Source organism: Macaca thibetana, chromosome 13 (assembly GCF_024542745.1).
Source record: "Macaca thibetana thibetana isolate TM-01 chromosome 13, ASM2454274v1, whole genome shotgun sequence".
NCBI classification, from domain to species: Eukaryota; Metazoa; Chordata; class Mammalia; order Primates; family Cercopithecidae; genus Macaca; species Macaca thibetana.
In genome coordinates, this window is record NC_065590.1 from 33,180,931 (window position 1) to 34,070,581 (window position 889,651).

General features: G+C 44.7%; 17 protein-coding genes, 3 long non-coding RNA genes and 2 pseudogenes across 45 annotated transcripts; 10 read left to right on the forward strand and 12 right to left on the reverse strand.

Moving 5' to 3' along the window:
- Positions 1-17,066: 17,066 nt before the first annotated feature.
- Positions 17,067-54,383, reverse strand: STAMBP (STAM binding protein). 4 transcript variants are annotated; one of them, XM_050754462.1, is made up of 11 exons: positions 54,276-54,371; positions 53,836-53,941; positions 52,288-52,502; positions 36,419-36,494; positions 36,045-36,140; positions 33,269-33,635; positions 31,540-31,664; positions 30,513-30,650; positions 20,809-20,921; positions 19,750-19,849; positions 17,067-17,715 (listed from the first exon to the last, which is right to left on the reverse strand). In XM_050754462.1, the coding sequence occupies exons 3-11, from the start codon at positions 52,488-52,490 to the stop codon at positions 17,659-17,661; spliced, it is 1,275 nt and encodes a 424-aa protein (XP_050610419.1). In that variant the 5' UTR covers positions 52,491-52,502; positions 53,836-53,941; positions 54,276-54,371; the 3' UTR covers positions 17,067-17,658. The 4 variants fall into 4 exon arrangements, with proteins under 4 accessions (XP_050610419.1, XP_050610423.1, XP_050610421.1 ...); XM_050754466.1 differs by lacking the exon at positions 54,276-54,371 and adding an exon at positions 54,215-54,232; XM_050754464.1 differs by lacking the exon at positions 53,836-53,941 and having other exon boundaries at positions 54,276-54,383.
- A 124-nt stretch (positions 54,384-54,507) lies between these two features.
- Positions 54,508-54,896, forward strand: LOC126934107 (uncharacterized). Its single transcript, XR_007718826.1, has 2 exons — positions 54,508-54,545; positions 54,818-54,896. It is a non-coding gene; the product is annotated as an uncharacterized LOC126934107 (long non-coding RNA).
- Positions 54,897-65,599: 10,703 nt separating this feature from the next.
- On the reverse strand, positions 65,600-87,871 carry C13H2orf78 (chromosome 13 C2orf78 homolog). 5 transcript variants are annotated; one of them, XM_050754399.1, is made up of 4 exons: positions 83,484-83,539; positions 79,397-79,757; positions 68,829-69,599; positions 65,639-67,680 (listed from the first exon to the last, which is right to left on the reverse strand). In XM_050754399.1, exons 2-4 carry the CDS (start codon positions 79,491-79,493, stop codon positions 65,756-65,758), a joined length of 2,793 nt encoding a protein of 930 aa, XP_050610356.1. In that variant the 5' UTR covers positions 79,494-79,757; positions 83,484-83,539; the 3' UTR covers positions 65,639-65,755. The 5 variants fall into 5 exon arrangements, with proteins under 5 accessions (XP_050610355.1, XP_050610356.1, XP_050610357.1 ...); XM_050754398.1 differs by lacking the exons at positions 79,397-79,757; positions 83,484-83,539 and adding an exon at positions 74,675-74,771 and having other exon boundaries at positions 65,600-67,680; XM_050754400.1 differs by lacking the exons at positions 79,397-79,757; positions 83,484-83,539 and adding an exon at positions 87,565-87,871.
- On the forward strand, positions 74,795-78,881 carry LOC126934112 (uncharacterized). The gene is made up of 4 exons (XR_007718833.1): positions 74,795-74,879; positions 76,072-76,176; positions 77,120-77,225; positions 78,526-78,881. It is a non-coding gene; the product is annotated as an uncharacterized LOC126934112 (long non-coding RNA).
- Positions 87,872-91,612: 3,741 nt separating the features above from the next.
- Positions 91,613-111,566, forward strand: DUSP11 (dual specificity phosphatase 11). Its single transcript, XM_050754488.1, has 9 exons — positions 91,613-91,891; positions 93,750-93,825; positions 97,312-97,443; positions 99,866-99,989; positions 104,119-104,179; positions 105,914-105,960; positions 106,219-106,294; positions 106,526-106,705; positions 110,902-111,566. Exons 1-9 carry the CDS (start codon positions 91,650-91,652, stop codon positions 111,098-111,100), a joined length of 1,137 nt encoding a protein of 378 aa, XP_050610445.1. The 5' UTR covers positions 91,613-91,649; the 3' UTR covers positions 111,101-111,566.
- Positions 111,567-136,310: 24,744 nt separating this feature from the next.
- On the forward strand, positions 136,311-144,385 carry TPRKB (TP53RK binding protein). 4 transcript variants are annotated; one of them, XM_050754544.1, is made up of 5 exons: positions 136,311-136,470; positions 139,324-139,387; positions 141,638-141,760; positions 143,518-143,694; positions 144,250-144,385. In XM_050754544.1, exons 2-5 carry the CDS (start codon positions 139,346-139,348, stop codon positions 144,334-144,336), a joined length of 429 nt encoding a protein of 142 aa, XP_050610501.1. In that variant the 5' UTR covers positions 136,311-136,470; positions 139,324-139,345; the 3' UTR covers positions 144,337-144,385. The 4 variants fall into 4 exon arrangements, with proteins under 4 accessions (XP_050610501.1, XP_050610502.1, XP_050610500.1 ...); XM_050754545.1 differs by having other exon boundaries at positions 136,312-136,470; positions 139,327-139,387; XM_050754543.1 differs by having other exon boundaries at positions 136,343-136,470; positions 139,327-139,486.
- A 24,650-nt stretch (positions 144,386-169,035) lies between these two features.
- NAT8 (N-acetyltransferase 8 (putative)) lies at positions 169,036-170,952 on the forward strand. Its single transcript, XM_050754526.1, has 2 exons — positions 169,036-169,164; positions 170,086-170,952. The coding sequence occupies exon 2, from the start codon at positions 170,161-170,163 to the stop codon at positions 170,842-170,844; it is 684 nt and encodes a 227-aa protein (XP_050610483.1). The 5' UTR covers positions 169,036-169,164; positions 170,086-170,160; the 3' UTR covers positions 170,845-170,952.
- A 21,489-nt stretch (positions 170,953-192,441) lies between these two features.
- Positions 192,442-413,211, reverse strand: ALMS1 (ALMS1 centrosome and basal body associated protein). Of its 7 annotated transcripts, none has more exons than XM_050754352.1 (24): positions 412,831-413,211; positions 384,646-384,771; positions 372,935-373,130; positions 369,240-369,357; positions 367,341-367,813; positions 365,685-365,785; positions 359,909-360,002; positions 337,442-343,831; positions 335,921-336,054; positions 309,587-311,451; positions 277,081-277,322; positions 265,182-265,307; positions 255,452-255,622; positions 250,444-250,542; positions 245,863-245,997; positions 244,072-244,242; positions 229,593-230,755; positions 203,136-203,256; positions 201,784-201,975; positions 201,229-201,470; positions 200,289-200,472; positions 199,378-199,441; positions 193,785-193,884; positions 192,442-192,789 (listed from the first exon to the last, which is right to left on the reverse strand). In XM_050754352.1, the coding sequence occupies exons 1-24, from the start codon at positions 413,170-413,172 to the stop codon at positions 192,745-192,747; spliced, it is 12,894 nt and encodes a 4,297-aa protein (XP_050610309.1). In that variant the 5' UTR covers positions 413,173-413,211; the 3' UTR covers positions 192,442-192,744. The 7 variants fall into 7 exon arrangements, with proteins under 7 accessions (XP_050610309.1, XP_050610308.1, XP_050610311.1 ...); XM_050754351.1 differs by having other exon boundaries at positions 359,909-360,071; XM_050754354.1 differs by lacking the exon at positions 384,646-384,771 and having other exon boundaries at positions 359,909-360,071.
- Positions 248,333-864,633, forward strand: SFXN5 (sideroflexin 5). Of its 2 annotated transcripts, XM_050754501.1 has the most exons (15): positions 248,333-248,336; positions 734,447-734,571; positions 749,149-749,217; positions 766,280-766,357; positions 783,973-783,999; positions 784,613-784,667; positions 786,929-786,954; positions 805,660-805,713; positions 806,747-806,803; positions 808,215-808,280; positions 819,134-819,224; positions 835,467-835,582; positions 838,524-838,609; positions 845,616-845,733; positions 861,596-864,633. In XM_050754501.1, exons 2-15 carry the CDS (start codon positions 734,470-734,472, stop codon positions 861,671-861,673), a joined length of 1,023 nt encoding a protein of 340 aa, XP_050610458.1. In that variant the 5' UTR covers positions 248,333-248,336; positions 734,447-734,469; the 3' UTR covers positions 861,674-864,633. The 2 variants fall into 2 exon arrangements, with proteins under 2 accessions (XP_050610458.1, XP_050610459.1); XM_050754502.1 differs by lacking the exons at positions 248,333-248,336; positions 734,447-734,571; positions 749,149-749,217; positions 766,280-766,357; positions 783,973-783,999 and having other exon boundaries at positions 784,649-784,667; positions 819,134-819,201.
- LOC126934038 (60S ribosomal protein L3-like) lies at positions 319,410-335,913 on the reverse strand (annotated as a pseudogene). Its single transcript, XR_007718802.1, has one exon. The product of XR_007718802.1 is annotated as a 60S ribosomal protein L3-like (transcript).
- Positions 373,142-376,919, reverse strand: LOC126934095 (guanine nucleotide-binding protein G(I)/G(S)/G(O) subunit gamma-5-like). The gene has a single exon (XM_050754571.1). The coding sequence runs from the start codon at positions 373,905-373,907 to the stop codon at positions 373,593-373,595; it is 315 nt and encodes a 104-aa protein (XP_050610528.1). The 5' UTR covers positions 373,908-376,919; the 3' UTR covers positions 373,142-373,592.
- On the forward strand, positions 397,362-571,787 carry PRADC1 (protease associated domain containing 1). 2 transcript variants are annotated; one of them, XM_050754537.1, is made up of 6 exons: positions 397,362-397,365; positions 566,894-567,031; positions 569,596-569,696; positions 570,229-570,338; positions 570,830-570,997; positions 571,223-571,787. In XM_050754537.1, the coding sequence occupies exons 2-6, from the start codon at positions 566,965-566,967 to the stop codon at positions 571,341-571,343; spliced, it is 567 nt and encodes a 188-aa protein (XP_050610494.1). In that variant the 5' UTR covers positions 397,362-397,365; positions 566,894-566,964; the 3' UTR covers positions 571,344-571,787. The 2 variants fall into 2 exon arrangements, with proteins under 2 accessions (XP_050610494.1, XP_050610495.1); XM_050754538.1 differs by lacking the exon at positions 397,362-397,365 and having other exon boundaries at positions 566,891-567,031.
- LOC126934060 (40S ribosomal protein SA-like) lies at positions 428,873-429,954 on the reverse strand (annotated as a pseudogene).
- Positions 487,619-490,852, reverse strand: LOC126934113 (uncharacterized). Its single transcript, XR_007718834.1, has 2 exons — positions 490,627-490,852; positions 487,619-487,913 (listed from the first exon to the last, which is right to left on the reverse strand). It is a non-coding gene; the product is annotated as an uncharacterized LOC126934113 (long non-coding RNA).
- EGR4 (early growth response 4) lies at positions 506,185-508,970 on the forward strand. 2 transcript variants are annotated; one of them, XM_050754429.1, is made up of 2 exons: positions 506,185-506,728; positions 507,129-508,970. In XM_050754429.1, exons 1-2 carry the CDS (start codon positions 506,284-506,286, stop codon positions 508,451-508,453), a joined length of 1,770 nt encoding a protein of 589 aa, XP_050610386.1. In that variant the 5' UTR covers positions 506,185-506,283; the 3' UTR covers positions 508,454-508,970. The 2 variants fall into 2 exon arrangements, with proteins under 2 accessions (XP_050610386.1, XP_050610387.1); XM_050754430.1 differs by having other exon boundaries at positions 506,380-506,728; positions 507,132-508,970.
- Positions 527,947-545,886, forward strand: FBXO41 (F-box protein 41). The gene is made up of 13 exons (XM_050754405.1): positions 527,947-531,642; positions 534,034-534,259; positions 534,748-534,821; positions 535,073-535,431; positions 536,194-536,435; positions 536,659-536,774; positions 536,890-537,042; positions 537,382-537,477; positions 539,836-539,954; positions 540,147-540,305; positions 541,299-541,414; positions 541,528-541,595; positions 541,787-545,886. The coding sequence occupies exons 1-12, from the start codon at positions 530,738-530,740 to the stop codon at positions 541,588-541,590; spliced, it is 2,628 nt and encodes an 875-aa protein (XP_050610362.1). The 5' UTR covers positions 527,947-530,737; the 3' UTR covers positions 541,591-541,595; positions 541,787-545,886.
- Positions 547,548-667,771, reverse strand: CCT7 (chaperonin containing TCP1 subunit 7). 3 transcript variants are annotated; one of them, XM_050754445.1, is made up of 13 exons: positions 667,768-667,771; positions 565,750-565,813; positions 560,025-560,178; positions 559,284-559,390; positions 557,250-557,375; positions 556,356-556,408; positions 555,690-555,861; positions 552,539-552,703; positions 551,290-551,478; positions 550,562-550,659; positions 550,083-550,215; positions 549,102-549,308; positions 547,548-547,912 (listed from the first exon to the last, which is right to left on the reverse strand). In XM_050754445.1, exons 2-13 carry the CDS (start codon positions 565,753-565,755, stop codon positions 547,691-547,693), a joined length of 1,632 nt encoding a protein of 543 aa, XP_050610402.1. In that variant the 5' UTR covers positions 565,756-565,813; positions 667,768-667,771; the 3' UTR covers positions 547,548-547,690. The 3 variants fall into 3 exon arrangements, with proteins under 3 accessions (XP_050610402.1, XP_050610403.1, XP_050610404.1); XM_050754446.1 differs by lacking the exon at positions 667,768-667,771 and adding an exon at positions 560,421-560,707; XM_050754447.1 differs by lacking the exons at positions 556,356-556,408; positions 559,284-559,390; positions 560,025-560,178; positions 565,750-565,813; positions 667,768-667,771 and having other exon boundaries at positions 557,250-557,311.
- SMYD5 (SMYD family member 5) lies at positions 572,891-585,896 on the reverse strand. Its single transcript, XM_050754468.1, has 13 exons — positions 585,763-585,896; positions 581,139-581,247; positions 579,921-580,060; positions 579,352-579,473; positions 578,895-578,964; positions 578,199-578,303; positions 577,298-577,360; positions 577,000-577,070; positions 576,572-576,678; positions 576,101-576,157; positions 575,155-575,249; positions 574,414-574,484; positions 572,891-574,318 (listed from the first exon to the last, which is right to left on the reverse strand). The coding sequence occupies exons 1-13, from the start codon at positions 585,856-585,858 to the stop codon at positions 574,168-574,170; spliced, it is 1,257 nt and encodes a 418-aa protein (XP_050610425.1). The 5' UTR covers positions 585,859-585,896; the 3' UTR covers positions 572,891-574,167.
- NOTO (notochord homeobox) lies at positions 587,621-598,867 on the reverse strand. The gene is made up of 3 exons (XM_050754521.1): positions 598,083-598,867; positions 591,537-591,751; positions 587,621-589,368 (listed from the first exon to the last, which is right to left on the reverse strand). Exons 1-3 carry the CDS (start codon positions 598,462-598,464, stop codon positions 589,210-589,212), a joined length of 756 nt encoding a protein of 251 aa, XP_050610478.1. The 5' UTR covers positions 598,465-598,867; the 3' UTR covers positions 587,621-589,209.
- LOC126934100 (translation initiation factor IF-2-like) lies at positions 693,293-725,948 on the reverse strand. Of its 2 annotated transcripts, none has more exons than XM_050754578.1 (3): positions 725,945-725,948; positions 693,717-693,911; positions 693,293-693,523 (listed from the first exon to the last, which is right to left on the reverse strand). In XM_050754578.1, exons 2-3 carry the CDS (start codon positions 693,885-693,887, stop codon positions 693,431-693,433), a joined length of 264 nt encoding a protein of 87 aa, XP_050610535.1. In that variant the 5' UTR covers positions 693,888-693,911; positions 725,945-725,948; the 3' UTR covers positions 693,293-693,430. The 2 variants fall into 2 exon arrangements, with proteins under 2 accessions (XP_050610535.1, XP_050610534.1); XM_050754577.1 differs by lacking the exon at positions 725,945-725,948 and adding an exon at positions 695,146-695,149 and having other exon boundaries at positions 693,717-693,910.
- RAB11FIP5 (RAB11 family interacting protein 5) lies at positions 693,911-732,867 on the forward strand. Of its 3 annotated transcripts, none has more exons than XM_050754369.1 (6): positions 693,937-694,576; positions 716,951-717,387; positions 717,518-718,217; positions 724,524-726,521; positions 730,014-730,203; positions 730,516-732,867. In XM_050754369.1, the coding sequence occupies exons 1-6, from the start codon at positions 694,146-694,148 to the stop codon at positions 730,717-730,719; spliced, it is 3,960 nt and encodes a 1,319-aa protein (XP_050610326.1). In that variant the 5' UTR covers positions 693,937-694,145; the 3' UTR covers positions 730,720-732,867. The 3 variants fall into 3 exon arrangements, with proteins under 3 accessions (XP_050610328.1, XP_050610326.1, XP_050610327.1); XM_050754370.1 differs by having other exon boundaries at positions 724,848-726,521; XM_050754371.1 differs by lacking the exon at positions 724,524-726,521 and having other exon boundaries at positions 693,911-694,576.
- A 5,591-nt stretch (positions 864,634-870,224) lies between the features above and the next one.
- EMX1 (empty spiracles homeobox 1) lies at positions 870,225-889,251 on the reverse strand. Its single transcript, XM_050754510.1, has 3 exons — positions 888,359-889,251; positions 882,214-882,398; positions 870,225-872,894 (listed from the first exon to the last, which is right to left on the reverse strand). Exons 1-3 carry the CDS (start codon positions 888,876-888,878, stop codon positions 872,727-872,729), a joined length of 873 nt encoding a protein of 290 aa, XP_050610467.1. The 5' UTR covers positions 888,879-889,251; the 3' UTR covers positions 870,225-872,726.
- Between the last annotated feature and the right edge of the window lie 400 nt (positions 889,252-889,651).

The window sequence follows — 889,651 nt, forward strand, 5'->3', positions numbered from 1 at the left end:
TGTCTGAACACCGCTCTCCACTTTCCAAATGTTCTGAGCCTTGGGTGGCTTTGGAGGTGCCCCAAGATCCGGGATCCAGTAACCCCACTTCTCTTATTATCAGGCAGTCTCTCACTCCCACTCCCATACTTCCTGGCAAGCACTTGGGCATGTGTTTCCCACCCTCCCTATCTTGGGAGATGGGAGAAGCTGGAGATGGTGGTGATGGGGAAAAGTGGGGCTGGAAGCCTCCCCACGGGATGGTTCTTTTAAAAGTCAAGCTCTACGGAACACTCAGGCCTGCCTACCCAGAAGGGTAGCTTTTATTTTTTTATTTTGGAGACGGAGTCTTTCTCTGTCACCCAGGTTGCAGGACAGTGGCCCAATCACGGCTCACTGCAGCCTTGACCTCCTTGGCTCAAGCGATCCTCCCACCTCAGCCTCCCGAGTAGTTGGGACTATAGGTGCAAACCACCATGCCTGGCTACTTTCCGTATTTTTTGTAGAGACTGGGTCTCACCATGCTGCCCAGGCAGGTCTCAAACTCCTGGGCTCAAGTGATCCTCCTGCTACAACCTCCTAAAGTGCTAAGATTACAGGTGTGAGCCACCATGCCTGGCCAAGGGTGTCTTTTAAATGAAAGTAGGGACTGGGCACAGGGGCAACTACTGGACTTAGGCCTTATTTCTATTATTGTTATTATATTATCCATAGTTATCATGTATTGAGTCGTGTCTGCATCTGCAAATTGTACTGAGCTTAGCCATGTGTATGCATTCTTATTTAATCCTGTTTTCGTTTTTGTTTTTTTTTTTTTTTGAGACAGTCTCACTCTGTCGCCCGGGATGGAGTGTAGTGGTGCAATCTCGACTCACTGCAATCTCTGCCTCCCAGGCTCAAGCGATTCTCCTGTCTCATCCTCCGGGGTAGCTGGGATTACAGGTGCCAGCCGCCATGCCCAGCTAATTTATGTATGTTTTCAGTAGAGACAGAGTTTCACCATATTGGCCAGGCTGGGCTGGAACTCCTGACCTCAAGTGATCTGCCCACCTCGACCTCCCAAAGTGCTGGGATTACAGGCGTGAGCCACCGTGCCTGGCCTAATGCTGGTATTATTTACATTTTAAAACGTTGAAGACTGTGAGACCAGGGAGGTCAATTTACTTTTTGAAGTCACACAACCAGTAAGTGAGGAAGCCAGAAATCTCCCCAGTCAGTCTCACCCCTGCACCTGCCCTCATAAGCTTGGCATTATGCCTCCCCTAGCACTGAGGGAGAAAGCTCTACTTGCAACCCAGTGTTAGCTGAGAACTATTAAAATCATCACTTGCAGTATTCTGAAGGCGAAGTTCTCACGTAACGTCACGCAAATAACTAAGAATCAGTTTTAGTTTCAAAATGTTACTGCAAATGTGGGTCCTCCTTTCCATACATTTGGTTTAAGAAGGATTTTTGGGTAACCAAAAATAACCTTTAACAAGTCCAATGAAGAAGCTGTGAAAAACCAAGATAGGAAGAGGCCACTCAGGACTTCATCAAAGTTACAGTTTATCCTACATTTTTCATCGTATTTATTTATTTAGTTTTTTTGAGACGGAGTCTCCCTCTGTCGCCAGACTGGAGTGCAGTGGTGCGATCTTGGCTCACCGCAACCTCTGCCTCCTGAGTTCAAGCAATTCTCCCCCCTCAGCCTCCTGAGCAGCTGGGATTACAGGCACGTGCCACCACGCCAGGCTAATTTTTGTATTTTTAGTAGAGATGGGGTTTCACCATGTTGGCCAGGCTGGTCTCGATCTCCTGACCTCGTGATCAGCCCGCCTCAGCCTCCCAAAGTGTTGGGATAACAGGCATGAGCCACTGGGCCCAGCCTTTCACTGTCTTAAAAATACTTTACTTCAATACATTGTGGTAAGAATTGAATCTGGCTGATAGATCTCTGGCAACAAAGGCGGACTCTGGAAGCTTTCTGAGTTATTCTGGAAAGTGGGTTTGTGTGTGGCCCAATGCTGAGTAACACCTAGGAAGTTCACTTCCTCCAGCTCTTACAAAACGGGGTCAACTGCCCCAAGTTTTATAAATATGAGGCGAGTCTCTGACTAGAACCTAGTTATGGTCCTTCGCCGCCCAGGCAATTTTAAAACTTGACCCTAATCTAAAGCACCCACATAGAACTTTCTGCCTCTAGAGTTGTCAATGCTTCTGAATCATGAGCTCCAATCCTCAGGTGTATTGATTGCTTTATTTATTTATTGTGTTCATTTTTATTTTATCACTCTATGGACTTGGCTTTGGCTAGACACAGAGTCCAGTTTATCTTTCCTTCAATAAGGACATCCTGTATCTCCTCTAACTCAAATGAAAAGTCTATTTGTTTATTGGCCATTCTACCCAAATTCCATGCCAGCTTTTTAACAAATGGTATAAATTGGGATTCTCAGATCAGCATTTGACATAAGGAACAGATGAGCTTTAAATAATAATTCCACAATAGGCTGCTACTGCCATAATTTTTGCCTTATGGTAGTAAGAATAATATCAAATCATTTGCAACTTTTATTGACCTATCCTCAGCTATGGGCCATGGACGAATTGACTGGGCACTGCCCTTCTGCTTCATGGGTCAGAGCTGTGGAACAACTTTCCTGAGGGCTGATCCAGGCTGAGCTCTGACACCATGTACTTTTCCACTCATAAAAACAAAAACAAAACAAAACAAAAAAAACCCGATGCCATCTTTGGATAAGCTGGTTGCATAGCCTCCCTTGCTATTAAGGAAAAAAAAAAAAAAAAAAGAGGCTGGGCATAATGGTTCATGCCTATAATACCAGCACTTTGGGGAGGCCAAGGCGGGAGGATTGCTTGAGGCCAGGAGTTTGAGACCAGCTTGGGTAACATAGCAAGACTCTGTTTCTACAAAAAACTTAAAAGATTAGCCAGGCGTGGTGGTGTGCATCTCTAGACCCAGCTACTCGGGAGGCTGAGGCTGGAGGATCACTTAAGCCCAGGAGGTCAAGGCTACAGTGAGCTATAATAGGGCTACTGCACTCCAGCCTGGGTGACAGAGCAAGTCCTTCCTCAAAAACAAACAATTCTTCCCCCCAAAAAACACCAGAAAAACAAAAACCGCACTCACACAAAAGAAAAATAAATATTCTTTCTTACTCTGATGATATAGTTTAATTTTCTCGGACAGGGAATGGTTTGTATATACAGCAGAAGCTACTAGCCAATTATGGACAGAAAGAAAGGCTACAGATCAAAAACGTTTGATGCTAGTTGTTACCTAGGTAGGTATTCCAAGTTCGTAAGTAAGGAGACAACCACACTGTCTGAAATTCAATTCCCTAAATTTGCTTATACAGAAACTTTTGTGGTTACTGCAAGCTCCTTCTTCACTGTAAAGTGGGAATCCATTTAGTAAGTGGACCTATGGGCTCTGTTCTTCCATCTTGGTGAGCCGTGTTAAAACAAAACAAAAATGTGTTAAAAGTTGAGAGCCTCATATCTTACTCAGCCACCAATAAAGAATGGCAGCTGCACCCCAGGCACTTGCCAAAGATTACAATTCTGAGCTCACTGCCACTAAATATTTATTAAAATGTTAGTGCAGAGAACAACCCAGAGTTGTTTAAAATGCATGCAGTGCACCTGAGCTCCCAGATATGACGAAATCCATCCGTAGGCTAGGTCCAGTTAGCAGACAACCCAGTGTCTCAGCTGGACTATGTTGCCTTCCCCACACCCACCACAGTTTCAGTAGAATTACATTCACCATATCTTGTGCCTTAGTGAGACTCCATCATTTCTATGGGAAAACAGAACCCCTCTACCGGATGTTGGGTTTGTTATGCAAATTTTTTATTATGTCATACATCCTACGGCGCATCCATGGTGGAAATGTAAGTAATCATGGTTTACGTGTTTTGCTTTATTGCTGAATTCACTTTGTTGCATACTTGATTTCTAGATTCCTTTTCCCCACTTTCAATTTATTTTCTCTTTCTAGTATTTTACACATCCTGGGAATCTGTCTGAAATCCTTTCTACAAAGTTTCTAGAGTCCTGTGGGACTTGGCATTTAGTAGGCGTATAGTAAATATTTGTTGAATAAAAGTGGAAGATACAGAAATTAAAATGAAAACATTCATTTCTCCCTCACTTGGGTTCTCTCAACACTTCAGGATAAAGTTGGTGCTCATGATTCTGCGTACACTCATTGATCATGAATTGCTCGTGTGCTGCGAGAGTAGGGCTCCTTTATCTTACTTCGTTATCTGCTCCTTGAGGACAGAGAGCATAACATCTACTTTTGTGTACTTTGAACCGTGCTCTGCACACAGCAGGTACTCTATACGCAAATTAAATGAATGACCCACAGCCTGGATGTGCGACCCACCTTTTTGGGAGAAGGTCACTACCCCATTGTCCAGCTGCTATTATCTAAAGCTAACAGCACTTGGTGTTCCCATTTATATTAGCTCATTCACTTTGGGTCATACTGCCCACAGTAGAGATGGTAGGTTCTAGTTTTTTTCTTCTAGGCACACATGGTGGACATCTGTTACCTCTGCCTCCCCAGCATCTACTTCCCCTTCTGCTATTAATGCCACCACCATTCTTCTTTGGAAATGAATGCTGCCCCACTCTCAGTGCATGTGGCTTAGATGGGTTATGGGTGCATGATCCAGGCCTGGCCAATTACAGCATTCCATCCTCCAGGCCAGAGTGATTGGTTCAAGGATGAAGTCATGACCAAAGCCATGACCCAATAACTCAATTCCAAATATTGTGTTGAAACTGTTGAACTAAGAAGTTCTTTTTCTTGGCCAGATGTGGTGGCTCATGCCTGTAATCCCAGCACTTTGGAGGGTTAGGCGGGTGGATCACTTCAGGTCAGGAGTTCAAGACCAGCTTGGCCAACATCGTGAAACCCCATCTATACTAAAAAAAAAAATACAAAAATTAGCCAGTCATGGTGGTGTGCGCCTGTAATCCCAGCTGCCCAGCTGAGGCAGAAGAATCACTTGAACCCAGGAGGCAGAGGTTGTGGTGAGCTGAGATCTCGCCACTGCACTCCAGCCTGGGTGACACAGTGAGACTGTTTCAAAAAAAAAAAAGGTTTTTTCTGTTGAGCTTACCAAGGCAATAGGCTATATAACCCTCTAGCTGTCAAAGCTACCTCACTGAAAAAGCCAATTAAATGAACAAACATTAAGCATAGAAGAGCCTAGAGATGAATAAAAAATTAGCCTTGATGACAATGGACACTGGATCCAACTGTATCTGAACATCAGTTTTAATTGAGTTTTCTGTCAGTGCAATTAAAATAATTTTTGTTTTTTTTTTAAGATGGAGTCTCACTCTGTTGTCCAGGCTGGAGTGTAGTGATGCAATCTCGGCTCACTGCAACCTCCGCCTCTGGGGTTCAAGTGATTCTCCTGCCTCAGCCTCCTGAGTAGCTGGAATTACAGGCACCCACCACCATGCCCGGCTAATTTTTTTGGTATTTTTAGTAGAGACAGGGTTTCACTATGTTAGACAGGCTGGTCTTGAACTCCTGATCTCTGGCGATCCACCCACCTCAGCCTCCCAAAGTGCTGGGATTACAAGCATGAGCCACTGCGCCTGGCTGCAATTAAAAGAATTTTAACTAACAGGGTTCTATTTTCATTATGTGGTTTCCTCATAGGCCAGCTGAAGTCTCAAAGGCCATAATCATAGGCCCTGTGCTTATAGAACACCACTGTGGCTGAGAACCAAAATATTTGTGTAAACTTATCCTGCATTTACCATGGTTCAATTAAAAATAATTTTAAATTCTTGGCCAGGCACAGTGGCTCACGCCTGTAATCCCAGCATTTTGGAAGGCTGGGGTGGGAGAATTGCTTCAGGCCAGGAGCTTAAGACCAGCCTGCACAACAAAGTGAGACCCCGTCTCTACTAAAAATAAATAAATAAAAAATTTAAACCCTCCTACAACATGGGAAAGGTGAATACTAGGCTGCGTGAGAAAAGTTCTAGACACAGGTGTCTAAGTGTGGTGAGCAGGGTGTTAAGAGCTGTTCAATGTGGCACAGGGGCTTGTGCTGTAGGTGATATGGAAATATTTTGATGGAATTCTGCTTTGATATGATGCCATTCACTTTTTTGAAGGCAAAATAGGGTGAGGAGAGGAGGCTGCTGGGGATAGGGAAGCTAACCATAGGGAATTATGGAGGGGTATCTAAGAATAGTGTTACTTCCTTTAGTCTAGGTAATGTTTTCACTTCTGTCACCCACCAATAACCCATTATGATTTGTCCAACACAAGGAACATCCTACATTCTAACGCAAGCCCAGAAAAAAAGACAGAAATAACCCTGGGTCATTGTGGGAGTTCTTTTTTGAAGGAGGCTGAGGTTGGGAAAAGTAATCCTTCCCTAGGAATAGATCATAAAGGAGACCTGCTAAGTCCAGATGGGTACCCAGGACTTCTTCAGGCTGTCTAAGGCCAGCGCTTCTCTCTTCTTTAGGTCAGTTCTTTCTCAGCTCTCCACTCACCACGTTTTGTCCAAAGAGCTCTGCTAGTTCTTGCGACAAGGTTTATGTTGAATGGGTTCCAGTGGTGAGGTCACCCTCATGGAAGGTTTCCATATATGACATGCCTCTGCTGCTACGCCCAAGAGCTTTCCCAAGCCCTTTTCACTGATGCTGTCCAAGAATAAGGTCTGGCTGGATTCCCATATTGAAGGGGCAATGAAGTTTTAGTTTCTGAAAATAGAAGGTATTGTCCTTTTTGTCTAATTATTAAAGCAATACATGTTCTTTGTAGTACATTTGAAAAAATTCAAAAAAGGGTATGGGGAAAAATGAAGAGTCATCCCATAATTCTGTCACCTATGATAACTAATATTAATATTTTAATGTACTTCTTATTCATAGTTTTTCTGAATACATGTATTTATGTATATTTTAGGAAGGTAGCATTGCAGTGTGGTTGAGTGTGGGTTTGGAAGTTTGACATTATTCATTTGGAGTTCTGTGACCTTGGGCGCCTTAAAGTCTTTTTTTTTTTTTTTGAGACGGAGTCTCGCTCTGTCGCCCAGGCTGGAGTGTAGTGGCGCGATCTTGGCTCACTGCAAGCTCCACCTCCTGGGTTCACGCCATTCTCCTGACTCAGCCTCCTGAGTAGCTGGAACTACAGGCGCCCGCCACCGCACCCGGCTAGTTTTTTTGTATTTTTTAGTAGAGAGAGAGTTTCACCGTGTTAGCCAGGATGGTCTCGATCTCCTGACCTCGTGATCCACCCGCCTTGGCCTCCCAAAGTGCTGGGATTACAGGCGTGAGCCACCACGCCCGGCCTAACTTAAACTCTTTAAGTCTTACTTCCTTCAACAATAAAGTTAGCTGATTCTTAATTTAGTCCTCGGTCAGTATCAAATTATTTTAACTTATAGGTTTATAATAAGCATTATCTGGTAATAAAATTTCCCCCAACATTCTTTCTTCCAATTTTTAAATGGTTATTTCACATATCCTAGATTAATTTTAGAATAATCTTTCAAGTTAAAAAATGATATTTTTTGGTAGACTTGCATTTAAATTTTTGGATTAGGCCGGGCGCGGTGGCTCAAGCCTGTAATCCCAGCACTTTGGGAGGCCGAGACGGGCGGATCACGAGGTCAGGAGATCGAGACCATCCTGGCTAATATGGTGAAACCCCGTCTCTACTAAAAATACAAAAAACTAGCCGGGCGAGGTGGTGGGCGCCTGTAGTCCCAGCTACTCGGGAGGCTGAGGCAGGAGAATGGCGTAAACCCGGGAGGCGGAGCTTGCAGTGAGCTGAGATCCGGCCACTGCACTCCAGCCTGGGCGACAAAGCGAGACTCCGTCTCAAAAAAAAAAAAAATAAAAAAAAATAAATAAATAAATAAATAAATAAATAAATAAATTTTTGGATTAAAGAAGAAGTAGCATCTTTAAAACATTAAGTCTTCCTCTCATAGAATACTGATAGTGTTTCTGTCTTTCCATTTATTTTCTGCATGTTCCTCTGAAAAGCTTAGTGGTTTTCTTCATACAAGGCTTGCACATTTCCTGTTAACTTTGTTCCAAAGTATTTTATATTTTTAGTTGCTAGGTGCTGAATTAGATTTTTTTTCCGCCAATCACAAGTGGCTATTACCTGTACTGGAAAGCTATTTTCAAAGTTTTAAAATGCATCTTTTAGTGAACAACCTTGTGCCTTTCTCTTATTAGGTCTGATTGTTTTTTCAGAGTTTATTATCTTCAGATTTCTAGGTAGATACTTAGTTTGTCGCCCAAACCTGTCTGCTTTCCAGTAGTATACTCTTTATCCTGCTTCATTGCATGGGTTAGATTATCCTTTCAGGACACTGTTCAATAATAGTAGTTAGAATGGATCTATCTTGTCCCTGACATCAGTGTTTGCTTATTAAGTATGATGCTGCATGTTATATCAGAAGATTTATCATGTTAACAAGCTTCTTTCTTTCCTCTTTCTTTTTCTTTCTCCTTCCTCCCTCTCCTTCCTTCCTTCCTTCCTTCCTTCCTCCCTCCCTCCCTCCCTCCCTTTCTCTCTCTCTCTTTCTTGTCAGGGCCTCTCTCACCCTCGTCCAGGCTGGAGTGCTGGAGTGCAGTGGCGCGATCACAGCTCACTATAGCCTTGACCTCCCTGGGCTCAGGTGATCCTCCCACCTCAGCTTCCTGGGTAGTTAGGACCACAGGCATGCACCAATGCCTGGCTAATTTTTTGTAGAGACAGGGTTCCACCATGTTGCCCAGACTGGTCTTGAATCCCTGGGCCTAAGTGATCCGCCCACCTCAGCCTCCCAAAGTGCTGGGATCACAAGTGTATGCTACCGCGTCTGGCCTTTTCTTTCCTTATTAGGGGAGTTAAAAGAAAAAAAAAAAAGTTGATTTTCATCTTAATTTTTTTTAATGAGAGACTCTTGTTTCTATTTGTTTCCTTTGACCTACTCCTGTGATATATCAGTGGATTTCTTTTCTTTCTTTTTTTTTTTTGAGATGGAGTCTCGCTCTGTCACCCAGGCTGGAGTGCGGTGGCCGGATCTCAGCTCACTGCAAGCTCCGCCTCCCGGGTTCACGCCATTCTCCTGCCTCAGCCTCCCGAGTAGCTGGGACTACAGGCGCCCGCCACCTCGCCCGGCTAGTTTTTTGTATTTTTTAGTAGAGACGGGGTTTCACCGTGTTAGCCAGGATGGTCTCGATCTCCTGACCTCGTGATCCGCCCGTCTCGGCCTCCCAAAGTGCTGGGATTACAGGCGTGAGCCACCGCGCCCGGCCAGTGGATTTCTTTTAATGAGGCCACCATTACATTCTAGGGACACAAAAATCACCAGACACCTCAGGGCTCTCCGAGTCAGGTAGACCTGGGCTGCCATCCAACTCATCACTTTCTAGCGGGGGAACCATGGGCAAGTTCTACATGAGAATGCATAATACATGCTGGCAGTTAGGATACTTTATTCCTTTACTAGATTGATGATTTTTTTAGAGCTCTATTTAGAATGTTTGCATCTATATTATTGAGATTGGTGTGAAGTGTGTGTACACAATTAATGAGATTGTGCTCACAAAAATGAATTATGTTCGTTTTCTTATTTTCCTATGCTCTACAACAGTTAAAACAGCAATGAGGCATTGCACACTCATGTTCATAGCAGCACTGCACAACAGCCAACAGGTGAAAGCAACCCGTGTCCACTGACAGATGAATTAATAAACAAAATGTGGTATCCACGTAAAATAGAACATCACTCAGCCCTAAAAAGGAAGAAAATCCTGTCACATTACAATACAGATGAACTGGGAAGACATTACACTAAGTGAAGTAAGCCAGTCAGAAAAAGACAAATACTGTATGATTCCACTTATACAAGGTATCTAAAGAGCTCAAATTCATATAGACAGAAAGTAGAATGGTGGTTGCCAGGAGCTGGGGGAGGGGGAAAGGGGAGCTGCTATTCAATGGGGATAGAGTTTCAGTTTTGCAAGGTGAAAAAGTTCGAGACCTGTTTCATAATGATAGGAATATACTTGACATTACTGAACTATACACTTAAAACTGCTTACATTGGTAAATTTTGTTATGTATTTTTTATTACAATTAAAAAATGGCATGAGAATTATATCTGTTCCTTGAAAATTTGAAAGAGCTCATAAAAGCATATGAAGATAATACTTGCACACTTTTCCCCATTTCTCTATTGATTATTGTCTTTGAAGTCTTCCATTTAAGATAATTTTGGTTTCATTCACGTGTATTAACATAATTTTTTTAAACCAGAAAATCATCTATTTCATTGAGTAGCAAATTCAATAACTTAGTTATACATAGGACTTTCTTACATCATGCATTTGTCATATCCCCTTGCTAATTTCTAATTTTATATACATTTTCCTTTTTCCCCTTTGACTACTTTATTGCTTTTTCAAAGAAAGACATTATGAGGTCAGGCACAGTGGCTCATGCCTGTAATCCCAGCACTTTGGGAGGCCAAGGCAGGCGGATCACAAGGTCAAGAGAGCGAGACCATCCTGGCCAATACGGTGAAACCCTGTTCGAGACCAGCCTGACAAACACGGAGAAACCCCGTCTCTACTAAAAATACAAAATTACCTGGGCACGGTGGCGCGTGCTTGTAGCCCCAGCTACTCAGGAGGCTTAGGTAGAAGAATCAGTTGAACCCAGGAGGCGGAGTTTGCAGGGAGCTGAGATTGCGCCACTGCACTCCAGCCTGGTGGCAGAGCGAGACGCCATCTCATAAAAAAAAAAAAAAAAAAAAAAAAAAAAAAAGACATTATTATCTACCTATTCTCCTATTTTTAAATTACTTAATTTCTGCTTTTTTTTTTTTTTTTTTTTGATATGGAGTTTTGCTCTTGTTGCCCAGGCTGGAGTGCAATGGTGCAATCTCGGCTCACTGCAACCTCTGCCTCCTGGGCTCAAATGATTCTCCTGCCTCAGCCTCCTGAGTAGCTGAGATTACAGGCATGCGCCACCACGGCCGGCTAATTTTGTATTTTTAGTAGAGACGGGGTTTCTCCATGTTTGTGAGGCTGGTCTCGAACTCCTCACCTCAGGTGATCCACCTGCCTTGGCCTCCCAAAGTGCTGGGATTACAGGTGTGAGCCACCACACCCAGCCAATTTCTGCTTTAATATTTCTTTCTTTCCTCCTGGTTTCCTGGTATATTTTATTATCCTTTTTCTAATTTGAGTCCAATGCTTAATTCATATCTTTTGATTCTTTCTTCTTAAATAATGAAAGCATTTAGAGTTCTAAATTTCCTTCTCTGTATAATTTGTAGAAATTACAGAAATTTTAATTTGTGATATTGTATTATCATTCATCTTTAAATAAAAGATGAATGATTATATATGTAGTTTTTCTCATTTGCCTTCCTTCTAGAGGTAACCTTCTATGATTGTTATTTATTTTTTTAGACGGAGTTTCGCTCTTGTTGCCCAGGCTGGAGTGCAATGGCGCGATCTCGGCTCACCACAACCTCTGCTTCCCAGGTTCAAGCAATTCTCATGCCTTAGTCTCCCAAGTAGCTGGGATTACAGAAATGCGCCACCACGTCCAGCTAATTTTGTATTTTTAGTAGAGACAGGGTTTCTCCATGTTGATCAGGTTGGTCTCAAACTCCCTACCTCAGGTGATCCGCCCGCCTCGGCCTCCCAAAGTGCTGGGATTACAGGCATGAGCCACTGCACCTGGCTGATTGTTAACTTTTAATTTGCACAATCTTTAAACATCAGTATTTAAAATGTGTTCACATTTGTTGCACTTCTCCCAAAAAAGCAAAGCCTTACCGTTTATTAATTGGATGATTTTGGACAAGTCTGTGCATTTATTCATATCTTATTCCATGTCAGGGGACTGAGAGTACAAAGGTGAAAAAGACAAAGTTGCTGTTCTCAAGGAGTATACTTTAGATACATAAGCTAGTAATGAACAAACAGGATGATTTTAGCTCATGACAGGGCTACACAGACAGTAACAGTGACGTGATAGAGTGATGGGGACGAGGTGCTTAAAATGGGGTTGTCAGGAAAGGCCTCCGCTAACCACCAGATCTCATGCGCTCATCTTGAGATTTAACCCAGCAAACCTCTTCTGAGCCAGCTGGCACCACTTCCCTCTCCTCCTTCAAACTGTTGCCTTCCTTAATTTCTGTGACAAGATACTGGTGTCGCTATCTCCTTGTCTCCTTCTACTTCCCAGCTCCCTTTTTCAGCCTTCTATGCAGGCACATCTTCTTTTGACCACCCATTAAATTAGCTGTTGGCCTGCTGGCAGCTGGAAAGAAAGTTCAAGTGCAGCATAGGCCCAGCATATGATGCTGAGTCAAGTCCAGACAGCTTCCTACAAGGTGACATAAGAGTTTCTCCAGGCTAGGACACAGGTCCACCTGGCTTCCTAACACATTATTCAACACCAAGGAACAGCTAAGCAATAAGGTTAAGTGCCTATACTGACTGCAAGGCATGTTACACAGTGCATAAAGCAAATATGATTCTTATCGTAATGAAATTTACACGATAGTTCAGAAACATGACTTACATAAAAGACAATATGAAAACACTGCAAAACAACAAAAAATACATACAAGTTGTGGGAAACAGACTATAGTTGCCACTGGAGTTCAAGGAAGGAAGCCCTCAGACTGAACCTACCAGTGAGGGAAGGCACTAAAGGAACTGGAAGGACACAGAGCCCATGGTTATGTAGTGTCATAGTGCTGGATTCTGGATCTAACAGGCTGATTGAGTGATGCTGGACACACCCTGTAAGTTAAGGCCCAGCTTCTAACCTCAAACAGGCTAAGGTGAACTAAAAATTGAACCCTGGATTAACGAGTGAAGACTTCAGTGAAGAGGGCCAATGTTCTGCCCTTCCTTCATCTCAAGAAGTAGTTGGAACAACAAAAGTGGGAGGTTCAAACAAGAGGGGGCTGGAGCCAAGGGAAAATAGAGATGATATAATTTCTTTAGGTTCTGGGTCTGCTCTGGGTCTTAGGGAGAATGACAGAAATTTGGAATGGTTTTTTTTTTTTTGAGACAGAGTCTTGCTCTGTCGCCCAGGCTGGAGTGCAGTGGCCGGATCCCAGCTCACTGCAAGCTCCGCCTCCCGGGTTCACGCCATTCTCCTGCCTCAGCCTCCCGAGTAGCTGGGACTACAGGCGCCCGCCACCTCGCCCGGCTAGTTTTTTGTATTTTTTAGTAGAGACGGGGTTTCACCAGGTTAGCTAGGATGGTCTCGATCTCCTGACCTTGTGATCCGCCCGTCTCGGCCTCCCAAAGTGCTGGGATTACAGGCTTGAGCCACCGCGCCCGGCTGGAATGGTTCTTGAGGTCCTCTGTTTTCCTGCTTAGAACATCAGGGTAGACCAGATAGCTTTGGAGCCAAAGCCCAGCTAGTGCTAAAAAATGTGGATCTGCCCAAAGATTCCTCTAGCTGTACGCTGAATGGGGCAGAGGTCTAGAAGATAGAAGATAGAAGCAACCGCATCCCAACTGTAACACCTCAAGAAAGACAAGTAACAAATCCCTTACATCTTTATAGCATATTTCAACTAACATAGGCCTTATATGCATATAGATGTCATTCTGTCATCACTTGAGGTAGGCATATTAGACTGATCCCATTTTACAGATTTTAAAGAAATTTGAGAAGTGATTTGCTGGTGAATGTATAGCTGGGCCTAGAAGCAAAGTCTTAAATGTTCAACCTGGCACTTCCTCTGGAGAGGAAAATATTCCAATAGTCCCGATCTAAACAGGACTTCCAGTGCCCCAAGCAAAGCTCCTCAGAAAAAGACATGATCCTTGACTCAGAAGGTCTACTCTGGGCTCATGCTTGAAAGATCCTTGGAAAACTGGTCTCCAAACTCAGGTGGGGTTAAAACACTGAGATATGAGGGGTGGGAGGCACAATACCAATAGCTGACTGTATTTTCTAGGGAAGAACATCTACTCTGTGCCTAAAACTGTGTTCTCGAAATCCACTGGAAACATATCAAAATTGCAGGATTCACCAGACTTTCACTCATTAAAGCTTTGCTCCTAATAGCCTCCATTCTTCTCAACCCCAATATGAATAATTTCTCTTTCAACTGGGGTAACTAAAACCCCAAAGAAGCCATCAACAGTCAAAGGGGATAGGCACTTACAATTTCAAATTCTGTGGCACCAAAATGAAAGCTGAAATCCTTGCCTCTCAAGCAAGAAAATCTACCATGACACTGGCCCAAAGGAATCTTTCTCTCATGCTGCCTTTTACAGTATCTGGTACCTAAGACAATATTACAAAAGCTTAAGGGTTTCTTCTTCTTCCCCTTTGGTCCCATTTAACAAGGAGTATGTGAAAGTGATGATCTGAAAAAACCCAGCTCTGCTCTGATCCCCAGCAAAGCAGCTCCTCTGATTCTCTCTGCACCTGGCCTATGGCACTTCGGTGGGTTTGTGCCTCTCAGGGCAACTGGGACATTGTTTGGCAACCTGACATTGCTTTTGTCTCCCCTCTCAGTCCAGAACACTAGGTATGGTACTTGTGCAGCTTGCAAGAGTGGGAAAGTCTCCTGGTCTTTGAGCCTCAGGAACCCAGGAGTCAGTCCCTTTAGCCAAATAGTCATTACCCTTTCAATGTAATATCTTTCCTCAGGTTTCATGGTCTTAGTCCCTTTTATCCACAGTATTCCTTCCCTCTTTTCCTGACTGCTCTGGCTCCTCCTCTTTCCCTCTGGCCTACCCAGTCTCAGGGCTTCCTTGTGGGCTGCCTTGACTCCACATCTCCTCCACAGAGGTAGGATGAAGGCAGAGACACTTAGACCGTCCTATGCAGAGTGCCTCTGCAGTGGCTAGGCTGCAGCAGATATGAAGAGGGATCTACAGACTGATCTCCTGCACCCATCTAGTCACTAAGATATCTTGTGCATAGAGGAAGAGAAAAGAAAAGATAGCAGTTTGGTGATCAGTCTGTGATTAATGTGGTTGCAATCAATATGTTGTTCACCTGGCTGAATGTCTTTGGTGGGCAGAGACTGATAAGAGAGCTCACAATTCTTAGGTATCAAGGACCAATGCAGTGGTTTTCAACCCTGGTTGTACTTCAGAATTCTAGCAGCTTGAACAACAAATGCAGAAACAACATCTGGGGCTCCACCCCAGAGATTCAGCTATAATTGGTGGGGGTAGAACACAGGCATCAGTATTTTTTAAATTGCTTTCTAGGTATTTGAATGTATAGCCAGGGGAAAGAACTTTTTTCTTTTGAGATGGAGTCTCGCTCTGTTGCCAGGCTGGAGTGCAGTGGTGTGATCTCAGCTCACTGCAAGCTCTGTCTCCTGGGTTCACGCCATTCTCCTGCCTCGGCCTCCTGAGTAGCTGGGACTACAGGCATGTACGACCACACCCAGCTAATTTTTTGTATTTTTTAATAGAGATGGGGTTTCACCGTGTTAGCCAGGATGGTCTCGATCTCCTGACCTTGTGATCCACCCGCCTCAGCCTCCCAAATGTTGGGATTACAACCGTGAGCCACTAGCCAGGGGTAAGAACTTTAAATGGGAAGTTCTGACTAAAAGCTAAATTTAGGCCGGGCGCGGTGGCTCAAGCCTGTAATCCCAGCACTTTGGGAGGCCGAGATGGGCGGATCACGAGGTCAGGAGATCAAGAGACGATCCCGGCTAACACGGTGAAACCCCGTCTCTACTAAAAAATACAAAAAAAAAAAAAATAGCCGGGCGAGGTGGCGGGCGCCTGTAGTCCCAGCTACTCGGGAGGCTGAGGCAGGAGAATGGCGTAAACCCGGGAGGCGGAGCTTGCAGTGAGCTGAGATCCGGCCACTGCACTCCAGCCTGGGTGACAGAGCAAGACTCCATCTCAAAAAAAAAAATAAATAAATAAATAAAATAATAATAAAATAAAAGCTAAATTTAGACTTTCGGCAATGGGAAGCTATTGCAGGTTTCTGAGCAAGAGAGAAAACATGAACATGGCTGTAGTGTGAGAAGCTTCTCCTGATCAAAGTGTGCAGAACAGACTGGAATGAAGAAATGCTAAAAACAAAGAGACTTGGTAAAAGCCAATGGCTACAGTCGAAATAAAAGGTAAGAAAGCCCTAAGCTAAGTGGTAGACAAAGAATGAGAAGAAGGGGATGGATTTCCCAAAAGCACAGGACTGGGCGATTTCAGGACTGTTTAGAGCAAGGTGGAATAGCCAGGCTGCTCTGGGCTGTAAGAGGAAATGGCTTTCCCAAGTCCAACTGGCCTCCAGACTCACCCATACCAAAACAGCAGAGAAAGAATTTCCACTATATGGGGAGTTAAGAACCCAAGAGAAGAAAAATAATATAGAGAACTGGGCTCTTTCAGGGGACAAGTTCAAGGACCTCCAACCTAAGCAATCAAGACTGAGACAAAATTTAAAAATGAAGCAAGATTTTGCGTTCAGATTCTCCCTCCCCTCACCTAGAATTATGCGTTCAGATTCTCCCTCCCCTCACCTAGAATTCTGATATAGAAGAAATCACTCTTCTCCTGGCCAAAGTATTTACTCTCCTGCCCTCATTCGAGGTGTCACAAATGATACCATTAATTCTAGGCCACCTAGAACACCAGGCTCAGCTCACAGAAAAAGGCAGTATCAACTGCCGCTTCAAGTGTCTTCCTAGGTATTGCCTTAGTCAGAAAAGAACAGCCAACACAGTGAAATTGGTAGGGTGGGGTGGCTGGGAAATGTAATCATTTACTGGAGTGTAACCTGGTACTCCAAACAAAGGCTTTATTATCCTCAGCCAAAAGCATGGAGGGCATAAGGAGGAAGTGAATGGTTGACCCATTTAAGACAGCACCAAAAGAACAGTGATGACTTCACACCTCTGGAAGACGGCAACAGGCAGATAAAAAACATGGAATAATTAAAAGTGAACTGGGACACACCTTCAGTGTCAGTATATCTCAAATTCCATTTTCCCCTCACCTTTCCAAAACAACCACACCTTTTAACCTGTTTATACAATGCTTGATCAAATGGATCACTCTGGAGCACAAAAACATAAGTTAATTGTTACTTTATTGTAGAGGAAAAATATCCTGAAAACACTTGTTAAATAACAATAATTCCTGACAAAATCACTCTTCAGGATGTGTTAGCCTCACCATCTGGTGAAATGGAGTGAGCTGTCCCTCACCCCAGTAATAAGCTCCATTAATATTGCCATAAACCACAGGAAAATCCAAAAGATTTTCTAAATGGCTTCCAAATTTCTGCATAGATGCCCTTATTGAGCCCAGAGGTAAATATAAACAAATTGACAGATAAATTAGAAGGACAGCTGAGAGGAAAAAAATGTTAACAATTGGTGAATCCAGAAGGAAGGGGATATGGGGGTTCATTATACCATTCTTTCCACTTAATTTCTGAGTTACAGTTGCTTTTGGGTGATCATGTTCTCTTTCTGACTTGTCTAAAAAATATGTTAAGTTATTTCTTTTCAAACCTGAAACAAAATCAACTCTTTCTCAGGTGATGCCCCACTTTCTATTCTGTCTACAAAAACTTCCAAAGCTTTCTAGAAACCTTAAATTAAGGGGCTACAGTACACTGATATGGTTTTGTTGTTCTTGGAAAGTGTTGGACTCAAACGCTCATCGAAGGTCTGTGATGGTCACTGCTCTGTCCACAACAGTCACGTGGCTGCAGCTCTGCAACAGGAAAAAAGAAAGAAAGGTGGAGTCCTAGAAAATTCTGAAAAGTCTTTTTTTTCCCTTCATACAGGGTCTTGCTCTGTTACCCAGGCTGGAGTGCAGTGGCACGATCTCAGCTCACTGCAACCTCCGCCTCCCGAGTTCAAGCGATTCTCCTGCCTTAGTTTTCCCAGTAGCTGGGATTACAGGCACAGTCACCATGCCCAGCTAATTTTGTGTTTTTAGTAGAGGTGGGGTTTCGCCATATTGGTCAGGTTGGACTTGAACTCCTGACCTCAAGTAATCTGCCTGCCTCAGCCTCCCAAAGTATCGGGATTATAGGCATGAGCCACTGCGCTCGGCCTGAAGAGTCATTTAAAAAAAACCCTTTTTGGCTGGGCGCAGTGGCTCATGCTTGTAATCCCAGCACTTTGGGAGGTCAAGGTGGGCAGATCACGAGGTTAGGAGATCAAGACCATCCTGGCCAACATGGTGAAACCCTGTCTCTACTAGTAAAGAAAAAAAAAAAAAAAAATTAGCCCGGCGTGGTGGTGAACACCTGTAGTCCCAGCTACTCGGGAGGCTGAGGCGGGAGAATTGTTTGAACCTGGGGGGTGGAGGCTGCAGTGAGCCAAGATCGCACCACTGCACTCCAGTCTGGCAACAGAGCGAGACTGTCTCAAAAAAAAAAAAAAAAAAACCTTATTTAAAATGTTCATTCTAGGCTAGTGGTTCTCAGTCTGGAAGCCAGACTGCTATTTAAGTGGTAGTTATGGTAAGAGTCTGGGACTCATTACTATCACCAGTTCCACCTGTACATGGAATCAGTGTTTGCCTATATACCTTTGTTTATTTTTAAAATGTATGTACATTCTAGACTCATTCTTTTTGATGCCTAAGCTTGGGAACAAATAGTGTCATCCCTAAAATATACATTACTTTAAAAGAATTACTGAATTCATCACACTTTTTTGGGCTATGATGTCGCCCAAATAATAAAGTATACCTACTGTCACATGGTGAGAGGAGAATGCTCCCTTTTGGCAACAGGGGTCTTTATAACCGAAAACGTGGGCACTGGTGCCCCAAACCTTTTTTTCTGATTGTGTAGTCTTTGTTTCAACATCCTGGTACTTAGACATTCCAAGGCAGACTGATCTATTTTTGAACAGATTTGTCAGAAAGTTTTTCCTCACGCTCAGCAGAAAACCATCATTCCATGAAGTCTTAGTTGTAGTGCTAGGAGTGACATGAAACATACCCAATCCCTTTTTTCATACATCAACTCTTCTAACACTTGAAGTCAGCTCTCAGATCCTTCCTAGGATTTCTCTTCTAAACATCTCCAGTTCCTTTTAAGTGTCAAGGTTCTTAGTCCCTTTTTCATATTGCTGACTTTTCTCTGAACCCAAAAGAAATAATACTCCATGGCCAGCATGGAGTAATGCAACACCATCAAATCAGATTGGAGGGGCAAATGGAAACATACTGATCTTATCATCAACTAAACTTTTTACTCACAGACCACAGCATAGGGAAAAAAAAACTTTGTAGGAAGGTCGTAAAGCCCCTATGATTTAAGCAAAATTCTACAAATATACTTAATTTACCTATCTTAAGTGGCTTCTCTTTTCCTTTGTATTCAAATCTCTTATTGAAGTACAGGCTTAGAAACTGACATTGACGAAAGGAAAAAGTAACATTTAATAAGCCAGGGACTGCATTAGGTACTTCCTGCACATTACTTCAGTTAATCATCTCAAGAACCCTATAAAGTAGGTGTTGTTATTATTATGCCTATTTTATAGATGGGAAAACTGAGGCCCCGGAAGGGTAAGTAGCCTAATCAAAGGCACACAGTGGCGGAGCTAAGATTCAAATCTATTCCTATCCCACACTGCTTCTCATGTACGTCCTTACTATTGAGATCTGGAAAGGTAAGTGACAAGGCTGGTCTTCTGTGTGGATCAGGAAGGATGATGCATTTCATCAGCTCTGACTGTCCTCCCTGCCTGAAGCACAGCCCCAGTTTCTTCTACATAGATAACGTACACAGAACAGCGGTGGATCCTTGCTGTGTGGGTGAAATCCTTTCTGGCGGCAGGAAGAAATCTCCTCTAGTCCATGGTCAGTTAGTTTAAAGAATCCAGTTCTGAAATTTAAAAAAGGCAGGCTAAGAGTCAAGCAAAGGTGTCCCTCCATCCCAAACACATGCACACTCACACAGCAGCATGCACACTCACACACAGCAGCATGCACACACACACACACCAGCATGCACACACACACCAGCATGCACACTCACACACAGCAGCATGCACACTCACACACACACCAGCATGCACACTCACACACACCAGCATGCACACACACACACACCAGCATGCGCACTCACACACACCAGCATGCGCACTCACACACACCAGCATGCGCACTCACACATACCAGCATGCGCACTCACACACACCAGCATGCGCACACACACACACACCAGCATGCACACACACACACCAGCATGCGCACTCACACACACCAGCATGTGCACACACACACACCAGCATGCGCACACACACACACCAGCATGCGCACACACACACACACACAGCAGGGCAGAGGTCGTTGTGAGACAGCTTCTGTAGGATGCTGCCTCATAGGTCTCTTCTCTGGTGAATGAATCACAGTTAGAGAATGATTCATTACTGTCATCACACTAGTTTTGCTGGAGAATTCATAGTAAATAATCAAAGTGGGAGTAAAGACAGGATTTGGAATTGAAAAGAAGTGCATTCTGAGATAATGTGTTTGATTTTGAAACTTGCTAATCCAACATAAAACTCTTGACATTCCTATCGCTTCAAGACAAACACTTCAAATTTCTTGTGGACTTTTCTTAGAATAGCAACTAAGTTGTTACTTGGATATCTTTTTGAACAAGCATGATAGATTAATCATGATATGGTGCTTAAAAGGAAGCCCTTTAGAATAACCAATTTATACTACAATCTATGTGTTTTACAAAGAACAAGGCCGCAAGAATAGAGACCTTTTCCCCTGAGGCTTTCTTCCCTACTACCCCCTTGAAACACCCAGAACCATGCCCTTTATACTCACTCCTGGAACTTTGGGGAGCAAACAATGGCTATCGACTCTGGCAACATCATCTGGTAAGAGCAGTGAGTGTGTAGGTCGACACTGGAGAGAAATGCGGTCTGTGTGGGGTGAGTCTGAGGAGAGAAAAAAAGTCAGAGGACTCTTAGCGAGGATATATGGTAGTCCTTCCTTATTTGCGATTCCCTTTCTGAGGTTTCAAGCTACCCATATCAACTGCAATCTGAAAATATTACATGTGATAAGATATTCTGAGAGAGACCATATTCACATAACTTTTATTACACTGTATTTTTGTAACTATTCTATTATAGTTGTTGTTAATCTCTTCCTGTGCCTAATTTATAAATTAAACTTTATTGCCGGGTGCAGTGGCTCACGCCTGTAATCCCAGCACTTTGGGAGGCCGAGGCGGGTGGATCACGAGGTCAGGAGATCGAGACCATCCTGGCTAACACGGTGAAACCCGTCTCTACTAAAAATACAAAAAAATTAGCCGGGCGAGGTGGCGGGCGCCTGTAGTCCCAGCTACTCGGGAGGCTGAGGCAGGAGAATGGCATGAACCCAGGAGGCGGAGCTTGCAGTGAGCCGAGATTGTGCCATTGCACTCTAGCCTGGGTGACAGAGCGAGACTTCGTCTCAAAAAAAAAAATTAAACTTTATCGCAGGTATGCATGTATAGGAAAAAAACATAGTATATATAGGGTTTGGTACTATCTGTGATTTCAGGCATCCATTGGGGGTCTGGGCTCATATCCCCTGAGGATAAGGGAGGACTACTGTGCCGTACAACCAAGCCTGGTCTCTGAAGGAAGTAAAGCCAAACAGTTCTCGACAGCTGGGCACAATCTCCTTTGTAAGAAGCCACTTGCAACCATGAGAGGTCCACCTGAAGTTCCTAATAAGTAAGGAAGCTCCTTTCCAGCACTGTAAACAAATATAGTTTAATACCAGTATGTGAAGAGACTCATAATTTCTTTCTTAAGTTCAACAGACTTACTATACAATGTGGTGACTACTGTTCATCACAATGTATTATACACTTGAAAACTGCTTAAGAGAGTAGATTTTGGCCGGGCGCGGTGGCTCAAGCCTGTAATCCCAGCACTTTGGGAGGCCGAGACGGGTGGATCACGAGGTCAGGAGATCGAGACCATCCTGGCTAACACGGTGAAACCCCATCTCTACTAAAAAATACAAAAAACTAGCCGGGCGAGGTGGCGGGCGCCTGTAGTCCCAGCTACTCGGGAGGCTGAGGCAGGAGAATGGCGTAAACCCGGGAGGCGGAGCTTGCAGTGAGCTGAGATCCGGCCACTGCACCCCAGCCTGGGCGACAGAGCAAGACTCCGTCTCAAAAAAAAAAAAAAAGAGAGTAGATTTTAAGTGTTCTCATCACAAAAAAGTGATGTAATGCATATGCTAATTAGCTTGATTTTCCCGTTCCACAATATGTGTATACATATTTCAAAACATATAGACTATTGTTATTTGTCAATTAAAAAAAAAAAAAAAAAAAAAACAGGCTGGGCACAGAGGCTCATGTCCGTAATCCCAGCACTTTGGGAGGCTGAGGGGGGTAGATCATTTGAGGTCAGGAGATTCAGACCAGCCTGGCCAACATGGTGAAACCACATCTCTCTTAAAAATACAAAAGTTGGCCAGGTATGGTGGCAGGCACCTGTAATCCCAGCTATCTGGGAGGCTGAGGCAGGAGAATCGCTTGAAGCTGGGAGATGGAACTTGTAGTGAGCTGAGATCGCGCCACTGCACTCCAGCCTGGGTGACAGAGCAAGACTGTTTGTAAAAAAAAGAAAACAAGAAAAAGAAAATGAAAAATATATATGTGCCCATTATACAGTCCTAGGTAACAAGGAATAAAATGAATAAAAGAGCTCGTAGAAATAAGGAGCATAGGCCAAGTGCGGTGGCTCACGCCTGTAATCCCAGCACTTTGGGAGGCTGAGGCAGGCGGATCACAAGGTCAGGAGATCGAGACCATCCTGGCTAACACGGTTAAACCGCGTCTCTAGTAAAAAAAAAAAAAAAAAAAAAAAAAAAAAAAATTAGCCAGGCATGGTGGTGGGCACCTGTAGTCCCAGCTACTTGGGAGGCTGAGGCAGGAGAATGGCATTAACCCGAGAGGCAGAGCTTGCAGTGAGCCGAGATCATGCCACTGCACTCCAGCCTGGGTGACAGAGCAAGACTCCATCTCAAAAAAAAAAAAAAAAAAAAAAGAAAAGAAAAGAAATAAGGAGTATAAACAATTATTGGAAACTGCAAGAGCTGTCCGTGGTGAAGGATACAATGAGAGAGGGGAAGGAGATGAAAATAACTAAGGAAATGAAATAACTTAGATTGCATTGGCCCCAGCAGAATGACAACTAAACAGATGGGGATTTGTCTGAAGAGCAAACATAGGGAGATGCTACAAATGGGGTGGGGGAGATCCCACTTCAATTCCTGGGTAGGTGGATATATGCTCTCACTTACATTGTGTGGAACCATAATTCTGAGATTCTGTAGAGTGTCTGATGAATGATAAGGTGATCTTTTTTTCTAATGGAAAGCAACACCATTAAGCCCAGGCAAGTGCATGCTGTCCTAGCTCATGGTTATAGATGACATATCAAATAACCCACCCACCACATTTCATCTAATTCACTCAGACAACCTTCTCAGGGAGAGAGCTCCCAGAGGTCACTGAGGCTGTACTGGACAAAAGTAAACTGAGGACGAAGAGGCTTGGAACTTTCTGGCTTCCCTTGTTTGAAGACAGTGGAAGATGTTAGGCAGCTTGAGCACTCAAGAAAGGGGGAACTGGAGTAGGCAGACAAAAAAGGGAGGTAAACACAAGGGGGAACTTTCCTCTCTGTACTACTCAAAACGGGGACTCTGATCCCACCGGTTTAGAAGATCTAGGGTGCCTGATGGGTTCTGGAATTCCTGGTTGGATGAAAGACTGTAGGCTGCAGAGCTGTGATGTGAGAAGGCATCAAGACATTGGGCCATTAAACTAGGGGGGTATGGAGAGGACCCAGGGACAGAGCTCAAACCTTCCATCTGGGGCATCATTGGGGAAAGATACTCTTCCTCAGTGTTAAAACTCAAAGACCACTGCAAAGTGGGAGAAAAACAGAATTCTGAAGCTGAAATAGACAAGGCAGAAGAATTCAATGCTGTGACACATTCCAGTTAAACAAATTCTGACCTTTCAAAAGGAAATCAAGATCTGGGTTCCAAGTGTGAAGAAAAGGCCTCCCTGAGGTTGGTGTGTGCTAGCCAGGAGATCAGTGTGGTGGGTCTTGTGGGGTATGAGAACCGGCAAGGGGAACCCCATCTCAGATGACAGCACACAGAAACTGGCTTGGAGGCCTCCTTCAGAAGCATACCTGCTGCACAAAGATCACCAGACAGTAGGAGGGGAGACAGGCAAAGACATTTGTGTCTCAGGGTTGGAGACAGACGAGGAGGTTGTTTGCTGATATTTCCTGCTCTGGTTCTCCTGTTCTTGAACCAAACTGGAAGAACTCAAGGACTATGATGTTGGATTCACCCAGGGATCCATGGAATCAAAGGTGTTACTGGGGTTGTCATGATGGGCATCCATGGACAAGGTAGATGAGTGTCCTCAACAACTGTGAACGGCATGCAGTGGCCCTTGGAACTTTTCCTAGGGAATTTCTTCTATCTCCTCTAAGAAGTGTTTCTCTCTGGATGATTCAGGTTTTTGTTTTTCAAGAGACTCATAATTTCTAATTGACCATCAAGACTTATTTGGTTCCTTACAAGGTCTCTCCATACCATCGAGTCACCCATTCTGGAACAGAAGGTACATACCCAATATTTCAACATAGTAGAAGTCAAGGACTTAGTAAACCACAATTAGATGAATGATTCTTCTTTCCCACAGAGGTGTTAAAAGGTCAAGCATGAATCAGGTTCTATAGGCAAAGGCTGTCCTGTAGCTAAAGCATCATCCAAGGAAGATATGGGAGGTAGGGGACTACTTGAATTTCAGTGGATAGTTAAACCATACAAAGGAGACCATTCTGTTTGGAAGGAGAACACGATTCTAAAATTTGAGGTTAATCAGTTAAAGCATCACCTAAATGTGCATCCTGATTAATTTGTTTCCATTGTTTGTTTTATTAAGCACATATTTTATATGCAAAACAGACAACCATATAATGACCTATGTTCATCTTAGAGGAGGTGTGATCTTAGGTAACAAAAATGGAAAAAGATCTAGCATGATTCAAAAAGACAACCAACGTTCACTGACAGAAAAGCACAGACAATAAAAACATGCAATTGACTAGCGTTTTCAAACCTGCTGTCCAAAAAAACAAATCTCCTGCGGAGCTTCACAAAAGCCCAGACTCCTGCACCCCATCCCTGGAAAGAACCATCATGAGGGAACACTTTTCTTGAAAGCTCACTAAGTGATTCTTATGTGCAGCCTCATCTGAGAAGCACCATTCCACGGGGTGCTGTGATGAGCTCACTGTGAAAGAAGCCTTCAGGACGGGAACGTGTTAGCTGAGTGCAGGCAGCAAATCCACACACAAGTCTTCACGGGACATGTAAGGACTTCAGTGACCACAAAGTTTCTACCTGATGAGAATATAATCCTTTAGGCTGCTAAGGAGCAGTGGCCTGTGCCAACACCACCTTCCATCCCATGGTTAGAGCCCAGGATTCTAACTGGGAGTAAATGTGGGTAGCCAGAAAGATAATAAAGAGACATAAGCACGGACTCAGTAAACAACTATTAAACGGAATCAAAAAACTTTGCCGTGATCCCCTGCTCCTCTCTAACTATTGTACCTTCTCTCCCTCCTTCCTTTCACAGTCAAGTTTCTTGAATGAAAGTTCACTATGTTCACTGTGCCCATGCTGCTGGGGATAGAGGAAGGCACTTTCACAAAGAGAAAACAATATGCCGAAGGAGCAGAAATGAGCAAGGAGGGTGAATGCTGAAGGCAGCCTGGGTGCCTGGATGGGAAATTTTCCCTAGAGGGAAATGGCTCAGATGGGGCTGAGACATGATGAGGAGTGCCTTGAGTTCTGGGCTGGAGGTCTGACAACAGTTGGTGATCAATCCATGACCATACAAAGTTTTTGACCTGGGAAGCTGATTTATAGTTGACAAGGTTAAGAAGGAAGAACTGATCTTTTGCATTTTCCTCTGGCCAATTTCAAGATCTGAATAAATCTTACGGTCTGCTTTTCGTTTGTTTTTGAGACAGGGTTTTCACTCTGTTGCCCAGGCTGGAGTGCAGTGGCGTGATCATGGCTCTCACTGCAGCCTTGACCTCCAGTCTCAAGCAATCTTCCTGCCTCAGCCTCCCAAGTAGCTGGGACCACAGGCGTGTGCCACCACAAATGCATAATTTTTTTAAATTTATAGAGATGATGTCTTGCTATGTTGCCCAGGCTGGTCTTGAACTCCTGGGCTCAAGAGATCCTCCCACCTTGGCCTCCCAAAGTGCTGTGATTACAGGTGTGAGCCACCACCTCAGCCTGTTTGTTTTTAATCCCGAATTAGGAAGGAATGGTGCAGAAATGTTATGGAGGAAAAAAAGCTGAACTAGCTGGGCATGGTGGTGTTTGCTTGCAGTCCTAGCTACTCAGGAGGCTGAGGCAGGAGGATCACTTGGGCCCAGGAGTTCAAGGCTGTAGTGCAGTATGATTGTGCCTGTGAATAGCCACTGTACTCCAACATAAACAACACAGTGAGACCTCATCTCAAAATAAATAAATAAATAAATAAGCTGAACTACTATCAATTTAGGCTCTAAATCTGTTCCCAGCTGGGCCCTCACTGATACTTAAAACGCTTTTATTCATTTGTAGCTAAGTTCTACCTGAAGTCTGTACAGAATGATTCTAACCTTTCCCCCATCTCCTCCAGTTTCTAAATCCTCCTTGGTCTCCCTCTTGCTCAACAGCAGACCTAGACTCCAACTTTATTGAGGTCAAGATTGTCTAAAACGTGTTTCCTCAACTCCTCCAGATATCATTTCAAAAATCTCTCTGTATCTTCATTTCTGTTCATTCAATCCTGTCTTGGAGGAATGGATGTTTTTCCCCCTGTGAGATGAATCCCTCTTTGTGCTTCTGATTCGGTCCTTCCTTATCATCACATTACCTTGATTCTCCTGCCCTTTTCCATCTCTATTGTTGGCTCTTTGGGCATAAGAACATGTTCAGAAAACTACACACTAGAATGTGGATAAACCGTCAAAATGTTGAGCAAAAGCAGCAAGACACAAATATACATATGGTATAATTCCATTTACAAAAAGGTAAAAGCCAGGCAAAAGTAAACTATAGTGTTTAGAGATACACACTGAAGTGGTGAAATTATAAACGAAGCAAGGGAGAGAGGACTTCCCTCCCTTAGGGCATGCATGCTCCTGACAGCGTTCTGTTTCCTGACCTAGGTAGTGTATGTACATAGATATTTGCTTAATGATTTGTTAAAGTGTACATTTAGTTTCTTTCTTTCCCAAGACCAAGTCTCGCTCTGTTGCCCAGGCTGGAGTGCAGTGGCGTGATCTTGGCTCACCATAACCTCCGCCTCCGGGGTTCAAGCGATTCTCCTGCCACAGCCTCTTGAGTAGCTGGGACTACAGGCATGTGCCACCATGCCCGGCTAATTTTGTGTTCTTAGTAGAGACAGGGTTTCACTATGTTGGCCAGGCTGGTTTCGAACTCCTGACCTCGTGATCCGCCTGCCTTGGCCTCCCAAAGTGCTGGGATTACAGGCGTGAGCCACTGCGCCCGGCCTAAAGTATATAATTAGTTTCTGTGTGCTTTCTTATATATATGTGTTATATTTCAAAATACAAAGCTTTTGAAAAACAAAATCAAAACAAAACACGTTCAAGCCTTTCACTCTGAACAATCAACCAAACATTCTCTCAACCCAGCTTCTCCTTAAACCACCATCCCATCTTTCTCCTTTCCTCTAGAGCTATGTTGCTCAAAATGGTAGTGTACACTTCATTATCTCCACAACTTTAATCCCTATGACTTATTAAACTCTTACAGACTACTCCCATTAATGCCTAAAACACACTAAATCGAGGTCCTCAATAATTTGATCAAATCCAGGCCGATCCAAGTCTTCACCATTCTGGAGCTCTCCGCAGCATGTGACATGGTTAACATCCGGAAATTCTTTCTTAAAGCCTTTCTCGGCTGGGCGTGGTGGCTCATGCCTATAATCCCAGCACTTTGGGAGGCCGAGGTGGGTGGATCCCAAGGTCAGGATTTTGAGACCAGCCTGGCCAACATAGTGAAATCCAGTCTCCACTAAAAATACAAAAAAAAAAAAAAAAATTAGCCAGGCATGGTGGCGGCTGCCCGTAATCACAGCTTCTCAAAAGGCTGAGGCAGGAGAATCACTTGAACCTGGGAGGCGGAGGTTGCAGTGAGCCAAGATCTCGCCATTGCACCCCAACCTAGGCGACAGTGTGAGACTCTGTCTCAAAAAAAAAAAAAAAACAAAAAACAAACACCTTCCTCCTGCTATGGCTTCTGTCCCTTAACACTACCCTCACCTTTTTCATACATCTCTTTGCTTCATTGCTAACTACATTCTATGTTCCCTTAGGTGGCCTGTCCCCCAAGTTGCCAGTGAACCTTTTCTTGCTCTAGACTCTTCTCCCCCTTCCAGGGCTTCCAAGATCAGCACTACATAGTGGATTCCCAGAGCCCTCTCTCCTGCTTTGACTTTGCTCCCAAGTTCTAGCCCTACATTGCCAACTGGCTGATAACTACCTCCAATGATTTGATATCTCACCAGTACCTGAAATTCAACTTGCTCAGAACTGAACCCCACTTTCAAATCAAATCCTTCTCCTGGATCCCCTACTTTTGCTTATGAGATGTTCACTGCAAGGCCCCAAACCTCTAAGTCACCATTGACTCTGAGTCATCATTCTCTATTACTCATTTCTCAAATCCTCTGAAATCCTACACTCATCTCCTCCTTCTCAAACACAATGGCATCACCCTAGATCTCATCATTATTAGATTTTTATCAGCACACTAACCTCTTAAATCATCTCCTTGCCACAACCTACCTTAAAACTGTACTTACATTAAATTTTCTAAAGTATGGCTTTAATCATATCATTGTTCTGCTCAAAAACCTTTAAGAATTCTCCACTTACTAAAAAGTGGAACAATTCTGCCTGTCCACCCCAGACCCTCCAGAACACGGCTCCAATGTACTGCATTAAAACATATCTAGCCGGGCGCGGTGGCTCATGCCTGTAATCCCAGAACTTTGGGAAGCGAGGCGGGTGGATCACCTGAGATCAGGAGTTCAAGACCAGTCTGGCCAACATGGTGAAACCCCATCTCCACCAAAAATACAAAAATTAGCTGGGCATGGCGGCGGGCGCTTGTAGTCCCAGCTACTTGGGAGGCTGAGGTAGGAGAATTGCTTGAATCTGGGAGGCGGAGGTTGCAGTGAGCCAAGATCTTGCCATTGCACTCCAGCCTGGGTGACAAGAGTGAAACTCTGTCTCAAAAAAAACAAAAAACAAAAAACAAAAATACATGTCTACCATTGTTTCCTGATATGAATCACAAATCTCAGCGAACTGGTCCCCACAATGCTCCAGGAACAGAGTCTGCCTCTTCTCTACTTGTCTGCTCCATAAGGAACTTGACCTAGGTCCAGCTTGCCAACATTCTACTAAACCCTATCAGGCATGGTCCCTCCTTCCTCTGAATTCCACAGTGCCTTCCTGGCACCTCTTGGAACCCTTAGCACATTCTGCCCCAGGTGAAGTTATTAATTGTCTATTTATTTAATCTCCTTCATGAGGCTAAAATCATACCTTACTCAAATTTGTATCCCCTGGCAGATAAGGAACAAGTTTTCTCTCCCCCATCTACTACAATGGGGGTGTGGTGGGGATACACAATAACAGGCAAATCACCAACATGAATGTAATAGAACAGAAGAAAGGACGGACGACACACGGGACTGCCTCACACGTCAGTCTTTCCCAAATTCTGGCATACAAGTATGTGTAATCCAAGAATAAGCCAATTTATTTGCAACTCTGTCATACAACATAAAATGCAGCTTGGGTTATGAGAGTGAGGGCTTAAAAAGGAATAGAAAGAAAAATTTAAAAATAATCTTTAGGGAAGGCATCATATTTTACCTGAACATTACCAGAAGGCTGCACAAGATATGCAGACACTTGAAAATCATGTGTATTTATAGCCCTTCTTGTTTATATAAAGATGCTTTAAGAAAGACCAAATGACCAAATGCAAGCACCTGAATTAACCTCCTTGGCTCATTTAAAATATTTTGAGTTATATACTTTTAAGGAACATCATCTGTATATAGTAGGCATAGTCTCTATGGTCAATGTCCACATGTATTCTAGGCCAGCATCCCATCACCAGTCATACTCAGAGGGTAACTAGAACTTTAGGGAAAACAGTTTATTTTTACTAAAAAATAAATAAAAAGTTAAAAAAATTAAAAGCCCTAAGTGGGAAGAAAACAATATTGAAGTACAATAGTCAAGTATGCTAAGGACCGCATCCAAAAGAGAGAAAAACAATAAATAATCTGGATATAATTGACTTTGTTCAAAGAAACACGCAGTGTGTTTATACCACCACGGGAGAGGCGGAGACTAACTCTCAGAGAGCTCAGAATTGCTTACATGAATCCAGCCCAGTGTGATGAGGCCCTGCTGATCCTGTATGAGGAAAAGTTCTTCTTCGTTCTCTGTGTTGCAGTAATCAGACCCAGCACTTTGCTTGGGGATGAGAACATGAGTAATGGTAAATTCATTTCTCATCTGCCAAAGGAGAAAACAGCTGGTCACAATTCTCTGGCGCTCATGTAACTCTGCTCCACTCCATCCCGAAAGTGGAAACGTAAGCATCTATACGAGTGAAAGCCCCTCCCACACAGCAGAAGTCCTGCCACTCAGTGGTTCACAACCTTGGCTGCTCATGCACATTGCCTGGGGTGCTCTGTACAGCAACCGATGCAGAGACCAACCCTAGAACTCTGCAGTCTGGGCAAACATCACAGCCCTGAGGGAATTTCTTGCTGTGCCAAACTGGTCTGCTCAGAAGCTCTGAGTAGAGTACCATTTATCTTCCCTTGCTCAGGTCTAAAATCGTTTTCCTGTCACTGTTTCCTTAAGTCCACCTCATCCCATAAGCCTCAGCTTACATTTACTCCACTTCATTTATTTATTCATTCAGCAGTAATGGGTTAAGTGCCTCCATTCAGTGACCTTTCCTTCCTCAAAATTCTCAATACTTACACTGTACATACTTTTTAGCATGATGGTTAGACTTTAGTGCATGTCTGCCTTCTCCCCAAAGTGACTGGGCACTTTTTGTGGACACATACTATGTGCTTTACATATTTCATATTCCCAGGTCCTACCATAAAGTAGGTACTAAAAAAACTGATATGTAGATGATGACTGGATCTTCCTACCAAGTTTAAAATTAGGTATTTCTTACTAATAGCATTAAAATAATCACTTCAATTCAATCAATCAATACAGGGTCACCAAATTCAATGTGACATGAAATTATGCAATCCACGGTTCCTTCAGTGGAGGGATTGGTACAAAGAGTAACTGGCCCTGGATATTTTCTCTGGGAGTCACAGGATGCCAAGAGGGGAAGAAACAGTTTCGGTTCAGAGAAGAGTTTGGTTTTTTTTACCAGTTTTCCACAGAGAATTCCACATGTCTCCACTCCCCGGGCAGTATTGGCACTGGCTAACTGGAGAAACTGTGGGCACAGTCGCCCGGGCACCACGACATGGCGCAATCCATCGATTGTAGGAACTGTAATGGAGAAAGGAGAAAAGTCTGAGATCACTGAGCCCCACCTCCTCAAGTAGTCCTCACAGCTGGCAGCCCTGGGAGAGCAACATTAAGCCACTGGGATCCCCCCAGCTTCAGGCAGTGAGTGGGGATCTCATTCTAACCGCACCAAAACAAGGGTTGTAAAGTCTCTTCTCCAATCTTGGGCCACAGCTTTAAGGAGCACATTACTTCAAGAAGAGAAAATAGTAGGCTTTAATTATTCAAGTTAAGAAAAGGGCAAACTACTAACTTAAGAAAAGTTTTCTTAAAAAATAACCTTAAGAATGTAATTGGATTGTTTGTAACTCAAAGGATAAATGCTTGAGGGGATGGATACCCCATTCTCCATGATGTGCTTATTTCATATTGCATGCCTGTACCAAAACATCTCATGTACCCTATAAATATACCCACCTACTATGTACCCACAAAAACTTAAAAAATATAAGTAAAAAATAAAATTTAGTAGGGAAAAAAGAGACAAGTTCTTTAAACATTCAGGAATTTTCTGTCAGAATCTAATACAAAGAATTAAAAAAATAACCTCCTTGCTGTGGTTTGACTGTGTCTCCCAAAGTTCATGTCATGGAAACTTAATTCCTAATGCAAAATTATTGAGAGGTGGGATCTTTAAGAGGCGATGAGGCTATGAGGGATCTTTGTCTGCCCTTCCACCTTTCTGTCGTGGGATGACGCAGCAAGAAGGCCCCTGCCAGGCCCCTGGATCTTGGACTTCCTACTCTCCAGAACTATGAACCAAATAAATTTGTGTTCATTATAAATTACCCAGCCTCAAGTATTCTGTTATAGCAGCACAAAATGGACTAAGACACTGCCCATTCGTCTGAACTTTTAATTTTAAATCTTTATCTCAGATAATATCAGAGTATGACTTTAAAAGAAATACACTAGTGTAAATTCTTGAGAATGGAAAACAATCTGGGCAGTTATTTACTTCTGAACTTAGTCTTTTGGAAGAAGTTAAAATGCCAAACCACAACAAAATAAAAAATACAGTGTAGTCCCCCAAAAAAGGCATGAACAAAGCAGATCATAAAAAATGCCAAGAATGGACCCAGTTTCCGAACACCATGGAGAAACTCCGTGAGACAGCCAGCAAGCTAAAGTTAGGAAGTGTCTCTCACAGCTGTATTTTCATATTTAAAAAAAAAGGTGGGGGGGCAAAAGATGTTCTGCTTTTGCGTATTCAACAGCAAGATCTGAATTGCTAGAGAGGTAACAAAGTCAGAGCAGGAGACAGTCACACAGCAGTCTGATGATGTTATCTGAGGATTATGAATTAGGTTTGGCAAATTCCTTTCCTTTCAACTAAAAAGTTGATAGTCTGACTTTCAAGAATACTATTAAGCTCTTCAGAAAATCGACCAGACTAGGTTTCAGCAAAGGCCACTTTTATAATAGAGCCAGTGTATTAGGACACAGTACAGCAATACTTATCAGATGGGTTTCTGTGACCGAAGCTTAATGAGTGGGATCAGGAAGGTAATCTTAGGTTGACCCCATCAGAATGATACTGTTTGGCTGCAACTGAGAAAGAAAAGGACATCAGCAAATGCACTTACTACTTTCTGAGTTGCTTAGTGCTCCAGGTTTCAAGGACCTGTCCACCACAGGTGGCTTAGCTGGCCTTACAGTTGTGTGACAGTCTGAAGGCTGTGTGGATGAGACAGGTGAGGTGGGGAACACATCTAAGGAGGGCTTCTCCAAGTCAGGCACTAGCGGGCCACCTAGGCCAGGGTCCACCTTCCCAAACTCCTGTACAATTTTCAGTCGCTCTTTTTCTAGCTCCTGGTTCCGGATCATCTCCTCGAAGGCATGGAACTGTTCCTGTTCCAATTGCTGCTGCTTCTGTTGTGCTACCCTCTGTTTTTCCTTTTCCAGCTCTTGCTGGATGGCCATGTTTCGGGCCAATTCCTCTGCTTCCTTCTTCTACAAAGAGAGAAAATTTAGGCTAACACTTCACACCTCAGTGACTTCACACTTCAGGAGAACAAGGCTTTTTAGCACAGAGATTTCCAAAATGTACTTCTGCTCTGGCCTGATTACCTAACACAGGCTTCTTGCTTTCCTCAGTATCTTTATACTTATGGAGTTAGTCACCACCCCTTTCTATCCGGCCACTGTACCTATCTCCAGGGACAATTAAAATCCCAATCCTCTCAATATCCTCCTGGCAATGATTCTACCTAATGCACTTTCCTCTTCACTGAAATCTTTTTCTTTTTTTTTTTGAGACAGGGTCTCACTCTGTTTCCCAGGCTGAAGTGCAATGGCATGATCACAGCTCACTGCAGCCTCGACCTCCCAGACTCAAGCGATCCTCCCACTTCAGCCTCCTGAGCAGGTGGGACCACAGGTGTGCACCATCACACCTGGCTAATTTTTGTATTTTTGGTAGAGACAGGGTTTCGCCATGTTGCCCAGGCTAGTCTTGAACTAATGGGCTCAAATAATCTGCCCACCTTGGCCTCCTGAAGTGCTGGGATTCCAGGCATGAGCCACAATGTCTGGCCTGAAATCTTGATGCAACTTATTGTCTGTGTTCTCCTAACCTGTATCACAGTTTCATTCTCTCTGTGTCATGTATATATTCTATATTTCAAGCAAGGCTATAAAATAGAACCAGAACTAAACTTATACCTGCTATTTTGGGGATCTCTACTGAATTTTTTTTTTTTTTTTTTTTTTTTTTAGAGAGAGAGTCTCACTCTGTCACCCAGACTGGACTGTAGTAGCTAATCATGGCTCACTGCAGCCTCAATCTCCCTGGGCTCAGGTGATCCTCCCATCTCAGTCTCCCCAAAAGCTGAAACCAGAGGTGCGTGCCACCACACTAATTTTTGTATTTTTTGTAGAGAGGGGGTTTCACCATGTTGCCCAGGCTGGTCTCGAACTCCTGCACTCAAGCAATCACCCACCTCAGCTTCCCAAAGTGCTAGGATTACAGACATGAGCGACCACACCTGGCCTTCTACTGAATTTTAACCCAAAATGAAGCCTCTGAAATTTTTATGGTTTTTATGTATTTGTTCAACACAGAGTGACATTTTAAGCTAATAAGAAATACTTGAGTGGCACTTTGATTAAAAAAAAAAAAAAAAAGAAATGCTAAGTAATAACCTCCTCCTTAAAGCTTACACTCATTTGGTGCTTTAGAAATATATACCTCAGGCCGGGCTTGGTGGCTCACGCCTGTAATCCCAGCACTTTGGGAGGCCGAGACAGGCGGATCACGAGGTCAGGAGATCGAGACCATCCTGGCGAACACGGTGAAACCCCGTCTCTACTAAAAATACAAAAAAAATTAGTCGGGCATGGTGGCGGGCGCTTGTAGTCCCAGCTACTCAGGAGGCTGAGGCAGGAGAATGGCGTGAACCTGGGAGGCGGCAGAGCTTGCAGTGAGCGGAGATCGCGCCACTGCACTCCAGCCTGGGCGACAGAGCGACTCCGTCTCAAAAAAAGAGAAATATATACCTCATAGCTGTTCATCCCTCTGCTGATTTTCAACATCAGAGTCCAGAATAGAGACCAGCAGACAGCTACACAACAGCCTGTGAGTGGCTGCAGTATGTATTCACAGCTGGCCACTGACAGCACCCTAGGAGTTTCTCCACATGTTTTAACTGACTCTTCCCAAAAAGGTCATTTGAAAATAGCTTGAAATGGCTGGGTACAGCGGTTCATGCCTGTAATCCCAGCACTTTGGAAGGCCGAGGCAGGCAGATCACTTGAGGTCAGAAGTTTGAGACCAGCCTGGCCAATATGGTGAAACCTCATCTCTACTAAAAATACAAAAATCAGCTGGGTGTGGTGGCAGATGCCTGCAGTCCCAGTCACTTGGGAGGCTGAGGTAGGAGAATTACTTAAACTGGGGAGGCAGAGTTTGCAGTGAGCTGAGATCGTGCCACTGCACTCCAGCCTAGGTGACAGAGTGAGATTGTCTCAAAAAAAAAAAAAAAAAAAAAAGCTTGAAAAGTCAATTCTTATAAATAGCTTCAGGTATAACCAAATGTTAATCAAACCCTCAAACTGTCTGATCTAAAAACCTATGTTATGGAGAGAATGTTCATTGTTCTTAAGATTCTCACTCTAGATACAGCAGGTAGGCAACAGATTTTCGGTCCCTCAAGTCACTCTCTTCAACAAATAGGCTATATCTGTGTTACAATCCTGAGCCTAACCACTGGTGGTGGTCTACTTTTTTGAGTTTCTGGTCTTTGCCCAAAAAAGGTGAAACAGCACATTAAAAGCACGGGATATACTGAAATGTCATATTACAATCCCAGGGCACAGCCTAAAAAAGCAAAATAATTTTCTTCTTGGCTGTTATATACTGACCTTTTCTTCATTATATTCTGTATATTCTTTGGTATATCGTTTTAACAGTTCTGCCTTCAGCTCTTCTGCTTTGGGAAATGCAATCTCCTTTAATTTCTGAGACACCAAACAGAAAACAGAATTAGAACAATACCAGAAAATTAGAGAATCCAAAAGAAGACTTAAGTCAAGTTGGTGATTGCAACATTTCCCAAAATGATTTAAAATACCCCCTACTGTACCATACCTGCTACTTCAGAACTGTTCTGGTGAAATGGCCTTATTTCCTATTGTAGGATCTGATACTCAGATGCAGAGACTACTACTTTTATCTTGAAGTCAGTCTGTAGTGCTCTGAAGCTTTTAGATGGGCAACAATGATAGTCAAGACCCACCTTTACTGTGTCTTTCTTTTCAGGAATGACAGCAGATTTGTAATCTCGATGCTTTGGTAGTTTCTCAATAAAAAGCCTAAGGAAACAGTTAAAAATGATTATGAAACAAATGGTCCAAATGTCCGTAAGACCCCAAAGCTATGCAACCCCCTTACCTGAAGCCCTTACATGAAATGAAAGGTTCCAGAAGTGCAGCTAGCACACCCAGCTGGGCCATGCTCCCTTCCCATCTCTATCCCCCCTAAAAAGCCAGAGTCTTTTCCTCTACTCTCAAACTAGGCAGCAAGCACCAGATTCCCACAATGAAAAGGATGGCCAAAAAAATTTGTAAAAGCCTTTCATGTGCCCACAAATGTACCTCCAAAGAAAGAGATCTTTTTCTTGTGAGGTGACAGGCTTTCAAAGGAAAGGGCTTCTGTCACAAAGCAGTCTTCAGAGAACAGTTTGGCAGCCATGGGCAGGAAGAGAAAACCATGTTTCCTTACTACTTCTAGTTCTTACATAACCTTTAACTTTGGCTTTTTTCCTTTGGGATTCATGTTCCTTCAAAGAAGAATATTACTTTGCATCATATAAAATGCATGGAAATACTTAGTGCATGTGTTCTATGCACATAGTATGTGCATATTACATGTTAGTATGTATTGTCTTTGATGAAAAGTGCTTAGATAAATATAAAGATGCTAGATTTCATCTTTTGGTTCTTGTCCTTGGCTCTAAAGCTCAGTGGGGGGAATAAACTGAATCAATTCACAAATCTCTAACATTTAAGACATCTACTTAGGGGCAGTGAAAATAAATAAAAGTCCAGTAACTTGTCACAGAAAGAAAGTAGCAGATTCAGAATTTCAACATGAGCAGGCTTGCTCCAAAGTCTATTCTTTAACTACTACACCATACTTCTTCCATATGGTTTCTGGAATGTCTAGAAATACTGGAGGGGTTCTGAACAAAGATGTCTTTTAACAGAATTAAGTTGTAATACACAGAAACTGAGATTTAAAAAAAAATAAATTGAAGGTAGCTTGTCGATAGCTCTAAAATATTATATTGTAGTTGGGATAAACTCTTTTCTACTTACTGCCCATGGGGCAGGAGTAATTGGAAGAGGAAGCCTCAATAAGGAAAAAAGATGACCCCCACCAAAACAAACTATAAGTCCTCATCCTTTAGTTCTTTTTTTTTTTTTTTTTTTTTTTTTGAGACGGAGTCTCGCTCTGTCGCCCAGGCTGGAGTGCAGTGGCTGGATCTCAGCTCACTGCAAGCTCCGCCTCCCGGGTTCACGCCATTCTCCTGCCTCAGTCTCCCAAGTAGCTGGGACTACAGGCGCCCACCACCACACCTGACTGATTTTTTGTATTTTTAGTAGAGATGGGGTTTCACCATGTTAGCCAAGATGGTCTTAATCTCCTGACCTCATGATCCGCCCACCTTGGCCTCCCAGAGTGCTGGGATTACAGGTGTGAAGTTTCATTTTGATCCAACTTGATAAGGCTCTTCAAGGCAGGGATGGACTCTAAAATAAAAATAGTTCTTTAAAAAGCTTCCTTTTGGATTCATGAAGAAGATATAAAACAGGCTGGGTGTGGTGGCTCATGCCTGTAATCCCAGCACTTTGGGAGACTGAGGCAGGAAGACTGCTTGAGCCCAGGAGTTCAAGACCAGCCTGGGTAACAGAGTGAGACCTTGTCTCTATCTATATTTTTAAATATATATATATATAAACAAAACAAAACATAAAAAAACCCCACAAAAATTAGCTGGGTGTGATGGTATGCACCTGTAGTCCCAGCTGCTTGGGAGGCTGAGGCAGGAGGATCTCTCGATCCCAGAAGCCTGAGCTTACAGTGAGCTTTGATCACACCACTGCACTCCAGCCTGAGTGACAGAGGGAAATCCTGTCTCTATATAAAAAAAAAAAAAAAAGAAAGAAAGATATAAAACCGTTTCCTTGAAGTCTATATTTAAAAGAAACACAGATTCATTTGTTCAAACCATAAAGTCCTGAAGAATCTATTACAATAAATAAGATTAATTTCTTATATTTTAGAGACTGATAGATAATTCAGTAGAACTCTCACCTTAGCCCCAAAAGCCAAGATACATATTAATATTTACTACCTTTAGCAGGCTGAATGTGCTTTGTATTGAGGCCTGAATCAGCTAAGAAAGTACTATGTCATACAAACACCATGTTTTATGTTCACTTATACTCTCATTACAGAACTAGACTGTGAGCTTCCTGAAGCCAGAGATTTCTATGTTTCCTGCTTCTTTGTATACTCCTTGGAAGTCAGCACAGTGCCTTGTATAAAGAGGCGCTCAATAAATATTTGATGAATAAACATTACATATATGTACATGTATGCATGTATACACAGTAAGTCCTTAATGTTGCTAGATTCTTGGAAACTGTGACTTTAAGCACAATGACATATAACAAAACCAACTTTACCATGCACTAATTGACATAAACAAGAGTTAAGCTCCTTTGACCTATCCTCGTCACAAAAACACCAGACTTCTAAATACAGACCAAAACACTTCTAATATTAGACACTGAAATAAATGTTAGCTATACATACATTTAAGAAAGACTTATATAAACAAGTACGTAAAGGATTTATCTGCTTATCTAGTCCCAGGTGGCCAGAGTCCATCCCAGCAGCTCAAGGCCAAGGTGGGAACCAACCCTGGAGATGATGCCATCCCATCGCAGGGCACACTCACACATACACTTGCACTCATTCAGACTGGGGACAATTCAGACATGCCAGTTCACCTAATGTGCAGACCTTTGGGATATGGGAAAGAGCTTGAATACCCAGAGAAAATCCACACAGACATGGGGAGAATGTGCAGACTCCACACAGACAGTGGCCCCAGGCAGGAATGGATTTTTCTTTTCTCATCAACATTAAAACGAAACGACATTGGACAAAACGACATTATTTGACAACCTGCCATATTTATTTACTTTGCTTTGTAAGTAAATAAACAGGAAGTATATACAGAAATGAGGGCAGGGGAAATAGAACAGATAAGAGTAGGCGTGAAACTTTTCACCAAATACCTTTCTATATGACTTTGACTTGGAACCATGTAATGGAATCTAGTTTATAAGTAAAACAAAAAACAAACAAACAAAAAAACCCCTCCCAGACCTGTACATGAATAGCTTTCCCTTGCTTCAACAACTGTAGCCAGTTGTTTTCTGAATGGAGACAGATAGGCAAAAAGGTCTCCTGAAACAGACAATGGGCAACATAATCCATTACTCATACTGGAGGTAAAAGAACTTAGTGGTTAGGAGGGCTGGCTCTGGAGCCACTATGCCTGGGCTCAAATCCTAGTTTTGCCACTTACTAACTGTATGACGCTGGGCAAGTCACTTAATCTCACCATTACTCAGTTATTTGCAGGGGTGTCCAAACTTTTGGCTTCCCTGGGCCACACTGGAAGAACTGTCTTGGCCCATACATAAAATACACTAACACTAACTAGCTAATGAGCTTCAAAAAAGGTGATATTGGCCGGGCAAGGTGGCTCAAGCCTGTAATCCCAGCACTTTGGGAGGCCGAGACGGGCGGATCACGAGGTCAGGAGATCGAGACCATCCTGGCTAACACAGTGAAACCCCGTCTCTACTAAAAAATACAAAAAAATAGCCGGGCGAGGTGGCGGGCGCCTGTAGTCCCAGCTGCTCGGGAGGCTGAGGCAGGAGAATGGCATAAACCCGGGAGGCGGAGCTTGCAGTGAGCTGAGATCCGGCCACTGCACTCCAGCCTGGGCGACAGAGCGAGACTCCATCTCAAAAAAAAAAAAAAAAAGGTGATATCTGCCACCATAGGTAAGCAAAAAAGTCCTCGAATTCAAAGGGTTGGACATGGCCTGTCTATAAAATTGTATAGACGGAGACAAACTAGTACTCCCTGACAGGCTTGCTGTAACACTTAAAGAGATAATAAAATGCTAAACACAGTATCTAGTACACAGTCAATATTTGCTATGGGTTTGATTTTTTTTAACAAATAAACAAAAAATGTGAGCAAGAATAAGAGATGAAGATGCTAACACTAGCATCATGTACAGGTCTGGGAGTTTTTTCTTTACTTATAAACTAGATTCCATGACATGGTTCAAAGTTCTATCCCTAGAGACTTTCTAGGGATAGAAAGCGGTGGCCCAGATGTATACTGTTCTCTGGGGTTATATCTGGTTGCAGCCTAGAGAGAGGAAATGTACCAAAGTAAACAAAGATATGATGGCAAAAACACAAGCAAAATGACGTAATAAACAATGAAAAAAGAAGACATAAGCAGAAAAGTAAATACAAAAGGTGAATATATGAAATAATGCTGAATCTACTCATAATTAAAGAAATTCAAATTAGGATGAGATACTATTTTCCTCCATCAGATTGGCAAAGGCGTAAAGGTTGATTATACCTGGTATAGAGAAATGGGGCTTAAAGGTTGATTATACCTGGAATAGAGAAATGGGATCCCCACACAGTGTTAGCAAGATTGTAAATTAATATAACCTTTTATCTTAAGAGAGGGAAAATGGAAGCTAATTATTCAAAATTTAAAATGTGTATATCCTTTATTTTTAATTTGTATTATTTAATTAATTAATTAATTAATTTTTGGGGGGACAGTGTCTTGCTCTGTCGCCCAGGTTGGAGTGCAGTGGGGCAATCTCGGCTCACTGCAACCTCTACCTCCCAGGTTCAAGTGATTCTCCTGCCTCAGCCTCCTGAGTAGCTGGGATTAGAGGCACCTGCTATCCTGCCCAGCTAATTTTTGTAGGTTTAGTAGAGGTGGGGTTTCACGCCATGTTGACCAGGCTGGTCTCCAACTCCTGACCTCAGGTGATCTGCCTGCGTCAGCCTCCCAAAATGCTGGGATTACAGGCGTAAGCCACTGCATCCAACTTAAAATGTGTATATCCTTTAAACTCACAATTCTATCTCTAGGAATTTATCCTAGAGATCATTATAAAATAGTACAAAGATATATGTATAAAAATATTCAATACAGCATTGTTCAAAAAGGTAGAAAAAACTGAAAAAAAAAAAAAAAAGAAAAGAAACCCAGAAACCTAAATGTCCATCAATAGGGTATTGTTTAAAAAATAACGTACATTCAGGCCGGGCGCGGTGGCTCACGCCTGTAAACCCAGCACTTTGGGAGGCCGAGACGGGTGGATCACGAGGTCAGGAGAATGAGACCATCCTGGCTAACACGGTGAAACCCCGTTTCTACTAAAAAAATACAAAATACTAGCCGGGAGAGGTGGCGGGCGCCTGTAGTCCCAGCTACTCGGGAGGCTGAGGCAGGAGAATGGCGTAAACCAGGAGGCGGAGCTTGCAGTGAGCTGAGATCGAGCCACTGCACTCCAGCCTGGGCGACAGAGTGAGACTCCGTCTCAAAAAAAAAAAAAAAAAAATTATGCGCATTCAAATGTGAAGACAATGTAATCATTCACCCGTTCATTCAGTGAATATTTACCGAGCATCTACTACGGGGTCCAGATTATTCTAAACGTTGGGGATATGGCAGTGAACAACACAGTCAAAAATTCCTCCCCACCATAGAGTGTACATTACAGCGGGGGAACAGACAATAAACAGAAGTATGCTAGGAAAGTCATTAATAGGGAAGGGGGATAGAAAGTGATAGGGGAATGGTTGAAATTTTAGATAGAGCAGCTAAGGAAGTCATCAGCAAGAAGGAGGCAACTGAGTAAGGACTAGACAAGAGTGAGCCATGAATCTGGGACTGTTCCGGAATCATGTTCCAGGCAGATGGAATAGCCCTGAGGCAGAATGAGATGGCTCAGTATGTCCTGATATGGAAGACACTACTGTGAAGAAAGCAAGTCGCAGAACAGAATACGTGGTATGAACCCATTGATGCTTTAAGGAAAAGGACATATGGGGGCCCCAAGAGCTTAATCACATCTCATCCATGCCAGAAATACAATACTGGCCACCTCTGATAGATGAAACTTCTCTTTTCACTTTAATGTCTCCCTTGTAGTGTTTGAAAAAAATTTTAAATCATGAATAAGTGTTCATTTTGTATAAAAACAACTAATTCAAAAAGTCAAGCAAAAGTTCTTTAACATGGATGCATTAAGGATCCTCATCTTGATTCCTCCAGTCTTAAAAGTTACTCAGCACAGTAAGCATGATCATACATGAAACCTTCTTCAGTCTATAAACCCCATACCCAGCAAACATCTTCAACACAGGTGACAGTTCATTTTCAGCAAGAGGTTTGATGTTCCAAGAGGCTCACATAGCAGACAGGAATTGCCTGAATACTCTCACTCCCTTCTGGGCAGCCTAGATGATGACCATAAAAAGCTGTGAAAGAATCCACTGCCTGGTTTATTGTCTGTGCTCATCATGAAAATATGTACTGATTTAATATGCTGAACTCTTTCTTCTATACCGGGGTCTGCAAAAGGCAAAGCATTCCTACATTAGGGAAGCTACTGAGGGGGGAAATATGCTTGAGATCATTAAGATGCCTGAACTGCTCCAGGAAAAGGAACAAACATGCCTTTTAAAATCCTGAAGTAAAGAAAGTATCCACAAAAGGTCTAGAACAATGATTCTCTGTAGTAGGGGAGGCAGAGGAGTGGTGAGGTAGATGTATACTCCCCTCTCTTTTCTCCTTGGTTGTAGTAACTGCCAAAGTTGAGCCACTGTTATTGATAGGAAAATACTAAGTAAAATACAATAGAAAACAGACTGAGAATCACGGAGCTAGAATTTCTTTGCAATTGCTGTGATTTTCTGTTCACAGAATCAGAACCAGGATTTTAAAGGTATCTCCAAGAAAAGTGAAGGTAGCTACATTAATTACTTCAGTAAAGCCAATACAACAAAATTCCAAATTAAACCCTAAATCCCACAAACCAAGTAAATGAGCTGCAAAATCTCATTCCCACCAAAATCTCCTAGCAGTTCATCATTTTAAATGGTCCTATAAGTGACAGGGACAAATTCCCCATATCAGTCTTGCTGTTAACACTAACATGTCACTCAAAATAACACTAAGTGACATAAAAAACAATTCCTTAGGCATCCATGTACTCTTAATCCTATCCCCTCTTGCCTTCTGAGGAGTTTATTACTACAACTAAGCTCTCTTCTGGACCGTCAGCCTCTGCTCCTCCATAGGCTCCTTTTCCATCAGCAAAAACATGCTCTAAAATCTCGCAACTTAAAATATATACACACGTTCACACGCTCCTTGTCCCGCTTCAACTAGTTCCCCATTTTTCTACTTCGCTTCCCATCCAAACTTCTCCAAAGAGTTGTCTACACCAGGGGTTGGCAAACTACAGCTGGTGTGCCAAATCCAGCTAACCATCTGTTCTTGTAAATAAAGTGTCATTGGAACCAGTCACATCCATTCATTTGCGTTGTCTATGGCTACTTTCTTTTTTTTTTTTTTTTTTTTTTTTTTGAGACGGAGTCTCGCTCTGCCGCCCAGGTTGGAGTACAGTGGCCGGATCTCAGCTCACTGCAAGCTCCGCCTCCCAGGTTTACGCCATTCTCCTGCCTCAGTCTCCCGAGTAGCTGGGACTACAGGCGCCCGCCACCTCGCCCGGCTAGTTTTTTGTATTTTTAGTAGAGACGAGGTTTCACCGTGTTAGCCAGGATGGTCTCGATCTCCTGACCTCGTGATTCGCCCGTCTCGGCCTCCCAAAGTGCTGGGATTACAGGCTTGAGCCACCGCGCCCGGCCGTCTATGGCTACTTTCATGCTATAAAGCAGAGGTAGTGAGAGAGAGAGCAAGTAGCCTACAAAACCAAAAATTTTTACTCTCTGGTCCCTTATAGAAAAAAAAAATTGCCACCTTCAGCTCTATACCCTTTGCCTCCACTTTCTTACTGTCCATTCACCTTTCTACCCATTCTAATTAGGGTCTCTCTAATCCATTCAGCGAAACTGCTTACCAACATCACCCATGACATTATCTTACCAAACCCAAAGGCCAATCTTCTGTCTTCACCCATCTGACATAGATGGCTACTCTCCTTTTTCAACACTAACCTCTTTTGGCTCCCATGACACCACACCATTCTCTCTTGGATTTCCTCCTGCCTCTTGAACCTTCCTTCAAAGAAAGTCTCCTAGGCCGGGCGCGGTGGCTCAAGCCTGTAATCCCAGCACTTTGGGAGGCCGAGACGGGCGGATCACGAGGTCAGGAGATCGAGAGACGATCCCGGCTAACACGGTGAAACCCCGTCTCTACTAAAAAATACAAAAAAATAGCCGGGCGAGGTGGCGGGCGCCTGTAGTCCCAGCTACTCGGGAGGCTGAGGCAGGAGAATGGCGTGAACCTGGTAGGCGGAGCTTGCAGTGAGCTGAGATCCGGCCACTGCACTCCAGCCTGGGTGACAGAGCAAGACTCCGTCTCAAAAAAAAAAAAAAAAAAAAAAAAGAAAGTCTCCCCTGTTGACTCTCCCTCCATTAACTAACCTCAGGGCTCAGTCTTAGGCTCCTTCTCTTCTCATTCCATAGTCTTATTAAGAAAGATTCTTGGCCGGGCGCGGTGGCTCAAGCCTGTAATCCCAGCACTTTGGGAGGCCGAGACAGGCGGATCACGAGGTCAGGAGATCGAGACCATCCTGGCTAACACGGTGAAACCCCGTCTCTACTAAAAATACAAAAAAAAAACTAGCCGGGCGAGGTGGCGGGCGCCTGTAGTCCCAGCTACTCGGGAGACTGAGGCAGGAGAATGGCGTAAACCTGGGAGGCGGAGCTTGCAGTGAGCTGAGATCCGGCCACTGTACTCCAACCTGGGCGGCAGAGCGAGACTCCGTCTCAAAAAAAAAAAAAAAAAAAAAAAAAGATTCTTGATGTTTTATGTTCCACGGACCCTCTCAGGAATTTTTTAAGGTATAACTTAAAGTACAAAGGATTACCAGAAATACCCCAATTTTATTGAAAAACAGTTTTCAAAAATTTTAAAAATTGTGATATATTCTTTGTATTGTGTTTTTTTTTTTTTTTTTTTTTTTTTTTTCAGACATTCTCGCTCTGTTGCCGAGGCTGGAGTGCAGTGGCGCGAACTCAGCTCACTGCAAGCTCCACCTCCCGGGTTCACACTATTCTCCTGCCTCAGCCTCCCAAGTAGCTGGGACTAGAAACATCCGGCACCATGCCCGGCTAATTTTTTGTATTTTTAAAATACAAAAATATAATATAACATAAAAAAAGTAGAGACGGGCTTTCACCATGTTAGCCAGGATGGTCTCGATCTCCTGACCTCGTGATTCGCCTGCCTTGGTCTCCCAAAGTGCTGGGATTACAAGCGTGAGACACTGCACCCGGCCTAATGTGTTCTTTATCAATGCATTTGATAATGGGATCTAGCTGTAGGTCTAATAATTCTGTACTGTAATTCTGAAGTAGTGATGTTTAGATGCTATTTTGAGATGTCAGCAACAACTGTAATGTAATATGAAAGTATCTTGATTTCTACTGGTGACAAAATTACAAATATTATTACTAGTACAGTACTTTGAGGCCTACATTCAAAATGGAAGGAAATGCTAAATTTCAGTCAGTGGTTAGAAAAAATAAGAAAAGTTTTTCCCATTCAGGTTCACAGATCCCCTGAATTCTATCAGTGAATCTCTGTGAGGTTCCTGGACCCCAGATTAAGAGCCCCTTCACTAGAAAATCTCAGCTATTCTCAGGCCCTTCTCTGCATGCCTCAGGAGTCCTGAGCCCTGAGGACCTAATCCTACAGGGCAGCTGGCCAGGCCTAAGCCTCCATTTCTTCCCCAGCCCCTGGCCCAAAGGTCAAAGGGGAGATGGCAGCCCCTCCGCCATGTGCATGCACCTCTGCTGGCAGGAGGCCAAGCCTCTGGCCGCAGGGCCTAAGAGCCGGGGCTTACTCAAGCTCAGCTGAGGCCATCCTCTGAGCCCCAGGGAGGAAGAAGGCCCTGTCCCCCAGTGGGTGGCCACTGCTCTCCCTCCCCACCTCCAGTCCCTGCCCCTTAGCAGGGCCAGGCCAAGCGGAGTGTTCTCACCAGTCATCTGCAGGCTTTAGCCATCCAGTCCCTTCCCCTGCTCAGGGCTGGGGCTGGACGGGGTCTCCTCCTCTTCCCACAGCTCCCTACTCCACCCCTCACGTACACAACTTCTTGGCCCAGCCAAGCAAGTCCAGGCCACAGAATGGCACCAGAGGGGTCTGTGGTCAGCCACCCCACCTTTAGGGCAGCACAGGCACCACGGGGTGGAGGGGAGGGGGAGGCTGCTGGGAGCCTCCAGATGCTGCCTGCTGGCCTGCAGGAGAGCCCTGCAACAGCTGCTGCTCCTGCCTTGGCAGTTACCTCACCTCCTCCACCCAAGCCTCCATTCGGTGACTCCGTGGACAGGCCAGCCCTCAGCTGCTCACAACTGATTCAGTCTTCCTCCTTCACACAGGCAAAGCACAGTAGGGATGCGTGGAAAGAATGTACCTATAGATGTGTACATACCACAGTGCTGTAATTTTGTAGGTAGCAATCATATAAATACATGTATGGATTTTATAATATATATATATAAATTTATAAAGGCATATTTTTAGAAAAACAGGCCGGGCGCGGTGGCTCAAGCCTATAATCCCAGCACCTTGGGAGGCCGAGACGGGCGGATCACGAGGTCAGGAGATCGAGACCATCCTGGCTAACACGGTGAAACCCCGTCTCTACTAAAAAATACAAAAAAAAAAACTAGCCGGGCAAGGTGGCGGGCGCCTGTGTCCCAGCTACTCAGGAGGCTGAGGCAGGAGAATGGCGTGAACCCGGAAGGCGGAGCTTGCAGTGAGCTGAGATCGCGCCACTGCACTCCAGCCTGGGCGACAGAGCGAGACTCCGTCTCAAAAAAAAAAAAAAAAAAAAAAGAAAAAAAAAGAAAAACAGCGCACCACTGCTTCTTTTGAAAATAGTCTGAATAAGAATAAAATGAATTTCTACAGAGGAAAAAAAAAAAAAGAAAAAGAAAATCTCAGCCATTCTCATGACTTCGGAACCATCTGTATGCTGAGGACTCCCTTGTCTGTATTTCCAGCCCAGACCTCAGTCTTCTGAGTTCAGACTGGTACATTCGACCTTGACATCTCTACTTGGATATCTCACAGGCATCTCAAATTTTAACAGGTCAAAAAAAACCCAAACGTGAACGGTTAAATCCCCCCGCTACCCAGCCCTCTTTAGATCCCACTTTTCCCATCTCAATACATGGACTACCCCATCGTTTAAGTCGTTCAAGGCAGAAACATGACATCAACCTCCACAGTATCTTTTTCCCTAAGCGATCAGTAAGTCCTATGGACTTGACCTCCAAAATACCAAATCCATCTGTCTCTTTCCATGTTGCCACACTACTTCAAGCCACCAGCCTGCAAGAATTTCCTAACTAGTCTCCCTGCCTTCTCTTAACACTTGCTCCACCATTTACCATACAACAGCGAAAATTTATACTTTAAAAAAATTGGTTGGGCATGGAGGCTCACACCTGTCATCCCAGCACTTTGGGAGGCTGAGAAGGGAGGATCGCTTGCATTCAGGAGTTTGAGACCAGCATGGGCAACATTAGTGACATCTTTTTTTTTTTTTTGAGACCGAGTCTTGCTCTATCACCTACGCTGGAGTGCAGTGTTGCGATCTCGACTCACTGAAACCTCTGCCTCCCAGGTTCATGCAAGTCTCCTGCCTCAGCCTCCCGGGCAGCTGGGATTATAGACGTGGGCCACCACGCCCAGCTAAATTTTGTACTTTTAGCAGAGATGGGGTTTCACCATGTTGGCCAGGCTCGTCTCGAACTCCTGGGTGGCCTCCCAAAGTGCTGAGATCACAGGCGTGAGCCACCGTGCCTGGCTGAGACCTCATCTCTTTAAAAAAACAATAAGTAAATTTAGGTCTGAATCCCACTTAAAACTTTTCAGTGGTTTGCTGTTACTCTTAAGATAAAAAACAGACTCCTTACCATGGCACATAAAGTCCTGCATGATCCAGCCCTACTTGCCTCTCCAGGATTACCTGGAGTCATCCTCCCTCTTCTCTGGCTATACTCCTAACACAATGATCTTTCAATCCCCAGAACATGCTAAGGTCTTTCCCACTTAAGCACTTCTAAACATATAGTTACCTGTGTTTTAATACTCTGCCCTACGCTCTTGGAATGATCAACTTTATTGCATCCCTCAAATCTCAGCTTAAATCTTGTCTTCTCAGACAGACCTTATCCTGACTATTCTAGTCATAAACCCCTGCTTATTCTCTATCACAGTAGTCTTTTCATTGCCTTCATAGCGTTTTCCTTATTTCTTGACTACAGCTGACTTTTGGACAACATGGGTTTCAACGGTGTGGGTCCATTTATACATGGATTTCCTTCTGCCTCTGCCACCCCTGAGACAGCAAGACTAACCCCTCCTCTTCCTCAGCCTTCTCAACATGAAGATGATGAGGATGAAGACCTTCATAATGATCCACTTCCTCTTAACAAATAGTATCTATATTTTCTATTCTTTATGATTTTCTTAACATTTTCTTTTCTCAAGCTTACTTTTCTTTAAGAATATAGTACATAATACAATATACAAAGTATGTGATAATTGACTATGTTATCAATAGGCTTCCAGTCAACAGTAGGCTATTAGTAAAGTTTCTGGGGAGTCAAAAATTATACATATATATATATTTTTTTCTTTTTTTTAGACACCATCTCGCTCTGTCCCCAGGCTGGAGTGCAGGGGCGTGATCTCGGCTCACTGCAACCTCCACTTCCTGAGCTCAAGCAATTCTCCTGCCTCAGACTCCCAAGTAGCTGGGGTTATAGGCACCCACCACCACACCAGGCTAATTTTTGTATTTTTAGTGGAGATGGGGTTTCACCATGTTGACAAGGTTGATCTTGAACTCCTGACCTCAAGTGATCCATCCACTTCAGTCTCCCAAAGTGCTGGGATTACAGGCATGAGCCACTGTGCCCAGCACTATGTATATTTTTGATTGCATGGGGGATTGGTGCTAACCTCTGTGTTGTTCAAGGGTCAACAGTATTTATTTGCTGTTTATTGTCTTCTCCCATACCTATAAAGGAACACCAATAAGGACAGGGGCCATTTTACTCACTGCTGTCCAGGACCTATTGCAGTGCCATGCAGATAGCAGGTATATTCAATACATATGTACTGAATGAATATGGTCTTTGCCCTGAAAGCCCTTTCTATTGTGGGGCAAAAGGATTCTGAAGGCACTTCAGAAAATACCTGGTAGAGTGATTCCACGATCCTACTGAACTTTCTGAATTAGTGTTTCTCCAAAGGAATTGTGCCCCTGGGTTTCATTCTGAGAGAACAATCTACAAGCTTATAGGAAATACATAAGAATATTCTTTCTACCAGTAGTAGAGTATATAAAGAGGACAGAGTAAAAAAAACTGCTGAGGAAAATAAATCGTGTGCCTAGGAGTGAAAAACTCCTAATAGCAAAGAGAAGCAGAAATATAATTATAATTCTGTGAAACCTTAACAACACTGAGGCCACATGACATGGCATAATGGCATTAAAGAACTACAGATCTTTAAGGAAACAGGTGTTAAATTAAAGCTGCCTCCAAAGATAGTGAACTGTAACCTAACTTAATGTATAAACAAACTGTAACTTAATGTAAGAGTTAGGTTACAAGTATAACAAATAGCTGAGTCTCAGCCAATCATAGCAGCTGAAACCTCCAGCCAATCGGAGGCTAAAGGCTGCCAAAACATGACCAAATAAGGCAAACAAAGAACTGTAGCCAATCAGGCTATTTCTGTATCTCATTTCCTTTTCTCTGACTATAAATATAACCTGCACAACCTCCACTATGGGGTGGAACATTCTGCACCACTTTTGGTCCTGAGTGTTCCCTGAACCTTTTTCTACTGGATTAAACTCTGTTAAATTTAACTTGTCTAAGGTTTTCTCCTCCTAACACAGGCAACAATTCTAAATAAAAAAGACAATAGCAGTCCCATTTCTCCACTCTACAATTACAATATGAATCCTACACAGTCCACTCTTCCACATACTTTTGTTTGGAGCACTGGTTCTCAAACAGAGGTGATCCTGCCCCTCGGAGAACATCAGATAATGTCTGGTGACATTTTTGGCTGTCACACTGTGGGGAGGGGGCATACTGGCATCTAGTGAGCAGAAACCAGGGATGCTGCTAAACATTCTGTAACACACAGAACAGCTCCCACCACAAAGAATTATTTAGTCCAAAAGGCCAACAGGGCCAAAATTGAAAAGCCCTGCTTTAGAGGAGTATGTGATCAAAAACTTAATGTGATAAAACTGGTATGTGTGTATCATCTCTTGGAAGATATCTAAGAAACTACTAAGAGTGATTGTCTCTAGGGAGGAGAACCGAGGGTTTGGGGGGAAAGAGGAGTGTGTGGGGACACTTTTTTTTTTTCTTTTTTTTGGAAACAGAGTCTTGCTTTGCAGTCTAGTCTGGAGTCCTGGAGTGCAGTGACACAATCTCGGCTCACTACAACCTCTGCCTCTTGGTTTCAAGCGATTCTCCTGCCTTAGCCTCCCAAGTAGCTGGGATTACAGACACATTCCACCATGCCCGACTAATTTTTGTATTTTTAGTAGAGATGGGGTTTTGCCATGTTGGCCAAGCTGGTCTTGAAATCCTGACCTCAGATGATCTGCCCGCCTCGGCCTCCCAAAGTGCTGGGATTACAGGCGAAAGCCACTGCACCTGGCCGAGACTTACTTTTTAACTATAATTATTCTTTTGTGCCTCTGAATTCTGTACTATATATATGTTACCTACTCAAAAATCAGTAGTAAAATAAAAAACCAAAAAACAGCCAGTATGACTCATGACTATGATCTCAAAAGACTACCTCTGACTCTAGAACATTACTAAATGGAAAACAAGAACAGGACCTATGTTGTAGAACAAATCCTGAATTAGGAGTCAGAAAACCAAGGTTTTATCACTTCAAACATGAGCATATCACCAAACACTGAGTTTGTTTCCTCATATGTAGAATGTAGGGTAGTGTGCCCTATTCCATGCATACAGAACTGTGAAGATCCAATGAAATTATGCAGGTGAAATACACTGTGAGCTACTAAGAACCAAATACATTGTAATTATTTTTTTTAAAGTTCTGGTATTGTGAAAGACCAAGATTAGAAATGATAAAAAGACCTTTAACATTATTCCCTTTCTAAATTACGTATCATTTCATTGTCAATGGAGTTTTAGAAGTTGTTTGCTGTTAATAGTACTGAAATCTTCTACTTATGCTGCCTACCCTAAGATGATAAACAACTCAAGGGAAAGGTCTTATTATGATGAGTCACACGAACTGTAGGCAGTTACTAATTATTTGATGATTTGCATGATTATGATAAAGGTTAAGAGGAAAAAATTTTTTCCTGTATCACTAAATTTGCTACAAAATAAGTACAAGTGAGGAATGTCGGCTTTGCTAGACCCCAACAATAATCCTATGATTGGCTGCTTTAGTAGAAAGAGAACAGTAAAAGCATTCATCAGTACATAACATGTCTAGTTTAACCACCAACTCTTTTGTCTAACAGCTGGGCTATGTGGGCATAGGCCAAAGAACTAAGTCTCTTACTCATAAATTACTGAGTCATGAAAATAACACCTTCAGCACTCATGTCTTTGAATGGCAAGGACAGCCAATATGTAGGAGTTGCCAGCAAAAATGATTAATGTTGATGATATTGTGAAGTTCTGTGGTTTTAGCAATTCTGAGCCAAATAGGCAAGGCACCAGTCACCAGAAAGGAAAAAGGAAACTGTAGGTGTCTTACGTGATATACTTGTTATAGAGGATGAAGGCATGTTCAATGTTGCCTTCCTCAGAGTAAATGGATGCCATTCGGATAATCTCAACTCCAGAGCGGAAGTACCGACGGGGTGGAATGTCTTCATTCACCTCTACCGCACTACCCAGCTGGGAGAGAGCCCTCACCCGGTCTTCGGGCGGGAGGCTCACATCTCCATGGTCAGACATCAGGACCAAGTTCTGAGACAGAAAAAACAGATGGCATCAATACCATTGCCCCCATCATCCCAGCACAGTCTTACAGTTTATCTCACAGACCTCTATCTTAAGAAGAAAGTATAAGAGAAACATACCAAATGCTGTGGTGCCTATTAAATAAGGACTTTCCTACAAGAAGGCTGAGACCCTCAAGGAAGTCCAAATCATAACAATGAGAGGACTGGCAGACTTGAAAACGTACAACCCCTGTGCCATAATTAGGTGTTATAAGGAGTAGAACCACAGTGGGCCAACCAAAAGCTCAGTTCAAGTTAATCAAATTCTTGCCATTAAGTGACTCTACCCACAGCACTGTAAGAGTGGGAACAGCATCTTTTATTTTCTATTATTTCTCCTTCCAGATACCCACATACCTCCACCCCAGTACCTGGCACAGTGCACTCAGTGAACTTTCGTGAGGATTGTTCACTGACTTCAAGGTTGACCATTTTTATCTAATCTGAGAGTAACTGACATCTTCTGTGGTGTCCTTTTTCATATTTGAGCGCAAGGTGAGTTAGGGGAACTGGTCTGGGAATTAATGCTCATAATTGTAACTCTGCTCACTAAACTACTATAGTCAATCTATAAAATCATTCATTTATCATTATCATGGCAAGAGATTTGAATCTTGAAAACATTTACTCATCTTCATAGACTAAACACTCTGAATAACAAAAAGGCACGATGGTAACTTGCATTGCAAAAACCCCTGGGGTCCCAAAACTCCAGTAATTCTAGTCTTTCTAGATATAGTTGCTGTTAGAATCAGACTCCAAATTCCAACCAGATATCGCCACTGTCATCTCCAAAATAAATCTGGGCATTTGACACACATTGCATTACAGCAGACCCTAATCAGTATGCTCTAGAATATACAAACTACAGTAGAATAAATCTTGGAATTCAAGGCCCTGTGGCAACTGGCCCTCCCCAACAGAGATCTTTTGCTTCAGTCAGGATTCCAATCTGCCCAGGCATCCTCACATTTCAGTTTCATTTGTCTATCCAGTTTTTCTTTTCTACTACAACTCTTCCCTCAGGGGTAGTCTTCTCTCAGTCAATTCCCTCTTTAGGTCTCTTCAATATTCGGATCACAATTCTTTCACAAAGCTTCCCCTCTAAAACACCCTCACTAAGAGCACAAAAGCCGTGAGGACTACTAAGGAGGCAGAGATAGTCCATCTCTCACGAGGCCTCTTTAGGGACTAGGAAAGCCGCAAGCATATCTAAAACCTCCCCAAGTAATTAGTAAACCTAGTCCACAGTCCATGAAAGTTAACTGAAACAGAGGATGCTCGTTGCATCTCAGTACCTCTTGGGAGAGGTTCTTGTGGGTTAAGAAAGGAACCACCTCCCGAGGCCAGGAAGCGGCGCCGGTTACCACCCGGTTGAGCAATTCCAAAAAGGGGAAGCAGCATCTGCAAGTGAGAGGGGAAAGGCGGCGTGAAGGACCGAGGGGGAAAAACGAGGAGGAGAAAGGAAGTAGCAGGAATGAGCGGAGGGGGCATATACAGTGGGGAGGGCTCTATCGACAACTGTTTGAGGAACCCTCTTGAAGGCACTCAAGACCAACTTGCCAACCCCAGGCACAATCATCCAGGGTTTTCGGGATCTTTCAAACGCAGGAGGCAGGGAAGCGCTGGGCCTGGATGGTCAGGCGCCAGCCCGCGGAGACCGAAGCCTTCGGGTACCTCGAGCGAGGCAAGCCGGGCAGGGGACTCGGGGAGAGAAGGCTGCAGGCCCCACACTCACGGCAGCCGCTCCCCTTCAGAGTCCGACCACGCTTGGAGGCCCTGAACCACCACGTTCCCGGGACCCTTCCCCACCTTTCCCAGCGGTGACACTCGGAGGTTCCGGAAACGTCACATCCGGCGCCCGCTCCGCCCACTCCCGCTCGTCTGTCTATTACATTCCCAATGATTTAGGACTTGGAATGGAGAGCTAGTAGGTGGGGCTAGAATCGGCACCTGCGGAAAATCCGACCAATGAGGAGCGAACGGTGGAACTAATGACCAAGCTAAGGTTTGCTTTTAAAATTATTTTGATTTGGGGTAGCCCCTCATGACACTCACAATACTGCTGCATTTAAGGAGGGATTGCTGATCCCAGTACAACTGCAGACTTAGCTAAACTAACCAGGATTTATAAATTGGGGACAGAAAGTCTTTCGAATGTATTTTTTAGTTTGTATTATACTCTACACAAAATTGGTAGTCTTAGTTATTAGGCAATATCTAACACTAATATTATTCCTTAGGAAAGAACATAAGTCTAACTTTTTGTTTTTTTTAAAGACAGGGTCTTTCAGTGCCACCCAGGCTGGCACAGGAGTGCAGTGGCGTGATCATAGCCCACTGTGGTCTCCAACTTATGGACTCAAGCGATCTTCCTGCCTCCGCCTCCCAAAGTACTGGGATTACTGGCGTGTGCCACCGCACCCAGATGAGACTAACGTTTTAATGTCAAAAAACCTATAAAATATTCAGAAAAAAAGTTTAATCTCTAAGAGCCATTGTGCAAAAGCAGTGAAGACCCAAAGATCTGTATGACACTGTTCCTGCCCTGAGACCGGGACAAGGTGGTTTTATGCATCAAATACAGAATGGCACGTTCTGCACGTAGATGTGTGTCTGTGTGAATCCATATACATCCTTTTTCCGGAAAGGTCCTACAAGCTTGCTAGTGATTCTGTCTCAGGAGACTTTGTGAAACATTAGGCTTTGGTTTAAAAGTCTAAGTCTCTGGGGGCCACTTTCCCAAAATTTGGGAGCCTTGCTGTGAGTTTGTTAGTGTGATGGCATGACGTATTATTCAAGGTCTAGCTTAAAGCCCTAATTCAGGTGTTGCCTCCTCCACCTAGCCAGCCTCCAGATCTCTCATTTCTCCCAAACTCTGTTGTGTATATATCTGTTGGAGTTAGGTGAAGTGATTCTGTGTAGTCATCAACTTTTCAGACTTAGGGTTGAAGTACTTACTTGCATCATCACCTCTCCTTCTGCCCCCAGCAAGCACTAATATGCATGGGTCTACTGTCAACTCTCATGGATCTACTACAGATAGATCTGGGAAGATAACTGTACAGGGCACGCTATTGTGTCTTCAAAACTCTCTCTACTGACTCTCTTCAGAACGTAAACATGATGGGTTGGGCCTAAAGAAATGGATGCACTGGAGATGCTGGTCATTGGGTGGGCATATAGTGCAGATGGGGTCCTGGCAGGAGGCAAAACAGGTCAAAATCGGATCCATTCAACCTCTCAATAAATGTTTACTGAGTGTCTACTATGTGCCAGTTTCTGTTCTAGGTGTTAGGGATACATCAGCAAACAAATCCAGCAGGTGGATACTCTAGTGATGGAAGTATAGGTAGAAGTACAGCTGGTGGGAGGCCGGGCGCGGTGGCACAAGCCTGTAATCCCAGCACTTTGGGAGGCCGAGACGGGCGGATCATGAGGTCAGGAGATCGAGACCATCCTGGCTAACACGGTGAAACCCCGTCTCTACTAAAAAATACAAAAAAACTAGCTGGGCGAGGTGGCGGGCGCCTGTAGTCCCAGCTACTCGGGAGGCTGAGGCAGGAGAATGGCGTGAACCCGGGAGGCGGAGCTTGCAGTGAGCTGAGATCCGGCCACTGCACTCCAGCCTGGGAGACAGAGCTAGACTCTGTCTCAAAAAAAAAAAAAAAAAAAAAAAAAAAAGAAGTACAGCTGGTGGGGTAGGGAACAGGGGCATCTGCTCCCATTCAGCACAATCTCTAAAGTAGTTCTTTTTTTTTGTAATGTTTAGCTTTACAAGTAAAGAGAATTCGCAAACATCCTAGATTTTAAAGTTATGATGAGAAGACTTTAAGAAGCTATAACTGAGACACACATATAAGGGGTGTGCATAGTCATAAGCATAGCCAGTGCCACATAGAGGCTGTTCCTGATATTAGAAAGTTAACATGCCCAGTTTCTAGCAGTTCTTAAGGTAATAGCTAAGTGAATATAGGAAGCAGGATCTAGTCTTTTTAGGGAGAGAATTTGTAAATGTTTGAGTTTTTGACATGTGGGGCAAAGTTCAATACTCAGCTTTCTAGGGACCTGAAATAACAAGAAAATCTTGGCCAAGGTGAAAATTTTACATTCTTAATTTCTTATTTAACTGGAAAAGTTTAAAAACTAAACAATTTTGTACACACAATCAGGAAATCAAAGCTATACAAGATTCTTGGCATAACTGATGAGAATATCCTACCTACCCCTGCACTAAAGATTGGAGGCTAAGCATGGAAGGTATTCCTTCAGCAAATAGGCTTCAGCAGCTCACCTAGTAGACTAAGACCAGGTTAGGAATTGAGATGCTGTTTCCTTCCAGTGCTCACTCCCAGCCATGAACACTTTTCCTGAATATAGCAGCCTCCATCTGGCCTCTTGCATATGCCAACGTCAGGTCTCTTGCACTCCCTCATGCTCATTCCTACCTGTTCATTTTTGGGCAGCAGCAAAAGATGCCTAGAAGGTGAAGTTCTTAATTTGAAATGTAACATCGGGGTTTAGAAAACACAGGTCTGGGCCGGGCGCGGTGGCTCAAGCCTGTAATCCCAGCACTTTGGGAGGCCGAGATGGGCGGATCACGAGGTCAGGAGATCGAGACCATCCTGGCTAACCCGGTGAAACCCCGTCTCTACTAAAAAATACAAAAAACTAGCCGGGCGAGGTGGCGGGTGCCTGTAGTCCCAGCTACTCGGGAGGCTGAGGCCGGAGAATGGCGTAAACCCGGGAGGCGGAGCTTGCAGTGAGCTGAGATCCGGCCACTGCACTCCAGCCTGGGCGACAGAGCGAGACTCCGTCTCAAAAAAAAAAAAAAAAAAAAGAAAACACAGGCCTGGACTAGATGTGCTGGCTCACGCCTGTAATCCCAGCACTTTGGGAGGCTGAGACAGGAGGATCGCTTGAGCTGAGGAGTTCAAAGATATAGTGATTGCACCACTGCTCTCCAGCCTGGGCAACAGAGTGAGACCTTGTCTCTAAAAAAAAAAAAACAAACCAAACCAAACAAAAAACCCAGGAGGATCACTTGAGCCCAGAAGTTTAAGGTTGTGGTGTGCTATGATCTCATCTGTGAATAGCCACTGCAACATAGTGAGACTGATCTTCACTTGGCTGGCTCTGCCTCATCATTCATTTCTCAGTTTACATGTTACTTCGTCAAGGATAACTTCTCTGACCACCCATTCTAAGGAGCCACCCAGTCATCCTTCATTAGTTGGTCCTATTTTAATTTTTTAATTGTCTTGATAATGCTTACCACTGTCTGATACGATTTGGGTTGCTTATTGTCTTTCATTCCCCACTAGAATATAATTTCCAGAAAGTTAAGATCTTTTTCTGCCTTGGTCACAGCTGTATCCCCACTGCCTAGAATGGCTTGTGAACCCAGATGTGACGCTCAATGAACATTGTTGAATGTTCAAATATTGTTGGGATAAATATTGTCTCACTGACCCCAAAATGATTTACAGGAAAATAATTTATTTTCCAATGATGATGAACAATGAAAAACAATGACCATTATGATTTGGGACCCACTCTTCTCTGCAAGGCACTTAGAGATAGAAGCAGCCTGGGCGACAGAGCGAGACTCCGTCTCAAAAAAAAAAAAAAAAAAGAAAAGAAAAACTGAGTTCCAGTTGTTTTAAGACTTCGTGGATGAAGGTTTACAGCCATCAGAAGGAAAAAATTCTTTAAAAGATGAGCAATATTCTCGAAGGGAGGCTAGGTGAGCTCCATGCATTGAGACACTAAAACAGCCTGTCTTGAACATTGCTTGGGAATGGAGGGGCTATGAAAGCAGAAATGGAATGTGTACTAAAGACAAATTGTTCACATTGTTAAAATTTTTGCTATGAGTCCATTGGGAATATAAAATGACAGATTTAAAAAGTAAATACTTGGGAAGAAAAAGATATAGAATGAGCTGATTCAAATAAAGGGAAATGTAGCAAATGCCCTGGGATCTTTTAAGTTTGTGCATTATGAATGCATGCATATATGTTCCTTTTCAGCTGCAGTTGGAATTACCCAAAGAAGTTGTTCCTTGAGAAGGCTACTGTAAAACCAGTAACATGAAGGTGAATCTGTGGTTTGGAGCTCCCCCTACAGTTTGTTTGAAAACTGGTCTCTCTCATCGCCAAGAAAAATGACCACTTTGGAAAATGAGTTCTTAGGCATGCTTGGAAGTATTTTCAATGTGTATATATTGTTTAATTTTATGTTTAAATGTGTACATGAGGAATCCATTTTATGTTAGACATATTTTTTTCTTTTGTTACCTGTTTCCTAGCTGTAGACTACATTAATTTGTTTTCCAGTGAGTCAAAGTCTTTGTTTTAGGTCAGAGTGCCATTTTCAAGGTTGCGAATTTCAACACGAGTTAAATGACACGCAAAACTTTACAGCTATTTGAGAATTGGACATTCTGAGTGAGGGATTTTATCATTTTATATTTGGTTTGTATATTTCTTTTCAAATATAGGGCCTGAATTATGACCAAGCACTATAACTTTTAATGAGGGATAAAGAATTGCATGCCACTATGTGTGTACTCTGAAAAATACTCATTTAGTCAGTCATTTGACAAATACTGATTATCATCTATGTGCCAGACACTGTTTAAGGCATTAGGCATATATCAATGAACAAAGCAGACAAAAATTTCCCTGCCCTCGGGGATCTTATAGTTTAGTGATGGATGAAGGAGTGATGGATTATAAAAATTATTATGATAAAGAAGTCAATTACATAGTGTATTAGAAGGTTCAAAGTACTGTGAAAGCAATGGGCCCTGGCATAGGAAATTAGATTGAAGGAAGGGAGAAGCAGTGAGGCAACTGCAATTCCAAATAGTGTGGCCAAGGAAACTCCCATTGAAAAGATTTAAGACTTGGAGGTAAGAAGACCTTTCCAGGCAGGGAATAGCAAGTGCAGAGGCCTTGAATCAGGAGCTTGCTGGTGCATTCAAGGCACAATAAGGGGGCTCAGCATGCCTGGAGTGGAGTGAAGGGGAGTGTAGCAGTAAATCATGTAGGGCAAGAGTCAGCAAGCCAGTGCAGCCTGTTTTTGTAAATAAAGTTTTATTGGAACATGGCCATGCTCATTTGTTTATGTATTTTCTGTGGCTGCTTTCATGCTACAACCACAGAGTGGAGTTGTTGAGACAGAGACGATCTATCCTACAAAGACTAACATATTTAACTGTCTGGATCTTTATAGAAAATATTTGCTGACCCCTGCTGTAGGTAAGATTTCACAGGCCACTGTAAGAATGTTGACTTTGACTCTGAGAGAAATGAGAAGCTATGGGAAGGATTGAGCAAAAGAGTAATGGGATCTGATTTGTGTTTTGAAAGGATCATTATGGCTGCCATGTTGCCAAATTTTAGGGAAAAGGCTGGGAACAGGAAAACCAATTAGGACTGTGGTTCAAAAGGTGTACCAACCAGGCACATTGGCTCATGCCTATAATCCCAGTGCTTTGGGAGGCTGAGGGCGAAGGATCTCTTGAGGCCAGAGTTTGAGATTGCAGCAGTGAGCTATGATCACACCACTACACTCTAGCCTGGGCGACAGAGTGAGACCCTCTCTTAAAAAAAAAAAAAAAAAAAAAAAAAGATGCACCAATGTGCTCCCAAGACACTACAGCAGATTCATCTGGGTGCAGCTGGGTATTTTAAATTAGTGAAGGATTCATACCAATACCTAACATCTGTTAGATATTGTATAAGCTTCTGGCTAGTAGGTATAGTTCACAGTTTCAACATCAGGTCATGCCACATTCCTTTCAATGATACTGTATCTTTGTGAAGCTGGGTTTTTGGCAAGTGACCTGTGCAAATCAGTGTGGAACAGGAAGTGATGCTGGTAGTGTCCAACTTGATTCTAAGGTTTGAGATGTGCGGTACCCAACTGGCATACATATCCCATTAGCAAGTGATTGTGGCTAAGAGTAAGGTTTTCTTTTAACTTAATTATATTATTTTTCAGATGGCACCTTACTTGTTAGACCATTGTATTAGTTTCTAGTCGCTGCTCTAACAAATCACTACAAATGACTTCAAAGTTTCCTGCCCCAAGCAACTGGAAAAATGGCATTACCATGAACTGAGATAAAGAAAATTGTGTATGAACCAGGTTTTTTTTGTGGGGGGAGGAAGGCAGATGGGAGATTCAATTTTATACATGTTTAGGAAAGAAGATACAAAGAGAAGGAAATGATATACATTCTGACCAGGGCCTTTCTCCAGATTGTCCACCCATGAGCCCTTTAGGCTGTTGTGTTTTGACTTCTTACTCAAAATATGAACTGAGCAAGTACAGAGGTGCCATGTTAGAGAGAGGAGACTCAGCAAGCCTTGTCTGACTCAGAGTCTTAACTAGTTTGGGGCAAATGGAGCTCTACTTAAGGGAACAGAGAACTACAGGGTTCCCATGTTTAAAATAATTATGTCAAAAGATTGAGCAGGATTTTAGAAAGATGGAGGCAGCAGTGTTGTTTTGAATCTCCTCAAATCCTCTCATGGAAATAGATCAAACCAAACAAAAAACCCATGAGTAGCCTTTACCACAAAACTAGATGACAGTTTTCCCTATGAACCCCAAAACAAGAGGGTGGGGCAAACCATCACCAATGGTCACCAGACTTGCCTGGTATGGCATCCACACGGGAGGGAGTGGCAGACAGGATGCCTTCAAACTGCCAGCAGAAGTTCACTGGAAAGTACCATGGGCCAATGTGAGAACAGCAGCTGAAACTCTGAGGGGTTTTTTTTTGCCCAGTCACAAAGTGAGTAAGTACAAGGGACCTGTGATAGACTCTGAAGCAGTGAAGCAGTCTAATCCCTTCCCACTCTTGAGCCCGAGCAGCCAGAGCTCCTTTCCAGGATGCGGCCCCACACAGAGGACAAACTACTGGGAGGAACAACAGATACAAAGGATAAAAATCAAGGAGGGAAACAGAGCTGGGAAATCTCAAAAAGCAAACCATCATGTCATTTGATACTACATTTTTAAAAAAGAGAAGTTTGGGGAAGTTTTAGAAAAGTTATCCTTAACACCTCCTTTTCAAAGTGCAGAAAAATCAATTTCATCTAAAAATGAATAACAGAAAAGGATCGTAGTCAAATCCTATACAAAGGTATTATAAGAAAAAAGAGAATAAGCAGCAGAACAGCATCCTCTCAGACAATAAAAGCAAGTCAGAAAAGACAGGCCCAGAAGCTGATCCAAAGAGTAACCTGCTATTTGAAAACTAGCTAAAAGACATTAGGAAAAAACAATGCAAAAGATGAAAGGACCATAGGGGGCAGGAAGGGAAGTTACTGAATGAGTACTGTACAGAGTTTGTGTTTGGGATGATGAAAAAGTTCTAGAGATGGGTAGAGGTAATGGTGGAACAACAGTGTGAATCTACTTAATGCCACTGAATTGTACACTTAAAATGGTTAAAATGGTAAATTTTACATTATGTGTATTTTACTGCAATAAAAAGGGTGAGAGAACATATAAATCAAAATTAGGTGAGATGGTAGAACTCAGAACAGAATTAAAAACAAAAGAAAAACTTCAGAAAAGAAGACTAAACTAAAAAGAACACAAGAATGAACAGGCTGGGCATGGTGGCTACATTTTAAAAAACACCTGTAATCCCAGCACTTTGGGAGGCTGAGGCGGGCGGATCAGTTGAGGTCAGGAGTTGAAGACCAGCTTGGCCAACGTGGCAAAACCCTGTCTCTACTAAAAATACAAAAATTAGGCCGGGTGCGGTGGCTCACACCTGTAATCCCAGCACTTTGGGAAGCCGAGGCGGGTGGATCACCTGAGATCAGGAGATTGAGACCAGCCTGACCAACATGGCAAAACCCCATCTCTACTAAAAATACAAAATTAGCCAGGCATGGTGGCACATGCCTGCAATCCCAGCTACTCGGGAGACTGAGGCAGGAGGATCGCTTGAACCCAGGAGGCAGAGGTTGTGGTGAGCCGAGATCGCACCATTGCTCTCCAGCCTGGGCAACAAGATCGAAACTCTGTCTCAGGGAAAAAAAAAAAAAAAAAGAAAAAAAATTAGACAGGCGTGGTGATGTGCGCTTGTAATCTCAGCTACTCAGGAGGCTGAGGCATGAGAATTGCTTGAACCCAGGAGGTGAAATTTGCTGTGAACCGAGGTGGCACCAGTGCTCTCTAGCCTAGTGACAGAGTGAGAGTCTGCCTCAAAAAAAAAAAGAAAACAAAAAAAGAATTAACATAATGGATAATGCCTTTAAAAAAGAAGAAATTTTTAAAAATCAAAAAGAAGATAATAAAAAGGATTCTAGAGAAATAGCAAATATAAAAGATAGGCAAAAAAGTCAGGACAGTTCTGAAAAGACTAATGCAAACACATAGAAACATAGTATACCATAAAAGTGACATTTCACATCAATGGGACAGATTATTCAGTAAATCGTAATACGTACATGTTGGGGTAAAAATAATTTATCTGGAAGAATCCTTAAAGTGGCAAAAGTAGATGCCTCTAAGGGAGGGGTAGGTGGTGGCTGGGAAACTTGGGGAAAGGGTGAATTTCCATTGTCACCATTTTGTGTCTTTTCAATGTTCTATCATGTGAATCTACTACCTTTGAAGTTTAAAATGCCTGTGTTCAAATCCGAACTATTGCTAGCAGTTGCTAGCTAGCTCTTAATCTTGGGCAAAAATTCTTCAGATTCTCTACCTCCTTATCTGTGAAATGGGGTGAATAACTTAGCCAGGTGCTGCCAGGCACAGAATAAACTCTCAATAAATATAAAGTGCTGGTGGAAACAACCCAAATGTCTAGTAACGGATGAATGGATAAGCCAATGTGGTGTTGTCATACAATAAGAATAGTATGCAGTATGAAAAGGAATAAAGTTCAGATACACACTACAGCTTATAGATAAACCTTTAAAACATAGTACTAAATGAAGCCAGATACCAAAGGTCACATGTTGTATGATTCCATTTGTATGAAATGTCCAGAAAAGGTAAATCCAGAGATTGGTGGTTGCCTGGTGCCAGAGGGAGGACGGAATGAGGAGTGACTGCTAATGAGTAGAGGGTTTTCTTGCAGGGGATGATGAAAAGTTAATGCAGATAGTTGTAATGATTGTACAACCTTGTGAACATACTAAATGCCACTGAATTGTACGATTTTTGTTTTGAGACTGAGTCTTGCTCTGTTACCCAGGCTGGAGTGCAGTGGCACGATCTCGGCTCACTGCCAGCTCCCCCTCCCAGGTTCAAGCGATTCTTGTGCCTCAGCCTCCTGAGTAGCTGGGATTACAGGTACACACCACCACGCCAGGCTAATTTTTGTATTTTTATTAGAGACGGGGTTTCACCATGTTGGCCAGGCTGGTCTCGAACTCCTGACCTCAAGTGATCTGCCTGCCTCAGCCTCCCAAAGTGCTGGGAACACAGCCGCTCCCGGCCGCATCGTACGGATTTTGAACGGTGAATTTTTGTTAGGTGAATTATGTATCAGAAACTAATTTTTTAAAAAGTGAATTACTGATTTTCCCATGGTGACCATCCACTGCCCCCATCTTCCCTTCCCCCACCCATTCCTCTCCTGCCCTCCCCCCAGCGCCCCCAACCCTTTCTACCTCCCCCTGTGCCTCGCAAGGGGGGCCCCCCTCCCGCTAAGGAGCGTCTCTGGACAGCTGGGCGCCTGCGTCTTGCGGTTTTCGGAGGGGGACCCAGGGCGCATGCGCGCCCACCACTCATCCTGTGAAAATGGACGCTCCAAGCCGTTTATTTCTCGTGTACTTCAGTTAATGGTGATGGCCGAGAAGGTTGCACGTACTGGAATGGGTGGAGGAGGATCTGGCAGGCCTCTTAATATTTAAGTCCCTCCAGAAGCTTGATTTCCTCTGCCTGTAACCTCTGGATGCCGTGTTCTGAAAGCCAGGCTGGCTGCCTGCAGGCGCTTGCAAACGCTGAGGACTTCGGAGACCCACAGGCCTTCCCCCTTTGCATGCAGAGTGACCCAAGCCCATTGCTGAACCTCACTAGTAAAGTGGCACAGTGTTACTGGTGTTGCGTGTTGTTGTGAAGGTGAACTGAAGTAGTGCGTCTCACTGCCCCGTGCATAGGTGTTGGTTGAATAAATGGAGATCCATACTCTGGGGTCTGTCCTGGGCCAGCTTCATGCTGCTGCAGTTCACTTGGCTGGGCCCCCGGTTATCAGCTGCACCTTGGAGAGCTGTGAGCCCTTGCCATTCCCCTGGTAGATTTCCCCTATGTTTTGTGCTCACTTTCCCAACTGTGATCATGTATGTATAAGGTAACCCAAACCTGTTGATGAGTCCTGAATCTTATTTTCTGAAATACCTATCTGCTAGGCTATGAGACATAAGGCCATCATCCATGGGAGATTTTGTACATTCATTTTGGTCCACCCAGCCTCATCTTCTGCCATCTTCAACTTATTTTCAAATTTTATTCTTTTAGTCCTATCCTCAGATTCTGCATCTTACTTCTACCATTTTCCCCATTTCTGATTCCTTGTATAAGCCCATAAAATCTCTCCCCATTTGACCTTCTCAGTCCTGGACTATGTTCCTTCCTGTTTCCTCAATTCTTATCCCTTTCTGTCTATTCTCCCATCCAACTTTTAGTTCCTTCCTTTTTTTTTTTTTTTTTGAGATAGAATCTTGCTCTGTTGTCCAGGCTGGAGTGTAGTGGCATGATCTCGGCTTGCTTCAACCTCCACCACCCGGGTTCAAGTGATTCTCCTGCCTCAGCCTCCTGAGAAGCTGGGATTATAGGCACCCGCCACCACACCCAGCTAAATTTTTGTATTTTTAGTTTTTAGTTTGTATTTTTGTATTTGTAGTTTCACCATGTTGGCCAGGCTGGTTTCGAACTCCTGAACTCAGGTGATCCACCCACCTCGGCCTCCCAAAGTGCTGGGATTATAGGAATGAGCCACTGCACCTGGCCATAGTTCCTTCTTTCTAATGCAATCTTTGATCCCCACCCCCACACCAAAGAAAACTCACAGTCAACAGCATCTCAAAACTGAAAAGGCCTCTTTATTACTTATCTATTAATCAATTCTATTACATTTCTTTATTATGTTTTAAAAATATATCAGAATAAATAAATTAGTATCTATCTATATATGTGGAAAACCAGCGGTATCCAAAGTAAAACCAACAATCTCAGCTCTTAGATTGTGTAGCCATAGTATTCAGCAATTTCCATCTCTCTTTCCCTTTCAATGAAAAACTGCACCTTCCCCAGAGAGGTGTATTTGGCCGCATTCTCACGCTCTTGTTGAGCCTTTCTCTTCATGGCCTCACGCTCTGGCCTCTGCTCTTCTGTGATAGGCGTTGACATTACTGGCTCAGGAACAGTGGGTTTCCTCCATGGACGGGGTTGGAAGCTGAAGTCTTGGATTAGAAATTGATTTTGAGGCTTGGGCAGTGACTGGAGATTGGTCACAGCAGTGGAAACAGGCTCCCGATGCAGAGGAGTACAAGATGATGTTTTGTAGAGTGATGGCCTAGAAACTGCAGATTGAGGGACAGTAGGCTGGGTAGGGTTGGCTGAACCAGGTTGGGTTGCTTTGGTCGAAATTGGCTGAGCTGGTGTGGCAGGACCTGGCAAAGATGTGTTGCTAGGAGCTGGTCGGGATGGATTGACTGCAGTCGATTGAGCTGAGTTAGTAGAATCAAGTTGAGCAGGGTAAGCCACAGCAGGCTTACGTGAGGCCGGAGGGTTTGGCCGCCGAGAAACAGGTCGAGCTTGAGGTTTGTCCAGGGCCAGAAAGGGCAAAGGTATCAACTTGACCTTCCCAGGTGGTGGCAACTCAGAGTGGGATGGAGATGGACACTCTTTTTCAGCACTACCATCTAGTTTCTGGGCCTTGACTTGAATTTTCTCCGGGCCTTTACCCTCACGTTGGGTATCCAGCCATGGTTTGAGAGCTGGGAATGGCTGGTGGTTTTGGGTGTTGCTTGAGCTTCCCAGGGTCCTGGAGGAAGAGAATCCAGTTTTCTTATCGATCTTTTTCCCGAGTGCATGGAAAACTTGCACGGACTCTAGCATGTGCATGCCCAGGGAGCTTCGGGGCTTTTTAAAGATCTCTTGGCTAAGCTCAGGTTGATTTTTCTTCCGCTTCATATTGGGAATGGTTTGCTTCTCTTCTACCTTGATGTTGTTCCCTGACTGCTTACTCTCTTCAGATTTCTTGGAGCTGTTTTTTCTGTTCCCTTTGGTCTTTTCCTGCCCATGGCTCTTCGCTTTGCTGATCCTGCTGGATGCAGCTTTGTGAGGTTTGTTGCTAGAATGCTTGGCCTTGTTCACAGAAGCACTGTCACTGACTGTAGCACTGCAAACAACCACTTCTCCCTCTAATAGGCACTCTGGGTTCTTTGGCTGGATTTTGGCCTTCGGAGCACCCTGGATAGGCTCGGAAGCTTTATGCTTGTTCTTCCTGTCTTGATCAGAGTGACCCTTTATGACACATGACTTTTCCTGCACCTGATTTACCTTGATGGCACTGGTATCTTTGGCTGTCTTTGCTGAGGGACTTTTGGGTAGGTCAAGATCCTGTAAGGAACTGAAGATTGGGGGGAGGTGAGTATCCTCCACCAATGTAGTGATGTCTGCCAAATCACTGCTAGACTCAATCTCATTTTCAAATATCCCTTGGTCTTCAAGACTCAGGCTGTTATTTCTTAGATCGGCATTTTCAGAACCAGGCTGCTCCTCTTGGCCAAGAGGATCAATGCAGGCCAGAAGTGGGTGAATATCAGGGATTTCTAAAGGAAGTAGTGGAGGATCTTGATTTCCTATTAGGATCTGGTAGACATCTAGAGGCTTTGAAAGGTTGGTTTTAATCTCATCCAAATTCTCATTCTCATTTTTTTCCTGGCTTGGAACTGGAGACAGTGTCAAGAGATTAGTAGGACTCTGGACTGGAGTTATCATTGAAATGTCCCCAAGCTCAGGTGATGGGTTACTCTCAAGTATCTGGGTATTTCTGCTACTGAAGGGCTTGGAGAATTCTTGAGTTTGTGGCAGACAAAATGTCTGGCTTGGAGATTGCAATCCCAGGGAAGTATCCATCCCCAGGGAAGTTTCCATCACTACAAAGGAATCAAGGAAGAAGTCAGTCTCTGGTAAGTGAGATGCTCCCCCTACACACCAATGCGGCAATTGGATACCTTTCCAACATGGGCAAGGCATTTCTACTAGCTCTTCTTAAGGACCATGGACAAGACCTGTATTAGGAGATTGGCAGTGACTGTTCTCTTACTGGTTATCATTTGATGTGATTGTTTCTTGGTTTTCTTTGCATTTCATAGGGTTGTTGTAAGTCAAAAAGTGAAAGTGATTTTTAAAATAGGAGATGTTTTATAAAGCCTCACATTCTTATAGGGTCCTTTCAATTCTCTCCACTCTCCTGAGAGAATAAGAACACTTTACACCATGGACTAGGGGAAAGAGTGGAGCCCTTCCTCATGAAATATATAAGCAAGCACAGATTCTGAGCCTGTTTGTTTTGGAGAGGATCTCTCAACACAAGGTCTTTTTTTTTTTTTTTGAGACGGAGTCTCGCTCTGCCGCCCAGGCTGGAGTGCAGTGGCTGGATCTCAGCTCACTGCAAGCTTCCGCCTCCCGGGTTCACGCCATTCTCCTGCCTCAGCCTCCCGAGTAGTTGGGACTACAGGCGCCCGCCACCGCGCCCGGCTAGTTTTTTGTATTTTTTAGTAGAGACGGGGTTTCACCGGGTTAGCCAGGATGGTCTCGATCTCCTGACCTCGTGATCCGCCCGTCTCGGCCTCCCAAAGTGCTGGGATTACAGGCTTGAGCCACCGCGCCCGGCCAACACAAGGTCTTAAATCCTATTGTAAGTTAAGGAAAATCAAAATGTCACTGCCAAAATAAGAGTTCTGAAGTGTCTTCCAAAGAGACTAAAGTAATAGATTAAGGAAGGATATTACAGCGTGGTAGTGCAGAGGAAGTGATCGGTCAGGGCACTAAACAATGTATCCCTGAGTATGCTCTTGGGACTCTCTTACATGTAGCATAGGTGGCCATTATAGTGTTCCACTTTCCCACCTATAAGGTGTTCTCACATAGAGTCTGCAAATGGAGAGCACTGCCCAAGAATAGTGGTTGAAGTCTCAGGATTTAAATTCTACCTATCCGTGGACTCATCACACAGCTACAGATTTGACCCTCTTTTTCAATGCTGACATTATTTCTCTCCTTTCTTGCTGTTTGTACTCACCTTGAACACTGGTTTCTGTGATGGGTTGAGTAGACACAGAGTAATACATCCCAGAAGTAGAGACTGGTGGTAGGACATTTGTGGGCTGAACCTCCTTTAGCACCATCACCATTTCTGGTTGATGGGCAGAAGCCCTATATCCTGTGTATGACACAGAGCCATAGGATTGCAGGCAGGATAGTTGAGGTCCCAGTGTGCCTTGATTATAGTAATAGACCTGACTTCCTATCTGGTAGGGAAGTGACAGGCTATGGCCCTGCTGATTTGGAATTTGAGTTAGTGTGCCCTGAACAAGGCTGGCAGATAGTGATGGATACAGAGGGACCACAGTATTGGTATCTGAAGTTTTATCATACTGGGCTGTCATAGACATGGAAGAGACAGCTGTATTCTGGTCAATGACAGTCACAGTGAAGTCCCTGAGTGAGGATGACTTCTTTGCTGTGCTTGCTGTACTATCCCACTCAAAAATGCCTGGATAAGAGGCAGCTGAAGTAGAGATATGGCTCTGGCCAGTAACCCCAGACAACATGCCAGTAACCCCAGACAACATAGTTGTGCTAGAATGTTGATAAAGGTAGGCACTGCCCATGATTGGCTGGAAGGAGGTGCCAGAGGCTGATGGCTGTAGCCATGCTGAGCTGATGGCTGGAGCAGAGGCTCTGGAGAAGTTGGAGATGCTTCCTGTTAAGGAAGCCACATTGCTCACCACAGGAAGAGAGAGCTGCAGAGAGTTTGCAGTTCCAGGTAAAGACGTATTTTGGAAATCTTCTGTAGGAAACAAGAGAGAGATGAAAAAAACCGATGAGACTGAAAAATTCTCACTTATTTGAAGAACAGCATTATCTTAAGGTTGTTGCAATCAGGAAGCCTGTAATACCAATACTCACTGAGATACCAAAAGCCAAACAGTTTATGATGGCCATGAGTGCTGAGGCAGTTTGGTCCTCTTCTGACTTGGACACAGATGTGAAGACCCAAGTGGTCTGGGTTCGTACATTATTTCCTAGGCTAGAAGCAACCTTCTCCCTTCCCTATCTTTCCCTTGAATCTGGGTTAGTATAGACTCATAACTATTTCCTAGAATTGGAGCATTTTAGAACTAGGAGGTCCTTAGAGATGTTCTAACATTTCATTTTATGAGTCTGAGAGAGGTCAGATTGACCTGTTTAAGTTTTACCATTATGTTAATATCATTACCAGTTTACAGAACCTGACTTCCTTGCCAGGAGTCTTTTCTCTTAGCATCGACCAGAAACTAGGAAATCAGAACTTTTAATATGGCATTTTTTTTTTGATCTACTAGAATACAGTACAGCTATTACCTTTATAATCCTTAGTGTCACATTTTGCTTCTGCAGGTCATGTGACATGTCCCAGACTTTATACTTAACCCAGGCCATTGGTAAATCTAAAAGGTCATTCTTTGCCCTCTTCAAGCCTGGCTTTTTATCATAAGTCAAAATAACTACCTGATAGAAATGCTTTTTTTTTCTTTAATTGAGACAGTCTTACTCTGTCACCCAGGCTGCAGTGCAGTGGCTTGATCTCAGCTCACTGCAACCTCCGCCTCCTGGGCTCAAGCAATTCTCATGCCTCAGTCTCCTGAGTAGCTGGGATTATAGGTGCATGCCACTGTGCCTGGCTAACTTTTTGCATTTTTAATAGAGACGAGGTTTTGCCATGTTTCCCAGGCTGGTCTGGAACCACTGGCATCAGATTATCTGCCTGCCTTGGTCTTCCAAAGTGCTAGGATTACAGGCGTGAGCCACAACGCCCAGCCAAGAAATGCTTTCTGAAAGAAAAAAGCTAGTTAAACTCTGAGCTTCAGGCTGCTTGTCTATAAAGTAGTTATATCCGGGCGCGGTGGCTCAAGCCTGTAATCCCAGCACTTTGGGAGGCCGAGACGGGTGGATCACGAGGTCAGGAGATCGAGACCATCCTGGCTAACACGGTGAAACCCCGTCTCTACTAAAAATACAAAAAACTAGCCGGGCGAGGTGGCGGGCGCCTGTAGTCCCAGCTATTCCGGAGGCTGAGGCAGGAGAATGGCGTGAACCCGGGAGGCGGAGCTTGCAGTGAGCTGAGATCCGGCCACTGTACTCCAGCCTGGGCGACAGAGCGAGACTCCGTCTCAAAAAAATAAAAATAAAAATAAAAATAAAGTAGTTATAAAATAATAACAGTGATAATTCATACATGAATAAAAGTGATAGATTACATATGACTTATAATGAAGATATAGTAAGTTCTGAAAAAACAGACAAAATAATTAAAAACATAAAATCATGGAATTAGGCCGGGCGCGGTGGCTCACGCCTGTAATCCCAGCACTTTGGGAGGCCGAGATGGGTGGATCACGAGGTCAGGAGATCGAGACCATCCTGGTTAACACGGTGAAACCCCGTCTCTACTAAAAAAAATACAAAAAACTAGCCGGCCGAGGTGGCGGACGCCTGTAGTCCCAGCTACTCGGGAGGCGGAGACAGGAGAATGGCGTGAACCCAGGAGGCGGAGCTTGCAGTGAGCTGAGATCCGGCCACTGCACTCCAGCCTGGGTGACAGCGTGAGACTCCGTCTCAAAAAAAAAAAAAAAAAAAAAAAAAAAAAAAAAAAAAAAAAAAATCATGGAATTAAAACAATATATAGATATTAATGAAAACTGGGGTATGTAGCTAGCATCAGAATGTAGTAAATTACTAACTAAAGCTACTACCATACATGCAACATTAGGAAACTGAATAATATCTACTTTTTCTTTTTCTAAGTGAATACTATTAACCAAGAAACAGCCCATAATAGAACGAATGAATTTCTAACCAGCATATATAGATAGAGAGACTGTATCAGCAAAAAGTGCGTAACAAGCAGAAAAACTTAGTAAATGTGAATGTAAAATAGCCATAATATATGTGGATATTTCAATAAAAACTGGTACAAAATAGAATGCAAAAAATAAGTAAAGGAATTCCATTTTTATGCTCATTCATATTTCTATGAATATTACCCAGCAAATGACAGGTATTAATCTTAGTAGAATACTTAAATTGTTGTAGCCACATAACAAGCAGAAAAAAATCCTTAAAAAGTATCATGAGAGCTGTAATATTTATCCTCAAAACCTAGATTATGATCATCTCCAACATCCAGGAAAATGACATCCCCATAGCTTAAAAATACAATTGCTAGAATCCAATTAAAAAATGTTTTGAATGTAGGAAAGTTCAAAGGACTCCAGAAAATTTGATTTAGATAGATATGGAATTAGAGATATGTGGCTGATATATGGCTTGACTTTTTATTCTTAGGTCTAAAAGCAGTTCATTGCAAATCAGTATGTACTCTGTTTTTGGAAAAAAGTATTAAGATTAAAAAAAGCAGCTTTTACTAGAAATCTACTTTTCACACAAAGGTATTGTTTTTCTGATGCAAGTAATGATACATTCTTTTTTCAGAAACTTAATATTATTATTAATAGGAGAAACATCCATATAATTTTTTTTTTTTTTTTTTGAGACAGAGTCTGGCTCTGTCGCCCAGGCTGGAGTGCAGTGTCCGGATCTCAGCTCACTGCAAGCTCCGCCTCCCGAGTTTACACCATTCTCCTACCTCAGCCTCCGGAGTAGCTAGGACTACAGGCGCCCGCCACCTCGGCCGGCTGGTTTTTTTTGTATTTGTTTTTAGTAGAGACGGGGTTTCAACGTGTTAGCCAGGATGGTCTCGATCTCCTGACCTCGTGATCCACCCATCTCGGCCTCCCAAAGTGCTGGGATTACAGGCTTGAGCCACCGCACCCGGCCTATAATTTAAAAATTAGAAACAGCACACTGCAAATTACATGTCCTCCAGCTCTCTAGGTAACCACTTATTAGTTTCTTGTTTATAGGAAGCATCATATCTTTTCTTCTGTGATGGAGTCTTGCTCTGTCATATGGACTAGAGTGCAGTGGCAAGATCTCAGCTCACTGCAACCTCTGCCTCCTGGGTTCCAGAGATTCTCCTTCCTAAGACTCCCGAGTAGCTGGGATTACAGGCACCTGTCACCACACCTAGTTAATTTTTCTATTTTTAGTAGAGATGGGGTTTCACCATTTTAGCCAGGCTGATCTCGAACTCCCAACCTCAGGTGATCCACCTGCCTCAGCCTCCCAAAGTGCTGGGATTACAGGTGTGAGCCACCGAGCCTGGCCTGGAGGCATCATTTCTAAAACATATATATATGTTTTTTGAGAGAGTTTCGCTCTTGTTGCCCATGCTGGAGTGCAATGACATGATTTCAGCTCACTGCAACCCCCGCCTCCCAGGTTCAATTGATTGTCCTGCCTCAGCCTCCCAAGTAGCTGGGATTACATGCAGCACCACCATGCCTGGCTAATTTTGTATTTTTAGTAGAGACAGGATTTCTCCATGTTGGTCAGGCTTGTCTCACACTCCTGACCTCAGGTGATCAGCCAACCTCGGCCTCCCAAAGTGCTGGGGTTACAGGTGTGAGCCATCCTGCCCGGCCTCTAAAACATATTTCTAAAATGTTTATATTAAAAACTGTCAAGTGTCATCTATGTTCAAGAAGGCAACAGAAAAAAAAACTGAATGTGACTTCTGATAAGTTGCTTTTCCTAGGGAAACTCTATTCTAGCCTGTTTCCTTCCTAGGTCATTGATAAAAGCATTTACTAAAACTAACTTCATTTTGCCCTATCTTGAATAGATTTCACTCTGTTGTCCTTCTGCTTCTTTTTTTTTTCTTCCAAATTTAAAATATATTTTTTTCCTTTAAATCATTTTGTCATTCTCCAGGGTATATCCCAAGGGGAAAGAGTAGGGGACCCTTTCTGCTTTAATTAAAATCCCAAATTCCGTACCCTAGAATACCTGCCTCCTTATAACCCAGTACTCTCCATTTTGTCTTTCCACCTAGTTTAGATAGGAATCTCCAAAACGTGGATATTACTTTTGTTTGTTTGTTTGCTTGTGATAGGGTTTCACTTTGTCGCCCAGACTGAAGTCCAGTGGTGTGAACATGGCTCACTGCAGCCTCAACCTCCTGGGCTCAGCAGTCCTCTGATCCTCCCACCTCAGCCTCGTGAGTAGCTGGCATGCCCCCAACCCTGGCTGATTTTTTAAAAGTTTTTGTGGATATGGGGGTCTTGCCAGTTGCCCAGACTGGTTGTGAACTCCCAGGCCCAAGCGATCCACCCACCTCAGCCTCCCAAAGCATTGAGATTGCAGGCATGAGCTACCACGCCCAACTGAATATTAAAAGCATCACTACACATCAGTAAACATCACTAAAATTAAAAGAGTAAAGTTGAAATATTAGTGAGGGAGATGGGCTCCCAAAGTGCTGAGATTACTGGTGTGAGCCACCGTGCCTGGCTGAATATTATTTAAAACATCACTAACGTCACTAAATTTAAAATAGGAAAGTAGAAATATTAGTGGAGGGAGACTATTACAAATGAAACATCTCAGAACATATTGCTACTTTTCTATGCCACTTTGGGTTTTTCTCTGTTTCTGTTGAAATGAACACTCTCAGAAAGTCTCTGATTTCATTTTGTATATGTATACCCTTTAAGACTCAGTATTAGAAAAGAAAAGGACCAGAAGGAATAACCAATTTATTATCCTAATGTAACAGATGAGGAAACAGACTCCATGAGAATAAGCTATCTAAAGTCACACAGCTAGTAAATATCAAAGGCAAAACTGAAATGAAGTCTCTAGATTTCTACTTCAAGAGTTTCCCTGTTATTCCAAGCTGTTTGGAACTATAGGGGGAAAGGAATCTAAATTTAGGGGGAAAGAAATCTCATGAAAACCTTTTTAAAAAGTTTCTTTCTTTACCTGACATGGTCAGAGAAGAAGAAACATCAACTGCAGATACAAAGGATGAAGAGACGATACTAGCGGATGTCTGGGTGGCTCCAGCCAACGAGTGCATGTGTCCAGTATGAAGGCCACTGGTCACCGGTCACTGGTCACTGGCCACTTGCGATGATACAAATGTACAGGCCACTCCCAGCAAACCCCAAGATTCTACCAGGTGGTGGTAGGTTTGGTGGCAGAATGATGTCACAAAGCAGGCAGTTTAAAGGTCTGCCATAGCCAATAGGGAGGTCAGATTCCCAACCAGACAGGATTGGCTGGCAGAGGTGGTAGGAAAACTGCAACAGCACTAAGTGGCTGAGCTCTGGGGAGGTGAAACCTCCAAGACAGACGTGATAGTCCCACTTTCCTCCAGGCTCTCATGTTAGGGAGATCATCTGAAAGTTTCTCATAAATGTTCACTCACATAATTAACTAACATTTATATTTTATATGTTTTATTTCATATTATATAATACTATGCATTTATAATTATATAGTACATACACAATATCCTTGGGGAGAAAGGAAAGGGACGTCTAAGTTGAGCAATTACAGTTGTTCTAAAACCATTTCAGTGAATCTGATTAATGAATTTACTGCCGCTTTTTTGTTTGTTTGTTTGTTTTTTGTGAGGGAGTCTCGCTCTATTGCCCAGGCTGGAGTGCAGTGGCATGATCTCAGTTCACTGCAAGCTCCACCTCCTGGCTTCACGCCATTCTCCTGCCTCAGCCTCCTGAGTAGCTAGGACTACAGGCGCCCGCCATCATGCCTGGCTAATTTTTGTAGTTGGAGTAAGGACAGGGTTTCACCATGTTGGCCAGGCTGGTCTCAAACTCCTGACCTCAGGTGATCTTCCCACCTCAGCCTTGCAAAGTGCTGGGATTACAGGCGTGAGCCACTGTGCCCAGCCTGTACATTGCTTTGAAATGCTCTGGTTATTCTACATATTTTTAAGGAATTTAAATTGTAAGACATACTGCATGTTTTTCTCATGATGGTTGTTTATTTTGAAACATCATGCACTATGGTGACCTGATGGGTTTTGTGGAGGAAATTAAAGGTGGGTCTGTGAAGAAAGCACTTTTGTGAGTTGTGCTGTGTGTCCAGTCTTAAGGAACTGATGTCTGCAGTCAGCCCAAGTTGACCTGACTTGCGTTGGTTTTTGTTTTCCTAGTTCGTGCTTTTCTCACTAACTTCTCTTGTAACTGTGATAAAATGAGTTAGGGCCGAGTTGCTAATGATTTACGTGTGGACTAAGCTGGTTTGGGGGAGGAAATCTATGGATATAATCATTTTCCTTGGTGGTAAGCTTTTAGAGATACTTGAATTGATACTTAGATTGTTTATTTGTTTGTTTGTTTGTTTGTTTTTAGATGGAGACTCCCTCTGTCGCCTAGGCTGGAGGGCAGTGGCACGATCTCAGCTCACTGCATCTTCTGCCTCCGTGGTCAAGCCATTCTCATGCCTCAGCGTCCCAGGTAGGTAGGATTACAGGTGCACACCACCACACCCAGATGATTTTTATAGTTTTAGTAGAAATAGGCTTTCAGAATGTTGGCCAGGCTGGTGTCAAACTCCTGACCTCAAGTGATCTTCCCTCCTCAGCCTCTCAAAGTGCTGGGATTACAGGTGTGAGCCACTGTGCCCGGCCTGTAGATTACTTTTAAAGGCGTTGGTTTTTCTACATGTTTTTTTCTTGTCATTTTTTTTTTTTTTTTTTTTTTTGAGACGGAGTCTCGCTCTGTCGCCCAGGCTGGAGTGCAGTGGCCGGATCTCAGCTCACTGCAAGCTCCGCCTCCCGGGTTTACGCCATTCTCCTGCCTCAGCCTCCCGAGTAGCTGGGACTACAGGCGCCCGCCACCTCACCCGGCTAGTTTTTTGTATTTTTAGTAGAGACGGGGTTTCACCATGTTAGCCAGGATGGTCTCGATCTCCTGACCTTGTGATCCGCCCGTCTCGGCCTCCCAAAGTGCTGGGATTACAGTCTTGTCATATTTTTAAGGAATACAACATTGTAAGACATACTGCATGGTTTTCTCCTAGTGGTTGTTTATTTTGAAACATCATGCACTATGGTGACCTGATGGGTTTTGTGGAGGAAATTAAAGAGGAGATCTGTGAAAAAGACACTTTGTGAGTTGTGCTGTGTGTCCAGGCATAAGGAGCTGATGTCTGCAGTCAGCCCAAGCTGACCTGGATTGCCTTGGGTTTTGTTTTCCTAGTTCGTGCTTTTCTCACCAACTTCTCTTGTAACTGTGATAAAATGAGTTAGGGCCGAGTTGCTAATGATTTACGTGTGGACTAAGATGGTTTAGGGGAGGAAATCTATGGATATAATCATTTTCCTTGGTGGTAAGCTTTTAGAGATACTTGAATTGATCATTAGTTTGTTTATTTGTTTGTTTGTTTGTTTGTTTTTAGATGGAGTCTCCCTCTGTCGCCTAGGCTGGAGGGCAGTGGCACGATCTCAGCTCACTGCATCTTCTGCCTCCATGGTTCAAGCCATTCTCATGCCTCAGCCTCCCAGGTAGGTAGGATTACAGGTGCACACCACCACACCCAGCCGATTTTTATATTTTTAGTAGAGACAGGCTTTCACCATGTTGGCTCTGCTGGTCTCCAACTCCCGACCTCAGGCGATCCGCCTGCCTAGCCTCCCAAAGTGCTGCAATTACAGGTGTAAGCCACCGCGCCCGCCTGGAAGCATCATTTCTAAAGCATATGTCTTTCATTCTTTTTTTTTTTTTTGAAGCTGAGTTTCCCTCTTATTTCCCAGGCTTGAGTGCGATGGCCTGATCTTGGCTCACCCCAACCTTCACCTCTCAGGTTCAAGCGATTCTCCTGCCTCAGCCACTCAAGTAGCCGCGATTTCAGGCATGTGACGCTACGCCCAGCTAATTTTGTGTTTTTAGTAGAGACGGGATTTCTCCATGTTGGTCAGGCTTGTCTCACGCTCCTGACCTCAGGTGATCAGCCTACCTCGGCCTCCCAGAGTGCTGGGATTATAGGTGTAAGCCACCGTTCCCGGCCTCTAAAACATATTTCTAAAATGTTTATATTAAAAACTGTCAGCCGGGCGCAGTGGCTCAAGCCTGTAATCCCAGCACTTTGGGAGGCCAAGACGGGCGGATCACGAGGTCAGGAGATCGAGACCATCCTGTCTAACACGGTGAAACCCCGTCTCTCCTAAAAAAATGCAAAAAACTAGCCGGGCGAGGTGGCGGGTGCCTGTAGTCCCAGCTACTTGGGAGGCTGAGGCAGGAGAATGGCGTGAACCCGGGAAGCGGAGCTTGCAGTGAGCTGAGATCCGGCCACCGCACTCCACCCTGGGTGACAGAGCAACACTCCGTGTCAAAAAAAACAAAAACCAAAAACCAAAAACAAAAACAAAAACAAAAAACTGTCAACTATGCTCAAAAAGTCAAAACTCAACAGAAAAAAGTGACCGAATATGACTTCTGATAAGCGGCCTTTCCTAGGGACACTGTATTCTAGCGCGTTTCCTTCCTACTCCATTGATCTAAGCATTTGCTCAATCCAACTTCATTTTGCCCTACTCTGAATAGATTTCACTCTTTTGTCCCTCTACATTTTTTCAAATTTAAAATATATTTTTTTCTTTTAAAATCATTTTGTCATTTTCCAGGGTGTATCCCAAGGGGAAAGAGTAGGGGACACTGGCTTTCTGCTTTAATTAAAATCCCAAATTCCTTACCCTAGAATACCTGCCTCCTTATAACCCAGTACTCTCCATTTTGTCTTTCCACCTAGTTTAGATAGGAATCTCCAAAACGTGGATATTACTTTTGTTTGTTTGCTTGTGATAGGGTTTCACTTTGTCGCCCAGACTGAAGTCCAGTGGTGTGAACATGGCTCACTGCAGCCTCAACCTCCTGGGCTCAAGCAGTCCTCTGATCCTCCTAACTCAGCCTCGTGAGTAGCTGGCATGCCCCCAACCCTGGCTGATTTTTTAAAAGTTTTTGTGGATATGGGGGTCTTGCCAGTTGCCCAGACTGGTTGTGAACTCCCAGGCCCAAGCGATCCACCCACCTCAGCCTCCCAAAGCATTGAGATTGCAGGCATGAGCTACCACGCCCAACTGAATATTAAAAGCATCACTACACATCAGTAAACATCACTAAAATTAAAAGAGTAAAGTTGAAATATTAGTGAGGGAGATGGGCTCCCAAAGTGCTGAGATTACAGGTGTGAGCCACCATGCCTGGCTGAATATTATTTAAAACATCACTAAACGTCACTAAATTTAAAATAGGAAAGTAGAAATATTAGTGGAGGGAGACTATTACAAATGAAACATCTCAGAACATATTGCTACTTTTCTATGCCACTTCGAGTGTTTCTCTGTTTCTGTTGAAATGAACACTCTCAGAAAGTCTCTGATTTCGTTTTGTATATGTATACCCTTTAAGACTCAGTATTAGAAAAGAAAAGGACCAGAAGGAATAACCAATTTATTATCCTAATGTAACAGATGAGGAAACAGACTCCATGAGAATAAGCTATCTAAAGTCACACAGCTGGTAAATATCAAAGGCAAAACTGAAATGAAGTCTCTAGATTTCTACTTCAAGAGTTTCCCTGTTATTCCAAGCTGTTTGGAACTATAGGGGGAAAGGAATCTAAATTTAGGGGGAAAGAAATCTCATGAAAACCTTTTTAAAAAGTTTCTTTCTTTACCTGACATGGTCAGAGAAGAAGAAACATCAACTGCAGATACAAAGGATGAAGAGACGATACTAGCGGATGTCTGGGTGGCTCCAGCCAACGAGTGCATGTGTCCAGTATGAAGGCCACTGGTCACCGGTCACTGGTCACTGGCCACTTGCGATGATACAAATGTACAGGCCACTCCCAGCAAACCCCAAGATTCTACCAGGTGGTGGTAGGTTTGGTGGCAGAATGATGTCACAAAGCAGGCAGTTTAAAGGTCTGCCATAGCCAATAGGGAGGTCAGATTCCCAACCAGACAGGATTGGCTGGCAGAGGTGGTAGGAAAACTGCAACAGCACTAAGTGGCTGAGCTCTGGGGAGGTGAAACCTCCAAGACAGACGTGATAGTCCCACTTTCCTCCAGGCTCTCATGTTAGGGAGATCATCTGAATGTTTCTCATAAATGTTCACTCACATAATTAACTAACATTTATATTTTATATGTTATATTTCATATTATATAATACTATGCATTTATAATTATATAGTACATACACAATGTCCTTGGGGAGAAAGGAGAGGGACGTCTAAGTTGAGCAATTACAGTTGTTCTAAAACCATTTCAGTGAATCTGATTAATGAATTTACTGCCGCTTTTTTGTTTGTTTGTTTGTTTTTTGAGAGGGAGTCTCGCTCTGTTGCCCAGGCTGGAGTGCAGTGGCATGATCTCAGTTCACTGCAAGCTCCACCTCCTGGCTTCACGCCATTCTCCTGCCTCAGCCTCCTGAGTAGCTAGGACTACAGGCGCCCGCCATCATGCCTGGCTAATTTTTGTAGTTGGAGTAAGGACAGGGTTTCACCATGTTGGCCAGGCTGGTCTCAAACTCCTGACCTCAGGTGATCTTCCCACCTCAGCCTTGCAAAGTGCTGGGATTACAGGCGTGAGCCACTGTGCCCAGCCTGTACATTGCTTTGAAATGCTCTGGTTTTTCTACATATTTTTAAGGAATACAACATTGTAAGACATACTGCATGTTTTTCTCATGATGGTTGTTTATTTTGAAACATCATGCACTATGGTGACCTGATGGGTTTTGTGGAGGAAATTAAAGAGTGGGATCTGTGAAAAAGGCACTTTTGTGAGTTGTGCTGTGTGTCCAGTCTTAAGGAACTGATGTCTGCAGTCAGCCCAAGTTGACCTGGCTTGCGTTGGTTTTTGTTTTCCTAGTTCGTGCTTTTCTCACTAACTTCTCTTGTAACTGTGATAAAATGAGTTAGGGCCGAGTTGCTAATGATTTACGTGTGGACTAAGCTGGTTTGGGGGAGGAAATCTATGGATATAATCATTTTCCTTGGTGGTAAGCTTTTAGAGATACCTGAATTGATCGTTTGTTTGTTTGTTTGTTTGTTTTTAGATGGAGTCTCCCTCTGTCGCCTAGGCTGGAGGGCAGTGGCACGATCTCAGCTCACTGCATCTTCTGCCTCCGTGGTCAAGCCATTCTCATGCCTCAGCCTCCTAGGTAGGTAGGATTACAGGTGCACACCACCACCCCCAGCTGATTTTTATATTTTTAGTAGAGATAGGCTTTCAGCATGTTGGCCAGGCTGGTGTCAAACTCCTGACCTCAAGTGATCTTCCCTCCTCAGCCTCTCAAAGTGCTGGGATTACAGGTGTGAGCCACTGTGCCCGGCCTGTAGATTACTTTTAAAGGCGTTGGTTTTTCTACATGTTTTTTTCTTGTCATATTTTTAAGGAATACAACATTGTAAGACATACTGCATGGTTTTCTCCTAGTGGTTGTTTATTTTGAAACATCATGCACTATGGTGACCTGATGGGTTTTGTGGAGGAAATTAAAGAGGAGATCTGTGAAAAAGACACTGTTGTGAGTTGTGCTGTGTGTCCAGGCATAAGGAACTGATGTCTGCAGTCAGCCCAAGTTGACCTGGATTGCCTTAGTTTTTGTTTTCCTAGTTCGTGCTTTTCCCACTAACTTCTCTTGTAACTGTGATAAAATGAGTTAGGGCCGAGTTGCTAATGATTTACGTGTGGACTAAGCTGGTTTGGGAAGGAAATCTATGGATATAATCATTTTCCTTGGTGGTAAGCTTTTAGAGATACTTGAATTGTTCGTTAGTTTGTTTATTTGTTTGTTTTTAGATGGAGTCTCCCTCTGTCGCCTAGGCTGGAGGGCAGTGGCACAATCTCAGCTCACTGCATCTTCGGCCTCCATGGTTCAAGCCATTCTCATGCGTCAGCCTCCCAGGTAGGTAGGATTACAGGTGCACACCACCACCCCCAGCTGATTTTTATATATTTAGCAGAGATAGGCTTTCACCATGTTGGCTAGGCTGGTCTCCAACTCCCGACCTCAGGCGATCCACCTGCCTAGCCTCCCAAAGTGCAGCAATTATAGGTGTGAGCCACCGCGCCCCGCCTGGAAGCATCATTTCTAAAGCATATGTCTTTCATTCTTTTTTTTTTTTTTTTTTTGAAGCTGAGTTTCGCTCTTATTGCTCAGGCTGGAGTCCAATGGCGTGATCTTGGCTCACCACAACCTTCACCTCTCAGGTTCAAGCGATTGTCCTGCCTCAGCCACTCAAGTAGCTGGGATTTCAGGCATGTGACACCACGCCCAGCTAATTTTGTGTTTTTAGTAGAGATGGGATTTCTCCATGTTTGTCAGGCTTGTCTCACGCTCCTGACCTCAGGTGATCAGCCTACCTCGGCCTCCCAGAGTGCTGGGATTATAGGTGTAAGCCACCGTTCCCAGCCTCTAAAACATATTTCTAAAATGTTTATATTAAAAACTGTCAAGTGTCAACTATGCTCAAAAAGTCAACAGAAAAAAGTGAGTGAATGTGACTTCTGATAAGCGGCCTTTCCTAGGGACACTGTATTCTAGTGCATTTCCTTCCTACTCCATTGATCTAAGCATTTGCTGAACCCAGCTTCATTTTGCCCTACTCTGAATAGATTTCACTCTTTTGTCCCTCTACATTTTTTCAAATTTAAAATACATATTTTTTTCTTTTAAAATCATTTTGTCATTTTCCAGGGCGTATCCCAAGGGGAAGGAGTAGAGGACACTGACTTTCTGCTTTAATTAAAATCCCAAATTCCTTACCCTAGAATACCTGCCTCCTTATAACCCAGTACTCTCCATTTTGTCTTTCCACCTAGTTTAGATAGGAATCTCCAAAACGTGGATATTACTTTTGTTTGTTTGTTTGCTTGTGATAGGGTTTCACTTTGTCGCCCAGACTGAAGTCCAGTGGTGTGAACATGGCTCACTGCAGCCTCAACCTCCTGGGCTCAAGCAGTCCTCTGATCCTCCCACCTCAGCCTCGTGAGTAGCTGGCATACCCCCAACCCTGGCTGATTTTTTAAAAGTTTTTGTGGATATGGGGGTCTTGCCAGTTGCCCAGACTGGTTGTGAACTCCCAGGCCCAAGCGATCCACCCACCTCAGCCTCCCAAAGCATTGAGATTGCAGGCATGAGCTACCGCGCCCAACTGAATATTTAAAGCATCACTACACATCAGTAAACATCACTAAAATTAAAAGAGTAAAGTTGAAATATTAGTGAGGGAGATGGGCTCCCAAAGTGCTGAGATTACTGGTGTGAGCCACCGTGCCTGGCTGAATATTATTTAAAACATCACTAAACGTCACTAAATTTAAAATAGGAAAGAAGAAATATTAGTGGAGGGAGACTATTACAAATGAAACATCTCAGAACATATTGCTACTTTTCTATGCCACTTCGAGTGTTTCTCTGTTTCTGTTGAAATGAACACTCTCAGAAAGTCTCTGATTTCATTTTGTATATGTATACCCTTTAAGACTCAGTATTAGAAAGAAAAGGACCAGAAGGAATAACCAATTTATTATCCTAATGTAACAGATGAGGAAACAGACTCCATGAGAATAAGTTATCTAAAGTCACACAGCTAGTAAATATCAAAGGCAAAACTGAAATGAAGTCTCTAGATTTCTACTTCAAGAGTTTCCCTGTTATTCCAAGCTGTTTGGAACTATAGGGGGAAAGGAATCTAAATTTAGGGGGAAAGAAATCTCATGAAAACCTTTTTAAAAAGTTTCTTTCTTTACCTGACATGGTCAGAGAAGAAGAAACATCAACTGCAGATACAAAGGATGAAGAGACGATACTAGCGGATGTCTGGGTGGCTCCAGCCAACGAGTGCATGTGTCCAGTATGAAGGCCACTGGTCACCGGTCACTGGTCACTGGCCACTTGCGATGATACAAATGTACAGGCCACTCCCAGCAAACCCCAAGATTCTACCAGGTGGTGGTAGGTTTGGTGGCAGAATGATGTCACAAAGCAGGCAGTTTAAAGGTCTGCCATAGCCAATAGGGAGGTCAGATTCCCAACCAGACAGGATTGGCTGGCAGAGGTGGTAGGAAAACTGCAACAGCACTAAGTGGCTGAGCTCTGGGGAGGTGAAATCTGCAAGACAGACGTGATAGTCCCACTTTCCTCCAGGCTCTCATGTTAGGGAGATCATCTGAATGTTTCTCATAAATGTTCACTCACATAATTAACTAACATTTATATTTTAAATGTTATATTTCATATTATATAATACTATGCATTTATAATTATATAGTACATACACAATATCCTTGGGGAGAAAGGAAAGGGACGTCTAAGTTGAGCAATTACAGTTGTTCTAAAACCATTTCAGTGAATCTGATTAATGAATTTACTGCTGCTTTTTTGTTTGTTTGTTTTTTGAGAGGGAGTCTCGCTCTGTTGCCCAGGCTGGAGTGCAGTGGCATGATCTCAGTTCACTGCAAGCTCCACCTCCTGGCTTCACGCCATTCTCCTGCCTCAGCCTCCTGAGTAGCTAAGACTACAGGCGCCCGCCATCATGCCTGGCTAATTTTTGTAGTTGGAGTAAGGACAGGGTTTCACCATGTTGGCCAGGCTGGTCTCAAACTCCTGACCTCAGGTGATCTTCCCACCTCAGCCTTGCAAAGTGCTGCGATTACAGGCGTGAGCCACTGTGCCCAGCCTGTACATTGCTTTGAAATGCTCTGGTTTTTCTACATATTTTTAAGGAATACAACATTGTAAGACATACTGCATGTTTTTCTCATGATGGTTGTTTATTTTGAAACATCATGCACTATGGTGACCTGATGGGTTTTGTGGAGGAAATTAAAGAGTGGGATCTGTGAAAAAGGCACTTTTGTGAGTTGTGCTGTGTGTCCAGTCTTAAGGAACTGATGTCTGCAGTCAGCCCAAGTTGACCTGGCTTGCGTTGGTTTTTGTTTTCCTAGTTCGTGCTTTTCTCACTAATTTCTCTTGTAACTGTGATAAAATGAGTTAGGGCTGAGTTGCTAATGATTTACGTGTGGACTAAGTTAGTTTGGGGGAGGAAATCTATGGATATAATCATTTTCCTTGGTGGTAAGCTTTTAGAGATACCTGAATTGATCGTTTGTTTGTTTGTTTGTTTGTTTTTAGATGGAGACTCCCTCTGTCGCCTAGGCTGGAGGGCAGTGGCACGATCTCAGCTCACTGCATCTTCTGCCTCCGTGGTCAAGCCATTCTCATGCCTCAGCCTCCCAGGTAGGTAGGATTACAGGTGAACACCACCACACCCAGATGATTTTTATATTTTTAGTAGAGATAGGCTTTCAGCATGTTGGCCAGGCTGGTGTCAAACTCCTGACCTCAAGTGATCTTCCCTCCTCAGCCTCCCAAAGTGCAGCAATTATAGGTGTGAGCCACTGTGCCCGGCCTGTAGATTACTTTTAAAGGCGTTGGTTTTTCTACATGTTTTTTTCTTGTCATATTTTTAAGGAATACAACATTGTAAGACATACTGCATGGTTTTCTCCTAGTGGTTGTTTATTTTGAAACATCATGCACTATGGTGACCTGATGGGTTTTGTGGAGGAAATTAAAGAGGAGATCTGTGAAAAAGACACTGTTGTGAGTTGTGCTGTGTGTCCAGGCATAAGGAACTGATGTCTGCAGTCAGCCCAAGCTGACCTGGATTGCCTTGGGTTTTGTTTTCCTAGTTCGTGCTTTTCCCACCAACTTTTCTAGTAACTGTGATAAAATGAGTTAGGGCCGAGTTGCTAATGATTTACGTGTGGACTAAACTGGTTTGGGAAGGAAATCTATGGATATAATCATTTTCCTTGGTGGTAAGCTTTTAGAGATACTTGAATTGATCGTTAGTTTGTTTGTTTGTTTGTTTTTAGATGGAGTCTCCCTCTGTCGCCTAGGCTGGAGGGCAGTGGCACGGTCTCAGCTCACTGCATCTTCTGCCTCCATGGTTCAAGCCATTCTCATGCCTCAGCCTCCTAGGTAGGTAGGATTACAGGTGCACACCACCACCCCCAGCTGATTTTTATATTTTTAGCAGAGAGAGGCTTTCACCATATTGGCTAGGCTGGTCTCCAACTCCCGACCTCAGGCGATCCGCCTGCCTAGCCTTCCAAAGTGCAGCAATTATAGGTGTGAGCCACCGCGCCCCGCCTGGAAGCATCATTTCTAAAGCATATGTCTTTCATTCTTTTTTTTTTTTTTTTTTGAAGCTGAGTTTCGCTCTTATTGCTCAGGCTGAAGTGCAATGGTGTGATATTGGCTCACCACAACCTTCACCTCTCAGGTTCAAGCGATTGTCCTGCCTCAGCCACTCAAGTAGCTGAGATTTCAGGCATGTGACACCACGCTCAGCTAATTTTGTGTTTTTAGTAGAGACGGGATTTCTCCATGTTGGTCAGGCTTGTCTCACGCTCCTGACCTCAGGTGATCAGCCTACCTTGGCCTCCCAGAGTGCCGGGATTATAGGTGTAAGCCACCGTTCCCAGCCTCTAAAACATATTTCTAAAATGTTTATATTAAAAACTGTCAAGTGTCAACTATGCTCAAAAAATCAACAGAAAAAAGTGAGTGAATGTGACTTCTGATAAGCGGCCTTTCCTAGGGACACTGTATTCTAGCGCCTTTCCTTCCTACTCCATTGATCTAAGCATTTGCTGAATCCAGTTTCATTTTGCCCTACTCTGAATAGAGTTTACTCTTTTGTCTTTCTACTTTTTTTTCAAATTTAAAATATATTTTTTTCTTTAAAATCATTTTGTCATTTTCCAGGGCATATCCCAAGGGGAAGGAGTAGGGGACACTGACTTTCTGCTTTAATTAAAATCCCAAATTCCTTACCCTAGAATACCTGCCTCCTTATAACCCAGTACTCTCCATTTTGTCTTTCCACCTAGTTTAGATAGGAATCTCCAAAACGTGGATATTACTTTTGTTTGTTTGTTTGCTTGTGATAGGGTTTCACTTTGTCGCCCAGACTGAAGTCCAGTGGTGTGAACATGGCTCACTGCAGCCTCAACCTCCTGGGCTCAAGCAGTCCTCTGATCCTCCTACCTCAGCCTCGTGAGTAGCTGGCATACCCCCAACCCTGGCTGATTTTTTAAAAGTTTTTGTAGACATGGGGGTGTTGCCATGTTGCCCAGACTGGTTGTGAACTCCCAGGCCCAAGCGATCCACCCACCTCAGCCTCCCAAAGCATTGAGATTGCAGGCATGAGCTACCACACCCAACTGAATATTTAAAGCATCACTACACATCAGTAAACATCACTAAAATTAAAAGAGTAAAGTTGAAATATTAGTGAGGGAGATGGCCTCCCAAAGTGCTGAGATTACTGGTGTGAGCCACCGTGCCTGGCTGAATATTATTTAAAACATCACTAAACGTCACTAAATTTAAAATAGGAAAGTAGAAATATTAGTGGAGGGAGACTATTACAAATGAAACATCTCAGAACATATTGCTACTTTTCTATGCCCCTTCAGGTTTTTCTCTGTTTCTGTTGTAATGAACACTCTCAGAAAGGCTCTGATTTCATTTTGTATATGTATACCCTTTAAGACTCAGTATTAGAAAAGAAAAGGACCAGAAGGAATAACCAATTTATTATCCTAATGTAACAGATGAGGAAACAGACTCCATGAGAATAAGTTATCTAAAGTCACACAGCTAGTAAATATGAAAGGCAAAACTGAAATGAAGTCTCTAGATTTCTACTTCAAGAGTTTCCCTGTTATTCCAAGCTGTTTGGGACTATGGGGGAAAGGAATCTAAATTTAGGGGGAAAGAAATCTCATGAAAACCTTTTTAAAAAGTTTCTTTCTTTACCTGACATGGTCAGAGAAGAAGAAACATCAACTGCAGATACAAAGGATGAAGAGATGATACTAGCGGATGTCTGGGTGGCTCAAGCCAACGAGTGCATGTGTCCAGTATGAAGGCCACTGGTCACCGGTCACTGGTCACTGGCCACTTGCGATGATACAAATGTACAGGCCACTCCCAGCAAACCCCAAGAGTCTACCAGGTGGTGGTAGGTTTGGTGGCAGAATGATGTCACAAAGCAGGCAGTTTAAAGGTCTGCCATAGCCAATAGGGAGGTCAGATTCCCAACCAGACAGGATTGGCTGGCAGAGGTGGTAGGAAAACTGCAACAGCACTAAGTGGCTGAGCTCTGGGGAGGTGAAATCTGCAAGACATACGTGATAGTCCCACTTTCCTCCAGGCTCTCATGTTAGGGAGATCATCTGAATGTTTCTCATAAATGTTCACTCATATAATTAACATTTAGATTTTATATGTTATATTTCATATCATATAATGCTATGCATTTATAATTATGTAGTACACACACAATATCCTTGGGGAGAAAGGAAAGGGACGTCTAAGTTGAGCAATTACAGTTGTTCTAAAACCATTTCAGTGAATCTGATTAATGAATTTACTGCCACTTTTTTTTGTTTGTTTGTTTGTTTTTTGTGAGGGAGTCTCGCTCTGTTGCCCAGGCTGGAGTGCAGTGGCATGATCTCAGTTCACTGCAAGCTCCACCTCCTGGCTTTACGCCCTTCTCCTGCCTCAGCCTCCTGAGTAGCTGGGAGTACAGGCGCCCGCCACTTCGCCCGGCTATTCTTTTGTAATTTTAGTAGAGACGGGGTTTCACCGTGTTAGCCGGGATGGTCTCGATCTCCTGACCTCGTGATCCGCCCGCCTTGCCCTCCCAAAGTGCTGGGATTACAGGCGTGAGCCACTGCGCCCAGTCGTACTGACACTTTTAAGGGCCAAAGGAAGGGATTAAAGAACCCTCTTTTGTAATTTGGTTGAGGAGCAAAGTTCATTGACTACTCGTTGTAGGAAATGATGTGGTCCAGGATTCTTCTCCTTTAGTTTCTTCTCCTTGAATCCTACCTTATTTGGGCTGGGCCAGGTTGAACCAGGATCTCTCTTCTGCTCTCATTTTTTAACCCCTTGATTTTAGGCATTGTTTCTGGGCCAAGTCTTGATCTTGCATTTTTACATTCGTGGATATTACTTCTTGTCAACTTCCAGAGCAGGAGTCTTCTTTTCAGTGTCCTGATGTTTGGAAAACAGACTCTGCTCATGAGAAGCAAACACCAGAGAGGTAGAAGACAAGGCTGACTGCAGACCTTCCCTCTTCTAGCCTGTGGTCACAATTCTTTTGCCCATAGTTTGCTACCTCTGGCTCCTTGGGCCACACAGACGCCCTGCCTTCCCGCTGTTTTATATGCAAGAAGCATTCAGGATACTTTCTTTCTTGTCACATAAGAGGATCCAGTGTGGCAGTTACTTATAGCCTCCTCTCCCTTGCAAACAGCCACTATAGAATCTCGGGCCTTTAGGATTTCCTGTCAGTCATGCTTGGGTGCAAAGGCCAGGCCAAATGAAGAGTTAAAGCATTTAGTGGAGAATAGGAAACAGGCAAAGTGAGGGTGTAGGAAAAAAGAGATTTGTGTGAATTTTTTGGTTTCTGTGACAAACAATTCGACACACCTATTTTGTATTAACAGAACTGACAATTTAATATTTTTTATGTAGCTAGATAGTCCGGAACTTCCATGACTTCTGTACACTGAAGGAAATAATCATAATATATTTTTTCCATTTTGTTTTATGTCATATTACTTCATTTATGTTATTCATTATTATGTCTCATTACTTTCTAGAAATCCTATTCTCCCTTGGTCTGGATTTTCTTGTGGCAACTATAACTGAGTTTGTTCTCACCCCAATATTGTGTCTTTTAGCAAATTGAAAGGTAAGCCCAATACAGCTTTTCTAGCTTCTGAAAGATTTATGTTACATTTTTTGTCTTGTCATGTCCATAGACATTTGTATCATTTGTAGTTTTGGGCTACTATACACCTATTGGATTTTTTAATAATTTCCAAAATAATGTTGTATTAATTTATTTATTTTTTGATATGGAGTGTTGCTCTGTTGCCCAGGCTGGAGTGCAATGGCACAATCTTGGCTCACTGCAACCTCTGCCTCCTGTGTTCAAGCCATTCTCTTGCCTCAGCCTACCAAGTACCCCGGACTACAGGTATGAGCCAGTATGCCCAGATAATTTTTGTATTTTTGGTGAGACAGGGTTTTACCATGTTGGCCAGGTTGGTCTCAAACTCCTGACCTCAAGTGATCTGCCTGCCTCGGCCTCCCAAAGTGCTGAAATTACAGGCATGAGCCACCGTGCCCGGCCACAATATTTTATAATTTAATGTCAAATTTGAATGTGGGCTGGGTGCGGGGGCTCACACCTGTAATCCCAGCTCTTTGGAAGGCCGAGGTGGGCGGATGACTTGAGGTCAGGAGTTCAAGACCGGCTGGCCCACTTGTTGAAACCCTGTCTCTACTAAAAATACAAAAATTAGCCAGGTGTGGTGGCATATGCCTGTAGTCCCAGCTACTCGAGAGGCTGAGGCAGAATTCCTTGAATCCAAGAGGCAGAGGTTTCAGTGAGCCGAGATGGCACCACTGCACTCAAGCCTGGGTGACAGAGAGAGACTCCATCTCAACAACAACAACAGCAACAACAACAACAACAAATAATTAAATGTTCCTAATTGTAAGTTTGTTATGTTCTGTTAACCTTTTTCTTTTTCCAATGAACAATTTATGAATATTGATATATTTTTCATGATGTGAAAATTTTCAGAATTGTAAATGTTTATGGATTTAAAACTGGTTGGAAAATCACTGTCTCAAAAATGTTAATAAAGCTAACAGTCTAGCTTTATTAAAATCAATTTGACCTTTTTCATCCTCAGTTTACCCAGCTTTCAAATGGTTGCAAAGATTACTAAAAATATATGTAAGGTACTTTCATAAATTAGAAACTAAAAAGTAAAAATTGCTTTCAAAAATCTGCAATCAGCCGGGCGTGGTGGCTCAAGCCTGTAATCCCAGCACTTTTGGAGGCGGAGGAGTGCGGATCATGAGGTCAAGAGATCAAGACCATCCTGGCCAACATGGAGAAACCCTGTCTCTACTAAAATAGAAAAAATTGGCTGGGCATGGTGGCATGCACCTGTAGTCCCAGCTACTCAGGAGGCTGAGGCAGGAGAATTGCTTGAACCTGGGAGGCGGAGGTTGCAATGAGCCCAGATGGCGCCACTGCACACCAGCCTGGTGGCAGAACGAGACTGGGTCTCAAGAAAAAAAAAAAAAGAAATCTGCAATCATAATTACTTACAGTTTAATCTGGAATTTAGTACTCTATTCTATTTTCAGAGCTACTATAGAGTATGATGTCCTTTGTAGCTCCACTTTTAGCAGAATTCAACGTGTTTCTTTTTTTTTTTCTTTTCTTTTTTTTTTTTCATTCTACTTCTAGGAATTTAGATATAGCTGTATATATGTATAAGGATATTCATATTGCAGCATTGTCTGTAATAAGATTTGAAAGGAACCTGAAAACAATTGAAGGTCCATTAATACTGAACTGGCTAACTACATTATGGTATTTTTAATTATGTTACTCATAAGCAATGAAATTCCCTATAGCCATTACAAAATAGAATCTATGTATGCATAAATTGACTGGGAAAATCAGTGTTCAAGGTAGATTGTAGAATATGTACAGTTACTTCTTTTGTATAAAAATAGAGGATATACATGTATGTGAAGGTAAATATTTACACACAATATGCAAAATGTGAATGTAAGCACTGGTAGCTATCTAGAAGAACACCCAAGGAACCGGGGCGGGGGACGGATCTGGCAGAGGCACTTCCCCGTGCCTCACTGTTTGAATTCTGAAGGGTGCAAACACGCCCTTATTGACCAGTGCTACCGGCCTCTGGTTAAAGAGGGCGCTGTAGTCACCAAAGTCTTGTTTACAAATCAGGAGTCTCAGTAAGCCAGCGTGGTTACGCCATAACGACCGGCGGTGGCACATGCGCAATAGCGAGACGCTGGAGCGCTGCGTGGGTGGCTGCCGAGTCTCTTCCGGTCTAGGGTCTTATCCTGGCACTGAGGGCGCCGGACTGGCGCTTTTGGCCGGCTTGGCATTGGGTGGGCGGCTTCTTGGGACCCACATGAGCCAGTGGCATCATCCCCGCAGTGGCTGGGGTCGGGGACGCGACTTTTCAGGACGCTCCTCAGCCAAGAAGAAGGGCGGAAACCACATCCCGGAAAGGTAAATATGTCTTGGTCCCTTGGCGTGGCCTTTCCAGCGCGTGGTTTCTGGGTCTGGGCTTCATCTTTTGTGGTCTCTGCCTGTCACTCTTGCCGTCGCAAGCTTGACTTGTCCGCCCCTTGCTTTGAGGCTTTGACCCTCTGCGCCACCCGCTGTAGCTGAAAGGGGCGATGTCTGTAAGGTCCTGTGATTTCTCCATATTCTTTTTTTTTTTTTTTTTTTTTTTTTTTTTTTTTTTGAGACGGAGTCTTGCTCTGTCGCCCAGGCTGGAGTGCAGTGGCTGGATCTCGGCTCACTGCAAGCTCCGCCTCCCGGGTTCACGCCATTCTCCTGCCTCAGCCTCCCGAGTAGCTGGGACTACAGGCGCCCGCCACCTCGCCCGGCTAGTTTTTTGTACTTTTTAGTAGAGACGGGGTTTCACCGTGTTAGCCAGGATGGTCTCGATTTCCTGACCTCGTGATCCGCCCGTCTCGGCCTCCCAAAGTGCTGGGATTACAGGCTTGAGCCACCGCGCCCGGCCGATTTCTCCATATTCTTGTAAAAGGGAGGTTCTGGCCATTGTTCTTAGGTAAAATACGGAAGGATTGCTTTAAGGTGGGACTGTTAGTGTTGGGGACACTCCTTAATTCCCAAGATGGAATCTCCTCAGTTCCTTGTTAACGTTGGCACGGAAAGGGTAATGGTTTGAGTTAGGAACCCAGCAGTAGTAGTGCCCTGAGATCTCACATGGAAAGTTGGTTTGTATTGTTTCCAGAAATCACAACGAACATACTTTACTTCCTAACAGGCCTCGTTTGAAATATACTCCTTTATACGTACAAATGATTAATTTTGAGACTTTGCAGTTAGGTGCAGTGAACAGTTTTTACTCCTTGCGACCATCCTCCACCATCTCATACCTCAATAAATTCTCTTCATTTTATCTCCTATCTTTTGACTGTCACTTTCTGTCAGTACCCTAATACAGGTCTTGCCTGATCTATTGCAGTTGGGTTCTAATTGCAATGAATCTTCTGTTTGTTTTCTTCCAATCTGTTTTGTTTTTTTTGTTTTGTTTTGTTTTGATTTTGTTTTTGAGAGGGATTTTCGCTCTTTGAGTAGGATGTCTGCCAGGCTGGAGTGCAGTGGTCCAATCTCGGCTCACTGCAACCTCCGCCTCCCGGTTTCAAGCGATTCTCCTGCCTCAGCCTCCCAAGTTGCTGGGATTACAGGCGCCCGCTACCACACCTGGCTAATTTTTTTGTATTTTTAGTAGAGACGAAGTTTCACCATGTGGGTCAGGCTGGTCTCAACTCCTGACCTCAGGTGGTCCACCTGCCTCAGCCTCCCGAAGTGCTGGGATTACAGACTTGAGCCACCGCGCCTGGCCGGTTCCTAGCATTATTAAGTGAAGTTCACAGCCCCTCTTCTAGCAGGTTTTCTCTTAAAATATGGACTTGAAGTTTCCTACTAATTGAACTTGATGTCATCAGTCGTATGAAAACTAAAACCGTGAAATGAAATAATTGAATTTGAACTATTTCAGTGAGTATGTTTGTATTAATGGCACTTTAGTATCTGGTACTGGGCCAAGTTTAACAGAGATACAGGAGTTCTGGGTATCTCTGGTTTTATATAGGCCTTATTTGAGTTGTACTGTTTTGTTGGCTTGTGTTCGTTTTCATGATGGGGAAACAGGAGAGGAGGGCAGTATAGGTTGTTACTTGGTGGAGTTTAATAAGTGGAGTGGCGAAATGCAAAGCGGAGAGAAGAGAGGACCTGTTGTGTGGGCTGTGATTCCCATTTTCAGGAAGTCTTATTCTATGCAAGGAAACAAGGCTGGCATACAATTTGCCTAACAAAAAAATGTATCTAATAGGTGGAAAGACTATCTCCCAGTTGGACAGCGGATGCCTGGGACTCGTTTCATTGCTTTCAAAGTTCCTTTGCAAAAGGTAAGCAAAAGTTAATTCAGTATTCTTTCAGGTATCTGAGTTCACCATGCAGAACACTGTTCTCCGCTCTATCACATTCCATTTTCTCTTTTTATAGCAAATACTTTGTAATGACCCCTTTACTATCCTGAAATGAAGTTCATAGGTACATACAATCTACTTCATATTTTAAACAAAAATACCAATTAACACCCTAACTATAATATAAAAAATAAAAGTAATTTATAATACAATAATATTTATTTTAATATATAAATGTTTGGACATGACTGCATTAAAAGACATAGTTGCCTGTGCAATGAATTCAAGAACTACAAATGTAGACTGATCTAGGTGGCTTATATTGCTTTAGTGGTAGGAGTTTCTGTAATAGATTTCCAAACAAAACAAAGTATAATCTTCATTTGGTTAATAAGGTGATTATTATCCTGGAAAATTCAATATATATTAATATTTTACAAAAAATACTTTGTGTTTATTTGTGAAATGGAGTTAGGTTCTAAGGCCACGCTAAATATGAACAGCTTTTTATCTATATTAATGTTGAATAGGACATCCAAAAGCAATTCAGGATGTGGGACACATTTGTAGGACTGTCCTGAATTTGGCAAGTTGTTTAGAATTTGTAACCCTTACCCACTGAATGCCATTGGGACTCCTTTCCTCCCATGGTCACAATCAGAAATATCCCCCAGATCATCAAGGTCAGGATCTCAGTGGGGAAAATCTGAAGATTGTGTTTTTGTTTAGGAAAGGAATAGGAGGGATAGGAGGGGAAAGCTTTTGACAGCCATAAAAAAGATGAGAAGGTGAAGACAAATAATTGTTTTTTTTTTTTTTTTTTTTTTTTTTTTTTTTGAGACGGAGTCTCGCTCTGTCGCCCAGGCTGGAGTGCAGTGGTGCGATCTCGGCTCACTGCAAGCTCCGCCTCCCGGGTTCACGCCATTCTCCTGCCTCAGCCTCCCGAGTAGCTGGGACTACAGGCGCCCACAACCGCGCCCGGCTAATTTTTTGTATTTTTAGTAGAGACGGGGTTTCACCGTGGTCTTGATCTCCTGACCTTGTGATCCGCCCGCCTCGGCCTCCCAAAGCGCTGGGATTACAGGCGTGAGCCACCGCGGCCGGCCCCAAATAATTGTTTTCTAGATTCCATGTCTTATTAGACTTCCCCAGCATAGCTCAGATTAGTATTAGGAGAAGCCCACTTGAAACGTTTTGGGAATTTACTTAATTTGTGACTCATAGATCAGATTTCCTTTTTCAGCTGCTGTGTCAGCTTCTCTGCGTGTCTGGGCTTAAAAATGAGTCGTTTCAGGCCAGGCCTGTTGGATCATGTTTGTAATCCCAGTAGCTTGGGAGGCAAAGTGGGTGTATCGCTTGAGGCCAGGAGTTTTAGACCATCCTGGGCAACATTGCAAAACCCTGTCTCTACAAAAAGTACAAAAATTAACCAGGTGTGGTAGTGTGTGCTTGTAGTATCAGCTGCTCAGGAGGCTGAGGTGGGAGAATCAATTGAGCCCAGGAGGTCAAGGCTGCAGTGAGCCGTCATCATGCCACTGTACTCCAGCCTGGGCAACAGAGCAAGACCTTGTCTCCAAAAAGAAGGTGGTGTTGGAGACAGGGAATTTTTAGGGAAGTGAAACTATTCTGTGTGATACTGTAAGAGTGGATACATAAAAGGGGTTTACATATATTAATGTATTTCACAATCCTATGCTGATGAAGTAACGGTAGTACTAATATCTCTTACTGAGTGCTTATTCTGCACTAAGCTCAGAAGATAGATGGTTACAACTAATAAATTATTTTGTAGATAATGAAACAGGCTCAGAGAAGGAAGAATCAAAACTTGAACTTAGTTCTTTCTCTCTTTTTTTTTGGTGTGGCAAAATATACATAACATAATATGTACATACAATGCATAACATAGAATGAGTCATGCATACCTAACCTCTAAACTTAGGTGATAACAATGTGTCAAAGTTGGTTCTTCATTTGTAACAAATGGACCACACTGGTATGGAATGTGGATAGTGGGGGAGTCTGGGTGGGGTGGGGAAGGCAAAGTACACGTGGGAACTGCCTGTCCTTTTGGCTCAGTTTTGCTGTGAACCTAAAACTGCTCTGAAAACTAGGCCTTTTTTTTTTTTTTTTTTTTTTTTGAGATGGCATCTCGCTCTGTCGCCCAGGCTGGAGTGCAGTGGCGCGATCTTGGCTCACTGCAAGCTCTGCCTCCTGGGTTAACGCCATTCTCCTGCCTCAGCCTCCTGAGTAGCTGGAACTACAGGTGCCTGCCACCACACCTGGCTGATTTTTTTGTGTTTTTAGTAGAGATGGGGTTTCACCGTATTAACCAGGATGGTCTGGATCTCCTGACCTCGTGATCTGCCCGCCTTGGCCTCCCAAAGTGCTGGGATTGCAGGTGTGCACCACTGCGCCCAGCCAAACTAGTCTATTTTTTAAAAAGTACATTGCTGGTCCCTGAGTAGCCAGACAGATTGAGGGAACAGAGCACAAAGTTCAAAAATAAGCCACATACATAAAAGAATATTTAATGAAAGCCATCGTATATGTAGACATGTAACAAATATTTTTTTGTGAGGCTGAGACAGGAGGATTGCTTGAGCTCAGGAGTTTGAGATCAGCCTGGGCTACATGGCAAGATGGCAAGACCCTATCTCTTTTTTTTTTGAGACGAAGTCTTGCTCTGTCACCCAGGCTGGAGTGCAGTGGCGCGATCTCGGCTCACTGCAAGCTCCGCCTCCCGGGTTCATGCCATTCTCCTGCTTCAGCCTCCGGGTAGCTGGGACTACAGGCGCCCACCACCACGCCCGGCTAATTTTTTGTATTTTTAGTAGAGACGGGGTTTCACTGTGTTAGCCAGGATGGTCTCAATCTCCTGACCTTGTGATCCTCCCACCTCCTAAAGTGCTGGGATTACAGGCATAAGCCACTGCGCCCGGCCAACCCTATCTCTTTAAAAAAAAAAAAAAAAAAAAAAAAAAGGCCAGGTGTGGTGGTTCATGCTTGTAGTCCCAGCTACTTGGGAGGCTGATGTGGGAGGATTGCTTGAGCCCGGGAGGTGGAGGCTGCAATAAGCCATGTTTGTGTCACTGTAATCCAGCCTGGATGACAGAGCAACACCCTGTTTCAAAAAGAAAGAAAGATATATTTATAAGCACTAAATATGATAGGCACTCCACTTGGAGCTGGAGATACAGTGGTGAATAAAATCTGGGTGTTTGCAGTCTGATTAGGAGACCAACATGAAACAAATACAGAAATACACATATAGAAGTGGGCTTATTTTTTTCTTTCTGACCACTCAGGAAGAAAGGATTGTTATAACATACCTTCTGTGTTCCAGGAGAATGGAAACTTTCCTTTGAATCTCGTTATATGTTAGCATCACAGGACTTGAATAAATGCCTAATGCAGTGCAGGACTTTAAGCACATGTTTGCTCTTGTTTCATTCTCTCTGACAGAGTTTTGAAAAGAAACTTGCTCCGGAAGAATGCTTTTCCCCTTTGGATCTTTTTAACAAAATCCGAGAACAAAATGAAGAACTTGGACTGATTATTGATTTAACATATACTCAACGCTATTATAAACCGGAGGTAAGTGGAACCCTTCATTGAAAAGAACGTTCTTCATTCTGATCCTGAAATAATTTATAGTAATTCAGTAATAATTCAGTAATCATCTTGTGCTAATGTGAAGCCTGGCCTTCTTTGATGGGTAGTAAGTTTAAAAGAGAGCCAAGTGATTTCTTTAATTACATGTTTTTAATTGCTGTCTCAAATGAAATTGAAGACATGAATTGAACTAAAATATTTGGCAGTAGGCTCTGTGTGTGCCTAAGAAATTCTATAAGCTTCCATATTCTATATTTTGAAAATGAAGTAAACTTATTAATACTAGCAGTGGCCTGGAGGAAAGAAAGGAATATCCAATATTTCTTAGCACTTATTTTAAGCCATTGCTTGAGCATGTGTAAGCATCATGTAAAAGAAAGTTTTCTGAGTGTATGATTTCTTTTCCCAGTATCTGTTGATACAATACAGAGATTCATATGTTCTGTTGGCCCCGTTTAGCATCTTGGTGTGAAAGAATGATCCTTCTTCTGACCAGTTCCATGGCTTTTGGAAACAGTAACATCTAATATTTGTTCATATTTGTACAGCAGTTTGCCATTTAAAAAGTACTTTCAGCCGGATGCGGTGACTCATATCTGTAATCCCAGCACTTTGGGAGGCTGAGGCGGGTGGATCACCTGAGGTCAGGAGTTCGAGACCAGCCTGGCCAACATGGTGAAACCCTGTCTCCATTAAAAATTCAAAAAAATTAGCCAGGTGTGGGTGGCACATGCCTGTAATCTCAGCTACTGAGGAGGCTGAGGCAGGAGAATCTCTTGAACCTGGGAAGCAGAGGTTGCAGTGAGCCAAGATCATGCCACTGCATGACAGCCTGGGTGTCAGAGCAAGACTCCGTCTCAAAAAAAAAAAGTGCTTTCACATGTATTAACTTAGTTAATCCTCTCAACAATCCTGTGCTGATAAAGTAGCAGTTGTACTAATATCTCCTGTTGAGTGCTTTTTCTTTGCTAAGCTCAGAGGATAAAATGGTTACAATTAATACATAATTTTACAGAAGATAAAACAGGCTTGAAAAAGGATGACTTAAAACTTGAATGTAGTTATTTCTCTCTTTTTTTAATTGAAGCACAAATTGAGGCCCTATCTTTGGAGAGTTGGAGCTTGTTAGATTGTCTCCTGAGTCCTTTTGACACAACCCTAGTAACCTTTAATCACTCTTTCTTTGCTATTTATATGAAAAAAATTCCAGGCTTATCTTGTACATTTCCTGTTCTACCCTGAACTCAGCCATTTTCCCAAGGAGCTTTGATTCCTGTTTGGTGGGAATGCTATTTAAAGATTAGAGTCTGAGTGCTAGAGGTGCTCAGTGCTCCTAGGCTCATTGTTACTAGTCTTTTTCTGTGGATGGTGCTAAGAAATATGTTTGTTTTAAAAGTACATCATGAGTTCATGCTGATACTTTCCATTTGAACTCAGAGCTTCAGTTCTAAAAGAACTGAAAGCAAGGATTTAAACAAATACTTGTACACCAGTGTTCACAGCAGCATTTTTCACAATGGCCAAAAGGTGGAAACAACCCAAGTGTCCATCAGTAGGTGAATGGATACACAAAACAGTATCTGCACACAATGGATTATCATTCAGCCATAAAAAAGAATAAATTTAATACACGCTACAATATGGGTGAACCCTAAAAACATGCTTAGTGAAATAAACCAGACACAGAGGGACAAATATATGATTCCACTTTTACGAAGTACCTAGAATAGACTAATTCACAGAGACAGAAAACAGACTAAAGGATCTACGAGGTGGGGAGAAAAGGGAATTATGGTTTAATGGTCAAAGTCTTTTTGTCGGGGATGATGAAGAAGTTTTGGGTATAGACAGTGGTGATGGTTACACAATACTGTGAATGTAATGCCGCTGAACTATACCACACTTATGGGTGGTTAAAATGATTTTCACTTAGCCTCTTCTGTCTTTATCTGTATCTACTTTTCTCCCACCCCAAGAATATCAGTTCTTAATAGTGCCTGGAATTCCCTCTGTCTCACAATTCAAATCCAAGTTCTTCTGACTCTGTTCTCTACTCTTCTACTTAAATCATAGCTGCTTTATGAAGGCACGGGCCCTTGAATTGTAAAATATTAAATGGAACTGTTTATATAATTTATAGTTAAATTTGCATTCATTCACATGGAATTTGCTTTCAATTTTGTATGCCTATTGACTATTATGTAGTTTTATTGAAAATCAAGTGATACTTTCTGGTTGAAGTAAGTGTTGGAAAAAATAGCTCTTTTATCAGAATTGCATGTTCTGATACTGGCGTATTAAGTTTGTTATAATCTCTTGGCTTATATTCTGGGTCCCCTAATTACTCTTTAATTATTTCTCTACAAATGAAATAATGCACATCTTTTATGGTTTTGCTTTATAGGATTTGCCAGAATCTGTTCCTTACTTAAAAATATTTACAGTTGGACATCAAGTGCCTGATGACGAGACTATTTTTAAATTCAAACACGCTGTTAATGAGTTTTTGAAAGAAAATAAAGATAATGGTGAGTTTTTGTTCTTATCTGAACTGTGGTGTGCATTATGAATGAGGTTGGGGATTTTTGGTATTTTTTATAGTTCTAACGTTTGACCCATTATATATGATGCTAAGATGATGAAAATGTGAGGTGGTGCTAATAGGGTAAGATGTTTTTCCTTTTGTTGATCACAAATAATTTAACTTGCTTTGGAAAGTTAAATTAGTTTTAGTGCAAAATATGAACTGAAGAACTGAACTAGCTCATCTTTCTCTCTTTTTTAATTTGAATGGGAAATATACAATAAAATTAAAATGTTATTTTTGTCTTGTATGTTTGTTAAGAAGTGAGAGGTAGAAGAAAAGATTTAAAAACTCTGAGTCTTAGAGTTATGTGAAAGAGACAAGAAAGGGCAAAGATTAGGAATGGGACAGACGCAAAACAAGAAAGAGTGCACCAGTGAAATTGCCCCTTTGTCATATGTATTTAAGCTATTTCTGCTGTTTTTCTGCTTTGAGTACAGCTGGGGAAGGATACCACCACCTCTCATTCTTCACACGGGAGAACTTAAGCCAAAGGCTGGTGCTTTCTTGTTCCTGCTTTAAGATTTACCTTACGCTTTTAAAAATATAACTTAATAGGTTCTTTATCTTAAGGATCCAGTTGCCTTTTTCTGGTATCTACCTGTTAGAAAGAACATGATATTTGCCATATTTTAAGACTGAAGAAGCTTTTATCTTTGAAAAGCCACTGGCACCCACAGGACAAAGGCTGCATTTGTCTTCTTTCCAAATTTAGCTTGAGGAGTGTACACTTTATTACATAAATCTGACAGTGAATACTCCTTTTTAAAAAATGTGATGGAGTAGTGGAGAAAGAATAGAGACAGAGGTGGGAAGATAGGGAATGGAAGGTGAGAGATAGAGACTGGATCAGTGGGTTTGAAGATCAAATTTCAAATTGTAACCCAGTCACTCACTTAATGTAGACACTAGCTTTTAATTATGTTAAACCTTGTTCACAGATCTTCCCCTGTACTTTAACTTTAAAACTTGAGAGGTTTGGCTTTCTCATTTGTATAAGCTGTCGTCACAGAAATACTACCTTTTAAGATATGAGGGTACAGCTGATGGCCTATTCACTGCTTCCAGGCTCTTGTGTGTGAAATTTTTATATAGCACTTCATTTGTTCTGTGAGGCTAGGAGGTCCTTATGAATACATGAGAACACATTTTTAAATCTTAGTTGTTCACATTTACACTGATTGTAGTCAGTTGGATAGACTGAACTCCATGTTGGTCTTCCGCTGAATTGTGCTGATTGTCTAAGTCTTGCAGTACCCACTACCATAGCAGGTTTGGGACCTTGTTTGTAATCAGTTTTAGCTACCTCTGCTATAATCCCTTCCCACAGATACCAGGCTTACTGATAAAAAGAGGACACTACACTCTCCACTCTCTTCTAGAACTAGTAGGGACTGAGAAAATAAGTTGATTCAGTAAACACTGAGATCCTTTTAGATTTGTTGTTAGAGCATGAAGACACATAAGTGATAGCAGTCTTTGTTTTTTATTATAGCAGTTCACAGTTATCTAGGAAAATAAACATGTAGTGCATGTGGCTTAAGATGTGGGTTAATTATAGAACAAAAAAGCTGGGCGCGGTGGCTCATGCCTGTAATCCCCACACTTTGGGAGGCAGAGGCGGGTGGGGCGGATCATAAGGTCGGGAGATCAAGACCATCCTGGCTAACACGGTGAAACTCCATCACTACTAAAAATACAAAAAAAAAAAAAAAATTAGCTGGACATGGTGGTGGGCGCCTGTAGTCCTAGCTACTCGGGAGGCTGAGGCAGGAGAATGGCGTGAACCCGGGAGGCGGTGCTTGCAGTAAGCCGAGATTGCACCACTGCACTCCAGCCTGGGCGACAGAGCAAGACTCCGTCTTGGGAAAAAAAAAAAAAAAAAGGACAAAAAAGACAGTTCATCATAATAAAAGAATAAATTAAGTGCAGTGAGAATATAGAGGAGAGATTGAGGAAGGCCTGACAGGATACAACATTCAAGCTGCAGGGACAAGAATTTTGCCAGGATGAGAAAAGGACAGCCTAGTTTTGGGGATTAGGCACAAAAGGCACAGGGCTTAAAGCCATGGAGACGCAGTCTCTTGTGTGACTAGAAGATAATGTGAAAAGGCATGGAATTCATATGTACATTTTCAACAAATAATTGTATAACCTATGTTGAAGTCACTTTTCTAAAAAGTGGAAATAGAACAAAGTCCTTGCCCTTATATACTTTACATTCTAGTAGGGGAGAGAAATAACCTAATAAATATATGGAATATATGGTGATAAGTGCTTTGGAGAATAACAAAACATGATAAAGGGGTGAGGGAAGAGGTGAGTGATTAGGAAGGCCTCTTTATGAAGATGTCATTTGGGCAGAACCTTAAAGGAAGTAATGAACCAAGCCATTGAGTGTCTGGGGAGGAGTGTTCTAAGGCAGAGGGAACAGCAGGTGCAAAGTCCCTGAGGCATGACTATGCTAGGCATGTTTGAGGAATGTTAAAGAGCCCAGTGTGGCTGGAGTGGAGTGAGTGAGGGTAAGAGCAGGAGAAACAGGATCAGAGAGGTTGGGGGTGGGCAGAAGAGAGGTGGATCATATAGACCCTTGTAAATCATAGTTAGGATCATTGTGAACTTAGATCAGTTGGAAAGACAGATTGATATCAGTTTATGAAGGATTCTAAATGCCATGCTAAATTTGGGCTTCATGTTATGCTAAATTGAGATTTTTAAGCAAAAACAACCCAGCCAGGCTTATGTTTTAGAAAGATAACATCTGCCATATGGAGGATCAGTTGAGATGGAAGTAGGGAGATTAGTTTGTTGTAGTAATCCAGGCAGGCAATGATGAGTGCCTTCTTTTTTCTTTTCTTTTTTTGAGACGGAGTCTCACTGTGTCACCGAGGCTGGAGTGCAGTAGCACCATGTTAGCTCACTGCAACCTCCATTTCCTGGGTTCAAGCAATTTTCCTGCCTCAGCCTCCCGAGTAGCTGGGATTACAGGCGCCCACCACCACACACACGGCTAGTTTTTATATTTTTAGTAGAGATGGGGTTTCGCCATATTGGCCAGGCTGGTCTCGAACTCCTGACCTCAAGTGATCCACCCATTTCGGCCTCCCAAAGTGCCGGGATTACAGGCGTGAGCCACCGCCCCCAGCCAAGTGCCTTATTTTTTATTTTATTTTATTTATTTTTTGAGTATCTGGGATTACAGGCATCTGCCACAAAACCAGGCTAATTTTTTGTACTTTAGTAGAGATGTGGTTTCGCCATGTTGGCCAGGCTGGAAAGTGCTGGGATTACAGGCATGAGTCACCACACCTGGCTGATGAGTGCCTTCTTTACCAGACGCTACCTAGTCACGGACACAGTTTTGCAAAGATAAACTACATGTTTTTTATTTAATTCCTCATATAATTTTTTAAATTATATGAAGACTTAAATTCTTCATATAAGCTTTTAAAAGGATGGACTAAGAAATACTGCGGTATAATGTAATCTTAGACTTGATTCTAGTCTTGTACTGTTTGCCTGCTTTGATTTACATCTCCAAGCCTTGCCTTTTCATTGTAAAATGTGAATAGTGCTATTTACCTGAGTGCTTCACAGAGCAAGTAGACCTGTGGCGTGTGTGGAGCACTGAACAAGAGAAGGAATAGAAGTTCTTTGGGAACTCAAGAGTACTATGGAAACTGTCCTTAATATTCAATATCAAGAGTGAAGGCATTTCATTTGTTTCATTCAGAAATTTCATTCTTCTCTTAGCCTGTTGTTGCTTTCACTCCCTTTTTGTGTAATTAAATCAGTTGCTGATGGGCATTCTGTTTGAAGATAGATGGGTTTGTCTCATTGCAGTTTTAGCTGTTAGTGTCTGACCAGGCCTGCAGTTTACATCACTGAGTCTAATTGGGACTATGCAAAGTTTCCCAGAAGCAGTGCGTTTTGGCTTTCTGTTAGATGATTCTTTATAGTATGTTCCTAGAAAAAACAATTCCTCTTGAGAGTTATTCATTTTCAGGGCAGTGATAATGTTATACACTTGTGTATCTACTTCAGTTACTTAAACCTGTATTTTCTTTTTATAGACAAACTTATTGGTGTCCACTGTACTCATGGTTTAAACAGGACCGGCTACCTTATTTGCAGGTAAGTTGCCAACCCCAGAGACAGACCATTTTAAAGTTGTTTTTGTCTGTTTACAATGGTAATGTAAGCTTGTTGTAAAAAATGCAACCGGTATTAGAAATACATGGAGTAGAAGGCAGTCTTGCTCCCCACCCAGAGATTACCACCATTAATAATTTAGTACACATCTTTTCAGACTCTAAAAATGCAGATACAAGTGTACATGTTATTGAATGGTATAATAGTTATTGTTTTTTAATTTAATACGTGATAGACATCTTTCTATGAAAATACTTGGACTCATTCTTTTTAAGGGCTGTGTTGTTCTTTGCATACCGATGAACACAAAAGTCAGAAGTTTTTGATATTATAAAACATTGAAGTAGTAAACATTTATATGTAAATATTTTTGAATACATATGCCGTAGCCCCGGAGGTAATTTCACTCAAAATAGAATTTCTGAATCAAATAGTATGTGTCCTTAACGCTTTTTATGGATGTTGCCACACTGCACTGAGTTATGTTTGTTCATTCAGAAAATATCTCCTGAGCATCTATTATGTGTAGGCACTGTGCTGGGTGCTAGCAAAGAGACTCTAGCTGCTCTTTGTGCATCCTAACAGTCTAGGGAGGGAGTAGATATTAAAGAATCACACACATGCCTATAGCATTACAACTCCAACAAGTGCTGAGAAGGAGAGTGATGTGGTACAATGAGAGCGTAGAATATGGAGGATTTGACTTCAACAAGAGGGCTAGAGGTTTCTGTGGGAAGGTCTGAGCAAATATCTGAAGTATGAGTAGGTGTTGACCAGGTAGGGATGTCGTGGAGAGAATTCTGAACCTAAGGATCAGCAGAGACCATGTAACAGGAAAACATACTGTGTTGGAGGAGCTGGCCAGGGAGACTGGGCCATGGGAGTAGCATGGCATTAAAATGGAGCTGGAAATATGGGTAGGAGCTAAAACCATGCAGAGCTATGTTTAGGGTTTTTGTCACTACCTTAAGAGCAAGAGAAAACCATTGAATTTTTTTTGTTAGGGATGAGTGTGGGGAATATATACAAATTTGTATTTTCAACCTATCATTTTGCTGTTGAGTGGAGAATACACTGCAGAGGGAAAGAGGTAGAAGCAAGGAGACAAGTTGGGAGGTGTTTGTAGGAATTGAGGCATAATGATGGATTGGACCAGGGCATGGTGGTCATTTTGGTGGAAAGATACAGATATATTCTATAGAGATATTTAGGTAATATTGTTGTCAGGAGTTGGTGGTGAATTGAAGATAAGAGTATGGAAGAAGTGGCTGACAGTGATGGTGACTTCCAAGTTTCTGGCCCTTCTGTTGGTTATACAGTATTTTTTAGATATAATGTTAATATTTTTCCCAATTTGTCTTTTGTTTGTTGTTGGTTTCTGATACTCTGTCATATTATGGAAGTCTCTATTTTTAGGGTATAAAGTGTTTTGATAAAAAATGATTCTGCATTTTCTTTCCTTTTGTTTATTAAATTACATTAATGTAAATAAAAATATAAATAGATTTTCTGGAGTTGGGTCATCCTTGCAGTCTTGAAAAACGTCTTTTTGTGGTCATAGTATGTCATTCTTTAATAACTGCTGGATTTGATATGCTGATATTTTCTTAGGATTTTTATATCTATGTCTGTAAGTTGAAATTGGACCTTTTTTGAAAAAACTTCATTTTTTTCTTTTCGTATATATAAATGACCCAAATTATGTTGTTTTGTTAGATATTTGATTGATGTAGAAGGCATGAGGCCAGATGATGCAATTGAATGTAAGTATGAGGGTTGTCACTATTTTTCCCTTTTTATTAAAGTTAAAGGTGGAAATGTAGAAGAATTTCTCAAATTTTGGAAAAAAAGAAGTTTGTAATTCGTTTGTTCCAGTATAAGATAGTCTTGCCAAAAGTCTATAGATGTATGTGGAAGTAGTGAGATATAACAGCTTGAATAGTGAATTTCAGCTTAATTTGCTTTTTCTGGAAAGATTTGCTTTTTGTACAGTTATTTCTAACAGTTTATCCTCTCCTCAGTATTCAATAGGTGCCGGGGACATTGCTTAGAAAGACAAAACTACATTGAAGACCTTCAGAATGGTCCTATCAGAAAGTAAGTCTTATGTTACATATGTGAGATTTGTGTTCAGGGAGATCTCTTTTTATATAATTTAAGTTGCATATATCCATTCTTCTGGTAGCTGGTTTATTTGGCGGGGGGAGACATAAACAAACAGGAATGGGAGAAGGAAGAAATTGTTACTTTCATATGCCAAAGTATAGTCACTAAATTGACTACTAAATTTGGAAACCAGTAATATTGTGTGGAAATATTCTCTTTAAGGAATTGGAATTCCAGTGTACCCAGGTCAAGTTTTGAAGACTCAGCACATCTCATGCAACCAGTCCACACCATGAATAAGCCTGTTAAACGAGGACCTAGGTATAATCTACATCAGATCCAGGGTCACTCAACTCCTCGACATTTCCACACCCAGACCCAAAATTTGCAACAATCAGTCAGGTACCTCTCTCTGCTGTCCCTTTTCTAGAATTGAGATAGAAATTAATACTATAATTAATGAAAACATGTTATGATACTGATGAGGAATTCTTTTTTTCTTTTTTTTTGGAGACAGAGTCTTGCTCTGTCGTCCAGGCTGGAGTATGGTGGCACAGTCTCGGCTCACTGCAACCTCCACTTCCTGGGTTCAAGCAATTCTCCTGCCTCAGCCCCCTGAGTAGCTGGGACTACAGGCCCCCGCCACCACACTCGGCTAATTTTTTGTATTTTTAGTAGAGATGGGGTTTCACCATGTTAGCCAGGATGGTCTTGATCTCCTGACCCTGTGATCCACCCGCCTCAGCCTTCCAAAGTGCTGGGATTCTAGGCGTGAGCCACCGCACCCGGCCGATAAGGAATTCTTGCTGATCAGTTTGAACCAGGAGATATTATTCTGCTCTGTATTTTGCATTTAGCACTGGAAAATCAGTTACAGGACAGGGAATATGTGACTTTTCAGAGGCAATTCGGAAAGGGACTTAGAAATTTTCATTGATTTTAAACTTAAGCCAAGAGTTTGATGTGGCTATCAAAAAGGATCTTACATTCTTAGGCTACATTCATGTAGTATAGTTTTTAGAATAAGGAAGATTGTTATTTAAGGAGTTGATATGAATTATAAGAAAAATAATAAAATCCTAATAGAGAAATTGCAAAAGGATCTGAACAGATATACAGCAAAAGTATTTTCACTTGGAAAATAGGGAAAGCCTTTAGCCTATGGTTAAAGCGGTACATTAGTATGAGTTCTCCAGAATGATAGAACCAGTAGGAGGGATGGATGGATGGATGGATGATGGACGGATGGATGGATAGATGGATGGATAGATGGATGGATAGATGGATGGATGGATGGATGGGTGGGTGGGTGGATGGGAGGAGGGGCTTTTTTATTTGGGGTATCAGCTTATGCACTTATGAAAGCTGAGAAGTTTCATAGTAGGCTGTCTGCAAACTGGAGAACCAGGGAAGCTCGTAGCATTCTGTCCAACTCAGAAGGCCTCAGAACCAGGGAAGCCAGTGGAGTTACTCTCAATGCAAGGCTGAAGGCCTGGGAATCTGGTAAAGGTTAGAGGACACTGGTGTGAGTCCTCAAGTCCAAAGGCCATGAAGCCTGGAGTTCTGATGTCCAAGAGTAGGAGAAGGTAAGGTATTCCACCTCCAGGAGAGAGCACAATTTGCCTTTCCTCTGCCTTTTTGTTCTATCCAGGCCCCCAGCCTGTTGGGTGGTACCTACCCATACTAAGGGTGGATCCTCCCACCTACTCACACACCGGTATCCTCTGGGCACACCCTCACAGACACTCCCAGAAATAATACTTTACCAGCCGTCTAGGTATCTCTTAACCCAGTCAAGTTGGCACCTAAAATTAACCATCACAAATAGCAAGGTATTATTCTTTGCCTATTAATTTAGCAACAGTTTTGTTTGTTTTTTTTGGAGACAGTCTCACTCTGTCACCCAGACTGGAGTGCAGTGGTGCAATCTTGGCTCACTGCAACCTCCACCTCCCAGGTTCAAGCAGTTCTGCTTCAGCCTCCCGAGTAGCTGGGATTACAGGCACCACCACCACGCCCAGCTAATTTTTGTATTTTCTTTTTTTTTTTTTTTTGAGACGGAGTCTCGCTCTGTAGCCCAGGCTGGAGTGCAGTGGCCGGATCTCAGCTCACTGCAAGCTCTGCCTCCCGGGTTCACGCCATTCTCCGGCCTCAGCCTCCCGAGTAGCTGGGACTACAGGCGCTGCCACCTCGCCCGGCTATTTTTTGTATTTCTTAATAGAGACGGGGTTTCACCGTGTTAGCCAGGATGGTCTCGATCTCCTGACCTCGTGATCCGCCCGTCTCGGCCTCCCAAAGTGCTGGGATTACAGGCTTGAGCCACCGCGCCTGGCCAATTTTTGTATTTTCATAGAGATGAGGGTTTCACCATGTTGGCCAGGCTGGTCTTGAACTCCTGACCTCAGGTGATCCGCCTGCCTCAGCCTCCCAAAGTGCTGGGATTAAACAGGCATGAGCCGCCTCGCCCAGCCAGTTTCGCAACAGTTTTTGATAAGCACTCCATTGTGGTTGTCAGGCTGGACCTGGATTTGCATCTTGGCTCTGTTACTTGCCTGCTTTGTGATCTTGGATAAGATACTTAGCCTATCTACATTTACATTTTTCCATCAGTCAGATAGATATTTTAATAATACATACCCCATAGTGGTTGTTACTGACAGTTAACATGAATTTAAACAGTTTGGCACATTGTAAACACTTCCAAAAATACATTGCCATTTTTAGGCCAGGCGCATTGGCTCACACCTGTAATCCCAGCACTTAGGGAGGCCAAAGTGGGAGGACTGCTTGAGCCCAGGAGTTTCAGACCACCCTGGGCAACATGCTGGAATCCTGTTTTTGTTAAAAAAAGAAAAAAAAAAAAAACCTTAAAAAAAACTGACATTTTAAAAAGATGAAAACACATTTCAAAAACATGTTGCTTACAGCATTGAAAATTGGCATAAGCCTTTTGAAGCACAATTTCAAGAACCATAAAAATACTTTACCTAGTGATTTCATTCTGAGACTAAGGAAATACTTCAAAATACAGAAAAAACTATATTAATCATTCAGTACATTTCTCAAACTCCCTACCGTGTGTCAGATGCTGGGCTAGCTCAGGATACAGTAGTATATGTTTTTCACTGTTAATCCCAGCATTATTTGTGGTTGTGGAAAAACTTGTAACTGCTGTATTTCTAACAGTGGAGAATGTAGCTAAATAATCATATCCATACTGTAACATTTTATAAAGCCACTGAAAGTGTTAGCTCATTTATGATAAGTGAAAATAATAGGCTGTGATTCAACAGTCAGAAAAATATGCTAGGGAAAAGAACAAAAGGAAATACTAACTAATTGAATTATAGTAAGTGGGATTGAGGGCTCTGCAGTGGGGGGTTAGTTTTTCTTTTCTCAGATTTCCAAATTTTCTTTTTTGAGAAGGAGTTTTGCTCTTGTTGCCCAGGCTGGAGTGTAATGGTGTGATCTCAGCTCACCGCAACCTCCACCTCCCAGGTTCAAATGATTCTCCTGCCTCAGCCTCCCAAGTAGCTGGGATTACAGGCGCCTACCACCACACCCAGCTAACTTTATAATTTTAGTAGAGACGGGGTTTCTCCATGTTGATCAGGCTGGTCTTGAACTCCCAACCTCAGGTGATTTGCCTGCCTTGGCCTCCCAAAGTGCTGGGATTACAGGTGTGAGCCACCACACCCAGCCCCAGATTTTCTTTTGTACAATTATATGAGATTTTTTGATCTTGCTTTTCAAACAAGTAAATTTAAATCCTAATTTTTCAAATTTGTTGCATGTAGCATGCTTAAAGTTTTTCACACTTTATAATTAATTTATGTATGTTTATAAAGTGGAAGCAGCTGTTTTCAGTACTAAATAGCTTATTCTATCTTATGTCAACCCTGCCAGACTTTGGGAGAGAAAGTATTTGATTAGAATAGTATGGGCGTGCATTTATCTCTGTAGGGAAAGGTGGAAAGGCTTCTGGGAATCCACGGTGTGCCAGAGCATTGTAGGAAATTGAAATGTATTTCCTTTTTTTTTTTTTTTTTTTTTTTTTGAGGCGGAGTCTTCACTCTGTCGCCCAGGCTGGAGTGCAGTGGCACCATCTCGGCTCACTGCAAGCTCCGCCTCCCGGGTTCGCGCCATTCTCCTGCCTCAGCCTCCGGAGTAGCTGGGACTACAGGCGCCCGCCACCGCGCCCGGCTAATTTTTTGTATTTTTTAGTAGAGACGGGGTTTCACCGTGTTAGCCAGGATGGTCTCGATCTCCTGACCTCGTGATCCGCCCGCCTCGGCCTCCCAAAGTGCAGGGATTACAGGCGTGAGCCACCGCGCCCGGCCTGAAATGTATTTTCTTAATTTAGCTTCAAAAAAGCTCGTGAAGGTGATAAGTATTATTAGCCCCATTTTATAAAGAAGTTAGGGAAATAAAAATTAAGTGTTTTATCTGCTAAGGTCACACAGGTAGAAAACAGTAGAATATATATTATTTTGTATATTTATAAATTTAAAGTATTTTATGAAAATATAAATTTAAAATAAATAAAAATTATGGTACTAATCCTAGTAATGGCTTATTACTTTTTGTTTTGCTTTAAGAAAATTTTCACAGAATCCACATGTTTACCAGAGAGGCCATCTCCCTCCTCCTGGTCCTCCTGGAGAGGACTGTTCACGCAGGAGGTACTCTTGGAATGTGAAGCCCAATGCCAGTCTGGCAGCCCAGGATAGAAGAAGGTGGTATCCTGACAATTACTCTGGACTCTCCTATCCAGCCTATTGGGAATGGACCCAGTGATACAAACCTGTCCTGGAATTCTACCTAGATACCAGAGCTGGCCTGAATATTACTGGTGTGACTTTAATTAGTTCAGGTCTAATCAGGTTTCTTTAGTGTTCCCTTATGTGTTCAAGCTTAAGGAAAACTTGCATTGCTGTTTACCTCTTTGCTGATAAATTTGCAGTAATTACAGCATTGCAGGAAAAAAAAAATCTGTTATTCCAGTCTTAAATTTTTCTAAAGGAAGACAATATTTTAGAACTAAAGCGTTAAGAACTTCCCTTGCAAATTATTTTTTAAAATTCTATCTTGTTTTTCTGTGTATTTCTTTCTGACTAGACTTGTGACATGCGTGTGTTTTATGTACAGAAATTTTTAGTGTTTTTGGTATGTTCTGTTATTGACCCAAAGGCCATCTTTATTTTCTATAACTGTTCAAAATTTATATTAAAATGTACTTAGGAGATAATTTATTTAGAACCTAGTTACTACCTGTAATTAGTTGTAGTATTTTTGTGTTTAGATATTTCTGTCTTTGGTAGTCAGTTGTGGGATTTGACCAAATTCCTTTGACTGAATTGTCAGATATACCGTCTCACACAGGAATGGATGAACTTTTAGGGATTGTCAATTGAGCAAGAGAGACTGACTGATAAACCAGATTGCTGGTTTATTCAATTATAGTGAGTGATTTACTTGGCAGGGTAATTGTTATCAACTGGGTAGAACTGTCCAGAAAACTTGAAAACTTTTATAGATTATAAAGGTGATGAACCAAGTAGAATATGTCCATTTAAAGGCTGTGGATATCTGGCAAGACTACTGTATTGTTGCTCCGTTGTTGAATATAACCTCCTGGGATCTTTCTCCAGTTGCCTCTCCTCTTACAGTGGAGTTGTGGTTTTGTGGTTTACCCTTTTTTTTTTTTTTTTTTTTTTGGAGAAAGGGTCTTGCTCTGTCACCCAGGCTAGAGTGCAGTGGTGCCATCTAGGCTCACTGCAACCTCCGCCTCCTGGGCTCAAGTGATCCTCCCACCTCAGCCTCCCTAGTAGCTGGGACTACAAGTGTGGACTACAATGCCTGGCTAATTTTTTTTTTTTTTTTGAGACAGAGTTTCGCTCTTTTTGCCCAGGCTGGAGTGCAATGGCGCGATCTCGGCTCACCGCAACCTGTGCCTCCCGGGTTCAAGCGATTCTCCTGCCTCAGCCTCCCAAGTAGCTGGGATTACAGGCATGTGCCACCACCCCGGCTAATTTTGTATTTTTAGTAGAGACGGGGTTTCTCCATGTTGGTCAGGCTGGTCTTGAACTCCCGACCTCAGGTGATCCACCTGCCTTGGCCTCCCAAAGTGCTGGGATTACAAGCGTGAGCCACCGCGCCTGGCCTGTGTTTTTTTTTTATAGAGACCAGGTTTTGCCGTGTTGCCCAGGCTGGTCTCAAACTCCTTAGTTCAAGCGAATCCACTCACATCAGGCTCCCAAAGTGTTGGGATTACAGCCATGAGCCACTATGCCTGGCCTACCTTCACTTTTTCCTAGTTGTCTCTTCTGCTTCTATACCTGTGGAACACACAGACCGATCGTTGGGGAGGGTAATTGTTTTTAGTTGCAGAGGAAGCCAGAAACTTTTCTTTGATGGCTCAAAGAAGTGTCTCATCATCATAACACATAGTAAGCCTCAGTAAATACTTGATGAATACTTGAGCAACCTGGCTTCATTTTTTAATTATTTTTATTTGTTTGTTTATTTATTTTTAAATTTTTGGTAGAGATAAGGTCTCACTTTGTTGCCCAGGCTGGTCTTGAACTCCTGAGCTCAAGCGATCCTCCTGCCTTGGCCTCCCAAAGTGCTGGGATTACAGGCATGAGCCACCATGCCCAGCCATTGGCTTCATATTTTAAAGCATTTGATGTTGAGGATTTGTGTTACTGGTTGTCTGATGTTGCACATGACAGTTATTTTCTCTTCTCTTATCTATTAACAACATCTGGACCCTGATCTTAAGGAGATACTGTAGCTCAGCTGTTCTTGGCTGTACCTGATTAGCTCAGGTTGCTGTTGTAGAACACTAAAAGTTAGGTTCGTGTACCCGACGCACAGTAAGCCAAACACTGACATATTAATGCTTAGAAAGGTTTATTCAATTTGGCCAAAGTATGAGGGCGGGAGAAGCAGATTCTCAAATATGACCTTCCTTTGCACGTAATTGGGGGCTTTCCTTGATGATCAAAGCTGCTCGTGTCCCTCGGCCAGTCAGACTTCTGGATGCCATCAAGAAGGTCAGTGTGACCTAAGGATCATTGTTCTTTAAAAGAAAAACAAGTATATTAATTGTGCAAGCAGCACCTGGGGGTTAGGATTCGGAGTTAATCACTTGTTAGTGACTACTCTCTACCAAAATGACTACGTGCAAGCAATCCTGCCTGCAGGAAGTTAAGGACAGAGAAAGAAAAATAAGTAAAATAAACATCTGATGATTTTTATAGTATAGACTGGGTTACAGTATCCCCACTGACAGTGTTCCATTCCTCAATCTTGAGTTGGGGTGTTGACTCAGTCTAATTACTTCCTGCTGACAAGGGGCATTCCTAGGGGGCTGAGGAATGGAACTTATTTACCTGCAGTTGAAAAATATTCACATGTCCTGGGACTTAGGCAAGTTTGTTGTAACATTGTTGAACAGAGTGTCAGGAGCTTCAGAAGGGGAATCCTGCAATCCCACATACATAGTGCAGCAGCAATATAATCCACAACCAAGGAGTGTTCCTGTTCCTATAGTCATAGCCAGAATTACCAGTAATTTTTTCCACCAAGAGGGTACTGACCGGAAGTATGAAGATAATCATTGGCTTAGTGACATCATGAGGTTGGACATAGCATCAGTTTGTACATATCTTGAAGGGCCATGGTGATGTTTCCTGAATTGTCTGGAATGTACGCATAGCATTCAGTTTTCATTATGGCACAAGTTCTCCTTGTGCAGCCGTGAAGACATTGAGGGCCATGTGGTTCTACAAAACTGCTTTTCTCATCATAGTCATCTGAGAGGTGACTAAAGAGATGCCTTTGAATGTATCCTTCAGCACATGCTGGGTATAATTTGTTAGGATCTCAACATGTCAGATAACATTTTCTAAACTAACTTGGGGAACAGAAATGGAGAGGAGATGGTCATACGAGTGGAAAACCGACTTGGTCCATTGGTGCAACACATTTGGGAAATTTCCAGGTTGTCCATTGGTTTTTGCCAAATGACCCTGGACCTGTGGGAATCCCAGAGCGTATTGTCCTATCCAGCCAATGGGTAATCAGGGCCAAAGGTTAGTCCCACATAGCCATTGCATTCCATATGAAGCTAGCCATTTGAATTCCTGGTCTGTGTCCAGTTGGTAGCAAACCAGTCAGTTTGTTGCAGCCCTGAGGCATGTTCACATTGGTGGGGGGAGCATCCAACCCATATTCTTAGTGATATTTGGCCAGTTATCATAAGAATGCTGGGGTTTTTTTTGTTCCCAATGTAAAGGGGCAATTTGATTTATGTGGCCGGTGGCAGGGTAAGGGTAAGGGAGCACAATCATTCAAAGATAATCATCCCAAGCTTGATAAAAACCTTCCTCAGTACAGCGGCTGTTAATAGCCAAAATTTGGGGGGCTACCAAGGGAAATTCCTTCAGGAGAGGAGGAGTGTATTCAAAAGTTTGTTGAACAGTCTGACTTATAGTAAAAGATTTTCTGTGACCTGGGTTGTGAAGGGTTATATTAATGCCAGGCCATAGCCTTACATTTCTCCTGTTAGCACACCAGAGACCTGATTTTCTTTGGAATAGTTTTTCATAAAAGTTTGTTACTGTACCCAGTTGTTTCCTTGTAAGAGCAAGACCCACCAAGGTAATACCAAAGTGCTAGAGATAGGTAACAGCCCTCCAACCCTACGAGCTTCTGTAGGCTATCTGCATCATGTGCCCATTGTAAGAAAAGATTGGTTTCAGCGGACACCGTTAAGCCATAAAGTACTGTGGTGCTTAGCAAGAAGGCTTTACTTCTCTGTGGATGTTTTGTTGAAAAGCAGCTTCAGGTTTTTAGTTGGTTCACATGTCCATTCAGGTCTATTAACCTGGTAGGTCGTGCTGGCGGGGGAGGCAATTTTTATCCAGGTATAATGTACCCACGGTTTAACTCCTGCCCAGTTGATGAATGTGTGGTCAGAAGGACCTCACAGGGTCTTACCCTTTGAGGGGCTAGTTGGTGATCCAGTCCATTCTCCCTCCAGGTTTTAAGTAGGACTTGGTCTGTAGCCTAGAAGGGGTGAAGTAGCATGTCCGTGGGGAAGAAGCAAACTCATGAAGAGAAGTCGATATTTCATTTAGTAATTTTAAATAATATCTAATAGCTCCTTCCCTTTCTAAGAATTTATAGCCTGATCTTAGCCCCAAGGTGGCTAGGAAAGGTCTCTCATACATAATTTCTAAAGGGCTCAACTAGAGCCTGTTTCAGGGAATGACCCAAATCCTCAGCAGGAGATAAGGTAGTACTTTGTCCCAAGTTAGATTAGTTTCCTGGCACACTTGAGCAGCAGTTGTTCCTTTTTGTTTTTTGAGACAGAGTCTCACTGTGTTACCCAGGCTGGAGTGGAGTGGCACGATAGCAGCTCACTGCAACCTCTACCTCCCGGGTTCAAGCAATTCATGTGCCTCAGCCTCCCAAGCAGCTGGGACTAGGGCATGTGCCTCCAAGTCCGGCTAATTTTTTGTATTTTTAGTAGAGATGGGGTTTGCCATGTTGGCCAGGCTGGTCTCGAACTCCTGGGCTCAAATAATCCGCCTGCCTCGGCCTCCCAAAGTGCTGGGATTATAGGCATAAGCCACCACACCTGGCCTAGTTGTTCTTTAAATAGTTTGAATCCGTTTTTTCAGTCTTTCCGGTGGGCTGTGGCTGTGCTGCATGAAGTTTTCATTCCGTGTCTAGGACTTGAGACACTTCCTGTACTACCTGAGAGATGAACACCACACCACTGTCACTCTGAATCGTCAAAGGGAGTTCATACTGGGGAGTTATCCCTTTAGTATAGTGTGGGCCACTTCAGCTCCCTTTCTGTTCAGATAGGGTATGCCTCTACCCATCCTGTAAATGTGTCTACAAAAAACAAAACGATGTTTTTTGTACAAAAAGATGTCCTGTAGCATCCAGGCACCCGTGACATTGTGATGAAATTAACTTGCCAGTCCTTGCATGGAGAGTTTCCTCGATATTGTACCCCCAAACAGGGGTGGGGTCCAGTTTTAGGGCAGTTTGGGCACAAAGCATGCATTGATGGATCACATTTTGAATGATTCGTTGCATGTCAGGGCCAGTCAAGAACTCACATGCCATTGAAGGGTTGCATCTCTTCTGTAATGGGTGCTTTGATGAAACGGGCTCACTGTGTCTTTAAGGAGGGCACTGGGAACCAATATGATACCTTCCGGATTACATTTCCAGCCTGGATGGGCCAGGGCTGGGATGTGAATCCCCATTCCTTGGCTCACTTTAAATCTCCTTTGGTATAGCAAGGTTGGAACTTGGTCAGATCCATGTGAGGTATTAATGGGACTAAGAAAGCCTCAAAGTCCAATGTTTTTGTGGCTTGCTTGGCTGCCAGGTCGGCAAGTTGATTTCCTTTGGCTATTCGGGAGTCTCCTTTTTGCTGGCTGGGACTGTGGATGATAGCCACTATTAGAGGGGGCAATTACAGATTTTTTTTTTTTTTTTTGAGATGGAGTCTCGCTCTGTTGCTCAGGCTAGAGTGCAGTGGCACAATCTCGGCTCACTGAAACCTCTGCCTCCTGGGTTCAAGTGATTCTCCTGCCTCAGCCTCCTGAGTAGTTGGGACTATAGGCACGTGCCACCATGCCTGGCTAATTTTTGTATTTTTTGGTAGAGACGAGGTTTCACCATGTTGGCCAGGCTGGTCTCGAACTCCTGACCTCAGGTGATTCACCCGCCTCAGCCTCCCAAAGTGCTGGGATTATAGGCGTGAGCCACCATGTCCGGCCTTTTACAGATTCTAATAAGGCCAAAATATCAGAAGAATGTTTGATTTCTTTATTTTTGCTAGTCAAAAGACCTCTACATAGCTCCGTGGGCATGTGCCACCAAGAAAACATATTGGGAGTCTATATAAATATTCATAATTTTTTTCTTACCCCATTGGAGGGCATGCATAAGGGCACCTTGGCCCACTGAGCTGAGGTGCCTAGCAATAAGGCTTTGGCTTCCTTAATTCCTTTTAAGGTAATGACCTCAAATTCAACATGATGATGTCCATGGTCTATGAAGCTGTTTGCGTCTGTGAACAGTCCTAGTTTGGAGGGCAGCAGGGGCTGATCTGCCAGGTCTGGTTGCCTTGGAAAGACCTGTTCATTAATTGGAAGACAATTATGTATGGGCCCTGGCTCCTTCTCTGGAGGTATTAAGGTAGCAAGGTTAAGAACTGAGAACACCTTTAACTTCACCTCTGGATTGTCAAGGAGGATGGATGGCTTGGTATTTTCGCAACCTCTCAGAGGTCAGCCAATACCCACCTTTTTGCTGTAAGAGAGGGGAAATGTGATGCAGTGTGTGGACAGTGATGAGCTGAGCTAGAGTTAGCTTTTCAGCCTCCTAGAAGAGGTTGCAAGTTGCAGCCACTGCTCGGAGGCAGGGGGACCAACCCTCGCCACCAGGTCAAACTGTTTAGAGAAATAGGCAGTCAGTCTTCAATCAGTTCCCAAGCTTTGAGTTAGGACTCCCGAGCCCATGGCTTGTTTTTTGTGCACAAATAAATTAAAGGGCTTTCTTAAATCTGGAAGGCCCAGCACAGAGGCAGTCTTTAACTTTTCTTTGACTTTATTTATTTTGACATGGAGTTTCATTTTTATCACTCAGGCTGGAGTGCAGTGGCGCGATCTCAGCTCACTGCAACCTCCGCCTCCTGGATTCTCTAGCCTTAACCTCCTGAGTAGCTGGGATTACAGGCACCCACCACCAGGCCTGGATACTTTTTGTATTTTTTAGTAGAGACGGGGTTTAGCCATGTAGGCCAGACTGGTCTCGAACTCCTGACCTCAAGTGATCTGACTGCCTCAGCCTCCCAAAGTGCTGGGATTACAGGCATGAGCCACTGTGCTCAACCTCTTTGACTTTTAATTTTGGCATTCTGAAGCCCAGATCAGGGGCTCAGATTTTTTTCCTTTTTGGGCCTCATAAAGGGGTTTTACCATAAGTCCAAAATTCAGAATCCAAATTCAACAGAATCCCATCATTCCTAGAAACAGTTGCAGTTGTTTACAGGAGATGGGGACAGTTACCAAGGCGATGGCCTCTAGGTGGCCTGGGGGAAGGTTTCGGTGCCCCTTATTCAGTTCAGACCCTAAGTATTTTACTATCTTTTGGCAGATCTGGGCTTTCTTTTTGGAAACCCAATAGCCTGTTTCCACTAGGAAATTCAGTATTTGAATGGTATTTTCAAGGAAAGCTCTGAAGGTCTTGCAACAAAGACTTCATCCACATATTGTAAAAGCATTCCTTCTGTCAGCCAGAGGTCTCTTAAGTTCCATGCCAAAAGTTTCCCAAAGATTGTGGGGGAATTTTTAAATCCTTGAAATAACACTAACAGTACTGCTGATTGACCTGTGTCCCAGCCTCAGCGATTCAAATGCAAAGATCTCTTGTGACTCCTTGTCTAAGGCAAAAGAAGGCATCTTTACAATCCAAATCTGTAAACCAACCTAGTTCTCCTGATAAAGTGATCAGCAAGCTATAGGGGTTAGGTACCATAGGGTATATGTCCTAGACTTTCATTACTGGCCCTAAGTCTTGTACAAACCGTAGCTGTCTTAATGGGACTTGTATGATGGTAAAACAGGAATGTTAAAAGGAGAATTACAGGACCAAATCAGTCCTTGTGCCAAAAAAGGCTTCCAAGAGTGGTTGAATACCCTTTCATGCCACTTCCTTTAATGGATATTCTCTCTCTCTTTTAATTTTTATGGATTTGGCTGTGATCACTCTCCCTGGCTTCCCTTGGGCCCAAACATCTCTCCTTACCTGCATGAGAATTTCTTCGGGAATGTCCTGAACCTCTTCATTTTCTGGTTGGAGCAGGAGTGTTTGAAACCTGCAAACTTGTTGAGAAGGAATCATTGTATCTAGGCATCTAGGGGGAAAGACAAGTTGAGCATACAATTTGGCAAGCAAATCCTAGCCCAGGAGGGGCACTGGGTATTAAGCATGTGCAAGAAACTGTGCCCTACGCTGGTCTCTCCTAAATGGTAACCTAAGGATTGTAGAAAGGGGTAATGGTGTCTCCCAATATCCCTGTAACAGTAATGGTTTTTCCCAAAGTCGGAGAGAGACAATTGTTAATTACTTAATACGTGGCACTCTGTCAACTAAAAAGTCAATCATTCTGTTCCCCACTGTCAGTTGTGTCTAGGAATCCTGTGGGGATATTGCTCCAAGTCTGAGGGAGTCCCTGGGACACATCAGTCTTCATCTAAATACTATTCTGTCTCCTCATCTGATTTTGAGGGAGACTGCACTTGCTAGCTGCTGTGGTCAATTTGGGACAGCCCTTTTTCCAGTGTCCCTCCTTCTTACAGTAGGCACATTGTTTTTTTCTGAAGGGGGCGTGAACCCCTCTTTGATTTCTTCCTTTTCCCCTAGGTTGATAGTCAAGCACAGCTGCCAGTGAGTTACTTGTTGCTTCAGTTTGCACTTTTCCTGAGCCTCATCCTAAGCATAGTATACTTTAAAAGCTAACTCCACTAAATGTGAGATTGGCAACCTAAAGATCCCATTTACCTTTTGCAGTTTTCTTTGAATATCAGGGCACTGTGGCTGATAAAGGTCACATTGGCCATTCTCTGTCCAGTGCCTCAGGGTTAGTTAGCGTCAACCTACTTTCCACATGTCTGATGGAGTCTTTCTAGGAATTACAAAGGGTCCTCATATGCTTGCCGCTATACTTCCTGTACCTTGTTGAGGCTCTTAAACTGAGTAACCCCTTTCTTCAAACCTTCAAGGATGCAATTCTCATAGTGCCCTAAGTGGGAAAGGCCCCATCATTTACATCCCAACTAGTCTGTGTTAGGGACTGAGTCTGTCGGCCAGGGGTGATTGTTGGGCCGGTTTACCTCTTCCCTAGCCTTTTCTGTGACCACACGCCTTTCTTCTGCTGTGGGCAGCACTTTTAACAAAGTGAATATCTGCCCGTGTGGGGTGATAGGTCAGAAATACAGACAAGAATAGCCCAGCCATTTGCTTGGATTGGGATAGGGGGGATTATTGTTTTTCCACCTGAACAGCTCCAAAGTGGGAAAAGGAAATGTACCCACATCACGCCAACCTGTTGTCCATTCAAGTCCTGCAGTGGGGAATTGACGCAGAGGAAACGGCCGTACTAAGGGACCAGTGGGTCCGAGGCCAAATTGGGTTTCCTGTCAGTTGCAGGAAGGGGATGCCACAACCTTTCCTAAATTCATGGGGAGGACAGGTTTGGGGGTGTTCCCCTCCTGCTCCAGACAATCCCATAAGGAGGCGGAGGTGCTGGAGCCATAGCTGACTGGCGGGCAGAGGATCAGGATGATTATTCAGGGGATTCAAAGCATCAGGCAGTGCCCTGTCTTCCCCATCTAATGGTGGGGAGTCCAAAACCTTAGGTTTGGGCTGTTTTTCCTTTTGCAGCATCAAATTATACCTCTTTTGAAAGTAGGTTCATTCTGATACAAGAGTATAAAAGCCTGAACATACAGGCTTGCATCCTATTTTCTCTGCTCTTACAGAATAGTTCCAGTTGCATTATAGTAGCATAACTTAAAGAACCGTTTGTCAGCCATTTTTTCCCAAATTCTAAGGCATATTGAGGCCAAGCAGCATTACAATAAAAAAAAAATTTTATTTTTCTTCATGGGCTCATAGCTGAAAGTGGCCCAATTCTGGAGAATGCAGCCAATGATGCTACCCTCTGGGATCAATTCCGAATTTGCCATGTTCAGTCTTTTCACATAACACACCACACACGTGCGCACACACACACACACACACACAGACAACCAAATGAAACCAAACAACAACAATAAAAACAAAACCAAAAAAATCACAAACAGAAAACCAAACTCTACAGGAAAGCAAACAAGCAAATGGGCATAGTCCACCATTCTGTTACTCCCCCAAAAGGGCCCTCTTCACAATACAAGCAGAGAGAGTGAGATATGGCTGTGTGCACTGCAGTGACTTACCCTTCGTTCCAAAACCGGAAGTCCAGATAGCAGTCTGAGATGTTGTTCTGCTCTAAGCTTCTAGAGCACCAACAGCAGCCCACACTGACCTAGAAGAGTGACTTTAGGGCCCCCTGACCAACACACCTGGGCAGCTGCTGGGGCACTCGTTCGCCTAACCTGGCCGGGGCCTACTGCCATGCTAGCCCTGGCATGGTTGCCAAAATCTGTTGCAGAACCCCAAAAGTTAGGTTCAAGTACCTGATGCGCAGTAAGCCAAACACTGACACATTGGTGCTTCAGAGCAGAGAGAGGTTTATTCAGTTTGACCAAAGCATGAGGGTGGGAGAGGCAAATTCTCAAATTCAGTCTCCCTTTGCACGTAACCGGTGGCTTTTATGAGTAAGGTAGGTATATGGGAAGTGAGAGCCTCTGATTATCAAAGCTCCTTGCATCCCTTGGCCAGTCAAACTTCTGGATGCCATCAAAGAGGTCAGCATGACCCAAGGATCATTGTTCTTTACAAGAAAAACAAGTTCATTAATCTTGTAAGCAGCCCCTGGGGATTAGAATATGAAGTTAATCACTTATTAGTGACTACCCTCTACCAAAATACGTGCAAACAGTCCTGCCTGGAGGAAGTTAAGGACAGAGAGAAAGGAAAATAAGTAAAACAAACATGATTTTTATAACATAGGCTTGGTCACATTGCTGTATTTCATCTAAGTGACGGCTATACAGTTTTTTCTCTACTTGCCACATTTAACAGAGATATAAAAGTGCTTACTAAAAGGCTAGTCTTGTAGAGTACATCATGAAGGTTCATCATCAAGACATCATGAAAGCCCACTTGGGAAGAAGTCAGAGCAAGACTACTGGCGAGGCAAAGAGAACACGCAGGGGCAGGCATGGAAATCCAGCTATTTTGTTTTAAAGAGCCCCTGGACAGCAACTTCTGAGGAGGACACTGTCAGCCCAAGTGCCATCATATTAACACTACACCTTCAAAAAATTTCCTGACCCTGTTGTCCCCTCTGTGTCCTCCTCATTTCAGTTAACATGGCCTGTTAAAAAATCTTGTCACCATTAGATGTCTCATGTCTCATTTATTTAACACACTTGTTCTGTGTCTGGCTAAGAGGATGAGCAACTCTTTGTTTAAAAAGGTCTTTAGGCCGGATGCAGTGGCTCATGCTTGTAATCCCAGCACTTTGGGAGGCCAAGATCACCTGAGCTCAGGAGTTCAAGACCAGCCTGCCCAACGTGGCAAAACCCCATCTCTACTAAAAATACAAAAATTAGCTGGGCATGGTGGCGTTCACCTATAATCCCAGCTACTCAGGAGGCTGACGCAGGAGAGTCGCTTGAACCTGGGAGGTGGAGGTTGCAGTGAGCTGAGATCACCCCACCGCACTCCAGTCTGGGCCACGGAGTGAGACTCTGTCTCAAAAATATCTACATATATATATATTAAAAAACAATTTAAAAATAATAAAAAGGTCTTTAGTGGTCTGTTTAGGTTTTAAAATTCTTACATTATTCACGAACGCCTATGGGTTGTTTACAATTCAAATAGCTCCATTAAGATTACATGAAAAGGGGCGGTCCTCCACCTTACTCCTGATTATCACTTCCAAAGGCAGCCACTTTAAGTATTTTTGCATTATTTATTGGCATTTGCCTCCATATTTAAATAATGTGCTTATATCGCCACTTCTTTATTTTTCCATTTGTGTTATTACCTGTTGATTTCCTCATGGTAGATAAGAATTTAACTCTTTCATAATATCCACCCACACCACACCACAGTTGTTTCTCAACTTTTGGTTAAGTCAGCATTCTAAGTTCATGTTATTTACTAGCTAAATATTCATCATGAGCCATAGTGTACCATGATTGTGTTTCTCAGACCACTTTTCCCCCCTCACTTTTACCTCATTTGTTTGCCTCTTTTCCTGTGGATTGATGACGAATTCATCCCCCAAATCTCTGAAAGCATTATGTAATCTCGTATATACATCAAATTCTTGTTTTTTCTTAATCTTTCCTGGTTCCCCTGTGCTAGGTTGGGTGCTGTATTCATTTACTAGGGTTGCCATAGCAAAGTACCACAGACTGGGTGGCTTAAGTAAGAGAAATTAATTTTCTCACAATTCTGGAGATGGAAAGAGCAAGGTGTTGGCAGGATTGGTTTCTTCAGAGGCCTCCTTGTAAATGGCCATCTTCCTGTGTCTTCACATGGTCTTCCCTTTGTGTCTCTCTGTGTCTAAATTTCCTTACCTTAAAAAGATGCTAGTTGGAATGGGACATCAATTTACAAGAAAAGAAAAAGGACGCTGGTCATACTGGATGGGGGCCCACCCTAGTGACTTCATTTTCACTCACTTACCTCTTTAAAGGCCCTATTTCCAGATACAGTCACATACTGAGATACTGTGGTTAGAACTTTAACATGACTTTTGGAGTGACAAAACTCAGCCCAGAACAGGCCTCTTGGTTATTCTTGTTTTTTTTGAAGACAAGGTCTCACTCTGTTGCCCAGGCTTGAGTGCAGTGGTGTGATCTTGGCTCACTGCAGCCTCCGCCTCCTGGGTTCAAGTGATCCTCCCACCTCAGCCTCCTGGGTAGCTTGGATTACAGGCATGCACCACCACACCCAGCTAATTTTTTTATTTTTAGTAGAGAGTGGGTTTCACCATGTTGGCCAGGCTGATCTTGAACTCCTGACCTCAAGTGATCCACCCGCCTTGGCCTCCCAAAGTGCTGGGATTATAGGTGTGAACCACTGTGCCTTGGCTATTCTCTAGACCTCTGGCATAGCTCCTGCCCTGGGATTTCTCTTTACCTTCACCCTGGTCATTTCTTACGTTCCTCTCCTGTCTCCTGGATCCCATAGCTGCTGCTTTTTGGTTTACTTTCCTGTTTGGTGGAGTAGATCCTTCAGCTTCTCAGGGAAGGTAATTGGGATATATAATCTTTTCAAGGCCTTTGCCTGAGTGAAATGGGTTTATTTTACTCTTTCACTCCTTTGATAGTTTGATCATGGAATTGTAGGTAAGCAGTTTTAAATGCATTTATTCATTGTTGTTCTAGATTTCATTCCTGCTGTTGAAATCCTGTGCTATCCTGACTGCAGAGCTTTTATTTGTGACCTGTAATTTTCCCCTCTGGCAGCTTTAGGATCTTTATCTCAGGTGTTCTGAAATTTCATATTATGCCTTAGTGGGTGCTTTTTTTCTTTTTTTTTTTTTTTTGAGACAGTCTCACTCTGTCGCCCAGGCTGGAGTGTAGTAGCGCAGTCTTGGCTCACTGCAACCTCCGTCTCCCAGGTTCAAGCGATTCTCTTGCCTCAACCTCCCAAGTAGCTGGGACTACAGGCATATGTGACCATGCCTGACTAATTTTTGTATTTTGGTAGAGACGGAGTTTCACCACATTGGCCAGGCTGGTCTCAAACTCCTGACCTCAAGTGATCCGTCTGCCTCGGCCTCCTAAAGTGCTGAGATCACAGGTGTGAGCCACCGAGCCCAGCCAGTGTGGGTGCTTTTTAATTCATAATGCTAAATACTTAGTGAGCTTTTTCAATCTGGCAAGTTATGTGCTTCAGTTCTGGGATATTTCGATTTTATCACTTTTTTGTGTGTGTGTGGGAGAGGGGGAGTTTTATTAGTTGAATGTGGGATTTTCTGAAATGTACCTCTAAGTTTTCTTTTTCTCTTGTTTTCCATTTTTAACCTTTTGCCTTTTTAAAAAAATTTAGGATGATTTTCTCAGCTTTATATTCTACCTTTCTGTTGGCTATCTAAATTTTCTGCTATATATATTTTTCTGCTCTATGGTTTTAATTTCCAAGAGCTAGCTCATTTTTTTTTTTCTGGAAAAAATGCTATTAGAAAAATGAATTCATTATCTCTCTAATGTCAATTATTTTTAAATTTCTTCTGTTCCCTGAATCAACTGTTTTTTTTTTTTCTTTCTTCCCCTTCCCCTGTTTGTTTATACCTCTGTCTCTGCTCTTAGAAGTGTTCTTGAAATATCTGATGACCATTTTACTGCTCATTTGTCCATACTTAACATTGAGGCACTAAAAGTTGATGATGGACGCTCTAGTCTTGTCATGGTGGACTTGTAATAAGGTGGTTAGCTTTTTTGTTTACTTTCCTCCTGCTGCACACATTTAAGTTTTATTTTTCTCTATTCTGACAGTTACCATCTTTGAAATTTTAGTTTTTGTTCACTACAAACACTTCTACTATGGAAGGGAGGCCCCTTCTAGTCTCCTATCTGAACCTCCTTTCTGATGTAATTCTAGCAACTGCTACAGAATTATGTCCTGGAAACAAGCTGATTTGTGGTTTTCCCTTTGGGAATCTTGAATGGCTTCTGGCCTTCAGAACCCATTTTCAGTTCCTTGTCAAGGCTTTCTGTGATCTGACTCCAAGCTGACTTTACAAAGCCCTGTACTGTATTCCACCCCATATCTCAGGATGCCAGCCATTTCCTGAGTACAGTGTGTTACCTGCTTTTATGCTGCCATGTCCTTCCTTTGTCTTTCAGGTTGTTCTGGCTATAATTTCTCTCCTGTGGCCTCTGTGAGCACATCATTCACATTCTTTAAGTCCGTCTCCTCAGTAAAGCCTTCTCTCCCACCCTGCATTATTCACAAACACCCTACCCTTCCAGGTGGATGATTCCTCTCTCGGCAAGGTACCTTGTGTCATTATTTAGCATTTATTTCATTTATATCTCATCCTGTATGAAACACAGATTCTAGAGCACTGTCTCAGATTCCATCAACCCCATCAATCCCTTGAGCTTCTGCTGACGGGTAAGGCAATGATCCAGAATTATGGAGGAGTCAACTCCCTCTGGAGGGCCTTGATTAATGAAATGCCGACAGGAGGGAGCCTGGCAGGCAAACGCCCCCTCCTGTCTCCCTCCTGTGAACTCCTCTCAGCCACGGTCTTGCCTTGCATGCCTTCCAGAGAAGACATACAAGTTGTCTGGCAAATGTGTTTGGCTAAGTAAATGCACTTGGCAAACACCCTGTGTATCTTCCTGGCTCACTGTGAAGCCTGCAGCGAGGTAACGCATTACGTCACATTGCCATGCATCGTTCCTTGCTTCACTTACCTTTTTTCTGGCCCTCACCTCTCTGTTCTTACATATCCCAAATAAAATACCAGTGCTTACATGTGCTGTGTTGGTTTGCTGCACCCATTAACTCGTCATTTACATTAGGTATTTCTCTTAATGCTATCCCTCCTCTTTCCCCCCACCCCATGACAGGCCCTGGTATGTGATGTTCCCCACCCTGTGTCCAAGTGTTCTCATTGTTCAATTACCACCTATAAGTGAGAACATGCAGTGTTTGGTTTTCTGTCCTTGTGATAGTTTGCTCAGAATGATGGTTTCCAGCTTCATCCATGTCCCTACAAAGGACATGAACTCATTCTTTTTTATGGCTGCATAGTATTCCATGGTGTATATGTGCCACATTTTCTTAATCCAGTCTATGATTGATGGACATTTGGGTTGTTACATATGTAACAAACCTGCATGTTGTGTACATGTACCCTAGAACTTAAAGCATAAAAATAAATAATAAATAAAATACCAGTGCTTTAATCCTTGCCTTGGGCTCTGATTTCTAAAGGACCTAGGCTAAGACACCCAGATATTTGTTTAAAAATCTGGTAGTCATAAGTGTTTAATTGTTCAGCCATGTATATGACAGCTGGAAGTACCAGATCTCCCACTGATTTGACATTGAAGTCCTACAAATATTTATACCTTTTAAGAATATAGAAATGTCAGTTACATCCAACATAACAATTGATCAAGAATTATAAGTTTCATTTTCGAAGTTATTTTCACAAGACATGGGGATGGTGTTTGGAGTCCGGGTATCTTACCTGACCCGTTGGTTCAGATAACACTTCCAAGGTTAGATTCATTTTAACACATGGTAACAGTTATGCATATTTATGCAAGTCTATATATTGCAGAGAAGAATAAAGTTAATATTGTTTTGAAAGCTCTCATCTAATACCTTAGATAAGTTCAAATTAGATCTTTTGAACTAATTTTATGATACATAACCCTTGCAAGCCATAAGGGATCATTTTTACCTCTGAGATGACCTAAAAAATAGTCAGATAGTAAAATTCACCTCTTTTAGTGTCAGTTCTATGAATTTTGACAAACGCATAGTTGTATAACCATCACCACCACCACCACAATCAAAATATATAACCATTCCGTCATCCCTTAAAATTCCTTCATGGCATTTTGTAGCAATCCATTTCCACCAACCCCAGACTTTGGCATATGCTGACCTATTTTCTGTCCCTATAGTTTTGCCTTTTCTAGAATGTCGTATAAATGGAATAACAGAGTATGTAGCCTTTCGAATGTGGCTTCTTTAATTTAGCATAATGCTTTTGACATTCATCCATGTTGCTGAGTAGATCAACAGTTCATTCCCGTTTGTTGCTGAGTATGCTGTGGATATACCACAATTTGTTTTCCATCTACTAGTTGAAGGATATTTGGGTTATTTACCAATATTTGAATTTTGAACAAAGCTGCCATAAACATTTGCATAGAGTTTTTTTGTGTAAATTGTTTTTATTTCTCTTGTACTGGGATTGCTGTTGTGGGGTAAGCGTATATTTAATTTTGTAAGGAACTCCCAAACTTTTGCAAAATGTCTGTATTACATGGCATCCCCATGAATAAGGTATGAGAGCTTCAGTTGCTCACATCCTCTCCAGTACTTAGTGTTGTCAGTTTTTCTAAATTTTAGCTGTTCCAATAAAAAGATGTAGTGTCTCGTGTTTCTTAAACAGCCTTAGAAAGATAATTGACGTGCAATATGCTGTATATTTTTATAAGCATACAATTAGATTCACTTGACATATACACATCCATGAAGCCATTACCATAATCAAGGTAGAACACATCTATTACCCCACAGTTCCCCCTGCTCCTTTGTAATCCTCTCTTTCCATCCCAGAACCCTTACTCAAGCAACCACTGGTCTGCTGTCACCGTAGTCATTTTACATAACAGAATCATACAGTATGCACTCTTTTTATGTCTAGCTTCTTTTATTTGGCATAATTATTTTGAGATTCATCCGTGTTGCTGTATATAGCAATAGCTGAGTTCTTTTTATGGCTGAGTTGCAGTCATTGTATGGATTGTGACAGTTTGTTTATCCATTCACTTGAATGTTTGGGTTGTTTCCAGCTTTTAATAGTTAGAAACAAGCTGCTATGAACTGAGACAATTTTTTTTTTTTTTTTTTTTTTGGAGACGGAGTCTCACTCTGTCACCCACACTGGGGTGCAGTGGTACAATTCTGGCTCACTGCAACCTCCGCCTCCTGGTTTCGAGCGATTCTCCTGCCTCAGCCTCCTGAGTAACTGGGATTACAGGCATGCGCCACCATGTGCAGCTAATTTTGTATTTTTAGTAGAGGCAGGGTTTCACCATGTTTGCCAAGCTGATCTCGAATTCCTGACCTCAGGTGATCCACCTGCCTCGGCCCCCCAAAGTGCTGGGATTACAGGCATGAGCCACCGCGCCTGGCCAAGACAACTATTTTCTTTTTATTCCATGGGACTTTGCTTGATATGAGACGACGATTTTTATGTCTGCTTTTAAATCAACTTTATTGAGGCATAATTTGTAGTTTATAAAATATACTCTTCTAGGCCGGGCACAGTGGCTCGTGCCTGTAATCTCAGCACTTTGGGAGGCCAAGACGAGCGGATCATCTCAGGTCAGGAGTTCGAGACCAGCCTGGCCAACATGGTGAAACCCTGTCTCTACTAAAAATACAAAAATTAGCCAGGCGTGGTGGCACACCTGTAATCCCAACTACTCAGGAGGGTGAGGCAGGAAAATCGCTTGAACCTGGGAGGAAGAGGTTGCAGTGAGCCAAGACCATGCCACTGCACTCCAGCCTGGGTGATAAAGCAAGACTCTGTTTCAGAAAAAATAAAATAAAAAATATATATATATATTTAAAAATACATTAAAATATATTATATATATAATATACTGTTCTAAAGTGCATCTAATTTGATGAATTGTAACAAATTCATACTTCCTTGTAACTGACACCACATCAAGATATGGAACATTGGCTTCACCCTAAAGGTTCCCTTTGGATCCTTTCCAGTCACTGTCTCCCACTTCCCCATCCCAAGCAACCACTTATTTGCTTTCAGTCACTCCATAATAAATCTGTAATCCCTAGCATTTTGTAGAAATGGCATCATCTAGTAATTTATTTTATTTCATTTCATTTATTTTGAGACAGAGTCTCGCTCTGTGGCCCACGCTGGAGTGCAGTGGCATGATCTCGGCTCACTGCAACCTCTGCCTCCCGGGTTGAAGCAGTTCTCCTGCCTCGGCCTCCTGAGTAGCTGGGATTACAGTGCCCACCACCACACCGGGCTAATTTTTGTATTTTTTGGTAGAAATGGGGCTTCACCCTGTTGGCCAGGCTGGTCTCGAACTCCTGACCTCAGGTGATCTTCCCGCCTGGGCCTCCCAAGGTGCTGGGATTACAGGCTTGAGCCACCGCGCCTGGCCTAGTAATTAATTTTAGATTGTCATTTTGCTGAGCACATTTTAAAGACTCATCTATGTTGCAAGTATTGTTGGAAGTATCTGCAGTTCATTCCTGTTCAGTACTGAGTGGTATCTCGCTGTATGAATTTACCACAATGTGTTTATCAGTGTATTGTTGGGCATTGGTTATTTCCAGTTTTTGGCTATTATGGGTAAAGTTGATCTGAACATTCAAGAACAAGCTGCAGGACAGTTCTCCGGGTGACCTTGGACTCGCCCAGTTCTTCCCTCTTTCTCACTTGTGTTCTCAAAAATGACTGTAGAATGTGCTGGGAATGCAACATCCTGCGATAAAGAGGAACTGACAAGAACAGCTCAGGCTCTCTCTGTTCCAGTCTGCCTCTGAGAAACAAGACGTCCGCCAACACTTTTGCCTAGCGTGTCACGTGGTCCCCCAGGGTATTAAATCCAGTGCCGGCTGCTTTCTGGTGTCCTTCGGCTGCAGTGCAAGTGGAACACATGCCCCACTTGTGAGAATCCATCCACCCTCAGTAGCTTTCTTGAGCCTTGGGAGATCGGCTCACAATGAACTCCAGGCTTCTGTTGTGCCTCAGGGCCAATCTGTAAGTAATAAACCCACTTCATGTAACTTGTGTGTGGGCGTTCCATCTCACCATCTCATTGGACTCAGGCAAGTTGATAACCAGTGTACAATGAGCCTGCTTCACAAAATTAGCACAGTGAACCGGGTTCAGTCTGACAGAACCATGTTTTCCTGGTGAAAGGAGGTAGTGATGTCAACCTGTGGGTGCAGAGGCTGGACTTGGAGCGGCACGTTTTATGGGAAAGGAGGGGTGATACGTGGGACCGTAGGTCACATGCAAACACACCCTGTGGATGTGACTGAGCTGGCTGAATGGGTGGAAGCAGAGAGAGAGTAAGGTGGAACTGAAATACCACACAGGATCCCTTGGTTGTTAGCCATTTATGTGATTGCTCATTTCCAGGGCTGGCGATTGGGGACTCAAACATACCCTAAGGCACTTAAAGAAGAGGGATGAGGTACTCACACGGTCCCTGAAGCATCTGAGAGGAACTCACATGCACAGTGTGGCCCATCACAGAAAGGGAGACTCAAGTCTAAAGGACCACAGTCTCAGACATGGAGAAAGGCCAAGGAAGTCACGTGCATCCTGGTTGATGAATATATTTGATAAAGGGACATTGCAAACCCAAATGTCTTGGGCTGAATGGCACAGGTAGGAATGGGGCCATGGTCTCTGGATCCCCACCAGAGGCCAATGGCTCTATACTCCTATCAAGATAAAATGGGGCCAGGTGCAGTGGCTCATACCTAATTCCAGTACTTTGTGGGGCCAAGGCAGGAGGATCCCTTGAGCCCAAGAGTTAGAGACCAGCCAAAGCAACAGTGTGAGACCTTGTCTCTACAAAAAACTTAAAAATTACCCACGCGTGGTGGTGTGCTTCCCATAGTCCCAGCTATGTGGGAGGCTGAGGCTGGAGGATTGTCTGAACCTGGGAGGTTGAGGCTGCCTTCCAACCTGGGCAACAGTGAGAAACCCTGTCTCAAGAAAAAAAAAAGATAAAATGGGGAAAGATGGAAATTCCGACTTCTTTGAAGTTCTTGGATACTGAAGGCCGCATGACAGTATTTCCAGGTTCCTTTAGGGGAAAAATTAAGCAGGAAGTTTGGGGATGGACTCAGTGACACATAGTGTTTATCTGCTTGTGGTGCTTCTCTGCTTGTAGGTGGAGCCCTCTGGGCCATTTCAAGTGTCAGTGACCATGGTTCCCACCACTGAGTGCTTTATAGGCATTGACATTTTGGTTGCTTGTGGCACAGAACATCACTGCCACCAGGGGGCTATGACCCCTAACAGCTAAGGATTTCAGCCATAACAGTGGGGCACATCCCCTCTCACCTACCACCATATCTTGCCACATTTTTACTGACTCATGGGCCATTGTCAACAGCCTAGCCATCTGGTCAGGGGAATGGCAGCAGTGATTGGACTATTAAAAGATTCCATGTGTGGGGACAAGGGCTATGGCAACAGCTTGCTGTTGGAAGGCACTCTATATGCGACTCATGTGGATGCTCTGACTACCATAGCTGCTCTTGAGAGGACTTATGTTTTTGGATACCCCATGGGACTTCACTCTGACCAAGGAAAATCCTCACTGCCCAAGTAACATGACAGTGGGCATACTCTCATGCAATACAATGGGTTTTCCATGCACTCTGTCATCCACAGGCCGATGGAGCCATTGAATGATGGACCAGCCAACTCACAAAGCAACTGAATAAAGGACATCAGGACAGCCTGCTATTGGGGTGACACCTCGATTTGACTAGGGCAGCATGGACACTAAGCACTGTACTCCAATACAAGGGAAACACAGCACTGCACACATCTTGAGAAACACTGAGCTTGGTGTGGATAGAGGTGGACCAGGTGACTGCCTGATGAGGCTGCACCTGTGAAATTCCAATCTCAGTGTTCCCAACCATTCTTTTTTCTTTCTCCATTTAGAGTGCACATCCTGTAGGTGGTCGGTGGTTCAAGCTGCCAGAGCACCTCAGACAGGGCCCCCTGACTCTAATCTAGAGGTGATACTTCCCCCAGGTGCCTCTCTTCTATGAAATCCACAGGGATACAGGACAGGACCAAGGAGTACCAGAGTGCTAGGGTTAATGGCACCAGGAACACCTGATCCTTCCATACAGGTGGGTAAACTTATCAGACATGTCAAGTTTGTACAGGACAAACCTCCCTTCCCGGACTGGACAACTGAAGCCAAAAGGCCTGGGTCATGCAACAAGGGGAATGGGTAGTCTTCGGGACTGCAGCAGTCAGACTGGGACGCTACACTCAGCCCAACCTCTATCACATAGGTAGGGAATACCCGAGGATGCAGGAAGTGTAAGGGGCGGGGCACTAACCTGTCAGTCTGCTTTTTCCACAAGGACGTGACAGCAGAGGCCTAGAAGCATGATGCCTTCGTTAGGCTCTCCCAAGCTGTGGCCACCAAAGGGAAGTGCTGGATCTGTCATCCCAGACCCCATCATGTCACAGGCTACAGCAACCTTCTCGTCCTGCCAGTAGTAAACTCTACCAGTGTTATAGTGGCACAGTGAATATCAACAGAACCTGAGCCCTGGCTTACTGAGTGAGGATCTGGCACCTGCCACATGAGAGGGAGACTTAATTGGCCTAAGGTTAGACTTAATTGGCCTAAGGTGGCAAAACATCATGACAAGTAATAAAAGCTTGGTGGGCTAGTACTTTTGACCCATTATATTCCTTTACTTGGATGAGAAGCATCCCAGTGTTGACAGTGGAAACAATAATTGGACTACTGTTAGCTTTCTGTGTAGGGGCTTCATGAACAATATTGAATGGGGGAAACCAAGTTCATATAACTAATTTGAGACCTGGCTGGCAAATGCCAATGTCTTCATACCTATGAATGGGCTACTGAACAATAAAATGGGAGAAGGGATGCTATGTGCACCTGAGGGCTACATTTTTCTCTGTGGGCAGTCCAGGGTGGCCCAAATACGGTACGGGCAATGTTATGCTTGAAAAGCTGATGAACGGCGGGGTACTGCACACTGGGCATTCTGGGGTGTCCCTAGATATTACTCCTTGAAATAAGTCATACAAGTGGGCCAGCAGCCTGAAGTCATGCACCAGGCTTACTAGACTCCTGCTAGGAGGTGTAAGCAGCTCTGGGTTTGTGTTCTTTTTGAGATTTTTGGTAGCACACATAGGAGTCGGTGCTCAGGAAAAATTGGTAAGAAATCTGTCCCTGAGCATGGCAGATATTGCTTCCTCTATTGCCACTTCCTTGGCAGCCCAGCAGACATCCCTCAACACCCTTGAGAATTTTTTTTTTTTTTTTGAGATGGGGTTTTATGCTGTTGCCCAGACTGGAGTGCAGTGGCATGATCATAGTTCGCTGTAACCTCAAACTCCTAGGCTCAAGTGATCCTCCCACCTGAGCCTCCTAAGTAGATCTGACTGCAGGTGCACACCACCACACTTGGCTATTTTTCTTAATATTTTGGAGAGATGGGGGCCTCACTATTTTGCCCAGGCTGGTCTTGAACTCTTGGCCTCAAGCAAACCCCCTATTTCAGCTTCCCAAAGCACTGGGATTACAAGCATGAGCCAGCACACCTGGCCAAGAGGATTGTATTAAACAAAGGAATTACTTTAGATTTCCATTTACCAAACTTGGAGAAGTGTGTTCGATTGCCAGTAGCTGCTACAGTACCTAGCGAACACCTAATGTACTGCAGAAAAGTAGGGGAGATCTGGGAGGAAGCCCACTTGCTGCAGATATTGGGGCTCCCTTAAGGACCCTTTTTTGACCTCTTTAGCAACTTCTTACCTGGATCGCTGGATCCTGGACTAGGTTGCTGCTCCAGGCAGACCCAATCAGCCTGTTTGTGGAGTAGTCCTCCTGGGCCTAGTAAAATGTATTCTGGCTCAACAATGTTGAGCTCAACAATGTTGCACTGACATTGTGTCTGTCAAGGTGTTAAGTCAATCTGAGAAGACAAACCTCCGCCTCCAGGTACTAGGAGGTTGGTGGGCATATGGAATGGACTAGCTGTGCTAAGGGGGATAATCTGGGTTAAGGGCATAGACTGCAGGATAGTTCTCCAGGTGGCCTTGGACAAACTTAGTTCTTTCTCCTTTCTCACTTGTGGTTCTCTAGGATAACTGTAGAATGTGCTGGGAATGTAGCATCCTGTGATAAAGAGAGACTAACCAGAACAGCCAGGGCCCTGTTCCAGTCTGTCCTAGAAATAGAATGTCCTTCATATATATACATACATACACACACACACACACTATATATATATATATTTTAGAGGGAGTTTCACTCTTGTTGTCCAGGCTGGAGTGCAATGGCACAATCTTGGCTCACGGCAACCTCTACCTCAAAGGTTCAAGCGATTCTCCTGCCTCAGTCTCTCGAGTTGCTGGCATTACAGGTACGCACCACCATGCCTGGCTAATTTTTTTATTTTTTTAGTAGAGATGGGGGTTTCTCCATGTTAGTCAAGCTGGTCTCGAACTCCCAACCTGAGGTGATCCGCCCACCTCGGCCTCCCAAAGTATTGAGATTACAGGCGTGAGCCACCACGTCCGGCCGAATGTCCTTCATGTTTTAGCCCAGTGTGTCATGCCTCCCCATCTTTTTCCCCCGCCCCGCCCCCCACAATTAGGCTGTTCTTGCATTGCTACAAAGAAATATCTGAGATCGAGTAATTTATATAGAAACCAGGTTAAATTGGCTCATGGTTCTGCAGGCTGTACAGGAAGCATAGTACCAGTATCTGTTTGGCTTCTAAGGAGGCCCCAGGGAGCTTTTACTTTTGGCAGAAGGAGAAGGGCGAGCAGGCACATCACAGGGTGAGAACTGGAGCAAGAGACAGTGTGTGTTTGGGGGTGCCACACACTTCTAAAGAACCAGATCTCCCTAGAACTCACTCACTATTGCAAAGACACCAAGCCATAAGAGATCCACCTACATGACCCAAACACCTCCCATCAGGTCCCACCTCCAACACTGTGGATCACAATTCAACATGAGATTTGGCAGGGACATACATTCAAACTGTATCAATCCATCCCTGGACCCCCAAATCTCATGTCCTTCTCACATTGCAAAACATAATCATGACTTCCCAATCATCCCCCAAAGTTTTAACTTGTTCCAGCATTAAACTCAAAAGTCCAAAGTCCAAAGTCCAAAGTGTCACAGGAGACAAGGCCCAGAAAAAGAACGAAGAAATCTCAGCAGGGCGTGGGGGTTCACGCCTGTAATCCCAGAACTTTGGGAGGCCAACGCGGGCTGATCACGAGATCAGGTGATCGAGACCATCCTGGCTAACACGGTGAAACCCCGTCTCTACTAAAAATACAAAAAATTAGCCGGGTGTGGTGGTACGTGCCTGTAGTCCCAGCTGCTTGGGAGGCTGAGGCAGGAGAATGACTTGAACCCGGAGGCGGAGGTAGCAGTGAGCCGAGATTGCGCCACTGCACTCTAGCCTGAGTAACAAAGCGAGACTCTGTCTCAAAAAACAAACAAACAACAACAACAAAAAAGAAATCTCGAGCAGCGGAAATGTATGTAGAACTCATTTTGGTCAGTACTTTTCCTTGTACAGGAAGAAACTGAGGAAGCCCGGTGCAACGCCCAACACTGATTAACACAAAGCCGAGACTCAAAACCGGACCTCAACTTCCGGTGCCAGCCCATATATGCTTCCATTGCCTTCGCCGGAAGTGATATACAGCCCCTATTCTCCTTCGCGTCCGTTGACGGGACCCAGGCTGGGAGGGCGGAAGAATGGGCGGCACGATGGGCGGAAGCACTCCTCCTACGGGGACCCGGAAAAACATGGCCACCTCGAGCCGGCCTATCCGGAAACTGTCTCGAAGAAGACGGGGATTGGCCATCGCTTCCGGAAGTTGTGAGCTTTGTTTCCGAGCGGGAGATCGTCCGAGACGCGCTGGGGGCTGAATGGTGAGTTTTCTTTGCCCACTTACGGGGCGGCTCGGGAGGGGAGGGTTCGGGCAGATTTAGTAATGTCCTTGGGACTATGGCTGCGGGTTCTTAAACTGGTATTTATCAAGCGCCAACGAGGCCAGCCCCTGGGAATGCAGCACGAGAATGATAGTCAGTCTGTCCCCTCAAGAAATATAGTTTAGTGAGGAGACATGCAACGGATAGGCGCACGATTCTTTAAAGTTGTGATTGGGCCCAAAAAGGAGCTAGTCCTCAAGACTAAAAAGAGCCGAAGTCCCGGAGTTGTGGGCGCTGAAGTAAATGATTCCAAATGGAGTTGAAAGGAGGGAGGAGTGCGTCAGGCGGAGATGAAAGGAGAGAGGGAACTACCTGTCCGATAGGGCAGAATCGGGGAGAAAGCTTGGTGACTTGAACTTAGAGAAGGCCATTGCGGCGGTAGCAGAAGAGGGAGGCAGGGACCAGATCGTAGAGTATGGAACACCGTGACGCAAAGTTGGGGGTTTATCATAAGAGCAGCAGAATGGCAACATCTGATGGTCATTTTGAAAGGATCACTAGAACTGCGGGTGAAGACTGGATTATAGGAGGGCAGGAATTGTGAGAAACCACTCAGGAGGCTACTGCTGTAGATGAGCGGTGTGACCTAGCTTATGCGAGAGAAGTGGACGAATCAAAAGTATATTTAGCAGGTGAAAATTCAGGACTTTACGGATTAGATATAGGATTTGAGTGACAGGTTGGGTACTCAACGATGATTCCAAGTTTCTGGACTGAGTGAATTATGCTAAACAAGAAGAAACTATTTTGAGATTTTTCTAAGGATTCTTTCCCCCACCCCCAGTGTTAAAAACCACATTTTTTTCCCCTTTCTTATTATGTCTACTCATGTGTTGTATGCTCACTGTAAAATTCAGAACATACATAACAAAATACTTACTTTTGTATAAAGGACAATAAAAATCACCTCATAACCTCACTACCCAAGATGGTCATATTTTAGTGTTTCCTTCATGTGTTTTAAAAAAATATGTGTATCTTTTTATATATTGGTATCCTACTGATTATATCTTTGTGTATCCATTTTTTTCCTCTTAGCATGAGTAATGATTGAACTGTGGCCAGGATATTGTTCACAAATATTTTTTTTCCTGTTTGTAGCAGAAAAAGTCAAGTTGATTCTAAGTAAGAGATAACGTTAGCTTTCTGGTGTGTTTTCTTTTTAATATTTGTTTAAAAGCTTTTTAAAAAACTCACATGTTGGCCAGTTTGTGTTTTGTTTTCCATTCAGACGTTTTTACTTAATGTTATTTATTGCCATTTTTACACAACGTCAAGACCACGTTTTAATGGTTGTTAAATCACAACCAATCCCATCATTAGCTAGATAGGTTATTTTCAACTTTTTACTGTTAAAATAATGAGAGGAACATCTTATATAATTCTTGGATTCCTAATGACTTCCATCAGTAAGAGTTCTAGAAATATAATCTGCCAGGTAAAAGGATAAAATGAGTCTCAAATTGCCCCACCAAAATATCTTATTAAGAATTTGATAGAACTTGTTTTAAAGAAATTTTTGCAATACATAGTTTTTCCATTAAAAGATATGGTCATGTCTTTCTAGTTAATTCAAATTGTCTTTTATGTCTTTATATATAATAACCTATCCTTTTCTTGTTAAGCTTATGTCCAAGAAAGGAGCAATATTGATTATTTAATACCCTCTCTGCTTAATTTCCATGTGTGGAATTAATATCTTTGGGTCAAGTGTGATACTTTATTCTTTTTTTTTTTTTTTTGAGACTGAGTTTCACTCTTGTTGCCCAGGCTGGAGTGCAATGGTGCAATCTTGGCTCACTGCAACCTCCGCCTCCCAGGTTCAAGTGATTCTCCTGCCTCAGCCTCCTGAGTAGCTGTGATTACAGGCATGTGCCACCATGCCTGGCTAATTTTTTTGGTATTTTTAGTAGAGATGGGGTTTCTCCATGTTGGTCAGACTGGTCTCAAATTCCCGACCTCAGGTGATCTGCTCTTCTTGGCCTCCCAGAGTGCTGGGATTACAGGCGTGAGCCACCATGCCCGGCCTACTTTATTCTTTAAAATTATTTTCTTCCTTAACATTTAGTCTAGGCCTTCCTAAAATATAAATAAAATGATGAGATCAGGAATTTAAAAAGACTAAGATAGAGTAAGACTTCATTAATACCATAAATAACCTCTGGTTTAAAAAATTCCTGACATTCTGCTCCTGCTTGTCTGCTGGGGAAGCAGCCCTTCAACCATGCATCTGAGCCTGCCTTATCTGAACAAACAGCAACCAGCTGGGCCCTTTGGCGTTTCCCTGGGAATGGCAATGGAACTAGAAACAGCTCAAAAGGGTTAGGAAGACAACATCTCATGAGGATGCCAAATGGGCTTTGGCGATGGATTTTTCTAGTTTAAAACTTTTTATCATGTTGTTATCAAAGTTATTGAATATTTGTTAAGAAATGAGTTATAGCCGGGCGCGGTGGCTCACGCCTGTAATCCCAGCACTTTGGGAGGCCGAGGCGGGCGGATCACAAGGTCAGGAGATCGAGACCACGGTGAAACCCCGTCTCTACTAAAAATACAAAAAATTAGCCGGGCGCGGTTGTGGGCGCCTGTAGTCCCAGCTACTCGGGAGGCTGAGGCAGGAGAATGGCGTGAACCCGGGAGGCGGAGCTTGCAGTGAGCCGAGATCGCGCCACTGCACTCCAGCCTGGGCGACAGAGCGAGACTCCATCTCAAAAAAAAAAAAAAAAAAAAAAAAAGTTACAATGTTAACTTTTAAAAAAACGAAATCTTTTGGTCTTTTCATTTTGTGTGCAGTAGAATCCTGCTTATCTGTGAAATGCAGTTAACACATCAGCTGGACCTATTTCCTGAATGCAGGGTAACCCTTCTGTTATTTAAAGATGTAAAAAATGCGGGAGACTTGAGAAGAAAGGCCATGGAAGGCACCATCGATGGATCACTGATAAATCCTACAGTGGTAAATATAAATTGTAAGAATGAATGAGCTGGCTGGGTGCGGTGGCTCATGCCCATAATCCCAGCACTTTAGGAGGCCGAGGTGGGTGGATCACCTGAGGTCAGGAGTTGAAGACAAGCCTGGCCAACATAGTGAAACCCTGTCTCAACTAAAAATACAAAAATTAGCTGGACGTGGTGGCGGGTGCCTATAATCCCAGCTACTCGGGAGGCTGAGGCGGGAGAATCATTTGAACCCGGGCGGCGGAGGTTACGGTGAGTCAAGATTGCGCCATTGCACTCCAGCCTGGGCGACAAGAGTGAAACTGTCTCAGAAAAAAAAAAAAAAAAAAAAAAAAGCCAGGCGTGGTGGCTCACGCCTGTAATCCCAGCACTTTGGGAGGCCGAGGTGGGCAGATCACGAGGTCAGGAGTTTGAGACCAGTCTGGCCAATATGGTGAAACGCTGTCTCTACTAAAAATACAAAAATTAGCTGAACGTGGTGGTGGGCACCTGTACTCGGGAGGCTGAGGCAGGATAATCGCTTGAGCCTGGGAGGCAGAGGTTGCAGTGAGCCGAGATCACGCCACTGCACTCCAGCCTGGGCAACAGAGCAAGACTGTGTCTCAAAACAAAACAAAACAAACAAACAAAAAAACAATGAATGAACCATACAGGCCATTTAAGTATACGTTAATATTTGTGATGTTATAGGGTAGCCTAAAATTCTGTCACTGTTAGGGAAAAAATTCTTGTCCAAGTCAGATGCAGCCAACCTGGACTATAACAGTGAATAGAGGCAGAAGTGCCAGGTCCTGCCCTAGGAAGGAGGAAAGGTTGTGGTCTGGGTCTAACATGGGAAATGCCTGGATCTCCAGCTTCTTATCTTTAAAATGGGGGTTCTTAACAAGACAGTCTGTAGAGGAGGCATAGCGTAGTGGTTAAGAGCACACACAGAGGCCAAGGGGTGTGGATTGCTTGAGGCCAGGAGTTTGAGACCAGTGTGGCCTACATAGTGAAACCCTGTCTCTACTAAAAATACAAAAAGTAGCTGGGCATGGTGGTGTGTGCTGGTAGTCCCAGCTACTCGGGAGGCTGAGGCACAAGAATCACTTGAACCTGGGAGGCGGAGGTTGCAGTGAGCTGAGATTGAGCCACTGCATTCCAGCCTGGGCGATGGAGCGAGACTCTGTCTCAAAAAAAAAAAAAAAAAAAAAAGCACAGGCAGTGGGATCATGTTACTGGGAATTAATCCCAGACCTACTACTTAGGACTTTGAACAAGACATAGCCAACCTTTATATAGTGCTTACTGTATTCCTAGTATTGTTCCAAGTGCTTTACGTATACTAACTCGCTTAATCTTCACAACAGCCTATGTAGTAAATACTGTTTCATGTGTCTCTAACAAATAAAATGCTAAGGAACTTGCCTAAGTTCCCTAGGTGATAGGTGGCAGAAATGGGATTCAAACTCAGACATTCTTTGCCTCAATTTCCTCATCAATTACATACTACTACTACTATTAATAGTATTAGTTTCATAGGGTAGTTTTGAGGATTAAAGAAAATAACACAAGTAAAATGTTTGGAATATGATCATGCCCATAATATTAGCCCTCAATTAATGTTATTTTAAAAAATTTTACTATTTGCATAAGTCCTTGCAGCTTTAAAATTCTATGATTTTCTGACTACCCAGGCCCTTGGGATAATAGTTTTTGTTTTTGTTTTTGTTTTTGTTTTTGTTTTGAGACAGAGTTTCACTCTTGTTGCCCAGGCTGGAGTGCAATGGTGCAATCTCGGCTCACTGCAGCCTCCACCTCCTGGGTTCAAGCAATTCTCCTGCCTCAGCCTCCCGAGTAGCTGGGATTACAGGTGCGTGATACCACACCTAATTTTTGTATTTTTAGTAGAGAGACAGTTTCGCCGTGTTGGCCAGGTTGGTTTTGAACTCCTGACCTCAGGTGACCCGCCCGCCTTGGCCTCCCAAAGTGCTGGGATTACAGGCATGAGCCACCACGCCTAGCTGGGATAATAGTTTTGAAAATACAGACCATAAGAATTGTGATGAAGTAAACCAGCTTGACAGTGGAGTTAACCATGAGTTACCATGTGTTTTCAAGCACTGCAGATTCTCTATGTGTAATTAATTCTTTCTGCTCTCTTTGGTAGATTGTCGATCCATTTCAGATACTTGTGGCAGCAAACAAAGCAGTTCACCTCTACAAACTGGGAAAAATGAAGACAAGAACTCTATCTACTGAAATTATTTTCAACCTTTCCCCAAATAACAATGTAATGTAGACTTTCCTATTTCTGTTGACCTTGTCATAATAACATATGTGTTCCTCAGGGTTGGAGGCTAAATTCCTGCAAGCCAGTGGTTAGTAATAAACCAAAATAGTAGTGAAGAGAGCTCTGGACAGAGAGTTGAGGTTTACCCTGCCTCTTACTAAGACAGTTTACATATGAGTAAACACAAATTTAGCTAAATTAAGTGAGGTTAATCTTATCTGTTCTTACCATATAGGATCAGGAAGACCTCTCAAGTATTTTTGCTTAAGAAACTGACAGAAATCTAAATGATAAAACATTAGGCATGGATATTTTGTGTGCTAGCGTGCATATCTTTCCCTCTTCCCGTAAACTCCTTGAGGGTGGGATCCATGTCTTTTTCATATACCAGGAACTTGCTGGTACCTATAACAGTCCTTAACACATCCTCACTCACACACCCAGTATGTAGGAAGAGTCTGTGGTTTGAAATACTTATAGTAACGCTTTTTCCTTTTTTTTTTGAGACGGAGTCTTGCTCTGTCACCCAGGCTGGAGTACAGTGGCGCAACCTCGGCTCACTGCAAGCTCCGCTTTCCAGGTTCATGCCATTCTCCCACCTCAGCCTCCGGAGTAGCTGGAACTACAGGCGCCTGCCACCACGCCCGGCTAATTTCTTTTTTTTGTATTTTTAGTAGAGACGGGGTTTCACCGTGTTAGCCAGGATGGTCTCAATCTCCTGACATCGTGATCCGCCCGTCTCGGCCTCCCAAAGTGCTGGGATTACAGGCTTGAGCCACCGCGCCCGGCCAGTAATGCTTTTTCAATGAAAGTTATCAAGCCAAAGACATCACACATGTAGCACATGAAAAAAATGACTGCAATTTTGCTGATGAATTTTTAGTATTACTGCTGCTATTAATAACAACCAGGTACTAATTTCATCTAGAGAAAAGTTATGAAACGTATGGCATAGGTTAAAATACAGATGATTGTAAAGTTTATAAAATGCAGTTATCTCAGCATGGTAATAGAGTTTCCCAGTACTTGGAATAAAATTTACTAATTATTGTTTCCTTGAGATCATTAGACATAATTCAGAAAACTCTTGAATTCAGTAAACGTCTGTTGAAATTTTCCCTGTTCCATTTGCAGTTCTAGGGGCAGAAGAGGCAAATATGTTCCCGAGGAGAGGCAGATAAACAAGTTAAAATGCCCTGAGATAAATGATATAATGGAAAAATGAATTCAAATCTAGGGGTACAGCAATGAAGCCATTCATTTTGGAGGGAGGAGGGTGTGGTGGGGAGTGGCATCAGAAATGTGGACCTTGAAGCATGTGTTCAGCAGCCAAGCCATGGGGAGAAGGGACATGAGAGCAGAGGACAAAGCTTGAGCACAGGCAGAAGGGCATGAAATGTGACTGGACCCCCAGGCAGGCCAGACTGGCCAGGTGGCAGAAGCGCCTGGCTGGAGAGCCACTTGGCACCAGAGGGAGGAGGTGTTTTTTTGTGCAGCACCAAGAGGCTGGGCTTGATTCCATAGGAACAAGGCATAACTTGAAGCAGGGAGTACTTTCGAGGAAGTGCCAATGGATGTTGGAAAGGAATCATCAAAGTGAAAAACTAAGCAGTGAGAACTTTTAGGACATGAAAAATAAGAGCCTGACCAAGGAAGAAGGCAGATCAGGAAATGTTTCAGACATAGGAAACAATGGTTAATTATCTTGTTTTGTTTATGTTTTTGTTTTTATTTTTTTTTCATTTTTTTTCTCTTAGATTTCAGAGGCTTTGAAAAAATTTGGTATCTCAGCAAATGACACTTCAATTCTAATTGTTTACATTGAAGAGGGAGAAAAACAAATAAATCAAGAATACCTAATATCTCAAGTGGAAGGTCATCAGGTTTCTCTGAAAAGTCTTCCTGAGATAACAAATATTACGGAAGTCCAAAAGGTTTGTTTGCCAGTCCATATTTTTAGAAAGAGTGTGACAGATGAGCAATAATGCTGATACTGTTTGCTTATTGATCACCAGGGCTCCTTGTTTTTTGAACTTTTGAGAAAGTTAATCTAATTTTTTAAATTACTAAAAAATAATTTTAGATACAAAGAACTGGGAGGTGTGGGTTTATGTAAAATATAATTACAAACTCAGCTGATACAACCATTCTCCACATTAAGAAAGAGAATACCTTTCAATATCAAACTTACATAGTATATTTAAAATGTAAAATAAATTTAGTATGAAGTTAATATCTAGATATGTGCTTTTAAATGGATAGAAATTTGGTTTTTATGTTCTTGAGAGTTACCCCCATAGCAGCAATTTAAAGGGAATACAAGTAATGAATTGCCATCTACTTGGAATATTTTAATCACATTTGTTGTTTGTTATACTATGAACCCAATAATTGAATGAGGAATAATTTCACTTACACATGTTTGTATAATGACAATTAGTAGTGAATGATGATATCAGCAAGTCATAATTTGTCTTTCATTTTTACAGATATATAAACTCTCTTCACAAGAAGAAAGTATTGGGACATTATTGGATGGTATCATTTGTAGAATGTCAACAAAAGATGTTTTGTGAAATATCAGAAATATTAACAAAACTCAGCATTAAAGAAAACATTGATTTTTCTTCCCTGATTATAAAACTAATATATGTGCATTATCGAAAAGTTTAAATCACAGAATGGTATAAAAAAGAAAAAAAAAAAGGCCAGGCACGGTGGCTCATGCCTGAAATCCTAGCAATTTGGGAGGTTGAGGCAGGCGGATCCCCTGAGGTCAGGAGTTCAAGACCAGCCTGGCCAACTTGGTGAAAACCCATCTGTACTAAAATTTAAAAATTAGCCAGGCATGGTGGCAGGTGCCTGTAATCCCAGCTATTCGGGAGGCTGAGAGAGGAGAATCACTTGAACCCGGGAGGCAGAGGTTGCAGTGAGCTGAGATTGCTCCATTGCACTCCAGCCTGGGCAGCTGAGCGAGACTCTGTCTCAAAAAAAAAAAAAAAAGGAAACCAGTTGTAGTCCTACCTTATAGTATTTTAAAAGATAATCAGTTACTATTTCTTGTTATTGCTTTTTAGAGTTCTGTTTCTATTCAAATATATTTTATTTTTATATAATTGGAATAAAAATTGTAAACACTTAGGGAATGCCTACAGTGTACTAGGTTCTTGCCTTAGTGATTATTATTATTTTTTTTTAGAGATGTGGTCTCACAGTGTTGCCCAGATTGATCTCCAACTCCTGGACTCAAGTGATGCTTCTGCTGTGCCTCCCAAAGTGCTGGAATTACAGGCATGAGCCACCGAGCCCAGCTGGTTATTGTTTTTGTTTTTAAATTTTTTGCCTTGGCGATTTTATATCCATCAGTTCACCTCCCTCTCCATACTTACCATGGCTACTCCAGCTCACCCCTTGCAAGCCTCTGGATCCTGGTTCTAAGTGCCTTTCACTTGTATGAACTCATTTAATTCTTGCAGCAACCTTATGAGGCAGATACTGTTATTACCCCCATTTTACACACAAGGCCCAGGGGCAGCTCCTGTGCAGAGGCCTGGCTGGTGGCTCCAGCTGAGGGTGGTCACTCAGAGGGACACCTTGGCAGAGCTCCCACCCTTCCTGGCGGAGGCCCAAGTGGAAGTGGGGGTGTTCCTCGTGGGAAGAAGAAAGGTTGTGCCAGGGGGACTCTGAGGGTGCACATGGAGCCTGGGCAAGGTGGGGGAAGCCAGGGCCACAGCAGGACTGGTGCCCCTGCTCCCTAAGAACCCCCAACAACCCTAACCTTGCATGGCCACTGTGAACCTGCCATTGCCCCTTGGCCTCTAGAGGGCAAAGAGCCGTGTGTGGGAGGGGGAGGCAGAACGCAACCCCAAGAAGTCAGCCCCAAGCTGGTGAGGCCGGTCCGTGGCCCCAGCCTGGAGCCTGCCCCAGCACTTTTCTGAGCACCCTCACCTCATCCCCGACCCCATCAGGTTCTTGGGAGGCCTCTGTCTTTCTCCTCCACATTCACATTCACCTTGTCCAACACCTGGCCCCCTGGCAGGATCCTCATCTCCCAGTCTCCCTTCTTCGGAGGTGCACTGGGCAAGCGGAGCCAGGCCTCTTGGGGTCCCCGGAGTGGAAGGAGGTACAGAATGGGATGGGGAAAGTATAACTGCCACACACACACACCCAGGAATGTCAGCAATGAAAAGAATGAATTCCTCTTTCCAGGAAGTATGGAGTCCCAGGAAGACTCTTAAGTTCTGCTACTGATGGATGTAGAGTGTGAAAGGCCTAGGCATGGGTTCCTTCCCAGCTGCCTGACCCCCAAAGCTCATCCTGTGGTGGTAGGGAAATAGAATTACAAACAATCTATCCCAGCAAGCCTATCTCTGCAGAGATAGAAGAGGAAGAAAACACTTTCATCATTGAAGAGGCGTGAACTCAGAGTGAGATGCGCATCACAGGCAATGACCCGCTAAGATGCTGCAAAGACAGAAAGAAATCTCATTGCCAGTCTAGCCAGCGGGTCCAACCCATTGCTCACTGCACACCTTCTCAAGAAGAGTAATGCCTAGTCCTCAGATCAGTGGACTGCACAGCACCTTTGGCCACACCCGTTTCATCGGAGATTCAACCTCAATTTACCTGACCACCTGCGTTTGCTAATTACCTTGTTACAAAGGAAAATAAACTCTTGCCTTCATGACAGGAGGTAGATTTACCACTCACAGCAGATGTTAGGCCCCCACCGTCCCACAGAGACTGGCCGATAGGGCCCTGGCTGCTCTGATGATGATGTTTCAAAGACGGACTCTCAGGTCCTTCAGGAACACAGTCCTGGGTTGCAAAGCTGGCAAGAGGCTTATTTAGCTGTCAGAAAGCTTTGCATGCCCCTCAAAGGGGCAGAGGAAGATTTACAGTAAGTTTTCCAAAGAAAATGCTCTAAGGGAGAGTGGACACTGCTTCCCCTTTTTTTTTTTTTTTTTTTGAGATGGAGTCTCGCTCTGTCCCCCAGGCTGGAGTGCAGTGGCCGGATCTCAGCTCACTGCAAGCTCCGCCTCCCGGGTTTACGCCATTCTCCCGCCTCAGCCTCCCGAGTAGCTGGGACTACAAGCGCCCGCCACCTCGCCCGGCTAGTTTTTTGTATTTTTTAGTAGAGACGGGGTTTCACCGTGTTAGCCAGGGTGGTCTCGATCTCCTGACCCCATGATCCGCCCGTCTCGGCCTCCCAAAGTGCTGGGATTACAGGCTTGAGCCACCGCGCCCGGCTGCTTCCCTTTTTTTTTAACAGGGAGAATTAAGCCTCTTCATTGTCTTTACTCTTTTTTTTTTTTTTTTTTTTTTTTTTTTTCAGTTGCCCTAACAGTTTCCGAGAGCGGTGTTCCGTGATTCCTCAGTCTCGACACCAGTTCCTCTGAGACTAGCACAGGGTCTTTGGTGTGAAAATTTCTGTTTTTCCTTACTGCTTAAAATAAAATAAAACAGCCACTCAGCCTGCTTAGTATTTTGCATAAATCTGCAGTTCCCTTCAAGAAAAATTTAGCTCTGAGGAAGTAAGGTGAGATGTGGTTAAGGCAGCTCCCCAGGCTGGGCTGCTGGTTGGCCCCCGCCCCTCATATAGGCTTCCCTGGTCACCTCTCACTGTCACAAAGTAAGACCTGAATATGAAGCTTTCACCTGCAGCCCAAATCTACGCGGGTTTGCGCTTCGGGCATTGTCTGCAGCAAGTGCTCAGCTCCAGGCCAGCTTCCAGAAGCTCCAGGACTCATCCCTTTATTCAGGAATTGAAAATGAACTGGAACTGAGGACTTTTAAACTGGAGGACATTTCAGAAATGATCAAATTTAACAGTTCCCAAGCTTTTGGAATCACAGAGACCTTTGAAGATCTGATGTAGAAAGTGAGCCCACAGATTTGCACACCATTGTGAGTTTAAGGAGCCTCTGAGTTGCCCAGGAAGTAGCCCTTCACACTTAGTTGAGGAGGCTGCAGCTGCGCCCTGTCTCCTGAGGCAGAGGTTTGGGCTTTTAGTGGGAGAAATAGCACCCACGTCACAGGAGGCAACAGAAGCTCACTGGCTACACTAAGTCTGATTAAGAAAACTCTGGTGAGCGTTTTTGAGAGGCTGCACTTTAGAGGCTTTGTTTCAGGTTTTCTGTGTGGCTGATCAGTTCTGTGTTCAAGGCTGGCTGCCAGGAGTGGACTTGAATTGCTGGGCCTACACATCAGTGCTGCAGAGAGGCAGACGAACTGCAACAATAGTCTCTTCCCTCTGTCCCGCTGAGGACAGTCTCAGTGACAGAAGCCTCTGTCCCTGACCCCAAACCGTCCTGTCCTCCACTGTGTGGGCTTCTGAAAAGAACAGAAAGGGCCAAGGCCGAACCTGCACGTGCACCTAGGGAAAGGAATCTCAGCAGAAGCCGGGTGGCCCACAGCTCCCTTATCCCATGAGCCATGGGGTTTAGGGTTCAGGAAAATCCAGCCAACTCCCCTGCACTGTGCTGTGAGGCTGCCCTAAGGCCTGCAATCCTGAGACCCCAACCAATGGAACAGGCTCCCTCTTAGTCAAGGGGACCCCAGGGAAAACTGAAAAAATGAATTCCTGGCCATGATGGAAGGGGAGGTGAGAGAAGCCTCATGAGAGCCCTGCACCTTTGGAGTATAAAATAGGCATCGTGAGATTATTCAGAATGGATTCTGACAATCAGGTACAGATTATGAACAAGACCTGAGGCCATGCAAAGCAAGAATTAATACACACCCTAGAAACCACAGAGTCTCCTTCAATGGGTTTTAAATTGACCCAGGATGCTGTGGTTGACTTTCCTTCCTGGCTCTGGGACAGCATCACATGGCAGAGGCAGACGCTCTCTCTGAACTGAAGCATTCCTTTGTACCAACTTCATGTCTTTAGACAAAGCTGAACTCTCAACCAAATGCCAATCGGAAAATCTTTGAATCCACCTATGACCTATAATGCCCTGACTTCAAGATATCCCATCTTGTTAGGCCGAGTCAATGTATACCTTCCATGGATGGATTTATGATGTTACTCCAATTCCTGTCCCCTCAAATGTAGAAAACGACTGCCCCGGCACACGTTTTCAGGACCTCTTGAGATTCCCCAGACTGTGGTCACTCATTGGCTCAGAAGATACCTCTTACAGATCATTTTTTAAGAGTTTGGTGTTTTTGTTAACAAGCCCAACCACAGGCCTTGGCAAACCCTTTGCTCAGCTTGGGAATTCCCAGACCAGCTACAGGCCACCGTCTTCCCCTCCCAACCAGCACACTCTTCGTCTCCATCCACCATCAGCTCCACCTGTGCTCACCTGGATGGGCCTCTGCCGGCTGCCGATCCGCACCCGTTTCCCACCCCCTCCTGACTGCAGGGCGCCTCTCTGTGGGCAGTGCTCATTGTTACTCAGCCCCTTAGTCCTTGAGCTCCCTGGGGTTCACCATCTCTATGGGGTGCTGGTATCCTTGAGCCAGGACTCCTTTAGTATAACCTGGCTCCTTCTGTGAAATGTACAGTCCCCAGAAAGTGTGACTGAGTCCCCATGTAAACCTCCTCTGTCACCTGGAATGCGGGGCATAGCCCTCACCTTTCTGCTGGTGGTGAGCAAGGAAGCAGACAGCTTCAACTGGGCTGGCAAACACCCGATGTCCTATGCGGTGCCAGTCTTGGGAGGAAGCTGATGCCGTGCACAGAATGGCAGAAAAACACCAGGTCAAACCCACTTTCAGGTTATCCTGTCTTCGTAGAGTTGGTGGTTTCCTGAGCCATTAGATCACCTCCATTAAGGCAATTTTAGGTGGCTTTTTGATACCTGCAATGTAAAACTCCTGTCAAGTTCAGTCTCCTAACAAAGTTATTCTGGATGTGACGTCTCCACCATCGTCCTGTTCCCAGAGCCCCATCAGGTGTGTCCTCCTGGGTGGCAGCCACACCTCCGACATCTGGTGCCTTCGTGCCAAGCCCAGGCCCAGCACACTGCAGATCCTCAGCCTGCTGGGCTCCTCTGCTCCAGGCTCATTCCCTGTGACCACATAGGGGAATGCACTCGGGAACGCACTCCCTACTGTATTACAACCTAGCTCTTTGACCCTAGGGTTTATGATTATCAAAAATTCAGGAGCCAACCAATGAGGGGGCAGCAAGCCTGCTTTCCAGAGGTGGGCGGGCCCTGGACACTATCTCCTGGATGCTAGTGAGCAGCTGAAAGCTGAAGCTGCCTGGACACTCAAGGCTCTTGTGGCAGGTGAGAGGACTGGGTGGAAGGACAGTGCTCTGAGCATGCACCTTCCTTGGGATCTGGAGGCTGGGCTGTTTTTTTTGTGCTTGGCTCTTATGCCCCCTCAGCAACTGAAACATTTGTTGTCAAGGGGGAAGGAGTCTTTGCTGAAACGTGTGCTTGGACACAGGACTACATAAACCTGTATTTAACACAGAAAGATGTCTATTATGATATATTAAATGAACAGTTTCAAAACAAAAGTTGGAAATAAGAGTTTCAAATCACTTGGTATAATTCCATTTTTTTAAATAAAGGTATGTGAATCATAAAATATAAAACTGGAAGATTATATATAAAAAAGTTAATCAGGACTGCTTCAGGATGGGGAGAATTGTGGATGAACTTCAAGGCCTGTTTACTTTCTATGTTGTCTGAATTCTTTATATTTAACTATCCTTTTACCTTTATACTTAATAAAAGATTAAATATTTGGCAATAGAAAGATGTAAGGCGGCAGAAACATCAACAGAAGCCATCCTGTCACACTTGTCCTCCCCAGTCCATGTGAGGAACAACTAAAGCATGGTTCCAGTGAAGAGGAAGCAGCCATTAGAAACAGAGAAGCTGAGTAAATAGGAGAGAGAGAAACACTGAGAAAACAGATGATGGATTTTAGGAAATAGGCATAGTGAATCTCCTCTTCCGTAACTGAAATATACAAACAAACAAAACATGAAAAGAATCTTCAGAATCCAGAGAAGGGGCTCAATTCATATCACAAATTTAGAGCTAATACACAGCTCTTTCTCCACAAAGGATCATACCTACAGGGGGTGAAAGGTAAGTCATTACATTCAAAATACCCTACTGATAGCCCACTTTTGACAGAAAAGGTGACTGAGGTAATATGTGGCCCAGGAGAAAGAGATAAGCTTCTCAACTAGAGACATGCAACCCTGTTTAAAAAAGAAAAAAGCATTTCTGCCCTAGCTTCAATGAAGATTAATCATATATCCCTTCTAGCCAGAAAGAAATCAGAAAAATGTCTGAAAAATTATCTCTTAGATGTAAACATCTTAGCTACATTATAAAGATTTGCTAGAAAAAAAAAATCAGGCCCAGCAATATTACTGTACACAAGGCAAGTCACCAAAGCAGCCAACAGCCACCTTAAAGTACAAAAGCAAAACCTCAAGGGCACGTCCCATAGAACTAGATATTTCCCTTACCCTGCAAGTGGTAAAGCAGCATCAATTTGTGAGTTTTAAAACAATCGCAGAGAAGAATGTCACTTCAGGAGGTTGTACAGAGTCCTAGAATCACCTACTCCCTCTCTGGCCTCCCCAAGCTCCAAGGAACAAAATTAATACAAACCACACACAATTACCAGTCATGTCCTGGGAACGGGATTCAAACAGCAACTTATAAACATGTATAAGGCAGTTACAGATAATTCAACCACATTACTATGGGCAACTAAATGGTTTCCACAGTGAGTGAGAGCCCCTGGGGGATTTACACTTCCTGCGGGACCTGTGTAATCCTGGGATGGGAGATTCCTCCTGAACCCCAGGCATATAGACTGACACAGAGAGCTGTCCAGAGTATTTACGGAGGCAACACTCAAGTCCACAAGGGACCTCCATAGGTGTTGGACCCCAGAGCACCCTGGTGACATCTGCCATACCCCTAATACAGGCTGCAGTTGTGGTGCCTGGGGGTGATAAGATTGCTCAATTCCCCCTCACGAGACAATGCTTGATGCCAGCTTCTAGCACAGTGACCCCACTTCTGTCTAAACTCTGCGGATGGGTGCAGCCCCATGTTCTCCTAGGAAGCATCCAAGTGGTGGAATGAGTGGCTCCAGCTACTCCTGTTGCTCATAGCTGGGAAGTGCATACTTGGTGGGGCTTCCTACATAGCAGACCCATTTTTGCCTCAACTCTTTAGGTGGGCAGAGCCCTGTCTTCCCCTGGGAAGCACTCAGATGGTAAAGCAGGTCACTCCACCCACTCCTGCTCCTCTAGCTGTGTGGGACACACCATCTGGAGCTCCAAGCATAGTGGACCCACCTCTGTCTGAATTCTGTTAGTGGCACAGCTCTGTGTTTCCCTAGGAGGCACCCACATGGTGGAAAACTAACAGTGAAATTCTGGCCTTAAACTGGACACTTAACCAATTGGAGCTAGTAAATATCTACAGAATACTCCACCCAACAACCACAGAATATATAATCTTCTCATCCACACGCAGAATATATTATAAGATGCACCACATGCTTGCCCATAAAGCTCTCAATAAATTTTAAAAAAAGAACCATATCAAGTATACTGTTGGACCACAGTGCAATAAAAACAGAATTCAATACCAAGGTGATCTCTCAAAATAACACAAAAACATGGAAATTAAAGCAGTTGCTTCTGAATCACTCTTGGGTGAGCAATGAAATTAAGGCAGAAATTTAAAATTATTTGAAATTAATGAAAATAGAGACACAAATTACCAAAACTCTTGGGCTACAGCTAAAGTGGTGTTAAGAGGAAAGTTTATAGTGCTAACTGCCTTCATCAAGAGGTTAGAAAGATCTCAAATTAACCATCTAACACTGCACCTTAGAGGAACTAGATTAAAGAAAAAAACAGCAATTCAACTTCAAAGCTAGTAGAAGAAAAGAAATAGCAAAAATCAGAGACAAGCTCAATGAAATTGAGACCCAAAAGTCCATATCAAAAGATCAATGAAATGAAGAGTTGCTTTTTTGAAAGAATAAGCAAGACTGATAGATCACTAGCTAGATTAACAAAGAAAAAAAGTAGAAAATACAAATAAGCCCACTCAGAAATGACAAAGATGACATTACAACAGGTCCCACAAAAATACAAAAGATCCTCAAAGACTATTATGAACACCTCTATGCACACATATAAGAACATTCAGAGAAAATGGTTAAATTTCTGGAAACACACAACCTACCAAGATTGAACCAGGAAGAAAGTGAAAACTTGAACAGACCAATAACAATAACAGACCAAGGAATTGAATCAGTAATTTAAAAAAAAAAAAAAAAACAAAAAAACAAAAAAAAACTGCCAACTAAAAAAAGCCCTGAATGAGTTAGAGTCACAGCTGAATTCTACCAGACATACAAAGAACTTATATAAATCCTACTGAAACTATCCTAAAAAAACAAGGAGAAGGGGCTTCTCCCTAACTCCTTATACAAGGCTAGCATCATCTTGATATCAAAATTTGGCAGAGACACGATGAAAAAAGAAAACTTCAGGCCAATATCACTGAAGAACATAGATACAAAAATTCTCAACAAAATACTAGCAAACTGAATCCTGAAGCACATCAAAAAAGTTCATTCACCACCATCAAGTATAGTTTATTCCTGGGATGAAAGGTTGATCCCACATATGCAAATGCATAAATGTGATTCACCGCATAAACAGAATTTAAAAACCATATGATCATCTCAGTAGACGCGCAAAACATTTTCCATGAAATCCAACACCCCTTCATGATAAAAACCCTTAACAGACAATGCATTGAAGGAACACACCTCAAAATAATAAGAGCTATCTATGACTAACATAGAGCCAATATCATACTGAATAGGCAAAAGTTGGAAGTACTCCCCTTGAGAACTGGAATAAGACAAGGATGCCCATTCTCACCACTTCTAGTACTGAAAGTCTGAGCCAGAGCAATTATGGAAGAGAAAGAAGTGAAAGGCATCCAAATAGGAGAACAAGATGTTAAACTATCTCTCTTTGCTGATGATATGAGTTATATAGAATACCTTAAAGACTACACCAAAAACCTCCAGGAACTGATGAACAAATTCAGTAAAGTTTCAGGATACAAAATCAGTAGCATTTCTCTACATCAATAACGTTCTAGCTGAGAACCAAATGAAGAACACAATCCCATTTACAATAACCGCAAAAAATGAAATACCTAATCAAGGAGGTGAAAGATCTCTATAAGGAGAACTATAAAACATTGCTGAATGAAATCAGAGATGACAAATAAATGGAAAAAATTCCATGCTTATGGATGAGAAGAATCAATATTATTGTTAAAATGGCCATACTTCCCAAAGCAATTTACAGATTCAGTGCTATCCCTATCAAAATAGCAATAGCATTTTTCACAGAATTGGAAACATGTATTCTAAAATTCATTTGGAACCAAACAAGAACTGAAATAGTCAAAGCAATCCTAAGCAAAAAGAACAAAGCCAAAGGCATCACATTACCCAGCTTCAAACTATACTATAAGGCTACAGAAACCAAAACAGCACGGTACTGGTACAAAAACAGACCAATAGACCAATGGAACAGAATAGAGAACTCAGAAATAAACCTGCACACCTACAACCATCTGACCTTCAAAAAATTGGCAAGAATAAGCAATGAGGAAACAACTCTGTATTCAATAAATGGTGCTGGGATAACTGGCTAGCCATATATAGAAGAAACTGGACCCTTACCTCTCACTATATTTTTTAAAATCAAGATACATTAGAGATTTAAATGGAGGACCTCAAACTATAAAAATCCTAGAAGAAAACCTAGGAATTACCCTTCTCAATATTGCCTTTGGAAAATAATTTATGGCTAAGTCCTGAACAGCAATTATAATAAAATAAAAAAATTGATGATTTGTACCTAATTAAACTAAAGAGCTTCTGTACAGTAAAATAAATTATCAATGAAGAGACAACTCACAGAATGAGAGAAAATATTAGGAAATTATGCATCCAACAAAGATCTAATGTTCAGAATCTGTAAGGAAATGTAAAAATTAAAAAAGCAAAAATCAAATAATTCCATTTGTAAAAATGGGCAAAGGGGCTGGGCACGGTGGCTCACACCTGTAATTTCAGCACTTCCAAAAAAAAAAAAAAAAAAGAAGAAGAAGAAGAAGCAAAAAAGATTGGAAATGGCAAGAAATCAGTAAAAATCATAAGATATCCTGAACACCCAAAACAATTTTGAAAGAGAACAACAATGCTGGAGGACTCACACTTCCTGATTTTAAAACATATTACTGGCTGGGCACAGCATCTCAGATCTGTAATCTCAGGACTTCTGGAGACCAAGACTGGAGGATCACTTGAGCCCAGAAGTTCGATATCAGCCAGGGAAACATAGTGAGACCCCATCTCTACAAAAAACAAACAAACCAAAATAACCAACAACAACCAAAAACCCAAACATATTACCAAAGGTGCAATAATCAAGACAGTGTGATAGTAGCATAAAGACAGATGAACAGACCAATGAAATATGCTAAAGTGCCCAGAAATAAACTCTCATATATATGGTCATTTTCATTTTTTGAGACAGTCTTGCTGTGTTGTCCAGGCTGGAGTGCAGTGGCATGATCTTGGCTCACTGCAACCTCTGCCTCCTGGGTTCAAGTGATTCTCCTGTAACAGCCTCCTGAGTGGCTAGGACTACAGACTATAAAAAGTCTTGGAAGAAAACATAGAGGAAGGGCTTTGTGACATTGAATGTGGCAATGCTTTCTTGGATATGACACCAAAAGCACAGGCAACAAAGGCAAAAATAGACAAATAGGACCACACCAGACTTAACTTGTGCATCAGGGGACACAATCAACAGAGTAAAAGATAACCTATAGGATGGCAGAAAATATTTGCAGATCATGATTTGATATACACAATACACAAATAACTCTCAGAATTCTACAAGGACAACAAAATCAATAAGCTGACCAAAAATGGGCAAAGAAATTGAATAGACATTTCTCCAGAGTTGATATACAAATGCAACAAGCATGTGAAAAGATACTCTGTATCACTAATCATCAGAGCAATGCAAATCAGAACAACAATTAAATATCACCTCACACCCACTAGGACGGCTATTACAAAAAAAAAAAAAAAAAGAAAATAACAGGTGTTGGTGAGGATGTGGAGAAAATGAGTCACATGTGCACTGTTGGTGTCATTGTAAAATGGCACAATTGCTCTGGAAATCAGTATTGAGGTTCCTCCAAAAGTGAAAATTAGAACCACCATTTGATTCAGCAATCCCTCTTCTGAGTATGTCTTCAAAAGCACAGTAAGCAGGGACTCAGAAAGCTATTAGCATACCCATGTTCACAGCAGCACAACTCACAATAGGCAAAAGGTGGAAGCAACACAGATGCCCATCCACTGAGGAATGGATAAATAAATGTGGCACACACAACCCATGGAAAATTATCCTGACTTAAAAGGGGAGGAAATTCTGTCACATGCTGCAACATGGATGAATCTTAAGGATCTTATGCTAAGTGAAATAAGTCAGTCACTAAAGGGTAGATATTTTATTTCACTAATAACACCAAATCAGGAATTAAAAGATATTTCTTATCTTCCAGACTTGGTATCGACAAATTCACAGAGACAGAAAGTAGAATGGTGGTTACCAGAAGCTGGGGGAGGAGGACGAGGGAATGAAATGGAATTTAGTTAAACAAACATTAACTTAATACGTTTACCAGAGGAGGACAAAAAAAAAAAAAAAAAAAAGGAAAATGAAAAAAATTTAAACCAAACATACTTGTTACAACAATGAACTTAAGTAGAACTCACTTCAAAAAAAGACCTTCAAATTGGGTGAGGGAAAAAAAGTTAAATTCAAGTAGCTGCTTCTTACACTTGAGCAAAGTTACTGAGAAAAGCCAAAAGTAAAAGGATGGACAAAGAGCAATGGTGCAAATCCACATTTAAAAAACTGTATTGGATGAAGTAGAAACAAAGGCAAAACATATTCAAAATGTAAAACAAAAGTTCCTTTATATGATTTATGGTACGATTCGCAGTGAAAAAAGTGTCATTAATATTCATGCCATTAATATTTATGTGCCAGACATAAAATAAAAATCTATATAACCAGGCTGGGTGCGGTGGCTTGTGCTTGTAATCCCAGCACTTTGGGAAGCCAAGGCGGGTGGACCGCTTGAGGGCAGGAGTTTGAGACCATCCTGGCCAACGTGGTGAAACCCCATCTCTACTAAAAGTACAAAAATTAGCCGGGTGTGGTGGTGCACACCTGTGGTCCGAGATACTTGGGAGGCTGAGGCAGGAGAATCGTTTGAACCCAGGAGGCAGAGGTTGCAGTAAGCCAAGATCGTGCTACTGCCTCCAACCTGGGTGACAGAGTCAGATTCCTTCTCAAAAAAAAAAAAAAAAATATATATATATATATATGTGTGTGTGTGTGTGTGTGTGTGTATACACACGCATATAACCATTCAATTAACAAAAGATACATTCAATTAACTTAAAATATACTCTTTGAAGTTCTCAACAGATTAAGAAAATCAATATTCAGGAAGAATATAATTAATGTAATTAATAAAATGATTTAATAGATGTATATTAAGAAATGCATCATTAGGTGATTTCATTTTGTGTGAACTTCATAGCGTATGCTTACTCAAACCTAGATGGCGCAGCCGACTACACGTCTAGGCTATCAGGTACAGGTTGCTCCTAGGCTACAAACCTGTACAGCATGGTGTTCTACTGAATACTGTAGGTAATTTTAACACAGTGGTATTTGTGTATCTAAAATATCTACATAAAGAAAAGGTGTAGGAAAAATATACTATTATAATCTCATGGGACTGCTGTCATTTATATGTTCTGTGGCTGACTGAAATGTTGTGTGGAATCTGACAGTGACTGCAATGTCATAGTCTATTGGAAACTCTACCTTCTTTAAAACACCCATGGATTACTTATATTTAGCCACAAAGAAAACCTGTATGTATCCTTAAAACACAAATAGAACACAGTACAGTCTCTATCTAATCACAATACATTAAAATTATAACTTAATAAATAATGACAATAAATCCAACATGGAATTATGAAAAAGTTATCTCTTACATGTCTTTTGAATCAAATAGAAAATGCAAAGCTACAGTTAGATAACATCTAGAAAGCATTACCAATAAGAATACTAATAGGTGCAAATATACTGGCTATATACACCTGATTTCCACTTCGATAACTAGAAAGTTGGATACAATATTGCTCCCCACCTTATAACATGACAACAATGGCAAAAGGATAGAAACGGCAAGTTTTTAACTTTTCTGAAAGCCAGCAGCAAGTTGAGGAGTGGAGGGAAGAGAGCATGAGGCAGGCTTGGTATTGATTGTGCCTTGGCCCTAGGCCAGCTCTCAGGACAGCCTGCTCTGCCCAGGTCCTTTCAGGTTCCAATGACTCTCCCTCCTCCTCAGACTATGGGTTCCTGTGCCATCCTTGTTGCTCCCCTCTACCCATCTACACCTTCATAATTAGTCCTTCGATTACCTATGTCTATAAAGCTACTTGAAGTGTTGGGACCTGGTATCTTCTCCTGTAGAGAACTTGTTAAAAGGTTAGGTTAAAGAATGTGTCCTCTCTGAAGAGCTAGGACCATCGCCCTCAGATTTCGGGACATCTAACCAAGGAAGACCTATCTGTCTACTTTCATTCCCCTTCAAACGATAAGTCCAGGGCACTGATCTGATGTTGGGTTATTGATGAGAGATCGGGGGAGATGATGTCCTTTCCAGGAACCTACGTTAAATGTAGGTTTAACGTAGTTAAATCGATTTTTCTCTTCCCCCTGAGACTTCCAGAATGTACTGCCGCTGGATTGTCCATCTTCCGTCTCACTGGCCACTTTCCAGCTGGGCTGATCCAGTGGAGGAGAGATCTTCCTGGATGCAGCATGGGGTGGCACTGACACGCTGCTCTCAAACCCCACAGCTCTGGGAATAACAGCGACTCCAACAATGCAATGAGCTATTATAATCAGGTTCCTGCGAGCAATAGAAAGACACATAAAATAGTTTATCAGAGTAGTTAAACTGTTAATGTCTAGTCTAACTAACTATGGCAAGTTAATTATTAAGTAAGCAAGAAACAGCAGCAATACAAGTGCTTAATGAGAAATGCAAAGGCTTTAAAGGAGAGAGGGACTGGGACCCGATTCATCTGGTTGGGTGGTCAGAAGTGGACGGGGCAGGTAGCACTAAACTGGATCTTGAAGAAGAAATAGAGCCTTAGTCACATATGGGAATTTGGCCAAGTATGTCCTGACCACTGGCAACAGGATGGGGGTGATGGGGCCTTACTGGTGAATCTTACGCACCTCCAGACAGAGCTGCTTCTCTGGGCTTGTGAGGCTTTATGCGAATTCCAGACTCACTAAACACTTGTCAAACCCCTGCCTGCAGGGTCAGCACACTGTACTGAAAAAGTAAAACCGTGCAGGCTTTGGGGCCAGAGCTACCTTAGGTTTGAGCTTTCACTTCCCATGTGGGGCCGTGGAGAGGAAATCTCAGGTTTCTGGGCCTCAGTTTCCCATTTGCCAAATGGGGATGTTAATAATACCAACCTTAGCTCCAAGGCTGTTGTGAACATGAAATTGCACGACGTGGGAAACCGTCTTTCTCACAGTGCCAGGCATCTAATAACTTCTTGGTGAAAAACAGCTATTGCTTCTTCCCTTTATGTTCTAGGCAGTAGGCTGAGGCAGGCAGTGGAGTAAAATTAGACTGACTGCTGGTGGGAAAGTAAACTACGGCTGACAGTTTGGAAAACAGTTTGTCATTTCCTCAAAATGTTACACAGGATTAAAATATGAACCAGCAATTTTGCTCTCAGGTATACATCGAAAGAATTGATCATAGGTATTCAAACAACTGCTCGTACGTGAATGTTCACAGCAGCACCATTCACAATAACCAAAAAGTAGAAACAACCCTAATGTCCATCAACGAATGAATGGATAAAGAAAGTGCAGTATAAACATACACGGAATATTATTGAGCCCTAAAGAGGAATGAAGTACTGATGCATGATGCAACATGAATGAATTTTGAAAACATTAACTGAAAGAAGCCACACATAAAAGGTCAGATATTGGAGGTGAGAGAGCTGCACCGGCCACCTTTGGAGTGGAGCCCAGGGACAGAGTGAGTGAGTCTTCCCTCCAATTAGCAAGTGCCTTCCTGTGCGTGTCTGAGTGTAAGGGGTGCTTTGTACCGGGCATAGAAGAAGGCTAGGTTATAGATAAGGATGGAGTTCAGATGCTGCATGGTGATACTGAGCCTGGGAAGCCTAAGTTTCATCACAGAACTGGCTCCTCATTGGCTCTCTTCTTCTCCTCCAGCTCCACCCTGTCAGATTCTGTCCTTACTGAACAGAAGAGGCAACTGCTGGACAACTGCTTATCCTTTCTCTCCCCCTCGAAGATATAACGCCTGTTTCCTGACCCTCACTCTTAGTTGATAATATGCCTTCCAAGTTCATTGTTAAAAACCAAAACACAACAGAAGAGGCAATGGCAGCACATAACACATTGTCAGTCCCTGTTCACATTCCTGCCTGCCCCTTTTGCATGACTGTCTCTTATAGGCCAGCCCCTCCCAACCAATCAAGAGCACTGTCCCAAATGTACCCCCACCCCTATACCATCACTGTTTGGCTTGCCTCTGGATCTCTTCAGCAAACAATTATTTCACCTACATACCAGAAAGCAAAACCTTTTTTTAACTCTTATTTTAGGTTCAGGGGTACAGGTGCAGGTTTGTTATATAGGTAAATTCATGTCATGGGAGTTTATGGTACAGATTATTTCATCACCCATTTCCTAAACCTAGTACCCAATAATTATTTTTTCTGCTCCTCTCCTTCCTACCACTCTCCACCCTGAAGAAGGCTGTTGTTTCCAAGTGTCTGTTGTTTCCTTCTTTGTATTCATAAGTTCTCATCATTTAGCTCCCACTTATGAGTGAGAACATGTGGTGTTTGATTTTTTTTTTTTTTTCCTTTTTGAGACAGAGTCTCACTTTTGTTGCCCAGGCTGGAGTGCAATGGCATGATCTCAGCTCACCACAACTTCCGCCTCCTGGGTTCAAGTGATTCTCCTGCCTCAGCTTCATAAGTAGCTAGGATTACAGGCATGCGCCACCAAGTCTGGCTAATTTTTTTTGTATTTTTAGTAGAGTCGGGGTTTCTCCATGTTGGTCAGGCTGGTCGCGAACTCCCGACCTCAGGTGATCCGCCCGCTTCGGCCTCCCAAAGTGCTGGGATTACAGGCGTGAGCCACCGCGCCCAGTCTTGTTTCTGTTCCTGTGTTAGTTTGGTAAAGATACGGGCCTCCAGCTCCATCTATGTTCCTGCAAACACATGATCTTGTTCTTTTTAATGGCTGCATAGTATTCCATGGTGTATATGTACCACATTTTCTTTATCCACTCTGTCATTAATGGGCCTCTAGGTTGATTGCACATCTTTGCTATTGTGAATACTACTGCAGTGAACATTCACATGCATCTCTATGGTAGGATGATTTATATTTCTCTGGATGTATACTAGTAATGGGATTGCTGAGTCAGACAGTAGTTCTGTAACAAACCTTTTTGACTGCACCTTCCTCCGCAGCTGCCAGGCATCTCCCTGTTTCACTCTGTGGAAAACTGCTCCACAGTGTCCTCTGCACTCAGCTCCAGTTCCTCTCCTGTGAAACCTTCCCCTGTCAGGAGGTCTTTGGGGACCACTGAACCAATGCTGCTCCTGTCAAGGTCATCAGTCATCCCCATATTGCTGCATCCTGTGGTCAATATCAGTCACTTCCCAGGCCCCATCTCACTTGACCCATCACAGAAGCCTTCGACTCTGTCGATATTTGTACCATGAACTTTATTCCACAAAGAATAAAGAAAGGTTTTGAAAACCAGATCTTGTCATCAGTTTTTAAAATTATGTTATAATGGATACATACAAAAGAAACTGTGGAATGCATATATGAATATTCAGGTTAGATACAATCAGTCATTACTGCAAACGTGCCCTTCCCACCCTGTTGAGTCTTACACATGTGGGGATATTACTCCCCTTGTACAAATTAGGAGAGGGGGGTTCAGAGAGGTTAAGACACCTGCAGGAGGCAGAGCTAGGATTTGAACGCAGCTCTGTTTGACCTTAAAATCTATATTTCACCCAGTAGGCAGCACGACCCTCAAGGAAGATCCAGGTTTTCTGGAGCCTGAGGCAAATATGTTTTGGAGCCTGTTTTCAAAATATAAAATTATAAAACCACAGAAGGTTTTTTCGTTTTTTGTAAGGGGCTGGTGCAGGGGAAAGAGGAACTTTGGAGCCTAAGCTTTGTTAGCTTCCCAATAAAATGTTTCTCTTCCCTGTTCCTGCCTTACTGGGAATACACAAACTGCTTGTCTATTGTTCACTCACTCAACATGCACTTACTGAGCACCTACTACCTGCCAGGCTTGTTCTGGGCACTTAACATACATGAGTGAACCGAAGAGCCAAAGATCCCTGCTTGCAGAGCCTATTAAATAGAAATCAACAACAGATGCATATCCTTAGCATTTAGAGCAGGTTAGAAGGTAACAAGAAAACTCAGAGCCAGTTATGGGGATAGGGCATGGCCAGGTGGGCTAGCGGTGAAGTACATTGTGAAATAGGGTATTCTGGGTAGAACTGGCTGAGAGGAAGACCTGGCATTAGGGTGTGGTAGAAACCCAGTCACCCTTGAGGCTGCCGGGAGGGTACCCTGCTGATTGGTTATCAGGCACTTATGGCCTTATCAGCAGATTGGCCTAAAGTACCTGGGGCTGGGTGGTCCAGGGCTAAAGATCAGCCCAAGGCCAAACAGCCTTGTCTGGTGTTCCCCTGACAACAGGAACACACCTGTGTGTGCCACCAGCCTTGGCCCGACTTCCAGCGGCAGCAAGAGCCGTGGAGCCCCAGGTCGGCTGCCTGGGACCAGTTATGCACAAGCGGGGTCCTCCGCCCCTGCTCTCCTGGTGGACAGTGACAGGATATGAGAAGTTGGTGATGATACTGTTCCCTAGGGAGAAGAGCTGAGGGGTGGCGAGAAGGGCCTAACCGAGCAATGGGGTCTGGCCGGGGGACATGTATCTGGAGCCCAGGTGCAGCCAGCCAGGGGTGGGGGAGCACAGGCCCAGGGGCAGCTCCCTTGCAGGGACCTGACTGATGGCTCAGGTGTGGGTGGTCACTCAGAGGGACGCCTCGGCAGAACTCGGGCCCTTCTCCCTGGTGGAGGCCCAGTTAAGGGGAGGGGTGCACCAGTGGGACAGAGAAGGGTCTTTCCAGGGGGAGCAGGGGGCACATGTGGAGCCTGGGCAGATGGGGTGGCCAGGGTGGGACCCATACCACTGCTCCACAGGAACCCCCAGCTCCCCAGGGCACCCCATGCCCCCAACCCTGCCCACAGTGAACCTGCCATTGCCTCTAGGCCTCAGTGGGCCAAGAGCCTGCATGTGGGAGGGGGAGTCAGAAATGCAACTTCAAGGAGTCAGCCCCAGCTGCCTGGGCAGGTTGGCGGCCCCAGTCCAGAGCCATGGCTTCTTGGGCACCCCCACCCCATCCCTGTCCCTGTCCGGTTCCCAGGAGAGGGCTCCATCTCCTTCCTTCTAGTTCACATTCACTTTGACCAACACGTGGCACCCTGGTGGGACCCCCAACCCCCAGTCTCCCTTGGGGGTGCCCTGGTCTAGGAGGGCCAGGCCTCCTGGGGCCCCCTGAGGTGGAGGAGGGGCACAGGGTGGGACTAGGGTATGGGTAACCACCACACACACTCACCCAGGAGTGTCAGCAATGAAAGAAAATGAATTCCTCTTTCCAGACAGTATGGGGTCTTCCAGGTAGTGTTTCTGATACTGCTGAACTGAGTGCATGAGCCTTGGGGAAGGCCTAGGCGTGGGTTCTAAACTTCTTCCCAGCTGCCTGACCCCCAGAGCCCATCCTCTGGTCATGGAGAAATGGAATTACAAATAAAATCTTCTCCCATCCCAGCAAGCCTCTCTGCAGAGGAAGAAGAGAAAGAACAACGCTTTTATCCTTGAAAAAGCATTAACCCGGCCGGGCGCGGTGGCTCAAGCCTGTAATCCCAGCACTTTGGGAGGTCGAGACGGGCGGATCACAAGGTCAGGAGATCGAGACCATCCTGGCTAACACGGTGAAACCCCGTCTCTACTAAAAACACAAAAAATTAGCCGGGCGAGGTGGCGGCGCCTGTGGTCCCAGCTACTCGGGAGGCTGAGGCAGGAGAATGGCGGGAACCCGGGAGGCGGAGCTTGCAGTGAGCTGAGATCTGGCCACTGCACTCCAGCCTGGGCGACAGAGCGAGACTCCGTCTCAAAAAAAAAAAGAAAAAGCATTAACCCAGAGCGAGATGCGCAACACAGGCAATGATCCGCTAAGACGCTGCAAAGACAGAAAAAAATCTCACCGCTAATCTAGCCAGGGGGTCCAAACCATTGCACACGTTCTCAAGAGAAGCCATGCCTAGTCCTCAGGTCAGGGGACTGCACAGCACTTTTGGTCACACCAGGTTCATCAGAGATTCAACCTCAATTCACTCAACAACCTGCATCTGCTATTTTACTTCATATAAAGGAAAAACAACCCTTATCTTTATGATAGAAGTTGATTTATCACATAGGGCAAAAGTTAGGTTCCCGCCCTCCCATGGAGACTGGGAGACAGGGCCCTGGCTGCTCTGATGATAACGTTTCAAAGACTGGACTCCCAGGTCCTTCAGGGACATAGACCTTGCAAAACTGGCAAAAGGCTTATTTAGCTGTCAAAAAGCTTTGCATGTCCCTCAAAGGGGCAGAGGAAGGATTTAAAATGACAAGTTTTCCAAAGAAAATGCTCTAAGAAAAGTGACAGAGGACACCTCTTCCCTTAACAAGAAGAATTAAGCCTCTTCACTGTCTTTTTTTTTTTTTTTTTTTTGCTTTTGCTTTTTGCCCTAACACTGTTTCTGAGAGCGTTGCCCCATGACTCCTGAGATGTGCCACCAGTTCGGCCGAGCTTAACATGGGGTGCTTGGAGTGAAAATTTCTATTTTTCCTTATTGCTCAAAAAATTAAAATCTCAGCTTGTTGGTATTTTGTACAAATCTGCATGTTCCCTTCAAGAAAACCTGAACCCTGAGGAAGTGAGGTGAGATGCGGTTAAGGCAGTTCCCCAGGCTGGGCTGCTGGTCGGCCCCCACCCCTCATGTAGGCTTCCCCGGTCACCCCTCACTGTCGCAAAGTAAGACCTGAACATGAAAGCTTTCACATGCAGCCCAGATCCACGCGCCTTTGGGTTTGCACTTTGGGCATTGTCTGCGGCAAGTGCTCAGCTCCAGGCCAGCTTCCAGAAGCTCCAGGACTCATCCCTTTATTTAGGAATTGAAAATGACGACTTAAGGCCTTGCAAGGCAAGAATTAACACACACCCTAGAAACCATAGTCTCCTTCAATGGGTTTTAAATTGACCCAGGATGCTGTGGTTGACTTTCCCACCTGACTCTGGGACAGCATCACATGGCAGAGGCAGACCCTCTCTCTGAACTGAAGCATTCCTTTGTACCAACTTCACGTCTTTAGACAAAGCTGAACTCTCAACCAATTGCCAACTGGAAAATCTTTGAATCCACCTGTGACCTATAATGTCCCCCGCCGTTTCATGATATCCCACCGTGTTAGACAGAGTCAATGTATACCTTCCATGGATGGATTTAGGATGTTACTCCAATTCCTGTCCCCTCAAATGTAGAAAATGACTGCCCCAGCACACGTTTTCAGGATCTCTTGAGATCCCCAGGCCATGGTCACGCATATTGGCTCAGAAAATACCTCTTTCAGATCATTTAACAGTTTGATGTTTTTGTTAACAGGCCCCACTGCAGGCCTTGGCACACCCTTTGCCCAGCTTTGGTTTCCCAAACCGGCTACTGGTCCCCAGCCCTCCCCTCCCGACCAGCACACTCTTCACCTCACCAGCAACTCCACCTGTGCTCACCTGGGTGGGCCTCTGTTGGCTGCTGATCTGCACCCGTTTCCTACCCTTCCTGATTGCAGGATGCCCCCTCTGTGGGCAGTGCTCCCTGTCACTCAGCCCCTCAGCCCCTGTGCTCCCTGGGGTTCTCCATCTCTATGGGGTGCGGGTATCCTTGGGCCAGGACTCCTTTCATATAACCTGGATTCTGCTATGAAATGTACAGTCTCCGGAAAGTGTGACTGAGTCCCCACATAAACCTTTGCTGTCACCTGGAATGCGGGGCATAGACCCCACCTTTCTGCTGGTGGTGAGCAAGGAAGCAGACAGCTTCAACTGGGCTGGCAAACACCTAATGTCCTATGTAGTGTCAGTCTTAGGAGGAAGCTGACGCCACGCACAGAATGGCAGAAAAACCAACATGTCAAACCTACTTTCAGGTCACCCTGTCTGTCTTCCTGGAGTTGGCAGTTTCATGGGCCATTAGATCACCTCTCTTACTTATGGCAATTTTAGGTGGCTTTTCAACAAGTGCAACATAAAAGTCCTAACTGTCAAGTTCACCATCCTAACAAAGTTATTCTGGACGTGATGTCTCCACCATCATCCTGTTCCCAGAGCCCCATCAGGTGTGTCCTCCTGGGCAGCAGCCTGGCTTCTGACATCTAGTGCCTTCATGCCAATTCCAGGTCTGGCACACCATACACCCTCGGCCACTGTTTGTTGAATGAATAAATAACTCTTTCAGGTCTGACAAGGAAAGTCCAGGCTTCTATCAGGAAAGCTACACAAATGCAGAAGTTACTCTCCTAAATCCTGGGAGCAAGAGATGACTGAATGTCAACTGAGGTGGTTGTGTTTTGAGGAAGCCACAGGCACCAGCAAGCATGGAGGGAGAGATAGCACACAGGGACAGAGCACAAACCTCTCCCCCTCCATGTGACTGGCAGGTTTCAGACTCTGAATATTGGTCAGACTCACACTAGCAGTACTCAGTGGTGCTTTGGAGCAGCTGCTCACCTCTTATGATTCCTAGGCCAACTCTTGCTTGACACTGAAATGTTCTGAGAATACTCTAAAGATGAGCCATGGACTTACTGCCCAGACTTGATGCTCCTTAGACTTTTCCTTGGAAGTGGTGTTGGGTGCCAAAGACCTGGAATCTCAGCAGCCTCCACCCACTAGCCCCGAGTCCCTGCTGCTGGCTCCCAGCTTCTAGTTTCTGCTGAAGAAGGCTGCAGGGCAGCAGCTTTAGGGGAAGCCTTGACTTTTCCAAGTCTGGGCTCTCTCCAGTGTTTTCCTGAATGCCCCAACCAGAAACCTGGCTGTTGTCTCTGAGCCCTTCCTCATCCTGATCCCTGTGTGAATAATTCCAACTCCTGCCATTTCTGTCCCCAAATGCACCTCCCTGTGGCTCATGTCTCACATTCTTGACTTCCTCCTTCTGGTGAAGCCACTGCTGTCACATGGGCATCTGCTGCCCAGGTGGCTTCTTTATGAATCCAGAGCTACCCACAGCCTCAAGCCATGCAGCCCACTGGATGCAGAGTTTAGCAGGCAAGCAATGCCTTTGAGCAAATAAGAAAAGTTTGCCTTTTCCTTTGGCCAGTCTGAGCTTCGTGCCATGGCTCATGGCTTGGCAATCAGAGGGAGGCCCGATTTTAGCTCCCACCAGCCCCTCTGGGCCAGCTGCTCTTGTACAGTGAGCACCCACATCCCTGTACTGGGGGACCTGCTCCTGCCTGGATGCTGAACGAGCCATAAGGGGTAGCTGCTTCCATTCCTACCTCTTTAGATCCGTTGTCCACCTGCAGCCAGAATGATGTGCATGCACACACACACACACACACACACACACACACACACACACACACACACACACCCCTCCTCCCCTCCGTGCATATCAATGTCCTCCCATTGCTCTTGGAATAGAGTCCAAACTACCTAACCTAGATGACGGGCCCAGCGTGGTTGATCATCAATAGGTTAGCTAATCTTTGGAAGGGAGCTTTCCCTTCAATAGCATGTAATTTGGTGTGGAAACAGGCTTTTACTGTTAGGTTTTGCTTTTGCCTATCTCGTGTACATTTCATCCTTGTAATCGGGCCCCTTGAGATTTCAGCACCCCAGCATGTTTTAGGGCCTTCTGATCAGGCCCTTGCTGGCTTGCATATGTTAACCACTTGCTTTTGGTCCAATATTCCTTGTTCCCACAATATAATGATAAACTGCTTATGTACTGTTTCTTTGCCCAGCAGGAAGACATACCTTCAGGGTCAGGAAAAGTTTGCAGAAGGAATGAATGCCTTGAAGGACACTGTGACCAGCTGCTGACATCCAGAAGCCTGGTTGCTCAAGGTGTTATCTGAGATTGAGGAAACACAGACTTTTCCTCTCAATCCACCTGAACTCCCCCTTCCTCACTCTCTAGCTGCATAAAAACGTTCTGCTGCTGCTTCTTTGTTGAAGTGAATTTGAGAGATCTTGCTCTCCTGCCTTCTTGCTTTGGCCAAATCGAATAAAACTTTCTCTGTCTCCAAGCCCCAACGTGTGTGTTTGGCATCAGCTCTACGTCGGGTACAAGAGCATGAATTTGGGCCTCCCCAACATCTGCAGTGCAAAATATTTAACAATGGGTATGGCACAGCCTCTGACCAACAGCCAGAACACACACCAGCCACACACAGCCATGTCTGTCATCCGAATGTCAACCTTGCTCATGGCTGAAATGACCCCCAGACACAGGAAGTGCATCGCACACAACTGTTGACTGAATCAATGAATGGGTGGAGGCAGGAGTTGGTGAGGTGAGTGCAAGGAACTGCCAACTATCAATGCTTCGTGGACCAGGGAAACCTCAGTGGGGAGAAGCCTAGCTGGGAAGGGCCTTCTTGCCAAGCCTGGGGACTCGGCTTCTGCTCAGTGGTGACTGAGTACAGGGTGAATGGCACAGTTCTCAGGCTCGCGGTATATGTGTACAGGGACCAGGGTGTATCTCAGAGAGTACCAAGTGTGCCAGGTGGCAGAGAGATGCTCGGGGCCTGAACAGCCAAGAGAGGTGGCAGGCCTTCCAGAAGGGCAAGGACCCCAGGTGATCCCAGACCTTGAGTCTCCCCTTCCAGGTCATTCCCTTTGACCACAAAGGAGAATGCACACTGGGCTCCCTGCTGTGTTACGGTCCAGCTCTTTGACCCTAGGGTTTATGATTACCAAACATTCAGGAGCCAACCAATGAGGCAGGCAGCCTGCTGTGCAGAGGTAGGCAAGCCCCGGACAGTATCTCCTGGATGCCAGTGAGCGGCTGAGAGCTGAAGCTTGGACACTCAAGGCTCTTGTGGTGACAGGTGAGAGGACTGGGTGGAAGGACAGTGCTCTGAGCATGCACCTTCCTTGGGATCTGGAGGCTGGGCTATTTTTTGTGCTTGACTCTTATGCCACCTCAGCAACTTAAGAACTTACAGTAGGCCGGGCGCGGTGGCTCAAGCCTGTAATCCCAGCACTTTGGGAGGCCGAGATGGGTGGATCATGAGGTCAGGAGATCGAGACCATCCTGGCTAACACAGTGAAACCCCGTCTCTACTAAAAACACAAAAAAAACTAGCCGGGTGAGGTGGCGGGCGCCTGTAGTCCCAGCTACTCGGGAGGCTGAGCCAGGAGAATGGCGTGGACCCGGGAGGCGGAGCTTGCAGTGAGCTGAGATCCGGCCACTGCACTCCAGCCTGGGAGACAGAGCGAGACTCCGTCTCAAAAAAAAAAAAAAAGGAACTTACAGTAATGCTGGAGGGAGCCTTTCCTGAAACTTGTGTTGGACACAGGATTTCTGTGATGTATGGTCCCTGGAGAAGGACCAAAGCTTTGGACGTGTGGCCTGCCTGAGGTAGGTGCCCTCTCAATGCACCAAGAAGCTGAGAGAGCCAGAAAAAGGAAACAGATGGAAGAGCGGTGGGTAGTTCATCTATTAGGGCTTTATAGAATGTATTTTATTCAATCTTCAAAACAACTCTAGAAGGCAGGTTTTCTTCTTCCCTGTTCTATAGATGAAGAAATGGAGGCTCAGAGAGGTTAAGTGACATGCCCAAGGTCACACAGTTAGAAAGGGATGGAACCAGATTCCAGTGTAGGTCTTTCTGACCCTACGTTCTCTCAGTGGCAGAGGCCTGCTTCCTCATGGGCAAAAGTGGAAAAACACACCCTTGAGCAGGTCTCCTTGTTCCTGCAGGGCTGGGAGACATGCAGGCACTCACATGATTTTCTCTCTTCCCCAGGCCTGGCACAAAGGCGTGCAGGGAGGCCTCGCTCTGTCTCCTGGACTTAGAGATTTCAGACACAGAAGTCTGTCCATGGCTCCTTATCACATCCGCAAATACCAGGAGAGCGACCGCAAGTGGGTCGTGCGCTTGCTCTCCCAGGGGATGGCTGAGCACATCCCAGCCACCTTCTGGCAATTGCTGAAGCTGCCTCGAACCCTCATACTCTTACTTGGGGGACCCCTCGCCCTACTCCTGGTCTCTGGCTCCTGGCTTCTGGCCCTCATGTTCAGCCTCAGCCTCCTCCCTGCCCTGTGGTTCCTTGCCAAAAAACCCTGGATGGACTATGTAGACACAGTATTGCGCACAGACATGTCTGACATCACCAAATCCTACCTGAGTGAGCCTGACTCCTGCTTCTGGGTGGCTGAGTCTGAAGAGAAGGTGGTGGGCATGGTAGGAGCTCTGCCCGTTGATGATCCCACCTTGAAGGAGAAGCGGTTGCAGCTGTTTCATCTCTCTGTGGACAGTGAGCACCGTTGTCAGGGGATAGCAAAAGCCCTGATCAGGACTGTCCTCCAGTTTGCCCGGGACCAGGACTGCAGTGCAGTTGTCCTGGACACCAGCAACATCCAACTCACTGCCTTGTCCCTCTACCAGAGCATGGGCTTCCAGAAGACGGGCCAGTCCTTCTCCTGCATGTGGGCCAGGCTAGTGGCTCATATTACAATTCATTTCATCTACCGCCTCCCTTCTTCTCAGGCAGGGGGTTTGTGATCTCTTTCCTTGTGTATTGGTCAGAATAGAATCCATTCAGCTGTAACAGCAAGCAATCCCCAACCTTTCACTGCAATGACCTTTCAATGCAAAAAAGCTTATTGTCCAGCCCCATCTGAGTCCCAGGTGATTGCTTGTGGGGTAGCTTCTGGGTTTCTGCTTCATTCAGTCTTTTTGAGTCCCATCTGTTTCGTTTTTCTAGTGCCAGGATAATGCTGCTAAGAACAACCATAAAATGAAATAAATATTTAGCTCATGAGTCAGCAATTTTGGCTGAGCTTGGCTGGGCATTTCCTCTGGTCTCAGATTGCACTGTACAAATGCAGTGGGATTGGCTGAAAGACTAGGTCAATGATGCTTTTTCGTTTTCCCACAGGCTAGCTCAGGCATGGTTTCAAGGAAATTGCAGAGAAGCAAAAACAAAAGCAGAAACAAACAAATGTGTTTTCAAATCCCTGCATGTGTTGCATCTTCGCCAAACTTGGCGAGAGAGGAACCTGCCTCAGTAGTGAGAAGGGCTGCAAAGTCACATAGCAAAAAAGTGGAATGCAGCCTCAGGAGAAGAATTGGGGCCAGAGACACAATCAATCCACTCTAACCCCAGGGTCTCTGCAGAGGGAAGAAGGTGGCCTCCGAGGGGAGTGTGGGATTTACCATGGGCTAGACCTGGAAATAGTATAACTCTTCCAGGGGATCATAACAGAATCCCTGAGACTGGGTAACTTACAAGGAAAACAGGTTTATTTGGTTCATGGTTTTGCAGGCTGTACAAAAAGCATAGTGCAGGCATCTGCTTCTGGTGAGGGCCTCAGGAATCTTATACTCATGGTGGAAGCTGAAGGGGGAGCAGGTGTGTCACACGGCGAGAAAGCAAGCAAGAGAGATGCCAGGTGCTTTCAAGCAGCCAGCTTACATGTGAACTAATAGAGCCAGAACTCATTCATTACCATGGACAGAGCACCAAGCCATTCATGAGGAATCCACCCCTATGACCAAAACACCTCCCACTAGGCCCCACCTCTAACTTTGGGGGTCATATTTCAACATATGATTTGGAGAGAACAAACATCTGAACTATATCAGTGCGCCCCTTACCCCCAAATCTCATGTCATCTCACATTGCAGAATGCAACCATCCCTTCCTAATAGTTCTCCAAAGTCTCACCTTGTTCCAGCATCATCTTAAAAGTCCAGAATCCACAATTTCATCTAAGCCTCAAGGCAAATTCCTTCCACCTATGAGGTTGTTATATCAAAAACAAGTTACGTACTTCCAAGATACAATTGTGTTACAGGTATTGGGTAGACATGCTCATTCCAAAAGGGAAAAATTGGCCAAAAGTAAAAGGCAACAGGCCCCACACAAGTCTGAAATCCAGCAGGGCAAACATTAAATCCGAAAGTTCCAAAATAATCTTCCTTAACTCCATACTGGTGAGAGGAGTGGGCTTTGAGGGCCTTGAGCAGCCCTGTGTCTATGGCTTTGCTGGGTGCAGCCAACATCGCTGCTCTCACAGGTTGGGATTGAATGCCTGTGGGTCTTCCATGCTGAGGTTGCAAGATGATGGTGACTCTACCTTTCTGGTGTCTGGAGGGCATTGGCCCCATTCCCACAGCTCCACTAGGCAATATCCCCATGGGGACCTTGTATGGGGGTTCCAACCCTATATTTTCCCATGGCTCTGCCCTAGTAGAGGCTCTCTGTGGGATCTCTGCCCTGTGGCAGGCTTCTGCCTGGACACCTAGGCTTTTCGATACGTCCTCAGAAATCTAGGTGGAAGTTCCCAAGCCTCCTTCACTCTTGCATTCTGCAAGCCTGCAGACCTAAAACCATATGGAAGGCTGGGCATGGTGGCTCACATCTGTAATTCTAGTACTTTGGGAGGCTGGGGCAGGTAGATCACCTGAGGTCAGGAGTTTGAGACCAGCCTGACCAACACTGTGAAACCCCATCTCTACTAAAAATACAAAATTAGCTGGGCATGGTGGCACATGCCTGCAATCCCACCTACTTGGGATACTGAGGCAGGAGAATCACTTGAACCCTGGAGGCAGAGGTTGCAGTGAGCCGAGATCGTACCATTGCATTCCAGTCTGGGTGACAGGGCAAGACTCTGTCTCAAAAAAAGAAAAAAGAAAACCATATGGAAGCTGCCAAGGCTTAGGTCTTGTACCCTCCAAAGCAGTGGTCTGAGCTGTACCTAGTGCCCTTTGAGCCAGGGGTGGAACTGGAGAAGCTGGGATGTGGGCAGTAGCATCCTGAGATGACGTAGGGCAATGGTGCCCTGGGCTTGGTCTTTGAAACTATTCAGTCCTCTTAGGTGGGCCTGTGATAGAAGGGGCCTTCTGAAATGCCTCTGAGGCCTTTTCCCACTGTCTTGAATATTAGCACCTGGCTCCCTTTCAGACATGTAATGTCTCTAGCAAGTAGTTGCTCAGCAGGCTGCTTGGATTCCTACTTGTCTACCACATGGCCAGGCTGAAAGTTTTCTAAATATTTACACCCTCTTCCCATTTTAATTATAAGTTCTGTTAAAAGAAATGCACTGACAAATTAAATTTAACAGAGTTTAACTGAGCAAGAAAAATAAATGATTTGCAAATCGGGCAGTCCTCAGAATCACAGCAGATACAGACAGACACCAGGGATGCTGTGTTATCAAAGCAAATTTGTGGACAGTAAAAGGAAAGTGACATACAGAAAATGGAAGTGAGGTACAGAAACGGTAAGATTGGTTACAGCTTTGCCGGGACCAGCTCGGTCAGGGAGACTCTAACCCAGTGGCGCTAGAAGAATTAAGGGCACACACACACAAATACAGAAATATAGAGGTGTGAAGTGGGAAATCAGGGGTCTCACAGCCTTCAGAGCTGAGAGCCCCAAAGAGAGATTTACCCACATATTTATTAACAACAAGCCAGTCATTAGCATTGTTTCTATAGATATTAAATTAACTGAAAGTATCCCTTATGGGAAACGAAGGGATGGGTCAAATTAAAGGAATAGGTTGGGCTAGTTAACTGCAGCAGGAGCATGTCCTGAAAGCACAGATCGCTCATGCTATTGTTTGTGGCTTAAGAATGCCTTTAAGCAGTTTTCCCCCCTGGGCGGGCCAGGTGTTCCTTGCCTTCATTCCCATAAACCCACAACCTTCCAGCATGGGCGTTAGGGCCATTATGAACATGTTACAGTGCTGCAGAGATTTTGTTTATGGCCAGTTTTGGGGCCAGTTTATGGCCAGATTTTGGGGGGCTTGCTCCAAACACAGCTTGGTGTTTGCCTTATCTGAGCATGATTCGAGCAGTCGGTTGCCTGTGAGTGGCTGAAGTGTGGCCAGTGGGATTGGCTGAGGCTCAGCTATTGCTAAAGAAGCATCCTCGTAAGTTAGGTTTTCAGTCTTCCCACTTACTAGTTATGTTACGGTTCACCCTGAAGAACTCAAGTATGGGAACATGAAGGCTTCCTCAGGCCAGATTTGAGTTCCATTTATCAATTCCCCTCTTTTTGTCAGACTCTCAATTTAAAGAGATTGACCAAAACTTTAGGCATTGATGCCACTCTCTCACTATTGTAAATGGTCTCAGTATGGCATTCACAAGTCGTTTTAGTCTCAGTATGGAGTTCACAAGTCTTTATTGATGTCACTTATGAAGTTCACAAGTCACAGCTTCACACTAGGTGAATGATTTTTTGTTCTTACTGACCCAGTCAAAGTAAGACCATTCAATTCTCAATGTATGGCTGTATACAAAACATTTAAGACTTGAGAGGATGCAGCACACTAGGGAACTGTTATTATGACTATCAAGAGAATAATACCAAAATACCAAGGTGCACTCCTTAACAAGAGTTCTTATGAAATAAATGAAACCAACTTAAGTCAAAGTTCAGGCAACATAGGGAGTTCAACAATATTAAAGTTTAATTGGTCATAGTTCTTGTTTGAAATGTGATAGCAATTAAGGACCATAGTTCACTGTAAAGTGGCCTGATTTAAAGACGCAGCCATTTCATTGTTGCTCTGGTAACACAAGCCATACGAACCTGGTCACCTACTAGGAGACATATAAAGACTAGAAACCTTTGGGAAACCCAAGCTTGTCATCCACCACTTGGGATGTCTACAAACCGGCTGTTAGTTGCTCCTGTAAACATACCATGTTTTCCGCTGGAGAGACTTCTTCATTGTATTTGGTGTCAGAGTCTAAGGAGACAGCAGTGTCAGCCACCTTTACATTAAGCTTTCTGTAGTAGCAAAATCAGGAGAGAGGTTAAGTGCAGCATTCCATTTTGTTCAACACCAAACACAGGCTCCAGCTTGAGTAAAAAGGAGATATGAAGCTGCATGATGCTCCGTTAACTGTAACATCTACCTCTTGTTTTTGTTTTTTTTTTTTCCTTGAGACAGGGTCTCGCTCAGTCACCCAGGCTGGAGTGCAGTGGGGTGATCTCAGCTCACTGCAACCTCTAACTCCCGGTTTCAAGCGATTCCCCTGCCTCAGCCTCCCAAGTAGCTGGGACTACAGGCATGTGCCACCATGCCTGGTTAATTTTTGAGACTTCATCAGCCTGGCCTTTACTGTACATGTTTCTGTCCACATTTTGGCTACAACCACTTAACACATCTCTAAGAAGGTCCAAATCTTTTCTCATCTTTCTGTCTTCTGGGCCCTCCAGTCTCTTCTAACCGCTGCCTGATACCCAGTTCCAAAGCCACTTCCACATTCTCAGGTATCTTTAGAGCAACACCCTACTCCTCAGTACTAACTTTCTGTGATAGTCTGTTTTGCATTGCTATAAAGAAATACCTGAGACTGGGTAATTTATAATGAAAAGAGGTTTATTTGAGTCACAGTTTTTCAGGCTGTACAAGAATCACACTGCTGGCATCTGCCTCTGGTGAGGGCCTCAGGAAGCTTTCACTCATAGGGAAGGGTGAAGGGGAAGCAGGTGTGCCACATGGCAAGAGAGGGAACCAGAGAGATGCCAGGCATTTTTAAACAACCAGCTCTCACATGAACTAATAAGAGCAACAACTCAGTCATTAGGAGGGATCCACTTCTCACGACCTAAACACCTCCTACTAGGTCCAACCTCCAACATTGGGGGTCACATTTCAACACGAGATTTGATGAAGACAAATATCCAAACTATATCCACCTTCTAGAGGGGACAGGGCTTCTGCTCCTGGAAATTCAGACCCAGGAATAGGACTTGGCATTCTTCTGCTCCATCTTCTGACTACTCCTCAGCCACACAGAGCTACTTCTACTTCTTCAAGACCTGAAGCTCCCTTCTGCTTGAGGCCTTTGGGCATGCTGTTCCTTTTGCCTGGAACATCCTTATCCCCACCCCATCCCCTTGTTAGTTCAGTGACTCCCTAGCTTCTGAGTCAGGAGGAAGCAGTTCATCCTGGTTTTTTCCCCTCTGGCAGCTATTGTAATTTAGTCCTTTGCTGCTGAAAGTGTGATCCCCAGACCAGTGCAGCAGCCTTGCCTAGAAGTGTGTTAAAAATAAGTGTGGGGTCTACGGCCATACCACCCTGAACGCACCCAATCTTGTCTGATCTCAAAAAATATGTGTGGGTACGACGTTTATTATGCCCACAAGATTAACATTAGCAACACAGTATGAATCCTGCACAGCTTCTTCTTAAATGCAACACAGCGGCCGCCCTCCCATGAGGCAGAGCAATTCAGGTGTGTCCTATTCTGGTTGATGCTCCCACTGCCTGAGCATCGATGGGCAGTGCTGATTTGCTGATGGCCAGGGAGACAGGAGGGACCAGCTGCCCTGACTGGTGCTCATCTTCCTTGGACCAAGTCCACACTCACTGCCAAGGGACTTACAAGCTCTTCTTTCCTGAAGGACTCAGATAGGAGGCCCAAAGGTGTAGAAGGGAATGCATCTATGTTTGTGAATTGGGGGAGGGTATTACTGGGGCAAGACACTGGGCTCGGGGTAACAGGAAGTTAAACTGGAACTTCACACTGATGCACTGGATATAATAGGTAAGAAATTCCGCTGTGAGATCTGACAACAAAATGAGGAAATGCCAAAGGAGGCTGTCAAGAACAGTTTGGGGTTGCCAGGGTTTGAGGGGAAGGAGATGTGAGAAGTGATGGCTCCATGACGACAGCTTTCCTTCCTGGGTAATGAAAATGTTTTGGGGCTTGATATGGGTATTGCTTGAAAAACACTGTGAATGTACCAAATGGCAGGGAACTGTACACTTGAAAATGGCTAACTGTATCTCATATAAATTTTGTCTCCAAGTATTGGGAAAAAAGAAGAGTTTAGGTGGCTCTAAAACTCAAAAGGAGTATAAAAAGAGTTAGAGAACTCTTTTCTCTAACTCTTTGCCTGAACTGATCGCTTTGCCTGAACTGGGGCTGTCGGCGCTGGCAGTGGATGAGCCCAGCCCTTAGAGATGCAGGGGCTTCCAGGGAATGGCAAATGCATATTTGTGATTTGTACAGGGAACTCTTTGGGCAAGCATGGGGTAGGAGACTGATAGTTTTCCAGAAAGTAGGAAGGAGGGAGGGCATGATCTAAGATAATTTTACAGGTCAGTGACTTGTACCCATCAGTGAGAAAATCTAGACTGTTAATTCCAAACTTCCTTTCACCTATCTTCAGCTAATAAGTAATTTGTTCAATTTGAAGGATGGTATTTTATTCGGAGCCTGGTAAAATTGTAATGACATTAAGATTTCCTTTTACATATTGTTTACTGGTTAAATTATAATTTCTTTTATTGCTTCATTTGTTTCACACATGTGCACATGTGAAGACGTGCGTACATGCAGGGAAAGTTGGCCAGCCTGAGACAATCTCCCTTTCCTTTTTTCCTTTTTATTATGGTAGAATATATATAACATCACAACCATTTTAACGTGTACGGTTCGGTGGTAATAATTATATTCACAATGTTGTGTAGCTGTCGCCACAATCTATTTCCAGAAGGTTTTCATCATCTCAAACAGAAACTCTGTACCCACTAGGCAAGAACTCCTTGTCTTCTCCTCCAGTCCCTGGTAATTCCTGTTCTACTTTCTGTCTCTACGAACTTGCCTATTCTATTTCATGTAAGTGGAACTATACAATATTTGTCCTACTGTGTCTGGTTTTCCTTTCCCAGGAAATCTCTGCACCTGACCCAAGACACAGATTAGAAAACCTTCCCAGGCCTTGAGTCTCCCCCTGCAGGCGGCGTCCTTACATGGTCTGGATGCTGCTTCTGGATGTCACCGGGATCCCTGGGTGTTTCTCTCATTTCCCTGGCAGCCTTTCTTTCACACACAAGGCACCGGGAAGCCTTTGTGCTACTGTTCCTCCTGCATGTGTCCTTGATAAAGTACAGAATGCCCCAATAAATGTAAATTTATCATAAACAGTGGGCAATTTTCAGCATGGGACAGAATCAAACATTAAAAATCATTTATCTGAAATTCAAATTTAATTGGGCATCCTGTATTTTTATTTGCCTCATCTGGCAACCCTACTATGGACACTTCCCTAAATTCCAAACTCAAGTCCAGTCCACAGGTTGTCCACCCTTCTCAGAAGTCCAGGGATAAGGGATATGGACCAATCTCTAAAGAAAAACCTCCATTTCAGGAGGAGTTATGCTACAGGTGCCTGTGACTCCAGGTCTAGATGCCGGCTTTCACCACTTGACAGGGATTCCTGGAATGGGAGAGGTTTAGTGGCCTGGGGCTGAGTCACGTCTGAGAAACCCAGAGTGTGGGTTTCAGGGCCTAGCTAGGCTGTGGTCCTGGGGTGATCCTGCACTCCTAGAGTTCACACCAGCATAGGATGCCTAAGTGTTTCCTGAGGACAAGATTCAGGACATGCAAGAGGCTGGCACTGGGCCAAGAAGACTCTTTGAGTCTCAGTGGAGTGACTGCTAGAAACCAGGCGTTGGGAGGAGGAGGAGGAGGAGGACCAGAAGACAGAAGAAAACCTATTGGCTGCATTGCTAGAGTTATGATCCAATATTCCAGAGGGAGGCCTCAGAAGAAGCTGTGAAAACACCCAAAAGAGTCAGCTTGAGACAATGAACTGCCAGGGTGAGAGGGCAGGACGCCAAGCTGTGGTCCCCATCCCTACCACATAGACACACACACACAGATGGGTCAGACACCTCCCTGCGCTGCTGAGGAGGAGAGCCCTGTCAGGCAGTGGCAGATGCTCCCCTAGATGGTGCAGAGAGGACTGGCAGGGGAAGAGAGAAGATTTTAACTCGAACTCAAGTTGGCAGTTTTGATTATTACACTTTTACTTGTTGAGTGGAGACTGGGCTTTCAGTGAAAACTCAGCACGGTAGAACGTGTAATCCCCTGACAGTGATCAGAACAGTCGAGGCGTTCCCTGAGTTCTCATCTCCAGAATAAGGGAAGGAACTCCCCAATTGAGCAGGCTTACAAAAGGCAGTGACAGACAAGTGCAGCTGGGTCCTGATATTCACAGCAGCATTGTTCACAAGACCTACACATTATATGTAGTTATAAATTTGTTTACTAAACTGCTTACTGTATGATTAAAACATATGATATAATAAAACGTCTCACATAAATTATGGTGCATAATAGAATACCCCTGAACCCAGCACCCAAATGAACTAGAAAGATCACTATATTTGACAATACTTTCAAAGTTAAGTGTCTCTTCTCCAATCCTAGCTCCCTTAAGATGTAACCACTATTTTCAGTTAAGAAAAAAATCCATCTGTCTGCCTATTATCTATCCATCTATCTGTTTGATCCTAAAACGACATGGGTCCCTAGGTGTCCCTGCACATGATTACCTTGGCTTGCTTTTGAACCTTATGATGAAAGTATCATACAATATATTCTTCTGTAGTTTTTTTTCCTACTCAACATCATCTTGAAGATTCACTAAGTTTGATGTTCCTTAATTTTCTCTTCTGTCTAGAATTCTTTTGCATGACACACCACTTGTCATTTACCCATTCTCTTGTCAAAGGACACGAGTTGTTTCTAGTTCTTTGCTAGGGTGAAAGGACGTCTTTGCTGAAGATGTTTTTGTGAACCTTCCTGGGCTGATGATTGGTATGCACTTTTCAGAAGTGCTGAATTACAGAGTGAATGCAAGCTTCCTCAAGCAGTGTATGAATTCCAGTTGATCAACATCCCTGTCAACATCTAGAGTGTCAGACAAAACTTTGTGTCAATCCAGCGAGTGTAAAAAGGTATTTTATTCTATCCATAAAATGCATTTCCCTAATTAATAATGAACTCAAACTACATTTTATGTTTATGGACTATTCGTGTTTTTCTACAAAGTTGCCTGCTCACGAGTTTATTTAGCCCATGTGTAGTCCATTTTCATACCGCTAGGAAGAAATACCCAAGACTGGGTAATTTATAAAGAAAAAGGCATATCTTATTACATCGTGGTAGGCAAGAAAGCTTGTGCAAAGGAGCTGCCTTTTATAAAACCCTCAGATCTCATGAGACTTATTCACTATCATGAGAACAATATGGGAAAAACCTGCCCCCATGGTTCAATTACCTCCCACCAAGTCCCTCCCACAACACAAGGGGATTATGGGAGCTGTAATTCAAGATGAGATTTGGGTGCAGACCAATCATAGCAGAACGTGGAGGAGCAAAGGCACATCTTACGTGGTAGTAGGCAAGAGAGGGTGTACAGGGGAACTGCCCTTTATAAAACCATCAGATCTCATGAGACTTATTTACTACCACGAGAATAGCATGGGGAAAACCCGCCCCACGATTCAATTACCTCCCACTGGTTCCCTCCCATGACATGTGGAAATTATGGGAGTTACAATTTGAGATTTGGGTGGGGACAGAGCCAAACCATATCACCATATTTCTATGAATTGTCTACTTGTTTTAAAGATACTTAAATATAAATTGTGTTTTTAAAAAACCAACTCATAGAAGTTCTTTATATATTCTCGATACAATTCTTTGTTGGTCACATGTGCTGCAATTGTCTTCTCCCATTTTGTGCCTTGTCTTTTCACTGTCTTTATGGTGCCTTTTGATAAACAAAAAATTTATAAAGATGAATTTATCAATCTTTTTCTTTATAGTTAGCACTTTGTCCCTTAAGACATTTTTCCATTCTTACTCTCTTATATTTTCCTCTAAAAATTGTAATGTTTTTTCCTTTCACACTTAAGTCTTTTTTCTTTTTGGTTTTTATTTCTATTAAAATTATGTATGTATCTATTTTAAACAGCCAGGGTTTGATGGCTCTGTCATGTGAAACGCAGCCCCTACCATTCCCCGGCACCTCTTTCACAGGCTGTGTGGCTCCTGCTCCATTGTCCAGGTCTAGCCTATCTGCTGTCAGCTGCTGAGGAGGGTGAAGACTAGCCTCCTCCATGCATATACGCATTCCTCCTCCTGCTCAGCTTCCCAGTGTGGTTAGATGGCCCTTTGGGCTACTTCACTATTCTGTGTTATTTTAAGCTAAGCTATACAGTTAGCCATGATGACTTATCCTTTCCTGAAGGCTTTTGATTTGTGTCTTTTCCCTTAGAATTGATACTTTTCTTTTTGCTGTTGTTCAGTTTTCTGTGTATTTATAACTTATTCTATGCCAAACTCTGTCAGATGTCCAAATGTCTCCTCTTAACATTTAGATGACCTGATTTAATGATTAGATCTCCCTGGTCTTTTCCAGTACCTCTGATCTCTCATTTGGATTGTTTATTTTCTGTGTGCCATTCAAGAAACTCCACTTTTTTTTTTTCTTAAAGATAGGGGTCTCACTATGTTGGACAGGTTAATCTTGAACTCCAGGCCTCAAATGATCCTCCCACCTCAGCCTCCCAAAGTCCTGCGATGACAGGCACGAACCACCACATCTGGCCTCCATTCAACAAATTCTTACCGAGCCAATCACATGCCACATGTTGTGTTAGGCTCCGGGGAAACCAGGAGAACAAGATGGTTGTTATTCTTGCCTTTGTTGCGCTTACTACCAAATTCAGGGGAAAAAAAACTCAACAAATTCTGCAGCAATGTTTCTTATTCCTAATTGTTTGATTGGCTCTGGAGCTGATGCCTGCCTGTCATAAGATGGCACCAGTGTGGGGGACTCCTGAGTATGAGAGGGGTCTTCCCCAGTTTCCTGTGTGGCCAAGGCTGTCTGCCTAAGTTAAGGATGAATACGGAGAAGTCTCTGAAGCACTTTCCACCTTTTCTCAGTTCACCTCTGTCTCATGAAATGAAGACCGTGATACCCATTTTTTTTAGTCTAGCCCTACCTGGCTCGTAGTTCGTTGAGGTTCCTGGACTTAGTGGAGCAACGGTGAGGCCAGACGAACACTGTGATGAGACAGCATCAGGGACTAAAGGAATGTGTGAATTTGGCCGTGACTTTTTGGAGACAGCCTGGAACGCTGAAACCCAAACCCCATGCAGAAATCTAGCAAGTTGGGCTGACCTCTCGAGAGGGCTCTATTTTCTCCAGAGTGGAGCCTTTGGTCTCATCTCTGCAACAATCAGAGTATCCAAAGTAAAGCCACCAGCATTGGAGGAAATGAGTCCAGGACAGAGTCAGACACACACACACATAGGCAGAGATTTTACTCCAGTGTCTACAGAGGAGATCGCTTCGGCTACTGAGCATTTTTTTGGCCCACCATAGCTCTCTGAAAGGCTGGAGAGGAGCACATAGGGCTACGTCTGCTCAGGCCAAGAAAATTAGTAGTCCACATCTATGTTTCTTGTGACTATGATCCACTTAAAACGTGGCCTAGTCAGGTTTGGAAAATAAGGCCCCCATCGCCACCACCCCACCCTTGGTGGTGGTGGAGTTTCCTTAGATCCGGACTCTCATCTTGGGCAGCTGCAAGAGCCAAGGGCTATGGAAATGTGCCAGGAGTGCCCCTGGAGGGCAATGATGTTAGCTTTAATTTTAATACCATTCCCTTTTTCCCATGCCCACTCCCCACCATCCCCTTTCATGAGTATTTCAGGAGAAACTGGGAAAGGGCTGTAAGCAAGGCTTCAGAACCAGTAAAAGTAAGTCTAGCATCAGAGATAAAACCACCCAGCTCCCGGACTCGTAAAGACATAGACTGTGTCAACAGTTCAGCTTGGCCTCACTTCCTAAGGACTGACTATAGCCTTGCAGCCGGTTTTCTCTTAAACCCTGGGTGAAATGTGGTCACCTAGTCAGTTGGAACCAGCTCCTGACAGACCCCAGCAACTTACAGATGAACTCACTTAGAGTGAACTTTCCTCATTCCAATGCTAAATCCTGCACCCTGGGAGAGCTAGGTTTCATTACCATATCATGCGTCCTATGTGCTGGCATGACGACTCCCTCCATCTGTGTCACTGGGACCCCTCCTCTACGTGTGATGATGCACCCTCTCCCCTCTCTATCACCCATAAAGCCCTCCTGTCATTTTCTCTTAGGAGACACTGCTTTGGTGAATATTCCCAGTGCCCTTCCTACTTGTGACAAGTAATAAAACTCCTATTGATTAAAACCTGTGTTCTCAGCGTCTTTTGTTACTCACCAGACAAACCCTGCTTTTTTTTTGGAGGCAGTGGGGCGGGGGGGCCTGGGAAACAAATCCGGCTGATCCAGATTTGACTATGGACTGAGCCCTGACTCAACCTCCTTTATAGGCTGCTTACAGGCAACGCAGCAGTCTGAGGAAGCATGAGTGGGTTAAGTTGTCTAGGTTGCTGAGGGAGAGACTGGTGAAGGGCCTCAGGGCCCCCCACCAGGAGAGCAGAAGTGGCTGCTTGGGCCTTTCATTTGGTGCAACTTTGAGGCAGTAAGCGGTGGTGGTTCTGTGAACTGACTCAAAGAGTGGTTTTGGTTTTGATTATTAGGACTCTGGGTTGTCAGGTTTAGGACCCAGCTCAAGGGATCCAGGATTGTTGGGAACAGGCAGGACTCCCCTTCAAGTCTAGGGGTTGAGAGACATCTTCATCCATTTTAACAAGGGGAAGCCCTAATATAAAGACGAGGAGTCTCATCTTCAAGACTCTGTCCCTGTCTGGTATATCTGTAGGCTGAATGCTTGTCATTTTTGCCAATACTTATGCATCTTTGTGGCCTGAATGAATGTGAAGTCTGGATTCCCTTCCCCTTAGTCTGTGGTAATCCCTCAAATATTGGGCTTCCATTTTCCAGCAGTCACAGAAGAACTATTATTGATTTGAAGAGGCCTAATTTAGAATGGGGCAATTTGGGTGGGATTATAATTCCTGGAACCAAAATACAGTGATGTAGAGTTTACATGAGCAGAGTGTGCACCCTCTCCAGAAAGAACACCTTGCTTACTTGATTGATTTACATACCTCCCACCACTCAAGCTGGATCCAGAACTATTCTGGAACATCCATGAGACCTCCAGGGAAGTTACCCAGATGGAACATGATCCAGGGAGAAGCAACCCCAATTATCCTCTCCTAGCTCCCCAGCACCTCAACTCCATCGTGGCCTGGGAGTAGTGGCAAGCTGAAAGGACCAGAAATATCCTACAGGCTAACCGTTACAGGATTTGTGTCATTACTAATCCCCAGTGGAAGCTCCTTGGAGGGTGGAATCAGACTTCTGGGCAAAGACCCTAGAACATGGGGAACCAGGTCTTAATACTGGAGGAGAGCCCGCTAGAGTGCCTTCTCCGGCATTGAAAACTATTTGGATACCCATATCCATGACCAATAAGCAAATGATATACCACTGTAATACCATGTGGCCCCAGTGTTCCCTAGGGAATCAGGAGAGATGGTCTGAACATGAGTTACTTACATACATTAATAATACAATTCTCCAACTGGGACTTATTTTGTAAGAAATAAGGTAAATGGGATAAAATACCCTATGTATAATGTCTTATGGCCCTCTATCAACACCCAGCCCTACAGAAGAAATGCAGGATATGTAATTGGCCAAAGGACCAAAGGGAACAATGTTGCTAATTCTAGAAGCCCCTGGAGAGAAAGAACCAGTCATGTGGGAACTTGTAGGGAAAGGAATGAGGAGGAGCCTCTCTACTTCTCCTTCAAGAGAAGTGAGGTCCTCTAGTCTTACTCAAAACCAGAACCTTTGCCAAACAGGAAAATAATCCCCCTACTTCCTCGGGAATTAAACTCTCGGCACCTCTAGGGGAAAGCAAGGGTCTTCCTCCATACTTGCCAGGCCCTCCCAATTCTGTGGAGCTGGCTGTGGCTCCTGCTGTGGCAACAGCAGGCCCCAAAATAAACAACAACAAAAAATCAATATAAGACGAATATATGATAGAGAAAAATCAATAAAACCCAAAGTGGGTTATTTGACAATACTAGTGAAATTTATACACCCCTTGGAAAGAGTGATCAGGTAAAAACGACAGGAGGCAAAAATAATATCAGGAATCAAAATGGAACATCACTATAGATCCTAGAATCTCCAGACATTAACAAAAGGATATTATAACATAGGATCAACGAATCTGTAAATTTCTATGAAATGGATAAATTACTTGAAACACAATTTAGCAAACCTTGGCATAAAAGGAAACTGAAATCTGAATAGTTATTCAAAAAAATGATTTCCACAAAAGAAAATCCAGGCCCAGATGGGTTTTACTGGTGAATTCTCCTAAGCATTTAAGCAATAAATTACATTACATTCCTCTAGAGAATAAAAAAGAAAAACCTCATCCCAACTCATTTTATGAGGCTTGCAGATGTATCTGCCAGGCAGCACCACTCACCACTCCCCTTCTGACTGGCAGCTGATTTACTTCCCTTATGCCTCTGAGCAGCATATTCCTACAATGATCTGGCCGTTGTTGATCCCCGTTATCACTGGGGACCCAGTTTGGGTTGTGTTGAGACTGACACCTCAGTAGTCAAGTAGATTTGGTAGCTCAAGTTACCAGCATACCAAGTTCCCTGAGAGGGAACCCCAGAGTGGGATGGTTCCCACCAGGCAGGTGTCTAATGGAGAGGGAAGTTTTGCTTGGGTCTATGTACCTCTTACAACTGCTGATTTGTATAATGAGAAATCCAATATTGAAGGCTTACCGGTGAGCCCATGAGAGTTCAGAACTCTCATAAGGGGAATATTCTTCACACATAACCTCACCTGGCCAGGCATGCAGACCTTAATGGCAACTCTGCTCATGGTGGAAAAGAAATCTATCATCATGGCCAAAGCTAAGGAAGAGGCAGACAAAATGTAGGCTGATAACATGGGCTACCAAATCTACTTGGCTGCTGAAGTGTCAGTCCCGACAGCCAACCCAAACTGGGACTCCAGTGATAATAGGGATCATTATAGCAATATGCTACTCAAAGGCATGAGGGAAGTAAGCCAATCAATTGGGGAAAACTCCAGGAAACAGAACAAGACCCTAATGAAAATCCTTCCCCATTCCTAGAGAGATGACAAGTAAGCCTCTGGGATTCTCTCCCTTGGGACCCTGACTGTGGACAATAAGGAGATAAGGCTGCATAAGAAATATTACAGCTCTTACAGGCAGTACAGTGACCTAAAAGGTTAGTGGTGGTCCACTGCTGGGAACACCAGAGGGGAATTCTGAGGTTATAAAAGGAAATAACCTAGCAGACACAGCTGCTAAGAAGGCAGCATGAACAGTTGAACGTTTGCAAATGACCCTGATCCCCAGATTTGTCACTCCACAAGTTTCGGCCTTATTACTCAGAAATTAGAAAAATCCAAATGGGAAGGGTATCTCCCACATTTGGATTTGGAAGGATGAGGTATTAATGATAAAGGAAGACTCTAGATTCCAGAAAACATAGGCTGGGCAATAATTAAATATGTCCACGAATCATCACATTTTGGTATGTTATTAGTCCGTTCTCACACTGCTCTAAAGAAATATTTGAGACTGGGTAATTTGTAAAGGAAAGAGGTTTAATGGACTCACAGTTCTGCATGGCTGGGGAGGCCTCAGGAAACTTATAATCATGGCAGAAGGCAAAGGGGAAGCAAGCTTAGGCTTTCTTACATGGCGGCAAGAGAGAGAAGAGTGAGGAGCAAAGGGGAAATAGACCCTTAAAAAACCATCAGATCTTGTGAGAATTCACTATCACAAGAACAGCATGGGAGAAACCTCCCCCATGATTCAATCATCTATCCAGGTCTCTCCCTAGGCATGTGGAGATTACAGGGATTACAATTCAAGATGAGATTTGGGTGGGGAGGCAAAGCCTAACCATATCAAAACTTTAAGGAATTGGTTGATGAGGGTAATAAAGGTACCCGATCCAAGTGGTAAAACAGACTAAATCTCCAACAGATGCCACAAATGTGTACAAAATAATGCTCAGACCAGGCTGGCTGTGCCTCAACTAAGGGGCGGGGGCGGGCATACCAGGAGAAGAATGGCAAATAGACTTTACAGTGATGCTCCAGGCACCTGGAAACTTCACGTACCAGCTGGTTTGTGTGGACACCTTTACTGGCTGGATAGAAGCCTTACCTTGTCACACAGAAAAGGCAAATGATGCCAGAGCTTTACTCAAAGACATCCTCTGGAAGTGTGGCTTGCCTTGATTGATCCAGAGTAACAATGGAGCTGCCTTCATTTCCGAAGTTAGCCAGGGGGTATTCTCTGCTTTGGAAATCAAATGGAGGTTACATGCAGACTGGAGGCCCCACTCATCTGAAAAGGACAAAGATACTAATAGAACCGTAAAGGTCACTTTAGCTAAACCATGCCAGGAAACTCATGAAAGCTGGCTAAAGTGCCTCTCCATCACACTAACATGACTTCAGCTGGCACCAAAAGGGAAAGTGAAACTTAGCCTTTTTGAATTACTATATGCAAGAGTTTACCCTGGCAAAATGGAACCTTTGACATGCCCTGATGGTGAGACTGAGAGGGATGTAAAACATATTGTATATTTAGGAAAATTAATACAAACTCTCAAGCAATATGCGAACCTGTCTTCCAGTTCCCACTGAGGTTAAGCTTCACCCATATCAACCTTGAGACTGAGCTCACCTTAAGACTTGGACATCTAAATCACCTCAAGACCAGCCAAATCCTGTCTGGATGGGGCCCTACCCTGTGCTGATAACCACTCACTCTTCTCTTAAATTGCAGGGGCTCAGACCCTGGATCTGTCATTCCAGAATGAAGCCTGCACCAGCACCCTCAGACCAGGCTTCATTAGATCCAACTTATTCCTATGAACTGGCCTCTGATCGTAAGCTCCTTTTCCACAGAAGGGGCATAGATAAGTAAAATGTGCCCTTGCAATGCTCTTGATGTATCAGGAATTTCTTCATTTTTAGAGGAATCTCTATGCTCTTTTACATTCTGTAAAAACTCTTAACTGCTGCTAAATCATCATATAGTATATACAATGAACTTGGTCCCTCTCTACTGGTTAGTTCCTTTTATTACCATGGCCAGTGGTCTCTGGGAAGACAATACAACAGTTTTCCCCACATCGCAGTGAAGGGAAATAGCCGGTTCCAATGCTGGATATGCTATAGACACTCACGAGCTTGGTCTGCCCAAGTGACAGGACTTGTGGCAATCCTCACATTTCACTCTCACCCACAGAACTGGAGCAAGCTCCCCTTTCCTGGGGTTACCCTCTTCCCAGAAAGTGAGGAAATCCCTTGCATCATGTTGACTAGCACTTCTATAGCAAATGTCACCTAGGTGTCAACCTTGCTAAATGGCTCAGCCTTACAGCAAGTAGGCAGAAGTTGTGAAATTCCTCCAGGGCAGACTTACTACACTGAGACAGGACCAGACACAAAACAGAGGTAACTGGTCTCCTTGAACACTACCACCTGCCACCCCAATATGAATTATTGGTGTCCTGACATGAACATCACTAAAAAATATTGGAGACAGAGCAGTAAATGCAGTTCATGCTGAGGAATACCAAGCCCCAGTTTCTGGTACACCCACGTAAACAGGCCAACAGCTTAGAAGAATATCTCAGCTGACTGCAGGGATAGGGACCACCTGCGGGGTGGGACTGTCTCCCTTTATGCAAGAATAATGGCACCTGGAACCAAATAGCACAACTGTTAAATGTCTTTTTTCTTGAGACAGAGTCTTGCTCTGATACCCAGGCTGGAGTACAGAGACACGATCTCAGCTCACTGCAACCTCCGCCTTCTGGGTTCAAGCGATTCTCCTGTCTCAGCCTCCTGAGTAGCTGGGATTACAGGCACACACCATCACACTCAGCTAATTTTTGTATTTTTAGTGGAGATGGGGTTTCACCATGTTGCTCAGGTTGGTCTCGAACTGACCTCAAGTGATCTGCCTGCCTCGGCCTCCCCAAGTGCTGGGATTACAGGTGTGAGCCACTGCGCCCACCTAAATATCTTTATCCCCAAATGAGTATGTGCCCCTCAGGGGGCACGTGTTGGTCTGTGGGTCCCCCACAAACATCTACCCCAAGCCTCTTTGCCCCCAGGTTCCTTCCCTTTACCCCACTTGGCATCGCTCATTCCTGCATGGAGAACGTTTGGATGGAAGGACAATGTACAATTGGCCTGCGGGCCCCTCTGATATTGAGGCTGCTGAGGTGGGTCTACTACAAGTCAGGTCAAAAGAGCAATGAGATTAATTTTGGGGGGGATGGGAGCAGCATCCAGGATGGCTGCTCTTTGGGGATACGCTTATCATGAAACCACTGTAAAAAACTGGACTAGAAAACTTGAGTCTTTAGCATCCTCAGTTGACTCCTTGGTTACTCTGGTGCTAGGTAACGGTATAGTATTAGACAATCTTTTAGTGGAACAGGGAGGAGCGTGTGCAGTTACTAATTCCTCTTGCTGCCCCTGAGTAAACACCTCAGGGGTAAAAGAAGTTGACATTAAGGTCTATGCCCAAGCCTCTTGGTTACACACTTTTAATCCACAGGGCCATAGTTCTGACTCTTTTTGGGAAGCTACCAAATGGGCAATACTAATTACTTGGTAATACTCTGCCCCTGGTAGAACCACTAACTTTATTGTTTATACTACTGTTGTTTGGTCCCTGGATCTTAAATCTCTTGGTAAAATTTGCATTTTCCAGATTAGAAAAATTTCAACTGCAGCTTCCAACAACACCAGCCTTTGCAGCCTATCCTGGGAGACCTCAAAACACATTTAGATTTAGTGTCCAGAGATTTTCACTCCCCTAATATCTCTGGACACGGTATCCCTGATCAGCATGAAGTTACAGAAGAATGACCTCTCCAGAATGAGGAGTGACATATCTCTAGGGGAGGAAATTTGTAGGCCAACAGGGAGGGAACCAGGGAGTACAGGAATTTTGTTAATTCAAGCAATCAGCCTGTTTTAGAGCCTCTTGTCTTGAAGCCAGTTTTATCCCAAACCCTGTGTGAAATGTGGTCACCTAGTTGGTTGGAACCAGCTCCCGAGAGACCCCGACAACTTACACATGAACCCCAGTGAACTTTCCCCATGACCATGCTAAAGCCTGCACCCCAGGAGACCTGTAGCTTCATTACCATAACATGCGACCTGTGTGCTGGCACCTGACTCACTGCATCTGTGCCACTGGGAACCCTCCTCTACATGCGATGATGCACCCTCTCCCGTCTTCAACACCACATAAAGCCCTCCTGTCATTTTCTCTTGGGAGACAATGCTTTGGAGAACACTCCCAGTGCTCTCCTTACTTGTGACAGGTAATAAAACTCCTTTGTTCAAAACCTGCGCTCTCATGGAAAGTCATCTGTTACTTGCCAGGGGAATAAATCCCGGTTTCTTTTTGTTTTGATAACATCAAGACAATGTTCCAAACAATCATTCATTTGATTATTCCAAACAGTCATTGGGAACATACAAAACGCATTGTGATTTACAGTTAAAAGACTGCTTTCTTCATAGATCCTCTCCCCCAAAAATACCTGCATGGTGGTCTTTGCTGGCAAGAGGCTGAATCAGAAGCTGCCCTCAGGGAAGGGGACTGACTGAGGAGGCTGGAGTCTCACCTCCAGGAGGGAAGAAGGTGGTGCCTCCCAGGTTAGGTGTGATCTAGGCCTAGGATGAAGCAATTCAAAAGTGAATCTCACCACAGTTCAGAACCAGGGGCAATGATGCAGCCTCCGCTTGGGCTTCCTGCACCTGTGCAAGAACAAAAACCAAACCAAAACAAAACAAGAGGCTCAAGGTCCTGCCACGCATGGGGAAAGTCTGACGGCTGCAGGAGTGGCTGCACGAGGTGGTGACTCTGTGGTTTGTAGCAGGTGCTCTCAGCCCACACAGAACTGTGTAGTGTGGGAAGCCATCCTGAGCGCCGGGGCAGAACGGACACTGAGGGAGTCCCTGGGATTGTGAGGCTGATACCTGGATTCTTCAGCCTGCACTCAGCCAACGGTCTCCTGACACAGGACAGGCAGGAAGACTGCAGTTGTGAGACTCTCCACAACACATCCCCTTCCTGCCACCTGCATGGTTGGTGGCCTGGGGGAATACTGCTATAATGTGAAAGCAAGTCCATAGATTTCTGGTTTAAAGGAACCCAGTGGAGATGCTAATGAGTTCTCCTGACGAGCTGGCTGGCAACTGCCACCTGGGCCTCCCAGGACCAAATCTAACTGTCCTGGGAAGGTGTCTGGATGCCACAGCCTTGGGCCTAGAGAGAATCATGCTCATCATTCCTCATCAGACTCCATCTTGCCCCTGTGTTCTTTGCAGACCCAGATTTGAGACAACAATTTGTTTCTACTCTGAATAATAATGTCTCACAGGACGTGGAAATAGTCACATTGTTTTAGAGATTATGTAAAGAGGGGCTTAGCGGTATTAACCCTCTCATTTTACAGGTAAATTGGCCAAAAGTGCTTAATTACCTTGCCTAGCAAGAAAGGGAAGAACTAGCAGTTGACCTCATGCACCATGGGTTCTTTTCCCAGTGTCCTCTTCCTGGCAGGGAACCCAGGGGGCAGGATCTGAAAGCTCTGAACCGTGCTTCAGGGCAGGGCCTGCTTGGATCCAGCCTCCCAGGAAGCCTTCTTAGTGGACGACTGGCCCTTGCCAACCTTAGTACTGGGATTTGCTGAACTTAGAGTGAGGCTGTTGAAAACCTTCCTCCATCACTTTGGGCCTCAGCTGTAATTTCAGGCCACGTGAAAAAAAAAAATCCTGTTACATTCTGATGCAGTTACTGGGTTAAGTGCTTTATCTCAGTCATTGACTCATCTTTTTCAGAAGTTGTCCTTCTTTATGTTGTAAGTGTTGGGTTCACGTGTAATGATAAATGGCCTGAGGCTTTAATCCCAAAACCGAGAGTGTGGGTGGAGGAAGATCCGTCAGCCAAGGCTGGTGGCCTTTCTCCCCAGCCTACACAGAGTCCCTGTGGGAGCTGGACTGGGGCTGAGAGGAGGCTCTGGATCCAAGATGCCTCTCCCGCAGCAGTCTCTGGGTGCGCCCGGTGGGCATCTAACCAGACACCCTCTCCTCAAAGCCCACAACAGTGCTCCCACTACAGCACATTGTGTTTCTAAAGAGACAGACTACACTTCATTCTGAAAGCCCATTTTCCTCAACTGATGCATTTAAACACCTCGGTGGAGACAATGCATAGCTCCTTGCACCTCTTCAGATGGGAAAGAATTGTTTACTATGAGTTAATCTCAAGTTTTTATTTTCTAAAAGTATAAAAACACATACAAAAAGGGACTCACTCTTGAGAACTGATCATATCATTGTAACACAGAGCCCAATGGACAGGCCACTATGAAGAAAGTATTGCTCCCAAACCATTAGGAATTTTAATCACCACTCTGCTCCAGACTCTTTAGAAGGTACTATTTCTGAAGTACACATGGACAAAGAATAAGCTTTATTCAATCAGACTCACAAAAGTAAGGATTGTGCTTCTCTAGATTCATAAAATAGAATTCCAAGGCTCTGAGGAAAATAAACTTGTGTCAGTCCCAGGGAACTTTTCTCCCCAGAAGTTGATTGGTCACTCTCTGTAGAAGAAAGAAAAGGCAGGAAAGAAGTTAGATATTATTGTCACCAGAGGCAGATGCCACTCCTCCCCGCAGCCATGTCACCAAGGAGAATCAGTGTGGTCCTACTCAAGTCTTATTCATTTTACTCTGCTTCAGAAACTATGGTCATCATATAAAAAATGCTTCCTGAAAGATTCAGGAAAGAGGATCTGTAATCAATATCTATTACTTCTATACAGACACAGATAATCCATCAGTTCCCACATACAGCAGCATAAGGAGAGGCCTGGCCCTGCGATGCTGACGCAGCAGACAGGCGGTGTGGTGCCTGGGGCCTCCCACCTGAGGCACCCGCCTGGGTTCTGGGGCCTGCTCCAGAAGCAGCTCCCATCCCACATCAGTCCGGTGTCTGAGGGGGTGAGAAGGAAACAAGTACAGTGAAGGATATGGCCCTTCAGGCACAGGAACCGGTCTGGGTTCTCAGAGAATTAACTGGTAGCACCAATGCTGTCCCATGAGGTTCTTGGACTTAACAGCACCGCTGACTCCACTGGGACTATGGGCAGGGAATGGTGACAAGTTGGAGGCCTCGGGCCATCCAAGTGGACAACTCTTATGCCTCAGTCAAACGTTTTCCAGTTTAACAGTTCTGGAGGTATCTGACTCACCAGTGAGGGGCATGAAGTCACCACCTGGGACTCTGGAATGGAAACCTGATAATTCTGATATTTCCACCATGATATGTTAATGAACTCCTGTGTGCGAAATTTGGTTTCACTCCAAATTAACGCATGGAAAGGGCCTTACACAATTATGGATGGGGAGCTAAACCTGATTTGAAGTCTAATTACAGATGCCTTCTTCCAAATTTCAATACTGGTCCAGTGCATTCTAAGTTCATTCCTCAAATGTGGTTCATTCTGACTGTATACTCAAGAGGCAACATGTTTTCTCCATTTCTCTTTCCCCCAATAAACCTGATCCATCCCACTATAGACAGAGGACCCACTGACCTTTTTATATAGCTGGGCTCGCAGTCGGTATGACTTATATTCTGATTTTCTCTTCTCTTCTTCTCTCTTTTTCTGTACTTCTGGAAGCTGCTCATAAATCCTTAGAAATGGCACCAGCGAAAGGACAGAAAGTGGGGAGGTTACCAGGGTGCAGAGGCACAAGATCTCCTGTCACCATCCCTCCCTATGCCTCCCACTCTCCAGGAGCTCATCCCTCCCAGAAAGGCCGTGGGCCTCGTTAGAAACTCCAGCACAGAGAACTCTGGCCGGGGGGCTCACAATCTGGAAAGGGAGGGAGAGAAATACAAACACAATAAAATCCTAATAGTGCTTATGTCTGGGAAAGGAGTGGGATAAAGTGGGGAAAGGAGTGAGATAAATCAGGGAAAGGTGAACTTCTGCTTTCTACTCTACATGCAAAAATGGATGGTTTCAATATAAGATTATGAACAGTGTTACTATTGTATTTGTAAACACTAGCAAAATTATGGGAAAGTACTAAAATGGTCACATCTATAAAACGTTCTAGAGAAGAAACATAGTCTTATAGAAGGAGGCTGGGAAAGGCTCCAGAGACGAAATTAGAGGTAAGTTGGGTCTTAAGAATAGATAGGAGTGCCAGGTGTGGTAGCTCAAGGCTGTAAACCCAGCACTTTGGGAGGCAGAGGCGGGTGGATCATGAGGTCAGGAGATCAAGACCAGCCTGGCCAAGATGGTGAAACCCCGTCTCTACTAAAACTACAAAAAAAAAAAAAAAAAAAAAAAAAAAAAAAAATTAGGTGGGAGCGTTGGCAGGTGCCTGTAACCCCAGCTACTCAGGAGGCTGAGGCAAGAGAATTGCTTGAATCTGGGTGGCACAGGTTGCAGTGAGCCAAGATTGACCCACTGCTGCACTCCAGTGGGGCGATAAAGTGAGACTCCATCTCAAAAAGCAAAACAAACAAACAAAAAAAGGTAAGAGCAGAAAGCGAATGGGGAGAAAGGCAGAAGACACTCAAGGCAGGGAAAATGGGTATTGGTAAAAATGGAGTCGAGGCTTCCTGAAAAGGAGTGTAAAGGAATAGGTGGGAAACAGGCAGGGTGAGGGTGAGGCGGGTTGCAGAGCATCTTGTGGCCACGTGAAAAACATGGGATCTGTTCTAGCAGGGGTTGGGTGGCAATGATTTTAAGTTGGGAGAAACACAAATGTGCATTTGATAAATGCACTCTCATTGTAAATACGTTTCCAACAAAACAACAGTTAAATAGATTATGAAATATAATGGAATGTATATGTTACAAGTATGTTTCATGTACATGAAACAAAAGTTTCAGAATTTTGAATGTCACAGGAAAGGTTCACAACATAATGTTGAGTAAAATAAAGCAAGATACAAACCTGTATATGCAGTATGATCTACAATTTGAGGGAAGAAAGTGTGTGTTATGCAGGTCTCTGCAAAATTCCCACACCTCCCACCAAAAATAGGACTAGTATTATGTTTAGATGGAAGGATGATAAGTGATATTCATTTTCTTTTTTCTACTTTTCTCTATATTTCCCAGAGTTTTCTATAATCTGGAAAAAACAAATCACTAGATTGATGCAGGGCTCCGCAGGAAACATATTAGAGAAGGTGAAGGTGTCTCCTGAAGGCCACTCTGGAACAAGTACTTCCAAATAAAAGAGCTATGTTCTTTCCTCTTGAAATCTTTCCTTCTCACAGGAACCTTTAAATATCTTTCGTAGAGACAGATGATGACAAAAGATGAGTAACACAGGCTCCAGAGATACAAATCCTCAATAGGACACAATTGAAGGCCAAACACCGGGCTCTAACCCCAGCTGTGACCCTAACTTGCTGGGTCTGGGTTGTACTTTCCTAAATATTAAGAGTTACTAGAAGATAGTTAAGATTCTCAGATGGAAACAGATCACTTCCTTGAAAAGAGGCCACATAAGAAATAAACATGAATAGAAGCAACCTAATGATAATGTGCCAGTTTAAAAACTCAAGTCTCTCCAGAAGATGGGCACTAAATCCCCCCATATAAGTATATTTCTGGTTGAAAGCATTGATATGTTATAGGAGACGTCCTGCCTGTCTTCCTGTAGGCAAGCTTCCTAGGCCCTTACAGCAGGGACTGCTCTTGCTGAGGTGAGAGTATAAGTAGCGGCCCCACAACAAACCCTGTATAATTTCCCTAATTTCATTTTGTGACTGAGTTAGAATGAAGCAGTGGTTCTCAAATATTTTAGACTTAGGACTCCCTTCACACTCCTAAACGATGAAGATCCCAATGTAGGTTTTATCTACTGATACTGTATTAAAAATTAAAATTAAAAATTAAGAAAAACTTTATTTTTTAATTCACTTGAAATAAAAATAAGCCTGTGACACAATAACATAAGAAACCTGTATTTTTAATGAGAAATAAAGATGTTTTGCAAACCAAAAAATTTTAGTGAGTGGCACTGTTTACATTTTTTTGAAAACTCTTTAATGTCTGGTTTAATGGAAGACAGCTGGACTCATATCTGCTTCTGTATTAAGTATGCTGTCCCTTCTTGCTCTGGTTAAAGTATGCATTAAAAAAATCCAGCTTACATATAGATTGTTCACGTACTTGGAAACGAGAGAAGTTATTGCACTATTCTTTTCGGGTAACTCTTGATTCTCTTTGATACTACACCCAAACTTGATAAGTGAGAGTTTCTGTTCTTTTCTTTTTTTTTTTTTGAGACAGAGTTTCGCACTTGTTGCCCAGGCTGGAGTGTAGTGGCGCGATCTTGGCTCACTGCAACCTCTGCCTCCCAGGTTCAGGCAATTGTCCTGCCTCAGCCTCCAGAGTAGCTGGGATTACAGGTACCCGCCACCACATCCAGCTAATTTTTGTAGTTTTAGTAGAGAAGAGTTTCACCATGTTGGCCAGGCGTGAACTCCTGACCTCAAGAGATCTGCCCACCTTGGCCTCCCAAAGTGCTGGGATTACAGGCGTGAGCTACTGTGCCTGGCTGACAAGTGGTAGTTTATTAAAAATTAGTTGCAAGGCAGAATCTGGAAACATGTCAGTAAACTTTTCCTATTCTGTTACATAAATATCCATCAGTCTACCTTGTACTATTTCAATGAATCTTCTATTCCTTGATTTTGTAGCAAAAAGCAACAATCATTTGGAAAATCCTGGTCCAGGGAGTTATGCAGCTCTTCCAAATGTTGACAAATTTATTTATGTAACATGAAAAACATCACATTTGTTAACGTCACTGCTTATCTCATCAGAAAGGTCTAAGTACTAAGAAGTCGTCAAGCCCATGGTGGTCAACACAAGTTTTCTAGAATTCTGTTGTTGGCGTGAAAACTCACATTTTCTTTGGCAACAGATACCGTTGGACATTTTCCTGAAGTCACAGACTCACTTTTTCATTTTCAAGAAAATGTCTGTTACAAACACAAGTCAGAATAATTGGTTTTCTGTCAGTTACTCTTTCAAGTAAAAGTCACGTTCTATGAAAAAGGCAGCTGGTTCAGCTCACGACACAAACCATGGCATAAGTGCTTTTCCTTGAAACAGTCATCATCTTTCACTGTGCAAAGGAAGTGCTTCCTGTGTACCTCCATTTACACTGTTTCCTTGTTCTTCCATCACACTCCTGGCGGGAGGCTGTGCAGGACACAATGCCTACTAGACTAGTATCGTTTGGTGCCACTGTCTTGAATAGTGATAAGACACCCATGGTTTTACTCCTCTCGCATTACTATTGTATCATTGGTGCAAATAGCCAACACAGCAAAAAAGGCACAGAACATCCTGGTGTCATTCTGAAATTAATTTTGACCTTGCAAATCGCCTGAAAGGGTCTCAGCAACTTCGAGGACCCCATAGACCACTCTCTGAGAACCACTGGACTAAAGCATCTAAAGCATTCCTTTGGATTGCCTATAAGGGCTGACTAGATAGAGAGTAAAAACAAGATTTCAAGAGGAATGCTTCAAGTCCATGAGATAAATGGTTTTAAAGCACCGTTACTTCAGAAGCATTATGCCAACTAAGAAACTATTCTTATTAAAGCAAGTCTCCAATGAATGCCTAAAAAAGTCAACCTTAACTTACTCTCTGGCATTCTCATGATCAATATATGAATATCTGAAATGAATTAATTTTTTTTTTTTTTTTTTTTTTTTTTTTGAGACGGAGTCTTGCTCTGTTGCCCAGGCTGGACTGCAGTGGCCGGATCTCAGCTCACTGCAAGCTCCGCCTCCCGGGTTTACGCCATTCTCCTGCCTCAGCCTCCCGAGCAGCTGGGACTACAGGCGCCCGCCACCTCGCCCGGCTAGATTTTTGTATTTTTAGTAGAGACGGGGTTTCACTGTGTTAGCCAGGATGGTCTCGATCTCCTGACCTCGTGATCCGCCCGTCTCGGCCTCCCAAAGTGCTGGGATTACAGGCTTGAGCCACCGCGCCCGGCCGAAATGAATTAATTTTTTAAAAATGTATTTATTATTTTTTAGATACAGAGTCTCAGTTCGTTACCCAGGTCGGAGCATAATGGTGTGATCATAGCTCACTGCAGTCTCAAATTCCTGGGCTTAAGAGATTCTCTCACCTAAGACTCCTGAGTAGGCAGAATTACAGAAATGTACCACCACACCCAACACTCAAATCAATTAATTAATGAGTAGCTAATGTTCGTTCATCACGGCACAAAATTCGAAAATTATAAAAAGTCAAAAAATCTACTATATCAGTTCTCCTTTCCAAAGGCAATCAGTATTATCAGTTTTTTCTGTCTTCCAGAAACATTCTATGCATCTAAAAGTATACACATCTACATAGGCACAAATACTTATTTTTAAAGACCACAAGTGGTAACAGTGTTCACATGCTTCAAAATTTAATTTTTTAAAAAAGTTTAACTTAATGTATTCTGGAGAACACTGTTATTTCTCACCCTATTGGATCAATTCCTAGAAATGGGATTGCTAAAATAAAAGGTGAGGCCCAAAAACTTATTTAATTTTACTTCAAAATAATCTTTTTTTTTTTTTTTTTTTGAGATGGAGTCTCACTCTAAGACTACCAGACTGAAGTACAGTGGCGCTATCTAAGCTCACTGCAACCTCTGCCTTCCAGGTTCAAGGGATCCTCCCTGCTCAGCCTTCCGAGTCGCTGGGATTACAGGAGTGCACCACCACGACCGGCTAATTTTTGTATTTGGAGTAGAGACAGGGTTTCACCATGTTGGTCAGGCTGGTCTCGAGCTCCTGACCTCAAGTGATGCGCCTGCCTCGGCCTCCCAAAGTGCTGGGATTACAGGCGTGAGCCACCGCACCTGGCCTAAAATATTCTTTATTTAAATTTAGGTTTCTAATAAAGAGGATCCTAAGCATGCAAATCAGTGAGGAGTTTTTCATCTTTTGCATATGAGTCATTCATACCATGATGTGCTATTTTTTTTTTTCAGTGCCATAAGTGAGAAATGACTCTCACAACGTTCTCATAATGTTTAAACTTGAGCATAATGCCTTTATTCTGGGTGCAAGCCAGAGCTCCTGACCACTTGTTGGCCTGCTTTACACTTGTATACGTACTCTTGTTTTCTTGGTCTTACCGTTTGGACCTCTGAATCATTTCCTTCTTGCTGATAGGCTTGCTCTTCTGGACAGCCAGGAAGACTAAGCAAGAGAAGAAAGGGTTTTCAGTGGACTGTGACTTAACCCAGAGGGTATGGTGCAAGAGCTGGGAGAGGGAGCTGCTAGGATTTCGTGCCCCTACTCTGAGCTGGCAAGACTGGCTGGGGAGCAATGACCAAGGCAAGCCAGGGTTAGACTAGGGTAACAGGGACAGCAGCCTAAGGCCCTAAGGACCTAACACTCTGTAGCAAAGACTAGGCTTTGAATTAAAAAACTGGCCAGTTTCCAGGTAAGGTTGGATGAAAGAATTAGATAGTGCTTTGTAGTCTTCACAGCTTTCATTATTTTATCAAGGTCTGATTATCATAATTGTTAAGAATGCAGATCCACAGCAGCACACCTGGGTATGTCATCTTGGGAGAGGTACTTAATCTCCCTTTGATTCAGTTTTCTTACTATAAAGTAAATATATTAATAGTATCTACTGAGAATGTTGTAAGCACTAATGTGAACAGTGCCTGGGCAAGATGTAAGGACTAGGTGTTTATTATTAGTAGTATTCTAATTATTACCATCCTAAGAGGTAAGAAAGCCTGGAATCAGCCCCATCTTTTCAGGAAAAATCAATATACTTTTGGAACTAACTTGCTCACAGACACAAAGCTGGTTTAAGACGCAGGGACAGGGCCAGAGTAACTGGGCTTAGTTGGATCATGAATGTGCCGAAGCGGGGGAGGTTCTGATAGCTAAGGTTTGAGTCTTGGCAAGCAAAAGGTCGCTGTCTGCCCATGTAACTGGCCTGGCCTGGCCTTTAGCAGGGCTCTGAAGCACAGCAGCAGACCTTGCCTTCTCTATTCCACTCATAGGAAAGTGAACGCGCAGGGCGTACCTCTCTTGGGCAGTGGGCGCATGCGATTCTGGTGGCCCTGCCGTTCCCTGTCAATATTGAATAGCACATCCCGCTCGCTCTGTAACATGCTCTGCAGCTTCCTCTCCTGGACTATTAACTTCAGGCGCTTTATCCGCTCCCCAGAGCTGGAGATGAAGTCAGGTCTGTGAAACTGAAGCGATTCCTTAAAAAAAAAAAAAAAAAAAAATAGAGAAAATGCTCAGCCTCACATTAATGATGCAATCTACTCTCCAAATGCCTGGAAAAACACCACCTGCCCAAGAGGTATGGGGAAGCCTGATTCAAATGCCGAGAAAATATCTAGAGTTGAAAAATCTCCCGACACCTCTCTGTGGGGGAGAGCTCCAGCTTGGAACCCGCAGTGAACAAAGACGTGCCTTCAGCATAGGCCAGGAACTAAGACTATGGCAATTACAACTCTCCAAAACATCAATGCAATACAGCTCTGCCTACAGTGCTATTTTAAAGATCTGTTCAAACAAATACATCATTAATAACATTTCCTTTATCCCCCAAGGGACATATCAGAAGAGACTTGGTTTCCTTTAAATCTGACATGGAGCAGAAACAGCAGTTGAGGACATGAAGGAACACACATGAGGCCATACAAGCGTCAGGCCTCTGGGCCCTCCACACACAAGGACCCACAAGGCCGATAAGCAGAACTGCAAATCCTCCCTCCTGTGGCCTTGTCCCCAGATCCTGAGGGTGATGCACCATCTATGGTTAAGAGTAAGGCAGCCTTTGACGGACGATGAGAAACCCAGCCCTCATGCGTGAAAACAGGTGAACTGCAGAGTGCTAGAAAAGAGGGTCTCGGGCCTACACCTCAGCTCACCAAGTGACACAGCCAGCTTCTCTGTGCCTTGCCCTTCTTCTCCCTACACGTAGGGCTAAAGTTAAGTCAACGTCACTACACCTGCAGGGTTGCTCTCACAAACGGCTTCAGTGGGTCTCTGCCATCCTCTCTGCCTGGGCCTGCCAGGGAGCCCCGACCGTCCAGGTGCTGCCCCTGCCAGTTCTGCTCCCGCAGTGGCTCCCTCCACGGCTTGGTCTTGGTTATTGGTTCAAACCAGGAGACGCCAGGGCCCCAAGTCTTGGGCACATTTTCCTTCTTTGATCCAGACTCCACATTTTCCACAGGAACAAACCAGGAAACTCCTACAGGAAATAGTTTTTAGAAGGAAAACAGATTTTTCGCTTTTTTACAGCACCACCCAGCTCTCATCAAGGACATGCATATAATAGAGTCCCTCAAGGGTCTCAGTTGTCAGCAGCCACAGGGTGCCCTTGAGTCTGGTTTCACTGCAGGGATGACTGTGTAACTGCAGTGCTGGACTTTGAAAACCTGACAAGGTGGTGGCTGGGGGTAGGTGGGGACCACATAGAGTCACTTGGAAACACACAGTCAGCATCGCAGGAGACTTGAAATTCACTAGTTTCTTTACTACAAGATCTGGAATGAGAAACTGACCTTCATGGGAATTCTTCTTGTTCTTTTTTAACTTTCTGTCTCCAGGATAACTGGTAAAGAGCAGTTTTTCTTCTGACCAAGAAGTCACATCACTGTCCTCTTCCAATTTAGCCTCGCTGGAACTTGGAGTTGGGAAAGTTATCCCAACATCTCGAGTGTGTTTTTTGGCACCGTTCACAATCTCCAAGTTACCTGAGGGGAAGGATCATAGGTGTCTCTGGGAGTAACCTTGAGGCTGAGTTGACAGGTTTATTCAAGTGAGTACGTGAACCCTTTTTAATGTTTCAAAAATACAATCCCTTTGTGTGGGATGGAGGGATGGGAAGACAGAGAGAGGAAGAGAAGGAAGGACAGGAGAGAGTAGGAGGGAAAAAGAGGGAGAAGAAAAAAGAAAGGGTTTTATTTGTAAGTCATTTTAGGTATTAGAGGGAAAGAAGAACAAATATGGGTTCAAAGGGTAAAGGATTTCAACTCTGATCCCAAGTCAGAAAGACAATAAATACTTAGATTCCTTTTGGTAGTCACCCAGGTAAGGGAGAGGTTGACAGAAGTAAAGACAGGATTTGAGGGGAAGAAACAAATCAAGATGAAAGTTTATTTATTTTTATTTTATGAAACCAAAAGGAACAGAAAGGCAATAGCTAAAAATCCTCCTTCCTACTTCTGGTCTTCATATATTCTGTTCACAACCCCATATGGTTCCAGAGAATTCATTTGGCACATTTAAGCAATTCTCTTCCCTCCTTTATTTCTTTCATTAAAAAAAAAAAATTCATATTGTAGTATGCTATACACTGTTCTGTACCTTTTCTTAAAATCAATTATATGCCTTGGAGATCTTTCCATGTTAGTACAGAGCTTCCTCATTCTATGCAGAATTTCATTCATTATCTAGATATACAATAATTTATGTAATCATTCAGTTATTGAGGAACACCTAAATTCATTTTAATCTCCTGCTATAAATGATGTTTTAGTGGTTAATTTTGTACACTATTTTGCACATATGCAAGTATATCTTTAGGTTAAATTCCACATATTCATAGTATATAGCAGACATTTCAAAAGTAAAAATGCTGAGTGAAAGTAATTTTGATAGGAACTTTCAAATTGTCTTTCATAGTGAACCAACTTCTACTCTCACTGGAATACACAAGGGAACCCACTTCCCTACACTCTTGCCCACAAACTTGCCATCAAACTTGAATTTTTGCCAATCTGATAAGATGAAAACTGGCACTTGGATATAATTTTATCTTCATGTCCTTTATTATGATTGAGGTTGAATATCTTATATGTTTAAGAGCCATTTCAATGTATTTCAATGAAAAAGTTTAGATTCAAGTAATTACCTGCTTGTATGCCCTTGTTTAACATGTGTGCATTTTGCTTGTTGCAAAAAGTAGAGTTCGAGTTCAGGAAACTACTGGCAGAAGAGGAAATAGAGTCAGAAGAAATCACATGGTTTGCTACCTAGAAAAATAAAATAGATCTTGTTATTATTACCTGCAGTCAATGTCACAGTTACCCACAGGATAAGCAAGCCAACAAGTCCTCTTTCTAATCCAATTCAAACTGTTGAGATGCATTTAGAAGAAGCTTGAGATACTGTGAACATGCTGCCTTGTATCTGTGATAGGGAGAATGTTGTAGTTGGATAGGACTGAAGCTGTTGTAAGGTGGTAAGACAAAAAAAGCCTGGCTATTTTCACTGGGCTTGGAAAAACTCTGAAGAGAATGCTAGCCAAACATTAGTCTGATGGATCTTCAGAATGAAACTCTGAAGTGACACCTGCATATAATTTTCATGTGAGATAAAGAGGGCTGGAGATAGGTAAAAAAAAGTGATGAACTGAAGACAGTGCTCTCCAATTAAGAGCCGACTCAGACACGTATATTAAGACAAACACCAAAGACCTGCAAGGCTCGTGAGACGTCCTGATGAGTAGAGTATTGCAAAAAGTATTAGAGAGTCCCAAAGCCCTTTTAATTATGTTCAGAGCAAGTAGAGCAATGAAGGCAATTTCTGAGATTGCAGCTGATGGTGGAATGTCAGTAGATGACAAAAAGATTAACAAGATACAGCTGAACACAATATTATAGTGTAAAATAGTACTTCTTAAACTTGTTCATTGTTAATATCTCCATCGTTAATAAGGACAGAGGGAGGCTAACCCAGAATAATGAATTGGAATCTCTAGGGGAAGGGTCTGGGCATCTATATTTTGAATAAATGCCAGGGAATTTTCTACTTAGGCAGGTCTGGTGGAGGTAAATTAAAGCCTGGGTGAGGATGGGAAACTGAGGATATCTGATCCCTTGAGCTAGATAAACCATATTCCAGAGTCACAAAGAAACTTGTAACAGAATTTTGGTGAGGAAGATCTATATTAGACAGTTGAAGAAAGGAAATACTTTGTCAGAAAGGTAGGCATTGCAAACTAGTGGGATGAACACTGATGACATGTAAAACTTAGGATGCATTACGAATCAGATAATTTGCTAGGAACTGTTCAAAAAAAAGATGAGCAGATTCAAGCCAGGCTCAGTCAGGCAGGCAGAGCATGCCCTGCCAGGTTAGCCTTGTTTTCTCTAGTAGATAAGGTCATTTTACTGGCTAACCAAAAGAATACGTAGCATACTGTACCTAGATTTGAACAAAATGCCAAAACATTTCATAGCATCTTTGAGGGCAAGATGGAGTTATATGGGTTGGATGATAATACAAGTTGATAGAATCATAACGGATTGAACCAACCTTATCCAAACATAATTTCAAAACAGAGAGATGTCTTTACTGAGTGGTGCATCTTGCTTTTGACAACAAATATTTACTAAGCAATTACTGTGTGCAATCACTGGGTTTGGTGCTGGCTATTCCTTCTTAAGATTTTACACATAAATGTCTTAGAGATAGGGAAAACAGGAGAATTTACATACAATACTCATCAGAGAGAGAGCCTCTGTCAGGATCCCAAGTAATAACAGGAATGATGGGCTAAATCAGAGCATGTTTAGTAGGGGCAATTGTAAAGGTCTGCTCATTAGGCAGGAGGAATGGCAGCAACTTTGATGCAGGAAAAAAAAAAAAAGCTCTGTGTCAGGATTCCAAACAGCTAGGCCAGTTTCAGGTCTTCCCTTTATTAGCAGTCTCTACTTAGGCAAGACACAACCTCTTTGTGTCAGTTTCCCCATCCAGAAATGGAAACAAAATCTGCATTTTAGAAAGAACAGATGACTTAGATGGTAAAATATAAAACACTAATATAAAACTAGAGACTACCATGATGTTAAAAAAAATCTTTTTATTTTCTCCTTAAAAAAAGGAACATAAAAAAGAAGTGACTGACATGAAATACATTATACCTTCTCTGCAGCTATAAAAGAAGGGAAGAAAGCATGTTAGGTACTAAAAAAGTATATGTAGGTGTTTGCTTTTTTATTTATAAAATGTCTCTGAAAGAGAAGAATCCAGATTGAAAGGAAGAAGTAAAACTGGTTTTATTTACAAATGACATGATCTTCTCTGTAGAAAATACTAAGGAATCCACAAAGAACTAGAACTAATAACCAAGGTTACCCAGGTTGCAGAATATAAGATTAATAAGATAAAAAATCAATTGTATTTCTATGTTCTAGCAAGTGACAACCTGAAAATAAAATTAAGAAAACTATCTCACTCACAATAGCATCAAAAAGAATAAAATATTTAGGAATAAAGTTAACAAAAGAAGTGCAAGGTTTGCACATTAAAAACTAGAAAACATTGCTGGGAGAGATCAGAGGTCAATATAAATGGTGAGACATTCACCATACATGGATTGGAAGTCTCAAACTTGTTAGGATGGCAATTATCCCCAAATTAATCTGCAGATTCTACACAATCTCTATCAAAATTCTAGCAAGCATTTTTCAAGAAATCTACAAAATGATCTCAACTTTATATGGAAATGGCAAGGACCACAAGAGCCAAAAGTTACTGAAAAAAAAAAGATAGGTAGAGGACTTACATTTCGTGATTTCAAATCTTAAAAAGTTACAGCAATCAAGGCATTGTGGTATTGATATAAGGATAGATACAGATTGGCCGGGCACAGTGGCTCATGCCTGTAATCCCAGCACTTCGGGAGGCTGAGGCAGGTGGATGAGGAAGTCAGGAGTTCGAGACCAGCCTGGCCAATGTGGTGAAACCCGGTCTGTACTAAAAATACAAAAATTAGCTGGGCGTGGTGGTGTGCACCTGTAGTCCCAGCTACTCGGGAGGCTGAAGCAGAAGAATCGCTTGAACCTGGGAGGCAAAGGCTGCAGTAAGCTGAGATTGCACCACTGCACTCCAGCCTGGACAACAGAGTGAGACTCTGTCTTAAGGAAAAAAAAAAAAAAAAAAAAAAAAAAAAAAAAAAAAAAATATATATATATATATATATATATATATATATATATATATAGACATATCAATGGAACAGAATGAAAATTCCAAATGAAGTCTTACATATGTGATCAATTAGTTTTCAACAAAGGGGCCAAAGCAACTAATTGGAGAAAATAATATTCTTTTGAACAAATAATGCTGGGACAATTAAATATCCCTATGCAAAGAGATGAAGTTAGACAACACACCACACACAAAAAGTCTACTAAAAATGGATTGTAGACCTAAACATAATAATTAAAACAATAAACTTTTGATGAAAAACATAGGAGAACATCTCTGTGACTTTCGTTAGGCAAACAGTTCTTGAATATAACACCCCAAGTACAATCCACAATCCATAAAAGAAACAGTTTAAACTGGACTTCGTCATTACTGTATTAAAACCATTTGCACTTCAAAAGCCACAACCTGGGAGAAATTATTTACAAAAAATACATCTGATAAAGGACTTGTAACCAGAGTATATAGAGAGCTCTTTCAACTCAGTAGGAAGATAACCTAATTTTAAAATGGGTGAAAAAATTTAAAAAGACACTTCATCAAAGAAGATGTAAGAGTGGCCAATAAGCACACAAAATGTTCAATATCATCAGTCATTAGGGAAATTCAAATTAAACTCATAAGATACCAGTTCACACCCAGTAGAATGGCTATAAATAAAAAGGTGGACAACTGCAAGTGTTGACAAGGAAGTGGAGAAACCGAAACCCTCACATGTTGCAGGAAAGAATGTAAAATGATACAGCCACTTTGGAAAAACACTTTGGCAATTTCTGATAAAGTTAAACATAAACCTATTGTATGACTGACCAATTTCACTCCTGAGTAAAAACCCAGAAGAAATGAAAATGTATGCCCACACAAAACTTTTACACAAGTATTAATAGCAGCATTCACATTATTCAAAAAAATCAAACAATCCAAATGTCCATCAACTGAAAGATAAGCAAAATGTGGTATATCCATAAAATGGAATACTATTCAGCAACAAAAAGGAACCACTGATGCATACTACAGCACAGATGAACCTTGAAATCATTATGTTAACAAAAAAAGGCAGATGCAAAAGACCACATCGGATGCTATATACATTAAATCTCCAGAAGAGGCAGAAGGCAGATGAGAGGTTGCCTGGGGCTGGGAATGAGGATTGACTGCAAAGGGGTACAAGGGACCTTTTGGTAATGACAGAAATGTTCTAAAACTGGATTGTGGTGATGATTGCGAAACTCTGTAAATTTACTAAAAGTTAACTGTATACTTAAAATGGATGAAATTTTATTGTATACCTCTGGGAAGGAGTGTTGGGTGCTGGGGAACAGGAGTAGGAAGGACACTCCTGATCAAATATTTTGTACATGTGGTTGTACTGTATTACCAGTTCAAGAAATGAGAATAAACAAAACAAAAACTTGTGGGGAAGGGTGTGGCAGTAAAGATTTAAGGAGTTCAACAGGAATAACATACGTTAGGCCACAGACATGGTCCAGCCACTGAATGAAGGTGATAAGTTGTGTTGGTCAACACGTTCTCACTACCTGAAGCACAACAAGCTTAGCTGAGAGGGACATATTTAAAAACAAGACACCAACAAACTTATACCCAGGAAAGCTGCCAAACTCAGAAAGGAGAGCAGAAACCACAGCCCATGTGGAATGGTTCATGGAGTGAAGACCTGAGAGAAAACACATCAGGAAAGGAGGCCCGAGAGGCAGAGGGCTAGGTTTGTTTCCTGTGCCTTCGGAGAGCAGCTCTGAGAGCAGAGCCAGATACTCCAATGCAAGGAGATATTGGATCTAAGTTAAAGCCTTTGATAACTGCAGCCTTAGGCAAATGGAACTGCTGCCCCATAAGCAGCACGTGAGAGGTGGAGCTACTAGAGGGTGGCCTGTCATTTGGTGCAGCACGTGAGAGGTGAAGCTACTAGAAGGTGGCCTGTCATTTCGTGCAGCACGTGAGAAGTGGAGCTACTAGAGGGTGGCCTGTCGTTTGGTGCAGCACGTGAGAGGTGAAGCTACTAGAAGGTGGCCTGTCATTTGGTGCAGCACGTGAGAGGTGGAGCTACTAGAGGGTGGCCTGTCATTTGGTGCAGATGCAGCAGAAGTGTTGATGGCAGTGGGTAGGATCACAGGACTCCAAGAGTCCCTTCCAAGTCTGAGTTTCTGTGAACATCCTGCACTTCCAAAGGACACAAGCAGTCATGGTGTGCACCACAGGGTGTGAAAAAACACACAATTACACTGGGTTATATGAGAAGCCTTGGAATGTTTCCGTTTTCATTGAAATTTTCATTTAGTAATGCTTGCCTATAAAAAGGTAAACATTTAAAAATAGAAAACAGTCTAAGAATAAATTCTCTCTCAACCCAATATAATTATCCAGCCCAGTAGGAAGATGACAATCAAAGAGAGAGGCAAAAACAATTGTTTACTAGGATGTGGAAAAATTGAAACCCTCACATACTGCTGGTGGGAATGTAAAATGGTACAATCATTTTGGAAAAGTCTGGCAGTTCCTCAAATGGTTAAACATAGAGTTGCCGAATGATTAATTCCACTCCTAGGTATATACCCAAGAGATGAAAACATATGCCCTCAAAAAAGCTTTCATATGAATGTTCATAGCAGTTTTGTTCATAATAGACAAAAAAATAGAAACAACACAAATGTCCATGAACTTATGAATAGATACAATGTGGTATATTCATAGAATGGAATGTCCTTTGGCCGTTAAAAGGAATGAGCACCTGCTATGATGTGGATGAACCTTGAAAATACTATGTTAAGTGAATGAAGTCAGTCACAAAAGACTGTGTGATTCCATTTATATGAAAGGGCCAGAATAGGCAAATCCATAGAAACAGAAAGTAATTAGTGGTTGCCTGCAGGCTGTGGCAGAGGTGGGAGGTTGGGGAAATGAAGATTGATGGTTAATGGTTACAGGATTTTTCTGGAGGGTGTTTAAAATGTTCTAAAATCAGATTATGGTGATGGTTGCACAATTCTGTGACCATAACAAGACCCAATAAACTGTATACTTTAAACAGGTGAAGTTTACGGCATGGGAAATAAGTCAAGAAAGGCATAAAATGCACTTTATTGTATGCAAACTGAAAAAATGTGGACTATGAAGTCTTGTTTGGAGAACAAAAGCTTATACTCTGTAGTTCCGCATCTCCTATGTTACCGAAATCAGAAAAAGACCAACTTTGGAAGGTGATAAACAGTGTTGTTTTCATGTAATAAACAACAAACAATCCTAACAAAAAGGTGGGCACTAAACGCTGCAGGTGTGATGGAGCACTACTCTAAAGCTGGGCAAAGCACAAACTATCAGAACCATGCCATGTGATTTTTGAATCCATCCACAGATTCGCAATAATCACAATGCACACACCTGCACTCGTGTCCCACAATTTGTGCTGAGGACCCATCATGGGATAGAACTTTTTTTTTTTCCTTCTGAATCCATTTATACATGCGGTCGGTAAACCACAATGGTCCACTTTCCTTAGTCCGTGGGAGAGTCCCACGCTTCTCCTCTAATAATCTCCTCATCCCTCAGGCTTGGGTGTGGAGTAGCCCACTGCAATGGAGCTGACACATAAAGATTTAGGTGACTATATATTAAATGACACTGTCAGCCACCATGGGTTAGGCTTTCTGTTGCACACAATCTTGGAAGGAAATATATGCTGGCTGGCTGCTTCTGTCTTAATTTCCATTATGAGAGCAAACTCACCTGTTGCTGTCTTACACGAGACTAAGAATAGAAAGTAACCACACCATCTCAGAGATGTTTCGGGATTTTTGTAGTACTCTTTAGCTTATTTAAGAACTAAATGAGACTCATTCCCATATTTATTGATTAAAGACATGAGACAGACCTAGAAATAAAAGCTTTTCATTAAAAAATTACTTGTTAGGTGGAAACTGAGCTTAGAAAAACATATCCAGCATAGGAAAAGGGCCATGTTTTCTGATGTGACCATACACTGCTATTCTTCAGGTAGGATTGGTACTGCTGGCCTTCAGCTAGCCAGGTGCCTGCTGGGAATGCTTTTCCTTTAGAGGCATGGGTTTATGCTAATTCATTTATAATCACTCAGGTTTAGGACCAGAGACACACATTGATAAAACGGTCAGAGTCAAAATGAGAAATATAGTCTATGGCACCAAAAGACTGTCTTTTCTTGTGAAAAGTTTCTAGAACTGTGTCAACCAGCAAGTATATTTTCAATAAAATTTACTCAACAACAAGGGGTGACATAATTACCAAGTGTCTGTCCAAAAAATAATGCTTTGACATACATTTAATTCCTAGTGAAAAAAGGTTGCAGAAGCAGGAACTCAGGTGGTAACTATTACTTACCTTTTGTAAATTAGAACTAGTTATCTATTTCTGCCAGTGTGGTTGATCAGAAAACTATGGAAAATCTTCCTCAGAAAATTAACAATGTGCTGTGCCTGCATAACAGGTTCTTGAAAAATTTGTTTTGGTATGTGAAGAAGTAAAGATTGCAGAGAACAAACAATTTTGAGTGAATCCAAAATTCAAACAATAGTTAAGAGAATGTATGGCTAAAATGCAGTGGAAATTATTACGGTCAATGATCATTACAACTGAGGTCAAAAAACTCTAATGGGACAACAAAGTTTCCCAGATAACGGTAGGGCTTTGGGTTGGACAGAAAGAAAATGAACCAAGAGCTAAAACCCTCAATTAACTCATAGGAAAACCAGAAGGTTGACAAATGATCATACAATTTTGTAGAGTGTGACAGAGCTAGACAGCATGTTTCCCAAAGGTTTTTCTATCAGCTTTGAAAAATGATGACCTGGAAGTAGCCCTATACATTTGTTTATTCTTTGCATTCTCCCAAATATGTTTCCTCTTGGCTTTCATAACTATGAGAATTACCACCACCTTTACACGGATGACTCTAAAATCTTCATCTCACTCATGATATCCTCATGGGGTCAGATCCATCTAGCTTGTTAGATATTTTCACTTAGATGATCTGATCCAACTTCAAGTTTAATAAATAAAACTCCTTCATATTTCAGTCAGAATTAATTTCCTCTTCAGGTCTGTCCATTTTTATAAGGTGTCCATATGTTATTTCAGTTGTTTTGAATGGAAATTTCAAAAGAACCATGCCAATTATTTACCAATTCTAACTGATTGGAGTCTAGCTTAACAAAAGAACATTAGATTTTTCTAATAAATTCATTTATTGACATTACTTTATTTAAAAATCTTTATTGGCAACTAGCTACCATTTGCAAATAAATTTATACCTGTACACACAAAAATAAATTCCATGTAGATTAAAAGCTTAAGCTTAAATTAAAGCTTAAAGCTTTCATATCCCTCAAAAAGTATCAAAAGTAAAGCAGGATAATTTTTTAAAAACAAATCTTGAGGCTGGAAGATCTTTCTTAGCATGAACACAGAAATAAAGAAGTATATAACAATACTATTCCAGTATTAACACAATGTAATTAATGCTTAAAAATCAATAGGAAGCCAGGCACAGTGGCACATGCCTGTAGTCCCAGATACTCAGGAGGCTTAGGTGGGAAGACTGGTTGAGGCCAGGAGTTTGCAATCAGCCTGGGCAACACAGCAAGACCACATATCTAAAAAAGAAAAAAAAAGTGGCCAGGTGCGGTGGGTCATGCCTGTAATCCCAGCACTTTGGGAGGCCGTGGGTGGTCAGGAGTTTCAGACCAGCCTGACCAACATGGTGAAATCCCGTCTCTACTAAAAATACAAAAAAATTAGTCGGGCGTGGTGGCGCGCGCCTGTAATCCCAACTACTCAGGAGGCTGGGCAGGAGAATCGCTTGAACCTGGGATGCGCAGGTTGCAGTGAGCCAAGATCGTGCCACTGCACTCCAGCCTGGGTGACAGAGCGAGACATCTCAAAAAAAAAAAAAAGTAACAAAATATAATTTAAAAAACAGTAACTACAGTGGTCTCCAAATACGTTTACAAAAATGAACAGGAAAAAAGCCTTCAGAGAAAAACAGGCAAAGGATACATAAAGGTAATTCTCAAAGTAAGAAATGTAAATGGCAAATTGGAAACCTAATAGAAATGCAATTTAAAGCACTGGCGAAATTAAAAATTATAGTCGTTAAGTTCAATTTTACTGTATTACAGTTACAGAATATGGGCTTACTTATAAAATTTCTGCTTTGAGAATGCATCAATATTTTGTCTAATGTACAATTAATTTTGTAAATATTCCATGGGTATTTGGAACAACTGTGGATACTGTATTTTGACAATGAAGTTTTACCAGATACTTAAATCAAGTTTTAAAATATCGTTATAAAAATTTTCCATATATTTTCTTACTCATATGTACCCATCTGAAAAAACCTCATTAAAGTATGTCACTCTGTGCTTTTGTCAATTCTATAATTATATTTGGATGAATGAACAAATGAATGTATTCTGGTTGAAAGCATTGTAAAGTATATAAAAAACTCTCTTCCCATGGAAATTAAAGAGATACTCTAGATGTTCAAGACAAGTATTATCTCATTAAAAAGAAAAAGAAAAAAAAAAACCCTATCTTCCCATGGTAGAGAAACTTGTTTTACTAGTGTTCTGATAAAAATTAGAAATAACTAGCAGAGAAGTAGAAATGGAAATTTTCATGCACTGTAGGTAGGAATATGAACTGGAAAGCAATTCGGTACTAATATAGGAAATTAAGTATACAAGTTTGTAAGCCAAGAATTCCACTTCTGGGTATATATGCTAAAGATAGTTGCAGACAGATGCATAAGAGGACATGGAAAAAGACAAGCACTGCCATGTTCTGTGGTTGCTGGGGAGCTGACAGCAATGTGGGTGCCCTTCATAGAGAAGTTCATGGGTAAATGGGTAGCTGCACTCCATGGAGCATTTTGCAATTAGAAACTTGGATTAGATATACTTACAGCAATGTAGGCAGACTTTGAAAATACAAAACTTAGTGAACACAACAAAAATAATAGTATACCTTTTATATATGAAAGTTCATGCATACTTACAAAAGAAGTATTTTGTAAGAACTCGTGTAACCTGAAACATATTTATTTACATAAGACTGGTTTCCTATGGGGAGACAGAAATGAGTATGGGATATGGTGATAAAATTTTAAAAGAGGGGTTATGAACTGAGGAGTACATTTAACTCAACCCTTGGCACCGGAAGTTAAAAGAAAACTGTACTTTATGGCACAGAAACCATGTATACTAGTTCTCTAATCCTATTATTTCACTATACTTCTAGAAGAGTTCATTATGACTAGTTTGGGAGGCTCAAAATGGTCTCTTACACCCAAAATAGAAGTCAATGAGAAATTTGAGAATTCATCTTCTAAGCTTATAACTAACATTTTCTGTTTATCAGTCTGGCTTACCTTTTTTTATTATTGTTAAACAAAAACAACTTTTATGGTTTCTTATTAGAACATACTTCTTGTAAAAAATAGATAAAAATATAAAATAAAAAATCATAATTCATATTTTTATAATAATTTCAGTTTTTTGTTCTATGTATGACATATATTTTGCTCCAGTGATATTGATATGTATACATATATACACATATATGTATGTATATTTGGATTATACTATGTATACATAGTTTTATATCTTAACTCTTTCTCTGTAACATATAAAAAAATTTACTCTTTGGATTTCAGGATGCTGCTTTTGAGTGTAATTTCTCTTCATATATAGGCATGTAAAGTCTGATATGAACTCCATTTTATAAAAATATATGAAACATTGATAAACATTTAGTTGGACGTAAAGCTCTCATTTTCTTTTCTCATGGAGGTCTCTGTTTGGTAGTTTGCTTGTGTTGTTTATTTCCCCACCTGCTGGAAACATGAGCTAATATAATTAAGGAGAGATCTAAAATACAGAGAAATTATTCACCATTTTCAGCTTTTTCTTCATAAAGAAAAACTGCTGAATGACCTTTTTTCTTCACTTTTTATACTGACAATAGTAAACTATCCTTTCTCCCCCACCAGAAGACAACTAGACACCAAGAAACAGAACTGCAGAAGAGAGACAGGAAAGAAAAAGAGTGAAAACACACAGAGAAAGCACAGAGACAAACATAGCAATACCATAAGAGATAAGGGTGGGGGAGGAAAGAGTAATCAGAAGAAGAATAGAGACACACAACAGACACAGTGGGAAACAGAGAGAATGAGGGTGGGGCATGTGGGGCATGAGTGCAGGTGTGGGTGAGCAGAGGCAGACAGAACAGAGAAGCAGACAGAGTGCAAAGAGATCACAGAGAGAGAAGAGGGCCTGGACTGCAGAGATTGCAAGGGAGACAGCACAGGGCAGAAAGAAACACAGAAAGAGCAAGTCAATAGTTTTCTTTATATCCTTTCCTGGTTTTGGTATTAGGGTGATACTGGTTTCATAGAATCATTTAGGGAGGATTCCCTCTTTATCTTTTGGAATTGTTTCAGTAGGATTTGCACCAATTCTTCTTTGAATATCTGATAGAATTCAGCTGTGAATCCATCTGGTCCTGGACTTTTTTTTTTTGTTAGCAGTTTTTTAAATTACTGTTTCAGTCTCGCTACTTGTTATTCGTCTGTTCAGAGTTTCTATTTCTTCCTGATTTAATATAGGAGGGTTGTATATTTCCAGGAATTTATCCATCTCCTCTAGATTTTCTAGTTTGCATGTGTAAAGGTTTTCATAATAGCCTTGATGATCTTTTGTATTTCTGTGGTATTGGTTGTAATATCTCCCATTTTGTTTCTAATTGAGCTTACTTGGATCTTCTCTATTCTTTTCTTGGTTAATCTCACTAATGGTCTATCAATTTTATTTATCTTTTCAAAGACCAACAGACCAATATCCCTGATGAACATAGATGCAAAAGTCCTCAACAAAATACTAGCTAACCGAGTCCAACAGCATATCGAAAAGATAATCCACCATGGTCAAGTGGGTTTCATCCAGGGATGCAGGGATGGCTTAACATGCACAAGCCAATAAATGTGATACACCACACAAACAGAATTTAAAACAAAAATCACATGATCATCTCAAAAGACGCAGAAAAAGCATCTGACAAAATTCAGCATCCCTTTATAATTAAAACCCTCAGCAAAATCGGCATAGAAGGGACATACCTTCAGGTAATAAAAGCCATCTATGGCAAACCCACAGCCAAAATTACACTGAATGGTGAAAAGGTTAAAAGGATTTCCCCTGATAACTGGAACAAGACAAGAATGCCCACTTTCACCACTGCTATTCAACATTGTACTCAAAGTCCTAGCTAGAACAATCAGACGAGAAAAAAATAAAGAGCACCCAAGCAGGAAAATAGGAAGTCAAACTGTCACTGTTTGCCGATGATATCACTGTATGCCCAGAAAATCTTAAAGACTCATACAAAAAGCTCCTAGATCTGATAAATGAATTCAGTAAAATTACAGGATACAAAATCAATGTACACAAATCAGTAGCACTGCTATGCACCAACGAAGACCAAGCTGAGAAACAAATCAGGAACTCAATCCCTTTTACAACAACTGCAAAAAAAACAAAAAACAAAACAAAACAAAACTTAGGAATATACCTAACCAAGGAGGTGAAAGATCTCTACAAGGAAAATGAAAAAACACTGCTGAAAGAAATCACTGATGACACAAACAAATGGAAACCTATCCCATGCTCATGGATGGCAAAATTGATATTGTGAAAATGACCATATTGCCAAAAGCAATCTATATATTCAATGCAATTCCCATCAAAATACCATCATCATTCTTCACAGAACTAGAAAAACAATCCTAAAATTCATATGGAACCAAAAAACAGTGTAGAAAGCTGAAGTATGACTAAGCAAAAAGAACAAATCTGGGGGCCTCATTATTACCTGACTTCAAACTATACTATAAGGGTATAGTTAACAAAACAGCAAGGTACTGGTATAAAAATAGGCATGAAGACCAATGGAACAGAATAGAGAACCTAGAAATAAAGCCAAATACTTACAGCCAGCTGATCTTTGACAAAGCAAACAAAAATATAAAGTGAGGAAAGGACACCCTATTCAACAAATGGTGCTGGGATAATTAGCAAGCCATATACAGAAGAATGAAACTGGATCCTCATCTCTCACCTTACAAAAAAATTAACTCAAGATGGATTAAAGACTTAAATCTAAGACCTGAAACCATAACAATTCTGTAAGATAACACTGGAAAAACTCTTGTAGACATTGGCTTAGGAAAAGAGTTCATGACAAGAATCCAAAAGCAAATGCAACAAAAAACAAAGATAAATAGATGGGACCTGCACATCAAAAGAAATAATCAGCAAACAACTCACAAAATGGGAGAAAATGCTTGCAAACTGCGCATCCGACAACAGACTAATACGCAGAATCTACAAGGAACTCAAACAAATCAGCAAGAGAAGAACAAACAATCCCATCAAAAAGTGGGCAAAGGACAACAGACAATTCTCAAAAGAAGGTATACAAATGGGCTAGGTTCAATGACTCATGTCTGTAATCCCAGCACTTTGGGAGGCTGAGGCGGGTGGATCACCTGAGGTCAGGAGTTCGAGATCAGCCTGGTCAATGTTGTGAAACCACTACTAAAATACAAAATACAAAATACAAAAACAAAAAGTTAAATACTGAAAATACAAACAATTTGCTGGGCTGGTGGTAGGCACCTGTTATCCCAGCTACTCTAGAGGACTGAGGCAGGAGAATTGCTTGAACCCGGGATGCAGAAGTTGCAGTGAGCAGAGATTGTGCCACTGTACTCCAGCTAGGGCGACAAGAGCGAGACTCCGTTGGGGGGAAGGCAACAAGTATGTGAATAAATGATCATCATTGGCCAGGTGTGGTGGCTTACGCCTGTAATCCCAGCACTTTGGGAGGCTGAGGCAGGCAGATCATGAGGTCAGGAGATCAAGACCATCCTGGCTAAGACAGTGAAACCCCATCTTTACTAAAAATACAAAAAAATTAGCTGGACATGGTGGCACATGCCTGTAATCCCAGCTACTTGGGAGGCTGAGGCAGGAGAATCGCTTGAACCTGGGAAGCAGAGGTTGTGGTGAGCCAAGACTGCACCACTGCACTCTAGCCTGGGTGACAGAGTGAGACTCCATCTCAAAAAAAAAAAAAAAAAAAAAAAAAAGCAAGCTCATCATCATTAATTATAAGGGAAATGCAAGTTAAAACCACAATGAGATACCACATTACTCCTACAAGAACATAATTTGTAGGAGTAATTAAAAAAATAAAAAAATAAAAAAAAAATAAAAAAAATAAAAAATAAATAAATAATTAAAAAAATAAAAAAAAATAGATGTTGGCGTAGACATGGTGAAAAGGGAATATTGGTGAGGATGTAAACTAGTATAACCATTATGGAAAACAGTATGGAGATCCCTTAAAGAACTAAAAGTAGAACTACCATTTGATCCAGCAGTCCCACTACTGGGTATCTACTCAGAGGACAATATGTTATTATATGAAAAAGATACTTGCACATGCATGTTTATAGTAGCATGATTCACAATTGCAAAAACACGGAAGCAGCCTAAATGCCTATCAACCAATGCAAAAAGAAAATGCGGCACATATACACCATGGAATACTACCCATCCATAAAAAGGAATAAAATAATGGCATTTGCAGCAACCTGGAGTTGGAGACCATTATTCTAAGTGAAGTAACTCAGGAATGGAAAACCAAATATCGTATGTTCTCATTTATAAGGGGGAGCTAAGTTATGAGGACACGAAGGAATAAGGATGATATAATGGATTTTGGGACTTGGGGGGGGAAGGGTGGAAGGCGGATGAGGAATAAAAGACTATACATTGGGTACAGTGTACACTGCTCAGGTGATGGGTGCACCAAAATCTCAGAAATCACCACTAAAGAACTTATCTATGTAATGAAAAACCACCTGTTTCCCCCAAACAATGGAAATAAAGAAACAAGCAAGCTTTGTGTGTGTGTGTGTGTATATATGTATATATATGTGTTTGTGTATATATGTGTATATATATATAATGTATATATATACACGTGTGTGTGTGTGTGTGTGTGTGTATATATATACACACACATACACATATAAAACTAGGACCCCTATTAGGGAGAAAAAAAATCAGGGTTGCCTCTGCTAACACAAACATTAAATACTGGCACCCAGAAAAGAGGAGCAAAATTAACAGAGTTTTGAATTAAGAACTGTTAATCAAAACTTTTATATCCAACCCAGTTGTTCTGGTACATAAAGGTAACAGTCTCAAATTTGCAAGAACATAAAAGACGATCACTCCTGAACATGTAACATTATAGTCAAGCAACAGATTGAAATTAACAAACTCATAAATAGGTATGTGAAAAGATTCCTGGTTAAATACTGACCCTATATTTAAATACAACTAATATAAAATAACTCATGATCTTATAAAATGGAAGTAAAATATTCTAATTCTTGAAAGAGAAGCTAGTCAATGTAGTAATACTACTACTATAAATGAGCTGATACAAAATTCACAAAATATAACCACTATCGGTTAGTTGGGGAAAATTATGTGGGGGATAGATGGGAAGAAGTAAAATCAGTTTCTTAATGTTTCATATGATAGAGCCAATAGATAGTTTCATATCTGATAGTGATAGATTGAGAAAGTGGTTAAAGCATATTAGTTAATTAGATTACATAGTTGCTAAGTTAACAAAAAACCGACTTGAAGAAACATGTATTACATAGCAATCAACAAAAAAGATTGGAAATAGCAAGAAATCATTAAAAATGATAAGAAATCCTGAATAGCCAAAACAATTTTGAAAGACAAGAACAATGTTGGGGGATTCACACTTCCTGATTTGAAAACATATCACCAGAGGAACAGAAATCAAAATAGTGTGATATTATCATAAAGACAAACAAGTAGACCAATGAAATAAGAAAACATGCCCAGAAATAAACTCTCACGTATATGTTCAAATGATTTTTGACGAGGGTGCCAAGACCACTCAGTGGGAAAAGGGTAGTTTTTCAACAAACAATGCTTGGATAACTGGATATCCACATGCAAAAGAATGAAACTGGACCCTTATCTTATACCATGTACAAAAATTAACTCAAAATGGGTTAAAGACCTAAATGGAAGACCTAAACCTATATAACTCTTAGAGAAAAAGCTTTATGACATTCAATGTGGCAATAATTTTTTGAATATTACACCAAAATCACAGGTAACAAAAGCAAAAATAGACAAATGGGATCACGCTAAACTTAAAAACTTGTACGTCAGGGGACACAATCAACAGAGTGAAAGACAACCTATTGAATGGGAGAAAATATTTGCAAATCATGTATCTGGGAAGGGGTTAACATACAGAAAATATAAAGCAGTCGTAACAACAACAAAAATCAAATAACCTAACTACAAAATGGGCAGGCCAGGTGTGGTGATTCATGCTTATAATCCCAGCACTTTGGGAGGCCAATGGGGAAAGACTGCTTGAGCCCTGGAGTTCGAGACCAGCCTGGACAAAACAGTGAGACTCCGCCTTTAAAATAATAATAATAATAAATAAATAAAAAAGAAAGAAAAAATGGACTTGAATAGACATTTCTCTAAAGATGACATACAAATGACCAAAAAGCATATAAAAAAATGCTCAGTATCACTAAGCATAAGAGCAATGCAAATCAAAACAATATCACCTCACACCCATGAGGATGGCTACTATAAAAAAAAAACAAGTGTTGGTAAGGATGTCAAGAAATTAGAACCCTTGTACACTGTTCATGGCATTGCAAAATGGCACAACACCTATGGAAAACAGTGTTGAGGCTCCACAAAAAGCTAAAAATAGAACTACTGTATGATCTGGCAATCCTTCTTCTGGGTATATATCCAGAGGAAATGAAAGCAAGGTCTTAAAAAGACATTTATGTACCCATGTTCACAGCAACACTATTTACCATAGCTAAAAGGTGGAAATAACGCAAACGTCCATCAACGAATAATGGATAAACAAAATGCGGTATATGTAAACAGTAGAATATTATACAGACTTAAAAGGGAAGGAAATCCTGTAACATGCTACAACATGGATGAATCTTTAAGCTCTTATGCTAAGTGAAATAAGTCAGTCACAAAAAGACAACTCTATGTTTACACTCCTATGAGGTGTCTAAGGTAGTCAAATTCATAGAGAGGAAGCAGAATAGTGATTACCAGGAGCTGGGGGAGGGGGACAAAGGCAGTTGTTGTTCAATGGGTATAGAGTTTCAAGTTTGCAATATGAAAAAGTTCTGGAGATCGGTTTCAACACTGTGTGAATACATTTAACATTACTGACTTGTACACTTAAGAATAGTTAAGAAGGGAATTTTTTGGTATGTGTTTCTTACCACACACAAGAAATTCACCCATCTCCTTGCTTTGAAATGAAATTTAGTTGAACAAACCTTTATTTAATAAACATATCAGAATGAAAAACAAAAGCCAAAATAATAAAATTTAAACCAAACATATTTACAACAATAAACTTAAATGGAATAAATTTGTTTCAAAAGAAAGACCTTCAGATTGGGTGGGAAAAAAGTTAAATTCAGATGTTACTAACACTTGAGTAAAGTGACTCAAAAAGTCTAAAAGGATGGGCAAAGAGCAATAGTGCAAATGCAAATTTAAAAATAAAACTGTACCGGATGAAGTAAAATCAAAGGCAAAGATATTAAAAACAGAACACAGGCCAGGCACAGTGGCTTATGCCTGTAATCCCAGCATTTGGGGAAGTCGAGGCAGACAGATCACGAGGTCAGGAGATCAAGACCATCCTGACAAACATGGTGAAACCCTATCTCTACTACAATACAAAAAATTAGCCAAGCGTGGTGGTGCACGCCTGTAGTCCCAGCTACTCAGGAGGCGGAGGCAGAAGAATCGCTTGAAGAATTGCTTGAACCCAGGAGGCAGAGGTTGCAGTGAGCTGAGATTGTGCCACTGCACTCCAGCCTGGGCAATAGAGACTATGTCTCAAAAAAAAAAAAAAAAAAAAAAAAGAAAAAAAAAGAAAGAACGCCTATCACATATCCTTATATTGATGTCACTCTAGTTATTCTGATGGTCAGAGGGACACGCAACTCTACTTGGGAACGACAACCAAAAATGGTGGAGTAGAGACCTCCAAGGGAGCCAGTGCCTTCTCTAGAAACACCAGAAAATAGGGAAAACTGTCAAAACCAACCTCATCTGAACTTTGGAAGATAGTCAAAGGTTTATAGTAACCAAGTATTTGCTAAACCAGGAGAAAGGCCATCAGCACAAGGTAGAAGAACTTTGTAGCATTTTCACTTAGCCTTCTGCTATCGCCTTACCCAGCATGGTGGTCTTAAAGATGGCAGCCCTTGGTCCTGCTCTAGGTACCTTCTCCCAAAGAGAGCGCGGAGTAGTACCTTGTTCCCAAAGAATTGTGTTTGTTTTGACATGTCTGAGTATTCACTGTGGACTGACAGAAGGGACCTGCCTTAGTTTCACCTAACATAACTCTCTTAGAGTGAAAAAGTAGTTTTATAGAGAAAGAATCTTCCTTGAAAATATTGAAAACCAAATGAACAAGGCACTACTGCCTGGAGCAAAAATTAACAGTTTGAGGGAAACAACAGACACACTAAAAGCAGGGAAGAAACACTGGGAATCTTTGGGGCATAAGGGCTTGGAAAATTTCCCATGTACACTAGGGAAACTAGAAAGTGCATGCACAGAGCAAGATGCATGTTCAGAAAAGACCTGAGAAGATCAGACGCTTCCACCACTAGTTGACCTTTAGGCTCAGTACAAGTAGGAAGCAAGGCTAAGGCAGAGGTGTGAATGGCCTGGCTAAGCACTGAAGGAGTGTAAGAATGCAGAAAATCTGCAAAGACTTGGGGAATTTTCTTTTTTCTTTGGCTTTTTTTGGCCCCAGAAATTTAAGAAAATCTCTATCAAACAAGTAGCTAGCTACTGAGCTAAAGGAACAGAAATATCACACACCAATAAAGAGTATAGTCGTTACAAACATAATTTAGAAAAGTCACTAAATAAACCAACAACTTTAACTTACAACAAGCAGTAACTACAAACCCTAGAGAAGGGGAGGAAAATCTGATGTCCAGAGTTATCACATCATATTCAAAATGTCAAAATTTTAACAAAACATTATGAAGCATGAAAAGAAACAAGAAAGTATGGCCCATTCATGGGTTAGAGGAGACAAATAAATAGAAATTGTCCCTTAGGAAGAACACACAGTAGACTTACTAGGCAAAAGCTTTAAATCAACTGTTTTAAATATGCTCAAAGAGCTAAAGGAAACCATGGATAAAGAACTAAAGGAAATGAAGAGAACAATGTCTCAACAAAGAGAATATCAATGAAGACAAAGAGGAATCGAATAGAAAATATGAAGCTGAAAAGTACAAGAGCTAAAATGAAAAATTCACTAGAGCAGTTCAATACCAGATTTGATCACACAGATGAAAGATCAGTGAACTTGAAGATAGGTGAAATGAAATTACATACTCTGAGGGACAAGAGAAAACAGAATGAGATAAGTGTGGTGGTGCATGCCTTGTAGTCCCAGCCACTCAGGAAGCTGAGGCAGAAAGATTTCTTGAGCCCACAGTTCAAGGCTGCAGTGAGCTATGATTACATCACTGTACTCTAGTCTGGGAGATAGGCGAAACCCTACTCTAAAAAAATAGAAAGAAAACAGAATGAAGAAAAATGAACAGAGCTTAAAAGACTTGCAGAACACCATCAAACTTAGCAACATATGCACATTAGGAATCCCAAAAGAGGAGAGAAAGAAAGGGGCAGAAGGAATATTTGGAGAAATAATGGTTGGAAACTCCTCCAACTTGATAAGGGGAAAACACGAATCTAAAGTCTAAGTAGCTCAATGAACTCTTAGTAGGATAAACTGAAAGACAGCCACACTGAGCCATGTTATAATCAAAATGTCAAAGCCAAAGACAGAGAATCGTGAAAGCAGTAAGGGTAAGGGCGAGCACAGAAGGGATCCTTGGTAAGATTAATTGCTAATTTCTCACCAGAAACCATGGAGGCCAATAGGCAGTGAAACGACATATTTGAAATGATGAAAGACAAAAAGTGTAAGACAAGAAATCTATCTCCAGCAAAACTTTAAGAATAAAGGAGACTTTGGGAGGCTGAGGTGGGTGGATCACCTGAGGTCAGGAGTTCAAGACCAGCCTGGCCAACATGGTGAAACCACATCTCTACTAAAATACAAAAATTAGCTGGGTGTGGTGGTGGGCGCCTGTAATCCCAGCTACTCAGGAGGCTGAGGCAGAATAATCACTCGAACCCGGGAGGTGGAGGTTGCAGTGAGCCAAGACTGCGCCACTGTACTCCAGCTTCGGTGACAGAGTGAGACTCTATCTTAAAAAGATTTAAAAAAAAAAAAAAAAAAAAAAAAAAAAAGGCCCGGCACAGTGGCTCATACCTGTAATCCCAGCACTTTGGGAAGTCAAGGCAGGTGGGTCACCTGAGGTCAGGAGTTCAAGAAGCCTGGCCAACATGGTGAAACCCTGTCTCTACTAAAAATATAAAAATTACCCAGGCATGGTGGTGGGCGCCTGTAATCTCAGCTACTTGGGAGGTTGAGGCAGGAGAACTGTTGGAACCCGGGAGGTGGAGGATGCAGTGAGCTGAGATCGTACCATTAAAGACATTCCCAGATAAACAAAAGTAAATTTGTTACCAGTAGACCTTCCCTATAAGGAATGATAGAGTCCACTCTAAGGTGAAATGAAAGGACACTTAACAATACCTTGAAGTTATACATAGAAATAAGGCTTAAGGCATATACATGGAAATAAGGCATAAGAAATAAGGGTAAGGCAATTACACAGGTAAAAATAAAGTCCTTATTATACTTCTGGTTTGTAACTCTTCCCTTTTTCCTTATCTGATTTAAAAAAACGAATGCATAAAATAATTATAAATCTATTTTTGTGGGGACAAAATGAAGATGTAATCTGTGACTATAACAATTAAAGAGGAAGGGATGGAGATGTCTACCCACAGTTTTTGTATATTATTAAAGTTAAGGGGAAGAATAGAGATGTATTAACAACAGTGTTTGTATATTATTGAAGCTAAGTTGGTTTTATTTCATATTAGGTTGTTATATGTTTAAGGTATTACTTGTAATTAAATGTAACCAGTAAGAAAATAACTATGAATTGTTAAAAAAAAAAAAAAAAATGAAAAGGGACTAAAACTGGTACACTACAAAAAATCAGTTAGATACAAAGAATGCAGCAGAAATGAAAAACAAAAAAGATATGACATAAAGAAAACAAACAACAACATAGGAAAAGTAAGTCCTTTCTTATGAAATTAAATGTAAATGGATTATACTCACCAATTAAAAGGCAGAGAGGGCAGAATAGATTATAAAAAATGATGATCTATGTTATGTCTAAGAGACTTGCTTTACATCCAAAGACACAAAAAGTTAGAAATTAAAAGGATAAAAATGGTATTCTACGCAAATAATTACCCAAAAGAGAGCTGGGGGGTAGTTACCCTAATATCAGACAAAACAGACTTTACATTAAAAATTGTTACAAGACACAAAAATAGGATTTTGTACTGATAAAACGATTAATCCATGAAGAGGATATAACAATTATGAACATATACACATCTGACAACAGAGCCCTAAAACACATGAAGCAAAAAAATGACAGATTTCAATGGAGAAATAGATAGTTCCACAGTAACAGCTGGAGACTTCAATACTCCACTTCTGATAGCCATAGAAAAACTGGACAAAAGACTGATATGGAAATGGAGGACTTGAACAACAAAACCAGCTAGACCTAACACAATAGAGAACACTCCAAACAGCAACAGAATACACATTCTTCTTAAATGCACATAAAATTCTCAAGGACAGATCATATGCAAGGTCATAAATGAAGGATTGAAATAATATTCTCTGGTCACAATGGAGTAAAACCAGAAATCAATAACAAGGAAAGGTGGGGAATTCACAGGTAGAAATTAAACAACACTGTCCTAAACACCCAATGGTCAAAAAAGAAACCAGCAAACACTTTGAATGAAAAAGAAGACAAAACATGCCAAAACTTAACGGCATGCAATGAAGGCAGAGCTTATCTACAAAAGCAAGGCTCAAAGAGACATTTATAGCTACAAATGCCTACATTAAAGAATAATCCCAAATGAATAACCTAACTTTGAATCATAAGAAATGAGAAAAAAAAAAAAAAACAAAACTCCAAAGCAAGCAGAAGTAATAATGTAGATTCAATGGAGATAACATGAACTACAGAAACCGACTCAAGAGGAAACAAAATCTAGACTTATAAGAAGACACTGAATCAGTAATGAAAAAAAAAATTTCCCCAAATAAAAACACACGATCAGATGGCTTTACTGGTGAATTCTACCAAACATTTAAAGAATTAACATCAATCATTAACGTTAATCCTTCTCAAACTCATTATCCAAAAACAAGGGGTGGGAAAACTTCCTTGTTCTATAAGGCCAGTAGTACCCTGATACTAAAGGCAGTAAAGACATCACAAAAAAACTGTAGACCAATATTCCCTGTGAATACAGACGTAAAAAGTCCTCTTCAAATTCTAATAAACAATCCTGCAGCATATGAACAGAATTTTATGATCAAGTGGTATTTATCTCAGGAATGTAAAGTTGGTTCAAAATATGATTATCAATAAATATATACCATATTAACAGATTAAAAGAAAAAAACAGGCCAGGCATGATGGATCACTCCTGTAATCCCAGCACTTTGGGAGACCGAGAGGGGTGGATCACCTGAGGTCAGGGGTTCGAGACCAGCCTGGCCAACATGGTAAAACCCTGTCTCTACTAAAAATCCAAAAAATAGCTGGGTGTGGTGGCAGGCACCTGTAATCCCAGCTACTTGGGAGGCTGAAGCAGGAGAATCAGTTGAATCCAGAAGGCAGAGGTTGCAGTGAGCTGAGATCACGCCATTGCACTCCAGCCTGGGCAACAAGAGCCAAACTCTGTCTCAAAAAAAAAAAAAAAAAAAGGAAAGAAAAAAGAAAAAAAATAGTAATCTCAATAGATGTTGAAGAATTTGGCAAATACCAAAATGCTTTCATGACAAAAATACTCATCAAAATAGAAAAAGAAGGGAATTTCCTCAACATGAAATCCTCAGATCCTTAAAAATCCAAAAGAAAATAGTTAATAAATTCAGCAAAGCTGCAAGATACAAGTATGTAAAAATTATTTATGTACCTATACATTAGCAATGAATAATCCAAACATGAAATTAAGAAAGAGGACTGCACATATGATAGTATTAAAAACAATAAAATATTTACTAAAAATTCATGAAATCTCAAGGGACACCGAAGAGCCAAAATGATTTTGAAAAAAGAACTAAGTTACAGGTTTCACACTACCTGCTTTCAAAACTCATAAAGATACAGTAAATCAAAACAGTGCAGTATTGGCATAAAGAGAGACATATAGACTAACATAATAGAGAGCACAGATAAAAACCCTCACATATATGGCTAAACGATTTTTGGCAAGAGTGCCAAGAACATTCACTGGGGAAAAAACAAAGTCTTTTCAACAAATGGTGTTGAGAAAATGGGATAGTCACATGCAAAAGAATGAAGGTGAACCCTTATCTTACACCATACACAAAAATTAACTCAAAATGGATCAAAGATCTAAAAGTAAAAGTTAAAATTATTAAACTCTTAAGAAGAAAACTTTCATGACACTGGATTTGGCAAATATTTCTAAGATATGACATCGAAAGCACAAGAAACAAACAAACAAACAAAAAAATAGCTACATTGGACTACAACAAAATTTAAAACTTCTGTATGTCAGAAGACACAGTCAGCAGAATGACTGTTGTAAAAGAGGCAACCTACAAAATGGGAGAAAATATTTGCAGATCATGTATCTAATAAGAGATCAATATCCAGAATATATAGAAAATCCCTACAACTCAAAAACTAAAAAATCAAACAGCCAGATTTAAAATGGCCAAATGACTTGAAAACACATTTTTCAAAAGAAGATATACAAATGGTTAAATAAGCACATAAAAAGATGTGCAACATGAATAACCACTAGGGAAATGCAAATCAAAACCACAATGATACTAACTCACACCCAATAGGATGGCTAGCTTATATATTAAAAAATAGAAAATAAGTGTTGGCAACGATGCAATAAAATTGAAACCCTTGTGAACTGCTGGTGCAAATATAAACTAAAGCAGTAACTGTGGAAAAAAGTAGGAAGGTTGGAGGAACCCTTATACACTGCTGACGGGAATGCAAAATGGTGCAGGTACTATGAAATAGTCTGGCAGTTCCTCAATAAGCTAATCACAGAATTACCATACGGCCCAGCATTTCCATTCCTAGATATATACCCAAAAGAACTGCAGACAGGTGTACACAAATGTTCTATATCAGTTCTATTCACAATAACCAAAAAGTGGAAACAACCCAAATCAATGAATGAATGGATAAACAAAATGTGGTATATACATGCAATGGAGTAATACTCAGCTATAAAAAGCAACAAAGTATTGATACATGTTATGCCATGGATGAATATTCAAAACATTAAGTCTAAGAGAGAGAAACCTGATACCAAGGTCATATATTAAATGATTCCATTTATATGAAACAACCAGAATAGGAAAATCCTCAGAGACAGAAAATAGATTACTGGTTGCCAGGGGCTGGTGAGAAGAGGGAACAGAGAGTCACTGCTTAATGGGTACAGGGTTTCCAATGGGTTAATAAAAAATTTCTGGAAACAGATAGTGGTGATGGTTGTAAAACACTGTGAATATACTCAATGCCACAGAATCGTATACTTGAAAATGATCAAAACTGTAAACTTTATGTCATGTGTATTTTACTACACACACACAAACCCTCTCCTGGATCCATTTCTCTGTCTCCCCTATGGAACAAAAGCCTTACTCTGTGTCATTCCCAATTCCTCACTTACTTTTAAAAAAGCATATTCTACTGTTTATATACGTAAACACTACCTTTTCTCAATGATGAGAAATAATATTTATAATAAATTGTCTGAACATCTCATGCCTCCCTTCCTCTAGACCAGTGGTCTCCAATTTCTTTTGATCATGTAATCCTACTGACAAAATGTTTTCTTAGCACAAATTGCCAAAATAGGTATTTATTTATATGTTATGTCACTACTGTGCTTATAAAATATACACAAAAATATAAAGTTTAAAAAGTTGAGAAAGATGAATATAAATTCAAATATTTTTCATTCCATACTCCACTGAACTGTTTTGCAAGCATCCTTCTTTGGAGAGCACATCTATCGATACTTGAAATTTTCCTCTTGGGTTAAAGCAATGGCCTACATTTATTTACCCCTTGAGATCTCCCTTATTAACACCCTAAACTAAGGAATGCGATAATGGCCTTACAGGAGGATACTCTTTGTTGCACTGTGGTGCCTTCTTTAAGAAGACAGATGAGATAAATTTATCTAAGGCCTCTGTATCAGAAATATCTGTAATGTTTCTAAAATTTTTGTTCTCTTTTTATATTAAAAAATGAATGTAACCGATCACAAAATTCTAGCAACACTAAGTGCTAGAAAACATAAAGCCAAATTTGTAGCTCTTTTCTAGCGACCACATCCACAAGGCTTATTTATCTTCCTTCTGGCTTTGATTTGTCTTTCCATTATTCACATTTCCTTATTTACTCATTTTTTAAAAATCATATTGTAGCTCAACCCAGCTTCAATTTTTTAAATCAACTCAATTCTTCGATTACCAAAAAAAAAAAAAAAAAAACCAACCTGTATTATTTATGTGTTTGTCTGTGTGTGTTTAAAAGAACCTCAAATATATTTCTTGAAAGACAGAGAGGAATGAATTAAAAAAAAAAAAACCCAAATAAACATAAACCCAGCAATATTGTTCAGGATAGAGATCATTCTAACCTCAAAGCTCCCCCATTTCAGGGGTAAAGTTTACAGATTCTGAAGGATCTAGCAGCAAAGCCCTTCATTCAAAAGGTAATTCGTAAATGAATGTTGATGAAAATAATGACAACTCACAATAGCACTGTACTACACTTTCTCACTCTTTTCCAGTTGGTAAGAAATGGTATAGAGAGGAAAGGGCAAATGGCTTGTTTTTTTCACCTGTGTGCAAAGCTTAACTAGAAAGTCCATGAAGAGGGCAGTCACATTGCCAGATGGAATTTGTAGCCATGTACCTGGATGCGTCTCCTTCTGGTGTGCTCAGAAGTCACTAGGGGATGACCTGTATTCAATACTTTCTTGCTGTGTTTGCTCCGCTTCTCAAGGTATCTCCTCTGTTGGTTGGTGATGCTGCTATATAATTTAATTCGTCTGGGTGACAAGCATACTCTTTCATGGCCAAAAGCTTGAATCAACCGGGCAGTGTCAATAGTGGAAACAGAGCTACTCCTTTCGTGCAGAGCCACTTCTCTATCTGTTTGGGTCAATATATCTGATTCGACAGTAGAAGTGGTGCTGGAAAGGATGTTGGTGGCAGTATCTGTGAGCAGCTCACTCTCCTCTGAGGGCCGACAATCCGAAGAAGTGTTGCTTATATAATTAAAACCTGGCTGTTTACTCAGAATATATTTATCAAATTTAATCTGTTCAATTTTAATTTGATTAGACCTCCCAGCTCCATGATGAGAAAGCACCTTGGTTTTTTTAAGCTCGCCTGTGTTTTTATGGCTTTTCTCTAGGCTTTTAAACCGCTTCTTTTTCTGCAGCTTGTTTCTCTGCTGTTGTCTACCACTCCATTCCTTCACATCTCGTTCCCCTCTGCTATCATCATGTGTACTTTCTGAGACCTGGAGGGAATGCGTGATTGGATTCTGAAGAATTTTAGCCAAACGATCAAGTCGGTCCACCAAGGATAGTTCTTTCCTGTCACCCAACTCGGGCTGTCTCTGTTGCCTCTGTCGCTCCCGATACTTGTTCCACAGTTCATTCAAACTCACAGTGTGTTGAGTTGTTTGCTCTGGGGTGACCTTCTGATCCCTTTTTGGATCATTAATTTGTCCACTATATTCTGGATAATCTCTAGCTTGACTTTTAGTAGTATCTGTCACCTCTTTGTTTCCCAAATTCACATTGATGCTGAGGCTCTTTATTCTGGTATAATCTGTCTTAGTCTTGTCCATGTTTTGATAAGGAAGAGGAAGACAAATGTGTTCTCTCTGTTTGTCTGGATGATGCTGAAAGAAATCTTTCCAAGAATGTCTCATGAAAACACTCCTTCCCAAAGATTCATGGCAAATATCTTGATCACTTGGTAGGTGTACGGGATGATGAATGTAAAACTTCGCCGACCTGAAGACAGAATGGGTAGTATTTTCAAATTCTGAATGACATTCAGACTCTGAAAAAGAGAAAAAAAAAAAGATTTTGAAAGAACTTAAAAATATTAGCATTCTGTTTAGAAATACTATTCACAATTCTTTAGATATATAACAAAGACTAAAGGGAAGAATAGTTTATATAAGGTATCAGAAAATTCAATGCCTGCACAAAAGACTCATGCCTTGTTCTTAGCAGCCTCGCTGGTACAGTAAAAGTTTAAGAGACATGAATTTTGGCCTGGGCTCTGCCACTGACCGGCTATGTGACCTTGAGGAAGGCACCTCAGTTCTCCAGATCATAAAAGCAACTGCTATATGTATTTACCACCTGTTCTGTGTAGGGTGTTATGATATATGCTCTGTATCTGTTTTTTTAATTAATCCTGCCATTAAACCTGAGAGATAGATACTGGTAATCCCATATTCAACTAAGAAACCTGACACTTCATTTTCATAATCAGTAATTAAATGGATAATTTTTTTAAAAAACCCTTTTTACATGTTTTACAGCCTTTTGAAATTCCTTTTCTGTGGACCATCTTGACTTTTTTCCAAATTTTTTTTATTGTGGTAAAAAACACATAAAATTTACCACTCTCCATCTTCACTTTTTGACAACCACCACTTTATACAAAAAAAGGGCATTTTTAGATGTAGTATCTTACAATTATCTATGGTTTGAATGTTTGTGTCCCTCTAAAATTCATGTTGAAACATAATCCCCAATACAATAGTATTAGGCAGGAGGTGTTTAGGTCATGAAGGCTCCACCTTCATGAATGGGATTAGTGCCCTTATAAAAGGGCCTGAAGGATCCTGTTTGGCCTTTCCCTGCCTTCCACCACGTGAGGACAAAGCAACAAGACACCATTTTGGGCTCTCACCAGACACCCAATCTGCTGGTGCCTTGATCTTAGATCTGTAGAATTTTGTTACAGTGGCAGGAAAGAGCTAAGACACAATCATAAGCCCTAATTCTAATCTCCACTATGACATCAAAACACTGTTTTAGAGTTCTACATCATGGGCAGAAACAAAGATACACACATGCAATGATGGGATCCTTTTCACCCACACTATAGATTACTGGCAAGCAGAGTTTTCATGAAATACTCTAGGAATCCCTACGGATTTCCCCTGAGTAGAGTGGGATACACAGGGCCTGCATTTATACCTAAAGTAAGTAGACTATACAATTGTAGAATTTTCTAGCAACATTTAAAAATTGGGAGATTTCATTTAGATACTACAGGTTCTTGAGATTGCAGTTTCTGCACTGAACAAATACAAACAAATATATAATTCTAAATTAGTGGCTACAAAGAACAAAAACAAGGTAATGTAAGAGAAATTTAACTGGGAAATGGTAGCTAGAGAAGATTTCTCTGAGGAGCATGAGATGTGAAGTAAAAATGAGAGCTAAACAAACAAACAGGCAGAAGAACATTCTGGGCTGAGGGATCACTTTCTGTGGATGTCCTGAGTCAGCTGCCACCTATGCCAATCCACCTGTTCCCACAACCCTTCTGGATACAGAGACAGCACCACCTCTCCCATTCTTTTAAAGGCAAGTTCCTCCACTGCTGCTCTGGAGCCCAACTCATCTTCCCTTCCAGACCTTGCTTCCTTTCCCTATCATATCTCTCTTCTATCTTTCAGGTTCTCCCTCTCTACTGGATCATTTCCAATGGCTTGAAAAAATCGTTTAGTATGTACGTTTAGAAAATCCTCACATCTTCCTACAGGTACTGGCCCATTTCTCTGCTCCTCCTCATAGCCAAGCTTCTAAAGAGGAACCTATTTTCCTCTCTTTTACCTCTCTCCCTACCCCAATTCACTCTTCAAATTACTGCAGAGTACAGCCATACTCCTGGACTAAAACTGCTCTTGCTAATATGATCAATGACCTCAATGTATGGCCAATTCCAGGAAATGTTCTCATTTTATATTCTCTTTCTAGGTAATCTCATCTCTCCCTCTGGCTTTTAGTACCATTTTCATGCTGTTACCTGTTTTCAACTTTACATTTCAAGCTATGATTTCTCTTGAGTTCCAACTAATATACATGATATATCCACTTGGATGTCACAGCCATCTAACTGAGCTCTATTCTAGCCTCCTTGACAATTGTACCTCCCCTGGTCTTCCACATCTCTGTAACTGGCACATCATCCTACTGCCCAAGCCAAAATCTGGGAGTTATTCTTGATAGTTCCAACTCCCTTCTCTTCCTGCTCCTGTCATTAATCCTTCACCAAACAATCACACATCTATTTCTATTTCCTGTCACAATACTGCAAGTCTCTAATAGGTCTCCTGTCCCTTCTTGTACTTTTCCAATCTATTCTTCAAATAGTGGTCAAAGTAATCTTTTAAAAATGTAAACTGGACTTGTCACTTTCTATTTAGCAACTTTCAAAGACCTTCTCTTACACTGAGAACAAAGCCCAAACTCCTTAACAAGAAGTACAAGTATACATAACTTTTCTTCCCCATTTTGTACCACTCTTCCTGGTAACTATACTTCAGCCATGCTGGCCTTTCCCCTGTTTCATCAAATAGCATGAGCAAAAGCATAAAAGTAGGAAAGCACTGAGGCAATAAGGGAGAGTATAAATATTCAGTATGTATGGCTTATTTCATTTATAAAGCAGAGGAAAGTAAGGTACCAAAGGTTATTTGGGGCCAAATTCTACAAGGTCTGGAACATTAGGCCAAGGACTTTAAATTTTATTCTTAAAAGAAATGAAGAGCCACTATACCATTTTGAACAGGGGAGTAACATAATTATGGCTGTATTTCAGGAAGGATACCTTGGCAACAGGATAAATAAAGCAAAAATTTGAAGGGCTATCTAGAATTCATTAAAGCAGTAAGTAAAACAATAAGGAAATAGGTAACATTGCTCTAAAATGTTTATTTCCTAATATCAGTATTTTCAATGAACATAGTCCTCCCAGTCTGGGACTGAAGTAAAATATAGCGAGAATAGTAGAAAATAAGCAAGCTGAAGCCTGGGCACGGTGGCTCACACCTGTAATCCCAGCACTTTGGAAGGCCAATGGGGGTGGTTTACTTGAGGTCAGGAGTTCAAGACCAGCTTGGCCAACATGTTGAAATCCCATCTCTACTAAAAATACAAAAATTAGCCAGGTGTGGTGGTGCACACCTGCAATCCCAGCTACTGGGGTGGCTGAGGCAGGAGAATTGCTTGAACTCAGCAGGTGGAGGGTGCAGTGAGTCAAGATTGTGCCACTGCACTCCAGCCTGGGCGACACAGTGAGACTTCATCTCAAAAAAAAAGAAAAAAAAAGAAAAAAAAAAAGAAAAAGAAGCAGCAGCAAGCTGAATTCCTTAAGCATAAAGGGCTTTATGGAACAACAGGATTAGATAATCACCATCATCTCATGGCACTTTGTTAAGAGTAAAGGTCAAATAAGTTGAAGTAGTTATTTACTTCTGATAATTGAATTAATTTTATAGATAATATTTGCAAAATTCTCCCCGAATATATAAAAGTACACTGAAAATATGATTTACTGCTTTTCATTTATTTTTAAATATTTCTTTCATACTAGAACTGTAGACTTTTAAAAATTAAACATGCAAAATATTCAAATAATGCAGACAAATTTAATATGAAAAGTAAAGGTCTCCCTGTTATCTCTGAACCTCCTAGTTCCACTTTCTGGTGATAACCAATATTAAACAAGTTTTCTTACAGAAAAATTCCTGCCAAGTAGAGTAAAACTACTTGTTCAAAGCAAGATTTTGTGCATCTGCAAACATTTTATATTAAACTGATTTACTTTACCAAAATTTAACTAAATATTTGGTTGTTTCCAGTAGTTTATTCTTCCAAAGCATGCTGCAGTGAACATTTGTCTGTGTGTTTATGTGTAACTTTATTTTATTTTTCTGGGTACAACTTTATCTGTGTATCTGTAATTCCCTTAAATGGAAGTCTGGGTGAAAAGGGAATATTTATTTCAACGTTAGTTAGATATCATCCAATTGCTCCACACTTTCAAAAATGTTGCAACAAATTTGCACTTCTAATAATAGTCTTATAAGAGTACATTAATGTTTCCCCACGTACTCAACAATACTAGGGATAATCAAATCTTTTCATCTGTGCTATTGTGACAGGTAAAACAAAATCTGTGGTTTAGTACATTCTTTATTGAGATAGTTAAGTATTTCTTCATATCTTTAATGGCCATTTACATTTCTTTTACTATAAACTTTTTGTTCAGGTCCTTTGTTTTCCTTTTAGGCTGTCATTGATTTGTAAAAAGCTCTTTGCATAGCAAGAAAAGTAGATCCTTTTCTCAGTTTCTCAATTTTTAAAAATTGTTTTCTCATTTTTCATTTATAAATTGATTTTGCATCATATTTTCTAACATGAAGACACTTTTAATTTTAATATATACATTTATCAAATCTTTGGCTTTATGACTCCAAGATTTTGTCAGACCTTGACAGTCTTCTGCTCAAATTTATTAGAAAAGTCAGATAACCAGAACTTTTATGATCTCTCTTTTTTATACTTGGATCTTTTATACTTGGATTTTGGTGACGGGAGTAAAGTAGGGCTACAACTAAAAATTCTCACCATACTCCAAATAGCTAGCAAAGTGTCTTGGCATTATTTGTTGAATAATCCATCTTTTTCCAAATGGAGCTGAAATGGTACCTTTATCATAGAGTAAGTGCCCACTGTATTTAAGTATTTTCACTGATATATCAGTCTCTTGTCCCAGTAGCATTCTTTTACTACTGTCATTTTAATACCCTGTAAAGTGTAATACTGTGATATAATAAATACATATTTTTGCCTTATCCCTAGCTCCTGGCCAGAACTACTAAAACTCTTGTAATTTCCATTTAGGAAAACGTGATAACAGCAATAGGGGCATCTTTTATTATAATATTTGGTTTTCGTACCTGGCTGTTGAAACAGTTCAGGAGTGTGTGATAAAGGTTCAAGGAGGGTCTGTTATTCAAAACAAGTTACTTTTGATCGCACTTGAGTTTATGTTAATGAGGTGAATTTTGGAACGCCCCTAAGGATGGGAGGCCTGTTTACCAAGGGAACAACCATATGTTTAGAGGGCTGGCAACCCCCCATCTCTGGGGAGGGGACAGGGACTGCAGGTTGAGCCAATCACCAATGGCCAAGGATTTAATCTATATTGCCTATGTAATGGCACCTCCATAAAAACCCTAACAGAGTTTGAAGAGCTTCACATTTGGTGAACACAGGAGAAGCTGGGAGGGTGGCAGGCCCAGAGAGGACATGGAAGCTCTGTGCACCTTCCCTATACCTTGCCCATGTATCTCTTCATTTGGTTGTTCATGCATATCCTTTGAAATAAATTTATAAAATATCAGGAAATGTAAGAAAATGTTCCCTACATTTTCTGAGCCATTTGAGCAAATTACCAAACCTGAGGAGGGGGTCATGGGATTCCCCCCACCAATTTGGAGCTAGTTGGTCAGAAGTATAGGAGGCCAAGCCATGCAAAACCATTCCTAAGTTTTAAATTGCACAGCGTTGTGAGTAGTATGTTGAAACCTCTTGTCATCCTGCTCCATCCCACCCTAGGATGTGAATCCTCCCTCTGTCCAGCATGTCCATACGTTTACACTACCTGCCCCTTAGGCACTTTATAGCTGTCTGGGTTATCAGAGTGACTGTCATGATACTGCAGTACCTGTGTTCAAGTAACCCTAACTGTAGTTAGTAATAGCCCCAAAGCGCAAAAGCAGCAATGCCAGCAAATTGGTTCTGCCAAAGAGAAGCAGTAAAGTGTTTCCTTTAAAAAGATGGAATTTCTTATTTATCATCTATCTATCCACCTGTTTTAATGTCAGAATGCATTAATTTTTTAAAATAAATTTTTAATTTTGGAATAATTTGGATTACAGAAAAACTGTGACAACAGTACAGATGATTCCCTATACTCCATACCCAGTTTCCCCTATTAATGCCTTACATTAATACAATATATTATAATGAATCAATCAGTAAAGTTACATCATTATTAACCAAAGTCCATACTTTATTTGTGTTGCCTTGTTTTGTACATACTGTTCTTTTTCTGTTCCAAGATCCCATCCAAGATACCACATTACATTTAATTATCATGTCTCCTTAGGCTTCTCTTAGGTCTGTGAGAATTTCTTAGGCATTCCTTGTTTTTCATGACTCTGACAGTTTTGAGAAGTACTGGTCAAGTATAAATGTCCTTCATTTGAGTTTGTCTCATGTTTTTCTCATTAGACTAGGGTTATGGGTTTTTGGGAAGAAGATTTCAAAGTTAAAATGTATTTCTCATTACATATTAAGGGTACATACTATCAACATGACTTACCACTGTTGATGATGATCTTGATGACCTGGCTGAGTCAATGTTTGCCAGAATTCTTCACTATACAGTTATTCTTTTTCCCCCTTCCCATAAAAATACCCTCTGGAAGGAAGTTACTATGTGCAACCCATTCTGTAAGAGTGGGGAGTTATGTTCCACCTCCTTGAGGGTGGAATGTCTACATATATTATTTAGAATTCTCCACAGGAGACTTGTCATTTTTCCCCATTTATTTATTAAATCATTTACTTATATCAATATGGACTCATAGGTATTTATTTTATACTTTGGTTATGATCCAATACTATTGCTATACTGCAGAAATTGCCCCAGCTTTGACCACTGGGAAGTTTTTTACTCCTGTGTTCCATTGACATATTCCCCATCTCTGTACATTTTTTTTTTTTTCTTTACTTTCTGACACCACAAAAGGGTTCAGGCTCATCTAATATATTTCCTGTCCCAGTCTGAGAAACAGGCATTTTGCCAAGGAATCCTGGAAATTTGTCATTATGGGTCTCATTTCTGTTTCTTGTTGTTGATACTGTTTCTACTAATAGTGCCTTGACTATGAGCTTGGTATTTTAGGGAATATTTTGAGGTCTGGGTTGAAGTTTCTTCAGAGAGATGTGCATTTGCATCCAACAGGCATGTGAGTTTGTAATACCAACCTACTGCCATTTTTAATTAAATTCTGGGCTTGAGATTTTTCAGAACACACATAAGTAGTTTACTGCACTAATAAATTATACCAGTACAAAATTACTGACTGTAAACCTGTGTGAATACTAGTTTGTGGTTATAAATTCTTAGGATAAATTTTGTCTTCTCTCCCCAAACTCATTATCAAGGTTAAAACAGGCAAAGTTTTCTTACTGTCCCCTTCTACATGGACGTGTTTATCTTTCATTCTTATAGTAAGAGTGTAGCCCACTGAAGGCCTACTTTACATGGGAATTTCCTTTAACATTTTTCACTATGGCCGGGCCCTAAGTTTCATGTTATATCCCCAACTTAATGGTCCCATTTGTATGAAAGTCCAGAATAGGGAAATCTACTGAGACAAAAAGTGGATCAGTATTTGCTTAAGTCTCAGGGTTTCTTTTTTGAAGTGAAGAAAATAGTCTAAAATTGATTATGATGATAGTTGATTGCACTTATCTGTGAATACAGTAAAAATAATTGAATTACATATTTGATTTTTATTTTTTTGCCACAGAGTCTTGCTCTGTTGCCCAGGCTGAAGTGCAGTGGCGTGATCTCGGCTCACTGCCACCTCTGCCTCCCAAGTTCAACTGATCCTCCTGCCTCAGCCTCCTGAATAGCTGGGATTACGGGCATGTACCATGCCCAGCTATATTTTATATTTTTAGTAGAGACAGGGTTTCGCCATGTTGACCATGCTGGTCTTGAACTCCTGATCTCAAGTGATCCACCCACTCCAGCCTCCCAAAGTGCTAGGATTATAATCACGAGCCACTGTGCCCAGCCTGAATTACATATTTTAAATCGGTAAATTATATCTGAATAAAGCTGTATGAAAAAATGTTCTATGGTCATTTGGAAAGGGTTTTTTAAAAGTTTAAACCATATAGGCTTATGCACGCATGCACACACACACACACACACACACACACACACACACACACACCCCCCAGATGAACTTCATTACTTGTATTATTCCCAGGCGTTTTTTTTTTTTTTTTTTTTGAGATGGAGTCTCGCTCTGCCGCCTAGGCTGGAGTGCAGTGGCCCAATCTCAGCTCACTGCAAGCTCCGCCTCCTGGGTTTACGCCATTCTCCTGCCTCAGGCATTTTTAAACTTCACTTACAAAAAAAAATTTTCATCTCCCCAATGTGTCATAAGCTAATTACGTGTGTTCAAGCTCCCCAAAATTATTTTGTATTTGTCCATTTCTCTTTGAAGGTTTCCTAGGGCTGTCTGTTTTATATTTTTCTCCCTACAAGCAAATTCCACCTTCCAATCGCCCTGGCCTTAAGCACCTTTTGCCTCACAATCTATCCTAAGAGTTGTTTTCATATAATTCCATACCTTCATTCTTTTTCTTTTTTTTTTTTTGAGATGGAGTATTGCTCTGTCGCCCAGGCTGGAGTACAGTGGTGCGATCTCGGCTCACTGCAAGCTCTGCCTCCCAGGTTCACGCCACCCTCCTGCCTCAGCCTCCTGAATAGCTGGGACTACAGATGCCCGCCACCATGCCCAGCTAATTTTTTTGTATTTTTAGTAGAGACAGGGTTTCACCATGTTAGCCAGGATGGTCTCGATCTCCTGACCTCTTGATCCGCCTGCCTCAGCCTCCCAAAGTGTTGGGATTACAGGCACGAGCCACTGCACCTGGCCCTCCTTCATTCTTTTTTAAGGCAACATAAATTTCCTTATTGATTGAGCTCCTGGTTTTCATTTTATGAATTTTTTATGCTAAGTTATTTGATGTTTAAAGATTTATGCAAAATATTCTCATTGTGGATTGCAAATCAGTATGAAAATATATCTCTTCAATTCCTGCAAAACTTTTGGTGAATTTAACCTCATCTATATTAATGTCCCCAAATTTCTTTTTGACACATCTCTAAGTTTTCTTTTTGCTTTCCACCTTTCTCAGTCATTTTACTTTTGATACATTTGTTATATAGCATGGAACTGAGTTTGTTTTTTAATATAATACAGTAAGTTTTTTTTTAATATAGGTGAATTTACTTTACTTATATATAGACTTGCACGCTTTGCCGTCTTTCATTTTATGGCAATTTTTTGTTTTTGTTACAAATTTACTGTTTTCTTTCTCCCTCCCTTTACCTCCATGCTTACCACTCCTGTTTTTCTAAATATTTTGGATGTTTTATAGTTTAATTTTAACTCTTTTAGGGGTAAATTTTATTTTTATTTATTTTTTTTTTTGGGAGATGGATTTTCACTCTCATTGCCCAGGTTGGAGTGCAATGGCATGATCTCGGCTCCCCACAACCTCTGTCTCCCGGGTTCAAGCGCTTCTCCTGCCTCAGCCTTCCGAGTAGCTGGGATTACAGGCATGCACCACCATGCCTGGCTAATTTTGTATTTTTAATAGAGATAGGGTTCCTCCATGTTGGTCAGGCTGGTCTCAAACTCCTGACCTCAGGTGATCCACCCACCTCAGCCTCCCAAAGTGCTAGAATTACAGGTGTGAGCCACCGAGTCTGGCCTATAATTTTCAACACTATACTTACTTACACATGTATTTTTTGATTTTACAACTTTAAAGGTAAAGTTTGCTCATTTATACCTCCTTTAACCTCCCTATCCTCTGCCTGTCCCCCCGTCTTTTAGCTTTTTCTACTTTTTTTTTCTGAATGGAGGCCTGCATGATTCATTCTTTTTCTTTAAAGTTCAGTACTATTGCAAACATACATCTCAGTATTGAACACTATATACATAATTTTCCTAGGACTTGGTACACCCTTTTAAATTGCAGGTTCAAGCCAGGTGTGGTAGCATGTGCCTACAGTCCCAGCTACTCTAACAGCTGAGGTGGGAGATCACTTGAGCCCAGGAGTTTGAGGCTACAGTTAGCTACAATCACACCACGGCACTCTAGCCTGGGCAACAGAATGAGACTCCATGTCTAAAAATACATACATACATATATACAATTGTAAGTTCCATTCTTCCTTATATCTTTATTTTTCTATTATCTTCTTTAGAGGCAACAACAGATATCATTGTGTTGGATTTTCACTGTCAGTCCTCAAATTCCACCATTTTTTTTCTAATCGCTGTCATGTCTTTCTCCTAATTGGTACTTTTTTTTAAAAATTTCATTTTGTTCTCCTATCCCCTAAATCTCCCTTTTCATTTCATATTCTATCAATTTTTATTTCATATACTTCATGTCTTCTAAAGTTATTCAGAGTGTAAAACATTTAGAAAAAAATTTCTTATCTTCTAGAGTATGCTTTTACAGATTATATTTCCATCTTTCTTTTGCAAGCTATGTCTCCCACACTAACCCCTGCAAAGTTGCAGTGTTCTATTTCTACATCTTATGTATTGTTTTTGTGTGTGTGACAAAAAGTATGACATTAAATTAACCATCTTAGCCATTTTTAAGTGTACAGTTCAGTAGTGATAAGTATACTCACATTGTTGTGCAACAATCTCTCTTTCATCTTTTAACACTGAAACTCTGTACCTACTAAATACTAATTCTCTGTCCACCCTCTCACAGGCCTTGGTAATCACTGTTCTACTTTCTGTTTCTACGATTTCAGCTACTTTAGATATTTCATATTGAGGCAGGAAATTAAAGAAAAATAAAATTAAGAAGAAAGAGAAATAAGTTTTCCTGCATTAGGCTGACTTGTCCCGGAGGCAGCAACAGGCACAGCCCAGACCCAGGAAAAGTCTTGATAATATTATCTAATGTGCTCTGGAGACTCTCGCAGCACTCCCTCAACACAGGGAGAAGAAAAAAACAAATTTTCCTTTGTTTTATGGAATGAGTTTATAGATTCCTGTTCTCTCTAACTAGTGACTTCAAGTATTCTGTTTTATCTAAGAAGTACAATAAAGGTCATGAGAAGCCTGAGTAGGCCTGAACTACAGCTCCATGGGCACCACAGTGAAGGTTATAGGATAAGCCCGTGCCTAGGCAAACCTAGATAATGGACATCTAGGCTGCATAGCAATAGTTATGTGCAATTCTGAGTTTTGAACCTGTTACAATTTGATTAACTGTCTTTGTCCTGCCTCTGTATCCCTGCTTTCATGCCACTGTAAGCTTGCTTCAAGCTAGCCCACCCCCTTTTGTGAGGTATGTATAAAAGCCAAGTGCTGTCTTTGTTCTGGGCCCCGTCTTTGGACGTGAGTCTGCTGGGCCTGAGTGCACTCAATAAAAGATTCTCCTATTTAAACCCAAGGTCTCTCTCATCCTCCTAAAATCCCACAACATTTGCAACAAACCATATAGTATTTATCTTTTTGTGACTTATTTATTTTGCTTAGTATAATGTTCTTGAGGTTCACCTACCTTGTATTATGTGATAGGATTTCCTTCTTTCTTAAGGCTACGCAATACACTACTGTATGTATGTAAGGTATTTTCTTTATTGACAAATAATTCCCATTTTGTTAATACATTCATCTGTTGATGGACATGTGGGCTGCTTCCACCTTTTAACTATTATAAATAATGCTGCAATAAACACAGGTATACAGGTATCTTTTTGAAATCCTGTTTTGAATTCTTTAGGTGTTATATGCCCAGCAGTGGCAGTGGGATTGCTGGATCATATACTAATTCTTTTTTATTATTCTGAGGAACCTCCATACTATTTTCCATAATAGCGATACCATTTTACATTCCTACCAACAGTGAACATGGGTTCCAATTTCCTTGCATCCTTACGAACATTTGCTATTTTCTGTTTTTTTGATAGTGGTCATCCTAACAGGAGTGAGCGATAACTCACTGTGGTTTTGATTTGCATCTCTCTTATGATTACAGAGAGTGGACATCTTTTTATATGTTTGGTATGGCATTTGTGTATCTTCTACTGTCTATTCAAGTCCTTTGCTCATTTTAAAATGTTATGTGTTTTTAAAAATAAGTTGTTTGGGTTTTTTTTTTTGCTGTTGAGTTGTATAAGTTCTTTATATATTCTGAATACTAATCCCTTATCAGATCTATGATTTGCAAATATTTTCTCCCATTCTGTAAAATGCCTATTCACACTCTTAATTGTTTACTTTGGCATGCAGAAGTTTTCAAGTTTGATGTAGTTTCATTGGTCTATTTTTGATTTTGTTGTCTGTGTTTTTGGTGTCATATCTGAGAAATCACTGCCAAGTTCAATGTCCTGAAGGTTTCTCCTTATGTTTTCTTCTGGGAGTTTTAAGGTCTTACATGTATGTTGCCAACGCTTTTTGAGTTAACTTTTGTATATGGTATAAAGAAAGGGTCTACCTTTATTCTCTTAATTGTGGATATCCAGTTTTCCCAACACCATTTGTTGAAGAGACTATCCTTTTCCCATTGTGTAGTCTTGGCTATTGTCAAAAAATCATTTATTTTCTACATTCTTGATGTAAGCAGTTGAATCCGGACTATTTCCAAAATCCAGAATGGTTAGATTAGTTCCTTGACTCTTTTCTCTCCTTACCTAGGCTGTTCCATATTCGTCTAAGAGGTAAGGCTTGACAGCTAGGTAGTAATGTCTTGTGTTCTACATGCTTTTATGTCAGAAAAAGGGGCCCATGGACAAACATAAATAAATGTGATTTTATTGTAATTTTTAAAAAGTTTGGGCCGGGCGCGGTGGCTCATGCCTGTAATCCCAGCACTCTGGGAGGCCGAGGTGGGCGGATCATGAGGTCAGGAGATCGAGACCATCCTGGTGAACATGGTGAAACCCCATCTTTACTGAAAATACAAAAAAATTAGCCGGGCGTGGTGGCGGGCACCTGTAGTCCCAGCTTCTAGGGAGGCTGAGGCAGGAGAATGGCGTTAACCCGGGAGGCAGCGGGGCTTGCAGTGAGCGGAGATCACGCCACTGCACTCCAGCCTGGGTGACAGAGCGAGACTCCGTCTCAAAAAAAAAAAAAAAAGTTTGTATTGATGGTCTCACTGTCTTTGCTATAGCCTTCTGGAATGGCTTTAAGGTTGTCTCTGTTTGGGGACTGAGACAAGATGCTTCACTTCTAAAACTATCAGCCTTAGGTATTTATTTATAATCCTGTTTCTAAGTTGCTAATATCTTTTCCAAAAAGTAACAATTACTTTACAAATCTATATATACAGCAACCTAATAGTAGCATCAAAGTACTTTACACAAGAAAGTTTTAAAAAAAGAAAAGGAATTTTTGTTTAATCATGAGGCTATATTCTCATCAGAACGAAATGGAAACACACTAACACTGACCCCCATATACACACACACACACACACACAACCCAATCCCATTACCTTCAATATTGATCTGTAGGGATTCTTTATTGCTTGTCCAGGCTTCCTCGGGAACTGTCCTCTTCCTATGGATCTCCTCTTTCCGTGTAATGGCTTTAGTGTCTGGCGAGTTCTTAATTTCTGGGTCTCCTACTTGAGCTGAGTGCTCTGCAGCAGCAGCAGCACTGGAATCTACGAAAGGGACATTAACACACTATACAGACAGGAACTGGACATAAAATATTTTTAAATGTCTCTCAAGTATGTATTATGTGAAAGGCTTTCTTAGTGATATTGAATAAAAAAGATGACTCAGAAATGCGTTTAGAAAATAATTGAAAATTGGGGCAAAAAATCACATACATAAACAGATACACCATAAGAAAGAGTCAGAAAAAGAGGTATCGGTATTCAAAGAAAGAAAAACTAATTGCAGGTGGGAGTACTACAGAACTCTAGACAATTGATTTTGGCATTAGAAGAGAGCTAAGATGGGATACACATTGAGATGGAAAAAAAGGAGGTGACTATATAACAGAAGAATGGTGTCAGGAAAGTAACTTAACATCTAAGAAACAGAGCAAGTATATAGCATTAGATTATATAATTTATAAGGAAAAGAGGTGAGAACTAGTGTTAGAAAGTTGTTTGGGAGTGGATTCTACAGCTCTGGAAGACAGTGCTAAAAGAGTTTAGATTTTATCCTTACGGGCAATGAAAACTAAAGTTTTTGATTACAAGATTAACATGATCAAAATTGTTTTTGGAACATTCATTTAGTAATAGTAAAATGGGGTAAAATTCAGAAGTGATGCCCAGAATACAATCTAACCTTTTTAAACAAGCAACACCTAAAGAAGAGAAGCAGCTAATTATGTTCTAAAATGTTTTAGTTTACAACTGTGGCGGAAACTATTAATACTATCTGTCCTCTAATACGCATTTTCCTTTTCCTCTAAACAGAACCCTAACTTTAGCTGGGCACATTGTTATTAGAATAACAACTCAATTTCCCAGCTTCCCTGGTACATGTGACCATGTGTCTAAGTCTGGCCAATAGAATGCAAAAACAATGGTACATATAGCTTCTGAGAAGTATCCTTAAAGGAAGGAATGAGATTTTTCTTTTCCTTTCTTCCTGCTGGTTGCAATATGGGCTGATGGCTACAGCTTAAGAATGAAGGCCAAAAATGTCAGAGTAACAAGAGAGCAACAGCTTTGTTCCGATACTCTGGAGTACCAGGTCAACTCTGGATGCTTACCTCTGGATTTTTACAAGAGAGAGAAAGTTTTCTGTTTTCTTTAAGCCTATGTTATTTTGCTTTTGTTTTCCTCTCTCAGAGCCAAAACTAATCCTAATGTAAATACACTATGAGGGTTATTTAAATCAGCATAATCCCTCTGAAGTAAAGTAACTGATAGGGAGGAAGTAAACAAGCTGAATTCCTAAATAAAGGATCATGTACAAAAATGGTATTAGTGGGTCCGTGTCTCACAGAATTGAGAGATTTTTACCATCACAGGCAAAAAGTCCATTAAATGAATTTCTGGAAATTAGATTAATTTGTTTACTATATCCAAAAGATCTCCAGAAATATCTCAAAGAACTTTAAATATGTCCATTTTACCTGCCAAAGTATATAATAAATACAGCTAAACATACTTTAACTATTTCATATATACGCAAGATAGAAGAGAGTTGAAGACAGCAAGAAGAAAATAGAGAATATATTTCTGTTTCTGTTCTTAAGAGAACAGTCTCATTTTAGAAGACCAGAAGAAAATTATATGCAGAAAATCCAGTTTAGCTACCTGCAGTATCTTTCTGCAAAGATTCTTTTTCTTTAGCCTGGGCAGCCTCAGTCACTGCCCTTGTACTGTGGATTTCTTTCTGTTTTTTGTCTGACAGGTTCTCATCCCCAGTGATTAGCACTTGAACTGAGGCATCTGGAATAATGACATCATTTGATTTCAGAAAAGGAAAGATAATAAACACAATAGACAAGTAATCCTCCCCCCAAATTACAAACAAACCCCCAAATTCATGTATATATTAGGAAAAAAGTACCTCTTAGGCTCCATCTGTGTAAAAACTGTGACATGAATTGAAAAATTTTTCGTATTTTACTGTGTAAAACAACAGTTTAAATAAAATAACATTCTACAGCCGGGCGCGGTGGCTCACACCTGTAATCCCAGCACTTTGGGAGGCTGAGGTGGGTGGAACGCTTGAGGTCAGGAGTTCGAAACCACCCTGGCCAACATGGTGAAACCCCAACTCTACTAAAAATACAAAAACTAGCAGGCGTCGTGGTGCACACCTGTAGTCCCAGCTACTCAGGAGGCTGATGCGGAGAATCACTTGAACCCAGGAAACGGAGGTTGCAGTGAGCCGAGATCGTGTCACTGCACTCCAACCTGGGCGACAGAGTGAGACTGTCTCAATAAAATAAAATAAAATAAAATAAAATAAAAAACATTCTAAATAAAATCTGTTCCTTGATGGTTTGATGCAACATTAAAAAAAGCAAAAAAAGGAAAGATCAGGTATGTTTTTTCAAAGGAAAAAAGATGTGAACAATGCTTTCAAGTTATTTGCCCTATTCAAAGTGTTTACCACTTACGGAGTCAATTTTTATATTTCATATAATCCAAGAAAAACACTTTTATCATCTAGATTTTATATACAGCATTCTCATATAATTTTTTAAAAATTTCATGCAGTTATAGCCTTTTAAACTTATCTAATACTATTTCTCTTTTCCTTTCTGTTTTTCTTGATCATTTTTGATTTTTATCTGTAAGTATATTTTTCAACAAAGAAATCAGAAAGGGAATAGAGATTGCTAAAAATGCAAAGAACTAGTTAACTCTTGCTACCTCTTTTGAATTCACACATTTTTCTTACTTCTATTACTTTGATCCTCCTAATCTCTTTTATCTAAATGTCTTCTGAAATTTTTAGATCATTAAAAAATGTTTTAATGTTAAAAAAAAGTTTTAATGTTAATAAAATATTTCAGGCATACCAAAAGTATAGGCCACAAAATGAACACCGAAGCATTTACCATAGGGCTTAAGAAATATTACGAATATAATGTTCCTTGTGTAAGCTGTTCCCAGTGATGCCATTCCCACTTCTCAGTAGCAGCCTTTATAACAAATTTAGAGTTTATCAATATCAAGGATGTTTTGTAATTCTTTACTACGTTGCATATATTAATAAACAATGTACAGCATTGTTTTACAAGTCTTTAAACCTTATATGAAGGGTACAATACTGTCTGTACCTTTACGCACCATGCCTTTTTCACTTAATATTATGATTTTGAGATTTAGTCAATTAATGTATGTCTCTGATTCTCAATGTTATGTATTATTCTATTGTATTAATATATATGAATATGCTTCTGTTGATCAACTTAAGGCTATTTCCTATTTGAAAAGCACTGCAATGAACATTCCTGTGAAATGTCTTTGCAGGTAGCATGCATTATAAATATCTTCTCCCAGGCTGTTTCATGTCTTTTCATTGTTTGATATCATTTATGCAAAAAAGTTTTCATTTTAATAATGGCATATTTATTATATTTTTCCTTTAGGGTAGGTGCTTCGTGTGTCCTGTTTAAGAAATCTTCCATTATCACATGGTCATAAGGACAGACCATCTAAATTCTAAAAATGTAGTTATCCCATTTACTTTTAATATGCCTGGCATACTATACATTTCTGTTTAGTGTGCAGCTGTGATTTATCTGATTTTATTTTTTCCAGATATATATTCACTGGTTTATTGACTAGTTCCTCTTCATCCTTTCTCCACAGATTGTTATGCTATCTCTGTGTATGTTAAGTTTCTACATTCATGGATATGTTTCTGGGTCACCATTCTGTTTCATTTTTCTTTGTTTATTCCTTTGCAAATGATGTCTTAAACAAGCTACACATGTAATAAGTCTTGATGTGTGGTATGGCAAGATCCCTTATCTTATTCTTTAAATATACTTTTTTTGATTTTCCATAAATATTTTAGAATCAGCCTGTCAAGTTCCACAAAAAAATCCTACCGGAATTCTGAGTAGCAATGCATTTAATTTAGAAATTAATTTGGTGACATCTTTATTATCATAATTGTATAATTTTCCAACTATTTAGGTCTTAATATATTTCAATGTAGTTTTATAATTTTCTCTTAAAATAGTTCTACATGCCCTTTTAGATTCATTTCTAAGTACCATATTGCTTTTTAAAAGATCTTTTTAATTGTACAGTGGAAAATATGGGGGAAAATGTGCACATATAGAGCTCAATGAATTACAAAAACCAAGTGTATATAACCTTATCCAGGTTAGGAAATAAAATCTGGCTAGAAACTTACATGCTCCCCTCATTCTTCCTTCCATCTCCCCCATGCTGAGGGTAACACCTGATTTTAAATATAACAAATTGGTTTTGAATATTCTTCAACTTTTTATAAATGGAATAATATAGCACATACTCTTTTGTGACTTGCTTTCTTCTCTCAAGTTGTTTGCAAGATTCATTAAGTGGTGTCACATATATTTACCTTCACTTATCTCACTTGCTAATCAGTATTCAATAACGTTAGTATGCCACAATTTATCCATTCTACTGGATAAATACTTGGCATTTGGGTAGTTTCCAGTTTGGAGCTATTACAAACACTGCTGTGAAGAATATTTGTGTATATTTCTCTTGGTGCTTGTATGCATCCCTATCTGTTGAGTATAGAGTTAGGAACAGAACAGCTATGTCATAGGTTCTGCTTTTGTGGAACTTAGTAGATAATGTCAAACTGCTTTTCAAAGTCATTATACCAATCCACACTCTCACAGCAGTGAATTAGTTCTGCTTGTTCTACTGCATTCTTACCAATACGGTATTGTCTTTTTCATTTCAGCCAGACGTCTTAGTAGGTACATGGAGCTATCTTACTGTGATTTTAATCTACATTTCCCTGTTGATTAATGAAGTGAAATATTTTGCACATGTTAATTGGCTGTTAGATATTCTCTTTTGTAAAGTATCTATCAAAGTCTTTTGCCCATTTTTCTATTGGGCTGAATTCCTTTTTCATATTGATTTGTAGGCATTCTTTTTATATTCTGGGTATAAGCCTTTTTGAGTTGGAGTCTCGCTCTGTCACTCAGGCTGGAGTACAGTGGCGCGATCTTGGCTCACTGCAAGCTCTGCCTCCTGGGTTCACACCATTCTCCTGCCTCAGCTTCCCGAGTAGCTGGGACTACAGGTGGCTGCTGCCATGCCTGGCTAATTTTTTTTTTTTTTTTGTATTTTTGTATTTTTAGTAGAGACGGGGTTTCACCATGTTAGCCAGGATGGTCTCGATCTCCTGACCTCGTGATCCACCCGCCTCTTCCTCCCAAAGTGCTGGAATTACAGGCATGAGCCACTGTGCCCAGCCAGATATGTCTTTTGTGGGACACAAGTATCACAAATACCTTCCTCACCTTGTGGCTTGCATTTTACTGTCTTATTTGTTGTTTATAAATATTTTTTAAATTTTATTTTATACATTTTTAATTATTAGGCAGTCTCCCGAACCAGAATAGGTTCAGAGAGACTCTTAGACCTTCTCATTTTCCTGTAATCCCAGCACTCTGAGAGGCCGAGGCCGGCGGATCACGAGGTCAGGAGATTGAGACCATCCTGGCTAACATGGTGAAACTCCGTCTCTACTAAAAATACAAAAAGAAAAAAACAAAATTAGCTGGGCGTGGTGGCAGGCACCTGTAGTCCCAGCTACTCGGGAGGCTGAGGCAGGAGAATGGCATGAACCCAGGAGGCAGGGCTTGCAGTGAGCAAAGATCATACCACTGCACTCCAGCCTGGGCGGCAGATCAAGACTCCATCTCAAAAAAAGAAAAAAAAAAAAGAATTTCTGATTTTAATGTGCAATATTTGTCAGTATTTTCTTTTATGGGTTTTTTTTTGGTGGGGAGTGGGGCGTGGGATCCAGTTTAATGAATCTTTTCCTATCCCCGGATTAATACTCCTCCATTTTCTTGTAGATCTATCAATCATTCATCTATCTATGCCCTTTTATATTTAGACCTACAATCCATTTTGAAATCATTTTTATTTATAATGTGAGCAAGGAAGTCAATGCTCTTTTTTTTTCCAATATGAATATCTAACTTATTCTGCACCATTTTACCCCAAAAATAATTCTCACCCCACTATATTTAGTACCTTTAACATAAATCAGGTATTCATATACAGGTAAATTTGTTCCGGGAATATTTTGTTCTATGGTCAGTTTGTTCATCCTTGTGCCAATATCACACTGTCTTAATTACTTAAGCTTCAGCTTTATAATTACTACAGCTTTAGCTTTATAATAAGTTTTGATACCTGGTAGTGTAAATCCTTTAGATTTGTTCTTCAAGATTCCCTTGGCCATTCTTGGCATTCTGTATTTCCTTATCAATTTTAGAATAAGCTTGCTGGTTTCTGAGAAAAAAAAAAAACCTGCAGGGATTTTGATTGGATTTTTCTTATTTTTTAATATGTATATTTAAGTGTGTAACTTTACCCCTAAATATCACTTTGGCTCTCTTCTAAAAAATTTTGATATTAAAATTTTGTTATCCCTCAGTTCTAAATATATTGTAATCTCCATTATGATTTATCTCTTTAACTTCTGAGTTATTTAGAATTACATTATATAATTTTCAAATAGATGAATGGTGTATTAGTTTCCTAGGGCTGCCATAACAAATTACTACTGAGCAGGTTAGACCAAAGAAATTTAATCTCTGACAGATCTGGAAGTTAAAGTCTGTAATCACAGTGTCAGCTGGGCCATGCTCCTTGAGAAGGTTCCAAGTGGGAATTCTTCCTTGTCTCTCCCAGCTTGTAATGGCCCATGGCATTCTCTGGCTTGTGACAGCCGAACTTCAATTTCTGCCTCTGTCCTCAATAGTCCTCTCTCCTCTTTTTATAAGGAAAATAGTCACTAGATTTAGGACTCATCTTAAATCCAGATGATTTAATCTTGAGATCTTTAATGACATCTGCAAAGACTCTATTTCTAAATAAGGTCACATTCTGAAGTTCCAGGTGGACGTGAATTTTGGGAGAATACCACTCCATCTGTTATAGACAGATTTTTCTTTTATTTCATTATTCCATATTTTTATTGTTGAGTTCTAATTTAGCTACAGTGTGGTCAGTGAAGCTGGTCTGTCTGCACATCAATTCTTTGAAACCAACAAATTCATCAAATTTTCTGTGTTCTTTTAAAAATGGAAAATCATCTATTATAAGTCAAACTTCATTATTCAAATACTTTCTCTCTTTTTTTTTTTTTGAGAGAGAGTCTCGCTCTGTTGCCCAGGCTGGAGTGCAGTGTCGTGATCTCAGCTCACTGCAAGCTCCACCTCCCAGGTTCACCCCATTCTCCTGCATCAGCCTCCTCAGTAGCTGGGACTACAGGTGCCTGCCACCACACTCGGCTAATTTTTTTTTTGTATTTTTAGTAGAGACGGGGTTTCCCCATGTTAGCCAGGATGGTCTCGATCTCCTGACCTCGTGGTCCACCCGCCTTGGCCTCCCAAAGTGCTGGGATTACAGGTGTGAGCCACCGTGCCTGGCCCTACTTTCTCTCTTTACTTTCTGATCTTTCACATTTCTGAAATGTATTGTTGAATTTACCTATACGTTCCTGTAATTTTCCTGAATATGTTTGAGAATATACATATAAGCTCACAATTTTATCTTTCCTGGTATATTTGACCCTTTTATTACTATGAGATAAAACTGTTGTATCTACCTTTAATTTTTTTTTTGTCCTGGAATTCTATTTTGTCTATATTAACACTAGCTTTTCTTTAGTCAATATTTGCCAAATGTACTTTTTTTCTTACTTTTTTGAGCTGAAAGACAATATAAATTCTGATTTAATAAAAATAATGTATATGTTTTAAAAGTCAAATAGTTTCATGAAGCTTATAAGAAAAGTCAGCAGTTCCCTCTCCAGGGATCTCCAGATCCCCAATTTCTAAAGGCTACCATTTTCAACTCCTTTAGCCATTTATTCTAGGATCAATATCCTTATTTCCTAATAACATGCTCTATACTACCATATCATTTTATATTCCAGAAATTATCTATTGATTTCCTTCTAAGATCAATTACAATCTCATATCTTTCAGTTCTGGGATTTATTCTTATACTATATACTAAGATCAATTATGGATTTATCTCATTACAAAACCCTCCTACCCATACATATCTTTTCATGCTATCTTCTGAAAAGTTTTAGCCCTATATTAATGTTCAGTGTTTATATGTCACATAAATAATGGTCAGAGTGATTAAATCAATATTCAATTAAATCGATATTTAGTGTTTACATGATTGTTTACATAATTATTATTCACAGCTAAGCCAGCTAGTACACTGTAATTACATTTATTTTCTATTACAAACTTATGCTTTTCCTGAAGAGTTAATAACTGCTTTGTTTTTGCATTTTCTGAGTTTCTAAGACTGAAAACCTCCTCTAAGTATAGTCAATCACATAAGGTATCCTATCAATTTGACTTTTTCCTTGCAGGCTTCAATCTGAATGGGTTCTAGGCCTTGTGTACCACCACCACAGTGAGAAGTCGTTTCCCGTTTCCTGTGTTGGCCCCCTCCATTTCCTCAATCCCATGTTTTCTTTCTTTTCTTCTTTTTTAACTTAAATAAACTCCCTTGTTTTAGTGAAATAATTTTCTCGCAGAATTCTAAGGTATTATTCCTTTGGTTTCTAACTCTGTTTATCACTTTTGAGAAGTTTGATGCCAGTCTCTTTTCCATTTCTTTACATGGAATGTACGTTTTCTTTTTGGAAGCTGTTAGAATCTCTTTTCAAATCAGTTTTAAAATGTCAAGGTCATGTGCCTTGGTGTATATATTTATGTACATGGTAGTCCCTTTTAGTATGAAAACTCACATCTTTCAGTTCTGAAATTTATTCCTATACTAGTCCTTTGGTTCTTTCTTTTTTGCCTTCTCTATTGTCTTTACAGAATACCTGCTTTGGATGTTGAAACTTTTGGGACAATCTTGAATTTTAAAAAATATTTTCCCATCTCTTTATGTTCTATTTTTGAAGAGATTTTCTCACTTTTATATTTCACCCCTTTGAGAATTTTACTTATGATATGATCTTCTATGAGCTCTTTTAGCTATTATATAGGTCTTTGTTCAGTTTCCCAGGCAGGCATTCTCTCCTCTATTCTTCTTCTTTAATTCTCTAAGGCAAGAGGTTCTGAGGCTAGGTTTCTCTCAAGGTGAAATGGCTACTAAGGACTAAGCCAGGAGGATGGCTTTTCCTTGGGATGTGAAATCTGTAAGTAGACCAACAGATGGGAGATTGTAGGGGTCCTCAGATAATTGAGACTGACTTTATTTCAAACATATCATCTTTACCAAATGAAGCCTGGGAGTGAGGTAAAGCCGGTAAGTTCTTTGTGCAGACTTCAGACACAGTTCACTTCTTTCCTGCCAACTTTTCCACATCTCCCCTCACCTGAAGTATCTGACACTGGGATCTTAGGGTTATCTGTTTCAACCAAACTGCCACTAGTATATGGATAGTGGAAAACATGTAAGGGATTCCCTGGTGCATGAAAGTTTTCATTTATGAACTATATTTTGTAAAATTATTTCTTTTTATTTACTTGGCAGTCTCAATGTTAGCTGGTAGATATGCTTCTCTTGTCTTATTTCAAAAAGCATTTATAAAAAGACTTCACTGTGTTTTGAAGTAGAACAAAATTATCTTAAAAAATGTGTGCTTTAATAAGCAGACCTCATTTATTTTTCTCACAAAGGCATTGATGCTATCACATGAAGTCATTAACACTATACCAAAACTAGAACATAGAGCCACCCTACGTTTAAAAACTGCCCTGGGATCAGTAGCACCTATTTGGCTAATAGTTATACACAGGAATAAAAAAGTATAAATATAACAAACACAGGCAATTATACATACAGAATTTTCAGTGGCTACTGGAGTTTTCATTTAATAAATATTATCATCTCTCAGCTACAAAAGTATAACGTCAGGGGTGCAGAAGAAAAAAAGCTTTTATAAAACAGTGGGGGCCAGGCACGGCGGCTCAAGCGTGTAATCCCAGAACTTTGGGAGGCTGAGGCAGGCAGATCATCTGAGGTCAGGAGTTCAAGACCAGCCTGGCCAACATGGTGAAACCCCACCTCTGCTAAAAATACAAAAAATTAGCTGGGTGTGGAGGCGGGCGCCTGTAATCCCAGCTACTCTGGAGGCTGAGGCAGGAGAATCACTTGAACCTGGGAGGTGGGGGTTGCAGTGAGCAGATATCGCACCATCACACTCTACCCTGGGCAACAAGATTGAAACTCCATTTAAAAAAAAAAAAAAAAAAAGATTGAAACTCAAATACCCACAGTGACCAGACAGATAAGGTGGAAGAATGAAGCAGACTGAGTCTTAGAGCTGTGGGGATGGAAGCAAACAAGAGAATGGATGTCCTGCCTGCAGGGGGACAGCCATGGCTCAGCTGCAGCTGATTACCACCATGCATGAATGCAAGCCAAAGGGCAGCCAGATTTTCTGATTTTTCAAGGGAAATCAAAAATCTTAGTTTTAAATGTTGGCAGAAAATTTAAAAAATTTTAAAACAACATGGGGGCTAGATGCAGTGGTTCGTGCCTGTAATCTCAGCACTTTGAGAGGCTGAGGCAGGTAGACAGCTTGAGGCCAGGAGTTCAAGACCAGCCCAGGCAACATAGCGAGACCCTCATCACTACAAAAAAAACCTCATCACTACAAAAAAATTATTAGTCAGGCATAGTGGCGTGTGCCTCTGGCCCCAGCTACTTGGAAGGCTAAGGTGGGAGGATCACTGGAGCCCAGGAGTTCAATGCTGCAGTGAGCTATAATTGCATCACTGCACTCCAGCCTGGGTGACAGAGTGGGACCCTGTCTTTAAAAAAAATTAAAAAAAAAAAATCATGTCAGCAACAGAATCCAGCCTATAAGACATTACTTTGTAATATCTGACAGAGATACACTAATGTGGCAATTTAATCAAGATTTTCTATGGATCTTAGTATCTAAAACATACTTGACTGGGTATTATTTCATTTCAAAAGCTGTATCATATTTTATTCCCCATTGTGAAAATGAAGTTTACAGTTTTCAAAAATCTCTGAAGCATAATAAAGGATTTTATGAAATTTTACCTTCTTATATATGCTCAATATAATGGCAAGGAGAAAAGCTTGTATAACGAAACAGAAAAAAAGGATAAAGATTAGACAGTAATCTCACTTAGGATGAAAAGGGGAGAAAATGCCACAAAGTTTACAAAGCCAATCCAGTTACCTGCATTTTCATTCCGCAAGGGTTTTTCTCCCACTGGCAAGGATGCCTTAGTCACTACCCTCTTACTGTAGATTCCTTCTTTATGTTTAATGTTAACAGTGGCTGAGAGATCATCATCTCTTGTGCCTAGCACCTGAGCTGGGAAGTCTGGAGCAACCGCATCATTGGATCCTAAAGAAAAATGGGAAAGTAATACAAAACACAAATAGTGACATGAAATTGAGAAAGACTTTTTAAAAATTTGCCTCTCAGACCAGTTCTATGAAAAAAGCACTACAGGCCAGGCACGATGGCTCATGCCTGTAATCCCAGCACTTTGGAAGGCAGAGGCGGGTGGAGTTCAAGACCAGCCTGGCCAAGATGGTGAAACCCCATCTCTACTAAAAATACAAAAATTAGCCAGGTGTGGTGGCAGGTGCGTGTGACCCCAGCTACTTGGGAGGCTGAGGCAGAAGAATCGCTTGAACCTGGGAGGCTGAGATTGCAGTGAGCAGAGATCGTGCCACTGTACTGCAGCTTGGGTGACAGAGTGAGACCTGGTCTCAAAAAAAAAAAACCAAACAAACAAAAAACAGGAAACAAATGAACAAAAGAACAAAAAACAAAAAAAAACACTACAATGGGTAGGATAATCAGAAGGAAATGTCAGTCAAACTGAAGTTGTAAGCTATGTAATATAAATTCTAATAATACAAGGCAGAGATGCAAATTATATAAGAGAAGATATAAAATGGAGAATCAGTTCAGGAGAGAGAATATTTTCAGTTCACGATGGTTTTGGCGGAAGGAGAAAATGGATTGTACCTTGAAAAAAGTAGTTTTTGATATAGAAAGGAAGGAAGAAAGGCATTTTAGGCAGAAGTTATAGCATAAGCAAAGACAAGAAGCATTTAAGAATGGCGGACACTTTGGCCGGGCGCGGTGGCTCAAGCCTGTAATCCCAGCACTTTGGGAGGCCGAGACGGGCGGATCACGAGGTCAGGAGATCGAAACCATCCTGGCTAACACGGTGAAACCCCGTCTCTATTAAGAAATACAAAAAACTAGCCGGGCGAGGTGGCGGGCGCCTGTAGTCCCAGCTACTCAGGAGGCTGAGGCCGGAGAATGGCGTGAACCCGGGAGGCGGAGCTTGCAGTGAGCTGAGATCCGGCCACTGCACTCCAGCCTGGGCGACAGAGCGAGACTCCGTCTCAAAAAAAAAAAAAAAAAAAAAAAAAAAAAAAAGAATGGCGGACACTTTATGGTCAGGCTGGATTGCAGAATACATTAAGGAGAGTGGTAGAAGGTATTTAAAAATAGTTGTTTGGGACAAAATTCAGCAGTGCATGGGATCCCAAGCTGAAGAGTATAAACGTTATTGTATATGAAATGCAACATAATGGAAGATTTTTAAATGAAATAATAATACATTTAGCTATGTTTCCAGAAGATTAATCTGACAATACAAAAGACAAAACTGAAAGGAAAATGACAGATAAGTAAAAGACTTGAAAGTATTTAATTCTTTTAAAATATATTTCAATATTCCTACATTCCTTGATATAATAAATTAATCTATAAACCATGCCACATCTAACAGGCAAAAGAACATTTCTGGACATATAAAGGCTTATACTAATTTTCTGTGAGATGATTTTTCTTTCTAAGATCCTGTATTTCCTGAGCTCCTAGTATGTGTATGGCAATAAGAGCTGGGTAAGTACCTGTATCATTAGTACAGTGCACAATAAGCCATGAAGAGTTTTGCAGGACAGATTGCAAGGAAAACACCACCTTCTGGGCCAAATAGATTATATTGGGCTCCTCTCAACTTCTGTAAAATCACTTTCTCTTATCTGCCTCTTACCTCTCCGGAAACTTATTTTTTATCTTTTCCTCTACCAAATCTCTCAATGCTAGAGTTCCTCAAGGAGTCAGAACTGGCCTCTCTTCCCTTCCTAGGTAAACTTATCGACCACCAGGGTATATGCTGATGACCAACAAATAATGTACCATTGGCCAAGACCTTTCTTCTGAGCATCCGACTCCAGCATTCAGCGACACAGCTAGCTCTTACAGCACTTTTATGGAAATTAGAAAAATGTCTCTTCCTCAAATAAAAATGTTTAAGTTACTATATATTGTAGTACAACACAAACTACTGTAAATGGTGGTCATTCTCTTCACAAATTCTCCCAGGGAGTACACACCAGCAGCAGCATGCACACGCACAGTCTGCACCACCACCCCTTGTTTTCCAAGAGAGATGATCCCTCAAGTTCAGAGTTAGGTGGGGAACAATTATGTCCCTGAGAGCAGTGGGTGAATGAGCAAGAGAATCAACCTCAGAGGAGGTGAGAGGCAGCTGAGAGAGTGCAGCTACACATGTGTGCGTGTCAGTGAATGTAAATATACTTATTTTCCTGTACCTGTGCATAGCTACAGTATGTGTGAGTATAGATTTATGTTTGGGGCAGCACAAGAGTTAACATTGCTGCTCCAGAACTCTAACTAAAGATCTGGAATATTCATGCCCATCTGTGTGCTTTCAAAAAAGTATATATTTATAATGGGAACAGTGCCTCTTATAGGTGGCACTATTACCTTAACATGTGTAAATTAACTCTGCCTACATTCGATTGTAGACCCAACATCTCTATGTGGATGTATAACAGGAATCTCATTTTTAACATGTCCAAAGCAGACATTTTGATCATCTTCCCCAAATCTGCTTTTTCCTCAATCTCCACCTCAGTAAATGGCACCTCTATTCACCTAGTTGCTCACTCCAGACATTTTTTTCACGCTTTTCTCCCTCACTCTCCATACTCTTATTACCAAATCTAGGAGAAACTATTTCTAAAAGGAAGTTGACTGTCCATTTCTCCCTATCTATAGATAACACTGTGATACTGATGCTACCATCTCTGGTACTGTCTACAGCAACAGCCTTCTAACTAACTGGTGTCTCTACTTGCACTCTAACCCACCCCACCATGGCTCTCTGCCTTCCCATCTATAAACCATTTCTCCATATAGTGGCAAGAATAAACTTTACAAGTGTAAATCAAACCATAATTGCGGTAGTACTAGAATAAAATCCAAACACTTTAATACAGTTGATAAGATCCTGCATGATCTTGAACCTACCTGTCTTCAACCATATCTACCCATCACTATGCTCTACCCTGTTAAATACAATTTATGGGAGTCCATTGTTTTAGACTGAGCTCCTGCACTAGGCCCCAACAGACCAAACCGAAATGTAGTCACTTGTATTAAATGCCATACAATCCAACTGAAACTTTAAGGAAGAAGGAAAGTTCCACAATGGACCGGAGTTTTCTAAAAACGAGAGATCTACAGCAACTAACTGAAAAAGGGGCCAGTCACCCTGAGCTGGCGTAACAAGGAACTTATCTCTGCTTTAATCTTTACCAGGAAAGTAACCTGATGTTAATCAATATGCTTTTTTTGGTATTACCGATGATCCATCACTTACAATGGAGTTACGTCCTGGTAAGTCCATCATAGGTTGAAAATATTGTTAGTCAAAAATGTATTTAATGCCCCTAACCTATCATAGCTTAGCCCAGCCTACTTTAAACATACTCAGAACACTTACAATAGCTTACATGTAGGCAAAATCATCTAACACAAAGCCTATTTTATAATACAGTGTCAAATAGTTCATATAGTTTATTAAATGCCATACTGAAGTATGGTTTCTACTAAATGTGTATCACTTCCATACCATCATAAAGTCAAAAAATAGTTAAGTGGAACCACTGTAAACTGGGAACTGTCTGTATTATGTTTCCTTGTTCCTGGTCTGGCTACGTTATCAGAACCAACTGCTCTCCCATGCCCAGTGCACCTTTTTCTGTATTATAGAATGAGATGTTGCCTGATTCATGAATCACTACAAAAACCAATTAGATCTTCAAATTTATTGAAATTTCAACCCATGCTGCCTTCTTTCCATTTGTCACATGCATCAAGCTCTTTTCTGCTTCATGGGCTTTCCTAATCTTGTTCCCTCTTGCCAGAACATTCTCACACTCCACTCTTTGCCTACCTAATTCATCCTCATCCTCTAGAGTTCAGCTTAAAAGTTTCTTCCTGGAAAAGACCTTCAAAAGTTCGTAAAACAAAACTGGGTCTACTTGTTTATCTTGGAACTCTTCTTTATTTTCTTAGCATTTATCACTTGTAATTATGTACTTATTTATGGTCGAATATCTATCATCCAATGTGAACATAAACTCCATTATAGTTTATTTTGAGCAATATTGAAATTGTAACACCTACCACAGTATATCTGTCTGGAACACAGTAACATCTTTAATACCTATTGTTTGAATAAACAAATGAACATGAGCTGACAGCTTTCTATCATTTAAAAAAAAAAAATCAACCTGATCGTTGTAGAAAATTCAGGAAAGTATGAAGGAAACAATAAAAGAAAACCCAACTAAATCTGGGTTATATATCCTACTAAGTGAACATATACAAGGATCATACCATATACAGGCTCATTACTATTTTTTCACTAAAGTAGAGATATATTTTAAATGGAATTTAGGGTTTAAAGTCAGCATATGAGGTGAAAACCTTGCCATAGAGGGTCAAAATCACCCTTAGGAAGGCATATGTTGAAACTGACATCGTGCCTGCTCAAGAAACCCACCAGAGTCATTTTTGCCTCCAGGCTTGCAACTTATCGCTGCACCTGAATCTGAGCACCTGATGAAGTACCTGACATTGTACCAAAAAGACATTTCTTCAAACTCTAGAATCATACCCAGACAAGCAAGGTAAGATGCTTACACTATAAAAGGCAAATGAGGACTACAATGAACTTTGAGAATGAAGTTTTCCATCTTTCATTACATATTCTTCCTTAGTCATACGTTCATAAAGGGTAGAGTGCATGCACAAAACACCTGTACTTTTAAAATTCTCTTCTTTTTTGTTAAGTATATTTATTGGAACTTGCTTAAGTTAAATACATGTATGAGACAATATCAATGTATGCTAAAATTATTTATCATAGCTAAAGACATCTCACTGAATTCCACTCATCTGATTTAATTGTTTATGCTATCTTAAAATTCCGTATGTTTCTTGTTTTGTTACTTTGCTAATTTCATGTACTCAACACTGATTTGGAAGATAGATATCTACTTTTAAAACTCAATTAAGTTTTTTTGGTAACTTCTTAAGTTTTTTTAACTGTGGTAAAATATACATAAAATGTAACCATGACCGGATGCAGTGGCTCATGCCTGTAGTCCCAGCACTTTGGGAGGCTGAGACAGGAAGATCACTTGAGGTCAGGAGTTCGAGACCAGCCTGGCCAACATGGTGAAACCCTGTCTCTGCTAAAAATACAAAAATTAGCTGGGTGTGGTGGCGGGTGCCTATAATCCCAGCTACTCAGGAGGCTAAGGCAGGAGAACTGTTTGAATCTGGGAGGTGGAGGCTGCAGTGAGCTGAGACTGTGCCACTATACTCCAGCCTGGGTGACAAAGCAAGACTCTGTCTCAAAAAAAACAAAAAACAAAAAACAAACAAACAAAAAACCCACAAAAAAATAACCATTTTTAAGCGTACAGTTCAGTGGCATTAAGTACATTCACACTGTTATGCAACCATCACCATCATCTACCTCCAGAACTTATTCATCTTCCCAGACTTAAACTCTGTACCCATTAAATAGTAACTTCCCACTCCCCCACCCCCAGCCCCTGGTAAACACAGTTCACTTTGTGTCTCTATGAAGCTGACTTTTCTAGGTACCTCATATAAGCAGACTGGCTTATTTCAACTGGCCTAATGTCTTCAGAGTTCATCCATGTTGTAGCATGTATCAGAATTTCATTCCTCTTTAAGGCTGAATAATACTCCATTACACATATATGTCACATTTTGTTATCCATTCATAGATCAATAGACATTTGGGTTGTTTCCACCTCTTGGCCATTGTGAATAATGCTGTTATGAACATGGGTGTACAAATAGCTCTTCAAGATCCTACTTTCACTTTGTTGGGGTATATATTTAAAAGTGGAATTACTGGATCATACTATAATTCTATGTTTAATTTTTTGAGGAACAGCCACAATGTTTTGTATAATGGCTATACCATTTTACATTCCACCAGCAATAAGCAGTGGTTCCAATTTCTCCACATCCCTGACAACACTGATAATTTCCCTTTATTTGCTTGTTTTTTAAAATAACAGTGATTCCAATGGGTGTGAAGGGGTATCTTACTACAGTTTTGATTGGCATTTCCCTCATGATTAATGATGTAGAGAAGATTTTCATGTGCTTATTGGCTATTCGCATATCTTCCTTGAAGAAATGTCCATCAAATTCTGTGCCCATTTATCAATCAGATTGTTTGGGTTATTGTTGTTGAGTTGTAAGAGTTCTTTACATATTTTAGATATTAATCCCTCATCAGATAAATGATTTGCAAATATTTTCTCCTGTGAGTCACCTTTTCATTCTGTTGACTGGATTTTGTATATAAAAGTTCTGAATTTTGATAAAGTCTCACATATATATTTTTCTTTTGTTGCCTTTGTGTTTTGTTTTTGTTTTTGTTCTTTGAGACATGGTCTCACTCTGTTGGCCAAAATGGAGTGCAGTAGTGCAATCATAGTTCATTGCAGCCTTAAACTCCAGGGTTCAAGTGATACTCATGCCTCAGCCTTCCAAGTAGCTGAGACTACAAGCATATGCCATCATGCCTAGCTAATTTTTAATTTTTTGTAGAGACAGGGTCTTGCTTTATTGCCCAGGCTGATCTCAAACTCCTGGGTTCAGGCAATCCTCCCATCTTGGCCTCCCAAAGTGCTGGCATTACAGGCATGATCCACCGCACCTGGCCTGGACATTTAAATAATATAATGCAGCAACTCTGGAAATCAGATTCTATTTCCATTCCAAGGTTTGGTGTTGTTGCTTTATGTTGTTTTAATAACTTCTCTAAACTAATTCTGTAAAGTCTATATTCTCTGTTATATATGGCCACTGAAGTTACTACTCAATTAGTTTAGTGATCAGCTAATGCCTGAACAGAAATTTCCTTAAATGCCTAGAACCAATAAATCTCCCAGCCTTTATCAAATGGCTCCATGCATATGTTGGGATGTACCTTCAACACTAACCTAGGCAGCTGCCAACTCTACCTTAGCCTTCCCTTTTCTTCTTGTACAGACCCTCAAGGTCAGCCAGAGATAAGACCTAGTGCCTTGGGTCTTTCCCAAGCATACACAGGCCTATGCATGTATGGGGTCTCGCAGAGTCTTAGGAATATGTCAGAGCCTTTCAAAGAATCTATCAACATCTTATCCTCAAGTTTTCCTTTTAAGCTTTTCAGTTAGTTTACTGTTTACCTCAACTGTTAGTCCTCACCTCAGCCACTATGATATTAAAATACTTGTCTGTAAATGTTTTTGATAAACATCTTTCCCTCCCTTTCACCAGAGGCCTTTAGCACTGGATGGCTCCCAGTCAGGTCAAGTAAAGGTAAGCCTTTTGAGAGGAATCTTCCATGGAACCACTAGACACATCAAATTTTAACAATTCTTTGGGAAAGAAGTTTTAAAAGAGCCCAGCTCCATTTTGCATCCTCTGGTCTTGGAAAAGAAAGCTATATTTCTTAAGTCTATCACTGAGCTGAGGTACTGGGAATGGGACTAGGGCAAGTTAAAATGCCAATGCTTACTGTTCTTAGTGGGATTTGGCCATTTTTCTTGAATAAATACTCCCTGGGTTGCCATTACGACTGGTTTATTTGCAGACATTTATCTCTTTCTTTGGATGGCTATTTCCTTTGCCCTTGTTTTTTGTCGTCCTTCTTGTTTGGATCTTATGAGTTCTATTATTTACTTATTCTCAACTGAAGAACAATTATTTGGCCCAAATATTTTCTAACAATGATGTATGTCTTGCTCCTGGCCCCAAACTCTAATTGCCTCCTCTCATATCTATAGATGCACAACATATTCATAGAAAATGGCCAGGAATTAGAACAATTCCTAGGCTTTCATCCAGTGTAGGTCTACTGGTCTAAGAAAGGATTGTTTTCTATTTCCAACTTCCTCACTCTCAGAATAGATGAAGAACATGAAAAAACAATCTCAAGTGTATATGGCAACTAGATCTCTTTTTGTCGTACTGATGCATACAGTACTTTATTACAGAAAATGTATGTCTTAGGATACGGTGTGCCAGTCCTGAGTCATTTTCTTCTCCCATCACCTACACTATTCAATCTTTAAGTTAATCTCTCCAACCAGATGGAAGTGTTAGTGATGTCTATGGATAGCAGGACACAGGAGGCCTCAGAACTGGGCGACACAGCGAGACTCCGTCTCAAAAAAAAAAAAAAAAAAAAAAAAAAAAAAAAAAAGTACTGGCACATCTGACCAGGTTTCTACTGTTTACAGACATTCTGTCTTCTGAACTGTAAGTAAGTGGGATAGAAGACTTTCCTACCTACAATTAATTAAGTGAACTTGTTTTCTTTCTGGTAGCCGTTAACAGTGTTTTTAAAACCATAGCCTTGCAAGGAGTAAACATTTCATTTATGGCTATAAACTTAACAACTAATCTTAACTTTTGGTGAGTATTTTTGTGGTTCTTTTTTTTTTTTCAATGCTATCATTGTGAGAAATTAGGCGAGGTTATATCAGAGGCTTTAATGCAGTTACTATCAAAAGCTAGTTTGGTTCTCTTTCAGATAAAAGTAACAAAAATGTTTGCCTAAGACCAGGAACAACTTCTCCTTTCTTTGTAATTTCTACACACATATTGATATTTATAGATAATCATGGAAAAAACAATTTGTCTAAAGTGAACCAAGTCATCTCCTGTGGACAACTCAAAACACTGTCCCACCAATCAAAACGCTACACCACACCAACTCTGCACCCTTAACTTAAAATCTTCTATAAGAAATATTTACCTAGTGCCTCCACAGGGTACTATTCATTTCCTAACTCTGCAGCTCCTCTGTAGTGGATTCACAGAGATGCTGCAGGATATTTTAAAATTCTAGGGAAAGGACAGTGATAAACTACTAGCTCAAGGTCAAAGTGTCAACATCAGATAGTGTTATGTTCCTTTCAATGCTGTTGTGCCTTGGCAAAAGCTGGATTTTTGGCAGCTGCTGTAATAAAAAGCAGAAAATAAGAGAGGGTCCAACCTCATCTCATGGTTTGAGAAGCTGCATAGTGTCCAACAGCTACACACATATCATTAGTAAGTAATCATGGTTATCTATGAACAAATTCTTTTTTCAAAAACCAAAACCAAAAATAAATAACAAATTTGTTAAATTAGTTGTTAGATCAAAACAATTAGTATTTATGTCCTAATTCCTTAGTTGCTATTTGAAAAAAATAATTGCTTATTATACATAAAGTGGAGAAAATAAATCAATGAAACACTAAGGGTGCTGTGAACCAAGAAAGCTTAGCAACTTTGCCCTAGATAGAGCCCACTAACCCAAATAATGATCCATACAATTTCCTTCATCAAATATTTATAAATGCCTATGTGTATATAATATATCTGATCAAATAACTCATCTATCTGAACCAGAGATCAATGTATGAAAAGTTCCATATTTCACTGAAAAATTAAAGAGCGCTGCATTTTTGTCACTACAGAATCAACTAGCCAATATACAAAATTTCAAATAATAAAACTTTGAATAATTTCTGCATAATACCTGAATGGGAGCTTTCAACGGTGGTATCTGATTTGGAATCCGGAGATGGAGGAATTTGTCTTAATTGTGGAACATAATACATCTTCGTACTACCAGAAGGCTTATATGGCAATAATAAAGGCTGACCTAAGGAGGTAAAAATCAGAACAATTAATACGAAAAACATTTATTAATTCACTGAACAAATATGGAATGCCTTCTATGTTTCAGGCAGTGTTCATGACTTTTGGAATTTATGAGTGAACAAAGAGAAATGTATCTCTGCCTTCAAGAAGAATGAGAATTCTAGAGGAAGAAAATATACAGTAAATAATTAACATACTAAATGAGTAAATTATCCAGCATTTTAATAAATTATAAGTGGTACAGAGAAAATATAGAAATGCTGAGGGTAATTAGGAATACAGGAGAAATTGAGGTTTAAATGCAGGGGAAACAGTTTAAGTAGGATGGTAGGGATAGGTTTCATTGAGATGACTTTTTAGCAATCCATTCCATATATAAATGACTCTAACTAAAAAACATCTTATTTTACATTGAACCGTAACCTGGTCATAATCAAGCCCTTATACTGGTCTTATTTTGCTTCCAGAGTCACAGACAGTAAGTCTAATTCTCATCTGTGTGACAGGGCTTCAAAACATAGTTTCCACTGCAAGAGTATGAATTTTCAATATTAAGAAAATACATAAAAGTAAAAATTACAAGGTGCTACCACTCAAGGATAATTATTATTAACATTTTAATGTATATCTTACCCATCTTTTCCTGTTGTTTGTTTACAAAGTGTCTGCATATAGTATGCATAATTTGAAATTCAGCTTTTCTATTTTCTATTTAAAATAAAAATATTCATTTTACTTCCTATTCTTCACATTTGTATGGTTATACCACAGATTAAATATAGTCAACTCTTAGCCTAATGTTGAAAATGCAGGTTGTGTTAAAATGTTCAATTATAAAGAATTCTGTGAATAAAGATTTTCCTGTTTATACTTATTCTTCCCCATCACCCATCTGAGGTAAATTCTTTTTACAAAGTGAAAAATTACACCCTTCATGAAGTTTTTAAAAAAGTACTGACTGCTAAATTGCTTATTAATATGTCTGTGACAATTTACTCTTCCTCCAACAGCACATGTAGAGTCATTAAGAAATGATTAATTGCTAATAGGGGTAAAAGGAATCTCATTTTAAAAATATGCCCTCATCTTACTATTATGGACTTTTTTTTTTCTATATAATAGTTTTTCTTTCATGATTGGTAGAAACTGTCAAATATGCCCTCGTGTCCAACTTCCCTCCCTCCTTACAGCTATACATCTATATATACTTCCAATCTCCCTCACAGCCATGTGTGAACGTGTGGGTAACTTTGATCAGTCCGTGGGAAGAGTGCGAGAATGTGTGCAACTTCCAGGCATTCCCGTAAAGTTATCCCATTAAAGCCCCCCACTTCCTAGATACTGCAGATCATGATAGCGGTAGCAGTTACTCTAGACCCAGAAATGGAAGTCACACTTCCAGAGATGGAAGCATGACAGAGCCACCAGACATGCAACTCAGCTATCAGCTCTAGACTACTTACCTGTAATTTAGGGTTTCTGTGATAAAATATATACCATAGCCTAAAGTAATAAGAAACGCAATTCCCAGGAAAGTCTTGGTGGTGTGCTGGAACCAGAACCAGCTGACTTGGGGGTATGCAACCTAGTAAGACACCAGCCGAAATGGCCAAGGGAAACACTTGTGCCACTCCATACCCAAACCCAGACAGCACAGCTTGCAGCTCCAGGAGAGGCTCCTTCCTTTCACTTGGGAAGATGGAAGATTAAACAGGCCTTTGTCTTGCAACCTGGATACCAGCTCAGCCACAGTATGATAGAGATGCCAGGCAGAGTCCTGAGGCCTCCATTCCATGACCTAGCTCCTGGACAACATTTCTAGACACACCCCGGGCCAGAAAGGAACCTGCTGCCTTGAAGGACCCAGTCCTGGTAGGATTCATCACCTGCTGACTGAAGAATACCTGGGTCCTGAATAGTCAGCAGTGGTAGCCAGGCAGTATCACCTGGGTAAAACTCAGAGATGTGCTGGCCTCAGGTATGACCCAGCAATTTCCCAGCAATGGTGGCTATGAGGAGAGACTCCCTTTGCTTGAGAAAAGGAGAGGGAAGATTAAATAGGACTTTGTTTTGCAGTTTAGGTGCCAGCTCAGCCACAGAGGAGTAGAGTACAAAGTAGGCTCCAGGAGTTCCTGATTCCAGGTGTTGGCTTGTGGATGTCATTTCTGGACCTGCCCTGGGCCAGAAGGGAGCCCATAGCCCTGAGGGGAGAGTCCTAGGCCTAGAAGCATTCACCCAAGCTGACAAAAGAGCCCTTGGGCCTTGAATGAATATCAGTGGTAGGCAGCCAGTACTCACCACAAGCCTGGGGCAGTGGTGGCCACGGGGAGTGACTTCTCTGTTTGTGGGAAAAATGTCAGTTCAGCCACAGCAGAATAAAGCACTAAGGTTTCTGACTTCAGGTCATGGCTCCCAGACAGCAATTCTGGACCTGCCTAGGGCCAGGGGGAAATCGCCACCCTGAAGGAAAGCACACAAGACTGCCTGGCTTTGCCACCTGCTGATTGCAGAGCCCCAAGGCCTTGAACAAACATAGGCAGTATCCAGGAAGTGGTTCCTGTAGACCTCAGGCGTGACCCAGTGTTTGCTGGCTTCAGGTCTGACCTAGAACAGTCCCACTGGTGGTGGCCACAGGGGTGGTTGTGTCACACCAGCTCCAAGCAGCTCAGCACAGAGAGAGAGACTCCATTCCTTTGGGAGAAAGTAAAGGAAGAGAACAAGAGTCTCTACCTGGTAATCCAGAGAATTATTCTGGATCTTATTAAAAACTTCTGATATGGTTTGGCTCTGAGTATCCAACCAAATCTCATCTCAAATTGTAATCCCCATATGTGGAGGCAGAGACCTGGTGGGAGGTGATTAGATTATGGGTGTGGTTCCCCCACCTTGTTCTCATGATAGTGAGGGAGTTCTCATAAGATGTTGATGGTTTAAAAGTGGCAGTTTCCCCTGAGTTTTTTCTCCTGCTGCCATGTAAGATGTGTCTTGCTCCCCCTTCACCTTCCGCCATGACTGTTAAGTTTCCTGAGGCCTCCCCAGCCATGTGGAACTGTGAGTCAATTAAACCTCTTTTACTTGTAAATTACCCAGTCTCAGGTAGTATCTTTAAAGCAGTGTGAAAATGAATACAAAGAACTGGTGCCAGAAGTGGGGCACTGCTATGAAGATAACCTGAATATGTGGAGGCAACTTGGGAACCGGGTAACAGGCAGAGATTGGAACAGTTTGGAGGGCTTAAGAGGAAGACAGGAAGATGTGGGAAAGTCTGGAACATCCTAGAGGCTTACTGAATGACTTTGACCAAAATGCTGACAGTGACATGGACAATGAAGTCCAGGTTGAGGTCGTCTCAGATGGAGATGAGAAATTTGTTGGGAAATGGCATAAAGGTCACTTTTGCTATGCATTAGCAAAGAGACTGGCAGCATTTTGCCCCTATCCTGGAGATCTATGGAACTCTGAACTTGAAAGAGATGATTTACGGTATCTGGCGGGAGAAATTTCTAAACAGCAAAGCATTCAAGAGGTGACCTGGCTTATTCTGAAAGCATTCAGTTACGTACTTTCACAAAGAGAGGGTTTGAAATTGGAACTTATGTTTAAAAGGGAAGCAGAGTATAAAAGTTTGGAAAATTTGCAGCCTGACTATGCACTAGAAAAGAAAAACCCATTCAAGGAATTCAAGCTGGCTGCAGAAATTTGCATAAGTAACGAGGAGCCAAATGTTAGTAGCCAAGACAATGGGGAAAATGTCTCTAGGGCATGTCAGAGATCTTAATGGGAGTCCCTTCCATCCCAGGCCTGGAGGCCTAGGAGGGAAAAATGGTATTGTGGGCCAGGCCCAGGGCCCAGCTGCTCTGTGCAGCCTTGGGACTTGGTGCCCTGTGTCCCAGCTGCTCCAGCTCCATCTGTGGCTAAACGGACAACAGTTCGAGACATTGCTTTAGAGGGTGCAAGCCCCAAGCTTTGGCAGTTTCATGTGGTGTTGGGCCTACAGGTGCACAGAAGACAAGAGTTGAGCTTTGGGAGCCTCCACCTAGATTTCAGAGGATGTATGAATGCCTGGATGTCCAGGAAGAAGTCTGCTGCAGGGGCAGAGGCCTCACGGAGAACCTCTACTAGGGCAACGCAGACTGGTAACATGGGTTGGAGCCCCATTAACAGTCCCTACTTGAGTACAGCCTAGTGGAGCTGTGAGAAGAGGGCCATCATCCTCTAGACCTCAGAATCCACCAACAGCTTGCACTGTGTACCTAGAAAAGCTGCAGGCACTAAACACCAGCTCATGACAGTAGCTGTGGGAGCTGTACCCTGCAAAACCTCAGGGGTGGAGCTGCCCAAGGCCGCGGGAGCCAACTCCTTGCATCAGCATGCCCTGGATGTATGACATGGAGTCGAAGGAAATTTTGGAGCTTTAAGATTTAATGACTGCCCAGCCAGGTTTCAAACTTGCATGGGGCCTGTAACCCCTTTGTTTTAGCCAACTTCTCCCATTTGGAATGGGAACATTTATCCAATGCCTGTACCCCCACTGTATCTTGGAACTAACTTGTTTTTTATTTTACAGGTTCACAGGCAGAAGGGACCTACCTGCCTTGTCTAAGATGAGACTTTGGACTTGGACTTTCGGGTTAATGCTGGAATGAGTTGACTCTGGGGGACTATTGGGAAGGCATGATTGGTTTTTAAATGTGAAAAGGACATGAGATTTGGGAGGGGCCGGAGTGGAATAATATGGTTTGGCTCTGTGTCCCTAGTCAAATCTCATCTCAAATTGTAATCCCCACATGTTGAGGGAGGGACCTGGTGGGATGTCATTGGATCATGGGAGCAGTTTCTCTCATGCTGTTCTTGTGATAGTGAGGGAGCACTCATGAGATCTTGATGGTTTTAACGTGGCAGTTATCCCCGAGCTTCCTCTCTTTCTCCCGCCACCATGTAAGATGTGCCTTGCCCTCCCTTCACCTTCTGCCGTGATTGTTACGTTTTCTGAGGCCTCCCCAGCCATGCAGAACTGAGTAAATTAAACCCCCTTTCTTTACAAATTAACCAGTCTTAGGTAGCATACTTATAGCAGTTTGAAAATGGACTAATACAACCTCCAAAGTGGTACCTCTACAAGTCTGCAAGAGCCACAGTGTTACTAGGCTTGAGGTGCCCCCTAATGGAGATATGGCTACAGTGACCAAAAACTCAGACCATAACACCCAACTCCCTTTGAATTCCTTGAAATCATTCCCGAGAAGGATGGGTATAAACAAAGTCAGACTGTGAAGACTACAATAAATACCTAATTCTTCAATGCTCAGACACCAACAAACATCCACAAGCTTCTCGACCATCTACGAAAACATGACCTCACCAAATGAACTAAATATGACACTAAAAACCAATCCTGGAAAAACAGAGATGTGGAACCTTTCAGACAAAGAATTCAAAATATCTGTTTTGGCTGGGTGCAGTGGCTCATGCCTGTAATTCCAACACTTTGGGAGGCCGAGGCAGGCAGATCACCTGAGGTCAGGAGTTCGAGACCAGCCTGGACAACATGGTGAAATCCCATCTCTACTAAAAATACAAAAATTAGCCGGGTGTGGTGGTGCACCCCTGTAGTCCCAGCTCCTCGGGAGCGTGAGGCAGGAGAACTGCTTGAACCCAGGGGGCAGAGGCTGCAGTGAGCCGAGAATGCACCACTATACTCCATCCTTGGCAACAGAGCAAGAGTCCATCTCAAAAAAAAAAAAAAAAAAAAAAAACTGCTTTGAGGAAACTCAAAGAAATTCAAGATAACACAGAGAAAGAACTCAGAATCCTATAAGATAAATTTAACAAAAAGAATAAAGCTAAACCTCTATATTTCATAATATACAAAATCAAATCAAAATGGATTAAAGACTTAAATCTAAGACCTCAAGCTATGAAACTACTAGAAGAAAACATTGGGAAAACTCTCTAGGACATTAAAGATTAGCAAAGATTTATTGAGTTATATCCCACATGCAGAGGTTACCAAAGCAGAAACAGACAAATGGGATCACATCAAGTTAAAAAGCTTCCACATAGCAAAGGAAACAACAGTGAAGAGACAAACCACAGAACAGGAGGAAATACTTGCAAACTATCCATCTGACAAGGGATTAATAGCTATAATGTATAAAGAACTGAAACAACTCTATAGGAAAAAAATCTAATAATCCAATTTAACAATGAGCAAAAGATCTGAACAAACATTTCTCAAAACAAGACATATAAACGTCAAACAGGCATATGAAAAGGTGCTCAACATCAGTGATCACCAGAGAACTGCAAAGAAAAACTACAATGAGATACCATCTCACCCCAGTTAAAATGGTTTTATTCAAAAGATATACAACAAATGTTGGCAAGAATGTGGAGAAAAGGGAATTCTCGTACACTATTGCTGGGAATGTAAATTAGTACAACCACTATAGAGAACGGTTAGTTTGGAGATTCCTCAAAAAACTACAATTAGAGCTAACATATGATCCAGCAATCCCACTGCTTGGTATATAACCAAAGTAAGTAAATCAGTATGTCAAAGAGATAAATCTGCACCCCATGTTTATTGCAGCACTGTCCACAATAGCCAAAATTTAGAAGCAACCTAAGTGCCCACCAATAGATTAATGGATAAATTAACCTATTACATATACACAATGTAGTACATACACACAAAGGCAGTACATATACACAATGAAATACTATTCAGTCATAAAAAATAATGAGATCCTGTCATTTGCAGCAACATGGATGAAACTGGAGGTCATTATATATAAAGTGAAATAAGCCAGGCACAGAAACGGAAACTTCACATGTTCTCACTTATTTGTGGGATCTAAAAATTAAAACAACTGAATTCATGGACAAACATAGACAGAAAAATGGCTACCAGAGGCTGGGAAGGGTAGTGAGTGGTGTGGGGGAAGTGAGGATTGTTAATGGGTATAAAAATATAGTTAGATAATCAGTAAGACATAGTATTTGATAGCACAACAGGGTCTACAGTCAATAATCCATTGTACATTTTAAAATAACCAAAAGACAGCTAGGCATGGTGGCTCATATCTATAATCCAGCACTTTGGGAGGCCAAGGCAGGCAGATCACTTGAGGTCAGGAGTTCGAGACCAGCCTGGCCAACATGGTGAAATCCCGTCTCTACTAAAAATACAAAATTTAGCCGGGCATGGTGGCGGGCACCTGTAATCCCAGCTACTCAGGAGTCTGAGGCAGGAGAATTGCTTGAACCAAGGAGGCAGAGGTTGCAGTGAGCTGAGATCATCCCACTGTACTCCAGCCTGGGCAACAAAGGAAGACTCCATCTCAAAATAAAATAAAATAAAATAAAATAAAATAAAATAAAATAAAATAAAATAACAAAAATAATGTAACTGGATTGTTTGTTAACACAAAGAATGGATAAATGCTTGAGGTGATGGATATCCCATTTACCTTGATGGGATTATTATACATTATATGCCTATATCAAAATAGCTCATGTACCTCATAAATATCTATGTCTACTATGTACCCAGAAGAATTAAAAATAAAAATAAATTTGTAAAGATAAATCAAGCAGTTCAAAAGAACAGTTCCATTAGAACTTTGTGCAGAATTACTTTAGAGTATAAATGTATGTGGGAATACATGATAACTTTACAATATTCACCCTTCCATCCTAGAACCATACCTTTCTTTTAATTTAGTCAATTATTATTTTCTATCTCTACAAAAGGATTAATGTTTCCTGCATTAGGTCATTTAAAATTTTTGTTTAGGTTATTTCTAAGCATTTCATAGGGTTGTATTGCTCATATGATTATGAATTTTGAATACAGCTACCATTTCTCACTGCTAAAAACCTTCAGTTCCTTCCATTTATCCTTATTTTTAGAGACCACGGTTTTCTCTTATATCCTGTCACCATTTCTAGATGGACTCCTAGTCACTTGTCTCTAGTTAATAAAACCCAAATCCCTCTAGACTGATTCTGATTGTCCTGGAGTGGAATTAGCTCTCCTTCTCTGGAAACAATACTCTTTTTTGGCGGGGGGAGAGGAAGTCTCCCTCTGTCGCCCAGGCTGGAGTGCATTGGCACGATCTCTGCTTACGGCAACCTCTGCCTCCCAGGTTCAAGCAACTATCCTGCCTCAGCCTCCCGAGTAGCTGGGATTACAGGCATGCGCCACCATGCCCGGCTAATTTTTGTATTTTCAGTAGAGATGAGGTTTCACCATGTTAGCTAGGCTGGTCTCGAACTCCTGACCTCAGGTGATCTACCCTCCCTGGCCTCCCAAAGTGCTGGGATTACAGGTGTGAGCCACCACGCCTGGCCAGAAACAATAATCTTTATATTACTTAGAACTGTGTCACCATCTTTGGCAACTCTATCATTCTGATAACTTATTTTGGCAATGAATTCCATATTGTTAGTAGCCTGCTTCTAAGGAAGAAATTCACTTCCAAGCGAAGGAAATGAGACAAAAGGTTGATGCCTAAAGGGATTTCCTGTCCTTATCCATGCTGTATGGACCACAATTATGCTAAACCTAAAATATAAATAAATGAAGTGAGTGAGCTATTTACTGAAAAGTGTTATGGCATAAGCTGGGGAACACCACTTTCTGAGTCTACAATGCTTTCTTACGGCATATGGGATATGCTCTGAACCATAGACGGTACTTGCCTACACCGAGTACCAGATGGAACGCATGCATTTGGGAACAAAGAAGCTTTTTAAGAAGTTTTTGCTTTCAACCTTTGTGACTATAAGTGTTGTTAAATGGAAGACCTTAGAAATAAGAAAGGGACAATTCTACTAGGGACAGGAGCCACCTAGCTACTTAACATTTTTTATATCACTAAAGCAAAACACAGAGCAGCATAGAGAGTGCTGACTAAATCTATGATTGACCTGAATTATCCAGAAGAAATAAGGTTACTTTTAAAAAGGAGTATGATTAACATCTAGAGGTATTAATTTCTATCACTGGGCATGGCAAAGTGACCTCTAAAGAAAGTCCAGTCAAGAAATTAATAAAAAATGACCTTGGCCAGGCGCAGTGGCTCATGCCTGTAATCCCAGCACTTTGGGAGGCCGAGGTGGGCAGATCACGAGGTCAAGAGATGGAGATCATCCTGGCCAACATGGTGAAACTCCATCTCTACTAAAAATACAAAAATTAGCTGGGCATGGTGGTGCACACTTATAGTCCCAGCTACTTGGGAGGCTGAGGCAGGAGAATCCTTGAACCTGGGAGGTGCAGGTTGTAGTGAGCCAAGATCACGCCACTGCACTCCAGCCTGGAGATGGAGCGAGACTCCGTCTCAAAAAAAAAAAAAAAAAAATGACCTCAACCTTAGTCTGAGACAACTTAGGAATATTTGTACCACTCTACCAGGCAAAAAGAAAAAAGAAAAAAAAAAAAGCTGTAGCTTCCAATTCTATTTGGTCATTGCTGTAGTTATTGTTAGAATCTGATTTATTAATTTTCTTTCTCCATCGGTGTATATGAAGCTTGACAGCAATGGCTGAATCTGCCACGCAGCTCACAGGTTGGAGAAAATTAACAGCAACGATTGGACAAAATTACAATGGACCCAGAGCAGAAATGACTATCACATGGAGATGGATCTGAGACAAATAAAGAACTTTTTGAAGTTTTTTGAAGTCCTCAAAAACTTTGTTTGGATGTAGTAGTCTTAAGGTTACACTGGACTGCCTGTCTAGGGGAAGAAGTGAATACATAGCAAATAATGGCTGCTTCCGGGAAAGGAAAAAAGCACTAGAAAGGGGTAGAGGAACTTGTTAATTCAGAGTAATGGGTAAGCAGTCATGTAATTAACATGCAATTCTTTGTACCTTAAAATGTTTTGTACCAAAAAAAAAAAACCTCATAAAATTTTACTTTTGACCCACAGTGTTGAAAATAATAATTAGTAAACTAAATAATATTAATTCTTTGATAAAAAGTTTATATGAACCATAAATCATAGACTCTATAAACTGATCCACTTGAGGACAGCATAGGTTTAAAACATGCTTTTTTTTTTGGAGACAGAGTCTCTCTCTATCGCCTAGGCTGGAGTGCAGTGGCGCAATCTCAACTCACTGCAAGCTCCACCTCCCGGGTTCATGCCATTCTCCTGCCTCAGCCTCCCAAGTAGCTGGGACTACAGGCGCCCGCCAAAATGCCCGGCTATTTTGTGTGTGTGTGTGTGATGAGGTTTCATCGTGTTAGCCAAGATGGTCTTGATCTCCTGACCTTGTGATCTGCCCGCCTCAGCCTCCCAAAGTGCTGGGATTACAGGTGTGAGCTACTGCATGCTGCTTTTATAGCTGTTTCTTCTCTTGTGTTTCTGCCACTACCATGAGAACACCACACTCTAGGATAGTTATTGACCCATTAGCCTGAGTCTCAGAAAGAAGTGTCCGGAACAGACCCAAACCATTTCTGCAGCTTACAGCCAGCCCAGCCAAAGTCCAATTGACCCATAAGCCTGTGAGTAAGAAAAACAAATGTCTGCTGTTACAAACCATGGAGATTTTTTAGGTTGTTTGTTGTACTGTATCACTGTAACAACAGGTAACCAACACATAAAGGTGTTCTTTGTGATGATTTATTAAACTATACATATATATATATTTGGTATGCTTTAATTTCACAAGAAAAATGTTCAAGAATTATAACCATCTTAGTATATAAATGCACTTACTTAAATTCAATGCAATTTAAATGCTGAACCAAACATTTTTCTTTACATTTAGGTATATTCTATCTATATGTGTAGATGGACAAGTTTTTTGTGTAAGCAGAGAAACTTAAAATGTACTTTGAGTAGATTTGTCCAAAATAGTAAATATTTTAAAAATTAGTAAAGTTTCCATCTTCATTTGGGGAAGAATGGAAACTTAATTGTTAATTTTCTTGCTACTTACCCAAAAAAGAAAATAATATACAATTTGCTCTAATTCTAAATGTTATACGGTAAAAGTACTATCAAAATATCACTGAAACTATAGCATATAAAACACTCTAAATGTTCACCTTATGGTAAAGACTGCTACCTATTCACCAAAATCCATTTCTTCTTCATTTTGGAAAACACAGCTAAACTACATTCCTGAAAGTGATTTGGGTTACTTCCAGACCTGGCCTGTAAACATCTCCTATATATGCTCCTCCATGCTTTCTGTTCCTTCCAGCTGACCATGAAGGTAAATCCAACATAACCTTGGGTTACGTATTTTAAAGACAACAGAGCAAGAAGTCAACCTGGGTCTCTGGTGATTGCTTTATAAGCAAGAGATAAACTGCTATTGTGTTTGCACTATCATATGCTTATGCATCTATTTGTTATAGTATTTAGTATATATATACTCTAATTACACACTATATAGTAATAACATTACTATAATACAAGATAATTTATCTGCCCTTTTAAAAGCAGACCTCAATTACTTTCAAGTTGTTATGAATTCCTTGCATTTTTATTGCAAATATGAGACAAAAATAAGTTTTAACCACAAATGGCATGAGTTCTACATGTTAACTCTGCTAGAAATTAAGATAAAAATATAGTAAATCACATTCTGTTGACAGCTATGCAAATAAAAGACAGATATAATCATATGGACCCTAATTCTTAAATTAAAATTAGGTTTTCTGACTAGAAAGGCACAACCACAAATTTCTAACATAATTACACAAAAGAGCTGGTCTAACAATCTAAAATGAAATCACATTCTCTTACCATCTGTGCCACGAGAAAAAGTAACCTGCTGGACTGAAGATGATGAGGCAAACTTGACAGGAGCTTTGCGTAGTTTCTGGTTACCAGGCTCTGTAATTTCATGTCCACGATCTTCAGCATTAATAAAAATCTCAGATGAAAATAAGGTCTTTTCTGGACTTTCTGTTGTTATCTGAGTGACTGCATCAGATGACAGTTTTTCAGAGAAAGCAGAAAGTGGAGTCTTTATCTTCTTGGGTAATCTAACCAAAAAAGAGAAAGAATACAGCAGGTTATCTCCTTGGCCTATTAGAAACTGAAATCTCTTTCCAAAAGTGGTTTCAGGGAATATTTAAGTAGCTATAGGAATATTTTGTGGACACATCAATGTCAAATGTTATTAAGGTAAAATTTCTGCAGTACCCTTTATTTTGTTTGATACAATGTTATCACACATTTACTTTTATCTTAAAACCTACTTTTAATTTAGAATGTTAAATTATATAAGTTAGTTGAGGAAATGGTATTTTTCAGCTGAATTGAAAATACATTTTTTTAAATTACTAGATGTTCACTATAAATTAGGGGACTGTGCTAAATACACACAGCGTACAAAGATAAACAAGAAACAGAGCATTCCATCAAGGAGTTCTGGGAGAACCAGGAGTTTTCAAGGTTGTAGTTATATCTTGAGATCATAGGGAATTGATATTAAAACAGAGTGGAGCAAGTAAATAACTGAATACATAAATAATTGGAAAGAAGAAGCAAATTTTGCTTAAGAAGAAGTCCAGATAACAGATGTGGATACCTCCCACCAAAGAAGGTTAAGCTTAATCTTCCCCTCCTCCTTTGTGTATGCACTGAACTGAGTGACTGGATTTCAAAACATAGAGTATAAGAAGGGAAAAATAGTAACTTATTTCCATGGTGGAGACACCTAGCAAGCACTGCCTTATCCAAGTGATCAGTTAACATCAGCAGTGATGATGTGGATACCACATATGCAACCTAGGCAATGCCATTCCAGACACAGGAATGGGCAATTTCACGATGAAGACACAAAAGCAATTGCAACGAAAGCAAAAGCTGACAAATGGGATCTCATTAAATGTAAGAGCTTCTGCACAGCAAAAGAAAACTTATCAACAGAGTAAACAGACAACCTACAGAATGGAAGAAAATATTTGCAAACTATGCATCTGATAAAGGTTTAGTATCCAGCATTTATAAGCAACCTAGTGGGCAAAGGATATGAACAGACATTTTTTAAAAGATATATATGTGGCCACCACGCATAAGAAAAAAGCTTAATATCAATGATTACATAAATGCAAATCAAAACCACAATGAGATACCATTTCACACCAATCAGAATGGCTGTTATAAAAAAGTCAAAATATAACAGATGCTGTCAAGGTTGCAGAGAAAAGGGAGTGGCTGTACACTGTTTGTGGGAGTGTAAATTAGTTCAACCACTGTAGAAAGCAGTGTGGCAATTCCTCAGAGAGCTAAAGACAAAACTACCATTTGACTCAGCAATCCATTGCTGTGTACATACCCTAAGAAATATAAATCATTCTACCATAAAGACGCATGCACACAAATGTTCATTATAGTACTATTCACAATAACAAAGACATGAATCAACTTAAATGCCCCATAAATGACAAACTGGATAAAGAAAATGTGGTACATTTACACCATGGAATACTATGCAGCCATATAAAAGAACAAGATCATGTCTTCTGCAGAATATGGATGGAGCTGCAGGTCATTATCCTTAGCAAACTAATGCAGGAACAGAAAATCAAATACTGCATCCTCACATTTATAAGTGGGAGCTAAATGATGAGAAGTCATGGATACAGAGAGGGGAACAATAGACACTGGGGCCTACTTGAGGGTGGAGGGACGGGGGAGAGAAACAGAAAAAAAAAAAAAACACTACTGGGTACTAGGCTTAGTACCTGGGTGGTGACATAACCCGTAAAACAAACCCCCACGACACGAGTTTACCTATAGAACAAACTGGAACATGTATCCCCTGAACCTAAAAGTTTAAAAATAAAAAAATAGGTCGGGCGCAGTAGCTCATGCCTGTAATCCTAGTATTTTGGGAGGCCGAGGTGGGTGGATCACCTGAGGTCAAGCCTGGCCAACATGGTGAAACCCCGTCTCTACTAATAATACAAAAATTAGACAGGCGTGGTGGTGCATGCCTGTAATCCCAGCTACTTGGGAGGCTGAGGCAGGAGAATTGCCTGAACCCAGGAGGCAGGGGTTTCAGTGAGCCGAGATCGCGCCATTGTACTCCAACTTGGGCGACAAGAGCGAAACTCTGTCTCCAAAAAAATAAAAATAAAAATAAAAATAAAATGAAAAAAAAAAAAGCTGTTAACAACAGGAGAAGCTAGGAGAGAGGTATAAGGAACTCTATTATATGTGTATCTTTTCTGTAACTCTAAAATTACTTGAAAATAAGGCCTGGCATAGTGATTCATACCTATGATCCCAGTACTTTGGGAGGCTGAGGCAGGAGGATCACTTGAGCCCAGGAGTTAAGTGACCACCCTGGGCAATGTGGCAAGACCATCTCTACAAAACATAAATAGGCACAGTGGCATGCGCCTATAGTCCCAGCAACTGAGGAGACTGAGACAGAAGGATTGCTTGAGACCAAAAGTTTGAGGCAGCAGTGAGCTATGACTGCACCACTGCACTCCAGAGCCTGGGTAACAGAGCAAGACCTTGTCTCTATAAGGAAAAAAAAAAAAAAAAGGAATAAAACTTTCAAAAAATCACTTGAAAATAAAGTTTCAAGAAGAGAATAATGTTGTATTGTATTAGAGTAATATCTAGAATATATCACAAAAGTAGAACTTTTGAGTCTATACTATATGACTACCATTCACTAATTGAAAAGGACAGTTATGAGAAAAGAAACAAAAATGTCAATTCCCCTTATGAACATAAATACAAAAATCCTAAACAAAATGTTAGACAACAAAATGTAGCACGTGTGTGTATGCTGTGTGCTTGCTCTCATTTTACACACACATACATTTGTGTGTAGTTGAATCTCTACCATGATAGTTTACCCCAGGAATACAAGATGAGTTAACATTTAAAAAAAAAAAAAAGTGATTAACCACCTACCTCAACAGAATAAAGGAGAAACACACATGACCATATCAATACAGGCAGAGACAGCATTTAATAAAACTCAGTAATTATGCATGACAAAAACTCACAGCAAAGAGAAACTACAAAAAACCCTAAAGCAATCATTGTGTTTACTAGTAGAATGTTGAAAATATTGCCTGTGAGATCAGGAACAAAATAAGGATGCCAACTCTTACCACTTCTATTCAATATTTTAGTAAGGTGTTAAATGGTATTAGCAGTAAGGCAGGAAAAAAGAAGAGGTATGGATAAGAAAGAAAGAATAGCTACTTTTCATATTTGATATAATTGTGTACATAGAAAAATCCAAAAGAATCTACATGTAACTTACTAGGATGTAACTTTTTAGAAAATTTGCCAGATACAAGATCAAATTTTTAAGTCCATTAGATTTTTCTTTATCATAGAAGTTATAAAATTAAAATCTAAAAAGTATGTCATAAAAATAGTACCAAAAATATCAAATACCTAATAAAGTATAATAAAAGATGCAAGAACTTTATATAGAATACTATTAATATATTATAGAGAGAAGTTAAGAGTGATCTAAATGGGTCTTCCATTTCCAAGTAGGATGAGGTAGGGAGCCATATACCATCACTCCTACTTTAACAAACAAACAAAATGAATGAATTATAAAAATCATATTTTTTTAAAAAAGTCTTACAGCTATAGAAACAATGAGGAAATATTACCAATTAACATGCTAGAGAGAGGAATTTGGTGATTCTAGGCAAGGGTTTGGTGTAGGTAGACATAATCTACTGACAAAGAGAAATCACTGAGCTTTTGAAGAACATGAAGGCTGTCATGATGGTGTGACATGATGGGATCTAGCAGGATATCCATCTGATTTCCCCCACAAGACATTTCCTGAGTGTTGGGGTGGTACGGGAGGCTGGGCCTCAGTCAGAGTAATAGACTGAAATCTCATTCATACTCATGGCACTATAAGAGATCAAGTTCCACTAGATGGAGAGGCCTGGGACAAACACACATCAGCTCTCCTCCTTAAAACATTTGCCAAATGTTGTACCTGCTTAAGGCAGGGGGCTTAATAACTAATGCTTGAGGAAGAGAACTTTTAAAGGTAAGGAATTAAAGACTCACTACACTCAGTCAAAAGTCAGAAGGGCCAACCCCAAGAAACGGGCTGAGTGAGAAAAACAGTAAAATTATTTGCAAGAGTACTAATGAAATGAATTTCCCTTGAGAAAGTGTAACTGCAACAAATACTTGACTCGTGTCCTCCTTACAACATTTACCATATTCTACAGCTGTGAGGGCAAAGAGTTTAAAGAGCTGAATTTAAACATCTGAAAGCCTGAACTGAGCTCTTACAATATTTAATTGTTGAAAAACCAAAGACCTGTCAGGCTTAAATTTTTTTTTTTTTTAATTTCATGTCTTTGCTATTGTGAATAGCAATAATATGATGAAAATTGATTATATGTGTTTTTTTCAGTAGAATGATTTATTTTGTTTTGGGTATATACCCAGCAATGGGGCCGTTGAGTTGAATGGCAGTTCTGTTTTAAGCTCTTTAAGGAATCTCCACAGTTTTCCCCAGTGGCTGAACTAAGTTATGTTCCCACCAACACTATACAAGCCTTCCATTTCTTCTGCAACCTCACCAACATCTGTTATTTTTTTACTTTTTATAAGTAGCCACTCTGATTACCATGAGATGGTATCTCATTGTGGTTTTGATTTGCACTTCTTGAATGATTAGTGATGTGGAGCATTTTTTCATATATTATGAAAATGATTATTAATATATTCAGAGCAAAAGATAAAGGGAAGTAGATAAAATATGGAAAATCTCAACAGAAAACTACAATCTATTAAAAAAGAAACGAATATTTCAGAATAAAAAATACATTATCTGAAATTTGATTCAATGGTAGTAGAAGCAAACAGACATTTGTAAAACTAATTTGTAAATTCAAAAAGTCTACAGAAAACTACCGAACAGAAAAAGAATGAACAGATGCCAGTATAAGAGACTCACGCGGCAGAGACATATAATCCAATATATGTGTAATTTTACTCCTAGGAGAAGAGACAAGTGTGCAGAAACAATATTTATGAGTTAATGGGTAAGAATTCTCCAAAACAGGTAAAAGACTTAATCTACTGAGTTAAGAAGCTCAGTGAACACAAAGATTACAAAGAAAAACCAACTCTTGGGGCATCAAAGCCAAACTGCTGAAAATCAAAAGTGCAAAAACAAGAATGACACTTGGGCCAGGCGCAGTGGCTCACACCTGTAATCCCAGCACTTTGGGAGGCCGAGGCGGATGGATCACGAGGTCAAGAGATCGAGACCATCCTGGCTAATACAGTGAAACCCCTTCTCTACTAAAAAATACAAAAAATTAGCCAGGTATGGTGGCAGGCGCCTGTAGTCCCAGTTACTTGGGAGGCTGAGGCAGGAGAATGGCATGAACCCGGGAGGCAGAGCTTGCAGTGAGCAGGGATCATGCCACTGTACTCCAGCCTGGGCGACAGAGCAAGACTCTGTCTCAAAAAAAAAAAAAAAAAAAAGACATTTGGCCTTTCAACAAAGATAGTAGCTCTTTAAAGTGTTGAAATAAAAACCTATAATTCTATAACCAACGGAAATACATTTTTTTAAACCAAACAAATAAAAACTAAGATAATCCCCAGAAGACTTCAGGAAATACCAAAGGAAATTTTTTTTAGGCTGAAGGAAAATGATCCAACATAGTACAGAACTGCTAGAAAGAATGTAGAACACTTAAAGGGGGTGTGTGTGTGTGTGTGTGTGTGTGTGTGTAAATATATACATGTACACATACATACATACACCGTTGTGTATATATACATATTTTACTTTGTTTTATATTTCCTATACACATATATATGGAAAAGAATGTTGTTTGTTCAAAGCAACAATAATAATGTCTTGTGGGATTTAGAACATGTAGAACAGAAATATATATATGACAACAAAAGCAAAAATACGAGGAGTAAATAGAGTTCAACTGTCATAAGATACTTTGCTGCTCATAAAGTGGAAAAAGTACTAACTTAAGGTAAACTGTAAAGTCAAGGAAGTATATTATAATCGCTAGGATAATCACTAAAAGGAAAAACAGTAAAACAAGCCAACAGAGAAAATAACACGGAATAAAAATAATTAATTAACCTAAAATAATAAAGGATAGCAAAATCAACTAGCTCAATAATTATATTAAATGTAAATGAACTAAATATCTCAGTTATAAGATAAAGATTAACAGACAACATTAAAAATGAATAACATTCAACTATATGACATTGACAAGTGATGCACTTTACTGTGAGGTCAAAGGTTGAAAGTAAAAGGATAGAAAAGATATATTAATCATAAAGTGATAAAAAATAAGCTTCCTATTCTCTCTCCCCTCTCCTGTGTTTCTATTCTCCTTTTCTTTTGTCTTTCCCATCCCAAACAATTGAATTTAAAACCATTAGGTGGGCAGAACAAGGCGGGACTCTGTAGCAAATGGAATGACAACGGGCCAGAGCAAGGTATCAGAATTTCATTAGGGTAAGGAAGGTGCCCATGTAAAGAAGTGTCATAGCACAGAGTATTAGAATTCAAGCAGGGCAAGGAGACAATCTTTGCAGAGGTGTGGCCGCGTGTGCAATAAAAGCACCAAATCAGGATAAGGAGGGCTTCCATGAAGAGGGAGGCCCACCAGACATGTAGAGTTAGAGCCCAAGCAGAATGAGGTAGGTGTCTCCACACTGGGGTGTCCTTACATGGAGTGGCAGAGCTGCAGTAGAGAAGGAAAATAACTACACAGAGAGATAGCCTAGGTTGGAAAGTCAGATTTCCCGCAGGATGAGAAATGTGTCATACAGGGTAAGGGCAGTGTGGTGAGTCACTACTCAAGCAGGATGAAAGGAGTCAGTCTGACCTTGAATGTCAGAACCTGAGTGAGGAGGCTATCTACATGGTGTAGGCCTGGCATCATGAGTCAAATCCTAAACAAGATAAAGGCATTCAAGTAGAGGTGAGACCAATGTGAGGTGTCATGAGCCTATGCAGTATGAGGAAGAAATCCATGTGAGGGGGTAGTTCAGCATGGGGAGTCAGAACCTAAGTGGCATGGGGAGAGTGTCCATATGTTGAGGGTGATAAGCATTCTGACACGGGAAAGTTAGAGACCAAGTAGGGAGGGGTGGTATACATGTTGAGGAGTGGTCTAGCATGGAGTGCCAAAGCCCAGGCAGGGTGAAAAGAGCACCCACCCAAGGGGACAGACTGAATAAAGTGTTTGAATCCAAGTGGAGAATTAGGGTCATTCTTGCTGGGGAGAGGTTGGCAAGAGATGAGAATATTCGTTATATAAAGCATACTGGAAGTGAGGTTACTCACTATTAGATATGAAAGTTACAAAAACAAAGAAAAAAGTAAAATAAAAATTAGATGAACATATGGTTTTTAATATATACAGACAGAGAAATAAATATTAATGTCAATAAGTGTAGGGCTGAGAGCAACCCAGTAGCAACACATATGCCTAGTGTTTAAATCCTAGCCTCTAAATAGCACATTCCACTGGAAGAACAGGCTTCTTGGAGAACTGGTTGATTCCAGAGCTGGAGAAGGAAAGTATAAGATGAGCCTGAAATATCTTGTGCCAGAAAGCAAAGACATGATCAAAAGATGACGTATGAAAAGGATACAGAGCCAGCTTGAAGGGGCTGCCACTGGCCACCAAATCTGTATTTGGAGCATCAAAACAAATTACAATAGTAACAATAAACGGAATAAGAAAACTTGGTTTTGTATAATGTAAAAATTTGCAAGTCTGAAATCTAATAAAGAATTTGTATCCAGAATATATAAAGATTCTCTAAATTCAACAGTAAAAAAAAAAATGCAATTAGAAAATGAGCAAAACAATTTTAATAGAAAATATATAGATAGTAAACGGGCATATTAAAAAATGTTCATTGTCAGTAGTAGAGAAATGCAAATTAAAGCAATAATGAGATAACCCCTATATACCAACCAGGAAGGCTAAATTAAAAAAAAAAATCTGACAGTGGACAGGCATGGTACCTCATGCCTGTAATCCCAGCACTTTGGGAGGCCAAGGTGGGGGGATCATAAGGTCAGGAGTTCAAGACCAGCCTGACCAATATGGTGAAACCCCATCTCTACTGAAAATACAAAAACTAGCTGGGTGTGGTGGTGTGCACCTGTAGTACCAGCTACTCAGGAGGATGAGGCAGGAGAATCGCTTAAACGCAGGAGGTGGAAGTTGCATTGAGCCGAAATCGCGCTACTGAGCCAAGATCGCGCTACTGCACTCCAGCCTGGGTGACAGAGTGAGACTCCATCTCAAAAAAATAAAAAAATAAATACTGACAGTATAAATGCTGATGAGGATGTGGAGGAACTTGATCTCTCATACATAGTTATTGGAAATACAAAATGTTATAACCACTCTGGAAAACACTCTGGCAGTTTCCTATAAAATTAAACATATACTTACATATAACCCAATAATCACACTCCTGGGTATTAATCCCAGTGCAGTTTCTCAACCTCAGCACTGACATTTTGAAACAATTCTTTGTGATGGAGGACTGTCTTGTGCATTCTAGGATATTCCACAGCACCTCTGTCTTTTATTTACTAGACACCAGTAGCATCTCTTTCCTAGTCACTACAATCAAAAATGTCTTCAGACATTTCTCATGTTCCCTGAGGGGTAAAATCACTCCTAGTTGAGACCCATTGTCATAGAGAAATAAAAAACTTACGGTCATGTAATAACAAATACATGAGGGATTCCCAGGCAAGATGGCCAAATAGAACAGCACCAGTCTGCAGCTTCTAGCAAGGCCAACACAGAAGGGAGGTGATTTCTGCATTTTCAACTGAGGTACCCAGTTCATCTCATTGAGACTGCTTAGACAGTGGGTACAGCCCACAGAGGGTGAGCAGCAGCAGGGTGGGGTGTTGCATCACTTGGCAAGCACAAGGGGTTGGGGAACTCCCTCCTCTAGCCAAGGGAAGCCATGAGGGACTGTGCTGCGAGGAACAGTGCATTCCAGCCCGGATACTACGCTTTTCCCACGGTCTTCGAAACCCACAGACCAGGAGATTCCCTTGGGTGCCTATGCCACCAGGGCCCTGGGTTTCAAGCACAAAACTGGGCTGCCATTTGGGCAGACACTGAGATAGTTGCAGGAGTTTTTTTTTTCATACCCCAGTGGCGCCTGAAATGCCAGCAAGACAGAACCGTTCACTCCTCTGGAAAGGGGGCTGAAGCCAGGGAGGCAAGTGGTCTAGCTCAGTGGATCCCACCCCCAAGGAGTCCAGCATGCTAAAATTCACTGGCTTGAAATTCTCACTGCCAGCACAACAGCCTTAAGTCGACCTGGGATGCTCCAGCTTTGTGAGGGGAGGGGCGTCCACCATTACTGAGGCTTGAGTAGGCAGTTTTCCCCTCATAGTGTAAACAAAGCTGCCATGAATTTCTGACTGGGTGGAGCCCAACGCAGCACGGCAAAGCCACTGTAGCCAGACTGCCTGTCTAGATTCCTCCTTTCTGGGCAGGGCATCTCTGAAAGAAAGGCAGCAGCCCCAGTCAGGTGCTTATAGCTAAAACTCCAATCTCCCTGGGACAGAGCACCTGGGGGAAGGGGCAGCTGTGGGCACAGCTTCAGCAGACTTAAACGTTCCTGCCTGCCAGCTCTGAATAGAGCAGCAGATCTTCTAGTATAGCCCTAGAGCTCTGCTAAGGGACAGACTGCCTCCACAAGTGGGTCCCTGACCCCCATGCCTCCTGGTGGGGAGACACCTCCCAGCAGAGGTCGACAGAAACCTCACACAGGAGAGCCCTGGCTGGCATCTAGCGGATGCCCCTCTGGGACGAAACTTCCAGAGGTAGGAGAAGGCAGCAAGCGTTGCTGTTCTGCAGCCCCCATTGGTGATACCCAGGCAAACAGGGTCTGGAGTGGACCCCCAGCAAACTCCAGCAGACCTGCAGCAGAGAGGCCTGTTAGAAGGAAAACTAACAAACAGAAAGCAAAAGCCTCAACATCAACAAAAAGAACGACCACACAAAAACTCCATCTGAAGTTCACCAACAGTAAAGACCAAAGGTAGATAAATCCACAAAGATGAGGAAAAACCAGTGCAAAAAGGCTGAAAATTCCAAAAACCAGGATGCCTCTTCTCCTCCAAAGGATCACAACTCTCACCAGCAACAAAACTGGATGGAGAATGAGTTTGACGAATTGACAGAAGTAGGTTTTAGAAGATGGGTAATAACAAACTCTTCCAAGCTAAAGGAGCATGTTCTAACCCAATGCAAGGAAACTAAGAATCTTGATAAAAGGTTAGAGGAATTGCTAACTAGAATAACTAGTTTAGAGATGAACATAAATGACCTGATGGAGCTGAAAAACACAGCACGAGAAAGTTGAGAAGCATACACAAGTATCAATAGCTGAATCAATCAACCGGAAGAAAGGATATCAGAGACTAAAGATCAACTTAATGAAATAAAGTGTGAAGACAAGATTAGAGAAAAAAGAATGAAAAGGAACAAACAAAGCCTCCAAGAAATATGGGACTATGTGAAAAGACCAAGCCTATGTTTGATTGCTATACCTGAAAGTGACGAGGAGAATGGAACCAAGTTGGAAAACACTCTTCAGCATATTATCCAGGAGAACTTCCCCAACCTAGTAAGACAGGACCACATTCAAATTCAGGAAATACAGAGAACACCACAAAGATACTCCTCAAAAAGAGCAACCCCAAAACACATAATCGTCAGATTCACCAAGGTTGAAATGACGGAAAAAATATTAAGGGCAGCCAGAGACAAAGGTCAGGTTACCCACAAAGGGAAGCCCATCAGACTAACAGCAGATCTCTCGGCTGAAACCCTACAAGGCAGAAAAGAGTGGGGCCAATATTCAATATTCTCCAAGAAAAGAATTTTCAACTCAGAATTTCATATCCAGTCAAACTAAGCATCATAAGTGAAGGAGAAATAAAATCCTTTACAGACATGCAAATGCTGAGGGATTTTGTCACCACCTGGCCTGCCTTACAAGAGTTCCTGAAGGAAGCACCAAATATGGGAAGGCAAAACCAGTACCAGCCACTGCAAAAAGAAAAAAAAAATGTAAAGACCATCAACACTATGAAGAAACTACATCAACTAATGGGCAAAATAACCAGCTAGCATCATAATGACAAGACCAAATTCACACCTAACAATAGTAACCTTAAATGTAAACGAGCTACACGCCCCAATTAAAATGCACAGACTGGCAAACTGGATAGAGTCAAGACCCATTGGTGTGCTGTATTCAGGAGACCCATCTCACATGCAAAGACACACATAGGTTCAAAATAAAGGGATGGAGGAAGATTTACCAAGCAAATGGAAAGCCAAACAAACAAACAAACAAGCAAAAAAAAAAAAAAAAAAAGGGGGGGGGGTTGAAATCCTAGCCTCTGATAAAACAGACTTTACACCAACAAAGATAAAAAAAAGAAAAAGAAGGGCATTACATAATAGTAAAGGGATCAATGCAACAAGAAGAGCTAACTATCCTGAATATATATGCGCCCAATACAAGAGCACCCAGATTCATAAAGCAAGTTCTTAGAGACCTACAAAGAGACTTAGACTCCCACATGGTAATAGTGGGAGACTTTAATGCCCCATTGTCAATATTAGACAAATCAACAGGACAGAAAATTAACAAGGATATTCAGGACTTGAACTCAGCTCTGGACCAAGCAGACCTAATAGACATCTACAGAACTCTATATCCGAAATAAACAGAATATACATTCTTCTCAGTACTACATAGCACTTATTCTAAAATTGACAACATAATTGGAAGTAAAACACTCCTCAGCAAATGCAAAAGAATGAAAATCATAACAGTCTCTCAGACCACAGTGAAATCAAATTAGAACTCAGGACTAAGAAACTCACTTGGATGGGTGCGGTGGCTCACGCCTGTAATCCCAGCATTTTGGGAGTCCGAGGCGGGTGGATCATGAGGTCAGGAGATCAAGACCATCCTGGCTAACACAGTGAAACTCCATCTCTACTAAAAATACAAAAAGAAATTAGCCACGCGTGGTGGCGGGCGCCTATAGTCCCAGCTACTTGGGAGGCTGAGGCAGGAGAATGGCGTGAACCCAGGAGGCAGAGCTTGCAGTGAGCCGAGATTGCACCACTGCACTGCAGCCTGGGTGACAGGGCGAGACTTGGTATAAAAAGAAAGGGAGGGAGGGAGGAAGGGAGGGAGGGAACTAACTCACTCAAAACCACACAACACATGGAAACTGAATAACCTGCTCCTGGAAGGAAGGAAGGAAGGAAGGAAGGAAGGAAGGAAGGAAGGAAGGAAGGAAGGAAAGAAGGAAACTAACTCACTCAAAACTGCACAACTACATGGAAACTGAATAACCTGCTCCTGAATGACTACTGGGTAAATAACGAAATTAAGGCAGAAATAAATAAGTTATATGAAAACAATGAGAACAAAGACACAATGTACCAGAATTTCTGGGACACATTTAAAGCAGTGTTTAGAGGGAAATTTATAACACTAAATGCCCACAGGAAAAAGCAGGAAAGATCTAAAATTGACACCCTAACATCACAATTAAAATAACTAGAGAAGTGAAAGCAAATTCAAAAGCTAGCAGAAGACAAGAAATAACTAAGATCAGAGCAGAACTGAAGGGGATAGAGACACTTTTGAAAAACCCTTCCCAAAGGAAAAAAAAAAAAATCAATGAATCCAGGAGTTGGTTTTTTGAAAAGATTAACAAAATAGGTAGACCCTAGCCAGAATAATAAAGAAGAAAAGAGAGAAGAATCAAATAGACACAATAAAAAATGATAAAGGGAAGATCACCACCGATCCCACAGAAATACAAACTACCATCACAGAATACTATAAACACCTCTACGCAAATAAACTAGAAAATCTAGAAGAAATGGATAAATTCCTGGACACTTACACTCTCCCAAGACTAAACCAGGAAGAAGTCAAATCCCTGAATAGACCAATGACAAGTTCTGAAATTGAGGCAGTAATAGCCTACCAACCAAGAAAAGCCCAGGACCAGATGGATTCACAGCTGAATTCTACCAGAGGTACAAAGAGGAGCTGGTACCATTCCTTCTGAAACTATTCCAAACAACAGAAAAAGAGGGACTCCTCCCTAACTCATTTTATGAGGCCAGCATCATCCTGATACCAAAACCTGGCAGAGACACAACAAAAAAGAAAATTTCAGGCCAATATCCCTGATAAACATTGATGCAAAAATCCTCAATAAACTACTGGCAAAACGAATCCAGCAGCACATTAAAAAGCTTACCCACCAAGATCAAGTTGGCTTCATCCCTGGTATGTAAGGCTGGTTCAACACACACAAATCAATAAATGTAATCCATCACATAAACAGAACCAATAACAAAAAAACACATGATTATCTCAACAGATGCAGAAAAGGCCTTCAATAAAATTCAACACCCCTTCATGCTAAAAACACTCAATAAACTAGGTATTGATTGAACATATCTAAAAAAAAATAAGAGCTATTTGTGACAAACCCACAGCCAATATCATACTGAATGGGCAAAAGCTGTAAGCATTCCCTTTGAAAACTGACGCAACACAAAGATGGCCTCTCTCACCACTCCTATTCAACATAGTATTGGAAGTTCTGGCCAGGGCAATTAGGCAAGAGAAAGAAATAAAGCATATTCAAATAGGAAGAGAGGAAGTCAAATTATCTCTGCTTGCAGATGACATGATTGTATAATATTTAGAAAACTCCATCATCTCAGCCCAAAAACTCCTTAAGCTGATAGGCAACTTCAGCAAAGTCTCAGGATACAAAATCAATGTGCAAAAATCACAAGCATTCCTCTACACCAATAATAGAGAGCCAAATCATGAGCAAACTCTCATTCACAATTCTTACAAATAGAATAAAATACCAAGGAATACAACATTCGATGGATGTGAAGGACCTCTTCAAGGAGAACTACAAACCACTGCTCAAGGAAATGAGAGGACACAAACAAATGGAAAACATTCCATGCTCATGGATCGGAAGAATCAATATTGTGAAATGGCCATACTGTCCAAAGTAATTTATAGATTCAATGCTATCCTCATCAAGCTACCATTGACTTTCTTCACAGAATTAGAAAAAATGACTTTAAATTTCATATAGAACCAAAAAAGAGCCCGTATAGCCAAGACAATCCTAAGCAAAAAGAACAAAGCTGGAGGCATCATAATATCAGACTTCAAACTATACTACAAGGCTACAGGAACCAAAACAGCATGGTACTGGTACCAAAACCGATACATAGACCAATGGAACAGAGCAGGGGCTTCAAAAATAACACCACACATCTACAACCATCTGATCTTTGACAAACCTGACAAAAACAAACAATGGGGAAAGGACTCCCTATTTAATAAATGGTGTTGGGAAACCTGGCTAGCCATATGCAGAAAACTGAAACAGGATCCCTTCCTTACACCTTATACAAAAATTAACTCAAGATGGATTAAAGACTTAAACATAAGACCTAAAACCATAAAAACCCTAGAAAAAAACCTAGGCAATACCATGGGCAAAGAGTTCATGACTAAAATACCAAAAGCAATGGCAACGAAAGCCAATATTGACAAATGAGATCTAATTAAACTAAAGAGCTTCTGCACAGCAAAAGAAACTATCATTAGAGTGAACAGGCAACCTACAGAACGGTAGAAAATTTTTGCAATCTATGCATCTGAAAAAGGGCTGAGATCCACACAATTGGAAGTAAAACACTCCTCAGCAAATGCAAAAGAACAAAAATCAAAGAAACTTAATTTACTTAAGAATGAAAACAAGGAACTTAAACAAATTTACAAGAAAAAACCAACTCCATCAAAAAGTGAGCGAAGTATATAAACAGACACTTTTCAAAAGAAGACATTTATGCAGCCAACAAACATGAAAAAAAGCTCATCATCACTGGTCATTAGAGAAATGCAAATCAAATCCACAATGAGAAACCATCTCATGCCAGTTAGAATGGCAATCATTAAAAAGTCAGGAAACAACAGATGCTGGAAAGGATGTGGAGAAACAGGAATGCTTTTACACTGTTGGTGGGAGTGTAAATTAGTTCAACCATTGTGGAAGGCAGTGTGGTGATTCCTCAAGGATCTAGAACTAGAAATACCATTTGATCCAGCAATCCCATAACTGGGTATATACCCCAAGGATTATAAATCATTCTACTATAAAGACACATGCACATGTATGTTTATTGCAGCATTATTCACAACAGCAAAGACTTGGAACCAACCCAAATCCCCATCAATGTTAGACTGGATAAAGAAAATGTGGCACATATACACCATGTAATACTATGCAGCCATAAAAAAGAATGCGTTCATGTCCTTTGGAGGGACATGGATGAAGCTAGAAACCATCATTCTCAGCAAACTAACACAGGGACAGAAAACCAAACACTGCATGTTCTCACTCATAAGTGGGAGTTGAGAACATATGGGCACAGGGAGGGGAACATCACACACTGGGGCCTGTCAAGGGGTGGGAGACAAGGGGAGACAGAACATTAGGAGAAATACCTAATGTAGATGATGAGTTGATGGGTACAGCAAACCACCATGGCACATGTATACCTATGTAACAAACCTGCACGTTCTGCACATGCTTAAAGTATATAAAAAAGAAAGTACATGAATGTTCATAACAGCTTTATTAGTAATAAGCATTGGAAACGATGTCCTTCAACAGGTGAATGGATAAACACACTGTATAAATTCCATATAATGGAATACTGAGCAATACAAGGAAATTAACTACCGATACACACAAGTTGAATGGATCTCCAGGTCAGTACACTGAGTAAGAAAAATACAACTCAAAGTTTACATGTTATATTCCACCTATATAACATGTTGGATTCCATCTACATAACTTCTCAAAATGACAAAATTATACAGTAATCACTGGCTTTCGGGGGTTAAAGAAGGCTGGGTTGAGGGAACGGGGTGTGACTAGAAAAGGGGAGGCACAAGGGAATTCCTTCACAGTGACAGAGCACTTCTGTATCTTGATTATGATGGTGGTTACATGAAGCTATACGTGTGATTAAATTTTACAGAATCATACACATATCCATTAGAATAACAGAGTGCATGCAAAAACTTGTGAAATCTGATTAACGTCTAGTCCAGTTGACTGTATTGTGCCAATATCAATTTACTGGTTTTGATAATGCATTATAATTATGTAAGACATTACCAATGGAGAAGCTGAGTGGGGACCTCCCTTGGCTATTTTTGTAACCTCTCGTGAGTCACACATTTTTCTTGTGAGTCTATATGTATTTTCAAATAACAAGTTAAAAAGAAAAAAGGTAGCAATAGATCATAAGTCATTGAATAAAATAAAGATTCTGTACAGATATAAATAAACAAATAAGTACATTTGCTGAGGAATAAGATGTTTACATAATTTAAATGTACCTTTCCATAAAACACTTAATTACAAAACGGAAAAGAGTAGCTTGTTTGGGGTATTAAGGTGCCTAAGAGCTTTCATGCCTACTGTGGGATGAAAAGGTACCTAACAGCCACAGCTTATTGAGTTTTAAAATGATAAAGGTACCTAACAGCCACAACCTTATTGAGTAAAGGTACCTAACAGTCACAACCTTATTGAGTAAAGGTACCTAACAGCCACAACCTTATTGAGTAAAGGTATCTAACAGTCACAACCTTATTGAGTTTTATTTTTTTTTAATTTTTTTAATTTTTTAAATTAATTAATTAATTTATTTTTTATTATTATTATACTTTAAGTTCTAGGGTACATGTGCATAATGTGCAGGTTTGTTACATATGTATACTTGTGCCACGTTGCTGTGCTGCACCCATCAACTCGTCAGCACCCATCAACTCGTCATTTACATCAGGTATAACTCCCAATGCAATCCCTCCTCCCTCCCCCCTCCCCATGATAGGCCCCGGTGTGTGATGTTCCCCTTCCCGAGTCCAAGTGATCTCATTGTTCAGTTCCCACCTAGGAGTGAGAACATGCGGTGTTTGGTTTTCTGTTCTTGTGATAGTTTGCTAAGAATGATGGTTTCCAGCTGCATCCATGTCCCTACAAAGGACACAAACTCATCCTTTTGTATGGCTGCATAGTATTCCATGGTGTATATGTGCCACATTTTCTTAATCCAGTCTGTCACTGATGGACATTTGGGTTGATTCCAAGTCTTTGCTATTGTGAATAGTGCCGCAATAAACATACGTGTGCATGTGTCTTTAGAGCAGCATGATTTATAATCCTTTGGGTATATACCCAGTAATGGGATGGCTGGGTCATATGGTACATCTAGTTCTAGATCCTTGAGGAATCGCCATACTGTTTTCCATAATGGTTGAACTAGTTTACAATCCCACCAACAGTGTAAAAGACCTAATACCATAAAAACCCTAGAGGAAAACCTAGGTAGTACCATTCAGGACACAGGCATGGGCGAAGACTTCATGTCTAAAACACCAAAAGCAACGGCAGCAAAAGCCAAAATTGACAAATGGGATCTCATTAAACTAAAGAGCTTCTGCACAGCAAAAGAAACTACCATCAGAGTGAACAGGCAACCTACAGAATGGGAGAAAATTTTTGCAATCTACTCATCTGACAAAGGGCTAATATCCAGAACCTACAAAGAACTCAAACAAATTTACAAGAAAAAAACAACCCCATCAAAAAGTGGGCAAAGGATATGAATAGACATTTCTCAAAAGAAGACATTCATACAGCCAACAGACACATGAAAAAATGCTCATCATCACTGGCCATCAGAGAAATGCAAATCAAAACCACAATGAGATACCATCTCACACCAGTTAGAATGGCGATCATTAAAAAGTCAGGAAACAACAGGTGCTGGAGAGGATGTGGAGAAATAGGAACACTTATTGAGTTTTAAAGTGATAACTGTCAACAAGAGGACAAATTAAAATTGCATGACACTTCATAGGATGTAATGAGTAAAATTCAACGTTACTTCTTTGATTTTCCTCCCTAAGATAACCAACCTGAATGTAATCATGAGGAAACATCAGAGAAACCAAATTGAGGGACACTCCACAAAACAACTGCATTGTAATCTTCAGAAGTGTCAATATCATGAAAGTTAAGAAAAGACTAAAGAATTGTTCCAGACTAAACGAAATGTAAGATACACAATAACCAAATGCAACAGATGATTCTGAACTGCTTCCTTTTGTTATAAAAGACATTACTGGGAGAACTGGAGAAATCTAAATAATGTCTGTAATGCACTAGTATGAATTTCCTAATTCTCATGGCTTTATTATGGTAATATGAGAATGTCCTTTTATAGGAAATGAGAATATATTACATGAAAGTGATTGTGCAGCAGGTCAACAACTTATTTCCAAATAACTAAGGAGAAAGAGAAGTTCCTTGTGCCATATTTACCTTTTCTTTTTTTTTTGAGACGGAGTCTTGCTCTGTCGCCCAGGCTGGAGTGCAGTGGCCGGATCTCAGCTCACTGCAAGCTCCGCCTCCGGGGTCTACGCCATTCTCCTGCCTCAGCCTCCCGAGTAGCTGAGACTACAGGTGCCCGCCACCTCGCCCGGCTAGTTTTTTGTATTTTTTTTTGGTAGAGATGGGGTTTCACCGTGTTAGCCAGGCTGGTCTCGATCTCCTGACCTCGTGATCCGCCCGTCTCAGCCTCCCAAAGTGCTATAACTTCGTGATTGTTCCCCTCCCCACAAAATACTCCAAAGAAGATCTCAAGGAGAAACAGAAAATACACAAACATAACTGGAAATACATGCTGTTTTCAAATGCTGATTAAACAAACAGATAAAAATTCAGTAAAGATGACCATTTCAACAATACAGTTGATCAACTGGACCAATGTAATTCACTACATCAATAGAAAAAAGGAGAAAACATGTATGATCATATCCATAGAGCAGGAAAACCATTTGAAAAATTAAATACCCATTCATGATAAAACTCACAGCAAACTTAGAAAACATCCTCAACCTGGTAAAAGGCATCCATTAAAAATCTACAGGTAATATTAAACTTAATGATGAAACACTAAATCTACTCTTCTACCCTCCAAGAATAGGGACCAGGGCAAGATGTCTGCTTTTACTGCTTTTTTTGGTATCATATGCAATGTTCTAGCCAGCGCATTAGGCAAGAAGAAGAAATAAAAGGCATGAGAATTGCAAAGGAAGGAGTAAAACTGCTCTGTTCCCTGGTGAAATGATCATGTATGAGGAATAGACTACACCTGAGGATCCCAGTAAATTTAAACAAGAAACTCTTGAAATCTTAGAGGAGTTACTGAACATAAAACAGAGAACAAATAGATATATTTCAACCACTGGAACTTTTGCCTTGCATAAATTCTCTACAGCACTCATTGCCCTAAAACATCCCACAGTAGGCATGAAAGCTCTGACCCAAAGAATAACAAATTAAAATTAAAATTAACTTGTTGGGACCTACGAAGTGGCATGACAACAGTATTTCTATATTTAAGCAATAAGAAAACTTAAATTTGAAAATACCATATACCATAGTATATTAACTACTTAGGAATATATTTAGTAAAAGATATGTAAAATCTACACACTGAAAATTATAATATGTTACTGGGAGACATTAAAGATGACTTAAGTGGGGAATAAAAACCTCACCATGTTCATGCATAGGAAGACTGAAAATTCAAATGTCAATCTACAAAATTGATCTACAGATTCCATACAATCCCAAACAAAATCCCAGTACGCTTATTCTAAAATTTGTATGAAAATGCAAAGGACTTGAAATAGCAAAAATAATTTTGAAAAGAAAAACAAGGTTGGAGGACATAACCTGACTTCAAGACTTACTATAAAGCTAGAGTAATCAAGACATTGTGGTACTGGTGTAAAGATAAATAAAAAGAACAAAGAAACAGAGTAGAAACTCTAAAACCTACATATATAAGGCCAACTAATTTAGACCAAGGTTCCAACTAAATTCAATAAGGAAATAATCATTTTTGAAAAGTGGTGCTAGAATATTCTTAGGGAAGAAAATGATCCTCAACTGCATAACTTACACTACAAACGAAAATTTGGAAATAGACCACAGACTGGAACACAAAGTTAAAACCATAACATTTCTACATGAAAATACACGAGAAAACTTTTACAACACTTGATTAGGCAACATTTTCTTAATCAGGACACAAAAAAGTAATAATCATTAAAAAAAAAATTACCAAAGTGAATTTCATCAAAATTAAAGCTTTCTGTTCCCCAAAGACACCATTAAGAAAATGAAAATCACACCACAGACTATGAGAAAATATTCACAATACATAGAGGATTTGTATCTGGAATATATTATAAAATTTCCTATATAATACTGAGACAAATAATCCAATAGACAAAAGTGAACAGATACTTCATAAATAAAACATGCAAATAGGCAAGAGGCACAGAAAAGATGCTCAGCATCATTAGTCATCACAGAAATACGAATTAAAATTACAATACCGGCCGGGCGCGGAGGCTCAAGCCTGTAATCCCAGCACTTTGGGAGGCCGAGACGGGCGGATCACGAGGTCAGGAGATCGAGACCATCCTGGCGAACACGGTGAAACCCCGTCTCTACTAAAAAATACAAAAAACTAGCCGGGCGAGGTGGCGGGCGTCTGTAGTCCCAGCTACTCGGGAGGCTGAGGCAGGAGAATGCCGTAAACCCGGGAGGCGGAGCTTGCAGTGAGCTGAGATCCGGCCACTGCACTCCAGCCTGGGCAGCAGAGCGAGACTCCGTTTCAAAAAAAAAAAAAAAAAAATTACAGTACCATACTGCTTCATACTCACATTTAGAATGACTGAAATGAAAAATAACTGGAAATATCCAGTGTTGGCAAGGATGTGGAATAACTGAAACTCACATATGCAGTTAATGTGAACAAAAAACAGTACAAGTGGTTCCAGTTCCAGGTTAGCATATCTAATCCTAGATGAGATGAGCTATAAAACCTAGACAGACTACATGGAGCAGCTATTGGAAGACTCTGGAAAATAACAGAAGCAGGCAGACTGAAGATCATAAAATTTGAAATATCAACAAAATGGTAATGAGTTTGCCATCATTTTCGTTTCCTCTGTCATTCCTTGGCCTGAACTCAACATAGCCTGAAACCTAAAAGTGGATATTAGCATAGACAGAGAGACTTCATGGCAAAGGCTTTTAGTTCAGGCTTCAGGAGTGAAAGAAGGGTCTCCCAATACTCTATACAGAATCCCCTTTTTCCTTATCTCTGTATATTAGTCATAGCATGCCAGTAATCTCATGGTGGCAATGGTACAAGCAGTAACAGAGGCTGGCAGGAGCCTAAAGTTCTGAGGGAGGGAAACCTTCAACTTACACCAAAGGAAATGTGGTCTCAAGAGTGACCACACCTGGTTGGTTTTTTCTCCTCCTGTCCTGTGTCACTTGGCCCTGACACAAGGTAGTCACAGAAAGTACATAGAAAAGGGATAAAAGTACCTAGAAAAGGGTCACTAGGCACACACATGGAGGACAGATCAGAACAGCACTGCAAAGCCTTGGAAAACTGAATGGACTTGGAACAACAACGTACAGAAGGCTGGCTGGAATTTTTAACCTGAAACCAGTTGGGTCATTGTATGCTAAAACAAAAACATCAACTTTCTCTATAGCATTTAAACAAGACTGGTCATTTAATAAAACGTCATTATGAAATACAATCCAAAATTATTTATCATATTTAGAACCAGAAAAATCTCAGCTTACATGGTGTCTCAGTCTGTCTGCATTGCTATTAAGGAATACTTGAGTATTCTTTTTTTTTTTTTTAGATGGGAAAAGCAGTCTTTTTTTTTTTTTATTACACTTTAAGTTCTAGGGTACATGTGCATAACGTGCAGGTATGTTACATATGTATACTTGTGCCATGTTGGTTGTATTCTTAATACTTAATACTGGTTAATTTACCAAGTAAAAAGGTTTATTTGGCTCACAGTTCTGCAGGCTGTGTAACCAGCATCTGCTTCTGGCGAAGAACTCAGGAAGCTTCCAATCACAGCAGAAGTGGAAGGGGAGAGCCCACATCACATGGCAAGAGAAAAGAAGTGGAAGCTGGGGAGGAGGGGAGTCATTATTTTTTAAACAAACAGCTCTTGGGTGAACTACGAGCCGGAACTCACTCATCACCACAGGGAGGTCACTGAGCCATTCATGAGGGATCTGCCCCTATAACCCAAACATCTCTCTTTAGGTCCAACCTTTAATATTGGGGATCAAATTTCAATGTGAGATTTTGAAGAGACAAATATCAAAACTAAATCACATGGGAACAGACACCAAGGCTAGGCTAAAAGAGATATCAGAATTCCCTGACAAAAATTATAAAACAGCAGAAATAAATGAAATGAAAAAAATACAAAAGATCAATGAAACAAAAAGCTGGCTTTTTGAAAAGTTAAACAAAACCAACAAACTGTTAGCCAGACTAAGAAAAAAAGAGAGAGAAAATCCAAATAAAATAAAATCAGAAATGAAAAAGGAGACATCACAACCAATACTGCAGAAATCCAAAGGATCACTAGTGGCCACTATGAGCAACTATATGCCAATAAATTGGAAAATCTAGAAGAAATGGACATATTCCTAGATACATGTAACCTATCATGACTGAACCAGGAATAAATCCAAAATCAAATCTGAATAGACCAATAGCAAGCGACAAAATTGAAGCTGTAATAAAAATTCTGCCCACAAAGAAAAATCCAGGACCTGATGGCTCCTCTGCTTAAATATATCAAACATTTAGAGAAGAACTCATAGCAATCTAACTCAAACTATTCTGAAAAATAGAGAAGGAGGAAAATACTTCCAAACTCATTCTACAAGGCCAGTATTACCCTGATACCAAAACCAGACAAAGACCCATCAAAAGAAGAAAACTACAGGCCAATCTCCCTCATGAATATTGATGCAAAAATCCTCAATAAAATACTAGCAAACCAAATGCAACACCACATTAGAAAGATTATTCATCATGATCAAGTGGGATTTATACCAGGGATGCAAGCATGGTTCAGCATATGTAAATCAATCAACATGATACAACATACCAACACGATGAAGGAAAAAAACCACATGATCATTCCAATCGGTGCTGAAAAAATATTTCTTAAAATTCAACATCTCGTGATTAAAAACCATCAAAAAACTGGGTACAGAGAACACATACTTCAACATAATAAAAGCCGTATATGACAGACCCACAGCTAGAATCATACTGAATGGGGAAGAAACTGAAAGCCTTTCCTCTAAGGTGTGGAACATGACAAGGATGCCTACTTTCAAAACTGTTATTCAACATAGCACTGGAAGTCCTAGCTCAAGCAATCAGACAAGAGAAAGACAGAAAGGGCATCCAGATTGGAAAGGAAGAAGTCAGATTATCCTTGTTTGCAGATGATACAATCTTATATTTGAAAAAACCTACAGCCTCCACACAAACTATTTGAATTGACAAATTCAGTAAAGTTGCAGGATACAAAATCAATATACAAAAATCAGTTAGCATTTCTATAGGTCAACAGTGAATAATGTGAAAAAGAAATTTAAAAAGTAATCCCATTTACAATAGCCACACATAAAATCAAATACCTAGCAATTAACCAAAGAAGTGAAAGATCTCTATAAAGGAAACTATAAAACACTGATGAAAACAATTGAAGAGGATACCAAAAAATGGAAAAATATTCCATGTTCATGAATTAGAAGAATCAATACTGTTAAAATGTCCATAATATCCAAAGCAATTTGGTATTTCACTGAATCTGTATTCAATGCAATCCCTCAAAATACCAATGACATGCTTCACAGAAATAGAAAAGAATCCTAAAATTTATATGGAACCACAAAAGACCCAGCATAGACAAAGTTATCCTAAACATAAAGAACGAAACTGGAGGAATCACAATATCTAACTTCAAATTATACTACAGTGCTAAAATAACCAAAACATCATGGTACTAGTTTAAAAACAGACACATAAGACAATGAAACAGAACCAGAAAATGCAGAAACAAATCCACACACCTACGTTGAACTCATTTTTGACAAAAGTGCCAAGAACATACACTGGGGAAAAGATAGTCTCTTCAACAAATGGTGCTGGGAAAACTGGTATTTACATGAAGAAGAATGAAGCTAGACCTCTATCTTTCTCCATATACAAAAACCAAATCAAAATGGATTAAAAACTTAAACCTAAGACCTCAAACCATGAAACTACTACAGAAAAACATCAGGGAAAATCCTTAGGATACTGGTCTGGACAAAAATTTCTTGAGCAATACCCCACAAGCACAGGCAACCAAAGTGAAAATGGACAAATAGGATCACATCAAATTAAAAAGCTTCTTTACAGCAAAGGATACAATCAATAAAGTGAAGAGACAACCTACAGAATGGGAGAAAATATCTGCAAACTACCCATCTCACAACGGACTAATAACCAGAATATATAAAGAGCTCAAACAATTCCACAGGAAAAAAATCTAATAATCCGATCAAAACACTAAAACTAAAAACTACAATGAGATATCGTCTCACCCCAGTTAAAATGGCTTATATCGAAAAGACAGGCAATAACAAATGCTGGCGAAGATGTGTAGAAAAGGGAACCAACCCTTGTATACTATTGCTTGGAATGTAAATTAGTGCAATCACTAAGGAGAATAGTTTGGGGGTTCCTTAAAATAACTAAAAGCTGAGCTACAATATGATCCAGTAATCCCACTGAATCCCAAAAGAAAGGAAATCAGTATTTGGAAGACTGATTTTGCTACTCAAAAGCGATCTACAGATTCAATGCAATCCCATGTTTATTGCAGCACTGCTCATGGTAAGCTAAGATTCGGAAGTAGCCTATGTGCCCATCAATAGATGGATAAGAAAATGTGGTACATATACACAGTGGAGTACTATTCAGACATTGAAAACGATGAGATCCAGTCATTTACAACAATATGGATGGAACTAGAGATCATTATGTTAAATGGAATAAGCCAGGCACAAACAGACAAACATTGCATGTTCTCACTTATTTGTGGGATCTAAAAATCCAAACAATTGAACTCATGGACACAGAGAGTAGAAGGATGGTTACCAGAGGCTGAGAAGGGTAGTGAGGGGTTTAGGGAGAGATGGGGATGGTTAATGGGCGCGCGCGCGCACACACACACACACACACACACACACACCCAAAAAAACATAGAAACAATGAATAAGACCTACTATACCAGGTTACTATAGTCAATAATAATTGTACATTTTAAAATTACTTAGTGTAATTGGATTGTTTGCAACTCAACGGATAAATGCTTGAGGGGATGGATACCCTATTCTTCACAATGTGCTTACTTCACACTGCATGCCTGTATCAAAACATCTCATGTACCCCATAAACATATATACCTACTATGTACCCATGAAAATTAAAAATAAAAAAAAATTTCTACAGCTACCCCAATCTTTAGCAATTACCACCCAGAGCAGTTAGCAGCCACCAACATCGAAGTAAGACCGCCACCAGCAAAAAGTAACTCACTGAAGGTTTAAATAATTGTTAGCATTTTTAAAAAATAAAGAAATTATAAATTAAGGTATGTATTTTTTTTAAGACATAATGCTATTATACACTTAACAGAATACAGTATAGTGTAAACATAACTTGTATATGCACTGGGAAAACCAAAAATTCATGTGATCGGCTTTACTGCAGTGGTCTGTAACTGAACCTGCAATATATCTGAGGTATGCCTGTAAACCTATAGGCTTAAAAAAACTCAGCAAACCCCAAACAAGAGGTACCAAAGAAATCTATACCAAGAAAAAGAAGACATTACATTAAAAAGACACATACACACACTTGTACAGCAGCACAATTTGCAACTGCAAAGACATAAAAACCTAAGTGCCCATCAACCAATGAGTAAAGAAAATGTGGTATATATACACATTGAATGAATACCATGGAATACTACTCAGCCATATAAAGGAATGAAATAATGTCTTTTGCAGTAACTTGGATGGAGCTGGAGGCCGTTATTCTAAGTGAAGTAACTCAGGAATGGAAAACCAAATATTGTATGTTCTCAGTTATAAGTGGCAGCTAAGCTGTGAAGACACAAAGGCATAAGAATGATATAACAGACTTTGGGGACTGCGTAGGGAGGTTGGGAGGGGGTTGAGGGATAAAATACTATATATTGGATACAGTGTGTATACTACTGTGGTGATGGGTGCACTAAAATCTCAGAAATCACCACTAAAGAACTTACCCCATGTAACCAAAAACCACGTTTATCCCAAAAACTATTGAAATAAAAATTTAAAAATTAAAAAAAAGAAGAAACCCATATCTAGAATCATAATCAATGTGCTGGAAAATGAAAATAATCAGAGAAAAATGATACATTGTTCTTACATAGAGAACAATGACTCAAATGACTATGAATTTTTCGTCAGAAACCGTGGAATCCAGATAGGAAGTAGCATATTTTTTAAGTGCTGAAAGAAAAGTACTGCAACCCAATCACATGATCCATTTAAAAATCAATTAATTGGACTTGATCAAAAGGAAACACCTTTGTTCTTTGAAAGACTTTGTTAAGAGGATAAGAAGACAAGTCACATACTGTAGAGATATTTGCAAATAACATATCCAGAATATATTAAGAACTCTCAAAACTCACCAATAAGAAAGCAAACAACCCTATTTAAAAAGCACTTCACCAAAGAGGATGGTAAATAAGCTCTTGAAAAGGTGTTCATAATAATTAGCCATTAAGGAAGGACATGCAAATTAAAACTATGTTGAGATACCACTGTACAACTATAAAAATTGCTAAAATATATTGACAATTTACACATTGGTGAGGATGTGGAGTAACTAGAATGCTCACCCATTGCTAGCAGGAATGCAAAATGATACTCTGAAAAACTAGTATTACAGACACTCTGAAAAACTAGTATTAGTTTAGCTCTGAATAATTCTTACAAAGTTAAATATACACCTATAACATATAACTCAGGAATCCTCTTCCTTAGTATTTACCGTAGAGAAACAAAAACCTGTATATAAATGTTTACAGCAGTTCTAATTTTAATGGTCCCAAACTAGAAACAACTCAAATATCCTTCAATGAGTGAATGGATAAACTGTGGTAATCTGTACAATGGAATTACAATAAAATATTATTGCTTTTAATACAGCAATAAAAAAGCACCACTGATCTACACAAGATGAGTCAAACGCATTTTGCAAAGTAAAAAAATCAGACCCAAAAGTCTGTTACATATTTTATGATTCCATTTGTGTGACAGTCTAGAAAGGCAAAACTCTAGGGAAGAAAACAGACCAGGGACTGCCGGGGGTGAGTGAGGGGTCAGGGGAAAGACTGTCTCCAAAGGAACGGCATGGAGGAGTTTTGGGATTGATGGAACTGCTCATATGAAACTGTAGCAATGGATAGAATTGTAAAGCACAGAAAGTGAAGTTTAGAAGTACATAAATTTTTAAAGGTCAACCAGGATATGAGGCAAAGATGGAACACAGAATGTGACTAACGAATCTAACTATATTATAAATGAATCATGTACTCACACTGAAGAGTATGGGGCAGGGAGATGCTGACTTAAGAAACTTTAGCAAACGGCAGTTTTGTCTAGATATTTTAATGATAAATTCAAAACTGCAGATAAACACTGTACTCTGGTTGCAGAATTTGTTTTTCATGTGGGTATGGGTTATGAATTCTGAAACTACTTTATTTATATACTAGGGTAAATATATTGTAGATAATGAGAGCCAGTTTTATCGCTATTAGAGACAGAAGTTACAAATAAAGAAAGGGAAAAGGCTAGAATCAACTCTGTGGATCCGTACTGGAGTCAGAGGTATCAATATGGACACATGGCTTAAAACACACACACATATTAAAAGATACAGATATGAGTATACACATAAGTTAACATATCTACCTATATTTCTTAGCTTTATTCACTGAGAAAGGCTAAACACAGCAACATCCCACCAGCAGTGAGCATGCCAGGTACTTACATCTTGCTTTCTAAATACTATTCTTCTTCCTCCCTTCAAAAATAAGAGGGTTTTTTGGCTGGGCACGGTGGCTCACATCTGTAAATCCCAGCATTTTGGGAGGCCGAGACGGGCAGATCACCTGAGGTCAGGAGTTCAAGACCAGCCTGGCCAACATGGTGAAACCCCATCTCTACTAAAAATACAGAAAATTAGCTGGGCATGGTGGCACGGACCTGTAATCCCAGCTACTCTGGAGGCTGAGGCAGGTGAATTGCTTGAATCCGGGAGGTGGAGGTTGCAGTGAGCCAAGATCATGCCACTGCACTCCAGCCTGGGCGACAGAGCAAGACTCCACCTCAAAAAGGAAAAAAAAGAAAAAAAAAAAACAAAACCGAGGGTTTTTTAATGAAACAGCTGATTCCACGTCTGGGGCAGGGTACAGGAGCCAACCTGAAAGTGCTCCAAATAGCTAAAAAGAGAACTTGAGCAACAAAAATAGTAATGGTAGCATTGGATTATAATCCAAATAATGAAATAAACACTTATGAGTCTACAATAATGCAAATAAATAACCTAAGGCAGAATAAATGAGGGAAGAACAATTCTCCTTACAGAGGAATTCCAATTAACAAATGTAGAAGAGATGGAAGGCATGAAAAAATTAAAACACCACAGTAATAACTGCTACAGCCAAGATCCACTCATGAATGCTAAAATTAGTACTCAAAGTTTAAGCAGAAACAGGTTATTTGCACAGTCTAACAAAATCTCCCTCAAATGTTTAGTATCTCCAAAGGAAAAACAGTAACTTTACAGTGGAGAATCTTAGCAGATACCACTTTAGCCAAGTGACCAAGGTTAACATCACCAGTAACGCATATCAACATAATGTGCTCTCTGTTGCGACGCACTGAGAATGCATAACCCTAATCTAACCTTGAAACATCAAACAATGCTAAATTGAAGAAGCTTCTTCAAAATAAGTTATTAGCACTCTTCAAAGTGTCAAGGTCATGGAAGACAAAAAAAGACTGGGAAACTGTCATAGATTGGAGGAGTCTAAGACATGACAACTAAAATGCAAGATGGAATCCTGGGTTAGATCTCAAACAAAAAAGTTCATTTGTGGAAAAACCTGGTGAAATCAATGTTATATAGTTTTATACCAAGAAGAATTTCTTATTTTGATAAATATTTTATGGTTATATTATGGTAAGATGTTAAATGGAAGCTTCAGTAAAGGTTACATGGAAAACATCCCCCAATGACACCAACCTCTTGGTATTCAGGACCCTGTGTAATTCCCAACCCTTGGGTGAGAGCTTTAGACAGTGACTCATTTCTACTGAAGAGAATGTGGCAGAGGTGACGAGATGACACATCCAAGGGTAGGTAACAAAAAGACTGTGGCTTTTGTCTTGAGCACCCTCTCTTGCCCTCTCACTGCCTCACTGAGGGAAGCTTAGGTGTCATATTATGAGTGCCTTATAGAAGCAAAAAGCCCATGTCTCTGGCCAAAGCCATGGCCATGTGAGTGAGGCTGGAAGCACATCCTCTCAGGCAAGCCCTGTGATGAGACCACATTTGTAGCCAATACTTTGTTTGCAACCTTGTGAGACAACCTAAGCCAGAGGTACCCAAATAAGCTACATTTAGATTTCTGACCTACATAAATTTTCAGATGTTTATTAAGTTGCTACATTTCAGGGTAACACAATACACAGCAACAGATAATACAGAACCTCTCGGTGCTATTTATTTTGGCAACTCCTCTGTAAGTCTAAAATTATCTCAAAATGGAAACGTTTGAATATATTTTATACATATATACTTTATAAATATTTTATACACATATACTTTATAAATTTTGAGGCGGAGTCTTGCTTTGTTGCCAAGCTGGAGTACAGTGGCGCAATCTCAGCTCACTGCAACCTCCGCCTCCCTGGTTCAAGCGATTCTCCTGCCTCAGCCTCCTAAGTAGCTGGGATTATAGGCGTGCGCCACCATGCCCGGCTAATTTTGCATTTTTAGTAGAGATGGGGTTTCTCCATGTTGGTCATGCTGGTCTCAAATTCTCAACCTCAGGTGATCCGCCCACCTTGGACACCAAAGTGCTGGGATTACAGGTGTGAGCCACCACGCCCAGTCCTTTATAAATATTTTATAAACTATTATATATATATTTACTTATATATATGTTTTATGCATCTGTGTGTGTGTGTGTGTATGTGTGTGTGGTTTGAATTATTTACGGACTGTGGAGTTCGATAAACCTAGGTTCAAATGCCACCTCCAATGCTGAATGGCCATGTGATCTTGGGCAAAATATCTTCTCTAAGTCTCAGGTTTTTTAAATCCACAACTGAGGTAATAATATCTATTTCTGATTATTACACTAAGTATAAGCATCTACTACAAATGTACACCCTGAGCAAATGGCATTATTGTTAGTTCACATTTATAATCATCTATTATTTTCTTCTCATTCATAGCTTTACCTGATTTTTAAGGTATTCAGTACAATACTTTAGCATTTAACCTTCGAAGAGTTTAAAAATTATATATGAAATTGTCAATGTTTTAATTTCTAAACTTTTTTTTTTTTTTAAAGTATCAATACTGACCAGCCTAGCCAACATGGCAAAACCTCATCTCTACTAAAAATACAAAAATTAGCCAGGCATTGTGGTGCACGCCTGTGGTCCCAGCTATTCGGGTGGCTGAGGTGGGAGGATGGCTTGAACCCAGGGACGGAGGTTGCAGTGAACCAAGATCACATCACTGCACTCTGGTCTGGGTGACAGAGCGAGACTCTGTCTCAAAGAAAATTTTTAAAGGTATCAGTACTGATCTCTATAGCACTCTACTGTTTATAACACTGAAATCAGAGATTGACTTTTTTTTTTGCCCCAATCTATTATCACAATCCCTAACTTTTAGAGCTGTAAGGGACTTTTCAGCATTCCAACCCTTTCCTTCTATGTATGAGTGCCAAGGATATTAAATGAGTTGTCCAGGATCATGGCTGGAAGAAGAGTTGGAATGAGGGTTCAAATTCTAGGACAGAGTACTGTGTAGGGGAACAACTCCTTACTTTGATTAAACAGAATGCATTTGAATACTCTTTATCTTGCCTACAAAAAACATCTTTTGGCACAAGTTTTCCAGCAGGAAAATAGAGATCTCATCACCTGCTTCATAGGATCATTATGAGAACTAAGTAAGATAGCATATGTAAGTTCCTTATTGCCATGACTACTACCACATGTAGATTATGAATAAACATTTCTCTCACCCTCCTTTCCAAGCCTAGTGCTCTCCACTGTGGTACGATGCCTCTTCAACTATAAGGTAAAATACTAAACATACAGGTAGTTCTGTTTCACCATATGGTAAGAGGCTCATTAAAGTAAAACCGAATTAATGGCAAAGTGCTAAAACTGGGCTGAATAATATAAATCTAACGGACTTATGCCTGAATTGGGTTTCCTTTCCTACAATACTCTATGAGGTGGGGCATCATATCAGGAAGCACACTATGTTGACTGATGTTTTACTGGTGATGCTAATCTTCATCATTTGACTAAACTGGTATCTGCCAGGATTTTCCACTATAAAGCTACTTTCTTTGTAAACACTAAATATTTGAAGGAAGTCATGAACTGGAACCAGAGCTGGAGGAGAGAGAGAGAGAGGGAGAGGGAGAGAGAGAGAGTGACCAAGCACCCACGTACATGGGCACAACCTCCAAAGGAGATCCTCAGCATATGTCCAACATAGTAAATAAATTAGTAATTGTATCATTGGATGATCAAAGATTCCTTTCAAGGTCATTCAGTTTTTTAAAACACTTGATGTCAAGTCTTGCCAAGAGCCCTCTGAAAGTATAAATGCATTACTATCATATGTTCTCTCTTACTTAACACATTTATTCCTTGAAAGACTTCTAGTAATTAGTCAGACACAACCTCCACTCAGAGAAATCACACAGCCTTTTCCCCAAGAACCAATATCTACTCAAGTATTTGAAACATTTTATCACAAAGTCCATCCAGCTTGCTTGTTATCACAATGAGACTCACCGATCTGCAGATACTGGGGTCCCCTCTGGATTGGAATGTCCTTCGAAATCTGAAATGTTCACTTGTATTTGCCTTGAGGTTACTATCTGGCTATTCTGAGAAGGTATAGTTTTCAAGTCCTGAGTAATAGTGTTACTGTCTGGAAGAGAAGGCTGTACGACTCGGAAATCCAGTGAAGATTTAGGTCCTAGAAAACCTAAAGATTCTTGATCCTGTACTACAGGTTTACTGGTCAATAATTTGGAGGTTGGTTCCAGTGATCTCGAAGATACAGTATGTAAGTCAAAGTTAAACTCACTATTCATCCTCGCTTTAGAAGCAGCATCCAATGAATGGCATCTTTTATCTAAAGTTCCACTATCCAACTTGGAAGAAGTCTTGGGACAAAGAGTTATACGAACACAAGAAAGTGCTTTTCTATTTGAAGGAGGAGTAGATGCAGATGTTGCTAAGGTACACTGATTTGGGGCTGACTGGGAGACCACATTATTGAACTTGGCTTCAACATTTATACTAGAAATGTGTGATTTAGGCTTATGTTGATTATTCTTTTCCACTACACAATCCTGGCCTTGAGGAAAGGGAAAATGGTGTTTACTCATTTGGTCATCTACACCTGGCGCTTTGCTTTGGCATTGTTCAAGAGAAATGGGAGAAGGAAGGTCTGAAGCTATAGAATCCTGACCTTGAGGAAGGGGAGAATGGTTTTCTCTCATTTGATGATCTACATATGGGGCTCTGCACTGTTCAAAGAGTTCTCGTTGTTCAAGAAAAATGCAAGAAGGAAGGTCTGGAGCTACATAATCCTGATGTTGAGGAGAGGGAGAATGGTGTTTCCTCACAGGGTCATCTGTATGTGGGGCTTTGCTTTGTTCAAAGAGCTCTCGTTGTTCAAGGAAAATGCAAGAAGGAAGATCTGGAGTTACAGTTACATTCTTCTCTTTTACTCCTAGTCTGGAACTCGATCTGCCTACTCCTAGGGTGGAACTTGGTCTGCCCATGCTAATAAGGGTATGGTTATCAGAAATTTGAATTTCCTTGAAATTGCTACAATTTGCACTGGTACTGGGCTCAGAATGATTGCCTGTAAAATCTGATCTTTCTAAGGGTTTTTCTTCTTGACAAGAATGCTCAAAATCAACAGATAATTTTTGGCTTTGCCTTCTACCTTCTGCTAAAATAGTCACTTCTTTATCTGGTGAATCACTATGCATTTTAAATGATGAAGGGGAAGAGGATTTCTGTTTAAGATCTCTAGGAGGATTTTGTTCTTCAGTGAAATGAGAATTAAATACCCCCACAGATGCTCCAGTACACTGGCTACCTTCAGTAACACCAACCTTAACAACAGAGGAATTGGAAATGCATTTAGAATGTCGGTGAGATGAAAAAGTGATGGAGGTAGTAAACTTTTTCACGGGTTCTGGGGATGGCATTTGTGTTGAAGAATGAAAATCCACTTTTTTAGGTGGCACAAAAGCAGGTTCTACTAATTCTGACAGCCAAGGGTTCATCTTTTCATGGAATGGCATTCGAAGACCTTTGCTGATTTTGAATTCATCAGGTATAAAGTTTTGAAAAGGGGAATGACTTTTTAACTGCAAGGAATTCCAAACTTTGAAATGGGAGTTGTTCTGGTCTAAGGATGCAGAAAGGTTGACGTGCTTGGCTCTACATGATGATGGGCTCTGACGTCCTCTGGTCATTTCTGAGGGTTCAGCAGATCTAAAAGCACAAGAGTGGCTATCTAGTTGTGGTTGTTCAGAAGTTAGAGTCCGGAAACATCCTTTTTCATGGCTCTCAATAATAATGTGACTACATACAGCTTCTGGCTTGCATCCCATTCCACGTGGACTCTGTAAACCCTAGAATATATAAACAAATAGGTTCTTATTTGAAGTAGTCCAAGTAGTTACATACACATTAGTTTTATACCCACGCTAAGATTAGACCATGAAGATCATGTCATTCTTTTATAATATAACAGGACAAAGAGCACAGCAAGAAAAAAAGATAGTTAACTACAGAATAAAAAGGCTTACAATGATTAAGACCACTCAGAGAGTTCTCCTAAAAATTTCCCACTAAAGTAAACAGCAAAGATTATTATTGTCCACCAGTAAGTATTCTCATCTTTCTTTTAATAATAGAAATCCCTTACTCAAATTTTTGCTAGCCACATAGCCACCAAGTGGGAGGCATTTCCTGTTTTTTTCTGCAGCTAGTTGTGACCACATGACTAGGTTGAGGCCAATGGGATATGACTGAAGGCATCAAGTACAACTTCCGCTTCCTGTCCTTAAAATCAAGTTCTTGATCTGCGTGTTCCCCTAGTATCACCACCACTATCACCACTATTTTTCTCACCTGCTAAAAATGGTAATGCATGGAACAACCTTGGAAGTCATGTGTAAGGACAGTTTAGTTGTCCAGCCAGCTTGGGTTCCTGGATGACATCAAGGAACAGAGCTCACTTTCCTAACATCAACAATGACGTGAAAATAAAATTCTATCTTATTTGAGCCACTGTATGTTTGGCTATTACAGAAGCTTGACCTACATCCTAATATTTGACCCCTAAGAATGGCGGGAAAAAAACCAAGACCTTGTTTCCTGGCACACAGGATCAGTACTCAAAGCTACCATAAATATAACATTTCTTTGAGGTTTCTGTGTTTTACCTATAAAGTCATTATAATTTGGCATTCTATTTGATGATATAGCAACATCTGATTCCAGATTAAAATATTTTAAATTATGCTGCATCTCCCCAGGTGATGAACTAGATGTATTTTTGATGGCAGCAGCATCCCATCTGCAGTGGCTGCTGCCATGATGCCAGTTGCAGTGGGGAAGGAGCAGCTAGGGCTGCTCACTCTACTGAGCTGGTGGGAGCTGGGAACAGGCAGAAGTCCCACTCCCTTTTGAGGTGGAGGGGCAGGAACCCCACCCTCCTGGGCACAGCTGCAGCTGCCCAGTCACAGCTGTGGACCCAGGCAAGCCTGCAGTCTCGGGGACCTGGGAACTCCCCCTGCCCTTGCAGGTTCAAAAGTGCCTGCTCCCACTGTCTGGCCTCTCCCCACTCCTGGTGCCCGTTCCCATTACAGAGCAAAGTTGAGGCCAAGCCCAGGCACTGTCGCGACCCAGCCAAGTGTGCGCACACTTGGGGCAGCACTGATACACCAGCCCCCTGCCGCCCCTCCAGACACTGGGCACCCACAAGCATAGGAGGGAGGTTGCAGGGGCGGGGAGGGCTGAGGGCAGCTCAGAGTGGGCCTGCAGGTGCCCCTTGACATGAACAGCCTGGGTGTGCCACAGGTACCAGAGATAGCAGAGAGATGGCAGACAGGCTCCTGGGCAGAAAGGGGAAGGTCACCGATGAAGCCATACCTTTAAGCCAGGGATCACTTGAAGGGCTGTCAGTTCCGCGGACAGGCGAACTTTTTCTGGGCCTGCACATGGACCAATTGGCATGTACCTACTCCCCTCTGAAGCCCATAAAAATCCTGGACTCAGCCAGACTTAGAGAGACAATAGAGCTACCCACTCCAGGTTTCCTCTCTGCTGAAAGAGGCACAGATTATGGGATGACCTGCATGCAGGTAGGAGCTACCCGTTCTGGGTCTCCTCTCTGCTGAGGGCTGCACAGACAATGGGACAACTTTGCCTGCGGACAGGAGCTACTCACTCTAGGTTCTCCTCTCCACTGACAGCTGGACACTCGTTGGGACGACCTGCCTACAGAAAGGAGCTACCCACTTTGGGTCTCCTGAAAACTGTTCTGCCACTCGATGAAGCTCCTCTCCATCTTGCTCACCCTCTAGTTGTCCACATACCTCATTCTTCATGGATGTAGGACAAGAACTCAGGATCTACCAAGTGGTGGGACTAAAAGAGTTGTAACACAAACAGGGCTGAAACGTGCCCCCTCCCTGCCTGTCATGTTGCAGGGAACAAGAAGGAGAGACAAGCTGCGGCCTTTCAGGAAGCCCAGACATAGGGGGTCCCCGAGCCAGGACTATGACACCCTCTTTGGGGTTTTGTGGTTCCTGGTGTCTTCCAAGCTTCCAGTTGCCACCATGTTTCCCTTGCCCAGATGTGGGTCCCCACAGCAGAAGCCATGCACAGTACATTTTTGGTCCAGCTGCAGCCTTGCATGGAGCCAGCACCAGTGCCAGCACCTGGAGCTGCCTGCCCCACCACAGCAGTCAGCATGCCTGGCTGTGTGCAGTGGCTAGACCCCACACTTGCTTGCCCACACACCCTTCACCACTCCACGCCTGGCTCATGTTTGGCAAGTGTAAGATCCAGCACAGTAGTGTGAGCCAAGCACAGCCTGCCAGGCTGAGTGGGCAGAACGTGCCCAGCAGGTGTGAACAATATTCAGGCAGAAGGTGCTGCTGGCCACAGTGGTTTTTAGCTTGCAAAGTGACACCCTGAGGATCCTGTGACATTTTTCTTTCTTTTCTCTTCTTCTTTGTTTAAGACAGGGTCTTGCTGTGTCACCCAGGCTGGAATGCTGTGGCACTATCACTGAAGCCTCGACCTCCTGGGCTCAGGTGATCCTAACACCTCAGCCTCCTGGATAGCTGGGACAACAGGCACATGCCACTACACCGGGCTAATTTTCTTATTTTTATTTTTGTAGAGACTGGGTCTCACTTTGTTGCCCAGGCTGGTCTCCAACTCTGGATTCAAGAGATCCTCCTGCCTCAGCCTCCCAAAGTGCTGGGATTACAGGCATGAGCCACCGCACCTGGCCAGATGTACTTTTCTCTATTTTTCCTGCAAAGTAAAATTAAGCCCACTGGAAAATATATATAAAACAAATGTAAGAAGAATCTGAAAGATGTAGAGAAGAAGGCAGATTAGCTAGAGATCTAGGGACCTGAGGAATTATCCTGTGGTGTAATCCCTGGGTTTTCTTTATCTCTTGCATACACAGACTTGGAGCTGAAGAAGTCAGCAACCCAGGAACAATGGACACAGACAAAAAACCCTAACAAAAGCTTTTCTCACTAGCTAAAAACCCAGCAGAGGTAAAGCCTAGCAAAAGAGAAAACTTTTAACTAATAACCGTTCTACTCTAGCCAACCACCAAAGAAAAAACTAGACCCACTCACACCAACACCAGCAAAGGCCAAGTGAGGAGCCCAGGACTCACTTTCATCTCTGCTGGCTGATAAAGTGCTATCCCTTCCTTGTGGTGTCCGTGAAAGTCTAGGGAAGCCTAGACTATCCAGCAAAACAAAATGTTCCCCTCTCTCCCAGCTACAGGTTAAAAGAAAACATTTGTAAACCTCATGTCCAATAAAGGTCTTATATCTGCTAGACTTACATCTAACATATATATAGAACTCACAACAGTAAAAAGGAAAAAAAAGATAATCCAATTAGAAAATGGGCAAAAGATGCAGACATTTCACTTAACAGGATACAGAGATTGGAAACAGAGATATGAAAAAATGTGCAACCTCAAAAACCATTAAGGAAATACACATTTAAAACTTAGTAAGATACCACTACATACCTATTAGAATGACTAGAATAAAAATAGTGACAGTATCAAATGCTGGTGAGGACATGGAGTAGATGGATTACTCACACACTGCTTGTGGGAATGTAGATGATATAACCACCCTGGAAAAAGGTGTGGCCTGTCTTTCAAAAAACTAAACATGCAACTACCACATGACCCAGCAATTGCAATCCGCATTAACCCCACAGAAACAAAGACATATTCACACAAAAACTTGCACATGAATGTTTACAGCAGCTGTACTGGTAAAGCCAAAAACTGGGAAACAACCAAGATGTCCTTCAATAGTGAATATTTAAACTGTGGTGCATTCATACTTTGGAATACTATACATCAATAAAAAAGAAAAACCACTGATAAACAAAACAATCTGGATGAATCTCCAGATAATTATTGTATTGGCTGAGTGAAAAAAAGGCCAATGCAATAAGGTTGCATACTGTATGTTATCATTTACATGACATTCTTGAAATTACAAAGTTACAGAAACAAAGGAACAAATTAGTGGTGCCAGGAGGTCAGTAAAAGGTGGGGCAGGAAAGAAGTGGAAGTAGCTATTATAAGGTATCATGAGCCACCTTTGTAGTGATGTAAATGTTCAGTATCTTGGCTGTATCAGTATCAATGTTGTGGTTGTGACATATTGTCATAGTTTTGCAAGATGTTACCACTTAGGGAAATTGGGTGAAGAGTATATGTGATATCTCTATATTATTTCTTACATGTGAAACTACAATTATTTCAAAACAAAATGTTGACTTAAAAAATTAAATACCACTGGACAAAATTAACACTTTAAAAATGTCATTTTTTTGCCCATCAATGATAGACTGGATAAAGAAAATGTGGCACATATATACCATGGAATACTATGCAGCCCTAAAAAAAAAAGAATGAGATCATGTCCTTTGCCAGGACATGGATGAAGCTGGAAGCCATCATTCTCAGCAAACTAACACAGGAACAGAAAATCAAACACCACGTGTTCTCACTCATAAGTGGGAGTTGAACAATGAGAACACATGGACACAGGGAGGGGAATATCACACACCGGGGCCTTTCGGGGGGTGGGGGGCAAGGGGAGGGAGAGCATAGGACAAATACCTAATGCATGCAGGGCTTAAAACCTAAATGATGGGTTGATAGGTGCAGCAAACCACCATGGCACATGTAATACCTATGTAACAAACCTGCACGTTCTGCACATGTATCCTGGAACTTAAAGTAAAATAAATAAATAAACAAACAAATAAATAAATAAATATTCTGTCATTAGCTGATAAAAATAGATGTAAAAATTTTATTTGGGCAAAAAAAAAAAAAGTTTTTATTCTGTGGTTTCTTATTGTCTTGATACCTCCTGACATATCAGTGGGAAGTAAATATCCAAATTTGAGAAACATAAACCTATTCCAGCCTCTTAAAAGTATGCATGAGTAGATTTACACTCATCCCAAAATATATTTCTCTTCTTCCTTTCCAACAATCACGTTACAAATTTTTTAACACTTCATGCTCTACCTCCTCCCATCGCATCTTTCAAGCTTTCATAATAACGTTTCCATTTAAAAAATTCTTGTAGCTTTAGTATTTGCCAAGTAAATTTCAGTATTTTCACATAACCATTTCCAGGTAATTTTACAACAAACCAATCGCATGTCATTAGATATGTAACAGGCTCTTAAAAGCTACTGTTTAGTTCAACAAAACCCAATATGTTTTTGTGATAAAATTTCTCAGCAAACTAGGAATGGAAGGGATTTCTTTAACCAGATGAAGAGTACCTAAACAAATTCACAAGAAAAAAACAAACAGCCCCATCAAAAAGTGGGCAAAGGATATGAATAGACATTTCTCAAAAGAAGACATTCATACAGCCAACAGACACATGAAAAAATGCTCATCATCACTGGCCATCAGAGAAATGCAAATCAAAACCACAATGAGATACCATCTCACACCAGTTAGAATGGCGATCATTAAAAAGTCAGGAAACAACAGGTGCTGGAGAGGATGTGGAGAAATAGGAACACTTTTACACTGTTTGTTGGTGGGATTGTAAACTAGTTCAACCATTATGGAAAACAGTATGGCGATTCCTCAAGGATCTAGAACTAGATGTACCATATGACCCAGCCATCCCATTACTGGGTATATACCCAAAGGATTATAAATCATGCTGCTCTAAAGACACATGCACACGTATGTTTATTGCGGCACTATTCACAATAGCAAAGACTTGGAATCAACCCAAATGTCCATCAGTGACAGACTGGATTAAGAAAATGTGGCACATATACACCATGGAATACTATGCAGCCATACAAAAGGATGAATTTGTGTCCTTTGTAGGGACATGGATGCAGCTGGAAACCATCATTCTTAGCAAACTATCACAAGAACAGAAAACCAAACACCGCATGTTCTCACTCCTAGGTGGGAACTGAACAATGAGATCACTTGGACTCGGGAAGGGGAACATCACACACCGGGGCCTATCATGGGGAAGGGGGAGGAGGGACGGGGGAGGGATTGCATTGGGAGTTATACCTGATGTAAATGACGAGTTGATGGGTGCTGACAAGTTGATGGGTGCAGCACAGCAACATGGCACAAGTATACATATGTAACAAACCTGCACGTTATGCACATGTACCCTAGAACTTAAAGTATAATAATAATAAAAAAATAAAAATAAAAATAAATAAATAAATAAAAAGGAAAAAAAAAAAAAAGAAAGACTCAGCACTAACATAATACTGAATGATGAAAAACTAGATGCTTTCTTCCTACAATCAAGAACAAGACAAGTATGGCCATTCTTACCTCTTCTATTCAATATCATATTGATGTTACCAAATTGCCAGGGCAACCAGGTAAGAAATTAAAGATATCTAGATTGGAAAGAAAGAAGTACAATTATATCTATTTGCAGATGACATGAACTTCTTACAGAAAATCCCAAGGAAACCAGGCCAAACCAACTAACACTAATAAGTTCAGCAAAGCTGCAGGATGCCAGTGCAATATATAAAAATCAACTGTATTTTAATACACTAGCAATTCACAATCCAAAAATAAATTTTTTAAAAAATTCAATTTACAACAGCAAGAAAAAGAATTAAATACTTGAGAATATATTTAGCAAAATAAATATGTCTAGTATACTAAAAAAAAAATTGAATGAAAGAAAAGCAAAATAACTAGAAAACTGGCCCATTTTTATGGACTGAAAGATTAATACCTCCTAAACTAATCTAGAGATTCAAGTGGTAATATTTCCCATAGTAATCTAGAGATTCAACTCTTATTAAAAGCCTAGCTTTTTTTTTTTTTCAATAATTGACAAGCAGATTGTAACCCCAGAATAGCCAAAATAATCTTGAAAATGACATTGTTGGAGGACTCACTCTTTCCGATTTCAAAACTTACTACAAAGCTACAACAATCAAGACAGTGCAGTACTGGCATAAGGACAGTCATGTAGATCAATGACATAGAACTGACAGTCCAGAAATAAACACTAACATTTATGGTAAATTGATTTTCAACAAAGAGGTCATGAAAATTCAATGGGGAAAGAAGTCTTTTCAACAGTGCTGAAAACTCAGTATCTATATGCCAAGATGAACTTGCATGCCATACACAAAAACTGACTCAAAGGAGAAAGGCAACAAAAGTAAAAGTCAATAAATTGGACTAAACCAAAATTTAAAACTTCTGTTCACCAAAGGACACCATCAACAGAGTGAAAAGGTAACCTAGAAAATGGGAGAAAATATTTGCTAATCATGTACAATAAGTCTTCACTTAACATCATCAATAGGTACTTAGAAACTGCATCTTTAAGTGAAACAATATACTGAATACCATAGGAGCTTAACTCTTGTTTTATCAATTAACCTATATCAGTTTGTTTTGCTATGCTATACATCACTTCACTTACAAGTCACAGTTTCCAAGAACTCAACAAAGATGTGAGGCAAAAACTCACTGTATCTGATATAAGGTTAATATCCAGAACATATAAAGGACGCTTACAACTCAAGAACAACAACAAAACCTGATTCAAAGATAGGCAAAAATAATAGACTTTTCTCCAGAGAAGGTATACAACTGACTAACCAAAAATGAAAACAAGCTCAATATTACTAATCATAAGGGAAATGAAAATCACCACCACAATGAGACATCACTTCAGACCTGTTAGAATAGCCATTATTAAGAAGGAAAAAAAAAAAAAAAAAACCAGACAATAACAAGTATTGGCAAGGATGTGGAGAAATTAGTACCCTCGAACACTGCTGGTGGGAATGTAAAGTGTAGCCCCTATGGAAAACAGCATGGGGCTTCCTCAAAAACTTAAAAATAGAATGACTATATGATCCAGCAATTCCACTTCTGGGTCTATACCCAAAAGAAGTGAAAGCAGGATCTTGAAGTGATAATTATAACAAGCATGTTCACAGCAGCATTATTCACAATAGCCAAATGGCAGAAGCAACTCAAGTGTCTATCAACAGATGAATGGATAAACAAAATGTAGCATACACACACAATGGAATAATATAGTCTTAAAAAAGAAGGAAATTCTGACATATAGTACAACATGGGTGAATTTTAAGAATATACTACTGAATGAAATAAGCCAGTGGCAAAAAGACACATACTGTGTGATTCCGCTACTGTAAGGTACTTAGAGTAGCCAAATTCACAGAGACAGAAAGTAGAATAGTGGTTGCTAGGGGCTAAGGGAAAGGCGAAAATGAGGACTTGTTGTTTAATGGATATAGAGTTTCAGTATTACAAGATTTAAAAAGTATAGAGATTGTTTAAACAACAACATGAATGTACTTAACGCCACTGAACCATATACTTAACAATGGTTAAGATGATAAATTTTATGTATATTTTATCACAACTTAAAAAAAATAAAAATAAAAATTTTAATTGCCTCAAATAGAACCACAGATCTAAACATAAAAACCAAAACTAAGTATCTCAGAAGAAAACACTAAATCTTTGTGACCCTGGGTTATGCACTGATTTCTTAGATATGTCACCAAAAGTGCAAAGAATAAAAGTCTGATAAGTTAGAGTTCATGAGAATTTAAAACTTTTGTGTATCACAGGTCGCCATCAAGAAAGTGAAAAAGCCTACAGAATGGGAGAATATATTGGTAAGTCCATAAATCTGCTAATGGCCTAATATCCAGAATATAGAAAGAATGCTTACAATTCAACAAATTTGTAAAGTGAGAAATTTATAAATGGGTAAAGAATTTGAATAGGTATTTCGTCAGAAAAGATAAATGACCAATAATCACATGAAAAGATGTTCAACACCATTAGTTGTTAGAACTAGGTAAAAAATCACAATAAATACCCTTAACATCAGGCTATAATCAAAAAGACAGAAAATGACAAATGTTGGAAAGGATATGGAGAAACTGAAACCCTCATACACTGCTTGTGGGAATGTAAATAGCGTAGCTACTTCAGAAAAAAGTTTAGAAGTTCCTCAACATGTTAAACATGGAGTTACCATATGTCCCAGTAATTCTACTGTTAGGTATATACCCAAGAGAAATGAAACAGCCACTCTAACACATAAACACTTACTATGTTCATAGCAGCACTATTCACAATGGCCAGAGTGGAAAATCCAAATGTCTACCAACTAATGAGTAAACAAAATATCTACACAATGAAATATAATTTGGCAATAAAAAGGGATGAAGTACTGATTCATGTTACAACATAACATGAATGACTCTTGAAAACATTATGCTACATAAAAGAAGGCAGTCACAAAAGATCATATATTACAATTCTATTTACATAAAATGTTCAGAATTGGCAAATCCATAGGGAGAGAAAGTGAACTGGTGTTTGCCTAGGGCTAGGGAATTGGGGAAGAGGGGAGAATGACAACAAAGTTCTAAAATTATGTTATTGTAAAATTCTGTAAACAAACTATACACTTTAAGTGGGCAAACCTTATGTATTACAGTAAATTATACTGAGATAAAGTTATGAAATTACTGGTTAGCTAAAATACATCTTTTACTAATTTCCAGAGACTATTTCACAATTAAAATTAATTCTCTCTTCTCAACAGACCTACATGAGTTTTATCAGGTTATATTATTCTTTCATTGTCCAGCTTAATGACACATCAGCCAGGTGCAGTGGCTCAAGCCTGTAATACCAGCACTTTGAGAGACTGAGGTGGAAAGACAGCTTGAGCTCGGGAGGCGGACGTTGCAGTGAGCTATGATATAGCTACTACACTCCAGCCTGGGTGACGGAGCAAGACCCTGTCACAAACAATGTCAAAGACCTCATATAACAAACCAAAAAAGAAATAAGTAGTTCTTCACCATCACGTAAACCAATACACAGACACAGACACACACACACACACACACACACACAAAGAGTCAACAAGCACTAAAAAGTAAAAATTTACTTTCTACAAATAAAAGAAATATATTACCATGTGACACAAAACTTACTTAAAATCAATAAGCTTTTGGAAACACTTGTTTAAAAAAAATCTGTTAAAGCTGACTTCATTAGGGAAAGTATATTTCTACTAATAGAACCAGTAACTATGCTAAGTATTTAATAATTTGACTATAATAGGTCATGGTGTGGGTCTCTGAGTTTAACCCATTTGGAGTTCATTTTTCATCAAATTAGGGAAGTTTTCAACCATTATTTCTTCAAATGTTATTTCTGCCCCTTTTGCTCTCTCTCTGTCTCTCTCTCTCTTCCCTCTAAGAATCCCATAATGCATATGTTGGTATGCTTGGGGATGTCCCATAGCCCTGTTCATTTTCTTTATTCTTTTCTCTTTCTGCTCCTCAAATGAATACATCAACTGACCTTTCTTCAAGTTCACTGATTCTTTGTTCAGACTACTCAAATCAGCTATTGAACCCCTCTAATGAATTTTTGTTACTGTACTTTTCAGCTGCAGAATTTCTATTTGTTTCCTTTTTATAATTTCTCTTTGTTGATATTTCTTTTTGGTGAGAAATCCTTTTCTTGGTTCCCTTTAGTTTTTTGCTGATGGTTTTGTTTAGCTCATTGAGTACATTTAAGGTGGGCTTCCTCAGGGATAGTTTCACTAATTTCTCTTTTTTCCTCTGAATGAGTCACACTTCTTTATTTCTTTGCATGCCTTATAATTTGTTGAAAACTGGATATATTGAATATTATAATGTGACAACTCTGGATACTGGAATTCTCCCCCTTCCCTGGAGTTTGCTGTTACTGCTTGTTGTAAGTGTTGTTTACTGACTATTTCATAAAGTTTACATTCTTTGTTGTACATGGAAGTGAAGTCTGTGCTCACTTAGCTTCAGGGTCAACTACTGTTTTGACCGTTTCCTTAAACACCTGCAGCCAAGGAAAGAAAAAAGGTAATAGGAAAGAAAAAAAACCACTCCCAGTCTTTTTTGCTCTGTGTTGCGGCATTTCATGAAAACTTAGCCAGACTGTTTACAACTCTATCTTAACCTTCACATCCTACTTAGCTAGGCAGAGCCGGAAGGTCAGCTAGTGGTGAAAGCTTAGGGTCTTCTCAAGCCTTCTGTGAGGAGTTGTCCAATCCTAGGCATGTACATAGCATTCTCAATTTCTCAGCATATACAAAAGCATTTAAAAGTCCTTATACCACCCTGTATCTCCTTTTCAACTGTTCCTTCCTGGCTTTTTGTCTACCTGTTCATTGTCCTAATTTTTATCCCAACTCAGACTTCTACAGTTGATACTCCGGCTTTTAAATACTTTTGACACGTGATGACGGATAAGCCACCCCAGTCCCCGGAAAGCTCTGAGTTGTGTAAAACAAAAGGAAGCTCTATACCGGTCCTTCAGAGACTTCAGACAGGTTAAAACAATCACAATCTTTTGAGAGCAAGATCTGTACTAACCCTTCCGGTGCTAACAGCCTGCACCATGAGTGTAAGCTGCCGTTTTCAAAGCCATTATTAATCTAGGCACAAGGAATGGTAGGTGAGCAATTTAAGGTGCCATCGTGTTTTTCTGCGGTGCTACAGCTCCTTACTTTTCCTGTTTTTTTAATGTTAACTAAATTCCAGAGTTCTATAAAAATTAATTCTGATAGTTTCTGGAAGCTAACTAGGTGTTTTTGTAAGAACCCTAGAGTTCCCTACTCCACCACATTATATGACTTCTCTCACAAATGTTTTATATGCATAACAAAAGTATTTGCCTTTATTATGCTGATTGCAAATTTCAAATACATATTCTTTATCATATTTGAGGTATTATTCTACTGTAAAGAAATATTCTTCTAAAGAAATATTTTTAATTACAGATTTTTAAATTCCCAAATAGTTTTTGGAGCTTAATGAATTATGACTTCTCCATTAGATCTACTAATGTAAAAACTTATTCATAAATTTCCTAATATTGAACTACCTGCTTTGCCTGTGATACCTATGTAACATCAATTCCCAATTCCCCCTTCCTCCCAGTCCTTGGCAATCACCATTCTACTCTCTGTTTTCTTAATTTGACTATTTTTAGATATTTCACGCAAGTGAAATCATTCAGTATTTGTCCTTCTGTGACTGGATTATTTTAATGTCTTACAGGGTCATCCATGTTGTCACATACACCAGGACCTCCTTAAGGTGGAATAATATTCCATTGTATGTATATACTACATTTTCTTTATCCATTCATCTATCAATGTTTATACATCTTGTTTATGTATCTTGGCTATTGTGATTAATGCTATTGTGAACATGGGATCTCCTCAAGATTCTGATTTCATTTCCTTTGGATATGCACCCAGAAGTGGGATCATATGGTAATTCTATTATTTTTTTCTTAGGAATCTCCATACTATTTTCCACAACGGCTACACTATTTTACATGCCCATCTACAGTGTACAGGGTTCTAATTTCTCCACATTCTCTACAACACCTGTTATAGTTTGTTTTGTTTTGATATCAGCCATCCTAACAGATATGAAGTGGTAAGTCATTGTGGTTTTGATTTGCATTTTCCTGATGACTGGCTATATTGAGTATCTCTTCATATACAGCACCTTACACATTTGTATGTTTTAAGAAATGTTCATTTAAGTCTTTTACCCATGTTTTAACCAGGTTATTTGTTTTTTGTTTTGGGGATTTTTTTTTTCTTTTTTTTCTTTTGGCTGTTGATTTGCAGGTGTTCCTTATATACTTTGGATATTAACCCCTCATTAGATACATGGTTTACAAATATTTTCTCCTATTCCATAGATTACCAGTTCATTCTCTTAACTGTTTCCTTTGCTGTGCAAAAGCTTTTTAGTTTGATGCAGTCCTGTTTGTCTATTTTTTAAATTGCTTTTGCTGTAGCTATAAGTTGTTTTATGTAAGACTTTGGTAACCACAAAGAAAATATCTATAGAAGATACACAAAAGAAAAAGAAAAAAAATGAAGGATCAAAGCAAAATCAACAAATTACAAAGGAAGACAGCAAGAGAGGAGAAAAGGGACGAAAGAACTGTAAGAAAGAAAACAACAAAATGGAACTAGTAAGTCTTTCCCTATCAATAATTTAATATAAATGCAGTAAACTCCCTAATCAAAAGACATATAGTGGCTGAATTAATTTTAAAAATAAGATCCAACTATATGCTATCTACAAGAGACTCACTTTAGATTTAAGGACACACAGGCTAAAAGTGAAGGAACAGGAAAATATACTCCATGCAGATAGCAACCAAAAGAGCACAGTTGTGGCCATACTATCAGACAATATAGACTTTAAATAAAAAACCATCCCAAGAGACAAAGAAGGTCATATGATAAGAGAGTCAATTCATCAGGAAGATAACACAAGTATAAACACATATACACTCAACATCAGAGCACCTAAATATATAAAGCAAACACTGACGGAACTGAAAGGAAAAATAGCAATACAATAGAAGATGTCAGTACTCCATTTTCAATAATGAATAGAACACACATATACTGAATATTCCACCTAACAGTTGCAGAATACACAGTCTTCTCAACTGCACACAGAACATTCTCCAGGAAAGATCACATATTAAGTCATAAAACAAGTCTGAACAAATTTAAGAAGACTGAAATGATACCAAGCTTTTTTTTCCCAAGCACAATAGACTAAAATTAGAAATCAGTAACAGAAGGAAAACTGGGAAAATCACAATTATGTGGTAATTAACAACACACTTTTTTTTTTTTTTTTTCAGTGGAAAATAACTTTTATTGAGACCCCACCAGCTGCAAAATCTGCTCCTGGCATTAAGCTCCTTCTTCCTTTGCAATTCGGTCTTTCTTGAGTGGTCCCATGAATGCTTTCTTCTCTTCCATGGTCTGGAAGTGGCCATGGCCAAATTTGGAGGTGGTGTCAATGAACTTAAGGTCAATCTTCTCCACAGCCCGCTGCTTCGTCTGTGACAGCAAGGACTTGCGGAGTGTGCGCATCCGCTTCTTCGTTCCCACCACACAGCCTTTCAGCATGACAAAGTCATTGGTCACTTCCCCATAGTGGACAAAGCCACCCAGAGGGTTGATGCTCTTTCAGGCAGGTCATAGTCAGTGGAAGCATTGTTCTTGATCAGCTTGCCGTCTGTGATAAGGCAGCCCTGGCCAATCTTAAAGATCTTCTTGTTGATCTCAGTGTGGTGATGGTAGCCTTTCTGCCCAGCACATGCCACAGAGAAGGCCACACAAGCAGGATGCCATGCCCCAATACAGGCCACCTTGCACAGACCTCGGTGGGTCTTGCGGGGCAGCTTCTTGGTGTGCCTTTGTAGCCTTTGCCTTTGGTCACCCCGATGACGTCGATCATCTCACCCTGCCCAAACACTTGGTTCACAGGTACCTGCTGCTCGAGCCTCTCACAGGCCCAGTCCAGCTTCTCGGCCACAGTGCCTCCATTCACCTGGATCTCCATCAGGTGGGCCTTCTTCTGGCGCAGAGGAAGCAGGTGCATCTGGGTGTGGGCAATGACACAGATGACTTGGCAGTACTTCTTCATGCTGCTGAAGTCCTTCTCCAGCTGCTTCTTGCCATCTTCATCCTGCCATTTCTTGCAGTACTTGGTAAAGGCCTTCTTCTTAGATTTATGCCAGTTCTTATAGAAACGCCTCTTGCATTCATCACTGATGTGCTCAGCGAAGACAGTCTTGAAAGTCCGGAGGCCTCGAGGGGTTTCCATGTAGCCCACAATGCCCACAACCACCATGGGTGGCGTCTCCACAATAGTCACAGCCTCCACCACCTCCTTCTTGTTCACCTTGGATCCTGGCCTGTCAACTTCCCGCACGATGTGGGTCATGCCAGCCTTGTATCCCAGGAAGGCTGTGAGGTGGACCGGCTTAGACGGGTCATCCTTAGGGAAGCTCTTGACCTTCCCGCGATGCCTGCTGCTGCACTTCTGAGGCAGGAAGCTGAGGGACCCATGCCTGGGAGCGGATAACTTTTTGTGAGACATCATGCAATCAAATCCCACCAGTAGAGCAACAACACACTCTTAAACAACCAGTGGATCAAAGATGAGATCAAGGAAAATTAAAAAATATCTTAAGACAAAAATACAACAAATGAAAACTTACGGGATGAAGCAAAATCAGGACTAAGAGGGAAGTTTCTAATGATAACTGTCTGTTTTTAAAGGAAGAAAGATCTCAAATAAGCAACTCAACTTTACACCTCAAGAAACTAGAAAAAGAAGAACAAAACTAAGCCCAAAGTTAGCAGAAAGAATGAAAGAATAAAAATTAGAGCAGAAATGAAAAACAGGAAGAAATCAACTAAACTGTTAGTTTTGAAAAGGTAAAAACAATGTTAAACATTTAGCTAGACTAAGAAAAAACTAGAAGACTCAAATAAATAAAATTAGAAATAAAAGTGGAGACATCACACTGATGTGAAAGATTCATAATTTCAGGTATGTCTTCTGAGGTTTTTGTTAATGTCCTCAAATAAATTAGGAAGTTTTTATTAGTGTATTAGAACTCTTTATATAGCACAGGAGTTATCCATTACCTGATAGCTTGAGTCACCCACATAAACATCTAAGTCAGGCATTGTTTTTTTCTTTTTGTTAAGAATATACCAAAAAGTTGATAGAATGTTAAAATAAACATGTGAATTCCTTCTACTTAGATTCAACAACTGTCGAACAATTTCCCCTATCCCTCCACAAAGCTTTATCCTTCCACAAAGACACTGTGATTTGACACTTCAACCCTAAATAATTCACTTATCATATAACCACAATGTCATTATCACACCCAGCAAATACTCCATAATGTTACCTAATATTGAGCTAGGTCAGGTACTTTACTTGGAAGCCAAATGTTTGATCAATAAAGTTTTTCTCTCTCAGTCATGTTTACTCTATTACACATTTCTGTTTAATTACATTATCTAAGAAAATCAGTCATTTCATGAAAATTTTATACCTAACAAGAAAAGAGTTACACTTTATTTTCTCTCATTATTTCAAATTTCCTCAGTGGTATTATCTGGCATACTCCTTTTCATTTATAACATGGTATGTTTTTCCTTCTCCTCTTCTAGCTAGTCAGAGCTTTCTTTTGATTTGGAATTTTTTCAAGGTCCAAATCTAGACTTTAATGCTCAATTCTATTTTTCTGTTTTTTAGTTAATTGATAGATTTTATTTTATAATTTCCTTCTTACTACTTTTGTAGTTTGGTTTGGTTTATTTTAGAGTATAAGTAAAGTTTATTTCATGGTTTTTTGTCTAAACGTGTTGAGTTATTGGTTCATATACTAAATGACATAAAGAATTGACTTCAAACTTTTCTTCTCTTCTTCTATTACCAAACAGAAAAGAGAAGGAGAAGAGACAGTATTCTGCCAAGAGAGATCAGTAAATCCTTGGGTACAGCGTGAATCTCATTCTCATAGCATGGAACAGGCCAAAATGATCTCAATAGTTTTTGACAACAAGCAATCTAACAGAGTTTCCTTTAGGAGCCTACGAATGCATTTCTGTGGGGTAGAGGGCAGTAAGATAAATCCTCATTGTGGTTTGGAATTGTATCTGAACATAAAATTTGTACCTTGATGTAGAAAACAAAGAGAAAAAGGACAGAAGCAGGTTCCTCCTTATCATTAATTACTTTAAAAGCAAATAAATTATCCAATCAAAAGACAGAGATTGGCAGAATGCTCCAACTATATACTGTCTACCATAGACTCACTTACATGCTACAACATGGATGAACCACATGTGACTAAGTGAAATAAGCCAGTCACCAAAAGACAAATATTGTATTATTCCATTTATAGGAAGTACTCAGAGTAATCAAAATCATACGAAACAAAAAGGAAAATGATGGTTGCCTGCGGCAGATGGGAAGAGAACGAGAAGTTACTATTTAATGGGCAAAAGTTTCAGTTTCACAAGATGAAAAGAGTCTTGGAGATGGATGGTAGTGGTGGTGGTTGCACAACAATATGAATGTACTTAACACCAGTAAACTGTACATTTAAAAATAGTTAAGAGGTAAATTCTGTGTTATGTGTATTTTACCATGATAAAAAAAATTTAAAGAAACATCTGCCTTGATTCATTGAAGCAGTCTGTGCCAGCTGGATATAGAGTCTTATTAATAAGTACAATTTATTTCTCTATGTACTTAGCCTTCCAAAAGAAATTTTACTGTTCTCTAATAAAAGATCTCATAAATCTTGTTAGATTTACACCTTGATGCTTTTTATAAAGTTTTTGCTATGATTAGAAATGGTTGCCTTTTTAAAGTTCCTTTTCTATTTCAATTGTATCTCTTGTTCAATGTTTCTTTTTAATTAATATATAATAAATCATTAATAAGGTGTACAAATCTGAAGTCGGGCAGTTTATTTTTTATATGTGTTGACAGCAATGTAAATACTGCCCATATCCAGATATACAAAACTTCCTATACCTGAGAAGACCTCTTGTGCCTCTTCCCGGTCAATAACACACACCTGACTCCACCAGAGGTAACCATTCTTATCATTTTTTTTTTTTTTTTTTTTTTTTGAGTCGGAGTCTGGCTCTGTCGCCCAGGCTGGAGTGCAGTGGCCGAATCTCAGCTCACTGCAAGTGCCGCCTCCCAGGTTTACGCCCTTCTCCTGCCTCAGCCTCCCGAGTAGCTGGGACTACAGGCGCCTGCCACCTCGCCCGGCTAGTTTTTTTGTATTTTTTTAGTAGAGATGGGGTTTCACCGTGTTAGCCAGGATGGTCTCGATCTCCTGACCTCGTGATCCGCCCGCCTCGGCCTCCCAAAGTGCTGGCATTCTTATCACTTTTTTCACTATTGGTTAGTTTTTGAATTTCATATGAATGGAATTATTCAGTATGGCTCGTTTGTGTCTCGCTTTTCTGCTAACCACAACGTGTGTGACAGCTTTCAAAGTTGTTGAGGCAGTAGTAGTTTGCTCTCTTTTATGTCTACACAGGATTTCACTGTATGAATAAAGCATAATTGATTCATCTATTCTACTCCTGATATACATTTATATAGTTTTCAGTTTGAGGCTACTATAATTATTATTGACCATGTCTTCTACTGAACATAGGTACTGATATTTCTTGAGTATGCACCTAAAAAGAAGTAGTAATGAAGTGTCCCAGGTCAGGTATATGTTTACCATTATGAAATAATTGTAAATTATTTTAAGAGTTTTGTACCAGTTTACCTTCCCATCAGCAATAAATGACTGTTCCAGTTGCTTCATAACTTTACCAATATTTAGTATTGTTCTCTTTTTAATTTTAGCTACTCTGATATGAAGCAGTATCTCATTATGGTTAATTTGCATTACCTAAGAGGCAGTGATATTGAGAATGTTTTCAAATGCTTATTGGCCACTTGGATATCTTCATTTATGAGACACCTATTGAAGTCCTTGGGTAGGAAGAATGGATTTGCATGAGTTCCTTATATATTCTAGATTTATATCCCTTATCAAATATATGTATCCGAAATACCCTCTTCCACTGTGTAGCTTGACTTTTCACTCTTCATGGTGCCTTTTGATTACCAGACGTTCTTAATTTTCATGAAGAGCAATTTATCAATCCTTTATTTTATGGATAGTGTATTTTTGTTCTTGAGAAACCTTTGCCTAACCCAACATCATGAAGAGATTTTCAAGCAACTTTATTTTACCTTTCAACGTAAAGTCTATGATCCATCTCAAATTAATTTTGTAGTAAGGTATGATGTAGGGGACAGGGTTATCGTAGAAATTATAACACATATAGTTATCAAGCTAAAGTAAATAATACCTAACTTTTTCCCAGTTAAGAAACTTGGAAAAAGATTAACTCCATTTATACAGCTTCAAACCTGTACGATATTGTTGTCATATATTTTAAGTTTCTGCCACATTTTATCTCAGTCATGAAGGTCCTAGTATTTTTGTTTCATATACTTAAGTATTTAGCTTTATTTATCCACATACTTAACACATCTTTTGCTCTTTAATATTTCCTACGTCACAAATTTCCCATATTAGATTATTTCCCTTTAGTCTGAGGTAACCACTTAGAAATTTTTAATGAGAGTTGAATGAACTGTTATTGTCCAAAATCACTTTTATATTACCACATTCTTAAAACAGATTTTCCCTGACACGCAATTCTAGGTAGATATAATTTATTTTCTTTCAGCACACTGAAGGTATTATCCTAATATATCACCTTTCACTGTTGAAACAAATCAAAATGGAAATTTAAAAATATCTGGAATGGTATAATAATAATTATATTACATATAAAACTTGTAGGTTGAAAAAGATTTGGGGCTGGGAAAGAAATTCAATCTGTTGCAGGCATGATGAGCAGAGTGGCTGAGGGAGAAACATACAAGGGAATTTAAACAGGTAACTAAATATATGGAGGATAATGGGAGCCAAGTTTCTCACTATCAGAGAAGTGAGTTACAAATAAAGAAAGAAAAAAAGGCTAGAATAACCCTGTAGTACTGGAATGGAACTGGATGTACTAGTATAAACTCACAGCTTTCATTTTATAATAAAAGTAATAGATAAGGAAACAGGCATACAGAGGAGAGGGGGTTGTGTGTGCAATTATGTACATACACATCATCTGCTGAAAAGGCATAAAGGCAACAGTATCATAGTATCAATAAGCACACCAAGCATACATATCTTAGTTTCTACATGCTATTCTCTGCTAAAAAGAACCAGGGCCCCTTAGAGAAACAGACAGCTCTAGGGTTGGTAGAAAGAAAATACAAGATATTCCTAGAGTATCTTCCTATCTTAGAAAGTGGGTGAATGCTCATGAAATGATGGGATCATGAGAAAAACACACAGGCACCAGCTTAAAATGGTTCTCATGGGCAAGTGTGGGGTAATTTGAGTACAAAAATAAACAATGATAGTGATAGGTTGTGACCCTTTGAGAAGAAAAATCCAAGAGCCCATAATGATATAAATAAATAAATGGAGAAGGGACACTTTTAACTTACCACAGAATTCCAATGAATGAATGCTGAAGTGATGATAGAATTTTTTTCCATCACCAAATTAAAGCTATTTTATTAATAAATTATTCAGGCAAGTATAAACACTAGATCCTAAACTAGAGATATTTACAGTCTCAAAGAATCTCTTCATAATATTTATTAACTGCTTATTAATTAATATGTAAAACACACAAACCAGCAGATACCACCTTAACTAAGTGGTCGAGTTAACATTACAAGTATTGAGACAAATCAACATAATGTGTCTCCTGACAAGCATGAAAAGCCCATCACTTCTGTGGCTTTCCTACATAAAAATCAAATCTGAATCAAATCATGGTAACACAGCAGATAAATTCAATTTGAGTGGAATCTGCAAAGTAATTAGCTTGTACTCTTCAAAAATGTCAGTCATGAAAGAAAGAAAAAACAGAAGAAACACCCTATACTAAAAAAAATCATTTAAAACATGACAAACACTGGAATAATTTATAAAAGGTTTTTCATCAACATTAATATCTACAGGGACATTCAAAAGCTGTATGTAACAAGGGACAACTCTTCATTGTGTGGAACTGTCTTGTGCATTACAGAAATAGTAACATACTTGACACCTATCTACTGCATTCCAGAAACAATCCCCAATTACAGTGATGACCCAAGAAAAAATCACATAAATTTCCAAAATATCTCTTTGGGAGCCATTTACTATCCCTGTCAAGAACCACTGCCTTCCACAATCTAGTCTTCTCCCTTTCACTCTCGCTCTCAAATACACTGGCCTCCTCCCTTTCCTTTAGCACCCCTCCCTTTCCTTTAACACTCCCTTTCCTTTCACACTCTACCTCAGCAACTGTGTGCATGCTATTTCTGTCTGGAATGCTCTTGTCACTCATAACTGCCTTAGTTTCTCACCTTACTCAGATATTTAACTCAATACCTCTTTCTCAGGTTCTGCATTGACCATTCTGCTTTGTCTCCCTGGCTCTTATCCTATCATCTGACATTTATTTTACCTGTTTGGTTGTTATTCATATACTCTCACTTAATGTAAGCTCATGATGTGTTTGTCTATTTTGTTCAGTGGTGTGTCCTCAGCCTATAGATGAGTGATGACACATATTAGGCATTCAATATGTATTTTTGGAATTAATAAATAAATGTTCAACAGTAGGGTAGTGAATAAATTGTTATGTTCATACAACGTGATATTATATACCTATGTAAAATTATGCTTTTAGAGAAGTTTTAAAGGGAAATCCTAATATATTTAAGTTAAAAAAATAAAAGGTCCAAAACTGTACACAGTGTGGCCAATACGGGTTCCCTAAGAACAAGGCATATCTAGTCAAACACTATTTCGCAACTACTCAGTTAATAGACTGAAGAAAGTCAATCATAAGATGGTGAAACATGAGATGGATGAATGACAGTATCATGAAGTACTCACCATAAGTGTGAGAGTAATCTTTATTCAAAAGTTTTAGACGTTTTTTTTTTTTTTTTTTGAAACAGAGAGTCTCCCTCTGTCGCCTAGGCTGGAGTGCACTGGCACGATCTTGGCTCACTGCAATCTCCGCCTCTTAGGTTCAGGTAATTCTCCTGCCTCAGCTTCCTGAGTAGCTACTATTACAGGCATGCACCATGACACCCAGGTAATTTTTGTATTTTTAGTAGAGACGGGGTTTCAAACGTTGGCCAGACTGGTCTCAAACTCCTGACCTCAAATAATCCACCCACCTCGGCTTCCCAAAGTGCTAGGATTATAGGCATGAGCCACCACGCCCAGCCGAAAGTTTTAGACTTTTTATCCATAACCCTTAGTGAACATTTTTATCACTAATTTGGATAAAAATACTTATCAAATATACAAATGGCACAAAGCTGAAAGGGATATTTTAATAAAATAAATGACCAAATTTAGATTAAAAATCATTCCAACAGGCTTGAACACTGATATAAAAGCAATAAAAAGAAATACAGGAGAGTTAAAAAGTATTATATAGGGCCAGGCGTAATGGCTCACGCCTCTAATCCTAGCACTTTGGGAGGCCGAGGTGGGCGCATCACTTGAGGTCAGGAGTTCAAGATCAGCCTGGCCAACATAGTGAAACCCCATCTCTACTAAAAACACAAAAATCATCTGGGCGCGGTGTCACACGCCACTCACGTAGCTGTAATTTCAGCTACCCAGGAGCCTGAGGCAGGAGAATCACTTGAAGCTGGGATGTGGAGTTTGCAGTGAGCCGAGATCATGCCACTGCACTCCAGCCTGGGCAATAAAATGAGACTCTGTCTCAAAAAAAAGAGAATTAAAAAAAAAAAAAGTATTACATACATACAAGAAATGAGAATAGAAATCTTGGCAGCAGTTCATGGTTTTTGGTTTGGTTTTGTTTTGCTTTTTTCCTACAGCTTTAAGGTTTGAAAGCAGTATATGGTTGTTTTTTTTTAATGCCCAATTATGCTGTGACCATTAAAGATCTCACAGTACACTGACAGAGAATTACTAAATATATTTCATGCTGGTCAGATCAGAAGTGAAATTGTGTTTCATCTAATTCAGGACACCTTATTTTAAGAAAAACACAGACAAACTAGAGTCTACCCAAAGGAAGGCAACTTGCTTGCTGAGGGATCTGGAAATATGAACACAAGAAAACAATTTTTAAAAATAGGGAAACACAAATCACTGAGAAAACTGTACTTTTAAACAAATGATGCTAGGGTAGTGCTCACTTTGGCAGAATATATACAAATGGTGCTAAGAGAACCAATTGTTCATTTTACTATTCTTATTATTTTGTCAATTTTGTTTTTCACAAGCATATATGTAAAACCTAAAATCCAATCTAATTTGTACTTTTCAAACACTTTTCCAAAACTGAGATAATCCAAATAAACTGTATCACTGGAGAATAGTTTTCTAACTAAACTTTGTATGAATCAGGCCATGAAATCCTTGTATGATAACTATATCAATTCTTACAGGATTAATAATAGTAATAACAGCTACCAGTTATTGAGTACTAACTAGATATCACATATTCTACTAAGCATTTTATAGGCATTATCTCACATAATCCACATCAAAACCCTCTAAGATAGGCATTATTATATCCTATTATTAAGCAAAATAGCAGACAAAATGTCTTAACCACAGAATGAATAAATTATTATGTAATCACACACTGAAATACTGTACAGTAATAAGGAATAAATGAAAACTATGTACATCTACGTAGAAGCAGCTCAAAACCCTAAGACTGTGTGAAACACCCAGTTCTCAAAAGAATATGTATCTTATTGATTCCATCTATAGAGTTCAAAACCATACTGAAGAGCAGGAAAATCATTATATATCAAAATAAGAAATAAAAAAGATATGACTGGGAAAGGAGAAACAAAGAACTTCAACAGTATTTAGTAATGTTCTATTTCTCAACCTGGATAGTCAATATACGGGAATTATTATTTACTTGCTGCTATTCTTTACATAAATGATTCATATATACTCTTTCCTACATATGAAATAGTTAATAGAAGGAAAATATGTACTATTAAAATGAAAGTCATTTATATATAAGCTATTATAGCTGTGTACTCAAGCATTTAAAATAAACATTTGAAAATAGCTGGACTTCATCTAGATTTCAAGATACCACTTTCAAGAGAAAATAACGGTGACATTCAGTCTTCTCTGTTCTAAAAAATATTGATAAAACAAGCAAATCAGTTCTTACTTTTCTAAGAAGATAAATTTTTCAAAATATGAACTTGGAATGAATAAAAACTTCACATATCTAGACTGTAAGTATCTAATACTTACATCTTAACTTTTGAAAAATTAAGATGCCCGCCTAGGCACAGTGGCTTATGCCTGTAATCCCAACATTTTGGGAGGCCAAGGCAAGAGGATCACTTGAGTCCAAGCGTTCAAGACCAGCCTGGGCAATGTAGAGAGACCCTGTCTCTGCCAAAAATTTAAAAATTAGCCAAGCAGGGTGGTACACACACGTGGTCCCAGTTACTTGAGAGGCTGAGGTGGGAGGATTCCTTGAGCCTAAGAGTTCAAGGCTGCAGTGAACTGGGATTGCACTGCTGCACTTCAGCCTGGCCAACAGAGCAAGACTGTCTCAAAAACAAAACCAAAAAAGGCTCCTTACACTTTAGCCAAATATTATCAGCAATTCAACTGATGCCCAAGTAAGAGATCCAAATTCCATCACCCATTCTTTCATATTTACTTTTTTCATTTCCAGATTTCTTTTATACCTTGGACAAGTCAGTTGTTCTCCCATGACCAAACAACTCTGCCTTGATCTCTTCTACTTTCCTCCTGTCATCTTCATTTAATTCTGAAATGGAGTATCCACAATCATGTGCTAAATTGAACTTCAGATTCCAGGCTGGAGAGAAAGCATACACTTGAGATAATACAATGCAAAAGTGATAATTTGGCAACAATTGCAAGAACACAGAAGATCATCAATATATGCAATGTAATACCCACCGCAATACTTAGTATGTCTTCTTAACTATGACAACCTATCAGAAATTCTTGACAGAGATCATTTCACCGCAAAGTGTGATTTTCTTAAGCTATGCTCTATAGATAATTCTACAAAAAAGCCACTTTAAATCTGGTATTCAATCATGTTTATCTTAATCCTCCTTCTAATCAAGAGTCCCTTTGCCTCTCCCTTTAGTTCCTGCTACAATTACAATTTATAAAAGAAATAAATACAACTCGGAGGGTTTTTTTTTAGAATAAAAAGGTGCAAGGAACAGTGTAGGAAGTTAACCTCAAGGGACGATTTCTAGGTAGGCCTAAATTGCTTTTAAATTGCCTCCCAAAATATATTCCCCATATTGTCTTACAGATTTTTGTTTTTAATGGAATTCTATTAGAAAGTAATGAGATTTGTAAATATTCTCTTTTAAACCTCTAATCCAAGTTTTAGTATAAACTACATTGATTTTTTTTCAAATGTCTGAGAACACCACCAAGAGTTTTATTAGAAAAGGGAAAGAGAAAATATATGTAGTTTTAGGACAAAAAGCAATTTATTTATTTATTTATTTTTATTCATTTATTTATTTATTTATTTTTATTTATTTTTTTTTTTGAGACAGAGTCTCGCTCTGTCGCCCAGGCTGGAGTGCAGTGGCCGGATCTCAGCTCATTGCAAGCTCTGCCTCCCGGGTTTACACCATTCTCCTGCCTCAGCCTCCCGAGTAGCTGGGACTACAGGCGCCCGCCACCTCGCCCGGCTAGTTTTTTGTATTTTTTTAGTAGAGACGGGGTTTCACCGTGTTAGCCAGGATGGTCTCGATCTCCTGACCTCGTGATCCGCCCGTCTCGGCCTCCCAAAGTGCTGGGATTACAGGCTTGAGCCACCGCGCCCGGCCAAAAAGCAATTTAGAGCACAGCAAATTGGAGGCTTTTTCTGCCTTCACAATAAGGATACTATAATGGGAGGATTAGGGAAACATGATAGCTTTAGGAGCTCCGGAGCCAAGCGACCTCTTTACTCTCTGCCATACATCAGAATCTACTTCTCCTAAAAACAAGAACCTAAATTTAGGCTGGTACTAATACTGTAACTTAACTACATTATTGGTTAAATAGACTTTTTATGGATTGTAAGAAGAAATATAATCACTCTAACAATTCTTTTTTTTTCCTGATCTTGTTTTTATTTTTCATTGGCTAGGCACCCTCAAATCATAAATATCTAACTTTAAACAAATTATTAAGCTATAACGTTTATAAGCCTGAACCTTTTTTCTTACCGTGTGCTCGTACCCGGCTTTCCTCTTCCTCTGCATTTCTGAGTATTTCTTTAGCATGATTCAGTGAGGATTCACATTGCAGAAGGTTTTTCACATGTGCAGCCAGTGAGTCTACACTGCTACCCCCACCATCCTCACTCTCTGACACACCCTCTTCCTCTCTGCTATCTGTTATACTTGTCTTGGGTGAAACATATGGAAAGAAGTTTAGAAGAACATCGGAAACTGATTCCAAAGACTCTGGTAAATTACTGTCCCACGAGCAGGAACCATTTCCATCACTGGCATCACTACTTGAATCACTTTTTATGACAGTCATCATGGGGATAATAATTTTATTCCCAATGGTTCCACTACACCCTTCAGGTTCAGACCTCATTACAGATTTGGCTGCTTGATATTGCCTAAGAGTTTCTTCTAATGCCATACTGACTTTGCTCTCTGCTTCCTGTAGAGGACTTCTTACTGTAGTTGAACTAATAAACTCCCAATTTTCAATGCCTCTCTGGCATTTCAAATTCGTCTGTGTGCCAATATCCTTCTGTATGCACCTGCTGCTTGGGCTTTCCTCTGTGAATGGCTGTCTCTGAAGCAAATCACCATTAGATACATCAGTGGAAGAGGGTTCTTTGAAGCAAACCACCTTCTTAGATTGTATAAATGAAATATCACTAATATCTCTGAAAGGAGCAAGGGGAGCAGGAAAATTGCATCGTTTCAGTGCTATATTTTCTGCCTCCATCAAAAGTGTCCGAATTTCCTTAAGAGTTTTAGAACTATTTTCTGCATCCTGGATTTCTTCAGAGCCAAGATCTCTAAAACCTGCAGATTCTGGTTTATTTATTACAACTCTGTCATCAGCCTGAGAATTTAAAAGCACATTATTTGAGCTAACACTGGAGTCAGAAGAATTCAAATTATCTATCAGCCTTTGGACATGTTCTGAAACAAGCTTGTGATTCTCACCATGTGAGTAAGTACCAGAGGGAACTGTGTGTAATCCAGTAATTTGATCAGCTTGCCCAAGAGCACTTGAGATCTTTAGAGCATCTTCAGTTAGACGTCTATCTGGCGAATCCTTTTGATAGAAAATATCGGGTTTCTCTCGGTGTGAAAAGGAACTAGGAAGAGCTGTTGGTAATACTGTTTTCTGACTAGGTGGTCCAGGAATTGTTGAAATCTTCAGCACATCTTCAGTTACATGTCTACCTGGCAATTCCTGTGGACTGAAAATACTTGATTTCTCTCTGTGAAAATAAGAACTAGAGAGAGGTATTGGTTTTCCAGTATTCACATCAGTTAGTTCAGGGACAGCTGAAATCTTTAGAATACCTTTACTTTGATCTCTATCTGGCAACTGCTGTTGAAATAAAATATCGGGCTTTACTGTTTGAGAATAGGAACTATGAAAAGCTGTCTGGGATGGAGTCTTCTGGTCATTTGGTCCAATCACAGTTGAAATCTTGGGCTTCTCTGTTTGTGAGTAGGAACTAAGTGTAGCTGCTGGAAACTCAGTTTTCTGGTCATCTGGTATGTGCACAGTTGAAATCTTGAGTTTCTCTTTATGTGAATGTGAGTAGGAACTAGACGGTCCTATTGGTATCCCAGTCTTCTGCTCTGCTGGTATAGAAACAGGTGAAACTTTCAGAGCCTCTTCTGTGAGATGACTGTCTGGCAACTCCTGTTGAGAGATAACACTAGGCTTCTCTCTATGTGAGTAGTAACTTAGAGGTACTGTTGGTATCTCAGCCTTCTGGTCACCTTGTCCAGGAACAACAAAAACATTGAAAGTTTCTTCAGTAATATCTGGCAACTCCTGCTGATGAAAAATACTGGGCTTCTCTCTATTTGAGTAGGAACTAGAGGATGCTATTTGTATCCCAGTCTTCTGGTCAGCAGGCCCAGGAACCCCTACTGCTTTCAAAGTTACTTCAGTAAGATCTGGCAACTCCTGCTGATAAGAAATGACAGACTGCTCTCTCTGTGGGTAGGAATTAGAGGACAGGACGTTTATTCCAGTCTTCTGGTCAGCTGGTCCAGGAACTCTTAAAATTTTCAAACCTGCTTCAGTAAAACGTGGCAACTCTTGCTGGTAGGAAATAATGGGCTTCTCTCTGTGTGAGTAGGAAGTAGAGGTTACTGTTGATAACCCACTCTTCTGGTCAGCTGGTCCAGGAACATCTGAAACTTTCAGAGCCTTTTCAGTTAGATGACCATCTGGCAACTCTTGTTGGTAAGAAGTATTAGGCTTCTCTGTATGTGAATAGAAAGAGGAGGTTACAGTAGATAACCCAGTCTTCTGGTCAGCTGGTTGAGGAACAGCTGAAACTTTCAGAGTTTCTTTAGTTAGCTGACTGTCTGGCAGGGCCTGTTGGTAGAAGACAACAGGCTTCTCTCTATGTGAGTATAAACTAGAGGATACTGATGGTGTCTCAGTCTTCTGGGCATCTGGTCCAGGAACAGGTGGAACTTTGAGAGCTTCTTCAGGTAAATGACTGTCTGATAGGGTCTGTTGGTAGAAAATGAAGGCCTTCCCCCTATTTGAGTAGGGAGTAGAATATACTGGTATTGTCTCAGTCTTCTGGTCAACTGGTCCAGGAGCAGCTGAAACTTTCACAACTTCTTTATTTAGAGGACTGTCTAACAGAGCCTGCTGGTAGAAAGTAAGGGGCTTCTCTCCAAGTGCACTGGAACCTAAAGGTCCTGTTGGTATCTCAGTCTTCCTTTCAGTAGGTCCAGAAACAATGGAAACTTTCAGAGCCTCTTCAGGTAGATGACCATCTGCAAAGGCCTGTTTGTAGATAATAATGGGCTTCTCTCCAAGTGAGTAGGAAGTAGAGGTTATGGTTGGTATGCCAGTTGTCTGGTCAGCTGGTCCAGGAGCAGATGAAACTCTGAGAGCCTCTTCAGGTATTTGACTACCTAGCAATGCCGGCTGGTAGAAACTGCCAGGCTTTGCTCTATGTTGCGAGTAGGAAGGAGAGGTTACAGTTGGTGAGCCAGTTGTCTGGTCAACTGGTCCAGGAGCAACTGAAACTTTCAGAGACTCTTCAGGTAGATGACCATCTGGAAAGGCCTGTTTGTAGATAACAATGGGCTTCTCTCCAAATGAGCTGGAAGGAGAGGTTACAGTTGGTGTGCCAATCGTTTGGTCAACTGGTCCAGGAGCAACTGAAACTTTTAAAGCCTCTTCAGGTAGATGACTATGTGGCAAGACCTGTTGGTAGAAAACACCAGGCTTCTCTGTGTGTGAGTAGAAAGTAGAGGGTAAAGTTGGTGTCCCAGTCTTCTGGTCAGCTGGTCCAGGAACTGCTGAAACGTTCTTCGCCTCTTCAGTTAGATGACTACTTGGCAACGACTGTTGGTAGAAAATGCTGGGCTTCTCTCGATGCTGTGAGTAGGAAGTAGAGGTTGCAGTTGGTGTGCCAGTTGTCTGGTCAACTGGTTCATAGGCAACTGAAATATTCAGAGCCTCTTCAGTTGGATGATTATCTGGCAAGACCTGTTGGTAGAAAACACCAGGCTTCTCTGTGTGTGAGTAGAAAGTAGACGTTGAAGTTGGTGTCCCAGTCTTCTGGTCAGCTGGTCCAGGAACCACTGAAACTTTCCGTGCCTCTTCAGTTAGATGACTACTTGGCAACAACTGCTGGTAGAAAATGCTGGGCTTCTCTCTATGTTGTGAGTAGGAAGTAGAGGTTGCAGTTGGTGTGCCAGTTGTCTGGTCAACTGGTTCATAGGCAACTGAAATTTTCAGAGCCTCTTCAGTTGGATGATTATCTGGCAAGACCTGTTGGTAGAAAACACCAGGCTTCTCTGTGTATGAGTAGAAAGTAGAGGGTAAAGTTGGTATCCCAGTCTTCTGGTCAGCTGGTCCAGGAACCACTGAAACTTTCCGTGCCTCTTCAGTTAGATGACTACTTGGCAATGACTGTTGGTAGAAAATGCTGGGCTTCTCTCGATGTTGTGAGTAGGAAGTAGAGGTTGCAGTTGGTGTGCCAGTTGTCTGGTCAACTGGTTCATAGGCAACTGAAATTTTCAGAGCCTCTTCAGTTGGATGATTATCTGGCAAGACCTGTTGGTAGAAAATACCAGGCTTCTCTGTGTGTGAGTAGGAAGTAGAGGTTGGAGTTGGTGTCCCAGTCTTCTGGTCAGCTGGTCCAGGAACAGTTGAACCTTTCTGTGCCTCTTCAGGTATATGACTACCTGGCAAGGTCTGTTGATAGAAAATACCAGGCTTCTCTCTTTGTGAGTAGAAAGTAGAAAGTACTCCTGGTATCCAAGTCTTCTGGTCACCCAGTCCAGTAACAGCTGAAACTTTCTGAGCCTCTTCAGGTATATGAGTACCTGGCAAGGCCTGTTGGTGGAAAATGCTGGGCTTTTCTCTATATTGTGAGTAGGAAGTTGAGGTTACAGTTGGTGTGCCAGTCCTCTGGTCTGCTGGTCCAGGAGCTACTGAAATTTTCAGAGCCTCTTTAGGCAGATGACTCTCTGGCAAGGTCTGTTGGTAGAAAATACCAGGCTTCTCTCTTTGTGAGTAGAAAGTAGAGGGTACTGCTGGTGTGTCAGTCGTCTGATCAGCTGGTCCAGGGAAGGCTGAAACTTTCAGACTCTCTTCAGGTAGACGACTGTCTGATAACACCTGTGGGTAAAAAACACTAGGCTTCTCCCTCTGTGGGTAAGAACTAGACTGTATTGTTGGCATCTCAGTCTTCTGGTCAGCTGGTCCAGGGCCAGTTGAAACTTTCACAGCCTTTTCAGTTGGATGACTATCTGGCAATTCCTGCTGATAGAAAATACTGGGCTTCTCTCTATGTGAGAAGGAACCTGAAGGTACTGTTGGTGTTGGGACAGTCTTCTGGTCAGTCAGTCCAGGAATAGCAGACATTTTCAGAGATTCTCTAGGTAGATCACTGTCTGGCAACTCTTGCTGGTAGAAAATACTAGATTTCTCGTTATGTGAGTGAGAATTAGAGGACACTGTTGGTGTCCCAGTCTTCTGGGCAGCCAATACAGAAACAGCTGAAACCTTCAGAGCCTCTTCAGGGAAAAGAAAGTCTGGTAGGGTCTGCTGGGAAAAAATAACGGGCTTCTCTCTGTGTGAGTAGAAACTAGATGGTGCTGAGGGTATCCCAGTCTTCTGATCACCGGGTCCAGGAACAACTGATACTTTCAGAGCCTCTTCAGTTAGATGACTATTGGGTAAGGTCTGCTGATAGAAAGCACCAGGCTTTTCTCCAAGTGAAGAGGACACAGAGGAAGTAGAGGTTACAGTTGGTGTCCCCGTCTTTCTGTCAGCTGGTCCAGAAACAGCTGAATTTTTCAGAACCTCTTCAGGTAGTTGGCTGTCCAGCAAGGCCTGTTGGTAGAAAATACGGAGCTTCTCTCTGTGTGAGTATGCATTAGAGGGTACTGTTGGTAGGCCAGTCTTCTGGTCAGCTGGTCCAGCAACAGCTGAAACGTTCAGACCCTCTTCAGGTAGACGACTGTCTGCTAACACCTGTGAGGACAAAATACTAGGCTTTTCTCTCTGTGAGTAAGAACTAGACTGTACTGCTGGTATCTCAGTCTTCTGGTCAGCTAGTCCAGGAGTGAACGAAACTTTAAGAGTCTCTTTAGTTTGATGACTATCTGGGAACTCTTGTTGGTAAAAAATACCAGGCTTCTCTCTATGTGAGTAGGGAGTAGAGAGTACTGTTGCTGTCCCAGTCTTCTGGTCAGCCGGTCCAGACATAGCTGAAACTTTCAGAGCCTGATCAGTTAGATGACCATCTGGCAAGGTCTGTCGATAGAAAAAGAGGAGGTCCTCTCCATGTGAGTGGGATGTAGAGGATACTGTAGGTATTCCAGTTTTCTGCTCCACTGGGCCAGGAGCAGCTGAAACTTTCAAAGGCTCTTCAGTTAAGTTACTCTCTGGTAACTCTTGTTGGTAAAAAATACCAGGCTTCTCTCTATGTGAGTAGGAAGTAGAAGTTAGAGTTGGTATGCCAGTTGTCTCATCAGTTGGTCCAGGAGCAGCTAAAACTTTCAAAGCCTCTTCAGTTAGATGACTGTCTGGCAAGCCCTGCTGGTATAAAATACTGGGCTTCCCCCTGTGTGAGTGGGAACTAGAGAGTACTGTTGGTGTTGCAGTCTTCTGGTAAGCTGGTTCAGGAATAGCTGTGACTTTCAGAGTCTCTTCAGTTAGATGAGTATCCGCTAATGGCCTTTGGTTGAGAGTACTGGTGTGTTGACCAGTAGTAGTTTCTAGAGGAGAACTTAGAGTCAACTGAGACAGGTCCTCAAGGGACAAGGATAAATGAGATCCAATGTCTGAATCAACAGGAGTGGTAGTGATGCCTGACTTCAAGTTGGATTGAGTAACTTTAGCTATGCCTCCTTTAGAAGCATCTCCTAAAGAAAAAGAGATTTGTTAATATTATATAAAATTTTCTATTTTAAATTCTATGTGCTGAAAAAACGCAAGCTTTGAGCCTTTAAAAAGCTCCTAGAAATGAATCCTAAAGAAACAGCCATCAAAGGAGACAAATATTTGCACACAAATATATTAATTAGAAAACTAAAGTAAAAATATTTTAAATCTTCAACAACAGAGTAATGGTTATAAACAATAGTATATCCAGCAGATGAAATATTATAAGGATCTTAAAACTTGGATTTTTAGAGAATTATCAATGAGATGGGATAATGCTGTTGGGTCTAGGATTTGATTTCAATCTACTACTTACAATTCCCTACTTACAATCTGTTATTGTGTCTTGTAGGCTAGCATAAGACATAAGGTCTTCAGTCAGAGACAAAAGACTTTATGATCCCTGGTACAGCAAAGGATCATCAGCTTATTTTCACAGGTTCCTCTTGCACCCAAAGTCCCACAGGGGCAGTACAATATGGCCTACAGGGATGCTATGCGTGCAGTGAGTTTGAAGGACTCTCCCAGCAAATGCACCCTGTATAATGTATATATATTTAAGTACATAAAACTGAAAAAGACTCTAAAGGTTACTCTGAAGAGTTTGAACTTAATTCCATATGGCATGGCAAGTTGTTTACAGTTTTAAAGTTTTCAAGATGAGAGAGAAGGGAATGTAAAAATCTGGGTTGCACAATCCAACGAACGTTTCTATATGAAATGAAAGCAGTTTTAAACAGCAGTGTAAAGTAAGTGACTGCAACAGAAATGACAGGATTTGACAAGCTGTCCATTCATTCATTGTTCATTCAAAATACATGAATGCTTATTATGTGCTAGGCACTGTTCTACATACAGCAATAAACGAACAGACAATAATCCCTACCTCACAGAGCTTATTTGTATTCCAGCAGAAGGAGGCTGACAATAAATTGGTAAAACATATGATGTGTCAGATGATGTTAAGATGATTGATATATAGAGCAAGTATTATCCATACTTTATGTATAGGGAAACCGAGTTGCAAAGACGACCATGTAACAGTGCTTCTCAGTGTTGGGATCTTGTTAACTTGCAGATTCTGACTCAGTAGGTCTGGGTGGGACCTGAAATTCTGCATTTCTAACAAGCTCCCCAGGGATGCCCAATGTTATTGGTCCTCAGATCACATTTTAAGTGCAAAGATACATAGTTTTTCTAGAATTGTAGGTGGGTAAGTGACAAAAACTGGTACTTTAACTCTTGAACTCTAAATCCAAATTCTGAGCTCTTTCCACTACAACCGACTGGCTTTCTATGGCCACTGATGAGCTCCAAAGGAGCTGAATATAGAATGAAACGGGTAGAGGAGTGAATTTTAAAGTAAAGAACTAGAAGTATCAAGTATTAACTCTTCAAGAAAAGTAAAAAATTTAAAAATGCAACATGCACTGTAACTTGAGAAGGAATATGGGTTACAAAATTTTGTGAGGTTCTTGCCTGCTGGGTCTAAAGAAAATAAGAAAAGTTTTTTGTAAGGAAACAGAACAGGCTCAAGAAGTTAATAAATCAAAACAGATTAACAAAACAGAACCTTGTTTTTCTAAATGATTTCCTAATTTCTCAAAGTTTTTACATCCCTTTGGCCATTACAAATTATTAGTGACACCATGAATGGGGACAAATGACATAAATAGCTAAGGAGTTAAGATGTACAGTCCAGGTCCTTGAAGGATCCAGAAGGTTACATAAGATAAGGTCTTCTTAACCTCAGGGGTAAAGGAAAAGATTAGTAAAGAAAACTGGAAGAACAACTATAGGTTAAGCTGTTAAAAGTGCAGGAGGAGATGCATGATGTTAAAGAAGAATTCTTGTCAGTTCTATATAAAGTTAAGGACATATATGTCAAACTGTCAGAAGAATGGTGATCACAAATCCACTAATTATGAATTTTAAAATATGTCTATGAAAGTAAGGAGTTCATGATGAAAAATGGTATGTTTTTAGAGTGCTTATTATTCTCTCAGCCCTGGGAAAGAAGAATACACTAAGCGTGAGTGTTACAATATTACTATATACTGATCAAATCTTTGGAGATTCATTTTCATAAGTAGGGGTGAGTTGAAGAGGTAAGTTTCGACCAAGAAGAGGAACATGGCTGCCAGAAAAAGACTATACTATACTATACCGAAGTTGTATATTCGTCGGAACTGTATGCCTCCTAGAGATGACATTAAGACTAACAACTGGGTACAACTTACTCAAGAACTCTTCTCCATACTAAGGTGCTTAGTAACACAGAAGGCTTCCTTAGGTGATAAAGACAGCACGGTTTTATTTCCCCAAGTATATACTGGCATAAGAAGAATAAGCGAGCCCTTTATTTCTTACAGACAAAATGAGGTACAATTCCATACTTCCATTTTACATATGACTAAGAGCCTCTTACCAGTAATCATTCCAAGTGAATTATTATGGGTTTTAATACTAGCACACACAAATAAATTACTATAGCTCTAATTTTGAGCCCTCTAATTCAGTCACTAATAAGTCTGTAATGGGGCTAGGAAGGTAGCGGGGAGGATGGTTAATGGGTACAAAAATGTAGTTAGAATGAATAAGCTCTAGAATATGATATAGTACAACAGGGTGACTACAGTCAACAATTATTTATAACACATTTTAAATTAAAAGAGTGTAACTGTACTTTTCACAACATAAAGAAATAATGAATGCTTGAGGTGACAGATACACCATTTACCTTGATGTGATTATTGCATATCATATGTTTGTGTCAAAATATCTCATGTACCCCATAAATATATACACCTACTATGTTCTCATAAAAATTAAAAATAAAAAAGTTTTTTAAAAAAGAAGTCTGGCAAAAGCACCTATTGTGTGTACAGAGAAGTAAACTCAAATTCATGTAGTTTTTAAAAAGACACCAGTGATATTTTAAATGGGTCTTTGTCATCATTGCTGTTATTCTTGCTTTCTAATTACTATATCATTTTTATAAGTTCCTAATTATTAATTATTGATAACTAATTTTAATTTTGCTGTATTTGGTTAATCCCTCAGTAAACTCATAGATGTTTACTTCAACATTCATCATCTTAAACTATATTCTCTCATAACTAAACTATAACACAAGTATATCACAGTTCAAACAGGAATTTTTGATACTCTTATTAGCACAGCGGATGTAAATATAACCCTTCCAAAGTTCCTGCATACTGATAATTCATTAATGTCCTCCTGTTGATAAATGTATGCCATTTAAATAACTTGCAATACAAAATCAAGTTAAATGTAATAAAATTGCTTAGTTTCAAAAGATAATAGGGCACTATTTTATAACACAAAAATCACATATACAAGCTAACACTATAGCCTATGATTTAATTCCTAATTTTGTTGTTGCTATCACTAAGTTCTTTTTCAATGTGAAAGCAGGAATTGTTAGGTTAAGTGCGTTATACACTCTTCCTCATTCCTAAGTGGGCAGGGGTTTCAAAAAGCTAATGAACTGCTGGTGTTATGAAAAGTTCATGAACCCGGTACTCAAACATCAAATCCCAAACACTACTTCCTAACAGAATAACCCTGGGAAAGTTATACCCTAGTCCTAGTAATGCCCAGTCATCAAACCACCCTGATAGGTGCACCCCTAACTCAAAGAAGTTCCCTCTGGGACAGGAGAAGATGTAATTTCAGATCCTGCTTCTAGGCTCCTCATCTTTAACAGAACCCTTCAAAGTCCTGCCCCAAACTAAAGTCCTCCCTTACTCTGAGCCACACTCAGGTTCCCTCCCTGCCCTGAGTAACTTGCATCTTCAAGGGAGAAGATACCTAACAAATAACAACCTAAGGTAGTAAGGTTAAACAAAAGACTGGGCGTCAATAAAAATTATGGCAGGAAAACTAATAGAAAAATCAATTAGGTTTAGAGGCAGGGAACATAAACCCCAATACCCACCAAACAACATAAAGTAAGACATATAGGCCATTCAAGTCATAGAGACACAGCCTCATGTTAGAGATCAATAAAATAGTGATAAGACACTAATCCATAGGCTTTCATTACAACTGACACATAGTCAATGAAATATGATACTTACATTTATTTGATCCACTTTCTTGAGAACTGATCCCTGCCAAAATACAAAACCTACCATCTTATTCTACCCCTCTCCAGTCTACCCAGGCACATTAATTCATTTAATATTCATCGATTCATTAAGTCATTCAACAGATACTTATTGAGCAGCTTTCACGGCCAGGTGCAAAAATATATATATTAGCAAAGCCCCAGCTCTACCCTCAAAGAGCTTAAAGTCCTGTGGGAGATAGAAACAAGTGAAAAAAAGCAATTACTAAATTCAGTGTAAGGGCAATGATTAGGGAGGTTGTTTACAGGACACTATAGTAACATATATAAGGAGTATCTGGCTCTTTCTTAAAGAGTCATGGTGAACAGCAAAAAACAGAAACATTTTCCTGAAAGACAGCAAAGCTCAGAATGAAAGGATAAAACCAGAAATGAGGCAAAAATGGGCATATAAAGAATAGGGAAGCATTCCAAGTAGAGAAAATAGCATCTATGAGATCAAGGAGACAAGAGGGTCTACATCATGAAGAAATGACAGTAGTTCACTATGAAAAAAGAGGCAAGTATAAGGCTACGAAGGTAAGCAGGGACCTTCTACTATGTACTAAGGAGTTTAGAATTTACCCTGAGGTTAACAATGGAAAGCAAGAACTCCAAACTAGGAAGTGACATTATCAAGTCTGCCCTGTAAACAGACTAGTTTCGCTTAATACAAAAAATGAGTGGCAGAGAAGATGATCAGTTTTCCATTACTAATGCAGTAATTCAGAAAAGAGAATGGGAGTCTGATAGTCAGAAGCAACGGGATTGAGTGATTGGGCAGGGATGAGGGGGAAAGAAGAATACAAGTTTCTAGCTTGGCTAATAAGTAGACACTCATTCCCTGAAAAGAAATAGAGAAGGAAGAGTAGGTTTAAAGAGATGACTGGTTCCATTTTTAAAGTTCTGACATTAAGATGCCTTTGGGACATCCAAATGAAGACATTCCATAGTAGTCAGATACAAACATTTGGAGTGTAAGATATATCTAGATAGAGTCCTACAATTGGAAGTCATCAGTCATAGAAAATAACTGAAGCCCTGGGTGTTGATATTACCTAGGAAGAAGTTAAAATCCTTTCTTGCACAAAGCATTGTTTCCTACTATGTCACTACCTGATGCTGTAAACAAGCTGAGGCAGCCAGTACCGTACCACTAACCGATGAACTCTTAAGTTAGGAAACAATCATCGAGACTCTTTCATGCCTTTATCATATGCCAAGATTTGTGTTAAGTATATAATAGAAATTAAATTGGTGCCCTCTCTGAGAAAGAATTTGTATAAACTGATGGTGTGATATGTTTATGGTAAGGTTATAAAGGCATTCAAAACTTCAAAAACAGAGAGAACAATATGGAATGAAGCTATCAAAATCCTCTTAGAGAAAGTGGGACTTTGGGCAAGTCACTTAATTTCTCTAAGTTTCATTTTGCTCAGATAGCAAATAGAATAATAGCAGCGCCCATCATCGTAAGTCAGATACAAATATAAAACAATATGGCATAATAATATGATAAAAGAATACACTGTGCATACCTAATCCAAAAATCTGAAATCCAAAATGCGCTAATGAGTAATTCCTTTGAATATCACATCAGCAGTCAAAAAGTTTCAGATTTTGGACTATTTTGGATTGCGGATTTTCAGATTAGGGACGCTCAACCTGTATTATATAACTAATGTACATTACAATAATAATATGTAAAATGCTTAGCAATGTGAACAAGCAATAAATGTCAGCTATTATTAATAGTTCAGGATGGGGGCTACAGATTTTAGAAAAGTTAGGAAAGTTTCATGGCATAGGTGTCCCCACATTCTGTGGCTTGAGATCCCTGAGTTTATTCAATATTGCCTGAGAAAGACCTTTACCTCACTTCCCCCGTATGATTATTTCTACCAACAACCAAAGACAATAGCACATCGAAGTCAAGTTTTCGAAACTCCAGTTGTCTTCTGTTCCCTGACAAAATGACACAAATTTGCTTTTCCCTCCATTTACCTAGAAACCAAAAGCCAATCAGATAAAGACTGAAAGGTAGAAAGTGAAAGGCAGACTGGCTAAGGACCTCCAGACTGGAGAACAACATGGCAATTACTTTCTCAGTTTTCTTTTTAACTGTCATATCTGAGGCTGGACTCTGGAGAGGCCTACACTGTGGAACTAAGGCCAGAAATAGAAATAGGAATAGGAATAGTGGGAAGGAGAAAGGGAAGGAAGGAGGGCGGAAAGAAGTCCAAGAAAAGCCTGCTGTCAATAGCCCAAGGACCAAGAAATGGGCAGCCCAGCAGACTTAGCAGACAGTCCCATTTCCCCACACCCTACTCCGACCCAGCAGCAACAGGTAAGCTTGCACCACCTGAACTGTAGTGTCAGCAGAAACCAGGCGGAGAGTCCCAACAGATTTGGCATCTCCCTGTCCTCTAGCCAGCAACAAAAGGAGACCTAGGTCCACCATCTCCTAATTCTCCTGTGGTAAAAGGCAGCCCAGGTAGCCACTTTCCTTCCCCAGTGGCACTGGCAAAAATTGAATGGGAAGTCCACTAGCACTGAGAAACCCAGAGAGTAGGTTCAAGGAAATGTTCTCCATCCCAGGGCCCAGCATCCTACCTAGATGCATCAGGAGGCCTAGAAAAGCATTTTCTAACTCCATGAATGCCATCAACAAGAATCAAGTGGGTGACCCACTGACACCAGGTGGTCCAGGGGCAGGCCCAGGGAAATGTTCTCTACTCTGCGGGTTAGCATTTCCCCCTTCCCACACAGCAGCAGCAGGCCTTGAGGAAGACCATTCCACCCACATAAGCATCACCAACAGGGACTGAGTGGGAGCCTCAATGGTACCACTGAAATAGACCAGAATGCAACTACCCTGAAAACTAAATTATCTTTGGGATCACAGCCACATAAATAGGCCAGAACCTACATGGAAAACCTAAATAGAGCACCTGCCTGCTAAACAGAAGATAATAAATAGGAATCAAAGTCTCCTAACATAATATCCAAAATGTCCAGGATATAATCAAAACTTGTTTTTACCACTAAGAACCAGGAAAATCACAAATTGATTGAGAAAAGACAATCAAGGCTGGCTGTGGTTGCTCACACCTGTAATCCCAGCTCTTTGGGAGGCTGAGGCGGGTGGATCACTTAAGGTCAGGAGTTCAAGACCAGCCTGGCCAACATGGTGAAACCCCGTCTCTACTAAAAATACAAAGAATTAGCTGGGCGTGGTGGTACACACCTAAGATTCCAGCTACGCGGGAGGCTGAGACACAAGAATCGCTTGAACCCAGGAGGCAGAGGTTGCAGTGAGCCGAGAGAGAGAGAGAGAGACAGAGACAGAGAGGGAGAGAGTGTGAACGCGATAGAGAGGGAGAAGACAATCAAATGATGCAAACAAGATGAGTTAAGTTCAAAGAAATAAAGTCTGAAAACATTCCAAATTTGAGGAGACATAAACTTATAGATTAAAGAAGGTAAGTCAGCTCCAAACAGGAAACCCAAAGAAATCCACTCCAAGGGCCGGGCTCGGTGGCTCACGCCTATAATCCTAGCACTTTGGGAGGCTGATGCAGGCGGATCACTAGAGGTCAAGAGTTTGAAACCAGCTGGCCAACATGGTGAGACCCCATCTCTACCAAAAATACAAAACAATTAGCCGGGCCCGATGGCACACACCTGTAATCCCAGCTAATTGGGAGGCTGAGGTAGAAGGATGGCGTGAACCCGGGAGATGGAGCTTGCAGTGAGCCAAGATCGTGCCACTGCACTCCAGCCTGGGCGACAGAGCGAGACTCCATCTCATAAATTAATAAATAAATAAACAATAAAAATAAATAAAGTAAAATTCTAAAATATGTTCATGAAACTCATAGTAAGGCAAGACAAGAGAAACAGGAATAAAGTGAAAATAAATAATAAAATTGCAGACTTAAGGCATAATAGATCAATATTAACTTCAGGTATAAACTATCTAAATAAACAAACTACGTCTATAATCTCAGCACTTTGGGAGACCAAGGGGGGTGGATCACAAGGTCAAGAGATCGAGACCATCTTGGCCAACATGGTGAAAGCCTGTCCCCACTAAAAATACAAAAATTAGCCAGGCATGGCGGTGTGCGCCTGTAGTCCCAGCTACTTGGGAGGCTGAGGCAGGGAGGCACGCTTGAACCTGGGAGGCAGAGGTTGCAGTGAGCCGAGGTCACACCACTATACTCCAGCCTGGTGACAGAGCAAGACTCCATCCCAAAATAAATAAACAAACAAACTAAAATACAGATATTAGCAGAGTGGATTTTTTTTTAAATGACCCAATTACATGATGTCTACAAAAAAATTCACTTCAAACACAATGACATAGGAAGACTGAAACTAAAAGACAGATTAAAAGGCTGGGTATAGTGGCTTATGCCTGTAATCCCAGCACTTTGGAAAGTCAAGATGGGAGGATCAGGCTTTGAAAGGCCAGGAGCTGAAAACCAGCCTGGGCAACATAGCAAGACCTTGTCTCTACAAAAAAAAAAAAAAAAAAAAAAAAAGATTAGCTGGGCATGGTAGGGTGCATCTATAGTCCTAGCTACTCAGAGGGTGAGACAGAAGGACTGCCTGAGCCCAGGAATTCAAGGCTGCTGTGAGCTATGATCATATCACTGCACTCCAGCCTGGGCAACAGAGTGAGACCTTATCTCTTTAAAAAAAAAAAAAAGAAGAAGGAGAAGGAGAAGGAGAAGAAGGAGAAGGAGAAGAAGGAGAAGGAGAAGAAGGAGAAGGAGAAGGAGAAGGAGAAGGAGAAGGAGAAGGAGAAGAAGAAGAAGGAGGAGGAGGAGGGAGGAGGAGGAAGAGGAGGAAGAAGAAAGAAGAAGAAGAAAAGGAGGAGGAGGGGGAGAAGAAGAAGAGGAAGAAGAAGAAAGAAAAGAACTATTATGTAGGAGTGGCTATATAAGATAATCTTCAGAACAAAGAAAATTACTAGGGACAAAGAGGAATCTTACATAATGATAAAGGATCAATCCACCAAGAAGACATAGCAATCCTAAATGTACGTGCAATGAAATCCAGTGTGACATGGTAAAGGCACTAAGAAATGGAAATGGAAACTGAAGAGGTAAGAACTAAACCAGAGTAAGAATTTAAACAAAGTATCTGTCCTTTTTGGTATTTTCTATTGGCCTCTTTCTGCTATTGTATTCCATGAGGTACTAATCCTTGACATTTTGCTTTTCTCTCTACCAATGCTCCTTCAGAAAGCTTAACTACTCTTATGGCATAATTTTAATCATGAATTATTTAAGATCTTCCAAATTTGTATTTCCTATTTCCCATTTGTTCAATCGGCTTTGAAGACACTTCAAACCAAATGATCTCCTGACAAATCAAACTCAGTATGTCCAAAACTAAATTGACTACCCTACTTTCTAATGGTGTCACCAATTCTTTTTCAACAATCCAGATCCAAACTTGTTTCCAATTTATCTTGTAATTTAAACTATTCAAATTATGTTAAGTGTAGCTACTTTACCTGATATGTAAATTATTTTAACTCATACTTTGGAGCCAATTTGAGATGAAGCTCAGCAGTCACTTTCTGCTTGTTATGAAATAGGATCCAGAGGTTTGCCAATAAGAAATCAGGGCAACTAATATCAAGGGACCATTTCAATACAATATGAATCAAACATAGACATAAATATTTCTTTCATTTGCCTCCTCTTCACCCTATTGATGAAGGAGGGATTCCTGCTTGATGGTTCTGGATTGGCTAAATACAACACTGGACAGAGGAGACTGACGGTATTTATTAGTCACATATACTCACAGCTGGGGAAGATACCAGGTCATGCAGGGCCACATGGGGGTTGTACATGTGAACAGAATGAGTAAACAGAAACTATGGGAGGCAGCCTTACAGTAGCAAGAAGAGAGGGTGATTTTTTTTTATTTCTGTAGGAGGATGTGATTGGCTTGTTTGAATAATTTCACAGGTTAGCATGGGATGGAAATCTATTAGGCTGAGTACCAGGAATCCCTCCCTCATCAATAGGGTGAAGAGGAGGCAAATGAAAGAAATATTTATGTCCATGTTTGATTCATATTGTATTGAAATGGTCCCTTGATATTAGTTGCCCTGATTTCTTACTTTTTATTGGCAAACCTCTGGGTCCTATTTCATAACAAGAAGAAAGTGACTGCCGAGCTTCATCTCAAATTGGCTCCAAAGTATGAGTTAAGATAATTTACATATCAGGTAGAGTAGCTACACTTAACATAATTTGAATAGTTTAAATTACAAGATAAACTGGAAACAAGTTTGGATAAATTAGAATACAGTTGGCAGTTGGTCTCGTTGATAGAAGAACTGGCTGTGTAGGAAGCGTCTCCCACAGAGGGGACGGCATATCTGGCAGGTAAACTTGTGGTTAGGCCCTTTGAGGACCTCGCAATTTCAGATGTCAAGACTGCGCATAATATTAAATCTTAATGTCAGCCCATACACCACAATACTATTCTGAGAGATAACTGAGGAGCTCAGGATCTTACTGGTAGAAATGAGATGTACCATTTTAACCAAATAATTAAAATGGTACACCTGGGTACATCAGTAGATATAAATCATAAGGTAAGGCAGAACAGAAGGGATGTCATGGGAGAAAGGCTGCAAAGAAAGAACACTGGTTGCTGATGTTTGCTAATAAGAGAAAAAGAACACAAGAAGCAACCGACCTGCACCCAGTCCCCACTTACAGAGTGGAAGATTTATTCCAAGCTGAAAATACTAAGCTCTAATCACCCCTACCCCAGCTCATAGGTACAGTGAGGGTCCACTCCAGGAGAGGCAATCTAAGCACAGGGACTAACTACTACCCCTTTCAGTATCACAATCATAGAGAAGGGGTGTGTTATTCCAAGAGAAGTAGACTAATGAACCTGCCCCCAGATACAGAGCAGTGCCGCAAAGCTTCTGCCCAGGAGAGGCAAGCCATAAGAACAGAGAGCTCCACACATCTCCATAAGGAGAATGACTTTATTTGAAACAGAGCATAAAAAGCTCAAGCCTAAGGACACTGGCGAAAACAATGAAGATCCTGGTGGTGAGCAATTAAGAACTAATCCAAACCAGACACTAAATAACTAAACAACAAAAATATCAAACATTACCAGCCCAGAGAAGGGATCAATATCCAGAGTTGCAACAAGATATTATCCAAAATGCCCAGTTTAGAACAACAGAAAAGTAAGACGTGCAAAAGTAAGTGTGACCTCTTCACAGGGGGAACAAAATAGGCAAATCTGCCTTTCAGAGGGCCCACGCATTGGGCTTAGCCACTAACAATTAAAAGCAGCTATTATAAACATGTTCAAAGGGAAGAAAAGTATGCTTAAAGAATTAAAGGTAGGTATGACAGCAAAGTCACATCAAATACAGAATAAAAGACAGAACCTAGAAAATAACAAAATGGAAATTCTAAGGCTGAAAAGTACAGTAACTGAAGTGAAAAATTCACTAGAGGCTCAACAGTAGATATGGACAGACAGAAGAAAAAAATCAGCAAACATCAAGATAAATGAATAGAGATTATGCAAACTGAAGAAGAGACAGAAAAAAGAATGAAGAAAAACAAACAAAGGCTTAGAGACCAGTGAGACAAGATTAAGGGTCCTGATATATGTGGATTGCGATGCAAGAGATGATAACTGGGGAAAAATGAGAAAGAAGCAGAAAAAATCCTCAAAGAAATGATGGCTGAAAACTTCCCAAATTAGATAAAAGATATTAACTATACATCTGACAAGTTCAGTGAGCTCAAAGTAGAATAAGCACAGAGATCCACAGGGAGACACATTATAACCAAGATACTGAAGTGAAAGACAAAGAATGTATCTTGGAAGCAACAAGAGAAAACAAATTACATACGAGAGAACATGAATAAGGTAATAGCTGACTTCTCATCCAAAACTATGGAGGCCAGAAGACAGTGAAGAGGCATATTCAAAGTGCTGAAAAGAAAAAGACTGTCAACCAAGAATTCCAACCCCAGCAAAACTCTCTCTCAAAAAGATGAAATACAAACATGCCAGATACACAAAAACAGGGAACTTGCAGATCCACCTTACAAGAATATAGAAAGTTCCACAGGCTGAAAAACAAGTAACACCAGATAGTAGTAACATTTTCATAACAAAACAAATAGTGCTAGTAAAAATAATTACATCAGTAACTACAAAAAGATATGCTTCATTTCCTGTATTCTCTTAACTGATTTTAAAAGCAATTTGAAAATATATAAAGCAGCTGGGCATGGTGGCTTACATGTATAATCCTAGCACTTTGAGAGGCCAAGGTGGGAGGACTGCTTGAGCCCAGGAATTCGAGACCAATAATGTAGTGAGATCCCATCTCTACAAAAAAATTTTTTTGAAAAATTAGCTCAGTGTAGTGGTACACACCTATGGTCCTCACGACAGAGGAGACTGAGGCAGGAGGATCACTTGAGCCCAGGTTAGAGTGAGCTATGATCATGCCACTGCAATCCAACCTGGGCAACAGAGCAAGTCCCCAACTAAAAAAAAAACCAAAACAAAAAACAAAAAACAAAAAAACTTAAAGGCATTTATACATGTGTGTGAGTAGTCTGTATAATAATGACACCAAAAAAAAAAAGAGGGAATAGAGCTATATAGGAGTAAAGTTTCTGTATCACACTAGAATTAAGTTAGTATAAATCAGAAGTATATTCTGATAAGATAAATATTATAAGCCCCAGAGTAACCACTAAGAATATAACTTAAAAAAAAAACCACCTAGAAAATCATTTAAAAAATTAAACTGAAAGTGTCATACTAGAAAATATTCACTTCATGCAATAATTAAAGAGGAACAGAGAAGAAAAAAGACACAAGACACATGAAAAACCAAATGTAAGCCAGTAAATGTGAATCCAATCACATCAATAATGACATTAAATGCAAACAGATTAAATAATCATATCACAAGGCAAAAATAATTAGATAGAATTTTATAATTAAAAACCCAAGATTTAACTATATGCTCTTTACAGCAGATACATCATTTTTTATTTAAAAAATACAAATAGGTTGAAAGTAGAGTGATTTTAAAAGATAAACCATACAAACAGCAACCATAAGAGCTGAAGTGTCTATTCTAACCTAAGACAAACAGACTTTAAAACAAAAAAAAAGTTACTCGGAATAAGGAGGAACAATTTATAACAATTAAAAGGTCAATTCTAATTAGTTGGACGTGATGGCACACGCCTACAGTCCCAGCTACTCAGGAGGCTGAGGCACAAGAGTCACTGGAACCCAGGAGGCAGAGGTTGCAGTAAGCCATGCACTGCATTTCAGCCTGGGCAACAGAACAAGACTGTCTCCAAAAAAAAAAAAAAGGTCAATTCATCAGGAATATATAACAATTATAAAAATACATGGATCTAACATCATAATGTCAAAATATGTGAAGCAAATCTGAGAGAAAAAAAGGGAGAAAGACAAACAATAAGAGTTGAAGACTTCAATACCCTCCTTTTGAAAATGGAGAAAACAGTCAGAAGACCAACAAGGAAACAGAAGACTTGAACACCTAAACCCAACCCAATAGAGCTGAGAGACATCTATAGAACACACCACCTAACAACAGCAGAATACACATTCTTCTCAAGTACAAACTGTACATTCTACAGAATAAACTACATGTTAAAACATAAAATAAGCCTCAATAAAACTTAAAAAGACAAATCATACAAAGTATGTTTTCCAACCAAAATGGAATCAGGTGAAACATAATAACAGAAGGAAATTAAACAACACATTCCTAAATAACCAAAGGGTAAATGCAGAAAAATCACAATGTAAACTAGAAAATAAGTTTAGATGAACTAAAACAAAAATATAATAAGCCAAAACTTCGGGCATGCAGCTAACACAGCGGTTAGGAATTTATCAATTTTTACACATACTTGTAATAATAATAAGAAAGAGCTTAAATCAATAACCTAACTGTACACCTTAAAAAAACAGAAAAAAAGTGCAAACTAAACCCAAAGCAAATGGAATGAAGGAAAAATAATGACTAGAACGAAAAAAAATGAAACAAACATCAGAAAAGAAAAATAAAGATTAGAAAAAATAAACCAGCTTATTTGAAAAAATCAGCAAAATTGACAAAATTTAACTAGATTCACCAAAGGGAGAAAAAAAGAAGGGGAAAACTTAAGTTACTAAAATCAGGAATGAAAGAGAGGGCATTGTAGCTAACCTTACTGACTTGAAAGGGATTACATGGGAATACTATGAACAGATATATGTAAACAGACAGCCTAGCTAAATGGACAAGTTCTATTTAAGACACAAATTGCAAAAGCTGATTCATGAAAAATGTAAAATCTAAATAGACTTATGGCAAGGAAAGAGATGAAATTAGTAATTTAAAAACTTCCTACAAGAACAGCCCAGGTAGTTTCACAGTAATTTCTATTCAAAAACAATTAATACCAATCCTTTCCAAAATCTTCCAAGTGAACCTGCCACCTCAGTCTCCCAAAGTACTGAGATTACAAGCTTGAGACACTGTACCCGACCCAAAATTTTATTTACTCCAGTAATTATTATTCAATTTCTACCATCCAATCCCAGGGCTATTTAATGGATTTCATCACTCTTCAAACTGTTCCTCATTTAAATCTACTTATTCAATCTAACCAAAAATTGCCTATTCTTCTAGTGCTCTCAATAACTTATTCCCACCTCATCTAATCAACATCATAAACAAATCTCTGGTCCTTCTATTTTCTCCTAGAATAACAACTCTTCTGGCTTCTCTTTCCCTATGTAAGCTGAAACCAATAGGTGATCAACTCTTCTCTCTTTGCCTGCTGTCCTTCTACTATACCCATTCAATGTATTCCTGAACCAAGGATTGATACTGTAATTCATCATCTCCATTCCTGAGTGTTAGCAGGAAAAACAAATCAGAGATTCTGTACAGGCTGACAACATTATAAAATCATTATCACTAACTTGAGCTGACTTCTCAGAATTGCCCTCCAATCCTTTTACTTTCCCTTGGTCAGCTCCATCTCAAATTCACTTCAACACGAACTATAAGTCTTCACCAAACCACTCTCCTCAAAGCCTCTAACCTACTTCCACCACTACTCACCTCCCTCAGCAGATAATCTTGCTTTTACCTCAAAACTGATTTCTCTCAATTTCCTCTCTACAAACTTATTTGCATCCACTCTTGTCATCCTGGGCTCAATCAATTCCTTTTTCCCTTCAAGTCACACACAGGAATAAACAGATTCTAACATCAGACTCCTCCATATAATTCAGTTCTAAATATTGTCATGTAGAATGCAATGAAAAACCAAATGACTCCTCTAATAAAAGATCAGCGGATTTGTGATGGTCTGAATGTTTGTGGCCCCCCTGAAAAGTACAGGTTGAAATCCTAATCCCCAAGGTGATGAAATTAGGAGGCAGGGCTTTTGGGAAGTAATTAGATCATGAGGACACAGGCCTCATGTTTGGGATTAGTGCCCATTATAAAAATGATTCCAGAGAAACCCCTTGCCCCTTCCACCACAGCAGGGCACAGAGGAACATGTCATCTATGGCAAACAGTCCCTCAAAAGACACTGAATCTGCCAGCACTTGATCTTGGAATTGCCACCCTCTAGAACTGCAAGAAACAAATTTCTGTTGTTTATAAGCCACACTTAAAGTATTAAGATATTTTTGTAATAGCAGTCTGAAGAGACTAAGACAGGATTTCTAAACACATCTAATCTGAAGTATAATTATTACAGATATTAAAAAATAAAAAAATTAGACCTAATAAAATATTTTTTTCACAAGGTATCCATAAGTAGGACATTTACCATCTCCTTTTTCTACATACCTGCTTTTAAATGTTTAGGAGCCTTTGGCACAGTGTCAGGAGACATTCTCAACATTCTGAGATCTGAAGAGTGATATTCCGACTCTCTTGTTAGCTTATGTGGAACAAATGAAGGCAATAAAAATGAAAAAGACTCATTAATGCCCAGATTAGAATGACCCACCTATGAAGAAATGAAGAAAATAAGATATTAATTTCAAACTTCATCTGCTAAAAATAATCCCTCATTTTTATAAAGATGAACACTGAGAAGTTACACTAGTTACTTAAGATCATAATCTCAAACCTTCTGAATTCATATATAGGTCATATCTTGTTGGGTCAACTCTGAGAAGACTCTATAAATCATCCTGAGGGCTTAGAAATCTGTTTACATAAAATATTATAGATAGTATGCCTAGAAGTGTTGTTACTCAGAAGTTTGCTCCTTATGATCATTGCAGAATTTGAACCATGGGATTATTCTTGACAAGCTCAGGTATTTCTTTTTAAGGTAGAGAGGTGCACTGTGGGCAAGAAAGAGTAAGAAGGAAAAAGAAACAGGAATATTTTCTAGAAACTCACAAATGTTTAGAAGGAAAATGAGAGTATCAAAGAACTATAACTGTGATCAGTTGCCAACAACCATAAGTCCTCAAACTTCTTAAAACAAAAGTAATGGAGACTATAAATTGGTAGTGAAGTAAAGGTTAACTGCTCAAAAAGAAGTTCCTAACGTTTTATCAGGTCACAAGTCCTTGCTAGAAAAGAAATTAGAAACCAATATTGGTGACATTAATACCTAAACATGTACAACTTTTCACCAAATTCACAGTGCACCCTCACATAAAAATATATATCAATTTTAGGTTGTCTTTATTTCCCTAAAAAGATTATTTCAGTCATATCTTCTCAGGATGAAGTCTAAAAATGTATACAAGCATGAATTTTTCTATCCTCTTTCATCAATTTTTCATGGTGTAGTAATGAACATTCTTAGGAAGCCGTGTGAAGTGTGGAAATGAATATTCCATATCTATTTCTATATCTACATCTACTGCCCATACAGGTTTCTCTAGACCAGTGCTTTTCGACTGGTGAAGATTTTGTACCCATCAAGGGACATTTGACAATGCCTGGAAACATTTTTTGCTGTCATAACTTGTGATGGGAGAGGATGTTACTAGTTTCTAGTGAATAGAGGCCAGGGATGGATGCTGCAAAACATTCTACAATAAGCAGGAAACACGCCTCCCACCGTAACAAAGAATTATCCAACTCAAAATGATAATGCTGCTAAGAAGCCCTGTTCTCCACATAGCACAAAGTTCCCAGTTTTCAATTACCTCACTCCTACAGGAAACTTTTTTGAAGTACAGCCTATATATATATACACACATATATAAATACACATAAATATACATAAAGATATATGCATATATATAATATGCAGTCATGTATCACTTAATGATGTGGATATGTTCTGAGAAATGTGTTGTTAGGCAATTTTTTTGTTGTGCAAACATCACAGAGTGACATACAGAAACCTACTACTGTGTAGACTACTACGCACCTAGGCTAGTGGTCTAGCCTACTGCTTCCAGGCTACAAACCTATCAGCATGTTACTGTTCTAAATACTGTAGGCAACTGTAAAACAATGGTATTTGTGTATCTAAACATATCTAAACATAGGAAAGGTACAGTAAAAATACAGTATTTTAATCTTATGGGACTACCATCATATATGCAGTCTGTAATTAACTATCACAGTGTGGCATGACCATACATAATATATAGACACTTGTGAGAGAGTGTGTGTTTATAGTTTATAGCAGTTTTTCTTCTACAGCTTTCAAACACAGAAATAAAGAAAAATTTTGATTGCAAGCTTGACGTCAAAAAAATTTCATTATGTTAAAGTTTCAAAATACAGAACTATTAAAGTAGGTAATACCGGCCAGTTACGATGGCTCACACCTGTAATCCCAGCACTTTGGGAGGTGGAGGCGGGCAGATCACGAGGTCAGGAGATCGAGACTATCCTGGTTAACACAGTGAAACCCCGTCTCTACTAAAAATACAAAAAATTAGCCGGGCGTGGTGGCGGGCACCTGTAGTTCAAGCTACGCAGGAGGCTGAGGCAGGAGAATGGCGTGAACCCGGGAGGTGGAGCTTGCAGTGAGCCGAGATCACGCCACTCCACTCCAGTCTGGGCAACAGCAGGAGACTCCGTCTCAAAAAAAAAAAAAAAGTAGGTAATACAAAAGAAAATGTAAAATGAAAAATATGAGAAGTATTTATTTAAGAAACCAGCAGATCTTCATTGCTAATTGAAAATGGAAAGAACCAGAAGAAAAAGAAATCAAGATTAGTTTATCTTCCCAATGTTTAATCAACAATGAAGAAAGAATGAAAGATGACCAAGAAACCAGAAAAATACTAATACCTTTCATAAAAACTCAGAAACTCTACAAGTGAGTCTAATTTTAGGAAAAATATGAGTTATTTTGCTATAGGGCAAGTTGAATTTGGGGTGATGACAATGTTCACAAGAAAACATGCAAAATAAATTAGACAGATATCAGGGTATAAAAACAGAGGTGATAATCATCCACACAGAGATAGGCAACTAGGTCTCCAAAGGTAGGGGGGTAAGAAGAGGAAAGAAATCTAAGGCTTAAATCTTAAATAATTTTTAGAGTTAAATGGCCAAAACAAGAGGTACTAAAATAGCATATTAGGCCTGGCGCGGTGGCTCACACCTGTAATCCCAGCACTTTCGGAGGCCGAGACAGGTGGATCACCTGAGATCAGGAGTTTGAGACTAGCCTGGCCAACATGGTGAAACCCCATCTCTACTAAAAATACAAAAAATTATTCAGGCATGGTGGCAGGCGCCTGTAATCCCAGCTACCTGGGAGGCTGCCGCAGGAGAACTGCTTAAACCTAGGAGGCGGAGGGTGCAGTGAGCTGAGATCGTGCCATTGCACTCCATCCTGGATGACAAGAGCGAAACTCTGTCTCAAAAAAAAAAAAAAAAAAAAAAAAAAAAGCATATTAATTATGTGCTGTTACCAAGAACAAGGAGAAAGAAAAACAAAATAACAATAGAAAGTAGGAAACCACCAGAGACTCTAATAGTCTCGTTTCAGCTAAGTGAAGAGAACTAACAACCAGGAACTATATAAATGCTATATAACTTACCCCATTTAATAGTACAATATATGAGGTTGATTATTACTATTCCTATTTCCTTATGCAGATCAGGAAAGTGATCCTCCAAAGTCATTTGCTCAAGACACAAGGCTAACAAAGTAACTGAACTGGATTTTGACTCCAAATCTTTGTTCTTTTCACAGTTCCGAGCTGCATCATACATACGTGGATACCCAAATAATCATTTATGATGAGTAGATATAAAAGTGAACCAAGTAAGTATGAATGACTCTTCTGTGACAAAGATGAGGAGTGTAAGGAAGCAACCAAGGAGTAAGCAAGCCCCTGAAAGCAAGCTAAGCCACACAGAAAAAGTACTACCACATCTGGCTCCTTGCTTTTCTGATACTGACATTAAATAACTCCTAGATCTAAGACTAAGACAGATAGAGCTACAACTGAAAGACAATATAGGCAATAATAGCATCTTCCTTAGATTGAAAGATTATACTTCAGGCTATATTTAAGGACAGATTAAAATTTGGAGCAGTGGTCAAAGCTAGTCTCTGCACATTAACTGAACCTATATATCTTTATTTTTAAAATACATTTTATCTACATGAAAGGTTGATATAAGTCACAAAAGTAGTATTAAAAATTTAGAACACTTTAAGAGTTGTTACTTTGTTTCTCATTGTTATTGAATGCAACTTTAGGCAATCTCCTTCAAAACCTCTACTCTTGCCAAAATAACGCAAAATCTTAACCTTAGTTTCATCAAGAATAGTTAAAATTCTGGGGTGGGGGGACGGGGGACAGTTTATGGTATGGTGGTTAAGTACATAGACATGGTTAGTTTCAAACACTGGTTCCCCCAATTGCTGAATAATGATAAGCAAGTTCTTAAATCCTCTAAGTCTCAATAGTAAAATAGGGATGATAATAATCTCTAACAATTCTATTTGACAGAATTGACAGAGGACAAAAATGAATTGATACATACATGTAACCTCTTAGCACAGTACTTGAGCACAAAGTGTTAACTATCATTTTCATCCCCACTGTTATCAGATTAAAATTAAAGAATGCCTAGTTTAGAATACTGAAGAAAATAAAACTAACCTAGTGATTCTGTGTTAAAAAAATTTTAATAAATGTAATAAATTATAAATAAAAATTCATCATAGTATCTTTGTTCATTTTCTACCAACAATCTGAACCTAAAGGTCTAAATGTGGGTGTAACCCAAACTAATAGAGCTTTACAAAAATATACCAATCTTATACATAGGAAAACAGGAAAAGAGAAATAACATTAAGTACATCACTATTTTATCTAACTGTATTTAATAACAGGATATGAGGATATATCACAAGGAAGTAGGGCCCACCTTGGGACTTACAGTACCAGACAACAAAAGAGGATATTCATTCAACAGGACCAGAGGAACATTAATGCCAAGGGATCCAAAGATCCAAGCAAATAAAAGCCTTCTATAAAAGAATGACACAGGGAGGGGAACATCACACACTGGGACCTGTCTGCGGGTAGGGGGTTAGGGGAGGGATAGCATTAGGAGAAATACCTAATGTAGATGACAGGTTGATGGGTACAGCAAACCACCATGGCACGTGTACACCTATGTAACAAACCTGCACGTTCTACACACGTGCCCCAGAACTTAAAAAAAAAAAAAAAAGGCTGACATAAAATTTTTATGACACCTTAGAGTTGCCAGTTTCTAGTATACACACAATGGTAATAATAACATAAATAGGGAGAGGGAAGGGGACATGTATATACATTAGTGTGTTGCTCATTTGGGAAGGAGACACTTCCCTTTGGAGAGGCACTGGCCAGTTTGGACATTAAGCACTTCATTATCCTTCCTGGTCAAACATGGGTCTTAAAACTTTCAAGACACCTCTGAAGTCAAGTCTTTCAGGAGCTTCTAAAAAGAAATACTTAAATATTCCAGGGACTGTTTCAAGGCTTGTACATTGAAGAGCAGAGGGAAACATTCAAAGTACAAGCTTCTGAATGTTCCCATGAATAACTCTAATCTTAACACTGTCTAAAGACTATTGCTGGCACAACTAGGAAGAGTTAGGTTGCCTCAATATGAAAGGCCTGGAGCCCCAGGGGATGGCCTTTTCCAAGACACCCCAGAACTAAGTCTTACAGTCTACGAAACATAAACATTTCTTTTATACCAACCTCTAATGGAACATATTCCAGGATATCAGATAAAGAACAGGTACAAGTTACAAGCTGGTAATGAAAGATATAATTTTTCAAATAAAATATTTTCAAATAAAATTTGAAATTTTTTCAAATAAAATATTCCTCTCCCCACCCAGAAAAAATGTCAAATAGAAAAACTTACAGGCTTTTCAAAATTGCTTTCCTTCTCAGATGGTAGTTGTAAAGTAGGCTGCCAGTGCAGGGAACTGTCATGCATCTCTAGATCATCATGAAAATTCTCTAAAGCTGCTAGCTCAACGTACTCACCAGTCAAATCACATCGGTCATGTACCCAGGAAACAGTAAAAAGTAAAATAAACACAAACAATACCATTTCCTGAAACAATACTGAAAAAGGCCATGTTTCTTACAACTATCATTTTATTGTGTCTCACCTTTCTTTGTAGTTCAGTAATTCTTTCACTGCACACAACAGCGTTTTCATTTAGGCCATCCAGAGTAATGATGTCAGACTCAGCCTTCCCCTGCAGGCCCTCTACAAAATAGGAGTCATTTTGCATAATTGTATGTATAGTAAAACTAGACTCAGCTCCCACAGGCCAAGGAATTTCACCTTGGCCTATATCAGCTTTCAGCAATGTCTCTTGGGCGACTGCAATTAATGATGCATCACTGGTCAATGGTAAAAGCACCTTGTGACTTTGCATCACATGCCACCAAGTTTGCTGAAAAGCTGCTTCCTATAGCTGCAGGTGGACCTTTAATGGTATTACTATAGTTAACATCCTTACCCAAATTAAAGTCTGAGTAATCTGCAACTTCTTCAAAGGTTGGCTGCTTTAAATCTTGTAAAACCAAAGAATCTGAAGTTAATACTTTCACATGATAAATAACATCTGAAGATCCTACCTTCTCTGCAAGGTCAAGAGAAGGAACAGACTGTATCTTCCCAAAGGGAAGAAATGGTTCATTGCTTATATCACACTGAAATAAAGTGGACTGTGTTTTGCCAAGACCAACAGTCTGGTTGTAAGATTTTTCACTCAAAGAAGCACATGACTTAAACTCTGGAATAACACAAAGTGGCTTAATGAACATTTTCTGAACAGCATTAGGAGGTGATTTTAAATTTGGATGCCAGTATAGGAAGCTATCATTATCATCCTTTATATGCAACAATGGTTTTGAAGCTGCTGGTTCAAACACCCCAGGAGTAGACTGATAGCATGTATGTTTAAGCCTATCAAATAAAGAGTTTTCATCTTTATAATTTAATGGAGAAAGATCTGGATTTTTTGGTTCTCTCTCTTGGCTGTCATCTGTTAAATATTTATTGATGTCAGCTTGGATGTCATTTACTGTACTCTCTTTCTTAGAAGGCTCAATAGAGGCAATAACTGCCTCAAAGGCTATATTTTCAGTAGCATCAATGTTTTTCTCACCAAAAAGAGAAGTTCCCTTTTGGTTTCTTTCCTCTTGAAAATACAGTTGTTCTGATGTCTCATCCAAGTTGGATATAACAGTCTGAAGAGGACCACCAGAAGCCTCCATTTTAGAGGTATCATGTTCCCTGGAGAGTACATGTGTTTCTGAAACTTTTACAGAATTATCAGGAGCTATAACATTCCTAATACACTTTATTCCTGAGGATCTGGGTTGCACTTCTGAAGATAAATTATTTCTAGTCTCTGTTAGTTCAAAACATTGAGATGATTCTTTCTGTAAACCTTCTTCATTTCCTTCATAACCCTCCAAAGAATCCGTCTTTTGTTTCACCTCAATCTCAGCTGGAGCCCTTAAATAAACATTCTCAAAATAATGACTATCAGAAGTCAAGGGAACCCCTTTTCCTCTTCTTTCCAACAAACAACACAAGAAAGAATATGACATTTTATTATTATAATGAGCAGCAACTTCACATGGAAAGGAAACACAGTCCTTACTGATTACACATGTTTCTGGGTGGTGCAAAGTTCCCTCTTTGTTCCATGGCACATAGGAAAAGGGGACACTAAAACTGTAACTTCCCTTGGAAATTTTATTTTTATCAATTGTGTCAGATGAATCTGAAAAAGAATCAGGGTACTTACTGGTTAAATATGTTTCTGTCTGCTTAGGTGAAGCTTCCTGTTTCCAATACTGCCCATATGAATAAGCAGCATCAAAATGGTCACTTCTTTCAGTAGCTATGTTTTCATCGGTTATGTCAGATAAACTTGTAACTGAAACTTGATCTTTATCAGCTAAATTGGTTTCAGGCTGCTGTGTATCTTTTCGTGTCTTCCATGACATATATGAACAAAGATCATCATAACTATCACAGTCTTTGGGAATTTTCAGTTCATCAACAGACGAAATAGTCTCTTCATTATTCCCTTGTTCAGAAGGTAAAAAAGGGCACTGAGACCCAACAGTTGTGCTCCCTATAAGTGGGTGCTGAGATACACTAAAGCAACTGCTTGCTAAGTCTGAAGCTACTTCTGCAGTAGCCTGGAATAAAGCTTCACTAACTTCCGATGGTCGAGAAGACCATTCAGTATCTTCAGACTTATCAGGAATTCCCCTGAAAATATACAGTTAAAAATAAATAAATAACACATTAAAAACATTTAATTTTTAAGTACTAACACGAAAATACATATGTCACTAAAATCAAGTTTATTTGAAAAGTGCATTGAAAAACAAAGCTCTCCTAATTTCAGACTCCTTTAAGATGGTTAATGACCAAACAAAAAAATTCTTTTCAACCAAAAGGTGAACTACCACCCTACAACCCTGATATTATCTCAGGCTTCTCCTAAAACAATAGACACAGAATGTGATTTTCATAATGATGCCCACCATGATTTTTCATTTAACCCGCATTAATTTTTTTACTAGTCGTCATTTATTGTGCTCTTGAAAACTATGCAAGGCCAGGCACAATGGCTCACACCTGTGATCCTAGCACTTTGGATCACCTGAAGCCCAGGAGTTCCAGACAAGCCGTGGCAATATGGCAAGACCCTATCTCTACAAAAAAATTAAAAATTCGCTGGGCATGGTGGCACATGCCTGTAGTACTAGCTATTGTGAAGGCTAAGGCAGGAGGATTGCTTGAGCCTAGAAGTTAGAGGTTACAGTGAGCCATGATGGCACCACTGCACTCCAGCCTGGGCAACAGAGCAAGACTCCATCTAGATAGATTTAAAAAAAAAAAAAAAAGAGAAAGAAACCACTCAAGAAGTGATCTATTCCCAAAACACAACAGTAACTTAATCATTAGTTGATGATCTAAAAATGTGTACAGATCACTTTTCATAAAAGTGATATAAGGTAATATATAAGGACAGAGGTTACTTTTTACTTTCTAAACATCTATAGTTTTTAATTTAAGGTGGGTTTTCTTTTCAGTTCTAGAAGAGGAAAACATATTCTTGAATAATTCCAAATATGTTTTGAAAATTCCAGACTTTTCTCCCATTATGACTATTCTAAAGGACATGAATTTGGAGTATCTGTTAATTTGGATAAGTCTGTTCATAAAAATCTTCTTACTTCATACTCACATCTCCTATAAGGTAAGGAGAGCTAACTAGTCTCATTCAATAACAGCTGAACAAAATGAGAGTGCCAAACAAGTTAGTGACCTAGAAATAAATGCTTTTTGCAGAATAAGGGTGACAGGGAGGAGAGAGATGATGAGCAGCAGATGGGGAGGTTTATGAGAAGGAAAATCCAGTGTGTCTTCTAAATTAAAATATACCTGAAATGCCTGAATACATTAGGAATTATTTTTAAATAAACTACTGTCATCTAGTTCATCTCTACACGTTACTCTGCCAAATTAATATGCATCAAGTCCTAGTACAGGACTTTGTTACCTTCAGAGTGTGTCCTAAGAGTATCTAAGCCCCACCTCAAAGTACCACCTTAGCCTGAAGTCACTAATATTAGTAACAACATAGAACAAGAAAGGAGAAAGGTTACATGCAAATAAATCATCCTACCTCAGAGGTGCAAAACTTAGTTCACTTTGATGAAATAAAGAATCAGACGCAAATTCTTGGTCTTGTGTCAAACAGGTCAGCAAAGGCAAATCAGGAGAAGCAAAGCTATCTTGTATGACTGCAAAGTTTCAAATATAAAAATGCTGAGTAATGCTGAAAATTGATTATTTACTTACGTATGTAATACTTTAAAGCACCTACATATGCTGCCATATGGAGAATTCTACAAGCATTAGAATAATAATATAAAAGCAACAGCAGTAGCAGCTACCATTTATTGAGAGCCTGACAAAGTCGAGGTGCTTAACACACAATATTTCATTTAATCCTCACGACAACCTTGAAAGATAGGTATTATTATACATATCTTATCGGTGAGGAAACATGATTACAAAACTTACAAAGTATTAAGTAACTTGTCCACATTCAAGTAGCTGAAATGCCACAGTGAGATTTGAACCCAAGCATTTCAACTTTTAGCAAATGTTCTTAACTATTATTAGTGTTTTTTCCCATCTTACATAATACAGACTACACCTGTTATGTCAAAGTATAGCACAGGAGCTCCTCGGCCCTAAGACACTCTTAGGAGGTACCTACTGTTGAAATTTTATTCAAAATAATATTAAGATATCATTTGCCTTATTCACTCCCATTCTCTCAAAAAGATACAGTGACATTTTCCAGAAGCTACAGAATGTATGACACGGCAACAGACTGAATACAGAAACAAGACATGAGAATTGTGCTGTCTTCTATTATGTCAGACATTATAGAATTGTTTAAGTAAAACATGACCATATTGCTAAACATTTTTGTATTAGAAAAGTTATGTTTTATAAAATATATACTTTTTCAATGAATTAATAAATTTTAAATGTTTCAGTTTTAATTTCTAATATGGAAAATATCAACAACCCAAATAAACAAAAGCTCTCTGGAGTTGTCAGTGATTTTTAAATGCATAAAAGAATCCTGTTACCCAAAAAGTTTGAACTGCTGCTTTAATGAAAAAAATTTTTAAAAAAACTCTTGTGATTTCCTGAATGTTGACTTAAATCATTCTTATTTTAATCAGTATACTCTCTTGATTTCAGAATGCCTGTAACACTGTGTACAAAGTGAGGACTCCTCTCTCACACCACTGTTCCCCCTGTTCTGAAATTACCGAAAACCTAGAGTTCACAGAGCTCACCATGTTGTCATCTGTCCTTCACTTGGTCAAAACGCGTACTGTCACTGCTCATATACCCTGCACACCTTCCATATAATTCATCACCCTCTTGTTTTAATCTTTCGTCGATCCACTTCCCATATAAACTGTCAACTGTGTCTACTTTATCCATAGCTATAACCTCAGTGCCTAGCAAAGTACCTGCCACACTTAATAGGTACTCAAAAGAGAGTTATTTACTTACTGAATGAATTAAAGTGAGAAACTGATATATAATAACAACTTTTGCCACCAAGGAACAATTGGTATAGTTCCTCTTTGGCCTTGGCACAGAGAAGCAGTCTTAAACCTCCATAACAGTCCTTCACCCCTCTAAAAATCATGAAGGGTTTTTAACAAAGTCCCCAAATACACTAGAGCTAATGCTATAAGGGGGACCTTTGGGCAAGTAAAGCAAATTTACTATTTCCAGTTAACTGTAGGCTGCGTATTTAAAGAACCTGAGAGTCTTTTCTAAAAAAAAATTAGAGATATCCCTAACCAGGTTTCAGAACCCACAGAAATCCTCAGTACCTAAAATAGCTATTTAGGTATGAGTAAGGAATAGTAAGTAACAAGTAACTTATAAGCAGCATTTCAGCATCTTCTTAAATATTTAAGAATATTTCAGGGTGGAGTTGGACAGTTAAATCAGGTAAATCGGAAAAAGTATTTGCTAAAGGAGCAGGCCAAAGCTGAAGAGTTAATGATTCTCAAGTGTACAACATTATTTGTGTGTGTGTGTGAGATGGGAAGGTGGTGTATGTTACTTGCCATGCCTTTTTCTTTCAGCTTTCAACCGCTTCTTGTTTCCTCAAGTATGGACATCTGTTACTAGCTTGGATCCCTTTTTTTTTGAGGTATCTAACCATTCTGGCACCAGCCATCATCAACGACATTTGCCATTGGTGAAAGCCTAATTATCACAGTTAGTACTTATGCATAACAAAACAGCAATGATAAAATTTCCTCTGCCTATCAGATCCAGGAACCTACTCCAATAATTTAAAATGTTCTGCCCCATCTATAGTAAATGAGAAGCCAGAGTTACAAAACTTTACATTAGAAAACATTTTAGGTCACAAAGTACAATCTCCTCCCCAGTGCTAAAATCCTAATACAGAATTTTGCTAGACATTTTGCAGTGACATGAAGCTCACTTTTTGTTGTCGTTATATAGCTTTTTCTACTATTAAATCGTTTTGACTATTAGAAAGTTCTTTTTTATATCAATTTGAAAAACAGTTTCCCTTTAAGTTATGTATTCATTTTAAACTCTAGACTAGGAGTTAGCAAACATTTTTTTATGAAAGGTCAGATGGTAAATATTTTCGGTTTTGTTGGTCATATATAATCTGTCACATATACTATGGTTGTTTGTTTTTACAATCCTTTAAAAATGCAAAAATCATTCTTAGCAGATGGCAGGTACAAAATCAAGACTTGGCCTATAAGCTATAGTTTGCAGATCCTGCTCTACACCATTATAATACAAATCCCATGGTACTGTTATTTTCTGTTTACTGGATTGCCTTCCCACAAGAGGAGGTAGCTTTCATCTTTATATCCCTAGCATCAAACATACAGGAGGCACTTAGATATTTGTTACATGAATGAATAAAAACTAAGTTGCTTCCTCTTTAGCATAACAGCCCTTCAAATATTTGACCATAGCAAAGTTTTCTCTTTTGTCTATCAAAAGATAGTCATCTCCTCCCACAAAGGTACTCTAATTTTGTCAACATCCTTCTTAAAATGTGGACCTAAAATTGACTTTAATAATTCATATCATAGAATATGTTGGCACTAATATCTTGATTTGGATAGCATTAGTTTATGTTTGCAAATAACTTGCTGAATTAAGTCCTATTCATGCTTCTTTACAAAACTATAAAACCATCTTCATGATTGAATCCCTTAATGGTTTTAAAAGTACTTAAAGTTTATCTTTTATAAAGAGCTAATAAATCAGTTCTATGAGGAAAGCAGCAAGATCTACCTCAGACAAGCCACTCCTCTTTATGTCAACTTTTGGTTTGAAAGCTGAGGATAATAACACATGCCTTAATTAATTCTAAAAATCAAAAAAGGTAAATACGAACATTTGTTTTTTGTTTTTTTTGGGGGGGGATCATGGAGTCTCCACTGCTGAGAGAACCAAAGTATAATATATTATTCATCCCAAAAACTCTGCAAATTCAAGACTGAGGAGGTACACACAGTAGACAGTTATCACCTTTCTGCCTTCTGTGAGCAACAGGATGTGACAAAATGACAGGCAACTGCACACTTAATATAACTAGATCAGCTAACCAGTAAAAAAAACAAAAACAAACAAACTAAAAAAACAGAAATAAGTTTACCCCTTTGAGTAGGTCTCTACAGAGCTCCTTCACTCAAAAAGGGTAACGTTAACACTTGCAGTCCCCGCAAAACTTACAAATGTGAGGTATTACTACTAGTTAAAATAAAGAGGCATTACCTAGCAATGGAGAACAGAAGAGATCTCTGTTGGGTTCCTTTACTTGATTTTCTGATTGGGTCAATACACCCTCCTCCAGAGAGGGGAAGTCTGACACTTCAGTATCTTCTCTTCTCACATTAAACCTGGTCTGGGATGTATCCAAGGTTTGGGAAGGGTCCATTTCTTGAGGAAGACAATGCCAAGATTCTGTTTTCTACAAAAATTTTAAAGGAAAACATGCTAAGTCATTAACTGAGTTACCATACATATTAATATTTAGATTAAAATGTCCACTCATGTATCACATAGCTTCCTATTTAATGACATTCTCATCAAAGTTTAGAAAATGTAAAGCTGTTCTGTTTCTCACAATATTAACCACATTTTAGACCTCTTCCCATTATTACACGTCTCTTTCTTTAATACAAAAAAATCTTGGATACTAAGTTTCATTGTATGCCACTGCCAGCGTATACAAAACAATTACCCTTGTGAAACAGAAATTCATGAAAATTCAGAAAGGTAGATATTAAGGACTGACAAAAGTAGAAGTTTGTATATTATGGCACATGTGTTCCAGGGATAAGCTTTTGTACAGGCTTCAAATGTAGCTCTCTTTTGAATATTCACTGTATCATGAGAAGTGGCTTGGGAAACCTTTGAAAGGTTCATTTTACTACAAAAAGGAATAACAGACTTTCTGGGGTCTGAAGGAATTTGTACTTGAAGATACTCCAGTCAGCAGAGAGTCATGTTGAGCAATCTGCAGACAGAATTGTTTCAAGTCTGCAGCTGCCTGGGAAACATTTACATGGTTGAGTTCGGCCTTCAGCCAGAGCTGTCGAGCCACTTGCTTCAGCGCGGCAACGCTAGAAGGGGCCAAACATGGTGCACGCGAGGGCTGGGCCAATTCGTGGGTCCTACTACACATCTCTTGAAGTGTGGAAGAATCACTGGCATTTCCACTATATTTTTTGTTAGGTTTCATCATTAAATCAATAGATTTGGTTCTACATAATATTTTACAACTCGATAATAATAAAATAATAATAAAACTGAAAAAAATATTCCAAACCTAAAGCTGAAGTATTCACTCCAGCTTTAAGTTGGGAATTCACTTGACTGAATTTTTATAGCTCTACTAGTTTCTAAAGGATCCCTGGCTCTTCTCAATATACAACATTATTATATCACCCATGAATGTGATACATTTGTCTCCTCCAACTATTTACTCTTAAATTAGTGGCAAGATTCACAGAACTGCTTCTCAGACTACTTATGGGGAAGGACCAGTTTCTCCTACTTCCAATTCATCACAGACTGACACTTTACTAAAATGTTAACAAAAATTAATGACAAATAAGCTAATTTTTAAAACTAGTAAGAATAACTAGAAAAATGAAATTTAAAAGTCTTAATATAAGCCCCAGATATAAAACACCAGCCCAAATGTTTGATTTCTAGGTCTAAAAAAAGATGAAATTACTCTATCAAACTACTATAAAAGTTTCTAAACACTTCCTCTCAATTTCTATACTTATCTCTTGATAGACCAGTAACAAGCAAATCATGGACTGGCACCAATCTACAGATCACACTAAATAACAATGCTGAATTAAAGTCGAATTAAATACTAATGGTGACAAGTTTAAAAGGTATTTTCCTTTTGGATTTAATACCAGTTAGTATATTCTATCATGATATGAAAGTATTTTCATTTTCAAATAATTTGATTAGAAATGAACACTAAATTAGCTCAAACTACATTATAGCATCTTTTTCCCCAATTAAACCTGATAAAGGATGGCAACATTTTTTTTATTTTTATTTTTTAGACAGGTTGTTGCTATGTTGCCCAGGCTGGACTCAAACTCTGGGCTCAAGCACTTGAGCTTCCCACCTCAGCCTCCCAAGTCAATAAATTTCTTTATATTGAAACATGTTCACATTTCTTACACAGTAGTGGTAGAGCAGACATTTAAATGTTTGCTAGCATATTCTTTAACATTTTCACACATATATGGTCATAACTAAGATTAATCAGTATTTTAGAATGCCCTCATTTTCTTGTTTCATAACATTGTTCAGTATTTATTTTATATAAGCAACTTCAATTTTCTTTAAAAATTTAAAAGATTTATCAGTGAATCTATTAGTTCCAAAAACCTTTTTGATAGCTGGTACTATCATAATTTTCTCAATTTCCTCCTTAGTAATCCTAGTCTACCTCTATAAAATACTGATAGTTTTGTAGAAAGTCTATTTCATTGAGATTTTTTTTTTCTTAACTGTATTTATTAGGAATATATCTATTTTTTCTCTATTTCTTGAATTTAACAACTGTATTATATTTTATAACTTGTTTTCCTATTTGCCATGTTTCCTCCATTTGCAATTTTTCTTTTTTTGTGTGTGTGAGACAGGGTCTTGCTCTGTCAACCAGGCCAGAATACAGTGGCACAATCTCAGCTCACTGCAACCTCTGCCTCCAAGTTCAAGTGATCCTGTCATCCTCAGTCTCCTGAGTAGCTGGGACTACTGGCAGGCACTCAGTTAATTTTTTAAAACTTTTTGTAGAGACAGGGGTCTCACTATGTTGCCCAGGCTTGTCTGGAACTCCCAGACTCAAGCAATTTCCCTGTCTTGGCCTCCCAAAGTGCTGGGATTACAAGTTTTTCATTCTTTATCTAAAATCTTTGGTTAAATAATTAATTCATTCAATTTGCTTTATTTATTTAAATAAAAACATGAGAAAGTGGCACTATATTGATAGCAACTTTAGATATATAATGTATTTTCATTATTTTGTAAGTATTCCACTACTGGACTCTTCTTCCTTGATCAACTCAAAGGTTTCTAAGAGAATATTGGAATCTTTTAATTCCCAGGTGGCCCAGAATCCATAAAAAGAAAATGCATTACAATTTACAAATATTTTCACAAACATTTTCTAACAAGACTTTTGTCTTTGAAGAGGCATTTCCAATATTTAAAATTCATTAATAAAATGTTCATATAGCAAGTTTAAGAAAAAAGATACCCACTATCCACTACATAATATCAGTTATACAAATACATGCAAAGAAAAAAATTTAGAGAGAAATATTCTAAAATATTAACACTACACTTATGGAATAGCAGACTTTTGACATTCCAAAATACCTCAATCCCTTCTACACTGAATAAATTAATCAGCTCTATAACATCAAATTGCTACTGGAAACATGCTTTTCGCCTTTCTGATACTTGAAAATAAAAGGAATACGAGAATGATTAAATTTTACATTTTTTATTTTGAGGGCACTCCATTCTATAGGGGATAGGTTAGTGAGCCAACAAAAGGTTTTAAAGCAGGAGAATTCCAATCATTTTGTGACTCACTAAAGCAAAAATCACTGGTCCCCTGACTCATCTTCTTAGCCTCTCTAACCATGGTTTCAGCCTGTATCCCATAGTTTACTCCTCCCTAATAGTGACAGATGTATCCATTAGTTTTCCTGCCCATCCTCTGATCTCCACAGATCACTTACTCTCTAGTTCCTCTACTGCAATAATTTTTTAACTTTATGGAGACAACTATCTTATCACATTTATACTTGTCTTTATTCCTTTCTTATCTGTATTTCCATCTTTGCCCCTCTGAGAGTTCAGTCATCCTTATAATCACTGCTTTGCAAACACCCTTAACTTTCTTGCCTTTTTCTCCCATTATCCTATTTGCTTAGCAAAAGTTAACACTGATGGAACCGTCCCCTTGCGTGAATCCAATCAGCAGCACATTGCTGGAGAAATCACATCCCACACTGACTAAGCCAGTCTTTAAATTGATATCACTAAACCTGAAGGGCACTCAGTATTGCCTGGAAATCCTACTACATTTTCCTGGTGAGTTGCGATTTCATACCTTCTCTCCTCAGAACTATCGAATGTTCCTAATTTTCAACTGATGACCTTCAATAAGTGTACAGCACGAGAGAGGAACTCCCTTGTCTTCAACCACAGATCTACAACCCCCATTACCAGATTTCTATCTTATGACTTGAAAAAAAAAAAAAAAAAAAAAAAAAAAAGTCACTCTACCTCTCAAAGGCCTTCCCATCTCCTTCCAATTTTTTTCAGTGATTTCCTTCCTATGTGATTCTCCCACTTTCCTTCATCCATTTTTCTCTCATTACTGAATCATTCCTCTCCTATGCAAACATATTCTTATAATTTCCCATTATAAACTGAATTTTTAAAATAATCTGTTCAACCTTTTTTTACTTTCTGCATTATGTATTTTCTTGCTACATTTCAATCATCAAATATTCTTTGTGTTATACCTTTTAAATCAATATAAAAAGGACAACAAATCTCTAAATATTTTTGACAGATGTAGGGAGGGACAACATATAAGCATTCTGACAAATACAAACAAATTTTGCAGGAGAAGTAAAAGTTTGAGATACATCTTTGGGATTTATCAGTATACAGATGTATTTAAAGTCCTGGATCTGGATGAGACCACAAACATTCCAACGTTTCAAGCAGAGGTTAAAAACTCAATGTGTATAGGGGCATGAGGGTAAGACAAATGGAGTAATCCATCCTGGAATTGGAGAGTAATGGGATTTGTGGCTAACTATGCACTGCTTGTTCACTTTAAAGTATTCTATTTCAAAAGTGTTAAAACATTGTGCAAAAAAAAAAAAAAAAAAAATTGGTTTCTGCAAACCACATTTGAGTCCACAGCTTACAAATTCTGATTCTAAGGTTTAACAAAGGAAGACAAAGCAGCAAAGGATACTGAGAGAGAACAGCCAGATGAGTAGAAAGAAAACCAGGAGAACCCAAGAAAGGAAATAACTTAAAGAAGTTATGTAATGATTAATAATAGTGTCAAATGCTATTTATTATACCTAAGATGAGGACAGAAAAGTATTCACTGTATTCAGCTACATAAATATTGCTGGTGATACTACTTGCTTTCAAATGGTTGGGGCCAGAACACAAAGTAGATCAAGTAGAAGAACAGGCAGATCCTAGCCAGTGTAATAAAGCAAAAAAAAAAAAAAAAAAAAAAAAAAAAAAAAAAAAAAAAAAAAAGGAAAAAAGAAATGACAAATCTATTTAAAAGGAAAAAACAAAACACAGTTGATACAACTCTGCATAGAAACTCCTAAAGAATATATATTTTTTAAAAAGCTACTAAAACTAGTAAGTGAGATTAGCAAGGTCATAGGACACAAGGTCAATACAAAAAGTCAATTATACTTCTATACACTCATAATGAATAATAGGAAATAGAAATTTCTAAAACTACCAGTAAGTCTAACAAAACGTGTAAGATTGGCACACTGAAGACAGCAAAACATTGATGAAGACATTAAAGAGAAATAATAAACTAAAAGAACTGTCATGTTTATGGATTAGAAAATTCAATATTATTAAGATGTCAAAATTATCTTTAAATTGATTTATAGACTCAATGAAATCTTAATAAAAAATTCCAGCAGGCTTTAAAATATAAATTGGGTAAGCTAATTCTAAAATTTATATAGAAATTCCAAGATCTAAAATAATCAATTCTTAAAAAGAGGAACAAAGTGAGAAAACTCACACAAGTTTTTAGACAGTATAGTTTTTAGACAGTATGATTTTAAGACAGTATAGTTACTAAGAGTGTAATATTGGCATGAGGATACATATGTAAATCAATGGAATAGTGTGCAGAAATAGACCCACATATATAAGGTCAATTAATTTATTTACAAAGATATCAAGAAATCCACTGGAAAAAATATAGCAAATGGTGCTGGAATAACAATTACATATTTGTATGTAAGAAAATACAGCTTGAATGCTTCCTTCACACCATATACAAAAACCAACTCAAAATGGATCTTAGACATAAATGTAAAACCTAAAACTATAAAACTTCTGAAAAAGCAGTTCTCAGTTGGGAGAGATTTTGACACACGTCTCCCTTCAACTATGGAACATTTGGCAATGTCAGAAAACATTCTGGATGGTTACAACTTGGGGAACTATTACTGGTATCTAGTGGGAAGAGGCCAGGAATGCTGTTAAACATCTTAGGATACACAGGACAGCCCCCTACAATGAAGAATTATGCAACCCAAAATGTCAATAGTGCCAAGGCTGAGAAACCCTGGTCTAGAAGAAAACATAGAAGAAAAGTCTCACTGACATAGGATTAGGTCAAGATTTCTCAGATAGTACACAAGACGTACAAACTACAAAAGGAAAAAAAATTCAATAAACAAGTTTCATCAAAATTAAAACTTCTGTCTTTCAAAGACAGGAGAATACAAAAACATGCCACAGACTGTCTTTGCAAAAGAAATAACTGATAAAGGAGTTGCATCTGGAGCTATAAAGAACCCCCAAAGCTCAAAAAATGAAACAAACCAGCCATAAAAAATCAGGAAGAGGCCGGGCGCGGTGGCTGAAGCCTGTAATCCCAGCACTTTGGGAGGCCGAGACTGGCGGATCACGAGGTCAGGAAATCGAGACCATCCTGGCTAACACAGTGAAACCCCGTCTCTACTAAAAAATACAAAAAACTAGCCGGGCGAGGTGGCGGGCGCCTGTAGTCCCGGCTACTCGGGAGGCTGAGGCAGGAGAATGGCGTAAACCCGGGAGGCGGAGCTTGCAGTGAGCCGAGATCCGGCCACTGCACTCCAGCCTGGGCGATAGAGCGAGACTCCGTCTCAAAAAAAAAAAAAAAAAATCAAGAAGAGATTTTAACAGATCTCTCACTGAAGAAGAAACATGAGGGTGCAAATAAGCACACAAAAAGATGATAAATATCATTAGTCATTAGAGAAATGCATGTTAAAATCACAGTGAAACACCATAATACACCTTCTAGAGTGTCTAAAATTAAAAAAAGAAAGAAGAAAAAACTGATGATACCAACAGCTGCCAAGAATGCAGGGCAACCAGAACTCTCATATACTACTGGGATACAAAATGGTACAGCCACTTTGGAAAAACAGTTTGGTACTTTCTTATAGAGTTAAACATACAATTGCCTTATCACTCAACAAACCCATTCCTAGGGGTTGTTTTTGTTTTTTGTTTTTGAGATACAGTCTCATTCTGTCACCCAGAACGGAGTGCACTGGCACCATCTTGACTCACTGCAACCTCTGCCTCCCGGGTTCAAGTGATTCTCCTGCCTCAGCCTCCCGAGTAGCTGGGATTACAGACATGTGCTACCACACCTGGCTAACTTTTATACTTTTAGTAGAGACGGAGTTTCTACTACATCATATTGGCCAGGCTGGTCTCAAATTCCTGACCTCAAGTGATCCACCCACCTCAGCCTCCCAAAGTGCTGGGATTACAGGCGCAAGCCACCGCGTCTGGCCATTCCTAGGTATTTGCCAAGAGAAATAAGGCAATATGTCCACCGAAAAACCTATACCCAAACAGAATACTACTCAGTAATAAAAATTAAAGTGGACAAATTATTGATACATGCAACAACATGGATAAATCTCAAAAGCTAAGCCAAGTGAAAGAAGTCAGATTCAAAAGTCTATACACTATGTTATTCTGAAAAGGTAAAACTAAAGAGAAAGAAATTGGATAAGTAGTTGCAGCGACTAGGAATTGGGGAAGTGACTGACTACAAAGGGACACACAGGAACTTTTTGTGAAGTTCCTTTTTGTGAAGGCAATGTTGTCTATCTCAAATGTGGTGGTGGCTGCATGATAGTATACGTATGTCAAAGCTCACTTGACAAACTGTACACCTAAAACAGTAAATTTTGATATATTTAACTTATACCCCCAATAAACCTGACTTTTTAAAAATTAGGATAGGATATTTAATGTATAGACAACTCTTAAAAATTTCACTGTAACAGGGAGCAAAATATTGACCGAAGCAGTAGCTGGAAGGGAACAGAGGACAAGACATTTGTAGTAAGGTAGCTGGTGATGACAAGGTCTAGACTGTGATCATGGAATGAGTAACTACGTACAGGTAGCAGAAGACTGGAAGGAGATATGGAAGTAAAGATTGCTGGAGGTTAGATGAAATATCTGAGAACTTCAGGCACTGAATGGGAAATGTATGTTGAAGTGAAAGAAACCAATAAAAGAGACAAAGACAATGTAGCAAGAGCCAGTTTTCTATGAATAAATAAACGTAACTCAGATGACAGTAACAAAGATGAACAACAATAGTACAAGAAGGAGAAAAGAAGGAAGTGAACTAGAAAGCGGCATAATGTTCCAGCTATTCTGAGGAACCCAGGCATAGAGGATGAAATGAAATGCTGTAGGGTCCATCATGGTTCGTATTTTATGAAACAGGAAAAAAAGGAAGACATCAATTTTTGGACTGTGCTCCACCAAAAATATGCCCTCAGAGAATATTATTTAGAAATACATCCCGTTATGTTTCCTAGGGCTGCTATAACAAAGTGACACAAACTAGGTGGCTTAAAACAAGAGAAATTTGGCCGGGCGCGGTGGCTCAAGCCTGTAATCCCAGCACTTTGGGAGGCCGAGACGGGCGGATCACGAGGTCAGGAGATCGACACCATCCTGGCTAATATGGTGAAACCCCGTCTCTACTAAAAATACAAAAAACTAGCCAGGCGAGGTGGTGGGCACCTGTAGTCCCAGCTACTCGGGAGGCTGAGGCAGGAGAATGGCGTAAACCCGGGAGGCGGAGCTTGCAGTGAGCTGAGATCCGGCCACTGCACTCCAGCCTGGGCGACAAAGCGAGTCTCCGTCTCAAAAAAAAAAAAAAAAAAAAAAAAACAAGAGAAATTTATTATCTCGCAGTTCTGGAGGCCAGAAGTCTGAAATCAAGGTGTTGGCAGGGTCATGCTCCCTCTGAAGCCCCTAGGGGAAGGTCCTTCCTTGCTACTTCTACCTTCTGGAAGCCCCAGGCATTCCCTGGATGTGGCAGCAAAATTCCAATTTCTGCCTCCATCTTCACATGGCCATCTTATCTTTGTATGTTTTTCTCCTCACATGGTGCTTTCCTCTTTCATAAGGACACCAGGCAGATTGGATTAAGAGCAAACCCTACTCCAGTGTGATCTTAAATAATTACACCTGCAATCACCAATAAGGTCACATTCTGAGGTAGGGATTAGGACTTCAACATATAATTTGGGAGGGCACAATTCAACCCAAAACAATCCTCTTCCATTTAATGGCCCCAGGTACTATGCTTTTTATGCTCAGGGATTATCTTAACTACTTTCCCTCAGTGATAGTGTATCTCCCTTCCTCTATATCTTGCATCTAACATATAATCACTGCAATTTAAAGAAAATTGAAAGTAACAGAAGAAATCTGATACTCAAGTTATTAATCAACCTTAGATATTTAACCATTATTAGTAACACTACATTTTTCCTCCAATAACTCTATATGAGCTTTTTTCCTATCTGCTCATGACTGTTCCATTTCTTCAAAGTTTATAACTATGTTCTAGAAAAGTGCTTCTCAAAGTGTGGTCCAAAAATCCCTGAGGGTCACTGATACCCTTTCAGGGACTGAATGGCAGCCTCCTTTCCCTAACTCCTTTTTCATCTATGTAAGGCCAGACTGTCTTCATATACTTCAACCAAAACAATACATCCCAACAAACGAAATGCAGAGCAGACTGAGAATCCAGCTATGATAGGTAATTTATGTATCGAATTGACTGGATCATGGAATGTCCAGATACATGGTTAAACATAATTTTGGATATGTCTGTGAGGAGTGTGTCTGGTTTTTTATGTTTTTTTTTTTTTTTTTTTTTGAGACTGAGTCTCGCTCTGTCACCCAGGCTGGAGTGCAGTGGCATAATCTCAGCTCACTGCAACCTCCACCTCCTGGGTTCAAGCGATTCTCTTGCCTCAGCCTCCCAAGTAGCTGAGATTACAGGTGTGTACGACCACGCCTGGCTAATTTTTGTATTTTTAGTAAAGACAGGGTTTCACTATGTTGGCCAGGCTGGTCTTGAACTCCCGACCTCAGGTGATCCACCCACCTCAGCCTCCCAAAGTGCTGGGATTACAGGCATTAGCTACTGTTCCTGGCCTGTGAAGTGTGTATGAATGAGATTAACATTTGTTTTTTTTTTTTGTTTTTTTGAGATGGAGTCTCACTCTGTCGCCCAGGCTGGAGTGTAGTGCCCGGATCTTGGCTAACTGCAAGTTCCGCCTCCCGGGTTTACACCATTCTCCTGCCTCAGCCTCCCGTGTAGCTGGGACTACAGGCGCCCGCCACCTCGCCCAGCTAGTTTTTTTGTATTTTTTAGTAAAGACGGGGTTTCACCGTGTTAGCCAGGATGGTCTCGATCTCCTGACCTCGTGATCCGCCTGTCGCGGCCTCCCAAAGGGCTGGGATTACAGGCTTGAGCCACCGTGCCCGGCCTGAGATTAACATTTGAACCTGGAAACTAAGTAAAGCAGGTTACCCTCTCCAATGTGGGAAGGCCTGATCCAGTACCTTGAAGGCCTAAATAGAACAAAAGGCTGAGCAAGAGAGAATGTGCTCTCTCTGCCTGATGGTCTTCCAGCTGGAGGGTATTCTACCTTCAGATTCAGATCAAAACTTACACCACTGGCTTTCCTCGTTCTCAAGCCTTTAGACTTGAATTGGATCTATACCACCAGCCCTCCTGGGGCTCCAGCTTGCAGATCTTGGGACCTCTCAGTCTTCATGATCATATAAGCCAATTCCTTATAATAAATATCAATAAAGATATATATATAGACAGATGTAAATAGATAGACAGATGTATCTATCTCCATCCTATTGGTTCTGTTTCCCTGGAGAACCCTGAGTAACACACCAACTGAGTTCTAGTAAGCCAGAATTTAAACAATGCTATTCTTCCAACTAATTTTTTTGTTTTGGAAAATAGTCATTTTTTACTTTAAAATATACTACTTTTGGTAATATGTAATAGGTTTGTTCTTTCAAAATAAATTTTAAAATAAATATTTTTAAATGTTTTAATTTCTTGTATGCTAAATATCTATATAGATAATCCACATAAACAAAAGCTCTTAAGAATACCTGTGAAGAATATAAAGAGTCCTGAGGCCACGCACAGTGGCTCATGCCTGTAATCTCAATAGCTTTAGGAGGCCAAGGCGAGAGGATCACTTGAGGCCAGGAATGCGAGACCAGCCCAGTAAACATAGAGAGCCCCCATCTCTATAAACAAATTTTAAAATAAAAATAAAAATAAAAGTCCTGAGATCTGCCTTCAAAAAAAGTGAACTGCTCTTCTACATATACATAAAGTTTACAACAATCTATTAGAAAAATAGAATATTTGGCCGAGAGTGGTAGCTCACTTCTGTAATCCTAGCACTTTGGGAGGCCAAGGTGAAGGATCATTTGAGGCCAAGAGCTCAAGACCAGCCTAGGCAACAAAGTGAGACTCCATCTATAAAAAATGTAAAAAAAAATAATTAGGTGAGTTTGATGGTATATGTCTGTAACTAAAGAGGCTGAGGCAGGAGGATCACTTGATCCCAGAAGTTGGAGGGTGCAGTAAGTTATGATCATGCCACTGCATTCCAGCCTGGGTGACAGAGTGAGACCCTGTCTTAAAAAAAAAAAAAAAGACAGAAAAGAAAACAAAACAGAATATTCATGAATATTAATTTATTTCTTTCCATTCTTCATAGCTAAATCAGAATTTCTTGTGCTGTTTATCAAAAAAATTAAAAGTTAGCCAGTTACAGAAGACATACCTGATCATCCCCAGAACCCTGCTGAGCTGTTGTTTCCAAACAGACCACATTAGTATCAGAAATTTGTGTTCTACTATTGCCTTGATATAATATCTGTTGCCATACATGACAGGTCAATGGAACAATCTGAAAATCAAAAGCAGACTTAAATAGAGTAATAACACAATCACTATGATTATACAACAAAAATAAACTAATATTTAGGCCATATTTCCCAGTTCATGAAGCCCTTTCACATATATGACATTTTGATTTCACAACCATTATACAAGCTATTATCCTTACTTAAAAATAAGGAAACAGGGACTTAAGGTTACTCAGTTAGGACACAATATACTTTTGCATAAACCACAGCAGCTCCTTAACTTCCTTTACCCACAGAGGTAAAAGAAGCAAACAGAAACAAGCAAGTTGTCTATTTTTAAATCTTACTGGTTGAGACAGTTAAAACTCAACCCCAATAATAGGGATTGAAATCAACTCATAGCACAGGAAGTGGGAACAAAAGTCAGGATCATTTTGTGAAGTAAGGGTTTGGAGCAGCACTCTCCTACTAGTGAAAGAAGGCAATAAAAGTTGTGATAATAGCCTAAGGCTGAAGGAACACAAATGGACAGATTACAGGCAATAAAACAAAAATGACCTGGTCAAGCCACCCACTGGTTCAGGGATTGGTTCTTGAGATTTTTCCCAATATCCCTGAAGAATAAGAACCCAGAGTTTCCAATATAAGATTTCCTTCTAAAGAAGCAGCCATTAGGGACAAAGCAGAAACAACCACAAAAGCGCGCAGGTAGAGAAGAATGCACACAAAGAGAAAACAAAATAACCCTCTTACTAAAAATTAGATTACAAACTATACTTCCAAAGGACTTTAAAATAGTATCTCAGATCCTCCAAGAGATAAAGAAAGATACAAGGTGCGCAGTGGCTTACACTGTAATCCCAGCACTTTGGGAGGCCGAGGCAGGAGGATCACCTGAGATCAGGAGTTCCAGACCAGCCTGGCCAACACGGCAAAACCCCATCTCTACTAAAAGTACAAAAATTAGCCAGGCGTGATGGCATGCACCTGTAAAAGGGAAAATTAAAACATTCACAGATAAACAAAAGCTGAGAGAGTTCATTACCACTAGACCTCACCTGGAAGAAATGCTAATGGCAGCCCTTCAAGTTGAAATTAAAGGATGCTAGATAGTAACTTTAATCACAGGAAAATATAAAGTTCTCTGGTAAAAGTAAATATATGGGCAAATATAAAAACATATTATTTTAATTCTGGTGAGTAACTCCACCTTAATTTTTTTGTAGGATTTAAAAGACAAAACATAAAAATTAACTATAAATCTACATGCTATGATTTGAGTATCTGTCCCCTCTAAAACTCATGTTAAAACTTAATCCACAACATGGCAGTATTGAGGGGTGGAACCTTTCAGAGGTGATTGGGTCATGAGGGATCTGGGCTCTCATGAACGAATTAATCATGAGGGCAGATTTGAACGGCTCAATGACTTGATGGATTAATGGATTAATGGCTTATCATGAGAGTGGACTGGTAGCTTTATACGAAGAGAAAGACAGACCTGAGCTAGCATGGCCAACCCCCTCACCATGTGCCCTGCACCACCTCAGGATTCTGCAGAGTCCCCACCAGCAAGAAGGCCCTCATCAGGCCCTCACCCTTGACCTTGGATTTCTCAGCCTCCATAACTTTTTAAAATAAACTACCCAGTTTCAAGTATTGTTATAAGCAAGAGAAAACAAACTAAGAAAGTATGTTAATGATTAAACAAAATATAAACATGTTACTTGTGACACTAGTAAAATGTTGTTAACAGGGTACTAATACTTTGGCCGAGTACAAGCTCATGCCTGTAATCCAGCACTTTGGGAGGCAAGGCAAGTAGATCACTTGAGGTCAGGAGTTTGAGACCAGCCTGGCCAACAATGGCGAAACCCCATCTCTGCTAAAAACGTAAACATTAGTCAGGCATGGTGGCCTGACTACTTGGAAGACTACAAGTCCCAGCTACTTGGAAGACTAAGGCAGGAGAATCACTTGAACTTGGGAGGTGGAGGTTGGGGGGCAAAGCTATAAAGGACTAGAGTTTTTATATGTGATTGAAGTGAAGTTGTTACTAGTTTAAACAGGTTGTTATCCTCCTAAGTTTTATGATATTCTCATGGTAACGACAAAGAAAATAGCTATAGAATATACACAAAAGGAAATAAGAGAATCAAAATATATCCCTACCAAAAAAATTGACTAAACACAAAGAAAGGTAGAAGGGGAGGAAATGAAAAACAAGCTATGAAAGGACAAAGAAATTACCAAAAAAAAAAAAATCCATAGGATTAAAAAACAGGACCCAACTATATGCTGCCCTTTAAAAGACACTTTGGAACTAAAGACACACACAGCCTCTAAGTAAAAAGATTCAAAAAGATATTCCATGCAAATGGTAACCAAAAGAGAGCAGTGGTGGCTATACTAATATCAGACAAAATAAATTTTTAAAGAAAACTGATACTATAGACAAAGAAGAACATTATGGGGTCAATGCACAAATAAGATAGAGTAATTATATATGTATCAAACATTGGAGCTTCTAAATACTTAAAGCAAACATTGATAAAATTGAAGGGAGCTCTCCAAAAACAGTGACAGACTTCAATAACCAACTTTCCATGATGGATAGAACAATGAGATCAATAAGGAAAGAAAAGACCTGAACAGCACTACAGACCAATTGGACCTAACATACATATACAGAACATTCCACCCAACAACAGCACAATATACATTCTTCTCAAGTGCACATGAAATATTCCCCAGGATATGCCACATGTTAGGCCACAAAGTATTAGGTATCTTTTCTGATCACAACAGAATGAAACTAGAAGGTAGCTGCAGAAAGAAAAGTGGAAAATCAAGAAATTTGTAGAAATTAAACAACAAACTCTTAAAAAGACAACGGGTCAAGGAAGAAGTAACAAAGGAAGTAAGAAAATACATTACGACAAAAATGAAAGCACAAAATGCCAAAGCTTATGGAATGTAGCAAAAGTAGGACTAAGAAGGTAATCTACAGTTGTAAATGTCTATATTAAAAAAAAAAATTCATGTAAACAATCTAACATTACACCTTGAAGAACTAGAAAAAGAAACTAAACCCAAAGTGATTAGAAGGAAAAAAATAAAAAAGATTAGAGCAGAGATAAAGAAAAGAGAATAGAAAAACAGTAGGAAAAAATCAAGAAAACCAATAGTTATTTGAAAATATCAACAAAACTGACAAACCTTTAGCTAGACTGACTAAGAAAAAGAAATGCCTCAAATAACTAAAATCAGAAATGAAAGAGGTGACGACATGACAACCAATGCCATAGAAATAAAAAGGATTATAGGAGAATACTATGAACAACTGTACTCCAACTAATTGGACAGCCTAGAAGAAACAGATCAATTCCTAGAAATATACAGCCTACCAAGACTGAGTAACATGAAAAAATAAGAAAATCTCAACAGACCAGTAACAAGGAAATTGAATCAATAATCCAAAACCTCCCAACAAAGAAAAGCCCATGGCCACGCGCAGTGGCTCACACCTGTAATCCAGTACTTTGGAAGGCCAAGGCAGGAGAAACGCTTGAGCTCAGGAGTTAGAAACCAGCCTGGGCAACATGGTGAGATCCCGTCTCTGCTAAAGATACAAAGAAAATAGCTGGACATGGTGGTGCTTGCCTGTGGTACCAGCTACTTAGGAGGCTGAGGTGGGAGGATTGCTTGAGCCTGGAGGGCAGAGGTTGCAGTGAGCTAAGATTGCAACACTGCACTCCAGCCTGGGTGACAAAGAAAGACCCTGTCTCCAAAAAAAAAAAAAAAGCCCAGGACAAGAAAGCTAGCTTCACTGGAGAATTCTACCATACATTTAAAGAAGAATTAACACCAATCCTCCTGAAACAATCCCAAAAAATTGCAGAGGAGGGAACACTTCCGAATCATTCTATGAGGCCAGCATTACCCTAATACCAAAGTCAGACAAAGACATTAGAAGACTATAAACCAATATCCCTGATGAATATTGATGTAAAAATCCTCAACAAAATAGTACCAATAAGAATTCAGCATACATTAAAAGGATTACACACTATGACCAAGTAGAATTCTTGGAATACAAGGATGGTTCAACATACAAAAATTGATCAACGTAATACACCACATTAATGGAAGGACAAAACCACATGATCATTTCAAATGAAACAGAAATAGCACTTCACAAAATTCAACACCCTTTCATTATTAAAAAAAAAAAAAAGTCAACAGACTACAAACAGAAGAAAACTACCTCAACATAATAAAAGCTATATGTCCCACAGCTCATATCATACTCAATGGTGAAAAACCGAAAACTTTTCCTCTAAGATCAGAAACAAGACAAAGATGCTTGCTCTCACCCTTCTTCTACTCAACACAGTATTGGAAATCCTACTAAAGCAATTAGGCAAGAAAAAGAAATATAAATTGAAAGGAAAAAAGTCCTATATACTGAAAACCCCCCACAAGACTCCAAAATCGACACTGTTAGAATAAACAGGCTGGGCACAGTGGCTCACGCCTGTAATCCCAGCACTTTGGGAGGCCAAAGTGGGTGGATCACTTGAGGTCAGGAGTTTGAGACCACCCTGACCAACAATGGCGAAACCCCATCTCTGCTAAAATACAAACATTAGCCAGGTGTGGCAGCGCACCTGTAGTCCTAGCTACTTGGGAAGCTGAGGCAGGAGAATCACTTGAACCCAGGAGGTGGAGGTTGCAGTGAGCAGGGATCGAGCCACCGCACTCCAGCCTGGGCAACAGAGTGAGACTCTGTCTCAAAAAAAAAAAAAAAAAAAAAGAATAAACCCAGTAAAGTCGCAGGATACAAACTCAATATATGAAAATCAGTTGCACTTCTGTACACAAATAGCTACTTATATGAAAAAGAAATCAAGAAAACCATCCCACTTATGATAGCACCAAAAAACAAAATAAAAAGACTTAGAAATAAATGTAACCAAGAAGGCAACAGATCTATCCACTGAAAACTGCAAAACTAATGAAAGAAATTAAGGACACAAATAAACAGAGATATTCCATGTTCATGGACTGAAATAATTAATAATGTTAAAATGTATGTACTAGCCAAAGCAACACAAAGTCAATGCAATCCTTATGAAAATTCCAATGGCATTTTTCACAAAAATAGAAAAAAAAATCTAAAATTCATATAGAACCACAAAAGACTCTAAAGAGCCAAAGTAATTCTGTAAGACAAAAACAAAGTTGGAGGAAGTACACTTCCTGGTTTCAAATTATATTACAAAGTTATAGTAACCCAAACAGTGTGGTACTGGAATAAAAAACAGACATGTAAACCAGTGGAACAGAATAGAGAGAGAAAAATAAACCCAAGCATATATGATTCGCTAATTTCTGACAAGGGCACCAAGAAGACACAATAGGGAATAGAAGGTCTCTTCAAATAATGGTGCTGAGAAAATTAAATTTCCACATGCAAAAGAATGAAACTGGACCTTTACCTTACACCATCAGCAAAAATCAACTCAAAGTTGATTAAAGAACTCAACATGAAGACTTAAAACCATAAAACTCCCAGAAGAAAATATATGGGAAAAGCTCCTTGACATTTGTCTTGGCAATGTTTTTTTTTTTTTGGATATCACAACAAAAGCTCAGGCTACTAAAGCAAAAATAGGTAAATGGAACTAAATCAAGCTAAAGAGTTTCAAATCTAAGTAAACAACAAAATGAAATGACAGTCTACTACAGATGAGGAGAAAATATCTGCAAACCATATAATATCTGATAAGGAGTCAATTTCCACAACATATAAAGAACTCGTGCAACTCAGTAGAAGAAAAACAAATAACCTAATTTTAGAATGGGCAAAGGACCTGAATAAACATTTCTCCAAAACAGAAAAAAAAGAAAAGAAAAATGGCCAACCAGTATAGGAAAAGATGCTCAACATTACTATCATCAGGGAAATGCAAATTAAAACCATAATGAAATATCATCTCACACTTGTTAGAATGGCTATTATTTAAAAAACAAAAAGATTCAAGAGATAAGTGTTGGCAAGGGTGTGGAAAAAAGAGAACCCTTGTACACGGTTGGTGGCAATGTAAACCAGTGCAGCAACTGCGGAAAACAGTGTAAAGTTTTCTAAAGTAATTAAAAATAGAATTACCACTGGGCATGCTGGCTCACGCCTTTAATCCCAACACTCTGGGAGGCCAACATGGGCGGATCACTTGAGGTCAGGAGTTTGAGACCAGCTTGGCCAACATGGCGAAACCCCGCCTCTATTAAAAACACAAAAATCGGCCGGGCGCGGTGGCTCACGCCTGTAATCCCAGCACTTTGGGAGGCCGAGGCGGGCGGATCACAAGGTCAGGAGATCGAGACCACGGTGAAACCCCGTCTCTACTAAAAATACAAAAAATTAGCCGGGCGCGGTTGTGGGCGCCTGTAGTCCCAGCTACTCGGGAGGCTGAGGCAGGAGAATGGCGTGAACCTGGGAGGCGGAGCTTGCAGTGAGCCGAGATCGGGCCACTGCACTCCAGCCTGGGCGACAGAGCGAGACTCCGTCTCAAAAAAAAAAAAAAAAATACAAAAATCAACCAGGCAGGGTAGTGCACAACTGTAACCCCTGCTACTCAGGAGGCTGAGACACAAGAATCACTTGAATTCGGGAGGCGGAGGTTGCAGTGAGTTGAGAACGCACCACTGCACTCCAGCCTGAGCAACAGAGCGAGATTCTGTCTTTAAAAAAAAAAAAAAAAAGAAGGAAAGAAAAGTACTACTGTATGACCTAGCAATTCCATTTCTGGGAAAAACCTAAAGAAAATGAAACCACCACCTCATACAGATACCTGCATTCCCGTGTTCACTGCGCATTACCACAATAGCTATGAACACAACTAAAGTATCCTTTGATGAATACACTATGAGATACACACACATACACTCACACTCACACACATACACACACATACACACGGGGAGGGGAAGGGGAAAGGGGAGGAATATTATTCAACCTTTAAAAGGAAGGTGATCCTGCCATTTGTCACATGAATAAACCTGGAAGATAGAAAAATACTGCATGATCTCACTTATACATGAAATCTATTTTTTAGTCAAGTACAAAGAAGTAGAAGTGAGGAACAGGGGAAGAAATGGGGAGATGTAGGTCAGAGGATTCAAAGTTGCAGGTATGATGGACAAGCAAGTTTAGCAATTCAATGTAAAATATAAGCACTATAGTTAATAATATTGTATTATATTTAGGATTCTTGCTAAAAGGAATTTAGATGCTCTTGCAACCAAAAAAAGGGCAGCAACTATGTGAAATAATGAATATGTTAACTTGCTTGACTATGGCAACCATTTCACTAAGTATATGTATATCAAAACATCATGATGTATAAATATATACAATAAAGGAAAAAATAAGCTAGAAATCAATAACAGAAAAATAGCTGGAAAATCCCAACATACTTAAGAGATTAAACAACGTATTTCTAAATAGCATGTGAGTCAAAGAAGAACTCTCAAAAGAAATTTTAAAATATTTTAACTAAATAAAAGTAAGAATACAACTTATCAAAATTCATGATGCAGCAAAAGCAGTGCTTACTGGGAAATTTATAAGACTGAATGTATATATTAGGGAAAAAATCTGAAATCGATTATCAAAGCTTCCAACTTAGGAAACTAGAAAAAGAAGAAGAAATCATACCTAAAGTGAGGAGAAGAAAATAAATAAAAAGTAGAGCAGAAATCAATGAAATTGAGAACAGCAAACAAAGAGAAAATCAGTGAAAGCTTAAATGCTGGTTCTTTTGAAAAGATCAGTAAAATCAATAAACCTCTAGCCAGGCTAATAAAACAAGATAAAGGATGCAAATTATAAACATCAAAAATGAGGCCAGGCATGGTGGCTCACTCCTGTTATCCCAGCACTTTGGGAGGCCAGGGTGGGCAGATCACTTGAAGCCAGGAGTTTGAGACCAGCCTGGACAATGTGGTGAAACCCTAAATCTACTAAAAATGCAAAAATTAGCTGGTCATAGTGGCACACACCTGTAATCCCAGCCACTGAGGTGGATGAGGCACAAGAATCACTTGAACCCAGGAAGCAGAGGTTGCAGTGAGGGAGACTGCACCACTGCACTCCAGCCTGGGTGACACAGCAAGTCTGTCTCAAAAAAAAAAGAAAGAGAAGATATCACAACAGATCCCATGGACATTAAAAGGATAATAAAGGAACACTATAAACAACTCTATGCCCACAAATTTGAAAGCCAAGATAAAATAAATGATTTCTTAAAAGAGACAATTTGGGCCAGGCGCAGTGGCTCACGCCTGTAATCCCAGCACTTTGGGAGACCGAGACAGGCGGATCACGAGGTCAGGAGATTGAGACCATCCTGGCTAACACAGTGAAACCCCATCTCTACTAAAAATAGAAAAAATTAGCCGGGTGCGGTAGCGGGCGCCTATAGTCCCAGCTACACGGGAGGCTGAGGCAGGAGAATGGTGTGAACCGGGAGGGCAGAGCTTGCAGTGAGCTGAGATTGCGCCACTGCACTCCAGCCTGGGCAACAGAGCGAGACTCTGTCTCAATAAAAATAAATAAATAAATAAATAAATAAATAAATAAAAAGAAAAGAGACAATCTGTCAAATCTGACACAAAAAATAGACAAAATGAATAGGCCTATATCTATTAAAAACACTGACTCATTAATTAATAGCCTTCTAAAACACAAAGCAGCAAACCCAGACAGGTTCACTGGTAATGTTACCAAACCCTGAAGGAGGAAATTGTACCAGTTCTCTAAAATCTCTCAGAAGACAGACTCAGAGAGAATACTTCTTAATCATTCTATGAGGTCTGTATTATCCTACTGCCAATACCAGACAAACACATTACAAAAAAAGAAAGCTACAGACCATTATCTCTCATGAACATCAACGTAAAAATTCTCAGCAAAATATTAGCAAATCAGATTTAACAATGTACAAAAGTATTGTACATTATGACCAAGTGGATTTATCCCACGTATGCAAACTTGATTTAACATTCAAAAATCAGTTAAGGCTGGGCACAGTGGCTCCCACCTGTAATTCCAGCACTTTGAGAGGCCAAAGTGAGCAGATCACTTGAGCTCAGGAGTTCGAGACCAGCCTGGGCAATAAAGTGAGACCCCCGTCTCTAAAAAAAATACAAAAATCAGCCTGGTGTGATGGCACATGCCTGTGGTCCCAGTTACTCAGGAGGCTGAAGTAGGAGGATGGCTTGAGCCTTGGAGGCAGAGGTTGCAATGAACCAAGATCGCACCACTGCACTTTAGCCTGGGTGACAAAGCCAGACCCTGTCTCAAAAAAAAAAAAAAAATCAATTAATATAATCCATCACATTGACAAGCTTCAGAAGAAAAACTACATGATCATATAATAGATGCAGAAAAAACATTTGACAACCTCTTCACAATAAAAATTCTCATTAAAGTAGGAATACAGGAGAATATTCTCAACTTGATATAGAGTACCTATAAAAAATCCTACAACTAATATCATACCTAATGAAACTTGAAGCTTTCCCTCTAAGATCAAGAACAAGGCAAAGATTCCCTCTCTGATATGGTTTGGATATGTGTCCCTTCCAAATCTCATATTGAAATGTAATCCCCAGTGTTGGAGGTGGGATGTGGTACAAGGAGACTGGATCATGGGGGTAGATCCTTCATGATTAGTTTAACACCATTCCCTTAGTGGTAAGTGAGCTCTCACACTAAGTTCACAGAAGACCTGGTTGTTTAAAAGAGTGGCACCTCCTCCCTTGCTCCCTGGCTTTTGCTCTCACCATGTGAGACGCCTGCCCCCACTTCACCTTCCACCATGATTATAAGCTCACCAGAAGCAGATGCTGGCACCAAGCTTCTCATACTCTGCAGAACCATGAGTCAATTAAACCTCGTTTCATTGTAACTTACCCAGCCTCAGGTATTTCTTTATAGCAACACAATGATGACCTAATACGCCGACCTAATACGCCCTCTCACCACTGTCCAACAGTGTATTGGAGGTCACAGCTAATGCAATAAGACAAGAAAAGGAAATAAAAGGTACACAGTTTCGGAAGGAGGAAATAAAACTCTCTGTTTGCAGATGACATGACTGTCAGTCCATATAGAAAATTCAGGCCAGGCACAGTGGCTCACGCCTGTAATCTCAGCACTTCGGGAGGCTGAGGAGGGCGGATCGCAAGGTCAGGAGTTTGAGACCAGACTGGCCAACATAGTGAAATCCCATCTCTACTAAAAATACAAAAAAAACAAAAAAAAAATTACCCGGGTGTGGTGGCAGGCACCTGTAATCCCAGCTACTCAGGAGGCTGAAGCAGGAGAATCACTTGAACCTGGGAGGCGGAGGTTGCAGTAAGCCGAGATCGCATCACTGCACTCCAGCCCGGGTGACAGTGCGAGACTCCATCTCAAAAAAAAAAAAAAGAAAATCCAAAAGAACTGACAAAACTTTCCTGGAACTAATAAGTAAAACTAGCAAAATTGCAGAATATAGGTTAATATATAAAAGTCAATCACTTCCTATATACCAGCAATGACGTGGAATTTGAAGTTAAAAGTACAATACCATTTACGTCAACAACCCAAGAAATGAAATATTTAGGTATAAATCTAACTTAATATATGTAAGATCTGTATGAGGAAAACTATAAAACTTGATGAATGAAATCAAAGAACTAAATAAATGAGAAGGTATTTCAACTTCATGAAATACTCAATATTGTCAAGATGTCAGTTCTTCCCAACTTGATCTATTAAAGATCAATGCAATCCTAATCAAAATCCCAGCAATATTTAATACACATCAATGAATTCAATCTAAAGTTTATATGGAGAGGCAAAAGACTCCGAATTGGAGGACTGACACTACCCAACTTCAAGACTTACCATAAAGCTACAGTAATAAAGACAGCGTGTATCAGCAAAATAGAGACACACTGATCAATAAAACAGAATTGAAAGCCCAGAAATAGACCCATATAAATGTATTCAATAGATTTTTTGATTAAAAAAATAAACAAAAGGCAATACAATGGAGAAACTCTTCTCAATAAATGGTGCTGGAACAACTGGACATTTACATGCAAAACAATGAACCCCGACACAGACCTGACATCCTTCACACAAAAAAATTAACTCAATTCAAAGTGCAAAAGTATAAAAAGACCTAAATGCAAAGTGCAAAAGTATAAAACTCCTACAAGATAACATAGGAGAAAATCTAGATGTCCTTGGGTTTGGTGATGGCTTTTTGGATATAATACTAAAGGCATATAATCTATGAAAGAAATAATTGATAAGCTGGACTTAATTAAAAACTTATTCTGCTTTGTGAAAAACACTGTCAAAAGAATAAAAAGACAAGCTATAGACACCTCTCTGATTCAGGATGTTTACAGTGAGGGAGACTATGGGGAGGGGCAGGGCACAGATGGGAACTCTCTGTATTGCCCAGTCAATGTGGCTGTGAACCTGAAACTGCTCTAAAAGATAAAGTCTGTTTAAAAGCAAAACCACACGCCTGTAATCCCAGCACTCTGGGAGGCCGAGGCAGGTGGATCACCTGAGGTCAGGAGTTCGAGACCAGCCTAACATGGTAAAACCCCATCTCTACCAAATACAAGAAAAAAAAATTTAGCTGAGCATGGTGGCACATGCCTGTATTCCCAGCTACTTAGGAAGCTGAGGCAGGAGAATCACTTGAATCCATGAGGCAGAGGTTGCAGTGAGCCAAGATAATGCCACTGCACTCCAGCCTGGGCAACAAGAGTGAAATACCATCTTAAAAAACAAAAAAAAGAAAACAAAAAACCCAGAGGTCTGGTGAAGCATATAAAGAGCTTTGAAGTAATCTAATCATTCCCATCCCCATCTCTCTCTCTCTCTCTCTCTCTCTCTCTCTCTCACACACACACACACACACACACACACACACAAAAGCTGAACAAACTAAAAAATCAAAACTCTTCTTATATCCATCAGAGAACTGAGATGAAGGACAAACTATTGTTTCAAAAGTTGGAGAGAGATATACACAGAGAATCACAACTTACCAGAGCAGAAACACAAGAACAGAAACCATTGTGGGAACTAACTAGTACTAGGGAAGAAAAAACTAGTATAATTGACAAATTGCTGGAGGTGCAATGCAGACTTTGAGAATCAAAAGCTGCAGGGAAACCAGTCTTACGAAGGGCCTCCATACTTCTGTAAGTTTTATCTCCACAACCCCTAGCATGTTACCACAGTTAAGATGACAGAAAAATACCTACTCCCCAGTTAGGGGGAGGGGGTTGGGGGATACCCATTTTGAATATTCCCAGAGTAGTTTGTTCTTCTTAGAAAACTTGCCCTCAAACTGTTTTACTAGAGCCTAACTAACTAGAGTTTTACAGACTAACTGACCTTAGGGAAAGGAAATACCCAGCTTCAGCCCACTGTAACTTTTGAGGAAGTGGAAGGGAAATAACCAACTCAAGCCCACTGGATCCTTCAACATGGGAGCAGAGAAATAACCAACTCCAGCCCCTTCTAGCCTTCCTGTCTCACCTGTGAGTGGGGGATGAGAAACATTGATGAAGGTCACGGCCCAGAGGAAAGACTGAGACTTAATCATTGGACTAGAGAACACTTCCCCTCACCCCAAAACTTTATCACTGTATCAATAGGGCTCCTGATAGTAACAGAGGAATGTAACTGAAAGAACACCACATCCCAGATCTTACCTAAGAAGAAATCCTTAGGGAAACCCAAAGCCAATGGGAGATAAAAATCAAGGTCACCAGGGGAAATTTTAGTCTCTGAAACCTATAGTATGGCAAACAGTAAATACAATACAACCTCTAATGAGATAAATAAAGACCTATTTACCTCAGTTCCTTTCACATCCAAGGACATCATGTTTGGTTTTCAACCAAAAATTACAAAGCATACTAAAAGACAAAAGCACAGTTTGGAAGAGACTGAGCAAGCATTACAACCAGACTCAGATATGGCAGATGTTGGAATTTAAGTTTGGGAAGATTAAAACGTTCTGGAGATGGACTGTAGTGATGGTTACACAACAATGTGAATGTACTTAATGCCACTTAAAAAATGGTTAAATGGTCAATTTTATGTTATGTGTATTTTACCACAGTAAAAAAGAAAAAAAAAATCAAGGGGGAAGAAACAAGTAAGCTATTAAACCATGAAAAGACATGGAGGAATTTTAAATGCACATTGCTTAAGTGGCAGAAGTCATTCTGAAAAAGCTACATACTGTAAGGTTCTAATTATATGACATTGCAAAGACAAAACTACAAAAACAGCAAAAATATCAGTGGTTGCCAGGATTTCAGAAATAAGGAAGGAACGATGAACAGGTGAAATTCAGGAGATTTTTAGGACAGTGAAATCATTCCATATGACACCACATGTTCCACCATAACAGTGGAAACATGTCATTATTCATTTGTCAAAACCCAAAGAATGTACAAAACCATAATACAAACTATGAATTTTAATAATAATGTATTGGCCAGGTGCAGTGGCTCAAGCCTGTAATCCTAGAACTTTGGGAGGCCAAGGCAGGCAAACCACTTGAGGTCAGAAGTTCGAGCCAGCCTGACCAACATGGTGAAACCCCATCTCTACTAAAAATACAAAAAAATTAGCTGGGCATGGTGGCACATGCCTGTAATCTCAGCTACTTGGGAGGCTGCAGCAGGAGAACTGCATGAACTCGGGAGGCTGAGGTTGCAGTAGGCCAAGACTGCGCCACACTGTGTGTTGTCAAAATTTTGTTGATATTTCAAGAGACAGAGCGAGACTCCATCTCAAAGTAAATAAACAAATAAATAATAATGATATGTATCAATACTAGCTCATCAATTACAACAAATATACCACACTACTGCAACACAGAAAGGAGGGAAGGAGGAAGTGGTGAATAACAATTCTGTACTTTCTGCTCAATTTTTCTGTAAACATATAGCTACTTCCTAAAAAGATCTAATTATTTTTTTTAAAGAACAGAACATCTAGACAAAACACTAACAAGGAAATATAAGATGTGAACAACACTATAAACAACTAGACCTAGTAAGAATCATAGAACATTCCATCTGAGAGCAGCTTAATATACATTCTTTTTTAGTACAAATGGAACATTCCCCAAGACAGACCATTTGCTAGGCCATAAAACCTCAAAAATTTTAATAATTAAAATCATAAGGTATATTCTCAAATCAAAATGAAATGAATTTAGAAATCAACAACAGAGGAAATCAGAGAAACTCACAAATATGCGGAAAGTAAGCAACAGACTCCTAAACAACCAATAGGTCAAAAAAAAATCACGAAAAAGAATTTTAAGTATTTTAAGATGATAAAAACACATACCAAAACTTATGAGTTGCAACTAAACTGGTACTCAGAGGGAAATTTATAGGTATAAACATGTATATTACAAATAGAATAAAGATCAATATTCTAGTCTTCCATCTTAAACTAGAAAAGAGAAAACTAAACCTGAGCAAAGCAGAAGGGTTCAAATGGAAATAAATAGAGAATAATGAAAAGCAATCAAACCAAAAGATAGTCTCTGGAAATATCAACAAAATTTTAAAACCTTTAACTAGACTCACCAAGGAAAAAAGAGACTCAAACTATCAAAATAAAAAATAAAAAAGGGGACTTCACTGCCAACTTTACAGAAATACAAAGCATTATAAGAGAATATTATTTTTAAACTGTATGTTAACAAATTTGATAACTTAGAGGAGATGGACAAACGCCCAGAAAAATCACACATTACTGAAACTGACTTAAGAAAGAATGGACAATCTGAATAGACCCACAACAAGAAAAAGGAGTGATTTAGTAATTAAAATACTATGCCCCACCCTGCAAAAAAAAAAAGACCCCAGACCTATTTGATGTAACCAATCAACCTTTCAAATAATTAATGCCAGTCCTTCACAAACTTTTCCAAAAACAATAGGAATACTTTCAATTCACGTTGAGGTCAATATTACCCTGATACCAAACCAGACAAAGGCATCAAAAGAAAACTACGGACCAATATATCTTACAAATATAGATGGAATAACTCAAACAAAATACAAGCGTGTGTGTGTGTGTGTGTATTTCTATGACAGGCAACACATAAAATGTTTATACACTGTGACAAAGTGAGTTATTTTCACAAGGCTGGTTTAATAACCTAGTATCAATTCATGTAATACATCGATTAATAGTTTGACAAAATTATTATTAAAAACACTCAAGAAATTAGGGATAGAAACTTCATCAATAATGATAAGGGCATCTATTAAAAACGCACAACTAACATCGTACTCAGAGGTAAAAGAGCGGATGTTTTCTCCCTAAGACAAGCTTGTCTAACCCACAGCCCCAGGACCATGAATGTGGCCCAACACAAATTCGTAAGCCTTCTTAAAACATGACATTTTTGAATCTCTGGGACACATTTAAAGCAGTGTGTAGAGGGAAATTTATAGCACTAAATGCCCACAAGAGAAAGCAGGAAAGATCTAAAATTGACACTCTAACATCACAATTAAAAGAACTAGAGAAGCAAGAGCAAACACATTCGAAAGCTAGCAGAAGGCAAGAAATAACTAAGATCAGAGCAGAACTGAAAGAGATAGAGACACAAAAAACCCTCCAAAAAATCAATGAATCCAGGAGTTGGATCTTTGAAAAGATCAACAAAATTGACAGACCACTAGCAAGACCAATAAAGAAGAAAAGAGAGAAGAATCAAATAGACGCAATAAAAAATGATAAAGGGGATATCACCACCAACCCCACAGAAATACAAACTACCATCAGAGAATACTATAAACACCTCTACGCAAATAAACTAGAAAATCTAGAAGAAATGGATAATTTCCTGGACACTTACACTCTTCCAAGACTAAACCAGGAAGAAGTTGAATCCCTGAATAGACCAATAGCAGGCTCTGAAATTGAGGCAATAATTAATAGCCTACCAACCAAAAAAAGTCCAGGACCAGAAGGATTCACAGCTGAATTCTACCAGAGGTACAAGAAGGAGCTGGTACCATTCCTTCTGAAACTATTCCAATCAATGGAAAAAGAGGGAATCCTCCCTAACTCATTTTATGAGGCCAACATCATCCTGATACCAAAGCCTGGCAGAGACACAACAAAAAAAGAGAATTTTAGACCAATATCCCTGATGAACATCGATGCAAAAATTCTCAATAAAATACTGGCAAACCGGATTCAGCAGCACATCAAAAAGCTTATCCACCATGATCAAGTGGGCTTCATCCCTGGGATGCAAGGCTGGTTCAACATTCGCAAATCAATAAACCTAATCCAGCATATAAACAGAACCAAAGACAAGAACCACATGATTATCTCAATAGATGCAGAAAAGGCTTTTGACAAAATTCAACAGCCCTTCATGCTAAAAACGCTCAATAAATTCGGTATTGATGGAACATACCTCAAAATAATAAGAGCTATTTATGACAAACCCACAGCCAATATCATACTGAATGGGCAAAAACTGGAAAAATTCCCTTTGAAAACTGGCACAAGACAGGGATGCCCTCTCTCACCACTCCTATTCAACATAGTGTTGGAAGTTCTGGCTAGGGCAATCAGGCAAGAGAAAGAAATCAAGGGTATTCAGTTAGGAAAAGAAGAAGTCAAACTGTCCCTGTTTGCAGATGACATGATTGTATATTTAGAAAACCCCATTGTCTCAGCCCAAAATCTCCTTAAGCTGATAAGCAACTTCAGCAAAGTCTCAGGATACAAAATTAATGTGCAAAAATCACAAGCATTCTTATACACCAGTAACAGACAAACAGAGAGCCAAATCATGACTGAACTTCCATTCACAATTGCTTCAAAGAGAATAAAATACCTAGGAATCCAACTTACAAGGGATGTAAAGGACCTCTTCAAGGAGAACTACAAACCACTGCTCAGTGAAATAAAAGAGGACACAAACAAATGGAAGAACATTCCATGCTCATGGATAGGAAGAATCAATATTGTGAAAATGGCCATACTGCCCAAGGTTATTTATAGATTCAATGCCATCCCCATCAAGCTACCAATGAGTTTCTTCACAGAATTGGAAAAAACTACTTTAAAGTTCATATGGAACCAAAAAAGAGCCCGCATCTCCAAGACAATCCTAGAAAACAACAAAGCTGGAGGCATCACGCTACCTGACTTCAAACTATACTACAAGGCTACAGTAACCAAAACAGCATGGTACTGGTACCAAAACAGAGATATAGACCAATGGAACAGAACAGAGTCCTCAGAAATAATACCACACATCTACAGCCATCTGATCTTTGACAAACCTGAGAGAAACAAGAAATGGGGAAAGGATTCCCTATTTAATAAATGGTGCTGGGAAAATTGGCTAGCCATAAGAGAAGCTGAAACTGGATCCTTTCCTTACTCCTTATACGAAAATTAATTCAAGATGGATTAGAGACTTAAATGTTAGACCTAATACCATAAAAACCCTAGAGGAAAACCTAGGTAGTACCATTCAGGACATAGGCATGGGCAAAGACTTCATGTCTAAAACACCAAAAGCAACGGCAGCAAAAGCCAAAATTGACAAATGGGATCTCATTAAACTAAAGAGCTTCTGCACAGCAAAAGAAACTACCATCAGAGTGAACAGGCAACCTACAGAATGGGAGAAAATTTTTGCAATCTACTCATCTGACAAAGGGCTAATATCCAGAACCTACAAAGAACTCAATCAAATTTACAAGAAAAAAACAAACAAACCCATCAAAAAGTGGGCAAACGATATGAACAGACATTTCTCAAAAGAAGACATTCATACAGCCAACAGACACATGAAAAAATGCTCATCATCACTGGCCATCAGAGAAATGCAAATCAAAACCACAATGAGATACCATCTCACACCAGTTAGAATGGCAATCATTAAAAAGTCAGGAAACAACAGGTGCTGGAGAGGATGTGGAGAAATAGGAACACTTTTACACTGTTGGTGGGATTGTAAACTAGTTCAACCATTATGGAAAACAGTATGGTGATTCCTCAAGGATCTAGAACTAGATGTACCATATGACCCAGCCATCCCATTACTGGGTATATACTCAAAGGATTATAAATCATGCTGCTCTAAAGACACATGCACACGTATGTTTATCGCGGCACTATTCACAATAGCAAAGACTTGGAATCAACCCAAATGTCCATCAGTGACAGACTGGATTAAGAAAATGTGGCACATATACACCATGGAATACTATGCAGCCATACAAAAGGATGAGTTTGTGTCCTTTGTAGGGACATGGATGCAGCTGGAAACCATCATTCTTAGCAAACTATCACAAGAACAGAAAACCAAACACCACATGTTCTCACTCATAGGTGGGAACTGAACAGTGAGATCACTTGGACTCGGGAAGGGGGACATCACACACCGGGGCCTATCATGGGGAGGGGGGAGGAGGGACGGGGGAGGGATTGCATTGGGAGTTATACCTGATGTAAATGACGAGTTGATGGGTGCTGACGAGTTGATGGGTGCAGCACACCAACATGGCACAAGTATACATATGTAACAAACCTGCACGTTATGCACATGTACCCTAGAACTTAAAGTATAATAATAATAATTAATTAGTTAATTAATAATTAATTTTTAAAAACATGACATTTTTGCAGTTTTTTTTTTTTTTTTTTTTTTTTAGCTCATCAGCTATTGTTAGTGTATTTTATGTGTGGCCCAAGACAATTCTTCTAATGTGGCCCAGGGAAGCCAAAAGATTGGACACCCCTGCCCTAAGATCAGGAATAAAAAAGCATATACACTCTTACCCCTCCTATTCAATATTTTACTAAAGGTTCTAGCCAGGGCAATTAGCCATAAATAAATAAATAAAAGGCATCCAGATTGGAAAGAAAAAATAAAGCTATATATATTTGCCCTTGACATGATCTTTATCAGAAAATCATAGAGAACCCACAAATAATCTATTAGGATGAATAAACAAGTTCAGAAGAGATTCAGAAACAATATTAATACATATAAAAATCAAGTGTTTTTAAACATTTACAACGAATAACCCAAACATTCAATTAAGAAAAATAATTCCACTTACAATACCATTAAAAACAATAAAATACTTTGAATAATTTAAGAAAAAATGTGCAATTCTGAAAACTACAAAACATTATTGAAATTTAAACATCTAATTAGTTGTATGCCACATAAGAACATTTCCATCAACTACAGACCACATACATAATGGTGGTCCTATAAGATTATAATACCGGCCCGGCATGGTGGCTCACGCCTCTAATCCCAGCACTTTGGGAGGCCAAGGCGGGCAGATCACTTAAGTCAGGAGTTCAAGACCAGCCTAGGCAACATGGCAAAACCCCGTCTCCACTAAAAATACAAAAATTAGCCAGGCGTGGTGGCACACACCTGTAATCCCAGCTACTCAGGAGGCTGAGACGTGAGAATCACTTGAGACTGGGAAGCAGTGGTTGCAGTGAGCCAAGATTGTGTCACTGCACTCCAGCCTGGGCGACAGAGCAAGACTCTGTCTAAAAATATATATATATATATATATTTTTTTTTTTATATATAATATATATAAATTTATATATATATAAAATTTGTGTGTTAGATACACAAATACTTACCATGGTGTTACTACTGCCTACAGTATTCAGTACTGTAACATGCTGTATAGGTTTGTAGCCTAGGAGCAAACGGTTAGACTATATAGCCTAGGTGTGTAGTAGGCTATGTCATCTAGGTTTGCGTACGTACACTATATGATGTTTGCACAACAATGAAATAGTGTAATGAAACATTTCTCAGAATGTAACCTCATCATTAATTGACACAACTATAAATGAAAAAATATCCCATGTTCATGAACCAGATGATTAGGCCAGGCACAGTGGCTCATGCCTGCAATCCCAGCACTTTGAGAGGCCAAGGCAGGTGGATCGCTTGAGGTCAGGAGTTCGAGACCAGCCTGGCCAACATGGTGAAACCCCATCTCTACCAAAAATACAAAAATAAGCCAGGCATGGTGGTGCGCACCTATAAACCCAGCTACTGGAGGCTGAGGCAAGAGAACTGCTTGAACCCAGGAGGCAGAGGTTTCAGTGAGCTGAGATCGCACCACTGCTCTCCAGCCTGGGCAAGATTCCATCTCAAAAAAAAAAAAGGACCAGATGATTTAACATCAAGATGACAATACTCCCAAATTGATCTACAGATTCATCACAATCTCTATCAAAATATTAGCTGGCTTCTTTGTAGAAATTGACAAGCTAATCTAAAATTCATATGGAATTGCAAGAGGCTCCAGAATGACTAAAATATCTTGAAAAACGAAAGCAAAGTTGGAGAACTCCCCCATTTCAAAACTTACTATAAAGCAATATTAATTAAAAGAGTGTCTCCTAGTCAGGCATGGTGGCTCACACCTGTAATCCCAACACATTGAGAGGCCGAGGTAGACAGACGGCTTTAACCCAATAGTTTGAGACCAGCCTGGGCAACATGGTAAGATTCCATCTCTACAAAAACTACAAAAATTAGCTAGGCATGGTGGCATGTGCCTGTAGTTCCAGCTACTTGGTAGGCGAGATAGGAGGTCCACTTGAGCCTAGGAGGTGGAGGTTGCAGTGAGCCAAGATTGCACCACTGCATGCACTCCAGCCTGGACAACAAAGAGACACCTGTCTCAGAAAAAAAAAAAAAAAAGTGTCTCCTAGCATAAGGTGGGCATATAGATCGATGAAATAGAATTGGGAATCCAGAAATAAACCCATATATCTATGGCTAATTGATTTTCTACAAGGATAATAAGACAAATCAATGGGGAAAAGAAGAGCCTCTATAACAAATGGTGCTGCAAAAAGACAAACTGCCTATTCTTCCAAGTGGGAGCTAAATAATATGTACACCTGGAAGGAGAGTATGGAATGACAGAGAATAGAATATTGGAAGGGTGGGGAGTGTGAGAGTGGGGTGGATGAAGAGAAATTACTTAATGAGTAAACATAGGCTACTCCAGTGACGGAGACACTAAAAGCCCTGACTTCACCACTATGCAATATATCAATGTAACAAAATTATACTTGAACTCTATAAATTTACATAAATAAAATTAAAAAAAAAAACAGTGCTCGATAGTCACAAAAGAATAAAGTTTGAACCCTTTCTTCACATCATACACAAAAAGTAACTCAAAATGGATCAAAGACCTACATGTAATAGCAATACTATAAAATCTCAAAGAAAACATAGTAGGTCCTCATGACCTCATATTTGTCAAGGGACTGTATCTTGTCAATCCCTTGATTGATAAGGGATTATATATGTAATATGCATATATATAAATAATATACATAAAGAATTCTCACAATTCAATAGTAAAAACACAAATAACCCAATTAAAGAATGGGCAAAAGACCTGAATAGCTATTTCTTCAAAGAAGACGCACAAATGGCCAAGAAGCACATGAAAAGATGCACGAACCATAAGGGAAATGCAAATCAAAACTACAAAAAAGTCAGGTAATAACAAGTGCTGATAAGGATGTGGAGAAAATGTAACTCTCATACACTGGTAATAGGAATGCCACTTTGGAAAACAATCTGGCAGGTCCTTAAAAGGTTAACAGAATTCCATATGTCCCAAAAATTCTACTCCTAGATATACATCCAAGAGAAATGAATCCATATGTCCACACATACACTTATATAAGAATGTCTACAGTAGCATTATACATAATAGACAAAAAGTAGGAAAAAAAAGGTCCATCAACTAATGAATGGATATACAAAGTATCACATATCCACATAATAAAATACTATTCGGCCATACAAAGTAATGAAGTGCTGATACATGCCACATCACAGGTGAATCCTGAAACCATTAAGCTAAGTGAAAGAAGCCCAGTCACAAAAAAACCACATATTATTCCACTTACATGAAATTCCCAAAATAGATAAATCTATAGACAGAAGGTAGATTAATAGTTGCATACGGGGAATGGAAGATGGGGGATATTAGCTAAAGTGTATGGGGTTTCTTTTAGAAGTGATAAAATGTTCTAAAATTGACCGTGATCATGATGGCACATATCTATGAATATACTGAAAACGGCTGAATTGTGCAGTTTAAATTAAGGGTGAATTGTACAGTATGTGAATGATATCTCAAAAAAGCTATTAAAATGTTTTTAAGGAAGTCAATTAAGCACTCAACACAAGGAAATACACACACACACACCTCAAAGTAAACCTAAGGAAATAGTAAAAGATGAAAACTGAACTTTTTATTAAAATTAATTAATTTTTAATAATTAAAAAAATAAACAGCAACAGAATTAAACTTAAATCAAGAGCTGTGTCCTTGAATGAAAAATAAATTAAATAAACTCCTACCTAGTCAAATCAGGAGAAAAATAAAGCATAATTACACAAAATTGGGAATGAGAAGTGAAAATAACCACAGAGGCAAATGAAAAAATAAAGAATACTGTGTGGCACTCCATTAAAATTAACTAGAAACCCTTACTGAAAAGAATGATTTCCTAGGAAAATTACCAAAATTAACCCAAGAAAAGAGAACATATATATACTACAACCCTGAAAGGAATCCAGAGATAGTTTAAATGGTGATATCTTTCAAACATTCAAGAAAGAAAAATTCCTTTGTACTTACACTGTTCCAGAAAAACAAAAATCATCCAAGTACCTTTTATGAAAATGGCATAATATTGATGTCAAATTTGATAAATACTGGCCAAGAAAACAACAAAAAGAAAAACATTTAAAACGTTATCAAATATCTGCAAATAAAATCTAGCAGTTCCTCAAGAGAAAAGCACACTACGACTAAATAGTTTTTATCCTAGGAACACAAAACAGGATTAATATTAATAATAAAATGCATATGAATAGATTTAAAAAATAAATTGTGCAATGTAGATAAATTTGGAGATGGGGAGCAGAAACGGAAGAGGTTCAGCCTGTGTTCTCTCCTTTGAAACTGTAACCTGCTGATGGGGGGATGTTGAACTCTGGGTGGGAGACAGAGGTTAAGAGGGAAGATGGGGAAAGAAGCTGACAGAGAGGAAACTAAAAAGATTTCCAAGCACTGTTGGGCCGGGTGCAGTGGCTCATCACGCCTGTAATCCCAGCACTTTGGGAGGCCGAGGCGTGTGAGGTCAAGAGATTGAGACCATCCTGGCCAACATGGTGAAACCTCGTCTCTACTAAATATACAAAAATTAGCTGAGCGTGGTGGCGCGCATCTGTAGTCCCAGCTACTGGGGAGGCTGAGGCAGGAGAATCACTTGAACCCGAGAGGCGGAGGTTGCAGTTAGCCAAGATCACGCCACTGCCACTCCAGCCTGGTGACAAGAGCGAGAGACTCTATCTTAAAAAAAAAAAAAAAAAAAAAGATTTCCAAGCACTGCTGATGACCCAATTAAAAGTTAGAGACCAAGAATTTCTAGTGATACCAACCCAGAGAACTGAATTATCTTCTCGAGCACAACTCAGAAATTCAGGTTGAGGAATTACAAGAAGTGTTTGAATGGTCTGTAGAACCAGCATAAAAACAACATGAGGCTCTGAATCACTGCCCTCTTAAAAAGACTTAGCTGTAAGACTGGTCATATTTTGCTTCAAATTTAAACAGTATCATAGCTTAACTCAGTCTCAGTAACAGGACTACAAACTTAATCACTGCCTTACATAACACCACTATAACTCCCTTATTATCTAGTGAGATATGAGAGTAAATTGAGTAACAAAATTTTGTCATTTAACTTGAGAGTAAACTGGATGAAATTAATGTTTCCTATTATTTGATCTCATCCTCTAAATACACAGCATTAGATGTTACACATCTAAAAATTTCATAGTTCATAAATTTCTAGCAAGAAACATACTAAGCATTTTCTCCTTAAAACACTTTCCAACCTATGCCAGTAAGTTTCAATATGCCAGTGAACTAAAGGAAAACATATCTGAATACTCATTGTATCATCGTAAATCTACCTTTAACACAGAAAACCACCTATATATTCTATATATTATCATATATTCTCTCAGGTAAATAAGAAAATACCTAATTTCTCTCAGGGGAAAGAAAAAACTGTGGGGAGGAAAAAAATACTCTGGACTCTCAGAAGTAAGATTTTCTATTACCCATAGATAGCTCACTATTAGCGGACAGGCACAGTGGCTCCTCTAATCTCAACACTTTGGGAGGCTGAGGCAGGCAGATCACAGGTCAGGAGTTCAAGACCAGCCTAGCCAACATGGTGAAAGTCCATCTCTACTAAAAATACAAAAATTAGCCAGGCATGGTGGTGGATGCCTGTAATCCCAGCTACTTGGGAGGCTGAGGCAGGAGAACTGCTTGAACCTGGGAGGCAGAGATTACAGTGAGCCAAGATCGTGATGCTGCACTCCAGCCTGGGTGACAGAGCAAGACTTCGTCTCGGGAGGGAAAAAAAAAAGATAGCTCATTATTAAACAGGATAATTTTCTCACATTGGCTGTATGTAAAAGAGGGTTAGCTTAAAAATTCCTCCTCTAGGTCCCTATCTCTCACCATATGCAAAGATTAACTCAAGATGGATTAAAGACTTAAATATAAGGCCCAAAACTATAATAATCCTAAAGAATACTTAGGAAAAAAGTTTATGATTAAGACCTAAAAAGCAAATGCAACAAAAATAGAAACAGACAAATGGAACTTAATTAAACTGAAGAGCTTCTGCACAGCAAAATAAACTACCAACAGAGTAAACAGACAACCTACAGGATGGGAGAAAATATCTGCAAACTATGCATCTGACAAAGGTCTAATATCCAGCATCTATCTATAAGGAACTCAAACAAATCAACATGAAAAAAAAAAACAACCTACTAAAAATCGGGCAAAAGATTGAACAGACACTTCTCAAAAGAAGACATACGAGCGGCCAAAAAACATGAAAAAAATGCTCAACATCACTAAGCATCAGAGAAATGCAAATTAAAATCACAATGAGATACCATTCACACCAGTCAGAAGGGCTATTATTAAAAAGTCAAAAAACAGATGTTGGCAAGGATGAGAAGAAAAGGGAACAGGTATACACTGTTGTTGGAAATGTAAGCTGTTCAACTCCTATGGAAAGCAGTATGGAGGTTTCTTGAAGAATTCAAAACAACTACCATTTGACCCAGCAATCCTACTACTGGGTATCTATCCAAAAGAAAATAAATCATTTCATCAAAAAGACATCTGAGCCAGGCACAGTGGCTACAACTGTAGTCCCAGCACTTTGGGAAGCCAAGGCTGAGTATCACTTGAGCCCAGGTGTTCTAGACCAGCTAGACTCCATTAAAAAAAAAAGTCTGTGCTCATATGTTTATCACAGCACCGTTCACAACAGCAAAGTCATGAAATCAACCTAAGTGTCCATCAACAACTGAATGGATAAAGAAAATGTAGTATGTATTAATATACATCATTGAATATTATGCAGCCATAAACAGAATGAAATCCTGTTCTTTGCAGCAACATGAATGGAGCCTGAAGGCTATTTATCAAGTGAAATAATTCAGAAACAGAAAATCAAATACCACATGCTCTCACTGATAAGACAAGTGGGTACAATGCATATACAGAGACATAAAGATAGAATGGGTACAATAAGTACACACAGACATAAAGATGAAAATAAACAGACACTGGGGGCTCCAGAAGGAGGAGAAAAGGGATAAAAAATTACCTATCAGGTACAATGTTCACTATTTGGGTGAGAGATTCACTAGAAGTCCAAACCTAACCATTACGCAGTATATCCATGTTAATTACGTGCATATGTACCCCCAAATCTAAAATTAAATTAAATTAAAATTTTGTTTAAAAAACTCCTCCTCTAGGCTTCAAGATAAAGATTTGAATATTAGTAGTTATTCAAGCAAGAAGTCACAGGACAAAATAAATGTTAGGAGACCTAGTCAACAAGTGTGGCTTTAATTATGGTCTCTATGTAGATAACTTACAACTTGGAATCTCTAGCCCAGACTTCTCCTTCAGTCTTCAAAACCAAACTCATAATCTTAAGATCCACCCAACCAATTCCAACACCCACTCACGGCCACCACCCCCACCATAAATCTGGCCATATCTTAATATTGGCACAACCATTCAAACAATAACACCTGGCTACTTCACCTTTCACATCCCATCCGTTATTAAGTATGATAATTTTGCCTCTTAAATATCTCTCAAGTCAGTCCACTTTTCCCTGTATTCACCAACACTTCCCTATTCCAAAATTTCATCATCTTTTGCCTGGCAATGCTGCAATGGTCTCATAATTTACGCCCTTGACCTACGACTACTGCTCCCCATCCCACCTTGCTGTCACAGCTGTTCTGCACTCTGCTATACACCTGATCTTTCTGAAACACCTATCTTATCATACATCTCCTCCTTTCAAATATTTTTGTCAACTTTCCAAAGCTCCAGAGATAAAGCCCCTAAATCCTTGGCATAGCACACAAAGCCTTGCAGTCTGTGCTCAAACCACATTGGCTTCTGGGTCCTGGAAAATGCCATGCTCTCACCAACAGTACCTTTTCATGTGTTTTTCCCTCAACTAGAGGGCTCTTTCCCTCCCCTTTGCCTGATTAACCTTAAACTGTCTTCAGATGTCAGCTCTAGCATAACCTCCTCAAGGCTTTCCCAGCTTCACTGACAAGGCCAGATTATCTTACTTTATGCTTTCATAGAATATTAGCACATACTAGCTTTACTTTTATTTATATGATCATCTGAAATCTGTCTGCCTCCCTGTGTAGACCATGAACACGAGGAAGGCAGAGACCAAAAATGTCTGGGTTCACCAAGGTTTCCTTAGCACCCAGCACAATGTGTGGCACATGGTGAATCCTAATAATACATGTTCAATGAATTAAGTACCCGCTGGAATATTCACCAGACAAAACAACTACTGTTCATTAGTGACAAAACTCTACACCTTCACTGTCTGTGATGATGGAACTGTTCCATTATCTGCTCTGTCCAATATGGTAGCCACTAGCCTAGTGTGGTTGCTGAATACTTGAAAAGTGCTAAGAACAGACGCATGGAATTTTTCATTTTATTTATTTTTAACTCTTATTCAAAACTATAATAGTTTTCTCTTTAATTAAGATGTAAAAAGCCACACGTGGCTAGTGGCTACTGTACTGAACAGGGCAGGTCTTGCTCCTCGAAAAGCAGTAAGTTAAAAAAGAGGGTAAGGGCAGTAAATAAATTGGAGAGTTATTTTCAAAATGATCTTCGGGGGGCCTACCATGAAATCGGCTTTCTTCATTGTGCATTATCTGCGCTTTCTAGTTTTCCAGACTGTTGGGAGCCACATCACAAGCCTCTTGCATTCCAAGCCCCTCCTATCGGCTGGGGAACCCCTTTATTGCTACAAATGATTGTCCAGAGGAGGAAAACCTGCGGGGAGCCTCTCCAGACTAAGTGATCGCGCGGTGTACATTATCCACACTGCTCCCTCAGGGCAGTCCTGCAATTCAGTCAAGCTAATCTGTTCACAGTCTCCCCAACAAGATGCTCCCCAGGCAACCACTCGCTCCGCTCCTACACCGCCTTTTCCCTCCTTCAGGGCTCGACACACCCGTGGTCCTCTCTCAGCGTTTCTCACCCCCACTCAAGGGGAATGCAGACTCCCCTGAACGTCTGTGGGAGTTCAAAAGGCCCAAGACCCACCGAGGGGGAGGAAACGAGAAGTCTTTGCCACAAAGCCTTGGAGACGCGGAGCAGCCTGCGGGAACCTAGGCTGGAGTCGGGGCCGCCTACTAGCCTCAGCCGCGCGCGTTTTCTCCGTCAAGCTGCGTGACCGGCGGAAGGGCGGAGCGCTCGGGACCCAGCCTCCACCCTCCACTCGCCGCGGCTCCACACTCCTCCCCGGCCCGCCTCACCTTCTCCAGGGAGGTACGCTCGCCCTCCGAGTAGCGGTGCCTCAGAGGCGATGGCAGAGGCAAAATCCTGCCGGGGTGCGCCTGCAGCCAGGCCTTGGCTTCCTCGTCCTCCTCGTCCTCCCCGTCGTCTGTACTTTCCAGATGCTGGTGCCCGTAGTGAGAGTCGGAGTCCAACTCCCGCCCAGCCTCTTCCTGCACCTCCTCCACCACCACGACGTCGTCCAAGTTCGCCGCCGCCGCTGCCTCCGCCGCAGCCGCTGTAGCCTCCTCCTCCTTCTCCTCCTCCTCCTCCTCCTCCTCCTCCTCCAGCTCGCCCGGCCATGGCAGATCCTCGGGCTCCATGTTGGTGTCTCGCTCTGGGCGGCAGAGGAGGAGGAGGGAGGGGGGAGGGAGGGGAAGGGAAGAGACCTGACTGGCGGTTGTGGCCCAGCGTAGGCGCAGTGCCGCCCGCCTGGGCGGGGCCGGGAGACCGCGCGCGCGTTGCTAGGGACGCCGCGCGGGGCCCGGCGGGAAGGCCCCAGGGCGGAGATTTGCGACAGGCGACGCCGCCGCCTCGCCGCCGTCACCGGCCGGGACCTTGCGAACTGTACTGTAAGCTCACAATAAACCGGGACTGGGTGCTTCCCGGGGGCGCAGAGGACCCCGCGCGAGGACAGTGTAGTTCTCGGCTGGGGTGGAGTTTTAGCCCCTGCACAGAGAAGAGATCAAACTCTAGGACGCACCCGTTATAATCACACATGCAAATTATAAAGTTGTAAAGGTTGAGTACCTCCTAACGTGTCAGGCTATATGGTGGGCGCTTCAACGTAACCGTGGAAAAGTGTCACGGGTTGTTAGATTAAGAACTGGGCACTGGCATCAGAAAGATGGGAGTGTGAATCCTGGCATCACCGCTTAAAGCGATGTGACTTTGTGTCTCCAAAACGATGATAATAGGCCATCGCATAGGATGGGTGTGATAATTAAAGGAAATAATGTGAAGGACTTAGTGATAAGTTGGTTATTGTACAATAGCTCATTAGATACTCACGGTTCTGTGAGACAAGTATTACTATTTCATGTATGAAGAATCTGAGGCTCAAAAAATTAATTTGCCCAAAGTTTCTTACCTAGTAAGTGGCTGACTCAGCATGCCATCCCAGGTCCTCTGTTAGTGTAGGAATTGCCCTGGCCTAGACCAACCAGCTGATAAAGGGTAACAGCGCAAATATTTATACGGATAGTACATATGTTTTGGTGGTTCGACAATGATTTTGGAGTTCTTTAAAAACAAAGATTTCCTGACCGCTTCAGGAACCTCTACAAAATGAATGGCAAATTAAAGTATCTTGAGATGCCATGTAACCAAACACCACCTGTACCCCAATAACCTATGGGAAAAATTTTTAAATTAAAATTTTAAAAATAATAATCTTGAGATGCTTCACTGTTACCTAAGGAAATACCCATAATTAAAGTGGAGTCCAGCAAAAAAGTCTTCATAGTATTACCCACAATAGAAGACATACATTGATAATGATGCTGAACCAATGTTGGTGGGGCAATTTTAGGGTTATTGCCAAGGAGGTATGTCTTACCTACCTGTCAATGACCCAATCCTGGCAAAACTATAAAGGTAGAATAAGAACTGGTGCCCAGTCTTGGAGTTCTGTTGAACACTTCTAAATGGACTATGAGTACATTAGCGTTATTATTTATTCTTAAGGGGTTTAGGGGTTCTCCTTGCTGGAGACCTATTACTGTAATGGTAGAAAAAAATTGCTTAATTTTGTATTTCTGAATGTGAAATCTCAATGTTTATCTCCAGTAAGAGGACACACATTTCACTGATATTAAATAACTCTGTAAAGTTTTACCTTTTTAGAAACTCCACTATCTTTTTGCATCCACAAATTTCAGGAAAGATAAAGAGAACTAATAGAATTCTAAAAAATAGTTTTCAAAGCTCTCTAATTTCCGAAGCCCAGAGTACTTCTATTTGCCTTCATGACAACAGGTCAATCCATTCTAAGACCCATGAGTTATCTCCTGAGTTAATAACAGGCTTCCTCATGTACTTGTGAATTACTTCCAATACTAGATACTACTAATATAAGCTGCTATCACTAATTGCTGCAGGGGACTTATAAGAGAACTCCTGCTTTATCAGCAGCAGATAGAAGCTGCATTCTTAAAGCACCCACCTAAGCAGCCTCTGAAGTTAGAGATCTGGTCTTCTGAAAAAGCATTAGTAAACAATTTCCCTTGAGCCTCAATGCAAAAAAAAAAAAAAAAAAAAATTGTCAGGTACTGTCAACAACTGACCCAGCAGTAAAACTACAAGACATTGATCCTTGGATTCCTATTACACAACTAAAAAGACATGCATCATTTTCTCCTGGCGACCGGACATTCCATTCTGTTGGAAGACCTCAAACTGAAGATTCTTGGGACTTCCCCAGAAGCTGCTGACTGCAGAAATGGGTGGTTTATACCCAAGACAATAGGACAAGATTAATTTTCTGATTCTTTGGCATCTTTTACCCTACCACTAATCTTGCTTATTGCATTTTGACACCCTTGATTAACTAACAAATTGACTTCTCAGGGAGATAACCTTGTCTTCATCCTGTTACTTTTGACTCCCTATATTCTGCTACTTAAAATAAACAATAATTAGCCAGGTGCAGTGGGTCATACCTGTAATTCCAGCACTTTAGAAAGCCAAGGTGGGAAGATCACTTGAGACCAGGAGCCTAACTAACCTAGGCAAGGTAGCAAGACCCCCATCTCTACAAACAATAAAAAATTAGCTGGGCATGGTGGCATGTACCTGGAGTCCCAGCTACTCAGGAGGCTGAGGCAAGAGAATCCTGGGAGCCCAGGAGTCCAAGACTGCAGTGAACTGTGATCATGCCAGTGGGCAATAAAGCGAAACCCAATCTCTGTAAAAAAAAAAAAAAGAAAGAAAAAGGAAGAAAGGAAGGAGAAGAAAGAAAAGAAAGAAGGAAAAGGAAGGAAAGAAGGAAAGGAAGGGAAAGAAAAAAGGCAGAAAAGAAACACTTCACTCTGGAGTGTTTTTATCAAACCATAGCTACTGCTCTTAAGGAATTGTTGACAAAATTTAATAGATGTGCTTTCATAGACTTCATCAAGTAGATTTTCTTCTGTAGGTCACTTCTGGTACTTAAGCATTCCTCACAAAATTCATCCCAAACTTCAGTCTCATAAAAATGGACCTTGACCTACACTTCAACAGAATGTTTCCCTGAAGTCATTATAATCCTATGAGAAAAACCTACCCCTTCAGGAATAGAAACTAATATTGGGGCTATTCTTGAAACACTACTCAGGTCGTTCTCTTCCAAAACATTCCAGCCTGCTTTGGAGAAACCTGTTTAACTTCATCCAAGAAATCTGCTTATCTTGAGGGAAAGAAAGTTGGCTTGTCCCTGATGTGCTAAATAGCCATTATCCTCCCAATACAGTCTGTACTCCCCTAGGGTACTACTTCCTTATGGGAATATCTGGCTTGCACACTAACCTATTCTTTATATTGAAGCTAACTGTTAGAGACCCTCCAGTGCTTAAAATTACCACCCCTCCAGTAGACTGTTTCTCTGAAAAGAACACCCAGAAACCAACCAAATGAAGCAAGCACAGAATCACAGACTACTTGGGATAACTCCCAGGAGGGATAACCGGCTCACTTTTCATGGGTATTCTGTGAATGAAATTCCCACAACAAAGGTAATACAACAAAAAAGAGGTCCAAAAGGGGTCTCTGACCTTAGCAGACCCCATCGATGGCAAAACTTCTGCTATAGCAGCTCAGAAAACCACTTAAATTTGAAGTCCTTAGCCAGAGTTTTCATGGATAATCATATAACCCTTGATTTCTTCTTAGCTGGCCAAGAAGGAGTTTGTATTTAGCAGCGCTTGTCACCATAGTCACATACTTCAGGGCCGGTAGAGCATACTACAGAGCCAGTAGAACATGAGTAAACTGAAAAGAGAAAAGCCTCCTGGCTCCCTAAAAACAGACTCAGCTGGATTCTGGGGCATGTGTTCATTGCCAGGACTTTATAATTTGGGCCTCTGGCTTCAAGACTTTTTACAAAGATGGATAATCATTTTGTTTCTGGTAATTACTTCTTTTGCACTTGGTCGATGTATCCTGTCCACAGCCCCAGTTTCTGCACAGCCATTGTCATATTGTATGATTCAACAAATCCTACAACAGAAAGTGTAATTAACCCAACTACAGACCACATCCTCCAGATCAGCATAAATTTAGCAATAGTGAAAATCTGAATACCATAGATTAATGGTCCTGTGGCCTGACTTTGTCTGCCCTTGACCAAATGGAGGACTCAGAAAATAAATCTAGGGTGCCAGGGAACTGATCTGACACAGGTAACTAAGCCTCAGTGTTGTCACAAGCTGGCCTGGCATTCACCATCATCCCTCAGTATTCTGCTATTGAGCATAAACAATCTCACAGAACACCAACATCACACAAGGTCTTTCTGTGACTGAAGAAACAAGACATGACAAGACCAGTTCATAATCTTGCCTAAGCACATACAAAAACAACGTTACTGTGAAAATCAAACACCTCCCTTTTCCAGTTAATTTGATTGCTGCTTTTTAAAATCAATTATAACTCTACCATCACTGTGGTTTTTTTTTTTTTCACTGTCACCTAGGCTGGAGTGCAGTGGCACAATCATGGCTTACTGCAGCCTCGACTTTGTCGGCTCCAGTGATCCTCTCACCTCAGCCTCCTGAGTAGCTGGAACCACAGGCGCGTGCCACCATGCTCAGCTAATTTTTTTTTTTTTTTTTTTTCGGTAGAGATGGAGTTTCGCCATGGTCCCCAGGCTGGTCCTGAACTCCTGGGCTTAAGCAATCCACCCGCCTTGGCCTCCCAAAGTGCTGGGGTTACAGGCATGAGCCACTGTGCCAAGCCCATCACTGTATTCTTTTCTTCTAGATAAAATTTGTTAAGATGCCCAATCATGGAATTACTCCCTCGTCTTGACAGCATCCAATTCACAGAAAAGCAATGGCCTTTTAAACTTTCCCCCTAAAATCACCTAACACAAGGCAAATCCTATTAACTCCTAATAACATCCCGATACGGAGGTATCTCATGATCTCCCGTGGTGTGTGTTCTCCCTTGTTGCAATGAATAGTGAAACCAACACTTTGTTGCTAGAGAACATTGACACGTTAAACTAAAGGAAGCGATTACGTAAGTTCTAGTTTTACGCTAGTTTTTATTTTTATCTTTTTTTAGGCATAAGGTCTTACTATGTTGCCCAGGCTGGACCCAAACTCTTAGGCTGAAGCAATCCTCCCGCCTCAGCCTCTTGTGTAGCTGGGACTACAGGCACATGCCTACACACAGCTTGCCAGTTTTTAACTTCCCATGAGGGGAATGCGTTCCTAGTTACCAAAATCCTGGTTTCCGTCCTGAAGCACAGTACCTCCTGATCAAAGGTTTACTGAGTACTTTCTAGGTTCCAGGCACTGTGCTAGGAAACAGGAATGTTGTCTGCTGGTACCAACCTACTATGGCCAAGCAAGTGCTCCTGGCAATGTTTCCCTCTAGTAGCAGCAGGTATTAAGATGCTGCTGCCAAAAGGAGCTGAGGGTCCTGAGAATGGGAAAAGATAGGTGGAGGCCCATACGGAGCATGAGACCTACCCATATACTTTGAACAGAGGATCCTATACCTGGGACTCATGGTGCAGGTTCCTGGCTATCAATCCCCATAGCAGGACTGCACCAGATGAGTGCATAAAAACGCCAGACAACTCAAAATGGAGCAGATTCCCGCTGCCCCACATCTAACTTACCCACAGGCCCAAGAGAATGCTCAGACTGGACTTGCCCTTCTCATGGTGCAGCCCTTTCTTCATCTAGGAGCCAAAAGGCAATGAAAGAAGGAGCAATTATGCCCTCCTTTCCTCCTCCTACATCCATTGTTATTGCTGCCACCTTCTCCTCCTCCTCCTTTTGCTTCTCTTCCTCCCATCCTTGTCTTTCTTCTTCTTTTCTCTCTTTGTTTCTGGATAAACAAAGATGATAGACGAAAAAACCTGTCAATTATAGAAAAAATATCTTAACTGAGGTTTGAGAAGGCAAGCATAAGACAAAGGGCAGACATCAGGAAAAAGTGAAGGAACTGGTCATTAAAACCATAAAACACTGTAACATGTGCACACTGCTACAGAGTCTGCATTTGCTATGTTCCCATGTATCCCCCATTGCTCATGCTTTTATTTGATTAAGTTTCCTGATCAAATGTCAGAGGTCTTCTCTGACCATCCAGTCTAAGATATGAAACAGCAGGCATACCCCACATACTCCACCATTCTGCAACCCATGACTCTGCTTTATTCTTACACCTATTATTAGCTGACATTACATATGTTTGTCTACATTCTGTCTCCACCCACTAGAATGTAAGTGTCATGAAAGCAGGGAGCTTGTCTTTTTCACTTTAGCTGTAACACCTGGAATAATGCCTGATATATAGTTGCCCTCAATGTTCAGTGAATAAATACATAAATGCCCTTTTGGTACTCCTCTCACAAAAGAGATTTAAAGAGAAAAAGAGGCATTCTCCCCGATTTTACCTTAAATGTCTGGAAAATCCAGGCAGTTTGAGGGCTCGAAGACTTTGGTGGTGGTGCCCAGAGATTTCCCAAGGCAGCTTGGACATCCACAGAAGAACATAAGGTCTGTCAGGCAAGAGCAGAAACACCTATAGAGGCTAATGGAGGAATTAGTGCTTCAGAGATAAAACCACACAGGAGAAACCGCAGTTGTGCCCAGCAGAGGCCAGTGTACCTGCGGGAGAGGCTGTCCACTGCTGGAGTGGTGACATTGCCCATCACCCATCATGTGACTGTTGGCTGGGCTGCTTGGGGACATTCTGTATGATGGACTGTGTTAAGGACTGGATGTTTGGGTCGCCTCAAAACTCAGGTTGGCCAGGCACAGTGGCTCACACCTGTAATCTCAACACTTTGGGAGGCTGAGGTGGGGGGATCACCTGAGGTCAAGAGTACAAGACCAGCCTGGCCAACATGGCGAAACCCCATCTCTACTAAAAACACAAAAATTAGCCAGATGTGGTGGCGTGCACCTGTAATCCCAGCTACTGGGGGGCTGAGGTAGGAGAATTGCTTGAACCCGGGAGGCGGAGGTTACAGTGAGCAGAGATCGCACCGCTGCACTCCAGCCTGAGCAACAGAGCAACACTCCATTTCAAAAACAAAACAAAAGAAAAACCTCATATGTGGAAGGCCTAACCCCCAGTGTAATGGTATTTGTAGGTGGGACCTTTCTGAGATAATTAGATATAGATGAGGTCATAAAGGTAGAGTCCCAATGATGGGATTAGTGCCCTTTTAAGAAGAGGAGACAGAGATTGCTCTTTCTTTACCATGTAAAGACACAGCAAGAGGGTAGCCATCTACAAGCCAGGAAGGGGGCCCTCGCCAGACACTGAGTCTGCTAGTGCCCTGATCTTATACTTCCCAGCCTCCAGAGCTATGAGAAATGAATGTTTAAGCCACCCAGTCTAAGGTATTTTGTTATGGCAGCCTATGTTGACTACAACAAACTGACAACTCCCAGAAATACCTGAAGGCAGGTCTGACATTCATCTGGTGTGCACGAATGCTGTTCTGGTTGTTAAAATACTGAGATATGGCCGGGCGCAGTGGCTCAAGCCTGTAATCCCAGCACTTTGGGAGGCCGAGGCGGGCGGATCACAAGGTCAGGAGATCGAGACCATCCTGGCTAACTCAGTGAAACCCCATCTCTACTAAAAATACAAAAAATTAGCCAGACGTGGTGGTGGGCGCCTGTAGTCCCAGCTACTCGGGAGGCTGAGACAGGAGAATGGCGTGAACTCGGGAGGCAGAGCTTGTAGTGAGCCGAGATCGTGCCACTGCGCTCCAGCCTGGACGACAAAGCGAGACTCCGTCTCAAAAAAAAAAAAAAATACTGTGATACTTTCATATTCATTGGTAAATAGCCAATGCCCCAAGCACCCTTCCCCCTTCACTCCCATTACCTTCTGCTACCCAGACCTCCCCAGGATCCAAAAACTAAAGGATTAATGCCTGGTACAGCTTGAGCCCCTGTTTTGATTGGTCCATGCACTTGTCATTCCAGGTGCTAAATATTTTTAATATCACCACTACCTGGAGTAACGGAGAAATGAGGCCCTATTTGAAGAAGAACCAGAACCAATGAACCGGAAGATTACTTTTTTTTTTTTTTTGGAGATGGAGTCTCGCTTTGTCACCCAGGCTGGAGTGCAGTGGTATGATCTCAGCTCACTGCACCCTCCACCTCCCAGGTTCAAGCGATTTTCCTGCTCTGCCTCCTGAGTAGCTGGGATTACAGGTGTGTGCCACCACCCCTGGATAATTTTTGTGTTTTTAGTAGAGACGGAGTTTCACTATGTTGGCCAAGCTGGTCTCAAACTCCTGACCTCATGATCTGCCCACCTCAGCCTCACAAAGTGCTAGGATTAAAGGCATGAGCCACCATGCCCGGCCAAGAGGTTACTATTAACATAGACTTACCTGAAGCCAGAATGCAGGTTCTGGTGACATTTTTTAATTTGTAAAAACATTATGGTCTGGGCGCTGTGGCTCACGCCTATAATCCCAACACTGTGGGAGGCCCAGGCGGGTGGATCACCTGAGGTCAGGCATTTGAGACCAGCCTGGCCAACATGGCAAAACCCTTCCTCTACTAAAAATACAAACATTAGCGGGGCATGTGGCACATGCCTATAATCCCAGCTACTCGGGGGGCTGAGACAGGAGAATTGCTTGAACCCGGCAGGCAGAGGTTGCAGTGAACAGAGATTGTGCCATTGCACTCCAGTCTGGGCAACAGAAAAAGACTGCGTCTGAAAAAACAAAAAAAACAAAACAAAACAAAACAAAAATGAAACTCCAGCTTGCTGGAGCTGTGCTAAGGGCAACAACCCAGGGAAGGAGTCTCTGAGGACCCTTGAACATGGACCAGCATGGCAGTGACAGGAGTCATCAAACTGAGCCTACTACCTGTGAAAGATGAAGCTCAGGGGGCCACTGGGAACTGCAGAGTCAGCTGGCTGTCTCTTATCAAAAGATTCTGCTTTCAAACAAATGCCTTGAAGGTTCAGGATTTTTTTTTTAATGGGAAAAGAGAGTGTAGAGGTAAATAACCTGAGAAAGTCAGGTTCTAACAGCTATCCAGGTTACATCTCTCCATAACCCCTTTCCAATCCTAAGGCTCTACCTTGTCACCATGGCAGGTCCAGGTCTGTCCTAAGTCTCCAGTGGCATTTACTTGTGAAAATAAACAAAGACTAATCAAATGAGAACAAGCAAAGGATATTTATCCTGAACTTGCTATAGCAAGGGAGTCAGCACTGTTTTGTGTTTTGGCAGACTCAAAGGCAGGCAGAGGAGTGGGAAAATCTTATAGTGAAGAAGAAAGGAAGGCTTCAGGTGTGCCCTGATTGGAGGCCGTTGGCTAGGAAACCGTTGGAGGGCTAACTGGAAACTAGGCATCTTACAGGAGTTGTTAGGGGGGAATATCTGGTTTTCTCTGGTTAGTCCTAAGTTGCAAGCAAAGACAAAAATTAGGGAAGCTGTCAAGTTATTAAAGTCCTAGCCATTTGGGGCTGATTATTATAAGGATTACTGTTTGGCTTCTTAGATTGTTATTAGAGACAGCAATCTGGCTTCCTACAAGTCTGCCATAGCAGGCTAGCTTCCTGGACTGGTTATTGTAGATATGGGTTGATTTCCTGGGAAGATTACTACTGGTTGTGGGTCAAAGTTCTGCTTTTTAAAAATAGAGACAGGATCTTGCTCTGTTACCCAGGCTGGACTGCAGTGGCATGATCGTAGCTCACTGCAGCCGCAAACTCCTGGACTCAAGCAATCCTCCCACCTTGACCTCCCAAAGGGCTGAGATTAAAAGCATGAGCCACCACATGCAGCTAAGGATTCTATTCTTATATATGATCTGGCTGTTACTAGTTTGTATATTCAGTCAAATACACAAATACTCAACAAATATTTATTAAGTAGCTACTAAATTCCAGTCACTTTGCCAGATGCTAGAGTAACAGAAATTAAATGACATCTTCCCTGCTTTCAGGATTTACAGTCTCATGGGGAGACATAGACAGAGTTGCCCCTTAGAAATCAGTGACCAGGTTTGCTTACACTGGATTCCTAGAATATCTCCCTGGAGGCAACCCTGGGAATATTTTTCATGAAGCCAGTAATAAAATAATTTTCTTAGTCTGTTCAGACTGTTATAACAAAATACCATAGACTAGGTAGCTTATAAATGACAGATGTTTATTTCTCACAGTTCTGGAAGCTGGAAAGTCCAAGATCAAGGTACCATCAGATTCAGTGTCTAACAAGGGCCCGCTTCTTCATAGACAGTCATCTTCTCACTCTACTCTTACATGGCGAGGGAGGGAGGGAACTCTCTTAGGCTTTTTAAAATAAGGGCACTAATCACTTTCTGATACAATCATCTTGGAGTTAGGATTTCAACATATGAATTTTGGAGGAACACAAATATTCAGACCATAGTAATTATGAATTGAGGAATGTCAGCAATCCTTATAATAAAAATATCTTATGCCTGGTTATTAAAATGTCACTTTAATTGCTGCTGTTCTCTATAGTGTATGAACCAAGATTGGGATTGGTTGATATGGCAGAGCCATTACTCTCATTGAATGAATTGTTTACCTGAGGTTCCTGCTGTGATTGGATGCAGGAATGACTTTATACCAAGATAATTCTTCACCAAGGTATAAAGTTAGGTATAGGTAGGGTAGTAATTAGATCAGCTGGTGCAGACAATCCCAGTGTCTACATCTGAAAATACTTAAGCCATCCAGCAGCTCTTATATTGCAAGTGGACAGTCTGAATGCCAAACTGATGTCTCCTGAGGCATAGCCTTCCAGAGAGTAAACAGGAATCATTCTTAAAACACATCATCCTTTAAACAAATAGTTGTGTTTCTGAACTACACCAATATGTCACTATATCTTTTAACCCATCCTCTTTAGAAACCAAAGCACACAATGATGTGGAGGAGGACTGTGGTAGAGGAAGGGAGGTCAGAGTAAGGAGGTTGCAACCTCAGATGATGAGTGACAGGATGTGGATAGTGGCACGGACAAGAAAGATGAAAACACAAACTGAAAAGAAACTGCCAGAGAGATAGGAAGAGAACACACAAAGAGTGGTATTAAGTGTCTTAAGTCTATTTTGTGCTGCTATAACAGAATACCACAGACTAGGTTATTTATAAAGAAAAGAGATTTATTTTGTTCACTTTTGTAGAGGCTGGGAAGTCCAAGAGCATAGTGCTAGCACCTGGTGAGGGTCATCCCAAAGAGGATGCACGGAAGGCAGAGGCAAGTGCATGAGGCAGAGAGAGGAAATTAGGCTGAACTCATTGTTTTATCAGAAAGCCACTCCCAAGATAACTAACCCACTCCTACAATAATGGCATTAATCCATTCGTGAGGTTCTGGAAGCTGGGAAGCCCAAGATCAAGGCACTGGCAGTTTCAGTGTCTAATGAGGGCCTACTTCCTCATAGATAGCCATCTTCTCACTCCACTCTTACATGGCAGAAGGAGTGATGGTGAAGCTTCAAGGTCTCACCTCTTAATACTGTTATTTTTTATGTGTAAGAGATCTGAATATGTTAGTATGCTGAGGAGACAGACCCAAAGGAAGGAAAGAGATTGAAGGTAGAAAACAGGGAGAATTAATAAAAGCAGAGAAAATGAATGACTCAGGTGGAGGGATTACTCTTAAATGGGAGAAGTCTGTGGCTTTCTCATACAGCAGAAAAAAGATAGGAGCCAGGCCACAAGCATCTCTTACCTGGACCACTGCCACTCTCTCTGTTGGTCTCCTGCTTTCTATTCTTGCCCTTACAACCCATTCTCCATTCAGTGACCTAAGTGAGCTCTCAGAATATATATGGATTCATCTTCTGCTGTTACTTAAATATCCTCCAATGCTCCCTGTTATGTTCAGAATAAACTCTAAATTCCTTAGCTTCCCCTGTGTGCTTGGCCTCTGACCACTTCTCCACCCTAATTCAGCACTTCTCTCCCTCTTGCTCAATAACCCTAGTCTCATTGGCCTCCTTTCTGTTTTTCAAAGCTGAGACCTTCCCTGCCTCAAGACTTTGCACTTGGTCCCTCAGGCTTGAACATTTTTCTTTCAGCTATTCTCTGAGCTCATAATTCAGACTTCAGCTTAACTTATCTCATGTAAGCTGCCCCTAGTTACTCATCATGATATTCTCTTCATAGCACATTTAGCACCCTGGGTTCATTTAACTTTTTTTTTTTTTTTTTTTTTTTTGAGACAGAGTCTCGCTCTGTCGCCCAGGCTGGAGTGCAGTGGCCGGATCTCAGCTCACTGCAAGCTCCGCCTCCCGGGTTTACGCCATTCTCCTGCCTCAGCCTCCCTAGTAGCTGGGATTACAGGCGTCCGCCACCTCGCCCGGCTAGTTTTTTGTATTTTTTTAGTAGAGACGGGGTTTCACCGTGTTAGCCAGGATGGTCTCAATCTCCTGACCTCGTGATCCGCCCGTCTCCGCCTCCCAAAGTGCTGGGATTACAGGCTTGAGCCACCGCGCCCGGCTAACTTTTTTTTTTTTTAGAATGTCTGTTTTTTTCCACTAGAATATAAGCCACAAGGGGATCTTCATTCTTCTTCTTCTTCTTCTTCTTTTTTTTTTTTTTTTTTTTTTTTTTTACCAAGTTATCCCTGATGGCTGGCATATTATCAGAATTCAGAAAATATGTTTTAAGTGAATGAATAAGTTGGTAAAAGTGATGAAGGTAGCCAGAGGATTGATCCAAGATCAGGAGTTGCAGAACAAGTGCAATAGCAGACCAAGAGCAAGAGAAGGGTTAAAGTGATTTAACAGGGAGTCTGGAATAGACATCTGCAATATTTTTAGTTGCTCTTCTCATTTCCCATTGAATAGCACTACTGGGATACAGTGCTCCCTGACCCACTACAGAAGGGTCATCCCTCTACCTGTCACCTAACAGCCAAGGCGGGGACACGTGACCTAGATTCACCCATTTGGATATTCCCATCCGTCTGGGGCCAGTAGCATTGGCATCACCTGGGAGCCTTAGAAATACAGAATCTCAGGGCCCACCCAGATGTACTGAATCTGCATTTTAACAAGATCCCACATGATTCATACATATTAAAGTGTGAAAAGCACTGGCTTAGAACACATTCATACTGGTGGAGTTGAGAGTCCAGCAGTGGCAACAGCAAAAGGAGCAAGGAGACATATGCTTATCAACTAGTTCTTATGGCATGCTTAGTCATGGGTCCTGCTCCCTGCCCATCCTTGGTTCTACCAAGACTACTTGGTCCACCAGCTACTCACACAATGCTGTATAATAAACAATCATAAAATCTCAGGGACCTATAATAAAAAGCATTGTTTCTTGCTCATACACAAGCCAGTTACCTGGGGATATCTGTTTCAGGTTGCAGTGTACAAGCTGGCTGGGATATCTTTACCAGTCTTTCATTCTTCTGAGACTAGCAGGTTACCCAGAGAATGCTTCTTTTATGATGGAGATCAGAAGCTCTCAGGATGAGTGGAAACACGAATGCCTCTAAGGCTACAGGCATACTGTCTTTTCCTCCAGTGCTTCAATGTCCACAGAAAATCACGTGGGAAAATCCAGCACCATATTTCTCCCAGGGAAGTTGATGGAGGATAGGAAATAAATATTTACCGAATGACAAACCTAACACATGCCACCCCTTTCTCAAGCCTGTTTTCCAACTTTCCCACTGGTTCTTGAAACCCGTTAATATGCTTTCAGTATGTTCCTTTTCTGCTGAAGTTAGCCAGAGTCAGTTTCTATCACTTGAACTCTAAAACTCTCACTGATTCACAGGAGGAAGTCCAAGTCAAATAAGGAAGGAGGTAGAGCCCAGGGACGCAGCTGTCAGACCTTGGAGAAGGAGCACTTGGAGACTAGAGTGCACAAGATGGCTCGAAAGGGATTCAGGATGAATGGAGAGAGAGGAGATTTTGACCAGAGACTAAAATACTGGAGTTGAAATGGCTCAAGGTATGGCTACAGGAATGAGTTTCTGAAACAAGTCTCCCATGTGGTTATGAAAACTCTTAGGATTCTCCAGCAATACACACCAATAGGCTGTATAGATATAGATATATGGATTTATGAAAGGAGATTTACTAGAATTGGCTCGTGTGCTTATGGAGGCTGATGAGTTCCACAACAGACCACCTCCATGTTGGAGACCCTGGGATGCTGGTAGCATAGCTCAGTCCAAGTCCAAAGGCCTCAGAACCAGGGAAGCTGACGGTATACCTCTCAGTCTGAGGTGTAAGATCTGAGATCCTAGAGGACTGCTAGTATAAGTTCTGGAGTCCAAAGGCTGGAAAACCTGGAGTTCTATTGTCCAAGGACAGGAGTGGAAGAGTGTATCCCCGCTCAAGCAGATAGATAGATACATTAGCCTTTCCTCTGTTTTTGTTCTCTCAGGACCCCTGGCCAATTAGATGGTACTTGCCCACATTGAGGGCAGATCTTCTTCACCTAGTCTACTCAGATTCATACTTTAATCATTTCTGGAAACAACCTCACAGATATACCCCCAAAATAATGCTTTACCAATTTTCTAGGCATTCCTTAATCTACTCAAGGTGACACCTAAGATTAACCATCACAGATGGGGATGAAGTCTGGATTAGCAAGGTGAGTCAAATGCCACATTCTACCGGCACACTATACAGATAAGTGACAGGAGGGTCATATGGTTATCAAAGGGATAGGAAGGAAGAGAAGAGTAAGGTTTTTTGAGTGCTAGGCACTATAATGGGTATTTTACAATCATCGCTTCCTGTAATCTTCACAAAAATTGTCCAATGTATTTTACAGGTGAGGAAACCAAGGCTCATATTAAGTGAAATAATTTGCCCAATGTAACCCAGCCAGTAAAAGGGGGTGCAGTGGAGATTCAAGTCTAGTCTGACTACAAAGTCTGTGCAGCTTCCCATTAAACCATACAGTGTAAAAGCTTCCAGTGGGTCAGTGGGAGCAGGCAAGTCTAAGTGTTGGTTCTGTTGTATAAGAAGAAGAACATGGGAACATGTCAACCTGCCCTGCAGAGATTGCAAGGACATTTGTGTCCTCAGGGGCAAGAGAGGTGTCAATTAAGGATGGGATGAGGTGAAAGGCTATTTAGGCAGGGAAGTTTGCCTTCAATTGCAACATAAGTTTGGAGAAGGGAGGTCACCAGTGGAAGATAAGCCCAAGAGAGAGACTTGCAGAAATAGGGAGATGAAAGCCCTACAGTGAGAGGAAATGGGGGGAGCTTGCATTTTTATGTGCTGAAGATGAAGAAATGTAGAGGCATGGAACTGGTTTGCATCAAAGACCAAGACCATTCTCTACAGGGGAGCAAGAGTGATCCCACTAAATCATTAAACAGAGCATTTCATGTCTCTATTCAAAATGCTACAAGGGTTTTCAACCACAGTCACAATAAAATCCAGAGTCCTAACCAAAGCCTAGAGGAGCCTACATGATCTGGCTTCCATTGTAATACCTCCAGATCCAAACTCTTACTCATGCCCCTTGCTTACACCACTCCAGCCATGCTGGCTTCCTCACTGTTCCTCAACGTGCAGAGCACACTGCCACCTCAGGGCCCTTGCGTGGGCTGTTCTCACTGCCTGGAACACAGTCCAGAGTCTCTGCCCTACTAGAGGCCTTCTGTGATAACCCAACATCCCCACACCCTTGCCCATGTTTTATTTTTCTTCTTAGCACTTATTACCACCCAAATTTATTTATTTAGTTATTGTTTGTCTCGCTTCCCACCATGAGAACCCAAGCTCCATGAGAAGCAATTTTTTGCTTTTTGTTTGATTGTTTGTTTGTTTTAGAAAATGATGTTTATTTTCCACCAGACTTATTTCCATGTTGCTTAAGAGCCTGTGGAAGAACAGCTTTAAGCCCACTCGGTGGTTGTTCCTATGTGTTCAGTGGCCTGAGCAGTGGGAGCTGCAGACCAGTCTTCTGTGGCAGCCTGAGCGCTCCAGTCTTCAGTAGGCAACTGCTGAATAGGCACAGAGGGCACTTGCACGCCTTCAGACCAGCCTGCAACCTCAGGCTGAGCAGCAGTGAACTCAAGAGCTACCTGAAATTCCTCCTTGGTCACAGCTTTTTCAGCAGCAGCCTGCTCTTCTCAATCTCTTCAGGATCTCTGTAGAAGTAGAGATCAGGCATGACCTCCCATGGTTGTTCATGGGAGATGGTGTCACCCATGCTCAGAACTTCCTGGGCCAGCCTCCACCACATCAGACCCACTGAGTGAGCTCTCTTCTTGCAAGGAATGCCAGTGTCTACATAGTGCAAAGAAGAATCTGTGTTACACAGAACAATGATAGGTAGGTTAACATAAGATGCCTCTGAGAGGCTGGTGGTCAGCCCTGGGATCAGTAAACAACCAAAGATGTGGCTCTCAGAAGGCTGCCAGTGGATCTGGTTAGTGAAAGTTTCAGAAATGAAGTGACTGGCAATTGGAATGGCTCCTGTGGCAGCAGCAAACTTCAGCATGGCCTGCTGGCCAAGATTCCTGGAGGATATGACACTGACATCAGTAGGGTTTTCAATGGCACGAGCTGCCAGCAGAAGCCTCTCCCAGGTCTTCTTCAGATTTATGATGTAGATGCCATCGCTTTTCCTTTTATAGATGTGCTGTTCCATTTGGAAGTCAAGGTTGGTACCATCTAAATGGCTTCCTGCTGCAAGGAACTCGATGACATCCTCCTCTTTCATTTGCAGAACATTAAGGACTCCAGACTTTGTGAACATTTTCCTTTAAGTTATGATGGCAATCCAGAACAACACTGTATGGACCCCTCTCTAGGTAGTGTGAAAAGGGATTTGGTGTGTTTTTTGTACTACTGCATGCCTAGTCCCTAAAACAGCCTCTGGCATATAAGGAGGTACTTGGTTAACATTGTCAAAAGAAATAAATGAACTTCAAATTGAACTGGCTGGTCAAAACATTCTGAATAGAACACTGGAATAAATGTGGTTTCACTGGAGCTGATATAGATATCTGCCTATTGGAGAACTTTTAATTTCCTCTCCCAGCTGACCCCTGGGGGCATTAGGTGGGCAGAAAGTGAAGGGCATCTCCAGGTGCTTGAGTGGGTGGAGGGGAAGCTGATTATAACCTGCCATTGACTCCTGGTGGCGAAGTCTCCCTTAGGATGAGTCATTTCCACTAAGGGCTAAGTTGCTCCATTAATAGCTTCATTTTTATAAGGCTTTTACAATAGAAAAAATTATAAAAGTTAATATATGGCATATGTAGAGAGAAATCTTGTGGGTTTTTGTTTTTGTTTTTGTTTTTTGGTGTTTGTTTGTTGTTTGTTTTTTGAGACGGAGTCTCACTCTATCTCCCAGGCTGGAGTGCAGTGGCACTATCCCATCTCACTACAACCTCTGCCTCCCAGTTTCAAGTGATTCTCCTGCCTCAGCCTCCCACATAGCTGGGATTACAGGCACCTGTCACTACTCCCAGCTAATTTTTGTATTTTTAGTAGAGACTAAAATAGGGGTTTCATCATGTTAGCCAGGCTGGTCTCGAACTCCTGACCTCAGGTGATCCGCCTGCCTCAGCCTCCCAAAGTGCTGGGATTACAGGCATGAGCCAGGGATCTTGTTTTATATATCTATATGTGTATGTATATATTTGTGTGTGTATAGCTAGATAGGCAGCTAGATAGACATAATATATTTAGTATATGATGAACCAGTGAGCACAACATGAAATATGCAATAAGTTCCCATTCCTGTGAGTCCAAAATTGCTGTCTCATCCATGATGTAATGGGACCCCATGATCTCAACTCACTTATCTTCTCAACAGTTGTTGCTATCATAGCACTGGCTCACAGCTGGATGCTCTTCTCAGCAATTGCATACATAACAGGTCATAGTGAGCTCAAATTTAGTGAAAGGAAGTTCATATTTTTTAGTTCATATATGGCATCCATCCCTGCCACCAGGGCCACTTTGTTAAGGTGCCCATTTGAGCAGGCTCTGGGGTTATTGTAGGCACCTGCTCCCAAGTTCCCTAGAACTTTTGGAATTTCTCCACTGGGTCCTATGAGCTATTCATTTCTTTGCCCCAGTTAGAAATTGGAGTGTAATTGCCTCTTGTCTTATCTTGGCCTGATAATCAAAATACACCATATTTCTTTGAGGGCCTTTTGCTTAGAACACACTCTCAGGTACCAATTTCTGTTCCAATTAGCCTTCTTTGGTTATAAGCAATAGAATTACTCCTCTGGTCAACTTAATTTTAAAAAAAAATTATTTGATGCCGGGCGCAGTGGCTCACGCTTGTAATCCCAGCACTTTGGGAGGCCGAGGCAGGTGGATCACCTGAGGTCGGGAGTTCAAGACCAGCCTGACCAACGTGGAGAAACCCTGTCTCTACTAAAAATACAAAATTAGCCGGGGTGGCGGCACATGCCTGTAATCCCAGCTACTCGGGAGGCTGAGGCAGGAGAATCGCTTGAACCCGGGAGGCGGAGGTTGCGGTGAGCCGAGATCGCGCCATTGCACTCCAGCCTGGGCAAAAAGAGCGAAACTCTGTCTCAAAAAAAAAAAAAATTATTTGAAAGATGTGCTCTAGCTCCCACATGAAATCAGAGTACCCAGTCATCTCACAGAATTGTGAAAGCTAATAAATTGTTGTTTTAACCATTAAATTTTTAGGTGGTTTTTTATATAGCATCAGATAACAAAAACATCTGCCTTATATAAAACAGTAGAAAGATACAAGGAATATTAAAATGTATAATTGAAAATATTTATATATGTGTAATTACATATGCATATGCATAATTTGAGGAATCATAAGATAGCTCCTAAAGTCCTCATTTCTGCAGCTGGGCACAAGTTACAGAACATTACTGAAATGCTATCATGTCAACATCATGTTCCCTTTTTCTCAGCCTGTGTCTCAGCCAGTTGAGCCATTTTATCCATGGAGTGGTCCAAACCATAGGGGTACTGTAGTCTCCCACTAGATTTTATTACTGGATATGCCATTCTTAGGGAGTGTTCCAGAGGCTCACTTGTATTCAGATATATTTTTTCCTCACTCAGTTTTGTAGCAGTATTCCTATTTCGCTTTGATAATCTGGATCAATTACTCCAGCCAAATGGTAATCCCCGTTTGGGCCTGTTAATTCAGGTGCATGAGGAATACAAAATGATCAGGTGATAGTTTCAGTTTCCCATTCAGTGGAGCCCTTCTTTTGTCCAATGATGGAAACATTAATTATTTGGGTACAGAAACCTCTAAATCAATAGAGCCAAAAATGGAAAGAACAGGAAGCAAACATTTAGTAAGTTGTCCTAGTCCATTTTTCCTGCTGTAACAGAATACCACATACTGGATAATTTTTAAGGAAGAGAAATGTATTTGACTCATGGTTCTGGAGACTGGGAAGTCCAAGAGCAAGGTGCCAGCATCTGGTGAGGGTCTTCCCATGCTGGAAGGCATCATATGATGAGGAGACATGCATGCAAGAGGCAGAGAGGGATGGAGGCTGAACTTCACGTTTTTAACGGGAGCCCACTCTCATAATTAACCCTCTCCTGCAATAATGGCATTAATCCCTTAATGAGGGTAGAGCTTTCATGGACTAATTGCCTCTTAAAGGCAACTGCCTAAATCACCTCTTTAATTGCTAAAATGTATTTAACAATTAAATTTCCAGCTTGTGAACTTTTGGGGGACACATTTGAACTATAGCATGGGCCATTAGACACAATATTTTAAAATAACACTACCACTTTCACCCCGTTGGTTCCCAGATCCATGAATTCTGACTGTAGGAGAAACAGCACCATATATTATTAACAGTTACTTGTTCAGACTTTTGCAACACCCACTCCCCTCGCCTGACTTCCCCAGTTGTCTTCCACCTGGCTCAGTACCTGAGTCTAATAGGCCATTTAACCATTCTATATACTCAGTTGTTTCTGGGTAATGAGGCAAGTGATAAGATCAGCAATTTCTGCATGTGCCAGCCCATTGCCTTGCTTCTTTCTTAGCCAGAAACAATGTTGTACAGAATACCATGACCAGGAATAAGGTATCCAGTAATTTCAAGGATGGCATTTGTAACAGAAGCATTTTGGGTAAGCAAGCAAGACAAATACATATTTAGAATAAATGTCTATTCTAGTATGGGCAATACGTTGACAGGGATCCAATAAAATCAACCTGCCACCAGTTGGCTGACTGATCTTCTTAGATTATGATGCTATATTAGGTGTTTACCATTGGTTTTTGCTGCTGAAAGATTGGGCGCTCAGCAGTAGTGGAAGCTAGGTCGGTCTTGATGATAAGAGACCACAGAATTGAGCCCAAGCATAGCCTCCATCTCTGCTGTCATAGCCACTTAGTTCATAAACTCATTGTGCAAGCTGGGCAAAAAGGCTGACTGAAACCCAGAGCAGCTAATCTCATCTGCTCAATTACTGAGAGTGTCATCCTCTGTGGAGGTTTTCTGGTGAGCTTTCATGTTTTACACAAATATCCTCACATTCTGAAACCACACCTCCTTCTCAGACACCCTTGTCCCCTGCCCTCTGGAGCTGCTTCTCCTGAGTCTCTTGTCTGGCTGGCCAATTAACCACTGCTTATTAATTGCTGTACACTCATACTTCTCCTTCTAGGCACAGAGAAAATAGAATGTACTAATATAAGTTCTGCCCATTGGGCAGATTTCCCTTCACCACTGTCTTTAAGGCCCACTCTGAGCAGGGCTCTAATGCTGCTGAGTTCATTTCTTGCTACTGACAGAATATTGTCTGGTGCCAGCTGTAAACTAGGCTAAGGGTTTTCCTCTTCAGTCAGCTGGCCACAAGGAACAACCCAAGAGTCCAAAGTGTGGCTTGAGGGATAGGTGGATATGCAATAGAAGTAGAGAACTAGGTGAATTACTCTGAAATGGATCCAAAAAGCAAGATGAATTTGTGGATACATACAGGAATGACTAGATAATGTGCAAAAAAACAAATATAAGAATATGGGGCCGGGCGCGGTGGCTCAAGCCTGTAATCCCAGCACTTTGGGAGGCCGAGACGGGCGGATCACGAGGTCAGGAGATCGAGACCATCCTGGCTAACACAATGAAACCCCGTCTCTACTAAAAATACAAAAAAATTAGCCGGGCGAGGTGGCGGGCGCCTGTAGTCCCAGCTACTCGGGAGGCTGAGGCAGGAGAATGGCGTAAACCCGGGAGGCAGAGCTTGCAGTGAGCCGAGATAGCGCCACTGCACTCCAGCCTGGGCGACAGAGCGAGACTCCGTCTCAAAAAAAAAAAAAAAAAAAAAAAAAAAGAATATGGGCCAGGCACGGTGACTCACACCTGTAATCCCAGCACTTTGGGAGGCCGAGCCAGGAGGATCACCTGAGGTCAGGAGTTTGAGACCAGCCTGGCCAACATCTCTACTAAAAATATAAAACATTAGATGGATGTGGTGGCGAACACCTGTAATCTCAGGTATTCTGGAGGCTGAGACAAGAGAATCGCTTGAACCCAGGAGGCAGAGGTTGCAGTGAGCCAAGATCGTGCTATTGCACTCCAGCCTCGACAACAGAGCAAGACTTCGTCTCTCTCTCTCTCTCTAAATATGTATATATATATGAATATGTTAATGGTAGAATCTAGGTGGTAGGTATATGGATGCTCACTGGACAAGTCTTTTTTTCTGTATGTTTAAAAATTTCTATAGAATGTCAAAAATAAGTGCACTGTAAATACTGAACAACCCCTATTCATTCAACTGAATTGTGCCTCTTAGAGCTGTTCAAGCCCAATTTTATACATACTACTTCTGCTTGATGATGAACTTCTGCTAGGCATACTCTATGTCAGGGCATGGTAAATCGGATAATACCCAGTTTATGCTGATAATGCAGATCTCATGGTTATTTAGTGTACTATATTCAGATGCTCAGTCTCTATCAGCCTCTAGCAAGCCACAGCCTCGAAAGGAGAATAGTGATTTTCCTAATAGAATTTTATTTTGCTCCAAAAATCCTAAGGGGCTATGCTGTGATTCTTCTATCTAGGTTTTTTGCAAGCTTTATACATCACCCCAATCTGCCACAAATACTTCAAAGACTATTTCATACTTTGGGTCATAAAAGCTGGGTGCCAAGCAGCTTCAACAAGGCAGAATTTCTCTTATTCTGCAGTTCATTGAAGTCTGGCCCCCTTACAGTTTGCTTAGTCAACGGGCTAAAGTAAAGGTTACTCAGTAAATGCAGCATATGTTGCCTCAAAAATCCAGAATAATCTGCCACGCATTGTACCTTTTTCTTAAAGGTAGGAATGCAGGGTGTTTTTCATTTTACAACTTGTTTTTCATTTTGAAGGTGTCAGCTAATGTTCCCCAGGACATTAGATTCCCAAACATTTCCATGAGGGAACACATTGGAATTCTTGTGGGATTTCACAACCACCTTTCAGCAGGCATGTATCTCATCAGGGAGTTGAGAATACCTACTATTTCCTGCTCTCAGGTCCTATCAGAATGAATGTCATTAATATATTGGATCAAAGTAATATCCAGTAATATGGTGAGATACTAATATCCATAGGAACCAAATTATGACCACCTTGAGCCAAGAAAATAGAGATAAATAAGTGACCCTTCCAGGTAAAAACAATTGCCTCTAGTATTATCTGCTTATTCGGAGATAGAAAAAAAGGCAATTTCAACCTTCCAGGTATGAGGCGCTGGGTTAATTTTTCTCCAGGAAAGAGAATCAGCAACTCTAATTAAAATTACTATCTCATTAAACTTGTAAACAGGTGAGGGAAATGGAGATGTGGTAAGAATCACTACTTATAAGTATTTCAAGTGTTTGATGGTACCTCATCACTGTAATTCCAAAGGGATATGATATTGTCTTTAGTTTATAACTTCAGTAGGAAGAGGAATCTCCATGTACTTACATTTGACCCTTTCTACCATAATAGACATGATTCCATGGGTCAGAGAACAATGTTTATTTTTCTACCAGTAGCTGAATATTTCTACTTCCACTATGAACTCTAGAACTAGGAAAATAAACACAGGATGGATATAAGACTCACTGGGCCACTGTGAGAAGAATGCTAGCCCAAACTTCTTCACTTAGCTCTCATAAGTCCCACCCTGAATGGGGGACGACGGTGGAATTCAGTTTTCTCAGGGATTAAGTTTGCTTCGGACCCAGTAGCTAATCATTCTTAAGAGATCTGGATGTTTGTCTTCCCTGGGGCTCAGTTTCCATAGTAAATAGGCCTGAGTCTTCTTGGGAAAGAGGAAGAATAAGAGTTGTGTATATCTAAGTTACCACCGGGTTCCTCCCCAGGATTCCTGATCTCTCCTTCATTCAATGGGTGCTAGGTCATTAAACTGACTCAGAAATGGAAAAAGGGTGAGAGAACATGACTCTTCATTGGGATAGCTTAAGTCAGGACTCTTTCCATACATGTAAAAAATTTTTTTCTTCTAGCTTTACAGTTGAGTAGAATCTTAGTGGGCTCTCTATGTATTTTGGCCATGAGTACCTCAGGTTAGCCACCATCAAAGTTTCCTATGGGTCAGACAATTCTGAGAACCACTGTATCCCTGATACCTATTGTGTAGCCATGCTGCCTTTCTCCACTGGTTAAGTGCTACTTCATGGTCTCTGCCACTGTGGGATAGGGTCATTCCACCAAAATCCAGGTATACATTTCTATAGCAAAATCCCTCATCCAACTTTTCCTTCTCCATTTCCACTTTTTTACATTTGTACTTTTCCATGTCATGGTGAAAGAAATATTCTCTGAGCCTTCTTGGGTAATTTAATTTGGGAGTAAGTGAGTGACAAATCCACATTTGATAAATCCACTCCAAAATTTCAAAAACTTATATCTTTTGATTTCCTTTTTTTTTTTTTTTTTTTTTTGAGACAGAGTTATGCTCTTGTTGCCCGGGCAGTGGCTCAATCTCAGCTCACTGCAACCCGGGCAGTGGCTCAATCTCAGCTCACTGCAACCTCCACCTCCTGGGTTCAAGTGACTCTCCTGCCTCAGCCTCCTGAGTAGCTGGGATTACAGGCGCCAGCCACCATGCCCAGCTAATTTTTTGTATTTTTAGTAGAGACAGGGTTTCACCATGTTGGCCAGGCTGGTCTCAGACTCCTGACCTCAGGTGATCCACCTGCCTCAGCCTCCCAAAGTGCTAGGATTACAGGTGTGAGCCGCCATGCCCAGCCGATTTCTTTATATCATACTTTGGTGTGTTTCTGGTATGAGTTTCTGGAATCCCAGTTTCATATCACATAGGCCACACCAAGTTTTAATTGAATCAAACAAGCAATTATATCCTGTAAAATTAAATAAATTCGGGCCAATGTAAAAGTGTGTCCCTAATCTCTTAGACTTCATGTACATGTACATATTACCCATGTCTTGTCAAAATAAATCAGCAAAACCTTGCAATTATTTTGCTAAGGCTTAACTTTTGATTGGTCTCCTGGGGCACAGGACAATATGACTGATTGTATGTTTCAGTACAATGATCAGGGATAGGAGGGGGATGATGAGAATTGTCATCTACTAACAAGAAAACTATCTTAGGTGAGATCACAAGAAGGGCTTCAAGTGGACAGGAACAGGCGTATAAGATGGGGTAGGGTAAGGGCAAGAGGGCTTCTGCTATCAAGAGAAACTCAGTGGGGTTTGAGGTACTTGGTATCCGCAAATCTTCCCAAATTTCCCCACATTCTCATGGTGCCATCCTTTCCCAATTGATGCCCTAAATTTTACCTAAAAGATCAGGCAGGACTATGAGTTCAATCTATATTGATCCAGCAACCTCAGTCATGTAGGACTACATGAAGAGATTATTTCAGATCAGTCATAGGAGGAATTCCCTGGTTCTCTAACCATGTCTTCAGGCAAGAATTTAAAACCCTGAGGCTTTAATTTTCTTTCCTTAAGCACAATTAGAAATAGCCCACCCAAGTCACAACCTTTATATTCCTATGGCTTTCACATGGTCTGTCACAGCAGCTACTTTGACTGCCAAGGCATTATCTTCAATATGTATTTCACTTCAGGTATCCACAGATGATAACTGAAGTAATGGTTCACCACTGTGTACCATGCACTGCCAGCCACCATTCTCTGATGTCAAACAGATTGTCACAGCTTTCAACAAAGGCAAATAACCAATCCACCTCCCCATTTCACTGAAGCACTGTTTACTGCAATCACATTTGGTATGGGTCAAGGGCACTTGTTTTAACCAACAGAATCTACTGTAGCATGTTTTAATGAACAGAGATTTGTTCCAGGATATTATCTTAATAATTTCCAGGGAATTTGGGTGATGATGCAGCCAGGAGAAACACCCATTCCCACCATGGAGGGTCCCAGTGGAAATCCCACACCACTACTTTTTTTTTTTTTTTTTTTTTTTTTTGAGACGGAGTCTCTCTCTGTCGCCCAGGCTGGAGTGCAGTGGCCCGATCTCAGCTCACTGCAAGCTCCGCCTCCCGGGTTCACGCCATTCTCCTGCCTCAGCCTCCCGAGTAGCTGGGACTACAGGCGCCCGCCACCTCGCCCGGCTAGTTTTTTTGTATTTTTCAGTAGAGACGGGGTTTCACCGGGTTAGCAAGGATGGTCTCGATCTCCTGACCTCGTGCTCCGCCCGTCTCGGCCTCCCAAAGTGCTGGGATTACAGGCTTGAGCCACCACGCCCGGCCTCCCACACCACTACTTTTTACAGACATGAATGAGATTAAGGACAAGCCAGTAGGGAGAAACTTCACTACACCTTCCACGCAAAAGAGTCAAATGCTTCAGTGACTTATCACATAACTCACTTCTAGCATCTAAGTCCTGCACAAGTGCCACTTCCTTGGCTGAACTAATGGGAGTCTGGGGTTTTGCTTTTTTAGCTTTACGCCCGCTCTTCTTTGGGAAACTGTGCTAGCAGGGGGATGCCATGGATGTTGAATGCACCAATCTCCATTCCTACAACAATCAGAAACACATTTTTCTCACTAAATATACTCCTAGGAGTCTCTCTCACAGAAACAAAAGCAATCACTTATATGGATCTGTATAAGGATGTTTATTACAGATGCTTTTGTAGTGGCAAAAAATCTACAAAGGCCAACACTAAGAACATGGTTGAACTAATCACAGACCATGCACATCTCTGAATATTATGAAAAATAGGGAAATAGAGTTCTATGAGTTGGAGGGATTTCCGCAGGATGTTGTTGACAGAGAAAATCAAGATGAAGAAAAGTGTATACAATGTGATCTTTTGTTAAGAAAGAAAGAAAGAAAGAAAGAAAGAAAGAAAGAAAGAAAGAAAGAAAGAAAGAAAGAAAGAAAGAAAGAAAGGAAAGGAGGGAGGGAGGGAGGGAGGGAGGGAGGGAGGGAGGGAGGGAGGGAGGGAGGGGAGGGGAGGGGAGGGAGGGGAGGGGAGGGGAGGGGAGGGGAGGGGAGGGGAGGGGAGGGGAGGGGAGGGGAGGGGAGGGGGGAGGGGAGGGGAGGGGGAGGGAAGGGAAGGGAAGGGAAGGGAAGGGAAGGGAAGGGAAGGGAAGGGAAGGGAAGGGAAGGGAAGGGAAGGGAAGAATAGGAAAGGAAAAAAACAGGCTGGGTATGGTGGCTCATGCCTGTAATCCTAGCACTTTGAGAGGCCAAAGCAGACGGATCACCTGAGGTCAGAAGTCTGAGACCAGCCTAGCCAACATGGTGAAACCCCATCTCTACTAAAAATACAAAAATTAGCTGGGCATGGTGACGCATGCCTGTAGTCCCAGCTACTTGGGAGGCTGAGGCAGGAGAATCACTTGAACCCGGAGGTGGAGGTTTCAGTGAGCTGAGATTGTGCCACTGCACTCTAGCCTGGCCAACAGAGTGAGACTCCATCCCCCAAAATTAGAAAACAACAATAATAAATTTAAAAAAATTTAAAAAACAGAAAACCATATATAATGCTTATAGGCAAGTATGATTAGATACATATAATAAAAATTATAGAAAAATGTGCACTAGGTTTAGAACATGGATTATCTGCGGAGATAAAGGGTGAAATATGCATAAGGTAAGGCAGAAGTACACCCAGGCGGTAAAAGAAAGGAAAGAAGATTACATTTGAAAATTATGGGCCGGGCGCGGTGGCTCAAGCCTGTAATCCCAGCACTTTGGGAGGCCAAGACGGGCGGATCGCGAGGTCAGGAGATCGAGACCATCCTGGCTAACACGGTGAAACCCCGTCTCTACTGAAAAATACGAAAAACTAGCGGGCGAGGTGGCGGGCGCCTGTAGTCCCAGCTACTCGGGAGGCTGAGGCAGGAGAATGGCGTGAACCCAGGAGGCGGAGCTTGCAGTGAGCTGAGATCCAGTCACTGCACTCCAGCCAGGGCGGCAGAGCGAGACTCCGTCTCAAAAAAAAAAAAAAAAGAAAAAAGAAAATTATGTGGCATATTCTGGGAAAGTGGCAATGGCAGCAACCACATAGTTTTTCAATCTTTGCAAATCTCTACATAAAAACAGCAGAACTAGATTGCAAAACCAAAGCACGGCCGGGCGTGGTGGCTCAAGCCTGTAATCCCAGCACTTTGGGAGGCCAAGACGGGCGGATCACGAGGTCAGGAGATCAAGACCATCCTGGCTAACACCGTGAAACCCCGTCTCTACTAAAAAAATACAAAAAAACTAGCCGGGCGTGGTGGCGGGCGCCTGTAGTCCCAGCTACTCGGGAGGCTGAGGCAGGAGAATGGCGTGAACCCGGGAGGCGGAGCAGCCTGGGCCACATAGCAAGACTCGGTCTCAAAATAAACAAACAAACAAACAAAAAAACTAAAGCACATGGAAAATATTTACAACTAGTATTGCCAGATTTAGCAAAGAAAAATACAGGATGCTCAGTTAAGTGTGAATTTTAAATAAATACTAAATAATTTTTTACTGGATGTGTGTCTCAGATATTACATGCAAATAGAAACGCTAGACTTAAAGAGGGAGGGGAACAGAGCCAGAAAATCCCAGAAAGCAAACCACCATATTTTTTAACACTACACGAAAGCAACAGAAGAGGGAGCTCTGTGAAATTAGAAAAGCCCCTTGGAATTCCACCTTATTTTTTTGAAGTCCAGGGAAACTGATTTCACACAAAAACAAAAACACAGTAGTATCAAGGTCAAATCACATGAAAATTATAATAAGAAAAAAGAAAATGGGGAGCTGAATAACATCCCAAAGATAATGAAAGTATGCCAAAAAGATGTGCCCACAAAATAACGAAAAATTATAACCTATTATTTCAAGATGAGCTAAGAGACATTAATAACAACCTAACTCAGAATCAGGAAGCCTCAGAAACGAGGTGACACAGCTCAAGAAAGAATAAGAATAAGAAGAGGAGAAAATAATTTCACAAATGAACACTAAACTAGAAAGAATACAAGTAAGTAAATGCAACAAGTACCTGTAGAGAAATTTCTAGAAAGTAAAAAAAAAAGGAAAACTTTTTAAATCGAAAAGAAATGAACAGAGATCAAAAGGAAAAGAGAAAGGTAAAGGAAATTAAACACACAGGTAATAGAAATTCCTATAAAAGAAAACCAAAGCAAGGGCATGGGATAAATATTAAACTCTATACATTTATTTTTTAAAAAACACATTTTCCTGAAAATAAAAAAGATTCTTAATTGCATATTGAAAGAGCACACCACATAGCTGATAGTATTTTCCCAGAACAATCAACACCACAGTATATTGCAATTTTAAATCCTGCTGGAAACAATATCTGTGCACTTAAATATGTATGCTTATGTGTTTGCACCACATATGATAAAATAAAGGTTTTCAAATACAATATTATATAAAGAAGATAGAGAAACTAAAATTGATTGGTTACAAAATAAAATGTTATTGCTCTATTCTGTGGGATAAAAATTAAGATCTTTCAAACACAGCTTAATCTCTACTTTTAGGAAAACATGAAATTATAAAAGTGGGATTTTACTTGTAAGATTTTCCTTTGTTTTGCTCTATTTGCAGCATCCACATAAATTCCCACAAGGATAACTGGCTTGAAATTTTAAACATTTATTTTCTTTTATAGAATTTTAGATATTATAACACTTGCAAATTTAATCCAAGCATATGTTTTGTTGTTGTTTTGTTTGTTTGTTTGTTGAGACAGAGTCTTACTCTGTTGCCCAGGCAGCAGTGCAGTGGCTCACTGCAACCTCCGCCTCCCAGATTCAAGCGATTCTCCTGCCTCAGCCTCCCAAGTAGCTGGGATTACAGGGGCGCGCCACTACACCCAGCTAATTTTTGCATTTTTAGTAGAGGCAGGGTTTCACCATGTAGGCCAGGCTGGTCTCGAACTCCTGACATCAGGTGATCTGCCTGCCTCGACCTCCTAAAGTTCTGGGATTACAAGCTTGAACCACTGCTCCCGGCCGCATATGTTTTTTAAACGAGAAAATTTTGACACTTGGAAAGTTTGTGATTTGAAAAATTAAAAGTTGTCCTGGATGGGTTTCACCAAACCTGTAATCCCAGAACTTTGGAAGGCTCACACCTGTAATCTCAGCACTTTGGGAGGCCAAGGCTGGCGGATCACTTGAGCCCAGCCTGGCCTATAGAGTGAAACCCGGTCTCTACCAAAAAGAAAATACAAAAATTAGCCAGGTGTAGTGGTGCATGCCTGTGGTCCCAGCTACTCGGAAGGCTGGGCCATGAGAATTGCCTGAGCCTGGGAGGCGGAGGTTACAGTGAGCCTAGATCACGAAACTGCGCTCCAGCCTGAGTGGCAGAGTGACTCTGTTTCCTCCCCACTTCCCCCAAAAAAAGTATTTTAAAAAGTTTCCTATCCAAAAATAAATAAACTTAAAGAAAAAAGAGGCCGGGCGCAGTGGCTCACGCTTGTAATCCCAGCACTTTGGGAGGCCGAGGCAGGCAGATCACCTGAGGTCAAGAGTTTGAGACAAACCTGGCCAATATGGAGAAACCCAGTCTCTACTAAACACAAAAATTAGCCAGGCGTGGTGGTGGGAGCTTGTAATCCCAGCTACTTGGGAGGCTGAGGCAGGAGAATTGCTGTAACCCCAGAGGCAGAGGTTGCAGTGAGCCAAGATGGCGCCACTGCACTCCAGCCTCAGTGACAAGAGTGAAACTGTCAGTAAGGAAGGGAGGAAGGGAGGAAGGGAGGAAGGGAGGAAGGAGGGAGGGAGGGAGGGAGGGAGGAAGGAAGGAAGGAAGGAAGGAAGGAAGGAAGATAGATTGATTTTCTGGGCACCTAGAAAAAGGCTCATTTGACTCTTAGCAAATAGAAAATTGGATTATCATCAGAATTTTTGACAACAATGCATAATGCCAGAGAAAATGAAAAGAACTAACATATTTAAGACATTCAAGGAAAGACAGAAGAATCTTATATCCAGCAAAATAATTTGCAAGTATAAAGGATATAAACTGTTATCAATGTGTAAAAACGGGAATATTGGTTTCATGAGCCTTCCTGTGAAATTTATCACAGAAAGAATTTCCAACCATCAAAATAACTAGTGACACCAATATAAGGATACATGATGGGCATTCTTTTTTTTTTGAGATGTAGTCTCTATCGCCCAGGCTGGAGTGCAGTGGCACAATCTCAGCTCATTGCAACCTCTGCCTCCTGGGTTCAAGCGATTCTTCTGCCTCAGGCTCCCGAGTAGCTGGGATTACAGGCATGCACCACCACACCCTGCTAATTTTTGTATTTTTAGTAGAGATGAGGTTTCACCATGTTGGCCAGGCTGGTTTCAAACTCCTGACCTCAAGTGATCCATCCGCCTCATCCTCCCAAAGTGCTGGGATTACAGGCATAAGCCACTGCACCTGGCCCATTCAATTATAATTACCTGTAGAACTACAAATAAATAAGGGCTAAGAGACAAAAAAAATTATATATATACACATATGACTACGTGGTCTGACAAGACAAATGTAATACAACTTTTTAAAATTTTTTACTTTTAAAAACAGCTTTACTGATATATATTCCACATCATATAGTTTACCCATTTGAAACATACAATTTAGTGGGTGCTCATACATTTACAGAGTTGTGCATTCATCACTACTATCAATTTGAAAACATTTTCACTGCCCGCAAAAGAAATCCCACACCCCTAAACCCTTCACCCTTGCCCCCAGCCCTATGTAATCACTACTTTACTTTCTGTCTCTATATTGCCTACTGTGGATATTTCATACAAAGGAAATCATATATCATTTGTTTTCTTTGTGGCTGGCTGTGTTCACTTAGCATAATGTTTTCAATATTCATTCATATTGTAGCATGTATCAGCATTTCTTTGTTTTCATGGTTGGACAATATCCCATTATATGGATATACCATGTTTATTGTTTATCCATTGATCAATAGATGGGCATTTGGGTTTTTTCTACATTTTGACTATTGCGAATCATGCTGCTGTAAATGTTTGTATACAAGTTTTTGTGTAGACACAAACATTTCATTTCTCTTGGGTAGATACCTAGGAGTAAAACTGCTGGATTGTAGGGTTAAGTCTGTTTAACTTTTTGAAGAACTACCAGACTATTTTTCAAAGCAGCTGCACCACTTAACATTCCCACCAGCACTGTATGAAGTTTCCAATTTCTCTACGTCCTTTTTTATTATAGCCATCCTAGTAGGTGTGAAATAGCATCACATTGTGGTTTTCATTTACATTTCTCTGTTGGCTAATGATGTTGAACATTTTTATGTACTTGCTCGCCTTTGTACTTTTTCTTCTTCTTTTTTTTTGGTGAGACGAAGTTTTGCTCTGTTGCCCAGGCTGGAGTGCAGTGACATGATCTTGGCTAACCTCTGCCTCCTGGGTTCAAGCAATTCTCCTGCCTCAGCCTCCTGAGTAGCTGAGATTACAGGCACATGCCACCATGTCTGGCTAATTTTTGTATTTTTTTAGTAGAGACAGGGTTTCATCATGTTGGCCAAGCTGGTCTCAAATTCCTCACCTCAGGTGATCCATCCACCTTGGCCTCCCAAAGTGCTGGGATTACAGGCATGAGCCACTGTGCCTGGCCCTTTGTACATTTTCTTTCAAGAGATGTCTATTCAGATTTTTTGCACATTTTTAAATTGGATTTGTCTTTTATTATTGAGGTGTAAGTTTCCTATATATTCTAGAAATAAGTCCATTATCAGATGTATGACTTGCAAATATTTTTCCCATTCTGTGAGTTGCCATTTCATTTTGTTGATGGATGGTATCCTTTGAAGCATTAAAGTTTTTAATTTTAATGATGCCCAGTTTGTCTATTTTTTCTTTTCTTGCTTGTGCTTTTGATGTCATACCTAAGAAACTGCTGCCTAATCTAAGGTCACAAAGATTTGCACCTATGTGTTCTTTTAAGAGTTTTATTGTTTTAGTGCTTACATTTTTGTTTTTTGATCCATGGTGAGCTAATTTTTGTCTAGGGTGTGAGGTAGGGATCCAACCACATTCTTTTGCATGTGGGTATCTAATTGTCCCAATAATACAACTATTTTTAAATGATGAGAGAGAACAGAAAAAATATATGCAAAATTTAAAATGTTTTCAGTAATTATGTCAGTGGGAATATTAGCACTGTTATTCTGATACTTTCGTGTGGGTAATACAGGATAAAACAAATATACAATTAAAACATATTCTAATTCTATCATCCTCAAGAACAAGGATTCTCAGTATAAAAGAAAGAATACACAGGTATAACAGAGAAGGGGTTAAACAAAAGTCCTATTGATACAAAAAGTATCTAACTGTAAATATTAAACTCATGGATTATTTAACTTTGTCCACTAAAAAAGCATAAAGACAATGACTAATGATGTACCAATTAACTCCCATAGCCCTTGTTACAGTCTTTTGTTATAATGTTGGGGTGCTTTAGGCTTCAGGAGCAGGCCTCAGGAAACAGAATCTCTCTTACCTTCTCCTGTCCTCCTTTTACCTGCCCAGTCAGGACTCTCATCTGATCATGGGTCAAAAGGCCCTCATTCCAGAGAGGTTTTTGTCCCATACTTCACCAAGAGGCCAAGAAGAATCAGAACAAACAGACCTTACTGAATTTCCCCACTCAGTCTATTAGTGTGAGATCATATCCTTTTTGTCCAATCACATTTCCACACAGCTGTCAATGTAATGAAGTCTCCATAAAAACCCAAAAGGAGAGGATTCAGAGAGCTTCTGGACAGCTGAACAAGTGGAGGTTCCTGGAGGGTGGCATGGCCAGGAAGGGCCTGGAAGTTCTGCAACCCTTCAACCATACCTTGCCCTGCACATCTCTTCATATGCTTCCTTTGTAATATCCTTTATAATAAACTGATAAATGTGTTTCCCAGAGTTCTGTGAGCCACTCCAGCAAGTTAATCAAGCCCAAAGAGGGGGTCATGGGAACCCCAACTTGAAGCTGGTCAGTCAAATTCCAGAGGCCCAAACTTGCAACTGGTGTCTGAAGGAGGGGGCAATCTTGGGGTCTGAGCCCTCGACCTGTGGGATCTGATGTTATCTCCAGGTACATAGTGTCGGAGTTAAATTGGAAGACACCCAGCTGGTGTTCACTACTTGTAGTTGGGGAAAAACCCCGTATATTTGGTCACAGAAGTCTTCTGTGTTGATTGTTGTGGTGTGAGAGCAGAGGAAAAACATGGTTTAAGAGTTTTCCCAAAGCAATAGTTGATCCCAAGTTTGGGGCAGGAAAAATACAAGATGAACCTGGAGTATCGTGTAATACCAGATTGCAAGCAAGTCATCAAAGACTACTAGAGTTATGTCAAAAGGACTCAGAGGCCAACTTGAGGAGGCTCCCATTGACCACAGATCAACAATTTGTTATTTGAATTCTGTTTGTGCAGTTCAGTGTGTTTCTCTCTCCTCTGTATTTCCTGCAAATAGCTGATCCAGAGGTGGATTAGACATAGATTCGAGCCCTGTGGCAAAACTATGGGCATTGTATGACGGGACTATAGTAGGCACACATTGTCCAGTTGTCATTGAACAGCTTCAATAATGATAATAGTTGTAATAGCTTGAAACTCATCACATATGTCTAAATCTAAGATCAAAGTATCTGGTATTTGTTTGAAAAAAGGAGTTAGTCACCTTCAAAGGATAATAGGGAACCATTTTTTTGTCTTGAAAACTGGTAAATAAAAGGAATAAATAGAATATTTATCCTGCTGTTTCAGTCCACTTGGGCTGCTATAAACTGGATGGCTAATAAACAACAGAAGGCCGGGTACAGTAGCTCGCACCTGTAATGTCAACATTTTGGGAGGCCAAAGCAGGAGGATCGCTTGAGGCCAGGAGTTTGAGACCAACCCGGGAAACCTGGTGAGACCCTATCTCTACAAAAAAATAAAACATTAGCTGAGAGTGGTGGCCTTGGCCTGTAGTGCCAGCTACTTGGGAGGCTGAGGTGGGAGGATCACTTGAGCCCAGGAGTGCGAGGTTACAGTGAGCTATGTTTGTGCCACTGCACTTCAGCCTGGATGACAGAATGAGACTCTGTCTCTAAAAAATAAAGAAAAAGGCCAGGCGTGGTGGCTTACACCGCAATCCCAGCACTTTGGGAGGCTGAGGTGGGCGGATCACAAGGTCAGGAGTTGGAGACCAGCCCAGCCAACATGGTGAAACCCCGTCTCTACTAAAAATACAAAAATTATCTGGGTGTGGTGGCATGTGCCTATAGTCCCAGTTACTCAGGAGACTGATGCAGGAGAATCACTTGAACCCAGGAGGCGGAGATTGCAGTGAGCTGAGATTTTGCGACTGTACTCCAGCCTGGGTACAGACTCTGTCTCAAAAATAAATAAATTAATTAAATTAAATGAAGAAATAAATAAACAATGGAACTTTATTTCTCACCATTCTGGAGTCTGGAAAGACCAAGATCAGGATGTCATCATGGTTGGATTCTGCTGAGGGCCCACTTCTGGATTCATAGAATGGCATCTTCTTGCTGTGTCCTCACATGGTCTAAGGGACTAAGAGCCCTCATGGCCTGACCACCTCCCAGTGGCCACACCTCCTAATACCATCACGTCGGGGGTTAGGATTTCAACATATGAATTCTGGGGAGACACAGACATTTAGACCATAGCACCTGCCTTTTCTTTATGAACTTTACTCCTGGAAAACAAAACAGTAGATGAGAAAACATGTGTTTCTATAAAAGTATTCCAACTAATAAATAAAACAAATGATAGAATATCAGCAGTTGACAACTCTGCAGTGAATGATAGATATAGACACTTTACAGCTATTAAGATCATTAAAAAATGACAACAGGACAATCTGTGCCTCCTATAGTCCTGCCATACAGTATCCATAGTTTTGTCAAAGGGATCGAACCTGTATCTAATCCACCTCTGGATCACCTGTCTACTTACAGGAAATACAGAGGAGAGAGAAACACATTGAACTGTACCAAGAGAATTCAAATAACGAAATCCAGACTGTGGGAGATTACAGGTCACAAGGCTTCTATGCAAAATAAAGGGTAGAGGAGGAACCCACAGATTCAAAGATACTTAAAAAGATACATCTTCTAATGGGCAAGAGCAAACCACAGTGTGTATGGATGCACATTCCTATGGTAAAAATAAAAGAAAACTTCAAGGAAGCGATCACTATAAAAGTTAGGATGGTTGGGCATGGTGGCTCATACCTGCACTACCAGCACCTTAGGAGGCCAAGGCAGGAGGATCGCTTGAGGCCAGAAATATGAGACCAGCCTGGGCAACATAGCAATATCTCATCTCTACAAAAAAGTTAAAAATTAAAAATTAACTGAGGACCGGGCATGGTGGCTCATGCCTGTAATCCCAACACTTTGGGAGGCCAAGGTGGACAGTGCACGTGGGATCAGGAGTTCAAGACCAGCCTGGCCAACATGGTGAAACCCTGTCTCTACTAAAAGTACAAAAATTAGCTGGGCGTGGTGGCACATGCCTGTAATCCCAGCTACTTGGGAGGCTGAGACAGAAGAACGCTTGAACCTGGGAGATGGAGACTGCAGTGAACCGAGATCGTGCCACTGCACTCCAGCCTGGGCAACAAGAGCGAAACTCCATCTCAAAAAAAAAAAAAATTAACTGAGAATGGTGTCATGGGCCTGTGGTCTTAGCTACTCAGGAGGCTCAGGCAGGAGGATCACTTTAGCCCAGGAGGTGGAGGCTGCAGTGAGCCATGATCTTGCTATTGCACTTCAGCCTGGGTGACAGAGAGACTGTCTCTAAAATAACTAACTAACTAGGCTGGGCGCGGTGGCTCAAGCCTGTAATCCCAGCACTTTGGGAGGCCGAGATGGGTGGATCACGAGGTCAGGAGATCGAGACTATCCTGGCTAACACGGTGAAACCCCATCTCTACTAAAAAAAAAAATACAAAAAACTAGCCGGGCCAGGTGGCGGGCGCCTGTAGTCCCAGCTACTCGGGAGGCTGAGGCAGGAGAATGGCGTGAACCCGGGAGGCGGAGCTTGCAGTGAGCTGAGATCCGGCCACTGCACTCCAGCCTGGGTGACAGAGCGAGACTCCGTCTCAAAAAAAAAAAAAAAAAAACCTAACTAACTAACTAAATAAATAAATATATCAGGATGTTATTTAGGGGAGGAGGAAAGATTGTGGCTGGGATGGGTTACACTGAAGGGGCTTCCAGAGTGGCTGACAAAGTTCTATTTTAAAAAAAAATCTGGGTGGTATTCACCTTAAAATAATCCATTAAACCAGACATTTGACTTGTGTGATATTCTATTGTGATGTTTTATTTTATAATAAAAATTAAAATATTTATAATGCAAATGTCTTTAAAATATGTTTTATTAAAATGTTAAATCAAAATCAATTAAATTAAGTTCTCTGGAGGGGGAACCCAGGCATCAATATTATTTAAAGCTCTCTGGTGATTCTAAAGTGCAGCCAAGTTTGAAAGCCAGTGTGTAAGAGAAATGGCACTTCACTGTGCTCAGTGTCAGGGGCTTGGGTTCTAGTCTTCACGTAGCCACCCATCCAGCTGTGTGACCAGGAACAAGGAGTTTCACCTCTCTGTTCCATAGTGGCCCATCTGTTACATGGTGAAAACAGTTGATCTACCCAAAGTTGAGATTAGACAGGTTGACTTTTGAAGTCCCTCTGAGTTTCAGAACCTGGTAATCTAAGAAAAGGAACTAAAACTTTTTAATGATTGTATGTATAATACGATCATGCATATGCATCCACATGAAAAGTGTGTGTGTGTGTGTGTGTGTGTGTGTGTGTGTGTGTGTACATCATTCAGGGTCCTGGCACCAAACAGAATTCACCATATATGGTCCAATTAAGAGATGTTATGAAGGAGCTGTGCACAGAGGTGTGGACGGGATTACTGTACACACTGACTTGAAACAGTGAGAAACTGTTACCACCCCTGAGCCTGAAAAGCAAGAGAAAGAAATGTGTTACTGAATCCCAGCAAGAGCTGAAGCTGTGGAGGAGCCGCCCCACAGGCACTGTAGTTGCAGAGGAACACAGTCTCTTACACTGGATCCGCTTATTTATGTGGCTGTGTAGATGAATATACCACAATATATTAGTCCATTCTACTGTTGAAGGACATTTGGGTTATTTTCAGATTTTTGTTCCAAAAAAATGTGTCACTAAGAATATTCTTGTACCTGCCTGTTGGTGTACATGTGGACACATTTCTGTTGAGTATATACACAGGAGTGGAATTTCTGGGTCATAGCATATATGAATCTTCACCATGGACTGCCAAACTGTTTTCCAAAGTATGTGTACCAATTTACATTCCACTAACAGTATATAAGAATTCCTCTTTCTCTTTAGTCTTATCAACACTTGCTGAAGAAAGAAAACAAGATGGGATAACAGACATAATCAGATATCAACATTCATTATAAAACTATAGTAATTGAGGCAGGGCAGTCTGTGTGAAAAGATAGATAAATAAACCAATGGAGAAGGATAGAGAGTCCAGAAACAGTCCCATATATATGCAGACACTCATATGCAGACAAAGGTAGCATTTCAGAGCAGTAGAAAACATGCATTCTCTTCATTAAATGATATTGGATCAATGGAATATACACACCCAAAAATGAAATTTGACCCCACCTCACATTATCCCTAAAAATCAATTCTAGGTGGATTGCAGATGTAAATGCAAAAGGTGAAACAACAGATTTAGAAGAAAACATGAGACTATCTTCATGACCTTGAGGTAGACAAAACTTTTTTAAATAGGACCCAAAAAAAGCACTTACTTAAAAAGGAAAAGATTAATAAACTGGATTTCATTAAGATTAGGGACTACTGTTCACCAAAGGATACCACAAAGAGTGCAGTAGCATAAGTCACACACTGGCAAAGATATTTGCAACATATAACTGACAAAAGACTTATATCCAGACCATGGAAAGAATTGTCAGAATGAAAAAGATAGCAACCCAGTGGAAAAATGATCAAGTCTTGAAGGGGCACTTTACAAAAGAGATGTACAAGGCCGGGCACGGTGGCTCACGCCTGTAATCCCAGCACTTTGGGAGGCCAAGGTGGGCGGATCACGAGGTCAGGAGATTGAGACCATCCTAGTTAACACGGTGAAACCCCGTCTCTACTAAAAATACAAGAAAATAGCCGGGTGTGGTGGCGGGCGCCTGTAGTCCCAGCTACTCAGGAGGCTGAGGCAGGAGAATGGCGTCAACCCGGGAGGTGGAGCTTGCAGTGAGCCGAGATTGCGCCACTGCACTCCAGCCTGGGCGACAGAGAGAGACTCCGTTTCAAAATAAATAAATAAATAAATAAATAAATAAATAAAATAAATAAATAAGATATCCAAATATTCAATAAACATATTTAAAAGTGCTCAACCTCATGTAAAATAAAACCATGAGATATTACCTCACACCTACCAGCACAGCTAAAACCAAAGTGACTGACACTACAGTACTGCAGAAAATATTGAACAATGAATTCTCACACATTGCTGGGGGGAGTTTAACTGATATGACTCCTTTGGAAGTGAAAATAAATTGAAAGTTGAAAATATACTATGACTCAACAATCCTATCCTATATTCCAGAAATGTATACATATGTGCCCAAATATAAATGTAGAAGAATGTTCATGAACAATATTTTTCTTAATAAATAAAAACTGGAAACAATCCGAATGTCCATTAACAATAAAAGTGGATAAATTATGTTATACCTGTGCCATGAGATAGAATACAGCAATGAAAATGAACAAACCAAAGCTACAATATCATGAATCAATCTCACACTTATAATGTTGAACAGAGGAAGCCGAGCACAAAATAATACACATCATAAAATTCCATTTATATAAAGTACAAAACCAGACAATAATGATCTATAGTGATAGACAGAAATCAGATTAGTAGTTAAGACTAGGGAAGAGAAAAGGGGTAGTGATTGGGACGGGCACAAAGGGAGCTTCTGAGATGCTGGTATTGCTCTATCTCTTGAGTTGGGAGGTGTTGCCTAGCTGTATCTATTTTTTAATAACTTATCAAGCTATGTACTTATGATTTCTGTATTTTTGTATGTATATCTCAATTAAGGTTTTATTAATGAAAAATACGTACATACAAGAATGTTTATCATTGCATTGTACATAATGTCATTAGATCCATCAGTTACAGTATTAGTTAAATGAATTGGTTGCATCCATGAAATGAAATATTTTATCATATGAAATAAGGTCTATGGAAAACTTTCATAACATTTTGTTGAATGAAAACACCGTATTACAAAATGGTATATTCAGTGCAAATTGATTTGTTTAGAAAGTGTATGAGGCCAGATACAGTGACTCACGCCTGTAATCCCAGCACTTTAGGAGGCCGGGGTGGGCAGATCACCTGAGGTCAGGAGTTTGAAACCAGCCTGGCCAACATGGTGAAACCCTGTCTCTATTAAAAATACAAAAATTAGCTGGGCATGGTGGCGTTCACCTGTAATCCCAGCTACTCGGGAAGCTGAAGCAGGAGAATCGCTTGAACCCGGGAGGCAGAGCTTACAGTGATTGGAGATGGCGCCACTGCACTCCGAGAGTCTGGATGACAGAGTGAGACTGTCTCAAAAAAAAAAAAAAGGAAAAAAAAAAGTGTATGGGGTATGTGTTTCTGGGGTGTGTGTGTGTGTGTGTGTGTGTGTGTGTGTGTGCATGAGCACACATTCAAATAAGTTAACTGAAAGGATTCACTATAAAATATTAATAATGGTTGTCTCTGAGTAGTGTGATTGCAAGGTTGCTAAAGTTTTTGATGTTTTCTTCTTGTTCTTCTGAATTCTTTTATTTTTCTACAATAAACATGTTCTATTTATGTTTTTAAAAAGTTAAAAAAAATCTATTCAGAGGTTTGTTAGCACTCCATTAAACACTCTTTTATGTATTCTCTGATTCTATCAAATTAATGTTATTCTCCCCATGGCATCTGAATCAGGCAGAATGGCAAAATCAATCCACTATGTAAAGCATTAAACTAAAACTAAAATATGGCTTCAGTTCCTAGCTTTCCTGTTGTGTGATCTTGTTTCTCCCATCTGATCTCTCTGTACCTAATATTCTCTTCCCAGTGTCTTGCTGGAACTTGGATTTAAAATCATTCTGTTTCTCTGTATACTTTTTCCAGCATTTAGATTTCATTTTCCTGTCTACAAGAGACACAGCCACAAAATCTCCAGACATAAAACAAGGTAGATACTTCTTTTTTTAAGTAATGATGATCAACTTGACCCCATGTATGAAGTACCTACTATTTGTCGGACACGATGCTAAATAACATTAGTTAATCCTGACAACCCCAAGAAGTAGGTGTTTTTATATCCACTTTACAGATGAAGAAACTAAGGGACAGATTGGTTAAGCAACTTGGCCAAGGTGGCCAGGTTAGTTAGAGGCAAAGCAAGATTCAAGAGCAGGGAAGTCCCAGGACTTTGGGAGGCCAAAGCAGGAGGATCACTTGAAGTCAGGAGTTCGAGACCAGCCTGGCCTACATGGAGAAATCCTGTCTCTACTAAAAATACAAAAATTAGCCAGGTGTGGTGGCGAGCACCTGTAATCTCAGCTACTTGGGAGGCTGAGGCAGGAGAATTGCTTGAATCCGGGAGACGGAGGTTGCAGTGAACCAAGATCCAGCCACTGTATTCCAGCCTGGGAGGCAGAGTGAGACTCTGTCTCCTCTGAAAAGGGAGTACCTGTAAAATTATCCAGGAGATAGATTCATGTAATAAGCACCTTGGCTGCAGAAATTGTTGGCACCTCCCTTCTTAAGAAAATCCAATATCGGGACAATGAAGGTGAAAATGTCATTAATAAACCATCAAGAGAATCTGGCAATCTTCAGGAATCTCTGGTTGACTTTGACACTGGAGGATCCACTCCAAATCACCCCTTTTTCTCACTTCTTAGCTGGACAGAACAAGATTCCTGGAACTGTATCTTGAACTACCAGACACCCACTTCCCCAGATTTGTCCAGAGAAAGCACTTTAGCAGGCAGCAAGGATTGCTTGGAATACATGACTACTGAGACATCAGTTTTTGTAAATGCATAAGGTTATCATCTGGATGAACTATGGACATTCAAAATGCTGACCATTAAGTGCCAAAAATTATCCAAAGCCCTGCCTAAACTAAGTAGCATTGTGGCAAAGCCAAAATGGTCAAAGTCATGTAGCAGGTCATCTTTTTTTTTTTTTTTTTTTTTTTTTTTGAGACGGAGTCTCGCTCTGTCGCCCAGGCTGGAGTACAGTGGCCGGATCTCAGCTCACTGCAAGCTCCGCCTCCCGGGTTCACGCCATTCTCCTGCCTCAGCCTCCGGAATAGCTGGGACTACAGGCGCCCGCCACCTCGCCCGGCTAGTTTTTTGTATTTTTTAGTAGAGACGGGGTTTCACCGTGTTAGCCAGGATGGTCTCGATCTCCTGACCTCGTGATCCACCCGTGTCGGCCTCCCAAAGTGCTGGGATTACAGGCTTGAGCCACCGCGCCCGGCCAGCAGGTCATCTTTTAATCATTGCTTTCCCAGATACCAGTTGGAGATACCCCAAGAAGTATCACCACATAAATGAAGACATTTTAATTTTCAGTTGACAGCTAGAAGTCAAGAGACCTAAGGTAGTGGTTCTCAAACTTGAGCTTGCCTCAGAAGCACCTGGAGAGCTTATTAAAACAGTTTGTTCAACCCTATCCCCAGAGTTTTTGATTCAGTAGTTCTGGGGTGGAGTCCAGTAATTTGCATTTTAACAGGTTCCCAGGTGATGCTGAGGTAGCTGGTCCAGGACCACAGTTTGAGAGCAATTGGCCTAAGAAATTGGTACAATTGACCACAGTTGTATGGATTTTAAGATCGTAATGGGAGCCCTTTCCTTCATTGCCAGAGTGAGGAGGAAGATTTTTAGGGATGCTTAGCTGGTTCAAACAGAGGGAAGAAAAATCAGGACAGTGTGGTATCATAAAAACCGAAAAACCAGGCCGGGCGTGGTGGCTCATGCCTGTAATCCCAGCACTTTGGAAGGCCAAGGCAGGCGGATCATGAGGTCAGGAGATCAAAAATGTCCTGGTTAACATGGTGAAACCCCGTCTCTACTAAAAATGCAAAAAATTAGCTGGGCATGGTGGCGGGCGCCTGTAGTCCCAGCTGCTCTGGAGGCTGAGGCAGGAGAATGGCATGAACCTGGGAGGCGGAGCTTGCAGTGAGCCAAGATCGCTCCACTGCACTCCAGCCTGGGTGATGAGCAAGACTCCGTCACAAAAAAACAAAACAAAACAAAACAAAACAGAATTTCAAGGAGGAATAAAGTGAGAAGTCACATAAAAGAAGGAGAAGGAAAGATAGTGGTCCATTGAATTTGGCATCCTGGAAGTAATGGATGATCTCAATGAAGAGTTTCACTGGCATGGTGGGAACAGACACAGAGCTGCAGCAGTTTTTGAGTGAAGTAGTTCTTGCAGCTGACTCTTTCAAATAGCCTGGCTATTAAATAATGGAGAGTTAGAGGACAGTAATGAGAGAGGATTTGGCTTGAGCAAGTGCTGAAGGAAATGCAGCATGCATGAAAAGAGGTTGAAGATACAGAGGAGAGAGGAGCTGTAGTGAGCGGATTCCTGAGAAGGTGAGAGGCATTCCAAGCTTAGATGGGGGAGAAATACGTTTCATTGAGGCAGGAGGAAAAGATAAGGGATGGGTCAAGAGGGAGGGTTTAGGGCCAGATGCAGTAGCTCACACCTGTAATCCAAGCAGTTTAGGAGGCCAAGGCAGGAGGACTGCTTAAGGCCAGGAATTCAAGACCAGCCTGAGCAATAGAGCAAGACCCCATCTCTACAAAAAAAATACAAAAATTAGCCAGGCATGGTGGCACACACCTGTAGTCCCAGCTAGTCAGGAGGCTGAGGCAGGAGGATCACTTGAGCCTAGGAGGTTAAGGTTGCAGTGAGCCATAATTGTGCCACTGCACTCTAGCCTGGGTGACAGAGTGAGATTCTGTCAAAAAAGAAAGAAAGAAAGAGAGAAAGAGAGAAAAGAAAGAAAGAAAGAAAAGAAAAGAAAAGAAAGAAGGAAAGAAAGAAAGAGTTTAGTTTCTAGTTGGGAAAGTTCTCGCCTGATAGCCTCAATTTTCCCAGTGGAATAGGCAAGTCCATAGCCAAGAGGGAGTTAGTGTGGGAGGGGATGTAAGAAAAAAGCAAACAGGTTAAATAAACCACAGGAAAGATGGGTAACAGCATCATTTCTGACATACAGAAGGATTAATTAAGGAGCAGGTATGAGGGCCCAGGTGAAGCTGGAAACTATGATTGGAAATCACTCTTGCATGAATTTTTTCAGCAGCATTTGGCTGAGCAAGGGAATGCTTGGATCAACTGAGACTTAAGGTTCTAGAGGCCAAGCACACTGGTGGGAAAAGAGGCAAGAGGGTCTGGCAAAATGGAAAGGACAGAAGGAGGCATTCTGGGGGTCCAGATTCAATAGGAAAGAAATGACAGCATGAGGGTGCTGATTTCATTGGGAGAAAATGGAGTGGATGAGAGACTGAGGGTCGAATTGTGGCCAAAATGGGAGTATAGTGAAGTTGCATCATTGGAGGGCCTGGGTTCAAAATTTAGCCAGCACTTGGGGCATACATTTTAGGTGGTCAAGTTTACCTTTGGAAATGCCTTAAATCACCCTTAATATGTTATTTGCACTGACACCCAACATACTGTTTTTCAGTCAGAACTACATGGCCAGCATTAGCCCAAAACTCTGTCATTGGCTGAGCAGCCCATAAAGTAGTTGGCATCTGTTTAGAGGCCATATTGACAACGAGAGGAAGTGCTCTTTAAACACTGGAATCACAATGAAGGCCGCAAGACAATCCCGTGATAAGAGGTACAAGGGAACTGAGGTCAACCTAGGAAACAGCAGACTCATGGCTCCCACCTCATCCTCACTCCCCAGCACATACTCTTGAAAGGAAAGTCAGTGAGGCAACTGTGCTATTTAAACTGTTCTGTCTTACCCGCTGTCATTTTTTCCCCAGACTGTAGAACCGAATTTAAATTAGTTAAAAACATGAATGATGTGATTCCACTATTTTAGGAATAAGAGAATGAGTGAGCTTAAATAGTTGGAGGCTGTGGTCTATATGAATCATGAGAGTTTAAGATTTCAAAGGTTCAGATGATCGATAAGGCCAAAGGACAAGTATCCAAATAGCTGTCATTATGGATCAATGTGCTGCCTCCAAATATCTCAATTTCAAGCATATGTCTCTCTGACTGCCACCCATCCTTTTAGCTTCCTAATTCTAGTAGCACCACTTCGGCAATTTTTGACTGACTGAGACCTCCAATCCAGTGACTCTGGCCCTATCCCACTCTCCCTCCCTCTTGTCTTACTCACAAACCTCTGTACCCACACCCCTCATTACACAGACTCATTTGTAACCTTAATTCCTCTACCCTCTCTTCTTCCACTGCACTTCCTGGACAAGCTCAAGTTCAACTATCTGCATGTTTATGCACCTGAGGAATTGAAAATTATGGTTTAACCTGCTTCTCCCCAATGTCTGCTGTCTTGCTGTTTGGGCTAGTTTCACTTTAAATTCATGAGTGCAAATCTAAAGTGGGATTGTAAATCCGTACTGCCTGATAATCCTGTATCTCTCTACTGAGATGGAGGTACCTCTCTTAAACAAGGCTACTTTAAAGCTTTCCTATATCCTCAAAACTCCAACACCTTTTCCACCCCCTTTCCTCAGTTGATGACCTCAACTAATCATATGTTACTAATCATTGTGACAGTCAGACAGGAATATTCTCCCCTTTCCACCACCAGATCTGCCGCCTTCTATCTATATCCATACACTGACTTCCTCCCTCTCACAGTGGGTGAATCCCTAACCCCATCTAAGTTCAACTCTTCCATTGAGCTCTCACTCCCAGCCCCTTTTGCCTTAAGAGCTTGCTCCTGAAACCATTCCCTTGTTCTCTTCCATTATTAATTTCTCCCTCTCTACTAAACTATTATCATCAGCTTATAAGCATGTCTTTGGATCTCCTATCTTTGAAAACCCTACCCTTGTTCCTATATCTGCCTCCAGCTATTGACCCAATGTTCTTACTTCAGAATAAAACTTTTCAAACAAATTGCCTATATTCACCCTTAGCAGCCCCTCACCTCTTATTAACACCTCATCCCTCTCACACCTGGCTGTTATTTCACTTCACCATTCCACTGAAGCTGATTTTTTTTTTTTTTTTTTTTTTTTTTTTGAGACAAAGTCTCTCTCTATTACCCAGGTTGGAGTACAATGGCATGATCTCGGCTCACTGCAACCTCCGCCTCCTGGGTTCAAGCGATTCTCCTGCCTCAGCCTCCCGAATAGCGGGATTACAGGTGCCTGCCACCATGCAGAGCTAATTTTTTGTATTTTTAATAGAGATGGGGTTTCACCATGTTGGCCAGGTTGGTCTCAAACTCCTGACCTCAAGTGATCCACCTGCCTCGGCCTCCCAAAGTGCTGGGATTACAGGCGTGAGCCACCATGCCTGGTCTGAAACTGATTTTGTCAAGGTCAGCAGTGACCTCCATGTGGCCACTTCTCTATCCTTATCTTACTGCATCCCTTATTAACACTCAATACAGATAACGATTCATTCCTTCTTGGCTATCGGGACACTACAGTTTTTCGGTTTCCCTTCAACCTCTCTGGTTAATCTTTCGTCTCCTCTGATTGCTCCTCCTCCTCTGATCAACTGCTAAATGCTGATGTACCCCAGTGTTCAATCTGGGCTCTCTTCCTTTTTGCTCTTCACTTTCTCTGTAGAGAGCTCATCTAGTTTCATGACTTTAAATGTCATCCTCTGATGACTCCCAAAATTATATTCTAGTTCTGTCTCTCCCTTAAGCTTCAGGGTTACATATCTAATTGCTTGCTTGACATCTCACTCAGATACCTCCTAGGAAGCTAAAATTTAACATGGCTAAAACGGAACTTTTGATTCCATACCACTTCTCCAACCCATTTATCCCATGTTTCCAAAAACGCTCCCACCACCCAGGATGTATTAGTTATCTATTGCTACAGGACCAATTACCATAAACTTAGTGGCTTACAACAACACAAATTATTACCATACAGTTTCTGTAGCTCAGAAGCCTGGGTATGACTTAGCTGAGTTGCTATGTCTCCAGGCCTCACCAGGGTACAATCCAGATGTCAGCTGAGGCTGCAGTCTCACTAGGAAAGGATCTACTGCCAAGCTCCCAGAGGTTGTTGGAAGAACTCATTTCCTTGCAGCTGCAGGACTGAGGGTTTTGGTTTCTTGCTGGGGGCTTCTCTCAGCTCCAAGGGGCTACCCAGGGTTTCTTGCCACATGTCAGCTTCCTTCTTCAGAGCCAGTGACAGGGAGTCTCTCAGTGTGAGTTGGCTAGCAAGATGGAGTTTTATGTAATATAATGTCACAAGTATGATATCCCATCATCTTTGCCATATTTTATTGGTTAGAAACAAGTCACAGGTCCCACCTACACTCAAGGGAGGGATTACAAAAAGTGTGGATAACTGAACAAGGAAATCATGGGAGTCTTAGAGTCTGTCCACCACATGGGGTGAGATGTAGCTATTCCTTTTTGTCTTCCAACGTCCAACAGGTAACTATTGATGAAACACACATACACACTTACATATATTTCCAAAGGGTAAGAACAAATTTCTTGGAGACAGCACAGCCCAAATTTATATTGCCAAAGAAAAGGTTGTCGTTAGTAGCACATAAATCTAATGACAGTCCCTAGCCACGGGATGGAGAGCACCTGACACTATGCAGAACAGTGTGACTTCCTCCTGCTCACCTTACTCTCTCAATAGGTCTTCACTCCCTTCAAACCTGTAGTGTTCTGGGCCCAAGATCAAGGCCCATTGTTAAACTATCTACCTCTCAATAACCACTGCTTAGCTACTCAAAGGACCGTCTTTGCAGCTGCCTGTTCCCTTTACCCTCAGCCAAATTCAATGATTAGCCAAAGCCTGCCCTCACTCCACTCTTTGACAGTGAAAGAGAGGATAAGAAAGGGTGTTTCCTCCTCCAATTACATAACCAATTCCCGCATGATTGACATTTTAATAATTTTGATTTCCTTTTCTAAATCTGTATTCTATTCTGTCATGAGAGTTTTGCTATTTCAATCCATCTCAAACTGGTTTTAGAAGTAGGTGAACCAAAGGAAATCAACTAAAAATAAATAAACACATAGATTCACAACTTCCCCGAGTCTTAGATGCTTTGGGTAAGAACTGAAGTGAAATCATGAAGCTGTTGTTCAATAATGAAAATCAATGAACGGAGATTTCAGGGCAGTTAAAGAATTGCTGGGGCTGGGTGCAGTGACTCATACCTGTAATCCTAGCACTTTGGGCAGCCGAGGTGGCAGGATCATTTGAACCCGAGTTTGAGACTGCTGTGAGTTATGATCATGCCACTGCACTCCAGCCTGGGTGACAGAGTGAGGCCTTGTCTCTAAAAAAAAAAATATTTAGGGCTGGGTGCGGTGGCTCATGCATGTAATCCCAGCACTTTTGGAGGCCACAGCGGGGGGATCACTTGAGCTCAGGAGTTCGAGACCAGCTTGGCCAATACGGTGAAACCCCATCTCTATTAAAAATACAAAAATTAGCTGGGCATGGCGGTACGCCCCTGTAGTCCTAGCTGCTCAGGAGGCGGAGGCAGAAGAATCACTTGAACCTGGGAAGCGGAGGTTGCAGCGAGCCAAGATCGTGCCACTGCACTCCAGCCTGGGCGACAGAGCAAGACTCCGTCTCAAAAAAAAAAAAAAAAAAAAAAAAAAAATTCCACTAAAAATTTAACAATTAAATACCTAAAAAAAAAAAAAAATTGCTGGAATGGGTTACTAAAGTAAATGCACTGGAAAGGTAGGAGGTGGTAATCAAGAAGAGGTATGCTTGAGGCCAGGCATGGCGGTTCACACCTATAATCCTAGCACTTGGGAGGCTGAAGTGGGCGGATTACTTGAAGTCAGGAGTTCCAGACCATCCTGGCCAATATGGTGAAACCCCATCCTACTAAAAACATACAAAAATTAGCCAGGTGTAGTGGTGCATGCCTGATATCCCAGCTACATGGGAGGCTGAGGGAGGAGAATCGCTTGAACCTGGGAGGTGGAGGTTGCAGTGAGCCGAGATCATGCCACTGCACTCCAGCCTGGGTGACCGATTGAGACTCTGCCTCAAAAAAAACCATAAATAAATAAATAAAAAGAGGTATGCTTGAAATCAAGATATTGGAGCTATGCAGAAATCAATGGTGACAGAGGTTTAGACACTTGTCCTTTGACCTGTCATTGGCTACTAGCTCTTATTATTTTTGAAGCAAAGGAAGTTTCTTAAAGCCTGCTTTGTTCCCTTTTGGTTTTTTTGTTTGTTTGTTTGTTTGTTTGTTTTGAGATGGAGTCTTACTCTGTCCCCCAGGCTGGAGTGCAGTGGCGCAATCTCGGCTCACTGCAAGCTCCTCCTCCCGGGTTCACGCCATTCTCCTGCCTTAGCTTCCTGAGAGGCTGGGACTACAGGCGCCCGCCACCACGCCTGGCTAATTTTTTTTGGATTTTTAGTAGAGATGAGGTCTCACCGTGTTAGCCAGGATGGTCTCGATCTCCTGACCTCGTGATCCGCCCACCTCGGCCTCCCAAAGTGCTGGGATTACAGGCGTGAGCCACCGCACCCGGCCCCCTTTTGGTTTTACTGATTATCTTCATCTTGTTCCAGACACTTTGGTGACCAAGGCAAACTCTCTCTGGGATGGGTGCTTCAAAGAAATGGATCTGTACTTTTCTTTGGGGAAAGGTTTATGGGGATTCTGTGGGTCTTCCCAGCTAATCTTTGTGAGAGAAAGGAATTTGGATGCAAGCCTTACGGTCAGGCAGTTGCTTTTCTCCTATCACACCATGCAACTTCCTACTTCCCACACATCAGCCCTGTAGTGTGCTAGCACTGAAAATGTTCAGAACCATTATCATGGTTGTATAGGCACCTCTCATTGGGTCCTTAGGACAATTCAGGAGAAAGTGCCTGGAGGAAAATTAAAGCTCTAATTATGGCTTGGCCTGCTGGGATAATGTTTGCAAGCATACTTTTCCATGAATAAATCAGAGGCACGCCATGGAAAGCAGATATTTCTGTTCTTGCCTCTTTGAAAGTAGCTTTTCTGTCAGTAAATTATCTGTCCCAAGAGATCCTCTTTGAGTTCAGTAAAACTGTATCATGAGGAATTGTGTTTTTTTTTTTAATTTGAAATTTACTCAGCTTAGGTTAGGAGAACATAAAAATGAGGTTATGTTACTAATTGTAATCATGCTAATGAAATTTGCATTGCTTCAGCAAGCATAGGTACAGCAGATACAGCCACTGGAAACACAAAATTTTTCTCCCCAAAATCTGCTCTGCCTTCCACTGAACAGCCACTCCCCTTCTTTTAAGTTGTGAGACCTCTACACTCTGGATTCACTTGCCCCATTACTTCTTTGAAAACGATGACTTATTTTTATAAAAATTAATTCATGTTCCTTATTTTAAAATCCAAGTGATATATAAAAACAACAAATCACCTCAAATTGCATATATTTGGTGGACATTATTCTAGATACATTTCTCTGCATATGTGCAATTTTTAAATAACAGTTTTACTGAGATATAACTCATAGGCCATACAATTCACTCTTTCAAAGTGTACAATTCAGTCATTTTCAGTGTTTTTACAGAACTATGCAATTTTCACTACTGTCTAGTTTAGAATATTTTCATCACCCCAAAAAGAAACCTGACACCCATTATCAGTCATTCTCCATTCTCCCCTGTCTGCAGGCCCTTGTAACCACAATCTACTGTCTCTATGGATTTGCCTATTCTAGTCATTTCACATAAATGGAATAATCCAATATGTGATCTTTCGTGACTGACTTCTTTCACATAGCATAATGTTTTCAAGATTCACCCTTGTTATATCATGTATCAATACTTAATTCCTTTGTATTGCCAAGCAATATTCCAATGTATGGATATTCCACATTTTGCTTAGTTGATGAACATTTGGGCCGTTTCCACTTTTTGGTTATCATGAATAGTGCTGCTGTGAATATTCATGTACTTGTTTTTGTGTGGACATACGTTTTCATGTTTCTTGGGTAGATATCTACAAGTGCCATTGGCGGGTCAAATGGAATTCTATGTTTAACTTTTTATTTAATTGTGGTAAAATATACATAACATAAAATTAGCCACTCTAACCAATTTTAAGTGTACAGTTCAGTGGCATCAAGTACATTCACACTGTTGTGCAAACATCACCAGCATCCATCTCCAGAACTTTTTTCTACTTGCAAAACTGAAACTCTGTACTCATTAAATAGTAACTTCCTATTTTATCTGCCCCACCAACCCCAGGCAACCACCATTCTACTTTCTGTCTCTGTTAATTTAACTATGTTTAACTTTTTAAGATACTTCCAAACTGTCTCCCAAAGTGGCTGTATCATTTTGCAATCCCACCAGCAATGTATGAGGGTTTTACTTTTTCCACATCTTCACCAATGCTTTTCATTGTCTGTCTTTTTAATTTTAGCTCTTCTAGTGGGTGTGAAGTGGTGTCTAATTGTGGCTCTCATTTGCATTTCTCTGGTGGCTAATGATATTGAGCATATTTTTTTAAGATAGGGTCTCACTATGTTGCCCAGGCTGATCGCAAACTCCTGGCTCAAGCAATCTTCCCACCATGGCCTTCCAAAGTGTTGGGATTACAGGTGTGAGCCATAGTGTCCAGCTGATATTGAACATCTTTGTATGTGCTTATTGGCCATTGGTACATCTTCTTTAGTGAAATGTCCATTCAAATCCTTTATTTAAATACAAGTAAATTGGGTTATTTGTATTTTCATTATTAAGTGGTAATCATTATTTATATATTCTAAGTACAATTCTCTTCTCAGATATATGATTTGCAAATTTTTTTTTCCATTCTGTGGGTTGTCTTTTTACTTTCTTGGTGGTGTCCTTTGAAGCACACACGTTTTTAACTTTTATGAAGTTCAATTTGTCTGCTTTTCTTTGGTTGGTTGTAGTTTTGGTGTCACATCTAATAAACCATTTCCTTAAAAGAGATTATGTATTATGACCAAGAAGGATTTGTCCCAGGAAAACAAGGTTGGCTTACCATCCAAAAATCAACATTATACAGTATATCATGAGAATAAAGGGCAAAACCCCATGATCATCTCAATAGATGCAGAAAAAGCATTTGATAAAATCCAATGTAATTTCATGATAGAAACACTCAACAAACTATGAATAGAAGGACACTTCTTTAACCTCATAAAGGATATCTATGAAAAATCCATGCCTAATGGTCAAAGACGGGATGCTTTCCCTGTAAGATTTGGAACAAGACAAGGATGTCCACTCTTAGCACTTATCTTCAACATTGTACTGGAGGTTCTGTCAGGTAATTAGGTAATTACAAACAGTAGTTAGGTATACAATGAAAGAAGAGGCATCCAAATTGGACAGGAAGAAGTAAGGTTATCTATTCACACGTGACATAATTTTGTATACAGAAAATACTAGGTAATCCACTAAAAAAAAATCACTAAAACTAGTAAATTCAGCAAAGTTATAGAACACAACATCAATACATACAAATCAATTGCATTTCTGTACATTTGCAATGAATAATAAAAAAGATTTTAAGAAAACAATTTCATTTATAATAACTTCAAAAAGAGTAAGATCCTTAGGAATAGATTTAACAAAAGAAGTACAAACTTATACTCTGAAAACATTGTTGAGAGAAATTGAAGAAGATCTAAATAAATAGAAAGACATCCATGTTCATGGATGGGAAGACTTAATATGATTAAGATGGGAATATTCCCCGAATTTATCTATCTATTCAATGAAATCCCTATCAAAATCTCAGCTGGCTTCCTTATAGGAATTGACAAACTTACTAAAATTTATATGGAAATTTAATGTAGCTCTTACATTTAGGCCTATTATCCATTTCAAGTTGATTTCTGTATCTATTGTGAGGCAGGGGTCCAATATCACTCTTTGCATGTAGACATACAGTTTTCCCAGCACCATTTCCTGGAAAGACCATTCTTTCTCCCATTGAATTATCTTGGTAGCCTTGTTGAAAGCAAGTGGCTATAAATATATAAGATTTCATTTCCAGACTCTCAATTCAATTCCACTAATCTATAAATGTTAATTGGCTAACTTTTTTTTTTTTTTAAGACAAAGTCTTTCTCTGTTGCCCAGGCTGGAGTGCAAGCATGCTCACTGTAACCTCAAACTCCAGGGCTCAAGCAATCCTTCTGCCTCAGCCTTCCAAGTAGCTGGGACTATAGGTGTGAGCCACCACACCCGGCTAATTTTTAAAATTTTTTTTAGAGACTGTGCCTTGCTGTGTTGCCCAGGCTAGTCTCAAACTCCTGGCCTTAAGTGTTCCCCCTGCTGTGATCCCAGCACAAATTGGCTAACATTTAATGTAATTTTTTTTTCAAGTTTTTTTTTTTTTTTGAGACAGGGTCTCACTTTGTCACCCAGGCTGGAGTGCAATGACGCAATCATGGCTCACTGCAGCCTTGACTTCCTGGGATCAAGTGATCCTCCCACCTCAGCCCCCTGGAGTAGCTGGGGTCCTCTTGCCTCAGTACCCCGGAGTAGCTGGGACTACAGGTATGCACCACCATGCCCAGCTAATTTTTGTACTTTTTGTAGAGACAGGGTTTTGCTACGTTGCCTATGCTGGTCTAGAACTCCTAAGCTCAAGCGATCCACCAGCCTTAGCCTCCCAGAGTGCTGGGATTACAGGTGTGAGTCACTGTACCAGGCCTAATGTAATTATTGATATGGTTTGATTTCGCTTATTATTTTATTATTTGTTCTATGTTGTTCCTTCTGCTTTTTGTCCTTCTGTTTCCCTTTTACTGCCTTTTGCCTTCATCCCTGAAGAATATTTTTGCTGAATATCAAATTCTGGGTTGCCAAGCATAGTGATTCATGCCTGTAATCCAGCATTTTGGGAAGCCAAGGCAAAACTTGAGGCCAAAAGTTTGAGACCAGCCTGGGCAACATAGCAAGACCTTGTCTCTACAAAAAGTAAAAATAAAAATTAGCTGGACATGGTGGCATGTGCCTATAGTCCCAGCCACTCAGGAGGCTGGGGCTAGAGGATTGCTTGAGCCGGGGAGGTCAAGGCTGCAATGAGCTATAATCATGCCACTGCATTCCAGCCTGGGCAACAAAGTAAGAAACCTTGTCTCAAAAAAAAAAAAAAAAAAAAAAAAAAAAAATTCTGGGTTGATGATTCCATTAAGTTCATGCCTCCATAATTTCTAGTGAAAAACCTGTAAACATTCAAATCATTGTTCCTCTGTGTGTAGTGTTGTTTTTCCAGTCGGTTTCAAATATTTTCTTTAGTTTTTGTTTTTGAATACTTTTATTATGAAGTGTCTAAGTGTGGTTTTCTCTAAGTTTATCTTGTCTAGGGTTTGCTAGGCTTCTTGAATTTGTAAATTTGTGTCTTTCATCAAACTTGGGACATTTTTGGCCATTATTTCTTCAAATGTCTTTTACTGCAACAATCTCTTTTTCTTCTCCTTTTGGGACTCCAACTACACATATATATTTTTATATTTTTTCACAGATCCCCAAGGCTCTGTTTATTTTATTTTATTTTATTTTATTTTATTTTATTTTATTTTATTTTGAGACGGAGTCTCGCACTGTCACCCAGGTTGGAGTGCAGCAGCGCAATCTCAGCTCATTGCAAGCTCCGCCCCCCAGGTTCACGTCATTCTCCTGCCTCAGCTTCCCGAGAGGCTGGGACTACAGGTGCCCACCACCATGCCCGGCTAATTTTTTTTTTTTGTATTTTTAGTAGAGACAGGGTTTCACCGTGTTAACCAGGATGGTCTCAATCTCCTGACTTGGTGATCCGCCTGCCTCGGCCTCCCAAAGTGCTGGGATTACAGGCATGAGCCACCGTGCCCGGCCTATTTTTTAAACTATGTTTTGATTGGTTCTTCTAATTAGATAATTCCATTAATCTATCTTCAATTTCACTTATTCTTTCCTCTGTCTTGTCCCTCCTACTATTGAGCCCATCCAGTGGTTTTATTGTTTGTTTCAGAGATTGTATTTTTCAGCTCTGAAATTTTTATTTGATTCTTTTTATAGTTTCTATTTCTTTGCTAACAATACCTCTCTTTTCATTCATTTCAAGTTTGTTTTTCCTTGCCTCATGGAGCATAGTTATAAAAGCTGTTTTAAAATTTCTATCTGATAATTCCACCATCTAGGTTATCTCCAGGTTGGCATTTGTTGATTATGTTTTCCCTAGAAAACTATTCACATCTCCTATTTTCTCTTTATGTTGAGTTATTTTGTATTGTATCTTGAAAATTATGAATTTTGTATTGGATAGACTGGATCATGTTATTCTCTGGAGAATGTTTATGTTTTTGTTTTAGCAGGCAATCAACATTATTAAGCTTAGAATATAATTTCTATCTTGCCTTCTGTGGTAGTTCAGTTTAGTTCTCTAAACTAAACTGCTTCATGCTGCTTCTATGCTCCTTCATGTCTATCTTGTTCATTTACACTTACAGGTTATTCTGAAAGTTGTACAGGTGGTTCAAATCCTGCCTCAGTCCTCTAAGCCTTTGTCACCTTTGTTTTCGTGTATCCTGCACATGTGCTCTTCAGCAGTTAGACACTCTGATATTTAATCACGTAGTTCAAATATTTGTATTTGTCCAACCATCCATAGCTCAGGGCTTATGCTGAGACTGGTATGGGCTCCTATGCCAAATTAGTGGATCCCCTTCTATGGTTCTCTCATCTGTCCCCTACTCTTAGGCTGCAGGAGCTCATTTTCCTGGTTTACTTAGCCATAAACAATAGGTTTCTGTTTGAACTTTAGCCACAGATGTCTTTGCACTGCTCTACAACCACAGCTCAGCCTTGAGGCAAGGCCACAAGAGAAGAGGAGAAACAAAAGGAAGTTCACCTCCACATTGGTTGTTTGTTCAATTTTTGACTCCCCTCCATGATCTACCTGCCCCTCTGCCAACTTTTCAGAGTCCTTTGGTAGTGGTTTTTTTGTATTTTGTCTTGCAATTTTAGTTTTAATTGGCAAGAGAGATGGGCTGTAGAGGTTTACACCACCATGCTGGAACTCAAGTTCTGTTATAATGTTTTAAACATTGAATACTGATCTAAAACTCATGTTTATTCAGTTTGTATTCTAACATCACCACTTATTGGCTATGAGCCCATGGGCAGATTATTTGATTTATCTGAATCTTAGTTTCTCCATCTGTTAAGTGGGATTATACTGCGTGCTCTAGAAACTGTTTTGAAAATTAATTGGAATAACACGTGTATAGCACCTGGCTTGTGGTAGTTGCTCTGTATATGTGAGATATGTTTCCCTATCCTAGGATAGCAAATAGATTTCAATACTCAAGTCAAATCTGTTTTTAAAAGAGTCCTTAGGAACAATTTTATTTGCTATTGATGAATAATTTCAAGGTCTTTAATAGGGGCTCATTTTAGTCATTGGGTACAACAAAAGTAAGTACAATACATAAAAGTACAATTTAAGATTGGTGTTAAGCCTTTATGAAATTTTAAAATCTGATCATTTTTGTTTCTTATTGTTCATAGGGCTATGTATATTTGGGCAATATTTCCTTGATTGCAATGTAATATGAGGAGCCAAATCAATTATATCAATCGATCATATAGTTAAAATGAGATACAAATCATAGACAATAAATACTTTTGCAAAAATGGCTATACCAAAAAAATTACCAAAAGATGAAATACAACATTATAATATTGTTTAAACTGTAATTATCTATTGCTAAACTATAATTGCTAAATGAGCAGCTAATTAAACATCAATGCACTCAGAGAGAAATGAGTACAAGTAGTTGAAAACACAGTACAACTGGTCTGTAACATCCTGGACCTCAAATGCAAAGTTAATCATTTCCATCAGTTCCTGGCCATTATCATGCTTGTTCTGGGCAAGGCACTTTTTGAGTTTTTTTTTTTTTTTAACCCTATTCCCCAAAGCTTGTTTTCCCACCCATACCACCACCCTGCCTGTGTACACACAGGCAATAATTCTAATGAGTTTTAACTGTATCCTTTAATTTATATATATCTCACAAAACACAACCACACCTATTCACTTATGTATTGGCTACAACTGCTTTTGTGCTACAACTGCATAGTTCAGTAGTTAAGGCAGACACTCACAAAACCAAAAATATTTACTATCTGGTCCTTTACAAAAAAATACCCTGTATAATATTGATTCTGTAGAATTAATTGAGGTTTCCTTTGTTACCTAGTATATAGTAAATGTTTGTAAATATTACATGTTAACTAAAAAAAAGCATGTATTCTCTATTTAGTGTAGAATTCAATATATATTTAGCAGCTAGGTATTTTTTATTTTCTTGAGACAGGGTCTTGCTCTGTCATCCATGCTGAAGTACAGTGGCTCATTGCAGCCTCAGTCTCCCACCTCAGCCTTCTAAAGTGCTGGATTTCAGGTGTGAGCCACTGTACCCAGCCTGGATATTATTAATAATATTATTCAGATTTTATATATCTCTGCTTATTTTTTATTTGCTGATCTATCAATTTGTAGTTAAAATCTCTATCATTGATAATTGATTCCCCTCTGAGTACAGTCAGTTGTGATTTAATATATCTTGAGGCTATGTTTTTATTGTATATATGTTCTTAATGACTATATGTTCTTGTTCTGTGGTTCCTTTTCTTAGTATATAACAATGCTTTTGTCTCTTATTATGATTTTTGTTAAGGATCTATTTCATCAGATAGAAAGACGGTATCCAACTTTCTTTTTGTCCGTATCTTTTTCTACTCTTTTTTTTTTTTTTTTTGAGATGGAGTTTTGCTCTTGTTACCCAGGCTGGAGTGCAATGGCATGATCTCGGCTCACCACAACCTCTGCCTCCCGGGTTCAAGTGATTCTCCTGCCTCAGCCTCCCGAGTAGCTGGGATTACAGGCATGCACCACCACGCCCGGCTAATTTTGTACTTTTAGTAGAGATGGGGTTTCTCCATGTTGGTCAGGCTGGTTTTGGACTTCTGACCTCAGGTGATCCACCCACCTTGGCCTCCCAAAGAGCTGGGATTACAGGTGTGAGCCACTGCGCCCAGCCTCTTTTTCTATTCTTTTCTTAGAGAAAGAGTCTCACTCTGTCACCCAGGCTGGAGTGCAATGGCTCACTGCAGCCTCAACTCCCACCTTAGCCTCCCAAAGTGCTGAGATTACAGGCATGAGCCACTGCACCTGGCCTAATTTTCAACCTATCATTTTACTTTGCTTTCAGTACATTTCATGTAGATGACATATTGTTGGATCTTGTGTTTGGGTTTTTTTCCATCTTATTCAATGGTGTCTAGATTTTCGTTGATCAATTTTACTCATTTATATTTATTAACATTTCTGGGACTTGTTTTATATTATGTATGTATTGTACTTTATCTTTTTTCCTTTTCTGTTTTCCACTGGATAGACAAAATTGAATGCTTTTGCTTTTCGTTAGGTGATTGCCCTTAAGTCCTATATTTATGTTCATTTACTACTATGAATTTATTTAATTTATCAACATATTACTCTTCAAGCAAAACAATAATTTTAACATATTTTTATGTCTACCATGACCATGAGCATTTTGATATTGTGCAGAAAATCAATTCCAGATTGTTATAGGTATACTTTCTCTCTTTTTTATTTTTGGTTATTAAGTTTTTAAACAATAGGGGCCAGGTGCGGTGGCTCACGCCTGTAATCCCAGCACTTTGGGAGGCCAAGACGAGGTCAGGAAATCAAGACCATCCTGGCTAACGCAGTGAAACCCCGTCTCTACTAAAAATACAAGAAAATAGCCAGGCGTGGTGGCGGGTGCCTGTAGTCCTAGCTACTTGGGAGGCTGAGGCAGGAGAATGGCATGAACCCAGGAGGCAGAGTTTGCAGTGAGCTGAGATTGCGCCATTGCATTCCAGCCTGGGCAACAGAGCAACACTCCGTCTCAAAAAAAAAAAAAAAAAAAGAAAAGTTTTTAAACAATAATAAGTTTGCTAAGTCACATAAATGCCCTCACATTTCCTAAAATCTTGCAGCATCCTCTTGGTTTCTCTTCCTATTTGAATATTTCCCCTAGAGCATTTCCAAAGTGGTTTTTTTTTTTTAATGTAGTAACTTTCCAAGGCCTTTGTGCCTGAGGATATGTTTATTAAAGTCTTACATTTAGGCTATACCTTTTACATAAAAAATTTCTGGACTTGAAATTATTTTTCTTTCATGTTCTAAAATTATCACTCAATTGACTTCTTGGATCCACTTTTTCTGTGGGAAAAGCAACGTCAATATGGTTCTTGTGCCTTTTGTAGGTAATCTGCTCTGGAGGCTCCTTGTCTTTGATGTTTTCTAGATTTTAGAATTCTGTCTTTGTCTTTGTTGTTCTTAACTTTCACCATAAAATGTCTAAATGTGATTTTGTTCTTACCTATCCAGCTTGACATATAATGAGACTTTTCAATTCTGGGAACTTTATCATCATTATCTCTTCAAACATTACTTTCCCATAATTTTATTCTTCTCTTATTTGGGGACTCCTGCTATCTCAATGTGAACATTTTAACTTCTGTTATTCACATCTCTTAGCTTGTATTTTATGTTACATTTTCTGTTACCTTCTAGGGGAATTTCTTAATCTCATCTTCTGATTGTTCTTTGGGTAAATACATCCTGCTATCTCATCTATTATTTCAACAATTATGGTTCTTATACCTAATACTTTCATTTCATTCTTTTTTTTGACTTTTTTCTTTATTTATATTATTAGAAAACTTTTATTTTTCTCAGTCTTTCTCTCCTCATCTATTCTTCCTCTTCCTTTGAGAATATGAACTTTATTGTCATTAAAAATAATGACTTCACTGCAACTTAAAAAGTTCTGTTAAGACAGTGAAGAAAGAATAACATAATCCTTAAGCAAAATAGGTATGATCTTTTATTCCAAGTCAAGCTGTCATTCAAGTACACAGACAACAGATAAACAACTTTGAACCTAAAATAATTCTGAGAATTCCAATGATTTGAATGGAGGAATCCATTAGAGGATAAACTTAGGCCTACCAAGAAGTGACTGGAAAAATTGCAACTAAAGAACTGGCAGAGAGCACTTAATTTATATTACTGGAGACTAAAACAAAACTCATTGTATTAGTTCGTTTTCATGCTGCTGATAAAGACATATCCAAAACTGGGAACAAAAAGAGGTTTAATTGGACTTACAATTCCACATGGCTGGGTAGGCCTCAGAATCATGGTGGGAGGCCAAAAGCACTTCTTACATGGTGGTGGCAAGAGAAAATGAGGAAGAGGCAAAAGTGGAAACCCCTGCTAAACCCATCAGATCTCGTGAGACTTATTCACTATCACGAGAATAGCATGGGGGAAAGACTAGCTCCCATGATTCAGTTACCTCCCCCTGAGCCCCTCCCATAAAACGTGGGAAATCTGGGAGATACAATTCAAGTTGAGATTTAAGTGGGGACACAGCCAAACCATATCACTCATGCAGTGACTATGATGTAAGAACAGATTATGGATGACCTAAAACTGATATAACTGCCAAAAATTCAGATGGAAAGAGAGAACAAAAGTAACATAAAGTACAAACATATTGTGGTATAAATGTGTTTCTTCATCTTTAATAGTTTGGGCTACAAAGCTGTCAAATCAAATGGGAGAAGGAAGTATATTTAACAATACGAAGTTAAATTCTAAGCAAATAAGACTATCAATTAATATTAGGTGGTGGGAAAGGGAGAGTAAAGGAGAAGGGAGTAGAAATATTCCAATCTCACCATTGCTCATAGTTGGAAATTAATAGACTCTCTCTAAAGAAATAGAGGATTGAGATAGTTACATAAAATTACAAAGCTAAAAGCCAAAATAAAAAATGGAAATCTTCTATCATCTCACCCTACTTAGAATGGCTATTGTCAAAAAGACAGAAAACACATAAACAAAAACAAATTTAGGAAAGAGGCAGAGAAAAGGGACTCATACACTATTGGTGGGAATGTAAATCAGTTCAACCATTATGGAAAACACTATGGAGGTTCCCAAAAAAATTAAAAATAGAACTATCATGTGATCCAGCAATACCACTACTAGGTATATATCCAAAGGAAATGAAGTCAGTATGTTGAAGAGGTATCTGCACTCCCATGTTTATTGCAGCAACATTCATAATAGCCATAGTATGGAATCAACCTAAGTGTCTATCAGCCGATGAATGTATAAAGAAAATGTGGTACATATAATCAGTGGAATATTACTGAGCCATAAAAAGGAATGAAATCTTGTCATTCACAGCAATATGAATGAGCCTGGAGGACATTATGTTAAGTGAAATAAATCAGGCACAGAAAGATAAATGCCATATGTTCTCACTCATATGTAAAAGCTAAAAAAGTTGTTCTCATAGAAGCAGAGAGTAGAATAGTGGGTACTAGAACCTGGGAAGAACTGGGGGAATGGACAAAAGGAAAGCTTGGGTAATGAATACAAAATTACAGCTACATAGGAGAAATACTTCTAGTGTTCTATAGCAGTGTGGGGTAACTACATTAAACACTTACTGTATTTTTTTCCAATAGCTAGAAGAGAAAATTTTGAATGTTATCAACACAAAGAAATGATGAAAGTTGGAGGTGATGGGTGTTAATACTAATTACTCTGATTTGATCATTACACATTGTATACATGTATTAAAATATCACACTGTACCCCATAAATATGTATAATTATTATGTGTTGATTTAAAAATAGAAATCTTCCAAATTATTGGAATAAACACATGCTCAAAACAAAGCAAACAATCAGGGAAATTTGATTAAAATAGGTGTTTATATTAATGACAATATCTTGCTAAGAATATTGTATTATAGCTTTGTAAAACATCACTACCAGGGAAAACTGAGTTCATAGGATCTCTGTATTATTTCTTACAAGTGCATGTGAATCTACAATTATCTCAATAAAAATTGCAATGAAAAAGAGACAACAGGCTGGGCATGGTGACTCATGCCTGTAATTCCAGCATTTTGGGAGGCCGAGGCAGGTAGGTGAATCACCTGAGGCCAGGAGTTCAAGACCAACCTGGCCAACATGGTGAAACCCCATCTCTATTAAAAATATAAAAATTAGCCAGGTGTGGTGGCACGTACCTGTAATTCCAGTTACTCGGGAGGCTGAGGCAAGAGAATCACTTGAAATCAGAAATCAGGAGGCGGAGGTTGTAGTGAGCCAAGATTGCGCCACTGCACTTCAGCCTGGGCGACAGAGTGAGATTTTGGGAAGCCAAGATAGGAGGATCACTTGAGGCTAGGAGTCTGAGACCAGCCTGGGAAACATAGCAACACTCTGTCTCTACTAAAACTTAAAAATTAGGCTGGCATGGTGGCACAGATCTGTAGTCCCAGCCATAGGAGACTGAGGTGGCAGGATTCTTGAGTCCAGGAGTTTGAGGCTGCAGTGAGCTATGATTGTGCCACTGCACCCCAGTCTGGGCCATAAAGTGAGACCCTGTCTCTGAAAAAGAAAAAAAAAAAAGACAGACAGAGAGAGAGAGAGTATAAAACAACATATTACTGAAACAGAGCCAAACAAGTAATATTAATTAATGTAAATGAGCAAGATTTTTATCTTGCTCATTATCTAGTAAAAATCTGTTTGTATTAAGGCAAAAAAATCTTCAGATTGGCTCACAAAGCAAACAAAGCAAAATCCAACTATATGCTGTATTCCAGAGACACACCTAAAACAAATGATCATTCTAATACTTCCTCCTATGTTCTGTCTTTTTGTACATGTTATTTTATTTTCCATTGTCAAGGTTTATAACATATACATTTCATTTTGTAACCTTGTTTCGTTAGTATTTATTTCTAGCTCTATGTTTAAATTGGCACTGCAAATAACCCTTACAAATATCATTTCTAGTTCTTATTTTGATTCTCTTCTTGATTCTCTTTCTATTATTAGCATATTTTTTCAAGAAAAGTTTATATAACAATAGCAACAACAACAATAGCAGTACAAAACATTTTAACATTGGTTCAGCTCTTGCTATGTGCCGAGAACTCTGCCCAGGCACTTCAAGTCATCTCATTTAGCTCTCAAAATAATCCTATTTTGTCTTGATCTGTTATTATTTCTATTTTATAGTTCCTTTTTCCTTAAATACAGTAATTTTGCTTTCTTCTAGCTTCTACATCTAAAATATATATCCCTTTCCCACCCTAGAACTAAATTCTTTTTTCCAATCTACAGAGGAGACAAGACCACCATTAAATTCTACCCTCAAGAATATATGAAGTATGCTAAGATTTCATAATTTTAAAAAGAATGTACAAGGTTATTATACTAAGAACAATGACTTTATTTGAAGTTAGCAAACAAAAGATGCCACCACCCTTAGAGTGAAGTGAAGGGTTAAAAATGATAGTAACATTTTGTTCTGCCACACTTGGGACTCCCACAAAATGAGCCATAAAACTTTGACTTCAGAAACCCTTATTTACTGAACAGTGAAAAGAGAAATTGGGGAGGAATGTTAGGGCTGGGAGCAAGGTGTTTTCTTACATAATAAGTAGGATGTAAGTGTAGCCACAGGAAGAATTATACCATGACTTTAAAGTACTCAAGGCCATGTGAGAAATGAACAAAAAGGATTAATTTATCTGAAATTATAATTCTGAAAAAATTCTGAATAAATATTGTTTTTAAAATTATTGGTTGTTGGAATCATCCCCAAATCCTGGAGGTTATATATTTCCCCAATTGTGGTAGTGACAGAGAAAAAAAAAGACAAAATTCATTTGTGTGGATTACCATATTCATAATCAATTGCATATTCCTGTACTGCTTCTAGAGTATTTGAAGAATGAATAATTACTTTCCCCTTTTTCCTTCCTTTAAAATACAAGTTATGGTAAATTTCTTCCTCTTACTTGTTCTCACTTTTCACTATTGTAAGTGGGTTTGTAGGTGGTAGTTAAATTTATAATTGATTCCATAGGTTGAAGAAAATGAAATTATGATAGACTAGATGAGAAATGGGCATCGCCTGGAAATTGCAATCTCCAAGATCAACTGATGGATCTGAAAATGAAAATAGTAAAGCGTGGTGGTTAAGACCAATGAATTCGGGAGATACATGGCTTCAAATTCTATCTGCCACGTTACCTGTGTGCCCTTGTGAGGATCAAATGAGGTGATGCGCATAAAGTACTTAGAACAATATCTGGTATGCAATGTGTGCTCAAGAAAAATATATTAGTGGTCCCATGTTTTCATTTCAAAGTGCTGAACATGCCTTTGTATTGACTCCCAGGGAGCTGTTCATGTTATCCTATAAATAGAGCAAGTTTTTGCAGCAGACATTTAAGTGTGTTATGATTCTGCCTCCAATATCCAAGAGTGTCCTTGAAACATTAATTTTCTTAATGACAAGGCACAAGGTGAAGCAACTTGCCTTTCATCTTGGATGGAATATCCCAACATTCCCCAGATCTCTGCATATTCCATCCATCCAAGAACTTCTCTCAAGTGGAAAACTTCTGCATTTTCACAGGATATATACCTTTGCTCCCTTTACACAGGTTTTAACAGAGCACCCAACGTACTTACGGCTTTTATTTCTCCAGAACCCTTAGTATGATGCCATCATTCTTGCAAAGAAGCATGCTGTCCTTTGAGATGAAGATGGGGTCAGGGATGCTACAGAGTTCCAGAGCCCCGTTTGGTCCTAGGGTCTCCCAGGCTCTGCTCCTGACTCATCACTCACCTGACTCATCAGCCTCTGGCTTAGTTTTTCTGTTTGTGAAATTGACCAAGGTTTGTATGTGGAAGGGGGACAAGAAAAAGGATGGCAAAAGACCCGAGATGCATGGAAACTCACAACCAAATAGGCTATCTGGTGGTGGGTGGCAGAGGGATAAATGCCTTGGCTGTCAGCTGCAGCACAAATAGGGTCCGTGGTGTACTTAAAAACGGGCATTCTCAGCAGATTGAGTCTGTTTTCATTCTGTTTTTAAAAGTGGCAGTGAGGGTGGGGGTGGTAAGGAACAACCCAATAGATGAAAAAGGAAAAAGAAACCATTTTATTCCCTTTTTTATGCAGCTTCTGGAACCCACTCAAGTGGCAAGACATCCTATTTCAAGGAAGAGAAATGCTATTTATTAGCCTCTATGTCAACATCCCAGACATTTCATGTAATGACAGGAGAGGCTGATCAACATTTATGGAGAAACATTTAAGAACTTTCGTAAATTTGTGTTTCCTATGCAGAGCACTGACAATCCAGAGATGTAATGACGATAATGAAATCTGGGTTTAGGAATTCCTTTGAAACCATTCCAGGCTTGTCAGAGCCTTTGAAAAGCATATGGCTGAAGGCAGCAACGATAATAAAAACCCAAGGAGGCACAGCTCAATCACTCTGCTGGTTTTTCTCCCCCTCGCTGCCTTTGCTATCCGTCCATTATATGCTCTCCGGGCACTGGCAGGACGTCTGTAAATGCCAACGTGAGGCATTTCTGGTGCATTATTCTAGAAGGCAACATTATTGTTTTTTTCTCCTTTAAAAAAGATTTTGGCAAGATACCTGAGACTCTGCAATGGGCCGCCAAATCTCAGTAGGATTCCAGATGGTTGAGATTCCGGCTCCTGATGCCCTGATGTCTCCCCTCCCTCCTCTCTTAGATATTTTCATTTGTGTTCTCCTCAGAGATAAATATTTTTATGTCAACGAGCCTCAATAGTGGTCACTATTTAACACTTCCAGATTAACGTGGAGGTGAACAAGCTTGCTTATATATCCTTGTGAACTTCAGCCTTCATGTCACCCCTTGCCACACTCCTCTCGCCCCTTTCAGCCTCCTCCTCCCCTCCCTCCCCTGCTGAGGTGTCCTGTGCAGACCTGACCTACTAATGCTCCCTCTTTCTTTGCCCCATTTAATGGGCTGCTCCCTAATAGGTCCTCAAGCATTCACAGAGCAAGATGTGAGCTTCTCTGTGATCCCCCTGACCTCTGCCACCTGGGTAACTGCCCTTCTCTGGATTCCTGTGGCACCCCATGTTGTCCTCGACCGTAGGAATATCACGCAGTGGTTATACGCAGAGACTTTAGGCAGAACTCTTGCCACAACTCCCAACCCTGCCTCTTGCTAGCTGTGTGACCTTGAGCAAGCTATTTAGCCTCTCTAAACTTAAGTTCCCTCATCTGAAAACTGGGAATACTAAAGTTACCATATAGGATTATTGTGAGGATTGAACAAGATGAAGCCTGTAGTGTGCTGGGTGTAATACCTGTACCTAGTAAGGGTTCCCTGCACACTTAGCTATTGTCACTGTTATCAGAGCACTTCATTTCAACTGTTAGGTGGCTGTCTGCTGTTCTGGATGGTACGTCTATGTTGTCTCTGATTCTCAATTTCTAGCATAGCAGGTATCAATATATCCTCACAGAGTATTTGCATGTTTAAGTGGGGAGGTTGGGAGGACCGTGCCCAAAATAAAGGGGTCACTTTAAAAAGAGAAAGTTCTGTTATGTGTAAGGCAGGGACCTTTCTCCCACTTTCCTTGTATGCCCATCTTTGCCTCTTGGGGAATGAACACCACATTACCAGTCCTCTCTGAGCTTGGAGGAGATGCTCAAAGCCAAGACTGTGTTTCCTGAGCAGTGTTTTACTGGTGGGCAGAGCGATTATATTTTATGAGAGGTGAGAGTTTAGGCTTCACTCCCTTTCACTCTCTGCCTCCATGCAGTGAGCAGAGCAGGCATGGCCATCCTTCTAGTCAACCTCCACTGTCCTAGCTTCTCTGCCTGGATCTGTGGGAGGAAGGGGAGTGGGTAGGCTCTGTAGACTCAACTAGCCTCTCAGAAGAAAGGGCATAGGAAGAATTTTCTAGGCTTTCACACCTAAGTCTTGTGCTCCAACTCAGAGAAACCCTGCTTCTGGCAGGGAGCATCTACTTGTACACTATTAATAAAGTGATGCTGTGTTTCCCACTTTCATGTAGAGCTGAGGGAACCCTGAAGTGGAGAAGGAACAAGTGCTGCAATTCAGATACCAATATTCCACCCCAACTGAAATACAGGATGTGGCTGGGCACCAGTGGCTCACGCTTGTAATCCCAGCACTTCGGGAGGCCAAGGCGGGAGGATCACTTGAGCCTAAGAGCTCAAGACCAGCCTGGCCAACATGGTGAAACCCCGTCTCTACAAAAAATTCAAAAATTAGCCAGGCGTGGTGGCGCATGCCTGTGGTCCCAGCTACTCGGGTGGCTGAGGTGGGAGAATCGCTTGATCCCGGGAGGCGGAGGTTGCAGTGAGCCAAGATCACACCACTGCACTCCAGCCTCGGCAACAGAACGAGACTCTATCTCAAAAGACAAAAAGAATAGAAAACAAATAGAGACTATGAGGGATAGACTGTGCCTCGGCCATGCCAGGGACTATGGAAAGGATGTCAACTCTGCAGACACTCTCAAGACATTCCGAGAGGGTGCGTGAGATGGGCCACAGCAGAGGAATCTTTCTTCTTACTCTCTCCCCTTCTTTTCAGATTAAATCATTTGTGATGACCACATATGGCTTCCAGAGTTTAAAAAAATCAGGCTTCGGCCGGGCGCGGTGGCTCAAGCCTGTAATCCCAGCACTTTGGGAGGCCGAGACGGGCGGATCACGAGGTCAGGAGATCGAGACCAGCCTGGCTAACATGGTGAAACCCCGTCTCTACTAAAAAATACAAAAAAACTAGCTGGGCGAGGTGGTGGGTGCCTGTAGTCCCAGCTACTCTGGAGGCTGAGGCAGGAGAATGGCGTGAAGCCGGGAGGCGGAGCTTGCAGTGAGCTGAGATCTGGCCACTGCACTCCAGCCTGGGTGACAGAGCGAGACTCTGTTTCAAAACAAAAACAAAAACAAAAAAAAAACAGGCTTCTCTGATTGAAGGAAACAGAGGCATTAAGCCTGGCTTGGTGGCAGTGAAGAAAAGTCAGGTCAGGGCAACCACCTCTTCCTCCCTTCTCCTTTGAGCCTGAATTCAAGTATCCTTTGTTTCCCATTCTGTTCCCCACACTGAGCCACACAATCTTCTTCCAATACCCCCTCAATGTTATGAGTAAATATCCTTTGGCTGGAATTAAGGTGACCTAGATTCTCGCCCAGCTCTGCCCCTAAGTCAGCAGCCTTGGGACCTTGGGTTCTTCTCTAAGAGTCAATTTCCCATCTGGCAAATGGCTATAAATGGCTCTTAAAAGACTGTCAGCCGGGCACAGTGGCTCATGCTTGTGATCCCAGCACTTTGGAAGGACGAGGTGGGCGGATCACTTGAGGTCAGGAGTTCGAGACCAGCCTGGTCAACATGGTGAAACCCTGTCTCTACTAAAAAAAAAATACAAAAATTAGCTCGGTGTGGTGGCATGTGCCTGTAGTCCCAGCTACTCAGGAGGCTGAAGCATGAGAAGCATTTGGACCTGGGAGGCAGAGGTTGCAGTGAGCCAAGATCGTGCCTTTGCACTGCAGCCTGGGCGACAGAGTGAGACTCTTTCAAAACAAAACAAAAAGAGAGAGAGAGAGAGACTGTCAAGTTCTGGCCAGATAATACACATAAAAGCTCTCTCCAAAGTACACAGTGCTGTAAACAATGTCCCAAAGGTTTGAAAAAGTCTTGAAACACTCAGCATCCCATAGTCCAACCCCAAAGAGTCAAGAGGAGAACAGAGCTAAGGAGTCAAAGACAATAAACACATTCTAATCTCAAGCAATAAGACTCGAATCTAGAAAGGGGACCAGGAAAAGCAGATTTAGCAACCAACTACCTCATGCTGTGACCCCTAGTAAGTCATAAACCTACAATTCCACAATTCAGAGTAAGAAGAAATCTTAGTTTATACATCTCCTGCCCCCTCACTGCACCTTGAAATGCAGAACTCAAGGCTGAGGAGGTCTAGTAATCTCTCCTGGTCCTCAGTCCAGTGCTGTCAACACTACACACACCTCTCTAGAAAATAAGCCTTCAATTCTCAGCTTCTGTGATGTGATAAAACTGTGACTTGGAGAAACTAAGTGAATGTCCCAGGGTTAGAGATCTTAGTGGCTGCGGACCCAGAGGAGAAGCCTGATCTCCTCCCGCCTGGTCCAGAGTTAATGTTCCTGGTTGTCACTGCAACAATGGGAAAATCCAAATTTCAGTCCCCACATACCCAGCTGAGCACATGCCCATAAGGTGTTCAGGCTTGACAGGGGCTCTTTTGCTAAAAACCATGACTTCTGAATGAGAGAACAGACTCAGGAGTTTGCCAAGGAGGTCATGGAGTTCAAGCTATGAACTTTCGGGGACACTAACAGCAAGTTTGGGGCTATATGAACAGAGCAGGTGGTTTGTTTGTTTGTTTGTTTGTTTTTTGAGATGGAATCTTGCTCTGTCGCCAGACTGGAGTACAGTGGCACGACCTCAGCTCACTGCAACCTCCGTCTCCCTGGTTCAAGCGATTCTTCTGCCTCAGCCTCCCAAGTAGCTGGGATTATAGGCACACACCACCAGGCCCAGCTAATTTTTTTGCTATTTTTAGTAGAGACAGGGTTTCACCATGTTGTTCAGGGGTCTCAATCTCCTGACCTCGTGATCCACCCACCTCGGCCTCCCAAAGTGCTGGGATTACACGTGTGAGCCAACACGCCCGACCCAGCCCTCTACATATCCAGGCCTACACCCTACATTTCCACATCCTTCTTAATTAGAAGACAACAAAGTAAGAAGAGGATTTCTGAGCTCCAGTGGCCATTTAGCATGGCACAGGCTTAGAAGCCATGGGTATTTCTCTTTCTAATCTTTGGGACGTTGCAGATTCTATTCAACAGCTGTCTACTGAGTGCTGATATTGTATCAACAGTTGGAGGCTCAGGAAAAAAGGAATCTGTGGAACAGCCCTCAGATAGGACATCAGACAGACTGGTTGGGGAAGTGAGACTCAAACCATGAGAGGATGAACTAACAATCCAAGACAGTGTGAGTTTGTAGGCTAAAATTGTGAAGCAGACCATATGTTCTATGGAAACTAAAGGAGAAAGGGAAGCAATGAAGGCTGGAATGGTCCTGGGAAGCTATAGCAGACAGACAGGAAGTAGAGAGATGAAGATTATATCTTTAAAGTTGAAAATTAACAAACAATTCAGCTCCCCTGAGTAATCAAAGCTGCAGTAGGAGACAGCCTCAAAGGAGGAGACAGATCAGCCTCAAACTCCTGGGCTCAAACGATCCTCCCTCCCCAGCCTCCCAAGTACCTAGGACCACAGGCATGAGCCACCTCACTTGGCTAATTTTTTTTTTTTATTTTGTTGAGATGGGATCTCTCTATGTTGCCCAGGAGGAAACAGATCACTATCACCGCTTACTAAGAACTAGGTTGTACGGCCTGGAGACAGATGTTCTCATGCCCATATTACAGCAAGGCATGTAGAGAGGTTGGCAGCTTCCCAAAGACTCATTACAACGAAAAGGGCAGAGCCACGACCGAAGCTCATGTAGTGCGACTGACTCCCACTTCACGTCTATTTCGCTCTCTCTCTGCATGAGGTGCAACTCTCCAGCCTTCTGGGAGAATATCCGCTGTATCGGGCACAGAACATCTGGGACATGCACCATATATCTGGGATGCCCAGGGCCAGGGTTTGGCTTGAAGGGCATGGGCTCTAGAGCAAGGACAATACTGAGAGTCTTGCCTACTGCATATACAGACTAATCAAGTAGGTAAAATGCAATCTGAAAACACATACGCATGAAATAGAATAGCATTTTGAGCTACTTAGATACGAAGTGACCATCCCAGGAAACACAATGCATATATTCACTCAAAGCAAGGTAAATAATCATATAAATCATATAATGCTCATATGGCAGACACTGTTGGTTGGATAACCCAGCAACCAATCCCAGTCTGTTCCTGTTTTGTCTTTTACACTGTAGAGGTGAGAAGCCTAGTACTCACTTTCCCAGCCTTCGTTGCAGACAAAAGTGACTAAATAACTTAATTCCAACCAAAGGGACATAAGGAAAGTCTACGGGGAGGGGATGGGTGGAGGTGAGAAAGCTGCTGCTTTCCTGATAATAGGGTTAAGTGTGAAAGAAGGTTGTGCTGGGACCACCCTTTCCTCTCTTCATCCTGCCTTGATTGAGGATGTAATGTCTGGAATTGTGGCAGCTATTTTTGAAATAACAAGTATGAGAGAAACCGGGCACGGTGGCTCATGCCTGTAACCCGAGCACTTTGGGAGGCTGAGCTGGGCAGATCGCTTGAACCCAGGAGTTCAAGACCAGCCTGGACAACATAGAGAGATCCCATCTTAACAAAATTAAAAAAAAAATTAGCCGAGCGAGGTGGCTCATGCCTGTGGTCCTAGGTACTTGGGAGGCTGGGGAGGGAGGATTGTTTGAGCCCAGGAGTTTGAGGCTGTAGTGAGCTGTGATCATGTCACTGCTCTCCAGCCTGGGTGACAGAGTAAGACCCTGTCTCAAAAAAGAAAAAACGACCCCAGCAGACAGTCAGAAGGAACTGACTGGAAGAGAGAGATGGAGACTGCGAGACCGTTTCCTTGGCTTTGGCCTCACCAGAGTGCCGGATTATTCCAGTTGTCCAGAAACCATTAAAGTCCATAAAGTTTTGAACTTACAATCAGCCAGAAGATATTCTAGCATAAGGTTAACTTGGGGACTATGCACTTGCCATTTCTTTGAGGAGAATCCATCTACATATAGCCCTTTAATTTCTTTTTTAAAAAATGTTATTTTATTTCAGATTCACTTCCCTTTCAGCCCATCCTTAGCCCAGGTTTCCTGGCAGAAAGCACAGGAGGCAAAGCTTCTGTGCTGGTGCTTTTCTGAGAGGGACAAGCCCCAGGGCAGCAAGAGGGAGGGAAGTGAGATGTGAGGGAGGCAAGGAGGGGAAGCAAACCCAAGCTGGTATACAACCAAGTTGGCCACAGCTTCACAAGCAAGCATTGCTGTTACTCAGCCACACAAGATATCTGCCAGGTAGGACTCAACTGCTTCAGAACAATCCCTTGGGGGAAAGAGAATAAAAAGATGGGATCTAGAAATCTGTTTTAACAAGGCCTTTGGGTGATTCTATTCACATTCAAGTTTGAAAACAAGGCCAGGCCCAGTGGCTCAAGCCTTTAATCCCAATACTTTGGAAGGCTGAAGCAGGAGGATCGCTTGAGCCTGGAGGATGTTGAGGCTGCAGTGAGCTATGATTGTGCCACTACACTCCCACCTGGGTGGCAGAGTGAGACACTATCTCAGAAAGAAAAGAAAAAAAAGAAAAGAGAAGAGAAGAGAAAGAAAAGAAGAAGGAAGGAAGGAAGGAGAGAGAGAGAGAGAAAGACAGAAAGAAAGACAGAAAGAAAGACAGAAAGAAAGACAGAAAGAAAGAAAGAAAGAAAGAAAGAAAGAAAGAAAGAAAGAAAGAAAGAAAGAAAGAAAGAAAGAAGGAAGGAAGGAAGGAAGGAAGGAAGGAAGGAAGGAAGGAAGGAAGGAAGGAAGGAAGGAAGGAAGGAAGGAGCACTGCTTTATGGAGACAGTCACTCATCTATGGACAAAACATCCATAAGCTACAGTCACATTAAGAGCTAAACACTATGTAGACAGCTGAAAACCTGTCACCTGGATCACAGAATTAAAAGCCAACTGCAGAAAAATTCCTTCTTTTTAAACCACAACTAGAGTACAAACCTCCAAACCACACACCTGGCCCCACTAAAAAATTTTCCATATGAATATTTCTTCCTCTTCGTCCCACTCTTAGGTTTTTACTTCTTAGTGTTTCTGGCCAATGTACCAAATGTTGAAGTTTCTGAAACTGCAAACTCCCAACTTCTAAGTTGAAGTCCACTCAAGGGGCAAGGCCCCTCCCCATATAAATCTAATGTCATGCGGGAGAACACTGAAGGGCCCATGTCCCTGCTGCTGGCAGCTGTCTCCCAAGAAGAAAAGAAGTCAGAGCTGAGACAGGCACACCGAGCTCACCCTCCCTAACTTTACTGAACAGAGAAGAAACTTCATTTTCCTTCTAGAAAGGATAGGAATTTCAGTAATGGGTATCCTCGCTCATGGAGGAAAAAAGCAGAAATGGAGAAAAAGAAGCCTCCCCAAAATGAAGGATGGTGGAGAAGAAAACTAAAAGGAGGCTGGGCACGGTGGCTCATGCCTGTAATCCCAGCACTTTGGGAGGCCAAGGCGGGTAGATCACGAGGTCACAAGATTGAGACCAGCCTGACCAACATGGTGAAACCCCATCTCTACTAAAAATACAAAAATTAGCTGGGTGTGGCGGCAGACACCTGTAATCCCAGCTACTTGGGAGGCTGAGGCAGGAGAACTGCTTGAACCTGGGAAGTGGAGGTTGCAGTGAGCCGAGATCACACCATTGCACTCTAGCCTGGTGACACAGCAAGACTCCGTCTCAAAAAAAAAAAAAAGAAAGAAAAAGAAAACTAAAAGGAGCCTGCATCTTTGATGGCATCCTATAGCTGCCATGCCAGCCCTGAGACTTCTGCTTCCAGACTTCTTGACACATAAGCATTTGTTATGGGTGGAATCGTACACCCCAGGAAAAGGCAGGTTGAAGTCCTAACTCACAGTGCCTCAGAATGGGACTTTATTTGGGTCTTTCACAGAGGTAATCAAGTTACAAAGAGGTCATGATGTTAAGGAAGCAGGAGCCCAGGAGAGCCACAGTGATATCATTTTAAAATCAACTCCATCTTAAACCTAGCAAGGCACATTCCTTGCCAGTCACAACCCATGATGCTAAGATGTTTACAGCTGAGGAAGCAGCTTGGTAATGCCTGCAAGGACAAACTCCTACAACAACAGAAAGTCCAGATGTCCCAACACCCAAAACAACATACCCTTTCAAGATAATAATAGTTACGTTTTGATGTACTCACACACACAAAAATGTCAAGGATCATTTCTTGAAATCAATAGGATGATACATTTTGTCATGCTATCTGCTCACCCTCACATAGTCATGGTTTAGTTTAGTCTTTATGTAGACAAGACCTCTATATAAGAAAAATAACTTAAAGACAGTGCATTCCTCTGCTTGCTTTGTGAGGACACCATAGTCTGTAACACAGTCACTTCTAATAAGCTTGCTTCTTTTTTTTTTTTTTGTTTTGTTTTTTTTTTTTGAGACGGAGTCTCGCTCTGTCGCCCAGGCTGGAGTGCAGTGGCGCGATCTCGGCTCACTGCAAGCTCCGCCTCCTGGGTTTACGCCATTCTCCAGCCTCAGCCTCCTGAGTAGCTGGGACTACAGGCGCCCGCCACCGCGCAATAAGCTTGCTTCTTTTACTGTGCTCTGTGACTCACCTTAAATTCCTTCCTGCCCGAGATCCAAGAACCCTCTCTTGGGGTCTGGATGAAGACCACTTTTTCTGGTAACAATTAGAGTGGGTCCCTATCCAACATGACTGTTGTCTTTAAAAAAGGGAAAATTTGGACCCAAGGACAGACGGACACATGCATAGGTGGAAGATGATGTGAAGAGACACAGGGAGAAGACAGCCATCTACAAGCCAAGGATGCCTGAGGCTACTAGAAGCTGCAAGAGAGACCTGAACAGATCCTCACCAAGTACCTGCAGAAGGAGCACAGCCCTGCCGACACCTAGATTTCAAAGGTCCGGCCTCTAGAACTGTGAGACAATAAGTTTCTGTTGTTTGAGCCATCCAGTTTGTGATACTTTGTTATGGCATTCCCAGGAAACTAATACAGCTTGGATCTATATACATATCTGTTCCAGTTATTTATTGCTGTATAACAAATTACACCCAAAATGTAGCAGCTTAAAACAATAAACATTTATTATCTCACACAGTATCTGAGCTCAGTATCTGTGAGCCAGGAATTCAGGAGCAGCTTCAGTGGATATTTCTGCCTCTCATGAAAGTCTCAGGAGGAGTAAAGTCAAGATGTTGCTGAAACATCCAGATAAACCTGGCTGGGGCCAGAGGATCCAGGTCTAAGTTGACTCACTCCTGTGGCTGGTGCTGGATGACAGTGAGAAGCTCCAGTTCCTCTCCACAGGAGCCTCTCCAGAGGGCTGCTTGAGTATGCTCATGACATGGCAGCTGCATTCCCCTAGAATGAGTGACCCAGGCAGAAGCTGGAATACCTTTCATAACCTAGGCTCAGAAGTCACACATCACCATGTCTACAATGTCCTGTCATCACACAGGTTAGTCCAATCACTACGGGAGGGGCATGAACATCAGGAGGTCCGATAATTGGGAGCCATTCAATGATTCTATGTCATTGAAGTGAATAAAATATCATTTTAATGTTCTTGTTCATAATTTACCTCTCTAGACATGGAAACTGGATATTCTTTTTTTTTTTTTTTTTTTTTTTGAGACAGCGTCTCATTCTGTCACTCAGGCTAGAGTGTAATGGTACAATCATAGCTCATTGCAGCCTTGACCTCCTAGGCTGAAGCCGTCCTCTGCCCCGGCCTCCAGAGTGGCTGGGAGAGTGCGGGAGGATGGAGGATAGCAAGAGGATAGAAATGTAAATTTGGTCCCTAAATCCCAAATACCAAATGGTGGGGCATCAAGGGCTGGGCAGCAGGATATGGCTAGAAAAGTGAACAAAGCAAGTCAAAGTAAATAAAAAGCAATCCTGTTGCACCCACTGAAAGTGCAGAACTCATCTCTATGAAAGGCAATTCAAGCAGGAAAATCAATACAAGGATTTATAGAAATTTAAAGATGATTAGCAAAACCAAAAATTAATAAAGGAAACATGAAATTTGATGAGCGTGTCAGTTAAGATTTTCTCGGTTCCAGGTCAGGCGCAGTGGCTCACGACTGTAATCCCAGCACTTTGGGAGGCCGAGGCGGGCGGATCACAAGGTCAGGAGATCGAGACCATCCTGGCTAACACAGTGAAACCCCATCTCTACTAAAAATACAAAAAAAGAGCCGGCGTGGTGGCGGGTGCCTGTACTCCCTGGAGGACATTATGTCAGGTGAAATAAGCCAGGCACAGAAAGACAAATACTGCATAATCTCACTTACATGTGGAATCTAAAACAGTAAAATGTATAGAAGCAGACAGTAGTTGCCAGGGTGGTCGCTGGGGTGAGGAGGAAATAAGAAGATGTTGGTCAAAGTATCCAAAGTTTCAGTTACACAGAATGAATAAGTTCTGGAGACCTAATACACAGCATGGTGACTATAGTTAGTAATATTGTATTAGATTCTTGAAATTTGCTAAGAGGAAATCATAAGGTCTTAAGTGTTCTAACCATAAGAAAAAAAAAAAGAAAATGTTAACTATGTGAGGTGCTGGTATGTTAATTAGTTGATCATGATGATTATTTCAATGTATATGTATATCAAAACATCAAGTTGTATACCTTAAATATACACAATTTTTGTCAGTTTTATAACAATAAAGATGAAAAAATAAATTATTAGCATATCTCCCCAATTTAGTATTTGTGTTTATGTACAAATTATATATCAGCACTAGTTTTCCAATATTATAAAACATACATAAATTTTTGAGGGATGAGGTTTTAAAGAATTATTATATAATAACATCTTAGTAGGAGAAAAGTGATAGAATAAGCTTCATTATTTTTGAAACGTTTAGATATTGACCTGGGAATTCTACAATCGTTAGGCAAATACTAGCAAATTAATAAGGTTTTCTAGTGTTAATGTTATTTTTGCTTACAAATGTGATTTCTAATTTGTTTAAAAGTTTTGAAAAGCATATTTGTAAATAATCAAAGGAAATGTTCAGTATTCATTTGGCAGAATTGTAATGTTTAATTAAAATTTGTGTCATGAAAAGTATCATATAGAAGAGTACACAAAGATAATCAGTTTAAAAGAAGAAAAGAAAGATTGCTTTCATTTGGTTCAAGCAAAAAATAATTGTAAAAAGGTAAAGGGTGTTTAATGGATAGTGAATAACTGTAGGGCCAGGAATAATCTGTACCCTGCTGGCAAGTCACCTGGATAAATGTGCATTGCATCTAATGTATGTCAAGCCCTGGGTGCAGAAAAGATACAAAGATGAGTAAGAGCTGATGCCTGCCTGCAAGGAGCTTGGTGTCAAGTAGGGGAGATAGGTGTCTATACAAATAGCTAATTTATACAAAAACACAGAATTTGACCAAAGCTTAACAACAATAACCAAAAAAAGATACTGAGAGCACAGTAACAAGGGGAAGGACAAGTCTACTTGAGAATTTGAGTCAAATTGAGCAAGGCCTGGAGAAAAAGCCAGGAAGAGCCTCACTGTAGAAGGCTGTGAACAAGGGCTTAGAGAAAAGAGACTTGAAGCCTTAAGAAGGGTGGGTGAGAAGTAGTAGGGACAAGGGGCATGAGGAAGGGCAGTGTCTAAATCTGGGTCTTGCTCCTAGACTTTCCAGAAGGCCCAAGAGCTCCTAAGATGAGGTTAATGTGGCCAAAGTGATAGGAAGGTTGGGCACAGATGCTGGGTCAGGTAGGAGCTCTTGAGGGAAATCTGGAGGGCGGTCTCAGCCCTAGACTCACCACCTGGTGAGCTGTCTCTGGAGGACCAGGTCTGCTGTGGGATAGGTGGCTTCCTGCCTGGATAGCCAAGTCAGGGGCTGGATTAGGAGACTGATAGGAAGGCAATCTGGCCGACGTGAGAAAGTAGAAGAAAGAGAGTAAAGTGGTTAGGTGTACAGTACTAGAACCCAACCTCTGAGTTTATGTCCCAGATCTCCACCTTCTATCTTCTTAATCCTGATTCAAAACTTAAACTCTCTGTTCCTCAGATTCCTCATTCATAAAATATGGACAATAAAATCACCTACCTCATAGAGCTGCAGTGAGCAGCAGGAAAGGAGCTGACAAATAGAAACTGCTAGCACAGGGTTAGCACCCATCAGTGTTATCTGGGAGTATTCTCTAGGCATTTGACCAGAGGGTCCTTCCATTTCTCTATCCCCACTAATTTTTTCAAAAATCCATTTCATTGTCATCAAGGGCCAATTCATTCAGCTGGTCAAAATGTGGACTACTGAGGCCAGTGGATTGAGGCTCAGTCTCCCTATGGATCCATTAATGCTTCTTGGTTCCACATCAAAGATGGAGCCTGCTTCCAGCACAGTCCCCAGCCTGGGGGCCCAGCCATATTTTGAGATGGTCATGGGAGGGCCTATGGGAAAGCAGGGGTGGGCCAAGGACCCCTCCCCCATTGAACAGTGTGGACCCCACCACTCTCATCCTTTAATTTTCTAAAATAAGGAGAGAGACAAAATAGTTTCAATCACAGGCTTCAATTTCTCTTTTTCTCACTCCTACTTCCCATATCCTCCAGCCCCTCCCACAAAGCTAACACCCCAAAGAAGCGTCTTGGCATTCCTGCTGCTCTGGAGAAAGGCTCAACCTCTGATAACCAAGGGACATAAGGCTCTAAAAGGCAGTAGAACCATCAGGGAGCCCAGGAGCTCCGAGGCAAAGGTGCTGGCAGCAGGCACCCAGCAGCCTATATATGGAGCTGCCAGGAAAGCAACTTGTTTCCAGGGTGAGCCAGCACAGCCTTTCAGGAAACTCGGAACCTAGCAACTCAGAACCTAGCAACGTAATTGAAGCCTGCCACGCTCACCTCTCAGCCCTCCACCTCCAGCCCAGCTCCTGCTCTGCGCGGAGCTGCTTTGGAGAACTTGCTGCTGGCGCCCAACAGCTGGGTAAATTCTGCTTACAGTGGTTCCCAAAGAGGCCTGGAGGACATCTGGGTCTTCCATGGTGGTGGGGGTTTTGGCCTCAACAACAAGGCTCTGGTGGTAGAAATGATAGCAACCCAGTGAAAAGAGACGGACAAAAGAGTCAAAGGAGTCAGTGCAAAAGCACTGTCCAGGAAAGCGAATCAACCCAGATTGTCCCCTTGGGAAATATGGCATGTGCTTGGGGTGACAACTGATTCTCCTCTTAATCACTGTCATGAAAACAAAATAACCATAAGAGCAAAGGCAGATTAGACAAGGGAAATTAAGGAACCCAAATACTGACAGGATGCATTTTTGAAGATATAGCCGACTCCTGGGTCCTCGTGACAACCTTCCCACACCAATTCTCAGACCACCTTCTACCTGAACCTGCACCGTGGCAAAATGGCCTCCACAAGAAGCAACCCAATGGGGCTCTGTTCTCTCCTTGCCAAGACCAGGAATATAACGCAGTTGTGATGGCCACAGGACTAGGAAAGACCATGGATATAGGCAGCAAAGTCTAAGGAGATTTTCTTAGACGGAAGTCTGAAACTAGCATGGAGAAGAAATGGTTAAGGAGAGAGAGAGAAAGAGAGTGAGCGAGAGAGAGCAGAGATGGGACCTCCAAAGGCAGGATGTAGCAAGGTTACCAGCAGCAGCCCTGTAAGGTAAGTCCGGTTCCACAGGGCCTTTCAAGAAGGATTCCTCATGTCTAGGGCTAGAAATGACTTCTAACTGACTTCTGGTCATTTTTCCTTATTTTAACAAAGATCTATTTAACTTAATAGGCTTTTGTCTCAATGCTATTTGAACATACTTTGTTGACTCAATAAGGGCTGTTTTAACCATTCTTCTTATACTATCCTTACCCCATTTCATTGCTTCTCTTCCTAATTTTCAGGCTTCCAGTTCTACCTTCTTTCTATTATTTTCCCTTACCTTTCCATCCTATGTATTAAACTTTATTCTTTTTAAAACTATTCGCTTCTATGTTTTAGCCTTTTTATTTAAGAAAAATTTAACCTTAAAAAATCTTCCTTCACTTATATTTTCTTGTATATTCCTTTAAAATGTTTAGATATTTACAGATTTAATGCTTGTATTAAATTAAATACTTGTATATTCCTTTAAAATATTATTTTGAGGCCGGGCACGGTGGCTCATGCCTGTAATCCCAGCACTTTGAGAGGCTGAGGCGGGCGGATCACAAGGTCAGGAGATCAAGACCATCCCAGCTAACACGGTGAAACCCCGTCTCTACTAAAAATACAAAAAAATAGCCGGGCGTGGTGGCGGGCGCCTGTAGTCCCAGCTACTCGGGAGGCTGAGGCAGGAGAACGGCATGAACTCGAGGGGCAGAGCTTGCAGTGAGCCGAGACTGCGCCACTGCACTCCAGCCTGGGCGAAAGAGTGAGACTCTGTCTCAAAAAAATAAATAAATAAAAATAAAATAAAATATTATTTCAGTATTTACAGATTTAGTATTTTCTACTGTATTTAGTATTAGTTCAACCTTTTATGCTTAAATTGTTGAGGACTTTAAATCCTTGTTATTAACTGTATCAGTCATGATTCAGAGCAGGCATGTGGCAGATACTTCCTAAAAATGGCTGCAATATTTCCATCCCACATGCTCTTCCAGAAGTTTGTCACTCCTCCATCAACAGGTGGAGTCTAAGTCCTCTCCCTTGAACCTAGATGAGTCTATATAACTGCCTTGACTACTAGAGTATGGCAGAAGGGATGCTATGGAACTTCTGAAGCTAAGTAATAAAGGTGATCCCTCTCCCTCTCTCTTTTGGTCTTTCTCTCTGTCTCAAAAATCTCTCCCTTGGAACCCAGCAACTCTGTTGTGAGGAAGCCCAGGTCACCTGGAAAAGTCCATGTGGACAGGAACCCAGGAAACTCAGCTGACAGCCAGCACCAGCTGGCCCACTTGTATGCATGGACCCTCTTGGAAGTAGATCCTTCAGCCTTCAGTAGAACCCCTCCAACTCATTCGATGTGGTACAAAGATGAACCTTCCCTGCCAAGCCCTGCCCGAATTGCAGGTTTGTGGGCAAAATAAATTATTGTTGTTGTTTTAAGCTACTAAATTCTGGATGGTTTGTTAGACAGCAATAAGATAACTGAAACTAGGAAACAGAAACTATAGGTTTTAAAAAGGAAGAGGTTTACTAGAAGATACCAAATACTTACAAATTATTTGAAAGGGCTGGAATGAATCTCAGAACATAAAATTACTAAACTCAAAAATATGCTATAGTACAGGGACCAGGAAGTCCCTGCTGGCCAACACACTCACTTTTCAACACCTAAAAAACCAGGGAGTGGGCACTGGAGCACTGCTCATGTCCCTTGATATGGCTCGACAGCACAAAAACCACCCAAAGAGACAGGGAAATGACTCTGCCCCGTGCCCACCTTCTAAGTCTCACACAAGGCATATGTTTGGTATTACTTAATTTGCATTCAAATTCTAGCTGTAAAGGAATCTGAGAACTGTAGTTTTCAACTTTCCAGCCTCTGCAGTACAAGGAGGCCCTCAGAAGCAAGGAGAAATAGAGATTAAGCAAATCAGTCCAAAATATCCACGTCTACCTTCTGCCCAATTGATTATACCAACTACCATATTTTCTTTTTTTTTTTTTTTTTTTTTTTTTTTTGAGACGGAGTCTCGCTCTGTCGCCCAGGATGGAGGGCAGTGGCCAGATCTCGGCTCACTGCAAGCTCCGCCTCCCGGGTTCACGCCATTCTCCTGCCTCAGCCTCCTGAGTAGCTGGGACTACAGGCGCCCGCCACCTCGCCCGGCTAGTTTTTTGTATTTTTTTTAGTAGAGATGGGGTTTCACCGTGTTAGCCAGGATGGTCTCGATCTCCTGACCTCGTGATCCACCCGTCTCGGCCTCCCAAAGTGCTGGGATTACAGGCTTGAGCCACTGCGCCCGGCATCAACTACCATATTTTCAAACTGTTTTTATTTCATTTCCCCTTTTCCATATTTATTACTTGATTTTTCATGATTTTTTTTTTATACTGGCTAGCAGAATTAGTGGGTGTGATGATGATAGCACTGAGGAGATCACTCTACAAGCAAGGAAGTTTAAAACCTCTGTCTCCAGATGCACCCATGGCACTCATCTGGTCTCGCCTAATAGATACTCAGTCCTTGAGGTTGGCTCCTCAGTTGTGCCTAGCATACTCTCTTCCCTCAGTCTCACTCTACAAAGGTTACCAGGTTATTAGCGTGAAATGTATCCATCCAGCTCATTTTCTACAAATTAACATTTTTATACTCACTATCGAATTTAATAGACTAAAAATATATACTGTTCTGCAATTCATTTTTTTATGTTACAATATATCAAAACAACTTTCTAACAGTATATATGGATCTAATTTCAAACAGCTACAGTTTTTTTAATCACATGAATTACTATAATTATTTAATTAATCCCCTCTTGATGGATACATAGCCATTCTTTTCCAATATGGCTTCTGAGTTTCAGTTCATTCTTGCAAAGACCTTCTTCATCCCAAGATTATAAAAATTACCTGATACATTTTTTGGTTATTTTATAGTTTGAGGTTTATTATTGTATTTTTATATATCTGGAATTTACTTTTGAGTGTTGTGTAAAATATATATTCTACTTTTTCCTCCAGAGGTCTGCCCAGTTCTCTTAATACTATTTATTCAATAATCAAATGTTTGAGTTACTGTGAACAGGTACTTTTATCATATTCTAAATTCCATATCCATGTGGGTTGGTTTCTCAGCTCTGTTCCACCGGTTCATTTGGGTATCCCTTGCATTAGCACTACATTATGTTAATAGGTTTTGATATTTGATAGAGCTTTAGACATCATTTTCAAAATTCTCTTATTTTTTCCTATTCTTCCGAACATGTTTTAGAACTAATTTGTCAAATTGCACCCCGTTCCACAAAAAAAACCACAGATGTTATTGGCCTCTTTACAGAAATTGCATGAAACTTACAGATTGATTTGGGGAACTGACTGTGGCAGCTATGGAGGTGTAGCCACTTGAGTCTCCCTTCAACAAAGGATTTGCCATTCAGCTGCAAGCAGTGCAGCTATCCATGAGCCTACAGCTGTTAGCACCTTTCAGGTTCACCTCAGTTTTCAGGCCAAGACCATGCTCTTTCCAACTAGGCCCCTCACCAATGACTGAGAGCAAAGAGGGCATAGGGACTGGCCTCTTCTTCCCAGTGCAGGATTCTTCTAATGGGTATTTGTTCTGGAACTCGCCACTAGGTTGGCTGAGACCGTCAGATGCTCATTGCAGTATGAGGCTCTTCTATCCAATCTTGCCTTTATCTCTCACATGTGTTACTCCCAAATAAACTCCCTGTAGCCTTCCCTCTCAATGTCTGCTTCACAGAGAACCCACCAACACCGACAATGACATATTCATAACATTGAGTCTTCCCATCCGATAAGACATATCTCCCCACTTAGTCTATTGTTCAATGCCCTTCAGAAAAAATTTCATCATTTTCTTCATATTCATCTTTCACATTCTTAAGTTTATGACTAGTAACTACTCAATTTTTTAAAGTTTTTTTTTTGCTGAAGTAAATGACATCTTTAAAGTGTGATAAAATATATCAATCACACTTTAAATCGATATATTTTAAAGGTATGTAGTAGGTCATAAGGGTTTATAACTGTTATATCATTGCCTCGTCATTCATTTATAAGTTGTCTTCCTTTTGACCTCCTAAAAGCACACATAGAATTAAGCAACAACAATCTACTTCCATCAGTAAGGGAATGCATAAACAAATTGGTATATTTAAACAATGGAAAGTTAGTGACTGAGAAAAAAGGATTGATACATACAAAACATATATTGATACTGATGCATGAAAAAAATGGAGTGGATAAATCTTACAGAGATTATGTTGAGCAAAAGAAGCCAGACACAAAACAGTACATACTGAATTATTCCATGTATATGAAGTTCAAGAGTAGGCAAAACTAATCTATAGTGATATAACTGAGAAATATGGTTACCCAAAAGAGGGGGTATCTACTGACTGGAAAAAGGTACAAGGGAACTTTTTGGAGAATGTAAATGTTCTATATATTGATTTATGTTAAAAAATCATCAAATGGTAGATACACTTAAGATTTGCTCATTTTACTGTATGTAAATTAAAGCTCCACAAATAAAACACAGTGGGTCAGAGGAAGACTCTTTCTCCTACTGATTCTCCACCTAAATAAATGACCACTGGCCAGGCACGGTGGCTCATGCCTGCAATTTCAGCACTTTGGGAGGCTGAAACAGGATAATTGCTTGAGCCCAGGAGTTCAAGACCAGCCTGGGCAACATAGTGAGACCCCACCTCTAAAAAAAAGAAATTTAAATTAGTGGGGTGTGGTGGTGCGTGCCTGTGGTCCCAGCTACTTGGGAGGCTGAGGTGGGAGGATTGCCTAAGCTGGGGAAAGTTGAGTTGAGCCATGATCGTGCCACTGCACTCCAGTCTGGGCAACAGAGCATGAGAGCCTGTCTTGAAAAAAAAAAAAGACGACTAACCCATGGTCAAAACCGAACCCAAGAGTCAACCTTGACACCTTTCTCTCTCTTCTGCCCCATGGGTAGCTATTCACCCTTGTGTGTGTGTTATAAAAGAGCTCCTAAATGGCTGCTGACTGAAAGCTTCTCCTTTCCTATTGCCACCCACTGTTCAGGTCTGAGGGCCCACTGTCAGGTGACTTGCCACAATGGCCTCCTAACTGATCCACCCTCCAGGTCACCTTCCACGCTGTATTAGAGCATGGAAGGTGGTCTTAGAACGCTGGTCGTTCTAAGATAAAAATCGCATTGCCTATACAGCTTAAATCTCTTCAATAGCATTGTATTACCCTAGGGATAAAATCCAGATGCCTATGCATGGAAGCTTGTGATCAGATAGGTGGGGGGGGGAAAAAACAAGTCCAAATGCCTAAACCTGCTTAAAATGTCTTCCGGGATCCTAAGCTCACCAGTTTCTCCAGCCTGACCCTGCTTGCCCTTTCCCTCCTTACGCTCCAGCCGTCATGGGCTTCCGCCAGTTCCCTGAATCCTTTTCTCCTCCCTTGCCTTTTTTCTCTCACTTTCTGGCTTTTGTATATGCTGTCCCTTTTGCCTAGAACATTCTCCCCACTCAACATTTCCCTTTTTCTGGCTAACTTTTACTTAACCTTCTAGTCTCCATTCAAATGTCACTTCCTTGGGGAGGCCTTCCCTGAATATCTTGATGAGCTAACGACCTCCTGCTTAATTCTATGATCTCAAACCATCCGGTCCTTCTCCCACTGGCACATGCATCACACCTTTCTGTAATACGTAGTTGAATTGGCTGATGTATTAAGTCCTCAACAAATATTTAGATGAATGAATGATGAATGAATGAGAGCAAGGATTGGAAGAAAACAACTAGTCATGAAATTCATGTCATAGTGACCAATGCCACCCCCATATGCATAGATGCCCAGAAAACACAGGGCATACATTTGGGGTACGAAGAATTACTCACCATTTCTCAACTGGACATATTGTTTCTAACATCACTGTTTTTTTTTTTTTTTTTTTTAGCAAGTGCCTGTGCTTCAACCACCACTTAATTTGTTAATTCTGACTCTTAATCCTGAGACTGTAGGTAGAGAAGATAACATACTCCCATTTCACAGGTGAGAATACACAAGCACAGAAAGTATTTGTAATTTGTTCAAGGTCACAGAACAAGCAAGTGGCAGAACTGGGTCACAATCAGTTCCTCTGACTCCCTGGCTTGAGGTTTTACTCTATTGTCAGATTCTCTATGTCTCCTGCAGGCCATGTATCCTTACCAAATGTAGGGATCACTGGTTTGGCCTTTGTGAGAGCAGGTGCTTAGAAATCCTGTTGAACTTTCTTCCTTCGCTACCTACCCTGTACCAGAAACCCGCTGCACAACATTGATAAAACCAGTTCTGTTCTAGGCCCCCACTTGCTGCTGCCTGGAGAGGTGACCCCCAGGGCATCCCCCCTTCATGCCTTGACTGAATAAAACTCCCTGCTGAAGTCTTCACATAGCACACCGCATGAACATGTGGAACCCACTGGTTGCCAAGCCAAATGTGGCTCCAGATTATTCTAGGAAACAAATAAATTGTTTTGCTCTGGATTGAAGGAATTGCTAATTAGGGATTTTTATTTTGAGCAGTGTTCCTTGGAGCTGGCAGACAGATGGAGTAGGCGAATTGCTCCAGGGGCATTGTTAAGCAGAGGGAACTGTTTCTGCCCCTGGTTATGAGAACCTGCCAGAGCTCATTGCTGCCCAGCTCTTGCCCTCAAGGACAAGGGAGGCTTCCTGGCTCACAGTGATTTCCTCTTTTCTGGGACTGGCCCTCAAAGCACAAGCACAAGACCCTAGTGGTGTTGTCAATTGTATATTACCCTGCCTGCTAGCCATATAATTGTCCTAGGGAGAAGAGCAGAGGTCTTTTCTAGGATTCCCTACCTGGAACTGGGAATGAAAATCCATTTATCACAGCACCTGATGTGTAGAACACACAATTTGCCAATGGCCAGGTTTTCAGTTATCAGTGAGGAAAAAAAAAAAAAGGAGCTGGGAGCATTCTGAGAACTCTTAGCCTCTGACACCCAGCTTCTGACACCCAGTGTGTCCCTGATGCCCTTATAGGTTGGTTGTTTGACACTTTTTTGGATTCCCCATTCCCTTGGATATGCTGATAAGTTTCTTCTTTCCTCCCCTCTTCCTTCCTTTCTTTCCTTCCTTCCTTCCTTCCTTCCTTTCCTTCCTTCCCTTCCCTTCCTTCCTTCCTTCCTTCCTTCCCTTCCTTCCCTTCCTTCCTTTCCTTCCTACCCTTCCTTGCCTTCCTTCCTTCCTTCCTTCCTTTTCTTTCTTTCTTCCTTTCTCTCTCTCTCTCTCTCTCTTTCTTTCTTTCATCGTTCTTCAATAAGCTAATTGAGGTTGCATTTCTGTGATTTGCAACCAGAAGCCCAGCCTGATGATGATGGACAGGATTCAAGGACACACAGAGGACCCAGGCTATGGCTCAATGGACCTAGCTGTGGATAAATTACCTGGGCATTTCGGAGTTATATTGTCCAATCTCAGTACAGTGACCAGTCTACCTCAAAGAGGTTTAAAGAAAACTATGGCAAGATGGGAGAGGAGAGACAGTGAAAAGACAGTGAGATGAGCTCGGATAAGTGAAAACAGGAGGCCAGAGAGAGAAACATGCCAGACAGATAGGTTAAAAAGGCTCGTTTCTGATTCCAGTTCTATTCTAGAGCTATAGGTCTCTCAGTCTGCTCACTAAGCCTCCTTTTTATCTTCTTAACACATGAATTGAAAATTAGTGCTCTGAACACCATTATTTAATCAAATAAAAATATTCAGCAAGATCCAAGTCCATTATTGCTCACAAAGGGAGAACGAGGCTTAGATCCAAACGACTGATGGGAGGCCAATTCCAAATCACAGGGCAGTAGCAGTGTGAAGTCATTGTAACCGTCCGCCTACCTCTGACCCTCCCAGAACCCACCCTAGTCACACCTCTTCTGTGATCATCTACCCCTCAGCTCTGTCCAGTGTTGCCAAAGGAGGACTGTAGAATGGAAGACAAGAGAAAGAATAACCTCCCTCTCTCCTGTAGGAGAACAGTTTAGAAGCCAAGCCACCTTGGAAGAATCCACTTTTCCTAATGGCATGCAGCCACCTTGTTCTCCTCGCCACCTCTCTCCATGATCCAAAATTGAAAGAACAGGCCAGGTGTGCCGGCTCACACCTGTAATCCCAGCACTTTGGGAGTTCGTGGTGGGAGAATCACCTGAGCCCAGGAGTTAGAAACCAGCCTGGGCAACAGAGCAAGACCCCATCTCTACAAAAAAAAATGAAAAAATAAAAATAGAAAGAATTCAAAATAGAAAGAACAAAAGTAAGGAGGGTACAGAAGCCCCCACACCCAGTGTCCCCACCAGTCCTCCCAGTCTATGCCAGAGCAGAGCAGCCTCACTTTCAGTGCCCACTACAGGGATGTAAGGAGCATAAGGAAGGTTTTTCCACTCAAAAAGTCTTTGGGTGAGGAGGCCAAGGAGGGCGGATCACTCAGGTCAGGAGTTTAAGACCAGCCTGACCAACATGGAGAAACCCCGTCTCTACTAAAAATACAAAATTAGCAGGGCATGGTGGTGCATACCTGTAATCCCAGCTATTTGGGAGGCTGAGGCAGAAGAATCGCTTGAATCCGGGAGGTGGAGGTTGCAGTGAGCCAAGATCGCACCATTGCACTCCAGCCTGGGCAACAAAAGTGAAACTGTGTCTCAAAAAAAATAAAAAAGTATTTGGGTGAGGTATTAAGCCTATATATCATGGAAAAGGAAATACTAAGGCCCCGTGAAAAGATTCTCATCCTTACTGATAATTTTTACAACAAAAATTAAAATATCACTGGGCTGCCTCTTTCTGTTTACCAGTTGGTCCTCACATACTGCTAGTTGGCCCAGAGATTAGGACAATCTTTTTAGAGAAATATTTAACAATATATATAATTTTAAGTGTTTGTACCTTTGTCCTAAAAAAATTCACTTTCTTTAAGGACTATACTACTCTTCCCTGTATCATTCCAATTTTAGTATATGTGCTGCTGAAGTGAGCCTGAAATTTCACTTTTTGTAACCTAGCCTATGGCTATAGTACGAGTTCAAATCCCTTGCATCATCACTAACCTGGTAAGCTTGGACAAATTTCTTAGTGTTCCATGCTCAATTTCTCCATCTGTAAAATAGAAATAATAATGACACTAATCAGGTTGTGGTGAGGATTAAATGATAAGTATATGTAAAGCTCTCAATACCTGTCAGATAGTGCCTATAGTAAATAACACGCAATTGTTAGCTAGAATACTGTAATATTATTACCCTAGCAATGTACCACATATACATAAAAGGCTATATATAGCCAGATTCTTTATAATAGTGAAAGACAGGAACCAAGGTAAAACATTATATTCATCTACACAATGAAATACTGTGGTGAAATTGTTACCAACACTATAGATCAACACTATAGATGGGTATCATTATGGAAAAAATAAAAAAAAAACAAGGTACAGTGTTAAGTTAGTTACAAGACTATGTATAGTATGAAAATGATGTAAATAAGAATGATGATAATGTGATTGTTGACTAAATGGATGTTGACTAAATGGATGTTGCATGAATATGCATGAAAAAAATCTATAGGAATTGACCTAAAACGTGTTCATGTGTGTGTGTGTACAGGATAGTGAAAGATACCCTGTTCTTTGCATTCTAATTTTTAACATTTGTCTTTTTTCAATAAGCCTGTTACTTTCATGGGCACTAAAAATAATAGCCATACTCATAATCATAATAATGACCCAAACCACAAACAAATGATGGGCCATAAGCAGGGAAGAGAAAAGAGACAGAGAAGGACCCTGACAGTCAGCCTCTTGCCTCAGGGGCAGATGATCACACTACTTCTGCCCTACTGGCTGTGGAAGCCCGGGGGCACTGCTGAGGTCTTGGAAATGGAGTTGGGCACTGCAGACGCTGCGACTGGATGCAGCCTTCATTTCTGCTGTGGCTTCATTGGCCATGTTTTTTGTTAATCTGATGGCTGACCCTGCCTCTGTCCCTGCTTTTAAATAAATCCTTTAGGAAGAGGAAAAAAATAGGGAGTGGAGGGAGGGGGCAGGAGAGAAGAAGAGAGGAGAGGTAAGGAAGAGAGAAGAAAGGAGAAGCAGAGAGGAAAGAGGAGTGAGAGATGCAGTGCCCCTGCATCTCCATGGCCCCAGGAAGTGGGACATGCAACTGTTCCTCAGCTCTCATTGTCAGGAGTCGCCATGGAGACCGAGTGCTGGCCTCTTCATGATTAATACTCCCAGGCAGCTGTCTTCTTGAAGTTTTTTAAAATATATACACTATTATTTGAACACAATGATATTTAGAGCAGAAAGATCAAGGTAGTGTGTGGAGGAGGGAGCAGTAGCATAACCAGAACTATGACAGGGGCTGAGCCCTCCCCAGAAGAGAGAGCAGGGAGGCTGCCTCTACCCTCCCTCTGCCCCTCCCCACCTCCTTCCCTGGATTCAAAGCTTCCAGTCTCATGCACTTCGGCACCAGCATCTGAAGGGCCAACCCAGCACCTGGCACTGGGCTGTGCTCAATGAATATTTGATGAATGAATTTCTTCATTCATTAATTCATTCAGCAAATGTTTGTTCAGTGCTTGCCTAGAAGGTGAATTCTCCTTTGCACCTTTTCCCATGGAAATAGAAAATTCGCTCTCACTTTCCCCAAGAGCACACATACAAACACACACACAGAGACACACACACACACACACACACACACACCCCAGCAACTTACACAGCAGCTCCAAAGAACCTTATATGTGCTACTCCTCAGTACTAGTTGTGACCCACTGTTTTCCTATCCATGGCCATCACTCCAGGGAGTTCTTGCAGGAATGGGCACCAGCCAGCTTGAGTTTGCACATCACATCCTATTTGAAAGCTACAGGGAGATCCTCCATCTAAAGCCATCTAACAGTGAATCCTTTTGTAAAATTAATCATCTTCTCCTAAATTGTCTTGTAGAGTAAGATAGCCTGGACTTGACTCTCAGCCCTACCACTGAATAGAAGTGTGGTGTCGATCAAGCCATTTGACGTTTTTGAGTCTGCTTCCTCATCTGTGAAATTGGTCTCCAATTCCTTACTCCATAGAACTTTTGTGGAGACTGAATGATAAAATATTTGTAAGGTGCTCAATGTATGTGATTTCCCTTTTTTCCCTTGTGTACATTTGTGTTTTTATATTTGAAGTGTGATTAAAATGGAGCTCATAAATCTAAGCTCCTCTCTCTTCCTTCCCTTCCCAAAGACCTTTTGGGCCCAGAATCTCTTTGTAAGCTGTTAAAATGTAGGGAGAAGAAGGGACGAGCTGGGAAGAACTACAAAATGCTCAGCCCCCTTTATATTCCCTCCCAGTCCTCAAGGAGCCAAATGCAGATGCAAATTGCCCTCCAGAGGCAGCCATCCTCTGTGCCTGTGAGTGTGTGTATGTGTGTCCACTGGAGGTGAGTAGCATAGACATGGGGGTGTGAGCCATCCCACACCCAGAGCACAAGCTGTCTCTTCCCTATCTCCTTTCCTAATCACTCCTACCCACCCCCGAGCCCTGCCCCCAGGTCTGGCCTCTAACACAAGAAACTTAGGGTGACTTGGACCCTTGTCCTAACACAGACCTAGTCCAACAGCCCTTGGCAGAGAGCAGCAATGGCTTGGCAACTCACCAAGAGAGTAGGGGAATTATCTGTGACTAAGAAGGAGGAGGAATGCTGTGGCAGAGGGAAGAACAGCAGAAGGGATGGGCAACCTGGGGCCGACCAATCTGGCCCGACGGGGTGACCTGGGGAGACCTGGACACCAGCCCAGCCAAACTCCTCCCCTCCTCCTCCCTCTGAGGCAGTAGGATGCCAGAGTGGATTTGAGACATGTGTGCCCTACGTGTCTGGTGTGGGCTCACCTGGCCTTGGCAATGCATTTGGATTAGAATCAAACCCTGGATCTGAAATAGAGTATAAGGAAAATCATGCTTGGTGTGTCCAATCTTTACAGACATCTGCTGGGTTTCTGTATTTCCTACATGCTCATGTATGTGTTACTAACACAGAACCATAGGTGTAGCCATTTAGTAAGGCACACTGCAAGTGCATGACCCTGTGAGAACCTTTGTATGATTTGTGGACTCGAGGAGAAGATGCATACAGGTGTGTCAGCATATGTTTTGCAGGTGATTGTGTGAAAGGACCTATTCTGTGAAAACACTCCTCATTGTGGGATGAGGAGTGGGTACCTAGTGCTGGAGATGGGGCTCAGGGTCCCAGCAGACATAAAACCAAAGTCTACCTTCTGGTCTGTGATAGGCACTTAAGAAATGAATACTGAATGAATGAACATTGAGAAACTGAATGAATGGATGTTTGGATAATGGACATAGGGTGAAAGGACTGAGAATGTGGCAGGGTTTGGGCATTCTTGGGCTCTCTCTCCTTGAAAAGGAGGGCACGGGGTGGAAGAGAGGCTGGGAACTATACAGACCATAATGCTGAGTCCACCACCCCCAAAGGGCTTTGTTTCTATTTCAAAGAAAGTAGAGAAGGAAGGGGGAGCCTTAGACCTGCCTGCCTTACCCTGCAGCACACAGAGTCTCAGGAATTGATGCTCTTCATAAAGAAGAACATGCTATTCCATGTATTTATTTAATCCTTCCCCCCGTGTATTTATTTGGTTTCAGAAAGGAGTTAAGTGAGCTATAATACAAAATAAAATAAACATTGTAAAAAGAATGAAAGAATGAGACAGAGGGAAAACCACAGCAGAAGAGAAATGAGACTAGAAGAGTAGGCAAGCTTCTTTGCTGGAGTTGGCTCTGATGCTTCTGCAGCCAAGATTCACAGCCTCCTTAAGGCTGGGATTTTTTTTCTCAAAAGAAGCCCAACTATTTCAAGTACTGATTCCAGGGAGATATTTCCCGTGGATTCCCTATGTGTTGCTGGGAACAACATCCTTAGAGTGAAAGTCATTTGTATGAAGGCAGAAAAAATGGTCTGCAGAAGCATCTCATACCCTGTGGGTGAGGGAGGAGTGAGCAGGAATTGGCCCTACTTTTCTGGAAGATAATTTGCCAGTTGTCTATCAAAATTTTATATATACTTTGGCATATAATTACACCCGTTAGAATTTATCTCACAGACACATTCACATTTCTATAGTCAAAGATGTTGACTTCAACAACATTGGTATAAGTAAAAGGTTGGAAACTGCCTACATGCTCACAGATAGGAGACAAATCGACTAACTCAAAGTCCTCCCTTACAATGGAGTACTATACAGCCTTGAAAAAGAATGACAAGATCTTTATGTTAGGACATGGCACAATCTCTTAAGTTATTTCAAGTGAAAAAAATAATAATAATATTGCAGAACAATGTGTATGCTTGGATATACATAAAATTATTCTGAAAGAATACACAAGAAACTTAAATGTGGCTACCCCAGGAGTTAGTAATAAACGTGGGTGGAAAAAAGAGGGACTTTTACTTTTCAATTTAGAATATACCCTGTTGTGCTAGTTGACTTTCCTCTTACTATTGACAAGTATTACAGTCCTTTTTAATTGAAATAAGTTATTTTTCCTAGCACAAATTAAAAAAAAATTAAAATGGAAAAACACAGGCGTGAGCAAAATAAATGAATGGCAATAATCTCCATGCTTTACTGAGTGCGCCTGGACGTTGAAGTGCTCTCAGTTTTTCTCCATAGGAAATGCACAGGTGAGAAACTGACGTTAAAGGGGATTCAATGTCAAGCTAGTAAGTGGCACAGTGCAGATTCAAACCCAACACTGTGGAACCCCAAGTCCAAGGTCCTCCCCTGCTGCCCCTCGGTCTCTGCCTCTAGGCGGGAAGCACATCTACTGAACTGTCGGCGGGGTGAGGCGCAGCGCCCCAGACCGGCGCATCCGCGGCCCCGGCGCACACAGGCTCCATGCTTGGGGAACGCGCGCGCACGCAGCGGCGCTAGCCTGGCGGCGGCGGCGACAACAACAACGTCACAGCTCGAGCTTTCCTTTTCGGGAGTCCCCGGCACACATCCTGTGTCCATGTTTGGGCATTTACGTCACGGCGGCAGGGCCGGGGCCTCCCAAAATGGCAGTGGCCCGGGGAGTCGGAAGCCCGGAGCCAGCGCCGCCGCAGCTATATAAGTGGGGGGGCTGTGGGTTGGGGGAGCCCGGCTGCGCTTTGGAGAGGCGAGGAGCCGCCGCCCGAGGCCGGTGCGGGCGAGCGAGGGCGCCGCGGCTCCCCGACTCCTTTCACAGAGGTGAGTGCCCGAAGCCAGGAGCCCGGGCGCCTAGGTCTGCGCGCTGCGGGGAACCCCTACCGCCAGCCTCCCCGCCACCCGCGCGCCCCCAAGCACAGCGGGAGAGGCCCCGGGCGCCCCACAGCCGGCGCCGCGCCATGCTCCACCTTAGCGAGTTTTCCGAACCCGACGCGCTCCTGGTCAAGTCCACTGAAGGCTGTTGCGCCGAACCCAGCGCTGAATTGCCCCGGCTGCCCGCCAGGGACGCTCCCGCGGCCACCGGCTACCCTGGAGGTAAGGAGGGCGAGCAGGGGTGCTCAGACGACTACAGCGCAGCGCAGGGGCGCACCACACCTGAGAACCGGGAGGGACTGGGACACTGGAGCTGTGAGAATAGGGGCGATGGGAAGCTTAGGAGTCCTGGGGTGCGCACCCCCATTCCCACCCACACTGGGCCGCCAGCGCCTCCGCAGGAACCTGTGCGGTTATCGGAGCGCTCTTTTGCCTGTGCACGTGTGTTTTGCGTGTGCATGTTTCTATGTGCTCCTTGGGACGTATGCGGGCCCCTGCTGAATCAGAACGTGCAAAAGGCACTTTGTGTATATCTGTGGGCACCAAGAGTTTCGTGGGTAGGGGCTGTGGACTCAGGTGCACCCTTTGATGTGCCCAGAGCTGATTCCTGCTCCCTCCTCAGCAGGCGACTTCTTGAGCTGGGCTTTGAACAGCTGCAGCGCAAGTGGGGACTTAGCCGACTCCTGCTTCCTGGAGGGGCCTGCGCCCACACCCCCTCCCGGCCTCAGCTACAGCGGTAGCTTCTTCATTCAGGCAGTGCCCGAACACCCGCACGACCCGGAGGCACTCTTCAACCTCATGTCGGGCATCTTAGGCCTGGCACCGTTCCCCGGTCCAGAGGCAGCAGCGTCCAGATCCCCGCTGGATGCCTCTTTTCCCGCGGGGCCCGATGCCTTGCTGCCGGGTCCGCCGGACCTTTACTCCCCAGATCTGGGAGCTGTCCCCTTCCCAGAGGCGTTCTGGGAGGCCTCGCCTTGCGCGGGCGCCCCCTCGCAGTGCCTGTATGAGCCTCAGCTCTCCCCGCCCGACGTCAAGCCCGGCCTCCGGGCGCCTCCTGCCTCGCCAGCGCTGGACGCTGCCTCTGCCTTTAAGGGTCCCTACGCGCCCTGGGAGCTGCTTTCTGTGGGGGCCCCGGGGAACTGTGGGTCACAGGGAGGCTACCAGACCGCCCCCGAGGCTCGTTTTCCCGCAATAGGGACCAAGATTGAGGACTTGCTGTCCATCAGCTGCCCTGCGGAACTGCCGGCCGTCCCAGCCAACAGACTCTACCCTAGCGGGGCCTACGACGCTTTCCCGCTGGCCCCGGGTGACTTAGGGGAGGGGGCTGAGGGCCTCCCTGGGCTCCTCACCCCTCCTAGTGGGGAGGGAGGGAGTAGCGGCGACGGCGGAGAGTTTCTAGTCAGTACGCAGCCTCAGCTTTCCCCGCTGGGCCTTCGCAGCGCCGCCGCGGCTGACTTCCCCAAACCTCTGGTGGCGGACATCCCTGGAAGCAGCGGCGTGGCTGCACCACCCGTGCCGCCACCGCCGCCCACCCCTTTCCCCCCGGCCAAGGTGCGACGCAAGGGGCGCCGTGGCGGCAAATGCAGCACACGCTGCTTCTGCCCGCGGCCGCACGCCAAGGCCTTCGCTTGCCCGGTGGAGAGTTGTGTGCGGAGCTTTGCGCGCTCCGACGAGCTCAATCGCCACCTGCGCATCCACACGGGCCACAAACCCTTCCAGTGCCGCATCTGCCTCCGCAACTTCAGCCGCAGCGACCACCTCACCACGCACGTGCGCACCCACACCGGCGAGAAGCCCTTTGCTTGCGACGTGTGCGGCCGCCGCTTCGCGCGCAGTGATGAGAAGAAACGGCACAGCAAGGTGCACCTCAAGCAGAAGGCGCGCGCCGAGGAGCGGCTCAAGGGCCTCGGCTTTTACTCGCTGGGCCTCTCCTTCGCCTCCCTCTGAGCAAGAGATGGGTTTATGGGTTGGAGCGCCGCCATTCGGCGCACACGAGATCCGGGCCGTTCCCCTCCCCGCTCTTCTTCCAACTCCTCCTCGCACGCCCGAGGGCCGGCCTCCGGTCCCGCTTCCAGTTTCCTTGAAGCGCCCGCCGCACACGCCCTATTCAGCACCAGTTCCGCGGACAGTTCCCGCGGTCCAGGCGCTGTCCCTTGTCAGCCGCGCTTTGGGGGAAGTCTTCTGAGACCACCCAGTGAATAGGCACTACCCTGGGATTCAAGACAGTCTTTTGTAACTGGCGCACGCCCCACGCCTTCCTCTATAACCCCCAGAGACAGGCTGGGGCAGCGCCAAGCCGGTCTCGCGCGGGACTTTGTACAGCAGTGTCTTATCCAGCAGCCATTGGATGTAACGTTTTGCTTTGGGGTTTTTTTCTTTTGTTGTTAATTTTTGTAAAGCAGACGCTACTCTCAAGCAGTTGACAAAACTGTTTATTTTTGCAATTAAAATTATTGTGCTAAAAGCTTACCGAATCTGCCATGTAAGCTCCTGACCCTTCCCCTCAGCTTCTCCCCCAGGACCATAAGTGCCAGAAGATAAAGGACATCCCCACACTCATGGGGTACAGGCCCTGAACATATTACACACCCACTGCCAGGTACACCTGCCAGGAACTGCGGCACAGAGTAGGCATTCAATAAATGTGTGCTGGGTTAATGAACGAATTTAATCACAGCTCACCTAAGGGCTGGAGGTGTTTCTGGAACTTCAAAGTGGTTAAAAGGTGTAGGTTTTCAACATTATATATATATATATTATTCTCCTTAATCCTCACAATCCCAAATAAAGCAGGCATACACCTCACTTCAAAGGTGTGGAAGCAATGTAGATAGCTTGCTGGAACAATGTAGTTAACCCAGGCTAGGAACAGACAGGTCAAACACATCTATCTAACTTCAAAGCCAACCCTCATTTTCCAACCCCAGAATGGAGGCAAGCCAACCCTCATTTTCCAACCCCAGAATGGAGGCACCTAAGCTTAACAGCACTGATTGGAAACGCTTCCTACCAGAAGGTGAGAAACAGGTTTGGCAGCTAGAGGGAGCTCCAGGCAGTAGCGACAGCAGCAAAAGGCTGCAGTATTTTGGTGCTGTTTGAGAAAGCCCAGAGTGTTCACTGTCACAGAGGCTCCAGACAGTATCTATGCATCTGTTCAAGAGTCACATGGTGTCAGGGCCCAAAGGGTATCAGCATTTAGCTAGAGCACACCTGAATATAGCAAGGAGCAGGCACTTGCCAGAGACTCATGGTCACCTTAGTTGCTCTTCCCACAAAAAGGATCTTCTCCAGGAGGCATCAGCCTACTTACCATTCAGCCATGCACCTGCCACAGCCACTTTTCTCCAGCTGTCCTTCCAAGTGAACCCTTTATGGCTTTGGGATCAGAGGAAGGCTAGGAGGGTGATGAGGAAAGCATGACTTTGTAATGGTGAAGGTGGCCCTTTTTACTCTTTGAACTCCCTACCCAAAGCTTTTCCACTTTTTCTGGCCATCTTGGGCAGACCTTGGAGCATAAAAAGGCTGCTGTGCTCTCCATCTCTCTGCTCCAATGACCCCTCTCTGATAAGGAAGAAAGAAGGCCTGTGTCTGGGGACTTCATTCTTTTCTCTTCTGAGCTGAGCTGTTCTTGAATTAAGAGAGCTTACAGCCCTATGATGCCAGATCAAACCAGCTTCTGATCCTCTTGCTTGTTTCTTCACCCCCTCACTCTCAGATATGCTCACCCTCCACCGCACAGTCCAACTGACCAGAGACAAAATGATCAACTCAGAGAATCCCATCCGTTTCTCTCCCCAGGTGTTAAGTGCTTTCATGTGGCCAAGTATCTTGTATCTAAGAAACTAATTTGTGATAAAGGATTTAATATTACCTCTTCTAGGAGAATTAACATTTTAGAAGAGTAGCCTGCAGAGGGCAATGTTTAACCCTATGAAGAGGCCCAAATGGAGAACTGTCAGGCACTGTGATAAGTAAGTGGTATATTCATGGAGACGCAAGATAATGATGACCCTCATTGTCTTACTATTTAAGTAACCACACCTTTCACTTATTAGGCATGGGCCACCTGACTTCACTTTTCATGAAGAGTAGGGCAAGAAAAGCATAATGGCCCATATTTCAAGCAACTGCTCCCAAACCACACAACCTGAACAAAGGAGGAAATGCAGACAGTGGGTGGCTGGCCTCTGATCACCCCTATCTTGTCCTCTCCAGCAGCATTCCAGCAAGTGCTATCAGCTCTATTATTCCCCTTGTCCTCACACTCACCTAGGCTTAACATCACTGATGAGAAAATTGAACCCCAAAGAAGTGACTTAGTAGTAGTCCTGGTATCAGAGCCCAGTCTGGCTCTATAATTCCTAGCTGAGAAGTTCCTGCTATGTCCCAAGGGACACTGCTCCCATTTATTGGAGCGTCCCCTAGGGATTGTGAGGGACGAGAATGTTAGGCTAGAGATGGAAAGAGTTAAAACCAAACAATCTGAAAATCAATCCAAACCCAGGACCCAACCAGAATTGGAGACCAAAGAGCTCATTTTCCTTATTTGCTCCTCTTTTTCAACTGGTCCTCAAAACGTGTTTTCCTGGAGCAGTTCTTAGCTCTCTTCTTTCCTATTTCAACACTTTCCTTAGAGAGTACATTCATTGCCAAGCCTTCAGCTATTATTCCTACGTAAATGGCTTCTAAGTCAGGCAGCCCCATGGTTCTAATGAATACCCCAATATGGATGTCCCACCACCATTCCAAATACAGTCTGTCTAAAATCAAATCACCCTTCCACATTTCTAGTAATAGCAATGTTATTTGATTCGCTGAACTCATCTAAGCAACTACAGCTCTGTGGGATTCACTGTTGCTTCTTCCCTCCCCACACATCCAGGCTGTCACTTAGACTTGTTGAATCTTACTGTAATTCTTCAGGGTCTTCTCTCCTCTCATTCATGGCACATTGTTTCCTGTTACGTATTATAATCTTTAGCTTGTGAGCTCAACGTCAGTGGGGATTTACTTGGGCAGCAATACTCTGTGGCCTTGGGTGACGGTATGTTTCTCCTGAGCAGTTTCCTGTTTGCTTCTACCAGGCACTCCAAGAGTATCACCTGATGGAGATCAATCTTTTGTTAATTTCTTGGCTTGAAGTTCTTGTAACATGCAGATGTTTTGAGTTCAAACTCCAGCTCAAGTAGTTATAAATTCTCAGAGGCAGTTCTCCCTTCTCTAACCAGGACCCAGGTCAGGACAAACAAGCAATATGCCTCCCTTCCCATACCTTCTGGGGTTAGTCACGGCATATCTGATGCTTATATTTCTTGGTCTCAGTCCCCTTATTTTGGTCCATGTAGACTTTTTCCCCTTTCTTGCAAGCTCAGCTAAACATTTCAGGAAATGTCTGTCAATTTTATGAAGCAGTCCACATATTTTGTAGCAAGAGAGTATTTGGGCTATCTAGTCAACAATGTTGTTGAAAACTGAAGCCAGATGATATGAATTCTTCTATTAAAATATTTCCCACATTTATCCTCTCTGTGCTGATTGCCAGCACCTTAGTCCATGCCACTCCCTCCATATACACACATACCTTGGCTATGTCAATTTCATATAATCACATAACAACGTTGCAGTTGGAAGGAGTTTGTAAGAATATCCTGTCCAGGCCAGGAATGGTGGCTTATGCCTGTAATCCCAGTACTTTGGAAGGCCAAGGTGGGTGGATGGCTTGAGTCCAGGAGTTCAAGACCAGCCTGGGCAACATGGCAAAACCCTGTCTCTATTTTTAAAAATATTTTCTTAAAAAGAACATCGTGTCCAAACCCACGCTCTATAGAAGAGAAAACTGAAGCCCAAGATATTTGGGGATTTTCTGAAGGGCAGACAGATAATAAGAGAATGAAATGGGCCTTGAACCTGGACCTTCCAGTTCCAAGACCAGTGCATATCTAAATATTCACTCACTCCACAGATACTGAGTGCTACTACATGCTGGGCCAGTGGTTCCCAACTATTTTACTTTCTGGTGCACCTGAGAAATTCAACACACACATAAGTAATAGAGGAACAGAGAAGTCCTAATTCTCACACTGGAAAGGTGGGAAAAAGTAATACAAATCTTGATGAGGTGGGATATGGGGGAGAGTTTGAGAAAGCAACCCAGAATGTTTGCTATTTTCTCTCTCTTCACCCCAACTCCTGTACCCTATTTGAGAGAAGGCTACATTATGCCAAACTGCTTCCTGTGGTCCCTCTGCCTCCCTTATCCCTCTTTTCATTCCACATTGCCCAACACTAATGATGAAAATTTCCTAATATGCCATTCACAACAAGTGTTTATCCCAAACTGACCAAGGTTTCCACTCTCCTATTAAAAAAATACCTATTTTTCACCCTTGCTGTCAAAGCCCTCTTTATGTGATCCAAATTCACCTTCCAACCTCCTCTGTCATCTCTCCCTTTGTGCTTTGCTCTGCCACCTCTCTTCCCCCACCAGTTATCCAAATGCTCCCACTCTTGAGCACCTTCAAGGGCAGAAACCTTATTTGATCCACATTTGTGGTCCCCATATCACCAAGCCTAATATGAAGGTGCTTAATTATTATGTCAATTAGTCGAACAACAACCAAAAAAAAAAAAAAAAAACCCAAAAGGAGAAGAAGGGAAACAGAAAGAGGAGGAAGAGAAGGAAGGTGGTTGGAGAGCATGAAGCTGGCAAAGAGAGAGGGAGGAGAAAGGATCAGGAGGGAGAGATGGGAAAAAGCAGGACTGAGGACCGAGTCTGCAGCGAGGGGCTCTGATGGGCACCATAGGTCTCATGAGTGGGTCTACACCTCTGGCTAGTCTGGGTCTTTCCAGCTCTTCCTGAGCCCACAATTCTCTGCCTCAGCTCTGGGACCCCAGAGGTGTCTCCGTCACTGAGCTCTCTCTCTCTTTTGGTTTCTCTGGTTCACATGGAGTGGGATTCAGTTTAACATTTTTAGAACTGTGGTTCCCATAACAACCAAGCAGGAACTGTTATCTGTGAAATGTAGCATGGGCACACATGCGCACAAATACATATGCATACATTCATAGACATATGCACACACACATGCACACGTGCAAATACACATGCATGAACTCATACCCACACATACACACATGCACGCATGCATGTGCTCACAGATACACACATGCACCTGTGTACAACTGCATACACACACATCCACACATACTCATGCACACATGCACAAAAGCACACACATACATAGCCGTGCATGTCCCAAATTGTTTTGACACATTCACAGGATTCACAGAGTGAGGAGAAACATCACAACAACAAAGGTTAAACCAAGAAAATATACGGACATTTTTGGCCATCTGCAAGAGCAGATGGATTTGGGGAATCTGCATTTTAACAGGTGAAGGTCCAGTGGACTTTATTGTAGAGAGAAGGCAGGAGAGCACTGTGGTTGAGCATAGACTTTGGAGTTTGATGACTTGAGTTCAAATCCTGACTATGCCATTTTTTGAGCTCTGAACTTTAGCGGCTTCATCTGCAAAGTGGGGATAATAATATTAGGAAGAGTAAATGATATGCATAAAAATTATTAGCATGATGCTTGGCACCTGGTTAATAGGAGCTGTTATCGTTTAGGTATTAGGAAAAGTGATTTCTCATTTGCCCAATCTTGGAAGACTTCCTCGAGGAAGAAAGAAATTCAAGAGCTATAGAGAGGAAGAGAAGATCAAGAGAGGGGGAATTCGACCTGATTGGCCACTGTACAGCCTCTGTCCTTATTAAATTTGCCATTCCCCCAAAGCCACTGACAAGTTTACAAATTATCCTTCCTGATACTGAATGTCCCAATGCCTCTGCCTTCACAGGAATGGGATGGGGATCAAAGAGAGTTCCCATGAGCCCCAGAGTTACTGGAATCCTGGGACTAAGTTGGGTTTCTGCTCTCCTGCAACCAGACTGCCCCTCAAGGCAATGTGCACAGCCCTGCCCAAGCACCACCCTCAGGCTGAAATAACACTTTCCCCTTTTCTCATCCAAGCCTCAGCTCTGCTCTGGCCTTAGTAGCCTCCAAACCTGTTTCTCAGCCCCACTACAGCCCTGTGGACTTCCTCCAAGCGCACGACAGCCAGATTGTTCCTGCCTCACCAGCTGGGTAGGCCTTAAGCCAAAGGTGGGGCCCTCTGGGTGCTCCAGTCCCAAGAAGCCTGGCTGCTCTCCTAGCCAAGTGGTGGGAGTGGGTAGGAGGGAATCAGGGACCTGGAGGCCTTTTCCTCCTCCTCTAGGTCCGGGATGGGATTTGTGATGGGTACACGTGTTCCTAGGCGGCTCTTTAAGAGCAGAATTGGGTCCCCGGATGGGGTCCGGCCCCAGCTCCGCTGGTTCCTTAGGAATGCCCAGAGGGCATCATCCCAGGCGGTCTCCGCGGAGACCAAGCGTCTGACCCGAGGTCGCCGAGTGCACGACCCAGGCGCGCTGCCCATGAGGCCGCTTAGGGATCGTGGCGCAAGTCTCAGGAGTAGCGCCCGCGCCCGCCCCCTTCCGGATTCACAGAACAGCCCACCCCCGGATTTGCCCCCGCGTGGAAGCAGGCCCAAGCCAGAGTGGTAGGGTTAGGGTGGAGAGGCCCTGATTCAAGGTGGGCAACAGAAGCCACAGCTGGAGGTGCCCAGGGCGGGGAGTGCACTGGGCGGTGCCGGGAGCCGGGAAGACTGGGATCCGGCAGAAGCGCGGCGCGAGCTGTCCCTGCACCCCCAGGGCGGCGCCGAAGACCCCTCCCCCATCGAAACCACCTTGAGCGGAAAACGTGGGGTCCCGGCGCAGCCGCTTCTGGCCGCATCTGCCTCTCCCCAGCTCGCTGGAGAGCCCGCCCCGGAGGAGGGGCTGGCTCCGCCCCACCTCCGTGCTGCCTCCCTCCCCCTTCCCTTGCTTTCCTCGGGCCGCGCGCCCCCTCCTCCCCCTCCTCCTCCTCCTCCTCCATCCTTCCTCCCGCCGGGTTCGTGCGCCCCTCCCGCTGCGACTGGCTGGGAGGCTCGGCCGCCCCCGCCCCGACAGGGAGGCGGGGGCGCTAGCCGCGGCCGCCACCCGAGGCTGCGGAGGGGAACGAGATCCGAGGCCCCGAGGCGGCCCTGCGTCTGGACCGGGCGCGCGGGGGCCCTTCTGCGCCCCCCAGCCCTGGGCCGCTGGGCCTGGCCTCGCCGCGGGGTGGAGGAGGTAAGGGCGAGTTGCGGGCACGCTGCGGGACTGCTCCTGGAGAGGGAAGGAGGGAGGACCCCAGCCACTGTGCCTTCTTCCCCTTCCTTCTCCCCTACAGCCCTCCGGAGGCCCGCGAGGCCGCCCAACCGGGAGGGATTCTGGGCAGGCCAGACCAGAGGAAGGGAAGGGGTTAATTTAAGAAATTAAAATCAGAACGTTTTGAGATCAGGCTTCCCCTCCCCCCTCTCGCCTGTCGCTCCCTGAGCCAGGTTTTGGGGCGGGGGCGGGCTCCAGAACCCCACTGGGACTCTGGACCTTGGAGAACAGGGGCCAGAGGGAGGGAGGAGGGGAAGCGCCCTGAAACCCCAGCCCTCCCTGCCGGCTTCTGAGGGGCTGGGGGAGGGGCCTGGTGTTGAGGCCTGGCTGGGCACCTGTGCGGGTGTCAGTGCGTGCTGGTGTGCACGTGTGATAGTCTGGAGGTGTGCATGTGTGTGCACGCATGTTTCTGACTCTTTACATCCAGTGCCTGTACTGGTGACAGTGCTCACAGTGTCTCTGAATGTGTGCGCCCCTCTGCATTGCTTTGCATGTGAGTGTGTGTGACACGGGGCCTGTGTGCACTGCCCACAGTCTGCCGGCGAGTACTGTGTGGGCCTGCTCTCTCCTTAGGTCTCTCTGCAGCGAGGGACCCAGATGGTTTTCTGGGTGTGGGATCCAGGTTCTGGAACCTGTGTGTGACCTTGGGAGGTGTGTGCCTGTTTGCAGGAGCAGGAGAGTAAGGGAGGGCTTAGAACAGAAAAAGCAGTGCCAGGGCTTCCAGAAGGCAGAGGACTGGATGCATTGACCCCTGAGGGTCTTTGCCAGGCTGGAGTGACTACTCTGGGAGGTATACATGTTGGGGCCACAGCCACAGGTGTGGAGAGTCAGAGCCCCAGCCTTCTTGGGGGATTCAGAGGGATTATAGAGGCAGTGGGCATTCCTTTACTCCCCACCCACAGGGGCCTAATAGGGGTATAATAGGGACAACTCCAGCTGCCTCCCCCATCCTTAGGATACCTCCACCTGCTGGCAGATGCCTCCTAAAAGTACCCAGCTTAGAGCTTCATTTCTTTGGCTTGTAAATCCATCTGTTAACATCCAAATCTTCCTTCCCCATTTCTGTAATTTCCACCTTCTCAGCCCCTTTTCTGCATGTGGATTTTACATGGGAAGGGAGGGAAAGAACTGTTGGGCCCTGAAGGCCAAGTGGGACGGAGAGAAGATGCCATGAATGTGATGGGGAGTTGGGGGCAGAGAGGCAGGGCCACCAGAAAACAAACTCTATTACCTTCTCAATTTTGCCTAATCTGAATTTCACAGAGAAAGAGACAGACACAGAGAGGGAGTTTGGTGATATCCACACAGTTGTTTCTAGATTTAGGAATGCCTATATGGCTTCATTTTTGTTTTTGTTTTGGAATATTTGTTTGTTTTAGACAGGCTCTTGCTCTGTCACCAAGGCTGGAGTGCAGTGGAGTGATCATAGCTCACTGCAGCCTTGACCTCCCGGGCCCAACCTATCCTCCCACCTCAGTCTCCCAAGTAGCTGGGACCACAGGCATATGCCACCACACCTGCCTACTTTTTTTTTTCTTTTGGTAGAGACAGGGTCTCCCTATGTTGCCCAGTCTGGTCTCAAACTCCTGGGCTCAAGTCCTCCTGCCTCAGCCTCCTGAAGTGGTGGGATTATGGCCACTGTGCCCAGCTTTGTTTTGGAATATTTGTAATGGGAAGGGAGTGATGGTTGTTGAAAAGTAATTACCATCCTGCCTTTGAATTCCCTAGATCTCTTTACCTCTCTGGTGACCTATCACACCCTTTATCCATTCATTTAACAAATATGAGGCCAGGCGCAGTGGCTCACACCTGTAATCCCAGCACTTTGGGATGCCAAGGCGGGCTGATCACCTGAGGTCAGGAGTTCGAGACCAGCCTGACCAACATGGAGAAACTCCATCTCTACTAAAAATACAAAAACTAGCTGGTGCGGTTGTGCATGCCTATAATCCCAGCTACTCAGGAGACTGAGGCAGGAGAATTGCTTGAACTTGGGAGGCAGAGGTTGGGGTGAGCCGAGATGCCATTGCACTCCAGCCTGGACAACAAGAGTGAAACTCTGTCTCAAAAACATAAAAATAATTATTGTATGTTACCATGGGCCAACCTGTGTATATTACAGTGTTAGCATGATGTTCCCAATCAGAAGGAGCACAATGTGGAGACCAAGGGCATGAGCTTTGGTCATCACTTAGTACTGGGTTCATATCCTACTTTATCATGGTTTTAGTTATTCATTAGGTTGTAACAGACCACCCCAGAATTTCTGGATTTAAAACAACAGTGATTTATTATTCCTTCATGGCCTGTGGGTCAGCTGTGACTGTGACTGTGGCTGTGGGCCCTGCTGTTCTCACATGGACTGTCACACAGCTGTATTATGTTGAGAAACTAATAGGAGAGGGACAACAAAATAGCCTCTCATTCTCCAGGGTCTCAATACATGTGGCATCTAATCATTTGCTAGTCTAGCCCAAGTTTCTTATGTGGCAACTGGATCCCAAGAGGGAGCATTCCAAGAGGACAAGTCCTAAGTTACAACTGCTGATCAAGCCTCTGCCTGCGTCAGGCTTGCAAATGTCCAGTTGGCCAAAGCAAGTCACATGGCCAATCCCTGAGTCAGTGTGGGAGGAGAGCACATAAGGACAGGAATACTGGGAGGCATGTCTCATTGGGGACCACCAAAGCAACAGTCCATTACAGGCTTTCCTTGGGCAAGTGATTTGGACTCTCTGAGCCTCAGTTTCCTCATCCTAGTATGGAAGCAGTACCACCTACTTGGCAGCATTTTTGTGAGGACCGAGTGAATAACATGATGTCTGACCAGAATCATTAGTAGATAAGTATTCACTGTTTTGATTGTTAAACTGCAGCACCCTAATGGCACAACTCTTATTCATTTATGTGTACCCAGTGCCTAGCATGGGCCTTGTGCTGGACATCATTTGCTGGGTGGATAAAATGGACTGACGCAGACAAGCCCTAAGCCTTAGAACTCAGCTAGAGCAAAGCTGCAGCAATGAGAAGACAGCAAGCTCTTACCTCCCAGTAGGTGACCAGCAGAACCAGGAAGCCACCTGTTATTCAAGGTGATTCTTGGATTTACTTAATTGTAATCAGTTCATGGAATTGTAACCAGTTCCATGATGACGAGTGGTGGAAATTGCTTTGGTTACATGAAATCAATTTCTCCATTATTCAGTGTGATTCCTCTAACAACATACTGATATCTACTGTGTGTGAGGATGAATCTGTTGTATTGTCTCTGCTTCCAGTGTATGTGTTAGGAGGTATCTGATGTGCAAACATGTCCATGATTATCAGTATGTGATGCCTGCTACCACATCCTTGAAGAGGTACAGTAAGGAGTGATTCATGCAGTGATGTGATTTGAGCTGTAGAGGGAGAGGTCAAGGAAGGCTTGAAGGAAAAGATGGCATTTGAGCTGGGCCTGCAGAATTCAGGCCCAGGAGTCCCAGGAAGAGGGACCAGCATGAACCTAGACTTGGGGATGTGACAGCGCATGGCATTTCCCCATGGAGCAAAATCTTGTAGGGCACCCTAAGAACGCATATGGGAGAGAAGCAAAGACAAAAGCTAGAGCTGGCGGAGCTCAGGGATGGTTAGATTCCAGCCAATCTTGAGGATGGGCGAGGCCAGGTGGATATCACCTCTCAGAAGATGGCCAGCCTTCTGAAATGTTTTTAGAATAAAAGTGATGTGACTGGATCAATATATGCAGAAAACTTTGGAAGCTGTGAGAATTCAAAGCTGGGAGATTTATAGACTCCATTTAGACAATATCAGTGGTCCATATAGAAGGGGATATAGGTCTGAACTGGGGAAGTGGCTTTAGGAAAAGTAGACAGAATCAAATATTTAGAAGTTAGTGTTGACAAAAATCAGTGATTGATGAGATCTGAGGGGGACTGAAAATTCAGAGATGGCTTTGGGGCGGTGGGGATGGGGCGCTATCCAGGGTGCTGAATAGATAACCAGGGCATTGGTTGAGATGGGAGCCATGAGAAAGAATGTTTGGAGGTGGGCGTTGGGGTATTGTGAGTTCAGTATTAGTCACATTAAGCTTTGAGCCGTCAATATTGAAATACCACTCTTTTCATTCTCTCCCTGTCTACTGGCTGCTTCTAAGAAGCATTTATTTATTTTTTTTTAAAGAATTGCTATACATTTCAGGTCTAAGGCATTGAATCATTCGTGCCTCGGGCCTGCGGAAGTGAAGATATAGAGTAGAATTAGGTTAGCCTTAAGAAGCATTTAAATATGTTCAGGTCACTCCCATCTTAGAAACTGCTTCTGGATTCTCCCATGCTGCCTCCTCCTCTTCACAGTTGAGCTTCTTGTATTCACTCATTGTCTCCTCACGTCCTTACCTCACTCACTCCTCAGCCCACATCAACCAGGCCCATCAAAGCAGCCCTCTTGAAAGTGCCGAGTGGGCCCTTCCCTCTTCTGCTCTTACTTGAGTTGTCAACATTATTTCTACTGGTGCTCACTCCTCTCCTGAACGTCCTCTCCTCCCTAAGATTCCTTGCCAGAACTCCCATTTCTGCTGCTGGTTCTTAGGAACCTCTTGGTTCTTCTGCCTCTCTGAGGGTCCATCTTTTCCCCCAGCTCCCCTCTCTTTGAACCCTCTCCCTGGACTTGCTCATTGATTAAATACTTTCCTTTTTACCTTTAAGTTGCCAAAACTGTATTTTTTGGCTCCGTGTTGCAATCCATGTACTGAATATCTCTACTTCCACGGCCCAGTGGAACCTCAAACTCATGGAATCCACAGCCAAAATTATCTCCCTTCAAAACTTGCCATCCTCCACTTTTCCTCCTTGCTGAGTCACATCCTCATCTCCCCAGTTGTTTAAGACCCAAACCTGAGCCTCATTCTTGATTCCTCCCTTTCTTACCTGCCACAGTCATTCTGTCACCAGGCCTTCTTGACTCTCCTTCCTTAATTGCTCCCATATCCATCCTTCTGCCCATTTGCACTCCTGCTACCTTGGTTAATAGTTTCCACTTCCAGTGTTCCAACAACCTTCTTCCTGACCTTGGCTCTCTGTATTTTATTCTCTAAACTAAATCTGATCAAGCCCTTGCCATTTGTTCATTCCACAAACACTACCCCATGAGCACCTGCCCCATGCCAGGCACTGTTAGAAGTGTTGGGGAAATAGCAGTGATTGAGATACACAATGTCTCTATCCTTGAGGAGCTTACATTTAAGTTCCCTGAAGGAGGAATACTCTTTCTCACTTCCTTGCCCTTATACATGCTGTTTCATGTGCTCTGAATGTCTTTCTTCTCCTACCCCAACCTCATAGTTGCTCTTCTTCACCTGGCAATTATATTTTCCTCTTCAAGAGTCAGCTTAGATGCTACCGCCTCTGGGGGTTCCCCAGTCCTCCAATTCTTCAAGTTAGGTTAAGTGTAGATCCCGTGCCTGCCTCTTGCATAATGTTTATTTCATAATTGTACCTTCTAACACCTCAGTCGGCCCCGGGAGACAACAAACTGTGTGTAGGCCAGGACTGGATCTTGTTTGTCTTTGCCCTCAACAAACCTAGCACAGCACCTGGTATAGCTCATGGCACAGGGTAGGTACTCAGTAAATACACATAGAATAAATTTGTGTTTGAATAGAGCTTAGGAGAGAACTCTTGGCTAGAAATGCAGATTTGGGAGATGATTAGTTAGGACGCTTGATTGCAAGGGACAGAAATTCAACCTGAACTACTTTAAGCAAATTTACCAATTCCTATAACTGGAAAGAAGGGAAATGAATGAGTCTTGGACACCCAGGTCCTCACAGATGTGGTGAGGACTCTCCAGCTCTTGGCTCAGCTTTCCTCTGAGTATTCCCCACCATGCATGGGTTTTCTCCATGTGATGGATGGAGGTTGCACAAGGCCATAGACAGCTTCACCATCCTAGCATGGGATCCCAGAGGGACAAGAGGACTATTTGATCTTTCATATAAACTCCCAGTAGAGGACTCTGTTGGCTCAGCTTGAGGAATATGCTCAACCCTGGGTCAATCACTGTGGCCAAGAAGATAGAAATACTGTGATTGGCCAGGCCTGGGTCATGTGCCCACCTACTAGGATTGACACCCCAGCCAGAACCACATAAAGTACAGAGGGGCAGCTCACTAAAGAAAGGATGAGATGTTGCTATTACCAGAAGGTGAAGAAGACTTGCGGAGCAGATGAAAATCATAATGCCCACTGCAGGGACTATCAGTGACCACATGATGGTGGAAGCCATAGAAATGCAAGATGATCTGTGTTGCTGGCAAAGTCAACGTGTGAGAATGTGACAGGAAGCACGAGCTAGAGAAGACACACATCTTAAGATGGTTGGTCTTGTTTGAAGAGATAAGACTCACATACCTGTAAGCCTTAAAAAAAAAAAAGAAAAAAAAAGTACCTCTGATTAGTTCAGCCTGTAGAATCCTTCTATCCAAAGAAAACCTTGCCGGGGACTTGAAGGAAAGTAGGCTTGAGATAGGCATTTCAGATACAAGGAGCATCACAGGTCTGGAGGCATGGTCAGGCCAAAAAAGGAAGCAAGTCTTAGGACTGCAGAGGTTGCTGATTTGGGAAGACTAGAATGCAAAGGAAAATCTCCAGCTGTTCTGTCCTGGTGCTCATCGTACAGACTTGTGATAAAATTTGAACACTTCTGTTTTCCTTTTTCCTCTGTCCTGCCTCCCCCTGACTTTATTGCCCTCTTGCCTGTATTCAAGCAAAGCTTCAGGTGCATGCTTAGGAGGTGCATAAATCTAGACAAAAATTTTCCTAAGATTTGTAGTCATTTCTCAGCTCCAGCAGATGGAGGGCAACTGTGAGGAGGGCTGGTCTGGGGTGAAGAGGCACTTGTACCCCAGGAGTCCCTCTCCTCCTCCACCTTACACATCCATCCACAGGCTGACACCCCCAGACTTTCGCCTTCCCCTACTCTCTGGCAGCCTGGCTAGCAGGATGCTGTGAGGCAAAAAGGGGCACTTCAAAAGTATATGGTGAGAGAGAGCAGGGTGGGGAGAAGGCTGGCTACTTCTGGGGCCCTGAAAGATGCCCCCCACAGGAAGGACCAGCACTTAGTTAGGATGAACAGATACACACAGATGCCCTGAAACCAGGCTCACCATACATTATAGAATATCCTTGTTCTTGAACAGTTCTGTATGTATGTGAACTCTAGAATATCTCTGGTCACTTTGCCAACTTTTTCAGTTTTGTCTATAGTTATTAGTCTATTCAAGTTTTCTATTGCTTCTTGAGTCAATTTTGATAATATATATTTTCCTAGAAAAGCATTCAGTTCACCCAGATTTTCAAAGATTTGGGCCAAGAGTTGTACCTGGTAGTAATTTAAGAAAATCTTCTCTGTGCCAGCAGTTATCTCTCTTTTTTTTCCCCATGTGTTATATATAAATGCATTCTCTCTCTCTCTTTCTATTTCTCTCTCTCTCTCTCTATTTCTCTCTCTCTCTCTCTCTCTCTCCCTCCCTCCCTCTCTCTCTCTCAGAATAGATTTGCCAGAGACCTAATTATTTTGCTGGTCTTTTCAAAGAACCATCTTTTGGATTTACTTCTCAAGGCTACATTTTGGGTTTTAATATACCTAAAGGATGGTGTTGTTGGAACAATTACTACACACCATTTTTTTTTCTTCTTTTGAGACGGAGTTTTGCTGTTGTTGCCCAGGGTGGTGTGCAATGACGCAATGGCTTACGGCAGCCTCCACCTCCTGGGTTCAAGCGATTATCCTGCCTCAGCATCCTGAGTAGCTGGGATTACAGTCACCTGCCGCGACACCTGTCTAATTTTTGTATTTTTAGTAGAGACGGGGTTTCACCCTGTTGGCCAGGCTGGTCTCAAACTCCTGACCTCAGGTGATCCACCCGCCTTGGCCTCCCAAAGGGCTGAGATTACAGACGTGAGCCACTGCACCCAGCCTACTACATATCATTTTTTTTAAAAAAGAAAGTTAAGTCTTGGCCAGGTGTGGTGGCTCACGCCTGTAATCCTAGCACTTTGGGAGGCTGAGGCAGGTGGATCAGGAGTTCGAGACCAGCCTGGTCAACATGGTAAAACCCCCTCTCTACTAAAAACACAAAAATTAGCTGGGCCTGGTGGCACACACCTGTAATCCCAGCTACTCGAGAGGCTGAGGCAGGAGAATTCACTTGAACCCAGGGGGCAGAGGTTGTAGTGAGCTGAGATCACGCCACTTCACTCTAACCTGGGAGACAGAGTGAAACTCTGTCCAAAAAGAAAAAAAGGAAGTTAAGTCTTGTCTCATATATACTAAGGTATTTATGGATGAAATAATATGATATTTAGGATTTGCTCAAAATTATCCAATAGTGGGGGCAGGGCAAGTGTGAAGCAGGGAAGTAGTGTGCAGATGAAAAATAATTGGCCATGAGTTGAGAATTCTTGAAGCTGGATGATGGGCACCTAGGAGTTCATCATAATACTCTATTTTTGAACATGTATGAAAACGTCTATAATGGAAAGTTGGTTTTTAAAAATTCCTGTCACACCATGCACACCAAAAATTTCTAGCTGGGTTATAAAATGCAAATGGACCAGGTGTGGTGGCTCACACTTGTAATCCCAGCACTTTGGCAGGTCGAGGTGGGCAGATCACCTGAGGTCAAGAGTTCAAGACCAGCCTGGCCAACATGGTGAAATGCCGTCTCTACTGAAAATACAAAAATTAGCCGGGTATGGTGGTGGGTGCTTGTAATCCCAGCTATGCGGGAGGCTGAGGCACAAGAATCACTTGAACCCAGGAGGTGGAGGTTGCAGTGAGCCAAGATCACCACACCACTGCACTCCAACCTGGGCAACAGAGCAAAACTCTGTCTGAAAAAAAAAGAAAAGCAATCCAAATGTAGGCCAGATGCAGTGGTTCAGGCCTATAATCCCAGCAGTTTGGGAGGTTGAGGTGAGTGGATCATTTGAGCCTAGCACTTTCTGACCAGCCTGGACAACAAAGTGAGACGCTGTCTCTTTTTTTTTTTTTTTTTAACTATACTTTAAGTTCTAGGGTACATGTGCACAACATGCAGGCTTGTTACATATGTATACATGTGACATGTTGGTGTGCTGCACCCATTAACTCGTCATTTACATTAGGTATATCTCCTAATGCTATCCCTCCCCACTCCCAACCCTGTCTCTTAAAAAAAAAAAAAAAATCCAAAAGGAAATCATATAGCCTAAAGTATTTATATACTCCCAAGTCATTGTTAGTTTATGGTATTATGGTTATTTGTTTAAAGTCCTTAATTCTAAAAAATATTCTGGAATTTTAAAAAAGGAAATCACAAGTATCGAAATAAAACATATGTAACTGTTTATAATCTTTGGGTAGGGAGAGATTTCCTAAGCATAAAAACAAAATCCGATTTTACTGCGGCATAATTCAAAACTTTAGTATATCAATAAAGACCATAAACAAAAGTAAAAGCCAATCAACACACTTGAGAAAAATATTTGCAGTATATAAATGACAAAGGATCAATAATATTAAAAGCTTTTGTAAATCGATAAGAAAATATGAATGTTAAGTATGAAAATGAGTGAAGTAGTGCACAGGCAAGTTACCAAAGAGATAGAAATGGCCGGTATATGTGTGAAAAAATGTCCAGCCATCACAGTTAAGGACATGGAAGTGAAACAGCCAGGCCACTTTTCAGTTTCAAATTGGTAAGAGCACAGAGGCCAGATCGTGAAGCTGGAGAGTTTGGCTGCAGTTGGTAGTGGATGGGGGTCCCCTTGAAGGAGTCTGAGCAGAGGAATCCGATGCATTTACAGATGGAATAGAGCTGCAGGACTGAAGGCTGAGCCAGCAGTCTAGATGTGATGAGGTTGTGGCCTAGAAGAGTACAAAGCATGAGAAAAGAACAGTTGGGTTGAAAGCACTTGGAAGGAAAAACCAGTAGGTCTTGATGGTTAGCAGAGAGAAAAATCAAGATGGTCAGTGGCATGGCTGGGAGGACAGTGACACCAAAGGAAACAGGGGTGCTGGTAGTAAGTGAGGAGAAGTCTGGGATTTGCTTTTGAAACTGTGGTCCATTGTATTAGTCTGGAGTCTCATTACTAGAGACTGGCAACTGACGCAAATGATTAAAGCTACAAAAACATTTGCAGCCCTTCTCAATGGTCAAGCCGTGGGTTAGAGCTTCAGGCACGTCTGGATGTGGATGTTCAAATATCATCAGGGGTCCTTTACTTCTTTTGTCTCAAAGAGAGGACAAAAATGGCCACAAGATGCTCCAGGCTCACATCCTACCAACTGAGCACAGCTCTTGAAGTGCCTGTATCGGCCCAGATTGAGAAATGAGTCCATTACTGACCGGACCACTGTGATTCTAATGGAACAGACTGAGGTCATGTGTGTTCCCTGGGAGCCAATGGATGTGGTCAGCCCTACCCAAATCTATTCAAAGTGCAGGGAATGGTTCTCAAAGGAAAAATTGGGGATCAATTCACAATAAAGAGGGATCAGAGCCAGGCAGTAAAAACAATAAAAGTGGCCGGGCGCGGTGGCTCAAGCCTGTAATCCCAGCACTTTGGGAGGCCGAGACGGGTGGATCACGAGGTCAGGAGATCGAGACCATCCTGGCTGACACGGTGAAACCCCGTCTCTACTAAAAAATACAAAAAATTAGCCGGGCGAGGTGGCGGGCGCCTGTAGTCCCAGCTACTCGGGAGGCTGAGGCAGGAGAATGGCGTGAACCCGGGAGGCGGAGCTTGCAGTGAGCTGAGATCCGGTCACTGCACTCCAGCCTGGGCGGCAGAGCCAGACTCCGTCTGAAAAAAAAAAAAAAAAAAAAAAAAAAAAAAAAAAACACAATAAAAGTGCACTGTATTTCACTTCTTAGATGTCCAAGATCAACATAGACCCCCTTTACTGTGTAATTTCAAAAAATATTTTCATGTTTATCATAATGCAACTATCCCTCATCAATCTCAAAGCATAGTTATCCCACTTCTGGGAGGAGACATTCCAAGTTTTCACCCAGTTACCATATCTATCCCCAATTCAACATCTTGGCAATGGCAAGGGGCTGTTTGGTTAGGTACTAAGCTCATGGTCTTTCCATTTGAGGCCCAACTACAATGATGGAGAGAAAATTGTATAGCTGAAAGGAGGAAAAACCCTCCTAGTTGAAGAGGGGGGTGAGGAAAAAAACCTGGTCTGTGGTCCACATGCTTGACTGAATGGTGAGGAAGAGGTTCCCTGGTGCACCAACCTCACTGCTCTGATTTCGCTGTCTCTGTGAGAGGAGCACTGAGGGATGCAGGTTTGGGGAGGTTCAGGGCAACCATAGGGGCTGAGCAATCCTTTGGTTTGTGGAGGCTTTCTGGCAATACAATTCCCTTAATCTCCGGGAGGCTTTTCAGTCAGTTTGCATTTGGTTATCCCCAGAGCTATTAACCAAAGCTAGAGACCTCTATGAAAGTTATGATTCTTAGCCGGGCGCAGTGGCTCACGCCTGTAATCCCAGCACTTTGGGAGGCTGAGGCGGGCAGATCACGAGGTCAGGAGATCAAGGCCATCCTGGCTAACACAATGAAACCCCATCTCTACTAAAAATACAAAAAAATTAGCTGGGCATGGTTTTGGGCACCTGTAGTCCCAGCTACTCAGTAGGCTGAGGCAGGAGAATGGCATGAACCCGGGAGGTGGAGGTTGCAGTGAGCCGAGATCATGCCACTGCACTCCAGCCTGGGTGACAGAGTGAGACTCTGTCTCAAAAAAAAAAGAAAGTTAAAGAAAGTTATGAATCTTGAATGAAGTCCCTGGTGGTGGTATAGAAGGAGGGTAAGGGTTATCTCTTAGCAACAGGCCCCAGTGTTCTGCCCATCCCAGGAGCCCTTGGTTCTGCAGCCTCTAGCTGGGCCTCTACCACAGGGCAATGCAAACTCCTAGTCTGGGGTGGGAGGCAGAAGGTTATCTGCCTTTTCTCACTCAAGCTTCATCCCAATGGAAGGCTGTTTATAATGGAAGCTTCTGTCCAGCTGGAGGGGGCACAGCAGGAGAGGTTCAGCAGGGCCCGAGGAGTTGAGTACCTGTCAGGCCCCAGGCTTGTCTCCCTCTTAGTTCCCAGCCTCTTTGTCTTCGCTTGAGCTGCCTTTAGCTTGAAGCAAAGAACTAGCTCTTAATTATCTGACTCTCAGCCATGTTGAATTACTGGCCACAAGCAGAAAGGGCCTCTCTGGGCAAGCCCAAATTTTCTTCCTTTCTGCTTTCAGATGGGCTCCTTTCAGCCAGAGTGTGTCTCTTGCTTGTTGGACCTTACTGAGGCCATTGGAAAGACACTCCCAACATCCTGACATTTTTCTCCAAATCCCCTAATGTTCCAGCCATGGTAGGTACATGGCCTGAGCTCCAGGGATGGTGGGAGACAGTTTCATCATCTGCTTTGCTGCTGCTCTGTTCACCAACCTGTGAGTGGGGAATGGGGGAAGTAGTGCCAGCTTATGCCCCCCTGCTTAGTTCAGCTAATTTCTTTTGTGGGTCTATGAAAACTTTCCATCTCTGATTCTAATTTCTTGGTTAGGATGTTTTCTGGGTGCAAGTAACACAGAACCAGCTGTAACTAGCTTAAGCAAAAAAGGGAAATAGGGGCTGGGTGCAGTAGCTCACACCTGTAATCCCAACACTTTCAAAGGCTGAGGCAGGTGGATCACTTGAGGCCAGGAGTTCGAGACTAGCCTGGCCACCATGGTGAAATCCTGTCTCTACTAAAAATACAACAGTTAGCTGGGCGTGGTGGCACATGCCTGTAGTCCCAGCTACTTGGGACTCCTGAGGCAGGAGAATCGCTTGAACTTCAGAGGGGGAGGTTGTAGTGAGCTGAGACTGCACGACTGCATTCTAGCCCGGGTGAAAGAGTGAGACTCCATCTCATAAAAAAGGGGGTGGCGGTGCAGAATTGATTAGTTTGTGTAACTGAACAGGCCAGGCTCTCAAACAGTGTCTGTGAGGAATGTCTTTCTCCATCTAAGTTTTGCTTCTTTGGGTTGGCTTCATTCCCAGGTGTCTCCTCCCAAAAGGAGAAAGGATGGCCCCAGCAGCACCGGCCTTCTCCATCAGCTTAGAAACCTGATCCCAAAAACAATGCTTTCCCTCAGTCATTCTAGAACAGTCCTGGGGCTCACTGGCTCAACTTTGGTGCTCCATGTTTACCCCAGGACTGGGGATTTGCCAGGTCTATGTCACATCCCCAAGACCATGTGGACTGAGAAAGTGGGGAAGGATGGTTCCCTGTGGTCAAAGCAGGGTGCTGTTACCAGGAGGAGGACTGGATGCTGAGCTGGCAAAGGGAACAGACATCCACCCATACATCCTGTGGAAATGCCAGAAGGCAACAGAACTCTGCGGCAGGTCAGGATGGAGAAGTAGAGCTTACAGGTGCGAGTAAACCTGTGGGAGGGAAGCCGACTGCCTTCCTGGGGGGAGGATAGAGATGGAGGGCTCCAGAGGCAGACCTCAGGGAATGAGGACGTTTAGGAAGGCAGCAAGAACAGGAAGTTGCAGAACCCATGGGAAAATCCAGACCGGAAAGCTCATGGCAGCCTGTGAAGATGGAGGGGTCAACAGTATCAGCCATGGGACCAAGTCGGGTTGATGACAACTGGCTTAACTGATCAGCAGGTGGTCTGTGACCTTGATCACAGGGCAGTGGAAGCCTGATTGCAGACAGTTAGAAAGAGGATGGCAGTGAGGAATGGGATGGAGACCCCACGAGGTAGGAGAAGGGTGACAGGAAGCCAGATCTGGAGGGGCAGCAGGAGTTGACAGTGAGGAGGGTTGGAATGCCAGAATTGGTGGGGGGATGGAGGGACCTTGTGCCAAAAGGGGTGTGGGGAGGACGGATAATAAAGCCCTTGGGGTAAAGGTGGGGCAGGGACACTTACTGGAAGCCTACCTCACCTTTTCTAGGTCTGAGAAAAAGACCTAAGGGCTTGGAGTGATAGGGATAGGAGGATGTGGTGCAGAAGTCGGGACAAAACAAACAGTGACACAAGTGATGTCATTAGGTAGAGTGATGTTTTGGTTACTGAAACATGGTACCAATAGTTCCAGCCTGTGTGGGGGTGCAGTCTGCAAAAACTGAAAATAAGCATCTTCTTTCCAAGGATTTTTACACTCAAGTATACAGCTTGATGATTATTTACATATGTACACAACTGTATAACCACCACCCAGAGCAGATATAGAACATTCTCCGCATCACATAAAGCTGCCTCCTGCCCCTTCCCAGTCCATGTAGCCCCCAGCTGGGGACCTCTATGCTGACTTCATCATCAATTGTGTCTGTTCTTGAACTCCATCTCTCTGGCATTCTACAGCATGCACTCTTTGGTCTGGCTTCTTTCATGCAACATAATATTGGATGGACTCATCCACGTCACTGTGTGTACCAATAGTTTCTTTTCTTATTGCTGGGTAGATTCCATCATTAATATGCTACAGTTTAACCATTCTACCATTGATGGGCACTTGGGTCGTTTCCAGGTTGGAACCATTATAAATAAAAGTAATTACGAGCCAGCCCCTTTAAAAACAGATTATCTCATTCTCTCGCTCGCTCTCTCTCTTGCACATATACAGGCCCTCGCACAGGTGCCAGAGCAGGACAGCCTCCTCTGGGAGGTCGCCCGTTGCCCCTCGATGCTGTTTCCTCATGGCTGGGGGATGAGGGCTCGGGACTGGGAGCCGGGTTGGGCGCAGTGATACCCTCTTCCTAAGACTCATCGCGTCTCTTCCAGCTTCCTCGCCCCGGGCCGCGGGCGCCCTGAGCCTTCCTGACCCCGCAGGGGGCCTGGCCCGCGGTCCCCCATGAGCGCGCCCGGCTGACCGGCGGGGCGGCCGCGGTGGAGCCCGCGTGCCGCGGGGGCGGCGGGGCCATGGCCTCGCTGGACCTGCCGTACCGCTGCCCCCGCTGCGGGGAGCACAAGCGCTTCCGCAGCCTGTCGTCGCTGCGCGCGCACCTGGAGTACAGCCACACCTACGAGACGCTCTACATCCTCTCCAAGACCAACAGCATTTGCGACGGCGCCGCCGCTGCAGCGGCCGCCGCGGCGGCCGCCTCGGGCTTCCCGCTGGCGCCCGAGCCCGCCGCCCTGCTGGCCGTGCCCGGCGCCCGGCGCGAGGTCTTCGAGAGCACGTCCTTCCAGGGCAAGGAGCAGGCGGCCGGGCCGTCGCCCGCGGCGCCGCACCTGCTGCACCACCACCACCACCACGCGCCCCTCGCACACTTCCCCGGCGACCTGGTGCCCGCCAGCCTGCCCTGCGAGGAGTTGGCCGAGCCGGGCCTCGTGCCCGCCGCTGCCGCTCGCTATGCGCTGCGCGAGATCGAGATCCCGCTGGGGGAGCTGTTCGCCCGCAAGTCCGTGGCGTCCTCAGCGTGCTCGACGCCGCCGCCTGGGCCTGGCCCCGGCCCTTGCTCCGGGCCTGCCTCCGCTTCGCCCGCGTCCCCCTCACCTGCCGATGTGGCCTACGAAGAGGGCCTGGCGCGCCTCAAGATCCGCGCGCTGGAGAAGCTGGAGGTGGACCGGCGGCTGGAGCGCCTGAGCGAGGAGGTGGAGCAGAAGATCGCGGGCCAGGTGGGCCGGCTGCAGGCCGAGCTGGAGCGCAAGGCGGCGGAGCTGGAGACTGCGCGGCAGGAGAGTGCGAGGCTTGGGCGCGAGAAGGAGGAGCTGGAGGAGCGCGCGTCTGAGCTCTCCCGCCAGGTGGACGTGAGCGTAGAGCTTCTGGCCTCACTCAAGCAGGACCTGGTGCACAAGGAACAGGAGCTGAGCCGCAAGCAGCAGTGAGTAGACCCTCGGGGCCCTGTGGGTGGTTGTGCCTGTGCGGGTCACTGTGCCGCCGCCACCACCACCGTGGGCGTGCCTGAGTGTGTCTGTATGTGGCCATGGCTTTGTAATAGAGGATCTGTGGCCAGTAGCATGCATGTGGGGCCAAGAGTGTCATGATGATGTGTGTTTGGTACTGTGAGGACATGGCAGTGTGACCCTGTGCCTCTTTGTGAAGACTGCTTTTCTTCTTCTCTGTCCTAGACAAGCCAACTCCTGCATTTTGGCACCAGATCCTCTTCTCTTTTGTCTACCCAAAGACATAGCTCAACTCTCCCCTCTCCCATCATCAGATTTTCTGTTTCTGCATATTTCTTTTCTTTTTTTTTTTTTTTTTTTTGTGACAGAGTCTTGCTCTGTTGCCCAGGCTGGAGTGCAGTGGCGTGATCTCGCCTCACTGCAGCCTCCGCCTCCTGGGTTCACGCCATTCTGCCTCAGCCGCCCGAGTAGCTGGGACTACAGGCGCCCGCCACCACCCCCGGCTAATTTTTTGTATATACATATATATATATATATATATATATATTTTTTTTTTTTTAGTAGAGACGGGGTTTCACCATTTTAGTCAGGATGGTCTCCATCTCCTGACCTCGTGATCAGCTCTCCTCGGCCTCCCAAAGTGCTGGGATTACAGGCGTGAGCCACCGCGCCCAGCCTGTTTCTGCATATTTCTAAAAGCATACAGAATGTTATTTCTTTCATCTACCACAACCCTCTTCCCTTTAAGCTACTGCTCCTTTTCTCTCCTTACAGAAAACTCCTTGTATTTGTTTATACTTCTTGTCTCCAATTTCTTTCCTCACTTTCTCTCTTGAACCCAGGCTGATCGGGTTTCCACCTCTACCAGTGTCCCCATGTCACCAGTGACCTTTCTGTTGCTAAGGCCTAGCCATGGTCTTACTTGCCCCATTGGTGGCATTTGACATAGCTGATCCCTGACATGCCTTCTTCCCTTGGCTTCCAGGACACTCTTGGGATTTCCTTCTATCTGTCTCAGTCTTCTTCATTTCTCTGGTCTTTAAATGTAGGATTATGAACTACAGATGACCCCTGACTTATGATGGTTTGACACAATTTTTAGATTTTCCGATGCTACAAAAGCATCACGCAGTCCGTAGAAACTGTACTGTGTGAAAATGAAAAACAGTATGTACAACCATACTGTTTCTTTAGTACAGTATTCAATAAATTACATGAGATCAACACTTTTTTTTATAAAATAGACTTTGTGTTCAGTGATTTTGTCCAACTGTAGGCTAATAGAAGTGCTCTGAGCACATTTAAGGCAAGCCAGGCTAAGCACTGGTGTTCAGTAGGGTAAGTGCATTAAATGCATTTTTGACTGATGATATTTTCAACTTACAATGGGCTGACGGGGATGTATCCCCATTGTAAGCCAAGGAGCATTTGTATATAGATGTTATTTATGTGTCCCCATTGTGATGTAAACTCCATAAAGGCAGGAGTTGTTCACTGCTATTTCCCCAATACCTAGAACAGTGCCTGGCACCTAGAGGGTGCTCAATAAATGTTGAATGGATGCACAAACAACCGGGAATGCATTTGGGAGTAAGTACACACGTGATTCTAAGTGTGCCATGTGTTCATGCAGCTCCTAGAAGTTGGTGCAAACTATCAGTATGCTTCCACATTTGAGTGTATTCCTCTGTGGGGTGATGTGACTTAGCGTGTATTTTTGAAGGTTCTTGAAAGTATGTTTGACTGTGTCGGTGGTACTATGCCTCCATGGTTCTTTGCGTGTCTCACACGTGAGCACATGCCCAAGCTGGAAAATGATGTGAGTACACGAACATGAATGTGTGGGGCTGTGCCTGGGGCTGTGTAATGGGCCTCTGTGTGGGGATATGTGACATGGCTGGTGGCTCTAAGTATGTGCCTAGGAGTGTTCTGTGTTGGGATGCTGGGTATTGAAGGCCATGCACATGTGACTGAACATGTCTGTGTTTCTGTATGAGAGAGATGTGTCTGGTTATGGCATATGAATGTACATGGGGTACGTGTGTGGGGATGTGTGTGTGCCTCGAGTGGTTGTGTGGGACTGAGTATGCCTGAGTATTTCTGTGGAGAGCGGGGTGTGTAGTATTTCTGTGGAGAGCAGGGTCTGGGGCCGGGTGGGTGGGGTGTGAGTGTGTGGCTCGGAGTGCATGCATGCATTTCTGTATGTATCATCGTGCGGGGCTAGGCCTGTTCTGCAGGAACCCATGTGACCGTTAGCAGACACCACAGGCAGCTGTGCCGGTGTCTCCCCGCACTGGCCAGGCTCTCCTCCAGAGGGTGGGTGGGCAGGCAGGCTGAGGCTCTGGGGTAAGAGACTGCTCTGGGCCCAGGGAGGTGGTGCAGATCGACCAGTTCCTGAAGGAGACAGCGGCGCGGGAGGCCAGCGCCAAGCTGCGGCTGCAGCAGTTCATTGAGGAACTCCTTGAGCGGGCTGACCGTGCCGAGCGACAGCTGCAGGTCATCAGCAGCAGCTGTGGCAGCACGCCCAGTGCCAGCCTGGGCCGTGGAGGTGGGGGCGGTGGTGCTGGCCCCAATGCCCGGGGCCCAGGCAGAATGGTGAGTGCCCACCTGCTTTCTCTCCTCTACCTGCACACCTGGTCCCCCACAACCTCACCTTTCACGTGGCTGGATATCTCTCCATGATGCCCCATTCGCCCCTTCTTTGGCTTTTCCCCCACGAGCAGATGCCAGGAATGGGGAGACCCTCTGACTGGGCAGGAGTGCCAGTGCCAGCCCCCGAGGCTGTAGTGAGATATGATTCAGTGACCCCAGTCCTCAGGGGCTATCTCTGCCCATCCCTGCAAATGAGATTCCAGGAGCCACAAGCTGGGGTCCGGGGTGTTGGGTGGCTGTGGGGAGGGGCTGGTGAACCTGCCTCTCTGGGCTGTCTGTCTGTCCATTTGTCCATCTTTCCCAACTGTTTTCCCTTCTCTCTCCTCTCCCCCATTTCCTCTCCATCTTTTTCCCTGTTTCCCCTGCTATTCCTGCTCATCCTCTTGCCTCCTCCGCCCCTCTCCTTTACCTCCTGCTCTGGGGGCCCACAGCGAGAACACCACGCGGGCCCGGCCGTGCCTAGCACATATGCAGTGTCACGGCATGGCTCCTCTCCCAGCACAGGGTAAGCCTTGGGCCCAGCCCACCCCATACAGCCCACCCTCGCCCTGGAAAGATCCGCTGACCTGTCTGGGGCTTGTGTCATCCTCCTGTCCCTAACCCCCCGGGTCACGTGTGTCTGCCTTTCCACACCCAGAGGGGGCTTTTGGAAAGCAGTGTGGGTGGGTTGCCCTCAGCCGACGGTAGGGGCAGGGTGGGGAGTTTGGGCAGGCCTGGTGCCTCTCACCCCTTACTGTGTGATCCACCCTGCCCCAGGGCCTCCAGCCGTGTGCCAGCCGCATCCCAGAGCTCAGGCTGCTATGACAGTGACAGTCTGGAGCTGCCCAGGCCGGAGGAGGGGGCCCCTGAGGACAGTGGCCCTGGGGGCTTGGGCACACGGGCCCAGGCTACCAACGGGGGCTCAGAGCGGTCCCAGCCCCCTCGCAGCTCAGGCCTGCGGCGCCAGGCCATCCAGAACTGGCAGCGCAGACCCCGCCGACACAGCACTGAGGGGGAAGAGGGTGATGTGTCTGACGTTGGCTCCCGAACCACTGAGTCAGAGGCTGAGGGCCCGTTGGATGCGCCCCGCCCCGGGCCTGCTATGGCTGGGCCATTGAGCAGCTGCCGGCTCTCAGGTAGGTCCCGGAAGGGTTGGCAGGGGGACACAGGTCTGAGGCAGTGAATCTCCTGGGCTCCTGCACCCCCCTTCCCTTTCCCCAGACTTGCCCACCCCTCCTACATAGCACCCTTTAAGCCTAGGGCAGGAACTCTTGTGACAGGGCAGGGCTGCAGCGGCACAAGTATGCTCAGATTGTCTGATGCACAAGGATGCCACATCCGGGGGACGGGGGGGGTCCATTCACGTGGTGGGCTCATCAACATTTATAGGACAGCAGTTGATTGTTGCCTCCCAACTCTGAAGCCCCTGGTGCAGTGGGAGAGAGGCCTCCCACCATATTCACAGAAGGCCCCACACATATGTGGGTGGGTTGGGAGGTGAGAGGGCTAGGCTAGGGTCAGACTTGTAGCTGCACCCCATGTTCTGGGTAGCCCCATGCCCACCTTCTGTTTCCAGAGGCCCAGTTTATACTGCAGCACCCCCCAACCCCTTTCCCTCTCCAAATCTGATATATTGCCTCATGTAGGGGGTGAGTTTGAATGATATATAACCTTAAAAAGAAAGTTTACACAAGGGATGCCTTTTTGTAAATTGTAAAACTGGAGATGGGGTACCGCAAAGGACAGGGATGCAGAGGCCCCTTTTCCTTCCTCCCTAGGCCCTGGTACCACAGCATGCCCATTGCTCTGCAGCTCCTACCCTGCCCCAGCTCCCCACACACATCCCCACACCAGCCTTGACCCTCCACGCTCACTTTTGAAACCCTTGTATTCTGCAGCCCGCCCTGAGGGAGGCAGTGGACGGGGTCGGCGAGCAGAGAGGGGCAGCCCCTCACGCTCCAATGAGGTCATCAGCCCAGAGATCCTGAAGATGCGAGCTGCCCTCTTCTGCATCTTCACCTACCTGGACACGCGCACACTGCTGCACGCCGCTGAGGTTTGCCGGGACTGGCGCTTCGTGGCCCGCCACCCTGCAGTCTGGACAAGGGTGCTGCTTGAGAATGCCCGTGTCTGCTCCAAGGTGCCTGCCCCTGCCTGCCTTCTATGCCCTGCTGTGAACCCACCTTTCCCCGTGGGTAGAATCTGGTCCCTGAAGGTCTGGTCCTTGCAACCCTTACAACACTGTAGCGCCAACCTGGCTTCCCTGAAATGCTCTCATGCAGCCTCCTATCCAGGGCTGGCCCACCTCCAGCCAACCAAGTGCAGACCCCTTCATCTCCAAATACTCTTCCCCTCCCCCACAGTTCCTGGCAATGCTGGCTCAGTGGTGCACCCAGGCCCACTCTCTGACGCTGCAGAACTTGAAGCCCCGGCAGCGGGGAAAGAAGGAGAGCAAGGAGGAGTATGCCCGTAGCACCCGGTGAGGCCTGCAGTGGGTGGGTGCTGGGTGCTGTTGGGCCACAGACCTGGAATTAAGTAAGGATGTTTCCCAGAGGAGGAGGTGGCCAGCTCTCTGACCTCTTGGTCATCTCCAGGGGCTGCTTGGAAGCTGGGCTGGAGTCCCTGCTGAAGGCAGCTGGGGGGAACCTGCTGATCCTGCGCATCTCCCACTGTCCAAACATCCTCACCGACCGCTCGCTCTGGCTGGCCAGTTGCTACTGCCGTGCCCTGCAGGCTGTCACCTACAGGTGGGTCAACCGACTAGAAGCATAGCCTGTTCCCTCTAGGCCCAGGGTCCCACGGGATCCCTAGGTGCTGCATAGCTTCCCCCAGGGTTCTCAAGCAAAGGGATCCAAGAACTCTATGGCTGAAGGGAAGGAAGCTTTGGCAAGAGCAGAGGCCACCAAGAGTGGGCAACTCCAGCTTTGTCTTGTATCTTTTCATTTTCTCTCTCTCTTTTTTTTAATAGAAACGGGGGCTCACCGTATTGCCCAAGCTGGTCTAGAACTCCTGGGCTCAGGTGATCCCCAACCCCAGCCTTGACCTCCCAAAGTCTTGGGATTACCAGCAGCTTTGTCTTTTCACAGGAGTGCCACAGACCCTGTGGGCCATGAGGTCATTTGGGCCCTGGGCGCAGGCTGCAGAGAGATCGTCTCCCTCCAAGTGGCACCACTTCACCCCTGGTGAGCCCTGGCAGGTTTGGGGGATGGGAGGGGAACACAGTTGGGCCTGGTCTGGGGCTGAGGACTGAGCGGATCTGAGCCCATTCCACAAGCTATCAGGACAGATTAACACACATTAATCTGTCCATTGAGGCATTAGGAGCAGGGCTTTAAAATCAGACCTGGTTGATTACAGTGACTTACACCTGTAATCCCAGTACTTTGAGAGGCCAGTTTGGGCGGATCACCTGAGGTCTGGAGTTCAAGACCAGCCTGACCAACATGGAGAAACCCTGTCTCTACTAAAAATACAAAATTAGGCGAGCGTGGTGGTGCATGCCTGTAATCCCAGCTACTCAAAAGGCTGAGGCAGGAGACTCACTTGAACCTGGGAGGCGGAGGTTGCGGTGAGCCGAGATTGTGCCATTGCACTCCAGCCTGAGCAACAAGAGCGAAACTCTGTCTCAAAAATAAATAAATAAATAAATAAATAAATAAGTAAGTAAATGAAATCAGACCTGGGGTCATGTCCTGGCTTACTGGCAGTGCCACCTTGGGAATCCCAATCGTGTCTTAGTTTCTCAAACTGCAAAGTAAAGGTGGTACTAGGAACTATGGACCTTATTAGGGCTGTTGCTGGCCCAAATGAGATCAGATACACAAAGCCTGCAGGGTCTACTGTAATTGTTCAGTAAACACCAGCTAAAAACCACCAGCTTTGTTTGACATATGAAAGGTGGTTCAGGGAGGTCAGTGTATGAAAGAGCTGGTCGTTGGAGAATCCAGGTTATGAAATCATTTCTCACTCTGCTTGGAGTTCCTCTAACACACCAGGCTCCTTTGCTCCTCTCCACGCGACAGCTCCTCCCAGCCATCCAGTGTGCCTTCTGTAACACCCTGGGTAGAGCGTGTCACTGGTCCCCTGCCTCAATCCCCACTGCATTTTGCCCTGATCCCTCTGTCATCTACTTTGCAATAATTTCTTTTTTTTTTTTTTTCTTTTGTGAGACGGAGTCTCGCTCTGTCACCCAGGCTGGAGTGCAGTGGCCAGATCTCAGCTCACTGCAAGCTCCGCCTCCCGGGTTTACGCCATTCTCCTGCCTCAGCCTCCCAAGTAGCTGGGACTACAGGCATGGGCCACCACGCCTGGCTAATTTTTTTATTTGTAGTAAAGACGGGCTTTCACCATGTCGGCCAGGCTGATCTCGAACTCCTGGCCCCAGGTGATCTGCCCGCCTCGGCCTCCCAAAGTGCTGGGATTACAGACATGAGCCACCACACCCAGCCCTACTTTGCAATAATTTCTTGATATTTCGATCTCCTACACTAGGCAGGTGGTTCTCAAGGCAGAATCTAGGAATGTCCATTTCTGTATCCCTGGTATCAAGTACATAATAGATGCCAGCCAGAGAGATGTCTGTTGCCTGGGCAAATGATGAGGGATGAAGTGTTCAGGGAAATGGCGTTTGGTGTGAATGGAAAGGAAAGTTGGGGCAATCAGGAAGGGCCTTGCTAAGGAATTTAGGTTTTTTGCATTTTATCTAGAAAGTATTGGAAGCTATTTGGGGGGATTTTAGATTTTAAGAAAGGGATTAAGATCAGACTGGTAATGTTCTATGCCCCTCACCACTTTCCTGCCACCAAAGAGACTGTCCACTCTTTGAGGGCAGGGACCATGTCTATGTTGTCAGCACTGCACCCCAGGGCCTAGCTCAGTTATTGTTGACTTGATAACCACTTGCTGAATGGCGGAGTGAGTGGCTGTAGGAATGAAGGGCTCCCTGTCTACAGTGTGGAGGATGAGATGGCAGGGAGACTAGTGTTAACCCAGAGAATGCCAATGGTGGTCTGAACTGTGGGTTCAAGAGTAGTTTAGGCCGGGCACAGTGGCTTACACCTGTAATCCCAGCACTTTGGGAGGCCGAGGCGGTGGATCACTTGAGGCCAGGAATTTGAGACCAGCCTGGCCAACATGGTGAAACCCCGTCTCTACTAAAAGTACAAGAAAATGAGCCAGGCATGGTGGCGCATGCCTGTAGTCCCAGCTACTTGGGAGGCTGAGGCAGGAGAATCGCTTGAACTCAGGAGGCAGAGGTTGCAGTGAGCCGAAATTGCACCCCTGCACTCCTGCCTGGGTGGTAGAATGAGTCCCTGTCTCAAAAGAAAAAAGAAAAAAGAGTGCTTGGGAATCAGAATCTGCAGGACTTGGTGGATGAGATGAGGGCAGAGGAGTCAGGGATGATCCCGGTTTTCTGACTTGACCAGCTGGGTTGTTGGAGGAACGCTTGCCTGAATCAGGGAGGGGTCCCACAGGAGGAGCATGCTGGGGTGTCAGGCATCCAAAGACCTCCCTGACAGCTCCCCCTTCCCGTTCTCCAGCCAGCAGCCCACGCGCTTCAGTAACCGCTGCCTGCAGATGATTGGTCGCTGTTGGCCCCACCTGCGGGCCCTGGGGGTCGGGGGTGCCGGCTGTGGGGTGCAGGGCCTGGCATCACTTGGTGAGTCTTTCCTTGGACTGGGGTGGCGGGTAGTAAGAAGCAGGCATGGGTGCAGTGCTGCCCAGTGAAATCCCACAGGGGCCTGGGGCTGCAGCCTGGGTGGTGGCAGGTGGAAGAGTGGTGGCCAGGGTGCTGGCTGCAGGGGTGACCTGGGGGGTTTGTCAGCAGGATCCCCCTTCTTCCTCTTCCTAGCGAGAAACTGCATGCGGCTGCAGGTCCTGGAGCTTGACCATGTGTCAGAGATCACCCAGGAGGTGGCGGCAGAGGTCTGCCGGGAAGGCCTGAAGGGATTGGAGATGCTGGTGCTCACAGCGACTCCCGTCACCCCTAAGGCCCTGCTGCATTTCAACAGTGAGCAATGGGGAATGCGGGGCAGGGTATGACTATCACCTGCCACGGGGCTCTGTCAGCAGGTAGCCTAACTATCACTGGGGCAGATGGATCAGGGCCTCCAGCCAAGGGCAAAGGCAGGGGGACAGGTTAAGAGCACTGGTTCTGGAGCTTGACTGACCTAGGTCCCAGGTCTGGCTCTGCTACTTATTAGCTGAGTGATGTTGGGCAAGTTACTGTACCTCTCTGAGTCCTGTATTCCCATCTTCTAAGTTGACTTTCTAGGATGGGTGAGAGGATTAAATGGGATATGTGAAAGCTCCCCCCACCCCCCGCCCCAGGACAGTTCTCAGGGTGAAGACTCCTCTCTCCCTGGACTCCAGATCATACCTCCTTGGCTTCCGCACCTTTCTCAAACCACCCACCCCACTCTCAGTCACTACTCCACCTGCACTGAGGACCCTCTTTCCAAGACCTTCTTCCCCCTTCAGCCACATGGCACGCCCTGGACTTTATCACCAGAACTAACTGCTCAGCCTCCAGAATCATGACCTCTAGGCCCTTCTCAGCCATCTGATCTTCCTCCACCTCCCCCGACTTCATGCCATATCCAGTTCCTTAAGCCGTCTGTTCTCAAGTGTTTGTCCCACCTCCCCCTCCTTTGTGCTTGAGCCTGGATCCGCGAGCCTCACCTCAGCCACTCTGTTCCTTGTCATTCATCCTCAAATGCCCAGACCATGGTATAGCTGCCCCCTGTGTCAGGGAAGTTCCTAGAGGCCTTGGACAACTGGCGGCTGCCCACTCACCCTCCCAGAGGCCACTGCAGCCTCTCCTGTCCCTCAGCCCCACCTACCTCTCCCCGCATCTTGTCGCAAGCCCCCAGGTGGCATGGGTCCTGTGTCGTGTTCCCGGTGGCTGGCACCTGATTGTCTGATTTCATTAATTAGTGAGAGGAGAGGAGGCAGCTCCACAGCCCAGGCCAAACACGCCCCTGCCTTGCCCACCTTTTCTCAGGCATCTGCCGGAACCTCAAGTCGATTGTGGTCCAGATTGGGATTGCGGATTATTTCAAAGAGCCCAGCAGCCCTGAGGCCCAAAAGCTGTTTGAGGACATGGTGACAAAACTCCAGGTGAGGGGTCGGCTCTGAGGCTGTCCAAGACCCCAAGTGGCATCCCTGAACTGGGGCTGGTGACCTGGGTGAGTGTGGCAGGAGGGAGAACTAACCCAGGGTTCGGTCCGCAGGCCCTGCGACGGAGGCCCGGCTTCTCTAAGATTCTGCACATCAAGGTGGAAGGCGGCTGCTAACCCGGGTAGGGGGCGGCAGGGCCCCTGCCAGCCCCATATCAGGGCACTCTCTTTGGACCTCAGAGGGACCCTGGTTTGGACTAGACCTTTGGAGGCCAAGTGTTATCCTTGGCTTCTGGAGGGGGACTGACAAATCTCCTGTCCTCCTCCTGGAGCAGCGGAGCAACAGGCCTGACCCAGGGCACTGCTTCCCTAGTACAGGGGCTTGGACAGAAGCTGCCCTCCGACCCCGACCCTACCCCGGCTGGAGCAGCCTCTGGCACAGCCATTGAGGAGCTGTCACCACCAGCGCCTGGTGTCATCATCACCTGGAGGATCTGCAATAACCACCCAGTGGCTCCTCAGCTGTTCTGGCCGGCCTCTCCTTCCTGAGGCCCAGCCTCCTGGTCAGGAGTCTCTGGGGCCCCAGGCCAGCGGGGGCTCCACAGGGCAGCTCAGACTTGGCAAGGAGGACTCTTCTCCCCAACCCTGCCCCAGCCTTCTGGGGGCATCCCTTCAGACAGCCTGCCTAGGCTCTGGATCCACATTTTCTGGGGATACCACAGGCAGACCTAGGAACCTGGGCACGTGGTCAGCCAAAAGCTGGGGGCAGCAGTACAGTGGGGTAGTGGGGGTGGGTTTGGAAAGGAAACAGTCACCCAGAACTTCTCTCCAGGATGAGACCACCCTTCCACGGTAGGGGATTGCCAGGGGGAGGAAACTTATTTATTGCTGTAAGACAAGACCCCTCCTCCCAACCCCACACCCCACCGCATACCAGAGCTAAATTCAAAGCTGAAAGGCGCACGTTTTTATACCTACATTCATTCCTGAGGGACCCTCCAGAGGGTCAAGGTCCCAGCCCCAGGCAGCCCTGTCACAGTGAGAAGTACTTCCTGTCCTCAAAGAATTTCCTTCTAATCCAGGTGCTTGGGCAGGAACCTGATGGCCTTCGGGTCACCAAGGCTGTCTGGGAGGGAGGCACGGGCCGCCCTCTGTGCTGAGGCTGTGGAGGAAGCCAGGAGGAGGGTGGCTTGCTTTGCTTCCTTGTCTAATTAGCTTGCTTGAAGATGTAGCCTTGGCAGGGAGCCAGACCCATGGGGCCAAGGAAGAGGAAGAGCATCCTCAACAGACTCACTCCCCCTTCCTCGGTCTCCACGGGCCCCATGGGCTGAGGGCTGCATTGGGGTCTTCTGCCTAGGGGAAGTGCTGGACCTGGGCTGGAGCCACTTGGCTTAGAAGCCACAGGATTCCAGTGGGGCTTTTCACTGGCCTTTGCAGTCCCCAAAGGATCAGGTCTCAGAACCAAGGCTCCAAAGGCTTGAGGTCTCCCCAGTTCCTCCTCTCAGAACTCCCATAGTGGCTCAGAGGCCGGGGGTCCTACCAACTTTCATTTGGAAAGTTCTTTCAAACATCTAAACTAGATCTATCTTAGGGTTTCTTTCTCTCCTAGATAGGATCAGCTCCCAGCCCTAGCCATTAGGCTGCTGGTCCTGGCTGGGGATGGGGTCCCCTCGTTACCCAGTCCTTCCCAGGAACCCAACTCCCTAACGCAACCTGGCTTGGACATGAAGACCCAGCCCTCGGTTACCTTGTAAAGAGTCCTCCAGAGCTGGGACCCCATGGACGCAGCAGCACACCCAGCTCCCATGGCGTCACTCCCTAGCTCTGTCCCAGATCTTGCTATCATTGTTGACTTTTCCTCCTGTGGCTTGTTCTGTCCCTGCCCTTTGAAAATCTAAAATACCAAGGGTGTCATGCTGGCAGCTCCCTGCCCAGTCCTGCACGAAGCCTTGGCTGTGTGTGGCACTCCCTGCCCCTACCCCAGAGCAGCTGGCTCCATTGGCTTCTCCCTGCACCAGCCCTGTCCTCAGGGGTCAGGGAAAAGCAGCACGGCTTTCTTTCCTCTCCTCCAGAGGCCTGGAAGGGAGGTGGCGGCCCACTAAGAGCCTGGATACCTTGGATTTGTTGGTCCTGCCTCGCCAACTGCACCCTGCAGCTCCTGCTCCCTGTGACCCCAGAACCAGAGGTGCTGCCTTCCCTGTCTCCTGGACAAAGCACAAAGGGATGCCCTGCTTGGCTTCAGCCTGCCCAGCTGAGGGATTTTCTCTGTCCCAGGGACCTTCCATCCCTGAATACAAGGCTCTGGGCAACTTCTCTCCGGGTGGTACACACTAGAATGCCTGGCATTAGCCCTGGGAAAGGAGGTTGGGGCATATGGGCAGCGAGCTAGGGGGGAGAAAGGTGGTGCTGAAAGGCCAGACGCTAGTTGCAGTTTCACTCATTCATTCATTCGTGCAACAGTACCGAGCACCACCAGCACTGGAGGCAGAGGGGTGAACAAGATACCCTTCTGCCTGGGGGACGTCCACTTCCCACGGATTTGGCTATTTCCAGGAAAGCCCCTCAGTCCTCCACCTTGTTCTGGCTGTGTGTGAAGGATGTGTGTGAGCAGGCCCAATCCTTTGCAGCAGGAATGAGAGGTCAGAGTATCCCACTGCACACGCACCCCCGGGCTGACAGACTTGTGCCCCCCAGCCTTCATGCATGCCTGAGCACTGGCAGCTTTGCAGCCCCTGCCCCACCAGCCCCTTGACGCTCTTCTTTTGTTCTCTCCTTGGGGATGAGCCCTGCTGCTGAGTAGGGAGCTTTTGCTTGCTGGGAGGCTCTATGCATTGATTTCTTTGGCAACCATACAGCTAGGGCTGAGGATGGGAACAAGGACAGAGGGCCTGGCTATCCCCAGAAGCATTTCATCCATCTTTACCCACCCAAAGGGATCCCTCCACATCTCATACCCAGTAAGATGCAAGAAAGGAATATCTGAGAGCAAGCAGCCCTGCTCCAGGGGACCCAGGTATGTGTAGAGGCCCAGTGGGGGTGGCCACTTGGTGTTTCTACCACCCCCTGCCATCCAGTCTGGCTCCAGTGCCTACCTGGGAGGTTGGTGTACTTGGCTTAAGTACTTCATGCTTTATTTAGGCTGCTTCCCCACAGCACCGACAGGAAATGAAGATGCACTTACATGCATCCCTGCGGGAATAAAGAGTGGGTGGGCTGCCCAGCACCACGGCCTTTCCCCAGCCAGGAGAGACCACCTAAGGATCAAGGCAGCTCCTGTTTTCTTGGTCCTGTCACACTCGAGTCTGAGCCAGCCCCTCAGGAATTGCCTCGAAAGGGGGAAAAAAAAAAAAAGGGGCCTCCTTCCCAAGGCCTCCTACTCCAAGGTTTGGCTCCATCCCTTGCCTTTGGGTCCTGCCTATTACCCTGGTCCTGGTCTCTAATCTTTGGGGCCACAGGTGGGGAGTCACCTGGGCCCCAATCCCTCTAAGGCGCTAAGTTGAAGGAGGCCTTCCCAGAGTGACTATTGGTGCCAAAGTCCCAGTTCCTGTTGGACTTGGGGTAAAAACAGGAGAGAGAGTGAGTGGGTATATGGCCCAAGTGCCCAGAGAAGTTAACTCGAACCTATGGGACATGTCCCAGCCTGTCAGTCCCTGATGAGTGTAACTTCCTTCCCCGGGGGGCCTGGTCCTTCTCTCTACCCCAGTGGCCATGCTTTCTCACCCAGCCTTGTGCCCGGCCTGCATTTCTGTATATATTGCTGTGTATTGTGTGTATGTATGTATTCCTGGACAAGTGTGTTCATCTGCAGCCCTTGCCTGAGGATAAGGTTTAGGATTGGGTAAAGATCAGAATACCAGGGCCAGCTAAGGCAACAATTCCCTCCCCAACCCCTTGGGACCTCAGCCAGTCCCAAGGCTGCCCTGACAATCAGGCAGGCTCCCCACCATGAGACTAAGCCTCCTCTGCCACTGCCAGCATGGGCCAAGGGAGGCTTGGCCTTGGGCTTGCCAGCCTCAGCTCTGCCCTGGCAAGGGTCTTGTATCCAGGGCAGAGGCCTGAGGTGACCCAGGCTTGCCTTGTGGCTGATGCCAGCAGGCTTGGTTCTAGTGGGCACCACTGGTGGGTAACCTCCATAACTGGCCCTTAGGCCCTGCCTTCCTGCACAGCTAGGCTATAATGGGCCTGAGCGTGAGAGGGTAGCTTCCCCAGCCCCAAGCACAGGCAGAGGGGTGGAAAGCAATTTTTGGTTTTATTTTTGTTTCTGAAGTGGTGCCTGTACCTCCAGCCCCCAGGGGGCCTTTCCTGGCCACACTTCTCTGCCCCACCCAGGCATCGCCATCCCAGCACTTTGCTCCATGTCACCCGTAAGATGCCCTTTGCTGAATGTACCTGAGTGTATGTATTTAAAAGGACTCACATGGGCATCAGAGAATTTATGGCTCTGTATCCAATAAAAAAGATGGTGAAACTGGTATATCTGCCCCAGAGAAGTAAATGGTATTGTGGCCACACTTGGTCATCTGTGTTATCATGGTCTTTCTGCAGCTCAAGTGTACAAAGGCAGGTAACCCAGTGGAATGAAGTATTAGCAAGACTTGCCAGCGGGCACAGTTGCTCACACCTGTAATCCTAGCACTTTGGGAGACTGAGGTGGGAGAATTGCTTGAGCCCAGGAATTCAAGACTACTCTGGGCAACATAGTGAAACCTAATTGAAAAATTAGCTGGGCATGTGCCTGCAGTGCTAGCTACTTGGGAGGCTGAGGTGGGAGGATATCGAGCCAGGGAGATGGAGGTTACAGTGAGCTGAGATCACGCCACTGTACACTTCAGCTTAGGTAACCGAGTGAGGTCCTGTCTCAGAAACAACAAAAACTTGCCTCAGGACTGCAGAAAAGCCACCTAGGGTTACTGTCCTGCCACCGCTCAACCCTGCTTTCAGTGTGTGCATCCAGAGGAAATGCCTTGAGATACATCACTTCTGACTCTCAGCTGGGAGACTACCTTCAAGGGCAAATTCAGTACAACAGGGCAGCAGGCACTGCCCATCCCCTCCCTGGATTGGCTGCCTCCTCAGGAGGCTCTGGCCAATCAGGCTTTGACTGTGGGAGATCAGGTTGCCATCATGGTCTGGCCTTGACTTCCTCATCCAAAATGCCCTTGTGCCCCTGACTTGATTCCTAGGGTCTCGAAATATTTAAAATCAGAAAAAAGAGTAAGTGTTTTAGGCTTAAATTGTGTCCCTAACATCAAGTAAAATGAACATTTAAGTCTCACTACTCTTTGAGACAGCTACTCTTACCCTGTCATACAGGTAGAATAGCAGAGGCTCAGAAAAATTAGTCTACCCAAAGACCATCAAGTTAGGAGGAATGCCAGATTCCAAAGCCTGGACCTGCCCACCACCCTCTGTGCTTTTGAGTCCATCTAACCAGGAGTGACTGGGTTCAGAGAATTTTTTTTAAAATATCCCTTTCCAGTTTTAGCTAGCAAGTCTCAATGGCTGACAATGACATCATATTTACCTCCAGCTTTAACAACGACCAACTACAGAAGGGTGCAGGCCAGCTATCAGGACCAGTGTAAATGAGGATGTTAGACACTGCTGGATTTCCAGCTCATCTGTGCCAGCCATTCCAAACTCCCATTGGTCACAAGAAAGCAAAACAACCAAGATCACTGGGGGCTAAAAAGACCAGGGGGATGCTTTCAGTCATCTCCTTAGACGATTTCCAAGGGATCACTAGAGTTTAGAGAGCATGAGACCCTCCCTAAAACACCCTTCTCACAGTCTTGAGTAAGAGGGAACAAAAGACTAAACCAAAAGAATATGGAGATAGAAGGGGCAGACAAGGTAATATAACACATTCACTCAAACCAGAGAAACCCTGGGAGCAGTGCCTGGCTAGGCCAGGGCTAATACGATGATGCTAGAAGAAAGCAACTGCATGTTGTCCAGCCACTTCTGGAACGAAGAATGCAACCATAGTGAAACTTCCAGACAGGGGCCACTCTAGTGGAGCTGACTCCATAATGCTCTTGTCTCCCTATTGGACAAGTGCATGTAAAGCTAAAATTCGGAGCTACAGCCAGACATTTATGAGTACTGTGCCAAAATAATTTACAAAGTTATCCGAAGTCTTACATTTTATTTAAATAGCCTCCAATGAGAAGAGAGTGGGCCAATTACTACCCCTTCCTTGTAAAATGAAGTAACCAAGCCAAGGAGAGTAGGTGCACCCAGCAGCCAGCCAGTCATGTGACAGGTGGGGTGCCTCTCAGTGCGGGCGGCCACGACCACGGCCCCGGCCTGCTGCTGGGGGAGCATCCACAGTTGAGCGGGGGTTCTTGATGGTTTCATCTACAGACACGATCAGGCACGCAGCCTCAGAGGCTGCTGTCAACGCATTGATCCGCACCATAGCTGGCTCCCACACGAAGGCCTCAAAGTTGTCAGCAATGTCCTCGTTGTTGATGTCCACCCCATACCACGTGCCCCCCTGAAAGAGTAGGAAAAGAAAGGAGGTAATATGAAACTGCTTTCAACTTTCCTCTTGTAAACTGGTACTCCAAAAGACACTGCTAGGAACCCACAGACTCTCTCAACTTGGTGGCATTTTGCTGAAGAATACTGCATCTTCCTATGGCAGCATGTCAGGAACCTGGAAACACCCCTACTCCCGCCAACTCCTCCCTTTAACCCTGGACATACCACACAAGACCTCTGGGATCTTCTCCCAGGCAAGCTGTTGTGTTTCGGGGTAGCCCCATCCTCAGGTCACCTGAGGACTATATATCTATCAAACAATGAGTTCCCAAGATAAACAAGAATGACAAAAATACTATTCAATCTCTCATCTCATTGCTTCAAATAGCCCAATTTTATAGATGAGGCAAGTGAGACACAGAGATAAAGTCACTTTAAGCAAAAGTCCTAATACAAGCCAGAAGCAGGGTCATTCACTGGGTGCTGAGCACTTAACAAACCTACATCTATTTAACAAACGGGGAAATTAAACTCTCAGAGAGGCTGAAGTAACTAACCGAGGGTCACACTTGGAGGGCTCTGGAGGGCTTCACCACACTGATAAGCCCACTCCATGCAGTCAGCGTGTGCTTCCAGGAAGGTGGATGCAAGGTTCCTCCTGTGGTACCATGAGGAGCATCATACTCTTTTTTTTTTTGAGACAGAGTCTCGCACTATCACCCGGGCTGGAGTGCAATGGCACGATCTATGCTCACTGCAACCTCTGCCTGCTGGGTTCAAACGATTCTCCTGCCTCAGCCTCCCAAGTAGCTGGGATTACAGGTGCCCACCACCACACCTGGCTAATTTTTGTATTTTTAGTAGAGACAGGGTTTCACTATGTTGGCCAGGCTGGTCTCGAACTTCTGACCTCATGATCCACCCACCTCAGCCTCCCAAAGTGCTGGGATTACAGGCGTGAGCCACCGCGCCCAGCCACAATCATATTCTTGGTAGAAGCAATGAAGAAACCCTGGATCTCCAGTGCTAGCACCATGGCTTTCCTTCTGCCCTCAGAGGAGGCAGGTGGTCAGGTAGACAGGCTGGGTGGAGTTGCAGCCTATCTCCTGGGCTAAGCGTGAACAGCTTGAGTAAGCACAGCTCACATTCAGAACCCAGCCCACCTGCCCAAACCCGGAACCCTGGGGAGAGAAAGGACCCACCTGGGCATGCCGAGCCCGCAGTTTGTTGAGAATGTTTGTGGCATCAAAGCCAGCATTGTCACACAGCTGGCGTGGGATAATCTCCAAGGCCTTGGCATACGCCCCAATCAACAGCTGCTGTTTTCCTGGAATAGTCCTTGAGTAATCCCGCAGGTACTTGGAGAGCTCCATCTCAATGGCCCCGCCACCAGCCACCACTGAATCATTCTGCAGAGATCAGACCTCTCAATGGAAAAAGGCCCCTGGTCCAAACTTCCATGCGGGGCCACTCAGTAGGTCCCTTCAGCCCAGAAAGAGTGGTTCTTCATTCCTTCCTCCATCCCAAGCCCCAAAAGCCCAGACACAGTCCCTATCTAGAACATCCCAACTTCAACCTGCTGAACCTTATGGTTTCTATTTTCAAGGTCACCTGCAGCTCAAAGACATTGGCACAATTACTGGAATACCTGACTACATTAGATCCACAGTTTGCTAACAAAATCAAGTGTTTCTTCTGCTTGCTCTGTTGCCCAGGCTGGAGTGCTGTGGTGTGATCACAGCTCATTGTAGCCACCAACTCCTGGGCTCAAGGGATCTTTCCACCTTAGCCTCCCAAGTAGCAGGGACTGACTGCAGGCACATACCACCATTCCTGGCTAATTTTTTTTTTTGTAGAGACAGGGTCTCGCTATGTTGCCCAGGCTGGTGCCAAACTCTTGGCCTCAAGCAACCCTCCCACCTCGGCCTTCCGAAGTGTTGGGATTACAGGTGTGAGCTACCACACCTGGCTAAAAGAACAAGTCTTAGCTTTCAAGGCAGGATGACCTATTTTTGAGAAACTGAGGCTCAGTTTCTCTACCATTTGTGGGGCAAATCAGGGCTCACCACACCACCCAGGAAAGGGCAGGTTATATAGAGAAGGAATCACCACACAAATCCAAGGTCTGATCAGCTAGGGAGATGAGAGTAGGCTGTGCAGGCAGGAGGCCATCAGCCCCGTACCTTGATGGCCCTCCTGACGATCATGATGGCATCATGCAGGGACCGCTCTGTCTCCTCCATAAACTGCTCGGCACCGCCACGGAGGATGAAGGTACATGTCTTGGCCTTGGGGCAGCCAGTAAAAAAATTGTACCTATGCCCAGGATTAAATAGTACACACATGAACTCTTGTCTGCCACCGTCCTACTGTATTGCTCTCACTGCCAGCCCTCCCAACACTCAGCAGCTGCTCTTACATTCTTCACTCAGGTTACCCAATCCCAACCTTACAGATGCTTTCTTGGAAAGGTCTACAACTGTACCACCAGGGCATAGAAGATTGTGGAGTCAAGGCTTTAGATCTTCCTGTAATGCTGTACATTATCTGAGCTCTTTATGGCTCAAAGGTGAGACTCTGTAAAACCTGTATACCACAGCCGAAAGATGGCAGAAGACCAGATCCAGGCGGGTTGTGAGCTCGGCCTGGGCCCACGGCTCACCTCTCGCCTCCAATCTGGGTCTCTTCAAACACCTGACATCGACCCAGCACATCTGCTGACAGAGCATTCACACTGGTCTGGATTGAGCCTCCACATGCCTAGGGAGCAAGGAAGGCAAGATCTAGCAGTGAAGGTTCCCGAGGCCAGGTAGCTTCCTGCCACCTCGTCTCAAGGCCAATTCCCATGCCTCTGCATTACCCGCCCTTTCCCTTGACTTCCAGGCGACCCTTCCCCACCTCTGAAAGAGCAAAAAACCAAAACAGAACTAAAACACATCAAGGGCAAACAGGAGAAGTTAAAAAGGAGATAAGGACCCATTCGATTCAGCTTATACTCCCTCCCCTAACTAGGGTGGCACTGGGTCCAGCACCTGAACTCAGGAGTACTTTAAACCTAAAAGTATCGTTTGTGGGATGCTCATGAAAGGGAAGAAATCTGGCTAGAAGAATCCATATTTGAGTTTGTCCAGCTAATCATAGCATTACTGCTAGGTTCTCTCACAAACCAGATTTCTGGACTTGTTTTGGTTAGACTGAAGTAGTTTGTGCCACTGGGCACACACACATGGAAATGGAGTGCTTCCTGGAAAAAAAGAGAGTTAAAAAAAAAAAAAAAACAGGGCTCAATTCACATGCCAACCTGACAGTACACTATCTGTTATACCAGGGGTCAGTGAAAACCCTTCAGGGCCACAAAGGCCAAGAAGCAGCCTGTGAAAATCTGGTTACCATCATTGTCCTCTTCAGATCCTCCTCAGGTACACGGCCAGCACAGAACATGTCCCTGTCAGCAAAGTACTGGGTGGCCACATCCCCAATGGGGAGTTTGGACAAGACAACTTTGGCTCCAGAATGATGGATCTTCTCTAACTTGTCATAGAGAATGTTCCACTCAGCATCAACAATTGCCTGATAATCCTGGAGAGACCCAGAAAAGGATGAGAATGCTTTGGGGTGAAGGTTGACATATATGGTAAGGTAAAATACACCCACCCGCCCCCACCAAATAAAACATGCTGATTTATCTGGGAATTAACAGAGATAAACAGAATAGCCACTCCTCAGTCCAAGCAAACAAGGACCCCATAAGATGACTTACGAATCACCTGAAACTCCCCAACACAAAAACAGAAAGTAACCCCAAGGCTGAGAACCAGAGCTAGTGCTGTCAAGATGTGAGAAATAATTTAACCTGGCTGAGGTCTAGCCTCTTCTGAGGTGCTGGATTCATGGAGTTCCCAATAAGACCCCTTTGGCTGGGCACAGTGGCTCATGCCTGTAATCAGAGCACTTTGGGAGGCCGAGGCGGGTGGATCACCTGAGGTCAGGAGTTCAAGACCAGCCTGGCCAACATGGTGAAACCCTGTCTCTACTAAAAATACAAAAAAAATTAGCTGGGCGTGGTGGCACATACCTGTAATCCCAGCTACTCAGGAGGCTGAGGCAGGGGAATTGCTTGAACCCAGCAGGCAGAGGTTGCAATGAGCCGAGATTGCACCACTGCACTCCAGCCTGGGCGACAGAGTGAGACTCCATCTTGAAGAAAAAAAAAAGACCCCTTCCCCAAGAACTGCTCAAAGATGGGTGACACGGCTACCTCCAGAGGTAGCCTGGGTAACATCAACAATGAGAGCACACCTGTCTCTGCAGCACTAGGTCTAGTCTAGAAGTGGAGGAACTCACACCTGCACCAACAAGAGGAACCAAAATACCAGGCAGGCTATGTAGCTATAGAGGCCCTGCCAACCCCTTCCCCAGGACCAGAGCATATTTCAACAGGTCTGCCCTATCCAAATTTCCTCAGGTCAAGGTCACTCAGGGAGAATATAGAGTATGGAAAGAAGGGGGCCTAGTACTTAGATATCAATATTCAGGGGGGCAGGAAGAGAAAGGGGCCCACAACAGCCATGAAGACCCAGGGCTCTGGCTCAGAAAGCTGTCCATTTCCATGCCCCCACCAACTGGTGAACCCACCTACCTCAACTGTGTGGACTCTTATCTCAGCATTGTCCTTCTCAGCTTTCAACTCGAGCTCGACATTCAAAAGGGCGATCTTAGGATTGTGGTACTTTTTGGGTTGCATTTCAAACCCAGCGTAAGAGAAAGTCTTCTTGAATGCAACACCAGCTACCAGCTGAGAATCCTGTTTTAAGAAAACAAACAATTTAACAGTTTGGTACTAGTATGAAATAAAATCAAGCTACTTTTTTGCTGGTTAGTGCTTATCCATTCCTGTGAACCTGAGCTAATGATGTCTTTATTTCACTGTTGTAACACAGCCTTTCTGTTATCATAAAATCGGAGACAAATCTTTTTTTTTTTTTTTTTTAAACACCACAACATATTATTTCAGTTATCCCTTTAGCATTAAGGAAAATCATCTGGTTAGCAGAGGCAAAGCATGGTAAAGGCCTACTGGGCTGTCCTCTAAGACTGACTTCTGCAGCACTGGCCAATGGAGAATGCTCTACAAACTTCCATAAAGCACGCCAGAAGAGAAGCCAGGTGTTTACAAAGAAGGGGAAAGTCGTGCAATGCTACCCCCTTCTATGCCCCAACTCCCAAATCTCAAGTCTCCTCCTGCACACCTCCATGTACCCATAACTTGCACTGCACCCTCCACCCCCATACCCCCAATAGCATGGATACTAGAGCCTTGACGCTTCCTCCCTCCAGAAGATGAAGCCAAAAGGTCATAAGAATCAGAAATACCCCATGTAATTTCTAAGCTATCACTGCAGCTCCTCAGACCTCAATCCCTCAAGTTAGGATCTTCTACCACTTGTTCCACAACAGAGCTTCTCTGTGGGTTGGATTTAACAGCAGGGCATAATAGAAAGCACACTGCACTCAGGGCTGACTCAGCACTACCATGAGACTTAGGTTCCAATGTCAGATCCTTTCCTTACTAAATGACCGAGTCACTTCCCACACCATAAAAAAGGGTATTCAGTTCAATAACCTTTAGGTTCTCTGCCAGTGCTCATCTGCAATTCTAATCTATAATCCTGTAACCAATGGGTGAAGAGTATCTGTCCCCAATTCCTGCATCATTCAAATCCACAGCTTCCTAAAGGGAGTGATGCCTGAACTGAATGATGGATAAGCAGAAATTAGTTAAACAGAAAAAAGGAAAAAACGAGTGCTCTTAAGAGGTGGGAGGCAGTGCTGTGGAATCAGGGAATGAAAAGCCATTTGAAGTTGCTAGAATTTAAAGAACCAGCCAGTAAGGGAGAGAGAGGAGAAGCAGGCAGGGGCCAGTTTAGAAGGGTCTTACAGGCTGTTAATGCCTGGCTTTGTATAGGGAGTGCAGATGTCAGAAGGCTTTACGCAGAGGAATAAAGTAGGAGACTTCACCTTGCAAACAGTAAATAAGTACAATGGATTTAGGGGATCCAAAACTGGAAGAGGGGTGGCAATGGTCCCAGGAAAGAGTAAAGAGACAGACTCAAGAAATAATTCGGAAATCACGAGGAAAATGGAACAATGGTAATTGACAGGTTGGAGTCAGAAGGGTTTTCAAGGATGATCCCAGATTCCTAGTTTGAATAAACGGTGGTGACACCAACTATGACAGGAAATACAGAAAATGCTATCACAGGACTGGAGGACAAGATAAAGCGTTTAATAGCAGTTAGATACAAGAGCATGAGACTCAGAGGAGAGGTGAGGACTAAAGATATGGATCAGGAAATTCTCAGTTAACCCTGGTAACAAGTAAATAATCACTACCACTATTTATTGAATTCTGGGTCAGGTTTGTATGTATTTAACGAATGTAGGACAGTCTGGGAAAAACACAAGTGTGGCTTAGAGTCCCTGGCTTTCTTGCCAGGTAAGATTATTAGTCCTAATTTCTAGTTTAGTGGATGCCAATCTAATCTCAAGCATTTATGGAAGTAGGAAGGCCCAAGAGAAGATGAAAAATTGCTACTAAAGCAGTGAGTAAAGACAAAGTCAGCAAGCCATGATGAAGACAGGGAAATGGCTCAGATGACCTCCAGGTTCCTCACGGTTTTATTATATACAGAGAATCTCAGCCCACTGGTCTGACATGTGCCACAATAGGAGGGGAAATGGCAAAGTGGGAATGCAATTCGGGAGGGTAAAATTTAAAGAGAAGGGCCAGGCTATCTTTCAAGCTGGTCCTCCTCTACCCAAATCGCTTCAGTTGAGGTCACTGACGACGAGAAATAAGTACAGGAGGCCAGAGACTGCAAAGGCCAAAAGTAGCGTGGAGATACCAAGGACTTTTCCAGACAGACACTGCTGTGTTAAAAAGGAAGAGTTCTGCTGTCCAAGACAGTAGCCACTAGCTACGTGTTGCCATTTAAATTGAAATAAAATTAAGATTCAGTTCCTCAGTTACATTAGTTGCATTTCAGGTGCTCAGTAGCCAAGTGTGGATAGGGCTATCATATTGGACAGTGCAGATATGTAACAGTCCCACCACCCTACAGAAAGCTCTACTGGAGGGTGCTGAGTTAAGAGCTACACATGTTAATATGGATCAGTTTCTAGAGTATGCTGTTAAATGGACAAAAGCAAGCTACAGAACACTATATAAGCAATCTTTTGTCTTTAAAAAACAGTATTTACATACAAGCTCATATATGCACAAAGTAATTCTGCAAGGATAAACACAAACTAATAGTGGCGGTATATGGGGCAGGGGTAGCACTTGAAACACTTTAGGCCCCTTCACAGTTTGAAATATGTATCACCTATTCAAGATAAATGAATGAAAGAAGGGTGAGCTTAACAGTATCACTTAGGAGTAAACCAGTGAACTGAAAAATCCCTCTCAGATGCATTAATTGGGAGGTCACTGATAATTTATTTGAGCTAGTTCTACTACCCCCCAACTACCCACTGACACAGAGAACCTGAGATTCTGAAAATCATCCAGTCCAATTTTTCTATTCTGCTGACAAATAATATCCACAGAGGTTACCAAGTTTATCTAGTCACAACCTCTAATGGCAGTACGGGAAGTACAATATAAGTCTGACTTCCTGCCTAACATGCATTCTCTTTACTCCTGTAATGAGTACCCTTCTGCCATATGAAGCTGTCTGAAGAGTCAATATGAAAGCAAGAGCTGTCTAGGAAGGTCACAGCAGGCTTACCTCGAGGGCTCCACCCTGTACCTTCTTGATTCCAATCATTTTAAGCTGCAGCAAATCATCGAGCATCATCACTGCATCCACCACCATCTTAGCAAAGAAAGCTTTCTGCTGGGAGATCAGCTTGGAGCTCAGAGCGGTCATGGCACACTTTTCCAGCAGCTTCCTCTGCTCCCTGGGACACAAGGGTAGAATCTGCATCAGGTCTTGAAAACCAAATCCCTCTTATCTGATTCTATTACCATGTGGAGGTAGTTCCCTTCCAGTCTCTAAACTCAGCCCTCTCCAACTTCACCTTCTGTATCTTTAGGGCAGATTATCAGTGACAGATGGTGACTGCAGTCAAAGATCTCATATGTGGCAGCTTTTAAACTACAGTCGACAGCTTCTTTTGTGCTCTGTGGCCTGGGACACAGCCAAGGGTCCGGCATGAGCCAAACAGCTCCAGGCACATAGAAGAACTGCAGCATGCTTCTGCATCCAATTTGGCCACAGGAAGTCAGTCAAGGTTCTGACAAGGGCCTGACGCGGTGACTCGCACCTGTAATCCCAGCACTTTGGGAGGCGGAGTTGGGAGATTACTTGAGCCCAGCAGTTCCAGACCAGCCTGGGCAATATAGCAAGGCTACGTCTCTTTGAAAAAAAAAAAAAGGCCCACTACAGACTTACACTTTATCTGCCTTCTTCACAGTCACAGCAATCTCTTTGATCTTGTCAACCGCCTGCCAAGAACAGAAGTTGAATGAGTTTCTCATGCTAAAGATGAACTGCTGAAATGGACCCCAATCTCTCAATAGTCCCGAGTCTGTTTACTCCCAAATCCTAAGCATTTATACTTTACAGCTGAAACAACACTTCTAGGTCTTGTAACTGCTCAGAAAAATGTAAAACTCTATAGTTCAGAAAATTCCAAAAGTCAGAAATGCAGAGTGGGTATACAGTTCTGAAGAATCAGGGTGCTTCCAAGATTTTGTTCTGGGTCTGCAGGTAACACACTACAACAAATGAGTGGAAACAGCTGTGACAGGAGATTAAGCCAAATCTCCTGGTTTACTAAAAACACCTATGACAACTTCTACCACTTTATATATTAGTTATATATAAAACATGCTACAAATATATAAACTATTTATCTTTTCCAAAGTACTCCTCATATATTATTTCATTTTAATGTCACTACTAAAATTAGAGATAGCAAAGAGAGAAAGTAAGGCCTAGAAAGATTAAATGACTTGTCCCAGATCACAAATGAAGGTTAGAGGGCAAATAGTTAGGTCTCAATATACACCATGAGGTACTTGATAAAAACTAGTCCTTACTAAAAGACTATGTCTACATCATAGTCTACCAGGCTGACTCTAACCTGAGGCTTAAAAAGATTAAGTAATACACCTCATCAAATGGCTACAGAATAGTAGAACTGAGATTACTAGGGAGATGTCAGAAAATGCCCAAAGTACCCTGTTCCCCAGTCCCTCCACACTCCTGGAAAGAAATTCCCCTTCCTAAGAGAAATGTGAAGGTGCCCAGACCCAAGGCAAGGTTAATCAGTACTGCCCATACCAGCTGGGTGGCTGTGCGGAAAGCTCGAATGATGATCTGGGGGTGTAAACCTTCCTCCACATAGGGTTTCACTTGCTTCAGAAACTCTGCAGCCAGCAAGGTCACTGAGGTGGTGCCATCACCCACCTGGAAGATGACAGGAAATACACGTTTTCTGATGTTCAGGGAATAAAGCCCTGAAACTCCATTTTTAGGCACACTACCCATTTAAACTGAGTATTCTTTAAATGGATGTCAAGCTTTTTTCTGGAAGCACAGGTTTTTGCAATAAGTAGAAAGAAGGTAATGGTAGTTAGATATCCATCATGTCAAATAGTCCTGGGCTACAAAATTAATTCCCCAGACAGCCCCATTCTCTAAAGAGGGCTGATGTGGACAATCACATGTTCTCAGGGTATAAAATTACACACATGAATTAAGTGAGAGCTTATGTTACGTACAAGGCATTGTCATAAGACAGTCATTGTCATGCGTATTATAATACAGTACTTACAAAAATCATGGTACCAAGAAGCATGAGACAAACATTGTTTAAGAACCAAAAGGTGGTTGGGCACAGTGGCTCACACCTGTAATCCCAGCACTTTGGGAGGCCGAGGCAGGCGGATCACCTGAGGTCAGGAATTCAAGACCAGCCTGGCCAACATGGTGAAACCCCATCTCTACTAAAAATACAAAAATTACCTGGGCGTGGTGGTGGGCGCCTGTAATCTCAGCTACTCGGGAGGCTGAGGCAGGACAATTACTTGAATCCAGGAGGCAGAAGCTGCCGTGAGCCGAGATCACACCACTGCAATCCAGCCTGGGCAACAAGAATGAAACCCCCTCTCAAAAGAAAAAAAACACAACAAAACTGGGAATAAGCAGATTACTAGTCTGCTAATCTTTTTTAGATGGTACTTTTCTGTGATGGGATCTAAACCCTACTTAATGAGGGTGAAAAAAAGAGCTTTCAAGAAAATTGGATAAACTTAAAACCAGAAGAGATTAATTTCGGTAGCGATGGGGTCGTGCTGTATTGCCCAGGCTGATCTCAAACTCCTGGATTGAAGCAATCCTCCCACCGTGGCCTCCTAAAGTGATGAGATACAAGCATGAGCCACCATGCTCAGCCCAGAAATTTATTTTTAACTTCATGTATCTTCACTGTGTAAGGTAAGAAATTCTCATGGGGCAAAAAAAAAAAAAAAAGGTTACTACAGAGAAGGTTTAAGTGGCCAGATTTCTGGACCAAAAGGTATTATTCCCTCACTGAAGACAAAAACAAATCAAATCCAGACTCTTCTCACTGTAATTTTAAATATGCTATACCTATTTCATAGGCTAGTGGGTCCTAATAAATCTTTTAATATAACTTTAGGACATATCTGTAGTATACTTATTTTACAGTACTCTAAAATACAAAACCTATCTGTCAACACATTTATTAATACTCCAGGGTTAGAATTTATTTTTAAAAGACAGAATGGCTAATGCCATGAATTATACACTTAAAAATGGTTACAAGAATAAATTTTATGTCTATTTTATCATCAGTTCAAAAAAATAAGCCTGGTGTACTGGGAAATGCCAGTAGTTCCAACGCCTAAGGAAGCTGAAGTGAGAGGAGGCTTCAGCCCAGGAGTTGAAGGCCAACCCAGGCAACATAGTAAGACTCCATCTCCTTAAAAAAAAAAAAAAAAAAGGGCAGATTGGAATCCTTAGTTTACAGCCCCATTTTATAAGCAATGAGAGGTGGAATTATTTAACCTAGCAACTCAAACAAATGACAGCACACAACCTATTAAGGTCTCAGGCAGTAGACTGATATCTAAAGACTGTTGTCATTCACCAATGTATTAACGGATATGAAAAACTACATGTAATGAAATAGTATGAATTTTAAAAGGCTAATAATTCTAAATACTTTTATAAGCATGTATTACTTGTACAATTATAATTATATAAAATCTTTAAAAAATTTAATAGAGGAGAACTAAGGAGCGAGCAAGCATGTGTTTCAACCTCCATTTAAACACACAACTATTTTCCTACCTCAGCATCTTGGGATTTGGCAATGTCTACCAAAGTCTTTGCTGCAGGATGGACAACATCAAGAAGTTTCAGAATTGTGGCCCCATCATTAGAAATTGTTGCTTTGCCTTAAAAGAAACAAACAAAAATTTAAAGCCCCTTTCTTAAATGCTGTCTTCAAGTTGGACCTAGAGACCAGGTACACTTTACTGGGATGGGGCAGAAGGGATCACGACAGGGCTGAAGGGAAAGGATACCTATCTGATCTTTCTATACAGAATTCGCTCTGTACACAAAGGGTTTAAAATCACAAGCTTTTGAAGACCACAGACTCCCAATTTTCCTTGAAGAGTAATTAATACATATCAACTGGATACAAAGAAGATTTTTTAAATAGAAGTAACCACTCAGATATTCTTACCACAGTTGATACCCTCACACATCAATATACCAAGATATAAACAGGAATTTTCTTGTCTTGATAACAATGGAAGTGACCACAGGAAACTCCAGATGGTTCTATTTCATGTTTCTAGGCCATGTCTCCCTGTGAGGCAACAGGCTTTTGAGCCTAGGTTCTCTCATATATTCCCACATGGGCTCAGCAGTCAGGACGATATAAGAATTGCAACTGCTTCAGAGTGAGTCATCTTTCAACGATCTTAAAAACAGTGGGATTTCTGAGACCAACGTATGCTAGTCCCAAACACCCCCCAGGAGCCTCCTCTCTGCACATAGGCCTGAGGAACTCTGTAGACTTACCTCTGCCATCCACAATAAGCTTGTCCATGCCACGGGGACCCAGGGTGGTTCTTACAGCTTCAGCAATCACCTGGCAGGCACTGATGTTACTCACAAGCTGGGGTATGCCTTGGGAGCTATCAGTCCCCTCTTTCAATAGGATAACTGGTGTGGGCTAGAAAAGAAAGAAAAATTAACTGCTTTTAATAATCATCTATCATAATGAGACTGGCAGGGGAAAGGGGAAAATGCTCCCATCTCTCCCTTAACAGAATTATCTAGAGGTCTTCTTAAACCACATTCCCCCAACTGTCTACCACATCCATTCCCCAACCAGCCTCTACCTCCAGAGACACTATTAAATTTAGCCTACCCTGCAGGTATACTAGACAGGAAAATGGTTTGAGAAGCACTGACCTCGTCTAAAAAGAACAAATCATGAGTTCTCCAGTGCCCAGCTGAATGACCATGGCCTTTTCAACTTCTGACCTTACTCCCTGTGCGGAGGAATTAGGTCACAACACAGGAGGAAGAGGCAGACCCTGCTAAATGTTCATCCCGCAGCAAAACATCCACTTGTCTGTGTTACAGCTCAATCTTAGGGAAGCAGATGGGGCACTGATGCAAAATGCAAGATGCCAAGAGCTTGAGGTGTTGTCCTGGAGATGCCCAGGCAGTCAGCTTTATATAACAGTGATGTTCAGCTGCAGTGTAGGAAAACAGGCAGAGAAACAAATAGTACCTTTGCCCTCTTTTGAAAAATGATGGCAAATCTAATTCATATAGCAATGTTTCCACCTCTCATGCTGGCTCAATAAAGTTTCTGTGTGACTAATTTCCAATCAGATACCCCAAAGAAGTTTCTCTCTTTCTACATTGCATTGGTCTCCAGAACATTCCCTATCCCTGTAAGGGCTTCATTTGCAGACCTGCTTTAGAAACTCTGAGAAACAGGAATACTTGCTTGTTTTAAAGGGCCTGCTCAGATATATTTGCTCCAGTGACCACCTTTATTAGCACAGAGGGTAATTTCTCAGCTTAGCAAACCAGAGTACTTTCCCTCTGCATTCAAATGTGAGCCTTCAGAGATGAGCCCACAAACTAGATCCAGTCTTCTCAAGTGTTTCTGGCTAATTTTGTGTGTGACACAGAATGCAGTAGGATAAATACTATTTCAAAACTTTTATTGTGTTTAAATTTGTTACTAGGCTATGATTAAAAATGTACTTCTTGGCCAGGCGTGGTGGCTCACGCCTGTAAACCTAGCATTCTGGGAGGCCAAGGCGGGTGGATCACGAGGTCAGGAGATCGAGACCATCCTGGCTAACACGGTGAAACCCCGCCTCTACTAAAAATACAAAAAATTAGCCAGGTGTGGTGGTGGGCACCTGTAGTCCCAGCTACTCGGGAGGCTGAGGCAGGAGAATGGTGTGAACCTGGGAGGCAGAGCTTGCAGTGAGCCGAGATGGCGCCACTGCACTCCAGCCTGGGCGACAGAGTGAGACTCCCTCTCAAAAAAAAAAAAAAAAAAGAGTATTTCTTACTGTGGCATGCAATAAAAAGTTTGAAAGCCATCGCCTAGTCCTTACAGGCACATGAGATGTCTGAGCAAGGAAGGCACAGGAAAGCACAGGGTTTTCCCAGCCTAACGACGAGGAGTGAGGAATTCCTGCCAAAGACAGAGTCTAGCCACCCATGAGGCTGATTCCTTATTAACTGGTCAATTTCTTAAAAAGCTCAACTCTTTTGGCCAGCACAGCTGGAGGGTAGTAATCAAGAGGAAGACTGGAATAAAGCTGAAGAGGCAGGCAGGAACCAGATCACATACCCACTTGTAGACATACTATGGTGAGGAGTTCAGATTTCATTCCTAAAAAGGAAAGCCCTGGGAAGCTTTCAGCAGAGGAAAGGCATACTGTGATTTACATAAAAACAAAAACCACTGTAGAAAAAAGAGGATCACTTGAGCTCATGGAGTTCAAGATCAGCCTGGGGAACTGGGCAAGACCCTGTCTCTACAAAAAGAAAATGAAAGATACCCAATAAACTCCACGGAATAAGAGAGTGGGAGTAATTTAATATATTATTCTTTTTTTTTTTTTTTTTAATATTTCTAAGAGACAGGGTCTTGCTCCACCATCCACGCTGGAGTGCAGTGGTGAGATCATAGCTTACTATAAGATCAAGCCTCCTGAGCTGGGCCTCAACACATGTGGTACCACACCTGGCTAATTTTTTAAATTTGTATTTAAAAAACGTCACCCAAGCTGGTCTCCAACTCCTGGCCTCAAACAACCCTCCCGCCTCAGCCTTCTAAAGCACTAGGATTACAGGCATGAGGCACCATGCCAGGCCCTCATTAATTTTTTTTAAATGTTTGTCAAATAATCAAACATTACTCATTTTATTTTTTATTTTAAAAAGAATGCTTGTCATGTAAACCCCTACATTTGGGGTCAGGCATCAACTGAAGGGAAAATTCCTTCCTTTTGCTGGAGTGTCCCAGGTCTGGTGGCAAGAAATGGCTTCTCTATACTGCCAGCATTCTTCCTGGCCCAGTCCGTGGCACCTTCTGTAAGGGAAAGATGTGTGTCCTGAAAGGCCCCACCATCTGTCAGTCTTGCTGAATCATTCCTTATGGCAGCCCCAAGTCTTCTCTGGTCCACCCCTGCCACAGGTGGAGTATTACACTTTAAATCAAAAACTAACATTGAGTCTCAATCACTTTTCTACCACCTTCAACAGGTTCTTTCACCTCCTTAACAGCTTAACTTATCCAATGCTTATGTACACTTTTTCTCACCTCAACCTGCAAAGTGTACCCCCATCTAAAATAGTCACTGCCATCTTCTACCAAAACCACTTTCTTACCACCAGTTCACCAATTCCTCAGGGCTCCAATTCTTCCAAGAAGTTTTCTCTACAGTAATAACAGGGGCATCTGAACAGGGGATCCCGTAACTTTCTCTTCACTTGCACTTGCTCACAACTTTTGTATTAGTATCTATCTTAAGTATAAGCTTTCCAAAAACAAGGACCAGAATAACCTTAATTTGAAGAGTGCCAAGATTTGGTCACGCATGAAGCAATATTCAGCAGCTTCTGGGGCTGAAAATCCAACTGCTACTTGTAAGTGTTTAACAGTACTGGCTTCTTGACTTTTGGGGAGAAAAGCACTGTCAGTATAGTAACACTAAATTTACTTAGAGTTCTTAAGTACAATGCAAGCAGAGCTTGGAAGCAGCTAACCACAGATTCCCCAGGTTCTCTATGCTTTGTAGGCCCAGAAGAAATGGCAGGCTGGGTAGAGAGCGTCTATGGGGAGGAAAAGGTGGCAGAGCTGGGTTGAGTCAAACCAAGCCAAGCATGATATAGGTTCTCTTCTAACAGTTTCCCAGCAGCAGGCACTGTATGGAAAGTCCAGCTTCCGTCCCTTAGTTACTTTCAACCTCGCTCCTTTTTTTTATTTATTACTCTAATAAATAAGAAACAAGGTCGGGTGTGGTGGCTCATGCCTGTAATCCCAGCACTTTGGGAGGCCAAGGTGGGTGAGTCACAAGGTCAGGTGTTTGACACCAGCTTAGTCAACATGGTGAAACCCAGTCTCTCCTAAAAACACAAAAATTAGCCAGGCATGGTGGCATACGCCTGTAATCCCAGCTACTTGGGAGGCTGAGGCAGGAGAATTGCTTGAACCTGGGAGTGGAGGTTGCAGTGAGCCAAGATCACGCCACTGCACTCCAGCCTGGGCAACAGCAAGACTCCATCTCGGGGGAAAAAAAAAAAAAGAAACAAACAAAAGCAGACTCCAGTAATCCTGTCACAGGTATCATGGAAGGTTTTGGAATTTCAGCTTACTGATCTTCCTCTTCATCCTACTTTAAAACTTTCACTAAGCATCATTAAGCTTAATGGTTTACAAAACAAGAACAAGTGTGTATATGCCAAGGCACACAGCGCTCAACACCACAAAGGCAAGGACATACATTTTATACTAGCTGTACCAACATCACAGGACTGAGGTTTCAGGGGACCTTTTCACTTCTCTTTCGATTACAGAAGGATTCTAGAATACCAGGGGCCAATTTGAAGACAGGAAGACTCTTGGAGATAGAAGTTTTACGTTCCAAAAATGGGAAGGAGATATTAAGAGCCAATACAGCAGGGAAATAGTCAATCTGACAGAATAGGGGTCAGTTCAGGGAAAACCCAAGTGTGGTGACCGAGATAGAGCCCACTGGTGAAGTTTTATCACGGCAGAGAATGGCGGTTCTGATCCCCAGCTGTGTGAATGTGAACTAAAGCTCTTATGGAAGACTTGGCAGCGGGGTGGACTGATTACAGAGATGAAAGGAACCAAACAACCACCTCGCCAAGTAAGAGCTAACATTGCTGAGTGCTTACTATCTGCAAGGCACACTGACAAACTGAGAACCAGAAATTAAATAACATGCTCAAAGTCACACAGCTAGTGCCAGAGCTAAGTTACAAACCTAGGCATTCAGTGTAGCTCCAGAGGCCTTACTCTAAACTGCTATACTATGCTGCCTCTGCACAGAAGATGAAGACTTCAAGAATGAGCAATGCTGGAGACATAAAGGGAAGAGAAGTACAGTTAAATGCGAATTTCCTTCTACGTTGGGTACAAGCGGGATTCACAGGGCATCTGGTAGAACACCTAAAAGGAGTCTGCCTCCCTAACAGGACAGGGAAAAGCTGCAGGAAGCAGGAAAAGAACAGAAGATTGAGTCGAACAGGCCAAAATGAATAAGTGAACTGCAAAGTGCACAGAAAGCAGTATCTCAGTCAGGGTCAAACACCACCTCGGAAGCTGGCCCTACTCAACAACCACCCAGGAGATACCATCGAGGCTTGGGACCCACGGGAAGCATCTGAAGCTACGAGAGGGAGAAAAGAGGTGTGGGGAGTAGGGCTACAAGGAGCACTTTAGGTGGCTCCAGGACTCACAGCAACTCCCTCGCCCCATATTTTAAGAAAACGAGACGCAGAGTTAGGTAGCCAACTAGAAAAGTCTTTCTAATGTCACCGGAGTCCGAGCCTGGGTCTTCCCACCTCCGATACAGTGTCTCCATCTGCCTTTCCCGTTCTCCTGGCTGAGAGGCTGCACCCCCCGGCAACCACCAGGGCTTGGTACATTCAGTAGGCACTAGAGACACATTTATTTAATGACTGAGCGAGTGAGTGAATGAATTAAAAGTACTAGGGAAGGCGTCTGCTTCTCTGCACACTGCGGTGAGGGTCAGCGAGTGACCATAGTGAGTCCCTGGGCGGGCATAATATGAGGTCCCCAATGTGCCTCTGCCGGTTCTAGGAAGCACACGTCTTTATAGACTGCAAATCTCAGGGCAGCCCGGGCTTCCAAGTCTAGCGCCGACCGCGTAACCACGGCCGACCTGCACTGTTTCACGCAAGTCCCGGTCATGCGGGGCTCAAAAAGAGGTCCTCGACGTGGGTTTGCGGGCCCGAAGCACCCTGGGACTTGTAGTCCCCAACCGGCCCGCCCAGAGACTCCCCTAAAGCCCCACGCAGCCCTCGCCAACGGCTCCAGCGCCGTGCTCAGGCCGAGCCAGGCCGCGACTGCCCGGGGTGGCCCATAAGCTGGGGATCTGGGCGAGAACAGAGGCGTCAAGTAAAAAAGGATCCTACAGAGCAAGCCCCGGCCGAGTGGGGCCGGCCACCGGCCAGATAGCAGCTGATGGCGACGGATGCGCGAGACGCCACTCACCATCATTTTGGAAGCTGATTCAGCAGCCCGCCACTCTCCCCTCTTCTCCGAGACCCGGCCGCCCAGCAACCCACAATGCTTCGCGCAATAGAAATACCCAGAAGATTGGGCCGGGAGAGGAAAAGAACGGACCACTTCCGCTACTCTATGGTTCGCTACCACCGAGTCGGTGCGGCTAGAAGGACCTGAGGCTGGGCTTCCGGGGCTCGCTAGTGAGGGGTGGTCATTAAAGAGGGTATCACCGCATTTCGGTCGTGCTACTTTGAGCACGGAGGGTCTTTGCTCGGCCCGCATCACCTACTAACTTAATTCCACCTTCCTCCATCCCCGGGCGCCAGACCAAGGAATGCAATAAAGGCAAAAGTGTGGGACGCAAAGTGTGGGATCGGCTGGTGCCAAAGCACTTTACGTGAACGATCTCATTTAATCCTCATAACCCTATTGCGTTAGTCCTATTATTAAGGCCATTTTACTGATGAGAGAACGGAGGCTGACAGGTTACGATGTCCAGTGTCATAGTTACACAGTGTCAACGGGGCGAGCGTGGGAAGCTGGCCCCAAAGCCCGTTTTCTGGCTTTGCACTGGCCAGAGGCTCCTCGTGGATGGCGTGCGCCAGGCCGCGTCCCCAGCGCGTATCCACGGTGAGCGCGCAAGCGTTGGTGGCACTGGGCGGAGAACCCCGTGGCGCAAGACGAGTGCCTTCCCGTGAAGGCGTGGGGAAGAGGGAAGCGCAGCTGGGAGAAGGCTAATCGTAGTCAAGCGAGGCGGCCTTAGAGTGGACAGGACCGAGACCGCAAGGACTAACGGCCATGACTATCGGCAGCTGAAGCAAGTCCGGTACCGGCACACCTCCAGTGCTTGTCCTTCGCGGCCCGCCCACCGCCCTCGAGGACCAGGAGAGCGGAGTCCAAACTGAGAAATGCTGGGGCGGGGCTGAGGCGAGGGCTGGCTGTAGCTGTTAAGAGTTTAAGCCAATCAGCCCCCGGCTCCACTTCTCTCTACCAATAGAAAGTAGGCTAAGGCGCAGAGGCGGAAAGTGTGGCTACATGAGCAGGCGTCGGAGCCAATCAGCCGTGAGCCTCGTTCCCGTCGTCCAGCCCGCGGCGAGAGCGGGTATGTGGGCGGGAGGCCGGGGCAGCTGTCAGGCTAAAGTCGGGAGAGCGACGCGCGGCGGGGCGGCGGTAGGAAACGCGGCGCCGGGCCGGGCCCTGGAGATGGTCCCCGGCGCCGCGGGCTGGTGTTGTCTCGTGCTCTGGCTCCCCGCGTGCGTCGCGGCCTACGGTGAGCGGCAACGGGTGGGACTGCTTTGCAGGGCGGGGCTGGCCGTCCAGCTTGCGCCGCGTCTCGGGTTGGGGGCCACAGGTCACCTTGGGGACCCCGCGAGTTCAGAGCAGGACAGGTCTGGGAGCGGGCGGCCGGAATAAGTGGGTGGTGGTCCAGGGACATAAGGTGGGCGCAGCCTGAGGCTGAAGCTTTGAGTCCTCAGCTTCCCACGACAAAGCAGATATCCCCACTCGCCCCTCCCCGCCCACTAGCGCCGACCCAGGTGACTTAGGGTGCGACCGGCAGGGACAGCTAAGGAAAGATACTACAGGCTGGAGATATGTATGTGAGCACTCACATGTACAGGAGCACACATTCCTACACGTGGGCACACACGCACAAACCGTTTACACCTACACAAGCACATAAATGTATACATCTATGCACACACATGAGCACATACGTATACCCACAACTTACACAAATAAGCACACGCAAAGGCAAGCAAGGGTTGGGGAGGGACTGTTTGACGCTAGTCCAGGAAGGCTTTCTGGGGGTGTATTTGTATCTGACGGGGAGTCCCCACTCCCAGGACTGTATAGCCCAGTGCCAAGCCATGGGAGCTCTAACTGATGGCTTTGATTTGGGCAGTAAACAAAGACAGCTAAAGCCTTAATCAATCCCAGCCTTGGTACACAGTAGTGACTTAGTAGTTTGTTGATAGATCAATGGACTTGTGACAGCAGTTTTCTTTTCTTTTTTTTTTTTCTTGAGACGGAGTCTTGCTTTGTTGCCCAGGCTGGAGTGCAGTGGCACCATCTCGGCTCACTGCAAGCTTCGCCTCCCGGGTTCACGCCATTCTCCTGCCTCAGCCTCCCGAGTAGCTGGGACTACAGGCGCCCACCAGCACGCCCGGTTAATTTTTTTGTATTTTTAGTAGAGACAGGGTTTCACCGTGTTAGCCAGGATGGTCTCGATCTCCTGACCTCGTGATCCGCCCGCCTCGGCCTCCCAAAGTGCTGGGATTACAGGCGTGAGCCACCACGCCCGGCCATGACAGCAGTTTTCATCCTTCAACATTCCGCAGTCTCTCTGGGTTAAGGAAACCAGGGACTCAAGTCCAGGTACAACATTAAACTTTGGTGCTGGGGAGAAGATCCCATGCCCCAGAAAAATCTAGTTGTCTGGAAATTCTCTTCCTCGGTGCTATGGAGCTGGATATAGTTGTTGTTCATTCATTCAGCAAAATTTATAGGGCTACCCCTATATTTACTTATGAAGTTATGAAGTGGAAGAGACAGATATTTAAAAATTATGAATCCAGGGCAGGTGCGATGGCTCTCACCTGTAATCCCAGGACTTTGGTAAGCCAAGGTGGGAGGATCACAAGCCCGGACAACAAGGCGAGTTCCTATTCCTATTTAAAAAATGAAAAGAAAAAAAAATCAGCCTGGGCAACATGGCGAAACCTTGTCTCTACTAAAAAATACAAAAAAAAAAAAAAATTAGCCAGGCATGGTGGCGCATGCCTGTAGTCCCAGCTATTTGGGAGGCTGAGGCATGAGAATCGCTTGAGCCTGCGAGGTGGAGGTTGCTGTGAGGCGAGATCGTGCCACTGCACTCCAGCCTGGGTGATAAAGTGAGACCCTGTCTCAAAAAAAGAAAAAGAAAAATTATGAAAGCTGTATAATTACAAATTATGTTGAAAGTCCCCATTTCTTGAAGAGTACATTTGAATGGGTATGGGAGGGCAATCATGAGGCAGAACCTTTCTCTGAGGAAGTGACATTTAAGGTATGACCTGAAGGATGACTAGGAAAGAGTCAGGTAAAGGGGTGGAAGTAGGGTGGGGTGGGAGTAGGGGGCTTTCCAGGCTCAGGGAACAGCTTGCAGAAAGACCCAGAGAAGTGAAGAAACTGAAAGGTCTGTGTAGCTTGAACACAGGATGGAGAAGATGAGGTTGGAAGAGTGGTCAGGGGCCACAGCAAACAGGGTCTTGTAGGCCACAGTTTAAAAAGAGTTTAAATTTTAAATGCAAAGGGCAGTTATTGAAAGGTATTGAAACCCTAGGCATGGTGATGTGCTCATAATTGCTAAGATGTTTTCGACTTCTGGTGGTTGTTTGGGGAGCAAGAATGGAGGCAGGGAGGCCAGGTAAGAAGCTGAGCTGTCAGGACAAGAAATGATAGTGACTAGACTAAGGGGGTGGCAGTGGGACCAGAAAGTCAACTTTTAAATTTTAGTGAGAATTGCTTTGTATGCAGGTCACTACATCTCTACCCTGAAATTCCCAGGTCTTCAGAGCAAAAATATTAACCCTGGAGCTCTCAGTTTTCCTGGCTTACTGTGTAAGCAGCAGCAGCTGATATAAACCTCTGGGGTTACTAACTTTGCATCAACTCTATCCTCCCCAGGACAGAAACCATCTAGCCCCCAACCCCGCCACTAGAGGACCCCGTTGGCTGAAGCCAGGCCCCTGCGTCCAGACTATAGCCAGCCCAGCTGAAGACACGGGGTCTGGGATCTGAACCTAAACCAGTTTGTTCCTGGGAGGCTTCTTACCTGTACTCTTTATCCTTCAGGCTTCCGTATCCATGATTATTTGTACTTTCAAGTGCTGAGTCCTGGGGACATTCGATACATCTTCACAGCCACACCTGCCAAGGACTTTGGTGGTATCTTTGTAAGTTAAGGGAGACACCTGATCTCTGATCCTCAACCTCCCTCCTCCCCTCACTGAGCTGCAGTGACCCTCTCATCCCACCTGAGTGCGGGACAGGGAACGGAGCAGAATCAGCTCTGCCTTCCATGAGCTGCAGCACAGAAAGGAAGCTCTTCCAGCTACTCCCGAGTATAATATAGACCTAGGCACCATGGAGGGACAAGTTGTCTTTTTAGGGGACATGAAGGGAAAAGCCAAGAGCACCAGCTTCCTCTGCCAGCTCCACCTCTGAACTATGTGACTTAAGGCAAGTCACTTCCTCTCTCTGGATCTACAACCAACTCCCCTGCCTATCTCATGGAAGGGTAGGGTGGTGTAGGACAACCAGATAGGCCTTTGCGATAATTAAGTAAAAATGTTTAAGTGTCTGGCGATACAGAAACCACTCCATGTTTCCTTCACACTTTACAAGGTGCCAATAAGATGGGATTGTCAGCCCAGTCCTAAAGCTGGTATGTCTCATTATACTCTCACCTCTCTAAATGTTTTTCAGCACACAAGGTATGAGCAGATTCACCTTGTCCCCGCTGAACCTCCAGAGGCCTGCGGGGAACTCAGCAACGGTTTCTTCATCCAGGACCAGATTGCTCTGGTGGAGAGGGGGTAAGGAGTGGGCAGGCAGGACATGAGGGTTGAGCAGGCATAGGGCAGATTCTGAGATTACTGGTGGTAGTGCTTTGAAAGAGCTGTTTTTGAAAATTTCTTCTTTTTAAGGGTCTTTGAAAAATGTCTAGCCTGGGCCAACATGGAGAAACCCTGTCTGTACAAAAAATACAAAACTCAGCTGGGCACGGTGTTGCACACCTGTGGTCCTAGCTACTCAGGAGGCTGAGGTGAGAGGATTGCTTGAGGCCACGTTAAGGCTGCAGTGAGCCGAGATCATGTCACTGCACTCCAGCCTGGGCAACAGAGCAAAACCTTGTCTCAAAAAAAAAAAAAAAAAAGTTCTAAAATTATCCATGCTTTTAGCTATTTACCTATGAGCCTTTATAACAAATTCTTCAGAGTCTGCCTTCTATACTCCCAGGGTGATGGTCTGGTGAAGGGGGAGCTAGGACCTGTCTTTCCTTTGGTCTCATCACCACCTCTTCCAGGGGCTGCTCCTTCCTCTCCAAGACTCGGGTGGTCCAGGAGCATGGCGGGCGGGCAGTGATCATCTCTGACAACGCAGTTGACAATGACAGCTTCTACGTGGAGATGATCCAGGACAGTACCCAGCGCACAGCTGACATCCCCGCCCTCTTCCTGCTCGGCCGAGATGGGTGAGGGCTCCTTGCCTCTGGCTTTATCAGCATGAGGCTGGGCGCCATGACTTGGGGAGGTCAGGGGTAATCACCAGTCCCTTCTTGCAGGCCTCAACTTGGGGTACTTCAGTTAGAGGGTAAAAAAAGTTCTTGGGCTTTGAAACTCCCAGATCGATGGGGACAGTGGGGCATGATGGGGTACCAAGAAAGTGACCATCACCACTTCTCTTCATGCCCTCCCAGCTACATGATCCGCCGCTCTCTGGAACAGCATGGGCTGCCATGGGCCATCATTTCCATCCCAGTCAATGTCACCAGCATCCCCACCTTTGAGCTGCTGCAACCACCCTGGACCTTCTGGTAGAAGAGTTTGTCCCACATTCCAGCCATAAATGACTCTGAGCTGGGAAGGGGAAACCCAGGAATTTTGCTATTTGGAATTTGGGGAGAGCATCTGGGGACAAGTGGAGCCAGGTAGAGGAAAAGAGTTTGGGCATTGCTAGGCTGAAAGGGAAGCCACACCACTGGCCTTACCTTCCCCAGGGCCCCAAAGGGTGTCTCATGCTGCAAGAAGGGGCAAAAGACAGGCCCCAGGGCTTCTGGCTAAAACCTGAAACAAAAGGAGCTGCAGGTAGGCAGCCTGAGAGCCATCTGTGACCTGTCACACTCACCTGGCTCCAGCCTCCCCTACCCAGGGTCTCTGCACAGTGACCTTCACAGCAGTTGTTGGAGTGGTTTAAAGAGCTAGTGTTTGGCAACTCAATAAACCCTCACTGACTTTTTAGCAATAAAGCTTCTCATCAGGGTTGCAACTGTGTCCTAGAATAAGAGCACACAGGGGTGGGCAGGACCTTCAGACTCACTCATCTCATCCTATACTGTCGTTCTGAGGAAAGGAAACGCCCACAGAGGACAGAAACTGGCCCAGGTCATTTGGGACCAGTGCTCAGACTGCTAGTCTTAGATCCCAGCACAGCTTCCTGTTGAGAGCCAAGGACGCTCTGGGAAGCCAGAGTTCATCCCCTCAGGAGAAGACTCATGTTAGAGCATGGGGATCCAAACTGGACCTCAGGGCCAGGCATGGTGGCCCATGCCTGTAATCCCAGCACTTCGGGAGGCCAAGGTGGGAGGATCACTTGAGCCCAAGAATTCAAGACCAGCCTCGGCAACAACATAGCAAGACCCCATATGTACAGAAAAATCAAAAATTAGCTGGGTGTGGTAGCGTGACCCTATAGTCCCAGCTACTCAGGAGGCGGAGGTGGGAAGATCACTTGGGTCCAGGAGTTCAAGGCTGTAATGAGCTATGATTGCATTTCTGCACACCAGCCTGGGTGACAAGGTGAGACCCTATCTCAAAATTAAAAAGCCACCCAGGCCGGGCGCGGTGGCTCAAGCCTGTAATCCCAGCACTTTGGGAGGCCGAGACGGGCGGATCACGAGGTCAGGAGATCGAGACCATCCTGGCTAACACAATGAAACCCCGTCTCCACTAAAAATACAAAAAAATTAGCCGGGCGTGGTGGCGGCGCCTGTAGTCCCAGCTACTCGGGAGGCTGAGGCAGGAGAATGGCGGGAACCCGGGAGGCGGAGCTTGCAGTGAGCCGAGATCGCGCCACTGCACTCCAGCCTGGGCAACAGAGCGAGACTCCGCCTCAAAAAAAAATAAAAAATAAAAAAAAATAAAAAGCCACCCAAACTGGACCTCAAGACCCTTGCTCTTGGGCATTAGAACATTTGCATAGCAGAGTGTAAATAAGAGCAGAGGTGAGCCCAAGCTGTTGAGCCTGGAGCCCCCATCTCCTACCATTACCTGGTCTAATCAGTACCCCTTTGCACCCACCTGTGACTGCTGCACGCCTGGGGCAGCCTGCCCAGCCACTAGCCACAAAGCATTCCTGCAGAGGCCTATCACCACTTACATTTTATTGAGAACAGTGGGGGGCAGAGGGGGAGTGCTGACTGTTGTGAAGGAGTAAGAACCCAGTGGGTAAGGGGCCAGACAGGTTCCACCTGGCTCCATGGTGCAGAAAAGGGCCTGTGGGGTGGGCACCTGTCCTCTCTGGGATCCCTCAGCAGGGGAATGTGGCAGGCTCCTCCAGGAAAGGGAGGCATTGGGAATGATAGGTTGTAATTCCCATAACATCCAACCCAAGAGTGAGAGGGGTGGTGCTAATCTGGGGATAGGAGGGGACAAGACAGGGCTACTCTCCAAGTATCTAGCCCAGCTCCTCAAGGTTTCTGGAAGACTTCAATGTTCCTCTGTGGAGACCCTAAAGATGGAGATTGAGGCCAGGAGAGCCCCTCACTGACCCATTTTAACTGGCCCCAGGAATACCAGAGCATCCTAATCTAAGGAGCAGAGGCCTGTCAAGCCCCAGGTCTCAGCCATGCTGCTGAGTGCTCATTAGGAAGCAAGTGTGAGAAAGGGTGATGACCCCCGACGTGTCCCTCCTGAGGAAGGCAGAGGCCTTTTCCATACTCTATAGGGCCAGCCACTATGCCAGGTCCTGAGAGGCAAGGCACGAGTAACAAAGATTCTGGAGTCTGGAGAAGGGGTTAATCTCCACTTCCCCAGATGTCCAAATGGGGGTGTGAGTAATCCCCCTGTCCAGCATTCCCAGGAGACAGCCTCAGGGAAGGAGCTCAGGAGGCCCAGATCCTCCTGCCCGCCTCTCCTCGCTGTGCCAGTGGTCAAGCAGTTGCCTTACCAGCCACAGCTGTGGTGGGGGGAGGTGAGGGCGCCTCACCACCTCCCCTCTCTGCTTCAATGAACTCGGTCTCAGATTTACCCCCTCAAAAGAAATCAATAGCAAGTTGAAAGGGGAGAAGCCTCCGGTGAATGGGTGAGTATGGGCCGTGGGGCCAAGGAGAAGAAACGCTGTTAGGCCCTGGCCCTGATTCCAGCCCCTCAAACCCTAGAGTGGAAGAACCTCAAGGGGAGGCCAGTTGTGAAAAGCTCAGTGCCAGTGCAGAGTCTGAGCCAACTCAGCAGCAGTGTCCAGGGCATGAGGTCTGGTGGGGGTTGGGGCCAGGGATCCAGGCTCTGTCCTACCCTCTGGCAGAGAGGGCTCGAATGGGGAAAGCAGGCAATGGGAGTGGGAAGTTCCCTCCGAGCCATTTCTCTGGGGGAAGAACCCCCTTTTCTGGCAGGGTCTAGGGCAGGGCCCTTTCTGGGCAGGGCAACATCACACATCAGTCATCTCATCCCCCAGCTCTGCATCTTCTGGCTCTCCTTCCTCCTCCTCCTCTTCCTCCTCTTCCTCTTCTGAGGTCACATTGGGTTCATCAGCCTCTGCCAGGCATTTGGGACAGGAACAGACAAACAGATAGTTCTCCCTGCAGCGGTGAGGGATGATGAGGGGGAAAAGTCAGGGAGCTACGGGACAGAGGACCCCAGAGCCCAGCCGCCCAACCATGTCCCCAGCTGGCACCTGAGGATCTTGTGGCGGCTGTGGCGGCTGCGCTCCCGCTGACAGCAGTCCAAGTAGCTGATACAAATTTCCTGTAGGGTAGAGAGGTGCAGTCTGATGGTCTGTGCTCTCTTAAATGGCATAAGGGTCTCCCCAACACCTACCCTATCTCCAACCACTGCCCCATCTCTAGGAGCCAGGCTTGCGCTGCCCTTCAGTGAAGGGGCGGGCTGCCCTCATCCAGTTCCCAGTGCCTTCAGTAGGCAGGCCATTATAAGCCTCCAACAGCCTGTGCCTGAGACAGAGGAGACTGGTTAGCCTCAAGCCGTGGTGAAAGCCAGTCAATGGCCAAGGTCTGCAGCTGGGATCACAGGTCTTGGTATCGATGCTACTTGCCCTGAAGAAGATTCAACGAGGCACTGTGCCTGCACTAACAGACAAGACCGTAAACCCACAAAGAGCTATCTCCTGCTTTCTTAGAAACTACATATCTGCATTTGACCAAAAGATAGCTGGGGACAAGAATCTCAGCACATATGTGTCCCTCAAACACTGTCCTGAGGCTTTCTGGAGTCATATTTTGAAAAAGTGAGGTAGGGTTAGAACAGAACCATGAGCTGAAAGACTCAGACCCTAAGGTATGTGGGGATTCCACCCAACAGCCTGAACTTCAAGTGCTCTAGCCACTGCTGCTCCTGATCCCTGCAGAGAACTTCCAAGGCCCACTACCCATCCATCCCCATGGTTCCTGGCCCCTCTCACCTCTCCTGGCTTAATATCCTCCAGAGCAGTGACATGCAAAAGGAAGTTGTTTTCTGGAAAGGAGGTCTCTGCATTGGGCACACAACTGTGGTTGCCTGGATCACAAGAGGCAGGTAATGAGGATTACTGCCTAAAAAAAATAATAACCTCAATTCTGCAGAGCACTGGATCCTTTCTTGCTCTTACACCCCTGCCAAGGCTGAGCACGTTTTGGAACCCAAGTTTCCAGACTCTGCTTCCAGTGTTCTTTCCTGAACACCATACAGCACAACACAAATGAACTCCACAGCACTTCCACTCCAACCCGCTGTGACTGGCCAACTTCATTCTCAGTCGTGTTCCCACTGTCTCACAAAGGGAGGGACAGGGCTCTGAAGGAATGCCCACCCAAGACCACTTAGTTCTGCCTGCTATTGGACATCTAATAACAGCTGACACAGGCCCTCTGAGAATCCAGTTTGGGAGAGTAGAGTGGCCCAGGAGCCTGGGAGGAGGAGTTTGTAGTCAGGAAACCAGGGGATGGGAGGCTGAAGTCTGGAAAAGGCAGCTGTCTGAGCTGAATCTGCCCCTCCTCATCAGGTGCTGATGAGACTCGCCCTCTAGCCTGGGCTCCCAGTACTCCCAAATCTCACAGGGCAGTGATGGTGCAAAGCCCATGCATCCCTTTGCAAGAATCAGAGCTCTATGCCTGCCTTAGTACAGGGCCTGGCCTATTGTAAGGTTTTATACATAATAAGCAGGTATTATAGCACAAACAGTTGGGTGAACAAATGAAAAAAATGATAGAACAAAAAGGCCCAGGGGAATTCCTGTGGGAGCTCAGACCTAATGGGGCTCCCAGACTCAACCCTACCAGCCTAGAAAGGGCCAACTGAGAAAGATAAACTGGCTGCGAGGCCACCTGACAAAGGCGCGCCTAGGACCATCCCTCAACGCCATGACTCACAGCAGCTCTGAAGCACAAAGAGGCCAGATCCTTCACAGTTAAGAAACTCTCCAGTTGCTGTAAGACAGTAATATACAGACATTATTCTACCCATTTTTATAGGTAGGAAAAGGAAACGAGGCTTACAAGGACAGGCACTGTCGCCACTGTCCTGCCACCCCACCACACTAAGGCATCAGTCCCTACCATATTACCTAAACTCGCCTCTCTCAGACAGAAGCCTTGCTTTTCTGTCTATAAGACACTCTATTTATCCAGCACCCCCTCTCCTCCCAGCATCAAGCCTCTGGATAAATCTTGGGGCTGTTTCTCACCTGTGTACCCTGTGGATAGAGCTGAAGCTCCCCATAGGCACAAAGGGATTACCTTCCCCCACCATTAATACAGAGCATCCTGGGCAAAGATTTTGTGTCCACCATCTGACTAGGGGGTCACCATGGTTGGGTGAGGCCAAGGCCCTATCTCACCAACCTGCCTCGATGTCCTTGTACAGCTGGTCAATGAAGATGTCAAGTTGCTCACGGTCCTGAGGCTTCAACTCCAGAGCGTCACAGGCATGGACCCACTGGCTTAGGGAGCTGGGGGTCCCAGGCAGCCCATGGTTGGGGAGGCGGAAGCCCAGGTCACAGGGCTCTCCACCTCCAGGTAAGTTAAGCCCAAGAAGAAGGGTCTCTCACCCTACCCCATTTCATTCTCCAGGGTGGAGGCCCATCTTCCCCAACAGAGGCTCCCCAAAACAGATTCCAATGCCTGATTCTGACTCCTGCCACTGTGTCCAGTTCAGTGATCTGCCCAGAGTCCTACCCTACCCCATCCCAGTCTTGAAAGGAACTGTGGCTACCTTCCTCAATCAGTTTCCCACCCCGAGAGTAAGTTCAATAGCTCTGGAACATTCTAACCTGGTCCCGATTCCTTGGCCATTGGTCCCAACAAGAGCAAAGAGAGACCGGAATCCATCTGGAGTGAACCACTGTGGGGGCAAAAAAGAGATAAAGAGATAAGCGCTCATGTTAACAGCCACTTGCTTTTCTTCCAATTGGACTCTGTTCGGGAAGCCTTCTGTGAGTCAGGCTTATTCCAACTCCAGAAGACCAAGTCGGCTTTGGCTCAGCTGTCCCAGTAGGAGATGCTGACCTTGTTGCTCCTGGAAAGCTGGAGTAACAAGGAGGCCACTGGTCCCACCCTCTCCTCACTCACCTGACTGACTGCTTCCTCATAGAGGGCCTCTGTGAAGAGTCTCCGCAGAAGTTCCAGTTGGCCCTGGTTTAGGGGAAGCAGAGAGAGATTTGTATCCCTGGGGATTTCCCATTAGCACCCAGGCAGGGCCCAGGCGACTAGGGAGGGAAGGAAAAAGGGCCAGCTCTGTAGACTGAGCTTTCTGTAGGGGCAAAGGAAGGCCACAAAATCCACCTCCAAAGAGCTTTGGCAGTCTGCCGGCCTGTTCCAACCCGGGGTGGCAAACCCAAATTTCTCTCCATTTTCCAGCACTTGTACCAGCAAGGCTGAGACAGCCTGAAATGTCTATCCACACCACCACCGTCAAATCTCCCTTGACCTGGCCTCCAGACCAGCTGGGCTCTCCCACTCCCTTCCTGTAAGTTCAGTGCAACAGGGCCCACCCCAGATGCAAACCTTTTACACACCTGCCTCCACCCTCAGGCAGCTCCTGCAGGGAAGTCTGCTGTCCTCAGTGAGGACCCATACTCTTTGATTGGGAATGGTCACTCAAGACATGGGCAGTTTCAAGCTGCTCTCTGATTCTGTGGCCCCACAACCCTCTAGTCTCCATTCTACCTGATTTTCCCACTGCTATCCTATGACAAGTCCTGCCTTCTAACACCAGTTAGGGAGCACTTTCAGGGCAGGGCATCCAACACGCCCTTCCTCTGTTGTCACCCCACTTCCCAACTGTGGGTCCACATGAGGTCATGAAGTAAACAGTGGCAGGAACGTAAGTCCTCTGAATCTATTTCTGGACCCAAGTGCTAACTCCTTCCTGTAGCTGAGAAGTGATCAAATGTGGTGCTTCCCACAGATGGCCAGAGACATCCTAGGGTATTTGGGGAGGGAATGAGACAGGCCATGGGAGAAGAATAACCTTGAATTTGTCTCCCAGAAGTTTATGGACAATTTCTTCCTCTTCGTTGGCTGTTTTGTTACAGAACTGGGAGAAGAGCCTGATCCAACGGTCCTTGTCCTTCGCCTGCAGTGAACAAATATACTTAAGGGTCACAGACACCCACCTTCTTACTGGCACTCCCGCCCACTTAGGAAATACCACCACATAGGAGCTTATAGGGGCCCTTCCTCTGCCTGAGGCTTCCTCCCAATGGTGCCCACCCCAAACCATCTCCCCAGCTGGAGCCCAGATAGCCAATTCAACAACACTTGGAAAACATGAGAAAGAGGTTGAGGAACAACATTAATAGAAGGGCGGTTAGAGTGGCTTCTCTCGCTTTATGTAAGACGCAATCCTGAAAAAGTAGTGCTTATAAATCAAATGCATGAATTGCTACTGCACAAGGCATCTTCTGTATCAGAAACTATAGGCATACTATCACACTGGTCTTTAAGTTAAAAAAAAAAAAAGACTACAGGCAAAATGAGCCCTCCACTCCCTATGCCTGATTTATGTTTAGCGCATTCCTAAGGTTTTATATAGCAAGGAGCTCTCCTTTGGGAAGGCCAGGAAGAACTCTGCATCCAAGCTAGGGCTTTGAGGTCAGGAAAAGACCAAGACCAAGGGTTGAATGGGGCCAAAGTCAGCTTCCCCGAGAGGGTTGGGTGGGCTCACCTGCTTCACTGTGGCCACCATCCTGGCCATCAACATGATGCTTGCAGTCTCAGGTGGGTAGTGAACGCTCCTGGGGAAAGAGAAAAAAGATTGGCCTAGAAATTCTCTCCCTAGTAGCTGAGCTCAGGGAAGCCGAGTCTGACTGGTACAGAGAAAACTTCCTACCAATTCCATCAATTACCAAGAGAGGAAGTTCATAGGCAAGGACTTAGGCAAGACTTTGAATCCCAATTGGCTTAATGGGGCTCTTTCTGGGAGAGTGTTAAATGCTAAGGACAGAAGGACTGACAGCCCAGATTAAAAGCAGGGGATAGGGTGATGTGACTTCTGTTTAACCCTAAGAAAGGAGGAAAAATCCAAGGAATTGTAACTTAAGAAAGATGGCAACACCTGATGACCCCAGGCAGGCAACCTGAGAGGAAAGGATAAAGGAAAGAAGAGAGGAAAAGTGACCCACCTCCATGCCTCCTGAAGCTTATTGAGAGGATGCAAGGGGTCATCCTGGGAAGGGCCTGGGCACAGGACCTGGTGGTATTGCTCAGTGGCTGCCAGCCGACATTCTGCACTGCAGTACATCACCTGTTAGGTGGGATAGAAGTCAGTACCCTAGGATCTGGCCCTAGTATCACCTCCTCTAACTGCATTCCTTCCACAAATAGCCCCTGAGCTGTAGCTTAGATGTATTATGAGAAGAGAAAACATAGGGTGCTCTGGGGACATGTGAAAGGCACACCTAGGCTTACAAAACCACAGAAAGGGAAGAGAACTTTTCAGGTAGAGGGGAGAGCACTTGCCAGGTCCCCAGGAAGAAAGCGAGCTCCCACCAAGCCCATTTTCCAGACAATGTAACTGTGCCAGGGAGGATGAAACTGGAACAATAACCAAGCCTTTTCAACATCTTATCCTACATTATAGGTTTCAAGGGCCATGACCAGGTCTGTCATTGCTCCTGTGTCCCCACTGAGGACTCCAGCTAAGGCCTCCCTCACCCACCCCCTTCCAGGTATACTCCCCAAGAATACTCACTTGGCAATGAGGACAGTTCTGGTGGAGGTCCTTGCGCACAGTGCACAGCTCTGGGTGAGGCAGAACCTGGCCTGGTTTCCCGGTCAGCCTCTGGGCATTCTCCTCTGCCTTCTCCAGTGCCCGAAGGCAGTGGTCACAGGCTGAGGGTGAGAGCCAGACACGACAATGTCTTGAGAACAGAGGCCATATCTATCCCTTTCACAGCCCTATGGAGCACCTGCTATGTGTCAGGCACCATTCTGGTGTTTTCATAAAAGTTTGGGAAGTGAGTAAATGAATAATTACATGCATGCATGAATGAATGAATGAATGAATTTCACATGCAGCCAAAGGTAGATGATCCCCTCCTCCCTCTCAAGGACCTCCTGGCCCTTATTGTCTAACTTTCCTTGCTTCTTAATCAGACTCACTCTGTGGGGCTCCCCTACCACCCCAACACTGGGCTTTTCCCATACTCTGGGGCCAACTGACCCTCCTTTCATTGCATGTCTCCAGCTTAAGAAATGTGTGGGCCGGGCACGGTGGCTCATGCCTGTAATTCCAGCACTTTGGGAGGCCAAGGCAAGTGGAGCACCTGAGGTTAGGAGTTCAAGACCAACCTGGCCAACATGGTGAAACCCCGTTTCTACTAAAAATACAAAAATTAGGTGGACATGGTTGTGCGTGCCTGTAATCCCAGCTAGTCAGGATGCTGAGGCAGGAGAATTGCTTGAACTTGGGAGGCAGAGATTGCAGAGAGCCGAGAGCGCACAACTGCACTCTAGCCTGGGCAACAAGAGTGAAACTCCGTCCCCCTCCCCACAACTCCAAAAGAAGAAAAGTGTGAAAAAGCATGTGGTCAGCAAAGCCAAGGGCATCCTACTTGTGCTCACCCCTAACTCAGCCGTCTTTGAACGAGGACCATGTAGCCTCCTCTTGGTGGAGGACTCCACTTTGGCACTGGGCCTTCAGCATGACCATGGAGTCAAACTTGCCTGAGTCCTGCTGTGCTCCCTTAAGGAGCACATCTGAAGAGACTCCCACCACAGGAATTAGCCTCAAACACCTGAGACTGGACAGAGGCGTGGTTCTCAGGCATAGTCCTTCAATGGAAGACAGCATTTCCTCCCAACACCCAGAGTTCCAGAGACATCAGCCAGTAGGGATGTATGCAGCTCACTTCCATGCACAAAGGCGACTGGGCCCAGCAGCCATAAGGAGTAGGAGAGCTGTACTCACCTCGGTAGCGATAAAGTGCATTCCAGAGAAACTGTGCAGCCACCAGGGGCCGTTCTACGAAGATGGTCTCCCCCTTCCGGATCAGCTGTGTGGCAAACAGGCCCTTTCCCTAAGAGGGCAGAGGGATAGGATGGCTGTAAGAAGGAACAGAAGACATAGCTCCAAGCGCTTCCAGGAGGCTGTCCAGCCTCACTCCCACATGCCTGACTCTTAGGAGAGGCCTCTGCCTCTGTGAGTTCATGGAGACTGGTCAGTACCCTCCATAACTTTCTCCTCTGGAAATGCAGCTCTGACCTATTTTCAGTTGCACTCCTTTCAGCCCATTCAGAGCAGAAGGCCTGGAACAGGGAGGAAGCCACAATGGCAGTCATCTCAGATTACTCAGAGAAATTTTTTGAGTATGGCCAGAGCAGGGCCAAGGCTTATAGCAGGCTGGGGCCTCCAGTACCAGGAGCTGGTAACAGCAGGGCACTCATCTCTCAGTCAGCCACATGCCACTCCAGGATCCTGGCAGTGGTGTTGCTACACAGGCCTGCAGAGAAATCCTACACCATGGGATAGGGAAGCCTTGTTTGGGGGAGAATGTGCCCTCTTCCTTGGTCAGCTGAATACCCACAGCACCTAGCACAGTGCCTGGCATCCAACAAGTCCTTGGGGGTTGCACTGAAAGAAGGGAGCTAATACTAGTACCAGTCCTAACATTAACTTGCTGTGAACCTTTGAGCCAACTGCTTCACTTTATATCTGTTCCCCATTTGAAAAGTGAGCATTATAATAATACCTACAAGGTAGTTTCCAGGGTGCAACGATATAGCACAGATGAATGTACCTTATGAGCTCTAGCTTCTTCCTACTCAATGAGAGGTACAGGGACTGGCAACATGGGCATCACCTAGGACTCTGTTAGAAATGCAGAATCTTAGGCCCCGCCCCAGACCTGCTGAATCAGAATCTGCAGCGTAACAAGATGCCCAGGTGATTCACATGCATGTTAGTTTGAGAAGCACTGGTCTAAAACACTATATACATCATGTAAAGGATGAAAGATGAGAAAACAACCCCTGAACTGCCATCTCTCAAATGTGCAAAAGGACTCAGCAGATGGCTTCAGAACCCAGGCAATTACTGGCCTTATTAGGCATATACTCCCACTACTCAAAGAAGATGTGTGGAGCCCTGCCAACACTGAGCTGCCACAACAAAAGGAGAGGAAAAAAATGCTTGACATCAAAGCAAAATGACATGTCAGTGTTGCCTCCCAGGTAGCTCCCTGACTCCTTAGAAGGCCAGATAGGGTTGCTCTCAAACGCAGAGCGAAAAATCTCAACCCTGTGAACAACTCTGGAAGCTCTATCTCACAGTAGAATGGGACAGGTGAAACAAAACCAGAAGGCAAAGCCCTGGGCACACCCTTGCCTGGCTTCCTGGAAGCCCTTCCCCCTATGCCTTGTATCCCGTCCCAATCTAGCAAATTGAAAACTTGGCCTTCCTCTATGGGACAAGACAATATGAACAGGGGACTCACATTATTTCTGACAATCTCAAATTTCAATATTGGACAAATATAGATCTCCCTCTCTTTGTGAAGGACTAAATGCAGAAAATATTTAGTAATCAAAATAAAGAGAAAAGAATCGGAGTTGTTCCTTTATAAAGTCACTCATTCCCATAACTGATGAACATACTTCAAGGAAAACAGAGCTCTAACTCATATTAATGTTGGGCCGGGCGCAGGGGCTCACGCTTGTAATCCTAGCACTTTGGGAGGCTGAGGCGGACGGATCACGAGGTCAGGAGTTCAAGACCAGCCTGAACGATATGGTGAAACCCTGTCTCTACTAAAAATACAAAAATTAGCTGGACATGGTGGTGTTCGCCTATAGTCCCAGCTATTTGGGAGGCTGAGGCAGGAGAATCACCTGAACCCAGGAGGCGGAGGTTGCAGTGAGCCAAGATTGCGTTACTGCACTACAGCCTGGGTGACAGAGTAAGACTCCATCTCAAAAAAAAAAAGAAGGTTGGAGAGCACTGAACCTGAATGAAAAGGGACAAACCATACATCCTTCCAATTTGAAAAAAAAAGTATTAAAAAAAAATCATGCAGGCTGGATGTGGTGGCTCATGCCTATTAATCTAGCACTTTGGGAAGTGAGGATGAAGGATCGCTTGAGCCCAAGAGTTTGAGACTATTCTGGGCAACATAGCAAGACCCCATCTCTATTAAAAAAAAAAAATTGTGCAAAACTCTAAGACTATGTAGTAGATTTTTTTTTTTTGAGACAGAGTCTCCCTCTGTTGCCCAGGCTGAAGTGCAGTAGCACAACCTCAGCTCACTGCAACCTCTGCCTCCCGGGTTCAAGCAATTCTCATGCCTTGGCCTCAGGTAGCTGGGATTACAGGCATGCACCACTACACCCGGCTAATTTTTGTATTTTCAGTAGAGATGGGGTTTTACCATGTTGATCAGGCTGGTCTCGAACTCCTGACATCAAGTTCAAGTGATCCGCCCGCCTCGGCCTTCCAAAGTGCTGGGATTACAGGTGTGAGCCACCGCACCCGGCCTAATTTTTGTATTTTTAGTAGAGACAGGGTTTCACCATGTTGGCCAGGCTGGTCTTGAACTCCTGACCTCAAGTGATCAGCCCACCTCAGCCTCCAAAAGTGCTGGAATTATAGGAATGAGCCACCATGCCCGGGCAGACTATGTAGTAGATTTTAAAATCTTGATTAAAAGAAGAAAGCCCACAATAAGCCATGCTGCTATCTGGCTAGTGCACCAGTATGGTAGTCCAGCTGGCTTCCACTGGACCTGGTGAAGTTTCTGTTCTGATTGGTCATGTCTCTGGCATAATAGTTGATAAATTTTTGAAAAGTCATTCCTATCCACAGAAGCAATAAAAAGTAGTCAAAAACTACTCCCACTTGAGGCCCTGGTCTATAAAGTTTCATGACCCAATTCTCTCAAACCGCTATTTAAACAATGTAATGACAGAAAACACGCAAAGCTTTTTTATTTTACCAAAAACACACACACACACACACACACACACACACACACACACACACACATAACCCTCATGTGGTAACTTGAGGAAAATAACACAGAGAAAAAAAATCACAAACCAATCTTATTTGAATAGAGAAGCAAAAAGCCCAGGATAATCCACGCTGTTACCAAGTCCAGGAAGGTATGCTATTTTCTCCAGCTGCAGATCAGATATAGGCAAGGAAAGGGCGATTGGCTGGGGCCTTGACAGATGCCTGGGCCAGGAAATCTGTGCAAGGAGAGTGGCTGAAGTGATGAAGTGAGAGGGAAGAAATGAAGAGAGGAAGAGGCTGAGAGACTGGGGGCTAATGAAGAAAAAGGTGAGGAAAATTACTGCAAACCAAGAATGATGGAACTGAGACATCTTCAAACTGTGGCCACCCAGGAACACTAGAGACTATAGAGATGGAGATATGAACAGGTAAGGAGACCAAGGATGTAGGGAAGCTGATTTACCAGGGAAGGAGCAGAGTGCTCCAGATACCTTTGGAGCAGAAGGGGGGCAAGGGAAGGTTGGGCTGGGAAACTAGATCAATACGATAATGCTGAGAGCAGATGACAGACAACTAGAGATCTTACATCTTGGGCAATAAACAACGATACACACAGCCACTACACAGGATAAATTATTCAACCTCACTAGTAACCAAAGAAACATAAATGAAAACAAATATCATTTTGCACATATCAATAGGCAAAGATAACTAGGAAAAAAATAGTGCTGGACAAAACAAAGGGATGTTTACATAGAAAATGAGCTCTAAGATTTTTGACTCCAGGTTTCAAAAATACAACAATAAAGGGTCCATTAATAAGGGGTTGGTTGAGAGGGTTGCGGCCCTCTCACGGAAAAAGCTACTACTCACCTCTTAAAAATTAATATGTAGAAATAGGCTTGATATTGAAAGACTCACTGCTGCATCAAAAAGCAATTTCTAAAAATGTAATTTTAACGTACACATCTTTGCACAAGTATAGAAGTATGAGTGATTTTTATATTTTCTTTCCTTACACGCATTTCTATTTTTTTCCACAATGAACTTTTGGAACACAATAAAAACGACAAAATCATGTCACCTTCCGGCTAAAAATTCTCCCAACGCCCCCACGGCCTTTGGACTCTGGTCCAAATTCCTCAGCACTCCAAGGACCTTCGTGAAGGGTCTTGGCCTGTCTCCTCATCCCCCCACCAAATTTCATACATTAAGTTCGTGAGGACCCACACTCTTTTACACCTCAGTTCTCTCTGCCCAGCACGTCCCCGCCCACAGTTCCAGGGACCCAGCAGCAAAGCCCCCTAGCCCCGCCCCGAGCAGTCACAGCAAGGCCTCCGGCAGGCTGGCCGGATTCCGCTGGGAGGAAATGCGCACGGAGACTGCGGAGGCCCGGGTCTATCGCGTGACCGCGCCACGAGCCTGCGCGCGGGGACAGACTGGGAGCCCCCGGGCCGCGAGCAGGGGCCGGGCCGTAGCGTCCGAGCGGCACGGAAGCCTCTAGGCTGCGGGCATGGAGTCCTGCACGGCTGTCTCCGTGGCCGGACTGGGCTGAGGCTCCCGGCAGGACCCGCCCCGACCTCACCTTGGCGCTGCTCACGAAACGGACTTCCACGGAGACCCGGGCGCGGCCCGCCACGCCCACGCAGAAGGAGAACACGTCGCACGTGGAGGCCGCCATCTTGGCGCGCCTCCGCCTTATGACCCTTAACCCCACCTCGACCTGCGAGGCCCCACCCCCTTCTGGCCCCGCCCCCGGCGAGAGTGCCTCGGAGGTTGCGAGGTTTTGCGCTCCACCAAGTCTGAATTTAAGTGCCGTGGTTTGTTGACGGGGGTGTAGTTGGGCCTGCCTTTGTGCTTTTACATCGGTACCTTTATGTGTCTGTACCTCTGTATCAGAGTCTGTGTACGCGTACATAGTTTTGATGTGTGTGTCTTTGAGTCCGTGGCATGTTTTTTTTTTTTTTTTTTTGAGACAGTCTCACTCTGTCGCCCAGGCTGGTGTGCAGTGGCGCGATCTCGGCTCGCTGCAACCTCTGCCTCCCAGGTTCAAGTGATTCTCCTGCCTCAGTCTCCCGAGGAGCTGGGCGTACAGGTGTGCGCCACTAAGTCCAGTTAATGTTCGTATTTTTAGCGGGTTTTACCATGTTGGCCAGGCTGGTCTCGAACTTCTGACCTCAAGTGATCCGCCCGCTTCGACCTCCCAAAGTGTTGGGATTACAGGCGTGAGCCACCTCGCCCGGCCTATGATGCATGTTTCTGTGTATATTGTCTCTGTCCACACAGTGGCCTGTCTTCACTGAGTAAAGCGCTCTCTGGACCCAGCCCTAGAGTGGGACAGCAGAAGGCCAACTTACTCCTATCCTCCCTAGCTCTCAGCCTGAAGGGAAGGACTAGCTTATACCCTGGAGCTCACTCACCGCACCTGAAGAGTCCAGGACAAGATTTCGTTTCTCGGTAATCCCTCTGGCAGCAGGGGAGACAGTCCTGCCAAAGGTCAGGGTGGACTTGTGCCTCTCTCAGATTCTTCAGTGGCTTAGGGACCTTGCAACCCGGGGGTAGTAGAGGAGTCCATAGTGGACCTCAGGTCTGAGAACCTCTGAAACCGGATACAGAAGTGAGTGTGCATATGCACACACTGTCGTGAAAAGGGGGAGGGGCCTGTTCTCACATTCAGGACCCCAAAAAGCTGCAAACCACAGACCTATGGCATTTGTCCCCACAGCTAGGCCTGACTATCAAGCCTTGTTTTGTTTCCTTGTCCCCTGATTTTGTGTGTTTTGTTTGAGACAGGGTCTCGCTTTGTCACCCATACTGGCATGGGGCGATCTCGGCTCACTGCACCCTCCAGCTCCCGGGCTCAAGAACAGACTGGGCAACGTAGTGAGACCTCGTCTCTCCAAAAAATAGAAAAATTTGCCGGGCATGGTGGTGCGTGGGAGGATCATCTGAACCTGGGGAGGTCGAGACTGCAATGAGCCGTGATCAAGCCACAATTATCTATCAAATAATTATAGATAGATAGATAGTTGACAGGGACAGAGAAAGGTTCTTGAAACTGACCCTGCCTCCCCTCAAGCCTGCAGTCTGGTGTCAAGGAGTGAATAGTCCACGGACTTGGGAAAGATAGATAGTTGGCAGGGCCAGAGAAAAGGTTCTTGAAACCGACCCTGGGTCCTCTCAAGCCTGCAGCCCGGTGTCAGGGAGCGAATAGTCCACGGACTTGGGGGCAGACCTACCCCGAGAGCAGCTGGGGGCCGTGCCCTCACTCACCACCAGGTGGCAGGGCAGGCTTCCTTCCACCCCTCAGCTCAGTCCCCAACAGCCATTCTAGAATCTGAATGGTCTGTGCTACAGAAATCAGCTCTGAAAATCCTGGCAGCAGGTTTCTTTCAGAGAAATCGAGCACATTCTTGAAAAAAAAAAAAAAAGGAGCCATGAGTCAGAGTCATGAAAGGGGGAAATTATAACTGTCCTGTGAACACACAGCAGAGTTTATGACAAAATGCCAGCCTTGGCATACACAAATACTTCTATAAAAAGATGGGGCTTTGCGAGGCCAAGGCAGGAGAACCAATTGAAGCCTGGAGTTCAAGACCAGCCTGGGCAACAAAGGGACGTTGTCTCTACAAAAATGTTTAAAAATTAGCCAGGCGTGGTATCACGTGCCTGTAGACCCAGCTGCTCAGGAGGCTAAGGTGGGAGGATCACTTGAGCCCAGGAGGTTGAGGCTGCCGTGAGCTATGATTGCACCACTGCACTCCAGTCTGGGTGACAGAGCGAGACCTTGTCTTGGCTGCTGGGCCTGAGCTGCTGCTGAGAATGGTAACAGTTCAGACAAAACAAGAAAACGTTGGGAAACTTTGTGAAGTGGGCTAAACAGTTTTACCTTCTCCTCTTTGCTCTCAACTCCTGATGGGGAAAGTCTTCTATGCCCAGATGCTTATTCAAAGAGGTTCCTTCTCCACAGCCAGGCCAGGAAAATATTAATTGCTGGTACAGGTATCACTCCCCCAGGTGAGAGGAGCTGTGATATTATGAAATATATATTTGGTCTTCATCTCGATTTCCTGGCATAGAACTCCTAAAATCCCTGGAATCTCTGAAGTGATGTTTTTTCATATGCTAATGAGTTGACTGATGACTGATAGACCTTAAGACTCCATATAAAACAAAAAGGGCAGGGTTGGGCTGGGTGGTGGCTCGCGCATGTAATCCCAGCACTTTGGGAGGCTGAGGTGGGTGGATCACAAGGTCAGGAGTTCAAGACCAGCCTGACCATATGGTAAAACCCCGTCTCTACTAAAAATATAAAAATTAGCCAAGCGTGGTGGTGTGCACCTATAGTCCCAGCTACTTGGGGAGGCTGAGGCAGGAGAATCACTTGAACCCGGGAGGCAGAGGTTGTGGTGAGCCAAGATCGCACCACTGCACTCTGTCTCAAAAAAAAAAAAAAAAATGGAGGGGCTGCCTTGTGGAATGAGCCCTCAATCTGTGGGGTCAGACACTACCTGCAGGTAGATCATGTCAGAATTTACTGAATTAGAGGTTGGAATGTGGGGTACACACCTATACGTTTGGTCACAGAAGTGTTCTGTGTTGATTGTTGTGGGGTGAAAGCAAAAGAAAAACGGGTTTTTTTTTTTTCCATTTGGTCTTTTCTACTCAGGGGCTTACAAGCCTTAACAGTAACCACACACTTCGCACTGTGCCTGGCACATTATTGCTTTACAGACATCTTCTCACCCCTGGGTGGTCTAAGTTATGAATGCACCCATTATACATATAAAGAAAAAAGGCTCGGAAGTTCCATAGGTTGGCCAAGGACATAGTTGAAGGCGAGAATCTGTGCCTCCAATTATTACATTATTCCAGTTTCCAGAAATCAGTATAGAAAAGGGGGTCCCTGCTTGACAGCTCAGATTCCTCTGGTTGAGGAGGCTTTTTGTTGAAGTGTGAGGCAGGGAGCTCCAGTGGGTACCCCCAGGAGGAACTAGCACAGGCAGCCTGGCTAGGGCCTCTGTCCCAGTCCTCAGCCGTCTACTCCTGACTCGGCATCATCACTCTGGATACTGGCGTTGGAGCTGCTGGAAGGCTCATCCAGGGAGGCAGCCTCGGCAGATGTAACCGCTGCCCTCAGCTTTTGCTGCTTCTGATACTTGACCCTGCGGTTCTGGAACCAGACTCTCACCTATAATTGGAGACAGTGGGCAGAGATCAGAATGTGACCAGCAGGTCCCACTGCTTCCCAATTCCTGGAGTGAACACCCCTCTCTGCCTGGCCAATATTTGCTCTTCCTTCTCAGGGAGGCACCTCCTCCAAAACACCCCTTTCTATAATTCCAGACACCATTCATTCATCCGAGTATTTACTGAGCTTCCAGGATGTGCTAAGCACCATCCTAGGTGATGCTGATACAGTGGCGAGCAACAGAGGCAAGCTGCCTACCCTCGTGGAGCTCAGGAGCTAGTGAAGAAACACTGGCAAGAAACACGTAAACAAACAAAGAGCTATGTAAACACAAAACGGGGTACAAACAGGGCTTTGGGTAGAGGAGGCCTCCCTGAGGAACCAGCACTAAAGCTGAGGCTCAAAGAGAGAGAGGCCCACCTGATGGGGACAGAGAAGAGCAGGACCACAGGGCAGGGAACAACCTGTAGGAAGGATCTGAAATGGAACCAAGCTTGGAGTGTTTGAGAACCAGGAAGGAGAAGAGCATGGATGAGAGTGAGAGGAGAAAGTCAAGGGAGGGAAATGGGAGAGGTCAGCGGCTGCCAGATCACCCAGGACCTGGAAGGCCATATAGATAAGGAGTGTCACCCATGAGGCTTTTACGTGGGCCCACATAATCCTATTTACATCCGAAGTGCACTGTGCACCTGGCTGCTGTGTGAAGCATGGATGGCAGCAGAAGCAGGGAGACAGGAGAGAGGCCACTGCGGCAGCCCCGGGAGAGCTGGGGCGTACATTAGGGGTGACGGAGAGAAGTGAAGCAACTCCAGCTGTATTTTGGAGGTAGAGATGACAAGGCTCAATGATGGTTGGAAGCAGGGGAGGAGGAGGAATCTAGGATGATGGGGTTTTTGAGTAACCAGGTGGATGGTGGAGGCATGTATGGGAGAGGAACAGATTTGGGCAAGAAAAAAGTCAGGAATTGAGGTTTAGACTTGGGTTTCAGATACGTGCCCATGAGACATCTAAGTGGAATCACCAAGAAGGTAGTTAGAGATATAAGTCAGACAAGATGGTTGTGCTGAGGATACAAATTTGGGAGTCATTGGCTTATAGATGGCATTTTAAGCCATGGGAATAGATGAGACCAGCTGGGAAGAGATTTCGAGGTCCCCAAGGGAAGGGTAGCCTGCCAAGGAGACAGAGCTGGGAAGAAAACCAGACAGCATGGTGTCTGGAGGCTATGAGGAACATGTTTCAATAAGGGATGGGGTGGCTGACTGTCCAGTACTAAGAGCTGCTGAGTGGTGGACTGAGTTGAAGAAAGTAAAGTGTTATATTGTTGGTCCTGGCAACATGGAGTTATTAGAGACCTTGCTGAGAAGTTTTGATGGCGTGGTAGGGAAAAGTCATGTTGGAATGTGTGAAGGAGTGGGAGGTGAGGACACTGACAAAGTGACCATGGCAAGTTCTTGAGAAGTTTGCCTGTGAAAGGAGCAGAGAATTGACATAATAGCTGGAGAGGAATATAGGGGTGAAAGAAACATTGACTATATTGACTCTCTTCAATATCCACTTAATTTTTTTCTTTTTTCTTTTTTCTTTTTTTTTTTTTGTTGTTGTTGCTTTTTGAGACGGAGTCTCGCACTGTTGCCCAGGCTGGAGTGCAGTGGCATGATCTCTGCTCACTGCAACCTCTGCCTCCCGGGCTCAAGCGATTCTCCTGCCTCGGCCTCCTAAGTAGCTGGGATTATAGGCACCCAGCTAATTTTTGTATTTTTAGTAGAGACGGGGTTTCACTATGTTGGCTGGGCTGGTCTTGAACTCTTGACCTTGTGATCTGCCCACCTCGGCCTCCCAAAGTGCTGGGATTACAGGTGTGAGCCACCACACCTGGCCACATCTACTTAATTTTACTAGCAGGTCCTTATTTAGCATGGATATCCTTTATTATCAGTTTTTAGACTAATAATCTAAGTTAACATTCCAAGCTGTTCACATAATGTGACTTCAAATGGGACTTTTTTTCATTATATAGAGCGTGCAAAAAGTCAGGGCCTGTCCCCTCAACAGCCTGGCACAGGGAAGAGGGTCCATGTCTTCCTCCCACCCTCCGTTTAGGGCCTTGCCGAGGTAGTGTTTGTCCCCAGGTGCAGCCCAGGCCCAACAGGAGTCCCTACTCCCACCTGGTTCTCTGTAAGTTTGAGCCGAGCTGCCAGCTGGGCTCTCTTCTTCCCCACCAGATTGTGCTGTTTTGCAAACACTTTCTCCAACTCTTCCAGCTGCTCCAAGTTAAACATAGTTCGGACTCTCTTTTGCTGTCTCTCAGTGTCCCTTAGGTCCTCCGTCGGGGCCCAGTCTGGGAAGGCCCAGAGTCCTGAGCAATGAGCCAGCTCCAACCCTAAAGAGCAACCAGCAGCAGGGGAGGTTAGCCAGCAGCAGGGGAGGTTAGCCAGAAGCCCCCGGCACTCCCATCTTGGCAAAATGAGAAGGCACACACAGCTCTACTACCTTGCCTTCCCCTTGGCCAGGTAACAGTGCAAGAAGACAGTGGAAAGAGACTGTGCAGAAATAACAGGAAACAAACAAATGGGAAAGAAGGGACAATGCAATGAGACTCTGTCTGTCACCACTACTGTCTAGCCAAGTGGCTTCACTTCTGGCCCCTAATAGGAGTTGCCAAACCTCCCTTCTCTTTGCCTTCCTCTCCTTTCCTTGACTGCTTCTGGCAACACCATGGAATGGGCAGAGAAGAGTTCCCCAGGGTTTCACCCTTTTAATTCATTGAACAAATATACTTTTTGAACGTCTGCTGTGTGTCATGCATGGTTTCAGGACAAAACAGAAAATCTCTGTCGTTATGGAGCTTACGTCTTAGAAGTGAGGTCAGAAGAGATACAAGTCAGAAGAGAGGGTTGAGCTGAGGATACAAATTTGGGAGTCATCGCTGAGCACAGTGGCTCATGCCTGTAATTCCAGCACTTTGGGAGGCTGAAGTGGGCGGATCGCTTGAGATCAGGAGATCGAGACCAGCCTGGCCAACATGGTGAAACCCCGTCTCTACTAAAAATACAAAAATTAGCTGGGCATGGTGGCACATGCCTGTAATCCCAGCTACTCAGGAGGCTGAGGCAGGAGAATTGCTTGAGTCCGGGAAGCAGAGGTTACAGTGAGCCAAGATAGAGCCCACTCCACTCCAGCCTGGGCGACAGTGCAAGACTCTGTCTCAATTAAAAAAAAAAAAAATTGGGAGTCATCAGCTTATATAGATGGTATTTTAAGCCATGGGAATGGATGAGACCATGCTGTGGGCCAGTGGAGATGCATCAACCAGGAGCAGTTCCTAAGTCAAATCTTGATGGGAATGAGGGAGTGAGTCATTGGGTTATCTGGGAGGACAGTATTCCAGGCAGAAGAATGGCAAGCATAATGCTAAGGCCATTCAGCCCCCACTAGCCTTGGGGAGTCAGGGCTGGCAGACAGACTGCCCCAACAAAGGGAGTGTGTCTGGGGCCCTGGCTGCTTAGGACTCCAACCACTGGGCCCACTAGGCTTACTCTGTGCCTGCCAAGGTAGACCAAAAGATCAGGAAAAGCCCATCAGACATACAGCCTGGTGTACCTAGTCAGCCTTGTTTCAGAATCAGAAGTTGACATTTGAGGAAGAGAGTAGGCTGTATTGTGTATTCCTTAAGAGCTCTAGTTGAGGCCAGGCATGGTGACTCATACCTGTAATCCCAGTACTTTGGGAGGCTGAGGTGGGCGGATAGCCTGAGGTCAGGAGTTCAAGACCAGCCTGGTCAGCTTGGCAAAACCCTGTCTCTACTAAAAATACAAAAATTAGCCACGTGTGGTGGTGGGCACCTGTAATCCCAGCTACTCGGGAGGCTGAGGGAGGAGAATGGCTTGAACCTGGAAGGTGGAGGTTGCAGTGAGCCAAGATTGTGCCACTGTACTTCAGCCTGGGCAATAGAGTCAGACTCTGTCTGGGGAAAAAAAAAAAAAGCCTCTAGTTGGAATCCCAGCTCTACCACCAATTACCAGCCAGAGGACCTTGGGCAAGTCAATGTACTTCTGTGAGCCTTGATTTCCTCATATGTAAAATGATGATAATTAATCCCTACTTCCAGAGATGTCCAGATTTTAACATGGTGCTGTCTGGGCACAGTGGCTCATGCCTGTAATATCAGCACTTTGAGAGGCTGAGATGGGCCCATCACTTGAGCCCAGGAGTTGGAGACCACCCTGGACAACATGGCCAAACCCTATCTCTACAAACATATAAAAATTAGTCGGGTGTGGTAGTGCACAACTGCAGACCAGCTACTTGGGAGACTGAAGCAGGAGGATCACTTGAGCCCGGGAGGCAGAGGTTGTAGTGAGCCAAGCCGAGATCACTCCTTGCCAATAGAGCAAGACCCTGTCTCAACAACAACAACTACCACAACAACAACAACAAAAACATATGCGCTGTTTGCTTACAGGGTGCTTAGCAGTGTGCCAGGCACAGAGCAAAAAGAAAGTCAATGGTTATTATAAAAATTAAAACAGAAGTGATAATCCAGTGGGGAGGAGAGGGATTATTTCCAGATCTGGGAAAAATTAAGCTGGATCCATATCCAATATCTTGCACTAAAAAAAAAATCCAAACGGAGGAAATCTTCAAATGTAAAAAGGTAAACCCACAAAAATTTAGAAAAAAACAGGGAAGTTATTTTATGACTTCACAGTGAAGAATTTCTTTCCAAGTATCATATAAGACCTGGCGCCAGGCACAGTGGCTTGTGCCTATAATCCCAGCAGTTTGGGAGGCTGAGGTGGGAGGATCGCTTGAGCCCAGGAGTTCAAGATCAACCTGGGTAACATTGTGAGATTCCACCTCTACAAAAAAAATGTTTTAAATTAGTTGAGTATGGTAGCGCATGCCTGTGGTCCCTGCTACTCAGGAGGCTAAGGAGGAGTGCTTACACCTGGAAGGTTGAGGCTGTGGTAAGCCATGATTGCACCACTGCACTCCAGCCTGAGTGACAGAGAACCTGTCTCAAAAAAGAAAAAAAAACAACTTATTTATAAAAATACATCAAACATATAAAAATTAAAATTTTTTCTATGTAACAAAAGAATACCACCATAATCAAAGTCAAAGGCCAATAAATAGAAAAAAGTGTGTAGTTCATTACAGTTAAAGGGCTAATTTCTTTTTTAATTTTTTGAGATAGGGTCTTGTTCTGTCGCCCGGGCTGGAGTGCAGTGGCTTGACCTGGGCTCACTGCAACCTCTGCCTCCCAGGCACAAGCAATCCTCCCACTTCAGCCCCCGCCAAGGTGCACACCACCATGCCCAGCTAATTTTTGTGTTTTTAGTAGAGACGGGGTTTTGCCATGTTGCCCAGGCTGGTCTCAACTCCTGAGTTCAAGTGATCCACCCGCCTCAGCCTCCCAAAGTGCTGGGGTTATAGGGGTGAGCCACTGCACCCGGCCAGGGCTAATTTCCTCAATAGAAAAGAGCACCTACAAATAGATTGTTTTAAATAACCAACTATACATATGGACAAAATACAAGAACAGATAGTTCACAGAAAAAGAAATACATCACAAGGTCAGGAGATCAAAACCATCCTGGCTAACATGGTAAAACCTTGTCTCTACTAAAAATACAAAAAATTGGCCAGGTGTGGTGACATGTGCCTGTAGTCCCAGCTACTTGGGGGGCGGAGGCAGGAGAATCACTTGAACGTGGGAGGCGGAGGTTGCAGTGAGCCGAGATTGCGCCACTGCATTCTAGCCTGGGTGACACAGCGAGACTCCGTCTCAAAAAAAAAAAAAAAAAAAGGCTGGGCGCGGTGGCTTACGTCTGTAATCCCAGCACTTTGGGAGGCCGAGGCGGGTGGATCATGAGGTCAGGAGATGGAGACTATCCTGGCTAACGTGGTGAAAACCCATCTCCACTAAAAATACAAAAAATTAGCCGGGTGTGGTGGCGGGTGCCTGTACTCCCAGTTACTTGGGAGGCTGAGGCAGAATGGCATGAGCCTGGGAGGTGGAGCTTGCAGTGAGCCGAAATCGGGCCACTGCACTCCAGCCTGGGCAACAAAGTGAGGCTCCGTCTCAAAAAAAAAGAAAAAGAAAAAGAAATACAATAGCCCTTAAACATGAAAATATTCTCCATTGGCCGGGCGCGGTGGCTCAAGCCTGTAATCCCAGCACTTTGGGAGGCCGAGACGGGCGGATCACGAGGTCAGGAGATCGAGACCATCCTGGCTAACACGGTGAAACCCCGTCTCTACTAAAAAATACAAAAAACTAGCCGGGCGAGGTGGCGGGCGCCTGTAGTCCCAGCTACTCGGGAGGCTGAGGCAGGAGAATGGCGTAAACCCGGGAGGCGGAGCTTGCAGTGAGCCGAGATCGCGCCACTGCACTCCAGCCTGGGTGACAGAGCCAGACTCCGTCTAAAAAAAAAAAAAAAAGAAAAAAAAAAAGAAAATATTCTCCATCTCACTTATTACAGAAATGCAAATTGAACTAACACAGCAATACTGTTTTCCTTCTATCAGGTTGGATAAACTAAGATGGATAACACATCATGTAGGTGAGAGTGAAGGAAAAGGGAGCACTCTCACACACAGTTGGTTTTGAACTCCGGGAATGCAAAGTGGGTGCAAGCTCTGTGGAGGGCAATCTGGCAAAACTACAGCAAGCCCAACAAACCCAACTATACTAGAATAGCCTATGTGCAAGGTTATTCATTGCTGTGCTGTATATAACAGCAGTGACAGAAAACATCAATGGGACCTGATTGAATAAATTATGATATATTCCTTCAATGGGCTACTCTGTGGTTGTAAAAGAAGCTCTTTATGGATTGGAAAAATCTCCAAGATACATGGTCGAGTGACTAGAGTAAGGTACAGAGCAGAGTGTATGGTGAGTCTGGGGAAATGAAGGAAAGAATAGACGTGTGTGGATATCTGTATTCAGGTAATAAATATGCATAAAATATCTCAAGAAGTAGGTGGCTAGGTGACAGGCAAAAGAGGAAAGTCCTCTCCATATATCTTAGTACAAATTTTGACATTTGGACTGTGTAGGTGTGATACCCATGCAAAAACTAACTTGAGGCAGGGTGCAGTGGCTCACGCCTGTAATCCCAGCACTTTGGGAGGCTAAGGCAGGCAGATCATTTGCGGTCAGGAGTCAAAACCAGCCTGCCCAACGTGGGGAAACCCCATATCTACTAAAAATACAAAAATTAGCCAGTCGTGGTGGTAGGCGCTTGTAATTCCAGCCACTCTGGAGCTAAGGCAGGAGAATCACTTGAGCCCAGGAGGAGGCTGTAGTGAGCAGAGATGGCACCACTGCACTCCAGCCTGGGAGACACAGCGAGACTCCTTCTCAAAATAAAACAAAAAACACACACAAAAAAATAACTTGAAAATGAGACAACTGTAACATGAAGTAATAAACTGTAATTCAGACCTCAAGTGTGTGAAGAGCTCAGAGAAAGGTGACTTGGAGTGATGGGCACAGCTGCCAGATCCAGTGATGTTGAATTTGGATGGGGCTGGGAGTCCAGGGGTTAATGCACTGCTGAAATGGGTTGAGGAAATGCTGGACTGGGGCGAGTGCCCTGGAGTAGGAACCCGGCAATATTGTGTTACAACTATCTTAGTATGGATTGACAAGTGTTGGACTAACTTTGCTCCTGTTTTCTTCGTGGGGACATGGGGAAACATGAACCTGGCAACCAAAAATGCAAAAGCACGTGTAGGTGGATGTTTAATGCTAGAGGGCAAAGTTCCCTCTATAGTTACTTTTGTTTGTTTGTTTGAGACGGAGTCTCACTCTGTGGCCCAGGCTGGAGTGCAGTGGGGCAATCTCGGCTCAATGCAACCTCTGCCTCCTGGGTTCAAGTGATTCTCCTGCCTCAGCCTCCTAAGTAGCTGGGATTACATGCGTGCGCCACCACGCCCTGCTAATTTTTTTGTGTTTTTAGTTGAGACGGGGTTTCACCATGTTGGCCAGGCTGGTCTTGAACTCCTGACTTCAGGTGATCCACCCGCCTTGGTCTCCCAAAGTGCTGAAATTACAGGCGTGAGCCACCGCGCCCAGCCTTACAGTTACTTTCTCATGAGATTTAAGTGCCTGGCCCTTAAGCACCACTTAAGAGCATTGCAGGCACGCAGGCTCAGAGCGGAGAAATGTGGAGCCCAAGTTCACAGACGTGAGCAGTGGAGGCAGTAGCGGTGCGTGAGCCTTGACCAGCTCCTAACAGCTCCTCACTCAACAGCACCGCCCGGAGAGTCCACTTCTCTCCCCACAAAACAGGGCCATCGGTTCGGGTCGAGAGCAGCTTTGGGAAGCGTCTCTGCCACCAAGCGCTACCCTGGGGTGTGAGAGGGAGTCAAGGGACGCGGAGACCGGGAGCAGGGCTGGGTCCCCTTGCAGCCTCAGCGCTTGCCTCCTGCCCACCGCATTCAGGCGCTGCGCCGCCCTCACACCCACCCTCTCCCACCTCAGCAGCTTGCTGGGCAAGCCTCGCGCCGGAGGCTTTCTCGGCAGACTGTCGCGGTCCTCGGCTTCAACTGCAAGGTCAGCGGTGGCAAAGCCCCTTCTCACTCCAGCCGTGTGTGATTCTCAGACTCAGTGCCCTCTCCTGCACCTCCGCCGGAGGTGGCGGCCTAGGCTTTCCAGCCCCCTCCCAGTCCCCTGCATGCGGGCGCGGGGCGCGCAGTACCTGTGACGCCGAAGCCCCGCAGGCCGCAGACGGGAGCCATGCGCGGCCCTGGCACAGGGTAGAGACCCACGCTCAGGTAGGCGGGCAACCACGATGCCGGGCACGCCCAGGGCAGGCCCGGGGCGGCGCACAGGAAAGGAGCGGTCCAGAAGGCCGGGTGGGCGCAGGCGGAGCCCGACGGCTGGGAGGCCGCCGGCGTGCGGGGGTCGGGCCTCGCCAGGATGGCCTCGACAGAGAAGGGGGACTCGAAGCGTCTGGGAGCGCGGGGCGTGTTCGGGCCGGTGGGGAACCTAGGCGCCGGAGGGCGGCCCGAGCGCGGAGACCGGACCCGAGCGCCCGAGGGAGCGGGCGGCGGGCTGCCTCGCGGCCTGGGGCTGGGCATGACGCGTCCCTTGCCGGGACGGGCGCAAGGAAGGGAGCTCGGGAGGAGTGAGAAGATTCTGCAAAAGGTCGGGAGCAAGACCGGTTGTCTGGGAACCTCCCGGCGTTCGGCGAAGGCTCTTAAATTTGGCGGGGCGGGGCATGGGGCGGCCTCTCCCCTCTGCGGCCCGGGCGGGGCCCCCAAAGCCTGTGAGCGCCCGCCCTGGGCGAGGCAAGGTGGCCACAGCACCAAAAAGTGTGTTCCCTCCCTTCCTCTGCTTTTAAAAATGCCCACCCTGGGGCGGTCACGGGGAGGACTCTGAGCTCGCTGGTGATCCTGGGCGAAACACCCAGCCACCGGGCTCCGTCTTTGTCCTTCTGTCACTGGAGCAGGGATGCCCGTTTCCCCGGGGCCTCGCAGAGGCGGAGCTGTGATCTGGAGAGCCGTGGGGCAGTGCCTGCGTTCCTGGCCTCAGCTGACCCGCGCCATCCTCGACGCAGAAGCCTCGGCCAGGTTCACTAGGACCGCACAGACTTTGTTCGTTTTTAAATGTAAATATTTTATTTATAAGCACAGTGATAGGTAAATTTTCCACCTGGCCTCAGCCTTTTAGTTTCCCTGCCTTGAGATGCCGCTGTGGTTACCAATTTCGTTCTTTCTTTAGCATTTTTTTTGGCCAGGTGTAGTGGCTCATGCCTGGCATCCCAGTACTTTGGGAGGCCGAGGCGGGATGGTCGCTTGAGCCCAGGATTTGATTTGATTTGATTTGATTTGATTTGATTTAGGGGTAAAAGATATGGCCACTATGTCTCTAGCCCTGGACTTTTAGTATATAATTCTCTGTGTTTCCATACATAATTATCAGTTTTCAGTTGTGTCATTTATTCCTTCTTCAGACTGTAAATTCCTGAGCATAAGCATTAATATTTCCAATTTACATATTAGTAAATACAGCAGGAGAGGTTAACAGAACTGCCTTGATTCAAATCACCTAGGTATGTGGTTTAAATTTGCATTTATTTCCCTGAAGACGTTCTTTGTGAGCGTCTTTTTATATACTTATCAGCCACTTGGATATCCTCTTTTGTGTGAAGTGCCTGTTCAACTGGTTTGCTTATTTTTGTATTGGGTCACTATCTTTTTCTTATTGTAAGAGTTTCATGTATAGATAATTTGGAATCAAGTCCTTTGTTATAATATATATAGAAGCAGATAACTTCTGTCACTCTGTGGCCTACCTTTTCATTCTTTTAGTAGTGGCTTTTTTTTGTTTTTTTGTTTTTTGTTTTTTGTTTTTGAGATGGAGTTGCCCAGGCTAGAGTGCAGTGGCACAATCTTGGCTCACTGCAACCTTTGCCTCCCAGGTTCCAGCGATTTTCTTGCCTCAGTAGCTAGGATTACAGGCATGTGCCACCATGCCCTGCTAATTTTTGTTAAGCATACCAAAAATAAAGCCAAATGATTAACAGACTTTATTTGTATTTATTTAGTTATTTAGAGATGGAGTTTCGCTCTTGTTGCCCGGGTTGGAGTGCAATGGCGAGATCTCGGCTCACTGCAACCTCTGCCTCCCAAGTTCAAGCGATTCTTCTGCCCCAGACTGCTGAGTAGCTGGGATTACAGGCGCCTGCCACCACGCCCGCTAATTTTTTGTATTTTTAGTAGAGATGGGGTTTCACCATGTTGGCCAGGCTGGTCTTGAACTCCTGACCTCAGGTGATCCACCCGCCTCGGCCTCCCAAAGTGCTGGGATTACAGGCATAAGCCACCACACCCAGCCCTATAACAGACTTTAAAAAGACCACTGAGATGCGGTAGTACATGAACTAGGCACTTTATAAAAGGAAATATCTTAATAGCTTAAAACCATATACGGCTGGGTGTGGTGGCCCACGCCTGTAATCCCAGCACTTTGGGAGGCCGAGGCAGGCAGATCACTTGAGGTCAGGAATTCAAGACCAGCCTGGCCAACATGGTGAAACCCCGTCTCTACTAAAAATACAAAAACTAGCTGGGCATTGTTGTGGGTGCCTGTAATCTCACCTACTTGGAGGCTGAGGCAGGAAAATCGCTTGAACCTGTGGTGAGCCGAGATTGCACCATGGCACTCCAGCCTGGGCAAAAGAGCAAGACTCTGTCTCAAAAAAAAAAAAAAAAAAAAAAAAAAAAAAAGGAAATGTACTGAACTCTATGAATCATCAGGGAAATTCAAATTCAAATCACATCGTGATCCACTATACACGCACCAGAAGATGGAAAATACCAAGGGTTGGCTGGGCGCGGTGGCTCACACCTGTAAATCCTAGCACTTTAGGAGGCCAAGGCAGGTGTGAGGGCGAGGCGGGTGGATCACTTGAGGTCAGGAGTTCGAGACCAGCCTGACCAACATGGTGAAACCCCATCTCTACTAAAAATCCAAAATTAGCCAGGTGTGGTGGCGCACGTCTGTAATCTTGGAAGCTACTTGGAAGGCTGAGGCAGGAGAATCGCTTGAACCTGGGAGGCGGAGGTTGTAGTGAGCCATCGCACTCCAGCCTGGGCAACAAGAGCAAAACTCTGTCTCAAAAAAAAAAAAAAAAAGAAAGAAAAAGAAAAGAAAAGAAAGAAAATACCAAGGGTTGATGATAATATGAAGCATCTGGAACTCTTATCCCCTGAGTGTGGGCATATAAATTGGTACAAACGCTTTCGAAAAATGGATGAGCAGTATTTACTTAAGCTTAACCCTCTGACTCAGCAGTTCCTATTCTAGGTACAGTGTATACCCAACACAAATATGCATATATGGTTAACAAGAGACATGTTTGAGAATGTTCACAGCAGCATTATTTGCAATAGCCCCAAATCAGAAACTACCAGAATGTCTACCAACAGTAGAATAAAGTTGTGCCACTGCACTCCAGCCTGAGTGACAGAGTGAGACTCTGTCTCTAAAAAATAAGGCAAACTTATCTATGCTGCTAGAAGTCAGGAGAATGGTTTAGGGTGATTAATGAGTGGCGGAGGGCATGACAGGAACTTCTGGGGTGGTAGCAGTGTTCTATTTATTTTCTTTTTCTTTTTCTTTTTTTGTTTTTTGAGACGGAATTTCACTATTATTGTCCAGGCTGGAGTACAGTGGCGTGATCTCAGCTTATTGCAACCTCTGCCTCCCAGGTTCAAATGATTCTCCTGCCTCAGCCTCCCAAGTAGCTGGGATTACAGGCATGTGCCACTATACCCAGCTAATTTTGTATTTTTAGTAGAGACAGGCTTTCACCATGTTGGTCAGACTGGCTGATCTTGAACTCGTGACCTCGGGTGATCCACCCACCTCGGCCTCCCAAAGTGCTGGGATTACAGATGTGAACCACCATGCCTGGCCAGTGTTCTACTTCTTAATCTGGATGCTGGTTACACAGATCTTTTTTTTTTTGAGACGGAGTCTCGCTCTGTTGCCCAGGCTGGAGTGCAGTGGCACCATCGCGGCTCACTGCAAAAGCTCCACCTCCCGGGTTCACACCATTCTCCTGCCTCAGCCTCCTGAGTAGCTGGGACTACAGGCACCCGCCACCACGCCGGGCTAATTTTTTGTATTTTTAAATAGAGACGGGGTTTCACTGTGTTAGCCAGGATGGTCTTGATCTCCTGACCTCGTGATCTGCCTGCCTAGGCCTCCCAAAGTGCTGGGATTACAGATGTGAGCCATTGCATCCAGCCGGTTACACAGATCTTTAAACTTTGTGAAAATTCAGTGACCAATTGTTCCTGGTCTGGACCATTAGCAGTCCTTCCTTTATTTAGTCGTAGTTTTGCTATTGATTTTAATCACAGGATATGGAAATATCATGTTGTTCCCATTATCCCCTTGATAGTCAGGATCGGTCACCCAGGGAGTCTGATAATACTCTTCAGTACGTATTGATTCACTAGTGAGAGAAGCCCAAGTAGCCAGGGACAGTCTTAATTGCCAGTTCAGTGAAGCCACTGCTGTGTCTCCTGTGGAAATAATTCACTCTCGGGAACTCTAATATCTCTAGATCAGCAGAGCACAAAGTTACTGAGATAGGAAGCAAAAATTTTGCTAGAGAAACACTATGTGTTATATTGAGGAGATCTGTTCTCATTTCTACCCTCTGATCCACAAGTCCTGGTTTGGGATTTCTCCCAGTACCATATGTTGGTTGCCAGTTTAGAGCACATCTTGCATCCTGAAGGACATTACCCATGCCCTGCAACATGTTACCATCCAGCCAGTGCATAATGAAGTCTTCAAAAGGTCATCCTACTCTTCTTTTAAGCCAGCTGCTTCAGGGTAATGGTAGGACCAGTGAATTCCATGAGCCTGAGCCTATTGCTGTTCTTCACTTGCTGTGAAATGCTTCTTTTGTCAGAAGCAATGCTATGTGGAAACATCTGTTTCCATGTTGATTTTGGCAGAAGCATTGTAGGCAGAGAAAGCAAATCTATATCACAGTAAATGGATATTCCAGTAAGAACAAAGTAATGCCCCATGTAATTAACCTGGCATTAGGTGGCTGGTTGGTTTTCATATTGGGGGCTCAGTGTTGGTCTCTGCTGTTGGCAGGTTGGGCACTCAGCAGTGGCTGTAGTCAGATTGGTTTTAGGGAATGGAAATCCATGTTACTAAATCCCATCCTTCCCTCCATGTTCACATTTTTCATGAGCCATTATGGTAACCACACATACTTTGTCACATCATCCCCATTGAATTTTGGGAGCCCAGCTCGATAGCATAAGTTCTGTCCATCATTTCTGGCCTACAGAGAATAGCCACCATAGAGTTCTTCAAGGATATCAGGGCTTTCCTCTTGAATGCATTTCTCATAGTCTTGATGACGGAAGTGTCTTCTAGAACTAACTGGGGCACATATTACAGGGGCAGGTAAACAGGTCTTCCATGGCAAGTCTACCCTAGCATTCCAGCCTTCCTTAGCCATTTGATACCTCTTCTACAGTGTGCCAACTTCATTTAAAAGTTCATATCAACCAACTGAACAAATTGTTAGACTCACTCAAGCTAACACATTGAATCAGGAATCTCTGCTTAGTTGGCCCTTGTAAATAGATTCAGCTTAATAGGACTTTATACTTCTTCTATCCTCATCTCACACCTTTGGGATCCATGTCCATACATTTCCCCAGGTTTCTGGATATGTAAATTGGCAACATCATGAAATTATTTTGGTGTGTATCATACCACCTTCTCATGGGAAAGGTTTTGTACTTAATTCTCTGTGGCCTGTTTGAACTTGAGTCTACCAGCAATGAGAGGCAGTGGAGGTAAATCCAGAGGGCCACCACTTCAGGGAAGGTCATTACAAGTCCTTGAGGCAAGGGGAGAATTCACTTCTTTTTCTGAGACAGGGTCTTGCTCTGTCACCCAAGCTGGAGTGAAGTGATGTGATCATATCTCATTATAACTTTGAACTCCTGGGCTAAATGGATCCTCCTGCCTCATGCCCAGCTAATTTTTCTTTTTTTTTCTTTTTTTTTTTTTTTTTTTTTTTTTTTTGGTTTTGTTATTTTTAGTTCTTTTTGAAACCAAAATAGCCATCGGCTAATTTTTTAAATTTTTTGTAGAGACAGAGTTGCACAGGCAGGTCTTGAGCTTGTGGGCTTAAGCAATCCTCCTGCCTCAGCCTCCCAAAATGCTGCGATTACAGGCATGAGCCACTGCGCCTAGCTGAGATTCACTTCTTCAGATAAGAGTGGAAAGTTACTTCTACTGTGAAAAGAGGTTCAGCAGAATTTAGGGGCTCAGATTTGTTGGAACCTGGCCATATATATCTTCATCACAATTTTCAGTCTCTCTTCTTCCCAATCAATGACACAATTTCTAGCAGAGGAGACCTGAGAGGTTGGGAACATAATTTACATCACAGGACAGCCACAAAACTTTCAGGTCCTTTCCACGGACCTTGAGATGGGAATTCAAAATCCTAACTCCTCATATTCTTTCCCCAGATTCTTCAGGGCACTTAGGAACAACTCACCAATGTTATCATAATTGTTATATCCAAGCAAATATTTGGTCAATCAAAGATTTGACTTCTATAGACCCCTGATTACGGTGTCTGCAAGTGATCATTTAAATAACTTTTGGCTGGGTGCAGTGGCTCACACCTGTGATCCCAGCACTTTGGGAGGCCGAGGCAGGCAGATCACTTGAGGTCAGTTCGAGACCAGCCTGGCCAACATGGCGAAACCCCATCTCTACTAAAAATACAAAAATTAGCTGATCATGGGGCTGGGTGCCTGTATTCTCAGCTACTTGAGAGGCTGAGGCAGGAGAATCACTTGAACCCAGGAGGCAAAGGTTGCAGTGAGCCGAGATCTTGCCATTGCACTCCAGCCTAGGCAGAAAGAGTGAGACTCTGTCTCAAAAATAAATAAATAAATAAATAAATAAATAAAATTTAAGATAAATAAATAACTTTTTTTTTTCCTATGGCATACCATGAAGAACCAGTGATCTCTTTACCCCTGACAACCTCTGGTAAAGGTTATTTATGCCTTTAAATCTATTTAGGTCACAGAATCAATTCTAGATGACCCAGACTGAACCCATCACCCACTAAGGTTCTGTTATTCTTGGAACCATGTCCAGTAGCAGATTCTCTATTAGTCATGATCCAATCAGAGAAGCAGGACCCTAGGAGTGACAAAAAATAAAGGATTTTTTTTTTTGAGATAAGGATCTTGCTCTGTTGCCCAGGCACATCTTGAACTCCTGAACTCAATGATTCATTTGCCTCAGACTCCTGAGTAGCTGAGATTACAGGTGCACACCACTGTGCCTGACAGAATAAAGGATTTATTTTTATTTTTTTCATCATATTCAACCCCAAAGAATAAAGGATTTTATTATGGGAATTTGACCTTATACAACTGTGGGAACTGGTAATAGGTCTCCGTGAGGATGTTACTTCTTTGTCTGGGTCTGGGACTAAAGTCCACAGGCAGGCACTGGGGAGGGAAAGATGGATGTGAAGTGGGAAAACGAGGACAAACTGGAATGTAGGAAGAAGGGCAAGAATAAGCTAAAACCTGCCTCAGTCTCATACCACCTCCAAGCCTCTCATTTTGTTAATGCAGGTGACATGCAAGGAAGTCTGGTGTCCTTCATTCTGAAACTAAGCACATACTTGGCTCAGGAGCTGGGAAAACTGAAGAGGGTCTGGTGGGAGCTGAAGGACCTACATGCCCAGCTGTTGCCTCCATCAGCAAAATGAGCCAGTAGATCTGCCATAATGCATGTGAGTCGCCATAGCACCTGCTCTGTACTGCTAAACATGGCTGCTGCTTCATTTCTGCGTCCTAAGCATCATGCCCAAAACCATGCAGGGAAGGAAATTCTGGGAAATGTAGTTCCAGCTTAGCTAAGTTGGCACAATGCAAAGTCATTTATAAAAAGGTTTAACTGGCCAGGCGTGGTTATCCCCACACTTTGGAAGCTGAGGTGGGCAAATCATGAGGTCAGGAGTTCAAGACCAGCCTGGCCAATATGGTGAAACCCTGTCTCTACTAAAAATACAAAAATTAGCCAGGTGTGGTGGTGTGCACCTGTAGTCCCAGCTACTTCGGAGGCTAAGGCAGAATAATTGCTTGAACCCAGGAGGTGGAGGTTGCAGTGAGCCAAGATCAGGCCACTGCACTCCAGCCTGGGTGACAGAGCGAGACTCCGTCTCAAAAAAAAAAAAAAAAAAAAAAAAAAGGTTTAACCATGTATAACATAAAACATAAATATCTTGGTAAAAGATATTTATGGTAAAATATCTTTTACCAAAATATATTTTGGTAAAATATCTTGGTAAAAGTCTAAAGGCATTCTTAGGCATGATAAACATGACAATCAAAATAAAGATGAGCTCGGGGAGGGAGAAGGGAATAGGATTAGGGAGGGTCACTTGGGCTGTCAACTTTCTGTATTGTTTTATTTCTTAACACAAAACAACCATAGTAAAAATGTTTGACAAAACTGAGTAGTGGTGTGTATATGGATATTCTTTTTATTACTCTCTATACTTGTCTAAAGGCTTGAAATGTTTCATTTTTTTTTTCCTACCACTCTGTATTTAAAAAAAAGTTTTTGGCCAGGCCGAGTGGCTCACGCCTGTAATCCCAGCACTTTGGGAGGCTGAGGTAGACAGATCACTTGAAGTCAGGAGTTCCAGACTAGCCTGGCCAACATGGTGAAACCCCGTCTCTACTAAAAATGCAAAAATTAGCTGGGTGTGGTGGTGGGTGCATAAAATCTCAGCTGTTTGGGAGGCTGAGGCAGGAGAATTGCTTGAACCCAGGAGACGGAGGTTGCAGTGAGCCGAGATTGCACCACTGCACTCTTCTCAAAATAAATAAATAAATAAATAAATAAATAAATAAATAAATAATTTTAAAAAGTTTCTTCGTAGTGATGGGGCGTTGCCATGTTGCCCAGGCTGGTCTCAAACTCCTGGCCTCAGGCAGTCCTCTTGCCTCAGCCTCAAAGGGCTGGGATTATAGGCGGGAGCCACCTAGCCCAGCTGCCCCCTCCCCCTTGCCCCGTTGCCACTGTGTTTTTTAAAAGACAAAACACAACCTGAGAAAATGTCACAAAAGAAGAGCTAGTTGATAGACAAATTTCCCTAGCATAAAAAAATTATTAACAGCCGAGCACAGTGGCTCACACCTGTAGTACCAGCACTTTGGGAGGCTGAGGTGGGCAGATCACCTGAGGTCAGGAGTTCAAGACCAGCCCGACCAACATGGCGAAACTCCATATCTACTAAAAATATAAAAATTAGTCAGGCATTGTGGTGGGTGCCTGTAATCCCAGTTACTCGGGAGGCTGAGACAGGAGAATTGCTTGAACCCAGGAGGTGGAGGTTGTAGTGAACCGAGATGGTGCCACTGCACTCCAGCCTGGGGAACAAGAGTGAGACTCTGTCTCAAAAAAAAAAAAAAAAAAAAAAAATTCTTACAAATAAAGGAGGCCGGGCACGGTGGCTCAAGCCTGTAATCCCAGCACTTTGGGAGGCCGAGACGGGCGGATCACGAGGTCAGGAGATCGAGACCAGCCTGGCTAACACGGTGAAACCCCGTCTCTACTAAAAAAAAAAAAAAAAAAACAAAAAACAAAAAACAAATAAATAAGGAAAAGGCAGATAGCCCCAAAGAAAAATGAGCAACATAAGTCACAGAAGACATACAAATAGATTGTAAGCACATTAAAAGATGCTCAATGTGTTAAAAGATTATAAGCACATTAAGATGCTTAAATTTATATAAATATGATAAATGATATTTTTGACTATTTGAGTCCCAAGAATAAAAAGATTAGCAATATCCAGTGTTGGTGAAAATGTAGAGAAATGGGCCCTCTCATATATTATAGGCAAGCATGTAAATTAGTTCAGTTTTTTTGGAGAATTTTTTAAAATTTAAAACCTTTTTCTTTTCTTTTCTTTTCTTTCTTTCTTTTTTTTTTTTTTTTTTCTGGAGTCTTGCCCTGACACCCAGGCTGGAGTGCAGTGGGGTGATCTCAGCTCACTGCAACCTCTGCCCTCCAGGCTCAAGCCATCCTCCTACCTCTGCCTCCTGAGTAGTTGGGACCACAGGCACATGCCACCATGCCCTGCTATTTTTTTGTAGTTTTAGTAGACACGGGGTCTTGCCATGTTGCCCAGGCTGGTCTCAAACTCCTGAGCTCAAGTGATTCGCCTGCCTTGGCTTCCCAAAGTGCTGGGATTTTAGGTATCAGCCACTGCACCTGGCCTTTTTTTTTTTTTTTTTTTTTTTTTTTTTTTTTAAGTAGCGATGGGGCCTCACTATGTTACCCAGGGTGGTCTTGAACTCCTGGGCTCAAACGATTTGCCTGCCTCAGCCTCCCAAAGTGCTGGGATCACAGGAGTGAGCCACTAAGCTCAGCCTGGAGAATAATTTGCAATAGCTACTAAAATGTCAGAAGATTCCTTTTCAAAGATTCCTGTATAAGGATGTACATTGTAGCACCTTTTATAGTAGCAAAAGCCTGGAGGCAACTTAAGCAGTTCCTAGATCTCCAGTGCCTAGAAGCAACCCAGGATTTTCTGGTGAAGTTAGTTTTGGCGCTCAACCTTGAACAATCAGTTTCCTTTTTCTCACTTAATTGTGGAAATTCCTCCAAGCTACCCAGTTTAGATCTAACTCATCTTTTTAGGGTCTGCATAGTGTTCCGCAGTATGGGTGGGCCACAATTTATTCAACCTTTCTTCTGTTGAAAGGCATTCAGGTTGTTTTCCACTTCTGCCCTACAAACAGAACTGGTAATAAACATTATTTTAAATATATATTGTGTACTGGCTCTTTTATTTCTGTACAAAAAGATCCCTGAAGAGTATTAATGGACAGAAACCTGTATAAGTTTATATTTTTAAATTGTAATTGATATTACCATATTGATTTCTAAGACATTGTAAAAATTCACATGGCCCTTGTGACCTGCTGTATCCTCAGGGCCTAGTCCGTGCCAGGGACTCAGTTGGCCAAACTAAAATAAAAATATTTTAAAAGAACAAATAAATTTGTCCAGGAGCTCTCAAGCTGTCCTGCAACTAAATTCCTCCCCACTTCCCAACCCTCTTTCCCTACTAAAGGATTCTCCTTCCTTTTTTTGTCTAGACCCATTAATATGCAAGTGAGCTGGGTAGCAAGGAGAAGGAGGGAAAAATGGTAGCAATAATAATAATGGGTAATATTTACAGATCACTTAAGCTTTGCAGTTGGATTATCTCACTTAAGGAGAGAATGAGTTTCCTTCTCTGGATTGAAGGAAGAAGAACATTTTGAGCACTAGTCGAGGTCTCAGAGCCACTGGGGAAGATGTGTTAGGAAGCCCCTTTGCTGCTCTTTCTCCTAACACCCTGGTGAATCCTTGTCCCTTTTCTCCTTTTTCACTCTCCTTTTGCAGGGTCTTTCTTCGTCTCTCTCTTTCTTTCTCTCTCTTTCTCTCTCTCTTCCCCCCTCCCTTTGTTCTTCCCTCTATCCCTTCCTTTCTCTTTCTCTCTCTTTTCTTCTCTTGTCTTTCCAAAGGGAAGCTTTTTCATGCAGAAGAAAGGTGCTAGATGGTGATGATGCAGCTTGTTGGAGCTGGATGGAGGGCTGCCATGCAACGTGCCTTAAGTCAAGCCCAGCCTGCAGGGTCAGAGGGCCCCAGAGCTGCCTTGGGGAAGCCCCATAACTCCTCCCCCTACCCCCTGCCCGGGCTGTCTCAGCTCCAGCTCACACCTGCTCTCCCCTCCCCTGCCCCTCCTGCTTCCCCTGCACCTGACAGGCCAAGAGCAAACATGGTTGGTTGTTTGTTCCTCCCTCCCCGGAATGCACAGCTAACACATTGCACTTTGCAGTTACCTAGTGTTTCCTAACTTTTTCTTATGTATGCTGCTTTTAAGACTTTCTCTGAAATCCTATGCCCTTCAATTAGACTGAAGTCGACAAACATTTACTTGTTTGAGGCCTATTCTGTGTTGGGTTTTATGAAGGGTACAAAGAGCAATGAAATATATAATTCCTGCCCAACGGGAGCTCAGAGTCTTATGGTGAGGGTGGAGGGAGGAGACAGAGAAACTCATCCACAACTAGCTAATGCAACTACCAAATTAAAGGGACAGATTCTATGGGAGTACAAAGATGGAGAGATTAGTAATAACTTCATAGGCCAGGCGCAGTGATTCATGCCTGTAATCCCAGCACTTTGGGAGGCTGAGACAGGCAGATCACCTGAGTTCTGGAGTTCAAGACCAGCCTGGCCAACATAGTGAAACCCTGTCTCTACTAAAAATACAAAATTAGCCAGGCATGGTGGTGTATGCCTGTAACCCCAGCTACTTGGGAGGCTGAGGCAGGAGAATTGCTTGAACCCAGAAGGCAGAGGTTGCAGTGAGCTGAGATCATGCCATTGCACTCCAGCCTGGGCAACAGGTGAGAGTCCATCTCAAAAATAAATAAATAAATAGATAAAGTAATAACTTTATAGGTCCAGGAGGGCTATGTGGAGGACACTTTCCTCTGCAGAGGCATCCGAAGAGAGGGAGGCCTATCAAGGGATGAGAGTGGGTGAGATCACACAGAGAGAAAATGCTGTAGTGAAAGAGAAAGCGGTTTGTATGGATCCCTTGGGGACTGCTGTGTTTAGGGACAGCAAGGACAGAGGAAGAAGGATTAGTCAGAGAGGAAGGTTGACAGCTAGGGCAAATAATCCTTGTGCAGTGAGATGAGTATGTTTTCTATTCACCTGGAGGATTTTATAGCTGGTTGGGACTTTAGCAGCAAACTAGTCAAAGCCCTTTTCTTTTCTTTTCTTTTCTTTTCTTTTCTTTTCTGTTCTGTTCTTTTCTTTTCCTTTCCTTTCCTTTCTTTTCTTTTCTCTCTCTCTCCCCCTCCCTCCCTCCCTCCTTCCTTCCCTTCCTTCCTCCCTTCCTCCCTTCCTTTCTTTCCTCCCTTCCTTCCTTTCCTCCCTGCCTCCCTCCCTCCCTCTCTCTCTCTCTCTATCTCTTTCTCTCTTTCTCTCTTTCTTTCTCAGAGTCTCACTGTGTTGCCAGGCTGGAGTGCAGAGGTGCGATCTGAGCTCACTGCAACCTCTGCCTCCTGGGTTCAAGCGATACTCCTGCCTCAGCCTTCTGATTACAGGCGTGTGCCACCACACCCAGCTCTTTTTTTGTATTTTTAGTAGAGACGGGATTTCACCATGTTAGCCAGTATGGTCTCGAACTCCAGACATTGTGATCCGCCCGCCTGGGGCTCCCAAAGTGCTGGGATTACAAGCGTGAGCCACTGCGTCCAGCCATTTTTTTTTTTTTTTTTTTTTTTTTTTTTTGTGAGATGGAGTCTCACTCCATCGCCCAGGTTGGAGTGTAGTGGTCTGGCAATCTTGGCTCACTGCAACCTCTGCCTCCCAGGTTGAAGCAACTCTCCTGCCTTGGCCTCCCAAGTAGCTAGGACTACAGGCACCCACCACCATGCCTGGCTAGTTTTTGCATTTTTAGTAGAGATGGGATTTCACCATGTTGGCCAAGCTGGTCTTGAACTACTGACCTCAGGTAATCCGCTCACCTCAGCCTCCCAAAGTGCTGGAATTACAGATGTGAGCCACCGTGCGTAGCCCTGGCTCCTATTTTATGTTTTTTGTTTGTTTGTTTTGTTTTTTGTTTTTGTTTTTGCAGAGATGGGCTTTTGCTATGTTGCCCAGGCTGGTCATGAATTCCTGGCCTCAAGCAATCTTCTTATCTAGCCTCCCAAAGTGTTGGGATTTTTGGTATGCGCCACTGTGTGCCTGCCCTGACAGCCCTTTCTTGTACTGAAAAGGGAAGACATTGAAGACCCACTAAGTGTGGAGTGATTTGCCCAAGAAAAAACTCAGTTCAGGACTGTGAACTTCCAACTTACTCTGCATACCTCTGTGACAACCCAGGACCCACTTCAGTGCCTTATTCATCTTTTTATCCACTAATCATACCTTCCACGGTGCTTAGCACATATTGGTTGAGTTGAATTCTCTCTCTTCCCCTATCACTCTAGTTTCTGAAAAAAGGGACAAGAAAGAGGGATGGTCCTCCAGTGAACTCCTATTATACCACAAGCACATTGCAAGGGGCACACCTGTGCGTTCTTTTTAATCCCCACAATCATACTGTTATCCCCATTTTACAGATGAGGAAACTGGATCTTGGACAGTAATGTGATTTGTTTTACAACTAGTGACCTGCCAGAATTCAAACCTATTAGGTTGGTGCAAAAGTAATTGCAGTTTTTGTTATTGAAACTAATGGTAAAAACCATAATTACTTTTTTTTGAGACCAAGTCTCTGTCACTCAGGCTGGAGTACAGTGGCCCAGTCTCAGCTCACTGCAACCTCTGCTTCCTGAGTTCAAGCAATTCTCCTGCCTCAACCTCCTGAGTAGCTGGGATTACAGGTGCCTGCCACCACACCCGGCTTTTTTGTATTTTTAGTAGAAACAGCGTTTCACCATGTTTGCCAGGCTGGTCTTGAACTCCTGACCTCAGGTGATCCACACACTTTGGCCTCCCAAAGTCCTGGGATTACAGACATGAGCCACCACATCCGGCCTAACCACAATTACTTTTGCACCAATCTAATAGTTCTGTTGACTCTAATCCTACAATGAGAGTGTTTATTTAATGGTTGAAATGGAATTGAATTGATTTTTCTTCTGTGCTCATAGCCCTTAGAGAGGAGAGGAAGGAGGATTTTTTTTTTTTTTTGCGGGAGGGGTAAACAGGAGATGGAGTTACAGAAGGAGAGTGAGTGAGTGAGTGAGTGAGAGACACAGAATCCCTTTAAGGGCCTTTTTTTTTTTTTTTTTTTTTAAACAAAGTCTTGCTTTGTCACCCAGGCTGGAGTGCAATGGCACCATCCTGGCTCACTGTAACCTCCACCTCCCAGGTTCAAGCGATTCTCCTGCCTCGGCCTCCTAAGTAGCTGGAATCACAGCTGCCTGCCACCAAGCCCAGCTAATTTTTATATTTTTAGTAGAAACGGGGTTTCGCCATGTTGGACAGGCTGGTCTTGAACCTATGACCTCAAATGATCTGCTGTCTTCAGCCTCCCAAAGTGCTGAGATTACAGGCATGAGCCACTGCACTCAGTGGGGGCCAATTAGTTTTAACTAGTAATAACTGACCGAACTTCCAATACCCATAGGAGAGGCACACAAAGGCATGAGTTCCTCTTTAAAAATCACCACCTATCTTAGACCTTAGCTCCTTTTTCAGCATTTTCACCATTTGAACCTGATCTGAGGGGCATTGTTGAAATGGACAGACACAAAGAGAGTTGGGTTGTGATGTATGCAACCTCTCCAAGTGCCATAAATAGATGGAGTCAGAGAGGGGAGAGGATGCAAGAACCACCTAGAAATAAGTTTCTGTGCTCAGGAAAAACAGGCGGTGATGGTCGTGGTGGTGGTGGCAGTGGTGTGTGTGTGTGTCTTGCAGATAGATATAGTGTTGGGTAGGGGGAAGAGGACAGTCTTGCCATAAGCTCAGCTCAGACCTTCCCTCCTCCCCTGGTGAGCTTTTTAGAGCTCCTCCACAGGTGGGTTTCTAGGGTTGTCACTGAGCCTTTGCCACTCACTACTAAGGCGAGAGAGGTTGAGTCCAGGAGGAGGGCAGGTTGGGAGAATATAGGTGGGGGAGGGCACTGGAAGTCCTGGGAAACCTCATTATCCCGGCCAAGCACAGAGGCTGGACCTTGCCACCACTGGGGGTCTAAGAGTGGGACGGGGGCTCTGGCTGGCTGTTTGTTCAGCACCGAACTGAGGTTCCTGTTAGGAAGTTTGTGTCCAGACGGATTTGTTTGCTGTTCACACTTGCAGGGAGAGCTGCCCCTTGGAGTCCTGGCTTCAAACATAGGCATTAGTGTGGGAAGGGGGATTATGGGCTGAACTCAGAGTCCCCAGAATCCAGGAAAAGTCAACATCTATAAGCTCCTTTTTTTCCCTCTCCACCCCATCTTTAGAACCTGTGAATATAAGCTCCTGAAGAGGAGAGTAAAGGGTTGGACCCCACTGGAAGCTGCATAAGATGGTGAGGGGCTCAGACCTGACTTCGTCTTTTCTGGAGAGGAATCATGTGGGGGCTAGTCCCATGAGGAGTCCTGAGTCAGGAAAGGTTTGAGTTTGGCTTCCCCACTCACCAAGGGAATTCCTTAGTGAGGAACAAATTATCCTAATGCTGGCATCCACCTCTGAGATTTTGACTTATTAGTCTGGGGTGTGGCTGGGTGTTGGGAGCTGGAAAAGCTTCCTAGGTGATTCCACTGTACAGCCAAGGCTGAGAACCACTGCTCCAGAGGCTGCCAGCTCCTCAAACCTTAATGTGAGCACAGATCCCCAGAGGGTCTAGTTCAGTTGCAGCTGCTGACTTGGGAGGTCTGGGGTAGGGCTTTAGGTTCTGGATTCTAACATTCCCAGGGGATGCTCGTGCTCCTGGTCCAGGGATCACTTGTCAAGTAGCAAGACTCTGTCCTGCTTTGGACTCCTCATTCCATTTGTCCTCACTGCAGAGAGGGGAAGGGATGGAGCCATCTCTCCAAGTTTCCTGCACCTGTTCACCTAGCCCACCATTTCCCTCCACCCTATTTGATAAAGTGATCAACAGACCTCATAGCCTCTTGGGCCAAGGCTAGTCTTCTAGGCCTTCTCCAGGTCTAAGTGCACAAAACAGATCCCTGACCCTGCCTTGAAACAAACCAATTCAACTAACTCCAGTTGGGGAGTGTGGCAGAATGGGGCAAAGGGTGGGAGCAAAAGTAGTAGGTACTTGGCAGGGTATGGTGGCACCTGCCTATAGTCCCAGCTACTTGAGAGACTGAGGTGGGAAGATCTTTTGAGCCTAGGAGTTCGAGGCCACAGTGTGCTACAATCGTACCTGTGAATAGCAACTGCACTCCAGCCTGGGCAACATATCAAGAGCTTGACTCTAAAAAATAAAATAATAATAATAAAAAGTAGCAGGCACATCTTTCCCTAGTCCTTTTGGGAACTTAGGCCTGCAGGGCAGGTAGGACAAACATTGTGTGGTAGGGTGTGTTACCAAAGATGGCTACAATAAAATCTTCCTTTCCACATGCTCTGTTACAAAGTGACCTTGCCATTTCCCCAACCCCTTTTCTTGGATCTGGGCCAGACCTATGGCTTGTTTTGGTTAATAGAATGTGGAGAGATTGATGCGGTGTAACTTCTGAGGCTGGCCCTTATGACCTGAAGCTTTCCTTCACTGCTTGGGATTTTCACTCTTGAGATCCAGCTGCCATGTGAAGAAGCCCAAGCTAGTCATGCAGAGAGAGAGAGAGACAGAGAGGTCCCAGCCTCCCACCCAACTCTACCAAGACCCTAGATTTGTGAATGAAGCTATCCTGGATATTCCAGCCTCAGCCACCATCTGATTCTAACCAACATCAGCTACATAATTTGCAGAGCCCAATGCACAGTGGAAATGCAAGATCCATTGTTCAAAAATTATTTAGAAATTTAAGATGGCAACAGCAGAGCATTAAACTAACTGCAGGATCCCTCTGAGTTTGGGGGCCTCTGCAGCTACACAGGTTGCATGCCTGTGAAGCTGGCCCTGACTGCAACCTTATAAGATATCCCAGCTGATACCACATGAAGCAGAAGAACATCCCACTGAGCCCCGCCCAAATTCCTGACCCCCAGAATTGTGAATAAAATAGTTGTTGTTTTCAACCACAAAGCTTTGGAGTGGTTTTTACAGAACAGTAGATAACCAAAACAAATTGCATGGTATGACTTTTATAGAATGGGAGATCCCTGAGAGGAGGCCCTGGCAGGTCAATGACTTGGGAATCTCAAACTACAGGCCAAATTCCAGTCTCTTAGTAAACGATAATACGGCCGGGCGCGGTGGCTCAAGCCTGTAATCCCAGCACTTTGGGAGGCCAAGGCGGGTGGATCACGAGGTCAGGAGATCGAGACTATCCTGGCTAACATGGTGAAACCCCGTCTCTACTAAAAATACAAAAAACTAGCCGGGCGTGGTGGCGGGCGCCTGTAGTCTCAGCTACTCGGGAGGCTGAGGCCGGAGAATGGCGTGAACCTGGGAGGCGGAGCTTGCAGTGAGCGGAGATCACGCCACTGCACTCCAGCCTGGGAGACACAGCGAGACTCCGTCTCAAAAAAAAAAAAAAAAAAGTAAACGATAATACTTGTTCACTAAATCTCCAGATCTGTGAAGACGAAGACAGTCCACAAAGTGCAGTAGAGTCAAGAACTAACTGGCTGGGCATGAGTGCTCACGCCTGTAATCCCAGCACTTTGGGAGGCCAAGGTGGGCGCATCATGAGGTCAGGAGATCAAGACCATCCTGGCTAACATGGTGAAACCCCATCTCTACTAAAAATACAAAAAATTAGCCAGGTGTGGTGATGGATGCCTGTAGTCCCAACTACTTGGGAGGCTGAGGCAGGAGAATGGTGTGAACCCGGGAGGCAGAGCTTGCAGTGAGACCCCCATCTCTTAAAAAAAAAAATAGGAGCCCACATCTTTAGATTCCCAGGGCTGAGATTCTGGGAAACTCAGCCAAAACTCCAGAGCTGATGCAAGTAGCAAAGGACCTTTTTTTTGGTCTAGACTGATCTTGAACTCCTGATCTCAAGCGATCCTCTTGTCTCAGCCTCCCAAAGTGCTGGGATTACGGGTGTGAGTCACCATGCCCAGCCAGGCTCTTAATTTGATTAGTTAAGAAATACATTGAGTTAAGAAAAACACAGCCCTCCTTGGAGCGCCACTGCGCTCCAGCCTGGGCAACAGAGCGAGACTCCATCTCAAAAAAAAAAAAAAAGAACTAACTATAATTTGGCTGGGCATGGTGGCTCACGCCTATATTCCCATCACTTTGGGAGGCCTAGGTGGGCAGATCACCTGTGGTCAGGAGTTCGAGACCAGCCTGGCCGACATGGTGAAACCCCATCTCTACTAAAAATACAAAAATTAGCCAGGTGTGGTAGCGCATGCCTGTAATCCCAGCTACTTGGAAAGCTGAGGCAGGAGAATCGATTGAACCTGGGGGGCAGAGGCTGCAGTGAGCAGAGATTGCGCCACTGCATTCCAGCCTGGGCAACAGAGCAAAACTCTGCCTCAAAAAAAAAAAAAAAAAGAATAACTATAATTCAGTGTTTGAATGTGTAAATTTCCCAAAATATGCTGACCTCATTGAAGAGAAATGCAGGGATAGGACTACCACTCTTGCTCTGCCTTTTCCTTGGAGCGGGCAACTTGAAGAAGCCAAGGAAGGAAGGTCTTGAGTCAGGCAGACACAGGATTACATCAGGCTTGTGTGCATTCACCCTGTGAGAGTGACATCCTCCTCATCTGTCCCCATCCTGCTCCTCCAGCAGCCTTTCCCACCCCAGAAAATGGCAACTTCATCCTGCCAGCTGCTCAGGGCAGAAAACTCAGAGTCATCCATGGATGAAGCCAGGCGCAGTGACTCACACCTGTAATCCCAACGCTTTGAGAGGTCAAGGCAGGCAGACCGCTTGGGCCCAGGAGTTTGAGACCAGCATGGGCAACATGGCGAAAATCGCATCTCTACAAAAAAATACAGAAATTAGCTTAAGCTGAAGAGGCAGAGGTTGCAGTGAGCCAAGATCGCACCACTTCACTGCAGCCTGGGTGACAGAGCAAGACTTTGTCTCAAAAGAAAGAAAAACAAAAACAAAATACATTCAGAATCTGACTTCCTCCATCATCTTCCACTGACACTCCTGTGGCCCAAGTCTCCTGTCTCTAGCTGGGATCAGTGCAGTAGCTATCTGCTCCCTTGTCTTCCCCTTCTCCCTCAGCAGCCTTCAGCACACCAGCAGCCAGAGTGGCTCTGGTAAAGAGAGTCAGATCATGTCACTCTGAGCGGAAGCTTAAGACCCTTCAGTGACTCCCTAAGTCAGCCCACATGAGGGCTGACAAGGTCCTAACCTCTTTCTCTCTAACCTCACCCACTGTGATCCCATTCTCTTGCTCTGTTCCCCCCAACAATGGCTCTCTGGCTTTCCCCTGACTATGCATGCTCCTGCCTCAGGACCCTCGCATTTGCTGTCCCGATGCCTGGAGTGTTTGTCCTCCAGATATCTGCTCGGCTTATTCCCTTATCTTCTTTGAGTCTTTGATGAAATGTCACCTTTTAAATGAGGTCTGGCTGGATGCAGTGGCTCACGCCTATGATCTCAGCACTTTGGGAGGCTGAGGTGGCTGAATCACCTGAGGTCAGGAGTTCGAGACCAGCCTGGCCAACACGGTGAAACCCATCTCTACTCCCCCGTCTCTACTAAAAATACAAAAAATTAGCCGGGTGTGGTGGCAGGTGCCTGTAATCCCAGCTATTCGGGAGGCTGAGACAGGAGAATCACTTGAACCTGGGAGGCAGAGGTTGCAGTGAGCTGAGATCACGCCTTTGCACTCCAGTCTGGGCAACAAGAGCGATATTCTGTCTCAAAAATAAAAACAAACAAACAAACAAACAAACAAATAAATAAATAAATGAGGTGTCTCTTGACCTGACCAAAATGGAGATTTTGGCCTACATTCCTTATTTTCCTCTATTGCTTAATTTTTCTCTGTATCATCATCCAACAAACAGATATCTTATTTATTTTTATTACCTTTTTTCAACAAGAATGTGTGCTGCCTAAGGGCAGAATTTGTTTTGTTATGTTTCTAATAGAGACAGGGTGTCCATGTTGTCCAGGCTGTACTTGAACTCCTGGGCTCAGGGGATCCTCCTGCCTCAGCCTCCAGAGAAGCGGGAACTACAGGTGTGCACCATCATGCCCAGGACAGAGATTTTGCTCTGCTTTCTTTACTGCTTTTTTTCCCTTTGGTGCCTAAAATTGAGCCTAGGAACCCCACAGATATTTGTTAAATGAATAAACCAATGAATGAACCTAGCTGATATTAGCTTCACCTGATACAGCCCACTTCATTGGATTGAGTGGAGTCTAAAGGAGATAGTAAAGACACAGTTGTGGAGCAAGGGCTCATGTACACATACATGTGGAAATCAGGGAGGGGACATGAGCTGGGCAGCAAGCAGCTCATCAGTTTAATGTCTGCATCTTTGGCCAGATGTTCCTTTCAAGGAGCCAGGTTAGCCATCACCAGCCTGGGATTCCGGTCTAGGATTAACAGGGCTTCAGCCTTCATCTAGGGGATTCTGGGTGGGGATTGATTTGGCCCAAATATATTGCCATATCACATGAAACTTGTAGCCTTTCTTTTTCTTTTCTTTTTCCTTCCTTCCTTCTTTCCTTCTTTCCTTCCTTCCTTCCTTCTTTCCTTCCTCCTCCTTCCCTCCCTTTCCTTTTCTTTCCTTTCTTTTTCTTTCTCTTTCTTTCTCCTTCTTTCTTTTCTTTTCTTTCCTTTCTTTTTCAAGACAGACTTTTGCTCTTGCTGCCCAGGCTGGAGTGCAATGGCATGATTTTGGCTCACTGCAACCTCGCCTCCCAGGTTCAAGTGATTCTCCTGCCTCAGCCTCCCAAGTAGCTGGGATTACAGGCATGTGCCACCACACCCGGCTAATTTTTGTATTTTTATTAGAGACAGGGTTTCGCCATGTTGGCCAGGCTGGTCTCAAACTCCTGACCTCAGGTGATCCACCCACCTTGGCCTTCCAAAGTGCTGGGATTACAGGCATGAGCCACCACTCCCAGTCAAATGTATTTCTTTTTCTTCTTTCTCCTTCCTTCCTTCTTTCTTTCTTTTTTTCTTTTTTTGATGGGGTCTCACTCTGCACTCTGTCACCCAGGCTAGAGTGCAGCAGCACAATCTCAGCTCACTGCATCCTCTGCCTCCCAAGTTCAAGTGATTCTCCTGCCTTAGCCTCTTGAGTAGTTGGGACAGGTGCGTTCCACCATGCCCAGCTAATTTTTGGTTTTTGTTTGTTTGTTTGTTTGCTTGTTTGTTTCTGAAATAGCGTCTCACTTTGTCATCCAGGCTGGAGTGCAGTAGTGCGATCTCTACTCACTGCAACTTCCACCTCCCAGGTTCAATCAATTCTTCTGCCTCAGCCTCCCAAGTAGTTGGGATTACAGGCAGGTGCCACCACACTCGGCTAATTCTTGTATTTTTAGTAGAGATGGGATTTTGCCATGTTGCCCAGGCTGGTCTCAAACTCTTGGGCTTAAGTGATCTGCCCATCTTGGCCTTCCAGTGTTCTGAGGCTACAGGCATGACCTTAAGCCACCGCACCTGGCCAAAACTTGTAGCTTTTCTAAGCAAACATAAATACCTGAACACTGGCAACCTCCTCTACCTACCTACCTACCTGCAAATCTTATATTTAGTCCATCATTTACTTCAGTGATGTTCGACCTTTTTCTGCATTTAGGAACACTTTTTTTTTTTTTTTTTTTTGGAGACAGATTCTTGCTCTGTCACAAAGGCTGGAGTGCAGTGGCAAGATCTTGGTTCACTGCAACCTCCACCTCCTGGGTTCAAGCAATTCTCCTGTCTCAGTCTCCCAAGTAGCTGGAATTACAACCACCACACCCAGCTAATTTTTGTATTTTTATTAGAGACAGAGTTTCACCATGTTGGCCAGGCTGGTCTCAAGTGATCCACCCACCTCAGCCTCCCAAAGTGCTGGGATTACAGGCGTGAACCACTGCGCCCATCCCCTATTTTTAAATGATTTTTTTTTTTTTTTAAATTTTGGATCTCAGAAGCAGAGGGCTGAAATATTCTCTCCTGCTCTTTTGTGGGCATTGCCATCAGAGGTCCGCACCAGACCCCACTCTTCATTCTGGCTTTTTCTCTTTCCCCCCATTTCCTCCTCCTCTCCTAGTAAGCCCTTCTCTTGTGCATTTGCTGTTGATTATTTATGGATCCATGTAAAATGTGCAGGGCTGTTCTGTATTTCTGTTTTTAATTTACATAAACGGTATTGTGTATAAATCTCTTTTTTATTTATTTATTTATTTTTTTTTTTTTTTTTGAGACGGAGTCTCACGCTGTTGCCCAGGCTGGAGTGCAGTGGCGCGATATAAATCTCTTTTTTAAAAGAAAAACCTATTTTTTAAAGTCTCTCTTTGGTGCTGTATGCATGGAAGTTTCATTGCTTCTAGTAGCTGTTTTCTAAGATTTCATGTTGCAGATGAAAAGTTGGCTGTCAGGTTGACTATTTGCAGAAAATCTTTCTGTTGTTAAAAAGCTTGGAAGGTTTCTTCATCATCAGTATTCAAAAGTTTCAGGAAGATGACTGGGTGTGTATCTTCTCTCCACATGCCTTTCCAGCTGCAGGCAACAGGCAGTTGGAGGGGGTAATTACCAATCGAGTTTTGCTTGTGTTGAGTCTGGGGTGTCTGAGAAACATCCTAGTGGAGATACCTAACCAGAAGTTGGATAAGAGAAGTTGTCTGGACTGGATATAGATTTGGGAGTCATCTGCATGTGGGTTCTAGTTTGAAAAGAAAAATGAATGGATGAGCTCAGAAATGGAGGAGAATTGACCAAGCAGGGAGATGAGTGGGCTGAGTTGCCAAAAGCAGAGGGTCTATTACTATCAGTGACCAATGGTTTTCCTCCCCTTTCTTCTTTTTTTAAAACCATAATAAAATATTTCAAACACCAAGAAAGTTATAGATAAAAATATAAGTACTCAAGAACACATCATTCATCTTTCTCGACTGTAGGTTTTGCCACTTTTACATGAGTTTTGTTTTTGTTTTTGTTTTTTTAAGTAAAAGCACATTGCAGACACATATGGGGCCTTTTGTACCCCTCTCCAGTCCTATTTGCTGGAATCACCTCCATATCTCATTTGGTATTATTTCCACTCATGGACTCATACAATTTCTCCATATTTATTGACCCATAAGTAGCATATAGAAGTGTTTTGTATGCTCTTAAACTTCATAAATGGGGCCAGGCATGGTGTCTTATGCCTGTAATGCCAGCACTTTGGGAGGCCAAAGCAGGAGGATTGCTTGAGCCCAGGAGTTTGACACCAGCTTGGGGAACATAGTGAGACCCTGTCTCAAAAAATGTTTTTATTAAAATTAAAAACATAAATTTAAAAAAGAAAAAAAACTTCATATATGTAGTATCATACTGTACTAATGCTTCAGCTTGCTTCTTTCACTCAGACTGTTTGCAAATTTTATGTATATAACTCCAGTTTATTAATTTTCATTGCTATACAGTATTCCAAAAATGAATACATTACAATTTGTTTATTCAGTATACGGTTAGTGGATATTTGGTTGCGTCCAGTTTTTGGTTAACAGTGCTACGAAGGATAGCACCTGCTGCTTTGGGCTGACCGCCACACACAGGTAGTTCTGGGAGTTGATTGGAGATCCCTGAAGGAGCTAAGGGCTGCTTCAGAGACCACTTATGGAGCATCTGCTATATGCTAGATATTGCAAAATTGTAGCCCTTAATCTTTGCCACAACCTATGAAAATCCCCCTTTTTTTTTTTTTTTTTTTTTTTTTTTGAGACGGGATCTCACTGTCAACCCAGGCTGGAGTTCTGTAGTGTGATCACGTGGCTCACTGCAGCCTTGACCTCCTGGTCAAGCCATACTCTAGCGATTCTCCCACCTCAGCCTCCCCAGTACCTGGGCCTACAAGACGCATCACGATGCCAGGCTTTTTTTTTTTTTTTTTTTTTTTTTTTTTTGGAGAGACAGGGTTTCGCCATGTTGCCCAGGCTGATCTCAAACTCCTGGGCTCAAGCAGTCAGCCCTCCTCGGCCTTCCAACGTGCTAGGATTACTGGCAGGAGCCACCGACCCCGCCGAAAAATCACCAATCTTTGTAAATATAAGAAACACGCGCCGGGCGCGGTGGCTGAAGCCTGTAATCCCAGCACTTTGGGAGGCGGAGACGGGCGGATCACAAGGTCAGGAGATCGAGACCATCCTGGCTAACACGGTGAAACCCCGTCTCTACTAAAAAATACAAAAAACTAGCCGGGCGAGGTGGCGGGCGCCTGTAGTCCCAGCTACTCGGGAGGCTGAGGCAGGAGAATGGCGTAAACCCGGGAGGCGGAGCTTGCAGTGAGCTGAGATCCGGCCACTGCGCTCCAGCCTGGGTGACAGAGCAAGACTCTGTCTCAAAAAAAAAAAAGAAAGAAACACAAGGCTCAGAAAGAGGGGTAACACAACTAGTCCAGGTCACGCAGCTAGTAAGTGGCAGAAGGGGGGCACCCTCTCATCCCTCCAGGCTCCTCTGGCCCTGACCTTGCATTGTCCCTCCTTCCCCAGCGAACGCACTGCCTCAGCTCCCCTTTTACAGCCGCAGCCCTGGAGGAAGGGATGCTTCTGGAACTTCTCGGGTTGGTGCTCTGCAGTTGACCAGGGACATTCCTGGGCTTGGTGCTGGGATGGAACCTGTCAGTGCCTACTGCCTGTGTATACTCCACCCAGGGACGGGTGACTCACAGCGCTGCCCAGCACAGAGCTAGGCCTGTGCCTGTTTTGGGGGTCCAGGTTCCTGGATGCCAGAACCCCATTTTCTCAGTCTCCACAGAGCTGTACGAGGCATACAGTGCCCTGGAGAATTTAAGCCCTTCATTAATGGTTTGTAAAAGCTGGGCTTGCTGTCGGGAAACCTGGGCTCCAGTCCTGCCGCTTGATGCAGGAACGTCACTGAGGTCCCCTGAAAAGTGGGGTGATAGTGTCAGGTGGTACTGAGCCCACTGATGGAGACAGCATTTTGTTTTGTAGGTGCCTGCGCCTCCTGGGCGCTGTCCCAGCCAGGATGCGAGAACGCGCCGGGATGTGAGCGGCTGGGGGCGCCCAGAACCGAGAAGCTGAAGGGCCTGGCGGACGGAGGCCGTCATTTCTCGCAGCGGGCAGCAGGGGGCGCACGCAGACTGTACGATGCTGGCTCGCGACCTCCCGGCAGCGGGCTGGGACGCAGTCCGCGGGTCTCCAGAGTGGGAGAGCCGGCGGGAAAGGGCTGTGCCGGGAAGGAGAGGAGGCATCTCTGCTTCGAAAGGATCTGTACGCCAAGATGATCCTAACGCCTTACACAGGAGCTTCGAAGCTACGGGAAATGAAGCTGGAGCGGGGGAGGAGGGGGGCGCGCTGTGCCCCGAGGGCGGTAAAGAATGGGTGGGGAGCGGGAACAGGGACACTGTGTCGAGCGCTGACGACCGCTGCGCTCAGGCTGGTGGAGTCACTGCTTCCTAACTGTGGGGAAGAAATAAGCATTCCCCGCCCCTCCTCCCAGGAGGAAGAGCCGGTCACTTCTGGAAGTCCCAGCAGCTCACTACGGAATTTAGGGGAGGGTGAAGAAGAGAAGGCATAGCGCAGGGAAGTGGCTTGGTCAGTTCGGAAGCACCGATAGCATAGGGCTTCATAACCTTCCAAGAAGAAGGCTGGTTACAAAGCGTCTTCGCCTCCCAGGGGCTGGGTTGGGGGTGTCCCAGGAGCCAGAGTGAGGCATGAGTGGGAAGTCCCCGCGTCACTCCAGAGAGAAGGGGGCCCGCTTGGGCACAGGAGCCCCAGGGACCAGCCTACTGCCGTTTCAAGCCCCTACGCCTTTCTAAGGGATGGGGGATCCTATCCTAGACCAAACCTGCCAGCCCAAACTGAACATACCGCCTTTCTTTGAAGGAAAAGGGGGGAGGCTAAAGACCTTCACAGAGGGACCCTGAGATGGAATCAGATGCTAAATTTGCTCACAGCCCTCTGAGCTGGAGAACTGCAGAGCTTCCTGGAGGAAGAAACTGGGAGCTAACTGTGCCTTGATAGGTGGGCAGAATTTGGAGAAGCCCGGGCAAAGCCTTCTCCTTTGTAGGAAAGAGCAGTCTGCCTGGGAAACGGGAAGGAGCTGGGATTTGGGGGGCGGGAGGGCAGGGGCAGGGGCAGGGGCAGGGCCAGAGGAACTCTAGCTGGGGGTGCGGCCAGGAGAGGAGCTGGTTTCTGGAGTTCTAGGCTGTCCTTCCGACCTCTGGGGGCCCTGAGATCTGGTTTAAGACTTGGACTCGTACTCTGGGGCTGTTGGACGCCTGCCGAAGGCTCGCTTCCCGGGCCAGCTGAGGACTCAGCCCTGCGGTCGCGGGCACTGACCCCCAAGTGCGCACCGGGCGGGGCCCTGCCACTCTCCAGTCTTCATACCTCCGCCTTTGGGTCTTTTTCCTTACCTTCCCCAACCAGTTCCCCTTTCCCCTCGCCCCACTAGGCAGATGGGGAACTAAGGGTGCGGGAGACGGGAGGGTAGAGCCAGGCCTAAGGACGGCGCGGCGAGGTGTGCCTGAGGATGGAGCAAAAGGAGACCGTGCCCGGGTGGCCTCTCCCGAAGGAAAAACCCGTGGCTCCCTATCCGGTACCTGCCTCCCCGAGTCTCCCCCCGGGCGGGCGCCGAGGGCTCCCGGGCGTTGGGGGCCGGGGCCGCCCCCTTCCCCCACCACCGAGTCACGGCGGGGCAGGCGCCGCCGCGGGCGGAATCGAACACTGGGGATTGAGGCGGCCGCCGCGTGTTTGCCCAGCGCCCGCCCCCGCCGCCGCGGGCCCTAATCTCCGATACACTTGCGAGTTGGCTTCCTGCCCCGGAGCCCCAGCTCTGCAAGCAAACAGGCTGAGCGCGGCGCTGCATCCGAAATGCGGCATTTGAGCGGTGCGGCGAAGGCAAGCGGGGGCGCGGCCCACCCGGGTAATTGCCCTTTCTCGGCTCCTAATCCCCTCGCCGGGCCCCTCCCGCCGGCTGCGGCCCATTGATGAGCGCGGGAGCTGCCGGCTCAACCCAGCTCCCGAGGGACCGCCACAATCCCCATCCCGGGCCCCGAAGGCTGTCAGGACCCCCGCGGGGTCCTTCCGGGCTCAGAGCATGAGCGTGCTCCTGGAAAGGGCAGCGAGATCGCCCGGGAAAAGATGGCGTGGGGGAAAAAGGGGACGTCCAAAAATTTGCAATGGAGCCCAGGCCATGCATGCCCCAGGCAGAGAAGGCGGGACCCCAGACCCCGCTGTGCCCGTGAAGGAGACAGTGCAGAGGGCCCGTGAGCGCGGCTGGGCTTGACACCACTGAGAGCTCACTGTGGAGCCAGGGTTAGGAGATCCCCAACCACCCAAACCCAAATCACCCTCAAGACCCCGTACTTATGCAGTGGCCTGAGCCTGCTTCCTGTGGTCTGCCCAGAGGAACCTGGGCCTCACAAGGGTGGAATGCCAAGTGCTTCAAGCTGGGAAATAGACATGGTTCATTCTACAAGATAGAGGTCAGTGCAGATGAGGAGAGAAATAGGGTTCTATGGAGCCTTTCGGGGCAAACCCACTGATGACTGGGTGATAGCTTCACAGGGACAAGACTCAGTTGCCATCTGGGGTGAGTTTTGTTTCTTCCCTCCCACCTTTCACTTTCCCATCTGGGCTTGAGCTTACATCCTTTCCCCCTCCCAGAATAGCCACCCCAGGCCAGGAAAACTGAGCGTTTGCCTACTGAGTCGACCTCCCTGAGTCTAGGCCCACAGTTCAAAGCCTGACTTCCCTGTGCAGGGGCAAGGCTTGCTGCTGTGGCCCTCTGGGGTCCGGTGAGCAGGAGCCTCCTCTGACATCCTGAGACCCGGGAACAAACACTGGGGTTGGGGGCAGAAGCTGGGCCAATGTAGAACACAACAGCAGAGACGCAGGAGAGAAATCAGGCTTCTGGCTGAAAGGAAACCATAGCAAATGAGACCTTCATGCCTCAGTGACCCCCCCTTGTGTACCCTTGAACAGGGCTGGACTAGGGTGAGGCAAGTGTCTTAAGGCACATGTTCCACTGAGGCACATGTCTTAAGGAGGCACTCCCTCTCCAGGCCCTGTAAATGCAGGGCTAGCACCTAAGGGAGTGCCTCCTCCCCTCACTCTTATCCTTGGCCTGCCCTCATCTTGCCTGAGAGCTGTCCCCGGCCTCAGATAGCTCCAGTCACTCCCATAACCTGTTGATTTGCCTCAGAGTCCCCCCATCACCTCACCGTCATCCTCACTACTCACTTGGTCGGTACTGACTATATCTTAGGTGGAACAGCAGGAGGCAGGGACCTCACGCCTTCTGCCAAGAGCAGTACTTGTGTTATTCAGACACAAAGCTAGGTTCTATTCAGACATGGAGTGCTGAATAATACCTGAGGAGTGAGTAAATACCTGTGTCTCCCAAAATCTTCTTCCTGGGGCCTGCCTGAATTCTTTCCCCTAGACACGGCTGGCTCCAGTGGGCACTTCTGGGTTGCTTGCTTTACCTCAAGCCCTTTTACTCAGGCCCCTGGCCTGAGCGTGAGTTTGCACAATTGGTGTGTGCTTGCTCTCACGTCTTCTAGTTCTAAGTCCTATTTCTCTTTCCAGCCAAATGCTGAGCTCCCTGAGGGCAGGGACCAAGCCTGTCCTGGAACTCCTTATCTGCCCTGTATTATGAACCCCAAGGCCCTCTCACCCACCTCTGAAGACTGGTCAGACAAGTCCTCCTGACGCCTATTTCTTGTTGAGGAGAGGGTGATCCAGGTCATGTGTCTCTACAGTGACAGAGCTGGGTGGAAGTCAAGGTTCTCGGTCCTAGAAGCCTCTCTTTGTACATGGACTATGAGATCTCCTCATACTGGGTAATCGCATCAGGCAAATTATGAAGATTCGGCCGGGCGCAGTAGCTCACACCTGTAATCCCAGCACTTTGGGAGGCTGAGGCGGGCAGATCACTTGAGGTCAGGAGTTCGTGACCAGCCTGGCCAATATGGTGAAACCCCGACTCCACACAAAATACAAGAATTAGGCCAGGTGCGGTGGCTCATGCTTGTAATCTCAGCACTTTGGGAGGCCGAGGCCGGCGGATCACCTGAGGTCAGGCATTTGAGACCAGCCTGGCCAACATGGCGAAACCCCATCTCTACTAAAAATACCACAACTGGCTGGTTGTGGTGGCGAGTGCCTGTAATCCCAGCTACTTGGGAGGCTGAGGCAGGATAATCACTTGAACCTGGGAAGCGGAGGTTGCAGTGAGCTGAGATCATACCACTGTACTCCAGCCTGGGAGACAGCAAGAGTCTGTCAAAAAAAAAAAAAAAAAAAATTGGCTCATGCCTATAATCCCAGCACTTTGGGAGGTCGAGGCAGGAGGATCATGAGGTCAGGAGATCGAGACCATCCTGGCTAACACGGTGGAACCCCGTCTCTACTAAAAAAAAAAAAATACAAAAAATTAGCTGGGCGTGGTGGCGGGCGCCTGTAGTCCCAGTTACTCAGGAGGCTGAGGCAGGAGAATGGCGTGAACCCGGGAGGCGGAGCTTGCAGTGAGCCGAGATCGTGCCACTGCACTCCAGCGTGGGCGACGGAGCGAGACTCCCATCTCAAAAAAAAAAAAAAAAATTATGAAGACGCAATACTCTCTGACTCACTATTTTGTAGGTATGGGCTGGCAGAGGTTTCTCAGCCCTTCTCATGGCCCCAACTCCAATGAATGTGACAGTGCACATGTGAGTGGGCGGGAGTGTGCATGATATCTGTTGGGGGGTGTGTGTGTGTGTGGTATCTGCCATATTCGAATATGTGTGTGCCTGGGGAATTGTGTGCATGTGAGTGGTGTGTGTGAATTCTGTTGGATATGAGTGTAGGTTTATGGAGGTGTTGGCGGGTGTGTGTGTCTGCTGAGTGTTGGTGTGTATGTATTTTCTCCTGGGCTGTGTCTGCATTTTTGTAGTGTTTGCTAAGGGTGAGGGTAAGTGGTATCTGTGGGGCATGTCTGCAGAGTGTTTGTGGTGGTGGCTGCGATGTATGCATGCAACGTCTGCTCTGTGTGCATGTATGCGGCTGGGGTGCCTGCAGGCTGCATCATAATGCCATAAAATGCCTGGTGAAATCCCCCTACCAGTGACTCTGTGCTGGCAGAGGCTGCCCCTTAGAGGCAAGTAGGGAAGGTCTGGGAAGTCCACTGTCTCAGGACGTCAGGAAGCTGAGGGACCACAGTAATTGCTATGCCCGGGGGCATGGAGACCCAGGCAGGGACAGGTGCTGGCTACAATAGGTAGACAAAGGCCAGTGCCTGGAAGCCTCCAATCCTGTTGAATACAGATGGCAAGGCTGCATGCACAACACAGATCCCAGGCAGGGGATAAGGATGGACATGTCAAGTCTGGGTCTCAATCCTGACAACATATTCAGGCTCAGGACAGTTCAGAAGGAGAGGAGCCCTGGGGGAAGGCTGAACTCAGATGGTTGGGGTAGGTGGGGAAAAGAAGTGAGCTGGTCAGGCTACTCCATATGGCACCCTGCTGGACAGAGGCAGCTCCATGCCAGGGCACAGGACTTGGTGAGGGGAACAGGAGCTGGACCTCAGTCCTGTTGCCCCCCTGGCTGGGTGCCCTCTTACAGGGGCCCAACTGTACATGGTGACCCTGGATATTGGCCTGGGAACCTGTGATCTTCTACTATATCTGGGGCTGGCAGAGGACTGGGGGGGCTGAGAAGGAGACATGGTCCCACGACTTGGAGGAGAGAGAAAGCTTGACCAGAAGGGACTGGCTGTGCAGCAGGATAGCTGGAGGCCTGTTGGCTGGGCATCCTGTCTCCTGGGTCCTGGACTGGTCTTGACAGCAAAGTCAGGGCAGATGGCACCAGCAAGCCACAACCTTCCTGCTCCACAGAGTGCTAGAATGGCCACTCATCAGTTACAGCAGGACTATAATGATGACCAAGAAGATAAGACAAAACAGAAGAGGGCGGGTAGACCAGAAAGAGTGTTCAGAAAGAAGCTTGAAAGAGGAGAGGAGAGAAGCTCCCGAGTAGCAGCAGCAACGTACCAGCTAGATTCATAACCTCCAACTACTACTTTCTGGCTTCAGTTTTGTCACCTGACTAAGAGGGTTGGAATAAAATGAATTTAAGTCTCTTTTACCTTTGACTAGGACTGACCCAGGCTGGCCTTTCACCAGCTCCTGTCCCCATTCCCAAGGGAAGCTGGGTGGGGGGGTAGAGGGTGTGGACGACTCAGTGTGGTCCATCCTCAGACCAAAAACCCAGCTCGGGGCCGACACATTACTCTCTGAAACACCATGCTCAGGTGTGAACAAAGATGCTTGGTTACTGTGGACTTTTAGCTCCAAGGAGGGCTGTGTCTTTCTTAACTCAATGTCTTTCTTAACTAATCAAATTAAGAGCCTGGCTGGGCATGGTGACTCACACCTGTAATCCCAGCACTTTGGGAGGCTGATACAAGAGGATCGCTTGAGATCAGGAGTTCAAGATCAGCCTAGGCAACATAGTGAGACCCCCATCTCTTAAAAAAAAAAATAGGAGCTCGCATCTTTAGATTCCCAGGGCTGAGATTCTGGGAAACTCAGCCAAAACTCCAGAGCTGATGCAAGTAGCAAAGGACCTTTTTTTTTTTTGGTCACTAGGGCCTGGAGGACAGACAAGGGCAAAAGGCAGAGAATTCCAGCCTTTACAGGTCACAGAGAAAGTGGAGGAGGAGGAGGTAGCTGATGCCTCCACACCCAGAAGGGAGGGGGAAGTGATGAGCAAGATTTTTCACCCTTTCGGTAAAACAAAAAAAATTATTTCTCCTATTTCCTTCTCCGAGATTAATGATAAACTGTCTATCCCCTAAAAGAAAATGATAAAGACTCTAATTTTACTTGGAGGCTTAGAAATGCCATTTCTACGCAAAACAGGGAGCCCATAATCAGACTTGAGCGGGGCAGAGCTTTGATAGAAAATGTTTTCCTCTCTCCCTCTATTTCTTCCCCTCCTTCCCCTCGCAAACCAAGATGCCCGACAGCTAAAAACAATGCTCAATAAAGTGAAATAATATTTTAGTCAAAATAGGCTGAGACTGCTCCCAGCCAACTGTAAATTAGCATTTTGAGGGCAAATATGCAGACAATTTGAGATAATGAAGCCTGATTATTCAATCCAATGAATGTTAACTAGGGAGCAGAGGCTCCACTGCCTTATCTCACTCCCTTCGATTTATTTTTTTAATCGTTTCACATTTGAACTCTTTATTTGTTTCTGTTTTATGCGCCCCCTCCCTTCCTCGGTCACACACACACACACACACACACACACACACACACACACACACAGGCACAGTCTCCCTCCCTTCTCTCCTCTCCTCCATTCCTGCCCAGGCTGCAGAAGGGGACCCTTGCGGAGGCCATCAGTCTTTCCACCCAGCCTGGCCTTCGGGTTGGGGTCAGCATGCCCCATGGAGCCCCTACTGTGTGCATGGTCAACGTGCACTAAACAGATGACACACACGCTGCTTCTCAGGGCTTAGAACAGGCCTGGGTGCAGGAGCTGGAGAATGGCAGGTTTATAAAGGAACATGCCCGGTGTATGTGGGGCTCGGAGAAGCGGGGATGGAAGGACAAGAAATGCCTTTCATGTCCTTCAATCCACCCTCCATGAAAGGTCCATGTGGAGCGCCCCCTGTCCCTAGGAGTCATGGAAAACTTTCTTAAATTATCCTTTGTCCCAGGCAGGACTCACTGCATAATTTGCAGGACCCAGTGCAAAATGAAATGCAGGGAAATTTGCCCAAAAATCATGGAGAATTTCGAGATAGTTGTGGCAGAACATTACGACACCAAGCAGGGGAACTTCTGAGCTTGGGGCTCAGGCAACTGCACAGGCCACACACCCATGCAGCTGACCTGGCTCCAGCAGCTAAGGGGCAGCCTCAAAGCCTGTTGGAGGTAACATAATGAGGCCTTCTGAAGGAGGGTTGAAGCCTTTCTCAAGTGAAGAGAGAGGTTTCTGAGACCCTGGGAAGGGTCCCAGCTGACTAGGGCTAGACGCTGGGGTTGTGGGTGCCATAGGCAGGAGCCCCAGTGCCTGAACAGCTGTCAGCATGGTGGTTTCCCCTTGGAGGTACCCATCCTTCAGCCTAGAGATGATGTTTACTTGGTGGTGGAAAAAACAGCTCCCACTTGGGTGAGGCTCCCCGCTGTTACGGTGCTTACCTGGCCTCAACCTCCTGCTTGGGTCCTGGCCCTACTTTTTCCCTCAGCAGTGTGGCCTCCCAGTCCCTGCCCTGTCCCCATGAGCTCCTGCCTGGGTCAAGCCCCTGCAGCTGCCCTTCCCTCGGGGCCCCGTTACCACCCTTTATGGTGTGTGCAGCAGGAAGTCCCCGCCTGAGCATGGCCTCCCACCTTGTCTGCCCTGTTCCTCAGCTTGCCCACTCCCCACCAGACCTCCTGCTCATCGAGTGCCCTGTTCACCACTCTCATCCTCCCGCTGCCTCTGCTCATACTGGGCCCTCACCTGGAGGGTCTTCAGCTCCCTCCTGCCTCCTATCTCCTCTCTTTCCACCCATCTCTTCACACCCAGCCAAAGAACACTGCTCTGCCTTTTGTCGGATGTGCTCTTGGGTGGGTGATTTAACCTCCTTGAGCTTTAGTTTCCCTGTGGGTAAATGGGATTGTAGTGGGGCCTGTCTTTTTTTTTTTTTTTTTTTTTTTTTTTTTTTGAGACAGAGTCTTGCTCTGTCGCCCAGGCTGGGGTGCAGTGGCCGGATCTCAGCTCACTGCAAGCTCCGCCTCCCGGGTTTAGACCATTCTCCTGCCTCAGCCTCCCGAGTAGCTGGGACTACAGGCGCCCGCCACCTCGCCCGGCTAGTTTTTTGTATTTTTTTAGTAGAGACGGGGTTTCACCGTGTTAGCCAGGATGGTCTCGATCTCCTGACCTCGTGATCCGCCCGTCTCGGCCTCCCAAAGTGCTGGGATTACAGGCTTGAGCCACCGCGCCCGGCCTGTGGGGCCTGTCTTGTGAGGTGAGTGAGAAGACCAATCAAGCTGGTACAAGTAAAGCCCTGACCCCGGACTGGCCCACCTGAATGTGCATACCTGTTAGCTTGTGCTCTGGGAAGCCTCCGGGAAGCTTCAGAATGCCACAGTCAGTTGAAACAGCTGCCCTCCTAGAACTTCCATAGCCTTTGGAGTCCTGGTCACACGGTGTAGCCTGCATTCTTACACTGTTTCCTCCACCTGATAGCAATTTCCCAAGAGTGGTGTGGTGGGCACTTAGGACAGGCTCCCTCAGCCTCCCATGCCACCCTCCTTTTGTCTGGAGAGGCTGGAAAATTAAGAGCTGCATCTCCCAGATTCCCTTGCAGCTAGGCTTCTGGAAGTGAATTGGGTAATACTGATCAGTTAGACTGCTGAAACTCGGAAGGTGGACATGAGACTCTTTCCTGCCCTGGGTTTCTAATGGCTAGCAAGATAGTAGAAACACGATTACCTTTTTCTGCACCAGATTACCATTGTCCATCTTCTAGCTTCTGGGTGTCAAGAGGCAAAAGCTGTTATTCTGGTTTCAGTAATGGCTTGATTCTGGCCGGCCGGCCTGCGTGCCTGCCTGCCTGCCTTCCTTCCTTCCTTCCTTCCTTCCTTCCTTCCTTCCTTCCTTCCTTCCTTCCTTCCCTCCCTCCCTCCTTCCTTCCTTCCCTTCCTGTCCCTTCCCTTCCTTCCTTTTTCTTCCCTCCCCTCCCCTCCCTTCCCCTTCCTTCCTTCCTTCCTGCCTTCCTGCCTTCTTTCCTTCCTTCCTTCCCTTTCCTTTTCCTTTCTTCTTTTCTTTTCTTTGCTTTTTTCTTGAGAGATAGAGTCTCACTCTGTCGCCCAGGCTGGAGTGCAGTGGTGCAATCATGACTCACTGCAGCCTCAATCTCCTGGGTTCAAGCGATCCTCCCAACTCAGCTTCCTAAGTAGCTGGGACTACAGGTGCCACCATGCCCAGCTAATTTTTACATTTTCTGTAGAGATGGGGTCTCAGCCTCCAACTTCAGATTACAGGTATAAGCCACTGTGTCCAGCTGATTCTGGGTTTCTTGATCTTTGTATTGCAGCTACAGTGGTTTCAAACTCAATTCAAGGGGTGGTCTCAGAGGTTGTAGTGCCACTGGGAGTTAGTTCAGAATTTTGGAATTCCTTCCTGGATGTTCAGGTTAGAACCCACCATTCTGGCTTTTCCAACAATTTCGAAAGTATCGAATTCTCTATTAAGTCTCTCTTTGGTGGCTGGGTGCAGTGGATCATGCCTGGAATCCCGCATTTTGGGAGGCTGAGGTAGGAGGATCACTTGAGCCCAGAAGTTTGAGACCAGTCTGGGCAATACAGCAAGACCCCCCATCTCTACAAAAAATAAGTTAAAAAAATTAGCAGGGGTCGGGCACGGTGGCTCACGCCTGTAATCCCAGCACTTTGGGAGGCCGAGGCGGGCAGATTGCGAGGTCAAGAGATAGAGACCATCCTGGCCAACATGGTGAAACCTCGTCTCTACTAAAAATACAAAAATTAGCTGGGCATGGTGGCACGTGCCTGTAGTCCCAGCTACTCAGGAGGCTGAGGCAGGAGAATCGCTTGAACCCTGGAGGCAGAGGTTGCAGTGAGCTAAGATGGCGCCATTGTACTCCAGCCTGGTGACAGAGCGAGACTCTGTCTCAAAAAAAAAAAAAAAAAAAAAAAAATTAGCGGGGTGTGGTAGTGTGGGCCTATAGTCTCAGCTTTTTTGGAGGCTGAGGTGGGAGAATGGCTTGAGTCCAGGAGATTGAGGCTGCAGTGAGCTATGATCATGCCACTGCACTCTAGCCTGTCTGAAAAAAAAAAAAAAAAAATCAGCTGGGCGTGGTGGTGTGTGTCTATAGTCCCAGCTTCTTGGGAGGCTGAGGTGGGAGGATGGCTTGAGCCCAGGAGATTGAGGTTGCAGTGAGCTATGATCATGCCACTGCACTCTAGCCTGTCTCAAAAAAAAAAAATCTCTCTTTGGTTATAAATGTTCAGAGGGGCTTTCTACATAAATCCTTACAGGCACAGGAATAAACGAAACCATCTCTTTCTCCTGCACCCCCACAGCACAGTACCTAGCGTAGGTCCCCCTCTCCCTAAGAAATCCTCATGCCTCATACCAGCTGACCTGGCACCATGGCTGGCCTCTGAGCTGCCCAAGCACATGCTGGACATTTGCCTCTTTGTGCATCGTTCATTCCCTTCCCTTGCCCTGCTTTGTCTTGTATGCAGGAAGCTGACTCCTGCAAATTACATTTCCCTTGTCCACATGCACAGTGCCTTGTCCACTGGTTTCTTGTTGGGTTCAATCAACGCAATACACTGGTGATAAACTGGAGGGTGAGATAAGGGGAATGCCAGAGTATTTCTTGTCCTCTCTCTGCTTCCAGTGGCATCTATTTTGTGGAGCCAGCTTCTGCCAGGCAACACCCACACCACAGCCTCCCAGCTCCCAGCCATTGGCCCCTCCACAGTTAAAGCTCTGCCCTGGCACCCCAGCTCCTGGAGTCACGTAAATACTATCTCCCTGCTCTGACTGTCTAGATCTATGGGTAGTAGCCCTTTCCTGAAATTGCTAATCTTCGAGTTGCCTCACCCTCCCCTAGTTTCGGCTTTTCCAACACTGTTGTAACTGGGTTCTCAAATGAAATCACCTCTCGCGTGAGCTACCTGGTGAGCTGGGTTTTCCTGACAGTGTGGTTCCTCCTATCTGCTACAAGTGGAGCTCCGGGCCTTGAGCCACGTCTTCCTTCCTTGTGGACACAGTCTGTCTCCCCTGCGGCCTCCCTGGCCATTTTGTCCTGGCCCAGCCTGAAGAAACATCTGGGCAAAATCCTTCGGGGTCCCTTTCCCCAGCTGGGGAGTAGGGGGGCAGGGGAGGAGCCAGGGTGAACGGCAGCTTTTGCCAACACCTCACTCTTCTCTTCTCGACATGTTTACTCACAGGCTGTCTGGGAAGTGAGAATCCTCCCTAATGGATGTTTCACCCAATTAAATAATTAACTCCAAGTGTTGCTAAGCATCCTCGCCTCTCGCCTTCCAGTCCTGGAGGCTTCCTCATGCCAGGCCGGGGCTGCTGCTGACACAAGGAGCCTAGGGTAGACTGCCCTGTTGCCTCTGCACGGAGTGCCCCTGATGCTTCTGTACAGGATGAGGGAGATAAATGCACCTGAGAAGGAAGGGAAGAAGGGGTGTTTAGACAGGAGGCTGAGGGGAGGCTGAGACTCACAGGAAGTGGCATTAGAGCCTTCTGGAGCCTTTCTATTGAATATTTAGTCCTTCAAGGTTTCCCTCTCCCCCTATTCTTCCCATACCCCACAGCAGGGTCCTTGTTCCTTCAAGGAAGGGGAAAGGAAGGGACACAGGTTTCTTTCTAATGGGTGGTCTTGAGTTATGAGGACTTACAGAGCTGAGCTGCTCTCCTAACCAGACAGTCAGGTAAGGAACCCCGAGGGGAGAGGCTAAATACATTCATCCTGTGGAATATCACTCAGCCCTTAAAAAGAACAAGATACATTTTCCTGTATAGATGGGAAAAGATCTATCAGATACTATAAAGTGAAAAAATGCAGATACCAGTACATGCAGTTTAACTTAAGTAAAAATAATGTGCACATCTATGCATATACTTGTCTACCTATGGAAGGAGGACTGGAACTAGGGACACCAAACTATTCCAAGGGGTGACCTCTGTGCCTTAAAATGGAGTGGGGAGAAGGCTAGTGCTCTCATTTTATTCTCTGCACCCCTGAAATGCCTGATTCTTACAAGAATGTGTTATTATATCACTGCCACAATTAAAACAGCAATAGAGGCCAGGCATGGTGGCTCACACTTGTAATCCCAGCACTTTGTGAGGCTGAGGCAGGCAGATCACCTGAGATCAGGAGTTCAAGACCTGCCTGGCCAACATGGTGAAACCCCGTCCGTACAAAAATACAAAAATTAACCAGGCATGATGGTGGGTGCCTGAAATCCCAGCTACTTGGGAGGCTGAGGCAGAAGAATCGCTTGAACCTGGGAGGCGGAGGTTGCAGTTAGCCGAGATCGTGCCATTGCACTCCAGTCTGGATGACAGAGTTAGACTCCGTCTCAAAAACAAAAACAAACCAATACAGTGAGGAATATGAAAGGAAAAAAAGAAATAACTATGCTCTTAAAAAATGGCACAGGGAGGCATGTGCGAGTTAGGACAAAGTGAAGAAAATGCATTCTTAACCCTAGGGATTTTAGATTGTTGAATCAATATTTTTCTATCTTTTTGGCCTCAAATCACAGTAAGAAATAGATTTTCATCAGATCCCAGTATACATATGTATACTTGTACTTATGTATTTGAAACAGACTTTCCAGTAAATAATGCTTGCATTTAGTATACATCATGCACCCTAGTATTTTCTATTCTTTTCTAATTTTCCCTTTTAAAATACTGGTTGTGGCCAGGTGCGGTGGCTCATGCCTGTAATCCCAGCACTTTGGGAGGCAGAAGTGGGCAGATCACCTGAGGTCAGGAATTTGAGACCAGCCTGGCCAACATGGTGAAACCATGTCTGTACTAAAAATACAAAACAAAATTAGCCAGGTGTGGTGGCGGACACCTACAATCCCAGCTACTCAGGAGGCTGAGGCAGGAGAATCATGTGAACCAGGATACAGAGGTTACAGTGAGCCGAGATCATGCCATCATTGCACTCCAGCCTGGGCCACAAGAGCAAGACTCCGACTCAAAAAACAAATAAATAAATAAATACTGGTTGTGACTTTATTTTATTTTATTTTATTTTTTGAGGCAGGGTCTCATTCTGCCATCCAGGCTAGAATGCAGTGGTACAATCTCAGTTCACTGCAACCTCTGCTTCCCGGGTTCAAGCGATTCTCCCACCTCAGCCTCCCAAGTAGCTGGGATTACAGGCACGTACCACCATGCCCAACTAATTTTTGTATTTTTAGTAGAGATGGGGTTTCACCATGCTGGCCAGGCTGATCTCGAACTCCTGGCCTCAAGTGATCTGCCCGCTTGGCCTCCCAAAGTGCGGGGATTACAGGTTTGAGCCACCGCGCCGGGCCTAAAAATATTGGTTGTGACCTTCTAAATAGATTTCATGAGCATTAATGGGTTCCAGACAGCAGTTTGGAGAAACTGCCTCAACTGTTGGGGCTCTGGGCCGTCTTGGGAAAGGTTTGACCATCAAGCTCTCAGGGACCCAACGGGTCAGGAGGGGATCTCTCAAGTCTTTTCAGCAAGTCCCTGAAGGAATGGGGAGAGTGGTCCTTCAGGACATGACCACTGGATGGCAGTGCTGGCTGTATTTCCCACCAATCCAGGCTCCAGCCCAGAGGCTTTTCTTGTAAACCACTTAGAAACCAGAATTGAACCACTGCCTACCTCCTACCCCCACCTCCATGGCGCTGCTGAACTGGAAAGCATTACGGATGGCTCCCAAATAGGAAAAAAAGAACCGAAAAACTTTGGATGAGAGGCCCAGACCTTCTCTACCAGTGTAGCCCAGTCAAGAATGGAAGCTAATCTCACCCAGGTCCAAAACCCAAGTCCTCACTACTAGTTGTGTGGCCTTGGGCAAGTTCCTTAACCTCTCTGTGTGTATTTCCTCATCTGTAAAATGGACATAGATAATAATACCTCCTTCCCTCAAGGAGTTGTGAAGGCAAAGTGAGCCAGTACATGCAGAGCCCCACACTCAGAGCCTCAGAGCCAGCAGTAAGTAATAACCAACTGTCATTAGACTACTTTGCCTTCTGATTCCACCCTCTGTGGAGGTGGCATGGCGTTGGAAAGTGCTTTAGGGGTCAATTAACTGCAGAAATGAATGAAACCCTGGAGAGCCTGTTTCTAGCCCCTCCCCTAGGCAAGCAGTAGGCTGGAGCCGATGGGGTGAGGGGTGGTGGGGGTGAGGGGAGGTGGGGTGTGGCGGGCTCTGATGGAGCTGATAAGCCACGACTCCCAACTCCTACTCCCTGGTGACTGAGCCCTGAGCCCTGGGACCTGTGGCCTGGCCGCTGCCCCCTGATTTATTCTCTCCACTCCCCTCACCCCCTCATCCCTTGGGAACCAGGCTTATCTCTGCCATCGCTGGCCCGCAAGCCAGGCCTACCCTTCCCCTGACCCCATAGGGCGGGGCAGGAGATAAACTGAGCCCTGTAGACCCAGGGACAGCTCATTCCACCCTCTCTATGTCACCCTAACTTCCCCTTCCTTCCCTCCGCACCTTCTCCAGGTGCATGGCTCCTGCCCACGGCCAAGGCTGCCTCCTCCGCAGAGCTCTGGATCCCCAGGTCAGCTTCCTCTCCCCAGCAGCCTCCCATTTTCCTTCTTCCCTCTCTGGCCCCACTGAAAAGCATCCTTAACGCACCCCTTCACAAAAACCTTCCCCTAACTCGGGGAAGTTATGCACACCCAGAGCCGGGCCTCTCTCCACCATCATTGAGCCCCAAGGCCAGCACCTTCAACTTCCTCATCTTCTGAATATTAGGGCATGACACTATCTATTTAGAAACCTGTAAACAGCTTCCAGAATATTAAAAGTATACCTTGGAAAGGGCCACTTTTCTTCTTTTGAAATTGCCTAATTTCACACAAACAATGCAAGGGCGGGAAACAAAGAAGAACCGGAGAAGTAACCGCAACGTTAACATTTAAACACAGTAATATTCACTCTTCCTGGTATACAGGGTTATGAGTTTTGACAAATGCATAGAGTCCTGTGCCACTACCAAAATCTAGATATAAGACAGTTCCATCCTTCCCCCAAATTTCCTTTACTGTCTCATTTCAGTCAACTGCTCTTCCACCCCTAAGCCCTGGCAACCACTCATCTGCTCTCCTTCCCTATAGTTTCACCTCTTTCAAAAATGTTATCTAAGTGGAATGCTACATTGTGAAGCCTTTTGAGTCTGCATTGATTCAATGCATTTGAGAATCATTCATATTATTGCATTTCTCAGTAGTTTGTTCCTTTTTATTGCTGAGTAGCATTCCATTGTCTGTATGTACTATGGTCGATTTACTCATTACCAGTTGACAAATATTGGGTAGTTTCCAGTTGGGGGCTATTGTAAATAAAGCTGCTAGATGTACATTGGTGTACAGGTTTTCATAAAAATAGCATTTTTGGATGAGCATGGTGGCTCACGCCTGTAATCCTGGCACTTTAAAATCCCAGTTATTTATTGTATTGTATCGTATTGTATTTATTTATTTATTTAATTTATTTATTTTGAGACAGAGTCTCACTCAGTCGCCCAGGCTGGAGTGCAGTGGCGCGATCTCGGCTCACTGCAAGCTCCGCCTCCCGGGTTCACGCCATTCTCCTGCCTCAGCCTCCCAAGTAGCTGGGACTACAGGCGCCCTCCGCCACACCTGGCTAATTTTTTTGCAGTTTTAGTAGAGACGGGGTTTCACCGTGTTAGCCAGGATGGTCTCGATCTCCTGACCTTGTGATCCGCCTGCCTCGGCCTCCCAAAGTGCTGGGATTACATGTGTGAGCCACCGCGCCCGGCCTGTATTAATTTTTGAGACAGAGTCTTGCTCTGTTGCCCAGGCTGGAGTACAGTGGCACACTCTCGGCTCACTACAATCTCTGCCTTCTGGGTTCAAGCGATTTGCCTGCCTCAGCCTCCTGAGTAGCTGGGATTATAGGCGTGCAGCACCACACCGAACTAATTTTTTTGCATTTTTAGTAGATATGGGGTTTGATCATGTTGGCCAGGTTGGTCTTGAACTCCTGACCTCAGGTAATCCACCTGCCTTGGCCTCCCAAAGTGCTAGGATTACAGGCATGAGCCACAGCACCCAGCCCCAGTTATTTTAAAATAAAGAAAGAGCAAATTCGTTTCCCAGTCTTCTAGCTTTCCATTATTTTTTCTTTGCATTTTTCTAAAGATATTGTATGTGTGCCTGTGTATATGTCTGAATGTGGTGTGTGTGTGAGAGTAAGAACGAATATCATCTTTTTAAAGTTCTGATCAACTTCCTGCCCATGCTGTGAGACCAACATCCCAAAGCTGACTCAGCATCTTGCTTCCCCCAAGAGCTGTTCCTCACCTGCCTGCCCGAGCTTTGTTTTTGGAACTACTATGCTGCCAGGAACCTGGAAGACTTTGTGTCCCTCGTCCCATATTCATAAATGTACGTTGTCCCTTTCTTCTACCACTAATTCGTCACGAAAAGTTCTCCTTCCCAAAGTTTTTCCCATAATCAACCACTCTAGTGCTGGACTGCTCTTAACAATACAGGTTAAATTTTACTGACCGTTTACTGTGTGCCAGGCACTGTTAACAATTGCCAACCAGTTGTAAATTTCACACAAACTTACAAGAAATGTACTATTAGCACTTTATAGTGAAGATTCGGTAACACAGCTAATAACGATGGACTCAGGATTTGGTCCCAAGCAGTCTAGAGCCTGTGCATGCGGCAATGCCCTTGCACCCTCTTACTCATTGAGATTGTCTTATAAGAGGTTGTCTGGCCTTTAGACCTTACCAAATCCAACCTTCACTCAGCTCACAGATTGATCTTCCTACAGCAGGAGTCTCCACCCCCAGGCTACTGACAGGTACGGGTCTGGTGGCCTGTTAGGAACGAGGCCACACAGCAGAAGGTGAGTGGTTGGCCAGTGAGCACCACCACCTAAGCTCTGCCTCCTGTCAGTTAAGAGGCATTGGATTCTCACAGGAGCACGAACCCTATTGTGAAGTGTGCATGCAAAGGATCTAGGTTGCTAGTTCCTTATGAGAATCTAATGCCTGATGATCTGTCACTGTCTCCCATCACCCCCAGATGGGACTGTTTAGTTGCAGGAAAACAAGCTCAGGGCTCCCACTGATTCTACATTATGGTGAGTTGTATAATTATTTCATTATATATTGCAGTGTAATAATAACAGAAATAAAGTGCACAATAAATGTTAACATGCTGGAATCATCCTGAAACCATCCCTCCTACCCCTCCATCTATGGAAAAATTGTCTTCCACTGGTCCCTGGTGCCAAAAGTTTGGGGATTGCTGGACTAGAGCACTGTTCTAACTACACAACTCTGATCAAAAGCCTTCACTGCTTCCAGGGAAAGCCGTGATGCCAGACTTGCCATTCAAGGCCCTCCATGCATGGGGTCCAACCTGCCCATCCTGCCTTCCATGGGCACCCCACCCTCCAGCTGTCCCTGGTGTGACCCTCTCATTCTCACATCTTCATCTCAGCTCATGCTGAGGAGTGCCATCACCCCTTAGCACCCCTCATCTCGGCGAGGTCAAATCCAACGCAGCCTTTGTGGTTCAGATGAATGCCACTTCCTCCACAAAGCCCCCACTTCACAAGTAGTTGGCATAAAAAAGAAATATTGTCAATTTGTACCCCAAAACTTCTTTCCTCTCTCTTAACATGAATCCCATCCTCTATGCTCCCATCCCAGCCATTCTTACCCTCGCAGATGTCTCATTTTAGCAACTATGCTGGACTGAAACCAGTTTGGCCAAAATCAGGCTGAATGGCCTAACAAATTTATTTATTTATTTATTTGTTTATTTATTTATTTAGAGACAGAGTCTCGCTCTGTCCCAGGCTGGAGTGCAGTGGTATGATCTCCATGATTGCAAACTCCGCCTCCTGAGTTCAAGCGATTCTCCTGCCTCAGCCTCCTGAGTAGCTGGGGTTACAGGTGCCTGCCATCACGCCTGGCTAATTTTTGTATTTTTAATAGAGACGGGGTATCACCATCTTGGCCAGGCTGGTCTCGAACTCCTGATCTCAGGTGATACACCCACCTTGGCCTCCCAAAGTGCTGGGATTACAGGCATGAATGAGCCACTGCACCTGGCCAATTTTATTTTTTGAAAAGAAAATATTCCACAGTCATTTAAAATTTATTTACTTATTTCTGGATAGTTAACATATTTACATTGTTAAAAATTCACTTTAAAAAAATTTTTTTGAGACAAGGTCTGGCTCTGTCACCCAGACTGGAGTGCAGTGGCATGATCTCAGCTCACTGCAACCTCTGCCTCCCAGGCTCAAACCATCCTCCCACCTCAGCCTCCCGAGTAACTGGGACTACAGGCGTGCACCACCATGCCTGGCTAATTTCTGTATTTTTTGTAGAGATGAGGTTTTACCATGTTGTCCAAGCTGGTCTTGAACTTATGAGCTCAAGCTGTCTGCCCGCATCAGCTTCCCAAAAGAGCCACCTGCCCAGCCTCAGAAATCCTTAAGATAAAGCGAGTACAAAGTAAAATCCTCCCTTCTTCCCATCTCCCAGCCACCCAGTTCTTATTCTTCATAGGAACCAAATTTTATTAGTATCTTATGTTTTCTCTCAGAGATATTTTGTTGTGGTAGTTTTTTTTTTTTTTTCTGAGACAGAGTCTTGCTCTTGTCGCCCAGGCTGGAGTGCAGTGGCGCGATCTCGGGTCACTGCAACCTCTGCCTCCCAGGTTCAAGCAATTCTCCTGCCTCATGTTGTGGTAGTTTTTAAATGTCTAACATTTATTTGATACTCCTCCCTTCAGGAGATGGCACTTAATTCCACTCCCCTTGAGTTTGGGTTGGACTTAGTGACTTGCTAATAGAATAATCACACATAGATATTCTATTCTAGAAACTTCTAGAATAGAATATTCTATTTTAGCAAATAGAATATAATGGATGTGGTGGTGATACAGGCGTGAGCCACTGCCCCCGGCATGGAATTCTGGGTGTTCTTTATATATGGTATTTTCTGACTTTTCCTGAAATGAATATGTATTACTTTGTGATACAAAAAAAAATGATAAAACATAACAAAGAAAATATTTAAAATTATATCATTAGATATGCTTATTCCAGTTAGTTACTTATTGTTGGACCATCATTTTATAATACATCTCATCTTGTTAGGTATTTATTTAACCTAATCAATCCCTTATTGGACATGTAAGTAATTATCTTAAACCACATGACTTTTGCCCACATGTTAGACTAGCTACTCAATCACCCTTCTTTTGTCCTTCTTCTGCAACCTCCCCTCACAGGTTCTGGTTCCTTCCCATCTGCAATTAAACCCCCTCAGGTCTCTCCCATTAAAACAAACAACACCGCTCTTTGCCCCTCCCTCACTCCTAAACTCTGGTTCCACCTTTCTTTTTTTTTTTTTTTTTTTTTTTTGAGACGGAGTCTGGCTCTGTCGCCCAGGCTGGAGTGCAGTGGCCAGATCTCCGCTCACTGCAAGCTCCGCCTCCCGGGTTCGCGCAATTCTCCTGCCTCAGCCTCCCGAGCAGCTGGGACTACAGGCGCCCACCACCTGGCCCGGCTTATTTTTTTTTTTTTTTTTTTTAGTAGAGACGGGGTTTCACCGTGTTAGCCAGGATGGTCTCGATCTCCTGACCTCGTGATCCGCCCGTCTCGGCCTCCCAAAGTGCTGGGATTACAGGCTTGAGCCACCGTGCCCGGCCGGTTCCACCTTTCTTGAACACTGGTCAACCTTTTGCCTTCCTCCATTGAGCAGAAGTGTCCTCCTAATCTCCTTGTAGCTAAGGTAACAGACACTTCTCAGGTCCCTTATTACTCAAGGACACCATGCCATTGCTGCTTCCTGAAGCACTCTCTCTGGGTTTCCAGGTCACACACTCTCTCCCTACCTGTCTAACTGCTCCCCTGTGGGCTCCTGTGCTTCAGAGCCAGTGACCTTGGGGTTTGGCTCTGTTGTCCTCTCCTCACTCTACACCCCCTCTCTGGGGGCTCGCTCACCCCCGTGGCTTCAGTTACCTCTGTCTGTTGAGGGCTCCCAACAGATCCCATTAGCTCCCTGCTGTCCCCGCTAGTGCTAACCCGAATAGCAGCCACCTAATGAGCCCCTCGCTGGGAAACGCCCCACACACTCAGCTTGTCCCACGAAGGACCCATCATCACACACCCCTAGCCTTGCTCATCTGTTCTTCCCTGTTGCCATCAGTTTCTCAGGCTAGAAACTTGGGGGAGACTCCCCCCTCTTCCTCAGACTCTGAGGAAGAGTCTGGCACTCAGGAGAAGTCAATAAATATTGATATTTATTTAGTGACTTTAATCAACCACCATGTCCAGATGACTTTATCTTCTGAATGAAACTAAAAGGAGTCTGTTGGCCTCCTTCCACCATCTTCGCATTTGTTACTTGTTTGCCTCTCCATGCGGCTATGGGATCCATCTTAGAAGCAGCAGAGGCATGAACCCAGGACACCTTAATAAGATACTATGGGAGAATGAAATCTGGGCTGCTTTCAGGGTGTTGCGCTGCAGGACTTCATGCTGTCCCCTAGGCGTTCCCCCTTCCATCCAGGAGGAAGAGCGCCTTTTGTGCTGCACGTCCTCAGGGCTGCATCTGAAGGCGCAACTCTTTCTAAGCACCAGAAGGTGAGGTGAGAGCCCTCCACTCCCAGAGTCCAGGTCTGGCAGGCTGCACCCCCCTCACACTGGCTCAGTCTGGCTGAGCCCAGTGGCGTGGGGGTTGTTTCATGCGTCCATGTGAAGAGACCCCCAAACAGGCTTTGTGTGAGCAACAAGGCTGTTTATTTCACCTGGGTGCAGGTGGGCTGAGTCCGAAAAAGGAGTCAGCAAAGGGTGGTGGATTATCATTAGTTCTTATAGGTTTTGGGATAGGTGGTAGAGTTAAGAGCAATGTTTTGGGAGCAGGGGGTGGATCTTACAAAGTACATTCTCAAGGGTGGGGAGAATTATAAAGAACCTTCTTAAGAGTGGGGGAGATTACAAAGTACATTGGTCAGTTAGGGTGGGGCAGAAACAAATCACAATGGTGGAATGTCATCAGTTAAGGCTATTTTCACTTCTGTGGATCTTCAGTTGCTTCAGGCCATCTGGAGGTATACTTGCAGGTCACAAGGGATTTGATGGCTTAGCATGGGCTCAGAGGCCTGACATTCCTGTCTTCTTATTTTAATAAGAAAAACAAAACAAAATGGTGGTGAAGTGTTGAGGTGGCGAAAATTTTGGGGAGTGGTATGGAGAGATAATGGGCGATGTTTTTCAGGGCTCCTTCGAGCGGGATTAGGGGTAGCGTGGGAACCTACAGTGGGAGAGATTCAACTGAAGAAAGATTTTGGGGTAAGGGGTGATATTTTGGGGTTGTTAGAAGGAGCATTTGTCGTATAGAAATTTGGTGATGGCCTGGATGCGGTTTTGCATGAATTGAGAAACTAAACGAAAGACACAAGGTTCAAATAAAAGAAGGAGAAAAATAGGTATTAAAGGACTAAGAATTGGGAGTACCCAGGACGTCCAATTAGAGAGTGTCCAAGGGGGTTTAACGTTATTGTTTGCTTGGTTGGCGAGTTTTTGGGCTCTATCCTTGAGTTTTTTTATGTTGTTATATACCAGGCCAGATTGATTTAGGTAAAAACAACACTCTTCATTTAAAAATATACAAAGCTCCCCCCCACCTGCTGCCATTTTTTTAGTAGTAAGTCGAGGCCTCTGAGATTTTGCAGGAAAGAGAAATGCAAAGCCAGCAACTGTTTGTTAAAGAAGGATTAGAAACTGCTAGGAGAGAGTGACTGAGATTAATAGTGTGGTGGAGACAGCTGGGGAGAGGTAGAGGGTGGCATAAGAATGGGAATGAGAGTAAGAGTAAGTATAAAAGTAGAGAATAGGACTTCATCAGGGTGAAAGTATTGGAGTGTACTTGTCACTGAAGATCTTCTATCCACTTAAAGAGAGACTTAAGGGTGGCAGTTTAAGGTAAAACCAGGCACCACTGAATACCAAGAACCCGAGAAACTGCTTGGGTGATTTGACTAGTAAAGGCCAGTCCATTATCAGACTGTATAGAGGTGGGAAGGTCAAACCGAGGAATTATGTCTGACAGAAGGGAAGAAATGACTGCAGTGGATTTCTCAGACCCTGTAGGAAAGGCCTCCACCCATCCAGTGAAAGTGTCTACCTAGACCAAGAGGTATTTTGGTTTCCTGACTCAAGGCATGTGAGTAAATTCAATTTGCCAGTCCTGGGCAGGGGCAAATCCCTGAGCTTGATGTGTAGGGAAGGGAGGGGGCCTGAACAATCCCTGAGGAGTAGTAGAATAGCAGGTGGAACACTGAGAAGTGATTTCCTTAAGGATAGATTTCCATGATGGAAAGGAAATGAGAGGTTCTAAGAGGCAGGCTAGTGGCTTGTAACCTACATGGAAGAGGTTATGAAATGACGATAGAATAGAATGGAAGGAGATATTTTCCTTGGTCCAAGAACCATTTGCCTTGTGTAGGAAGAGATTGATAGGTGGAAGTTTCAGTGGGGGAGTAGGTGGGAGTGACCAGATGAGAAGGAGAAAAACTGCCGTGAGAGATAGAAGTTGGAACGCTAGCTGCTTTTTTAGCTGCTTTATCAGCATAAGCATTGTCCTGAGCGATGGGATCTGATGCCTTTCGATGGCCCTTGTAGTGAATGACTCCAGCTTCCTTTGGAAGTAAAGTGGCCTTGAGAAGAGTTTTTATTAAAGAGGCATTAATGATGGAGGACCCTTGTGTAGTGAGGAAACCTTTCAGCTCATAAAACAGCATGGTGGTGCAGGATATGAGGTCAGTATAAATATTGACACATAGTCCCTTTGCAAGAGTGAGGGCCCAAGTTAAGGCAATGAGTTCGGCTGGCTGAGAGGCAGTGTGGGGGGGGTGCAGAGCAGTAGCCTCAATGATAGATATGGAAGATACTATAGCATAGCCTGCCTTTGCTGGTCTGTGGCGATTAGGCCTGGTGGAACTGCCATCAATAAACCAAGTGTGATCAGGGTGAGGAACAGGAAAGAAGGACATTTGGGGAAATGGAGTGAATGTCAGGTGGATCAGAGGGATACAGTCATGGGGGTCAGATGTGGTATCTGGAATAATGTGGGAGGCCGGACTGAAGTCTGGGCCAGGAACAATGGTAATTGTGGGAGACTAAACAAAGAGTGCATATAGCTGAAGGAGCCAGGGAGCAGAAAGTGTATGTATCAGGTGTGAGGAAGAAAATAGATTTTGGAAATTATGAGAGCTGTAGAGAGTGAGTTGAGCATAGTTTGTGATTTTGAGGTCCTCTAAAAGTATTAGGGTGGCAGCAGCCACTGCACAGAGACATGATGGCCAGCCTAAAACAGTAAGGTCAAGTTGTTTGGACAAAAAGCCTACAGGGCATGGTCCTAGTCCTTTTGTAAGAATTCCGACTGCACAGCCCTGCATTTTGGCTGTGTGTAATGAAAAGGGTTGGGATGAGTCAGGGAGAGCTAGTGTTGGGGCAGTCTCTATAGCTGTCTTCAATGAACGGAAAGAAGAGTGGGGAAAGGATTTAGGATCTGTGGGGTCAGCTAGGTTTTCTTTTGTGAGTTTATATAATGGTTTTGTTAGGATGGCAAAACCAGGTATCCAAAGGCAAAAGTATCCATAGGAAGGAAAGGAGTTGTTGTCTTGGAGAAGGGATTGGGGTTTGGGAGATTAGCCGGACATGATCAGCAGGGAGAACACGTGTGTTTTCATGAGAATTATGCCGAGATAGGTAACAGATAAGGAAGAAATTTGGGCTTGACTGAAGTAATAGGGGCTGTTCGCAAAGCCTTGTGGCAGTACAGCCCAGGTAATTTGCTGAGCCTGATGGGTGTCAGGGTCAGTCCAAGTGAAAGTGAAGAGAGGCTGGGATGAAGGGTGCAAGGGAATAGTAGAGAAAGCATGTTTGAAATCCAGAACAGCATAATGGGTTGTGGAGGGAGGTATTTAGGATAGGAGAGTATATGGGTTTGGCACCACAGAGTGGATAGGCAAAACAATTTGGTTGATAAGGCACAGATCCTGAACTAACCTGTAAGACTTGTCTGGTTTTTGGACAGGTAAAATGGGGGAATCGTAAAGAGAGTTTATAGGCTTTAAAAGGCCATGCTGTAACAGGAGAGTGATAACAGGCTTTAATCCTTGTAAAGCATGCTGTGGGATGGCATATTGACATTGAGTGGGGCAAGGGTGATTAGGTTTTAATGGGATGGTAAGGGGTGCATCATTTGTCACCAAGGAGGGAGTAGAGGTATCCTATACTTGTGGATTAAGGTTGGGAGATACAAGGAGAGGTTGCGAAGGAGGCTTTGAACTGGGGCAAAAGGCGGCAATGAGGTGTGGCTGTAGCCCGGGAATAGTCAGGGAAGCCTATAATTTAGTTAAAATGTCTTGACCTAATAAGGGAGCTAGGCAGGTGGGGATAACTAAAAAGGAGTGTATAAAAGAATATTGTCCAAGTTGGCACCAGAGTTGGGGAGTTTTAAGAGGTTTAGAAGCCTGGCTGTCAATACCCACAACAGTTATGGTGGCAAAGGAAAAAGGCCTTTGAAAAGAAGGTAGGCTGGGCGCAGTGGCTCACGCCTGTAATCCCAGCACTTTGGGAGGCTGAGGCAGGTGGATCACGAGGTGAGGAGATCAAGACCATCCTGGCTAACACAGTGAAACCCCGTCTCTACTAAAAATACAAAAAATTAGCCAGGTGTGGTGGCGGGTGCCTGTAGTCCCAGCTACCCGGGAGGCTGAGGCAGGAGAATGGCATGAACCCAGGAGGCAGAGCTTGCAGTGAGCAGAGATCTCGCCACCACACTCCAGCCTGAGCGACAGAGCAAGACTCCATCTCAAAAAAAAAAAAAAAAGAAAAGAAAAGAAGGTAATGTGTAGTAGGTAGCCTCTGTATTGATTAAGAAGGGGACAGATGGACTTACTCTCCACTGTAAGAGTTACCCAAAGCGTCTGATGGTCCAGGAGGCTTCCGAGGCGATGGGGCAGCGTCAGTGTGCCGCCACTAAGTCGAGAAGATCTGGGAAGGAGTCAGTCAGAGAGCCTTGGGTCAGAGTTCCAGGGGCTCTGGGAGTGGCTGCTGGGCCTAAATCAATCTGGCCTGGTATATGACAACATAAAAAAACTCAAGGATAGAGCCCAAAAACTCATCAACCAAGCAAACAATAACGTTGAACCCCCTTTGATACTCTGTAATTGGATGTCCTGGGTTTCGGCACCAAATGTTTCACGCGTCCATGTGAAGAGATTCCCAAACAGGCTTTGTGTGGGCAAAAAGGCTGTTTATTTCACCTGGGTGCAGGCAGGCTGAGTCTGAAAAAGGAGTCAGCAAAGGGTGGCGGATTATCATTAGTTCTTATAGGTTTTGGGGTAGGTGGTGGAGTTAAGAGCCATGTTTTGGGGGCAGGGGGTGGATCTCACAAAGTACATTCTCAAGGGTGGGGAGAATTATAAAGAACCTTCATAAGGGTGGGGGAGATTGCAAAGTACATTGATCAGTTAGGGTGGGGCAGAAACAAATCACAATGGTGGAATGTCATCAGTTAAGGCTATTTTCACTTCTGTGGATCTTCAGTTGCTTCAGTGCAGGTCACTGGGGATATGATGGTTTTGCTTGGGCTTAGAGGCCTGACAGGGGTCTTCTGCTTTTGGGAGGTACCCCCCAGAATGTGAACCAGGGGAGGGAGGGCCGTGCGTCTCGTGGATCCGTGGGGGCAGTGAGGATGACCCAGGTCTGGGAAAGAAAGGAATGATGACCGACTTTCTCACTGTTCGCAGCCCACAGTAGGGGCGGCCTTCCTGGTTGGAGCCAAGTGACCTGATTCCTTGGAGAGATGGAAGTCAGAACCCTGATCTGGCAGTGCCTCTGGGAGCCGAGCTGCTCACTGGAGTGGGAGTTCTGGGACAGCAGCAGAGGGAGCCCTCAGTTCATCACTACACCCTGTGGATGGTGCCGGGTGGGGACTTGGGGGCGCACATTGTAGTGGCAGCAGAACAGAGGGGCAGGGCCAGAAGACAGCAAGCCCCAGTCAGGAGACCAGGCAGGAGACCTGGTAGGAGGCAATCAGTGTTGTACAAAGACCGTGACAGTGGGGATGGAGCTGGGACAGGAGTTTGGATGTGATGGGAAAGTTCTGATAAGCCATTGTATGTGGGGAGCAAGTGTGAGGGCCTGGTGAGCTGACTTCCACCTTTGTCTCTGGGATGAACTCGGATAGGAATACAGGAGAGGGGCCATGTGATGGCGGTCAGGGAAAGTGAGTACGGTTTTGTGGAACGTGAGATCCGGAGGACATCCTGTAGGAGATGTGTACTGGCAATTGATAAATAATTCTGGAGCTCTGGGGAAAGGTTGGGGTTAAACATGCAGATTTGGGATCATCATTTTGTGTGCAACCGTGCAAGCTATGACGTAGCTGAGAGTTCCCAGGTTTTGGGATAAAGGCAGGCCCAAGGCAGAAGCACTGGGGAGCGTCAGCATCAAAGGGACTGGGGGTGTACATACCAGAGAGGTGGGAGAGAACCCAAGGGAGCATGTGGTGAATGCAAGGGGCAGGAGAGTCTAAAAGTGGATGAAACCGGGCGTGATGGCTTAATCCCAGCACTTTGGGAGGCCGAGGTGGGTGGATCACTTGAGGTCAGGAATTAGAGACCAGCCTGGCAAACGTGGTGAAACCCCATCTCTAATAAAAATATAAAAATTAGCGGGGTGTGGTGGAGGACACCTGTAGTCCCAGCTACTCAGGAGGCTGAGGCAGGAGTATCACTCGAACCTGGGAGGCAGAGGTTGCAGTGAGCCGAGAGGGCACCATTGCACTTCAGCCTGGGTGACAGAACAAGACACCATCTAAAAAAAAAAAAAAAAAAAAAAAAAGTGGCTGAGTGCTCCACTTACTGCCCTCTAAAGAAACTTTGCCAATCTGGTCCCAGGATCTTTTATCATGTATGGTCCCCAGTGGGAAAAGAGACAAAGCTAAGAGGCTAGAGGGAAGGTAGGGCCCTCAGCTAGAAAAAGGAAGTTTAGCTATACAATGTAAACAAGTGTGTTGAAGGGGTAGTTAGAGAAAGGAAGTCCATGTAGTGGCGGGGTTGGGGGGTGCGGTCCCTGAATTGGGGCTTAAGTATGAGGGTTTCCAGAAGAGCTCTAGGGTAAAGGAGAACTGGAAGAGGGAGATCAAACGGGTCTTGAAAAGTGCGTTCTTCTAGTGGAGTATAAGTTGAATTTCTTTTTGATTTCTATTTGGAAGCCAAATAACACATATTTGAATAGGACTCTGTATCTATGTTGAACCACATAGGACCTCAGCTTTCAGTAGAATTCATTAAACTTTAGCAACCTAGGATTAGAAAAAACCTTAACTTGACAAAGGGAAACAATCAGAAATCAATTGCATACTTAATGGTGAAACAGTGAAAGCATTCTCACAAAATCCAAGACCAACACATAAATGTCCACTATCATTGCTATTATTCGACATTACACTGAAGGGCCTACTAAGACAAGAAGACAAAAGAAAGTATACATTCTGGGCCAGGCGCGGTGGCTCATGCCTGTAATCCCCCAGCACTTTGGGAGGCAAAAGCGGGGGACCACCAGAGGTCAGGAGTTTGAGACCAGCCTGGGTAACATGGCGAAAACCCATCTCTACTAAAAATACAAAAATTAGCCGGGCATGGTGGTGGGCACCTGCAATCCCAGCTACTTGGGAGGCTGAGGCAGGAGAATCACTTGAACCCAGGTTGCAGAGATTGCAGTGAGCAGAGATTGCACCACTGTACTCCAGTCTGGATGACAGGGCGAGACTCCATCTCAAAGAAGAAAAGAAAAGAAAAGAAAAGAAGAGAAGAGAAGAGAAGAGAAGAGAAGAGAAGAGAAGAGAAGAGAAGAGAAAAAGAAAAGAAAGTATACATTTGGAATTATTAACTGGAATTCACCCACTGGAAACTTTCCTTTATTAACTACTTGACCAAAATGCAACTAAAAATATCATTATTTGCAGATGCTGTTACTGTATTAGATACCTAGAAAAGAGAGTTAACAGAAAAACTATTATAACTAACAAGATAATTAAGTGACTACATACATGATTAACATATACAAATCAACAGATCTCCTACATACCAGTAACAAGTGATTAAAAAACACAAAGATCAAAAGATACCATAATTACTCAATACAGGCAACATTTGTTTACCTACATGTTTACAGTTGATTTGCTCACCATTCCTTCTTGAATCTCTGACATTCCTTATAGGATCATTTTCCTTCTTTCTGAAGAATATTCCTTGGCAGTTCTTTAGGACAGGTTTATTGGTGCTAAATCAGTTTCTGTTTATCTGGATATGTCCTTAATTCACCTTATTCTTCACAGTTGGTTTTGCTGAATATATGGTTCTAGCATGACAGTTATTTTCTCTTAGTCCTTTGACTTAGCCCTTTTTTTTAGTCCTGTATTATTCTGTTGTCTTCTGTTTTTGTTTTTTGTTTTGCTTTTTGTTTTTGTTTTGTTTCTGAGACAGAGTCTCACTCTCTTGCCCAGGCTGGAGTACGATGGTGCAATCTCAGCTCATTGCAACCTCTGCCTCCCGGGTTCAAGCAATTCTTGTGCCTCAGCCTCCCAAGTAGCTGGGATTGTACAGGGATGCACCACCACACCGGACTAATTTTTGTATTTTTAGTAGAGACAGTGTTTCGCCGTGTTGGCCAGGTTAGTCTCAAGCTCCCAACCTCAGGTGATTTGCCTGCCTCAGCCTCCCAAAGTTCTGGGATTACAGATGTGAGCCACCGTGCCTGGCCTATTCTATTATCTTCTGGTTTCTGCTCTTGCTGTTGAGAAAGTCAGTTCAATAGTTGTTTCTTTGTGGATGATGCAACTTTTCTTTCTGATTATCTTAAAAAAAAAAAATCTTATGGAAAATTTTATAAATTTACCTCAAAGTAGAGAGAACAGCATAATGAACTTCTACATTCCCAACATCCAGCTTCAACAGTTTAACAACATTTTGCCAATAATGTTTCTACATTCTGCCTTCCCCCCTCACAGGCATTCTTTGTTTTACAGGAGCATTTAAAGCAAATTTCAGATATATTCATGGATCAAGTTGTATTTCTTAGAGATTAAGGACCTTTCACTTTATTTTTATGTTAATTTCTTAATGTTACCTAATTCCTTATGCATGTTTAAAAGTGGATGAGTAGCCCCATTGCCAACCTGATTGTTCCAAAAAGCCCTTTTTACATTGGTTTGTTTGACTCAGCATCCAAAGTCTACACTGTGCATTTTGTCTTTTAAGTCTCCTTTCATCTATAAGAGTCCCACTCTGGCCCTTTTTTAAGCTATTTATTTGTTGATTTAAAACAGGCCATTTGTCCTGCAGAATTTCCCACAATCAGAATTTGGCTGATTGCTTCCTCATGGTGTCATCTCACTTGTTCCTCCAGCCCCAGTATTTCCCATAAATATCTATATCTAGAATCTTAATTTAGCTTTTTTTTTTTTGGCAAAAACATGTCATAGGCGGCACTGTGTACTTTCTATTATATCAGTCTAGGAGGTACATTGTGCATGGTTGTTGTGCTTTGATGTTAAATTCATCTGTTACTTAATTAGGGGTTGCTAAATGGTGGTTTCCCTCGAATTCTATCATTCTGTCTCTAATTATTAACTGGAATTCACCCATTGGAAACTTTCCTTTATTAATGACTTGACCAAAACGTAACTAACATCCTGTGATTGATGAGGTGTGGCAGCATGTGTGTATGCGTAATTATGAAAGTTTTCAGTAAAATGCAGTTATTATTTATTATTGTGATGCTGATATTATCTTGTCTTTAGCAAATGTTCCTTCAAGTTGGTTCCTGCGTCCTTTTATTTAATTAATTAATTAATTTGAGATGGAGTCTCACTCTGTCGCCCAGGCTGGAGAGCAGTGGCGCAATCTCAGCTCACTGCAACCTCTGCCTCCCAGGTTCAAGTGATTCCCCTGCCTCATTTCAGCCTCCCAAATGGCCGGGACTACAGGTGTGTGCCACCACACCTGGCTAATTTTTTTGTGTGTATTTTTAGTAGAGATGGGGTTTTGCCATGTTGGCCAGGCTGGTCTCAAACTCCTGACCTCAAGTGATGCACCCACCTCAGTCTCCCAAAGTGCTTGGATCACAGACGTGAGCCACCGTGCTCCACCTCCTGTGTCCTCAACCTTAGTAATTGCTGACAACTTCCTTCCTTTATGGCTCAATGAGATCTCCCAGGTTTCTCTTGTCCATTTCTTGACCTAGAACTGGCACCAGCCATTTCTCCAGGGAGCGTTTGTTCCTTTCAGTGAGCAAAATTGGCCACTAAGTGTGCTTATTGCTACTGGATTGTCATTTCTTCAGAGGACAGAGCTGGAAAATACATATTAAAAATAAGGCATGAGTCTATATTGATATTCCTAATTCAGTTGTAAGATGATAAGATTTTCTTTTCTTTTCTTTTTTGAGACAGATTCTCACTCTGTCACTCAAGCTGGAGTGCAATGATGCAATCTTGGCTCACTGCAACCTCCATCTCCTGGGTTCAAGCAATTCTCCTGCCTCAGCCTCCTGAGTAGCTAGGATTACAGGTGCCTGCCACCATGCCTAGCTAATTTTTGTATTTTTAGTAGAGACAGGGTTTCTCCATGTTGGCCAGACTAGTCTCAAACTCCTGACCTCAGGTGATCCACCCACCTCGGCCCCCAAAAGTGCTGGAATTACAGGCGTGAGCCACTTTTCCCAGCCAGATGATAAGATCTTTGACTGAACTTCTTTTTTTTTTTTTTTTTTTTTTTTTTTTAGGCGGAGTCTTCACTCTGTCGCCCAGGCTGGAGTGCAGTGGCACCATCTCGGCTCACTGCAAGCTCCGCCTCCCGGGTTCGCGCCATTCTCCTGCCTCAGCCTCCGGAGTAGCTGGGACTACAGGCGCCCGCCACCGCGCCCGGCTAATTTTTTGTATTTTAGTAGAGACGGGGTTTCACCGTGTTAGCCAGGATGCTCTCTATCTACCGACCTCGTGATCCGCCCGCCTCGGCCTCCCAAAGTGCAGGGATTACAGGCTTGAGCCACCGCGCCCGGCCGACTGAACTTTTATTTTCAATCTCTGGCTGCTTTTACAACTTTGTCTTTAGCTTTCTTTAATTTCCTTACAAGAATCCTATGAGTGGAATTTTTTTTATTTATTGTTTTTGATATTATACTGTGCATCCTGTATGTCTGGATTCATATATTTTATCAATTCTGGAATACTCTTCCTTAATCTCTCTATATATTATTGATTTTCTGACATTCTTTCCATAATGTCTTTCTGGTATTTCAGTTAGACAAATGACAGGTCGTTTCATGCTATAGTCCATAGCTATTACATCTTCTTTCACATTTTTCATCTCCCTGTCTGTCTTTGCTGCATTTTAAGTAATTTCTTCACTATTTCTCTTTTCAGCTGTGTCTAATCTATGGTCCAATGTACCAAATAAAATGCTTTTGCATTGTAGTATTATTTGTTGATATCAAACTAGAGGAAAATTAAATTCTATAATTAGGTGAATGCTTAAACAATTATTATATGTACATAGATGAATAATATGAAGTCATTTTCATGGTATTTCACAAAGTTTTTAAAATGTACAAAATTGGCTGGGTGTGGGGTGGCTCAGGCCTGTAATCCCAGCACTTTGGGAGGCCAAGGCAGGAGGATCACTTGAGCCCAGGAATTCAAGAACAGCCTGGGCAAAAATTTAAGAAATTACCTAGGTGTGGTGGCAGGTGTCTGTGGTTCTAGCTACTTGGGAGGTTGAGGTGGAAGGATTGCTTCAGCCCGGGAGGTCAAGGGCATAGTGAGTTGTGATTGTGCCATTGCACTCCAGCCTGGGCAACAGAGTGGGACCCTGTCTTAAAAAATAAATAAATAAATAAGTAAATAAAATGTACAAATCACCTAAAATAGTTTTAGGTGGAAAAAATTAAGATATCAGTTATATATACTTTTATCTCAATTATATATAAATTATACACAAAAATAAAAGTGTGATACATTGAAAGTGAATAGATTAAAAAAAAAATAAGACTGTGGCCCACATGACACAATGGATCAGTGAAAAATAAATGCGATGTGGCTGCACAAATCAAAGTGAATGACTCTCATGACTATGAAAAAGCAAACTGCAGAAAAATACAGTATGCAGTAGGATTTAAAGAAAAGTCAAAACTAAACAAAACATGCTGAGGAGACTCTGGTAGAATAATTTTTTTAAAAAATTAAAGGCTGGATGTGGTAGCTCAAACCTGTAACCTCAGGACTTTGGGAGGCCAAGACAGAAGGATCACTTGAGCCCAGGATTTGAGACCAGCCTGGGCAACATAGCGAGACCCCATCTCTACAGACCTCATCTCTACAGACCCCGTCTCTACAAACGATACAAAAATTCTCAGGGCATGGTGGTGTGTGCCTGTGGTTCCAGCTACTCAGGAGGCTGAGGTGGAAGGATTGTTTGAGTCCTGGGAGGTCGAGGCTGCAGTGAGCCATTATTGCACCATTGCACTGCAGCCTGGGCGATAGAGCAAGACCCTCTCAAAAAAAAGATTTGAAAAAAACTGGGCCAGGTGCGATGGCTCACGCCTGTAATCCCATCACTTTGGGAGGCCCAGGCAGGCGTGGGAGGCCTAGGCCGGTGGATCACTTGAGGTCAGGAGTTCAAGACCAGCCTGGCCAACATGGTGAAACCCCGTCTCAAAAAAAAAAAAAAAATTAGCCAGGCGTGATGGCGGGTGCCCATAATCCCAGCTACTCAGGAGGATGAGGCGGAAAAATCACTTGAACCTGGGAGGCAGAGCTTGCAGTGAGCAAAGATTGCACCACTGCACTCCAGCCTGGGTGACAGAGCGAGACTCCGTTTAAAAAAAAAAGATGGAACAAAACAATATATTGTTTAGGAATGAATACCAACTTGAATCATATGAAACTGCCTATTACATATGTGGTAAAACTATAAAGAAAAGTAAAGAAGTGAAAAGTCAAAATTCAAAACACTTTAGGCCAGGCGCGGTGGCTCACACCTGTAATCCCAGCACTTTGGGAGGCTGAGATGGATCATTTGAGGCCAGGAGTTTGAGACCAGCCTGGCCAACATGGTGAAACCCTGTCTCTACTAAAAATACAAAAATTAGCTGAGCATGGGGGTGCACACATGTAGTCCCAGCTACTCGGGAGGCCGAGGCAGGAGAATTTCTTGAACTCGGGAGGCGGAGGTTGCAGTGAGTAGAGATCATGCCACTGCACTGCAACCCGGGTGACAGAGCAAGACTCTGTCTCAAACAAAAAAACACTTTAATGTCATTGGGATGAAGGGGGCTGAGATCTGGGCAGGGAGGCAGGGATTTCAAAAGTTCTTTTTTACTGAATGGTGGATCCACTGATGTTTGCTTTATTTTTGTTCCTTATATTTTACACATATGTAATGAATATTCTTTGGTATTTATTCAGTATTTCATAAGATACAATGTTTAAAAGGGCAGAAATATATTACATATTTATATGTAACGTGATGTGATACACATATGTGATACATATGCATATGTAATATGTATATGTGACATTTGTTGTTACATCTGGACATGTTGATTCAGTGTGAGTTTTTTCCTCTTCTATATTTTTATGTCATGAAGAATTTTGTACAGTGAGCATATATTATTTTTACAGTCAGGAAAAAAATCTAGCTAGGTTGGAAAGTTGACAGCAAAAAGATTGAGCATTGTATTGGAATGTTAAAACAACAAAAAAATTAGGTGAAATATTTCCCTAGTCTTTATGTATAAGAAAGCAACAATATGCATTTTTTTTGCAAGATGATAGTAATATCTACTTCACAAGGCTATTGCAGGGATCTCAAAGTAATCACACTGAGAATCTTAATATACTACAAGTATTAATTATGACTATGAGAAATGAACAGGAAAAACTACGTATAAAATTGTTCAGTCCAAATTTATATAGCATTCTCTAAAGGTAAGGCTTGGGAGATTTTGTAAATGTTAACAAGATAGAGTATAATATCTTTCTCTAGAGATTTAAAAATAATTTATTATAGAAGACATCAAGCATGCTCTAAACGTGGGAAGAACAGTTGAGTGAATTCCCATATACCTATTGCCGAGACTCAACAATCATCAAAATGTTGTCAAACTTGCTTCATCTTTTCCTCTGTGTTGTATTTGCTGTTGCTGAATTAACAATGAACAATTCTCTTAAATTGTTTGGTATTCTTACAATATCAAATGATCGGAATTCCCTGGTACTCTTTATGGTATAATGCTAGGCCATATTCAAATTTCCTAAATTGTCTCAAAGACGTCTTTTTTTTTTTTGAGATGGAGTCTCCCTCTGTCACCCAGGCTAGAGTGCAGTGGCACAATCTCGGCTCACTGCAAACTCCGCCTCGTGGGTTCATGCCATTCTCCTGCCTCAGCCCCCCAGTAGCTGGGACTACAGGCGCCTGCCACCTTGCCCGGCTAGTTTTTTTTGTATTTTTAGTAGAGATGGGGTTTCACCGTGTTGGCCAGGATGGTCTCGCTCTCCTGACCTCGTGATTCGCCTGCCTTGGCCTCTCCAAAGTGCTGGGATTACAGGCGTGAGCCACCGCACCCAGTCCCCTCAAAGATATCTTTTTATAGTTGGTCTGCAGGAGCCACATATTGCATTTAGTAATTATGTCTCTTAAATTTCTCTTAATCTAGAGCGATCCCTACCTTTTTTTTTTCCTCGTGGCAGTGACATGTTGAAGAAACTGGATCAGTTGTTCTGTGGAATGTCCCAATTTCTGGTTTTGTCTCTCACCTTCTTCATGGTGTCTTTAACCCATTTTTCTCTCTCCTGTGTTGCTGTAAACCAGAACTCAGCTGTGAAGGCTCAATTAGATGTGGGTTCTTATTGGGCAACCCCACTTTATACACTGGGCTGTGTAGTTTACACTGCATCACATCAAGACACACATGGTGTCCACTTTTTCCATGTCCACTAAGTTGTTTTTTTGTTTGTTTGTTTTTTGAGACAGGATCTTGCTCTGTCACCCAGGCTTGAGTGCAGTAGCACAATCATGGCTCACTGTAGCCTCGACCCCCTGGGCTCAAGCAATCCTCCCACCTCAGCCTCCCCAGTAGCTGGGACTACAGGTACATGCCATCATACCTACCTAATATTCGGTCCACTAAGTTTACTTACTTTAGCAATCCTATTTTTTCTTTGCTAGACATTCTAATCTTCTGTAATTCTATTTTGTCCTCTCAGATAGCCTCTTCTTTGTTGCTTACTTCTGTGATTCCATATCTTATTTCTGTAGACATTTCAGATATAAGAGTGCTTAGTATGTAGCTGACAATTCCCCTCTCAGGCATCTACATCTGTTGTGTAGGGTTTCTGCTGGCCCTCACCTGATGGAGTTTGTTTGGTTCTCTTTGAGAGCTTGAGTTTAGGTGAATAGGGACACTCTCCAGAGAGTGTCCGGCTTTTGTTTCTAGGGAAAACTATGGGACTAAGGACCTGGAACCACCTTTGCTCCCTTCTAGAGCCCCCACCTTGATGCAAGAGTCTCAGGTTCAGGTCCCCACCTGGGCTGAGTCTCACAGATTGATTGAAGGGGTCTTGGCATTTTCTTCAGGGCAGCCTTGACTAGTAAGTTCCCGTCATATACTGTTCTGGTTTCAGCTCTCAAGGCTTTTGCTTGTTTGCATTTGTTTTTTTCTTTTCTCTTTTAGGATTTTTCTTGTTTCCAATGAGTCCAGTAAAAATGTTATGCTTAATGCATAATGTCCAGGCTGGTCTCGAACTGTTGGGCTCAGGTGATCCTCCTGCCTTGGTTTCCCAAAGTGCTGAGATGAGTACCTAATAGGCCATACTCCTGGGAATGGGAGCCTACAGCAAAATTTACATAATTAAAATATGGAAATAACTTAAAGGTCAGTCAGTAGGGCTAGAGTTTCATGAATTATAGAGCATCAGTACAATGGAACACTATGGAATAATTCAAATCAAGAAGAGAAGGATATATGTGTGATGACATGGAAAATCTCTAATACATTGGGTTAAGCCATTCTTGCATTGCTATAAATCCCTGAGGCTGGATAATTTGTAAACAAAAGGGGCTTAATTGGCTCACAGTTCTGCAAGCTGTACAAGCATGACAGCAGCATCTGTTTGGCTTCCAGGGAGGCTTCAGGGAGCTTTTACTCATGGTGGAAGGTGAAGCTGGAGCAGGCACATCACATGGCGAGAGCAGAAGCAAGAGAGAGAGAGTGAGGGGAGGTGCCACACACTTTAACCAACCAGATCTCATGAGAACTGACTCACTATTTAGAGAACAGCATCAAGCCATGAGGGATCTAGCCCTGTTACTCAAACATCTCCCACCAGGCCCCATCTTCAAACTAGGGCTCACATCTCAACATGAGATTTGGAGAGGACAGACATCCAAACTATATCATACATATTGTCAAGTGAAAAAGCAAGCTAAGACTCTATGTGGCATGACTCGACTTATTATTGGCAAAATCAAGTCAATATATATGTAGGTAAATAAACAGAAAAAGGCTTTGAAGAGTCCACAGCAATCTGTTAATAATAGTTCTCTCTGGGGCAGGAGGATGTGGAAGTAGGGAGTGGTGGCTTCTTTTCAGCCACTCAGCTAAGGCTGAGTTTTACTCTTTATGTACATTGGTATGATTTGATTTCTTTTTTCTTTTGGTATCACCCGAATGTACTTACATATTACTTTTGTAAATTCCCTTTTAAAAAGGAGGTTTTCTACAATGTCAATTGCCTCAGTGAGGCCAAGAAAGGACTGCAAGAGTCCATTGGCTTTGGCAACTTGGAGGATATTGGTGACTTCAGGAAGAGCTGCCAGTGCTGGGTGGACACCAGACTGTAGGGGTGAGGAGAGAGTCAGAGAGGGCATGGAAGTGGGAAGGTAACCTGTGAAAGGAGGGAGAAGGGTGGAAGACACTAGACAGGAGTGTAAAGCAGGGTAAGTAGAAGTTTCAGTTGGATGGCGTTTGAGAGCACAGGGGGCAGCCTGAGCCATGTTTGAGGGGCGAGATGTGGTTCTAAACAGAGGAACAAGAAACTAGAAGTTGGAAGTCTAAGGATCAGGAACAGGTTGGGAAGCACAGATGGGTCAGGATGATTTGTTCAGGAAAAAGGCTGTGAACATTATTCAAGGACATTAGTGGCTCATTTTTCTGAGTGTGTGTGTTTGCGTGTGATGTCTGGTGTGGGGCCTGGAGGTGTTGGTGCCAGATTAAAGGAGACCTGCAGAGCAGGATTGAAGTTGGGTAGGGGACCCTTGTTTGGGGCAGGTGCAAGAGAAGCTTGAGGGGCTAGGTTGAGAGTCCTGTGGGAGATGGCTTTAAGGATGTCCCTATGAGTCCAGTTGAATAAGAAAGGGACTTGGGAAGGAAAGCATCTGATATTATACTTGGCACATCGTAGATGCTTGATACATACTTGCTGACTGTTGTCAAGGCAAGTATTGTGAGACTAATAGTGTAATAGGCTGGCCAGGCACGGTGGCTCATGCCTGTAATCCCATCACTTTGGGAGGCCGAGGCAGGCGGATCACCTGAGGTCAGGAGTTCCAAAGACCAGCCTGGCCAGCATGGTGAAACCCCATGTCTACTAAAAATACAAAAATTAGCCAGGCATGGTGGTGCATGCCTATAGTCCTAGCTACCCAGGAGGCTGAGGCAGGAGAATCACTTGAACCCAGGAGGTGGAGGTTGCAGCAAGCTGAGATTGTGCCACTGCACTCCAGCCACTCCAGCCTGGGTGACAGAGTGAGACTCTGTCAAAAAAAAAAAAAAAAAGAAAATGAAAATGAAAAAAAGCAGAATATTGAGAGATTAAGATTTCAATAGTGGGGAGGGATGGTTTTGGTTCAGCTGTGGCTTGATGGAGGGTGGTGAAGGATAAGGTCTTTGATGCAATCACAAGACAGTGGGGATTTTAGAGTGCTGGAGAACTTAAAAATGGGGGTGCCTGACTCCAGGTTGTCTCAGCTTTTCCAGTGTTCAGTCTCTGGCCTCCCTATTCATTTGCCTTTGATTATACATACTCCTCTGCCCATGCCTTTACTGGCCCTTTAGTTAACTTCCTAGATGAGTTGAAGCCTGGCCAAGCTCCTAGGTATGCCTTGAACAATTATAACACGCTGGCTGAGAACTCCCTTCTGCCTCAGGATTTGCTTTCACTGACTTATAGATCTTCAGCCAATGCAGGGCTTTGTCTGTTAGGCTCTGAGCATCCTATGAGGATGTGAGTGTCTATTTACCCACTCAGAGAGAAAGGGACCATTAGAGTAAAAAGATTAGGTATTTTATCATTGTTCAGACTCTGTCAACTTTCCAAAACTTTTCCATAAGCACCATATCTACCCCTTACATTATCCCAAGGAGTTAAAATGACACAGGAAATATGAGCAGAGGGAGTCTGGTGATGGGGGTGGGGGATGGCACCTGACCGTGGAGACCCTATGGATTGTGGTCTGTGCATTCGATTTGCTGAACCAGACACTTGAATTTTGTGAGGTCCCCAAAGTGAATAGCCTCACCAGGACTGATTCACACTGGCCAGCTTGATAAGGGATTCATGTGCAAACTGGATCTAAATTTTTATTCGCAGTAAGGAGTATATTGTCCAAAAGGTGCCCCCTGTATCCATACTTCCCCTTCAAAATATCTCCTCTAGGCTCAGGGCTTTAAAATCTCCTGTGCCCTTATGACTCTGAAATAAGGTATCTCTAGCCTTAGTCTCTATCTTTATTTATTTATCTTTCTCTTCTTTAAGTTGACTAATAGGCATCTCTTGGCTGCTGCAGTTTTTGCTAAGATGGGATTTTGCTTGGGCTGTTGGCTCCCTACCCAGGTTAAACATAAGAGAAATTATAGAGGGAAACATGAAAGCCAGGAAATAACAACAGAGAAGAACCCCCTGGGGAGCTGACAGGCTGTTTAGAACTGGGGAGTGTGTGCATGCGTGTGGGGGTGGGAGGTGATTGCAGCCTGTGGGAGGTGGCTATGATGCTAAGGATGAAGGAAGAAAATAGTGATTGACTCTCTACTCTTGCCTCTCCTGCACCTTTTCATTGGCCAGTCATTGCTTGTCCACACGGCAGAACTGCAGAGGCTCAGACCACTGGTGAGGATGTCCATGGGGATGAACTCAGGGCAGCGTAGATCCCTGCCAGGGTGAGGAGTTGAATTAGGGAACAGTCGTTTTTGAGGAATACCTCTACTCTTTCCCCTCCAAATCGCCAGCCTGGCCCATCCCATCAGTAGAGACAGCTTCCTTCCAGCCACAGGGTGGAAAGTGAAACCAAGGCCCCTGGGCAGGATGAAAACAAACCTGTGGTTGTGCAGAGTTGTGGGGTGCTCCACTCAAGATCCGAGTCCTCATCCTCTCCTTGAACTTAACAGGCTGGTAGATACTAAGGAGTGGTCTTCTGCCTTCCCCGAACGGCATTACAGGGCAATAATGAGACACTTGTAGGGCAAAACTAAACCAGAAGAAAAAAGGAATACACAACATATGACACTAGAAGCAGCAGGACTGGGCAGGAGTATTAGTACAGATGGACCAACAATTTCAAATCAGCTTTATAGGCCGGGCGCAGTGGCTCACGCCTGTAATCCCAGCACTTTGGGGGACCAAGGTGGGCAGATCACTTGAGTTCAGGAGTTCAAGACCAGCCTGGCCAACATGGTGAAACCCCATCTCCACTAAAAATACAAAAATTAGCCGGGCGTGATGGCGGGCACCTGTAATCCCACCTACTCAGGAGGCTGAGGCAAGAGAATCACTTGAACCCGGGAGGTGGAGATTGCAGTGAGCTGAGATCATGCCACTGCACTCCAGCCTGGGTGACAGAGTGAGACTCCATCTCAAAACAAAACAAAACAAAACAAAAAAACAAAACAAATCAGCTCTATAAATACACAAGAGATATGAGACATAAGGTATAAGCAGTGTAAAACAAGAACAAGAAAAAAGTTAAAAGAATCAAATGAAAATGTTAGTATGAAAAAGATAATGGAAAGAAAGAACAAATAAGGTAAGTAAGAGATTAAAAATAAATTAGAATATCATATTGAGAAACTGCAAGAAGAACTCATTGAAGAATGAGGAGGAGAAAAACAAAGTTAAGAAATAAGGAGACTAGAAGCAGAATACCCACATTCATATAATAGGAATCCAGAATAAAACAATAAAAATGAATGGAAAAATATATTGGAAGAAACAACGGATATACATTTTTCAGATTTGGAAATAATGAATGACTTCAGATTGAAAGGGCCTACTGCGTAGAAAATAAGAGAGAAGGGAAAACCCACATAAGATATAGTATGATGAAATTTAAGAATACCAAACAGGAAATTCTAAAAGAATTAGATTGATGTCAGAACTTTCCACAACAGCATTGGGTGTAAGAAGATAATGGGGGCCGGGCGCGGTGGCTCAAGCCTGTAATCCCAGCACTTTGGGAGGCCGAGACGGGCGGATCACGAGGTCAGGAGATCGAGACCATCCTGGTTAATATGGTGAAACCCCATCTCTACTAAAAAGTACACAAAACTAGCCGGGCAAGGTGGCGGGCGCCTGTAGTCCCAGCTACTTGGGAGGCTGAGGCAGGAGAACGGCGTGAACCCGGGAGGTGGAGCTTGCAGTGAGCTGAGATCTGGCCACTGCACTCCAGTCTGGGCGACAGAGCGAGACTCCGTCTCAAAAAAAAAAAAAAAAAAAAAAAAAAGATAATGGAGTAATATTTCTTAAGTAAAAAAGAAAAATAAGTTTGAACCTACAATTTTACATTCGGCCAAGTTGTCATTCAAATGTGAAAAGATAAAAATAAAAATATTCTCAGGCAGAGAGTGCACAGTGGCTAATGCCTGTAATCTCAGCACTTTGGGAGGCCAAGGCAGGTAGAGTTTTTGAGCTCAGGAGTTCAAGACCATTCTGGGCAACATGGCAAAACCTCATCTCTACAGAAAATACAAAAATTAGCAGGGTATGGTGGTGTGCACCTGTAGTCCCAGCTACTTGAGAGGCTGAGATGGGAGGATCACTTGAGCCAGGGAGGTGGAGGTTGCAGTGAGCCGTGATTGCGCCACTGCACTCCAACCTGGGTTACCGAGTGAGATCTCATCTCAAATAAATAAATAAATAAATAAATAAATAAATAAATAAATAAAAATTTGCAGGCAACAAGGCTTTAAAATGCTTGCCCTACAAAGAGCCACACTGAAAACCATCTCTGGAGTGCCAGAAAACAAGGCCGCATTCAAAGGTCAATGGAGTAATTTCAAATGGTTTAACCTAATATATAAAACAAATTATTTTAAAAATGTTGACAATTGTTGTATCTAGGTGGAGGGATGTATTGATGTTCATCGTACTATCTTTCCTGCTTTTCTAGAAACATTTTACAATAAAAAAAAGTTAAAAACATTTTGGAGGAAGTACTCAAGAAGAAAAAAAACCTAGGAGACTTTGCAAGAAATATTTAAATTAAGGATTAAATACAATGGTAACATATTCTGTTGTCTAAACACCAACAGCAAGAACAGCAGCTGGCTTAAGACCAGAGACAAAGGGAAAGCATACCCATAAGAATCCCAAATTGAAATTCTGGACAATATTACATTGATAGTGGGTTGTGAGTATGCAGAAATTTGGGAAATCCCCAAATATTTGGAAATTAACATATTTTTACATTATCCATGGATCAAAGAAAAAATCCCAAGGAAAATTATTAAATATCTTTTGAATTAAGTGAAAAAAGAAAATGCAACATATCAAAATGTATGGGATGCAGCAAATGCAGTGTTTAAGGGAACTGTATAGCTGTAAATACCTAGATTAGAAAAGAAGAATGGTCTCATACCAACAATCTAAGCTTCTACTTTAAGCAACTGGAAAAAGAAGAAGCAATTAAATTTGAAGCAAACAGCAGGAAGAAAATAATAAAGATTAGAGTGTAAATAAGAAATAGAAAACAGAAAAACAATAGAGAAAAATCAACAAAACAAAAGGTCGATTTTTTGAAAAGGTTAACAAAATTGAGAGATTTTTAGCTAGATTGACCAAGAGAAACAGAAAACATAAATTACAAAATCACTACTGACCCCACAGAAACAAAATAATTACAAGGAAGAATTACAAATGGAACAATTTGGATGAAATGGACAAATTTCCAGAAAGATACAGATTATTAAAACTGAGTTATGAAGAAATAAAGTCTGAATAGGCCTATAGCAAGTAAGCAAATGGAATTAGTACTTAAAATCTCCCTACAAAGAAAAACCCAGTCACAGAACACTTTACTAGTGAATTCTATCAAATAATTTAAAAACACATAATACCAATCTTTCACAAATTATTTCAGAAAGTAGGGGAGGAAAGTACACTTCCCAACTCATTCTGTGAGGCCAATATTACCCTGATTCAAGCCAAAGATATCATGTGAAAAGAAAACTACAGACCAATACCCTTTTTGAACACAGATGCAAAAATCCTTAGCACAAAATTAGCAAATAAAACCCAGCGACACATACATAGAAGTATATACCATGACCAAGCGGGCTTGATCCCAGGAAAGCAAGGTTGATTTAACATCTGAAAACCAATTAAGATGAATCACTGTAGTAATAAAATAAAGGACAAAATCATATGATCTCAACAGATGCAGAAAAAACATTTGACAAAATCCAACATCCATTGATGATTGAAAAAAAAAAAAACCTCGAACTTGGAATAAAGGGAGCTTTCTGAACTTGATAAAGCATATCTAACTGAAACCTACCGTCAACATTACATATAATGACGAAAGACTGAATGTTTCTGCTTAAGATCAGGAACAAGGCAAGAATGTCTGCTCTTGCCACTTTTAATCAACATTGTCCTGGAGGCTCAAGTCAGTGTGATAAGGCCAAAAAATAAGAATAAAGGCATCAACAGTGGAAAAGAAGTAAAACTGTCTTTTTTTTCCCCACAGATGACATGATCCTGTATATAGACACAACAAACTATTATTGTCACCTGTAATCTCAGCACTTAGAGAGGCCAAGGTGGGAGGACTGCACGAGCCAGCCTGGGCAACATAGCAAGACCCATCTCTAAAAACAAAACAAAACAGATAAACTACTATTGTTAAGATAGCAATATTGTAATATTGCCCAAATTGATCTGCAAATTAATGCAATTCTGTGACATAAGAAGAAATATATATTTGGTCTCTGCCCCGGGTTCATAGCACAGAGCTACTAAAACTCCTGTGATTCCCCTGAGTGATAGGGGTGAGAGGAACACCCTTGGTTATTCATAATAAGCCCCTTTCAACCATACCTGGGTTTATGCTAATGAGGTGACTCTTGGAGGATGGGGGCTGGTCGACAGAGGAATCAACCTTATAATTAGAGGGCTGGAATTTTCAGCCCCATCTCTTTGACCTCTGGGTAGGGGAGAAGGGCTGAAGATTAATGTCAATCACAGAAGGTCAATGATATAATAAATCATGCCTACATAATGAGACCTCCATAAAAACCCTAAATGACAGGGTCTGGAGATCTTCCAGGTTGGTGAACACATTAAGGTGCTGGCAGGGTGCAGGGCCTGAAAGGCCGTGGAAGCTCTGTGTGCCTCCTTCCTCATACCCTGTCTTATGCATCTCTTCCATTTGGCTGTTCCTGAGTTGTATCCTTTATAATAAACTGTAGATGTAAGTGCTTCCCTGAGTTCTGCGAGCCATTACAGCAGATTATTGAGTCTGAATAAGTGGTTGTAGGAAACCCTCACTTGTAGCTAAGTCACACAGAAGTGTGGGTAACCTGGGGACCCATTACTTGAGATTGGCATTTGAAATCAGGGGCAGTATTGTGGGACTGAGCCCTTAAGCTGTGGGGTCTCACACTAACTCCAGGTAGCTACTGTCAGAATTGAATTGAGTCATTGAATTTTGTTTGCAGAGAACTTCAGTTTGCAGAGAACTGAAGAATTGCTTGATGTGCGGGGAAAAAAATCCCAGATATTTGGTTTTAGAAGTGTTTTTGAGTATAGAAAACCTGTTTGCTTTCCCCTTTAAATCCCTATCAAAATCTTGGTTGTCATTTTTGCAGAAATTAACGAGCTTATTCTAAAATTAATATGGAAAGGCAAAGGATCTAGAATAGTGAAAATGATCTTGGAAAAGAACAAAACTGGAGGACTCACACTTTCTGATTTCAAAACTTACTACAAAGCTACAGTAATCAAAACAATGTGGTAAAGATGGATGTATAGGCCAATGGACTAGAATTGAGAGCTCAGACCTCACATGTAAGGTCTATTTATTTTTGGCCAAGGCAATTCAGTGGGAAAAAGATATTTAATACAGTGTTGGTAAGGATGTGGAGAAACCGGATACCTCATACATTTCTGATGAGAATGTAAAATGGACTAGGCACCGTGGCTCATGCTTGTAATCGCAGCACTTTGGGAGGCTGAGGTGGGTGGATCATTTGAGGTCAGGAGTTTGAGACCAGTCTGGCCAACATGGTGAAACCATGTCTCTACTAAAAATATGAAAAAATTAGCCGGGTGTGGGGGCACACGATAGTCTCAGATATTCGAGAGGTTGAGGCAGGAGAATCAGTTGAGCCCAGGTGGCGGAGGTTGCAGTGAGCTGAGGTTGTGTCACTGTACTCCAGCCTAGGTGACAAAGGGAGACCCTGTCTCAAAAAAAAAAAAAAAAAAGAGAGAAAGTAAAATGGTACAGCCACTTTGAAGAACAGTTTGGCAGTTTCTTAAAAAGTTAAAACTAAACTTACCATTTGACCCAGAAATTCCATTCTTAGGTATCTATCCAAAAGAAATGAAAACATATGTCCACAAAGATTTGTACATGAATATTCATAGCAACACTATTCATAATAATCCCAAACAGGAAACAGGCCAAATATCCATCAACAGGTTAATGGATAAACAAAATGTGCTAATGTGGTATATTCACATGACAGAACATGGCAATGAAAAGGAACTACTTTTTTTTTTTTTTTTTTCTTTTGAGATGGAGTCTTGCTCTGTCGCCAGGCTGGAGTGCAGTGGCGCGATCTTGGCTTGCTGCAACCTCTGCCTCCCGGATTCAAGCACAGCTAATTTTTTTTTTTTTTTTTTTTTTTTTTTTTGAGACGGAGTCTTGCTGTCACCCAGGCTGGAGTGTAGTGGCGTGATCTCGACTCACCGCAAGCTCCGCCTCCTGGGTTCACACCATTCTCAGCCTCCCGAGTAGCTGGGACTACAGGCGCCCACCACCATGCCCGGCTAATTTTTTGTATTTTTAGTAGAGACGGGGTTTCACCTTTTTCGCCAGGATGGTCTCGATCTCCTGACCTTGTGATCTGCCCGCCTCAGCCTCCCAAAGTGCTGGGATTACAGGCGTGAGCCACCGTGCTCGGCCAAAAAGGAACTACTTTGTAGTGAAAAGGTCAGGCGTGGTAGCTCATACCTACAATCCCAGCACTTTGGGAGGCTGGGGTGGGAAGATCCCTTGAACCCAGGAGTTCGAGACCAACCTGGGCAACATAGAGAGACCCTATCTCTACAATAATAATAATAAAAAAAAGATGAAAAAAAGGAACTACTAATACACACTATGACATAGAAGAACCTCAAAAAATTATACTAACTGAAGGCCAGACATAAAGACTATATATTGTTGATCCCATTTACATATATATATTATATTATATAGTTTATTTTGTTGTTTTTTTTTTCTTTTTTTGAGACAGAGTCTCGCTCTGTTGCCCAGGCTGGAGTGCAGTGGCGTGATCTCGGCTCACTGCAACCTCTGCCTTCCAGATTCAAGTGATTCTCCTGCCTCAGCTTCCCGAATAGCTGGGATTACAGGTGTGTGCCACAACATCCAGCTAATTTTTGTATTTTTTGTAGAGATGGGGCTTCGCCATGTTGGCCAGGCTGGTCTCAAACTCCTGACCTCAAGTGATCCGCCCACCTCAGCCTCCCAAGGTGCTGGGATTATAGGCATGAGCCACCATGCCCGGCCATATTGTATGATCTATTTATATAAAGGGTACAGAAAAGGCAAATCTATACAGAGAAAGTAGACCAGTGGCTGCCTGGACTGGATCTGGTAGTAGGAATCAACTGCAAATAACCATGCGGGAACTTTTTGGGGTAATGGAAATATTCTAAATCTGGGTTGTTGTAATATTTGCATAACTACAAACTTACTAAAAATAATCGAATTGTATACTCACAATGGATGAGTTTTATGGTGTATACATTAAACTTCAATCAAGCTCTTGAAAAAAAAGATCATAGGTTCATGGCCCAGAGTATTAGGATATTTTGGGGATATTTTACTATTCCACTTGGGAGAAAATTTGTCATGCTGGTGTCTGCCTCTAACGGGGTCCTAGTAGCAGAGATGTTTTCGTGGGTGTTCTGACTATCTGTGCCGGTATCAGGGAGTCCATGCAGATCCCTGTCATCACATCATTACCTAGGATCATTACATAGCTTCAAATCTGAGGGTTGCATCCTACTCTATCCTTGTGGTAGGCTGAATGATGGCCCCCAAAGATATTCAAATCTGAATCCCTGAAACCTGTAAGTGTATTCTCCTACGGCAAAAGGGACTTCACAGTCGTGACTACATTAAGGATTTTGAGATGGGGAGTTTATTCTGCATTATCCAGGTGGGTGGGCCCTAAATATAATCACAAGTGCTTTTATAAGAGAGAGGTGGTGGAAGATTTGACAAAAAAGTAAGACATATAAAGATGGAAGCAGGCTGAAGGAAGGGGTCACAAGCCAAGGAATGCAGGCAGAGTCCAGAAGCTAGGAAAGGCAAGGAAAGGATTCTGTCCAGAGCCTCTAGAAGAAACGCAGCCCTGTAGACACCCAACTATAGCCTGCCTTTCTTTCTTTCTTTCTTTCTTTCTTTCTTTCTTTCTTTCTTTCTTTCTTTCTTTCTTTCTTTCTTTCTTTCTTTCTTTTCTTTTCTTTTCTTTTTTCTTTTTTTCTTTTTTTTTTTTTTTCTTTTTTTTCTTTCTTTCTTTCTTTCTTTCTTTCTTTCTTTCTTTCTTTCTTTCTTTCTTTCTTTCTTTCTTTTCTTTCTTTCTTTCTTTCTTTCTCTTTCTTTCTTTCTCTCCCTTCCTCCCTCCCTCCCTCCCTCCTTCTTTCCTTCCTTCCTTCCTTCCTTCCTTCCTTCCTTCCTTCCTTCCTTCCTTCCTTCCTTCCTTCCTTCTTTTTTGACAGTGTCTCACTCTGTTGCCCAGGCTGGAGTGCAGTGGCACAATCTTGGCTCACTGCAACCTCCACCTCCTGAGTTCAAGCGATTCTCCTGCCTCAGCCTCCTGAATAGCTGGGATTACAGATGCATGCCACCATGCCTGGCTAATTTTTGTATTTTTAGTAGAGACGGGGTTTCAGTATATTGGCAAGGCTGGTCTCAAACTCCTGACCTCAAGTGATCCACCCACCTTGGCCTCCCAAAGTGCTGGGATTACAGGCGTAAGCCACCGTGCCCAGCCAAATCTGTGCTGTTTTGTTACCAAGTTCATGGTAATTGTAATAGTGGCAACAGGAAGCTAATATTAATAGAATATCCAACCTCAAACATATTTGATTTCTATTTTATAATTTTTGAATCAGTTGTAAACACAGAAAAATTATAAAATTTTACATTAAAATCTGGATTTATAATTCTGTTATTGTTATTTAACTGGAAAATTAGACAGCATAGATCTTCCCCAACAGCATGGCAGTACTAACTGCCTGGAGCTGTGCAATGATGCCCCAGGACCCTGGGTCCTGCTTGCCTCCCTGTGATGCCTGCCCAGCTCCTGCAGACATACGAGTGTGTGACTTCCACTTTAGACTTCGTACCAGAGCTTCCTGCAGCCACATTTGGATCTGAGGATGTGACTCAATCACTTTGAATGAATGTGACTTCTTTTTTTTTTTTTTTTTTTTTTTTAACTAGCATGAATTATAATTATCTGCTTTTTTGAAAGGTTCAAAAGGGGACAAGAGGGGCTACTTCTCAAGCTGCCTGATTATTTCAGCCTGTGTCACCTACACATCTTCCGGCTGAAAATCCTCTGCTCATGTTATTGCAGGGACTTTTTCTTTTTGTCAAGCTTCTGACCTTTCTAGAATATTTGGGGAGTGACGGAATCTCTCCTGTCCATACCTCGCTTGTATTTTCTGTTTGTCAGGTACTCATGCTTACCTCCTGGAGCTCCAGGACCACCAACCTCTCTTGAAAGATGAGAGCATTTTGGCCCCCTCAGCAGTGCAGAAGGGGGCAGTGGGAATGCTGTTCTCTGTCTGGGACAGGGACATAGACCTGTTTAATTATTTGCTTCAGCACAGGTGGAAGGTTAACAGACTTATCTGAAATCTTGGTGTGAATTACAATGCACAAAAAAGAAATCTTAAAAGTATACATTAGAATGCTCCAGCACTCAGAGGCCAAGCTTCTCCACTTAAGTTCCCTCCTGGGCACTCCCTCTTTCCTATCCCTCAAGAAATGATACCCATAGCAACTCCCTCCACCGTGAGTCCTTGTCTCCTACAGCCCTTGTCTCAGGTCAGGATTCTGAGGCTGGTCTTTCCACACTCTGACCTGGCCCTTTTTGGTAAGACTGACAACCTTACCAAAACTGACCCACTGGCTGCACCCCCATCCCCACCAAAAAATACCATGATCCTCCAATCTGCAATCTGGATCAGCAGCCTGGGCTTTGGCACTGCCAGCGAGGCCCCTCCGGAGTCTTCATGCTGAAGAGGAGTTCCCCTGGAGTCCTTCTGGCTGCCTTCCTGGCTCTCCTCCCATTTTCCTCTGGGTAACTGCCTCGACCAGGATATACCCACACCCTTGCCCAAAACACAGCTACAGAGACTGCCTTGTCTGAATCATAGTTTTTAAAAAGAAGGATTTTTCTTTTTTTTTTTTTTTTTTTTTTGAGACGGAGTCTCGCTCTGCCGCCCAGGCTGGAGTGCAGTGGCCAGATCTCAGCTCACTGCAAGCTCCGCCTCCCGGGTTCACGCCATTCTCCTGCCTCAGCCTCCCGAGTAGTTGGGACTACAGGCGCCCGCCACCGCGCCCGGCTAGTTTTTTGTACTTTTTAGTAGAGACGGGGTTTCACCGTGTTAGCCAGGATGGTCTCGATCTCCTGACCTCGTGATCCGCCCGTCTCGGCCTCCCAAAGTGCTGGGATTACAGGCTTGAGCCACCGCGCCCAGCCAAAAAGAAGGATTTTTCTAATCCTTAAATGGTTTTGCATTGCCCTTAGGAGGAAATCCCAAATCCTTAATGTGGCCCACGAGGCCCTGAAGGTTTGTGCCTGCCTTTCCTCCTGCTCAGGCCACACTAGCCTCCTTCCTTCCTTCCTTCCCTCCTTCCTTCCTTCCTTCCCTCCCTCCTTCCCTCTTTCCCTTCCTTTTTTTTTTTTTTTTGAGATGGAGTTTCATTCTTGTTGCCCAGGCTGGAGTACAATGCTATCTCAGCTTACTGCAACCTCCACCCCCTGGGTTCAAGCAATTCTCCTGCTGCAGCCTTCTGAGTAACTGGGATTACAGGTATGTGCCACCACACCTGGCTAATTTTGTATTTTCAGTAGAGATGGGGTTTCTCCGTGTTGGTCGGGCTGGTCTTGAACTCCTGACCTCAGGTGATCTGCCCACCTTGCCCTCCCAAAGTGCTGGGATTATAGGCGTGAGCCACCGTGCCCAGCCCCTCCTTTTCTTCTTGTTCTTGTTGTTGTCCTCCTCCTCCTCCTCCTCCTCTTTCTTCTTCCTCTTTCTTTCTCTCTCTCTCTTTTTCTTTCTTTTGCCCTTTCTCTCTTTCTTTCTTTTTTGAGACAGGGTCTTGCTCTGCCACCCAGGCTGGAGTGCAATGGCATGATCATAGCTCACTGCAGCCTTAAACTCCTGGACTCAAGCAATCCTCCTGCCTCTGCCTCCCGAGTAACTGGGACTATGGATGTGTGCCCCCACTAGCAGCTATTTTTTTTTTTTTCTCTCTGTAGAGATGAGGTCTCACTTATTGCCCAGGCTGGTCTGGAACTCCTGGGCTCCAGAGATCCACCTGCCTTGGCCTCCTAAAGTGTTGGGATTACAGGGATGAGCCATCATGCCTAGCATTGCTATTTTAAGTCATTCAGAAATCCACATACTTATATTAATACAATGTTCTTTGAACACGTGTGAGGATTTCCATAGGATAAACTCTTAGAAATGGAGTTGCCAGATTACAGGAACCAACCATTTAAAATTGTTGATAGAAATTACTGAATTTATTTCCAAAAAGGTTGTGCCAGTTTGTGCTCACATCAAGGGTATCCTTCCCCATCACTGCTGTATTAATTGCAATTTTAAACCAGTAGTGAGGTTAACCATTTTTTCATGTGTTTAATTGTCCTTTATATTTCACCTGTGAACTATTTATTCAAATTATTTGAGCAGTTGCGATAGAATCCCAAATATAAAAAATAAACTCCTATATTTTATTCTATTACTTTAGTGGGGTTTCATGTTTAGATCTTTATTCTATCTGACGTCATTTTTATGAGCTGGGACTTACCTTTACATTTAATATTTATTACTATTATTTTTTACAAATAAAAATAAAATTGTCTTTTTCCTACATATTTGAAATACCATCTTTATAACAGATCAAATCTTATGCACATGTAAGACTATTTCCAGACTTTCTATTCTGTTTCCGCTGACTCTATTTGTAGATTTCTGGCTCCACCTCATATTGTTTTAATTATTACAGCTCAATAATACATGCTTGGTACCTATTAAGCACTCAACAAATATTTGTTACCCTCTGAATCTACTCTTTTGAATATACTTTGATATCCATTTGTCAAGTTATTAAAAAACCCATTGAGATTTTAAATTCTTTTACTTTCAAATTCTTTATACAATTTTTTTTTTTTTTTTTAGACAGAGTCTTGCTCTGTCACCCGGCTGGAGTGGAGTGGTGCAATCTCAACTCACTGCAAGCTCTGCCACCCAGGTTCACACTATTCTCCTGCCTCAACCTCCCGAGTAGCTGGGACTACAGGTGCCTGTCACCACGCCCAGCTAATTTTTTGTATTTTTAGTAGAGACGGGGTTTCACTGTGTTAGCCAGGATGGTCTTGATCTCCTGACCTTGTGATCTGCCCCCCTCAGCCTCCCAAAGTGCTGGGATTACAGGCGTGAGCCACCGTGCTCAGTCACAATATTTTTAAAAACTGATCCACAAACCACACACAGATGGGGTCTTGCTGTGTCTTCCAGACTGGTTTCAAACTCCTGGGCTCAAGTAATCCTCCTGCCTCCACTTCCCAAATAGGTGGGATTATAGACACATGCCACCACACCAGGCTGCAATTGTATTTTAAGCATATCTTTTATTGATAGCATATATTTGCATTTAGTGTTTTTTAAATCTCATCTGAAAGTACTTAATTGGTGAGTTTCTGTCAATCAATTATTGCTTTACAGATAAATTTAGTCTGGTCATCTTTTGCTGTTTCAGACTGCTTTTTAAATACTCCCTTATTGTTTTTCTTGTTTTCTGTCATTTGCTTTCTGGCTTGTGTTTTGTTTGTTGCTTTTCCCCACTCCTAACAATTTGAAAAATGTAATTGTGCACAACACACAATTTACCCATGTATCAAACCTGCAGATGTACCCACTGAACATAAAATAAAGTTGCAAAGAAAAAAATGTATAATTTTTCAAAACTATTATTTTACTTCTTTTTTGGTTTTGTTTCTTTTCTTTTTTCTTTCTCCCCTCGCTAAAGACAAGACCTCTGTCAATCACCCGGGCTGGAGTGGAGTGGCTCAGTCACAGCTCACTGTTGCCTGGAACTCCTGGGCTCAAGCAACCCTCCCTCTTCAGTTTCCTGAGTAGCTGGCCTATTTTTTAACTTTTAAATAAATATGCTTATGCCTGTGCAATTCCAAAAGTCACTACTTTTAGAGACCAAGAGAACAATCAGAGAGAAAACAAATAGGGATATTGAAGATCTAAACAATACAATTAATAAATTTGATCTATTAGATATAATTGAACTCCACATCCAACAGAGAATTCATATGCTTTTTAAGCACTGGAACACTAAATTGGCCTAAAAGGAACTGTAATAAATGTCACAGAATCAATATCAAATAGACTAAAATTAGAAGTGAATAATAAAAATAAGGCTGAAAAGCACATGACTCTTATAATTTGCTGGCTCTGCTGTCCCTTCTGATCTCTCCTACCTGCTCCTCCCTCCTGGATTGCTGGATGGCTCTGGGAAACTGGAAATTTTTACTCTACACGGCAATTCAGTTCTCCAACATTTCCTCTCAAACTCAGCTCCCAAAACAACCGTCCTCATTGAGAGCCCATCCATGTGCCCAGCAAAACAAAAGGATCATCTTCTGATTTACCAGGATCCGCCTTCCTAAGAAGCTTTTATTTATTTTTATTTTTATTTATTTATTTTTTTGAGACGGAGTCTTGCTCTGTCATCCAGGCTGCAGAGCAGTGGCATGATCTTGGCTCACTGCAACCTCTGCCTCCTGGGTTCAAGCCATTCTCCCACCTCTGCCTCCTGAGTAGATGAGATTACAGGCGTCCGCCACTGGGCTAATTTTTTTTTGTATTTTTAGTAGAGATGGGGTTTCGCCATGTTGGCCAGGCTGGTCACTAACTCCCGATCTCAAGTGATCTGCCCACCTCAGTCTCCCAAACTGCTGGGATTGTAGGCATGAGCCACCACGCCCAGCCCTAAAAAGATTTTAATGGTAACTTACACACTAGTAAGCAGTATCTATTGACCTTCCTTTTCCACTTCCATGAAAAGGAAATAGATCAGCTAAAAACACTGTGGTAATTCCCTCCTGCTCTTTCCCTTCCCCGATCTACCTTTTGGGCATGTTTTGTTGTTTTTGTTCCTTTCTTTCTTTCTTTCTTTTTTTTTTTTTGAGACGGAGTCTGGCGCTGTCGCCCGGGCTGGAGTGCAGTGGCCGGATCTCAGCTCACTGTAAGCTCCGCCCCCCGGGTTTACGCCATTCTCCTGCCTCAGCCTCCCGAGTAGCTGGGACTACAGGCGCCCGCCACCTCGCCTGGCTACTTTTTTATATTTTTTAGTAGAGACGGGGTTTCACCGTGCTGGCCAGGATGGTCTCGATCTCCTGACCTCGTGATCCGCCCGTCTCGGCCTCCCAACGTGCTGGGATTACAGGCTTGAGCCACCGCGCCCGGCTTTTGTTCCTTTCTTAAGTCAACAAATATTTCTTGAGCCCCTGCTGTGTGCCGGGCACAGTGGTGGAAGCTGAAGATGTGGAGGTCAACCAGGCAGCTGTGGTTCCTGCTCTCCTGGAGCTTACAGTCTATCAGGGAGAGAGACACAAACGCAAATAATCACGCAAATGAGTGTAACATTGCCCCCGTGGATAGTGATGAGAGCCTGTGGTAAGGAGATTTTACTATTAAACACAGTTATTCAATGATACTTGTTAAAGCATGGCAAGGAAGACTTTATTCAAGACCATCACAATAGGCATAGGGACCACTAGTGGGATTTTGCAGTGGGGGAAAGAGCCTGGGCTCAATTCTGAATACAGCATGGGCAAGTGGGAATTTATCGCCAAGAAGCAGGGTGGGGTCAGTGGATGGTAAATGACTAAGAGCAAACATTGAGGATAAGGGATCATTCTGGCTAAACCAACCTCAAAGGATTCCTGCTACAGTCAGTCCAGGTGATTATCTATCACCTGGGGGATAGGGCAGGATGAGAAACCCAATCATATATCAAGGGTGATCGTGATCAGCTATCCAAGGGAGGTGTTCTTGCTGAACTGACTTAGCAAGATTCCTTGCTAAAACTAGATTTTACAAGGAAGTGCACAGGTAGGCCTAGGAGAAAGTTCAGGAGCCTGACTAAAGTTTAGTCAAGCAAAGAATCTTTGTCACTGCCTGGCCAGGGAGTCCAGGGAAGGCTGGACTGTTAGAGGGATGCTGCCGTGATGTCAGTGGTGGGGTAGGAGTTACCTTGGCAAAGAGGAGGGAAGAGTGTGCTGGGAGGACGCAACAGCAGGTGCAAAGCCCTTGTGGCAGGAAGGAGCAAGGCAAATGTGAGGGACTGAAAGGAAGCAGTCTGCCTGGGTCATTGTGAGACCGGGAGAGGCTGCAGAGGTGGGCCAGCACCAGGCCACGTGGCCTGGCAGGTCAGGCTGGGGACGGCTGCCCTGATTCTAAGAGCTGTGAAAAACCATTACGATTATTTTGCTTTTGTTTTTATTTGTGTTGTTAAATATAACATGAATTTAGAAAATCATATCAAGCAAATGTACCATTTAATGAATTACTATAAAGTAAACATCACAGATGGGAGGAAACTAAGGAGACACGATGACTAAATGCAGTATGGGATCCTGGATTGGATCTTGGAACAGAAAAAAAATTAATGGGAAAACTGGTTAAATCTGAATAAAGTCTGTCGTCTAGTTAATTGTATTGTACCAAATGTTGGTTTCTTAGTTTGGACAAAAAAAAAAAAAAAAAAAAAAAAAAAAAAGAAGTAGGGAAAAAGTATTATGTACTAGTAAAATGTTAACATGAAGGGAAGCTGCGGCCGGGCGCGGTGGCTCAAGCCTGTAATCCCAGCACTTTGGGAGGCTGAGACGGGCGGATCATGAGGTCAGGAGATCGAGACCATCCTGGCTAACACGGTGAAACCCCGTCTCTACTAAAAAGTACAAAAAACTAGCCGGGCGAGGTGGCGGGCGCCTGTAGTCCCAGCTACTCGGGAGGCTGAGGCAGGAGAATGGCGTAAACCCAGGAGGCGGAGCTTGCAGTGAGCCGAGATCGTGCCACTGCACTCCAGCCTGGGCGACAGAGCGGGACTCCGTCTCAAAAAAAAAAAAAAAAAAAAAGAAGGGAAGCTGAGTGAAGAGTATATGGGAACTTTCTGTACTATCTTTGTAACTTTCTGTAAATTTAAAATTATTCCAAAATAAAAAATAATTTAAGCTGACAAATACCAAAAACATACTCAAATCCAGAAAATAATGTAATTTAAAAATTAACTGCCTTACCTACTTCTGCAGTACTTTTTCTCTACTTTTTTGGGTTTCATTCAATCAAGTTTTTTTTTTTTTTTTTTTTTTTTTTTTTTGTTGTTCAGATGGAGTTTTGCTCTTGTCGCCCAGGCTGGAATGCAGTGGCACAATCTTGGCTCACTTCTGCCTTAGCCTCCTAAGTAACTGGGATTACAGGTGTCCGCCACCACACTGGCTAATTCTTTGTATTTTTAGTAGAGATGGGGTTTCACCACGTTGGCCAGGCTGGTCTTGAACTACTGACCTCAGGTGATCCAACTGCCTCATCCTCCCAAAGCGCTGGGATTACAGGTGTGAGCCACTGTGCCTGCCCTTGATCATGTCTTATATAACAATGACTTTGTAATATTTTGTAAAGTTAGAATAAAAAGTAATTTAGTCTTTTTTTTTTTAAATACAGATAAAACCAAAAGATAGTGTTTAGGGCTTGCACTTGGGAGATGTGTTAGACAATGACATGCACAGCCCAGGTCTCCTCAAAGGCAGATATATCTTCTTAGTTTCCTCTTGTTAATGATAGTTCTTGGTCTTTCCTTGTGTCTCATGATCTTGACACTTTTGAATGGTACTGATCGGGTATCTTGAAGAATGTCCTTCAATTTGGATATGTCTGATGTTTTTCTCTTGATTAGAAAGCAGCTATGGGTTTTTGGAAAGGCACAGAGGTGATGTGCTTTTTTTTTTTTTGACAGTCTCACTCTGTCACCCAGGCTGGAGTGCAGTGGCGTGATATCAGTTCAGTGCAACCTCCGCCTCCTGGGTTCAAGCAATTCTCCTATCTCAACCTCCTGAGTAGCTGGGATTACAGGCGCCCACCACCATGGCCAACTAATTTTTCTGTATTTTTAGTAGAGATGGGGTTTTGCCATGTTGGCCAGGCTGGTACTGACCTCAAGTGATCCACCTGCCTAGGCCTCCCAAGTGTTGGGATTACAGGTGTGAGCCACTGTGCCTGATATGCCTTTCTCATGGCTGCATATCGGGGGTACATGCAGTCCATGGGACTTATCACTGGTGATGTTAATCTGGACCACTTGATGAAGGTGGGGCCTGCCAGGTTTTGCCATTGTAAAATTGTAAAATTGCTGGTTTTCATACTCTGTGCTTTGAAGGTGAGTCTCTGAGTCCAGCCCACATTCAAGGAAAGGGGAATTAAACTCCACCTCTTGGCCGGTGGGGGTAAGGGGGGGCAGTTTCTACATATATTACTTAGAATTCTGTAAGGCAGATTTTTCTCTTTTCTCTCATTTACCTTATTTGTTCAATCATTTATTGGTATCACTATAGATACATGAGTATTTATTTTATTTCATGGGTTATAATCCAATATGATTGTAATTTATTTTGTGGCTCAAATTGTTCCAGCTCTGACCATTGGGAGCTTGTTTCTGGTTGGCTCCTGTATTCTGCTGACATAGTGCACCTTCCTCACCTCCCTTTCTTCCCTGATGATTTCCTTACTTTTTGGCATTACAAAATGATCCAGGCTAATCTTGTGTTTTCTCTGCCCTAGTCCTATAATCAGACATTTCTCTAAGGAGCCTGGTTCTTTGTATTGGAGGATGGTAGTTAGGAACCGTAATCTGAGTGCTAGACGTGCTCATTGCTACTGAAGTATTTACCTATTTAAAAAACTGTGTTTTTCAAGTTTTAAGGTTCCTCTTCTATCTTCTAGCTCTTCCTTTTTTTTTTTTTTTGCAATTTGTTGAAAAAACCTGGATTGTTTGTCCTATGGTTTCCCATAGTCTGAATTTTGCTGATCATCCCTATGTTATTGGTTTAATGATTTTCTCTGTCCCATATATTTCCTGTAAATTTATATATAGTTGGATATAGAGGCTTGATCAGATTCTGGTTAAATTGGGGGGTGGGGCAAGACTGCCTCATAGATGGTGGTGTATTCTTCCATCAGCAGGCACACAGTTCCTAGTTATCTCTTTTAGTCAACAGCCACTGACAATCACTGCTTAGATCCATTAATTCATTATGGGCTATGAAATGGTGCTATTCCAACTCAATTATTCCTTCTTCATTCATTTTCTGAAACACTTCTATATTTCAAATATTTGTCTTGTTATTCTTTTTTTTTTTTTTTTTTTTTTGAGACAGAGTCTCGCTGTGTCGCCCAGGCTGGAGTGCAGTGGCCGGATCTCAGCTCACTGCAAGCTCTGCCTCCCGGGTTTTTACGCCATTCTCCTGCCTCAGCCTCCCGAGTAGCCGGGACTACAGGCGCCCGCCACCTCGCCCGGCTAGTTTTTTGTATTTTTTAGTAGAGACGGGGTTTCACCGTGTTAGCCAGGATGGTCTCGAACTCCTGACCTCGTGATCCGCCCGTCTCGGCCTCCCAAAGTGCTGGGATTACAGGCTTGAGCCACCGCGCCCGGCTGTCTTGTTATTCTTATTGGTGCTGAATTTGTTGTGCCTTTGTCCAGTGGAAGCATCTTGAGTTGGCTCTGGAATCCTTTTGATGCAATCCTGGTGGTCTTTAATGGCTTTCCTTCAATATGGCATCTGGGAAGCAGGAAAGAGGTAATGCCCTCTGCAGCTTCTAGGTGGCAATACTTCCTTCCCTTGGGGAAAAAAAAAAAAAACCCACTAAGTTTCTGGTTAGGGCCTTCAGAGATTCACCAAGAGAAGGAATAAAGGAGAGGGAGCAGGTGGGGATGGGGAAGATAATGAGTTCAACTTAAGGACAATTTTTTTTTTTTTTTGGAGACGGAGTCTCATTCTGTTACCCAGGCTGGAGTGCAGTGGCACAATCTCGGCTCACTGCAAGCTCCGCCTCCTGGGTTCACACCATTCTCCTGCCTCAGCCTCCTGAGTAGCTGGGACCACAGGCGCCTGCCACCGTGCCTGGCTAGATTTTTGTATTTTTTTTTTTAGTAGAGACGGGATTTCACTGTGTTGGCCAGGATGGTCTCCATCTCCTGACCCGTGATCAGCCCGCCTCGGCCTCCCAAAATGCTGGGATTAGAGCCACTGCATCCGGCCTCAACTTATAATTTTGTTATGGGCTGAATTGTGTGCCCTCAAAATTCATATATTGAAATCCTAACTCCAGTTCCCCAGAAGCCCCAGAATGTGACTATACTTGGAGATAGGGGCTCCTTTTTTTTTTTTTTTTTTTTTTTTCCTTTAAGACAGAGTCTTACTCTTCCAGGCTGAAATACAGTGGCACAATCTTGGCTCACTGCAACCTCAAACTCTTGGGCTCAAGCAATGAACATAGAGTCTTTTTTCTTTTCTTTTTCCGAGACAGAGTCTCACTCTGTTGCCCAGGCTGGAGTGCAATGGCGTGATCTTGGCTCACTGCAATCTCCACCTCCTGGGTTCAGGTGATTCTCCTGCCTCAGCCTCCTGAGTAGCTGGGATTATAGGCATGCACCATCATGCCCAGCTAATTTTTGTACTTTTGGTAGAGATGGGGTTTCACCATGTTGGCCACACTGGTCTTGAACTCCTGACCTCAAGTGGTCCTCCTGCCTCGACCTCCCAAAGTGCCGGGATTACAGGTGTGAGCCACTGCACCCGGCCTGAACATACAGTCTTTAAAGAAGTGATTAGGGTAAAATAAGGTCACATTAATGGGGCCTAATTCAATATGACTGGTGTCTTTGTAAGAAAAGGAGGCTAGAGCTGAGAGTGGTGACTGAGAGGTAATCCCAGCACTTTGGGAGGCTGAGGCTGGAGGATTACTTGAAGCCAGGTGTGCAAGACCAACCCAGTCAGCATATTGAGACTTCAGTCTCTACAAAGGTAAAAAATTAGCCAGGTGTGGTGGTGCATACCTATAGTACCAGCTACCTGAGAGGCTGAGGAGAGATCACCTGAGCCCAGAAATTCAAGGCTGCAGTGAGCTATGATTGTGCCACTGCACTGTAGCTTGGGCAACAGAGCAAAACCCTGCCTCTAAAAATAAATACATAAATTTTAAAAAGATAACAGGAGATAGGACATAATCAATACACAGACTGAGAAACAACCATATGAGATCACATAAGAAGGTGGCCATCTGCAAGCCAAGGAGAGAGGCCTCAGAGGAAACTAAACCTGCCAACACCTTGATCTTGAACTTCCAGCCTCCAGAACTGTGAAAAAATACATTTCTGCTGTTTAGTCACCAGTCTGTGATATTTTGTTATGGCAGCCCTACAAACTAATAAAATTTGTTGAATTTGAAAGTATGTGTGGGTATACAATAAATACGTGCAATTTCATATGTCAACTTAAAAATAAATAAATTTGAAAAAGGTATGTATGGGATGTTTTCATGGCATTTGTAAGTGTTTATCTGAGGTTCAGGAAAGAGGACTGGGCTGGAAGTAGACATACGGGAGGTGAGAACATTTATAGAATGAATAAAGCCGCATGTGTAAAAGGGAATCTTTAGGGAAAATCTAAGGAGTAAAATGAGAAGAGGGATGAGAAATAAACCAACATTAAGAATTTGGAAGCTTGGCATGGTGGCTCACGCCTATAATTCCAGCACTTTGGGAGATCAAAGTGGGCAGATAGCTTGAGCCAAGGAGTTCAAGACCAGCCTGGGCAACATGGTGAAGTCTTGTCTCTACAAAATACATGAAAATTACCCAGGCGTGGTGGCATGCGCCTGTGGTCCCAGATACTCAGAAGGCTGAGGCTCAGGATCGCTTGAGCCCTGGAGGTTGAGACTGCAGTGAGCCATAATTGCACCACTGCACTCCAACCTGGGTAACCCCCTGCTTTGGGGGAAAAAAATTGGGGAAAGGAAGAGAAGCCCCCTGAAGGAGACCCAGAAGGTATAAGGGAGAGGCAGAGCAAAGGCATGAAAGAGTGGGGTCCCAGAGGCAGAGAATGGGTTTGAGGGAGTTTGGGGGAAGGAAATGGTTAACTACCACATGCGGAGGGGAGGTTAAGATAAGGACTGAAGGAGGGCCTGGGATTTTGCAATTATGAATGCAAGAACAACAGGGTAGAAGGATGGAGAGCCAGGCTGCTGTGGAGTTGGGTATGAATGGGGCAGTAAGTGGATAAAGGCAGGGGAAGTCAATCATATTTAGGAAACGTCTCAGAAAGAAGGACATGGTACTGGCAGTATTGAAAGGGTGTTGTGGTTTTCTGGCTTTATTGGGAAGGACATGAGCATATTTATATGATGAGAGGAGGAAACAGTGGATGAGAGGTACAGAAATGAAGGGGAGGATAGAACCCTGGACTGCCTCAAAGCAGAGTAAGGAAAATTAAGCACTCAGGAACAACTCTTCCTCTGAGATGCAAAAAAATGCAGTTGGAGATTGTAGATTTGGGGTAAGAACCTGGGGATGAATATTCATGTTCAACTTTTTGTGTGGACGCATGTTTTCATTTCTCTTGGATTTATATCTAGGAGTGTGAAATGGCTGGGTCATATGGTTACTACATGTTTAACAATTGAGAATCTGTCGAACTGTTTTCCAAAGTGTCTGCATTGTTTTACATTCCTACCAGCAGTGTATGAGTTTCCAGTGTCTCCATATCCGGAAAACACTTGTCATCTGTCTTTTTATTATATCCATTCTATTTGGTATGAAGTGATATCTCATTGTGATTTTGATTTACATTTATCTAATGGCTAGTGGTTTTGGTGTCTTTTCATGTGCATGTTGGCCATTTGTATATCTTTGCAGAGAATTATGTATTCAAATCATGCTCCCATTTTTAAACTGGGTTGTCTTTATTGTTTTTCTTTTGTTTTTGTAGAGAAAAGTCCTCACTCTGCTGGCCAGGCTGGAGTGCAGTGGCAAGTTCATAGCCTACTGCAGCCTCAAATTCCTAGGGCTCAAGGGATCCTCCTGCCTCAGTCTTCCAAGTAGCTAGGACTACAGGTGAGTGCCACCATGCCTGACTAGTTAAGAAAAAAATGTTTTTTGGAGAGATGAGGTGTTGTTATGCCCAGGCTGGTCTCAAATTCCTGGACTCAAGCAATCCTCTTGCCTTGGCCTCCCAAAGCATTGGGACTACAGGTGTGAACCACTGTGCCTAGTCTGTCTTTTTATTGTTGAATTATAAGAGTTCTTTATACATTCTGGATACTAGTTCCTTATGAGATATATGATTTGTAAATACTTTCATCCTGTGGAGTGTCTTTTCACTTTTTTTGATGGTGTTCTTTGAAGCCTAAAAGTTTTAAATTTAGATGGAATCCATTTTTTTTATTTTATTTCACTTATTTTGAAATGGAGTCTTACTCTGTTGCTCAGGCTGGAGTGCAGTGGCATGATCTTGGCTCACTGTAACTGCTGCCTCCCAGGTTCAAGCAATTCTCCTGCCTCTGCCTCCCGAGTAGCTGGGACTAGAGGCACACACCACCACACTCAGCTAATTTTTGTATTTTTAGTAGAGACGGGGTTTCACCATGTTGGCCAGGCTGGTCTTGAACTCCTGACCTCAGGTGATCCACCCACCTCAGCCTCCCAAAATGCTGGGATTACAGGCGTGAGCCACCATGCCCCGCCTTTATTTATTTATTTTTTCAGTTGCTTGTACTTTGGTATATCTAAGAAGGTTTTGCCTCATGCAAGGTCATGAAGATTTATTCCTACGTTTTCTTCTAGGAGTTTTATAGTTTTAACTCTTACATTTAGGTCTATAATGTATTTTGAATTAATTTTTGTGTGCAGTGTAAGAAAGGGGGCCCGCTTAATTCTTTTGCATGTGAATATTCAGCTGTCCCAGGCCATTTGTTGAAAAAACAACACCTTCCCCATTAAATGGTCTAGGTACCTTTGTTGCAAATCAGTTGGTCATAAATGTAAGGATTTATCTCTGTACTCTATTTCATTCCACTGGTCTATATGTCTATCTTTATGCCAGTACCACACTGTCTTTATTTGTAGTAAGTTCTGAAATCAAAAAGTGTGAGTGCCCTGACTTTGTTGTTCTTTTTCAAGATTGATTTGGCTATTTTGGGTCCCGTGCATTTCCATGTGCTTTTCAGGATCAGCTTTCCAATTTTTGCAAAAACAGTAGTTGGAATTTTGAGAGGGGATATGTTGAATCTGATGAGTATTGCCATCTTAACAATGTTAAGTCTTCAGTTCCATGAACATGAAATACCTTTCTATGTATTTAGGTTACTAATTTCTTTCAACAATGTTTTGTAGTTTCCTTAGATATCTTTTTTTTTTTTTTTTTTTTTGAGACTGAGTCTCATTCTGTCGCCCTGGCTAGAGTGCAGCGGCACAATCAACCTCCACCTCCCACATTCAAGCTATTCTCGTGCCTCATCCTCCCAAGTAGCTGGGACTATAAGTGTGCACCGCCACACCCAGCTTATTTTTGTATTTTTTGTAGAGAGGGGGTTTTGCCATGTTGGCCAGACTGGTCTCGAACTGCTGACCTCAGGTGATCTGCCCGCCTCAGCCTCCCAAAGTGCTAGGATTATAGGCATGAGCCACCACCCTGGCCTTGACTTCTTTTGTTAAATTTATTTCTAAGTATTTTATTTTTTGATGTTATTATAAATGGAATTGTTTCCTTAATTTTATTTTCAATTGCTCATTGCTAGTGTATAGAAATACAATTGATTTGAATGTGTTGATCTTGTACCCTAATAACCTTGCTGAACTCATTTATTCACCCTAACAGATTTTAGTGGACTCCTCAGGATTTTCTATTTACAAGATCATGTAGTCTACAGAGGTAGTTTTACTTTTCCTTTCCAATCTAGATGACTTTATTTCTTCTTCTTGCCAAACTGCCCTAGCTAGAACCTCAAGCACATGTTGAAATAGAAGTGAAGAGAGGGGACATTCTTCTCTTATTGCAATCTTAGGGAGTATACCATGACTTTGAATGGGATGACTATGGTTTGTAAAGATGTCAATTTTTTCTCCCAACAATTTGTCTCACAATTCTAAATAGAATTACAGCTCATGTGGATGGATACAAAGTGAGAGTATAAGATCTTTGGGTGGAGATTTGCTCTTCTGTTGTAATAAAACATTTAAAAGGCAACAATAAAACAGAATGATGTAAATCTCAGTGAAAGAGAATATCGAGTTCAGACTGTCTACAAATATATATATATGTATATATATATATATATATATAAACTTATATGATAAACCCAATGTTTAAGGGATAGGGCTTTGCAATAAATATTGGGAAACTTGGATAGCTGTTGGGGGAGAGCAGGCTAGATATTCACCTGAAATCATTCACCAAAATGGTTGCTAGCAGGATTTAAAGAGAATAAAAGAACAAACAAAAATCCAAACAACTTAAAAACTTGAAAAAAAACTAAATGAATATTATTGGACCTGTAAGTTTGGAAGCACTCAAGCTTAAAACAATGGAAGGAATTCAGGGATTTGATTATCCAATTTTATTTATTTATTTAGACAGGGTCTGAGCTCTGTCACCCAGGCTGGAGTGCAGTGGTGTGATAATGGTTCACTGAAGCCAGGACGTCCCGGGCTCAAGCAATCCTCCTGCCTCAGACCTACTCTAACCCCCTCAGTAGCCAGGACTACAGGCGTGCTATGCACGCCTAGCTAATTTAAAAAGAATTTTAAAAAAGAGACAGGGTCTTGCTATGTTATCCAGGCTGGTCTAGAACTCCTGGGCTCAAGTAATCTTCTTGCCTCGGCCTCCCAAAGCCCTAGGGTTACAGGCATGAGCCACTGCACTCAGCCTACCTAATGTCTTATATAAAAAACATATCTAGGCCGGGAGTGGGGGCTAAAACCTGTAATCCCAACACTCTGGTAGTCCGAGGGGGGTGGATCACCTGAGGTCAGTAGGTTGAGACCAGCCTAACCAACATGGCAAAACCCTGTTTCTACTAAAAATACAAAAATCAGCCAGACATGGTGGCATGCACCTATAGTCTTAGCTACTGGGGGAGGTTGAGGCAGGAGAATCACTTGAACCCCAGAGGTGAAGGTCGCAGTGAGCTGAGATCGTGCCACTGCACTCCAGCCTGGGTGTCAGAGCAAGACTCCGTCTCAAAAAAAAAAAAAAATTAAATTAAAAAATATCTGCAGTAAATATAAACAACAAAGTGTTACTATTCTTTTTCTTTTTCTTTTCTCTTTTTGAGATGGAGCCTTGCTGTCTCCCAGGCTGGAGCGCAGTGGCGCGATCTTGGCTCACTGCAAGTTCCACCTCCCGGGTTCACACCATTTTCCTGCCTCAGCCTCCCGAGTAGCTGGGACTACAGGCGCCCACCACCACGCCCCGCTAATTTTGTGTATTTTTAGTAGAGATGGGGTTATACCGTGTTAGCCAGGATGGTCTCGATCTCCTGACCTCATGATCCGCCCGCCTTGGCCTCCCAAAGTGCTGGGATTACAGGCGTGAGCCACCGTGCCCGGCCTTCTTTTTCTTTTGAGACAGGGCCTCATTCCGATGCCCAGGCTGAGGTGCGGTGACATGATCACAGTTTATTGCAACCTCGACTTCCTAAGCTCAGGTGATCCTCCCACCTCAGGAGGCATGTGCCACCACACTCAGCTAATTTTTGTATTTTTTTTTTAGAGATAGGGGTTCACCATGTTGGTCAGGCTGATCTCAAACTCCTGGACTCAAGCCATCCTCCCTCCTCAGCCCCTCAAAGCGCTGGGATTATAGGCATGAGTCACTGTGCCTGGCCATGTTACTATTCTTAACATATAAAGTATTTGTACAAATAATTAATAAGAAATTAAGGCTTCAAAGAAAAATGAGCATAGAAAATAGGCAATTCAGAAAATAGACAATTCATTAAAGGAGGAAATACAAATGACTAATAACTGAAAAGAAGTTCAATCTCACTGGCAATCAAAGAAATGCAAATGAAACAACAAGGAGGCACAAGCTTTTGCCTTCAACAAAGATTTCTAAGATGATAATTCATGCTCATTACTGCTTAGGGTGTGTTGAGATAGCTCTCGTGCTAACCCTATGAAGTAATTTCTTATTAGCAGGCCCATTTTACAGAGGCGGAAACAGACTCAGTAGGGTTCAGTAATTTGCCCATGCTTATACAGTTAGTAAGTGGTGGCACCAGGACTTAGACCTGGGCATGTGGTTCTGCTATAAAGAGGGCCTGGAAAATAGCTGCAGGAAGGTGAGGTAAAGAACAGATGGAAATGTAGCTGGAAGAGCAGGACAAATACATGTGAAGTGTCTACATGGAAAAGCCAACGGGCTTAGTGGTACTGAAGAGGGAGCAATGAGTGGAAGTTACACATATGTGGATGCTTTTCAAGCGAGAACTGTCTCCAATGGACTAGAGAGGCCCAGGAAGGCGGTGAGGACACCCAGCCCTGGGGAGGCAGAGGAAACTGATGCTTTTGGGGTCTTGGTGTCTAACATTTATGCAGGCTGCTGCAGGGAAGAGGGGGGGATCTCATCTTCTAGAGGACGCAACACACCTTTAGATGGCCAAGACCTCAGTATCTGTTTTCGCTGTTTTCTGTTTCTGCTGTTTTCTGCTGTTTTCTCAACCACAGACAGCTAGCAGACCTGGCTTTTCCTTCTAGGGCCAGGCAATGTAGGGTAGGAGCCCTGGCTAGTTTTGTTCCCCTTCTATAGCCAGCCACAGTCCAGAGCCAGCAGGAAGCTTGAGCTTGCCAATCTGTGAGGGCCAAGGCAGGAGGAAAGAGATTCAGAGGGCAGGTGAGGCAGAGGAGCCATCTGAGTTCTCCCCGCCCTTTCCCCCTTTCCCGGTGCTTTGCTCCTCCTTGGTAGAGGAGGAGGGAGGGAGGAAGTGGGAGCAGTCACGTTGGAGAACAGGCAAACAGATGAAACAGAACCGCTAAAGGAGTGACCCATTTATGTTAGTTGAAGTTTAGTGATGATATTGTCACATGCAAAGTCCTTGAAGAATTCACTCTTAAAGTAGGGGGTTCATCCTGACTCTTGTAACCTTGGTTACCTCAAGCTTCATCTGTAAAATGGGTGTGAGAACACTTCCTACTTTATTGACTTTAAATGGATCTAGTGCTTGGAAAACCAACAAGCTGGTGTGAGAGCAGAGTGCCACAGGCAGTAAAGCCACTCAGTCTCTGCAATTTTCCGATTGGAGACTTGGGGAAAATCACCCAAGCTCTTTCTGCTTCTGTTTCCTCATCAGTGAAACCAAGGGTAGCAATAGCACTTGCTTTAAATGGTTATCTTCAGGGTTAAACATGATTATGTATGTGTGTGTGTGTGTGTGTGTGTGTATGTGTGTATTGTATGTATATAATTTTTCTTTAGTATACAGACTTATAGCCAAGAGTGATAATATATATAAAGTAAATGGTAGAACCAGGACTCCAAAGCCCACAGAATTAATAATTATACTTTAGATGTCTCAAAAACCATAATGTATATAAAACAAACACATATAGTGTAAAGACTAGAAAGAAACACAACAAATTATTAACAGTGTTTATTTATGGATGGTTGGGTTATGATTTATTTTCATTTTTTCTTTCTTTTTTTGAGACAGAGTCTCACTCTGTTGCACAGGCTGGAGTGCAGTGGTGCGATCTTGGCTCACTGCAACCTCTGCCTCCCAGGTTCAAGTGATTCTTGTGTCTCAGCCTCCTGAGTAGCTGGGATTACAGGTGTGCCCCACCATGCCTGGCTAATTTTCATATATTCAGAAGAGACGGGGTTTCACTATGTTGGTCAGGCTGGTCTCGAACTCCTGACCTCAAGTGATCCTTCCGCCTCGGCCTCCCAAAGTGCTGGGATTACAGGCATGAGCCACTGCGCCTGGCCACATTTTTTATTTTTTTGAGACAGTCTCATTCTGTAGCCCAGGATGGAGTATAGCAGCACAATCTGGGCTCACTGCAACCTCTACCTCCTAGGTTCAGGTGATCCTTGTGCCTCAGCCTCCCGAGTAGCTGGGACTACAGGCACCTGCCACCACACCCGGGTAGTTTTTTGTCTTTTTAGTAGAGGTGGGGTTTCACCATGTTGCCCAGGCTGGTCTTGAACTCCTCGCTTCAAGTGATCCACCAGCCTCGGCTTCCCAAAGTGCTGGGATTACAGGTATGAGCCATCCCACCTGGCTTGAGGTAAGAATCATTATCTCCATTATCCAGATGAAGAAATAAGGCCAAGAGAGGTTAGAGAGTTGGCTTAAACTTTGGGTTTCATAGCTACTAAGAGGCAGACAGCCAAGATCTGTAGGCAGATCTGGCTGTCTTTAAAGCTAGGTACTACCGTCAGGGATGCTGGACCATGGGGCTGGTGCCTAGGACTTCCCCACCCCAGTCTTCTGATGAAAGAGTTAAGGTGGGAGGCTGTGAGGACTGGGCCTGTGCTGGGTGTGCTCTCATGGGTCTCCTCTGCCTACTCTACTGGTTTCCTAGGTTCATATTTCCAGTAGAGGACATAGCCTGAAAGGTAGACAGTCGAGGGGTACTGTGGAGTCTCCCTAAGAAGAAATACATGTTTCTCCTGTTAGGTATCCTATAGAGCAGGGGTTCCCAACCTTTTTGGCACCAAGGACCAAAATGTAAGTTTCCACAGACTGAGGGTGGCAGGGATGGTTTCAGGATGATTCAAGTGCATTACATTTACTGTGCACTTTATTTCTCTTATCATTACATTGCAATATATAATGAAGTAATTATACAACTCACCATAATGTAGAATCAGTGGGAGCCCTGAGCTTGTTTTCCTGCAACCAGATGGTCCCATCTGGGGATGGGAGACAGTGACAGATCATCAGGCCTTAGATTCTCATAAGAAGTCTGCAACCTAGATCTCTAGCATGCACAGTTCACAGTAGGGTTTGTGCTCCTAGGACAATCTAATGCCACGGCTGATCTGACAGGAGGTGGAGCTCAGGCAGTAATGCGATAGGAAGCGGCTGTAAATTCAGATGAAATTTCACCAGCTAGCCCCCACCACCGCTCACCTCCTACCATGCAGCCCAGTTCCTAACGGGACATGGAGGGTTACCAGTCTGTGGCCCAAGGGTTGGGGACCCCTGCTATAGAGGAACTAAAAATAATAGCGTAACTACACAAGATTGAGGGATGGAAGTGGGTGTGAGCCAGCTAAATCATTATCTATCATAGGAGAAAGGCCACAGACAGTGGCCAGTCCTGATAAATCCAGATGTAGCTATGTGAGCATCTTAATGTAATGATGTGGAGGTAACCATCAGACCTGAAAACACCAGTGGCTTTAAGTGGTATCCCTGGTTTGAAGGATGGAGAGGGAGTTCTTGCTTTTCATTGCAAGCCCTTCTGTCCTATTTGATTTTTTTAAAAAAGCTGTATTATTTTAAAATTATTATTTTAAAAATACAGGCTCTGAAAGTTAAAAACAAAACAAAACAAAACAGGCCCTGGGGGCATCTAGTGGATTCACAACCCTCCCCCATCTAAGCTGACATTTCATCTTCTGGAAAATAGGGATAAAAGCCATACTCACCCCACAGAGTTGCTCTGAGGATAAAATGAGGTAATGCATATAAAAGCACACAGACCACAGTTGGCTGAAATTCAGCATCTATAATTACTAAACATCGTTATTATCAATAATAAACTAAGTGTACGTAATACTCAGGCCCTGGCACATAGTAGGCACTTAATAATGGGTGGAAGTAGTTATTTAACCCCCCACCAGGGCCTGTAATTTCCCCCAACCCGTGACACACTGGCCCCAAGGCTCCGAGTGAACACTTAAATATTGATGTGGTTACTCATTTATTCATCACTCAGCTCTCCGCCGCAGAATCTGAGGAGGGTCAGCCCCGCTCTCGGGCCTCCCGCGCCGCGGCCTGGCCGCATCCCGGCCCCCTGCGCCGGGAAAGGTTGGAGGCGGCGGCAGCTCACTCCTTTCCAGGTCGCCGATGCGGGACCGTCACGTGGCGGGGCGGCAATCGCTCCGGTTTCTCTCTGGCATTTTCCCGGGCAGGGGCGGACTGGAGGAGGGGAGAGCGCGGCCCAGGGTCAGGGGAGCGGCGGGGGTCCCTATCACCCCAAGTCCGCGCCAAGAGGCTGGCCATCCCAGGGGCGGCGGGCCGGGACCCTTTTAGGGCGACGGCTTTCCAGAGCAGGGACTTTTAGAACGGAGACGTGGGATTGGCCTGGAGGCGCAGAGCGGGTTTTTCGTACCTGGCCGCGGGTGTTGGGCTCCCCACAGGCGAGGCCGGGTTGCTTCGGGCGCCCCCAGCCAGGGGCGGGGCCACCGCGGGAACTCCGCCCACTCTCTGCAGAGGGCGCGCGCCGCCCCTTCCCGCTCCGGGCGGGTCTGCGGCTGCCTGGGCGCGAGCGGCGTCCCCGCATCCCTGTCGCACCGCCACGCGGGTCGGGGCGGCGGGCGCGGGGCGGGGAAGGGGGCGGGGCGCTGACGTCGCGGCGCGGCCCCCGGCCCGCGGCCCGGTGGGGCGGGGAGGCGGCGGCCGGTCGGCCCGGCCCAGCCCAGCCGGCAGCTGCGGCGGCGCTCGGAGTCGGTTCCTGACCGCCTTCTGCCGCGGCCGAGTTTGTCACCAGGTCCCGGGGTCTGCACCGGCTCGGCCAGACTTCGCCCGCCGCTTCCCCGCCATGGCCCTGGTGCGGGGCGCGGAGCCGGCGGCGGGGCCTTCCCGCTGGCTGCCCACGCACGTCCAGGTGACCGTGCTGCGGGCCCGCGGGCTGCGGGGCAAGAGCTCGGGCGCGGGCAGCACCAGCGACGCGTACACCGTGATCCAGGTGGGCCGCGAGAAGTACAGTACGTCGGTGGTGGAGAAGACGCACGGCTGTCCCGAGTGGCGTGAGGAGTGCTCCTTCGAGCTGCCGCCCGGTGCCCTGGATGGCCTGCTGCGGGCGCAGGAGGCCGACGCGGGCCCGGCGCCCTGGGCCGCGAGCTCTGCCGCCGCCTGCGAGCTGGTGCTCACCACCATGCACCGCTCGCTTATCGGCGTCGACAAGTTCCTGGGCCAAGCCACGGTGGCGCTGGACGAGGTCTTCGGCGCAGGCCGCGCCCAGCACACGCAGTGAGTAGGGGGCGCGGGGGCACAGAAACGGCTAAAGGCCTAACTGGGCGGGGCTGGTGGGGGATCAGGACCCTGAACTTCCGCCGGGCGGGTGAGCCCCTTGCCTCGCGCTCAAGGTCGTAAACCGACAGACACGTTGGTTCTTCGCATTTCGGGGTCGCCTTCATGCTCCCCAAACGTGCGCTGTGTGCGGCTTCACCGCTAGTGGTCCCTGAGAGGCCTGGGGGAGGTTCAAGTGGTGGCGAACGTTGGGAGTAGATTGCCAAGTAAAGTTAGGAATGAGATTCAGAGGCTTTGGGGCTATGGAAACCTCAAGAAGGGAAATCTTGGGGCCATTCTTAGAGCCTCCGGGCCTACCTCCCTTTCCTCAAAGGGGAGGGGAACTGCGGGCGCCTGTCCGGCAAGGGAGTGGAGAGGCACAGACTTGCCCTGCGGGGGAAGGAAGGCCAGGTGTCTTTCTCCAGGGCGAGGTTGAATGTTGATTACCCCGCTAAACGTAGAAGCTGGCTGCAGAGGGCATCTGCTTCTTGCCTGGCTCTCAAGATGCCCTCCACTATCTAGAGATGTCACCCCCCCCATCCTGTCTCTCTGTGTCCTGTGTCCCTGGTCTGAGGGCAGGAGGAGCTCCTAAGCAAAAAAAGGAAACACTTGAGTCAGCCTTCCAGTGGCCTGCCTGCCCTGCCCTGCCTGAGGTAGGAGGCAGCGGCATGGTTAATGCACAGCAGGAGATTATCTCCCGGTCATTTCCACCTCAATGGGCCAGGTTTTTTTAAAATCATTTATTTTGGCAGCATTTAACCTTGCCTGTGTTAAGATCAAGGCTTCAGCCTTGGAGCCCCATTTCCTGTTTTGGGCTTGGGCAGGAGCTGGAAGCCAGTCCGGGGGCTGACAGCCTGCTGTGGATCACTCAAGTGGTTAACTTGGGAGTGATCTGGGTAGGAGGGTAAGGGGATTGGGGCAGGACTGTGCCTTAGGTCAGGAGAGGTGCCGCAAACGTTTGCCCTGGTGGAATGGCATCCACTGAGTGAATAAATCCAGGAAGGCTTGCAGGAGGAAGGGGATGAGCCTGATGCAAACCCAAATGAAAGCAGGATTTAGGTAAAAAGGATCTGACCTTGAATGTTTTCCGAAACATGGGTGTGAAATGACCTTCCTGGCTGTCTCTCTGTGGCCTGGGATGAGGAGGGCATTAGTGCAGGGCAGGTTCCAGGCGTGGCTGTGACTTAACTCCATCTCCCCATCCCCTGGCCTGCTCCCCTCCTTCCTTCATGACTTGCTGTTTGGTGGCTGGGTGTGGAATCATGTGGTATAGCTTGGACCTTGTTTTGTTTTTTTCCTCCTTTCTGTCCTCTCCCTCCTTCCTGGTTCCTGGAGCCCAACAGGGTGGGTATATGGGGCGAAAAGCTCTCCCCTGGATCTCTTAGCCCATTCTTTTTCAGAGGAAGTGCCTGTCCCCCAAATCATCCCACCCCTTCCCCCAGTCCTTCACCCTCCACCAATCAGCTACTCTGACCAGACTGGTAGATGACACATCTGTTGGGGGGGGGGGGGGGGTGCTGGGGGAACAAGAGGAGGCAGACCAAAAAAAGGCTCCAGGCCTGCAGGGAGCAGCTTCTTTGATTGTTTTTTCCAGTTCCTGCCCATGCTTTCCTCTTGGCCTCTGGCTCTTCCTTAGCTGAGCTGGCCAAGCCTGTAGGTCCAGGTGGACCCGTTTTCAGCCAAGAACAGCCTGTCTTGGAGAATTTGACTTACCACCCCTTGATCTGAATGGGAGCCTTAATTTACTTTATAGAAATAATCCTTTCCACTAGGATCTTTCCACACGCACCTGGCTGTTTTCTCTGATGCTATGACCTGGTTTATTTCTAGAACTGGGAGGGAACAGGAGTGGGGAGGGTCACTTAGGGTGGGCAGAGGAAAGTATGTGAAGTTGGCCTGGTGCTCTAGTTTACTGGACCTAACACAGTGCCCACTGACAGAGAAGGAGGGCTGTCAACCCTGCTGTGGTCCCCACCTCTGGCTCTAGTGGTCATTCCTGGTGGTATTTCCTGGAGCACCCTGCTGTGGGCTACCGAGACTGAGTCTGAATGCTGCCTGGTAGGGAGAGGGCAAAGCAGAGAAGACCAGGGTGTACCCTCCTCAGCTTTGGATAATGGTGGAAAAGAAAAGTATCTCTTCCTTAACTCCAGGAGTTGGCCGCGGTGGTGTCAGGCAGGGCAGATGGTGGCCCTTTGCCAAGAGAGGACCTGACTGGGGGAGGTACCTTCATGGTTGGGAAGGGGCTGCAGAGTGGCACTGGACAGATCCCAGTCCCAAAACTGCCACCTGTGGCAAGTCATATAAACTCTTGGTGCCTCAGTTTTCACATCTGTAAAATGGAGATAATTTATACCTTCATAGGGTTGATGTGAGGGATGAAATGAAAATGCAACTTAAGCACCTAGTACAGTCCCTGTACATGGTGAGTGGTCAGTGCAGAGCAGTGATGGTGAAGGGAGGTTTTGGTAACAATGTCTGGAAGAGCTTCTTATGGGATGGGGGAGACAGTCTAGAACTTAGAGCCTAGGAAAGCCTCAGAATCATGGGTGATGGAGTACACAGAAGAGTACGAGAGTTCCCAGCGAAATGAGCTGGCCCTTTGCAGCTCTCTGCATTCTATTTGCTGCTAGAGGCTCAAGAACTAGGGCTGGGCTTGAAAGGCCTCTGCAGTCCTGAAGCCAGGCTCAGATAAGCCCTGCAGCTCTGCAGCTCTCCTCCCTGGCAGCCCTGTCTGGAGCTGCCCCTGCCCTGTTGGGAAGGGAGGATGGCCCAGGGCTTAAAAACCTGGAGACTGGGGTTTCATTCTCAGTTCTGTGACTTACCAGCAGGCAGGTTACTTATCCCACTTCCTCACTTCTAAAAAAGTCATGATGATGATCATAGAGTTGTACAGATTAGATAAGACACCATCTGTAAAAGCCTTAATGTAGTTCTGGATACATAGAAGCTCTCACAATATTAGCGTGGTGGTGACTCTGGGGCCCTATTTTGTGTGATGGTGGTGGCTGGGGTGGTAGGTGCTTTAGCAGCCTCCGAAGGTCTTGTATCAGTGGGGCAGTCTTTGAAATGAGGAATTTCACCAGAGGCTTCCAAATAATTGAAGAGGATATTCTCAAAACAAAATGGAACGGTAGTACACAAGGAAACTAATGATCTCCCCTCCCTCAGTAGAACTGTCCATGGATCGTCATGTTCCTGTGAGTCTAGAAATCCTGGATGCTTCTCTGTGATTTATTCTCTGGTTTTTACCTTTTTTTTTTTTTTTTTTTTTTTAAGACAGTGTCTCACTCTGTTGCCCAAGTTGGAGTGCAGTGGCGGAATCTTGGCTCACTTGCAATCTCTGCCTCCCAGGTTCAAGTGATTCTCCTGCCTCAGTCCCCTGAGTAGCTGGGATTACAGGTGTGTGCCAGCACACCAGGCTAATTTTTATATTTTTAGTAGAGACCAGGTTTCGCCATGTTGGCCTGGCTGGTCTCAAACTCCTGACCTCAGGTGACCCACCTGCCGTGGCCTCCCAAAGTGCTGGGATTACAGGCATGAGCCACCACGCCTGGCCCAACATCCTTCTTAGCACTCCCCAGTGGGTATCCTGTGTTTGCCTCCCTGACTCCCAAGACAGGGATGGGATGTGGTAGTTAGTTAGTTCTCCGTGTTCCTTGTGGGGTCAGATGGGTCATTTGGACCTGTCTGGCCTTTATGCAATTGGTGTGGATCACACCCTCAGGGAGTGGACCTGAATATATCAGAAGAGGGAAGGAAGGAAGCAGCAGCAAAGGTTTTGGAGTAAGAAGACAGGGCATCTGCCACAGGGCCATTTTGCTTGGGGAGACCTGGTCTTTGCCCTGGAATGCTGGTCTTTGTGTGTTTTAGGAGAGGAGGAGGAGAGAGCACAACTGTGTTATATGGAGCCCCTGTCCACCTTCTCCCTCATCCTGATAAGGGTGAAATGGTCCCTGTGGTAAGGCCTGGAGTGTGACAGACAGGATCATCATCCTGTTGGATCAATGGTTAGAGGCTGGCCTCTTGGGAACTTGGGTTGGGATCAGTTTGTCTTTTTTCATCACAAAGACTAGAACTGTTGTGACCATGAATCATGGCCTGCAAGAGGCTCCATTCAGGCCCTGCTTAGACTGTGCCACTTGGCAAAGGAGCTCGGAGACCTAAGGCTGTGAAGGATGTAGGTCTGAGATGAGAGCCTTCTGCCTGGCTGGTCATGGTGTTCTGAGACCTCCTTAGGTGGGTGGGTTTGGGGGCACTGGGAGGCACCTGAGGGGACATGCATCCTGTTGGCCTAAGGCTGGGATGGTCTCTGAAGGCTTCCATCTATCCTGTAACCCACAGACAGCCTGGGCAGACAGTTGTGGGCAGATGGTGTGTGACCCCCCAGCCTTCTCTCTATTGGCTTCTGGGTGTGACTCTGCTCCTCGGAAAACAGCCGTGGTCACTTGAGCCCCTGGCCTTGGCTCCTGCCCCAGCCCCAGAGCTGGCATGGGAGGCCTGTGGGGCTGCTGGGGAGGTCTGCTCTGGCTGCAGGGGAAGGGTGTGGCTGCACTCAGAAGCCAGTCATTGGTATGCAGAAGCTCCACTGCCCTTAGTTATGGGGTAGTTTTTTTTTTTTTTTTTTTTTTTTTTTTTTGAGACGGAGTCTCGCTCTGTGGCCCAGGCTGGAGTGCAGTGGCCGGATCTCAGCTCACTGCAAGCTCCGCCTCCCGGGTTCCCGCCATTCTCCTGCCTCAGCCTCCCGAGTAGCTGGGACTACAGGCGCCGCCACCTCGCCCGGCTAGTTTCTTTTTGTATTTTTAGTAGAGACGGAGTTTCACCGTGTTAGCCAGGATGGTCTCGATCTCCTGACCTCGTGATCCGCCCGCCTTGGCCTCCCAAAGTGCTGGGATTACAGGCTTGAGCCACCGCGCCCGGCCGTTATGGGGTAGTTTTTATTTGGGGTTGCTTGAGCAGCAGCGTCTGGGGGTGTGGGGCGGGGTAGGAAGTGTGACTCCTCAGTCAGGCTGGGCAGCTCTTCCTCTCTGGCCCAGCAGCTTCCCCTGCCCTCCCCATCTGCCCCTGGCCCTGAGCCCTGGCTGGGACCAGGGAGTTTCAAGGGGCCTGTGGTCAGCCCCATCTCTGCCCCGCCTGCCTGTCCTTGTAGGCAGCTGACTGCAAGGCACAGCTCAGCAGAGCCACATCCCAGTGACCTTGAGGGCTGTCCTCCTCTGCTGGGAGCTGCCCGCCCCGCTTGTCACTGCTGCCACCTCAGTGCTGTGACGCTCTTGTCTAAACCACTGGCCTGGCCTTGTCCAGATGTTCTCCTGCCCTTCCCACCCTGCGCAGGGACAGATGATGAACATAAGAACAGGAGCTGTTGTCGCTCTGCTCCAGGGGAAGCAGTCCTCTTTTTCTTCCTTTGCAAAATGGTGTAGTCATGAAGCAGTTTTGTTTTTCCCCACGGCCAGGTAATAAAAATGAGTCCACACGTGAGTCTGCTGTGCACCTGGCAGTCCCATCGGGGAAGAGTCTGATCACTGTGCCCTTACTGAGCTGGCCTGAGGTTATTTCTACCTTGGGAACAATGGTGGCCAGAGAAAGGCTTGGCTGGCCACACAAGGCCTCTGTGTGGAGCTGGGCCCCGGCCTCTCAGGAGCAGTAAGTAGGGCCTCCCAAAATGGGGCTCCCAGGGGCAGCCAGCACCTCCAAGAAGCTGCAGGGCGGGGAGGGGGTATCACAGGCCACCTTGACCTTTAGTTCACCTGGTAGTGGGGAAGGGAGCACAGCCCTTACTCATGGGACTCCAGCATGGGAGCTGGAAGAGAGCTCAGACAGGAAACCGAGACTCGCAGAGGGAGAGCTGCACACTCTCAACTACCCAGCACTTAGTGGAGGGTGTGCCCTGTGTGGTTTCCATTAGACCTGGGCAGCCCACAGAGCTGTAGGATTTGGGATAAAGAAGAGGTGGCATTTGGAGCCCTGTGTGTACCCCAGGGTTTCTGTGGAAGTGCCTGCCGGGTTTTAGTGAGATGGGGCATTGGGCTTCTCTGCTGACCTGGAAGGGCAGTCCAATCCAAAGGCAGTTCTGGAGGCCTGAAAGGCCAAGAGTGGGCCACTGGTACGGGAGAGATTCCAGAGAAGGGGAGGCCCGGACATCCCCCTCCATTTGGAGGAAGCCCTATAGGCAAGTGCTATGTTTTGGGGCCTAGACAGGGAGCCCTGGAGATGTTGGGAGTAGACAGAGCCACTGGTGCTGGCTGTGGTCAAGGCACACCTCTGTGAGGAGCGGACACACACCAGACCTGTCGGCCATCATGGAACCCATCTGCCTCCCCAGCCTTCTCTGAATCCCCACACCTGGAGCATGTGCACCTGTTTTGGTGCATTATTTTCATTGCCTGGTTGGTCTAGTACATCACTGATGAAGGCCTGTCTAGGTGCTGGCACTGTCTTAAGGACTGGACTTCCGTTTGTCCACGGCAAGCCCTTGAGGTGTAGGCACTGTTTAACAGCTGAGGAAACCTTGGCATGGAGAGGTAAAGTGACTTTGCTTTTTCTTTCTTTTTTGGGGGGAATCTGGCTCCATCACTCAGGCTGGAGTGCAGTGGTGCCATCATAGCTCACTGCAGCCATGAACTCTCAAGTGATCCTCTTGCCTCAGCTTCCCAAAGTGCTGAGATTATAGGCATGAGTCACTGGACTTGACCACAGCACATGGCACAAAATCAGGATGTGAACCCAGGCAGTCTGGCTTCCGAGTCTGTGCCCTTGGCCACCACACCACACTGCTCACTTCAGTCTTCCCCCATGTCTCCCATGACCCTGCTCTGCACAGGGCCAGGTGCTCAGCTGCTGCCTGCTAAGGCTTCCTCTCTCCTCCTTGACATGGATCTCGGGGGTTAATCTAGTGCTTTGTAAGCATGACCTGCTTCTCCTGGGTGAGTCCTTGGTTTATTGGGATAAGCACATTTGGTCTGTAGCTCTAGCCTTGTGTCCGTCTCAGAGGCTGGGGGGTGTTGTCTCTTACTTTGGGAGGGAGTCACTGCCACCAGATAACTCTCAGGAGTGGAGTGAGGGCTGGGTGTGGTGGCTCATGCCTATAATCCCAGCACTTTGGGAGACCGAGTCAGGAGGATCATTGAAGGCCAAGAGTTCAAGAGCAACCTAGGCAACATAACAAGACTCCATTTGTAAAAAAAATACAAAAAATTAGCTGGGCATGGTGGTGCGCTAGTAGTCCCAGCTACTCAGGAGGCTGAGGTGGGAGGATCACTTGAGCCCGGGAGTTCAAGGCTGCAATTAGCAATGATTGCCCCACTGCACTCCAGCCTGGGTGACAGAGCAAGATCCTATCTCAAAAAAAGAAAAAAAAAAGGGAGTGGAGTGAGGCTTGAGAAGGTCAGCCTCACTTTCCACCGGGGCACTTTCCACCCCTGGGAGATTTGCTCCTTTCAAGCAGGGCTTGGGGGCATCAGCACATACCAGACTCTGTAATCCTTCCCAAGACGTCACATGCTGGTTTTACTGTGACAGAACACTCCGAGCCATCCTGTTCTTCCTCCTGCAGCAATACAGTCATTTGCTATTTTTTCCCTTCTGTTTCACAACGTCCAGGAAGCAATTACTGAACAACCATTGTAACCACTGTGCCTAGGTCAGTGCTGTGGGGGAAACCAGGGAAATAAAGTGGATAGCCCTTTCTCTAGAAGGGCTAAAATATGTTTGAGACAAGCCTAACGCAGCAAGGACAGTTCCTCTACAAAGCAGCATGTAAAAAGTGTGAGAGAATGAGGGGATCAGGAGAAGGGGGAGCTCACCAGTTGGAGTGATCAGGGTGGGCTTCTTGGGAGAGGCAAGGCCTTGAATAACAGGTGAGATCTGATTAGAGGCAGGGTGAGTTGGAGGCAGGGAAACTGTGAGTGTGGTGGGACTGGGCCAGGAGAGGGAGTGAGGGGAGCCAAGCTTAGTTTCCTGTGTGCTGCTCTCAGCAAAACAGCCTGACTTTCTTTACTTCCTATTTACTTCTTTTTTTTTTTTTTTTGAGACAGAGTCTTGCTGTGTTGACCAGGCTGGAGTGCAGTGGTGTGATCTTGGCTCACTGCAGCCTCCGCCTCCCAGGTTCAAGTGACTCTCCTGCCTCAGCCTACCGAGTAGCTGGGACTACAGGTGCATGCTACCACACCTAGCTAATTTTTGTATTTTTAGTAGAGTTAGGGTTTCACCATGTTGGCCAGGCTGGTCTCGAACTCCTGACCTTAAGTGATCTGCCCACCTCAGCCTCCCAAAGTGCGGGGATTACAGGCGTGAGCCACCGCACCCGGCCCCCATTTACTTTTGAGTAGTTCACCTGGTCCAAATTCTAAAGGTACAGAAGGGCACGTAATGAAAAAAATTTCCCTTGCCCCACCTTGAGTCACCTAGCTACTCTCTTCAGAGACATCTAACATTACCAGTTCTTGTGTAACCTTCCAAAGGTATTTTCTGCATTTAGAGGCAAATGTGTTGTGTATTTTCTTCCCTCCCCCATTTTTGTTTTCCCAAATGCAACGTTCTCACCACACAGTTCTGTACTTCCCATAAGCCTGGCAGGGGAGTTATTGTTTGTCTCCCCCTGTTGTGGGGTCTGAACTGAGACCTTGGCAGAGGGGACCATCGCCACTTGGTTTTGTTTTCCTCAACCTGAGTCTCCTGCTCAGGGTGAATATGGAGTTAGGAGCACACTGGCGAAGGGGATGGGTTAAGTGGAATTTCTTCTTTATTTTTCCACCTGTCAGAGATCCCCCGAGAGAGGTCATCTTGCGGGTTCTGTCCTTCCTTCTGGGCAGGGTTGTTGCTTTTTGGTCCTGGGCCACCTCAGTTATGTGGGGCCGATGATGGCCTGTAAAAGGCCTTTGATAGACAATAAACCTACATCTTTCTGTGTGGTTTGGCCTACTTTTAAGGGTGCCTTCCCAGTGTCACCTCATTTTATTCTTCCCTGAGGGCAGACAGGGGGACCACCAATTTTTTTTTTTTTTTTTGAGATGGAGTCTCGCTCTGTCGCCCAGGCTGGAGTGCAGTGGCCAGATCTTAGCTCACTGCAAGCTCCGCCTCCTGGGTTTACGCCATTCTCCTGCCTCAGCCTCCGGAGTAGCTGGGACTACAGGCGCCCGCCACCTCGCTCGGCTAGTTTTTTGTATTTTTTTTTAGCAGAGACGGGGTTTCACCGTGTTAGCCAGAATGGTCTCGATCTCCTGACCTCGTGATCTGCCCGCCTCGGCCTCCCAAAGTGCTGGGATTACAGGTTTGAGCCACCACGCCCGGCCAGGGGACCACTATTTTTGCGAATATGGAGACTGGGGTCTCAGGAGGTGGAATGACCTGTCCAAGGTCACACGACTCAGCCAGACTTCTGATGTCTAAACCTGATGCTCTACACTGTGCTGTCAACCCTACATCTTTTCTGTTGCTCTCTGTGGTTTGACTTGTCTCCAGCCATTTTTGCAGCTTTTCCTTGTGCTGGGTGAGCTGACAATGACAGACCTTTGGAGCCTACAGTATTAGGATGAGGATTAGACGAAGTGCTTGTGCCCAGGAGGGAGGGAGGCTGGACCTGGCTGGGATCTGAGGAGGGCTGAGTGAGCTGTCTGTCCCCACAGAGGCAGGGGGAACTCATGAATGAGGACCTGGGCTCCCTCCAAAGGTTGCTGGTGCCAGGCATGGTGCCAGGCCAGGTGATAAGAATCATCTTCTGGCCTGATAAGAGGCTGTATCCTGTCCTGCAATTATGTCTGGCTTGCAGTTTTACTGTAGATACCAAATCAAAAGGTGGGGTAGGCGGTGGATGCGGGGAGACAGCAGGGGTTGGCTTGACGCCCACACAGCTCCTGTGTGCTGGTGTGTGAGGCAGGCTGCTGGGGGGGGCACTTGGAGAGGAGAGCAGGCATCAGGGTGGAGGAGGCTCTGGGAAAAAGGGTTTTCCGACTGTCTCACCAAACTCTGAATATAATAGTTCTAGTTTCACTTTACCTTGTCTTTTAACTGCCTGATTTTATCACCCTCATTTTACAGAGGTGAAATGGCTGCTTCAAGCCACTTAGTAAGGCAGAGCCAGGACTAGAACCTAGGTCTCCCGTCTTCCAATCCGCTGGGGTTCTCACACAATGCCCTTAAAATCATTGTTTTTCCAACTTGTTTCTGAGACAAAAGCCGAGCCCTGCCAATTCCATGTCATTTACCCGTCAGGTGTTAGAAGATGTTCTGCATCTCGGGCCCCTTCTCAGGTGGTTAGGGATAAAAGGTAAATAACTGTCCCTGCTGTCAACAGTAGTGAGAGATCAAAGTGGAGTGGCTCCGCCATAGTGCTGCTGCAGGGGGCGAAAAAGGGGTGCTCCCAAGGGGCCCTCTGGCTCTCCTGCCTCCCCCATTGTTCCTGTCCCAGTTCAGGCTTAAAAAAAATTTTTTTTAACCTCTGCTCTGGACTATTACCTTAGCTGCTGCTGCCTTTTTATAAACCAGAGTGCCAGTTTTTAATTAATGGTGAGAAATAACTGCTAAGGCATTAGGAGTTGCTCAGGTCAGCCTGGCCATGGGAGCTACCCTGGGCTGTGACTGTCCCTTGCTGGTCCCCTGCCTCACCTCTCTGCCGTCCCTCCCTCTTCCTGCAGCCTAGTGTCAGTCCTGTCCTTGTGTTGTACCCTGTCGTGCATTTCAAGGCCCAGAATACAATTATGGCTCCTTAGTGTGACATTAGGGGCAATCTTCTCCTGCCTGCACATCTGCAGTCTGCATGTTCTGTCCCTCGCACCTGGAATGTCTCCCTACCCCCTCCTCGCCTCTTTCCCACCCATTGTTAAGGGCCCAATATAAATGCCACGTCCTGCACCCTCCTCCCCCCGAGGTCAAATCCCTCCCCTTGAGCCTTCCTGTGTGCTTCATTTGTGCATTTTTATGGTGTCAGTCTTTGGAAGAGGCCTGTCTTTGGAAGAGGTTGGGGCAGTGGCTGCAGCCAGAAGGAGGAAGCTACAGACTTGGTGGGTTGTAGCCATAGCAGGTGAGGCTCAGGTGGGGACCAGCCCAGGGAAATTGGGGACTGTGATGTTGGGGGCATGATCAAAACAAGCTCCAGAGTAGCCTGCTCCCAGCTAGCAGGTGCATGTGGCTGTTTTTGTTTCTCTGGAGTCACCTTCATCAGCATGCAAGGGTTTGAGGGTCAGCCTGAGCACTGTGGCGTGACGCTGGGGAATCTGAGGGCCTTCAGCCAGCTTCTTGCCCTTCACCAGGCCCCCTGTTCCCTTAGCTGGGTGGGAAATGGGAGCAGCACCCATCCTCTGCTTTGAGCTCTCAGCCTGGGTCCCATGCAGTGGGCAGGGAGGGGAGGACCTAGCCTTCTGCTGAGTTTGCTCCCTCCTCACTCTAAAGCAGGTTTTCTCAGCCCTTTTGGTGCATGGACTCCTCAGAATAAGGTCTTTAAATATACAGCATTGCAAAGTACACCAATGGTGTTGAAGTATAGTTCTCAATATAAAAGCCAGCACTGCCAGGCGCGGTGGCTCACGCCCGTAATCCCAGCATTTTGGGAGGCCAAGGCAGGTGGATCACGAGGTCGGGAGATCAAGACCGTCCTGGCTAACACAGTGAAACCCTGTCTCTACTAAAAATACAAAAAATTAGCTGGGCGTGGTGGCAGGCGCCTGTAGTCCCAGCTACTCAAGAGGCTGAGGCAGGAGAATGGCGTGAACCCGGGAGGCGGAGCTTGCAGTGAGCCGAGATCGCGCCACTGCACTCCAGCCTGGGTGACAGAGCCAGACTCCATCTCAAAAAAAAAAAAAAAAAAAAAAAAAGGCCGGGCGCGGTGGCTCAAGCCTGTAATCCCAGCACTTAGGGAGGCCGAGACGGGCGGATCACGAGGTCAGGAGATCGAGACCATCCTGGCTAACACGGTGAAACCCCGTCTCTACTAAAAAATACAAAAAAAAAAAAAACTGCCCGCGGTGGCGGGCGCCTGTAGTCCCAGCTACTCGGAAGGCTGAGGCAGGAGAATGGCGTGAACCCGGGAGGCGGAGCTTGCAGTGAGCTGAGATCCGGCCATTGCACTCCAGCCTGGGCGGCAGAGCGAGACTCCGTCTCAAAAAAAAAAAAAAAAAAGCCAACACTTTGGGAGGCTGAGGTGGGTGGATCACCTGAGGTCAGGAGTTTGAGACCAGCCTGGCCAACATGATGAAACCACGTCTCTACTAAAAATACAAAAATTAGCTGCGTGTGGTGGTGGGTGCCGGTAAGCCCAGCTACTTGGGAGGCTGAGACAGGAGAATCGCTTGAGCACAGGAGGCGGAGGTTTCAGTGAGCCGAGGCTGTGCCATTGCATGCCAGCCTGGACAACAAGAGCAAATCTCTGTCTCAAAAGAAAAAAAAAAAAAAAAGAAAAAGAAAAAGCACTTATTAAAGAAACATAAGTGCTTTATTACACAGGAGGTCTAATGACTTTACAATTCAAAGTAGTGATGAGTATAAATATTTGTGACATCTGTAACTGCAGAAATGTGATAGGAAAATAATCCGGTTTCTCTTGGTGACAAGCGTACAGGTACTGCTTCTATACTACTACTGTTGCAAAAATTCATAGTGGGAAGACGTGCTAAATTTTGTTAGAGATTGGGGGAAATAAATGTGTGATTTTTCCTCCCATCTGACACATACCCCCTGCTCTAGAGAAATAGGGGGGTAACTTTCCTTTGGATTCCTTGGTTGGGCAGAGACATAGGGATTTCTGGGCATAGGGGGTGAGTGTGTGTTGTATTTGCAGAGGGGGGCAGCATAGTATAGTGGTCAAGGTCGGGGGCTCTGGAGGCAAGGAGCCTGCGTTCCAGTTTTGGCTCTCCTGCTTACTGTGTTACTGGACCCAGTGCACGTCTCCTTACCTCAGTGCTCACACTTGCTGAATGTGAGCGCCGATGCTCATGTGCGTTTCCCGTGTACCGGGCCCTGTTCTGAATGCTCCACGCATAGACCATTGAATCCTCATGCAAGTTGAAGGTCTTTATTCCAAAAGCTTGGGACAGAAGTGTTTTGGAGTTTGGATTTTGGAATATTTGTATTATCTGGCCAGTTGAGCATCAATATAAAAATGCAAAATGCTCCAGTGACCATTTCTTTTGAGCATCATATTGGTGCTCAGGAAGTTTTGGAGCATTTCAGATTTCAGATTTTTGGGTTGGGTTATTCAGCCTGTTGTCTTGTGAGGAGAGGGTAAGCTGCTATCACCATTTTATAGACAGCCTAGGAAATGGAGGCATAGAGATGAGGTCACACAGCCAGCACGTGGTGGGGCTGGGGCTTAACCCAGGCAGCCTGACGCCAAAGTCCATGCTCTTAGCCACTCCCAGAGTCTGCCTCCCAAATCAACCTCACAGGGTTGTTAAGAGGATTGAGTAAGATGTAATTCCATGTGTTCAGTGCTTAGTATTGTGTCAGCACACAGTAGGTGCTAACTGAGTGATTGTAGTTGGTAATAGGGATAAGATTAGTGGACCTTGAGGGCCAAGAGATGGGCTGGAGTTGGGTCAGCAGTGACTCTTCTGTTCACAAAGCTGGACGCTTCCCACATCTGGTTGGGCATCTTCTCTCCCAGGGAAGTTAGTGAGATTCTTAGTTCAGTTGGGGGCTGAGGAAGTGTCTCACAGTTAAAGAAGGTCTCATTTTGGAAACCTCCCTTTAAGCCTGACATCTCTGGCTCCTGCCCTCCGGAGGCTCCTGTTTGGGGGTTGGGGTGGGGACACTCTTTGCTCTTTGGGAGCTCCAGCTCTCACAAGTAAGACCCTTGGGTTTGTAGCAATAGAAAACCATAGAGCAGTTGTGAAGGGGGCCCACATTAGTCACAGAATAATTTGTTGGCTCATTGAGCAAATATTTGAGTGTCCACTGTTAAGTGCTGGGGGTACAGAGATGAGCAGAATAATACACTTGACTGTTGAGTGAGGGAAGACAGATGCTAACAAGCCTTGAACATGTGCAGCATTTTGTCACGTTGATGTGCACGTGGGGACATGTGTGCGCACACACACACAGTACCAGCTTGTGGTCAGTATGATGATGAAAGAGGGTGAGGGGGACTGGGTGTGGTGGCTCACGCCTGTAATCTCAGCACTTTGGGAGGCCAAGGCGGGTGGATCACCTGAGGTCGTGAGTTCAAGACCAGCGTTACCAACATGGAGAAACCCTGTCTCTACTAAAAATACAAAATTAGCTGGGCAGGGTGGCCCACATGCCTGTAATCCCAGCTACTCAGGAGACTGAGGCTGGAGAATCGCTTGAACCCGGGATGCGGAGGTTGCAATGAGCTGAGATCAAGCCATTGCACTCCAGCCTGGGCAACAAGAGCGAAACCCCATTTCAAAAAATAAAAATGAAAATAAAAAACATAAAGAGGGTGAGGGGTGGTTGCAGTTGGGGTACTCGGGGAAGACTGAGGAGGCTCGGATGAACAGAGCCCTGACTCGAGTGAGTGAGTGAACCGTGGCCGGAAGGTCTGGCCTGCGTCCTGGGCAGAGGGAGCAGCACGTGGAGTGGCCTTGAGGTGGGAATACACCTGATGGGTTCAGGGACACCAGAAGGATCAGTGTGGCCCGAGTGCAATAAGAGATGCAGAGAGTCGTAGGAGCTGAGCCCCAAAAGGTGCTGAGTGAGGGAGAGCGGGGCGTGATGAGCTCCGACTGCGTATCTTTGCTGGGTGGAACATGGACGTCAGGTAAACAGGGAGTTCTTTTTTTTTTTGAGAAGGAGTCTTGCTCTGTGGCCCGGGCTGGAGTGCAGTGGCGTGCAAGCTCCGCCTCCCAGGTTCATGCCATTCTCCTGCCTCAGCCTCCCAAGTAGCTGGGACTACAGGTGCCTACCACCATGCCCGGCTATTTTTAGTAGAGATGGGGTTTCACCATGTTAGCCAGGATGGTCTCAATCAACTGACCTCGTGATCTACCTGCCTCGGCCTCCCAAAGTGCTGGGATTATAGGCTTGAGCCACCACGCCCGGCCAACCAGGGAGTTCTAATGTCCATCAGGGAGGTGCTAGTGGATGGGACTATGGGGTGACAGTGGTGAGAGAGTGAGTTCTGGAGATAATTGCACGTAGAGTTCACAGAGTTCAAAGTTTAAATGTAGGGAGTGAGGGAAAAAAAGAAAAAAGGAGACAAATCTGATTTCTAGGTTTGGAGTCTGTAATAAATGATGGGTGGGGGGTCAGAAAAGGGCATTGTTATTTGGGTCTGAATTTTAGACTGCTAAGAGTTGGGGGTGAGTTAGATTGTCCAGGCCTGCTGCTGCAGCTACCCACAGCCCCCATGCCCCTATCTGTCTCTGACTGGAGTTCCCTGGCACTTGCATGGGTATGTGTGACAGTTGCCCAGGTCGGCTCTCCCCTGAGTGCAGGGCCTCCCCAGTTATGCTGGATGGCATTGGTTAGCCCAGCTGCATTTTCTGAGAACTAGGTGGAGAGCTCGTTATGAGGGCCTGGGGACCCCACCAGCAGGAGTAACTAGGGCTGTAATCTTGATGACAGGTGAGCAGACTTGCTCCTCTCCACCCCTTCCATCCACTTTGTCCTCTGCTTCGGTGGTGGGTGGGGGGGAGGCTGAGGGCCAAGTCCCAAGTCCACACGGGGCCTGGTGAACTTTGTCAGGCAGAGAGAGCCTGGGAGAGGTGTTCTAGCTGAGCAGGGGGCCCTGCAAGAGCTTCCTTGTGGTCCCAGCCTCTCAGGAATTCTGGACCCTGATGGCTGCTGGGGGAGGCTGGGCTGCTCTCAGACAAGGTTTTGAGGGGCTGAGGACAGGACAAAACCCTGAGGTCCCCTCAGTGGTATCTCAGGGCACTGTGCTCTGGGATTGTGCCAACCTTTTGAAAGGGGGTCTGGTCTTCAGGGTCTGTGATGTGTAGCCAGGCCTTTTACAGCCTCTGTCTTCTCAGGGTACCCAGGGCAGGAGTATATTCTTTCAGCTTTTCTGAAAGTTGCTAAACCTTGAAGGTTAAGGTCATGGGCTTGGAGTCTGGCATTTTCATGTTCAAGTTCCAGCTCCATTACTTACTAGCTGTGTGGACCTGGGCACGTTACAAACTGTCTCCACAACTTAGTTTCCTCATCTGTAAAATGGGCCTCCCATCTCCTGGGCTGGTTGTGTGGATAGTAAAAGAGCTGCAGAGCCCGGCACACAGTGAGCCCTCAGCAGGGTCAGGTCTGGCCGTTCTGTAGCCCCCTTGTGTGCAGCCCTCTGCTCAGGTGTGGCCTCTGGGCCAGCAGCAGCATGGGTAGCTGGGAGCTCTCTCAGGCCCACCTACACTTTGGGTATCAGAATATACATTTTAACAAGATCCAGTGATTTTTTTGCACTTTGCAGTTTGAGAAGCACTGATGTGTGTCTTCTGAAGAGCAGCATCAGTAGCTGCGTGTGCCTCTTCAGTGCAAGGAATTTTCTCTTACTGTGCCTTTCCTTATTGTGCCCATTATGTCCTGGCTGCAGAGGCACCTGGGACAAGTCCCAGATAATCATCATCTTCATCAAAACCCTTGTGTCCTGAGCATGTGCTGCGTGGGACTTGGAGAGTTTAAGTGCCCCAGATGGTGCCCCTGACAGAGAGATGGAGTCAAGGTGGGTGCTTTGCAGGTGAATCAGCTTAGTTCCTGCAGTGAAGGATGTGCCGGACGGTGATACCTGTGCTGCCAGCAGCCCGGACTTTGAGCACTGGGTGGGACAGAATCACTGTCCTTCCTCCTGTTTTGGTGAGAGTGTTGTTTCTCAAGTGGTTTCTGAACTAGGAGGCCTAATTCATCTTAACACTCTTAATTTCTAGAAAGTGCTTAATGCTGCCTGCTCCTCCCCCATGGGTTCCTTTGGTAACTTACCCCCTCCTGGGGGAGGGATGAGTATTTCTAGGGTCAGTTCTCTCAGAAGCAGCGTGTACTCGGGACTTGGGAAGGCAAGCCTTACCGGGCAGGGGAGAGACACAGGCTTCTCCTGGGTGCTGACTAAGTGTCCTTAAGGACAAGCCAAGGTGGAGAGCCCAGGTGGCCGCTGACCTTAAAGTGATGTAAAGCGTCAGGGACCATCCTTGTGGTTCCCACATGGGATCTGGGTGAATTCACTCACCTGTGGAGCCCCGCCCCCAAACCTACTGAGAAATATAGATAACCAGGCTGGGACCTTCTAGTTCAGTAAGTCTGGGTGGTGTCTTGGGTGGATTTATATCTATATATAAATCCTGCACCGATGCATAGCAGGTTTGGGTGCTATAGCTGTAGAGCTGTGAAAACGAGAGCTGTCTTTTGAGCCATTGTCTAGATGAATGTTGGGGCCTTGGTCACACCCTGATTGATTTTGGCCATGTCTCTGCCCTGGATGAAAGTGAAAGGTCAGGCCTCAGCTTGGGCTTCGGATTTCCTAAGCCCGGTGGCCCAGCCAGGTAGGCCTAGTGAAGGGCACAGAGAAGGAGAAAAAACCTTGGTCGGGTAGGGAGGAAGGAGCAGGAGCAGAAGCTCCAAAACTGGAGACCAGGGCCTGTCTCTTGCACAGCCAGCCTTGGGAAGTTGAGGTTGGAATGTTTTTTGTTTGTTTTTTTTTAGACAAAGTCTCACTCGGTTGCCCAGGCTGGAGTGCAGTGGTGTAATCTTGGCTCACTGCAACCTCCCTTCCCAGGTTCAAGTGATTCTCGTGCCTCAGCTTCCCGAGCAGCTGGGATTACAGGTGTGCGCCACCACACCCAGCTAATTATTGTATTTTCAGTAAAGATGGGGTTTTGCCATGTTGGCCAGGCTGGTCTTGAACTCCTGGCCTCTAGTGATTTGCCTGCCTCGGCTTCCCAAAGTGCTGGGATTGCACTCGTGAGCCACCATGTGCGGCTGAGGTTGAATATTTGTTTAAGGATCTGGCATGTTCCCTTGAAGGCCAGGCAGAGTGATCAGCTTCAGGGATTCAAGAGCGGGAGTCCTAGGAGCTCATGGTCGTGGGAGAGAATGAGAGGATAAGCAGGAAGCACTGGCTGTTTACCAACCAGGCTTGGCATGCTTTAGCCTCCCAGCAGCCCCGAGAGGATGGTTGTCCCCACCTGAGGGTCAAGGAAGTGGAGGCTGAGGGAGGTGGCCTGGTCAGTGGGGAACCCAGCACTCACCACCATGGCGTGCTGTTAGGTGCATCCAGATGAGAGCTGAGAGAGGGCCCTGCAGGGTTGTAACAGCTCCAGACTGTGCATGCATGATTTCTTTACTTTGGAGCTGTGTGCCCAAGGGGATACTCAGTCAATATCCACAAGAAACACAGTCCAGTGGGGGAGACCTTGGGCACCCAGGACATGACAACACCAGGGGGTCCTGGAGCACAGTGCTGCCAGATCTGGCTGTAGAGTGAGTTTGGTCAGAGTGTGTATGCCTGGTCAGAAAGAGGAGGGACTGGGCCAGGCCAGCAGGATGGTGGCAGCTGAGGGAGCTTCCTAGAGGAGGTGGGACTTGAACTAGGTCATAGGACCCTGTTGTTGCATTCCTTGTGGGAGCTTCAGTCTCTAGGGATGAGGTGCTCAGAGCCCATTTGCTCTGCTGCCTGTGGGGCTCTGTGAAGAGAAAGCGTCCATTTGTTTTCATCACAGGTTCCTCAGACAGTGTTCATAGTTTCCTGTCCTCCAGTGGACCTCCATGGTACCCGGCAGGTCTGTGGGGCTGTCTGGTCCAGCCAGGGGGAAGTAGCAGCTCTGGGGACGGGGAGGATGTGACCATCTCAGCTCGCGTAGGCCATACTTCTGGGAGAAGGCCTGCTCTGGTTGAGTCCCTGGGGTGCCCGGGGTGCCCAAGGTGCTGGGCAGTATCCCATTCAGTCCTGCCCTTGCTGGGTTGCAGAGGGAGGTGGGGCTGGAAGGGAAGTAGAGGGGTGATGGCAGCTGGGGTCCAGAGGTAGGTCCTGGCCATTCTCCATTTCACTGTGCTCTGGATGGGAGAGCCTAAAAAATATTCAAGGAAACTTTCTCTTTTTCCTTCCATGCTTCCTTGAAATACAAGTCCAGGGAGAAACCCAAATTCCCTATGGGGGAGGGGTGGGCAGAACAGGAGAAGGGGAAGTGACCTTATAGGGGAGAGAGGCCCAAAAGGTCCTTGTGGCAGAGGACCTGAAACTTGGCCTCCCACCTTCCTCTGAGGGCTGGGAGGCAGAGGAGTGCGGCACATTTTGTGGCTCAGGAAGCTGAGATGAGGTAGGAGCAAGAGCTTTCCCTTGTCTCTTTTTCATATTACCACAGTAATATATGCTCCTTATAAAACATTCAAATAGGACAAAAATAGACAATGTAGGAAGTGCTAGTTCCCTGCAGTCTCACCACCTGGCCCCGGCCCCCCCAGGTAATTGCATTACCGCTGTGGTTTGTGCAGTGTGACCAGCTGGGGCCGAGGGCCCCTGACCTGTCTGCCCCAGCAAAGGCTGGCTGTGCTTGCTGATCCTAGTTACTCAGGGCTCGGGTGGTTTGGGGCTGGAGTCCATACCCTTCTCTTTTGCCCTACCTCCCAGGACTTTCTGTGCTAGATAGGGCCTAGCCCAGATTTAGGGAACGCGACTAGGGCTTGGCCTCTAAATAGGTAGTCAGGCCCAGGGTGGTCACTGAGCTGAGAACATAGAGGTATGAGACTGTTGATGCTGCTGGCTGGTTTTTCTGTCAAACTTCCTCTCCTGCCCCACAGACACCCTCACACACATCCTTCAGTCTGTCTCTCTCACTTTGCCTCTCCTCCCCTCACTCCCTGCCTGTGCCTTATGAGAGAGGCACCCTCTTGGGCATTTTCTCTGCCCACCCTGCCCGTGCCACCGTCTGTCCCTACCCGGCCTTCTCGGGGGATTGTCTCTTAGATTTGGGAGGGAAAATCAACAGTCTAGGCTCAGGCCGCGGAGTGGGTCTCCAAGGAGGGGACGGGCCATAGCTTACCAGGGTTTCGTTATGACGGGCTCTTCTACAGGGATGTAGAAGAGTCGGAGGTGCCCCAGGAAGCCTTTTAAAAAAAAAAGTCAACATTAAAAAATAATCAGAATACTACCACAACTACCACCAAGCTTTTGCAGTGACTTAATTCTGGATCTTTGGATGTGTAGGGACTTTTCATGCAAAGGCTCCCCACGCTGTGTCCACCAGAACCTCAGGGAGCTGGCGCTGTGGGGGGCAGAGCTCAGGTGGGAGGTGGCCCCCGCACCACTGACTGCGGCTTGGGTAGGGGTGTGTGTGTGTGTGTGTGTGTGTGCGCGCGCGCTGTGCAGTCACCAAGGGACTTTGAGCCCTTTAGTGACCAGCCTGACCACTACCACCAGGCTTTATTCCACCTTCATGCTCGATTGGCTGGGTCTGGACTTCCAGGCTACTGGAAGACTTTTCCTTTAGAAATGTGAAGGCATTCCTTCACGTGGTGCCCAGTGTTGCTAAGGGAAGACTCCAGTGCTGTTCAAATCCTTTCATGCCTGGTGTTCTAAACCTCATAGCCGTATCTGTTGGTGTGTGTCTGTCTTAGTTCATTGTGTTGCATACTTGTAGGACTGTTCTAGCATTCATGTTCTTCAGTTCAGAAAAACATTCTTGTATGATTTCTTTCATAGTTTCTTCCTTTTTGTGTTCTTTGCTCTCTATTTTTTTTAGTTAATAGACTCTATTTTTCAGAGCAGTTTTAGGTTTACAGAAAAATGTGTGGAAAGTATAGAGAGTTCCCATCTACTCCACCCACCACCCGCCGCCGTTTCCTCTGTTGTTAACATCTTGCATTAGTGTGGCATGTTTGTTGTATTTGAAAGCCAATATCAATACATCATTGCTAACTAGAGTCTATACATTACATTACATTAGGGTTCATTCGTTGTATTGTGCATTCTGTGGGTGTATAACAACACATGTCCACCATTACAGTAGCATGCAGGATAGTTTTTCTCTCCTGCAAAGTCCTGTGCTCTGCCTATTCATCCCTCTGTCCTCCCTTCAATCCCCTGGCAACCACTGATCTTTTCACTGTCTCCATAGTTTTGCCTTTTGGAGAATGTCAAATAGTTTTGTCATGCAAGCATGAAGCCTTTTCAGATTGTCTTCTTTCACTTATGTATGTAAGATCCATCCATGTCTGTTCATGGCTTGATAGCCTATTTCTTTTTATCATTAAGTAGTATTCCATTGTCTGGATGTACCACAGTTTGCTTATCTGTTCACCTACTGGAGGATACCTTGGCAGCTTCTGAGTTTTGGCAGTCATGAACAAAGCTGCTATAAACATTTGTGTGCAGGTTTTTCTGTGGACATAAGTTTTTACTTCAGTAGGCTAAGTACCAAGAAGTGTGATTGCTCCTTGTATGGTTGGAGTTTGCTTATTTCTCTAAGAAACTGCCAACCCCTGCATAAGAACATCTCTCCCCAGTAGGGCGGGCCCCAGCCACCCTGTGCGGTGGCCATGTGTGTTGGGGGCTGTCTCTGTGTGTCTCTGGGCACAGTGGGTGTGCACCAGGAAGAACTTAAGCTTTGGAGGGCTGGACGCCTGGTTCTGAGTCTCCATGGATGGGTTCCTTTACCACTGAGCCTCACCGTCCTGATCTGCACCATGGGGAAGTGCCTCTAACCTCATACGCTTTTTGGGAGGTGTGTGCGGGAGTGAGGTAAGAACCCTCACGCTGGTTGTAACGCACCATAGATGCTCAACAGATGTGAGTGCTCTTCATCTTTCCTGGGTCTCTTTCTGCCATTCTTGTCTGTTCCTCCATCTTGTAGAGGTATTCCCGACAGGGCTTGGGGTGAGTCAGTGTGTGAGTGAGGTGTGTGTGTGTGTGCGTGTATGTACGTGAGTGTATGCAGTAGCATTCCTGTATTTCTGGCCCCGGGCCTCTGGGTGAGCTGTTCTTTCCTGGGCTCACGGGTGGCTGGGAGTAGAGCTTTGGCTGGGACTGGCCAGAGGAGATGATGTCAACAGGGAGAAATGTGGGTAGGTCTGTCTGTGCTGGGGCCTGGAGGTGGGAGGGCCCTCCCAGGCCCAGCCTCACCCCTCTGGGCCTCAGAGTTTCAGATGTAGGGGAGATGGGACAGAGTAGAGGTCTCTGAGCACCAGGAGAAGGTCCTGGGGTGGGAGGGGGCATGGCGTGGTATCTACCTGGTGGTACCCGAGGAGCTTCCCCACTCAGGATGTGGTTTTCTCCATCATGGAATCATTTTGGATAGTTTCTCAGCTGTGTCTGAAGCCTGGAAGCCTAGGCCGATGGGTCAGAGCAGGAGCCTTTGGGGAGAGGCTGTCAGTGGCTCTCAGAGCAAGGAGGGGTCCGGGCAGTACCTGGTACTGGGCGGGAGCCAGGCTCCCTGGGCCCATGACTGAGTTCTGCCTGCTCCCCACTTCTCACAGGTGGTACAAGCTGCACTCCAAGCCAGGCAAGAAGGAGAAGGAACGCGGCGAGATTGAAGTCACCATCCAGTTCACGCGCAACAACCTGAGCGCCAGTATGTTTGACCTGTCCATGAAGGACAAGCCAAGGTCCCCCTTCAGCAAGATCAAGGACAAGATGAAGGGCAAGAAGAAGTATGATCTGGAATCTGCCTCTGCCATCCTCCCAAGCAGCGCCATAGAGGATCCTGACCTGGGCAGTCTGGGCAAGATGGGCAAGGCCAAAGGCTTCTTCCTCCGCAACAAGCTGCGCAAGTCGTCCCTGACCCAGTCCAATACCTCGCTGGGCTCGGACAGCACCCTGTCCTCAGCCAGTGGGAGCCTGGCCTACCAGGGGCCTGGTGCCGAGCTCCTCACCCGCTCACCAAGCCGCAGCAGCTGGCTGTCCACTGAAGGGGGTGAGCAAGAATGGGGGTGCCGCCCTGGGGAGAGGGGGTACTGGCTTTCCCCTTGGGTGGTGGTGAAGGCCTGGGGCCAGGAAATGGGGCCTCTCTTCCTGCGAGCTAACTCGGTGTGTTTCCCCTGCAGGTAGGGACTCTGCACAGTCCCCCAAGCTGTTCACCCACAAGAGGACCTACAGCGATGAGGCCAGCCAGATGCGAGTGGCTCCTCCTCGGGCCCTTCTGGACCTTCAGGGCCACCTGGATGCTGCCTCCCGCTCTTCACTCTGCGTCAATGGGAGCCACATTTACAACGAGGAGCCCCAGGGCCCTGTGCGGCACCGCAGCTCCATCTCGGGCTCGCTCCCATCCTCAGGCTCCTTGCAAGCTGTCTCTTCCCGGTTGTCTGAGGAGGGGCCTCGTTCCACAGATGACTCCTGGCCCAGAGGCAGTCGTAGCAACAGCAGCTCGGAGGCAGTACTTGGACAGGAGGAGCCGAGTGCTCGGGCTAAAGTCCTGGCCCCTGGGGCCAGCCACCCTGGAGAGGAGGAGGGGGCCCGGCTACCAGAGGGCAAGCCAGTCCAGGTCGCCACACCCATAGTAGCCTCCTCTGAGGCTGTGGCAGAGAAGGAGGGAGCCCGGAAGGAGGAACGCAAGCCCCGGATGGGCCTCTTCCACCACCACCACCAAGGCCTAAGTCGGAGCGAGTTGGGGCGCCGAAGCTCTTTGGGGGAAAAGGGGGGTCCCACCCTGGGGGCCTCCCCACATCACTCGTCCAGTGGGGAGGAAAAGGCCAAGAGTAGTTGGTTTGGCTTGAGAGAAGCCAAGGACCCAACTCAGAAACCCAGGTACGTCATTGGCAAGACCAACTTTGCTCCTTGGGGAGGATGCTGGGGTGTGTGCTGCCTGGACCCTGGGGCAGGGAGGAAGGAGCAGATGTGGACCCCGGGCAGGCTGCTGGGGCTCTGGCTTTGCATGGTTAAGTGGGGGTGTCTCCCTAAGCCAAGCTTCGTTTTGTGCTCACGGACACAGGTGAGTTACGAGGGCACAGTGCTCTGAGAGTCCTATGGATTCAGGGGTCTGACTTCTTAGCCCCAGACCTTGCTGCATGAGTTGGCATGCCCACCCCCTGAGCTGGAGGGAAGCAGGAAAGGCCATTTGTGTGAATTCTTTGCTTCTTGACCTCCACCTCTTGCCCTCTGGCCTCAAGGTAAGGAAGCCTTGAGAGATGAGGACTGGAGACCGCACCCTCAGACTTCCCTTCCCCTCTCAGGAGCTCGAGGACTTCTCCCCAGCTGACTCTCTGATCGCTTCCCTCTGGGAGACGGGAGTCAAATAACTGAGGCTACCACTCCTTCCCCCATCCATTCACCCCCAGTTGCTTCCCCTGGCAAGAGGCTGTGGGCAGCTCTCATGAAATCTGTAACCCATCTCTGTCCTTGGAGACCTTGGGGGGTCTGGCCCTCTCTGATGTCTCTTGGTTTTGGGGAATGGCACCGTGGAAAGTGCTGGTGGCAGCTGCTCCATTTTGAATGTCCTGAGTTCCCCAGTTCATGCCCTGGGCAGAGCCCCTGATGCCCACCGTTTGCTTCCTCCTAATTCTGAGCCAGGGGAGGCTGCAGAATTGTATAGCAGGGTACAGAGAGGGGCTCCAGGCACAGGTCACGGAAGCATGTGTCCCACCTTCCCAAGGGCCTGGGGCCAGCCCTCATGGGCAGCATCTGTGGCAGCCCTGGCCAGTGTGGTGAGAGCCACTGTTTCTCTCAGCAAGCCTGCCCTTCCCACTCCATGGCTGCTTGGACAGGTTTAGAGGACAAGCACAGTAGCAAGGGGGCAAAAGATAGGGCAGAGGAAAGACCCCGAACCTGTTGCCTAGAGGGGAGAGGAATCTTGTAGTCTTGGCTTTTCGTTTCCCTTTGGCACTCTGAGTCTGTTGAGAGGAGTGGAGAGAGAGATGCAGGCCTTTGTAGGTTTGGGCCATGGTCAGCTGACAACCCCCGTTAGACCCTCATAGACAGGGGTGTGGGGGGTGGGTCAGTTTCAGGGGCATGCCACCCCCTGCCTCCCTTGCTTGGTATGGCAGCTCCTGTCCCTACTCACCAGAGCCCAGGCAAGCTGCTGGTCATCTGCGGCCTGGGAGAAGATTGGGAAGAAAGAAAAGGGGACAGGCCTTTCCCAGATGCCAGGCTGAGCTGGTGGCCCTGTGACAGCCAGCTAGAGGTATTTGGAGGTGGTAGGGTAGAGGGAGGTGGCAGGAGATCTGGACAGGGCATTTGCTAGGAGGAGCTGAGCGCCTGGATTGAAAGGGGCACAGACCACAGGCTCAGTGTGGTTGTCCGTATGGTGTCTCTGGGCCTTTTCTGGGGCAGGGTGAATGCTGAGGCCATTTGTAGGTGAGTGCCCAGGCTTTGGGCTTGGACTCCCGCAGGCTGTGAGTCTGTGGGGTTGTCACTGGCCTGGGGCACTTACAGTCTCCATCCTCTTTCTCCTGCTTCCCCATGTTTCCTAATGGCCTCTTGGAGTCTGGAGGATTTGGGTCACTGATGGCCGTAAGGAAGCTGAGGTTTCTGTCCTGCTCTCACTTGAATTCCAAGCCTTGTCTTTAGCAGGATGGAGGGCACTCAGCATCCCTCCCCAGATGGGGCCCATTTGCAGGTGGCGGCTGCAGGGCCAGGCTCTGTGGCCGTGCATTCAGATGGGGCGGGAGGGGCTGTGCTTTGGGTAAGATGGCCTGGCCTGGATAGATATGACACCTGGCCTTTGAGCTCAGTCAGCAGCATCCTAGCCTCGTGTACCTTGCAGGGAAGGGAAGGCTGGCCTGGAAGAAAGGACTGTTGGCGCTTCCCCAGAGGGCTTGCTTAGGGCTTCTGAGGAGAGGAGAGGTGGGCTGCCTCACGGCAGGAAGCTGTGAGTTAGACCCAGAACTGGAGTGACTGAATGTAGCTGCAGCTGGGGCCTGGGGAGCCTGTCCCCAGGTCCAGAGATTGGGGGCCTCTGCCCTGGGGCTGCCATTGCAGATTGCAGGATGTTCCTCACTAGGAAGAACAGCGGCGCCCTCTAGTGCTCCCATGTGGCACTGATGCCCCACAGAGAGGCCCGGGGCTGAACGTGTTGAGTGTAGTATCCAGAGAAAGGCTGCTGCCGTGAGGAAGGAACAAATGAGGCTATGCAGGACTGAGAAGAGGGTTCTGCTGTTCCTCTGACGTGGCCTTTGTCTGCTGGGGTCCATGGTGGTCACACTGGGCCCCTATCAGTGTGTGCTGGAGTGGGGAGTAGGTAGTTGAGACCAAGCTTGTCTTGGCTGCAGAACTTAGTTAGCCTCATTCCCCTGCCCTGTTATGAGCCATTCACACTGAGCTGCAGTATGGGCTACTTCATGTGTGTTTGAGGACAGGCAAGACCACGCATGTTAAACCCACCAGGGCCAAAGTGGATTGTCTTTGTGTCTATCCCAGGTCATTCTTGTGTTCCCTTGATCCCCGTCCCCCACACTAACCATAGGACTGTATGCACAGAAGGGGATCAAATGTTGATTACAAAAACTTTTAAAGCTGGGAATAAGTGTGGTACAACATAGAGGTGAATGTATCATGCTGGTGGCCTCTGGCAATCTCTGCAGTGCCTCCTTGCACCAGGCATGGTGGGCAACAAGGTCCCTGTGGGCCTGGAATGTGCTGTGGCAGTGGAAGGAGGTTGGCTGCATTCTTGGTGGTGTAAATGAGTAACTATAATGTGCACCCAGAGGCTTGGAGTTAGAGCAGCCTCACATCCTGCTTGTGCCTGTTCTGGCATGGTTACTGTATTAACAGTGTTCTGGTTTGGAAGATAAATGATACACTCTCCCTACTTACAGCTTACAAGGCCCCTCTGTCACCTCATTGTGCCCAGGTGATGTGAGAGGATGTGCCCGTCTCTTGGACATGTTTCCTGGACACTGGGCCCATCTCAGGAGGGTCAGGAGGTTGTGCCTCAGGAGGGAAAGCTGAAGGGCAGTGTTGCTGGAGGTTAGCGCGCCTCCAAGGCTGGCTTTGGCCTTTGGGGGATTGCCTGGTAGAGAACCTGTGCAGATCCACTTGCCATCTCTGGGACCAGTGTGTGGAAATGACAAGGACACAGGCTCTTTTCAGCCTAAGGAAGAGCTGTCTACTAGTGACACCTGGCCTTCAGCTACAGAGGTAGCCCTGTGGCGTAGTGTTTAAGAAGAGGGGCTGTTGGGGTGAACAGGTGGTTCCTGTGTTGAGTGGCAGGTTCAACCAATTGTTCAGGGCTTCCTGCAGGCAGTAAAGTTTTATTCCCTCAGGTTGAAGGGGCAGAGACATCTGGACTTCTGACTTCCTTCCCAGCATCTGATCCTAAAAGGGAAGACAAGTCAGTATATGTTGCTGCCCCCACCGCTTGGGGGTGGGGAGACTGTGCCAGGCCGGCACAGTGGGTTCTAGGATGCAGAGGTGTTTATCTGTTCTCAGAGCACGACCAGCAAAGACAAGCACACGTGGGAATATGTCCCTGACCTGGGCCAGGTGGAGTGGGAGGGAGATGTTTTGAAGTGAGAACCTTCAGAATGTGCACGTGGTGTGGAGCAAGGGAGAGGAAGGCATGAAGGAGGGATGTGTTACCAGATAGGAGGACGGACAGGATGCCCTCAGAAGTACTGCTGGCTCTGTAAAGCCTGCCAGGCCCGGTGCTTGGAGTCCCTTCTTCCAGGGAGAGCCCTTTGCTAATTCCATACCAACAGGTTTGTGTGTACCTCTGGGGAGCTGGCAGGGAGAGGGAGGTTGCCGAGCCTAACCTGGGGCTCCCAGTCTACTCCCGTGCCGTTCTAGTCCCTGCAGTTCTGACTGCCAGCCAGGTTGCTGAAAGACTGCAAGGGTGAGTGCAGGCCAGGTTAGGGCTGAGGGGGCAGAGCTAAGCATGGTGCTTTTAATGTTGATGGAACTCTCTTCCTTCAGACGACTGTGGCCTATTGTCATAAAGGGGGCTGGGAGAGAAGTAGCTCAGAGTGCTCTAGCCCTGTTCCTGGGGGCCCGGGTGCTGTAGACAGGGTTGGGCTGGGTGTGGTATGGATGCTCTAATGGAAAGTGGGCTGAGGTCAGGCTCTTGACTTGGTCGTGGTGTATGTTGCTTCTCACTCCCTTTGGTCCCCAAGGCAGGCATGTGTGCCTTGGCCTGGGGCTTCTCTGGAATGAAGGGAGAAATGGCATCTGCTGGCGTTGAGGCTCTGGGCCCACGATTCTTCCTCTTTTGGTATCTTCGCCATGACCATAGAAGCAGGGTAGTGTAGTGGGAAGCCCAGGTAGGGTGGGAACAGGTAGGAATTTTTACCTCCCTCTCCCTCCATCTTTAGGTGGAGGGGATGAGACTGAGAATTTACCCTTGGATGGGGAGTTATTGTAAGGGGAAAAATAGGGTCAGGAGACTCTCTGGAAGCTGATTCTTATGAGAAATCCATGGGTTTGGGACCTGGCTGTGTTCTACCTGTGAGGCTAACCTTCCTGCTCTCAGAAGCATCTTTGGAGCCACCTGTGCCTCTGTTTGGTTGGGCTCCTTCCTGTGTTCCGCCCCTGGTGGTAGCTGCCGAGCTGACCTGCCTCAGCCCACCTCTGTGTGGGTCTGCCCTCTTTGGGCCCTGGGTTCCCGGAAGAATCCAGGCAAGCTCCAGACAGCTCATACTCTTGCCACAGGTGCCCTTCCTACCCCAAGCCATACTCCTTATGGGCTGGCTGGCAAAGCCTGGCTTCTGCCCCTTCAGTACTCACTGCCCACATTTCCTGTGGAAGAAGCTGGTTGGCTTGAAAAGTTGGATGTGTAGGGGTTTCCCCAGGATATTTCCACCTGGACAGGCAGGGGCCAAGAAACAGGGGTCCTGGAAGCTTACAGCCAGGGCTGGGAGACCGGCCATGAGGAGGGAGACTGCTCAGACAGCAGAGGGTGAGGCCACCGAGGTCTGCCTCTGACGGTGGCTCAGTGGCAAGGCAGCCATTTTTTCTGGCCTTCTGTCTGTGTCCTGGGGAAGTGACAAACTCTAGTTTGAGAGCACGCCCCTGCCAGCATCTCTGGAGTCGGCTGCACTCTGTGGATAAGCACCAGTGCCGGGGTCGTTCCTCCCAGAAAGGACCCTGCCCTGGACAAATGAAGGCCAGCACCTGTTCTCCAGTGTCCTAAGAGCACCTTCCCTGTCCCCCATCCCCAGAGTCCCTGAGAAGCCCCTGGTGACATCCAGAGTTGCTGCTGCTGCCACACTGCCAGCCTTGGGAGACAAAGTCTGGACCATCAGGGAACCTGTTGGTTGATGTTCTCCATAGGTGGCTTATCTTCCTTAGCCAGTTAGGCTACCCCTCAAAGAAACAAGACACCTTGTCACACCAGATGACAGCCCGTCATTACTTCTGCTTCTGCAAGGGATCAATAGAACCCAGGCTGTTTCAAGTGTCAGGATTCCAGGTGCCCTGCTAGGTCCTATAAGTTCTGGCTTTGTCCAGCCAGATACCTAGGCCTGGCCTTTCTCTGATCTCTTTATCCCCCCATGCCAGCTGGTGTTTTCTTTGCTTTTAGTCCTAAAAGGGGCCAGGCATGGTGGCTCATGTTTGTAATCCCAGCACTTTGGGAGGCCAGGTGGGCAGATCACGAGGCCAGGAGTTAGAGACCAGCCTGGCCAACATGGTGAAACCTCATCTCTCCTAAAAATACAAAAATTATTCAGGCGTGTTGGCACACGCTGAGGCACGAGAATGGCTTGAGCCCAGGAGGCAGAGACTCTATCTCAAAAACAAAAAAACAAAAAACGGGATGTAAGGTGCTTTCAGATTAGTTTTCCCAGACGTGAATTGCTTGTTGAGTAGAACCTTAGAAGCTTCAGCATGGGATAGAGGAAAGAACACTTGGTTAGGTTTGGATCCTCCCTGTCAGATGAGATGATTTCTCTCCGGGGTTGGAGTGAGGATTAAAGTAACTCTGCTCAGCATCTTTCTCCTTGGGAGGCACTTGATAATGTTACATGTTGGGGTCTTCCCTCTGTACCCTGGCCCAAGTAGGTAAATCCAGCCTATGTGTGTGTTGTGGCCCCTGGTCCCGAAGCAGGGGGTGGGCGTGGGACTCAGGGACCTTTCCAGTCTTGGCATTAACCAGGAGGCTCACGGTTTTGTCTCCCTCCACAGCCTGGACGTGTCTCCTCAGGTAGAATCTGACCCAGCTGCTCTTCCTCACCACCTCCCCTGCTCCCCCTGGGCTCCGGCCCCTCCCACTCCTGCTCCCACTGCTGCTCCCATGCTAAGCACTAACCTTTTTGCAGCCGCCTCCCCCGCTGCTGCCACTGCCGCCGCCGCCACCACCACCACCACCGCCACCCCTGAAGCCACCCCACCTGGATTATTGGGTCTTACCAACCCGTTCCTCACCTCTTTGCAGAGCAACCCCTTCTTCGAGGAGCTCATAGCCGACATAGCACTAAACTCTCCTTCACCTGCTCCCTCTCTCCCCAGTGCCTCGAGGGCCAGCCCCACCCCCCTGGCCTCCCCTGGGAAAGCCCTGCCTGAGTGGGACAACACCTTCAACGTCTTTGCTGCCAGCAGGCTGCGTCCAGAGGCCAGGAGCGAGATCCTGGCCCCTGCAGGAGTGGGGCTGGAGGCGGCAGGGCTGCAAGACCCAGGCCACGGGGCCATGACTGCGAAGGCAGCTGAGCCCCAGGGAGACCCTGGGGGAGGAGGAGGAGGAAGAGGTGGGAGCAGCGTGTGGCTGGAGCCCAGGGTTCCTCTGGACTTGGGACCGGACCACGAGAGCATGAGTGCGGCTGACCTGGGGCCCCTCGGGTTGGTAGGGGCCGGCCTGCCCTCCTCGTCAGCCCAGCTGCAGCTGAGAGCCTCAGCCTCAGAACCAGACAGGGAACTGCCAGCCCCAGAAGGGGAAGCAGGGCAGAGTCCGGCAGACAGTGGGACATCTCTATTTAGCTCCCCAGAAGTGATCAGTGTGTGGGAGAGGCTGCCGGGCCCAGACAGCGCTGCTGAGGGCCAGGACGATGAGTCCTCCCGAGGCGAAAACCAGCTTTGCCCTGACGTCGAGACAGCTGACGATGCCTGGCCTTGGGATGTGGTCACCATTTCTCCTGCAGCTGAGGCGGCCTCACTAGTCTTGCGGGGAGAGTCTGATGAGCCTCCTCCCCGGGTACAGCCTGAATCACCAGAAACTGTGAGCCCCAAGGGGAGCGAGGGGCTTCCCCCACTGGAGCCCGAGCCTAAACCTGAGTGGGTGTCTGACAAGGGGCTGCAGCCCAGCACCCCACCTCCCAAGCCACCGCGCCTCTTCACACCCTCAAGATCTCAGGAGGAGGAGGAGAAGGCCACAGTGGGGCTGAGTAACAGAGGTCCAGAGACAGAGGGAGAAGATGCCTCCCTAAGTACACTGGTTGTCGGTCCCTCGGAGACCAAGGAGGAGGGAGAGAAGCATGAGTCGGAGGAGTCTGACAGCTGTTCCTCTGCAACCCTGCTGGGCCAACCTGGCCTGGAAGAGCTAGTGGAGGACGCCAGCCCCCCTGTGTCTGGGCCCTGCCTGTCTGCACCCACCAGCTGCCCTGAGGGTCCTGCCCCCATACCCTGTCACTCAAAGAGCTTGACTCTTCAAAGTCAGCACATCTGGGGGGCTCCAGAGGTTGGAGAAGGCCCTGAGGCTCCTGAGGCCCAGGGCCAGGATCCAGTAGCAGAGGGGCTTGGGTCCCTGTCAGTCACCTCCCAGCAGGCTGATGTGTGGGTCTCCAAGGAAGATGCCTTGAACCCCTTCTTGTTTCAGGGGAGCCGAGGTCCTCCCAGCCTCTCATCTGCATCCCCGCCAGGGTCGAGGGAATCTTCTATTCATTCTGGTCCAGAAGAGCTGCCCACTCCCCCAGAGCCTGACTTTCCACCGCCCCCTCTCCCGCCTTGGGCCAGCCACCACCGTGGGGGACCCAGCCCTCCATGCTCTCCCCTGTCTGGAGCCCGGCCCCTGACCACCTCCTCCGCACCACCAGGGGAGCCAGCCTTACTTCCTGGCCCCCTTGAGCCCTCCCCACCTGGGGGCTCCCCTGCCCTACTTAGGGAGGACCTCGCTGCAGCCACCCCAGCCTCCCCGCTTGTGCTTCTGCCCTTGGAGACACGACCAGCTGAGGAGCCACAGCCCAGTGCCAGGTGAGCATCCACCCCCAGAACACTGTCCAGGAGGAAGGGGGTGGACAGGGGGCAGAACAGCCCAAGGGACTAAGGGGTTCACACTCCAGCCTCATCCTTTGTGGGCAGGTGAGGGTCTCTTTTACTCCAGGGGCAAGACGGTACAGGCTTTGAAGACAGGAGCTTTCTATGGTACCACCTCTGAAGCTGCCTTCTTGGGACTTGGGATAATCAAGGCAGACCCCCACAAGCCAGGGGTTAGGAGAACAGCACTGATGAGGTGCAGGGCATAAGGAATGAAGTGGGGAGAGCCGATGTGGGCTGGCAGGGAAGGAGAGCTGTGCTGTAGGCCCTTCCGGAGTGTGTGCACTCGGCCGCAGGGGAGCTGTGGGCGGGGGGGGGGGGGTGGAACTTGTCAAGCAGGGGGCAGGTCTTGTGGCAGACCGTGGCAGAGCAGGCTGACAGTGGAGCCTTGAGCAGTCTCCTGTTCTGCTAGAGTGAGGGTGCAGGCTGGGGAAGGCAGAGAGCCAGAGGAGGGACCAGCACTTAGGTCAGAGAGAAAGCTGCAGACACCTTCAGAAGAAAAAGGGAAACTCAAACACTTCACACATATGTAACTCTCAGAAGAAAGGTTCCCCACCTGCAGCAGTAGCTTCATTAGTTTGCGTTTGGTGCCTTTCAGGGGGTGGTTCCGATGCATTTAGGACCGCTGAGTGGACAGCAGATGCCTATGTGACTGTGCTCACTGTGGCATTGGGAGGTTTGGAAGAATTATGAAGCTGTGACCTCACCGGCTGGCTGGTCAGGGGTGATGTGAGCAGAGGCCTGGAGACTCAGGGCACTGGGAGGTGATGGGGTGTGACTTAGAAGGCAGCAAGTCCCTCTGGGACGATAGCGTCCTAGGAGGACCAAGTGAAGGAGGGGAGAGCAGGGCAGGGCGTGGGGCTTGGAGAGCAGAACAGGCTCCAGCACTGGCCTCCCGACCAGGCACTCGTGTTTGGTCATCCACATTCACTGAGCCTACTATGTGTCAGACACTGAACAGGTGAAAGACACTGTCCCCACTCTATTCCCAAGGAATGTCTAGTCCACTGGGGGAAGATAAAGTGGACCCAAGAAGGGAAGAAACCCCAAGGGGCCAGAACTACATATGGGAAGTGGGTAGGAGGGAGTCCAGGCTGCCCCCAGTGTCCCTCCCTGGTGGTGGTGGTGACTCTGCTCCCTTGAGGTGAGGGAGAGGACGTGGGGGAGCTGGTGGTTGCAGTGTCCTCGGCTGGCCTTGCTCTCTGCCAGCATGACCTCTAATCATATTTGCCACTTTTTATAAGTTTTATTCTTCCCAGAGTTGGCTTCATGTCTGTACTGGGCTTGTTCCTTCTGTTATGAAGTAGATGGGCCAAATAGAGCTGTCTCATTCCTCAAAGGAAGAAATGGAGCCCATGAGAGCCGCAGGGTTTAGGATCCCGGATCCCTCTGATGTAAGGGGACAAACAAGCCAAGGCCTCCCGGCCCCTCATTCAAGGCACTTTTATACTACACTGGTCATCCTCTCCTTCCCTGGCACAGCCCGTAGGTGGCATTAGAGCTGCTTTTATACCCCATCCCTAGCGCAGGCTCCTAGGTGGCAGGAAAGGGACTGAGATGCATTCTTTCTCTCTGCTGTCTGCCCAGAGCCTGGGTGCTCTGCCGCTCTTCCCGATTTGTGAGAATGAATGCATGGATCTAGCCTGAGAGTCTCTGGGTCTGGGTGACCCTTCCTTCAGTGGAGTTCAGGGCCTTGGACTAAGCCATTTTGCATTCTACTCCTGAATGGTCTAAATCCTCTGTGAAGTAAGCATAGATTCATAAGACGTCCCCTGGGTAGGATAGTTGATCTAGGGGCCTGATGCAGTTTATGTTATAGTTTATGTAACTGTCACAGGGTGCTGGAGGATCCCAGAGAAGGGTCATCTTAGCCTGGAGGAATCAGGAAGGCTTCCTGGAGGAGGTGGCCTTGCACAACTGTGAAATATGAGTAGGAATTAGTGAGCCAGTGGGAGGAAGGGGCAGTGTTGTTCCAGACAGAAGAATAGCTTTTGTAAGAGCTTGGTAAGAATGTGGCTGGGAGAGTAGTGGACCATGAAGAAAGGACAAGGACCAAATTGTGTGAGAGATTGTATTTTCTTACCTTGATAGAAGCCATTAAAGGATTCTCAGGCTTTGGACATGCTGAGATCATTATCCTGCAGCAGAGTGGTTGGAGTTGGGCAAGACTGAGATGGAGGAGCTCATTTAGTGGCTGTGGGTAGAAGGAAGGTTTAAGCATTGGCTTGGAGAGGAGCAGGGTCGCTTAAGAAGGCAGGAAGGTGGCAGTGCTTGATTGTTAAGGCTGAGGCTGAAGAGGATGAGCCAGAGGAACTCCTAGGCTTCTGACTTTCTGACCTGAGCCGGGGGTGGCCAGAGGTTCTCCTCACTGCTCGGGCAGCACAGAGGAGGTGTGGTGGGGAGTGGGATGCACCTGAGGGGGAACCCAGGGAGCAAGCCAGCCTGCACCTGACTCTGCAGGTCTGGAGTCCAGGGAGTGAGGTCTGGGTTAGAGATGGAGATTAGGAGGGTGGTAGGATCCAGGGAGGAGGAGAGGAGAGAACCCAAGGGCAGACTAGCAGTTGTTAAGACTGAGAAGGGGCTGTGGGGTTGGAAGACGAGATGGAGGTCTTGAAGGGAAAGGGAGGCGAGCAGCCCAAAGGAAGGAGTGCTTCAAGTGTCGGCTCCACAGAGGTCAGTGAGGTGAGAACCAGCAGGGCTTGGTGACCTCAACAAGTCCACTTGTGGTGGGCCAGTAGAGACCGACATCCTGTTCTAATGGGTTAAGGAGTCAATGAAAGGTAAGAAATTACACAAATGTAGTCTCCATGCTGCTGCGGAGAGGCTTGGGTGAGAAGAAAGGGGAAGGTGACTAGGAATGATAGCTAGAGCAAATACAAGGTCAAGGGAGGGTTTTTGCAGGGCTCTGTAAATGCTGATGGGAAGGAACCCCTAGAGAGAGCTGGGTGACCAAGTGTCCCAGTTTGCCCAGGTTTTAGCACTCAAAGTCTCATGTCCTGGGAATCCTCACAGTCCTGGGAAAACTGGGAACTTGGAAGGGTTGGTCACCGCACTAGAGAAAGGTTACAGTATAGAAGAGAAAAGAGGGAAGATGGCTGGAGGAGGGTGTCCCTGACAGAGGCTGGGTACAGGTGCATAGGAGTCTATAGTATGGCCTTTGCTGTCCCTGTGAAAGGGCCAGGTCACCGGGTGAATGAGGGAGTGAAACGGGAGGGAGCAGGTGGTGGGGTGGGGATTGAGGCCAGCCCAGGGGGTTGCTCAGGAGTACTGGACACGGCTGCCCTGAGACCTTGACTCTGTAGGGGCAGCTACCACCCAGTGCTGGGCTTTCTGTCCAGCAGACCTGGAGGCTCCGCAGGGAAAGCAGCCCCACCTTTGACCCGTGCCACCCTTCTCTTTGTGTAACCCATCTCTTGTATGTCTTTGCAGTCCCCACCCCGTGAAGCCCCTCAGTGCCGCCCCTGTGGAGGGCAGCCCCGACAGGAAGCAGTCCCGCTCCAGTCTGAGCATAGCCCTGAGCAGTGGGCTGGAGAAGCTCAAAACAGTAACATCTGGGAGCATTCAGCCTGTGACCCAGGCCCCCCAGGCTGGCCAGATGGTGGACACCAAGAAGCTGAAGGTAAGGCCCAGCAAGGTGTGGGGGTCATCTGACAGAATATGTGGTGGAGTCTCAGGGCTTGATCCTGGGGAGGGTGGGGCAGGGAGCAGGCCAGGTCCCCCATGTCAGAGTCCTGAAGCCAGTTAGGGCGCCTCTGGCATTGGAGACAGGCAGCCCGGGGCCTTGCGGTGGTCAAACTTAGGTGTTGGTGGGCAGGGCAGCAGGCAGGCGGGCAGGGGGGCAGGCAGGGGCGCAGGCAGGCGGGCAGGGGGGCAGGCAGGCGGGCACCCCGGCCTAGGGCTCCCCTGCTCACTGTCTTCGGTCCGGCCTCAGGACTCAGCTGTGCTGGACCAGTCAGCCAAGTACTACCACCTGACCCACGATGAGCTCATCAGCCTGCTCCTGCAGCGGGAGCGGGAGCTGAGCCAGCGGGACGAGCATGTGCAGGAGCTGGAGAGCTACATCGACCGGCTGCTGGTGCGGATCATGGAGACCTCACCCACACTGCTGCAGATCCCCCCGGGCCCCCCCAAATAGCCTTCCTCACCCCACCCCCAGGAGGGTTGGCATGGACCTGCTGCTGCCCGCCCTCCCTCCTGCTGAACTCTCTCATCTGCAGTGGGGCATCGTCTGTCTTGCCTTGTCACTCCTTGTTCCTCTCCCTCCTGCCTTGACTGGGGCTGCTGGAAGGGGGGCCCTCTGGATTCCCTTTGGAGGCATCAGGTTCTGTGCACAATTTGTGTATCTTTGGGAGCCCTGGGTCTTTCCCACCTGCCTGTTTTCATACCCCTCAGCTTTGGGGGCCCCAGGGAATTGGAACTCTTCCCCCAAGACAGAGCAGGGGTGAGCTGTAGCTTGATGCGGTAATCTGGGACAAGACTGGTTGCTAGCACATACTTTATTACCCCCCAAGGATGGTCAGCCATTTCTTCCCACAGCCAAAGCCCCATCCCCTTCACTTCCCTCCAATCCCTGGAGGGGCTTCTAGTATTCCTGGGACAGCGACCACGCTGCCTGTTTATCTGTGAGTTATGGGCAACCAGGGTGCCTGCTCTTCAGCCTCACACCCATTCTCCTGAGAGCAAGGAGCCTGTGTGGTCTGGGTCAGTCTCTGCCATGTCCTGAGTCTGTTTCAGTCTGGCGCTGTTTGTGGGGCGAGTGCTGTGTGGACAGAGGTGGATGATGTGTGTGCTTCAGGCTGCTCCCTGCCTCCTCTGACCTTTCCTCAAGTGTCACATGGGAAAGTGTGGGGTGCAGGGGCGGGTGCGGGGAGAATGCCTTTTTGCTTTTCGAGCTCTTGACCACCTCCAATGTGTAGACCCCTCCAGGCTGGGCCTTGGGGCTGCTTATGTTTTGGGGATCAAGCCTCCATGTCTATTCTTGTTGCCTGTCCAGATGCCAAAACTCTGTGTTACTGCAGGGTTTGAACTTTTGGAAACCAATTAAAATGTGCCTTTTGTGTGCGGGGTCAAGAGCCCCTGGATGTCGACCTCTCCCGCTGTGTGGCGTCCCCCTCCCACCTGTTGAGTACATAGGGATGGCTCTCTCAGGGCCCTGGGAATGGGAATGGGCAGCCCTACTGTGTGCTCTTCCCCTCCCCTGGAGTTAATCTCTTGATCTGGCCAAGTTGCTGCTCCCTCAAACTTCCTGCTGTCTTCTCCTCCTTCAACCCCAATAGGAGGATCCCAGGATAAACACTGCTGGGCAGGCGGGCAGGCAGGCAGGCCTGGGGCTGCCCTGCTCACTCTCATTCTGTTTGGCCTCAGGACTTAGCCATGCTAGACCAGTCAGCTTGCCTGGAAGTGGGAGGTCCCACTATGCCTGTGGGAGACACTTATACTTAGGAAAAAGCCTTTGTTGCCCTCCCATCCATCCACTAAGCTGCTGTCTCAGCCTGTCCCTTCTGCCCCAGGGGCTTGCCTGCAGTGCACTTTGAAATGAAGTGTCTGTCATTTGGCCCAGCCCCTGGTTTGCTCGCAGAAAACGTGGTAGGATTCCCCAAGGCATCTGCAGGGAACTTTGGCAGCTTGGGGCACCCTGAATTAGCAAAAATGGGGGGTGACGAGGTGCTGAAGGAGGATACTTATGGCTTAGTAAGGAGGCAAGAGCTCCTCTGGGACCACCACTTCTTCAGGAGAGGGCCTGTGGGCTTGCTTTTGGAAGGCCTCAGGCAGACACGTGCCCTCTGGGTGATGTCTGTCTGCCGCCAGGATGGAGCAGAGAAGCGCTACACATGGAGGAAAGCGCCTGTAACGTTATCTACCTTAAACTCCACTCATCAAAGCTGAGAAAAGTGTCCACTGGTCCCCAGGGTTTCAGTCATGCTTTTGGGGGTCATTGGGTATTAGAGAAGTAAGTACCTTTTCTGAGAGCAGGGAGTCACCCCCCCTACTGGGGATTCCTCTGGGCTTTATTCAGTCCCAGCCCAGGCCCTGACCTTTGATTGTGGGCCTCCCTAATGCCCAGGGCATGGATGGCTTCAGAGGAGTTGTTGAATTGAAGCCCAGGGTCCTTGTTGATGTTTCTTCTCCTAGCCACACTTGGAGGAGAGTTGCAGGTGGGTTGGGCAGGGAGCAGGAATGGTTCTGCTTTGCTGTTTGTCTTCCTAGTTGTAAGGCTCTTTATAAAGAGCTTGTTCTTCATGTTTTAAGCACTTTATGAAGAATAAAACATTCATGTACTGCAGGTGGCTCTGTTGTGTTCCTGGGAGAAGGCACCTTAAATCAGGGTGATGGGATTCTTGGATGGCCCTGTCCCTGCCCTGACATCAGGGCAGTAACACAGTGTTGCCCAGTAGCCTGAACTTAGTATTTTCTGACTCCCAGGATACCCACATTTATTGTGCACCTAAGATGGGCCCATTTATTGGTAATACAGAGGGTAAGAAATAGATTCCTATTCTCAAATTGCATGGTCTAGCAGGGGAAGATAAGATACAAATCCAAGATACAAATTGTTCTTCATGGCTAGCTAAAATCTCCCTCCAGCTTTATGAAAAGTATTTCTTGTGGTTCAACTACTAGGGGATGAAAAACTTTGACTGCCACAGCCCGTGTAGTGTCCAGAAACACTGGCAGACATGAGCCAACCCTGCAGTCCACCATGAGACTAATGAGACCCCAAGTGGGGTTCCCTAGAAGACCAAATATTTCTACTGTCATCTTGGGCAAAAGAGGCAGCTTCTCCACTCCCCAAGTCAGGCTCACTGACCAGGTAATTCAGCTGGGAATCTCCAGCTAATCCATTCTACAACTGTGTGTGTTCATTATCCATGCTGGTGCTTACTCCACAATCTGTAATACTCCCCCTTACCTAACGCCCTCCCCACCCGCCCTAGTCCCAGGTTCTTCTCCTGCCCGGGAATTAGGCCCAGGAGGGATCTTCCTTGGTTGGCCAGACAAGGTGAAGGCTGTCAGGGCTCTTAATCCCCCACTGATGAACTCACAGCCAACACTTACTTGAGTCTCTACTGTAAGCCCTCTTACGTCCGGCTCAGAAAACTGAAGTGAATCAAAAAGTCATAGCCCCTGCCCTGTGAACCTTACAGTAAGAAAGACTATCCAGAACAGTAAGTAATTGTGAGTGCAAAAGAGAAGTGCTGGGTGCCACGGAGCCTCCATGGGATTTTGTGGAAGCAGAGTGATGGACTGGGAAATGCAATGTTTAGGCTAAAGCCAGAAAGAGAGCCAGCATCAGGCGAAGATTTAGTCTTCTCGGTACAGAATGTTCAGGGGTCGCGGGGTGGGCAGGCCCCAGCATGCTCCAGGAACTGAGTGTCAGGACAGCGGGAGAGCACAGGACGAGTGGGCAGGGTGGCGACGGAGGAAACGACGAGAAGGTTCCGCAGTGCAACTCCTTGCAGAAAGCCTTCCGAGGTTAACCCTACTCCGCCTGGAGTCTTTGCCCATCTGGTCCCAAGTCGGGCCCACTTGAATGGGACCCTTCTGGGCTGCCTGGCCCCAGGAGCGACGCCCACGGCAGCCACTCTAACTTCTGGGGGCAAGTAAGCAGCGAGGGGTGGCCCGTGGTCGTCGTACAGGAACACCCTTCCTGGGCTGCCGACCTTGCGCCTTGCAACGCGGACAGCGGGCACCTAGACCTCCCCGGACGGCCGCAACTCTCTGCAGTCTAGGGTTGCAAGCGTCGGGACGCGAAAAACTACACTCCCCACAACCCCTTGCGCCTCCCGCTCGCTGCGGTTGCTTAGGGCCAATCGGGAGAGGCAGCTGTGGCGGGGGCCGAGGAGGGACATTTTAAAAGGGCCGGAGATTGCGGGCGTCAGTGGCCATGGCGGATACAGCGACTACAGCATCGGCGGCGGCGGCTAGTGCCGCTAACGCCTCGAGCGATGCACCTCCTTTCCAACTGGGCAAACCCCGCTTCCAGCAGGTGAGGACCGGGCTGTGGTCTGCGGGCCGGCGGGTGGCAGAGAGACGACCAGCAAACTCCCCTCCAAAGTCCCCTTCCGCCCGAGGGTCTCCCACCGGCGGCCAGCGGAGCCTGCAGCTAGCCTAGGGGGGACTTCGGCCACAGCCACCCTTTTCCCATTGGTCAGCGGGGCGGGCACGGACTCTCACCGTGGCTTCCCATTGGTCCTTGGCGCCGTCACTCCCCGGCTGTCCGCGCCCTCTAGCCTTTCCCGCCCGCGGCGCCCTGTGATTGGCCACCGCTGGCTGCGGTCAAGGTCCCGAGCGCCCGGCTTCGAGCGGCTGCTCAGGGTCGCTCCGGGTTGTGCAGCCGCCCGCCCCGGGCGCAAAGTTCTAGTCCGGCCCTGGATGGGAAGTTGGCGTGGCCGGGATGCCTTCTAACTTTTTCCCCTGGTGGGGACTGACGTTCCTTTCGAGCTGCTGGCGGAACCGCCGGGCAGCGTCGCGCCCAGCGGTCACTCCCCAGCCCTGGCCCCCAAGCCGGGCCCGGCGCGCGCGGCAGGTTGGGGGGGCGAGTGCCGAGGCGAGCGGCGGTCTGGCGTCCCCTGTCCCTGCTCCCCTTCTTGGGTTGAGGATTCGCTGGCGCAGCAAGCCGGCCGATGCCCTGCGGGGATGTAGCCAGGGCGTGTGAGGGAAACGCTGTGTCATCCCCTGGGGCCGTCGTCCCTCCGAGGGGCTGTCGCCCGGGAACCCCCCCAGCCTCTCCCTCGCTGCTTCCTCTGCGGAGGGTCTCCCGCGCCTGGGCCCCTGCGTCGCCGGGCACTGGCTCTGGGCACACCCGCTCGGGCTCTTCGGGGCACGGCGACAGGGGTCCTTTCCCTCCGGGACCCCCGCTGGGGCGTCGCCGACTCGGCCCTGGACTGCGGAGGCGGGGGTGCAACGCGGAGCCCGGGCGCCTGGCTGGGCCCGGAGACCGGAGCCGGGGAGGGGCCGCTCCCGCGCCGCAGACCCTCGGGCTCCCGTGCCTCCTGCACCGAGGAGACGGAATTTATTGGGAAACGGGCAGAGAGACCGCTGAAGTGAACCGGGGCTTGCCGGGGGTGGGCGGCAGCCGAGGCGGCCAGAAAAGAACTTTGCAGGAAGAAAGGAAATTGTACAAAGGTCGGTGCGGTGGCTTTTTTTTTTTTTTTTTTTTTTTAATTTTTTTTGTTGTGGTGGTGGAAGGGGGATTGGTTCCAGCAAAGGGGGACCCCGAGCTTTGCTGATAATTAGGGAACTTGGCTCCTGAGCCGTCTGAAAAAAATGTCCCCAGTGTTTCTTAACAGGACTTTAATTCCTTTTAAAAGTAGGCCATCTCAGTATGTAGGTATCCGAGGTGAGACTGACATCTTCCTTCCAGTGTAGGAGGCCATCTAGGGTGAGATTGTCGGGGTGTCCCTGCTTGGACTTGAGTGACCTTATTACATTGCCTATCACCGCTCCCACCCCCATTCTGCTCATCCTTACAGGCTCAGTCGGGCCTGCCTCTCAGGCAAACACTTGCTCCCTATGTCTCTGGTCCCTTTTTCCCTCTGGTCCCATGAGATTGCAGACTCCCTCCCGCACACCTCTTTGGCCACCTGAGTCGAATCCTCATAGCTCTCCATACAGTGCCCTGTGGTCTTCTAAATGTTTGCTGTATGATGACTTGGTTTCCTCAAATCCCCTGCAGTCCTTTTGCGAGAAGGGGCTGAACTTGGCCTTCTCTGTCTCTGTCTTGCCCTGATAGAGACAAGTTAGGCATATAGTAATGTGCCGAGTAAAAGATTTGTGTGTTTTTTTTTTCCTTGGTGTCTGTTATCTGTATGTGGCACTTGGGACATTCAGTTACCCAACGGACGTTTATCAAATATGTCTTAGTAGCTTATATGACTGAGCCCTTTACTGTGAGCACTGCTCTAGAGCAATAGATAAACATTTGAGGCTACCCTATTCCTGCAGCCATTATGGTACTTCTTCCTGGCACTGCTCCTGCAGGCAGTAAAATTTAGTGTTTGTTGTATCCACTTTTGAAGCTCCCCTCCCCAGCATAGTGACCTGCATAAAGCATGTTGCATCTGATTCATCCATGTTAAGGATCTTCTCTCTAGTCCACACCTGCTCCTGCCGCATGGCTCCCTGGCTCTGCAAGCAGCCCAACTTGTCACCCAATCAGTGCAGCCAGAAGCCTGGGAGCTGCCTGTTCTTTCCTTCTTCTCCCTCACCCTTTAAGTGCAACCAGAGGCCCAGTGATCTTACCTCTTACACAGCTCTCAAGTCCACCCATCTCTACTGCCAGAATCCTAAACCAAGCCCCCATCGTCTACTTCCTGGGTCACTGCAGTAGCGTCACAACATGTCTCCCTGCTTCCACTCTGTCCCTCTTCCAGTCCTTCCTCCTTCTGCAAGGCAGAGTCCCCACGATACAGATCTGATCAAGGGACTCCCCACACCCTTGCACATTTAAATACCCTCCAATGGCTTCCCCTGCTTCTGAGATAAAGACCTAACTTCTGAAGGGGCCCCCAAAGTATACATGGCCCACCCCACTGACTACTTCTTCCTTGAATCCCACCACCCAACCACCCACACCTCGCACCCTCCTTCACATCACACTGGCTGCTTTTCAGCCTCTGAACCCACCATGTTCCCTCCCACCACTGGGCCATCTGCTTGGAACATCACCTCTTCCTCTGCCCGCAACTCTTGTTCCCACTCTTCCTCATCCCTGGTGTATCCATGAAGCATCACTTTCTTGGAGAAGCCTCCTGTCACTCCCAGGTTGAATTTTTGACTGTTTCCTTACTGCAAACACCTATCTCAGTGTATACATTGATTTGTGATGAGTATTTCTTTGCCATCTGTGTTTCCCTTTCAACTATGGACTTTGTGGAAGTGGAGGCTGTGCCTGCCTTCACTCCCTGTTGACTCTCCAAGGCTCATCACAGTGCCTGGTAGTTAAGAGGTACTTAATGAAGGTTTGTTGTATACATGAATATCCTGGAGACAATTCAGTAGGGCTTTGTGGACTTGAATTAAATTGACTTGTAAGGTTGTGATTGGAAAGGTGGACCAACTTTTCTCCAAATTGTCCCTTAGGGATCTTATAAAATTGCAACCAAGTGGGGGCATGTTTGACAGTGTAAGATTAATCAGTGCTGAGATATTCCAGAGTTGGGGTGTCTTTAAGGAGGTGAGTCTAAAGACACAAAGATTGGCCATGTATATACTGGGTTGATGAGCTCCTTTAGGGCCCAGCCCACATCTCTGTGTCCTGCTCTGGCATGTAATAATTGTGTAATATATGCTTATAGTACCTTGTGCTGGCCTGACAGAAGCCTGCTTCAAAGTAGTTGATAATCCAGGATTCATTCCCAGCACCCATGCCAGGGACATGACTCTTATTCCCCAACAAGGTCTTTCCTTATTCCTTGGAGTCACTCTAGAACTCCTCTTTATTCCCTCAGGGGTCTCCCTGTGCAAGAGAACAGGGGGAGAAAGAGGGTGGAGGCTGTGGAGGGTCAGAGTGTGAAGAAAGGGTGATGGGTGTTGGTGGTCTGTGACCATCTTTCTCTCTGTAAGATGGTGACAATAGCCAGGCATCATTCCAGCCTTTTTGTGTATTGACTTACTGAATTTTCACAACAACACTGTGAGGCAGGTGCAATGATCTCCAATTTATGGGTAAGAAAACTGCAGCACACAAACAGATTAAGTAACTTCCCAGAAAGTCTGGCTCCAGAGTTCATGTTTGTTTGTTTATTTGTTTGTTGTCAACTTTATTATGGAAGTTTACAAACATACTAATCTGGAGACAGTTGTCGGTGAACCCCTATGCACCCATCATCCAGCTTCAACAGTTGCCCACTTAAAGCCAGCCTTGTTTCATCTATACACCCATCCCCACAACCCAACCAATGAATTATTCTGAAGCAAAGCCCAAATATCCCATCATTTCATTGAACCTACTAGTAGGTGTCTCTAAAAAATAAGGACTCTTTGGTTAGGTTTTTTTCAAATAAACTTCTTTGTTTTGGAATAATTTCACACTTAGAGAAGTCAAAAGACAATTCCTGCCTAGCCCTCACCCATTGTCCTCTATTATCGTCTTGCATTGCCACTTTATATTTTTCAAAACTAAGAAACTAACATTGGTACGTTATCATTAACTACACTCCAGACTTAACTTTACTATTTTTTTACACTAATGTCTCCTTTCTGTCCCAGGATCCCATCCAGGAACATGTTACCTTTAGTCATTATGTCTCTTTAGCCTCCTCTGGTCTGTGGCAGTCATAGTACCTGGGACAGTTTCTCAGACTTTGCTTGTTTTTGATGACCTTGACAATTTTGGAAGATATTTTATAGAGTGTCCGTCAACTTGGGTTTACCTAATGTCTTTCTTTTGGGTAGACCGGAGTTACGGGTTTGGAGGTAAGAATATCACAGAGGTGAAGTGCTCTCTTTATCACACGATATTAATGGTTTTTTTTATTTGTTTAACATAACCATGCCCTTAACACACCTAAAATCATTATTTCTTTTTTCTTTTTTTTAGAGACAGGGTTTCTGTCTATCACCCACACTGGAGTACAGTGGAACAGTAATTAATGGCTCAATGCAGCCTTGAGATCCTGGGCTCAAGCAATCCTCAGGCCTCAACCTCCAGAGTAGCTGGAACTACAGGGGTGTGCCACCATGCATGGCCACATATATATATGTGTGTGTGTGTGTGTATGTATATGTGTGTATATATATATTTTGTTTTCTTTCTTTTTTTTTTTTTGTAGAGACAGGTGTCTTGCTGTTTTGCCAGGCTGGTATCAAACTCCTGGCCTCTAATGATTCTTCTGCTTCACCCTCCCAAAGTGCTGGGATTTACAGGCATGAGCCACCATGTCTGGTCCATTAATTCTTAATATCATCAAGTAACCAGTCACTATTTATATTTCCCTGATCATGACATAATTTATTTGTAGTTGGTTTGTTTGAATCAGGATCCCGTAAGTTCCACATATTATTACCTTTGGGTATCTCTTTTGTATCTTTTATTTATTTATTTTGGAGACAGAATCTCTCTCTGTCACCCAGGATGGAGTGCAGTGGCATGATGTCAGCTCACTGCAACCTCTGCCTCCCGGGTTCAAGTGATCCTCCTACCTCAGCCTCCTAAGTACCTGGGATTACGGGCACACGCCACCACGCCTGTCTAATTTGTGTATTTTTAGTAGAGATGGGATTTTGCCATGTTGGCCAGGCTGGTCTCAAACTTCTGACTTCAGGTGATCCACCCGCCTCGGCTTCCCAAAGTGCTGGGGTTGCAGGCGTGAGCTACTGCACCTGGCCTCTTTTGTATCTTTTAATCTGTTAGTTCTCTCTTCCTCTTTTCCCTTCCTCTTTGTTGAAGAAACAGTTGTTCGTCCCTGTAGAATTCCCCTCCTTCTCAATGTAGCTGATGGCATCTCTCTGGTAGTGGTTAGCATGTTCCTTTGTCGCCTGTTTCTCCTGTAAACTTAAAGTCTGCATTTAACCACTACCCCAACTGCCTAATAAAAGGGAGGAGATGACAGCGCAGCACCCAGGGAACCTTTGAGACCTGCTTTGCTTCCTTTCCTCTTCCTTTTCTGCTCATTTCCTTTCCTGAACTCACTGTTTTCCCTTCTGGCTCACATACCATGTTTGCCATGTTGGGGCCCCAGGACAGGAAACAAACGCACATACTTTCTCCCATTTGTGTTTCAGTCCATCTGTAAATAAATTGTTGTCCAGGGCCAGGCACGATGGCTCATGCTTGTAATCCCAGCACTTTGGGAGGCTAAGGCGGGCAAATCACTTGATGCCAGGAGTTCGAGACCAGCCTGGCCAACATGGTGAAACCCGGTCTCTACTAAAAATACAAAAAATTAGCTGGGCGCGGTGGCAGGCGCCTGTAATCCTAGCTACTCAGGAGGCTGAAGCAGGAGAATCGCTTGAACCTGGGAGGCAGAGGTTGCAGTGAGCCGAGATTGCGCCATTGCACTCCAACCTGGGCAACAAGAACGAAGCTGTCTCAAAAAAAAAAAAAAAAAATGTTGTCCAGGTACAGTGGCTCATGCCTGTAATTCCACCATTTCAAGAGGCCATGGCAGGAGGATTGCTTGAGGCCAGGAGCTTGAGACCAGCCTGGACAACATAGTGAGACCCCATGTCTACAGAAAATTGAAAAACTAGCTGGGCATGGTGGTATGGACCTGTAGTCCCAGATACTTGAAAGGCCGGGACAGTAGGATCCCATGAGCCCAGAAGTCCGAGGCTGCAGTGAGCTATGATCACACAATTGCACTCCAGCTGGACAACAAAGTGAGACCCTGTCTCAAAAAAGAAGGAAAGAAGTTTTTTTTAACAACTTCTGGTGAGGTGTGGTGGCTCATGCTTGTAATTCCAGCACTTTGAGAGGCTGAGGTGGACAGATCGCTTGATCCCAGAAGTTTGAGACCAGCCCAGGCAACATGGCAAAACTCTGTCTCTACAAAAAATATAAAAATTGGCCAGGTGTGGTGACACATGCCTGTAGTCCCAGCTACTCCAGAGGGTGAGGTGGGAGAATCACCTGAGTCCAGGAAGTGGGGGTTGTAGTGAGCTGTGATCGTGCCGCTGCACTCCAGCCTGGGTGACAAAGTGAGACACTGTCTCAAAAATAAAACAAAAATTCCTTGCTCTTTTGGAAGTCTCACTTATCTGTTGAGATGACTGGAGGTATGAGTGTGCTGGGGACAAAGGCCTAGTAGGGCAGAGCAGGCTGGCTGCACAGGGCTCCCTCTGGGTTATGGAGAGCTTGCTGGGCAGAAAAATGCTTTCTTCACTTCAAGGTTGGGAAGTTTGTGTGGGCTGAAGAGTTGGGAGGCGAGGGGAAATGTCTCATAGTTTGCTTGAAATAAAGTTCTAAAATCACAGTACCTTGCAGGTGGTTATGTATTTTAATCATTTACTTCCTATAGGCGACACAGTGAGTTTTTTTCTAATGCTGCTCCTGGGCTGGTTTGTGCAGTGGAGAGGGGTCATCATTTCCAAGAGTCACACTGGGCAGGTTTTAAAATAGACACTGATAGCTGGAGGCCACCCCCAGAGCAATAGAATCAGAATCCCTGGGTATATGGCCTGGTTTTTTAAGTACCCAGGTGGTTCAGGGTGCAGCTGATTCAGGACTACTGGGCTGGCCCAGCCTTTCTGCTTTGGGCTGTAGATTCAGTGAGTATATTATTCCTAATCCCGAAGAGCAGTAATTTGGAGGTCTGGTGTGTGTATTTGGGGGGCGTTGTTAGCTTCTTCAGGGATCTTTGCCCTCAGCTGCTGCTCCCAAGGCCTGCTCTCACTGGGGGGCCTGCAGATGGGAGAGAGCTGGCTGGTGGAAGTGGGAAGGCAGCAGCTGCTGCAGGCCTGGGGCTCCTGCTGAGAATTAGCTGACTCACCTTTCTTGTGAAGGGAAAGAGAAGGAATCACTTGACTGACTCATTCTTCCGGTGAAGAAAAAGGGGAGGAAAAACATCCATGGATTGTGTGATTGGGTAAAGATGGGAGCTGAATTTGGGAGGGAGGGGGTAAAAGATGGGAGCCGAATTTGGGAGGGAAGCTATACATTTTATACTATTGAGAAAATAAAAAGGAACTGAGATTGTGAAAGTAAAAATCTTCCTTGCCATTCATTCATCAGGCAGGAAGGAACAGACACAGATCCAGCTGCAAAGAAACAATGTTTCTCACAAGGACCCACAGGAGCTACAAAGTATTGAACAACTTTCTTCTAGTAACCACCTCTTTCATACTCATGTCTCACTCTATAAGGTCCTAGACTGCCAAGAACTTTGCTATTTAAATCATATCATTAGGAATGAACCATCTACCTCTTGATAGGCAGGTCTAAGTCACTTTGCCTCAGAGAATGAACCCATAGCTGCAAATAAGGGGTTTCTGGTCACAACATTTCTCATTAATCTTAACTTTACAGTTTTTAAGGAAACAAGACCCTGAGTGGTTGGTCCAGACTTACGTTGACTCCTTTCCATATGGTCTTGCTTTGCGTGGAGCGTATTGAAGCACTGCTTCATTTAAATTTTACTCTATCTTCCTTAAATTATATACTAAATATTTTTCTTTGGCAAGGCACCCCATAATTCTCTGCTTTGTGCCCCTCTTTGTTGAGTAAGTCAGTAAATCTGATTTAGACTATAGGTTTGTCTCTATAGTGGGTGGGGTGGGGGTCTTAGGCCAATCTGTACCTGACATTTCCAACTCAGAATCTCTTTCTTGAATCTCAGTCCAAATGTTTGCTGAAAAATTACATCTGGAAAGCCCTTTAAATATCGCAGAGTGATATGACCAATACAGAGTTTTTATCTTCTTCCCATTTAATCAGTATGCTTCTTGCTGTCCCCATTCTGGTTAACATTCATGTCTCACTAGAAAGCGAGGCATCATCTGTGGCTGCTCTTCCTTATTTCCCCACAGTTGGTCAGCCTTGCTACTTCCAGGACCTAGCACAGTGCTGGGCACACAGTAGATCCTTGATGGTGGGTTGAATGGTGAATGAATGAAGAGACCACAGGAGTCCGGTGCAGCTTCTGATCCTAAGTTTCATGCTTTCATCTTCTTGCATATACCCTCCTCTGCTAGGTAAACTTATCCACCCCCTGGTCCCAGCTCCTCTGGGACACCTCCTTGACTTAAACTAGGAAGACATAGGAAGAACTCTGTGTCCCCAGTGTACTTTGCGATGCTTCATTTAAACTCTGATCGGTGTTTTGTAGTTATTTGTTTATAGTTATTAGTCTAGCTTGATGGACTCTGAGCTCTTTGAGGGCTTGTTCATTTGGTGTCCCTTTGTGTCCGGAATTGGTGGGTTCTTGGTCTCACTGACTTCAAGAATGAAGCTGCAGACTCTCGCGGTGAGTGTTACAGTTCTTAAAGATGGTGTGTCCGGAGTTTGTTCCTTCAGACTTTCAGATGTGTCTGGAGCTTCTTCCTTCTGCTGGGTGGTTTCCCTGTCAGGAGTGAAGCTGCAGACCTTCGTGGTGAGTGATACAGCTCATAAAGGCAGAGCAGACCCAAAGTGAGCAGCAGCAAGATTTACTGCAAAGGGTGAAAAACAAAGCTTCCACAGTGTTGAAGGGGACCCTAGCGGGTTGCCACTGCTGGCTGGGGCAGCCTGCTTTTATTTGCTTATCTGGCCCCACCCACATCCTGATGATTGGTCCATTTTACAGAGAGCTGATTGGTCCGTTTTGACAGAGTGCTGATTGGTGCATTTACAATCCTTGAGTTACAGTCACAGAGTGCTGGTTAGCTAGATACAGAGTTAGCTAGATACAGAGTACGAATTGGTGTATTTACAAACCTTGAGCTACACACAGAGTACTGATTGGTGTATTAACAAACCCTGAGCTAGACACAGAGTGCTGATTGGTGCGTTTACAATCCTTGAGCTAGACATAGAGTGCTAGAGGGAAAAGTTCTCCAAGTCCCCACTAGGTCAGCTAGATACAGAGTGCTGATTGGTACACATATGATCCTCTGGCTAGATATAAAAGTTCTCCAAGTCCCCATCCAGTTTAGGAGCCCAGCTGGCTTCACCCAGTGGATCCTGCACTAGAGCTGCAGGTGGAGCTGCCCACCAGTCCCGAGCGGCACCTGCACTCCTCAGCCCTTGGGCTGTCCAGGGGACCAGGCGCCAGGGAGCAGGGGGCAGCCCACGTCGGGGAGGCTCCAGCCACCTGGGAGCCAACGGCAGGGGGAGGAGCTCAGACATGGCGGGCTGCAGGTCCTGAGCCCTGCATGGCGAGGAGGCAGCTAAGGCCAGGCGAGAATTTGAGTGCGGCGCTGGTGGGCCAGCACTGCTGGGGGACCTGGCACAACCTCTGCAGCTGCTGGCCCAGGTGCTAAGCCCCTCACTGCCCTGGGCCAGTGGTGCGGGCTGGCCGCTCCGTGTGCGTGGCCCACTGCGCCCGCGCCTGCTGGAACTCACGCTGGCCCGCGAGCACAGTCCCGGTTCCCGCCCTTGCCTCTCCCTCCACACCTCCCAGCAAGCAGAGGGAGGCGGCTCCGGCCTCAGCCAGCCCAGAGAGGGGCTCCCACGCAGTGGCGCATTGAAGGACTCCTCAAGTGCTGCCAGAGTGGGTGCCGAGGCTGAGGAGGTGCTGAGAGTGAGGGCTGCGAGCACATTGTCACCTCTCACCCTGAGCCTAGCTCATTAGGCGTTTGTAGGTGTCTGTGTAGCAAATGTGTTATCTGGGAGTCTCCCCCAGTAGCTGTGGTGGAAAGTGACACAAGAAAGCTGGCAGGACTGGGACAGGATGAAGACAGTGCAAGATCCACAGGACAAATCAGAGGCTGAAGTTTCTGCTGGACTATCTTCAAGAAGTTGCTTCACTCAGGCCATTCTACTTCCAGGTTCTCTCCTCTGCCCCCGCTCATCCTCTTCCCTCCTTTGAACCACTAGCTGCCATACTGTTATCCTTTCCTAATCTTGCCCTCCCTTCAAAGCCCAGCCCAGCTCTACCCCACCCAGAAGCCTTGAGGCTATTGGCCACTCATCAGCCCACTCAAGGATTCCTGTGGCAGGAGACCCTTCCTTCCAGAGATGTAAGGAGACTTCGAACCAGGGAGGATAAGGAAGGAACATTCAATAGCCCATGTCCTTCAGGAGCTCATAATCAAATATAATACTTAAAATATCAGTTCATATTTTACTTTATTTTTGGAGACAGGCTCTTGCTCTGTCCCCCAGCCTGGAGTGCAGTGGCATGATCACAGCTCACTGCAACATCAAACTCCTGGTCTGAGGTGGTCCTCCTACCTCAGTCTCCTAAGTAGCTGGGACTACAGGTGGATACCACCATGCCTGGCTAATTTTTAAAATTTTTTTTAGAGGTGGGGTTTCACTGTGTTGCCCAGACTGATCTTAAACTCCGGGGCTCAAGTGATCCTATCACTTCAACCTCACAAGTAGGTGGGATTATAGGAGCAAGCCACTGTGACTGGCTTGCATTTTACTCTAAATATGTATTTTTAAATGTAATATCATTTCTGCATATTATGCATAATACTGATTTTTTTTATTTCAAAAGCAATTTAAAGATCTGGAAATATAAATCATACATAAGCCTATTACCCGGAGGCAATCTCTATTAGCATTTTAGTGTATTTTCATCTAGCTTTTTTGAAAATATAATTTTTACCTTTTTATTTTGAAACACTTTTAGTCTTACAGAAAGGTTGCAAGAAGAATAAGGAAAACTTCCCTATTTGCGTAGATCTACCAATTTTTAACATCACATTTCCTTTATTCTCTTTGTCTACAAGTAATCATAAAGTCTGGAAAGATAGCAGATATACATGATATCATCAGGACATCTTCAATCTACATTCAATTATAGTATACATTTCCAGATTTTATGGCTGCCCTGTATTTTTACACATTATTTTTCTTCAACTATTTACGAATAGATTGTATTCATTCATCTCCTAATACATCAGAGCATATGTCTTTTTTTTTTTTTTTTGAGACAGGGTCTTGCTCTGTAACCCAGGCTGGAGTGCAGTGGTGCAATCTTGGCTCACTGCAACCTCCACCTCCCGAGTTCAAGCAATACTCCTGCCTCAGCCTCCCAAGTAGCTGGGATTGCACTACCACACCCAGCTAATTTTTATATTTTTAGTAGAGGCGGGGTTTCACCACATTGGCCAGGCTGGTCTTGAGCCCCTGACCTCAGGTGATCCGCCTGCCTTGGTCTCCCAAAGTGCTGGGATTACAGGGTGAGCCACTGCGCCCGGCCCAGCGTATGTCTTTTAAGAACAAGGACATTCTCGGCTGGGCGTGGAGGCTCACGCCTGTAATCCCAGCACTTTGGGAGGCCGAGGTGGGCAGATCATGAGGTCAGGAGATGGAGACCATCCTGGCTAACACGGTGAAACCGCATCTCTACTAAAAATACAAAAAAAATTAGCCAGGCATAGTGTCACGGGCCTGTAGTCACAGCTACTCGGGAGGCTGAGGCAGGAGAATTGCTAACTCAGGAGGCAGAGGTTGCAGTGAGCTGAGACTGCACCACTGCACTCCAGCCTGGGAGACAGAGCAAGACTCTGTCTCGAAAAAAAAAAAAAACAACAAAAAAAACCAAGGACATTCTCTTATGTAACCACAGTGTGGTAATTATAGTCAGGAGATTTAACATGGATACAACACTTTTATTAATCTATGGTCCATATTCCACTTTTGTCACTTGTCTCAATAATGCTCTAGAGCATTCCCCCCCTACGCCAGGATCCAATCCCGAGTTACACAGTGCATCTAGTTGTTTCTTTAGCTTCTTTAATGTGGAACAGTCTCATTCCCACTCTTTCTTTGTCTTTACGACATTGACATATTTGATGAAAAAAAACGATTAATTTATGGAATGTCCGTCAGTGTGGGTTTGTTTTGTTTTCTCGTGATTAGATTTATTTAGTCCCTGTGGAATATTATGTGAGTGATGCTGTGGACTTCCCCGGTATCACATATGGAAGAACACAATGTACCACCTGCCCTTCATTGATCCTTTTAACATGTCCCCGTCATTTTTTAGGGATAAGACTTCATTACTTTCTGGTGCAACAAAATGTACCAGTTTCATCTTGTACCCTCCCTACCCCAGCCTTTGAATCTGCTCCTTTCCTAAGGAACCCTGGTCCCTGTTAGTGGACCAGGATCTGGATGTCATTTGGTCTTTTTGCTTTTCACTTAGTATCTGTCTAGCTCTGTTTAGCCCCTTGTTTATTGAGTTGGAATCACACTGCTTATATGCATTTCATAAAATTTTAAGCATTATTCCATGTCATGAATGTTTGAAAACATAGTTTTAAAGGCTGCATAGTATTCAGTCATATGAATGGACCAGCATTTATTTAACCATCCACCTTTGTAAATAATGCAGCAGTGAATATCCTTGGTATGTACACCTGACCAGATCTTTGAACATCTTGGATTGTTTCCTTAGACTACATTCTCAGAGGTGAAATTTTGCCAGGACAGCATTGTGAGCCTCCCTTATGTATGTCTTTAATGGGGAAATGGTCCAGGCTGTGTGGATTATAAGAGGTTAGGCAGCTGTTCCTATTAGGAATGGACTGAAGGTTGATCTGGTTTGTGAGAGACAGCACCTGGGTAGGGGCGGCATTAGGGGTTAGAGGTTGCTTCATGTAGGGTGCCATGGTGGGAGAGAATTGGAGGTGGGATGAGAACTGGTGTGTGGGGACACTTTGAGGTGACCTGGAGCCTATTGTAGGGTCTTTATTGGGAAGGGAAAGGGACAGGAATTGACTGCAGGGTCTGGTGTCCTACTAAATAAGGGGAGGGAGTCCGGGCGTGGTGGCTCACGCCTGTAATCCCAGCACTTTGGGAGGCTGAGGCGGGTGGATCACAAGGTCAGGAGATCCAGACTATTCTGGCTAACAAGATGAAACCCCGTCTCTACCAAAAATACAAAAATTATCCAGGTGTGGTGGTGGGTACCTATAGTCCCAGCTACTCAGGAGGCTGAGGCAGGAGAATGGCATGAACCTGGGAGGCGGAGCTTGCAGTGAGCCGAGATTGCACCACTACACTCCAGCCTGGGCAACAGAGCGAGAATCTCCATCTCAAATAAATAAATAAATAAATAAATAAATAAATAAATAAAATAAATAAATAAGGGGAGGGAATGTGGAGGCTTCTGTTTCCTTCACTGTGCAAAGGATGGTGGAGAGTTGTGGGGCTCCAGGGAGGAATTTGGGGCAAAGCCCAGAGTGTAGTGAGGCATGAACCCCCAGCAACTGCAGCTTCCCCTTCATCCCCAACCTTGGCACCCTCTGTCTTCCCCTTGAGCTTGGCTTTGCCCAGCTGGCTTAGTCCCCAGGGCAGAAGGCCCAGCAGCCGGGTTGCTTGGTTTCCTTTCATTGTGCTCTAATGCCTGTGGCGCTTAGCACAAAGCCCTCCTTTTCCACAGCCCCTGCTCTGGGGCAAGATTGGGGGAGCTGCCTCTTGTCCTGCACCTCAGCAGCTACAGGGCTGTGGATGAAGGAGGGCCTGAGGATTGTGAGCTTGGTGCTTTCAGGTTTGAGCTGCACTTGGGAACCTCCCCCTGGAGGCAGAGCTGGACCTTGGGGAGGGACCCCTGTGAGGGGCAGGCAGGACGCTCTGTCACTTCAGGTCCTGAGCAAGACAGGGAGGCTGGGAGAGGGCTGGGGCCAGGCCTCACCTTCAGCCTACATGTCCAGGGATGCTTGGGAGCTTTTAATAGGCTCAGAATAGATCTCAGGGCATTGGGAGAGAGGGGGGAAAATGGGAGGCACCGGGAAGAGCAGATGGGCCCATCCTTGAGTATCTCAGTAGTCTCTCTGAGTTGACTTTGGAAAACTCTCAGCCTCAGGAAAGCTGTCCTTAGATTTCTGAGGCCTCATTGGCATTTATCACCCACATGGGGAGTCCTGGGGACCGGGGGACCCCAATCATAAAGGGTGGGGCTCCCCAGTGTCTGGAGAAGGGTGCACAGCGGCTGATCCATTCACTCTTCTCTCTCATCCCCTTCTTCAGACATCCTTCTATGGCCGCTTCAGGCACTTTTTGGATATCATCGACCCTCGCACACTCTTTGTCACTGAGGTAAGTCATGGCTGTCACCCTCAGTGGCCTTTTGGCCTTTGTACCTTGTCATTTCAGAATATGTGGGTCATTAAGGGAGGGTGAGGATGGGAAAGTGAAGAGAATAGGGGAGGTGGGAGGTGAGAGAGGAAGGTAACAAATTCTCTCTACCTGTAGCTGTCTATTTATGTATCTATGTGTCTGTCTCTGAGTTCATACATTGTGCTGTATGCTTTTTACATTATGTCGTTTGGATCTCACAACACCCCTCCAAGATAGATATTATTGTTATTCTTTAAAACTTTAATGAAATTATCAAGTACATAAATTATTTGCTCATTAGAAAAGTTCAAACAGTACAAGTATGTTTAAGTAGAAAAAAAAGTATCCTTTAATCATCCTCCCTACTTAGTTCCCTCCTCTCATAGGTAACAGCTGTTAATGGCTTTTAACATCAGGTTAATAAGGTATAATTTACCTTTAAAGGTGTGCAGTTCTTTGAGTTTTGACCGTCATATCCAGTCATGTATCCACCATCACAATTGTATTAGTCCGGTCTCACACTGCTATAAAGAAATTCCTGAGACTGGGTAATTAATAAAAGAAAGTGGTTTAATTGTCTCACAGTTCCTTATGGCTGGGGAGGCCTCAGGAAATGATCATGGTGGAAGGGGAAGCAGGTACCTTCTTCACAAGGTGGCAGGAGAGAGAGGAATGGAGGAGGAGCTTCTGAGCACTTATAAAACCATCAGATCTTATGCAAACTCACTATCATGAGAACACCATGAGGGAAACCATCCCCGTGATACAATCACTTCCCACCATGTCCCTCTCTCAACATGTGGGGATTATAGGGTTTACAATTTGAGATGAGGTTTGGGTGGGGACACAGAAGCAAACCTTATGGACAATCAAGATGTGAAGCATTTTCATCACCCTGACATGTTCCCTCATACCTCTTTATAATCAGTTCCTCCCTGTCTCCACCCCCTGTCAACCAATCATTTGCTTTCTGTTTCTATTGTTTTTCTGTTTCCAGAATGTCATATAAATGGAATCCTACAGTATGCAGCCTTTTGTATCTGGCTTCTTTCCCTTAACACAATGTTTTTGAGGCTGGGTGCAATGGCTCACACCTGTAATCTCATCACTTTGAGAGGCTGAGGCAGGAGGATTGCTGGAGCCCAGGAGTTCAAGACCAGCCTGGGCAACATAATGAGACCTGTCTCTACAAAATTTAAAAAAATTAGCCGAGTGTGATGGTGCGTGCTTGTAGTCCCAGCTACTCAAGAGGCTCAGGTGGGAGGATCGCTTGAGCCTGAGAGGTTGAGGCTGCAGTGAACCGGGATTATACCACTGCACTCCAGCCTGAGTAACAAAGTGAGACCCTATCTTTTAAAAAAAAAAAAAATGCTTTTGGGATTTATTTGTGTCATTGCATGTATTAGTAGTTAATCCCTTCTGACTGCTGAGTAGTGTCCCATTGAAAGGATGTTCCAGAATTTATCCATTCACTTGTTGATAAATACCTTGATTCTTTCCAGTTTTTTGGCTATTATGAATAAAACTATATGAACATTCTTTGTGTGGATGTATGCTTTCATTTCTCTTGAAGGAATAAGAATGGGAATGCTGGATCCTATGGTAAGTGTGGTAAATGTATGTTTACTTTATCAGAAACTGCCAAACTGTTGTTCAAAGGGTTGTACAATTTATATCTCCATCAGCAAATGTATGAGAGTTCCAGTTGCTCCACTACCTCACCAACACTTGCTATTGTCAAATTTAAAAATCTTTTTTTATTTCAGCCATTCTAAGAAGTATGTCTTGACAGACTTTTTTTTTGAGATGAGTTTTGCTCTTGTTGCCCAGGTTGGAGTGCAATGGTGCGATCTTGGCTCACTGCAACCTCTGCCTCCCAGTTTCAAGCGATTCTCCTGCCCCAGCCTCCCCTGTAGCTGGGATTACAGGCGTGTGCCACCATGCCTGGCTAATTTTGTATTTTTAGTAGAGATGGGGTTTCTCCATGTTGGTCAGGCTGGTCTCGAACTCTCAACCTCAGGTGATCCACCCACCTTGGCCTCCCAAAGTGCTGGGATTACAGGTGTGAGTCACGGCGCCTGGACTTGAGAGATTTTTTTTTTTTTTTGAGACAGTCTCACTCTTGTCCCCCAGGCTGGAGTGCGGCACGATCTCAGCTCACTGCAACCTCCACCTCCCGGGCTCAAGCGATTCTCCTGCCTCAGCCTCCCAAGTAGCTGGGATTACAGGCACCCACCACTACGCTGGGCTAATTTGACAGACGTTTTGTATATATTTACAAATGTATGTAGGAATACATGTACATATAAAATGTCAAATTTTGTTTTGTTTTGTTTTGTTTGAGACAGGGTCTTGCTCTGTCGCCCAGGCTGGAGTGCAGTGGCATGTTCTCAGCTCACTGCAACCTCCACCTCCTGGGTTCAAGTGATTCTCGTGACTCAGCCTCCCGAGTAGCTGGGATTACAGGCATGCACCACCATATGCGGCTAATTTTTGTATTTTAGTAGCAACTGGGTTTTGCCATGTTGGCCAGGCTGGTCTCAAACTCCTGGCCTCAAGAAATCCACCCCATCAACCTACTAAATTGCTGGGATTATAGGTGTGAGTCACCATGCCTGGCCTAAAATGTCAAATATTTATTAAGTACTATGAACAAGGCAATTTGTAAGCATTTTACATGCATTAACTTATCAGATTAACTCAAAGCAGCCCTAAGATGTGGATGCTATTATAAGTTCCAGTTTACAGATGAAGAAAAAGACAGACTGGAAGTTAAGCCTCATGCAAATGGTGCTGGCAAGTGATGGAGCCAGGGTATGAACCCGGGTACACTTGTCTCCAGACCCTTATACTCACCCCATTTGCATTCCTGTTCAAATAACTTGAGTTTAGGGAACTTGCCCAAGATTACATGGCAGAAGGCCTGAGCATTGGCCCTGGCCCTCATGTGGGCAGCACTTCACTGCACATCTTCTCTGTGCTGACATTGGCTTACTTGCTTTAAGCCCTGGAGTTGACCAGCTCTGGGAGAGAAAAGACATGATAGAAGGAGCACAAGGCTTGCTGGGCACCAGGGCCTAGAACCATCGCCCCTCATGTCCAGGGGAGCAGCCCAGTAATATGAAATGTGGGAGTTACCCTGACAGGTGGTTTCCTACTGCATCTCAGAAGGACAAAGGGCATAGGTATTTTATTAGCTGACCTGGGCTCTGTCTGGATTCTCCTAAGAAGTGATCAAGGAATAATCAGTGCAATTACATAAAAAGTTGGAAGAGCACAAAACTAGAGAAACTACTTATCTAGCCCACCTAATGTATGATTCTAGAAAGTTCTAGAACTGTGCAAAACAAGACACATTTGCAGTCCTAAAATCTGAACAGAAATGCCATGTATTTGGTGGAGGAGTCAGCCGAGATGTAAAGGATAGACATGCTAATGGTAGACTTCAAGGCACATTAAGACATGGTAGAGGGAGACGGGGGAAGCAGGGAGGTATTTCATTGCTTCCCAGGTTACCATGAACAGGCAGGGGTTTTGATGATGGATGAGCAGCTACAGGACGGCATGCTACCTGTGCCAGGAGGGCCCCCCGTCCCTTTTCCCAGTCCCTCCTCCTCCCATTCTCAGACCATTTCATTTCACTACTCTCCTCCTTGTACTGCAATTTTATTCTTCAACTCTTGCATTTTGAAAGACCCCAACATTCTTTTACATCACTAAATCATTTTTGACCCGTTTTTCCTATGAGTAAATTTTTAAAATTTCGTACCTGAAAAAAACTATTAAATGTCAAAGCAACTTAAATATTTACTGACTAGAAAATAATGAAGGCAACTCCAATTTTAGAATATTTTTCAAATTTCAATGTTCCTTTACCTCATCAGAGATTCAGATAGACTTTTTAGAAAGATCTGCACCTCTCCTCCGCACTGTATCCCCGTTAGGGATTGTTTCCAGGCTATGTACTGGCCTTTTTAAAAGCTTCTGCCAACAGAAGATCTTCTAGCCTTAAAAAGTCTGGAAGGGCCCTGAATGGGACCTCTAGGCTAGCAAGATAGTGGCCACACCCCTCATTGGCTCTAGCCTAGGCAGGTTGTTTAGCGAGGTCATCTCCATCAATGCAATGGGAAATTAGAGGCCTCTGAGTCCCTCCCATGAGTTGTGGGGCACTGGAAGGGCCAGGTTCCCCCTCAATGCTGGAGTCAGTCCACAGACCATGACTTATAAATACAGTTTTCCTCCCAGGGCCCTTGGCTGGTGCCCTGGGAGGGAATGTGGGGTGGTTGCTGCTTAGCTGGAGGAAATTTGGATGAGCCCATTTGTCTGTGATGATGGGAGAGCAGTAGAGGTCATGAGGACTTGAGGAGGTGGCTCTGGAAGCTGGAGGGTCCAGAAGTAGAAAGATCCTAGGTAGCTTGAGCCATCTGGTGACCTGGTTCTGAGGGACGTTAGCTGAACCAATGGAGAAACTCCTCTTGAGGGAATTTTGCAGGTACTTCTTTGTAGTTTATAACTGAACATGCTCTAAAAAGATCCCAACCCTTGTATGTGTAATAAGGCAGAGGAAATTTTATTCACTGTAATTTTTCTTAGGAAGAAGGCTGTCTTTGTTCTAAGAATGCCTAACAAAGCTTCAGGGGAGGAGGTTGCTCTGCTTCACAGAGGAGAAGAATGGTGCATTTTGATCCTAAATGGAGAAAGGAGAGGGAAGGAAGAGGAGGAAAAAAACAGTGGGAAGGAGACCATAATACTGGGATGAGCTGAAAGACCAATAAAGAGATGCCGCAGTGAGGTGTGGCTGGGGGCTCTTTTGAGATGAGTGATGCTGACTGTGTTTGTGAGAACTGTGAATTTGCACTGTTACTCCTTCTACCATAATTCCTGGGAAGCTGTCAGCAAAATATGCCTGGTTTGTGAAATCTCTGCAAGAGATTATTTGGGGGATTTTTTTTTTTTTTTTTTTTTTTTTTTTTTTGAGGCAGAGTCTCACTCTGTTGCCCAGGCTGGAGTGCAATGGCATCTTGGCTCACTGCAGCCTCTGCCTCCTGGGCTCAAGCACTTCTCATGCTTCAGCCTCCTGAGTAGCTGGGACTACAAGTGCATGCCACCACGCTTGGATAATTTTTGTATTTTTGTAGAGACGGGGTTTTGCCTTTGGCCAGGCTGGTCTTGAACTCCTGACCTCAAGTGATTCACCCGCCTTGGCCTCCCAGAGTGCTGGGATTAACAGGGATGAGCCACAGTCCTTGGCTATTTGGGGGAATCTTGAAGGGCTGTGAGTCTCCTTGCCAGGGTGCAGTGTGTGCAGAATTATTTTCAATGAAGGAAACCACTGGGAGCTTGCAGAAGCAAAAGGGAGAAATCTTTGGCTTTCTCTGTAGGCCAGGGAATTAGATCTAGATCTCTTAAGGGCAAGGCTGTATGACATCTGAATTATGGACCAAAGATGGAAGGCATTTGCTATCCTGAATTCAATAATTACTTAAGGAAAGGAATGGCTGACAGATTATCATCATGAAGGGCATAGAAAACTAACTGAAATGGTATTAATAACAACAATTGAATACTAGAACTCCTGTCATAATCTGAAACTATTTGGGGTGTATTATAGGATAGAATAAATAATTATACTGATGTGGAGAACCAGTATTTTCACTGTGGGAGATCAGAGATACAAATATAGAATAGGGGAAAAGACAGAACTATGTGATGTTGTATTTTAATTGGAGGTACCAATATGCACTCATCACACACACATACGCACACACATACACTCTCTCTCTCTCTCTCAATATTTTCTAATTTTCTGGCTCTGTTTTCTGAAAGGGCCTAGAACTTATGACACCACAGTAACTATGAACACACTTAGCACCCAGATCTTGGTTTCTGCGTACCACTACCCACAAAAAGGAATGAGGGCTTCTTAAATAAATGGTGGATTCCAGGTCTGAGGCTGCAAGTGTTGCTACAGAAAGCAAGGAAGTGCTCAAAGAATGATGGAGACACAGGAACTGGCTTAAAAGGAAATCCATTGGCTGCATTTGGGCAATTTGAGCGTTAAGAAAAACAGCAATGGATTGTAACACATTAAATTAAAAAAAAAAATCTGTGAGTTCATAAGCTATGGTTTGAATGTGTCCACTCCATACTTAATGGTGAATGTGATAGTATTAAGAGGGGGGGCTTTTACGCAACGGTTAGGCTATGACTGGAATTAAGACCTTTATAAAAAAGGCTTCCCACAGCTGCTAGGGTCTCTTGCCCTTCTGCCTTCTTCTCTGTGAAGACATAATATTTCTCCCTTCTGAAGGATACAGACCTCACCAGACACTGAATGCTCGTTCTTTGATCTTGGACTTCCAGCCTCCAGAGCTGTGAGAAATACATTTCTGTTCTTTATAAATTACCCGCCTGTGGTATTCTGTTATAGCAGCACAGACGGACTACAACAGAAATTGATACCACAGAAGTGGGGTGTTGCTATAACAAATAACTAAAAATGTGGAAGCAGCTCTAGAGCTTGGTAAAGGGTAGAGGCTGGAATGGTTTTGAAATGAGTGCTGGAAGGCTGGGGGTGGTGGCTCACGCCTGTAATCCCAGCACTTTGGGAGGCCGAGGCAGGTGGATCACAAGGTCAGGAGTTCAAGACCAGCCTGGCCAAGATGGTGAAACCCCGTCTCTACTAAAAATACAAAAATTAGCCTGGCGTGGTGGCGGGCACCTGTAATCCCAGCTACTCGGGAGGCTGAGGCAGAGAGTTGCTTGAACCCGGGAGGCATAGGTTGCAGTGAGCCAAGATTGCACCACTGCACTCCAGCCTGGGCAGCAGAGCAAGACTCCATCTCAAAAAAAAAAAAAAATAAAAAAATAAAAAGTGCTGGAAAAAGTCTCATTGCCATGAACAGAGCATTAAAGGCGATTCAGGTGAGGGCTAAGAAGAGAAGAGCCGTAGGGAAAGCCTCCTTCCTTTTAGAAGTAACTTACGGGATAGTCACAGTGAAGACCCTTCTGATAAGGCGTGAGACAGAAATGAGGAACAAGATATTGGAAATGGGGGAAAGGCCATTCTTACTACGGTGACAAAGAACTTGGCTAAATTATGCCTATGTCCGAGGACTTCGTGGAAGGCAGGACTTGAGAGCAATGAACTAGGATATATGGCAGAAGAAATCTCTAAGCAGCAAAGCATTCAGGGTGCTTCATGGCTTCTCTTAACTGCTTATAGTAAAATGTAAGAAGAGCGAAACAATTCAAAGATAGAATTTATAATGAAAAGGGAAGCAGAACGTACATATTTGGAAAATTCTCAGCCTGGCCATGTAAAGAATAAAAAATTATGTTTAGGAGAAAAAACCAGCAGTGTGGCCAAGTGACCATTTGATAAGGAGATTAGTATGGCTAGAAGGAAGCCAGGTGCTATTCACTAAGACAATGGGAGAATGACCCCCAAAGGCATTTCAGATCTTTGAGGTTGCCACATCCATCACAGACCCAGAGTGCCAAGGCCTTAGGGGCAGAAGTTTCTAAGGAGGGGTGCAGAGTGTCTATGGGACTTCAGGGCTCACTGCCCCTTGTCTCTGCCCACTGTATTCTGGCACATTGCTTCTCAGCCACCCCAGCTGTGGCTCAGGCAGACCCAGGTGCAACTTGGGCCACTGCTCCAGAGGGCACAAGCGTAAGCCTTGACAGCGTCCATGTGGTGCTAACTCTGCAGGTGTGTGTGTGAGCTGTGGCTGCGGCGCTACCTCCACCCAGATTTCAAAGGATGTTGCAGACAGCCTTGAGGCCCAGGCAGAGAGTTGCGCAGGGGTGGAGCCACTGCAGTTTCCACTGGGGCAATGCTTAGTGGCATTGTGGGGATAGGGCTGTCTCTGCAACCCCGGAGCAATAGAGCCACCAGCATGCAGCACCAGCCTGGGAAAGCCGCAGGAATGCAACCTCAGTGTGTGAGAGCTGAAGCGTGGCTGTCTGGCAAAACCATGGGGTTGGGGCTGTCCAAGGCCTTGGGGGCCCAACTCCTGCCCCAGTGTGTCTGGTAAGGCAGGACTTGGAATCAAAGATGATTTTCAAGATCGAATGTTGTGTGCCCTGTTGGATTTTAGATTTACCGAGGACCTGGTACTCCTTTTTATTTTTATTTTCATATTTCTCCCTTTTGGAAGATAAATATTCGTCTTGTACCTGTCCCACCATTGTACTTTGGAAGCATGTACCTTGTTTGAGTCTACAGGCTCACAGCTGGAGGGAAATTGGCCTCAGGATGAAGCACACCTTTGGGTCTCATCCATATCTAATTTAGAAGATTCTAGAAGAGACTCTGGACTTTAGACTTTCGAGTTGCTGCTGGAATGACTGACTTTTGAGGCTACTGAGATGGAATGAATATATGTGAGAAGGACATAAATTTTGTGGGGGCACGGTAAGATGCTATGGCTGAAATATGTCCCATACAAAATTCAGGTGTTGAAACTTAATGCCAAATGTGATAGTATTAAGAGGTGGGATCTTTAAGAGGCAATTAGGCCATGAGGGTCCCTCCCTCATGAATGGAATTAAGGCCCTCGTAAAAGAGGCCTGGCCAGGTGTGGTGGCTTACAGCTGTAATCCCAACACTTTGGGAGGCCAAGGCTCAAGAATCACTTGAGTGCAGGAGTTTGAGCTAAATTTTTTGAAAAATTAGCTGGGTGTGGTGGCATGCACCCGTAGTCCCAGCTACTGAAATCGGTGGAGCCTGGAAAGTTGAAGTTGCAGTGAACTGTGATCACACCACTGCACTCCAGTCTGGGTGACAGAGCAAGATCCTGTCTCAAAAAATAAAAGAGGCTTCACACAGGGTTTGGCCCTCTTGCTGTTCTGTCATGATGAGGAACAGCCTTCCTCCCTTAAGAAAAATGCTGCCCTCACCAGATACCAAATGCTGGTTCTTGGTCTTGGACTTCCAGCTTCCAGAACTGTGAGAAATAAATTTCTGTTCTTTATAAATTATCTAGTCTGTGGCATTCTGTTATAGCAGCACAGATAGTCTAAGATAACATAGTAAAACTAAAAATGTGGATGAGGAAACTCTTCTTTTTACCTTTAGTAACTCTCAGTGAAGTAACTGATTCTGTCCCAGATCATTAATAAATACTATTTCCAAAGAGTAAAATGTTATTGGGAAACCAAATGCTCATTTGCTTTCAAAGTATCACCCTGCGGATTACTTAGCAATTACAAAGGAGAAAGGGTACCTTTATAATGGAGAACCTTAAAATGTCTTTCATTCAGAAATCTTGCTTCCACAAATTTATCCAAAGGAATTAAGTACAGTGAGATTTATATACAAGGATATTAATTGCAATGTTATTTATAATGGTGGACCAAACTTAGCATCCCTAACAATTGAAAACAAACTGACATTGTGTGTTTCCTGATGTGATGTGATTCTGGTAGTAATTCCTAAATACTGGAAGACATAGAAAAGTCTAAAGAAAACAAAAAACTGTTTATCATCCAACCTGCTAGAAATAATCAACATTAACATTTTGGTGCATGTATATGTACAATATTGGGATGACTGGCCGGGTGCAGTGGCTCACACCTATAATCCCAGTACTTTGGAAGGCTGAAGCAGCTGGATCACCTGAGGTCAGGAGTTTGAGATCAGCCTGGGCAACATGGTGAAACACTCTCTCTACTAAAAATACAAAAATTAGCTGGGTGTGTTGGCACATGCCTGTAATCCCAGCTACTCAGGAGGCTGAGGCACGAGAATTTTGAACCTGGGAGGTGGAGGTTGCAGGGAGCTGAGATCACATCACTGCACTCCAGCCTGGGTGACAGACACTCTGTCTCAAAAACAAACAAAAAAACCAAAATAGATATGACTGATATAATATGTATATATCTATATCTCTATATAAATATAGGGAATCATATGCACATATGCATGATATGTGTACATACATGATACATAGATGTCATACGTGATTATATAGCAATGGATATCCATGGTATGCATGATACCTAGAGTATATACTTTTATCTATGAATATATGAGCATTTTTTCATGTCATGAAATGTTTCAAAATGTGTTTAACTGCATAATAATTCATCACATGGCTATTGTATAACTTAATTATTTACTCTTGTTGACCATTTAGGTGGTTTCAAGTCTTTTTCATAAATAATATTGCAGTAAATATCCTCATACAAAAATCTCACTGTACTTCCTTTAATTCCTTTGGATAAATTTCTAGAAGTGGAATATCCAGATGAAAGACTTTAGATAAATATTTCCAAATTTACTATATTAGTTTGTTCTCATGCTGCTAATAGAGACATACTCTTGAGTCTAGGTAATTATAAAGGAAAGAGGTTTAATGAACACATAGTTCCACATGGCTGGGGAGGCCTCACAGTCATGGTGGAAGGTGAAGGAGGAGCAAAGTCACGTCTTACATGGCGGCAGGCAAGAGAGCTTGTGCAGGGGACTCTCATTTATAAAACCATCAGATCTTGTGAGACTTATTCACTACCATGAGAACAGTATGGGGGAAATTGCCCCATAATTCAATTATTTCCACCTGGCCCTGCCCTTGACATGGGGGGATTATTATAATTTAGGGTGAGATTTTGGTGGAGACACAGCCAAACCATATCATTGTCCTGCAAATTATACCAACCTGTACCAAGATTTTATATATATATGTATATATGTATACACATACACACACACACACATATATATCTATATATATATTTTTTGAGATAGAGTCTCGCTGTGTCGCCTAGGCTGGAGTGCAGTTGTGCAATCTTGGCTCACTGCATCCTCCGCCTCCCAGGTTCTAGCAATTCTCTGCCTCAGCCTCCTGAGTAGCTGGGATTACAGGTGCCTGCCACCACATCTGGCTAATTTTTGTATTTTTAGCAGAGATGGAGTTTCACCATCTTGGCCAGGCTAGTCTTGAACTCCTGACCTGGTGATCCATCTGCCGTGGTCTTCCAAAGTGTTGCGATTACAGGCGTGAGTCACGCCTGTCCCAAGATTTTATATTTATACTCCCAGTAGCAGCAAGTGAGGATGTACATTTAAATGAATTGTAGAAAAAAAAAAAAAAAGGAAAAAATAACCAAACAGAAAAAAGAAAAAATGTAGTTTAGACAGCGCTGGTTAGTGTAACTTTAAAATCTTTAAAGGAATTTTTAAATTTAAAACATCCCCATACCCTTATATTGTCAGTACCCTTATATACTTTAAGTTCTTGTCCATCTGCATACATTTTGGCAATTATGACATTGAACATAAACTTTTTTTATTCTTTTCATTTCGAAGTCTTTATAACTTTAAAAATAATTTTTGGGGTGCAGTGGCAGTGATCATGGTTCACTGCAGCCTTAGCCTCCCAGGCTTGAGATCCTCCCACCTCAGCCTTACAAGTAGCTGGGACTATACCAAGTCTTTATTATTTTTAAAAATCAAGTTTTGTGGCATAAATAACCATCCTATTAAACCATTAGACTTATTGGTGTAACAGATAGGTTGTTTCCTATCTTCCTGGACAAAATAGTCTTAGACATATTATCTTTTTTTTTTTTTTCCCCAAGACGGAGTCTCGCTGTATTGCCCAGGCTGGAGTGCAGTGGCATGATCTCGGTTCACTGTAGCCTCCACCTCCCAGGTTCAAGCGACTCTCCTGCCTGAGCCTCCCGAGCAGCTGGGACTACAGGTGTGTGCCACCATGCCCAGCTTATTTTTGTATTTTTAGTAGAGATGAGGTTTCACCATGTTGGCCAGGCTGGTCTCGAACTCCTGACCTCAAGTGATCTGCCTGCCTCAACTTCCCAAAGTGCTCGGATTACAGGCATGAGCCACTGCACCCAGCCAACATATCACTTAGTTTTTGCTAAGTTTGCGTTTTAGAGTAAATTCCAAGAGTTGGGTAGCCAGGCTGGAAGCCATGGTTGTTTTTAAAGTTCTTGGAATAGGTGGATCAGTTTCTTTCCTGTCATGCTGCTGGAACTGCATCAGTTTACCTCACTCAGCCTCCTAAGGTGACTAGAGGTCAGGACAGGGAAAGCCACATGTCCCTGGTTCCCCTTCTTTGGGCCTCTCATAGGGTGGGTTCCTGGCTGATGGGAGCCAAGGACCCATCGCAGCACAGACAGCTAGAACTCTGGGAGTTCCAGGACTGCTGGGTGGGAACATGGAGTTGGGGATGGCTGAGGGAAGACAAGAGGAAGGCTTGGGACTTTGCCTGCACGTAACCATTACCTTTGGCCTCCAGGACCCACTGCTTGGAGGTGACTCTAGTAATGGTCAAGCCGTGGTAAGGATGCATGGCCCTGCCCTCAGCAGTGCAAGATTGGCCTGGTGAGAACAGTCAGCTACTGAACCATCAAGACATGGTGGAACATAACCTCCCTGCCATCCTGCATGCCCCACTGCCAATTCATCCCTCCCCACCCCCACCACAGTCTTTTAGTTCTATAACCATTGGAGCTCCCAAACTCTCTGCTTTGCCTGAAATGGCCCATGTTTCAGCTGTACCTGCTTCCTCTAAGCATGTTTGTTTTTTCTGTGTTAGGCTGGACTCAGCTTTGAGAGTAAAAGAGGCCATTTCTTTTTTTGCTTGGGGTGCCCTGCCTCAGAGGCCATCAGTTCTAGGGGGCTTTGGGCATTGCTGAGGTTTCTTTGGGAGATGGTTGCTGGCATGAGTACAGCAGGTTCTTCTGTGTGGATGTCTCATGGAAATGGCTCGGAACTAGAGTTGAGGTTTCCTGGGATTTCTAGGTGTCACTCACCCACTCTGTGATCTTGGGCAAGGAAGTACCCTTCCCTCTTGGCCCCAGTTTTCTCGGAGAGGAAACATGGTCCCCATGTTTCTAGGGTGTGCACATACAGAGGGGTAATCTTATCCACATGCCATGTGAACAGGGCATGGTCTCTCCAAGAAAAGATGAGTTTTGCTTCCGATGACTCTTCCTCAGCTTTCCTTTTTGTGCCTCTTTTTCTTCCTTGTCCCTCTGTCCCCATTCCCCTCCATTGGGGTATCCTGCCCTCTTCCCACCCTTTCCCCTCAGGCGGGGCCTTGAGGCAGGACCCCTGGGGTCAGGATTCTCCTCTGTTCAAATTCTGTGCTGCTGGAGCTGACCTCCTGGGTGCAGACCCCTCCAGAGGGATCTTCTGGAGACCACGCCCCTCTCAAATACATGGGGGGACTCTCATGGTGACACTTGCTGGCAGGCTGGCGCTGGAGTAGCGTTTGGGAAGCAGCAGCCTGGGCTGTGTCCTCCCACTAATCCCAGCCGGGGCCCCTCACAGCCTTTGTGTTCAGGAGCTGGTGCCTGTTTGTTGCTGGTTGAAAAGACTTCCTGCAGAGTTCACCCCGCCACCAATCTCCCAGCTTTCCCCACCCCTCAAGTACCCGGGTCCTTCTGCTGAGCCTCACAGTCCAGGGGCGTGTGAAGGGTTTGAACAGGGAGACTCTCCTCCAATTTCCCAAGTGTCTGTGATATAGGCCCTTTCTCTGAAGCAGGGACACCAGCCCCCAGAACAGCCAGGCCTCAGGGCCCTGTCCAGACAGGTGGCCTGGGGCCTTGCCTGTCCCACAGGCCTGGAGCTCCAGCCCCTCAGCCTTTGACAGAGGTTTCATAAGGTCCAAGGCCAGCCTGTAGCTCTCAGAGGCAGGTTCCAGCTTCCTTCAGTCCTGGGCCCTCAGATTTGTCTGCAGGAACCTTGGATCTCGTTCTCTCTCAACCCATGCCCTTTGCCAAGATCAGGGCTCTTGGAATTTATTCTTTTGGCGGGAGGGCTCCCTTTGATGACTGTGTCAAGTAAGATGGAATCTGGCCAGGTTGTTATAGGAACTCAGGAGAATCCCTGGAGTGGGAAAAATAATGAGAACACGGGGCCATTCACCATTCAGCGTTGGAAAGTAGAGCATTCATTGTCCAGGTCCGGAGGGGCAGGCTTAGGGGTGGGGGCCTCACTGCATCACTAGGAGGCTTTGGTGGTATTGAGGGGGTGTGTGGTGGGGTGTGCAGAGTGAGGGTCTGACTAAACTTGGTTCAAATACTAAATCACCCACTTACTATTTGTGTGACCTTAAGCAAGTTAAAACAAATAACACAATCCAATTTTGTTGATTAAATGTATTATGTCTAGAAGGAAAATCATCCTCACTTTTGGAGTTGTTATCTTAGGGATATGTTTACAGATTTAAGGTTACTTTTTGTACTTTTCCACTTTTTTTCCTGATATTTTCTTTAAACAGGATGAATTACTTGTACAATGAGGGGAAAAAAAAACCACCCACAAAGCTATCTCCACTTTGGAAATGAACAGTATCCAGGAAGGGGCTCTTTAGAATCTAGGAGCTGCTAGACCCTTCCGTATTTGGAAGGGGAGGGACAGTACTTTTCAGACTTCAGGCCATTCCAAGTAAGAAAAGTGTTCCTGGCCCCCTGGCTGCCTACGCTTCTGTCTTGGGCCAGGCCTGGCTTAGACCAGTGCTGGCCACCATAGCGTTTCACATGTGGGTGCTTCACATGCAGGCCTGTGGGGTCGAGGGTGGCCTCGCTGGTTTGTCTGTGTTGGCAGTTATTCGTGCTGCCATGGTACAGGAGGTAGCTGTTCATTTCCCACTCTGGCAGCCAGTTCAGAAAACCCTGTCTGCCCTACTGAGGGCCCTTCCTGAGGCTACATCCTTCCTTTAGACTAAGGGGTTTATGTTGAGGTCTCTGCACTCCTGTGCCTAGCGAGTCTCATCTCTCCATCAAAAGGGGAACACGGCAGCTTCACTGGGTTTCTTCCCCCATGCTGGGCTTCCTTAGTGTTTGGGTCCCTCATCTGGACCTTGACATGAGCTTCCTTCTGTCACTGTTGTCTGTTTATTGTTTTTTTGCTGCTGTTGTTTATTTATTTTTGAGACAGTGTCACTCTGTCACCCAAACTGGAGTGTAGTGGTGTGATCTCAGCTCACTGCAACCTTTGCCTCCCAGGTTCAAACGACTCTCATATCTTAGCTTCCTGAGTAGCTGGGACTACAGACGCCCACCACCATATCCGGCTAATTTTTTTTGTATTTTTAGTAGAGATGGGGGTTTTGTCTCAAACTCCTGGCTTCAAGTGATCCACCTGCTTGGCCTTCCAAAGTGCTGGGATTACAGGTGTGGGCCACTGCACCTGGCCTGTTGTTTTTTGAGATAGGGTCTCATTCTGTCACCCAGGCTGGAGTGTGGTGGTGCAGTCATGCCTCACTGTAGCCTCAACCTCCCAGGTTCAATCGATCCTCCCATCTCAGCCTCCTCAGTAGCTGGGACTACAGGCACTCAACACCATGCCTGGCAAAATTTTTTTTTTTTTCTGAGACGGAGTCTTGCTCTGTCGCCCAGGCTGGAGTGCAGTGGTGTGATCTCAGCTCACTGCAGCCTCTACCTCCCAGGTTCAAGTGATTTTCCTGCCTCAGTCTCCTGAGTAGTTGGGATTACAGGTGGGCGCCACCATGCCCGGCTAATTTTTGTATTTTTAGTAGAGACGGGGTTTCATCATGTTGGTCAGGCTGGTCTTGAACTCCTGACCTTGGGATCCACCCACCTCGGCCTCTCAAAGTGCTGATATACAGGCACGAGCCACCATGCCCGACCCATAGTTTACTTTTTAACTACTGCATAATAGTTATTGTGTGCATATATTGCTGTTTACTTATCCATTCTACAATGAATTATTTGCAGTTTGGGGCTACATAAATGCTGCTGCTATGAACATTCTTACACAACTCTTTTGGTGGGGACAAAGGCTACCTTCTGTCACTGTTACTGTCTCTTTAGCTTTTAGACTTAAAAAATCATACAGTTTTATCCTTTTTTTCTCTTTCTCCCCATCAGTTACTGTAGCCATATGTACTTTAGTAGGTAAATCTCTGCCAGTGTTTTTAAAATGTTGAAAAGAAATTATATAAGTGCTACTTAAATACGTTCTCCTGGCCAGGCACAGTGGCTCACATCTGTAATCTCAGCACTTTGGGAAGCTGAGGCAGGTGGATCGCTTGAGCCCAGGAGTTTGAGACCAGCCTGAGCAACAAGGCAAAACCCCGTCTCTACAAAAAATAAATTAGCCAGGTGCAGTGGCGCGTGTCTGTAATCCCAGCTACTTGGGAAGCTGAGGTGGGAGGATCACTTGAGCCTGGGCTGTTGAGGCTGCAGTGTGCTGAGATCATGCCACTGCACTCCAGCCTGGGTGACAAAATAAGACCTTGTCTCAAAAAAAGAAAGGAAAAAACCCTCCTTATAAAAGCTTTCCTTTTTTTTTTTTTCTTCTTTTTTTTAGACTGAGTCTTACGGTGTCCCCCAGGCTCACTGAAACCCCCGCCTCCTGGGTTCAAGCGATTCTCCTGCCTCAGCCTTCTGAATAGCTGGGCGTATAGGCATGTACCACCATGCCCAGCTAATTTTTGTATTTTTAGTAGAGACGGGGTTTCACCGTGTTGGTCAGGCTTGTCTCGAACTCCTGGCCTCATGATGAGCCTGCCTCGGCCTCCCAAAGTGCTGAGATTACAGGTGTGAGCCACCGCGCCCAGCCTAAAAGCTTTCAACATTACATTAAGATTAAAGTTCCTTGTGATACCCCTTACCAAGTCTTGGCCCTTTCCTCCTACCCCGAGGTAACCCCAGCCACCAGTTTGGTTGTTCTCCTTCTAGGGCTTTTCTGATACATCGACATATATAAATGTTCACATAGGAAATATTATTTGATACGTGTGTGTTGTTTATTTGGTACAACAAACAGCATCATACTGCTTGGCCATTTGCTTTTTCACTCAACAAAATATCTTGGGGAGATGACCATGGGAGCACACGTAGCTGTACTTCATTTTTTAAACTGCCAAGTAAGAACATTTAGGTGGTATTTCTTTATGATTTTGTGTGTGTGTCCCATGAACTGAGGGCAGGCCCGAAGCCTTGCGCTGGCAGTATTTGATACTGATGTAATCCCACAAAAGAAAAATTTGCAGGAGCCCCTGATCTGTGCCCCTCAATGTCTCTTTTCTTTCTTCTGCAGAGACGTCTCAGAGAGGCTGTGCAGCTGCTGGAGGACTATAAGCATGGGACTCTGCGCCCGGGAGTCACCAATGAACAGGTAACTGTGTGGGAGGTGGGAGCATGGCCAGTGGGGAAGGGAAGGAAAGTGAGAAATTCACAACCCCTTCCCTGCAGCCAGAACCACTTCTTTCCTGTATCTACTTCTGCTGGTACATACCCCTGTGGACTAAAAGCTCTTTGAAGATGCTCAGATCTCTCCTGTGCTCTAGGTGCAGTGGAAAGCATGGAGGCCGATAAGGCTAGGGTGGTCCAAAGGCAGTGGCTTGGTGAAGCCAGCCTGCACTGGCTTGCAAGAGCTGATTGTGGGCATTTCTTCCCAATTCCACAATCACGGACCACGCAGTGGGAAATCAGCCATGATGGGAGTATTTACACCATAGACGTTGGCAAATGCTACAAATCAGGACTTTTTCTCCAGAGAATGGATTATTAAACGTTTACCAGCATACCGCTGTTCAAAAATTCAGGTTAAGGGTGGGAAAGATGGGGAGGATGTTGAGGATTAGGATTAGGATACTGTTGTTTTATTCTTTTTTAATATCGTGTAGGAACTCGCATTAGAGATACCCGAGATGTTGAAGGTAGTGTTTTGTTTTGGAGAGGATAAGGGAGTGTAGTAGTTAATGATTACAGAGACTGATGGTTCATGTGCCAAAATCTGTCTTTTTGTTCATAAACTTTATTTCAAAAGCTTTTTCAAACATTAATTTAAACATTTTCAAAGTCACGTGTGTGCATAATTCAAGAAGTCAAATAGTACTAAAGTGCTTGTAAGGGGCTGGGCATGGTGGCTCACGCCTGTCATCCTAGCACTTTGGGAGGCCAAGGTGGGCGGATTGCCTGAGCTCAGGAGTTCGAGACCAGCCTGGGCAACATGATGAAACCCTGTCTTTACTAAAAGACAAAAAATCAGCCAGGCATGGTGGTGGGCGCCTGTAATCCCAGCTACTTATGAGGTTGAGGCGGGATAATCACTTGAACCCGGGAGAGGGAGGTTGCAGTGAGCCAAGACTGCGCTGCTGCATTCAGCCTAGGGAACAAAGCAAAACTCTATCTCAAAAATCAATAAAAATAAAATAAAATAAAATAGTGCTTGCAAGGAAAAATAGTATATGTTCCCCATCCCTTCCCAGTTTCCATGCCTGTTTCCCAGGAGCAACTACTTTTTGCTGCTCTGCAGATAGAAATTTATATTTTATCTTTCAGACAAATATGCTTATCTACACTGCTATTTCTCAATTAGTTCCTTTGGATTATCTATTATGGTAGTTGAGGATTCAGCTCTCTTATCATCCACCCCTCTAAACATACTTCTTTCCCCCATCCATATCCACTCTTGAAATAGTTATCATGGTTTTGGGGCCTATACATATTCAGTCTTCATGTTGTTAAAATTATGGAAATAACATTTACTGCATAGTCAGACTGGTTGTATCATGATTATGTCTCTTTTTCAACTTTGTTTTATCTGGAGTTAATAACTACCTCAGATTTTTCTTTGGCATACTTTCCTTTGTACCATCTCTCACTCTCACTGTACCCTCCCACGGCCTTTCAATACAGTCATGCACCACATAAAGACATTTTGGTCAACGAAGGATCACATACATGACAGTGGTTCCATAAGATGATAATGGTGGTCAGGCATGGTGGCTCATGCCTGTAATCCCAGCACTTTGGGAGGCTAAGGCGGGCGGATCACTTGAGGTCAGGAGTTCGAGACCACCCTGGCCAACCTGACGAAACCCTGTCTCTACTAAAAATACAAAAATTAGCCGGGCATAGTGGTACACACTTATAATCCCAGCTCCTTGGGAGGCTGAGGTAGGGCAATCACTTGAACCTAGGAGGTGGAGGTTACAGTGAATCGAGATCATGCCACTGCACTCCAGCCTGGGCAACAGAGTGAGACTCTGTCTCCAAAAAAAAAAAAAAAGGATGATAATGGAACTGAAAAATTCCTGTTGCCTGGAGTTGTCTTGACGATCCTGACCCTGTGCAGGCCTAGTCTGTTTGTTTGTGTCTTAGTTTTTAGCTAGTTTTAAGAGTTTAAATAGTTAAAAAAAAAAAAAAAAAGTTGAAAGTTTTAAAATAGAAAACTTATAGAATAAGGATATAAAGAAAAATATTTTTGTACTGCCGTACAGTGTGTGTTTTAAGCTAAGTATTACAAAAGAGTTTAAAATTTAAAATTTAAAATTTTATAAAGTAAAAAATATACAGTAAGCTAAGGTTCATTTTATTGAAGAAATTTTTTTAAGAGGCAAGGTCTTGCTCTGTCACCCGGGCCTGGACTGTAGTGGGGCAATGTAGCTCACTGTAATCTCAAACTCTCGGGCTTAAGCGATCCTCCCACCTCTGCCTCCCTGAGTAACACACCACCACACCTGGCTAATTTAAAAAAAAAATAAATTTAGTGTGCTTAAATGTACAGTGTTTATAAAGTCTACAGTACTGTATAGTAATGACCTAGGCCTTCACATTCACCCACTACACACTCAGTGACTCACCACAGCAACTGCCAGTCCCGTAAGCTCCGTTCATGCTAAGTGCCCCATGCAGGTGGCCATTGTTTATCTTTTATGCCGTATTTTTACTGAACTGTGTCTATACACAAATATACACAAACCGTTTACATACACAAATATCTACCATTGTGTTATAGTTGCCTATATATTCAGTACAGTAACATACTACCCAGGCTTGTAGCCAAGGAGCAGTAGGCTCTACCTACCACGTAGCCTAGGTGTGTAGCAGGCTTGCCCATCTAGGTTTGTGTAAGGATGCTCTGTGCTGTTTCCACAATGATGAAATCACCTAATGATGCATTTCTCAGAACATATCCCTGTTGTTAAGTGACGCATGACTGTATTTTCAGTGCGCCTTTCAATCTGAAGATTTCTGTCTTTGAGTTGCTTTTTGTTTTCCTGAAATTTTCCTTTCTGGGGCCTACCTCCGAGTTCCAGGTCTTCCTTTTTCTTGGTGTATTTCATCATTTTGGTGGAACACCTCTTCTAGTCGCTTCCTGAAAAAGGGTAAATGAGAAGAAAGTTTTGAGTCTTTTTATGTCTGAAAAATTATAATTCTGCACTCAGCCTTAATTGACAGTTTGGCTGAGGAGAAAATTCTAGGTTGACAATCATTTTCCTTCAGATTTTTGAAGACCATTGCGCTATTTTCTTCTGGGTTCCAATATAGCTGTTGAAAAACCTGATGCCGTTTCATTCCTGATTCTTTGCGGTCTGTTTTCTTTCTTTGGAAATATTTAGGATCTTCTCTTTATCTGTGAAATTTGTTTCTGAAATTCCACAATGCTGTTTCTTTTAAAATTTATCATTTTGGATTCTTGATTACCCCTTTCAATCTAAAGACTCCTGTCTTCAGCTCTGGCAAAATTTTTAATTGCTTTCATCACTTTTTCTCATTCTGGAACTTCTGTTAGTCAAATAGTAGCCATCGTAAGCTGACACATAGCTTTTCTCACCTTTTTTCTCTTCTATCCATCACTATGGGCCAGAAGCGAGGGTAGGGCCTGGGGGATAGAGCAGGTAGGAAGCTGGATGAGGTTCTTGTCTGCACCACCAGAAACCAGGCAGTGACACTGAAAGCACATGATATCATGGCAGAGCCGTGGAAGGGGTGACCCTCCCAGACTCGGGGTGTCTGGAAGAGATTTCTGCCCTGAGATGTGAGGGCTGACAGGGCTGGTGAAGAGCAGGTGGGGGTGGTCCAGGCAAGAAGGAGAGAATGGGCAAATATGCTAGACTGGAGCATGGTGATGGGAGTAGAGGGCAAATGCGTGAGCAGAAGCAGCACCTTGGCCAGATGCTCCTGTGCAGGGCCCTGGGAGAGTGACAGACTTGCAGTACCTGCCCACACGGGGCCCATCTGAAGGTGTGTGCACTGTGTGCTGAGTCATGGGCAGCCGTCAGCTGGGAGGGCAGGCTGCGATCTCCTCTTTCCTGAGCAGTGGGACTTCTCTCTGGCAGTGAGCACCTAAGAGCCTGGATGGTGTGACCTGGTACCCCACCCTACTCAGGCCGAAGCAGTCCCCAGCCCCTTTCGTGTTCTTCTCAGACCTGTGAGAGTTGGATCCTGCCTCTGTGGCCTCTGGACCATGTGTTTGCTCCTGGCCCAAGCTCCGCTCTGCCCCTTTCTTACTGAGGTTGGCCTCTTGGGACCCCTTCCAGCTCCCAGAGTGTGGGGAATGAAGCCACATTACCTCCTCTTTGCTCCCTTCAGTAGCTTAAAGCTGCCTGTCCTGTTTCCCGGGCCTCTTTTGTTTTCTGTCCTGAAAGCCCCCATGTGCCTCCAGGGAGCTGGGGAGGAGGGGAACTGGGTGGAGGGGCAGCTTGGCACTAACTGTGCTTCCCGATTCTGGCTCATGTTGGTGATGCCTGCAGTGTCCATCTGGTGGCTGGGTAGCACAGTGCTCTAGGTGTGAGCCTGCCACTATGGCCCCCTAGAGGCAGATCCTCCTCCTTCCCTTCCCCCAACCTCCTGGCTCCCCCTGCACCAGCTCTCACAAATGCTTCCCTCCCTCGGCTTCAGTCAGCCAATATACATCCTCCTCTGACCTCCGCAGACACAGGAGCAGAGGGAATAAGTGGTGACATGGCAGCTCAGGGCTTGGGGGGCTTGACAATCCATAATTAACAGTGGCTGTTCCTGCTCCAGGCTGACCCTGCTCATCTGAAGTGGCCCGGGTGGTTCTTGGTCTCAGTCTGGACAGTGTCCTCACTTGCATCTGGGCTCTGCGCTTGCTCTGATGCCTTTGCAGGTGTGCGGGCCAGAAGCCTGCAACTGGGTCCCAAGGCCTGCAGGCCTGTCTTGGTGTTGTGGGCAGTGCTGATTAACTTACACTCTCTTTTTTTACCCAGTTTGTCATCTAACCTGACTTCCAGGTACAACACCTCACCAGTGGGTATGCGCAAATGTATTGATAGTTTGTTCACTTCTGATGGCCTTGGTTTGGTCTTCTGTTGTGGGTGGCTACTCTCTCCTCCAGGGACCATTACCTTGTTTAAAGGTTTCTATACCAGCCAAGCATGGTGTTTCACATCTGTAATTCTAGCACTTTGGGAGGCCAAGACAGGTGGATCACCTAAAATCAGGAGTTCGAGACCAGCCTGACCAATATGGTGAAACCCCGTCTCTACCAAAAATACAAAAATTAGCCGGGCGTAGTGGCATGCACCTGTAGTCCCAGCTACTCAGGAGGCTGAGACAGGAGAATTACTTGAACCCTGGAGGCAGAGGTTGCAGTGATCCGAGATCACCCACTGCACTCCAGCCTGGGTGACAGAGCAAAACTTGGTGTCAAAAAAAAAAAAAAAAGATTGCTATACTAATGAATCACTGGTTCTGAGGACAGAATAAAAATGAGTATAATTTACCTTTTGGGTTTAGCAGGTGAAAATCTGAAGAGCTAGGAACCCTAATAAGGACTGTAGCTATCAGTTAAAAAAACAAAGCCACAGTGTGCAAAAATGTAAGCATAGACACAGCCAATTAAGTTTCTGAATGTTGACTCTGATCTGTACATTTGTATGTGCTGGGGCTTTGCCAGAAGAGTTTGGTGTAGATGGAGGTGGGTGGGGCTAAATATGGAAGACCCCTCCCCATGGCGAGCCACCGCTTGCTGTGTGCTTACGAAGTGCGGGGTATTGCACCATAAGTACTAGCGCTTTCCACTTATTATCTCAGCTAATCTTCACATAAACTTGTCAGTAGGTACCTATATCAACCCAGTTTTATAGTGAGACTCAGAGAGGTTGCATTATTTGCCTAAGGTCACACAGCTAGTATGTGGTGGGGCAGGGATCTGACACTGGGCCTCTTAGGTCTAATGGGAGAGGCATCTTCTGTAAGTGAGAGAGACAGAGAGAAAAGAGATAAGAAAGAGAAAGCTGAGAAGGAAGCTGGAGGTTACAGGCCAGATTGTGAAAGTCTTTGAAAACCAGGCAGAGATGCTGGATGTGTTGTGTGGGGTAAGTGGAAGCTACTGAAAGCTGTTGAGCAAGGGAGTAGCACAACAGTGGTATTGTGGTAGGATCAGTCAGTGGCAGTGCCAGAGTGCGCTGGGGAGGAGTAAGTGCTATTACAGAAACCAGCTCGGAAGCGACTGGAGTGATGGGGAGTGTGGTAAGCAGGTTACTGGGAACCACTGTAGCTCCTGAATGGCGGGGCTTGTCCCTCATTCCACATTCCCCAGAAGCTGGGAAACAGCCAGCCTTTCCTAAGTGCCTACCCTGCACCCAGGGTAATGAATGTATGGGTTACTCGGAGCCCCCATGCAGGATGGATTTCTGTCTGCGACCTGCCTAGGAGAAAGAGCTGCTGGGATGCAAGAGATCTTGCAAGTCTTCTCTGGCAGAAAGGAAATGGGGTCAGCTGTGTTTGGGCTTTGCTGAAAATAGCAGAGCAAATACCAGAGGCAGGATTAAAAATACTTGTGCCCCAAGTCTTCTGTGGGCATCAGCAGGTTTGTCAGATGCCGAAGGGAAGGCTTGGCTGACCTACTAGTCTTACCCTGACTCTTAGCATCAAGCTCTGGGGATCCTGGTCAGCACCCTGCCCTTCTGGGCCAGCCCCAGCATGGCCCTAACTGGGAGCACAGAACAGGCAAGTGATCAGTAGGAGCTGAGTCATTTCTATGATGTGCTAGGTGTTGTACTGAGTGCTGTAGATGCATCTGTGGGCTGGGTCCCTGCAGTGGCTTCCTGGATGATCTCCCCATACTACCTGGGCCTCTCTGTCCATTGCCGATACAGCAGATGGAGCCATCTGTGAAATTATACAGGACCTTGTTTGTTCCTCTGCTCCAGGGTTTCTCAGACTTGGCACAATTGGCATTTGGAGCCAGATTATTATTTTTTGCGAGGGCTGTCCAGTGTACTGAGGGTGTTTAGCAACCTGCCTGGCTTTAACCCAGTAGATGCCATTAGCTTCCCCTCCCCAGTCATGACAACCAAAAATGTTTTCTGATGTTACCAAATGTCCTCTGGGTGCAGAATCCAACCCCCCCCCCCCCCCAGTTGGGAACCACTGTTCTAGTAGAAACTATAGTGGTTCCCTTTTGCACTTAGAGTAAAAGCCATAGTCCTTAACCTGGCCTGCAAAGCCCCCAGCCCTCTCTGAGCTTGTCTCCTACTGCTCTCCCCTATTTGGTCCACTCCAGTCACACCGGTCTCCTTGCTGTCTCTCAAACATACCAGACAGGCCCACTTCTGCCTCAGGGCCTTTGCAGTAGCTGTTCTGTCTCCTACTAGATGACTGCGTGACTCATTCTCTCCTTCCAGTGTTTCTTCCAATATCACCTCAATGAGACCCACCCTGACCACCTTCCTTAAGTCTGTAATCTCCATCTCTGCCACCTGCTCACACTTGCTATCCTCTTGTCCTGTTCTATTTTCCCTAGTTTCCTGAAGCACTTATCCTTCTAATATATCAGATAATTTGCTTATTTATTGTTTGTGTTGCATATTGTTCGTCTGTCTGTGCAACCCTCTAAACTCAACAGAAGCAGAGATTTTGGCCCGTTTTTGTCACTGATGTGTCCTTAGCACCTAGAGCAGTGTTCAGCACATAGCAGATGCTCGATAAGTATTTGTTAAGTAAATTAATTATTAATTTTCACAATAACCTTGAAAGTATTCACATCCTCACATTACAAATGAGGAAGAGGAGGCTCAGAAAGATTAAGTATATTGCCCTAAAACACATAGCCAGCAAGCGGGAGATCTAGAATTTAAACCTGGGTCTGGATAGAAACAAACTGTGTGTATAGGGAAGTTGTGACTGCTGCTGTGTGCTATGCTGCAGAACTAGGCGAAGAGTCTCTCTTCTTTCGTGAGTCTGAAGAATTGGGGGTACCCTCACCCGACATAGACTTGCAATAGGTACATACTACCTGAAAGTAACCATGGCAACAAAATTAATGGTGAGGTATAATGCGATTGGCCCAACTGATAAATTAGGAAGTTTTTTTTGTTTGTTTTATGGAGGCATTCTTTGCCTTACAGAAGGATCCCCTTCAGGCTCTGTTTAATTACCTTCTGGAGGTTGTTTTAAATAGGCTCTGTCTTTGCTGCCTTGGGAGGTTTGGAGAAGCAGCTTGGAAGGAGGCAGAGGGGAAGGGGAGCGAGCCAGACTGGGGGTGGTGCTGGGCTGTTCCTCCTCCCTCTGGGTGTTGGGGGTGTGCCCCGCTCTGCCTGAGAAGGCCAAGGCCGGTTGGTGAGTGTGCTCTGCCCCTCCCTTGGACTCTACACCCTACTTCAGATAGGTTCAGATGGCAGTTCAGCTGAGAGGCTGGCTGTTTTTGAAATTAACCAACTTCTGGGATTGTCCAGCCACCTCTCACCCAGATTGCTTCTCCACACCTGCTCCATGTCTTCATTCACCAAGTTGAGAAATCAAGCAAGGTTCAAAGTCTCATATCCACACTGATTTGTTGTTGGAGCCAGTAGGTCCCAAGGGATCAAAACTGCATATTTTTATGCTCAGCAGAGGCACAGAGGAGATGGACTGAGCCCACACCAGATGAGGTCTTAAGCAGGAATTGTAGTTTAAAGTGGAGATGCTTCAGTGGTCTAGTGAGAAGATGCTGCGGGCTCCCTGTCCTAGATTCCCATTGTGGATGGCCTGTCCACTGCATCTTATTTGACCTCCTGTCGAACTCTTGACATCCTAGGATGATCCTTTTCTATCATCTGTTCACAGGACTGGCTTGTGAAACTTCAAACTAGCAACCAGCTCTTGGCTTGTGGGTGGTACATTCCCTGCTGCCATTTTTGCATCCAACATTTAACCCCTTAAAGTCAGCGTTTGATCCAGCAGGTCCTAGGGAAAAGCGTAGACCCAAGGAGTCAGACCTGAGTCCTTGTCCTGTTCTCTGCCTAAGCTGGGCCTGGCCTCATACATCGTAGGACAGGAAGGGACCCTGGAGAGACTTGCTTCTACCTCCTGTCCCTGCTTCTGCCTAATTTTAAAAATAATACAAGTCTAAGCTGTGAGGTAATTTGCAGAGGCAGACTATGTAAGTTAGTGACTGAGAGAGGGCCAAAGTCCATGATCCTGACTGTTGTCACCGCGGCCTGGCGATGGGATCAGCCCAAACAAGATCAGATCATGACTAGGAATTTTTGTTGAAAATGGAGATGTTCCTCCCACCTCACCCCAAAACCTCTGAGGCTGGTGTGTTGTCAGATGCCTCAAGAAGAGCCTCAAGCACCACTTTAGGTTCCATTCCTTCCTTTCTTCCCTGGAAATCTTTTTCTGATATCACTGGAAGCAGTTTCCAGTAACCCCAAATGGGTTATATTAGTTAAAGTGATACTAGCTGCTGTAACAAAAAGATCCCCAAATGCACTAGCTTAAATGAGACAGTTTATTTCTGTCCTGTGTAACAGCTCAAGTTCCAGGTGGGCAAGTAGCTCTGCCCCGCAGGATTATTCAGGGACCCAGGTCCTTCCATCAGGTTTCTCTACCGTGTCTTTGGGCGTTGTGGTATCTTCATGGCTGAGGCTGGGCTGCAGCCACATCCTTGCACTGGCTCACAGGAAGGGGACAGAAAGCATGGAGGGGGAGGCATTGGCCTGGAAAAGGCACATCACTTCCCCTCAGATGCCACTGGGGGTCTCAACCACATGGACGAGCCTCATTGCAGAGGAGGCTGGGAATTGTGTAACAGGCCAGCCACCTGCCAGCTTCTGTTCTATGACTATGGACAACACAACAGGACATGATTTTTGTTGGATAAGGGTCAATAAAGGGCTTGGAATTTGTGCATCTTCTGTTATATTTTTCTAGTGGTTACCTTTAATTTTTAAACAAATATTTTAAAGTAGGTAATATATGAACAAGATACAGAATTATAAAGGTATGAAAAGAGTAGGGATTTTTTAAAACACTTTCCCTTTTTCTCTCCCCTAGCTGCCCACTTTCCCTCCCTAGTCATTGGTTCCTTCTGTATTATGCCAGAAATCTCTGTATAATTTATCCTTTTTCTTTAAATTCTCACAATATAATAACTCCAGTGAAATTCACTGGAGCATGATTTGTAATAGCAGAAAGATAAGACAGTCACAAAAGAATAAATACTATGTGATTCCACTTATATGAGATACCTAGTGTAGTGAATGTCGTGGAGACAGAAAGCAGACAGTGATTTCCAGGAGCTGGAGAAGGGAGGAATGGGGAGGTCACCTTTAATGGGTAGAGAATTTCAGGTGGGGAAGCCGTCAGTGTTTTGGAGATGGATGGTGGTGATGGCGGCTGCCCACGATGTGAATGTACTTAATGCCAGAGAACTGTCCATCAATAGGAAACATTTTATAAAATATTTGGACTGGGCACACTGGCTCATGCCTGTAATCCCAGCACTTTGGGAGGCCCAGGTAGGAGGATTGCTTGAGACCAGGAGTTCGTGACCAGCCTGGTCAACATAGTGAGATCTCATCTCTACAACAATGACAAATATATGTGTGTGTGTATTATATATAATAAATATATATACTTTTTGATTCATTCAAGGGTTTTGGTTGGAAGAATAAGACTGCTTTCTGTGCACTGATGTGGAAAGATCTCCAAAATATATGACAAGCCCGAGGGGCAGAACAGTGCAGTGACGAGCTAGCCTTTAGAGATGGAAGCAAGTGGTAGTTAAGGGCGGGGACTCTCGAGGCAGACTGCTTGGGTTCAAATCCCAGTGTTGCGAGACTTTTTTTGTTTGTTTGATTTTAGGTTTTTTTGTTTGTTTTGTTTTATTTTGAAACAGGGTTTCACTCCTGTCACCTAGGATGGAGGGCAATGGCGTGATCTTAGCTCACTGCAGCCTCCGCTTCCTGGGCTCAGGCGATTGCCTCAGCCTCCCAAGTAGCTGGGACTACAGGTGTACGCCACTGTGCCTGGATAATTTTTGTATTTTTTCTAGAGTTGGGATTTCACTGTGTTGCCCAGGCTGTTCTCAAACTCCTGAGCTCAAGCAATCTACCCGCCTCAGCCTCCCAAAGTGCTGAGATTACAGGTCTGAGCCACCACGCCCAGCCTGCTATGGGACTTCGGGCAAGTCACTTAATCTCTCTGAGCCTTAGTTTCCACATCTGTAAAAATGGGAGATATATGAATCCCAACCTCCTAGGACTGTTGAGGGGATTAAATAAGTGAATAAGTCATTCTGGCCAACCTTAGATGTTGATGTGCTCCAGTGCCGGGGAGATCCAGGTGAGGAGGCCTGGGTGCCCGTCTCCATTTTGGCACCGACTCCTGGGGCCCTGGCTTAGTCACTTAGTTTCTCTGAGATGCCTTACCTAGTCTAAAGAGCATCTGTCTACCTCCCAGGCATTTGGGGGATAAAACAATAGAGATGAAGTTACTTTGAAAGATGATTAACTCCTTTAAAAAACTGCTCATTTGAATTGCTTCCCTCTATTTTAGGCAAAACTATTGAGCACGTTCTATGAGTCAAATATTTTATATATACATATGTCATTTAACGCTTGGTGTTAGTCAGATCGAGCCAAATGTTAGTACAAATAACGCCCGGGTTTCAGAGGCTGAACACAGTCAGGTCTGTTTCTCACTCATATCTGACTCCATTGCAACTCGGGGACCTGGCAGAGGCCAAAGATGATGCCAAGATGCCTCCTTTCACTCGTGTCTTCTAGGGCCTCACTGTCCTCCACCGGATCCTCCTTGGGAGGCTTCGGGGACTGGAACTGGCGAATGTCATTTCCACCCACAATCCATTAGCCAGCACCCGGTCCCAGGAGGCCACTTGACTGTGGGGGAGGCTGGGAATCATAGGCTTAGCTGTGTACCTGTAAATGCAGACTGCCAGGGCACCCTCCCTTATAACAACTCATGTTACTGATGGAGAACCGGGCACAGAGGCAAAGTGATTTGCCCAGGGACACACATGGAGTAAGCAACAGAGCCAGGATTTGTCCCCTCTCTCTTTTTCATTATATCCCGTTCCTCTTTCATGTCTGTCTGCTCTGAAGATGCTAGAGTGTTTTTAAAATGTTCTTTAGTTCCTACATTGTCTCCTTTCCTCAGAATTTATTTTCTGTGTATGCATGTGTAGGCTCACTGAGCAATGATCTGTTTCATTGGGGTCCTCCAAATACCAGCATTTCTAGGCAGAGCTGACCATATCATTGGTGAGACTCAATACGAAATAGAAATGCAAGACCCTTGTTCACAAAACAAAAGAAGCTTTTCCTTCCTTTCTGAGTTCTCTCTCTTCCCCCATTCTTCTATCGTCCCGGCAAGGTGTTTTTTTTATTTGCTCTTTAGTGTTTCTCTTCCTTAGCCACAGGGCACACTCGTGGGACAAGTGCAGACCCTCACAGGCACCTGGAGTCCTGCCTCACAACTTGATGCATGGGGCCTGCATGGCCCTCCCTGCGCCCAGGCCTCTGACAGGAGTGGAGGGTTGCAGCAGTCGCTGGGTGGCCAAGAACTCATTTCAGGGAGGTGGCTGAGGCAGTGGGAGACAGGACCACGTGTGAGCTGAGGGTCCAGGCTGCCAGCATGTGCTCCATTCTCCCGCTGCACTTAACTTATGAAACTCAAATTCAAAGATAAAGTCATGCCTCACTTAACATCAGGGATATGTTCTGAGAAATGCATCATTTGGTGATTTTGTCATTATGGGAACATCATAGAGTGTACTTAAACAAACCTAGATGGTAGAGCCTACTCCACACCTAGGCTGTATGGTACAGCCTGTTACTCCTAGGCTACAAACCTGTACAGCATGGTACTCTACTGAATACTGTAGGCAGTTGGAACACATGGTATTTGTGTATCTAAACATAGACAAGGTACAGTAAAAATACGGCATAAAAGATTAAAAAGATGGGGCCAGGCACGGTGGCTCATGCTTGTAATCCTAACACTTCGGGAGGCTGAAGTGGGAGGATTGCTTGAGCCCGGGAGTCAGAGACCAGCCTGGGCAACATAGGGAGACCATGTTTCTACAAAAACACACAAAGTTAGCCAAGTGTGGTGGCACATGACTGTAGTCCCAGCTACTCAGGAGGCTGAGGTGGGAGGATTGCTTGAGCTGGAGAGGTGGGGGCTACAGTGAGCCGTGATGATGTCACTGCACTCCAGCCTGGGCGACAGAGCAAGACCTGTCTAAAAAAAGAAAAAAAAGAAGAAAAATAATACACCTTCATAGAACACTTACCATGAATGGAGCTTGCAGGACTGGAAGTTGCTCTGAGTGAGTGAGTGGTCAGTGAACGTGAAGGCCTGGGATATGACTCTGCACTACAGTAGGCTTTATAAAGACATATCCTTAGGCTGCACTGAATTTATTGTAAAAATGCTCTCTCTTCAAAATAAATTAACCTTAGCTTACAGTAGCGTTACTTCATAAACTTGTACATTTTTAAAACTTTTTGACTATTTTGTAATAACACTTAGCTTAAAACACAAACACACTGTACAACTCTACAAAAAAATTCCTGTCTATAAGCTCTTTCCTATTTTTAAACATTTTTACTTTTTTAAAAACCTTTCTAAACGTTTTCATTAAAAAGTAAGACACAAACACCCATATTATCCTAGGCCTACATGGAGTCAGGATCATCAGTATCACTGTCTTTTAAATCTGGTCCCACTGGAAAGTCTTCAGGGACAGTAACACGCAGGAGCTGTCATCTCCTGTGATAAGTACGCCTCTTTCTGGAATACCCCCTGAAGGGCCTGCCTGAGGCTGTTTTACAGTTAACTTTTTTTTTTTTTTTTAATATAAATAGAAGGTATATGCTCTAAAATAATAAGTGGCTGGGCACGGTGGCTCATGCCTGTAATCCCAGCATTTTGGGAGGCTGAGGCAGGTGGATCACCTGAGATCAGGAGTTTGAGACCAGCCTGGCCAACATGTTGAAACCCCATCTCTACTAAAAATACAAAAATTACCTGGGCATGGGGGTGGGCGCCTGTAATCCCAGCTACTCGGGAGGCTGAGGCAGGAGAATCGCTTGAACCTGGGAGGTGGAGGTTGCAGTGAGCCAAGACTGTGCCATTGCACTCCAGCCTGGGCAACAAGAGTGAATCTCTGTCTCAAAAATAATAATAAATAAGTAAAATAATAAGAAGTATGGCATAGTAAACATATAAACCAGTAACATTGTTTATTATTGTCCGGTGTTGTGCTAGGCTTTTATATGACTGGCAATGCAGTAGGTTGGTTTACGCCAGCATTACCACAAATGTGAGTAATGCATTGTACTATTACTTTAAGATAGCCACAGGGTCACTAGGTCATAGGAATTTTTCAGCTCTCTTGTAGTCTTATGGGACCACTATTGTATATGTGGTCTGCCATTGACCAAAATGTCCTTAGGTGGCAATGCCTGTATTAAAGTCAAGACAGCAACCATGTTGGGCGAGGTGGCTCATGCCTGTAATCCCAGCATTTTGGGAGGCCGAGGCAAGCGGATCACTTGAGGCCAGGAGTTCAAGGCCAGCCTGGCCAACATGGCGAAACCCTGGCTCTACTAAAAAAATAAAAAATAGCCGGGTGTGGTGGCGCATGCCTGTAATCCCAGCTACTGGGGAGGCTGAGGCACAAGAATCACTTGAACCTGGGAGGCGGAGTTTGCAGTGGGCCGATATCACACCACTGCACTCCAGCCTGGGCAAAAAGAAAAAAAAAAAAAAGACAGCAGCATAGACCACTGGAACGGGACCTTCTTCTCAGCATTGCGCTGATGACCTGTCCACGAATCCAGCCCTCTTGTGGGTCATTTCTCTGGGATCCTTTCTGTTTCCCTGGAGAAGGTGTCTCCATCCTCCTAGCTGTGGTGTCCTGGGAGCTAGACACAGACGGGCTCCTTTAGAGACTCAGCACTCAGACCCTTGCCTGGTCCCCCTGTGCCTGTGACCATGTCTGGGCTGTTCTGATTCAGCTTCGCTGGAGAATAAACCTCCATTACCTGGGCGGGGACTTTGGGCCTCCCTGCTCCGTGCGCTGGGACATTTTCAAACTCTCTCCCTGCTCTCTGGCCATGCTGCCTGCACCTTCGCGGTGTCTGGAGCTCTAGTTGGGCTGAGCCCACTCACTCCCGCTGAGCATGTGGGGTGCACCTCCACCCTCTGCAACATTGCCAACCTCTCGTCTCTTCATCAGCTTACCACCTTTCAAAGATGTGTGACATCTTCTGCCTGCTGTATGTCCCCTTCCTCCCTGAGGGGGTTTTCAGCTGGTTTATTCCTTTGCTGTTCTTTTCTCGAGGATTTTGGAAGAAAAGGAGATGAAACTGTGCCTTGGCATCACTGTGCCTTGCCAGAAGTCAACTTAAGTCTAGATATACTTCTGTTTTAGAAGACAGTATTCCTCCATTAAGCACGTATTGAGCACCTACCGTGTTCCAGGCCCTATGGGGTTGGAATGTGCTAGGAGACAGTGCTGAAAAGCCAGTTCCTACCTCTGAGTGGCCTTACTGTGAATCCAGAGGGGAGAGGATGCAGAAGGTTATGACTGGGGTGGAGGGTGTGGGGTGTCAGGAGTCTGTGTACAGAGCCTGGGGTCACACCAGGGGCAGAGCCCAGACTTGACGGTGCACTTCAGGAAGCTGCTTACTGAGCAAAGAGGGGAGGGTTGGCCTTTTATCTTTTTTTTTTCTTTTTGTGAATATATATATATATAACCTCTTAGCTGTTAGGCACTCACTTAACCTTTGTGCTAGCAGTGATTCCACTTTTTGATTTTTCTCTCGTCAGTCCCCTCTGTTCCCCAATTATTATTTTTTAAACATCGACTGCTTCTAATCTGCCTGGGTCTGGAATAGCAGACAATCAAGTGTGTTGGAAATGTGTCTAAAATAAGAGTTAATTAGGCTGTGAAGTAAGGTTTGAGGGACTCAGCTGTGAGAAAAATGCATAAACTTTAATGTATCAATTTTATAACTTCTATTTTTACTACCCAGTAGCCTTCTTAACTTCTGCAGCTTAATTTATGTTCCAGATGACCAACATTGCCATATACATGAGGCATAACAACCATTCTATTATAAAACTTTAACATCAGCTGCTGGCTGTATCTTCCTTCTAGCCCCATAGCCGCCTTTCTCTATTAAAAAAATATACTGGCCTTTGGTTTTTTTCTTTTTTCTTTTTTTGGAGACAGGTTCTCATGCTGTCATCCAGGCTGGAGTGCTATGGCACAATCATGGTTCACTGCAGCCTCTACCTCCTGGGCATAAGTGTTCCTCCCACCTCAGCCTCCTGAATAGCTGGGTCTGCAGGCACATGCCACCACGCCCTGCTAATTTTTAAGAGTTTTTGTAGAGATGGGGTCTCCCTTTGTTGCCCAGGGTGGACTGATTCTGGGGTCAGCGATCTTCCTGCTTTGACGTCCTAAACTGTTGGGGCTACAGGCGTGAGCTACTGTGCCTGGCCCCTGGACAGTGTAAATGTTTACTTACCATGTTTCCTTGATTTGAAAAGGCCTGGGCCGGGCGTGGTGGCTCACACCTGTAATCTCAGCACCTTGGGAGGCTGAGGCAGGCAGATTACGAGGTCAGGAATTTGAGACCTGCCTGACCAACATGGTGAAATCCCGTCTCTACTAAAAATGCAAAAATTAGCTGGGCGTGGTGGTGAGCACCTGTAATCCCAGCTACTCAGGAGGCTGAGGCAGGAGAATCGCTTGAACCTGGGAGGCGGAGGTTGCAGTGAGCTGAGATCACACCACTGCACTCCAGCCTGGGCAACAGAGCGAGACTCCATCCATCCCCCCCCCACAAAAAAAGGCCTACTTTATCACATTATAACATCTGTAAATGAAATGAGTCTTTTAATTGATGGGGGTCTTGGTATTATGGTTACAGTTTTCTTTCGTATGTGGCACATAATAGTATATCTTAGGATCAGTGGTGTCTTAGATTCGATGCAATACAGTATTTAGGTCATTTGAGGGGATTGACAAATTATTCTGTTTCTCCAACCTGTCTCTTTGCTGGAAAGAGACAGCCTCATCAGCATTTGAAAGGAACTTTTTTCTTCCTACAGCCTTCTTATAATAACAACAGGCATAATAATGTCAGCAACAGTAAGCACTTATAAGCACATGCTATTGTGCTGACACTGCTCCAAGAGCTTCCCATTCACCTCTTAAATGACGCTGTGTTAGAAGCATGGCTATTAGGCCCATTCCACAGATGAGGAAACTGAGGCTCAAAGGTAGAAGTGGCACAGCAGGGAATCTAGGCTATCTCTGAAAAAATTATATTATGCTGCCACTAGTGATTCTGGGAGACAGTTGAACTATCTTCATTTAAATCAGAGGTTTCTACCTGCTTATGACTTAGAGTCAACTAGGGAGCTTTAGGAAAATGCTGAAAAAATTATTCAAGGAATTCTAAAGTGCAGACAGAGTCGAGAACCCCTGGCTTCATTGATCCGTGTTAGGTCCCCTAGCTCTGCCATTCTGGGACCTCTCTGGCCCTTACTCTCTGATGCCACACCCCCAGGATAGGACGACTGCCCAGCCTGGGCTGGCAAGGACAGCCCGAGCTTCTTATGCTTTCAGAGCTGGATCCCTGGGTTAGAAAACATGGGTTGGAAACCTTAAACCAATATGTGCTTTTGATTTTTGTTCTTTATTTTCTTTTCCTTTCTCTCTCTTTCTTCCAGCTCTGGAGTGCACAGAAAATCAAGCAGGTAATCCAGTTTTGGATTCTCTATTTCCTTCTCCGTGCTGTCCTGGACTCCACCCTGCCCTGTCCCAGGGATCTAGTGGAAGCTCCTCCTCCCATGGCTCTTCCGTGCTCTCACATTTGCCCTTGACTCCCTCACTCCTTCCTTCTGCCCTGGCACCCGAGGGCCAGAGTCTCTGAAGCCTGGAGCTCAGGCTAGGCTGGCCTTTGCCTGGGTTCTCTGAGCTCCTGCAAGAGACAGGGCTCTGTCCACAAAATCCTTATTATGTGCCTACCATGTGCCAGGCATGGGGGTAGAGGGCCTGCAAGGTAGACACTATCCCATTCCCCATGGACTTTTGCTGTCCACTGCATTCAGCTTTTAGGGTAAGTTAGGAGAAGGGGTGCTATCTGTTTATGGCCCATGGTTTGGTATTCTCTTGCCTCGAGTGGTGGAAAGGCCTAACTAGCCACAAGGCAACTTACAGCCACTGGTGTCTGAATCTTCCCAAAGAAGTTGTCCTCTTGCCTTCTTCCTCTCCTAATGCCTCTGCTTGTCTCCGTCCTCCCTTCCCCTTCCCTGTTCCCCCTCCCTGCACCCTTGTCCCCACCCCATTCTCTGTTCCTGCTTTTTCCAGGCTATTCTACACCCGGACACCAATGAAAAGATCTTCATGCCCTTTAGAATGTCAGGTAAGCTCCTGGGGCCCTTCTGGTTCTGGCCAGCCTGGGGTGCTTACTCCAGTCACAGCTCCAGGAGCGTCCAGATGTTTTGGCCTAAGGAGGGGACAGAGCCTGTCACAATCGTGGCCATATTTGCACCTATACGTTCACCTCAGCTCACCTGTACAAGACGGGGGCCAGGCCTCAGAATCCTCTATGGAGCTTGCCTGGCTTTTCTGCCTGAGCAGTTGGGGTGGAGCTGGGCCTTCCACAGGCAAATCTGGTAGCCCCCTGTACCGCCCACTCCACATCACTCAGCGCTCACTAGGACAGCCTCAGTGATGCCTCCTCTAAGCAAGCCCTGGCTTCTACAAGTCATTCCCCCTCTCTTACCAGTGTGTGGCCTGCTGTTTCCTTCCAAGTCCTGCTCCCTGCCCTGCCCCTTTTAGGCAGTCAGTCTCCAGCTTAATTCTCTATTCTCTGATCCTGCAATTAGCCCTCCTTTCAGAATGGATGCACTGTTACTGCACTGCTGTGCACGTACAGAAGGTGGGATTCCTGTTCTGTGGAGACCAGGGGGCAGAGGGGAATACAAGATCCCTGCCCCAGGAAGTCCCAGTGGTCACTGAAGGGGTAGCTGTGTCTATGTGGGCTTTAGGGCTTAGAAAGCACTAGCAGGTACACGAGCTAGGCTGACATGCTGATCCCCCCCAACAGTTCTGAGAGTCTCTGCAGAGTCACACTCACGGGTGTGCTGACGCCTCCTCGTTGCCATTTCTCAGTGCAATGGGGTGCACCCACCTTGAGTTATGAGGGTGGGATGGGAGGGCACTGCTGCTGTTGCCTTGGGAGGGCCTCAGAGGGCTGGAGAAAGGCGGTCTAAGTCAAATGGGTCAGTCAGGGTCCCCACCCCCAGAGAGCCTAACCTCATTGGGAGCAAGAAAATAAACAACCAGGGAGTAGGTGGACGTCTGATGTCATTGTGTAAACTGGGGCATTGAGTGCCCTGTGGCCCCCTTGCTTTGCCATGAAAAACTTCAAGGCTCTGAGCATTTTTTTTTCTTTTTATTTGAGACAGAGTCTCACTCTGTTGCCCAAGCTGGAGTGCAGTGGCGTGATCTCTGTCATTGCAACCTCCACCTCCCAGATTTAAGCAATTCTCCTGCCTCAGCCTCCCGAGTAGCTGGGACTGCAGACAAACACTACCACGCCTGGCTAATTTTTGTATTTTTTCATAGAGATGGGCTTTCACCATGGGCCAGCGTGGTCTTGAACTCCTGACCTCAAGTGATGCACCTGCTTTGGCCTCCCAAAGTGCTGGGAAGGGCTCTGAGCGTCTTACAGTTGTGGTTGTAGATGCTCCCCAGTCCCTGCACCCGGCACAGCAGGCTCTCACCCTGAGCCTCGCTTCTCTTGTAATTCTTGACCTTTTTGAGTCATGCATTCCTCTGAGGCCCCGATCAAACTTTGGTTATCTTCCCCAGAGAGAAGTGGGTAGGAGAGCCATGGCTCATGTGCGTGTGTGATTATGCGCACTCAGGAGCAAAGCTTCACTTTAGATGCAAGTCAATAAGCCCGATCCTGCTGTCCAGCCACTGCTCACTGGCTGCCATGGTTAGAGGTTGGGGACAAGAGGCTATCCACTGACAGCAGTTGGGGCTGTGGAGGGAGCCTCGCCCGAGGGCTGAGAGCAGTGAGGAGGCTGTACCCAGGGCCTGGCTGCGCTTCACCCCAGCTCCCTACTGCGCCACTGGGGATGCCACAGATTTAAGAAGCTCTGGCACTTAGAGGTGCATGGCTTAGGTGGGGAGGGAATTTTCTTTCCAGAAATGGTCATGATGCCGGCCGGGAAAATAAGGGCCTGTGTTAGAAAGACAAGCTGAGGGAAGAAGGAAGACATTCTGGGGTCCTTGGAGGATGTTCAGCCTCATGTAGTGAGCGTGGGCAGGGTGTGTCGTGCCTCGCAGGAAATCGTAGGAGGATCACCAAGTGTGAAGCAGTGATGCCCCAGGCCATGGGCAGCCCTGCCTGCAGGAACAGGCCTCTGGGTTCCAGGAGAGAGTGAAAGCTGCCTGGCCACAGGGGAGCAGAGAAGAGGAGACTGGGGACACAACCCCGGCAAGGGCTGAATGGGGAAAGGGTCTATGAGATTGGGGATGCCTCCCGCCTAACTGACCTGAACCCCTTCATTAGGGCCACTGATGGCCTAAGACCTAACCCGGAGGCTCCTGGGTATCTCAGGTGAGCTGTGGGTAGATTATAAGGCCTGCCTCTTTTCTTCTCGTTCACAGGTTACATTCCTTTTGGGACGCCAATTGTAAGTGTTATCTTCAAAGGATTTCTTTTTCTAAAAAATAATTTTAAATGTCTAACTTTATGTTATTGCTCACAGATAATTGAGTTGTTGATTTAGGATAAATCAATTCCTGGAGAGAGATTACCAAATAAAATGATATGTATTTCTTACCGCATCTCTTGATGCCGATTGGCAAAGCTCTTTTCATAAAAAGCCTGATGACTTAAATCCAGCGTGGAGTCGAAAATTGCCTTCTTCCCGGCACGTTTTCTGTCCCCACTGTTGTCATTAGCACCTGCTAGTCATAGGGAAGTTTTCTCAAAGAACTTGGGAAGTAGGAGTGGAAGCATGCCTTCTGAAAAATCAAAGTTTAAAATTAATTCAGAAAGAATTTTCAGCATTCTTTTTGCTCAGTTTTATAATCAGGATTATGTTTACTCTTTATTTTTATTGCAATAAAACATACAGAAAGGTTCATTCATCATAAATGTACAGCTTGGTAAATTTTCAAAAAGCAAGCATATCCAGGGCTGGGCGCAGTGGTTCACGCCTGTAATCCCAGCACTTTGGGAGGCCGAGGCAGGCGGATCACGAGGTCAGGAGATCAAGACCATCCTGGCTAACATGGTGAAACTCCGTCTCTACTAAAAATACAAAAAATTAGCTGGGCGTGGTGGTGGGTGCCTATAGTCCCAGCTACTTGGGAGGCTGAGGCAGGAGAATGGCGTGAACCTGGGAGGTGGAGTTTGCAGCGAGCCGAGATGGTGCCACTGCACTTCAGCCTGGGCAACAGAGCGAGACCCCATCTCAAAAAAAAAAAAAAGCAGGCATATTCAGTGAATATCACTTAGGTAAGGAACAGTTTGACACCCTCCCAACTGAGCTACTTCGGCCAGCTCACTTAAAGATTCAGAGCATCATCAGCATCTCAGAAACCTCACATGTGTCTTTCCCAATCACCACCCCCACAGGAAATCACTTTTCTGACTTTTATATTTTAGTTTTGCTTGTTATTGAACTTTATATAAATGGAATCATCAACATGTGCTTTTTTGTGTGTGGCTTCTTTTACTCCACATTGTGAGATTTGCTCATATTGTCTGTAACATTCATTTGTTCTTTTCTCATTGCTGTATAATATTCCATTGTCATAAATTTTCAGAGTTTCTTTATTCATACTGTTGGTGAACATTTGGTTTTTTCTAGTTTTGGGTTTACAACAAATAGTGCTGTTTTGAACATGCTTGTACAAGTCTTTTAGTGGATATATGCCCTCATTACTCTTGGATACAGACCTGGGAAGCTAAAAGCAGGTAACAACTATAATAAATGCAATGTGTGATCCGAGAATGGATCCTGGGTTGGAGCAGGTGGTGTGTAAACTGTATTGCAGTTTCTTATAAAGCTAAAGATGCACTTACAATATGACCAAATAACCCTACTTTTAGGTATTTATCCAAGATAAATGAATGTGTTTATTTACACAAAGATCTGTATGTGAATGTTTGTAGTAGCATTTTTCACATTAGTCTAAAACTGGAAGCAGACAAGAATGACCAACAGATGTTAAAACTATTGGGGAAAAACTAATTGAGAACAGAATATTTGCGTAGTCTCAAATTTTCCTATAGATATCATAGATATTATTCCTTCCATGTTAATTAGTTGGCATCCTCTTGAGTTTCCCTTCTGCCTCTTCCTTTAATGTTTTCTTAAAACTATCAGTATTTAGATACTGTTATATGGTCTTTGTGTTTTTTGGTTTTTTTTAAATTCAGGGGTAAAAATTTACTCCTGTCATTATTTATTTTGATATGCAAATTGGGCCACTTTTGACCCAACCTTAAAGCAGTTTCTCTATTTGACATGCCCCCTCAGTCTTTGAGAGCTTCAGTACTCTCTGACACAACAGGATATTCTAGGTTCATCTTTTCTTTTCTCTTTCTCTTTTTCTTTTCTTTTCTCCTTTCCTCTTTCCTTTCCTTCATTTTCTGTCTTCATTGCTTCCTTTTTCTTTCTTTTTTCTTTTATTTTGTCTCACTCTGTCACCCAGGCTGGAGTGCAGTGGCAGGATCCTGGCTCACTGGAGTCTCAAACTCCTGGGCTCAAGTGATCCTCTTGCCTCAGCCTCCCAAGTACCTAGGACAACAGGCATGTGCCAGGATGCCCAGCTAACTTCTCAAACATTTTTTTGTAGAGATGGAGTCTCATCATGTTGCCCAGGCTTGTCTTGAACTCCTGACTGAAAGCAATCTTCCCACCTCAGCCTCCTAAAGTGCTGAGATTACAGTAGATTTGTCTGTACAGTACTTTCTTCACCCCCATCCTAGAATAATTGATTTCTCTGAGGAGCCCTATTTCCTTTTAGAAGGAAATGATACTTAGAAACCAAGATCTTGATTTTGGGTGTACTCATTGTTACTGGAGTGTCATTGCTTCTCGGTATACTTAGGGGACAGAGCTAGGAGATACAACTTTTAAAAATTCATGAGTTTATACTGATACCTGTAATTCCCATCAAACATCTCAGTGTTCATTTGTTCTCCCATTTCATATTTGAATCTCCCTTCTCCTAATGAGATTCCAACAGTATATTTACTCACTTGCAAAATCTTATACATACAAATAAGAGTTTTCAGAATTGCTACATCAATATCACTCTCAAAATACTACTAACTAAAGCCCAATATTTCTTTGAAGTTCTTTTTGTCTTAGAAAGTATCCTGTTGAGAGTACACAGAGTACCACGTTCAAAAGTTTCTTGAATTAATTTTTTTCTTACGTGTTTATGTTATCTACTTGATGTACAGTTACAGGTTTAACTGATTTCTGTCGGCATTCCATTTTAGTTGTTTCTCCATTCTTACTAATTTATTTTTTGATATTTAGGAGATAGGAATAGTTTAAAAGTCCAAGCTATTTAAAAAGATGTACTCATAAAAGTTCCACTCCCCTTCCTATCTCTGCTACCTCCTCCTCACCTATCCTCTGTAGGTAAACAACTTCTTCTTCTTATTTTTTTTGTGTGAGAATAAACAGATACAAATATCTGCTTTCCCCCTTTTTTCTTATATAAAATGTAGTATACTATATACAGATGTGTCTAACTTACGATGGTTCAACTTACAATTATTTGACTTTATGATATGTGACAGCAGTATACATTCACTGAAAACAATACTTGCAATTTTGAATTTTGATCCTTTCCTAGGCTAGAGATATGTGATTGATACTTTAACCATGCTGGGCAGTGCAGTTCCCAGTCAGCCATGTGATGACAGGAGTAAACAACCCATACTACAATGTACTGTGTTGCCAGTGTTTTTTTGAATATTGCATTCTTTGTTCCACATCCCATCACGTCAACAAAATGCCCATTTTCAACTTATGATATGTTCAGTTTATGATGGGTTTATCAGGTGTAACCACATCATAAGTTGAGAAGTATCTGTACACCCTTTTGCACAATGGTTTTTTTCGCTCGATATATCTGTTTTTTGTGGGTTTGTTTGTTTGTTTGCTTGTTTGTTTTAGACAGAGTCTCACTCCGTCTGTCGCCCAGGCTGGAGCACAGTGGCATGATCTCTGCTCACTGCAGCCTCTGATGCCAGGTTGAAGCAATTCTCCTGCCTCAGCCTTCTGAATAGCTGGGATTACAGGTGTGTGCCTCGACGCCTGGCTAATTTTTGTATTTTTAGTAGAGATGGGGTTTCGCCATGTTGGCCAGGCTAGTCTTGAACTCCTGACCTCAAGTGATCCGCTCACCTCAGCCTCCCGAAGTGTTGGGATTACAGGCATGAGCCACTGCCCCAGCTCTTCCACTTGATATATCTTGAAAATCACTGTATATCGATTTATAGAGATCTTCCTCATTATTACGTTTTTACAGCTGTATAGTATTCTACTAAGTGGAAGTACCATGATTTATTTAGATAATTTCTTACATTAGATTATTTGTAATACTTTGCCATCATGAATAATGCCAAAATGATAATCTTATGATATTGTTGGAATATATCTTGAGGGTAAATTCCTAGGTTCTATGGAAGGACTAATTAAATAGACATTTCTAGAAAGATTGATCAAGACGAAAGAGAGAAGATACAAATAAACAGCATTAGCTATAAGAAGTACAATAATTATAGATGCAGTAGCAGAATGAAAGATCTGAATGCATTGAACAACTCAAGGCAATACATTTAAAGACTTAGAAGAAATGAATACATTTCTGGGAAAATACAGCTTACCAAAACTGCCTAGAAAGACGAAATATAGAGTCTTTTTCTTTTTTTTTCTTTTCCTTTTTTGGAGACAAGGTATCACTCTGTCTCCTCGGCTGGAGTGCAGTGATGCGATCATGGCCCACTGCAGCCTGAAATTCCTGGACTCAAGTGATCCCTCCTGCCTCAGCCTCCCAAAGCGTTGGGATTACAGGCATGAGCTGTCACACCTGGCCTTAAAATCTGAATATACCTATAAATAAAAGGAAATTTAATTTGCAGTTTAAAATATTTGTACCACAGAACAAACAAACCAAAAATTATCACTGGGCTCTGATCTTACAGGTGACTGTACCCAAAGGAATAGCTGACCTCAATTTTATAAAGCTTTCAAAAGAGAAAAAAGTGCCAGGCATAGTGGCTCACGCCTCTTATCCCAGCACTTTGAGAGGCCAAGGCAGGGGAATCACTTGAGGCCAGGAGTTTGAGACCAGCCTGGGCAACATAGCAAGACCTCGTCTCCATTGAAAAAAACAAAAAAGAGAGAGGAAAAAAAGGAAATCTTCCCAGTTTATTTAATGAGGCACTTTGAGACCAATACCGAAGTAAATATAAGACCGAAAAAGTATAAGCCAATATCACTTATGAAATTACATGTAAAGATTATGAAATAAAATAATAACAAACTGAATCCAGCAATGCATCAAAGTACAACATAACAAAATGCTTTTTACCAAATACAACATTAGAGAATATATTAATATTAGTTCATCACACTAAGAAACTGAAGAAGAAACATGATTTTCCCAGTAGATACAGAAAAAGTATTTGATAAAATAAAACATAACTCAATTTACAGTAATAATTATTATGATAAAAACAGAACAGATTAGGTCTAGAAGGAACTTTCTTAACTTGATAGTGTCTATAAAATTTATTTAAACCAACCATAGCAGGCACCTGTCTTAAAGATGAAACAAAGGTAAATTCTTGATGTGTGGGACAGGGTAAGAATGCCTGATAATGTTGCTTCTATCTAACATTTTCCTGGAAGACTAGCAAGTGCAGTAAGACATGAAAAAATAAACAGTTATTATTGTTTATAGAGTTGGAAAGAAAGAAAGAAAAACATTTATGAGAATAGACAAACTATTGGAACTATTTTAAAAGATTTCTGGATGTAAGACAAGTATACAAAAAATTTGTATGCCTGTAAACCTAAAACAAACGTCTAGAATATGATTTTTGTAAAAGATGTCATTTACAATAGTATTTTAGACAATATATAAGGGATATAAAAATAAATTCAAGAAACAATATTCAAGACCTTTACAGAGAAACCTATACAACTTTATTGAAGGACATTGGAGATCTAAAGAAGTAGACAGCTGTATCATTTTGTTTTCTTCAAATTAAAATCTATATTCAATGTAATTTCAGTCATAATCTCAGCAGGATTTGTTATGGAACTTGACAGGTTCCTGTGAAAAGTTACATGAATACAAGCTAAGGGATAAGAATAGCGAAGACAATTTTCAAGAATGAGGTGGTGGGAGAGGACTCACCCTACCAAATATTATAAGACAACTTGGTTTTGATACAGTGATAAGCAAATATGTCAATGAAACAGAACGCAGAACCTGGAGACATGCCTATATGGAAACTTAAGATTTGACTAAGGTGGCATTACAAATCAGTGGAGAAGAAGAACAAACCATCTGATAATATGGTGCTGAGACAGCTGGCTACCTCTGTGGAAAAGAAAATCAGATCTCTACATCACCTTATACACAAAAGGACATTTAAATATGAAAAGAAAATATTTGCAGCAATGTTTATGATAGCAAAAAATTGGAAACTGCTGAAATTCCATCAACAAGAAAATGAATCAGTCATGGCTTAGTCACGCAGTGGAATACTTAACACAGGAAAGAAAACAATGAGCAAGGGCGACATTTATGAATATGGATAAATTTCAAAAACAATGTTGAATGAAAAAATAGTAGCAGAGTAGTAATGCTCTCTGTCATTTATATAATGTTAAAAGATATGCAAAGCAATATTATATATAGTTTATGAGTACATTTTTAATGCATCCTTAAAAACATTCATGGGAACAATTAGCACCGGCTTCGTGATACTGTTTACCTCTGGGGAGAGAAAGCAATGAAATTTAGCAGGAGAACAGGGGGTGCTTCGTTTGCATTTATAGTGTTTCATCTCTTAAAAACATCTTCACAAAAAAATTGACGAAATAAGATTGGACATATATGGATGCTCGTTATCCTCTAGACTTTTCTGTATCCTTGAAAGATTTCATTTTATACATATATTTAAAAATATATAAATATATCAAGAGAGGTATTATTCACATCTCTATTTTTATGTTGTTGCCCTGAAACTACTACATTGTTCTGAAATATTCTGAGAAAGGTTTATAAATTTCCCACCATAATTGTGTGTATGTGTGAGTGTGTGTTTCATTTCTTTGCATTTCTTGCAGTTGTTTTATAGATTTCGATGCAGTGGTGTTTGGTGTGTTCAGACAGTTTTGTCTTCTTGATATCATCTGTGTCTCTCAAACACACACACACACACACACAAAATATCCCTGTTTCTTTGATTATTCTTGCCTTGAATTTTACTTCTCTTAATATTTTTTATTCCTGTTTTGCTTAATTGACTTGCATTATGTATCATTGCCTATACCTTTATGTCAGAGTCATTTAATTTCTGTGCTATTTTGTGTTACACAACTCTTTTGGACAAAATATAGCTGAATTCTACTTTTGCTGCGTAAAAAGGCTACTTACATTTAACCCAGTTTGAGAAACACTGCCTTTAATTTTAATGAGAAATGGAGCCCTTTTGTATTTATTCTGCCACTGATGATTATGACTGCATAGCCCAGCTGTCAAATGGGTTTTGTTGTTGCTGTTAGCTTTTTATTAAGCTTTGTTTTTGTTTCCACTTCTTTTCCTGATTTATAGTAGAGAAAAGGTCCTTTAGTTTCTTTAGTTTGGAAGGGGAACATCCTAATTTTCTCTACTTACCATTCATCTGTAATATTTTATAGTACAGAGAGGTTACATTATATATACTTTATAATCAAGAGTCAAATAATAAGTATGACTTCCCTAACGCTACCCACATAGGAAGAGACTTGTAGCATGTAATTTCACTCTACTCTCTACTTGATCATTTTAGCTACCTCCACACACCTGCCAAGTTTTTGGAAATCATCTGGAATGTCATCAGATTTATAAAGCCTTTCTTAACACCTGTATTATACTTCACAATTATTTAGGCTGTGTGTGTGTGTGTGTGTGTGTGTTGTTTGGCTAGAATACCTTTTTGAACAATATTCAGAATACAGGGGCAATATGCCTTTCTGAATCTTTGCATATCTGGAGATCTTTCTTTTCCCTTTCATACATGAACAATAGTTGGCCTGATTCTCTTTTCCTTTCTAGGTAAACTTCCCCCTTCCCCTGGAATCGTTTGGTATTTTTTCTCTTTATCTTTGGAGTTCAGAAATATCTCCTAGGATTTAAAAAAAAATCTTCTCTGTATATTTTATAAAATTATACAAGTAATACATGAATATGTTCTTTGGGATTCAAAAATACCACCAAGAATGTTTTATAAAGAATATTTTTAAAGTTATACAAGTAATACATGAATGTTCTCTCGGCTCGGAATTTAAACAATACAAACAAAAGTAGAGGTCCTTGTGATGCTCCTCAACCCCGAATTTCTGCCCAGAGTAACCCCTGTAGGAAGTTTGGTGTGTGCCTCTAGGCTTTTTCTAGATATCTGCATACATTTAAGTCATTTAAAATTTTTTTTGTTTTGTGGATTTTTCCATTAAAAAGATAACAATATACGTATGTATCTATGGTTAGCTTATGACACTTAGCAGTTTGCCTCCATAACGATTGGCTTCATTTATTTATTTGTTTGTTTTCTCTGCTGAATGGCACCGTCTCTTCCAGTGTGATGGGTTGTGGTTATTTCCGATTATTTGCTGTTAGAAACGATTGTGCTATGAAAAATCTTTGTAAAGCCATTTTTGCACAAGGATAAGGGTTTCTAAAGGGCACTTCCAGAAAGTGAATTTGCTGCTTAAAAAGCTACGCACATTTACATCTTTAATAGATATGGCTGAATTTCCCTTCAAAAAGACTATATTTCCCCATGCTTTCGTAACACTAGTATTCATTCATCTTTTTAATGTTTTTGCCAGGCTGATGGGGGAAGGGGTAGGTTCTCATTATGCTTTTAATTTTTATTTCCATAAACACCGAAAAGATGTTGGTGCTTTTTAAATTTATTTATTGGCGATTTGTATTCCCTCTTCTCTGAATTACCTGTTCACACTCTTTGTCCATTCTTCCATGGGCCATATTTTTCTAGTTGATTTGTAAGAGCTCTTTATATATTTTGGACATTAATCCTTTGGGTTATATATATGGCAGGTCTCTTCTCCAGCTGTTTATCCCTTATTCTCTGGTGTCTTTGTTATAGAAAACTTTTAAATATTGATGTCTTTAAATATAATGATCTATCTTTTGATTTATTTTGAGTCTTTTTCCACTCCTCACCTCCATCTCCTTTATTAAAATAACTGAGGCCAGGAGTGGTGGCTCACGCGTGTAATCCCAGTACTTTGGGAGGCCAAGGTGGGAGGATTGCTTGAGCCCAGGAGTCTGAGACCAGTCTGGGCAACATAGGGAGATCTCATCTCTCCAAAAAAGTTAAAAAATTAGCCAGGCATGGTGGTGTGCGCCTGTGGTCCCCGTTACTCGGGAGGCTGAGGTGGGAGGATTACTTGAGCTGAGGAGTTTGAGGCTCCAGTGAGTTTTGATTGTGCCACTGCACTTCAGCCGGGGTGGCGCAGTGAGACCCTGTCTCAAAATAAATACATAAATTAAATAAAGATAAAATAACTAGATGTGTGAAAGCTATGTCTTGGAATCAGCTCTTGGATGTATTTATCAATTCTATATTCTAAGTATTCATTTATGCTTTTGTTTTTATAATATCCCTTTTTCCCTCTTTTCTTTGTTTGTGGTTGGTTTTCTTACTTTTTGCCTTGAATGCTTAGTTTATTTATTTTCCTTCTAATGAAAGTGTTTAGTGCTGTGAATTTGCCTCTGAATATATCTAAAACATGGCTATATCTGATATGTTTTCATATATAGTGATCTTATGTTGTTATTTTCTAAATAAGCTTGAAATTATAATTTCAAATCCTCTTTAGTCAATTAGAAGAACACATTTTAAATTCTAAGTGGTTGGGTTTTAAAAAATGTGTTCTTTTGTTATGTTCTAGCTTGTCTTATTTTCAGAGAGAGTGACCTCTACAATTTTGCCAGTTGGGATTTATTGTGGTTTTCTTTGTAGCATGGTATCTGAATATGCCGCTTAGGATCAGGGTCATCTGCATGTAACAAAGTCCAAAATAACAGTGGCTTAAACAAAATAGTTTATTTCTCTCTCATGTCAAAGAAGTTTGGAGATAGGCAGGACCCCCACAGTATCATCAGGAACCCAGACTTCCATTTTCAGTACTGGCTTCTATTGTAAAAAGTCATCCCATAGCCCGAGATGGCTGCTGGAGTTCCAGCCATCACATTCACATTCCAGAGAGGAGAAAGAAAAGAAGAATAGTAGGCTGTATCTCCTAACTGAAATACATTTATCTTTAAGATACAGCCTCTCTTTAAGGAGCCTTTTTGGAATTTCCATGCAACAGTTCTGCTTACATTTCATTTAGAATTTAGCTGGGTATATAGTTGATCCCCAATTATATAAGGATTCTATTAGTAAGAAAGAAGGGAAGAATGGTGATAGGTAGGCAAACAAGAATGCCATAATAACTTCTATAAATATTCCATCAACACTTTAAAAGATATACCATTTAGTGGTATCATCTCTTTGTTAAACTGGGTAAGTGGATATTTGAAATGGCAAAAGTTGAATGTGGGGCTCATTTTTCCCTGAGAAGCCAAATGGAGTCTTACACAATTACCAGCTGCTATCAAGTGGGAAGAACTGGCTAACCCAGTAGATGCCATCACTGTCTTCAATTCACAACGGGTTACTGAGGCTCATCCCATATGTTTCCACTCTCTCCTCACCGTACCCAAGACAAGCCCATCATTGCAGGGTCACTATGGCCCTGTAGGCAGGTGGGGGTCTTGGGTGCTGATCCACTCGCATGCCATTCAGGGGTTCATTGCTGAAGCAGATGTATGAATGTCCTATCAGGACCAATCCTTTCCCAGGCTGGAGCAAACATCCCTCTATGAATACACACATGTGGTGTGAGAAGAGGATGCCCTGGCCTCCAAGATCCTGTGTGAATACTTGATGGAGGCAAAATGGGGAGCATGGCCTGGGATACCTCCCAGCACCTCTACGAGGCAGCCAGAACCGAAATGACGATGCTCACCTATCCCCACTTCCTAGCCCCAAATATCTGTATCCTGGGGTTCAGAACAGTCAAGCCAGAGGCTGGGTCTCCCGAGGAACCACTGGATTTGAAGAACCTGTGGCCTTCCACCTTGGCACTTTCACATGGACAAGCAATGTGGTCCGTCCCCATTCCTCCCCACCCCTGGGCCACTGCCTCGTCTTGTGTGGAGGGAGCATGCTGGCTGCTCCAGCGCTTTCTGCAGCCCCATCAGCTCCTCCAAGGCCCTGCTGTCGCCTAGTAGCACTGAACATTTAAGCAAATGCCTGGTCTGAAGGGGAGTGAAAGTTCCAGTCCACACCTTAGGAAAGCCCCTGGTCTGATGGAGTGGGTAAGAAAATATACGCATGCAGAAGCCACTAAAAATGCTTACCAAAATAGAAACGAGGGTGCCAGCGAATGTGCTAGGAACTGGGTCCCTGAGTGATGAAGGGAAGGGGCGAGTAAGGCTGGCAGGTGCCTCAACTGAGAAGCTTCTGGAAACCACAGTGAGGCTGCCTTCTGCCCAGGTGCACATCCCCGGCTTGACCCCGACGCTGTTCCCACTTTGCCCGGGAGTCACCTCGCCCTACCCTGCTCACCCCCCAGAGCTCAGGAGAAACGAGCTGGTTTTCTCCCAGAGGCTGGTGCCAGTTTAGTCAGCAGATTTCACAGATCCACTGGCAACCATGTAGTGTCTTATTTTAAGCTTAACATTTGAAGATGGGAACTTTTTCCCCCTTCGGTGTGTGGCAAAGAGATCCCAATTTATACATAAGCACCGCGGCTATGCCGGTGCACTGAGGCTGTCCCTGAGGCTCTGCCGTTCATCGCTCCCTTTCTTCAGGTATCTTTCCAGAAAAAACCTGCCAGCGTGGTGGCTTCTTATCCACGGCCTCTCCCTTCCCAGGTTTCCCCTGAGCACAGCACTGCCGCTTCCGTGCACGTGGCCGGGGAGAGGCAGAGCCAGGCTTGGCCCTGGTGGTCCGTCCCTCGTCCTGCCTGCCCTCTCCATTTCCCCTCTGCTCCTGCGCCCTCTTCCCTTGTTTGCTGTGGAATGCCTCAGATGCCAGGGCCTGGGTTTCCCTCATGGTCCTGGGGCTGTCCCAGAGAGCATTCGTGCCACCCTCAGCCCTGAGCTCCCCAAAGTGCTGTTCCCCTCCCCTCCCCTCCCCTCCCCTCCTCTCCTTTCCCCTCCCCTCCCCTCCCCTCCCTGTCATGTCGGACTCTCAAAACTCAGGGACCAAAAGCCTCATTTCCAGCCAGGGTGCTAAGGAGGGCAGACCATGAACACCTAGTCATTGGATCTGGTGGCCTTAGGTTAAGTCTAAATCCGATTTCTGTCTTGAGACATTAAGAGCTTGAACTCTGTACTTTGCACTCTTTCATTTTAACGCACAGATGATCACATGGACTTAGAGACTCCAAGTATCAGAAGATGCTGGTGTTGGCCACTTCATCTCCAGGGGTGTGTCCCAGGGCCCTCCTGACATCTCCCAAGCCTCCTCATCCCTCCTCTGCTTTTTTGCACATTTAAATCCCAATCCCAGTGTTCTCCCTGGCTTTCCTCCAGCATTACCAGACCCCAGCCATGTTGACCTAGCTCACCACACAGGAGGTGTCACTCCAGTGAAGCTAGAATTGACCGGTCCGGGGTAAACATTCATTTGACAGAGAGATTTTCTTTAACTGGCTGGCATCCTTTAAGTAGCAACACCCCTTATACACTGAAGTATAACTTTCAGATCATTAGTCTCATAAATCAGAAGATGGAGACAAAGTAGAAGGAAACAACAGGACATCTGTTGGGCATTGGGGTACTGGGGCCCATGGTGGATCTGTCAGTAACGAAGAGGGACATTTATGGAGTTGAGCGAGTCTGTGGTGGAAAGGGATGAGATGTAAAGACACTTGCTCTACCTGGGAGGCTCCCGGGTATGTGGGGAGGCAGCGTCAAGGGGCCTCCTCTGAGCTTATGGAAGCTCTCGAGGTAGACACTTTTTTGCTGCTGAGAGGAATGGTACAGAGAAGGCATGCAGGGTGCCGGGGAGCGCGTGACAGACCTTACCTCACTGTGAGGGTCAGAGGAGACATCCTGGAGGAAGTGATGCTTAAACTAAAACCTGAAGGATGAGGAAGGAGGGATTAGCCAAGTAGAAACGGGGTGAAGGGTGAGAGGGACGATTATTTCCACCGTTATCTTGGCGAACAGGACAGTTCTGTACCCCGTAGTCTTCCCCTGGCTTCAGTTTTACCGCCCAATTGTTTTGACGCATACCTCATTTCCTCTCCAGATTTCCCACGCTTTTAAAAAAACCTTTCTCCTGTAGTTTGAGTCAGTTTTGTATGGGAGGTGGCCAAGGGGCAGGGGCTTGCTCAGTTCTGAGCCCTGATATCATGGTACACAGAACTGTGGCAGTGGCCTTACCCCTCCTTGCCTTTATCTTCAGCTGTGCATGTCCCACTTCTGGCCAAGCAGATTGAGATATTTGGGGGTGCCTCTCTCCCAGATTGAGACCTCATCTCTCTGCAGCAGTTAGAATACTCTGAAGGAGGAGGCCCAAAGTGAAGATGTGATTTTTCTTGTAGCAAGTTACCATATGGGTGCCATTGGCCCCATTCCTTACTCTGTCTTGAGACTAGGCTCAAGCACAAACTGCCCCTCTTCCTGGGCCTGTCAGGGCATCCCTAGAGTTGGGCTGATGGCCCCTGGGTTGGGTGGCTTTGATAAGCAAGGCTGCTTAGGAACCAACATCCCTGGTGAAGACTTAATTCAAGGCATATTCATAATGGTACAGAATTTTGGACTAGAAAGAACAGCATAGTCACTCTGCATATGTAGTAAGCCATGTATTAGCTAGCTGTTGCTACCATAGTGTCATGTAGAAAACATCCACAACACTTCAGTGGCATCTGTGAGCATTCTTTTTTTTTTTTTTTTTTTTTTTTTTTTTTTTTTTTTTTTTTTTTTTTTTTTTTTTGAGATAATCTCACTCTTTGGGCTCTGTCGCCCAGGCTGGAGTGCAGTGGTGTGATCTCGGCTCACTGCAACCTCCGCCTCCTGGGTTTAAGCAGTTCTTGTGCCTCCGCCTCCCAAGTAGCTGGGATTACAGTCACCTGCCACCACCCTCAGCTAGTTTTTGCATTTTTACTAGAGATGGGGTTTTGCCACGTTGGCCAGGCTGGTCTTGAACTCCTGACCTCAGGTGATCTGCCTGCCTTGGCCTCCCAAAGTGCTGGGTTTACAGGTGTGAGCCACCATGCCTGTAAGCATTCATTCTTAGGGATCTGCAGTTGACTGGGGTTTGCCCGGTCTAGGCAGAGCTTGACTGAGGCAGTTCTGCATCTCGCCATGGTCAACTGAAGGTGACCTGACCTGGGATAGACTGTGCCCTCCTGTCTCTCCTCCTCCTTGGACCAGGGAGTTTTCAGGGATGTCTTCTTGTGGCAACCTTAGATGCTCAGGAGGGCAAGCAGGAAGGCATGAGGCCTCTGAGCCAGGGCTCAGAACTGACGCACTGCCACGTCTGTCCTCCCATGTGCTGTCAGCCAGAGCAAGTTAGATGACCAAGCGGAGCCAAAAAGTGAGGAAATAAATTCCTTCTGTGATGAGGCTGTGGCGAGGGTATGGATAGAGGGAGTGGAAAATAATCTGGACCAAAGACTCAGTCTCCTACCCCAACCCCCCTGCAATTAGGACTTAATAAAAGGAGTCAGGAGTGCATTGTCCCAGTCCAGCAGAGATCTTTCCCTGGTCAATGATTATGTAATGATGAGCAGTGTTCTTCCAGCCTGGTGTGTGAGCCCAGCTTTGTGCTGAATGCCATGGGGGGCATCAGAGGAAGAGGGAAAAGCCCCAATTTTGCCTTCCGCAGCTCTGTTCTCTGAGGGATAAGACTTGTATTCCAAGACGGATGGAGATGAGATGATGTTCAGTGGTGTAATGCTGACTTTGGAGCTCAGAGGAGGAAACCAGCAAAGTCCACGAAAGAACTACATGGGAGGAGAGGAATGGCACTGGCAACCGGCATCCAGGGAGCGCTTGCTGCAGGCCGCACGCTGAGCTGAATTTCCTCCACACCTTACTTCCTCTCATAACCATCCTGAGAGGTACTGGGATTGTCCTTCACTTAACAGCCGAAGAAACAGAGGCACAAAGAGTTCCAGTGACTTGCCTGTGGTCACATAACTGGTAAATGCTGGCACCAGCATTTGACGACCAGAGCCTGAGCGTTAATCACTAGGTCTGTGGTAGGACACCCAAGAGGAAGGGGAACAGCAAAGGTACAGAAGGATGTGCAGAGAGCACAGCTGCCAGGGGGCTGGAGCGGCAGAGGGGACTTCAGCCATGTTATGAACTATAAATGGGAGCAGAGATAGGATGTGTGATTTGGCCAAGGTCCTGCAGCGCGATAGGGTGGAGGCTGGGCTAGAAATCCTAGCTGTTGGCTCCTGTTTCCCTCTCCTTCCACTTTCCTTGGTACCAGCCACATTCTGGGCGCTCTCCACCCGTCTGCGTGGCCACGCCTGAATCGTTTCCCTCTTGGAAGAGGTGCAATCCACTGGCATTGAAGCTGGGTGGACTGGCTCCCTCTCTCTATCCATCTCTTTCTTCCTTTCCCCTGCCATGTTCTGGAAAGGGCAGCGGGAGGGAATGTGGGCAGGTTGCACCAGAGATATACATCTGAGAGCTGAAGGGAACATTTATTTTTAATTTAGACTTAAAAAGAAAAAAGGAAGTTATAAAATATCTGCTCTTGCTCCTGGGATTGTGCAGATGGTGCTGCGTTTTGCCTAATAGGGAATGGGGCTGGCATCCTCGTGCTTTTGGTCCCTGCCTGACTGTGAGGACCTGGAGGGCAGGATCCCTGCTCCCCTGCCTTAGCCTTACATGGCCCCCTAAGGCTCTGTTTGGCCGGTGCAGCTCTGTGCTCCTGTCTTCTAAGCTCACCCTCTCCACACTCCCTTCTGGGCTCCCAGACCTCCTCTGCAGTCAGACCAGTCTCTCCGCTGTCTCGGCTGTGCCTGCTCCTGTGTCTGCACCCCCTCGGCTCACTCCTACCTCCGCCTTTGTTAGATAGCCGGGACACACTCACCCCTCCCTTCCTGAACTTCTCTTTGGATGTTAAAATTTATCAACTTTACACATATCCAAATACCTCATTAAACCATCTTGTCATTTTCAAGCCTAGGTGTTATAAAGGATGTTAGCCTCCATTTTCTTGTCTGGTTTTTGTTTTTATTGTGGGTAAGGAGTGTGTGTGGTGTGTGTGTGTGTGGTGTGAGTGTGCATGCACACGCATGTACTCACTCCTTTCCTCTGACTTTCTCCATTAGGAGCAGCAAGGAACTTGGTATGTAGAAGCAGCTCCCCATAAATGGATGTGGAGTGCTGACTGGATCCCCCCTCTTTCTGTGCTCAGGGGGATGAGCTGGAGAAGGAGCACCCTAAAATCAGAGTCAGGGCCCCCAAGCCAGGAACCAGGAGACCTGATTCTCTAGCTTGCTGTGAAGCTATGGACAGATTACTGAATTTCTCTAAGCCTCAGTTGTCTCGTTTGTAAAATATCAAAAGTAATCTCTGGTTTGATCCCCAGGGTTAGTATGAGGATTATGGTAAGTGAAATGCTTGGCAAAATCAATCAGTCAATCCATCTCTTTAAGAAAGAGTGAGGAGACTTATAGCAGTCAGAGGTGCCAGCATGGACCCCAGACCCATGTTAGGGCAGGAGATTGGGATGGGAAGTGGGGATTGTCTAACAAAGTAAAAAGCTCGCTGGTCATAGAGCCATGGGCAGTGTGTATGTGTGTGGTACATAGCCCAAATACTGGTTTAGTTTAGAGTTCTGGTTTGTTCTGGAAAAGACTTGATGTCACTTTTAAAAATGCTTGCCACTAAAGATAAAAGAAGTGAAGATGAAAATGAGACAAAGGGAAGGGAAGATAAAATGAAGCCACAAGTGAGGTTTGGGCACAGAATCCAGGCAGTGTGGGTCTGTACACTTGGCAAATGTGGCTATGGAGAGCTGGCCTGAGTTTCTGGACGGTGCAAAGAGACTCAGTTAAATGGCCCAGTGTCTGCAAGGCGCATGCACACCAGTTACTCAGAGGCACAGCTTCTGATCCTGAGACTGGAAAATACTTCCCCCAAGTGGATTATAAAGGGAACCCTGTGGTGTCACGGGCCATGTCCTGGACAGCAGTTGTCAGGTAAATGCAGTGAGTTCCATTGGGCTGTATTTTACAATGTTCCTGGTGGTCCAAGCACAGTTCAAGGGGGGTAAGTGGGGATTCAGAGGAGAAGACATGTAGTCCATAAGACACCATGTTCAGTAGACTCCAGATCAGGGGATGACGTGCTGGGCTCCAAACAGTGAACAACTTTATTAACTTCCTCTGGTGGTAGGAGGCAGTCAGCCATGCATACGTGTACACATATGAGCACATGTACTTTTCACCCACCCCCTGTCCTGTCCTCACCCCTGCTAGGCTCGGCTTCCTCCCTCTGGTTTGGCTTCTAACTGGGGGCCCCAACTAGGAGGAGGTCCTCAGTTTTCTGGGATGCTCCTTGGCAGATGGGATCCCATTACAGACGAGACTGTCTCTGTTGACTTGACACCAACTACCCAGAATTTGGAAGTAGAATTTTACACTGAGGTCAACCCCTTCACTTTCATAGGTAAGAAAGTTAGAGCCCCAAAGGGGATCATCTTCTGCCAGAGATCACACGGGGATGGAGCTGAACGTAAGACCCAAGTTCCCCTGATTCTCACTCTAGTTCCCTAAGCTGCCACTGCAAAGAAAAAAAAAATCAAGTTGGGATCTCATTCTGGGGGAAAAAAATCTCATAATTCCTCATTGGAGCTATGGAATAGCTTTATATTATATAATTTTATTCAAACTGATATGAGCCAATAAATATAGATTGTGTGTGTGTGTGTGTGTGTGTGTGTGTGTTCGCTGTTTTAAAACATTTTAATGTTTAAAACATGATTTACTAATGCTGCTGGGGATGTCTAGAATTTGATTTACTGCATATTATTGAGTGTTTATACTTGTTCCTTACAGAAATTCTTGCCAAAGAGCCATTTCATCTACAGGAATAATAAATAAGTCAATATGTGGATGGTTGTGCACATTTTTCCCATATGCAGTGGGACTTGGTAGATGTTACTTTGCACACAAACACTCAAAAGGTAAACTGGAGAGATGCACAGGGATCCCTGAAGTCCAAGGCTTGGCCAGTGTCAAAATCAGACCATTCATCTTGACTTAAACCAAAAAAAACGGTCAGCAAGTCTAGGTCTTAGGTGATATTTGGGCTTTGGGAATAATGGATCCACGTCTGTGTTTCCATACGTAGCCATATGTGTATATTTGTTCATCTCTTCATTCATTCCTTCACTCATTCAACAAATATTAGAAATCTGTGTTTCATTCAGTTGCTTAAACATGGTATAGGTTTTTGCTTCATGGAAATTCACAGATGACAGATACAAATTCCCCCAACTTGTATTTACAAAGCACTTAAGGCCTTTGAAATGATTTTTGTTTAATCCTCGTGAAAATCCTACAGGAAGGCTAGGGTGAGAAGGAGTCAGGTAACCTGAGTGGAAACGATGGTATTCCTTTTGTTTGCTTGTTTTTATTGCCCCCCTAATAGTGGAAATAATGCATGTCTATTGTTAAGAAGAATACAGAAATATTTAAGATTGTGCAAAAGTAACCTGCAACCCAACCTCCAGAGACATCCACGCTACAGGTTTTTTCATGCTTGGAGATAATGTGTGTATGCATGTGTTTGTGTATATGGTTATATATATAAGGTGATTTTTCTTTAAATAAGATTATGCTGTAATATAATTCTGCAACTTGGTTTTTTCCCATCGCACACCCTCTCCCTTAGTGAACCTCAGTTTGTGTGTACACGGCATACCACATCAGTTTGTATAGATCCAGCTCACTCGTTTGTGGTAGTGTATTTTTTCTTTGCAAAAGCATAGGATGTTTCTTTTGCCTTTTTCAGCATTTCTTCTCTCTCGCTCATAGGTAGTCGGTCTTCTCTTGCCCAACCAGACACTGGCATCCACTGTCTTCTGGCAGGTAACAGTCTCCCAGCAAACAGGGCTCCTGAAGGAAGGGCCCACACAGGTGCTGGTTAAGAACTCCCTGCCCTGGTGTCTCCTGCCCCGTCCAGACCCCGCGTAGGGTCAGTCCACCCCGACACCACCCCAGCCCAGAAGTCACTGAAGGAAAACCAGGACTTTGGCCCTGCTGAGGTCTCCAGCAGCCCAGCATGTCTCAATCCACATGTGTCACTCTAACCTTTGGACCGAGGTGATGAGGGCTGCGTGCCCCTGCCTGGAACATGCTGGCTTGTCAGTGGGGTGGCCCCCACTCTGCCCCTTGGCTGCTCATCCCAAGGCCAGTGACCCTGAGGCCCATAGCCTCATTTTGACATCAGCCTCCCCCACATCTACTGAGAAAGGTCAATACACCCCTAACCTGAGGTGGTGAAGTGCATCACAGACCCTGGTCCCTGCTCTTGGAGACAGTCTGGGTTGTGATGCCATGAAAACAGTTGAGGGTATCTCTGTGTTTATGTGTGCAGAGAAAGAGGGGCAGGAAGGAAAACCTGTCTGTCTTCTAGGAGAAAATGTCAGTCTTCACTGAACAAAACTCCTGCCGGCCTCTGTGTCTGGGAACTGGAGGTGCAGGACACTGGACTGGGAGATTTTTGAAAGAAGTGCAGGGCTGTCAGTCATTCTAGGCCAACTTTTGTCCAGCAAGTAATATAATAAAGATGGTGTGACAAAGGCAATAGGGTCTGCAGGGGCAGTGAATGCCATCATTCCAAGAGAGGTGACTGTCTCAGGATCAGGTGGACTGCTGGGGTGTGCAGGACCCCATTCAGGAACCAAGAGACTTCCCGAGAGGCAGGGCTCAGTGCTAACACCAGCACAGCCCTGGGCAAACCAGGACCATCAGTCATGCTAACTGGCAGCATGGGTAGCACCATGTGAGCTAGAGACCGCATGCTGTGTCTTTCTGGGGATGTGTGACCTCCTGGGGTCCAGGCCTGGCTTCCAGGGAGTTGACCACTCCTTCCCTGACTTCTCTCATCATTGCCTTTCAGTGGCTGAACCAGAGCCACAATGCCTGTGTCAACTATGCAAACCGCAATGCGACCAAGGTGAGCATCACTGCCCTCTCCCAAGTGGTGAGGTTCAGGATAGGGAGGCCCAGTCATCCTCCCTACAGTGTGACATGCCACCATCAGTGGCTGCCTCTTGGTTAAACATGGCCCTCCTCTAGATATCTTATTTAAAATGCCAACCCTTCAGGTGGGTGGCCGACTCAGACATTACTCGGCTGAGGTCAGCTGGAGTTTCTGGGCCAGGAGCCCTCTGGGGAGGAGCTGTTTACATGAAGTGAAGAAGGCCCATTAAATGGGGGCAATGCAAGGGATGAATTTGGCTGGCTTTCAGATTCTTCTTGGATAGCTCTTACATTTGGGTTTTGGATCATGATGATATCAGCTACTTGGGGGCCAAATTCCCCTAAAGCTTCCTCCAAATTTTCTGGAAGCTGCCTCAGTGCTCTCAGGTCCCGACTGGCCACAAGCTGAAGGGCTGCTCCTGAGTGGGGAGGGTCCAGGGCTGGTACCTCCTCCCCAAAGCCCCCTGCACTCCTTGGAGAGCTTGTAGTGGAGGCCCGATCACCCTTCTGTTGTCCAGGAAGAGCTGCTGGGCCCCTGCTTTGCTACAAAGGCCACCTCTCCCCAACTTCAGTTCAAAGGCAAAGAAGGCAGGATGCATCTAGGTCCCCTTTGGGGGCCTGTCGGTTTGGGGTAGAGGAGAGTCCTAACATTTGCTAACCTTGGGGGAGAGGAGGGGAGTTAGGAGCTGGCCTGGACTGTAGGAATTGAGAGGCTTGGTACGCTGTGGGTGCCCCCTGACATCTAAACCTCCACCCCAGTCTCTCTCATAGGCTTCACATATGGCCATCTCTGCTTGGATGACTCCCATTTATCTTAAACCAAACACCTGTAAGCCTGCAGTTGTAGCACAGGGCAAGTTCCTCAGCTTTTTCTTAATTGTCTGTGTTGGAACTCGGGGTATATTACTCTGTAGCGATATTGGGCAGCTATCATCTGTTGACATGGGAGCCCAGTTGTTCCATGGGCTGGCAAGGCCTGTGAGAGCCTTGACACGGGCATTTCCACCTAGAAAGTGCTCCAGGTGCCAAACAGCCCCCTTGCAGCATTTAACCTCTGAAGTGGAGACTGCTTGCCCCAGCCATCAATGGTCCATGTTAGCCTTGCTGTTCTTCACCTCCAGCCAGCATTGTCTGCCAGTGACCTTTCTAGAATAGGGCAGGAGTGAAGTGGGCCCTTCAGCATCTCCCTGGTTACTGGTGATTTATATTTCTACGCTGGGAACTGAGCTGAGGGTGGCCTAATCCCTTTGGGTCCTGAGGGGCCTCTTCCACCCACCTTCCAGGCTGGTGGGCAGCATGCTTCTTGCTGGCTGGGACAGCTTATAAGGGGAAGTATGGGAGCTTTTGGCACCTAGCAGGCCTGAAATTCTGCCTCTGTTTTCCAGCCTTCACCTGTATCCAAGTTCATCCAGGGCTACCTGGGAGCTGTCATCAGTGCTGTCTCCATTGCTGTGAGTACTCCCTCCCCTGCTCCTTCTTGACTCTGCTGCTCTCGGGCCACCCCGCTCAGCATTGCAAGTGGATGCTTACCTGAGGGCCAGGCTGGGCAAGGATGTGGGAGACAGGTTTCTGTGGGTAGGGAGTCAGGACAGGCTTTCCAGGCCGAAAAGAGGCTCCAGTAGACAGAGCACAACCCGGTGCTCCCTGTAATGGAGAGCAGGCGGGGAGGTGAGGTGGTGCCCCGGGGGCGCCGAGGCAGGACATCTGTCTTGAGTGGGGCCACGGTTGCCCAGCACTCTGCTCAGAAGGCCGCTTCTCATGCTCAGTAACGTGGCTGGGTCGGAGTTGGCGGGAGCGCCTCTGAATGACTCTGCAAGGCCCGCCCATGTGCCTGCTCCCCTGAGCTCTTGCTCAGCTACCGGGGCGCTGCTGTTTCCTCTCTGTGGCCTTACTGGTGTCACATGTCCAGCTCCTCCTGAAGACCTGTCAGTGCCCAAAGCCAGGGGCATTAGGCTCACGCTGAGTCTCCACAGTACTTTGAGGCCAGAGCAGCTACTCAGTAGGGGAGGTTCAGAGACTGAGTGTGAGGATATGGTAGATGTGGCTCCCTGCTTCCCAGAGGAGGCCAGGGGCAAGTGACACAGTCAGGGCCCTGGGCCAGAGCCAGAGTGGACGCTCAAGCTGCCAGGACCTTCTGCACACTTGTCCCACCCCTGGGCCCACCCCTGTGCCTATGTCTGGCTCTCTCTGGATCCCCACTAGGATGGCCTTCTATAGCTGACTCCAGAGGGCGAAGGGCCCCTTCACAACCCTGTCATTTCATTCATTACACAATACATTAATGTAACTGGTAAGAAAAAATAATTAGAAAATGAAAACCAAACAGCATTCACATAGCTGAGCACAGCAGGGCACACCTGTAGTCCCAGCTACTCAGGAGGCTGAGGTGGGAGGATCACTTGAGCCCAGGTGTTGGAGTCTGTAGTATGCTATAATCGCACCTGTGAACAGCCAGTGCACTCCAACCTGGGCAACATGGCAAGACCCCATTTAAAAAAAGAAAAGTCCAGGCGCAGTGGCTCACGCCTGTAATCCCAACACTTTGGGAGGCCGAGGCAGGTGGATCACCTGAGATCAAGAGTTCAAGACCAGCCTGGCCAACATGGTGAAACCCCGTCAATACTAAAAAAATACAAAAATTAGTTGGCATGGTGATGGGCACCTATAATCCCAGCTCCTTGAGAGGCTGAGGCAGGAGAATCGCTTGAATCTGAGAGGCAGAAGTTGCAGTGAGCTGAGATCACGCCACTGCACTCCAGCCTGGGCGACAGAGTGAGACTCCATCTCCAGAAAAATAAATAAATAAATAATAAAAAAGTTTAAATAAAAAACTCCAAAACCATTCAGCTGGGCAAGGTGGTGTGCCCCTGTAATCCCAGCTACTCAGGAGGCTGAGATGGGGGGATCACTTATGGCCACGTTGGGCAGCATAGCAATATCTTATCTCTAATGAAAAAGAAAACATTCACATATAATGAAGAATTCACATACAATAACCTTTTGGTAAAACCCACTTTCCTCGTCTTTCCAGTGCCATTAAGTAAATACTGTATAATAACAGTTCACGGCTGTATATTACCCATTGTACCATACACCACAATTTAATTCACCATTCTTCTAAAGGAGAGATTTGGGGTTGTCCTGAAATGGCCTCATTTATTTCACTCCCACATAGACCAAGTCATCTCCAAATAGCTGTGAAGTGGGATGTCCCATCTCATGCCCAAGATCTCTTTCCCAAATCCTTATGTCTTCACAAAAGCAAGAAGCCAGACATTGCAGACCTATTCAGATGGCTCACCAAGAGACTGCTGACCTGCCACCCAGCTTGTCCTGCAGCCCAGCAGGAGACGGCATTTGTGAGTCAGACAAGTGGGGGGTCCCTGATTCTGGGGACTTGCTGGGTGAAGGCCAAAGGCTCTCCTAAGTGGGAGAAAGGACTCTGTCACCTCCTCCTTGTTCCTTGTGATGAGAGGAGCTGATGGTCTGCTTGGCTTAGCAGCTCAAAAATCCCCTTCCCTTCTTGGAGACTCAGAAGTGGGGTGAGAAGAGGAGGCTACATAGGGAAGGATGCTGAGTGGCCCTGAATGGAAAGGCTTGAGTGAAGGGGATCATTGTCCCGGTGGACTTCCTTCCTCTGCAGGCCAAGAATCAGCTTCTCAGCCTGAGTAATATGGCAAAACCCCATCTCTACAAGAAATACAAAAAAATTAGTCAGGCATGGTGGTGCACACCTGTAGTCCCAGCTACCTGGGAGGCTGAGGTGGGAGAATTGCTTGAGCCCAGGAGGTTGAGGCTGCAGTGAGCCATGATTGCACCACTGCACTCCAGCCTGGGCGACAGAGCACAACCCTGTCTCAAAAAAAGTAAAAAATCGGCCGGGCGCGGTGGCTCAAGCCTGTAATCCCAGCACTTTGGGAGGCCGAGACAGGCGGATCACGAGGTCAGGAGATCGAGACCATCCTGGCTAACCCGGTGAAACCCCGTCTCTACTAAAAAAATACAAAAAAATTAGCCGGGCGAGGTGGTGGGTGCCTGTAGTCCCAGCTGCTCGGGAGGCTGAGGCAGGAGAATGGCGTGAACTCGGGAGGCGGAGCTTGCAGTGAGCTGAGATCCAGCCACTGCACTCCAGCCTGGGTGACAGAGTGAGACTCCGTCTCAAAAAAAAAAAAAAAAAAAAAAAAAGTAAAAAATCACTCAGCTTTTTCTGAGAGCTCCGAGCTCTCTGCGTGTCCAGTCCTCACTGCCCCACCTGAAGGACCATCAGCCGCTCCATCCCAACCACTTGCCAGGGCAAACCTAGCACAGATTTGTAGGGTATGGGTTCTGAAGACAGAGTTATTGGGGGACTTGGAGCCCTCTGGGGTTCCCAGAGCTGATCTTGCTGAGCAGGGGCTGGGGCCTCAAGTGGGGCTGTGTCTGTGCTGGGGCCTCCCTCATTTCTCCTCCCTGTGAGCTCCAGCACCCCTCGAAAGGCTTTCCCCAACCACTCCAGCCCGTAGCACTCTCCCTCCCCACAAGTCCTGGAAACCCCTGTCCTCCCCACTCACACTCAGTCGCACCATGTCCCTGTCCCCTCAGTGTTCTGCAGTCTGAGCCCCATCCCCACTGAATTACAAGTTAACCAGGGACAGGCACCATGGCTTCTCCCCCATGGAGAGGAGCATAGGGCACTGCCCCATAAATACTTATTAATTAGGCCACTGACTGATTGCTGGCCTTGAGGCCCCTCCGATCTGCGAGTCCTAGCGGTGGCGGCGTCCCTCCTCCTGACGTCTTCACACAGTGAGGGTCTAACTCCGGCAGATGGACTGGAGTTTCTGACTTGGAAAATCAGCAGCTTGCTTGCTTTTCTTTTGTGTGTGTAAGTCACAAAACCTCTGAAGAAAGAGGCTTTATTTTATTTTCCTTTCCCTTGTTCTCTGGAACCCCAGGTCCCGCAGCCTCATTAACTGATCTCTGCTTCAATTAGTGACAAATCCCCTCCCAGGGCGAGCCTGTTAGGAGGAGATGACCTGCAAACAAGTGTCATGGCCCCAGTGGTTGGCCCAGCTCTGGCATTAATTAAAACGAGTCCCTACAAGCAGGCGGCATGGATGGGGGCCTACAGGCTGCAAGCAGGTCCTTGGGACAGAGGGCGAGCTGGAGTGGAGGCCAGCCTCCTCCAGGGCCCTGGAGAGCCCCTCCCCCACTCAGAGGAGCCCTGACCTTGGCCAGCAACCCTGGGATCAGGGATCCCCAGTTTGCATGCCCCCAAGTGAAGACTCTTGCTGATTGCAGGACCACCAGGGTGGGATTAGCAGCCTCTTGGTGAACCTTCTAAATAGATTTGGCAATGTCTGGCTGCTTGCTTGAGAATAAAAAAGAAATCCCGTCTTAAGTTATTTTTGAAATCTAACAGTTTGCTGTCTTTTAACAAAGGAAGCCTCTCTCAATCCTCACTGTTTTTTAGTTCGAGAGTTTGCATTAAGCACTTCTGTGGGCGGCCCTCACTGGGCCCCCGGCTACACGAGGGTGAGAGGAAGTAAGACCCATTGACTCCCATTGGGGGACTGTGATGTGTGGGTACTTTGCAGGCGCTGGGGGCTGCAGGGACTGGGGTGTCCTTCAAGGCGCTGAGAGGGGAAGCTAGAACGTTCTGTGGTATAATCAGAATTATGATTAAGGTGACCCCAGGGTGTGGTGGGAGCAGGGGAGGGGCCCCTACTTCACACAGGGCTGACTCGTAGGACAGAGTGGAGAGAGCAAGGGGCAGACAGGGCGGGTGTTCCAGAGAGAGGGCACCACACAGGCAGAGGCGCACAGGAGAACATGACCAACTCTGGGCTCAGAGCAGGAGGGTGGCCACCGGGTAGGGAGTGATGGTGATCGTGAGTGGAGGAGGATCAGGGCCAGTCAAGAGGCACCGTGAGTGCCTTGCTCAGGAGGAAGGAGGCCATGCCTGGAGCCCTGCCTGGGTGTCATCTGCTGGGTGTCTCAGATGGTGCAGGTGGAAGTGGGCTGGAGGAGAAGGGGTGGGGCCACCCTCATGGACGAGGGGCCTGGATGAGGGTGGACGTGGGGCTGGAGAGGAAGACTCAGGGATGAAGTGATGTGGGACCAATCAGGAGCTGCCTGGGGGAGCCACATGATGAGAGGCACTTCATGCCCATTCCTCACACCCTTCCCTTCCAGCTAGGTCTTAGCTGGCTGAGGTTTTTCCCTGTTGGGGCAGTGCTGAGCTCCATTCCCAAAGGTTCTGGGCCCTGGGGGGTTCTTTCTGTGTAGGATGCAGTGGCTGTTAACCTTCACTACCAGACACTGGCATAGAAGGAGGGGTTCCAGGAGATCCCTGGGTACTGAACCCGTACACCTTCCAGTTCCCATTGCTTACTGACAACTCTGTGTTCCCTGGATAGTCAGACTGGAAAGTAGTCATGAGAATTGTAATAATGGCTAGCACTTCCAGAGTGCCTGCAGCGCGCCAGGCATTGTTTAGGTGTTCATCCTCATTTTACAGATGAGGAGACTGAGGCACAGAGGTGAAGTAAGTGACAGGACCTACCCAGGCTTAATCACACACAGAGACCCCTTTTGCCTTTTTCCTACTGCACCCCCTGTGGCATAGGGAGATGGGAGAAGCCAAGTGGTGTTCTCAGCTTCTAGGTTGGAGAAGCTATTACCATGCCGCCTGGCAGACAAGTCCCTCCCCAGGTACCCTGAGAGCAGTGGGGACTGGAAGATATTTTTTGAGAGGTTCTTTAGGTATAACAGAGTTCAACCCTCTGCTCACCTTCATACTTAGTTCCTGGGCCTGTGTTTTCTGGCCGTTGTCAAGTCAGCGGCATATATTTGTCCCTGGCCCAGAGCATGCCCTGCCGCCTGCAAGACAGGCCTGGCTGACTCTGTGGCGGAGGGTGTACCTCAGGCCCTTCCATTCTTCTCCAGGCTGGAGAGAGGTAGGGGGATGACAGCACCTGGGAATCCTGGACCAGACTGTTGTCTTGCTGTGTTCAGGGAGTGGCTTTGGGTTTGGAGGGTCCATCGCATGGACCCTGTAGAGAATCTGCAGTGTTCAGAAGCCTGCAGATGGTGATGCTGGCAGTGCGAGTCAGACACAGAAAGCAGCTCTGTGTCTTTTCTAGGGAGGACAAGTTGTTGCCGCCTCCTGTGTAGAAGGGGTCTGTGTAATTGATTTCCTAGCAGGTAGCCCCCTGGCCCTTGTGGGGCGTGGTTCAGGAGTCAGGGTTGGTCACTGTTGTCAGCAAACAAGCAACTTGGTCACAGCTGGAGCAACTGATGTTTTAGCCTGTGCAGAACTCTGTCCCAGCTACTTGGCTACTTTGCTGCTGACCCCATTGCCAAGCAGCAGGCTGGCTGGGGTTGGGGAACAATTGACCTCCATGGAGGGTCTTGGGTCTACTTGACTACCAATGTGTTCTATCAAGTGTGCCCTCTGGTGGATATTTTTGGTACTTCAGCGATTCTTTGACCTTCTCCAACCCTTGCCCCCAGTGCCCACACAAACCCCTAACCCTTGGTTACATTATTATCTACCACCCAAGAGGTGCCCTCCTTTTAGGCATGCCCCTTCCTCCATTGTTCTTCAGGGCCATTTGGACCCCCATAATGACTGGTGCAGTAGAGTCTGCAGACTGTTGTCTGAGTGCCCCGCAGACGACCTGGTATTTCATGCTTCTGATCCTTGGCGGAGTCCCGCTCCCTTCCTAGCCTCCTACTCAGGAGTCAGGCAGGCATCCCCTTCCTCAGGAGGCTTCATGACCCTTGGACCCACTCCCTTACGGCACCTCCTCATACAGGTAGCCAGAGCCTTGCAAGCAAGCCAGGCAGTCCTGCAGGGCTGTGTGGCTCCTCCAGTACCACTGAAGGCTTTAAGCAAGTTGCCATGTGTTTTCAAACTTCACTCTGACTGCTGTAGAGAGCAGATGGATGGAGGCAAGAGTGGAAGCAGGGGGCCTGGTTAGGAGGCACGCAGTCATCCTGGGACAGAGGCTGCGTGCGTGCTGAGTCGGGGGAGCAGGGAGAGCAAACAGCTGCATTCATGATATCCGAGAGATGCACCAGGGAGCCATGGTTACACGTGGGCCCCTGGAGGCTTCTGCCCAGAACGCTCTGAGGTCTCTGGCATGAGAAGCAGAGCTGGAAATGGGCGAGAAGGCTGGGGTGTGGGTGAGGAAGAGCGAGACAACCTTCATTTGAGGTGTGAGAAGGTAGAATGCCTAGAGCCCTTGGACATAGAGGCATCCACCAGGCGACGGATATTCAGGCTGGAGTCAGGGCACAGATGCGGGGAGAGGGATGCAGGCATTCTTCCAGCTCCATCCACTGTCTCCTTGCTGGCCTGTTGGCCCGGAAAGCCCTTGGTTCTTAAGGCTACAGCCACCAACTGTGTAGCTCATGACACTAAAGATTTGGTGTCATGAAGCTCCCACCCCACCCACAGCTCCTGCTGCTGGTCGACCCTGTTCCCATCTCTGTGGGGACTATCAGGAAGCTGGCCTTCCCTCCTTTTCCCCTGGTCTCCTGTCAGCTGCTCATGGCAAATTCACTGGCCCAGTAGCCAGACCTTGGAGATAGGTGGTCAAGAAGGCCTATTCTCTCCTTCAGGATGTTGCTGATATCTTGTGGGGCCTGAGCTCTGGTTTTCCCAGAACCCCTGTCTGATGGCCATATGAGAAATTCTTGTGCAAAATCCACACCCTGTTTGTTTTCCCCATCTACCAAAATGGAGCTCCTGTTTGGTTAATTTCTATTTTGTGGCTTATTTGGATGCTGTTAAAACAGATCCTGGGGGACCCTCAGCAGTAATTGTTCCACATCTCATTATCTTTCCTGAACCCGATTATTAGCTCTGATTTTTCTGATCGCTAGCTGCTGTTTGTGATGAGCTGTGTGCCATTAATACCAGCTGGTTCCCTTAAACAGGACCCACCGTGCCAGGGAAAACGAGCTGGCATTCAGAGCCACCAGCCTCTTGGCTTTTTCATTTTAACGGGCTCTACCAAATGTTCCAGGCCAAAGGGCCCTGAGGAACCAGAACAGACGGGCTCCCAACCCCTGGTCTGCAGCCATCTTGGGTTCCTTCTCAGGCTGTGGCTGTCCTAGGTGCTGCGGCAGTAAGACCTGGGCTGGGGCCTGGGAAGGGGTGAGGGTAAGTGGCCCTTTGCCTCTTCTATGTCCATGCCCTCCCTGCCACTGGGCCTATCACTGGCAAGTGGGCTTTGTGACCTCACTGACTCCTCATGAGCTCACAGCTACACACATGCCCAGGTCTCCTCCCTGCTTTGCTGGTCCCCAGCCCCTTTCTCGGTCTCAGGCATGTTGGCCATGCTTTCAGAAACATATGTGTACCACACTAAATGTCACCCTATCCATGCTGGGAGACCTGGTGACTTTCAGGGAAGGGGAGGCCAGAAGAAACCTGGGACAAGAACATTGTTTTCTCTCTTCATTCTTCCTCCCTGCACTCTGGGCTGTGCCAGTCCTAGCCAGTGGAAAGAATGGCCGACCAGGGACGGGGAGGCTTTGGAGAGAGGGAGGCAAATGTGATGGCTACCTTTCCTCCTTTCCCTCCCACTGCTCTCCAGCCCTGCGTACCCCCAAGAGGCTGTCATGGGGAAGGGTCCCAGCCCCTCTACTCACTTCCTTGAATGGCTCCTGCTCCCCGCCTCTTCCAGCACTTCCTGTATCTTCTTAAATTGTCATGCAGGATTTTGAACTCAGATCTTCTGACTTCTGGCTGCTGGGGGCAGGGGTGGTTCAAGGGCCCTGTCTTCCCTGCAGGAGTTGCCTTCTGTTTTCCACTCATTTGGGTCCCAGCCCCAAGGAGGCCATTGTCAGGGAGGTGCTTGCTATGCAGATGTGCCGTTCAAAGGCATGCAGATATGAAAGCATCGCTCCCTCAGGTGGGAGACAATGGGAAGGTCGAGAGCACTGTGGTTAGGAGCAAGGCTTTGGAATTAGCAGTCCCTGCATTCAAATCCTAGCTTTACTTGCCTCATGACAGCTGTCTGTCCTTGAGCAAAATTGTTTAACCTCTCTGGACCTGTCTGTATCTGTAAAAAGGGCCAACATGGTCTACCCAAAAGCCTTGTCGTGGGGATCTCATTAAGATATTTCATGTGAATATGTGCTGAGTGGGCTCATGTAGGAGGTGCTTACTGACTTCTCCCAAGCCCCCGCCTCTTCATCGCTACTGCCCGTCTGCGTGTCCTCCAGCCTCCTCCCACGCTTTCTCTCACTGCACTTTTTTGGGGGTGAGGGAGGCCATTTCTGAGTCACTCGCTCCTGGACTTGATGAATTCCATTCGTGTGGCGGGGGCAGCAGGGCCCAGTGTGAACCGGCAGCTCCCCAGCCCTGCCCACTGTACCACTCAAGTGAGTCCACGCCGTGATGCCCCTGGCTGCCTCCCAGCCTTCTCTTGAGCGAGCTGGGAGGACAAAGATTGGACTCAGGATCAGCCTGAGACTTAAGATGGAGGCTGTGTTCCCGAGAGCCCAGGGTGGGCATGCCAGGAAGCACTCTGGCTCCACGGAATGCTGCACTGCCCCGGGGCTGGCGGACCAGCACTTCCTTGTCTTCTTGGGTCTCACAGTCGCAGCCTGGCCTGGGCTGTTTCTGCCTTGCTGCACCCTGCCTCAACAGCGGCAGGCACCTGGCAGCCCTGGAGGCCTTCCCAAGGCTCTGCGTCTTCCCCAACCACCCACAACATTAAGGCCAGAGCTAGGCCTGAGGGCACAGGGTGGCCTGCTGAGCCACCAGGTGTGCCAGACCTGAGAGCAGGCTGCCCCAGCCCATCAGGCCAGGAGTCCTGCCACGGCTCCTCCCACGCTTCCCAGGAAAGACAGCGCAGGGGCCTGGCTTTGACCACCGTCTGGGGAAGCAGAGGCCTCTGCAACCCAACCCCTTTTCTGGTTTCATGCATCTTGTCTTTTCTGTCTCCAGGCCTGCGCTCATATGCATTTCTCCACCAGAAAGTCCTTTTCCTCTGCTAGCCCAACCCCATCTTTCATTCCTCCGCAAAGCCCCACTCCCAGCCTTTGTCTTCTCCATGCAGTCATATGTTTGTTGGTTCCTGCATTTATTCCTGAGTCACCAATTTATTGAGCGTGTACTATGTGCCAGTGAGTGTAGCCCGAGGTAGTGCACATACAAAGATGAAAAAGGTGCAGTCACTCCTCCTGGTCCAGTGACATCATGATTATATAGCTTAATTTATTGAGGTCTCTTATATGCCAAGCTCACACCCACCACTTTACATACATTCTTATACCAGCCCTGGGATGTTGTAGGTATTACTATCCCTTTTTACAGATAGGTAAACCAAGGCAGAGAAAGATGAAATGACTTACCTGCCTAAGGTCCCACTGCTAGTAAGTGACACTGGAGGTGGAACTCCTGGGCGGGCCTGAAAGAACAGGTGTGGACTGAGTGGAGGAGGGAGGCATCCCAGGCACCCGGACCAGCACGGCAAAGGCCCCGTGGCTGGAAGGGTACAGAGCATCTGATGAGCAGCAGTTCTTGGGGTTGAACATGGGGTGTTGAGGTTATGGAGGCCAAGGCTGCTGCGGGAAGGAGATGGTACCTTCTCAGGCAGGTTGGTCATAGAGAGGAGCTGGTGTGGCAGACATGAGAAAGCCTGTGCTCTCGAAAGCTGAAAGAGCCTAGGGGATGGACTGGAGTGATGAAGACCCCAGCCAGGGGCTGGGGTGGGGCGCCTGGCATCCTGGGCCAGGTGACAGGTATGAAGGCAATGACAGTGAGTTCAGGACATCCACCTCACCCTCCATCCTGCCCTGAGCTACGCTGCTTAGTCCTGCAGCCTGTGAGCAGGTGTGGGGGTCTCCCTGTCCTGAGCCCTTATGGTCTGACTGGGCCCACACCTGGGTGTACCATGGATTTCAGAAAGGTGGTGCTTAGGGCTGGGGTGGGAATGAGGCCTTTCTACACTTCGTTTATTCATGGAGTATGTATCCTTTTACCAGCAACTGCCACATCATCCCATCCCTTTTCTCCTCTGCAGTGTGTGTGTGTGTGTGTGTAAATGTGTGTGTGTGTGTCTGATGCTTTACCTCTCCCTCTTTCTTATGGGCCAGTTGCCTGGGATGACTGGGCAGTGGTACTTTATGCAGCGACACTGGAGCTCTGCAACCTCAGGTGACGCTGCGGATTAGGGGTGTGAGGTGCAATTGTGGGGAAAGATGACATCCGCCACTCTCTGTCCTTCCTCCAGTTCTCCGCTCCTCCCATAAGCCACTGCAGCATCATGTACTTTTTCTGTGTTTTTATTTTTTTCTTTCAAAGGTGGGCCTTAATGTCCTGGTTCAGAAAGCCAACAAGTTCACCCCAGCCACCCGCCTTCTCATCCAGAGGTTTGTGCCGTTCCCTGCTGTAGGTAAGACCTGCACAGCACATAGATGTGTGCTGTGGGTGGGTGTGGGGGACCGCGGGGCTCCCAGCAAGACAGACGACCCTTCTACACCTCTCCTGATGCCCAGGGGGCACCCAGCTGGGAGAAGTGGTGCAAAATATGTAGCTAAAAGACAGGTCACGGGGTCCCACTGACCAGCTCTGTGCTGAGATTCTGCTTTCAGCATAGGGGTTCTTAGCCTGGGGTCCCACACCCCCAAGGGGTCAGTAGACAGAATGCTGTGGATCCAGCGAGCTTGGTCAGAGAAAAGATTTACATTAACCTCTAACTGCCTTTTAACATTTCCTTCCATTACGAATGTAGGCAGCAAACCACAGTCAGAAGCAGGACCTGTGACTTTGTCACCAGTAGAAATCACAGATGTTTTCATGGCACATTATAGTTCTTACAGAGATCTTAAAATATTATTTATGATCAACACTAATTCATATTTTCTTTTTCTTTTGAGACAGAGCTTCGCTCTTGTCACCCAGGCTGGAGTGTGGTGGCGTGATCTCGGCTCACTGCAACCTCCACCTGCCGGCTTCAAGCAGTTCTCCAGCCTCAGGCTCCCAAGTAGCTGGGATTACAGGCATGCACCACCATGCCCATCTAATTTTGTATTTTTAGTAGAGATGGGGTTTCACCATGTCAGCCAGGCTGGTCTCGAACTCCTGACCTCATGATCCACCTGCCTCGGCCTCCCAAGGTGCTGGGATTACAGGCGTGAGCCACCGTGCCTGTCCACTAATTCATGTTTAATACATCAACTGATAGATCTTGTTTTTAATTCATTAGTTAAAAAGCGCATCTAGGCTGAATGTGGTAGCTCACGCCTGTAATCCCAGCACTTTGGGAGGCCAAGGTAGGTGGATCATAAGGTCAGGAAATCAAGACCATCCTTGCCAACATAGTGAAAACCCATCTCTACTAAAAATACAAAAATTAGCTGGGTGTGGTGGTGCAGGCCTGTAATCCCAGCTACTCAGGAGGCTGAGGCAGGAGAATCACCTGAACCAGGGAGTTGGAGGTTGCAGTGAGCCAAGATCATGCCACTACAATCCAACCTGGCAACAGAGTGAGACTCTCTCAAAAACCAAACCAAACCAAAAAAAAAAAAAACCAAAAAACATCTATTACTATATCACAGTATTTTGGTAATTTCTTTCAGGATGATCCCCGTGATCCTATGTGTTTTGTTTTATGCATTTAGAAACATTATTCTGAGAGGGGTCCATAGGCTTCACCAGAATGAAGCCAAAGTGGTTCCTGGCACAAGAGAAGGTTGAAAGCTTCTGCTAGTCTAGGTTTCAAGCCTTTGGTATTGAGAACAGCGTAAGGCAGTGCATAGTTGTCAAAAGAGAAGGGTAAACCAGTGCTTGAACCATAACAGCAGAGCTCCCCATCTGTGCCAGAGGACAACAGTGGGGACAGGCCAGCACAGGGCATGAGGACTTGTGACCTCTGTGGTACCAAGGCACAGTCTGAAGAGCCGGAGTCAGACCCAGGCTCATGGTCCTGACTCTGATCATCATCTCCAGGGCCCTGCTTCTCCATCTGTAAAATGCAGGTACCAGTACCCACCTTCCTATAGCCCAGAGCTCTGGGAGGAGCAAGTGAGGCCACAAACCAGTTTCCACTGAGAGGAAGGTGCTTTGAAGCACTCGCAAAGCCCTGTGAGAGGGTGAGAGGTCATTGCTGGGCAGCCCCACCCCTGGATGACCCGGAGACTAATGAACTCCCAGAACCAGCCACCTGGCTTAGCCTCAGCCAGCCCAGATAATTGCTATAGCAACGCCACACTTTTAATGAACTTTCAGCTATTTCTGTCGTGGGCCATTAATGGAATAACCCTTTAGATCTGACTTCGTTAGGAGGCCTAATAAAGCAAACACGGCTGCCCAACTGCTGTTCCTGGCCATTCAGCCTGGAGGGTTAGATGCAGTCTGAGAAGGGGCAGCGCTCGGCTGCACTGGGCTGGATCTGGGATTCGGCCAAGATGTAATCTGTCCTTAGCCAAGCTTTAGATAAGAACTTTGCCGGGGGCCCATTCCAGCCCTACTGGCCATCTTGCTGTGTGACCTTGGCGTGGTCTTAACCTCTCTGGGACTGTTTCAGGAGGAGGGTCCCTGCTTTGGGTCTGAGACTTTCTGACCTGCCCCTCTTCAGACTCCAGTGCAATTCCCCTCCCCTCTTCTTTTTGGGAATGAGGCCTCAGCTGCTGGCACAGGTGCAGCCACTGTTGTAGTCTTGAGATCCTGAACATCCCTCGCAGCTTGCATAATGTGGTTTGTAGCGGTGACAGTCCTAGCTCGCTGGGATCCAGGGAGAGGCAGGCCCTCTGTGGCTTCTTCCTCCGCCTGGCTGCTGAGTCGTGGCTGGGTGCCTGCCTGCCTTCTGCCCCAGCCCCAGCCTCCCCTCCCCCCACACAGGCTTCCATCTCTGTAGTCCCCATGTCCATCCCTCTTATCCGCAAGTGGGCACTTGCGGACTGCCCTAGTCAATGCTGACACAGTTTTGAGATGATTAGGTATGGCCCTTACCCACCAGAGACTCAAAGCCCACTGGTCTTCTCAGGCCACTGTCCAGTCCCTGTACTTGGCCTCTCTGCACCTTATCCAGAGTATCCCTAAGCTGCACCGGGTGCTGGCAGGGCCTAGGTCCTGCCCGGAGTTCACTCCAGTTCTCTGAGGCAGGCCAGGCCAGACCTGGCTGGGCCACCGTTAAAGGTGACCAAGAAGCTGGCTCAGGCTGTGCTTGACCTCGTGGAGGGTCCTCTGTCCCTTTAGGCTGCTTGCAGAGACGGGACTCACTGAACAGTGAGTGCACAGGGGAAGGTGGCTGGGGAAAGTGGCAGTGATCATATTTAAGCCCTGTTGTTGGGATGTGAGTGGAGTTGAAGGGGGTCTTCAGGGTGATGGGGGGTCCTGAAGAAGCTTGTGCCCTGTGGTCAGAGGCCACATCCAGACTCTCACACTTCTGAGCAGGTTGGGAACTCACGCTCTAGGGAACAAGGAAGCCCCAGGAGTCAATTTCTTCTTCCCAAGGCTCTGCCAGCTCCTCTGCAGGCTCCAGCCTGAAGCCTGGGAGGTGGGCTACACACTGCCTAAGAGTGGCCTGAGACACACGCACCTGGACCCCACACCGAACTCCACCACTCCCACCCCATTCTACCCACTGTCTCCTCATCTGGAAATGAGGCCTCTGATGAGACCCTCCTTCAGCCCCTTCCCACCAGGACCTCTGTGACTGCAGGCCTCCTTGAGGTTTGCAGAGCTCTTGGGTGCTGCACAGCTCCCCTCTTGTTCTCCAGCAGGCCTCTCTCCTCCCTCGGTTCTCCTCATTCTGTGCTGGGAGGGTCTGAAGGCAGAGCATGCCATCACCTTCTTACAGAAGAATGAACAAAGTCAGACTTGCTGAAAGTGGTACTGAGCTGGCCAGAGCCCAGCCCTCCCAGGCCCAGCCCAGGGCTATTTCAAGCCCTCTGAGATAACCCCTCACCCCTATAGCTGAGAAACTGAGCAGTGTGGCCCAGAGGCAGCCAAGGCTACGCAGTATCCTCCCTGTTCTGCCTCCAGGTTCCCCCCCTAGTTTTTCAGAGTGTGTGTGTGCACACGCCTGTGTCACATGACTGATGCGTGTACACACACATGTGCTGAGTACGTGGGAAGCCCTGGGATGCTCACTGCAGCCATTTCTCTCCCCTTGGAGAGAGGTGGTTTCAGGGCTATGCTGTGCCCCTGGTCTAGAACAGCAATCGTGTGGGAGATCTCAGTTTCTATTTATACGTGGAGATGTTAGGAAAGACAGTGAGCCCAGGAGCATGTGTGCTGGCATCGGAATCGATTGGGGACTGGTAATTAATTTGCTTAGACCTTAATTAATTCTCCAGTTCTTTCTTATTTGTGGACTGTCACGCCTAATTGTGTTCAGGAGCTCAAGCTCGGAGCAGGCCCTCTGTTAATTGACGTATGGTTGCTGCGAGGTGAAGTTAATGGTTTGGGAAGCTGGGCAAACAGTGTAATTAAAGGTCAGTAGAAGAGGCATTGGAAAAATACACACCCCCAGGTCCAGCCACCAGTCTCTGTGAGCATAGTCCGTTCCAGGGGTTGCCGGCCCCACAGGCTTCTTGATGGGCCTTGGGGGAGGGGTACCGGGAGCAGTTACCAGCAGGAAGGAGGGCCAGGTCCCAGGTCCCAGAGGGGCAGTGGCCAGGGGAATAGACACATCTTATTGACAGTAATGGGTGGGGCAGGGGCTTTAGGGAGGTGGAGACTGAGGTGTTGTCTCAGCAAGCACATCTATAAAGCTGACCCTCTAGACTCCGGGTAGGTGTGGGCATGGGGAGGGCAGGAAGCCCTGAAGGTCACTCCAGGCTGCCTGGCTACATCCACTCAAAGCAGGGAACAGGCAGTGATTGTATCATGTGCTCATCAAGACCCCCAGCTAGGCCCTGAGCTCCCAATGAGGGAGGCCCGAGCCTCGGCATCAGCCAGCTGCTCCTTCCAAGGAGAACAAGCTTCCTGCAGGCACCGGAAATGCCAGCCTCAGCAGCTCCTTGCTGAGAAATGACTTCTTCCTGTGCCGTCCCCAGCAGTCTCTTACGTTAAATGTCAGAATGTATTTTATTGCCATGAAAAGATCTCTGTGTTCACCGGTGAATCCGTCGCCCAGAGTGTCCTGGCACTGTTTGGGAGAAGGTCTTCTGTTCATTCACAGGTGTGGCAAACCTGCTCCCCGATGTCCACGCCCCCTTCTCCCCAAGGCCACATGGGTGTTTGTGTCATTGAACCCCTCTTCTCTCCACTGCTCCCGCTTTGTGCTCAGTCCACCCTGCTTTCTCCGTCTAGGAGGTGGCCATGGCAGTGCTGCCCAAGTCTGGAGGGCCTACCCCCAGGTCAGAGCTCAGCTCCCCAGGCCTCATCCCCTGTAAGCAGGAGGCAGCAGCGTGCACCTGTGGCAGCTTTGTCCTGGGCCCTGTGACATCAAGGTCCCTCCATCAAGGTCAATCGTGCTTCATGTGGCATCCACGCCCTTCAGGCACCTCTGGATGCCAGGAGTCCCTTCTTTGACCTGCCCTGCTCTTGCCTCTCCTGTGCCCCACTGCAGCCCTGGAGAATCCTGCCATCCTCCTCTCCTCCCTCTTGCTGGGCCCTGGGCGTTTGCATGTGGCCCTGATGTCTGGATACCTGCTCTTCCCACTACCTCAAGCCACCCTCTGCCCTCCATCGACTGCCAGGCCTTTGTGAGTCGGCTCAAACACCATCTCCTCTGGAAGCCCTCGCTGGGAATCCCAGCCAGGGTTAGACAGCAGCTACCCGTGTGTGCCGATGTCTATCTGGGGACTGCCCATGTTGTTTCCAAGCTTGCCTCCCCCATTAGACAGTGAGTGCCCCAAGACAGGGACTGGATCTCATCCACCACCACCCTCAGCCCCCTCGGTGCCTGGCACACAGTTGGTGCTCAGTGTGGGTTTATTCAATGATCAAACGAGTGCTTTGGCACAAAAGGTTTGAGATGAGGCTCTCGCAGCAGAACCTCACCTTGATGAGAGTGGTGGCCAGATTCTGTAGCTACCTGGATATTTATTCTGAACATTTTTCACTTTTTAAAGTTGGTTTTGAGTGCTCTGTTTTCTTGTATACATTTTTACCATCACTGTGGTCCACTCTTAGTCAGCAGGCCTAGGGCGAATGACCAATGAGCTCACCCCTTTCCAGATCATCCTGGGCAGATTATCCAACCTTTCCAGGCCATGGTGGCCCCATCTATAAAACGGGATACTAGTATCTCTAAGCAAAGTTTTCATGGGGATTAAACATGTCAATTTCCCAGCGTAGCATGAGCACCTCTTAAATGTTGATCCTCTTCCAGCTCTACTCTCTTTCTCCTGCCCCAATCAGGGGTGGCACATTCCTGCCATCAGGGAACTTGTTCTTTGGGGGTAAGAGATGGTTAGATGTTCAAATGGCACAAAAAACACACAAAAGTTCCAGTGATAAGGGCAATAAAGTTTTATAGAGGATGAAACCCATTCAATAATCTCTCTCAATCACCTTCCATCACCTCTGCGATTTTAGGAATTTAATATGAACTGAATTATGTCGGGAAAGGGTGTTTGTTGAAAAAAGGGACAGGATAATTAGATCATGTTATCAAGGGAATATGTGGGCGTGGTGGTGTGGATTTTGAGGAGCCGTGGAAGGCTGGGCTGGGCTGGGTGCTGGAATCGGTGGCAGCCTCAGAACTGGCATGGGCCCCTGGTGTGTGTCAGACCCCAGAGGACACAGGCAGTGGGTCCAAGGCAGCCAGAGGGAAGTGTCTAGTGTCCCAGGGCTCTGTTTTCAGTTTCATTCCCTTCAGTTATTTTGACTGCCTTGGATGGAGGAGGCCTGTGGCTCACATTCAAGAAACAGGGACACCAACCTGGCAGGGATTGTGAATTCATGGGCAAGAGCACCAGGATCTAAAAAGATCTGTTGAGGTGGGCCGATGAGATCTCACAAGGTTTGATGTAAGTCTTGCTGTTCAAAAAATGTAGGTGCACAAGTGATAGGGTGCCAAGACCTGACTTGGCTGAAGTTCTCAAGACAGAGACCCAGGGGTCTCGTGGGCCATGTGCTCAGAATGGGTCCCTGGTGTGGCATGTGCCTCTGATGATGCTCACTCAGATTTCAGCTGCATTACTAAAGATAGAACACCAAGAACAAAGGAGTCTGTTTAATTCTGGCTGTACACGTCAAGAGTAGCTCTGATAAGTGGTAACGCCACAAGAGTGACAGGATCTTCTGAAAAAACTGAGAGCCTGTTATTGAAATGAACTGCCTGACCCCTGGATTTGAGGGAAATGTCTGATCAGCAGACAGGCCTCAGAAGCTGTGAGGGGCACTCGCACATGACCAAGGCACCTGTTTCCAAGCAGCTTGCTCGGGAGCTGGCATACAGTAGGTGCTCCATAAGTGCTTGTTGCGTAAATGGCCTTCCAGTTCCAGGGTTTTATAATTCCTGAAATCCAGAAGGTAGAGATGCCCAGAGGCAGAGAAAGTGGGGAAGTGTAATGCAGAGGGAGGGAGGGGCTGTGCAGGAGGGGAATGCAGAAGGGAGCAGGGGGCCTGGCTGGGCTGGGCTGGCCTGCTGGTGAACAGAGGAGGGCATGTTGGCGCTGTGAGTGTTAGCTCGGGGTTTGAGCTTTATCTTTGGTTGACGGGGAACCATTGAAGAATCTCAAGCTAAGAGGCAGCTGTGATAAAAAGGGGCTTTTTTAAAAGATGGATGTATTAGCAGGAATCATATTAAGAGATTCCAAACTTCCGAGTCAGCCTGCACCTAGACTTACAGGCTGATTTTTCAGTCCAGAAATTCCCGGTCCTGAGTCGGTGACACTTCAATATGGGTTGTGAAACTCTCCCCAAATTCTCAAGCTACTTAAAAGAAAATTTGTGCTGCTTACTTAACACTGCCTCTCAGATGGAATAATGGGGATTTTTGTGAAATCGAGCAAATATGAGGGCATGCATCCTTATTTGATAATCATCACTGTCTTAAAGGCAGAGGGGTTGTATTCTGCTGTGATTCGAGTGTGAGGGAGAGAGTATGTGTGAGTGTGTAAAGGTGGTAATATGCCTACATGTATATTTTCAATGCATAAACCTTCCCCGGGCAGGGACGTGAGAACCTGGCTACAATGGTTGCCTCTGGGGAAGGGATGAAGCTTAGGGTTGGGAAGGAGACTTACTTTTTATTATTTCCCCTTTTACACCATTTGAATCATTGACTGTGTTGCCCACAACGGTGGAAGGAAGGAAGAGGGGGAGGGAGGAGAGAAGAGAGAAGAGGGGAGGGGAGGCCAGCGTTACCTCCCACTTCTTGCAGATGAGGAAGTAGAATCTGGAAGTACTTAGTCCAACATCAGTCTTGAGCCAAAATAGCAACTGAAGTTTCATGCTTGCTACTAGAGTGCTTGTTTGTTTGTTTGTTTTAATGAAAATGGCTCTATTTCTTTCTGATAATACATAATAGAATAAGCAATCCTACTTCTCTCTCCAGAGTCATTTAGTGTATATCCCTCCAAATTCAAGTTAACATCTAAAAGTATATGAATCTCTGCCCATTATATCTATCTATAGTGTAAATATGTTTATATAAATGTAATTTAATACAAATGGGTTCATATATATATACACTATTCTGTAAACTGCTTTTTAACCTCACAGTCAATTTTAGATGTCTTTCCATGGCAGTCATAAAATTCTAACTTCTCCTTAATGGCCACAATAGTTTGTTCCATGGCTATTTTCTATTTATTTATTTATTTATTTATTTATAGACAGAGTCTTGCTCTGTCACCCAGACTGGAGTTCAGTGGCATGATCTCGGCTCACTGCAACCTTTGCCTCCTGGGAGGCAGATTTTTCTGTTTTGGCCTCCTGAGTAGCTAGGATTACGGGTGATTTTTGTATTGGGGGTAAAAGGTGATTAGATGTTCAAATTTTTGTATTTTTAGTAGAGATGGGGTTTCACCATGTTGGCCAGGCTGGTCTTGAATTCCTGACCTCAGGTGATCCACCCGCCTCGGCCTCTGAGTGCTGGGATTACAGGCATGAGCCACTGCACTCGGCCTGTTTTTTTAATTATGAAATTTTTCTATTAACATAGAAAATTGAAGAAATAGAGAAAGAGAACGTTAGATACACTCAAAACCCTCCGCCTTCTTGATTCTGGTTTCTTTCTCTCCCCACAGAAGGCACCGACCTGGAGTTAGTGTATGCTTACCATTTAGGTTTTATATTTTAGCATATGTGCATGTATCATAAGCCATCAATTGCATTGTTCATGAATTTTTTAACTGTACTATACTGTACATATCCTTTTGAAACTTGCCTTTCGTTGTGGTTTTGAAATGTATTTATGTTAATACATATACATTCATTTCAGCTGCCATAGGCATTTGTACTCTGTGGCCATCCGCAGGTGATTAATTGGGGACATTTAGGTTGTTTCCAGTCTCTCATTATTATACAGTCCTGCTCTAAACAACCTTGTGCTCTAAACAGCTCATGTGCACATGAGTAAGAGTTTCTCCTGGGCAAAAGTTTTCAAACCTTCCTCTGTATTATAATCACCTGGGGAATTAAAACAAAACAGATCTGGACCCTGCCTCAGCTTTGGTTTCACTTGTGCAGCCAGTGCTGGGAATCTCCAGGCTAGGGTGTGTAGCCAGACATGGAATGGACACATTAGAGGGTATGCATGTTTCTAGCTTTATTAAATATTGCCAGATGGGCATACGGGCGTTTACTCAGCCTGCAGGGTATGAATTTTTGTTTCCCTACATCCTCTTCAATATTTGATATTATTGATCTCTTAAAATTTGTGTTCATCTGGGCTGGACGTGGTGGCTCACACCTGTAATCCCAGCACTTTGAGAGGTTGAAGCGGGTGGATCACCTGAGGTCAGGAGTTCAAGACCAGCTTAGCCAACATGGTGAAAACCCATCTCTACTAAAAATACAAAAATTAGCTGGGCATAGTGGTGGGTACCTGTAATTGCAGCTACTTGGGATACTGAGGCAGGAGAATCGCTTGAACCTGGGAGGCAGAGGTTGCAGTGAGCCAAGATTGTGCTACTGCACTCGAGCCCGGGTGACACGGTGAGACTACATCTGAAAAAAAGAGTAAAATTTGTTCATCTGAACTGGTTTATTTCTCATTTTAATTTGCATTTTTCCAGTTCCCAGTATGGTTGGGAAACTTTTCTTAACTTTATTGGACATTTGGGTTTCCAAACAGAAGAGAGAGCAAGAGGATATCCTTATTTCATACCATCCACAAATTCAAGATAGATTAAACGCCTAAATGTGAAAAGTAAATTAAAACCTTTGGAAGAAAATATAGATGAACACTAGAGTATGTGTAAAGTTTCTTTTTCTTTTTCTTTTTCTTTTTTTTTTTTTTGAGGCAGAGTCTCTCTCTGTTGCCCAGGCTGGAGTGCAGTGGTGCAATCTTGGCTCACTGCAGTCTCCGCCTCCTGGTTCAAGCGATTATATTGCCTCAGCCTCCTCAGTAGCTGTGACTACAGATATGCGCTACCACACCCGACTAATTTTTTGTTTTTAGTAGAGATGGGGTTTCTCCATGTTGGGCAGGCTGGTCTCGAGTGATCCACTCACATCGGCCTCCCAAAGTGCTGGGATTGCAGGCGTGAGGCACGTGCCCTGCCTAGAGTTTCTTAACAACACAAAATGTATCTACCAGGAAGAATTCTTTATCTGACTATGTATTAAACTATATGACAGAAGACACCATGTTGTGAGAAAAACAAGTCACAGGCTGGGAATAGCTATTTGTAAACCCTTTAACCAATGAGGTTTAGCCTCCAAAACCTATGAGGAACTCCTGCAGATTTTTTTCCCTCACATCTAGAAACCTAACCTTGATTATTAGTAAGATTGGGTTCATGTTTTTTAGTTTTTCAGTCTTTTATGAATTGCCTACTCATATATTTTTCTATGATTTTAATCACCATATATTTTTCTTAATAATTGTTAAAGCTCTTACACATCGTATGGATTTTTTTGGCTGAAATTAGCACCAACAGTTTGTGTTGAGGGTTTAAAGAATAAGGGAGTCTATTACTTTACAAAGGGCGAGTGTCAGGTGGGGCATCCAGGGTGCTTCCCCCAGTGCTGCTCTGCTGGCCTCCCGGTGGGCTTCATCTCAGGCTTGTGGAAGACGGCGGCAGCAGCTCCAAGCATCACATCTGGACCCAGTGTCCAGAGGACAAGAGGCTCTGCCTGCCTCCCACCCCTTCTTAGATGGGAGGAGACCTTCCCCAGAAGTCCCCAGCAGACATTCCTGGTTGTCTGAAATCGGGTCACATGCCTCTTCCTTGATCAGTCACTGCCCGTGGGAGGATTATTACTATTAGTTTGGACTAATCTCTGGGGGGTAGAATAGCTCTTGGGAGTCAGTCACTATGACCCTCCGTAACTTAAGATTAGTAGCCCTTTGTTTATCATATGTAATGAATATCACTTCCCAGGTCCCCATTTCTTATAGTATAGTTTCTAAATCAATCTTGAATGCTGCGTTTCTAAGATGCCTGAGTTATAAGAGGTATTAACATAATAGCCTCTTAGAAGAGAAGAGAACTATAGTTAGTGTCCATTGGAAGGAATAAGCAAGCATTCACTTACACATTCAATACAAGTCACTTTCTTTAGTACCACAGAGTTGGAGTCTAAGCCTCCTTCACATTTTCTTGTTCTTTTTTGGGCATTGGTTTTTAAACACAGCATCGTGGCCACCACTGCTTTTTGTAGTCCTGTTTCTAATCTCGACTCCTTTAGCCCGTTTAAGATGAATGGTATAATTTCAAAGCATATAAAAGAATATTGGGAATTTTTGTTTGCATTTCTGATTTGGTTATACTTGTGTCTCATATTTGTTCGTTACTTGAAGAAAAAATATTCCTGAAATTAATCAGCTTCTTTAGGAAGCCGACATGTCGTAGGTACCTAAGTGTGGACCCATGACTAGGTTACGTCAATCCCTGCTGGCTTTAAAATTTGTGTGATCTTCTTCAAGAAGTTTGGCAGGTTTTTTTTTTCTTTCTTTCTTTTTTTTTTTACTTTTTGGGTAAATGAAACATGATTATATTCTCGCTGTAAAAATTTAAATATTATAGAAAAATTCTGGTGTAAAAAAGTGGAAGTCTTTCAACAACCCCTAATTCTCAAATTGAATTCCTTTCCCCAAGCAGACCACTCTGTGAGCTGTGAACCTTCCAAAACATTACCTGTGGATTTACGCACACATGTATGTGCATATGCCAATTACAGGGCTTTACATACAGTAAATCATCATGTACATAGTCAGTAGCTTTTTTCACATGACAGTTTGTTTTGGAGATCTTCCCATGTGAGTTCCCTAATGGTGGACATTTAGGTTGTTTCTAATTATTTGCTCTTACAAACAGTGCTATAATTAACATCCTTGTAAATGTCTCTTTGTGCATATGGGCAAGCATTTCTTTAGGGTAGCTATCTATGGTTTGGCAATTTCTACTGTCTTTAATTGCATTGCCTGGTATCTGGCAGACGATCTTCTGCATGTACAATAACTTTTCATGTCCGTGCTCCATTATAGTGTAAGTTTTAGAAAGATGTTTTAGGCAACAATTAGGAATCTAAGTTTAAGTTCAAATTCTGTATGGATTGCTGTGGTCAGCTGAGGTGACACTTGAATGAATGGGTACCTCTACACATGGCTGAATTCACACACGTACAGGCAATTGTGTTGAGTAGCAGGTAAGGTTCCCTTCTCTGCCGACTTTCATTGTAAGGCACATCATGGTTTTTAAAACATTAAAATATGGGAAAGTGCATTGTAGAATTGAGGAGTTATGTAGTTTATTTTCCCCAAATCAGTAGCCCATTGCTACTGATGGTCCTTTCCCTGTGAGTTGATAGAACTGCTTTACCACCAATTAATTTCCCCGACAGATGGGTGTGTTACAGGACTAGTGCACTGCATTGATCTGCTTGTCTATTCCTGCCCTAGTTCAGGGGGCAGGCTCCCCTGTGATCTTTTGGAGAACTTTCTTGCACATTTGTCTTTCTGTCTACTGCTCTTTCTTCCTCCCCACACTGCCCCTTTTACACTGGGTGCTTCATTAGCTTTTCACAATCTGCATGATTTTGCATCGCAATGGGTCGGATGTGAGAACATCTGCAGCAGGCAAGAGCAAATTCTCTTCAGGACTTAACACTGAGCTTGCCATCATCAAGAAGCAATGTCTTTCTCTCTCCTTCTCTTTCTCTCTCTCATTCCTTGACATCTCCCACATTGCTGCTCAAACATCAGTTATGCCTGAGTCTTGAATGGTGTCAATCTGAGTTGAAAATGTGCCAGCTTCCTTAACATCATCACTAACAGGCTGCTTAATGAACCTGCTGATACCATCAATAGTAGATCTTGCTGGTGTGTTGGAGAGGAGACCCGTGCCCCAGGGTTGTGCGTGCTCTCGTTCTCTCTCTGTCTCTGTTTTTTCTTTTTTTTCCTCTCTCTTTCTCTCTCTGTCTCTCTCTGCATCATTTGCTTAGGCTCTCAGTGTCCCTGTCACAGGAGCTGGACTTGCCAGGAGTGGGATGGGAAGGATCAGGGACAGTTTGAAAAGGATATGGCAGAATTCAAAGTTCGAGATGAGCTCATGGAAATGAAATCACTATAACAGGCTGGCATTCCCATTGCTCAAGGGCATGGATGGCTGGTAGCCTGTGCATACGGTAGGTGCTCAATAAAGGCCAACCAATGCACACAGTCAACAGAAGAGATTGTAGGTCATGTGCCATCTATGTAGGCTGTAAGAATTGCCTGTTTCAAGGGAGGAGCCTGGGGGAGTACCATCATTCTGAGATGACTTTTAGGGTTTTCTCTGTCTTTTTTCCATCCAGGCAGCTTCAGAAATGTCCTGGAGGGGCCGGATGAGGGGAAGGAGGCTGGGTTTTCACTTCCTTTCATGCTTCATCTTTCATCTCAGTGGTTTTATGTTTGAACCAAAGCTGTCCTGCTCGCCCCATGTTTAATGTTTGGAGATTACAAGAAGGGAGTGAGATGCCATTGTGAGTCAGGGCTGGTCCACCGCCACCTCCAGATCCACACTCTCTCTTCTCTTTGTCTGCCCTGCGCACACACACACAAAATCGGGGCTAGAGATGTTTCAGCTGTCCCCAGCTTCCCCTGACTTGGCATGGGCACAGGTGCAGAGGCTGACATTTTGTGTGAGCTCAGCCAGCACCCAGAAATCCTGTGGAGACCTTAAATTCCGCCCCTCCTTTTATGCCAGGAGAAGCCGAGGTGGGGTTGGGGTGGCAATGGCTCAAGTCCCCAGAGTGAGCTGGTAGCTCCCGACCTTAGCAGGATGCTCATCTCCTGGACCACATTCCTGTATCTTTGCCTTTCCGGGAGTGGCGGCGGTGGTGGTATGGTGGACAGCTTCCTCAGAGGGCTGGGATTGATGCCTTTCAGGGCAGAAAACCACACTATCCTCTCAATGGTTTTCTCAGGTCTCCTGGGAACCGAGAGCCTGGCAGCCCCAAGGGCATGGGGGATGCATAGCCTCCCTATGGCCACTAGAGGGCGTACCACTAACACAGAGGCCAGGTGGCTGCTTCCCAAGGCTACCCTGGGGGACCCTTCTGGGCCCTGAGCCCTGGGCGCCTGGGGCTGAGGGGGGAGAGATATGGAGCCAGAATTGGAACCCAAGCCCGATGGCCCCAAACCCAGGCTCCCAACCCCTCCTGGTCATGCCCTGCTAACCAGATCTCCTTTACCTTGGATTCAGCTTCCTAATTCCGTCTGTCGCTGCCTATGGTGAAAACGAGGGTTTCTGAATGTCAGCAATGTTGACATATTTGGGGGCCAGATGATCCTTTGGTGAGGGGACTGTCCTGTGCCTTGCGGGATGTTTAGCAGCACCCCTGGCCTCTCTCCACTCAGATGCCTGCAGCAACCCCCGACACCTAGATCTCAGTCACTGAAAATGCCCCCAGACATGGCCAAATGCCCCACAAAACCGCCCCTGGCAGACAGCGGCTCTTTAGGACAGGTGAGCATGCCTGTTGTGGGGCAGGAGAGCCCGGGACGCAGAGGGACTGCCCATGGTTCCCACTGCGCTGAGCGTCGGTGGTAGCAGAAGAGATACTCGAAGATGGCGTGTGTGCTCTAAATACATTTTAGAACTGTATTTGGTCTCCTGCTTTTCTTCTCCAAAGACTGCAGAGCCTCTCGGTCTTCCCCTGTTTATTCCACCTCCCCATTTTAACGAAACAGGCGACTGAGGCCCCCGGGGTCTCAAGCCACACGTCACCCACAGAACCCTGTGCCCCAGCTGTGAGCACCCTGGACCGCTTGTTGGCTCAGGCCCCAGGAGCATCTGTGGTCTCCCTCCCACTCCGCCTGCCCACTAGGCCCCGCCACCCTCCAGCTCCCCAAACCCTGGTGCCCCCCCCACTGGAGGGAGGGGGAAGCAGCAGGTGTTGATGCTAATCAGCGTTCACAGCCCAGAACTGCAGTCGCTCCCAGGCTCACACACTCCCCAAAATTAAACACTCATTATACAAAATTAATTGACATTAATTAGCAAAAATTAAAACTTTAAACACAGCAAGGCGCTTTGGGGGGAGGAGTGAAGCAGGCAGACTCCGCATTTGTCACCCCCCACTCCCCACCTGCCCACCCCTCCCAGGTCCCCCCACTTCCATCCTGAAGCAGGGCTGGGAGAGTTCAGGCGGGGTCAACACCCACACTGTACCGGGCCACGGGGCCTGGCCCCGTCGTGTGAGTTCCAGACTGGGGGAGCAGAGAGAGGATCCCTGAGCTAGTCTGGTGGCCCCAGACTTCACCAACCAGTGCTTCACTAAGGAGCCGGGAACCCTCCCCTCAGCCCAGGTCCCCAAGATCTCAGATGGTGGAGGGGCCTAGCCAAAGGCAGGAACTCAACCATAGGAAGCAAGAATGGAGAAGGTCTGCCTTTAACTCAGCCCGCTGCTCCCCCCAACCCTCCTGCCCCGCTGGGTATTCAGAGGCAGAGGCACTGTAGCCTTTCTGCTCTGTCCCACTCTGCTGTGTGACCTCAGATAAGTCACTCTTCTCTGAGCCTCAGTGTTCCATCCATATGATGAGGGGGTGGTGCTGGGTGAACACTGAGGTTTCTGCCTCTCTGGCACCTGCTGTCAGGGAGGCAAATTTCTGAGAACTTGATTCACTCAGAGACTGGAGGGGCTGGATGTGAGACAGGCAGTTCAAGAGGATGGGGCAGCCCAAGGGCCCCAGTGATGGTGGAACATCAGGCCTCTCGGGGTCAGGGGGGATGCAACTTCAGGCCAGAGAGCCCTCCTAGATGGACACCCGCTTTGCCTGCCTAGACAGTCTGCCCTGGAGGGGAGGATAGCAATCCCTCGGTAAGTGGCCGCTTTCTGAGGCAGAACGGGTGTCCTCCCTAATACCTGTTCTTTTCTACTTCTGCTTACCAGGTTCCCAAGGTCCCCCAGATCCCTCAGCAGGCTGATAGGCGGGTGGACAACAGAACCACCCCTTCCCCAAGCTTTGCCCATGCATTTGAACACAGAGCCCCATGGCTTGGGTAGGGAGGAGCGCAGTGACCTCCCTCCAGGTGGAATGCCATCTTCCTCCTCATCCTGCTCTCTGCATCCCCTCTCTCTGCAGCCAGTGCCAATATCTGCAACGTGGTCCTGATGCGGTATGGGGAGCTGGAGGAAGGGATTGATGTCCTGGACAGCGATGGCAACCTCGTGGGCTCCTCCAAGATCGCAGCCAGACACGTGGGTCTGGGGGCTTGCAGGGTTGGGGAGGCCAGCAACAGGGAGGGGAGTAGTTTTCCCTTAGCGTGTGTCTTCCACAGGCTTCTATCCGGAGTACCCTTGCTTTGGCCTCTTGATGTCTCTTCTCACCCTGCCGCCACCTCCAATCTGCATGAGTCTGGGCCTCTGGCCTCCTGCCTGTTCCCCTGGACATGCCCTTGCTGCCGTGAAAAGTCCCTGTCTCTTGTTGCAGCCCCTCAGGACCCAGCTTCTAGCTTGTCTCACCCAGAGGAGGTGTTAATTGGTGAGGGCAGAGGAGACTCCCTCAGAGCTCTCTTCCCCCTCCCTCTGCCCAGGGCCCTGCCTCCCAGGCCTTCACATCCTCTTGAGTAAGCCAAGGAAAGCTTGGGAGGCCAGTGGTTTGTGGTTCTGGGTTAATAGGCACTTCTGCAGGTGAGAGCTCACCTGGGAGTGAGTGCCGTGCGTGAGGTCGAGGGATTTGAGGCTTGCAGAGGTTTGGAGGATATTTTGTTACAAGACCTTCTTTCACCCCTGGTTTCATAGGCTCAGCCACTCTAGCAATTGCAGTTTAAAAAATGAAAACACGGGCTGGTCACGGTAGCTCATGTCTGTAATTCTAGCACTTTGGGAGGCCAAAGTGGGTGGATTGCCTGAGGTCAGGAGTTCGAGACCACCCTGGCCAATATGGCAAAACCCTGTCTCTGCTAAAAATGCAAAAATTAGCCGGGCGTGGTGGTGGGCACCTATAATCCCAGCTACTCAGGAGGCACAGGCAGGAGAATTGCTTGAACCCGGAGGGTAGAAGTTGCAGCCGAGATCACGCCACTGCATTCCAGCCTGGGTGAAAGAGTGAAACTCCATCTCAAAGAAAAAAAAAAAAAGAAAACACAGTCCATGTGTACATCTCCCTTTGCTTTCCTGGCCTTTGTCCTGATGGTGGTTAGTGGCTCCTCTTGCTGCCCCCTGGGCTCTGGCTTCTGTGCTGGGCATGGGGCAGGGTGGGTGCTGGCGGGGAGCCATGAGGTAGTCGAGCATGCATCCCTGTTCCAGCCACTGTCCTCATCAGCTCCCATGAGGGCCCCAAGCCTTACCCCAGTCATGTGGTCTTCTCAATCAGACTTTGGTCTAGGAAGAGCTCTCTCCAAGTCAGTGCCCCTCCAAGGTTTTTAGGGCAAGGGGTTGGGGGTGTCATGCCTACATTGTATCCTCTGCTCCCTGCACTGGCACTGGACCCTCCTGTCATTCCCATACCTGTTCTGGAGACTAGAGGGGCCTCTCCCAGGCCTTCCTGAGGCTGACCATGAAGAGCCCAGGTTCCATGGGAGAAATGTTCAGCCCTGAGCCCATCATGAGAGTGGATTTAGCCTCAGTTTCCCACCTGTCCTCAACTTCCTATCCCAGCCTTGTTCTTTTTCCCCAACCCCCCTGAGGGAGGACAGCCGTGATAACTCCTCTCAGCGTTACACAGCAAGGAAACCCAGGCGGCCTGAGCTCCCTTCAGCCTGGCTTGCTTAGTTCTTTGCTGTCTGGGGAAGGACTCCAGGTATCTGTGGGCTGTGAGCCGCTCCTGGAGCCTCTTCTGGGGACCGGAGCTTGTGGGGTTAAAGGAACTCACCACAGTGGCTGTCGGAGCTCAGAATTGCCACTGAGCTGTGCTGTGGCCAGGGACACCGCTACCCCAGGAATCCCTTGGGAGCCCCTGGAGCAAGGCCCCAGGCAGATCCTCAGGGAAACCCTGCAGATGCCCTACTGAAGCATACCTCCCTTATAGAACCAACCTCTTGTCACTGAGAAAGACTCATCCAGAGCCAAGAGACACAAGATCTTGCAAATCTTTGTCTTTAAGAGATTTAAAAAAAAAAACAAAAACAGAAAACAAAAAGGAGGCTGGGTGCGGTGTCTCACACCTGTAATCCCAGCATTTTGGAGGCTGAGGTGGGCGGATGACCTGAGGTCAGGAGTTTGAGACTAGCCTGGCCAACATGGCGAAACCGCATCTCGACTAAAAAATGCAAAAATTAGCTGGGTGTGGTGGAGTGTGCCTGTAATCCCAGCTACTCAGGAGGCTAAGGCTGGAGAATTGCTCGAACCCAGGAGGCGGAGGTTGCAGTGAGCTGAGATCACGCCACTGCACTCCAGCCTGGGCAACAGAGGAAGACCCTGTCTCAAAAACAAACACACAAAAAACACCAACAACAAAAATGGTAAATTCCAGAAGCTCAGTCCTCCTTTGGCTCCATGAGCCCTACTGGCTCAACAGGCCCCAGCTGTGTGTGCCGGCCTTGCTTTTAGAGCTGCTCCCCAGCCCCTATGCACACAGTATGTGAGGCTGTGCCCACCATCCCCAGGGTACTTGACCACCTCCCTGAGCACTGCCCTTTCCTGGGGCTGCCTGGGTGTTCCCCACGTGTGGCAGGCGGTGGGAATCTGCTCTTCTCAAATGTGTGTGGTAAGAACAACAGTGGAAGCCGGGCATGGTGGCTCACGCCTGTAATCTCAGTACTTTGGGATGCTGAGGCAGGCAGATCACCTGAGGTCAGGAGTTTGAGACCAGCCTGGCCAACAAGGCGAAACCCCATCCCTTCCCTACTAAAAATACAAAAATTAGCCAGGCTTGGTAGTGTGCACCTGTAATCCCAGCTACTCAGGAGGCTGAGACAGGAGAATCACTTGAACTTGGAAGCGGAGGTTGAAGTGAGCTGAGTTCACACCACTGCACTCCAGCCTGGGAGACAGAGCAAGACTCTGTCTAAAAAAAGAAAGAAAGAAAGAAAAAAGGAGACCAGTGTTTTTGGTTGTGTGGAATGCAGCTTCCTGAGCAATCCCATGAATAATGCCATTCAGACACACCTGTGTTGTGGTGGCACACACCTAGGGTGGGTGTGCTGTCCCGTCCCCGGCCGTCAGGCCCCTCTTACCACAGCCTCTGCCTGCCCCTCAGGCCCTGCTGGAGACGGCGCTGACGCGAGTGGTCCTGCCCATGCCCATCCTGGTGCTACCCCCGATCGTCATGTCCATGCTGGAGAAGTGAGTTGGGGCAGCCAGCATGGAGAGGCCACTGTGGGGGAGGAGGAGGAGAAGGAGGGGGAACCAGCTGGCCCAGGCAAGGGATGAGGGGGCGGCAGGAAGCCTGCCCCAGTTTGTGTAGAGGGTGGAAGGTGTCTTGCTCCGTCTTGGACTCTCCAGGTAGTGCCACGGAATCACTCTGTGAGAATTCTTGGACTTTCACTATGCAGGACCCTGGGCTAGGTGCCGCAAGGGATACCAAGATGACAGCGCTGGCCCTCCCCTGAGGAGCTGGCAGTTCTGGGGGGTGTGTGTGTGTGCACATAGGCTCACATGCTCTCAGTGAATAGTGCAGGACCATTTGTGAAGGCAGAGTCTGAGGATTCAGGTAGGAAGACTAGATTCGGGTAGGCATCTGCTGTGGGGCAAATCACCACCTTACTGAGCCTCAGTTTCTCTGCTTGTAAAATACAAATAGTAATAGCCTCCTGCCCCCTCAGAGGGATATTCTAAGCACTCATATCTGTCATGACTGTAAAGAAATGAGGGAGCATAATAACAGTAGTGGAGTGATTCTATTAACGAATGAGTGAGTGCGAAACTGAAGGGGCGGACTGGAAGGCTGCCCGGAGAGGGCAGGCCCTGGGAGAAGGCAAGGGGCAGGGGAGGGTCCCCTAGGTGGAGGGAGCCTGGAGGTACAGACCTGTGGCTTGTCAGTTGACAGCAAGGAGACCCTACCCCATGGGGACACCTCAAGACAGCAGCTGGAATTGGGGGCATGTGGTATAAGGACGGGGATAGGGGGTACTCCATCTGGGGTTATGGGGCAAAGGATTCTTCCCTGTTTGGGGACTTTCTTACTCCCACAGTATGAATTATAATAACAAGTGACATTTATTAAGCACTTGTATATCGCAGTCCTCTCTCAGTCAGGTTTCTGCCCGAATGCCGCCTCCTCAAAGAGGCCTTCCCTGACCACCCCATCAGAAGTCACCATTTCTCACTATTTCCTTTCCCTTGAGTCCTTTATTTTTCTTACAGCCCTTATCCATATCTGAGATTGTTCCTCTAGTTGTGCATTTTCTGTCTGCTCTACTAGAATGTCATCTCCATGAGGCACGTCCATCTTTTTGTTCACTGCCCTGCCCAGCATCTAGCACAGTTCCTGCCACAGAGTAGATGCTCAGTAAGTGTTTGTTGAAAGGATGAATGAGTGAGTGAATGAATCCTCTCATTTCCCTTCAGGACAGCACAATAAGGTAAGTATAATATCCTCATTCTACAGCTGAGGAGAGGAAGGCAAAGACAGGCTATATCATCCACTTACGGTCACATACTAGGAAATAGCAGAGCCAGTAGTGGCTCAGGAGTGCAGCTGCAAGTCTTAGTCTCTTCAAACCACACTGGCTGCCTCTTACATCTTCAGGTCACAACCCACAATCCTGTGTTTGAGCCCTGCCCTGTGTGGAAATGGGAAGAGTAGATTTGGGGTCTGATCTCAGGAAGCCTGTGTGTTTATAAGGGTCATGGGCAAGACCCGTTACCCAGGTCAGCTGCAGGTGAGAGCAGGCAGTGTGTGAACTTGGCCAAGGTGACCTTGAGAAGAGGGAGCACCGTGGGACCGGCAGCAAGGAGGGCTGGTCCCCAGAGAGGGGCTGTGGCCGACCCAGAGAGCAGGATAGAATTTTTGTGGAAGGGCGGGCTTTCTGGGCAGGGTGTAGGCCTGTGGTGTGGACACTGAGGTGTCCAGCCTGGCCATAATGAAGTGTGCTCATGGGGCCAGCTGAGGAAGGGTCCTGTGTGCCCAGCTGAGATGATCCCTCTCTCACCCTAGAAGAGGGCAGAGGCTCTGGGGGTTCCTGAGCATGGGCATGGTATGGTGAGCGCTGGGATTAAGAAAATTCGCGTGGTATGAAAGTTTGCAACAGACAAAAATAAACAGGGCAGGGTCTTTCGTGCCCCTGACTCTCGTATACATAGCCCCTTCGTGAACTGAAGTTGCCCCTGAATACCAGTGACTGCACGTACATACAGGGAGCCAGCGGGGCAAGGTGGTTCTTCTGTCCTTGAGACGACTGAGTCCTGAACCTTGGAATTCTGAAGCAGGTTCAGTGAGCAGCGCTTACTCTGTTACTTGCACCACAAGTCCAGTGAGGTAGAACACTTGCACGAGTCAAGCGAAGCAACTTTATTACTCACAGATAGGCCTCGGGGACAATGGACGCCTACCACTCAAGGCAAGCTGGTGCCCCACGGCTCGAGAAAGCTGCCCAGGGAGGATGGAGTCTCCTCCACCCACGTACCACATCACACTGCAACTGAGGGAGCCTGGGAGCACTCCACCCTGGGGTTTCCACCCTGGGGACATCAGCTTGCTGTGCTAAAGTGTTGCAGGACATCCTGTTCCAGAAGAGGTGGGAACATGAGCCCAGGCTGTCCCAGACAAGCCCTCCTTATCTCAAGATGTTGCATTCCCAACACATCCTACAGCTATCCTGAGAACTACAAGAAGGCGGGGGTGGGGTGTGAAGCTGGGTCAGCCATGCTCATCCAGGGACCTGTCCTTCTGCAAGAATTTGGGGGAAAACATGCTCTGCGATGCCTTCCCAGTTGGCAGAGATATTTGCAGAAAGTGGAATGATGGTTAGTGTCCCATTAACTTGGGGGCTTAAACTTGGCTTTGGGAGTCATGGTGAAACAGGAAAAGTTCCCTTGTCCCCCTCAAAGGGAGTGTGATGGGGGTGTGGCTCACTTCTTCAGGGCCCTGCTGCTCAAACCTCTAAGGGAGCATACAGACGTTGGGGAGGCTGTGGGGCTCCGACCCCACCGCAGTGTCTAGGGGTGAATGTTTACAGCTGAAGCCCCAGTATCGCGAGGACAGAAGGCTTTCTGTATCCCGGGATTTCTTGCCTTGGTGTACTGAAAGAATTGGGTCACACATGGGCTTGGAGATTGAGTGCAAGGTTTCATTGAGTGGAAGTAGCTCTCAGCAGACTGGGGAGCCAGAAGGGAGATTGGTTTTCCCCTGGAGTTGGGCTGCTTGGTGGCCCAGGCTGTCCTCTGACTGCCCCAGCCAAACTCCGCATTGTTCTGCCAGTTGGTGGCCTGCCAGCATCTGTCCGTGTGCCCTTCTGCCAGCGTGCTCCCCTCAATGTCTTGCTGTCCAGCTGCTTGTGTGTTCCTCCACTGATGTGCTCCTCTGGACGTCCAGCTTTAGGCACAGGATCAGGGGGTGTGGCAGGCCAGGGTGGTCTTGGGAAATGCAACATTTGGGCAGGAAAACAAAAATGCCTGTCCTCAGGTCCGTGGGCACAGGCCTGGGGGTGGAGCCCTAGCCAGAGACCACGCCCTTCCCTTCCCCCTTCTGTATCCATGGGAAGTGGGGTGATTATTCTGGGTCTGAACCTGCCCAGCCTGGGACCTCCCTAGTGTCTGGGATGCCACATACTCTCACATTTCAGCCTCCAAAGGAGCCCCTCTGATAAGGTGATAAGAGGTCAGAGTTTGGTGCTGTTGGCAGCCTCATGTTTCATTGATCCTTCTCTGGAGTTCCTTGGAGGGTCCCTGGGGAAAACAAAAGTTCAGCCCAGGGTCCCCCAAGAAGATGAAGATGAATTAAGACCCAGTTTGTGACCTTGGAGGCTTGCCAATCTCACATGTACTCTGGAAGTGCAGGGACTGTGTGGTAAGAGAGGCAGAGCAATGTGGCAGAGTGAGCTGAGGCTCTGGTAGGAAAACAAAATCTAGGTTCCTGCTCCACCTCTTCCTGCCAGTCTGATGTGGTTGTGGAGCCTCCCTCAGCCTCAGTTTCCCACCTGGAAAATGAGGACACTGCCCCTTCATCACCTTGTTTGTTGGGGCTTTGCATTTTGCACCATCCAGCAGCTCTTCGGCTCTTTGCAGGGTCCCTGCCACGCACCCTGCCTTTGGGTGCAGGGGCACTAGTGCAGGGCTTCCGCTGAGGAGGCTGAAGAGGAAGGCAGCCCCCACCCTTGGGGAGCCCCTGTTGGGTGAGGGAGTCGGGACAGCCAAGGAAAAAAGACAAAAGAACACTTACAAAGCAGCCTATGTGCAAATTAATGGAGTGCAAACTAAAACTGTGCTCCAAGTGCTGAAGGAATGCACAGCAATGGGGGGACAAGCTGTTGTGTGGCGGCCGTGGCTGGGACCTGCCTTGCTTCGCCTCTGGCCTCAGTTGATACTCTGGGAGCCAAGGTCCCTGGGCTTCCTGCTGGGAAGAGAAAGGTGGGCGCTCAGCGTGCTCAGTTGGCCTTGACTCTGAGACAGAAAGGTAAAGAATCTCAAGTCAGAAGCAGAGGAGCTTCCATCCCCAGCCCAGAGCACTGGGCTGCCTCGGGGGGGTGCAGTACACTGGGTGCCATCCCTCCCTCTCCACCACCCTCCAGCTCCCCTGAGTGCTCCAGGGGTTCACACTTGACACCCTTCCTGCAGCACCAACCATGCTGAGGAGGAAGCTGGGCCCAGGGCTGCTGGATCAGGAGGGCTCTAGCTGGCTCAGCCCCAGCCCAGCCTCCCTGGCACTGGAATGAAGGGCCAGCAGAGGCACCAGGCTGAGTCTGAGTTGGCTCCAGGTCCAGGCCACAGCCCTGAGTCCGCTCCCCCAGCTTCCTTTACTCCCTGGGCTCCAGGTCTTTCCTTTCTCCCAGGTGTTCGCACATCTCTCCATCTGCATATTTTAACTCTCCCAGCTGCCTTTCCCATCCCTCCTTGCCATTTTCCTCCCCCCTCCCCTCCCCGTGGCCTGCTATGTTTGCTCTCTGGCCCGCTCTGGACTGGGGCTTCTGAGGCTCCTGTTTCAGCCTCAGGCCTACCTCCTTCCTGAGCTGGGAGCCCAGGCCTGGGGCTTCTTGGACCTCTTTCCTGCTGAGTACTTCAGCCAGCCACCCTGAGAGGAGCCTTGGTCACAGCCCCACAGGAAGAGGGTCTGTCCAGTGTCCCCACCACCAGGTCCCGAGGACTGAGCCCATGGCCTGCTGTTCACCTGCCAGCGGGGGAGCTTCTCTCTTTCTCACCCTTCACTGCTCTCAGGGCTGTGGGCAGGGACCCTCGGGGCTGTGCTTCCAGGGACTCCACACCCTCTAGTCACTGCCACTGGAACAGGAGGGCAGCCTCATCCTTCCACAGCCTCCTCCAAGCGGGGGCTCCGGGCCCTGTATGAAGCTTGGAGAATGAGACTTGTGTCCCCTGCTCCTCCTCGTCTTGCTTGAGAAGTTCATCTCAGGGCCCTCTCAGCCTTACTCAGGCTAGCATGGAGTAGCATGGACTAGCATGAGTAGCATGGACTAGCATGGAGTAGAGAGAGAGGATGGAGATGCTGGATGGGCGTTGGAGGATCAGAGGGGTTTGAGCTTGATTTAGGCACCTTGGTCCTGCTGGTCAATCCTGTGGAAACTCCCCTTTCCAATAACTTAATTCAGGCCAAATTTAGCAGCTGGACAAACCTTGCGGTTTGGGCCAGTGGGAATGGCTGGAGGACAGGTGGGCTACGAGGATCCTACCTTCCTGCAGGTAACATGAGCAATAACAACAGCAATAATGACACGTAATTTCTGAGCACTTACTGCGTGCCAGGCCAGGGCTGACCCCTTTGCTAGCATAGGATTTGCAAGTAATGGCATCTTTATTAATACCTGAGCAGGAACATCCAAGGCCAGGGTTTGTCAGAAGTGTGGTCTGGGATCACCACCTTAGACTCATGGAGGGTTGATTAAAATGCACATTTCCAGGTCCAGTGCCCACTGAATCAGGCTTTCATGGTTGTAAGCAGCCCTCGGGCATTTGCATTTTTAACCAGCTGCCCAGCCCATCTGATGCACTTTAACTTTTGGAAACTACTCCCAATTTTGCTATCTTCTCGGGGCCAGCTGCTGTTGGGATTCTTGTCTCAAGAGGTGAGGGTATATGGGGTTTACTGCCCCCACATTGGGGCTCTGCCCCTCAGAGGGCCCCTTACCTGCCTGTGGCCATTGTCAGCCCTGCTGGGGGCAGCGGACAACACCCTGGATTATTTCCACTTCACACCAGGAGCCTGTCACGCAGAGGCTGACAGTTACTGAGGTCAGACTTAGTGCCTGCCCAACACCCGCTGGCAAATAGTCTAGTCATCCCAGGCCTCCCCAGGTGGAATGCTGTGGTCCCCGCTGAAGGGCCTAGTGTATTAAGCACAACAGGAAGCTCCGATGAACACAGTGCAGGCACATTGGCCAGCTGGTATATCCCCACGCTGTCTGGGGAGCCTGGGCCCTGGAGGAAGGTTTATCATGCCCCCTCCCATGCCCAGGAAACCAGCTCCGAAGCCAGCCATGGGGAGAGGGTGCCAGCTGTGTTGTGTTGGTGATGAAGCTGGCAAAGGGGACCAGCTGGGTTGACAGCACCCTCGGGGAGTCGGGTCCAGGCAGCAGCTCTGCCAGCCTCCTGCAGACTTGGCCTTGGATGAGTCACTGCCCCTCTGTTGCCCTTGGGTTGAAGTTGCCCTTGGGTTGAAGGTGGCCAGTGCGGTGTCTTCTGTTCTCACACATAGAGGACGATCACCCCCTCCTGGCTGGTGCGTGCCCATGTTTATGTGCTTTGTCGTCTCCCCTGAACTTGGCACCTACTCTGGTTTCTTTGCTGTTTAATTATGTGCTGCCCTCGAGAGCAATCTTACCTTCCTATGTGTCTCTCCAGGAACAGGGGCCGACAGCCTCTTCTAGTGGCTCTCCCACATAGGGCCTTCTTGGCACGGGGCTGGATGCATGGTGGGTGGGTGCCCCGAAAGTGCTCATTCGTGACCTGAGTAGTTGAGGTTTCAGCCAGCAATGCCCTTCAAGGCAGGGCCTTGGGATGGGGTACCCATCGGGAAAGGCCCCAAAGACAGAACTCCGCTATATCTGTTTAGCTGCACACTGGCACTGCCCCAGAACCATGCTTCCTGGGCCCAGAGACACGGTGGGACCCAGCATGGTGGCTGGCAGCCAGCCCACCCCACTTTCGGGTCTCATGGGGCTCCCTCCTCTCTCCCCCACAGGACGTCTCTCCTGCAGGCGCGCCCCCGGCTGCTCCTCCCTGTGCAAAGCCTCGTGTGCCTGGCAGCCTTCGGCCTGGCCCTGCCGCTGGCCATCAGCCTCTTCCCACAGATGTCAGAGGTCAGTGGGGAGGGGCTCAAGGGCAGGGCAGGGGGTGCTGTTTGGTGATTTCTGAACAAATACTCATACCGTGCCGACACCTTAGCGCTGTGCTAGGCACTGGGGCTGGAACCATAAATGAGGCTGGCCCAGGCTCTGGCCCTCAGAGTGGGGGTCACACAGTCAACAGGGTGATTAAACAGAGGCCAGGAGATGATGAGCCAGGAGCGTTAGGGTGGGAGAAGCTCCACTGGGTGTGGAAGGAGACAGCAGACCAAACTGAGCCTAGAGGGAAGTGACATTTCACTGGGACTGGGAGTGTGGCTGGAGTTGGCCAGATGAAAAGGGGTGGCGGGGGGAGATGTGAGGTCTGCGGACACCTGGTGTGAAGTTTCTGAGGTAAGGTAGCACATGCCATGTCCAAGAGCTGACCAAAGTCTGCAGCACGACCAGGGAGTGCAGCAAGGTGACGTGGCCCGGGAATGAGGGGCTGGGGCTGGGTGGTGTTGGGAACTTGGAAGCCAGAACAGAGAGGGTGAATATTCTCCTAAGGGCTGTGCAAGGCAGAACACAGATTCCTGATTCTGAGTGGCCCCTGTGCTGCCGCGTGGGACTGGGTTGGAGCTCTGGAGAAGGAACCATCAGGAGGCTATGGCGGGCATCCAGTGAGCGGTGATGGTGGCTTGGACCAGGCTATTGGCAATGGGCATGGAGAGAAGTGGGTCACTAAAGAGGGAGTCAGGAGGCGGCTTCTTTGGGATTCGATAAAGAGCTGTATGTGGTGGGAGGGAACGGGAGCCGGAGGATGTATGCTGACTTTGTGGTTTTGAATGACCAGGCAGATGTAGGTGCTTAACGAGATGGAGCCAGGCAGGGGCAGGTTCAAGGGAGGGCAGCGGGTCAGTTGGATGGACAGGCAGGGTTGAGGAGCCTTTGGGATGTTGGCTGTGGGTCTGGAATGAGGAGAGACGCCTGGGCTGGAGGGATAGAAGTAGAGGCTCCCAGCATGACAACAGTGCTAGAATCGAGGGTGGTGGGTGAGGCCCCTGCTCTGGCGGGGTCCAAGGACAAGCAGCCAGGGTGGTGAGGGCAGAGCCGGGCCATGTGTGATCAGGGTGGGTGGGCATCCGCAGGGTCAGACCCTCCCGAGAGGTCACACTCGGTGAGATTACAGAGTATCTATTGGTGTCTCAGGCAACGTAGTCAAACCCTGTCCCCAAAGAAGGGACCCAGGTGACAAGTGAGGGGAAAAAATGAGAAAGCCACAACAAGATGTGGGATCAGGAGGGGCTTTTATTTACGTATCTATCCTTGTTTAAAAATGGGAGAGACAGGGGCTTGGTCAATGCAGTAGGGAAGGCACCAGGAGAGATGTTGAGGACACTGAGAGGACGATGTTGGGAAAGTCCATGAAGAGGAGGGGGGGACCAGAGCACAGACGAGGGGATCAGCCTTGGCATGGGGAGACCCCTCCCCACTTCAGTAGGTGGAAGAGGAGTGGGGTGGGAGGAAGATGCTGCTGGGGGCAGGGTTCGGGGTGGGGAAATTGAAGAAGTTGTTCCAGTGGCTCCTGTGTTCTTGTGACTGAGCAGAGAGGAGAGAGCAGGATGGGGAAGGGGCGGGAGGTCAGAGGTCTGAGGACACAGAGAAGGGGTGAGACATCCAGGGGAGAATGAGAGGTGAGGGAGGCTGAGCAGCACGTGGTCTGGGGGTGCGGCTGGGGCCCGTTCACCAGGAGGTGCTATGGGCCAGTACAGGGAGGGCCACAGATCCTTTCTGCTGGGGTTCTGTCAGGTTGGGGGTAGGGGGTGCTGAGAGATGGGTGACAGCACAGAGGAGCAGAGGACCACGGGATCCACACTGGGTTGAAGGTGGGAGCTAAGCTGAGGGGGAGGACCCAAGAGGGCCAAGATGTCTGCACTGAGCTCACAAGAAGGCGGGGGCTGTGGCGCTTCCAAAACTATGATTTCACCATGGACCTGCTTCAGGCAGGGCCCCAAGAGAGGTGGGGGAGAGGTGAGGGTTCCTGAAGACAAGTCAGGGAAGTGAAAACAAGAGGCCGGGGGTGTTGGGGCTGCGAGGGCTGGAGACCCAGGCTCTTAGAGCAGGAGGAGGGGGTGACCCGCCTTAGGCCTCACCGTCCCTGGAAGGCGAGAAATGGGGTGGCTTCCTTCCAGAGCCCCAGAGTTTGAGGAGGAGACTCTGTGGGAGGAGTGGGGCTCCTGTCTTGGGAGCCACCATTCAAGGCATACCAGGACTAAAGCCAGCAGGACCTCATCTCGTGCCCACAGGGCCCAGCCTTGTCATGGGTGCTGGGATGCTCCTTCCCCCACCTCCCACCCTGGGAAAGCTGCAGCCTGGGACTCCAAATGGAGCCATGGGCTCTGGGTTACCTAGGAGCCCTGAAGAGGGAAGGGCGGGTATTTCTCAGTGATCTCTGATATCCCTGTCCCAGCCCAGCACTCCCCGAAGCCATTGCATCTGTCTGTGCAATCAGCCTGAGCCCAGGGTCCTAGACCAGGGCCAGAGTCACCCATGTGCTTGTAGGTACCTCTGCGCTTCTTGCAGCTGTCATAACTCCACCTGCCTGCACAGAGAAGGGACCCGGGCAAAGACAACACATGATGCGGAATCAGAGACCCTCCTAGCTAGAAGGATTTTCAAGGCCATCAAGTTTACCTTGCTCCTGGCTGTGCTGGGCAAATGGTGGCCCAGAAAAGCCATGGGACCAGCCCAAGGTTGCAGAAGCCAGGTGCCGATAGGAGAGGAAACACCAGAGGCCCGCGGTCCAAGTCCAGGCCCCTAGGAGGTGCTACATCTGATCGTTTCCTGTGGCTGAGTTTCTCTCCCTAGACAACCACCTTACCTACCTTGGGACAGCCAAGAGAAGAGGAAGCTGGGGGCTGCACTGTGGTGTGGAAGGGTCTAGAAGTGCTGTAGGTCTTTGGCAGGTGTTCCTCTGGGGCATATAATGGGGAGATGGCTACCATTCATCCACCCAGGCCTCCAGCTCTGGCTGCAAAGCAGTGATGGAAAAGTGAGCCACCCTGGTCTCACAGATGCTGCAGGTCAAAGCCCAGGCTCCCCTCTCCCCACATGCCTACTTCAAATAGACATGGGAGTTAGTTCTTCTGAATATTTAACCAGAGTCCCTCTTATTGCAATCTGAGTCTCTTTCTCTAGATTGGGAAGAGGATAGTCATTGCATGTTAAGTCTTTGTCCTCTGGGAAGGGAGGGTAGAGGCAGGATTTTCAGAGCTCCCTCCTCGACTACGTGGATCCCAACAAGATGCAGAGTAGCCTGGGCATTATGGGGTGTTTGGAGCCCTGTTTGGGACCCATGGCACCAAAGCCTTCAGCCAACTTGCTGAGAGGGCCTTGTTTCCCCATTCACTCTCCCAATTCTCCCTAACAAGGTGCTTCTTCTGCCATACAACGATCATGTCTCAAGTCCCAGAAGCCAGTGGAATTTGCCACAATAAGTCTGGACTTGCTTGGGCTGACCCAACCTTGCCAAAAGCCACCAAGGTTGTCAACAGAAGTAATCACTGGAACACCAATTAATTAATCAGGGGACTCGGAGATAGAATTTAGGAACTAGTTCCTAGAATGGCTGACCTGCAGTGATTGGTGTGGAGTTTCCAACTCACTAACCCCAGAGATTAAGGCAAGGACTTCAATCCTTCCTTCAGTTCCTGGGGGAGAGTTTTGTCTGCTAATTTCTGCCTATTAAAATGGTACTGAGGGTCAAATTGCAAATAATAATGGCTACCATTTGCCAGATATCTATTGGACCAGGCAGCATGCTGGGAGCTCGGCGTGCCTTACTGTATTAAGTCTTCCTAATGCCATTTAAGTCTAAATCATTGAACATCAAAAGATGATTCCTAGACAGTCAGATGGTTCTGGGGAGAGAGTTTGGCCGGAGATATGGAATTCAGTGCATGGGGGGAGTTGAAGTTGAGAAAGGGGATGCAGTCAACTATAGGAGGAAATAAAAACCATCAAGAAGGGGAAGAAGCAGCCAAGGGCACAGGGAGAACCCGGATGGAGTAGCTTCATGGAAGCTGAGGACTCGGGCGATTCAAAGAGGAGGGGCTCTCTGCAGAGTGGGTGAGTGCAGAGAGGACTAGAAGGAGTGGAGGAGACTTAGGTGGCATAGCTAGACATGGCAGTCTAGGAGGCAACATGGTAGTCAGTTTTTTCTTTGTTCAAAGAATTGAGCTCAGGGATGGGGAAGGTGGGAGAACAGCAAAGAAATTGTGAGATAGAGGTTGGGGGGCTTGGAGAGAGGGCAGCGATGGGGAAGGAATGCCCAGAGCCCAAGGCGGGAAGGCATGGCCTCCGTGGAGTCCCTGGGTCCAGTGAGTAGAGGGGGCTACCTGGCTGTGGTGGAGAAATGGGGGCCTAGATCCTGAGAATTCTCCAAGGTAGGTACCAATATTTCTTGTTTACCAATGAGGAAACTGAGGCACATTGAGTTTAAGTACCTTGTCCAAGATCCAAAGTTGGTGACGATGGAGCAGGCTTTGTACCCAGGCAGAAGGATTCTGTGATCCTCCCCAGCCCACCCACACCTCACTATAGAAAGACGAGGCCCACTTCTGGGCTGCAGACTGCTTGCTGCTAATTCATCAGCAGGAACATCCCAGTGCCCTCACCCAGCCCTCCTCCCCTCCACAGGAAATCTGTGCATTTTCACAGAGACCTTTTGGAGTAAGTGTTTGTCTTTTCCAACCCAGAGCCGAGGAAGGGGCTGGGCAGTAGAGGGGCTGGAGGGAGGCTAAAGGGCCAACAGGTAGGGCAGGGAACCTCCTGTTGTTGTGAGAACTGGGGAACAGGGCTTGGGCTCCCTTCTGGACCCCAGTCCTCTTGCCCATGCAGGGAGTACAGGGTCTGCCCTGGCGGATCTAGTGGATCTGGAGGTTACTGCTGTAGGCCTGCCCCACCAGCCTGTCCCCAAACATGGACGGGCCCATCACACCCAGAATCTGCTCCCTGCCCCATGAAGCCTGGGCACTTTCCCCTTTTTCTTGTTACCAGGATGGCCCCGTAGGAGCCCTGTGGTCTCAGCGAACCTCCCTCCTGGTGGTGGAGACAAAACTCAATAAACAAGAACTGTCAGGTGACAGCACAGGTCATGGTGGAACTAAAGCAGAGGCTGCGCTGCAGCTTGCCGGGGCCGCTGTAGGTGGGGCTGGTGCTGGCCTCCCTTGTGGTAGGGCCAGACTGTGGTGGCCTTTCTGGCCTTACCCGCTTGGTGATTGGGGTTCTGGATTCCAAGCACATGGGGTTCTCTCTGTCCTCCCCACCGCAACACAGACATACACTGGGGCCGCAGGTCCCTTGAGGGAGATATGCAGGGTCCAGTGTCTGGAAACATGGGCTTGGCTACCACAAGAGGCTGGAGCGGGTGGTGGCAAATGTCCCTCTAACTCTGACAGCCGGTGTTCCCTACCTGGGAGCACTTCCAATCCTGTTTAATGAACCTCATGTCTCTCTGGAGCAAGAAGCACTACCTTGGCCAAGGCCCCTCCCCACGTCCCTGCCTCTGTTTCTGCTTCAATCTTTCTTTGTGCCTCTTTCTCCCTTCCTTGATTCCTCTGGGGCTCTCCCCCACCCCAGTCCCCTCTCTTTTCCCCACTCTTCCCCTGGGAGCTCGGGGGCTGGGGAACGGGGCTGCGCGTACAAGCCGGAGCCATTGTTCAACAATCTGTTTTTGTCTTCATCTTGTTGGCAGGCGGCAGGAGAGGAGCAAAAGGTTAATGAGGCACTGTGCAGCGGGATTACTGCGTGAACGGGCGGGCGGCGGGCGGGCGAGCCAGCCGTGGTGACAGGGAACTAATTAGGAGCAGTTTAACAGGAGGAAAAAGTGAAATCTCCTCTTCACCAACTGTCAATAATTAGCTGATTTGGTGAGGTTGAAATGTGTCCACAGAAGGTGGGGCTTGTCTGCGGATGAGTGAGGTGTGGGGAGTGGGGGGCAGCGGGGAGCTCAACCCCGTCCCTAGGTGATGTTGGGGTGGAGGGGCCGTCCCGTGGCCCCAAGGCCTGCCCTCTGCCCCTCTGGCTGGCATCCCTCTGCCTCAACTCTCCATATGACCTTGGGTCTTAACCTCAAAGACCTCAGTTTCCCCAGCTGGAAGATGAGGTGTTGGAACTAAGTTTCTTCCTGTAAGAACTAAGTCTCTCCCAGTAAGATTAGGAAAGTGAAAACTCAAGACAGGGCCCTGGCGCTAGACAGTGGGCTGAGTGAGTCCCCTTGAGTTACACGCTGCCCCTCAGGTGCCCAGCCTGCAGCAAGGGTGTGCCCTCTGGGAGCCACCCTCTGGGTCTGGGCATGGCGAGTGGGCAGGGCCTTGGCCTTCCTGGGAATGTGTCTTGTGGCCCCTAGACCCTCACTGGCTCCTTTGTCCTCCCTGCAGCTGTGGGTCTGGGGTAGGGATGAGAGACTGGGCAGTGTGCCTCCTGGCTGGGGCTGCGGGCAGGGGAGAGGGCCCTGGGCCACCCTTGTAGGGGCTGGAGGCTATGAGCATGTGTCTCTTCCTGCCTCAGCTGTTGCACGGGCCCCTGGGGGCGGGAGTGAGGCTCACTGGCCAGGAGGCTTATTTCCTGTGGGCCTGTTCCCTGCTGGCTGTCTTGTTGGTTTGTTGGCCTCTGCCCTCTGCCTTCCCTGAGGCCTCAGCGGAGAACCGGCCTCCCCCTGTACCCTCACCACCTGTTCCTCCCCCTTCTAGCTTTTGCCAAGCACCTTGACTAGAAGAAAAGACAGCCTAAGAGTCCCCTGGGGCCAGGGCTTCCTGCTCTGAGCCTCCCATGTCAGCCCTGGGAACTCCCCAGGTCCCTCCCTCTCAGCTGAGCCCCTACTCACCTCAGCTGTAGAGGGTTCTGGGGATTAGAAGCCATGTTCTGAGGAAGGCTAAAGACTTCCCATCATTCCTCAGCACGATTTATGAGCCATGTCTCGTCGTGGCCCCAGAGGGTGGCTCTTAGAGGCCACACCCATGTAGTAGATGAGGCAGGAGGGCCAACCTCAACCACCCCATACTCCTTCCTGCCTCCCCACTTACAGCTTTCAGGGTTAAGAAACAGAGAGGCATACCTCCCTGTATGGGCGAAAATGTGGGTACCCTCAGTGGGTACCAGAACCTCCACTATCTCCACCCTCTTACCAGCCCTGATGAAAATGGTGGTTTTGATGAACCAGCCTGGCTAGACAGCTGTAAGCCACCAGAAGCAAAGGTCCCCCCAGCTTATCTCCCTTTCTTTGAGAAAGTATTTGGACCCCCAACCAAGAATGGAGAAGAGTTGGGAATAAGCTGGAATGTGAGTCCACATTCAAGCTGTTCTAGAAATGGCTCCTCCTCCAGGAAGTCCTCGCTGATCTCCCCCACCAGGATCTGTCTTTCCTCTCCTGTATAGGCTCTGGTGGTGTGTTTTCTGTGTTCCATCTTCCCCCTTGGGACAATAGACCTTTCTCCCTTCCCTGACATGAGGTGTCCCTGTGGCTGAGAACTGGTGCTCTGTATCAACACCTAGTACAGAGCGTGGCTCATCTGGGTTCACCTTGACTTTGTTGGTCCCTGCTTCTCCCACTCTTCTAGGGTTGATGTGAGGCCAGAGACAATGTCTAGGGTCCATTGACTCCCTCCTGAGTCTACAGCAGTATTCAGTGTCTCCCAGAGCAGGAGCCTCCTCCCCTCCAGTCTCCAATCCATCTCCTACTTTGCTTGGAGATGTTTGTTTGGGGTTTTTCTCGTTTACTGGTTTAATCAGTCCCTACTGAACTCTAAAGTGGGCTATTTTTGCCGTCAGAAATCTGCTGCCTCCCCGCCCGCTGCTTTCTTGGAGTTTGCCCACAGGACCCCCCAGGAGGGATGGATGGGAATGGCAAAGCCGCTCAGAGCCCAGGAACGCCAACGCCACCTGTCATGTTGCCTGTTCCCCACACCCCCACCCCAAACCTGCGCGTGCACACAGGCTCGCACACATACACGTGCACGCAAGAACATGCACACATGCCCGGATGGCGGACCTTGGCGGGGCTGCCTGACAGCCTTTCCCCCGCAGGTCTCCTTTCCAGGACGTTTCATGACACCTCGCTGAATCCAGGACAGGGAGGGAGAAGGCTTGGTTGTGCAGAGCTTCCATTAAAGGCATTAATACGTGCAAAGTGGAGCATGCCTGGCCTGCAGCAAGGCTCAGCCCTGTGGGCTGAGTGAGCAGGGCTGGGGCTGAGTGTGGGGACCCTGGGTCCTGTCCTCTTTACACAGCATCACACAGGTTTTCTAAGCCTCCAAAGGGCCATCCTATCCATTTTGTGATATAATCCTCATCCTGGCACCAGGAGATCTTAGAAAATCTTCCTAGCATACATGTGGGGAAACTGAGGCCTCAAAGCTGAGATGATAGAGGACAGAGAATGATTCTGAGATTGGTCCACCAGAGGGCACCCAGGAATGGTGCAAAGCTCCAAAATGGTAGGGGGCACGATGTGGTCTGAGCACTTGCTGGGTACACATAGCACAGGGGAGCCAGAAAAGTGTAAGACAGGATTCTTGCCCAAGAGGCACTTCAGTGTCATTTAACTCAGCTGTTACCGAGGACCTACGGTGCACAGTGCACAAGGATACCGAGCTGCCTGGAGCAGCTCACCGTGGGGTGGGGTGGGGGACTACTGTAGTCACCCCTGTTTAGAGTGCAAATGAGCCTGTGCCTGGGGATGGGATGGAGATCAAAGCATGTGCTGGGGACACCAGAGGCAGCAGCAATGGATTTGGTCTAAGAAGATCAAGGGAGGCTTCCTGGAGGAGGCAGCCTTAGAGGGTCAGAATATAGCCTGGACTCAAGGCTCAAAGTGTATGCTTAGAATGTAAAGAAAATGGACAGCAGTTGAGGGGTGAAGAAGCTGGAGAAAGTCCCAGAAGGCCTGGAGTGTCCAGCAGAGGGTTCTTTCACTGAGAAGATAGTGGGAGCCCAGAGCCGGCACCAGAGGCCTAACTCAGGGGTCCAGGGGTCTAGACTTAGGCCTCAGCTGCTCCCCAGCCCCAGCCTAATTCGTCTGCCCTCCAAGGACACTCAAGATAGCTCTCCCAAAGGTGGGGCCTGGATGTGTGTGTGTCGGAGCAGGACGTGAGGCCTGCCCAGCCCTGGTAAGATGGGATGTTGTGCCCAGTGGACAAAGCGGTCCCAGGCCTGGCAGAGGCCTCAGGCACAAAGGGTCAGCCAGGTGCCTGCATGGGCTTTGGGCCCTGTGTCAATGTCGCCACCTTCTGCAGACCCTCAGAAGCCCAGACCTGTGGCCAGGAGCAGGTGGTGGCTTTGAGCTATGTCACAGGGTCACGCGGAACACCCCACCCCCACTAGCCCCGTGCCTTTGAAAAGGAGGCAGAAAAGCCATCAGAAGAAAGGCCAGGAGGAGGAAGTTCTTTGTAGTAGGTAAAAGCCCCGGAGAATGGGGCACAGGCGGGGGATCCAGTTTCCTGTTTATGTCTCTGCACCTTAGCTCCAGGTTCAAATATGTAAACTATCCGCTGGCCTGGCTGCAGGTGTGTGTGTGCTCCCAGGCTGTAGAGGCAGAGGTGGCCCCAGATGCATTCCTGACTCTAGCCCCCCACCCACAGTGAGCCAAGAGACAGACAAATAGCTCAAGGTTAACCCTTCCCACGCCACAAGGGAAGGTGCTTGGCTGTTCTAGCTGGGCCTTAGGGTGCCCGGGAGGCTGGGGAGATGCTGAATAGGATGCACCATGTCTGGGAATCTCTCCTGGAGGGTCAGCAAGGTCTGAGTGGGGTGGGGAGGATGGGGTGGCACTCTGATATGGAGAGGGGCACATCCTGAGGAGGCTGGCTGGGAGCTGGTGTGCAGGTTCTGCCTGGGAGTCAGGGAGCAAGGTGGCACTGCTTCCTTCATGGCAGGGCAGGGTGATCCTGGCAGCCCACTTCTGTGGCAGGGGCAACCGTCAGCCAGTGCTCTATGGTCCCTGCAGCCCCTGCCCTTCAGGGCTTTGGTTTTTCATCCCAGGCACCCCCTCCCTCGGGAACCCCTGCTGACTGGCTCTCAGGTGCCCGGGGAGGAGCCTACCAGATAGAAGAGACGGGCCACGGATTCCAGCCTGCCCTGAGCTGGCTGCCTGGGGCTGGGCCACCCTTTCTCCCTGTGGCCACTCCTTGTCCTCTCTCCTCATCACCTTATCCCCAGAGAAGGCCCCTCAGAGCCAGTTTGTGGCCATAGCCAGTCCCTGCCCCTCAACCCACTACCCTGGGGCTGTGGCCTTCTTCGGGGTGGAGCTGGCCAGGTAGCAGGAGGGGATACTCTATTGCCCTTGCTCAGACCTGAGTCACTTTCACTTACCCATGGGTCCAGAGGCCACTGCCAGGCAAGACCCTGGATGTGGTGCCCTTGGAGAAAACTTGGCCCTACACTTACCTCAGAGAGGTGGTCTTCAAGGGAGATGCTTAGCTTTTGGTGGACGGGGAGGAAACATCACGTATAGGTGAGCAGGCAACTCAGTGGTAGCCATTGACCCAACACCTGGCCATGACCAGAGAGCTGGAGGGGTCCTAACAAATGACCAGTTGAGTTGGCCTGGGATAGAGTGAGAGGCTGTGAACTAGGATCAGCACGAGGTGGGGGTCAGGCAATGTGGACCCCAGGGAGTCACTGAAATCCAGTTGCCAAGACCAAAGCTTCTCAGCCCTCACTGGGACAAGTCTCAGAAAACTGTCTGACGCTCACGGCTGCTCAGTGTTTGCGGCCCCCTCTGTCATTGCGTCCGCTCCTCGGGCTGGTCCCCCAAGGCCACCATCATGGGCTTGTTCCCTTCACTTGCCCTTCAAATGTGTCTGTTCCCCAGGCCTTGGCACCCACCCCTCCATCTGCTTCCCTGGGCGAGCTCCTCCACTCTGAAGGCTCTGGCTATGCTCACACATCCCGGGCGCTTTCTCCTGCCCAGAGCTCCAGAGCCCTGGACCCATCTGCCTCCAGGCCTCTCCACCTGGGGAGCACACTGGCACCCCAGACTCAATGTGGCCACCCTGAGCCTACCACCCCCAACCCTGGCCCATCCCCTCCCATATTCCCTCCCTCTGAGAATGGCGTCACCAGCCACCCCAGCTCCTGAGCTAGAATTAGGAGTCATCCAACGCACAGTCATCCTCAACACCTCCCTCTCACCCCCACGTGGAATTGGTCATCAACTCCTGTGGATTTCATCTTCAGAAAGGCTCCTCCTGTCTGCCCCCACTGGCAGCATCATAGGGCAGGACCTGGCACTTCTCTGATTCCCACAGATGCTCCCCAGGAGGCCTCCCCACCCCCTCCTTACCCCTCCAGTCCATCCTCCACACCCACCATCCCAAGAGAGACCTTTCTAAGACAGTCTAAGGCCAGGCACAGTGGCTCACGCCTGTAATCCCAACATTTTGAAAGGCTAAGGTGGAAGATCACTTGAGGCCGAAAGTTCAAGATCAGCCTGGGCAACATAGCAAGACCCTGTCTCTATAAAAATTTTTAAAACGATTTAAAACTTAGCCAGGCATGGTGGCACAGGCCTGTAGTCCTAGCTACTCAGGAGGCTGAGGCAAGAGGATGGCTTGAGCCCAGGAGTTCGAGGCTGCAGTGAGCTGCAATCACACTACTGCACTCCAGCCTGGGTGACAGAGCAAGATCCTATCTCAAGAGAAAAATAAATAAAAACAGAGTCTGGGTTATGGTCCACTCCTGCTCAAAGTCCTTCTGTGGCTCCCTATTGCCCTCAGATAAAATGCTGACACCTTCATGTAGCATACAAGATTCTGCCTGTCCCAGCAGCACCTCCATTTCCTGCCCCGTTTCCATGTCCAACATTGCCTCACCTCCCAGACACAGGCCGTGCTAGCCAGCTAATACTTTTTTCTTCACCCAGCAAGCTTGGCCTGCCCTTTCTGATCAAAATTCTCCATTCTCTTCCTGGCTCACCTCCTCTGAGAAGTCTTCCTTCCTTGTTGCCTCATCAATACATTGGAACTCCCAGCCCCTCCCCAGTTGCCATGGCACTCTGCTTGTCTCTCCGGACTCCATCTGCTTTCACCAGCCAACTCCTCTCTAGACTTTAAGCTTCTCGAGGGCATGAACTGGTCTTGTCCCCCGCTCTGTGTACCCAGCCTGGGTGTCTGGAGTTGGCGACCATCAACATCTGCTGACATGAGGGTGGATTGACTTGAAATGAGAGAAGAAGCCTAGGATGCCAGCTCTGTCCCGGGGCCCCCATTCCTGATCCCTCAGCCACCTCCCCCAGGAGCCTTCCCACCCGCTGCATCTCCCCCTGCTCCTACCTGCTGCCCTGTGTGTGGTGGGGAGCCCAGGGGAGACGGGATACCAGGAGGAGGAGGCCTCGGTCTCCCCCGGGCCAGCATGCTCTAAGGAGTGGGCACAGTGGGCCGTGGCCCTGGGCCATGGTCCTCCACGGTGGTGCTGAGCAGCCTCTCTGATTTTAATGTGGGCCTCAGTGCTTCAGTGAAAGCCGGCATGGGAAGTTGCTAATAATGGCACTAAAATAAAATATGCTACATCTGTTATGGGTAGCAGAACAAAATTAGCTGCTCACACCTCTGACATCCAAGATGTCTTAACTTAAAATACTCCTTGGCTTACTTTACATCATTTACTGATTATATTTAAAAGAAATACAATTTTGCAATTACTGTTCTTTCCAGCGTGATATCTATGCATCATTTTCCTTTTATGTTTATATATTTCTCCTTCATTAGTGCAGTCTGAAGGGTGATTAGGATTCTTCAAACATTTTACAGAGGTTAAACGTTGATTAAGATTTAATTATTACTGTAAATAGCTTGGAATGACATATGGTGCAAAAGCCTGACATATGTGCATTTGAATAAATGAAGTGCTATTTCCCAGGATGCCTCAGTAGCTGTTTAACAGCTTTCCCGAAGGGTTATGTTACACCTCATGGTAAGATTGCTGGGATGTTATATTTTGTTGGTTTTTGCAGCTGAAAGCTAAGAACAGTTTTCCAGTTTTTTAAAAACATTGAATATTTTAAATACCTAAATTGTTTTGCACAAATTTTTGCTAATTTGTCTAACTAGGTTAAACATTTTCAAAAGCATTTAGATTTTTAAGCGTGGGCGCTGTGCATTGTGTCAGTGGCAGCGTGGGGACGAGGGGAGCCGGCAGGGTGGAGGGGACTGGGGGTGGCAGGGGTAGGGTGGGAGAAGGTGGTTTGAGAAGAGGGGGTGGGGAAGAGGCCTGGGCCCTCAGCTTAGCTCTCTTCTGTTTGGCCCTCTCGGGTGACCAGACTTGAGTAATGGGGCACCAGGGACTACAGAGGAAGGGTCCCCTCTTCTCCCACTGTGCCCACCAGCTCTAGTCCTCACCACACTCCCTCTTGTGTGGACTCCAGTGTGCACAGCCCGGACGTGACAGAGCTCTCCGAAGGCCAGGCTGGCCTGTACCACCTTCTGCCCACTTCCCAGGGTTCCCACATCTTGACATATGGCGGGTGCCTAGAACCAAGTTCAACCAACCTACGTCGCAAGAGGCCTGGTGCCTCCTTGACTCTGTCCAGGGCAAATGTCTGGCAGGGACCTTCTCACTGTGGTAGTGTCTTTCTCACCTGCCCCCCTCAAGTTAGGGGTTCAGGCATCCCCATGGGCTCAGTCCCTGGAGATAAAGCCCGACATCGGGGCTGATGTGGTATCTCCAGGGGGATCCCATCTTCCAGTGCTTACTGGCTCTTTTCTTTCTGCCCATGTATTCCACACTGAGGGAGCACCTACCGTGGACCAGCATTGTGCTAGGCTTTGAGGATGCAGGGGCGAGCCAGATCTGCACGCCCGCTGCCTCAGGGAGCTTGTGATCTAATGTGGAGAGGTGGGGATATGAGAAGTTCAGGGAGCTATGGGGGCCACAGAAGTGGCCACGCCCAGCCTGGGGGAGGGAAGGTGTCTAAAGCTGAGACACGAAAGATGATGAGCTGAAGACGGGAGAGCAGAGTGGGGGCAGGAATGGAAGTAGGACGGGGCGTCTCTGGACAACTCAGGCAAAGACTAGAGTGGGGACAGAGCCCAGGGTGTGCGAGGAACCAAAATCAGTCCGTGTGCTCTGTGTCTCCAGTCCAAGGGGCAGGGTGGTACAGGAGTCTGACTTGATCCCTGAGGATCAGGGTGCCATGGAGCCATTTCACAGTGAAGAGAGGCATGGGAAGACTTGCAGTTTAGAAGGCCAGCACTGGCTGTGGTTGGGGACGGACTGGGCTGGATGAGACCTCGCGGGGAGGGACGGGGAGAGGACTCAAAGAGGCTCCAGAGTCTTTGGGCAGAGCAGCACCACTGGATGGCAGCGTCATTCCCGAGAGGCAGAGCTGAGTGGGGCCGGGGGAGAGGGCGGGTTCAGTTCCATTTCAGGTGGGTTAAGTTCAGGCGCCTGTGAGACGTCCACAGCAAAGTCTGGCAGGCAGGCGGCTGTGAACCTGAGGCTCCAGAGAGAAACAAGGCTGGAGAACTCTGGTGTGGGGGTAACCCAGGGCATGTGCAGAGAAGAGGGTCCAGCCAGGCCCAGCCCCAAGGACCCCAAGGACCATGCAGTGGGTGTCGTGAAGTGGGGGGTGGCAGTGACCTTGGAGAGAGAGATTTTTCTGGAGTGTGGTGAGAACAGAAGCCAGATTTATTGTGGGTTGAAAAGTCAGTGGGAGGGAAGGAGGTGGACACAGCCAGTGTAGACTAAGTTTTTTAAAGAAACGTAGCTGCTGGGGAGGAGAGAGACCAGGTAGTAGCTGGGCCTGCCTCGGGATGAAGGGGAGGTGTCATCAGAGAAGGTTCCTGTGTGTGGAACACTAATGGGCAAAGGTGGGAGAGAGGGAGGATGACCCAGGAGGGGGCCCCGGAGTGGGCAGGGGAGGTGGAGCCAGGTGGGGTCCTGTCCTGTGAGGGGAGGGATGGCAGCTGTGGGGTAGGAGGAGGGCAAGTGGAAAGCTGTGCATGGACACGGGAGGCAGCGTGTCAGATAATGAGAAGCTGAGGGGTTCTCCTCTGAAGTCTCACCTGCCCGGGATGCGTGGGAGCAGGGGTTGGGGTGGCCGAGGAGAGGAGAGCAGAGCAGGTGTCCAGTGGCCTCTGGAGAGTGGGCAAGGGAGCTGACCTGGCTATGGGGGCAGGGGCAGGGTGGTTGTCCACTGGTTGGGGGTCCAGCCAAAGTCAAGGACAGGGAATTTTGAGGGTCTCCATTACACGGTCAGGTTCAAGTAGGAGTGGGGTACATGGCGGGGTTCTCCAAAGCAGGGCTTCTGCCAGCAGCCTGGGAGGGACCCTTGGGCTAGGGAGTAGCTGAAGGGATGGCCCCCGGAGTCCAGGTTGCAGGGGAAGATGTAAAGACTGAGTGGTGGGAGTGTGGGTGCTGAGGTCTAGGGGACTGGAAACAGAGAAGCAGGAGTGAGTGGGGTGCTAGAAAGACAGGGGACTGAGGAGCCCAGGAGGGTGGCGTTTGGATGGAAGGAGGTGGGGCAGCCCTGGGTGGTGATCAGGTCCAGGGGATGGCCCTGGGTGGGGCTGTGGGGGGTCTGCAGTGCAGCAGACATGGTTCTTAGAGATGAGGGAGATGCAGAACTCAGAGGCCAATGTGTAGGATGTCCACCCACGTGGACACACCGTCAGAAGAAAGAGGCCGGGTCTGGGCTGGAAGGGATGCTGTGAGCCCCGTGGTGGGAGGGCAGTGGAGAAGGAAGATGTGTCACTAGGTAGGGCACGTGAGCCCTGGCTGGGGTGGACATGGGGGTGCAGAGAGGCAGAGCTCTGGAGCCCAGGGTGGTCCTCACTGCAGCTCCCAGCCCCACTATTTGCCCCTTCCCACTCCCCCACTCTTCCTCTCTATTCTCTCTCTGCAGATTGAAACATCCCAGTTAGAGCCGGAGATAGCCCAGGCCACGAGCAGCCGGACAGTGGTGTACAACAAGGGGCTGTGAGTGTGGTCAGCGGCCTGGGGCTGGAGCACTGTGCAGCCGGGGAGCTGAGGGGCAGGGCTGTAGACTCACGGCTGCACCTGCAGGGAGCAGCACGCCGACCCCAGCAGTCCTGGGCCCCCTGGGAGAGTGCTTCACCTGCAGTGGAGGGAGACTGACCATTCACATTTTAACATAGGGAGAGGAGTTCTAACACATTTCCTACAAAAAAATAATCAAGTGCATTTCTGGGCCTTATGTGGGGTTGTCAGAACTCCACTCAGCACAATTATGTGTGAAGCTGAAAAATCGTAGAGTGCCCATAGGGTAGGATTAGAATCCTTTTATACTTTGGTTTCTTTTTTATTTTTATTTTTTATCAGAATCAAATCTGAGCCTTAGTTTCAGCTGACAAGAAGTGGCAGGAGGACAGGTGGGGGGAGCCAGATTAGGCCTGGAGTTGGGTTGGTTTGGTGGCCAGGCTGGTAAATTTAGGATATTACAATGACCAGCCCAGATGACTCCCTGGGCTGGCGAGGGGAGGGGAGAGAAGGTGGTCTGCACCCCACAGGATGAACTAGCCGTGACTAGGGTCCTAAGGAAGTGGCCCAGGGAATCAGGGAGCACTGGAGTCCTCTGCAAGATTCTGTGGGTAGCTGGCTCTGAATGTAGCCAGGCCACATCCATTCCAGAGCTGCAGAACCAGTCCCTCTGAGTGAAACCGGGTGACCCTGGAGCTAGAGTCCCCCTTTGTAGAGCTCTCACTGATTCAGGGCCCCTGAAGCAACCCCAGCTCCAGGCAGGAAGCCCCAAGAAGGAATGGTGCTTGGCAGGAACCGTGGACCTGCGCTTGGCTTCTTCAAGATCCTCCTTCCAGGCCCCAGGCTGGATGCTGGGCACCGGGGCTGAGAGTGGGGCTGGAACTGGACTGGCTGCCTTCTGGGGAGCTTCTTCAGCCACCAAGGCTGCCTGCCCCATCCCATCCCTTTCTAAGCAGGAAGGTCTCATGCCTGAGAACGCCTAGGCCAGCTCCTTAGACACCTATCAGCGAAGCAGCGTCAACCGAGGAGCAGTGGGCCCTGGCTCTGGCACTAAATGGCATTGAGATGTTGGACAAGTTCATTCCCTTCTCTGAGCCTCCACTCCCTGTCTGAAACCAGAAGACTGGATCAAGGGGTTCCCACTGGCTCCTCCAGCAAGACCTCATCTTTGCCTGTCCTGCTCAGATGCTGGTCATCGTGGGCATGTCCCCAGTGTGGACTCTGGACTAGGAAGGGCGCAGGCCCCTTTGGACCAGCAGTTGGCCTCAGAACCTGGACCTTGCCTTCTGTATGTGACCCCATATCCCGGGAGCAGTTGGCTTTTGCCAAACACTTTACAGTTCTGGAGGAGGAGGTAACATAGATGCCTGGGCCTGATGGTGGGGCCATACCTACATGTCATCTGTCACTCTGCAGCCTCAGAGGCCCCTTGCTGCTGGCTCCCATCTCCCTGCCACTTGCAGACTAGGAAGGAAGAGCAAGCTGTACAGAGGGAAGCAGAGCCTGGGGAGGGTGTGAGCAGGGTGACGCCTCATCTGAAAGGCCCAAACCAGGGGGAAGCTCCAGCCTCAGTGCAGCCCGCTCCTGACCCCACCTAGTATGCAAGCCTCCACCTGCAGCCCTGAGCCTCCCTCCCCCGGGGACTCCACCTCAGGGGAGATTTAGGCCAGAGGTGAACATTCATGTGTAGGAAGAGGCTGGTGCAGGGCGGCATCTTAGGGCAGCGGAAGTGTGCTGAGGCGGGTCTTCTGTGGGCATGGCCATTGCCTCTCTGCCAGCCCCTGGTGCCCACCAGCTGGCTCTGCAGCACATTGCCCTGAGGGGCCTGCCACTCTCCTGAGGAGCAGCCCACCTGCTGCCTGTGAGGAGGGGGACAAACCTGGAGGACAAAACAGCGGGGGCGTGGAGGTGCCACGGTGTTGGAGGGCCAGGCCTTTTTGAGCCAGTCACACCATAATGTGAATATGCCAGTGACTGCTGGACTAGGGCTGGCATGTCCGGGTCCTCTTTTGAAAAGCTCACTTCAGGCTCACCCTGCTCCTACCTATCATAGGCTCTTATCCTCGTGCACTTTATCTTGGGACCAAAACTGCCTCCCCACCGCCCCTCCCCACCCTGCGCCTGCCGGAGGCCTGGCAGAGGTGGGTGCCCTAGCCCAGCCTGTGGCCTCAGCATCTCATAATTTATTTGCTTTGTCTCCTGGATGATTTCCGTCATGCTCCCAAATGCAGCTTCAGGTGAGCCGAGGGGTCTGCTCCTGTGGCGGTGCAGTGGCAAAGGATCCAGATAGCCCAGGATGAGAGTGTCAGAGGGACAGTGGGCTATGCCAGTAGGCCCTGGTCTGGCTTTGGAAAGCCCCATGAGAGGAAACCTTCACCCAGCACCCATGCCCCACTCTGCTGAAGCCAGAGGAAGGGAGACCTGAGGGGCAGATTGGTTCATGCCTGGGGCGGAGGCTGAGCCTGGACCCACAGTCAGGGCGGGGCTGGCCAGCTGTGCCGGAACACAACCCACACCTGCAGTGGTTCTCCGTCCCTGGTGTCCCTGCCTGGCCCTCCGCTGATCACTTCAAACATCCCCTCAGGCTTGGGGATGCCCTTCTTCCATTTCCAGACAGCAATGTGAGGGTGCAGGGACCAAGATGTCAAGCTGGCCATGGAGTCAAGCTGGTCGACGGACCCCTTTCACTCCTGGTTATGAGCCAACTTGTTTCGTGTTCTGGCCTCTGGGAGAAGGGCAGGAGCCTAGAGAAGGAAAAAGGCCCATAGACAGACCCAGGGTGATATTCAAGCCTGGCCTAGTGAGAGTGAGGCCCCCGCACGCAAGCCTCAGCCACTCCCAGGGGCCTTTGCAGTGTCTTTTTAACCTTCTCAGAAAATTTCTCAATCTATGTGATTTGTGTAATACTAATGAGCTTCGGGCAATAAATACAGGATTTCAAGCGTCAGGGTGTGGTTTTGTGAATTGTGGGTGGGAAGGGGAGTGGTGTATGGAACCCCGTGGGAAAAGGGAAGGACTGCCTGAGGATTTTGTGGGAAGACCCCCCAAGGAAGGTGCAGACCTAGGTTCCAGGCTGGATCGGGCCAGCTGGGAGGCCCAGAGGGAAGGGAAGAGGAAAGGATGGAGACCATGTGAGGGCACAGGAGGGTGAAATTCTGCAGGAATCCCCTTACAGAGCTGTTATTGAGCACTCACTAAGGAGCCCGCCCTCAAGGAACGTGAGTAAATAAGACTTTTGGTTAGATTCCCATACTGTTTACATCAATGAGGCTGGGAGACCGGAGGGGGTCATTCCTGGACCACCTGGGGCCAGGAGAGGCCTCCCAGGGAGGGAAGGTTTGAGCCAAGTGGAAAGATGCTTCATGGCTGCAGTGTGTATGGTACCAGCCCTGAGAGGTCTGCCCCTTCTTAACTCCTCCACTATCCCTTAGGGCTAGGACTTCGGCATCTCCTGATGGCAATGGTTCCTCTTCTTCCAGGCAGCCCCCAGAGTTCTCAAGTCCAGCCCTGCAGAGAGAAGCAGGCAGGGAGGTGGAAAGCCATCCTGGTTGGGTTCAGACAGACCCCAGTTCCAGCTGCAGCTCGGCCCAGCGTGACTGGAGCTTCTAGCCAGATACTTCCTTTATTCACCCATCAATTTGGTCAGACGTTTATTGACATCTACTGTAACTGAGCCTTGGTGTCCTTATTTATAAAATGTCAAGAAAGCATCACTCGCTGGACTGTGGTAAGGATGGAAGCTGGAGGAGGAATGCACCCAGACTCCTCTTCCCGCTCCCAGGTGTGTGGGGAAGAGCCTGCCTCCCCTCCTGGGTGCTGGACCCTTCCCCACTAGAGAGGGAGGAGAGAAGGGGTAGGGGAGGGGGCTGTTCTCAAAGTGATGCCTCTGGGCCAGGAGGATGCTGGTCTCTGGGGAATTTCTTTGCTAAGAGCTCCACAGGCCACAGCCTCCATCCGGTCAGGCGGAAATCCTGGACTCTCAGGACAGACACAAATCCCTCCTGGGAGCTGTTTGTTGTTTTTAGCTGGTTTGGGGGCTCAGCTCCTGCCCAGACCAGAGATCATTAACACTCCAGGAATGTGGCCACCCCTGCCCCCATCCCCCCCGCCTGGCCCATCGGACCTCCCTCCTCTCACTCAGGCCACAGTTAGGAGAGTCAGAATGTGAGGGGATGGGTGCCACGATAAGTGACCCTTCCTGATGCCCCAGGGACCTAGCCTCATTTTCATAGCTCCCTCAGTTCCCCGAAAGCTGCTGCAGCTTCTACCATCTTGGCCATCCCTCTGCCACCAATTAGCTCCCAAAACAGGAATGCCTCAGCTACTTCCTCCAAGGCCTCACCCCTGCATGTCTACCCTTCCCTGCAGCACCGAGAGTCTCTCCAGGTGGTAGCTGAAAAGTGTTCACTCTCCACCCCTCACACTGAGGCAGCCGTTGGCAGCCTTGCCTAAGGCCAAGGCCAGTCTCCCCTTCCCCACGAGGACACCTCCTCAGCCACAGCAAGAATCTGGGGCCCACCCCAGTTCCCTGGGCCTTATGGAGGGGTGGAGAAGAGAGCAAAGGAAAAGAGAAGATGGACAAATGGACAGACAGGCCCCAGACCACCAGACGCTCTCCTGGAAGACCCCATGTAAACCCATGGGGAAGTGAGGGAAGGGGCCAGCCCTCCATCCCAGGCCAACGGATGCTGGTTCTCCACCTCTTCATATGTTAGCATGACAGAGGAGGGACAGTACTGCAGGGCCCTGAAGCAGCTCAATGTCATTAGAGAATAGAGAGGAGATCCAGGAGCAGCGGTGTGGCCACGTGCTGCCAGGCCAAAGCCAGCAGAGAGCCCCTAGAGGCTTTAAGTAGAGAAGTGGAGTGACCTGGCTGCAGAGTGGCAGGTGGAGTGGACACAGTGAGGCTGTTGGGGAGACTGGGTGAGGGGGCCCCTGCGGCGGTCATGGTGAGGAAGATGGGGCCTGGGCCATGTGGTGGGGGTGGGGGTGGGGATGGGGATGGGGAAGGAGAGAAGTGAAGATTCAGGACTGCTCAGGTCTCCGTGAGGGTGGCAGAGGGAAGTAAGGGATGACCCTAGGTTCCTGGCGTAGGCAGCAGAGAAGGGGCCATTTCTGAGCTAAGGCACAGAGAAGGAAGAACAAACCCACAGGAAAGGGGATGCATTCCAATTTCCAAGGCATCGGAGGCTCCTGGGAGATAACCAAGTGGACACCAAGAGATGAGGAATTGCTGGTCTGGAGCTCAGGAGACAGGTAGGGATGGGAAATGTGGATGTGTCTGTTATCCATGTCTAGGGAGCATCTGGAGCTGGAGGAGCAGAGATGGCCACCCAGGCGAAGGAGGTGGGGTGAGAAGAGGAGGACTGGAACGGAGCCCTGAGGAGCCCCACCTCTGAGGCCTGGGCAGAGACAAGGAAGCTCAGCCACAAGGGATGTGTCAGGGCTGAACTGCATCCTCCAGAAGTCATCTGTTGAAGTCCCAATGCCTCGTGCCTCAGAATGTGACTGTCTTTGGAGACAGGGTCTTTACAGAAGTAATTAAGTTAAAATGTGGTTATTAAGGTGGGCTCTCATCCAAACAAGAATCCAAAATGGCTGATGTCCTTTTAAGAAGAGGAGATTGGGATGCAGCCATGCTAGAGGAAGAAGCTCCTGTGAAGACGAAGGCGCCGTCCACAGGCCAAGGAGAGAGGCTTCAGAAGAAACCCGTCCTGCCAACCCCTGACTTCGGGCTGGCAGCCTCCGGTGCTGGGAGGGAATAAATTTTGGTTGTCAAAGCCACTCAGTCTGAGGTGCTTTGTCGTGGGGCCCCAGCACACCAAGGCAAGAGGCGAGGAAGGCAGGGAGGGCATGGTATTCAGAGGACATTGATGGGAGTGCTCCAGGTAGAAGGGGCTTCCACGTACCTCACTGAAGCCGACAGGTGAAGGGAGACATGGACCAAGGCGGGCCCCATGGAGGACCCAGAGAGAAGGGCCTCAGTGGGATGTGGTCAGGGCAAAAGACAGATCTTCACAGGTCAAGAAATCAGTAGGACTCCCATGGATGGCCGGCATAGCTAATTCCTTCATGAAATTTAGCTGATGGGCAGAAGTGGGGCATTGTGACATGGAGCTGAGGGGGTGCTTAGAAGGTGGACCCTCAGGCAAGAATCAGAAGAGACTGTCACAGAAAGAGGAAGAACAGCCTAGCAGTGAGCTGCTCCAGGCAGGGAGACTCTGAAGCCCAGGTTGGAGGTGGGGGTTAGGGGTGGGGTTCTCCTGGGCCAGAAGGAGAGAAAGTGGCGGGTGGTGACAGAAGGCAGGTGGAGAGGATGGGCTGGCTGCAGGCAGCGTGGGGTTGAGGGTAAGGAGCCCCCGCCCCTCCAGATCCACTCTGTGTCTGTCCACCTGCTCTGTCCCTGGAAGCTAAGGGCTGGCTGTCTGGCTTCCACCACCAGGAGTCCCAGCAGGAAACTGGGGGATTGGAGGAGTGACACTGGGGGATTTTTCCCTCCTTGTCCCTCCTGCCATCTCTGGGCCTCTCTGTACCGAAGGTTACAGCTCCTACCTGGGGGCCCTCTCCAGCCAACTCCTCCAGGTTCCAGTAGCTGTCACTGGTCCTTCCTCTTCAGGCCTCAGGGCCATATGGGCTCCCCATTGTTACCAGCTCTGGGGTACTGCACCATCCCTGTGGGTTCCCCAAAATTTAATTGTTCCTGTAGTAAACTCTCCAAGTGCTCTATTTGAAGGTACCATCTGACTGATGCAAAGGTGTCCCCTTCCACGACTGTCTCTGAAGGTGGGAGTAAGGCCCTCTGCTGAGTCAGGGGGAAGAGAGGTTTGGAGGGAGGGCAGCAGAGAGCTTTTCAACAGGGCGAGGCCTCAGCTGAGGCTGGGACCTGAAACATCGAGGGGCGCCATCCTGCACACCTGCCTGCTGTCCTCATGGACTCAACTGCACGGGCGGGTGGAGAAGCAGGTTCAAGCAGGGTTTCAATTCTGCCAGACAGGTGCAACCAAGGAACAGTGGGACATAGGTGTGTCGGAAAGAGACCAGAGTGGGCTGTGGCCTGGGGGCCCCCACAAGGTGCCACACTGCTGCAGAGGGAAAGGAGCGAGCCAGCGAATGGGAAGAGCTCAGGTTCGACGGGAAGACATCCGAATGAGTGATTTGAGAGAAGGCCCCATTCTGGGCTCTGATCATCCCTGAGAGAGGGTGGTGAGGGGGAGATGAGGGAATGAGAGGCTGGGATGCTAGGTGGGTTGTCCATGCAGACCCCAAGATCTGGGGGACAGGAAGACTGTAAGCCGTAGCCACAGCTTTTAACAAATGAGGGGGCATGACCGGGCCACGCAGCCACAGACGGCACACGTGCACAGCCGCACACATGCACAGCCGAACGCCCACAGGCACCCACACAGTCACACTCACGCGCACGCCCACAGCCCTCCCAGACACTCCAAACACCCTCACATGCACTCACCCTCACACACACCCTAGACAGCAGATGGGGCGCTCGGGTAATTGGTTAAACCTGTTCCGATGTCTGGCTCCGCCTTGGCAGCGCCCGTCTGACAGGAAAGCTGGCTGGGCCTGCACCGCTCAGCCTGCTGGCCGCCCCTCCCCTCCTCTCCCCTTGCCTGCAGGGATGCCCTGGAGCGGGGCTATAGCAGAGGCCTGTGGGCCTGGCCGGTTCCCTCTGGACAGAGCCCGGTTCACTTAGCCAGGGCGCCTTGATGCCTCCCGGGAAGCCGTCCCAGCACGTGTGAGGAGGAGTTGGTGCAAACCAAGTGCAGAGATGCTAGGAGCGTGAGCTGTACTGCTGCGAAGGCCGTGGGGACGAGTCCTGGAAAGTTCCACGGACAAGAGGATGTGCAAAGATCAGTCCCTGAAGGTGAGGGTGTGGATGAGGCCACCAGGGTTCAGAACAGGCCCCCTGAGCTCCCTCTACTTCAGCCGCGCACAATTTGGAGCTCCTACAGGTGTTCACGATACCTCAGCCCACGAGTTCTGCAGGCCCCGGGAGGCCAGCCCAGCTGAGGGGAGTGGCTGACCTGGGCCCCCTCGGGGAAGGCCTGGCCACGCAGTGCCTGCACGCGGAGGCCACCAGCAAGCTACTGTCCGTGGGTCCTCACCCTCTGCAGGGCCCCTGCTCCCCAGGTGGGAGGAGCCGTTGGGGGAGGGAAGGGAGCAGCAGTCCTCGTCTTCTTCCCTTCTCGGCTGCATCTGTGTCTCTTCGAGAGAGACTTTGGTTTGTTCCCTGGAGAGGGCCCAAAAACTCCCAAATTAGCAAACCTGGCAAGCCCGCAGCTCAGAAAATAGTTCATCCTGATTCCATGTTTTTCAGGCTCACAGAAGCCTTTATTAATGAAGTCACAACACCAATATTTACCGTCTGCAGGGAGAGGCACAACATGGGGGGTGGATGGGAGTGCGGCAGGGACTCCCCGCCCCGCCCCCCGCAGGCCTGGCCTCGGGAGATTGGCAGGTTTCCTTGGATCCCTTCCAACCCTTTATTCGGATGACAGGGGGTGCTCTGCTGTGATCTTCCTGGACCCCCTCCCCGTACCAAGTGAGGCAGGATCTTGAGAGGAACAGCTCACCCCGTCTCTGTCCCCCACTGGGGCCAAAAGGATGACTCTTCCTCCCGCCTTCCTTCCACACCTGGGCATCTGTGCTCCCAGAAGTGATCCCACCTGCTTGGCAGTGAGGGTCGCCACGTGGGTTAATCTGGATTAGGACTTTCAAGACTCGCAGAATGCATTCCTGACTGATGGAGGGAGAGGGGTGTTGGGATGGGACAAAGCCCTTTGGTTTCTAGCATTGACTGGACACAAGTGAGGTGGGCAGAGGCGGCGGGGGAGACACTGAGAGTGCGAGTGGGATCTGGGTCTGTGCTCCCAGCAGAACGACCTTATGTGCTTGGATCCCTGCATGTGGCCCAGGCAGCAAGGCTGGGCCTCTGACATCTTTCCAGTGAGTTCAACACTGATCAAGCACCCGACATTCCAGGTGGGAAGAACAGCATGAGCGAAGGCACAGCACAGGGAAAACCTGTGGCTCCCTCAGGGACAGGGATGGGGATGCTGAAGCAAAGGGTACCAGGAGCAAGGCAAGAAGATGGGGCAGAGGGGCTCAGAAGGGGGTGACTCTGCCCTGTTTGGGTGCAAGGAAGAGAAATCTAGCTGCAGCATGGAGGGCCTCCTTTGAAATGGGCCTCATCCTTGACATTCACAGAAACCTCCCTAGAGGAGCAGGGCCCAGGCCAGGCCAGTGGCACGAGCTGGGCAGGGGGGCAGCGGGGGGGCTGCACTAGGGAGGTGTGGTTGGGAAGCCAGTCTAGACTCAACCCACTAGATGGGAATGGATGGGGCTGGGGAAGAGGAGAGGAAGCTTGAGGAAGATTCCCAGGTTTCCTGTAGCTTGGGCAACTGTGTACGTGGCTAATGCTTTTTGCCGAGGAGGGCGATCCTGGAGAAGCACAGATGGGAGGTGGGTCCTGCTGTGGATGTATTGGCTTTGAGGTGCTGAGGGGCAGGGGGTGGACCAGGCAGCTGGCTTGATGGGTCTGCAGCTCAGCAGAGGTCAGCTAAAGACACAGACCAGGGAGCCAAAGAGAAGTCCTGGAAGTGGATGTGAGCCCCCGAGGCAGAGGGCACAATGAGGAGGCAGGGAGAGCAAGGACTGACCTGGGGGTGGCCAGAGGTGACAAGGCATGGATGACACTGAATGAGCTCAGGCTGGAGGAGGAGTCAGAGCTACCGAAATGAAGGCAGAGCAGGGTGGGAGAATCCAGGAGGGCATGGCCAGCAGATCGGGGAGCAGGTGAACCCAGACAGGAAGTGGTTGAGTTTGGCCACAAGGGAGTGGCCAGCGACTGTAGTTGGTGACTGTCAGCACCAGCAGAATGGTGGCATGGAGGCCAATGAGCAGAGGTTTCATGAGCACATGGGAGGTGAAGAAGAAAGAGGGGTCTAGATGTCGTAAGGGAAAGACTTAGGAATGCAGATATGCTTGTCAGGAAACCTTCATCCTGACAAGTGGGACAAACAAAAGGGCAGGTGAACATAAGAGCTCAGCGGGTCCCAGCGCGTTGCTCTTTCTTGGGCTGAGGAGGCCGTGAGTCACTGGGGACTGGATGCAGGCTCAGCCTTAAGTCCTATCTCTGTAGTCTTAACCTGCCCAGGGGTTCCCCCAGGACAGGTGAGCATCCTGGTGGGCCCACGACTTTGGTCTGGAACCGTCAGCCTTTGTGAGTGGTGTTCCCTCCCCCAGACCACAATCCTCCCTTCCTCTGGTTTCTCCTCAACTGGAGAAGCCACCAGAGTCTCTAGGCAGAGGGAAGCACTGTCTCCCACTGAATTACCTGGGCCTGATTCCCACCCCTCAATATGTTAAGAAAGACCTGGGCCCGTCCTCCCTCAAGATACAGGGTGGCCCTTCCCTATGTCTAGCCTGTTTCTCTTGCTGTGGAGCTGGAGGTAGAGACCAGGGTCTCCCAACAAAAGAGAAGAGTTAATGAATTACCCTTGCCCCCCTCCACCAGTACCCCACCCAGGCTCCCAGGCCCTGAACGCATTTGCTCTACCAGCCCCCACTGGCCCTCAGAGCCGGAATCTACCACCCCAGGCTCTGGGGCTGGAGCTGGATGCCCGTGTCATTAAGAGAGAGACTTTTATTATTCCCATAGGGAAGGGAGACACTGGGGATCACTAAACTACAGTGGTGCCTGGAAAATAAGTTAAAACAGAAACGCATCAAAACAAAAGGGAGATTGGAGACACGGAGAGCAGCTGGGAGGCTGCGGTGGCGGGCGGGCCCGCCCAGGCAGGCAGGCTCTCCGAGGAGAAGGCCAAGTGGTCCCAGGCCTCAGCCAGCCCATTGCTTGTCCCTCTGTCAATGGCAGCCCCGGACTTCAAGCCCTGTGGGGCCATGACTCCAGGCCTCCCCGAAGCCTGGCCAGGGAGTGGCCAGAGTCCAGCTTGGGCCCACGCAGGGGCCTGGCCAGCAGCAAGCAGCACTCTGCCCTCGTGGGTTTGTGGTGGCCCACCCTAGTCATTGGAGGTGACATCGATGTCCTCCCCATTGGCCTGCTTCGTGGCGATGCGCCACCGGTTGATGTGATGGGAGCCCTTCTTCTTCTGCTCGGACTCAGGCCCTTCCTCCTCCAGCTTCTGCCGTTTGTACTTTGTCCTCCGGTTCTGGAACCACACCTTCACCTGGGCCAGGGAGGGAGGGGCACGGATGAGAAACTCAGGAGGCCCCCAGAGCAGCCACTGGGGCCTCAACACTCAGGCCGAGCTGAGAGCCTGATGGGAAGACCAAGGCTACATAGGGTTAGGGCCCCCAGGTCGGGGTCCCCTCTGGCCAGCTGCCCCCATGGGTCTAACATTCACAGAAGGGGATGGCGGGGCAGGAAGAGGACACAGTGGGCCAGAGAGGAGGATGTTTTTCCTGTTCCTCTCAAATAAAGGGTCACAGAGCTGCTGCGCATCCCAGCTCCTCTAGCCCCAGCAAAGCCAAGCCAAGGGGGAGGAGCGCAGGCTCTGGAAGCTGGCAGACCTGGGACTCCACGAGTTTCTAGAGGAGAGATCATAATCGCTTCTTCACAGAGTGGATGTGAGTAGTAAATGAGGGAGCCTATGACCCACTGCGTGGGTTCCCATGAGCTCCCACAGGGCCTAAAGTGGACAGTACCCCACGGGCCAGCCCCATGCTCTTTTCCATACACAGAGGCAGAGTGGGCATGGCTTCATAACCAGGAGGTGGCGTTTATACCAAGAGCAGGGCCTGGACAGCCAGACCACCCCTGGGGGCACAGAACCCGCTGCTAGAGACTCCAGCCTCACACACTGCGTGGTCTCCTTCTTCAGGGGAGGCTTTCTTAGCAACCTCATGTAGCTCTCTCCCACCCCTCCTCAGAAGTGGAGCTGTAGAGGCTGGAGCTGGGCAGGTGGGGGGCCTTGTCCCTCAGGTGCCAGCTCCTCAGGGTAGTGAGGCCTCATTCTCCTTGGACAGACAAGGACAGGGAGGAGGCGGGTCTGAGGACAGTGTGCTGCCCTTCACGGGCAGCTCCAGACCTTCTGTCCCCACAGCACTGGCTCCTGCAGCCCATCCAGATGCGGGAACAGGTCACACAAGGAACAGTCAGGAGAAGCCCAGGGGACAGAAGCGAGCTCCACTTTGAACCCAGGGAGCCCCCTCTTCTGTGTCTGGCAGTGAGAGCCCTGGCAAGGTACGGGGTGGGGTTCGAACAGAAACTGGACAACCATCCTCCATGCTGGAGGAGGCATGAGGCAGAGGACAGGTCTATGGTTCTAAGCCACGTCCTCCAGGAAGCCTCTTTTCCCTCCTCCTCCAGTATCTGTTCAGTGTCCAGGACACAGCCCTTAATGTCCTCTCATGCATAATCTGGGAGGCTTGTCCTGGCTCCTGCACTGGCCTTAGTGCTTGTGGGCTGTGGAGAAAGACTTCATCTGTCAACTCTCCCTGACTCCGTGGTTCTTTACTTGGCTTTGCAGAGTCGGGCCAGACCCACACCGTCTTCAGTGTTGGCAGGAGGATCCTAGGTACTGATTCTCAGCTAAGTCCCTTCCCCCTCGGGGCTTCGGTCCTTCATGCATAGAAGAAATGTTCTGGGGACTCTTGCAGTGCCAGGGCACCTCTTGGATTCTTGCTCCAGAGGGCCCCTGGGGGAGGAGGTGCAGAGGGCAGGCTACAAGGCCCGGATGGTTTCCAGGAAATGACAGCACATTCAAAAGCAAGTAGGTGTGGCCAACTGCAGCTGTGCAGACGGTGCTGCGTGGCAGAGTTGCGGGTGAGGAATGGTGGGTAGCCTCTTAGTTTTGGCAGCAGCAATGATGCTGAGGGGAGATCCTTGAACCCTGGGCAGGGCTGAGGGCAGGCCTCAGAAAGACTGCTAGGTCCAGCCCCTGCTCCCAGAGAACTGGGTAAAGCACAGGCCTTAGCCACAAGGCCAAGCAGTGCATCCAGAGGCAGACCTGGCCTCTGTGCCCTGCAGATGGTTTCATGCCCAGGAGGTGCTGCCCCTACACACTTCCCAGGCAGTCCTCTCTGTCCCACCTACCCCAGGACCTCCCCTCACAGTCTCTTCTTGCCGGGACTTCCACTGTGCTATCTGCCCTGGTTTGAGAGCACTGATTTTAGAGCACTGGCATGGGGATGGGGGTAGCTGGCACTGAGTGCTTGCAGAGCAGCCAGCCAGGGTCTGGAAAGCTGGCCCAGGAAGGGTTGGTGCCCAGCCTCGACGGATGGAGTGAGGGCAAGGGGATTCTCCCCTCATTTCCAAACCCATAGCCTGGACATCTCACCTAGGCCGGCCGTGGAGGATGGCGGAGGCTCTGGGCACAGGCTGCTGGACTCCAAGCCCACCTATCTTTGGGCGCAGGGCCACCTGGACCCTGGGTGGTTCTCAGCACAACCATTTGGCAGCAGCCTCGCCCCTGCCCCCCACCCTGGAGCCTGCTGTGACTGTGCCAGCCAGTGGGTGGGTGAGCTCACCCTGCCTCCTGTGCGTGACTCAGGGCCGGATGCAGGGCCGGGGCGTCATTCCTGAGAAGCCCAAGTGGGCTGGCCGAAGGTGACCATCAGGTGATGCAGGCAGTACCAGGGACCAAGGGCCCTTTTCTGTACCTTTCTCCTTCCACACGCATTTCCAAGTGTCCTTCAGGAAGGAGACTGACGGTCACATTGGCCTGTAGTGGGATGGGCCCAGCATGCTGCCCTTGTCTAGCAACACTGGCTCAAAGAAGGAAAGCTTTGGATGGCGACTTCAGGCACAGGATAGGCCAGAGGCAGCTTCCTAGGGCACCCAAGTGAAAGGTGATTCTGAGTATTTTCTCCATGAAAAATACTGGGGTCAAGTAGGCATCTCTCTAGAAGCAGGGACATAAACCCTCTCCCTGTGCAGCCTGGCCATCTTCCGGAGAACAGCCTTGGGCTGAGTGTCCAGATGCTGTTTACAAAGACTGCAATAACAGGGTGGTGCTTATGACTTCATAGCATTAGTGGAAACGCCAGGATGCACAGGGCTGGCACAGTGTGATCATAACCATAGAAAAACAAAATCTACACATGGGGAAAAAAGACTAGAAGGAAATGTACCCAAAGTGTGGGTGATGTTTCTTTCTTCTTTCTACTTTTCTGAATTTTCCTTAATAGATTATTGATAATGGTAGTTATTTTTTACTGGGTAAAAGAAAAGGAACTGGGCTCTGAGGGTATTAGGAGATGAGAGTGACATTTCATGACCTCTCCAACCTACAGGCAACTCTAGATCCTCCAGACCCCCTTTCCCTAGAGAACACAGGCCCTGGAAAGGAGCTGGATCATACGGTGTGGCTTGGAGGCTGGATCTGTCCTGCACATGCCTCCCCATCCCCAACACAAACACACTACTCACCCCTCTCTAAGCCCCAAGGTACAGTTGGAATGTTGGCTGGAGGACCCCTTGCCCACTCTGACCTCTCTACTGTAGCAAGAGGTCCCTTGTGGTCTCCCAAGTCCTCACTTCACTGAACGTCTCAGTTTCTCAGAGGCCAGATCCTTCCAAAAGTCTCTGTTCTCCTGAGTTACCTAACCTGGAATACTCTCCTTAGCCTTCAAGACACTGACCTGATGTTCCTTGATGGGCCTGCCCCATCACCTGCCTGTAGTTCCTTAGTACCTCTTCCCAGTCTCAGTAACAGTGACCCCCACTGTGCACTAATTTACTTATTTACATCTGTCTCCTCACCACACTATGAGACTGGAGAACCAAAGCGGTATGTTAGTCCCAGTGCCCTGCCCAGAGGACATGTTCCATGTATAGTCATCTGGCTGGACAGGCCTATGCTCTAGGCAAGAGGTACCTGGGCCAGACCTGGAAAACAGGAGAAAATGAATAGAAGAGGGGCAGAATTCTAATCAGCAAAGGGTTTGAGAAGTGCTCAGTGATAGAGAGACGGGATCTTTTTCTTAGTTTTGTGGACACTTTTGCAAGAGGGCCAGTTTTTAATATTCCACATGGTAAATTGGATTGGCCACTTTTAGGGGAAGTTGGAGGAGGGAGACCTGCTGCTGGGCGGAAGAAGGGTTGGCTTGAGTCAGGCAGAATGAAGAAGGTGAAACTGCTATGGATGAATGAATCAATTTGCTAGAGGATTGATCAATGTATGCATTAATGAATGAAGACATGCATGCAAGAACAAAGGGAAAAATGAACTAACAAACAAGCAAATATACAGCTCCAGCCAATATTTCAGAACTAATCAGACTTTACTTTGGAATAATCTATTTTGAATGAACGAGGTCTGGATCCCTTCTTTTTCACCACTCCTGCAAATGGAAAGGTCTGTGGCTCCAGGCCCCTGCACACTTTCAGGTGAATAAGTGTCCTGTCGTCAAAGATTTCAAATATCCCAGAATGGACAGGAGCCTGGAGACATCAATCAAGTCGCCCCTCAGCCTACTCTCTTCCCTGGGGACCCATTTCCTATCATTTGATCATGTGGGCTGTTCCCACTCTCGAGGTCAAGCCCAATGCCATGCTAAGTTCAACCTTCACCCCAGTAAGCTGAGGTCACCTCCAGCTCCCCACCAACCATAACCATAATATCCCTAAGCCTCCCTGTCTCCTCCTCTTTCAGCCCAGCCTGGACCCTTCCTCTCTCTCTCTCAGGGAGACATCATAAGATTTACCTCAGGACATGTCCCCAGTCCCAGCTCCTCACAGAACCACTCTAATCTCCTTTATCTCCCCCTCATCCTCCCACACAGGACTCCTAGAACATGAGATGCAGAAGTTCTTGAAGAAAAGCCAAGACTTAGACAAGAGATATGGACACACCGTGAGCTAGGAACAAATGTCTCTTGATTTCTTCCTAAAATTCAGGTCACTTGGATATCCCCCTCTTATCCATCCCTCTAAGGGCAGAACATTCCAGAGCAGGAAAGGACCCTCCAAATCCTCCTTTCCATGCCTCTGAGGGGAAAAAGCCATAGGCAGGTGACCGTAACTCCTGCCTCCCAAGATCTCCCTGCCTTGGACTCCAAGATGGTGGCTGGTCTGGACAGCTCCTGCTCTATCTTCATCTGCCTGCCTCAAACCCTCCCCTTCTTTCCCTCCAACGTAGGATCCTAAGCATTCCCCCAAGCCTTCCAGGTCTGAGGCCTCCCAGAGCCATCTTCTCAAGCATTTCTATCCTGATACCCCTCAGCCCACAGCTGTGACATCAAGGGGACCCTAGTCATTCATCCTGTGCATGCTTCACAAGTGTGCAAGCTTGGCACTTAGGCTTCATCACTCAGTGAGCAATCTTCAGAGCCACAGACCACGTTTCTGTACCCTTTGCCCTCACCGCTCAGCTAAACTCTAACCCAGACAATGTCAAGAATCACCTGCTGATCTCTTCAGAGCAGAAGGAGTAGCTGGAAACACTGACCAGTTGATCAACCTGGAGCAACCAGGTGCTTTCTCTCACTTCCCCTAAAACTAACTTACCCCTACCCCCGACACACAGGAACACACACTGAAGCATGCAAGCTGCACTCCATGTCATGTGACTGCCTAATGGCATCCAGTGTGTACCTATGCTATCATCTGACCTTTGGGCATCAATCACATGAAGCCCGCTGGTGCCCCACATGGTGGGCAGGCACATGTTGCACACACCCATTACACACACTCATTAAACTTGAGCCTCTGCAATGACCCAGGCCCAGGTCTGCCCAACCAGCCACCAGGACTGAAGCTTAGACTGGTACCTTCTTGGTCATACTCCAGGGTGGCACCGAAGCAGTGAGGAACAAGTCATTAGAACCTGAAGGGAGAACTAGCCCTTGCCCAGGGCTCTTCCCTCACCTCCTAGATTGAGGCACTGGCCATCCCAGCACGAATACCCCACTCCCATTAAACATACATAGTCACCCAGGTTGCCCACCTCCCAGCACCCGGCTGAAGTTTTGGGAGTGCACGGACCTCTGAGCTCTGGATTAAGAGCTCACACACATACTGATCTGAGTAACCCTCCAAGAAGTTTTATCCACAAACTGGTATATGCGTAATTTAAATCAACAATCAGCTGTGAAAGTACAAGGGAAAGATAGAAGGAGAGGGACAGGGAGGCAGCAGTGACAGCAGAGAGCAAGGGGAATGATTGATAAAGTCAGTGTGTATTTGTATGGGCAAAGAGAAATGTGCTCATTAATTCAATACATGTTTATTGAGCATCTACTCCATCCCGGGCACTGAGCTGGGTCCTGTGAGAAATAGACAGGCTTGGCCTCTGCCTCCCAGAGCTAAGATGCTCAGGCCTGTTACTCATCACGATCACCCAAAGAACTGTTTTTAAACTTTTTCCTGTACCCTATCCTGGACTTCCTAAGAGAATCTCCTGGGTGAGGCCCAGGAATCTGTATTTTAAGATCTCCCTGAGAGATGCATGCTGCTGGTCTACAGATTGATGTTTGGACATGGCAGATAATTAAGTAATAACAACAAAGTTCGATGCAAATCATGATAGGCAGGGGTTGTGTGGTGAGCTCTGAGAATGTGGAGGAGGGAGTGTACAGAAACACAGAGAAGTAGAATGTAGAGGAGCCACAGAAACTCAGGGCTAGAAAAAACCCTGGAATTTGTGTCATTCAATCTCACAATTACAGAAACCGAGGCCCAGACCCAGAGAGAAGACAAAGCCAGAGCTAATAAGATAATAGATAACCATTACCAGACATATGGATATACTGTTTGTCAGTTGCTAAATAGCTCGATGGAGATGAAGTTTGAGATGAATGGTGGACACACGGAAGGTAAGATAGATGACAAAGATAATGAACAAATGGGTAATTAGTTCTTATTGTTAGGAAGAACATATAATTAATAGAAAAATCGGAAGTATAAATTAGCCAGTTTTGGGGAGGCAGTTTAATGAGAGCAGACAGAAGTAGATGGCTAGATGTAAAACAGCCACGGGGAGGGACAAATTAGAGAGCTCTGAGAGACAGATACAGATATTAACAGTAGAAATGCATGGCAGGGGGGTTGATGGGGGTGACTGATGCCTGACAAATAGCTCATAGCTGGAAATGACAGGTAAGCTTGCCTGGTAAGTACCAAGAGGTGGATAGAGAAGTAGTTAATTATATAGCCTGGCTCCAAATGATAAGTTATGAGGGCAACAGAAAGGCAATGTTGATGATGGAAACTGCATAAGGCAGGAAAAACACTGGACTAAGAGGACACCCAGGTTTGTATCTTCTTATGCTTCTAATCCAACATACTACCTTAAAGGGAAGGGACTAGAGACGGGGATTAATATTATTTGAGCTCATATGAGGTACTTTAGTCATTAAACAACCTATTTTCTCGATGAGGAAACCAGAGCTCAGAGAGGTTAAGTGACTTGCCCAGGGTTACACAGTTAAGTTAGCAGGGAGGCAGGTATTTAAAATCGTGTTTGCCCACCTGGGAAGCTCTGCCCAATCCATCTCTCCATCTCAGGGTCTTCACCTGGAAGGACAGGCTGCCACGGGAGATTCCTCAGGCTAAAACCTCCCCTCATTCTTTTTGTTGTACCATATGCAAAAAGCAGCTCATTTACAGACGGGAAGAAGATTAACCCTAAGTTTTGATAGTTAATGAAGCTGGATACATTTATGTTATTCTATCTGGTTTTGTTTTAAATATATGTTTGAAATGTCTCATAATAAAAATGAAAGAAACAATCAGTCCGTCTACTAACTGGCATTGTTAGGAGCAAATATTGACAGGCATCTAGGTTCAGTTTGAAAGAGAGTTAATTAAAAATGCTCTCACTGAGCTAAAAAATTGAAAGTTTAAAAACAATGACATTATTTCAACAAGTGTTAATCTGTGGGTGGTAGGATTAAAAACCATTTTTGTTTTCTTACACTTCTGCAATTAAAATTTAATAAATATTACTTTTTAAATGAGGTTAATTATAAACACCATTCTTAAACTAACACCTTGTTTCAAACAATAATTTTAAAACACTGCCAGAAGGGAAAAGGGAGTGTTATTTTATTAACTTATATTTTTAAAACATATCTTTCTTTGAAACGTTTTTAAATTAACTCTTGTTTTGTAAGCTTTTCCCCTGCAGTTAGAACAGCCCAGCAAGCATGTCTGAAAACGCACGGGTCCTGCCTCTGACCCATGAGCGATTTGTAGATTGTTAAGTGGGGCATCAGACAGATATGACAATAGATGCCAATAATGCCACCAAAGGAGGAGAGGGTGAGGTCCGCCGAAGAAAGCTGGGGATGAAGTTTGGGTCTAGGCTCCCTCACTAAGCCCCCTTCCTACTCTGGCTGCTAAAGGGAGGCTCCGGCTGCCCCCCATGCCGGGCATCTTCTCACTGCCCGGGACTTGGGAGGGGACGATGGTGTAGTAGGGGCGAGACCACGAGGAAAAGGGGAGCGGAAGGTGAAAAGTCAGCCGGGAGGTAGCTGGGGGACCGTGGAGCTGGCCTCTCGCAACTCTGGGAGCCGGCAGGCACGCAAGGCCCATCCAGAGACTGAAATCCAGCTCCAGGGCAGCAGCTAGGCTGAGGGTCGCTGAGCCCCACTCCAACACGTCGGACCCGGGTGGACCAGGAGCTTACGCAGTGATCCCTAGGCAGCATTTATTTATGGCAAAGTCTACTTACAATGAACCCAAATCCACCTCCCTATAACTTTCATCTAATTCTTTAATTTTTTCCCTTAAATTAATGATCATTTACAAAAACACTACACGGTAATTGTTAATTTCACTCAGTTCAAGCCCAGACGCCATTGGGGTTTATTCCTTCTCCCATGCGACAGCCTTTCCAGTGATTCAGAGCAGCCCCTGAGTACCCGGGGTCTATTTCCCACCATGCCCAGGCCCCTCAGATGCTCTGCGCACGCACACCGTGGCTTCCACAGCCCTACCAGACGGCCTGGGCCGGATCAGAGGAACCCTCGGGCCCCAAGCAGGGGCTGGCCCCTCCCTGGCTAAGCCCCTCTGTTGGTAGTCTGAGGACACCTGGGCTTTCTCCCCAGACCCTCCCTTGGCTGGTGGGCAGCCAAGGCCCCGGAACAGCAGCAAAGCCAGTGCGGACTGGCTCCCCGCAGGACTATGAGCGCCCCGGCACAGTGGCGGGAAAAGGGCTGCAGTAATGCCAGGGCTGGGGCCAGCTCCAGTGGCCTTGGTGCTGCCTGCGCTGCCCTCTCCCCAGGCGACCCGCTTCCTCCAGAGAACCTGGTCCCTCTGTGAGGAGCTTTGGGAGCCGGGCTCGGGATGCAGTTTGCATTTACTCTGCCTCCTGCTAGGTCCTTAGCGCTTGACAAAAGTCCTGCGGCCTCAGCAGGCTGCACGCAGTCTCCAGGAAGGGGCTCTAAATTAGACAGGCTTGACTGCCGCGCCGCGAGGAAGGGGGGCTTTTTGGAACCCAGTGGTGCTGGGCTGGGGCGGGCTCAGGGCCTCTCCTGCACCCGCGCACCCTCACCTCGCCCTGGGCTCCGGGCGCTGGGCAGGCCGCGACCGGGGGTGATTACCTGCGTCTCGGAAAGGCTGAGACTGCCGGCCAGCTGCTTCCGCTCGGCGCCCACCACGTAGTGGTTCTTCTCGAAGGCGCGCTCCAGCCGCAGCAGCTGCGAGGGCGAGAAGGCCGTACGGATCCGCTTGGGCTTGCGTGCGAAGGGGCCGTGCAGAAGCAGCCCGTCCTGGGGCACGTCGCTGGCTGCGGCCCCGCCGCCGACGGCAACACACGCAGGTACAGACAGAGAGAAGGGGCGCCGTGAGCCGAGGCCCGGCAGAGCCCGGCCTCCCGCCCTGCTCCCACGCGCCCTGCCCTCTCTATTCCTTGACACGCACACACACGCCATTTCTCCCTTTGCCCTTTGGCCGCCCCCTCCCTAAGTCCACTCCCCTCCTCGACACCTCCCCACACTAGAGAGCCACTCCGCGGGGGTACGCGGGGAATAACAGCACTCCAGATCCCTCTGTTAGGCCAAGAGATGGGTCCAGGCCGGACAAGGCGCCGACTAGCCCAAATCCACAATGCCTGGGGCAGCGGAAGAGGCCAAGGGGTGGCGAAGAAAAGTCCCTTGGCTCTTTCTCCGTCCTTTCCCAGAGGCGCTGCCCTGGCTGCCAGTCCCAACGATTTGCTTTTAGTTAACTGGTCGCAAAACATCTCCCTCCAAGAGGACCCAGGGTAGAGGCAGGGCCGGGGGTCAGGAAGGTGATAAGGGGAGCAGCGGTGTGCCAGGCACACCCTTGCCAAACACAGATTCAAGAACTAGAAGGTACCCAAGGAGCAATCCCTTCACACCTGCTTGCACTAGTCTTGCGGCTGAATGCTCAGGCTACTAGCTCATTAAAAACTCCTGCCAGCAGGCTCTAGCTCTGTCTTGCAGAGGGTATAAATAGGCCAGTGGCTAGGTCAGTGGTCCAGGCAGCACCTGCAAGTGGAAAGTCAGGCTGCTTCTTCCCCTTTCTCCACCTCTCTCTCCTCCAGGCCTTGGCTGTCCAGAGACCCAGCCTCTAGAGTAAGCCCCCAAACCCCTACCCCAACACACACACTGGAGACTCCAAGTACTGTCTGGTGGGAAAAGCTTCATCCCTGCTTCATCCCTGAATAGTCCCTTGCTAAAGAAACATGTGTATAAATATCTAGATGTCATCTTTCTCTCTAATATATATAGATATAGATATATTGGTTTCTGCATGGGCGTGTGTAAATATATGTTCCAGCCTCCCTACTGTCTTTTTTTCCCATCTACTGTATAGGATTTTTAGAGTGTGACTGTCCCTTAGCAAATGTTGGCCAGCATAGGGACTCAGCTCCCACATGCAGGAGGAAGGGATAACACTGGACTGGATGAAGCTGGGGTAGGGGAGATGGGGTCAGAAACTATCAATGCCAAAACAAGCCTCTACCCACAGCCCCTGTCTCAATGAACCCCCCCCCCCCCCGCCGCGCCCCGCAACTAGGCCCTCACACAATCTCTGGCTTGGTTGCACATGCTAACAAGACTCAAAACAGGCCCTGACAAAATCACCCATGGATTCTCATGCAAGGGCACATAACAGCCTCCTGACGCACCAACAACACAGAACTCTAGATGGAATATTTTGACAGAATTAGCTCTTGGGACTGACTGATCCAATTAATTTCTTCAGAGATGGCTACTGGTTGGACTTGATTTGACCTGTTGTTTTGCTCTAAGACAATCACCTGGATAATTCAGTTAACATCTCCCATCTCTGGAAACATCTATGTAAGTGAAGCAAAAGCACATAATTGAGATGCTGTAGCTAAAACTCTCCAGGTAACTTATTGGTGGAACTTGCCTGACCTTACTTACTCCAAGTCTCTGGGCTGTGGATACCTAAACAGGCCAAGTTTTTGCTGGAGTTTTCTGTGGAAAAGAGTTGCTAGGATTGTGGGGTAGTGCCTGGGAGGGGTCAGTTAATAACCTCTAGTCATCTTATCAATTTCAACTGGTTGGATCTGTGCAGCCACAAAAATGGTGGGACCACATCACAGGGAGATGGGTGAGGGACACCCCATTTGGTTATTCAAGTGGGGGCAGATCTAGGGCCCTCGGATCTGACTGAAGGAAGAGAAGTTTCACTTGGGATAGTGGAATAGACAGATGGTCAGGGAAGGTGGTCTGGCAGAGATGAGTAAAGAGCAGAAAAATATGGAGCCTGCTCCAGGTGGGGAATAAGGAAGATTAAAGTCTCGGGGGTGGGGCCAAGTGAGGTAGGCCAGGGAAAGGTGGGTGGAAAGCAAATGCTTCTTGTTGATGTTAATAACTTGCCTCAAAAAACAACATTGTTATGAACCTGGGTGAAGTCCCAGTAGTGGTTTCCTCTGGACAAATGAACCAGAGAGGGAGAGAGAAAGCCTAGCTCATCCCAGCATTGGCAGGGTTTGGCCTTAGCTGCTGGGCTGGCCCAGGTTGGTCAGAAGTGAGGCTGCAGTGTGGAAAGCCCAGTAAGTGTGTGTGAATAGGATGCAGAGGTGTGAAGGGCAGTGTGGGGCTGAGGAAGCAGGTTTGCAGTCTGCCCCAGTGTCTGTCACTTAGTGACTATTTTGCGATTCTGTGGTATATGTCAGTCACCTGAGTGGTGGAGTGCTCTGTGTTTGTCTTTATAAACCCAGATGAGAGGATGAAGGCAACAAGCTTCTGTCCCAACATATATGCCCCTTTGCCTCAAGTCTGGTTATTTTAGGGGGATGCTAGGTTGCTTTGGGTCTACCTTACTGAGAAAATGGGCCCAGGTCATTGTCATGTCCAGTTGTGGTAGATAGCATGTCTCCTAAAGGGTATATTTACATGCAAGTGCAAAAACACAGGGGTCCTTCTAACCCCATCACAGAGAAGCAGGAGACTGCAGGATGAGTCAAGATGCTAAGTGATGACAGGTTATTTAATTCCAAAAGAATAAGGACATTTCCCTGTTAGAAAGCGGATATTCAGTACAACACCAAACATCCTGAGAAACAGATCAATTGCTACATGTTTCCGCAAAGACAAGGGTGATGCCTTAGGTGCCCAAGTACCTGTACCCACCCCCCTCCCGACCTGTGGGAAGGAGGCCTGAACCACCCCTACCAAGGGTTCAGTTTCCCTTGCCTGGACTACAAGGGCAGAACAAACTTGGGGCTGGAGTGCGGCCTGTTTGGACGCAGTAATTCCGGGCTGTGAGAACGGGCTGTCAGTTTCGGACTAGGACAGTTAGCAAAGTGGAAAGGGACTGGTATGGCCTTCCCTGGAGCTAGGGAAATGAATACCCCTCTCCCCCCACCCCCGGCCTCCCTACCCCTCCGATTTTTCTACAGTCACTCTTTTAGGGCCCCTTCAAGGCAATGGCTGGGAACTAGCACTAGGAACTCCCAGGAATGAGGTGGCTGGAGGTAGGAGCTGGGGATCCGAAGCACCCGGGTCCGAACTGCAGTCTTCGAGCTGCAGTGTTCTCTGGAGAGGCCGCCGCCGGCCGGGGGCTCGGGGCCGGACGGCTGGGCGGAGGGCCCTAGGGCTAGGAGAAGGAGAGGCAGGACAGGCGGCGGAGATAACCTCATTCCCCGTCCTCCTGCCAGAACAAAGGCGACCTTAGAAGCTCCGGCCCATTGTCGTTGCGGGTCCCGGGGCGCTGGGTCTCTACACCCCCCTCCCGGCGTTGCTCCTAGACCCAGAAAGTTCCTGATCTCGGGGAAACAGTACCGAAATGCGGCCCACTCCTGGTCTTCGCCGGCTCCTCCCCTTCGGGCCTCGCGAGCGGCCCCGACCTTCGGGGTCCAGGACGATTCCGCATTCGCTTTTCCCCTTCCACCACCTCGGTTAGCGGAGACGCCGCTTCCCTGCGCGCCGGGACCGCGCCGCCCGACCGCTGCGCACAGAGCGCAGACATGTTCCTTTTCGTTCGTGTGGGGTTTCGTTTGTTGCATTAAAACGGGGCTGAAATGAGCATCGCTGAGACCCGGTTCTCTAGAAAACGCGGCGCCGGAGGGCCCGAGACGGCTCGGCTCCCAGCCCCGCGGCCTGGCCGGGACTGGAGGGCGTGGAGCAGCCGGGGAGCGCGTCCGTCTGCAGCGGCGACGATGGACCGCGAAGCCACAGCGCTTCAGGGTTCGAAAAGTGCTTCAGTACCCAACGGATTTCCGGGTCTGAAAATGCAGCCACACTTGGCTCCATCTCCGCGTCCAGACTCGGTTCTTCAGAGAAAAATTCAACTGTTTGTGCAACTCGATAACGTACCCGCTGGGGCTGATGGCTCAGGAAGCGGCGGCAATTTCCAAGAGGGTTTTGCGAAGGATTTATCCGCCTCGCCTCGCCTGGCTGGAGACGCTCAGAGCTGGAGCTGGATTTTTCTCGAGGCGCCCCCGGCCCTCGGCGCCCGGAGGCGGGAACCGCGGTGCGGAGGGCGTCAGGGGCTGGATTCGAAGCCGAGGGTGCGGCCCAGGATGCCGCCTCCGGACAAGCTGAACCCCTGGAGGCCACAGCACTTTGGAGCGGCCCCGCCCTCTCCTCCGAACCCCTAACCCTCCACCAGCCTCCAACCCGCCAGCCCCTCGGCCGCGGCGGCCCGCCCGCGGGCTCACATACTGCCCCAACTACAACTCGGCCCTTGGGCGCCAGGTTTTGAGACCCAGGCTTCGGATCGAGCCCACGGAGGACCAGGGTAGATTGCTCAATTTTGAAGACATTCTCATGTTATCGGTAAACATTTATTTTTAAGTGGCAGAAACTCTTGCCCAAGGCAGATGACATTGTAGGCATTTTTGTTTTTTTCGGATTTGGATTTGGGCAAGTCTTTGAAATCTTCAAAGAGGAGACAAGGCTGCCCATAACCATTCTTATTCTAGTAATTACATTCTCTGGTTTTGTGGGATCTGCCAAGTCAGGATCTATTGGCCAGGTGGGACTGAAAAAATTGCCTGACAAATCGGGACCCGGGAAAGCGGTTTTCTGTGAAAGTCAATGTCAACAGATAATTTTCATTTTATTATCTAAATAACTGTGCCAAACATCTAATTGACTGTAGACATAGACTATTGACCGTCACATTAGCTCCCGGAGCGGAAGCTCCAGCCATGTCCCTTTCATTTGTTTCTCTAAAAGCCGGGTTACCTAGCTCTGAGCCATAGACCCTTCTCACAAGGCTGCGGTCTGGTCTACACTAACAAAATAAAACTGGAAACTAAAGTGATGACTGTACAAATCAAGGCCACTCTTTAAAATAAAATTTAGAAAAAGAAAAGAAAAGAAAAACAAACTCCAACAAATTTCAAGGAAGAAAACGAACTCCAACAAATGCAACTCTCTTTTATTGGGGAAAGACAAATAATTGAAACGTGTCTCTGTGTGTGTGTGTGTGTGTGTAAGGCCACTGGAAGATCTTTATTAGCAAGCCGATTGCTGGGTGCAAACTCCGGGGTTCGGACGGGCTACGACCTTAAAAGCCCTCTGCCCCCGCCCCCTGCCCGGGAAAACCGTCCTCGGTACTCCAGCAGCCGGGTAGGCTCCCTCCCAAAGGCGACGAGCAACGGCGCAAGCCAGTTTGCTTACTGCAAACCTTCCCCACCTTGGGTAAGAGAGGCACGTGTGACTTGGAGAAGTCGGGCCAAGGTTGCCGAGAAATATCCCAAGACAGCCGGGCCCTCCACGCTGAACATTAACTCTCCGACTCGCCCTCCCCGCTGCCCTTGCTTCCCACAGAACTAGAGCACGCGGATGGACTTTCCCCGGCCCTGACGCGCCAGCAAAGGCTGAAGTCTGGGAGGTGGTGGTGGACGTGCGAGCGATGCGTGGTGCCAGGTCAAGTCGGGTGGAGGGAGAGCGGGAGCAGTTGTACTCTGGGCTAAAACTAGCTCAGCCGGGAGAGACAATTGGGCAGGCCGTGGCGAGGGCCAGCAGAGGCTCCAACAACGCGCCTGGGCTTGCGTCCGAACTGATACATTTTCTAGAAAAGCCTGGAGGTCTCCACCTGCTTTCCTGGGAGGGAGACCAACGCGGCAGAGGCGCGGGTAGAGCCCGCACGGCTGTTCCCTGCTTGGGAATCTACCTCCGCGGACCTGCAGCCTTCCCAGCAGTAACTTCTGAACGGCCCCGCGCGCCCCCGAGCCTCCCCCGCATCGCCGCAGCGCGGGCGCCGGCCGGCCGCCTCGGCGGGCACAGCGTGGGCACTCACCCTGGAAGCGGTGGCCGAAGAAGCGGTTCCGCAGGACCCAGGGGTAGAAATGGAGAGGGTCCCGGTGCTGGGCGCCGAAGAAGGAGTGCGGGGGCTGCAGCGGGGAGGCGCCCAGCTGGTGCGCCGGATGCACGGTCAGCGCGGGGTGGTTCATGGCCTCGGGGAACACGAGCTCTGGCCCACCGTAGAGCGAGCGGCCCGCGCCCGCGGCGGCCGCGGCAGGGAAGCCACTCACGAAGGCCGCCTCGGCCGCGCTGGGGTGAGGGTAGTTGAGCGCCGTGGGCCGGAGCGGTTCCTCAGAGGCGGCCGCCGCCAGGAGATGGGAGCCCGCGCCCCCGCCGCCAGTGCCCCCGCCGGTGCCGCCGTCCTTGGCCACCAAGGACTCTATGGTAAAGCCGCGCTTGGCCGCGGGCTGGAACATGGTCGCAGCCGCGGGAGCTGTGCGAGGCAGCCGGGCTCTGGGGAGCGCTCCGCGTCCTGGCGCCGCCGCCGTGCGGGGTGTGCACCCAGCCAGGCACATGCACACCCGCCCGCACCCCTCACCTCCCACGCCCGCCCGCTTGCGCTCGGCCCCCGCGGGCGAGCCAGGCGCGGAGCGGCGAGGGGTGTGTGAGCGAGCGAGCGCGGGGTCCGGCCACAGCGTACAGCCAGGCGCGGCGGCAGCTGCGGCGGAGCGGGCAGCTCCAGGCGCCCGCACAGGCGCGGGCTCCGTGCGAGGCTGCGAGCTGCCGGTAAGGCCCGAGGGCTGAGCCCGGCTCCCTCCTTTCGGAGTCCCGCTGGGACCGACCCCAGCCCCCGGTGTCCCCGCACTGCCCTGCCCGGCCCCAGCAGCCCAGCGCTGCGAGGCGCGAGTTAGCGGGCACCTGCCCCGCGCTCGCCCATTGGCCGCCGCTCACCTGCCCCAAGGTGGGGGGCGGGGCGGGGCGGGGCGAGGGACTGCGGGTGGGGAGGGAGCCCGCAGTCGGAGGCAAAAGCCGGACTGGAGCCTTCGCGGGGAGATTCAGGCCTCCTCCTCCCCTCGCCACTGGCTTCTCCTCGCGACTCCGCCCTTTAGCTGAGTCTGGTGGCCGCTGCCGCCGTCTCAACCCACGCGGGAACCGAAGAAGGCGTCCGAAGGGCCTGGGGGTAAACCCCAATCCCCGCCTCCCCGGTGTGTAGCTCAGCCTAACTCTCCCATTCGTCCTGGGATATCGTTCCAGTTCTCAAAGAACTTGGATCCGAGAGGAGGGTGGATGTTTGGGGTCCAACATATTGGTTTTCCCGAAAACCAGCTTTTTGCTCTCCTGCTCTCCG

Excerpts from the sequence above, each read along its gene's own strand:
- STAMBP (XM_050754464.1), bottom strand. The coding sequence starts at position 52,490 with ATGTCTGACCATGGAGATGTGAGCCTCCCGCCCGAAGACCGGGTGAGG. Across the intron at positions 31,665-33,268 it reads ACTAAGCAACTCAGAAAGTA|TTCCTACAATCGATGGATTG; the intron begins GTAAGTGCATTT and ends TCTCCATTACAG. Across the intron at positions 20,922-30,512 it reads TCACACTGGGCTGGATTCAT|ACTCACCCCACACAGACCGC; the intron begins GTAAGCAATTCT and ends TTCTCTCCTCAG.
- C13H2orf78 (XM_050754398.1), bottom strand. The coding sequence starts at position 74,771 with ATGCACTCGTTGGCTGGAGCCACCCAGACATCCGCTAGTATCGTCTCT. Across the intron at positions 69,600-74,674 it reads TTCTTCTCTGACCATGTCAG|AAGATTTCCAAAATACGTCT; the intron begins GTAAAGAAAGAA and ends TGTTTCCTACAG. Across the intron at positions 67,681-68,828 it reads CACAGAAACCAGTGTTCAAG|TGATGGAAACTTCCCTGGGG; the intron begins GTGAGTACAAAC and ends ATTCCTTTGTAG.
- DUSP11 (XM_050754488.1), top strand. The coding sequence starts at position 91,650 with ATGCGCAATAGCGAGACGCTGGAGCGCTGCGTGGGTGGCTGCCGAGTC. Across the intron at positions 99,990-104,118 it reads GAAAGAAAATAAAGATAATG|ACAAACTTATTGGTGTCCAC; the intron begins GTGAGTTTTTGT and ends TTCTTTTTATAG. Across the intron at positions 105,961-106,218 it reads GCCAGATGATGCAATTGAAT|TATTCAATAGGTGCCGGGGA; the intron begins GTAAGTATGAGG and ends TCCTCTCCTCAG.
- TPRKB (XM_050754543.1), top strand. The coding sequence starts at position 139,346 with ATGCAGTTAACACATCAGCTGGACCTATTTCCTGAATGCAGGGTAACC. Across the intron at positions 141,761-143,517 it reads ACCTTTCCCCAAATAACAAT|ATTTCAGAGGCTTTGAAAAA; the intron begins GTAATGTAGACT and ends TTTTTCTCTTAG. Across the intron at positions 143,695-144,249 it reads ATATTACGGAAGTCCAAAAG|ATATATAAACTCTCTTCACA; the intron begins GTTTGTTTGCCA and ends TCATTTTTACAG.
- NAT8 (XM_050754526.1), top strand. The coding sequence starts at position 170,161 with ATGGCTCCTTATCACATCCGCAAATACCAGGAGAGCGACCGCAAGTGG.
- LOC126934095 (XM_050754571.1), bottom strand. The coding sequence starts at position 373,907 with ATGATGAAACCTAACAAAAAATATAGTGGAAATGCCAGTGATTCTTCC.
- ALMS1 (XM_050754351.1), bottom strand. The coding sequence starts at position 413,172 with ATGGAGCCCGAGGATCTGCCATGGCCGGGCGAGCTGGAGGAGGAGGAG. Across the intron at positions 384,772-412,830 it reads AGCGTACCTCCCTGGAGAAG|ATTGTTCCATTGACCTGTCA; the intron begins GTGAGGCGGGCC and ends TTTGATTTTCAG. Across the intron at positions 245,998-250,443 it reads TAAAGGATTTACACTACCAG|ATGCCTCAGTTCAAGTGCTA; the intron begins GTATCAAAACTT and ends TCATTATTCCAG.
- EGR4 (XM_050754429.1), top strand. The coding sequence starts at position 506,284 with ATGGCAGTGGCCCGGGGAGTCGGAAGCCCGGAGCCAGCGCCGCCGCAG. Across the intron at positions 506,729-507,128 it reads GGCCACCGGCTACCCTGGAG|CAGGCGACTTCTTGAGCTGG; the intron begins GTAAGGAGGGCG and ends CTCCCTCCTCAG.
- FBXO41 (XM_050754405.1), top strand. The coding sequence starts at position 530,738 with ATGGCCTCGCTGGACCTGCCGTACCGCTGCCCCCGCTGCGGGGAGCAC. Across the intron at positions 537,478-539,835 it reads GTGGCACCACTTCACCCCTG|CCAGCAGCCCACGCGCTTCA; the intron begins GTGAGCCCTGGC and ends CCCGTTCTCCAG. Across the intron at positions 539,955-540,146 it reads GCAGGGCCTGGCATCACTTG|CGAGAAACTGCATGCGGCTG; the intron begins GTGAGTCTTTCC and ends TCCTCTTCCTAG.
- CCT7 (XM_050754445.1), bottom strand. Across the intron at positions 557,376-559,283 it reads CCAAATCCCAAGATGCTGAG|GTGGGTGATGGCACCACCTC; the intron begins GTAGGAAAATAG and ends GTCATCTTCCAG. Across the intron at positions 556,409-557,249 it reads TCCGCACAGCCACCCAGCTG|GCGGTTGACAAGATCAAAGA; the intron begins GTATGGGCAGTA and ends TGTTCTTGGCAG.
- PRADC1 (XM_050754537.1), top strand. The coding sequence starts at position 566,965 with ATGGTCCCCGGCGCCGCGGGCTGGTGTTGTCTCGTGCTCTGGCTCCCC. Across the intron at positions 570,339-570,829 it reads ATTGCTCTGGTGGAGAGGGG|GGGCTGCTCCTTCCTCTCCA; the intron begins GTAAGGAGTGGG and ends CACCTCTTCCAG. Across the intron at positions 570,998-571,222 it reads TTCCTGCTCGGCCGAGATGG|CTACATGATCCGCCGCTCTC; the intron begins GTGAGGGCTCCT and ends ATGCCCTCCCAG.
- SMYD5 (XM_050754468.1), bottom strand. The coding sequence starts at position 585,858 with ATGGCGGCCTCCACGTGCGACGTGTTCTCCTTCTGCGTGGGCGTGGCG. Across the intron at positions 581,248-585,762 it reads GTTTCGTGAGCAGCGCCAAG|GGAAAGGGCCTGTTTGCCAC; the intron begins GTGAGGTCGGGG and ends CTGCCCTCTTAG. Across the intron at positions 577,361-578,198 it reads TTCTGGGAGACAAATTCAAG|GGCCAACTGGAACTTCTGCG; the intron begins GTTATTCTTCTC and ends CCCCTAAACCAG.
- NOTO (XM_050754521.1), bottom strand. The coding sequence starts at position 598,464 with ATGCCCAGCCCCAGGCCGCGAGGCAGCCCGCCGCCCGCTCCCTCGGGC. Across the intron at positions 591,752-598,082 it reads GCGGGGCTTCGGCGTCACAG|GGTTGGAGCTGGCTCATTGC; the intron begins GTACTGCGCGCC and ends GTTGCTCTTTAG. Across the intron at positions 589,369-591,536 it reads TCAAACTTACAGAGAACCAG|GTGAGAGTCTGGTTCCAGAA; the intron begins GTGGGAGTAGGG and ends CTCCAATTATAG.
- LOC126934100 (XM_050754578.1), bottom strand. The coding sequence starts at position 693,887 with ATGCGGGGACGCCGCTCGCGCCCAGGCAGCCGCAGACCCGCCCGGAGC. Across the intron at positions 693,524-693,716 it reads AGCCCAACACCCGCGGCCAG|TCCGCCCCTGCCCGGGAAAA; the intron begins GTACGAAAAACC and ends CCCCTCCTCCAG.
- RAB11FIP5 (XM_050754369.1), top strand. The coding sequence starts at position 694,146 with ATGGCCCTGGTGCGGGGCGCGGAGCCGGCGGCGGGGCCTTCCCGCTGG. Across the intron at positions 694,577-716,950 it reads GGCCGCGCCCAGCACACGCA|GTGGTACAAGCTGCACTCCA; the intron begins GTGAGTAGGGGG and ends CACTTCTCACAG. Across the intron at positions 717,388-717,517 it reads CTGGCTGTCCACTGAAGGGG|GTAGGGACTCTGCACAGTCC; the intron begins GTGAGCAAGAAT and ends TTTCCCCTGCAG.
- SFXN5 (XM_050754501.1), top strand. The coding sequence starts at position 734,470 with ATGGCGGATACAGCGACTACAGCATCGGCGGCGGCGGCTAGTGCCGCT. Across the intron at positions 786,955-805,659 it reads TTCCTTTTGGGACGCCAATT|GTAGTCGGTCTTCTCTTGCC; the intron begins GTAAGTGTTATC and ends TCTCGCTCATAG. Across the intron at positions 845,734-861,595 it reads TCTTCCCACAGATGTCAGAG|ATTGAAACATCCCAGTTAGA; the intron begins GTCAGTGGGGAG and ends CTCTCTCTGCAG.
- EMX1 (XM_050754510.1), bottom strand. The coding sequence starts at position 888,878 with ATGTGCCTGGCTGGGTGCACACCCCGCACGGCGGCGGCGCCAGGACGC. Across the intron at positions 882,399-888,358 it reads CTTCGGCCACCGCTTCCAGG|CCAGCGACGTGCCCCAGGAC; the intron begins GTGAGTGCCCAC and ends GCGGGGCCGCAG. Across the intron at positions 872,895-882,213 it reads TCAGCCTTTCCGAGACGCAG|GTGAAGGTGTGGTTCCAGAA; the intron begins GTAATCACCCCC and ends TCCCTGGCCCAG.